Below are 1,126,833 nucleotides of genomic sequence, written 5' to 3'. Positions count from 1 at the left end.
TCCCCGAGCCGGGGCTGGGAGAGGCCCCGCCGGCGGCAGCGGGGCTGGAGGAGCCATTTTGTCAGGCGGAGAGGCCGCCGGCCCCGGCCGGGCTGAGCGGGGCTCAGGCAGCCCCGGGCACCAGCACCGAGCGAGCGGCTGGTGCCGCCCACCTGCAGGAGCCCTCGGGGTGGGCCAGGGCCAACCTAGGACCGAGATGGAGCAGGAGGAAAAAGAAGATCCCCCAAGGAAGAACCTGGGCACGACTCAGTGCAAGCTCCCGCTCCCAGATAATTCAGCCAGGCTTCCCTGTGTTACCCTTGGAGCTGAACAGCAGTGGACAAAGGACACCCAGCACTGGCTGCCCCCTCCCAGGCCCTGACGCCTCCCCATGCAGCCATGAGGCTCCACTGCACTGGCTCACAGAGACCATGGCCCTCTCGTTATCTACAAACCATGCAGATTTTGGTCCAGCCAGATGCAGAGCATAAGATAGGACTTGACCATGGTACAAAAGTTGGTACAACTATGCTAAATCTATGATAATCTGGCCCCTCTTCATTACTATTCCATATTATAGTCACTATACTGATTTAAAAAAAAAAAAAAAAAGAAAAAAAAAGTAGTTCCTGCTTTCTTTTTCCTCCAGTTCAGTATATTGTCACAATTATAGCAGCATAGGTTGACTGTAGGACTGCACTGGAGTTGAGATCACAGGAATAAGCTGGGCTAAAAAAGCAAAGCCAAACAAAACACAACGCAAAAAAACTCAGACCAAAAAAATCTCTGAACTCGGTATCTGCCAACAACCCAGTCAGATCTAGCAAATATGTAAACACATACATACAGCAATGTTTAATCAAATGTATGTATAAAGAGTTGCAGCTTTGCATCTCAGCTAATAATATGGCTCTTACATATCACCTGTACTGTGCAAACTATTTCATGTCATAAATCAGGAATTTAAGAAAGCCATTCAGAGGTAATAGCTTCCAGCAAGGTCTTGGTTCTTGCCTCCTTGAGGTCCAACAGAAAAGGATGACATCTCGGGTGAGTACCTGCCATATTGAGTATGAAAAGCTGTTTGGCTTAAGCAAAAATACATTAAAATTAATGGGTTAAGCAAGAGCTTGGTTTGACCTTGTTTTTTTATTACATGGCCAAGACAGTCCAAGCAAGAAACTTGGAATGAAATATCACTATAGAGACATTCAAAGAAGCAACTGAAAATTTTAAGGGAATCAGAATTATAAACCCTTGGGTTATTTATTTATGACACTTATAAGACTCCAAAGTTTTGGAAAAGCAGAATTCTATTAATTCCATGAGTAAAAATGTGTGTGTGCACACAAAGAGAGAGCTGGGATACACTAGAGCACCATGAAAGAAATTCTGGATGACAATTTTGGATTTATGGCTAAGCTTTCCAGTAACAGGAACCACTGCTTTATACCACGTGTTCTGAAAATGTCTGTCATTGTACAACCAATTTAAAGAGCTTGTTTTTAAAATAGAACAAAACTCATTTGCTTCAATGCCATGCACATATATCCGTTCAGAACATGTACTAAGAGCATGGGATAGGAAGGGCAGTAAGTAAATGTTGCTCCTACTGACTTAGCATTAGCTTAAAGTACATCTGGAATAAGGAACAGGGGGAATGAATTCAGTCTCTTACTTAGAATCAAGAGAAGTTCAGTAATAAATGCAGTTTGAATGTCTGACAGATTCTCACAAAGAAATTAATTTTTCCATACACTTCCAAGGAAACAGCCTGAGACCTTGCTGAGTGTTGTCAGGAATCACCTCTTCACCTCACCTGAAGTGCAGTTGCAAGAGAGGTGCCTCTCACTCCTTTCAGTCACCCACTTCTCCCATCAGCTCGCAGCCAACATGCGTCTTGTCTCCTGGGGTACAAAATAAGAGGGGCTGACGCAGTCAGAGCTCTGGCTGAGGAAAAAGCATAGCATAATTGTATTTTTTTACAATGCTGTGCCACAAGGAGACATTATCAGCTTCTATGCAGCATATCCAGTGCCCTGCATGCCGAAACACTTGCAGTCATATCCAGGTATCACCTGAAGAAAAGACTCATACAGATGAAATCTTGATGGTTTCTTCCCCCTATAAATACATCAGGTTGATGTGATAAAAGGTGTTATGTCTCCCTACAAACCACCTCCTTTAAACATTACACAAAATAATTTGGATGACTTTATTTTTTTTTTTTTAATAACAACAGCTAGAAAGAGAAATCAGCTAGCACAGTCACCTTGGGGTTTTATTGTTGTCATTTTTCTAACCTATTTCATCTTGCCTCATTAACATATAAAATATGGAGTATGTGCCTTTGTCATTAGAACAATACCAAGACCTACACCAGGCAGAGAGAATCACAGAGCTCCACTGAAGCCCTTTAGCTTGTCACTGAAGCTTTTTCATGTAGTATCACCTTGAAATCTGCCAGAGGCTCTGGCAGGGGCATTAACATTGCACCAGCTCACCTCATGGTGAAAGCCAAGCTGATGGATTCAATACCTCTTGTGTTTAAGGAATCAATTTCTACTAACACAAGTAGACTAGTGGTTGAAGGAACTTAGGAACACAATTACCAACAGAAATGTGGCCTTGAAGGTAGAAGTCAGTCTGCCTTTGTAATCTTGACAGTTTCCCACAAATCTGCCATTAATGCCAGTTAAATGAAAGCATTTCTGAACAGCAGACTCACATTTTACTTCCTGTTCAGCTTTGCCACCAAGTGGCCATTCCATTCCACACATTCTAATACCTAATTAAAAGAAAAAAAAAAAAAAAAGGCAACCCCCCCCCCCACACACACTTGATTCTGACTGGAAATTCCAAACCACTAGCTAGCACTGGACTGCTTTCTGAACAACTGCTTTCCTAAGGCAAAAGCAATTCAGCAAGAGAAGCACATGGAACAATCATGCTAATACATCTAATTCTGTACTATGGGGAGTGGAGCCATTTGGGATGCAGATGATCCCCATCTTCCTCCTGCTCCATCTCAAAGCAATACATGCTGAAGCTGCAGGCAAAAGATGGTTAAACAAAAAGGTGTTATGTTAAAACCTAGACCTTTCTGGCACCTGCCCTCAGTACTGCAAGGCATAGTAGCAACTGCATTTTAATAAAGTCACCTCAGACAACAAGTGCTGTCTATCGAAGTTCAGAGAGAAGTTAGACATAGGAACGACCATGTGAAATTCTGTAGCCACCTCATGCAGGAGGTCAGATGATCGGAACAGTCCCTCCTGACTCTAACAGCGACATATCTTTAAAACTGGCACAACGCGATGTCCCAGAATCATCTAATTATCCAACAAGGACTTTTTTAAAACTCTGAGAAGGAAATTGAATCACAGGAGAGAGAGATATATTCCAGATCCCAAGAGAACGATGCATAGAGCAAATCTTGCAGAGATAAACCAGATCTGAGAGGGGAAGACATGCTATAAGCAGAATAAGATGAGGAAGACAAAACTTTTAAGAGGTTGTTCTATTTCATTGACTCTCACTAGTGACTGCTTGAAGCTGCCTTTCTGAATTGCCAGAAATGGTGTTGTGGTTGGTATAAACTGTGAGATTGCCTCAGAACAAGCCACATTTTATTTTAAATACATTTTAGCATATTGTTTTACTGAGTTTCAATATGGATACTTGAAAGCTTGCTTTTAAGAAGACACAAGAATTCCCTGCCATGCCAAGCCAATTTTTTATGGCAAACCGCATTATCCATAACACAAGGCATCATTCAGAGAGGTTGAAAGCATAGTCTTAAGGTTCTCCATGCATTTTCTCCAGCATCATGAAATCATTACCACTGCAATACCTTAGTTGCCGATGTTACCCAGTACTGTGAAGTTGCACTGACTTAAAAACAAAAAAAACCCACCACAAATTATCAGACAGTTGCTGGTATAAATTCCAAGCTGACCACTGCCGTTCTGTCCTGTTACACTCCCTTCCTGTGCACATTCCCCTCATTCCCCAATAAATTCTACAAACAGGCTGTGGAAGTAGAGACTACATTTAAAAAGCTATTCAAGGCCATAGTCATTCCTTGCGCCATATTACAACTGCAATAAAGAGGCTAAGGCAACCCAGCCTGTGCCACTTAGCCCAGCTCTTGATTTTTAGGTGATTTTTTCATACTGAAACCTACCAGCCACATCTCTAATTTACATCTCGCACCTCTGGAGCAATTGTACCTCAAACTCTTCTTCACATTCCTCAAAACACTACTCAATTGCTCTGCTTAAAGCATTCTTCCCCCCACCATTATTATCTAGTTCAAACTTTTCCTTCCTTAGCCTTCAGCAATTGCTCTTTCTCCTGCCATCTGAGACCAGGCAATTCCCTCTCTTAATTTATCTTACTACCTTGATGATATTAATAGACTATGATCCAGTCACCTCTACTCACTCGAAAAATTGGGTTCAGTCTGCTTTTTGCTGCCCTCCTTTGTGTTTTCTCTGCTCTCAAGAGCTCCCAAAAGCAAGAGACTTAACCGACAAAGTATTCAAGGTAAGCAGGTCTATGTATAGGACCTCGTTAACAAACAATGACCTTATTGCTCTCTAACAGGAACTAGGATGTGAAACAGTGTGGGGTTTTTTGTTTGTTTCTTGTTTTTACCTAACTTGGATGAAGCATGTCAATCCATTAACACAATGTCCTACAGATAACAGAAATCACATTAAGCAATTTTAAAGTGAGCTGTGGGGAGAACAAGCCCACAAAGGGCAGAGATATGATGACTCAGTTGCTGAGGAGCACATGCACTCTTCTCACAAACACATCTAGCCATCATTACTGGATGCCTGAAGTGTAACTACACTTCCAACCTACCCCTTTGCATCCTTTAACCAAGCTATTGAGACCAAACACGAAGTATTAATAGCAATTAACTGTTCCATTGGGACTGGATAGCTTAGGGTCCTCATAACTGGGCAAACCTGATGTCATTACTAATAATTAAATGAATGCAGAAAAGGATATCCCAAAGTAATCCCACGTAAGGATTAAAAAGCTTTTCTACTACATATTTTGTCCCAGGACTTCATATGCAACTAGACAATTATAAAACCACTGGAGAGACGTCAGCATTCCCCCTCATGAACTATGAGACGTTATAAATTTGTTTTCTGGTCTGTACATCTCAGCTCTTCACATGAAATACATCCTTGTGTTTGGATCTGTAGTTCATTGTGAAAAATTGGTTCTCTCCCACATACATACCTTCCTCTCTCTCTTCAGATGAGTAAAGTATCATAAACACCTGACTCTTCTCTTGGCTATATTAAATGGCTTCTTCCAAGCCTCTAAAGGCAGTCAACCAAAATGGTTCCTCACCATCAACTAAGTTGTTTGGCTTGTTTTTTCCATGTATCTGAAGAAATTAACTGAACTACCAAAGCAAATGGCAAAATTCATGCATTATTAAACCCAATTAGTAATGATTAATATATAGGGTCATGAACAATCAGCTATTTCTTCTCAAATGTACTTAAAAATACATACCTGATTTCTAAAAACATGTAGCTGACTTAATGGTATAATGTTAACTTGCATTTGATGGACATATATCTTAAAAAAATGTCAATCTGAAGCTTTACAAAAAGCTGAAATATATTATGCTTATTGGAACTACAGGAATTTGAAAGCAAATTATTTTCAAGCAATAAAACATATAGCTCCACAGCAAACAGAACCCAGAGATTTTTCAAATGGCATGTTGTATAGCCTAGCATCATAGCTTATACCTATCTTACAACTAACACCTTGTCAGATGAGAAGTATAAATACACATTCATTAGTTAAATTAGCATTATGCGCAGCATTCCAGCCAAGTAATTCAAGGTAAGTCAAGATTTGTAAGTCAAAGCAAGTTGCTTGTGTTCAACTACTGTTTCCTTTTCACATAGTAGAAATTGCATGTTAACATGCTCATGCTTCAATGTGCTTTAAGCCACTTAAGACAATGCTGAGTGTGGGTTTTTTGTTTTTGAATAAACAACAGTTCAAGAGTTCTATGCCTGCAACTCCCTGAATTGACTGTCACATAAGAATTAACTGGTATAAATGTTGAGTAATAAAAACTTGGAATGATAGATAACATCCCGGACTGCCATCAAAATCACTTTGAGTAGTAAAAAATTTACACTAAAATTTAACAATATGACATGATTCATAGATTTATTAATAAAGTGCAGCTTCATTGTAATCACTTTTCTTGTGTATTTATGTTTAAAATTATTTTGGTTACTTCTATATACACACAAAGCTTCTCAAGGCTATGATTCTCTGGTGAATCATCTGGGACTGGGCCATCCCAAACTCAAGATAAGCCTCCTTCAATAAATCTAATATAAGTTAGTTCACAAATAGACACTTGATGATCTTATTCATGAGTATAGTCAGTGCTTACTCACTCAAGAATGAATACTAAAACAGTTCTGTTGATGCCAATAAGGAAGTTTCGGTTTCTTCAGCTGAACTCATCCATTTGCACCTGCTTCCATAAATATGCTAGCAGATACATTCAGTGTTCTGAAATGACTGTATGGTTGATATTTGTTGGCAATTTTCCATTAATCAAACAGCAATCTTGAAAACATTTTCTAATTTTTTGTTGTTTTAAATGATAAAAAAGTCCTCCAATGAATTAGAAGAATGATGCAATATTATAACAATAATTTCAGCACTAGTGCAAGAAAAACCCAACTCATTAATCTAAAAAGCTTTATCTAAAACATTTTCTGAAGCTTTAAGAGTAACTATCAGTGGTAGTAATGGTGGAAGAACTACCATAAAAGGAGCGTTACAGATACCTAAATAGGCTTGAGAAGGTTCTGGACTGTGTAGTAATAAAATGCTAGAGACAGGGAGCACAGAGGGATGAAAATCTCACATTTGTGCCTTTTCCCACCCATAGTGCCAAATGGGAGACAGCCCAGTGGCAGGAGACTCCAGAACGCATCTAACCTAAGTGAGGTATTTGTAAAACCCAAGCATATTTTTATCTTTGCCCCAGCTGGCATAAATACTCACTTAACCTATGCTCTTTGCCCAATGTCTGTCTATTTATACATATAGCAGTGGTATGGAAGTGTTTCTGCACAGTTTCATTAACCATGGCATGAACATTAGGATTCCTATAAAGAACATTGCCAGCTCCCTATATCAGTCCATCTTCCCCTCTCAACAGCTTCAGTGGCAGACTGGTGCTGATGACCGTCTCTGCACAGGAATTTAACCATTAAAAGAGAAAAAATTCAGAGAGACCAATTACTGTGTGTTCTTTGAGTGAAGAGATGTAATGCATTTATTTTATTTTTTCTTTTTCATATATCTGTCTGTTTCTTCCTATTCCAATCCACCCTCTCACTCTTGTCTTTTGCTTTTCTCCTTCTCCCAGCACCTCAGCCCTAGACACAAATGACACGAGATCCACAACTTGCATGACTGCCAGTTACCTGGAATCCTGCCTGCGCTTTACACATCCTACCCCAAGCACCACTGGGAAGCCAATTTCAGCACTGCTGGCAACCGTGGAAAACATCAGCAAGACAGTTCCTTCCCTCTTCCCTAATTCTCTGTGTTTTTAATGGGGGTGCAGCAGCCTTTGTTTAGGAAGGCTGGGGCACTTACCTTGCACTTTCGTAGCTCACTTCTGTAAAACAGAGCACATCTTGGTTAACTCACTGGTGCTGCACACTCCAGCACATGCTCCATTTGAACAAACCAGCTGCTCAGCAGGTCTGAGTGGGATTTCCATAAACAGCGTGCACAAACTCTTGTCTTCAAGAGAAGGAACTGTGTTAGGTAGTTCCTTTTCCATATGCAGAAGGATTATATTTACACAAATTTGCTACTGCTAGAACACCAAGTTACTCTTATTATTGCTTTTTATTTTTATTTTTTGCTCCCTATGTAGCTGGGTCTGAACGCCTATTACAAACACAGTGACAGATCACACAAATGCAGGGAACTGAAATTACTTCAAAACTTAAATTTGAGCATGTGGGGTTTCATTTTATTTAATTCCACCCATCAACCTACTCTGCAGCTAGTGACAGATATTTTACAGAGCAAGCCCTGGTTATGTTGCATCAAAGCTTACAAGCTTTATAAACTCTAAGAGCAAAGACTCTTCCAAAATAGTTGCTGAATTCCTTGTGGAAGCTCTCTCCTCACCCTTCTTATAGGCAACAGCAAACTTTAATGAGTTTTAAACTAATACAGAATTTATTTTTCTAGGGTTTAAATAGCCAGTATATACCACTGAAGAGACAAATTAGCAGTTAGTCTAATTCATTACAAGGTAAATATTAATTTACTAACCTCACTAAGACTTGCAGGCACAAGCTACAGATGAAGTAAAGGAATTTTTCCAGCTTCACATTTTCTACCACGTTAAATATATTGCTCAATCTACTTCAGTTTGTTTCTGTTCTGATATACCAACATACTGGTTGGTATGAAGATATTTCAGAGGTTATGTCCCATCTTTTCCTTTTCAGGCCTGTGGTTGAGTTAATTAATACACACAGGACATTTACAAATCGTTTTTGAAACTTGGTAGATAGAACCATGATGATGGAATAAAAACAACAGTTCCCTTTATAAAGAAAAACTGGATACCACAAATGATTAAAATGTGTTGCATCAACCTAGGATTATTCTGCAGAGCTTTATGGATTGTACTTCATCCTGGTAGCTAGGATTAAAATAAATAAATAAAAAATAAATCTAAGCATGCACATTTTCTTTGAGAGTGCTTCATACTCCATACTGATTCTTGAAGAGGGGACTCAGTACTTTATTTCGGCAGATTACTTTTTTAGGTAATCAAGTTGAAGACTACTTAAGCCTCACTCTGCAACCTGGATTTTTTAAAGCTGTAGTCACACAAAGTGTCAAAATACTTATCCACATCCTCTTTTGCATCCTGTAACTTTCTCCAACTGCTGAAAGTAAAAAAAGGCTGAAAACATACAGGCTGTTTCTGCCCATGTTCCCTCTACTCCAATACTATCATTCTAACAATGAATGAGAGAGAGAGAAAACTGAAACAGGAATATTTCTATCAAAATATCCACCTCTGCATTGCACACGCTTCCTAAAATTGTAATTTCTATGGCTAGAATCTTCGCAGTTGGCTATGGTGTGTCCACGTGCAGCCAGAGACTAACAATTCCCCATCTGTTCAGAAACGTTAATCAAATAGTTGTTACAGTAAAATAATACTCCATTGGTTTATATTTAGAAAATTAGTAAAAAATTAGTACTGATGAAACTTTGATGTCATTAAACTGGCAAAACGATTATGTGAGAACGCAAAAAGTCAGTAGGGGTTTTTGGGGATGAAGGGGTGGGACAGCGCTTTGTTCTGGTAACCACAGCTAGTGAGGGCAGTTACGTACAAAGTGTGTAACACAATTCCACATGCAAAACACAATTTAGTATGATGCAGTGACATGCGATTGTAACAATAACAGATGTCAGAGCAATTACTTATAAACAAGAAACTCAGAAATGACATTTATTAAAATGAATGAAACTCAGTCTCAGAATAAACAGCAAAACCTGATGAAATTCCATCAAGCACTGCACTGCCAAAGGTGAAGTTCAAAGGAAGCCCCTCAGCAGCGCACAGGCAGGCACGGGTTCCCAGGAGCAGCTCGCACCAAAGGGCAGCCTGGACCTTTGCTGCCCAGCCGCGCTCCTGCTCACCAGATCAGCAGTACCAGAGCCCTCGGCGTCTTTAAACAGCCCCAGCCACCACACCGGAATGCATTTGCAAGCGCAGGACTCCAAGTCTCATTAGATGACACTTCTCTGTACACCGATAATTTCTAAGGACTTTTTGTATAAGCGTCCTGTCTGCATACACTGCCATCTTGCACAGGTTCTGTAGTTTTCAATCCAAAGAAGTCTCAAAATACGTTTCAAAGGACGCTGTTAATTACTGTTTGTTATGAGGGGAAAGGTAAGCAGAGAGTAGTGATAAAACACATCAAATACAGGGACAAAATTAGACATGTCCTCCAATCTAACTAAATACTACGTACACTTTGTTAATGAACTAGAATAAACAGTTTACTCATGTTTGTTCATGTATAAAAAAATAAATGAGCAGTTTCAGGCCAAAGGATGAGTAAAGCCAAACAGCAAAGAAAGCTCATACACAGTCAGGTAAATAGAACTATTTTCATAGATTTATTTGAAAAATACTTACAAAAGCAAGTATGTTTGACACTAAAATAGTTAAACTTATTCTGTGTTTACATTGGTGTAATCAAGCGTGCAGCATTAACAGTCTTTCCTGTTTGAAGCATTGTTAGTTTGCCATAAGGAAGTGGGAAAAATTCAGGTTTACTGATGAACAGTGTCTCCCTGCTACTTCCTCAGCAGCAACTACAGCTGTGATCTCCGCCTGAGATCTCAGCAAACTGAAAACCGGGTTTGCTTTTCTAACTGCCAGCCTGCCAAGTGCAGATTTACTGCAACCTGGGAGGTGGGACAGTTGTTTTTTTTTTCCCCCTAGGAAGGAACAGGAGAGAGGAAGGAGAGGAAAACAAAAGGATTGGGTTTTTTTATGTGAAGAAATTACCAAAGCTACATTTCATGAAAGAGTCCTTAAAAATGTCTTTTTGTTAGTGGCCATCTTCCTTCAAAACATGCGCATACTTCTGAACTTACCCGTAAACCAATGCCCCTGAAGCTCACCATTCCTATAGCACTTTTTTTGCTAGGAGAGGCCAGGACTGGAACAGCTAAGATTCTCCATCCAGACAGCAGTTCAGTAGTGTCAGAAACTAAACACAGTGCAATTAGTTTCCACATGTGGTACAGCTACATTTTAAGACAAAACTGGCACAGATAACTGATTGCAAGAGTTTGCTGTCTCCATGTATGCTCTGGCAACAGCTACGGTCTGTTCACAGAGCAGTTTATTAGGGCACATGGAGCGGATGGGATCTCACCAGCCACTATTTCGCGTGGTTCCAGTAGCTGCTGCTGCTCGAGCCAGCATGTTTCTGCGTGCCTCCGAAGCAGAAGAAAAGGTCCCACTCATCACATGCGTTGGCAGCATTCGCCTTCTGCTGGGCTGAGGGGTGTAACTGTTCTGTCGCCAGTCGTCTTCTGGGGGCATATCGACTCTCCTTGGACCCGGGGCCTTAACACATGAAGGTGGCACCGGACAACCTTGAGAGGCACCGGGATCCCAAGAAGGCTCATGTGGTATTTGTAAAGTGCTGTAGTCTGCACTGGCCAGTAGCCTGCAACTCGTGGCATAAGATTCGTGCATTTGATGTTGCGAAGGCTGCTGGAGGAAGCCTTCCTGTAAACTCTTGCCTTGCTGGCCAGCATGTTTCCCCCAGAGTGTTGTTAGTTTATCTGGTAACGTGGCTGTTTGCCTGGTGGGGTAGCTTGTGTTCAGCCAACAGCCAGAGACACTTGATGCCCCACCTCCCAAATGCAGGTTGACAAGAGGCTTTTGCCCCTGGGAGAGGGTGCCTTTGGGTGCACAAGGGAGACTCCCATAGCTCAGTGCCACACCTGGGTCGTCTTCACCTTGGAAAGCTTCACCCCTGTTAGGCACAACCAAAAGTTTCTGGATGATGTTCTTCTGATCTCCTGGGGGGGGCGGAAAAAAAAAAAAAAAAAAGGTTTGCTTAGCTGTGTTTTTGGTTTCATCCTCTCGGAACTTTCTGCTGTGGGCAACAGGGGTCAGAAGAAAAACAATCACAAGTACATCCAGTTACTGGCTGACATGCAATTCTGAATAAAAGCTAGCTGTATCCTTTCTAGCATTCACTTTCCTCACTGCATTTCCTCCTTATCTACCACAGCTGCTGTCACAAACTTCAGATTTCTTTAATAGCCCCTTTTGTCACCAAGGAGGAGCCAAACAAAAGATTTCAAGGCTGGTGGATCAAACTGGTTTTGATGGCTGTCACAGGGAAAACAATTCTCATGCAGGAATTACTTATTTCTATTGGCACAGTTACGTGCGTGTTTTTCTGGAACGAGTAGCTTATGGAATTACTCTCATACGTGAGAACAAGGTGGTGGTCTTACTGCTACTTTTACACTAAAGAAAATACCTCACAAAAATGTGAATATGGTTTTATATAAAGTTATCATACTGTTTCCATAAAGATTTTTCCCTTTCTTATGTCCACTTAGCAAAGACTCATGGAACAACTCAAAAGGGCAGAGAAGAAGAAAAACAGGGTGATTTGTTCTTCCAGATTTCTGGAGGAACTCAGACAGATGGTGAAACATCATTATCAAAGACAAGATCTGAAGAGTTGTATTTCAGCAATATTTCTGATCATGAAGGAAGACGAAAAGTCCTGTGATTACCTGACGGTTTACGTGCCTTGCCCACCATGCTGGGCATCAGTACATCATGGGGTAGGTGCTGCACCCAGTTTGGGTTGTGCTGGGGATCAAAGGGAAACACAGGAGGATCATGGGGGAAAGGAAGGGAAGTGGAGCTGGAAGAACGGTGGCTGGTGTCCAGTGGCATTTTCCTCGCATTTGGTGCTTCCTTTTATAAAATGAGAAAGGAGAAGAAAAGAACATAAAATGATGAGTAAACACAGAGTTGGGTTGAATCAAGCAAAGATGGTGTTGCTCCATGGAAAGGGATGAGTCACTGGAACAAAAACATGCATCTATATGTGAAAAAGAAATACAAATAAAAACTGCATCAATCCAGTAAGGCACTTACTGCAGTGGGGGGCTACATAGGAGGATCATTTGACTGGAAATATACCAAAGAGAGAAAGTGGAAACAAACAGTAACCGCTCATGGAGGTTTGGCTCACAAACTGAACCCACAGAACCATGGCAGACCAGTCAGCACTGGAACCACCACGCTACACAAGCCATGGATTATAGAATGGTATTGCTGATCCTTCCTTTCTGTTTTCTGGCAGGCTTTACTGAAAGCTCTGATTCCAGACAAAGAACAGATTTACCTGTTGCAGCTGAAGTATTTAGCAGTGTTGTACCACTTCCCTCTGTCAGAAGGTACCTACCCCAAAAGAAGGGTTGGCTGAACGGCACAATAACAAACCATCACAGGCTTGAGCCCAGTGACAACCTTGAAGACTGGTGACAGCCAGCCATCTTACCAACTGCTTCTATTGCGGGGATAAAAACCTTCAGCAGAGAGGGGAGTGTTGGACAGCTAGCAGTTTTTAATTGCTTCTATCAGTACCTCCAGGTATGTGCTAAAGCCCTCAACTAAAGCACACCAGGGAGTAAACATTCCGAAGTTGACATATTCTTAGCTTATGGTACGTAGCAGAAAGTTAGACCAACTGATTTTGCAACTGACACTCTTTGACACTTATTATGCATTTGGTTTCAAATCAAATTTAAGCGCAGTTCACAAAAACTTCAATCTAAGCCAAACCTTCACATTACTATTGGCCATGTTGCAAAACACCAACAATAATCTGTTACTGTTTTCCTCACTGGCCGTTTTAACTTGCACCTAAGATTACTTAACAGAGATAACAAGAGAGAAAATATAAAAATAGATTTTTTTTTAATTTACTACTTGTGTGTAACTGGCTGTATTTTATGTACCAAGTCTTGAATTGTCTTCCCTTTATGCTTATTTTACTCTCTAAAAATGCTACTTGCTGAATATATTGACAAAAGAGCATGGCTAGTGGTATCTTCTTAAAATCACAGGTGTATTAGAAGCTGTCCTGATTTTGTTAAAAACTGGACCAGTTTCTCTTCTAGTGCATTTTCCTTTCAGCTAAGTTCTTCTAAGTAACTGTACTTCTCTGAATTTGGCTGCTTGCTTTTGCAGACAGTAGCTGATAACATAGCAACAGAATGCAAAATACTGATAAAATGTGTGTCTCATAAGTGAGAGATGCGTATTTGCAAGGGGGGGGTGAACAGAACAGGTGGCTAAAACTGACCAACTAAGTATTCCATCCCATCCACGTCATACATCTTATAAAGGTGGGAAATCACGAGGGTCTCGCTCTCTTTGACAATGGCCGGTATCTGGGGAGGACCCTGCCTGCTGTCCCTGCGATCTCCGGCCTAGTGACAGATCCTGCATCCCTGAATTCAGTTCCGCTTTGCTGCAGAGTCCAGCCTGGGACCTCTGGGTGCCTGTCCTGCAGCTGCCAGAGCAGCCAGCGCTGAGCTGTGCTGGGAAATTCAGGATTGATTTTATATATTATGTAGTATTTTCTCTATTTTATTAGTAGCATTAGTAAAGCATTTTAAGCTTTTTTCCCCACTTGCAAGTCTGTCTCTTTTTCTCCTATCGCTTTTCCTTGGGGTTGAGGCAGCGGGCGGCGCTGAGGTGCAGGGGGTTAACAGAGAGCATCTGCCATGGTTTATTGTCACCCTGTATTAAACGGTGACAGAAGCTTTCTTGAAAATACTGAAAAAAACGTTTATACTGGATATTTTCGTATACCGGCAAGTAATATTAGCTCACACGCTTACCAGCTACAGCAGGTACTACTCTGCAATGACTCCTGAAGAAGATGGCTTTGTTACTTCAATAAAAGCTCATTCTTCTTCCAAAAAGAGAACAAAAATTCACAAAGACAGGTTTTCATAATGGCTTATTATTCAGTTGTCCAGTGTCTTGTTTGTTAACTACTAAATGCAGACAGTGAAAACAGCAACCCTGCACACAGACAATAGCTCTTTGGAAAGCTGCACATCACTCTACTTACAAAACTGTGAGAAGAGACCAAGGTCTCTTCTCTGTTTGAGATGACTGTCCCACTGAGACTGCGAGCAATGCGACGGAAATTCTCTGCACTGTACATTTCCTCCTCTTCTGGCTCCCTGCTATGTTCTCTGGTACATGCGACCTGGAGACAATATCACACATTTCAGAAAAGGTTCTCCATAATGCCAATTCTGTATAATAATTATAGGGAAGAGATCAATATCAATCTAACAGACCACTTACATTTCAATGAAACGCCATGACCTTTTCTTTTTTGAAATCATTCATTAAGGTATTACCTTAAAAACTTAAAGCAAACGGTTCTGTTCAGATCTGGTGATGAAAAATGTTATTCCTTATACTCTTTCTTGCTTTAGTAAAAGTACACCAATTTATACGTCTAAGTGAGATTCATTCTTTTATAAATACCTAAAGCCAGGACAAAAGTCTCCACTGTGATGAACCTGCACAAGGACTGACTGGTGCTACAGGCATCACTGTCCCCGTAGAAATAATCATGGCTGCAGCTGACAGGCATCCTATGCTACAGCACTACAACCTTCTCATAAGCAAAAAATACCTAGCGTTATTTGATGAGTGCCAGATACTAGTTAATCTTACATTAGCAAGGGAAATGTTTATTCCTTCTTTTCCTCTGTTCTATATAAGCAAGACCATATAAGCTCCCTTTAATGAGTATAGAAGTATTATAAGAAATGTCATTTCCCCTTGAAAATATCTGAATGTTTTCATGTCCAGGCACTGATATGTAACTGCCAGTTATTTAAACAGTTCCTCCTCCTCAAAAAAAAAAAAAAAAAAAAAAAGGAAAGCAAAAGCATCTTCTCGCACACTGAGGCAGCCAACTACAAACCCTGGCACGAAACAAATTATCCCTCCTTTCAAATTATGTAGTGACACAGTAAAAACAAAAAAAAAAGAAGAAAAAAAGCCTGTGCCCCTGCAAGTGATAACATCAATAAGCAGTTATCATAAGTTGTGATGCAAGGCGGTTCATGTTATGTTCAAAGAGACTACATCTTAAAGTTTTCAGGGATATGTTCCTCAAAGTCAGAATTTAGATAATTTGCATGCCAACTGCATGCAGCATGAATCACTCATTATTTACCTGATTAATCTTGAGATAGACTACACTTAAAATTCTCTGTAACGTTAGTGTCAATGACCCCAGCACCATTTTCATAATATATTCTACTTCTCCCACTGTAAATTATTTCACTTGCACAGGTCAAGCCCTTCCCTCTCTAGCACATCTTAAGTAACAGCATCTCACCTTGGAGGCAGAAGAGACAGTGGATCCACACAGACTGCGCTCGATCTCCGCTGTTGGGGTTTTCGAGAGACCCATGCCAGCTGTAGCATGCAGCTTCCTCGCATTCATGTTCACAGAGACTGGGAAGGAAAATGGTGTGATTAAGTTCAAGGCTTGATTGCATGTTATTGCATATTTCTGACTATCTTAGGTCTGACTCCAGCAAAGACAGACAGACCATACACACAGAACTAGAAGTCAGAGATCCTTTAAGCATTAATACATAAGCTACCTTCCAGCATTTCAAGGGAAGAGTCTCAATACACTCACACCTGCTTTATTTGCCCTTTTGCAGGCTTCTGGGGCACAGTCAATTGAACTATTTAAGAGTTAAATGGTTTAACTGCACACCAGCACTTGTCTGATACAGAGGTGAGATAGCTTAGGGGGCCTAAAGGGACAGGAAATCAGTGACCAGGAGCAATTTACTGAAGTTACTTGGGATAAAAAAGCTTCAGGTTCCCGACACATTCACCTTGTTCCTACCAATGCTACAGTTTGTCAGCCATTTGTTGTGCTAGTTAAATAGCTAAAAGTATAATTTTAAACTAGGATTGCTACAGTTGCCTCACTTCAGTGCAATCCCCACCAGTTATAATTCTAAAATTTCTCATGGAATAGACAGGCAGACCAATGGCCTAATGAAAACAGTCACAGAGAATCTCTCTATAAAGAACAAAAGGTGATGTGCTGGTAACAACATATTTTCTGCATTGAGGTGGCATTTAGAGGATCAGGTCTTTGCTTTAATCTCTGTTGTAAAGCTCCAGTAATGGAACAGAGGCATTTTCACCATGACTCTGAGTGCAAAGATCTGACAAAATCAGCTGATATGGGGCAGAAAGCTTAAAGGGCATTTGAAAATGAATAGGTAATCCAAGTTAAAAGTGAGAATGGGCTGTCCTAGTCCCACCCAGGTGATTTTCGACCACTGGTTCAACCTCTTTTTTTTCTATACAGAATCTGTAGAACTTCGGAAGAAACATCTGAAAGTCACAGCAAACCAGAAGTGAAGATCTCAAACACAAACTTCACTTTAGAAGAATATTCATACCTCATATCCCTCATACATGTAGCAGGAAAACAGGCAAGAGAAGTGTCAGCATAAGAAATAAGGCACTCGGTGACAGAACTCTGAAGCTCTAGCTAACACTACAGCAACGTGGCTTTAGGCTGTTAGATTTCCAGAAAGAACTTCGAAAAATCAGTAAGCTAAGTACAAACACATAAGACCTTCTGATTCAAGCCCATGCAAGAGAGTATCTGCAAGGGTGTGAGGTCAGATCTTGCCTAACTCTGAAAGAAAACCAAGAGACAACAAATGGGGAATAGCCACCTCTGGATGTGTCATCTGGTCTGCCAGTGGAGTGCAAGACAAGACAGTTTCATAGAAAACTCAAGCTGTTGAATAAAAACCTCTTCAAGAGTTTATTGATGTATTCACTCGGGTTACAGCCAGGCTTGATTTGTCAGGAACAATGGAGGTTCTGCCTCCATTGGTGCTGGGCAGGGGAAAACCTGTTTGTGTATGTATTGTACTATATATCACATATATACATAGCACTTTGGTACCCATCAAGTTTCAGGCTGCTTTGTAATAGACCAGAAAATTTTTAGCTCTACTGCTATGACACAGATCATAAAGAAACTTCCTTCACTTGTGCTAAGCAGAGAATCCGTGTTGCCCTATCTCAGGCGAGAGATTAGATCAGTTTAAGTGGAACCAGACTGCTGTCATCAGACTCTAATTGAATGTCTCTGCCAACAGCTGGATGTTCTCACCAAGAGCAACAGAATCTGTTTATTTGCAATCCACAAGGTGCCAAGGATCTTAGTGCAGATCATGTACCCCCCGTGCTGCTTTCATACATAATTTTCCAGAACTTAAAGCAGGCAGTCCTTAGCAAAACACAAGTTCAGCCTTCATAGATCTGGAAACACTTAAAAGTTATTCCCCTCAACCAGGTACACACTAAATTCTCAAATACAATATAATCAGGTAAAATTCACAAATACAGAGAACATAAACTTCAAGCATATAAACAGTTTAATAAATTCCAAAGGTGATGCAGGATTTTCAAACAGCAAAATTCAGCAGCCTGACCTAAGCAGCTAGCTCCCTACTTGAAAACAGGATCAATTATTTCTATGTTACTCTTAACAGATGTTGCTCCCTGTTTGCCAAGACCAACAGTTACTCTGCAGCCTCCCCAGGCAGTGCTGTCCCGCTGCTTCTCTACCTATGTGGTTAGAAAGTTTTCAGAGTCTGCAAGCTGAATCTTTCGCATCTGTGCACAAATTCATGCCCATCTAACTAAATTGACTGGAAAACACACCTTCACCTATATTGGAGTACATAGGTAGGTCAACCAAGAAAAACAGCTGCGTCATTCTTACCTGATTGGTCAAATGGATACCTAGCACTGTCCTGTCTTCCCAAGAAAGACCTAGTGGCCTGAGATGCCTGCAGACTAGTCTGATAGAGGGATTCCAGTTCTGAGAGTTCCTGTTCTGTGTCTTGATTCCACTGCGGATGCAGATGCACTGGGATCCTGCTCAAGTCATCTCCAACTGCTCTCTGATCAGAAAGGGATGGACTCCTCCCAGGTACAGGAAGCCATTCAGTATTCTTATTAGCCTTCTGAGAACTGTAATACCTAGTAACATTATCCACCCAACAGTCCACAGGCATAGAGGCAACCATGCTACTAGTAGCTCCATCATCCACCTGTTTCATTCCACCGTCACGACAGTGCCTTTCCAGGTAGGGTGCAGGGTCTGCTATATTCTGTCCACCTCTTCTACACAGCTCTTCACTGGGAGAACAAATACTCTTAGAAGCAACATTTTGGGCACTAAAACTCTCCAAAGAAACTACCCCATCCCTAATATCCACAGTTGAGTGTGATTTTTCAGAAGACTGGTTTTTGTTCTCTTGGTTTTGATGGATAAGCTGTCTGTAACCAGAGGATGAAGAGTTGATGAAAGATTTTTGTGTTAACTTTGGAGACTTCTCATCCTGACACACTGCAGCAATCCAGCCTTTTTCATGAGTACCTTTTCTCTGGGAGACTGCATGCATTTTCTGAAACTGCTCTGCCAAGGAGCGAACATGTCCCTTTGTACTAAAAGCCTCAGATTTGCAACCTTCTGCTGTGCCATATTCATCCTGTGAGGGTAATAAAATCTCATGGTTGTTTGCTCTGGAGTACTTATTTGTTTTCTGCAAAGGATCCAAGGAGCACTGCCGTGTAGGGGATGAAGTTGCAGGGGTCATTGCATGATTGTCCCCTAAATGATCAATGCTGGGCCGCACTGGAGAGCTTGCAAGTTTGGAACAAGGACTGTGCTGGCTGTCCTTTTCAGGAGATGCTGCTTGTGGCGGATGTGGACAAGGAAACAGTGCAGGCAAAGACCCAGAGTTTACTGTGTTAGCCTTGGATTTGTACTGAGGTGTGAGAATGGGCATTATGTTATGAACCTCTTCTAACTTGCTGCTACTGCAGCATTCCCTATAGTCTTTTGGCCCTGTGGATGTGGTGTCAGCAAATTCCACACTCCGGTGGGCATCGTTCTCAGTTCTTGCAGACCTCTCTGCCAACCCTGGCCTATAGGGAAAAGAGGGAACTTGGTCATGAAAATCAGCAGAAGCAGACTGGAAGTTTGGAGAGATCCTGTTGGATGGATTGCTTTCAGAAGGGGGCAAGGAGGAAGACTCTGGATATAATGATGAGTGCAATTCATGGCAGGAAGCAGGTGGGTGGAAGAAAGAACTGGACCCAAATTCCACTTCTTTGTTGGGTTCCAGTGGTAACTCCTGGCTCAGCAGTACTTGGAGCGGGCCAGTCTGTTCACTAAAACACACAGAAGGATAAATGATTAGCAGTACTCATTGCTTACGTTTATCCCTAGGGTGCAGAACTTGCACTAGGTGACATATACCTCAACACAACTTCTTTGTTAACTGTATTCTGTTGAAGAATTTACATTAATTCAGCAGATACATACATGTTAATCCTTTGCTTCTAACCCTGATTTCCTACTATAACTGATCTACTGAATCAATTTCATACTTTTAAGAGCATTTTGCTACAGTTAGGCTCAAAGTATTATTGTACAGCACCCTGGGCACTTCAGCCAGCAGACTCAGAGTGTGCGTAGGGATAACTATAAGAATACTAAAAATAGCATTTATATAAAACAACTGTTTCCAACATGAACATCTCAGATATTTTTCAAAATGCTTTGGACACGTTCATGATCTGAACATCAACTGACAATATTTCCATAAGGTCACCTCTCTCCAGGCAGCTTCATGAAGAATGACTTGACAAATGGAAGGAACAGGTTGAAATTTCTTTTATATCCCCTTTGGATTCTGATGTTTGAGATATTTATCTAACACATTAAATAAAGTTCAAGCTAAATATATAACTATCATTTTGTAAATAATTTGTTTCCTAAGTATACTTTTAAAAATAATTTGTATTGTCTTATGTACTCATGCAGGACAATTATATCTGTGGGTTGTACATGTCCTTGGTATTCTTCTGCATTTATTTAGCATTTTAATGTGCAGACAGGAAAACCAGCAGCAAGCCCATGTGCCTGTGAGAAAATGACAGGCCACAAACAGCTCCAACAGAGAACTTAAGGAAACTATAACATCATTGCTTTGTTTCCTCCTTGAGATGCATAGAAGGAAAGTTATCGTGAAGACCTAGTGGGTATGTGTAGCAGAATGAACTTGTCTGTGAGCAACTGCAAACTTTTGTACTGCCAACAATGTTATTTGTATCAAAGCAAGGGTATGGAACTCTGGCTATAAATATTTTTTTTTTTTCCATCGGCTGTAATATTAACATTTGGTTGTATATAACTTTTTGCCAAAGTAATGTTCTTTTCAAAGAGCAGCAGTGAGCAAGTCCAGCATTAAACAAAATTAGTTTAGAAAGTTCTTTTCTTTCATTTTCTTAGAATCTGCCAAAATGCATAATTGGGGCTCTACATTTCTTCTGTAAAAGAGGATATAATGGACCCCTGATTGACAAAAAGATCAGCTCTCATTACATATAATTCAGCTACTGCAGCAAAAAAAAGAACATTATGAGCTATAGCCTGGCAGGTATGCAAATTAACTGAGTTTTAGTATACAGCTGGATGTGGCATTTTAAGAAAAGGAAAAAGGATTCTCATCTCATATTTCATCTAAGCTTCTGATAATACAACATGTAAGAAATGTGAGAGGGAAGTAACAGTTCAAGAAACAGCCTAGAAACTGGATAGGGATGGTCCAGTGCTAGGAGGGAATGGCATGGGAAGAAAGGATTAAGCTGCATGCTGAAAAGGGTAGGAAGAAAGGATCGGTTACAGCGGAGTTAATTATACTACAGTCAAAGTCAGTATGGAAGAAAGAATCATGAAGAGATGCTGAAGAGGCTGCTATGCCAGGCTACAGGATGCTGGGAAGCACAGAAAGAAAATGAAGAATGATACAGCATCAGGGAGAGAAGTCAAGGTGACAGGATCTGGATCTGAGAGTTGTACCAGTGCACCACTAGAGAAGTGGACTAGAAAGATCAGATCAGTGAACCTGACACTTTTCTAGCTATAGAGCTCTAAAACACGCTGGTTGCTTTTCCCAAAATAAAAGCAATTATAACAAGATTTTTACTGTAGTATTCTCTTTTACTGAGTCTTGAAACCGCTCTTGATTTTTAATAGTTGCACATTTCATTCAACACCACCACCCCGCCCTTTTTAGCCAGGTTATTGTTTATCATATTCTTCCCCTTGGTGTATAAAATATTGATGCTGTCAAGCACTGACTGCTACAATTCTTTGTCACAGACCACATTTTGAACACATGCACGTTGAACTCAGCTGTAAAGACTGGGAGAAGAAAAAAAAAATGGGGGTAGTTGACCATCTCATAAAAGGATTTAGCCTAAAGAAAAAAGGAATAGGGAGTAACACTGTAGGATTTGGACTGTCCAGGGGAATATATATAGTTTGCTATTTCTTTCCAGACTGCACAGCTCACAGATGCAGCTCAGAGCTGGGTCTAGGCAATATACTTGGACTACCTTGTAGACTGGGCCATGGCGCCGCCCTGTGGTGGGTGGCAGGTTGGCGGCGGCAGCGGCTGCGATGGCTGTTGGTGCTGCATGCGATCCTGGAGGCTCCGGGCTTTTCGGATACTGATTTGCAGCTTCTTATCGACTAGGGCTCTGCTGTGAGTGCTAGCGCTGGCATCATGCATGGCAAGTCTTAGTTTAGCTAAAATGCAAAAGAAAACATAGCAGAAAACAAACAGAAAAAAGGAATAAAATTGAAAAAGAAAAAAGATGCAGCAAAAACATAAAACATGGACCATGCAAATACTGCCACAAAAGAGTTCACGAGGATGCTGTTGTTTCCGTTAATGCACATTCAGCTTAGCCAGGTGTTCAAACACATTAATCGAAACTAAACCAAAATAAAGTAAAAAAATAAAAGTTATCCATGTTTTAGCCCAACTTCTCATCTCCTCCACACAGGCTCTTTCCAACCCTACCAAATTGACGCTTCATTCAGTCATCTACCCTCCTGCATCCTCCATACCTGGGACTCCCTTTATGTGCAGGAATACCCAGCTGGGATTTGAGATTCAACATAATCCTTGCTGGAATGGAAGCTGAGAGAGCTATCACAGCAGCTGTTTGCTGCGCCCCTTCTTCTGCAGTCCATAAGAGCCAATTTCTAAATGCAAATGCACAGGAGCTACCCAGTCTGTCTGCAGCCATTCTATACAGACAGAGAGGAGCATGGGGTGAGACAGCCAGCCAGTCATAATGGAAAAAGACCGAAAATAAAATGAAATCACATAGCACATTCTCAAAGGTCACAATGCATTTAAAGCACTTCAGCGTTCTAATGCTTTTTTCTTCATGAAAGTCAGGTACAGCACAGCTCATTTCTGTTAATCCAGAGGGCTCAAGAGTGGGCTACTGCTTTCTTCCTATGCTACACCCTCCATGAGGAACAGGGGAGCTTAATGCCCTTTGTAATGTGGCCTGAAGACTGGGAAAAACTGTTAACTGAGGACTGAGTGGCAGAGGGAGTTACCTATGGGTGCTTACTGAAATGCACCATTTAGCACCAAAAAGGGCACACCAGCACCCGTGTGCTGTTACTGCCACAGCCCTGGAGAGAACAACGAAAATGGATGCAAACATGAAAAAAAGAGATGAAGAGGGATAGAACTAAAATCTGCAAAAGGGAATGCCTGAAAAAGGAAAGATTCTGTCTCCCTGCACATTCCTAAAGACCAGCTGGATCCCCATATTACTACCTGACAATTTAACATGACTCAATGTTTCAGATTTTTTTCTATGATATTAGTAAAGTGTCAAAAGCGCGATAGCTCAGGCGGTTAAAGTTACTTACATATAGCTTCGTTACAGAGAGCCAAAGCTGCAGCACAATCCCCCTTCTGCTCCTGATTCAGCGACTCTTCAAAGATTGAGTCTGCCTCCTGCATCGACTTCTCAAAGCCATCACTCCTCCCTGCAATGGGCAGCACCCTTCATTTTGGTTTCATTAATTGCAGAACCCTCATTTACCCTTCTCCCATTCATGACTGCCAAATTCTTCCACATGTGGAGTCTCACAGAGGCTGTACGTATCCCAGACCGCACCACCTAACCTTCCCTAAGCAGAAGTACACCTTGATATGCTTGACACCTGTACAGTAAAACCATGTGTTCCTCAATTTACTTGAGAGAACTGTACTGGGTAATATTATTTTCAACAGTCTAAATCAGTACAAAAGATGGTACAGACATAATACAGAATTCAGATTACTTCTGCCAGGTAGGAATTAATCTAAGTTTAGAGTTAAATCTAAACGACAATATATCAGTAAAATAAATACAGCAAGTCAGAGCTTGCTTTGTACTTTATCTTAAGTCCCCTGCCAAAAATCATCTGTCTCTTCTTCAGATGTCAAATTACTTCCATACAAAATCGAAACAAACTGAAACAACTAAGACATCTGGCGAACAAAACTCAGACTTCAGTGCGAGTGTAAATCCCTGCACAAAATACTTCTACAAATGTGTTCAGTGCATACACTCAACTGCTGAAAGAGACATGGAATATGAAAATTCATCAGTCTTCTAGGGGGAAAAGCACAGGTATAGCAGGTAGAGAAGAAAGGGACAATTGTCAAGAATTCTTTTTGCAACAATTTAGACAACAATGTTGGAAAAGAGAAGGATACATCATCCTTGGACACAAAAGAGAAAGATGAAACATTGTGTCCTGGCATCAGAACATCCAGTTCTGAGAGGAGGAAATGCTCAAGCAACCTGGTGTCACCTGTCCGGTATCGCGCAAGTAATGCACTAAAATGTACACATTTGAATGAGGGAGGGGAAAACAGAAAATAAAACTTGACTTTTTGTTTTGTTGACGGGTGGGGCTTTTTTAAATGAAACGTCTCTGTCATTGTGGTAAAGAGCATGATTATCAGCCAACAACAAATAATGTTTTCTCGACTTACAAAACATTTGCTATGGCCTAGCCTGCTCCCCAACACAGTCATGCACAGATGCAAACACAAACTCACTTATATCATAAACCCCAAAGAACTCACATGAAAATAAAGTACTGTGGAGAGAAGTGAAAGTTGTTAGAGCAGCGAGTTAATCAAGCAGCACATTCAGTTTCAAAATCAAGGCTACTGAGGCTTGCAATCAAGGTCAGTATACTAAAGTTAGCTTTCTTTGCATTAATTTAGCAGTTTACTTGAGGGAAATGAGTCACAAGCGTTCTGGAGTTCTATGTGCAAGGAAGCCTTCTGGGCAGCCAAGCAGTCTGTGAATGTTACGCTATTGCATCTCTGACTGGGGTGGGAAAAAGCTTGAATGGAATAAACAAAAATTTTCCCACATCTCTAAACTTCTCAAAAATTCTACTCAAGTCTGTTTTGATTAGGCATTAATCTAGTTTACTTTCTTTTAAACAAGCAAAAGCTAAGCAATTTTTGCTTCTACCAACTAATACAAATACAGATCAAAGAGGAGTTAGATCTTGGAGAATATTCTGTTTTCTTTGGGGCAGGAGAAGTGAAGAAGACAACATCCTTATGCTCGATGACAGAGGCTTACTCTCCAATTTTTACATCATAAGCATTTATGCTACAAAAGCAACACTAATAAAAAGATAGCCATCTGCCCTGGCACATCGGAATTTTTCATCTGGTTACTGGCAGGCCATGGCAGGATCGTAAAGGATAACTAAGCGGCTTGCTGATGGTCAGCAAAAATTATAAAAACATTCCCACAGTCTGATAATTCTCACAGAGATGATATTTTTCAGTGGCACTGGCACAGCGACATTCTGGCGGTGGAGCAGCTGGCAGGGCTGCAGAGCAGTGACTGTGCCCAAAGCTGGCACTGCCCCCAGCCTGGAGCACCAAACCAGCCCCTCAGCTCCTATCCACAGCAGGGCTCAGCGAGCAAGACAGGAGGCCCAGCAACACAGGAGGCCACAGGGGGCTTGCCCCAGGTCCGCATGTGTGGGATCAGACCACAGGTGCTCAACTACACCTTCCTTGGCTCTGCCAACCCACCCAGTTAAATGCTTCACCAGCTTCAGGCTTTGCTCTCAACTAGGTCAGTGCACTTCATTCCACCTTCCCACTGACTGCCCTCACTGGCAATGGAGATTGAAGGCTAAAACAAAGGCACTACATGTGAATCCTGTCACCAAGCTCCCTCTGCTGCAGCCTCATCCTTCCACTTAAACCTTTTCAGTTGTCGAGCCCTGCCAGAAACATGAGTCATGAAAAAGACAATCAAACTTAGTATTTGGCTTTTATATTTTTTTTCCCCAAATCTTTTTCCTTAAAAAAGGCATGTAAGCTGAATCCAGCTCTGATTTTCAATGTTAGATCCAGCTTAAGCCTGCCACACTACTCGTTCCCAGCCCCGTTTTGTGGCTGCACAGCTGGGCAGGGAGAAAGAGTGGCCAGTCCAAAGGCAGGAACAAGCAGAATTGCTTAGGGCAGCGATGCTACCAGAAACAAAACAATGGCCACAATGGACAAGCTATGCTGCAGGTGGACCTGAGATGTCTGAAAGGTACAACCAGCCCTGCTCACTCCCAAGATGTTGGTTGAAGCCTTATAGCTAAACCTACACATCAATACTCTTAATCGTGCATATCACCACAAAAAACAAGAAAGGTGCAAATATATCTCATTTAAGAGGGAATTTGGTCAAAATACCAGTTTTTTTGCATCCTATAGGTTTGAAATTGATGGTCTTTCACTAAGTGAAGGTTTAAAATCATAATGGATGGGGAAGAGAGAAACAGACTTACAATAGGAAATTAAGTTTGAAGGTTCAAAGAACTACAGTTTTGATAAACATACTGCATTCAAAAGGTTACCCTGATTCTGCAGTTCATCTAGATCCATGAACCTGCTGGGACGAGGATTAAAGCCCATTGCTGCCTCCATTTCCTTTTCTCTTTTCCTGCGTAGTTCTTGTTCACGCGCTCTCCTTGCCACCTCCTCTTGCAATTCATCCAGTTCACTCTTTAAAGGGACAAACATCTCTCCACCTTGCAAAAAACAGCCACACAACAACAAAAAAGTCCACTTTTTTTTTTTTTTCCCAATAAGTTCTCTTAAAGCATTCCTTAAAAGACAAAGAAATATTAATGGAGAATACAATTAACATTAGAAAATAACAGACTAACCAAGCAAAGATCATAGAATTTCAGATCACAAATTTTGTTTTGTTAAATTTTTATTTTAGAATCCTGCCCAAGCTATTTGGTTTCAAATTCTTTTCTCTGTGTCAGTGACTGGCAGAAATACTGCAGTATTGCTTCAAGCTCCCCTGCAGCACAGCCCATTCCTGGATTCACTGAACCAAGAAACAGCAAAAGGAACAGAGAGAATAATTGGAAGAGAAAACCCTAAGTTGATGCTGAAATCTTCCATCTTCTTACTGTGCTTATAATTTGTAAATAATGCTGTGTCAAATTAGCCAGATCAATAGCTTCAGTAAGTAAAATGGATTCCAACTGAGATTCTTTTGATCTAACTGCATAAGCACATGAAAATGGAAGGAAAAAAAAGCATATTAATATCCTGGTCAACACAGCAGAAATCAATCAGTTGTCATTCTCACTTTAACTGTGACCTGTGTTCAAAACCTGTCTTCCCTCCTCCCTCTCCCAGACACTCTCTGTAATAGAGTATTTGCTCAGAATGATAATAATCAGAATGCATATCTGCAGAAAAGCTCAACCTAAGCCCAAACATCTTCTAAATATCCATTCTAATTTCTGAGAATCCTGAACTTTGTATAGTATTATGAGTTTCTTTTCAGGACTTGTCAATCCTACTAAGTTATTATGAGTTATGCTCAGGAAAGTATTTCCCACTGATGGCAGAATACTGAGTTATGGGAAAGAATATTAAAAATAGCTTACTGAATCAGTGAAGTCAATATTCAAAAAAGATGCTGGAGCAACATTATCAAAGGAATATTCATCACAGTTTTTTGCAAATCCCTTTGGTAAATCTTGTCAGTCATGGGTATCAAACTCATTTTCACCGGGGGCCTGGTCAGCCTCGCAGTTGCCTTCAAAGGGTCAAATGTAATTTTAGGACTGTATAAGTGTAACTACTCTTACACTAATTGAGCTGCTGTGCTCCCATCTACTCTCACATTTATACAGTCCCAAAATTACATTCTGCCCTTTGAAGGCAACTGCGAGGCTGACGAGGCCCACGGTGAAAATGAATTTGAGATCCCAGCTGTAAGTTATATCTTGTAAAACTGTGTTATGTTCCTGAATGTTTCTTTTTCCTTTCCTCATAATTTCACTGTGAAGATGAACATCCAGAAAGTAAAGAACAACTCCAATACCATTTACCTTGCAAACCCACTGCTACCGAAGGAATGTATCTTACCATTTCCAGCAGCGTGTGGGCTGTTTGCCCAGCTCCCAGCTGATGACATGGACTCCACTTCCAAGATGCTGCTGCTGTGAGACTTTGGGATGTTACGCCAGGCAGGAACCAATCCACCTGTTCGCTTCATATGAACATCCCTCCAAGAAGAGAGTAATTACTGTTTACCATTTTATCAGCCTCTCCAGGATAAACCATACCTACCTTTTTTTTTTTTATCATCATCACATAAATTTTTACTTGCATTTTATTTAAAAAAAAAAGTCTACTGTAAGAAAATACTGTGAGTAACAGGGGAAGAGAATGTTAACAAGGGGAGGACAATAATTCTAATCTCCTCCATGAGAGTATGCAATGCATATTATAACCATGGTCTGATAACTGTTCTCAACAGAATCTTACATGTGAAAATCTACTATTGTGGCCATGAACACTTTGTGATTGCCTGAATCTTCCTAAGCCAATGAGAGAAACGCATTGTGCTGCCTATTTACTTTTGTGCATAAATATTGCAAGTATCATGCAAGACTTCAATGAACTCTCACTGAAAATTACAAAGATTTCTACACAAGACTATTGATTTCTCATTTTGTACCGAACTTCTATCAAGCAATGTTTTAACTGAAACAAAATGGTCTGTGAGCTGTTCAAAGACAAGCACAAAGTTTGATATTTCAGTTCAGCTTTTAAAACGCAGACTAAGGGTACAACTATTCCAAATGCATCATTTTAGTCAACATTTCTCCTTCAACCGAACCCCATTTATTTTCCTTCTCGCTAGCAGTGAGCTACCAGTATACCGACAAGAAAAGGAATCAAAATCAAGGTTCCTCTTTCCCTTCTATTTCTCCCCTGCCCCAGTAAATCTGTACTACAAGCTAGGAGCACCATTTTGCATTTCATAGAAAAACAAACAAACAAAAAAACAAACAAAAAAAAATTCTACACCATTATGTAACTACAAAAAAGAAATCAAGACTTCAATAACTTCAAAAATGAACTTCGTCAAAATCTACCTGTGGGTGCTTGAGCTCTCAGACAAGGGCATGTCCAGGCTGACCGGGCTGTTGCTGTTGCGTTCACTGCTTTCATAGCCAGACTCCATCCTCTGAATCAGATGAGGATGCTGATCCACCATATGATGCTGGGTGCTCCGGCCCAGCACACCACGCTTGTATCTAACATTCGACTGGCTTGATCTTGTTTCCTGAACAGTGTGTTCCTTCACCTCATTCTCAATAAGCTCTTTACCTGTCAAGACAAAAGAATATAGCTTGGTAGAAGATCCAAGCTTCAATACTAGGAAAACATCCATAGATATGTTAGCGTCTCAATCATGCTCAAAACAGAAGTGCTGCCTTTAATTTAGCGTAAAACTGGCAACATTAAGCAGAAAAAAAACCCAATACTTTTAGAGCATTCCTAGTAATATTAAGCAATAGCTTATTCAAAGTTTGTTTTTTTTTTTTTTAATCTCTCCCCTTTTGTATAACTTACCATATTTCTCCCTAGGTAACAATCAACTCTGGAAAGAAAATCCCTTCCTCACCATAACAATTTGTATTTGTATAAGATCATTTTACAGTATACCCAACTGTATTTCCAGTTTATATTTGTTATTGCACATTGTCAACTCTACTTCAGATACAGCACTATTTAAATTGTTTATTTTGCCATTTATGATTTGATGAGTCTTCTGTAACATTAGTTCATAGAGGACAGGAAGAAATTTTCTTCTTTTCTTTTAATTCTTCTCTACTGCTTTCACTGTGTCTTCCCACTCACCTCTTGTTTGCTCTCCTTGCTTCCTTCTCTGGAGCTGTGTTCTCTTCTCCCTTCATTTTCCCTATGTACATTTCTTTATGCTTCCCAGTTAGTTTCAACCTTTAGCTCCTTCTAGTCAGTGTTATCTGACTAGCACCTTTACTAACCACAACTCTACTGCCAGTCACACGAACCTCTTCTCTCTCATCCACACCCTGACGGGGGAGCACAGCAGCTCGATTAGTGTAACAGCATAAAAGCCAGGACCTGGTAAACATCTGCTCTCTGCACAATTTATACAGTTTCAGTATTACGCTCCCCTTGACAGGGAGCAAAATAACTGTTATGTTCATTTGCAGACTGGGAGATGGAAGCAGGGAGCTGTGGTAGAGGCGATAAAAGATTTGTCATTTCACAACAGATTTTATTACCTTCAAAACCAGCAAAGCTGAGGACAAAGTCTCTACATATGCATTGCATAGCTGCTATGGTGTAAAATGGTCCCAGATAAATCGTCACTGGCTGCCAGGCTCTTATCCTCACAAGAATAACTCAGCACTGATACATGAGGTACTCACTGCACCATTGTCTGAACCATCATGCAAAAACACCATGACAAGCCAGAGAAAAAACACAGACCAATACAAAAGGTCATTCCGAGGGATGAAATTCCAGATACTTAGCAGTCTAGCCCTATGCCTGTTTAAGCAATGCAAATGGTAATGTTTCCCTTCTTATTTCCTTACATGTGAAATTTTGCACACAGAAAGTAAACAGAGTACCACACATGCAACATGAATACCCACACAGAAACCAGACTTCATGAACATGACTTAAAACTGACCTAAAAGCCACGTTCAAAATTTCCGTTTCCTACTTAAGCAAAACTGGACAGTGGAGGATTATTCCACACATGCTGAAACTCTTACCTGCCTCTTCAGAGAAGGGGCTAAGCTGCATGTAGCCACAATGTTTCCTCTTGTCTTTACTGAAGATGCTGTCTATATTCAGAGACTCTCTTTTGGGTCTCCAGGTTGGCCGGTACCTGCTGGACGAACTGGATTTAGACTCACTACTGGTACTCTCCACTTCCCAATCTCGAGAGTGTGCAGATCCACTTTTTGAGGGTCGTGTTCCTGCCTGATCCACACTACTTCCTCCGTGAGGGGAATTCTGGATGGCTTGAGAAATCTGCTGCGGTCTGCTGTGGATCATATTGCTCACTGTCTCTTTAAATTCCCTCAGCCTGCTGGTGCTGCTGGATGGTTTGGGGGCAGTTCTGGGGGCTTGTTTCTCCTTCAAGGTTTCTCCTGCAGTTTACAGAGACAGCAAAAACCACAAGAATAACTTCAGATTAAACTAGCAGCCCTGTTTGCAGCATCTTTGAAAAGTAAAAAACAAAACAAAAACCCCTCAACAAAATTTTAAAAACCCCAACCACCACACCTCAAAAAGCAAAGACAGGCAAAATGCAGACAAAGATGTAAGAAACAAGGAGGGAAATGCATGTACAGACTAAGGATCTCAAAGACATGCAGAAAGAGATATTGATATTTGAAATAAAGTAACATATCTTGCCTTCACTATGGTATCCTGATGACTGAGCCTCATCTCCTTTTCGCCGAGACCGGCTAGAACTCCTCTTGCGGTCTGCCAGCGAGCCCTTTTTGGAAACATGCCTCTGATTGCACTCACTGTCAGTCAAGTGCCCTGGAAGGACAGAAGAACACAGCGGAGATGACAAGAGCCTTTGGACCAAGTGTTCTGTGTGCTAAGAGTAGCAGGGCTCTCCTGCTCCTTAGGAGCTGCAGACACTCCAAGGCTAACTGGCAGGTTTGGGTGAATTTTTGTATCCAAAAGTTTTCGTTCTGTTTTCTTGGGGAGGGTGTTCTGTTTTTAAGATCATAAAAGAGCAATACAGCCCCTCCACAGACTCTGGTTAAGGAGAGTTCATCCACAGGGAGAGGAAAAGGTTGACTTTGCCTTGTCTTCTAATAGTCTAAGGATATCACTTCCCTGCTGTCTGAATACTTTTTCAGTTTTAACGGTCATGAACACAGAATTCCCGAGGACAGCTTGCTTGACATTACTCTGTCGAATGAAGACTCAAACACATGAACAAGTTACCATGTAATAATAAATTACTGCACATCATCAGCTGCTCTGCACTATCCATCTGCACTCTCTTTGCCTGTAGCAAATACTTAATAATCTGAGTTAGCTTCGTCTGCAGTGAAAAAGCCTCAGTTGGCTCTCAAGGGCTAAGCCAGCTAATTCACATCTGCTACAAGCTAAAAGCATACACACAAACCATCAACATGGATCAGCTGACACAGGACAATGTTCCCTTACTACAGCTCATGTGTCCAAGCACTAATATTTTCTCTTGCACTCAATTTATTTCCCATTTCCTCACATAGAAAATGAATTAAGAGCACTTGACGCCCTAACTTTTCTGTATTGCTTTTTCTTAATTTTACAGTTCTCACACATTCACAGTCCTAAACCTGCAAACACAAACACACGCATGGCTTTACTCACGTGAGTAGTCCCAAGCAGAGATGCAGGATGAGAAGGGAATTTATGAATAAGCTACAAAGACTTTTCTCTAGCCTTTTTATCACCAACTTTCACCTTGCGTAGGATGATAGAAAAGGAAAATCCCTACTACCCAATAGTGGATTAACAGCCTCCAGAGTACACAGCCAGCTGTTCTAAGCCTTCCCCCTTCTCTAGAAATTAACATAAAAATCAACAACATTTAAAAGAGACTTCACACATAAAACTGTACCTTCAACAGTTGAAAAAATAATTTGCTTCAACTACAACTGCTACAAAGATACTACAATAAATGAGTGGGAAGGAAACCAAACAACAAAAAGCAAGCTACAGGACTCACATTTCTATGTATTTGCAAACTAGAGGGTGATTTTTGTAGCCAAATCCTCTACAAACAAGCAGTTTATATAAAATAAAAGAAATTACGGAAGTAAAAGAAATCTCAGCAGTGAAGATAGAAGAAGTGCAGCATTTAGGCAACTGAGCGTGAGTCAGTGCTTTGGGACATTTTTTCTTTTTTCCCTTCACAGCATGGACTGTCACACACCTTTTAGTGACTGAAAGAACAGTATTATCTTACACATTGTAGTGGCTTCCCTCAAGATAGAAGAGGCTTATGCTTCATTTCAAAGTGCACAACTTCTCTAGTTAAACATTTGCCCCCTAAAGTTCCTTCAACCTGATAGAAGCACTTAGTCAGCATCGTTCAGGTACCGTAACAGAAACTATTTTAAGATATTTAGTGCTGCTGGAGCTACCTTATGGTCTGTATTAGAGTCCAACTTAGCCTTGTAGAAGGAATGCTGCTAACTTTGCATAAATATTTTCATTTAATGAACTGCAAATTTTGTCCTATTTTCACTGGACATCTAATAGCCATAGAGAAGATGCCAAGAATCAACAGTTTGCGGGACACAAGCTTTGTTGTCTTTACCTGGATTCTCTGGAGCAAAGACTAAATCCACTGTAATATATGAATGTAGGAATTACAATCCCAAGAATATTAGCTAACACCTTACACTTTTTTTTTATTCACTAAAATAACAAGCCAGAACTTCTGAGTGTCTGATCATATGCTTAAAAGGTGTGCTTTGCTGAATGTATCCTTTTAAATACCTCATTCTCCAGAGGTGGGATGGCTTCATAAGCAAACAGTTATATTTAAAGGAAAAGACTGGTTTTGCAGGGATTGTGTGCATATCTAAGGATATGTTAGAGAAGAGAATGAAATAAAACAGATTAAGACAGAACAGCCCCTACTCCCTCCCACTAAAATCTCCGTTGCATGAACAGGGCGCCAGAATACGCACATTTTTCTCAGCAGTACAGGTTGGTAGGAACAAGAGAGGGCTTATGCAGCCACTCTTCATGGCCCCATTCTGAAGTACCCGGGTGCCTGAGGTCATACGACCCAATGGTGGTCCTTCCCCGGAGGACGATGTGAGATAGGGTCCATAATTTTCTGGGCTGGAGTAGTGGGTAAATGACCATTAAATGACGAATCCTGCTCTTGCCCAGAAGGATTCAGTTGACAGGTCAATGTGGATGGCTTCTTAATAGCCCCACGCATCAGCATTTGATGATTGAGCAGTTGTGTGGGTTGGCAGACTGACTATTTTGGAAAGGTATCAGGTAGGTAAAAATAAAAGGGGAAATGCCCGGACAGGTGGCTAGCTAAGGGGACAGACTGAGCACAGCTAAGCCTGAGTCAGGAAAAATGAGGACAACTGAATTCAGGTGATGAGGTGGGCTAAGCTGGAGGAAAAAACATAGGATAGAATCAGTAGGAGAAGAAAGAAAAAGAAAAGGAAAAAGTCACTAAAATGGATAGAACAAAAGGTTACATACCGAGCTTCACGCTTACATGTTTGCAACCATCCCCCTACCCTCCCTTTTCTGCTGACTTCTGCACCATAAGTTTTGCAGGGAGAAACATAATCAAATAAACTCTGTGCCACTTTTGCAGACTATATAAACAATATTCCACTAGCATTTTCAATTTCCTCTTCTTCATACTGTGAAGATCAACATAAATTGTTTCCTTATCATTCAGATTTTGCTCCAAATTTCCCTCCTTTCTCACATTCTACCTAGGACTATGACTGGAACCTACAGTATTTGCTAAAACATTAAAAGTACTGTCAGGCTATCTAAAACCATGTATTACAGTTACTTGGATCTCTGATGAAGAATCAAAGAGTGCTAAAGAAAACAAACTTGAAACATTTTTTTCTGGGTTTTGATGTGAAAAATATTTGTAGCAGAGATTGCTTCAAATGAACCAAATACACATATATCGTCACAATACAAGAGAGCAACTATTTTGCAGCTAAAAGGACAAAGTGGTGTGATAGTAGTTGACACTGGTGCAATAAACAGTTGCTAATTCAACTGTTATGTCTTCTTGGAAAGTCTATTTAAGGCACAATAAAGTAACGTTTCAGACTTAGCAGACCATATTTTTGAAGTTGGAGAAGTCTGACCTTAGCTCATGCACTACTTTTTCAGAGGTGATGTCACAAGTTAGTACTGTATGCAGAAACAGGCTGACTAGGGTCACTGGGCATGAATAATAGAGGAGAGCTAAGCCTTCAGTCTTCCAGTTAACCTCTTTTCAACTAAAGAGCGTGCAGGCAGACTGTTCAGCTGCTCAAAGGAACATATATACAGATTGTCCTCTCATTGAAGATTCTCAGCTTACTTCCATGGCACAGGCAGGAAATCATCTTATGCTCCTCCCTGGTGCCGTGACTACTACCAACACTCACTTACATAGAAAGTCCTTAGAGCCTAAGTATGAGAGACTCTGGTGATGAAAGCACCCTTCCCAGACAGCTGCAACTCCTGAAATGAAGTAACTGAGTGATTAGCAGACACAACACTTCCCAAACCGTACAATGGCACTGTACAACAGACTCCAACTTACAGAATTACATAACAAAGAAGTCGGATTCTGGATAACAGAAAACATGTTTGTAAGTGTTTGTCTGGTGAGTTACAAGTCTACAAAAGCCAAAAAGACATTTAAATTAGACTTATTTTTTGTGAACACCAACAGTTCATTACAAACCAAAACCATTTAGGATACTAAACACTTTTCAATATTCTGTTATAGGTTGTATGTGTACAGATTTTTCACTGGAATCTGCTGCAGTCGTCATATTTAATGACAAAGATCACACAGATATAATGGTATCTTCTACCTGTGTCCCTGCTGCTTTGTGAAGCTGCATCATTCTCCACATTGTAGATGACTGTCCCCTGTGAGTCGGAGGAGAAGTGACTGACCACAGACTCATGGTGTGCCTGTTTATAAGCATAGCTGTCTGTAGAGGAATCTGTCCTGGTATCACTCGAGATGGAAGGTTCTCTCCCTAAGGAAGGAAGTAATGTCAATCTTTTGGAGCTATTATAAAAGTCAGGAGAGGCTAAAAAAACCTCAAAACCCAAACAAACAAAACCCCACAAGCACACACTAGGAAAGGAACAGAATAAACTACACAGGAGTTAAAAGAAAAACAGAATACCAAACATACAAACTCAGATTCAAGGACTTAAGAGTTTACGGGGAAGGTCCTCTCCTTTGGAAATGGGGAGAGAGTGCCATTCCTTCTGCACACCTTCATTTCTTTCTCTTTGATAACTCCAAATTTATCAAATCCTTTAATAAACAAAATAAAACTACATCCATTGGACTGAAAGCACACATTAGTACCACAATGAAGCTATTTTTCATTATTTTTTGACACTGTCACAGGTAATTAAAATATGAAGTACATTGCTTCAGGGGAAGTCCAAGTCAAAAAATAAGTCAAGTACAAAATATCAATAGGGTAAAAAGAACATCACAAGTTTTAATTATTAATACATTTCATCTGTTATAAATCAAAAGCTTATATAGTAAAACTTTATACTGAAACTGTATTATCTAAAGTAACCTGCTCCTTCTCAAGAAGCTTGCACTGATCCCCTGCACAAGCGGGATACTGAAAACAATGAAGCATCATGAGTCAACTTCAGTACAGTAATTAAACATATTAAAAGAGGAGAGAACGACAACGACCTCCCACCACTCTCAGTACATAACAGTAAAAATCTGAACAGTTTGAAGACTGCTGTTTTTTCTATATATGTGATGTATACCCTCCTGAATATACAGGATATTCATTTCATACTCATTTCTCAGTGGAGAAATTAAAGAAGAAAAAGAAAATTAAAAAGAAAATAATTCTTATGCTTAATCACAAACACTCAGCCTGAGGGCACTTCGTGTTTTCGCTAAGAGCAAGTCCTGTAGCTGATGGCCTATCTAGGGATGCCTAACAACTTCTGAAGTCAGAAACTTGCCCCCACCTCCTCACTGGTTAAAAATCTTATTGGTCTAAAGAAATACAGAATACAGCTGTTAATGGAGATGACAGTCGCAGAAAGAAAGGTGAATGCAGGCAACAGGAATCAGTGCTATGGAACTGAGTATTACAAAACAATTTCTAAACTGAAGTCTTTATTCAATAGAAAGTGAAACACATTAAGAAGAGTTGTTTGCACTCAGCTTCACAATAGTTCATACCAGCATCTTTAACACTCTTTCCTCCATAATTTGTAGCATCATATCTTTATGTGATCAGACACATTTATCAGATTCCCTTGACTAAAGTTCAGGTACAATACTGTGATTAACAACTTAAGAATAAGGAATTTCTGTTCATTTCTGAATTATGGGCTGTGGATTTCTGATAACACTGAGGAATCCAAAAGAAGCTGTAGTCACACTCTGTGAGAGACAAAAAGGCCATTCTGAAAAGGGTATATTAGGGCAGAAAATTATTCACTTCTATCTGACAGGAAAATGTGTATGGGTATGACTCTTCCTGGCACTTCAACCTACAGCATCTCACAAATTCTCTCAAGAGCTTGGTATCAATGCTGAACACTGCAGAGCACAGGAGCAAGCCCTGAGGATTCATCAAGTGTTTTTGAAATAAAAGAGCAGGTTACTCACTATAGCCTTCTGAATTTTATCTGAAAGGAAACACCTTTTTATATAGATATATTTGTATTCAGCTTCCTGAAGTCATCTTAAAACACAATAATAGTAGATACTGCAGAGACGATGAACAGAAGGGTTTCTACGTATTTCCTGGAGATCAACCAGCAGAACAGCAAGGCAAATTTACAGCATATATTGACCTGAAGCTTGTAGAAGTGCTCACAACTGATACATGGCACTGAAGGCCTTCCTCTCATTCCTCCAGACTTCCCATTTTTTTTTCAGAACAGGAAAATAGGTTTATAAATTGCAAGGCATCTTGTCAAGTGAGAAGTGAAGGTCATCTCACCAGTGTATTTGTTTGCATTTATTTTAAGAGGAGCTGGAGATTTATTTCATTTCTGGTAGACTGTCAACACATAAATAAGGGGACAGCATGTATTCTCTACAGATTCACTGACCAGGAAGAATAAAGTTAGCTATTGGCCAGGAAAACAGTAAAATGTTCTTGGAATTACAGTTGAATAATTAGGCTAAAATACTGGATGAAAGGTTGCATTTCTGGTTTTAGTCTTGCCTTGCTGTTCTTGGCAACTTCTAAACCCATCTCTACTTCAGGATATTCTCTGCAAACATCCAAAAATAGAAACAATCTTTTGCAGAGCCATTACAATATAAACTTAGACACAGGGTTTTTTTTTTTTCACCCTATCTGGATTACAATCATGTATCTTTCGCAGAATTTATCCATTCCTCTTTCAATAAGGCCTCAAGCCCCAATGGTGTGACTAAATGTCTGAAATTCTCCAGACCTTCAGTAAACAGATAGCCTGTTCAGACCACTACTGATACCTTGAGCAGACCAAGTTCTAACCTCTGAAGCACCTTATCTGGACATACCTTTCTGATTCAATGGACTATCATTAATAGAAAGAATTCAGGAAGTAGCACTGTGTTGAAGGCCTCTAAGATCTTAAGTGCCACATATCTATAGCTGTAGGTAATTTTTGATGCAAAATGGACCATGAAAATTTATCATATCCATGGTCATAAGCCTTTGCCAATCCCTTCCCCTCCAATCTCTCACATATCAATTCATATCTCTTGCACTGCTTTATTTGAGTAAAAGACAAGCCAAAGGTTGAAGATAAGCTGCACTGATTCTGTCACTCTTTTTTATTCTTAATAAATTGGTATTTCTTCCCCTTCCCCCACATCCCTTCACCATCCTAACGGAGGACTCATTTATGACATTTCCTTAAATTTTTTTCCCCTAACTTCCCTCCTGAGTCTAATTCTGCAGCTTCCTTTAATTTTTATGTGTTCGTGCATCTCCTGCTCTTGTTCTCTTCCTGTTGAAATGGCTGATGGACTTATGAACTCAGTGACTGAAACCATCAGTTATTGTTCCTCTCTATGTCCATGCCACAACAGATCTCCCACTCTTCCCTCCCCTCACCCCAGTTTCTTTCTTTAAACCTTTTTGGAAACAATCAAAAGAATCTTGGACTGACAGAGAGGTTCAAAGGTGAAATCCTGAAAGTCCTCGTCAGAATTCTAGATCAGTTTTGACAAGCAACAAGGATGCCTGCTAACAAAACAGCACCCAGAACAGAAGAAAAACTTTTCACAAGCAGCATTACAGGAGAAAGTCTGAAGGTACATAGTCCAGCCTGCTTACCAGAGTCTTCACTATCATAGCAAGTCCTGCTATATTGCTGTAAATTCACTTGAGGGGGTAAGTCTTGCGCTGACACTGGAGTTCCTCTTGGATCTGCATACAGCAGCAGCAAAGGCTGATAATGGCCCTTAATGCACTTTGTCACGACATCTTTCCATTTTGGACCAATCTGAATTAATAACAACAACAAAAAGAAAAAGCACAAGAAATGTTTGCTGCCATCATTTTCTGTAAGAAGTTTTCTTTTTTCCTTGTACTTCTTTCAGAGTTTGATTTTCCACTGACATTCTTTAATTCCTATATTCAGCATTGAAAGGGACTCACCAAGGAAGCTCTGAGTGCTGGTCACATGTTGGAAGACACATTAAAAAGGGATACGAACTCTAACATGTAACTGAAAGTAAACTGTGTCTTAAAATGGGCATTTCCATTCCTCTTTCTGAGATTCACCTTATTCGAGAAAAAAGATACCACTTGTGACACCAGCTGGTCAGGCACATGCTCTTGGAACACCCTGGAACCAATCCAACTAAAATCAAGGTATTCACCATCTTATGGCTAGACAAATTAAAATCCTAATAAAATGCAGCTACAAAAATAATCCTTCCCTTTCAGATTTTTTTCCCCCATAAAAAGCTTTCCATCATCTGAAATGTTCTACTTTTGTATCAGTCATAAAATCAAAGAATTTGGTAACTAAAGTTTTTAATCCATTAATCAGCATAGACAAAATGAACAGTAAAAGACATCAACAGCATGACAGCAAATTCAAGTCGAAGCTAACCATTTTTGTGTGAATATTTCTGCTGTTACAGAACCTCTGCAAGCATTTTGATAGGCCAGGCAGTAATTCATTTAGCTCTATTAATCTCACATTTTCCCCATGTACTAATACAGGTTTCACCTAATATGCCGAACGTGTAATCCAACAAATTTGCTCCATACACGAGTATTCTATGAAAACACTGCGGTTCCCATTCTTGGCAAATTTTTGCTGCAGAGAAATATGACTATGAACAAACACAAGGATTAGAGTTTTCCCTTTGAGACTGTGTTTGACATGAGTACAGAAGAAAATTTTTCTCTCATCTTTGTGCTCCCATGACCAAAAGGCATAACAGGAGAGTGGTGTGAAGTAATGCCACACAAACTAATGGGATGTAATAATGGTGTGCCAAGATTCCAGCACTGGTATCTTTAATGTTAAGAACCTCATGCTTGGGGAAAAGGGGTAAAAAAAACAAACCCAAAACCAAAACCAAAAGACAACCACTAACAGAAGAAGCAGAAAAAAGTGGTGGTTGGCAGCAACCACTAATGAAGACTGGTATCTAGATACTTCAACAAAGAACCTAAAAAGCAGGGACTAATTGGCTATACCGCTTGCCAGCAAGTAAAAGAGAGGTATGTTAGAGTTTGCTTGTGCGCACAGCTAAGTGTTCAAACAGTAGCATAGAAGCAAGACTGGCAGCCAACAGAACAGAACTAAGAATAGGGTTCCTGAGATTTCTAGTTTGCTTGTTTGAGAGTGCTATACTTCGTTCAGAAAAAGGAGCAACAGAGTTACGGAACTTGAGTGGAAAAATAGCCAAAATTTACCAAAGTCTGTAGAAAACAGTATGGTTCTACACACAAGTAGCTAACAAATAACAGGGTTGGTTTTTTTTCCTAAATGTTGTTTTCTCACCTCTTTGACATGAGCGTCATCAAAGTACATCCACTTGCGAATTTTAGTTTGGAAGAAAAAGGTAGAATAGTGTTTTCCATAGTAACAGATCATTCCCACCAAATACAGCTCCGAGTGCTTTGCTCTGTCATCAGTTACCCTGAAGAAAAGCTACAGGAAGAGAGGTAAGAAAAATGAAAGGAGAAATAAATAGTAAAATGCTCAGAATTTTACATAGTGCTTCGTGTTTGAAGACCTCAAAGTACTACAAGAGAGGTGTCAGATTTTTACTTTGAGATAGAGAAAACAAGGCAATAAATACTTCAGTAATTAATAAATTAATCAAACCCAGTGACACAGACCAGGAACAGACTCCCAGCAACTCACCAGATGCACAAGTATCAAGTCAGTCTTGGAGACTGTGGCTGTACTTTAAGAAAGTAATTTACAACAACAATATAATACCTTTTCAAAATTTGAAATTGTACTTCTATTATGAAAATTTGTATTCTCTGTGTCATGCTTGCTGATTATCTCAAATACTGTTTAAAACATTCATTCTTCTTTGTTTTGGAGAAACAAAGCAGTTCTGACAGTGAACAGCTGGCATTTATTCTGACTTGAGCAAAGACAAATTTATGACACCACCATATAAAAGATAAACTGAAGACATTAGTAGGTCAAAAGAACTTGGCATGCAAAAAAAACCCCAAAAAACCAAAAAGGGTTTGTGACTATTTGACCATGTCTTATTTAAAAATGCACAGGATTCATATTTTAGTGTATTACTGTTCTACTGTGAAAAAAAACCAGGCTGTTTCATAACCATACTTCCATTAACTCACACGAATTTTGGTACACTATGCACTGGCCAATGCATTTTTTAAAAACTATATATATATTATTTAAATTATTTTAAAGTAATACCTCAGTGCTACAATAAGACACAGTTACAATTTGGTATACCAATAATGCAGCTCTAAAGCATCAGTTAATGTAGAACAAGTAAATCCTCTAGGAGACAAACCTCCAGATTCCAAACACTGCTTAATTTAATCTGTCACTCAATCACACAGTGCCAGCCACCATCTCTCAGAGACCACTCAGCTATAAATAACTCTTAAGTGTTATAAGCAGACACTTCAATGAAAAGATTTCAAGAAATTTTAAAAACCCGCAATCCCAAACTACATTTTGTCTTCAAAAGAAATAGAAATGAACTTCTGTTATTCAAAATGAAAGAGTACATATGCATTTTCATAGAAACAGCAAAGATGCAGAATTTCCTTGCACTTGTAAATATTTGTTGATTCAAACAAGATTTGTTTTCTGGAGTCATTCTTAATTTTCAGTCATTTCAGAAATTCAATAATATGCAAATACACTAGTACTTCTGCAGGTTTTGTGAAGCATTCAGAAACAGCTCAGATCCTTTGGATCTGCCACCTATTCCTCTATTTATGGACACCAAAAAGGTAAAGGTGGCGACTTCTCATTTTTCTCAATCCACTGCTATAGACTACCATGAGAAAGACTGTGTTTGTAGGTAGTGTCAAAAATACAAAAAACTCACATCTCCCAGTTTAAGGCAAGTGCCCAGGCTGTGAATCACATCCTCAGCCAGATCAGAGTGGTCCGAGTCCCAAACCAAGCCAATGGTGATGATTTGTGGAGAGTTCATCAGCACACGACGAATACGGATCTTTTCCCCACAGTTACTCTGAGGATTTAAATCAAAGAAAACATTCAGTATAATCCTTCTCTTATTATAACGTTACGGAAAGGCACTAACAAGTACAAGTTTCAAAAGCACAGCTGCCAAAGAGGCAGCATGGAAACACAGCAGAAATATGCTTGATGTCAAGATACGAGCTTCTTACGTCACAGACAAGGAGCATTAGCAAGACTATTTGGTATCTGCAAGCTTTCAAGTGAACACTGCTGATTCTTCCTCATACTACCGATAATAATTAGAAGGCATAGCGCAAAAGAAGGTTTATTCAAAAAAGGAATACTCAAGCATACATGAAAGATGCCAAAAACGTTCTTAGGAATTGCGAGGAAAGCCCACTTTGTTTTGATCAGAACCTCTGTTTAAAAAAATGTTATTTACAGAGACTGATGATTTATATGATGGTGTCAGAAAAATCTTCAAGGTTCTGCCTTGCTGTTAAAATTGGGTGGGTGTTCTACATGGTACCTCAAGCATTTAATCTTAGACAGAATAGTTAGGTCACTATTCATATATGTATGAGAGCAGCAGATGGAAGATCGGGAGAACAAGAAGTGCTTCACTAACCCACCGCAGTTCTTCATTTCTTATTTCCTGTCTCCCTTATGCCTCCAATTTTTTTGGTTTTTAAATTAACTACCAGTGCACAGTAACTGGCCAGTCTCCCCTCACTCTCCAGCCAGTGTACATCTCAGAGATCAGCTTGCTTGTAAAGCCAAGACATTTCTCATTGGTGGTCTTTCCAATCCATCACCTATTGGAATTGTGAGCATCCTTAAAGTCATCTGAATTAAGAGATTGTCACTGTAATTTTAGCAAACAGTGCATTACTGTTTTTTGAGGGGACAACTATGACAAAGGTCCTTTGCAATACTCACTTCCCCCTGTAGCAGGTCACAAGAATACCCCTGCAAGATTCCAGAAAAAAATTGTTTTCATACTGAGAACAGTTTCTCATCTCTACAAAGGCCAGTTTCACAACTGGATATAATCACTCCTGACACTACAACCAGGGAAGAGATCATAAGGCATTTCTTCCCCAGAGCAATCTAGAAAATTAACTAGAATTTCAGTCCCAATTATCCATGAGAGAGAAAAATGAAAAATTTAAAAAAAGGAAAGAAATGAGCTTAACAAACTGATGAAGACAGATTTTTTTTTTTTACAGGTAGAGGACTTTGATGTTTAAATGTAGATATGAGGTTGTAATATTAAGATTTGCAATAAATAAAGTACAAGCATTTGTGTGGATTATCTCACAACAAATGCATTTTACTCTCAAATTGTCTTCCTTGCTTCTGCTAACTAACATCAGCATTTTCTGCAAGACAGGAAGAATATGGCAACCTGATAAAAAGCTTCCCCTGCATGACTTTTAGGCCACTCGTAGCTAAGCCTCAATAGAAAATTTTCCCAAACATAAAAAGAAAGGGATGGTAAGTACTTGTAAACAATTTTATCCAACCAATTATTTAACAGTTAAATTGCAGTACACTTTGACAAAGAATGTCTTTCTATTACATTTCCCATGCTTTGGTTATGAAATAGCTAGACTCGTATGAATCTTTTAAACAACAATACAATACCTTCATTCCTTTTACTCAAGTGAGCCACTGTTTGCCTATATTTAAAAAAAAAGTTTCGATGGAGACTAACAGTGAATGTTTCAGAGTTATAAGCTGCAGAAAGTGCAGGAGGTAAACTGGGAATACTTACACTTCCCCAGGGAACAAGCACACCAACCATTCCTGTTAGAGCATGAATTGCTTCACTGAGGACGGGTGAGACATCTAACAGTAGCATTAAAGGAAGAGGCAACTATACAGCTGTTTCCTGCCCTATCTATTAATCAATATGTAAAAAAGTCTGATGATAAGTCTTCTTGCATACCTATCTAAAGCCCTGGATCTGGACACACTCAAATTAAAAGGTAGAACAAGACATCAAACTCTTGCTTTAGAAAGCGAGCCCTTATGATTAAAAAAATAAATTATTTCATATCTACATGATATTTTTTTTAACCCAAATGAAACACACACTTAATTCAGTTGAATTTTGTGAGACCTTTACTGTATAGCAGAACAGGACATTTTTAAGTGTAGAAGCATGCAACTACCAACTGGACATATGCAGTAATCGGTTTAAGTGGTTAAACACATTACTCATCACTCATAGCAACTATGGCCTACCCTTTCTGGGCAACATCTCCCACACTCTGAACAGCAAACCTCACTCAGAAAAACAAGCCAATACTCCCTCAAATTTTCTGTGATGAATTCTGCCTTTGGCATAGCTCTTGCAAATACACTGTGTAGCCTCTAAGCCCTTCACTGTCAGGCTGTTCTCTGGCAGTGGGACGCAGTGGTCCTTTCCTCCTTCCCTCTGACCAAGGTTTTGGCTGTATGATGCAGGTACAGCAGTTTTTCAACAGTTTGATTTATTCCAACTGAAAGGTAGTGATGCAGTTGAATGGAAGTTTATCTAGGCAAAACAACCGATCTTGTACGTTGACTGCTATGGAAGTTCTGCTATCTGTGCTACAGCATGGTACTGTTGAAAAGATTTTACAATAAATGAGTAATTTTTTTTTCACGCTATTATTACAGGTGAAGCATACTACCCTCAACAGAAATAATCACCAGAGAACCTGAATGAACTGTGGGAACACTGTTCTAAAAAGCCTAGCTAATCGAAACCACTGTCAACATGCAGCAATCTCCTACAAACATATACAGCCCCCAAATTCTTTGTAATTTCCATTTCTTTAGGTAAGATCCCAGAACCTTTCTTCATAGGATGAAAGCGCATGATTGCGGCTTCATGTAACGCTGGTGTTGGAGGCCTCACCAACTCACAGTGAAGTTGAAGAGGTAGAAGATGCAGAAGAGGTACTTCTAGCAGCAACGCAGACTTGAACAGGAATGGACTGTTTGGCCATTCCCTGGGAGCAATGTAAGCATTTCCAATTATTTGCTCTCACCACCTTTTTCTTTGTGGTTTCTAACTCTGAAACATTCATTTTCAGTCTCCACACAAACACTATGTCTAGTCCCGTTCTCACTACTTGTCTCTAGTCAAAGTAGCACAAGACATTAGTATTTTTTCCTTCCATCATGGAAAATCTGAGAGGTACCAAATTCAAACCCAAAGAAAACTCTCTTACCTATCCTTTTTATCATTATTATGAGCTAAACCTTGAAAATGCTCATGATTTAAAGGTAGACATCAGTGTAGTCTATTAAACCTTTTCTGTCCTGACTGTACCCCCCCAAAAAGGAAAGCTAAGAATACTAACTGGACAGTTTCGCAGGTCTCCCATAGTGCTGGCATTCTGTAGTAGCTCTCCAAACATATCTGGGGTTGGTTTCTCTCGTCTCTCCAGCATACAAATAGCTTGATTGCTTCAGTATAGAGAAAGTGTGGAAAACAAAAGTTTAATAAAAAAATAAAAACAAAAACCCACATTAAGTAAATATATGTTTCACTTAAATTTTATGAAAAGTTAAGAACCTCAAAATACACAACTCTTTTTATATTAATGCTGTAGTACAGAAAAACCACACCATTAAGTGTGAGTTACTACACCTTCCATGATAATACTGCATAAAGAAAACAAATAAAATTTAAAGTAGTAACAGTTTTATTGTTCAGCTTAAAATTTACATCTTAACAGCAAGCTTTAGCATTTTGATAAATACTTGATTTCAAGATGAAATATTTGCTTCAAAATGCCTTCCTTCAGTAACAAACCTAGTAAAGGAGCACATCCTTAATAATTAAACTACAGACAAAGAAATAGTACAGCACCCAATTGATTTCACTGTTTAAGTTGGAAGAAAGACGACATTGAGTACACAAGAATACTAGTGCTCAAAGCATGTTCAAGCTTAAAATGATTTAAGAGGTGTATAAATATATCACTCTACTGGTGTTTTTAAAATAATGCATGACTTAAGATTTACTGAGATATTTCAAATAAGATATTAAATATAATTTACATAATTATTTTCCTGTTTTTCTAATAAATAATATTCTGATGCACAGCTTGATGGAACAGCAGGTAGCAACCAAAAGGGGAATGCTTTACAATACTCCTGATATACCGGTAAAGGGTACCTTTAACAGAGATCTGCATGAGAAGACCGACTCACAGTTTTCAAGACATTTTTTCAGGCTTTGTAACTACCTATTTCACGTGCAGGACAAGAAACAAAGTAGTTTTCATCCCAATCAAAATTTCAAGACAGAAGTGCATTAACAGACTGCTGCCTTGATCGGATTTAAGCAGCTTTTAACTGAGCAGCCACCTACTACAGGGCTAGAGCGATGGCTCTGAGCACTGCCTCTTTTAATGAAACATCAGGGTGACCAGCAGAGTTCCCCAATAACTAGAAAAAGCAAGAGCTACATATCTATCCTAGAAAGAGGAGTTGAACAACTACACAATGACAAACCAAATCCCCTCGGAAATCATCTCCAGACATAGGAAGGGCAAGAAGGTGAGTCAGAGAGCAGCCAGTCTGGATTTACCAGCGGCAAACTATACCTGACCTATTTGATTATCTCCTACCATAAAATTATGGGTTCTGTTAAAGAGGTGAGAGCAGTTAATATTATGTGGTTTCTAACAAGATTTCCAAGTCATCTACAGCGTTCTTGTAGCCAAACTGGGAGGTGTGGACTGCACAAGTAGAATACAATGTAGACAAAAACCTAGCTGGACCTTCAGGCTCAGAGGAGCAAAACATAACAAGCAGTCAGTTGAGAGTTGTGTTCCTCAAGGCTTAATAATGGGGCTGATGCTATTTTACATTTTCATTACCAACTTGGATGATGAATCAAAATACACACTTATCAAGTTTACTAATGACAGCACAGAAAGGGAGTGCTACCACCCAGGAGGATCTTCATATGTTGGAGGAATGAGCTGACAGGAACCTCATGAAATTCAGTAAAGGGAAATACAAAGTCTTTCACCTCAGCCAGAGCACACTTGGTGCAGCAGTACTGGCTGAGCACTGAATGCCTGAGGAGCAACATTGCAGAAAGCTGGCAGACAAGCCAAACATAAGGCACCACCTTTGCAGAGATGAACAGAGAAAGGACAAGAGGCAAAAGATGCAGAATGGGAAATTCTGACTGGATGTAAGGAAAAAAATGTTTCACAATGAGTCGTTAAGCACTGGAACAGACAGCCCAGAGAAGTCATAGAATTTCTGTCCTTGAATGTTTTCAAAACTCAGCTGCACAAAATCCCAAGCAGCCTGATCTAGCTTTGAAGTAAGTCCCGCTTCGCACAGGAGGATGGAATAGATGTCCAAAGGTCCTTTCAAAGCATACATGATTTTTTATTTTTCTCATCTTGCCTCTTAACTAACCTGCTCACCTATTAAGGTCTTTCAAAATATACACGAGGCCTTGCCACTACAGTTGTCAGATACAGAATCATTAACAAAGTAGACGCACTGATCCATGCCTAAACTGGTTATCTTTTGCTCCACTAAATCCTCCTGTTCTTTATCATAGTTATCAAAGCTCCACCAACTTTGAACAAACCATGTTGAATTTTGAATATTGTGAATGTAAAGATCAAACTGCAATACCAGTATATTAAAAAACAAAAAAGAATAAAAAGAGAGAAGTTCTCTTCCCTGTAAAAAATCTCAACTCACCAGAGTGAGGTTGTGGAAATATAATGTACCATCTGGATGAAAGGTAATGGGTCAGAGGTGGCACCACAGCTGGTACAAACACACTGAAGAGAAAGAAAACATAACACACTGACAAGATTAAACAGTATTTCCACAGCAACAGTTCTGCTTGTATCTTCTTTTTACCATGGCAATGCATGCCTTGGGAATGAAAATTTGAAACTTGAGAACAGGTGATTTGTATAAAGCATGTATCATTACGTCACCTGTTCAAACAAGGTCATTGCAAACTTCTGATGGGAAACACAATGTGGTGCAGTGCAAATATCCTCCTTTGTCTCATCTGCAATGTGGAAGTGAATTCGCATTAGCAGGTTTTCCTAGCCAAAAAGAGAAGAAAAAGAAAAAAAAAGCATTAGACCATTTCAAATGTTAACAGAAGTTAAAATATAAATCACAAAAGCATGTCAGATGCAATAATGTTATAAATGTTACTTACAGAGACAGAACGCTTCTGAAAATTTCTGAAAGCGGCTTAGAAAACAAAGAAGTTGGCATTTCTTTCTTTGATATAAAAGAAAATGGCTACCACTTCTGATTTGAAATGCTGTATCAAATAACTATTTCTTTTATCTAATAGCACATCTGAAGATTCTGTCACTGATTCTTCAGTTCTCAAGCATCAGTGGATTTGACTAAATGTAACAGGCAGAGCAGCTCTGCAGTTTTAAAATCACTGGGTTGCCACTAACTTTTTCTTATCAACACAAAGTAATCTAATCAATTTCTGTATTCCACAAAGGCTTTGAAATACGGCAAATAATATATGTTCTATCAAAAAGAAGGAGAACTAATAAATGAAGAGGGAGATTGAATTCTGCATGTAACAAAAGCACTGAACATCTTCTAGATATTATTTCAGACAACCCCATCTGCTTTCAATTTCCCAGGAGCTCCTGTCCTAAGACCTCCTTTCCTCCCACTGTTGCCAACATTAATCTGTGGGTGCCAGAAGTCTGACCCCTCTTCCAGCAGCACACTGCCATTGCCTCGAGGAGCTGCCTGGATTGTTTACAGGCCTGCAACAAGCAGGTCAAGATTAATTATTATGCAAAACAGATCTGACCCTGTATTATTTCCTTTGAACTTTAGAATCTAAGCTCTTCTGCCATTTAAATTAAATCTCTGCCTTTAGGGCTGAAAAGGTTAACTAAGTGAAAAGCTATGGAATTATCTCTGCCTTAAAGCTTAACCTCAAAAGAGAGCTTGTACCACTTTTAACTATCCTTGTGTCAGTACAGTTAACTTAACAAACCTGCTTGTGGGGACTCCCACAGCAGCATTAGATGGGCTATTTAGTTTTCTCAAGGAAGAAACTAAACCAAAAGTTCCTATGTTCTACTACATACAGAATTCTGTTCAAGTGCTGGACCACATACAACAAATGGATGTAACTGTGCTCACAGGGGCTCCTGTGTAGGCTGATGTAATTTATTTCACTTTGAGGCTTTATTGGTATGATCTGCTCCCATTTTAAGTGAGCTCATTAAACTATACTAACCTGCTGTATGAATATTCTACAAATAAAGAATACCTTAGGTTATCATAAGCCCAATATCAGTCCACTTAGTTTAAGAGAAGAACTACAATTGCCATAATGCATTTACCCCATTTTTGTGATCTCTTACAGTGCAAGTGTCCAATTAGGTAAGTATAGGAAATGAAAGATTTAACATACAGAAAGGACTCCACTCTGATAGGTTGTTTACTTGAGAGAAGTTCTACCTTTCAGTAGTAAATCCAGTATGTTTGTACTTTGGTTTAGAATTAACATCTTTGTTAACAACTAAGTAGGATACAAACACAGTTGGGCCACCCAGGGGACACCATCATTTCCAAAAAGGGGAGAGACCAATAGGTCAGCAAGACAAAAATGCCTCCTAATTAAGTTAAAGAAATTTAGGAGACTGAAGAAGGGAAAGGATGAAATGTGGCTAAGAATAAAATGTTAACATAATGCATGCCAAGAAAGAGCTTGAGTATAAAAAAAGGCAGGTGGGTAAACCTAGGGATGTAAAAGCTGTCTCCCAATCATGCTAGTGAGCTAACCAGTCTAAAAAAAATAAATGTCAGATGGTTTGCAAACACAGCAACAGAAATATTTGGAGATTATCCATTTTACTATTGCTTACCTCAGCTTACTAACATAAACAACAGTGTTTGGTTTCATTTGGTTTATTTATTTATTTTTACTTTCCCTTCGCTAGTGTTTATGAAAACACAATTTCAGAATAACTGGCAAACAAAATGTCCTTTTGCCCTTTTCAGGTGATCCTTAAAACTAGAATCCTGGATCATTCATATCCAAGACACACTTGAGACTGCAAGCAGTACATAGGCAAAAGTAACTGTAAAAATGGATAACATTGATGTTTCCATCTCACAATCACTAGTGATGACTCAACCAAATACTGGTTGCCCACTGGATCACTTCAAGCTTGGGGATCTCTCTGTGGACTTTCCCAGGCCACACATGCAAGGTTTGTAGGAATTTAAGGAGGAATGGTAAAAAAACCAAAAAGGATTGTGTCATGGGGGTTTGCATCTATGCCTGTCAAGCCAGCTTTCGGTTATACTCACAAAACATTCAGCAGCATCGTCCATGATGCCCAGCTGGAAGCGTTGCTCATCCTGAAATGTCTTTGCAAGGGCAGTACGCAGGGCATCAGAAGGCAGGACCTTCTCACTGCTACACTGGAACTGGTTAAAGATACTCTAGTAAGAAAACAAAAGGATAGTTAAGTGACTATATTTTCAAAATATGACTCAAGTTATCTGAAGAAAAATAGCAAAACTTTAAGTCACTTTGATCAAGCAACACACAGATACTTGTATTGTACAGGGACTACATGAGAAAATCCTGAAGTTCATCCTTTGAAATCATACGCACCTTTGTGTATTCCTTTCTTTCATTCACATATCCAAGGGAGGGTGGGGAGCTTGGGGCAAATTTCCCTCAGTGTCAATACCCCTTTGGATCTTCCTGCAAATTTGTTTCCTGAAGCAAAGAAAGTGGACACCAAAACTTCCTCACCTTTTATTCCTATTTCTCCCTCTTCAGTTTACTTTTTCACTCATACCTAGGTAGCTTTCTTCTTGCACATATTCTTTCCTCTTTTTCAAGCAACTCCTTCCAAATGTCTTAGCCCTTAAAGAGCCACAACCTGCTGCTTGCACTGTTCAAGGAATTTCCCTTCCAATAAGTTCAAGAAGTGGGTAAGAATTTGATAACTTTTGGGTCAGCATGCAGGAGGGAAAAGGCACGACATGAATAACAGTTCCAGCTATTCACTTCTTGCCATAAAACCTGCATTTTCATAACTGTACCTCAGAGATCATCTGGGTAATCATTTGTAAGGATGAGTAGTTCTAGGAAGACTAAGGTGGGGGTTATATGCATGAAAGTTCAGTACATATTCCCAACTGAATAAAACCCCACTTCTATTTTGTGTGGGTGCATATTCACATACATGTGTGTATGTGAGATGGTTCAAAAGATGTTCTGAAGAGTTATCTGACTTCCACTGTGCCCTCCTACAAAAACAGGAACATCACACTGTATGCAAGATCCTCAGTTTAAGTAAAAACTTCTAGCTCTTATTTTCATACAAGACCATTCTGTCTCCATCACCACCCTGCTCTACTTTCTACCTCATTTCATGTGACAAGCAACCATCTTCACCTGTGTCAATCTCAAAACTCTGCTTGTCCTTTCCTATAAAATTGAAATCTGTTACTGCAATCACAGGGAAAAAAAAATCTGTAACATCCCAGAATTCTATGCAGATTTCTAATATGTAAAATCAAGAGGTAAAAGATCCCAGTTATTATACAGAAGAATGCTTCCTAAAATTTGTAATGACAGCACACAATTGTACAGTCTTATTTAGATTATGAGGGGGGAAAAAAAAAAAGTTAAAACCAGTGAGTAATTGTGCATTTTAATCTAATAAAGATCAGATCTTACCAAATCATTGCACAGAGCAGTTTAGAATATGTTTGAATGTAGTGCTTGTACGAAGTCCCAAAAGCACCTCAAACTTAGTCAGAAACACTTTGAACACAGGAGGGCTTGATTTTTGTTAGGTTTTGGTTGGGGTTTGTGGGGGTGGGGTTGTTCCCTTTCTTATTTTTCAAGATAGGTCCTTTGCTCACCTTCAGAACAGGTCTATCTTGTCTCTCCGCCTTAGAAGGGCAGGTGTGGCATTTCCTGCAATTTCATCACTCCAGGTTATCTAAGTCAGATCTCTCCCCTTAATTCAGGCCTTGCCCTTGAGTGATGCTGCTAATCACTACCAGATTTGTTCCACATGCAGGTGTGAAAGCCAGCTGGGCGCAGACCAGGAAAGCACTGCTGATTCTGTCCCAGGAGTTTTCATGACACCTTTTCTTCAAGTGCTTCTGGAACTTAATGAGAACTTTATATATGAAACTTTCAAACTTTATTCTCTTTCAAAAACTTCACTTGAATTTGAAGATCGTGAAAACCCTGTTAGTATATTCACCACACTGTCGATCTCTCTCAATGGCTACATTCCAATACAAATGAGCATATCCCTAACAGCAGTAACAATACTAAAAGACTCTGCCAAAAGCTCCATGAATAAGCGAAGTCTCTTCTATTTTACCGGTTTTCCGTAACCAATATCAAGGATGCAGGTCAACAACAACAACAACAACAAATTATCTTAACATAAAATCTGGGTAATCAGTAATACTGAATTAGCAGCAGTACTTTGATTACTACACTGATGACCTGTTCTTGGCATGTTGATATGCCTACAAGCCAAGACAGAGAACAGCATGAGTAAGGGATTTTTCAGCAAGGAAGTCTATCTTCTGGTTACACTGCGTTCCTGTGGTCTATGCAAAAAAGAAGACAGACTCCTTCCATATCCCCTTCCCTACAGATCTCCAAAGGTCTGGAAAAGGTAGCAAAGACAGCAGAATTAGGAAGCACAAATATTCTTTAAGTGGGATAAACTGCCAAAATCCATTTAGTTGCATCTAGTCCTTCCCCAGGTACTAAGTCAAGATCAACTACAGTTACACAGTTATCTTTTGCCAGCTTGCTCTCAGAGGTATCCAAACCTGAAAATTCCTCAACCACCCTGGGCAGGACCTCACTTGAATTACCATTCAGAAAGCTTCTTCCTGGTTTTGTAACTGGAAGCTTCGTGTCCTTTCTACCGCAGGTCGGGTCTCCTGATGTGTCAGAAAAAAGGCTTGCAGGGTCAGCTGTCTCCCAAAATCACCTCCTCCAGTGTGGGAAGTGTTGGAATCAACATAAAATTTCTAAAGCTTCAAAGGCAAACAACCAAAGCTTTCAGACAAGGAACCTTTATCATACAACTATAAAAGTTAAAACCTGGTTTTCTATTTCAGAGTGCTAAAATTCACATGCATGATCATAAAAAAAAAAAAAAAAGTTCTTCATTTGGTCAGAGAATAAAGACAGTCATTATTCTTTGAGGTAATTCATGGAATTGACATTCCAGAATTATTTTAAAAATTAAAAGATTTGGAAGCTGAAATCTCTGTGAATCCCTCCCCATAGTTTACAAGATCTGCTCCAAATTATCTCTAACAGTGTTTGGAATCCGCTTTCTCCCTAGGAAAGTATTTTCAATCTATTTGGGGTAAAATGACATCTGCAATGTGTGCCTAACCATACTGATGAAACAAACCCCAGACTTGATACACATACACATATGACTTTTTAATCAAGCATGTAGAAGCAGTGACGGTATTTCTTTCAAAGAACAAAACTTGTTCCCCCCCAATGCTTTAGTATTCCCTACATGAACAGTTTCTGCCTTTTCACAAAAGCTACAACTATTAGCATGGCCAATCCTCATCCTTTGACTGCTCAACATATCAATATCATTCTTGCTGTCACTCAATTGTGACAATATTTTTATTTTTAAACTTCCTCTCCATTCCAATAGCATGCCCTTCTTACTCCATTCCATTCACTGGACGTTCTTCTGCTCTACAGTACCTAATCTCTCATCCAGAACATCGCACTCTGATGCAGTCTCTTATTCAGTACAACAACATGTTTCAATTACAATTTCGGTTGCTAAAATAACTTTTCTCCCATCCAACCACACCAGCTTCTACCCACAGTATTTCCAGTAGCTCACATTTCTTCTCCGTATCTCCCCATGTTGTATTTGCCTTTGAGAGTGCAAGTAATCTAGCTCTATACGGTTGTGTGTCTTTGGATCTCTTTACAAGCCTCCAAGTCTGATAAAAATTAACCTAGATTTCCATTATTTCTTTCTTTTACACTCTCTCTTCCATTTTTACTCACACTGTGCCCTAAACATTAACACCAGATCTCCAACACAGACTATAGCAACAGACACCCCGGCTACTACCAAAAATTAAAATATACTTGCTGCAAGTTTTGCTTAAGAGGGTGTCAGGAAAAGAAACCCAAATCACAGAGCATACATATCAACTAGGTGACTATTTATTAACTGCATGATCAAGATCAAAACAGGCAGTCATTATCTGGAAGCTTCAATTACCAGTTTATTAGCTCAGGAAAATGTACTTGCTGCTAGTTTATTTTTCAGGCAGTTAACTGCAAGTGCCAACTAAAAAAAACCCAAGTTTAAATAATAAAAGTAATTGTTTTATATATTTTTACTGCTGTCTCAGTCTGAAATACTATTCTGATTTGGAAAAAAGCATAAAACAAGAGGATGAAATCTCTGCAACCAACCTATTACTGTCTCATTTAATGAAGTTTTAATAACAAATCCCTCCATTCCAATCAGGTGGCTAATCAGAACCATGAGCTATAGTCATTCCACTTCTTTAAAGCACTCTAATACCCTATTGTTCTCAGTTTTCACCTCAGAAAACAACATACTTTCTATACAGAAAATTCACATTCTTCCTGCTTTTGTTGCACATGACAAAATCACAGAAAAGACCAGCCCTACTGGAATTTATCAATCAATAGAGCATTCTTCTTTGCAAACTACAAAAAACACTCTGTCCCATATCCTGGCACTACAGAGCTCCCAGTACAATCCCTGGAAGGAGAACAAACTCTCTGTGGCATGCTCAGTACAGTGGACGGATTTCCCCCTTCCTGTCCTCTTCCAGCAGTGATAAACAAACACCAAAGCAAAGTCAAGCTCTAGAAAAAGGAAAATAAAACACAGTAGACTTCAACATTAATAATAAAACAAAAAGCTGTTCCAGTGTTATGGCAGGCAAACCACAGAGCAGTAAGGACAGCTTGTGCACTGAAAAAAACCTCTCAAATAATGCTACGATCTTGAGGAACAGTATCTGGGATTCCAGCACAGCGTCTGCAGCTCTCCCTTCTCTTTTTATAGCTGTTGATGTAAGGTTCCTTCAAAATAACCAATGAATTTACGTCTGGAATTATTTCAAGATTCATTTTGTGGCCAGGTAGAACGGTAAGTTTTAAAATCACTTCAGGAAATCGTGCAATGGATGTCTTCAATGCAGTACAAAAATAAAATGTGATTTGATTTCAGGTATGACATCACTGTCCTGTGATCCTTCATTTTATAAATAAAAGTCATTTAAAATTACAAATACTATTTATAGAACTAGTTGAGCATTTACAGTAAATACTGTGCATGCCATCAGAATCCCTAGAAACAGTCACAGCAAGCCAAGAAAGTGTGGAAAAAGTACAACTTCTTTGGTGTTATTCAAAGGCTAAATTTAGCTTACTGAAGACTATCTTCCTCTAAAGTCTATGGCAACAGAACACTGCCTTCAGAGCAACAGTTCAACGTTGGGGAAGAGCGTGAACCCTCTCTGCACAACACAGGAGATCTCCTGTGAAGGGAACCTGGAGCTGAGGGGGTGACATGACATAGACTCTTCCCCCCCCGGCAAGTATCACCCCTTTCCCAGGCCAGGCTGGGACCTGAACATGCCAGCATGCTTTGGAGAGGAGGAACCATGTCCCGCCTCCACCTTGCTTGGTCCAGACAGGGATTTTGGGCAGATCCACCTGACAGCATGCAAGGCTAATTACCTCTCCCCAGACCCTAATGGGAGATTTTCGCATGGTATAGAGCTCCAAATTGTTGTGTTCCCACTGGATCCAGCCACATCTTCTCCCTCATCTTAGCCAAGCCTAAGGCAAGATTCAAGAGAAAGAGGACATCAAAGACCTGGCAGCTAAGCTGGCATTACCCTGGCAGGATGACAGGGAAAGGCTCCCAGAGCAGATGGGAGAGCTGGGGTAGGGAAAGAGAAGAGACAATCCCGCTCCACTGGGACACAAAACGTGCTCTTGGTGATGTTTGCAGTATTAGGTGCATTATTAAGTACATTATTGCATTTGTTTTATACAAGTTTACAGATAGTATGTGCCAGCCAGCCAGACATTTACAAGAGGAAAAGAACGAGCAGTTTGAGAACACTGATCCAGAGGGCAGCAGAGAACAAGTAAAAACCTCAGCCTTTTTGCTCCCTCTATTGCCCACTTAAGGAGCTTATAAAGATGAATATGACCATCTCCATGGGTTGGGGCTATCTCTTCTGCATATCTTTATTATTTAGTATCCCTACCTTTTCAGTTGCATGCAAGAAAGACAACCTATATTTCTGGTGTCTGAGACATTTTGGAGCGGTGAGGGAAGGTCTGCATCCCCAATTTCACTTAGAGTTATGTGACACCCTTTGTTACTCACCTTTATAATATTATTTGACTTGATAACAACATAAAAATGGAGAGAAATTATAAAATATTTGCATACACACAGCAACATTTTACACAAATTAATAAAGATGTTAACTTGTCACGGTATCACCCACAGAAAAACATCAAATTGTGAGTTGCTTCATGAACCTATGGGAACTGGAAGTAAAACAGTTCTGCAACTTCTAACAAACAAATTTCTATGTATTTTTTCTCTTGTATAGCTTTACAATAGATGTCTGTAAACTTTCTGAAGGTTCTGGTTTAGGCTTGAGTAGAACACACTGAAATTTCCCATGAAGAACAGACTGTAGATAGAGAAAACACTAACATTTTGGTTTGGGTTAAAGCCAGTTGGAATACTTTGTCAAGTATTGGTCACTGCCCATATTCAGATATACTTGTCTAGATAATTCTTTACTTGTTTATGCATTTCTTCAGAGTTTTTCATTGTATATTGAGTTTTGTGAGCTATAGGATTTCTGCACACAAACATGCAGAAGTACTAGCTGACTTGGAGCAACATTATAGCTTTGTTGGAAACTAAGGGTTGTAACACCTTCTGGCTAAGCACAGCATTGTAAGAACTTCAGATAGGAAACAAACCACAAAAATCTTTGCAAATATTGGGGAGCAAGAAGAGAGCACAGCTGTTTTTTTCAAAGGCTGCTTTAATTTAAAAAATAAGCATATGGCTGCAGGCATCCAGTTTGTGAATTCTGCCACTCTGCCTGTCACTTCCAAGTTTATAATAGCATACTGCACACTTCAGCAAGATATCAAAAGCAAGGATTTTATCAACAAAACTAAACACTCTGCAACCCAGTGTCTGCTTTTAATACATGCATTCTGTCATCTTCCAGTCTTACAGTAGTGCCTTCCCTTCTCATACTGGTACTGACAATCCAGATGCGTCCTTGTTCAGAGTTGATCTTTCAATACCAGTTCCACAAAGATTCATCCTGTCCTTTTTCCTGTGACATCTTTTTTGTTTGTTTCCCTCCCCCCGCCACCACCCCTCTTTTTCGGTACTCTCATTAGGAAAAAGACTCTTAACTACTGTCTTTACATTAAAACCTCTCAACACTGTCTCAGAGTTCAGTCTACTTTCACCCAAATGGCAGAATCTGTCTGATCTCCTGGTATTTCCTTGCCATATCTTGCTGTTAGGTTAAACCCCAGAACAGCAAAAGCTTACATTTGTGACAATTTAATAAATCTTTTTCTTTCTGTCCTCATCTCAGCTATCGAAGAATACCAACAATCACTTGGCAATACTAATGGGCATGATCCAAGAATTGGCTTAAAATTATTTATCACACTGAACTTAATGAACTCAAACCAGATCAAGCCTGAGTCTTGTCACTTCCCTGTAAGGAAGGAGATATATTTAATGTTCCATCTTTTCTTTGTCAGGATAGATGTATTTCTCACTTATGATGTGCTATCTTGCTCCTAAGTCACGGATATATCCTCTTCCGATGATATTGCTGTCAACATCATCCCGCCTTATCATTTCAACAGATATGTCCTGAGACAAATTTCCCTTCAGAAGGAAATTACTTATCTTCTTTCATGCCTTAATAGTCTCCCCTTTGCTGTTCCTTTGCAAGGGAAAATCCCTCAACAACAGCCCAAAAAACTCACTAGATAACTCATTTCAAGCCTGTCTGTACCAGAGCACCAGTAAAGTCACTTAACAGTAGCAAGACAGCTATTATACTGTAAATACTGCCTTTGAACTTCAGATCTTAATTTAAACTTTGTACTCTCTATTTTGCCATATTTTAAGACATGCTGTCTGTCCTTCTACTGCACACAGAATTCACGATACAATAAATTCTCCTGCAATGAATTTATATGTTTCTTTGGATTTTGCAATCCATTTGTAATCAAAGAAAATGTCTCAGTACAATTTTGGAAGAAAAAAATATATCAATCAGTGCTCAAGCAGATTAAAGCTGGTATTTTCATTGTGTTTGCATCACATCCATTTCTCCCACAAGGTTAGAGGGAGACATGGATTTCAAGTGGCAAAACTTAGAAAAGAGGGCACAAAAAAACCCCAGAAATGCTAAAAATGAATGTGTAGAGATGCAGGATTGCTCAATTTACTCAAGTACATAAGAGCAGTCAGAATGAGAGCTACCATCTAGATCTTACTGTCCAGGCAGCATCTATGAAAGTCAGTTATTGTATCTGCATCTACAAACAGAATTGATGTTGTTGGGTTTTTCTTGGTGTTTTGGTTTGGTTTTTTAAATAGACCACAAAGAGCTGAGCCATTTAATGCAAACATCAAATATTACAGTAGAAAATACCTTTTAGTCTTACATAATCAAGAGTTTTGAACAGAAGGGCTTAAAGCTAAATGGCCTTCTCCATGTTGACATATAAAGCAGCTCTGAAGGAAAGGTATCTTCTGAAGAACATAATAATTGTATACAGTATAATGTGGATAAATGATAAATTAGAAGAAACAAAGCAAACCTATGTTTTACTTGCTGAACTAATCTTTCGAAGAACATGGAGGCTCACAATGATCTGCACTCCACTGGTAAGAGTCCTTGTATCTGAAACTGTAACTACAGTATTTTCACGATTTCTTGGTTTTAACATATTTTAAAAACAGTGCTACAAGTGTCTTGGGCCAGTATCTACCAGATTTAGCTTTGCTCTCACAAGTTTCCAGATGCAAGTTTGATTACATATATTTAACAAATATCAGAAATATTTCTGTTCAATTTAAAGAAAAAAAATTATTTATTTCCAACTTTTACCTTAAGAGCACAGAAGATGCAAGAATCGCCCATGCATTTGTGCGTTGTGATTTGACGAAAACTGCGTCGAAAAATGTCCAGATGCCAGAGAACCTGAAACACAAAAAGGGGTACAGTCAATAATACATAAAATAAAATACTGCATGAAGCTCTAAAATTGCACATGCTAGATAAACCCAAAAGTACACGAATGTCAGTGAACATCCCTTTTGAAACAGGATGCCTTTTGTCTATCCACAAGTTGACACTTTCATCCTCCTTCCTCAGCTTTTGCATTCACATACATTAACTTACATTACATTAGCAAGCTCTTGGAAGTCAAAATGATAAATTACTAAAAGCCGTTATGCCAAATATTATCATTAGTAAGTGTATTTACGTGCCATGATTACAGGCAGATTTCTAACCCCAATGTGTGTGGCCAGCTATACTTTTCTCTCAGGACAGGTATGGTAGCAATTTCAGGTACGTGACCAGGTATGGTCAAAGCATATAAAAGCAAGCAGGCTTTTACATGTTCTAGCAACAGTGAGGTGCAACATTTACTATAACAGCACCAAGTCTTATTCTTAAGTTTTACCACTAAATCTGTGCAATTTTGGGCAATTATCTAAATTCATATCTGTAAAACAGCAACAACACCGATCTCTGAGGTGTTTCACAGTCAGTTCTTTATGTAAAAATGTGGTCAGTGCTGGCTCTTTCAGCTTCAACTAGCAATAACTGGACTTTCTTGCAAGCCTCAGAGCCACCAGCCTTTCAGGAGGCCGAAGCTGGCACTGAAAGGAGCCCTGACCTAAATCACGTCCTGCCAGGTTCCGGACAGAGCAGCAAGGTCCAGGCTGGCATCCGGCTGGCTAAAGGCTTCCTTAGCCTGAACAGAGGGACCCAGCTTCTTATTTATGATTCATCTGTCCAGAGCAACTGGCTAGAAAAAGTTTAGCACTCTGAAAGAGGTTGTGCTGGTTTTAAGAAGCTGTTTCCAGTTGGAACAATTTGTTAACTAAAGCATAGCACACAAGCATTACCTAAACTTATATTTAAAAACACATTTATTGAATGCTTCATCTGTAAAGTTTCCTGAAACTTCAGAATTGTCATGGCTATGTTTATAATCAAACTCTCCCTATACTTAAGGGTCTGGGAGGCAACATAAGCCTTGGAATCATCTGATTACACACAACATTCCTGAAGAACTACTGTAGACTTCACAAAAGGACAAAAAAGTAATAAATTTAGGAATAAGTCCAACTTTTTGATGCAATTGCCTTTGGAGTTTATCTTGAATGTTTATAGAAATACTTAATAGTAAAGACCAACAAACATTCAAGAATCTCTCAGACTAACACCGAACGATAAAAAAAAGTAAGATTTAAAAAGCCCAGAAGTATATATTTCATGAAATGATAACCATCTTGATTTTTTTTTTAACTCAGCTTTTATTGTAAATATATTTTGGTATCCTGTCTCTTTCGAGCTTTAGAAGAAAACGGTTTATGTAGAAGACTAAAGGCTGGGTTGTAGGCTTCCATCTTCAGGTATGGCACGCAGCTGATGTTCAGCTCTACTTAGTTCTGACCTAGGTTCAGTAACTCAGTAACAAGAGGCAGCCAGTGATTACACCTGGCAACTTAACAGAAGCAATTAATACAGCACATCACTGGAAACCTCACTTTTCTAGTAAGTTTCCTTTGTACCCAGTCCTGTATTTCATGGCATATTAAGCCTATTGAGGCTCAGTGGTGTTTCTGTTTGTATTATTTGCATCACAGGAGTATCTTGAAGCCTGAAGTTAGTTAAGAACCTAATCGTGCCCAAGATACAAAAAACCCCCACAGTGACACGGTCTGTGCTACACAGACAAGTCATATGAAGGGAAAGGAAACTGATGTGGAGAAAAGGTTTTAAACCCTGCAGCCAGAAGGACTGAATCTCAAATGTCAGAGATTCAAAACATCTAAATGGAGGCAACACCAGTACAGCAGCCACACCACTTCATTAATTCTGACACAGGAAAAGAGGTTTTTTCTAAATCAAAAGGTAAAGACTCAATCATCTAAATTAAGCTATAAATCAGCTGTTAGAAAGAAAACAGGTCTATGTAAAAAGGATCTTGTAGAGGTATTATCAACACCTGAACTTGACTGGTTCAACAAAAAAGTTATATTTACTTTTAAGGAATAGACATACTGCAACCTATGCAATATTCTATTATTTTAAAAGAAACTTTCTACATTTATTTTCATATTTGTTTGACATATAACAAGTTACACAAACAGGGGATTCGAGTACACCAAGTGATGACAATATGAATGCTGTTGATTTCATCAGGAAAGCCTGACAATTAAAAAAAAAGCTGTTCTATAACACAACTAATCTGCATTTCCAAACTTAGCTTTACTCTCTTCAGCCCACAAACAATTATGTAGTCAAGCCTGGCTATATCTGTTGAACAGTCAAGCCTAAGTAAATACTGTAATAGACAGAGGATAAAGACAGACATTTATTTATTACGTGCTCTTACCTGTAGCGCACTATTCAGGAAGCAACTGTTCTGTCCTGGTTCATTGCTGAGACCTTTACTGGGTGCTATTGAGGTGGTATTTCGTGGAGTAAACATGCCCTGTACGTTCCCTCGACCCACAGAAAAATAATTTCTTTTCCAAGACATCTTCCAGTTTCAGCTGTAGAACATGAAGGTTTAGGCTGGCAGAGTATTTGACTTGATCAGACCTCTCCTTCCTTTCCCCAAAATTCAAAACTGGAACAACATCCAATCATCTATAACTTAGAGTTTAAACAGAATTTCTCCTTTCATCAGAACACAAGCAGTTTGCTTCTTTTAAACCCAGCTCAGGATGCTATTCTTCATATGATGCTTATGTATGCAAAAACTTCCTTTACAAGCAGCCACATATAAAGTTTGCAAAGGGAAGCAATCCATGGTGGTGCAAGTTCATCTGTTAGGCTCCTTCTCCCTTTTCCAAACAGGCAGTGACTTCAGGGAACAAATGGCAAATTAAGGAGGTCCCAGAACTTAGACATGAAAAACAACAGCTACCTCCCACACCCCAAAAATCCCAGATTCTCTAGTGTTTTTATAATCCTCCTGCAGAAGATAGGAAAAATCCAATTAGTAAGGGAGCAGAGAAATCAAAACCAAAATAAAACCTTGGCAGCTCCCTTTCAGTTACGTCTGTCTTGTGTGATGAAAAAGACATCATCCTCACAGCAGAAAAAGCAGCAACTCCAGGACTTGAGAGCGAAGAGTTTTAAAGCAGCAAATAGTCTCCGATAAAGTCCTTCTGATTCTATGTGCGATCTTTAGAAGTTTCTTTTCCTGATCTTCCTTTTGCAATCGGAATGCCCAGCCGTGCCAGAAAGCTTGAGAGAGAAAAATAATCAAAGGCTTGCGTCATTTAATTACTCTCTTGGTTTTGCGGTGTTCTGCCAAGACCAGTGTTGCCTCACCTCCCACAATACACTGAATCTTCTGAGACAAAGCAAAAAATACAAACCTTCCTCCCTCCAAAAAAATAACATGGAAAAGAAGAGAGAATTCCAATAAAAGTATATAAGAGCAAGACCGTTGGAGTATGTTAGAAGGGTTAAGAAGGAAGTTAGATAAAAAAATAAAACACAACATTCATGTGAACTCCATGGCAGTTTTTATACTTATCCTTCAAGACCGTGAAGTGTTAAATTTCTTTAAGGTATCTTAGTCATTCAAAGAGTAGCACCAGGATTTGTGAGTATGAATACACGCTAGCACACTGTCCATATCAGAACTGGGATTTTGCATGGACCTTGGCAGGTGGAGCAGACAAAGGCGCCAGGCTCTCCCCTGACTCAGCAGCCCACAGCTCTCTCCAGAACAAAACAGTCTCCAGGTTTTCTTAATCAGAAGCTATGTGCATCTCTATAAAAGCTTAATCTAGGTACACGTGATATACATCATCTTCCAAAGGACATTGATGCTTCTGAAGAAGCCAGAAGAATCCTTCAAGTGCAACTGTTCTTGCCACCACAATTTCACTTTTGCCCTCATCTCACAGGAAATGTAAAAAAGAATTTGACCCAAGAAATTCCTAGAAACAGGAACCAAAAGATCCACGACAAAACAGTTTTTAAAGTTCTCACAAGGGTAGCCTACTTCACAGACAACTGCATAATATTTTCCAGGGACATTCAGGATTATTTCCCTTTTTGATACACATAATAACAATTATTATGGCTGGTATAAGCTAGATGACTCTATTTCACATGTTCTGAAGTAGTAATTGCAGCATCAAATCACTACAAAATAGACACAGAGTTTGTGCATTTGCAAAAATTAACTAAGAATAATTGCTTACAAAGATAACCTGGCTACCTGTGAATGCACATTTTTCACCTTCCACATGATTATAAATTCTTCATCTCCTGTCAAAACACAGGAAGAACTTCCTCAACATTTCCAAATGTGTTAGAGCAACCTAACCCATTACCTTCTAGTAATATTTTGTTTGTATTTCTATTAAACTCATTTTACAAATATTAATGAAGTCTCAGCATTGCTGTAAGGCAGGCAAATATCTACATACAAATGAATATTCTTGGTTGCTAGTGTGCCATGCAAAATGTTCAGATGTGCTTGCAAGCCTGCAGATACAGACTATTACCATGCCTGTCATGCCACATTCCTGAGAGCTGAATGTATGCAGGATTCATTTCAAAGCAACTTCAGCCTCAGCCCCCTTTCTTTGCTCAATCCCTTAATGAGTCAACCATACTGGGTGAGGTAATTCAGTTTCAAGCAGCAATTTAAGGATCTCTGTGAACCAACATCACTTGCAATAGGTGTAGTAGCTAAGCATGCACCGCAGGGACGAGCAGAACGCGGTGTGGAATGAGCAGAGGCAAGCAGGCTCTGTGCTAACTCACAAAATCCCTGAGCCAAGCACGCTGTCTTCTCCTTTCCACAGCACCTACGACAAGATGGAAAATATAATCTAATACATGCCCAAGATGCACAGCTCTGAGCAGCACCTCTTCAGTGGATTTCAAAACAAGATTCTGCTCTCAAAATGGGCTACAAAACTTGTAGGTCCTTTTAGAGTCAAGCTGTCTCAGTTATGACAAAGTCAATATGTTTTCTATATTGATTTTTATTGTCTTGGAATAAGCATCAGGGGCTTTGTAGTTTGCCTGTCATTACAGCAAGACTGTTCCAAGCTGTCCAGGACTCCCCCAATAAGCATGCAGGTTTACTACCCGCACTGCATTTGCACAAGCTTAGCAGAGCTGACTTCTTACCACATGCTTGCTATGAGCGCTCACAGGAGCGAGTTCAGGCTGCTCAATTGGCTATATGGCCTTAGCAAAGTTAAGAACAAGGAGAAAACACTTAAGCTGGTAACCACCCAGTTATGACAAAACCAGATCTCTGAAGATATATGGCAGCTTCATATTTTGCCAACCTCTAAAAACTTACCAAAGTTATAGAATAGCTACAAAACGGAATCCTAATGAATCTGAAATATATTTAAGACGCTATTTGTAGAGATTATTTATAGACCCACTTAGCTTCCACTCTACCATAAAAAGGGTAACAAAAAGCAAGCAGGAAAAAAAGAATATTGGCAAAAAACAACCACCATTATTAAAATACCCTGCTTTGTATACACCACTGACAAACCATCAGTAGGAAAAAGTTAACCCTCTGTTAATTTAAACACTCAACATACAGTTGCTAAGAAAACAGCAGTGATGCGTAAGGGAAGTGGAAAGCTATTCCTGTGCAAGCCTGTCAGCAGATGCAGGTGTTCTCCAAACATGCTGCTGCTCCCAGAATATCGTGTTGACTTGTAAATGGACCCAGCCACAGAACGAAAAACAAAATTTACTTTCAGAAATGAAATCACAATAACACTTGGGTGATACGCCACAAGCTTCAGATAATATAGTTAAGTGAGAAGAAAATATTTTCATATCTTATTTCTGATTAAAGAAGTTTTTGAGAAAGACTGCTCCCCTAGTAAGAACACATAAAAGCCAACAGCTTTTTAAGAATACAAGGAAAACCCCTACGTTTCCATTGCCAGTGGGGTTTCCCAGCCTGCTGTAGCATAACAACTGCATTTCCACATAACTCTTGTATTAAAAAACAAAACAAAAAACAATGGGGGGGGGGGGGGGAACACACACACAAAAAACAAACCAAAAAACCCTCAGACCTGAGAAAACTACTCTTAGAGAAGAGAGACAGGATTCCAATTTCTTGCAATTTTACTCATAGAGAAATGTGACCAAAACAGGAGGAATGCCAGATGCCAAAGCATAAATGATGCTCTTGGTTCATTACTCAAACCATTATCTTAGAAACACAATGAACTGAGGCAGAAAGTCTAAAACTTTTATGATACTTGAATTTTGTTTACCATATTAAGAACACTATTCACTGGAATAAGGAACAAATTTAATCAAGCTAGTCTGATTAAAAAGGTTAACTATAACCCTGAGAAGTTGCACAGCCTTATAATAGCGTCATACAAACATTATTATATAGTGTAAATAATATATATACATATATATAAAGACTATATAACTAAAAAAAGGAAATCCAATATTCTAGATCTTCCTTTGAATTCACGCTGTTTGGCAACACATTTCTTTTTTTGCTAAATCGATCACATAGGAACATAACATCTCAAGTTGCATCCTTCACGCTCTGGTAAGGTCCCATTATCCCTGTCCATTTTAAGGGGAAAAAAAGTTGGAACACTCCTCTCTCACTGCAGTCTCATGTCTCTCCAAGTGTTTTAGGCTATTGTTTGATAAAACATTCCAGGCACATGGCAGAATTAAAACAACAAAGGAGATGCTCCCATTTAGCACTAGGTATGGCTGAAACCACCAATTTCTCACACTGTTAAATCTAAAAGCAGAGGTCCAGAATTCGTTTTTCATTACTTCTATTCCTGAATAACCTGTCAAAACACAGAAAAAAGGTAAGTGCTTCTATGTGTGAATGTGTGTGTTTTTAGAAAAGAGCCCCCTTCATCCCCAAGATTCTGCCACCTTTTCCAGAGGTAGGGAGTAGATTAATGATGTTGAGGGCAAATTGTCCACCTCTGAAAGCCAAAACAGATGAGAAACGGCTAAGAAAGAATGGTCCAAGACAATAGAGTTCATTGAAGTTTTCACCCAGAAGGCTCCTGGCAGGGTCAACTCTTTCCATGAAGGAACACAGGAACATCCCTTTGACTGATCCCATGGCTGTTCTTAGCTAAAGGGAAAGAGTTTTTACAACTGGAGGCTTGAGAACATAAATTCTCCATGTAGCTGAGAGGATGAAAATATTTGTTAATTTCTCAATGGATTCAATTAGGTTTAATTGCAGAACTATCAATATTTAGATCTTCGTTTACAATTTAAACATCCGAAAAAGTAGCCAGCCAGCTTTGCAAGTCAGTCTAAATTCAGTCTTGTAGACCACGAAATAAAATAGAGGGACAGCAAAAGTTCCCATTACTGAATAACCATGAGGCTGGATGAAGAAAAGAGTGAACAGGGCAGTGATCTTAAAGGCAAACATCCCTGACAGAAATCAGCTGTGGCACAACCAAAGAGGGATAACTTCCTCCTCTTGAGGATGTCTCCTCTTTTTGAGATTCTTAGTTGGCCAGAAATACTGGACAGATTTCTTTGTGCACCTAGACAGTAATTACAAAAAGGTACAGTTATTTCCATTCTTCTCTGTCTCCAAGAATTTTTTGATAGTGCAAATGGGACAACAGATAAAAAAAAACTTTCTGCTTTATGCATGCATTTTTACTGTGTCAATTGCTATGCTGGGAGAAAGACGTGGGGAGAAGAAGCCAGTGATGCTTTTGCTGTCAAGCTTATACCCACTTGTCAGTCTTCCTCTTAAAGGCACAAAATTACATGGCTCTGTGCTACTTGTGCCTACCAGGTGGAACCAGGAACTGACTGACAGCATCTGACAGTGCCGCTGATGCCCACGACAGACTCATACCAGTCTTCCTTATTATTCATTCTGCTATTGCACAATTGCTACTCTGTGAAGCTTTATAAAGTCCAGGACAAAGCTGCGAGTATCACAGACCTTAGGCTAACTCCACAGAACCATGTTAGAAAATATATACTCAAAGTTTGGGCAAGGTTATGGTAAATGGTCTTTCAGACACCAGGAAAATGTTTCCACTTATCTGATGCAAAAGTAATCATCCAAATGCTAGGCTACAAGTTGCTAGTAAAGACCATCAAAATGATCTTGGAGTGAAGATTAAAACCAAAAGTTTCCCCAAATCCACAGAAGTACTTCTTCAGAGAGTAAAGGTAAAGCAAGCCTCTAACAAACAACACGGGTTTCCCAGAAGGCATTGGGAAGGCCTTTTCTGAGACCACCACAAGATAATGGAAGGCAAAACTGAAGGGGCTAGATAGAACAGTGAGAAAACTTGGGTAACACACATTCTTGACTACACCTTCAGTAATTTTAGCCAGTACCGTGGTATTTGCACAGTGTACCAACCACTAGGAGAAACCATAGGCAGGGTACTGATGGGCTAAATTGTCTCTTGGGAATAGAGCTCTGAAGTGGTAACGCTGGCATTTCTGAACTAGCAGGCAGCTTACTGCTACTACAATGATCGGAGAGAGAAAACTGAACAAGTTATTTTGTAAAGAAAGAATATGTTCATGTACCAACTTTTCAAACCAATAAAAACCCACGAAAAACAAAAATAAACCCACTCTATGTTCCTGTTAACTGCTTAGGCCAACAAGGGGCATAGAGAAACCATGTTCTGCAGAAACACCCCAAAGTGAGACTTTGCAAGCTGCTGGTGTCAAGTATAGCTTTCTACTGCATGAAGATATTCTTTATAGCAAGTAGCTCTCCATCTTCTTCATCCAAAATGCTTCTGACTATTACAAAACTAACATGAAGTCTTGCAAACACTTACCTAATCTGAATCATTTGATTTTAAGCCTGACAGTCAGCCAAATCTATTTAAAGAGCATCTGTCTCAGTAAAAAAAGCTGCATTGCCTTTGAACTGCAGAAAGTTCAGTGATAGTGGAGGCCTAGAAACTTCTACCTGCTTGAGCTCGACGGGGACACCTCTGCTCCTTCCCAATTGCCTGCAGGCGCTTCTCCACGTTTAAAAAGTCTTAGCAGTCATTTTTGTGGCCCTTCTCAAAAGACAGACATGAGCTGATAAACACCGGCCTTCTGTGCAAATCAACATCCACACAGACCTTTTTTTGAAACAGTGGAAATGTCATTTATCCCATAGCATTACCAAGAGAGAGAAGAGTAGGGCAGCCGTGTCCAGACTATCATAAAGCAGTTACAAATACCTAAAGTATCCAGTCGGCTCTCAAACAATCAGTAAAGAGCTGTAGTACAACATGACAACCATTCAAAGGCAAATTACAATTGAAAAAAAAAAAAGGCCAATCACACAACTCTGAAAATCTAAAGCCAGCATTAGAGCCTTTTCTGATGGGAAATAACTTGACCTTCAAGACAATCTAGAAGTTTCTGAAGGAAAGGATCTCTTGTCAAAGACTGCAATTTATAAGAGCACAATGTGGGATAATTGAATAATAAAGGGTTTCTGTTTGAAGACTAACAATGAGAGAGATGAGGTCAGAACTAGAAACGCAAAGGCCGTGTTATTTACTTTGTGTGGTGCTTATTGCTAAAACACATTGCACTCCCCAGATAAAACCTTTACTCATATCAAAAACGTGGTATTAATAAACACTGATCTCATGCATCACGGTGCTTTCAGCACGTGCATTTGCTGCAGAGGTTATGGGGAGGCAGACAAGCCTGCAGCTTTGTGTCCCACTTCCAAAATCCTTCGGAAGCAGCTGCCCCCCTTTCTGTTATACAACCCAAAGGATCTGTTATCTCAACAACTTTTCCCTGACAGTTGAAGAAGGAAGGAATATATATAAAATTAAGAAAGTCTGTCCAGGCTGAAGTAAATTCAAACCATTCCAAAACACTCTGCAGTCCCTTCAGATCTCCACAGTTACCCAGCTCTTTAAGACTGCTGTACATGGTAATAATAGCCTTCACCATAACAGACCTGCATTTCTGAAGTGCTTATCCTAAAGTTTAGAATTCATGTAGAAAGTAATACAAGGTTTATTCTTCCAAACTTGTATTTCAAAAGCACCCTACCTACCCCTAAGCTTGGTGTTGGACATTTCACAAGGAAGAAGGGTAGGGTGAAACCAGATTTTCACCCCACTCCAGGCGAAACTTGTGGAGTTCAGATAAGCAAGCAAAACACGGCAGCTTCAAATGTTATGCAAGTGCTCAAAACCAGTTAAATATCACCAATCAGTCCTGTGTAACACAGAAAATCACAACAAATAGGAACAGTGCAGCTGTCAACCATATGGTGAGATGGAAGGTTCTGGTCTGATTCTAGTGAATGCTCAGCCAGCCTCCTGTTGCCAGTTATTCCCCTTCCAAATCTTCACCTTAACTCTCCAAAGGGGAGCTTTAAGATTAATTCAGTATTTGATTCAGTGTCCAGATCGATTGCAAAATTTTGTATTTTACAGAAGTTTTCTACCTGGGCTTGCAAATCCCAGCCCAACAATGCCTAAAGAGTTCCTAGAAGCATTCAGAAGTAGTCAGTAGTATTCAGCAATGTAAGGTTTAATGACTGACAACTTTTTCAATCCTGTAATACTTCTCCTGACCTTGCAGACTTTCGCTGCTGAACTGCATCAAAAAAACTTTCAGAAAAAATTCTGTCTCTTCTGTAGCAGCTACCTTGTTATAACTATGAGTTCTCCTGTCAATCTTCACACCCCTTTCCTTCCTCTAAAAACAGAAGCCACGGGCGATCAACTTCCAAATCATATGCTCTTCACATTACAGTACCCTGAATCCCTGTTACATTAAATTCTATTTCATTATACCTCAATTTCAGTAATGTTTGAAATGACTGAAAATGTGTTAATACACACAGATCCACATAGAATAAAAACCACAGGTAAGCAAACAAAAGGATTTTACAGGAAAGCAAGCAAACAGAACTCTAGCACCATTAGTACTTAAATTTCAAAGGAAAGGCAACACAGACTAAGCAAAGGCAGCAACACATTGAGAGTAACAGACTTTGACCAAAGAGCTAGACAGCCTTTGGGTGGAAAAATAGGCCTTTTTGGTGATGTATTAAGAATCTCAAATACTGCAATGCACTGATCTCTCCAGGTGGTGCTCAAGGGGGAAGATAACACCCAGGGCAGAAATCAGTTTCCTCAACACAGGCACAAAATGGACTTTTTGATACCACTGGCTAGTGAAAACCCCCACACAGGGTGGACAGACAAAATTCCCACCTCCCTCAGCATCAACAGCTGGGGTCAGACAATATACTTGATAGTACCATAAAAGCATTTATTCCTTCCTTGTTTCTCTTAGCTCAGGGTAGTATTTGGTATTAAAGTAATCGGTACATCTTATTCTCAAACTATTAATTCATTGTGTTTTGTTTTATCTATACCACCACTATCATGTAGCAAGATTACTTATAACACTCATGCTCTTGTCAGACAAGTAACATACCAACGTGCAAACCTAAGGCAGTACAGAGGAACTCAAAGCATAGGCAGAGAGAGTAAAGAAAGAGTAAGTAGCAGTTCAAGGTGCCTGTGCTGGGTCCTCAGTATTAAATGCTTACATCATTTTTTCCTGCCTTGTTAAAACTGGCAAGCAGGAGTTCTGCTGCACTGCAGAACATTATATAGATCAATACTTCTACATAAAGAAGCCAGCATCCACAACATGCTGATTACTCCTTTTTTTAAACAGTCATCTGTACTGTACAGCTATAAATAACACTTCAGCAGAATCACGAGTGTGCACACACATGCATAAGCAGTTAATAATCTCAACTTGGGTTTAAGATCACTACTATTTTGTTTTAGACAAATAAGCATAACTAACAAGAACAGGGAAACTCATTTTTGCTTCATTTGGCTTTGTATACAGAAGCATTTTCCCTGCAGAATCCACCAAAGAATTCAGAACCTGAGTAGGATAAACACTTGCACACACCACAAGAAAAAAGCTTACTGAATCAAAACATCCCATCTCCAACAGCATATGGGAAGAGTAAAACAAACAAAAAGGTGAGGGGAGACATACCACGATACCATAGACCACACCAATACCCTGGAGCAGATAAACAGGGTGAGCAAAACTCAAAGTCTGATTTCTTGTTTTCTGTACAATCAGTAGACCAGCACAAGAAAACACCTGATCAAAGCATTCAGGGAAATTACAGAGGAAAAGACTCTCTGTACAAGCTGATGTGTTTCATTTTTTTAGTTTTGGTTTTGTATTTTAGTTTTTTGGTTGGTTGTGATTTTTTTGGTTGGTTGTTTTTTTTTTTAATTGGTTTGTTTGGTTTCATTTTTTAAATAGGAAGCAAATAGACATGACCCAGCTTCAAAACATTACATCTCAAACTCACACACAGTGCTCGTCTCCCACTAGTAAATGAAGCATTTGTAGTACACTCCCATGGGCTCCCTGCGGCTCCGGCACCCCAAGACCAGACTGGCCCCGACAGGGCTGTTCACGGCTGGGAGCCGACAGCCACGGACACCCTGCACCTCCGTCCTGCAGCTGCAGCCCCCGTCCAGCACAATCCCATAAAGTCAGTGGCCATTTTGTACAGCTCTGTATGTTTTAAAGAAGATGATCATGGCAACAGAATGCACAACAGTCCTGAACTCACAGCTGAACATCAAATCCAGGCAAGGTCACATAATGATTCCTGCAATCACAGGAAAGGAGCCCTTGTATAACAGGACATGCGACTACTTCTGTAACCCCAAATTTTACTTTCATTAAGAAACCTCTTACAAATAGACAAGTTATTCCACTTAAATTATTCTGGTGTAAGACATTCTGAAAGATGTACTAGAACAAATATTTTGGAGAACAAAAAATCCCTGATATCTTTTTATGAAGCAATTGTAAGAAAGGCCTTCAAATCCAGTTCAACTTATTTCACTGTGTGAAATTTTGAGTAGATGGCTAGACCAGGAAAAATTACTTACTTTGACTTTTGTATACAGTATATTTGTCAGAAATACATTTCAGAAACTAAAACGTTACAGAATGCACACAGTATACACAGATGGAAGTTTCATGTGTGCAAAGCAGATTGTACCCTATAAACAAGCTTTCTGAAATACAGATCTTCCATTTTATGTTAGAACTAAAAGGTGAAGCCATAAGATATGCATATGAACTTTCACAAAAGTCTGGCCTCTTTGAATTGAAAGTCTGAATTCAAATTTCTAAGTCATGATTCAAAGAGACTGTTTATGTAAGTCTTATCAAATGGTACCATAAGGAACTACTTCCATACTGATTTCAAAAACTTATATAACTCTCTCCTTACGGATTTTAGTATCTTAAAATCTTGGGATCTGACAGAGAAAAAAGCTGCTGTTCATTCTATAAAATGCAAAACCGATACAATCACCTTGTATCAAAACTAGGCTTTTGGAGATATTGCTTTTTTTTTTCATTTAAAAAGGTTATTTCATCTTTGCCAGAAAAGTACTGTGAAACTACCAAATGCAAAAGGGATTATTTTGTGTCCTGCTGTGGCCTGGAGAGATCCACAAAGCATGAAAGAGACTCTTGTTAAGTACAAGCAGGCTCTGTCCTAACGGGTCACAGAAGCAGAAGCTGTGCAAATGCAGAATAATACAAGCTGAACAGACCAGTTGGGTGTTGGGGTAAGAAAAAGAAGAATGATGTCAACAGCTTTGATATATTTTTTCTCTGCCGGGCAATGACATGACACTACTGAGTGGCACCAGAAGCTCTCTACAAAAAAAACCCAAAGTGCTTGAGAGGAGGTATATACCATGAAAGGAGCCTTTCTAAATTATTTGCAGGTTTCTCATTGGCAGAAAAGAGAGCATAAAGAGGCAGTTCGCAAGAGTTCCTCTGTTTGCAACTGGAAGAAGCCTTTCAAATATTAAATTAGAACAGAATTCTCTGAGTGCCCAGGGAAGTTATAATACATTTAACCAACTTGTTTACGTGGAGAGAAAGACACTCTTACAAAACTTTTTTGTTGTTATTTTAAAACAGAATGAAAAAGAGCAAGTTTGAGGGTGTGTACACACGCCCTCATATACAAAAACAAGGCCTGCCCTCACAGCACTGCAAAGTACTGAGCCCACAAAAAACACTAAAGCCACTGAGTTCAACACTGAAAGAGCAGCCACAGCAAACAGCAGCCTTGCTCAACTTCTGACAATAGGATTTCAGCCTGGACTGTAAATAAAAGGAAGCTTACTTCAGAGATTCAATTTAATTTCCTTCAGTAGCAGTTCGACTGCTTCAATGCTGCTGCGGGCCTGAGCTCTACTGAAAAACAAGCAGCTACTTCGTTACTCTCATAAATCTCATCCCGCACTGTTGACCCAAACCACTCGTGAAACTACAGAGAACATGCGTCTGGCAGAAACCACAAACCCTTCCAACAGTGACTCCCAGGAGTGCTGCAAGGTTAAGCACAAAGGATTACATAGCTCCTGGCTTAGTCCAGCCCAGAATACATGAAATTTAGGAAGCACAGCATCCTAAACTGCTATGTTATATTCTGTGTACTCAGTTCATCTTTTTTCCCCCCTCTAGAGAGATGTAACCAGCCTAAGGTCATGTGTCTCATCCCTTCAAGCAGAGTGCCTCAGGGAGCAGGGCTGGGGATGGAGTAGAGAAAAGCTTTGGGGAAAGGTCTCAGGCACAAGATGACAGTGGCTTTAGGGTTCTTTCAGTCCACTTTGCACAGCAGGGTGTGGAGATGTAACTGGGTCTTAGGATGACACTATTTATGTGTTTGCTTTCTTGCTTCTGTGTGTGATCCTTTGAGAGTGTGGCTGTGCCACATAGCACCCTTGGGCAGGGATACAGCCCCATCTTGCCCTGTCCCCCTTGGGGAGGTACCAAGGGCATTCAAAGGAGAGGGCTCCAGGGGCTGCAGGGTACAGCTGCCCTTAGACGTGGCACAAAATTTCTGATAGACATTTGAGGCCACTCAGTGGCTGACAGGCTGGGAAGCAGAGACATAGTGGGCAGTGGGAAAGTTGCACACAAGCTTATTTCCATTTTGTTTTCCCTAGTTCTTTGGAATTTTCTCTTTTGAAAAGCAAAATTTCTAGTACTTATTTAAATAAAATTTGGCATTTTGAATGTTAAAACCCTTTCAGTCTTTCAGGAGCTCACCATGGGAAAAGAGTTAGATATGTCTACCTCAAACCTGTGGAGATTTCTATATCCTGCTGTGGCAACCCCAGATGGTCTCTGCGACTTGCTTCTTGCCACAGCACCGAGTCCAGACCACCCTCCCACCAGCACCACCTGCAGCTGGGCACAGGACAGAGCCCTCACCATCCAGCTGTACAGCACTGTCACAAGCCACATGTTGCCCACTCCTCCTCTTGCCAGATCCCGTTAGGACAAGACCTGTTGATATTTCTCCAGACTTGCATCTCCGGGCATTGTAACACTGTACAATATAACTTGTTTCCCCCAGAATTCCTCAGACAACACACTGGCAACACAAAAAGCTGCCGAAGGAACATAAACTCGAGTTTGACAGAAGAGGGTCTGAGCACCTTGGTACAGAAACAGATCCAGAACATCACCAATTAAAGGACAAAACCAAACATTGTCCTGTTTAAAAGTCCTTTCCCTCAGAATAACCAGCCTTCAAGGAACAATCACCTGACATCTAGGAAAGCAACATCTGTAAAAGCTATCCTTACAAGAAGGGTTACCACAGCATGATGGTATTTTCAGTCACCTCATTACACCACAATAAATGATTGTTGAGAAATTAATTACAAAATTTGCATTCAATACTAGAAGAAAGCTTTCAGATGCACTGTTACTATTATTATCCATTGCTTAGCCAGCATTACAACATATAACACTTCCTTATACACACACCTGTAAGGGAGACAGGAAAAAATAAGAATATTCTATCCAGATTAAAAGTCTGTGCATCCTTCCTCTGCGATTAAGAAAGTAAAATAAATCATACGTGTGTGTGTGTGTGTACGTGCAACCAAGTGGTTGACCTGGAAAAATCTTACATTTTTGGTCAATCGGGACTGAAGTCACTCCATTTAAGCTAAAGCGCTGTGAGCTTGAGCTTAAATTGCGGTGCCAAATGTATATTCTTTGCTAGACTAGACGGAAGATTTTCTGGCTTCTTAGCACTCTCATTTTTTTCACAGTCCCCCCAAGTTCCCCATTCCAATATACTCTGGTGACCCAGATGCTCACCAGCTAGGACAGGAATAGTAACACACATCCTTTTGTGGAACTGAGTATATCAGAAGCATAGAGAAAACTTGTGGAATGTCATACATCAGTTAAAATATTCTTATGATCCAAAACATCAGAACCTGAAAAGATGCAACTGGAAAATGGATGAAATGACATGGCTGTGACACACTGTTTTTTGGGAACAGTAATCTTGTCCTGCATCTTACATCTGTGACAACTCCCAAGAGAAACAGCAGCTGATTAACATCACTCGGCTCTTGGTGGAGTTCAAAACTGTGTCGTACTGCGAAACCTTCCTACAAATGTATTTGTTCCAGCTCTCGTCATTTTGCTTCTTGATTACTAGAAAAACTTTCTCTTGAATAAAAGTATGTAAATATGTTTAAATTTATTCAGAAGGATATCATGAGCATAATTTTCTCTAACACATTGCTTTGACTATATCCCACTATTCCCTCTTCCTGTGGTATGTCAGTCACTCTGCATTCACTTCTAAGGGCCCTCAGGTCTGACATAATATTGACTTTCCCATTTGTAAGTGAATTATTAAATCCTGCCCCAAAAGTTGATGGTGCCAGGCTTCACCAGCCATTTGTTACATTATAAAGCAAGTGCTTCTGTTTTCTCTCCCCTGGAGAAGATGGAAACATACCAAAAACATCTACAAAACTATCTGGTTATTCTCCAAATCATTCCTTTCCTGCCAAGCATGGAGAAGCTCAGCAGCAAGGCAGCAGGTATGCCAAAACCATTGTTCATCGTGACAGCCACCACAGTCTGCTTGCTTCCTTCACTCCTCTGGCTGTTTGTCATGTTTCTTTGGCCTTAGATGAGGAACACTCCAGCCCAGAATCAGCCCGCTTGGGTTTGTAAGACACCTAAAACTCTGAGATTACTGACTGTAACCTATATGCATAACTGCGTTATAAATGAACACAAACCCCCCGTATGTCCACCACAATGCTTCTCTGTATGGAAAAAAAAACCCCACAAAAACAAAAACAAAAAACAAACAAAAAAACACACAAAACCAAAAAACAAACAAACAAAAAAATATCCCCTAAGGCTTCTCTAACTCCCACTGAGTATAACAAAGTACAACATACTAGGCAAAGGACCCATCACCTCAGACAGGGGATGTCTGAGAGTGACCTTTTCATATGGACAAACGAACTCAAAATCTCAGGGCCACCAAAGCAGGGAGGAGGGCACCCCGCTCTCTCCACACTGGTGCTCTGGGGTGAGCAGTTAACACCTCTGCCCTTTGGCTCACAGGAGCAAATTCAACTCACAAAATTAGCAATCTGGGGGGGATGGGAAGAGCAGAGGAGAGGGACTTGCTTTACTTCCTACTGGTTTAGTGAGCTGAATCAACTCATCAAGAAGTTACAGCCAGGGCAAGGAGAACAGACTTTCTCTTCCACCTATAGATCAGCTGAGCCCTGCCTGGGCAGACTATCAACAATGTATCAGCCAGCCTAAAACACACTGCCAGTACAAAGAAGTTATTTCTTAAAAAAAAAAAAAAAAAGCGGAATGCATGTGAGCAGGCAGAATGTGTTTATTATGCTGAATGATGAGCAGTGCAAATGATACATCCAGCCCTACCTCCTCTGGTGACAAACTCTAGAACCAGATTCATCATTTTATGGAATTAAAACCTCTGTTTAGTATCAAATGTATGAAAATAGTTTGTGCTTTTTTTCAAATCTACAAATTTAAACACATATACGTCATGTTAAGCTGAAGCAGTTAGAAGTAAGGAATAGTAGTGGTATACTTCCAAAATTCACTGAATAATTACTATTTATTTTGGAAACAACACACTTTACAGAAGGCAGGGGATCAGGAAGCCAGCCAAAGCAAGTTGACTTCCACAAATCAACACAATAATAAAAAAGCTCTACCTTTTAATACCTCATTGAATTATCAACTTTCTAATAAAGAAATCAGCAAGTAGAGGGAAGAAAAACTGCATCTAAATTGTCAAAAAAAAACAGTCCTGAAAGCTTCTGACTAGATAATAGTTATACTGTGAAGTAACAAGGATGAGAACTGAACTGCCAATATCCCTTCCAGCTGTGACAAACATTAAGGTGAGATGAGATTCTGCCCAGCTTAATATTCAGATTTATCATAGATACTATTAGCCAGAGGAAGCTACAGTACAGTGGACCAGAGGCAGCTTATGGTTTAGAATGCACCTTTCACACAGGTAGTAGAACATAAATACAGCGTGCATATATAAGCCAGCATCAGACAGCAGAACTAGAATATTGAAAAGCAAACTACTAACAAAGTGAAGCAATACTCTTTCTTTGCATCTTAGAAACAAAGACAATCCACACTGAAAAGCAATATTTTCTACCTTTCAGTACCATATACAGGAGGAAATTTCTTTAACAGCTTGGATTCAATCGAAAAAACAGTCACGTCACAGTGATGTGGTGACACCAAATTCAAACAACAGATTTAAAAATCAGAGAGATGTACCTTCAGAAGCCACCTTCTATTGCGTGAACTCTATACTGGTATTGCAACAGAATCTGGAGATCGGAGCGAGCTGGGAAAACTGAGAAGACTTACTGCTAGAGTAACTGCTCTGAGTAGCACTTGCATGGAAAAATTATTTAAGGGAGGAGGAAAGAGCTAGAATAGCGTGGGAGGGGACAACCTGCTGTTTCAAACAATAGGAAGCTGTTAAAACAAAAAAACAAGGGCCTCCCTCAGCACAGGAAGGTCTGGCTCGAACAGCAGCGCTGCCCTGCCGCCACCCACCAGGCGGGCAGCTCTGACTGCCGCGATAAGGCCAGCAGCCTGGCCCCATCCACCGACGGCTTCCTTCAGAAATAGGGCCAGGCAGGACACAGGAAGGGTTTCCAAACCCTGCTATAAAGGAGAGCAGATCAGGGCAGAGGAGGGCGAGACAGGGCTTTAAGGAATGACTTCATTTTCCAGCAGCAACCTTTCTGTGTGAGGCCAGGCTCACCTCAGCGCAACAAGTGAACTGGAGAGGTTCCTGCAAACTGTTCAATTAAACACGAAGGTTGTTTTCTCTTAGGAGGGGTTGATAACCAGGAGTGACATGTAGCCATCTGATATAAATAAAATTCAAGGGACTCAAAAGCTGGCTTCAGTTCTGATCCCTCAGTTTAGAGTCCCGCGGTTGCAACGCAACTTTAAAAGCATTTTTCAAAGAACAATTATTGCAGGACAATTCCTGGAACCATCCCCTGTGGTTCAAAGACAGTGATACTGATCAAGGAAAAAAGAGGCTTGTTCAGAAAAAGTTTCCTACCCCTAAAACCTCCCATAAGCTCAGTGATTGAAGCTCAGAAGCAGCATCACTATATGATTATTCCAAGACTCTCTTACAGTACAGCTCCAGGACACTGGTGCCATCCGCACTCAGCATCAATTTGTTCTTGTAACATTGTCACATTCATAGCCTGGACAGGGAGAGTTACTGTACATCCAAGACCAAAATAACTTTAAAGAAAACTTTCGTTATGTTACAAAAAACAATGCACACCATTGTCTTTCTGTCCTAGCACACTGTAATACTAACAAACAGAATCAGATTGAATTATAACAATGCTTCAGACCATACAAGGTAGGGAAGATACTATCCCCAGTGGGATCATTTACCTAATAGAAACAAACAATGCAAAAAGGAAACAGTTGGAATACAATTAAATTGGTTGGCCTTAAGAACAATCCAGTCTTTCAGGATAGAAGGGCCTGAGCCAACTTTTAAATTTGTGTTTTCATAATGACAGAGTTTTGGTGAGACAAAAACAGAAGTTACACAAGAAAGGAAAAAATATAGCAAAGGCACAATACTCTAAGCAGTGTTCTACCTTGTGATGCTTCTACATACTCTTAAGATTTAATTTATCTGTGCAAATCTCAAACAATTTTCTAAGTGTACTAATAGTATACTAAAGTACTAATAAAGTACTGAAGTGTACTAACAGTGGCATAATTGTGAACAAAAACCAGAACAGTGTCCAGTAACCACAGTAGGCTCAAAACCCGCTCCACAGCTTTCTGTGGTTAAAGCAGCACGTTAACTCTGTAGCATTTTCCACGAACAGCTTGTTTCAAGAAAGCCAAACCACTCAAAAGTACAGTGTGCAATACCAACACAGTCCTTTCCCAAGAAAAAGCAACATGTCAATCCTCATTTTTATCATATAGAAAGCGTGACCGAGTCTTCCAGGTGTCTTGCACCATTACTTGAATCTGCAAGTTTAATTTCAAATGTCCATACTAGTCTTTGCCAAGAGTTAGCAAGTCCCTTTGTTCAAGTGGCATTATGTCCAGGGCTCAATGACCCGAGGCTGACAAGGACCCTTGGCAGAGCACACACTAGTCTCTACACTCCCTCCTCCTCATTCCAAAGGACAAAGCATTTGCCTTTCCTCCTCAGACACAAAGACCACAGAGATGCTCCCATGACTGCACTGATTTCCTCACCCAGGTGGTGTGCAGCAAGGCTCACAAAATGGCAGGAGCACCTAAATCAGTAACACCAAGAGTTTTGTAGTACTGATGTTTACAAATTCCTATTTGTTTCAGCCTCAGTTTCCATCATTTCAGAACTCTTTCTCAGCTTTTTGCTAAAATGCTTCAGGTGATCACACGTAATTGAGTTACTGCTACAAGTATGGATCAAATTGTGGATGTTTTCAAATACCTGCTTTGACACCATTTTACACAGTCCCTAAGCACACAGACGGTGAAGACTAACAATTACCTGTCTAAACAACATCCAGTTTTTCAGTACCTCAGTGCATGAAGAAAGCATGAAAATTATTTCTAGAACCAATCTTCAAAGCAAGAGCAGTTCTGCTTCCATCACACCTAAAATTAAAACTTTTTAAAATCATACATCAAAGGACAGGTAAGGGGTTTACTACTAAACCAAATCCCTCTGCATCAGACAGAAAATAAGATTCCACTCCCCACTGCTGACGGTCACACAGTTCAGGCAGCACGCAGGGCTCTGCGCCCCAAACAGAAGCAAGGGGACACATCCCCAGCTGAGCAGCACAGCACTGCTGCGCTTACAAAAGCTTTGCCAAACACACCAGCTAAGCGTCTGACTCACTGCCACCAAGCTAAGAAAGAATTCAGAGCAATTACCACATTTCTGCACAGAACAGGAAGAAAGATGGAAAAAAAGAATGTTTCCACTCTTCTAACATTTCACCTAAATTAGGACAGCACAGCAACCCTCCAACAGCTCTGGTCAAGCACTGAGCCCCTAGGGCTACTAGGACCTGATAGCAATGCTAGCAATTACACAGCCATCCACATCGCTGCCTCAGACCCAAATGAGGCAGGAAAACCAGGCAAGATAAAGCCACAGAAACAAGCCTGGAATCTCTCTCTCTCTCTCTCTCTCTCTCTCTCCCTCCCTTCCTTGCTTTTCTGCTTTGGTTGAGAGATCAGCAATCTGAGAAGGAAATGTATTTGCAGACAGTCCTATCTATTAGAAGCATGTATGCCTACAGCATACGTTCACGGTTGGCAAGATAAAGAGAGATTGTCTAAGAAAATGACAAAAGCATAAGTTCAAAAAAATTTTGAAGAAACAAAGTATAGATGACAGAGAGCTGCAATAACCATTTTTTCAAGACTGAAAACAGTTCTCTTCCCAATGTCTGCAGAGTCATATGATTTCAGTTTCCTTCTGCCGTTGCATATCATGTAGCTTCCTATCCAGCAAAGGCTACACTAGCCCTTCCCTTCACCTTTCAATAATTTTCCACCACAGCACTCCTACTCACAGAGCTGTAAATGTCAGCACACTTAGTACAGTTTAAATACCATAAGTTTCTCTACACGAAGAAATTTTTCAGGAATAAGTGTGATGTGGTAAAGATGTAGTTTTTTGACTGGCTTCAACAAAGAAGCTGGTTGCAGAAGTTCCTGCCTACCTTTCACAGATCACTTGCTCCTGGTTCTCATCTGATGATCTGTTCTGCAGATGGCAGCCTGTGTAGGACCACATTACAAATTGCATGATGAAAACAATCTGGGTTAAAAATAAGCAGAAAATAGAAGTATGAAGGGGGCTATTTTTATAATTTCAGTTATTCAGAATACAAAGTAGTCCTACAGTAAGCAGTTTTAACAAGCATAACACAGACCAGCAAACTACAAAGACAACAGGAGCAGAGAAATAGCCATGGCAGCTTCTTCTATGAGCTTTGCCATCAAAGTCAAGACACTGTGTATATGCTCTAATTCCTTGCACAGGTAACTTCCAGTGTGTTTTATGAACCAACCTGCCAGCTGCTACCAGGGTGGATCTGTTTGCCATCACGTGCCCTTTCTGCTAACACTGGGTGGTCTGCAAAATGAGCTAGTATAGGGCAGTAAGTTGGCAACAACCAACCAATGGAAATAAAAATGATGGGGTTTTTTTCATCAGCTAGCTCACTCAGGATTCAGCAAAGCAGGCCTGGTGAACAATGCCTCTTGACAGTGGCCTGAAGTTAGATTATCTTACCTAGATAACAAAGCTGCCCCTCCATCTGCAGTCAGATGCCTGTGTGGCAATCTGGAACAGGGACTAAAGGTGTGGCTCATTTAACTGTGGGAAACACCAGACCATGTCAGTCTGTTTACTCTCCCCTGCCTCACGCTCCCAGCGCTTCGGAGTATTGCATTGAGCTGCAAGCCGGTTGCATGAGCCACTTCAACCGAGAGCAGCCACACCATGGCTGGGCAAGGGGGGAGCAGGAGCACGCAGCAAGATCTGCAGCCCTCCCAGCTCCTTCCCAAAGCAGCCGCAGTGAACCTGCACTAGGTTAATGTCACGCTGCACTCCAGGAGAGATCAGCTCAAAACTACCGCTGCAAATTAAAACCCCCACTTAATCTTTTCTAGACTCCTTAAGTAAGTGCATTCTTCTAGGACACTGTTTTTTAATTTACAGTACACATCCCCTGGACTTCTGAGAAGTCTGAAAACAGATGTTTGCCCCATTCATTGAAAACCTTTGAGATAAAAAGTAAATTCTGTGAAGTGGACACAAAGCAGTGACCATCAACAATCTCCTTCTTTGGGGGGGTGGGAAGGGCAAAGAGGGCAGGTTGAGGAAGAGAAACTCATGTTCCCACATCAGCAGTGCAGCGCATTTTTCAAGAGGAGGGAAAAAAGCCAATAAATATCTAACAACAGTCTAACAAACTTTAGGGCAATGTGTTCAAACATATTAGGCAAACACATACACTGTACTCAGATGACCTTCTCCACATGGCAAGACAACTGTTTAAATACCGTCAGGGCAGGGAAAGGATAGCAAAATCTTGATTTTACTTTTTCAACACAGTTTGCTTTGGTAGGTTCGACACAGCCTTAAAGCCAAACAGACCCATATAATGAAAAGTGATAAAAATCAACACTGCTTTCTCCCTTACCACCTGAGCTATTCTTTTATTAAAATCAGGTTACCTAGAGCTATTCAAGTAGCTTGTAAATTATGAGGTGGGCAAAAAGCTTTTTTTGTCATTTCACAATATTTCTAAAAATAGCTGAGCATACTGTTGTTTTGGTAGTTACCAACAGAAAATCAGAAATACTTTCCAAGACTATTAAGAGACTGGCTGATACGTGGCCAGAGTTTTTATGCCTTCCACTTTCTTCCAGTCTTTCAATTGCTTATTCTCTTCCTTGCACAACCCTTTTCAATAGGGCAAAACAAGTATTCATGTGGTCACAGAGACAAGCTGGTCAGGGTAAACAGCAATCAGGCAGAAAGACAGGACAGAGTAGTTTGAAGTCAGATCTGTTCCTCAGTGTTCCCTGCGTAGCCTCACAGGTATCGTGTAGGGTGGCTTGCGGTGGCAGCACCAGTTAAATCATTTGACAAGCTGTGGTCTGTAGTCCAAACCAAAATGTAAACTAGCTTTAAAAATAAGCTTAGGAGCAGTGAAGTGGAAAGGGTTCCTTTGTATATGAAGACCAGTCCTCAGCTATCAAAAACACTATTGCCCTAATTCCATTACCAAACCTTATGGTTTGACAAATTAATCTGGCCCATTTACAACTTTAAGAATAAAAACAGTCTGTATATACAAACCATTTGTATACACACTCAATATTTTCCACTTCACTGAAAAAAGCTGTCCATCTTCTTTCTTATGTGTATGTACTACAAGGCAGAGTGCTCATCATTGAAACCAGTCTTCCTTTTGGCAGACGACTCAAAACAAAAGAAATACTGGGAAAAAAATTAAAGCATTAGTAATATGAGCACATCATTATGAATACATATTGCTAGCATTTTGACTTTTTGCATCTAGGAACTCCAACCCAGTACTTCGAACTAGTTTTACCTGTAGTACTGGGAGGGCTGGGAGTCTACAGAACAGCCAGGGTTTAAAGGTTACCAAACACAAGTAGAAACCAAAATAGCACTCTTTACCAAAGAGGTACTCCCACAAATACCACAAATAACTGCATTTCTTGTTGCTGCTACACTCCTAAAACCAAAACAAAACCAAGAAAAGCAATTCTGTTGCATACTTATTCCCAGTGACTGCAAAACACAGTGCACCACATTTAATCCATCCTGCTTTCTGTGACTTCCATCTCAGCATGTGTATCAGAGCCAAAAGAATGTTTCATAAACATCCTATCAAAAAGAGATGGTAAAAGGACTTCTTGAGTACAAGTAACACACCAGGTTATAGGTGTCTGTTAATCAAACTATAAAATTAAATTTCTTGGTCAAATCATGAGCATTTAAATCCATATCACAACATTAGAAGAGCTGAAAACAAAAGTCAGTGACACAAGTGATCCCAGGAATCACCCCAATCTTGGGGGGCAGGGGAGACATCAATATTTTAAAATAATTATGAACTGCAAATTAAAATAAGTAAATTCTCTATGAAAATCTGCCATTAGAAAGAAGAGGGGAATTAGCTGCATTTCTTAAGTTATCTTTCTTTTCACCTTGAAATGTTTTCTAATCATTTAATTAAACAACCACTACTTCTTAAAACTGCATGCACCTACAAAAGTTGTTGCAGATGCTTAAAATCCAGTGACCTTTCCAATAGTACAGTACAATCACACATGAGGGCTGTTTAAATTGGGTTAAGATGCTAAAACATCAACGAGGAGGATAAGAAACAGCTGATGACTTCTAGAGGAAACAATGAGACACTTGCCAAAAATCTATGGAAAGTCACATCCATTACAGTAATAGGTGCTGTAATGAAAAAATATACTTAGCAGTTAAAGAGATTTTCAGGTAGACAAGTAACTGACCAGATTTCACCCTGTGGCCTAATCCTACTATGTCCTGGATTACTTACTTGTTCACCTTAGCCTGGCATCCTAAAGCTGCATCACCTCTTTGGACTACAAATCTGCTTCTGACAGACCCCTGGTGCTCTCTGTGTAAGAGTGTGAAAAAATAGTACTAATTAAACATTATAGCATTGTGACATTCACTCAGAGGATCCCCTTCCCCAGGTGGGAGGCACACACAAAGCACAAGTATAAATTAATATACCTAAATATAAAGACTCTGTTGGTCTTAAACCATGCTAGATTAACATATTTCACCCCTTAAAAAAAAACAAAACCAAAACACTATTAATATAAGTCAACTGGTACAACACACATTCCAGGACAAAGGCTGTTGCAGCCCATCTATCCATGCAGGATGCCCACTACAAAGTGCAATACAGAATATCAACTAGTGTAGAACATCAGCAGCTAAATTTAGAGAGTAAAAACATCATCTGTTGCATACTGATTAGACTGAAACACTATCAAGGCAATAGGTAAAAGAAACCTGAAGAAAGATGGATTAATAGGTGTGCACTGAAAACTAAAAATAGTACATATCATAACAAACACATATGGCCATATATAAAAGCCTTTTTCTTTATTTTAATGAGGAGTTACTCCAGAATGCTGCTCTGTAGATTTAGAGACTAAATCTGCTTTGGAATCTAATGCAGAAATTAGATCTGGTAGAGATGGGCTTTTTCCAGTTCAAGACTTCAAAGGGAAGTCTTAGCCTACATTTTTAGCATAAGAATACCACAGAGACCTTCCTCTAGTCAAGCCTGATAAAGCCTTGTTTTACTTTGCCACATCCTTCTGCTACCCAGAAAACGACAGAGGCCCCCCTGCTAACTTTATCTTCATGTGATAATTCCCTTGAGCAGGAATTTTTTTTCCATTATTTATTTCTGCCAATGTTATCTTATCTGGTGAAAAGTGAACACATTAGGCAGAAATCAGAACTGCAAATATAAAAGTCTACTCATCATGGAAATTAAATGAATGTTCAAAGAAAGGTTGCAAAGTCTCCTCTACCCTTATTGAAAAAAAAAAAAAAAACAAAAAAACAAACAAACAAAAAAACAACAAAAAAAACCCACCACCAAACAAAAAAACCCACAAACAACAACCAAAAAATGCCACACAAAAATACAACACCACACCAAACAAACAAAAACAAAACCCAACAAAACCAAACACAACTAAAGCCACAATCAATTCTTTGCCTTTCTTCATCAAAACTGGCAAATGCAATTCCTGCATGTATGAAGATTTGAGTGGTGTGAATTCCACAGGGGTTTTGCCCATTCCTACCTAACTGGCAAAGGGCACGGTCATTACTCTTCTCCATACAAGTGGGCTATCATCTTTCCATTGTGAGGGGAGGAAGAGCAACTGTAAAACACCTTACATCCCTCCTGTACACCAAAGTCTGGTGTCTTGAAGTGCCTTGATTTATCATGAGTGAAATTTAACATAGCACCTTCTACCAAGGACAGTAGCAACACAGCACAATTCATCACCATGAGAAATAGTAACAACTAAGGCAATATTTGGCGTTCATTTGCTATCTCAGCAACAGTTTAAACATGTAAATACAAATGAGGCATGTAATATTATGTGTCCCTATACAAAAAAGGCTAAGCATTATGTTTGCAAATAACTGAACACCCTGCACACAGCACATTTTTCCAATGTAGTTTGCTGAAGGAGAAAATCTTTCATTTGCTCATCCAGCACAACACAGAATAAGCCGACACCTGCTGCAGCGGACCCGCACCCAGAAGCCTCCGCCCGCCCCTCCCGGCACCGGCACCCAGCTGCCTTGCCCACGCCGTCCCGCCACCGCCGCTCGCTCACCCGCGCTCCGGGCCCGGAGCCACCGCCCCGCACGCACGTGCGCAGCCTCCGCTGCCCCGTCCCGCGGCGCGGGCAGCGCGGGAGCGGCGGCGGGAGCCAGGCCCCGCCCCCGGCACCATGACGTCACCGCTCCGGCCGCGCACCTGATCCCCGGGCAGGTCGGGCCTTAAAGGGGCAGCGCGGGGGGGGGCCGCGGCCGCGGCCGCGGCGGGGAAGGTCGGCGGGCAGGAGCGGGCAGCAACGACAATGGCCGCGCTCGGGTAGCACCCAGAGCCCGCAGGCTGGAAACACAGGGCCGCCTGGGGGCCGCCCGAGGCCTCCCTCCTCTGCACCTGCTGGAAACGGGCAGGTCCCCGCAGATGCGCTCTGCCCTCGGCACCTCTGGCGGCAGCGCGGCCGGGCGCTCGCTGCCTCCCGCCCCGCAGAGGGAGGGCGCTGCTAGTGGAAATAATTTGGGTGAGCAAACCCTACCGCTGGGGATTTTAGCAGCGTACTCCAGATCTTTTCACAGCTCTCTTCTTTAGAAGGCCCACGGCCGCCACGGGCTTTACCTCTTCAACACTCACCATCCACGAATCCAAACGGCAGCAATTCTTAAGCACCTGAAGGCCACAACTCTTCTCTTCCACACCAAAAAATGCAGTACCAGCTTGACAACTGGCAAAGGGAGGCTTGCCTGTTCTCAGGAGCATGTATAGAACCATATACAGAACAACTATTTTAATGTTAATACTGTACTCCTGCCAGAAGTAACCAACTCAACATGGCACAAAACTTGTAACTGTTTAGTTTGTACGATCAACACCTGGCAAATGAGACCGACCCGAAATGTAGCTGGGATAAATCAAACCATTATCACTATTCTCTTCCTTAATCAAAATCAACTGTCCTCTTACCCTGCCCAGTCATCTTCTCTACTAAGGAAATCTGCTGGAGGACAAGAGACCTTTAAATCAGTATCCGCATCACTTCCACTCAGCTGGGCAAATAACATTACATGTGGAAGAGACAAGAATTAAACAGAAGCTAGGAACACTAAAATTTCCTATTCAAGAAGCAAATGTGAACAGACACACAGTAGTTCCTATACTGTGTCATGCTTCCAATTTTTATCTAAACCATACAGGAAACATTGTATTCCCATATACTCGGTCAAGAAAACACAGCAGCCTCACTTACATCTCCACGAGGTGGCTGGGAATTCTCAAGCTGCAGCCGTGCAGGCACTTTTTTTATTTCTTTCATTACTGTTAGCATAAAGTCAATGGCCTAGGCCAACTACCAGGATTAATGGCCACATCCTCCACCTTTCAGGGCAACTTCCTGCAAATCAATCTCTGTCAGCTTCAATTCCTGATCTGTAAAACATCAACAAATATTACTTACTTTCCCAATTCTCTTCTGTGCTTTCAGTGATAGTTCTTCCTTTTAGACCCCAAAGATGAAGTAATAAAGGAGCGTATCACCCATTGTCCAACTAATATCATAAAGGTTTTACTTAACCTTTTACAGGTATTTCTAAACAATTATTTGATTCTGCAAAAGTCACCCTTTTTATTTGTTTCTATGCATGGATTCCACCAGCACTCAAAACCAGTGTCAGCCTTTTGAAGAGCAGCATTTGGAGCAGAAAAGAAGACATACCATTCTGGTTTGCATATAGGAACAGGCTGAGTTATGCTTTAACACAATATATTATAGCCTCATACACAAAATTTTGCTTCTTGCAAATAAGGAAGATACCAGAAAATACACATTTATTAAAATACTCAAATTACATTCTACTCTCATTTTCCCCTACAGACATCATTCCTTTCTCCTCCTGGCATTTTAGGCATTCAAATACCTAAAAACATTTTCTTCATTTTTAAACCTTTATTTCCACCCCCCTTTTTCTGAGTATTGGTAAGATCTGTATTTCTGCTTTACTGAGATTAGTTAACTAAGATTACTATACCAAATAATCAGGACTATCCTTCAGAAAATGGTGAATGTGACATAGCATATTTTCTAAAATAGAATTTCACATTCATACTAATCTCAAACTGCACATGAACAGAAATTATATGATGTTATTTTATTTACCTACTTAAAAAAAAGGTTTTAGAGTAATCTGAATTAAATTAATATTGATGGTAAGCACCAATGCTAAACACTTTTGGAACGAGGAGATCTCATCCTCTCAGCTCTCTAAGCTATTACTCAAGCATTAAAAGAAAATTTCTTGCTTTTTTATCTTTCATTCTAAGCTGAGAGACTGTGGAACAATCAAAACAGTTATCTCTACACCATAATTATAAAAACACTTTTTGTCAAAAGCTAGGCTGTCAGTTCATTAGTACTAGTTTCAATTCAGCATCTCATTTTCCAAAATATTAGTGGCAAACAAGCAGTGGGATTTTATTTTAAATATTATTTATAACATGTTATCCTAATTATTTATATTATTGAATGTAGAATTTAAATACATATAAGTACACTCTTCCCTCAATAAAATAATGTCGCATAAAAAAAAAATCCCTCAGTTGATTGATTGTTACCCATCCTGTTTGGTGCCCTTTTGATCACTGAGCTCCCACCCTTACAGAGACGCCTTTGCAACTTCAGCCTGGAAGTCGGCTCTCAGCGGCTGACAGATTGACTATTGTCTGTAGCATGTTTGCAGCGTTATTGCTTGTCCAGGCTACTGTGTTGCCTTGCCTTCCCCTAGATACAGCTATTAAATTAAACCTACAAATTTATACATATTACCATCCAACATAGCTATCCACTGCCAATGTTGAATATTCAAGACTTAAAAGTACAACTCAGTTCTGTTTTGCACATTGTAATCACAACAAAATAGCTTCTAAACCTTATTTTATGTAAAGACCACTGGATTTTTTCTGAATCGCAGTAGCCTAAATAACTTCGATATCCTTTTAGTACCCTGAATAAATACAGTGTCATTTAAGAGCACTTAGCTGCCAAGTTTCTAACATAAGACAAACTTCAATTTATTTCTATTGCAAGGAGACAGTTCAAGTAGGCAGTGAAAGTAGGCATATCCATCTCATAATCCATGTTTAGGCCCTAAAAAATTCTTGCACTGAAATACTGCTGAAGAGTAACAGAGAAGTATAGTTTAGCATGGTAGTATGTGCACAAAGGATTGGAGAATTCAAAGTATCTAAAAATTTTACACCGGACTGACTGACTTGTTAGCCTTTATTTTTCACATCAGATACCTATAAAATTTTCCAACAACAATGATCTTAAAATGAAGCTCAGCCACATCCAATTTTGGAAGTGTACCAGCACTGCATTAAGAATGGACCTTCCTCCATTTCCTTCAGACCTGAAACCTACTACTCAAACTTTAGACTTTGTGACATCACTAAACTGCAAGTTTGGATTGTAATTCTGCTAACAGATTCTTCATAGCACCACACTTTTAACTTATGCTTATAAGACACATAATAGGAGCTTTGTTTAACATTGCAATTCTAAAAAGAGACAGCCAAATACCAGGTACTTTAGAAGGACATCCAACAGCCCAGTCCAGCATTCCACAGTGTGAGGCATCCTTCCTTTACTGAATAAAGCAAGGCAAAAGTAATTCTGGTTGGTCATGAGTCAGTTAGTTATTATCTTCATTAAGTCAAGCATAGAAAGTGCATCATGAACAATAAAGACAGGGGGTGTGTACTTCCTCAGTAGATTTTCAAGTGCAGCTAAGCAAGGTAGAAGCCCAGTTCCATGACAGATTGAATTATTTAAGGCATCCACATCCCAGTTCTTTACGAAAAAATAAAGCCATGAGTTTTATCATCTACCTATGGCTTTCAAAAACAATAAGTAAGATACAAGATGAAATTATCCATTGATCAACAGCCCTCTGCTGCTGTAGATGTCATTGCTACCCAGCCATGCAAGACAAAAACAGCTCTATCACCCTAACCCGGAGGGTTGGCAGGAGCTCAGCACTCCCAAACCCCAGGCGTTCTCAACTACATCATTTGAATTGCACTAAATGCTGTTTTTGCCTCATACACCCAGAAGCATCAATATCACTTAGAGCTGGTTGTGAAGAGGTTGCAACATCTTGCAACTTCTGTACTATGCTATGTCTTCATTATACATTCCGCCTACATAGGAGTCTCATCCTTCCAATTTCAGTGGCACATGCTGTTGGCATTCCCTTAGAGACTTAGCATTTTTGGCATATTTTTCAAAGATTATTTTATCACTGAGTATTCATCAGCAATAAACTACGTTACTTTGTATTCCATTGCAGTAAGAACCCTCATATTTATTCCAAATATCTACATCACCTGCCAGATTCATACAACTAGCTCTACATTTTCAATTTCAAAGCAAGAATTTCTGTCTCTGATGGTTAAAAAACCCCAAACCATTTAGATATGACCAGACCCTGAACAAGCACAAACCTGAGAGTTCTCCCTACATGTATTTGTCTGGAAATTTAAAAGCTAGTGATCAACATTTAAATAATCAATGTCAGCAATAACTTCCCTTGTAGATATACAAACATGACCACCCAGAAAGCAAAGCACGTGATGAAGAAAAACCATTAAAATTTAGCCCAAATTCACTTTGGGATAGAGAAGCCCAAGATTAGCATAAGAGTAACCAGTGATCTGGCAGGAGAGCTCACATAAACCCCTCATATCCAAGCCAATATCAAACTTACCTTTCAAATCGCCCCGACCCTTACCGTGATGCACAAAAAACTCCACCTATTAAAAGCTCCGCAATATTTCCCTGCAGGATGTTGGACCCCTAAAGTTTCCACATCAGACATCTCCCCTGCATTTAAGGGCTTCTCACCACCTCTTGTCCAGCTGTCAGAACTTCCAGGTTCCTTCATATAAACATCTCAAAACAGTAAAGAAGTAATAAAGAAATAGGTTTTTTTTTAAAAAAAAGGGGGGGGGGGCAAAGATGTAAATTGGAAGCAGCTCACAATAAGTTATTAGAAAGAAGGAACACTGAAATTCTTATTTTTCTTCACATTTACTTAAACAAAAAGCCCCATTAAAAAGTGCTTGAAGCTGGGACAAATTCCACTCTCAAGAGCAGAATTCAGGTTTGGCTGGCTACACTGTACACAGGCTGTTGGCTTTAACTCATGCAATCACTTATTTCTCTTTGAGAAAATGGAAACTAAAATTGCTAAACAAAGTAATTTCCAGCTGTGATGATTAAAGATGCGTTCTAGGGTATAACAATGCAAATGGAGACTCAAAGTATGCTAACAACACATGTTACAGCCTCAGGTAACTCAGGCTGCACTCATTTCTCAGTGAAGAAACACACAATGGAAATGGGGAAAGATTTCATAAACAAAACAATTACCTACAGTACACTCCTTGTTTTCTTATGGTAATAATATGTTGAGTCCCTAAAGTGCTGGACTGACAACTGAAGTCATTATGAAAATGAGAAAGAAATAAAAGCTGACTACTGATAGCCCTGTCAAGGCTATAAAGTAGGAAAAGCAAGCTGAAAATCTTGTCTGGTATATCTAGTACTTATGTAGTGAGGTATCAACAAAAACAAGATGAAGGCTACTGAGTTAGAGGACATTAGAAGCAGAAGGACTGGCAATGCAGGGGCTGTCTGCATTATCATTTTGTCTCATGGATACTGTCTCAGGGTAACTAGTCTCCATGTACAAACTGTTCATTTTTTTTAATCAGTAACATTCCAAAAAGTCTATACATACTGTTCATCAGTCTTAAAATAATGTTGTTATTCAACACACAGCTAAATAAAGAAAATGCCTTATGAGAAACAACATTCAATTATCTCAGGAACTGGTCTTTTGCTCCCAGTCCAAGACGTAAATTAGTGCAAAAAATACAGATTAAGATCATTTGAGATTTTTTTTTTTGCCCTACCTCTCCTAGATGGGCCTTATACTTGACAGCTTCCCATCTTCTTGAAATAGTCTATTACATACACAAACACAAGAAGTTATGCCTTCCAGTTCTCTTTTTGGGGCTTGCACACTCCCTTCTTCCCTCATCCAAATTATTTCTGCCTTTCCAATTAAGCCACATTTTCTAGACCTCAAATGATTTGATTACTGTTCTCCCAGCCTTTCTTCAGCTGAGCTTTATTTTCTTGGGGCATTTAACTTAAGCATACAGAACACTTCAACTGAGGACTTACCTGTCAATGAAAAAAGATTGTTCTGTATGTTTTATGGCCTACACTCATATTTTTATCCTTCCTGATATAACGTTTGTCCTTTTACAACATCAGGAATTCTGGACAACTATCACCTAATTACTTATTCCCTACCCTGTATTTGTGTGTTTCACAATTTCTGTTAAGTGCAGAACTTTAATCTCCTATTTATTCTAATATTTCCTCAATTTTCTTAAAATATTTTCGTGCTCTTAAACTTGTGCCCTATGCATACAACCTACCTCCACGTTTTAGGGGCATTTTTAGTGAATCAATTTTGTAAGTACACTCTCTATTCTATCATCAAGGTCATTAACGAAAAGATTGAAGTGAAGCAGAACGAGTACAGACCCAACAGACCGTGGAGGATGCACATTCAATACAACCATTTCATTTTGACAAACAATCATTAATAACCACCCACCAGGCACAGTCATCCAACAAGCCTTGTTCCTACTCTACAACAGTTTCTTTCAGGCCATTTTTCATGTGATAATCTTACAAACAAGTGAAGAAACAGTGCCAAAGAACTCACTACCATGAAAATATTAACATTCACACTTTTCTTGTCAATTCACAGGCCTTACTGTCATGTTACTGAAGAAAATTAAACTGGTACGACTATTTACTCTTCTTAAATTCATGGTGGTTGTGACTCGTGTTCTTGTTTCCCAGAGGTTTATACTTTTTGCAAGAATTTGTTTAAAATGTGGAAGATGAGATGAATAGTCTATAACTTCCTGGCTGCTCTCCTCCCACCTCTCCTTTTCATTTGCAAGTCTTCCAGCACCTCAAATAGCAGCTACTGGTACTGAGATAGATTTGGTCACATTTTTTTCTTTAACATGTCAAAGGATGAATTTCATCAAGCCCAGCCTAATAAATAACCTGTCCAAGTACAAAGAAGGATGCAAAAGGCTTGCTTCAGATTTGCCATCCATCTCATACATCCTCTGTGCTTTTTATTTCCTTCTTGTGCTAAATGCTGCTCCCTTATACACCTGCTAATGTTTTGTGGATATTTTCATAGTACTTCCTTTGAGTACATCTTACAAAATTGCGCTGCCTATCAAAACCTTCACGTTACAGAGCCATGGATCTCTGGGCAGATCTAACAGGAGCACACTGTGGTGAGGGCAGCTCGGCTGGCAGTGGGGCTCCAGTCCTGCCTGCAGGCTGCGCAGCCCTCAGAAAGGTAAAGCCCAGGCCCCAGGAGAAGGAAGGGGCACTCTGATGGGGTAGCCACTGCAGTTCACCCACTGTGTGGAGGAGAACTGCAATAAGACAGTAACACGAGCAGCACCGGAGCTCTGCAATCCAAACTTGCAATCACACCAGTTTGAGAAGACCAACTGGCAGATTGTTTGCAGCATATTAGCTTTGCTTCTGTGTCAGTTATTAAATCTGTCTCTGCACACCCAGCAGAGAGAGCTGGGTTGGATGGGTGGGCAGGGGGCACAAACTTTGTTCACATTCTCATGCACAAATACTGAATAATGGATTGCAGATTAAAAAAAAAAAAAAAAATTAGAAGCCTGACACAGGTAATCCTGCAGATACTCTGGCTCTCACAGCATATTTGTTCTGATAGCACAGCATACAAAACGAGTGACCCTTCTGTACGTTCCTACATTGTTGCACTGTTACATTTAGAAATGTTAGTTACTTGCTGTCATTGCCCAAAATTAAACTACATAATAATAGACTCTTATTATAGTACAGGCGTATGTGGCAGCTTAAGATGTAAATGTTTGATTTCATTATTTTAAAATAGCAACAAAGAACAGGAAGAAAAAAAGTTTAAAGACATTAGCAGCTCTAGGGTAGCTCTGCCGATTTTTGCCGGATAACTAATATCTAAGTTTTCTTAAGTGTATTGTAGGATAGTCACCATGCACCCAAAGGGTTCATTTCCTTTTCACAAGAATTATACAATGATTACACAAAACTGAAAACTGTTATCTTCTGCATACTCTAAGCACACTCATAGCGTTCTAGCCCTTCCCCTCATTGAAAAACTTCATCTTGCCATAAATACCACAGACCAAAAGACGTAGGATACTGTAATACAATTATAAGCTAATAAAAATTGATAGTTAGGATGCAAAAGTATCTTTTAAAATTAATTACTTCCCCTACAATAATCCAAAATTCATCTGAGACTGTATAATTTTATGATGACACTTTAGATAGTAGGGCAAAATTAACAAGTTTAACAATAAAAGAAAAGAATGAAAATACTACTCATGCAGGTTGAGATGGTAAATTAACAGTTTTTGAGGAGTATCTGACAGTATCTAGTTAATAGTACAAATGTTTTTGAAGTGAAAAAAAAAAAAGTACCATTCCAGACATCCCGTGTTTTGGGTACCACAGAAGGAGGAGGCTAAAACACTGATTTATCGTGACTTAACAAGATACTGACCATCAGCTGAACTGCATTCACTGACTAATGCACTTCTTGTCCAATTAGCCTGAGAAGCAAAACATATTTGTATAAACCACTAGCAAATTAACTATATATACTCAAGGGAAATCTCAGACAATATACTCACAAAGGAAAATGTGCACTGCAACTGCTCAGTCACTAATTTACAGCTTACCACATTTTTCCTGATGAGGCAAAGTAATTTACAAGGACAAATACTCAGGCTTCAACTGTCAGGATTTAGGGGGTTGGTTTTTATGTTTGTTTGTTTGCTTTTTGCTGAAGGCACACTTTTAAAAAGATTAATGTTTTGGAAACAAGTAAGAATGTTACAAATGTTACTGTTCTTTTTATTCATCATCTTAGCAATATTGAACACTAACACTAATCACTATAACATTTTGCTGGCCAATTTGAAGTGGGTGGTATTCAATGTATTTTGAAAGAGACATTAAGCAACTGTGTTTGATTTTCTTTTACATGAAGTAGATCAATTACTATAGCTCCCATAATGTAATCATTTCAACTCAGAGCTCAAGAACCAAATGTGTTTAGAAAAATTAACATGGTAAGAGACACACCTTGCAGACGTGATTTGCACTGCTGCTCCATGTGTCACAGCTATTACCATCTATACAAAAAATGGCATTGATGCAGGATCCTAATATTACCTTTAAACTTGGATAGTAAGAGCTCTCATACCTAGTTCACTATCTGCTACATGATTAGCTTCTATGCTGTATTCATAACCACACTGTAATTCAATTCAAATACATACTTAGTTCAACAACTCTCTACAAAATTATGCAGGTGAGTTTCTGAATTAAATCTAATTTCTCTCTCTTGTGTATGGATATGCACACAAGTAACATTAGCAAAATCATCTGATAACTCATAAGAGCTCATTGTAATGTAGTTTGATTATGCTACTTTGCCTGTCTTCCAAGAACATTCCCCCCTCCTGCCTCAAGAAGTTAACAGATTTTAGAACTATTTCTGTAAGAAGGCAGACAGCACAAGATCTGGTTCCTCTTCTCCGCTGAACTGGGGATGTGACAGTGCTGGAACAGCCGAAAACATCCATATTCTATTCCCAGTTCTACGCTAACATTCTCTGACAAGCCAAGCCTCTGTGCCCATCCATTCTGGCTACTGATGATACCATGCTAAAGTACATTTGTTGAAATCTCTGGACTGAAAGACTTACAACAGACTTCTGGGGGAAAAAAAAAAAAGTGAAAAAAATGCTGAAAACTGAGTTCTCCTGGATTAATTTTCAAACAGCAAAAGGAATACTGCCTGCTTACATAGCCAAGACAAGAAATACATCCTCAGTTTCTTGTCAGAGGAAGCCTTGTTTCTGGACATTCATCACAAGCAGCAAGGGAGCAGTGCCATTTAGCGTAGCTGACCCTGATTCCAACACATTTAATCCTGGGTAATGGCTACACACCATGTGATGAGGAAGGCTGGTGTAATAAATATCCAGTAGTAACTAATGGTGCAGTGGCCCAGTTCTCATTCCTCCAAAATTTTAAGTACCATGATCTTTCCCATGGTATCAACCCACCAATTGTCACTATTTGGACAGATAAGCTAAATCTAAAGACATGACTGAAACAAAAAAGGTGTGCATACTCCATTCTTAACTATTTACCGACAAGCCAAGCCCACCAGCCTGCTCTCCTTTATATTTACTTCCCTTTTGAGGGTCAACAGTTTCTCTACTTAAAAATTGGCTACTTTGAAACTGCAAAGTTTTAAGTGATTACATTTTAAAAAAACTAGACCATTTCCATAGCTCCCTTTAAAGACATGCTGATACCTTATTAAATACACACAACTTCGGCTGACACTATCACTTGTAGAGACACAGATGTTTGTTATCACCACTTCATTGGGCACAGCAAGAATTAATCTAGAGCCAGGGAAAGACAGAAATAGTTAAGACGACATACTGTCTCACTAAAAACACCTTTCGCAAGCAACCTAGAAAGCTTTGCAGTTGCATAGAACACAATGGAATCATTAAACACAAATATATTCCCAGCAAGGGCTAACCTCCCCCACAAAGAGCAAAGCTGCAGTCAAACACTTTGGATAAAAGTACTAAAAATTTGTGTCTATCGAGGACTGCAGAACACATTGTCTGGTACACAGGCTTCACTGAGATCTTTACGAGGTATATACAATTAACAGGTATTATTTGCATAAACCCATTGTGGTTCTAAAGCTTGACTCTTACATATAGTTCCTGCCACCACATCCCTGAAATATTAAGGTAGAACCACAAAAGAGACAGCAAAAGAAGACAAGAACAGATAGTTAGGAAGGGAGCAAGGGGACTGTAATAGAAGTCTTTATATCACAAGAGATTATGCATTATTTCACAATACTATAATCTAGAAAACAAAGAAATCATGAGGTAACAGGTTTAAAAACAAATCTAGAGTTACAAATGCACTATTTACTGTGTAAATCATGGAATTTCCTACCTGAGAATGTTTTCTATGTCTAAATACAATTTGGTTCAAAAAAACTAGACTTATTGATGGAGGACAGATCAATTAGAGGCAATTATAGATTATTATCTAGATCCAGTTCAGCATAGCCCTAAACTACCAACAGTTGGATAGATTAAAAAAAAAAAAAAAAACACCAAACAGCAGAAGACATATTTTTAAATTTGCTTTGGTTTTTCATAGTCTTTCACTACACATTTTCTTTAAGCCATAGTTGACACTGCTTGACTAATAGAAATGATGTAACCCTAGCCAAAAGCTTTTCCTAAAAAAAAAGCCAAAAGCAAACAAAATAATAATAAAAAATAGAACAAAATAACCCCACCAAACAAAAAGACTGCATAACAAAAAAACAACAGTGAACTAATAAAAAGCCATAAAAATGGAGACAACTAATTACCAGCTGATTGTTGGGAACAAAGAATAAGTTGACTCAAAGGACAAATTCTAAATGAGGAAATGAGAGAGGGACACCAAGCAAAGTTCATTCCTTTATTAACCATTCTCCCTGTTGTCAACCATCAGTCTACCACCACAGAAAGACAATAAAGGAGGTATGATATTAAGTCCAAACACATGAATCCTGGAAGCAACAGATACAAGCCTAAAAGAATACAGATACAAACTAAAAGAATGACCACCTACAACCCTACCATAAAATTACAGGCAAAGAAGAGGAAAGAACCCCATAAAGCTGAAAAAACAAGTGATTCTGGGGAGCAACCAATGAAAATAATGGCATGGCAAAAGTTGAAAATTCAGCAACGTAAAATGCGTGAGCTGGAGAAGAATGCCAGAGCATCCCCCCTTGATTACCACTAGAATAAGAGACCAGGTTAAGCAGATTCTCAGTCTAACTCAGCATGGAAGCTCTCATGGTTTTCACTGATAAGACCAGGAAGATTGAATGTGAATAGCAAACTCAATACTAAATCTCTCAAATGTTTCAAACCAAAACACCAGACTCAAGTTCTTCTATATTTTCATCTCTAGTTTTCTTCTCCTTACTGCAAAAGATCCAAAAGAGCTGAGCAAGCAAGCAACATCATCGTAGTTTATAAAAGAGGTAGATCTTACCTAAACATGTAAGTAACTGGGAAATAAATCGATGAACCTTGCATAATAAATACTGTTGCTTTTTATTAGTACATCTTGCCAATTTACACTGTTTCAAAAATCCATGCTAATACTTTGCCTAGCAATTCTACCTGATTGTCTTTCCTATTAGGCAAAGTTATATTTCTGATCAAAACATAAATAAATATGCATTCAAATGACATATAAAATCTACGTCATTCATAACACAAAACTTCCAGTGCTGGCATCCTGGCTGCATCCAGAAATCCAAAGGTACCAGCAAACATTTATTTCCATTGAATTGAAGTAACAGGAAAATAAGACTCAAGGCTGAAATTTAAACAGTGTAAGAAAACAGGACTGATTCCAGCTGTAAAAATGCCTGTACTTCCAATCCTGGGTTGCTGCCTAAGGCAGCAACAGCCACCAAGGCCACAGATATTCTCTCCTGGGAGAAACTTCTGTCTGCAAAAAAGAGGTTACTCCAGTTGTGGAAGCAGGAGAAAAGGCATCATTAAAAACATGACAAATGCTGCTCTACATTATCCTAGCCTGAAGTCCAAATAATTTCTGCAATACCAGTATACATTGATAAAATCCCAGTGCAACAGAGGATAAATTTCCCTAATGACTAAAGAATCTCCAAAGCAATTTTGCCTTGAAACTACACAAAAATGTCAGTATTCCCTCCAGGAAGATATGTTTCTTTATAAAAGTGTCAAATGGATCTTTGGCAATGATACAGTTTTCTTATTCCAACTTCCAATTTTCAAAGCCATGGTTTCAAAGATCTCAATGTGCCAATAGGGCAAGAAGGTAAGTTCTGACATTAAGTCCAAGTAAGCTTAGAGGAAGGGACTGGATTGCATTTCCCAAGGAACATGCAGATGACAGGCAAACACATACATATGCTTTCCCCTCTGCCCCCAAACTAAGAAATCAAGACATTTAAGTGAATGCTATTGAGGCAGAAGAATATAGTTTTCCCTCTCTAAAGTCATTTGGATAATTATAGCTTATAAATAGTGCTCAACACTTGAAGGAACTATTAAGTAATTAGACTTTGCAAGTGTGTCATTTATTTCATAAAGCCCAGACAGGAGAAAAAAAAATTGACACACACATCTGTTTGACCATTAGCTTTTCCTGACAGTTCCTGCTAATATAGAAAGTTACAAATGTCCGTGTCTCAAAAGCCAAAATTAAAGTGATTAGCTTTTTCTAGACTGCTATGTGTAATGCTCCATTAGTATTATGATGTTTTTACAAGACCAATAATAAAATCCTCTGTGAAAGCTGACTGGAAGACCCCAAAGAATGGTTTTCCAGAAGTGCATGGACAGAAGATAAGTCCTCCATAGAGTGATAGAAAGTCCTATGGATCAGCTACTGTTGCAAACATGCTTTTTGTTCAAGGAGTACATTATGCTACTATTTCTTTTCCTTCTGAGGAGGTAAACTGCTTGTGAGATGAAGGATTAAGGACAGCACTATTCAAGAAAAAACTAGTAACCAAGAGCCTTCATGCTGTCCTGAGCTAGGGTACCTATGGATTATAAGGTAACGAGTATCAGCCTCCTGAAAACCAAGTGTTTTCCCACAAACTCTTCAGAGCACCCTAAAGCTGGCCTTCACCAGCCCTCAACAGGCTCAGCGTCATCATCACTATTCCTCATTAATGTGGTAACGTTACCAGAGGAATTTCTGTTGACTGATAAGCAGCTAAGGCAACTTCTCCCCACCCTGACAAAGAAAAAATGAACTAATTAAAACACTCACACTAACCAAACAGGTTAATACTCATAAAAAAGGGGAGATTGGAAGACCAATTCATTTGATACCACTTTCCTCTCTATTCAGTAGTTTTTAAGAACAAAGAATGTTGGCAGAATTAAAACTGCATGACTACATACCTAAATAATGGGAACGGGTAGAGGAGAGAAAATTCAACCACTAATATATGTGTGCTAAAATTCTATTTATTGCCTACAGTCATCGTGGGGGAGGACAGATATATGATAATTGTGGAGGCAGGAGAGGGGCAATCTATCTCTTGAACTGCTTTTCATTTGTTACCAACTGTGTGCAGTCCAAAACAAGCAGCTGGATCTATCTTTGGCATTCACACTAGAAAGCATCGCCAGCACCTACCTCATATCAAAGTAATTTGGCAAACTGGAGCAGCCACACAGAACATCACTACGCAGCACCAGTAGCTCTGCTGCCGAGTCAGACCCTGAACCTGGAACTCTCTTTAGAAATATGTAAATCAAAATCAAGTATTTGATCTTCCTCCAACACCAAAGGATAAGATGGAAATGTAAAATGGGTATTTAAAATAAAACAGACCTCAGTTAAGTCCCAGACCAATTTCATCATTAACATGTTACTACTAAATAGAGAAAAAAAGATTTCTTCCTCCCCACTATAACTTTTAGCAGGTATTAGTCTCTTCACAAACTATACTGATTATACTATACAGGTATAAATTATGATAGCTTCTAAATTTTTTCCTTTCTCATGACATGACTCCAATGATAAAAGTATATTTTTATACAGTCTCAAAAAAATCCTCCTGAAGAGATTCTTTTTAAATCTAAATCCATCTTTTCTTTCTTCCAAAACACTGAAGAGCAACTGACAATGCTATTCTTTTAAAAAAAACCTTTACACAGTTCAGTCTGCTTGACAGATGATTGCAATTAAACAAAATTTATTTTTGGCCTCTTCATTTGCCTTCATTTATATCAGTAACAAACAAAAATAAAAAATAAAACCAACCAACCAACCAAAACCCAAGAAACACCACACCCCACAACAAGCTCAGTTTATTTGAAGCACCAAGCTCAGCAACAGGCACAACACATAATGCCTTGGTGACCTCCTGCTCAACAGTCACACTAAACTCAGCTGGTAGGTCTGAAGTGTTGTCTTAGTTTCATTAGCAGAAAGAATGTGCTAGCTCCCTTGTTCTAATTCTTCTTGTGTGCATTATATCTAAGTTAACCTTTATCTTACCAATAGCTAAAATTTGTTCTGAATATTTTGTAGTATGTGTCAGAATCCCCTATTTCTTGTGCAAAAATTGATGTTTGCTGAGTCAAGGTCCTCCATCATTTATTAAAATTTAGAACATAGAATTTCATATTTTGATTAAGTCCTCTTAGGAAAATGGCTTGATCTATACTAAATCTTCACAGGAATATTCTTCAAAGCAGGAGTTAATCTGTGCATAGCCTCAGCTTCTTCTCAGGACGGTTGGACAGTTATTTCTCTGCATTCCTTTTCTTCCTGAGCTGGTGCCTCTAACTCTCCAGTCTCATGTGATGCCATTCTCGCAGAAGGAATTCACTGAGCACTTCAAAGGATCAGCTCATGCAGCTAAGAAAAAGAATGCTGAAGAAGAGGAGTGTGATCAAAAAGTAAATCAGAATCACAGGAGAACTGATTCTAGAAAGAACCCCAGAGGAGGTCTCTAGTCTAATCTCATGCTAAAAGCAGATCAGGTTGCTCAGGGCTCTATCCAGTTGGATCTTGAAATCCCCCAAGGACAGAAGCTGTCCAGCCTCTCATTCAAATGAATGACTATTCTAATGGAGAAAAAAAAAAAAAGTCTTCCTTACAACCAATTAAAACCTCTTTTGTTTCAATTTCTGTCCATATATTTGTAACATACTCCACACATTTCCTGATTAAAGTTCCTACTGTTTATTTATGAGTGATTTTCACAAACCAAATGAGAACATTAGTATGACTGGACAAATGAAGACATTTTCATGTCCTATGTAAAACAGAGACCTATTGGCATTCCTGTATCAGCTCAGCAGGCTGGCATCACACAGAACCAGTGAAAATTTAATATGTAGAAAACAAAGAATTGCCACTGAAAATTCCGAGTTCACCTCAAGAACAGCATTTCCAGTGTTTTATTGAAGTATCAAAATTAAAGTGCTATTAATACTCAAGGTCATTTGAAATTACAGACAAGATGAATATCATAACTCATTCACATCTTTGGACGACAATATGGGCCCCAGTATTTAACAGTCATGTCATTACTCAAATGAATTCCAGACAAGCCAGAATAAGAAAAGGAAGGGAAGCCCATGAAGAAAATGGAATATTGTTGCACAACTTTTATTGATACCATCAAAATGAAGTAGGGAGTAGAGACATGAGGAAAGAACCACTAGAGCTACCATAACCATTTACAGATCTGCCAGAGGCAGCTAAGTTTCAAGTAAAACAATACTACAACAAATTAGTGTTTAATTTTTTCTGCAGTGAAAATCAAATTAGAAAAACATCCAAAGATGCTTAAAAAGTTCAGGATTCATTAGAAATGTTATTTTAGGCTTTGAATTCCTGTTCTAACAATTTTAAGTATTTTTATTTACTATGCATACATGAGATAAAACATCTCATAGGTTAAAGTTATTGATAAATGACATATCAATCCTAATTCCTGTACAAACAGTACATACACTCCTTATCAGAAGGGGAGGAAAAAAAAGTTTTGTAATTGATACTTGATGTAATATTTTTCACAGCAAAATTAAGCAATTCCGCTGGGCACGACACTGCAACAGTCAGGCATTTTCCACTTTTCTCTCCCAAAACCTCATATATTCCTTTGCAGAATAATCCTGAAAAATAATATTTTGCTAGCACTGTGGCTTCTGCCCAGAAATGTTCCCAGAACTAGAGAGTCAGAAAAAGCAAATTCAACTTGAAAATGTCACTCTTTATCCTTAATCCTAAGAAGCTTCTCTGTTCTCATAGAGATGACAAGACTGTACCATTTTCTGTCTGTGAACACTGCCAGTTCCTGCCAGAGCAAGAACTGAGCACAGTGGAATTGCCCAGGTACCTTTCCAGGCTGCAGCTGTGACAACAGACCAACAGGGAGAGGAGAACTCATCGACGCAAAAGGTGAACAGAGAAAAACACAATGAAGAAGTGGTAAATAACTTAATTTATGTGAAAATTATACTGCTGAATATGACTGAACAGTAAATGGACTAATTGAAGAAATACATTGCTAAATTAAACTACCTTTCTATCTCTCCCAGAAAGGAAAAGCTGTTTAAGAAAACACATTTGCACAACAGAAGATGTTTCTTCTCAAAAGATGGCTATTTCCATTTCAAATCTACAGTCTTAAACTCAGCTATCTAAAAGGAGAAGATAATATAAATATCTTTTTGCTAACAATAAAGTTTTATTATTTCTGTGCTGATCCTCTCCTGAAACAATGCATTTTAATAGCAATGTCCAAACCATTGTATCAAAAAGCTTCCATGAAAAGTGCATGGATGTTCTCTAGCTTCAAGAATTTAAACAAACAAGGAGCACCTTAAAAACAGAACTGTTGTTCATCCTGCAGCACTGCCAGGCTCACACTGCAGCATTCTTTCACAGTTCTCTTTGAGAAGAATAAATAAATCTATATTTAAAAATCTACCAAGCATCCATAATCAAAGGATCCTAAAGCTTTTGTTGGGAATGTTTTTTTTTAAAAAATACTTGAAAAATATTTACACAAACTCCCTAGATATTATCTGTTACAATGTAAGTACTGCATGGATTTGTTGTGCATAACAATGTCCACAATAGATATCACAGAGAATGCTGCAGTTTACTAATCACAAGTTTTATGAAGCTTTACTGTCTATTTATTAGCATGCCTCAGGTATAGCATAATGGAAAGGTTTTGGGGAACAGGCAGAGTATATAATCAACACTTTTTTTTTTTTTTAATTCCCCCCCCTTTTCCCCAGCATGACCTATTTTCTTGAATAACAGGCAGATCTAGTGAGGACATTAACCTGTTTCCATGCCATAGTACAACTCATGAGATGCATTAGCTGTTTTTTATTGATCCATTTATAAGTTGATTCTACTAGAAATACCAGCTGGAAGATCAGAAAGTCTTTTGCTATCCTCTGTGCCATGACACACTTCACCGATTAACTATTTCCCAAAATACATTTATTTTAACATTTGGTGTTATACTGAATACTGAAGAATCCTCCTCTTCAAACTGTCTCCCACGTGTGAATCACTCTTACATATTTTTAGTCCATTCATTATTTTCAAAAGTCAAAATGTAATAAATCACATACTTTTTTTTAAATAAAAACATAAGAATTACACACACCAAATATTATCTACTACAAATACCGATTTACATTTTACCAGCTATTAGAAATTAACAAGCTAGCTGGTCTTTACTCAAGAGTGTAAAATGCCAAAACAGATTTCATGCAGATAAAAAGATTAAAAAAAAAAAAAGAGTGCAGCTGGTTTCCCCTTGATTCCCTATAGGCTTCTCATACACAAACTGTTCTCCCCCACACAACATACAGTGTGCACTTCTGTATAAATTTTGGTGAGCCTAACTGTACCATTAAAAAGAATTCTACACAAGGTACTAATATGTGATTGTTATTTATTACAGATCATCCTACCTGCTTCTGACTTTAGCATTATTAACCTTTGAGTCAACAATTACTTACTGCTTATTTGCAATGCACATACTCATAAAAACCTACCTTTGTGCCAAAAAGTGTTTATACCAATTTGAAAGCTTGACCACATTTTAAAAATAGATGTCTACAGTAAACCCACATCCACTGTTCAGATTTAAACAGGATGGGAAAGCAACTGAGATTTATCTGTCCAAATTTTTGGACGTGGAAAAGACAACCAGGGAAAGTAATTCCAAAAGCCGCACTTCTAGCCTTCAAATTCAAGGACTGCAGGCTTGACCAAATCCACACGTCAAATCAGTTACAGCAGAACATGATAAGCCAGGGCCTATTGCAAAATAATTAACCAAGAGATCACCAAGGTTCATGTCCTTTCACAATTCTACGGCCAACCACAACTCAGCGAAGTCTTATTTGCAACATAAAATGGCATCATTTCAAGCTTGCAGAGATGTTCAAAAGAAGGAAACATTCACAATTTATATATACGAGTTTTAAAAACCTGATTTCTCCAATTCTCATAAAGACCCCCAAGGATTCAAACATTTTGCTTTTAATGATAGAACACATAGGAAATGAATGCAATACAATCAAAGGAGTGGGGAAAAAATAACAAACCAGACATGGATTACATCCTGTATACCAGGAATGCTATGCAAAAAGAGGAAGATGGTGGTTTAAGTGAGATGCTTTAACTGAAAAAGGGGAAGAAAACAAATGGGACCAAGAATACATCAGAAAGCATGATCATAAGCTTCATTTAATTAGTAACTAGGCAATAAATTACTTTTATTGCCCACAAAAGCATCTGACAAAATCGGTTTTCTTCCAACACCTTTTGCATCAGCTGCCCAATTTCCAACCTTTCAAAATAAAAAAATAGAGATCTCAAAACTAATTACATTCCTATAGACTACATGAAAATGGATGGTCAAGTAGAGGAAAAAGACCCAAAACGCACTGTTAACGAGGGGGGAGTAGGAAAGTTCACTTCCAAATATTTGATTTGGCAGCAAGTCAATCAGTACAGACTATCTGCAGCACTGTCCCTTGTTATGTGGGAGAACGGGATTAAGGATTGGATGAGAAGGGATAAGGAGATAAAATGACAATCCAAATACCTACAAATGTAAATTTTGCTATTTCTGCAGCTCACAGAAATTATGACGTACAGACAGTAACTTGTTTTAGTAGCCTTACACACTGAAAATTCAAACAAGTATTTACATTTCTTGACCTCCTCCTGTTAAGTAGGTTGCCTAGAAACACCTTACCTCAGAATAAATGGGAAAACAGATTATGCACTCCTATCTGTGTATATCAAATATTTTGTTGAATCTATTTTATGAAATCCAGGAAAATAATCTTCCATTATGCTTTTTACAGCATTGAGCACAATGCAGACACTCAATGAAGAACAAATTAAGTAGACATGTAATAAAGGTAATATACTCCGAAAAGGCTTCCATAGATAAATACAAACCTAGCTATAACACGCGGAGTGTTGGTGGGATGACTCAGCTTCTAATGATATTTCATTTAAGTTCATTTTCTTAGCAGCAGTCTGAGGTTATTAATAACTCCCAGTATGATACTTGGAGCTGTGGATTCATTTTCCTGTTAATGGTAGCAATAGGTTCTTCATTAATGGCTTTAAGATAGCGCTGGGGTTTGCCATATGGTTGGATTTGTACGAGGGTTTCTCATGAAAAGCCAGAGAGTGTAAGAAATTGTTGCTATATTTAACTTCAGTGCCCTCACACGCACAGCAGACAATTGGAATGGACACTGTTCTAGTATTTACAAGTGCAAACAATATTCAATATTTATCGCATGTTCTGTTTAAGAGGACTACAGGGACTTCAAACAAGAGAACATATGGATAGATCAGAGGCTTGGTAATGCAATACTGAGCTTTTCACCTCTGGGTCATTGGTTCAAATCTACACTGGTCAGTAATGAAGGAAAGCTACGAACTGACAGCTCCGGCCTTTGCAAATTGATTTGTCATGCTCAGTCCAGATCCCATCAAACTCAAAATTCACCATTACGATTTGCGTTCCTGAATGCAAACTTTACCCAACAGCGTAACAAAAAATTGAACAGAGGTAGAAATAATCTCTTCCTTCTCAGGCACCATCTCAAGAACAGCACCTATACAGGAGAGAGTGCCAGAGGAGCAATGGAAATTGCACCACCAAGTAGCACAGCACATCATTCTGTGGATGAAGACTCCTTCTGCCTTGCAGATACCCAGTTGTAACTACATACACATGAGAAGAAAGCTTTCAGGTGTTTTACTACTAAAGAAATAAAATAAGAAAGAAGAGACACCAATATGGAAGTTTTAAAACTGAAATTTCACAGTGCTACCTAAAGATTTCTTTCCATATCGGGTTCAAAGTTGTATTTCATAAGCCCAAAGGTTCTGGAGAAAATGGTCACAGTGCTCTATAAAAGGAATATCAAATTTAATATTCATTTTGTTATTATGTGTTTGTAGCCAAAATGTTTAAACAACACCTGCAGCAGCAGTAACTAAGAATTGCACAGGGTGTTTCAAAAAGATGGACCCAGTTTCAAAGATAGCATGACTTCAAATTGGGTCCATCTTTTTGAAAAAACTGGTATTTCCAGCAGTTGAGTTTAATTCAGAAATAGGTTTATTTACAAGTTACTATGAATGATACTAGAGAAGTCATGTTTTTACAGTATTTCTTCATAAATATGTTAGACAGAAAATGTACGGATTAGTCCATAACAGCTCATAACTTTCCACATGCTTTCATAATTTGAACACAAATGGTTTTAAGTTTCAAAACCATCAGTCTAGGCTCTTCCTTTGAATCTTAATAGTTTGGCAACAATCACAACAAATGCTCTACAGGTACCACAGTTCTCCATTTTACCAAGTGATAACTGCTACAGAAGTGAATAGAGACACCAAGTTTTGATATAGCACCTTTAAGATAAACTTTACTTCACATATTTAGGGCACAAGACAACAAAATCTACTGGAAATTTTACATTGTATAAACACAAACCATTACTTCTAACATTTAAGACTACAACAGAACACATACAGCTCACAAATCTTGGGAAGTGTAAAATAAATAATTTAAGACTTAAGTAAGAGCCTCCTGCCTTCCTTCCAGGTTCCTTGGTTTTTACTAAGGTGTCAATTTCCATACAGAAGCTCTTCCTTAAACTCCAAAAATAGAACACTTACTGTGACTTCAGGAAAGCCGCAACAGGTAAGTTCACAGCTGAATGACTGTACATAAATTCAGCACATTGATTGAGCTGGCATGTAGTCTATTGCTATAAAATCTGAGTAGCAAAGCCAAGCAATACCTTAGTTTGGCCAAACACTAGTCCCGTGTCTCACAGACAATGGCTCGTGAAACCTACCTAAACCTTTTAACTGTCTCAGGCCACAGAACAGGGAGCCCCATGCATCAAGTGATATAACTGTGAGAAATGAAGGATTAAACCACATACTAAACTTGTGTGTCAAGAAACACAAAAAAATGCCTTCACTTGCTTTAGAAAGCGTTTGGGCTGCAGCTGGGAGATGGTTCCTCCTGGCAGCGTCACACACAGGATGCTAGCCTAGGAAAGGGGCTGCCTACAGATGAAGGCAAATATCTTAAAGACTAAAGACTGCCTATTACTTCACTTGCAGTTAACAGGAACAATAGATAGATCCAAGCAAGATGATTAAAATTCCTTGACAGTCAGTGACAAGAGTTCTTGCTGCTGCTCTCTGTCATCAAACACTGCGTATCTGTGCTAAGGAGTGACCTTCAGTGACAGAAATACACAGCAACTTTGGAATGATGACTGCAGCCACTATTGACAGAAAAGAAAGAAATTAAAAGGCAAAGTTCAGACAAAGGCAAGAAGTGGAGTATTTCAGAGAACAAATTAAAATAAACTGTTTGAATAAATGTGGGTGGAATATATTTTAGGAAACTGAAGGATGTCTAAGGGATTTAAATTTCAGAAGGTTGCATGAGAAAATGAAAAGACTAACAAATTTGACAGGTGTCAATAAGCACCTATACTTTTATTGGTTTTAAACAGTAAGGTAAGCATATTTTAGAAAAATAATAGCTGGCACTTTTTATTATTCTTTCATCCTCCTACCTCAGTTCCTTTTTTGTATCACCTGCTGCATTTTACATAGTTGCACCAAAAGTTATTTGGGACAGCTGCAATCGTTCTTTATACAGTTATGTTTATAGAGCACTCAAACACAATGGAGGTTAATTGTGATTAGTGTGGATAGAACACACCATAACTACAATAATGCGATACCTAAGAGCTCTGTCACTATTCTGTCATCTCTAGGTAACAAGGTTTTTGAAGCTCCACAAACTGGGAAATAAACACACTTTCTCTTCTACAGACTCTCCATGAAAATTCATGTAAAGAAGGCTTAATGCCTAATAACATCACCAGGACTGGATAAAGAAGGATTTAAATTCCCATTATCCTTTTTAATGAACTTATGACTACAGTCTCAAAATAGACTGTTAACCCAGAACAGAGAGAAGAACTGACATAATTTTCACCTGCAAATGAACCTAAATGCTTTTGCAGCTGTCACTAGCATAAACAAAGCAAAATTTCTAAGTCATCTGGGATAAGTGTAAGTTTCTTAGCATGGGATAAATCAAGCACAGCCTTACCCCTCACCTCAGCCCAAGAATACTGTGGCAAAAGGCTTCATGGCTGGCATAACCCAAGTAAGAGAAAATAAATTACTTATTAAGTAAAAAAAAAAGGCCCCTATTTAATTCAGTCTAAATGACATGCAGCATGTTTGATTAGCTATATTCTTGATTAGGTGCTATAACAGAATTTAAAGAGTATCCTGTCTAGTGAAATTATCATTATTTCTATCAGTTCCTAAATGAGAACAGATTTCAACAGACTCATTCAATTTTTTTTTTTACCCCATTACATTTTTGAAGATTATTTTTAAAAACTGTCATGTTCAAGTTATGTATTACCTCGCCAGTTTAGTTCTTGGAACAGCAATACCTTCGCTTTGGAAACAAACACAAGACTATCGTGTTCCTATTGCTGCAATTGCTCTTTGCTGCTGTTTTCCAAAACTGCTATTCAACGTCAAGTATATTACAGCAAAGAACAGATCAAGTCTGAAGAGCAGCACAAGCTTAGCGAGGCTTGTTTTCAGTACATAATGGTTTCTTTCAAACTGCATGAGAAATTACACAACTATTTTTCCTCCCATTTCACATGCATTTCTTTTCATGATTATAACACTCAGAATTTGTTCTGGGACCTGAAAAGCTTTTTGAACTCTTTTCACATGCACAGTCAGCCACTACAATACTGACACAACTTCACTCAGCTGAAAGACCAGAAAGCCATTGTGTCGACAACTTTTTGAAAGCAGGTGTGTATTGTTGTGGTTTCTATTTAGGGCTGTAATCCTCATGAATCCTCACTCATAATCCTCCTACTGAATGAAGGGTTTCAAGCGAAATCAGATCCTGGAACAGCAAACAGCTTCTCTTTTTTTCGTTTAAGTGAAAAAAAAGCACATGCTTTTGCCCACCCTGGACCAACATAGTAAATACAACACTATAAGCTGCTTCTAACCGGCAGTTTCTATGCAAGTGTAGCTTTTAATGGCAGTTGATCACGTCTGAGTTAATAACCAACACGATGCAAAGTCAGTGATGTTAATTTCAACGATCCCTCCTGATAAAAGACCTTTTCAGCCCCCAGTACAGCCTTTATTCCGTACCTGCTGTCCCCTCTCTGCTCCCCAGTGCCCGCCGCAAGTCCGCACAGGGTCCCTCACGCACAATGGCGCCGGAGGTCAGGGCTCGAGGCCACGCTGAGTCCCGGCACCGGAGCCTTGTGCACCGCAGCCTTCTTGGGCTGCCTGCCCCGCCAGAGCAGGGGCTGCGCGGGGACACGGGGCTGCCCCACCACAGCGGGGGCTGCCCCACCACAGCGGGGGCTGCCCCACCACAGCGGGGGCTGCCCCACCACAGCGGGGGCTGCCCCACCACAGCGGGGGCTGCTCTGCTCTGCGCTGTGGAGGCTCCAGGCGCATGGGACGTGCAGCCAGTTAACGGCTAGGTAGGTTTTGCCCTGAGGGGACCGGACAGGAGAAGAGAAACCCCAAGTACTGCCAGCAGCGGCGGAGCCGGCGTGTCCGCCCCGCAAGGACCCGGCCGCTGCCAGCACGGCGGTACAACCCGCCCGGGCCCTTCACCCGGCCGGCCCGCCCGCCCGCGCCGCTGAGGGGAGCGACCCCTCCTGTCCCGCCGCCGGAGCCACGACCCCGCTGCCGCCCGGCGCCGTCAAGGGTGAGGGCGAAACCGGACAGTCACGGCGGGACTCCGCTGAGAGGAGGCGCCAGCCCCTCCCCGGGGCGGCGAGTCCCTACCTGCTGGCGTCGCGTCCCGCCGCGGCGCGTAACATCCCCGCCCTCATCCCCCGCTGCTATAGCTACGGGAGCCGCAGCACCCGTCTCTCGCGAGAGCCGCCATCTTGCCGCGAGAGCCGCGGGCCGCGCCGTGGGCGCCTCCTCTCGCGAGAGGTCGGAAGGAGTTGAGAGCGGTCCCGGGGTTCCCTTGCTCCAGTTCTTTGGCCCGCATTTCTCATCCCTCGGGCCCAGGCAGCGCCCCCCGGCTCGGGGCTGGGGGCAGGCAGCCTAATCTGGTGTCCCGTCCCAGAAGGAGCGAGAGGTCTCCGGTGAGTTTAGGTAACTGCAAAGTGTGGGCTGTTGGAGCTGTGACTGCAACCAAAGCTCCAAAGCGTTCACGTCCAGCCAAAGTTCACTTGCAGTTCATCTGAGGGCTGGGTTTCCTCACAGGTTAGAGCCACAGTGTCGTATGTTCAACGCCATGTGTTCAAGTATTTCAGGCTGAATTAGACCATCTCAGGGTCTGGGAAAATTTGAATAAGATCTTTTACAAATTTGTCTTCTGATTTGCTGAACACTAGATGATGTTTAAAATTAATAAGCTCAAATTCCCTGAAGTGCATCAGCTGTACATTTCAGGATGTGACTTTCCTGTCAATGGTGCAGAGTGCTGGTAATAATATTAACTCTGGCATAGCAGCATTTTGGTGATATCAAAGAAGCACATTTCAAGCCCACTGAAAGGAATGGAGCCTTTCCTGTGAATTCAGAATAACGCACATAGAGTCTGAAGATCACTGGGGGGGTTGCCATTTCCATGAGCTGTTGGTATCTCAGTGCTAGCACACTGGATTAACAATGTAATTAATTACTGAAACATGAAGACTTGAGGGCTAATACACTTTCTTTTCTGCCCTGTATTTCAGTGTTCCTGACACGTAAGAGATATGTCTTTTGTAACAATCCTTAGAGGAATGCTAACAGCTCTGTATGTTGTGGAGGAAGTTCTTTTTATAGTCATTGAGCTGCATTTTTACATATAAGAAGTGAGTTGATGCAAAATGTTATGTATCTAAAAGATGTATTTCTATGTGCTGGAATTACCAGCTTCTGATAATAAGGTATACCATCATTGGCATACCAGATGCATAGAGTATGCCTGGAGGACTGAGACTACCTTTTGTTCTGCCCAGAACAAACATTTAAAGCATACTGTTTGTATACATGGCATTTCTAACACTACTAAAATTATACCAAAAAAAAAAAAAAAAGTGTGCATTTGGAAGAATGCTTGTTTACTTGTTGTGACTTCCCATCCTATTTCAGTCTTTTGCTTTGGGAATCAAGCCAATCATCCTGGGAGAGAGAGCAAATGAGGAAGGCCTCCAGCTTCTCTTAGGGACCAAAGATAATTAAGAGAAACATTTAGAGATGTAGATGTAATGAAGCCCTGAATCCATGCTAGCTTCAGGCCCATTAAACTATGGCTGTTTTTATTATAGAATATGGAAGTAATTACTCATCTGAGCCAGGCACTCCGGAGTTTGACTAAAGCGCTTTTCAGTGTAATTGAATTTGTATAGCTTTTGTGAGCAGGAGCGGTCCTGTGTGATAAGGCTCATAGGTTGTCCTTAGGCTGGCCAGCAGAAAGTTTCTAATTTGTTTATTCCTCCTTCCAGGGACTGCTTTGTTTCCCCTGTAGTGAATGATGTATATTGAGATCGTTTCTTAAGGCAGGAATTTCCCCCAGTAAGAAGGGGAAGTCTGCAGAGTCCTTGTTTACCCTTCTGTGGAGAGGGATGCTTTGGAGCACGAATAAAGCATTGTTTAGTAGGTAACCTTCTTCGCTGCTGTTCATGCCCTCCTTGTATGGGTTTTTCTCCCCAGCTGCAAATGCAGGGACTTGAAATAAAATGGTGGTGCCGCCCTTGGGTCACATCTGAGCCTGGGAAGAGTTGAGACCTTTGTCAGCCTTTCATAGTATGGTTGTGTCTTCCCTGTCCAAATTTCCCCAAAATAAGTGTTCCCAGTAATCCTTGTTAGGAGAACAAAGAAGAATAACTATTTTGGTTTGACACTAGAAGAAGAACTTATAACCATAAATTAATTTCGCCTTCTTTATGCATTTGTTTGTTCACTGTGGAATATTGAAAGGCAAGGTTCATTATAACTCTGGCTAGAGCTATACCTATAACTTCTTCCTATTTTTTAAACGGTGGTGGTCCCTGTCTGCAAATTTATTTGTGCCATTTCTCCCTGACAGTACATCAGATGGAATTACCTTTACATGAAAAAATACTTCTAAAATTAAAACTCTTTGCACAAAACATTGTATTTTTTGTTGTTAATCAAAAGGTTTAAAAGAAAAAAAAAAGAGCTTGCAGGTTTTCTTCAAAAAAGTTGGAAAATATCCATTAACAGTTTTGATATAAATAATGCTTCTAAAAAGATTAATTGAAAATTAAAGGAAGAGTTTATATTGCAAATTTGTTTATTAAGCTGACTGGAGTTTAGATTGTGTTTAATAGCATTACTTCAGAGTGGTTTATGCAGTTCTCTTCCCCTTACTGCTTCTGTTAATTAACACAATATATATCTGAGCAAGTACTTGTGCTTGTTAAAGCACAATGTAAGCTGTACTGCAAGCAAAAGATGATCATCAGAGAGAAGATGACACTGTGTGTTGAATACATAGAGAGCAAGAGGTACAGCATAAAGGCACTGCTAATTAATTACATTAGCGGAAGAGACTTTTACTAATACATATATGATGCCATGAAAATAATTAATAGTGTCTCAAATCCTTCATACTCAGCAGTTCACAGAAGTTGTATGGTTCCACAAAATGTGTGCAATCTTGCTTCTGCAAGTGTCTGCAAATTCTACTTGGTTATCTGTGGTCCTGATCAGGCACATCTCCAAGAAGACAGAATAGGCAACTTGTTTAAACTAGTTTGTAACCTGCAATTTAAGGATTTGGGCATAGATGAGATTGTATATAAATGTATGAATGTGCTGTGAGGCAACAGGCTGGCTTGCAAACTTCTCTAATACTCATTCATGAGAAATTAGCATATGTGCTGCTGATGGGCACCTGTGGGCCACGTAAGTTGCTAGAGAAGTGCTACCAGCAACTTGTCGTGCCAAGGGGCAGTCCTTTGGAAGTGGGGTGTTTGCCAGATGATTGCACCTGTGGCAGTCCTCTGTGAAAGAGAACATATACTTGCAGACAAGCTAAGAATGTAAAAAAGTCAGTGCAGTGAATGTTGAAGACATACGTCAGTGCTTCCCATGGGGGGACGGCCACATGCTGACCTCTTTGCTCCATAACACAACCATCATGTTCAGGCTCTTGGCTGTCTGGTGCATGCCATCTTGTATAAAAGAAGCAAGTACATTTTATATATTCACAGTATGATTAAAAAAGAAAAAAAAAAAAAAAAGTCAAGAGAAACTGTTCCAGATTTTATTTCAGAGAGTTGCTAAGCCTACTGACAAAGCCATCTTCTCTAAATGCTCTGTCAATAACAACATCAAATGTAATTCCCAGATGTTAGTTGTACAAATTATATCATCATCATCACTAATGGCAAGCTGCTCACATGAGAGAGACAATTATGAGATGCAAACGCTTTGATTAGGGAATACATTGCAGTCAAAGGGAAGATTTCTGTGCAACACAGAGAAGCAAACCAACTGTGCTACTACCTGCTGAGTATTTATGCTATCAGCTGTAACTTCAAGCAAGATTTTAAAACATGAGTCCATATTTATGGATAGTATTGTTGAGATTTTGTTAAACACCTTTCTTTCACAGTAACACACGGGCACTATTTTTTATGCACTTTTAGTATGGTTCAGATTCTTTATCATACAAGTCAACTTACATGAGAGAAACATTTCAAAGCTTGGAAACTGTAAAATAATATTCCTAAAAATAACACTGTAATTGACGAAAAAGATAACTTTTTTTTTTTCTGAATGAAAAATCTGAATGTCACAAAATTCTATCCAATCTTTTTCATGGGCCAGTCCCTCTTTGTTAAATAGATTTTTGGCTGCTGTTCCATGGAGTATAAGCTTAATATCCAGTATATCCTCAGTGAGGGAACGGTAGCCTGCCTTTACAAAAGGATGGGCTCAATAATTTGTTAGTTCTTCTTTATCTCTAACTACGATAATCCTGCTTAAAAGCAGATGACTGAGGTTCCATTCTGTAGCTCCTAGTATGTGGGGGAAATCCTCTGTAATTAAATCTTATAAAATCCTCTTATTCCCAATATAAATAATTCTCTGACATAGGCGATTCCCCTGAGTCTACATTATAGCCCAAGGAAAACAAAGAGCAGGAGCAGTTACTTACTTCTTCTTAAATATTTGATAATTTTGGACAAACTTCTGCCCTGATTATAGTAGCTGCAAGCCTCATTGAAATTAATTATTTTTGAGACAGAATTTGGATTACTGATTTTTCTTACTTGTAACATTACTTTGAGTAATGACTAAACTAGCATGTCTCTTAAGCTATGTGAACAGCAAGATAATGGTTGTCTGAATTGTTCTACAACATGTAGTGTTGAATTTCTCATTTTGTGCTGGAAACAAAGGCACATAAATCCTGCTTGACAGGATGTGAGATTGAAAGTGTACTGGCAAAAGTAGAGCTATATGCCTCATTAAGCAAATTTACGAAAACTGAAGTATCCTCTTAGCTTACACATGTATTATATCAATATTATTAATAATTTGTAATGGTACAATACTAATTCCAAGAACATTGCAACTTTTTATCCTGATTTAGGGGTTTGGGTTAGTGGAGCGCACAGACAAAAACTCTTGTCCAATAGTAAACCAGAGAGAGCTTTGGGTGTAAACTCAGTGCTCTGACCTGCTTGCCCGGTGGTGCTGCCTGCCTTGTGTGCAGGAAATTGGAAACTGCACCACCAGAGAGCACTCTGCTATTTTTGCACAGTATTTCTTGGGTTTCCCTGGGTGTTTAAAGACCTATTTTCTTTAGTGGTTTGTTTTGGTTTTTACCATGCTCCAGTAGAACTCAAATGATAGTTGTGATTATACCAGGATTCCCAAACATTTTTGGTGTCATTGCCCTGCATGCACTGTCAGTTGCCCTCACCAGCTTTACCTGGGACCCTCACCCCAGTTATGGCCCAGAAACCCCATTTAAGCTCAGTCCTGAGCCTGGGGTCCTTGTCTGAGCTGTACTGCAGGGATGCTGGCCTGCACTCTTTTCTTCTGGGTGGACCTGAGACCTGTGCTGTAGCTAGCCCATCTCCTAGATGGACTTTGTCCCCACAGTGTAGCTTGTGTCCAGCCCTATCTCCTTTTGCCCCTGACCAGAGACCCTGGATGGCCCCCATGCCTGATTTGTCCCGTTGCCATGTCTGGGATGATTGATGGACCCTGTCAGCAGCATTCAGCTCTACTGCCACACTCAGATGCGGTGGGCTTGTGTGCCTGTTAAGGAGGACACCGCCTCTGCTGGGCTTGCCTGGAGCTCCTCAGAGCAGCCAGCCCCCTCAGCACCTTGGCATGTCCCACTGGCCCATGATCTGGAACACCTGCTACTGAAAACAGACTGTGACATCCAGGTGCCAAACTGTCTTGTTCCTGGTGCTCCTGAAAAGCATAATGCATTTCACTTTAAAAAAAAAAAAAGTATGTGTTGCAAGAGTCTAAAATGCCTTTGAGAAGAGGGGAAGCAATAAATGGCATATTTGGTGGGAAAATATTTTTAGTGTCACCTATTTTTTATGAAATTTCCTCTATATTTCTGAACTTCTAACATTCTCTTTGTAGCCTGGATTCTTGTACTACAGTTAGAATACTTTTCAAACTGGAAAATAAATCCCTCCCCCTTAAATGCAACACAATGGAAAAAACTAGATTGATTAAAAATGTTGGAAAACCTACAGCAACCTTAACTCTAGATAGAGATCCAATACAGAATAAACTAACAGTTTAGTAGAGCGTGAGAGTTTCACATTTAAATGTCTTTCACCAGGGAAATTTGCGTGTATTTATGTAGACATCAAAAAAGGAAATCACCGTGGGAAATGTCTTATCAATTAATTTCTGGATCTATTTTATCCAAATAAGCAAAACAAGTATTTTTTCTGAGGGTTTGTTTAAAACTCAAACTTTAAATACTTTGTAGGAACATGTCAAAAAGACAACCTTTTCATTTTTGTTGAAATGTTCTTGAGAAGATCAAATTACCACCTTCATGTTTTTAAGTTTAGTCACAAACTGAGTTATGGATACTTCTTAATCATTTAATAGGACACAAAATAAATGTTCTTTAACTATTTCAGCAGAAAGGTTAGCAAAATACTCATTCATTACTTCTGCAGCTTGTTAGTATTAGCACAATTTTTGAGATATCTCAGGGTAGCAAATATTAACGAAACAAGGTATTTAATGTAGAAAAATAAAGTTCTTTATTTGTTTTCCACAGTGCCCACCTTTTTTCCTATATGTGTGGCATTGATAAAACTGTTACAAAAAATGGAATAAACTTCAGTGCTGTGTATCTGAATAAATAATGTACTGTGAGGTGCAGCAATTAGGGATGACGCATACCAGGATGCAGACAGAGATCTTATTCAGGAAGGAGTGCAGAGCCTGGCCAAGCAGAGACCTCACCTTGGCTGAGACCCTCTCTTTATTAGCCAGTGACAATTTATAGGTTTTACAGATACGGGCCTGGACTAAGATGTTACATAAGATGTTTTTCCAATAATTGTTATTAAAAACACACCACACTCATGTTATGTTTGTTTCAGTTACGTTCCCACTCATTCACAGACCAGGCCGAAGGACATTCACACATCCCACTTGGGGGCAGTTATCCGGCCCAAAATACCATTCTCACTAGTCTGGGCTATAACTTTTTGCAGTTATGAGAAACTTACTTCAGAATAATCTGTCCAAGGCCCTTTATATATTATTATGTTAGTATTATGTCTTTGACTGTCCAGATGGTCATGTTAGTATTGATCTTCCTTTATCATCCAGGTGGCTGGAACCGCACATCTTGCTTTTCCACATTTTACTTTCCAGCAGTGATGGGTGTGAAATTATTTCTGTTGTAATGAAAGCTTTTTCTTTGTTGCTGTGTAATTAAGGGCAAGACATCTCACTTGGATGTGCCTCTGTTCCTTCCCGAAGTGTTGCCTTCTTAGTCTCTCTGTGTGAAAAAAAAAAAAACACAAAAAAAACCAAAAACAAAACAAAACACCAACAACCCAAAACAAACCAAAAAACCTGCTTAAGCTATCACCTGTTTTATATTCTGGAGAACTGAGGAGTCTTAGGTGACAGTGAAATACCTTAACCTGTCTGTTACACTGACAGGCTGATTTGCTATTTTTTCTCTGATGATGTTATGATTACCTGTATCGTTTCCTCTCAAAGTCACCATTCTTCGCCATCAGTTTTGCAGTATTTATCTAAGCCACCTTGATGCATTATCTGTCTTATGACCATCCCCATCAGCCCCTGATCTTTCTTCCTATGCTAACAGTCTAGTCGTGAGATGATTGAAACATTTGTTATTGCTGATCCCCTAATTGATTCAGCAGCATTTTTAAAAGAGAAAACACAAAGGCTTTTTTTCCTCTTTATGTTTTATTACTTGTTAATATATGACAAAACAGACTTACTATGGAGCAGACAGGCAGCATTTAGCATTGCTAAGCAGAAAAACACTTCCTAGTTTTGCCCTTTCATGCCCTGGTGAATAAAATTCTCCTTTCCTTCAAACTGTTTCTGATATGGATTAACACCACAGTGAAGGTAAGTTTAGAACCTGCAAGGAACTTAACTGGGCTAAGAACAAAAGAAAGGAAGGGCTGACAGAACTAGAGTTGCACTTTTCAGCTCTTTACTGTCAACTTGCAAGTAGAAAGGGCTGAGAAAAAAGAAAGGCCTTGGTGATGGGGAGTTACAGCTCTTCTGTTTCACCACTCCTTGGCACATTGATCTCAGTATGGTACTCAGAGGAGTCTCCTGAAGGCATCCAAGGTATTGGGGTTCTGTTGAAGGAGGGTCTGTTGCTGAAATTTTGATTATATATCATGAGAGATTCCGGAAGCAAGGGGCAAATATCAAACTGAGGCACTTTGAAGGTCATCCGTTTGGCTGCTTTCTCATAACCCCCATAAGGCATGGCAGTCCTGGCACAGGGGAATACATGGAGTTAGCAAACAGGTAAACAACGGGATTTAGAAAACAAACTTATCAAGATTGTCATTTTACCACTGTTGCAGTTGGCTGGCCAACAAATCCTTCCCAAGAATATATACATATCCATTGCCTATGTACTAAAAAAGATTTAAAAACAAGCCTACCCCCCAACGCCTGTGCACTTCCTTCACCACTATTGCATCAATCTCCATCAAAACATACACCTTTCACATCTGTTGGTACCCCAGACATGTAGGATGCAGAGCCTCTGTTATTGCAGAAATGAGTGGGATTTGGGTTTGTCCTGGGTACCGATGTTCTGAGGCTATGGAAGTGGGTGGCAAAATTATATGGAGAGGTTAACATAAAATTGTTACTGCCCTAGAAATAATTGTAAAAATTTCAGTTCGTATTAGAAGCAACAGAAGATTCTGATTCTTCTCTGAAGTATTGTGAATTACATGGCTTCTGATTGTAACTATTTTTCCTGAACTCTTCAACTTTAAGTGGCTGCAGTAATAAACAGTGGCAAACTAAATCTCCCTGGTCAAATGAGGCAAAAAAGAAAGGGAAAAAGGATTAAAGTCCTCTTATCCTGCAGTGTAGGTTTTCTGTCTATAAGCTGAATTAAAATCTCTAGCTTTTAATGTGTCTTCTCTTTGTAGGCCTCCAAACATTTCATCCACAGGAGGATGTGCAAAGCAAAATGACATGCAACTGAAATTTATTTACATTGCGTAAGACAGGAGGGCTATGGCCAGGGTTATTGTCTTTTCTCATGCTGAATAAACTGAATTGCATATTCAAGAAGACTTACCGGTTAAAAGACTTGTAATGGGGGAAATCAGCTTTGGGACTATATGACAGTAAGTCAATGGTGAACTGACTTTTGTCCTCAGGGCTGATACCCATTGCTCGTTCCCAGGGGGAGATGTAAGTTTTAAATATAGTGACTTTTTTGCCTCCTGACTTCCCATCTGTAAACAGAGGAAAGTAAAACACTCTAGTTAGATGACACTTACTCTTGAATACATTGCCTTTCTGTATTCTGCTATTGAAGTTTAGACATCAGCTTTGTTTCCAGATTCTGTAACTGCTAGATCAAATCGAAGATTTTATGGTTAGATTTCTCCTACAAAAGACTGTCATACTCCACTTGCATCCTTATCCACAAAAGCAGGTGTACCACAGTCTAAAAGCTGCTTATTAAGAAATTTACCTTACAGCATATATTTGAGAACTAATTCTTCATTGTTCTCTTTGGCTGCTCAAATAGAAACCTCTTACCCCAAGAACCAAAGTCCTTACCCCATCATCTCTCTCACTATCTCAGGGAAAGCTTTATACGAGGCAAAATACTAATTCTTAATTTACTTCTCTCTTCCCTGTCTGATCATAGCAGACATAACCTTTCCACATAAACCTTGTCATCCTCAGATGGAACAAAGCAAGCCCTGACTGTAACTCCAAAGCTAGGTTCAAACTTCAAAGCTGGCTCTAACTGACTAAAAACCTTTAACCATCATATTTTAGGGTCTTGGCAACTCACAGCCGTCTTTACTAATGTCCTCCTCAGTAGTCTATTCTTGAATGTTGTCAAATTACCATCTCCTTTTTCTCAGTATTTTTATAAGTTAGCATTTTCTTTGTGATTACATAAATGGACATTCCTATTTCCCCCCTCGTGAGCCAGGATGTCAGAGACAAATCTGGCTCAGACACCCCAGGATGGCTAAAAGCAGTTTGAAAATATGATGTGGTATCTCTCTGGAAGTTAAGATCTTGTCAAGAACAGAGCTGCATTTTCCTTTAAGTCAGATACTTGATGGCCAGAAATTTTAGGTTAGCTTCTGGCTGCTGCATTAAGCAAATGAGCAAATGAGGTTAGAGAAGGGTTTTTTCAGTGTGTCTCCTTTTTTTTTTTTTTCTTCCAATTGTGTATGATACCTCTTTGCTAGTAAGAGCATTGGTTGTGTATCAATATGTAGCACATTTTTAAGATTCTCATCCTTCAGAAACCTTAAAACTCCTGAGCAATCACTTTTGCTTAGGTTGATTAGGGCAGATGGGAATAATAGGTTAATGGAGTTAGACATTCTGGTGCTTTCATGGTGCTACAGTTTGTGTAGAAAACGTAAGTCCTTATGAAGTAAGTGGCAAAGAATTAACACTGTTATCTGAAACTTTCTTCATCACACCTTCTTTCTTTGTGTTGCTTATTTTCTTCAAACCATACCAAACCCTAGGCTTTCCTGGTTTCAGAGAATTGCAGACATGTACAAGAATCTCATTTTCATTAAAAAACTAAAAACAACTACCCCCCTCTTTCTGTGTGAAGGACTTAAACTAAGTAGTTTAGAAGTAAATTGATTGCTGGGGTTGAAAAATAAAAGCTGTTGGGATCCATCTCTGCAGTAAAAGCTGTGGGATGTTAATCCTCTTCCTCTGTGCACACAGAAATAGGATAACAATGGAGAAAAAATCTCCTATTGGAAGACAGAGTCTACACATTTCTTTTTCACAGGGATGCTCAGAAATCTAAAAGCTGATTTTGATATAAAATGCACATTCTTCCAGAATGAAAATGAAAAACCTTGGATTTTACAAGTCACTTACTTGGTCATTTATGACAGTGGTTCCTGGTTCCCAGGCAAATTTGCTTTTTGTTGTAAAATCCCATAGGGACTGCTAAAATAGCAATTTCACCTGCTGATTTGCATACAAAGGATTTGGTTCTGGAGGTTTCTGGCCAAACTAAACAGAGGATAAAATTGAGCAAGGACTAAATTCAACAAAAAGTACTTTTACTTGTAAAGATATTACTTCAGTAGACCAGTGGTGATTACCAGATATTGCAGTTCCCTTCTGAAGGTTATCCAAAAAATCCTGTTCATTTAGGTGGAAACTTTAATTTGAAAGCAGGGCTAATATACTCGAGACTGATGTGTCAGGCCAGGCTATTGGGCTAAAGAGCTAAAACTAGGACCTCCAATAGCAGCCAGTGTGCAACCCTTGAAGGAAAGGGGATGCCATACTGGCATGCTGCTGCATCAGCCTTAGGAGCTCAGTAGTTAAGTTTCCCATCATTTCTTTGGTCCAGCCAAGGCAGGTATTTCTGTTTCTTGTCTATGACTGAGCAACACAGAAGCATGCAAAGTAAACTATCATGCTAAAGGCAGTTCAACTTTTCTAGAATTTGCAGTGGAACTTAGTTTGGAAGAATTCCTGTTGTCTTCAGATTAATTTACTTGTCCCTAAGAGTAAGGTGGGCATGATCTCTGATGGCTTTCGCTGTTTCTTGTTCTTGCAGAGATACTTGCCTTTATCAGTACCATCGCCTCCTTCTCCACCACTTCCAGCCGATTCCCCCGCATGCTCCCCTTCGCTGTCCCCAGGGCCTCCTTTGCTCCCAGGCCTGGGAGGACCAGCGGGATGCTGCTGCTTAGTGGAGCCATGCTGCCCAGCTGTCACTCCTCCTACCATCCGCCCGTGGGCATAGCCATGAGCATCCTCCCCATAATGCCCTCCTGGTGGGATGTACTTCTGAAAGTGATCCTAGGGCAGGAGAAAAGAGAGTAGGAATCCCTGTTACAGAACGTGGTCCATTCACATTCGCAGGGTTGGGTCCCAGAACGTGAACTCCCGAGTCTCCGTGTTCTGACCAGTTTCATGTCTCAGTTACAAAACCAGTGGCAGAACTTCAAGTTATTCTCTGTATTCAGTACAGGAGCAGTTGTAGAACAGCAGCAAGGGCAATGGAAGCACCTTTTAATGGAAACCTCATTTCATTTGATCAGGGTGAGGAGAGGGGGATCTGTGTATTGTCCCCAGCAGTGATCAGTATGAAATACAGGTGCAAGGGAAAGGAAATAGGAAATACAGGTTTTGCCAGAGCAGGTAAAGGTCCAGGCAGATGCATTGGCTGACCTGTGGGAAAGCAAGCTGGACACGAAAAAGGAAGTGTTTTCCTGTCAAGGTGAAAATAGGCCAGCAAGGGCAGCTTGATTACACTGTGTGAAACAAGTTTTTCAGGGCACCAGAACAACGGGGTACTTGTGACAACTTAAAAGCCTGTATGTCTGTTTTCCATATATATGAAGGTCTGCATGGGGAGGGGTATTTGCACACTGAGAAAGGCTGAAGAAATAGCAACCCAGGAAAACATGAAAGACTACCTGGAGACCACAACAGGAAAATAACAAAAAAGGAAGGGTTCTGTTTGTAGCAATATAAGCATTAACAAACCAAATCTAACCATCAACAAGGCAAGAAAGCAAGCTGTAACCATCAGTAAAATCAAGTTGGCCTTATTGTCCAGGCCATCCACTCTACAGGCTAGAAGGAACAATCCCTGCAGTACATTGTGAGGGAGCAAATGGTCCATGCAGGTTTTATAGACCTTGTGGTGCCAGCACAAGGTCCTGGCTTTGCAAGCAGCAATTTTAATAAATACTTGTGTGAAACAGAAACTGATATAATATGCTTGGAAAAACGTTTTATGTATTGGTCATGAGATCAAAGCTTGACTCCTATCAGATATAAAAAGTATCTCTTGTGTATTACAGCCTACACAGCTCTGTAATACAAGTAACCTGGGTTATGTATCACCAATGGGCTTTCCTGTTAGATGAGGGGATTGCCTATAGATGCACAAAGGTCTAACAAATACAGCTGAAGCTGAATGAATCTGTGGCTCCTCATTCTGCAATTGTGCTTCTGTCAATTCATCTCAGGCAGTTAAAGAGAGATAAGAGTGCCAACCTCAGAGCTGGCTCTCGAAGGGTTAAGGCTTCCTCAGGGCTCTTACACCTAGAACAGTTTAGCAAAAAGCAGCTTTCCAGGCTGTAAACAGGCTTCCAAGGCCAGCTGTTCGGTCAGCTAAAAATAGACGAGAAGTGAAAACCCCACAAGGCTCAAGGCAGAATTATCTAACCCTCTGCTCCCTGTGTCTCCAGCAACAGTGTCCAGGGTTTCACAGCAGGTCACCAGGCTGCAACCCAGGCAGGCAGCCAGCTGCATGCTGAAGTGACAGAGCTGGTGCCCCCAGGGCCTTGAGGGACTGCCTGTCCTCCTAGCTGTACGGAATTCCCTTTTTAGGAGCAGAGGAGATAATGTTCCTCTGAATGTCAGGAAGCACCGAGAAGCAAGAGGATTGTGAGCATTAAGCTGTACACAGGAGCTAGCAGGGCAATCTGTTTGATTATGCGTGGGAGCTATGTAGCTGGAAAAAGGGGGTTTTGAGGGCTAGGGGTCAGAATGAGCTTATTCTCAAAATGTTAATATACATGACAGGTTAATGCTTCCACTGATTTGCTCAGTAATTTGAAAACATGATGTGTATCTGTTTTCCTTCAAGTTTAATCCATGCTGTGTGTGCTTCCTCAGAATTAAATGCTTATTTCTCTTTTCCTCTGGTTACTTACATGCATTCTCCTTAAAAAAAAAGGTCACCAAACATCAGCATAACATGAGCTACAGTAAAAAGGGCTGGTTTGATTTTGTGCATAGCAGTATTTGATGTGACCAGGAAGGGGTATAATTGTCAGCTGATGTTATTTTAAATTGCAGTGTTACCACTGAGCAGGAGTGAAGTTTCTCTGAAACACAAGGTCTGCCTCAGGAATGTCACAGTTAAATCTTATTTAGCTGCAAATGAAATTCTTTTGATTGCTCTCAGGCTAGTTCATAATTCTTCATGGAGCTGCTGGGAAAACATCCTACATTCAGCAGACATCTCCATTCAGATAGGAAAGACCCCTTTTCCATGCAATAACCCAGTCTACTCATGTGCTAGAATAAAAATATAATTTAGTTCTGGCCACCACAATAGATTGTCTTAGTTCAAATTAACAGCAGAATCTTTTTTTTTTTTTCCTATAACAGGAGGCAAAGACAAATTTATCTTTTTGAAATCTTGAACTTCAGTGGATTCAAACAAGCTCATTCCAAGAGAGCAGAGCTCAGGAACAACAGCTTCAAGCAGGAGTCTGGAGGTAGTCAAAGCTGGGTGAGTGCAGCCTTAACTCTGGTACTTACAGCATGCCTCTGGTCGGGGTGTTCGGAATGAAATATTACTTACACTTGAGGGGAATGTATGTCTTGGGCCATTGCTAACAGGATGTAGAGCTTTTACATATAAGCATACTCACATCACAAAACTAGCCTCTCACTTGGGTGTGATTAACCCTGTTGGTGGAAGTCCCAGGAGAGAAGTCCAGGAATGTCAGTCCAGAAGGATGAGAACCTTCTCCTGGCTCTGGGGCAGATCACGCTGTATCTCTGTAATAGGGTCTGCGGGTCTGTGCTTTACTGGAGTTAGTGGATGTTATCCATCCCTGGGCATCCCTAAATCCACTCTAACAAGAGAACAACTGTGGCAAGTTCATGTGATGTGCAGTCCCCTGAGCTGGCTAAACAAATGGGGCTCATGTTTTTGAAGACCTTAGTGCTAACAAAAGCCTGATCCAGCAGGCTGAGTGCCTAGAATGGATGAATTCTGAATTCTCTAGGGCTACTGCATGTGTCTCATGAAAAATAGATAATGAAAGATGATCCAGCTAATGGAGCTGAGGTCTCAAAGTATCTCAAGGCCCTGACGTCACTGCAGGCCGTCCTCAGGAGGAGACACCGTGTGCTTCCCATCAGCTCCTAGCTGTGCCCTAAAGAGGATGATTGAGGCCACCAAATGTGTTTCTATTTCCACCTCACTGATAAAGAGCTTCCCAAAGGTTTGATGCCTATGTGGTTACTAACACTTCTGAAGTTACTGTGACTGCGTCCTGGCAGCTATTGAAATGCTCCTTAACGGTGGGCTGGGAGATTTAAAATTCAGACACTTGGGAAGTCTCGTAGACTGCCTGCTGTTTTTATTGAAGTGTGTGCCTTGGTCCTTAATTTGGAGTTGTATAGCCTTAAACCTATGATTCACTTATAAAAAAAGGATGAAAATAAAAAGTAACCTCAGCTGTTAAAGTATCTTAAGCTACTTTTTAAAAAATATGCTTCCCCAAGAGGCACAGTTCAGTGGGTTCAGCTCCTGCTTTCTATTTCCAGGTCTACTTCTGACTTGCTGTTTAATCTTAGGCAAACTATTTTTCACCTCTATGCCTGAATTTACTCACCTAAATAGCGGGAGATTTTATTCAATACTACTCAAAGTTATTTATATCTTCTTTTTATATGTTATATAATTTTTGCTACATTTTGTTTGTGGATGAAAGAAACTGAGTTTCAGGATTTCGGTGGAAAATAAAAGGATCTTCCTCTCTGTCATTTTACTATTTCCATACCAGTCGCTTCTTGAGTAAGAAGGCATCAGACTTCATGTTCACTCTTACACAGCTTTGGGCATAGTTGAGACCTCTAGCTCTTCTGCACCAAGTCCAGCACAGCAAGGCTCATTTTGTTTGAAGTTACATCTCAGCTGACTCAGTCCACTTAGGTCATAACCTGAGACTCGTATCTCAGCTTGTGATTATCCTGTTACGTTTGTTCAAGAGGTTTAATACTCCCTGCGGAACAGACTTCTTAGAAAGAATGCTCTCCTTAACACTTTTACTTTAACCCTACCTCTGGAGATCTTGACTGGCATTCTTCTGAATACATTAAGGGGTAAACAGAGCCATCAGTGCACACTTGTGCATTAAACCAAGTAGCTGCATGGGAACATCTTTGTTCCTCTGTCCTTATGCTTTCCTTCACACACTGTATCATGTGTGGATATTTAGCATGGAAGATCTCTGAGGCATGTTAGTTGTGTACTTCTGTCTGTACCACTTTTGGTGTTGTGACATAACCATTTCCACTTTCTTCATGCCACATCTGCTTAATCCTCTGGGTTCTTGTTCAGCAGTAAAAGGAATACAGGTAACTCCAGCATTACACAGAACAGTAATCCAATTCTTCAACCTTTTTTCACTTCCTAGGTTTTGTTTCACATTTGGTGACCTCCTGACCTGAGGTCCATCGAAATCACTTGCCAACACAGGTTCAGCTTGTTTTCACACAAGCATTGCCAAGATGTGGAAACTGCATTTATTTTAACTGGTGGATGAGTCTGGGAAAGTACTAAGGTGTGTTTTTTTGTTTCTGGGTCTGGGGTTTTTTGATGTACTACAGCTGATAATTGTCTACTCAGATATTGGTTATTCCACCTTCCTAATAATTTTAATTTAAGATCCGGTAAGTAAAGCAGAAAGAAGCGGGGGGGAAAAAGAGGCAAATCAAGTCTTTCTCCTGCATGTGAGCCAAATCAGGCCACAGGTTTTGAGTAGCAGAAAAACTATTTGTAAGGATCCTCACTGGAAGAAAAACAGCATAAAAGCAACACTCAGAAAGCATAACTATGGGTTTGTTTTCAGTTTCCACTTAGTAATAGCTGGAAGGTCTTACACAGAGGTTCCCAAAGCAGCAGTGGGCCCTGAGAGGAGTTAAATCAATAACGAGTAGGACTGGAAGGATAAGAAACGTAGGTTCACATTATCTTGATCTGTTTGAGGGCAAACAAATTTAGCATTATGAAGTGATGAAAAGGTCTGTGAACTGCTGATATTGCCAAGCAGTAAAGTGGGATTTAGGAGACCCAGAGACAAGACTGAGACCCTCTCTATGATTTTGGTGACTCATTAATCTACCCCATGGTTCAGTTTCACCTTTAAAAAATAAATGTAGTAATTTCCTTCATGCTATAGTTGGTCAGATTCAACAGTAATAGAGCACATAGCAAGACAGGATTTCATTGTGGTCTTTAGTCAGTAAAAATTGCATCTTGCAGCTCCACAGTGAGGTTGATATTATCTCCTGAGACATGGAGAGAACCACAATGCCTGCAAAGCCTGGAGTGAAAAGAAGAAATCCTTCTGATATACTAGACAGAGCTCAGCAGAGCCCAGTTTCTCCAGCACAGCACCAAATGGAGGACGTCACGTGAACGCTCCCAGTTTGGCAGGATATCAGTGTGCTAAAAGTGTCAAACTCAGCCCTCACTAAAAACATCCCCTTGTACTGTGTATTTGCAAGAGAAGAGGGTCACAATATTGAAAATAGTGATACAGTTGGGAGTGCCTTTCATTGTGCTCATGTTGAGAATGATCAGTCCTTCTGACTGTGGGTTTAGTTACCATTTGCTTCTAACTGGATGGGTAGAGCCACAGCAGTGACAGGCTGGTGAGTTCTCACTTTTGCATGGAGCTGTCTGATGTTCATTCACGCACAATATATGTGTTTTCTCCTCTATAAGTAAGGAGAGTGATCTGATTGTCCGGTGTGTTTTTCTGGGTGGAGGAAAAGAAGGAGGAGAGAAGCAGGAGGGTGGATCAATGACACGTGACTGCTGAGATCTTCTCCCTTGAAGGAAGGTTTATGGCTACAGCACAGGCTATTCTGGGACCCCTTATATGGTTTGGATTTATTTTTAATAACCTTTCTCTATTTGTTTTTATGTTACATTACCTTGCTGTTAAACTTTTTTGGGGAACGAAACAATCTGTACTCCATCTCAGACCTTTCTTGCCCTGTTTTGCTAAGTGTTCCCTGAGAATATTCTAAGACAGGTAAGAAATCTATGATACAAAAGCAGAAAACACATAACCAGCTTTATATCCCTTTGAGGTCCTGCAGCATTAAAGGCACAAGGACTTCTTTGGAATGGGGAACAAAGGGCATGAAAATTAACTGGGAGGGGAAAGTAACTGGAAGTAGCAGTAAGAATTCTTTACGCTGCAATTATCTTCCTCCCACAGTTCCCTTTTGCTTAGGCCTTCTTTTCTGCATTTACCTTTGATCAGAGCCAGGAGCAAGAAAGGAAAGGAATAGAAAACCAATCAAATATTACAGTCAAAAGGGCTTTTTAGTGAAAGTTATTTGTTGCTAATGTCATGCACCATCCTGATGGTCTGGGAGATAACAGCGAGGCCCCAGATCTGTTGCCTTTACCTGCCCAAGAGCAACCAGCTCTCTGAGAGGATGGCTCAGCAGCTGCAATCGCACAGCTTTTCTTCTCAGCACTCTGCCCGCCAGCAAAGGCACCAACTCCTGCTGGCTGTGGTGATGAGAGCAGTTATCCACAGAGGCTGTGGGTGCAGCCTGGCAGAGTCCTTGCACAGAGCACATGGGGCGGCCAGCAAATGGGAACAGTTATGTTTGTGATCCTGCTAAGCTGGCCCTGAGCGAAGGCTGTAGGGCGGACAAGTCTTCCTGCACTGACCAGTGGAGATTTGTTACCTGAACGATGAATGTGGAGAAAAGATAGCCCTGAAGGTGAAACATGGAAGATTTTAAAGCAGAATACCAGCTGTTGTTGGGAGACCACACCATTGTTCTCACATAGCAAAGCCATAAAGAAAATTCTGAGCTAACTCCCAAATACCTTTCTCCACAGCACAGTATCTTACAGTCTTGCTCAAAATGCAGGGGAGCAGAAGTGTTCCTACAGAACAGAGGGAGAGGTTCACTATAGAAAGGGTATAGAGTGACTGTCAGGCATGGATGAATAAACAAAGTGGGGAAAAGTGCTAACAAAAGGGAAGCTTTTGTAATCAGCCTTTGTAATGTCAGTCTTGGAGGAACACTGTGCATGTCCAGTTTTGAGTCCGTTTGTCACAACTCATTCACTTTGTGTTTCTCTGATTGGACCCCTTAAGTGACACTCTCAAGTTTGCGAAAGTTTGGACTTCAGCCTTTTTATTCTCTCACCTTATTATTTTCTCACTCCTCACTGCAGCAGATTCTGACATGTGAACCTGGCCCTCATATGTTTTAGGAGCTCTGAGATTGCTGAGTATTTATAAAAACAGCTTCCATTTCTCTGGGATTTTAATCTGGAGTCCAAAGTTCAACACACCATTCATTCTTGCATCTTTTATAGGAGATAGCTCACTGAAGAGGTGAACTACTAAAGTGCAAAGAGATGAGGAAACTGCCCAAAGTCTAACAGCATTGGAAATGCTTGCTGTATCTCTGGTTTATCATCCCTCATCTGCTATCTGACCTACTGTTGTAATTTCAAGTACTATTTTTTTTCAGGCATATTTCCACATCCTGCTTCCCAAATTGTCATTTTTAAGAAGTGAACTACAAAGATTTACTTATTGCTGCTTTTGAAAACATTAGAGGGCTAAAAAATAACATGATGACTTTTACTATTTTGGTTGAATTTCTTTGGACTGGAAAATGGACGCCATAAAGGGATAAAATGACACATAATAAATTTTAAAGAACATCAGAAAAGGAGATGCTGCATCAAAATGCATATGAACCTGAAATATTTTCTGTTTGTTCTACTGAACTGCTGACAACCATGTGAAAGGAGACTTTCATTTGTAGAAGTTTAAGTATCTTCAAAAGACTTTACACCAGGAACTAGCTGTAGAGGCAAGCGCAAAGTTTAAATAACAGTACTAATTCATGGGAAAGGGAAAAAAGGAACATCTGGATTTATGCACCATATCTAATAGGAAAATACTTTAAAATAAAACACACGTAGCTTCTAGCAAATAAACTAAAAACTTTGCAGTGTTAGATTAGAGGTTTCTGCCTGCATTTTCATTTATGGAACTTCTTGCAGAAATGAGCAGAGGACTCTGCCTAGCAGGAAGCATAAAAGTGTATCCAAGGCTAAAAATAGAACCACACCTACTAGAGCTGAAGTCAGACCTGGATGGATCATTCCCTCTTGCAAAGAAGAAATGGAAGGGGTACAAAAACAGTCCTGCCCTGTGCCGCTCTGAACACCTGCCGAACATGAAGTCTTCCCTCATCACTCAGTGCTGAATTTTCTCATGCTTTTGCATGTGTGATACTAAATATTTACCAAAGGGATCTAATGCTGCTGCCAAAAGGAAATAAAACTTGTGTGTTTATATAATTTTGGCTTTTTCCTGCACTTCTTTGCCAGTTGATTCCACCCTCTCCCTCCCAGCCTATGCACATACAGACAGGGGAAAGCTTGGGCACGCTCCATTCCTGTTTCCCCTGAGTATATGGAGCAAATTTTTAATCTCCAACCTACCACAGAATTGTCGGTGAAGGCATCAGGGTTATTCTCATAAATGAACTTCTCCACCCTCAGCTGGCGCAACTTGAACATCTTGGATCCTTTGTTAGTGAGGAGAGAAAGCTCTTCCAGCATCACATCTCTGGGGATGCTGATCTTCTTCCCCAGGTTCAGCTTGGACTCTTGTGGCATGGCTACAAAACACATGAAATGGGACATTTTAGGAAGTGCTCAGTCCAAGTCTCTTGTCCATTGCTTCCCAGCATCAGTAGTGACTTCAAAGCAGCCAAATTCTCTTCTAAAGTAAGTTTTTTTGAAATAACCTATGCACCAAATGTTTACATTGATGACCCTTCAGATTTAGATGCATGGAATTTACTATGGATTGTAATCAAGGCAAATCTGCTCAGAGAAGAGTTGCATAAGGGTGGAGCTGGATGCACGTGTCCCCCAGCTGAAGCACCTCAATCAGAGCAGCAGATTCCTTAGTACCACTGCAAAATGCACTGCTGCAAAATGCACCGCTGCAAAATGCACCGCGGCCTTGTCTGATTACTGCCCCACTCTCACCGCCCCTCCTCTGGAGTCAGATGAGTGTCCATCAGCCCTTCACACTGGGCTGAAACATAAGAAATAAAGACACCTCTGGTGTGCTTTGGTTTAAACATTATCTCGAAAACCTGTCAAGATTCAATGTTATTATATCTTTTTGTTTGTTTCTTTTCAGGAGAATTTTTAAAGGGAAAAGCAGTTCTCTTCAAGTCTTAATACACTGGTTATTAATAACACCTTTTCCGTTTAATTTGGTACCACCAATTCTCCATCAAAGTGATAGATTCAAACATTTTCAGTGTAAAAATCTTGCAGAAATGCGGTTAAAGCTTTTCATTCAGAAACAAGAAACCTTTCCTAGGCTTTCCTTTTTTCTCTATCAAGCAAGTTTAGGACCACTTATCCACCTCTACATTTACAACAGAGAATGAATCTCCATCCTTAAAATAGTATAAAATGGGTATAAACCAATTTATTTTATTAGATATTGTATGAAGAAATTATTATTTTTTTTAGCAAACCAGTTTTATATAGCACTATTTCATGGCACACGAGGAAATGCCCTTTTACTGAAAAGTGGATTTTTACTTACTTGTTTACTCGAATAAAGGATAGGGAACGAATAGAAAAATATGTACGTGTATCCTAGCAAAGAAGTTTCTACAGCCCTTTTTGGGGACTGAAGAAAGGGACAGGACTGTATTATTACTTCTCAAAACCTCTAAAAATCTTCCCCATGCTGTCGAAAGTAAAGAGAAGATAAGGATATCACAGTTAATTAAAAGTCACCCTACCCAATACACAGGCATTCTGTAGAAAGAAAAACATCCCAGGTTGTATTATTCCTGCAGTATTACTCCCTCTCAGAGACTCTGATTTTTTCAACTAATGAGTCCTGGAATCAAAGGAATTCTCTCACATGGAGGAAAAACAAATCAGAGGCAAGGGTTCTAAGAGAGAGAACAACACAGAAAATGACAAGGCACTGCAATATTGATACCCATAAAAGACCATGTTCTCTTTCTGTTCACACTGATGCACAGCCAAATCAATGCTGCAGGAGCATAGGGGTTTACAAAGGGTAATCTAGGTCTATATTTGACCTGAATGTGTGTACAATGCTTTTGTACAATAAATTAGAAAATGTGAAGTGGTTGAAGCCTGAGCTTTAGTAATATTTGTGACTCTGCCTCCTGTGTGTTCACTGCACGTCTGCTCTGGGAGTTCAGTCACACAGGGTGTGAAATTTTAAAGGCTGAAATTCAGGTCGAAATCCAAACAATTCTCAGGTGTGCAGTTTTGCATATCTTACCTTCGTGTGTCAGCTTCCCAATGAGTTTAGTGGACTTTTTCCTTTTAACAGGAGCAGGAGTCCCTGCAAGGGGCATTCCCACAAAGAGTTCTCTGCTTTGCTCTAAACACACAAGGAAATGGAGAATGAAACACTGCAAAGGTATTTCTTGCCTCCCTTTTAGTTGCCATCTACAGTTAGGAGATACACAGCCTTCATTTCACATACAGGTTCTTTTCCATCCCTTTCACATGAAGGAGCTAGTAAATCATATCATCCCATACAGAATATGATCAACAGGCCATTGTGGTGGTTGTTCTCTGGAGACTTAGCATCATGACTCAAAATATGGCAGCAGATCACAGCAGAAGCATTGCCAAGATGCCATATAGCGCTGTTATCCAAAGTAGGCATTTTAATTGCAACATGGCAGCTTCCCAGCACCCACGTGTGCCGCAGTGGTGCTCTGTTATTACCTTGTGCTGCAGTAACAGAATGTCAGTTTGAAAATCTGCTCTACCATATTATAATACCATGCAGTTATCATTAGATAGTTATATATAGTTATATATATTTCTGTTTAAAGATTTTAGGTCTGTCCATGAGTTATTTGGGAGTATTTTGAATAATGTGCAAGTTTCGTTTGGATAATTAGGTAGTCCTATTAGAATTAGAATAGGTATTCAGAAAACCAGTAGACTGCAAGTTCTGGGGGAAAAAACAAACAAGCCAACCAACCAACCAAAGCAAACAACAAACAAAAAAACCCAAATCCTAAGTAATTCTGTCTTTTATGACTCGTACTGTTTTGATACAGAAGGGCTGGAGGAAGAGCGCCCAGGCAAACTTGGTAAAGGAAAAGTTGTTCACCCAAGTTGTTTGAAGTCACTTGCACCTGTATCTTACGTATTGATTTTATCACAAAGCATTTTGAAGGGGGAGGAGGAGAAGAGGGAGATTTCTTCTGATACAGTGTTCCCCATCTCTGTCCTCAGATGGGATGAGAGATCTGTACTGCAAAGTCAGGGAAAATTAGGAGAAATCTCAGCAATTCCACTTCAGGCAGCTTCTCAGAGTCCTTCTTGGGGGTTATCACACATAATGTAAGTAGGCCAAACATCTTGCTTTTCCTTCAGCACTGCTCATGCCCAAACAAAAGCATATAGAAGGACAGATCCTCACCTGAATACAGTGCAACACAAATACAAATGAGCAAAGACTCAATGGCTTCCGCAATAACAGACAGTAACTAAACATCTCTGTCCTTGTGCTTCTTTGCAGTTTAGTTGTTTAGAATTTCAGAACTGAAGACGTTGAACTGTAAGTTATATTTTAGAACTAGCAAGCAAGCAGCTGGCTCTAGGAGTTTGTACACTGCCCTTGTTGTGATCAAGACATTTTAGTCTCTTATGTATATTGCAGTTTTGTTCCACCATTGCTACTTTTGCGACATGATTTTCCTGTGATGAGGTGATGATAACTGCTAAAAGCCCAGCTAGAGTAAACCAGCTCCAATCTCGTTGTCAGGTACTCTCTTGGATTAGTTTTTCTTTCAGATTTCCAAGCTTTTCTTTTTACTGAGATGCTCTCCATGTAGTTCACATCATAAAAGAGCCCATCCTGGTGTATTCCCAGAGCAAGCGTGAGCAGGTGCAGCCATAAAGCACGCGCTGCACATTCTCCTCGAGCAGCCAGACATCTGCTTGGCTATATAAAAGAAGCAGGCCCTGTTTGACAGGGAAGGGGCAATGCTGCCAGCAGCAGGGGGGGTGGGAGGTTATGGCCCAACTGATGGGTCGTAAGACTGGTAAAACAGGGCGAAATCATCTGTATGCCCCAAACGTGGGCTCCCTGAGTCAAGGCAGAACAGGCTGGCTCTGTTAGAGAACCATGCTCCTCTAGCACACTCATTCCCAAGGAGCAGCGAGGGCAAGTCTGTCTCATTCTGCTGTCCTCCTTTACTAACTGGGGAGTGGAAAACCTGCTGCATGCAATGCGTCCAGCAAAAGGAAAAGGGCAGCAGTCTTTCAGTATGGACAGGGTCCAGAGCTACACTGGGACTGCTGCCCTTTCAGCCACCCTGCTGCAGGGAGGTTGCTGGAGCCCCAATCCCATCCTCCCCATTACCCCAGACATAAATCTAGGGCCATAATTATCCTTTTCTCCCCTGAACTCTATCCATTGCTGGAATTCCTCTCTTCTTCTGCATCAGTCTTTGCAGCAGTCATTTATTTGGTTTTGCTGCAAACCAAACCAGTCTTTACCCCCTACAGCACCTGCTCCAAACTATTTTGCTGCCCAGTCAACTCACCTCAGGCTTGCAGCACCAGGCTCAGACCAGCTCACACGCCTGCCCCAGAGCTCGGCAGTGGGCTCCTTCCTCCCAGCCCGTCTCTGGGCGCTGCTGGGGAGGCTTGTCCAGCAGCCCCACTCACCCAGGGTGCCTGGGCGCAGACAAGCTCTGCCCAGCACAAAGTGCTGATGCGAAGTGCTGTGAATTTGACTCCTGAAGGCTGCTCACACAGGCATCCTGCAGTTATTAATAGCCAACAGCCCAGAGGACAGAGTCTCAGATAGCACCACCACCAGCCTCAAGGAGAGGGAAAAGGAAAAGGTTGCTCCTCAGGCCTCCTGCAGTCACTGCCTCAGTTCCCAGGTAGAGCAGGCACTCCATAGGTGCCTCACTTCATATCAACATGCCATTCCCCTTCCTCTTCCTATCCTGCTTGTCAGTAATGCCTCAAAAGCTCTCTTGGATCTTGCTTTGTTTTATACCCTCTTTCTGCCCCCTCTTCACTCCATCATTCAATCCAGTGTCCTCTAGGCTCTCATACATACTTCCTAAAATGTCAGGCATTTAAATAATCCATCAGAAAGCACAGAAGAAAAATAATTGTATGCATGAAGCAAGAAGTAGTAGGAAAACCAGAAAGTCTAGAAAGCTCTTTACAGAGTTGCAGGAAGTAGCTGTGTAGTACGTATGGGGAAGCCAGGAGAATCAAATAGCAAGGAAACTGATTTCCTATTTCGTGACAGAAATAGGGTTGATTGCCTGCATTTGGTGTAGCTTTGTACATGCAAATGACTCCCCTTCTTTAGCTCCTGTTCAATATGAGGCGAGTCTCCCTGTTTTTCCGTCATACCCAGTTGAGTCCTGGTTCTAGGATGAAGGGAACATATCTAATTTTACAGGATTGCTCAAGATGCACATACCTTTCAGCTTCCATGTAAAGCAGAATTCCTACAGAAAACTGTCTTCCTAGTTCACATTGGATCAAAATCAAGTTGTCCACTGAATAAACCTAGAGTCTACTAGGGGGAAAACATCCCCAAAATACAGCTGTAATTGCCTGCACAGAGAATTTCAAGCAAAGTTGATATTAGGGAACAACAGGAGGCAGTCACTTTGCCTTTTCCTAGATTTTGCATTTGATTTTGCCTGCACCAAATAAGTATAAAACTTCCCAGTGTGATAAGTGGGTTGAAAGTACAAAGCATTAACCCCCAGTACTGTTTGGAAGATCCTGTATAAGAGTGCTGTAACATACCTATGGGCAATAATCAGCTGTTATATGCTGCTCGGAGTCAGGGCATGTATGGCAACCTCCTGGCCTAAAGTTTCCCATTTTCCTCTCACTTGCATCCATATAACCACTATCCATACCTCATGTTGTGATTTAGTACAGTTCATATTCTCCCTCATTTGTATCTACTGCAACAACATGTTGTAAGCTTTGCACTATCAAAAGAGTGCTCCATCCTTCACTAAGTCTGGCAGATACACCAGATACACCCCCCGTGAGGGCCAAACAGCCTAAATGCTGCCCCCACACTCCCATGCTGGTGATCTGGAAGTAAGTCCCCAGAGCTGTGCCAGTGTAAAACAGGTGTAGGGGATAGCATAACCAAACTGTAAACACCCACTGCCTGCTCCAAGCACCATCACTGAGCTTCACGCCTGGTGAAGGAATTTACATCTGCACAAAGCTGGAGGGTGTCAAATACTACTGTGACAACTGACCATCCCTCCACACTTCACACCCACTCCGCACAAATGCAGGTGGCCACCGAGGAGTAGGTCTCTCGGTGCTGGCCAAGCCCTGTTCACTGCAGGTTGTGCAGAGATGAGTATTTTTTCACCACATTTATTTATCTTGGATTGGTTTAGCACCATTTGCCTAGAGTGCCCAGTGCCTGCTGTGAAATCCAGTTGTGCTCTTTGAGATGCTGCTCTCCTGTTCAAGTTCCATGTGTTCTAAACCCTATTTATCAAGGGAGCTATTGCTTGTCACAAGGTGGTGGCAGGTAGGGCAAGACATAGTGAGAGGAGAAAAAATTTGCTGCTATATTGGTTAAGCTGAGCAGCCCTTTGCCTCTCCTTTCCCAAAGGCATGAGATGCAGTTACCGCTTAATTTTAAAAAGTTTCTAGCTCCATTTTGATAATTATCTAAGAAATTAACTTTATTTATATTATGGGGTAAGAAGCTGAGAAATGCAGCTACCACTATATGGCACCTTCTTGCAGTCACTAGGGTGATGCTAAACTCTGCCTCCTCTCTACGTGCTTCCAGCAGCTGTTTTCAGACCAATTTATAGCTGCTGTATTATTTATCCAGTCATCTCCTGTGCCTTCCTGAGCACAAATTACACCTTAGGGGAACTGTTTGTGCCAGATGGATGTCATATGGAAACCTGCTGGATTTGGAGTCATGTTGTAGCTCCAAAAAATGATTTAGCAGGGAAGTATGTGATTGCTCTTCCATGTAAGGAGCATGACCTGCTGCTCCTCCGCTTCCTCGCAGAGCTGCTCCAGTGGGCAGCTGCAGGGAGAGAGGAGCCGAGCAGGCTGGGAGGGAGCAGGGTGCCCATGGCTGGCTGGTAACTGGAGGTGAGTAGGAATGGATGTGAGCCCTCCTGTAGAACTTGAAAGAGACTAGGGAGAAATAACAGCAAGGAGATGAAGAGAACGGATGTCTGAGGATCTCAGGAAGGATACGGGCAGGCATATCCAGGAACAAGGCACTGACTGCAATTCAGGGTGAGCCAGCTCTAGGAGACAAGATTGCTCTGTTGATCCACAGCACAAAGGGAAGGGGCAAACAGGGTTAGAGGCAAAGCTGAGGACCTTGTAGTCCAGCTTCAAGGGCTGGTGGGAACTGTGGTCTAATGGGAAAAAAGCAGTTGTACATGAAGTCAAGGTCTTCTGTGAGAAGAAGGCAGATTGGTGAGGAACTGGAAATGAGACAGGTTGAGCAGCCATATGAAGGAAAGTAAGCAATGAGTATAGAGTACAGGGCAGGATCTTTATCCAAAGCTCAGAAATAGTATCTGGAAACTGAAATGATAGAATGGGGAGATTCCTTTATTCCCTAGATGCTGGTGGGTACAATTTAGGTTCCCAGGCCAATCATCAGCAAAATGCAAGGTTTAGAGCAGCTTCTTGTCCAGGCTTTTCAGTGCTGTTGTGCCTGTGGCTGTTATCAAGCTCAAATTCTGAAGAGACCTTGGCCACCTCCACTTTGAAAGGTGATCCGTAGCTCTCATTCAGTGCTATGTGAAGTCTCATTCTGTCCTTGCAACCCTGATCCTCCAGAGGTTATTTTCATTTGCATGTGCATATATTCATACACTGGGTGAATCACAGAACCTAAGAGTGCAGCTGAAGTATACTGTACGGAGTATCAGCCTTGAACCCAGAAGGAATGTCAGTTCCTTTTAGCATGGCACCAGGATTTATAGGGTGATTTGGATAAAGCTGTCTTGCGTCTGACACTTATGCATCAAGGCACTTCTTTAACTGAGATTCTCACCTCCTACTCTACCTTCAAATAAAAATGTATGTCTCCATTTTCAGTTACCAGGCTGAGACCTAGATCTTCCTCCTTTCTCCTCTCTATGCACAGTTTTTCCTGAGAGAGAGAATTATATAGTTCACTAGTCTAGAAATGTCAATGGTGGGTCTAGCAGAGACTTCACTTGTCCCCTGCCATAGTACAGGGCAGCTCAGTGGCATTTTCCACTGGGAATATTGTCCCAATCTGATATCTGTGTCATAAGTAATACGATGAACTCACCATAGATAGGAAGTTAAGTGGGGCTCTTGCTGTTATCTTACCCACTCATGCTACTCAGTACTCAAGGTTTCAAAAAATTACAAGCCTTGCTTGATGAGCTGTTTTAGTTTTTGTTTGGTTTGGGGATGAGGGATTCACCTGGAGTGTGGTGGTATTTGCTGGCTAAATTCAATATTTTCTTGAGTACATGGAGTTTCCGCTTAGGTTAGTGGGATAGTACATGTGCTGCCTGCATGACATTTCAGTTCTTCAGGGAAGAGTTTTTAATCATACAAGGAACTGTTGGTATCTCACTGTGACCATCTCTCTCTTTCCAAATACACTTTTGCTTAAGTGGCCTTAAGGAACAGCCTGCTCAAAGCTTTGCTTTCTCTGAGTTGTATCTTCAATATCAATTTATTTTTGCACTGAATTATTGTGCACCTAATTTCAAACAGCCTAACTTCAATTTGTTGATGTCTGCAAAATCATTTCCAGATGAGATCTGCCTGCTTTCACAGTGCTAGATGGACATAAGCAGTAGCTAAGACAGGCGTTGTCAGTAGGATTGTCTCCTGAGCACATTTCGATCATGTGGAGGTCCGGTAAATAGCCTTCACCATTTTACTTTTCCAAAGACAGAGAACTAAACCTTGATCCTGCTCCTCTTTTTGGCCTGGAGACCAGGACTGATCTGTGCTGAAAGTATTTATAAACAGTGGATTTCAACATGATTCAATCTGTTCTGAAAAAAGTTGCAAGACTTTTGATTTGGCTTTTTTTGATTGTTTTTTTCTTTTGTAATACATCATATACATTATTTGTTATTTTAAAATATTTCATATAGGCTTAATCTCTTCCACTTTTACACAGACATCAAGAAGACCTGACAGTAGCTTGTAGCATCACAACAGGAGAAACAGTTAATGCCAGGCTCCCTCCTGCCACTAAGCGGGCTTAACGCACAATGAGATGCAGGACTGCAACAGAAATATGTAGTATTTGATCACAGAGCTGGAGTGCATGTTTAAATAGCTGGCGTGCCCATGGTGTGTTACTTGCTGGGCAGCCTGTTTGCCTGCGTGCCGCACACGCTACCACCCAGGAATCGCCTCCAAGCTGTTGCAAGCCTCTGGCTGCCAAAACTGCGTGGTATGAGGCTGGCCTTCTCCTCTGGTATGTGTGGCTGAGCAACACCATATGTGAATGCCAAAAGAGGATAGATTAGGAAGAAAGGATTTCATAAACCCTCCAGTCTTAACACCACATCAGGCAAATGCCAAAACTCCAGTAACTTGGAGAAGAACAGTGGCAACATCTAGTGGCTGTTGAAGCTATAGGTCTGTAATGCCTGGGAATACCCTTATTCTTCATGCATGCCACATACTTACCCTGCTTTGCTCTTTGCTGGATACTTCTCCTTCCATCGGGTATGATTGTTTGGGGGTAGATGTCCCCACTAGGCACCTTACTGTCTTCTGGTTTTAGACTACTCTCCTAGTGCACTGCAGTCCAGGTTCATCCCTAGCCTGCTGCATAACTTTTCAGTAACGGTTCAGCTTTGCTTTGGGCCAATAAGCCCAGGGCTGGCTCCCATTCCACCTCTGAAAGCCTGTTCGTCTGGCTCCTGACATGATCTGCTTTGAGAAGAGAAGACTCTCACTTGAGAAGGTTGTAGAGGTTAACAGGGAATTTAATCAAAGCCCTGGACACAGCAACTGTCCTGCAATGTGTCAAACCATCTGGAATAGCTCATAATCCTACTATGTCAGCTTTATTAAGCAAAACAAGATGCGGTCCTAATCTGCAGCCTATGTCTCTGTAGACTTATTTGGGAGCCGTGCTTCTAGCTGGATAGAAGCTCAGGTTTGGCATCAGCAAACATCGCTGCCCCTTTTTGTGTTTCCTGTCTGCAAATCAATCAGAAATATGCTGGACAGTCTCCAGACCTACCTCCAGACCACTGCATAAGAGACCCCTGCTTGTAATTAATCTGAAAAACATCCACAAAATGGTACCTGGACAAGTGTCGAGAGTCTGCAGTCTAATCCTACAGCTGATCCCAGCATCTCCTGCAGTGCTCAGGAATTGCTGTCTGTGAATGACATGTCTGGGAAAGGCAACCTGCTAATGCTTGTCCTAAACTGAGGATAATAAACCTCTCAGGACCCAGAAATTGAGAATTTAATATGAATTGGGTAAGGGTTAGAGTTAGGATTAGGCTAGGAGCCTGAGGATACAATGGGATATATTTGCTTTTCTGACTAATTTGGTTTCCTGATCTCTTGATTAATATCAATAATAAGTTGAATCATTCAATGTGAGTTTTTATTTGGATTTACCAGAGCTGGCAAACTTCAGTTGATACCAGATTGACAAGCAGAGGGTTGGATTTAGGTTAGAGCAGGCTGAGGTGCAAGGCTGGGGCAGGCCAGCTGGGGCTGGCCCATAAATTTCTTCACCCTGTCAGTAATTGAGTGTTTTATAGCCTGTAGTAGCGAAGTTTTGGATCTCACTTAAGTTTCTGCTTGCATTAGGCCTTTTTAACATATAGGGGGTTTAAGTCCAACCTAGGTGTTTTTATTGCTGAGATATCCCATCCTTTTTTGGATGCATATTGTCTTGGCTTTAGTTTTTTGGTAGTGCTAACTGCATATGCTGTACGCATAGCAGTTCCTTCTGGGTGCCATGCAAAGAAGGTGACAAAATGCCTTATGTAAAGTGCATATCACAAGTTTATTCTTCTGCACAAACAAATAGAAAGTGACTGTAAATTGGGAGGGGAAAAAAAAAAAAGACAAAACAGAAAAGGAAAAAAAGTATTTCCATAAACAAAGATGCTAACTCTGTTCTTCTTGTGGGTTCACATCTTCCACCACACAGAGCACTGCTGCTGGGCTCCCATTTTCAGAGCACTGATGAGTCTCTTCTAGAAAGAGGATCTGGTTGGAGATACTGGATATTGTAGCCAAAAGGGAGCATAGTCTTTCCACGGGACAATCTTGGCTTGCACTGTGCTCATGTCTGGCAATCAGTGATTCCTCACCACACCAGTCTCTTCCAAGATTCTTCCTCTCAGCTGCTGCAGGATCTTGAGGTTATCTCTGGCAAGTGTTCCCATATATTCAGAGGGAACGGACTGATACTTCTGAAGCAAAGATAAACCCCCAGAACTTCCAAAGACACAATGTGCAACCTGCATCATACTGGAGAAGAGGGATGATAGGCAGTTTTAAATCAGAGCCCATGCAGACATTTTCACATGCTTAACAAGGAGACACTGGGGTTTGGCCTACCTCTGCAGCTTAGAACTTAGCAGTTGGGAGCTAAAACTTGTCAAACAATTGTTTATGTCTGTGCTTGTTCAACAGCTGAGGAATTAGAAATTTGACAAGGCTCAAGACAAGCTTATGTGGTTCAAAATTATTCCACATAACCTCACCTGTGACCTTTCTAACAGGTCAGCCACAATAGTTTCATGAGCAGACACTAGCAGAGTTGCTTGAAGCCAGCAGTAGTGCAGGTTTCTTCCTTATAGCTTATCTGAGGCATCTCAGTATTATTTCTCATCTCATGCTACTTGCAGCCACAGGCCTTATTTGGGACAAGCCACAAGCACTGTAGGTCTGCTGCTTCTGCAGAGCAAGTTCTTTGTCAGCACGGGACCCAGAACAGACTGGGAGGGGCTGAGATCCATCAAACTACTTTGGCTTTGTTTCTAAACATAGCTTTGAACCAAGGATGTTAGAAGTGAAATGCAGGGTCCTCAGCCTCCTGGTTCTTTTCCTTACTCTAATGTTTAAAATTTATTCTCCAGTCAGACCTAACTTTTTTCATCTCCTGCCCATTACATAATCAGAAATTGTGGGCCAAATGCAGTTATTCCACTAACTTGAGTCCTGACATCTAACATTCAACAGTGTTTGGTCATCAGTCCTTGGCCTGCATCAGAGTCTCCCAGAAAGCTAGAATGAGACCACTGAAATGCTAACCACATGCAATGTCCCTTACGTGCTAAGGCCAGACTTGTGTTTTTTTCCAGTGACAAAATTAATTTCCCGAGACACTCAGGCCCTGACAGCACTTTCTTTAAGGGCCTGAGGAAAGGGGACAATGGAGTAAGATTCAGACTTTCTGAGGTTATTTCTTTACTGGAGAATTATCTTGAGTACCCTTTCTCTGGTCCACACAACCCCTCTCTACACCTGACTTCAGAGATGCTTTCAACCTGTGCTAGCTTGTCTGTCTAAGGCTAGTGGCTAAAACCACTAGCCAGTGACAAACGGCACTCCACAAGGAGACTGGAGACAAAGTTTTTGTAGCTCTGGTAGTCCTTTAGTTCCTTCTTACTCTTTAGCTTTCCTAGAAAAATAGAAGACGACTCCTCCCATGTTTGGGAAGAACCACAGAGATTCAGCTTGCTACAGCAGCACACGGGTTTTTTTCCAGGAATGCTGGCAATGCATTGCAGCACAATGAGTGAGAAGCAGTCCTCCAAGTTAGGTTTTGGAGCATGCCTGCTTCCCTTCACCAGAACTAAGTGGATTCTGGTGATCTGAATTAACTCTGCAGTGATGGTTTGTCCTAAGACCTCCGCTCTTGGGCAGGAACACATACAATCCCATCATCAGTTTAGGTTGGCTGTTCCTATGTCATACAACCAGGGCAGCACCTCTTCTGGCTCAACCACCCCTTTGCTCATTTAACTCAAGGCATTCCCAAAGGTTTTCTCTCCATCCTCTCCCATGGCCCACAGTCTGCCAAGTGAGTTGGAAGTGCCGTCCTCCTCCCTCCCACACATGCTCATCCTATGTTTCAGGGCCCCCAAGACTGTGCACTGCAAACGCAGGCCTGAAGAACAAGGCCAGCCAGACTTTGAAGGATTCAAAGGCAGGATTGTGTATTACTTTCCTTTTTCCCTCATTCTTTCCCTCCCAAGCTTGTCTGAGACTAGAGCTGCTAGCTAGCCCTCTTTTTCTTCATGGGAGAGCACACATGCAGAATTTCCAGGTACTGACAGAGCAGCACTTTAGAGGCCCCAAGAAAAAGCTGAGTCCCCAGCTTTCATGAAAGGAGCTACACATCGTAAGCTCCAGCTGCATGGATAAGGTTGGCTTGGACTTACGTGAAACCACATGAGCTGCACTGCTTACAGACCTGGCATCAGCCCCATTTGCATTCCTTTTTTTCTTCCCAGAACCTACGGTCTTGTACATCCAAAGTTTGTGTACAGTCCAGTCAGAGGACAGCTTCTGCTTGGAGAGGAGCAAGTCTAATGACATTTCTCAAGCAGGGCTATGACACCCTCACCCTGCCTCCAATACTCATTCCTGAGGATCTAGTAAAAGGCTGGGCAACCCCTTCCCAGGAAGAGATGGCAAGTCCCTTCCCTGCAGCTGGAGCATCACTGTGTTTGGGAGCTGTGCTTCAGAAGCAATCCTTTCTTGGTGACTTGTGGGGTCACACTGTAAAAGTGGCTGCTGCAAAAGGGGGAGCACAGGCAGAAAGTAAATGGTAGAGGTATGTGCAAACCAGAGCACAAATGGCACACACACACACACATGCACAGTCCCTACTAATATCCTAAATTTTTTCTTGGGAAAGGGAATGCTTTCTTCTTGTATGCCTTTAGTGTAGGGATAAAGTCTGAGGCTAGCCTGGGACATTAGAGGAATAACCAGTCCTGTTTCTCCAGCATCACCAGCAAACTGACCTCTGCATGTGTGTGTGAGTGCAGATCCTCTGAGTCTCTCAGAGCACTTCAGTTCTTACCAAACAGACTTCAGGGATACTTAAATCATTTAGTATTAAATTCTAGTGGTGACTTTCTGTTTCCCTCTCCTCCACTTCCCTACTGAGAATGTCTGTAAAGGGACTCTGTTTTCCATCTCACCATAGAGTTTTCAGCAAGTTTTATGTCATGACCCATTGCCAATCTAGTTACACTCTGTCCTAAACTAAATAAAAAGATGGTGTGCAAATGCATATTCTATTCTGTCTTCTCTTAGAGTCAATGGTACCTTCTCCCACTCAATCCTCCTTTGTACTTAAAGCATCTGTATTCTGTTCCACTGGGACTAATGCTGTGGGACCTTCCTTGTACCAAACAGCCACTGCCTGAGTTTAGCTTTGACTTTGTGTATCCTCAAAAATTGACACTTCTTTCTGCAGTTCCTCCAGCTTGTGATAGCCCCATCAAATCCATTCAAAGTCTCTCTTTGGCAAACTGCTCCCAGACCTGATAGCCATGTGTAGCACCATCTAGGATGACTGTCCCTTTTACCTCCAGCCCTGGTGACTGGAGGAACAGGCACACGTGGCCACCCTCCTGCACAGGGCACACTGCCCACATGTGCATGCACAAACACCCCTACTCACTCTTCTCTCTCACCTCTTTTCCCCTGCCCCTCCAAAGAAGAGTCTGGGAGAAGTGTCCAAGGTAAAGCCCCACTTCTACTTTCACTCCGTGCAGGGTGCACATGAGTGCAGGTGTGTGCAGCTGTACAGACTGACAGGGTCAGAGAAAAGCAGTCTAATGGGGAAGCTAGGGCTTCGGTACTGTAATCCCACCTCTGACCCTTTTCTTCCTGGAAAACTCTTGCCCCACAATCTCCCTTCATTCAGGGGTGACTCCAAAGCCCTTGGGAAAGGAGAACCACTACCACCTATATGTCCTTATGTGAGACAACCGCTGCCGTTGACCCCCTCCAGAGGTGGGTTTTGCTGCTGCGTGCAAGTTCCCATTCTCTGTGTATCACACATGTGCCCTCTCTCCACATTCTTGCTCCTGCTGTAGCCACAGCCAGTAGTCCTTGCGCTGAAGCTGCCCATCTGAGACCAAGGGGAGGCTGGGGGAGAGGGTGGTGCAGAAGGGAAGTTAATTTTTTTTTTTCTCTTTTCTTCATTTTGTGTCACTCATTCCAGTGTACTGAGCTGACATGAAAGACAAAACGAGCACTACCTCTGCGGGGCCACAGATGGGATGGGAGGGGTGCCTGCCTCAGTGGTGGCCAAAGCTCGGCCTCCACACATTGGCCTGCATCCCTGTTCTTGCTGCTGAGAATTTGGGCCTGGCCACCTGAAACCGAGAGGCTGAGGCTGGGTTTGGGGAAAGTCCCTGGCCTGCCTGACCAGATTCAGGGGAGCTCTGGTATGTCTTAGGGGACTGGCTGAGCTCCACCTGGAAGGGGGCTGGTGTGCTGGGCGCAGAAGATGCCATTTCTGTTCTCCACACTGGCTCATCCAATGTGGTGGCCGAGCGGGGCGCAAGCACGGTGGGTGCCAGGCTGCTTGAGGCTGGCATGGGAGCTGGAGTGGAGAAGCGACGAATCTCCTGGGTCTTGGCTGTTTTCACAGGGACCTGCTTGGCCGCTGTGAAGGATGAGCTAGCCTGTGGGGCTGGCTGACCGGGAGATCCCTGAGTGCTGGGGCCTGAGGGATCCTCGAAACAGAACATGGCTGACTTTAACTGATAAGGCTGGTGGCGCATTATATCAATGACCTTAATCCCCGATTTCTGGCCAGGCGCCTTTTTCACTTTGCTCTCTGCTTTACTAGCCTGAGATTTGCTGGCTGCCAGAGGATAGAAAGGGGAATGCATTGGGTTGTATGCAATTGGAGGGGGAGCCCGGATGTTGGGTGAATATTTCCAGGATGAGGGCAGGGAAGGGGAAGGAGAGGGGGTCCTGGGCTTGGACTCTGGCTTTGGTGTTGTTTCCACCACATATTTGTCCATGCGGCTCTGGCGTTTGGCAAAGAGCTCTGCCCCTTTGCCTTTAAGCTGAGGCATGTCATGGGCCCCATTTACCAGTCCAGCATCTTGCTGCTGAGGCTTAGGAGCCACTGGAGGTGGGGTCTTGAACTTGCGGCCAGAGGACTGCATGAAGTTGCAGGCCTCAGCACCCAGGCTGAGAAAGTCCTCTTCAGGCCCAGACTCAAAGCCGGCTCCAGGGTGGTCACCTTTCGGCTTCTCATCCAGGTTCTGCACCAGAGACAGGAGCTCAGGGTTGGGTGAATTCTTCTTCTCCTCAATCTTACTGAACATGGGTTTCTTGTTGCCCCGCCGGCGAGCCTCCTGAAGGATGCCTGTGCGGGGAGCTGGCACAGCAATCCTCTGCTCTCTGGAGGTTAAGGGCTCAGAAGGAGGTCGTGGCATTGCCGGTGAGATGGCAGGAGATGGCTGCTTTGGCACAGGGGGACTGCTTATGGTGGGCTGTGATGGTGCTGGACTAATATACAAAGAAGAAGAGGCTGTTCCAGGGACTCGTGTCTGGGAAGCTGTGGAGGCCACCTCACCTGGCTTTGAGGGAGCTGACAGAAAGATAGAGGTGGTGGATGTCCGGGCAGTGTTGGCAGAAGGCTTATTCTCTGGAGCGCATCCCCCCGCTCTTGGTTGTGATTCCAGTGGTGATGTTGGCCTTCCTGGTGCAGGAATATACAGAGATGTGGAGGAGCTAACTGGACTGCGGTGTGTTGGCACTGGTGCATTGGCAGGTGTTCCTGGAGCTGGAGGTGAGAAAGGGGGAACCACCGTGCTTTGCCCACCCAAGCTTTCACTAGGTTTTTTGGGTGTAGATGGCCTGAAGATGACAGAGGATGTTGCTGGGCGTTGGCCAGAAAAGCCAGGAGTAAAGGGCCGTGCAGACCGGTTGAACATGCTCGTTGTGCTTGAAGAGAAGGGGTCAGGGGTGCTTGGGGGAGGCGGGAAGAAAGTGGGACTGGGGGGAGCCAGGAGCTGAGTGGTGAGGTTGGCCGCTGGCTGTTTGCTGGGCACTTGTATGCCTTCCAGGTGGATGCTGAGGGGCATGCTCTCTGTCTTCTGTGGCACAGGCATATCTCCGTTCACCGTGCCCTGCTGCGGCCGGGCAGCTGGGACAAGCTGGGGGCTCTTCTGCGCCGGGACTTTCTCGACTGTGTACTTCCCAGCCCGCTCCCTCTGCTGCTCAAATAATCGTGCTCCTTTACCTGAGGCCTCGCTCAAACCTTGTTGCTTCTCTTCTTTGTGTTCAGAGTCAGACTTGGACTTTTCAATATCCAGGTAAGTGTTGTCCCAGTCTGAGTGATTAGTTAGGCTTCGGGCATCAGAGAAACCTTCCTCATCAAATTCAGACTCACTAGTTGGAAAAACTCCGTCTTCCTCCTCGTAGGAGCGGTCTTCGTCAACACTGCCAAAGCTTACCAATGTATACTTCTTAGCCCTCTGCCTGCGCTTCTTGAACATCAGCACCCCCTTGGAGTGGGGGTTGGGTGCGTCTGTCAGCAGGGATGCAATGGTTCTGCACTTTGTTTTAGCTTCTTTCACGTTCTTCTCTTGGATGCTTTCGTGGCGGTGGAGCTCTGCAAGAGACAAAAAGAGGCAAGCTCAGAGTTCAGCAAAAGGCTGGGTGGGCAAAGATGGACAGTGGCATGGCTGTAGGTATTCTAGTGACCGTATGAGGAAACACACTGTCACCCCCGGTCCTTCTATTTCTTTCCCACCTTTGCTGATAGTGTCTCTAGGAGCTGCTGATAGAAACCCAGGTGCCATTTTCTCTTTCCCTGCAAACACAGTAGAAGTCCACACAGGTGTGGGGAGGGAACTCCCCTCACTGTGACAGCTGGTCTCTGTTACCTGGTTAGAGCTGGAATTTCCTATTTCTGCAGCATGTGGCAGAGTCTTAGGCTGTATGTCACAGCTTTTTTACAGTGCATGTCCTTGCTCCAGGGAATTTGTACCACTTTATCACCCTGAAGGTGGAGCTCTGCTTTTTATATACCTTCCTCCTACCATATGGAGGATTTTCAGGACCAAGTAATCATTCTGCCCCTGAGAGTTTGGGAAGCAGCCACTGCTACTGTTAGCGGCCATGCATGCGTGCAATGGGAGAGGTGCTCTGCAGGCACAGCCAGGCTGCTGCTACCCTGGACTCTGCAGTGCCAGAGGCAGAGTGTCTTGCAGCAGCACTGCGTGCAGGGCTATTCGCTGCTTTCTGCAGCAGCCCTGCAACTGCAGGAGGCTTGTTTTCAGCCTTGCTCTGGCCCCTGCTCTGTGCCTCCTGCCCAGCAAGGAAGAAAAGTGTTTGCTCCTGAGCAAGAATCCCAGACTGCCGCAACTGACAAGTCAGGCCAGAAGGAATCCACTCAGACAGGCTTGCTTGGAAAAGCAAACACCTCTTGGGGCACTGGCATGAAAGTGTGGGATAACCGTTTTCCACCTGCTCTGCCAGCCCAGCAGCATGTAAAGCACCAGAGAGGAACATTATATTCTCTGCCTTATGTGCAGGGAAAGCAGGGGGTGAGCAAGATTCAATAGTAAAACTAAACCTGGCTGCCCTAAGGAAAGTAAGGACATGCCTCGAATTAGTGTTCAAGTGACAGAAATCAGTACTAACCTTGCACAGAAAAAACCTCTCATACCTAAACCATAGACTAATTTCTGATTTCCTTTCATTTCATCCTTTTCCTTACTCCCATTATCTTTTTCCCAGCATGATAGTATAGATGAAAATCCATCCACTGTCTGCATCCAATAATTTGTCAAAAAACTGTGTAGCATCTGACATTTTCAGGGAAGAGGTACAAAATTATGCCCTGCTGAAAGGAGAGGGAGAGGGAGAGGAGGAGGATGGCTGCAGGCAGTGCTGGAGGACAGTGTTACTCAAGAGAGGATGAAAGCTGCTCAACCCTCTCAGAATCTCACCTCTGAGCGTTTTAACACAGAGCATTCCTTCAATGGGGACCTCCTAACGTGGCAAAGTTGCCTGCTGTGAGGGACAGGGAGCTTAGCTAAGAAGGATACTAGTTTTCCTGAGGGCTGCAGGTGTCCCCCAAAACCTGGCTAGGCTGCACAGTTGTGGAAGGTGACATCATTCCATACTGCACCAGTGTAACCACAGTACAAAGAGCTTCCCTCTCTCATCCCATGCTGAAAATAAGGTGTAGAATTGCAGAGCAGTCATCCTTCTAGGAAACTTAAATACAAGGAAAGGGTCTTCTGAAAGTTTGCAGCCATTCCATTCAGCACACGCTGATGCTTTGGGATTTCAGCAAGGGGACTTGTGCAGTTTCATGTCACCTCATGTGGATGCACAGTCTGTTCCTCCCCTTTTCATCCAGAAAACTGGAAACAGCAAAATCAGTGCTGAAAAGATGACTCACTATTTGTACTTGCACTTGCAAAGTGAAGGCTCTCTGCAAAACTTTCCTCACAGAATGACTCCGCCTTGCTGAACCAAGACTGAAATAGTGTCCAAGTTTTTATGGAGACTTAGTGCTCTTCAGGGCAGTCATATACTTGCCCTCAAAGACCTGCTCTCCATTATGGAAACAAGCCACAATCCCTGAAGGTTTGTCCACTCCACTTACAAATCTGCACACATGTGTCTCTGGCAGTTGTTCACAATGGATGAAATAAAAGAGATTTCTTTCTTGCTACAACCATCCTTTCTACAAGCTGCTACACCTCACCTGGCTTGTATTTTGCTTCTAAATGTAAAAGGAGGAAAAGCAGCACTACTTAGTCAAGTGCAGCATATGTAAAGTCTGGACCCTGAGAAAACTCACAGTAGGATTTCTGGCATCGGGAGCTAACAGCAAAGGGAGCTACATCATCCAGTGCCTGTGCAGTCCCTTCTGCCAGCAGAGTACCACGAAAGCACTCAACTCTAAAATCCAGACTAGCAAATACTGTCACAGAAAATATAACAGTAGTCAGTCTTGGCTGTGCCTCCACCAGTTCTTGGTCCTGGCTTTGCATTAGCATCCGTGTGCAGCTTCTCTAGGAAGTTGCTCTGAACTGCCCTGGGCTCTGAAGCAGCTGGCAAGTAAGGCCCTCTGGGACCTGCTACTTCCCTCCCTCTTCTCTTCTTCCAACTTTCCTCCTCATCAAAGGCTAAAGTACATAACTAATTATGCAAGTCCTCCCAACAGAAAAATTATCATGCTATTCAAGCTAAAATCTCCCTTAACAGTTTAAGAAAAAAAGAGAAAGAGAAATCTTCCTGAGGTGTCTTTCTGAATGTACAGAGCAAAAGTGTAATTAGAATAGGGGAAGGAGAGGAGAAGAAAAAGAAGAGGAAAAGAAAGGAAAATAAAAGAAGAGGAAAAGAAAGGAAAATAAAAGGGGAAGGGAAGGGAAGGGAAGGGAAGGGAAGGGAAGGGAAGGGAAGGGAAGGGAAGGGAAGGGAAGGGAAGGGAAGGGAAGGGAAGGGAAGGGAAGGGAAGGGAAGGGAAGGGAAGGGAAGGGAAGGGGGAGTGGAGGGAGAGAGGAGAGGAAGAGGAGAGAGAGGACAGGAGAGAAAAGGAAAAGGAAAGGAAAGGAAAAGAAAAGAGAAAAAGAAAAGAAAAGAAAAAAGGAAAGGAAAAGGAAAAGGAAAAGGAAAGGAAAGGAAAGGAAAGGAAAGGAAAGGAAAGGAAAGGAAAGGAAAGGAAAGGAAAGGAAAGGAAAGGAAAGGAAAGGAAAGGAAAGGAAAGGAAAGGAAAGGAAAGGAAAGGAAAGGAAAGGAAAGGGAAAAGAAAAGAGAAAATAAAAGAAGAGAAAAAGCAAGATATCTGTACCTGCATAAGGCTGATCCAAGCTTGAGAAGGCAGAGTCCAGACCTGGAGAGCTGGGCATGTCACAAAGCCCATTTAATTCACAACTCCCCATAAACAGAGGCAATGAGAGAGCAGCAGAGCAGCTCCCTGCTGGAGCAGAACCAAAACTCTGAGGTGTCCAAGACCTTTCCTATCAGCTCCACAAGCCTTTTAAAGCCTCTCTTTTGTCTCATGGGCATTGCTGCCAAAAGCCATGAGGTCACTTTGTCTATTTTTGTCTTCTTAGCTTCATCGCTGAGCAGTGTGATAGACATTGTCACCTGGCACTTAAACACCCTTCTTCTTTCCACCACCCTCTACTCCCTGTGAGGTGAAACTCCTCTTTTTTATTTTAAAATAAGAAAATATACTCTATATTCTCACTAGACAGGTGCACGCTTCAGGTTAGTATTTCCAGTGCCTCCATGTCCAGCATTTCTGTGCTAAAGAGCCCTTCAAAATAGATAAGACTAACACCGTGCTCATGTCCAACATGGATAGGCAGAGAAACCACCCAGAAGTAAAGCAACTTGCCTTATCTGAAACTCTCAGAGAGTACCTAGCACCGAGTAAACATAAGGAAGAAAAGAGAGAGGAAAGACTTTCTTTTCCTGTACATATAAATTTTCTTCCATGTCTCAAGAGAGCCAGTCCATGAGACAGATTCCTATTGTGTACCAGGACTGAGGAACACTTAACAGAGGAGCATTAGGATCCTGGGTGCCTGCAGTGAAGTGGTTTAGTTGGGGTAAGATGGCAGAGGCTGTTACCTACACCATTGAAGAGTGTGGCTGTGCCCACGTAGGGTGACGGAATGTTTGGAGGCCAAGGACCAGTGTTCTGGCAGCACCATTCAGAGCTCCAGTGCTGGGGACTGAGAGGTGCTGAATGATGAGGTGCTGATAGTGAGGACTGGGGTGGACAGGGAGGAGGAGAACAGAAGGTGCTGGGAGCCTCCAAATCTCTGGAGTTGTGGCCTGCTTAGCATCTTCTCACACTATGGGCAGGTCTCATCTTACTGCCTCTTTCTATACACAAGCAATAGCTCCTGTGAGAGAATCCCAGAGCTGTGGCCAAGGGACTCAGCCCTGTGATTCTCCCTCCCAGCAGTCCCAGCCTTGGCAGCACTGTAGCCCAAGACTCGAGCAGACCATCTCCAGTGTTGGTAAGTCCAGAAAAGTGAAGGTCTGACCATGCCTCCTGAAATCCACCACCCATCACTGCACGCCAAGAAGACAACTTCCACAAGCAATGCTACTAGAAGAGAGACCTGTCATGCCTCATGCAGAGGCTCTTAGAGCAAGAGCAATGCAAGTGGTTCAGTCTCTTCTTTGATGAGTATTGACACTTATCTACAGTCTCTTTGAGAAAACCTTGTAGAATCTGATATATACAATATGCAATTGGAAGTGAAAATATGGCCCTGCAGCACAGAAAAAAAATCTCTATTAAGAACAGTCAAATGGAATAAATAAAAGAAAAAATGGAAGGTTATAAAACTCTTAAATTCTGCTGGTGTAGTGGATAATTTCTATAGAAACCTTTTTATTAACTTTTAAAGCACTTAGTTCTTGTCCCCACTAAATTCTGCTAGAATAATCCACAAAAAGGAAAAACTTCTGTTAAGCAAAGCCTACAAAGATTTTTCCGTGAACTTAATTTAATTTGACTGAAGTGAAATGAATTACACTACTCATTACAGGAAAGAGAAGTGTAAAAAGTATAGATCTTTTCATGATCAGGCCCTATTAAAAGAAAGCATTTTAATGTATGCTCAGGAAAACTACTGAACAAGCATATTCACTAGGAAACAAACAACAGTAAATCTTATTACCAAAGACCAAATTCTAAAAATGCCATTACCATAGAAAATAAGCACAGTGCTAATTTCAGACATAAAGAGCCTTTCCCTTAGTGATGAAATACTACTTGTCTTCTATTTTTTTTTCACATGGGATCAACTAGAATTTTTTTCTTCCAGCTATTTATGTTAGACAAGGTCATTTTTCCATGGCTAACGTTGCAAGTATCTCGGTAAGTCATTAGAGGCTATAGACATCTCATGCTTCTCATAGCTGGAGTCCTTTCAAAATAAGATTTGGATAGGTTGTATTGGCCTTCTAAGTATTTCTCTGTCGAAAGCTTCAACCTTTCAAGCTTTGACCAATGTTTGAATTGCAAACAGTAAAGCAGAGGACCATATATTCTTTTATTTAAAGGAAGCAATAAAACTCTTGGGACAGAAAACCTGTTTGTCGTTCTCTGATATTTGCACACTTCCATCACATAATCCGTGCATAACATTAAACTTAGATATGACTTCAGCTCCAGTTCAAGATGCTATGGGCAAATGCTTCAGTCCTACTTAAGTCTGCAACACTTAAGCATGTATCTGAGGTTAAACATATGGTTAAGCACTTGTCAAACCAGTGTTTCTCTTAAACGACAGGTGACTTTAAGAGCTTCCAGTGAGACGCTGCCCCACTGTAATCTCCTGGTTTTAGAAAAACAGAAATCAAGCTTCTCTGCAGGTGCCTCAACAGCCCATGGGAAAAAAACATGCCCAGTCATTTTGTTGATTTTTGACCATTCTTAGCTATTCTGCGACTCCCACTCTGCTATTGAAGAACTCTGCTAGGCAGAGAGGGTGCCGAGTCATTGCTGTGCGTGGCTGCAGTGTATTAGTCTCATGGTATCCTGCTGGAGACTTGAACAGCTTATTCACTCAAAAAAATCTCCCTCAGTTGGGTGAAAGTTTGCCTTTTTTCCTGAGCTGGATGGAAATGTGTCCTCAGTGCAAAAGGTAGCACACATGGCCAGCCCTCCTGTGCTGACAGCTCACACTTGGGCCATGGATATTCCCTATATAGTCTTCTGTGACAAGACTGCCAAAGAAGAGCTTTCTTTTGCCAGGAGAGCACCTGTTGAAGGCACTAGTGAATCTGCCTTTTGCAGTTTTAGCCTGATTTCCCAAGAAAGGTTTATGCAGTCATGCTGCATGTCTTTTCATCTTAACTGTTTCATACTAATAGCTTTTGAGCCCATTTGCTAATTTTAAGAGTCTGAAGTCACAAAGATACAATGCTCCCACAATTTTCCATGAAAATAGGTGCCTGGACAGTGGAGACAGACCCCAGGATAGGAAGCAGGAAGCCTGAGTGCAGTCTTAATTAGGCACCAAATACTGAAAACACCCCCCCCACACACCCCCCAGAGAGATTGAGTTCTCATTCTGAATGTGACATCAAACAGATTTGCCTTTTACTAGACATGAGAGAATGAGATATCAAATACAAGACATAAATTAAAAGGACACCAGGATCTGTTAATTCTGCTGCTCACAAAATTGCTTCATGTCTGCCAGCAGGATACCACTGATTCATCTTCTCTTTGTCCTTCAACGTTTCCAGCATCCACTCTCTAGTAATACAGACAAGCATATGCTCACCATCTGGGTCTGCAGACTTGATTAGTCCTGTAGCACTTGCCATAAATTCTTGCTATCCAATTGATTTTAGTTATTTTCTACAACCAGTCAAGCCCTTACTACATTTAAAAATCCAGCCTTTCATGAGATAACTGTATACCTTCCATGCCTTATGTCATCTGCTGATTAATATACAGCAATCTCCACTGAATCCTCAGGTCATCCATTAAAAATGGTATTATTGCTATTTCCTGTTACTGCTTGCTTGGTACAACACGCTCAAAAGAACCAGAAAACATTTTACAAGTTTCACTAGCAGGAGTTTGGTAGTTGACAAAGCATAGGAGGAGACAACAGCGATGTATCTGTGAACCCTTTTGTGTTCCTTAGTCCAGGTAACCCATCGTCCCCCTCCATGTCCCCTACACACCTGTGTTCCTGTGGGAAGAAGGACCAGAGGAATGCTGCAGCGTGTCCCAGCCAGGTCCCAGTTCTGAATAGCAGCAGTTTTGGGGCTGTGGGGTGCCCCACAGCACATACTCCCTGTGCTGTCTAGATGCAGCCAGAGGACAAAATACACTGAGAGAAGAGAGGAGGGCTGGGATTTTTAATCATCTGTCTCCTCACCTGTCATATAACATTGAGGTGGAGAGGACATTTGATTGACATATGTTAGTGTTTAAAGCTCCATGGGTGAAAATATAGAGGTAGTCCTGTTAGATTCAGAAGCCCAGTGAAACATTACTACCAACTTAGCCAGTTAGCTAATCTGACATCATGAGCCATTAATAGTTATGTTTTCTGTTCTATTCTGAGCCAATTGTGCAGTCACCTTACAGTAGTCCTATCTCATCTATATTTCTCTCGTTGGAAAAGTCATGTGGAACCATATCAGATATCTTACAGAAGCCAACCTATATTCTGTCCACCTTATTTCTGTAGCCATGAAGTCTTATCTTACTGAACAGGTCAAAGACTATATCTTTTTCTAGTTTTCATTAGTCCATGTTGATTTAACTCATGATTTTGTTTTCCACAAAGTGTGCTCAAAAGAACTTTTTTTTCCCCAGAGCCTGTGTCTGAAAGAAGGATGCTATTCTTGGTGTCTTTGCCTGAGACCCTTCCCATTATTCCAGGGTATTTATCAAGGACTGAGGGCCATTCTGAGACAATTTTCACTAATTCCTTACATTTCACCTCTGCAGAGAATGTGATTCAGCCCTGTCCTTTCAGTATAGCCAGTGTGTCAAGATTTGCTCAATCTACTCACCCTGTTCCTGCCTCTATTTCTTTTATACAAAGGGCTAGATTCTTGGTTAGCATAAGCAGTAGATGACACTGATGACAGTGAAGCTTTACAGATTTCACAACAAACTCATCTCCCTATCATGGATTTAAGTGAAACTGAAAAACAATATCTGTCAGGTTGACAGTTTTCTCCCTCCTAGCTATAATTTTCTCTCACTTTTGTTGAGCGATGACTCTGTTGTTTAATTACCCCTTATGCCTCAATCGTTTATGCCTCTCCCTTCCCCATCACTTTGTCTCATTTCAGTGTTTTCTCTGAGCAGACTTGTCCTAACCTTGTCAGCAAGTCCCATATCACTTTCAGAACTGATGGAAAGAACATTGGTCAGGGAGAAGGATTCCCATTGCCTGCATTATGATTTCTTTCAGCTCAGCTCTCAAAATCATGGAACCTAGAAGTTATCAGCTTGGCTAAGACAGTCTATGGGGTTATATACGTAGCCATTTCAGTGTGATTACTGCTCTAATCACCTTGAGATATGAATTACTGGCAAAATTTTGACTTAATCCCATTGTTCCCCATCAGTCTTACACATCCTAAGTCATTCCAGAAGTGCATGTGCAAGGCCAGGCTATGTTAACTTAATGTGTGTAGCAGCGTATTCTGAAAAATGACCAGCTGGGGCTCTGCAAGAACCGTGGAATTGTAAGCTCAGAAGAGAACTCGTGACACTGTTCCACCAGCAGCAGAATGATAAATGACTTCTGACCATGTCTGAGGAACTGTGACCCAGGGTCAGAGTCCCTGTGCTGATGGAATAACACAGAGAAGTAATGTCTGAGTAACTGATAGTTTAAAAAAGATGCTCAAAATGGTATCTCATACAGTAGAAATACTAGAACAAAAGGAGTAATACCTTTTCTTTTCAAGGATCACATACAGCTTTACTCCAAACATCTTCAGATACTAAATATCTTTCCCCTTCTGGATAATATTATATGCAGCTAGATATATCTTGCACTAACACATGTTCAGCTAAATCCTTGTCTCTGCCAGGCTTTGGGGAAGCTGGGCAGCACAAAGGATAAGCAGAGTAGAGCTCTACTAGCCTTACTTGCAGTGCTCTATCCTACAGCATTTGCAATGAAATGCTAGACAAGAGTGATGCCCAAATGAACGATGCTGGAAGCCTCCAGTAAGAATAGCTGAGGAAAATGGCCAGTTACTTGTGACAGTTTCTGAGATTGCTCAAGAAAGAAACCAAGACAGACAACACTAACTTACAATCTCTGTCTTCTGTCCAAATAGTGGATCAGCCTGAAAATATCACCTCTGTGCTTTTGATAGAAGAACGTAACCTGAAAGCCTAAGCTCAAATGCCATACTTAAGCCTAACACTGGAGAAAGAGGGTTCCACATGCACAGTGTTTATCTCACTGTTGTCTTCTTTAATAAATGCCTTCCAAGCTGCAGACAATTCAAAACTGTATGTTAGTTATTAAGTGGAATATTCTTAAGCAAGGGCATACAACTAAACTGCATACACCAGTGTATGGACATTGATTTCCCAAGTGGAGACAATTTCCAGTTTAAGGCGTGCTGAAGTCAGATTAGACTCTCTCTCTGTGATTCAGCCATGGAGGCTGTTGCCCTTGTTTTCCTAGTGGTTGGCTGCTCACTGAGTAGCAAGGGCCAAGGGTTATTCAGCATTGCTTCATACTGATAGGAGCAGACCTTCTGTAGGATCAATAGTTCAGGCAATTAATTTTAATCTCCTAGTCTGAGCAGAATGCTTTTCGATTCTATTTTAAAGCATCTAGGATGGGGACAGCTGACTACTATCCTAAATCTTTTAGTCTTCTGGACTGCAGAGAATGACAAAACCAGTAAGCTAGCCTCACAACCATGTAACTGTAATCAATAGTCACAACTGTCAAAGCTGAACACCAAGTAGAAAATGAGGTGCAGTAAGTTCAAACTGCCACTGAGGTACTTAATCTTGCTCACAGCTCCTGTGGCCTGTACCGATTGTAACAGGCTGGTAGATGGTTTGCTGCACTCACCCTCTGGAGAGAAACGTGACTGCAGTCACTCTTAGAAGAGGTAATCTATATGACCCTCCAATGAACAGGCCACTTATAAATAAGCATCCTATCTCGTCAAGTGGTGCTGCTGTACATCCGCTTTAAACAAGAAGGATTTCCTTTTCTGATATGGAATGTAGTAACTTCGATGACTCTGCACAAGCAGCCAGGCCCATATAAAGCAGAGGAGGAAATTTCCCCACCCATTTTTCCCTCCCTTCCCCTACCATACATGGAGAGGCTCTTGAGTCCTAGGAACTAAAAATAGTCCAGTGGATAAGTTTAAATTGAGATATTTTGAAGCGCTTCTTGCACTGAAACAAATTCCTACAGTGTGATAGCAAGTTAGGACTAGATGGCTGTCTTGGTAGGTCTGTCTTCTGAGAGCAATTGGTATTTCCAGTTGTGAGAAAGCCTAAGCCCATTGATCCCAAGCCTCTAAGGGTGGGGTGAACAGAGGAGGACACTGCAGGAGCTATGGGGAACCCAAGAACCTCACTAGGAATTACTTGTGACAACAGTAGTCTGATTCTCCCTGCCACAAGCTCCCACTTTCCACTGACCTTTTGAAACTCATTCAGATTGGTTTTATTTGTATTTTTTGTCTTGTTATCTCTTCCTGTCCTTCTGCACTGTCCAAGCAGCACAGGAATCATCTCAGGGAGGGATGTGACTTGGCCCTTTACAGTGATGATGAACTGAGGCCCTAAACGTCCCCAGTTTCCCCAGCAATTAATCACCCCTCTAAAGAGAGCAAGTTATGGTTTAAGTGGTAAGGAAATAAATTTGTACTTTTGTTTATTCAGCAAAGAGTAGCTGTTTGCTGGCTGCTCTCTTGCCCCACTGATCAGAACACGAGGGTGCATAGCCATGGAGTATCAATGAAGACTGAAATCCTACTACTTGTAGGGCAAGTTCTCCACATTTGGGTGGTGTGTTGCTCCCCACGCTGCCCCACTAGTCTGCATTAGCAATGCTCTGAGTGGTTTTTGAGCAAGTATGTCCAAGCCACATGTCCTGTGGAGGGCTGGGATGATGTATATGCTCATCCCACAGGCTGAAAAAAATGAGCCAATACCAGTGTGCAAATTGTGATAGGGCAGGAAATTTTGGAAGGAGACAGGCCCAAACCTCACTGCAGGGGCAATTGCCTCTCTAAGGAGGGCTTAAGCATTGTGTCTGTGGTGGGGAAAGAGAGGCACAGCTCAGCTGCTGGTGACATGCAAGGTGTCGTGAGGTGGCACCATCAGCAGCTGCCCCTCTTCCCTGTGCTTATTTTGCTCCACCCCACCCACTTCCAAATCTTTGTTTTGGGCTGCTCATTCTTGCCATCAATCATACTGTCTTCTGCTCCCAGAGTCAAATCCTTGCCTAGTGTAAATAAGTGAGCTCCATTTGCTCCTGTGTTACTGCAGTGTAAAGCAGGTGTTAGACAGCAGTGTCACCTCTGGCAATTGCTATGTGATGTGTATCCTCTTAGCAAAGGCAGGGAAAGAGCTGTAGTTGTCAGGTGCTGGTGGACTTGATGCAAAAAAACCTACGTGTACTGGAGAAATGTCAATCAGATGAAAATTAAGATAAAATGAAACCATAACAATCAGAGCATAAAGACCGATCACTCATCACGTTGAGACTAGGAAAGATGGTGGAGAAATACGGAAAGCGTTTCCTAGTTTCATTGATGATCTGGAGGAGAGTACACAGTCAGCCCTGATCAGATTTGCTAACAACATCAGAAATGAAGGAAAATCATACAGGAAAGGGGAAGTAGAGGGGCTGAATCAAATTGCCTGTGATCTGGAAAGCTCCAAGCTCTGGAAAGCTTGCAGTGAGGAAAAAGGTTTACAAAAGCTCTAGAGATAGGAAATAAAGAGCAGAGCTACAGATCCTAAGTTTAAGAAAATGCAAGAGCTGACAGGTGATAGCAGTCTTACTGAGATCCTTGTGGGGCAATAGAGCTGTGAAGAATGTCAGTTGTTACTCTCAGTGGTGTGCAAAAGAATTATTATGTTCTTGTATAGGGATTTCAGTTATTCATCTAGAAATTTGATGTTTCTAGATACTTGTCTAGAAATACTATACCTGCAACTCTGCTTGCCTAAGGTGCAGGGACAAGTAAGAAAGGGAGAAAGTCTCTGTAGCTTAAAAATGGCAGTGAAAAGTTAGAAATAATAAAAAGGACAAGAAAAATACCCCCAAGGTTGGAGAAAACATCAGAGCAAGCATGAGAAAGGACTACATTCTAAAAATAAAAGGGTAGAAACATCTGGGTAACAGTCCCAACAAAAACTAGTTTTTCACATTTTATGGTGCAGTGGTAGGAATTATAACAGAGAAGGCCATGGCAAGGCAAGGAGGGTGTGCTAAGCAGGTGCACTGGGAATATATTTAGACAGGTAGTGCTCCAAAAGGCAGACATCTGATTAGGTAGTCAGCATGTCCTTAAATGTCTAGTGTGTATCTAGTGAGCCCCAGACTCCCATGATTGATCGTCCAGGTCACCTATCATAGTTAACTCAGATTTTAAAAACTTGCCTGATTTCTAAACCCTGAGCTTGATTTTGTGTTCCTGTTTAGCAAAACCCAGGAGTCTCTGTGACCCAGAGCAGGCAACTGTGCTGTGGGTATTGCTGAGGAAAGGCAGAGAAACTGAGCTTTAAACTCTGTTGGCTCCATGGGAGCCTGAAGCAGCTGTAGGAGCTGAACCAATGCAAGCCCAAACATCCTTACCAAGGCTACATCTTTGTGGCAAGAGATGCTGTATTGTGTGCCTCCCGTGACAATAGCTTCTCTGCGGGCAGCCTCCCCACAGAGCTGCCGCAGCTCAGCAGTTCCACATCCTCCTGTGTTTATTCCAGGCATGGGTGCTCCTTAGCTCTGTTCACCACATAATGAACACCTTCCATCCCTCTTACTTCCTTGCTTCCTTCCTTCACAAAGTTACTGGCTGCCGATCATGACTTTTGTTTTAATGGCTCTTGTGTTCTGGCATGATCAGGACATAAGTTTTGCCTTCACATTTACTGCCAAGATTCCTAACCCAAGAAAAGGCCAAGCTGGCCATGTGAGTTGCCATCCATGGCAGAGTAATTTTTACATAAGGACTCCCAAACATAATCCAGAAGGAGGGGGAAGAGCGGAGGGGTAATAAGAGAATAAAATATTATCTCAGTCTGCGGTGCTTCTGGGAGCCCTACCTCTAGCTGGCAATAGAGTTGCGTCATCTTCTGCCATGGGATATTATTTTGCCGTCAGAAATGCTCTGCATTAAATACATGGCTTTCCTGGGAGCCTTCTGTACTGACGCTGTTCGTGGAAAAAAGTCTTGATGTAAAGCAATTGCTCACCCACTGCTAAGAATATCAGGTGGCAGGGAGCAGCTGAACGTGCCTTTCTCAACATTCCCCTCATGCTTGTATATTATTCAAAGGGGGAAAAAATAGCTTCATCCTCAGGGAGGCTGAAATAGCTACTTTCTTTATTGTCCTCAAGAAATTTAGTGCTAAAGACTAGGAAGAAATAATACAAGGCACCAGGGTCAGTTGTACTGCTTAGCAGGGCCTGACATAAGGGATGCAACAAAGTCTGCCCTCTCAACAGAGGGCAGAGCAGTAAGACTGTGCCCTGCCTGACAGAACCAGCCTAGATCTGAAAGTGAACTCTATAGGATCCCTTAGGCAGAATAGATAAAGGAATGTTTAGCCCAAGGAAAAGAGACACTTAAAAATTGCCTTGCAGTATTATCTGGCCTGGGGAAAAATGTCTAGCATTTGGAGCACAGAATCACAAGTTAGAATTTGTGCTTTCAGTCTCATCACTTTTCTGTGTCTCTGTTTCCCATTCTGTCCCCCTGCTAAGCCTTATTTCTAGGCTCAGAAAAGTGTAAATTAGTCAGTCACAGTGCACACTGAGGTACTCACAGGAAAACAAGTTTTTGATTACCTTGTTTTTAATATTACTGGATAGATCATGGATGTGAAGTCAGGTAACATATTGTTCTGACTTCATGTTTGGGTTTGAAATATTCCACAGGTAGCAGAAACCAGGACAGGTATTCACAATTAAGGTCACTTCAGGTCCATCACCCATTACTATACTACATTTTTCAATACTTTATTCCACCTGGAAAGGTCTTGGCTAGAGGGGTCCCACTGAAAGGAATTATTCCAACAGACCATTTACTAGCTCTTGCCTGTCCTTGCTGGCAGCCCTCCACTGATGATACCTAAAAAGTGAGAAATTGTACCAGATCTCACCAGCTGCTACCAGACATGGACACCAAAGTGTCAAAGAAACCAATGACCTCTATCCTGTTGTCATCACATAGAGGTACTATAGAGCATAGCTGGTTTTGTGGCTGTAGCTTCTACAAGTTATTCCCAGATCCCAGACCCTTTCTCTCATCTGTTCTTTGGACATCCTGGGCGAGCTGGACCCCACTGCCAAAGCTGCAATAGGAAGCCCCAGTCCCTGCAGGTCTGACCTGACTCTGCTTCTTCCCAAGCCAGAGGAGCTAACCCACTTGACATTTGCAGAAATGGAATTTTGGAAGGAGATCCAGCACAGGAAGAACGCGTGGGTGAGTGGCAGGGTACAGAGGACTTACTGGCCTGCTTGGCTTTCTCCGCATATGTGGTGGTTAGGTCTTCATCAACTGGGTGCTCCACTGGCCCCACCATGGGGATGAGATGGCGTTCTGCTCGGATAGCCTTGGTGGCATGGGGCAGGAGCATCGCCTCTGGAGAAGGCTCCCGTCTCTCTGTTGATGGTGGCCGCAACTGTCCCTCGCTCTCTGAGAATGGAGTGTCCGTGCGGCTGCCAGGCGGGCAGGAAATCTCCCTCTTGGCCACCCCACCAGAGTTGGCCACCTCAGGTTCCCCCTGCGCAGCAGCCTCTGGCAAGCTCTCATAGCCGCTCTGCTCGGACAGGGACACCTCATCCTGAGGCGCATCCGCCTTGCTGGTGGTGCTGTCAGGCGGTGAGCGCGGGCTCTTCCTGCGAGCCCGGCGATGCTTCTCCTGGGCCACGTTGTCAGCATCGCTATCTGTCTCGCCATAGTAGGCCTCACTGTCTGGCGGGGAGGTGAGGCTCTCCAGGTGCCTCTGCGACCTCCGCGGCTGTGATGGCTGTGTGGTGGCTGGGGCTGCTGTGGGTTCAGGGCTCAGAAGCTGTGCTGGGGGACTGAGCGGGGATGGCGGGGAGAGCACTCGCTGCCCTGGAGAAGGGGAGCGCTGGAGCCGTGGGCCAGTCTGGTCCCCACCAACTATCCTGTGGGGAGAAGTAAAAGCAGTGAGCAAGGTCTGGTTGGTGGGGCTGAGCTGGAAAGAAATCCCCTCATGTGAGAGAGGGTTAAGGACTGAGCTGGTGTTTCAGGTGTCTTTTAAGTGGTACAGACACCTGAAGTGCAGACACCAAGGGCAGACTCACCTCTGACACCAGCTACATGCTCTCACCCTGATTTTCTGCTTCATGACTCTCTGAAAACTGGATGTTAAACGCTTAAAAATCAGAATGCCCTGAGAGCATAAAATTCTGACAAGCCAACTTAATCAGGTCTCCAGGCATTTATCCTGGGGAGGTGAATTCCTGCATAGCAGACATTCCCCAGGGCAGTGGGACATACCCCTACAGCCTGCCGCTTCCCAGGGGGGCTGAGTGCTGCCTCAGCCACCACACTGCACCCCAGCTGCTCCTGCACCTGGGGCTGCCGCATGGAGCTGTGTCAGCTCTGTAGATCCTGGTACCCCTAAACTACTAGTTCAGAGTGGGCTTCAAAGAAGTCAGTGCTGTTTGTTTACCCTGCCCTCTATGTGTGAGTAAATAGCAAATACTTAGGAGAAAAAGGCCCAAGTGTTTTTTCTGGGAGTAGGGCTCTGCTATCCTATGGTAGAAGTCCATCCCGACGTGTGCGACCTGCTCGCTGTGCGACTGCTTTGCTACCAGTGCCTGGGGTTTGATGACTTTACTGCAGTCATGCCAGCCAGCCCAATCCATGGGCTTGTAAGTGAGTTGGAAGGATGACTGGAGTAGGGGCAGGGCAGATTGGGGCTGTGAGCCCCGCTTCTGGCTGCTAGAGAGAGGGAGAACAGGCTATGCTGATGCGAAAAGAGTCAGCTCTGTCCTCCCACTCCTCAAGAGTGAGTCTGGATTGCAACAGCAGTTTGACTCCAGACTACACAGATGGGGTGAGGAACTTCCTCTTTCCCTTGCCAGATTCACCAGGGCTTGTTAGAGTTATAAAGGAGGTCTAAGTATTTGCCTTCTGAGCATGCATACCAGGCAGCCAGGCTGACAGCGTTGCCTCTGTGAAGTTGTGGAATTCATGACTTGGATCTCAGTTCTGAACTGTGAAATATTTATCCTCATGTCAAATACAAACCTTTGTGGAAGCTAAGGGTGGGGCAATTTATCTGACAGTTTAATTTTTAATAATATTTGCTATTATGAACTCTCACTGGGGAGCAAACTCAAAGCTCCCCAAACAAAACAGAACAGTCCTTCCTCTTCCTTAAATACTTGACCAGATAACTGAAAAGCATTTCTGCTTGTTAGCCAGTTTCTCTTGTTCCGCACTGTCAGGTCACAATCTCCCTCCCTGTCTCTCTCTCTTCATATACATCCCACACTGACAGACATAGACATATGACCTTGCATACTCCGGAGTCATCCCGTTACCTCTCCTTTCTGAATAGGACTGATTGGTGTTTTCTCTGGGAACATAAATATGAAGTGGGAATAGAGACATGATCAGGAAGCAATATTCGATGAGTTCTTCACTACCCCAAAATGAAGCTGTTTACGTTATTTCCAAACCATCCGATGTTGGTTCCCAGAAGGCTGTGAGAAGCCTGCCTTTGTCACTTTGCTAATTCAAAGTGTACTGATTTTGGCCCATTGGAATTTGCCCAGGCACCTGTTGGCTGGAGATAGGCTCCAATGGGGTGAGATAAGACCTTGGCAAGGGACCAGGAGCTATTCTGGACACCCTATGCAGGGCTAACTCATCCCACTTAATCACAGCTAGAGTATGGGGTGAGGACATCAGAAGGCACCGGCTCTTTCCCTGAAGCCAAGGGGAAGATCCTACATGCTCAGGCTTTCCTTCTCTGAGCACTGCCCACCTCTGCCCCTGGTTTACACATGCCAGACCAGCATGGCTCTCCCTCTCCACTGCTCACAATGCTCTGTCTTTTCAGGGCTGTAAAAATCACATATCCCAGCCCCCTTCACCAAAGCTGTATTTCCTGGGGGTGACTTCTGTTTTGGCAGTGGCATAGACTAGCTGGGACCTCACACAGCTTTGCTGCCTTCATCTTTATATGATTCATTTACATCTTGGGCCTCATGCAGCATGCACTGAGGCACTGGCTTAACCTTAGCACAGGTAGAACCAGGGACTTCACTGGAACCATTTTTGTGCTTAAATTGAGCCTGGTCTCCAGTACTCTGCTGGATTGGAGACTTTGCCAGAGATATTTCTTCTGCAAAAAGGGACTGAGCCACACACCTCTGTGGAAGTCAGTTCACACCCTATTGGACTGCAATGGCCTGCTGCAGTAAATACTCAAGTAATCTTGTCTTGGCTCAGTAAATAACTGTTCTGTAAAAATGGATTTGACTACATACATCCATTTTTACAGAACAGTTATTTACCCAGAATGAACTGGAGTCTCCATTAATTGCTGAGATTAACTGCCCTGTGGCATCTGCTTCCTAAATTGCTTATTCTTCACAGCTTAGCCCTCACAAAAAAACCTCTGGATGGCCTCACATTAGTCATGGGGAAGTACTCTTAGTACACTTTGCAGTATAAAGAAACCAAAGGCTCCCTTCCTGCCTTCTTTCTGCTAGGTGTGGATAGCTGCTGTGCTGGATGAAGCTGCCCTGCTGCCTGCACTGTCACAGCACCGGCGCTTGGGAGCAGGTTACCTTTTCACACGGATGTTGAGCATGCCATTGGAGGAGTCAATGATCTGCATGGCGCTAGCATGGGAGAGGCCAGCACATGACTTCCCGTTGATAGAAACTAGCACATCATTTTCCCACAGGCCTCCACGGCACGCTTTGCTTCTCTTTCGGATCTAGAAGAGCAGAAGAGAGAGGACAGGCATGAAAGGAAGAGCAACAGCTATTTCGTTCAGTTGCTTGTCTCCTGCTGGCCCTTTTATTATTCCATCCCTGACAAAATAAAATAAGACCTAAGACTACTGTGCTGCCAGGGTGGAGGAGCAGACCTCTTCCACAAGCCCTGGCTGTGCCTTTCAGTCTCTGTATTCCTGTTAATTCCAAGAGTCACTCTGCTGAGCACAAGCCTGACCTGATGATCAACCCAGTTTGAGTCCTTCAATGCAGATGAAAGACTCAAGAGCACCGACATGCTCTTCTCCTCTCATTCCCTATCTCTTAAGTACTTTAGGAAGTCTGTGTTTCAGAGAGGGAGCAGGAGCTCTTTCCAGACTATCCCTGTACATGGCTGTGTGTCCTGTATGCCCCTACTGTGCTTCCTTGGTATGATCCCTGATGCTCACACAGAGCCCCTGCAGGTATCACCCTCTGGGAAGGTGACAGAGGGAAGAGATGGTGGTTCCAAGGCACTTCCTGCTGTCAAGCATTCTTGCTCTATTGCCTTTGGCCAATATATTAATATTTCTGAACATCTGCATGAGGCCATATGGTGTCCTGTTATGTAAGTGTAAACTTGGAGTAAATCTTTAGCTTTAACAGGACCTGTGCAGGATATGCATTGCTGTATCTGAGAATGGAGTCTTGGTCTCTAGTTTCAGGCTAGTTCCTCTCATGGCCATCTTACACCAAGTGTTTCCTCTCCCATTTGTTTCATCATCCATCAGTTAAACTTCTTACTGAAACCTCCAACCCAGCCTAGCCTTTCTGTTAGGACAAGCAAGCAAGCCAAATGCCCACTCAGCCCAAAACCAGAGACCTTTCCCATACAGGCAACCAATGGAATAGTCTTACAGGACAGTTTGGCACCCATAATGCCCTCATTTTGCACATAAAAGAATATCATGGCAAAAACACTAGATCAGGACAAAACGGGCTCAAGGTAGTACTACCCTGGATATGTAGATGTTTCTAGAATATTTCTTCAGATCTTGCAGTTAAGTGAGAGACAAATTAGTGCAGAGCTGTTTAACAGAGCGTGCAGTGAACCAACTGGCAGATCCCTGTGGAGAGGTAATACACAGCAGGGCACCTTCTCCCATATCTTGCAGCCTTACTGCTCAAGCAACCGGAGTCAGCTATCAAATCACACAAGCTATTTTGTCGGCACTCCCATGGCAGCCCCAGGAAAAAGAAGTGGATGCAAGAGGATTGCTGCCCTGTCATTACTCTTGCAGGTGCAGGAGTGGAGCAGGAAAGGGGAGAGCTGTAGCCCTAAGGGGGTTCAGTGGTATGGTTGGCTGGTCTCAGGGCCCAGGCCCTCTGCAGCTCTGGGGTGTGCTCACAGCCAGGGCTCAGCCCTGCTGGCTCATGTCCAGTAGGCAAGAGCAGCACTCCTCCCAGGTCAGCCTGTCAGCAGGACTGAGAGGTGTTGGGAAAGAAGATGGAAAGAGGAGGGCTATGCTCTGAGTTGTTTGTGTGTTCACTGGCACTTTATCACTCTGTAACCTCTCCAGCTTGACCCCAAATTTTGCCTGCATGCTTAAAATAGGGACTGGCTCATCCCAGCTGCCACATCTATCAGCCTCTGTCATCTCAGTCCTTTATTTCTCTCCTTGTTAATATAAGCCTGGAATGAGAATGTGCGGGTCTGTAATGAGCAATTGCTGAAGAACCACTTTTCTGCTGTTATAGTGTAAATGCTGCTTCTTGATATCCCCTCAAGGTGTAGCTGTTAACTGAGAAGAGATAGCAGATGCATTTTCTAGTGCTGCTTACTGACACAGCAGCTAATGTAGAGAGTTAAGAAGTTCAAGAAATGTTGGAAGAAGAGTCTCCTCGTATTCCCTCAAAGGCCGACTGCTGTTCCATGGCCAAGTGCTTGGTGCTCAGCACTGGATGGGAACACATTTGCTGAGTATCTGTCCTAATTATGGAGCAAGGGGACTGGGGGTTAAAGGCTGTCAGCAGGTGCTCAGAGCATTCCTTGCATCCCATCGTACTCCTCCATGCTCACTGAAACCAACTGGATGTGGGCTGGTGACCCCCCCAGAGCAGAGCCAGTAAACTTCCTGCAGTCCTCCAGTCCCACAGCACTGCAGGACTTTGCAGGCAAGTGTTTGGGATTCCCGGGCAGGGAGGGTCAGGCTGAGCTCCCAACACTGCCTGCTGCTGCTGCAGGCACCTTTCAACCAGAGTGGGCTGGTGGGATGCAAGCTGCTCCACGCAGACTGAGCAACGTGAGCAGGCAATGTATTTCTTTTGTGGTTAATAAAGATGCTGGCTCTGGCTTGGTCTGTGCTCAGATTTTACCAGGGTGGCAGAAGGCCCACACAGTAAAGCAACTATATTTACTTCAGTGCTGTTGCAGGAGCCTGCAAACTAGCTTTAAAATCCAGGAGGGGACTTCTCCCCATCTCCATTCCTCCTTGGGAAAACAGGACCAGGTCTCTTCCAGCACAGGAAGAGACCTATGGAGTCTGAAAATAGCACATAAATGTTCCTGGCTGTCAGTCTCCCACAGATTTATGTACCCCTCCCTGGAAGTTTATCAGTGTGCTTCCCAGGGGTAGAGGGAAGCAAACTATTCATAGCTTCATTTTAATGACAAACACCTACCCCATTGCATTTGCTAGGGAGGAAAGCAAAGGGGTTAAAGGCAGAAGAGGACTGTGTAGGGAGAGAAGGAAGAAAGTGCTTCATACAGAAAGGACAGGACTTATTCCACAACTATGTCAGCAGGGTGCAATGTGTCGGAGGCTGGAGACCCTCTGGACAGAGACCAGTACAAACCTGCCAGTTTTGAAATTACTGCCAGCACAGTGCTGTGGGGACCTTTAATCACACCCCACAGACTGCATCTTGCTCACAGGGAGGACAGCACTGAGCCTCTGAGGCCCCAGGCCAGGGCGGCTGCCAGCCCCAAGGCCAGGCTTGCTGCCCACCCTGAAGGTCAGGCTGCCCTCCGGCTCAGCCACTTGCTCCCCACGTCCAAAAGATGCCCTCTCCTGGGCACCCAGTGAGCCACAGGGAGCGGCACCAACAGGGAGCTGCTCTGCTTAGGCTGTAGACAGGGTGAAAGGTGTCACCAAGGAGCTGTTCCTCAGAGGTGCAAAAGGATGGGAAAAGCAGTGTTTCAAAGATAAATCCTCTCTGCTTCCTGTAGCAGATCCCTGGAGAGCTTTCTTGCACGAGTGAGAGGCAGCACTGAGGAACCCTGACAAGTGGTCAGGGTAGACCCAGACCTGGCCCCGCGGGATTGCACTGCCTGACCTCCTACCACTAACTGCGAGGACTGACCTCTTTTTGGGGGGAACCCCACAAATTCTCTGAGCCTCTCATAACTACCTGCTTGTTGCAATTGCCACTCTGTGCTTCAGTGGACACACTCCCCCATGGCACACCTTGGCTCACATGGGACAAATGTCCTGTTTCGATTTCACCTGAGTTTTGGGAATCCCAGTCTCAGGGCCTTATTGATTTATGCTACTGGAAATACAAATCAGTGTGGAAAACTGGAACTATAATGTAAAGAAACACATTTACTCAGGAGACTGTCCATCTCACTGCCCTCTCAGCAGGACTGTGACAAAAGAGCTCCTGTCAGAGAGGTATGGGTTTCTGTAGCACTGAGCTACATGCACATACATGTCCATGTTTTCTTTCATTACTGTGCCCTCTCATTGATCATATTGAAACAGACAGGAGGGAAAAGACAGAAGCAGCTGAAGCAAGAAAGGAAAAGGGTGAAGGCAACAAATGAGGAGGAAATTAAGAAAAGGTTTTGGAATGGAAGGCCAGTGCTAGGAGAGGCCAGGAAGGCCAGAGCTAGGATCAGGCTTTGATGGAAGTTTCCTTGTACAGCCCCGGGGAGACAAAAGGACATGCTGATATGGGACGTGTCTCTGGGGAATCCAGCCTAGCTTTTGGGAACAGAATGCAAGAGAGGAGGGAGTCAGATGCAACTTGGCAGCATCTGTCCTTCGGTAGGGACTATATTTAGATAGTGGTATGTTGGGGGTGAACACACACTCAAGTGCTAAGAATAGAGTAATCCTGATAGTGGATAGTTTTTTAACAATCTTTTGCTCTGGCACTTATATTTTCTCTGTCTCAGCTGCCCACCTCAGCACAGAGACCCAGTAAGATACCTTTGCTATGCCTTGTCTATTAAGTATGTGAATAATATCACATCTTCATGGTAATGCCATATTTTTATTTGAAGCTATTTCACAGAAAAATATTTACTCTAATCCATTATAATTACACTACACATTACACTTCTCCATTTAGTTCAAATGACTTCCTGACCAAACACTGTATTTGTGTTTAACATGACTTGCCCCTTGGTAGAGTAGGTCCAGTGTCTCTGCAGGCCTGCTTCATAGGTCATCTGCAGTGAAGCTTAATTAGGGAGTCTTTCTATAGAGAAAGAAGGGGGAGAACATACACTTTCTGGGATGAACACAGCAAGGGAGACTGGGGAAAGAAGGTATCCTGAGTGACAGGACAGACTTGGGTGGTTTCTGGGCAAGGAGTTCAGAGATGAAACTTCGTAGTGGCAGAGAATGTAGGTGCTGGCCAATCCATTAAGTACATGCAAGACTACTGTAATATGTTACCACCTAGAGTGTACTGGTGAGGGGGATATTGCTATCCCGGTGTGGGAAAAACAGAGTAACTTCTTTGGTGCACTAGACTTAATTCTGATTTGTACCAGGGGATACAAGCTGATAAAAAACAAATGCAACTAATCAGGGATTGTTAGTTTTCTCTCTGCATTTAAACCAAGTGCCTTAAAAAGAGCATTTTCTTATGATAATACAAGGGGGGAAAACATTCCCAAACAATCCACCTTCTTTTTCTAAGCAAAGAGTTCAGCAGAGGGCTTCTTGCTAGGAACAACTGTCTAGCTAGAGTTGGCTGCAGGTAGATAAAAAGGGGCTTTATCTCCATGGCCTTTTGTTACTTGATGGGAGATTAGCTGAAAAGTGAGTGAAGTGTAATACCAGTGACAAGGAATAATGCCACATGTACTAGAATAGATACTAAAAGTACTTGATTAGCATTTTATTCTCAACAGAGTAAACAGTGGGATATAAAGTGGGTTTTATATGAAGCAAGGATTCAGAAGGAACAAATACATTTCGCCAAAAAGCAAGAGTCCCAGTGCCCACATCTAGCTGCTGGGACAAAAGGAATTGAGTGTTCAGAAGAAACATGCTTATACTTGTCCCATGTAAGTCCTTTTCTAGAGGCTCAGCCTTGCTCCTTTTGACATAAAGGATTTTAGGATCGAAATATCAGGGAATTAGAACTCATAAGCAACTCTAGCCACCAATATGTCTCTGTACATGGACAGGCACTGAACTGGGACAGAAGCCACAAAAAAGCCTTGAACACAGGGCAGAGTAATCCAGAGACATGGCTTCAGTCCTCCAGAACAAGGTGTTCTCAACCTTAGCACTGCATGCTGGTACTGTGCTCGAAAGGGCAGTGAGGATATGCAAGCTCTGAATAAAACCCTTACTCAGAACAGAGGACTCTTTTCAGCTGCTACCAATTGTTGAACAGCAGCAGTCTTAATTATAATATGCCTCCAGAGTATTTATACTGAGAGAGGGCAAGCTAGAAGAAGACATACCTACTATTATTTTGATAGAAAGAGGATATGATCCAAGATAAAAAAACACATTTGCAATAAGTTATTGTACACAGCATTAATCAGACTTGTAAGTGTGGGTTACTGCACCAAAACACAGCACTCCCTAGAATCATAGAATCATTTTGGTTGGAAGAGACCCTCAGGATCATCGAGTCCAACCATAACCTAACCTAACTCTAGCACTAAACCATGTTCCTAAGAACCTCACCTAAATGCCTTTTAAACACCTCCAGGGACGGTGACTCCACCATTTCCCTGGGCAGCCTGTTCCAATGCCTGACAACGCTTTCCGTGAATAATTTTTTCCTAATATCCAATCTAAACCTCCTCTGACACAACTTGAAGCCATTTCCTCATGTCCTATCACGTGCTACTTGGGAGAAGAGACCAACACCCTCCATGCTACAACCTCCTTTCAGGTAGTTGTAGAGCGATAAGGTCTGACTATCAGAGAGCCTCAGAACTGGTCTGAGGAGGATAAGCACCTTTGTTCTGTAGCAGCAAGGACAGCATGAGCCACAGGTACAGATTAAGCAAGTACCCCACATTCACCTGAAGGATTCTGGGGGAACTTTGGTACAGAGACCTCCTGTGCCTTGCAGCATCTTTGTAGGCATCTTGTAGGTATGAACATATAGGAAAAACAGGCTCAGATGTATTCAGTATTGTACTTGCTAGCAAGCACCAGGTAGAATAATGCCTGCAAATGAACCTGGGCTCTGGACTGCAATTGCCTCCACCACTCCCAGAGCCACTGCCTGTGGGCAGCTTGCATGCAGCCGTCTTGCTTGCGAGAATGGAAGAGGTTAATTGCTGAGCTTCGTTCTACTCCGTAGCAGCTGCCATCAGTGTCAGAGAGTGGTCCCAGGTACATTTAATGCACCAGGTGTGGACATAGCTTGTATGGTTTCACAGTAACTGTTGATAGTCATCTGTCAAGAGATTTTTCCAGGACTCCTGCCTGCTAATGGGCAAATAGGATGTAAAGAGGAAACTGCCCAAAGCCTTCATCTCTGCAAGGAGGAAAGGGAAAGCTTTTCTAGCAGTGTCCTTCAAACAGAAGTCTTAGACAGCTTGTGGAAGCCAAAAGAATGGGGCAGCACAGCTATGGTCACACAGCAGAGGAGAAACCATTCAGGACAGTAATGTGTGAAAGACGAGGAGCTGACATCACACTTTGTGATAGGCATCACTGCCTCGTGCTGTTTCGAGGGAAGGTAGGAAGCAAAAAAAAGAACAAACACAGAGTGAAGCGGCTTGGGCTCTGAGAAAGGAATAGTTTAACTACCAGTTAAAAGATTATGTCAGAGTGAATATAGACTAGAAATCTAACAAAATTATTATTATTATAATATATTCTATATGGTATTATAAAATATAGTAATAGTAATAGTAATAGTAATAGTAATAGTAATAGTAATAGTAATAGTAATAGTAATAGTAATAGTAATAGTAATAGTTAGAGGGAATGGCAAAACCACTGACCCGGTCCAACCATGCAGTCTGCTATCTGTACTTGTTCCAGGAGGGAGTTCCTATGTAAAGGCACTTCCCCTGCAGGTATCTTGAAGCCCCAGTGAGGCAAAAGGAATTCTGAACCAGATCATCAGCTGATACAATCAGCAGTGGTGATTTGCAATCATGATAATATGGTTTTCTGTTTAGGCCATTTTCTTATTAATATAATTGTCCTGGAGGCCCTATCCCACATCCCTGCTGGGAATGAAGGGCAGAGCTCCCTTTTCAAGCTCTGCACCTTGCTCACTGCTGTCCCAGTGCTGTGCAGAGCTTGCAGCTTCTCAGGCAGACAGCAGCCCTGGATTCCCGCACATTCTCCCAGCATGAGCTGACTGCTGGGTCAGCTGCTCCTTGGAAAGTTCCACCAGCACCACAGCCCGCGCTCCCTTGCTGGCAGCCACGGGTGGCACCTGCCTAAGTGCCGACAGGCCATAAAACATGTCCATGAGCACTCCCAAAGCTGCTTGAGGCACTTCTTCCACAGCACTGGCCCCCCGAAACCAGCATTAGTGACAGCTATAGACTAGGCTGCCAGCAGTGCTTTTTTAGGTGCGACAGTAAACATTTGTAAAGACAGATAAAGAACAGCTTGCCCACTGAAAAGGGAGAGGAGGAGGAGGAGGTGCTTGCAAATCTGGAAGCTACCAGACCTGTTTGGGTTAGAGCTGGTACCTCCAGCAGGAATAATGCCACATGAGCAAATGAGAACAGGACAGAGCAGCAAGGCTGTGGGTCACAGGGACCAGCAACATGGCATACAGGCAGCAAGGATATCTGGCAGAGAAGACAAGTAGAAACAGTGAATTTTCAGCAGAGAATTGTACAGGAGACAGTGGGGATGCATGAGAAAGAGATAAAAAGGCGGTTGTGATGAACTGCTCTCAAATGACAAGACAGTTACTGGTTTTAGAAGCTATAAAGTCCTGTGCCACTGCTTTCCCTAACGATTCACTCCATTGCTGCAGGCTATTCGTACAGAACAGGGAACTGAAAGGAGCCTCTTGAGTTAACAGAGCCAGTCCCCCATTGTTTCACATGCCATATTGTTTAATTCAGTCCATAAACTGATCGCAAAAGGTTCTCAGTTCTTTTTCTAGATTGGAAGGTTGTTACTGAACCTCCCTGTTCATTGTTTTGTACACATTTGGTCGGTGACAAGGCTGTCCTACATTTGAACAGTGCTGTTGGTATTTGCCCAACATCTATTTATAGACAGCAGTCATATCTTTCAACCTTTTGGTAGGTAAAAGAAGCTTCTCTCTTTCCCTCCTTTTCTACAGCTGCTCTGAGATTCATTTTTGTTGAAACTGGCTGGCTCCATAGGTGTTGTATATCCAGTGAATTCCCACTTGTGCATTAGACAGTAACATCGATACCTTCACATCTCAGTTACATATGGCCACCCAAGGCTCATTTGTTTATGTCTGCCTTTTTTTCAGAAATGCATCATTTTGCCAGCTCATTATCCTCTTGTGATGCACTAATATGACCAGGTCTTTCTCCTCTACTATGAGTACTAGCTGGAAAGCCTCCAATTTCTACTTATTTCTTCAGTATTACTTGTGCACCAGACTATGCTGAAGCTACAAGTGCCTTCCCTGCTTTGTGTATTCAGTAACTGGGTTTCCCTCTCATGGAATAAATCTTGTTTTGTGGCAGGATCCGTAAAGGCAGCTTTGCATGCATTTGCACCATCTTAAAGCTGGCCAGTTCATCTTCTTAAAAATTATGTCCCTAATACAGTTCCAAGTTTCTTACTTTGGTTGACTGACTTAATGCTTATGTTGTATCTTATGACTTTTCTTAGAGTAGCTATTTCACATTTTTAGTTTCAAGTGCATTTCATGCACTTATTACCAAGAAATCCTCCAGGAACATGATGGTATTGTTCTCCCTTACAAAATCACAGAATAGTTGGGGTTGGAAGGGACCTCTGGAGATCATCTAGTCCAACCCACCTGCTAAAGCAGGTTCACCCAGAGCAGATCGCACAGGAATGTGTCCAGGCAGATTTTGAATGTCTCCAGAGAAGGAGACTCCACAACTCCTCTGGGCAGCCTGTTCCAGTGCTCTGGGACCCTCAAAGTAAAGAAGTTTCTCCTCATGTTTAGATGGAACCTCCTGTGCTTCAGCCTATGCCCGTTGCCCCTCATTCTATTGTTGGGCACCACTGAAAAGAGTCTGGTCCCATCCTCTTGACACCCACCCTTGAGATATTTATAAGCATAAACAAGGGCCCCTCTCAGCCTTCTCTTCTCCGGGCTCAACAGACCCAGCTCTCTCAGTCTCTCCTCATAAGAAGGATTCTCCAGACCCCTAATCATCTTCATAGACCTCTGCTTGACTCCCTCCAGTAATTCCTTGTTCTTCTTAAACTGGGGAGTCCAGAACTGGACACTCTCTTCAGATTGGGAGAACCTTCTCATTATTTATAGCTTTTCCTTGCAAGGAATGCTGTACGTGTCACGGCCATGTACTTTTCCCTCAGTCTTTCTAAAATAAAAATCTTGCCATCTTGCCTTTTTGTTTCTTGCTTTTATGCTTGTTTTCTTTCTTTTCTGATGACTTTGTGGCCAAAGATTTGTTGTGTCATGTTGCCATGTGCACCACAGCTACTAAACTATATCAATGCAGCTTTATTTTGGTAAGGGGTAGTGTAAAATTCCGCTATCCTTTATTTGCTTCGCTAGATATGAGTTAAAAGATTAATTAGGAATCACAATAAGCCAAATATGAATGCACAGTGGTTCGACTGATTTCACTTAAAAGGACATTGCTGTAACTAAGAACAAAATGGAGATTTTCCTTTTTGGGGTTCTTTACTCCTTATTTTCCCCTGTATTTGTTTCTCTAGTTCTCCATATTCCAAGTCCTTCCTAATTTCTGCAGAATTATTCATGTCATCTGTTGATGTTTGATCCTGCTGTGTATCTGCCTGCTGAGCATATTAATGTCTGCTGTTCTTTCAGCTCAATCATTACTGAGTTGATATTTTAATACAACCCTAATTTAAAAATCATCTATTCTTTCTCACTGAGGGCTCCCCAGACATGAATAAATTTTCTTTTGCTGCTTCTTTTGTCTCACTCTTCACTCTTACCGTATCTGTTTTTATGAGACTGAACTGTTATGGTACCCCTTTCATATACATACCAGTATGATATCCTTCATACACATATCAAACATTTTTAGCACCCAGACACTGCAAATGATTGTTTGGGTGGAATAAAATAGTTAGTATGTGCTCTTGCATGCAAGTTTAAAATGAAAGGAATAGACATCTGCAGTTACAGATCTGGAACCATATAGTCAGTTGGCATTAACACTAGCATTTCAGTCTTGCTTATCTTATTTGAGCTTTTTCCTCAATAACCACTGGGCACTGCTGGAGGAAACGATGTGTGTTTCCCTGACCCTGAGGCAGGTAGAGCTGGTTTGGCTCCGTAAGGTTATTTGAACACAAGGTTAGTTATGTATGGCCCAAGAGCCTGTTCACAAGGTATGTAATTCCAGCATCTTGCTCTAGCATGTCCCTGAACCCATAACTCACAGGGAGTCACATGGCACAGAAGGTCAGTGGCAGCTGGATCCAACATGCGAAGATCCAGCTGCTTTTCTACTCCTTTGTTTTGGCTGGACTGAGGTTTAGAATTGATCAAATGGTTTAAGCTACAGTTACGCATCCTTTCAGTCTGTAGAAAAATGGGTTCACCCCAGTTCCAACATGTTCATTTACTTTATTTAGCTGCAGCCAGCTGAATACTTTGCACTAGAAAGGGCAGCTTAAAATGCATATACTTACTGTATATTAGGAATTAGCTGCAACTTGGAAAAAAACCCAACACAATAATTGAACCCATCATTGTGAACAGCTTATGACAGAACAATCAAGTAGAGGCCCACCAATGTATCTGAAGAGGATAGAGAATAATGCTGGAAACATTCTAATGTCATTAACTACCATCTTGTCCAAAAAAAAAAAAAAAGGAAAACATACAGCAGACCTGAAGAATTTTCAGGGGAAAAAAATTACCAAGAGCAGCAACTAGTGATTGATTTTATCATAATCTGCATATAGAGAAACAATTAAAAAATTCTGATGATTTAAACTTTAGAAAGACCTGTGACTATGTAAATTGATCATGTAAGATGATTAATTATGCAGGACTTTGTAATACAAGAGTGACTCAAACAGGAAATCCCACTTTGTGCAACATGTAGTCTTTGGAATGCCTGGCTGCTTGTTGTTATCGAATCTTGACTAGGAAACCATATAAGATTTAATCAGACAAGTAAAGTACTAGCTGCTCACAAATAATTATCTGTTTATGTGCAGAGTTAAACACCAGGACTGTCTATTATTTTATACTTCACATGGCATGCTGATAATCAAGTGGAGTGAAATAATTTCCCTCCACATTGCACTACTAGAAAATGACATGCACTGGTGAAGTTTACAACTTCCTCAGCACCACTTGCAGGAAATACAAAGGAAGTTGGAAGCAGGAGATGGAGTGACCATTACCCTAGTCTGGTCTAGCTATTCCAGCATCTTTACATAATTGCAATGTATATAATTTATATATAACTTGTTATGCTTCATTCATTTCCTCTTACTAGGCCCAAATTCGCTGTTTCACACTCTTTTTCATCCAGAAAGGTGTATATAGAAACAATTTGACTCTGCATCCAAGGGTAAGCATCTTTCCTTAGTGTTCCTAATACTACTTTTCTAGTCTAGAAGTTGAAATTGCCTAAAATGACAGCACTGGAATCCCCTGAAAAACCAACTGTATCCACTCACGTATCTCCTGGCACCTATTGGATATTCATGCCTGTATCTCCTGTCACATTTTCTCCAGATTCATCCATGTTCCTGTTCTGTCCTTCCCCATTCTGTCCAAATAAGTTTTGCTGTAAGAACCAAAGCACTCGTATTTCTTTTCTGCTAAGCCAAAGTTTTCATGGTCTCGTAGGAACACATCTCTTTCTCCCCAAAAGTTCTGTCTTTGACAGCAATCAGCTTACTAATAGACCCTCTCATTTATCTAATCTGTCTTTCCATACACGCACAACACATTCTTCACCATACTAATGAACATGGTGTTGTTATTTGACCTTACCTTTGCTAGGCAGGCTCAATCTCAGTGACACCTCTCTCTCACCACACTGCCCAGTGCTGCCCTATGGCACTGATACCCTGGATGGAGGCCAAACAGAGCAAACTGTTCATCCACATGATTCTCAGCTCTAACAAAACAATAGAGAAATGTACCATACTGCCCTGTTTCTGAATGCCCTATCATAAGCCCACAATCCCTGGTCAGGCTTCTTTAGTGATGGGACCATTCCCATCTTTGGCTCCTAAAATATCCAAACAGAAAGTTCTAATGTTAGAATTTTGGAAGATGCTTTGCAGGCAGCATTTTGGCCCAGACTTCATCCTGCTGGTGTCAATAGCAGAATCCTAACTGCAAAAGAAGGAAGTTGATCTTTCAACTCAAGGAGCTGAAAACTGAGATTCAAACTTCTATTCTCTGCATGGTAAGAGGAGGACAATTAGATTACTCTACGACTCCTGGAGGTTTATTCTCTTCTAAGCATTTTGTATTCAGATATGATCTTACTGGCTTCCCAGTATGGATCCATAAATCCTTTCTTTGCAGACTGTTTCAAGGGTGTTGCCTTTAAAACAGTGAGTACGTATGGTCACCTGGATGCCATTAAATTCTGGACAATAATAGCCAAAAATCATAATTATAAAATAAAAGTCCTGCTTGAAGAATGATTTGTACTTTGAGCCTCAAATGGATTCGTATCAATTATATTTTCCATAATTATTCCTTAATTTTGTCAACTCCTTAATTTCCATAATTATTCCACAATATTCAAGTATTGTAAAATATATATATTTGGATTGCTAGACTTAAGATATGCCACTCAGTTCTGGGTGAGAGCTACTTCTAGTTAATACCTTTCTGGAAGTGCTACTAATCCTTGAGCAATATTTCATTCTCCTTAAGCTGCAACTTAGCCTGGGTAATGGCTAGTTCTTGCCACTGTTCAATCTTGAGCAATCTTTATAGGACACTCAGTATTGCTCCCTTCTTCAGTCCCAGTTTCTTTTCTATTGGGGGACAATTAAGAGTCAAAATAATCCTAGACACTACAGAGTTTACATGGCCACTGAAAAAATCCCATTTTCCTAACAACCACTGATGCCAGACACCTGTTTCAATTATATTGATTCTTTTTCTTCAGCACCTGAAGCTCTATGAGGACACACAGAATTTGTTTTCCTGGAGAAAAATAATCTTTATGTAGGAAACATTCACTTCAGGGCCCAGCTATGGGATTCCAAACCATTTGGCAGAGGTTACAGATAAACACTCCTTGACCTAGGGTAAGGCAAATGACACAGAACATTTCATTTTAAAATTCTCTGTCAAAGGCACAGTCTACTTAAGGAAACAGAAGGAGCTGGGCATAGCATTTTTTCATTCCTGCTGCTGGGTGCCTTCCAGTGAGACATCCTGAGATATTGTATCAAGGCTAATGCAACTGTTACGAGCTTAATAAACAGGGAACATTTTTTCCTAATTTTTGTGCTCTTACTAATCTTTATGAAAAGACAACAGTAACAGCTGTTTTCAAAAGCAGTGCAACTCAAGGTTCATGTTTCTTCTTTGTTTTGTTATTTCATCTCCCATCCAAACAACTGCTTTTCTCTAATTCTTGAAATTGAACCAGTATTTGCTGCTTAGAACATAAAAAATATTCACTTCAGACAGTAGTAAGAAAGTTCCACCAAGAGGAGAGATCCTAAGAAATGTGCATCTACTTTGAAAGATGGAATATAACAATTAAATGTTATTGACAGTTGAACTGAATTAAAAATACAGCTTTTGTTGCTTTCATTTGAATTATTTTTTCTCTAGCTGGATGTCTTCGACAAATACTGAAGCTTCCATACCTGAGCCTGTTTTCCTGCACTGTCACTGTGGTTATATCTCTGCTGACAACTGAGTTGTGCAGATTATTAAGTGTCTGAGCTGTACAGCCCTGCACCGAAGCAGGTCTTCACCTGACACATGTCTCCACCTCAATAGCATCTATTTCAGTACCCACATCCTACCCCACACCCTGCTTGACCATTCCACCCAAGTTTTCCTTTTAAAATCTGCTGCCACAGCAAGGAGTTCCTGCATTCCCTAATGGTAGTGAAAGATGCCCAACTCAGTAGGGATGTCTGAGTTCAGTGGAACAACTCTGCCCCCACAGTTCACATCTCAAGGTCCTACCTTTGACACTTGTAGGGGTCTTTTCTGCTCTGATCCCCCTTGCAGCCGGAAGCCCCAGGGGGCACCTCCAGACAGAGTGATGAGCATTTCTTCTTCAGCTCCCATGATTTCTACGCTTTGAATATTTCGTCTTCCCAACTTCAAAACAGACTCCGGTTCTTAACAGGCTCTATCTTCTACTCCCATCTTCACAATTCACACAATTCTCCGGTCCCCCAAAAGGCCCTCTGCTCACTTTCTCCTTCAGGTTTACACAAACACAAGAGGAGAGTTGAGACCGTCAAGCCCAGCCTTCCCTGCTCTTCTGGACTCTCAGCTGCTATGATTAGGCATTTGATTCTGCTCTTGGTAAGGAGCCAGAGTTGTCCTACACACGTGTCATGTCAATCTCACCCTCTGTGCCCCCCCACATACACCATGGATCTCTCACAGGAGCATGGCTGAAAATAGCACACCTCCTGTCTCTCCAGAGCTTTGTCTGACACTCTGGAAGCATTTCAGTAAAAAATTGATTTCCACTTCCCATTCCAAATGCAAATTTTAGAATGAGCCAGCACCCAGGATTCATTAGTGTGAGTTTCAGGCAAGGACATGACACAGGCACAAACTTGTACAAGATTAGGTGATAGCACCTGACCCTGAGAAACTGAATAAAACCAGCTTCTAAGTGGTATGGTCTCCACCTGTGTTTCTCCATGCAGCTAGTGTTACTACACCATAGCACTCTCTGTCTGCCATGAAAACCAGAGGCAGACTACAGCTGTAACATGCTCCCTCTGCAGCTTGCAGCTCCCTACAGCCACTTGCAATATTAGACAGTGGAACTAGAACAGCCAGGATTAGCTACATAGATGGGATTCAAACAGTTCTCTGTGGGGCACCACATACTTAGACTCCCCAATGGCCAAGAGAATGGCTTTGCACCTGGGTCCTTCATTGTCTTCTCTTTAGGATGATGGCAGACAAGACCTCCTGGCTACCCCAAGCCACCTTGACCTCTTGGAATTATAGGGGAAATAGTGTCTATGTTATCTCTTCTGTTGCAGAGCTTGAAACATAATTTCATGTTAAGATCCTGAGGACAAACTTCTCTCTTGCTTATTCAGTGTGTGCTCAGGTATCAGTGACTAATAAGTAGCTCACCAGCCTCTGTGATACCCTTGTACCACAACAAAGGATGCAGATCTGCTATCACACCATTGCTTGGCTGACTACTTCATTGCAAATATTGTAACACTGCTCATCCAGCGGCATTGCACGGTGCTGATGGGTGTACACCAACACTAGGTAGTGAACAACTCTTGCACCACCATTGCATTTCTGTGCAAAACTGGTCCCTGGGTCCTCCTGTGCTGCGGTGTTTCACAGGCCGCTGCCAAGACATGGCACATGCTGTGAATTGTGGGGTTGTCACGTGCAGGGACAGGAGTTGGAGCCGATGATCCCTGTGGGTCTCTTCCAACTCCTTGGGACATTCTATGATTCTGTGTCACAGACAAGTGCACTATGGCCAGTGCAGGCCCAGGTACCGCAGCACAGCCAGGTCCTCAGCCCACCGATGAGCTGCTCTGGTGGTGAGACGTTGGCTGTGGGACCGTGCAAGCACCGTGAGAGAATGGCCCCCGCGGCTCTGCCCCCCGGCCCGCAGCCACAACGGCCCCGTGAGAGCTCTGCCACCCGACTCGGAGCTCGACTGGACCCAGCACAAGTGCGCGGCGCCTGTCAGGCAAGCGCGGTTCCGGCCTGCGCGCCCAGCCGCCGGGCGCTGCCGGAGCGGCGCTGATCGCAGGCCGGCCCGGGCCCGGGACCAGCTCCGCCTGCGCGTCGGGTCGACTCGGGCCGCCCCCGGCCAACCGCCCAGCCACGCGGCGGAGCACGAGCCCTCCGACACAAGCCCGTGTGTGCCGGCAGGGCAGAGTCCAGCATGCGCCCCCGCTCTGACGTCAGTGCACGCGGCGCGCTCCCTTCCCGCCTCACGGCGCCTGCGCCGCATCCGGGCCCTGCCGGGCGGGGCGCGGCGGCGGCCGGGGGTTGGCGGGGAGTGCGGACGTGGCAGGCGGTGAGCGGGGGAGCGGCTTCCGGGGAGCGGCGGGGCCGGGAACCGGAAGCGGGTCCGGCAGGAACGGCGGGCAGCGGCGGTGAGTGGCGCCGCGGAGCGGATCACGGGGGGGATGTCGAGCCTGCCGGCGACGGCTGCGCAGGTGCCCGGTGCGGCCGGGCGGCTTGTACCGCGCCCAGCGGCTCGGCCGGGATCTGAGGCTGAGGCGCTGCCGCCTTCCCCGCCGCGGAGCTGGGGCCTGGCCGCGCCCGGCCGCGCCCGGCCGAGTGACACGTCGATCCCGCCGTGCCTACGCGCCGCGCCTGGCCTCTGCCGGGGCCCGGGTCTCACCCGGTAACGTGTCCGGGCGGGAGCGCCGCTCGCTGCCGGCGGCCGGGCCAGGCCCCGCGGGTACCGGCCTGCAGGGCCGCGCCGGCTGGCGGCGGGATCTGATTCTGCTGGGCATGGGCTGCCCCGAGGGGAGCCGTCGGTGTCCCGGCGTGTTGCGGCGAGTCCTGGGCGCTATGAGCCGGGCCATCGCTCCCTCCCGGAAAGCCGAGCGGTTTATATCGGCCCGGATACGCTATGAGGCACATAGCCCTCAGCAGCATCCCTCATCTCTTGTAATCCGCGGATCCTTCCCCTGGTGTTTGTGTTGTGCTGTTCTAGCTTCCGTTCATTGGAGGCTTGTAAAGGACGGTCGCCCTGTGCAGAGACCCGGTGACTGAGTTTGATTTGATAGTAAAATGTAGCGATTGTCTGCCTGTGGCTTTGAAGAAGGAAGGGAATGAAGATTGCATGACCAAAATACAAATGTAGTCTTGACAAAGTAGTTATGAGTAGTGGACTTTTGCTTTCCGTGTAGATGGTGCTTTCAACATCTTTGTTTTATATTGTTGGATTTTGCTTTCAATCGTTCTGAGCAATCCTCTTTGGAGTAAAAAGAAATTTAGTTTCACTTATATTTGGTCTTGGGACGTACCTGAGTATTTTTCAGTATGTGCGTGTGGTGTTTTAGCTCTGAAATTGTCATCAGAGAGACTTTGCGAAACCATCCAAACTGGGCCTCTTTGGTCACTGTCACACTGTAGTTGAAGTTCTGTGGAAGTGGTTTCTGAAACACAGGTGAATTGCTTACACCGACATCAGAGGTTATTCACCTGGGTTAACATTTGTACAGTCATGTTAAAATACAGATTTTTCAGTTTAGTGCTCAGTGTTGATAGTTGTTGTGATAGTTCCATAAAAATATTTCTACATAGTTTCCTATTACAGGGTTCCTTAGTCAACTTTACCGAATGCTGGAGGAGGGGACATTAAAAGGAGAAAAATTGCAGTCTGTCATTTAACATGGACTGCCTTTTTGTTGTTGTTGTTTACAAGCAGTATAAGATCATACCACTAGAATGGGAGGTGATTCGTTGCTGATTTTGTCCTAAAGCCTTTACTGTTTATTAATATGAAGTTATCCCAAGTTAGAGAACTTTGACTTTAACCTCTACTTATCCCTCTCTGCTCCTCAATCCCCGTTCTTGCAGAGTAGATGTTCTGGTTATGGGGTGGATAGAAATACATGTGGCCTAATACTCGAGAGCCTCTCCCTTTAGAGGAGCCTTACCTTCAATCATATGTATACACTGTGGAAGCGTAAGCATTTCTATCTGTTTTTATGTGGAAAAGATTCTTGCTTCTGGAACTACCCTTTTCTGCTTGAAGCTGTACTGCTCAGGATTCTTTATTGCTCTAGACAGACTGTGAAGTGGACATCTATATAAGGAATATTTTTTTCTTAATATGTGGCGACATTCACTCTAGGATCTAATTTCATGGCTGAAAGCTGAGTTATAGCAGTGAACAGATGCCTAAAGGTTTATTTATTTAATGAATCGTTTGATGCTTATACCTCTTTGACTGTTTTTTCCTTCTACTGTAGGGACTATATTTTCTTCCTGTAACACTTATTATCAGGAGGGTCAAAAATCCAAGAAAGAATTGATGGTTGGCTAAGGAAGGGCAAGGTACAAAGAGTGGCTAAAAGTGATCAACAACAAGGTATCCACAGAGGACAGAAGGTGGATGTTTCTTGTTCTTTAGTTTTGAAGAGCTTTGTTGACAATGAATTGTGAAGATAGAACTTGTTCTTATGTTCAGCAAAGTTAATTGTTAGCATAGAAGGCACTAATAGGCAGTATAAACTGGGCAGTATGCTTTACGAAAAGCTAATTCTGAGCTTTTTGTTTATTGCGAGTGATGCAAATTACGTAACGCATATTTGTGTAGAGGAAGTCAGAGTACAGAAATTTTGGATGAAAGATGGTCAGTGTTAGAATGTATGCGGAGAAATCTTATTTAGCATTATAACATGCTTTTTAGTCTTATTCTGTATATTCCTATTCATCCATTCTTCCTTCTGGCCTCTTCTCTAAACTTTAAACTACCCTTGTAACTTTTCCTAATCGATTATACTTGTGCAAAGTTCACAGAAATGGGTCAGATGACTTCACACATTGTAACATGTATGTGGAGGTAGCTAAGGAAGAGAGAAATCTGTCACTGTCATTTTGTTGGTGTTATATTTTCAGTGACTTTTGCCTCCACAGGGTTGCTGTCCAGAAGTGATACCCATAACTGAGTGGTTTTGAAATTTTTTCTTAGAGCATTGTTACAAAGGTAGACATGTAAATCAGTCCCACCAGGAGACTTCAGTTACATTTTATACTCTTTCTTGACGTATGTAAAAACCTGGTGGGGGTTACAGGGGTTGGAAGGTTAGGTTTAAGCTTAGGTCAAGACTAAGCTTTTTACACTCAGTTTTTAACTACTTTCACTCTCTTGTACCTTGTGCATTGTGTTGGACCTTGCCCAAGATGATGAATCAGCCTAACAAAACAGGGTTTAATGTGGCACTTGTTTAGAAGAACGTAGAAGTGATCACACCTTAGATGTGAACTGTATTTTTTAGGTCCTGAAACCAGAAAGATGACTTCAGAATAGCCCAGGAAAGAGTGGGCTGCAAAACACTGCCCCAGTACCTGTTGTATCAAGAAGTTACAGCAGTTTATCTATCCTTTCTTCTTCTGATAGTGTCTTCAGTGAAAATATTGAGGCTTCTGCACTTTCACTGGTGTTTAGTTATAAAGATTCGTTTTGAAAACTGTGTATCTTTTACCTCTCATGAACAGTTAAAACAGATCTTTCTGGTGGTGGCTCAAAATGCATAGATGAAGAAAGTATTAACTATGGTTTGACAAGTTGAGAATCTGCCCAGGTGGAAAGAGAGTGCCACAAAAATACAGCTGAATTAGAGAGTCAGTTTCAGTAGCACCATTTGGATTGATTTGGACAAATGTATGGGAGTCATCCTGTTATAATGGCCTGAGCGGTTCCAGATCCGTCTCTGACTTCCAGGATATAAACTGCTTTTCCAGGATTTTCTGTAGAAAAACAAAACAGGAGTTTCTTGTACCTGAAGAAACCCAAGTGTTCCATGAGTGCTTGTGGAAGACCTAGTCAAGCAGTTGGTGAAACAAAAGCAAGGACATCTGCCTTTCAGAAGAGTGTTCTTAGCTCCAGAGTCCAGGTCTTCCTAAGAATGGCATAATTTTACTACTTCTCCAGAAAGCTGCAGAGCAGAAGCATTAAAAGCACTGAATTGGTCTCTAAGCATGCGATTGTCCCCTTCTCTCCCACCTTTTAGAAGTGGTTTTGATTTCTCTGTTCAGAAGTCAAGTAGACATATTTCCATCAGTTTCAGCATAATATAGGAGACAATGTTGTCATTTTTTTAAGGATCAGTCTTCCCAGAAGGTGAAACAAGCCTTTTATTTCTCTAGGACCAGTAAAAAAGATGCTAGCATCTTTCCAAAGGAAAGTAATTTTGCCGCATGCGTTTCTTTTAGAAACCAATCAAGAACTGATGAGATCAAGCTTTTCAGTTTCAAAAGGGAATTCAACAGTGAATGCAGACCATAAAAATGATGAATATGCAGTTTTCAGTGATTTGGGAGATTTGCTGATGGAAACAAGCTCACATGAATCACTAAGGGGTTTTTTTTTTAAAGAAAACAGCCCATTAAAACTGCGCTGTAGTCTACTTTGGATACTAAGGAATATGGAAACTATTGTAAAAGTTAAACGATTTTTCCCCTCCCACATTTCTGTGTGTTTTTCCCACAACCATTTTTTGCTGGTGAGCACTGTTTGTTTGTCTTGTATAACAGTGTTCCAGTATGAATTTTAACTGTCTAATTATTTTGACCAAAACTTCCATGGTCAACTGCCTTTATACAGGGGAATATGAAATGGCATAGAGTGACTGCTTCATACTTCACAAGATTGTTATTTATATTAATGATCACTTACTGTCATACTATTTTCCCAATAGCGTGAGTTCTGCTATTTGATCTTTGTGTATTGTAACTGCTGAGTAGTAATGTGATGTTCAACAGCATATTTTAATATTATATTCGGCTTCATTTTGGTCATGTGTTGCTACATGCAAAGGAATATTCTCAACATTTTTATCTAGTGAAACAGCCTATTTTCTCCATTTCTACCTATCAGGTGTATATATTTCATTATTTCTGTGATTTTTTTTCTTATTTTTTTCTACGTGGCAGAAGACAGAGCGCATAAAATTCTCCCTTCCTTTCCCCCATATCTCTTCGAGTGACCAGGTTCTAATTTACATATGTATTTTTTAAGTGGAGACAAAATGAATGCTGTTTGATACAAATGACTTGTCCTGGGGGAGAAGAACAATGGGCTCACTCCAGGACAACTGTCTTCCGCCTTCTCAGAGGTGGAGGCTCTTGGCCCTGCCCCTTGTGGTATTCCACATCAGTGTGGAGTAAGCGTGCCACTAGCCTTACGTTTGGAGCAAGTCAAGCAACCAAAATAATGAAGCAGCCTTGTCCTTGACTTCAACACCAGTGTATCTACCTTTCTGTCAGTTGGGACACTGAGTTAGAACCATCTCCTTCGTGTAGCTACTTTTTCCATAGGAAGTGTAGGAAATTATCTCAAAAATCTTTTCCTCTGTAAGACTTGCATTAAGTGAGCTTATCTCATGGATTCAGTATTATTGCAGAGAGAACAACAAGCTAACCGATATTGCCTGTTCAAGTGGTAAATACTGGTATTCACGTGAGATAGGGGAGGGAAGACTGAGAAGATCATTGGGTAAGGTCACTTATTGAGTATACACTTGAAAGGGTCATGCTTGGGTTTTTGCCTCATCATGCTTTAAAAAAAAAAAAAAAAGAGGAGGGGAAAACAAAGCATGAAAGATTGATCTTCTTGGGCCCTCTAGTAATTTCTTGTTCAAAGATCTATTCAAGGATTTCTGTAGGTGTAACTTGTGAAGAGTGTCTTAATGGTTATAGCCCAGGAGGTATCATGATATCCTGCAGAATGCTGCTCCTTTGCCTGCAGCTTTTCCTGGAAGAAGGACCTGTTAGTAAGACCAGTGAGTAGAAGCCAAGTTCCTCATGCACAATCCAATAAGCAGTAGTCAGGGCCAGGAGGAAGAGGAAGCAGCTCTCCTTCCTTGGCAGAGGACCTGCCTGGGTGTTCCATGATGTGTGGGTAGAGGAGTCTTCTCACTGTGGTGCCCCTTCCCTTTACTCCCCCTTTGCAGGAGGAAATCTCCAGATTTACTGTTTGCACTGACGGGAGGTGATTGGGGTATGTCTGTAATTGCAATGTGGTGATGCTGGTTCCCTGCCTGGGGAGGAAGAGGTTAACTTGCAGGGGAACTTGGTAAGGGAGCAGGTCCCAAAGTCCAAATTTCCTGGCCCCATGGCTGGTCAGGTTAGACTGTTCTGCAGAACTAAGTCAAAGGTGGTGTTGGAAACCAGAATCTTTGTCAAGGACTCTCTTGCTCTCCTCTTTATCATGTGTAATCATGTTTAAAAACACTGCAGGCTAATAAAAAATTCTGTCAGGTTGTAAGCTGTTACAAGTGACATTAGATGTTACTTTCAAGACCAAATTACCTTTAAATATTTTAAGATAACTTTTTTCCTGAACAAAAGCCCCATCATTACCTTTATACAGCTGGAAGAATAAAAATATAAAACTTCATTTATTTCCTTTCATATAAAGTTTAAGATCTAATTTCACAGTAACCATTAGCATTGTTAGTATTGACATTTGTCATGTTTGCTACCTGTAGTAGGTTAAATGTAGTATGTATGTATTTATTATGCTAGCTTTCTTCTGTAAGTAATAGATTGCTGTGTTGCGGTATATGTGTTTTCCCTTTATGAGATATATACACATTTGGATGTGAAAGAATTTCTTTCTGTGTGGATGGTTCTTACGGAGCTGTGCAACTGTTGTGTGACTTGTTGAAAAAATTCTTAGACATCATATTTTTGGTAACGTGAAGAACCAACCTTTGCATTGCTTGGCACATTCCAATCAATGTATAGGCAAAACATCTGGTGTTTGTTATCCGCTTGAGTTAAGCTGTAGATTCCTTATTGGGATTTGCCTCTACTGGCTGATGGCTGTTGCAGCAGTATGTCTCCTCTGTGCTAAGATTTACTATGTATCTTTAATGCACAAGTTCATCATAGGGTTTGGAGAATGAGGGCAAAATGAGTTATTTGCCTTACCTTAACTTTGCATTTTTATATAAACTGCAGTCTTTTAATAGAAAATCACTCTAAATACATATTTCTTTACAGTGCTGGTGTAGATAGTCTTAGCTGAAGGAGGTAACAGTGACATACAGAGTGTCCAAAGGAAGACAGGGGATGCAAAATATCCTTGAGAAATAGACCATGAGGGAATCTCCTGCCCATGAAGGCTTCTCCTTGCCTGCTCAAGGACTCTGTGGGTTATCTGCCTGCTTGGTACCATGGTGCTGTCATAATCGCCTGCTTGGTTTGGGCTCTCCTAGTGCCATTTCTGTTTTGATAGCGAGTCAACCGCTTTATACAGTTAGTTAGAGAAATTGAGAATCTGTACGTTAAGCAGGATTTCTTGCACAACTTTGCTAAGAAACATCTCTCCTGCCTCTGTGCTCTGTTTCAGGTCTTTCGCTTTTGTATAACTCCCTTAGTGATGTCTTTGCCTGGGATGCTTTTCCGTTTTGGACATCTTTCTTAGATGAACATGCTGATTTTGGAATATCTTAGTTTTCTGAAATTTATATACATAACAAGGACTTTAAATCATGTATTGTTAAATAACAAACAAGCCAAAAAACTCTATATTGATCCTGTTCTGCATTCTATCAAACACTTCAAGAAGCTGCTTTGTGGATGCTGGAGTGTGTGTTGCTTGTAGTGAGAAAGCATGATCATATAGACCAGCACAGAGATGAAAACTGAACTTGTTTAGTGTTATTGAAGTGTTGTTATGTTAAGGAGTCTCTCATCTTGTAATGAAATCTGTTTCTGTTGGTCTGATGTTCTCTGAGGTGGAAGTAGTTTGTAAGGTGTCTCAGGAAGCTTGATAATAATCTGCTATGATGTGGCAAATTATGGTATATTTTTCCTAAGAAGATGATCACAAGACTAACCAAGGTGAAGCAGCGAATAATTTGATTAGAAAACATAGTTTCTGAAAATACTGTTTTCTAACTAGCTCTTGTAAAGCATTTATCTTACTTGAAAAAATTGCTGTGCAAGAGTAAATAACCATTAATGTTTTACTTTCCCTAATATCTCAGGAGCTCTTGTTTCTCTGAAAACAGTAGAGAAGTTGGCCAGTCTGGTTTTATGTCTGCTAAAAGCCATTTCCCCCCCTCTTTTTGCAGGTGAGATTAGTTTGGGGATGTGAATAAAATGAGTGTAAACCAGCAAGCTCACACAGGGCCTCCTTATGGGCAACCTCAGCCTGGATATCAGGGGTACCAGCAGCCTGCCTACGGAGGACAGCCATTGCCAGGGGTTCCTCAGTCGCAATATGGAGCTTATAACGGGCCGATGCCAGGATACCAACAGCCAGTCCCTCCACAAGGTACTTCTTAGTCAAAACCTGATGATTGATAACCTGTGAATTGTTGCGTGCATGGATTTTTTTTCTGTATACTTCCTATTGTTAGTCTTTATTTTTTAGTAGAAATTATCTTTTCTTCTGTATATAGCTTACATGATGTTAGAAATCATGTTCTTCCTGTACTTTCTGAGGTTATTATTCTATCACTTGTCCATTTTAGTAGGGCTTACTCTTCTTGTAATAGCTCATAAAATTAACATTTTGAGAAGCACAGCCTGCTTTTTTTCTGTGTCCCTGCCCCCACGGTACTGAAGCACATGACCAGGACAGTCTTCCTCATGAGGTTATGTTGAGGGGCAGCAGTTAGGGACTGTAGCAGATTTATAACTGAGACTGCCTAACGTTATTATGTAGAAAGTTCTGTTCTCCTTCCTGAAAGATTAGGACCTACAGTTCTATGCAGAAATTTGGAGCTGTGTTCTCTCATGCCTTTAAAATCAATAGAGAGCTTGTGGACATGTGGGCAAGCTAATGTGTTCCAGAATTTCTCTGGTTCTGCAGGATCATATCACTCATTGGTTTTGTTTGTTAAAAAAAAAAGCTGCTTTTTTCTGTTTTCAAAACAAAGGCTAACTTAAAATTATTAAAGAACTGTAGGAGTCTTTGTTTCCAAGTACCTGAATTGCTTTAGGAGATTAATAGTGACTTTGGCATCTGAAATGTAGAGGAGACAACACTGTTGCTGTCAGTAGAAGTATTTCTGCCTTTCAAAATCACGTGGATGAATTCAGTTCTGCTGAGATAAGCACAACACAAACTTTCACTCTGAAATGTTTGTTTAGGTTTCAGATTGATATTCTGAGGAATGAAGAATATGCTAATCATGCTAATAGTCTCTGTATTATTCTCCCTTCCAAATACATCTTGAATTTTTTGCAGCTTCTTGAATTTTAAACTGAACTCACCAAGAAGGATAGAAGAAGCAAAGTATTTGTAGTTGTCTTGAAACTGACAGAAGTGAGAGACTGAAATCTCGGAGCTGAATAATTACCCCCTTGGCTTTTTTGTCTGGAGTTACCAGGGTAGTGGAGTAGAAGAAGAGTTAGTGTGGTGTGGTAAAGAATGGGTTATTCAGTTGCTCCATCTTCCTTTTCTTTCTTTAATCTTCTCTTCCCCTCCTCTCAATAAATCTCTGTCAACAGCACTTTTATTCTGTGAGTTTTGAACTAATTTCACAGAGAGTTTAAATTGCTATAAAAGTAATGAAAAGCAGCAGTGGGCAGAGGAAAGGAACGCTGCTCTCTGGGAAGAGGGGCAGAGCTCTGCCATGGAGCACTCTCTTGGGCTGCTCAGTGTAGCCATTGACCAACAAGAGTTTCCTGTCCCATGCAAGGAATGGGGAGAAATTAGACTTGCTTCAGTGAGGGAGAGGAGATTCGAGAAGGACAAAGATTACTACAGATTTGTTCAACTAGTTTAATCAGTGAAGCTATTTATAGAAAACAGGTTTTGGCCAAGAACAGTGTGAAGAATGTTTAGGATCTTTGTGAAAAGAAACTGATGAGCATCAGATACTTCAAGAATTATTTACAAGTCTGAAAAGCATTTCCTGTTAAGGGAATTGAATTTTTCCTTCTGAATTATTTCTGATTTGCCTTTTTAACTTCAGAACAAAAGAAATGTCATTCATAACAGCTTGGTAAGGACATAACTAGGAAGCTTGATAGCCTGCATCTAAACTTGTGCAGATTAAAAATGCAGATTTTGTTTGTGCTAGTAATGATTATAAAGTGGTTTGACACCGAGGGCCGCAAGGTGGTCTCATTTGGACAATAAAAGTGTATTGCACTATTCTTAAGTAGTATCTCATGTACTGTATTGATATATCAGGGAAAGGCCACCCATTTGTGAAGATTCTCTTCTGTCTTTTCTTATGAGACCATTCTTCCTAGGCTTAGCAGACTGTATTAAGGAGAGAGATCTCAGTTGTCAAGTTGTGCATTTTGGACCTGTTACTGTAAATCCAGAAGGAAGGAATGTAAAATTCAGAGCACTAGCACAACAGCCAGAAGCTGACCTGTCAGTAGCTGCTGAAAATGGCATCCAGGTAAAAATAGACAGGCAAACAAGCAAAGCATTATCAAAGAGAGCAGATAGGTGATAGTGAAGACAGTGACAGTTATCCTTTCTACCCCCATCTCCAATGCATTCTGTATATTGCTTGTCTTTCTAGCAAGATCCGTTGTAGCTGCATAATGTAGAGAGAATTAATTTCAGAGGCCGTAAGTAATAGGAATTTAGTGAACGCTGAGGGGTAAAAGGAAAACTGTCAATGTTATTCTGTGATCTCAAAGTAGTTGTCTTAGGGATTTGTTTCTAGCAATAAAATTGCTTGGAGGATTGAATGGAGAAATGTTGGGAGCAGGTGCCATCCTCAGTCAAGGAGCCTTTTGCATCTGGTTTACGTGGCAAGCCCTAGCTCTAACTAATGGGAACACAGGAATGCCATGCCAGTGATGCTCCTCTTGCTGTGGACCAGGAGTGGAGTACTGTGCTGCCAGCTGAAAATAGCTGCTGCTTGTTATGAACATGTTGAAAGAACCAGGACAATTTTGCACCGGTCTATCAGTTTCCTGCTGATGAGATCACGCAGTTGAAAGTGCAAACACAGTTGTCTGAATACCAGTAAGAATTATACTGCTGCTGGATTGTTTTACTAGACTGAGTTTACAATACTGTTACCACTTGTATTAACATTAATATATTAACTATGTTGGTAATATATGTTGTGCAAGATAGAACAGTGAGAGGGAGTATAGCTTAAGGAATAATGTGCTAAATGTGACATGGATTTTATGTATATGAAATTTTCTGCACTAGGTACTGTTCTCAGCCTTGGAAACACTGTCTCTTGGTGCTTTTTCTCAGGCTTGATTTACTGGTGTATTCTGTCTTTCCAGGTTACTTTCCTTCCTTGGGGTTCCCTTCAAAGGGCTCTCCTGTATCTCTCAACTCTGATACTTCTCTTGCACCCAATTTCATAGGTAAATGGTGTCCTTTCTGTGGGAGTATTTGTACTGTGCTGCTTCTTCTGTGCCAAGTTCCCATTTAATATGGATATTTATCTCAAAGGTGTGGGTACCTGATTATTCAGGTTGAGGTGGGTGGGACACTTCCCAATCTATTCGTAGGTAGCACTCCGGAAACATAAATAGGCTATGAAGAAATAATCCTAGTAGAAATCCCTTATGCCTGCAGATTCATAGATAAAACCTGACTTGTGACTAATGTTTTCTGAAGTCTGATTTCAAAACCTGAATTGGCTGAATCAGGTTCTGTCCGGGAGAAACCTTAGTTTAAAAGAATGCAGTCTCCCACTTGAGAGAGAACTAAAACATGAGGTTTGAAATGATAGCACTGCCATGAAATGAAAAATCTACCCAAGCACCAGGAGGTTGTTATTGGAAGTCATGGAATATTTGTAAGTTGTGTTTTCATTTAAGGGAAAAAATAAGCTTTTAGCTTTCTGGACTAAGCCAAATAAATGTCAGGAATAATTACGATTCCAAAAGCTGTGGCTTGAAGAAAGCAACACTTTTGCAAAGCTAGCAAGCAAGGTGTAAGAATTAGAAACACTGCAAGAAATCATATTGTACTTTTCCTTCTTTCCAACTTTGGGAAGTATTTTGGAAGAGCGATTTCTAGCAGTGTCAATTGGTTTAGAAGAGTGGGGAGTCAAAACTAGGCCAAGACCATATAGTCTCGAGGCTTTAAGTAAAATCACAGGTATTTCCTGTTTTGCTGTAATCTACCTCCATTTTGAGGTCTCTGAGTAAGAAAAATATCTCAAAGGTGCTGAAGGGGAATGTCAGGATTTCTCAAGAGTAATGACCTTAAAATAATAAACCGCTGGGTATTCATACCTGTTCAAGTGAATTTTTTTCAGTGGCTATTTGAGTAGTCTGTGGTAATGGTTGCAGAAGTATATTTGTTACAAGAACAAGAAAAAGAAGACTTCAGAAGCTTTTTCTGAAGTAAGCATGTATTTATCAAATTGCATGCCTTTTGAAATTAAGAGGGGGAGGAAGTTAACATAAACAAAAAGAAGTGTAGGATCTCTCCAGGTATTGGATTAGATATGCTTTCAAAGACAAAGATAACACCAAACAATTTACATATACTGTCAAAGGAAAGAAATTCCAAATAGATGAAAGTATATAAGATTAACCAGAAAGGTATCACAAAAGACATTCAGAAATAGAAATACCACACTACATACAAATAGTTAGAGATCAGGAAATGCTTGGCTGGAGAAACAGTAAGACGAAGGTGCTGTAACAGCACTTTAGAAAACACAAGATTTAATGAGCTGAAGGTATATAAAAATGATAAATGTCTCTGGAAATAATTAAGTCCTAAGTCTCAAAAGGAAGAACAGTAGGAGGTTTAGTAATAAAGAAAAAAGCCCCAAGAAGTCACTGGTTATTCATACAAGGTCTAGTTAATCCCTTCTTTGAATTTACATTGGCAAGCTTACTATGAATTACATGTAGAAGATAAGATAAAAATATCTGAGTTGAAACATCATGCTTTGATATCCAAATTATACTGTAGAATTGAAAAAAAGCTTATCTTATTTCCTATTTCATAAGGGTTCATCACAATAAGGTTTCAGTGTCCCTTTTAAACTTGCCACGCTGGTCGCTATCAGAGACGCAGCAGTGTTCATGTGCTGCCCTGGTCTCATGAGGCAGTTTACTCTGTTTAGTCATGTATATTTAATGATAACCCATACATGAAGTGTGTTCCCTTGTGGTTCGCAATCACAGTCATATGGTTGTTCTAATTATCAGCATTTTAAACTCAGACAACCTACTTACCTTTCAGGTAGGGAAAACTGATCTGTAACAAACATAAGGTTTCATGTAAATACTTTTCTTGGTCTGGATACCTTACTGACAAGATACCATTCTTTTCTTCATCAAAAGATTAAATTGTCTTTGGAAGACCCTCCACAGTACATATTTTCTACGTGGTCTGTGTAGAGATGTTAACCAGTGACATTGGCTAAAAATATTTTTGCTTTTAGTTCTGCTACTTCTAATATGGTCGTATAAATTATTTGTTGCTCATGGAGTATTGATACATAAATTTGGTCACTGCTAGGTTGTTCCTGCGCCTTTTTTTATTTCCTGGAGTTTTCATGGTGATTGGTTCACGCCCTTGTTTCTGTAATTTGTGACTTTATTTTTTTATTTTCCCCTTACGTCTGTAGGTTTAGTAAGAGCCCCTCCAACATCTGGAGCTCCTCCCCCAGCCTCTGAAGCATCTCTTCCTTCTGGCCACTTGGCATACAGTCAGTATGGACACGAAGATGTGCAGAACGGGGTTCCAGCCTCAGCAGCCCCAATGCAGAGGTACATACAAGAAGAGCAAATCATAACAAAGACCTACCTTGGTAACCCTGTGCCAGGTCTAGACCTTTTAGGATCTGAAACAAACTGAATACTTTGTTTTTCCTGTGATGGACGTTGACTTTGTTTATTGCTTCCTTATTGTTTTTAAACAACATTTTGCCATAGGAGTATTTGTTAGACAATAAGAATCTCTGGAGATGAAAAACTTCTGGAAGGATTTGAGCAGATGTCAGTGACTGATCAAAACCACTTATCCTCTGAAGACTTTCTATGGGATAGTCATTTTCCCATAAGGAATTTTCTGATTCCCTTAATTTGTCTTGTTTTTAAACAATTACATCCACACAGCTGCAGTATTTGATTCCTTGGCAGTGTGAATTGATCTGTCTGGAGCATGTTGCTGTCTGTCATTCTGAGTAATTCCTTAGGATTGCTTCTGGGTCCTTTTCTGTCCATTGTGGATCCCTAAATTATCCTCATCTAAAGCTCTTCGGCATCTTCTCCAGAAAGATATTGCCATTACCTCTGTGGTGAAAGTAGCAACAGTTCTCACTGCTTCATTCTGATTACTGGTTATGGGGGAAGGTGTTTGTTTTTTGTTTCCTTCTGGTGAAGCTCAGCACTGTCATCTGGAGAGTCCAAATCCTTTGAGCAACAGAGCGTTCTTACATAGCTGTGCAGCCCTTACTGTTGCTCACTCTGTAGACTCTGTTGTAGTATTTCTGATTGGTGTTAACTAAAATGGAATTAACAAAAAAATGCTATAAATATAAAATTTGTATTTTAAGAACTAATAGTTGGGGTTTTTTTGTTGAAGGGGATTCAGGTTCATGCAGGGTATGTGGTTATTTTTCCAAAATTGAACTACAGTGCTTCATGTAAATAATTGAGACCCAGCTAGTGTTTACATGCTAGAAAAAATTAAAATGCACATTTGTAACTGCTTGTATAAAGGGGAATCCAAGTTTCTCATCTTCCTTCTCAGGCCACCTGCTTCTAAACCATTTCTGCCAGGCTCAGCACCCACGCCTGTCCAGCAATATGGTCCCCGCCCAGCCAGTGTACAGCAACTCAGCAATCACATGGCAGGGATGACGATTGGCACTACTACTGGTACTACAGCCTCTGCTCCTCCCCCAGCTGGACTGGGCTATGGTGAGGATTCCTGGCTACAGAAATATGCTGTTTCTTTTCATTTACACTAGAAATTTCAGAAAATATTTGCTCTTGTCAGTGATTCATTACCATACAGTGTTGAAAATTCTCTGGATGTAGTAAATGATAGTTTCCTTGACTAATAGGGTCATTGTTAGGGAAAACACAACTGAGACTATTGCAGCAAACAGTCCAGGAAGTACTGCAGGACAAGAGTAACAACAGAGAATAACAATATTTCTCCTTAGGCAGGTGAATCTTGGTGTGAAACACGGAAACCACCTTTCCTGAAGTAAGCTGTTGGACAGTCTACATGCCTTGCCACTGTTGTGCAGCAGCCCAGTCAAAAAAAAAAGTTCAATAAATCAGAAAAGACTGAAATTATTCTGTGAAGTTGAGAAGAAACTTACTGAAACAGTATAAACTGATTTTAGCTATTTTTTTCTATTGTATTACATCTACAGACCCACTGCTGTAGATTGCAGGGCTTTTTATAATTGAAGACTAGAGGCTTCTCTTTAATATGTGTAAGCTCATCTGGCTATACTTTTTTTATTGTTTTGGTAAAGTGTTTTTTGACAAGCATCTCTCATACTTTAATGCAGACTTTATAGGAAAATTAGGAGTAGGGAATGCAAATTTCATTAGCCTTTTGGCAATGTGTTTGCCTAAAATTATCCTCTGAAATAGTACACTTGTAAATACAGTAGATTCTAGTTCCATGCTATTAACACCATGAAGCTCGAATCCATTATTGAACTCAAGAAATCAGTAGACAGACTTGTGGTCGTTCTTTTTTTGCCCCTTTTTTCTGGCCCTAAATCCTGAAATGTGTTCTGATTATGTAAAATAAAAAGCTCAGACTTTGAGAGGACAATGAAGAATCTATCAAGTCTCAGGTCCCTTGGAGGAGTTTCAATTCTGATCAGTTTAGGAGGATGTTCACTTAAGGCTTGTCTCTATTAGTATTCATCTGAAGATGTGAAAGTGGTGGACCGGTTTAGATGATCTGGAGCAGTGGTTTCCAACTCATTTTCACTACGGGCCACATCAGCCTCGCTGTTACCTTCAAAGGGCAGAATGTAATTTTAGGACTGTAGAAATATAACTACTCCTATATTCATACAGTCCTAAAATTACATTTGGCCCTTTGAAGGCTTGCATCTTAATTGTCTTGAGGATAGAAGAAAATGATGTTTTGTTTTCTTTTCTTATCAGGTCCCCCAACATCGGTTCCCCCAGTCTCAGGATCTGGTCTCTACACACCTTACACTGCAAGCCCAGGACCACCTCCTACCAGTGTGTCTCAGGGCCTTCCTTTGGCACAGCCTCCATTTTCTGGTCAACGCCTACCTGCTCAAGTCCTTGGTTTTGCCCCACCTCCCCCTTCTACAGGGACTGGACCTTCCTCTTACCCTCCTACCACAGGTGCCCCAAGGCCACCCACCTTGCCCGGTCCACCGCTGCCTGGACAGACAGTTGCTGGACCACCAGCCTTCCAGCCCAATCACGTGTCCTCACCACCACCTCCACCAGCTATGTCAGGGTCGCACCCTGGGCCTCCCATGGGTGGCCTCCATGGACCACCTCCTCCCACTCATCCTCCTCAGCCAGGATACCAAATGCAGCAGAACGGTGAGTATTCCTGCTATAGGAATTGCAAGTTACGTATGTGTGCTGCAAAGTGGGAACTGGATTTCAGGTTTCTGACTTGAAGGCTTCTGGCTGCACTTCAGAGCTTCCCTCTTGTTTTGCCTTTGCTCATATCTGAAGGACAAATCCAAGACAAACAACAGGATGTATCATTCTAAGATATTTGCTATACAGGTTTTAATCAGATTAATGTAACGAAAGGAATCCTAGCTTACTTGACCAAAAAGTTGTGTAAGAATTAATGCCATAATTCTACAAGAGTTTGTGGTCGAAATTTAATTATGAACTTTAATGTCTGCAACCTCATCTGTTCAAAAGTAGGGATTGGAAATACTGAAAAGCTTTATTATCTTTTTAAAATTTGTGGCCAGTGTGCATATACAATGTATATGAAAGTTGTTAAACGTTGAGAAGGAGTTGCTACTTTTTCTTCTTTAGTTCACAAAACTGTGTATTTATCTTCTTGTAGAACCTTTCACATTTTGAGTGTGCTTAGAAGTAATATCAATTAAGCTTTCTGAATTATAAGAGTTGGCTGATTTTTAATCAATAACATTTACAGACAGCTAGGATAAAGTAATCATGTGCAAGTGTCAGGATTGAGAATCCGTTCCCCAAGCAGCTTTGCCCAACTGGCCAGGTAATTTGCTTAAAAATATCTGCCCAAATTGCTATGAATTGTAAAAACACTAATAGGGTAAATCATGCTGTTATTCCATAATGGACTGAAAATGTCTACAGTATTATGAAATAACTTCAGGTAGTTACAAAACAAAAGAGATAATCACACATTAACCTATTAATGTGTAATTTCAGACAAGCCCAAACTGCCCAAGAGAACTCCTTGCATACCTTTGGTTTGAGGAATTATGTGTCACCCATTAGCTATTTTGCTCTTCTGTGTTCACTTTCTATTAGGCAGTTCTGCAACATAACTTAAATGTTCATAGTGCATGATCTTAATGCATATTTTAATCATACTTTTCTAAAAATAGTTATGTTAGTCTAAAAAGTGTGTTTCCTTAAGTCTGGTTTTAAACTGTATCCATCAGTTTATTGGCTCATTGATAAAGGTGCACAGGTCTAAGCTGAAACACTGTGATATCCTAATTAACTGAAAAGCATGTTACTTTCTTGTTGACAGGAAAAACGCCTAATGAGGAAACACCTGCTATTAGCCATTGTTTGATTTTGCTGTCCCTTTCTTCTAAGGTTCCTTTGGGCAAGTGAGGGGTCCTCAACCAAACTATGGAGGAGCCTATCCAGGAACACCAAATTATGGGAGTCAGCCTGGACCACCACCTCCACCAAAACGCTTGGATCCAGATTCCATTCCTAGCCCTGTAAGCTTACTTCACTCTTGGTAGTGTGAACTCTTCCATAGTGTCTTTACATAAAACGGAACTGACAAAGACCAAAGCTGAAAACAGGTTTATCGTTCCAAAGAACATCAGTCTGTTTTCCTGCTTACTTTTCTCTCGTATATTCAGCTTCAGTCTTTTATTATGAGTAAGCCTAAAGCAGTATTTTTCTTGGCGACTGAAGAAAAGCACTGCATATGCAAATCAATGCTATAATTCCTCAGGCGTCTTTCTGTACTACATTACATTTTGAGAATCCTTGAGGGCTTTGATTAAGCTTATTTCTCCATTTCTGGATTCTTGCTTGATGACTGCCCAAGGTGAACTAATTACAGGTTTTGAGGTGACCACCTGTGAACTGTATGATCCAAGTTTAAAGTATGGTTAATAGGACTTGATTGTAGTGCTTTTCCTTTCTCTTTTCCTATAATCTGTCAAAAAGCTTGTTGGCATTTTTTTGATCATTAAATCATTACACTACTTCAGTCAAACAAACAGTCAGACAGACAACTTCTCCAGATGGTATTACCTTTCAGAGTGGAGGTTCTGAGAAAGGATGAGCAATGATGTGTAATGGTTAGCAACGATGCATAATATTAAGCCTGAAAGTATTATTGCTGATAGTAGTTTGAGAACAGGAAACCTTTCTAGGTTACTGCTTGCAATCGGTTTACTTAAAAACTATAAAAAGAGTTTTACATCTTAGATCTGCCTGATGCTGTTCAGAAGTTATTGCTATTCAAAAAATATTATCTAGTTAGACTCCAGGTTTATGTAAAGTTTATGACCATATTTTTTTCATAGAATAAAAGTAGTCTTTAATTGCTTGCCTGCTTCCCTTCTCTTCCCGCTAAATAAGATCTCAAATGGCTTGCGTCAGCTGCCTTCATTTTAGCATGTTCTTAAAGCATAAATCCTGAATTTCTAACTGAAATGAGCACGTGAGCCACTACCTCTCTTAGCAACATCTTCAGAGCCCAGGCCCTACATCCTGGCAAAACTGGGTTTGGGATCAGTATGTGCTACAGAAGCCGATGTTTCCTGTTGCATGAACCAATATCCAAATGTATCTAATTCCAGTGCTACAGATGTGGGTAGAGAGAAGTAACACTGTTACTTTTTGTTTTATTATTCTCTTTTCTTTTTCCTTTTTTTGTTTTGTGGCACTCTGTTATTTTTTTAAAAAAAGCAACTTAATGAGCTGCCACCCCAGCAGAAACCCAGGCACAGAATAGACCCAGATGCAATTCCTAGTCCAGTAAGTGCGGTATATGTGTCGATTGTAGTCTGTGTGTTGGTGACCATCTGTGCATGCCTGCAACCTGAACTTCACCTCACTAACCATCCATCATTAATCCTTTACCCTTTCCTTGCTGTCTTCTTCTTGCCTAGTAAAAATGAGTAACATTACACCACAAGAGGTTGTTAAAAATCTTCTCTTCCGTGATGAATGGCGAGACAATAGAAAGCAGACTTGCAGAAACAGATCATGAAGAATGTCTCCCCATCACTTTGTCTGATCTATAAAATACCTTCTTCATCAGATTCCAACTGGCATTTTTAGTGTAAGCCATCAGTATCATTGTCCATACAATGTGTGTCTCATGTTAACATACACAGAGCATGAGCCTTTGCAGCCATGTTTCCTACCAGTTTTGAGCAGAATTTGATTACTCTTCTTGTTGATATACCAGTACTGAGCTAGTGCTTTGGCAGTCTAAAATTGCAGATGAACTGTTTTGATGTTAATTCCTGATGTAAATCTTCTAGTAGATTAATATGAGGCATGGGGAGCTATGAACATTCTCTCATTATCTGTACTCATACATAACCATTAGATTTTGAATTTGAAAATCTAATGTTTATGTGTAGAGAATCTTACCTAAAGAAAGAAAAAAGCAGCTACCTTTTGGATTGGAAGTAAAAGACACGTTTGACTTTCCATTACCATCATATCACTTCTTCCTCCTTTAGCCAAAGTTGATCATACAAGAGGAGCCAGTGGTGAGATCACAACGTCAGTCAGTCTGTAGAGGTTTGAAGTGGGACTAGGTTTGTTCTAGAGCACTCACTGCTGACGCTATGGGAGGCGTTCTGCTGGCAGCTTGGAATCCTTAGTGAGAGGGCAGAAGTTCTGCCATGCAAACTTGTGCATTTCACATTCACTCTAGGCAAAAGTATATGTGTTTGATGGCAAAATAAGAAAAATTATTGCTGACCTTAATGCTTTTATTTGAGTATTCGTATGGAAATAAACTTAAAACTGTATTACATCAATTTTCTGTTCTTACCCAAAGTTCAGTGGATATTTTGGTCAAGGAAAACTGTTCAATGCATTTCCATTATCTTAAGCATATTTACATTTATGAAGAATTTCAAATACTAAGAGATTTAAGATTGTGAAGTTTAAGTTTGATTTATTGACAATTCTACTGAAACTTCACTTTCCACATCCCCAGAATTCAAATCATAAACTCTTAAGCACCACAGAGTAATGAGGACTTCCACCTGAGCTTGCAAGCATCTGTCTTTAGGTCAGAGTTATAGTGGTTAGAAATAAGCTCATACTATGAAAACAGTGGTAATGTGACAGAAAGGAAAAGTCAAGTTATCTGTAGAACTTCACCCTGAGGCTTACAGAAGCTTGTAATTTCAGTTTGGCTAGGACCAGTGTACAGGGGAATACTACCAAAAGTTCATTTATTGATCTGTGTTTGGCTAGAAGAACTCAGATCAGGCCTCAAAACACAAAATATGCTACCACTCAAAATACCTGGGGAGAAATCCTGTTTGTAACTTGTAATTTATTTTTAGTCATTAAGTACTATTCAAAATCAAACTGAGAGGTGACTGCTTGACAAAACTTGTTTGCTTTAGACTTTTTATTTTTAGAGATAGTAGTGTTTGCCTCAGATCCCCTTTTAACTGCCTTACAGATATAAGTTTTGTATTTTACAGTACTTTGAAATCAAGCCTCCAAATATTAATGTGGTGTTTTCCGTCATAGATTCAAGTGATTGAAGATGACAGAAGTAACCGTGGGTCAGAACCATTTGTCACTGGAGTGAGAGGGCAGGTTCCACCTCTTGTTACTACAAATTTCTTGGTCAAGGATCAAGGTAAAATCTTTTTCTTTTCCTAAATAAACAAAGCACAAACCCCAAAGAATCATTGACAGAACTACCCATATCTCTACAGGAAAAGTTTGAGGAATTATTTCAGCGGCTGGGGATGTGTGTTTCACCAGCATAAACTGAGTTTCAAGTCCTGTGTTGATTTGATCTCAATTTAGAGTCTTCTGATTGTTTGGTAGTTAGTAACCAATTAGCAAGTAAAAATTGTTTTCCAAGCCAAATACTCAGGACCAGCATTAGCAGGGATATCAGAAAGCAGCAAATGAAGCCTGTTCTGTAGAGCTGTATCAATGACAGTTAAGAACTGAAATTTAGTAGCAATATCATTTGAATTGGACTGGGAACTGTATCTTTTTAACTCACGAATGGGTTGTCAATTGATCCATGGGCTTCACAGAGAAAGGATATTTCATCTTTTAATTTCCCATGCTTTACTGGAGATTCTAAGCTATCTTAAAACTTTGGAATCCGATTCTACAATCAAGTGCTTTACTTATCAACCAAAAGTAACAAAATCAAGCAGCAGAAATGTTTGAGTTGAATTTTCTGCTTGTAGTACATTTTAGTCTGCAGAGAGAGTGAAATGGGAATGCCTTTTTAGAGGTTTAAGTCGATGTGGAGTCAAGTTCATTTGTTTTGAGTTAAGGGCTTTTATTATATGTAGTTAATCCTAAAGAGGCATTTTGTTTGGAATTCAAGATTTGCATAGGTTGAATTTAATTGATTGATTAGATAAGCTCTTAGTCTGTCTGAAGCTATCTTTATTTTTGTTCTTGAGTATAAACTTAACTTGTACTGAAATTTGTGGGGATTTTTTCTTTGTTCCCCAGGTAATGCAAGCCCCCGCTACATAAGATGCACATCTTACAATATTCCCTGCACCTCAGATATGGCCAAACAGTCCCAAGTTCCCCTAGCTGCTGTCATAAAACCGCTGGCCACTCTACCCCCAGAGGAGGTGAGAACCGTATGCAGAGTTACCTATGCACTGTGTGCACTCTGAACTGTCAGGAGAATGCTATTAGATGTCAACATTTAACAGATACATTAAGAAGGAATGTGTAGGTAATGAAGACTAGGTAAACATTGATTCTCCCACACCGTGTGGTAGAGACTTGTAAGACAGGAGAACGTTGTGTTCAAAACATTTAATATTTTGGTCACCATGATAATCTCAGTTTTTTTGCAGTAACTGTCAAGCACTGTGACCAAATGACCAAAGTACTAGGAAGGTCACAAATGAGTACACTTCCAGTTTATCTCAGTCTCTTACCTTGCCTTAAGTACTTCAATGGTTACTAATCACTGATGTTAAGTATTTTCTAGGATGTTAAGTTGAGGAATTGAATGAGAATGTATCAAGCTGCACTGGTTAAGCTAATGTGCATGTCTATGCACAGCATTGTGTGAGTTGACTGCACAAGACTGAGAACTGGGCACTGTTGAGCTGCACTTGTATTTCTGCCCTTGTTATGTGCAGCACTTATTTCCTTCTAGGTGTAATGTCTGGCTTGCTAAGCTTTTATCTACTCTGTCTGATTTCTGAGAACATTAAAGCTTAGAGAATATTACAGAGCTAGAAATTTAATAAAATATTATAAATAGTCTGGGTACTGTGTAGCGTTAGCCTGCTTGGAGCAGTGACATAAATAAAAGTATGCTTACTAAATTTGAATATGTGCATTTGCAGTATTCTGTGCCGTGTTAAGCTTAACTTCAGCATCTGTTAGAGGAGTGTCTTCTGGGCTTTTAAGGGTGTTTTTTTTTCCTGTTGCATTTCATTAATGTTCTTAAACTGTGGTTTGGATTTTGAAAATTGGTTTGTGATAAAACTGACTTGTGAAGCTTATTCCTGTACTGCTGTATTGTGGCTGGAGTTTCAAAGAAGCACAACAGGAAATGTGGTCTTACTTGAGAAACCTGGAGGCTTGTGGAGCTGCACATTTTTAGAGAACCTTTACAACGAACTAGTTGTTAGGTCTCCTGGTGTGTTTATGCTTTGAACAAACACTTGTGGTATCCAGAAAAAACATGGTTAGGACTGGAAAACTGCCCTGGAGACCAGTCAGCTTCTAGCATTGGAAAGTTCTTAATGGCAAGGGCAAACTCCCTGTGGAGGGGCCCTTCCAGGAGATGAAGGCTCAGCTGTTCAGAGCAATAGACTGTAAACAGATCTAAAGCTTAACATATGAGCAATGACAGGATAAATGTCTCATGAAAATACAGCATTCAGATAAATCTAGAATATATAGAAGTTCAGCACCTGATTGCTAGATACAGGGCCTTTGCTCTATGTTAATGCACAGTTTGGAGAGCAAAGCTCGAAGCTTCAGAAAGAAAGTCTCTCTGTGCCTTCTGGGAGTGATTAGTGACAAGTTATGCATAGCACCACATGTTTACAGCAGCCTTGTAGTTTGGTTGCATGAATGTTACTGGGGAGAGGCTTAGGAAAAAAGCTTATTGTGTGGATGTACAATACCAGCATTGCCTGGTAATCAGAAAACTTGAAATTTTGTTTCTTCTGAGGAGGTCAGCCTGGGTGGTAGGAGCTGAGAAATGCTGGCCACAAAACCATTGTATTGTCAAGAAATGATTTGTGGGATTGAATGAGAGATGTGACACATCTGTGGCATGAAGAGGAAGAAAGTGACTGGAGCATTTGCTCAGTCCCTGCTCAAAGAATATTTTGTCTCTTAAACATGATCAGAGGTGTAGGGTGACAGAGAGAATTAAGTCTGGATACCTTTAGTGTCAGAAAATTTAAAAGTAGTTAAACTTTCTTTTGAGCTACATTATTAGTTCCGGAAGGTGCTTTGAACGATGAATGCAGTCTGTAGTTTGCATGAGTTCTGTCTTAATCGTTTTAAAGTGCTTCCTGCTCATTCTGAGGTTCACAAGCTGCTGAAGTTGCCAAATATCTTATTGTGGTTTGGCTGCAAATGAATATATTATCAGTCATAGTTTAAAAATGATATAACTATATAGGGGTTTGGGGGACTTGCTATGCAATGGGGTCAAGACAAATAGAACTTATGGATATGTTGTATTTCTTTATGGACTTCAAAAATAAGTCTTATCAGGTGAAATTTTTTGAAATATTGTGGGTGCTCTATGTTCTTGAAAATATGGAATGCAATGACTGGCTTCTATTATGTCAAAAAGTTTGGTTTTTATAAGGCAAAGATACAAAAGGTGAAGAATTGCTTTTAAAGCACCCAACCTGTGGTAAAGCGTGAATTGTGTACTCGCTCATGAGGTTATCACAGCCATTCTTTGCATAGCTTCAGTCTTTTGTGTTCCCTTGGGATATATCTGTGCAGTGTTGTGCTCCTGCTAGAGCTCATGCTTCTCAGGCAGGCTGCTATAGAAGGTGGTGCAGCACCATGCAGAGGGACTCGTTTGTGTCTAGAACTGGTCTTCTTTTAAACAAAACCAGGGTAGTGGAATAGCCCATTAATAACTGCAGCCCACAAAGAAATGCTGTGCTAGAGCTTAAGTTGTGAAGCTTTTACAAAATACTTGTTCAGGCTTCCCCCACCCCCTGCACTCTCTCCCACAGCTACCAAAATGCTAAATCCTGTGCAGTGTACCGGGAGATAGTTTTAAGCTTTGTGCTATGTGTGGTCAGTTCTTTCTCAACATGTGACCTTTTTTTTTTTCCTTTTCTTTCCCCCCTGCTTCCACAGACCCTTCCTTATTTGGTAGACCATGGAGAATCTGGTCCTGTCCGATGTAATAGGTGCAAGGCTTACATGTGCCCTTTTATGCAATTCATTGAGGGTGGAAGGAGGTTCCAGTGTTGTTTCTGCAGCTGTGTCACTGAGGGTAAGGTTTCTTCTCGAAATCGGTTCTATTGGAGTGATGTTTGAACAAGATGCAAGCACAGAAATCTTCATCATGTTATGATCATTTATAATGTATAATGTGGTTTGAAAATGATTTATGCTATTCAAACTTACATTTTCTATGACTGAGATGAACATCTAGTCAGTAGCATGAGTGAGTTGTGGTTTTTTTTCCTCACAAAGCCTGTTTAAACAGTGCTTAGTGATGACATTGCAGCTAGAGCTGCTACAGCTGAATAGGAATGTTCGTAGTTGTTATTTTAAATTAATATAAAACATGCTTCCTTTTAAGCAGAAGTCACTATGTGCATGTCATCCATAGATCTGTTTTGAAGGCACAGTGGAATGTAAGGTACAAGAAAACTTTTGGTGGTGTTTTGAGCGTTCCGTTTGGTAGCACTGATACACAAAACAAAATGAGAGGCTGACTGGGGTTAGAAATGGCCAATTTAAAAAAACTTTTTTGTTTGGTGATTTTCAGCCTGCATACATTCCGTCCCTGCTCACTCAGCACTGGATGAATGGCTGTATCTGTAACAACTGAGCAGGGGCAGAAAAGGGAGGGTTGCTCAGAGACTGCTGATGAAAGCAATGCTGTGAAAATACTATGTAGTTGTACCTAATACTTGAGAATGATTTCTGTGGTCTCTGCAAAAACAATCAGGTAATTAGCTTGTACTGGTTGTGTACTTGGAGAGAAGAGTAATAGGTGCTTTTATGTATATATATATATATCTCTATGTGTGTGTATATGTATATATATATATATCTATGTGTGCGTGTATATATATATATATATACACATACATATATAGTCTTAATGACATCAGTTTGTTTTCTTTTGAGCTCTTGAAACTTTCAATGTTTAGAATAATTTAAAGGTGGTGAGTACTACCATTACAGATAATCTCATTTCACTCTCACCTGGAGTTATATAGGCAGCTATAGCTGGAATACATTTTGTCACCCTAGTAATTCTGCAGGAGGGACTCTCTGTACTGGTAGCTCTTGGGGCACAAAGGAAATGCTTTCTTTGTTTCTGCAGTTGAATTCTGCAGGCAAGAACTTTGCTTAACTCCCATTTTACCTTATGATGCCTGGCACCAGAACGAAAGTATTGGGTAGCAGGCATGTGATTACATTTTCGGTTCCTCCTCCTTAATGCTTTACGGTGCACTGTGAGAAGTGCCCTGTCTGTTCTGACAAAAGGAATATGGCAGTCTCTGCACCAGAGGGTGCCTAGAAGGCTTTGCTCTTGTGCAGCATGGGAAGGGAAGGAAAGATGTAACGCAGACAGCAGAATAAGGAGCTCAACCTTTTTGTAAGCCTGAATGGAGTCAGTAGCATTATAGCCTGTGGTTTGCCTCAAATACTATTGTAAACCATTTGTTACTACTTATACAAGATGGTTATATTTTTTGTTTGGACTAAACTCTTCAGAAGAATCGTAAGAGCATGTTGTGGTGACATTCCTGATATGAAACATAAAATGAGAATATGAAGGAGATTCAAGAAAAGTACAATAGTGACTAAACAGTGTGCCACCTGGTGCATAAAACAAACTGGAAGCAGTTTGTCTGTATTTCTTGGCTTTAATGATGCTCTTAGCTTGCATGAATATTTTTAGTAACGCTTGCATGCTAGCACAGTGCTAGCTAGCTTTCCTGGAGTTTTATTTGAAACAGTTGGTGTCACGTTAGCTCTCTAGTCACAGTGTTTATCGTGGGTGTGTCACTGAACCTGATGTGTTTTTCCTTCCACAGTGCCACCTCACTACTTCCAGCATTTGGATCATACTGGAAAGCGAGTAGACTTCTATGATCGACCTGAGTTATCACTGGGGTCTTATGAGTTTCTAGCAACAGTTGACTATTGCAAGGTACAATAGTGTTTATTACTGTATTTTGGTTTTTAAATAAAAAGCCTATTTTCCTAAAAATAAGAATGGTAATTATTGTTTGGCACTGATTTCTAGCTGGCAGAGATAATTAACAGCATTAATCCAACCCACTTCATTATATAAGATAATGTGCTTGTCTGCTTACTTCCCAAAGTAGAGGAAGTCTTGATCACAAATGATGTAATATAATTTTGTTATAGCTCCCTCTGCCATTCTCTTCTGGAGCTATATGACCATCTATTGCTGCTCTTACCCTAACAGTTGTGCAAGAGAGACTCTTTTGCAGTAGTTCTTGGGGCAGAAGGAGAATGTAGGAGAGATTCAAGAAAAGTGCAATAGGAACTATGCAATGTGCCGCCTGTTGTCCAAGACAAACTTTACATATTGAACTTAAATTTCAAATACAGCCAAAGCAGTTAGAACCACAAGAATAATGTGGAAATATATATTGTCAGAGCTCGTTCACATTTAATTTAAATATTTAAATAATAATTAACTTCTAAGTAATAGGAAAAATATGTGCAAGGTGTTTATTACAGCAACTTATATCTCTGCTGAAATAAATGCTGAGTAAAGAGATGCCTAAACATTGCAGCTTTATACTGGTTACCTTCTGAGGCCTCAGCTTTATGTCAAGCTAAGGTAAAAACCAATTATCTTGCTTCTAACAGTGTAAGAAGTGTTTTTAATTCAAACAAGGTGCAATCTTCCCAGCTTTTTTGCAAGTTGTTCTGTTTTGCTTCTGTTCTGTGTGCTCCTTCCAGTCTGAGCTATAGACTTCAGGAAACTGTTGACTGAAACAAGTTTTTCTTTCACAAAGCAGACCTGATATTTAAGTAGAAGGGAGATGTCACAGTTTTCCGACAGGAAAATCTTTTGCTTTTTATTGGTGAAACCATTTATAACAAGTCTGATCAGATTTCAAAGTCTTGACAACTGTCAGGAAACTTCCCTGCTTTGGGTGACACAGTATAAAAAGGATAGAAAGCTACAGAAGAGTGTCCAGAAGAGGGCCACCAAGTTGCCAAAGGGTTTATACTGGAAGCTGTATGAGGAACAGCTAAAGTCACTTGGTTTGTTCAGCCTGGAGGAGACTGAAAGGAAACCTCATCGTGCTCTGCAGCTTCCTCACAAGGGGAGGAGGAGGGGCAGGCACTGATCTCTTCTCTCTGGTGACCAATGACAACCTGAGGGAATGGCAGGAGGATGTGCCAGGGGAGGTTTAGGAACATTTAGGACATTAGGAAAAGGTTCTTCATGCAGAGGCTGGTGGACACTGGAACAGGCTCCCCAGGAAGGTGTCACAACCCCAAGCCTGACAGTGTTCAAGAAGAGACTGGACAACACCCTCAGACACATGGTGTGAACTGTGGGGTAGTCACATGCAGGGACAGGAGCCGGACTCGATGATCCTTGTGGGTCCCTTCCAACTCAGGTCATTCTGTGATTCTATGTCTGCATTCCCTATCTGGCCTAGTCATGTTAAATGGGTGATTTAGTTGTGACTGGCCTGTTCTTCACTGAGCAACGGCAAAATCAGGCTCGGGCACGTGATACTGGTTCGTTTCAAGCGCAGTACATTTACGTGTCTATTAGTTGGACAGGTGTGAGAAAATGAGCTGAAGAAACAATTACTGCTCATGGGTGGAAAAGTACATGAAAGCTATTAAGAGTTTTGACCAGCATTCACTTGTTTGTGTTACAGAGCTGTTATGTGGGCTGCATTACATGGCCATAATATGACTTCTTTCCTTTCTTTCACAGAATAACAAGTTTCCCAGTCCACCTGCTTTCATTTTCATGATTGATGTATCTTACAATGCTGTGAAGAGTGGCTTAGTGAGGCTAATATGTGAAGAATTAAAGTCACTCCTAGACTACCTGCCCAGGTAGGTAAATTGTGTACTACTGTAGCCAGTCAAAATGGGGGAAACTTTCACTTTTTCCCTTTTAAAAAAGCTAGAAATTATTTGCTAATCCTATCAACCTTCTCTTCAGAAAAAGGCCAAGCAAACATCTTTCTGCGTATCTTTCTAGGTGAAAATCAGTTTTCCTTCCTTTCATTTTTTCTGTATCCCTTATTGTGTTGTGTTCTGTGTAATGATTTCACTATATACTTAGATGTGAAGGCAAGTTATGTCTCTTACAGGGAAGGCAACATGGAAGAATCAGCCATTCGAGTAGGCTTTGTCACCTACAACAAAGTGTTACACTTCTATAACGTGAAGAGCTCACTGGCACAGCCACAAATGATGGTTGTCTCGGATGTGGCAGATATGTTTGTGCCGCTCCTGGATGGTTTCTTGGTAAACGTGAATGAGTCCAGGACAGTTATTACCAGGTAAAAGAAGCTGATTTCTAGTGTGTGTAGTAAACTTCTTGTTTGGTAGATTCAACTGTTGCATGTGTTTCATGTTATTCACCTAGAAGTGAATAAAATGAAGTGATAAAATCTAGAAGGAAAGAGAAATTAGTGAAGTTTTGGCAAATTATTCAACATGATATTTGAACTGTAGCTAAATTATGGTGTGTAGCTAACTACATTTTGGGAATTAGACCTGACCCTGCATGTTTTTAAAGAAAATTTGTTTTGTGGTATGTTAAGAAACATAAATACAAAGCTGGATTAAACCTATTAATTTTTGAATAGTACACAGGATACTTGGCAGAGACCAAGTATCACTAGTCTTGCCTAATACAAAGCTGGATTAAACCTATTAATTTTTGAATAGTACACAGGATACTTGGCAAACAGAGACCAAGTATCACTAGTCTTGCCTAAGTGTTTACTTACAAATATATATTGGAAAATGTTAAAAGAGCAGGAATACAGAAGAGCTGTTAGAGTAGGCATCAGCTGGGGCTGTACAGTAACCACTGAGGATATGAATGGGAGAAGCCAATGAAGAATGACAAAGCATCACTTTTTTCCACAGACAAATTATGAGATTCCAAATACTATAAAAATTATGCAAACTTACAGACACATTAGGCACCTCTGTTTAAGCAACCTCAGCTCATAGGTCATCAGCTGCAACTGTGTGCTTTTTCCAATTAAATGGAATCTTGAATTCTTGTTTTTTCTTGTTCTTTTCTAGTTTGCTGGATCAGATTCCAGAAATGTTTGCAGACACAAGAGAAACAGAAACTGTTTTTGCACCTGTGATTCAAGCAGGGCTGGAGGCACTGAAGGTTAGTAAATGCATTGTTGTGGCAAATTGTTTTCAATCTGAATACCCTGAATTTCATATTCTGCTAACACACACTAATAAGACAATTCTAAAGCTTTTCGTAAGTCTCCTAATGGTAGATGTGCTACGTGTAGGGAGTACTTGGCTCATTCAAGAGCGTGTAACTCCAGTTCTATGTAGCTATTTATCTGCTCTCTGCCCTTTTTTTTTTTTTTTTAATATTTGTGCTCGAAGTACAAGACGTGGAGCTTAATCTCAGTTACCTGGCTGAGTTTTGCTTTGAACAGTTTATAGAACCTACAAAAATAAAAGACCTTCCAACATTAAAACCAACTGTTGAATTCTGTCATGCCTCACTGAGGAGTTCTATAACATGGTGTCTTTCTAATCCTGCACTTGAAACTCTGGTACAATCTTAAATAAAAAGAGCGAATGCAATCTGTTGAAGTTTCGTACACCAATGTGCTAACCAAGTAAACCTTTCCTAAGGTTCTTCCATTCCAGTACTTCATCCAGATAATTACATGCATGATCTAATGCTAACTTGTATATACCAATTGAATTGATTTGCTGTATGATTCCATCCAGAACTGTTCATATAGCTCTGTTTCTCCATCATGTAAGTTCTTAGAAGTCTCTCTTAAGCTCAGTTGTCATGACAATTGTTCCATCAAGAAATAACATAAATTACTAATTGATTGTTTACATAATGCATGTGTCATAGGAAATAACCTACTGAACATTGGCTAGTGTTGACATAGGTTATTAATTTAAAATTAGTGATCTGTTGAAGCTCATATTACAAAATCCTTTACCGTTTCTTTGACTTTTCCTTTCCCCCAAACTCAGTAGCTGCGAATCAGAGAAGAAAGTAATCTAATACATTTGCTCAAAACTGTTTGTATCTGAGTCCTGCTTACCACTCTGTGTCTCCTTGAAGCCAGTCCTTTTCTCCCTGCCTTGGAACTAACACAAGCCCAGCAGAACTGAAATGTGCTTTTCTGTACCTGAGCAGTAAACTGTGCTCCCTATGTTGAGTCCCACTGAAGCAACCAAGAGATCACTTAGCCTGTGTGTCTGACAGAGTGCCTGCCTGGCGTAAAGAAGTGAAATAATGAGGATGTTTGGATGCTTGTTCTTGAATCACGATTTCCATTAGTTTTTATAAATGTTTCCAACCTGTGCTGTTGCACTTGCATTCCTGCAGGCAGCTGAGTGTGCCGGCAAGCTCTTCATTTTCCACACCTCTCTGCCCGTTGCAGAGGCCCCAGGGAAGGTAAAGAACAGGGATGACAGGAAACTGATCAACACAGATAAGGAGAAGGTAATAATGACTTGTGTGATGCTTGCATTACAGGTCTGTATTGTACTCTTTGAGATAAAACAACTCTGAAACAATGTTAAAAAAAAATACAGGGGTAGTATGTAATGTAACCATCCCAGTTAATATCTTTTAACCATTGCACTTTATCTTCTGTTCTCAAAAAGAGCTGTGTAGACTTGATATCATAAGGACAACTCTGATATGAGAACAAGAAGAGATAAATCTAGATTTTTATACAGGATAAAATACCATAACTGGGTTAAATTAAATGTGCTGAACTTAAAATTGAAGCGAGATGTGTAGTAATTTTCGTAATATTCAACAGTTCTTCAAAGGCAGGATTGGGAAGAATTTATGTAAGCCTTATTTCCCCTGAAGAGAGACTTGGAGTATAAAAGTGTATTGACTGAGATTTTAAACTGGATCTCTTTTTCCTTTTGTTACCACAAACTTCTGATGCTCATCTCTGGCTTCTTTTCTTAGACTTTGTTTCAACCACAGACAAGCTTTTACAACAACTTGGCCAAGGACTGTGTGGCCCAGGGCTGCTGTGTGGATCTGTTCCTGTTTCCAAACCAGTATTTGGATGTGGCCACACTAGGTGTAGTAACTTACCAGACAGGAGGCTCCATTTATAAGTATGCATACTTCCAGGTAAGAGTGACTCAGACTGGTATTTGATCTAAATAAGAATTGTTGTTTAGTTAGAAGTTCTTTTTTTCATAGTGGGAGCCATAGCGAACAAGTGCTTCTTTGGAAATAAATTGCTACTTAAATGTCAAGATTTTCACAAAAATTATTTTGTTAGCTTTATTTCTTTACACAAACTATCTCTATTAATAACCAAAACAACAACAAGAAAAGCTATGCTGTTACCTTTTAGCACAGTATTTTATTAGCGTGGCACTGAGCCCTGTATGATGGCTGATTTTTAGAGTAAGATTGCAGGATATAGTAATCTGGTTTTAAATTATTTTATGGTTTATGAAGCAGCTCTGATTCATGGGAGTATGAAACTTGAATTATTGCTTGTGTTCTAGCTGGAGACAGACCAGGATAGGTTTCTGAGTGACTTGAGAAGAGATGTCCAGAAAGAAGTGGGATTTGATGCTGTAATGAGAGTGCGCACAAGCACAGGTGGGTGTTAGCGTGAATGAGTCTTAATAAATTGTCCACTTGAAACATATCATATGGGGAGTAACATACTTTTCCCTAGTTTAAAACATCTTGAGACTAGGCTATGCAAAAAGCTATACTAAAGCTTTCAGGTTCGAAGACTTTTGTCAAGACTGAGCAAAGATCCCTGCTGAATCTGTCAAGATAACTTAGTGTCACTGGTGACAGGATTTTTCAGGGCTCCAAAGGCTCTCTGTCTTGTTATTCTGTTGAAAACTGTGGTTCATGTTGGGGGATTTTTCTTTTTTTAGGTATTCGAGCAACTGACTTTTTTGGAGCTTTTTATATGAGCAACACAACTGATGTAGAGATGGCAGGTTTGGACTGTGATAAAACAATCACAGTGGAATTCAAGCATGATGACAAACTGAGTGAAGACAATGGTGCGCTCCTTCAGGTGAGAGGCAGGCTTTCTAGGAGAAAGATTTGAGCTGGTAATTTAGAGTTGTTAACAAAACTGTGTCAAGGCAGAACCAGATCTCATCGGGGAGACTGCCAGTTGCAGAAGAGAACGAGGTCACTCTGAATTGAATACTGACCCCTCCTTCAGGGAACTGTTAGTTCGTTCTTTCTGCCCCTTACTGTATCCTTAACCTTTCAGCATACTTGTTCTCAGAGTGACCTGGACTGCTTCAAACTACAGTCTGTTTTCCAAGACCATTTCCCTTAATGCAAACTGCTAACATTGCTGCTTGATATCTTTCATTTATCCTGATCCTTAGCGTACGCTTTTAGCTTATTGTACAAGTCTTTTACGTTATTATCTTCTTTGTTCAGGCATCTGAGTCCTAGTTTTTAGTGAAGTATATTCAAACCTTGCCTTTCTTATTGCAGCAGGACCTCATTTTTCTATATCCTGGCATTTTTGTCTCCTACAGTGTGCTCTGTTATATACAAGTTGTGCAGGACAGCGACGACTCCGCATTCACAACCTCTCCCTAAACTGTTGCACACAGCTTGCTGACCTCTACCGAAACTGTGAGACTGACACCCTCATCAATTACTTGGCTAAATATGGTAAGGGTGAATATGGTAACAAGAATTGCAACCTTTAACTGCTTTTAAAACACTTGTTGTCATCCAGTGACAGCCATTTATTCTCTTTGCATCAAATGTCAGGTCGCAATCCTGATACTTCAGCCACTTATAGGAAGGACCATAAAGCTGTGGTGATAGTATTGTTGCTTAGGGCGAGAGGTACAGATAGAGGGTGTAAGCTTATCTTTCATGCAAATTCTTATCTAATTGTTTTAATAGAGGTTTGTATTGACAGCTGTCTGGATTCATCCTTGTATTTTATTGGAGTGGTTTGGTTCATTCTTTAACTGTTTCAGAATTTTGCCCAGGAATAGGAATTGATGGCCTTTGCTCATAGATCTGGGTTAAATATTGTACTTTATGTACTGTACCCTATTTACGCTTTCTAGTTTGCAGTAAAAGCCTACAAGTCCAGCAGAGATTTAGAATTGTGTATGTTTATCGCCATTAAAAGGTAACAGTCCATTTTCAGTCCATTAAACAAAGATGTCCAGGCTGTAAAAGGAGTTTTTGTAGTACCCTATGCTTTCAAGTATGACTGAGTGTATTTTAAAGCACATTGGGAGACAGAGAATTGAACAATATGTAATAAAACGGTGTAAATGAGCTTCTTCAGATCTTCAGTAGGAATGTGTCATCTCTTTCCCATATGTTTGACGGGGAGAGGAAAAAAGGCTTTCATAAGCAATAGTTGCTTAGATTTACTTTGTGGAAATAGTGTTGCATTTTTTATTGTCCATGAGCAGTCACTTGATAGCTGTCTGTCTTTGTCCTTTTTCTGTGCAGCATATCGTGGAGTTCTGAGTAGTCCAGTAAAGACTGTACGAGACGCACTGATCAACCAGTGTGCCCAGATCCTAGCTTGCTATCGAAAGAACTGTGCTAGTCCTTCTTCTGCTGGCCAGGTAAGCTCTGATGTTTTCACTTGAATCACAGGCTCGGGTATTAAAAGGTGATGAGAGCTTCTTCCTATTTAACCTACAGAAAAAGGTCAATTGCTTTGCTCAGCAGAAATTTGCAAAGAGAGGACCCAAGAAAGTAGAGAGACTGCAAGTAAAACTACTGTTGAGAATGGCTTCTTGGACATCTGTCTGGAGCCCAGAAAGCACTGCCTGCTACAGGGAAAAGTTTTATGTTATTTTTACAAGTCCATGATATAATTAGACTGTCAGCTTTCGCTCCTCACAGCTGTACCATACTTCATTGGTTCATGCAAACCTCATTTTGTTGAACATGAGCTTATCTAGCAAGACAGCTGACCAGCTTCTGTCTGCTTGTGACTTGTAGCTGATCCTCCCTGAATGCATGAAGCTGCTTCCTGTGTACTTGAATTGTGTGTTGAAGAGTGATGTCCTTCAGCCTGGTCCAGAGGTCACAACGGATGACCGTGCCTACATTCGTCAGTTAGTGACATCCATGGATGTGGCAGAAACAAATGTCTTCTTTTATCCCAGGCTTTTGCCCCTGGTGAGTAATTCAGGATATTCTTACTACATGAGACTTGCTGTTCTCTTGACTCATCATAAGGACTGGCGTTTATATGTTAGCAAGGGAAAGCAATTTGAGATCTGCCGTCTCTTGGAATACTTCACTTCATTCCACTCAGTGATGCTTTACTGCATCTTGTGAATTTGCTGGGGGATTTTTTTCTGAGCTGTGAACATATGACTAGTGGCAAAGATGACACTTTTGACCCTTGTTTTAGTCTTTTGAAACTCCTAAAGCTTCTTGTAACTTCGTGTCACTTTCATCATTGCAGGGTGCTACCACAAACTATTTTGAGTTTTCAGTAGAGAAATAACTCTAACAACTAATTGCATTCCTACTCTAGGGGCAATATTGGAACTGCAGAGTAATTTCACAGCAGCCTTATATTCTCTCTTGCTAACCAAGAGTCTCTCATCTGCCTCTATGTCACGTTCAGTAAGAAAACTAAGCGAAGGAAGGTGATACTTCAGTCACAGCTATTGCAGTGTTACAAGTCCTAGAAATGAGAAAACCGCTGGGGTCTTAGTAGCAGAAATTTTCAGGACTTCATAAGATGGTTTTGGTTTGTAACTTTTATTTTATTTATTTTATTTTATTTTTATTTTATTTCTCATTCTAAACCAGACCAAAGCAGATGTTGACAGTGACTCCTTGCCAGCAGCAATCCGGAACTCAGAAGAACGTCTCTCCAAGGGTGACATATACCTGCTGGAGAATGGGCTGAACATCTTTGTGTGGGTTGGAGTCAATGTGCAGCAAGGCCTGATCCAGAACCTCTTCGGAGTGTCATCCTTCAGTCAGATTAGCAACACCTTGGTGAGTTGGATAGCATTGTAGGAGCTAGTGTCTCTGATAGTCACCCAAAACTTAGAACAATGAGAAAGCAAGTTGAGAAAATAGTGTTAAATTTTTCATGCCAGGAACAAGGGAAGCACAGGTATGTGAAACTAGTGGAAATGTCCGTCCTTTGGGCATGCCGGGCATGCTTTTGCCTAGCTTTATTTGGCAAGCCAGGTTTCCACTGACAGCGAGAACAGTTGATTTGTAAATGGAATGAACAATTGACCTTTAGTTCTGATACTATGTTACATTCTCTTAACTAGTTGAGGTCGAAGAGATTTAATGTTATTGGGGGTACATATATCTCTACCATTATGTAATACAAGACAACTGATGAGTTTTGTTTAGTGTTGCTCTGCTTCACATGACTGATGGGATCTCTTTCATTCCAGAGTACCCTGCCTGTCTTGGAAAACCCCTTTTCAAAGAAAGTACGATCTATTATTGACATGCTTCAAATCCAGAGATCCCGCTACATGAAGGTAAAAATGTTGTCCCCCATTTATAACTTTAAATCCCCTCCCCTTTTAGCAGAGCAGGTGATTCCTGGTAATGCTGCAATGCTGAATTTATTCTTCCTGATCTCATAAATGTGACTCAAACAAAGTTTTCAAGGATCTGAAAAAAAAATTTTTACTGGTTTTGGAGTTCTGTGCTAAAAAAAAATAAAAAAATAATAATTTTTTTTCAGACCTATTATTATCCATGACTACACAAACCACATACATGCTATTTTAATTCTATTTAGAAAGGACTGAGACTTCTCCCAGCTTAGTTACAGAAGTCAAAGCACATAAGCACATATGCTGTGGTCCTAGTTACCTGTCCTTGGATTTTTGAGCTCTTTAGCTTTTTGCTCTTTTTTCCGAGAATGTCAGTTCTGTTAACTGCTCACTGTTGGTTTTGTTCTTGTTTTGCTTTTTTGTAGTTAATAATTGTGAAGCAAGAAGATAAGCTGGAAATGCTGTTCAAACACTTTCTAGTGGAAGACAAGAGCCTGAGTGGTGGGGCTTCATATGTGGACTTCCTGTGTCACATGCACAAGGAGATTCGGCAGCTACTGAGCTAGAGGAGGGAGTGATGCTGGAACTCAGCAGTGACATTTCAGTCTCCACTAACAACATGATCAGGAGGCCCTGCACTCTCAAAAAGGACAAAGTAGAAATCTGTACAATTCCATAATTTTTAATACACATTGCATAAGCAGAAATCCTTTCAACCTCTCCCAGTCCCGTATGAGAGATGAAAAATTTTCCTGGTGAGGGCTAAAAAAAAAAGGCCTTTGATACCAGGTCTTTTACTTGTATCTAAATTATTTCCTGTGCTTGGCAGGAGTTCACCCCCCACCCCATGCTCGCTAGTCCTGTCGTAATGAATGTAGTTTTCTTCAGTTCACTGTACATGATTCAACATTGAGTGAAAAAGCGATAACTCTTCAAAACTACTGGCAGTTGCTGTGTGTTTGTGTGGGCGTGTGTGCATGCTCCAGGTGTGAAGAGGATGTGCAGGTGGGGAGGACAGGAGGCAGGTCAGGTGATGGGAGCTGGAGCAGCCAAACATTTTGTCTCCTTCTTTTAAGAGGGAAACATGACATTGCAGAGCACAGATATATCATGTGGCTGTCTGAACCAGAAATCAATTAAAAAAGAAATTGTTGTCAAGCCAGGAGGCAGCAGGGCAAATTTCTTGCCACAATCTTCCCTGTACCATAAGTTGCTGTGCAGATGTGTAATGGAGTAAGTACTAGATCAGTGAGCAACAATCAACGGCTTCTGAACAGCGTAGGGGTAGAGATGGTGCTTGCTGTTAGCATGTGTGGTGACTCCTTTCCTTCTCATTGCACAGCTCTGTGATGTCCTACTTGATCCATGTTCCATGGCCTCTCCTGCAGAGCTTACCTGTCTGCCCAGATGGTGGTGGGAACAAAAGCCTCTTAACCTTAAGCAGAAAATACTTTTAACAAGGTGATATGGGAGAGTGTAGGAACTGGATGATAGGGAGGTGGTCCTTTTTTACCATATTATTGTGGATCCTAGCAAATAAGCAGGAATTTGAGTTATACTGGTGCAAATTTGAGACTGCTTTGTACCCTGGAATACAAGGAAGGGGATACAAAACCGAAGATTTAGACTGTACTGTAATAGGTATTGCAAGTATCTGATTTTGGCGATCTGGGCCATAGTGAAGAGCTTCATTACTGGATGTTTTTACCCTCCCCCATTCTACCTATTGATCAGCTTGCACAAAACCTTTTTATAAGCCTGTTTGTTAAACTGTAATACCTCAGACAGATTAATCCATCCACTTTGGCCACTCTGCTACTCCATTCTGCAAAGGTGGATGAAGGACTCCTGTGAAGAGGGAGCGAGTGTAAATCAAATTCAGAATTCTAAGGGCTTCATTTATTCACGTTTGAAAGCGGGCTTATATATTTTAGCTTGAACGCTTAACAAGTGTTCTTAACATACCCAGGAGTTTAGGCTACCAATAGCACTAAAAGCAGGAGGAAGAATGTGGATGGATTAGACAATATATTACCTGGGCTTGATATTTCAGAGGAAAGTCCTTGTTAAGATCAGAAAAATATCTGGCTGTGGTTTTAGTTCCATATCCTGTAGCATGTATATAAAATCCATTTTTCTTCTAATGCTGCTAGTTTGTCTTCCCTCCCATCACTACACAGAAAGGGGAATATGAAAATTGTAATGGAGAAACTCTTTCAAGATGTAGTTGACAGAACCTTCAGTGTTTTTGTATGAATGTGGCCAACTTTTTACTCCATGTACTGCCTCCAGCCAAAAAAATCTAGAGGATTTTTACCCGGGAGAAAAACAACTTCCCAGGAATATAAGGCGCAGCAACCACAGACTTCCACAAATACTAATTTCTAGTATTAATACTGGGGGGTGTGGGGGTGGAAATGAAATCGTAAATGAACCTTTCATTTTCTTCACTTGTTTTTCCAATGCATCTTTTAATTTGTAAAGAAATAAAAATATATTAAGATGTATTTTATGTCATTGTTAGTAAATAAACACTACTTATTTTTCCAAACCCTGTATTTTGCGGGAGGGAGGAAACGGGAAGGGCTGAAGTCTAGCCGATTGATCCTTTACAATCCAGTCTTCTGCTGCCCAAGTTCAGTTGGATTTTGGGTTTGTTTTTTTAAATTGGTTTTGGGTGTGGTTTGGGGTTGTTTTGTTTTGGTTTGGTTTTTTTTTGTCAGTCACTGTGAATAAGGAATTCAACAAGAGTCAACAGACAAAGGCTCTGTTTAATCAGACCCGTGTTACTTTGCTTAAATGATTGTGGTGGGTTTTTTTAAACTTTCTGCCCCTTTTTCATTTTGCAAAGAGATTTCCTTTCTCTCTAACACAGCTTGAGTCTGATTGGGGTTTTTTTGGTCTACTTTGGAAAGTATTACCTTTATCTTGTCACAATATTAACTTAAAGCCTTATGTAGTCTTTTCAGAGAAATAGAGCTCTTCTTTCAGAGTTAAGATAGCAGGGAACCTGGGTGGGGTTTTTTTGGAGGAGAGAGGGTGCTAATTGCAAATATAAAGTTCAGAGTGAGCTAGCAGTGGAATTGTCCTGTAGTGTAGAACACTGATATTGTACAATTTGTTTTAACCTTACAACCATCTGCATGAAAGCACAAGACAATCATTGCTAAATACCACCACTACTTAGTTTGCTGTAGAATATTTTTGCAGTGACTCTTCTACACAATGCACATTATGTCCATCTGCTACTGAACTGGTATGTCATGATAATGATGGGCCTTGTTCTTCTTGTACGTTAATCGCGTTGAGTAAACTGTGCTTGCGGGCGTTTTTGTGGCAGCGCTCCCCTGATCCGCATGGCAGTGGCCTTGCTGAGCCCCAGTCTGTGGCTGTTCCGCCGGGATGGGTAGGGGGGGAGCTGATGGGCTGGCAGGTGGGTGAGCTGGGCTGCTGCCCGGTCATGCTCCAGCAGGGTCAGGACCCCACTTTTCAAATGAAAGCAAGAAGATCCCAATGTTTTAACCCGTTCCTCATAGATAATGTGTCTTTGCTTGTCTCCATGCTAACGACTTGTATTATGAACTGTAAGCATTGCGATTAAGTTCTCTCCTAAGGAATGAATGTGACGCTTTTATCAATTCCACAACCGAGCGGCAGTTCTAGCGCCCCGCTGCTGGATTCCTATAGCTCCGGGTACTCCTGGTGCCGGTGCGCTACAGGCCCCGGGGTTCACATCCAGCCGCCTTAGTGCCGCCCGCCCCGCTCCGCTCCCCCTGCGGCCCCTTGCGGCGGCGGGGCGCGCGGCCCGAGGGCGGGTCCTGGCGGCCGCTTCGCGAGGCGGGGCGGGCGGGGCTGGCCCGGGGCGGCGGGCATGGGGGGCGGCAGGCCGGGCTGCGGCCCGCGGCGGGGCTGCACTTCCCTCTGCGTGATGCTGGCGCTGGGCTGGGCCGCGCTGGCCGCGGACGGGCCGCCGTTGGAGGAGGAGGAGGCCGGGCCGGCGGGCGCCGAGGAGCCGTGCGCGGCGGGGGGGTGGGCGCAGGATGCCGTCCCGCCGGGCGCGGCCTTCGTGGCCGCCGCGTCGTACCGGGGCCCCGGCAACAACGACACGCGGAGCAACAAGGCGCTGCCCATCCTGTTGTGGTGGAGCGGGAGCCTGTTCCCGCACTTCCCCGGCGACACGGAGCGGATCGACTGCCCGCGGGGCTCCTGCCTGGCCACCCGCAGCCGGCGGGCGGCGCGGCACCGCCGCACCAAGGCCCTCATCTTCTACGGCACCGACTTCAGGGCCTACGAGGCGCCGCTGCCCCGCCTGCCCCACCAGACCTGGGCGCTCTTCCACGAGGAGTCCCCCATGAACAACTACGTCCTCTCGCACCCGCCCGGCATCCAGCTCTTCAACTACACGGCCACCTTCCGTCGGGAGTCCGACTACCCGCTGACGCTGCAGTGGCTGCCCGGCGTGGGGTACCTGCGGGGCCCGGCCGTACCGCTGGCCGAGAAGGACGCGTGGCGGCGGAGGGGCTACGGCCCGGTGCTGTACCTGCAGTCTCACTGCGACGTGCCCTCGGACCGGGACCGCTACGTGCGGGAGCTCATGAAGTACATCCAGGTGGGTGAGGGTACGGGGAGGCCGTGGCGCGGAGCTGCCGCGGGAGCTGAGCCCTCTGGCCCCCTCCACACCCGCGTTTTAATGGGCTCTGTCTGTCCCTGGTTTTGGCCAGGGTGTGAATCATAGCGGGATGCATGCTGACTGCAAGCTGGACAGAAGAACTAGTTGTATTCCTCCCCAGAGCACGGTCTAGACTGCACCACTGCCAGGAGATACACCTGGGGGTGGCTGTGAGTTGTGGAGTTGACCACACTCGGCATCAGTCACAAGTTGGGCTAAGCCCAGATAAGCTTGGTCTTGTGGACCAAGAAGTTGATGAAACCTCTGGACCTTTAAGTTAGTGGACAGGAAGGCTGTCTGGTTCAAGCCTTGTTCTCATCTGAAAGTATGGACGGGCAATAAAAAGACAGGTTGCTGCATTTTGAGAATCTGCTCCTTACCTGTGTTGTGGTAGTACTGTGGTATTTCTGTGGTGGCTTGTACTGCTGTGGCACAGCTGATGGAGAGTAGCTTCGTAAGCTGAAATAACATTGTTTCTTTCAAGCAGAAAAAAAGTTTAGTGCTTTTTCTTAAAAATTCTGAAGGATAGTGGATTAGGAAAAAAAAGGTATCTGGTTTTAGTCTTTATCTGAAACATCTTTTTCCTAGCAATTTCCTCTGGTTCTGTTGGTTGCGATTAATTTATTGTGCAAGTTCATCACGTAGTCGGTAGTGAAGCAAAGACAAAATAAATCTTAAAATATGACTGTGTATTGTCGAAGTGTGAAGCAGATTCCAGGTCAAATGTATTGCCTTTCACTTTTAGGCAGTATTTTATCTCCCTGCATCAATTTTTCTCAGTCTGACAAATGGAATATTTTTTTCCTGCCATGCTGAGACTGGCAGGAACTGTGTGTAGTAACTGGAAAACTACTAGGTCTTTCTTAAGTAGAAAGATTACTTTTAAATTAACATAGAGATAGTTGAATGCCCTTTCTTAGCTCTCAGTTTCCGAATTAGCTGCTAATAAATATTTGGGTGATATCTTCCTTTTCCTGCACTCCCTCATCCCCCCTCAATCTGTAGCATAGTTTGCGCTGCTTTTGAAACAGCACTCGGTTTCCTCCGGAGGTGTTAGAAAATGGGATTCTAGGAATAGTCCCAAGGGAGAAAACTTGGAGTGAAAGTGAAACTAAACGAAGGTGGCTGGGAACTGATCAAAGTTAGGAATTTTATAAGAATTATCAGCTCTGAAAACAAGCTCCGGGCAAACAAATCACTTTGTAAAGATGCTGGTTGTTATTTTAGGTTGACTCCTATGGGAAATGCCTGCATAACCGTGAGCTTCCCAGTGAGCGACTGAAAGACACTTCTACAGCCACTACAGAAGATTCTGAATTTATGACTTTTATCGCCAGGTACAAGTTTCATCTGGCCTTGGAGAATGCCATATGTGACGACTACATGACAGAGAAGCTGTGGCGTCCAATGCACTTGGGTGCTGTTCCAGTATACCGAGGCTCCCCAGCTGTGCGGGACTGGATGCCAAACAACCTCTCCATCATTCTTATAGATGACTTTGACAGCCCCCAAGAGCTCGCAAAGTATCTTGATTTCCTGGACAAGAATGGAGAGGAATATATGAAGTATCTGGAGTATAAAAACCTTGGTGGAATCAAAAACCAGTTCTTGCTAGAGAGCTTGGAGAGGCGGGAGTGGGGTGTGAATGACATGACTCTGCCCAATTACCTGAATGGCTTTGAGTGTTTCATCTGTGACAGAGAGAACACACGGATCAAAGAGGAGCAGGAACACAAAAAGTCTCATGGGAAAATTCCAGCTCCCAGACCTCGCATAGCTCAGTCCAAACACATGGGATGTCCTATGCCAACCCCTGGGTTTGGAAGTGTTGAAGACCTCCCTGGAGGAGACAGGTAATGTACCAATACTGTGCTTTTTGAGGGGAAAGAAGCTCCAAATAAATAGAAACTGTAGCTTTTGATAATGCTTTTTATTTAAAGGATTTCTTAGTACATCTCCAGTTACACTTTATGTCTTGTGAGTGTGTGGTGGTTCTGCTAATACTGTGTAACACTGAGGCTGAAAAAGTGGCTTGGATGGTGGCATCAGTTAGTGGTTGAATGAGGAGCCTGAGATGCCCGTAGTCTAAAATGTGCTGAGACCTTGGACAATGTGGTTATCCTTTGTCTGTCTTAGCCTCTTTGTTTGTTTGTGGGATGTTTTTCAGTACAGTGATGGTAAAGCACTTGGTAGCCCTTGGGGGAAAGAAGCTCTATACCTCATCACAAAGAACTGTGTTAAGACTGGGGTTGCCATTGTTCAGTGCAGGCCTGGTTAACTCCTCTTGACTTCAGAGCAGAAGTTGGGCTCACCCAGAATACTTTACAAGACCCTTTGTTGCTTTGTGTGACAGAATTCTGGCTTGTGTTGAAGGATGCCATTCCATTTATTTAGGAGAGGGACCACAGAGGACAGAGAATAGGCTGAGTAGTTTCTTGTCCCCTCTGCATGCAGGGGTTGCTAGTGGTTTTGGAATCTCCCAGGCCCACAGCCCAGAGTTTGCCATGCCTAGTGCCAGCTGCCCTGCAGTCTGTGTGCAGGGAACTAGCATCACCAACCCCCAGGCAACCACTTTTGATGGGCAGAACAGAGTTTTGCTTGCATGGTCTGCTTAGTATTTATACGTGCATTGGTACAAAATAAGTCAGTGCTTGGGTTCCCGAACTTTGAGTTTTTCCTTTGACAGTGTTTGAAGTTGCAGTTTCTAGAAGGAAGGGTTCTTGCGGTCCATAAACCATGTGTGCGCTTTTTGTAGTGTGCATTACTGGTGCAACATGTTTAGATCCCCCAGGGTTGTTATTTTTCTTTGCATTACCTGCAACCATTTCTGTCTTTTTAAGTAATTACTCAAGTGCATGCAATTGACTTTCTATAAGCCACCAGACAGCCATCATAAAGATGAACCCTCAGCTATGGCAGATCTTGCCTGTGTTCATACCTGTGTCACCAAAGATTTCAATGTTCTGATGTCAGTCCCACTGTGGTATTGAATAAAGGAATTTTTGAAAATATTGGGAAGATCTCATGCACTATCCAGAAGGAAGTTGTTAATATACTCTATCCCAGTTTATAATATCCCTTGTTAAGAATTCAGTTCTTTGGTCCAGAAATTATTAGGAGTGTTAAAACATTAGAAGAAACAGTGTGTTGACAATGTAGAATCCATTGTTTCAAGTACACTAACCCAGAACTAAGTTATTTGTGGATATGAAGCTTTAAAAACATTTTTATTATGTTATGGTGCGGAAAACTACTTCGTCTTATGTTTGGACACTTTCAAAAATGGCCAACTGATATTAAAAAAGGAAAATAAGCCTGGGATCATCCAGCTTCTCATGAAAAAGCATTTTTCACAGTACAATAATTCTTATATTGACTACTTGAAAAGTTATGCTTGTAAGTAAAAGGGGCCCATAATCCTTTGTTTTCTGTTGGTTGATTGATTATTGGAGATTTTTTATAGCAATAGCTTTTCTCAGTCTCGGTAGCAAAATGTGCTTTTCCCTTCCAGCATGCTATGCAGCATCCTACTACTCTATCGGAGTGTTCTCTACTTTTCTTTTGCTTGAGCAGCAGGTGGCAGCAGAGATACCTTTCAAGGCACAGCACGGGTGTCTGTGGCACTTAATGACGAGCTCGGGTAGCCCATCATTCTGTGCAGTGGCCATCAGCACGGAGATTTGGACAGCTGGTCCATAATCCAGGCTGCACTTGCATCTCATGGAAGTTTCCAGGTCTCATTGAACCACAGTGTGTTATTCTTCCCCTGGTCATAGACATATGTCTGGAAAAATTGTACCAGGGAAGCTTTTACATTGTCTGCTATCTACTTTAGAAAGATGTATGCCTTCCAAGGCGTGATCAAGGGGATGCCCAGTGAAATACAGTGGTTTCTATCTCGTAAGCATCTGAGCTTTCACCATTTTTATCTCCAAAACAGAAAACGATTTTGTAAATGATGTGACAATAACATAAAATTGCCACCAAAGCATTAGGTAGACATGCTCTTAATTTGTCAGAGTGTGGCAGTCGTATTGTCAACAGTGTGATCACTTTAGATTGCTATCTACTGAGGCAGTCAATTGTGTATTTTGTTACTTTAGAAAACATTATTGTGGAAAAATGATGCAGGCCTAGTGAGGTTATCAGTGATAGAATATATGCAACATACAAGGTCTGACTGTTAGCACACACAGTGATTTGGGGTTCTGGAGCTTCTGGAACTCGGAGAACAACAAAGGCAATTGGAGTTTATGCATTTTTAGAGCAAGTACCCGATTACAGTATGGTTACCTTGTGCATCTGCATGCCCTGTAACCCTTATTCCCAAATGTAATTTTTTAGGGCTGATGAATGTGCTGAATTGACAGAACTTTTGCCACGTATACACTGTAAGGCATCTCTTGCAATCAAAGCCAATAATCAGCCAGGATTAAAGATAGATCTGTATCTCATGGCAATAACATTTCAGGTGTATGTAGTTGGCAGTTTCAGGATATTTGTACTGTCTTGTTCATCATGGGGTACCAATTTTTTCCAAGTTACAGAATCAGAGTGAAATTATTTACTTAAAAACAGCAGTGTAAAAAGACAAATACCAAAGTGTTCTTATTTAATGTTTTTGGTGGAAGTCTTTGCTTGGATACTGGAATTCCTTGCAGTGTTGCTTCTGCAGAGTTCAGCTGGAAAACACTTTCTTTTTTCTATCACCTACTGCCATTTAGAGTCCTGTGTAGTACTTAATGAAAGTATATTCACTTTCCTAACATTTGCCCTTATTCAGTGCTGTAAAAAACAAGTAACTCATGGTTGGGAGTCCTTGATCAAAGGTTAATGAATTTAGCTGGTAAGCAAAGTGATCTCACAGTATGTCCAAGTGCTGCATTTTACAAAGGAACCTTGTGGCAGACTTTTTTTTTTAATGCAGAAGTAAGCCTCTCTGTGTGATCCTTCACATTGTAATCTGTGTTAAAAGGTTTATTTTGAGGTCTCCGTTGCTGTACACTGCAGAAATGTCCCACCACAGATGGTGCTGTTGACCACAGGAAACTAATTCCCAGGGCAGACAAGCTGTACGCTGTTTTGGTCATCCTGGAGCAGTGGGTGCACTTCTGAGCAGTGCAGCCATGCTGGTGTATAGACCAAATACAGAAGGCACTGTACTTATTTCTGTGATCAGAAGGGAGAAGAAGTGAAAAGTTCTGTATATAAGTTAACAAGTATTGGGTAACTCATATGGACAGATTAAAAAGAGCATCATGTTTGGTCCTCCTTTTCAAAATCTGTGATGGGCTTATGTGGCTGGGTAGCAGATATAATGGAGGAGATAAATAAATTATTGCCATACTTTGATATAACACAACTGAGAGAAGCAGGCCACATGATCATGAACAGGAAGTGCTGAAAATTGCAGTGATATAGTCTGTGCTATGAAAAGTTTGAGAATGAGTGCACTGAACAAGAGAAAGAGGAAACTCAAGCATGTAGTCTGGATATAAAGAATAGAGTCAGGGTTGAGGGATATAATGATTTTTTTGTCTCTGCCATGTATAACCTGATTTTGTAATGAGTAGCTGTCATTCCCTAATTGTTAAATAGTTTATCTGAAAAAAGAATTGATTCTTAGGCTGTTGCATGCATACTGGCCATGGAAGGCTACTCTCAAAATCATATAAGGACTTGTGCTAGATTTTGTTTTAATAGAAGTTTTTATTCGTCTCTTTGGTTAACACTACAGTCACATGCTGATACTTCTAGAGTGTTGTAAAGCTAATAGTGAATTTATATTTTCTGTGGAGAATTTTCATAGCAAGTTTCTATAAATGACTTGGAGCACAATGGCATGGTAACAACATACCTTATCATGACCATCTCTGGGCCTGTTCTGCTCTTAGGTGAAAAAAAAAATTGTTTCAGTGCTATTACAGCTGCAGACTCATTTTTTTTTAATGATTTATGGTGGTGTCTCTTTTTTGTTTCAGTTGGAAAGAGATGTGGCTGCAGGATTATTGGCAAAGCCTTGATCAGGGTGAGGCCCTCACTGCTATGATTCATCGCAATGAGTCGCATCAGGGAAGATTTTGGGACTATATGCATGAGATTTTTCTCAAGAGGACGAGGCAACACTGACCCATCTTTGTAAGAGCTTGATGTGAAAATTGCTTTGAAAGTTGAGACTGCAGATTCTTACCTCGCTCCAAATGTCTGCCTTGAAATAGAAGAAAAACTCTCACAGAGACTATTTTTTCCGGTGCATGAAGTAAGTTTCTGCTGTGATTGGATTTCAGCAGTGGAGATCTTAGCAACTGCTTTGATTTGGATTTCAGCTCTGTGGTGTGAAGCCGCTCCTGACTTGCAGGTGTCAAGATGTGGGGGAAAACAGGAATTTACTCTTGTTTTGCATTTGTTATAGTTTCCTGGTGGCTTACATGACTTCGGAGGAACATGTCTTCAGACTCTTGCTCAAATGTCCTATGTTATTTCAGGGATTTTTCTTAATCTCAAAAATATTAATCATTTTTATAAGTATTTTATCAGTCACTTATTCTCCTCATTACGGTGTATTTTTAGCTGCTATTAACAAATAGCTTTTCCAGTGAAGGAATTGCAAAAGACAAATGTCTGTGGAGAGCAATTGTGCCTTATGACATTGCAGCAATAAAGTCTCTTCTCCCCAAGTAAGCATGCCTCAAATACTCCTACTTTTCAGGGTAACTGAATAGCTTATGGGCAGGTCACTCTGCCTAATTTCTTTTTGGTAACTTACTAGGTGATACCTACGATGGGATGAGAGACTAAGTTATTTAATTCACAACTTTAAACAAAGTACTTCACACCAGAAAGTGTATTACCTGATATTGTGCAGAACTACAGTTTACATTCTTTTTTTTCTTTTCATTTACTCAGGAGACATGAATACCAAAGTTAACAGATCCAAATTAATTGTTGAAGTGGCTTATCAAATCAGATTAAGAGTACAGATATGTGTATTCAGGATTGAAGTGGCCACAATGTGCTTGAGAAGTAAATTAAGATAAAACAAATTAAGGCTGCTTTAGTTCTGAATATCAACTTCTACTGAACAGTTTAATGATCTTTCAATACACTGTTCGAAATAATCCCTTCAATTACTTCAGATTCTCTTCATTTCATGTATCTATAGAAAATCATTCAGTTGTCTTTGCATGGTTCTGTTAGTTAGCTATATCTCAAACCCCTTTCTTATTCGAGTGTTTGGTGGGATAGGCAGGAGAAAAAATTCTGATCTTGCTTTTTATACTAAACGTAAAAAATAAGAACCAGATACTGCTTTTGCTATTTTATTCAGAATTTAAGTAGATTTTCTAGAAGTGTGGTATTTATAACCAAGTCCAGGTATTTGTTATAATTTATCTCCTGTTGCCAAAATGAGACATGCTACATTTAATGTATTGTCCTTGCAGGAATAACAGAAGGAAATATCAATATAAGCATGTGTGTCATAGCACCTGCTTAGTTCTTGACTGGTGATTTCCTAAAGCCTCACTTTGCCTTCCTGCACAGCAAAATGAGCACATTTGTCAACTAACAATAGAATTGAAGATATGGTGGTACAAACTTAGGAGTAGCTAGCAAACCAGATAAAAATTTATTCTTTGGGACCTTGATTCATTAATTTGCTAGTTCACAACCAAGTATTCCTTCATCACTACTTATTAACTGTACTCAGAATATTACAGTCACCAGTCAAAAAGGGGTTTTTTGTTAGTCCTACAGGGATTTTCTAAAACAATTTTTTGGTTATTATATGTATGTACTATAGAAGGTTGTTGCTTTCAGTTCACGACTGTTGCCGAGCATGAGTATTTCTTAATTCGATATCCCTTCTTAACACGAGTATGAAGGTAGCACAGATATGTAAGTAGCTTTATCAGAGGTCTTCTGTGTTTTTTGTCTTGAGTTTTTCAAAGTACAGCTTTTAGTTTGTAGTCACAGGCCAGTTTCAATACTTTTCTGAGTTCTTAGTGTCTTCCTAGGTTTAACTGTTTTTTACAGTCTTACAGGTGGTGAACTTCTCAAAAGGTAATGAAGATCAGCTACCATTCTTCACAGCCATGATACTCACCCAAGCCTTGCATTTTTCTTGGGTCTGCAGAATTTTTTTCTGTAGTAATAGATCATACAAGCTTTGTCGTCTCCTGTATGTCACAGTATATCCTTGATTTATAAACAGTTTGTCTGTTGCCTATATTAATATACTAAATGTGTTGTAGTTATTGTATGTGGTGTGCAAGAATTAAGGCTGAAATATTTCTTCCAGTGTGTAGTATGAATAACTCATACAGCTGCCAGGCAAACCCCTCAGGGGCAGGAGAGGTGGGAACCCATCCCAGCTGGCTTAAGAGTTGTGGTTGCGGTTCTGTTCCAGCTCCTGACCAACCTTCACAACATCCTCTTCTCTGCATAGCAAGGACTGCAAAATGTTGAATTAAAGGCGGTTCTCCCACCAGGGCTTTGCTTTTATCTCTCTGCTGTTATTTGGACAAGGCAGGAGGAGAAGCTGGGTCTCATACCCTTGAAGAGTTTGCGATTAATTTACCGAATAATGCATTTGAAAGGATTGCTATGTAATGTCCAATGACTGCTGCCAGTCTTAGCTGAAGCGAGTTCAATTTACAATCCTAGTTGTCTTTCTCCTAATGCAGACAAGGAGGAAGGTCACTGCAGCAACTATTAATATTTTGGAAAAAGGTTTCTGGTTTGTGGTGTTGACTGTTAACTGGATTTCCCACTTCGCTTCTTTAAATCCAAACCAGGTAGATGGTGGCTGAATGTCATCCCTCGTGTTGTGACTACTGGAAAGCTTATACGATACTTCAACTGAACAGTATATGCAACATCTTTCTTAATGAAGTTCTTACAGTGCAGGTGCCATACTCATAAAAACACACAACTGGGAATTTTAGCAAAGATATCAAATATTACAGATGATAAAGAGATGATCTCTGTAAACCCTTTGGTGGGCTTCTACTAACTAGGGTGAGTCACTTCATTGTTTGTCATGCATTTTGCCTGTTTACTGTGTGGCTAGAGGGAGGAGTTTGAAGCCATCAAGATGGCTTTATTCACTAGCATTAATATTCTAAAAATAGACATCTCCTCATTACGGCTCATATGAAACACTAATAGATTCTATTGATGCTGTGTGTCAGAATTGACTTGACAAGCTAGGCTAAGTTTTGTGTCCTCTGAGAGGTGAGAGAGGAAAAGCAAATGTCAAATAGAAGGTTAAAAATCTAGCAATCCAATTAATTGCATTGGACAAGCTAACATTCTCATTTTCCTGCCAAAACTGGTATCAGGTGCAGCCTCTTTTTTCAGTAAGCAGCTGGCTATTTTATGTACTAAACTAGTAGACTATGTTTTCTGTCCTTTAGCAAAGACTGCAATTTCTAGGAAGCAAATAACCTCACTGAAGAACATTGATACCTAACATTGACAATTTCCAGAACTGAAAGAGTTCCATTTTCTTAGTTCTGTCACTGTAGTAATTTCAGACAGAAGGATCTTTGGGTCCCCTCTGATGGTAAGTAGAATGAGAGCCAAGCCACAGTGGATGTATATTTTTGGATGGAAAGGAGAATGGTATTTTTTCCCTGGAAGTGGTCTGTGAAGTGCAGCAGCTGGAGAATCACAAACAAAGTGCCCCTCTTGCACCTTGGTAGAGGGGAGTTTTGACAGGTGTGTAAGAATATCTCCTAAAGGACTGGGAACAGGATAAATTGAATTGAAACACAGCCATCAGGGACATCACTGTTTAAACAGGCTTTGCTACGTTAGACAAGCAGCCATCTGCCTGCCTAACATCCTTGCACACCCAGTCTGCAGCCGTTGTCCCAAGAGAGCCGCTCCCTTAATGATAGCTGCCGTCCATTTGCTTGGATTTAATTAAGATTGTTGATGGATCTCCAGGCACCTTCTGAGAAGTTGTATTAATCAGAAACATACAGGGTGGCAGGTTCCTTCCTTCTGCCCAGAGGCCTCTACTGACAGGTTTAAATTAATCAGAGGCAAAAATGCTTTTAGTGATATGACCAGCTGAGCCAAAGCCTGTGTCAGGCTTTAACAAACTGCACTTCTCTTATGATTCAGTGTCTCAGAGCTGGCACATGGTCCTGCAGAAGGGCTGGGAAAGGTGGAGAAGAATGGAGCTGTAGGATTTGTTCCAGAGCTCTGACACGACTGGCATTTTAATTTCCACGCTATTGTATACTTTTTTCCTGCAGAAGAGACCCATCGAATGCTAAAGTGTCTCAACTAGAGATGGTTCTGGGGATCTTGGTATGGATCAGAGCAGGTCAAGATAGTTTGTGGCAACTCTGAGCAAATAAGGAGGCATCAGGTAATTTGCAGTGGAAATGGGCTGGATTTGAGTAGATCTGGGAGTTAGGGATTGGGGATGTCGGCTCAGAACTAGTCAGGTGGACAGAATAGTTCAGGGAGGCTGATCTGACTGAGATAGTTCAGGGTAAGGTAGGCTAGCATTGGGGTGGGGCGTGACACGTCAGAAAGGCAATTGCATCTGTCATTGTTCTAATGAATGCATTTGTGCTAGTAAGAGCATTAAGTGCTAATACTGTCCAAATACAATAGCTCAACCAAGAGAAGTCTGAATGACTCGAATCTTAGCAAACTGGTTAGTTTCACTACTAAAGTTAAAGTGGGGGTGCTTTAACTTTTAAGGCATCTCCAATGAAATTGGACTTTAAGGAGGTCACGGTGAGACAGCTGAGAATAGACTGTGGCAGGTGATGATATTATGAGGTTTATGAGAACTGGGGCATTCAGGATAAACTGGAGTGAGTATACTGGAATTTACCTTAAAGCTGGATCCAAGCAGTTCAGAAAGACACGGATATCAACTCTATCCATATATTCTCCCAATACAACTGATTTCTTAGCCTCATCCCCTAATTGGTTTGGTTTGGTTTTGGTTTGTTTTTTCTAGGCAGCGTCTGGAGGTTTTACGTAGTTACTCCAGAAAGCGAAGAATCTGTGGTGCAATTTCTCACCTCCTAGAGGTATTTAAGACATCAGACTCATTTTAAGGGTGTATTTTACTACAGCATTGTTAGCATTGTATTTAATTGTGACATAGCATTTACTATGGCATCATAACTGGCCTTTATTCCAGTTGTGTTATAGATTCTTTTCAAATCTAATACTAATAGTGTAATCTCTGTGGTTATTTTGGTTTTGACTAGCTGAAATGCAGGCTAGGATTCAGCTTTAACTACGCTGATTCAAGTAAAGAAGTTGTAAATGCAGTTAGAAGTTTACATGTCCTTTACAATTGTGCGTTCAGGATTCACAGTGAAATATCTGTGGGGTTCACTCATCTGTGTGTTGAAGGAATTGTGTTTCTGACTGTCCCTGAAAAGTCAGCGATTCTGTCCCCCCTAGTAGTGTCTGTGTGCTATCAGCTATACAAAATGCAGGCTATTGAAAAACTTAGCTATTGAGTAACACAGTTCTTCTGTAGTTCCACATTCTCCCTTAAAACTAATGTTTGTGTCTTGCTTCAGACATCTCTGCATGCTGTGCGCAGACAACATCACATACCTTATTCTGTCTGCTCAGGAATTTCTTAGGCTGATGCTCTAATCCCAGGCTGAATGCCAAAAAAAAGATATTCTAATGCAGACGGTAGTAACTGACAGGAAGCTCTTACAATTATTGTTGTATAGCTTGCCTTTTTCTTTCTCAGCCTCCCCCCCATTTTTCTTGGAATTACTTAGGAGAGCAGCTTTTGAAGGTGAATGTACCTGAAGGTGCTGCCACCATTAGCTAATGTAATTTGGAAACAGGAAGGCTGATTTACAGGGAGTGCAGTTCAGCTTCTCTCGTGTCCTAGTATTTGCAACTTTTTACTGTTCCTGTGCAAGTCTAGCTAGTAACTACACCAGCCAAGTGCAGCAGAGAGAAGTGGGTGCCAGTGGGCGTAACTAGAAGAGGAAAAACCAAAAGCAGCCAAACCTCACATGAACTGGAATACCGGAAAGTACTTCTTCTCCCTCTCTTGAATTTGCTTCTAAGTTTCGAGTTGCAGGATGCAAGCCCTCAAGGTGTCAGGTTGGTTTTCTTCTCCACTGGTAGCCAAGCTAGAACTATAGCTCATTTCCTGTCCCATCAGAAAAAACGGAATTAGGGTGACATCCCTCTTACCAAAATGTTTCAGAACTTCCAGACAGACTGTTTGAATTGGAACCTAAAGAAATGGAAATTTGCTTTTAAAGAGGACCAGAAGAAAACTTTTGTTTACTCAAAAATGTCTTCTCATATTCTTTAAATTGGACTTTTAAGAAAATAATATTTTAACAATAACACAAAAAATAATTATAGAATCAGACATGCCAGAATATATATTAAATCTGCAGATGCAGTAAATTCTATAATGATATTGGGCAGAGGCAAGTGGAGTGCCTTTTCTTTATGTGCACAGCTAGGAGGTTGAATATATTCTTTACATCCAAAGCAATGTCCTATACAAAAAAATCATCACAACATTCCTACAGAAGAAAAGTGGTTCTTGCATTGTCCTCCAGTGCACAAGGGAAACTGGTGGTGCCTAAAGGAGCTCTGAGATGGCAATAAGATGGCTTTTTTAGTGGCCACTAAATGACAAGCATCTGGGTATTTTAAGTGCCCACGGCGATGTCTAACTTCTCGTTTCTCTACATCCACCTTGTCCCACATGCTGTGCACAAATCTGTGTGTACCCCAGCCCTTGAAATGTCACTGCGCCTTCTGCACTACCTGTCTTTTCAGCTGGGGACGTAGGAGCTCCAGAATCAGCCCAGATGAGTTGAGGACTCCCGGGAATTTAAATCCTACACTAGGAAAGAAACTTCTGGTCACCGCAGGATTCTGCACTCCCAAGCAGCAGGCTGTGAGAACACCACTGCCATTTCTTAGCAGCAGTTCCATGGTCTTCCAGGAAGATTGGGTAGGAACACCAGTAATCAGTGCTGGGGAGATCCAGCCGTTAGGATGCAGTGGAGAGAGATGAAGGGCTGAGAGCAATGTGGTGCTGTTTCAAGCACCACAAAAAGTTTCCATACAGTTCCAAATAATTCTGTTTGAATTATTTGGAACGATCATGATTTCTTCTACACTGGCCGAAAAGAGTGCACTCCGTCGCTGTTTGGATTTGCAGCAGCAAAGGTTCTGAGAAGTGACTTGCTGGGGTTGTTACTGGGTGGTTGGATCTAACACTGAAACCGTGAGCAGTGATTTAATTTTCGCGGCCTTGGCCTGGAGGACGGGACGGGGGACAGAACCGAGGTTACACCACTAACAGAGCGACTTGCCCTTTAGCGGGGTGACGGCGTTACAGTCCCGGAAGCCGCGGGTGCAGCGCCTCCTGCCGCGCCTGCTTCACCGGCAGCGCACGCGCCGGCCGGCTGGGCGGGGCCCGCTCGCCGTACGGCCTGTCGCAAAGAGCATGGCGGCGCCCGTGTACCCGGCCTGGGTCACCCGCTGGGTCTCCGGGCAGTGGCGGCAGAAGAAGCGACCCCCGGTTCTCCGTCCGACCCGGCCGCTGGTGCTGGCCGACAAGGTAGCGAACCGCCGGGAGCAGGCGGGAGGTGAGTTGCCGGCGCCAGGCCGTTAAACGTCTGGTGCCCCGCAGGGCAGCAGCGGGGAGAATCAGCACACACGCATCTTGTGACCAGATTATTCTCTCGTGCAACAACAATTTGCATCTTGTGATGTTCAGTATGTGAATCGTGCATGTAAAATACTTAATTACCTATCAGCATAGCATTTACCTTAAGAATTCAATCTGATGTTGCAATGGCTGCAGTGGTGCCTATCTTTGTGCTGGCAACATCTTCTCTCCACAAAACAATGAGATCTTTACTTAAATGTTGTTTTTTTCTCACCTGCCTCTACCTCATCTTAAACTTCTCTCTGCAGATTTATGCCCTGTGGTGGCTGTTAGCTTGAAATCCCAAACACCTGAGGTTTTTGGTTATGTCTCCCTTCTAGAGGCGACGTGCATTACGGAGATGTCGGTGATGATGGCCTGCTGGAAGCAGAATGACTTCAACGATGCCGCTTGTGCTGAGGAGATCCGGGTGTTCTATGACTGCGTGGCAAAGGCAGAAGTAATTAAGGCCTCTTTTGTGTTCTTTAAGGCTAGTAGCAGGGAAGGAAGAAGACCCCAATCATTTTTTGTGTGCCAATAGTAATAATGTTCTCTGAACAATTTGATTGGTGCTACAACTCATTTGAGCTGTAGGAGAGATGCAGAATGATGTAAATCACACATACAGTCCTTCCATTTTGAACGCAGAAGTTAAATTAAAATTAAATTAAAATAAAGGCATGTAGGAAGCCACTGGATGTTTGATATCTTATAATTAAGGATGAAACTGTGGTTACATCTAGTCCTTTTTGTGTTGTCAGATTCTTGAAGTAGAGCTTAGTTGCTGTCAATTGGCCCTAACCTAGGCCATTTCTTTTGATTTTTTCCAGTTTTTAATCTCTAAAGTTTCAACACTAATTAAGTAATAACAGTCACTGCTGTTCTCCATGTTCCGTTATAGTTTTGAGTGAGAGAGAATACAGTTCGGAGCTGTTTAGTAGAGCATTGATTTGTACATTGAGTGTTGTGGATTATGTTGTAATTGGGGAGAGTTGGAATGTAGGTAAGTTTCTGCAACTGCTGTGATGCATAAAATTAAGAAATAGCTGGCTCAGCTACCAATCCAATACCTGCATTATCTACACACTGGGGGGGTGCTAAGTTAGGATTCCCAAATTCCAATCTGTCATGAATCTACAAATAGTTCTGTGCCTGCAGGGGTGGGGATGGAGCCAAGGTGGTAGAGAAATAACCAGTGGTTTCAGTAATCCTCATAACAAACAGGATTTTCAGGATACATGAAAATTAGGAGTTCTTTTAGGCTGTTTCTGACTTTAAAGGCTAATCATTTTATTGAAAAATAGATTTCATATTGTTTGGAAATTAGAGGCTTCCAGCTACAAGATAAACTTGAAATCAAGTTAGTTTCAAAAGCAGACTAAAGAGAAGTACATGGACTAAACTTGTCCTTAAACTGATATCAGGCTTTCATTTTTTTTTCAGTAGTACTACTATCATTTAATAAACAGTTATTTACTGTTACTGTTTGACAGCATAAACAAAAAATTGTCCACAATTTGTTTTGTAGATTATAAAGGGAACAAATGAATAACAGAAATCAAAAAGAAAAAAATCTTATTTGTTGTTACTATAAGTTTGTAATGTTGTTAACTAAGAATATGGAAGAATATTGTCTTGGAAAATTGTCAGTCATTCATTAACTTCACCATTTTAAGGTCACCAGCTTTTGAAAGCCTTGTGATTATTGAGCTGAGTGGTATTTTAAGTGTTCCTTAAAAAAACCCAGCATTCTTCTGAAAGAAACATCCCAGTACAATTAGTAGTTGCCTTTGGTGAGAGAGAGTCAAATGGGGAAATAAACAGAGTTAATATTGTGTGGTTTCTTTTTCTGTTTCAGAAGGAGCGCAAGGCTCAAAACGAGGATACCGTGTCACCAAGGGGAAACTTCACTTCAGCCAAAGTGAACAAGCTCCTGAGGCGGTTTCCTCAGATCACACGTTATGTATAATGTTCTTTACCAAAGGGACTGTGGACAAGCAATGAAAGTTGGAGTCTTTGGAAAAAAAAGTGAAAAGCAGACTTCAGTGAGTGTTCGATGTCAAGTGGTATCTGTCAGTACTGCTGTACAGATCTTGAACACACCCTTTTTCTGGAGTGGAAGACACCCATCCTGGCCATCAGCTGCCTTTGTTCAGGGGGTTCTTGGATCTTGCAGTCTTAGGATTTCTGCAGTGTGTTGTTCAGCTAGCCACAGTGTGGAGTCATGTCCTCACTGTGAGATAAAAACTTCTAGGAATTCATGGAAGTGCATTTTCTAGAAGTTAGGGGGTCACTTTTCCTCATGTATAAGCTTCCTGCCTAACTTCTGGGCTGCTGTCAAAAAGTGCTCAGGCCCAGACATTGAGCAAACTTAAACTGATAGCAGTCTCGTTACTTGTATTGCTACGTTGTGTATACACAATTTGGTTCCTCTTGAAATTTTTTCAATTCTTGCTGCTGTGCAAGAAGGCTGTAGAATGACGAAGAAATCTCCAGCAAAATGCCTTATTAATACACAATACATTGGTAAGGATCAAATATAACTTCAATGCAGAAGCTTGTGGTTTAGGCCCTCTGATTTTCAGGTGGGACAGGTACAGTGCCATCAGTTATGTTGTCTGTAGTATAATAAAATAATACAAGACTGTTGTTTGGCTTGGGTGACTCAATCTACAACAAAACATTCCATTGTTTTGGTAAAAAAAAAAAGGGGGAGAGACAGTTCAAACATGGACTGATACGGAAATAACGTAATTAATTAGTTTTGATTTGTTACTTTTTCACTAGAATATCACAAGACTACAGGCAGGTCCCTCTTGTTTTAGGACCAGTACATAATTTGTAAGGAAACAACAGTGCCTCAGAGAACTAAGGAGATAGCCATTTATATCTGTAATTCTTAGGGGCATAAAGAAAAAGCAAAGAGTAAGAGGGGAGTCAGGCACACAGAGACTGTGATAACCCACCTGGGAGTGTAGAGTTTGCATGGAGCTGGAGCCGACTCCTCTGGAGCTCCAGGCCGATACCTACTCATCACATAAATATTTCTCAAGTGTATGCTTTCAAGTTTTTGAAGCAATTTTCATTTAACTGTTCCTTACAATGGCTCATTAGTGGGTTGTCCCCCAGGGTAGCTTATTCTGTTGTTGCTATTATGGCATGAACGGGCCCTTCAGAGGATCTGGGGTCAGTAAGAACATGGTGTCCGTATGTGTAGCAAAACACTTTAGTTCTGTGACATTTTGGATTTTCAGTCTAAAAGATGCTCTCTGAGAAGGAGAGCTACATGCTAATTCTTTGTTTCTGAAGGTGACAAGCTAAACCGAGAGTGAGGAACTAGTGAATTCTAAATTCACTTCCGTTGATGGTTTTTCTTTCTTTTTATTAAAATGTACAGTACAAATACAGTTTTGTGCCTCTTAAGCTAGCAGCTCTGCTAAAAGTACCAAATTTTAGTGTCTGAAGGACTGTCTTATATAAGAGGCTGTAACAGAGAAACTAATACTTTTTTTGTTCTATTTTTGCTTTTGAAATTTTGTGCAGCTCCCACTAATCTGGACATCAATTTTTGGATTTTACCTCTTCACAGTGAGCTTCACAGGTTCAGTCGTTTGAGGTTTTTTCTGACCTTTTACATGTCTACAGTAAGCTTAAAATGACCATGCTAAAGTTTTCCAGTCCTTGAAGGTAGTGATTTATTTGAAGGAAGAAGGAAGGAAACAGAATGCTTTTCAGATGCACTCAGGTCTTACAGTGCTTTTTTCAACAGAACTCTAGTGGTTCTTTTGGTTCAGGATCCCATGTTGTAACCAAAAAACCTCCAGCTACTGATCGTCCTTAGCAATTTGAGCTGTTGCCATTTCCCCATATCTCACTAGCATGTTAAGCTTACATTGGGTGTTTACATGTGTTCTGTGATATACTGGGGGTCATTCCATTAATAGTTCACATGTGTAAGTGCAGTGAGTGACGCCGTCCTCTCTGAGTTCAGGGCCTGCACCACCCCACGATGCTGTTGCTGGGGAATAAAGGAAAACTGGGTTCTGGTGCTGAGCACACTGGTTAAGAACGTCGCTGCAGAGGCCTGTATGTGATTGCGTGGTGGGGAATTAAACAAAAGCTGACTAGTTGTTCTCCCCTCCTAAATCGGATTTACAGGATTTAAGCAAATCTGCTGGAATTCCTTGATCTTACTCCTGTTCCTTACAGCCTGAGTATTATACCAGCTCTGGCTATGATTGCTATTAACTACCTCTCTTTTGAAGCTTTCACTGAAGATCTCTATGGAGGAAGCACTCATATTTCAGCTGGTTTTGATGAATAGCAGTCCTGCCAGTTCAGGAGAAATAGGTTGAATTCCAGAGAGCCAAGAGTATTTTAGAAGATGGTACTTCTTGTTCAGAAGGGTCAATACAGAATAATTTGGAAAAATCAAGACAGAAAGACTGTTGGGAATCATAGAGTTATTATAAAACCGTACTTGTGTTGGGGTGAGAAGGTGATCTGTGTTAAACAGTGGACTGGGGTATTTGCAACTACTTCAAACTTGTCCACACAAGAAAGTTCAAGATCTGTTTTACCTTATCTTTAGCTGTGTTGCCTATCTAAACTACCGTAGTTATATTGGTATAATTTCCTTCTTGATCTTCCTCGCCACCTTGGAGAGGGCTGTGTAGAGGTGAGAAGCTTTTGAGAATTTGAGATGAACCTCTCTCAAGAAAATGTCATTCCATGTGCCAGAAAAATGGGGAGTCTTGGCAAGAAAGAAATAGTTCCAAAAGAGGGACTCACAACAGAGGAGACAACTGCAAAACTTGCTATATCTTGTACGTATAGGCACATACATATATCTTATATGCTGTATCATATATATATATACACAGTTCATCTTTCTTCCAGAAACCAAGTACTGGACTTGGACTTGTGTTGTTTTTGGTGCACTGGTCTGTGTTTCCTTTAAAATCACTTTATCTAGGAAAGCCTTGCTTTGAGAGGGAAGCAACTAAAGCTTCTGTGAGAGGAATCCAGTACAGGCTTTTGCGAGAGGTTTTAAACCCTGTTAGTATCTGTCAGAGGCTGTTTCTTTCCAGGTCTAAAGGGCTGAATAGGTGTCTTACGGGAGTTCTCAAGGGGCACCAACAACCTGTCTACTCCTGACTAAGAAGCAGATATCTCTGAATGTGAATGCTGATAGATTTTCTGTTTTTTTTTTTTCTGATTTTTTCTGCCTCCAATATATCCTTTACTCATGTTTTCACTGGAATAAGTGGTTCTAACTTCCAACAGATTCCCATCCTTTAATTTTGTCTTCCTCCTTTTTGCCAGTGCTGCCTGAGAGTTACTGCGTGCTGTAGCATCTAAGCTATTTCCATCCTCTCTTGCCCTGATCATCTGCCTCCTTTGCTAGGAGGATATAGGAGATTTGCTCCTAATTAACTGAGTAATTCTTGGCCAAATCCACTGTTTCCAGAACGCACTGTGGTACAAATCCACTCAAGAAAGGGCTGCCTCTTACCATTTAGCGACTCCTGTAAAAGGTCCAGTATGTAGTGGAATTTCCCTGCATTTGATGAGTGACTGAGGATGAGGCAACACAAAACTGTCATGTGAAGTGAGTAATGGGCATTAAGTGAGGGAAGATATAAAGACGCTTTTTGTCAAGCCAATGGATTCCTTGTTTTTATGCTAAAGGTGTCTTTGGAACTGCTGCTCAGCAGACTTGGCCAGAAGTGAGCTCATTTCTCAAGGTGACCCTCATGCTTTATGCTGCAGAACACCAGGAGTTAATCCCTCCAAAATCAGAATGTAAGTATAGGAAATGCTGAGAAGCAGCACAGGGAATGTGTAAAAAAAAAATTCCAAGATTGAACAGCTTCAAATTGACCAATTCCCTTCTTAGATTTAATCATGTTTGAAGCTTTTGTTGTAGCCTCTAACCCTGGTTTGTATGAAGGAGCATTAAGCCGAAAACACTGAAAGAACCCCATAGGATTGTTGATAACAATACAATAATGATCAACCCTCTGGAAAGCACCCTAGCGAATCGAGTAAAATAACTTTACAGCTCAAGGTCAAGGAGACACTCGATGGAAAAGATCTCTGGAGACAATACCCATGATGGCAAGTTGCGGGGCTGAAAATTGGGAATGCACTCTGGAGAGGGCTGTGCCACCTGTGGGTTTTCTATGGGGAGTGCTGGAAGCTGCTTAACGTGAAGTTTTCAGGGTCCCGTTTACCTGGGTACAAACCTGAGGAGCGTTTGACCTCAGGAAGCCGCAGGCAGCTAACAGAGGAGGCAGCGGTGGGGAATAAAGTCCAGATTCCTTCCAGCAGCTCTAATCTCTGGCAAACGTGCGCGCACAAGCCGCTTCCTTTTCCAGTTTCGCGGCAGGAGGTTTTGCAGCAGGACCCAGCCCCAGCTCCCACCGTAGCCGGTGTGCCCCGCCGAGCGGAGGACGCGGAGCCGCGGGCAGGAGGCGGGGGCGGCGGGGCCGGCACCGGGAGCGGCCCTACCTAGAGCCGGGGAGAGGGAGGGGTGGGCGGAGGGCGGGCTGGGACCGCGCCCCGCCGCCTGCCCCTGCCTCCTCCTGTCCGTAAGGGTGCGAGAGAAATTCTGGGGCATGTTCTCCTCCCTTATTTCTGTCCTCTCTTTTTCCCCTTTCCGAAGAGAGTCAAGGAGAAGAGATGAGGCGAGCGAGGGGAAAGTAAAATTCTAAGATGCTGCTGGGAACTTTCATCCCATCCCTTTCCCTGCAGAGAAATGGAAGCGGCATCCCGTTGCCTCCGATGCGGAGCGGCTAGTGCCCTGCTCCCGGGGAAAGCCAGCTGCAGAGCCCGGGGAGGGGGCAGCTGCTAAGCCCGGCAGCCGAGCCAGAACGTGATGCTTGAAGAAGCTTCTGCCCACTTTGTACAGGAAGGATGGAGATCCCCGCAGCGCTTGGGCTGCTGATAGAGCTCTCGAGTCTGTTATCCTGTCTCAGATGTGCGGAGGTAAGAAATTGTTGTTCTTCTATCTGCTTGTAAGAAGCCACATGGCTTTTTTAATATCCTTGCTGCAAGTGGGTCTTGATATTACTTGAATATGTTTTCTAATGCATCCAGGCAGCTGTGGTGGCTGGGAAAGGTTGGGAGCTTGGGGAGGGATACATTTCATTCTGCATATGAAATTCAGAAAAGGAAACAAAGCAGGAAAGGAGGATGCACAAGGGCTTGCAGATGCTTTGGCTCTGGTTTCCTAGTTTCTTAAGGGCTGTAGTGACTCTGGCAGGAAAGATCCTTTGTTTCTGTTTTTGCTGATTGTCTGATTATCCCTATTGCTGTTGTGGACAGATGATTTATAGCCACATGGACCTGGAGCACTGACTGCAGTACAGGCTGTTTGCACTAAAATTTGGTGGTGGTGATGGTCAGCATTGAGGGATTTTGGAAACTGCTACAGTAACTGGCAGCAAATAATTTTTCATTAGAAAGGAAGCATATTACTTGGACTGCATTTCTTTCCTTTATGGTTGGTGTCCAAGAAGAGCAGGTTCAGGCTTTCATGTATAGTCTGTTATTAGTCCAACCCATCCCTCTATCGCCTGCAGGCTGATATGTGTGTGCAGGTGCACACTGACAGCTGCAGGAGTCAGAGGACCTGGATTGTGGCTCAGTCACGTGCTTGGTGCAATCACAAAAGTGTAGCTTATCTCACTTTCCTCTCTTTGCAAAGAACTTTGAGGTCCTCAGCTCAGTCCTGTTGATTCACGGACCATTCTGTGGGCTCTGAATAGCCTGATGCATGTAGATAGATGGATTTTGGCTGAAAAGGGTGTTTTTCAGTTAAATGCTGTTTTATCTGTGCATCCTCTTGTGCATATGCACTTGAGATCTGATCTGCTGTTTCTGAACCATGTCAGAAATTAATCTTGAATATGCAATTCACATTCTGACTTCTGGAGAGTGATGCTGGAGCTTGGCCATGGTTATCAACACCTGCTGCACCATATTCGTAAGCTTGATTGAAAAATGACATCTGCTATGAAAAGGTGTCATTCTTGTCAGGTATCTATGGGAACTATCCCTGGTTATTCCAGAGGTGGATTTGGTTTAATTCCAAATTTTACTCTTGCCCTTTTCCTGGGAGAGGTGAAGCTGAGAGAGTCAAAATTACTATATTTTGAAGAAAAATAGAACAAGTTCCAATAGCTAGTTTTCTTTATATGCACAAGTCCACTCTTTGAATTAGAAACCCTTAAATATAAGGGTTCATCTAAAAGTTTTTAAACATGAATTAAACTACATGGAGCTAGCAGAAGCATGTACAGTTTCTTCTTTCCACTCTGGGTCTGTGAAGATCTTGCACCTGCCTGCACGTCACGTAATGATGTTGAAGCAGAGATCCCTATCTCTCATCCAGCAGTCAAGTTATAACCAACAAAAGTGCTGCCTACAAGAGGAAATGCAGTTTTGGGGTTGGTAGGATGCTGGAAATCTGAGGGCTTTGATTAATGTTTTTTGGTTTTAGCTATTTAACCCTATTTGGGTAAGAATACCATGGGCCATAGCACACTCTCATGTATAAAAAACCAAAATCCTTCCAAAGCCTTGTTGGATTTTCTTCTTTAGCTGTTTCTCACTTTGTATATGCATGTTTATTACTATTTTAACAGGAACCCTGGGGGCATCATCCCATCCTGTAGATACATCTCTGTTCGCTGCTGTGGCCATAGATGCCTTACCCTGTACATGGAGAAAGAGTGGTTATTCATTATTTTCCTTTCTGGTAACAATGACTTTTTTCTAGGCATCTCACTCAGGCTTCCAATTTTATGGGAAAAGAACAAGCAGAGCCCTGTAATGTAATGCTTAGACCAAGAGTAAATCTCTGCAGGCCAGAAATTATTCATTTTGTTGTTAGTGGGCAGAGCTGTGATTGGATTTGAAGGGGAGCAATGGGCAGAGCCGGGAAGAGGCTGGTTACCAGGGTGTGTTTGCCTAAAGCAGCAAAAGGCTGAGCTGCTTTTAGGACATGCTCATGTTTATTTAATCGGATAATCATCTCTCTGCTTTTGCTCTGTTTCTTTTCCCAGGCTTTCCTGGGATCCCAGCCTAACCAAAACCATTTGCAGAGTGCAGGTAAGAACAAGAAGTTGTTAATTCAGTCATCGGGCAGATCCTTTCCTGCAGTTGTGACCTGAGACCATAGGTACGATGAACCACTGCTGCCTGGGATTCTTGGCATTCTTCCTTTCTTTCCATTACTTCTTCAGTCTTTTCTTCTGCCTCAATGTCTGTTCATCTCCTTCCCCAAAATGGCCAGACTGCTTTCTTTTCTTCATGTCTGATACTCTTGCAGGTCTCTATTCCTCCCATATGTTCTTTTCCTTTCATCTCTTTCTCTGCCTCAGACTTTTTTGCACGCTTACCTTTCCTCCTCTCTAATAACTATTGAATTCTCATACATCCCCCTCTGAGAGTTCCAGTTGGTGCAAAGTGCATGGTGTGTTTTCCAGACACCTACCTGTAACTGCTGCTCATTTTTGTACCTTGCAGTTAACCTTCAGCTGTCATCGACCCACTCTGGGCTCGCCAGTGGCTTGAAGGCAAATGGCATGAGGCAGTTTCTTTGTATCCCTGCTGTTTGCCCTACATGCCTTTAAGGCAGAAGGGTTGTCTGAAAGTGTTGGCTTCTTTTTTGTTTATTCATTGTCTAGAGCTATAAATATCATCCATCTCTGAGTCCACTTTTCCCATGTTATGGACTCTAGAAAGCCCACCCTTGCACAGTCTGGTTCTGTTTGCCTTTTTCTTATTTCAGGGTCACGAATGGAGAGTTTTCTTCTTATGTTAAAGACCATATTAAATTAATTGTTGGGGTTTCTTTACATGAGATATTTCACGTGAGCACTGGTCTAGAACATTGGCGCCTGCACTTTCCTCAAAATAGGTTCCTTTTCCCTTCCTATACGTCAGCCAGGTTCAGATAAGGCAGGTGATACGCTAATGTGTATAGGGAACATACATACAATGAAATACAATGTCATTTCCTACCTTCCTGCTTTACAGAATGGAATTATAGCTATTTTTAAACTCTTCTCAGTTTCAATCAATTTAGACAGGCTATTAATCTTCTAAAGAGCCTAGGGTCAAATTTAAGAGCATCTTATTCAGGTGCCAAAGCAGGTGGAGAAGGAAGTGGAGGAGTGTGTGCCAGGTTCAAGTGCTGTTCCAGAGTAAGTGAATACATCTGTTGAATGGTAATAAAAAACAGTTTGAATTGTCCATGTTTGGGCCCAGAGTTAACACATTTCAAAGGTCTGGGAAGTTCATAATTTTCGTATCAATTTGTTTTTTAGACAGTGTGTATTATAAGTATTTTTTGAGCAGCTGGCTTGAAGAGTGATAGAATTAAAATCAAGCAAGTGGCAATCAAGACTGCAGACACAGGAGGTGTCCCAGGAGATCAGCTGGTATCTCCCACATTGCCTGAGCCTCTGTATGTGATGCCTTAAGCAATGCTAACAGCTCCCTTCTCTGCCCAGTGCCCAGCGTGTGTGGCGACGGACCTCTTGGGTATTACAGCGGCTCGCTGGCAGTCACAGAGGCCGGGGCAGAGTGCCTCAGCTGGGCAGAGTTCCCCGATTATGTGCAGCAGTACCCAGACCGTGGCTTGGGGGACCACAACCACTGCAGGAACCCAGATGGGGGTACCACACCCTGGTGCTTCTACCGGCTCACGTCAGGGGCCATCGGCTGGGCCAACTGCGACTGTAACCAAGGTGAGGGCTGCTGCACGTCCCTGCCAGCGCCTGGGCTGCGCTGTCTTGGGGGCCCGGCCAGGAACGTGTGCTGCACAGACTTGCAAGCAGCAGGTGGGAAACCCTGTGAAAGAAGCACAGTACAGTAACTGTCCTCAGTTGTCAAAATAATTAAGACCAGAGGCTAGCCTGTGTGGGAGAAGAACATCCAATTATAGTAGGGGGTGGATTTAGGCTGCTGTAGCCATAATGCTTTATATAGACGTTTTTATTCTTATACAAGGAGACTTCTTTTTTTTATTGTTAACTTATGCCACTCTGAAAACAGTTCAAGTTATGTGGAAAACAACCCACTCCTGCTCCTTAAGTGTCCATATCAGAGCACTCCTCACGTAATTATAGCAATTCAAATATAACAGAGAAAAATGTTCTGTGGCTGGGTTTGTAAACCTTCTGTGCCAATGCAGGTCATGGGCTTACTTTAAAGCTCCTCACAGTGCCAACACAAGGACTGCTGCTTATTTTGAGACATGCAAGGGAGCTGTACCCTGACTCCAGTGCAGCAATCTTGAAAATGTTCTCTTTGTCCTCCTGTTTTCTGACCTTCCTCCCTCTTCCTGCATTTTGCAGAGCAGTTAAAGCACTAGTTTAACAAATGGTATTACAAAGTCTTTTCCCTTGTCAGTGGAAGTGCTTTCAAAACCAGCACCATTAAAGGGAATGGTACAGCAAGTGTAGTTGTGCTGTGTGCCTGCATTGAGGTATTATACTACAGACAGAGGTGTACCCTTCTCCCAGTACATAAATGAGCAAGGATATATGCTTTCTAAACAGTGCTAGATATTTGTAGTGCAGTGGGAATTGAAAGGGCATTTACATTGGCTCTCTGTTTTCTTAGAGAAGTTAAAGAGTATTTACCTGCTGTTCCTGAACATCTAGCTGTGACAACAGTGACTCCCATAGGTGAGGTGATTGATGGAAAATAAATCAGTGGAATGTCATAGGAATTAGACTGACATTTCCATCCACCTTTTCAAGGTGGCATGTAAAATCACCTCCATTTCACAAGAGGAAAATCCTGGAGCTGTGTCAGAAGCCGGTATTGCCATGGCTTTGAAATGGACATAGGATCAGCCATCCTCCCAGACAGCCACTGCTGGAACTGGGAAGGTGCCGCATGCCACACTCCTTCATACAAGTCACTTCACTGACAGCACCAGCAAAACGGGGATGAAAAAAGCCAGGTGCAGTTCAAACCCAAGACTTGCTGATCTGAAACCTCCATCAGAAGATAGCAGCTTTTTTTTTCCTTTTGGAAGGTGCTGTGCGGTTGGCTGAAGATAGCAGTGTGGAGCTGTACTTCAGTGGACTCTGGGGCACGATCTGTGCTGACCACTGGACTGACTGGGATGCCAGTGTTGTCTGCAGGCAACTAGGTCTCAGGTGGGAACCACAGTCTGGTTGCAAAAGTTATGTGCTTGTGGGGCCTTGGAAAGAACAGCCTCTGTGGTTACAGTCCCTCTGGACTTACGTGTTGACTGAGGGAGAGGAGTTTGTTTTGTGGGCTCATTTCCCACTTACCAGGGTTCTTCCCTACTCTTTTCTTTCCATGGTTATGCCAAATCCCAACCAGCCTTTGCAAGAACATTTTAAAGTAATAATTTCTGCTTGGTGCTTCAGGCTGTGATGAGTGAGATGTGAGACCGTATCCCCCTTTTTAGTATTACCAGCTGGAGCTTCTCTAGTCATCTATTAGAAATTTTGAGAGTGTGAACCCTTTTTGGATATCTGGGATTTGGACCTTCAGACTTCCAAACAGCAAGGACATAAGGTCCACACAGAAGGAAGAAGGTGGCTCAGATATTTAGATGTTTGAATCTGCTGATGGGTTGTTCATCACTCTCAAATGAAGGTGCAATTTCTGACCAGATCAACTCCTTTTCAGTAAGGAGGAAGACAAAACAGTGGGAAGTGCTTTGCACTTGCTTGTGCTTTCCCATTAGACTCTAGATAGCCATTCCTTTATATACTCCCAATCACTGGGATATGAAATGCCACAGCTGGGCTGGAAGGTCACAAGAACTGAGGTGAACTTGTAAATCAAGCAGTACTACAGCATTTAATTACTCTGCTGCTTTCTCTGTACCAGTGAGATCGGCACAGCTGGGAAGAAGAGTCATCCTGGACTGTGGCCTCTTCCGCTGCACCTGCAATCAGCAAACTGCCATGGGGATGAGAAAGCCCTGCTGCAGTGCAGCTATAGGGAAGCAGTATCAGGAGCTTGTAACCAGGGGAGTGCCATGGTAACCTGTGTCCCTCCAGAAGGTAAGTCTCCAGGGGAGGTTTCCTCCCTGTTTCTTGCATCAGCGTTGCTGAAAAGATGTAAAATGTAAGGTCAGGAAGCTGTGGAGAGCAAATCATTGGAGCACATTCTTCTGTCACCTGCTATACAGGTGGTTATCTTCCTTCCAGTGGGAGATTATCCATCTTTTCCCAGTCCCAAATACTCAGAATGGGCATACTTCTACAATCACTGATTGATGGCTGTTGCTTATGACCACATCCCCTTTTTATCAACCCAGGTTTTTGTCTGCAGCCAGCAAAGTCCTCGTCACTGTAGCAGCCAGTTAAAGAGCCATCCCTGGACCAGCAGCAGCTCGTATTGTCAGCTGCAATCATGGATGCTTCTTGAGGGGCTTGGAAGGGAGGATGTGGTGGAGTGGGACTAGCACATCCCAAGAACTACTGAATGTGCTTTGTCTCCGTTTTGCTCTGTTGTGCTCTCTTTCCCTTTCTTGAAGCACAGGTGTAGGTGCCCCGCTGCGTTTGGTTGGGGGAAAGGAGAGCTTTGAAGGGCGAGTGGAGGTTTACCATGATGGCAAGTGGGGTACCATCTGTGATGACCAGTGGGACGACCGGGATGCTGAAGTAGTTTGTAGGCAGTTGGGACTCAGGTAATTTCCCTGCTGTACATCGTGGAGCGGTAACAGAGGTAGGCAGAATAAAGAGCGTGAGAACATGTCCCTTCGCTATAGTACAAGCCTTTTCTACAGGAGGTATACATAAACCCTGGGAAAGATAATTCTGATCACCTTGTAAAGGGATTTTGTTCTTAATTTCTGTCAGTTTTATGGGTTTATGCTGTGAAAAAAGTTGCTGCATCCCTATCTAAGGTTTGTGTTTATCCCGTTTTTTTTTCTTTTTCTTGCACATATGTCCTAATGCAAATCTTCTTGGCCTCAGGGATAACTGGTCGTGGTGATTTCCATATGTGAACTGCAGTTGTTTACTTGGTTAAGTTTAAACACCTCGAGTTCCACTGACTGCCCTTATTGTCTTCAGTCAGCAATGCAAGAGAGCTTACCTCTTTCTCCTGTGTGCAGTTCAGTGCTTAACATGGGAGCTGTTGTATACTGAGCATTCTTTAAAGTCACATTGTTACAAAACTGCTTAAAATAGATTATTCAAGTCTGGATCCCTCAAACTTTGGGAGTTTTGCCGGTCACTGAGACTGAAACATCATTGTCTTCAGGACTCCCCATGTGTCTGAAATGCTCGTGTTGTGGGCACAGTTTTGTTATGTGTTGGAAGATCATGTTACAAAACTTTCCAATAAGGTATTTTGATTAACAGTGGGCAACACCACTGTGTCAGAATTATCGTATTATCTATGGGAGGATGCTGGCCTAGTGTAGGAGAGTGCCTGTGCAAGGGCACAGGACTGTGACCTTCCTTACTGAGCACGTGTCTGTATCATCTGCAGTGGGAACCCAAAAGCCTTGTCGTGGGCTCACTATGGGCAGGGATCTGGCCCAATCCTGCTGGATGAAGTGGAGTGCTCAGGCAATGAACTCTCACTTGACCAGTGCAAGAAGAGTGACTGGGGACAGCAGAACTGTGACCACATTGAAGATGCTGGGGTCTCCTGTGACCCTTTCACAGGTACAGATCTCCAGCTCTATGCCAGTTAGATGCGGTCAGTCTTATTCCCAATTAAACGGCTTGCTCAGCAGATAGCTCCTGCATATGACTTCCACAGGGGCAGCCAGATGTGGAGGCAGAGAGCAGACAGCAGGTGGGAATGAGCCTGCCAGCCTTGGTGGTGTTCCCAGGGTTTTTCACAGGTGGCATGGAAAGGCTGAGGTGAATCCTCCCTGGCAGATGGGCATGTTTGGGAGCAACACATGTTTGGTTTTTGAGTGCCCATGGATATCCACGTCTTTGGTTTCTTTCACTCATGGGCTGCACAGACACTTCAGCAGTGGGGCACAGGCTGTTTCTTTTCTCCTCTGCTGAATGCTGATCTTCCCTTCTCCCATCCCTTGCAGAGGGCACTGTCAGGCTGGCTGGTGGCCACAGCCCCAGTGAAGGCAGGGTAGAAGTTTATTACAACGGAGTCTGGGGCACAGTGTGTGATGATGGCTGGACAGACCTCAGTGCCCAGGTGGTCTGCAGGCAGCTGGGCTTCAGGTAGGACTGAGAGCGTGTGTAGCATCTGTACTTCCTTATTTCAGGGATTAAATTCCATCCCCCTCTGCAGGGCTAGGCTGGACCTTAATCCTTCAATGCTGTCTTTGTTAGAAGAGTTATTACCATTATACAACTTTATTCAGAAAATATTAATAGAATAATAGGTATCCACATACTTTACCTGGGGGGAAAAAAGTTTATTGTCTCTTGCCTCAGCCTGTTTTGAAAGCAGATAACAGGCTTGATACTGTCTTTATGAACCCTTCACTGAAGTCAGAAAGTTCTCTTAATACTCCTTAAATTTGCAGGTGTATCAGCTCAGCACTGCCACTCCTCCTGCTCTGTCAGCTAAATGCTATCACCTATCTGGTCTGTCAGCTACACACGTCACCTGCTTCAGTAGCTGAACGAAGACCATCGGGGAAAAAAAAAAAGCAGTATTAGGGATTTTTGTAATGTTTTTCTTTCAGTCCCTTGTGTCCCTCCGGATATGGTTTTGGGGAAGACTTAAAATCAGGATACTCTGGTCTTCGAGCTAGTACAGGTGTTTTTGTGTGTGTGCCTGTGTGTGTGTAAGCAGTGGGAATGGTTTGGTTTTGGGTTTTTTGATGAGTTTTTTAGTATGATCAGGGTATCCATGTAAATTTCAGCTTTACAGACTGAGAAAAAGACTAAACTGAATTATTCCATTTGAGTTGAGCTGCATACTGTATTTGTAATCTCATTTAGTGCCTTAAAATTTTCAGCTTTCTTCTTTTTAGTTCCAGGTAGCTGTTTCCTGTAAAAGGAAGTAGAATTAATTAAATGTTGGTACATTTGATGCCTCCTCTGCTAGCCCATCCACAAATTGATGTACCTGGTGTCACATCTGCAAAGCAGCCTCTGTGGTGTAGCTGGCCCTCTGTGATACTGTGACTGTGCCTTTGCCCTGACAGTAGAAAACAGACTGGTCTGGGTGGGCCTTCCTGAAAACTGAAGATGGTGAGACGTGCAAGCTGCTTGGCTGCCATCCTGTGTGTCACTGAGTGGTGTAGGTCAGGAGGCCTCCGATACCACAGCTGAGCTCTGCAGTGGAGTTTCCCTTGGGGTCTGAGCTTAGGTCCCTCTGTTCGACTAATGAGTTTTAATTAATCTGATGTTATGTTCTGTTTCCTTTTTCTAGTGGTCCTGCTACCTTGGCCTCTGAAGAGGACTATGCTGCTGGCCAAGGCTTGATTTTACTGGATGATGTGGCTTGTGCAGGAACAGAGCTGTTCCTCCTGGACTGTCCCCACAGCAACTGGGGTCAGCATGACTGCTCACATGCAGAGGATGTGGGAGTCCGGTGTTCACCCGAGAGCAACACAGTCATGGATGGCAGCCTGGGTAACTCGCCTTGCCTCTCACCCTGGACGGTGGGGAAGTTCATGTGACGATCTGTTCCTTTGGAAGCTCTGGCAGATGTGGGAGTATTCCCTGTGCTGTCTCAGTGAGTGGGCTGCTTTTTGAGCAGGACTCCTAGGAAAAAGCCCCAGCTGTCTTGGGGCACAGCTACAGAGCTGTGGCTCCACCAGACCTATGGTCAGTCCTTCAGAGAAAGTGAAACTGGAGAGAATTGTGTTGGTGGTCTCTAAAACAAACCTGAGGGACTGAGGAATGGTGGCTGACTTAGTGTGCTGTTGCTCACTGATGAGATGTCTCAGCCCTGTGTCTGTGGGAACACGGGACTCTTTAACTAGACCCTTTAGGAAGCTGGTGTAGTCACATTAGTGTCACACCTTGCCAAGACAAGAGGGCTTCAGATGTGAGGGGGTGTTGTGTGGAAATCTGCACTCTCACGTGCGGAAGGCACACTTTTAATTAAAATTGTGAATGTATTTCAAGTTAGTATAATTTCCTCATTTATATGAGGCCTGATACTCTCCTCTTTCCCTACTACAAGAGACTTTCCAGTTTGTCAGACATTTTTTATTGAAATAGATGGCATCCAATGTTTTTGTTTTTCTTGGATGTAGAACTCTTCTCTTGGTTAGAATAATATAATAGTTTTATATTTAATGGACTTCTTTCCCAGACATGTTTGAGCTTGTCCACTCTTGGCTCAGGAGTTAATACCTTTCCTTATGTTCTTGTTCTCCTCTTCACTCAGCAACAATAATGTTTTTTTAGTATGTATTAAAAAAACATGTATACAGTTTTCTGCACAGAACAGGAGTGAAATGTCTTCATGTAGAAACATTCGTTTTTTTTCTATTTTTTCCTTTTCTTACTGGTATCTGGGATTAATCTTTTCCTATAGGACCCAAGTCCTGGGCATCTCACACTCTCATGCAACCCATGTGTATTCTCCTGCAGGGCCTCCTGTGCGGCTGGTGGATGGAGAAAGCACCAAGGAGGGACGGGTTGAGGTGTTCCTGAATGGGCAGTGGGGCAGCGTCTGTGATGATGGCTGGACAGACAGAGATGCTGCAGTGGTTTGCAGGCAACTGGGATTCAGGTGAGAGCTCTGGTACAGGCATCTTACAGATAGAAACAGCTCTCAGGGGGTCTCACTTCTTTCTGGACCTGTTTTTGGGGGCTTCATCTCTCAGTTTTGGCATACCTACATATGCTTGAGGGAGCAGGGACCTATTTTCACTATACTACTGTCTGTGCATGGAGTGTCACATAAATATTATTTCTCTTAAAATGTGCTCGTGTGTCAGGTTGACCTGCCTCCTGCTTACTGCAGGTTAGCCATCTTCTCTCTAATTGCAGTGGTACAGCAAAAGCCAGGGCAATGGCTTATTTTGGTGAAGGCCATGGGCCCATCCATTTGGATAATGTAGAATGCAGCGGCATGGAGCACACGCTGGGGCAATGTGTCAGGCCTGACACTGGGATTCACAGCTGCTGGCACAGTGAGGATGCTGGTGTGATCTGTGACTATGTGGAAGAAAAGGTCCAAGATATCAGGAGAACAGGTGATTTGCCCATTTCTTCTGTGCAGAAATCTGGAGCTCCAGTTGTAGGATCTCTGCATGCTTTTATGCTTTTTCCCTGTAGTTCTGGCAGAAACTTTACCTACAAAGTAAGCATGTCCTGTCCTGCACCTCCTACATTTTCCTTGTTTTCATTGTCTCTTCTTAGGAGCACAGGGTGCTCCAGACTAGTCTGAGGAGCTCTGCCCATGTCAGGCCTTTAAGCCTGCAGATCTTCCCCACAGTCACGCCACCATACCCTTCCTTAGAGCAGTAACCATGAGGAAACTTTGGGTTTTGGAATACTGAGGAAAAAGCTGTAGAGGTCCCATTCATGGCATAAGACTACAGATACTGCAGGTAAACACCTGCACCAAAACTGAGGAAACCTGTGGGATCAAATCTGTGAATTCCATATGCACAACACAATGCAGTTAACTACTATGTGGATTAATGCCCTCAGGGAAGGCGAGTGGTATTTGGCTCTGTGACAGCAGCACTTGCCAATACTGAAGCTGAAGGTATCTACCCAACTGCTCTAACTTTGCTGTGCAGGTCCAGAGTCTGGTGTGTGTGGGATGCGCCTGCTTCATCGTCGCAAAAAAAGGATCATAGGTGGCAACAAGTCTCTCAGGTACTACCCTGTAATTGCCATGAAAGCCAGAACTGCGTCCAGCTTTCCTACAGGCTCTGGAAATAGCCTGGCAAATGCTGAGTACATTAACACGTTTTCACTGGTGATTTTTGAACTCAATTTGAACCAGTGGGTCTGTCCAGGGAATAATGCATGCCAGCTGAGCCCAGGTGGGGCAGAGGGGATGGGAAAAGAGGAAAACAGCTCTCATGTGTGTGACACCTATTATTCCTCTGTTTCTCCTTCAGAGGCGGTTGGCCATGGCAGGCCTCACTACGGTTGAAAGGTTTTAGTCGAGATACTCGTCTGCTGTGTGGAGCAACACTGATCAGCAGCTGCTGGGTAGTGACTGCAGCCCACTGCTTCAAAAGGTGCGTTTGTGAGTGCACATCCCCGAGGGATACCCAGTCATGAACAAGATAACCTCATACAAGGTTTCTAGCCTGGGGGAAACACTTGATCAAAGTTTCTAAACCAAGATCTTCAGGTTAGGATGTGTGTGTTCTTGGAGCACTTACGGCGGTGACTCAATACAGGCTTGCTTTATCCTTCACTACTTACACCTGCCCTCTTAATTTTGAGGCTTTACAACTTAAAAGGAGCAGCACTTTGACATTCTTCAGTGCTTTAAGGAACTGTGAACAGATAAGGTCACAAGCCCATCACTACTGTCATAGCCCTTTTTATAGGAAAAAAAGTCTTGTGCGTGGTAGGTAGTGATTTGGGACACCCATTGACTGCAACGGTTGGCATTATCACATCTGCTAAAGAGGTCCCACAGACCTGTAGCTGGCACTTTCTTACCAGTTTGTGAGGAGGTGGTTCAGTCTCACAGTAACTGAGACTTGTGTGAGTTTGTTTCCCTCTTAATAGGAGTATCAAGATCTTGAGTCTCTTTTTCTCCAGATTTGGTGTTGATGTGCGGCGCTACCTGCTGCGGGTGGGCGATTACCACACAGGTGTGAAGGATGAGTTTGAGAGGGAGCTGCCCGTGGAGCGGATTGTCCTCCACAGGAACTACTGGGCCGGCAGCAACGACAATGACATTGCCCTGGTCCGGATGCGGGGCAGAGAGGGGCACTGTCTCTCCTTCAATCACCACGTTCTGCCTGTCTGCCTGCCCAGCAGGAAAGAGAAGTCTGACATCAACAGGCAAGCCTGCATCATCTCTGGCTGGGGGGACACAGGTGAGTGATGGGGCTCTGAGGGGCAAGAAAGGTGGGGAAATCTGGGTTCAGAAGCCTGCATGGGCCATTAATTTATGTCTGTACAACTGAAGGCGGTGTTCTTGCTGCTCCTATTGTCTGTGCATTGTATGGTGTTAGGGAGCAGTGACTTGAAGTGACTTATGCCATTGTGTTTTCTTCTGAGTTCGAGGCTTCTTCAGCTTGTTTGTGGTGGAAGTTTTGATTGCCACAGCATCTCTCTGAAGCTGTGGGAGACAGCAATGCTGCCATCTGGCCACAGTCCGTCCTTTCTTCCCCTTTCAACACATATTTGCCACAGCAGACACCTATAAAGCCTGTGGGAGGCCCCCACATTTCCATGAGCTCCTGCCTTTTTCATGATAATGTAGTAGTGAAGTGGGGGCTTAAGGGTGGAAGGAATCTCTCTCAGACTGCCTTGCTCAGTCTCCCTGGGTATTGCTGCAGGAACAGCTGGTCTCTGAGGCTGGTTTCTGCTCTGGGTTTGAGACAGCCTGTACTTGCCCTCTTGCAGCACATTGCTATGGACCTTCTTAGGTAAAAGGGAGCATGGAATATTCTAGAAAGTATTCATTATTAACTACCTAACTCTCTTAAGGCAATGTTTTAAAATGCTGGGCTTGGTGGAGTCCTGAAATGGGTGCATTAGCAAGGTCTGGAGACAGCTTTAAACTCTAAACAAAACTTTATAACTGGCTATCGAGTCCTTCCCCATTTGGGGATCGGAGATGCAATGCAGGGCTTGGTGCAAGAGGCCTTTCTGGGGCTGCTGTGACTAGAGCAAAGCCATATGTTCAGAAAGACTTGCTGCCAAAAGGCAAATAGCCCCAGGAGCTTGTCTGTTGATTTTGGACTTATCATTTTTCCCACCTGTTTCCCTAGCTGTTACCCCAAGTGTTTAACTGTGAGTATACATTGCCTTTGGAGTGAGTTGCTCCAGGTGCACATGTCACTTTAGGGTGTCTGGGGAGGATCAAGAAGCAGCTTAGTCGTGTCACTCCCTTAAGCTGTGCTGGGGCTTAATGGCGAGAATCCTTCCCACGTACCCAACCCAGCTTTCCCAAAAAGAGAGGCAGTTACCTGCTACCTTGTGAATTTACCATAAGCCTTGGGCACAGAAAGGTTGTGCTCTAATATAGCACATGAACCTTATGTTCTGAGAAGTCTGGGGTAATAGATTTGAGCAAATAGAGGCAAATCTGGCCAAAGATGAAATGAGCTCTCTTTGAATAATATTTGGATGCCTCTAAAACATCTTCAAAAACTTCTCTGAGGACTGAGCACTTTACAAATATTACTGCATTTATTCTCTTAAGAAAACACTGTCCTTGTCGTACAGAGGAGGAAATGGAGGCTCAGAGAGGTGAAATAAATTGAACAAGGTTCAAGTTACTTGTTGGCAGAACCAGGAGTAAGATTCATCCTTTGATCTAACCTTTTTCTCCAACCTCTTCCCCATTTCTTTGATCTTACAGCTCCTTTTTTGTGGTCTGGCTTGGCAGCACTGTTTTCTGAAGTTCTGCTGGTTCAGAGATGCTGAGCTTGGCCTAATTCTGTGCTGCAATCTTGACACGAAATGCATAAATACCTGGCTTTGTGCGAAGCACTATTGCTCTAGGTCACTGCTGTTGTCTGTAGGTGAGTTGGTGTGGCTGGTCTGTTCTGTTCCAGGGAAGTCCTATTCAAGAACCCTGCTGCAGGGGGTGGTGCCTCTTCTCCCACGGGAAGACTGTGCGGTCCGTTACGGGCAGAAGTTCACTAACCGCATGATTTGTGCTGGGAACCTCTCTGAAGATAAACGGGTGGACAGCTGCCAAGGTGACAGTGGAGGGCCACTCATGTGTCAGAGATCAAATGGACGCTGGATCATTTTGGGGATCACTTCCTGGGGTTACGGCTGTGGTCGGAAGGATTCCCCTGGTGTGTACACAAAGGTCAGCAAATACGTATCCTGGATCAAGAAGGTGACCAAGCTAGAATGAAAATGTCTGAGCTCTAGGAACTTCAACATATGGTCCTTCTGCCCTGCAGCAGCAGAAGGCTGTGGCCTCTGGCCTGTGACTGACTGATGGAGGTTTCTTTTGTTGCTGGACACTTGGAAAATACTTTAACATAGAACTGGGAGAAAATCAGTTGTGGCTGATTCTTTAAAGTCTTTGGTTTCACCTTAGTCTGTAATATCTGAGCAGAGAAAGCAGGTGCACACTGCTAAGAATGATAAGTCTATGTTGCTCTGGCTGAGTCCTGTAGTGCAATCACACTTTTTCCTTCACCCTGGCACACAGAAATGGTAGAAGTGGAGAGATACTGGCCTCTGTAATTCTATTCCCATTTTTGTATGTTTGTATACTTGAAAAATGCTGCAAGGAGACATGAGATGCTTATAAGAAGGTACCAGGCTGGGGCATAGTGGAAATCTTTAGATATTTTTTCATAACAGCTCTCTTCAGTTTCAGGAATCAGAAGATTTGACCTGAGCTGAGGAACAGGCCAACAGTTGGATTTTTTTCCTTCCCTGCTGTGTCTCTAGAGAGAACCTTCTCTCTTCTGAATAGTAGGTCTGCTCCCATATGATCCCTTTAAAGTATCTGTCCCTGCTAAGAGATGCTTGTCCCTCCTGCTATAATCCTGTATCACACATTTCCAGCTGCCAGATGCTACGGGTTTTTTTCTGCTTTCTCAATTTAGTGGTTCTTTCATATTTAGATGGGTTTTTTTTCTTCCTTAAAGTAGCATCTCCTAGAACCAGGTGTTGGTGTGAGAGTAAATCTTCATTTTTAAGAGACAATAGCTTTCTTGTCCTCATGATTACTATGAAGAACTTAAAAATGTGACCTCAAAAGGCTGAATAGACACATGACTTTTCTTTAAATCTGAGTGTAATGTTAATCTCAAGCATTCGAGTGTTGAGTCACCATTTAACAGCAAATTGGGGACTTTCTCTTGGTACCTTATTCACCATAGTTATTAACTGCCCTCCATTTGTGATGTTAGTCTTTAATATCTCTGTGCTTGCAGTTTTCCCATGAAACATGGAAATATTCCTCAGATATAGATACACAATAAATACAGGGATTGAATAATTTGCTTGAGGTGTAAAACAGTAAGTGTACTGCAAAGCAGCTTCCCACTTTCCTGAAATGTGTCCTACTCTTGCAACCTCTGGTCTATGCTTGCTTTCTTCTCTTCTTTGCATTATTTCTCTTTTCTTGCCTCTCAGTGGGAGTAAACTGGCTTAACTTGAGGGTATGCAAGCAGTGCTGTCAAGCTGTAGTTCTCAGCCTGAATAGAAATAATGCTGACAGAAAGCAGGGGCTATTGAATACTTCAATTTCTTACTTCTTTCTCATCCAAACAAATGAACAGAGTTTCCACTTAGGCCTCAACCACTTTTTAGAGTTAATTTATTATTCTCAAGTAGATAGAAAAATATAAAAATAGACAGAAGGGCTAAGTGCATTAACAGTGGTGCAGTGCATAGTCTCTTCTCGCTGTGTATAGACAAGCCAGAAAGAAGACAGGTCTGCTCAGGAGCAAAGACAGTAAAGCTTTGATGTATTATATAACCAAGGACCCAAACATGGAGTAATGATACAGAATGGAACATACGAACTTATGCCAAACGTGCATGTTTGGGGATTGCTCATGCACTGCAAGGCAGGCACAGACTCGGTCAGGTGCTGACCTGCTGCCTGAATGGGCTGCACTCGTGGCACAGAGATGTTCAGTATCCAGGTATTACCAAGGCAAGAACAGAAGGCAGAGTACAGCCTGTGGATTAGCAATGTCATATTACAGGGCACATGGTGACAGAGTCCTAGAGATTGCCTGGGATTCAATAAGTATTTTAAAACACAATTGTAGGAATCTTTAAAATACACAATGCCAGAAATCCTGCAAACTGCCCTTCGAGACAGATCTGATCTCATTGTGCCTCTTCTCGAGGGGCTGAATGTCTGGAGCGCAGTTTGTACTGATAACCCCGTGTGAAGTGCCAGGCTCGATCGCCGTTAGCGCCGAGCTTGGCTCCACGCTGGCTGTGCTGTCCCGCAGCTGCTGGCGCAAAGTCCCGCAGACACATGCTGCAGACTGCTCCTTATCTCCCAAGAGTTAAAATGAGGGCAATTATGTTACAGACTTCTGGTCTTGCAGAAGATTAAATGCCAAGTTCCACACTGGCAGCAACAATACCTGTCTGGGAAACATAGAGGGATTTGGCTTTTACCTTCAGCCTCCCCCAAACCAGCATGCTCAAATGGAGTTCCTATGTCTTGGGTGCCGTCACATCTCTAATGTAACCTTGCCTGATCTTTCAGCTTATACCCATAACCCCAACAAGCGTAGAAACAACCAGAGGACTGAAACTATGAGGTTACTTCCCTTAGCCTACTTAACCGCTTGCCATGCAGGAACTGGAATAAATTACCATGTAACATCAGTGAGGCACAGGCATGGCATTGTCTTCTGAAATTCCCATGCTCCAGGTCAAAATATTTCTTTCTTCTGGATCTTGTCACCATGAAAGCTGTGAGGATCCTTGTAAATAACATCCTGTAGGTCCTGCATGAGCCAGGAGAGAAGGAAGTATCTGATCTCCTCCACCTAATTTCACACCTTACTGGTACTGTAGGCAAGCCTGCCAATATTCTCCTCAGTTGTCCTAACCTGTTTCAGAGCACCAACTGTTGCTTTCCACTGTTTAAACTGGAACTATGGCCCAAACCACACTCGCATGCTTTACCACTGAGGCTTACTGAACTGCCTGCCTGGATGAGCAGCGCTCAGCCGCCCTAGGACTGTACTTTGTACCTAATGTTGGCCAGCAGCAGATGCTTCAAATGATAGTACATGTGAGTTTGTACTGAACAAGTTTTAACAGTCTTTCCTTTTGGGGGTTTTGTTCTTGGCCCATTAAAATTAATTTCTTGCATTACTACTATTATTATTAAAAATATAAGTACAAGTATTCAGTCCTCTAGGTGTTATGCGAACACTATGGACTATCCTTTTGTGATTCTTCTTTTTCTAAAGCATGAGAGTTTATATCCCTATCTTTTTAAAAAACTATTTAGTGTAACCAACCTTCATTTTCATATAGGTGTTTAATTCCTTATTTAATCCAACTAAGCTCTCAGCCTCAATATTTTCTGGAAATGAGAAACAATAGAATTTTATTCCCCATAGCACATAATTTATTTTTATGGTTCCTGAATTAATTGCCTTTTTTCATTGAATCCCATCTGTCCTTGTGTTCTCAGCTACAAGAGGAAACAAGGGGCCTGGCTTTATATTCTGTGTTGTCTGTTACTCTAGAGATAGTCCCTTTTCTAAAACTGTGGCTTCTCTGTCTCTCTTCAACCTAAACTATCTGGATATCTGGTAACATGCTGAGTGTTTCTCCATGTCTTCTCTTTCTGCTGGATCTCTAAGCTTTCATAACTGAATGCAGTTTGCCAGGGGAAGCTGTGCCATCTGCTGATTATTTCTACTATTATTTTCTATAGTAGGCAAAGCTGTAAATGTTTTCAGCACTGTATGTGCATTATGTAGGCATGCTGGAGCTAGCTTCAGACTTCCTAATTGTGGTCGTGATGGCAGTCTAGCTGCAACGGCATGACAACCCACCAAGGTTAATTCCCTGCTTGTCTCAGGCAGGCATAGCAGCTCCTCTGAGCTCAGAGCAATTGCTCTGGGTATGCCTGGGGACCATAACGCAGCTCTGGGCAGGAAGCACCTGAACAGCTGTGTAGAGCTTTGCCTCAGCTGACATACCTGTGGGGCTGACACAGTCCCACAGCATCAGTCCATTGAGTAAGGCTGATGTACCCACACTGTTTTCAGGAGCTGAGAGCTGGTCACTGCTGGTGGTGGCTGCACTGTGCCATGTGGATCACAGAATCAGAGAATGATAGGGATTGGAAGGGACCTCAAGAGATCATCTAGTCCAATCCCCCTGCTGGAGCAGGAACACCCAGATGAGGTTACACAGGAAGGCATCCAGGTGGGTTTTGAATGTCTCCAGAGAAGGAGACTCTACAACCTCCCTGGGCAGCCTGTTCCAGTGTTCTGTTACCCTCAGTGTGCAGAAGTTCCTTCTCATATTTAAGCGGAACCTCCTGTGTTCCAATTTGCTGTCAGACAAGTTCCCATAGCAGTGTGGCACATACTGCTCATGTGAGAAAGGGAAAGTCACTGTGACTGGGTGGAAGCATTGGCAGAAGCAGCCACATGGCTATGGTGAGGGTCTCAGGAGTGGCTGGTAGTGTTCCAAGTATCCCTCTTTGAGGGAGTACCCCAGTGCTCTAAAACGGCTGGCCCAGTGCCACTGTCTTCCTGACCTGCAGTGCCTGCACTGGTACCCTTACCAGTTCCATCGACACTAGTTCAGGCTTTGGCCAGGCTTTGCATTAAAGGTTTATCCCTTTCCTGTAGCTGACCACCATTCTGATGATTTCTATGAATTATGTTCTATGCTGTAATTAATGAAGCAGCTGCTTATTAACCTGGACAGGATGTCAATTACCCTTGTAATCCTTGAAGCTTCTTAGCAGAGAATAATTCCTCAAAGGTATTAGTGGAGGCATTGGTGAGGAACCAGAAACATGGGTATTTGCTGCCTCAGGGGTAAGAGAAGTGGGCCTGCCTTTTGTCTGTCTTCCTTCCTTTCTGAAGCCAACATCCTCAAGACTCCTCATCCAAAAAGAGCTGCAGTGATTCACCAATCGCTTGAAGACAGATTTTTATGTGTATATTCAGAAATCATATTAAAGTTTTGAGAGATGGACTGCACTGGAGTATTTAACATCATCTTGATAGCAGATAGCAGTCGCTAGCAGATCCTTGCAGCTAGAGGGAACAGAATGGCCCCTGGTGGTAACCAACTTGGGACCACTCCTTGTGGAATGAGGCACTGTGACCCAGACCAATGGACATCTCTTGGGCTGCATTTTTACTTGTTCAGAAAAATATTTAATTTCCCATATCAAGGAGAAACACTCACTTGTGTAGTAGCCCACTCAGTCCTATTAAAATCCCTTTCTACTAACCAGGGGCTGTGTACCTCTGAAATCAGCCAAGTGCCAAAACTGTCATGTCCCCTGGATCAACACCAATGGCTCACAAGGTATGCTAATAAATGGATTATACTGTGACTGTGTGGGGCTCTGTCTTATTTTTAATAAAGGAACCTGTTCCAAGGGCAAGTTTAGGTTCCATGGTGGTTTTTTTTTTTTTCCTTTGTTTTGTTTTGTTTTTCCTAGCATTGAATTAAGCTAATTAAATTTTTGTGTTAATGTTAGAGCAGCTTTAACATGCTAAAGCATGTTACAAAGTCAGCATCATGTTTGCCATTGTTACAATGAAATGCAATGGTTCTTCAAATGCCACATTTTGTGGCCATCTGGAACAGGTGAGGGTTATTTGCAGATCAACTCATTGCACTAGAAACTTAACATGATTTGATATATCAGCTTCATAATTTGTTCCTATAATTGATCTTTTTATAGCACCTTTGAACAAACTTGTTCAGCATGATTTAGTCTCCTTTCAGCCCAGGATTCATGTGCCACCACTCTAAGAATCAAAGCCAACCTCTGGAGAAGTGGAAGTGGGAGGAGGAAAATGCAGTTTGCATGAGCCACCGACGCAAGAACATTGTTCTCCTCTGCTGCTGAAAAATGCATTGCTGTATAAAAAGTCTGTTTTGAAAAATAGTTCAGCTCCTTGCAAGGTCACTGCTACTGCACTGACTTTCCCAGGTCATGAGGGTTAGACTGGGGTTTGGTGCAGCTGGTGCCTGCCAACTCCAAGTATTATAGTGTATATGTTTTTGTGTGTAGTGACTCCAGCTTGCTGCTGGAAACTAACATGCGCTCACTGAAAAAAGAGCTACTTGTGGTTAAAAAATAGCTTGCATCATGTCTGCCTTTGGGGTTTTGTACACCTATGTACATTTCCTCCCCCACTTGTGCAAAACAGAGCTCCTGGCTGACGTATTATGAGAATGGATGGCATGTGTATCAATGGGGGGAAGCAGAGCGCAGGTGTTTTAGATGGTCTTCCAAACGTCAGCAGGCAGTGCTTCACCAAGTCAGTTCTGCAACACTCTGCTGTGACCACTGCCTGGGAAAGAAACAAAGTCAAAACTGTGGTTAGGGTTACCAGTCTGTCATGCTTCATGTTTTGTACTGAAGCACTTGACTGCTGCCTTCATATAGTGAAAAGGCTTGGGAGGAGTATATGGCATTAGCTCACTTGTTTTAGATTGCCAGCTATAGTACAGCTGGCTTTGGATTTTGAAACTGAAATATGAATCAGGAGGAAATTGGGCTTTACTTCATGCAGTTGTCTAACTAGGATAGCTACTGTATTTATCAGAATGGAGAAAGGCAGACATTCAGGTATCACCAGTGATATTAAAAAAAAAAAATCTTACTTAGGCACAATTTCCTCTTTCTAATGGAGGAAGACAGACAGTATAATACTGCTCAGACAGCCTTGGGTGGCTGAGCTGGGTGCTGTGCCAGTCTTCAAGAGTTTAGAGGGAGTACCTACCTAGCATTGGTAAGGTGTTTCTGTGGGATTGCATCTATGTGCAAAAGTGAAGAGAGGAAGCAGAGCCAGCGAGACTGATGTTTAGGTACACAGATGATCCAGCTAGAATCATTTATGTCTAGAAAATCCTCAGAATTTAAGAGGTGCTGATGGAGAACAGGAGTAGGACAGACAAATTCAAACGAACTAGTGAAACCCCGTTGCAGCAATTATCTTCACTTCCCTGCTTTTCAAGTCCCACACATTCTGCCAGAAATAAAAGGCACCTTTCTCCTCACAGATTTTCAAAACTAGTCTTGAAAGGAAGAAACAAGTGCTTTGGATCAGCTTTACTAAAAAGAACCTGTGAAGCTGTGTTGGTCTGATGTCACCCAAGCAAAAGGCTTTGTTTCTCCTGTCTGTTTAGATCTGCGCTGGCCTTCATATAGACACTGGGGCAGCTGTGGCTCCAGGGGCTCAGTTGGAAACAGGTGTAACTCAGTGCTGGGCTTGTGCTCAGTTGCTGCCCAATGGAAGAAACACATGGGCAGGAATTAAAATTGCAGCAAATTAATTCTGCTTGGGAAACATTTGCTGAGCACACTGAGATTCCCAGCCCATGGCTGCCCTGAGGCTCATGAGCCAGTAGCAGTCATCTGTCCAAAGTTTCCACGAGGAGAGGTCCTGCTGCTGCTTGCTGTCATGTTTGCCTGATGTGCTGGCCTGGACGGTGGGCCCTCCTCACTGTGAAGACAGGGAGTGTGGGAGAGATTTACTGGACAACTCAGCTGAAACCACTTTAAAAGCTTATACTTCTCTGTTACTTTCTTCTCAACAGCAAAACAAACCTCCTTCAAACAACACCACCCTCTTTGCAGTTTAACTAATCTGCTCTACTTAAAACTGAGCTGAATGCAAAGAAGAAAACATGCTTTTAAGGGTTAGTTCCTTCCTTACTATTTACCCCCTCCTTGCTTGCATGTACAGGCTTGCTGGAGATAAAGTAGGATTACAGTCTCCAATTGCGGGATGGAGACCTGTTTAAGAAGGGACAAGTGAACTACTGAACACTGTGTTATTTCTTAGAACCAGTAATAACCAAACACACCGGAGGAGAGCTCCTTTGCTCCGGGTTTACCATTTCATTATCTCTAGCAAGACTAAGGAGACTCTGTGATTCAACACAACTATACTGAGGTCTCAACAGAAATGCTTTTAACTCTCCAAACACTTAAACCACAGCTAGGTTCATTAAGACCTGAGAAAACTTTATTGTCCTACAAGGCTTGTCTTCACAGTTACACAGGTTTAACAATTTACTTAAACTGATGCAACTTCACTGTTGACACCTGGGGGTGAGGCACTGTTTTTGGATTGGGTGCCTCTGTTCAGCTGAGGCAGGAGTGTTCATGCACAAGATGCCTGAAAGGAAAGCGTGTGCCACTACTCACTAAATTCCTGCTACTATTATTAATATAGTTAACCATCCCAAATAAATATAGGTTGCTGGACTCAGCACCAAATGTGATTACAGAATTACACAAATCTACTTTTCTTCCCTCAAGAAGACATGGGAAATTACCTTGGGAAACACATTAGAGTTTTGGATGGTAAGTTTTATAGGAATTTGTCAGAGAATTTTGCAGGCACGTGGCCAAAAACGATGTGCCTCAAAAAGCTAGTAACCTCTGAGTCAGCTCGCAAGACAGCTGTCAGTACCTGCTAAGGGCTGGTCACCTATCTAGAGAGGACAGCTGAAAATAGAAGCAGCTGATTTAATCTGAGATCCCTAAGTCTCCTAAAGAAGGAGGATCCTGTTAAAGAGCTTGCTTCCTGGATACATCAAGACCATGAGATCTGCAGGTAAGATAGACTGAGACAAACACTCTTTACTTATAAGGACCCAGATACTTTTATGGATCCAGCTGATTTGTTTTACAGAGCACCCTGCAAGAGGTCCTACTTGCTCAAATAAGTAGATCTAGGGGGAAAAAAAAAAAAAGAGAGAGAAAATATTTTCTCCCTTGATGCTTACATAAACAGAAAAGTGACTGAGGGGTGTTATCTCTGTATCTAGCAGCGCAGATCATTTTCAGTCACTGTGACTTGCAGAATATTCTTTTTAGTGTCTCCTTTTTCTCTCATGAAAGAGGCCAGTTACACACCATATAACTCAGAAAGTGCTGACCCTTACCCACGCTTAGGAGCACAAACTTGTCAAGGTAGGTTTTCTTAAATGGAGCACCAGCATGTGCTTGTAGTGACCACACTTCTTGTAAGGAAGAACCTTATGTTGAATTGACAATTGAACCTCCCATTGATTTCCGATGGGAGATAGCATTGATTAAATTTTTAAAATAAAACCCCTCACATCTGTAACTCTAATGTTAAGACTGTTTTTCTGAGGAAAGGCTGTGCAAAATACAGAGACTATTTTACTGTCCATGTAACATTGTACAATGTTGTATGTCAGAATCATCTTTTCTTAGCAATCTTATTCCTACATTTAAGTGCTAAGGTGCCTGATCTTCATATTTTGAAAGACCGATGTGCTGAGAGGCAGATATAGTGCAAAGTTTGCCATGGCCAGTTTCATCTGAAGGAGCGGGTTTCATAGCGTGTTGAAAGCCTCCCCTCCTGAAGATCTGAGAAGCTTGCAAATACAGCAGAGCAAGGAACCTCTGAATTTGCTGGATTATTTCAGTTAGCCAAGACTGCTTACATGTATTGCAGAAGAGTGTATGTTGGTCTTGATGTGAATGAATGGACTTCCTGTGTCTAAGTAATTTGATTTCTAAAACTGTAGATTGACAGAGAAAGAATGTCACATTTAGAGACTTTGCTTGATTATTTCTTGACAGACAGAAAGCAGTATCAGCCAGGGAACCTATGTTTTGCTTAATGGCTGCATCAAAAGAGGCTTCTCAGAGTATTTAGGAAGCTTTCAAGTATGTAACATCGCTAGTTACCTTAATACGCTATCTAGACAAACTAAGTTATCAATTACTGAGTTTTCATAAATGTGGTATCAAAAGAATTATACACCTGCTCTCCACACAAAGGGAGAGAGATAAGTGCTCTCACAGTCTTCTCACCTTAGCTGAGGAAATGTCCAAAAGTGACATCAGCTGGAAAAAAAACAAAAAAAAAAACAAACAAAAAAGAGGACTTGCAGCCTAACAGCTGATTTCTTTCTCCTCTGAGAAATGAAGAACATCTCTTTTCAGTTCCTTTTAGCTCGATGCTACTCCTTTCATTTGTAGAGTCATAGAATGTTCTGAGTTGGAAAGGACCCACAAGGATCATCAAGTCCAACTCCTGTCTCTGCATGTGACAACTCCACAGTCCACATCATGTGTCTGAGGGCATCGACCAGTCTCTTCTTGAACGCAGCCAGGCTTGGGGCCGTGACACCTCCCTGGGGAGCCTGTTCCAGTGTCCACCACCCTCTGCATGAAGAACCTTTTCCTAATGTCCAAACTAAACCTTCCCTGGCACATCTTCCTGCCATTCCCTTGGGTTTTCTCCTTGGTCACCAAAGAGAAGCGATCAGCTCCTACCCTTCCTCCTCCCTTTGTGAGGAAGCTGTGGACCGCAATGAGGTCTCCTCTTAAGTCTCCTCTTTTCCAGGCTGAACAAGTCAAGTAACTTTAGCCGCTCCTCATACAGCTTCTGTTCTAAACTCTTCCCCAACTTCGTAGCCTTCTTCTGGACACTCTCTGGTAGCTTAATATCTTTTTTTATCCTGTGGCACCCAGAACTGCACACAGTGCTCCAGGTGAGGCCGCACCAGTGCAGTACAGAGCGGGACAATCACCTCCCTGCCCGCTGGCAATGCTGTGCTGGATGCACCCAGGACATGGTTGGCCCTCTTGGCTGCCAGGACACACTGTTGGTTCATGTTCAGCTTGCCGTCAACCAGAACCTCCAGATCTCTCTCCACAGAGCTGCTTTCCAGCATCTCATCCCCCAGTCTGTATGTACAGCCAGGGTTGCCATGTCCCAGGTGAAAAATCTGGCACTTGCCCTTGTTGGACTCCATGTGGGTGGTGATTGCCCAGTTCTCCAGTCTGTCCAGATCCCTCTGCAAGGCCCCTCTGCCCTTGAGAGTGTCGACATCATCTCCCAATTTTGTGTCATCGGTGAACTTAGTATTCCCCCAAGTCCCGTGTCCAAGTCATTTATGAAGACACTGAAGAGCGCTGGCCGTGTGGAACCCCACTAGTGACTGGTCACCAGCCCAACATAACCCCATTTACTAGAGCCTGGCCCGTCAGCCAATTGCTCACCCACTGCATTGTGTGTTTATCCAGCTGTGTGCTGGACATCTTGTCCAGGAGGATACTGTGAGAGTATCAAAGGCTTTACTGAAATCCAAAAAGATCACATTGACAGGCTTCCCTTGATCAACTAGGTGGGTAACCTTGTCGTAGAACAAATTTAAGTTTGTTAAGCAAGACTTTCCCCTTGTGAACCTGTACTGGCTGTGAAATTTATCTGTGAAATTATAGTGGATGTTCGAACCTGTCAGACTGGCAGCTTTGGTAATGGCAGAAGAACAAAGTGTGAAAAAGAAAACAAATGCTCCTGCAGGCTACTGTGAAAGGAAGAGGCAAATACACTCGCAACCTGTGAAATACAAGAGGCCAGACAAAGTACACTCAGTAATCCTTGTGGGCATTATTATTTATAAACAGCATCTTATGCTTTCTGAAGAGCAGTAGTTATGTTCATACATGAGGTCTTAGCCATAATTGCTGTCTTCTGCTTTACAGCAATAATGTTAACAGCTGTTGCAAAGTGTTCCCCTACTGACCCCATTTTCCATGTATGTACATGCATACCAGTGACTTATCTCACAGTGAATTCACTTTTGAATAAGGCTTTAATATCAGGCATATGTTCATATTCTGTAAGATTCCAAAGAAAGAACCTCAGACACCATCAGTTCAAAGTCTCCTGTGGAAAGAATTAGCCAAAGATTGGAAACTTGCTCAATCCAAATGGAGAAAACTTGTTTTCCAGAGCTTGTGACTCCTCAGGGCAGCTTTGCTTTCAGCTTCCAGTATTCAGTGTCTGGGAAAGCTCTGTGCATCTTGCACAGCCTCTTGTCTAGTTAGAAGCAGAGCAAGAAGTAATGAGCTGCGTGCTCTCCCTTCTTTTATGCTAAAGCAGTATTTGTTCCATCTGTTCTACAGGTCTGCTGTTTTGAAATAAATAACAGTGGGTGTGACTTCTTTGGAGAGGTATAATATCTATTAACAGTGATCAGTTTATAATCAAACTGTGATCTAGGAGGAACAGGAACTTAAGATACAAGAATTATCTGCAGTTTGCCATGGTGTCATACTGACAGAACACGAGAAACTACTCTTCTGCACATCCAATGTCTTACTTAGACACAAAGCCATATGTGTGCTTTAAAAATTTGCCTTTGCTTGTCATTTCTGAGTGCATTATTGCATGTGAAAAGATAATTAAATCTTCGCAGAGTCAGAATGGAGCTGAACAGCTGGGTCCCGCTGCATCAGCAGTGATAAAATCTCTAGAGTCCTTTACTCTGTTAGTGAGTCTCTGTCAGATCCAAGCCATAGCAGGGATGTTTTTTACTTTCCATGTAATCAGAAATAAAACCACGCTGGATATGACTTGTAGAGTACCACAGCTCACCGGTGAAAAGCAGACACTTCTGGTGTGCAACACAGATTTGCTTTGATTTTTAGTCCCCAGTGAGAGCTTAAGACAGGAAATGAAAGTAAATATTGCAATTCTGCTTCAGGCTGTGTGTGTGCACTCTTCTCTTTCATATGAAATGCTGCATTCTGAAAATTGTGTATAGTGGAGGAAGAGGAATTTTGAACAGCGGTTTCCTTCTTCTGAAACAAGAGAAAGGAAAAAACAAAAAAGGTACATCACAGGAAGGGAGAAACCATCTTAGTGGCAACCTTATAATCTCTGCAGGATTTCTTATTTAATTTGTTTTTTCCTAGCAGAGGACTACTGAATTTGTCAGATACTCTTTCTCATGGTCTCCTCAGCAGTGACTACAGCTTTTGTCTGTTGGGAGATCCACAAGGAAAAATACATGGCTGTCTCATGTAATAAGTTGGCTGGAAAAAAATGGATGAGTGTTTATGAACTCCTGTGCCTTTCCAAGCCAGAGCCCTGAGGACAAGAAGCAGCACGTCATCACACCTGCACTCCCTCATGTTGGCCAGGGGAACAACACATGCAACTCTGGTATGAACAAGCCAGAAGACACATTTGTCAAGTCTCCTGAAATGCATTTTAACATAGAAGTGCAAATGCTCACCGTCCTTTGTTTGCCTCATTACTTTCATTACCTCTTCCATGCTTTCAGCCTGTCGTACTTGAGAAAATGAAAGCAAGATTCCTTTCAAAATTTCCACAGTTTGTGGTATCCCAAAACTGAAAGGAGAAGGAATGGGAATGAGGATTGGTCCAATTTAATGCAGTCAAACATAATGTGCTGAAGCCCCCTGATAATTTGAAGCATGTCACATCAGTAAATCTCTCTATTGTTCCTTGTCTCTACCTTTTCTCAATGTAATACGTATTCTCTACTGGGTTCTGGTAAAAGCTGATAGTGCTGTGTTTATGTAATGTTGACCAAAGATATCAGTGAGCAGCACCAGGCGTACGCCATCACCACGCCTCCCTGCCCATTTATGCCATTTCAAATACCACAACATCTAGGTCAGGGTACTGAATCTCACCTGTAGTTGTCTTTTCACTCCTAGGACAGAATGTGTTTAGTTTCTTATTTTGCTCTTTCTTCACCTTTTTCCCCCTATCAAAGTACACTTCAAAATTTCAGTTGTATTTTTTTATTATTCTAGCCTCCTGGAATCTTCTAAATACTTTTTCCTCACCAGGAAACACTTCTAAACACTTTTCCCCAAAACAAATCAAGATAAACCAGAACCATTCCAAATTGCTGGTCCGGGTAAGAACCTGTACTGTGCATTGGTTCAGGTCGCTGAGGTGTCCACATGAGCACCAGAGCAGAGATTTTGTTGTAAACTTCCTAAAATTCTCATATTGGCCTATGCACAGAAATTTTCTCCTCCTGAAACCAAACAGCTCCATATCTCTGGCTGGTAATACTGTGGTGGCCTGTGTCCAAGGGAAACTATTCTTCATCAGAAGGATGAAGACAATAATCAAGTTTGCATGCTGCACTGTGACTGACTGTCATTTTGACCTTGGCTATGACTTCAGACCAGATTTGGGTTGATCAGGTCAAAACTGTTGTTTGTAATGGTTAAGTGTTACATTGCATTTTGAGTCTGAAGTCATTTGGTAGATGGTTAACAAAACCCCAAGTGTGGCGAATTAATACGTAAGAGGGTACCAGGACTGAATCTACCTTAAAAAAGCCCAGAAACTATATTCTCAGATCTCTGACAACAGAAAAAAAGGAAGAGATCCCATGGGCTAGACCACGAAGTACTGAGTGTGGAGAACAGTGTGGTACCAGCTAGAGTTACACTGATAAAGCTTCTCCTTCAGACATTTGTGGAGAGCTTTGCATCAGTGGAGTCACTTTGCACCAGCTCAGCACTGACATTCTGCTGGGGCAGTTTTGAGGATATGTAGTGTCCTGTCACTGTCGCCTTTGTGGAACCCAAGGTCTGAACATTTTCACTTTGTGGAACTAAGGGCAAAGGATTTTACTCTACCTGATGCTCTAAATCCCCAGGCTCTGCTACACATCACTCTCTGCCTGCCCCTGCACACAGTAGAAAGGGACTGAGCACAGTAATTACCTAATTGCCTGACTGTGTGTCATTAGCTCACAGGGTAATTACAACAAGTATTGTTAATTAATAGTATTTCTCGCTAGCTGAAAAACAGGTCTTTTATTTTCACCAAGGAAGAGACTCCGAATTTCACAGATCCTGAAATTGATTTAATAGGTTTTGATAAATACATTATTGTGTAACAGACTATTAAGGATAATATCACCCTTCAGATGTCAAGCCTTGCCATATGTATATGCAAAAGTATAAATGAGCTCTTCCAGTGAAATGAAAACGTACACATAGAGCCTGATGACAAACATTTTTGTGAAGGAAAAAAAAAAAGCACAGCAAGTCTATTAATGTCCTGAGAGTTTATTCAGCTAAAAATGATTTATGCAAAAAGACATTAAGTGAATACTTTCCTCATATACCTATTACCTCAGATATCTCCTCAAGAGGCTCCCTGAAAGTAATTGTGTAAGTGCTTTTAGAACAGCAGCTTTGGCCAAGCAACACATTATATTAGATGAATTCTGGCACAAACATTTGAGGACTGGTAGGCTGCCGATTCTCCCTTTTTCTTTAGTGGTAGGAAACCCCCCACCTTCCTCTACCTGGGATGCGGACCCTTCCCAGAAGTTTTGTTACACTATGAGGCACTGAAGGATCTGACATTTACTTGAGTAAACATTCCTCTTACAGTTGATGGACATTTCATTAACGCATCTTTCTGTGTTCAAGACCTTAAACCAGTGAGCATCACACAGGTAAGGACAAGCCACGTAAGAAGTTTCCACTGAGGTCCAAGGGTGTCTCTCAAGACCTGCAATGAGGCCCCAAAAATTAATGCAGAAATTTTTGTTGATCAAGGACTGTAGGGGGGATTGAATTGAGGGAGATGGTGAGTGCTTCCAGACAGAGCAGTTCAGTCCCTTTCATCTCTAGGACTACCATTTCTTAATTTCCTAGTACTTCATTCTTTTTCACCCATTGTCCAGCCTATGGTTGTTCAGCTGACACTCAGCTTACAGAGAACTTACCACTTGATATTTTTCTGATCTACTTTCCCAAGAAACAATGAATTAGATCTCTGAAACAGAGTTACAGAAAAGGCTCAAACAGAAAATAAAGCCTGCTTTCAGAGCAGGTAGGATATGGAAACCTTACCTAACCCGTGCAACCCTTCACGTAACTGGTGTGTGAACTACTTTGTTTTAATTCGGGAGCTGCTGAGCCCTCTGACTCCTGCCCTCCAGCCTCTGTTGGAGAGACTGGGGCCTTCTCGGCCTGAGGAAAAGCACCACTGCGGTGTGACTGGTATTGCTGAACATGGCTTACTTGTGTTTTAGTTCCTTTGTGTTCTTCCCTTTGTCTTCTTTCCTAAAATGTGGGTGTTCGATTGTTTATTTTTAAAAACAAATATTTCTGGGCAGTTTAGTACTTCTTTCGTCTCCCATCGGTTGGTCACAGCTGTTATTTCCCCCTCACTCCACACACTCGCGGTTCGTTCTGCTGCCGCTGCCGAAGCTCCGCAGCCCGGCACAACCCGCGCTCTCCCGCTGCCCCTGGTGGTACGAGCCGGCACAACCACCCTTTGTTTCCTTACGGCCCCTCCGAGCGGAAGGGCCCCGAAGCCCCGGCCTGGCCACGGGTGCACCCACCCGTTGAGAAGCGGCAGCTAGGTCCCGCCGAGCACCGCGACCCTTCCTCGGGACTCCGCCTTCACAGCGAACCTCCCCACTACCGGGCACCCCTTTTTCCGCTCGCCCACCCGGGAGGGCCGAGTCCCGTATCGGCCCGATCCCCCCGGGAGTTGCGGCCCTGCCCAGGCCCACACGCCGGGCCGCTCAGCCCGCCGAACCCCGGCTGTCCCAGCAGGCCCTGCGCGGCCACCGGAGCCCGGCGGCGGAAGCCGGAAGCGCCGAGGCGGAAGTAGGGCTCAGCTGGCGGGGGGGTATCGCAGGTGAAGCTGGGAAGCGCGGAGCCATCTTGGTGCCCGGGCCGGGCAGGGACCCGCCGCCGCCGCTCCCGCCGCCGTCGTCGCGCCAGGACAGCGAACCGCCACTGGGCCGGGCACGGGGCGGCGTCCGCGCGCGGGGCCCCGCTGGCCATGGGCACCTAGAGCCGCAGGCTCCAACCGCGACGGGAGCGGCGGCGGCGACCGGCTGCACTACCCCCCCCGCCATCCCTACCCGCCGGCGACCAGCGCCGGGCTCTCCCCGCCGCCCGCGCCCCCATGAGGCCGGAGCCGCTGCCCGCCGCCCGCCGGTGACGAGCTGCCGGGAGGTCACGCTGCCCCCGCCGGGCCGTTTTTGAGCCTCCGCGAGCGGGAGGGAAGTTGTCCCGTCCCCCCACCCCCTCCCCGCCCTCCCTCCGGTTCCTGCACCGAGAGTGAGCAAAGCACAACCTCAGGGAGCGCCGGGCTGCGCAGAGCCCGCGGGAGCCCCGCAGAGCAGACCGGCCGCTGCCCTCACCCCGCCGGGCCGCTGGCGGCGGGAGCCCCAACCCTCGGCAGGCCGCCGGGCACCTGTCCCGCCTGGGGCGGCTCCCCCAGACCAGCCAGCCCCCGCCGCCTCCAGTAGTTTGTGGACATGAGCATTTTTTTAACTTTTTAAAGAACTTTTTTTTTCTTTTTTCCCCCTCCTGGGATTTTTACGGGCTTCCCCTTAGTTGATTTCCTGCTTCTCCCACTTCAGACAGCACTGGCTCTGTTTTTCCTGATACTGTAGTATGGGGATCAAATCACAGTTGAGATTTTAAGTATTGCAGAAGCCCTCGAGTCTGTCCACCTGTTAAAAGCGAGCGGTGCTGCTCCTGTCTTTCTTCTTTTCCCCTCACGTCGCCTGTCGGATGTGATGGAACTCATGTTCGCAGAGTGGGAGGACGGGGAGAGGTTTTCATTTGAAGACTCGGATCGCTTTGAGGAAGACTCTCTTTGTTCCTTCATCTCTGAGGCAGAGAGCCTTTGCCAGAACTGGAGAGGATGGAGGAAGCAATCGGCTGGACCCAATTCTCCCACTGTCAAAATGAAAGGTGAGGTCACCCGGTTTCATGGAGATGCTCATTGGACTCTTGGGAGGTGTGGGGCAGGGAGGGCTTGTGAGTCAGGAGATCTGTAGAAGCAATGTCAAAGCTGCAAAGAGAAGTCAGGTGTAGGATCATTGTCAGGATAGTTTTTGATCAAACACTGAAAGCGAATATTGACTGTGGATCTTGAGACAAAGCTGTCTTTTGAGTGAGTACTGCTTTTCTGAGTAGGTTTGGTGGACTGTCTCTTGGAAATGTGAAAACAGTTTTCTATAAACAAACTACAGACTTGGCTGGGAATAACTAAATAGAGGTTCCCACTTGAATCCATTGAAATACACTAGGTTTTCATAGAGGTTTTTGTAACTGCTATAACACTACTCCTGGTAAGGCATGTAAGCCATCATTGTATAGAACAGTCTATGTTCTTTGTCTATTTCTTTATTTTTTTCCTAGTAAACTTTATTTTGCAATAGTAGAGCAAGAAGGCCTGAAGACTGTCACAAAGAAACGAACAAACCACAGTGTGTCTTCTTCAAGAGTTGTTATATTTCCTTTCTTTTGATAGTAATTTCTTTTTAATGACGAGAAAACAGATAACATTAGCAGTTAAAATTACTTGAAATTATCATATAGCTACTAACTCTTTGCTTGGTGTGATGTTTTTTGTTTGTTTGTTGTTGTTAAGTGAAACATAATTTCTTTTTTATCCTGAGGCATCTTGACCCTAGAATTCAGGATTACACCAAGCAGAGCCAGACATACAGTTACAGAAATTACACAACCCTTTCTGCTCTTCTTTATATCTCCTTTCTTCTCTTTCAGTCCATTGTCAGTACTTTTCCTGTTATTGCTCACCTTCATGACCATCAGCTACCTCATTAATCTCTCTGTATCTGGAACTGCAAAACTTCGTTTTCTTCTGAATGTTTGCCTTACATGAGTGGATAATACATTTTATGTTGAACTGTGCTGAAATCTGGCTGTGTTATGCCATGGACAAATGCTCACTTGTTATTGGATTAGGACCAGAAAGTACATTTTGCATCGACTGTAGGCTTTCCAGAGCAGCCTAAGTTTTAAATTCTTAATAAATTTGAGAACTTTTTCTAGTCCCAGATATGTAACTGCCTGTGTCTCTTGAATAGTCAAGATTAGAGTTGAGGCTAGGATGAAAACTTTAGAACGAAACAAAACAAACCAACCCAAAACAACAAAGAGATGCTGAATGTGTATCCAGGGTGGGTAGCTCTCTTGGATCCTGCTTCTGGGACCCATTGGTTTCAGTATAGAACACTCTGCTGGTGTAAAGAAGGGGAACATTGTTGGTGTGTTTATTAAAACTGTGAATCCTGAGATATAGGAATAAGTGTTGGGCACAGGGAAAAGCTTATAAACTTTGCTGTAAGTGTTGTTGGATATATTAACTTGCTGGAAAGGAGCTGAAGTTTTGAAAACATAGTTCTGTGCGAAGTAAGACATGTTTAGCTTGGCAGAGGTGTATGAAACTGATTTGTACGGATCTACAGGTCAGACTGATGGTTGAAAAGGTGATTGTTTCTCTTCAACTTTGAGATGCTTATTGCTGACTATTCTCCTCTGGTTCAGCATAAGATTGTGTGTTTTTCTGGGTCTTCGCCTAGTTCCTTGAGCACTCTTGACCGCATTAAAAGCAAGCAGCAATTGCTCTGTTTGCTGTCATCCACTAGTTGCATTAAAATGAAAAATCATTTCAGTAGTTTATGCGTATTTGTAATCCTCAGTCTCTTTCCTGACATGAGAAACACAATAGCTAACATTATTGTTGTGGTAATTGTAATTATTTTAACCATATTGAGATGTTGCTTTTCTGGGTTCTGCAGACCTGCACTGGCAAGGGTTGTGTTGCTTGTACTTGCTTCATACTTTTTAGCTTTCATCTGTAGAGAGACTTAGTTCCTTTGTACAGAAGTTTTACTCTAATGAGAGATATTTTTAAAGGATATTGTTGCCTGCTTTAAAGGCATTTGCTGGCAATTCCCAGGCTCTGGTCAGAGTTATTTTGAGAAGTATGTGAACATGGGTTTGCTGCCTAAACAATTATTTATCCACTCTATTAAGTCATGTATGGTATTACCAACATGGAACACTTGCAGGTGCTTTACTGTACACAGTGTGTTGCCAGTAAGTCTGGTCTGGTGAGGGATCTGTCATCATCTGGGATTTCCTTGAATTTCAGAACTCCTATACCAATGTAATTATTTTTAACAGCTCTTTTTGAAAGTGTTTTTGTAGTCAGAAAAAACAGTTTTTATTGAGAACATAGCGGGTCCTGAGGTTGTCAGTTGCCCTGAGTCTTCTGAAATGTGTTCGTTCTGAATTGAGCTGTGTGTTGTATTTCCACATTTTACCATTTTGCAGCAGCCCATGATGTAGTTGCCTCTGCAAACAAAAAATGAGGTTAGACACTGCGTTCTCTGGTGTTAAATGCTAAGGGCAAACAAGAGGAACTATATTCTGTTAACCTTTTCCTCCAGTTTGGATCTCAGCCTGTGTTTTGATTTGGAATCAGCCAGACAAATTGTGTAATAGAAGGGATTTCTAGCTTTTTCAATTGTTTTGAGTTTGTCCTAGTGAGAGTCCAATTCTTCATTAATTAGCTCAAAGAAAATCCTCCTGAGTGCTGGAAGTGCTGTTGGCTGGGGAGTCCTCTTCAACAAGCAAAGAAAGAAATAAACTACCTGCACACACCCCAGTTATGACTTTCTTACTTTTTGCAAATTTTTATTTTGTTCTTGGGTGTTTTTAATATTATGATCATGCTTACTGCAAATTTAACAATAAGGCTTGGAGTAGCTCATTGCAAATATACACAGTATTCACTACAGAGGGTCACCAAAAAGTTGAGGTATTCACTTGTTTGTCAGTCACCCCATCAGCTTGCTAGAAAGATGATGGAAAGTGGAGAAAAATGTCTGAGTGTCTCTAATGTGATCCTTGGAATGGAATTCTCTATAAAATCGGTTATCTTGAATAGTTACATCAGAAAAATAGGATTGTAACTGACTGGTTTTCCCTCATTTAATTTTTGCTGTGGTAAAGTCCACTTATAGTCCTCTTGTAGTACTTTCTAGAAAGGAATTTTCTCTTTTAAGTGTACAATTGCTGATGTGAAGGAGGAATGCATTGCATCCACTTTATGGACGCCCCTAGATTTTGAAACTGCTCTCAATCTCCACTGATTCAGTTGTACTGAAATTCCAAAGGAAACTGGAAAAGACATACAGAGCATGGCTATTTTGTGAATACCAAGAATCCTTTAATAATTTTGAGCATATATTTCAGAAATTACTTGTTCACACATTAGACTGCCTTGGTTGCTTGTTTTTTACCCTTCATTTAATTTTGAACAAGGTAATGCTGCTGACTGATATTTGGCTGTTGCCTATGTACATCGATTAGATGCTTTGAGCTGTACTGAGCAGGCTGGGGATTCAGTGCTGGTGCTCATGTGGATGTTTTGAAGAGCCATGTCCTTGCAGTGTATTCGGAACCATTCGGTTCCCTGAGTTGCTTTGTGGCTGTAACTCACTTTCTTCCATATCAAATTACATTCCACCAGTTTGTTACCTTTCTACCAATGGATGCACCCACTTGCCTTTTCTCCACTTTTCGGACAGTGTTTTCTTTCTTAGAAACTGTTAAAAATGCCATTATAATTCTCCCATTTCCTTCTCACTTTTTAAAACAGTTGTATTTTTCATTGGTAATTGAAATAAGTCTAATGTTTCTGCAAATGTTTTGTTATCAGTTATCTTCACATAAGGATTCTTGTGACAGAGGTGTTAGAGTAAATGTTGGAGTGTGATCATTATCTCTTGAAACCCACTGTGGCTTTGTTTCTTCTTGAAAGCTTCTAAGTTCTTTCCTACCCTTAGTCCTTTCTATTTCACAGCTTCTGAAGCATGAATGTTTACTGAACACTTAAGAAGTTGCCATAAGTACTGTAGGATTGCTAAATAGTATGTTCACAATATTTTTGCTTGGTTTGTATTTATTCATTCTCACCGGCTTCTGCTGGAAGCATGCTGATGAGTTGTGTTGAAACTATTTTCAGTAGGCAGCTAGTGAGAAAGCTTGTTTGTTTGTTTGTTTCTTTACTGTAAGCTTGAACCATTGCATGCTATATTGCAAAACCCCCTCAGATTTAACTAAGAATTGATGCAGGCAGCGATCTCCTAGAAAATGTTATTGTTATCCAGCCCCAGACAGTTTATGTTCTTCCAAAGTGTTAGGAGTGCCCACAATGTTAAGCTCTGGGCACAGTGCCTCAAAAATACAAGCCATAGAGAGGGAATCATTGTCAGAGAATAGACAGCCTGAGGTTTACAGAGACAACCTGATCCAAGTCTGAGCAGCCTCTATGCTGGTAAAATGACAGTGACTGGTTTTCATCAGTTTATTTGGACAAAGCATAAATGGCTTAGAGGGCAACACTTCTTCCTCAGGATTGCCAGGGGCTACTTAATAAATTAAAGTTAACTCTTGCTCAAGGAGTAATTGCAGAAAACACCAGGAGTAACATGTAGTCTCTTTCAAATTCATACTGTGCCCTTCAGACTCCTGTTCTTTTTGGAGAAGAATGTTGGTGTCATCCAAAGCGTGTCTACTCCTTGAGCCTGGTGAAGCTGGAAATGAAGACTGTGATTTGCTGCTGTTTGGTTACTGACCGTTGCTGTGTATTATGAAGTTACAACTGGTGGTGGTGTTTTTTTTTTTTTTTCCTATTTTATTTGTACTTCTGGTATTAAGAGGGAGATTATGTAATCAGCTTATGCTTCTGAGATGTGCAGGTGTAATACATCTTGTTTATTGTGGTTTTTTAGTTTAGTACAACATGTGAAAAATCTGTTTTAGCCCAGATATATCTGTTACAATATATACAAGTTGACTAGTAACATTAAAACCCCCAAACAGTAACTGTTGAGCAAAGTATTGCATGGCTCCTTAATGCCATATAGCAGAAGCAAAAGCTCAAGTTCGGGAAGGGACTTACTGGGCTGTAATACAAGGTGCAAAGGGGACATTGATTCATTAGGGCTGAAGACACCCCAGAGAAGCTCTAGAGACAGCCATTTATCAAGACTGATTGGCACAATTAAATGCGCTGCTTCAGACCTGGGCTGTAGAGTTCAGAAGCTGTCTAGAGGTTTCTGCTAAACAAAATGTGGTTTCACAATGCAGTGATACCTCTGTCTTTTGGAAGGATGATAAGTTGAAAGACTCTCACGCATTTGTCTCTTCATTTGCATTTTCCTGTGCCTTTCCAAGATAACTGACTGTGTGTACCTCCTCTTCGGAAATGGGTACTGGACAAACCACAGAAAGCAGCTCTCAGGGAAATATGCTTTTTTACTACTGAGATTTTAAATGACCAATCCAGTTTTAACTACAGTTATCTACTCTCCTCTTCCTTTAGATAAACTTCTCTTCCCCTCACAAGAAGTCTTGCACATTCTTTCCCTGTTTTAATGTCTCATCTTTCTACTGAAACTGAAAAAAAAATAAAAATTCTGCAGTTTCTGTAGTGTTGCTGCTAAAGGCCAGGAGCCAGAGACCAGATTTTATTTTTTCATGCTAAAACATATAAGACAAGATGTAATTCCTGCCCTGATGAGTATTTAAAATCGGAGCTTAGTTACTCTCAAGATGCATCTTCATCTCTAGGCACATTACTCAGTTTCTGTACCTGCATTTTCTGGGTCTGCTTTTTGCAGGGTGGGTTTTCGTGGCTCTTCACTTGACCATTAGAGGTTTTTTGTGAGTTGCTGAGTTCAGAAAGTGAGGGGAAGTTTCAAAAATGCAGGCAGGCTTGTTCAACAGAGGGAGGTGTCCTCATAGCTTAATGAATTGTGTTGGGCTGTTGTCAGTTCCATGCTCCTCTTGCTCTGGTTTGATGTTGCTTCTGGTCCTAATATAGTGGCACAATCTGTGTGTTTGGGGAGCTGTCAGTTAAATGTGATTTAATATGCAAGTTTGCAACTTTGGAGTTCCAGTTCATTTTGAGGAACAGCAACAGTGCCATAGCATAACCTATATACAGAAAAATAGCACCTTTTGTACAGTCTACAATTCTTGTGGCTTTAGTGAGAAAAGAAGAAGTGACAAAAGAGGTGAACTGATCTGACCTAGGAACAGCTGTTTTCAAATATAATATACCCCAAATAAAAATAGTCTATATATGAGTTGTGGAAGTAAAACTCGGATGTTGACTTGTGACCAGGCCCTTTTATTCCTCTCTGAAGTAGCACATACTCCAATCAACATTTGTTCTGCAGCATTTGTGTAATAACTGTGGTAAAGTTCATTTTTAAGCCAATATAAATTCAATGATGGCAGTTACTATCAAGAGTTGGTAAAGGATTGTACAGCTTCAAAAGATGTTTTACATACTTTAATGAACTTTTGGAGTAACTGTTTGGCTATTTAAAATATCTATAATTAATATCTATAATTAATTTGTGTGGGTTTTTAAATATCTTTAAGTAAACTTTCCAAAGAGTCAAAACAAATTTATTCTTTAGTTCTGAAAGTGCAAAAATGTCTTTAAGATTTCATTGGTCTTTGTAAACCAAAAGCTTTTTTCTGTCACCTAAGACTGTAAAGCAGTTATAAGAGTAATTTAAACTAGTGTCATGGCTAGAAGTTATTTTTTCAACTTTGTTTTGTTGTACTTTATCTGTATTATCTTTATATTTTGTCCCTTCTCATGCTTAGTGACAACCTTGAAGACCTCCAAACATAAAATTCAAAGCAAATATGTATCAAGTAGCTAAAATATTAGGCCTAGAAAAATATTGTTGCTGTTACAAATCATTATTAGTTTTTCTAGATTGCTGCAACAAAAACCTAAGAAAGGAGAAAATGTTAATATTTAACAGTATCTATTAGGAGAAGGCTGAACATGTTTAAGATGTACACAACTGGAAAATCTGTGTGCCAATTTTTCTGTATTTACCTAAATCTCTATTGGTGTGTGGTTAGCGCTGAAAAAATGTTAAGACGATCTCTTTCCATAAAAGAGGGAAACCTGAAAAGGTTGCAGGAGTAATGTCTTCAGGCAAATTCTTAACATCCTCATTTGGCTGCTGCAAGTAGAGGGACCTGAGTGTTATTTCTTGATGTCTCAGTGACTTTTATGCCTTTCTTTTGTCCGCTAGGTTTAGTTGGTGGCTGTGAGACTTATAGTAGAGCTTGCAGGCTACTTTTTCAGATGGGATAAAGATTTGCGTATGGAAGAAGGGGAAAGGACAAATTGGTAAGATGGAAGGAGGAAGGAAAAAAAAAAAATCTGTCCTCAGAAGAAATCCCGTCTCTTTGAGGAAGAAAAACTGGATACTGTGGGTGCTGTGAGGGAGAACAGACTTGAGAAGAAAGAAAAAAAAGGAGGTCAGAGACCCAAAACAATATAGAAAAAGTCTGCATTTTTTACAAAAAATATAAATAGGTAGTGTGATAAAAGAAATGTTACCCAGAATTTGTCTGCAAGCAGTGAGAGCCTTTACAGGAAGGTGTCCAGCTGTACTTTTTCCTCCCAAGTTAAAACACTTATGAGGCAACTCCTTAAAACAGTGGGCAGGTGAATACCTGGGCTACCAATTCTGGCTTCTTCCTCTGTTCAGAGAGACAAAAAATTTAAGCAGACGATGATCATTCTTTGTCATCCAGAAATACTGGTAAACACAAGTAATTCATTGGTAGAGATTTGAAAACACCAATGTTTTAAAATCCAATGAGTATGGTTCCTTTTTTTTTTTTTTTATTTCTTTGCAGATGTACTAGTGGAAAAAGTTAATTGCAGCTTTTCTGTTCATTAGGCCTGAGATCCCCAAAGATGCTGCTTTGAGCATTCCCCACCCAGCCAGCACTAAAGAATGGAAAAAATGAGGCAGCCTTAAAGTCAGTGTAGCCAAGTTACCATCTGGACTCTTGATTAGATATGAATATTAAATGAATATGAAAACAATGCCTACATACAGCCAAGCCATTCTTACTGGCATCTTGTCAATGTATGTGACAGAACAAATATTCTTCCCTGAAGTATAGAAAAGTTTGCTGAACCTGTGAATATTGAGTATTGTGTGACCTTATGGAATCTGTCTGTGTCTTGTTTCTGGTCTTTGCAGGACTTCAGGTTTACTGTTCTCAGTATATGCTCACATCTGCTTGATTTTGTGTATCACAAATCGTGATTCCCAAGACTTGCTCTTTAGTATTTTTCTTTGCTTTTTGATATCCCTCTACTGGAATTCTTAGCTGATAAATTTGCATCTATCTCATCCCATGGAGAATGTACCAACATGAATCCTTGTTAATCCATGCTAGATGCTAACTCAGTAGCTCAATGATGGCTTGAATGCCCCAATTATACACTTTTAGGAAACGCTGATTGCTGATGTAAAAATTATAGGTAAATATTTGACATTTAAGATACTTCTGCTGGTGGGTTAATATGTGATCCATAGGTGTACAAATGAAATGATGACTTTTTCTGAGAATCTAATACCTTTGTGAAGTTTATAGGGCATCATTTAGTAATTCTTTTGAGCTTTTGACAGTTTGTGCTGCATATTGTGTGTAATTCCATTTAGTAGCCCATATTTAGGTCAGTAAATGCTGAGATGGGAGAAAAAGGGAAATGCAGTTGTAAATTTAATTACTGGAATGAGCTGGATGGACCGGGTGAAAATATTTGTAACTTACACCTGCATGTAACTTTCACACATGGCTTGAAGAGAAAGTGGTCTGACACAGAGAAGTTGGTTGCATTTGACCTGAAATGCCTTTGAAAATTTTCATTGACTAATTGATTGTGTTTAAAGCAGGAGTGCATGGGGTCAGCTGAGCTGCTTATCCTTCTCAAGGACAGGGAGTTACTTTTCCCGAGCAGCAAGTGTTTCAAGACTTCTGTGGACATTTTCAGAAGATGGTTGACTTTGCTTCAGTCTGTGGTGTTGGCGAGATCTTCGGAGAAATTACAGCATTTGCCTAAGCAAGTTCATGCAATGGACTATAGTTAATCAGTGCCTCACAGCTTTCCAGTGCTGCTTTTGTTATTACTTTTGTGCATTGAAAATGATAGATGTGCTTATTATTAGTTACACCTCTGTAAATGTTCTGTAGCTCTCTGATCGTTTCATCCTTGATATTCAGTTTTGTTTCTCCCTTTTTGTTCTCTCCATAGGTGATAAGGGGGAAATGGAAGAGAATTCATTTCTTGATAGGGAGGAACTTTTTCCAGCCATAGGATACCAAGAAATGATCACGCAGATGCCTTACTTTGAGTGAGAGGAAACGTAATTGCTGTGGGGTGAGAGCTTGAGGAGGGCTGGGGCTGCCGGCTCTGGAAGCTGCTGTTCAGGCTGGTAGGGGGCTGGTGTGCTGGACCTTTCAACTGTGGTGCGAGAACCTACAATTGAGGGGCATCTCCAGGTGGGCTCTGTAACCTTCCATAAAGCCATAGACCTGGGGTTAGATTTGGGGAGATTTTTACAAAACCAAAGGAGATAAAAATAGGAGGTAAGATTTTACAAAATCATTTAGTTATCTAGCTTATTTTAACAGATTTGTAAACCTCTAATGGTTTTTCCATTGGTGATGTTAAGAGGCAGTATCTTTTTTGGGTTCCTGACAGATGTTTAATTAATTATTTTTTAACACAGAGGTGAGAATGCCTTATCCTTGATCTATTATTTTCAGACAATAACTTTCCCAGCAGCCCCAACAAAATTGGCTTGATCTCATTCTGATATGCTCAGTAATGCAGCTGTTCAGTGTTTGCCGGTGCATTTATTTGGAGGCCAAGTGATACTGCTGTGGGATTTAGACACAGGAAAAAAGCTGGCTAGAGATTAATTTTGCATGTAATACTTAAGGATGGATACTAATGGTAAAGAGCAGCACATTAAATAACAGAGGTTGCATGGTGGTTGTATGACTTCCTTTCTGTGTTTGGAAACGTATCAGTACTTCTTGATAGAGATTGATGCTTAGCTGTGATGTAGTCTGACTTTTTGATTTCTGTTTATGTTCCCTTGCCTGCGTTCAGAAAAATATCTGGTCTCTGTTGGTCTTTGTAGCTTTTTTTTGGTTGTTGTTGTCTTTTTTTTTTTTTTTTTTGGTCATTGGCCACTGGAAATGATTTTGAATTCTGGGTTTTTAAAATACCTTGTTTGGGGCAGAAGTGGGGATGACTGGTAGCACTGAGCCTTCCTTTCAGGAGATGGGAGCTGTTTGCAGTCTGTGCTCTGAATGCACAATCCCTGTTATGCAGCACGCTTTCTGCATGGGCTGAGAGAGCGAGGAGTAACAGTGCAGGGGAAATTACTTGCCTGAAGCTGATCTGCTTCATCAGCTGTAGAGTTATTCTGAATGCAAGCTGCCCAATTTGTCATGAAACCTTGGCCAACACTGGCATGAAATACAGTGTTTGGTAGCACTGTCTGTCTTGCTTTACAAAAATCTGCTGTTCATTTTATGATTTCTAACAGCTGTCGGTTGCTTGCCCAGACTGCTCTTTTTTTGAAATGAATTCTTTTTTTAGGGAGGGAAATGGAAGGGTGTTTGGATTAAGAATTTTCTTGACTGAATTTCCAGAGAAGGTTGTCAAGTTGTGAATGCTGCATTGCCTCCCTGATGCTGGTATTACAGTTTTGGGATCACAATCGTGTTAGAGTGGGTGAGAGCTGAGAAAAGAGCTTACCGACATTTTGCTCTTGAGATGCAGAGCTTATGAGGAGACAAATAGATCTCATCTGGCATAAGGCATCAACATAACATCGAATACTCCAGTTTCATCAGCACAGCTTGTGCAGAAGATTTTCATGGGTATTGCATAGGAGAAGCAATAGAGTTAAATGCAAAATACATATTTCCTTTCTGATCTGGATTTTACTTGTATTTGGAGGGATTCTGACATTTGCTTACGGCAGACGTTTTCTGTAGGTACATGGTAGGTGTTTGCAATAAAATCTTATGTGAACTGTGAGGCAGAACTTAGGTGACTGGTGTCTTAAGAATTAGAGTTTAGTGATGGAGGAATGTGCTGGTGTTTCTGTCCTGGAGTTATGAAACCAAATAATAGATTTTGATTTCATCTTTATTTCCCTCCCCTTCCCTATCAAAGATCTTTTTGGTTACCAAATATAACTTGTAGCTTTCCACCTTTGCCTTGTCTTGAAGTTCTGAAGACTTGATTCGAGTGGTTTTTCTAGAGATCTGATCTCTAATGTATTAAGTGTTGTAGCTATGATGCTTTAAGGACATAAGGAAGACAAATTTGTAAAGAAAGAAGGGAAATCTGTTCTTCAGCCAGCTGACCTTTGGAGTGCAGAAAAAACAATTCAGATGTGCAGCTCTTCTTCTTTCTGCTAATTGCAAGAGGACCTTTGAGGAATGATCACACAGGGGCATATCTGCTTGGCAATTAAAATTTACTTGGGCATATTGAAATTCTTTAGTCATGTTTACCAGGCACGAAAGGAGGAATAACATGACAGGGTGGTTATTTTTCTTATTAACATCTCATGCCGCTTTGAAGAGAGAATTCCTTCAGACATTTTGTTTCCGGAAGTGTTCTTGCCGCCCCAGCAAACCGCAGATGAAGTGAGGAGGGCTAGAAGCAATCAGCTCCATCCAAGTTTGCCTCCATCTTCATGTACACCCCAGGTTTCCCCTGCTAATGCCAGGACCACATTACTTGGTTAAATTGTAATTTCTCACTTTTGATTAAGTTGTGATAAAGAGTAACAGGATCCCTGCTGGCTCTTGTTGCGGTAGGATTAAAGAAAACACTGATGTTTTGTGGGATGAGAGAATGTTTCTGGATGGTTCTGTGGAAGATTCCAAACACAGGTGTATTTGGATTGTCTGACAAGGTGATCTGAGTATCTGCTCTGGCAGCCAAAGGAGGTGGAACTCGCTCCCCCTGTGTCTCAGGTTCTCATCCGTTGTGGCACAGGGCTGGGGGGTCTGCTTCTCAGGGGAGACATCTCATCTGGAGAGAGTGTGGCAAGAAAAAGAAACCATTCCCCCACCAGTCTCTAGAAATTCTGGGCAAGTAAATACTGCATGGGTTAGCGTGTGCTGTGCAGGCTGACATAAGAACCCCTACTATTCGCTGTGTCTGCTTGCTGGTTTCAACATTGCCTTAGCTTTGAAGGAAAGGGGCGTTGGGAACTAGAGCATCTCAAAGAAAGCCTTTCTGTGTTTAAATCATGACCACTTTATACAGCAGTACAAGGTTTTGCTGCTGGTAGAAGTTTTTTGCCAACAGGAAGAAATGATCAATTACCATAAGGAAGGCTGGGACATAGCTGTGGGATTTCTGGCATGCTCTGACTGATTTAAACGCTTAGCGGGTTAGGGCTCTTGAACCTGACACACACATCTTGCATCTTCTGTGTTTAGTTGTCTGATCGGTTCTTGCTTAGCGTTATAAAGCCTCACCAGATTTCTTTTTGTGGGGCTTTCTTATGCCTAGCAAAATCTTGTGGAGGTGTCACCAGGAGTTGTGATAATAGTCGAATACTTTATGATTTAAAGGTTTTAACTTTAAAAATAATAACATAAAGATAAAATACTTTTAAATTCAGTCTAATATTGAAACAGCAGGAGTTGAGCTGAGTCTGTGGGGTCCCTCTGGTGTTAGGTGCTCAGATTCTTTAACAACAGTTGGTTTTTTTTTGTTTTGTTTTTGAAATTTTTTAAGCTCTGTACACGTGCAGAGAGTGCATGTAGAAAAGCATGATCAGATGTGTTTGTCAGAAATGTTTTTTTTAGTACTTCAGCTGACCAGAAGGGGAACTGTAAGCCTTAACAGGTTTAAAATTACTGATACTTAACCCCCCCGAAAAAAAAAAAAACAACAACAAAACCCCAAACCCAACAAACGACAACGAAGAACCACCGAAACCAACCAAACAAAAACCCCCACAAACCACAGAAAACCACATCCACTCTGAATCCACAAGGTGACTTAGTATTGTATTCTGGAAATCTACAGGGCTTGTGTGCAAAATGAAAAATGAGTATTAGTTTTTGATCTTTTGATGTATTTTAAGGTCTGCCTTATAGAAGAAACTCGTTCTTGCTTTCCTGAAATGTCTTAATCATGGGAACAGAAGTCACGGTGTCAGGATGTGTTTGTGCAGTTGACCAAATAATATACTTCTTTCATTTTGAAGGGAAATGTATATACAGCAGCAAAAAGATAGTTTGATCCATTAAATATTTGGACTTACATATATGAGCTGTTTGTGATATAGTGTTGAACAATTTTCAGAAGTCAAATTGAGCTGAGACTTGACTCTGTGCTATGGCTCTTGCTGTAGATGGCAGAGATGCTGGGGGTGATTTGGACACCCTCCTGTGATAAAACTAACCTTTTTGTATTGGATTAAATTGATTTTTAAAAGCACCATTCTTGAAATGTTACTATGATGGTTCTAACGGAATTTGTGTAGTAATCGTTGCTGCAGTTTGTCAGTTAAGCGTGAGGTTTCCAATTCTGGACTGTAATCTGCCCATCTGGGATTTGTATTTTTAACGGTTTTTGGCTATGGATCTCGTCAGTTTTATCCAGTAAATGCTAATGAGAAAGTTCTGTTGCTTATTTGTCTTCTTGACTGTTTTGCACATAAAAATGTCATTCTGTGGCTTAGGGCTGATGGAGTCATCCCCCTCATTCCCCCACCCCCCTGTCCTTCTTTTCACTTTCAACGTGATCTTGTATATCTCCGCATTTACTACCCTGTGACATTATTCTCAGTGTAATTTCACTGCTGCAAAATGGTTATGGGATCCAGATAGAGTTGTATAACTCTAGGTGGGGAAATAAGAGGTATAAGAAAGTGTTGTAAACACAGATCCCATTAGGGCTTTAATACTGTTAATAACCTTGCGGGGGTAGTAGCAGTGAAGGAGGAAGAAGAAAATAGCGAACAAGAAAAGCAGACCTGTTCCTAAATTTAACCCCCCCATGTTTAGTTGATAAGTTTCCTTCCTGAGAGTTCTGCATTATTACAGGCAGTGAGAAGGGTCGTGCAAATTTAACAGGTGAATTGCATGGACAGAAAAATATGAATGTACTAGTGATTCTACCTGAATCTTAATTTGTTCTGTGGTGCATGTTGCCAGTTTTTTGATCACTTAGTTCTCTCCAGGGTTATGCTTTCAGCTGTAAAAAGTGTATTTATATTTGTGTGTGTGTGTGTATATATTTTTTCACTCCTATGTAGCAAGAATATCATCCTGCTGTACAACCCTAGAGGAGAAACCCATATTTGTAAAGTTATTTCTGTGGCCAACTGCCTGGAATACCTGATGATTGTATTGGAGTGCCCTGTCTTTGCTGTTTTTTTGTCAGTTTAGCTGCACTTGTTAGCCTGTTATGGGTATGTGGACATTTTAAAAATACAAAAACATTGAGAGAAAACAAAACCAATGGAGCCCTGGAGTCACAATGCTCTCTCCAGTCATCTTTTCTGAGCAAGCTTGATTAACAGGCAATCAGCAGCAGCATTTGTAGCATCCTTTCTCCATCACTTGATACTTATTCTTGTTTTATCTAACCTTCTTGGTCTGTCACAGTGTGTGAAAAACCTGCACAGATGAATTCCACCAAAAGCTACTGTTCTCCGTGTGTTGCTGCAGCTGACTTTGTGAACGCTGAGGTGTTTTGCAGGGAACTGGTTTGGAGTGGGTAGTATCTCAGAACAATAGCTGAAACCTTGTTCTGACTTGGTACAGCAGGTGTTCCAGTGTAAAAGGGTTGCTTATTTTCTTAAAACTTGTACTGCTTGAGTAGTTGAGGAACCAGGAAACATGTATCTTCGCATCCATTTCCACGATCTGTAAAAGCAAAACAAACTCCTACTTTTTAGCAGTACTGTGGTTTGCTTGTTTTTTTACAAGGAACATTGTGGGTTTTTTCCACTCGGTGTAAGATGGCATGGAGTTGTTAATCTGAAGCAGAGGAATACTAGTTGAGGACAGCTAGCAGTCAGTACTTGGCTATTATGTTGTGTCTTCAGCTTTTCAGATGCTTCATTCTGGTTGAACCAGGACTGGTTGCAGGGGGCAGCTCCTTGTGTCTGCTCAGCTGTCAGGGTCTGACCCTGCAGTCTTGCTTCTATCTTGGGTCCTAACCCCTCAGCTTGCCACTTTGGTTCCTCCTCTTGTATTTGGGGCAAGAAAGTTCACTCCTGCTGCCTGTTCAGTACTTGGCATGGCTGCTGGGCTGTTTTGAGGGCACTCATTAGCTCCGGTTGTGCTGGAGCAATCTGTGATATGTGTGTGTGTGGATGTGTCCACTCCGAACACCACTGAGGCTAGCTGCATCATTCAAAAACATCATCTACAATCTGGAGAGTGGTGATTTTTTGAAGGGAAATGAGTTCCTAATTGTAAGAATCAGAATACAGGCCTGAAGGAGAGCATCTTGGATGAGATTTTTTCTTTATTATCTAATGTACTTTATTAGATAGTCTACTCTTGGCTAGCGTATCTTTCTTTTACTAGTACAGGTTCATAACTCCTCCAGCAGTTCATCTGTGAGATTTTACAGCAGAAGTTTCTTATGTTGTTCAATTTAGTTTGATTTTTTTTTATCCCAAATCCCCCCTCCCCTAACTTTGTAACATTTTGACAAGGGTGTTTAAAAGTGAACACTTCTGTTCTTTTGAGTGCTTGTATGTTCTCTGTCTCTTTGTTTAAAATTATGTTAGCTATTTCAGTTGCTTTTTTAAGTTAAGTATTTAGTTTCCTTCTGGAGCTTGGTGGTTGTGGTTCAGTACTTCATATGTTTGGGGTAAAGTTTTTGTGTGTTCCAAGTCTTAAAGGCAGAGACTAGAGCGACTACAATATCTCTTCTACTCGGAGAACGTTTCCTTTACCTCTTTGGAAACATAGCTATCCTGTTTGTGGCTGCGTTATGAAGCTTATGTTTAATTGTGCTTATTCTGATTTATTCCCAAGATTGTAATCCCAAAGCTGTTCAAGGATGCTCTCAATATTCCACCATCTCTATGTATTCTGTACTAGTGCATTATACGTGTGCTGTATTTTTTAATAATGTTGCCTAAAATTTGGGAAATTGTATGGGACAGGTATTAGTTACCCATCTCACAAGTCTGTGCTTAGAATCATAGAAAAGTTTGGGGTGGAAGGGACCTTCAAAGCTCATCTAGGCCAACCCCCCTGCAATGACCAGGAACATCTTCACCCAGATCAGGTTGCTCAGAGCCCCAGCCAGCCTAGCCTTGGTTGTCTGTAGGGATGGGGCATCTACCACCTCTCTGGGCAATCTGTGCCAGTTATCTACCACCTTCATTGTAAAAAAAACTACTTCTTCGTGTCTAGACTTGTGCTTGAAAGCCACAAAACAGCAAGTGAACAGAAATGTACCCTTACTGCTTACATAGGCTTCAAGTATATTAGTTCAACACTTCTGAAGATATTCCCTTTCTGATGGCTTCATAGGGCTGGGATCTACCTGGGAAAAATGTTAATGGGACAGAAAACTGACTGTTTGTGTGTGACCCATTGAATCAGATCTGCTCTTAACTGAATGGTTCTTTGAAAAGAAAACTAGAATTAGTGAGCCTTCTGGATGGAGCTTTGTATGAGAAATGCTTTTGAAGGAAGAGAAAATATATTATTTTCAGATTTTTGCAAGATGCTTCTGTTACATACCATGTGTCTTATCCTCAGTTCAGAGGCTAATTTTATTTTTAAATACACATATGTTCCTTTTTATAGGATGTTGATTATGCAGTGAAATAGACAAGGAACAAGTAAAGAAGTATAAATAATGGCCTAAATACCTTGGATCTCATTTATTCAAAACGAAGAGTAAATTTTTAATTAAAAAGCTTATGTTTCATTTTGAAATATTTACCTGGGGAATTTTTTAAAGTACATTCAGAGCACTCATCTTCAAGTATTACAAACTTCAAGCAAAGGTGAAGTTTTCTGTTGTTTGTCGTAGAGATTGAGATGTGGAGGAATATGTTGCTCTGGTCTGAACTTCTTAAAAACATCAATTCTGAGAATAAATGTCTAGAAATGAAAAAAGAACAAGAGAATAAAGTAAAACCAACAGCATAATTTTAGAAGGGAATGTACAAAAAATAGAAAATGGTAAGAAACCAAATATTTTTGAAAAGTTTTGATTTAGGTATGTTATGGTTAAATGCAATACTTGCTCTGCTTGTCTGCATTTGAGACTTCTCAGTACTTTTTGGTTTTAATGGATATCAGAGAGACAAGATGTCACTGACTGAAGTCAAGGGGCATTTTACTGGTAGGCACTTAACTAAAATAAGCAGAAATAAAGTGCATCCTACAGTAATGGATTTGTTTTTCTACATGGCAAATCCTGTAAAAAGAAGTGTAATATTTACCACTTTAAAATGAGATGTGTAAACCAGGTTTTATGATACCCACACACATACCTCCTTCATTGGTAAAACTGCACTCTGCTTCTTTCATGCTAGTTTTACTATTCTTCTCACTTCAGCTTTTAATATCAGAAATGCTTCACTTAATTTTCTTCATCTCCTTGTTCTGTGTATAGTTGTATTCCTTTGTTCCACTCTGTTACATTTTGGACTGAGGAGAAATGTGAGATGGGGACCAGGGATAGCTATAAAATCAAAGCTGCAGACTAATCTCTAGAAAGATAATGCAGTCTAAAGTGCCATTTTTCTTATGGTTTGTATGGCTAAAGCAGCGCATTCTGTCTTTGGACTGTGTTGCCTTGCATTTGTATTTATTCACTTGGACGTGTAGTTTATTTTTAGGCAAGTGTATCAAATGAAAGTAAACCAACGGAAATAATGTAATTAGATAACACATATATCAGTGCTTGGCCCAGTTGGGTTTGTTTTAGTTCCATTTAATAACTCTGGTGTTCTCATAGCCCCTATTTTGCTGATTGTTCAAGCAGTTTCTTCTCTATTTGTCTGTCACAAAAACTCAGAATAATAGCTTGATTTGAACATGATCTGTTTTTTATGAATAATTGTTGGCTGCAACTTGTTACAGCCTACCCTGTATCAGGAAAGGTTAAGCAATGTAGCTATGTGTGCATTCCTATGTCAGTAAGACCTGCTGTCACTGAAATTGTTTCCGCTGGTGAAGGTACATGTTTGTGTCCGTAGCTTGTGTTGGCTCCTCTAAGGTTGGGGGTTTTTGCTGTGGTTTTTGTTTGTTTGTTTGTTTGTTTGTTTTTTCCCAGCAGGAATAATTATGTATATGCTAAAGTTTTAGCTATTATAAAACAACTGTAAAAATCAAACCGGTAATTCACATAAAGCAGTAGCAAGAAGGGTAGGATAGTCCTCATTAAAGCTGTATATTCCATGTGGCAGTAAATACATGAGATGTGATTTATTCAGAATGGTTTAGATATGCTTGATCCTGCCTTTTAGGTACATATAGATTAGACAACCTCTTGAAATCCCTTCCTGACCTGGGTTTTGCTAGTCATTTAACTTGTAAATGAGAATTGCTTGAGGTTGCTTGTGCTTTGCCTGTGGCTTTATTCTTCCAAGACTTGAAATGTTTTGTTTGTTCTGCTTGGGTCGTCATGTTCCGAAGAGGAATCAATGATTCTTGCTAGTTTTGCTTCACAGTTTGAAGTTGTTTTTCTCCCTTAGATAGGTTTCTCTTGCAGATCTGTCAATTTTTCTATTACATCTTTGATTTCACTACACTATCATTTTTATATTAAATTTACAATCTTCCTTGCGGTCCTTATCTTTGCTTTCTGAGTAGAAGCTGCGATGCTTTCTCCTTTTCTTAGTAGACTTTTCCTTTTCTTCTTGCTCAAAATATATTTATTATAGTACTTGAGAGTACCTTTTGTCTGTTTATTGATAATACCTTTTGATACAAGTCAGTATGAATCCACCAACCATGTATATGTGTATCTAGACAGAAGCTTTTGGAGTGGATCTCTCTTCGTTCAGAACACAAAGGAGGCTATTCAGAATCTAATTTAAGCACCTAACTCAGACTGTCCAACTGACTTCCCAGGAGGCCTAATGAGAAAAGACCCTCTGATGCTGTGAGTCATGTCCTCTCTCACCTTGGCTACATAGGGGACTACTCCCTTGAAACTCAGGAAATTTTAACTTCTTAATTTTAGTATTTACACTGATGTACCAAGATAGCTACTGTGAATTCATCTGCCTTTAAAATATCATTGAAAAATATTTTTTATTTTTCCATTGTCTCCTACCATTTCTTTCCTGTGACTCTTTATCCTTATAGAAAATGCAGCATTTTAGAGAGATGCGTCGTCTTATAAATAAGGTTATTGCTTTTAAAATGATTTTTTCCCCACCAGGTTTTTCTGCTTTCACCTTATTCTGAAAATGTCTCTGCTATGTGCTGTGAATGTCTGACTGTGGGTTATGGCAGAAACGCCAGATAATTGACCACCTGTCTCCTGCTGATTACTGCTAACACAGTACAGCTGATGAAGAGTTGAGGAGTTCAATGCAAAGTCAGTGTGTTACCTTAGTTTCCTGTGTAAAACAGTTAGAATCAAGCTGACTTGGACTGGACTTGCACTGGAGCAGATGAGTTGGGCTCGTGTGTACTTCCCACTTGGAAGAAATGTTTTCTCAGGAGATGTAATTTCAGTAGCACTTGTCAAAGTATTTTTGTTGAGCTAGTTTAGTTTAGCTTGAAAGGGAACAGCCATGCTGTGTAATGGAGAGGTTGTGGGGTAATTTCAAGTGTGGTACTACTGCTTCTGGCACCACTGTTACTCTCCCAGTACCGTTGAGACCTAGTACCCGATTGTATGTGCGTCCTAGTCCATTGCAACAGTAAAATAAAATATATTTAAGAGTAAGGTGTACTAGTAGGATAACAAGCAGAATACACTTGCCTTTGTTGCGTTTTTGTAAACTCAGTCTGTCTTTAGGATTTCTAATCTAAACTTCAAATGCAGCACCAAATTCCTGTAAAAAGGAATACCATCCAGGCTGCAGGCTTGCAGCTCTTTGAAGAATGTGGAGGTGTTTCACCTGGTACTGAAGTGTTTTTTTGAGTCTTGTAGAGGTTGTTTAGGTGTTGTTTTGTTTCTAGTATTGTGTAACGAAAGACTCAGATAAAGTGCATCTTTACAAAAAGTTCAGTTAAAACCACAAGAAATTTCTTTCCTTTCATTGCTCAGAGTAATTTTAAGTATTAAAGTGCCTCAGTTTGGACCTTCCGTGGTATCTATTACTACTGTAGCAGGAGCAATGATATTTCAGTTGACTGTGTTTCGCTAATTAAAAATAGTGATTTTTTTTTTTTTGTGACTAATTAAAAATAGTAAATTTTATTAGAGGCTTGATGAAAGCTTTATACCTGTTCTGATTGTCAGAAATGGAAATTAGATGATTTTTCTGTCAAAATCTTGTTAATCTGCTAGCTGTAGAGAAAGACACCCCACTTTTCCATTGCTGTTCATTTTATAATCTACTGCTCTCACATTTGTGGATGGGACTATAATACTGTAAAACAGAGGCTCTGTCTGTAACAAAGAGTAAAAGTCACTAGTGATGGAGAAATAATCCTGCCAGTAAAAAACTGACTCTGGGAGAAATGAATGCTGCCTAATGAATCTAATTTCACTGCAATCAAAAAATCATGAATGTGGATGTTTGAAAACTGTATTTTCTTTCCATATTTGTGCAATCCTTCCATTTTGACAGGTCTGCTCAGTACTGGGGGAGATGCTGGCTGCTTTGCTGTGTGCATGCACTTTCAAATCCCTCTCCCCGCCTTTTCTGGTTCCCAGCTCTAGGCAGAGGGTGAGAAAGGCTTACTGACACCAGGGCTTAAGTTTGCCTTTGATGTGTTGCCTGGAGGCCAGTGGGGAGGGAAGACTGAGGGCCAGATTGGTTTACATTTTGGCTTCCAGTGGTGTTTTAGAAGCTGGTTAGGGAGGTGAAGAGACATAACATTGAATATCTGAAACTGAATTAATTAGGCTCTTGGCAACAGGGTTGGGAAGATGGAGGAACTGAGGCAGCTGTAGAGCTGGGTCAGGAGGTGATCTCAGTAAAGCACTGAGGTGCTTGCAGATAAGCCAGGTCTGGTGTTTTGTATGGAGTGTAATCTAGCTCAGAGCAAAGCACAAACATAAGGCTTCCATAGCCTAATGATAAATCTTCATCTACATTTAAAAACATAGAAAGTGGGGTTAGTTTGGCAGAAAGGCAGCGGTTAAATGTATTGGTATAAAGTTCTTGGTGACTTCAGTTCTTCATGTACAAACATGGGAATTCCCAGTTGCTTCTGTAAAGAACTTGAAATATAAAGACAGCTATCATATGAAAGGTAGTGGTGAGGTGAATAAAACAACAAATGCTAATCAAATTTAAAATCCTGTAAACTGCCAAATACTGAATGTTGCCAAACAAGTCAATGCTAAGCTTCGTGGATAACCTTTCCATTGCTGTCTTACACATATGCACTGTAATAGTTCTCTGTGTAATCACCTGGCATTCACAGGATGTTGCTGCCATATTCTAACAGAAATATGGGAAGAATATTTGATTACCTTAAGTCTTGCTAAATGGCTTCAGTTTTGTCAGGAGACAAAATTTGAGTCACTGATGTCTGGTAAGCTGATGTAGCTCTCCTGATGAAGGATTGGTTTTTTTAGGAGTGTGTGTACCCATATCCTAGGGGGCTGAAAACCAACATTAAGCTCACAAGCAATTCTTCAGAAAATTTATGTGCTGCCTTTTACTGTTTATCAAAATTGGTCCTTGAACTTGGTGAGAAAAGAGGGGAAGTGGAAGGGCTCCCTGCTCCGATCTCTTTAGCCTGTCCCTACTTTTGTTCTCTGAATAGCTAATTGCATTTTGTTTCTTGTCTTGCTAGATGGGCTAGTAATCCCATTGGTGGAACTGTCTGCAAAACAGGTTGCATTTCACATTCCATTCGAGGTGGTGGAGAAAGTTTATCCTCCAGTGCCTGAGCAACTGCAGCTTCGAATCGCCTTCTGGAGTTTCCCAGAAAATGAGGAAGATATCAGGTAATGAATACTATTTCTGTTTCATTGATGCTCAAGGAAGAGTTCTGTTCAGTAGAGTATCGTTGTCCATATGCTGTGATACAAGGTTTTATTCTGAGGTGAGCTGCCCTGCCTATGTCCCAGGAAAAGCATGTATGCCTGCAGGTTCTGTGGTTTAAATGGTAACAGAATAAATGTACCCTGTAATTTGCCTGACAGTAATTTGTTTGTAGAGTCCTTATGTTAGTCTTAGACAGTATTCTTTCTAGTTTGAATCTGTTGCTTGGGTCAGAGCTTTAACTGGGCTCTGAAACTGCCGTGGCAGACTAGCTCACGGTGCTGTGAGCCTTTTGTTGGTTAAAAGTAGGAGAATTTGCAGAGTACATCACTAATCAGAATGGGTACAGTCAGAGAGATTACTGTATGTCTTATGTTTCTACATAAATTGTGTGAGTACAGTAAAAAACTGTACTTTTAGGTCCTTTACCAAATATTTTTTGCTGAAGCTTTTATACTATAGGAGACTTACCCATGTAGCTTGTTGCAAAATACTGATATTCCACTCTTTTAGAAAGAATCATCCTGAAAGTTTTTAGTTGCATTCATCTAACATTTTAGTATCAGGTGGGGAGGTAATGCCAGAAATGCTGATGTAATTAGTAAGATCACCTGTGGGGGGAATAGAGCAAACCAGCTGCTTATACTTGTCCATTATTCTGATGAGCACAGATGTAGAAGAACCTCAAGTTAGTGTACAGGTAACTCATCTAGAAGTAGGATACAAGGAGTTTTTACTGTGGCATGCGAACATTGGACCTTGAATTTATAGTATACTGTATATAAAAGCTTAATTTTAGGCTATGAATGAATTTGTATCTCAGAGCCTTAGGTTGAAATTCCTAGAAATGTTAGTGACCATACACAAATGCAGTTAAGAAGAGGCTAATGATTTTTATGGTTGAATTATAATGGAGAAATGGCAGGAAAGAGCTGGACTTGAAGATGGTAAAGATTTTTCAAAAGTCATGTCAACAGAGAATACAAGAGGATAATAATGTGAAGTTTCACAAAATCAGACTGATCTTGATATGTTATATGTTTATCTCCTGCAGATTGTACTCATGTTTGGCGAATGGCAGTGCAGATGAGTTCCAGCGAGGGGAGCAGCTGTTCCGGGTGAGGGCCATCAAAGACCCTCTCCAGATAGGTAAGAACATTGCAGCTCACATTTCTAGATATTTCAGATTCTCAAAACTCTATCTGCAATGGGACAGCCATGGTATGACCGCGTCTCAAAATGAACTTTTCTCCATCTAAACTCCCTGCCACATGCATTCTTTGTAATGTCTTGAGCTGAATACTACATTTATTTTGGCTGCAGTCAGCTCAGCTGTGAAACTGAGTGTAAAACCATAAATGTTCGGAAAATTAGTTCCTTAATCTGTCATAGTGTTTTGGAAAAAGCTGTGTGGAATACCTTTGTCTCTGTAATGCTTAAATTCCTCATTGATAAAGAGAACTTGATTTTCTAGTGGTCTGATCAAACTAATGCCTTGCCTAAAGTGCAGGTAAGGCAGAGAGGAAGTTTGCAAGGTTTATTCTTGTAGCAGAAGAATTGTATTAATACTACACTTACTCATGTAGTATTTTGGCAGAAGGAAATTCCTGTTGCTGGACAGTGAGTTTTATGTCTTCTCACTTATCTTGATCTTTTTATGTCTTAAGGTTATAGAAAACAATCTTATCTTAAATAAATGGACTCTGGACTTTTCATTTAATCTTTTGAAGTAAAGAAGGATATTCAGTTGCCTGTCCCAGTGACAGCTGTTAGACAGAAAGGCATTGTGTGAGATAAAGACACTAAAATGTGGGCTGTGTCACTCCAGTGCAGATGTGTTTGGATTGAGTGTGGATTTTTTTTGTTTGTTTGTTTTTTCCTGCAAGTGTAAGCTTCAGAATTAGGAATATTAATTGGCATGTGGGAACTGAGCCTAGTTGTGGTAAGAAAAATGATAATGTGAAAAGCTGTGTAATGTTAAGGAGGAAAGTTCCTGTATCTTCCTGTGATGAGGGATAGAGACTTCTATGGGTCTTTTTAGTTGCTAGTACCGGTAATACTGAACTCTCAGTGATCAATGGGTTGAATAGGAATAAAAGGAACTCATACTGTGAAAGTTTGGGGAGAATGGAAAGAGAAGGAGATAATAATCGGGATATGCAAATTGGAAGAGACTGAAGAACTTGTTATCTGAATATAGGGTAAAGCATCTGAAAGGATTTTTACCTAGTCCCTCTTCTTCTGTGATAACAATAGCAGGAATTCTTTGGAATGGAAGTACTTCCTCATACATAAAGTATGTCGACTTGTTGATAAGACCAGATAGTAATTTTGGAACATCAAAAAAATTGTGCTAAATAGGATTAAACTGGGTTTTGAGTGCATTCATAAGATCCTTATGTCAGGGCTGAAATGCTGCGAGAGGGCTCTAAGGCATCTGCTGAACTTCAGGAAGGCAAGTGTTTGAGAGACAAAATGAATTAAAACACAACTGACTGGAGTTCAGTGGTTGCTGAGACTTTCACAATGGAAAAGAGCAGAATATTTAATGTACAGTACTAAGAGTGTGGTCAAAACTTGTTTCAGTAATAAATTAAAAAGGTGAGGAGGTGTAAAGCAATGTAAATGAACAAACGCTAGGAATATTAATGCAAAACCTGTGCTTGGGGAAGGAGGAGGGGAGTAGGGAAAAAGAGGAGTGGTAAATGACGCAAGGGAGAAACTTCTCAAGTGCATATACAGCAACTGGGCTTCTTGACAAAGGATTATGTGTGTGGAAGGGAGGGAAATGACATTGTTTAAACAGTAACGTTGTTTCCTCCTTAGTAGAGGAACTTTATCTAATAGAGGGATTTTTTTTTTTCATTATTTTTTTCCATGAGTAGCAGCCCAGAAGCTGGGGAGGACAGGTGGTGTGGATATAATCTGAGTTGTCTACTCCAAATGAGTTTAAGGTGTGTGGTTGCAATTTTGAGTTTCATGTACTGACAAATGGGAAAGGAAACCCAGGAAATGAAGCAGCTCCTGAGAGGGGTTTGATTTGGAGGGGGATTGGACAGTGCATTGTGGTATTGTGATCAATAGGACAAAGCTTGGAATGTGCTTTGTGCTCTTTTTGTGCCATTTCCCTTTGCAGTATAAGGCTAATTTTTTTAAAACATAGATGAGTAATCTTAGCTGTGCTGTCCACATGAAAATCCCATAGTTTCTGCATGACAGCACCTCTTTACCTCATTTCAAAAATCAATTTTTTTACAGTGTTGTACTGTATATGCATGGAGAATTGGCTTTTGTAGACCTTCTGCACATTCTCTTTGTAGTAGTCATATACTCACGTCCTTGCACTGAAGACTTTATTGAAATTCTCAAATAGGCAGGTAGTAGTTGCTGATTTCAGGGGCTTTTTTTGATCTTCGGCAGAAGACCATAGTTGCACTTTGGCTGTGAAGAGTACAATTTGATGACTGTTTCCTTAAACAGTAGTGTTGGGCTAAGCACCCCAGAATAGTTCCCCTCATAGTCACCTTTTCAGTCCCTGCAGGCTCAGACTTTTGTAAGCTGTGCATTGAACCAAATTGAGATGTTTTTCCTGGTAAAAGTAACCATGAATTTAATGTTGTTTTTTTCCCTGGTGTGGTTTCCTGTGCTATCTCATAAACAGTGGGTCACTACAACAAGACTGTTGGTGTAAAAAAATTGGGCAGAGTTACTTGAATTAGCAGTGGCAGACATCTTCGTCAAGCTACAGTTTGGGTTGATGCTTGTGATGTCATGCTGAAGCCCTTAAATTTTCTTTGTCTCTTTTTTTAACTCTTCTTCCCTCTTTGCATTTGATCAGCTAACTGTTTCATATATAAAGAAAAACTTTACTGTAGGAGCTTGGTAAGAGTGTAGCTGTGACCCATTCTTTTCTAACACCTTTGGAATACTTCTTTCTCTCAGTCAAACAGAATTGCTGCAATTCCAATTTGTGAAACATTTAATTTGTTTTTGTGAAAATTAGGGCATTTTGGCATTAGTCCAAGATCCTTCTAGTGTAACAGAAGGACTAGCTGAACTGTTTGGATTGTATTATCCAAGTGTGGAACATAAATTAGAACTGTAGCTAGTAATAAGCATTGCAATAATTTTGTGGTGAATGCCTTCTTTTGTTTTGATTCTGTTCCAATTGCTAAAATGGTTGAAGAATTTGGGTGGCATTATGTGTACTAATCAAAATAATCACCCACATCAGGAAGGGGATTTGAATTTGGGTGAATAGGAGAAATAGAAAGGTTAAGCAAGGTAAGAGCAAGTTTATGTTGGCACAGGGATTACGTTTTGAATAAGAATTAGTGCACATTGTTTTAAATGGGATTTAGTAAGTCACGTGCACTCCTGAACACCATCATTACTATAATGTCACAATGTCATAATAAAAACTTAGTAGTGTGGATTTATAATGTACTTCCCTGTGCTGATGATGGAGAAACTATTTCAATCATCTGTTACAAACCATATTTTTTGGCTTACTGTAGATTGTTGGACCAAAATTTGGTTATGGCTTTGATACCCATGGTGCTTTCTATGCTTCATTGAAACTGAATTTGAGACTAACAGAAAGGCTCTGAGGCTGATAGCTGTTGCTGTAGAGGGTTGTTAACTGGTGATAGGGACCTTCAAGACAAGTAGAAGATTCATGCTCCTGATGGCCTGCTTCTAATCTGTGTGCCTCTGGATAACCCTTATCTACAGTATGAGTACAACTGGTATGCATTGTACATGAGTTTACATGAAGTTAAACCTCATTAAAGTTCGTTGTAATCCTGCCTGAGATGAGATTCATCATTTATTTGTTTGATCACAGATTAATGGAACTGGATTCATTCAAGTGTTATTGCTGACATTTCCCTTTTCTGTTGATCCACTTAAATTTGAGAGAAAACAGCTTCTCAGTGAGGGTGACAGAGCACTGGAACAGGCTGCCCAGGGAGGTTGTGGAGTCTCCTTCCCTGGAGACATTCAAAACCCGCCTGGACATGTTCCTGTGCGACCTCACCTAGGCGTTCCTGCTCCAGCAGGGGGATTGGACTAGATGATCTTTTGAGGTCCCTTCCAATCCCAAACATACTGTGATACTGTGATTTTAGTCTAAACAAGAGGACTTTTTTTTGGTTGTTTTCCGAGTACGTGGTTTGTAAAAATGAGATATTCACAAAATTGCAAGGAGGTACATAATTTATGAGAAATGGGTAGCTTCTGAAGCCACAAAGTGAAAGTAAGAGTTCAGGTTTAAGTGTTGCCTTCTTTAGTTCACTGTAAAATTGTGGAAGCTGACAGACTTGGAAATAATTTGGAAGAAGTCACCTAGCCAGTTCTGCACTGTTGCCAGAGGTAATTAACATAGAAATCATGTCTAAAATATGTATACCCTAGCTTTGACCCTGTGATCAAAAACCCCACGCTGTTCAGTGATGGCTTAATTTAGTTCTGCTTTTCTTTGTAAAATATTAATAGAGATAAATATATAAATAAATTAATGTATTAAAAGCTCTGTATTTTTTAATCTCTTATAACATGTTATGCTAATATTCTACCATAGCTGATTGGGAAGAAACAAGTGCTGGAGACTGTAGCTCCGTGTCCATCCCAAGATGGATGTTGTTGCTAAACATGTTGTTTTGCTGTTTAAATGGCACGTACCTAAATTTCTGTGCTAGCTGAATCTGTCTCCCAAGCACTAGAAGGGTAATTCTGGACTTTTGAATTTTTACAGGTTTCCATCTGAGCGCCACTGTGGTACCTCCACAGATGGTGCCACCCAAAGGTGCGTACAACGTGGCAGTGATGTTTGATCGCTGCAGGATCACGTCGTGCAGCTGCACCTGTGGAGCTGGGGCCAAGTGGTGTGCTCACGTCGTGGCGCTCTGCCTCTTCCGGATACACAATGTAGGCCTTTAAATACACTTCTGCTCTCCCCTGGGCATCTTCTCTGAGCCTCTCCTCGTGGCAGTTTCATGCAATGTGCACTCTCCTTAGGGAAATGCTGTTGGCACTCCTTTTGGTCACAGATTGTGCAAATACGAGCTTGCAGTTGCAGTCTGCAGAGTGAATTGTCTGAGGCTTTGAACTGCAGAACGTCCTTCGATAATGTGCAGATTGCTCAGGGTAGACACAGGGTCCTTTTTGGCCCCTTCCTGTTTCTCATTTAAATACTGGAATTATTCTTTCTTCAGTTCTGCAAGGAGTGGAAGCTCACCAATAGTTAGTCTTTTAATAAAAGCCTTTCTAAATACGGGATTTGAAAGCTTTTCCTTTTGGTTGTTTGATCACTCAGAGTGCCAAAGGAAAGTAATTTTCATCACTGTTGGCCTTTATGTTCATCGGTTCATTTTAACATGTACTGTGGCAGATAAGTGTCGTTCTGACTTGTATATTTCAAACAGTCAGCCAATTTCATGCTTTTATTTGGCTGCTTGTATTCTGCATGGCTTTGTATAGAGTGAAAACTGGGTGTTTCCTGTCCTAGTGAACTCCAGGTGAAAATGCATAGAGACAACATGAAATACACAAGTTGAGGGTTCAGTCCTGCGTACAGATTAATTTCCTCAGTTTCTGGGAAGCTGAGAAATACATCTTAAGGAAGGATTAAACTTGGATAGTTGAAAGGAACAGATTTTCTGCTGTCACTGAACATTTTATAGCTAACGTGCTTATAATCAACTCCAGATTCTTAAATAAGTGCTAATAACCTGATGAAGCTTGTTACTATTTCACAATAGACAATTGTAACAGGCTTAAATTGATACTTTTGTGAAGTCACTGGTATATGGGTATACTTTCTGTGCTTAGGACGGAGACTTGGCAAAAATATTGATCAGCTTTGCATTAGTTCCAGTTTTAAAAGGTTGTTGCAGAGAGTGAGGGTGGGAAACAAATTTTCTTTTGTACTATTTAAACTTGGAAAGTTTGGACCCTGTGTAAGATAAAAATAATTATTTTCCCTCCAATTGTTTCCTCTACCTGAAAAATTATAATGAAAGGATTTTCATGTTTGTATATACTGGCTGCTGACACTAGCGACTTACAAGCCAAGGTATATTGCTCTATGTAGACGAATAAATATCAGAAGCATGTTTATTATCAAAGTGCTCTTGCCTGTTTCCAAGTTAAATTTTAGATAGGTGCCATATAGGCATTTTTTATTCTGTAGGCTGAAAAATGTTGAGAAAATAGTGTTTGGTTTTGGTTTTTTTAATCATCTCAGTTGTTCTAAAATGTGGAAAGAGAATGATTTTTAGATTGAAAAAACAACAAACCCAAAACAAACCCCAAAAAATCTCTAATGAGATAAATGAGGTGATTGTGATTTTGTGAAACAACCCCCCACAGAGCTTGTTGGTTTGCCAGAAGCTTAAAGAATAATGTCCTATTTTAGAGGTTTATTTGTGAAATCCCTGCCAGTATTTGTGCAATTGCTAGCAACAACAGATCTTAAGCACAGCTGTTAAGGCTGTTTCCTTGAAAAGAAACTCTTAAAAACAGTTTTTATAAAGCCAAGGCATCTTATTTGCATCTTATCTGCAACCCACATAATTATAATTGTTAAAAATTGCCTATCAAGACCACACATGATATGCATCAGCATTGCTACTGTTCATGACACTTCATCCATTCAGTGGCCATAGCTTCATTAATTCTGACCTGTTAACGTCAGTTTGTATCTCTTTTATTTTGTTTTGTTTTCCTTCAGGCGTCTGCAGTATGCTTACGAGCACCTGTTTCTGAGTCCTTGTCTCGGCTACAAAGAGACCAACTGCAAAAATTTGCTCAGTACCTAATCAGTGAACTTCCACAACAGGTAAATAGGGCAATCGATAGGACTTTTTGTTAAATTCAGTTATCTTTATTCTGGATCAATTTAAATGAGGTCTTTTGTTGTAAGATTATGCTATTTGGCGGTGAGATGCTGGGAAGACTTCAGTTCTTGCCCTTTTCAGGTTTGCCAGTCTATTTTTTGACAATTGTCTATTGCCAAGTAAAATAAATGTCTTAAAATATTAGCATGAATATGCACGTAGCTTGTGGAAGATCAAACACAATAAAATAAATGCATGGTGGTGAAAAACTTGGGTCAGAACAAATTGGGTTGCTTTTCTGTGTGTTTGGCTAGCTAAGTGGAGAAGATTACCCAGGTAATGTGTGGTGCATGCCTTATGTGGGCACTTTCTAATGCACCCAATTAGTGACCCTTTGACTTCCCCCAATGTAGTGTCTTGATGACTCATAAGGATCATTTGGGTTATGGAAAGTAATAGACTTGAAATTTTGTTAGTCAAAGGCAAAATCTACTCACTTATTCCTTAAATATCTATGTTGTTCAAGGTCAGGTCATTTATATCACCTGACAAAAATGTGTGCAGAAAACACACGAGAGTATCTAAGTGATTGTGAAATATTTACTTTAAAAATATAGGGCTTGGCAACTTTTTTGTGCTGGTTCAGCCAAAGCAGGTTGAGAAAAACTGACCTGCATGGGTATCTGTTACATTTCAGTAGTATGTGCATAATATCTAAAGTAGGAGGTAGATTACTGTCAGCGTGTGCCTAAAATTCATATTATGGTGCTGTGCTTGGGACGCAAAGATATTCTGTTGCTAAAACATCCTCTAAATTTCCTACAGAAATACTAATCTTCTTATGAGAAGAAATACAGGAATCGTATAATATGAAAGTGATATAAACTGCTTGTTTGTTGCTGAGAGTTCAGCATCAATGGTGTGCACTTCTTGTTGCATTAAATAACAGACAAAGCTTTTTTTCCTCTCTCCTTAAGGACTCGAAGCTTTATGTCTTATAGTCTGGTGCTTAATAAAGGAGGGTTTTGGAAGGCTAGTAGTAGTGGAAATTGTTTCCTGAATGGCATGTGATTTGTTTGCTTTCATTATTCTGTGTCTTCTCCTTTTTGCAGCGTTTATTTTTCCTACAGTCATGTGTACCAGCTGTGCACTCAGGATCATCTGGATTATTTAATTTCATTATTACTATTTTACCACATAATCTGATGGATGCTGCCTAACAGAAAAGTTGGGGTTTTATTGGCAGATGCATCTTAACCTATGTAGTTTAATTCCCTTGGAAAAGGCAAGGCGTGCTCCAAACTCTTCGAACAGGATCATTCCCAGTCTTCAAGATTTCTGAGAACAGATAAATACTCTTATACCTTGGGACAACGTTTTTTGACTACATGATGTAGAATTAGAGTGGGCTGTACAGATGATACTATTTCATCCTTATTTCCAGCTTGTGAAGTGCATGATGGGACAGTAATATAAAGCTGAATTAACTTTCCAGTGTAAAGGGATGGCAGTCTGTAGGAATGCAGCTAGATAAGACATTTTTCAAAATCTTCATGGAAAGTTTTCTGTATCTATGAAAATGTCAGTGATTCTGAGCAGCTAGAATATATTACCCAGTTCTTCTCCCAAGAGCTATTTCCCTTCATGGAACCAGTACTCTTAGTCCAATTAAATATGAATATCTTGGCAAAAATGCCTGAAGGAGAATTGCTGCAGGTCCCTGGTACTTCATCCTTAAGGTGTGACATTGCCTAGACCTGTGACTTCTCTGGTTTGTGGTGATTTAAAATATGTATTAGTGGAAAAAGGTACAAGAATAGCTTAATGCTGAATTTGTTTCTTCAGGTGACTTAAATTCAAAATATCCTTTTGTGTGTTTGAGATGGGTCCATATTATTTGCAGATATAGGTGTACGGAATGTGCCTTGCTTTACAGTAAGTGTGACCTCAGCTGTTGTGTGGAGGGAGGTGGGGGAATATCAGATCTTCTGTTGAAAGTAATTTAAATCCTAACCATCTGCCTAACCCATTGTAAGCGTGTGTGCTAAAGGATAAATGGATCTACAGTTTGACCCCAGACTTAGTTTGGGAAAAAACACTTTCTGCTATGCATTTTTCTTTCAAAAAGGACATTAAGGGTATATCTACTTGGGATTTTGCAGTCAGGTGTGAGCCTTTTCTGCTTATGCTCCGAACTGTTCAGAAGCTGTGACTTCATTAGTGTAGTGCTGAAATTGCATCAGTTTACTATTGAGTCTGAGTTAATATATATATATATACATATATATAGATATATATATATGGTGTCTTTTCTATCAGGATAGTAAATAAACTGAAGTCTGCCCAAAAAGTTATGTATAGATATAATTTATAGTTTACTTATTTGTTCCCATTAGCTTGAGGTTTAGAGAAATAATTTAGGAAGAATATTCAAAGTGCAGGAAAATGGTGACCTTGACTGCAGTCACTTCGGTATCTCTCAAAGTTAGCTGCAGTATAACTCTCTGTGGGCTCCTAATCCTCAAGAAATGAGAAGGGAACTAATAACCTAGGAGGCTTTTCTTTACTTCTTAAGGTGTGAATGTAGTAAGCAAGCCTTGGATACAGGTTTGCTTTGAAGAAGGAGAGGGGAAATCCTAACAGCTGATTTGCTGTAGTTTAAACTTTAGCACCCTCTGTCGTCCTTTCTGAAAACAAGGCTGTGCATCTCTGATACTTTTTGAAATTGAGAGTGCTTCAATCATGAAAATCTGGGCAGCTTTTTGGCTGGGTATATTAGGGTAAGAACTACTGTGTATATTGAAAGTTTGTTTCATGTTTTCAGATTCTTCCAACTGCTCAACGCTTGCTGGATGAGCTGTTATCTTCTCAGTCTACTGCCATCAACACAGTGTGTGGAGCCCCAGGTAACCTTGATATATCTTATTTCAGTAATGTCTGTCACAGGTAGGAAGTGGATATATTTCCATTGCTTTGAGTTTCTGAACCGGTCTGTTACCGCATAGCTGGGATTTCAGGTCAAGGAAAGGGTAAAGAGGTCAAGGAAAAGGGATAAGAACAGGCACTTATGTGCAGGTATGGCATGACAATTGGCACTTGGATGACTCTATAGGCAGAGAAAGGGAGCAGCAGGCAATGCATCTTTCTAATAAAAAAATTTTCTTTTAAAGTTGTTATCAATTATAGACGCCTGGAAATGCTGATTGGAGGAGACCTGTCCAACCTCCTACTTGAAACAGGATAGTTTGCAACACCAGAGTGGGTTAGCTGTGGCTCGGGTTAGTTTAGCCAAGTTTCGGTTACCAGAAACATTACAGAGTATTCCTGGTATAGTGCTGTGTTACCCTTTTGGTCAAGAATTTTTCCCCAAGATCCAATATAAACACCCTTTTTTATCATGTTTTGCTACCAAGAAGAGTTTGTCTGTGTTGTGTTTGTGATTCCAAGTAGTTGTAGGCTGTTACTGAGCACCCCTTACCCTCTCCTTTTTAGATGAAATTAGCCCATGTTCCTCAATCTCAGCTCACAGGTCATGTGCTCTGTGCCCCCAGCTATCTTGATACCCACCCTGCTATATCCTCTTGATTTCACAGTATCATTCCTGATCTGGGGGACCCAAAACTGGATACAATATTCCAGGTGTAACTTTATCTCCCTCTACCTGGCGCTAGTAAAGTAATTTTCTTAAATCTGCCTGCTGTGCTTTTCTTAATGTAGCCCTGTTTGCAGGCTAATTAGGGGTTTGGTTTTGTTTTGTGTTTTCAGTAGCAGTTTGCCATCAGTTTGTGTTCAGCTTGACATCCACCATAATCATCAAACCCTATCAGTTACGTAGCCATTTGGTTTTCAATCTGTACTGATGCATGGGATTTTCTGTCCCAGCTACAGAAGTTTACATTTTTTTTTGTCAATGAATTTCTTGGGGTTTCTGTTAGCACACTCCTTGGATTACTCCTGGTCCCACTGGTAGTAGTGCTGCCATTCAGTGTGCCAGCTGTGTCTCCCAGTTTAGTGTTGTCAGTGGTTAAGGTAATGTTATGATAGCATTTTGAGGTAGTTCTGAAGAGTGAGTTCTGTAATAGGTGAAATAAAGTGGGTAACACACTGCCTGTGTGCTCCCTATAATCTCTATGGTTGGGAACACACAGGAAAATCTTTCTTCAAAGCCTGAAGACTGTATATGTGTGTTTTTTTGGTCAAGATCCCACTGCTGGACCCTCTGCATCAGATCAAAGCACGTGGTACTTAGATGAATCTACTCTGAGTGACAACATAAAGAAAACCCTTCATAAATTCTGTGGCCCCTCTCCTGTTGTTTTCAGGTAAGCTGTTTCCCATTGAAAATGGGGTATTCGTATAACCTGTAAGCTTGCTCACTGTATAGCCTGCAACCTTATGTGATACCATGGACTGAAGGATACTTAGTTTTGTGGTTACTACTCTGGAGTGTATTTTTGCATGTCATGTCCATGTTATTGCAGTAAAGTACATTGTATTTACACAATATTGTCCTTGCATGGTGCACTCAGTCTCATTATGCATCCTCTCTTTTACTTTATGTATGTCTGTCCTATTTAAGGTGCAAATATACTTCTGGATGTAGAATATGCTCAGGATTTTGTATGATTGTACTTGATTCCATTTTTTTCTCATCCCTGCTCTTCTGTTTTCACATCCCCAGTGATGTGAATTCAATGTATCTCTCTTCCACCGAGCCACCAGCTGCTGCTGAGTGGGCCTGTCTCCTGCGTCCCCTGCGAGGAAGAGAGCCCGAGGGCATCTGGAACCTGCTTTCCATTGTGCGGGAGATGTTTAAGAGACGGGATAGCAATGCAGCCCCTTTGCTGGAGATTCTGACTGACCAGTGTCTCAACTATGAGCAGGTACACAAATCTCTTTGCTCTGAGGGGGGACGTTCTGGGGAACCAGGCTGAGCGAGTGAAAGATGCCACATACCTGTGCAAACAAAGACTGAATAATTTTTTGTAACAGTCTGTATACGTTATGGGCATGTGCTTTTCCACACTAGTATTATGTTTGCTCTTGTACTGATTCAGTGATGTCCCAGCAACACTATATTCCCAAAATACCTCAACTCTTTCAACATGAATATATGGAGTCTGCCCACTTAAGCATTTTGACCGAGACTAAAGATATAATTGGGTGGTAGGGTCTCACACTCTTTGGTTATTTTTGTAGAAGATATCTTTTGATGGCTTTGAGTAATATTTTTTTTTGGTTTTGATTTTAATAAACATTAAGAAAAAGGTTTCCTTTCATAGTTCAGAACACTGGCCTCGCTCTGTAACATGAAATGCAATGCAAGTTTCCTTATTGCTCTCTCATATATCTTTTTTTTCAGGGGAAAATAAGTTCTTAGTTTATCACATTTGTTCACTATTTTCCTCTAAGTGTGAAGGCTTCTGGTAAAAGAACCTTCTGTTGGTGTTTTGTTCTATGTGCATGTGCCTTTTAACCAGACAAAGTTTGAGAGACCCTTAGTTCTCACACACCAATACTGCTTTCATGCTCATAGTTATTTTGGGAGTCAAAGGAAAACATGGTACTAGCTACAAATCCTATTTCCTTGTGGTTATGAGGTTAAATGGGGGCAGGGGATGAGTTGTTGGCCACAACGCAGCTCCACTGAACATTTTCTTCTGCAGATAACTGGCTGGTGGTACAGTGTGCGAACATCTGCATCACACAGCAGCGCTAGCGGGCACACAGGCCGCAGCAATGGCCAGTCAGAAGTAGCTGCTCATGCTTGTGCAAGTATGTGTGATGAGATGGTGGTTCTTTGGAGGCTGGCAGTCCTGGACCCGACAATTAGTCCACAGAGGTGAGCAGCAGAATCAGATCCAGTCTCTCATTTATTTCTGTGACATTGGAGCGCACTCAAGAGTTTCTTCTGTAGATGTCTTGTGTTTGTATTGTTACCTCGTTGCCTGTTCAACCATTTGTCCTTCCAGACGTGTGCTGTGTAGGGTTCAAGAGCACTATAATTATTTTAAACTTTAATTGCTCTTGCTGCTCACTTTTAGTAACATCATGGAGTGTGAATAATTTGTTTTCTTGGAGTTCTCTTTTACATATGAGTGTAATTCTCCATTTCAGTGTCCCGGAGGAGGACATTTATTTGAATTATAACACTGACTACCAATAAATTTTAATGCTTTCTAAATTTAACTGTTCAGCAGTTTAATGGTTTTCTGGTTAGCCCGGTCACTCACAGTTGTCTGTTTCAAGATGAACGATTTCTTACTTTCTGTGCTCTTAGGGAGTTTATTCTCTACAGTGTATTGGTAAACAGTATCATTGGTGTGTGAATTTCAGTCAGGGTTTTCAATTGTCTGAGGAAAAATCATGAGACTTCTGCAGATTTGCAAACCATATTGTGCCTTGGTAAATCACTGCCATCTTTATTTAGCACTAGTTAAATAGCAGTGGAAGTACTGACAGCTCATGTTGAGATGCTGTGGTTGAAATTGTAATAATTTGTCTTGTACATCTAGTCTACAAACTGTGGTATGTAAAATACACTCAATTAGTTTGTGCTGTAAGTGCTCAGGAAAGTTTTTTCAGAACAAATGAAAACAGGATGGTGTTTAACACAATTATACATTAACAGGATTTGTTTCTGTGAATTGTTGTGTAACATTAATAAAATGCCTTATCTATGTAAGGTACATCAGGAACACTAAAATGGATGCAACATCTGTCTTGTACAGTTTACAGCATGAAGTAGCTAAGTATAGGAGACAAGACAACTAAAAAACTGTAGGAAACTGGGAATGAAGCTTAAAATAAACACATCAATTGCGTCACATGGAAAACCCATAAAAGATTTTGGCTTTTGATAAAGTATGAAGTTGGGCTATGTGTGTTCACATTTGAGTCATTTGGCACAGTTCAAATTTGCTCAGATCTCCTACTTGAGCTCATGCATAATTGAAATGCTCCTGCTTGATTGCCTATTCTCTTGGTGTTTGAATAGTCACCAAGAAGAGCCCTTTTCTGCTGGTCCTTGCTATTTTTTGCAGTGCATCATGAGACAACTTGCTACCTCATTCCTAATTCATGGCAGGCTTTCATCCTTATGTTACCTTTCCTGAGTAGTTTCCCATTCTTTTTCCTCACCTTGATTAAGCTCCACCAGTTTGCTCTCTTGTTAATTAATTTCTTTAGTGGACAAATAGAAGTGGTCCGTTTTGTTTAGCCCCTTTTGTCCTGATACCCTTTGCACCTAAACTGGGTCATTCTGGTTTGATTTTGTTTTCTTGTTCTTTTGCTTTTGATAGGAAATCTGAGAGGATTGAAGTGTTGGGCTTGTACCTCAGGTCTCTGGAATCTGTGGCAGAAACGAGATGACAGTAGATTGAGACACTTGGTGCAATTTCTAGAAATGTCTCTTTCTCTTCTTGAATTAGATCACCCAAATGTTTAATCCATTTAGATTATCTTCCTCATATGCTTAGGTCCTATGTGAGATTTGGAACTGCAAAATGCAGAAAGGCTTTGTTCTTCCCATGGTAACAGGGGGCGTAGGACTAACTGCTGTGTAATTTAAATGTCTATAAACCGACCAGTTTATTTCTTTCTCAGAGTTATATGAACATCAATTATTTTTGTCTTGCTTGTTCTGTGTCTATGGCTTCCAACAGTTTAGTCTCCCACGGACAGCCTGCTGACGCCTCAATTGAATTGTTGGGCTCTAAATAGGCATATCAGGGTAAAAAGGTTCATGCCTGAGAGGTAGATTAGGTGGTCCTGTCTGGTATTGTGCTTCCCTGGGTAGGCTGTTTAGATTGTACTTGTGAACATCTTGACCAGAGTTGTTCAGAAGGCTGTTTATGAAAGGTTCCAAGAGCAGTTTCCCATGGCACTCGCTGGTCTTAGATTTCTGAGTCTCACATCACTAATACCTTATTGGGGGCAGTTAAGTAAACAGGACAGACAGTATTTCATTTTTAAACCTCCCTGTTTGTATCGTGCTTTCATGTTGGTACTGTTCACGTTTTCTTTCTGTGTCGTAGGCTTGTCTAGGACTTGGTTGTTATTATACATACCTGTTTCCTTTTTTCAGCCTGTCTTCTTACTACTGCTGTGTACACTTAATTTAACAGATTTTTCTGACAAAAAGGAGGTGGCGTTCTGTGGGTTAAGGGGTAGTTTGTCACAGGTGCATTTTGTGTCTGCTTTCTAACCTGTCCTCTTACTTCTTTTCTTAGGCGCAGGGACCTTTGCTCACAGCTCAGACAGTGGCAGCTGAAAGTCATAGATAATGTTAAGAGGGGTCAGCACAAGAAATCACTGGAGAAGCTCTTCCAGGGTTTCAAGCCAGCTGTGGAAGCCTGTTACTTCAACTGGGAGGAAGCTTATCCCATTCCTGGGATCACATATAGCAGCACTGACAAGAAGAACTCTTTCTGTTGGGTCAAGGCCATTCAGCAAAGGAGCTGCCGGTTGCAGTGTGCAGAAACTGCCTCTGAGGCTGGTAGAACCCCTGGACAGGAGCCTGGGGGACCATGTCTGCAGCCTGGGGACAGGCTGCGTCCCTCCCCCCAGGAGCCTGCAGTTCGTCCGAAGGAACTTACTGGAAAGCGGAAAGTTGTCTCTGAAACGCCACAAAGGGTTCTGAGACGACTTTCAGCAGAAGGTGATAAAGCTGTGTATAAGACTGCAGTGGGCAAAGCGAAGTTACCAGTGAGCAAAGGCTTGACCAGTAAGCACAGTGGGAAACGCCGCATGAGCAGTGAAGACAGCTCCCTGGAGCCGGACTTGGCAGAGATGAGTCTGGATGACAGCAGCTTGGCTCTGGGGGCAGAAGCCAGCAATACTTTTAGTTTTACGGAAAGCCCACTGAGCAGGAGCTACAGGGACACCTTTGAGGAGGATGGTGGGGTGTACTTCTCTGAGGGACCTGAGCCCAGTGTCAGGAGCAGTTCCATGGCCAAGAAATCGCCCAAGGATCCTGTGGGGGAAATGGGTAGTGGTGATGATGACCTGCCTTCTGCAGATGAGAACAGCAGTGGTGTGGGCCTGAAGGCAGAAGAAGTGGGAGAGAATGGTGCAGCGGGGGGAGGAGATGATGGAGAAGAGGAAGACGATTACCAGGTGTACTATCTAAATCCACAAGAGGTAGCCAAGGAAGATGATGACAAAGCTGAAGGAGGAAATGAAGAGGAACAAGATATATTTGCTGGTATAAAGCCTCTGGAGCAGGAGAACCGGATGGAGGTGAGCTGAATCTAGTTCAGAACACTGTTTTACACTTTTATGTATTGCATACATCACAGCGTCATGGTTTAACCCCAGCCGACAACTAAACACCATGTAGCTGCTTGCTCACCCCCAACTGTCAGTGGAATGGGGAGGAGAGTGAAGAAAAACAAAACAAAACAAACAGCAAACAACACCAAACTCATGGGTACTTCCACCATTCTAAGCACATGGCTCTTGTCTTGGTGGGTTTGTGGGAGCATGATAGAAGCAATTTGCTGAGCTTCCCCGTATTTATATTTCAGCTGTTGTCCTCCATACCAGAGATGCTTTAACCACTTGGCTTGTTTGATAGCAGCACATGTTTCACATTCATGGGCAACATGTGCAATAGTGTCCATTGGCCAAGTCCACCCCTCAGTCACCAGCCCATCTGTGTGTTGTGTCTCTTCCTCGATGGCCTGAGGTCTCATGGGCCCACCGGGCCATAACTAACTCACCCTTATCTTGCCAGTCCAGTTCCACCTGAGCCCCTCCAGTCTCAGCAGCCTGATCCACATGCTGATTGGCTTGGGTTCTTCAGTGGCCCGACTCTTGGGTGCGTGGACATCTACGTGATGTACTTTTACAACCAACTTCCCGAGCTGGGCAGCACTACCTTGCTGCAATGGGGCAGCCTGGATGGGTTTGCCTCTGCGCTGCCAGTTGCTTCGGTTCCATTGCTGTAACAGCCCCCAATAGGGACTTTGCCACTACCCATGAGTCAGTGCAGAGATAGAACACTGGCTACTTTTCTTGGTCCACAATGTCTAAAGCCAGCGGGATGGTTTTCACTTCTGCAACTCACTATGAATCTGGAAAGCCAGAGGCAACATAAATAGACTGTGTCACATTCCTCTAATAAAATGAGTTTAGAGCTTGCATCTATATGAGCAAGCAGCTGGAGATGCATGGAAGTAGTTCTAGTCAGTTGGTTTGGGTTTTAGGGACTCTCTGAGTTAATTCACCAATCTCTTGTAGCACTTGGAGGGAGGATTGGACTAAATCATGAAGAAAAGGCTTTTTAGGGGAAAACCGGAAGGGATGGTGGAAGAGGTCCAGGAAAGGAGGGCCCGGAGAACACTTGCTGCTGAAGTTAATTGTAAATTGTGTTTGCAGAGTCTTTGAGACAAGTGGTTTGAGTAGGCTAACTCCAGCCTGGAGGAGTGTGGTTTGAGTATGACCATCTGTTCTTTGTTGCAGATCCTCTTTGCCTGTGCAGAGGCCTTGTACGCACATGGATATGGTAATGAAGCATGCCGCTTAACTGTAGAGCTTGCCAGGGACCTACTGGCCAACCCACCAGATCTAAAAGTGGAGCAGCCACCAACTAAGGTAGAGAGAGAGCTGGTGTAGTTTTGGGGGTAGAGGGTAAGTTAGAAGGAATGTAAGGGATGGATACAACAGCATTCCCAGGCACTTCTCACTAGCTGTGATTTAGGGCCACACAATGATGCTTCCTCTGAGTTGAATTTCTCTGGATGTCATTACTGTGCCTGATTGCTGAGCATGAATAAAAGGGAGAAAGAAAATAAGAGGCCATTAAGCAGGACTTGGAGTCTTCAGAAACTTGAGTTTAGTTAAAAGTCTCTTCACTTTTCCGTGTGCTTCAGAGAGAAGCTTGCTTTGTTTTGTTTTTGTTTTTGTTTTTTTCCTGTTAAAAGCTGCAACTAATTTAGGAATCTCTTTTAAATCTGGTGTAACAAAACGCTCCATTTTATTTAACATCAGCTTCAAAGGATGTTTTGTTTAAGATATGCCTTCTACTGCGTGCTATGGGATTATACAGCAGCCGCAAGAAGTCTTGATTTTTGTGCAGCTCTGTGCAGGTGACCTGCCTGTTTCTTGTGATCCTCTCCAAAACCTTAGTCTCGTATTTCGTAATGTACACCACTGGAAATGTTAGAAGTTCTGCTGTTTCAGGATAGAGGGTTGGAAAGAAATAAGCGTGAACTTCTGGAAAAACACTTGTAGTAGCACTAGGCAGTGTTTGTTGTATGAAAGGGTTCCCTTGGAAGGGACAGGCATGCAACATCTGATGCACAGCATCAATACAATAGTAGACGTATGTCTTAGCAACAGGCCGCCTCTTCCACTGTGTTGTGCCAGGGTGAGATAGGGGAAGGAATGATGTTCATCAGTAACCACTGGGATTTGTGATTCCTTAGCAAAGGGAATAAAATTTAAAGTGTTTTATTCTTTCTCCTGTCTACTGATTATTGTAAAGGGTAAGAGGACAACCATAGAGTCATTCAGGATGTTTAGGAAAGTGTCTTGTGACAAATTCCTCTTCAAACAGGGCAAAAAGAACAAGGTATCAACCAGCAAACAGACATGGATGGCAACCAACACCTTGTCTAAAGCTGCTTTCCTGCTGACTGTGCTGAGTGAGCGGCTGGAGTACCACAACCTGGCCTTCCGAATAGGAATGTTTGCTCTGGAGCTGCAGAGACCACCAGCCTCTACAAAGGCTCTGGAGGTAAGAAACATCTTCAACAACATTGTGATACTTCAATGCTTTTGCACGTGTGGTTCCCATTTCAACTCCTGAAGTTTGATTAGGCTTTTATGTGTTTCCTTAAAAATGATAGCAGTGGGATTAAATGGTCTGTGTGCACATCACATTAGCACACGCTGACCTGCCAGCAAAATTATTAGAAATATCATTTCATGTGGCACTACTTTCATTGATAGGAAGCTCAGACCTCTTGTGCCAACAGATGTTTGATTTCATATGAAGGCTTGAAAATATTTCAATGATTACAAAATCTTTTATAAATATATTATTTCTCTTAGAACAGCTTACTTCTTGTATTAAATATATTTCCAGTTTGCTTGGCTAATCTGGGGAAAATAAAGCCATTTGTAAATGGAATTGTCTGTATTTCCATTGGTGAAGTAAGATGAAACTTATTCCTTAGGGTGAATTGATGCAATTGTTAGATGTTTGGAAATTGTTGCTCTTGCTGATACCTCATTCTTTGGCAAATGAACATGTGCACTGTGCAGGCATATTATTTTGGATACTACTTGATTACTATTTGGCTTCCTGTTTAGAAGAGTGTCCAGTTAAGACCTCGTCTGTGTGATTTGCAGCCACGTTGCTTTTCACTGCAGGGTTGTGCAGTCGCTGGAGGTGTGTGGTGTTGTTAGGTATCCACCAGCTACACTTGTTGCAATGATTATCTGTACTTCTTACGATCTGATTAGAAGATTGTGAGATCGGCAGTCACCAGCTGCCTAGGAGAAAACAACCCACTTTCACATGTTTAGAATGGAGAGGATGCAGGAATGGCAAGAGTAGTGAAATGTAATGGTCTTCATCTTGGTGACACGCATGCTGCCACCCTGTGCCCATTCTTCTGCTAGTCAGTCCCTGTTATCTCAAATATTACTTAACATAGCATCTTTTATTTTCCTACAATTAAGAGCAATCACCTTTTCCGCTGATTTATGCAGTCAAATGCTTATCTTGATGTTCTTATTAAAACTGATGCATTTTTTTTCCTGTGTGCAGCTCAGGAGTGATAATTAGAGTAAAAAAGAATTGTGTATAAGTGTGAGGCAAGACTCGTATTAGATTTGAAAATCTGTGTTCAGTGTGGAGAGAATGGTAAAGGTGTCTAGCATGCTAAGGGTTACTATAATTTAATGATCCAATAAAAACTATTGCTGTACGTTAACATATGTGTAGAGAAAAATGGTCCATTGCCCTTAGGCCTGTGCTGAGAGCTGCTTCTGTTTCCTTGTGGATGCTACCAGGTGAAGCTGGCATATCAGGAGTCTGAGATTGTAGCCCTCTTGAAGAAGATTCCCTTGGGCACTAATGAGATGAACACTATTCGAGGAAGAGCTGAAGAACTGCGAGAAGGGACGTTATGTGATTACCGTCCAGTCCTGCCTCTGATGTTGGCTAGCTTTATATTTGATGTCCTGTGCACTCCAGGTACTGTCTGTATTGGCTCGAGTGTGTGAAGGGAATGTTCTGAGATGCCAGGTCTTGAGGGGTTTTTCAAAGATAAACTGTCTTCTGTATAAGAACAACCTAATCTTGATTGTTCACACACTCTTGTTTGCTCTTCCCTCTGTGTTGCTTTAGAGGTACTTTGTGCCCCAATGGAACTGTGTCTCCTGTTTACATTTGAAAACAACTGGGAACTTACCACTTTTCAGCACTCTGTGTGTGTTTGTAAAATAGTTATGAAATACTGACTTTTCTACTCTTATGCTGGATATATCCAGACGAAGCTAATAATAAATATAGTATTTTAAAAAGAACATAACCTGGGATTAGAAGACTGACTTGGCAATATAGCTTCCTCGTTTGAAGTCTTCTGAGTTTGGAGAGAGAAAGGAGAAAAAAAACCTAAGACAGTGCTGTGGTCTTGAAACTGGTACAAGGCTAGGAATAGGACCACAGGAAGCTCTGCAAATTCAGAAAGCTTTCACAAATTGTTTTTACCTTTAGGTCCTGGTTTTGAAAGCTGAGCACCAATTCTCTTGTCTTCTTTCAGTGGTTTCCCCTACAGGCTCTAGACCCCCAAGCCGTAATTGGAATAATGAAATGCCTGGAGATGAAGAGCTTGGTTTTGAGGCAGCTGTTGCTGCTCTTGGTAAGAATCTTTGACAAGAAAAGTATTTCTTCATCCATATTCTGCATCCTGCCTGATTTTGGATGGTGAGAGTTAGTAGTTCATTCCAGTTTGGTGCAGAAATGAAAGTGTTTGCACAGTTTGTCAGAACCAGATGCAGAAGGATTCTGCATGCCACGGCTGAGGTGCCTTTGCAAAGCCGTGAAAAATGGAAGGGGAATATGGGACAGGAACCGAATGTTAAATTACTAACATGATTTTTAGCTTTCTTTGTGCTCTTTTACCATGGAAGATGTATTGCTTGTGTTTTAATGGAGATGGACAGTTTCAGAGAACAAAACACAATCATTTCAGAAGACATTAGACACCGATAATGAAAGACTTAACAGAAGTACTCTCAAGCATTATCATGTAATTCAACATCTTAGCATATTATTGGATTCTTGCCTCATTAATCATCTTCAGCAACAAAGCAGTGGTTATATATGTTGACAATACTGTATGCCTGTTTTAAAGCATCATGCAAAAAGGAATAGAATAGATTAAACAAGGCCTGTCCTCTGTTTCCTCCTCTTTGAAAGGAGAAAGATGAGTTCTTTATGGTGTGGGAATTCTGGCTTGTAGCATCTGCAGTTTATTTCAAGATGGAGTTGTGGGCTTGCCTGGACTTTTTTTCCTCTGGTTATTCTGACTGTTGTAGCAAGCTTAGTAGTCTGGGAACAGACAGCAGCTCCTCTTTATTCATGACATATTTCTGAAGTTAACAGAAAAATAGGGGGAAAACAATCTTTTGTCTGTGACAGGGAAGTGAATAAAATAGTCTGAGGTATAGATAGTGCTCAAGATGTGGTGTGGTCCCGTGGGCTCACTTCTATCTTCCTCCCCTCTTGTCTGGCCTGCAGGCATGAAAACAACTGTCAGTGAAGCAGAACATCCTCTGTTGTGTGAAGGCACCCGAAGGGAGAAGGGGGATCTGGCTCTAGCCCTGATGATTACTTACAAGGATGATCAGTCTAAGCTGAAGAAGGTGAGTTTCCTTTTAAAAAGGGAGAGCGAGGTGCAAAGCAAATAATGTTTGGGTTTTGATGGATTTGGTAGTTTTGCCAGTGAGCATAAGTTGCTTTGTCACATACTGACGATTTACAGGTTATGTTGCAGTGTTTATATTCTTCACTGTTGCAACATCTGATTGCACAGTGTGCCTGGCCCTGGCAGAGGCACTCTTTCTGTGGGTTTCTTAAAGTCCAGTTGGGAAACACGTTCTCACTGATTTTAATGCTTTTGCTTACCTGCTAAAACAGGTCCTTTGTCCCAGGGGTTTTCAGTGTGCTTTGCGTATGTGGTCTGGGCATTGTTCTGGTTTGCTGCATGGATGTTGGCTTGCAGAACAGTATATCTAGCAAAGCGTTTGTTTCTTAATCTTTGACCTCTTTGTTATACTAGTTTAGTCCACCTATGCCTTAATTTTCTATGCAAGACAGATAGTAAAGCTCTGCTTCCCACCCTAAAGGGGGAAAAAAAAAAAGAAAACCGAAGCTTTAGGAAGGGTTTTATTAATATTTTATTTTCAGAAGCACTTCTACCCAGCAAGAATATTATTAGTGTCTTTCTGTCTCCTAAAGTAGAAGCACTTTTGCTATACTCTTCTATAGGGAATAACAGGGACACTCTTGATATCAGTCATCTGCAAATAAGTGCTCTGTCACACTTGTCTTCATTTTATGTGGAAAATGAACAGTAGAAATGGACAAACCCATGAAATGTGGTCATGCATTGTTCCCTAATTGGGTAATAAATAAGGATAAGAAAGTGTTATTGTAGGCTGGTAGAAAGCAGTTTCTCTAGTGTTTGAAAGTCTCAAAAGGTAATGGTATGCTAGGATTTTTTGGATGGTGTGTAAAGATTTGTTGGTGATTTAAACAAGAACACTAAGGATTGGCAGAACTAAATATGGAGTCCTCTATTCTGTCCTTTATGTACCAGAATTACTTCTGTATTATGAGGTTTGAGTATTTTCCAAGTAAAGCCAGTGGCTTTTGGAAGAGAAAATGGGGATATTACTGAGTACAAATGAATCCTTGCTTCTTTTGTACTGCAGGCCACACATCTCTCAGCTGTGCATTGCTGGTCTTCAGCGCAGGAAGATGATGCCTACTTTCTAGAGAATAAACATTTTCTTTTTTCTCCAACCAAATGGAATTCATTGTCTGCCAGGAGCTGGTTTGGTACTTTCCCCTCTATGTCCCAGTGTAATGCATCTTTTTTTTTTTTTCTTCCTTTTTTTTTTCTTTTCCTGTTGCTGTTAAAGATTTTAGACAAACTCCTAGACAGAGAGAGTCAAACTCACAAACCACAGACCCTGAGTTCTTTCTACTCATCTAGCAAGCCTACAGTAGCAAATCAAAAATCTCCTTCCAAACATGCTGCCCAGTCCGCTGCAGCGATCCAGCAACTCCCAGGGACTTCTGTCGCTCAGCAAGCTGCTGTAAGCACTGCAGTCCAGAGCAGTCCTGAGAACTTTGTGGAGAAGAGTGCACAGGGTAAGAGGTGCTTTGTAAGGACTATGCTGAAACCCTTCTTTAGTCAGTGCAAAACTGTAACTGTACATTTTTTGTCTTTTTTGGGAAGTAGGCAGAGTGATTTATATTGCCATCTGGCTGCTTGGTGGTTACTAGAATATCATTTGCCTGTTACCTGTTTGGCCGTATCCGTTTTAGTACATGTTGTTGCATAGAAATTCAAGCTAATTTTCAGGTTTTCCTATCTTAGCCAGTTGTATTACCATTTAACATAAAACTACCGTGATGCCATCTTCTAAGTTGGTATCACGTGGGGCAGGATTTCAAAAAGTTATACAGTGAGTCAGGTACCTTCATGCAAGACAAATAACTACGACTGCTGAAGGGCATTGGAGATAAATGCGGTTTTCTTGAAGCTGTGCCTTCACTTCGGTGGCAATCACAGCAGCATTTGTTGGAAAGCAGATGTCCTCTTAACTCTTCCTAAAGAGATCAATACTAGCTAAGGATGACTGCAATAAGGGTAGGGTACCTGGAGCATTTCTATTCTAAAATTTTTCTGTAGTTGCAGCAAATTTTCCAAATCTTGAGTTAAGATGAAATGTTCTTGGCCTGGTGTTGGGTAATATGCTTGATCCTGAAAGAAAACTGAGATAATCCTGCTTGTAAATACCACTAATTTTATAAAAATTCTCCATCTTTTGATGTTTAAATCTTTTAAATGGGTACATCTGCTTTTAGAGCTACAGAAACAAGTCATTATGTTTACCATGTCACTGTCCTGTTTATGCAGAGAGCTCTCAGAGGTCCCCCTGTGAGCCAGCTGCAGAGTCCACTGTCTTGAAGCAAGAGGGAAAAGTTCCCAGTCGCCTGGCCCTTGGAAGCCGAGGTGGATACAACGGGAGATGCTGGGGTTCACCTGTCAGGCAGAAGAAGAAACACACAGGTAGGAACTGACTCGTTCATACAGTGTCCAGTGCTGTGCTAGGCAGCCCACTGGAGTTTGGGTAATTCCCTTGCTCTTTCATTCCCATTGTCAGCCCTTCCTGTACTACAGAAGCAGTTGATTGTCTCTGAGGTGTCTGGCATGGAGAAATAGGTTTTGCCCCATAGATTTCCTGCCCCCTTCTGTATGGCAAGTTACCACACATTTCTCACAGCAGATATGTTCTGTGTGTTGGATTATTTATCTGGAGCTGAATGATTGCTGGACTCTTGGAGTAGAGCACTGTGCTCCTGGGTCCAGAAACAAATAAAGAGGAGCTGCTGCCTTTCTGCATCTCTCTTGGGAAGGGCATAAGTTAGAGGCTGAGGATGTGAAGAAACTTTGTGTAAATTGTGCAGTGTATACCAGAAGGGTTTTCTTTATTCTCATACAATCTGTGGAACTTGACTTTGTGTGTATATTTGCTTCTTATTGTAATACTCTGCCACAAAGCTTGGCAGATGGAGCGAGGGGGTGGGATGGTGTGAAGGGAGAAGTACATTGTTCTTGGACTCTTCTGGTTTTTAATATGAGAACTGCAAAATGACACTGATATCTGTGGCCAAATGGACTAATTTGATCTCTCTTAATTTGCAAAGTTGAATGCCTGGCAGCTGTGAGGCTGACTATCACTGACATGACTGATCTTAGTAGGGATTGTAGGTGATGTGGGTGAGAGTTTACCCACCCACATGACATTTACTAGCCCTGGTGACATTACTGTGTTGTTTCTGGTGTTGTAGGCATGGCTAGTATTGACAGCAGCGCTCCTGAAACCACCTCTGACAGTTCTCCAACGCTCAGTCGGCGTCCGCTACGTGGAGGATGGGCGACAACATCGTGGGGCAGAGGACAGGACAGTGACAGCATCAGCAGTTCTTCAAGTGATTCACTGGGATCTTCCTCTTCCAGTGGCAGCAGGAGAGCCAGTGGGGGAGCCCGTGCAAAGACTGTTGAAGTTGGCAGGTAATGAATGATACCAATGCAGAGGCAGCCTCTAGGCCTGGTGTCAGGGAACTAGCATGCATGCATCAGGAAGTACTTCCTTGGGACTGTTTGTTTTGTTTCCTCTGGACCCTGAAGACAGGAACTCTGCACCCCAGCTAGTGAACCTCAGATACTTGTTGCTGTCTGACAGGTTCCTCTATCTTTTTCCTCTAGGTATAAAGGGAGGCGGCTGGAGAGCCATGCTCCTCATGTCCCAAACCAGCCCTCGGAGGCAGCTGCTCACTTCTACTTTGAATTGGCCAAGACAGTCCTTATCAAAGCAGGTGGAAATAGCAGTACCTCCATCTTCACCCACCCTTCCTCCAGTGGTGGGCACCAGGGACCACACCGCAACCTTCACCTCTGCGCCTTCGAGATTGGACTGTATGCACTAGGGCTGCACAACTTTGTGTCTCCCAACTGGCTCTCTCGAACTTACTCCTCCCATGTCTCTTGGATCACAGGTTACAGCAAAACTTTATTGGGAAGCTTACTTTTGGGCAGGAAAGAGGGGGAGGGAGGTCAGCTTATGCCCAAAAATGGTGATGTTGATGTGCTGTGGTATCCATGTAACGTTGCTGGCACAGCTGGCAGTACAATCTGAGCACCAGTGATTTACATGATGGTGCTTTGTTTTGGCCTGGAAAGTTCTTGTGACCTGTTTATTCTTGTTTGTACTGCAACATCCTTCAGTCCTCAGAACTGTAGACCACTACTCACACAGAAACTAGTCTTAGCTTCTCCTTTAGGGGTCTGCTGAACACTTTTCTCCTGCTTCTATTTGCACCCAGGCCTACTACCTGCTTTCTATCCACATGGCTTCTAGAGCCTGAAAAGCACACCCTTGAAAACTGGCATTTTTCTGATGTGATGGAAATAGAGCAACAGTCCAGACTGTGATTTGTGGGAACTAAAGTCAGCTATAGCAAGTTCCTATCACTATCTCAAATATATCTTTAGCTTAACTTTAACATCACTCGCTGCTTGCTTAATGACAGCTCTTGCCTGTCCTTTGTTTTGGGAGAAAGAGACTAAATATGACTTAAAAACCAAGGGGAACAGCTGGGCTCTGTAGCCACTTCTGAAGGAAGTGGGGAGCGCATCTCCTGTTAGGCGAAAGCGGACTGGAACTGTGCTGGGCATACAGTGGTGTGAGAGTCTTCTCTTTTACTCTTAGGGCAGGCCATGGAGATTGGTAGTGCAGCCTTGAACATCTTGGTGGAGTGTTGGGATGGACATCTCACTCCCCCAGAGGTGGCGTCATTGGCAGACAGAGCTTCACGGGCCAGAGACTCCAACATGGTGCGGGCAGCTGCTGAACTGGCACTCAGCTGCCTGCCCCATGCTCATGCCCTGAACCCAAATGAGATCCAGAGGGCTCTGGTGCAGTGTAAAGAACAGGTGAGCATCACACGGGGGCTGGCTAAGCACAAGCTGATTTCCAGCATCAAGGACGTGGTGTTACTTGTGGGATTGGCTTCATTGCTACTGGACAGTCTTAATCCCAGTCTTGCGGATTTCTCATCTCATGAATAACTGGTTATTCTGCTGCATAGTTATGATCTGTCTGCTCCCCATAGTGCCAGTCATTTTCAAGTGCCTTATACTTTTCTCCTATTGTTGTTTTGCCTTCTTATATTTCTGATTTTGTGTTTTTTCACTTCTGCTTTTCTTTCCACCCTCTAGGACAATCTGATGCTGGAAAAGGCCTGTATGGCAGTAGAAGAAGCAGCCAAAGGAGGTGGTGTGTACCCAGAAGTCCTCTTTGAAGTAGCTCACCAGTGGTACTGGCTTTATGAACAAACTGTTGGTGGGACCCCAGCCCAGAGAGAAGGTGCCACTGGTTGCAGTGCCAGTGGCGCACGGGCTGCCTCGGAAGCAGTGCGTGGGTTGACAGACAACAGGGTGACCTCTGAGCCGACCACTGTAACAGTGGCAGCTGCGGTGACCGCAGCAGCAACAGTCATGCCGGTGATCTCCGTGGGGTCAACCATGTACCAGCAGCATACGATGGCAGGGCCAGCGATGGCACACACACACACGCAGGGCCTCCACCCCTACACCACCCTTCAGACTCACATCCCCTGTAACCCCCAGTATATTGGACACACCATCCAGCACATGCCACGTCCAGCTGTCTTCCCGGTGCCTGGCTCAGCGTACCCCCAGGTGAGTTTTGCCTGTGCCTTATTCATTTACGGTGACCTTGTGTGGCTGCTTGCAGAGGGAGTACCTCTGACTGGAGGGAGCGTGGGGCTCAGACCTGCTATGGCTCGAGATCCTGTTTCTCCTCTTACTTACTTGCTGATTTGTGCTGGTTACTTTGACTCCCCAGCTCAGCTTTTGCATTATAAGAAGGCTTCTGTGGGTGCATTTAAAGTCTCAAGATAATATAAAATGTAATACATCATTACATTATGTGTAATACATCAATACATTAATTTTTATTGCTCTATATTTTCTCAGAAGGTACTGGACAGAGAGCTTGCCTTCTTGAGAACTTGCAGGCTGAATAGAGACTACAGAGGGAAATCAAAGTTTATTTCAACCTCTGCATATTTTTGAAAGTTGTTGGAGTGGGTTTCTGCAGACTGATTAGATTTAAAAGGAGGAGGAGCAAGAACATGTAATGGTCATGTGGTGCAACGTAATTTGTGTGCTGATTCTTCCTGTGCTTCCTTCTCCCTGTCAGCTTGGACTTCCAATGCTCTGGGGTTTCTGTGGAGACATTATGTTTTGGACTACTTCTAAAAGGTCAGACCAAGTAGACATGACCGTTATTTGTTTTCTGTTTTAGGGTGTCCATCCAGCATTCATAGGAGCGCAGTACCCATATTCAGTAACAACACCGTCACTGGCAGCTACAGCAGTGTCATTCCCTGGTGTGCCGGTCCCATCCATGACGCAGATTGCGGTGCATCCCTATCACAGTGAGACAGGACTGTCACTGTCTTCCAATGTAGCGAGTAAGTGTTACAGCCCTGGGCTGTGCACAGCACAGGTTTATTTGCCCTGCTCCTAGCTGCACCCCAGTCAAGTCCTGCCCCTCATTGACCACAGGTGGTCAGTTCTTGCACTGAGAAATTCTGACCAAATCTACCCCAGCTTAAAGATGTGCATGCTCAGGGTTAGTGGGATTAATAATAGGACCTGATTCAGCTAGTGGAGCTTTAATTTCTATTTAGCTAAATTTCCAGTATGAGATTATTTTGGGCTCAGACCAAAGTGTGTTTGGAGCCCTCCTGTCCTTTTTGACTAACTTATTAGAGCTTTATTTCCCCTCCCCTTAGGGCAAGATGAGCATAGATGATCTTGAGCAGGCTCTTGTGGTTCTTTTGGATCAGATGAATAGGGAGTGCAAGAAGCAGGCAGACTTCTGCTCTAGTAGCACTAACAGGTGTGTTTCATGCTCATACCAAAAATGTGGAGCTTCTGTAGAGACGACAGGTGTTTTGACAGGATCATGTCAATGGCAATCTAAATTGATTGCTCATGTGTTGTGTTGGGACTGGAGTGCTCTTGTGCAGACCCATCAAATAGTGTACAGCACTGGAACAGCAGACGTTGACTGAGTTGTGGATGTGCCCTCATTGCCACGGGGTTTTGCACCAGTGGGTCATGGCTGACCCAGTCTGTTACCTCTCACTGGAGAAACTGTAATGTTTGCCTGTTTGTCCATTTGCTTATCAGTTCTTTGCAAGTCATCAGGTGCTGGAAGACTGGTACATGAGAAAAAACTTAGAGCTGTGTTGGCCTCCTTTGTATCCAGATTATCAGAAGAATCTTTTCAGTTACTTTTATCTTGCATTTTGATGCCTAAAAGCCAGAGCAAAAGCAATTAGAATAGTCCCGAAGGCCTCAGGATCTGAAGAGCATCACTTGTTGACAGCCTTAGTCCTGGGCTGATGCTGTGATTCTTAATCGTGAGAAACCATTTCTGTGTTCCTCCAAAGAGTTATGAATCTTCCAGAACTGCTAACTCATCCTACAACACTTAAAATAATGAAAGGAAAAAACAACTCCGCCCTTTCCAGTTGCCATTGTTTATGGCTTGCATAAACTTCTGGTTTCAGTTCCTAAAATACTGTTTCACTGTTCCTGGAGTACATAGTTATGTGATGACACTTGACGTGTGGTAACAATTCAGCTCATTCTTACGGATTATTCTTCTTGGCCAGACTGCAAATGCAGCATGGATTTTGCCCCACTTTGTGGATTGTTTGGTTGAGGAAGTCAGACAGATCTGTCCTGAGAGGTGTGTTGTTCTCAGGTGTACCACCATTCACTAGTAAACATGAAAAAAAATGCTGGAGGTGGTGGGGGAAGAGGAAAAATTAAAACTTGGAGCATGGTGCAAGCTGGTGTAGGAGCACCACAGAGAAACTGTGACATAAGGGTAACAATGTGTGCACACCTAACGGCATCTCTGCTCTGCAGGTCTCAAGCAAACCTTGCTTTTTCCTCTCCATGCCTTTCTTGAGAGGTGAAGTTAGATGAACTTGAGTGTCTTGTCAGGGTAGAGGTGGTACAATGTAATGGATTTTCCTGTGATTTCCCTTGATTTTGTTCATACTAGTTAAGTGTCTAAAAGTGACAGAGCTGCTCAAGTTTCCTTGCTGCTTTCACTGCTGGTAGGCACCGCCACTGTGTGCAATGGCTGTTTTTTCTGAGGGTGGATTGGAGGCAAGCCTCCAGTAACGCTCTTCCCGCATGGTAGCTGGATGTAGTCATAGCTGTCTTACAGCAGAAGTGGAGGAACCTCACAGTGTTGGAATTGATCTTTGAGTGATTTAATACTGTTCTTGCTCAATGATTTCCCTCAGCAGTTTCTCTATTAGGTGTAGAAATGCACATGCTTATTTCCTTGCGCAGGAAGTCAGAACCAGACTTGTCTTTTAATAATAGCAAAGACATTTGAGTCAACACATGTATTTACATGTAAAACATGAATGATGTGCGTGTTCATAGTGTACTGCAAAAGAGATGAACAATCATATAACTGACCTCCTTCAGGACCTGCTTGCAAACGAGATATTCCTAGCCCACTGTATTTCAGTTGTAAGTCTGTGTTTTTTGGTTGATATATTGTTCTGTTTAGGGGAACAGAACATTAGATTGGCAGGGGCAGTCAGGTGAGGGAGAAGATGGCCCAGTAAACCTTCTTTTTAGGCTGGTGGTGGGTCCTAATGCTGCTGTTTTGCTCTCTTCAGTAGGAAGTGTCCATGCAGGATCAACATTCCCAGCGATTCAGGGAGCTTCCTTGACAAGTCTGTCCTCACAGCCCAACTCCCTTGTTACAGGGGGTTTTCCTGCCGAGGATGAGCAGCACAGTCAGCCTGTGAGCCCCCAGGGTCTGCACTACCTCCACTCCGCATACCGAGTTGGTAAGGACGGCCAAATGGGTTTCTATGGCCCCCTCTCGAGGGATTCAGGGCAGGGCTGCAGGTTTTCACTGTCATTTGGCAATTTGCACTTGTTGGGGGTGATGGCATCTTAGCTACATGGGGAACACCAGTTCATTATTATATGTGGAGGCAAAGCAATAGAAGATTGAACAGTTGCTATAGAGAGCCATCAGAATAGAACAGAAACGGAGGGTGTTAGATGTGGGAAGAACCTTGCCTTTCAGCTGGTGTGTGCAAAGGGGTCTGGATGGGACTCTGAGGATGTGGTTGTGCAAGTTATGACTGTGAAAAAATCAAGTTCAGCTCCTGCTGCTCACAGATGGTGAACGCACACCTCTAGTTTAATGATACCAGCTGAGTCTTCAGAGGCACAGAGGGATGTGCCCTATGCCTCTTCAGGTAGGTTGTTGAAGACTCACATGGAGGGATCTTACATTTTGTGGAGAGTGGGTGTGTAATTAGCATTCCTATCCCAGCCACACTGGTTAGGAGGAAATGAAGTCTCTGAACTGCCGTTGGTACAAGGATATCAGTCTTGGGGCTGGTGATTGAGCTTGGATTGCAGTGAGCTACTCATGCATAGTCGTGGTCCAACCCAGTGGATACGTGGGGCAGGAACAGGGAACCTCTAAGATAAGCAAAGCCAGCACAGGGCAACAAAGGAAGAGAAACAGCAAGAAAATGGAAGGAAGGCTGTCTCCAAGTTGCTTGAGTTTTTTTTGTTGAAAGCTATAGAAAAAAGTGGTTGTTAGGCAGAAAGGGGTGTGGATGTGATTGGAGACATCACAGTAGTAAGTGGTAAGCTGTGAAAGACATTTAACAGCCTGAGTAGGAGAGAATGGTGGTGGGGAAGATCAAGACATGAAGTGTCTGTTGGTATTTTAATACTTTTTAGATGGGTGGATTTCCATGTAGAACTGTAGTGGAATTAGTGAAATGTTTGCACATTGGCAGTACTGCAGCTCAGTTTTGGCCTGTTGTCTTGCAGCTGAGTAGACTGTTATGGGCAGCTTCTCTGCTGCAAAATTTGGAGCGATTGCATTGCTTTCAGGACATCTCTTGTAGTGCAGCCTTTGGGACTATCTGTTTGACCCTGCTGTAGGTGCTAGTGGAGTGTTGATTTGCAGCTCTAGTGAGGTGTGATGGCTGTACACGTTCCCCAGCCTATGGCAGCAGATCCAGATGTTCTTGCAGATACTTCCTGTGGTGACAGGCTCCAAGATGAGCCTTTTGTTTCCCTCTGGACTCTTTGCAGGCGGGGAATTTTCTGCTGATGAATGCCAGGCCCGTCAGGTTGTGTTGCAGTGGGTGAAGTGCTAGACTCTTACTGGGCAGAAGTGCTGCTTGACTCTGGCTGCCCCTTTCTCACAGGGATGCTGGCTCTGGAGATGCTTGGCCGAAGAGCTCACAACGACCATCCCAACAACTTCTCCCGCAGCCCACCTTACACGGAGGATGTAAAATGGCTTCTTGGGTTAGCTGCGAAGTTAGGTAAGGCTCAGACCAGTACTTCAGCAGAAATCCACTTTCTGGGATTTGGGCCATGGTGAGGAAATAGCTCTCAGAAGAGTGCAACTTCAGAGATTGGGTGAGCCCAGTATCTGATCCCATTTCTGAGAATGTTTCAGAAGATCCCTGCTGCTCTTTCATCAAGGCAGTTGTCCCATTTCTGGGTTCTGTAAGCATGCTGTTGAGTTTTCAGGCACTGGATGAAGTGCGTGGGGTTGGACAGAGTTCAGAGCTTATATCTCTTCCACTCTATAACAGCGTTTTCTTCTCCCTTTCCACTATCTTGTAGGTATTCCTCTTTCTTATGTATATTTATACCTTCTGTGAAGACCTTTCACAGCAATAGGTGCTCAAACCACCAGTTGTTTGGGATTTTTTTTGTTTTTACTTCCAGTTCGCTCTTGTATCTTTTTTTGTCGGTTCTTTTTCTTTTTAAATTCTGTCATCACCAGTAAGAACATAAACCCCGACTTCTACAAACAGCCTGTTGAGTGACGTGGCTTCTCCTGCTGCTGCTGGGGGAGCTTCACTGCAGGCAGCAGTGGGGAAGTTTGGCAGGCTCCATGAAGACCAAGTGCTGGAGCATCTAGATGCTCCCTAGATGGGGAGGCAAGAAGCAGTGGGAGGAGATGCAGTATGTCCTTGCCTCTGTAGTTACCTTGCACATCAGTTTTCTTTCAGTCTTCCTGATGGGTGTATCAGAATGATCTCTTGTCCCCATGAGTTTGCTAGACTGTCTCCTCCAAGCCTTGGAAGGATACATTACAGTGAGAAGAAGGCGCTCCAAATCCAGGTTCTTGCTGGGAAGTACCTGATTTCTTGTGTTTCTCTGACCTTAACACTGCTGTTCTGGCTTCTTCCTGTGCAGGTGTAAACTATGTGCATCAGTTTTGTGTTGGTGCAGCCAAGGGGGTGCTGAGCCCTTTTGTGCTTCAGGAGATCATCATGGAAGCTCTACAGAGGCTCAACCCTGCCCATGTGCACAACCACCTGCGCACCCCAGCCTTCCACCAACTGGTGCAGAGGTGCCAACAGGCCTATATGCAGGTAATGTGTGGCCTGTCTTCCTGCCTGCCAAAGCTGCCAGGCCATTGCCTGCCTTGCAGGCACTGCCTGTGTACATGTACAGAGGGATGGGGCCATGTGTGACAGTGGCTGAACTGGTCCATTGCTGGATGTGTCCTCCCGCAGCAGGGACTAGCATAGGCATCGCTTGCCTGTATGGCGGCTGCATACAAAGGACCTCATTGTGCAGCTTATTCCAAGGCCTCTCACCTCCTGTGCCCACCATGAATGATGAGTGGTTCTGTGTTCCCTGTCCACTTTCTTCCTCTCTCCAAACGCTGCCTGTACCTTTTAACTTCTGTACTTTTTCTTTGCTGTATTTTCAGACCCTCTGTCCACCTCTCTTCCTATTCTTTTTTTTGTTTCCTTGTTTGTAGCTTGTCTTCTCCTTGTCATGAAGCCCTGGCATGGCTGTCTGGTATGCCAGTGCTGACACTAATAGTGGAAGTGGCTTGGTCAGCTACCAGTACAGATGAGATATCTCAGTATTTTTTGAAAACAGGACAAGTGTGTTTCAGTGAGCCAGCTGGAATACCAGAGCTGCCTGTTCCTTAAAACAGTGTAAACAGGACACCCCACGTGTACCTACTTCTCTTGATTAAATGACCGGAAGGGCGATTCTGTAGACATACTGTCCAGGTTGGATTAGCTGTCCTATCACATAGATGATGTTTTGGAGAAATGACAGGTTCTTTACTTGAGCTCTTTTCCCAAACTGCATTGGGAAATAGATTTCTTAAAATCATCCGGTTTTGGGGCCTTAGTTAAGAAGCTGATATAAGTGAATTTGTCAAACCTAGAGATATTTTGTCCCAGCTTAGGGTAAGCCTTACTCCTTCCATACTCCTTAGCAAAGGAGATGTCCAGTGAGTGTGCTGGGTCCCCATGTATAACCTGCAGAATGAATGGTCTGAGGGTTAGATGCTGGGGGGGTAGAGCATTAGCTGCCCCTTCTGTGCTGCACTGTGGCCCAAATTGGTCATCATGAAGGAGAGAACACCTGCTGATGCTGTGTGGTGCATTTTGGTGCTCTGAGGGGACACTCGCCTTGGCTGTGTTAGCATGTAAAATACAGCACTGCTGACTTTTGGGCTAGCTGTCCTCAGAGCCTCTGAATCTTGGGACCTGTTGTGGGTAGCAGGATCATGTGACGTGTCACCTCAGGAGCTCTGAGTGTCACCAGCATGAGGGTGGTGAGCAAATACCTTAAGGCTCTTTCCCTGTTCCCATCCAGTACATCCATCATCGTCTGATCCATCTCACTCCAGCTGACTACGATGACTTTGTGAATGCCATCCGCAGCGCCAGAAGCGCCTTCTGCCTGACTCCCATGGGCATGATGCAGTTTAACGATATTCTCCAGAACCTAAAGCGCAGCAAGCAGACAAAGGAGCTGTGGCAAAGGGTCTCTCTGGAAATGACCACCTTCTCACCGTGACAGCTGGCGGAGCTCCATGGACACAAACCCCTTTGCCCTGCATAGTTGTAGTTTCATTTACACCATCCTTCCTTCTGGTGTCTTTTTTACTTTAGTTTTAACTTGTTGGAAACCACTGATCTGATGTATTTATACCATGACATTCCTCTCCAGCACTGTTGCGTGTTGGCGCTCTGCTTTGCTCGCTCTTCTTCCTCCTTCCCAGTGGGCTGGAGGCTTCGAAGCATCAGGAAACAAGAAGGAAGTTGAGCTGGCTGCCCTGTGGTGTAGTCACTTTTTCCCTGAGCCCCTGGAGGCTGTTTTGCGAGCAGTTTGCAGTGTGATTACGCACGTGTTAGAGGGGTGGGGGATTCTGTCTTAAATATTTATTTTGGCATTTATAAATATGTAAACTTTTTTTGTTTGTTTGTTGTTTTTTTTTTCTTTTTTTTGTATGGACTTCTCTTACTCCACACACCTCCTGTCGGGAGAGGCTGGGACTGCCGTGCACAGCCAGTGCTCTCTCCATTCCTTTCAGCACCTACTGCTGAGAGAAGCTGAGACTGGAGCAGCAGGGCCAGGGCCATCTCTGTGGCTTTCTGCAGCAGCTGCCGGAGCTGGGGCAGTCAGAGGCCCTGATGTGCTTGGGCTCTTTCTCAGGAGTGTCCCTCACTGGGCACTGCTGGCTCATAGGATGTTTTGATCCCGGTCGTTCCGAGTCGTACAATCGTGTTTCTTTTGGCTGGGGTATTACTCTCCTGTAATCAGTTTCTTATCCCTTGTCTCGTCTCGTTTCCTGATTAAATGCTTGTTTTCTTAGACTGACTCTCTTCTCTCTGCTATGATGTTGACAGTCTCATGGAGCTGGCCAGCTGTGTGTCAGTGGGATCTTCTGTGAGCCTGGTAGATAGCTGTCCTGCTTCGGGGAACAGCAGTGCAGGACAAGGCAGGTGGCTGGAGCTTTTACACAGGCCAGAAGTTCCTTGCCTGGCACTGCTCTGAGAATGGTGTGTCTGCAGAGGCTGAGGTACGTGCGGACGGGGTTGTTGGTGGGTGTCAGGGGAGTTGGTGGTAAGCCTGTGATGTTCTACCTGCACTTCTGCCAGCCACCCGCTTCCTCTTCTGGACTTGATGCCACTGAAATCATGTGGTATTGCAGAGCTTTGTATTTCTCAAATATCATGCAAAACAGTACCGGCTCACCCTTGATGCGATTGGTAAAGAAGCCAGTGGTCTGCTCCCATGCCTTTAGAGAGATGTTCGGTGGACTATGCAAGATACCCAACAGGGACAGCATTGCAGAAAATTAATTTTAGGAAGCTTCTATTCTTATGCCAAGGAAATTTAACAGGCTACTGCTACTTGTAAGCATTACAAGCACATAAATTTCAGGGCTTTTAAAACTGGAAGACAGGTGATTAGTGGATGTTAAGAATCCAGTTTCTCAGTAGTATTTTGCTTCTTACTTAGATTTAGCCAATAACAGTGGTAAGCTTTTAATTTTTTGCAAGCTAGAAATATGTGCCTGTTTGTGTTTGAGATTTTCAATGATACTCTGAAAAACAAACAGACAAACTCACAGGCATAAGGCAAAATTGATGAACAGGCTCCATTGGTTTGACTGTGTGTACTGCACAGACCAGAGAGCATGACTGAGGTTCCTCTAGTTCCAATTGTGCAACAGTAACTATTTAAAAATCTCCTTACAGCCCCTTGTATTCCTCTGTAAGGTTTCTGTTTGCATACTAATTATATATGCTGGTGTTCGTAAGAATGTGTTAAGCTTTGTGGTTTTTACACTGAACTCTGTGGTGATTTTGAGCTGCCTGTTATTGGGCAAAACTCCTGGATCTGACTGGAGAGCGCAGTCTGATGGCTGGAAGGTTTGGGTTCCTGGAGCACTTTCTGTGGTCTGGTTCTTGCACAGTCAGAACTGGGAAAGGAGTTTGGAGAAAAATGAGTTTTCTAATAAAGTCTAATCTTTTCTTTGCTGCTGCTTATACGAGAAAATTAGGGGGAGAGAAGGGAGCATCTTCTAGAAGAAGTAGAAGGGAAATGGGCAAAAGAGCTGAATGTATTAAATATCAGGAACAGAAGTGACTGTTACTGTATTGAGGATTTGGACTGAATGGGGAAATGAAGTGGCAGAGCCTTGTCTGTGATACATATTAGAAGACTACACTTAGACTCTGAGAAGGCAAGTTTCCAGACTACTGTAATTAATGAACACCAACCAGGAGCATGAGGGCACTGTCACCGTATCTTTGTTTTGGGAAAATACCATGGGGCTGCTTGAAGTGAGGTTAGAATGGACTTTATCTGGAAGCGTGCTTCCTTTCATTCTGTGTAGTCCCCCGTAAAGATCGTAAGAGAAAAAAATCACAATGCCCATTATCTTCCACTATGCTTAGAACTTTTTCTCTTTGCTTATTTTACCCATTCTAGTGCTCATACAGATTGCATTGCTTCCTTATGACAGACCCTGTCAGAGTTGTCTTCCAGCAGCTGCAGAGCCCAAATGTAGGAAGAGCTGAGGAATCTCACCTCAGGCTGACATGGACTGAAGAAAAAGCTCAGTAGCAGCTCGGTGGTATGAGGCACAGGTCAGTAGTTTCAGAAGTTTCCTGTCTTTTAGGAAAAAAATCCTGAGAGTGAGCAGACAGAGATGGGAGCTGTATGGAGGTGCTGCACACTCATTTATTCAGGTCTTCCAAAAGATGCTTTCAGTTCTGGATCTCTGCATCTGTTAATCTGTTGTTGTTCCTGAGCTGTATCCCATGGAAATATGCATGAGCAAAGACAGGAGAAAGTGACAAAGGAGATAATGCTGTTTTTTCTTGCCATGTCATTTGGAGATTCTCGAGGTATTTTTCCTTTATGAGATGAGCCCTAGTGGCCCCAGAGTCAGTAGCATTAATCTAATATTAAAGCAGAAAAATTATTACCCAGTGCAGCCTTGTTAGTTTGGTCACTATTCCAGGAGTTGGGAAAATACTTATCTTTTCAGAATTTCTGAGCATATTCCAGCAGAAGGCCTGTAAAAGAGCAGAGGTCACAGCCAACTCAGATTGACTTTCAGTTAACCCATGTGTTTTTTCACATGCAGTGAAGGCCAGCTGCCACAACCACTGGATGCTTTAGAGCTCTTCCAGCATATGAATGTGTTTACATAGCTGAGAAGCTATTTTCTGTGCTGGCTAACACCTTTTCCCAGGTTGGGCAGCAAATACTGAATTTAGTCAGTGCCAATAGCTACAGGTATTTGTCTGGATAGGAGCTGGCCCCCACTTGCATGGAGAGAGCTGATGTTCTGTGATGGGAGACCTTGCAATGGGTTGTTTTCATGTTTGGTGAAGTCTGTTCTGTCTGTTCCTTGAAGGTAAGATGAGTGAGGTCTTTAGACTGTACTTCTTCCTATGTGTTCTGTTCACAATGACTCACTTCATTGCCAGATTTGTTTCCTCTTGTGACCATAGGAAATACTTTCCCTTTTAGCCATTAGGGTCTCTGGAAATAACAGTTCACTTCAGTGGGAAGCTGAAAAAGTTTAATTTGTGCAGGTGCAGATGAAACCAAGTGAGAAGTGGCTGATGTCTTTACAGCAAGATACCTGTGGCCTGGTTTCCACTGTGTCCTGCTAGTGTTGAAGATCAAACTTTTTAAGAGTCCTACCGAGGGCGGGGTGCCTGGGTGGCCCTTCACTCCGAGTTAACCCACTGCCTGCACTTGATGGTTCCTCAGTACTTCAGCTGAACAACCTGATGTGGTGCGTAGATGTGCATTTTGATGCTCTGTGCAAGGATCAGTACATGCAGATAAAAGCAGATGGTGTTCCAGTGTCAGGATACTTAGAAGCAACTCCTTAAAGATGGAGGTTCCCTCTGTCTCTCATTGTATATGTCTATACAGTGGGGGCCATACATCAAAAAATATAAGGGAGAGGTTATGAGAAGATAAAGGTGAGGTACTGTAAGTGAAAGGTCTTCTTTCCCCCTTCCTGGAGAATGTTAGTGGGTGGCCATGTAGTATCTTTACCCCTTGTCTGTAGGTGCTCTTATCCTGTTATCTGGGACAGCAGCTTTTCTAGAACTTAAACTGTGGATCCTGTATAGTTCTGAGACTTCAGGGGTAAAACTTTGGTGTAAGTGTAGCTGGTAGAAGACATCCCAAGATTGCATCTGGACTTCTGGATATTTGACTCATCAGAAGGAATAATGTGATTTTTGCTCTTACGGAATGGATAAGATAAAGGTTTTGGTAGTCGCGAGCCTCGTTCCTTGGAACACATCTCATGCTGCAGGTACCCGTTTTGTGTGCAGGTGGGGTGTGCCAGCCTCCGAGAGGGCAGGCCCCTCCTCCCTCTCTGGACACCTTCACCTACTGCCATCTCTCTTGCTTGTGAAGGTTTTCCTTTGGAAGTGCTTCCCAGGAACACGGGTTCACAGAACAGTATTTGCCTATGGACTTCAGTATCTTTACAGCCCGTGAACAGGCTGAGTTGGAGTTGTCACCTGACAAAGCAACATGCTTAGCAACAGGTATGGCTGGAGTTAGTTAGCTGAAAAGCGTTTCTGTCTAGTTTTGTGTAGTGTCATTAATTTTTATTTGAGATATAGATTTTTTTTCCTTCTCTGAGAGCCCATTCAGAAATCGCCTCCTGGTGAACTGTTGAACCTAAACTGTTTTGTAACTCTTTTGTGTCTATGTGGTTTTTATCAAGCTTAGCACTGTTGGATTTTGGAGAAGAACAATGCTTTTACTTTTCCAGCTTATTTAGCAGTAGCTTAGCTATTGCTACACAATGCTAGAGTGTGCTTAACAGCCTGGCAAAACCCAGCGTCAATGGAAACGGAGTAAGCATTGAAGCATCCACGAAGTTTATCACCATTTCCCAGTGTAAGTAAGTCAGCCGTAACATGATGTAAATTTGGACTCCTCTTCTTCTGTGGGAGTTGGGAAAAATGTATTTTTCTTACCTGGATGTTAATAGAAGGGCACAGAGTATTAAAATGGATTTTCCAGGATTTACTTGAGAGAGCATGACAAAACAGGAAAGTGTGTTCAGTCTGCTACTGAGGCTGTTCGTTTTTTGTTTTGTTTTAAACTAAGCTGAAAATAGTGAAAAGGGCAAGTTGGGCCATGAGGTCGTCTTAGCATTTGTTGATGGCCATGACTGTTGTATGACTTTGCTTTTAAGACCTGCCGATAGAGTGAATGGCTCTCAAATATTGAGAATATTTTATGTTTTTCTGTGCCTGAATTTAACTGGCATGTGACATGATTATATGGTAGAGGGTCTTTCTTAAATAGTACCTTTTTTCAAACTACCTCTCCTCTCACTAACCTCACTGCCCCAGCATCATTCACACATGACTTTTGAACTTCCTTCTGCTTCGTGTTTCTATTTTAAGGGCACTTGCATTTGGGCAGGGTGCCAGAGGCACCTGTCCCAGAGTGGTGTTAACCTGTGACATCTGCTTGGGGCTGCTCTGTGCTTGGGTTTCCATTTGAGCCCAGGACTAGTTAATGCTTCTTCTCAGTGTTAACATCCAAATGCAAGCTTTGTGTGCTGTCAGAAGGCAGCGTCACTGCTGTACAGGGTTTCTTGTTGGTATAAAGATGGTGACTGTGCTCTGTAAGAAAAGGACTTTTGTTGCTTTTTTTTTTTTTCTTTTTGGTGTTACAGTTCCAGCATTTGTAGCTACTTAATGCTGCACAGGGTGCACTGCACAACTACTTCACTGACATGAAGGGATTGTGAGCTATAAGAAGGGGAAAATACTGGAAATGCATTAAAAACCTATTGTATATGGTATATGTACCTAGTGCACACTATGAATGGGGACTGGGTCCCCGCACTTTCCATGTCCTACTTTGCCTCACTTAAGCCAGGCAGGAGAGCTGCTCTATCAGGAAGTCTGGGGCTTAAAGGGCAGCCACTGTGCGAGGCCTTAGCAGCAACACATTTTACAGCCCGAAGTGCACTTTGTCCAGTAACTTGACGTGGAGGAGCCTCAGACCAACCCGATTTATGATCTGCTGTTACTGTAAGTGAAATAAGCATGACCTGGGTTTCAGACAGCTCGGGCAGTGGTGCGGTGATGGACAGGCTGGTTTACAAACATTGTGGAGAGACTGGGGAAGTCAATAAGATTATATAGGTGAGAATGGGGAGAAATTGAGTCTTGGAGGTGGAGCTTTAAATAATTCTCAGTGTTTACTCTTTTCACCTCCCTCCAGCCCCCAAGCCTTTAGGAAAAAGGGGAAAGAAATAAACTGTAGGTAAAGCCCTGATAACTGGTGTGGAGGTACCAGTGCTCAAGCCGTGTCCTGCTGCGCGATGGGAGTTTTTATTCCCGGCTTGAGGCAGCCCGCTGGTAACGCTGTCCTGTGTTGGGTGCTGCTCTTGGTGTCTCACTCGTGGCTGCAGTGTCAGCCAGGGGACACTCACAATTCAGCAAGGAGGAGGAACGGGTTTGTTCCACATTCATTTGACATGTTCAGTCCAGTTTGTCATTGCTTTTCTTACCGTGTTACTATTGATACAGCAAAACGATTGGCCAGCAATCAGAGGATTCTCTTATGAGGTGAGTGTGAGGGCTGAAAAACAGGGTGAGTTTGATCAAGTTGTTTGTTAGATTGACATGTCAGAATGGCACACAGCAGTCAGCTGCACCTTTCAGCCATCAGATTTTTTTATGTATGTTGAGTTGATAGATGCTGCCACCTACAGAAAAATTCTCCCAGTTCCCTGTAACTGAGACTTGTACCAGTAGGGGCTGTACCTAGCGGAAATTTGTAGCAGCCCACTTGGAAGTATCTTCCTGATTGAATTCCACAGGTTGTGTGTGAGTGGAAATTCCAGCTTCATGTGCTGAGGTTGCTTTTTTTTTTTCACACAGACACTGATGGCTTCCTTAAAACGAAAGCTAAAAAAAACCCACTTTGTTTCCTGTTGTTTTGCCAATTCTCACCTTTCCTGCACCCTTCCAGTTCTTAAGTGACATGACCTCACTACTGTTTTTATTGCCTTTCTGCTACCTGGGTCAAATTACTCCTTTTTTGAATGGGTCATCATACTACAAAAAATATTTTTATCCGAAAAAAAATTTGTAATATATTAATGTTTCGTGCTTACCATTTTCCTTGTCTTGGCAGTGAACTGCTGCTTACCATCAAGTTCTGTTGCTAAACAGTGAGGTAAGAAGATGAGGTTTTCCTTTTTTTCCACTATCAAAAAGAAGTGTGAGGGTCCATAATGTGTGAGTGCCTGATGGGTTTGTATCTAGTAACCAGTGCATCTCACTGGAAAATACAGTTTTGATGGCTTTTTGATATCATAGAGCTTCTGATTAGGAGGGAGTGTGTGTTTCCACAGCTTTGAGGGAATGGCTGGGGCAGAGGGCTGCTTCTGCAGCTGTGTGCTTTCTGAGGGACTTATCAGATCTGAAAATGACTCATCAGCTAAATCAGATAGGGACATCCCACATTTGGATCTGACCACAGCAGGTGATTTGTTTGCTGTTAGCAAAAGCAGTAAGAACTAGCATAGAAATGAAGCAACCAGGGGGAGGGGGGAACAATAAATAATGAGAACATGCTGCTACCCTTTGCTGCCTTGATTGAAGGACTATTGCCAGTAAAATAACCTTGACATTTATTGAACATTATTCCTAGTACCCTGATTATTTTTTTTTAATGTATGAATCTATCTCCTTGAAGATGTACCGAAGTCTGAAGTAAAGTGTGAAGTAATCGTGTAAGTGACAACCTATAATGGATTAGGAGCAGGAAACCGTGGCTAATGGAGCATCAGTAGCATTGGTCCTGAGAGCCTCCTCCTCTTCCTCCTGTGGCAGCATGTAAAATAGCTGCACTGCTGCTGCTGTGTTTATTTGTGAAGTGAGAGCTGTAAGGCTGTTTTATAATGCTGTCACAACCGTGCCTATTTAAACAATGTTTTACTTCCAGTTGACTGGCAGGTTGCTGATGACTGCTCGTGGGCTGCTGGCCAGTGCCAGGTGTGGGAGCACACCTGAGCAGAAGGTGCACAGCACTGCTCCAGTGGCTGGAACTCCTGCAACAGCCAGGGATGGCCCAAAAGTCATCACTGGAAGAAAGCAGTAACAATGAGTCTCTAACCACAGGCCATGTGCTGTGTCAGCCTACAGCTGTACTTGCAGAGAAAGAAGCCTTAGGATGCTGGTTCTATGTTGTTACAAATATAGCTAACTTAGCTTTGTTGCCCTCCCAAGTATCGGCTGTAAGGTCTTCCAGTTTTTCTTATGCTTCTACCATGACATCACTCCAGATCATCACAAAGAAGAAAAATAAGTAGTACATTTATTGAATCCACTTACTACTACTTCTAGCCTTTACTCGGACACTTGTGCTCAGCTTTGGGAGCCAAGAATTTCTTCATTATCATTCAATGTGAATGATGCTATACATGAATCCAGTGCAGGAAGTCAGGCTCTTCTCTCTAACAGGAGCGAGAGAGGGGTTTCTAGTCTTTCTGTCCTTTTTTTTTTTTGGCTGCACAAAATAACCCTTTCCAAGGGCACATGAAATAAAATACTATATTGCATATTATATACATTTACATACAACGGTAAATGCACCAGTCATTCAGAAATACACAATACCTAAGGCTCAATGGAAAAGCTTGGTTGAAGCAACTTCTCTCCTACAACAGGAGAAAAGGAGCTCATGACAGTTGTGGAAGTTTCCATAATCTGTGTTCATATGGATCCGGCCCCTCTGTTCTCTGGCACTGCATCGATCTCCAAGGCCCAGCTGTGCCTGGGAAGGAGGGACAATGGCCCACATGACTCCAGAAGCCTCCGGCTCAGCAACAGAAAACATGTACAACCACGATGGAGGATTTCCTCTGAGAGTAATTGTCCAGCAACTGCAGGAGGAGGCAAAGCACTTAAGTGTACTTACTGGACTAAACAACTTCTTTTGGATACAGGAGACCACTTCTAACTCCCAAGCCTTCCCTTTAAATCTGAACAATACTTACTTTTAACTGGTTTTTGCTTTTCTCCTTGGATGGTTGGACTGCAGGGGATTAAAACAGGTGCTAGTATCAGCATATGTGGTAGGGGCCCTGGAGATGTTGGAAAGAGAAAAATGTTGCGCTTTTTTTTTTTTCCTCTTTTTAAGCTGATCAGAGATGGGGTACTGAATTGTCTGCTTTCAGCTGTATCAGCCTTATTTTACAATACCTGAGCTTTGCTTCCCCCAGCTGCTGTTGTGCTGCACTAACACATACCTCCAAAGAGCTCTAAGGGGACGTACTGCACCTTGGTTGTCTTCTGAAATGTCTAAAGTCCCTGCAGAGAAATACTCGCCCCATTGCCACATATGGCAACCTTTTCCCTAAGATAACAAAACAGTTGTGTGTGTGTCAATATCTGCAGCTTTCCCCTATCTCCCACTGACCCTTGGACCCAGCGTCACAGCAGCAGGTAAGGAGAGGAAACCTTACATCTGTAACATCTGTCTCCAAGAAGGTGCAGTCCCCACAAGCCACACACAGTGGCACTGTAAGTAATGATGGTCGCCCTGGTACCGTGCATGGGGTGGAACAAGGTGTTCTTGTACCTCGCTGCTGCGAAATCGACTCCTGGATAAAAGCTGGGGTTCACTGGACCAGATTCCCCTTGGGGCATAACCTCTGAAGTCTTTACTTCTGGATTCAGAGGAGTAACACATTAACCCTCCAGCTAGTGCCTCTTTCACATGAGTACTTGAAACATAAAGTGTTAACCGTGCTCTCTCCCCTGTAGGGCAGGCATTCCAAATTGTTCCTGTAAGTAAAAGTCAGAGTGTAACACACCATTAATACTCGAGAATGTGATGCACTCCATGCCCCAGGGCAGTGGCAGAGGCAGCAGCCCTTCCCAGTGGTCAGGAAAGGCTCCACATGCACATTCTCTGCTCCTGCTTATTTGTCCACTTGTTTTGGCTTGACGAGATGGCATCACAGCACGTGTGTGAGCACCACACATCTCAATGGCACTGGCGGCAAGGGAGTTCCCCTCAGCTCCAGCTGGAGTTCTGCAGTTCCTCCCGAAGCCAGGTTGGAAGGGGCTGTCCAAGTCTGTTCATCAGCTTGGATAACTCGATGTTGTGCTCCCGGTAGAAGTCTCTTAGGAACAGCCGTGACTGTGTGGAAAATACGGACCACATTAGCATGAAAAGAAAATGTTACCATCAACACATGTTCCTTAGGTCATCTAGGACACAGGTGGTAGGAAAATCCAGGCTGGTTTGCTGAGATGTTTCTACATCTCTTGCTGCCAGCAGATTTAAGACAGTTACTCACCGAGGAATCCATATCAGGGTATTTTCTTCCTTTACTCTTTCCTAGGCATTTAGTCTTTCCTCCATCTAGCAGCTGGCACCAAAATCCTTTTGCTTCATCAAATCTGAAAAGGATACTTGTCTTTAAAAGATATGGCCACATGCCCAGTTAGTAGCAGGAGAAATTAAGTAGTGCTATAGGTATTTCCCATTTCAATGCTTTAAAAAGTGGGTTTGTTTATGATATTGGTTCAATATTTTTTTAAGCACTTGACTACTTTGATAAGAAATCCATTACAACCATGATTGTTTCGGCTTCATGCAAATTTCAGAAGTAATAAAGTGTTACAATGTTTGTCTGTTAAGCTTGAGGAGGGAAATAATCCATGTTTTAGTGTATGCAAATTCCTTTATATCTCTTCTTCATAGCTGAAACGTGTTAGAGAATTCCCTATTTAAAATTCCAGTGTTTCTTCTCTTGCTAAAACATAGGTATAATGCGATGCTGGGAACTGTAAGTGGTCGTGTCTGTCCTGTCCCCTCAATTTGCCAAAGCCAAGCTTGACGTTTGAGCAGGTATCTCCACCAAACTCTGAGGCAAGCTCACCAGTGCCATTTCTTTTCTGACCCTGGCCGAAGGGTACCAGCCACTACCACTACTATAAATAGCCATTTACCATCACGACATGTGCTCCAGCAAGTAAGGCTTTAAAGTAATCTGACATGTCCCTAAATCTGCCCTCCCCTGGGGAACCATGTACTAACCCCTTGGAAAATAACAGAGAACTGAATTGGTTCTTCTCTCTTTCCTGTTGAAGGGCAATTGCCATATGCCTACACACACACACACCACTCACTGCCCTCTCACGTAGTGATAACAGAGAAGATGTGAAAATACCAGTTTCAGCTGCAAAGAGCAATATTCAGGATGTCCAGTGGGCCTGAAGAACTTCCACTGAAGACTGATACAGCCACAGATCACCTTCAGCTAGCACTTAATCTATTCAGATTAACTGTACTTGTGGTGTCTGTAAGATCACAGTAATGGCTGAGTAACATCCTTCAACTCAGCAGCAGTGAGGCAGTGCCTCTGCTAGCACTCGCTAACATAGCTCCGGGCACCTGTCAAGTTCATGTCTTCTGGAATAACAGGCTCTTTATCTCAAAACAGTGCGATGTGTCCCTAATCATCTAGCTGAAGATACGAGCAGCCTGTCACACATTTTTATGATACTTCATCTACTTTCTGTCAGATGTAGGTATAACACAAAACATAAGGAGTGCTAATAATTCCAGCACCTTTTCTGAAACCACAAAGATGAACTGGAAAACATCGTAATTACTGCTGTGAGCAACTTCCTGCTTCTCCACAACAGTGCCAAAAAGCACCCCTTCCCCTATCATTTCTGCAAGACTAAGTTATTATTCCAGTCTTAGCACAGCACCTCATGCTGTCTGAACCTAATTTTAGGGTTAGGCTTCCCTCTGAAACCTTAGCAAGATAGATAAGAAGCATTCTTCTCATCAAATGTACTAGTATCGCACTTGCCTAAGAAAGCATCCTCCCAAATACAGTGTCCTTACCTGAGAGCCTGGGTGTAGTTGAAGAGCGGGGTGACTCCCAAGAACTTCTGGATGTTGTCCATTACGGAGGCAGGGTTGTGTCTCAGCTCCTGACCATCCACAATGAGAAGCTGTAAAGACAGCAGCCACCTTGGTCTCTAACAGCTTGTGCTGAACGCCATCCGTGAGCTTCCTGCATCTCAGAACTGCCCTGGCCTTTGTGCCTGTGAGCAAAGGCTGCCAAAGCCTGTTTATCCTAGAGCAACACCATGGGGGTGAGACCCATTTGTCACAACAGACAGAAGTTATGATACGTGCCACAAATACTATAAGACAGTAGATCATGACAGGCTTTGCTTAATAAATTTGCCTTTGGCCATACCCTATGTAACTGAGCATTAAGCATGATGTACATAGTGTCTCTGGAAACTCATGTATTCTTTTTAGATGTCAGCACCCATTGTGCTAAGTATTCTTCTGTAGCCTATGATTATTCTCCTGTTACATGTATGATAGACAATAATGAACAACATTTGTGCTAATAAATTGCCTATTCCAAAGCACACAATAGTCACTTCAAGTTTGGGAAGGCAAGAGACCCTAACCATAGTAAGTACAAGGATGATGTGTCTGTCTCCATCATTTCTCATGGCAGTAGCCTCCAGGACTGGCAAGACAATGAGACATGAACCCAAGAATGTTTTCCCATGTCTCTTTTAGTCTTGGCAGATCTATCATGTGCAGTTCAGGCTGCTGCTTTGGCAGAGAATAAGAGACTAAATGGACATTATAAGAGATTTCTGGATTATAGACTGAGGATAACCCCAGCAGCAGAAAGGAACTTGGAAAAACATAGCCCGATTCACAATTTTTTAGACAGTTTTAAAAATTCTTGGAAATTCAGACACAGAATTATCTATAAGGTCTATTAGTTGATTTTTTGCAAATTTATACATAAAACACAGAATCCTGACATCTCTGCAGTGGAATTTCCCTTCAGCAGGCAGCTAAAGGCTTCACAACATGGGAACTAACAAGTGGCAGGGACCAAAAACCTCTCTTTAGAGCAATGAAACCACAGCAAGTAGCTGAACACCTACTGGGCCTGAAGAGGGTCCCTGGGCTGTAGGCTGCCCAGATGAAAGGAAGGGAATGCTAACACTGCTATTCCTGCTGAACGTCTCAGTGGTGTGGAGCTCTCTGGGACATCACAGTATCCTCTTGCACTCATTTACTTTTACAAATACAATAAAGTGCAAAATTGGAGTATCCAAGCCTGATTTCTTATCAGAAGCAAGTGGTGTCTCTTCAATAAGACAAGACAGAAAGTGAAATGAAAACAACAGGGGAAGGGGGCTCTGGAGAGCATGTGCACACTTTACAGTTTGTTCTCCTCTCCACTAAATGTACAAGGGGCTCCAAGAAAGCCTCTACTGCCAAAGCTCCTACCTGCCCCGAGGGGTAGTATGTGAGCCAGCGCTCCAGGTGAGTTGAGTACCAGCCAGGGAGCAAGCATCGGCTTTGCAGGTTCCGCAGTTCCTGAGGGGCCTGGGACTTCGCAGAGATCACTTGGTAGAAAGTGTAATTGAGCGCCACAGGGTCATTGTGAGCACGCTGGTGCTGAAAAAAATAAGCCAAATTTAGGAGCAGGAACATAAAGTTCCATCTTACACATCTCTGAGCAGACCCCACTGACTTGGCACAACTCTCCACCGATACCTTTGTCTGTAACTCTGTCCACACTCTGCAGTAAGCCTGCATCATTGTTTTCCTGGCCCCTCTATGGAAATGGGCTTTCTGCCTCAGGCTTTCCACCTCACCCCACTGGCATAACCAAACTTCACCCAGGGAGCAGCGCAGGGAAGTTACCTGGTACCACGAATAGGCTCGGTCAGCAGGGTTGATCAGAACAGTAATGATTTTGGCTCGAGGCAGCAGGGCTGCACCACGTTTCGGTACCACCTCTGTGTCAAAGTAATTGGCACTCTTCTCAAACATGAAGTCTGTGCTGGCATTGGAGGGGATGGGAAAGAATTCCATGTACCTGCCGAACAGACAGGATGCTGGTGAGCAGCACAGACCGACAAAGAACTGGCATATGACACAATGATGTGCTTGCACCTCTTCAACAGACACAGTTCACAGAACAACTGCACCTGCCAGCAACACAATGAATGGGCAAAATGGCACAGAGCTGGCAGAGGCAGGACTTGGAAAGGGGTGGTGGAACACAGCACAGAAAGATGGAAATGATAGAAGGGTGAGAAAGTATTTTGCTGAGAGTGCGTTCCCCAAGTCCTGGGGTAGTGGAATGAAAAGGTTGAGGGTAGAGCACGAGCTGCAGTCTCCCCAAGAAAAGAGGTTTTGTCCCAAGAATAAGGTCAGAATCAGCTGCCTGGCCTGCCACTGACTGCTTGGGTTAGACCCATCTAAATAATTTCTCTCTTTGCACCTTAGTTCACGGTTCAGACACAGGGTAAAGAGCTCAGCTCTGCTCTGCCTCACATGAGCTTGTAAAATTAGTAATACAGAAACTGTAAGACATTTGACTAATAGTAGAGTAGAGGATAATGGAGGAAAAGGACACTGTGAAGCACAGGAAGACTGGTCTCTGCTGAAATTTAAGCTGTACAACAAATTCAAATTACACCCCAAACAAGAAGATTCTTCTCTTGCACATGATGCTACACTCAAGCTGGATGACTTTTCCACGGGATAAACATAACAGTCTGTGCTTTCTGAGCCTGTCTTATCAGGTAGTACAACTGCTCTGTAGTCCTTCACTCACATGAGCTTCATTGAAGCACCAACCGCCTTACAATATATCTTCAAGAGTTCTCTAAATGATTAGAGAAGTCAGACAAAATTTCTCACAGGTCACAGGCAAAGCAACCCCACAGTAGAATGCCTGACTGCCACACAGCCATCCCTCAGAGCCACACGTGAGGGAGCGCAGTGCCACGGTGGACTCCAAGTGCACACTTCCAGCAAGAAACAACTTTAAAATTCTCTGCCAGGAAACACAGTGGAATGATAGTGCCATAGTGACACTGTTATTTCCCTGACAGGTGGAAACACTCTATCAAAATTGCATATTCTACAGGTAAGGAACAGGGTATGGAGGTGGCCAAAGAGACAGCACAAGGAATGCAGTGTGATCTCTTTAGTCTAAAGGGCCCAGAATAACTGTACGGAGGTTGTCCCTTCTGTCCTATGGGTCTTAAGTTGGAAATAATGAAAAATTTTTAACGAGAACACTGTTGTCTGTTTTGCATGTCAACGGAGAAGAAACCTCATGACAGCAGTGCCTTCAACAAAGACTGAATTTTAAAAGCCAAATAATGCTCAGAGATCTCCTAGCGACAGTCACTAATATAAAAAAACTACCTGTCCTGCTCCTGGGACTAAGCAGTTGGGTTAGCAGGAAAACAGAATGTGCACTGAGCCATAGCAATGAAAACAGCTCTTTAGAAACAGAGAAGCTACTAATGTGGCTGCAGTGGACACACAGACTGAGAAGAAGACAACTTGGGTGCACCTTATCACAAGAACACAGGATTCTTGACAGGATTCTTACCAATCAATTCCTTTATGATAGTTGGGTCCATTAAAAAACTGTATCTCCTCGAAGGTGGATGGACTTGGGAAGTTACTGGTGACAGCTGGATGCATGGTCAAGAAGAAGTGCACAGCTGTTGTACCTGCAACAGGAACCAGTTAACGGGACCTGGGTCACACATAATGCTTGGCTGAACAAAAGGCTACACTGCAAAAAACAGTCTCCAAGTGGGCACGCTCCTGCTATCACTGGCTAGCCCAGCCCTTAACTCATGCAGGTTACAAGAGCAGAGACACCAAACACTTTGCGATTGGACTTGGCAGCTCAATCCCATGTCTCAGCTCATGCAGCTGATGTAAGTCACCTCCTTAACATGACAGCTGTCACTCATGCTGGCTATCTTGTGTTCTTACCATGGCTAGGCTACGCCCATGATTTTTTTTCCCTGGTGGCACAGCCACACTCTCATGTGGCAGAACCCACACCTGCCGAACAGGAGGTGGCCTGAGCACTGCAGGACAGTATCACGTGCATGGGAAGGAGATATGCTGGGACAACAACAGTGTCCTCGGGTAAGAATTCAGCTAGATGTGCCTTGGCCTGGCTATTCCCTTTACCCAGCCAAACCTAATAATCCTGCTCAGCACGCAGCTGTAGGCTCCAGCAGGCCAATAAATCAGCTGAGAGAAGGGTTTTCTTATTGCGCCACTGCAAGCAGCTTGGGTTGTGGTACAGGGGGGCCCATGCTGCACACACACCAACAGAGCTCCACAAGGACACAGGCAGGAGACAGCAGCTTGGCCGGGAAAAGCTTCCTCCCAAGGCCAGCATCACTGTTCACTGTGCATGGTTGGCAGCTGCTGTTTCACTGCACTATAGAGAGAGCCAAAGTTTGAAGACCTGGCTTTGGCTGAAGAGATCTTGCTCTCTTTGGCCTAGAAAGGACTCCTCAGGACAGTACATGCAGCCATGTTGCTGCCAACCACAGTGCCACAGCAGTTAAGAAGAGGTGGTGACAGAGGTCAGACAAAAGAGGATCTCTGTTTCCCACTGACAGCGACATGCAGCATGCAGTGGGTACACAGATCCATCAGAACAACAGCACTAGGGGGCATTCGTCATAACCTCTGCTAAGCCTGTGCGTTTAGTCCTGCTGACAGCTTCTGTTTGTGACACACTAAGAAAGGTCACAGTTTCTCTGAGCTTATGTGGAAAAGCCAAAACACAACTCTGCAGGTAGGGCTTTTCCCTGCAAATTGGAACTGAGCCAAGCAAAGTCCCAGGCCACAAAGTACTGATGGACTTGCCAGATTTAGGTTAGAACAAATGTGAGATTCTTTGAAATGTCCTCTGTGGCCATTTGGCAGCTTGCACAAAGGGCAGCCATACAGACAGACCTGCACCACAGACCTTGCCAGCTCTCCTCTCTGGAGGAATGAGATGGAATCTACAATCTATCTTTACATAAAGTATTTACATTACCAGTTTTCTGAGGTCCCACAATGAGGAACTTGGGGAGCCGATCGCATGTTTTCTCTTTGGACCAGATATCCTTGTGCCTCTTATCATCACAGGGATTCTGCAGCAGAAGTGATGGGATTAAGCATTACCAGAGGAGCTAATGGAAAAGGGAGGAAAAGCTGGAAGGCCAGTCCTCTCAGGAAAACGCTATTAGCGTATGAAGAACACTTCACAGCCACACTGCTGTGCTGCCAGGCATCAAGAAGAGTTAAGTGAAAACACGAGGGAACATTTTCAAAAGCTCTAAAGTGACACAGAAGCCAAAGTCCCTCTGAGAGTGTTAACCACAGGCCCTGCCCCATGTAGCCATGCTGGGCTGGCCCACCATGATAGCACAGCTCAGGATCTGTGAACTTCTGGCAGACTGACAACTCTATCACCTTCAGTTAATTTCATCTGCTCATTACCATGCAGAGAGCTGCTGCACCAGGATAAAATGGAATAAGCATGTTTTTATTTAATAAACATGAATTCTGCAGTGTGAAATTACTTTAAGATTAATCACATTAACATGCCTGCGAGCTCCTCCAGCACCAAACAGGGTCTTCCCTGCACATTTAATATCTCACAGCAGCTTGCTCTAATATAAGCCCTTTAACAACCCTAATGCCTGCAAGCCTGCCCCCGAGTCACTTGTGACAGTCATCCCTGTCCCTATGCTCACACCGTGACTGTGTCCTACTCCTCCTACTCCCCATCCCTTCTACCTTGCAATTTGCCACCTGCAGCCTCAAGCCACAAAGGTTAAACCTAAAAGCTTTATGCATTTCCCCTCTGTGCTCTGGATCAGCAGTCTTGCCACACTTTAAATGTGGGACATACCTCTTGGAAAACCATCAGGAGTGGTTAAAGCTTCCTGCTCACCTGCCACAAGGGATTCTTTTCCTGGGGAAAGATTTCAAAGTACTTTTTTGCAAGTTGGACAGGGGGCAGTGTTTGCAGGCGAAGGTTGGTCCAGCACTGCACAAACTTGACCAGGCTCTCAAAAGTGTACAGTCCCAGACGGTCATTCCCATAGTTGGACAGGTGGGTCATGAAGATGCTGATCTAAAAATAGGAAAGACATGGGATACTGGTAAACAGGTAACAGTACTGTTTCCTCCTAGATTGATTCCACTGTCAGCAAGAGGCTGTTCACAGCTCAGACTGCCCAGGCTGTCTGGGTTGATGAATGTCCATCTGCCAGTATACAGCACTGCTGTGACGAAAAATGAAAAATGTAGTGCTTGCAAGACAGGAGGAACTCCAGAGAGGAAGGACACATACCTCTCATCACCCACACACTACTCCCCTGGGTTACTAACTGAGCCCCAGATGTGAGTCCAGAACAGGTTAAAAATTCTATTCAAGTGGCTCTGGGACATTCAGGGGAACAAGGGTTAATCAGTGACTCTCTCCTAGGCAAAACCTTGCAAAGCCTCTTTCATGGGAGAATGGGAGCTTCCTTTCCTCTCCCCAAGGCACAAGCAGGGTGACCTCTCCAGCTGCAGTCCCTGCTACAGCAGAGGTGCAGGCCAGGCCAAGGGGCAGCACGCTGCAGGCCAGGGCACAGCAGCACAAGGGACAGTTCACCGGAGTTATTCCTAGGCCCACAGCCTGCAGCTTTCATTCACTTTGGACTTGACATATCAAGTGTAAAGGAACAAGTGGCAATTCACACTTCAAAATACAAACAAGTGTACGTAGGGACCTGAACGTGGACTTCAAAGAGACATCGCACTAGGACGTTGTGGTAGGAACAGACACCAGCTGATAAGGTTTTAGCTCGTGAGAGCCTTCAGCATAGGCAGCCCCTGAAAAATGTCCTGCCAAGCCCGAGGATGTGAACCCTTGGGCACAGTGGCACTGAGCACTCAGGGGTGCTCAGGAGCCCGTGTGCTGTCTCTGCCATGCCCAGCCAATTCTTCTCTCAAACAGATACATTTCCCTCCTGTCTATTTTTCAGTATTTTAAATTTTGGAAAAGAGTGCAAATAGACGGTTGTCAGCTTTACTCTGGTGTGCAGTTTCGACAGGTGCCATGGAATTGGGCATCCCAGTGCCTGTAACACAAGATCACTCTGTCAGACACAAACCACGCCATGGCTAGACGTTGGTGAAACAAAAGCAGAACACCAAGGCAAATGGGAGAATGAGTACATGGATGACTTAGCCCAGTGTCTGCTAGAGCAGGGAGGGGAAGAGACCTCAGTCACAGCAGGGACACCCACTGCTGCACAGTTCAGGGCTGAATCCTGCTGATGCCAGGCAAGGTCACTGGGCAACAACAGGTTTCCCTGGCAGGAGGCAGGAATGGCTTTCCCACTCACAGTAGGGGAAGAGCAAAAGGGGGAAGCAGGAGACAGATGGTCTTGGGATGAAGACATTGCTGGCACTCAGGAGGTCTGAATTTCAGTTTTCTGCCCAGTGTCACCATGGACTGGTCTCAGGTACTGATAGATAGTAGCGCTTTGTGCCTGAGCCATCCCCAAGGCATTGTGAAATTAATTTAATCCTGTCCATAAGGTGCTCACACCCCAGGATCTTTGGGTAGGCAACAGAAAACAGCGATAGGACTCTAGGGCACATGGAAAGCAAGCAGAGTTTAAGACTCGTCTGCTTGTGATTTTTTCTCTTCTGGTTTTCTAGTGAGCTGACAAAAAGGCCCTGACAGACAGGCTCTGGCATCTACACTTCAAAGAGCAGCAGGTGTTTGGTGCTATTCTGTAAAAAGGATGTGCTAAACACAACACAGAGCAAAGGACAGAAAGATGTGTGTAGTTGCACGGCCATGACACAGAGCACACAAGGTGGCAAAAGATAGTGTCTCATCATGTATTTTGCTCATTTCTGGGAGACACCAGGAAGGTGGTGTGACAGTAAAGGCTGGCTCATCCCTTTGACTTGCTAGTGAAACACTGAGAGGAAAGGTTTGCTGCATGAAGTGTCTGGCTGACTGGCACAAACCCAGTGCTGCAGCAAGGAGGACACAGGTCACCACCTGCGGCCCCTTCAATACTTCCAGAATAAAAAAAGCCTGCATGTGATCCAGGTTAGCAACTGCGTCTCAGGACTGACTACATTCAGTAAAATGGCTCACACTGGTAATGCTGTCACCTGCAAACTGTTCCAAGCAACTGGATTTGGGAGACAACAAGACAAACCCAACCAAAGAGCCGCTTCCCTGTACTACTGAGCATGCAGTCATGTCCTGTACCATACATGTGCTGTTTAACAAGGCCTGGCAGCTTGCTCTGCCTTGTCACAGCTACTGCTGCCAAACCAGCTCTGAGTACTACTTCTCACATCAGCTACACTCAAGTCCCATCTCTCCCTCCCTCCCTCCCATCCACATCCAGTGACCCTGGGGACTGGCTTGGTATAACACCTCCCTCCTCTCCCCCTCCCTTCCACTCTCAGCATGCCACGGTTTCCCTTTCTTCACACTGAGGAAAGATGAAAGGTCACAGAGCACCTAGAATACAGAAGACAGGAGGGTATGAGTATCTTTGCAATACTTAACAGGCAGCTGCGGGCACAGCAGAAACCTGCCTGGGCAGTGTGAGCAGAAGCATTTGTGAGAAGTGATCACAAAGACGCCCTTTGCTCCCGGGAAACAGTGACTGGGCACACGACAGCCTATCTGCTGAACATCAACAGCTATTCTTCCTGACATCAGACCTTGTTCACAAGGCAGATCAAACATCTTCTGTTTGCACTGTGGAGTTAATCATATGCATACAGGCTTGGAGACTCTTGCATGTGTGTATCCACTCAAAGGGAGCTGGAAGCGCCAAAAAGGACAGAAAGAGCCTGGTCCAAGTCTGCTACGGATCACTGCTGGGGCTGTGGGGCTGGCCAGCTTTCTATCAGGTCCGTGAGATGGCTCTATCAGCAAGAGGAGGAATCCAAGAGTCTGAGTCACTCTGCAAACATGAGCAATGAAGAGGAGCTTAGAGCACAGTGCTCCTTTGCTTACAGAGACATAAGTTCTACACTGCCAAAAAGCAGCAAAAGTGTAAAACAATTGAAGCATCTGAAGGTGCCCAAAAGAGTTTCAGAAGTCATCATGAAGGGCCAACAGTAAATGTGGCAAATAAGCTCATCCTGTACCAGAGCACAATCTTCCCAAAGTTTTGGGATCACAGATCACTGCCAGCTGCTTCAACTGTCACATGCTTATCAGAAAATTATAATGGATGGCTCTAAAAACTGTTTCTACAAATTCCTTGGCACAGCCTCCTAGACCAGCAATGATCTCTGGATTACAGTCTAACAACTGGTCTTCCAAGAGCCCCTAAGTCTCACAGTGCCTATTTCTGCAGGCATATTTCTGACAATTAGAAAGTGGGACAAGGTGGATTTCACCCAACATATGGGAACAAAAGCCCAGAAAAGCAATGCTCACAGAAAGAAAGCGGTTTCTTTCCATCTGACCAATCACTCCACACGTAATGCAAAAAATAGCCTTCTCACTACAGCCTTTTATTAAGCAGGTAGATTTGCTTGTTGTGTGTAGAGATAACAATTCTGTCGCAGGTGACAGGGACAGAAGAAGGCTTTCAGAACATGGGGACAGAAGGCTGGTTTCCAGACTTGGAAGTACGAACCCCTACTGCTTTTTAGTTAGGGCTGTTACAGACCCCCACCTTCTGCAGATCATGCACTAAGCCAAGGCTGGTCACAGGCTAACCTTCAGAAACACAGGGCCTGTTTGTAAACTGCAGCCTGTTTGTGTGATGGACCCAGAGCACATTGTGAGGGTCTTTTCACTATCACAGTTCTACTTCAAGAAGTAGAGAGACACTAAACACTATGAAAAGCAAGAGACAAGAAAAAATTAAGCTCATTGAAGGAAAAAGCTTTATTTTCTGATTCGCTGAGCCTCTAAAACCCCATCTAGAAGTGGCTAAAGCTGCATATACAACTCTGCAACCAAGATCCAAAGGGAGGGAATGAAAGAAACCATCATGGTGAACAGCCACTGATGCTACATGACTAATCCCACAGACAAGTATTCAATGACTGGGACAAGTACTGCAGAGCTCCCACCTAGGAAGCTAGCCAGAAACAACCTACTTTCTCAGACCTGCTGGCATAGTTTCTTGCCCATACTCAGGTACTGGTGGAAAAGACATATCAAGAAGTAAGAAGGTAAAAATTTTTAAGTCATGAGACAAGAAGAGATTAAACATCATTATATTCAGGATTCGCTACAAAAGTAGATATTCTAAAATCACTATCTAAACCTGGCAGGGTAATGCCCATTCAGAGAAAGGGAGTACAACAGGTGCCAAATTGGCTTTAGTAAGAAATAAATTCAGATGGGGAATTGAGAAAGTTACTGTACAATCAAAAGGAACAGCACATCTTCTGCTACAGCCAACAAGCAGGAATGTGAGGGAGCATGATCTGCGGTTGAACCGGGCCACGAAGCTTCATCTCCTAATTCTATCCATTCCGGATTGTCTAAAAGTGATCCTTTTCGTGTGTGTGTCTCTTGCCACCTAGTACCTCTTCTCAGCTTCAACAGGAAGCAAGAAACTCATGTGATTTGACATCTATGGCTAAAAACCGGGAAGAGACTGCAGGGTGTTGAAGGTACTACATCAGCTTGGTGGCTTGATGAAACTGAGAAGTATTGAAAGGGGAAGAGGAACATTTGTTACCAGATCCGAATCTCCCAAAAATGCCTTAAAGTGACAGATACATCACCAAAAAAAACACGCAGAAATTGTTTCAAGTGAACACATATTGAAAGAAAGGGGAAAAATGCTCGTAACAAAAGCCCAGAGAAAGCAACGACTCTGAACAAAACTCATCAGTGAGCAAAGGGAGAAACCAACAGACAGCAGATGTGCACGGAACAGAAGGAGCTAAGGCACATCTCACTTAAGATTCTTGAAGATGCAGCAGCCCAGGTAACACCCACTCTCTGCTGAGCCATGCTCAGCACATCACCCTGGCTTGTTTCTTTCTGTGGAGTGTTGTGCTTGTCAGCACTCAATATTGATGTTTCCTTAGCAGTGTGTAAAGCAAGGCAGCTTTAATTAGTGAGTTTTTCCTTGGCCTTTTGTTTTACCTTTCCTTAGCAGCCCACTGGAGATGCCCACATTATGATGGGTGACTATACTGGATCTATAGGATCTAGTCCTTTCCCATATCAGGCACACAAGCTGAGACACACATGCATTGATCCCCTTTTCACATGAGCTTACTGGGTTCAGGAGCACCGTTAGGAAGAGTTCACCACCACGAATGCTCTTGTCCAACTCCTTTGAGCCACCAGGATATTCATTATAGAAGATGGTGTGAGTAAAAAGACCACAGGTCTGTCGAGGCAAAACCTGGCAATACCAGAGAAAAGCAAAGTTAGATAAGAGGTAGATGCAGCAGAATCTACACATGAATGTGTCAAATAGCACTCTGTGGATCGATATAAAGAGTAAGGGACACAAGCAACCTAAGTTCAGAGGACTCTTGATATTCCTCCCAACCGTTTACTCGTCACAGTGCAAACAAGTCAGTGGGATTTCAGTTTGGTCTTGTGCTTGGTTTTGCTTTCCTCCCTTCAGTACTGACCTCTGAATTGCACTGAGAAACACAGAAACTGCCTTCAGCCAAGTTTTTTCTCTTTGTTTGACTTTATGATTTTGGAAATACTGATTATATTAAGATCAATGTCTCAGATGCAGGTCACTAGGAGACTCTCCCTTGGGTAGGAAAGCGGGGTCCACGCATCCAGCTGTGCTCACCATGATTCCATTATGGATGAATCCACGCCGGTATCGGGCGGGCCGCAGGTGTGGGTATTCCTCTGTGCTCGTTACTTGGATGCTCCAAACAGATTTCCATGCCTCATAGAGCTGCGTGTGGACAGGATAAACTCCAGAATGATGGGGGGCTACAGCATAGCCCAAGTCTGTGGGAATCCCGTGCTCCTGGAAGCAGAACACACACCTTGATCATAACAATATTTAACCAATGTGCCTGATAAGGATCATATTTAGCAAGTTGCTCCAAGTTGGAGCAAGGAGACAGAGTAACATGAACATTCTCTGGATTGGGAAACCTGAAATACTGCTTGTAACTTCTTGTTTTATGCATCTATAGAAATATAAGGGTGATTCTATATCAACAAGGACATTCAGCACTGGTAGCAGCTGCTGTAGGAATGGTCTTGTATCTTGCAGGGGTGACAAATCAGACTAATTCACAAGGCTCACGGCAGGTTCCTTAGTTACTACAAACTAATCAATGCTGTTAAGTAACATATCTCACTCCCACACTGCATAGATCTGAGTCACGGGAGAAGGAAAACAAAATTTCCTTAATTGATACGGAAGGACAGGAAAATGACGACTGGGCTATGTCTTGTCTCTAGCAATTCAAAGAAAAGCAGACATGAAGCAAGAGACTGTTGAGGGTGAAGATATGGGGCCTGGAGCTATACTAAAACGACAGGAAATATCTGAATTTCATGGTTTTTAATTCCACTATGTGGTTCTGGTAACAATATGAATGATGACAGCTCTACCCTGGTGGCGTACAATAAAACCAGAGCCCCAAAATGAAGAAACAACCTTCTCCTTCCCACTGCTAGCCTGTTTTATGTTAAATATGCGTAATTGTGTTCTGTGCTTTGTCTCTCTCTGCAAAAGACTGCACTGTTATTTAACCAGAAAAAGAAGGAGCCTAAATTGTTTCCATAATGCTGCAACTGTGCCCTGAATTCAAGATCATTCCTAATCTGTGCGTGTCATGGGAACACAAGACAGAAGCCTGCTATTCCCAAGGGGATTACCATCAAAAGAACCAAATGAGAGGTGAAGAGGACATTTCTTTTCAGAGAAACATGTATGCTATATTCAACTCTGGGCTGTAAGCATCAAACAGACATTGTTCCAGCAAGGCAGGATGTTCAAGGCTTCCCCCCACTCTGCCAAAACCCAGGGAATTTCCCCCGGACTTCCTAGATAAGTAACTTCCTTCAGCATTGTCCGGGGAGGCCAGAAGTACGGCTGTTAGCACACAGAGCATTTTATACTACCAACCAGGTGACTTCCTTACAAAACCGCAGAGAATAAGGATGGAAAAGGAAATGCTTTCTCACTGCCAGAGTTTGTAAATTCATTGGATTTGGATGGTAATGCTACAAGTTCACACCTCAGCAAACAAGAGCCTTGGGATTTACACCGTGGAATGTAGCAGAGTTGCCTGGGGCCATGCAGGTGCCAGGAAATGCTTCCCACTGCACAGGCAGGCACGCGAATGCTGTTTCTTGCCTGAAGACAGCAGGTGCCATGCACCAATTTAAACTTTCAGAACTGCCTTTCTTAAACGCAGCCGAGTTATTAGACTAGTATTTGAGTTCAGCGGGGTCTGAACTGCTATTACAGGAGAAGAATGCTTAAGGATTAGTACTGTAAAGTAAATAAACTGCAATGCCCCTTACCACAGCAAACTGTTTGTTTAGCTTCATCTGCTCAGCCAGCACAGTGACATTGTGGAAAAGATGAGGCTGCATGTGACTCCACATGTGAGGGAACCACCAGAACTCCTTCCTGTGTTTGAGTAGCATGTCATCCCCTTCATCTTCCTCATCGGTACCTACGGAGAGCAGAAAAGGCAGTGCAGAAACAAAGAGTGCAAGAGGGGCTCTATGCTTCAAAGCAGTGGCTAATTCCCTGCAATGCTGAGTTGTTTCAACACAGGATCATAGCCACTCTAACATGTTACACACACAGAGGAACGTGGGGGCCATACACAGCTGCTGAAATGAAGGCATGCCAGGAGCTTACCTGTGTGGTAGAATTTCCCTGAGAAGCCCAGGTTGAAGGTGAAACTTGGGACTAAAGTTCTCAGCTTATTCTGCGTGCTCAGTAAAGCCTGTTTGAATGAAAGGAACAATAAATTATTCACATTCAGTTGCTGTGTAATGTTTCTCTGTGCTCTAGTGGTGCCCAGTTCAGTTTGAAGAGGTATCGCAGGGATGGGGCTAAGTCATTGTTGCTTGTGGAGTGAAGCAGAGTGGCCAAGTGCTTCACATACAGAGTCTTTACTTGAAGTAGTCTCACTGTACTAAATGATGCCACTTTAAAAGCACAGTCAGATGATGCTCTCCACTTCAATATGAAGGACCCAGAGTGTCTGTGCTACAGCAAAGGGACAATAAATCTCACTTCCAAGCAACAGATCCTCTACTCTTTCCAGGTTCAACCTCAATGCTCCCTCTCCCATGTTGGTTAGGACTTTGCTTTTGAGCCTCTGCCTTTTCTCTGAGCCTACACGTTAATGAAAAGGAAGTCAGGGAAGCACATGGTGCACAGCTGAAGGAAAATAAATCAATAATACCGTGAACAGTAACTAAGTGATCCAAAGGGAGGAGGCTTTTATTCAGAGAGGAAAGGTGGATTCACAGAACTACCCATGCAAGCAGCCCTGCCATGGTCAGGGGGGTAACCCAGGCTGTGTCCCTTGAAAGCATCAAAATCCTTTTGTAGCAGGAAAGTTTCCTGGTTTCTGGAAAGAAACCTTGGTGGAGCTGACATTTACTGTCATGACATCTCCTACATGTTCTTGCTCACTTGTGTCTGCTTTAAATGTCCGAAGTAATTGCTGTAGCCAAAGGGAAGAGGCCTTGTGCCACAAACCCCAAGGTCCAGCAGCGTACACAGTAAGACACCAGACAGCCTAGACGGTGGGAAAAAAAAAAAAAAAAAGCCCAGGGGCTCAGCATGTCACAAACAAGTAACATACAAACTAATTCCAGTCAAATTTATTCTGCTGGAAAACAATAAAAAGAGAAGCCCTGAGATGCATGCTCTGTTGCTACCTGTGTGCTTTGGGGAGTGTCACTGGTGCAGCTCCCTACGGGAGAAGTTCTCTGCCAAACAGGGACCTGGCAGAAGGGCTGTTGGCAGGTGACAGAGATAGTCCTTGCCCAGGCAGTTATTTAGATTTTAACAGCCTTTCTCAGAAAGCAATGGATCAGTGGTTGCACCAAGGTGAAGGTGATGATCTCTCAACAGCAGACTTGGGCTAGCTGCAAATACACAAGCCACTCGGCACGTAATGCTGGGGAAAGCACACCGGCTTTTCAAACTGTGCAGGGAAGACCGGTACATCTTCCTGTATCAGCTGCCCTTCCCCAGCCTCAAGAAGCACAAAAGACACTACAGCACTGCCTTCAGATGGTTCTCACTCTATAGGCATTGTTTGTGAACACTACTCCGTAGGTGGTGAAAGTCCATTCACAAATGCAGACTCTCATTCAGTGGTGGGGCCAGCCTTGACACCTATCACTAAAGGATATCCTGACAAATCACTGCTGTCACTAATATTTCAAAACAGTGTTGACCAAACACTGATCATTACATTAATTTAGAAATCATGACTTCCATAATTTACTTCAATCACCCATCTACTGCAAATATATCTTAGAGCAAAGAAGGTGACTGGTTTTATTATATTCCCCAGGCAGGCAGCCCATGGCCCTTCACACAAGGTGAGAACACGAGACAGATCATTTCTGCAGTGCTCAATACTCTTTCCAAAGTAACTGAGCTTTCAGACTTTTCCCCAGAGACACGCCTAACAGTTCCCCCTCCCCACTTCCACCCAACCGTGACATCAAATACTGCCTGGGACAAATTTCAAAGATCCCAGCTCCTCCATGGCCACATACCTACCACGACCGTACCGCAGTCACCACCCGAGAGCAATATTTTGAGAAATGTATGGCACATGACATCTCCAGAACTCATTGCAAACACAGGCAGTGGTTTTAGAAGGTGCCACGTCAGCAGCACTGATAGCTGAAGCCTCCTTTGCTACACAAGATCCAAAACAGGCAATAGGAGGTCATAATCCTGTAAGACACAGGGACTCACCCCACGCATCAGGGAGCACAGACTGAGAGCTGTGCATCCCTCTAAAGAGAGGCACCTGTCTGCCCAGTGGGATGACGATACTGTATAAAATTTGGCATCAGCACCATGAACACATCGGTCAGTATCTTAGACAGAAAAGTACCACCTTTTTTTTTTTTTTTCCGTCTCCAGAGCTGTCCCAAGCCTCACCAGTTCTCTCTGCTGCCCTGACAGGCACATCCAGTTCCTCGTTCCTCAAGCTCGGGTAGGAAGGTAGAGGGAGGAAAGGCAGTGGTTAAGAGGCTTAGAATTCCTCTGCACAGAGGGAGATTTAAAGCCTGGGTGGGGTTACCATGACGACACATCTGTCTGATGATAAATCCCAAAAAGCCCTGCTCCAGCAGGCAGCAATCCTTTGTGTCCGGGGAGGAACCGTGGGGACCCCAGGAATTCTGAGACTATGGAGCCCTATGGAGTCCTGCTTTCCTGGCAGATTTATTGCTAATCATGTGCCATCCCTCTGCTGATTCTGTGTCCTCTTCACAGCCACATCCATAAGGTGGCCCAGCACAGGTTTGAAGGAATGTCTTTCCCCCGCACAGGATAAAAGAGACTAAGGTGCAACTAAAATATTCGGAAATTTGTTTCAACAAATTATGCATACACTGTTCCCTGGCACACAGATTCAGAGGTCTGTGAACTGTAACAACACGGATGTGGAAACAGGCTGGGAAGATGGCACTTCTCTCTGCTCTGACACCTCTGCACTCTGTTTCTCTTCTATATAGTGTGATGAATATGATAGTGCTAATAATATCTTACAGCTGACTTAAGTGGCATTTCATTTATATCCATAATGTGCTCTGAGATTCTTAAATGAAAGGCAATCAAGAAATAAGTGTGGAGTAGGCTATCCATTAAGATACAAAGTAGTTAGTCAGATTCAAACAGATTTTCGTATCCATATTTAAGACATTTAGTTGCTCACAGAGTATGGGACAGAAAGCTAGCATTTTAGCTGTCCTCCATCTCTAAAAAGCCAGTTTTTCTCGCCTAGAAAACTGCCCTTCCAAGTATTTCTGGTTTATATTTTCTAACTATCTTCCATTTCAAAAGTCCTTCCAAGACGCAGCCCAGCCCAGCAGCTGCCAGAAAGGCCCCTTCCCCAGCCAAACGCCCTGCCAGAAGCTCAGCAAGGCTCACCCCAGGAACCAACAGATGGGGTCTCCAAGAGACTCCCTGCACTGGCCACCAGAACTCATAAACCACATCAAGGCCAGATCTGCTTCACACTTGTCAGAGTCTACTGGAGAACATCCTCTGCAACCCATTACTTGAATTTTTGAAGGCCTTTAGTATTTAATTGGGGCAGTCATGCTGCAGGTCCAATTGACAGACATCTACATTTCAATGCACATTTCTGGCCACAATGCAAAAAAGGTCTAAGCTTCAGTCTGTTGCTCCACGTCCATCACTTTAAAAAGACTTTTTCATAATGTCAAATGATAATAAATATTTACTTCTAAGCAAAGATTAGGAGAAAACAGTTTAAAATTGTGTCTTTTGTTGCAACACATTAAAAAAATCTATAGAATCTCTACTAATGGATATGTAGAGATTTACTCAGCCATCACTACAAGTCCTTGATGCCAGCCAGTGAAAGACAAAAAACTCTCTCAAGGGGAGTAAAATTCTAGGAGCGAGGAAGAATTCAGGGGAAGCCACTACACCTTGACTATACCCTCTTTATGTTGCTCCTTGACGACCTAAATCCTCTTCTAAGGTGGCATGGTGTCCTTGGCATCACTATAATACAGGGCTAAATCCTCACGCAACTCTGCTTTTTTAGCTAAGAAATTTTTAACTTCCAGAAGTGTTCGCAGAAATTTTAGCTGTTTCATAAAAACCCTAAATATTACCTCCTCTATCTCAGATCCCTCTAAAAAAAGGCAAAAGGGAAAAATAAGGTTGAGAGTCAGATGCTAGGAGGAGAGGATACCATGAGTCTAGGAAAACAGAACATAGGCAAATGAAGAGAAACAGGTGATAAAAAAAGAAGGAATAAGGCAGATTGTTTTGTCAGCCTCTTCTTGAGTGCTCATGCAAAGACTACTAGAAATGTGTTGCAGAAACACCTTCTTCACAGGAACTGCCCCTGTGGACACTGGGCAGCGCATTCTCAAGAGGATTTTCCGCAGTCTTCTCACTGCCCAGCAGCACCACTGGCATAGCTCAAAACAGTGCTGTCAAAAGAGATAGCATTGCTGGTACTGTTATTTCCACCTCCCCTACAATGTTAGAATCATGGAGTTAGAAACTGACGAATATTTTCATTTCAGGTTAAGATCATCCTCTACAGTTTAGAAAGGCAAGAGCTGGCTGACAGCCACCCTCACTAGATTTTCTCTCTTCCACTCTCACCGTTCATAACCCAAAATGAAATTATTGTCCTTGATTTCCCCTTAGCTTGCTTTCAGACTTACTAGCAATGATTGCTCACTGTTTATGCCCTTGTAGAGATTACCAGCAAAGGAGGCAAAAACTCACCTACTTAATCTTCTGTCCTCATACCTAAAGACAACCAGGAAGGATCATAAAAGCCAGATCCTTTCACATTAGAAATGGCTTATCTTTGCCGGCTAGTTCCATGGAGCTTTAGTAAATTCTGAGGACTATGATTTTAGAAGAGACTGAATGTAGAAAAACTGAGAAGGGATTCTCCAGGATTTTGTTTTGTCAATTATGTGCAGCTCAAATCTCTGGTAAACTTTGCAAGGGAAAATTTTTCCTTGTGGAGCTGCCAACGGTTCCATTTGAAATGAGGACTGTCAGCTCCTGCTGCAGCCCTGCAGCTGAGACACAAACTCAAAGGTTATAGTCTTTAAAGTAAAAGCAAGCAGGATTCCTTTTTTCTTTTTAAAGCATAAAGCTATTCAGCCCTCCTTTAAGCATCACAAATAAAAACATTTCTCCTCTCACACAGGACATTTACCATGGGCATGCATTTGATCAAATTATATTCAGCACTTTCTTTTAATAGTTGCTTTGTCTGGGAAGCTCTCTGAATGCGGACCTGCATTTGGCAAACCGGCTCACCGGGACAGCAGAGTCAATTTTATACCTTCACACAACATCCAATCTTCAAACCACCACCCTGACCACTGTAATCTAAGCTTTAAGATAAGGAGCTGTGTGTTGAGATAACATGAAACAGACCTTTCATATAAAAGGCCAAAGAAAATGCCAGCTGTTCCGTCAATATTATATCCCCTTCTCTCCCCACGGCGAGAGGCTATCAACAGATCCATGTAGTTATTTCTCGCTTTTAAAAAATAAAAATTCATTAACCTCTCATGGCTCTGCAATCACAGAGCTTCTTTTAAATAGATAAATCTGGGTTTTATCTGCTTTGCCTGAGATTCTCTGCTTACTGATCACAGATTATTCCTCCATTTCACCCTGTTAAAACCCAAACAAAGCATCTTTCGGAATTATCTTGTCTGGGTTTGTTTTTATTAATAACCACCAGAGCAGACTTAATTTCCAAAAGCTTTGGCCAACCATCTCCTGTTTTCCCACATGGGTCTGTAACCTGCACAAACACTACGGAGGTGAGTATCTGCCAGTTTGGACTAGTGGGTGCAGGGCCTGCTCAGGACCAAGATCAGATTGTGATCCTTAGAAAAAAAACCAAAAAGCTTTTAGAGCATTTCAGCACCTCAAAACACACGGATGCTAGAGTGAGATTAAGAAAATTTCAGCCTTTTCCTTAATAAGTATTATATATAACTGTTCATTTTTTCTATACCTGTCCGCTTGGAGACAATTTTTCTATACCTGTTTGCTGAGACAGTTACGGTCAAAGACGGCTCTAAAGAATTATTAAAGAATGAAGCAAGTAAAATAAGAGCAAACAATTAGACCTGCTTCAGGCACACAGCTTCAAATGAACTGAAAAGATAAATCTAGCTCCAAACAGAAAGCAAGAGTTTCCTTTTGCCCAAGCTAAACTTGGGATCAGAAGGAGAACTTAAAATCTCAAAGACCCGAAAAAATGGAGCTGAACTGAGATATGTCTTGCGTCGATGCATAAAACACATAGAAAAGATGGGCATGCACTGGCCCACAGTTTTGCAATATAATATACACAGTTTATATATATCATAATAAGTAATAATAATAAATACAGTTTTTCCTATTTTGTTCTAACACCACTTGCTTTTTTCTTTTGAAAGGTAGAGTTTACTGCTACAAATAGGTTGACAGAGGAAATCTGCATATGCTTGCTCCCTATGTTAAAGAGGAAACAGGACAGACCACCACAGGCATCCTCCTCTTAAAATTCAGAGATGTCTGCTACAGGTCCCAAAATGAAAAACCATCCATTTAAACTCGGAAAAACTCTTGAGAGCATCACACACGGTGCCTCAGCATCTTTGAGGGCTACTTCTCTGTTCAAGATAAGAACAATTGCAGCAATGAGCTCTTTCACTCCAATTAAATGCAACCTTGACTCTCCTGGCATACCACACACACTAGAAATTTGTCTGGGGCCCACAGTTATTTTCAGGGATTTTACCTCTACGTCAGACACTTTCATGCGAGTGCCCTCTTTCCCCACAAATATATCATCAATGTCGACGAGGATATAGCGATCAAGTGTGAGACAGAGGCGCTTGCCAGTCAAGTATGCAATAGCATCCACGAAAATGAGTTTGTGCAGCCAAAAATTGAGGTTATTGCCGAAGAGAACTCGCTGGATCCCATCATGCAGACCCAGGTCCTGTACCACCGTGGCATGCAAGGCTTTGTGGGTGGCCAGGTGAGGAATGGACTCTGAGGACTTTGTGCTGGCCAACAGCACTGGCTCGTAGGTGCTGTGGTTTGACTGGAACACAGTCCAGTCATCACCAGGCAGGGGACCCTGCTCCACCTCATTAGCCCGGGTGACGTAGAGCAGGGGAGCACTAGGGTTGATGTGATAGTCCCGCAGCCCCAAGTTGGAATGTAGGAAAAGTGGGAAACCCTTGAGCTGTGCACTAAGTAGGCTGTTCTCATTGGCTTTGAAAAAGCCTATAATTCCCACTCCATACTCTACACAGTATTTGTCCAGCAGCTCTCGGTTCCAAGCGTCTAGGTTCACATATTTAAGGATGTTCTCGTAGATAATAAGCGCATAGCGTCCCCTGTCTTTGTCTGTCAGGGTAGGCATATCCCCTTTGCCAGGGGCGATCTCTGTCCTGTATTTAAACCGGCTAGATTCCAGGATGGCCACTATTTCCTGCCCCAGCTGGGAGTAAATGCTTTCCACAAAGACTAGCACCACAGGATCTGTGCGCGAGGTGTCCACAGATTTTGTGAGCCTCCAGCTGGCCTGGGGCGGAATCAAGATGCGGTGCTGGTTGCTGCAGTCACTGAAGGGCAGGGGTGGTGGTTCCTTGATTTTGGGGCTGTTAGTGACGTAGTAAGCCAGGATGCACATGGAGATCAGGCTGAAGGCAATGAGCAGCAGGATCAGTCTGTGGAGCTCCAGCTGTCGCACGTGCCGCACTACTTTCCACAACTGAATCATGGTGAGGCGGGCTGCCCACCCCCTCCTCACTCTCTGCACCCACGTTGCTCTTGAAATCTCCAGTGCTGCTGTGGCAGTACACAGCAGCAGCTTGCAAAAAAGAAACAGTAGCTGCGGAGAGAGACAAAGCTAAAGCAAACAGCTACCAGGCTAGACTCCCAAGGATCTGCCATTTATCTCAAGTAACCATGGCCCTCAATTCCCATCGCTCTTTTGTGCGCTTCCTCCTGTTCCTCTCCTCTCACTCAGGAAAGTCTCTTGGAGGTATGGGGTTTCCTGAATCTTGTCTCCAACAGCAAATCAGTCTGTCATCCTGTGCACAAGCAGTTTCAGCTCAGCCTGCCCAGGTGTTCTGTTTCTCAGCTGTTTCACATTCACATGATGGCACCTTCTTCTTCGCATCCTGCAATTTAAAAAGAAAAAGTCAGTTTTCAATATGGATTCATGGTATTTAATGTGTTTGAGATGACATGGCAGGATCAGCAGGTGCTAGGTGGGCAGCATCACTTGCCTGTCAGCAGGCAGACCTGTTCCCTGGGAAGTGACACACATGGTTTGTACAGGAGCTTGGCAGAACCATCGTAATGGTCTTTGGAAGAAAGGTCCTGGCAGTGCACAGGGACTCAGCATTTGCCTTGGATGAGATTCTCACACACTACAGCAAACAGAGATGGCATACTTGGTCTTCCCCCACTCCTTTTTACGCCATTGAACACAATATATGAAGCCCTTCTATTCTAGCCCGAATTCCAAAATTAACAAGAGGAAGAGAGAGCTCTCACGTTCTTTGTCCTGTCCTGTTCTCAGCCTAATGATGATGTGTCCAAGTCCTTGCCAGTGACTTCTTAGACCCTCCAGGTCCTGCTGTCCCAAACCCAGCAAGATTCCCCAAATTCCCACCAGCTCTCTTGCCCCACAGCTCCCGAATTCCACAGTTCCCATTCCTCTCTATGCCACCGTCCCGGTTGTCCTGGGAATGTACATTCTTCCAAAGCTCTCAAAACACGGCTCCGGGGAGACATTGCCCATCAGGCATCACGGAGCCAGGGGGCACAGGCTGCCCATGCACTGCACACCTAATTGCTGCCAATTGATTCAGTGGCAGATGGAAACAAAACATCTCCCAAAACCCTCCTTCACATGCCACTGAAGAGCATGAAGCCAGTTTTAAATCATCAACAGCAAGATGTCAATTTGAGTTGGTCTCAAATACGTGAGAGCTTCTTGTTACAAAGCTCTCTCACCTCCTGCTTTGTGTTTACGACAACAGACTATTTCACCATATGTTGTTATTTTTCCAGGATAAAATGCTCAACAAAGCCAACAAACACCAAGCCATCTCAAGCATAAACACTAGGGAAAGTAACTAAATTGCAACTTGGTTTATAAATAAAATAAAATCACTGTGTAGTTTACTCTCCCCTACCAGAAGTGTGATTTACTTACAGCAACAACAGCCAGGTGTGTGTTACTTGGAACATAGGCACATTTTTCAGAGCACATGCTGTTGCTCCCAGCTTAGTGCAAGGACACCCTGAATGCCAGATGCTGCTCACCATGTCAGGAGTGCCCAAAATGAGGTCTCTGCGAAAGTTAAAAAAACCCCTTTTTTCTCTCAGAACCTTGCTTACTCACAGCTCTGCACTCCTGCAGACATGTGCTCCACCACGTACAATCCCTCTGACCACCTGCTCAGCCGGCATAGTTTACCACACCGGGAGGCACAAGACCAACAATAACAAAATGTGTTAAACTACCAAAACAGCTCTTCATCCTTTCTCCATTCCTCCCATTTTTAAGCCTTTTTGTTACTATCATCCCAATGAAAGAAAGAATATTAGAAGACTAATTTTCCCATGAGTTTAAGACAGACATAAGGTTTTTATATAGTAAAGTCAGGGTTTTTACAACTAGCTCCATCAGAAAAGAAAGTAGTTGTGAGACAGATGCTTATTTTGCTCCACCAGAAAAGAAATCACTTGAGGGTTGGATGCTTATTTTGTAATGTGTATGACTAAATAGCAAAAAATTCCTTCTGAGTCAGGGAAAATATCAGTTCAAAGACGGGGCCAGAAGTCCCACTCTAAAGACTCTCACCAGGCTCTTTTCCAAACCATTGGTACAGCTTAAAGCAGAGACAAAAAAAAAAAAAGGCAGCAGATTTTATATGAAGAGATATAATACTGCTAATTTTGTGACAGTGGGTGGAAAAGAATCAGAGTGCTGTTTACACAAGCCTTATAATGATCATTAAGTATTATCTCAAATAACATTTATGCTATAAACTCAGCAGAGCATGGATTGGCTTGTGCAGTGCACAGTGAAACCCTAGCCCCTATGAGGTCTTCAGAGTAGCTGTAGACTGTAAATGTAAAGTATATTACAGAAACAACTGACTCTGAATGGATCAAGTCTTCATTCCCAAATGTCCCTCTCTCATTAGAGAGGTGGCTTTGGACATCCAGCTCAGCCCGCAACAATAAGCTATGTTTTCTTCAACACAGACAATCATCTTGCAGTTTTGCTTTGTTTCTACATACTGTTAACCTTTTAATAGAAAAAGGACAAGGGAGATTAAAAAAAAAAAATACTAGGGGAAGATGTAAAAAACAGAATTGTTATTTTTTTCTTTTTTTCTGAAGTGACAACTGATTTTGAATACATAGACTGAGTACAGAATACACCTTGTAATTCCTGTTCAAGCCACCTACAGTCCCAGTGACACACAGGAACTGCCAGTGTATCAGCATTGTATCCAAAAGGACATGTCACCCTTCAAAAGCAGACAGGAAAATAACCTTTCCACCTGCACTATGAGCCTTTCCCGTCCCACTGACTCTGCAAGGCAGGCCCTGATGTCACCACCCTCATGTCTGGCACTAGAGCTCCAGTCACACTGAACTGCAGAGGCAGGAGCCAGCAGAGGCAGAACTCAGCAGGGCAGAGAAAGGCTAGATAAAAACATATAATAAATGCTCTATCTTTTTATCACGTTCATTCCCTGTAAGACACAATAAATACACAGCTCCATGCATATCAGCCACTATGAGAAGTGGTCTTCATTCTACTCCTGTGCAACAAATTAATACAAAACACACCACTCAGATTCCTACATACTTTATTTTGACCCAGAATTGCAAGTCAATGTCTTCTCAAATGACTCACACAAATGCTTTTGCTTTTAATCCCATTGGATAAAAAAGAATAATTTGACTATTTTGGATTCAAAGATTCACTATCTTAACATCTATTAGATAAGAAGTTGTTTTTGCAGGAGAAAATAACGTAAAGAGGGACTTATAAGTTCAGGAGCCCATGTGTTGCCTGTAGAAATTTCCAAGCGTTTCTGGGGTAGAATTTGTAATCTAAACACCACAGTAACAGTAAGAAAAGCAAGAATATGCTGATCTATGCAAAAGCCTGGCAAAGTCCTGTAGTACTTTTACTACTCTTTATCCTCAGAACATCAGCCTGGAAAATGCATCTCTTCCCGGGTTACACTTACCTCTCCAACTTCATTTTTAGTGTTGCACTGAGTCTCTATTTTGCAAAGAGAGGTGGTTTCAGCTCCCTGGTTATTAGTTTAAATATGAAAATCACAAGACAACTAGATTATATTCTCTAGAATAAGCATGAAACTGGAGTTTAAGCTAGGCTGCCACACCTGCAGTGCCCAGTTGAGGGGCAAGAGGGAGAGGAATCCCCTTTACAGGGCACTTCTGAATCACAGCAGTGTTTCAATAACAATGACTCCATTCAAGCTTCTAGTGAAGCTCCCAAACAAGCCCCCATTTGTTACATGGGTGAGCTCAAACAAATAAATTAAAAAAAAAAAGAGGTCTGTATCAGATTGCTGCTCAAGAATCTGTCAGCTCCGATCTCTTTAACAAGGCTTCACAGCTAGTGGGCATGCCAGCTGGCACAGTGTGCATTTAGCTCTTTGGGGACCACATCAGCTGGTTTAGGTTGAAATGAAAAGAAAAAAACCCTACAAAAGCAAACATACCAACCAAAATTCATATTAAAAGGTGAGAGAGCTGTCAGAAACCACCCAGACCCAAAGCACAAAGACCAGAAAGATTTATAGCAGAGAAAAAAAGAACAAAAGAAAAATTAAAAATTCACACTGGAAATTGCTCCCATTTAAAGGAAAATACCTGTGTTCTCTTTTGAGATCGAACTCCTTGGACTCTAACACCACAAGCCCCCCAAATTTATAGATAAATTAAGGTCCATTTCAAACTCCTGTCAGAACTGCATGAGTGGAGGTTGCAGGAGGTGGCAGTCAGAAGGCACAGCAAGGATGAAGTGTTCTACTGATGCAAGGATGCAGGACTAGAAGGCTCCTGTCCTGCCAGAAAAGCATCTCTAGATCAGAGAGCATCAGCTGTAAGGTCAGCTATCTCACAAATCACCGGCATTAAGACAAATGCTTTATAAAACTTAGATGTTCTGTTTCCTAGTGATATGGAGTGTTCACATGAAACAGAAATAGTTTTGTGAATTATCAGCTGCTAAGCCACATGGGAACTGATGCGATATGAAAGCAAGATAGCAATCAGAATTGTGTGGTTTTAATATCTGATCTCCAGATATTTCCAACACTTGGAAATTATTGTGAGGGATCAGTATAAATGCTCAAGACCAGCACTTGTCCAAAACCAGTGACCAGAATATATGTATTTGGGGCTGCTGGCACATTGATGCCAAAGCATATGGAAGATAATTGGTGTCATTTGACTCCTTTATCAAGAACTTCTGTCATGAAGCTCTTTCATAGCTGAGCCACAGAAGGTCTTACCACCCTAAAAAACATTGTCATGAGTACACTTCCTCGGCCCTTTTTATTATTCATAACATAACCCCTCTTTCTGGAACACACACCAGCAGGATCCTGCCTTTGTATGAAACAGCTCTAACTCAGGAGTCTTTCTTCAGCACTTCCCATGAGACAGATTTTGCCTTGCGCCCCAGAGGGACTGCAGTAATTGAGTTATACAGTAATCAGGAAAGGAATCTGATTGATTTTCCAACCCATTCCACTTTTATGGTGTCATCATGACACACAATTCCTCTTTCATCTGCTTGATTTCAAGACACCACAGCCCCTCCCCGTCTGTGGCGCTATCTGTGCCAGGCCTCCAGGTACAGCCTCTGTCTCTCCTGAAGGTGGGGAACCTGGCAAGCAACCTCAGCAGAGCACAATAAGCCACACAGTAAATGACTTAGTAGAACCTTAGGAGAATGAACACTGGTTGTATTCCACATTTTGGATAAATAACCCCCATACTGTTGTAATTACAGACACATTGTAATGTAATTGCCAACCACGCTCATTTTTGGGCTCTGGGTGTGTGTTTCAGCTAGCACCCACTGCCAGTCAAATCCTGCAATGAAAGACCGCCCGAGGAACACAGAACTCATATCAAAGAGGCAAGAACAGTAATGGTGCCCGAGCTGCTCTGACAGACGGGTGTGCAGCCTCTGGCCAGAGCTGAGCCCTGCTTTGGCAGGTCCCAGTGCAGGGATAGGCCTATTTTGGTACAGACCTGTGGTGAGCTGCCAGCTGGACATCAGGCTTGAAACGTGTCAGTCTGACATCAGAGGAGAAGACCTGTGCAATTATGTAATAATTGTTTGGTGGTTTTTTTAATCATGATCCCCAGACAGGTATGTAACTTCACACCTTCTGCAAGAGCAAGAAGCTGCAGTACATGCTAAACAGATCTGCACGAACCCCTCTCAGCCCAGCCTGGTGGAAGCCCAACCGCAGGCTTGAATTTACCCTTGTACCAGTGCAGTGAAGTTTGAAGGCACCATGAAGGTCCAGACCTGGGAGAGGCCAGGTCACGTTTCCAAGCCAGCTCCACAGGGGGCTGCACAGGGCTCCCATGACTCCTGCAAGGTTCTTGCTGTTGGGAGACATGATTTATCCCTTCCTCTGACAACCTAGTTTGCAGCAGATCTTTGTTCTCTTACTCCTTTACAATAAAAAAAAAAAAAACAAAAAAAAAAAACCAACAACAACAAAAAAACCACCAAACAAAAAACAGGCTTAGTCCTTACCATGCCAATAACAGAGGCACGGTCCAGCACCACCTGCTAGCAACGTAAACCAACCCTTTGGTCTGAAAATGAAAAGGTCCTCCTTAAAAGAGCTTCCAGGAAGTCTGGTTTCCAGGTCTCTCTCTGCCTTCTCCTCATCACACTACACTCACTGCTTAGGGTCATTACAACTGACTTGACTAATTTTCAAAAGCAAAGGAATTTAAAACTTTTACACTGAGGTATTCCCCAAAGCTGAATGTCAGCACCACAAGCCTCTATGGGTTTAACTGCCTCAGCACAGGGCAAAATTGGGAAGAGAAAACAGTTGTCTTGTTTTTCAGCCTGCCTAAAGATCAGATGTGTAAAAAACAATAAATCAAAAATAATTTCAGCTTTCAACAGTTGCTGATGCTACCTACTTAATAAAAATAATCTCTAGCTTGGCAGCTGCACACTTTTGCTGGAATGAAAAGGAAAGACAAGCACTGTGGTAGTGGAAGTGCTCACAGAATTCAGAGCTTTCCATCAGTTATGGGGATGTAACTGCTCTGAGGCTGCACAGGTCTCTGCAATGCAACTGCTCGTATTAGAGAAAGGAGGCACTTTCCTCAGAGACAACCAAAGGGGCATCCCTGCTTCTTTATTTTATGTGCTACTGAAGCTCTAACACCCAGGTATCAGGCCACCACAAGAACTGCAGTCTCTTTTTGGAGTTTCCCTTCCTTCCGTTTTGTGCCTTTCTAACACACAGATCTATGCACGCTCTGACCCAAGCTCTTTTCCCAAACCAGGTGATGATGCAAGATTCCAGCTCCTCTCTGCAGCCAGCCACTTGGAGCTGTGGGACGACCAGAGTTAGTATAGTTCAGAGTCTGCCACACTACGGGTACTCCAAGTTGCTCTCCAGTCCCACCCAGGTGAGAAGTGAATACCTCAGTAACCCCAAATGGTAGGAACACAGCATCTTCAGCCTCCTCCTTACATGGGTAATCAACAAATATACTCTATCATGGCAGAACATCTCCAACTCAGCTGTGAGAACAGGAAATAAATGTAGCTCCTTCCGCATCAGATATGGCCAAGGATCTAATTTCCATTCCCTCATGCACCCTGCTTATCACAATTCAGATAAACCATCCTGCGGCAGAAAGCGAAACATATTCTCTGCTGTCTTAAGTAACTTAATCAAGTGGGGAAATACAGTCAAACTGTGGCAAAACCAAGACAACTCAGTATCAATCAGATTTGAAGTGTCTTAATATAGAAATGTACGTTACGACACTTTATCGATAGTTGCCATGAAAGCAGCCTAACCATTCTTCGAGATACACTTTAAAAATTTCACCTCAATTAGCAAGAGGCTAATCTGCTATATTCAGTTGCTTCCTCCTGTTACGTAACACATAGGAGCTAATCTTCCTTTCCAATCTATTTTATCTAGGAACATATGACAGTAGAGAACAAGTTAATACTGTTACACTGAAAGTACATCCAAATGGACATCAGAAGAAAGCTGTAAGTATGTTCTACCAAAGGATAAAACCTCAGGAAAGGCTCTTGTGCTTACCTGTTCTTGTGTATTTGCACCAATATTCACCATTGCTGGGCCCGTAAAAGAGCGTGTTTCCCCAGCTGTGCACAGCAGCTCCCTCCTGCTTGCCTTCAGCTGGGGTCATCTATTCAAAAGACTTCCATCCAGTGTAAAGCTCATGGCATATGTCCCAGTCTTTGTAGTATCTAATTTTCAGTTCTCTATTACCTTGGTATGATTGAAATAAATAAGCCTCCTGGACTCAAACCCAAAAATACTCATTTTTGCTGGCTTAGCTGTTGCATGGCACCTTTTAACACAGCACAAACTCACTTCAGAAAAAGAAGGGGAAAGTGATATAAGCAAGCTATAAATGTGGCCTAGCAATATGAGTAAAAAAAAGCAAAGGGAAGAGAGTGGAATGAATGGAAGTGGAATGACTTGAGGTCTATGGAGATGACGCATGCTGGCTGAGACAGTGGTTTGGATTCCTGGGTTTGCAAGGCAGGAATAAATGCAAAGTGCTCCACTGCCTTCACTAAGCCTTCATGGCCACCTGTGCAATGAAAATCATCACCTTTTTTTTCACAAGGGTTATAGCAGAAATAGATCATGAGGCGGGGGACTCTGAGGAAGACTGTCAGGGTCCTATGTACACCAACAGCCTCTGAATGCCCTGACCAGCCCCCACCTACTGACCTGCAAACTGTACTGGAGCCCAGGCCATGTCCTGAACCACATTCCAAGTATGCTCTGCCTTGCTGACCTGGCCTTGGACTGTGAACTCACCAGAATCACTGAATTCTAGGTTGAACTCGTTGGTGGCTGTCACTGGCCGCCTTTACTTGTCTTGTCAGGGTACTTTGCTGAGGAAGCCACCCGTGTCAGAGGAGGAGGAGGGTGGATGGAGAACCCATACACAGTGGGTGAGGGCAACTCCAGCCTTCTGAGGTCCTTATGGCCTTGATGGACTCTGCACCAGCTTCACACACTAGTTAGTTTTCAAAGCACGAAGGATGTGTAAGTGACAGCAGGAGAGAGTCTGCTAGAGAAACAAGCTGATAAAGAGTCGTGGCTATTGTTAGACTTCCCTGTCTTAATGTGGGTGGAATTATTTAGTTTTCGCTCAAACCATCTGTGTTTGTAATTGTTACAAAATCAGAGCAACACAGGCAAGGCACACCTATTTCCACACCTCAGTTTACACTACGGCATGCTCACTACATTTTTAAACAAGAATTTCAACACAGTACCTTTTGTTCCTCTTTGTAAAAACCTTGTTTTTAGACAATCAACAGGGAAAAATAAAACGCTCAAATACATGACTTCATTTTAAACTGTACTGTAGCTACACATCGCCAATTCTTCACATTCCTCCCATTTTATGGACTTAGTTGCTAAAGTGGGTGCTAAATTATTACATTTTTAATTAGTCAACTGATTACAAGTAGATTTTTTTTTCTACTATGAAGCTGCGTCTTTAAAATACTCTTTCATGCAGAATAAGTCCAGGACCTCATTAACAGCCTAATTAACTGCACAGACAAATTCAGGAACAAAAGCTGCCATATTTGCAATCAAATTTACCCTCTTATAAAACTGCAGTTTTGTCAGGAAAGCTCAAGAATTTTGATCAAAATGTACATCTCCATTAGGGACTGCAGCTGAAGACAAGAGGATCTGAGTACTGAAAACTGCAAGGCGCCCAGTTATGGGGTTTGGAGATTAAGTCAGCTATCTGGGAGACTGTTTTCCAAAACTGACAGGTAGTAAAATTCCCAATAAAATGCACTCAACTACTGAAAATCTGATTAATTTTCACTATTAACATGGAAACCATTTATGTTTTGAAGAATTAGGTTTTTTCCTTTCCACGAAGAAATTTAGTTTTGAAGTCCACTTTTAGTTTCTGATAATGGAAAAACGCATGCCTAACCTTCATGTCAAAATTAACAGGATTATTCCTGTGTGCTATTTTGCAAGCTTGTGTAAGTATCCATAGGATTAAAAAATTATGAAACTAATTCTGTTTCACGCATAGCAGTAAGATACAAGCTCAGATGTGACACTTCAGAAAATAGAAGTATTCAGAACACCACTTATTATGAAACTTGGTCTAAAGCAACAATCTGTGTTTTCAGAGTTACTTTTTCTTTCTTAAATACTCAATTTGGTTCAAATAATTTAACCGAAAACAGAAAATCCCAGTAGCCTTTTTTAAAAAAATCAATTATCAGATTTCCTTTTCTCAGTTGGCAGGGAAAAAACAGAATTGCCAGAAAAGTGGCATTTGCTCCAGGTGCATCAGCCTGTACAGCAAGGCATTCAGTAGGACAGAGGACACACTTCTCTTGGTCTGGTCTGGTAGCAGGTATTCAGCCTATAAAATGCATTCCAAAAAACCTGATGACTTGATCCACCGCTTGTGTACAACAACATAACCACTTACTAACAGGTAGTTTTACTAACGTGGTGGGTCTTCTGCTCTTCAGCAATGTTTTTGTGGTAAGATTTGTTCCACAAACAAGTACACAAAAATGCCTTATGAAGAGTAAGGAGCCACATCTCCACGCGTGCCTCTGCGAGCCTGGACGTGCCAGGAAAACAGCGGCCCCGGCACCACACTGACCACCGCAGTGAAGCTGTGCAGTGACAGCAACACCGTGAACACCACCAGATTTGCCCAGAGCCCCGTGTTTTCCACTACCATTTCATGCAAGTTGATAAACAGCTGAACTTTGCCTCTACAGACAGGCTAGCTGATGGCACTTGCTGTAATGCAGACAACAATTTTCCACAGCCTAGCCTACCTTAAGATAAAACATTGCTACTCTTTTATAGTGAACTAAGGGAAAAATTCTGCACTCAAAACGGGAAGAGGAATTTATTACTAATCATTGTTTAAAGAGCTAATGCAACCAACGCTCAACAAAATAGTGGCAAATACACTCCTTTATCCTGCCATACGTACTATCTCACATTAAGAAACACAATCCAGAACAACAGATAGAAGAAGGAAAGCATACAGAGAGAAAATTAGTCAAGTAAACAATTTGGGAATGATTGCTGGAACAAACAGATTTGCAAGAGCAGAGAGAGGGAGGGAGGACTTGGCAGCAGAGGCCGGGAGACTGTTCCAGGAATAAGATGCAGCATGAAACAAAATGCAAAGCTGAGAGTAGGAGGAAGAGATAAAGGGAGGAGTGCACAGGGAGTCAGAGGGGAGTAGGAGAAAATGACAGCTCACATTGCTTAAGGAGGCAGAAACATAGCACCTAAGACAGAATTTGTCTGAGACGCTAGGTCTAGCTTGCCTACTTTTAAAAAACATAGGTTCTTTAATAATCAAAAGAAGCAGGGTCTGAAAGGCTTAACAGCTCATCTTCAAAGATGAGTTCCAGCGGAAACCACTTGCATGCTTACAGCTTATGTATTTAATGCTGACAGAGAAAGGCTCATACAGTCTGTAAGTCTAAAATTCGCCATGTCTTGCAATATTCCGGATACACCACAGCATTATTTTATCCCTATCCTGACTAAAGCCACTGCTGGTTTGGTTGTGGAAATCTTAATACGCTTGCAGTGCTGTGTAACTACATTCATCCCTTTCCTTTGTCCAGAGAGCAGAAGGTGGCAAGGGCTGCATTAGGCAGGAAAGTTGCCTCAACTGCACTCCTCCAGAGCTTTCTGCCCCTGCAATTGTAACCTGTTTCCCATACAGAGACAAAAGTGGTATTAGCTAGCTGACAGGGTAGATTACCTAAAGAATACCCACAATAAAACATTATAAATGTTGAAATTTCAGCATTAATGTTGAAATCTCAAGTACAAATGTGCTAATTGATCTCAGTGAGGTAATAGATACTTTATAGTTTTCAGATCAATTAACACTTAAAATCTTGTGCACAGATGTGATGGGAGAGAAACAACCGCATTTAGAGCATTCAAGTAAGTGAAACTCGACTTTGCAGCAACACAATAACTAAATAATTAATGCTTTTTAGTAGCCTCAGATTAGATTAACACTATACTTCCAGACAAAGCTTTTTCTACTCAGCAATGCTGCAAAGGTGAGAGCAAATGCAGTCTGGATATCCAAATTCTTTATTTTCTTATCTTCTTTGTTGTAGCCAAAACACAATAATTAAATAATTTTCAGCTAGACAGCAACTTTGAAGAGCTATAATTATGTTACTAAAAATACACCGTGATAAAATCTTTTAAAATTTTAGACATTAATTTTAAAGTTAAATACACAAATTAATTTTAACTCTAATTATTTGGTCTACTTAACTCTCACATAATTAATTGGGTAGCTGGAATATAAAGATTACAGCTTTTTGGAAGATGGGCTCTGTTTTTTTACACAACAAAGAAATGAGGCGTCTACTTGAATTGTAAAATTTAGTCTTCATTATGAATCTGGGTTAGTGTTTCTGCGATAATTTGAAATGCTTTGACTTTGTCCTCACTCTCCCGTGAAGTGCTAAGTGGCTTGCAGAACACTCGTGATTGCAAGTGTTAACGGCAAGCGTGTTCAAAGGACCTGCTGACATTTCGGTACCTGTAACAATAATCTTGCCCCAGTGCTTTTATGCTTATTTTTGCCCATATTCGCCCCGTGCCTGACCCTTAGTTTCCCAACCAATTTATCTGACATGGCCAGGCAGTGTCATGAGGCAGCTGCTGTGCTGGATGCACCCCAGCCTCCTCTGCCTCACCAGGCACTGGCGTCGCTGCCCGACTCCCCTCTCAGCTCAGGGGGGCGCAGGCAAATGTGCAAATTCACCAGTATCCCCCCACTCTGGTCAGGAGAGAAGACCTGCACATCCTTCATCTCCTCAGCCAGACAGGGCTGCCAGCTGGACTAATGCGGTGGTCATTCTAGCTCCAGGAAACCCATCGATGCCGCTCTTGCTTCCAGCCCCTTGTGTCCCTCTGCTCAGAGGTGCAGGCCCTTGGGAGCAGGGCCAACAGGTCACTCTACCCAAGCAATGCCAAGGGGCACGTGGAGGAGCCGTGTACTATCCTCATTCAGCTACTCCAAAGTTAAGGCAGGGTGACTGTTTTCTATCTCATTCCTGTACACATAAAATGAAGACTCAATTTTGTCATCTCATCCAGACACTGATTTTCCAGAGCATTCAGAGAGGAAAACTCCACAGCTGAGCCACAACCAAGGGCTCCATGTTCAGACCAACATTAGGAACTGTCACGGAAATTTCGGTGTCTTTTCTGGCTTTCTTCTTTCCTCGCAAAACTACAGAAGGGGCAGAAGGAAGAGCAGCATTATCATGGGAGACAAGACATGGTGGGATATTAACACCTTTAACTTTCCCTTTGTGCGCTGGTCCACAAGCATCAGAAACACATTCAAAGACCATCTTAGAGTTAGTGAGAGTTCTCCACGCACCCTCTGAAAGTGAGCTAGACATCCTAAAAGCTAGTCAATAGGAGAGTAAGACTGAGTTCATTTCTTTATGCCACTTTTAACTTGATGCGGTTACACATTTGCCAAACCCCACCTGTAAAAGGAGAATCACATTACACAAAGATGCTGAGCACCGATGCTTCACAACAGCACTTTCTGAATGTATCAAAATGAACTGTTATCCTGATGTTACCTGGGTAAAACACAAACTTCAAAACAGCGATAAGGATGGGATTGACACTGCTCGCTGCTCCGCTGCAAACACTCCACAGAATGAGATTTGGGACAGACAAAAGGTGAAAAATTGTCTAGCTCTTCCCAGTCAGTAGAAGGATCGTAACTCGGCTTGGTTTGCTGACAGCACAGAGGCTGCTCCATGGAAGGGGTGAAAATTTTCTCCCCTGCACTGCATCTGTCAGGCTCTCATACATTCCTTTTTCTTCACTGCTGCTATTTGCGTCAAACAGAAGAACCACACTCATTCAGCAAGGGCCACCTCAAAGGTTAAACAACTTGCAATGGCATTTAATTTATTGGGAAGGAGGAAGAGAGTGAATTTATTTTAGGTCAAATTGTTTATATGAAGAATCACCTTGGACTCTGCAAATGCTAGGAATACAAATAAGAGGAAATATTTGAGACCTTGCAGACCTGAACATATTAATGTAAATCAACCAATGTAATGTAGGTAGGGCGAACCAATGCCACAAATCCTACCCATAACTACCCTACTACCCAGAAGAGACACTTTAACTTCCATCCCCTGCTCCTTATAGAAAACCAAACCTGAACAACTCTACATATATCAGTGGGAGACACTGGAGGTCTGTGTTATGTGTTCTCCCACATTCTACAAACACTGCCCCCCTGCCCTGGGAAAGACATTTGGCCTTTACACAAATATATTCTGTACTTGAATTTTCAGTATAAAAATGATCACTTACCCTGAAATGAAGCATACAATATGGAGTGGCCACTATGCACCACAGAAAGGCTGAAAAGCTACAACACACTAAAGCAGAGAGAGGTGAATTTCTCCATTTGGTCATTTTCGGTTCCAAAAATAAGTGTCTCTACATAACCTCAGTTCATATATGAGGGTATGAAAAAAAAAAAGGATTACGCTTCCTTTGTTGTACAATACCCAACTTTACAACCTTTTGTTTGGAAGAAGGCATCACACTGGATTGAAAGCAGTGGAATGGAAAAGCAACAAAACCAAATCCCTTTGAGGAATATTTTGCATTAAAGATGCCTTCAAATTTGCAGTGAAAGATTCCAGCACCAGCCATATTCTGCGAACAATGCATGCTCTCTCTCCGCCAGCCCCTGTGCCTGGCTTGCTGGATCTATAGTGAGTTTGTTATTGCCTAAGGGAATATTCGATAATGAAGAGCTCCAAGTTTTCCTTTCGCTTCATGCCTGGGCTCATCCTAATGTGTGTAAGCAGGCTTATTTTGCAGACTTCCCTTCTCGACCTCTTCCCCCTCCTATTTTCCAGCAACATTTTGTATAAATGAGCATTAACAATCGCCTCTCTTGAAACAAGCTTATTGAATCCATCATCTTCTTCGGAGTGTCTCAGAGACTAAAATGAGGTTCCTAGCTTTCAAACACACCCAAGTGCTTTTACTGCACTAGCTGACTCCATCACAAAACATCAGAAAACTGAGTGGTAACTACTCAAGTACCTGCTCCAGTCCAGCTCTGCACTACAGGTAGCACTCCATCCTGCTAGAAGAAAATGTCAGCAGGGTCCGGGTGTGTGGAATAAGGTGTGACAATGGAGACACACCTATACACACTGAAGCAGTAACATTAGTCTAAACAGAGTCTCATCCAACTGGACCTTAATTGTGGTGCAGTCACACATGAGATGTGGGAGAACAACATGCCAAGCAAGATGACAGCTTCCTACCTCACACAAGCCAATAACAGTTTGGTGAAGAGAGGAAAAACAGTTTGAGTTGCTTCATAACTCTGCAAGAAATTACTTGAATTAAAATTGCTTCTTTACCTATCGCTTCCTACTCTTGCCTATAGTTAGTGGCTTTGGGAAACACTCATTCTTCTTTCTCCTTTTCATGCCTTAACCTTCAATTAAGAATCAAAGGCAATTTAAATCTCAGCCTTGTTTAAATTTTGACTGGTTTCAGGCAAATGGCTGCATCCACTCACAAAATGCCTCTGACATGCTATAACATTTTACTGAGCACATAAAATAGTTGCTTCATGATGAACGACAGCAGTGGGGTTATCGGCTTTTCGTTACATTTCATCTAAGATGAACACACTTGATACATCATTTCTGGATGGTTTAAAACAATGGAGAACATTTTTATTGAAGATAATTTGTTATTTTTTTAGTAATTTCTTCCAAATCATTGAAGCAGAAAATCCACATAGGAGGTTGTCTGTCTTCCAGCAGTAAGGTAAGACCCAAGATTCCTGGAATTAGCAGCAGGTCAAACTCTGACAGGTTACTTCAGCTCTGTGTTGGTTAAACACTCCTGTCAACATACACCTTTTCATCACCTCTTCAGGTTTCTTGAATTGAATGGCTTATAGAAAGGTCAGATCCTAATACAATATGGAAAAAATTTCATTGCAGTTTTAGCTAACACGAAACATATCACATATGACCTGAAACGCTTAAGTAGAGACCATCACCCTTCCTCATCCTTTTGAGCTGAAGCTGGGGAGTGAACATGGAGGGCACAGAACAGAACTGAAAACTGTGCCTCCTCTTCCACATTGACACATTGTAGAGGGAAGGTTTTAGACAGCAGGAGCTACATCTACACAATTACTTACAAAGCAGCCTAACCATCTGACTACATTCATTACTGTAAGAGGAAAAAACAAAGACCCTTAAGAGAAGAAGCCCTGCAAAAAGTTTCTGGCCTGTGCTCCGGGCCAAGCTCTTGGCTCCTACATCTGCAGTGTTTGGCCACATTGCAGAAGCATCCATACTGTCAGCATGAACGTGATTGGTTAAATAAAGCACAGTTTTAAAGGCCCAAATTCTGTTTAATGTGCCTTGACCAGGGGAATGGCAGCCACATCTCAGCTCAAGGATGAAGAAATCTCTTAATAAGCAGAAAATCCTCAGTGTTCCAAGTGCATCTTATTTCCTAAGGAACAAAAAAATTTAAATCAAACACATTGTTAGGTAAAGGGTATTCTTTTACTAGTTTGTACTGAAAGGTAAAAAAAAAAAAAATCTATAAAAATTTCAATTTCTAAGCTTTCAAATTGCTAAATATTAACTTAGCGCAACTAGCTTTGCTCTTGAGATACAAATGAGAATGATTGCTGTGTGACAAACCACTGGATAATGTGGTTTCATTAGTCCTCAGGGACCATATAAGACATCATCTGATTTTTAAAATGTTCTACCTGTAACGACTCTAATCGTGACAATGATGTAATCAGTTACCAATATTGCTGATATCTATTCATCTTCCAGCCAGGTGCCCAAGACACAAAGTGACTATAAAGGGTCAAGGGAATATCTATTTATAGTGCAGCGTGAGCAGTAGCCTCGGTGAAGCCTCCTTGTGCTATGCATTTGTGAGCCACCAGCTCCTCACAAGCCAGATTTCATCCTCCTCCAGCATGTTTCAGAACCTGAATTTAACCCAGCAGCAAGGTTAGATGCAGAGACATCCTATCAGGGAGGGAAAGGGAGAGCAGAGGGAGGAGGAGGAGGAGGAGGAGGAGAAGGAACTAACAAAGAGCTTAATGAGCAAGGACTGTAGCAGGCATATCAGTGCGAGACACAAGCCCTGCCAACTCCACTTAGTGACTTTATTAGTGACTAATAAAGTCACTGAAGAGCAGCTCGTCCATCCTCCTCTCACAGAATTGTCCTTGCAGATGACTGCGTAATAAGCAGTCAAATAACAAGGCACGAAAGAAAAACAATGTTTTCTTGTAACAACCTAGGTAAAAATTAGATAAGGAAAAGCAAAGCATGCACAAAGATTCAAATTCCTACCTTTAAAAGCGAAATCCTCAAGTGAAGTTACTTTCTCAAAAGGGGTCTAACAGTCAGCAACCCAAGGAAAGACATGGAGCCAAAGGGAAAGTAAGAAAGTCTGAGAGCTGCTTTTCACAAAAATCATATGTAAAGTGAGCTGGCCTTTCTGGCTGAACCATTATTACTAGCAGTGGCTGTCTTCACTCAGTGTTGCCAAAATCTCTCAGATCATTTTGCAAACCTAAGGACGCTGGAATTTTAAGAGCAGACAAATTGGAAAATGTAAATACATTGATGCTAAAAAAGAACACATCACTGCTGCAGTATGAGCACCATCTAGCTAGTATATCACAGTGCATCTACAGGTGGGTGGTGGACAAAGCACAGTCCCACATAAACAACCCACAAGCACAGCCCTCTTCTCCCAGAAACTATCTTGCCTTGCAGCTCCTCTCTGAAAAGGTTCCATATCACTCCCTGAAATCGCAGGAACAACGAGAGGAAAGTGAGGAAGACGGTGTGCAGAGGAAGGCAGAGAAGCATGTTCCAGTACTCAGATTGTCATAGCACACGGCAGATTTGAGATGCTCCTTCAGGATGTGGATACAGCTCCATTCCTTCCTCCTCTTACACACTGCATCTCCTCACGGTAGGGTGTTGAACTCCATTTGGATGCAGACAATGGGATCAGGATCCAGCAGCAGTTCAAAGGCATTTCTAAGCAAAGTGACTGAACAAGCTTAGTGCCGGCGCAGGCAGAGCGGGATGCGGAGCGCCCCGCTTTTCTCCCCTTCGCTCCCCAGGCTGCACGGGCAGGTGCCGCACCATGGGCAGCCAGTTCTCCCTTTGTTCCAGTGGCAAGAGGATCAAGGAGGAAAACAAAAAGGTACCACCACGAAGAACAGCAGCACCTAAACCCACATCAGTAAGGTAGAGGGAGGAGGGGAGCGGCGTGGGGGAAAGAGAAGGGAGAGGGAGAGATAGAGGGAGGGCAAGCGGGCAGGCAAGGGGGGAGCGGGGAGGAAGGGAGCCCACAGACGGCAGTGCCTGGCACACTGACAGCTTGGTGCCGGAGTTCGTCTTCTGAGGCTGTCACAGGTTTATGGATGCCTCCAGACTGACAAGCTGACAAGATGAGGGAAACTACACTCAGCAAATGTATTCAGTAGCAGTAAATTGCTTCTCATGCCCTAATGTGGCTTGCAGTTTCACTTAGTGAACCGATCTCATTATCGGGAGGGGGTGGGGGAAGAGGGGAAAAAAAAAAAAAAATAAAGGCAAACCAACCCGACACCAGCTAAGTATACTCAGACACTACTCTTGGAATCTGGGGACTGGAATAAATCTGCAGAGGAACACAGAAAAATCACCTTCTTCCACACCACTAATGAAGAATTAACATGTTAAAAGAATGAATACATAAATCTGAGATTATGTTCTGTCCTTGCGTAAGCATGTTCGGCTGCAATGGTCGAGGCGGGGGGGAGCTAAACTCTATACCCCTAAAAGACTGGTACAAGAGGGGCTGACTACTTTAAAACATAATAGAAAACAGTATCTTAGAGGAACGGAGAGGCAGGTAGGAAAGGAGGTGCTTCTGACCACAGCAGCATCTTCTCTTTGAAGATGCAAAGCCCTAGATGTCCTCAAAGTTGTACCCTTTCGCAGTCCGGGTTTGGGAGAAGGTTTTCAGACAGGGTGACACACTAGCACACATCTCTAGAGGAATTATTTTAACAGGAGCTGACAGTGCAGAGCACAGACTTCTGTAATAAGACAGCAAAAACTTAATGCAATAGAATGGTACAGGGTATTAGAGAATGCTCTGAAAGAGGCCTGAATCCCAGGGATTCAGGTGCTATCTCTGTTATAAAGCTAACAAAATAACTCCTTACAATTTTATCCTGACAATAACAAGCTAAAAACTAAGATCAGAAACAAGGCTCAATTATGAGGCTCTTGTGGTTACCTACTAGGACTTAAACCTGCTTTTGCAGAATGTCTAGCTTCTCAGAGTTACACTGAGCAGGTAGCTGCACTAAGGTCTGTCTCAAAGATATTTTCTACTGTCTCATTGCTCTGACAGGACAGCAACAAGCCTCAGTAGCTAAGGTAGAAAATGTTTTAAATTGTTTATTATGAGTAGATGACTTTCCTTCTGAATGAACAACAGAACTAATTCAGAATGGGCATACTATCATATAGTCTTTCTGTCATATAACAGTACAATGATTTGCTCAGTGCTGTTTAATCCTAGAAGATACATTGCCAAAACATAGCAAATTATTTATTCATTTATTTAATGTGAAAACTGTAAAGAGCACTGAGGTATTTGAGAAAGAAAAGCACACGGACATTAAGATATTTGTTGCTAAACAGTGAATAAAAGACAAGGTGCTGAGGGATAAGGATTACACACGTGAAACTAGTGCTGCTGTCCTAATCAATCAACTGAAGTTAAATGGATATTGAGTACCTTTGAAAAATGTAGTTTCCACATCTAACAGAGGAGACAACTCTCTATTCTGCCTTTGTTTAAAAAAACCAAAATCTCACATACATGTCATGCTACAATGTAGCACTGCAAGCATGAAAGCTTCTTTGTGAACTGCAGATGAACAACGGTGACAAAAATTTTCATTTATATATAACTAAAACAATTTAAATTTTTAGCTTCCAGCTCCTATCTATGCCAGTATACAAACCCTTCCCATTCAAGCTGCAGTATGCAAAAAGCAGGTGTTGCAAAGTCCTCAATACTCCACTAATCACAAAGACAACAGAAAATCCTGACTCCGCACAACAAAGGACTGATTTTTAGAATAACCAAGATTTTCATGATGAGTTTTCACTATACACTTAATACATTTTTCTCCAGTGTCTTACGGAGATTCTGGTTCACTAGACATTTGCTAGTAGCCTTTTCAAATGTGTTCACTTAGAGAGAAGAATTACTGCTGGTCCACATATATGAAGACAATTAACTTTTGCTCACTGCCTGAAGTCAAAACTTCAATAGCTCTCTGAAAGGCTGGATTTCCTCTCTTCCTCTCCTCCATCCCCCCTACCCAAACCTTCTGCACTTTCCCACTCTCCTCCAACTTCCCAGATCAATGGCAAGTAGAGAAAAATTTAGCTCTGTTGCTGCTAAGCATCACTTAAAGGCAAGTACATCAACAATGTCCTCATGCCAGCAGGTAGTTATAGTGAGATTTCAGGGATATTTTCCTAAATAGTCAGTCCTAACTACTCTGGCATGATGCAAGCTGTAGTTCTGCTCAACATCACTTTGTGCTCACTGTCTCCAAAGAGCCCTGGAAATAAAGGGGGAAATGCTGGGTGTTGCTACCAGTTAAGAGTCAGCTTCTACTCCTGCGTGTTGTGAGTGCAGCTTCGCCTTTCCAGATAGCTTTCCCATCATGAAGACTGGGATGACCATGTAGGTCTCTCTGTAACATTCCCTACGCTGGCTATGATATACAATAAGGCCTTTCTGACAACCATTACGTGATCTTTGTGTTTGCTACTCAATGTATTTTAATTATTGTAGTGTGAGCAGAGGCACAGCAGTAGAGGTTTTCCACCAGGATCAGTGGGCTGTTTCCGAAAGGTCCAAGGAAAGGTTACCAAGAGAATTATAAGCCAATCATCAGTAGCTTTTAACCCACTGTAGAGGTGTCAGTATCTTTATTAGACAACTTCTGTAGATCTGTGAAATAAAACAGATTTTTAAAAGTAACTTTTGTTAGGGTAATTCCCAGGAAAATTAAGGCAAACTCAAAATGTCTAGTCATGATTCAGATAAAAGTCTCTCTTTTGTCACTGGCTGAAATCATGTATCCACTGCAGCATTTCTGGACCAGCCTGTGTCTTTCCTCTACTTCTAACACTCATAATCTGGAAAACATATCTGAAAACCAGAATCAACTATTCGGAGAAAGAAAGGGGCCTTTTAGAGCCTCTACAGCTGAAGTAAGAATGGTGGTTGTAGCAAAAACAGAAGTATTTGTAGTATTTCCTCCTTACCAGGGTCATTCTCTGTGACAGCATGATTTCTAAGACGCTAGTTAGACCCAAACCTCTTGCTGTGCTTTGTATCAGTAGCTTAAAAGGGTATATGGTATCAAAGTAAACATGTTTGAAATAAGTAGTCTTAGTACTTTGTAAATAACACAATCTTGAAAAGTTAAATAAAAAGGGAGTGAAATCCCACTGTCCAAGCAAATACACTAACAGACCTATACTGATGTCCTGGCTTTATACCCCAAAAGATACTCAGTTATCCTCTCTCATTTATTGGGCTATACTACAGGGTGTTTACTTGGACCTTTACAGTGACTTTAACTGGCTAGGCAAAACACATTTTTCATACCCTAAGATGCCTGTTACAAGTTTTTCAAAATATCTCAAATTTAGGATGCTATTTACACTGATTGCACTTGAGAAACAGACGGAGTCTAAACAGTTTTAGAACTACCAAGACACAGCAAGATATGTTTGTTTAGTTTACATTCTTTGAAAGATTTTCTTCATCAAGCCTTATTTGTAAGCTACCACGACACAATAGCATGGATAGTGCTATCCCTGAAGTGCTAACCTCCAGACAGAAACACTTAACAAATCTACTGTGGTTTACAGTAATGTGCCAAACAAGAATTTTTCACCAGTTCTTCACCCTCACACATACACACCCCCCAGTCTCCTCTGCCCAGATCCTGTCCCCCAGGGCTCTGCCCACCATTTCACTGATTCACTTTGCTTTACCACATTTTTCGGGTAAAGACAACACACAGGATTTGCTGCAGCCAGTCCCCTATATCTAAACTCTCACTGAAGCCAGTAAAGACCAAACATGCTTGTGTGTAAATCTTACTGGAAAAAACAATAGCAAAGATAGATCACTACTGAGGTACCTTAATACTGCACTAAGTACCTGAAAAAAATTAGATTTCTTTTGAGTTCCTCCATCCGTCCTCACCCAAATATTGATAAAGGATCTAAATTACCTTAGCTCTTCTCAAAAAGATACTGGGACACAAAGCAGATTTTCTGGGAATCACTGATGGAGGAGAGAGAACTTCTCATTCTCTTTAGCAGCCAGAGAAGGGATGTGACAAGATTTAAAGATGCATTTAACCCAGCCAGTATCTGACTGTTAACAGAGGAACAGCTTCCTGTCTGGAATTTCCCCTTCAACTGAGGTTACACAGATCCACTCTGTAGCACAAGGAAGACTACAATTAAACCCAGTCTAACAAGCCACGTGAATGTAGCCAGAATTGATGCAGGGATGGAGGCTGAGAAAGGAGACAGACCCTGCAGACTTGTGTAGGTACGATCTGTTTGACTCCAATTAAATGCATAGATCTTGACAGATTTCTAGCTGGCTTGAATGTTTATGTTGTCACTGGTGAAGTCTACCCTACCCAAAATTCAATCCAAGACAGCTATGTCATATCATTCCTTTTTTTTTTTTTTTTTTTTTTGGCCTGCCACTGAAATAGAAACAAGAGTCTTCAGAAGGTCTGCATGTAGTTGACTTTGGGATTAAGGAGGAAAAAACAAACAAACAAAACAAACAAAAACCAGGAAAAGTTTTGTATTTCTCCAAACATGCCTGTCTCTTACATCAGGAGACAAATGAGCCATCATTCACCCTGTTTGGAATTAAGTGCCTGTCTGATGGATGAGAAGAATTTCTGAGGCCAGAATAAGCACATAAGGCAAAACTCTCTTCTTCCTCTTAAGTGAAACAAAGGGGTTCTGTTATAGGTACCAGTTACATCATTAAAACTTGTGACAGATGACAGCATACAGAGCAAGAAAACTTTCATCTGTCCCACCAAAGATCTGGAAGTGTCAGGACCCTGAGGGCACCATCAGCCCTTAACCACACAGACCAGCTCAGCAGGACCTTCACGCACCCCCTCTGCCTCTGGCCCAGCACCCCCCTGAAGCTCGGGCCCAGCCCTTTGCTCTTTGCCTGAACTCTGCTGTGGGTGTACCTGCCTGCAGCCTGCCTCTGGCCCTGGCTCCCGGATGGACTTAGGCCATCAGTAGCTTGTCTCCTGGAAAGACTCCTCATACATATGCTGTACCCTGTACCCAGTTCTGTCTTTGGCACTGTCTTCTAGCTGGCCTATGGACCCATGCTGCAGCCTTCAGCCCTGTGTTTTTGAACTCCCAGATGAAGCCTCCATCTTGCCTCGGACTGTCCATAGACCCTGTCACCAGCACCTGGCTCTGCTGAGACCCTGTGGGACGGTGGCCCATCACTGGGAGCAGTGCCTGGGCTGGGGTCACCCCTGCCCCCGCCTCGCCTCAGCTCCCAGCCTTGCTGTGCGCTCACAAGAGGCTGGTGCGTAGTGCTTGCAGGAGAAGATTTAAAAATCGATGGAAATAATATTCTTCTCCTATAACTGGTGCCTGGACAGGTCCTTCCTGGGAAGCCCTCCAAGTTGTCCATAATCACAGCCTAAGTTGATTTCCAAGCCTTTAAGCACAGCCTTAGGACAGATCTTGGGAGTTTGGTGAGGGCATTAGCCCAGTAATAGATCAAGAGCTGTAATGCCAGATACAGAAAATATATTCTGAGAGACTGTTAGAGTTTTGTAATATGTAAGCACGTGAATCATTTTGTGGAAGAAGGTGAAAGGAGGAAAGAATACGTTTGCATTTACAGGAGAAAACTTTATGTGTTACTTCTCCTCTTCCATGTTAAAGTAGGAAAAAAGCTCTTGATGTATTGAATGCAGCATTCCCCACCCATAAGATTAACCGATCATTTAAAACACATGGAGAGAAGGGTGAAAAGGGCCAAAGTCAAGCCATTCAATTGACAAATAGATGATATATTCGAAAGAGAGGAACACAAACCTGCCAGAGCACCCTAAGTCGTGTCCTTCTGCTTTGTAATTATTTTTTTGTCTCTGCTCAGCTATGCTCACATTTCCTATCTCAGACCTCCAAAGCCCATTTGGGGATAAAGTAGCTTGTATGGAGGAAAGGATAATGAGGTCAGTAGGTGTTGCTATGCAGGTTGCTAGCCTGACAAAGCCCTCATACTTAGTAGTGCCTACAATTTGAGACAGTTATTTCATTTTTGTATTAATCTTTAATACTCAACAGGCTCATCTTCAGCAACAGCCAATCCTTAAAAATGATGTAAACTGTAACTGGCAAAAATCCACCACTAACTTGCCAGTTCTCTTGAACTTCAGTCCAATAAACTAATTAAAATGTCTAAGACCAAATCCTGTCCAAGCCCTAGAATTCATTCCCTGTTGCATAAATGTGGCATGATGTCATGAAGACACACCATCTAAGTAAACCAGCACAATTCTGGAGATGTTTCAATGAGAGGATCTCACTGACATGATTAGATCACTTCCACAAGTTTCAGAGGAACTGGTTACTGTAACCTGCCCTAGACAATAAGATGAAGAACTGGTGAATGCAAAGAAATACCCAGTAGACAAGTCCTTACTAGAATCAACTGACAGAAAAAAACCAGACACAGTTAACATCCAGAAAAAGATAAAATACAATGGAAGAGAAAAGGAATTATTTGTCCCTCTACTCCTGCTATGACTGAATAGAGATACATCACAGGAAAATAAAGGCTTTTAGGAAAACGAAGGTTTCTTGAGAAGTAAGCTGCAGGCATTTAGTGGCTCACTCTTGTACTTTTTCTGTAATTTAACTGTGGAATATTACTGGGAGAGGCATCTCATTGCAGAAAACACTAAAACATTATTAACCAATAAATAAGTATTGCTAAGGATGAACTAACAATCGGTTAGCACAAGAAAAGCCCAAAGTCCTCTTTTAAATTACTAACAATAACTTGAAGTTTCCAATAACTCTGCTCTTATGCACAGTGAAATGGGTTCTGCATGCCCAACCTGGCTATATATCCTACTGCATGGTCTCCTCTCCATCTGCTATTATTTCTACATTTTTGCTGTCTTTCTCCATTTCCTACCTTTTGTGTCAACGAAATCAAAGGTGCAATGACAATTTACTGTGGCTGTATCTGAAATCAAATATTCTTCTCCATTTGCTGTTCTAGTCATGATGTCACATATACATTGACATGAGTGGCATATACAAAGCATTCCATTAATATTTTTACTCACTTATTATCATTTCTCATGTGAATATTACACCAAGTGTCTCTGGAATTATGCAACTACTCAAGCTGGACAGAATGCCAATGTGGTCACTGCACTCATTCTACTTCATCACAAACTTTTGTTTAATTTATCCAGTTTCTCCTCTTGAGTTTGCAGAAGTAGCCCTGGCTTCTATTACCACTCTAGTCCTCACAACAATGTATTGCAAGCATAAAAACCTTTATCACGTGTTTTGAATTATTTCTGCTCCTTTACTAGTCTCTGCAAATCACACCTGTAAAATTGACAAGAAAAAGTTTACAATAGAAAATATTTGCTATTTGAATCACATTGGAAACACGAGCTATGAAAACAGGGGCACACCAACTGCATAGCTCCTACACACCTCTTGCAACCTCCAAAATCTTCTTATATGACCAACGCCTGAAGACTTTTGCCAACATGTCTCCAGAAATTTCAGGGTTAGAGCTGAGAGAAAGAGAAAGCAGAGAGCTGCACCGTGAGTGGGGCTGGGAAGGGGCTGCCAAAAGAAAGTGGGCACTGCATGGGGATGGCCCTGGAAGTAATCGTTCATTTGGACAACAGTATCAAACTTGTCTATGGCTTCCCAGGAAAATTAGGGTTAAAGTCCAGCTCCCAGTTGACAGACAGAGGAAGTTCAGAGCTGCAACATGTGCAGGGCTCCAAGAGTCTGAAGTCCTCATTTAGCATGTCTACCTTTCCTGACCACCTGAGTGTCTGTGCACTGGAACTCACCATTAAGTACTAGCTCCTGCAATTTCCTTTCTATAAAACCAGTCTACTTGCACAAGGAATGCACCATTCCACCCTCTCTTTTTTGCCCTCTGATTTTCTGCGCAGCTGAAGCCGTAAGTTTGCTCACATAAAGCAATCTGAGAGATCTGTACAACTGAGAACACTTTTCAGGCATGAAAAAGTACTTCAACCAGACTTGTCCAGCACACACACAAAACCAAATCAGCTCTGTTCTTTCCAAGCAAAGAATCTAGGAACCTTTCAACGACGTAAGACTTGACTACATCATTCCTCTTCTACTGCACTGACTGGAGGAACTTCCACTCTTAGGATAGCATTGGGCTTTTTGCAAGTATTGCAGCACCTGAAATCCATAAATGTCATAGGAGCCTGAATCTCTGCAAATTTTGCATCAGGCACCTTGACAGGACTGGTGCTTTTTTTGTTATATTAGAGTTCAGTATTCAAACATATGTCTTATATGAACTCCACAAGAATTACTTTCACTATTCATCCAGACAGTACTGACAAAAAAAGTAGGACTCCTTTCCTTCAGTACAGAATTTAAACCAACCCAATATTTCTATTTTGAATTACATTTATGATACTTCCTGTGAGTATAAGTCATGAATGCAGTTCCAGTATGCTGGGAGCAATGTAAATATAGTCATTCCCAAAGGGATCTTAGAGCTGTTATGCACAGGTCAGAAATTCTGTGAATCGCAAACCTGAAACCTTAAAAGCTTTTTAGTTTGCATCCTTCCCATTCCTTTTCAAAGGCTGAGTTAATGGATACTGAACAACATTGCCTCAAATTCTGCCCACAAGGTATGGAAGTAGTAACGCCATTTAAATAAAGTAATGTTTAGCAATAAGCAAACACTCAGTCCTATCTCACTCAAGAACTGCATCGGAAATTCATTTCTGATCCAAATTAACTCATCTGCCACTTTATGCTGGCAACTGTGCAACTGAAGACAAGACACATGGAACTGTTTCCTCTGCAAATCACTCTAAGAGGGGAAGGAGGAGTGCAACTTCACATTGCAGCATATCAGTCTAGCTGCCTCCTCCTTCTACTTGATTCCTAGCCTCTTATTTTGACACAAGACCACTCAAAAGGACTTCAGGAAGCTCCCCTTACCAAATCTAGATATGTCAGCCCACAAAAATGCAAAAGATTCTGCACTTACCTCTGATCACAGTCTGGTGAAGAAAAAATACTCATCAGCTGCTTCCCTCAGGAACAATGTTCTGGTTTAAAATAAATAAAGAAGAAACAAGACTTTAAACAGTGCTTCTCTCTCTCTTCTTTAATGTTAGTCTCCACCAGTGTTCATAAACATTTACTTAGCAGAACACAGTAGCTCTCCAGAACCAAGGTAATGATTACATTACACTAACTATGGCATGAGGACAGAACGAGGCCATGACAACAGCCTTGTTGGCACCGACTAGACAGTGACATGGGGCTGCACTGCAGCAGGCTCGATTGTGCAAGAGTGAGAAAGACTGGGGTGAGATAAGAAATGACAAGTGCAGGGAAAAAAACAACAACAAAACCCCAACCAAACCAGGAACCTGGATTTAGAGGTAAACCACAAAGAAAAAAGAAAGTTCACAGAACAAGGAAATGCGGCATGAACTGAGAGAAGTGGACACGCCAGCATACTCCTAATGGGATTTCTCACATCTGTTCATTAACATCATTGCCTTTGAAACAGGCAACAAAGCAAACTATAAGACACTACCTTCTTTAGTCTTGGCCACAGCTAAATCAGTTCAGTAAAACTTCAGTAGTGTCACAGCATCTGTATAGTCTATTGGCAAAGCTTTTAAAAGAGTCAGGACGATTAGGTATCCTGTGAAACAAAAACAAACCACCGAAGAATGGAGTTACACCCTTCCTCCACCCCTCCACCTGGCTGGTGATCACACAGATTAAAGTACTTTGTGAAGCTAATTGAAGCTCAGGAAACTTCCCTGTGTGTACACGCACCGAGAGCCACACAAAGAGCAACTTGCCAGAGAGAGCACCTCAGTGGAGACACTGAACCCCCAAGGGAGGACACAGATGAGACCAGGGTTGGGGCTAAAAGACTAATTTTACTTTACCAGTGAGACGGCCTCTAAAGGCAGCTCTTCCACATCAGCTGTGTCCCAGATACACATGGACTTTGCTGTAGCTTTCCAGCTCACCCAAACCTTGATTCAGCAAAAACTCTGACCTTTGAGTTTCCAATAATCTTTTATACCTCCACAGCCCATTAGTAAACAGAGAAGAACCATGCTTGTGCTGGCTGTAAACATAACCAAGTGTGCCCAGCTCCCTGCCTCCCTTGTAAATTTACAGTAAAAGCAAAATTTTCTCTTTTCTTTTTTCCTGGTTAAATAAAGTTAGTTTAGAAAAAAAGCACTTATCTTTCCTCAGTACATAAATTTCCTCTTTCATTTTGATCCATAATTCTTATGTTTCTTCACTAAACCATTTGAGAAGGCAGAATGAGAAGCCCTGCATGGCTGGCCTCACGGATCCCAACACACCAGGGTAAACATCAAAACTGCCAGATGCGACAGCAAAACAACTGAACTACAAAAGGGGTGAATGTTTGATGTCACTGCAAAAAGAATCCACAACTAAAGAAATGTTTTTCACAGAAATGTGACAATCCAGTGAAACGCACTGAGAAAAACAATTAATTTAGGAGGTTAATTATTAGTAGAATTTATATGATGGCAGTGGATAAGACTTTCAGACATTCACTCTCCCAGATACACCAACATCCAACTAATGGCATTTAATGTAAGTTTCTCATAGGGGCTCACTGTCCCCTGATGTTTCACTGCAAAATACCTTGCACTATTACCAAAGTGGCAACTTGGACCGCAGTGGAGCTTCACTCTGGTCTACTTGGTTTTACTTTCCAGAATACAGTTTACTTGAAACAAACACACATCACACACACACAAAACCAAACCAACCAACCAAAAAACAAGGACTAACAGATCCCAAATGAAGAGGGCACACTTAAAGAGGAACGGGAGTTATAAATAATTTTCTTTTCAGCATTTAAAAATGCAACTTGCTCACACTTACAGAAGCTCAGAAAGAGTTATATCAATGAGGTAAAGAGATTCATGCTCTTTGCAGTTCCAGTTTTCCACTAAGACATGTCACAACCAATAGAAGTAGAAACACAACAGGGCAGGATAAGATGGGAGGCAGAATTTAATAGCAGTTGAATGGGTAACAAGGAATTTAAACTGAATGCAAAAATTGATAAGTAGCCAGTGATGAAACAGAAAGAACAGAGTGATTTTATCAGCAGATAGATTTTTCCATCAGTACAATATGACTGGAATCAGCCAAACCTGATTTCACTGCAAGATTTATAAAAAAAACAACCCACCATAAACTAAAGGAGCAGTTAAAAGCAACACTAAAGGGATAACAGTGCTGTCACTTCCACAGAAAGTGAAGTCAGGTGGCAAAAACCTTGCCTAACGATGTCTCATTTCCCTTCTCCATACATATTCCTCTGTCTACGTCACTGGTGAGAAGCAGCGTATTTGTATGTTTGGAAAGCCCTCGGCACAAAGTGCGCCTTACCACCATTATCAACAGCTGCTAAAAAACACCTCCCAAATGCTTAACAGAGAAGGTAACACCACATTTCATCTCTAGGCATCAAAGCATTTACTAATGGAAGTGAAACTCTGCCTAGCTCACAATCAAGCTATTTTGGAAAGAGGTCATTAACACTAGGAGCATCATATCTTTTCCCATGTTTGTATTTAGTTTCAAATTTACCAGCCAGAACAGCAGAGTGGGAAGCTCAGGAGCTCGTGCTCTGGCCACACAGGCTCCCACAGCAGCTCCCATTACTCAGGGTGTGTGCCATATGGAGCCTCAATAAGCAATGGCATTTGTATTCCTGACAGTTTTATTTCTTTCAACACCAACCACACTGGAAGTCTCACTTTTTACTCCAGAAAAAAAAGGCCAAACCTGAGTGTAACAGATGCTGTCTGGAATGCCCAGGACACATGGGAGAGCACGTGTGTGGTCTCCTTCACCATTACAAGTTATAACAGCTTTTGGGAAAATGAGAAGGGTGCTTAGTTTTTCTAAGCATAAAAAACCTTAATATTTACACTAATCAAATACAACAGGGTCCACTTAGTCAGAAGAACGGTATTCACACAGAAGCCCAACCAACTGGAAGTACTTTCCCATGAAGATCTTATTCTCAGTCCGGGCAAACAATCAAATTCGCACTAGAGACAATAGTAATTACACCAAGGAAAGGTGGCAGTCCTTAGATTAAAAATAATAATAATAATAATAATAATAATAATAATAATTTTAAAAGACCAGATCAGAAGCGCAGTGGAAACACTTAATGATAAAACATACATTGGGAAAACACAGAAAGTAGCTTGATACAGTCAAAATATGAAAAGATTTACAAGGAACATGACCAGAGTAGAAAGCTCTGCTCAGTAAACGGTGGATATTTGTAGTTAATTTCTGTAAAATAACAGAGAATGAAAACCACAGGTACCTGAAATTTGCATTTCTTCCCAAGTAACAAATACTTTACAACATCACTGGAAGAGCTGGGTAGCTTTACAGTTCAAAGACAACACAGAGCAAAAACATAGGTGACCTTCAGATGGGTACAGGGAGGAAGGATGGATGGGCTGCAGCAATTGAACAGGAAAGAAAAGAGAAAATGTATCTAGAGAAGGGGGAGAGAAAAGGCATAGAACAATGTGGGAAAGAGTGAAATGAAGAAACACTCATCAGAAGTCACTGTCAGAAACTGCACATGCTCAAGAAAGAAGCACAATGGAGAAAACTGCATTCCCTGTCAGGATGATCTCCAAGGAAGTAAAGCAAATGAAAACTAGGCACCAAGGATATAGTTGAAATAGTTAATCAAAGACATTTGCCATCAAAACAGATTATCTTAACACATATAGCTCTTTTATGGCTCATTCATGTGCATCCAGCAGAACTGGTTTGAGAAGGGAAATGATTTCTAAGATCCCATGAAGCTCTTAAGTGAATACATATTTCTGCTAAGAGAAAGCAGTCTCATTTTCAAAGTTGTAGAAGTGACCTCTTAAATTCCTCCTCTCTCTCTTGTATGATGGGTTGCCTTCAATGTAATTCACTAGAGAAGCTTTGAGAACAGAAGAAAAAGGCAGAGCCATCTGAGGAAGGAGAAGCATTCGTTTCATCATGTAAAGCAAATGGCTTAGCATGGTTCATCATTCAGCTAATGCCCTACTTCAGCCTTTGCCTGTCCTGATGTGGCATCACCTTGTCTGCACACAGAGGAACGGATTCCTCCCCATAAGCCCATTCATGGCACAGAGGGCGTGTGGCTCAGACCCCGTCTGCCATCAGCATGCTTGCTTGCAACCGTGCTGCTCTGAAATGCCCATCACCCTGACTGCTCCAGCAGTCCAGTTTTCAGAAAGGTCAAGGCAAGCAGGGAAGTGTTAAAACCATAATGTTATCTGTCTTTGCCTCTGTCCTTTTCTCTCCGGCTATCAGCTAGCTGTGTGTGTCCCAACATGCAAAAATGCAAACCAATTGCAGCCAAGGCCAAGGGGGGAAAAAGCTATCAGTAACAACCTTCTTCCCAATGCTGCAGCCTAGCAGCGAAAATCATATCACCTTTTTGAGAAGAGATTTGTAAGAAAAGGGGTAACGACTACAACTAAAATATTAGGAAAAGATCTCTCCTTGTTCTCTTTTGCTTTCTGCTCTCATCATACAGGAAGCAACGAAACAACTTTCTCAGCAAAGAAGCTTCCATTGCTACAATTCTATCTTTTCCCTGCCCTTTGTTTCTGATTGGTCCTCAATGGGCAAAGAATGTCTTGAAGAAGAAAAAATTATGATTTATGTATTAGACAGATATACCTTAAAAGACTGTCAGTTTCCAGCCTGCCACAGAGCCACTGCCTCCTGACAGCAATGCTGTAATTAACTTGATAGCACTGAGCATTCTCTGAATTACTGGGTTAAAGCAGCAGAGCACTGGTTTTAAACCTTTCACCCCGCTCAGATCATTTAAACAACTCTGCTCATGGCTTGTTTAGGCTACTCCTCCACAAAGCATTCAAAATCAAGAGCACCCAAAAGAACTAAAGACACCTAGTTTGGTACCGATCTTTCCCTGGTCCTAATTAACCATGGCTCACGCAGACAAAGCAACGCCTTATCTCCCCTATACCAGTCATAAAGCCACTGTTATCTTAAGAAAAATAGCATTTAAAAAATAGCAAACAAATAACCAGATTAATGAAAGGCAATCCTGTTTTAGCTTTCCAGACGGACAGCTTGAAAACCACCTAGGAGCCCAAATCCCACAGGAATGAACTTAATGTCAAGAAAAAGCTATGTAAAGGCTTTGTGCCTACATGGTGACCCCCAATTTACAGTGATGTTGACAGCTGCCATGGAGAATTTCAAGAGGAATGGGGTCATTTATGTTTCTCTCATTTTATTCCTCCACCAAATATAGCAAATTAAGTCAGAAGCCTACTGACTTTAAGACAACGTAATTCCTTCTCTACATTTTCCATTTATCATTGTCAATATTTGATCTGGACAGTGTTGCCTCTTTAGGCTCCTTATGCATAACTTTTATCTCTGCGTCTTATGATAAAGTGATGCACACTCTACATTGCAGAGGAGATTCCTTCAATATCTAAAATGATGTGATGGGGGGACAAAAGTATAAACAGCTCCTCACTTAACCCCACAAATGTGCCTACAACATAACTTGGAATTGCCAATTCGTAATGATTCACCCCCACTGTTCAAGGAATTAATTAAAACTAAAATAAATATTGTTCAGTTTTTATAAAGTAAAAAACTAATAAAGCAAATAATCTATACCCAAATAAAAGGTATAAAACGTGTTTGGTGTGACTGTAAAGACACACTGCAATAAAGAAAACAGCTTTCCTTGTATGCATTTTGAGGTTCATAGTAGTAACTTCCAAGATGCTCAATAAGTGGCTACAGCACAGCTGGATGTGCAGAAAAGATACATAATCAGAAGAGATACTCCATCCAATAAACCAAATAAAAATAACAGATATAGGGCGACTTCCTGGATGCAAATGCACAAAGCTCAATGAAATCCAGATCTGAAAGAATAAATACAATATCTTGAAGCCAAATTGTGAAAGGATAAGACTCGTTAGCAAATTGGTTGTATCCACAACTGTTTATTTAGATGCATTTTGCCTTTTCAGTAGGTGAGAGGAAGGAAATTTGCATACATGGAAGTAGAGAAAACAGGTAAAAATGAGATGCATGCTTTCAGGGGGATGAGGGGAAAAAGAAATCAAAACTTCTTACTCAATTACCTTTTACGTGCTTAGCCAACGTTCAGCCTCAAATTCAGCTTAAGCAATTCTCAGAAACAGACATGTATCTTCAGGATCTTAACCTCACTTCGAGGCAGGATAGCCTGCTTTTTTTTTCCACGCAGTTTTCTCAAGCTCTGCTCCTCACTGCTGCTGCTTTCCAAAATGCCTCTATACCCAGCTGCTGATGGCAAAGGCTGCAGGTGCAGTCAGCTGGTAAGGAACGCACAAATGTTGAACAGACTGTTCCCTCCTCCCTGGGGGCTCCACATCGCCACTGAGGTTGGCTGCACAAATGCTCAAATCATCAGCAAACCACACCACAAATGGAAAGAGATATCTGATCCATCCATAGAAGCCTCCACTTCCATATTACCTTGTTTGGAAGAATATTTAAATGCACTATTTTAAGTTTGCCTCCCATCCCTCCTCCTGTATATTTTCTGGGATGCAGAGGTAAAGCAACCTGGAACATGAATCAATTTTAAAAGAATATGAGTGATGCAGCTGCTTGGTCCTATTATTGATCATGCCTGGAAGAAAATCTTTGCATGAACCAGTAATTCTCTTTCTCCTTACTTTCTACGAGACAACACTACCGGTTGTGGCTACTGAGAAAGTAGTGCCCAGAACAATGTGAGGAGTATCAACTCTTTCAATGCTACAGGTGCAAGGATTTGGCCACATCCTTTCACTTGGCCTTTTAAAGTCAACAATCTGACTCTGGTTGAATTGTCAGGAAGAATGCCATTTGAAAAAGGTACACATGATCAACCAACCTGAGTTCAAGGAACACCATAACTGCTTTGAGATCAGTAGTCAATAAAGCCTGCAGATTCTCTACGACACTGGGTTACACTCAGGAGGAAGTGTCAGTACTTATAGACTGACTCATGGAAGCGCGACTAAAGCAGCTCTGTGTGGCATTGTTTGAGAGTCACTGACCCGGAAAGGCACTAAAGCAAAGCAGTATGTAGTGCTCCCAATGCAGGCACTCAGCTCCCTGTGCCGCTGCTGGAAAGAAAACCGCACAGAGCTCCACAATTTCATAGTTCACATGAACAGCTTAGGGAGCTCCTGTGCTTGCAATGAAATGAAAATTTCAACTTCCCTTCTTAATTTCCTTCCATACCTCAAGTTATATGCTCTCTGCTGCCTTCCCTCTTTCTCCTCCTTTGTCTTATTCTACCTTTTCTAAATGATTCTGAGTCAATCAGTGATTAAATTCCCTGTGTCTTCATGCAAACATCTGACTTCTCTGGCTTCACTGGAACATCAGTGAAAGTCTCCCTTCCCACTCCTCCTCATCCCAAGAGATGGAAGCATACACAACTTCTTCACCTGAGCGTCATTTTGGAATAAGGCCACACTGGTGTTTTTAAGAGAAGTTTCTTTATGGCTTATATCAGGAACTGCAAAGCCTTTTAGACTCATAGACTGAGACAAAACCCTGATCCTACCATGCCCTTCTGGGACCAACAATATTCTTCCACTGCTTGAGAGAGAAATACATGAGCTGTCAGTTTAAAAAGCATGCAACACAGCAATTGAATATTATCACTGTAGGATACTACCAAACAGCGTTTCAGTAGATGAAACACAGCAGGGTTCGGTGTGCAGGACAATTTTTTTTCAACACTTTCAATCAACTCTGTTCCATTTTAAGGCAGGTAGAAAAAATTTATGCAAAAGCAGAAACTTCAGTTTGAGTTTCAGACCACACTGATATGTCAGCGTGAGAATCTGATCTAATCCTTGTCACAATTACCAGAAGCATTTCCAGTGAATTCAACAAGCACAAGGTCAGGATTTAAATTTATGTTTTGCCAATATTTGTACATACATTTATATATATAAACACCACGCCATACAGTATTATAATTATTTTTCTGACATGGAACGGTCTAAGCATTACACACGGATCACAGCAAAGGGTTGGGTTTTTTTAATAATATTAAAAAACTTCTTTCTCCTTTGGGACCCAACCATAAACCATTCTTATCTCTGGAATAACATAGATTTTCATCTCACTAATCTTCTCTCCTCCTCAATACAAAAAGAGAATTTGCAAAGTGGATGACTAACCAAACCCCTTTCAGTTAAGGCTCACACTGCTTAGGTGTTTTGACTCTTCTAAGCTATATTTTTCTACTCATTTTTTTGAAAACGTATGTTCCTTTTGTTTCAACAGATTTACAATAGACAAGTCAGAGACAATACTCTGAGTTACCTCATAAATCAGCAAAAACGTCAGGGGAAAGTGCCTTTTCTTTCCCAGCAGTGCAAACAGAAATTGCCCTTGTCCAGGCTTATTTACCAGACCATTTTGCTGGTGAACTATACAACCCTCACATCATGTCTTGAACATATCCACGCTCCCATGGACCTCGGTAGTTGCAGATTATAGTTTTTTTTCATGGAAAACACTTTTCTCTTATTCCTTCCCTTCAGTTTAACTACCAGTCCAACCTAAACAGTATAAAACCAGAAAAAAGGGAAATAATTTCCAAATACCAACACTCAAACCACTTGGTGTTTCTAACCACCATTTTCTCCAGGCAAAGGCCCTGCCATCTCACCCTCACCCAGACTTGAGTCTGACTCAAACATCAAAAGAAAAAACAGAGCTGCTTAAATAAAATAGCATTTACATCTTGTGTCAACAAAATAACAGCAAAGCTCTCCCTCAAATAGCCTAAGTATAATTTTTCTGATTTACAGGACAGCAAAACTCAGGAAGAGAGCACAAGCTCAGACACTTACCGTGTCAGCAGCAGAATCAGGAATGTGAGGTCACAGGAACGCAGTCTGCAGGCTCCTAACCACCGCCTTTTTGTCTTTTTTGCCTCCGGAGCACTATTTTCTGTCCACCCAGAGCACTCCCCCTGATTTTTTGCCTCACATGGAGCACAGGTCAGACTGTGTGCTCTCTGAGGCTGCTGGCATAGCCAAGGCTGGGACTGTGATGCTCTCAAAGTTGTGTCTTCCAGGAGGCATCTTTTGTGACCACAAATGTTAAATATCCAACATTCAATACAGGGCACCGTCAGGTGTTTACCAAAGGGAAAAGTCGGTCATTTGATGCAAAAAAACATTTCCCACTAAAAAAAAAAAAAAAAAAAAAATATCACTATTCTTCCTTTTTTCCTAGCACCTTCTCGTCAAATACAGGGTACTCTCAGTTGTATATTTTCCCCACCAAAGGGTCACCCACACTGCATCACAAAATTAAGGAAAACATTTTTTCAGGAAAAAGACAACTGATACCTTTATCAATCAGAACAAGAATAGTTCTTTAAACAAAACCAGATTTTACAGGTTATCAGAGCCATCTCTTCCCCATTTCAATGATGGCTGGGTGACATTTTTCTGTCCCTGTTGCTGTCTTTCTTGTCTATCTCAGCTGGACTCAAGCTAATAAGCTTCTCATTAATGAAATGACTATGCCAAGGTACTGGCAGATGGTCCTATGTTCCAAGCACATCTTCCCATTCCCTCCCTCCCAGAAGTCCTAATCTATACACAGTGTAATCGTCACAAAAACATATGCTCCCTGACGGAAAGCTTCCTTTCTATTATCTCTGTGCTCTAGGGGATTGCCCCCGAAGCCTCAGTGACACAAAGCAACTCCATTCCTACTCAGGTCTCAGTTTCCTATGTGCCTGAAAACACTCACCAGGTTCCTGGTGAAAGTGTCTGTAAAAATCTTAAAATCCATGCTAACCTCTCCATAGTACTGCCCATATTCTAGTCCATTACTAAGCAAAATATATATATGTGTATATATATATATGTATATATGCAGATTTTAAAAACTATACAGTTACACATACCTCCTATTTCTTACAAGTAATACTTTGCCACTGTTTTATTTACAGGTCCCTGTAACAGAACATGAGCCTTTCTCTCAGGTGAAAAACCATACAGTATAACTTATTACATTGGTTACTAGTAAATCTCTTGTGCAACACTTCCATTTAGATGCTGAGTCGGTCAGTCACTAATTGGGTATCTCGTATATCTTAAAATCATGTTTGTTTCATCTTCTGGCTCCCTCTCCCCCATCAATTTAATCAGATTATTGTGACTGAGGAATTCATTAATACAGTCCTCACATCATGAGAGCACAGCAACTTTTAGAGAGCAAGGTTCAGGAAGGACGAGCAAGTATCTCCCTTTTGCACACACAGACAGCGATGCGCAGAGGAATAAGTGAACACTATCAGTGCTCCCAGCTCTGGGAAGCGCTGTACAAAGGTGATTTCCAGACACTTCGTATAACTTTGGTTGGCTTTGCTGGAGCTCCTCAGAGAAGGTTGGGGTATGACAGGCACAGACAGGCCAACATGATGTGAAGGGTTGTTTTAGCTATCCAAACTGACTCTGAAGATTCTGAAAAAACTTTTTTTTTTTTTTTTCCCAGAGGAAGAGAAGATTGTATTGTCAGTTCTTCTCTGCATTTAATCCCAGCAGTACTAAACAGCTTTTCCCCACTGCAGATAGGGAAAAACACCAACAGAAAGTAAAAAAACTTCCCCTTGATCTTTGCCACCTCATTTTCAACTCCAAGTTGAAAATCTTCAAAGTAAGACCTTTTCTCATACTGCATAACACCTTAAATAACTCCTGGTTGTCACAGGGAATAACTTAAGCTTAGTAACTCCAAAACTATCTACCCTACAAAAGGTGAAAGAGTTTAAATGCACACTCATTTCTAGACTGAAACAAAAACTAATAGGTCAAATACAGGCAATAGTGAACAAGAAAAGTGAGAGATATTTAGTCAGCAGTAAAAACAACTTAATTATGCTTCTGTAGCTTTTGTAATTGAAAAATATAGAAGCCAAAGCACCTTGATAGCACACCTTCCCAATCCTCCCAAACAGTAAAGGAAAGGAAAATAGAAGGAACTTGGCACTTACCAGGAAAAACAGTAACTACGGACAAGCATGCAACAGCACTGCTTGAATACCCCAGAGCTGTGACGGCCTGAGGAAGATAATATAAATGACCTCCCCGCCTGCACTTACTAGTTGGATGAAACTAGTGAGATAACTCTGCCTTGAGCTACAAATTTATATCTAAGACATCAAAAACAAGAAAAACATATCACTCTAAAATATGGTATGACATCAAGTTCCTCATGAGAAAACCTAGTCTCTACCTTTTGCTGCCTGCAAGAGCAACACCCGAGATGACACTGAGCATTTGAGGATCAAAAAGGCTCTTGGTGAGCATCTGTCAAGCAGAGAACTTGGATGAGGATTACTTTGGGAGGATGGCCAGCCTCATAAAGAGAAGCAAGCAAACAGGAAAGGCTACTTGTTGGAGACACAAAGGCATATTAGGCTTCCAGAAACTAAACACACCATATGTAATTAAAGCAATTTATTACAGTTATGTGCCTTCGCACATTTACAAATGCATTTCCCCTTTTTAGTCTTGGAGTGATATGCTTATTCATGCAAACTGAAAGGAAACATGTAAACAGTTTTGAAAATACAAGAAGAGAGTGTGAGAATGGAACTTTTGATATGGCATTATCTTGCAAATGCCTCCAGATTCCTCTCTGGTCACTGTGTGGGCAGTGCATTCCCAGGACAGAGAGCGGGGCTGGTGGGAGAAAGGGGACTGTAAAGCTATTCATGAACTGCATTTTGTCTTTTTCTGCTGTGGTTCATTAGTTCCCCTTGGGAGGAGGGAGGGCTCGCTCCTGCAGGAGTCGACACCCGCAGCTCGGCTCTCTCGCTGCCTCCCTGCTCACACGGGGCCTGGTAACTGCTCTGCTCGGGCTGCCGGGCCACTTTGAAATCCCTCATTTGGATGTGCCATACACAATCATTCAAAAGCAAAGTTAATCCATCACAATGAAGTTCTTATAAACCACGCAGCCCTTTCCCCAGCCCTTGCATAAATAAAATACAAGTTACATCATCTTGATTGCCTAGACTTGCTCTGGTCCCACTGAAGGTCAGAGATGTAGGCAGCAGCTCCCAAGACAGAGGGCAGTGGAGAACCCGTGCTCACAGCTATGCTGAGAAAAAACGCCTATGGCACCCAGTACTGGCAAAATAGTCTCCACACATCGCACCACACCCCTAGCTGCTGTAAACACAGGAACTCATCCTACCTCTCCTTGCTGCAGAAATTCTCCATCACACAGCACATTATTTTTGATGACTGAAGACATGGTAGAAATAGAAATGCAGACCTGTGGCTCACAAGGAAAGGACTCTGCCCAGGACTTTTCTCTCAACCATCCTCTGGCAGCAGATCCTCCTTCTCCCATTCACCAGCACCCTCTGTAGCACAGGGCAGCTCTACAACCAAGACAACGCAAGAAAGCAAGGCCTGGCTGGAGCTCTGAAGTGAGGGATAGATTTAGAAGCTGTCACATGAAGTAATGTGCAATTGCTGACAAGTGGACGATAAGCCACAAGTACATAACAGATAGCTCCTGGTGTGGGTTGGCTATGACAGAGCAGCACAGAGTAAGTGCCCACAAGGCAGGGGGTAAAGGAAAAAGGTGGGGCAAACACAGCTGGAGAATCTGGATAACTGGTTTATCTGTGCAGCCCATGGTTACTCCAGGTACCCCTCATGGCAGAGAGATGTAGAAAGGACAACATAAAGAGCTGGCCCCTTTCAAAATGTTCTCCCTGTGAGAGGCACTGAGATGCGTTCTAACACAGCAGCAGGTAAAAGTGGTAAAAGAGAGTGTTTGGGGTCTTCTGAGTTCAGGGTTAATTTCTGTCCCATTTTTAGACCAGTAACATCTGGGGCTCAAGAGGCTGATGTAGGATGAAGAATGGTATAAAAGAGAGAGAAAATTACTCTGCCTTCTAAGAAGAGAACTACATAACAAGCAAAACAAATGTAGTAGAATGACAGAAGTCACTATGCTGTGATCACAGTGAGCTATAAACCAGAGTACATCACATTAATGAGGCAGGAAAAGATTTGTCATATGCAGAGGATTACATAGGGTCTAATAAAAACATTCTCTATTAAGAGAAAAACAATCCAATTCATATGGAAACAACTTTCCTATTATACAAACCACAGTATAAAATGCAGAACACAAATTCAGGAAAAATAGCATGTAACACTAACATAAATCAAGCTGTCAAAATCTGATAAAATCATTACACTAGCAAACAGCAAAAATATCTACTGAACTAATCAAATTTAACAGCAGGAAAAAAATTTAAAGATATGAAGTAGCAAATATTGTACTCTAAAGAAGCAGAAATGGTGGTGCAGTGCATTTTTGATTAATAAACCCGATTTGTGTAGCTTGCAAATGAGTTAAAATGAAAGATTTTTTTTTTTTTTTGTGCTGCATCCTCAAAGCATCCAAAACAGCTGGCATCTGACCTATCATGAGGACTACGCACTTCGGCAATATAAACAAATTGTATCCAAAAAATCATTTCATATATACATATACACACACACACATACATATATTTTCCCCTTAGGAGAATTGAATTAAGAAGATGAAACATCAGGCTACATTATATTTAAGGTTAATAAAAGCAAAGTACCAAATGGTGAAAATCATAATCACTCATACTTTTTTTGAAACAGCATAATAAAAAATTGCTAACTCAAAAAAGGGGAAAAACTAGACATCTTCATGAAGGCACACTGTGTGCTCAGTAAGTAATGACAGTAAAAAAAATGCAGTAAAAATGCAAATTAGGTTATATTAAGATGTACAAAGAATTTAGAGGTGAGTAGTACAAGAACTAACATGTGCTTTTCACTGTGAAACATTTCAGCTCTCACCACTTAATCCTAAAAGAACAGAAAAACACTGAAATAATGGATTGAAATTGCTAATTGAAAATATAACATAAACATTTAAAGTCTGTTGGTGTGTGGGTTTTGTTTGTTTGTTTTTTAAATCCCACAGGAGGTTTAGGAGTAACATGAAAAAAATCCAAAACAGTCAAGGAGACTGCACAGACTAAGAATTGTTAATTTGGTTTCCTAATAAGAGAACAAGTAAATACTCAAAGGCAAAATTTGGGTAATTTGAGATTATATGGTTTCACATTATACACTGTTATCCAGTAGTGCTTACTATGGCATTAACGCTGATGTTAAGAAAATGATGAAACATTAATATTTATAATAAGCATATTTGAATTAATAACAACAAACAATAACCACAAAGCACAGAAAGACTCCTGTTTCAAGGCACAATGTAATAAACATTTAGGAAAAGTGTAATATAATAGTCTTCTACAGAATTTTTTTCTTAAACAATGAGAGCCACTGTTGATGAAGGAAGGACTTTGAATCTTGGTGGGCAGATGCTCTGATCCACTATGGGCAATGGTGAAGACATAGCAGCAGCAGTTTCTTCTGCAGGGAAAACATGCTGTAAATTGTATTACTGTAGCTACAGTGATAAAAAGTCTTAAGAAGTGTGCTACACAAAGAACTTGTAGTTTAAGAAAAAAGACAACAGAAAGATGTATAGGCAAAGTTGCAACAGAAGGTAAGACAACAGTAATCGACAATACTGGTCTAACCTTTTAAAAGTCAAGGGGTTTTGTAGTTTTTTTGAACATTTCTAGAGACCTTCCTGAATACAAGGGGGTGAATAGGAGAATGATACTTGGACAATTTACGAAGCGCAGGATGGAATTTGTGAACACTGAGCTGACATCAGAGCAGCTATACACTTCCACAAAAATGAAGACTTATTTTTTTGACAAGACCCTGTACTTGCTGCTATATGAGCAGATCCCTTCACTTTAGAATTCCTTTCATTCCAAGAACCCATATCAGTGACAGAGACAGTGACCACCATCAACGGCACCACTGTTGCCTCCCATTGTTGGTCCTGTGGCAAGTATGGAAAGACAGAAAAGAGAATTTTTGCTATGTGTCATGCGTTGTTTACCAGTATTGTGGGTGGCTGGTGCCAGGCAGGAACAGCTTTAAAAACAGAACAAACATAAAATAACACCAGCAAGAAAAGAAATACTTTAACCCCCTGCCTCTCATGCTTTCACCTCTACAACTGTTTCAGCTTCAAAATGAGACAGTGATCTTGCAGGTACCTTGTTCCACCTCTTCTGGCTACTTTCTCACACCAGAAATTACTCAGTTGTTACAATCTCTTCTGGTCTCAGGGTGTATCAAGGGCTGGCTGCTCCTCTGAGTGCAAAGAAGGTCTGAGCACATCCGAAGGAAAAGACAGATGATGTGTCAAAGATATGGTATCAAGGGTGGTTTACATTCACACATTCTACCGTCCCCATGGGAATATACACTAAATTACAGATCTCTGAAAGCGTTTTTCCCCATGGGAACACACACAAAATTACAGATATTTGAGAGCAGCTTTCCTATTAATTATGTAAACATATTCTTGCCAAATAGTGGAGGAACAAAAAAACCTTTTTCCCACTTCAGCTGCACTGGAGTGCTCTCCTGTAATTGCTCTTTACACCCATACCAGCCTCTTTATACCAGTGAGATCTCCACTCAACTATATCTTCAAAGGTCTCAAACAGCATAGTGCCTCCAGCAATCACCATCCCGAGTGTTCCAAAACACTCTTGACACCATAGGCAATACAACTGCACGCTCTTCTTACAGGCTGTGCTATTGTCTCTCATACCTTCTTTAAACAGACATCAGGGAGGGGGAACCTCACCTCCAAGAGAAGGTGGTCCTGGAAGTTTGAAGGAAGAATAGTGAGGAGATGTGATGTGAGCAAGGAGCAGCAAACCTAAACAGAAGATAAAAATCTTCTGGACCTATTCCTTTGACATAAGTAGCACTGGGCTTGTCTACACCGATACTCTTCTTTAAAATTTGCTCTGTTTCGCTGCTGCCAGTGCCCGCAGGGGTTGCAGTGTGAAGTGCTGCTCTCTACCAGTTTCCCAGGCACAGCCATTACCCCTGTATGTCGACTGGAATGAAAGATGCTTAATTCCCTCTTGCCTGGGATCTCCTTGCTTTGAAACACTTGATAAGTATGGTTCAAAATTTAAAACCATCAATACACACTTCTCTGCATGCTGAAGGAAGAATCTGGGCCCAAGATTTTCATTTCACTTGTGTAATTAGGCCATGAAGTATCATGGATACAGAAAAATAACAGCCTTTTGTGATTCCTGGGGGTTTGCCACATAGAACTGCCATAGTTATTACATTTTCAATTTAAAATCATTCTCCAAAATTTTCTTTATTTTTTTTTTCTTGGTCCAATAGCTTAACAATGGAAAAGTACACAAAGTTGTTATCAATGTTCAGACAACAGTTACAACATGCTGACCTCTACCTTAACTCAACATGGCTTTAACTTCAAAGCCTGCTTAAAATTATTTAAATACCAACATTATTAAGCATAGCAGGCATGCTGGATACTCCGATGGAGTCAGCATGCTTTATGTGAAACCCAGTCTCTGCATTTCCTCCCCCTTATTTCCCAGGCTCAGCTTACCTGTCCTCCAGAGCAGGACTTTCCTGTTCATGTTTCTTCTGACAGAGAGGAGTGGTGTTTCCCTGCTCTCCATCCTTGGAACACAGCTTTTTCTTTCCCAGTCTCTTCCCCTTTTTACTAACTGCAACGGAGGCTACGCACATAGCTGCTTTGTTTCAAGTCATGGGTTTGCACCTTACCCAGAGGTCTGCAGGCACCTTCGTGATGGCTGATGGGGGGAACAGAAGGCTGGACTGAAGCCCAAGCGTGGCTCTCCTGCTGCAAACCCAGAGGTGAAAAGAGAACCCCGCGGCCACTGACCCAGCTGGGGAGGGTTGGGGGGGTTCACGCCTGACTGCACCTGCTTGTGCCATTTTACAGGCTGTAACACTACAGAGCTTGCTTTAAATAAGCAGCATACAAGGAATCTAAAAGTATTACCTACAGGGCAAAACAATACAGGAATTTTTGAAATGGTCGACAAAATTAAACAAGAACAGAGTATTGGAAAAGGCTCTGTCTTATAACACTACAGGCAAGTGGCAGGAAAGCCTAGACTGCTAAAGTCCTTCAACGGGGGCTTTCTGGAACTTCCAGTGTCTTTTTTATTGCATTTGTTACTGATTGTACACTGAAGCAAAAACACCACATCAAGAAAATTATCTGCTAGCAGTAGTGTTTATAGGGAAATGCCATAATTGAACCAATGTCAAAAAGAGTTTAACCTGCTTAACTACTGAATACTCAGCATACTTTAAAAATAAGGCAAAACTTTCAACACAGTTTCTCAATCATCAAAGGCTCCCATTAGTAACATTGCAATCTCAAGGGCATTCAGTAGTAAGTATTGCTGATATCTGCCAGCAGAAGAAATGTTTAGTAGCCTGAAGAATGTCCAAGGGGTAAAATTGCAACAGCTCAGTTCAGATGCAGCTGTGAGGCTGCACAATCAAGAGTGCTATCCCAGAGGAACAATCTTCACAAGTCTTCACAGGAATGTTTTATTTTTTTTTCTTAACTCTTCTCCTTTCTGTCTCTTACAGGTCCTGGGCACAGTAATGATACCCAGACTAATACATAATCACTGTGTTTTATGTATCATTTTCCTCCTGGTCCTTATTGTGCTGGCCTAAACGCTTTTAGTCTCTCCTGAAAACCAGAACATAGAGAGATATGCTGTTCATTGGGACCCTTTATTCCAGACTGCTGGACTCCAAGGCACAGTCTTTTAATTAAGTTATTCTTAAGGCTTATGTCAAGTGGCAGATACATCCAATTTGTGGCTCCAACAAAACCAAAACAACACTGCAACTAGAAGACATATACTTTTGAGGGTAAAATTTTCAGAATTGTCTTTCTCCTAAAAGCCATAGACCTTGTACTTTTAAGTAAAAATTGGTTTTTAAAAAAATCAGCCTCAAACATGATTTTCTGTTAAGTGGGAAAGAAAAAGGAGGAATCTGGATATAAAGAGTTTGTGAGCACACATGGAAATCTGTGTTCTGCGCTTCATAAGTTAACCAGAATTTGGCACAGGTATTGTATTTTTCCACCACAAGTTATCTTCCCTGCCTCCAAAGTAATATATTTTAGCCCTATCTACAAAAGGTACATACAGTAAATGAAAGTTTAGACATCTTTAAGCTTATACACCAGCAAAGGACTTCTACTTACAGACATTTTCTCCACTCCCTCCCCATAGCAACTCTTAGCCTCTGAGTGAGGTCATTCTCCATTAGTTTGCAATGACTTGTTTTACATTCTGGATACTCGCTGTGAAACCTCAGAGGAGCTGGGGGATATACAGGGAGTAAAAGCTGGATATAAGAGACCACTCCAGCACAAATATCCCAGATCAATTACCAATACAGATCCACTGCATTAAAAACCTCCTATTTCTGAACCTTTCTTTAAAAGCCCTCTCGAGCACACAGTCCTATTGTGCGTAAATGATGGGATGAATTAAAAATGGTAGGAGGGAGAGGAAGAAAAGAATCCTAAATATAAGGAATTTACCTGAGGAAAGGTAAACCTGTTAAAAAAAAACAATCATGAGCACAGTAGTATCTACAGACTCAAGCTGGAATTCAGATAGCTATGTCTGGTACCTGATTTACAAATCACTGAGAAGTCTTGGCCACTACAGTCAGTCTTAACACACTGAAGTATCCTACAGCAAACTTTCCACAATATCATCATTGGCAAGATTTGAGTGCTACTTCATCTTGCAGTTGTAAGATTTATCTTCTTTTGAAACCTGGAAGACATGCTTTGATGAGGAAGGACAGGACAGGAAAGGACCCCAGGACTTGCATCTACGTTCAAGCGGTCTTTCATTCTCTTTGCTGTGCAGTACTCTCGTGCAATTTCTCAGATCAGTTCAGAGTTGAAATCTGTTTTTCCCTCTCTCAGACATGCTTCTATCCCCTCAACACACCGTCAAGATTATTACTTTGGCAAGGAACTTCCAATATATCACTACAGCGTTAATTTCCCTTTACCTTCTACTATCACACTTGAGTGCAGAGTGCTCAGCCTGGCTAAAAGCTCAAAGGGCATGAATAATGTAAGAGGACTCCACTTCCAGGACCATTAATGCCTCGGAAAGCCTTCACTGGATATCTTACCAGTTCTCACTTGCCGTATGTTTCATTTCCTTTAAGTGTTACAGTACCGGTGCTAAATCAAACTCAAAGCTCTCACATCTAGCACCTCCCCACCTGAAATGCAGCCAACAGGCTCAGGAGTCAAGGGGACCCTGGGGGCAGTGGTCCCTGCAGCGCCTGGCTACACCTTCTCCCTCTGTTGTCAAGTGTCCCCCAGCTTCTCTTACTTTTGCCTTCAGCACTGAAATATCACATCCCTGGTTTAAGTAAAATCACTTAAACGGCCTTTGAGTTATATAAAAACCTAACAAATGCAAGGAATAGTTTTCATATTTAGAAAAAAGTACTTTTGGCTTTCAATGATGGCTGAAATCAATCTGAACACAGCATGAACATCAGCCTTACTAGATGGCCCATGTCATATTAAGTTTGGGAAAATTTGGCAATATAATGAATTGTGGTTACAAGAAAACCCAACCAGGTGCACGTACAGAGGGAAATGGTGAGTCTGAACATTATCTGATGAGTGACAAACTTGATACATCACACATCTATGAAATTACATATAGTTCTTAATTGAATCATTCCAAATCAAATCAGGAAAACACAACCAGAATTACAGGAAATACTGGGATCTTGGGCAAATTGCCTTCAGTGTCTGCTCTCAGTTATGCTATAATATCTGTAAAATACAATCAATAAGCATAACCATTAAGTGAATGCAAAACATGATTAGTACAATTCTCTAACAGCAAAAATGATGCAGGGACTTGTTTGGTGTCATGTGTCAGATATCTGCTTTGCACTACAATGCACCTATAATGCAATTTCTAAATGCTGGAGAGGCTGGAAAAGCTCATTACAGGCAAACAATTTTAACTTAGAAAATCCTTAGATTTGCATATGCACAATTATGATTTGTATCAGCTTTTCCTGGATACATAAACAGAAGCAAAAAATTACATAAAAACAAATCGTGAAGATTTAAGAAAGAATGTCATAGCTATGAACCTAACATTGCATACTGAAAAAAAACCCCATCTTCCGCACTTCAGTTTTCAGTTAGTTTGGCAAAGCCCACGTGACAGCAGTTTTAAGTGATGCTGCAAGTAAGCACCAAAGAATAACTGAAGGGGAAGATGGAAAAATCACAAGTATTTTCTGTGGTAAAGAAAATGAAAGAGGAAAGGTTTGAAGAGCACTAAAGATTCTAAGACTGACTGGAAAGGATTACATAAAAATAGTCTGAGGCTGTGGTTTGAAATATTTAATATCTATAGAGGCCTCTGTTCCAACCTTTGGAGGGTTAACTCAAATCTTCATCTGCAAGCTATATAAACCGAGTTTTATGTTAGAAACCACTAGACAACTATTTTGTACAAACAATAAAAATTGTAATACAAGACATATGTTGCAGTTATAAAATGTCCCATAGCTCTTTAGACTACATACTTTTGCTTTGGTCTTTATCTTACCAAATAAGTTTTCCCAATATAACGAATTATTGTGAGAAGCGCTTTGGCTTGAACGATGCTATGTAAGTGCAAACGTTGCTGCAATACATTCAATTTAATTTGGCCATGCTATAGTAGGATGGCTCCTTTATTGAGACATCTGCTAGGAAACCAATTTGGCCAAATCACAGTGAGTGATAATGAGTGCTGTTTAATCAAGACGGTATTAACATAAATTTTAACTTGTGTCAAGTAGCTTAATGGTAAATTACTGAATGTTAAACATACATGGGATTTTACACTCTGATCTTTCAATAAACAAGTTCTTGAATAAACTAAGATGTACAGTTTCCTCAACATGCAGTCAAAAAGAGCTAGATACAACCAGAAGGAGTTGAAGTCAAGCAATGCAAGACTTGCAACCACTAACTTAGTTTTCAATTTTAAAAAGGTTTAGCACTGGAATGCTCTTCATCTTTGAACTAAATACAAGATCTTTATCACAAAATGTACATTCAGATGTGCTTATAATTAGAAAGTAATAAAAGGTATTTTGATTAATTTCTGGTTTTTGTACATACATGACACTTTTGACTTGGATGCTTAAACCTGGAACAGCTTTTTACGCTTTATACAGATAAGCATCAGTGAATTTTTTGTCTTAGCACAGTAAAGATGGCTATAAACAATGTGCCTTTCCACGATAACCCCAGATTATGTGGTTTCATCCATTAGCCATTGATTTTCTCAGTCAACACACCCACTTACTATTTGTCAGAGGGAAAAATAAAACTTTTGGCATTCTCACTCAAAACTGCTAGGAACTAAAACACTGATGGGTGAAGAGCTACCACATTCCAACATCAAGCAGAAGCCTTTACTGCAAAAGCATAACATAGTGACAGATACTGCTTTAGATATTCACACTTAAAGAAAGGGAGATTCCCAAATACAATACTAATAACATTAATTTACTTGTCTGAATTTTAAATTAAATGGAATTTTAAATTATTCCATGACATACTCTCTCTCTTAGGACCAGGATACTGGGGAAGGGCTAAAATAAAACAGTTGAAAAAATAAAGCAATTGTATTAAGGATTGCATTAGGCACCCACGTAAGAAGAGATTGTTATCTTATGTGAGTGAAAAAAGCCAGCCCCAGCAAGATATCAGTATCAACCCATATGCTTCTGTTTCCTTCCACCTTTAAATGATAACAAGAAGAGACTGACCTATGGAAGTATTGCAAAAACTGAAAGCTTCTTAGTCCTCCAGGCAGCAGATGTTAAGACTGGTATGTGTACTTCAGTTGGAAAGGATGTGTCTTGCTACCTACAGGAGGCACCATGCCCAAGAGGTGGCTTAACATTTAATTCCTATTTCAGTAGATCAAATAAACACAACATTTTCCTTCCCCACATAGCTAGGCCAAACACTGTGACAGAAGAATAGGTTTCTTAATGTGACATGAACACACAAAGTCACTATGAGCAGGTGGACAGAAGAAAGTACACCTGGCTTCATACCGTGCAGGAACACATGGGTCTACATGATTACAAGAGCACATGCAAAGGGCTAAAATGATCATTGCCAATGTCCCAGTCCCAGGCCTTATATTTGCAGAGCTCAGAAAGAGCCAAGACTTTCAACACACTCATTTTATTAACATTAAATCCCACAACTAAGTAAGACTCGTTCCTTCCACCGTAACTTCATAATCACACAGGCTCTGCTGGGAGTCACACTCTCCCCATCTGACTCCTTCCACTCTTGACCTACGCAAGCTGAAATCTCAATAAGGGACAAGAATGCCAAACATTTCCACAGGTCTACTTCTCAAAGCAACAGTCACCTTAAGAGGGGAAGGAAAGAAAAAAAAAAAAAGAAAAAAGAAAACAAAATAAAAGCAAGTGTGCTGTTGCTGTGGTAACAGAGCACAAAAATACTCCTATTAGACCAAGTAGTTCTCTTAGAGGATCACGCACACAGCAGAACAGTTACTGGAACCCCCCTCAGCATGCCGGGAGGGTTAGGACAGGGAACACAGTCCATCAGTCAGTCCAGATGTCTCTACCATCTCCCAGATTTCAGGGGATCCAGGATAGCTTTTCAAAAGTGAGTTCCTCACTACACTTGGTGAGGAAAGGTATCTCGATTGTGAAAACAACTACCATCACACAATGGCCTTAAACTGGGAAGAGGATAAATTACACAGCTCACTTAAATTCTTGATAGATGTATTAATACAGAATCCAGGACATGGTATTTAACAGAGGACTATGGAAATGCTTTGGCCTGCCCCAAAAGTTCACAGGTTGAACTCAAAAGTGACGTCGGTGAACAGTAAAGAAAATTAATCTACATCACAGTAGAGTTCTTCTATTCCTTATTCCCTAAGAAATGAAAAAGAACAAATAGAATGTGGCAATGTAATTACAGACTACACAATAACACACAACAATGTCTGAATTAAGACCATGTAGGCAAACTCATTATCAGACTACTCTAACTTGTGCCTTGACTTTAAAATCTTTCTTGTGCATAAATCTATAGTTTTGTTCCTCTCTCCATTACCTTTGAGATCCCTTAACTGTGCAAGCTGTTCATACTCCAAACGATACAAACTGTATGAAACTGCAAGAGTCTAATACAAATCAGACAGACAGAAAACTGTAGTTAAAACCAGTATTAATGAGAACACCACATACACAAAAGCCATCTCCACGTTTTCAGAAAGAAAGGAATTGCCAAGCATCAACTTTACAACTCCTCATACTATCAAACATCAGGTGAAACCAGCAACCAGTAGCTACTCGATACCCTAAACAACTGATTTTGCTAGGGCATTTTAAATATCAGACGGAGACGACAGGGGATTCCAACAGGTCAGAAATTTGTCTAGTTTACCAATGCTACAATGCTAGTAGACATTCATTCCCCCAATTCTGAATCTTCTACCCTTCCTTCTCATCCCCACAAAACATCTCATATTAAAAGAAACTAGACATTGTCAAGTTAGAAGAATGATTTGTTTTACAAGGGTGTTGTGAAGCTTAATTCATGTTTGTAAAGCTCTTTGTATTGTGCCTTTCATCTACTGTGGGAACCTCGCCGCATTATCAATAAGGTCTTTTCTACAGTGGGAAGGCTTTGCTAAAATAGCTATACTAGCAAATCTGCCTAGTCAAGATGTGGTTTACACAGGCAAAAAAGTTATTTTACCAGAACAGCTAATACCAGTTGCCTGAAAAAAACAAGTTGTACTGGCAGAAGCACGTTTTTGGTGTTCTCTAACTGAATCCAGCATAGCGTATTGCATGTTGACTAAGGGTGATTTCTGCAGAATCTTAACAAAACACAGTTATACTGGTAAAACACTGAAGGTTAGCTCTGACCAACGTATTTTGGAGATTGCAAATGAAGGATGCATATTTACTACTTTCACAATGCAAAGCTTCTGTGTTCATTTATTCACATGAATAAGCCAGAAGCAGTAGAGCCTTCTGTAGAGAGATCCCTTTAGCAGCAAATGCATTTGACTTTACTACTTTATACAAAATAACTGTGGTGGTTTTATTGTTTTGTTTTTGTTTTTCTGCAAGAAGCTAAAGGAATAAATACAATTTGGATAAAGCCTTGGTCAGATATATTCTGCCAAACAGAAAAGAACACAATATTAATAGCACTAGAATGAACACCTAGAAACTACTAATACAACTGCAAAGAACACAGACTGTGGAACAAAAAATTTGTTCATGTGACAGTCATTTCTAACTGTGCTATAATTATTATTATTTTCTATTCAAGACCCCAGTTTTCTCACTCAACTTTAAAACAACATAAATATCCAATGGCTATTTGTCTGCTAACAAAGGTGGAGAGGCACCATCATGCCAAGTTCCCAAACAAATACTTGCCATTTTTTTCTAGTCACGTTTAACCTTATTCTGAGCTGCTTTGGGTGGTAGCCTGTGGCTACCAGCAGCACTGCACTTACATTTTGCCTTTGGACGTTTCTGCGTCTTGCTAGAAGTCTGTAGCAAATCTTGTCACCTAAGGGGTTGCTTACACAGGGAAAGGAAACTCATCTGTCTCACATCTCTGGAAGGCTTTTCTCCAACAGATATCTGTATTTATTTTAGAAAGGCGTCTTTCCATATCCATCTGCAGTAGCACACAGTTTTGTAACACAGCACCAAAGCTGCGTACCACAGCATAACACTTCAGCAGAGCATGTTTCAAATCTGTGGTGGGTTATAAATTGGCTAAACGGTTTTCCACAAAGTGAACCAGATCAGACATGCTTGAATCTGGAATAGACCTCAAAATCCAAAGGCAGAAACTGCCATAATTAAGAGAAATAAGCTATTTAACAGTATGATTTTTTTTTTTTAATTAAAAGATGGTTTCATCACAAAAATTTAAGCAGGTGTATTCAGTTGATTCCCACTGAAAAGCTAAATCTACTTTAGAGCAAAACGAAACATGAAACTCAATCTTCTTTGCTATTGAGACAAATTAGAAAAAGACTAGCTGCTGTAAATTAATCAGTAACCTACTATCTACTGACATAGCACTGTAGAATGCACAGCCCACATACCAGGACTACCTGATGCGCTGTTTTGTTACACCTAAGAATTACTTATGTGGCCTCTGAAATGACAAGCATAATAATAAATAATAATTTATAATTGCTGCATGTTCTCTCAGTCACTGAGGTACCTGTCCATATAGCATGAAGAACAGCACTGACCTAAAAACTAGACTTAAGATTTCTGGACTAGGCTTAAAAAGAACAAGGTTCAAATGAGAACTAAAATACATTAAATCTTCTTACAGATTAGCTAATCTATACACCAAAGCTATAGCACCAAAAGGCTGGGCCTTCTTGCTTCCAGTTAAGAGGCACTTTCCTGCATGAGCTGGACCATGCTTCCTTTTTCCACTAGCATATATTTTGCATTTAAGCAGCTGTTCCTCATCAATGAGAGTTAGATATTAACACTTCATATGACATGAAAACTTATGTCAGAGCCTTCTTTCAAAAAACAGAAAGACATTCTCCACACTAGCTCTGTGCCATAGGCCGGACAGCACTTAATTTGCTGTACTGACAGCGTAGCAACCACATACCTATGCATCCTCCATCAGTATCACTGATTTGTATGGAGATCAAGGACAAAGTATGGCCATTAGACAGCAACTACATTTCTAGCTGGAGAATTTCATTCTTGTCTTTGGAATACTCAGCAGGAAAATTTGAGGTTAACCACCTTTAAAGCCAAGGCTATCTTGCTTCTCTGTTTCTTTCCATTTCACTCCTCTGTTTTAGCTCCTTCCTGTCCCTTCTTAACCGTCATCTCTCTTTAGCCTCTGATCACATTGGCTGATCCCTTGGTTTCTTCCCAGGAAGAGAGCTCACAGGGAATTTACAGGGTTCAGTGCATAATTTTTCTGTATGCCCCAGGTCCTGCCCGCCCAAAAATGCTTCCTTGCTGAGCATGTCCTGACAATGAAGTTTAACTAAAGCATTCGGAGGAAAAACTAGAAACAAATATGTGGAGACTGAGGCCAGGCTTTCCAGTGGAAGGTCACCTACTCTGAACCACCCCTCCATCACTGACAAAGATACCCCATATTCATCATTCTCAAGTGTTCAAAGCACTCTTCAAGGCCAACTTTGTTTCTCTTATGCAAAAATGGGAGAAAAAGGCATACACTCAGGCTAAGGCTTTTTACCTCTACTTTTCTGAAATTTGTAACCGTTCCAAAGTTTCTGCAGGGGTAGAAATCAAATTTATAGGGTAGATACAACAGGTACTCGGCACAATCAGCTGTTCTGTTCTATGCTGAAGCACGAAGTCCAAGCACAAAATAAATGTACTAAGTATTGTTTAAAAAGTCAACCATAAAGACATTATTTTTTTCACAGTAAACTAGCAAACAGGAAAAGCAGAACTCTGGGAAATTAATCAGCCTGTCTAGGAATCCATTGTGCACACTATTTCTTTGAATGTAAAACACAGGCTTCAAATGCAGCTGCATCTATTACATAATTCACATCTTCAAGTAACTGTAAAGGCACCATAACAATCTCTGCTTGTGCACAAGGCACCTGTAACAAACCATCAGTCCTACCTGAGGAAAATACAGTAGAGACACAATACTTAGAGAATGAATTGCCTTTTGGCCTCCAAGAAACAGCACTGAAATTCCAATTTGTCCTAATTATAACATATGTCTGTATTTTTGATATAGCAAAGATACATAGGTGCAGTTTTATCACTTTCACAAAAGAGCAGTCTCTTTTCAGCTGAAAACGGGTCTGAAAAATGTTTCCTTAAGACTGAACATGCAAGACACTTGAAATTCAGGTGCTTCCTCCACCAAAACGTTAACACTTTTAACACTGCTTTTCCACAAACATTCTATTTATAAACAATTTCTTGAAACAGCTGTAAAACAAACAGTTGAAGACCAAAATTGTGCTAGTGTGTTTCACTTCTCCTCCCTTTCCAGAGCATGTGCCACAGCCAGTGTCTCACATGAAGTACAAAAGAGTACCTCTAAACCAGCAGACAGACGATATGAAAATCTATTAAAGACATCTTATAATAGTTGATTCCAAATTAATTTTACAGTCCTAAGGTTTGAAAAGGTGAAGAAAAAAAGTCAGTGCTGGATAAATTTCATATAATCATCTGAATGGCTCTATTGTCTCTTTCGTCATGCTGAAGTTTGCTTTGTTGTTGTTTTCATCTTTCCTTTTAAAATAACCTCCTGCAGCTCCAAGCTAAAGATCTTCCTGGAGCTTCTATGTGACAGCTGCAGTATCTTAGCCATCTGTTTAATTTATATTTGCTAATGCAGCTCCTGCTGTTTTCAACTGACAGCTTTTTTCTCTCTTATTACCCCCACACGGGAAATCAATGCACTTGCCAAAGTTTCTCTATAGTCTCAGATGTCAAATCAAGTCTAGTAACAAAAGGTGATGAATGAGGCTCCTAAGCACCTCCCTTTTGTTTTATTAAAATTATGAAAATCTGTAAGGGGTTTTTATGCTGTTACTTTAAAGAACAAGTACAAACAAAAAGAAAGGAAGGAGTACAGAAACAAGGAGGGAGATAGTAAAGGGAAATCGTAGCCCCTTCTCAACATGGTAATTCTGTGGGAAGGCTGAGGCTGGAGGATCTCCAAGGTACTCTCAGAAGCAGAATATCCATTCTATCCATTCACTAAAGCCATAATTTAACCTCTTCAGTCATCTGTGCCCACCTACGAAACTTCAGGTTTGGCTAACTACTGACTGGCCCTCACTTGTAACCAACATGCCTCCTAATATTTCCAAAGCACTCTGGATCTCAGGAGTATTCACAAATCAATGGGAAATGACGGAGCCCCAAAGCCCACATGTTGCAGTACCAGTAGTCTACGGGTGTCAAACTGATTTTCACCGGGACCATATCAGTCTCACGGCTGCCTTCAAAGGGTCGAACGTAATTTTAGGACTGTATAAATGTAACTACTCCTCCATTTCTACAGTGCTTAAATCATATTCAGTTCTTTGAAGGCAACCGCGAGGCTGATGAAAATGAGCCCCTGGTGAAAATGAGTTTGACATCCCTGCAGTAGTTAGTGCCATCCTATAAAGCCTCCAGCAGAAAGGTGCAGAGCCTGCCCTCTCTGTGCTATCAAAAGACACTGGGTAAAAGCACAAATCGGCTCCTAAAACAGCAGTCAGCCTTATACAGCAAGCACAGATGTTACTGTCCTTGCAACTCCCCTAGAGTATGATAACAAGAAGATTAAAAATCTATCCCTGCTGAAAAGTGACATCAGGTTTAACATAAAACTTTGAAATTGAACATAGATAGCCCCATTCTAGTTAAAGCCGTATCAGCTGGATCACAGTGAGTACTGCAATACCCATTCCAGGTGATGCAACACTCCTATATTACAAGGACCACATTTCAGTGACTAGACCCAGCCCAGAAACAGGCAGACACATTAAATGCAATGAGCTGCACATAAAACAAATCCAGAAGCGTGATCCTCTCTAAATTCCCCCTTAAAACCAACTTTATTAACTGGACTGGCACACAGAAATACAAAATGGGCACTTCCCAAAGGGCTGGAAGATGCAAGCTTTCTGGTGCCAGAGAGAGCCCAGCACAGCAGCTGATAAGGAGCCAGCAGGGATGCATATTTGAGGGAATACTTGAGAGACAACAAGTCATAATCTCTTATTACCACTGTTCCCAAAAGATGATGATGAGAAATTAAATCTATTGTTCTGACACTGGCTCCAGTTCCTAAACATCAAAGCAATTCATGGGATGGAACTCATGACAGCTCCCTATCTTGTGCACAATCAGCCCATCAAGTTCTGGAGGATAAATTCACTTGAAGTAAAATGAACACACTTGCTTTTGAAAGTATGGCAAACTAGTGTCAAAAATAACTACTGCTGCACTCTAGAGAAGGTTACTGCTTCATCTCCATATTCTCACTCCTTCAATAATTGTGGTACAAAAAGGTGATCTTTGAAGAGCATATTGGACGAAACAGAAAAGCTAAAAAGAATAACCTAGAATAACCTTAGGCCTAATATACTAATAGCTACACCACACCTGAGGCCATCACATCCTTTCCTATTCAGGAGATTTTGTCCAAGAGGCAGATAAGTGAACTCTTAATTTCCATTCTGTATCTCAGTCTTTCGATCTGTAAATATACATAAATGTTGATGTACTTCACTATAGTGTTATTATACAGTGTTACACACTAGAATCCAGTACAGATTCTAACACGTTTACAGTGCAGTAACAATACCAAGAGGAGGAAGGTCACCTCAAGGCATATACAGGCCTGAAAACCAGAGGAGTCACAACTCAACTTTACTTGATTACTTGTACTTTAAGGTATTTCATAAGTAACACAATCAAGAATAATAATGTAGATACAGATTAATGTCCCAAGTCACCAAAGATTTGTTTCTTAGGATTTTCATCAATACACCAAACCAAGGACCCTCAAAATATGAATTCTTCCCTAGTGTCTCTTCCTACCACACTACCCAGACCAAAGTTATCCTTCATATCAATTCTTCCTTACCTCAAGAAGTGTATGTGCAGTCTGAGAAAGAGCTGTGTTGTACCAGATGCAGACTGAGTGAAAACACCATGAACCTGGGGAGAGAGAAGAAATTTTGTTTAAATATGTGTACCTGATGGTGTAAGGCAGCAGTATCTTCCGAACTGCAAGCATTTTCCAGACAGGGTGTCTGATTCATTTCAGTACCTGAACTACTGCAGGTTTCAGCTCAGGAGATAACATTAGCGTAGTGCTGATTTTAGTGATCCCTTCAGCCAGGAATGGGAATAACTGAACTGACTAGAAATTACCCAAAGATGCAAATAAAATTAAAAAATTAAAGAAGAACTAACTATAAATTAGGCATACTGGTCTTGTCTTTTTCAGCCGGATTCTTTTGTTTTCCTCCTTCTTCCTGGGTTAATAAGAATTATCGAGTGTTACTTTCACTAGCTGCTGGTCACAAGCTCCCAAAAGAAGGAGGAGGCTCAGCCACGATCCACTGCTCAGTCTGTTGGACGTTACTGTACCTGTTGAGCAGAAAGGCTAAGCCAAGAACTAGGAAGGCCACAGGATTCCAGCTGAGGGAAGAATAGCAGTACAGAGCAAGGTGCTCTCCTAGGTGAGCAAAGAGGTCTTGCACAACAGCATAACAAATGTTGCTAAATCAGGTGCAGGAAACAAAAACTTCAATGTAAAATGGCAACAGACTTTGCAACTAACAAACTGGGTTAATTTCTTCTGTTTAGAGTACACAGCCCAAGGGCCGAACAACACTTTTCTATTCCTTAGGGGCAAACTCAAGTAAATATTACTATTGCTTTCTGTGAGAGATTACATTATGGTAAGTGGTGTATGTATGCATGCCTCCTTTTGGACATCTTTTCACAATTTGACAACACTATATGTAAGGGCAAAAAACCTAATACTTTCTACCAGAAGAAAATCTGCTGCCTTTTTTTTTCCTTCCATAAAAAATACCTCTGCTATGCAACTTATTAGCACATGCAAACCACACAGCCCTGCAGGCCTTTCCCGGAACCGGAAAATAAAAAAGCACCTTTGCCATTCATATTGCAGAGATAAAAAAATACTTCAAACTGAGTACGTTTGTTTTAGGAAGAAAGCCATTATTCAAGGGTAGATGGATTTAGCAGCAGAGTCAGGTACAGGATTATCTGTCCTCTCAATCTTTTCCATAAATGTTCTGAACACTGAGTATCCCAGGAGAAAACATCTGAACTAAACGCTTTATTCTTAGCTTGGTCAGACATCACTTGATACAGCCTTCAATTAAGCACTAACAAACTAAGGCAGCTTTCCATTGTCCAGGACAGTGGAGGATGGGATTTGCCATGTAACGGGAAAACCCCGAGCACACAATCCCTGCTGCACAGGGGCAAAAGCTTAGTGTCTTTGTGCTCTGCAGTGACCCAGGTCCTGGGAAGAGTCTTGGCAGGGGTACAGAGGCAGCCCCATAAGAAATCCCATCTGACAAATGCCTCAAAGCAGAAGAGATCACTGTATATATAACATGGTAGTTTTTCTCCAGTTGTCCCTCCTGGAGCTGCTGCTCTCATCAGCTCCATTGCTCCAAGTCTTGCATAGGCAGAGCTTTAGCCCAAATGTGCAAGTTGTAGACTCCAGCTGGCTCCTGAATGCTCCCCCAAAGCCAGCTTCCCAATGTCCCACGTGCTGGGAGCACAACAGCAGAGACACCACGAGTGGTTCTGAGCAAAGCTGGCAAAGTTTCAGCAGGAGAATTAGCTCAGGGTCCAAACCATGCAAAAACATACATAAAGCTTCCAGGTCTGAGCCTGGGATTTCTGTATGGATAACCTGTCACCTGAATAACACACTCATGGAAACGAAAACATTACCTGTGAAATTTAAATACAAGAAAGGCCAATTTCAGTACCTACACAGTAATTCAGAGGTAAAAAAAATAACCTATGATGCTTACTTCGGCTATTTGCAACATCCCCCATCCAGTATTTGAAATCTCATCCTCTGAAGTTTTGCCTGTGCGTACTCACTTCCCAGCAACCTCAGGCATTTGCCAAGAGCCACTTCTGCAAAGAACATAAAGATGATACTCTCAAGGAAATCAGACTTGACCTTCTAGGCTGTCCCATATATGCAAGTAATATACTTAAACATGACTGTCCATATACACATAGCATTTTAAAAGCAAACCATTATAGACTTTAATACTCACCACCCTGAACCTTAACTCTGAGCTCCAACAAATAGGTCACAGCTTCCACAAGAAGTCTTTTGCTAGTTTACTTTAAGCACAGAAGACAACAGTTTCAACAAATTCCAAAGAAAAGTTTTACCTTCCAGAAAACCAAGTTCTTTTGTTCATCTGCACCTTAGGAGCTTAGATTTAAAATGAAAAGGCAAGTACAGCTGCTCACAGCTGATAAGGCCTCATGCTACTGGCATCTATTTATAACTATTAATATGATCCAGAGTAGCAAACCCACACATTATGAACAACTGAAGCAACTGTTCGATAAAATATCAAAATGGGAAGATGGGACTAATGAAGAAAAAGCATATTTGGGTGAAGGTAATAAAAGATCCATATTGTCTCTGAGGATCAACTGGCAAAGCAGAGAATCTCAAAAACCATTTCCAGGTTAGTAAACGATGGCAACTCCTGACAGCATCTTGTTCGTTCTCATCTGAACAGTGGGGCCAGCTCCTCTGACAAGCCAGCTAATGTCTTGTGACTGAGGTCACTGACACACTGGTTTGCGTACAGGCAGGTTCTGCTGCTCTGCACTGCTCAGGAGCGGAGGCATCGCAGGGTGATGTATGGGAGCACCAGGCTGATGTACGGGAGCATGGGTTTGGTGTTTGTGATTAACCTCACACAGTGCCTGATTTGTGGGGTTGTCAAGCACAGATGGAAACATAATTTTAAGGTCCCAGGAAATAAGGAAGAGGAAATTGGTCCTATGGGGTTAGGCCCAAGAGAGAGCAAATAGGAGAGCAAATGGAACAGGACTGAACAGCAGTGTGTTTCCACCTATGGCCATGCTAGCTTGACTCAGAGCCGACATTACTCCTGCAGATGATACTCAGCCCGCGTCTGAAAACTCCTGCATAAAAGGACATGGCAACTCACACAGTTATTACACTGCAATGAGATACTGTTCAGAGGAGCATAAACTGCAGCTTGTCCTGTACTCATCTGCAACACAGTATTGCTCAGCGGCTTACCCAAAAGCATTTACAGAGGAGAGTTCATAGTTCAGGGTACAGCTCCACAAGGAGCATAAACCAAATGTAGTGGCTACCAGCAAAAAAGATGGACCCGCATCCCTGGCTATTCATAGCACACTGATCCAAATAACTAATCCATCAAAAAATTACTATCAGTCTCTCAGATTTATGAGCTGACTGAATGCACCCTACAGATGCCTGATTGCAGGAACTGAAGCAAGACAGAAATGCCACAACTGCAGCAGACGAGATCAACACTGACCTTTCCAGGAGAAGCACGGTCTGACATCCCCTTTCACAAAACAGTATCTTTTTTATAACTCAGACTAGAGGGGAAGGCAGGGGACATAGATGCTGGCTAGAGAACGTCCTAGTCCATTAGACCGTGTTTTGTGTGTTTAGTCCTTAATCTTGAGAATTACTATGCAACTGAGATACTGGTTATTAATTTTTCTATCTAGACTTTTAAACTATAAAATGGTAACAAACTTTGAATATGTTCTAGGAGTCCAAACCCTGTAAGAGTGAAACACAAGCAGCATTTTCAGAAGCCCTCCCTAGTGCACCCTCCTGTTCTACAGTATCTGAGCTGCAAAAAAAAAATGTTAACTTTTATTTAAAACAAAAGCAAATACTACTTTCAGATATCCCTTCCCCTACTTCTCTCCATTCTGCTCTACTGAGAAAATAAAAATCCAGTATCACAGCTGGTAAAGAGGAATGCAGAGCCAACGACAGACAACCAGGCTGGGTGGGGAGGGATGTATTGGTATCCAGTGCTACAGCTCTAGAACAAGACTGAAGGAGAGGATTTCACAGGGACAAATCTGAAATAGCCAGTAGCTGGCCTTGAGGCATTCACTACACAAATCCATTTGTGAGGGGCACCCCTCGTGTTGCACCCAAATTAGTCTGCTATTCCTAGTCTTTATGGTAAACTGACATCAAACACCTATTCAAAAATCCAAGGTTAGAGTATTTCCATTAAAGAGATTTAATCCTACTTCTTGTCAAGCCTCCTGTGCCGTATTTTGTTTTACCATTTTTCATTTTGATTTTGTGTTCCAAATTTAGGTTATGGTAAGACAACAAGAACTTCAGTTGCTATGCATAATGTAAAATAAACTAATAAATAGAAAATCTCAGCTCTGAGAATTCAATGCTATACATCTATAGATAATGCAAGCATCAATATGTGCACAATGTTTAAGCAGAAGAAAAATCAGTCAGAAAATCAGACACTGACCAAGGTAGTTTTAAGTATAAAGTATGCCAGATGCAGTAGAGTGACTGCGACAGCAATTACAGGCAAGAGCAAATGTAGAGTACCTGAAATTGTCACATTTTCTTCCAGTCAAACCTTCACGAGTATTTAGCAATCATTCAAATCTCCCCATCCCCAGTGAGCAGTAATACTGTACATCTGAGTCTTTTAACCAGCAGCCACATGGTTTATGGAGCAGCAGCTCTGCCAGGTGAGGGGAAATGATCGCCTGTTGTGCTGACCTAGCACAGAAACACATTTTGTCTCCGCTGGAAATTGTTCTTACACAACCAGTGCTCTCAATGCACTGGAAAATAGCTTAGATAGCTGATATCACAGATTTTAATATTCTGACTGTGGATATGGACATCAAACTCCCCACTGCCTCTCATTTCTCACACACTTAATGTGTTGATTTAATTATAAGCCTGTAATTCAGTTTACATTTCACAGGAAGGAAAACGTAGAGAGATTCCAGGAAATGACACTTGAGTTAAGAGAATAAGCAAATGAAGAGCACAATGCTCATTTTTTGCCTGTAGACCAGTCTACAACAAAAGGGCTTAAAAATTCACTTGACCAGAGCTGGCAGGAAACCTCTGCAAAAGCTAAACTAAAATTAATTTTCCAGACTTTAAGGTTACAAATGTAAGTTGCAAAGTACAAATCAGTGGAGAGCCATCTTCATAAATCCATGGACAGACAGCTTCAGTCTGCTGCTCTGCTCAGGGCTTCTTCCTCAGCTGCAGCAACCAAAGCTTTGGCTTTGCCCATCTTCACTGTGGCCAGAGCTTTGCCCATCCTCACTACGGCCAAAGCTTTGCTCACTAACCGGGGCACCGGGACAAGGGCAGGGACAGGAGCAGAGCTGAAGCAAACGAGGTCAGTTCCATGCAGCACCACCTGGGAAAGCTTCGAACAGAAACCGAGGCACTGATTGCTGAGGAAAAGGTGAAGTAAAACATCCAGCAAACAGAAGGAGGTTTAGAACTGGATCTTCCTCCAGCTGCCTGTATGTAAATAGCAGCCAGTGGGCTTCAGGGGGAGATAAGAAAATGACAAGCTCTGGCTACTGTTCAGATGAGAAAGGAGGAGGGAACAATGACAGCAGCAGAAGGAAAGTATGGCAGGAAAAGACTTCAGGGAGGAACCAATGCATTTCTGGAAGAGGTAAGCGCTACAAGGAAAGGGGCAGACAGGTAAAAGATCCAGATAATGCTGGGAAAATACAGAAATTCATTTAGATATCCTAATTTAATCCAACACAAATAAAAGACAAAAAGCAGCGATTACAAATAATAATAAAATGAAAAATGGTCAAATTATCCAGCAAATTTTCCAAGTCTAAGTGCAACAACTAATTAGATCAACATTTTAATGCAGAATTAGTAACATCTACATGATTGAGCACTCTTTCTCAAAGATGACATAATGACAGATAGCAAGTTAAAATAACACATTCGACAAATTTATTTTACTCCCTTTCAAACTAGCTGTAGCATTAACTGAGATGTAATTTAAATGTACCAAACAAGAAGTTAGCTAGCCATCTATTGCATGGGCTTAATCAGCAATACAGAATTATTCCATTCCTGTATGCCACAGCAATCATGCCAGTAAGGAGCTCTTCAGCCCCCTTAATTGCTATATACAGTATCACTATCTGCTGATGCTCCTCATGCTGCCATTTTTTTTGTCCAAAAATACCATTTATGCATAACATTAATTCCTGGGTTAAAAGATTCCAGGCACACAAGCACAACGGACTGCTGGCATCCACGGGCTCCTGCGCTATGCGACACACACCTCATGATCAGCGATGCTTTATTGCAACAGAGGTTGTGGAAGACTGAACGAATTCACTGACGGGACATTACTAAGCCCAACAGCAGAGGACATCCTGACCACTCTGGGATTCCTTCATTTTGCTGCATTTCCAAATCCGACTTATTTTTTGAGGCTCAGGGAAGATGTTTCGGAAAGACCACAGATTCAGAAAGCTTGGATTTGAAAAAATAGTTGAAGCTGACATTAAATCACATATCATTTGGGTGTTTGCATTTTGCTTTTAGCATTTATACTTTGTACAATGTAAATGATAGGTCTCGGGTGCACCAGGTTATTGCGGAATTCAGTAATGGTGAATTCAAGATTAAATACGAGAACTAGACTCCATAATCAAAACCTAATGCAAAGGGTAAAATCTTCAGGATCTCCATAGCTGGAGGATTCATGTCATTGTGCCTCTGTAGAAGAATCTAGACACTAGTAGATTAACAAACAATGCCAGCAGCAGCCAACCTTCAGAATAGCAGAAAAAACACTGTAAGAGAACAGTGTGTACCAGAAAGGATCACTGGATTATAGTTGCCACCACCTAAGCACCAATTTCTGAAGCCAGGAGGTATTTCTAGGTATAATAAAGAAAAAAAAGTCATCTTTGGTGGTTAATGGTACTGACTACAGTATACTCATGAAAATCTTGGAATGTGTAAAACGCCTGAGTGACAGTTTACAGAAGAGCAGTTACAAACCCAGTATTTTGCAACTGTGAATCTGAGTGGGACATTAAATTTTTTTCCAAGAATAATTTCACCAAAGACCAGATGGAATGAAGCAGAGAAGCTATCAGACATGTCCTAGTAATAAACTTTATTGTGGTTATTGTTATTAAGTTAGTCCAATTCTCATTAGGGAAAACATAAAAATCAAAATAACCAATCAAGTAAAGGTTGATCTTGGTAGGGGGAAGAGAAGGAGGCATTTCAGAGGGCAAAGTGAATCTAAATATAACCATGTGGAAAACTAGAGGAACATTTTTCAGAAGCTGAAACCTGTCCGAAATACACAGAAAAACTTCTGACAACCTCTAAAATTATTAGCATAACAATCCTCACAAACAGAGAAGGAGAGAAAGATCAGGAATTTCATCTCACGCAAACTCATCAGCAGGTAAGAGTACATTTTTTTTCATAGAGAAGGTTGTATCCAAGTAAAAAAACTCCAACAGGTTAGTAGAATAAATGAAAATATGTGTGTGAGCCTTAATGCTGATGCTGCTTCAGCTCCCTCAAAATCACCATGTTAAAACACAGTTTTACTCATCCCCTATCCCTTACCAACAGTAACATGAAGCTGAGTGCCTATTAAGAAGCTAATCCCAAACTACAGTATCATTCCATGTCCCAATGGACTTCCCCCTCTTTTTCCTCCCTGTATCACTTTCTCGCAACCCCATCTGACATGGGTGATGTATTTATGGTAAAAAGAAGCTGCTTCAGTGATGTATTTTTGAAAAAATGTATGTTTTTTGCAGTACACCAGCAAACCAGGTTCAAACAAGGAAATCAAAGTCCTCTATATTATCTCATGTGACTAAAAGTAATCTGGTAATCAGGTCCACTACGCATGCATCCTTCTAGGAAATCCCTATCTTTGGGGACAATGATACTACTACAATCTTTACAATAGACTAATTAAAGAATGAGATTGTATATTCATATATATTTCATATATATTTATTTTGTATGTATTGACATAGACACATGCCTTTCTGATGCAGCAATTAAAAATTTCCATTTTAGCACATCAGTGGCCAGACAGCTCACATATCAGCATTTTGGAAGTGGGTTGCACAACAGGAAAAGCGACTGCACAGTAGGAAAACTCCAGCAGGGAAACAACAATACAACAATAAACAGGACATAAAGCATCAAATGGAAAGTGAACTCTTGAGGAACTAAGACAGATGCAAAAGCTGTTGGTGGTAGTGTGGAAAGATGTATTTGTTTAGCAAGTTTAGGAACATATAGAAAGTGTGGAAATATTTATGAGTGCAATGCTTTAAAAAAATGTACTGAAAGAGTTCACAATCGCGTACCAAACACAGCTTTTCAAAAGCACCCATAACAAATTTCTGCATATGACCTTAATCACATTGAAATGCCACCAGCGACAGTGTACCACCAGTATGCATACCTATGCTGGTATGTTCCTGATGCAGCAGGTCTTAGCAGAAAGCTCAAAAAATATTTTCCCACTCCAAACAAGTACACGTTCACAGAACACTTCTGTGTAGAAAAAATGTCTGATTCTAAATTGTAAGGTCATAAAATTTACAAACCATTACTTCCAGAAGCTAAAACCACACACTTATCAAACAATACCAGGTATTCACTTCTCCCAAACTCTATTAAGTGGTCATCAGTCAAAACAACTCCTCCAGTAAAAAAGACAACATTATGCCTTTGAGCACAAGCTGAAAATTCTCCTGATCCCCTCTAAAACCATAGTTATCTTGCATGAAAAGTAACAAATCACAACAAAGAAGTATTTTCTGTGTAATTTACCGTGCTATCATTTTGATTTTTCTGATTTGTAGCTCCATTTCATGCACTTCAGCAGTATCCCCAACATCCCGTTTCAACCCTGGGCCTATCAAGATCCACAATTCCACAAATTTGGTATTAGAAGGTACCTTATTCAGAAGTCTGTTTTGACACTGTGCTAGTAATACTGCATGTAGGCAACCAGTGCACAAGAGGACTGTTAGAATCCCACTGAACACAGACTTCCCTGCTAACTTCAGCATAGCAGCCAGGAAACCAGGCAAGTCGGACTGCAGCAAAGAAATTCCACTTCTCGTGTGACGTGGCACTAAAATGAAGGTTAAAATAAATATGTATGAGAGCAATAGTTTATGCCAGAGCATGCATCATGTTCATTCATTCCTTACCTTTCCCTTTACATTGCAGTGGTTACATCACCCCTCAAAACCCAGTCCAAAGCAGGAACAAGGCTTGTACACGAATCTTTCTTTCCCCGGGTGCCTTGGGGAAGCAGGAGCATGCACTCAAGTGAGCATTCATGCCTCCGCCAGCTTGAGGACAAGGCTCTGCACCGAAGTCCTTAAGACCTTCTCACGGCTGCTGATTTCATCCTCGGAACTAAAAGAGCATCTCAGCAGGACACTGCCAGCCTCCTTTTCAGCTCCCTCTCGCTGACTGCCAGTCTCTGGCAAGTGAAATGTCAAGAACCAGGCAGGGGCGGTGTTTAGAGAAGGAGGGATAAGAGATTCTCACCATACATCAACCTCAAAACCTATTCAGCCGACAACTTGAATGGAACTGGCATTTCATTCTCCATGGTAACCAGAGATGGAAGGAGGTTGGAAAAGAGAGAGAGGACAGACCCGGGAAAATCTGATGTTCAAGAAGCAGGGAAAACTGTAAAGTTTGCAACTCCTCTTTGCTGTGCAAGTTGCACACAGAAGAGGGAAAAGCCCTTTCCCCGTCTGCACAGTCCTCAAGACAAGCTGTCCCACAGCTATGACGAGGTGCCCTTTCTGTGAGCAGGGTACTGATGTGGGGGGAGAAAACCCCTTGTTCTGCACCAGTCCTCCCCAGAGGAAAGACAAATGCATCTTGAACACTGGGAAATAGAGAAAGCTGCAGATTTGTTGCCCAAGAGAAAACAAAAATGCCTGAAAAGGAAAATGTGCTGCTGTTCCTTGTGCAGGACTTCACATTTACAGATTGAAGCCAACTGATACCAACTCAGTGCCAGTACTGACCACAAACTGGAGTAGAGAATTAGTATCACACCCTTTGCCTGCTTTGCATCTCATGTGCAAGTAAATGTTACTTCTACTATGCTGAATCTCTTAGACATGCAGAGAAACAGGGCATTTCTCCTTTTCCAAGTCACACCACAATGAAGCATGGAAGCAGCTAGACTTAAAATTCGGGCAGCACCTTTGCTGAACTCACGGGAGCTCTGGCTAAGTCCGTTCTTATTAACATTTCAGGCCTGGTCATCTTCTGAACTTCTTTTCCTGCTATTTTACATTCATAACTGGAGCTGTCACAGCCAGAATGTGCACAACAGGGAAATTACATTTGGATTCATGCACGTTTGTGTTCCAAGCTGGCCCCATGCAGCTACTGAAAGAGTCTCTGGCTAAAGCACTTATGCAAGATAACTAAACAAAGGACTGAAAAGCTCTGCAAATCCTGGCTGCTGCTGCTGCCATCTTATTTCTTTCTCAATTCTTTACACAGATTCTTTCCTGAAGGATATATTTAAATCTCCCTCCCCCATCCAAGCCCACCACCTCTCAATTCCGAGTTTGTTCTCACTTTTGTATTGCACATGGGACACACTGTTGTGCGGTACATTTTTCGTAGCCTTATCTATACAGAGAGCTTTTTGTTAAAGGTGACCTGCAGAGTTGAGGTCTCCCAGTAGTCCTCATGTACCAGCAAATATGTTTAAAAAACGTAGTTATTTTTAAAGCTTAACAATTTTTCCTCATTGTTTGCATTTGAGTTTTGGACACTCAGCTTTTGATTTCTTACATCTTTATTTACCATTCCTGACACTGCAACCCATAAGGCATGTTAATACACGCCTCTGTCCACTGAACTTCAGCCTTTATCCACCACAAACCATTTCAGATCCATGCAAATACATTTTTGCTTTTGAAAAATACTTTACTTATCTGAAAAAAATGCGTTTACCTTTCTCCTTTGTCTTCCAAAACTCTGAATCTTGGAAAAACCAAAAGGGAACCTCTGAGGGAACAATCCTACAGTCACTTCATTCCTGTGGACACTTTCTATTGCTCTCCAACTCATCACCGCAAGACAGCCTTTTCCTTAGATTAAGGGGGGCATATTTGCCTTTTAAGATGTACTTCAGATACATGGTTTAGAAGTACTTTCCTTCTTCCCTGAAGAACTGAACAAGCAAAATGAGACAAATCCATTCTCTCTCCCCCAGCCAAAGCCAACTAAACTGGGAGCAACACACATCAGCTGGAAGATGTCAACCTCCTACAAGTCTAAAGAAGCAAATAAATGATGTTAAATGCATCTGCACAGTCAGATTAATTTAGTTATTTTCACTTCCCCAGATATTTCAGAATTTCAAGGAGGTATTTCCATCTCTTTTAAAATATATACTACCCACATCTATTAAGATGAAGTTATTTAACATAAAAAGCTTTTTATGTTCCTTTCATAGAACAATCTCTGAGTACTTTGTTATTTTGCTTTGTTACAGAGCACAAAAAGGAAAGAAGGTATTTTTGCCACTTGTCAGAAAGCAGGATCATCTTCTCTGCACTTGCTGTTCACTGAGTTTCACCTTGATCCACTTGAAGGTTTGAAAGCATTGTTGTTTATCCCTAGCTCATGGAAGGGATTTTCTCTCTCTCTGAAGTTGATTCTAACGTACTTCAAAGACTTGCCATCTACTAACATCATCCACTTGTCTTCCTGTGATTCAGAAACTACACCCATAGAAATTGAGAGCTTTCCCAACTCCATTCTAGCAGTCTGCTTTAGGCAAGGGGGGAGATACTCACAAGGTTACCAATATTCAGAAATGTATCAAAAAGCATTCCAAGAGCAGTACTGTCTGTGTGTTTTTCTACAGCCACCAGAACAGGAATGTGAATGTGTCTTATCAACGAGATACACGTTTTGGAAATGAATCTACTATGAATTGGCTAAATCTAGCATCTCAAAGGCACCCTACTGAGAGGTACTGAAGTGAGGAGCATGGCCACACAAAATCAAGGTCTTATCCAGCTTCCCAAAACAGAAGAATAAACAGAACAGTACAGCACAGCCATCATCCAAATAACTGTCCACTACATGTGCCTGTCACACAATAATAAAAGCTGGAATACAGCAATAGCTTCAGGCTGGCTGAGAACAAAACTGACTTCAGTTCTGATCGAGTTTGGTGGTCTCCATGCAGCTTTCAAGTCACAAAAGTTACCATCTCAACTGGTGGGAATTTTATAGAAAAGTGAAATGATGAACCTGAACCAGTGTGGAATCTCACTAGCAGGACAGCATTGGCAATGGCACCTCACAGCCCCCCGTATTGCACCTGCTCTGGGAACAAACACAGATGCTGCTGCCGCAGCTGTGAACCCACAACTAAAGTCACTTTTTTTAAGGAGATGCCTGCTCTGAAAACCTTGCCGTGGCTACCAAGAAAATTAACATGTGAGATGACTATGCTGTGCCACTGCTATGACTCAGCAGTAGAACGCTTTACTACAGCTATTCCCTGAAGTATCACATTAAAATAGGAAAATGAGCAATCCTGTTCTACATTAAGAAAATAAATACATTAAAACTTAGCAAATATGCCAAGATTTGAGTTAAGTATCCGTCCACCAACCAACACAGCTGAGACAGAGCCAGACTTGAGAGTGTCTAACAGAAGATATCTTTAAAGTTGTTTAAATACAACAGAGATACCCTAGCCCCAGATTGACTCCCCTGACATGTGGAAATGGTAGAGAGCAAACACTTTCCTGTAACTTTGAGAAAGGTTGGGTCAACTAGACACTCCACAGGTATCCAAAGAAACTGATACAATGTCATAAATCAAGGGGGCAGCAAACCCCCATTGCTACAAGCCCAAAGAGTGGAGGGACTGGCAGGGCAGCCATGCCTGATACCCACGAGTTTACTAAGACGCTTTACTGGTCCTCAATGCCCTAGTTTCACACAAACCAGAACCCTTCAGCCTCAGAATAATGATTCCAGAGAAGGGAAAAGGGCATTTATCAAGTACAGAGGGCAAAAGACTCAAGTCGACAGGGCAAAAGACTCAAGTCCAACAATGTCCACCCAGGCCAACAGCTACCCCACTGAGTACCACGGGCAAAAGAAGGCAACATCTCAGGCTTCTACGCTTCTGAAGTTACAATTCAGATGGGTTTTTTTTAAGGAATTTTTACTTTCGTTTTTAAACAACACATTAACTTATCATCACCATCTGAAGAATACACACGCATTTTGATTTCAGGTCAGAAGTCACTCACCGCCACAGAAATAATTTATGCAGTTGTTAGGTTAACAGCTTTGCAGATCCTGTCAGTGTCAGAGGTTCATCTGCTGTGCGAAAGGAACATTTATTTTTCTAGTTTGATATTCCCAATTTCATCCCAGTTACACAAAATACAATTTCTAATAAACATGGCAAAAGAACTACAAATTTACCCTTATGCGCATCATGGACTAAAACTCATCTTTTACCAGGCTGAAATGCGGAAGTGAGAAAGAACAAGCAAAAGAGACAGATGATCTATTATAAAGATTCAGAAGACAAAACAGTAAAAATAGTAAACATAAATATTCCAAAGCATACATTAGAAGGATTTCTGGGGATAAAAATTACTAAAAAAACCCAAAAATCTTCCAAGAAGTTCAGACCTCAAAAATTTCTGAGGATACCATTCTGGAAACCCAAAGCATCTTGATTTAAATTGACAACCATGGCTGAAATATCTCTGAGCTCTTTTCAATACAAGTAATTTCAAGATAGGAGTGAATATGGCCAGAGAGTACACAGACTGAGTTGACCTAGTGACACATCTCGTGTGTCATAAGAACATACTGTGCCACTGAATTACCAGTCATTTCCCACTGCAGGCAAATCACCCCAAAAGGGGTGAGATGGACTTCATGCCTACAATTTTATCCAAACATATTTCTCTAATAAGCAAAATAATAGTAATTCCGTAGCTTCTTAACTTCAAGTGTCCCACAAAATTAATCAAAGGGTTTAAACAAAATGTCTTCAAGAGAATCAGCATTATTTATTTAGATCACCCCCACAAGGTAAAGATCTTCCAAATCCCAGGAGCTGAAATCTTAACATACTTGAAGTTAAATTCTCTTTTTTTTTTCTTAATTAGAGTGTTTTAAAAACTTACCATAAAATGGGAACTTGTCTTCAACATCATCCATTAAACAATATTTCCAGTACTTCAGAAACAGAATAAATACAAAACCCTTTACATCATAAGAGTTCCATGTTTCATAAGAGACAGAGAGCAAACGACCACAAGAGTCCAAACAATTTGTTTGGCTAATTCTATCTATAACACCACACACAAAGTCACCTCAATCTGTTATTCAAGCACTTGCAATAGCACTAAACAATAATGACACACAGAGAGGTGACAGCTATCAAGCAGGGAAGGAAGAGTTTTCAGAAGAGCATTAGAGGCATATGTGTTTTGAACTCTGAAATGTTGTATCTGCAGTGAAGGTTTTCAGTATTTCGCATGCAAACGTCTTCATGCAAATAAATACATGTTCCTCTAAACTGAAAAAGTTTACAAAGGCACAATTAGCTGTTCTCTTTGAGTATAAATCAGACAGCTGCCTGTAATTGGAACTGGGAGCAAAAGACATAAGAAATGCTTTCTTCTTTGCAGATGTTTTTCTGTGATTTAGGGGAAAGTTCTACTTCAAGAAATGAATATAACATTTTCCAGATCTACATGGTCTATGGCTTTAATGGGTAAATTTACATGTGAATAGTTGGTTGGGGGTTTTGTTCGTTCCCAATTTCCTTTTGGATTTTACCTACTTCATATAAGATTAAAACAGCTACAAAGATTCTGCAAGCCAAATTAAGCACACTGTGATACCTCTGCAAATAAACCTACCTTTTAACAAGCAGCAGGGGGGTCAATGCAAACGAATCAGCACCAACTGCTATCACCAACAGGGTAAAAAAAAAAAAACCACCACCCTGCCATTCTAAGGGGGATCAGAAAAGGGTGCAAATTTTAAGAGGTGAGTTTTACACATGAAGAAATTAGATACAAGTTTCATATGACAAAGGCATGTTTAAATGTCTATTTCCATCTGCATTTCATAATGCTACTGAAATACAAGTGATGTCCACCACATGCTTGAGACACAGGACACTACATAAGCCACAGCACTACACTATACCTTAAAGGTTCATCAGTGTACATAATGCAAAACCAATGTGTGTGTGGATTTTTTTGGAGGGTGGGGGGAAGTGAACACACCCTAACCAAACTTATTTTCATCATCTCAACAGATTAACTACCTATAAATGAAAAAAAAAACTGATTTCACTTAATTTTCTATCATTCTGCAAAGAGGACAGTATTTAGAGCAGATGGCACAATTTACTTCAGCCTTTCTGCTCCAACTGACTGCTCCCACAAATTTTAAACCGCTTTCCAGTTTTACACACAATTATTCTAACTGGTACAAAACAGAGAAACTTGCCCTTCAGTGGGGTGAAGTGAAAAACAGAACACTTTTCAACATGCCAGCTGACCAAAATGTTGCAGATAAGTATTTAAAAGAAACATAAATTACATATTTTTATGCACCCCCACTCCCAAGATACCCAGATAATGGAAGACACAGGTGAGACACCAATATGGATGTGACCAAAGAGGCCTCAGGCACTGACAAATAAGGAACTTCTGCAACTCTCAAGGCAACCTAAGTTTCCAGCTGATGGCTTCTCTTCCCCAGTGTAATAAGATGTAACACAAATTCAGTTTACAGTATGATGCCACATTTTGGCTGGAAGGCATAAGAGGTCTGAATTCAACAATGTGTTAAATTGGAGTGTAGCACCTGTATCTACTAGCAACCTGCTTGATTTCCCCAGGGCCAGAGATGTGCCTACCACCTGGAGATAGGCAGTGCAGGCTGACTTACTCGTCCTAGACAGAACTACCTGAGCACAAGGTCCCAAACCTGACCGTAGATCCTAGCCACTGTCATAGCGGTGGGGAGAAAAAGTACACTTTGAATGCTATCAAATGCTTCAGAGAAAAGAGTCCCTCCAAGTAAATATTTAACACCATTTACAAGCATATCTCGCATTATCTCCTCCTACTTGTCTGTGCTCATATAAGAGAGGTGGGCATACATTATGATTCAGGAAACCGCAAATGCTTCAAGTGACCACACTGCAGACAGAAGCATCAACACCTGCTGCACAAGGACACAATCACAGAATTGTTGGGTTCGAAGAGACCTCTGGAGATCATCTAGTCCAACCCACCTGCTAAAGCAGGTTCACCCAGAGCGGATCACACAGGAGTGTGTCCAGGCAGGTTTTGAATGTCTCCAGAGAAGGAGACTCCACAACCCCTCTGGGCAGCCTGTTCCAGTGCTCTGGCATCCTCAGAGTAAAGAAGTTTCTCCTCATATTCAGATGGAACCTCCTGTGCTTCAGTCTGTGCCCGTTGCCCCTCACCCTATACAGTGATGAGATCCCCTCTCAGTCTTTTCCGAGTTGAACAGACTCAGCTCTCTGAGTCTTTCCTCATAAGAAAGATGCTCCAGCCCACCACTGGACTCTCTCCAGTAATTCTTTGTCCTTCTTAAACTGGGGAGCCCAGAACTGGATGCAGTACTGCAGATGCGCCTCTCTGCAATGCTGCTTTCCAGCAGGTCTGCCCCTAACATGTAAGAATAACATCTGCGAGCTTTCTCAGCACTTGTGGGTGCATCCCATCAGGTTCATCTTAGGGAGGCTTGTCTGTCCTACAAAATGCATTAAAATAACCCTCTCTGCTGCAGCATGGACTCTAATCAAACACTTGCATCCTCACAATGTATCTTACTGACAAACATGGGTAACATGATGTGCAATGAAAGGATAAAGCCTTGCTTCCTGGAAAATAAAATTTCACAGCTGATTTTACCAGAGGAAAAAAAGGTGGCTGAAGCCCTTACTAATGGCTTTGTGTCCGATTTCTAATGCTAAAAGCTTCCTGCACTTGGGTTACAAATTTGGAAGAAATTGTGAAACAAAGGTATGTTACACATATTGTCGCACAGGCACATTAACTTCTGCTCCTTCTCTGAAAATAATTTGTACATTGCTATTTTCTGCATTCCAAAAAATCATCATCTTTTGGAGCAGTAAGAAAGGAGACATTGCTGAAAACATTTCTTATTTTCTAGGCTGACCTTGTGTTCACTGCTTCCCCACACAAACGAATGCCAAAAAACTGAACGAATCCTTCTGTCTTGCTGCCTCTTCTTTCTGACCCCCAAGTACTCCTAAATATTCTGTTGCTGCTTGGAAAAATCAACTGTATTCCCACCCCCTCACACCATTCCTCTGTAAAACGGTTAATCTCGAAAACACAATGCTGTCACCTTCCTTTTGCAGGCTTCTGCCACTGCTGTCACTATGGAAACAATCAGAACATCAAATATGTCAGTAAGCATGATTTATAAAATACAAAAGTGCCAAAGGTAAAGACTCTACATAAAAAAACAATCAAGACGAAATTAGCTCTTTAGCGTGGAAACATTGGCTTTAAAGAATTTTCAAGTTCACGTGAATTCCTAGGGCAATGCTGCAGTGAGCTATGGCCAAGTGCAGCATCATGCACAAAGTCACACAGCCAAAGGCTGCAACTATCTGCCAGGAGAAAGTGTCATAATCATCCCTTTTCCATCTATTTAAAACACAAAAATCAGATGGTAAAGTCAGTATATCCTCAAAACATAACACCAACATCAGAAATATTATAAGAGATACAGACATTTCTGAGATTTAGAAATAAATTAAGGAAGTCCCTTGCAGCTTGCATTGCCTGTATCTCACCAGGACATTGTCATCTTCCCCTCTGTTCACCGTCTTCATTCAAATCCACATCAAAAGCAAAGTCGGAGCCAATTATTCTTAGCTTCGCAACCAAAGATTTAAAGCAATTCTTAGAGAAACATCAGCTACAGAGTTTGGCTGTACAGCTGTTCTGTTGTGGCTTCGGTAATGCAAAAGCAGGGTGCTTATTATCGCTGTAAGATGGGGCTCATCCAAGGCCTGTATGTGCAGAAGAGGCAGTTCTCCCCCACTCCCAAAGCTCACCACATACTTCACTTTGACATGTTGACTCAATTATAGTACACAGGAGCCTCTAGAGAACAAACGCAGCTTTTTGAGACAACTCCCACTCCACCACACACACATTCTCTCTGTGCTTTCTTAGAAGCTCATTTCAGGGAATGTTACGCCTTTCATCAGCCTATTATTTTCTCTTTCTCTCTCCTCGCTACATCACTGTGATGTACCCATCCCCTTTGTGGTGCTGCTTTTCCTCACCTGAACTGGCTTTGAAAGTAAGCCACTATTCCACCTCAAATTCAGCTACTGAAGTTACAATACAGTCAGCAAAACCAAGAAGGACCTCCTTCTTATGCCAAGATAGAACACTTCAGCTCAACAAAAAAAAAAAAAAAGAGAACAGCGCAAACACAAATGAGAGTCACAGAGCACTAGGAGAAGAACAGACATGCAGCTATGAAGCACTTCAAAAGCGTTGTGGAGCCAAAAGAATAAATGTAGACTTTTCTTAATAATTACATTGGAAATGGTAAGCTCCAGAGGCCATTTCAGGCAGAGGACACAGTTTGCCAACGAGTCAGTGCTGGACAGGTGACCCTGATGGCTGCTTGCTGCCTTCAGGACTTGGCTGAAGGAGTACGGCGCATCCACAGCCTTCAATGCTATGTGCACACAGAGCAAGTTCTCTTACATTCAGATTCTCCCAAGTGGCCCAGTAAAAGAAACAGTCCACAGTATTCTTGACTTAAAAACTTTTTTTTTTTTTTTTTTTTTGTTTAACTGGATAACTTAATGAGAGCTGGAAATTTACCAGATTATTCTCTTCTTGCCACAGGACCAGTCACTTCCACAGCAGTTCAGGTGTTCTGAAATGGAGATACTCCTTCACTTGAAACATACACTTTTGCTCACTGATTTCCAAAATACGAGATTACATGCTTTGTCTGAGATTCCCTCTATTAGACTGCAGGAGTCAGCTGGTATGAATCCTGACAGGACTGACGGATTTGGAATCCTGCACTATCAACAGTGTAAGGAAGAACAAAAGAAGTTATAAATTACAGAACTGAGAGGAAAGGTAGAAGAGAGGACTAGGTAAGCTGAATTAATAAATCTTATGGGGGAGCTCCCTTCCACAAAGAGCATCTTCCAGAAACAGCGTGAATTTTGATGCAGTGTCTCCCTGGTAGTTAATGATGACATTAGTTCACAGCATCAGGAAACTGTATGATAGTACAGAAGACAATTCAGAGCTGGAGTTTATCTTGCTCAAATATTGGACAATTTGAAATAAGCCATCCCACCACTTTGGAAAAGTTTCAAGAAATTCTAAATTAAAATATTCATGGAAATAACCAGTCTTCAGAAACTGACTCGCACATTGTATCATGTGAATTTATATCCTCTTCCACCCGGCTTTTTTTTCCTCATTTCCATCAGTCATACATGCCCAGTCTTACTGATTCCCATTTACACCTCAGAATTAATAACAGGTGTGGCCTGAGTTCCATGGTCAAATTTAGGCATAATAAAAAGTAACTCCTGTTAGCAGTTTAGGTTTGCCTCTGCTCAACTCTTCTGAGTAACTCTGTTTTCACACAGATAAAGAAATGTGAAAATTGAGGTTTTAAACTACCAGTGCTGAAGTATTTACTACTTCCAAAATATATCACTTCAGACTTGTCACATCTTCAAAACAGTTCCAAATTTTTAAACTTAGAATCATATTTATATGGTACTGTGCTACTTCTCATTTGTGTATGTACCTCCCTACCCCTCTCTTTCTCCTGTATCCTTCCCTGCCCTTTAAAAGGACTACAGAGCATGGCACTTTGAAGTCCAGGTAACAATAAGGTATTCACACAGCATTTTCAGTATTATCATCTACTGTTCATTTCAAGAGATCATAGTACAATTCTGAAACCATAATTATAATAGGCTACTCTAACTAGGCTGATGCTAATTACAATGTGACCTCTAGTAAAGACTGCTTTTGGGATTCTGAACAACTACCAAGGCCAGTGTCACAACACCGAGCTGAGAAAATCTAAGTGATAAATATTACAAACTTCTGCGTTTACTGTATGGCTTCTGCTGCATCAATTATGTCACCGAGATCGCTGGGGAAGATCATTAGCAAAACACCTTGACACACACAGAGGCAGCTTTTATTCCTTGGGAATTTGGAAAGGACGCTAAAGGAAAAACAAAATCAGGCTAACTTATTTCTGAATAAGAAGTTCACACCATGATATTGAGTACTTGAGTTTACTACATACTGATTTCCTATCTTTAAAAAATTAATTTCACCTCTTCTCAGTGCACGAATGGCAACAAGTCTTCAGCAGTCAACATGGTGAAACTCTCCCACCCTCTGCCTTCAGAAAACCAAGTGCAAGGAAGAAGAACTGTTCCAAGTGAAAACATTTTCTTGTGAAGGTGAATGTACCAAGAATGAAAACTGATTTTCCCAGACACTGAAATTAGTACTTTGTATCAATGGAGAAAAGGACCCTGAAAGGTTCATTATATCACTGTAACTATCACCCCTTATAGCCCCGAGATTACTTTCGTCCCTTGGATATAACTTTCAATGATCCTCTTATCAGGAAGGATCTTAGGAAAAACAGAATACTAAACTCCTCCAATTTATGGAAGGAAGACCTAGACAACTGGGTACAAAGCTAATTTTATCAGCTATCTCAGCAGAAACGCTGCAGGAAAGAAGTCATCCCTGAAGCCTGCTGCATCATGTACATAAGTAAACAAATATACTGCTTTCTTAGGGTGACTAGTATAGCCACAGTTAATCATTTAACACAATATTTGTGCATTTAACCACAGACAGCAAGGAGGGAACAAGGTACTGCATGCAGTATAACCAAGCCACAAACGTGGGCTAGTCTGTACCAACTGTACTTGCAGCAGGCTGAGCTTGCTCCAGACATTGAGGTACTCTAAACCAGAGCACCCGCAAGGCAAATAAGCTACAGGAGATTTATTTTGGAAAATGACAGTGACTCTCAGTCATGTAACAGTCGTAACAGGCATCTTCAAAGAAAATAAACAAATCCAAAGCATCCTGCTGATTCTGCTCTGTTTGGGACCCAGCACTGCTGATGTCCAAACACAGCTCTATCAGAGCCCAGCAAGCTCTCCAAAGGACTCACACAGCACCAGAACAACTGCCAGAATGAACACGTAAACCCATTCTACACAGTATAGCTCGGCTATTTCAAACATGCCTTTACATTAACGTAAGGGGAAAAGACAACCTGTTTGGTGAAAATGAACAAGTAGCAAAAAAGACATTAAAATGCAATCTATTGCTCGGTAAATACATTAATTCTACACACAAATTGCATGGATGACATTAGTGCCCCTTTTCTTTAGCATAACCAAAGAGAAGAACAGAACCTCTACAGTTTGCCATCCATGCAGAGAAAGAGTAAGATGACATCACATGACACACATTTATCACATTTTCAATGCAGTTCTGGAAACTGGAGATGTTGAGCAATAAGTAAAGCATAAGAATTCAGACAGAACAAAATTAAACACCTGAAAGCATGATCCTCGGCAAGGAGCCATCCCCAGGAAGCATGATACTTCTCAGCAATTTTTCAGACCCAATGCACATTCAAAGCTTCTACTTTGTGGAATCTCTCCTGGTCTTCCTAGTTCATGTGAAATTTCATCTCTGCCAGACAATTCAAGGGAAACTGAACTGCAAATTCCATTAACTTGAACTCTGAGACAGCAACTCGGCTACTGTGAGTCACTGACAGCTGGGAACAATCCTGCCAGCTTGGGAAAGACACCAAATTCAATGCAACATCCACCCCCATACACACTAGTCCACAAAAGCCAGCACATCTGAAAGGAATCACAAGGATGCTACAGCTTACTGAGGAGGGCGATGTCAGTAATGCTTGGAAAAATCCCTCAGCAGGAAGGGTCTGCTCCAGGCAGCTGCTGATAACACAGTCCCACATGCCCAGAGCTCCTCAGCAGAAAAGCACATCACGTTCAAATCTGTTGTTTCTAACACAGAGTCCAAAACATTGCCCCATGCCTGAATTTCTGGTTTGAGTGAGGATCTGAAAAGGGGGTTTAGGAGGTTTTCCTGGAGTAAACTTCTCTATTTACGATCACCTCCAAATTGTCAGTTCTCTAGGTATAGTAACTATGTTAATGCAAGGACTCCAAAGATCCCTTTACAGATTCCACATGTATCAAAGGTGTTCAAGCCTTCCCCCATCACGAATTGGAGCACAAATAAATGGATAACACAGAACATCAAGGATAAGCAATCAGCTTCTGCCGATACCTAAAATTGCATTGCTAAATCCAACAATATTCCAAATGAAGAATTATTTTGTATCTCTGGTCTCATCAGGCTGTCTGATTAACAAACCTGACTCGTACATTATATACTGCTTTTGGTAGCTGCATGAAGTTGCTGCATGCCAGCAGCTCAGCCAATTACATAGATATGACAGAAAGAACACACTAACTCATCTGAAAGGGTGAGAGAAATGACAAGAGGAAAGCAGCAACTTGATTCAGAACCCTGAAACTCCATCTTCTATAAAAGTATCGTATTTGGAAATAAGAGAGTTTGTTTGTGTGAGGAATTTCTTTTTTGTTTGGTTTGTTTGGCTTTTTTTTGTTAGTTTGTTTTGTTTTTCTGGAATATTGTGTCCAGTTCTGGGTCCCTCAGTTCCAGAAGGACAGGGAACTGCTGGAGAGAGTCCAGTGCAGAGCAACAAAGATGAAGGGAGTGGAGCATCTCCCTTTTAGGAAAGGCTAAAGGAGCTGGGTCTCTTTAGTTTGGAGGAGACTGAGGGGTGACCTTATCAATGTTTACAAATATATAAATGGTGTCATGAGGATGGAGCCAGGCTCTTCTTGGTGACAACCAACAGCAGGACAAGAGGTAATGGGTTCACACTGGAACACAAAAGGTTCCACTTAAATTTGAGAAGAAACTTTTTCTCAGTAAGGGTAACAGAGCACTGGAACAGGCTGCCCAGGGAGGTTGTGGAGTCTCCTCTGGCAACATTCAAGACCCACCTGGACACCTTCCTGTGTAACCTCATCTGGGTGCTCCTGCTCTGGCAGGGGGATTGGACTGGATGATCTTTTGAGGTCCCTTCCAATCTCTAACATTCTGTGAATCCATGTTTTCTACAGGGCAATCAAAAAACACAAGTATCCTCAGTAATTGCCCTAACACTTTTCAAAATATAAACTTCACTTGCTTTAAGGGCCTTGTCTACAACAGCAAGTTTTAGAGAGAGTAAAAAAAAAAAAAAAAAAGCCAAAAGTTATTTCCAACTCGGTTGTACCACTGGGTCTCACATGATTTAGCTGCTAACAGTAAAAAGACTAAAGATGCTTAGCCTCAAGAGTATCACAGTAATGGCTGAACTAAACCTTATTGGAAATGATTATTCTCTACAACCCTCCAGGTGCAGAGAATTATTCTTTATGATTATTTAATAAAATTACAACCTCATAACTGTAATTTATTCCAGGCCAGATCCTCACATCTACCTGGCAGCTCTTGCTGTTACACTTGCTCCTTGCTTGCTTGCAAATGCTCCCGCATATCATATTCCTCACGGTTGCTCCTCACCGCTTCCTGAGACAAGAAACATGCCAAACACAGGTGGAAACTCTAATTCAAGTCGTATTGTTGTGCCAAGTGTCAGTCAGGGACATGATTCTGACACACAGAACTAGTTTGTGAGCTGTATGAAGCAGACAACTGATTTGGGTGTCCTTGGGTTGAGAGATTATAAGTGTCCTTAGGCAGAAAGGTTTTCACATAGATGTTGTAGAACAAGAGACTCATAGAACAAGATTTTGCTCTCCCAGGGATATGTATCTACACAAAAACTAGGAAAATAATCTTGTTTTGCTTTTCCTGATTTCAAAGATACAGTCTGAAATTTACTGGACATCTTTCAAAATGACGAAAGTCCAAAAATAACCCAAAACCGAAACAACAAAACAAAGCAAATAAGAGAGTGTAACACATTTTGGGCACTAAACTCCATGAAATATTCCTATAACATCAGAAAAATGATTGAGAGACAGCAGTGGCACATTAATTTGAACTTCTGACATAACAGAGATATCTTCTGAGACAATATGAAAAGGTTCCAGATCAGACCAATAGCAAAGTATATGAAAACACTTTGATTTTTAAAACAAGTGGATTCAAAAAACCAGTTCAAATGGCAACTACAGAATGGGAGCACTTCCAACCTTTCCTTTTAACAAATATCCATATCTCTCCTAAGAAGTGTTTAACAGCTTCTTACAAGACAAAGTAATATTTAAATCATTATTTTTAGGTAATCTATACATATTTTATTAAATATATGTAACTGGGTTTCTCTAAATGATATAGTGATATCTCCATTAAAAACTTTACTGCAAGAAAAATTAAGCAAACAATAACAGTAACTGACAAAATTTAAATCTATGTATGTCAGTACGCTCAAGTGCTCAAGCTTTCAAATGGAATATACAGGATTCGCTTTTAATCTTGAACATTCCAAGATATTTTTCATCACAAAGTCAAGATATTTACTTTAAATACTTTCTCGTATATAAAAAGCCTTTTTAGGCTACTAGTTGAAAGTTTCTAGAATGTTTTACCCCAACATTCTTTGGTCCCTAAAATATTAAGCTAATGACTAATGCAGAGTGGTTTTACAGGTAGAGGTAGATAACACCAGTATTTTTAAACACAGAACATGTATAAGGAAAATGGCCTGCAGAAGACCAATACAAATACAACATACGGCAGCATAAAGTTTTATGGATGCTCCTGAAGAATCACCATGAAACCTTTTGCATAACATCCCCATTTCTGGTGGTTAATCCATCATGCAAGACCGACCAACGCAGACTTTACAGTATCACATATTTACTTTCATCTACCCTTCCTTAAAGTATTAATACTCTGCTATAAACAAAGTTTTGTTTGCATGCAGATAAAACACAAACATCATTTCTCAACCATAAAGCACTGTAGATGTTTTAAAAAGTTCCCTTCTGTGCTAATCCTCTGTCGTTTTACTCTATTCACTGCCAACTGGAAACACTTGTAAAATCAAAAACACACACACTCCCCCGCACTGCACCTCTGCATGCCTGGTACACTCGGCACCTCACTGACTGAAGGGAAAGGTTTCCCAAAATACCTGCTAAGTATTGCAGAGCAATACCATTAAACATATCCCCCATCTCATAAGCAGCCTTCTTGAGCTGATACAAGCCTGGTTTGTTCTGCTGTTGTTGTTGTGTTGTGGGGTTTTTTTGTGGGTTTTTTTTTTTTTTTTTTTTTGTTGTTGTTGTTGTTGTTGTTGGTTGGTTGGTTGGTTTTTTTTTCCTTTCAGTTAATACTCAGGTACCTCAGCTACTTTCAGAACAGAGCTGATTTGACAGAGATTTGATGAAGAATTTGCACAATTATGTAGGAAATGCGTAGTCAAGCACTCCTCTCAGCTACCCCTTCCCATGCTGGTCATGGGGTAGGAATTATATTTTTATTACTGTTTATTTTCAAGGTCTCAGAGATTTCTCTAGCTCTAAATTCAGATCTGTTCAAGAGATGAAACATGCCTACCTTTCAGCTCCTCTGGTCTGCAGTTCTGCAGAATGCTACACAACTTACACTAAACCAGAATTTAAGAGTGCTTTGACAGCTCATGATTTTATGAGCTGATAGATTACATTTTCTCCATTGCAAATCTAGATATGGTTTAAGGTGACAGGTTTGGCAAGTCTAAATTTCTCAGTTCCTCTGAAGGTAAATCTCCATCAAAGAGGATGGAAAGTACTCACCTTTTCAGCAGCACCTTTGTTCAGAAGCCAGCACGCAGGGAGAAAGCCAGCAACGCCTGGCTCACAAGCACACCCTCCAGCTGGGGCAGGGGGTGGTAGAGAAGAGGGAGTAAAACGGGTCTGGATTAGAGATACACAGGAAAGAAAGATCAAAGAATATTTTATTTTATCCAGGCATGAAGAACACTGCACACAGGTGGAGCAAACAACCACTTTTCTTCTAAACACGAATTATTCAGCAAGACATGCACACACTATTGTGCCGCCTCAAAAACACGGCAAGAGAAGATAATATCTCTTAATCACTGAAACAGATCCCAAATTATATAAAAGCAAAAGCAGGAAGGGGAAGAATATGCTAAGAATCTCCTGGCGTGTTTTAAGAGCTGACAGTCCACAAGTCAGAGAGCTGCAACTTCCATGACCATAAAGCATCATGCCACTGAGAACCTGGCTTTAAATTTCACATGAAGACCTTTCTTCATAATGAAGAAGTTAAAACACACCCTCAGATGAAGTTCCCAATACCTAAACTCAGACACAGCAGCTTACATCCTTGTAGAGACGGCATATAGGTGGAGACCATGTACAGAAATGTAATGTAGCATCATAGATTTGCTCTCCGTGCTGTTTGAAAACTAAGGTTTAGAGTTTTTTGCTTTATAAAGGAAAACTCCAAAACTGGCACACTTTAGAAATTCTTTTAATAATCTCCTCAAGTTAATCCCAGGGCTGACTTCCAGCCAACAGGAATCAGCCAGCAAACGCCAAGCACAGCTACATCCTTCCTCTCACCAGCCAGCGGCTGGGGCAGTGGCTCCACACGACTCCTCGTTGTCTTCCTTCACCACACCAGAGCCCCGCAGGCACCTGACATCTATCCAGACAAGAAGCCACCAAGAGCAGCAGTGAACCTGAACACCTTTTACTATTCACTGTATCACACAAGCCACACAGAGCAGCTTAGCGCTGCTCTCCATCCTCTCAGATGCAGTCAAACTCACTTTCTGGCTGCAATTTAAGATGCACTTTGTTTCATTAAGGAAAATTTCTCTGCTGCCTTCCTCTATGCTGAAAAGGTTTTGCTCCTGTTCTTACCATCCCATCAGCTGCAGGTTGGTTGCACAAAATAAAAATAGTAACTCACAGTCTGGGAGCTTCCTTACCATCATTCACCTAGCTGCAAACAGGAACAAACCAGCGCAACTAGACCTTTGTATCTGGTTTGCTCCCATTTACTTGCAGCTACAGCTTTTAAGCAGAACGTATCAAATGACAACGTTCTGGAAAGTTATTCCCAAAGCTTACTCACCTTTCCTCTCCCTTTGCATCTTTTTATATTGTTTGCCCAACTATTCCTTTTTTAAAAGTCTTTTCTAAACAAAAACAGCATCCAAAATCAGTATGCAATCACGTAGATTTGAATCAGCAGGAAGCATTAGGGAGGCAAAATTAAAGAGTTAAGAGAGGCTGCCAACTTGCTTTAATACCTCAAAAGCAAACATAAATTAAATCAGCAAAAGAGACTTACTAAATTGTTCAATCTATTTTCATCAGAAAGCTGACTCTTTGATGTTAGATTATTTCCTGAATCTTTCTACAAGTCTTATATATTTGTTCTTATATATTTGTTTTTTTCAACCTTTCCTTTGGGCAGACTATTCCATACTTTAATTCATTTCATAATCTCATTCCCTTGTTTCTAGTTATGCTACTTCTCACCTTACTAAATTAATTAGTTTCTATCTTTCAAGTATGTGTTTCTCAAATATTTGTAGACTCTTATCACATCTCTCAGCTACACTTCTAGTTATCACATAGCCAAAGCAGGCATGTTTGTCCACCAGTCCCTTGCTCTCCATTTGTCATTCGTCCCTCAACTCTCTTCAGCTGGTTTACATCTGCGTAGAAACAAGATGTTTGGGTTTGCACGCTTGGCAAAATAACTCTCACAGTTGTTCAAGAAGGAACTTCTCTTTAATTTGTACAACCCCAAACTATATTAATTTGGTTTTTGCATCTAAAAACTGATTTATCTGCCATGCAGCTACTCACCCCAAAGCCTTCTAGTGCTTGGAAAAAACACTAGTGCTTTCCCAGTTTCACTCTTTCCCTGGCAAACACACAAACACATTTCAGGTTAAACTTTTCTTGACTGCATTCTCACCAGTGCCTCCCTGCAAATGGGAAATACTGGAAATAATGAGGAGTATGAAAATTAAGTATCTCTGATTCTTCTCTGTTAGTGTCTTCATCTACATCTGATTCACCTCCAACACTCATCATTTTAGAAGTTAAAAAAAACCCAGTCTGTAATAAAGATGTTAAAAACATACATTGTTTAGTGAGATAAAATGAGACAAGGTCTCCACATGGCTAAACATGATGTAGTTCAGCACTACCGTGTTTACATTTCTGTGACTTTATGTTGAAAATTTCCTACTCTCAGCCTAAATTACCTAATGCAAAAGGAAAAGACCAAAACAGACAATCTGCTATATGTTAAGCCAGGTATGATACACAGTTAAGTCAACAGCACTGTTGGAAAAAGTAGTTATCTTCGCTTCCTTCCCCTCCCCTTCCCACGCATCAATCAGCTGCCCATCACCTCTGCCATGCCACCACTGCCCCGTGCTGGCACACGTTGTGGCAAGCCAGGTATTTTTTGATTTTAGATTTATTGCACTGTGCATCTGCACAAACACTTACAATGCCACTGTGCACCAGATCATGCAACAACAGGAGAAGAGCAGTACTGCATGAGAACTTAGGCCACTAACAAACTTCCATGGGATACTGGTCCTGTGTTCCCATTTGTAAGCACCACCTCAGCACAAGAGAGTAAACCTGAAATCCTGTCAACTGGGAAGTCTGAAAAACTCCAAAGACTTCTCAAGAACAGAGGGAAGGAGAATCCTTCTTAGTATGTGAACTCTGGAGATTTCTGCATAGTTGAGGGGTCAAGATGAATTAAACACAAGGTAGATCTGTTAAGGAGCTGAATTCTTTCAAGGATTAGAAAAAAAAAAACCTGATGGAGTAAAGGAACACAAGAACACATTGTTTATTGGAACTTGCTCAAAAGATTTGGTCAAATTCTTCACAAAGGGCTACTCAAGTCACTACGCAGGCAAAAAGAACAAAGTACTGTCACAAGCGTGAAACTGGCAAAAAGAAACAAAACAAGAATCACTGATCAGTTCTGAGCGTGGAAGAAGGATATTTGTGGAGCTCTCAAAGATTAGTATCTATTTTCTTTCAGGTTGCTATTAAATAGTTGCAAAAGAAAGCAAAAACTGAAATAAAATCTCAGCTGAGCCCAGCTTTTGGTGAGATTGGTTGAAAACACAGAATAATGTGGATTAGTTTAGGAAACTCTAACAGAGAAAGCTGTTGGGCAGTTTGAGAAAGAAATTAAAATCAAAAGGAGAGAGGGAGGACTTTAATTATGATCTATAAACTACCTGTAGTTACTCTGTAAGAATTCACGTTATGTGTCAGTGAAAACAGTAATTTGATCAGTATGGTAAAAAAGTAAACAATACATTTAGGAAAAATTATATTGACATTATATACATTAACATTCTTTAACATACACTTTCTTAACATTTATCTTTACCTTTAATATGCTTAAGTCCACCTTGACCGAAACTGTATTCAGCTGAAAGAAAAATCCTCAAGAAAATGCAATTAAAATAATCATGGCAAGTAATATACTTAAAATGGGAGGGAAACTATACAGAAACAGTTTCAGTAACCTTGAAATCACAGACAACAGGCTTGGAAGGAAATTCTTTCAGGTGGGATCAGCAACACATAAAGCATACCCAACACGTTTGCCTGTTGTCTCTGGTAACATTTTCCAGAAGGTCCCTGGGCAATCCAGTCTACTGTTTAACTGCTTGTGCTGTTGGAAATTTTTTCCTCAAGTGTACTCTAATTCTGCTATTTAAGCCCTTTATTTCTGGTTTTACCGTGTGTGAACACTTAGTGCAGCACACTTAGAAATCTTTACATGATTTTAACTTCTCCAGCCTGAACAATCCTGATTGTTTCATTCTTTCCTTGTAGGTCACATTTCCATGGCTATTGCTTTGTCCTGAGCTACTTCCAGCCAGTCCTCATCTTTCCTCAAGCATGGTGTGCAAAACCAGCTGCAGCAGTTCACCGTGTCAGTAGAGAGGAGACAAAGACTACATGGTCAGATGCTGGGCTTCTTCACATACATTATGTGCACTGTTACTCATGTACAAGCTATGATCCACTACAACACCTGCTTCGTTTCCACAAGCCTACTACTTAGCTAGCCTTTGCTGTTTAATATTTGTGCAGTTGCTAAATCTTGCCTAAACAAGATGTTTACCTTAAGCAACAACAAAACACATAGTAAAATTAAACATCAAGTTATGTAAAGTGGAAGAGAGGAATTAAGAGAGAAGAAGTTGTGCATAACTATGCAATCCACTATGAGAGCAATGTTTTAGTAAAAGCTGGCAGCAATTATGAAAACAGAACCATCTTTAGTTTCTATAAACACAAAGGAAATAGGCATTTATACAGTTTGGGGTTTTTTGAACCTCCTTGCCTTTCAGTGAGATGTATGTGCTTAAATCCCTCTAAGTGTTTCTGAAACTCTCATGCGTAATTACATAATTGTCCATTATGACTAAAACAACTGGTCATCAGGTACTACTGGAAACAGAACAATATATTACATGTATCATTTCTCTGACTGGATACAGCATTCTCATCTTCTCCTTTTTTTATTTCTTGTAAATGCATTTCATGACACAAAGTAAGCCAAAAAGGAGACTGGACTTTATAATAAAAAGAATCTTGATATCAAAGAATTTTTCTTTTGTGTATTTGTGCATGGATATGAGTTCTGAAAGTTATCACACAGTATTTACAGCAAGACCTAAAAACATCACCTACAGCTAAAACCAGAAAGTTGTATTTTGTGACCAAATTATTGAGAAAACATCATATCATTTGTTTCAACTATGTTCTCCTTGCTATTTACATCACAGCACACACCAAAACACTTCAGCCAAGGTTAGGATTACTATATATTATGTATCTATCCAAATACATACACAAACACACAACTGCGTCTGTATATATAAACAGATTTCTGTATGCCTAACAAAAGGCAGACGCTGTCCCACACACTTTTCAAAAGAAACAGAGATAGACAGCACAAGTAGGAGAACAGAAGTGTTATCCTAATTTGACAAAAACAGAACTGAGGCAGCAATGAAGTGAACTGCCAAAATTCACATGAAAAGCAGAGCAAGGGACCTAGGTCAAATTTTCTAATCACAGTTACAGCATATTAACCACAAAACAATCCTCCTGCATTCCTTTCCCTAATCACCAAATAACACAGATGGAAGATGCCCGCATCTAACACGCATTCACAGTAATACTTGTTGTTCAACAACATGTAACAATCTCCAAGAGAAAACAAGAATTACTTTCATTCTTCACCTTCCTGGATTTAGGAAGCCAGTATCACTATTTTCATTCCTCCTTTTTCTCTGCTAGTTCATACCAAAGGCCAACACAGCCAGGCTTTAAGGTAACTATTTATTTTGCAACTGAAGCAAACTAAGAACTCAGCCCTTGCAGTCCAACTCTAGTAGCTGGTTGTTAAGTCATGAGAATGAATATATTCCTTCAGTTACTTCATCCTTAAAACCAACGTATTATGAAGTGCTACTAGAATAGCTGGGAAGAGAAAAAAATCACACCTTAAGCTGAAGTACAGCGCTTCTATGTGCGAACAGACTTTAAGAAAGGCAGGATTACCTGAAGAAACACTACAAAGCCTGTCACAGGCATTTTCTCTATGCCAAAAAAAAAAAAAGAAGGCATGCAAGAAGAGGTAAGAGCAGGATCAGAAACAGGCATATATTTTCATGAAGGAAATCAGAAACACTGCAGGAAATGATGGAAAGATAACAGCTGAACCAGAAACTAGGTTAGAAAGGGACATCTCCCCAGAGCCCTAACAAATCCGTTACAAGACCCTAGGGTGATGTTAAAAAACAAGGGGCTTTTGTAGCAATGTTTAACACTTCTTTGTGTGACACAGTGCATATATTTACCAAGAAGAGTAATGCAGCACACTGAAACTAAGAATACAATTTTGTACTGAAAGAAGTTAAGATGAAAAGACAGCATTTGATCAAAGACACACAAAAAGTAACAGATTATGAAAGGGTACAAATGATGTGAGAAAAACTGATATGGGTTTATTTCGAAGAACAGAGAAGAAACCACAGAGAGAAAGCTGGCAGAAAATATCACCGAGGTTATTCTTGCAGTTTAGTGAGCAGCGTAACACAGCATTACAGCAAAACACAACCCACAAGAAGCAAGCAGAAGAGCCAACTACCAACATACACAGTGCGCACACACAACAAACATCTAACTGGGTATTTTTATGACCCATTTTGTTCATTTTATATTAATTATAGCTTTCTAATCACTTTATGTTTGTATCCAGGCAACAGGACCAACCGTGCATATAAGAGATCAGGATGCTATTAATACATCTTTAAGCTGGGGCAGATGACAGTTTTTTCCAGAGGCAGTGAAGAACCCCAGGTCTTGTTCTTCCCCCACCAACCAGAGGAAAAAAAAAAATAAAAAGAAAAAAAAAATCCTACTTGCAGTCCAGATTACCCACTGTGCTGCCATACACCAGCAAACCACTTCCATCACACAAATTACCACATCTTAAGCGCCAATTCCACTTCTATCATGTGATACAATCACTTCCAGTCAGAGGACAGAAAAATATCGATAAATGTTGGTAAGAAATGAGTAATCAGGACAATTCATAAGCTCCTCAACTTGTGTTCCAGCACGCCTGCAGGGTCCTGAGAAAAGAGGGTGGACCATATTAACTTTTTTGCCGCCATGGATCCAATCTGGCATCCAACCTTCTCACCTTTGAGTGAGATACTACAGCTCTTGCTCTCATCTTGTATCTCTCACACACAGCATTCAATCTAGCAACATCAGAATGATTTACAGAGGAAAACAAGAGTCCTCCCAGTAAAGATAAGGTAATCTATGCAAACAGCTAAATGGCAATGGGACTTTCTAGCTCATGACAGAAAGAGGAGCACACTGACCTCAGCTAAATACAGAATCTATTCCCTCTGTCCAAAAGAAATGCCTGTACACTATTAATACCACAAGATGAAGCTCAGCTGTATAAATAAAACCTCTCATTTCAGCTGAGTCTTCATCATCTCTCTGGTATCCACCACCTTCTCCTCTTCGCAACAATACTCTCAGGATATCCTTCAGTGTAGGTTTTCCATAGCAAGCCTGCTGCTCAAGTACACTGGACAGGAATGCACGTCTGGTTTTATTATCTCCTCTTCACAAGTTAACATTTATGAACAATTAGGTTGGAATTAAGAAAAAATAATAAAAATCAAACAATGAAGTTCTAAAGGAAATGCTCAAGTAAGTACTGCAGATCAGCATGGTTTAAAACGGAAACACACTGTCTGGAATTCAAGAGGACCTGCATGCTCTTTCAAGAGGCGCGCTGACGTGCTGGATGACCTCAAGCACATCACTTGATCTTTCCCACATTAAAAAAAAACCTCCTTATCTGACCTTCCTAGGTACCTCACTTTGAGAATTATAAACAAATGCACTGTAAATCCTCCTATTATTATTACTGCTGTTACTATGGGGGCTGGAACTGTCGTCAGCAAACAGGCAGGATATAATTTAATTTTCTTCAAATATTTATTATGCGACAACACAGCCATCTGTTTAACAGTCACTGTATTTAGTTTCTGTCTTAAAAAACACAGGGAAAGAAAATACCAGCTTCTGCCTCTCACTTCCACAAATCCTTTCTAGCCACATATGCAGTAATACATGGCCAATATCCTTTCAACCGTAGTACACAAGAAATTGCAGGAAAGCAGACAAAATTTCAGCTTGCATGAAAGGAATTCCAACCACAAATTTATTCTCCAATATGTCAAAACCAGAATCCCTAGCTTTAGCAGTAATAAATTTTAATTTCAGCATTGAGGACAAAAGACAGGATATAAAGGAAAATGGTGGGATGAAAGGAGATAGATGGCAATAAAGCACTGTGCACAAAGACTACATGCTAAACGAGGGCAGATATAAGAATACTACATATCTATACAGAAAAAGTAAATTTTCAATTGCATTGATTTCTTGCTAGTACATTACAAAATAAACCATCATTCTTAAGCAACATCTGTTACACAAAGGTGCGTTTGGCATCTTAATGTATGCTATTCAGATGCTTTTTACAAAAAGGCTTCTCTTCTCTCCACTTGCACTGTATTCTTCGATCAGCCTGTATCAAAAATCTTTATCTAACATGTCTCACGTCATATCCTAGGGACTTTGAGATAACACAAGTCAAGAGGTTAGCAAAAAGTCTAAACTAATTAACACACAATAAGCCAATTTGCTGATGAGGAAAAACAAACAGAAGGCACCAGCTGAAATGCACTCATCTCCTTTTAGTCTTCCCTATTCCCTCTTCTACTATCCCAATCATGAGATCATGAACCACTCCCAACGTACCTCAGCTCCTGGCTCCAGTCCTGGTCCACCAATGCAGTTCCAACATACAGAGCTCAGCCCTAACTGGGAGTATATCAGGTATACTCCCAGTTACAGTGGCAATACACTGATATCATTGGTTAATTTATTGGCATTTGATGGTTGAATGGATAGCAAACAATAACTCCTTACTGTGTCAGTATTTTGTCCATCAACTACATGCCACTGTCGATATGTCTTTTTGCTCATGAACTGCAGATTCCAAATACGTGAAACAAACAAATTTTTAAAAAACTGAGACTAACTGAACCAATAAGGATCTGACTATTACCTTTTTGCACAAAAACCAAAGAGACATGTAAACATTTAGGAGACGCAGTGACTGCTTTGAAAATACTTCTGTGTTTGTGACCATAACCCCCAGCTCAATTTCTCTCACCCTAGCTGGTGGCATTGCATGCTTCCTCAGAAGCAGTCTGGCCAGCAAAGGTGCAGGTAGCCCTGCTGAGGCCCAGCTGTGCCCTCATACCTCAAGTGAGCTCCAACACTACAAAAAACAGACCAAATGAGGACTGCTCTGTACCAGCATGGACCAGCACTTCAGGTGCAGTAGAGTAAGACAGAATAATGCACGGCCTTTTTATGTGTAAATGACCAAGCAACACCAACAGGCTGCCACAGCACCTCTCAATCTACCCATATCGGACTCGCCCTTTCCAGCACACAGTCAGCAGCGTGGAAACACAGCGGTCCACACAGAGTCACACTCCTGTAGAGCGAGCGCTGAGCACCAGCACCCGCAGAGGCCCCAGACCTCTCTTCGGCTTCTCAAATAGGACAAAGGTTTAGACAAACACAGCAGCAGATAGACTTCAGTCCAAAATGAGATAATGCTGGACTTTGTTTAAATCGAACAGGTTAAAGATGTGCTGCTCTCTGCCTGATCCATCCAGATAACAACTAAGTCCACTCTTTGATATAGTTCTTAACATGTCCTGGTTTTGTTAAAAAACAAGACCAGTTCTCTTTTAGTGAATTTTCCTTTCAGCTAAGTTCTTCTAAGTACCTTCTAAGTAACTGCGCTTTTCTGAATTTAGCTACATGTTTTTTGAAACACCGTGCTCTGGACTGATAAGAGTGACCAATGGAATGCTGAAGAAGCTCATGTTTAGATTTATTGCTATAACAACCAAGAGTTCTGATAAAATTCCACACGTTCCGTCACAAGAGGAGTGGACAGAACAGGTGACTAAAACTGACCAAGTATTCCATCCCATCCACATCATACAGCCTATAAAAGAGGGAGATCACAAGGGTCTTGCTCTCTTCAACCACGACCAGCATCTGAAGAGGACCCTGCCATCCCTGCGATCCAAGGCCTGGTTCCAGACCCTGCATCCCTGAATCCAGTTCCGGTTTGCTGTGAAGTCCTGCCCAGGACTGTTGGGTGCCCACCGTGCAGCCGCTGGAGTGATGCCAACTCCGTCCTCCACCCAGGGTGGACAAAGCTGCTACCCTCAATATTCAGGATTGGTTTTGTATATTTCATAATATTTTCTCTATTCATTAGTAGCATTAGTAAAGCCTTTAAAACCTTTCCAACTTGAAGTCTCTCTTCGTTACCCTTATCACTTTTTCCTATGTGGAGGGGGGATTAACAGAGAGCATCTGCCATGGTTTATTGTTGCCTTGCAATTAAAACTTGACAGATTTTATTGGTGGCCCATACGGGGACAGAGAAGTCATACAGGGAAGGATAAGAGAAACTGTGATATGACGATACCTCAAAGAAAGAAAAATTTCAAGTCTTTCAAAAGCCTGTATTTATTTTAAGTGGCCTGCCTGCATTGCAGAATAAGCTTCTCCCTAATATCTTATCACCAGTGTAATAATCTGATTATAGCACCTTGTTTTTAGTGGGTTATTCATAATTGTTTTGTGGTCTGGTAAGAATCATAGTTATTTAAAACACTTCAAAATTATACAGGACAGAAAAACATCTTTCTGAATTTGACCTAAGACTCTCTTACATCAGTATCCTACCCATCAGTACTGTCCAGTTCCAGGTATTTCAAAGACTAGCAGAAGAAAGCCTTGAAGACAAATTTGCAAAATAGTCACCTAGAAAAGCAGTCCTTCTTATTATCCCTCACACTTAGGGATACTTAAACTCAAGGAAGCTGTCTGTCCCTTCCAAAGCTCCTTAAAAGTTTGTTTTCATTTGCAAGATTTGTCTATACAACAATTACTATTCTTGTAACACACAAATATCTGATTATGTTTGATCCCATGAAATTTTAGCTTCAATGATGTACAGCAGCAATGACTCCCATAGACTAATCTGTGCACTAAATGAAGTATTTTCCCTTCAGCCAGACCTGAATTTGTTACTTTCCAGTACAATTGAAAGTCTCCCTTTCTGATGACAGCAAGCTATCTATTCCCAAACTGCTACTCTAAACAAGAAATAGTCAGTATCTCTTTTACAGAGAAATTATTTAATAAATAGAAAGTACTCTGCAATGACCATAACTCATAGAGATGCTGTAATTGGTATGAAAGCTACCGACAATGCATTCACTGCACCTTCTGCATCTGAGATGATGTTTCTCTCCAGCAGTATCACCCTTTCTGTGCCCCTGCACCGCGGTTTAAGGAAAAGAGCTCAGAGCACCTTCCTCACAGCTCAACACCCAGGTCCAGGTAGAATGGAACCAAATCCCCATCATGAAAAGTACCAGCAATACCATACTCGTGAAGAATGATGGTATATACATGGTTTTTAAAGTGCTGCTGGGCTTTCTGACCACACATCAGCACAACTGTAGCATACTAGGAAGAGACACTCCTCCCTTGATGGTAGGAATAAGCATAACAGCTGAACAAATTAGCTACTCACTGGAGTACTGTTCTTCTGAATTTTCCATCAGACATAATTCTTACCTTCAGGATGTGAAGTTTGCAGCAGACAGTGCCTTCATGATACTGTTTCACAGAATTAAGAAAGCGGCATATACAAAAACCAGCCAAAGGATACAAAAAAATCACTGGAAGCGGGTACTTAGCTAAAGGACAGAAAGGAAGAAATACACTGAACAACCCACTCCAAGATTCTGATACAGCAATTTATCATCTTCATTCACCCCACAGAGTTAGACAGGGTTGAGGCACTGCCTCATACTCCTCACTGCCAGGAAACGGATCTTCTGTCCTGATCTGGCCAGAACCACCAACAGAAGCTGAAGCCAAACCCCTGTCAGTGTGCCGGCTAGCTTTCCCTACATGATCCAAAATCCTCAATAGGAAGTGTGTGACCCTCTCCCCAATTAAGAAACCTTCCATAGCCAGTAGTAATTCATCTCTTGCAATTACAAGTGGCCCCGAAACAGATTAAATACCTTGCTATCCATCTTCAAAGCTATTCTTATTTTATTTCAGTTTTTCTTGTAGTGACAACTAGACAGATATCTAAATGCTATTAAAAAAATCTGGTATTACCTCCCTGATGTTAGCCATCAGGGCTTCACCTGGTCAAATCATCTCTCCATTTATTAGAATAACAATTCCAGATGATTCAACAGTTTTTAAAATATTAAATTAAGAGATGTCTCTAATGGGTCTAACGATGAGGTCACCACTACTTCTGAAATGACAGAAGCTTATGCAATGGTTTTGAATCATTTGACGCTGGCAATGACCAAGCATCAACGACATTGTGTTTTTAGGGCATATGAAAAAAGGTCTTTTGGCACTTTAGAGATGGGTTAGGACGAAGAGTGCTCAATCTGGATGAGCAACAGACATTCAAACTGGTCATACACCAAACACTGCAGCTACTGCTACCCCTTCCACTGCACACAAGCCTTTGGTGAATCTGCAACACAAACTAGTGACACCTGCTTGGAAATTCATTATTTTAGCAGGTCCTTTGAAAAAGACACAGTACATGGTCTACCCACAAACAATATAACAGAGTAAAGACCTGCCCTTCATATAAGCTACTGTTTTCCTGTGTCTCTGCTGTTATCACTGAGAATCCAGTTGAACTATTTCCAAAGAGCAATCTATGTTCTACTCAATCTACCCATTTTTACCTTTCCCTGATATGCTATTGACAAATAACTAAAAATAGTTACTTGCTAATTAAGGAGTCAAGTGGGTGGGAACGGGAGACACAGCAGGCATCTTGCACAGATGCATGTTATGCAGACAAGACAAAAGGTAAGAGTATTTGCCTTGAGCAAATGCCATTTTCCATTTCATCCCAAAAAATAACTTCTGGCACAGACAAACTATCTAGAGCTTCAAAACAGCTGAATTCAATGGTGGGCACAAAATGAAAAGGTTGATTACAAACCAACATCTCCTTTAAGTTCCTTTTAAAACCATTCTGAAAAGGACTTCTTTGCCTATCAATTTTCCCTCTTCTGCCTACCCTTCTCTTCCAAGCCTCAACACCTGATACAGTAAGTTTGTTTTCTAATATGGAAAACACGTATCCAACTTCCTTTGGGTGTTGCTGACAGAGGCAGAGGAATGTGACTCACTTCCTGTTAAGGTTTTTTTGCGGTTTTGTTTTTTGGGTTGTGGGTTGTTGGGGTTTTTTTGTATGGTTGGTTGTTTTTGGTTTGGTGTTGTTTTTGTTTTAATTTTATTGTTTGTTTGTTTAATAAATCCATCAGCAAAGTCTGTGGCTGTGTTCCAGCCTGACTTTCTGTTCCAGAAGATCCGACGCCTGCTCCCACAGCCAACCAAACAGCCACCCTTCCCCCTGTAAAGGGCAGAAGGCTCAAAAACACCCCTGTGCACCCTCAGAAGTGAAAAGAGCCTGCAGGTCAGCAGGCAGCTAACACCAACGTTTGCTGCGTCTAGTACCTCCCATTCAATCTGTATGCTACCTGTTCCAAGTAGTAAGCTTCTGGATGCAAGGACCACCTCTTCCCCTCTGTATTAAAATATCATTTAAATAACAATCACAACTCTACAAATTAACAACTTTCCACAAAGTTATGAAAAATGCAGACACCTCAAAATTTGCATGCAGGTTGCCAGCAGCAGTCTTACAATAAGGTGGCCTCGTAATAGAGCAGAGGTGAAGCATTTTTTAACACAGTGATCAACTGATTGTTAACCTCTGTGGTCTCTTCGATGTAAAGGCATACATTTGAACTAGGTAATATGGGGAAACTGGGTTTGCTTTAGTTATAGTGCCTAATGAACCACGGATCATGCAGAGATTTTTGTTCAGGACTGCTTACGAATGAAGTACCAGACCCCAGGACTGCTGGTCTACATCATCAGGTTCAACAGAAAACACAGTGACCCCACTAAGAGCATCCAAATTTAAATCTCTACAGATATAAATTACAAAAGAAGCAATCCTCATGGAAAAAAGTGCAACTACTGAAATGACTCTGTGCTAACACGCCACTGAGATGAAAAGGGAGCTGTACCTCTCTGAACTACTGCTTCAGTCTTTAATCTGAAGTGATTTACTTGCAATCCCTCACAATAACCCGTTTTGTTTAAAGACTTTGCAGTTAGCTATTACGTTAGAATATACTCTGAGGCTGCACAGTTCTTCACAGGCAAGATGAATGCAAGGTGGTCAGCAACCTGCATTGACAGGACATGCAGCAGATGAGAAGAGAGATCTGATCATCATTTATCCTACTACCTGAGGGATCTGCTGCTCCAATGGTGGATTCCTGTCTGTTTCCTTACTCTGTCACTAAGTTTCATGGCCTGAAAAACATCTGTGCCACTGTATGTTATTCTTGTAGTTTTCTTCCTGAAGAAACCAGGTAGAAAAAGAGACTGGCTTGATAAAGAAAAAGAAAAAAGGCCATCTGGACAAGATGACTGCAAAAGGAAAGGAAATCACTGACTCCTAAGTTGTACATTAAGCTGTTTCACAGGACTTCCCACCCTCAACCTCTCCACTTCCTTTTCGCTAAAAGTGCTTAGATTTATGGGGTTTTCTCTCTGCATGCCAGCAAAGCTTCACTATAGTTTAGGCCAAAACACTGATGCTTATATCACAGAAGATCAAAGCACAAAATACAGGAAGTAATTCAAGGTATGACTTTTTTTTGCAACTCATTATTCCCCAAAGACAGGGAAAAGCCCTAGTGAACACAGCAAGCTCAGCTCCCGAGATCTAGTATTTCAAAGCAGCAAATTGCCTGTACCACTCTATAACACCAGTAAGAAGAATACCTAAACAGGGCCTGTTTAACTCATGCTGTTTGGTTTCAAAATTTAAATTAATACCAGTAGATAATAAAACCCCTTCAATCTGTACCATGTTTTCTTCCTTATAGTAATTACAAAAAACCCGATGTCTAGATGGTAGAATTAAAAGAACAAGTTTGGAAAAATTAATTACCTGCCCACCCCCCAGTATTTTCATGTTCCCTGTAAATCAGAAATTGTTTTATTTAAGGGGAGAGGCACATTCGGGTTTTATAGGCAACATCAAGACTGATATTTTCTATCTTACGAGTGTTTGTCCTCCCAACCTTCAGAATATCTGAATATGATGGTGTACATGCAATACCCATATATGTGTGCATCTCTCCCCCTGTCCCCAATTTCCATGTTAAAACAAAATCCTAAATGACTAATTCCACTACATAGTCATCCAACTGATATATCACATGGGCAGAGCTATAACCTGATCTGCCACTGGGGCATCTTGAGCTAACAGTAAGTTATAGCAGCTAGAGCTGGTTGTTCCCAGTGTGGAAGAAGAAAAGGAAGCAGCATTGCTTTTAAGTATTTTCTGATAGCAAGGTCTTCAGGTTCAGACACCTGGATTCCATCCAAGCACAAGAAGGTGTCACAAACCTTTGTATCTACTTTTTGATATCTGTATCTTAGCTACTTCATCTTCTTTTTTCCTCCAAAGCCTGTCTCTCCCACCTAACCTGTGAGAATCCAACCTTCTTATGTTCCTCGTGCCATGCTTGCCAGTCCTTTGCTGGTCACCTGTCAGTTCCCTAACATTTCCACTTTGGCAAGACAAGGTGACAGATGCAGTACCCTCCTGATGGAATATTTTCCATTTCATTAGCAACCAAAAGCCTACTAGCACCTCAGCACGTCCACCATTTCTGGGAACCCCATTCATTTCGCAGAATCAGGCGTCTTTTTTACCATCAGCCGTAGTCTCCATTTCTCACAACTTCCAGCGCCAACTTCCACCTCCTTTAAAGTCCAGTCTGTATGCTGGCTTGCCCCAGCTCACAGCCTCTGGGTGCTCCCATAAAGGAGCTCCCTCCTGTCCCCTCTGTACTGCAGAGCCCAGACTACAGGACAGTTTCTCAGCTTTGACCATACCCAGTAGGCAGGGACCTACAGCTCAGGAGAAACCAGGGTCAGCCTCAGGCTCACACATGCTCACTGGCACTGGGATCTCCAGAATTTCTAACCAGCTCTACAAAGTCTTAAGTATGCTTAAGCTACATTTATCCCCTTGACATTGTATCTGTCAGCTAATTCTTATGGGAACATAGAAGAGTATTCCAACTCTAACACAATATCAATAACCACAAATTATATATATTTTGTATTTACACTTCTATTTTTCTTAATACTCAAAACAACAGTAACAGTTGCTCATGATTGTTCATACTCATTTCCCTATCCCACCTATCCACATGAGCGAAAAAGACACCAGCCTCAATATACAGATCCTCCAGAGTGCAGACGAAACCCCACTATGTTGCTTAGGCAAGTTACCAATTTAGGAATTAAAGAGAACTCGTAACTCTGGAAGGCAAATTGAGGTGTGGTGGTAAAGACTAAAACTACAGTAGAAAATTATGCAATAATTTTAAGTAATAGCCCAAAAAAAGACTTCATGCTTCCACCATCTTCTGACGAAAAATTATATAGCAAAGTGCTGAAGCTGACTCAGCTCTATTTACAAATACTTAAAATACTTGTATCTCTTGCTGAAAAGTAAGCTCAAAGTTTTCCAAGGCAAAGGTAACGTGTATTATATACTGTGAAAACACACAGCGTGCTTTAGTAAATGTTTATCATTACTTACCTGCTGGAAGGAAGAAAAAAAAAAAAAAAATGAAGCAAAGTACAAAAACCTTCCAAAGAGAATCGACTTTTCTCCCTTTCCAATTTGTGTACCTGTGTTGGGAAGGTCTTTTGATTAAGCCAGCAGCCAAACAGCACATGCTGTTTAATGGTGATGAGCAGCAGGATTTGGTGTGATAAGAACAGCTCAGAAGGCTTGGAAATAGTGTTTCTTGAAAATCAATAGAATCTGTTAGAGGCGGACATCTTCACAGAACCTCAGATGTATGGGCATCATAGATCTCCCTATGCAATGAACTTTCCTGACATAAAGCTACTCTTTAGAAGAAAGTAAGTCCCATGGTGCAAAGCACAGCCTGTGCAAAGTCATACAACAACAGCTCTTATAACCAGGAATAAACTGTTTAAGAAAATGTAGCTTTTTATTGGAACTGACTTTTAGGTCTCCTTCTGACAGCTGACATATTTCTCCAAAGCAGCACAGCAGAATGTCTGATATCTGTAAACTACTTCAGATCTCATAGTAACAGAATAAAAACATTACATCCACTGTTTAAACAAGTGCAATCAGGAAACGCTCTTACAGAAATTGCCACGTCAGATTTCAGAACTGGGTGGCAACTGGTCTGTAATCCCCACTATGGGGCCTTCCAGCCCTAGCACCATCTTACAGAAAAACAGCAGCTGGCACACAAAGATCTGAAACATCAATACTGATTAAAGCTACATTCCAATTTGAAAACTTTAAAGCCATAGGAAATCTTCAGACTGCTGAGCTTTGGGGGGGTGGGGGGGAAATGCAATGCTGGCTTTCAAAACAGGTTTCTGATCTCCTGGAAAATACAGATTGGTAACGCAGTAAAGACCAATACCTCAGCAAAAATGAAGGTCCCCCTCTTGTAGGTGGTCTCAGCCTCACCACACATATCCTCATTTTCTCCCAAACCACCTGTGTGTGCAAATGGTCATGAGGAACCGGGTTTATCTCAAATTGTTAAGAGATTGACACACTTCACTGGAGGTAGATGCAGAAGAATACAGTAGAGTTAATCTTACAACTGCCTGGCTCTTGGAAGGGCCAGGGGGCTCTGATGAATGTATTTATTGCTGTAATCTTGAGCCAAATGCCTAAGGGTAACTGCTATTTCAAATCCTCTAAAGCCTGTGAAAACAGATAATCCATTGTTTAAAGATTTTAACTAAAAAAGACCAAGGTTGCAAAGCCTCAGGCAGAAAGAACAATGAAACACTAAACAGGAGAGCACTTTGCATTAGTTTGCTGCCCGCATATTGCTATGCTCTGCACACTATACAAGAACCAGCAGCAACTGGACCTTTGTGTTGAGAAAGAGCTTTTACTGAAGAGGGAAGAGAAAGGGGATTCCTCTGCCCAGTCTCATAGCTACCTGCTCCCAGATGCACTATACACCAAAGGTTTTAAGCCTTAGCAGTGATTAGTTATGCCCAATATGAGCTACATCAAATAGGTACAGAATTTTTAAAGCACTTGGCACTTGCTCTGGTAATGAGGCCCCTTGAAAAAAATGCCTCAAGTTGAATACTTAAATACTGCAGTATTCAAAAAAAATCAGTAGTCATTTATAACCTCTGCAGCTAGTACGCTGAAAGCACGACGATGCCGCACTACCCACGTAACGGCAATGCTGACCTTGTGTAGGAAGTCTGCCAAGCCAAAAAAACCACACTGTATGACTTGCGCTCCAGGAGAGAGACCCATAATCTGAGTAACCACGACAGGGGAAGAACTACTCCTCTCGCTGCTCTCATCTACTGCTTCCTAGAATTTGCCATTTCCAAAACCAATAAAAATTAACAAACATTTCAAACACTTCCTCATCCCTGTTTAAGATGCCCTCGGGTGATAGCGACTGGACAAAGAGTCTTCTGCACCAGCATTACCAACTCAAAACTGGATTCAGACCAGTACTAGTCAAAAGTCCTTTCTATTTTTTTCTCGTATTCCCCACCGATCTCTTTTCCTGCAGTCTCAGTGAGGCCAGCCTTACAGGCAGAAGAAAGGGATGGGAAGTCTCTTCACATTCACAGGATGGATTTCACTGCAGTACCCAGTCTGCTCTTGTAGCTTTAGATGAAACAAAACATTCTTTCTGTTTCTCCTTCCTTTTCTTTCCAGACAGCTGGAATCAAGCTAGATGGCAAGATTTTCCTAAAAAATATTACCTAAGGATAATTCATGGCAGGAAATCTAAATTTAAGATTTGAGTGTTAGATTATATCCTTATATCTGTGCATACAAGGTCACTTGATTTCATTTGACTGAGAGCTCCCTCATCTCATTCTGGCCACCGCAGAAGTTCTGGCATGTGTGCTCACAAGCTTTGCAACCACTTCTTCAGCTTTGTCAGCAGTTCCACAGCTACACTGGAAGACAGCTCTGGTAAAAGGTCATGACTGCAAAGGAACACGGAACTCCATGCAGCCCAGCAAAAGTCACAGATATCTCAACAGCGCAGTTGGCAGAGGTTGTATAACACAAGTGCCAAAGGGCTGCAAAGACAGGACAGAAACAGCAGAGCTCTCAAAACTCGTTTTCAAGACTGATGTCACCAGTCCCATCCTGGTAGAACAAGCATGAGATTTCTAAATCACTACCTCATGAAGATCAAGCACACTCTGCATCCCTGCCTTATGTTTTCTCCACATGAAGCCTAATGACAGGGGAAAAACAGAACCTCACAATTCCTGGTTTACAGCTGGTTCTATATGAAGAGGTGCTTGTCTTTATTATTATTTTTAAGCTTGCTCATTTTATAACACAAACTACTGAATAGGCTATAAGACCAGTTTACAGATATATCCTTCAAAAACAGTCTTGCTTCCAGTGCAGACACTCTATCAATTGCCACTGCCTTTTCTTTCAGCATTGCCTCTTGCTGATCTTCACCCTTGCACAGGATGCATTTCAGGAAGATATAATAGCAGGAAGGGGAAGGGGCCTGAGCACTCACAGATATTTCAGTCCCCAAAGACCTGTCCAGAATAGCATCATGGGTCAGACTGTCAGTGGCAGGGTGCTAGGAAAAGATGTTGAGAAAAACAGAGAAACTTTTTTTTTTTTTTTAATAAAGTATGGAAAATCCAAGAACTATCCTGTAGAAACACTACTAGTGTTCTGACATAATGCATCCTGTCTTTCTGGCAAACTGCACGGGAACACAAAGATAATGCAGCACTACTCATCAGAGAAGCTGGCAGGTCCTGGAGTAGGATGCAAAAAAGTATAGTGTAGAACCTGTGACCTCAGGTCTGGTCCACACCTTGATCAAAGCAACCGCTTTCCTCCTCCCCAAGACACATCTCTTTTAGAAATGACTACACCTATGATGTCTTCAATCTTCTCCCTCAGGTGAAATCACTGATATAACAAGTAATGCAGTGTCCAAGTAGAGGTGGAAAAGATGAGGCAGCAATGAAGGGCTCCAGCTACTGGCTCTCAGACTGGGCACAGACCTCAGCTCTTACCATGCTGCCTGTTTCCAATATCCTTTTGGAGTTTGTCACGACCACTGTTAGTAAAGTCTAACCGAGATAAATTTGACATTTAAAAATGTTGCAAGACTGATGCAGACAGAAGTACCGTAAGACTCCTCTTCAGCTTACATCATGTGACATTGTACTTTTAAGGGGATCATTTGGCATGTGTTCAGGTGGCAACACCTCTCCTTTCCCCCAAAGAGAGCTGTCCTGGCACTCACTCAACTCACCCTGTCCCCTCAAGGCACTGTGGTGTGCCAACACAAAAGCATTTGAGCCTGAATGGGTTTCTTACTGATCAACTGAAAAGTAACTTTTTTGTCTCCTGGAGAATGACAACATAGAAAAAAGAGGGTTTGTTTTGTTCTGTTTATTTTAATTTCCACATCAGTCACCCAATCCTGCTTGCTGAGTGTTGTGCCAGTCTTGGGAAGGGTCAGGATAGGACTGAATTGTTTTCCTCAGGAGTAGCACCAGCTTAAATGCAAACCAAGAGGACAATGTTCAAAGGGTATCTTCACCCTGTTTTCATTTAGCAATGCAAAAGAGCTAGGACTGACATACAAATAAGATAATTACACAGTAGTTCTACAAGGAGCAAAGGAATTAACTGTAACAACCTCAGAGCAACATTATACTCAACACCAGCTGCAATTACAACCATCCCTGAACACTAGCTTGTTCTTAACCTGCCCACATACGCAACACAAGACCAAAAGGGACTTCTGAGCTGTTCCTGCTACCACAGGTGCTGTACAATCACGTGTGGTTAGTGAGGAACTTGTATCTAATAGCAATGCTGGGAAAGGCATATTTTGTCGAGGCAAAGCAAGTCTTCCTGCAGAAAGCTCTGTGTTTATATGTTTATGTGGACTTGGGCCATGGAAACATACTCTGTTCCATGTACAGTTACAGGATACTACACTACAGACGCTAACACATAACAGCATGTTTTCATGGTAGCCTTGACTCAGGGAAGTAGACTTATTCACCTCATGCTTTGATACAAGTGGTCAGATCTGAAAAAAGAACATGACGGAAGGATATGGACGAAAGCCTGCAGACAAAACTAAATCAGGAGACAGTGACAGATCTCTGCTTGGGAGGAAGATGATTATGACTCAGCCACGAGTAAAGTACATGCAGTTTGAGCTGAAGTTATCACTGACTGAATCCAGAACATTTAATTAAAAATTAATAAAAATAATGAAATTACAAGTAACAAATTAAAATACAATATTTGTAATTGAAATGGGGGGGCAGGGGAAAGCTTGATGTTTCAGAGGTATTCTGCACAATAAATCAGACACGGAGACCAGCAATTTTTGCCAGGCTTCGATGCTCAAATGAATCTGCCTCTTCACGACTGCTGGACTGCACCAGGATCCCACTTTACCCCACTGAAAAGACAGATTTGACACTGCGATAGCTCATATCATTCTCCTGAAAGCGGATTCACACAGCTGATGAAAGATGGAGCTGCGGCGTCCTCACGCATTGCTACTCTGCTCTGATCGATGCAATGTCTACACTGCCCGCACTTTCTAATACCTCTGCAGCCCTCAATAACTGGAAGGACAAGCAGTTCACCAACAGTAAGGTGCCAATGATTTCAGTTCTGTAGCTCCACAACTGATGCCACTTCAAAGATATTTTTGCACTCCAAACAGACCCACACACAGGTAATGCCCAGAAAAGAAACACAAACAGGACACAGGTGACAACAGACAGAAGAGGATGACATTTTAAGGAGTCAGTCAAGACACCAGCCTTTTCTCCACTGAAAGTTTCTGCCTTTAACTAGATTGCACAAAGGTCCAGTCTTACTGTGTTCCTTGTTCACCTTGGGCTGTCAAATACTAAGAAGTATTCAATTTGCTGTGAAATTACATTATTCATCTGCAGCAGGGATCTAGATGCAATATGCCACTGTGCTGGGCCACTCCAAGCCTGACCTCACCATTCGTTCAAAGCTAAAACTTCCAGCAGTGCAAACACCAGACTCTGCAGGAGAGAAGCCTGACTCTTTACAGAAAAAAATAATAGGCCATTACCTGACATTCTGACATTCAGCTTGCTTCCACAGCCAACTATAATCTCAGCAGTCAAGGTTTTGACTTGAACAAAAACCTACTCGTGACCTGGTCTGACTTCTCTGGGACTGGCATGGACCACAGTAAGGATCTGGTTACCAGTCACAGGGGAACCCTGTCTGTTGAACTGCTTACCAGAGGCAAGGGCAAAGCCCATCAACAGCTGCAGAGCATGCTGTAACATTCATCATTTGCAAAAGCTTTCAACATCGTGAGTGGCACAGAATCATTGCATCAGCATTAGCTAAAAAAAACAAACCAAATCAAACAAACCAACCCCCACAGCCACCAACTGAAGTGCTCTAAAGATGGGAAAGGTAGTTCAACTCAGAAGAGACAAATTCATGTAAATCAGTTACCAGAGAAGGTATTAAAAATGCTGCACTGAAAGCAGTTCAGGATTAGGAGCAAGTTAGTGTCACTCTGGGAGGTGTTGAGCTTACCTTCTGCTCAGGTATCTGTTCTGCTGTCATTTTCTACACCTCGATTAACATCCTCAGTTTTCATTATACTCAGCAGAAAAACAAAAAAGAACTTCCAGAATATGACTGACCTCACCAAATGCAGACATCTGGTTTAGGGGGAAACTGATTGCACCCTACCATATCCTTATTACAAATTACAGTGCCTAGCTCAGATATGGACACTTTGGTTGTAGATCTTCACGTGTAGTCAGATGAGTCCAACCCTCATCATCCAAGAGATGAAGAACTGACTGTCTTAAAAGACCTTTCTGACATGAAATTTCCCACGCACTTTAAAGTACCGGTAGGGCTAGCAAGCTCACACAAAGCCATTCAGTAAGAGGCTCTTAAGACAAAAGTAGATATCTATAAAATGTTTTGGGGTTCTTCTAACCTTTCTAAAGTAAATCTCAAGTTTCCCCTTTTTTCTACATTGATCTCTACTAATTGGAGTCTACCACAGCTCAGGTCTGTCATCCCACTGCTTCTTTTGAGGCATTTATAGCAGAGTAATTGAAAAGTTAAGAGTTAAGACCTGTTGAAGAGCTCTAGAAATCCACATGCAAGCTCTGATTTTACTTCAGAAGTACTGCCAAGCAAATTAGCATTAATTAGAGATAAGCTCAAAGACCAATAAAATATTAGGCTAATAGAATCACCCGGAATCGTAAGACTAAACACGACCAAAGAAAAACAAGTAGCTCCGTCACATAATCTAATGGTCCTGACATAGGAGCCTCCCAACATGAACCACCCAGAGGAATGTCATATTCTTGGAGAGTTTCTGATACAGAAATGAAGGATTCAGGAGACTGGAGAAAAAACAGAGGAGAAAGGGCAGGTTGCTGGGGTTGTACGCTTTCAAAGAGACTGACCAGATGGTAGACCAGAACTGCAAAAAGAGATTAAGAAGGGATAAAACTGTCATTTTGCTGTCCCTCTTTCCTCCTTCCTTGTTGCATCAGCTATTCCAACCCAGCTCTCAAGTGAGCTGCTAAATACAGTGGAAAAACACACATCAATAAATAAAAGAAGCAGTTATCCCCAGTCCCAGTGAGGGCTGTGACTTGGCATGTCATTTAACACATGCAGTTTGATGTCCTACTCTCTCCCCCGCTGTGAAAATCCTTCCTCCCTGAGGAGGCCCCTGCAAGCCCTTGTCTCCTCGTGTGAGCTGCAGTGCTGGAACAGGCAGGTAGGAGAGGAGGGGACAGCCACTGCTGCTTTTTGCTTCACAGGGAATGTCCAAGACAATCTTTTCCACTAACGCAGACACTTCCAAATGGGGAAAAAAAAAAAAGCAGAATAATGCACGGCAGCACAGCGAGAAAACAGATCAGACTAGTGCAGTACAGCTGTACCTGGATCCCAACAAAACCCTGGATCACATTCCATCATTCCCATCCCACACTCAGAATTTGCACCAAAGCCCTGAAGACAGCAATTGCGGTGTGACACACACACAGAGCATGGAGACCAGCATTAGGACCTGGACAAGTCCTGCACACTGAGCAAATGACAAAGCATGTCTCTCCTTTTCACCCTCCTCTGATTCTGGAAAAAAAAAAATAAAAAAGTTGGTATCTAATCACTGTTAGTTTTACTGCTTTTTAAGTTTTATTTCATGAGAAACATTAAATTTACTTACTGGAAAGAAAGTGTGCAGTATTCTAGACTAAGTTAAGGTTTTAACATTTCAGCCTGAGAGCAGCTGCAGACACTGCTGATATTCAATGTCTGCAACCCCAGCAGGAAGAACAGCTTTGGTTACATACAGCTACAAACACACTTGGAAGAGACAGGTATTTCTGAACATCTTCTTGGTGTTGTTAGTACATAAGCAAGTTCTGTGTGAAGTTGTCCTCACTTACTTTGCACTACCCATTTTACTCAACAAATGTAAAAGCAGGCTGAGTCTATATATAGAGACAGACTGAGACCATCCCTCTCCTTGTTTGGAGAGTTTGGGCAGCTTTTAAAAACAAGCAAACACCAATTCCCACTTCTGTGAAAAGAGATTTTGTGACGTTACCCAGTGTAAGCCACAAATATTTTGAGAAGGTCTAAACTGCGTTTTATAATCTTATCAACTCCCTCGATTTCACTGCTAGATCAGTTAGCTTACTGAAAATATTAGAGCATGCAGGAACGTGAGGGAGGATATCTTCCTGGTGCAGAAGATTAATTCATCATTCATGTCTAGAGATTTCTACTGCATTTTTAATAGGGCACATATGGATTGAGTCAAGTGATCTATATAATTTCCTTTCTGGATACAGGTCTACATCGAAAAAGTCCCCAAACAGCAATTGCCAAAGGCCTGAGACCTTCAAATATCGCTATGCACAAAGAACAGTCAGGGCTCTGATGTATGTACTCCAGTAAATCTTTCAGTGGTGATTTAAGACATAACTGTGCTCCACAGCTCTGCTGGAGATTCCTGCCTCCAGACCAGGATAAGCAAAGCAGAAATTCTGCCTGTACCTTTGCTGCTGCATCACACAGCCTGGGATTTCCAGCAGCTGAAGCACAGGCACGTATTCCCTTCTGATTTTGCTGTGGTGGGAAAACTGCCAGTGTAAGGGCAGGGGGCACAGCTCAAGAAAAAGAAAAAAAAAACCCAGCCTTTGAGACTTCCAGAGCTGCTGTCTTAGCACCCAGAGAACAAGCGTGAGCTGCACCAGCAGTTGCGCCTGCAGACTGTGCTGTTACAGGCCAGAGGTGAAGTGCCTCAGTGCAGGCATAATGAAACGCAGAGCTTCACCTCTTCGCATTACATCCAATTAACCAAAGCAACTACATTCAGGCAAGTCACAGAGAATTTTACAAAGACAGCTAATGTTGCACTGGGCCTTCTAAAAATACACTCCCACCATCAGCCTTCTACCAATCCTGTGCTGTTCAAAGCCTGCCATCAGATAACAACAGCAACTTAGATGTATTTGCATTCAATCACACAGACTGGAAAGACAGCTAAAAAGGGAGAAACTGAACTCAAAGGCCCTGGCATCAGCAATGGCTACAAAAAGGCTAGAGAAGCAGGGAGAGCAAACAGGAGTGTTCACCCCAATTATTTCCAGAATCCAGGACAGATCCGGCACTCATGCAGCCTCCTCATGTGCTGCGGCTGCAGCATCTCTGCCTTACACCCGAACTCCACTGCAGCTGCCTGTTGAGCTGGAAATTTGATACACTGCAAAGGTTGCTGACAGCCAGGGGCTGTTCACTTGTCTATAAAATATCCTGTAATAAATTACATTACAGACTAGGGAAAAGGATTCGGAAGAGAGAGAATTAAAACACAACCTTATGAGAGCTAAATGAGACCAATTAAAAGAGATTTGCTACAAGTGGTGAGGGATTTTGACCTGAGCTGTAATCAGGGATGGATAGCATTCCTTTAAAAGAGGAAAATGAGCAAGAGATCATGTGTAAACAACTCTGCCAATTAAAATGAAACGGATTATCTTATCTATGCAGCTCTGCCAGAGTATCACCGCATGTTCCAGATATACCACAGAGAGATCTGAGATAGGCATTTAAACCTCTGAAACAAGGCTCAGTGATGAGGAGATATGCTGTGGTTCAGGACACACTAAAGCTTCATCTGAATTTGGGTATGTACCCCTCCCCCCCCTTTTTTAAAGAAATCATGGAATTACAAATGTTAATATAAAATTAGTCTCAGGCTTTTTTACCAGGTCATCTACGCGAATTCTGATGTAGATCAGACTGAAGGTTAGGCATCACAACAGTACACCCTGTCTTACATAAAAGCCACGCAGCAGATAGCACCATCACTGCAACTATGAGATACTGCTGAAAAACACACAGCTCACCAGCGCAAGCTCTCATGTCCTTATAAATACTTGCACGTATTATTCCATACCTTAAAACAGTGATTCTCAATTTTTCTGTATCACAATCCCATTTTGCTGTCAGATGCCCCAAAATGCCTCTCTCCTCAGGGTCAGCAAGGGCAGGACTGGCTCCACTCTCGATACCTGGTTTGAGAACCCATACCCAAGAGCAAAATAATTTGTGTGACAGTAGTGAAAAATCTGCCATCGATAGATGTACCATTACTGCTGCTCTGCGTCCTTGCTCTGCAGCTCATTTCACTGCTTTTGGAAATGACCAGTACTTCCTAGGTCAAAATCGCTTATATATATGCACGCAAAAAGAAGCAGTTCTTAAGAGGGTGGAAAAACACTGAAACAGAGAAAGAAAAGACACATTAAGACACCGTGTTTGAGAAGCAGCACCAAGGAAAACTGTATTATGGACTTAGAGAAAAGCAAAAACTAGAAGTGTAGAACGAAAAAAAGAGGAATTAAGCATGAGGAAGAGACTTTTAAAAAGAAAGCAGTAAGCACACAAGACAATAACCCTAAGAGATATGTACTTGTTCGCAGTTGCTGACAGTGGAAAAATTCTAGAACATTTCACACTGTTTGCCAGATTTGAGCACAGAGATTTTCCACCGGCTCAGATCTGGTCTAGTAGACTCAGGCTGATTTTGGAACCAGCCTAGCTCTTAATACAGAGCAATCGCTTTTGTGTGGCGCGAAGTACAAACTAAAAAGCCCTTCTAGGCTCAATCTGCCAAGAGTTGGGTCGGTAACCTCAGCGCCATGAAAACAACTGCACTGCTGTGCAGTGCAGAAACACCATCCAAACCCACGGTAAGAGGAGTGCCACGGGTGTCCCTGCACAGCAGTCCTGTGCAGCTCTGCTCAGGGACGGCTTACTGGTGCAGGTGCTGAGCCAGCTCACATGGCCAATGTGAGCACGTGTGGGCACTCAACTCAATAAACTCTTGAAGCTGATGCTGAGCGTGTAATTATTTCTCGCTCTCAGGGTGTTTTTGTACACAAGGCGTTCTACCTTACCAGTGCTAGCCTTAATTCTTCTATCATCCAAAATTTTCCAGCCCAATTATTATAGGTGATTGACTGCACATAACCTGAAAAATTCATCAGAAGTTTCTAGTTTATCTCTTTGCCACAAAGGGCAAGGTTACATTTCCTAATGAGAAATGCATGTTCAATTAACAACTCTGAATACTTCTTTGGCAAACTTGGCCACAAAGAATCCCAGTGTGCAGAAGTATAACTTGTGGTTAAATTCAGATACATGACATTTGCCCACTTCTAATTCAGGCAACACAGAGTTTATTCGGGCAACACAGAGTTTATTCAGTCTTGCAAAAGCAAACAGGGGTGTCTCGTGCTTCATTTATCGCTTTATCACTGCAAATACGTTTTAATGGCTAAAGAATGAGAAATACTATGGAAACCATTCCCCACGTTCCACCAGCTTTTCCTATGTAATGTTTTCCTTGTGTCTTCATGCTAGCACAACTGTACTCGCTGTTGGCGTCCACCAAACACAGCCCCTAAAGAGCAGCGCATGCAGCACAGTCCAGTTGCTGTATGAGGGGATCGAGCATCCTTTGCCCCGCTGCGTGCGGACTTGTTCAGCGGCCTTCAACACCGCACCAAACGATCCGGTCGCTCGCAACATGATGCGGTGCACCGAACAAAGCCAGAACGAGGCCGGGAGCACAGCTCCCGTACCGGACTGTGCGCCCCGCCGGCAGCCCGGTCGAAGGAGCTCCGAGGGGCGGGAGCCACGGCAGCTGCGATGGGGACTGAACTGCTGCTCCGGGCCGCGGCTCGGGGCTCGGCGCCCGCCAAGAGCATCTGGGCAGGGCTGTGAGACCTCCGGCCGCCGTTGGCGGGAGCCGGGGTCCCTTGGCGGCGCGGCCGCGCCCGGCCGCACAGGTGGCGGCGGGGCGGGCGCGGGGCTCGGGCTGCGCCTCAGGGGCGGGGGCAGCGCCCTCCCCGCCGCCCGCCCCAGCTCGGCCCCCGCCGCTCTCGTCCCGCGGCCGCTCCTCACGAAACCCCCCCGCGCCCGAGGCCGCCCTCCCCCAGCCGGCACACAACTTCCCCGGCCCCGCCAGCGCCGCTCGCCTTCCCCCGCCGACGCGCGGGCCGGGCCGCCACCGCCACCCCGCTGCCCTCCTCTTCCACCTCACCTGCCACAGCGAGGCCCCGCCGGGCGGGCTGGCGTGGGCAGCGCACGGCTCCCGGAGGGCGGGCGTCCCCCGGCGCCGCGGCGAGCTCTCAGGCCGGCCGCGGCCCGCCGGCTCCCGGCCGCTGGGCGTCCCTCCGGCCGCTGGGGGAGCCGCCGCCGCGCCGGCCGGCCGCCATCTTCCCCGCGAGGGAGGGGCGCGAGGCCCCGCCCTCCGGCCGCCTCGCGCCGCGCCCCGCTGCGCCGGGCGCGGGAACAGCGCGGGGGAGAGGCCGGGAGGGGCCGGAGCGGAGCGGCAGCGCCGGTACCGAAACACGCTGCGGCGGGTTTACCTCTCGCCCCCCCGCCTGCAAGCGCGGCCGCTCGCTGCGGTTTTGCGGGGGACGGTGACACCGCCGCAGCACTGGATGACAGGGCACGGGTGCAGCTGCGGTCCCGGCGTCGCGGAAGGCGTGGGATGCCCATGAAAGCAGTAGGTAGGGACTGACACTGCCGTGACATCCCCGGGGGCAGCAGCCTCCCGAGAAAAACAAACACACACACGGTGCAATTTCCGACGTAGAAAGACAGAAAATTGTAGCAGGAAGCCAGAACGGGATGTGGAGCCACATCACAGAAACATTTTTTTCTCAGCAGAGGATGGAGCACAGCAGGTTAGGAGTGCTGTGACCATGGTCTGGTTTTTGAATGGGCTCTGCAGAAAGCACACACCGTGCTACAACAGAGCGAAACAGAGACAGCAGCAGGAGCAGGACCTGTAAGTCAAAAGCGGCAGAACTGGCTGGTGGCAGAAGAGGAGCAAGCAAAGGGAAAAAAGCAGGTGCCTCATCCTGGCAAAGTGCTGCTGCTTGTCCCTCAGTCTGAGAATCGCCAGAGGCCCAGTGGATCGTTCCCAGGAAATCTCAAACAACAAAAGATATAAATTTGCTGTATAGGGGCCTGTTCCTCTATTGAAAAGTTGAAAAAGCTTGAAGGTAACTGTTTTCAGACACATTTATACAGGGCTTTTCATCTTCAGCTAATCAGCTTGCACCTGAAGCACTGACCATGCTTCTGCAAGCCTGTTAAGCCTGAGTTAGCAGGTGAATCAAATAACCAAAGTAAAGCAGACAAAGCTGTGAGCAACCACATCTTAATGTGGTTCAAAAGTCTGTTCTGCCTCTGGCCAACAGCACCCCCACCTCAGCAGAGAGTGATGAGGCAGCTGCTCCCACCACCTGCACTGAGGCTGTGGTCCCATAACACAGCTCTGTGTGCTGCCAAAATACCCAGCAGCACATACTTCAACACGTGACTGCATTTCTGTGGAATTAACCCAAACAAGTGCCACAGTGCTTACATCAGATTAAACACCATCCCACTGCCTGCAGCCACCCTGAAGCTAGCATGGCAGCAGCAGGTGAGACCAGATCTACCACAGGCCTTGCACTTTCCAAAACAGCTGAGCAAATCTGAGCCAATGGAGGGAATTTGTGGCAGTTCAGCACTGTGTCATGTGCTAGGAGGATTTATGAGCCAGTACTACACCCTGTGAAACTGGATTTACTGTTTCAAACCACAGTTTGATATTCTGATATAAAAAGTTTTTTGGTAGTTCCTCGCTCTTCCCCAGTCCAACCAATCTCAGTTGCAATGAGGGAGGGCAATCATTGACAGGAGCATATGTTGTACACCATAATACACTATACAGGTGCAACAATATTGGCTTAAAATCCCACTTAAATCTGCAGTGGAAGAAACCACCCTAAAATATGCCCCATCTCTCCAAACCCTTCCTGCTTTCTCAAACCACCAGAGTAGGATTCACCTGCCTTCCTTCTCATTTTACCACATCACTACTCTCAGTCCCTCTGTCATCTTTGTCTTTCTAGCTGCCTCCTATGTAGTTTCCTTTATTCACTTGCAAGACACCTTTAAATCCATCTTGCACCTTCACTCTGTTCCCCACACCAGCCCCCTCACACTCCAAACCACTCCAAGTGCCTGGCTTTATTACTCCCTTTCCATCTTCCAGGCTCTGTGCCCATCTCACTTAGCACATGCCATCCCTGCTAACACTGCATTTCTCTGAAGGAACTTCTTCTCCTTCTTAAGGTTACATAAGTCAACAAACAATCCTTCCCTGGATATTCAGTAAAAAACTAAGTTACAATTAATATTTCTATTTGCTCTCTTCTACTGAAGTTTTCGTGGATCAGGAAACCTGTTACTTTCAAAAGGGAAGGTTGACGTATAGCACTGTATAAAAGATTAAATGTGTTACTGTTTATGTAGAAGCTCCATTAAGTATTTCTAATAGGTATGGAACATATTTACTGTTATTGTAACAGATCAGAAAGTGTTCAAACTTGCTGACTTATAATATTTAAAATAATTTCAGCATTAATATTATTTTGGAATAAACAAGGCTGAAATCTTTTTACAATTCTTAAAAACATTTAAGACAACCTATCTCAAAGTTTGGACCTCTTTCATACAAGAAAAATATGATAAATCCAAAGCAATGACATGCAACAGTCTTATTAGGAAGCCATGACTGCCATTGCTCCTGATTATTGTTTGAGATATCCTAACTGCTTTCAGGAACTGACATAAAACTCTGTATTTCTTCCTCCATCTCATACAGCCAAGAAGGCATGGGATGCAGAATCTATGGTTGTTGCCAGTGGAGTCACTGATCTCAAACAGGCCTTGTTTTTTAGCAGGGCCTGTTACAATAAAACATGGCGTAATGTTTTTAAACCAAAGGAAGTGGAGATTCAGGCTAGACCTAAGGAAGAAATTTTTTACAATGAGGGTGGTGAAACACTGGCACAGGTTTCCCAGAGAAGTCATGGATGCCCCATCCCTGGAAACATTCAAGGCCAGGCTGGACCAGGCTCTGAGCAACCTGATGTGGTCGAAGATGTCCCTGGTTATTCCAGGGGGAGTGGACTAGATGAGCTTCAAAGGTCCCTTCCAACCCAAACTATTCTACAATTCTATTAGTAGAACATATGCTTCTTGTGTAAGTGCTTTTTTCCAATTTATTTTTAACTTTTAAACATGTAGTGAGAAACAATTGCTTTCTGGAACAGGAACCACCATGCAGGAGTAGCACTGCTGTAATTACTGATATAACCTCTGTGATGTTCCAATGTGACCAAGGCCTCTGAAGCACAGCCTTGATGCCACTCATGCCTGCTGTCCTCTGTTGGTATCAACACTACACTTTTCCACAGAAACATGGAGAAATAAATTATCATGAGACAGTATTTCATTCCAACAAGAACTGGCCAAATTCCAACTCTGCCAATATGCAGTCATATGATGCATTAACAAAAAGGCTTTTGTCAATAATTTTCATCCGGCCCATCCATTCAAGGATAATTACGAGTAGAACTATGTAAATTGTCACAGATTAGGCACAACCACCTTTCCCTTTACCCCCATCCACCTGAGCTTTAGAGGACCTCACTGCTGCATAAGGAACTTCCAGACTCAGATTTTACAGAGTTAATTATTTACATCCTTATACTGTGGCCAGGTTGTCTTAAAAAACATTAGCATATGCATTTTTGTTTTGTAATACTTGTTAAGCATAGAAGAAATTGCTTGCTTGAAATTCTTCATAATACTACACACCAACTGGTAACTTGCTATTTCTTACTGGCAGGCAGAACATTGCTGCAGGTGAGGAGTTTTCGGGCACTAAGGCTCTCGAGGGAAAACTTCATAACTCTCCACTCAGTCCACATTAAGTGCCCCCAAGGACCACCTTACCCAACTCTAAAATATATGTATACCAAACCCAAATAAACAAGCGTTCCAGGCGCATTAGTCTGTAGTCCCAAACTTTTCAAATTCTCAGGAAAACAAAAAAAGCCATCTCTGATATGTAGCAGCAATACCACTGAGCTGCTCTGCATCGCTGTTCATCAGTTTTTTCTAGCAGTTTCTACAGAGGTCAGTTTCATTATCTGCATGGAAGAATGCGAAACTGAAGCACAGAGCACCCGAGTGGCTTGTTCGCAGTCACCCTGCAAAACCACAACAAAACCAGAAACAGATCACAGAACTCCTGACTGCCAGTCAAATACTCTATCCATTTGTGTACATTATCAGTTACACATAAAAGGTTAGAGTTTTTGTAATAAAATAGAAAGGATATTGAGACTCAAGGTCTAGTTCTGCTTAGGCTTCTTCCCACACCTCATACATATTATAGCATAAAAACATCCTGCCAGACTTCGTGCCGCTAGCCCAGCAAGCGAGAGCAGACCAATCCTGGTTTAAAGGGCAATCTGATTTGGACGCCAATAAAAGCTACCATCAATCATAGGTCTCCCACAGAGTAATCAACCTAAGTGTACAAGCCTGCATGTGCATATATTAGGAGAGAGGGAGGGACCTTAGAAAACCACAGTCAGACACTTCTCTTGGTTAGGAAGATGGCAAAATGCCATCCATTTAACCAGATACGGCATACTGGAAAATAAGTTTCTAGGAATATCACTTCTTGATAGCTCAATACTGGAGCTATCACATTGCAGATAAGTACCACTCCCAATCCCTGCTGTCAGCTAAAATACAGCAAAACATAAGACAGGAACCCTTCCTGGAGCAGATTCTATCCTGTTTTTCAGTGCCCCTGCCCAAGACTGACTAATAGAGCACTTGCAAGTAGCAAAGACATACAGTACAGCTTACATGGAACACCATAACCTTTTAAAAATTGTATTTAAATCACACACACAAGAACCATTTGAAAGGCCCTATATATATGCTACATAAATATTCTTGACATAAACATTAGTCTGACTATTGTGCTTTCAGTAAGTGTTTAAATTACTCTTGTCCTCGTTAAAAGAGCTACTAAGAACACAGGAAATCATAACTAACTTTATAGGTATCTTCCTAGTGCATATCAGATCATACTGCAACGTTTCTTCAAAGATCATTATGATAAGGGTAACTGCTTCAGGAGAGACCTTACCTGATGAGTGGTGCTGCTTTGGATGTCAGAAATGATAGCAGAACCTCTCTTTGCTACTGTAATAGCAGGAGCTATCTCTCCTGGCCATGAACAGCTTGTCTTCAGCCCCAGTGAAGTGGGCTGTAGAAGTCTTACCTTCTCCCTTTAAACACTAAGGACAATTTTCCTCCTGTTTCATCAGGCAGCAAAAGCAATCATCTCTTTAAACAGCAGCAACTGACACCTATTTACTAGGTAATTGCTGCAGTTAAAGGGGATTAAGCACACTGAACTCTTTCGGCGATAAGGCAAAGCCACCCATCTGCAGTGCTTTCCAGATGCACCTGAGAGGAGCTGGGAGAGAGGGAGGGGACGGCAGCCGAGCCTGCCAAACTGGGGGCACGAATGCTGGCTAGGCTCAGCTGCAGCCAGCCCCAGAACAAGAGGCGTATCCTCAGTGCAATTACAGTAGTGACTCGGCTGCCCTGAGGCCAGCGGCAGCCCCGGGCACACGGAGCAGAGCCGCAACCCCTGCCCCAGCACAACCCCTGTCCCGGCATAGCAGCCGGGCTGGGGGAGGCAGGAACAGCCCAGGCCGGCCCAGCACGGAGCACACCTGCCCCAAGAGAGCAGCCTGACCAGTACAAGGTGGGAAATAAAAGAAAAACACCCAAGCAGCGAAGACCTGAGTGGAACAAAGCCTACCCAAGGGAACGTAAATTAAATGCTTATAAATAACGAGGCATTATAGAAACAAAACAAGTTAATTTCTAACTTCTGTTAGGAAATCACTCTTACGCAGCTAGAGCAGGCAAATTTGTACAGGTGAGTGGTTTGATCTGCGCCTCCACAGGAGCATCCCACCTAGGACATGAAATACGCCAGCTCACAAACCTAAGAGCTGCCACCCAACTTGAGTTCAGCACATTTACATCAGGCAAACCTAATGGCAAGGCAGCTTCTCTCACAAAGAGTCTGAAAGATCAGTGAGGAAAACAAAGACCAAGCAAGGAATCAACAGCACAGGCTTGCCAAGGGTGAGGATATCAGGAACAGAAACATTTCCCTATTATCCCATAGTCTGTCTGGGAAATGCCATAAAGTTCATTTGAACAGGTTCTGTTGTCCCTTTGTTTTTATTTATGCTGATCTTTTTTTCATTTGTCCTTTTTAAAATGACATTTTAAAAATCACATGATTTACTGATATTAAAAAAAAGCTGTGCAGATTGATTCTTCTTATCCCAGAAGTGCAAATTCCACATTGTCCCATGGTTTAAGAGAAAAACGTGACACTAAAAACTTTGCACTGTTTAAATGTTATTTATTAAATATCTTCAGTTCAAGGTTTCATTGTAACAAAGCTATGAAGGTTCTACCAACATTCAGACCAAACAAACAAACACTAGCTAACTTTAATTATTTCTATATCATGCAAAAATTCTGCATCAACTGCCTTCCATTTCCTGTTTAAAATGTGATATTTATAATATATATTATATAGATGCTTATATTAGCCCCATAAGAGAACATTAAGAATGCTAAAGGTGTACAGCTGTGTTTGATAATGGCCATACCAAGCTAAGGTTCTCATTAACTTAAAAGGAAACAAAACAAACAAAAAACCTAAGAGTTTGTCTCCAAGACTGTGCAAAACCAAAAAATCCAACAGTTCTGTTCTTTTTAGATTTTTCTCTGAAAGATGCAGATACTTAATACAGAGGGTTTTCTTTTTAATTATTAATAATCATCAGGTAAAGAGACAAGGAAGATCAGACCTAAAGAAGGCATGCATAATGTTTTGTATTTATCTTTTTTTAAATGACATAATTGTAATCTCCTGTTTGCTCTCCATTTGTGGCTTTAAAAAAATCTGAATAAAATATCAAGGCTTTTCACTTTTCTGCTTCACTCACTGGCTTAGTGCTGTCTTATAAATGTTTCAAAATAATAAAACCTAGTTTGCCTCCCGCGGGTTCAATCCTCATAGTCCTCCCTAGGGTGGCGGAGGGAGGAAGAAAAGAATATTTGCTCAGACAAACCTGGGAAGCGTGGATGGTCTTTTCCTTCATCAGGGGTTGGCTGATGTAACCCTGGCGTGGGGTAGCACCTCTCTAACAAAGGGAGCAGAAAGCTATCTGTTGCAAAGTGACAACTCCACTTTGTGCAACAGCTTTTATTTTCTGCGTTCTGTTAAATAAGGATTAAAATTCCAAATTGGCTTTCTTCTCTTCCATCGTCTGTAAAAAGGTTGCCTCATACTTAGGAGGCTGTCAGTGCAATCACTTTAACTCCCTCAAAAGATCCAAAATAAAACGATCAGGGGTAGGCAGAAATTCAGGTAAAAGCCCTTCCCCTCTACTGCAAGTGATGCCTTCCCTTGGTCAAGACAAATCCTATCTGTCCACCAGAAAGGCCGTTTTCTTCTTGGAGCTAGGGTCCCTCCTTGGTAAGGTCAACAGAACACATTCCCCAGCCCATGAATAAAGGAAATGGACTCCTTTTGCAGCAAACAAAAGATGAATTGGACCAAAGGACAAACATCCGATCCCATGTACTAATTCCCTTTCCCCTCTGCTTCATGAGGTATCCTCTAACACTCAGAGACAACACAGGGAGGTGGCCTGGAGTCCTTCGGTTACAGTTGCTGATGTTCTGATCTGATAGTTTTCGGTGTTACAACATCACTGTAAAAAATAGAAAAATTACCCAAATAAACACTAGGAAACATGACACTTACAAACATCAGATGGGTTAGTGGTGGGGAGAAGCACCTGGCTAGGGCTGATGGCTCCCACGGCTATTTAACTCGGAGACCAAACAAATCAAGCAGGAGGCCAGGTAACCCCTTTAATTCTATGGGTGCATATATTTCAGTATAAAAAACACACGCTATTTATGCCTCATATAGGAGTGTATGTGCAAGTCTTCATGAAGAACATAACACTAAGTTTTTTGCCTGCTTCCTAAGGAACACGTGTTCTGCAGCACTGTGGATCCCAACTATGCTACTAGAAAGGAAAAAAAATAGAAAATCTCATACATGTACCCTCATTCTTTAAAATCTCTGCTCTTAATGCAATGCTTTTCTTGTTTTGTTAAATTAAATAAACTGCCTTCAAACCTCCATGTTTGGCCAAGTAGTGGCTGTTTCTAAAATCAGTATCTCTGAAGAGCAAGCTTCTATTTAAGTTATATTCACTTAAACCCATTTTTTTAATCCCTACTTCCACCTTTAGTTTTAAATCAACATCCCGGTTTGGTTTTTTTTCTTTAAAAGAAAAAAAAAAAGTCTGTTTTGGGATCCAGCAGCCAAGCAACCAGCTTTCCATAGCGTTCTTGCTGTGCAGAGATCGAAGAAGAAACTCAGGCTGAAGTCAGTCTGTTGGGCAACAGGAAGAGAAGCGCCTCCTCTCTCTTGAACCCCAGTCTTCACCCTGGCTCCTCTGGGGTCTCCTCGCCACCTCTCACTGACTCAAGTTGCAGCACAGCCTGAATGCGATGTTAACTTCCACCATGGCTCTGCGGAGCACAGTTCAGTCATCCGCTGCTTAAGCCGCCTCCTTTTTTTGCTCTCTCTCTCTTTCGCTCTCCTTCACTTTTGCTTTCCCCCTCACTTCATTTCTGAAAGATGTTCCAGCTGCTGCCATTTTCTTAGCCCTGGGGGAGGGGGCACGTTGGATAATCTGTCATTTATCTGGTTTTTATTGTTTTATACAAACAACATGTCCTTTTTTTTTTTTTTTAGATTTAAAAACACCTTCGTACAGCAGAAACAGACACGATGGATCCATGGAAAACAACAGAAAGGCAGCGCCCGGAGCATCAGATGCATGCAGGGTTTCGTGCATTTGGCTGCTGCCTGTTTGTAATTTGTATTTATTTTTTTTTAATGTCAAAACAGACATGACCGTTGCTGTCACTCAGGCACTCCAGAGCCGCTTGCTAAGAAGATATTGCCCTCCAGCTGAGTATCTCCACAAGTTGCTGCAGTCAGGAAGAGGTAGTGTCCACCCAGAAAGGAGAGGGGAGAATGGGATGCAAGATGGAAAGAAATAAAGCCAAACATTAGTTGGACATAATTAATAAAACATGTTTTCTACAGGCTAATTATTTGGTGCAGGCAGAAATCCTTCCTAACACAACACAGACTGGGGCTCGTGAGGAGAGCCACAAAGACAAGAGTCACTCGCTTTCCCTTCCAAGCGGCTGCATGTGCCAATGAAAATGAACTACTTGCTAAAATGAATTACTTGCTTGATTGGGGCAGACCTGGGCCCACTACCTAATAGTGACATGTCCCAGAAGTTGAAGAAGTTTCCCAAGGAGTGATCAAAGGCTCTGGTCCTAAGGAGCAGTTTCGGCCTCACTTCCATTGGCTACTTCTTTTTTTTATTTTTAAAGTCTTCAGTAATTTTGTCTCTAAATGTTCTTAATATTTAAACAAATGCATGAGCTCTTTTGCAGTTTTGCAAAGTTGTAGCCCTAGTGACTGCTTTGAGCAAAGGCTCTTCGTGGCTACTCTAGTTGTGTCAAATTACCAGTTTTATTTTGATTAGTTTTAAGTTTGGGTTTTTTTCATTTTTGTTTAACATTGTCCTGCCATGAAAGTGTAGCCAAAATCTTCTTTCTACCATTTCTTAGTTTGCAAACCTTTGTCACAAACTCACTCACTAGTCATCTTCTTTCTCGTTTCAGGAGTCCTCTTATTAACCTCATTATGGCTGTAGTTTCCTTTTAAGATGACTTACCCAGAACTGAACTCTGCCTTCCAGGTAAGAAAAACACACTCATTTCTATTTAAACATTCTTATTCATCTCATTCCTTCTTCATCCTTACCCTTCTCTGCATATGGGCCAGTGCTGTTCCAAAATGGTTCAGTGTGTTCAGATGCGGGCTGCCCACACTGACCCACTCATAATTGCACGTGGTTACACCTCCTTCAGAACCCAGAAACACGCACAAATATTTCAACTTCAATTTAGTTTATGGGGTTTTTAAATGTTGTTTTAACCAACATTCTGTGGTTTGGAAATGGCTTCTGCTCTATAGTTTTCAGAAACCCTCTAGCACATACTTTTGGAGGAGCTGCAACATTTCAGCAGCCAAGTGAAGGGAACATACCTCTTCTGTAGCAGCTAAGACTCTCCATTCCTAAGCTTCCTCAGAACTGCACTGAGCCAAAAACAATCTTTAATAATTTCTTCTGCATATTTTTTGGACTAAATCCAGGACAGAAGTCTGCCTCAACATCTCTGTGATGAAAACTGATGCAAGTAAGTTATTTTTTGTTTCCTTGCAAAGGCTTTAGCCTTCTCACTGCCTTACTCCTTGGAAATCCAGCTGATTGTCCAGCTCTCTGGAAAGCTTCCCTGCTTCTGGTGCCCCCAACTGGCTTTTGCTTTTCAAATTCCATCTGTGACCTCTGCAGTTTGCTTGCGATAGTTCACATTCCTTTCCATTGCCTTCAGTAGGGTTGAATTCCTCACAAATCCTAAGAATATAAAGTGCGCTTGGCTTAGTCCCAAGTAGTACACAAGACAAGCACTCAAGTAGTAACTATGCTTGGGTGGTTCATCCTCAAATGACCACATGAAAAAAAGCTTGTCTCACAGGTGTAGATGGGTTTTGTGTTTGCTCTTAAATACAACGTCTTTAGTAAAAAGGTTCTAAGATTAAGAAACTTAGATCTTGAAAATTAATGTAACATATACTTTAGCACAAAACAAAAGGAGGCAGAATGACTTTGTAGACCCAGCTAAAAGAAATCAGTAAGGCAATAAACCAGAGCCCCTAAATGCTGGAGAAGTAAACGGATCTGCTGTCCTTCAGGAGCAATCAACAATTGTTTCTTCGTGTCAAATTTTATAACCTCAGTTTCCTCCAATGCTGAATTGTGGCAAGCTGAATTGGGGGATGTTTTAAGTCCTTCGATACTATTTGTTTAGATATTTTTTTTAACCTCTTTTCTCAACATTGTACGCTAAATAGCTTCTGCTAATCAGAAAATTTATATGAATAAATCTTTATCCTTATGGCATAGAAATTGTTCTTTATAGACTTTACAATATCCTCTTGAGATTATGATGTTCTCATCAAAAAAGCTCTAAGAAATCACCAGCATGTAAAAGTAGATCCCTGACAGCTGGGAAACAGCAAACCTGTGCCCAGCATGAGATCCTCTTCCTCTCTGCTCTGGATTAGTGCTCTGCCTGAGCACAGAGCCCTGCACCTGGGAGGAAGCGCTGCTGCCACAGGGCAATTGTGCTCAGGAACAACCGTCTGCTATGTGACGCCAGTTTGTCAGGAGTGGCAGATAATCCTACTGAGTCCAGAGCACAGAGCTTAGAGAAAGGAACACCAATGCAGCAGCAGAAGTTTTTAGCCTACACACAAATGAAATGGTTCTCTCACAGCCAGCTGAACAGTCTCGAAAGCTGAATTCCTGCATACAGCAGCCTTAGCTGTATGATATACTCCATACCCGTATTTGATCCTCACTGGAGAGGTGCTGCAGGAGCTCCAGAGCAGTGGTAGTGGACATTCAGCCACTTGCCGTCTCGGCGGTGCCAGACGCGGGTCTCTTCAGACTGCGTGGTGCGGGGACGGCCTTGGCCGTCAATGTACTGTGTCAAGCGGATGTATGCGATGCAGGCAGCATCTTCACCAATGACATGGACGTGCGGGTTCAGGATGGTGGTGTGTATTGGCTTGCTGTTCTTCGACAGTACTGGCAGAACATACAAAACCATCAGCTCCATTTTACTACTAAGAAAGAACAGACCCCCACATCCTCCAACCTCTTTTGCATTCTACTCACCTTCCACTGGATTCTGGGATACAATAAAAATTGCTCCTGCAATTTTCCAGGCAAAATCCAAGTAATTCTTTCCCCTATCACCTGTTCTTCTCCTAAGGAACTGCACACTTATTATTGCCTAGAATCCCCTGGACCCTTTGCTCCCACTTCTTCTGTAAAGCATACTCAGCACTTTTTCAACATCAGTGCTGCTGTTTCTTCAGTTATAGGAAAATATCTTGTAATTACAGAATATTGTTGCAAAGGAGTCAATAATCAGGAGATCTTTAAGCTAGGCCTGCATTAAATGTGAACAAGCCTCAGAGAAGTGTAAAAATCACTCCAGAACAGGCTTTTGAGAGAAACAAAGTCTCTGCATACTTAGACTATTAGGAATAGCCTATACCAAGGACCTTGACCTAACACCCAAAATAAACAAATTGAACAGATCAGGACTTGAATTTTAATTATCTTATCCTATGGAGACATCCAGGAAGGAAGGTAAATCCACTAGTATAAACGATAACATTTCTGCCAACTCTTTTTCCTGCCCCAGGCTGACAAGGTGACCCTTGCATCCATGTAATGGGTTCATTAGTTTTTAAGAGATTCGAAACCATCCAGGGAAAACTCAAAGTGAAGGCACAACTGATTTGTGCATGACTATCCTTATGTCTGACCATTCAGTATGTCTGCCCCAAACATACATGTCATTTCCATCAAAATATGCTCATTTTTTCCATTTCTATATCAGTAGGAAATCCAGTGCCTCAAACTTTTAAAGCTCCTGCAGTCCACCCTTACAAAATATTTGCACCAGGCGAACTGTATGCATACAGTAAAGGGATCTGGGGTTAAAATTGAAATTGTTGCTGAAAACAGCTTTTGAGAGAAAGGATGCTGGCTTTTATGAATGCATCATAACCCCCACACAATCAAGTTCTTGCTGATTCTGATAGCCAGTAAAAACAAGGACAATTTTCCCCTCAGATTGTGATATAAAGGAATATTAGAGAGAAAGCTGTTGGTGTTACCAAATCTACCCACTCACAGTTCTCAAAATAAAACTTATGGAAATCCATTCCTTCAACAAGGTTCCCCAGTGCTTCAGGTTCAAATGAAGTCAAGCCGGGATCACAGATTTTTCTGCAAAGAAAAGCACCACAGGTTTACAGTCTACATTTGAGCCCACAGGCTATTTATACAATGAAGCACTGATATAGCATTTGACTCACACCCTGTGTCCACCTATTTCCCTATTCCAAGGAGTAAGTTCCTGGAGGACTCAGTCCTACTGCAACAACATAGAGTTGATGCTAGTTGGCATTTCACATAAAAGAAGACTCTAGATTTTGGCTTTTCTTTTATTCTCTTTCTGCCCATCCCTGCCCTCTCCTCTACTTTTCTTACAAAGCTGGAACATTTTCCTTTTGTCGCTCCTGTTGCTGTTTGATACATGACTTCTACTTGATGTTCATTTAGAGAGCTCTAACATATCCTTACTCCTAATTGATGCGGGCTAAAAAACATAACACTCTTACCATCCCTGACTGCATGACACCTCCTCATACCCAGGAGCCAGAACATCACACAAACTGACAAGCAACCCATCAGAAGACATCCGTACTTACGTATAAGCCTCAAAGTCTCCATTGTTGATGGCTTCTATCAGCTGCTCTGTTATCTTAATGATCTCTTGCTTACGCACTGCGAACAAGAAGAAAGAGCAATTTAACTGTGCATAAGACTTTAATGGGAATATGGGGCTAAATTGGTGCTTCCTACAAGCAATTTGTGGAGCACCGTTAGTCTAGATCTCATAGGATGCTGCTCCCTGCATTCTGGAGATATGCAGTAATGACAACCATCCACATGAGAGTAAGGGGGCAATGGTATGAAAGGGGAATGGTGATCCCATAATGCAGGGAGAAAAGAATAAAGATGTCATATACAATTTTTTTCTTTGAGTAAGGTCTAAGGCACCAGAGATGCCTCCTGAGTGACAGTCTGAGGTGCTTCTGGGGAGTTTGACCAATGAATGTCAGTGAACCTGCTGAAGTGAAGCACTTGTCTGGCAGCTTAAGATGTGGAAATCCTTCACCACAGTAGTTATATACAAATGGCCACCACACAAATCGAGCTAATTTGAAAAAGTCTCCCAACAACTTGCCTATCACCATCACCAAAACCTCAGCTATTATTAATGCTGCAAACAAGCAACTGGGACATGTAGGGATGACTTCTGCAAGCTAGAAAGACAACCGCAGCAGGATGGATGGGTTGGACAAACAAATCCTAGCTATATACTAGAGTGCATTCTGCTCCTCAAGCGGTTAACTTCTGTCATTCTCCATGGCACAATTCTTTTCAGCACTCTGACAGCACTGCTGTTAACGCAACCCAGCATGATGGACTTCAAGATGAATGAAGATGGGGGCTAGCTGTTTGCTGTTATTTGGTCCCCTCTGACCAGCACCTCTGCACTCTCTTCTCTTGGCTTCCCACAGCCAATTGCCCAGGCCCCATCCCTTCTGAGGAGTTCTGTCACCCATACTGATCTCAAGAGTCCTTAACACTTGCAAAGTTTGTGTTGGCTCTGTTAAATAACACAATTCTAGTTCTACGACTGGATATGCACCATATATATGTCTGAATCTGTGTGCACACCCTCACATCTCTTCAGCCCTCCCCACACTTTCCCTGTAGGTAGGATATTCTGCACATTATACAAGCATTTAGGAGGTGCTTTAGCATTATCTTCAATGTTACCAAATAATTTACAATTCTTACCATTATATGCCCCTAGGTATCTAAAATGTAGATGTCTGAAACGGAACCAGTCACCTGACTGTTCCTTCTTTAGGCTGTGAAAGAAATAGGCAGTTCTAGAAGTCTCAACTCAGATATCTCAGATGCCTATCATCAGGAAAACTGTGTTTAAATCCAACCTACCATCTTTAGATGTCTAAGTCAGGGAAGATGAATTCCACTCTAAATGCCAGAAGGTGCTAGTCTGAACTGCCCTCCCCTGTAAACTTTCATCCACGTATGCATCTCATCCCACCATTGGTAAGTGCACCTAAAGAGCAACAAGATGATAATCTGGCTACAAAAGATGTCTGCACACACTCTGGAAATCATTTAAGAGAATTATACTACCCCACCAGCCAGAGAAACATCTCAGGGGACAACTGGCTCATAATAGTAAGGGATCTGGTTTTGCTGCTCAGGCTGTACACATTTTTACCCATCCAAAAGACGTATACAGGGAATGGATCAAAACAACACAGTGGGTTATGTTACAAGCAAGTCATCTGGAATTGCTTCTACATGAAGGAGGACTACTTGTTGGACCTCGCTGCCATGCAGAGCACACAGTGCAGTGTCCAGAAGATGGAGTCCATGGGAAAGGCTCCATTTGGGATGAGTGAAGAAACCTACAGACCACAGACACCACGGGCTGACTCATGCCAAGGAGATCTGCACCCCCTTCCCAAGTGTCACTATGTAGTGGCATTGACCCTGTCCTTCAACACAAGTCCATTCCATCAGACTGTGCTCGTCTTCTTGCTTTTACTACATGTCCCGAGCTACAACCAGCACACAGGAGGAGATACGTTTTTTCTGAAGGACAGGGAGCCTCGGGATGTCACAGGGAAAGGCATTTGCGCCTGCCACTCCTGATGAATCCCTGCGGTCTCCTAACTTACACTGCAGAGGGGCACAAAAAGGAGGCAAGCATGCACCAGCACAGACACACAAGTGTGACTCGCGGCTATGCTACTGTCTGGTTCTGGGTATCCTACGAGGCCGCCCCACTACAGCACACAGCCAGCGCTGCAGCAGTACCGCCAACCGGGGCTGAGGGTGGGTGCACCGCAGGCGCCGGCAGCACTTCCAGCGGGGTCCCGTTTGGGCACCGGGAGGGAGCCAGGGTGCCCTTAAGCCGGCCCGGCGGCCCCGCGGCGCCTCCCGGCGGTCGCCGCCGTTTCCTGCAGCCGGCACCGCCCCGGTCGGGAGCGGCCCCGGGAGCCGCCGGTCCCGCAGTGCCACTGCCGGGGGGCAGCGACCCCGCCGCCAGCACCGCCTGCCGCAGCGCTAGCGCAGAGGGGCGCTCCGTGCCTTGGCGGACGGACGGGAGGAGAGAGGCGCGGAGGTGGAGAGAAGAAGGGGGGAGCGCTACATCTACAGTAACCAGCGTTAATTGCACTACTCCACTACTGCTACCCAGCTGCTAACTTACACGGTGCACGGTTAAGTACAAAGGGAACTACTGGAGTTAGCAAAGGCTCCGACCGAGCACGCTCTAACTCCAATGTCTGCCCTGGGCTGTCCCAGGCAAGAAGCTTCTCTTCGCAAGACTGTGTAGCTGCAAAACAAATGTAAGCATTAAAATAATATAAACGAACAAAAAACAGAAAGCAAAATAAAAACCAACAAAGAAATACAAACACACACAGCCCCATCCCCGGTGGGCACACAAAGACATCCACATCCCAGCAACCTCGACCCACTCTCTTGCCTCTGTCACACATCAGCTGGGCTGGGCACTGCTCAGAGGGGACCATCCTTGCTCTGGTGCAGAAGACCCCTCAGAGCACAGTAGGAATCACACTAGTGCTGCTGAGGTAGTTCGAGGGTGACCTAAACACTGGTCGGAGTAGTGACAGAGCAGCACGAGGGCAAGTACGAGATATGAGTGAAAGGGAAAGAAAGTAGGGCATCCAAATCACTGCAAATCTCAACTTGGGGGGGGAGCAGGGTGGGAGAATGCTGCCTCACTTGGCAAGAGGAGTGATTTGGCACTCCCCAGAGTACCAAGCAGGGCCTTGCTATGCGCCAGAGAAAGGAGTTAAGAAAAAACCAACGATGGACTGTACACAGCAAAAAGGACTTGAGAAGAGATCATTTCCCTTCCATTCTGGCTGGGCAAAACACCTTTCCAATTGCACTTCACAAACCAGCAGTTTGACATCCTTACAGCCACTTCAAAAATAAGTAACAAGAGAGGTTCTGACTGCTGCATCATAAGAGACACTGCTGCTGTGTGCAGGAAACCAGGGAAGGAAGAGAGGAGGAGACAGAAAAGGGCATGCCTGTTCCTTCTTTCGCAGACTGACCTGAACAGAATAAAATACTACAGACATTCTCAACTCATATTAAGGGTCCTTCCATTATAGCTTTAAATAGTCAGGCAGCTAGTACAGTATATCTGTGTAGGGGAAAGGCTGGGAATCCCAACTAGACTTTCTCCAACCTACTAGCTTTGTTCATATCCATTTTCAAAGTTTTTCAGCCACAGGCCTCTACAGAGGCAGCCAATTCAGGAGAGATCAGACAGACAGTACCATAACTGGCTGACTAACCATGGTGCAAGCTAACTGAGCTAGCAGGACAGATACACAAGGTAAAGCTCACAACAGAGAAATGTCCCTCAGAGCCAACACTTATCTAAGGATTTTAACTTGGAGCACCTGACAATGGATTCAGAAATGCTCCTGGGTCTTCCAGTGGCCACAGCCTCCCTTCCAAAGCATCCTTGAAGCAGTCTGTAAAAACAGTTTCTCATTCCTTTCGTACTTCCTGAGCACCATCCATGTCTGGGTGCTCCGAAGTTCTTAACCAGCAAGACCGAATTCAGCCTCACACACCCCCTTCATAAGCAGACCGCATTTACCACAAGGAAAACTAAGAGATGCAGTGACTTGCCTGAGGAAAGCCTGAAAGGCAGCGTCACTGCAGAGAACTCCACGTCTCGTCCAGATTAAAACAAGGAAATGAAATTAGCTAGGATGAGGTTCTGGTTTTCGTTTGTTTTGTTGTGTTATTTTATTATTATTATTATTATTATTATTTTGGGGGGTTTTTGTGTTTTTTTTTTTGTTTGTTTGTTTGCTTGTTTTCAAATAGGGAAGGAAAGGTTTGGAAGTTTTCAGTGTGCAAAGGAGGGTATTTTGCAGGAAGGGAGATGATTTTTTTTTTCTGGAGTACTGGAGATGAAAAATCAACATTCTGGAGGGAAGTTGAGGAAAGGAAAAATCTTGGGGAAGGAGAAATGGGAAAGGTGGAGGGAGGAGTGGGAAAAAGATGCTGTGAAGCACTGCACCCCTGGACTTACTGGCTGAGAAACAGAGAGAAAGCTGGGACTGCATGGACTCAGTCTGTGTTTTGCTCTCACTGTGCCTCCGTCCTTCAAGCACTGAGCTGCCGTCCCCGGTGGAGAGAGGGGGAGCTAGCATGGCGGGGAATTAAAACACAAACACAAACAAAACACGCAAGTTCAGTAAATAAAAAAAGAGAAAGGAAATAGGAGAACATTAAAGAAACCACAATGCTGGGCACAAAACATGCAGGAGTATTCTCCAGGGCAAAGCCAAGTAGACAGCTCTACAACAAGGACCTGCTGTTCGATTTAGAATGACACAGGGGTGGGGGGGCACTGCCTTTAGCCCCACCACAGTAGAAACAACATATCCCTCAGGCAGCTGTCGCTGATGGATCAAAACATGTCTCCTACAGCACAGCAGAACAGATCTGTGTAACCTGTTGTCTGTTGAAAACAAGAAGTTGGCAGAGGAATTGAACTATCACTTCCCCTTCCACAGTCATAGCTATAAAGAACACCAAGAACTCCAACACACCCAAGCCTTTTGGTCTTGCTTAGCTTAACATATGGAGGGGCAGGAGCTGAAAAGGAACACTGGCGAATACTGCTACACTTAAAACTGAAGCACTAAAATTACCAGAGCTGGCCATAGCACAAGCTATTACTGTGCAAGCTCCTTCCCTCCCAACCACCATTCAAATGCTCCCTTCTATTATAATCAACAACATTTTCTGAACTCTGCCAAAAAAAAAAACCACACAACAGTTTTGATCTGCAGCAATGTAGCCCTATACAATTCTTCCTAGAATTAGCCCTGGCCAGCTGCTCCCCCCCCACCCCCCAGCCTTCTGTTCCAGTCCTAGTCTTTCCCTCCTCACAGCGTTTGGATTCCTGACTTGCATGACCACTGGCTCAAGTCTGGAACCTCTCCTGAACAAAAGCTGCCAAAGGAGACAAAGTTCTGGACAAATATCTGTTCTACATGGACATCCAGGAGAGATTAGATAAATCAATTTCACTACCACACTACCAAAATTATCCAGTTCCCTTCCGTCAAAGTTAGGTTCTTAAATCAGATTACTCTTTGGTACAAAGGTAGGGGCCAGAATACCATCCTGTGAGGAAGTCAGGTTTTCTCTGAAACAACTTGTATTGCAGAGCTCACTTACTCACTGAAATCCATTTCTGCTCCCAGTGACTCCTCAGAAGAGGAGCCAGCAGCTTGTGATAAGCCATGGGAAAAGTGACAAGAACTAGCCCTGCTGACAGAGGTGACATTGTGGCTACACCATGGGGTCAGCACTGATTTTTCCCTGGATATGTAACTCAGATTGACTACAGGGACAATGAGAATATCACTGTCTCAAAATGCAAACTACTAACACATTTGCCTCAGAATGCAAACTGCATTCACCCATCCTGAACCTGCTCATTCAGGAAAATGTCTGTTTGTCCTTCTTTAGAGAGGTCAGAGAAAGCACAGCTGCTCAAACAACATGAACAGATATGGAACTTGGAGTCCTTTCATCTAAAGAGTTTTACAAGCACAGAATATTTATGATATGGACACTGAAAGGTGTGAAATCTCTTCTCAGCCTCTCCCTCAACTGAGGTATCAGTCAAGGACATGAAAAATCATTCCCATTCAGAGATGACAGGCTGAGAATGATCTTCATCTCAGAAACAAAAATAGACCCAAAAAAAAAAAAAGAGCAAAGTGTGTGCATGTCACTAAAGAGATTCCCAGAAAGGGGTGAGAAGGAAGACTGAGCAGTAACAGAGGTTTCAACTCCCTGTAACCTACAGGGAAGCACAAAAACACAACCAGACTTCAAACATCAAGGGACTGGTAGGGATTTTCCAAGCCTAGAAATGGACTGGAGATGAACAGATTATGATATTTGCAAAAAAAAGAATTCCCACTCTGAGACAAAAACAAATTAGCTCTGGGCAAATGGTGTTTATATACCACAGAGGCCAAGTCGGCTGGTTCCCCTGTGCGTGGTCCCACTGTGACAGGAATGACAGCATCATGGCAATCTTATGAACTGAGTCAGACACAGAAATCTGGGAAGCTAGTTCAGGACAATGATTGAATCTCCTGCACTTAGCTGTATTAGAAGTCACAGGCAGAACACCTACCTTTCAGATCCTCATCTTCAGTCGTGGTGTTACAGCTCTCTGTGGAACCCTGCACAGCAGAACAGAGCATTACCTGGCATCAGCAGTCGTGAGCATGAGTAAATAGTTTGATTTGTTTGTGAAGGAAGATGGGGAAAAGCGCATAAACATTGGCAGGTATGGCAGGGAGAGGATGATAAAAGGAAGATTTGGATGGAAGCCGGCCAAAAATTAAGCAAAACTTAACAGCATCTTTGCTCAGCTTTTGCGTGTTCAAGCCATCTGCCCAGAACTTTTACAGGGACAGAAGTTACCAAACTCTGTGAAATGAGATAAAATGGGGGTTACTTCTGTTTGGAAGAAGGATAGCCTAGGAACCCTCCTCTAGCTTCCTGTGGCTTTCTTGGAGGAACAGGTTTCCATTCCCAGAAGAAAAAAAAAAAAAAACAGTGCATAAGTGCCTGTATTTTCCACCCCACAAATGAAAGAGAGTGGCGATTACACACGGCAGTATTTCAACAGTTGTCCCTACTCAGCCTCTTCCAGAGATCCACAGCCATACAAGACAACCCTCCTAATCCACTGCCAGCAGTATACGGGAGCACGTTACAAACCAGACGTCGGAAAGGTAGAAACTGCATTAAGACACACAAAGAGAAGAACAAACAGTGAGAAGCAGAGACTTCTCTGACAACACTCCCATCCCTTACCTTTATGCCATCTGTAGCATTATGGACAACAGTTGTTTGAGGCTCCTAGGAAAGGATGGAAGAATCATTAAACTCCAGTTCCAAAGCATTCTCTTATTTATTTTCACTCCCCAACAAGTGGAGAAAAGGTGACCGACATTAATTTAAAAAAAAAAAACAAAAAAGCAAACCACAAACTCCAAACAGCACACATGTGCTTGTGTGTGTGCACACATACTTCCTGCACAGAAGGTTTCCTGAAGAGAGAGGCTGCACTAAAAGCTACAGTTGCAAGGAGACAAAGCCCTCAGCTTCCCTGAAATTGCCCCAAATTCTCATTTTCCCTCCAGTGAGCCAGGCTGGCACAAATGCCAGAAGGCAACCGAGCAGCCAGTCTGCCCCCTCTGCAGCCGCTTGTGAAGTACTGACCCTCAGCAACATCCTCCCTGGGGAACGCTTCAGAAGAGGGAGAGGGGGAGGAAAGAATAATACTGGGCTGGGGTCTTTGTCTCCCAGTTTTTTGGAAAGTTTGCTGGGTACTTTACCCTAAAAAAGGGACATTCATAATTTCCATAATAAAAAGGGGATAAGCCAGACCACCTCAATGCCTCTCAGAGAAGAGTTGCTAAGGTAACTGAAAAAAGGCACATTTGTCTAAATGTCTCTCAAATGAGATCCAATTTCAATAATAACAACAATAATTAATAATTTAGAAAGGCTCCCTCAGTATCAAAACCAGATAAACAAAGCCAGTGATGGGAAAACAGAAAATTATGAAGTGTCCCAAGAACCCTCTGCCCTACAGCAAAGAACAAAAACATCAAATCCCACCCTCCCACCCCCCAAAAAATGCCAAATCCAACTCTCCAGAGACACACAACAAAGAGCAGCTACCAGGCCTATGGGTGCTAACTGGCTCCTGCACTCATCCCTTCGTTACTGGGACAAGACTTCAGCATCCTGCACCATCTCCTCCCACTGCTGTCACCCTGGCCGGGTGGCTCAGCGAGGGCGCCAGGGACTGGGGCAGTGCAGTGACGTACACTCACCATCTACCTCTGTCCCCACTGCACTGCTGCCTGATCTTCCAAGTGTACAGAGGCAGATCACACTGAGCTGTGCTGTTCGTACCAGGCACAGGGCACCCTACAAAGCCCACTGCACACAGCCCAGACAGAAAATGCTGGCCCAGCAAGCCAGTGAGCTGCGTAGGATCAACCACACAACTGAGCAGGCCAAACGGGCCATCAAAGGATTCCTCTAAAAGCCCTTTGCCTGCCCTTTCTTCTGTGGTGTCCTGAAGTCCATCCTCCATTTCCTGGGTGCTGGAGAGTGGATGGAGCTTGCCACTCTCTTCTTCCAAACCAGCCTCCCCAAAGCCAGCAGGAACAGTTGAACGGGACACACAGAACTATACAGGGATGGCACAAGGGGAAGTCCAGGCAAGCTGCGATCCCCACATCCAACCACAGCTCTGCTCAGCACCCCCAACCCAAAGCCTGTGAGGCTGTGATCAGGCCCCACAGCAGCACAGGGACACAGACAGAACGAAGCCAAAACACAAGCTGAAACAGAGCAGCACAAGCAGCACTCGGGATGGGGGGAAGGAGAGAAAGGGAGAGGACAGAATCAAAATTAAACCAAACAGGAAAAAAAATAGTGGTTGGGGAAGATACCATGGACGTCTGCACTGGGGGTGTTTCTTTTGCAGTGCTTACTATACTGGTTTTGTTGTTGCTCTGTGGCTGAGACAGAAAAACACGGTTTTAGTTCCCCTGCTGGGCAGCAGAGGCAGCAAGAAAATGACAGCATTGCTTCAATCCCAACCATCTCAGACCCTCCCTCCCCACAGGCTCATCATCAAGAAGAGGGAGGAAGGAGGAGTGCTGCCTGGGTCACTGGACATCATCCTTTCCTCAGAGGCAACAGATGTTGTAAGGGATGTACCAAAACCCAAATGTGCATGGACTGCTAGAGCTATAAGGAAGGAAAACAGAAAGGAAAAAGGCAGCAGCCCAAAGGGTTGGGGAGAATCCTGCAATGAGTACCAACAAAAGTATTTGGTGAAGAAGAATGAGTGATGGCACCAGTCCTGAGAGAAAGTGACTACAGAAGTGAGAGACACAGAATAGCCATGGTGCAAACGGGGCAAATGGGAGTTGTATCTGAGGAGTCCGAAAGTGTGCAGGAACAGTCCTAGATATGTGATGACGCTGAGGGTCCCAGGGAATCTACTGATGCAGGAAAAAGTGTGGTCAGCTCTAGAAATGGTAGAGGAAAGTGAGTTATGATGTGTTGTGTTCCTGCTGTGACCTGAACAAAGAGACTTCAGGACCAAAATATGGAAAGGGATGGGGGTGGGAGGCAAGGAAAAGGCCATGCAGTTCCCCAAGTAGCGAGTCTGCTGGATGGTACCCAGTGGCTTTTAATCTTTCCCTTCTTCAGCCTCTCTTGTAGCTGTGGTAGAAGAATAAAATCTACATTTCCTGCATTCACACAGCACAACAGTAAGACAGTCACCAGTTTGCTGCAAAGAAACGTCCCATCGAGTCATGTACCCCAGTTATATCAGAATGAGAAAGGTCTATGCAGGAAGACACACCTGTGTCCACTAGTATATAGTTCCTAGTCCACAAATCCAGACAGTTGCTGGAGAATTAGGCCCACAGTTACACTGCCATGTAACTCCCACACCAGCTGTATAGATCTCTTCCTGCCAGTCACCACCAAAACCATCAAAATCAGCACTGCAGGAGCATTCTCAGACTCCTTGGTTTACACATCAGGCTACTGGATGGGAGATCACAGCAGTGTGACCCCATTGCAGCTGCTCTCCATCCCACCGTTCTTGGGGAGTGCAAACTCGTACTGCAAAACATCAGACCCTCATCACCCAGTAATCACCACAAAGAATACAGAAGTCAAATGCTGAGCTGGAAAAAACATCTGCCAAAGGTTTAACTGTGTCAACCAGAGACAGATCCTATGAGGCTGAGACTTCACAAACACCTACTAATACTTCAGTTTTTCTTCACAAGCAGCATGCCTTGGCTTAGCTATACATTTTGGAGAGGGAGAGGGGAGAAACAGAAGAGGAAGATGGGGCAGGTGGAGAGGGGAGGAAGTGAAAAAGAAAGGTAGGAATGAATTCTTAAAAAGTCCATGGAAAAATAAAAGAGCACATGACACACTCATTCCCAAAGCTAAGAAAGGAGAAACACTTCAAGAAGCTATACAAAAATACTTTGATTTTTTCAGAAGACTTTATAACTGAGGCCAAATGGGGAAAAAAAATGATCCAGGAAGCCACTGTTCTGTAAAGAAGTTGACATCAGCTTGCTAGGCATGAGATGTCACCTTTCAAAGTGCAAACCCACGCACACCTAAAGCACACAGCCTACCCTTCAGGCTGCACTGAACACACAGGACTTCCATCTACTCTTTCCCAGCCAGTGGGCTGAAGAAGACTGAGTATCACGTTTGCTAGTGCAGAATCACATAGCATTTTACTCCATGTCAGAGTCCCAAGGAAATAAGAGGCAGAAGACTTAGCCCAAGCATTTTTCATGTCTCTTTCTCAGATGGAGGTATCTGACATACTGAGCTTCCCACATACATTTGTGTCTACGGTCACTTAGCCTTTCCTGGAAGACTGGCCTGCCCTTCTCAGAGCCCCAGGTATTACAGCCAACTCTTGCCCTCCTTCCCCTCCTGCTGCCAGCCAACATCACAGGCACTGGGCAGGCTACGAGCCTTGGTAATTCACAGTGGTACAGCTCAAGTTAAAAGAGGCCAATTCACCTCAAAAGGTGCCAGACCCTTCTTAAGATCTATGTAACGCAATTAGTTTTGGCACAGCAGTTGGCAGTGCTTCCTGAGCTAGACAAGAGACAGACAGACAGACAGGCACAAACAACACAGAGGGTGCAAGAGAAAGAAAACAGACCAGTGATCATATCGCTAGGCTCACATTTCTAGCCAGCTAAAAGAAAATAAGTACCAACACATGGGCCGTCTCTGGTTATTCAGCCACCTTCACTGCTTCCATGTTTTCTTGAGGCTAACACACAGTTTACATATCCTAGCTGCTTTAAAAGAGCATGCAGAGGGAATTTAAGTATTGCTGGCAGTGGGCAGAAAAGAAGGGCAAGAAAGGCACAGCAAACTCCTGCCCTGGAGTTTCATAAAGGGGCTGGTGAAAAGTCAGTCCCTCACATCAGATTTTCCAAGCAGTACTTTGAGATTACTTTTTTGTGTTTACATAGTTTTAAGGAGGAAGAGGAGAAATATCTTCCAGATAGTAATGTAGAAGCAAATTATTCTGCTTTCTCAGTAGTATAACATTCCTATTCCTACCTGCAATAGGGGAGAAATATTTTCTGTTCTTTTTCTATGTAAATACTGCAATAACTCATTTTTGTAGTTTAGTTACTGTTCACATCTCATTGTCAGAGACAAAGGCATCATTTAATGGGCTGTGTATGACTCCTTACAATATGGCACTGGCCAATTTTCTCTTTGCTCCCTTGAGACTGGATTTGACTACTTTTCTGACAAATTCTACGGATGTCAAACATCTGGATGGATAAATAAAAGAAAATGAATGGGACAGGGGAGGCAGTTACTGGGTATTTGATCATGCTGGGAAACAAACGAGATCAGGACAAAAGGAAGTTTCAGATTATAAATGCTCTGACAAACCTTTTCAGTAAGTATGCTTAAAAAAAGAAGCGACCAGCAGCTCTGAGCTGCCCAGCGGTGCTGTGCCCACACATTTCATCTGAACAGTGGGGCCCCATCAGTCTCTGCAACATTTGGAGCGACTCCCAGTTTGCTCTACACTGCAGGGCTCCCACCAAGGATGACGGCACCAACACCAGGCAAAGCACCTGCTCCTCTTTTTGGCACCTCTGCAATAGAATGACAAAGCCCCCTGTCCAGGCACACACCTGCTCTGCTGAGCCCAGGAGAACCAGTACCTTTTTTGGTTCACACTTAGAGCAGGCAAGGTCAAACTGCATTGCCAGCAGTTAATTTTCTGAACAAAATGGGAACTGTATGACTGGCCAGGGGCCAAACACTTACAGGGCCCTTTTAGTGAGGACATGGACCTTTCAGTGCACAATGACTCCCCCCCCGCCCCCCTGCACAGACATGCTATGTAGGGTGATGAGCACAAGCCGAGCGTGCATGGCATGAGAATGGCGGACGCACGAATCGCAGGCAGCTTACGGGAGGTGCTCACCATCAAATGCACACTGGAGCTCGACTTCCTTTTCTGGACACACCATTGAGAGAGGGAAAGAGAAGGGAAGAGAGGAGATGAGAAGAAAAGCACAGAAACTATTCACACATTAGTGTGCCAGCAAGGGCCCCCCTGCGAATAATGCTCCCCTAAGGGCAGGTATAAGCAGCAGCAGAAATGCACAGACATGTCAGCAGGTGCAGAGAGAAGTCACCATTAAAGAACATGACTACACACCAGGGGAAGGGGCAGGGCTGAAGACCCCTCTCCACTCAAACATCAAGGTCAGAACATAGTTGCCCCATACACTGATACAGGGAGAGGAGAAGAGAAAGGAATACATATACACAAGATGTAGGATGCAAGGGGGTGCCCCTATGTGCTCTCCCACCTCAGAAAACTGTACAACTTCCCCAGCCACACGAAAGAGGTAAACAGAAAACACCCGTGTGTTCACATTGGGAGGAAGCAGAGGTGTGTTTTCAACTAGAATCAGAGGGCAGGGAGGAGAGCACAACGAGAGGGGCATCCCTAAGGGCTGAAAAAAAGAAGAGGGAACTTCTGTGCATAGCATGGGGAAGAGAAAGGCTCCATCACGCTGAAATTGGGGCTGATGGGAAAGGCAAGGTGTACCCATGCTCAGACACAGAGGAAAGGCAAGAAAGACAAAGAGACACTCGAGAGCCAGCACACCTTGCGCTCTCAGATACTGGAAGGAGAACAAACAGGGAGCAATGCTCAAACATTACCCAACCTTCTTGGACTCTACTCTTGTTCAAAGGCATCTTCACACTAAACTGCACTCCTGGTAACCCAGTCTCAGCATGCATTTCTCTGCTCTTTCACTGTACTGTCAGTGTCATCCTGTCCAAGCTGAGCCTGGCAGGTCTCTCAGCACTACAATGCTACCCCTTTCCCCTGCAGTCTCCACATACATTTTCCATCTGCCCTCCTCCCTTGGTACTATCTAGATTATTTCTGTGCTGCTTACTACAGAGTCTAGCTCACAGAGTAGTGTACGACAGCACATCCCAGCCAAGAAACATGATGGTGTGGGCTCAGCTACTCCTGCACATTACCACAGCCCACTTCTGGAGCAGCCCTTGAACCCAGTACAGGCCGTGGAGTTGTACCTCCCTATTTCACATACCTGCTGACCCTTCACAGCTTTCACCTTGAACATTGCCTTCCTCCCTGCTATTGTCACATTAGAGCTCAAACACACATACAGACTGGCATGTCTCTGAGAGCAGAAATGTCCATGTTCAACTTATCCCCAGAGCCACACTCCTAATCACACCATACAGCCCAGAATCATGCAGCCATTGTATGACCAGACTCAAACAAGCAAAGCTTCTGCCTCCTCTGATCTTTAATTCCAGTACAGCCAGACTCAGAACAACGATCTGTTCACCATTTGGCTCACCAATCTTCCACTTCATGGAGGTGCAACATAGGGCTTGTCATAACCTGGTTTACAAACTTGTGATTCCTCTCTTCTTCTTTTAGGACAATTTAGCTTCTCCATAGGCACTTCCTCAAGCTAGAGCTAAAATAGGATGTACTGCCAGAGCATGAATACAATGCTTAGACCACAAACAACCCAGAGGAATCCTTGTACCCAGTCACAACGGGGAATTTTTAACTGGGAGAAGTAGAAATTCACACCAGCTGAGAAACTGTTCCAAAACTTCAGTTTTTATTTTTAATGTATCCTTTAGTTTGCAGCACACAAACAGAGGCTATACAGATACTGCAAGGAAACTTCTCTCTAAGGAAGACAATCTCATTTGAAGTTCATATAGATTTCCAATGAGTTACAGAAAAGAGAAAAGGGGTAGAAGATGTTGAGACAAGCAAAAGGTTCAACATGAAAGGAGAGTCAACCAACTCATACAGAAAACAATCACGCTCCTATATTAGAGGCACAAGTAACACTGACACAGGAGACAGAACCCTCAGCAGATCAGAATTTAATTAAGAGCACAATCTAAATTTAGAACAGTGTTGGTCTATTAACATGGCATGCTGTATTGTAGAAATCCCAGAAAGCACATTTTTACTGGCTACTCTAATAACGGGAAGGAAGTTAGCTAGGCAGCAAGAACAGAGTGGGCAGTGAGCTCTGTGTTAAGACCAGAGCATGAAAATACCATTACAATTGAAGACAAGTTGGATAATGCCAACATGAGGTACCAGCAGTAAGTGCTAAAGCACCAAAACTTATTAAGTCAAAACATACACAAGGAAGTAACTAAAACCAGATGAGTCTCCCACCATCTCCTCTGTAACAGCTGCATCAGAGCCATCTCCCTCACCTTCCGAAGATGACTAGCTCAGTGAGCAAAACTTTTTGTTCTTCTTGTGATGTGACTGCAATTTAGCAAAGAAGTTGAGTTACAGAATTCTCTTTCCCTTCCATAGCACAGCTACATCTCTAAGTGTTTCTAGGCAGACAGGCCATGGTAAAGTACCTCACTGATCACTTTAAGGATTTCCCTACATCTGAACAACAAAACATTCTCCCAAAGCAGTATGGACATATTCTTCTCAAATTCAGGGATCAATGTTTGTTAAAGTTCTGTTTCTGTATTTGTGTGCAATTAAGGTGTTCATCTCAAAAGAGGAGCAGATTCTCTACCCTGAAACTTAAGGAAGACTCTTCCTTTATGTAACAATAAACAGAAGTCAGCAGGTAACAGAGGAGAACCTGAAGAACCACTGTTCCTTCAGCATAGCAGCAATACTAGAAATGGCGAGTGTTAAATCATTCTAAGCACCAACAGAAAATACAAGACATACTAGAAGAGGCTATAGGAAGTACAGTGATTCCAGGCAAGGTCCCATTCACAGTTCTGGGCACTTACCATGGTTATCTTTTTACACCACCCTTTTGAACTTCTGCCTTCTACATGCAGTTCTGACACAGTCTGATACTGACAGTGAATTTATGTTAAAATATCATGCTTGCTGCAACTCATACTCCTATAGACAGTATAGTCATTTCAGGACTCAAGGTAGGAAAAAAAAATGTTGAACTCAAAACCGATCAGTGAGTGGCAGCCTGAACTAGCAGATTTGAGCTCCTATTTCTACTTCTGCTTCAGTCTTTTTATGAGATGATGAGCAAATAATTTAATCTTTGTCAGTCCGCCTTCTCTCTTGCCCTTTGCCAGTTTGTCTATTTAAATTGTAAGCTAAGAGGCAGGGATTTTCTGCTTAGGCATTGCTACTGTACTAAGCACACTGGGCCCTTGATCTCAGTTGGAGTTTCTAGGCGTTACAACAATGCAGTGAAAAAAGTGAATGCATCAAAGATGGGTAGAACGTGTTACTAGATGTCAGCACTTAAACAGATCTGAAGCTCTCCCCACGTGTCTTGTATAAAACAGTTCAGCATAAAACTGTGCTGATCAGGTGAACTTGGGTTCTCCTTATTTAGCTTCACTATAACCATCTTTAAACAGTGTGGCTTTAAGATCATAACCAGTCCAGACACAGAAACAGGAGTATTTACTCCTGTTGGTCACTGTATGGATGTTACTTGACCCTTGCGGATTTTCTAAGGATTCCCTGTTGGTTCACTTTGCTGCTGTGCCTTCTCTGTCTGAGGCACACTGCACAAACCGCTTTCTCGGCAGCCGTGCCACCTTACACAGCATCCTGCCTTCCCCACATTCTCTTTACTGGGCGAAAGGCAAGGAAAGCTGGTGCCCACCATGCATAAAATGTATGCTATCCGTGATATTCCTTACAAACAGCAGAACAAATGGTATTTGGTGCCTCTTAGCAGTTATCTAAGAAGAAGGGCAGGTTTTACAACATTAACCTTGTCACATCAAAAATCTGGATTTTTCACTCTTTCAGCTATGCTGTTCAGCTTTTACTGAGAAAGATAACAGTGTGTATGCAGCAGAGAGACAAGGTAGAATATAAAAAAATTGCAGAGCATTGCAAATGAATGCTGTTAAAAATCTCCTGCATCCCATAGCATTTTCCATAAATTACTATTTACACAGAGTGTTACACCGTGCCTGAAAAACATTATTGATACCATTTTGTATCCCATAATCACCAACCAACGTGCTGAGAAAAAAAAAAAAAGAAACTGACAGCTTAGAGAAGAACTAATTTTAAAATACTTGCAATTACATACTTAACTAAAAATAGCGCTTTGCGCATTAACAAATTCTGAGTATAAAATGGATGTGACAGGCCATGCTAGAACTGGAAACTGACGCATCCTCTCATACCAGTAGGAAGGGAAATTCCCCTTTGGGAAAAAGGGAACACGACTGTTTGAAGAGCTGCCCAAAGACAAAAAAACCCAACCGTAGGACTGTAACACTAACTACAGGGAGCCCAGGCCCTGACAAGGTCATAGAAAGGACAGTCAGCATAAAGTGTCCTTAATCTTCACCCAGGTGTTTGCCCCAGCCCATTCCTTAACCCCTCCCTCACCTTGCAGTGGATGGCAAATCCAGATTCCAGGCAGAAAGGGGAATAAGAAAGCAAGAAGATTTGATATGAAACTATGTAAGGTAAATTTTAAGATGGCAGCTGCACGATGTTGCTCATAAATTTAGAATCTTAAAATAAATACCTGGGACCTACAGTGGTGGCCACAAGATACGCGGTATGTTACATGACTCTGCAGTTTGTCACCCAGTATCTTCTAGCCTCACTTTCTGGATTTGAAAGTAGAAAAGCATGTTCCTTGGGGATAAAACCTGGGCGTTCCTTGTGGTTACTCCATCAGCCTGGATCCAAATTTTGCCTGAAGAAAGTGAGTGCAGCACTACCAAAGGTTTGGTAAGCAGGAACAATTTAAGATTCAAGGCAGTTTAAATCATTCATTATTTAAGATAATGGAAAAGTTCTCAAGTGCCAAGGTGATGAAATATCTACCAATTAGCAGAATTAGTATTTGAAATAGAAGCAGTAATGCTAAATGAAAACCAGGAATGCTTCAAATAGATTTTGGAGAAGACTTTGCTAGAGGAGAGGGTCATACACCTGGAAATTTATCAAAATAACACCACTGTGGACACATCTATATTTGGAATAATTAAGAAAAAGTTTCATTCCTGTCTTCCCGTCCTGATTTAAGCTTCCCCTGCTTCCAAAATGGTCCAATGCAAAGAAAAAGCATGCATCTCATTGCTCTAGTGTGTCAGGGCTTGTTTCAGTAAAGGATTAAAGCCAGTTCTCATAGAAATAATAATTGTGTGTTTTTTCTTACATATCAGCTCAATATGACTCACAGAAGATGCTCATATCACCACATATGACTAACATATCATTCCTTTCCCATTTATGCTAAATCAGCAACAACATGCTGCACTTCATATCAGATATTCACCAACACACATTTTCATGCAGATCTTGGGAATAAAGCATGAGGAGGACATCTAGGTTCCACTCAAACTTGCCTAATATTATGTTATAGAAATTCCTACTGTATTTGTGACATAAAGCAGGATTCTAGCATACATAGCTCCGAATACTAGCCAAAAGGATGGGAGAGTTACCTTGAACAGAAAGTAAATTAAGGCAAACTAGCGATGTTTTTTCTCAATGGGCTTAAAGCCATCAGTTTTTACAGTAGTGTAATCATCAGTTAGCGGAAGGAATACTCTTTTCATTCTCATCTACTGTGTGGATATCTGTGGCAACACTCCCATGGAGCAGAGTCACCCTGGACCAGCTAAAGCCAGTGAAGAAACTGAAACATACTTTCTCTCAAAATTCCAGAAGGAATTAATTTCCAAGATTCTAACCAAAAAACCCCAACACACACACACACACTCTCACTCACACACACACTCTCACTCACACAAAACACCACCACAAAACCACACAAAACAACAACACTCACCAACAAACAAAACCAACACCAAACACAATACCACCAAATGACAAAACAAACAAACAAACAAAATATTCCACCAATCAAACCAGGAGCCTCCATATCTGGAGGGAACAAAAGAAACAGCCTCACCACGTGGCTTGTGGTCAGCAGCAGACTGCAGTTAAAAATACAGCATGCAATGCTTGTTCTAAACCTACATCTGATGTAAAATTATACAGGAAGTGAGAGTGAAAACAATACGACAAAGCTGAAAATCTGTTTAGTGTTCAAGTCAGGGTATCTATGCTATGCACTAATGAGCAATAGGCAAAAAACCTCACAGTTTGCTACAAGTAACACAAGATCAGATGCTCTTAACTGAACCAGTCACTGGCACAGGTTGTTTGTCAGAACTATCTAGGATTAGAAAATCAGCAGGGCTAAAATTACAAATCTCCTGCATAGGGAGCAATACATGAAAAGCAAGCTGGCCACAATGGTGAAGCCACCAACCAGACAGTGATCGGCACAGATTCTCCTGCGCAGCAGTCAAGCATGCCAGTGCTGCTCCAATAGTGAATGGAAGCAGTAAAAGGCTACACTTCCATGGCGTGACTAATGGGAGGCAGCACCATACATGTAGATGGCAGGGGCAAGGACAGAGATAAGCATGTAGCCACAGAAATCTTACAACAGAGGTGTTAAGGATGTACTATAAAAACACACAGACCACTACCTGCTCTCTGTCTTGTCCAAACTTAGCACTGGGGGGAAGCGGCCTGTACTTCAAAAGTATGCATTACTGAGCAAGAGGGTTACTCAAAACAGCGGCTTTAAGAAGAAATATATAATTTATTTCTGAGTTTCAAAGTTTACAGAAATGAGGAGACTCAAAAGCCACACCTGAAGACAGAGGCCACTTGGGGAACATGGGAAGCTTAAACAATCCTTATGAGGGCCCTCAGCCCAGGTTGAAAGCATGAGATGCCCCTCGTGGGCACCACTTGGGTTTATTCTGCAGAGCATGACTGCTCTAACACTTAGGAACAAGGATGCTGGATGCAGACTCTTGACTGCAGGTTTCCAGTGTCATGCAGAAATACAGAAGAGGTTCTGAGAGGGCAAACCCATTCACCATGTACAGAGAATGCTATGTTCTCTAATCTACCTTCCACTTTATTATAAGTATTCAACTATATATATCAGAACAACATATACTGTGAAGAGTTGATGAATACTTCCAATCAGTTAGAAAAGCAAATCCAGCTTGATTCTTTTCACAGAGGAAGACACAGTGTTCTCAATGAATCAAACACCAGAAGCTTTCTATGGAGCTGGAACTCTAACATGCAGGTCTCCTTGTAACTACACGACCAGGAAGCTGTGCCTCAAAACCTGTGTGCACATCGTCTGTCCATTTCAGGAAGATTTTGACCCAAGTTGTAGCCCGTCCTGAGAGCATGCTGGAAATCAAGAATCCTGTAAGAAAGCCTGTTTTTTCTAGGTAGGTGACAAAAACTATGTAGACGTGTTGTTATTTGCTGCTTTTCCAGTTGCTTCTCCCTGCCACGTTGTGATTTTGAAGCATGTATCTGCTGGTTCTCAGTACACAACATTTGGGATCATCCATTTTAATTCTACTGGGATTTTACTGTAATGTTTTCCATATCAACGGATGCGACAACTCAAACACACTTGCTGTATTAGCATGCAGGTGTTCAATGCATGTCTGTACCAGAGGCAGGCATGTGCAAAGGCACAAAAGCTCACTCTTAGAGACACATTTCAAAGAGAAGTATCCTAGGGCAAGAACAGCAGTTCCACATAGCATTTTGGTCAAAAAACCCCAAAGATTTGGGTGTCATTAGGGCAGAACACAGCAGAACTGCAAGAATGCAGGCTTTACTACAGCAGTCCCCAAAGCAAATGCAGCTCCTCTGAAAACACCTGTTTCCAGCAGCCTGTTTGTATTGTGAGCCCTCTGGAAACAGAGACTCATTAAAATGGAAAAGAGCTAAAAGAGCAGGAGAGAACAAGCGTGCTGGTCCTGGAGAGTGCATGTCAACCCCCCAGCATGGGGAGAATGAAGACTGTCCACAGTGCAAAACCAGGAGATGAACTATTCTGCCTAACAACTGTGGAGAAAGGTTTGGACTTCAAATGAAAATGCAGGCAAATAGACCAAACCCTACTTTTTCACGGGGAAGACAGTTATCCTTTGCAACAGTTAGAAGAGGAAATTGCTCTAGCCCGTAACTGTCTCTACTCCAGTACCAGCTGCTAAAGGGCTACTGCTTGCAACAACATACAGCCTTGGGAATGGCCTGTTTGACCCCCCGAACTAACGGATGATCACGCACACACAGAGTGAAACTGAAGCGGGGATAATTCCCCTCAGAAGGGAACAGAAGAGCGCCTGGCTCTCAGGGTCATGGACCAAACTCTAACACAAGACTCAGTTTCCATTCTGTCCAAACATTAACATCTATCTGGAGGCTCCTCCTTCCCCACTCTCTTCCCAGCTCAATTTTCAGCATTCTGTGCAAGGGGCAGGGGAGGTGGAAGGGGGGTAGAAAGGTTTCCATGGGGTCTGCTGGGTATCATCAGTCACTGACAATTGCTCTGTGCAATTTCGATAACCAGAAACATTCCCCACTGAACAGAAAACACTAGTCAGAGGCATGTGTTACTTTTGAGCAAGTCCTTGGTCTTCCTAACCCACAGCACCGACCAGTTTTCCATACTTCAGAAAAGGGGGAAAAAGAAATCTTGCTGGTACAACAGTGCACTTAGCTAATTGTGTGATGTATAAGGTGCATGTAAGGAACATTAGGATCCCACCCAGAGCCCATAACAATACACTGAACATAACGATTCCAGCCACAAGACAGGGCTGTGATTTTACCCTGGAAAAGGATGGGCACCAGGGAAAGTGGCTGCCTTCTGTTCAGATGGTGGGAGATAGAGTGAAATGTGAAATCAAGAACTTACCTTCACTCCATCTGACTTCTTGTTCAGCAGGCTTTTGGCAGCTGTGGAGAGAAGCAGAAGTAGGTCAGATTTTGGTTTCAAGACTATCCTCTCTGTCTCACACTTCACAGAATCACTTGCCTCAAAACTGCACAAGACTTCAGAAGGACAATGATCCTGCCAATCCCTCAAAAACAGGCTGAGTCACTCATCAAATCCAGCCTAACAGCAGAGGGTCACCTATCCTATCTGTTGTTCACTAATTGAGCAAAAATGCTCCCACTTTCACCATCTCAGGAAGACAAAGTCTGAAATGACACTTCAGAGCTCCCCTGTTGCAACCCTCTGCTCACACACTGTGACCCCATCCAGAAGTGTCAGTAGCTACAGAGGGCAAAGCTAAAGAAATCTGCCAGATCTCTGCAACAGGATCAAGGTTTTACCCTGAAGTGCAGACATTCACATAACAGACTTGGCTTAGCAAAGGGGGCACTGATAATGCACAGGCCTCCTAATTACTGGTATTCACAGTTACTCTAGGGAAGCATCTGGATAGCTGAAAGAGACTGGAGAAGTGCAAAAGGCAGCATCTGATAACTGTTAAGAAAATAAAAGGGAATGAGAAAAGAAACAGGAACTAGGCTGTTTCTTCACTGAAAAATAAAGATGTTCTGCTGTGCTCAACTTGAACAACTGGCACTAGCAATGAAAGCAAGAGCACGATAAGCGCAGACAGGGAGCCCACAATGAATGCCCAGCAGAAGGCACACTTGGGACTGACGAACAAGCTGCTCCATCTATTACAGGAAAGCGGCATGTTGACAAGGACTATCAACAGTAAGACCCCATCTACAACCTCAACAGATATAAAACATAGCTTGCCTACTTATGAAGAATGTATTCAGTTGTTTCAACTTCTGTAAACAGCAAACCAGAGACCTACTGGTCCAGAACACTGATATGCCTCTCTTAAGCAGCTGCTGGGAAGCAAATGGGTCTGGGTAGTTGACCTGGATGCTCTTTCCAGTAAAGATGAGGCCTAGAGAAAAGCCAAGTCCTAAGACAATGATCACATGACTGTTAAAATGCTTCACTCCCAAAGACATGCTGACCAGCTCATATACAGAGTGCTCAGTCTCTCTATAGAAGCAGCAACATTAGGCAAAAATGTTTTTGCAATATCCAGGCAACTGCTCAAGTTTTATGTCAAAAACATTTTCCACCCTGCCTTCCCTACCACATCACCCTACAGATATAGATTAACAATATCAGCTGAGCTGGTGCAAATGACTACAGCATCTCTTCACAATACAGAGGTAGTACCCCATATAAATTTATTACAATCTCTGGATCGGTCTTCCTAATTCTACTCCCTAATGCAAATATAAAGCTAGATCAGGAATTTGTCTTTATTCCTGCTGTCAGGAACCATCCAAGAACACTGGAAGAACCTCATGCATAGGTTTTCTGAATGCAACGTGTCTAAACACAATGCTCCAACGTGCACACATGAAGGTGGGCAAAGTGACCCAAGCAACTCACCTACCCTGCAACAGTTTCCTTGCTGAATGTACACACACTAAAGCCTTGCAAGACTGAATCTAAGAGATAGGTTCTTGCCACCTTCAAAGCATGACGAGGATCAGCTTGATTCCACATGCACGCGAGAACAAGGTGACCATGGGATCAAAAGGGGTCCAGCGTTTGTACCACACCAGACATCTCACACAACAACTGTTAAAAACAAGCAGCTGTTAAGGCCTTACAACAGCTCAGATAAAGAAAAGGATTCTGCAACTTAACAAATATCACAAATAGGACATCCTTGAAGTGAAAAAAGAAACATCAGAGAAGGGAAACAGCACCACCATATGTCCTAGCAATGACCCAGACACAAGCTGGGAAGCAACGTTTTTCACACTTTCTGCAGTTTCCCCAGAACTGCACATTTGTCTTTGCGGACAGAAGACAGGTAAAATCACGTTCTCTGGCAATAAGGCAAATTCAGCTGAGAGTCCCCCTGTGCGGCCCAGCCCCGTGCACTGCGGAGCCCACGCTCCCAGTGCAGCCTCTGCCCTGCTCACACCCCTGCATGGCACACACTGCTCCCCAAGGCTGGCAGCACCCTTGCACTGCAGAAGGCAACTCAGCCTGTGGTGTATTTAGTTCTGTGGTTTGTAAGGGCAACTGAAGAGCTCACGAAATGCACTCAAATGCAAAGATGACTGTGGACACCTCAAACACAAGGGAAGCATACAGATTTACTCACAGGTCAACCTGTACATGTTACTAGACAGAAATTAAAGGGGATAAAAGTGGAATTTCTGCAGCAAGCAAGCAACAAGACTTTCTGTAACAAGAATCATTTTAGAAGACAGGCAGGACTACCCAACAAGCAGGTTAGCAAAGAGACAACAGGAGGGAGAAAATCCAAGGACATGTGAAGGTAGATTCTTTACTGGTCAGGAAATGGTCTCGTACCCATGCTCTGCAGCTTTCCAGGCATGAGATCCTAGTATTTATTTTCACAATCCTTCCCACTTCCTCTACACAAGAAAAAGTATTAAATTCCCTCTTCTCAGTGGAATAAAGAGTTCCTCTATAATGAAGCAATACAAAGGCACACACTGCTAACCCAGTAACTTAAAAGCACAGTCCTGTTCCTGGTTTAACAGAATACCCACTAGTCAGTCTCTGAAGAGAAACACAAAAGGCCTTCCCTGCACACACCCCATGTACCGCTCCCTCTTCCCACATTTCTCAGTTTTGGCTTCTATAGGAAACAGCCTGGGCTCTGGATCATGCTTCTGGTAGAAACACAAGTCCCTAATGCTGAACTTGTTAGCAAGAAACCCTACACACTCTGGATGTAAGGAGAGGCAGTGGAGGAGGAATTTCCCAGAGGGACAGAAATACCTGCTCCCAATACAGCCATGGACAAAGTCTCCCTCCTGCCAGCCCCACTCCTCTTGCAGCAGGAACAGCCCCTTGCCCAGCCTGCCCTGCGTTTGCCCTGTCACCAGCGGTCAAATCTCAGTCGTGTTTCTCATCTCGATCAAGCTTCCAGAAAGTATTTTTTGAGATGCAGGGATAACACTGAGGCTGCTTTTATTAAGTCTAACTCATGATGCTAGTCTAACAGATAACTCGAGTTCTGGCTTCTAAACACAAGTACTTACACCACAAAGAATTTTGGACTTTGCTGAGATTTGATTATTAAAATAAAAATAGTATCACACCAACACAGAATTCCCAATGACACAGAGTTGCAGCTTGTCATCCTCATATTGAGTATCTATTTATTAAGGACAAGACAAAGCCAAGACTGATGCTTAACTCTCTGCCACAATGGTTATTTAGGCACAAGCTACTCCAGCAGTGGCCATTTAAAACAGAGTGACCTCACAGAACAGAGGGGAGTTGTCGCCTTGTGTTTTCTACCCTCACTTTGGTTTCTGTTTCAGCAGTCTTCTTTCTCTTAGGTTCTCCAGAGACTTGCTATGGGAACTTCTTGCAATAGGAACAATTGCAATTGCACAGGAATGCTATTCACTAAGTGAGAGACCAATACAACAACAGCATATTTGCACGGGATAACTGCATGGTAGGATTTACAATGTGGATTCCCTTCTCTTGCTAAAAAGTTGATTTTTTTTTTTTTTTAAATCCTGCTTTGTTATGAACTCCCTCTGCCCCCACTCGAACAACACCACTGTTCTGGAAATGTACCTGAGCAATAGCCAAGCAACAACATTTAATGTTCCCCTCTCAATAAAAAGCATTCCATGAAAGGATCTATTCCTCAACAAGACTAAACTGATTCTGTTCAAAGAACTGCTAATGGATAAACAAATGGTCGTGAAAAGCAGTCAGTCACTTCAAAACACTCTTTTTAAAGGAGTAGAGAGAAAAGGGTAGGAGCAAGTGGAAAGGCAGGTAAAACCCCCAAACTATTAGGCAATGTAAGTCTTTATGTGATCTGGACCCATAGGATCCCTAGAGATAGCAGACACCTCCTTTCCCATCCCATCAGGCCCAGCCAATGCCTGCACTGTGCACACACTTCCAGTGCTCTGGGGAAATCTGAAGGGTAGATAGTGTTTGCAGATGCACACCCATCTCCCAGACTTGCCCCAATGGTTTTCAGAGAAAAATTAAAAGAGGGAGGATTCATTAAATCTAAAGCCTGAAACATACAACCCAATGGTGTCTTCTTGGGCATGAGCCACAGAGCTCCCTGTTCTCCCACTAGTGAATAACGGGGAAATTGTGTGGGAACCAGGTGTTCTGCTTTTTTCACTTCTGCCAGCCTCAGAAAACCAAAACATTCTCCACCAAGATAATGTGCAAAAAGCCAAAATCCAGGAGCCAATCTGAGTCTGTGACATTTCAATAAAGGTTTTCAAACACCTTCCCACCAACACAGACATTTCACATCCTGAAACATGCTCTCTTTGCAGGTATGTGTATGTACACACGAACAGGAGCAGAACCTTGAACAGTCTGGACACCCATCCTAGACCTTCGAGCCTGAACACCCCAGTTTGTCCCAACTTCAAGAATTGATAAAAATATGAGAGCACCTCTCTTGCAGTATTACAAAAACTCAATTTCCTCACAAACCAAGAAATAAAGGGGTGAAGGGCAAATACCACAAGAAAACACATTCACAGAGTTCTCCTGAATTTTAAGGTAAGGAAGACAAATATATAGGGAATTATTACAATAATTTAAATTCACTTTTGATGATAAACTAGACTTTCAGGCCATAGTTATAAACATCTAAATGCAGCAATAAAATTCATGTGATTCTGGGAAGCTGCAAAATGGAAGTCTACTTACTACTACTAGTACACTACTTCAGCAGGTCCACACTGCAATAGTTGAGCACGATTCTCTGAAAGCCCTGACTGTTTCTCAAGCAACCTAGTAGATACTGAGAAATCACTTAAAAACCCCGTATTTTTTCATTTAATGTGACCTCATCTTCTGCTTGGAAAATGTGGTTCTCAGTGATTTCAAACTCATTTATTGAGACATTTTTCACTCCATATTTTCATCCTTTGAATTCACACCACAAGGTTAGTGTTTACATGAGTCTGCTGATATAAATTTCTGGTCCTGAATGGATACCTACATAACTAACGCAACACAGCAGAAACTTCACTATATTACTCACACAATTTTAATTTTACTCTGGTTAAAAGAAAAAACTCAAATTCCAGACTGAGTGTAAAGATATATAAATTTATATATGTGCACACATACAAAACAGCAAAAATTCAGTTTCACAAGCGCTTCTGGAAGGCAGGTATAACAGGACAGTGAAATAGTTCAGGATAACTTCATTATTTGTATTATTTAATTCTTCTTGCCTTTAGTCAGCTCAAAAAACATTTCTGTACAGGTTATATAAAACACGCACAAGCATATTCAGCCCTTCTTTATTTAGAAAGCACTCTGCTTCCTGGACCTACCTCCAGCCTCTCTCAACTTCACCTACCTAGTTAAAAACCCCAAACTTTGCACTGGAGAGTGAATAAGGATCTGTAGAGACATATAATTGACTCCAGCTATTGTCACAAGCTGCTGTAATAGTTCCCTCACAAAACTGTCTTCAGCTAGCAGTGACAATTCCCTAGAAAAAAAGCTCAGCAACAGTCAGAGATTTCAGGCATAATGCTTAATTACCTGCAATGTCTGTCTTGGGATCTATTTTGAATAAAGTGTAGCACACAGGACTTGTGCTGAACCACTTGAGAGAAGTGAATTTCACAGAGTGTGAAAGCTTGTTGAACAACAACTCCCCAAATTAACAGTTACAGTCCAGTTAGGAAAACAGCGCTAAGAATTTCATGTAATGCACTTGTAAGTCTTGCATAAAAATTAACTTATAGAGAAAAGCCACTGCTCAGCACCTTGTGAAGATGGCTGTTCCTAAGATGAAACCGATTTTTTTCCATCCTTTCACTAGTTTTTTGCAGGCTTATTTACAGAGTTTTACCTATATATAATAAATGAGTCCAGGCACCCTTAAATAGTGCAACTATTAGGAAACTCTGAAAACCCTGCCAACTTTTTCCTAGCAATAAATCTACATTTACTTCTCAGAAGGTGATTTAGGAGTTTCTTGCATATGATCTAATCCATTGATTTACCTTGACTGTACCTCTGTATTCTTTAAGTGAATGCAGGTCAGATCAGTGTTTGCTTAAAGCATCTGAACATGAAAAGCCAGAAGTGAGCACCCAAATAATTCTGTGTGTACCTTGGTGTGACTCCAAAGATCCCACAGCAAAGTTTAGATTGCAATGTTCTTTCTCATAGCCAAGGGAATACTGACCACAGAGTGGACAGAAGCTACAAACCCCTTATTATAACTGGGTCTTAATTTCCTGACTTATACTGAAGGGAGTGCAACTGTATCTGCTTTTAACAAATAGGCTACAGCTGACCTGAGATATCATCTTTAAAAAAGAACCAAAACCAGACAATATTAAATTGTTGAGTATACCGTAACTGGGGAAAGGAGCCAGATCACATTCCTTTATCTTTAGGAACTCACCTGAGGCAAAAGGCCTCTAGCAAGCAACAGATTACTCACGAAAGAAAAGAAACTTTATTTTTATTTAATTATTTGTAAGATTTTTTTTTTAATGTGGAGAAAAAGAGCACAAGTACTGCTACAGACTCTTTCAAGCATGATTTCTGACAAGCTAAAACCACACTGCCAAATGAAGGAACTCCACATTGCAAAATGTTTGACAGAGGAGATAGTAATGACAACAGGATTAAAGAAGCCTTCTCATATTTCCTGCAGACAGTCCTATTGTGCCTAATTAACTGACACCAGGGTCACATGAGCCTTCGTTTTCCTCTTGGTTCAAAACATCTGTGAAGAAGCTTTTAGAAGATCTCATCCCCAGGCAGGAAAAAGCTTCTCTCTTCATAAATTTAGTCCCGTCTGCTGGGAATGGAGCTCTTAGAGGCCCACAAAATAGCATCACCCAATTAGAGAAAATAAAAACCCCTCAAGGTCTTTAGGGAAAGAAACAAGTACTATTTCAGAATTTTTCAAGTGCAGTCAGATGACCTGTTGTGATAGGAAAAGTCTGCACTATATCCAAAGTTCCCACATGGACTTTCTAACTTCTTACTTTCAGTTAGCATGTACTTATTCTTAACTTCCAGCAGATTCATGTATTTCAATTGCAGAAATTAAAAACACCTAAGTAAATAATAATAACAATAACAACAATTATTATTATTATTATTATTATTTTTAAGTTGAGCTCACATCACACACAATCCTGCAAAGAAAACAAGAGTAGTTGATCTCACCTCTTCCAAAACACATAAAAATATTAGGAATAGCGACTATCTGCAGAGGCTATAATGCTTTGCATCTATATTCACAACATGTCTTTCTGGACAGTTTTTCAGAGCTTCTCATTACCTGGGATCACAGCTTACATTCAAAGTATAACTCAGTGATACTGAGAACTCTGCATTCACTATGGGCCACCTAGGATTTCCTTTTCTTCAGCTGTTAACTGAAGTGGATCCAGCAGCTTCAGCCCCTGAGACAGGAAAGAATGAGCAGAGCAAGCCTGTTCCTCCTCAATACCAGCTCAGGGAATAAGTGGATGTATAGGTCATACACCATTAAGGAGAACCCTTCTCTCAGGCATTTCATGTACTCAAAATCTGGGCCACAGGAGATTTTCTTACCCAAGCACTTCTGCAGCTTCATTAGAAATGACAACATTTGTAGACTAAAAATGCATCAAACTGCTGTTAAAAAAAAAAAAAAAAATACTGACTATTTCAGAATCATCAATTAAGTGAAATAAAAACTAGCTGTGTGAATCGATCAAAGACTGCTCACACCAGCAGAAAGCCCAAGAAAACATTATGTTTCAAACAGTCCTGCAGAAGCCTTGCTGTTGTGCCATAGCTCCTCACTTATTTCAGAATCACACTCAGAAAAAAAATATGTATAATTTTAAAGTCCTGTCATAGCACAATCCTGGGACAGGTGAATAGAGAAAATTATTCTGCCCCTTTAAGGCCAAACTATCAGAAATGAAGAGGAATTGCTGTAGCCACAGGTAGTCCTAACATATTGGCACAGGTTCCCTGAAAGCAAAAACCAAGGAAAACCATTCTGAAGTTGCTGAGGACTTTCCCTTAATTGTAGCTGGATTTCACAACTTAATTTTTTTCTTTAAACCACCATAAGGAAGGTTAAAAATGCTGCCTTGATTTCACAAAAGAATGTATGTGTGCATGCGCACGTTGAATGCTGGGATGATCATTTCACAGAGGTTTTCATTATGAGAAGTTCATTGTAACATCGCCCAGAATACAAGTATTGCTGTCCACCATTAGCAAATGGCCAGATGAAATTAATACACTTCCATTTCATTCATCATCACTTATAATCCATACAGTAGACTTTCATTTGAAAGTAACTGTAGTCAGGTGCAATAAAAATCTGACTCATGCATTCAGTGATTGTTCTTTTTAAAAGAGAGAAAGAAAAAAAAAATGGCAAAGAGGGCAAAGAAAGCAAACAATCCCATAAACCAAAAGCACTTACAAATAGAGGTTTTCCACCCAAATTGAAATGAACACGAATAAGACTACAATACCTAGATGTGCTGAGCCAAGACAATAATCTTCCAAAAAGCACTGATTTGCATGTTGATATTTGCATTTTCAGTAAGTGCACTACGTAATGCAGTTGGGTGGGAGCCAGGCTACCAGTTATTAGGCTTAAAAGGATGAAAACCACTTCTGAGACTCCAAGAAGGAAAACTCTGATAGCTAGATGCTTCAGACCCATTTTTGATGAGTCAAAGTAATGCAATACCCAAATAGCTCCCCTCCCTATTCTCACCAATATTATTCCTTGCTCTTAGCCCCTGCCTCAGGTCTAAAGGAATCACTGCTACCTAATCAGAGTTCTTGACTCCTGGATTCAGACAGGAAAGCCAACATATACCAGACAGTTTTTTCTCAAAATAATCTGATGACAAAACATCATGAGAGGATCGTGGCATCTGACTTTATTTCTGCTTTGTACCAGACTACAGCACCATGTCCTCCTCCCCAAACAAATCACTTCCTATTTCATGCTGGTCACCAGTGAAGACAAAGTGACCACAATTACACCATGGTGAATTGTGTGCTTGTTTCCTCCCCTCCTACTCAACCTCGAAATGGTTACAATATCCCCCCTCACACAAATACTCACACAAAACCAAGGGAGGGATGGGAAGAGTAAGAACTTACCTGAAAAATTCCGAGACACAAGCATTGTTGTGAGGATTGCACCCTGTGGGGAAGAGAAAGAAAGGGTAACAAACAGCATCACCCACTTCAGAAAGCAGCTGTGCTGACCTGGGGAGAACACAGTGTGTCAGGAACCAAAGCAGAGGCATCCCAACACTAAGCGTATCCAGGATTCCCACATGTAGCTGTTGGACTCGAGATGGGACTGCTTGGAGTCCAGCCTTTCTAGAGCAGCAGATAGAGGCCAGGTAGGATAGCCTTGGAAATCTAAAATGGCACTAAAAGTTATGTTTGGACACAAGAGTTGCTTCCTGGCTTTCAAACAGCAGATGGCTGCTTCATACACAGACCAGATGCTTTGCCCTAGCTTCAGGCAACTCTACACTATTACTGGGAGGCAGAGAGTGATCAGAACCAAAAGCCCCAGGAGTCAAGAACCAGTTGCTTTACTTCAACCCTGGTGCATAAAGGAGAAGGGGTGATTTTGTAGCGGAAGAAGCATGAGAAGCTTACAGCTTTGGAGAAAGAAACTACTCAGCTCCTCAATACACTTCTTTAGTACCTTGTACTAGAGGACCATGTATGGTACTTCATTAAGTGATCCATTAAGAAAAAATATTGCCACTAGGAAGGCATTAACCTCAAATTCAGAGGATTAAAATCAAACTAAAGGCAAACTAGCATACACTTACCTTTAGCTTCCTTCTAGCATTGAACTTCCTCAAGCACTCCACAGTCTCCTGCCTGTGCATCATCGAAGCAACAGTGGATCGTTGCTGAAAAATACGAACAGCAAAATATCAAGAACATAACCTAACCAAATCAGCCAGGGGAGTTTTCTCCACCTTCACACAACAATGACATGCAATCTGACATGGCCAAGCCTCTTATCACTGCACAGCTGCAAAACACTGCCATCAGTTCATAACTTAATTTCCCAATGGAGCAAGACACATTAAGTTAAAGTTGGTTCTTCCAGAACCGTGCCCAAGAAACTCTATGACTGAGGTACAGGTGAGTATCCGTGTTCCTTGTCTCTCCCTGTACACAAATAGATCAAGACAGTAAGAAGATAAAGTCAAACAAGTAAGCACATCCATGGGGACTGAGTTGGAGGCACTACAGAAATGATCTGGGTTGCATTAGTTATAGCTCTAAGGGAAAATTCCAGCAGTACATGAATACTAGTGAGTGGTAGCCTTCCTGGACATGGCAACTCCCTGAATACAAGCGGTGACTAGCAGAGGCCTCAGTATTTTTGCATCAGTTTTGCAGAAACAGATTTTCAGTGTGTAAGACGAAAGATCATATAGCTCTAGTGTACCAATTAAAAAATCTGAGCATAACCTCTAGCCAGTGATGCACATCTGTCACCCACAGTAGACTGGGATCCCATCAGCCACAAAAAGAGAACTTCCCAGAAGTGTTGCCAGTCACTGAGAGCACATGAGGAAAACAGAGACAGATGCCACCAGGCATTCAGAGCACATGAGGAAACCAGAGACTAATGCCAAAGTAGCTGTTGCCCTTGCACAGAGCCACAAGCCAGAATTCCCTTTACAAGGACAGTGGGTGAATTACTAACTAGGTAGATCAGTGTGTACAAACCCTCCATTATCCTTCTCCTGCTTGGAAAAAATTCTGCAATACCCAAAAGAACTGTAAACTGTGCTTATGTTCAGCTAAATTTCATGAGAAGTCTCTGCTTCGATCCTGTAGTCAAAGCTGCTGCAGTCCACATGGCAGTGTGGAGGAAGAATGTAATTAAACTGTCCTCTTTAACAACTTTTGATGGTCGCTGTTCATTTAGACTCTTTAGGAGCGACAGTGATGTTCAGTTGTTCAATGTGGACTTAAAAGAGCCAGGACACGTATTTCAAAAGTTCAGTGATGCTAAGAAACTCAGTGTCTCAGATAAACTGTTAAGATTTCCTACCACATTTACTTCAGAGGAGCAACACACCTCCAAAAAGAAAACGTCTGTTGGACACACCAAAAAGAAAATGTCTGTTGCACACACAGAAACTACAGAGCAAATGGAAACAGCAGACTCAGCAGGAGACAGTTTGGGTGAGAGGCTGAAATGGCTGTGAAGTGAAATCAAACTCCCCATAACTCAGGGAAGGAAAGCCTCTCTTGAACTGTTCTATATTATGCTGCCACAAGCAGCAAGCTATCGTAATCCTTACAGCTTTGGTTACAGGCATTGGGACAAAATCTAAATATACAGGAACTGCTATTGATTATCGATTACTAGTGTGAAGTTTTGACTTCCAATGAACTTGCATCACTTTACAGCAGACAATACGCTGCCATTGCACAGATGTTCATGTAAGTTTAAATTGCTAATTTGCTGTTTTGTGGTGGAATGAAAATCTCAAGAACAAGTGAGCAAAGGAACATACTGAACACATCCTAGAAAGCAGAAGTATGGTATGGTATTACAAGAGTATCTGGTTAGACTTAGGTGGAACTACTTCATTTGATAGAGGGAAAAGTGCACTACTGCTGCCCTCCCTTACGCCCACTCCCAGCTGAGTTCTGGGATTTCCTTGCCAACTTTGCAAAGATGAAAAATACTCATGTGTGGGGTCTGGTAAGGCAGAAACTACATACACAGACCAGCAAAAGATTTTTCACTGATTTCAAGCTTACAGCCAGTTAAGCTGCAGCACAGCAGAAATGTTCCAACATTGCAAAGCTGCAGTGCAATAAACTAAAGTAGAGATTAAGAATAAAATAATCCTAAAATATTTTGTCTGATGCCAAATTCCATCTGACATTTTAGGATGATGTGGATTAAAAGAGGAGATATGGGGGAAACCAGAAACTATGGACATTTACAAAATAATTTTTTTCTAAAATTTCTTTCTAAAGAATAAGGGAAAAAAAAATCACAATTTTAAATATTTAAAATACTCTGGGTTCCTCTGTGCAGCAAAGTCTTCTCGACATGTCAGTTTGTCAGTTCATGGTAAACCACAAATCAATCTGTAACAGAAGAAAACACTTACGCAGACCCATGGATGTTTGAGAGCCTGGTCAGCTGTGATGCGCTTTGCTGGGTTTATCGTTAGCATCTGGTTGATCAAATTCTTTGCTTCAGGAGTCACCGTGTCCCACTCAGGTGATGGGAACTGAAAGAGGAAGAAGGAATGGATCATGAACTAAAAATATCTTCTACTAGCAGAAGATATTCTCCCTCCAACACAGCTGAATTCCAGCTTTTGCCTTTTTGATACCAGGGCTAACATATTTGCAAAAAACACCAATTTTTGTGAAAACTCATGCTGAATGAAAATCATACAGAATATAGCAAATGAACAGTATCAGACAGCAGGACACACCCGTACTAATCACCAGACACAGGCAGGAAGATTTACAGTGCAAAAGCCTTGTAGGAATCATTCAGACCTTTGAATTTCTTTCACGCTTAACAGTCAGAAAAAGTAAAGTCACTTTTAAAATGAGTTCTGTCATGAAAAACACAAGCACTAACTTTTTTACCTCACCTTGCTCTTTCTCCAGCATGCTATCAAGCTGCAACAGCATACGCAAAATCATGGACGCTTAACTACAGCAAAACCTCATGAAAGCAAAAACCGCTAACAGAGAACATCCCATCAGGTATCCTTTCTCCACCATAAAGCGCAATAGCCTGGAACAATACCAGTCACTTAGGTGCAGCAACCCACCAGCAAGTTGTTAGCAAACACTGTACTAGAAATTATTACTTGGGGAGCAAGAGCAATGTAATAGTGGATAAGAACACAGAAGCATGGAAACAAAGAAAAGAATCTCAAGTGTTTCAGCTACTGATCATCCACAAGGGGTAACTGGTCTCTCCCATAATTCCAGTAATGATAAAGATATTTGCGCCATCCTCCAGATGCTTGCCAGTGGTACAGATGACAGCACGCTGAGATTAAATGCAGTGCATCTCACTCCTATGAATCTACTGTACAAATACAGGTGAACGTGAGAACACAAAGATAAATCTACTGTCTGGATAAAACTCCCCTGTCTTTAAGGGTGGGGCAAGATTGATTTATCCTGAGAACTACATTATTTAGAAAAAGTTTATCCCATCTCTTTTCTCCTGCATTTTGTGCTTTGCTCAGCTGGGTCATAAAAATAAACCCACCGTATCTGATTTGTGTATAACCTTATTTCTGCATTCCTGGGAATCAGCAAGGCATTATACAATTTGTTCTGTGAACATTGCAAGAAACTACTCAAAAATTCTGATACTGACCTTTCAAGCCAGGACACTTTCTCCCCACCTGAACTCTCAAGTATTCGCGGTAATGCCTTGCAAACCCCCTACCCAACATCAGAAAGTCCAGTTCACAGTTGCCACTTCCTCTATGGTCAAGAGACACCAGCAGACCAGTACAGTGCATACAGGTCCCTTGGTGCTGCAGTAAGGACACCAAGAGCAGGTACGCCAGTAAAACTTGAGCTGTATTCTACCAGGCAAAACAGTAGGAATCTACAGGAACTTGTTCATTATAGGTAAGAATTCAAAAACAACAGGTACATAGGAGGCATCAGGCACTTCACTCCTCACAGCTTACAGAGAGTTAGACATTTAAACCCTGAAATGCTTTGAAAATCTCCATCAATATAATCAGTGGAAAAACACTTCAAATGAGAACAAGCAAAACAGAAACAAGAGGGCAGGAAGGCAAGAGAATAACACAAGTCCATTTATGGCTCTCAAGTACGAAGACATCACTTTCCTTTCACTCAGGAAGCCACCAAGGCAGGACACAGGTTTATGCAGGCCTTTGCTCTCACCAGTACAGTCGCTCTCATGGTCTCAGGCACAGAAGCTGGAAGGTACCTGGGGTCCAGAAGAACCCTCATGCATTTTTTTTTTTCATGAAGACCACAAGACATCAACAAAATGAACTCCCCAACTTCCTCTTGATATTCATGCCCCACAGACTTTGAGCTAGGATTTCCAGGAGTTCATTATTCCCTGTCAAGCCTCTTTTTACGTGGAAGAATTTATGCCAAACATTCAAGGTGGTACCCAAAGCACATTTTATTTCACCTTTGCTTCCCAGTAGTAAACTCCTTGCTATTCCTCTCTTCCAGGCACTTTTTACACCTCAGTTTTGCGATGCTCTGAGAAGTGTTGCAAGAACTGCTTGGCATATTATCAAAGCTTCCAACTCACCACACTGATCCCCACCACAAAGCCACCCCTCCAAAGGCCTCTGCCATTCAGCCTTCTCACTTGGCTCCCTGCTTTCCATGGCTGGAAGACATTCTACTGTGGCACTGAGGAGATGAGAGGCCATAATTTGAGCTATTATTCTACAGAATACTTCCCCACACTTTTAATTAGGCCTTGATAAGGACAGGTTCCTTCATTCCACCCTCTTCCCCTAAGTTAGCACTGGCTATGTCTGCAGCACTTTGTGGTAAATGAGGCACCATTTCCCAACATCTACATTTCCCTAATGACCAGCAACGTCTTGGTGACTGCTGCGATGCTTTCCGCACTTCTTTTCAGTAGCCCCAAACAGGACTGCATCCCAGGCAGTGAACACAACAAGGTGTACAAAGACGCCAAACATCACTTTGCACGGTAGCTTGGGGCCTGCTGCTGGACACCAAGTAAGATAGTGCCATGTTTTGATGGCTTCTACACCCATGCAGGTACTCAGCAAGAAAGTGCCCTTACGTCATAGGCTCCGGCTTTGATCTGCTGATAGAGTTTGTGCTGATCTTCATCCCAAAAGGGAGGGTACCCCACTAGTAATATGTACAGAATCACTCCTGGGAGGGAGAGACACAGATACACTATGGTTAGGCTAATCCACCAGTTATTCCTTCAGCCCCTCTTCCTTCCCTCTTAACAGTCCCCAAATGCAATGCTTGCTCTGTATCTTCATTTGTCATCATATTTATCCTTCCGAGGTAGAAATAGTCAGTACAAACCTCTTGCCTGCTGAACCTCACCTGGCACTTCATGTTCAGCTCTTAACGCCAGCTGCCAGGAGCTACAACAAGGTGCATGATGTCCTTCTACCCTCCTCTGGCTATCATGGCTGGTGAGCCACAACTCCCAGCTGCTCTCAGAATAAAATGAAGCCACAACTCCTGTGGCTGCTGGGCAGCAAGGGACTTTTTAGGAAAGACTAGGCTTTTAGATACTTACTGTGCATGGTCTTGGGACAAAAATGCCATTGGCAAAGCTATCACTCCTGGCCAGGCAACGCTGATATCACATATCTTTAAACTTATCAGTCCCAGATACACTTACACTTCATTTTTTCCTTATTAAAAAAATCAGCTCTCTTCGGTATTTCATCTTCTATATAGGGTAACAGGAAATTGCTACAGTTATCTAAACCACTGACTCTGCAAAGCACAGACAGGTCATGTGTCTTGATTCTCAAACATCTGATAGATGGCCTGAGGAAAGGGTTAGGAGCCAGAATCAAGAGTTCAGGCTTCAATATTAACTCCATCTACAAAAGGTGCTTATCCTCAGGTGTGCCTTCATTTCTCCACCTAATAAGCAGGAGCACTGCACACCCTCCCAGCAACAGGTTATCATGAATTGCTCTTCCACATGGAACAATGTTGTTTAAATGTAAAACATTTTGAGAGAGTCTTACCACATGCCCATATATCCACTGGTTTTCCATAAGGATCTTTTCTTAAGACTTCGGGGGAGAGGTAGCCTGGAGTGCCAGCAAACCCTGCCAGGAAATGGATGACATGAAGTACTTACAGTGCCCAAGCAAAAGAGATCTTGCTGTACCACAGAACTCACTAATGGTAACTAAAAAATTTCAAATCTCATTTCCCACCCTCCACCCCATATTTGCTAGAGCTACCCCTTGTTAGACCAACAGAAAGAGGAAAAAGAAAAATAGATAGGATAGAGTGTCTACATATTGCAAGAAGAACAGAAAAGAGAGAGGGACCATGCCAACCAGCTGGGCAAAAACTCATACATCAGGCATCATATCATTGTTACATATAATGCCTTAAGAGTTTTAAAACACAAGACACAGGTGGGACACATCTCACTGCCAAAGGCTGTGGGCAGACCAGGAGAAGCAGCCATCTCTCCAGAATCTCTGTAGCACTGCAGAGTCTCAGAGCTGATGTTTAGCCTGAAGAGGTCTTATTTCTAATTATGTTTTAGTTAAACAAAGATAAGGCCAATCCAAATGTGCCTGAAGAAGGCCAGGTCAAATGCATTTCTGTAAAATGACCAAACAAAATTCCAGATGTCTACACTCCTGAGCAGTAGGAAAGTTTGGATCAGGGTCTAAACTTAGCAGCTGCGTTCATCTCTGACACTAGCATCTACTGCAAACTGAGAAGAAAAACAGATAAATACTTAGCCATTGTTTCTGTCTTTCTTTATCATATTCTTTCCTATATTGCACTTAGGCTCATGCCCAAGGACCCAGAGGCCAAGAAGTTCGGAAAGGAAGCAGCAACGCCGACTACACACAAGTGTGCTGGAAGAGCCGAGAGAAAGTACTCGGGTAGGGTGCAACACAACCAGCCACCAGGATGGGGGGAGCAATAGTGGGGAAGCTCAAACACTCTTACCAAACCAGGCCTGCTGCTCTCCCTGCACTTCTATAGCCAGTCCGAAGTCAGCCAGCTTGACAGCAGCACCCTTACATTTACTTGCCAGTAGTAAATTTTCAGGCTGGGGAGAAGAAAGAAAAAAGGAGATAAGAATGAAAGACTAATGTCACCATTAAAGCCTCCTACCTCAGTATTCACATAATTAAATTGAATTTGCTGACTGAATTTAGCAGGCATGTACTAAAGTTGTTCAGGTGAAGATGGAGCAACAGCAACAAATGGCCTTGACCTAGAGTGGCAGAAAATCCTCTAGTCTAACACAAAACTTCTGTGAGAGCCAGAGCCTCTCCCAGCCCAGCCCGTATGTTACACGCTGACACCAGAGGGCACTGGCAGCACAGTTCCTGCAGCACAGAACACAATATTTGTTTCTGTCAGCCCCACAGAGAGTAACTGGGTGAGAGGAAGAAGGGGGGGAAGGATGCAGTAGATACAATCTGCAGTGAGGTTTCTCCCCATGAACATTACATGGTCCCCAAGGCACTGAAAAAGTACACATGATGCTAATAGGGGCACCGTAATGTGGGAAGGCATCATCTGGATAGGCAGTAGATTTCATCCCTTACAGAAAAAGCCTCAGCCTCAAATTGGCGTAAGCAGCACAGCAGTGAGTATTCTTGTAAGCTGTTTTTTCATGCTACATATTTGCAGCAGCATACAATATGCTGTCTTGCTACTGCTGCTGTCACCTATACAACAAGCAGCTTTGTCACTTCCCCCATGTGCCACGAAAGGGAGACAGACTTTTGCCCCTCACATGAATCTCACTCGAATCATAATTCTGTTGTGTTCCAGCAAAGGAACTTCAGCAGAAGGCTGAACAACAACTCCAAAAACTCTACTGAGAGTCAGCAGCTTCCTCTGAAGCACTAGAGCAGGTAGTTACAAGGCACCCTTCAAAACCCCAAAGCATTTAAGGTGGTGGCTATTTCAGCTCTGCAGTAAACACAACTTGTAGACAGGCAGGACAAATGCCATTTCTCATTCTACTCCCTTCTTGATCATTTGTGCAATTCATATAAACTTGAGCTTTTAACAGAGCAAGACGGAAGCCTGGAAATCCAGAAACAGGTATCTGTCTCAGTTCACAAATCTGATGAAGGTCCATTTTGCAGCCTGCTCACCATTTTCATCCCATGGTAACTCACCATCTCCTGTTCTACCTGACAGGAACAAGATGCTTTGCTCATTCACCTGCCTTAAAGCACGGAGCATGTGCCTCGCTTCTGCTTTGAACGAAGGGAAACAGCCTTGCCCATCACAGTCCTTGCCATAAGAAGCAGGGAAGGAAGAGGAACTGGGTCTCAATACTAGGATACTGGGATGCTATTAGATTTTTACAACATGAGAAGTGGAAGAGATAGCGTTAATCAAGCTACACTGATGAAAGTTCACCAGAGGGAACAAAAAAAACCAAAACAAAACAAGGAAGGCTTCTAAAAATCCCTCTCAACTTCAGATTACACCTCAGCTTTGCTTGACTAAGAAACAGGGAAATTCAGGCCAGGCTTGTGCTCATTAAGCACTCTTTGCTTCCAAAATACAGCTACAAACACCTTAAGGCTAATGGTGCTTATCCATGTACATGTTTGCCAACATACAAGTTGTTTCAGGTTTCACATACCTTTCGGTAAGGATGTGAATGCATTCCCTAATTTCTTATGGACCCTACAGACAGCTCAACATTTGAAGTTCTTTAAGAGCATGTCAGCCAAAAGACTAGGTTAGGACAGGGAGCTGCAAAAGACAAAACTTCACATGAAGCAAGCTCTGCAGTGATCCTGAAGGCCAAGCTTTTGTCAAAGAGATAAATATTAAATAAAGAGCACAGGATCTTTTATTGCTAAAAGGAATAGCTACTCCTCAGGCCTGGATAGTTTCAGTGAATCAGAGCAAGCAACAGAAGAAACACATTAACTACAGTGAGGAGTGTCTAGCATCTGATAAGTTTTAAACAAGTTCGCAACTTCCAGACAAACAAAACAGGGGAAGCAACACAGACTATATCTGAAGATAGCATGCAAAGGAAAACTTAAACCATCCTGGACTGAAAAACACTACCAATTTTCATAGAGGTCCTAGCTTTGGGCAGCAGTGCTGGTTGGAGGCTGCCTTTCTCAAGAGCAGGTGTCAACTCTAATCTAGAGCAGCCTTTCCTCAGAAAATCACTTGCGTCTTTTCACAGTGCTCTGGATCAGAAGGCCAAAAATGTTGCATGGGAATTTGCCAGAAGCACTAAGGGTTAATAGCTGTCTACTAGATCAAAACACGGGGGGAATACTGTCACTGAGTTTACAACAGGGTTTTACCTTGCTCTCTGCAAAGTATTTTTATATCTTTCCTTTACGCACTGTATAACAAACCAAAACCAACACTAGCAGCAGGTGTCACCCTGCATTAATTTAACTGGACGACTGGTGGCCATCACTGTTCCCACTTTAGACAGAGGGCTGCAGGGCAGGTAGACCTTCCTGCATAAACCTCTTCATTCTGGAGCCTGCCCAACTCCCAGTACAGCTGGTGCTATGTGGGGAGGGAGTTTAAGTAACTACACTATGGGGGCTCTGGGTCTACAAATGTGTTATAATACGGCAAATGGTTGATTCACCCAGTGTTTAACTCACCACTAGTTTTGGTTTTAGATTAAAAGTACTTCTACTGATGAGAGAAGAAAGAAGTGACATGAAAAATTCTTGTGCATCTCTGTCCTAGCTCAATGGCATGTGTTTGGCAACAGTGCAGAATAAAAATATACATGCTCTGTGCAGACAAACTCATCCTGGCAGATTGAACAGAGATTGCCCCAGGTCCCTAGAGATCTCTCCAATGGCAAACTAGAAAGTGTCCTTCATCCTAAATGAGTCCTACTCAAGTTTCTCTGAAAGCCTGCTGCACTCCAGGGATCACAACCACCCCACCCTGGAGCTCCCTCAGAGAGGCTGAGAACTGACAAGGTTCATGAAGACTGAAAACTTCCTCAGGAGTTCAACATACCCTCTAGAAAACTCCTAAGGAGCAAATTTCTGCTTCAGGAACCCCTGAGCCCAGTTCAAGTAAAAAAACCCTGCCAGCTGGCAACACAGTATTGCTGTCTTGTCTCTTCCAGTGATCCCCTGGCTGCTCTCCTCAGCCTCTGTGGCATGGAGGAAATATTACCTTCAAGTCCCTGTGCACGATATCATGCTGGTGAATGTGATTCACACTCTCCAGTATCTGATGAATACAGTGGCTGCAAGATAAAGGGAGAGACACACAGAGTTATGCACACACACATGTACACTTGACATCTCATCCCAGAGCTATTTCCCTAACTCTTGTATTTTCACCAGAGAGAGTTCAAGACCCCAGGCTGAATCCCTTCGTCATGCCCGCAGGATGACATAGCTCATACTGGCACAGCTGGACACCATCAGCCCCCTCAGCAACTGGATGCCAAACATCCCAGCCATAGCAGGATCACAAAGCCTCTCTCCTATCTCCCATCATCTCCTTCCTTTCCTCCCCATCACACAAAGCATCTCACTTGCTCCTTCAGCCAACATCGTCCATCCCACACAGGAGAACCGAGGCACCCAAGTATCTGTAAACAGCAGCCAAGACTGGGCAAGCAAGCCGCAGTCGCTCCAGAAAACATCCATCTGGGCTAGTCCCGAGAAAAGAATAAACTTTCAGAGAGCAGCAGCCTCCCCCAGCAAACTCAGGATGACGACTCCTGGGTGACTGCCAGTTTGCAAAGCTTTCAGAGCAGCATCTCAAGCACTTTACATACACAATGTGTGCACACACCCGCTTGCTGGGTGCCTTTTAAGTACAGATCCCACTTAAGGGGTTAGTGATCTGAAAAGCAGACACACTCCCTGTTAAGTGCAGCGTGCTGCACTCCCCCAGCTCACAGAAATCCCTGTCTCTGCCGCTCCTGCTGCTGTAATCGCAGGGGCAAAAGATGTTATTTACACCTGTTGCATAAGGGCAGTGCAACACATCTGTGGGTGAGATTTCTGGTAGAAAACATCTCTTCCACTAAGCATTTACTCATCTCCCAAGGGTGAATGTGGAATGGAGAAGGGATTTTTACAGCTATGGCTGGGCAGTAAGCACCCAGATGTGGACAACTCAGATGGGTCTGTGTCTTCACTGCAGGATCAGTCAGTCCCCTCGTTGAATTCTACAAATCTCAAGGGAACAAATTTGAAATGAGTGAAATATTTGAGGGAAGGCAAATCAGCTACTGGGAAAGATGGGAAGAGGGTAAGGGGAAGAAGAGGAGAGGATGTACAGCACTGTGTATTTGTTACCCCCACCCCTCCAGAGCTGGCAGTACAAACATCAGGGTCGGAGTCCATTAATATCTCCCCGCTCCCAAAACAAAAATGTATAATTAGAACAGAGCCGAGTCTGAGAGAGAGAGATTTTCTGGCCAAAAATGGCAAAAGTGTGAGGTGTCCCAGGCGAGCCAAGTGCGGCAGATTGGCACGGACCTTGCTCCCTCGCTCTCCCAGCCTGCTCTGGAATTCAGCTCGGCATGGGGAGAGGAAGGGAGGAGTTTCACTCTGTCATTTTGTGGGCACTCCGAGACCTGGCCAGCTGACAGTCAGAGCGCTGAACACCCCGAGGAAGGCTCACAGAGCAAGAGACAGTTCTCCTTTTCCCCTGACCCTGCCATAATTTTCCTGAGCAGTGACAGTCACTGCCAGCTCTTGATCATTTTTGGGAGCAGGCATTGGCAAGCGGGATAGGGGGAAGGATGATGACTGACAACCTCAAAACTTCCCAACTTCAAGGTGGAATGGCTTGAGTGACTGTGTATCCGTCTGCGACGCTGTGCCTACAACATCTGTACACCCCATTGAAAACATCTACAGGGCTCTCAGACCTCTCTGCCAGGAGCTCCATCAGAAATGACAAGACAGCTCACCAGGGTAGCACGTGGTACAATGTTTCATTTGAAAGCATCATGCAGTGCCCAGAAGACAGAGGTTTATTATAAGTGTACCATAGGGAAAGCAAATAAGCGCCCACAGGCTTCACAACAGTATCTACACAACACACTGGGTTATACTCTTCCCTTCCTTGCACTCCGTATGATCCTCCTCACAGTACTACCTACCAAGCTTCCCCTGCAGCAGCACCCACTGCTCCCTTTTTACCCCTCTCCACTCACAGCACCCCTAATTTCTGCTCCAGCAAGGGTCAGGATGCAGTAAGAACAAGGGTGCAGAATAAGCAGGGGTGAAATGACACCATCAGGCTACTCTCGAGCCCTACTAAAGCAGAACAGGAGCTGTCTAATCCCAGCTTTGATTCCAAATGCTGCATGACAGACAGGCCAGAGAACACCCTCAGCTACTGCTGCACAAAACACCCACCCTGCTTAAACAGTGAAGGGACAAGCACAGGCCATTTCAGGAGCACACATGTGGGAGAGAGTGGACACACTCAGAAAAAGAAGGGCAAAACTCTAAATGTTTTTACTATGAAAATATAAAGGTTGCTCTCACATATTACGTCTTTCTCACTCTGCCAGCCAGCTCACAGTCAGAGAGGGCTTCCACAGCAACATAGCCCTCAAAGTCCCCTCTCACCCCTGCCCCATAAACCATTACCTAGACACAAGCAAATTGAACAGGTCTGCCGAAAAGCAATGGCACGTCACTGGAACCCCTACTAAGAGAGGGCAGAGGTCAAGCAGGCAGTGCTCTCACAGACACAGGACAGCTCTCTAAGGACACTGTCACCACCCACCAGAAAGGTCAGGCAGACAAAGCTGCCAGCAATGGGTCTCACAGCAAAAAGCACACAGACAGCAGCGTCTGCAAGCGGCAAGGGCCAGAGCTGCAGTGAGTCAGGCTGACCTGTGACAACAGTTTATGCTAACAGCCCAAAGAGGAGTTGTTTTGTCCAGATGGGGAGCAAGTGTCAGAACAAAGCCGTGCACAGAACAGCAGTCAGGAAAACTCATTCCACTTGCCAACACACGTGGCACGCACATAGAAGGATCTGGAAACAGTCTTACCTGGCATCTGCTTCACTGTAGTATTCTCTGGCAACGATATCCTCAAAGAGCTCCCCACCAGTAACCCTGGAGTGCAAAATAACAGGGGAGGTTACAGAGCCCATGCACGTCTAGCTCAAGGTTGCACAGAATATATGTGGCCCTTTCTCACAGCCCGTGTGGGGATCTGCAGCACACGGGAGCCAGGGCAGAGCTCCACCACCACAGTACCAGCACTGGTACATCCATGTTACTGAGCCCTTGGGCTGCTGTTTCAACAGCAGTGCACAGGACACTGCTGACACACTGGGCACCAATTGCCCGTGCACCTCTACAGAGCTTAGTATATGCCAATCTTGGGCAGAACACCCCTCCTCTGATCCCCTCCAGGCTGCCTCAGAGACCAAAGCCAAACAGGCTCCCTGTACAGGATAGCCGTCCTTTGCCATCCCACGCTTACACCTCCTGCTAGGAGCCTCCTGGTCCATCCCCTACCACACAGCCAATGCATTCTGTCAAATAGGCCAGAGGTATCTACAGGTCTCAAAAGAGAAAGGGATAATTATATTAATGCAGGTGCTTTTTATTTCACTCTTAGGCAACCATCCACGTGCCTGTATCACTGCTGAAGCATCAAAGCCAAAGAAAAACACTTACAGATCAAAGACGAGGTAATGGAAACCTTCTTCTGAAATACTGTCATGGAGCCGCACTGCAAAAATATAATCAAGAAATGGAGATTTACAGAGCATGTAGCAATATGACACACTTCGCAAATCAAACCCATGCGCACAGTCAAGTTCTCCCTCAACCCAATCAGTATATTAATTCCTCATGCCCTTCGCTTTGTGCGCTCACTTAGTGACCTATTTCCTTCCGCTATCTCAAAGGAACAGATGGGTGTCCTTCACACACACCCACTCCTCCCCAGCATCAAAACAAACTCTAAATACCTTTGACCTCCTATTCATTCTCCTTCTCTAGCGCTTCAGTACCCTCCTTTCACATCTGTTTACTCTTTCTTCCATGCTCACGTTTTGCAATCTCTCCTTTCCCATTCTTATTTCCCAAAACATACCCTTTTCAGAATCTTCAGATAAGGCTCTAACCCAAACCCTGAATTCCAACCCCACCTGCATGGCAGTGCCACTGATCTCCCTTCAGCCTTTCATCTGTAAAGCTTCAAGAAGTTCCTTCTCTTTACTACTTCTCTCCCACTCCATTCTTGCACCCCAAACCATTACCCAAAATTCAGAGCTGTCTTGGTTTTTTTCTGACCTGTTTGTTACCACAGACATATCTGATCACGCTCCTCTTCTCAAAATTTCATCCTCCTTCAGCTTCCTTACCTATCCCTCACCAGTTCTGCTCCTGCTGCGTAAATTAACCTTCATCATTTCCTTGTCCCCTTTAACCTGCAGGACTGGGCTTTCCCCATGATGGGCCACTATCCCCCAGTATTCTGGGGTCTCTGGGGCTCTGCCCTCCTTCCCCCATGTTACACATGGGTGATAACTATTGCATCTGTGCAGCCAGCACAGTGACACTTCCTCCTGTCTGAATCAAAATCTCAGTTTCTTTGATGTTTCTAGGATACCTAGGTACTAATTCTAATCCAAGAGAAGCAGCTATGCCCTTAATTGCATATTGCTACCTAGCCCCTGCTTTTTGCTTTCCTCCCTTTCTGAAAAACTTAAGCGTTTTCCCTGCCAATTGCAGTCACAAGCTTGCAACCCTCTGTGACTCAACACTTGAACCTTCACACCTCAAGTAGGGCAAATTGTCTTCTTCACATGACTGTCTACAGACTTCCTCTATTGATCCGCCCAAATAAAGCAACTTGCTGTGACTCGACTGGGTCTCAGTCACTCTAACACCTTGTAATTGAGTATTGACCAAAGTAACACCACCATTCTCATTCCTACAAGAAAAAGCTCATTATCCTGCTTGATCACTTTGATGGTACCTTTGCCTCTCTTCCCTGTCTTCTGTTCTCTTCCACATAAAATACAGTTGACCTGCCTTGACTTTTCCCAACATCACAATTTTCTCTCTGCCAGTATTGAGAGGTCAGTTTGCAGCTCTTATTGGCGCATGACGTCAGCTCCCATCACTGTCTTGGGAATGTTTCAAACAAGCACTTGGCACATGCTCCCACCTCATATGGAACAGCTTTTGCAAATGTTCTCAGTGCTCTCCTCTAATCCTCCTTGCAGCTCTCCTTTGCTACGGCACCCTTCCACACGCACACAAACACACACAAACTCAAAACTGATTAGCACAGATGTACAGAGACCACCGCAGGTACCCTTCCTAAAAAGATTTCATTCTTTCCTTATTCTTTCTGCCTGTACTTTCCCACATTTTTCCTGTCTTTATTTACAAGCTCTCGGGACTCATCCCTTGACAAATGTCCTTTCCTTAGCATTTCTACTGCATCTAACCACAGGGGTTTGGGAGGAGCATTCAACACACCATAATGCTGTAATCAAGCAAATACAGTCAGAGTACCAGGGCAGCAGGTGTTTCAAGCACAACATGCTGTCCCTTACAGCATGAAAACAGAGAGACATCACCTTTAATAACTATGTGCCTCGTACCATTCTCTGAAAAAAAAAAATATTCTTCCAAGGAAGCAGTTTTAGTTGGCTTTGTAATAACTTAATTACAACACAACTTTGTGTTTACAAGAAAACTGGCCTCCTGAGCACTTGTCAGAAAGCAGCAGAGGTAGCATTACAAAAACACAAGTGAGAAGAAGGGTATTTCCTTGGGGAAAAGATCTCCATTCAAGACTGGAAACAAGACAGGAGCTAGTTGAAACCAACACTTGGATTTCCAGTGCATGGCAGTTTTCTCTCCGTTGCACAAGACTGTTTGGGGTGAACAGAGAAGACAGGCTCATGAACAACAGCTGAGGCCCAGGGCATGGGCAGAAATCTGTAAAGGGACCTTATGAAGAGGAAACAGATGAAGAAACTTCAAGAAAAGCTGGATATGCTAATAAGCTCATGTCTGGTGATGCTCTGTGTGCACGAAAAAGTATTCCCCTTCCTCTGGCACCTGAAAGGTCACTGAAGTGCTGCAAGAAACACCAAGCAGAAAGGAGAGCAGCATGAATGAAAGGAGCACAGCCACCAGCAGGCTGGGAGCAGCGGACACGAAACTGGAGCAGCAAACATGTCTGTAGGTAGATAGTGAGAAATAATGAACAATACATTTTGATGCAAAGAAGTGGGCAGCAAGTTACATCAGAAAATAAAACATAAATGAGCTGACTGGTGCTATTTCTTCGTCCTGAGGAAAGCAATTTTGCCAGATACATTATGAAAAGGGAAGGAAGTAGCAATTCAGGTGGCAGAGACTGGCAGGGACAGCAGAAAGAGCCTTCAAGGACAGTAAATCATTATTTGCATCCTTAGGTGAGGAACCATGACAGGAGGACAGAGACAGTTCATAAATACTGACGCTGTACATCACCCTAGGGCTGCACAGCAAAAGAAGGCCTTGAAGGCAGGACACAGGTCATTAACTTAACAAGGGAGATGCTTCCTCGTGACAACCCAGGGCAATACTGGAACAAAATCTGCCCAGGATTTAATCTACTTAGGTAACAAAGCTCAGGGAGTAACAGTAGAACAGCAAAACCCAGAAAAGCTTCAGGAAAGATGACAGTGGGCACCACCACCCTGCCTGGGAATAATCAGCAACGGCTCAAAACGTTAGGCTTAATGTGTTGCTGGGCGTAGCAATGATGGGAGTCAAAAAGCATTAAGAAAAGTCTGAATAGATGGAAACTCCCATGATTTTCAGTTCCAGCCCACACCTGCTTCATATCGATGCTGATGGGAAGAGACAAAAGCGATACCCAGTCGCAGAGCAGCAAGAGCACCCAGCGCCCTTTCACCCCGACGTTCTGTTCACTTACCCTCCACGGAGCCGCAAGAGTGGCCTTCTGACCAGCACGGATGCTGCAATGGGTAGCTCCCAATGCCACGGTTCACTCTGCTGACAACCCCGGCTAAAATGCTCTGCTCTTTCATATGGTGCTAACCACCAGGGACTGGTGGCTTAAAAACACGATCTGCCTTTTCCAAAACCATTCAGCCAGCCCACAGAATGGCATATATACAAATGTAACTGCACCAGTTTTAGCTCAGTGTCAAGAATAAAAGCATTTTAAAAGTTTCTTGGCCTCCTCTCCACTTCTGTTCATAAATATGACCCACATTGTGTTAACATTCTTCATAAAGATACACAAACATCAAATACCATCTGATACCTCCACCTTTTGGCATTATAGAGCCCTCTTTGCTTTAAAGATGTCCTATGTGAGTGCCCTCCACCTGAAGACAAGACACAAGTTCTCAAACGGCCAGTTCCAAGAGTGGGTAACAGGAACCTGAGTGCTGGGCAGTCCTCTGTTTCAGCCATTTTCCAATGAAAAAGATATCCCATTTGTTCCCCAGTGCTGGTCCTGGCACACCATCTAACATCTCCTTTACTACCATAAGTTCAGCACCAACTAAGCAGCTGAACACAGCCCACGCAGGCTGCTCATACCTGTGTAACCTGTTGAAATGAGAGGGTGAAAAATATAATCATATGTAGATGCTGGAGGGTAAAGGATTCACAAAAACTGACTATCCATTATAAGAAAATTGAGAATTAAAAATAAAAATATTAATCCAGTGAACCTGTTCTTCAAAAATATTACAGAACCCTTTTTTTTCCTCTTGTGAGGGGAGCAGACAAATGCACACATCACAACAAGAGCTTGAAGTCACAGCAAGAGGGAAGTTGCACAACAGCAACACAGGGTCTTCCAAAAAGAGGACCAAACTACAAGAGAGTCAGTAATTGCCAAGGAACCTGATCTCACTCTATTTACCAGAAGATGAAGTAGATTATCTGTATTAACTGATTCCGCCACCCAGAAGCAGCAATTCAAACCATATTTCCTTCTAAGCCAAACACTCTGAACAGAGGATTCTAACAGACCTAGGAAATCAGTCCCTGCCAACACCACGCACGCTCAGGGTCACCTGATGACTGTTCCCACGTCAAAGGTCTCTGATGGATGAGAGAGCACTTACTATAATGGTTAGCAAGAACAGATGAAAAGAGGGGAGTAAGAAAGAAAACAGAAGCAAGTCAGACAACGAGGCACTAAATCAGTTACAGGATATGGCGAAAGACTTTACCCATGGTTTTAGTCAGAGCACAGAAAAAAGTCCCGTCCACACAAAGAACAGAGGACTGGCAGAGTTTACAAGTACACCTCATTTTGTAAGACTGTCAAGTCTTACAGATAATTTCAGAAATAATAAATAAAAAACCACAGCACTAGTAAGCAACACCAGAACAAATGCTATTCAAAGGGGCAGAATCAGTTACAGACTGTTCAGCAGAAACATCTTCTGCAAGAATTCCATCTGGTCAGTCAGCAGAAAGTGTGCATCACCACTTGAATATCTCCAAGAAGCACATAGATTTTTGGAGAAATAAGCAGCGGTTTCAGCACAGTATCTTGATGAAACAATGTCTTCAGCAAGACTCAGTCCTGAATCTGATATTGCAGTAGTACTCCACAGAGGGTAATGAGAGACTGATGCTTAAACTGTCACCCTGATTTTAAATGAACACCCGTAACTCTGCATAGTTAAAGAACTATGATGCATCACTACACACAAGGCCCAACCTAGCTACCTGGCTTAAGCATCCTTTTCTTCCCTCAGTCACCTCTCCAACCTCAGTGTATGTAAACTGGTCTTATCTGCACAGGAAGTATCTCCCACAAAGTATCTCACCTTTTTGAAAAATAACAGAAAAAACAGCAAGACCAAACCACTCCCTTTCCCCAAAACCCCAGATCTTCAACACCACCTGATGCAAGTTACACAAATTATTTTTTCTCTTGGGTGGGTGCATACATCAGGTCTGAGGCCATAATGCAATCCAGAGCATTTGCAAAGAGCCTGATACCAAAGTGAGTGGCTCAAGGGAAGATGTGGCAGTTACTGAACCTAACAGCAGCTGGGTACCATGACTTCAAACACTTCCTAAGAACATCTGCTGTTAATATTACTTTGACTGTTGTCTTCAGGGTCTCACTGGAAATTTTGTCTCAAGAAGAAAACTTAAAACTGATACTTCAAATTATTTCAAAATCCTAGCCTAGATTTGACCCACATCTTCCCTTCTCTCTGTCCGGTGTGCTGAGTATTATCAGGTTTTTACTCTTATTTCAAGAGTAACAGACCAGGAGCATTTAGGCCTGCTACATAACCTCCCAGGATGAGCATTTCCCTGTGTCCCACGTCCACAGCAAACAGTGGTGCAGGGCTGCCCAAGGGCTCAGCCCATGGCTGGGGCAGTCAGGCTTTTTGTAACACAGGGTGATTTCTGGCAACCTGCTGCAAGCAAATCTCTACAAGCAAAGTAGTTACTGAAAGTCACAGCAAAAGGCAAGTACACAAGCAGCAGAAGAACTTCACAGGACAGTTCCCACTATCTTTACTTCGCAATTACTCACCTCTATGTAGGAAAAGGTAACACGAGATGAAGTATGATTGCTCCTACATACCAATGGTCTTCACCTGTGCTTAGGGGCAGCGTTCAAGCTACAGGATAGGGTAATCTTGTCTGCTAAACCAGGTTGACTGGTGTTCCTAAGTGTAAACCATTTGGATATCATGGGAAAGTAAAGGACATTATTAACCAGCTACCTTTGCACCAATACACATTGCGTGATTGTTTAATACTTGAGTCTCTCAAATTAATCTGCCTGTGTTGCTGTACCTGCAGCAGAGCCAATACAAGGCAACACAGATTTTTGGTTGCCTCCTGGGTCACAGCAATTTCAACACCATAATTCCCTCACACAGCCTTAATAGTACAGACTCAAAAGTGCTCCAGGATCTTCTGAACTGAACAATGCTATTTAAAGGTTAGCCACTCATTAGAAACAGCCGCAGCTTCACTTCCCAGCAGTTTCCAACCAGACATCAGACATTTGCTTTTATCATGGAGAAAGAGAGGAGGCAAGAGATACCACAAGGGGCAAGTTATGAGAAAGCGTGCATGTCAGAAAAAGCAGAACAAAACTACTGGCTAAAACCTGTCTGATGCCCTCTTCCAAAGATAATCTCCAGTGTGCCAGGAGATGTTGAAACTACAGATACAAATACACATGGCTCGACAGACTGCAAACTGAGCACCATCGTCTGTGGCAGCACAAGTGACAAGCGAACTGACGCAGATGGCTACCACCCACTCTCTGCTTCCCCAGCTGCTCACCAGCCTGGGGAGCCAAGATGGGAATCGTCCCACCACCTCCGAGCCTGGCTGTGGGCCAGGACGCTTCCCACGTGGTTCGCATCACTCAGGATGCCTGTCCCATGAGGAACCACCACCAACCTGTGACTGCCTGTGCACTGGGTGCTCAGCTCCCACCCCAGCTGTTTCTCTAATTACATTAAATACACAGAATTCAGCTGCAGCTGCTCCGGCTGATTCCAAAAGGACTCTCCTTTTAATTAAAAATTTGCTATTAAAAATCATTAAATTGTGTAATGCAAATAATCCTCTAGTAATCATCTGTTCCAGCAGCTAATGACCAGCTTTGTTAGTGCAGTAACTACCAGCAGCAGGACAGTTAGCTAACAGGACATGGCACGCTATCGTTAACCTGTCCCTTAGGAACATGGACTCTTTCCCTCCTCCTCTGTCCAAATTGGACACAGAGAGGTTACAGCATGCTGGATATACACCAACTTGCTGGGAACTCCCCAAGCTCACAGCATTTTACATCAATTGCAGTTTTAAAGCTTTGGAAAATGGAAGAGAAGAAGGACTTGTTAACACTCTGCTCCGGTTCAGGCAGAACCCAGCTGCTGGAGGCTCTGCAACAAGAACAAGAACAGGCCTAAAGGAGCATGAAGAGGCACACACTCACACAGAGCTGTTTGTGGGGGCTTGGGGTTTTTTCCCTCCTTTTTTTTTTTTCTCCTCAGCATTCTTTTCACTGTAGCCTTTTTAACACTCCAGCCCTGAAAACTGAGGTTAAACAAGTGCCCTTTCTGCTATACATGGTGCCAGGTCAGGGGAAATTCCCTTACGTACAGCAATTCACTGCCTGGAAAGAGGTTGTAGAGAGAACAGTATCCTTCCTGTTAAGAAATTTGTCCTTCTGCTGAGGTAAAAAGTAAAAGTAAAAAAAAAAACAAAAACAGAAAGTATTTTTTAAAACCTTTCAGTGCCAACTAAATGTTATTTTTCCTTTGATTTTGCCATGTTTGTATTGAAAGCCTGAAGTTCAGCATGATACATAACATTTAGTATGCCCTACTTAAACATTACATGAGCCAAAGGAGTGCATTAGCAGGAATATTTCCTACTCTCCTGATAAAAGTGCAAGCATGACCATGCAGAATTGTTTTTAATAATTTCCGATTATCCACATACCAGATAAGCAAAGTACTTTTGATAATGAATAATATTATACAAGAGTTTTTCCTAAAAAAATAATAACAAGCCAACTTTATTGGCAACTCAAATACATAGAGAATACCCATCTCATCAGAATTTATGAAGGCAGAGGCCACGACAAATTTTAGGTCTGTCACACAGGCTCTGCAACTTTGCTACACACATTTCTACCATCAGGGACAAATCAGCCTTTGGTGTTCAGGTCCTGCCCATGCAGCCTGCCTGGCTGTATTAACCCCATTATCAGAACCCCTTTCTCTCATTGCCCAGGACAGACATGAAAGCTCACCACAGAGGCAAGCGCCGCTCAAAAGGCAGGCTGTCACCTGCACAATGTCACCAGAGTGCAGCCTTCCTTCCCTTCTGCTGAGTGCTCAGGCAGGGGGAACCCCAAAGGAGGCTCTTCCAATTCCTCTATGCTATTCCAACGGGGGTGGGGGAAGTAGGAATCCTCCTCCTCTGGCTTTTGCAGTACCTCCGAGTTTGAGTGTACTGAGTCTGGCCATCATCCCACTACTTGTTTTTTTTATAAGGGATTGCTTGCATACAGATAAATCTTGCAGCTAAATAGATGAATAATGGAATCCAAATACCTCTCTAGTACAGACTTCAAAGACACATAGAATAAATATATCCCCTGGCAAGGAAGAAAATGCAATTGTTACTCCATTCCCAAATTGAGTGGGATAATAGAGAAACATTTTTCTTAAAACTACAGGAAAAGCTATTGGAAGAGGAGGCAGAAAAAGAAAACAAAAAGAGGTAAGTAAACAAACAATAGTTATTGAAAGAAGTAACTGGGAAAATCAGAATGAGAAATAAAACGCTTGACTGCTTGGGGTTTTGTGGAGCCTCCTCTCGGCCAGACATGCATGGGCACTCACCTAAATCCCCAACAGTGCAGGCACCTGAAAGAATAAGTGGTAGCTTGCCACTCAAAGGTTCAAACTTTCCAGCTGGAGTGCACTCTAGCTGATATTCTGCTTGGTGTTTTTTTGAGCATTTGGTGGTTTTGTTCTTGTTTTGTTTTGTTTGTTTTGCAAGGAGAAGAACAGGAGAGCAGGTTAAAGGCGTAAGGCCAAGAACATAATTGTTTGACCTCTTAGGAAGCACAGCACTTTGCTGTTTTCTCAGATAGCCCCATGACACTTCCAAGGAAAAGCTGCTCAGTAACTGAGAAAGCTGTAAAGAATCTCTCTTGCTACAAAGTGTCTATCCTCATCCTCTCCCTTCCTCACACCATCCTCTCTCCGCACCAGTTACACTCAAGAAAAGGAGCAGTCCTCCAGCAGCAGAAATCCCAGGGCAGCAGCTGGCACGGGAGCACCCCGCTTGGCAATCACTGAGCTTCCACAGGGCAGCAAGCGTGGCCAAACCACTGGAGAATCCCCAGCATTTTCACTATTCTTCACACATAACATCCTTTCTGTCCCAATTGCAAAGGCAGTCTGGATGTCTGCAGCTAAATAAAAACCAGGAAATCTGCTGTTTACAGCAAAACACAGCCTACAGTTTTTTCTTGTTCACTAAGGAAGCAATTCAAATCTCTTGTTAAAGAAAAGGTGGTAGGAAAACATTCCAAGCGGCAGGAAGGGGGCGAAAAGTGAGGGCCTGCTTATCGAGAGTCGTATCTCAAATGAAGAATGAGCAAACCTCAAGCTGTGGTGATACCACCAAGACAACAAATCCAGTGTTAGGTCTGCAGACATGATCAATGCATCCCATATCCCTCAGCGGTTAGTTATGAGCGTTGCAGGATTCTCCAGCCTGGCTGCACACAGAAGCAAAGCATCTTTCTTGGTCCTTGCAGCCATTTGCATCGTAGCCATCATTTAAGGGCACATATATTGGAGGCCTTTTTTATACACATCCATCAAAATCACTCCTACAAGACAGAGGTACTAGGAGGATAGACCACTTGTCAAAAGAAATAAAACTGATCTGGGTCAAAATAAATCCTTCTAATTCACAAGAGATTTCTATACCTTTTTCTCCCAATTCTAAATAAGGACACGTCCAAAATTGTGGTTCATCCTGAGAGAAGCCAACAGACAGAAGTTAAAATAAAAAGAATTCAAGCACAAGTATATTTTGGAGAAAAAGTCCGAAGTAGGAAAAACCTGAAAAAGCAATAACTCTGATAGATGCTGAGGGCAGCATTTCACTACTGCTATAAATTCCCTCAAATAAATTAACTCTGAAGCAGTTCAGCAATTGATATGAAGGCAAAATTCAAAACCAGAATTTGGCTCTGGTTCTTGGGCTACTACCAGCATCTCTTAAGATATATATTTTCATTATTCTAGACCTAAGTGCATGCAGTTCTTTACAGCAAAGGCTGCCAAGAGCTGGGACACAGTAACTGACCAGAAGTGCTCAGTTTGAACTATGAACAAAAGTTATTAAAGAACCGCTTTTTTACAGTTGGGTTAAAAATATCCAAGAAAGAGGACAGATCATCTGATGACAGATCCAAAGAGGAGGCACATATTTAGACTGGCATAACAAAGAAAACTTAGGAGAAGGGCAACACACGGGCAAAATCCAAAAGCATGGTGGACAAAATCCATGTAAAGGGCAGACTTCATGGTGCACTACACAAGCCACAGTCCTACTCTGGTAGGAGAACGCAGGAATGCCAGAGAAGAGTTTTCAAAACTATGAATGAGAATTTTTATAAAATTTTGCATCAATATTGCTTTAGGAGTCCTAGAATAGGAAAGGTATTGTACAGCACTGTGCTGAACCTCCCACCTGCACTAAACAATCCTGCAGGAGATACTGGAGTTCCCAACTCTGACACTGCTCTAATATTTGACAGGCAGCAGGAAGCATGGGAAAAAACTGAATCCTCCACAAGAGAATCTCTACATAGTGAATGACTTACATGACTTAAAACTCAAATTCACAGACTGACTGAAATTAAGTTTGCAACTAAGCAGAAGACCAAAAGAGCTGTTCCAGTAAGCAAGAGTCGATATTCAACACCCTATAAGTTTAGCTCTACAACAGAGGCAATGGTGAAGCCTATTTTATCTTAGCCATTGCACAAGCTTCAGTGGCACAATCAGGAAAGCATCTGCAAAAGCAGGGTCAGGACTCTGGAGCATGCTTATAGAAACTTGCTTTTTTCCTGCAAAGCCAGGTCCAAGGGAGAAGAGAGCCATATTTCTCTTCTCCGTGTTCCCAAATACATCCATGTCATATGCCCACAAGATTTCTAGATAAGTGAATTACTGGAATGGTACATTGTTCAAAAAATAGAATTGGCCACAGAGTCATGACTCTTGCCAACTTCCACAGACATTTTATCTGCTTATGGACAGTGGGGTTTTAATGATGTTGCCTTCTGCCTCTCTCTAAAACGCCCCTACTCTCAGTGATGGTTGCACCTTTTTTGCCTTTAAAACACGATGGAGTGAACACATCACTGATTGATCTCCATCCAGTTCTTCTGTATTTGGTGAGCATGGCTGGTAAGAGGTTTCTCTGGGTCAGAATGAAAAATACTGTAAAAAGTTGTCAGGAGGGAAAAAAAGTACTTGAAAGTTATGGAAAAATCCCTCCTCTGCTGAACTAAAATCTAAGGTGACCAGTTATAATGGCACATTCAAACAGATGGTTCACAATGAGAACATAGTACATACCATGAGTCAGAAATCAGAAATTTGCATAAAGTCAACTTTCTTCTGTCCAGACAAAAACCTCACTGCAACACTAAGCTCTTAGAAAGATTACTCCACTGTGATTCTGTGCTTCTGTGCTTACCTTGGCCACAATGTGCATCTAAAGACATGCAAAACACCCAATTACAGAGCAATAGCCTATAATTAGGGCTGAGATTTGACGAAGGCATGTTAAGATAACTCAGAAAGTGGTCCTTTCAAAAAGAGCAACAGCAAATGGAAATATCCCCATTGTTTTGTACCTAGAGTAACTGCTATTTTATCAGAATAGAAGCACTATGGTCAGTGTGTTGCAGTCCAGAATCTCCATAGCAGAATCAACTGTCTCGCATCAAATGCATGAGAACCACAAATTCAACAACAGGTTTGCTTTATACCCTGTGTGCAGCCAGGAGAGATAAGCAGCTTACCTTGCAGAGTCCTAACTTTCAATCCTCTGCCCCAGACTCACTGGAGGCTCAGGATACTGCAGAAAAGCAGGACATGCTGCACCATAGTTTGCAATAAATACAGTAACAACAAAACTTAATGGGGAAATAGCAGCAAGCACAAAACCTGCAGAATTTGTCAGGACTGGTGCAGCATTACTAGCATAGCTTACACGGAGGCAACACACCAAGTATTCATCCAGAAGAGTTTATGACACAGAATGGCAGTAACTAGGTGATTACTAACTGCTAATACACATTTCAAGGAAAAAAACCTACTGCTATGTCAAAACAACATGTTTCTCTTCTATGACAACATAACAAGTCCAATGAATATGGAAGCAGCAATGCATGTAGCATCTGGATTTTAGCAAGGCTTCTGACAGCATCTTACGTGCTATTTCCAAAAGCAATTTAGAAAAAAAATGTATATTCAGAACTAGCTTACAATGGTGTATACAACTCATTGAAAAAGCATATTTGAAATCGATCACTGTCACACTGGAACAACGTACCAAGTGATATCTTCAAGAGTTTGTCCAGACTCCAACCGTATTCAACAGTGTTAGTAATCATCTACATTATGCAATATATGGCACTGTTGTTAATGATCACATTACTGTGCGGGGAGTTGCAACCCTATTATACTATCAGAAGATAAATCAAAATGCTCTTGACAAATTTGGGGGGGAACCCACAGAGCGGATTTCTTCCTATTTGTTTTAATAAAGACAAATGTAACGTGCCCTTCGATAGGAATCCTCATCTGTACAAGATGGAAAAATTATTTTCTTGCCAAAAGTTCTGCAGAAAGTATTTTGGAGCAACAGTGTGTCAGAAAACAAACGTGCATCAACAGTGTATTTAAATGGCAAGTTTCACAGGTCGATGTACAAAACAAGAGTATTTTTGGTAGAACAGGTGAAACAGTTCTTCCCTCTCTAGTCAGCACTGACATGGCTTTAGTTAGAATCTTATATCTGGTTTAGGGCATCACATTTCTAGAAAGATATAAAGCAAATGGAGAGAGTCTAGGGGTTAAAAAAAAATAGAGAGACTGGAAGTCTAGAAAACATGACGTATTAGAAAAGATTGAAAGAACAGGGTTTGTTTAGTCTGAAGAAAAAGAAAACTAAAAAAAGACATGATAACAGTCTTTAAATATGTAAAAGATTGTTACAAGAAAGAAAAACTATTTTCCACATATACTCCACACAGAACTAGAAACAACAAGCTAAGATAGCAGCAAAGTATGTTTTTTCTAACGTCTAACTGACAGAACATTTAAACATTTGAAAGATTGCCACTAGGGGCTGTGGAAGCATTAAAGGTTTTTAAGAACACACATGCCTGGAACTCGCCAGGAATGAAAGGTTTTCACAGGACTGCTGAAGGGACCACATGACTTCCCAAGGTCTTATTCAACACATTTTGATTGTGTGTTGGAGGCATAAACCTTGATTCCTTTATTGCTATTTGTGACCACTTGTTGAGTTTAGAATGATCTTTATCTTAAAAGAAAAACTGTTCTTTCTAAGAAGACAAGAAATACAAGAACCATTGATATTCCCCCAAACTGTCTTTTCCAAACCACAATACAACAGGAGACAAGCACTGCCACCCATTATAGATGAGGAACAAGCTGTAGAATTGAAGCAGGAATGTGATATGTTTCTGTTTTCAGGACGGTTTACTTATAAAAGTGGTTTTCCTCTTCTGTATATGATTTACTCTGAGAGGCCTGGCAAGAAACTACGTAAGAAATGATACAAAGGAAGGATTATGAAAGTGAAGTTAAGGCCAAAATAAAAAGTGACATCACCTACTAAACTAAGTGCAAAAGTCTTATGGGGCAAATGAAGTTTGCTAACTAGCTAATATGAGCTTTAGTCATTCTGAATATTGCCAAGGAATAAATTTACCAGCCAATATATTCATCAGTGCAAATTACTGTAGAAGGTGGCCACTGCTCCTCTCCTCATGCCATATTCCACAATTACAGTCAGGTGCAAAGCTCTTTCTGCTGAAAAGCTTCTACTAAGGTGCTTTGCATGTTGTGAGGTCTTGAGCTTGTGGAAATTGCTTCTTCATCACATATGGAATAGGCTACATATGCTGTTCCAGAAGACACCTTTTCTCTCCCAGGTTTCCAGAGGATAGGAGCAAATGATTACAAAGCTGAATGTCAGGAGACCAGACAGGTGCCCTTAAAATGTTATCATCTACACCGACAGGGTATGCAAAAGGAAGACAAAGTAATGCATCAGAGGTTTCCCAGATAGGGATGTTTAACAGTGGTTTGGTTGAAGGTGGCAGTTTGGTATTTCTTAATGTTTTCTGAAATAAATTAACTCCAATTAGACCTTAGCTAGGATCCTATAGGTTCTATTTATTTAAATATCCCAAAAAGGGGATTATTAGTTGTCCAAATTTTTTGCTCAAAGCAACTTCTAGCAATTTGAAATTTCTCTAAAAGAAAACTTACGACAAACTTCCATGGTCCTTTGGATCTTGATAAAAATCCATGCCCTTTCTCCACAGTTCAGTAAATAAAGTACTTCAAGTTTGAAGACATGCCTTATTTTGCCTCTTCCTGTATTTCTAGACAAAACTATTCCCTTTAGTCACTTTTTTCCCCTTTTTTTTTTTTTTTCCTGACAAAATGAGCAATTTGGTTTCGGTCTCTTGTTTTTAAAGCAGCCACTGCAATGAGAAGACCTGACTTATCATCCCAGCCTCCTTTAACTTTGGTCATGTAACTGAAAACAGCATTTAAACAGATACATCAAAAAGTGACAGAAGACAGGTATGGGGAAAACAAACACAACAGCTTACTCCATTGCAGAACATCAGATGAGCAGACACGAGTCATGCATCACCCAAGGAGTAAGGACACCTCTGTGTGGGCGAGCAGACTGGATCACAGCACATCTCAGTGAACATCCAGGCCAGGATGCTAAGGAATGGGACAGGGTCATGCACAGAATTTGTCAAAGAGAGAAACTGCAGTGATTTCAATAGGCAAATTTGATGAGTTGTTGTGAACATTCAGAATATATCTGCTCTCCTACAGCACACTGGATGAGACACATGACTCCTCTCTCACCCCCATCCCTCTGAAGCCCAAGGAGGTTTACCAATATTTGGATGCTTTAGAAGCCGGCAGATTCGAGCTTCACGTTCCAGTTTCTGGTGATCTGAAAGAAAATAAGAAACAACGTGTTAAGCACCACAACTCTGAACTAGGCTCTTGTTCATATTCAACAGAGAAAGGAACACAGTGACCCAGCAGAAATCCAAAGGGCTGGGAATTGCTGGAACACAACAAACCTTGCAACCGTTTCAGGCAAGGGCTGTGCAGCCGAAGCTGCTGGAGGACCTCTGCTCCTGCTACAGAGCTAGCACTAAACTGATATTCACTCCTCAGATTCAAAGTGGGTAGCAGCAGAGTCCAAGACACCGACTGCTCTTCCATCAGCCTCACAAATATGCAAAGCCACTTCCAGTGACACCCCTTCTGAGAGTTACCCCCTTCTCCAAGGCTGGAGAGGACGAGGAAGAGTCTCTGAACAAATAGCCCACATGAAATGGGAAAGAGACTTGCTTCTACTCCAAAGAAACACCGGGGAAGAAGGGCAGAGTAGGAGGCAGAAATACACAGCTTCTGCTAGTGCACAGCTATCACATGAAGTAGGGAACTCTGCCAGCTCCAGTGAACCATAAAGGTAACTGTACTTCAGTACCCATGGACGGACTCGCTGGTGAAATGCTGATCAAGCACTTTGAGGTCTCCAGGCGAGAAGTCCTGCCCAAATGCTAAGTATGCTTATTCCAGCCCAAAGGCAATATCAGTCTGGGCACAACTGTCATCTGGATTAAATATATATATATATATATATATATATATCAAGGAGACTAAAAAAAAATATTTTCTCCTCCCTAGAAACGTAACGTATGAGTACAAGGAAAGGAGAGGGAACTAGAGCAACTCTGCCCATCTCAGCCAAGAAGCGGAGGGCCAGCCACTGACAGGAGGTTTTTCACTACAGCAATGACTGAGTCCTGAATTTTCACTACAAAGCCCTCATCCTCCCAGGTGAAATGCTCACACTGGACAAGCACAGATTCATGGAAGAAGGCAAATCTTTTAGGCAGTCCTGGCAGTTGTTAAACTCTAGAATTTAGAGGATGCAAATGTCTAGAAAGAGGCCAAAAGTGAGGACTGCCCTTCCTCCCCAGTCCAGCCATCAAGAGAACACAGCAAAGGGAAGCAGCAGTCCCTGCCTGCTCCTGACATTTATTCTGTAGCAGATCTTCAGCACACAGACTTGAAAACACACCTTTGTCTACATCCCCTGGGACACATAAGTCTTCTCCAAAGGAGTGAGAAGGACCCTTGGCTGGTTGAGCTACCAGATCGGTGGTGGGAATGCAGTATTGTCTGATTATATGAACCCCACTAAAGATCTACTTGAACAAAGCCACATGGCTCTGCCTGAGAGCAGCCAGTGCAGCTCCATGGCCACTGTGTGCGGTCTTCTCCTTGTGAAGGAAGGCTTTGGGCAACTGTTCTCTTTCCCTCAGACAAAGTCCAAGCCAGATCTCAGCTTAGAACACTTTACTGGACTGGGAATAGCAGCTCAGGGCACTGCAGGATTTTTGTCTTCGTTCCCACTGCTGAACTGTAGAAAATGTCGCAATTAATATTTTATAGGGCTGAGATGTGCTTACATCCTCATCTGCTACTCTTCAGGGATGGGGGAAGGTAAATTACTCCTTTCATCTCTCCTTCCTTCTCGGTCCTGGAAATTATTGTTGTTGTTGCATATATTTTACAGTTCTATGCCAGAATGACTCCAATAAAGTATCAGGCAGCAAGAAAGCCTGGAGAGCTTCCACACTCCCGAGGCCTTGGTGCAGTGCAAGCACTTTCTTGCCTGTATTGCTGGGGAGGGGTGGGGGTGCCTTCCCTTTTAGCAGCATCTCTCACAAATGAAGTTTTGCAAAACACAGTTGCAAGGTAACGGACTGCACTGCATACTCTGCACTCGGGCCAGATTCTCACAGCAGGACAACAGTTTAAGATAAACTATCCATAGCTGCTTACACACATGGGTTTTGCAAATTCCCCACTTACCCTCTGAGCTCTACTTGCAACTCCTACAGAAGGGGATCCTTCACCCAGCCGGATCACGTTGCCCTCGTGAGCAGTTACACTTGCTGAGAATCTGTTCCCGAGTACAAGGACACAGGGAAGCAGACAGCAAAACAGCTGAGCAAAGGGGGAAGGAGAGGTAAGAGCTCACCACGTGCTACTCAGCCACCGAGTCCTGACAGCCAGGACAGACAGCTGACAGAAGTAAGGCTCAAACAAAATGACATAACCATCAAAATGCCATGGGAGATGTAAATCAAGAGCAATTGCTCCCCTGCAATCCAACACCATCGTGCAGAGGGAGGGGAACAGACAGGGCAGCTAGCGATCATGGGCAGCAGCCACACCAGAACTTGTGACAAGAGGTCATCACCCCACATCCCATCCCTCCAGCACCACCCAGCCTGGCTGGGGACCAGAGGAGGAGTACAGCGCTCTGGTCACAAGGTACAGGAAACTATTTCTGGTCAGGGGGAAAGCATACCACACTCTTCTGTCTCCAGGGCAACAAAACAGGCAAACTCAAGCACAACTCACAGAGAGAAAGTACACTCCTGCCTGCAGCCAGCCACCACACTGGGAGCAGCGAAAGGTCAGGCTGGGCGGGTTCCCTGCTCCGGGTCCCACTCCTGCAGGATCACCCGTCCCATTGCAGGTGGCACCAGAACACGGCCCAACATGTGACCTGAAAAGAGCCCCCCCATCACCAAAGAGAGCCTCTTTTAATGTCTCTTCATTGCCCAGCAGCCTTTGGCACAGTACAAGTACCTAAATGCATAAGGAATAAACACAGAACTGCAATTTTTCTACTTTTCTCTGGTCTAACAAAGGTTATTCCCAGTAGGAGATATAAAACTTTCTGCAGTCAAAGGCAGTGCTTTAAGACATCTCTTATACAGGGACTCATCAGACCTTAAAAATGCAGAGTATTCTTAACTGTATTTGAATAATGATGAAAAGAAGACATGAGTTCAGATCCATGCCTTACAGGAGCTTGAAAAGCAAATAATTCCTCTTCCCTTTGGCCAAAAGATCAAATTATTCCTGCAAGCCATCTGTAGAGTGAAAGTGTTTATTCTGAAAGCACAGTGGAAGTGCACCTGGTAGCTAACAGAAACACACCGACACCTCCTGACCTGCCTTACTGGATCGCACGCCTGGGACATTACATCTATTTCCCACCTTTCACAAATTACAAAATTCAACTGTAACTTGCCTAAAACACCATATATCCTTTAGAAAAATGTAAGAGTTCATGTTTAAGACTTCAGGTGATAAATAAAGCCATATGCCCACAGAAGTTACTCCAAATACTAGTTATCCTTCCTGTTAAAATTTTGCACCGCTGTTTCAAGTCTGAATTCATCTACCTCCTGCTTCCAAATACTGTATTTCATTAAGCTCTTTTCCTGCTATGTTACAGAGCTGTCTAGCCCTGAACAATAGCTGATGCTTAAAACTTAAGTACAGGATATTACGAATACTCATCTAATATTCATTTGCTGCTTTCCAGCCAAAAAAGAGAATCTTGCTATTTGGACAATTCCTCTATCGACAATCTGAAGCAATGAGTATCCACACAGACAGAAAGTGTAGTCTATGTAGCTTATTTGTAGCAATTTTTAAAATGTAAATGCTTAAGCAGATGGTACTTAAAAACAGGAGGAGAAAACTTTGTGTTTGATGCACAAACTAAAGTGTGAATATCTATTTCTCTTTATTAGTCCTTTATATGACGAGATTTCTGCAACTTGGTTCAGCATGTGAGATTGCATTTAACCCAATTACCTTTAGCTTTATTGCTCTGCAAATACTGTGTTACGTGTCGTTCTAGTAATGCTCATACCAGGTTCTTCAGCTAACATCTGATAAGAAATGGCCTGTTCAGAGAACCGGGATTTCTTTGGGTGGATTTTGATTTATCTATGGATTTACTTCAATCAAAACCAAGAATGATTGTGTTAGCATCATTTGTGAGAGTTAAGAACCTGCAAAGATGCAACTGCTCCATTTTATACAAACGTGCAGTCCATTCACTGGGCCAGGACTGCTCACGCCCAACAGATGGACAGAAGCAGCCATGCACAATTAATAACATCAAAGCTGTAACAATCTCTACCTGTGCAGGTTAAAATAAAAATAAGCCCACCTGAGTACAGAAGACCGCATGATAGTTTGGTCTGAATGTTCTAAATGCATCAAACCTCGGCAGATGAGCAGGATAACGTGATGTAAAAGGAAGTTGTACCCAACAGAAATAAAAAACATAATGCAGACAGCTTTATTTCAGGAAAACCTGGAAAGCTCCAGCAGGGTGGGGAATATGTCTAGTTTTATATTGCTCCGCATTTCTTACTCTTCTGTAAGAAAATCCTTTCATTGTCTGACCACTTCAGCCTGTTACCCCAAAGATGTGGTGGCAGAAATGAATAAATAATGTAAGATCTAACTTCTGGGCTCCATTCTTCTCCAGGGAATCAGTTCCAGTTTTCTACTCTAGCCACTATACACACTGGTGCTTTGCAGGAGATTTTTCCTCACCATGTCTTTCTCCTCCAAGAGTACCCAAAGCCTGGAGGAGAACATTTTCAGACACACAGACACAGCACAGGACATCTACAAACTGCAGTAGTCTAGAGCTGTCAAGTGAGAACACTTACATAACAACAGCAACAACAAAAATTCAGAAAAAGGTCACTGTGCCTAGTCAGCCTATTGGGAAGCTGTGCTGAAAAGGGCTGCCAGGGAAGCAGAGGGAGACCTGTCTGTGCAGAGCTGAGGTACACTTGCAAAAGGCAGAGTCTGGAGCAGGACACCTGCAATAAACCTGAAAAGGAGATGATCCCAAGCAAGTGGGGCAAGGGCCGAATTTGAGCCAGGGAGCAGGAGACGATGGTGAGGTGTCAGGTGCCAACACTGCACCCTGCACAGGCAGCACAGTGCAAAACCCTCCCGGCTTCGGCCATAGCTGCGATGCCCTGACGGACTCCTGCTCCCAAGAGAGGCGGAGAGGGGTTTTGTTTCTGCCACGCAAACATGCTTTCCAGCCCAAGTCTTTCCACAAGCTCCTCTAAGGACTGGTGACCAGGAGGGCTGAAAGAGATGTGCCTCTCTGCCCTAGCAATTATTGCTCTAGGAACAAACATCAGCAAAACCACACATATTTCAGGTAATTCCTTCTGTCAAGCAGAAGACAGCATTAAAAACTAGTGGAAAAACCAGCAACTGAAATAAATCAAACCAAGATTAATCAGTGAAAGCAATTAATTTCACACCTACCAGAAAACAAGGTCGGAAAAGTTAATTCTTCCATACTTTATTCAACAGCATTCAAAACAAAGCACTGTTTCAATACGGTTTCATGTGCAAAGGAGCACACTCACTGCAGCGTTTACTGGCTTACTTTACCAAACTGCAGCTATACTGATGTCCTGTGGCTAAAGCTCCATCTTTATTTACTACACCTGCCTGAAGAAGGAAAGAGTATGAGGTGGGAACTTTTAGCAGCCTCAAAGTTCAGCCACCACAATGGGAAGGCAGATTCTTTCTGAAATGCAGTAAAAAGAAGCAGCAACAAAACTAGCACTTAGCTGTGAATCACCTCTGTTTGATGAGAAACTGTGTCATAAAGGAAAAAAAAAAAATATCTTGCTCCTCCCTTTACCAATCCATAATCTTCCTGCTCTCAACAAGAATAGATGATCTGGCTGCTCAATACTCCAGTCCACCTGTCTGCATCCTGCACTAGGACTGTGCTCTATCACGGCTGGTAAAGGAGGCCTGAAGCTATCATTCCTGTGGGAACACATTCTAGATTACATTTCTGAGAATGGGAAGAGTCCGGAAGAAGAATCAAACCCAAAGCAATAAATTCAGTTTGATTGCTGTCATCATGCCAATTCCGGGAGATAGTCAATTGGTGCCAGCTGCTAAAATATCATTTGAGTTGCTTCAAGACAGAAATCGAATTTGCATCAAATACATTCTGTAGTGTGAGACCAGCCTGAGGTTTCAGGTTCCTTCATGCTCTTCTTTGCTTGTTTAAATTTAAACTTCCTTTCTGAGACATTCCCAGCAAAAGAGAGCTAGCTCCTCATCCCGCACTTCAAACCACAGACTTTCCACCATATTTTCTTATTTTTCCCCCATAAGACTGTGCTACAGAACAGCTGAGATCTCTTCAGCATTTGCAATCAGGTGGCACATGACAGCATGCCATGCCACACCACCACTTTAAACATGAATACCAGCAAGTCTCAGATCACCACCATTTGCCTTTCTGCAGAAGTCAGCAGGAAAAAAACAAAAATCATCCTAGGTTTTATGAATGACCAGAGGACCCTGCAGATTCAGGATATACTTCCTGACAAGAGCTAACAGCAAGTGCCTAAAGCAAAATATAAAGAAAATAAGTATATAACAGCACTTCCCAAACACTCTTCCTGCCTCCAGCTATTTGCAGCTCAGGTCTTAGACGTTTTCATTTCAGTGTTTCTACATTGCCATTTCAAAGACCAGCCAAAATTAATAAATCTGTAAGAGCATACTACCCCCACTGCAGGCGACATTTATGAAGGCCCAAGTCCATTTTGCAGCCTCCTTCCAGTGCAGAATGACCCCAGCGGCACGACGTCCCGAGGCGAGGGCAGAGGGACACCCAGCCCCTACCAGCACCAGCACCTCTGCTGCAGCAGCTGCGCAAGAGCCACAAACACTGCAAGGGGAAGACAGGGCTGGAGAGAGCAAGTGAAGATGAAACTGAAGCTCCACTTCTCTCGCCCAGCGAAAGCTGGAGAAACAAGACACTGGTGAAGTCATCATCACTTGCCTTCAGCTACTGACAAAGGAGGAGATTCAAGTGCCAATAGGACACAATAAACGAATAAAAGACTTCTTTCAACAAATGTCAGCAGAGGTACTTTTTGACAAAGCCTTTCCTCTAGCAAAACCGCAAATATTATTACCTTGTAACACACCTTTTCCCACGCTCTCCCAACCTCCCAGAAACAAACAACTCCACACATAAAAGTGTAATACTACCCCTAAAAGTACATGCACACATGGATCTTACAGACGGAAAGCTCACACAGTTGGTAACAAGCTGTGTTTCCACACACTAGTATCTGTGAACCTCTTGGTATTACTGTGCTGGAAAAAAAAAAAAACAAAAAACAAAAAACAAAAAAAAGGAATGAACTACACAAACTCAGAGCAGAGTTTCTACTTTTTTGTTCAAGTAATGCAGAAATCAGATTGTAAACACCAGAGGGTAGAAGCCAAGATAGTTTAAGTAATTATATTTGTACCTTCAACGAGCATCCCGAAGAGTGGGCCAGGGAAATTTATTCTCTTTTCCAGTATATCATTACTTTTTACTTACTTTGCAGAGATAATCTAACTGAAGGCAGATATGAGTGTGTGTACAACAGCGGCAAAAGGAAATAAAGTATTAAAAACACCTAAAAGAGAGGGATCTTTTTTAAAAGTCATAGTATGCACCTCCACCATTGCAGTTTCTACACTTGGTACTATTCAAAGCTGCCTTTTCACATGCATATTTTTCAGTTTATCAGCAAACAACTTGTCCAATATTTTTCTTTGGGTAGCAGGTAGACCTGGAAAGGGAAGGAGAATTCCTGTTGTCTTGCTTTCGGCAGGAATGATTACCCCGAGTATTACCTATCGTGCACGCTATAAAGCAAAAGAAAAGCAACCTGACGTGCACATTAACAGGAAGTGGGGAGCTTCGGCTCTCACAGACACCAGCAACTTTCCAGGAACTTCAAGGGACAAAAGAGGTCAAATTAATGGATCAGTGCAGGTTCACAGCTATAGGCGAGAGTCATCTCAGTCACAATTAATGATGTGAACACAAGGGGCTTAAGTGTGTTCAAGCCTGACACACCATTCCTTGCCTAGAAAGGCACAGCTAAAGCCAGACTGGGTCTTTTCTCTCTAACTCCCACCGTTCAGCCTGGGTTCTTGCCTAGAGCAGATCCTATGACTTGGCCAAAGTGACTGACAAAGTGACACTGCAAAGTATCATGAAACCTGAATGCATGTACATGCACAACTATATAGAAAGGGAAGGGACAAGCACCCCAGCCATCTACTGTAGGTACAGTCCTTGGTTTCACATTTGAGATCACCTCAGGACAAAGTAACCTGAGCAAGTGACCTTCTGAGCTTGCTACAGCACTCAGAGTAGTATTTTGCAAACCCCTTGAGAAGACATCCCTCCACAGCATCTGCTGCCCACTCTGCTCCTGAGCCATCCTTCCCCACAAGCCACAGGCCTCCAGAGCTCCTGCTCTTCGGGCTGTTTTGAAAGCTGTTCCCAGTATTATTCAGTCAAAAGCAGCTGGCCAGGTAGAGCCCAGTGGGTTCAGCCTGAAGCCTCTGTCAGTGCAGTCACTGAAAAATGAGCCAGAACCATGACTGAATTAGGAGGGCGGAGGATATCTACCTACAGAACAACTAACACAGGCCAAAGCACCATTCAGGCCCCAGTCAACAAAGTCTTCCATAAGCTCTGGCATTATATACATGCCATCCCTCACATATGAGCCATGCTTCTGGTCTGCATCTCCCCTCTGGACATACCAGTTTTTCTTGCTGGCAAGATAAATGTCTCTTCACTTCCTCAGTCGTTCTTCCCACGTTGCCAGCGGGATACTAAGCCTGTGCCAACTCTGCTTTATTCTGCATTTGCTTTTCCCGTTAACTAGTTACTTTAGTTACTAAAGCAATGATGCCTTTCCAAGAACCTCAGATCTGAATTTCATTCCCCTTCTTTTTTTTTTTTTTCTTTTTTTTTCTGCTAGCCATCAGCTTACTTTCGGCACTATGATGGAGGCAAGTCATAGAGGGAACGTCTCTTCCAGCTTTGGTGGTGAACTGGTGGGAAAGAAACATTTCACCACTGAGGTTACCTTCCCAACTGTGTTCTATGGTGTCAGAAGCTGGTACCTATAATCTGCTGATATAATCAAGAATTCTACCAACTGACCAGTAAAACTACCCACTGATTCACCAACTCTATCTGCTCCCAATGACCACTGCAAAGAAAGATGTTTCTTGATTTTACAAAACTTCTTCCTTGCTCAGGGTGGGATGAAACACAAGGAAACCAAGTGCTGCAATGGGAGGTACTGGGAAATACATCCTCCAGTTGACAACAAAAACACAGCCACCTTTCTCCTGACCTGAAGCAGTGGAGATCACCAACCACAAACACTGACAGGCAGATGTAAGCACAGCAAAAGGCAGGAATTCTTTTATTTCATTCTATCTGCTGCGGCCAGGAAGTGTTAACTGCACCCGCCGCAGTCCTGACACAAGAAGAAATGTGATGAAATTTCACTACCCCTAAGAATGGTGCAACTGCCAGGCTGTGCTGTCCAGCCTAGCGGGATATCTGCTTGAAGGCCCCCACCAGGCTTGTGATGAGCATAGCTGCATATTTTAGCTCTCCTTGGGCATACAGGGTTAGTGTAATTTCAAAAGCTGAAGAAAGTCTCCATTGCAGAGAAAGGAAGAACTGTAGGATATGAACACAACCAGCAAAAGAAATGAAGTTTTCAAACCAGAAGATGCTGACCTCCACAGTTTTGAACGGTCAAACAACTTCCCCTTTCTTGCACCAAAACATAGCAAGAGGTAGCACAACTCTCTGTCATGGTCACTTCAGACCTCACATACTGTAGGAAGACCTTCAGTTCAAATTACTTGTCCAGCCTAACTCTCAAACCAGCTCCCCATACCACCTACACCCCACCTCTGCACCAGAGCCCTCCCCTTCCTTCCCCCAGCCCCACACGCAGCACGCTCACCCCCTTCCCCTGCAGGGCTGCGGTTGAGCACAGTTCCCCTTCATTTGGCCTCCTGCACCTCACACTTTCCTCTGCAGCCCGACATCCTGCAGCACATGTTCCCCAAGCCCACGGCCCACAGTGCCACAGTCCAGCAGGGAGATGCACCCCTTCCTCTCCCTGGCTGCATGCAGGGCAGGCCCAGTCCAGCTCTCCCATCCCTAGTTTCCCATCTGCAATGGCACCATTTTTTTTAAACTGCATTTTACAAGTAAATCACATGCTCAGCTGCTAGTTTGGGTGCAGAGCCAAGAAACACTCCAGTACATGTGGGAGGGGAGCTGATGTATTTTTTGTTTCATGTGACCAGCTTACCAGCAGCTTTCCTGAGAGCATGAGCAGAATCTTCCCTCACATCCCTCCTTCACCACCAACCCTTTCCTCAGGAGCTCTGACAGCAGAGGTGGGGAGCAAATGCACAATAGGAGGGTCTGGCATCTCATGTGGCAACAGCCAGCCTTGAAAACAGGTGAGACAGCAGCCCTATCCTTTGATGGCTTATGTATGAGGAGCTGATCTTTCCTATAAAACAGCAATGGGTTGTGGAAATCTGGTGGCAGGAAAAATTAAAAAATACAGTATTAAAGGTAGGGCATGCTCTGCTATTCCACAGGTGTTGCGGTGGTTCCTCCTACCCCGCCAAAAGCATGAGAGCCCCAAGAAATGCTGCCGTGATGACGTCTGGTGTCCTGACATAGCAACTCCAGAGTCCATCTGCATCTCTGAGCAGGCGGTCTGGGGCAGCATTACAGACAGCACGCTGTGATCTCCCACACACAGGAAAGTAGAAGTTGTGGGTTAGGGGATTAAGAGGCAAGAGGCTGCAGTTACAATACTAACTTCCACACACATGTAACTACGCAGGGAGGGTGTTCCAGATCTAAGAGGCTGGTCCTAGAATGTATGCTCAAATAAACACATCCCAACAGGCAGAAGAGACAAGTCGTTTTTGAAATAAACATCCAGTGTAAATTTTAGAGGGGTTCCACACACTTTCTGCAATGAGATGGGGAGAACAATATGCATGCTGTGTCTCTCAGCTCACACAGAGCTGTGCAATAATGATGTTCTTAGGTGTCCTTTACAGAGCTCTCGTTAGTTGTCCCTAGACCCGATGACCACAAGCAGAGATTTTGGGACAACAGAAATTCTGGTAAATTTCTAGAAGACAGATACTTAAATGGGGGGGAGAGAAGTTAGCAAACAAAGAAAAAAATCCCCATAGAAGAATAACTACTTCCATAGTATCTTTTGTTGTAGAATCTCTAGGTATGTAATAAACATTTACTGTGCAGTCTGAAAATGCCTGAAGTACAAGGTTTTTTCCCCCCATCTTTAAAGAGATGGAGGAGAAAAGCAGAGGTACTGAAATGAGACTCTATCAGTGACAAATTTGTAATAAAACTCAGATCTTTAGAATTTCAGCCTCTACCACGTTTTTCATCCTTCTGCAGAAAGAGAAATGAAAACAAAAACAATGCTGTTCAAATTTGATGATTTTGAGTAGCCTCTCAAAGCAAAAACTCATAGGGGCAACATTAGCACTGCTGTGATAACTCACCGTACCTCACCCTACAAATCCTACCTCAATGCCATACTAGGACTTCATGGATTTTTAGCATAAGATCCAGCATTCAGAGGTGAAAAAGAAAATGTCAAAATATTTTAAAAAGCAACACTTAGCCTGTTTGGGTGGAACTGCTTGCGTTGCGCTTGGTGAGAACAGAGCCCGCAAACAGCTTCCTACACGTGGAAGCTCCAGATCTGCCCTGTATGGTGAGCAAAACAGCCTGAAAGCAGTCACACTGCCCCATCACCGTGCCTGCTTTCAGATTTCCTAGCAAAGTGGCACTAGACACGCATCTTTTCCAAAAAAACAGCTGTTATGCTACAGTTTTGGTTTATTCTCTAAGTTTATTTCTTGTTTTGATGAATGTTTAATGCTCCTGGCTAGATCAGTTTAGATCTTGTTTGCCTGGGGGCATTTAATACTGCTACATTACTGTAATACTCATTTTCAGGCCACCTACAGCTTTTTTTCCCCCACAAGTCTTTTGCTATTGTTTGGATCTAAATTATGTGGTGCATTTTGGCATTAAATTTCACAGCACCACATCAAGACATCAGACACTTACCGAATCTCAAGAGATGGCCAGATTCGCTGATTACCAGCCAACATACCCAGAACAGCAATTCTCACTGATTAAGTCCACCCATATACTGATCAACAAAGACTGAGGATGAGGGATTGAAACCGTAGCTCTCATCTCAAACCATGCAGATCTGTAAATTGTTGTCTATCTCAAGCAAAAAATGAGAGAGGAAAACGAAGGTGGTGTCAGGAGCAAAAAGAAAATGCACTGAAATAGTTATTAAAGTACTAACACTGATAGCTACAAAGCAACTTTCTCTGTTGGGACTAGGTTTTAATGGGGTGGTGCTGAAGAAGTCAAGCTAATGTGTCTTAAGACTAAACCCTCCTTTTTCTATGGAACACACAAAAGAGGAATAGCTGCAGAGAAAGCTTCTCCCACACTACCCACTAGACAGTCTCAGGCCTGATCTAAAAAACCCACTTCCACCCTACAAATGTTACTTTGACCCACAGGTTGAATTTCAAACCAAAAACAAAAAAAAAAAAGAAAGCAGATCATGGCGTCCTATGGTCAGTGCCTGAGAAGCCTCTGCAGTCCCATACATAGTCTGTGCAGCACAAAGCTGGGATCCAGACTGTAGCACTTCCCGTTAAAACAGGCTCCCCAACATCCACCATTCCCAGCAGATAGCATGGTAAAAAAGTCCCCTTACACTTCCTTCTTGGCATCTCTGCCTGGACAGCTGGTCCGGCCAGATGAGACTTGGGATCCTGCTCATCCTATCACCAAAACTGCTATCTCCATTTTGAGGTGAATACTAGCAAGTGATACTTGCCCCTTCCTCAGCCTCTCTCCTCTTCTTCAGTTCTTGTGTCTAGCAGTGTATCCAAATACTGCAGTCCTTCAGCACAACAGGCAGAGGACAACTACAGATGTCTGAATATGATCTATTGTGAAGATATTGCTGCAGTCCCAGCATAGAAACACATAGCTCACACAGCTCACCAGAAAGCTGAGGAAGACGGGAAAACAGAAGCACAGCCTTTTACCTACAAATAAATAAACAAATAAATATCTGTGCTGTAGGACTGGTCTATGCAGCAAAAAGAGGTTCCCAGGTCCCATGACATGACAGGGGAGGGCGGCAGTGGCAGGGCAGGCAGCACCGTTCAAGGGCTTAGGGTCAGCAAGTCTCCCAAGCTGCTTATATCCAACACAGCCAGGATATGAAGCGACAGCAGCCAGTGGGCAGGAAAGCCTAGAAAGCATGTCCTCCAGATCCTAGTAAATGCAAGCAGAAAATGTGCTTCTAGAAGAAAAAAACCATTAACGGTACTTGTAGCCAGGAACAAAGATAGGAGACAAAGATGACTAAAGAAGTGTCCAGAGAAGCCAAAGCCACAAGCAGGGAGCATTGGAAGGACAGAGCACTCACCAAAAAGAGCAGCACAAGGAAAATGGGGTCACAAAAAGAAGAGAAAGCCCAGCTAAGAGATGAGATGCACTACTGAAAGGCAGCAAAGGACAGCACAGTGGCTGCCAGCACAGGCTGTTCTCCTTCATGTGCCATAACCTTCAGCAGCAGCCTGGACCATTACTGACCATATCAACCACAGTTCAATAGAAAGTAAGCCTGCTAACCTCCTACAAGTTCATCAGCTGTTGTTATCCCAAAGTAATGAGTTTTCCACTTTACAATTATTTTAAAAAATCCTGAACTTCACACTGTCCCCACATTCATTCTTCCACCACACCATGAAATATATTTTTCTGTTCAGCTGGGGCAAAGCCACCAGACTCTCTAGTCACCACAGCCAAGGTGGCACACAGAGAGGGCATTCAGCTTAACAGCATCAGCCACCAGCCAAAACAGTGACCATGCTGTTGGCTGATCAGCTTAGGAAGTTTCTGCCTCCAGCCCATCTGCTTGTTCTCACCTCCTCAGCTGAGTCCAGTGCCAGATCAGCTGTTTGGGTGGCAGCCCTATGAGCAGGAAAGGGGAAGATAGGCAGAGAAGGCAATTTTAAGTCTTCTCTGAAGTCAGTTGAGCTTCCAAGGCAGTTGATAACATTAACAACCTTAACAGAAACTGCCCACTGCAAACAACAACCAAATAAAGCTGCTAGTTCCCAAATGGCTGATGACCAAGCCACAGCTGTGACGGGGGGAGGAGAGGGGGAAAGCGCGCATGAATCCTTGAGTGAGTCACTCGCCCCTGCGTCCCTGCTGGCCTAGATAAATGCTGCTGCTAGTCGATGATGGGTGCTGCAAACCAGCTCTTAAGCCCACAGCATCCCTGCTGCTCATCTCCTGGCAGGCACAGAGCCCGTAATGAACACCACAGTCTCGATGCAAGCATGCAATCACCAGAGGTAGTCACAATGGCCACTAGCTCTCTGAGCTTCCCATACAGCTCCAATGGACTTCTATGTCTCTTCTTGTTCTTGATCCTGCTTTCAGAAGTCCCCCCTCAACAGCTTGAATCTCATGCAGATGAGGATGCAATATAGAGCTCCCCCTTTTAAATGAGGAAAAGATTGTGAAAAAAAAAAAGTGAAAGCAAATAGATAATAAAAACAGTGATGAGGACACTGCGTAGAAAGTTGTTCTTTGTCCCTGTACTGGCATTAGTTTATTTACAGTGCTGGCTGCTCACTTCTACCATCTGAGCAACAAGTTCTGATGGATCACATCAGGACTGCCTTGTCTCAATGCTGAAGATTAGGAAGAAGGCAGCAATAAGCCTGCCAACCAACCGAAGCACAAAATGCACTGGAATTAAGAGCAAATCATATCAAGTTTAAATCACATGTGTAATGTCTCCCCTACAGATGCACCAAGAAAAAGGAACTGGTTTAAAACAGATACTCCAACTAGTTAGATCTCTACAACACAAAAGAAAGCCTCAAGTGCTGTAATACTGAAGCACCACAGCTGCAAATCCTGCAGTTAAGTCATTCCGTGTTTTAAGAATGTGGGGTTTCAGTAAGTCCTGTAGTGTCTAATGCAATCCCTATGGGAGAGCTCTGAAGTTTTAACTACCCTCACCCATTCCGTATGTGACACATTTCTCTTCCCCAGTTTCATCGATGTACAAGCACACCAGAAGAAACATGGAGAGAAAAGGAAAAAAAACCTTGAAGGAACAGAGGGCAGCTCCATTTTCTGCACCTACAACACTGGCGTACATACTGGATGCTGAGGATTTCAGCACCAGCAGCTGGCTGGCTGATACTCACACCAAGAAGAGTCAGGTCACAAACTAAGTTTCAGGCTTACGAGGGTAAATTCTGTAATTTGTAAATTCCATGTTCTGTATCACAGAGCTGTCAACACTCCCCCACAACTCTTTGTTGTGAAATGACAAAACACACAGGACCCTGGATAAATACATGGTTGCTCTCACAGTTACAATCGCCCAAGACAGTGCTGGCTTCTGCTCCAAACCATATCATAAGTAATTCAGGGAACGCAAAGAAATAAAAGAACAGTTTCTCCTTTACCTAATCAATCTATTTCTCTGGCCTGAAGACATATCTCATAGTGTTTTTCCCACTCCCTGCCACGAAAAAAACCCGTCATTTAAGACGCACCTGCAAAGCTTCCTCATCTGTAGCTTTCAAGACACAAGATGGAATGATTACAGTGTTGTCGCACATGGTTAAACGCAGGGAATATGCACAGGAGAGAGAGCAGCATAAAGCAGAAAGTAGCATCTTGCATAGGGCACCTGTCTCAACCAAGAGTACGGTAACAGCAACTCCTGTCAAGTATACTGTGCACACACAGTAACTTCATAAAGGGTCACTGATAAAACTAAATATTGAGGAAAGGTCAACCATTTAAACTACTTGTGCAGTCTTCCTACAGACCCCTAGACAGGCAGGATGGCTCGAATGCTCTCGATGCCAGTCTTCCCCAAGGAAACTGCAGCCAAAACAAGTGTATCTGAACTCATTTACTGCAATACTGACAAGTGAAGAGGAAGAAGACGATCATTTCTGCAGCCTCCAGACCAACACTGCTCACACTGAGAAACAGAGCAAAAGAATGAATGAATGGATGAATGAATGAATGAATGAATGAGAATGGTGGAGACATGAAATGCTGCCTACTCTAAGACAGGCAAAGTAAATTGACTGTGCTAGTCGTGAGAGTGCTCTGCCCATACTCCAGCCGGGTACTCCAGCCCACTGATTCTCCTGAAGCTCCTGATGCTGTTACTCCTTCCTGGGGAGGGGGGTGGGTTGGCCAGCAATGCCCATGGGCCAAAATACAGGTCAGTCCAAGACATGATATATTCGTGAAGCCTCTAAAGTCTCCTGAAAATGCAAAGACGTTCCTCCTTAAAAAAGCCTGTCTCCCACCCAGCTCTGGCAAAGGTTTCCCAAAACATCACAAATCTCTGCTGTAAAAGAAAGTGGTCCAGGGACCAAACTACGGAGAGCCAGAGGAAAGCAGCTTCCCATTCTACTGCACTCCAAAACAACATGTAGAAACACAGCAAGGGACAAATCAACCAATGGACTTGAAGACATGGGAAGATGACTTTATTTTCTACTATTGGTCAACATGGCACATCCAATTCCACTCTAGTATAATCTCTGCTTAACTTCCCTGAGCATCTGGCTCCTGAGCACAAGATATATGTAATGCGCACCAGTGTTTATACATGTGTGTTTGAGGCAGATTTATAGAAGTTGGCTCAGGTCCTGCTTGTGCAATCGATCATTCTTTGTCATATTTGAAAGTGGCATTTCTTTACCCAAAGTCTGGAACCAGGGGCAAGAGATTCCTCACTGAGTTGTCAGGGAGCCCAACAACTCGGAGATAAAAGGGTTCTGGGACAAGGAAGTCACTGGGATTGTTGAGCCAGTGTGGAACAGAGCAGGGATCTATGTTCTTTGGAGAAAGAAACAATTTTACGAGCAATAACTTGATCCTGTTCTGCTATCAGCAATTCTGCTAGGTTTTAAACAGCAAATGTGTTTCCTTTTAGTGATCAGAGTTTGATTTAATGTCCAATTCCACCAGAGATTTCTTGCTTCCCTCTTACAGTCCTCCCATCTCACCATACTTGTGGACTACTTCCTTACTTCACATTTTGACTAATAGCTTTGTGCTTTTAAATAAAACAATTTTTCATTCTGAAACATAAATAACAAACTGAAAAGGACTATAGAAGAAAATGCACACTTCGGCTGTTTACTATAAAGTCAGCAAGTAACTTCATATAAATCTTAATTCAGAAGGTACCCAAAAGACAGCTGAGGGCACTGCTGATGACCTGTGGAAGTCAGGCAGACACATGGCACTTGACTGTCTTCACTTCTGCAAGCACCCAGGAGACCTGCAAGTACAAGCGTAGGCAAAAACCAAGCAGCCACCCTGACAGAGGAGCAGCAACTAAGGCCAGCTATAAGCTGGATATAAAGAGGGGGCGGGGAAAGGCTGCAGCAAAGACCTCGTGTCACTCCAGGACAAGCAGGGAGAGCGACTGAAGAGAACAGGTCACGATCTGACTGAGGGGAAGAGCAGGATGGGAGCTGCAGAGCAAAGGAGAGAGAAAATGATGCACCCTCCTGCCAGACAAAGGACTACCAAAAAATTTAAAAGTAAAAAAGACAATTTCTTGAAAATTCTCTTTTCTAACAGTGCAGTAACATGTAAACTACTGCTCTAGCAGTCACAGAAATGCCAGAAGAATGCAACAGAGGCTGGTTTGCACAGAAAGGGAAGGAGGAAGATGCACTTGATGGCATCCAAGAAAGAGAACACAGGGTCTCACCAAGTACTGCTCGCCTTTGCTGCATCCAGAAGGTTCAAAAGGCAGAGCTGGAAGGACAATATTAGGCGGCAGTTAGACACCCTTTCCTGTCTTTGCTGCCCTGAAAATAACAATATATTGAACTGCAAAACAAACTAACCAAACTTACAAGCAGTTTTCTAGATTTCTTCTCAGAAAAGGGCAATGTGACAAGCTCATACAGGCTTTTATGGAATCTGCTTGCCAAATGCAAGAGACAGCACTCAAGAGCATTCTTGTTCAAGTCCCTTACAGATTTGTCTCTGATGACGAATAACCTTTGGGACCATGGATATAAATCACAGAACAGGGTTCAGAGAACTTCTGTCCTATAATTTTTCTATTTGATATACGATTTCCATCTAAACCCAAGCATTCTATTTCATTACAAGTCCTACTTTTTACTAACACACCAAACATATGAGTGGTATCTCCATACCCATCTCGGTGAATACTGTTTCTGTTCCTTTTGGATAGATTGTTAGCATACCGGCTGTATCTGGGAGGGCCAGACAGCATGGGACTGGAACAATAAGCCTTCTCCAAGTGTTGTTAGCGAGCCCACAAGCTTCCTAACCTGCAGGCTGGAAGCTGTCAGTAGAGTGCCAAGAGAAAAACTGGGATGCCCCTTTGCAAGGACCAGACACGCAGTCAGGAGGAAGCATCTCACGGCATGCTGCCAAAAGTTTTATCAAAAAATTTAAAACAGACTTTGATTCTCCTGCATTGTGGACATGACACAGGTCCCAGAATGAGAAGCAAAGATGGCACAGAAGATCACTTTAGGAGCATGCTGTGACCCTAACAAAAATGAATACACAAATTACCGTTTGGAACGAAGTTTCACACAAGGAAAAGGGGCAATAAGCTGCCTTTTGTAAAAAGCTCTGCATCCCCTGCTATACCAGTGATAAGCGTGAAATAGAACAAGAGGAAAGAGATCAGCAGCCTTGCTCTGAACAACCACTTTTATTTTAGTGAGACAGGAGGGGAAGGGGAAAAAAAAAGCGCCTTCATTAGTCACTGATAGGATAAGTTGTATTTACAAAGAGTGCATTAGTCATCCACTGGTTTTGTTCCAGAGGGAGCAGAGGAGGGCTCTATCTTCCTGTCTTCCATGAGAGACAAGGCCTTTGTGCCCAAAGCAAAGCCGCTGCACGCTTCATTCCAGAAACCACCACAACAGTGCCAGGTCCCCGTATCCGTCCACCCAGGTGCCGCCTTCTGCTCCCTGACAGACACCAACTGGGAAGACATAGGTGGAAAACAGATCCTTCTGATTAGTATTGGCCCACACTGCCTCTCAGGGCTCAGTCTATTAAACACACATCAAACCAGCACTGCCAGCTCTGGTGGGAGGAAGACACAGGAAAATACTGAGGCTGCAGCTTCTCTAGTAGCTGTCACTGCTCACATGAAAGTTCATCCACAAAGGAAGATAAGAGTGCAAGGCAAGCACTTCAGAGGTACTGCAAAGACTGTCGCTCCTCTTTTCCTCCCTGAAGTCACAGCATGCTGCAGAAAGCCTAAAATACACAGAGACCCTACCCTAGTCAGGGCAGTTTGAAGCGGCTGGACTACAACATACTTCTGTACAGCTTCTGTGCATGTCCCAGCTCTCTGAGCACACCTCAGCCCCAGCAGTAGGACAGGAATTGTCTCTCCCTGCACACCTCCTCCTCCTTGTGTGCTGGCTGTGGCCATCTGGAAAGGCTGCAGCAAGCAGGACCTGCCCCCCGGGATGGATGGAGCACTGAGGTGATGCAGTGGCTGCGTTTCTGCCGGCACCTGCAAAGAAGTTAAAATGCAAGGGAGCTGGAGGGGCAGATGGGCTGGGGAATGCACAATTTGTCACAGAATAAATATGCTGCCCCTTCAAACGCTGAGCTGTTATCAACTCTTCAAGAGCTTCTAAGCTGTTGGGAATCTCTGCCTCCAGTTCATCTGAGAAATTCTGGGAAGTTCTCAAACCCCTGAGAAGAAGGCTGTCAGCTTAGTGCATGGTTTACTGAGACTGTCCTACAAATCTATTCACTCCTGTTACAAAAATAAAACAAAAATCAAACCTGTAACCACACTCACGTCTGCTCCGCTAGCAGTGATTTTGCTGCCTCCTGCCCCTCCCAGCCCCAGCCACTCATTCATCTTCAGACAAAATAGCACAGGGATTACGCAGATGTTGCTCTGCTATCCTGACCTTCTTAACCTATGCCCACGTGCCATCAGTGATGTTGTGCGTCCACCATCCTGTCACCCGTACGTCAGAGGCTAACTCCCTTCTGGCTGCAGCCTCATTCAGAAGCTGGGTGGTAATTCCCATCTCCTGCTACACAGGTTCACAGGAGCAGACAGGAACTCCCCCTCCTTGCACAAGTGGGAAGCAAGGTCCAAAACACAACATGCTAGCTGTAAACCACAACTGAAGAGGAGGAGGACAACACAGGCAGCATACTCAGAGTTGTATCTGTCTGATGGGTAGCAGGAACACTGGAAAACTGAATGCTCACGAATGAGGTCCAAAGCAGGGACAGTATAGACTGGGGTGTCAAACTCATTTTCACCAGGGGCCACATCAGCTTCGCAATTGCGTTCAAAGGGTCAAATATAATTTTAGGACTGCTGAAATTAAGGAGTAGTTACATCTATATAGTCCTAAAATTACATTGGGCCGTCCCAGAATCAGACCAAAGGCGGTCTCAGGCTCAGCCCTGTTGTCCCCACAGTTCCCTCCCACATTCTGCAGTACTCCAGGCATCTGCCCTGGGGAGCTGCACGGCTGACACATCCACAGGGCAGGGCAGAGTGGCCTTCCCAAGGAGCATTTTCTCTGGAGCTTTGGGAAAAAAAAAAAAACATCAAGGCCTCTTTAAACCAAAATCCCCCATACTAACCACAACTCAGCTGCTGGGGCTCAAAAACCAACAGAGTTAACAGCTCCCAGAATTTTCCAGGATTTGTAACTGTGGTTAGGAATACACCTGCCACAGCTGTATCTCCATTCCTTTAGCAGGAAAAGTGTTTGGAGGAGCAAAGCAAAGCATGCTGCAGCACACATGGGTTTCTGGCCTTTTTGGTCACTTTCTTAGTTTTTGGATGCCTTTTTCTTATTTCAGAAGCCATGAAAGTCATGGTAATTCCCCATGCACACCACAGACACAATACTAACTTTCTTGACCTCTGGGGCATTAAAAACACCAGCATTCCTAACACACGGCAGTTAGCACAGACGTAGACTATCAAAACCCCAGGCTTTCCACTGCCCTCTCTTTGCTGCTCTGCCCTGAACAGATACATGAGTGGCTTTCACCAGCATCTTCCATCCACCTGCTTCCTCACCTCAACTAAGAGAGGAGAAAGAAATCACCCTTCCCTGGGATCTGATGATGATGAATCCAGCACTGTAGAGAACCTATTGCCTACAAGGACTCAACTGGTCACACAGATTTTTTGTCCATAGGGTTAGGGGCTGGAAAAGCTCCAGGAGGCTGGGCTTTAGTGAACAAGACCCTGTGCAAGAGGATACCATAAGCAGCTGTTCTCTGGGAAGCCAAGACCTTTGCTTTACAAGTGCAGCAGAAGAGTGAGAGCTGGAGTAGAACTGAAGTGATAAGCAAACTGCATAACAATTTCCTCTGGAGCTGGCACTCACAAGCAGAAGACAGATACCCAGCTTCTGATATCATTTCTGCTGGGCACCTTTTGTCCTTGCAAAAGAGCCTCAAAGCTTTATGGAGATGTGTACACTGCAATCAAAGGTTTAATTGCAGCATGAATAGACATATCCACATTACCACTATACTCACTATTAGGAGTAGTAATAGCAGGATTCATGGACTTTAATGCAAATTGTACAGGCCTGCTGGGGTCTTACATATGTGCCCAAGTTGCCAGCCCACACTGAAAACCACATCACTGTGACTTCAATGCTATTATCTCTGCACTACTGAGAATAAAGTTAGTGAAGTATGTCCTTCATGCTGTAATCACATCTTCTGCTACACTGCCAGCAGAGAGACCAAGCTCTCTCAGCTTCAGAATACTCAGTACTTGTATATAGACTAGGAGAAGTGGAATTAAAGGAACAGAAAGAGGGGAAAAAAATATTGACACATGGTGAGAGGTTTCTAATTATGCTTTGTTTGTCCAGTCCTGTGCATTTTCCCACTCAAACACTGAACACATCCAGAGACAAGTTCTACAGTAGTAGTAGTAGTAGTAATAATAATAATCGAGAGACATATCAAAAGGGAGAGACACATGAAGAGCAGCTCTAGGAACTCACAGCACATGTGGGTGAAGTGATTACACTTCATATCTCACAACTCCACTGCCCACAGCCAATTCTGTTTTCAGTGCAATGAGCACGCAGTGACAAGTACCAATCTCCAGCTCAAGGGGTGCAGAGATTTACAAGCAAACACGCACACAGTAGTTCCCATTACAGTGGTCTCTGAGCACAAGCTACCACATCCACAGGTGCCCTGCTCTCCCACACTAGCTCTGCATTTCAAAACCAGCACTACAGGGGAAGAAACAAACAGGAGCCAGCTTTGGGTAAGTTTTAGAGCCTCCAGAGGAGTTCCATGTAAATTCAGTCACATACAGGACTAACTTGTTCCCACAGGGCTGCTCCCCCACTCCAGCATGCTGTGAGTGCTATCTCCACATTCAAAACTGTGGTCACCCTCTCCAGCTACCTTTTTACATCACATCACCCAGCAGATGGGACAATACTGGTAGTTAATTTGTTCAGCTTGTGCCTCAACTCTCCACTTGAGCATGCCATCCCACGGCTGAGTTAATGTTCTCCCAGATCTGACAGTCAGAAGTGTTTTCAAACTGTACCAGAGAAGAGATTGCCAAGAAAAACAGGAGGTCTCAAACACACAGGACTTCATCGTTTCCCCTCCAAATGGCAGGTATCAGAAAGAAAACAGGTTTTCAAAAATCTGTTTCTGAATTTTGTAAAAGTAGGGCCATCCTCGAAGATACGTGTGGGAACAAAAGCCAGGGCCCAGAACTGAAAGAGACTTTGGACCAGGAAGGTCAGAAGAATGACATCAACTGAGCCATAATCAACAGGGCTGAACTCCCCCTGAGTTAACCATGTTCTCGTTGAATCACCAGCACACTGCCAGGAGCTCAGGAGTCTTACCCAAATGAAGAGCCATAGCTGGCTACCTGTGGCCACTGAGCCAAGGAAACTAAGTAGATCAGCCATAACCATACAGCGCTACCAGCACTGGATGCATGTTTTGGGACTTCTGGAAAAACAAGGTCGACAAGGGCTCAGGAGTACTTTTGTTGGAAGAAGAGCAAGTCCCCACCACTTGACTGGCTTGCCTTAATTTCTCTTCCACAAGCAAAACCCTCAAAATACATAATTTAAAAGAAATCTACCCTGTCAACAACAGTACAGAACAGATGGACACACTCCTTTCTTCCCTTAAAATTCACATGGTGTAAATCTGTGCAAAAGACTACCGGAAGTTGGAGATGCATACACTAACCAAAAAAGCATAGAAAACAAAGAGCTGGAACCCTGCGCTCTACAAACTGGATCATTTAGCAGGATCAGAAGCAGCTGGGAAAGAAGGCATGAAGAGGAAGGCACAGAAGAAAACACCCTATTCAGTCTGCACCACCAGCAGCTCACTACTGGGCAAAGAAGCACTCACCAGTACTCCCAGATCCCCGGCCATGTCAAGAAAGCAAGTTAAAAAGGAAGCCTAAGAATGAATTAATAAACTGTTACTAGAGTCTTACAATGTAACTGAGAGACCAGTGACTTCGCCCTAGAATTCAACAGGATTCTTCATAAAGCTTACCAAAGGGGACAGAGTGTGTTAATTGCTACAGAAAACTTATATAAAATAATCCCATTAGTTTGTTTCAGGCTCTTCCTGAGGGAATGGAGGGAAAGGTGGTGTGGTGATAGGACCCAAGAAAAGAGCAGATATTCCCTGAAAAGGGCTGATGGCAGAGGTGTCAGGTGGAAGGTAACAGCCTGCCCAGCTTGCCCTCACGTCAGACAAAGCACGCTGTTCCTCCTGTGCACACAAACCCACGTGTAGGGAGGGCACTGCTCCCAGCTCTAGTGCTTAGTAGCGAAAAGGTGTGAATGACATCCTACCAGGGTACAGTGAGGACATCGTTCTGCCTGATGGTCCAGGAAAGGCTACATCTTGAGATGCATAAAGGCACAGTGGCAGCAGCTGAGGGGGAAGGCCTACGGAGATTAACGTGTTTATCTCCTCACTTAAGTCTCTTACTGGCCAATGGTTTCAGCCTGATGGCAGCAACAGGACTAAAAATAAGAACTCAGGCATTACCAGTGACTCACTGTGTGGGCAATGACACTGCGAGGGATCACAGAGAAACCCACTCCCACTCCTGAAGCATAGCTCTCAAATCATAGGAAATTACTTCCTCAAGAGATGAGTGAGACACAACATAGAGATCTCTTCATTCAAGCAATCTTAAGACTGCATGACATTCCCTTCAACCATGCAGTGGCTTTGAATAGATAATCAGACCAGTCTCAGGCCCAAATTTTGGGTTCAGCTCCTGTGCCTCAGCGAGTAAAACTGAGGCTTGTATGAGACGGGGCAAACAATGCCATCAGATCATGTCCATGCTTTCAGAAGACTGAAATGCCCTGCTAGAAGAAATGATAGCCACTGCTGGTCTTCATTCCTGTCTGGATCCTGTCTACCAGTAAACACATTTCACAGGCTTAGCAATTCCTGCATGTTGCATTAGAAGAGTTCCTACAGCAAGGACAAGCGCACACCAGCAAAACCAGCATCACAGCAAGACACTGTTTAGAAGAACCTCCTGCTCCCTCCAAAAAGCACACCTACCTTTCAGATGGTATTTTAGTAATTCAGTTGTACAGAGATGCACTGGGATCTCTGATTCCTTAGCTCAGCTACTGGAATTGAGAATTCCAGTAGTACAGCTGTATGAGCTAAAGGCCCCACCATTGCACTGATTTCCCTCACCTTCTTCCCCAAAATGCCACAGGTAAGATACTCCAAAAAATCTGGCTTTATCTCTAGGAAGAAAGAGATCACTCTTCTGGCACTGCTTGTGGTGCAGATTTGTCCAACAGCTGGTACAGGAGATCCCTTTGTTGTAATGCTGGCAGTCGCTGCAGTCCTGTCCTTCCCCTGCCCGTTTCCTAATGGCCCTGCATCCTCTTTGCTTCTGATGCTGGTGCAAGCACTTGTGCAGCAGCGCACTGAACTGGAGAGCTGAACTGATCCATCATTAACCTGGTTCACCATGTAACTATATAAAGAATTTGTGCTGGTTCAAGGAGGGAACAAATGGTCAGAAGAAAGGCTGCCTCTTTCAGCCACAGCACACAGCTCACACTGGCTGCAACTGCTCATGAAGCTATGGGATACAATTCCACTATGCTTTGCTATGATGCTCCAAGAATTCATGCCCACAAGTGTTTTATGTCAGACCATATGATGTTCTAATCTTCTGATTCAATTAGTCTACCCCTAATTTCCGATCCATCATGAGAGACAACCATTCATCAGAGCTCCCTCAACATTTTCCCTTTGTAACTCCTGGCACACACATAAGAGGTCATCATTTTCATAAGTACAAAATGCAGATCAATCTTTACCATCCACTCATCGCATATTGAAGTATCCAGTTTCACAGATTAAAAAAGTAGAGTGAGAATAAAGCAATTTATTTGAAAATCACAAGGAGTCAGCAGTACAGCCAGGACTTGCAGAGCCCTACATCCTGCACCTAAAAGAATGAAGAAACACCCCATTCATGTAATCACATAAGATCTGGATTATAGCAAGGCAAATATGACATTGCTGTTGAAAAAGCACCACTTTAGAGATGAGCTGTTCAGTAGCTAGTGAAACACACTGATTTCCCAAGAAGCAATTATGCAGTTGGCTGCTTACAGTCAGAACCAAAGACCTCACCAATAAGAACACCAAACAGTGCCTCATACCTGTCAGGTTGTCTACTGTTCTTTAACAGGGACAGCCAAAACCAGAGTGTACCAACTCCCACATGTACATTTAGCTCCCATCCATTCAACATACTGGAGAACTTGCAATGAGCAGCATCTCCTCCTGTGTCTATGAGCACACCAAACAATGCTTTCCCTAGCTCTAGTTGCTCAGGAAACCAACAGGCCAGAGCACTGAAGAATTTACGTGATCTGAAGTTAGAACTGGAGACTGTTAAAGCTCCCAGCTTGCCCTACAAGGACAGAATGGAGACCACACATCAAGACTTATTCAAGTATTAGAACGATAGGACACTTGACTTGGTGAATAAAATAAATGAAAGCTTCAAGGGATAATAACTTAAACAGCAAATTATCTAGAAAAGCATGCCACTGATTGCTTACAGAAGAAACTTTTATTTATTACAGCCTATACATAACCCTGCACTCTAAGAGAAAAATCACAAAGACAGCACTGGAGGAACAAAGAAAGTGAAGACAGGTCTGGGGAAAGCAGTTATCAAGTCACCATGGCAGGTATAGGAGGAGGGAGTTTCAGAAGGACAAGTCAGGCAGCATCACCAATGGCTGGGGCTGGCAGGGAGCCCTGCACCAGCCCCACACTGACAGCTGCCTGCACTGGGTGTGTGGGCTCAGATAAACCCGGCCTGGCCTCACTGATCAGCAGCACGGGGAAGACAAGATAAGCACTCAGTCCACAGAAGGAAAACACCCAGCTTACCAGGAAAAGAGGGGATTTTGAGGAGTTTGTTTTGTTTTTCAAACAAGCGGGTTCCCCACACAGAAGGACCTGGCACAAATGATTCTCAGAAGTCAGAGGAGGAAGAGGGCAGCATATCTCAGAAAACCAAACATCTGCAGCTCTAAGGTGCTTTTCCAGTCTTATCTGCCTCCTGCCAAGTTTAAACATATTTTGCCTTGTCCAAGGCAGCTATTCTGACAAGAGGCTGTTCTAAGGGACACCTAGTTGCCTTCATGATACCAAGATGCATCCTTGAGTCTTAACCATGGGGCAAAATTAGTTCATGGCTCTGTGGCAATCAGATGCTCCAAGAAATATAATTCAGACAAAAGAAACAATTACTCATATTTGGGCAGAAACACAGTATAGACCACAGATATTTATTTTGCATTTCTGTGTTTATGAGTACAAGCTAAATCTGGCTGCTTCCCTTTGTTCTTCACCCTTTTAAAAGAGTAATAACCACACCTGCCCAAAAGACAACTTTATTATTTCTTTTGATTTTATGCTGAAGCATCATGTTCCCAACACATTACCTGTCTTCATCATGTCTGAGTTACTCAACAGGATTATTTAAGTTCAGCTCCAATTTGAGATACACCCTTGTTCTGTTATCGCCCAGCCCATGACTGCAATTCAGTGGTCCCACTGGCACAGTCAGCTTGGGATGTATTTTGAGATCCTCCAGCATATGAAATATTTTTAAAAGATAAAATACTTACATCTGGTTAGTTCATAAGATTCAGCTTAGTAAAACTGAGGGCATCATTAAATAATTTCTAATCATCTACCTCAGTAGACACTGGAGTGACCCACAACATGCCAGCTTGTTTGCAAATATTTCACATGTATGTTATAGAAAGATCCTTCTGCTCAGCACATAAATTGTTAAAGTTTCCATTTATCATATAGAAAATACATGTTAACATATTGACAGGTCATGACTAAGCATCAAGAACAACAACTAGAAATGGTCTTGAAATAAAATACAGATCCAGCTTATACTGGCTGCAAAAAGAACATCCAGCATTACCTGGCACACCTTATAGTGCTGGATTTTTGGTGCTTGAAACAGCAATTAATTTAGCCTAATAACATCAGCAATAAAAGGAGAATACACTATTTTGCAGAAACACAATCTAAGACTCAAAATAGAAGGTTGAGGCCCAATATGGCTCTCTGCTTTTCCATAGAAGCTGCCAGCCCAACAACTGGATTTGCTTTGATTAGACTTCAGCTACTTCTGAAAGAATGGGGACAGACAAAAGTGTGGGGGGTTGGAAATAAAATAAGAGGGAGTATTGGGTTTTCTGTCTGAATTTAATGCCAAAACTGAACAAACATCTGAATACAGTGACTTGCTTGTCATCACACAAGCTATGAGTAAGGCACGATCACACAACAGATAGCTCACAGTTTTTTACCCTCTTTTTAAGGAAAAGGGCAATATTGCCCCAGAGATACCCATTTGCTATAGGCATTTCTAATAAAGGGCACCTCTTTGCCCCATAAATGGCAACTCCTCTTCAACACCAGCTACTTACAAACTAAGCTCTGATATCCAAACTTGAAATGCATCTTGAAGTGGGACCCAGCTATTTATACTGACTTGCTCTAGTCAAAAGGCGTTCCAGACATCTTGAAAGAGATGGCAGGTTATGACAAACTGTGTCTTGTCTCCCCTATGCTCTTCTATACACCATAGGAGGGGACGAGATGAAGTGGCAGCTACTGCAAAAGTCTGTCTCTTAGTGAAGGACTCAGAGATGTAGAAGCTTTCCTTTTCTACCAACAACAGTTAACCCAGTAGCATGAGCAATAAAACTCCAGGTTGCAGCTCCGAATGACCCAGCCAATGACGAGGAGGAAAAACACCTAGTAGACATAACACATTTGGGAAAGAAAAAAAATTTGTAATACTTATGTTCTGTTCCAAAAAAATTGTTTTACAAAATACCTGGACATTTAAAAATCCAGCAGAATTATTATTGTCTATGCAAATGGGTAGTGACACCGTACTATAAATGAGATTACGGAGCACACAATTAGATGCCCGATTTCAAGAAATACCCCAAAATTTTATTTTCAGCAATACTGGGTATGCCAGGATAAATTATGCCGAGCAGAAGCATGGGCGTTCAGTGCTTTCATCTCTAAAACAGACAAGTTAAGGAGAGCAAGTGGCAATTATAAGGTCCAAGTTTTAGTACAAGCTCACAACATCGTATTCTGCTTTGCAATTGATTTTTCCCTTCCTTTTGTTAACACCACATTAGAACATTTTAAAGCCTAGAAGAATCTTCTCAGTTTTGATTTTTCAGTAAAGAAATCCCAGTCTTTTGAAACACAACAGTCTAAGAAAATAGAGCACAGGCATATCCTTGCAATTCTGGGTCAAACTCACAAATCTTGGCCTTGTAGCAGGGTACAGCAGGAGAGCAAGACCTGGAAAAGAAAATCTGGCCAAACCGCATGCACGCAAACCTGGCACTGTCGAGTGTTTTTGGCCATCAGGCCACAAAACATTTTGCACCAAAAGCTAATTCTGCTCTCACCTACAGAGCAGAAGCGCTCCAGAAAGCCCCATTAGTGGTCTGCTCCCTGTGCCCTGCCAGCCACCCCCCACTCCTCACTCCAGGCCGTTCCTGTGCAACCAGCTCATGGTTCCTCTGGGGATGTGGCTGCTCACCACACAGCATCCTTCTCAGCTCCATTGTAGCTGAAACTGCTCCTGCATGCCCTAGGCATCCACCACTTTCTGATTTCCATACTTAAACCACTTCAGCCAACAGTTTGTTTTCTTTCCAAGCAGTTGAGTCTCCCCCACAGATGGCTCAACATTCCCTACAGTAGGGTTTGAGTGCTCAGTGGCAAAAACTCCAACCCCCCTCTTCTGCATAGAGCAGATGTGTGAGCACATAACACATCCTGAAAAATTACACAAACCCCCACAAAGCCCCTCTACCTCCACATGGAAGATGCAACTGCTAGAGACAAGGCCAAGGTGGTTTGAAATGCTTTCATTATAGCACAGAAATGGCTTCTCTGAGAGCAGACATTAACATCCTTCTGCTGAGCATCAGAAGAAGAGACAGAGGAATCACCACTGACATAGGCACTGGTTATCCATCTAGGACCCACTAAACTTCAAGCACATGATCTTGCCACAGACAGCAGTTAATAGGAGGGTTCCTTAATAGAAGATGAAGTCAAAACCCTAAAGGGTCTGGTACCATTAGCTTGACTTGGCAGCCAGGGTATAGAACCAAGAAATCAAGTTTGTCTCCAGCAATTAATGCTGCCTCCAGAATGGGAAAAGAAACATCTCCTTTATGTGAAAATCTCCCATTTGTCCTAAAACCTGCCCACTTTGTCTTACAGCAGGGAAGTTTTCCCAACAGACAGAACACCTATAGCCACAGAAAGTTGTAATTCTTAAGAAGACCTTATCGCTAACAGAGGAATAAGAGAACAACCAGAGAAATCCTTTTCAATGAGGATGAACAAGCTGGTCCCATATTAGGGGAAGCTATTCCAAGCCTTTACAGTGGCTTGACAGGCTGTCCTATCTCAAAAGGAAATTATTAGAATGGACGTGTGGGTACAGTACCGAGTGGGAGGACACTAAGGCAAAGATAGAGGGAGCTTCCACTCTAGACTTTCCCTGTAATGCCTTAGTATTTATTCATATGCTGGTGCAAGACTACATCATTGTAGTCTTCTTGTGCCAGCTCCTAAGCAGGAACGTGGGGCGCTTTTTTTTTTTTTTGTATTTCAGATCCAATATAGTTGTTGCCCACCCTCCCTTTCCTTAAGCAGAATTATTCACATATTGAAAAGCAATGCATATCCTTCCCAACTAAAACAGCACATGATGCGGAGGTGGCAAGACACTAAAACACAAACATAGCCAGATGAATAATTATTTTAAAACATCACTTTCCTGCTCCATGCAACTGCTCTGTGTTGCTGACTCAGATGTGTTCATTCCAGCAGACAAAAAGCTGGGTTTTACTACAGCTACTCCCTCTGAGGCCTGGGAAAACAAAGTCAAGCCTACACCAGTCTCAGCTAGGCTCAGTCTGGGAAGCTCTTTAGCACTAGAAGCCCCAGCCCTGCAAATCCCCAGTGGGAACTGCAGATCATGGGCACATTTGTAGTAGAATAATTAGTTTCAGAGCCAAGACTGTGCTCCTCCCCCATCCTGTAAATTAAATAAACCAAGAAAGAATATGCATCCATCCAGCCATTTCTGGAGAATAATTTTTCTGACTAGGTCTGCACTTTAAGGATGCCATTTTTCATTATTGTTAATAGGTCTCATTAACTAGAAGCTCTTAAGCACAAGACCATTACTAAATGCAGTTTACATCGCACAAAAGCAATGCCCTTAATTGGGGCAAGGGCAGGAGGGAAAGAAACGGTTTGCCTTTCCATAAACACTGATAATTCAAACCCAAGCGCTATTTGCCCTTCATTTGGCTTCATAGTTATTCCAAATGAACTGACAGTTAAAAGAAGGATGGCTTTAAAGATCTCTAGTTTGCAATTAAGGTATACCTCATGACTTAAAAATGAACAACACTTCATTTTAAAGCACAGCAATTGGGGACAAGCAAACAAATACACACAACACCTCCTCTTTTTTACTTCAGAAAAACTTTCAGAGATCTTTGGGGTTAGCAATCACATCACGGATTTATGAAGTGACCACATCCTTAAATTTCAGGCACATAAGCAACTTTAAAGAACAAATATATATTATGGGTTTTGCCCTCAAAATGCCAGACTCTGGATAGTGAACTCTCACTTCAGTTTAAAGTCTGAAACGATGTGTGTTCTTGAAAGCTTAAAAGACAAGACTGCACCAGAATTTCAGTTTCCTGAAGCTACAGAGCCACTGAGCACAGGGTCCGCTGGCACGCTTCTTGCCAAAAGAGTCAGCCCAGGCAGTAGTTAAACCCTGCTCTCAAGAGCCAGAGAAGCAGCTACCCAATTTGTTGCAGTGTTTCAGGGCTCCAGAAAACCTGCAGAATCATTAGGGTTAGTAATATAGTTGATTTGTCTATGAGTTGTGCATTGAATCAACTAATAAGTTATAATATAATTTTCTACAGAGAAGGTTTGACATCACACTCTTCATGCTTTCGATAGAAATATTTCTTAAATTAACCTGAATTTCTAGTCACGAACAAACAGTTTGGAGGTGACCAGCTTATCACCCAGAGAGAGAAGTGGAACAATGTTTATAGCTCCAGTGTAAAAAGTTATTTCCAACCACGCACCACATCCAGGCCGTTCACAGGATTGAGCCTGGGAGGACTGTGCTTCACATCCTTTCTTCACAGTACTAACATTTATTTTCATAGGAGGAAAAAAGCTGGGGAAAATAAAATAATAAATAAAATAAAATAAAATAAAATAAAATAAAATAAAATAAAATAAAATAAAATAAAATAATATAAAATAAAATAAAATAAAATAAAATGCTTCTCAAGTGTCTTTTATGTAGACCTGAACCACACAGAACTTCTATTGTTGTCACAATACTGGTTCCTGAGGCTTTCCCTTTGCTATCTTCTCTGCCGCCCTTCACCAAAAAAGCCCTCAACAAACTACCACAAAAATTCTTTGGAACCTGAAGGTCAAAATACTATATGCAATAGCACTAGCATAGGTCTGTGCACCAGCATGAGTCCTCAGAAGCATTACACACTATTCTAACGTGCTAAAAACAAAGAAAACAAAGCTCAAGTGCAAACAAAGACAAACACAAGTTCCAAAAGCGGGGAAAGTCAAGCCACAATGGGCAGTACTGTCAGCTCCTAAATTAAATATACACTCATTGCCAGACCACTAATTCATTTTGTCTTGAATTCTGTAACCAATGGTGGCTGAAACCTGCTAATTCAGGTAGAATAGCAACAATTCAATGTACAACATGCTGCAACATTAGGACAGCCAGATGGCAGAAAAGACAGACTGAAAAAGGCTAGTGGCTGGATGTCCTTCGAGGTTGTTTTTTGTTGAGTTTTTGTTTTGTTTTTCCTTGTATTCTGCTTGTTTGGTTTTGGTGGATGTCGGGGTTTGTTTTTTGTGTGTGTGTTTTTTTGGTTGGTTGGGTTTTTTTGTGGTTTCGTTCTGGGTTTTGGTTAGGTTTGTTTTGTTTGTTTGTTTTTTAAAATCAGGCTATAGGATGGATCACTCTCAATGTTGGAATCAAATTTCCACCCCTTCCCTCATCTTCTACTCTCCTGCTGTGGTGCTAAGAAAGAGCGTATTTCCAAAGGGAAGCTTGTATGCTCTGAAATTATGGAGAGAAAAACTGCCAATTAAAAAAAAAAAATTAAAAAGACACAGAACTATGCTTCAGGACTGTCCCAGTCACCCTGTACAAAGGGGAGAAGGGATTAATCTCCCCTTGCCAAATAGAAATAACCTGAAGAAATAAGTCAGTAAACCCTCTCCAGTCAGTAAATCCTCTCCAACTATGCTGACTTCAATTGCACACAAGTTTCTCATGCTTTTTTCTAATCTATGATATTTGTCTCAAGGCAGCAAGTTTGAAATGAATTATTGAAAAGATAAATTTTTCAAATTGTTGCATAACCACATTTGTCTCTTATTACAGAAAGGGCACACAAGAACATCTAACTAGTTTTCACAGCACACTATAATTAATCTGAATCACATTCCACCTTGCCCTAGTATTTTCCTTTTCCCTTCGCTCCCCTCGTCACATGGATGCTCCTTCCAACACTTCCACAGCAAGGTTCATAACTGCCTTCTAAACAAAACCTGAGTCACACTATTTGAAATGAGAGCAGTATCCCCGGCATACACGCTATTAAGCGTAGAACAGCGTTCTGGTCATTCCCTCCGCTGAACCAGCTTTCAGTTAACGGCAGGTCTTCAGCTCTGTCTCATAACTTCTCATTATTCCTTCTGACGAGCTAACAGTAATCTCCTTAAACACATCCAAGATTTTATTCCTCCCTGGGTGGCAAAGGATGTTCTACTCTTGAAGACTTCATATTAGTTTGACATTATTGTATGATCAAGAGGGCTTGCAGCAGTATACCTTGTGAATCTACAGCTCTTTCCTTTGGAAATGCTTCAAATGTGTTAACCATACGTTAATGTGAATGCTTATGAATTCTCCAGGAGGTAGGAAATCTTTGCAGAAACAGACTGATGAGTTAGCCAGAGACACAGTGAGTGGGGAGTGGGAACGGTTTCCTGACAGCATCCCATAATCTAAATTTTCACAACTGACTCAATTACTTGCTCAGATCCTGAAATGCAGCCAACTTTAGAATTTACTTAAATTCTTGTCATAAGATTTACTCTTGGGTACAGCTACTGCTCCTACAGATTGAAATTTTATTTTTTGCTACCTTACTTTTACTCACTTCAGAAAGCAATCCATTGCAGATGCTACTGTCCCTGCTCCTGTAGTTATAACTGATATAAGGAAACAATTTTATATCTAAGTGATCTCCTTTACTTTTACCAATCAGTCTTCACAAACACAAAAAAATTCATGTGCTGTTTATTGTCACATGCATTATATAAGCACCTTCCGTATCAACAGCATTTACCTCTAGTTTTCAAACCATCTCTTATCGCACAGAAAAATAACAGAAAGGAAGAGAGTCCAAAGGCAGATGTCAACCTGGCATGCCTGACTTAATGTATTTCAGAGCTGTGTTCCATAAACAATAAGCAAATCAGAGGGAAAAGTAGAAGGAACTCACCAAAATCTTATTTCTATAACCAGCAAACCAGGCTACATCTCCTCTTAATATTACATGCTTTAGCCCATGTTATTTTCCTGCCAAATGCCCACAGTCTCTTTTCTACCTACACTCTTCTTATCACTGTTGTAGCAAAGAATATGACTTGGACTCTTTTCCTAATTCATCATGGCTTATTGCCAAGCATTCTGGAAAGCACTTTAAAATTTGCACCTCTCAGTATTTCCAAGTGTAAAACAGGGCTAATTCTTCCCTCCCCAGTAGTGGCACTGGAAGGACAAAGGAAGCTATTGATGCATTATGAATTTGATGAGGGGAACAATGAAGAAAGACTGAGAGAGCACATGGCTAAAAAAAACCTGCTGGAACACTTTCCTGGTGGTGCAGAGGAGCACAGCGCAGGGGAAGGATCTTTGTTCAGGTAAACAAATTTTGGGAGGACAAGAGCTGGGGAGGGTGTGGAAACAAAACAGCTGGAAAACAAGACTAAACATCCATCCCTTTCCATAGGAGAGAGCAAATCACAAATGATACCTTGGGAAAAACTCCACATGGAAGAGGAAGTTCCTGGCATCGACTTCACCTTTACCAATGTATGATCAGAAACCATAGGGTTATCCTAAGCAGGAAGGGCTACACAGTCTCCTTCTCATACAGCCCTGACACTCTTCAATTCAGCCGTCACTGTCAGGGCTGCCCAAGCCTGCAGACCTACTGCATCCAGCCCCCAGTTTTCCAACATGATGTGGCCCTTGAATAAAGTGCTATATGATAATGCCACCACTGGTCATCAAACAGTTGAATTTCTTTTGAATGAACCAAGGAAATCTACATTTGAGCACAAGTGATGGAACCTTGGGAGAGAAACAAGAAACCACAAAATTTCTGCATGTTCCTATTAGTGGTGTTCAGCAGAATGCCATTCTGTACTGCAGGAGACATGCTGGGGGGGCTGTGTCCATGCAACAGCAAACCTATATTCATCACTTACTTTTTAGCTATTTCAATCAGTTGAGAGAGGGAAGAATGCTGGAAATGCTGCTTTGATTTGCTATTTGAGGGATATGAACCAGAGGAGTAAACTAAGTGGAAAATCTTCTTGAGGTCATAGATGAATGGTTCTGCACTCCTCTCCGAAAGAGATAATACTTCTGTCAAAATATGCTCTTCTGACAAAAAGAAACACCAAGACTCAGAGGATTAGAATAATTAAAAAAAAAAAAAAAAAAGCCAAACCATCTATTTTAAGACTAAGTTCCCCTACTGATACCAGGATAACTTTAAATTAAGCAGAGCAAGCTGTAAATACAGAGCAGGCTACCCAGGAATTTCAGAGACGAAAGACTTAAAATGCACGTATGTGCCACACCAGATATCATCTATAGCAGAGCCACCAAAACACTTCTATACAAAAAAGGCAAAATGCATCATGTACCAGTAAAATCCATGCAGCAGTTGGGAACACGAGGTGAAGGAAGAAGAGACAGCGTGGCTGCCTCCAGCTCCTGAAGAGTCCATAAAACTCTCAGGTACTTCTAGGTATTGTATAGAAATGTGACAGCGAGAAGACATTTTAAGAGGAAAAGTTACCACTAAGTCAAGCAACTTTAAATGCAAGGATTACTTAAAAACATACACAAGACTGTTTCTAAGCACCGGTAACTTTGGAGATGCTATCTAGTCAGCAGGCAGGAGTGTCTCCCAGTCTCCCAACCTTTCTGGAACCAGGCCCCCTTCGGGCAGCTGGCAAGGCTCCGCATTGCACGGGCACAGCGCCCAGCCCTTCCAACCTGCCACCGCCACCCTGCGCTGCAGCCACCCACCTTCCTAGTCCCGGACCCGAAATACAAGTTAATATTCTCTGCTATAATACCTTGATCCAAAGCCACTCAAGGGCTCTCTGCTCTCCATGCCCTCTTCCAGGAGTACAATAGGGGCGCACAAGAGCTCTCTCCACACCACTGGTCTGTGCACTAACACACAACCCCTCGTGCACATTTCCCAACTGCAGGAGATCCTGGTTCCCAGAGCTACGGCCAAGCAGCCACTTCCATGGCTGCTCTAAGAAACCTATCTGGAAACTAAATGCCTTCCCATCCCAAACACTTCAATAATTCCTTATTAAAGGGATCTTCTGAGCATGGTTTGCTCATTCAAAGGATGAAACAGAAAAGGAAGGAGACCTGCCACGATACAGGGGAGGGAAGAGACACCTCCGGAGAAAGAGGCAGGTGCTCCTTAAGCCATCACTGGCACTAGAGACTGAGTATTATCAATTCAAGGCCTCATTCAGCTGGGCTCTGTAATTGGCCCATATTACATTCATGCTTTGCTAGCTACAGCTGCCATAAAGATTAATTTTTTCAGGTGTTGCAAGCTGCAGATCTGGCCTAGGAGAAGTGTTTAAAAAGAATAAGCACACACCTTCTCCTCTAGTCTAGACCAGGCATTTGGCAGCAACCCAGTGCAATCTAATACATCCAGTACAAGGAGCAAATTGCCTGTTAGGGACAGCCCTGTACACCAACACACAGCTCTGCAGCACTGATAGCCCTACGTATAAAAAAGAAAAAGGGCAGAAACAAACTCCAGTGCAACCAAAGAAAGGCTTGCTTGCTTTTTTTCACTCTTTTTCTCTAGGCCAATTCAGTTGCAAACCAGTCTATCATCCTGGAAGCTCAGTGTGCTTTTCACACAAGGAGTCATGCTGCACAGTCATTGTAGCTGTCTCCCTAATCACAGGTGATGTAGTGGTAAGGGATTCATGTCCCCCACAAACACCCTTACAACAGAAAGATCAGGCATGCTAGCAATGAGTTGGGAGTCCTTTCTGCATCTCAGTGACATTTTCATCACCATAACTGGCCACGGGTAGAATATCCCAGGAAGCAAACCCTAAAAATAGCTTCTTACAACAAGTCAGCCAGTCGCCCGGCAAAAGGGGAGGGGAAGGGAACATTGCTTATACATGGTTACTACAATTCGGTTATTACAAGAGAGACAATGAATGTCCAGGCAAACAGGAGACGCAGGTGGTGAATCTTATATCAGTTTCTCCTGCATCACCAATGACTGTCAATAAGAGATGCTTTCCCAAATTCAAATATTAAAGAAAGCAAAGTAGAAACCCAGAACCAGGTTTGCACAGAATACTTTTAAATGCAATGAAGGAGGGAGCTTTGCCCACTAAGCACCAGAGTGAAAAGGAGCATGCACTCTCCCCATGTACTTCGTGCCTTTAAGGAAGGTCCTGTGGGGCCCTCTCCAGCTCTGGCCCATGGAGCTCCAGATACCCCTGCAGATACCTGTGGGAAGGCATCATGCTTCCCAGTTACTTAATTATAGAAACCACAGAGGACTCTCTTCTCTAGATTATTCTCAGGAACTTGTGGCTAGGGAACCAGCAAGCAATCCCACAAGCGCTCCCATGCATGGCTGATACCCCGGCAGTCTTTCAAAGGCCTTCTGCACACTGAAGATGCAGAGGGGCAGAGGAGGGGCAGAACAGTAAGCTGCCTGCTCCTCAGCCATGTGCTCTAAGCCACATGCTCCCCAGCCAGATGTGCACTTGAGGGGCTGCAGCCCTTGCAGAGCTACCCCTCAGCCAGCACATCTGCCCCACTTGCAGCAGGGTTCCCGCAGCACACGGCCCCTCTCCGCCTCCCCGTACCACATCACTCAGCAGCAGTCCTCAGCCTGTCGGGTACCACACATGCACAGCCATGGTCTTCCAGCTGACTCCACCTGTGGGGCTTCTCTCCGGCATCACAGCATCCCCACAGGGCACCAGCAAGTGGTTGTGCTGACAGAGGAGGGCACAGTAATAAACTTGCAACTCATGAGGCCTCTGTGCGTTTCTGAGTCACATGCAGAAGCTCACAAGCTCTGAATTGTAACAGGACATCCTGTGTGAGAAGGGAGTGTGCAATGCAGACATCCTGACAGATCAGCCCTAAGCAAACACCTGATTAGACTCTGTGGCAGAGGAGTGAGGAGGGGAAAAGCACGACTGGACTTTCTAGTTCCAAGGCAGCTGACCATTGTGCTTTTCCACATGTTTTCCAGCTCCTGAGCTGCTGCTGCAGACACATGCACAGAAAGGAGGGGCTTCTAGCATCAGGACTAGGCTGCCGTCCCTTTCTCCTCCTCCCACAAAAAGTCTCTCTGAACAAGTTTCCCTGTGCTGTGGGGAGGACCCAGCCACAACTGCAGACACCAGGCTCACTTGCGCTTGCTCCCTCTTGATTTACAGAACTTCCCCGCTAACAGCTGCATTGCAGATGAACCCTCTTAAAGTGGACATGCAGTAAGCAAGACAGCAGGGCACAGAGCTGTTCCAGAGGCGACACAGCCATACCGGTGACCTCTCCTCTGCACACACAGTGACCGCAACTCGTGCGAGAGTTCCAGACACTCTGTCTTGATCCCACTATACACAGAGGGTCCTGAAGTGCAACAGCTTAACAACAAGAAATCCCACCAAGTGAGCTCATTTCTAGACACCAGCTCCTTCCTTCTCCCCATCAGCTGATCCCATCAGGTGCCAATGGGTTTGGATGAACTAGCTAAATAAGTATCATTATGTAGTACAGCTGGTTATCAGACAAGGTAACAGTGTGGCAGTCTCAGCAGTACCAAGTCACTGCAATGCAGGATCCAGGAATTCAGCGATGCAGAAGGAAGAACATAAATTCCTCTGGCTCAGTTGAGCTGCGTGTTTCCTTGTTCCCAAGCCAGCCCCCACCACCCCTTCAGATAAGCAAACCGCATGGGTGAGACCTGAGTTTTGCTTCCAAGATGGGGAAGGAGTTTTAGCTGTGTTTTTCAAATGAAAAACAAACAACAAACTTCAGCAGTTAACATTTCATATTTCATCAGAGGGAGAAGAGCAGGCTGAACAGTCTAGGAAAGCCAAGAAACTTCTTGACCATTTATGAGGTGGTGAGAGGGAAAGGTTTTTAAGCTCAGCCTCAGGACTACTGAAAAAACTAAGTGAACACTGGCACAAAGAGTTAAAAAGGCATAATGTGCTTCCTGAAAGCTGGGTAGGCAGCTCTGCAGCAACATGAACTGCTAGCAGCAGCCAGAATCACCTGGACTTCTCAGCAATATTTGATAATGGTTATCAAAAAAGCAAACTACCTTGTTCCTCTTTTTTCACATCTCTGATGCTGAACTTGGCTCGCTGGAGAAGACAAACAAACGTGTCATGAGAGCTAGACTCCCAGTGTGCTGCTGTAGAAATGCTTCCACACAAAGGACGAGCTGACCAACACTTCACTCCGCTACATCATCCTTCTTAAGTGCAAGAGCAATTCAGCCAGACAGAGAAGGCTGTGGATCATTGCTCTGCGCTAAGCAAGCAACACTGAAAATTTTAATCTGGGCAACTTCATAACAAGCAGTAGACGCAACACAATATCCTAATCTGCAGAGCTGGCAGATTCTAGGCCAGATGCCATATAAGTCAAACAAAAATGGGCAGAGCTAGAAGTCACTTTTCAATTCTGCAGTCCAAAAATCAGGAATATTTAAAGTAACACAAGAGCTATGAATCACTACTTTAACTTGCACTGAAGAAGTACATCCATCAGGGTCAAGCTTTGTCTCTACACTGGCACCAATTATAAAATAAAGCTGTGCAACTTCAACTCTTCCAATCTCTCCAACACAATCTCAACAGGGGACATTTGATACGCAAAGCTCACATGGAGAGGCCCAAGGCAGGCAAAATTAAACTTAACAGCATACCAACTCTGGGCAAAAAAAACAGAAAGGACTCCTGCTTGGCATCACCAAGCTGTGCTCTTATCAGCCTCTAAGAACAACCTTCCAGCAAGTCCCTGGGGGCTACAGGGGCCACTAAAGACAACTTTCTCCTTCCACATCTGTTTTTTCCTCTAGCCACCCTGGGTGATTTCATGACCCATCGACCATTAAATGTTATATGCTTTGACACAAGGCAGAGTGGGGGGGGGGGGGGAAGGAAACAAAAACAAAAACTAGGATATTCATGGACATTTTCAGAATGGCAGCTGCTCCACCACAGTAGAACTGCTAAGTATACTCTGCAAGTACTGGAGACCAATACAAGAAGAGGTTTAACAAGCTGTTTTCCCTGCAAAAGTTTACAGGTCACCTGTGCTATTTGAAATGTGCATCTAGTAAGCACATCCCAGAAAAAGCACTGGACCATCCCCCTCTGTAGCCACATTTCTAGTCAGGTGTATGACATTAGATCTCTAGCACCAAACACGGCAGCAGGATGAACACACACATCTCCAGAGCTGCAGGGAACTTCACACACTGACTGTATTCTGCAGCACAGACAAGGAGACCCCTCCCTCAGAAGCAAGACCACCAACTGTGGACCCTTCAGGAACCTACACAGATTTGGAACCAAGTAACGGGTTCAGGAAATAACCTCCTTCAAGAGAGAAGTTGGGGTAAAACTCACCTTCTTGAGCTACCTTATGCTCAGTCATCCTGGTAGAAGAAGACTTGGGGCGGGGGGGAAGGTACACTTAAGTTTAAAGATGTCTAGCTCTTATTTTTTCACTTCAGACTTCAAGCTATGTCAGACTGCTTCTCATTTACTCACAGCTCCTCTGGGACTAAGAAAACCTCCTCCTTCAAAGGAGAGTTGTCTTCAACACCAAGAAATGACATCTCTCTCTTCACAGCTATCACTTACCACCGTCTACACCGACTTACTGGAGATGACACAGTAACAGCAGAAGATAAAGCACATCCAAATACTGAGTTACTCCACTAGACAAGCTGCAGCCCACATCAGCTAACTCAGATGTCTAGAACAGGAGTGGAAGTAAGGGAAGGGAAAGGAAAGAATCCTTTCTACAGGCTTTCAGGAACTGGCTGAGGAGACTAAATATCCTTGTGCCCACTCATGGCCTGTATTCACAGCAGCTTAAAAAGCCCACTGGGATTTGGGCTAGAGGGAAAAGATCTATACTTTCCATAGATCATAATGAGACATTAATTTATGAAATGAAAGAAGCTGAAGAAGCCCTTCTAGAAAGAAACCAGTTTTAATTACCACAATCCTATTTTACTAAGTCTGCAAACATTTTACACCAGTATGTCTATCGCTGCTCTGAGGTTTGCTGGGTACAACCAGATAGGTCTTTCCTGAAGCTGTGTGCAAAAAGGTACCGTGATAACTTGTAGTACTGCAAACAACCACGTGGTACCACCTTCCAAGCTGTGTGGCATCAAGATTTTAGGCACTGAGGGCAGAGGTCCCCTCACCAGTTCCTTGCTCCCCAGCCAACTGCAAATCACTAACTCTTCTAGGATCAGTCCTTAGCATGGCCAGCCTCCATAACAGAGGACTTCCCTCAAACTCCAGCGGAGGGAAAACTACCCAAGCCCAACCTCTCTCACACGCCACCTGCCCACCATTTGGGTCCACCCCACCAATGCTATCAGCTCTGATATGCAGGGACACCACTCCAGCTCTGGGAAGGGAAACCAGCACAGACAAAAGCAGCATGCAGGGTCAAGACCAGTATTAGCCCTAATAGTGCTGACATGGTTTTGCATCACACATTTTCAATGACAACAGCCTGTGCTACCATCAACACTAGTGTGGGCTGGTTAGCGTCACGTTTGATAGTCTGAAACCCACAGGTAATACTGAAACTTCATTATTTGAACCAAGTCTGATGCAGAAAAGCTCTAAGCATGAGGCAGAGAACCAGAGTTATTTGTGGGTATAAGGAATGTCAGTCTGCATTCCCCCCTGCCATCCCAGTGGCTATAGGAGAATGAGCCTGGTATTTCTCACCAGGATGCTGTTCTTTGTTAATACACCATCACACACTCTCCTCCTCCTTTCCACCTATGAGAAAGTTTAATCCTTTGGCTCACATGCATCTGGTGAATTGTTCAGTCCCTGTCTGCCACCGCCATCACGGCAGCTCTGCTACAGCAGGCAGGCTGCATGCAGCTCCTTGCCTTCTCTGCCATTTAGCCTTTGGCTCAGGAGGCTTCCAAAGAGCTATGCCTACTCCAAGGCTCATCTTCAAGGGCACCTTCCTTCCTCAGAGACAGTTTGCATGGGTTTTATTTCCTTTTTAAATTAACTGTGTCTTCATTTCCACAATGCCTATTTCTCCGAGACAGCTCTCGGCTCAATTTTTGGGACTCTTGACAGAATCACACTAACAACAGCACTGCAAAGAAAGATGCTACCTCTACCACCGCAGGGAAAAAGGGTCTTGTACTCAACAGCCAAATCACCTATGCCTTCTAGCAAAGAGAAAAGGTTTGCTAGCAGCCTTCCCAGAAGCAGGACACTAACATGGACTTGTCCCAGTGTCACTGCTAAGCAGACTCCAGCCACAGGAAAGACAAGCCAGCCCAGGGCTGTGGGTGCTTAGACAGCAGCTAACTCAGGAGGGGAACTTTGGATTGAAGCAGCAGAACAGCAGGTCACCGCTTTAGAGAGACATGTAACTCATGCTCTCAGGAACATAACATGAAAGTGCTGAGAGTACAGTATCACATCTATACACACAGGCACACACACATTCTCTGAAAGGTCATCACATTTACTCCACTCACATCGCAGGGATGGGGAATTCTCCTTCTGACTCTGCCAGGAGCAGGGTGAGACAGATCTCAGCACCAGGAGTAAAGCCACAGTTATCTCCTTTCCTGATCCCATCATAAAAAGGTACAATACAAGATTACCAGCTCTCCTTACATCTCTGAACTAGTCTCAGAGTCATCAGTAACTAGCCGCTTGCACCAACCACTATCTTCCCCAGATTGTTCACCTAACAGGTGGGAGGAACAGGAATTCTGCAATATTCTCTGGGAGGAAAGAAGGAGGGTAAAAGCAGCATTACTAAAGGGATGCTTTCAATTAAAGCATTATAGATTAATATACTACTGGTTAAAGTAACCCATCCATGAGAGACGAACGAACATTCAAACCAAATGCAAAATTAAAACAGAAAGGAGCCAGAGTGTATCAGGTGGAAAAAGTTACAAGGAATCAAAATCTACCAACTACAGACTCCGTTTCTCCAGAAAGCTAAATCCATGCCCTACTGATCTTTGGCTACCCTCGGTGTTCAAAAAGCTGATTTCTAAGATACTGCTGGCTCATTTCTTCAGAAGCATTCTGCTACTCTTCTCCAAAAATCATGTAGGCAGCAATGCCAGAATGCTTGGGGAGCCATAACAGAAGTACGCAGTGATATTTAAACGGACAGTAAATTGAAGAACGTACAGAAAGGAACCTGAGGTCAGCCTAGCTCACAGGACCCCACATTTTGAAGCATTAAGCTTACTGTCATATGGGTCAGCAGGAGCTACAGTCATTTAAGTTACAGCTTGACACTTCCTCCACACACTTAAAAAATCTAGAGAGTGGCTCAAAATTTTAAGTATGCATTTGGCCATCAGAAACCAATGCACCTCCGCTTTCCCCAAGATGACCATTCTGAGCACTGACATCACTTCTGTTGCAGACAAACACATGATGAGCTGAGATACTCCACATTTCTTTTTACAACATTGAAGGCTTCTTTACTGTGCTGGTAATCCTGATATTGCCCTCTTCCCACAGCTAAGCCAAGAGCAATAGCTCACTCTATAGTCAAACACTGGCAAACTAACTTTTTTTTTTTGTAAAGTCTATTATCTTGGTGAAAATCGGGAGGTTTCAAGAACAGAAGAAAGAAAAAGAAACACCTGAAACACCAAAACAGGTGATAGGCCAGAATTAATGAAAAGGGAACCGATGCCCTAGTTGTCAGGGTTGTGAAGCAGATCGATGGTGCTCATAGGGGACACAGTGGAGAGAGATTTTTATATTAGTATGTTTCCCTTTTAAAAATCGTCTTCATCCAATTCGCCTGGCGAGAAGAACTAAAATACTTCTAGGGCATGGAAGGGAACAAAATTATTGTCATGGTACTCTCTTCAAACAGTGATGTTAAGCCACTAGTTTTTTTGCAGGGGGGAACACTCTTCAGAAATTTCTTTATGATCCACAGATGAGTCCTCCTCTGGCAGTGATGGTTTTGGTACTGTCCAGAGAAGGATTAAATTTGGCAGCAGTGGAACTTCCACACTACACCCCAAAATCAACAAGAGATGTATAGCTTTTGCACTGGATCCAACTTACAAGAAATTCAAGTATTTCTCCCTGCCCCAAATATGTACGGTGTGCTCAACATCCCACTCTTCACTGGAGGAACACCTCAAAATATTTAACTGTGGCTCACTGATCAATATTCTACAGCCAAGGGCTTCAGGACACGTGCAGGAGTTAGTCTCATCCCTGCCATACACAAATCCGGTTTCTACTGGGAAAACAAGAAGCCCAACTCTCTCGCAAAGCCCCTTTCTCCAGCCTCACACAGAGGCAGCAGGAACTCCTGCCCAATCTGTGTGACCACTGCCCCCCCAACATTGTTAATGCTGGAAATTTAATACTCAATGTGACCACTGAGAAGACAGACACAAACTGAAATCCTGTCTGCTCTGTTCCAGCTCCTTTATAAAATATACAGTGTAAACTGAGAGGCAACCTGGGGTAACCCCAACCATCACTGACATCCACAGCAGGAGGAAGCCAGCTTCTGGCCATGGGGAGCCACAGCAAAAGCAAGGCCACCACCCCCCTGCCACCCCGTCAGCCTCTGCCCTCACACCAAAACGCTCTCGTGCCCACACTGCTGTGTAGGGCAGGCAAAAGCCAGGCTGACCCCAGCCAAGCTCACAGCTCCAACCTCTCCTCCAAGGACAGGGTCTCTCCTTTTACACACACCCCTCGTCTTCTTCAAACACCTCCTTCAATGAAACTTCCTCTAGTGACATAGGTGGCTTGAACCCCTCTTCCCCTGAGTGGGGCTGCAAGCAGAGGCAGGGAGGAGGAGGAGGAGGATGCAGGCTGCTGGCAGAGGTAGAGGGCTGCAGTTTCTGACATCAGCAGAGCAGCCCCCCCACCACCCCTCCTGCAGTGCACAGCAGCAAATTCAGCCACTGGCCATCCATGCATCTGCCCCACGGACCAATGCCTCCCCTGCAGTCCCCAGCCCCTGATGGCCACCCCTGCAGGCAGACCCCGGCCGTGCACCCTGCACTCTGCTCCCTGCATCCCTCCATGTGCACAAGAACCTCCAAAAAAATCCCCAGCCTTCACTGTAGCTGGTGGTAGAATCACAGAATCGTTTACGTTGGAAAAGACCTCTAAGATTATCAAGTGCAACCATCAATCACAGCACCTCTTAAAGTCGGGGCGCAGGGAAGCACTTCACACTCAGCTGAAGACCCACCCTGCAGGAAGGGCAGCTCCTCTCCTTCACCAAATGACCAGACCTGATTTAGCTGCTCAGCAAGTACAGCTGAGCACACGTGGTTTGGTGTGCCAGCCACTGCAAGAAAGGACATTTGTCCCCAGCCTACAAACACAGGCACACACAGAGAGCACCTATTACAAGGCATTTCTACATGAGTCTGGATTTGTGCTTCAGGCACCTGTAACCCACATGCTGGGCTTTCCATGCTTTCACCCAGAGCAGATGTGCTGGGCTGCACCACCGCTGCCTGCTTCCAACTCAAGCAGGTGTGCTCTGGCCCACAGGGGACTTCAAACCTGGCAGCCAAAGAGCACTCTAAGACAGTCCTAACTCAAACACAGGCTAAGAACGTTTATGGAGCAGATCAAGATAGAGGTTAGCAACTGATGTTGTGAAATTTGTCCTGCAGCAATGTTTCAGTGTCTGGTGAAACTACTATTGACAGCTCCAACAAAACATACTGTGAAGCCCAAATCAGCAGCCACTATGGAACTGAAAGCCAAGACAAGAGAGGTGTATGCAAAAAGTTGAGTTGGAAGTGTAAAGAGAGAGCTTTATTCCTGTTGGTGTTTGATAAACAGAAGTAATTCCTTGCTCCTCCCACAGACCACATAATCTCCTACAGGAACAACAACAAAATGTCTAAGTAGACTGAAAATTTTTATCTGTTTTACAAATTTGGAAAGGTGGAGAGCAGGAAGAGAATACACATCTTTATTCCACAGGCAAAACCAAAGCCACAGTAAAGAGAAATCTGTGAAATAATCTAACTTCCAAGACAGCTGCTTTTAAGTTCTTTCAGCAAGAGATGTCACTTGCAACAGTTAAAAGATCAAGATTTTCAGAAGCAAATTAAATTTAACAACAGATATAATGCACAGAGATTTCTCTGCCCCCCACCCCTAAAAAACAAGGGCTAAAAATCCTACACATGGTGGCAGGATCACTATATACTATTTGGTATAAAAAACATCCTACAAATTATCACAGGTAGAGCTCTGCCTACTACTTTCTAATGCAGGACTGTCTCTTAAAGTATACACTGGAGAGTCAAATTCTGGGTATTTCCCTACTGCTATTAAAGCTCCTACTGCTTCTCTCTTGATCCTTTTGATCACTGCAAGCAATTTTACTGTATTTGAACTTCACTGCTGCTCAGGAACTGAAGCACTGCTAGCTATGAATTTTCATGTTCAAAAAGTATTCTGGTGACACCCACAAGACAACTTCCAAAAAATTACAGTTATTACTTCCTTCTGCCCGTGTATCTGGTAAAAGTCTGTGTGTTCAATCCCATAGGAATTTCAGATGACTGAAGCATTATATTTCCCCCATGTGTAATAACCACTGCTTTTACATGTCAGCTGAATGCTGACTAAGGTGAAGTCTGTTTCCTCTCCCTTCCCACAAGCATTTGGCCCCAATTAATGCTGAAGTACTTGGCATACTCTTCACTGGGCAATCTTAAGCATCAACACAATATGAATAATAGCAAATACTTCATTAAAGCCGAAATATGAATTTTAGTCTAGACCAGCTCTTATTGACATGATTTATTTTAAAAGAGAGCCAACAGGCATCCAAAAATCATAGACAACAGAGAAAAAAGACTCTCCTCTTGAAATCTGACTTTGCATTTTACAAAGGATGAAGCATACTAGACTGAAAGTGTTAGGACCAGTGTTCACAAAGACCAGCGCCACATTTTCATCCTCCTCACTTTCAGAGAGTAGCCTTCTAACAGCACCATGTCTCTTCAAATCTTCACTGCTTTAAGAAAACCATTTGATAAACATGTCAAGTAATACAGAAACCTTTAAGCCAGGAGTGTCAAACTCACTTTCAGCAGAGACCACGTCAGCCTCATGGTTGCCTTCAAAGGGCCGAAGGTAATTTTTGGACTGTATAAATGTAACTACTCCTACATTCTACAGTCCTAAAACTACGTTCAGCCCTTTGAAGGCAACCACGAGGCTGATGTGGCACCCGGTAAAAATGAGTTTGACACCCCTGCTTTAAAAAATTCACCCTGAAGTGTTTCTCCTCGTCAGCTACATACAGCAAGCTATTCAGCACTTCCCAGTCAGCTATCTAGTATTTCTTCATCAAGAGTCTTGAAAAAGCAATGTGACAAGAAATACTGTGGAAGGAGAGTAAGGCTTTGTTACCATTTCCCAGGACATATTCAAGGGAAGCACTACAGCAGGTAAAACTTTTGTGAAGCAGCAATGGGCTGTACGTACTTCCCAGCAGCAACAAGACGCTGCCTCTGGAACTAGCAGTTACTATATCAGGTATCTATACAGGTTCAAATTCTGCTAGGGAAAGTACAAAATGTTAAGTGTAGCTATGCATAAGTTGGAGAGGGGCACGGTGTCCCTACACAAGGGACCATTCTGGCACCATGACCAAGCCTAGAAGAAAACCAACAACACGAGAGGCAGGTCAGGAGGGTGGGTTAACCCACGCAACAGCCGGGCAGGCAGTTGGGTGCACAGGGAGCTCCGGGTGTACATGCAGCCGGGCAGACATGGCCTCTGCAGGGAGAAGTGCCAGCTCAGGGAAAGGAAGCATCAGACAACATATATCCAGGATACTGCAGAATTAACACCGTAATTCTCCTCCTGTGGGAGGCAGCTTTCTAAAATGCCTTTCCCCAGACTTTCATTTTCAGGTTGCTGAATCGAATCACCCTAATCACTGATTTACAGCTGTAGTATCTAAATAGCACGTATTTTTCCTTCAGTGCTCTAAAGACCTACTCCAAGGTGAATTCGCTAAGTTCCTATCAAAATATTCGGTCTCTTTTTGTACCAACCACTTGAGTTATCAGCAAACACAGCTGGAATAACTGAGTTGAAGTCACCAGCCACTTTTCACTGTAAATGCAGATTCTTCAGTCCTCAGATAAGACTGCAAAGAAACCTGATCAGTCTCTTGTTTCTGATTTTCTCTGTCCTAGCAGAAGCATCTATTTTCTTCCTTGGCTCTCCTCACACTCGTCCTCTAACTAACCAATATCTTTGTAAGTAAATCATTGTCAGGTGTCTCAAGTTAGATACCTGAGGATCAGGCTAGTGTCCTCAATGTACTTTATTTATAGGAAGGTGTGAAATCTAGAAAGTAAGCAGTAGATCAAAAGATGGCCTATATTCACCCATACTTACTTTTTTTACTTGCTGGGTCATAAAACTGTCATCCCCTAATATGACAATTACAATCTATATATTGCTCCCTCTGTAACTCATTAGATACCCAAGCACTTAAGAACTGACTCAATCAGTTCTTCCACTGCTTTTGGACTTCTGCTAGTATACTTCGAATTTTGTTTCCACTCTTATTAATCCTGCAGTTTTACCCATTTTTCTTATCTCCAGAGTTAACTTCAATACCACCATCTTTGTAAGAAAATGATTTCTCATTTGCAATCAGTTTACCCAGCTACTCTCCCCCTCCTCTATGCAGGCTTGTGTCCACTACTAGCATCTGAGCAAATGGCTCTCCTGAGCTTTAGTCCTCACTATGGGATGGACGGGGAACTCTGTGGAGCCAACACGGCATTAATGGCTGTCAGCAAAGCAACGCCACCCTTCAAACCTCTCCCATATTAAGTTGAACTAATTTTGAACTCAAGAGATTGGATACCCCACCTACATCAGCAGGCACTGTCACCTGACCATGGAGGGGACACCAATTCTCATAGGATCTGCAGCCACCTCCTAAACAGTCTAGGGCTCCACTGGTTGGCCCCAACACGACCTCTCTCAGGCTAAATGCCAAAACAACACATTATCACATATGCTTACTTCCACAAGTCAACAAACAAACAAACACACACATACACACACACACACAAACCCCACAACAACAAAAACCTTTACAGTATGGCACTCTCTACTGTTGACACTACTTCTTCATCCAAACTACAGTAAATGGAAATTTTTCAACATTCTGCAAGCCATCTTATACTCTTATCACATTTCATATTCTAGCAAAAACGAATATATATGCTATTTTTCTCTTATACAGGGATTAGGCAAAACATTCTTCATTTCTAAATATTTTACCATCTCCTCCTGCTTTCTCAACCAACTCCCCTACTAAGCCATTTATTCAACTAGCAAGACAGTCAAGGGCCTAATACATTAATTTTGTGAGATCTGAAAGGCCACTAAGGACTTAGATCTTGTCTTGTTCATCTCTTCTAGAAACAGTTGCCTTTGGACCTCAACTTGTTGCACTCCCTGCTTTCAGCATGTTTTACTGCAGTTAAGTTTCTCTCATTCTCCCCCTCATCCACGCCACCCATCAAGCAACTTTAATCCCTGTAAGGGATTCCCTACACAGTAGGAGACACACATTCCCTGCATACTATTAATACGAGGTATACTACCCTTTATGCATGCAGATGTCCCTGGAAAACAGAAGACCAAAACTTTGGGGGAATAATTAACTTTTTTTTTCTCTTTTCATAAGACTACAGTCTAGTTTCAGGTTTTGGAAATCTCCAGGACTAACAAAAGCAAAAAATATTTGTTCTCATCTGTTGAGAAGCGAAATTCACAAGATCTCTCCATCCAACCTACTTCTGCCTCTGAAGGCAAACTTGTAAGTTTCCAAACACACCACATTTAACTGCAGCATGAAAGGAGAGAGGCATAGAGGTTCCATCCTTCAAAAAAAAATAATCACATCTGTTCTGGTGAGACAAATCTCCTAGGTAGAAAAGACATTCAGCAAAATCAGTCCGCAACACTTCTCTTTATTATGAGTGATCGGTACACATACACACACAGATAAATCGCCTATAAACATAGCTCTAGCTCTGCTTGCAGAAGAAAGATCTCAGAAAGCAAAAAAAAAGACAACATCACAGAGTATTCATTTCCAGATATAGGAATTATTTTATCATCCTACGCTACCTCCTTTCAAGCTCCTCTTTGCCACACAACTCAATGATTTTGTAATGATGAAATGACTGAGACAAGCAACTTCAGATCCCTTAAACTTATTACAGCTTCAACTCCAGTGAAGTATTTTCTATTAATAAAAGGAAGAAGAGCAGATCGAGACACTAACCTCTGGCTGACAGTTTTTTGGTGTTGATGATTTTTGCAGCATACTCCTGTGATGAACTTTTCTTTACACATCTGCGGACCACAGAGAAGGCTCCCCTAGAAGAAAAATAAAGGGGGCAGAAGCTATGAAACTGACAACGATAAATAGCAGCAATTTCTGTTCCCATAGCGGACCAAATTAAAGACAGGGCAGAGGACATACAGAGAGGGAAAGAACACATGACAATCTGAAGAACAACGCATGCAGTCTGATCAGCAAATAAAACCTAGTCTGTATGGTACTCAAGCTTCCTGAAGACCCCTTGAGCCCCTCATGGACAGTGCAGTAAGAACAGCACACTGTGAGAGGAGACAGACACCACACAGGCACAGAAACAGGACAGGAAGGAACTGATGAACAGCAGACAGGCAGCCTAGAACCACGCTGCAAACACCAGCCTGTAAGTCCATCTCCCAAAGACGGTATCCCCAGCAGTTACATCGGACAACCAGGACTCATTTCTCCCACATTCAAGTGCTCGTTCTGTCATGGAATCACTGCAACACTTTGCAGAAGTTACTACTTCGCTCACATCTCCCTACCCATCTCCAAACGGGGATAAGCATGTACCTATTAATGAAGTGAATAAGAAGCTACGAGGCTTTGTACATTTTCTCAAGCTGGACCTATTGATATCATTACAACTATTCCCAAAGAGCCACTCGGAGAAGAGGTCTGAGAGAGAAGAAGGATTTCTGTGAGGAAAAAAGATAATACAAAAATCTACAGGACTACACAGATGAGTTCTTGAAAGCAGTCCCTTTTTAAAAAATAAAAATCTGGGGTAAAGAATAACAGTCGGTTTTACAGGAAAGATCTGACAATGGGAAAAGGACAAATAAGCGAAAAGCAGGAGAAAATTCAAAGTCCTTCAGAACAAGAATGTGAACCCGTGTCTATGGACAAATGTACACATATACGTAAGAAAGGGGAACAGAAGCTGCACAAGGGCCCCACAAGACATTTAGCCCTACAGAGAGCCTAAAATAGCTTAAATCCTCTCAATACTGCAGAGTCCTGCCTTTTTCTCCCCTTCCTGAACCTCTACATACAAACCAATAAGCAGCAAGGTGAGCACCAGCACTGGGGCCCAGGTTTGGTGACACACAGCTGCAGCAGTGTGGGGAGTGACGGGGACACTAGGCTGGAGAGAAGAGATGCAGCAGAGCCCAGCAGTTGGTGCAGGAAGGGAGGGAGGGGGAGAGCAGCAGCACCCAGGAAAGCACTGTCCCCATAATCCTACCCTAGCCGTTGCTACACTGCTTTCCTGTCCCACAGGGTCCCCCTGCAAAGCCCTGTCCTACGGTGCAGCAGCAGGTCTGCCAATGCAGAGACAAGTGCGGAAAGAGGGTGGGAAGGAGAGAGAAGCGCGGTGCAGCAGCACCGGGTCGTTTCACAGGGACAAGGAAGTGGGGACTGAAGCATCGCAGAGTGACAGTAACAATGCCGTGTCCCAGCGCAGGAACAGTTGAAGGGAACGACAACATCTAGCAGGGAGACGGTGCGGGGAAAAGAACGCGGCAGCCTGGTCCTGAGGAGGGCAAGGGGAGAAGCGAGGAAGTCCCGGGGTGCAACAGGAGCGCGCAGCCCGGGGCTGGTTGCGGGGACACCCCATCCAGCGGTGGGGAAGACCCAGGGGCGCAGAAACACCTTTCCCTCCAGCGGCTATGCCGCTGGGGTAGACGCGGGGTTGGAGAGCCGGATTACAGCGCGGCGGCTAATCCTCCTTCGGCTCCCGGGAGAGCCGGGGCACCGGCACAGGGCTCCCGGCAGCGCCGGAGGGTCCTGAGGCCGTGGCGGGTGGCGGGGCGCGGCGCGGGGCACGCAGCGGGCTCCGTACTTGCCAAGCTCCTCGTAGAGCTGGTACTCGTCGGTGAAGCGGGTGCACGTTGCCGTGGTGGCCATGTTCGGGCTGCGGGAGGCTCAGCGCCGCTAGGGCATGGGGCAGGGCGACCGGAACGGGCCGGGCGGGCGCGCTCCTCGGCGGCCTCCCTCCTGGCTCGGTGGGGCGGCGCGGGCTCCCCCCGCTCCCGGCTCGGCGCTCCCCGCTCCGCCGTGCACAGTCACCGCTCGCCGGGGAGGGGAAGGAGGCTGAGCCTGGCCAGCACCGCGAGAACTGGCTCAGAGACACCCCGCGCCGGCCCCCTCCCTCCGCCCCTCCGCCGGCCCCGGCCCGCCGCGGGGTGTGGCCGCCGGGGGCGCTCCCGGGGCGCCCGCAGCGCCCGCAGCGCCGCCGCCCGCGCGGGGGGCTGCAGCCGGGGCGCGGCCGCCTCCCCCCGCCCGCGGGCGCCGGAGCGGGCACTGCAGTCAGCGCCCCCGCCCCCGCGCAGGGAGGGCGGGCAGACTGCGGCGGGCTGGCTCCCCCCCCCACCCGTTACGCTCCGTTCCGCAGGCGGCTAAGAGGCTGCAGGGCCGGGAGGAGACCCCCGGCCAGGGGCACCAAGGGGGATTTCTCCCAATTCCCTCCGCAGGGCGCCGAGCCGGGGAGCGCCGCAGCCGGATAAACTTCCTGCGTGCAGCGGGAGGGAGAGGGAAGGTGGGGCCGCCGCCTTCCCCCGGGCGCACGTCAGCGGGGCGAGCGCCGGGCTGGCAGCGCCAGGCGACCCGGCCCCTGAGTGCCCCGGCTCCAGAGCTGCCGCCCCGCGGGCAGCCGCCGCTCCGCAGACAGCAGCTGCCCGGCTCTCACTGCCGCTCTGTGCGTGCTCCGGCCGGCCGAGGAGGAGGAAGCGCGGGGAGGAAAAACCAGCAGCTCCCGGCCGCTGCTGCCCGCCCTGGTCGCAGCCTGAGGCCACCGCCCAGCGGAGGGGACACGGCGCCGTGCATTGCCCACCTCGAGGCGCCCGACACCTGATCCACCCCAAAGTTGGGCACGGCGCGATGCCGAGCGGGGAAGCGCTGTCAGGCGGTGCCCGACCTTGGGGGTGCGTGTGGAAATGAACCAGCTGATGCAGAGGTAGAGTGGTAACACGCGAAATGCCTTGAAACAGCTAAAGAATGAGGCCCGGCATTCGCACACACGTATGGTGTATGGTGATGGGACTTGGATACAGAAGGCAAGCAGAAATAATCAGTCTCCAACTGCAAAAGAAAACAAACCTGCCTCTGATAGCATATCATCCGAGAGCGCTGTCTGCAGTGCCTTTATAAGCAAGTTTATTTTCACCTCTTACTTAAGTGAGCCTGCCTCTGACTGAACAATTGCCAAATCTGCTTAATGTGCAGATTTATATAGGGCAGTCACTGATCCAGCCAGAGAGGAAAGGACTGCTCTGGCCTCTCCTGTGCAACTGTGAGCGCTGTTTTAAGAACATACAGAGAGACAGATGAGGATACCGTAACCCAGGAGCAGTATTAAACTGATCTGAAAATGGGAAGTACTGTATAAGTACCATGCATTGTTACTCTGTGATTGGACTAGGAAATTGTCATGTTATTGAATCCCATGAAAAGCAGTGACAGCAGTCACCAGCATAGCCCCCTCAACGCTCCATCTCCAGGTTAAATGTGGCCAGCCCAGTGGTGCAAGGTCCACAGTCAAATAATGCAGTGGGCAAAAATTCACCCAGCCTATGCAGAAAGTAGACAGCAAAAGTAGGACAATGTAACAGTAGCATTACAACAAAGCAATAGTTCTAGAAGGTGATTATGAAACAACAGCATTCTGCGTCTTAGACCATGCCAGCATTTAAACCTGGAAACCTGCTGACCCAGCAGAATAACTCAGAGAACCAACAGGTGTCAATCAGCGATCTACCTCCTGCTGAGCTAAAACTGCTCCAACAGCTTCATTCAGTGGTCCACCAGTTTCTCTAACATCTAGAAAAGTTGCAGGTGAGGAGGAAAGCAGTCTGACAGCCCCTGGTCCTTACCAGGGCAAGCGGCTGGTAACACAAAACTTACATGGGAGATTTTAGATGCAGTGACAGGCAATGTTGCTGATATACAACCTGCAAAATTAAATTACATGCTCTTTGTGCAGGAAAGGTGTGCTGTTAAGTTTGTGCTGTGTTTGCGCTAGGTGATGTAGTCACGATATATATGCAACCCAGTCCCCTATGTTAAAATATACGGAACAACTGGAACAGGACTCCCTTCTGCAGTTTGTTCCTCAACACAAAAACTGAGGTGGATGTTTAAGACCAGATTTTAGCACATTGAGCTGAATGAGCAGCCAGAAGGGTAGAATCTGAACTTTTGTGCATTTGTCCTACAAACTGAGGAGAGATGATGATGGAAAGGGGTGTGAGCCATGACAAAGAAATACAGCAACAGGAGAGGTTTACCTAAAGCTATGTATGAAACTGAGTGAGATTCTGCAGTTGAAAACTGTTTTAGCTGGACTCAAGGACAGTTCTGTCCCATATACAAAGCATCCCATGATATGTAAGAAGCTCTGATTGCAGTGGTCTCATAAAAATACATAAGAAACATAAAAGAGGGAGACAGAAGAGGAAGTTTCTCATCTTCAAGTGTTACAAGGAAAAGTAAGGTCTGGAAATCAGAAAGGGAACAGACAAGCAAGTGTGGAAAGAAAAGCTAACCATGTGTTATGCATAGCAAGTGCTACAGAAACAGATTGCTAACCAAGAAACTTGTGTTAAGTGAGAAGTGGGATATAACTTGAATGACAGACTTGATTAAACCAAGTAGTGAGTGGGAGACTAAATTATGGGAGTTGAGTTTTCAAAAGGAATGCAGACAAAATGAACCAGGAGAGGGAGTGGCAATATGGATAAGAGAGTATTGTGTCAACAGAAAGAAATATTGATGTTCTGGCTGACATAGCAGTCTACTTGTACCAAGAGTAAAACTGCAGACAGAGGTGAATCTTGAATGGTGCCTGGGCAGAATAACGTGGTAGGGACCAGAAAATATCTGCACAATAAGAAGTGGTTTTGAGAGAGCCTGTGCTCTAGTAATGGGAGATTCAACTAATGAACAATAAGTGAGATTCTGACCTCAGTTACGCAGGAATGAAATCTGGAAGTAATGCCTTGCTTTTAGTTTTAGCCAGCTGCAGATTTCACATGAGCAGAGCAGCAGTTTTGGTCTCTGTCTTTTGAAGTAGCACAGGTTGGCTTATACAGTACACTCAACTGTCAGGGATCTGTCGGGGATTAATCTGATTTTAATAACTGGAGCTGAGTAAGAGGCACTAAAGAAAGTCAGTGAAATGCAAAGGATTTAATGCAAAGCCCATGGATGTAAATGGACATTTCCTCTGATGTTAATGGACTTTGGATCAGGCCCCATCTGTCCATGGAGCCTAAGGTCAGATTTGGCATGTTAAAGAATATCTGTGGGAAGGAAACAACACAAAAGCATTGGTCTTTAGGGAAGCAGAGGGAAGGGCTACAAAATGAGTTCACAGAAACTAACTGGAATTCAACCCACTATGGAAAATGGGAAGGATGCTGGAGAAGCTGCACAATGGCATCTTTCCAGCAAGGTTGAATAAGCCAAAGAGCAACACACATCAGTGTGCCGAGTGGAGCAGAGCTGCTTAGTGCCAGATATGAAGAGAGGTCATTAACAAAAATAAAGGACCTGGAAATGGTAAAAATGCGTGGAGTTAGAAATCAGTCTGAGAGGGTGACGGCAAGAACCAAAGAAGAAATAAGCCACAAATGGAAGGAATAGGCATATTTTTAGACAGGCATTCTCTTGTTTGTTTTCCATCAGCTTGGGGTCCCACAAAGAATCAAGCAATTTTTACACCTCTGCTGTCCAGTCTGCCTATTTAGAGTAACTCCAGGTAGGTCTTATCACTCACAAGGCATTTACAGGACAAAAAATTCAACCTGCCCTGTTCTTATGTGGGGCTTCCTGGCACTACTTCAAAATAGTAACAAATGAAAACACAAAAAACCCCAAAGCTCTAGAATTGTGTGAAATATTGCATCTTCAAATGAGGAATTTTTTGGCAGGTGAGAGTGTGGCAAGTGTTAAAATTCTTAGCAACTACTTTGCTTTAGACTCTACAAAGAAAAATGCAAAGAGTTACCTAAATCGATCATCACTTTATCGTGACAGTCCACAGACTGACTGTCATGTACACAGAACCACTCCACCCATTTTCACACGTGACTATTCATGTTGGCTATACAACACAAGATCTCTCAAAAAGTTTGTTTGTTGAGTATCTACCAGAAAAATCAGGTTCCTTTAATTTGCCTGGTTGTTCTCTTCCTTCTCACAAACTAAGAGTCATTTGTTACTTCTGAAAAATCATTATTCAAATGAGTCTAAGTGGATTTGTAGGTATTGCTGATAAAAATAAAAAGTAGCATGCATAGAAAAAAGGTTGGAAAGACAGGAACTTTTTAGCAAGTCAATATAAAATTTTTATTTGAAATAAATGTTAGAGTTCTGCAGAGAAGCAAACATTAAATTACCCTATTAGTACAGGCTATTCAGCCATCCGTCTAGTTTAGTGTCTTGTCTTCAGTAGTGACCTATTCCAGATGATAAATGTGAGGGAGGAGGAGCAGGAGGGGCTGAAAGGAAGACAGAGAAGGAGAAGGGAAAGGAATCAAAACAGGCCAGTGAAGAGATCTGTATAACTATAACCCACATGCATACTGCATGCAACTCAGTCAGAGAGTGGCTTTCCTCCTGACCCCAGGCTGATGATCAAAATATGCCCTGAAGCACAAGGATTGGTAGCCCTTGTAATTTTGATCCTAGCTTGTGTCAGTGCATACACTATTCTGTTTCATGTCAATGTCTAATCCTTTTTGATACTTACTAAGCTATTTAAGTCAACAATATCCCACGGCACTGAGTGTCGCATGTTAATTATATGGCTCATAAAACATACAACCTGATATCATTGCAAATTTGTTCTATTTTAACGTCACTGAGTGCTCTCTCCTGTTATGACACAGGGTCAGTAGGGATGTCCAAGTGGCCAGCCCTGCTCCGTGCATCTCTACTCTTCAGGGCTGCGGGTCACTGCCCCCAGGGAAGTTGATACAAAGGAGGGGGCGGTTGCTGCCTGGCAGGGTCTCAGTGCCTGAGTGCCCCTGGGCAGGCTCTGTGTACCTGCTGGTGGCCTGCCTGGTTGCCCAGTTTGCTCAGTGACTCATGGGGACCCGTGCCTTTCACTGGGACTTTTGCAAGCCATGCAGACTTAAGGTATTTTCCTCTCAGCTTGAAGTGCTCAAGACTTTGCATTTCAGAAGCACAGTCTAGGTCCCCAACTATGAAAGGGAAACATCTAGTACTCATTCAGCTCATTTAGCTGCCATAAACTCACTCCACACAGTCTTTTATCTGGAGCCTTATCCTACCTTTACTGAGGGATCAATACCAAGTTTATCAACCAATTTCAGAGTCTGTTCAGTATTCCTGCACAAGGACACATGATACAGCCAAAGCCTGGTGGAAGAGAACACATGGACAGTCCTGAAGAGCTGAGTACTTCTTCCACAGACCCACATAGAAGGTGCTGCAGAAGCCTGATTTTGTGTCTCTCATCTTATGAAAATCCAAGTCAAATACCAGCCTGACCTCTGGGTTAGAAACTGAGTGAGCTCCAGAAGAATAGTCTTCCCAGCCTCTTCACTATAGAGACACAGCTAAACAATCTCTGAATGCTGAGCTGCAATGTCTACTAGCTGCTCTCTTAACTGATCAGTTCCACAAAATATGCTTTTATCATATCTAAACTATCCTTTGAAATGTATCAATAGGACTCTATAGAAACATCAGTGAGGATTACGGAAATTAGACAAATGTTCTGAGCAGTAAAAACTATTTCCTCTGCTTCTGTATCTATAGTGATATTAATAGTATTGCATTCAAAGAATTTCAAGTTTTCATTCCTATCTTCTTGAAACTGGCCAATGTCAATTGTTAATCAGGTGAAGAGCAAGGTTTCCTACCATTTAAATGGCAACAAAGTCATGTTCCTTAACTCCTTTAATAATTATCCAGTAACAATAGCTGGTATGTTAAAATCACCCTCAGATGAGCTTAGCCTCAAAATATTTCATGTCTTTTGCCTCATTTGGTGAGTGGATGAGAGAGAAGCAGATTTTCCTGCTTCACCAGAGCAAGTGAACAGATCTGTGTGTCCACTGCCGAGTGCAGCTTAGTACTGTCTCTAGATGGCTATGCTGTCACTGAAGGGTTACTGTGTGGGTATACGATAGTGGGGAAACATCTTGAACATTCATTTGAATATGGCCATCGCAGTGGAATGTCCAGGGGCTATTTTAAGATTCACACTGTTTGTTTAAATAAGATTGCATGAGTCAATGACTGTTACATAAAGGATGAACACAGATTTCTGCCTATATCCCAGGTATCTGCACCAACTTAAAACATTGTATGGTACTATATATTAATGATTATTGAATGTATACATAAAACTAATGTCACATCCTGGGGTGGGGTACCCCTTGTTTTTTATATAAGGTGTCTGTGCAAGGGAAGGCTAATACTGCAGAAAAGATGACGGATGAACTCATGAGCTGAATGTCGTCTTTCACAGTGTTGAGAAGAATATGAACAAGCAACTCCCTCATTGCTGTGGGTCACCCATAACCAAAAGGGGTAAGAAATTAGCAGTTTGATTTCTATGGAACAGTCATTGCCATCTATTGCTACTGCTGCAAACAAGACTTCCATTTAGTGCCAGCTACAACAAATTTTGTTTCTTTGCTTTTTAAAATGGAGCACAGATCACTGGGAAAACCTCCAATTTAACTCTCATCACTAAAGTCATCATAATATTTGGCCATTAGTAGCTCTGTTTGAATTCAAGTCCAATTAAAGATAAACCTCATGTATCTCACACTATCCATCTTGCAATTCCTTCCTCTTGTCATCTGAGTTGAATTTGCATCAATCCTTGGGGAGATACTAAGCTTTTTCCATTAAGTTCTCCGCTAGGCCTTGTTTTAAATGGCTGGGGATTATTGTCCTAGAATAAGAGTGCTAGACACCAAACCTACACTGAAGTGTATGCAGGCACTTGAGACTACTTCCCTTGGGGGATCTGCCATCATACAGTATCTTGAAGGATCAGTCTTAAACCTCAGTCTCTTCAGAACAAGGCATCTGTCTGGTCTTGTTTGGTAAAATATTGTGCACATCCGGTAGCATGACAGACTGATCAGTTTCAAATGCATCAGCTCTAGAATCATAACACCCTACCGATTAAATATCAAACCAAGACCGGAGTTCTTTAATGCTATCAAAAAAAGAGGAAGTTTTTTTTAAAAATACAGGGTTTTGCTTTCTTTCAAGTTAAATATAACTTAACAGCATTCCATAAAGCTTGATTATTTTTGTCAAACTTGCAGTTTGGGCTTTGAAAACAAGCAGCCTGTGCTCCTTAGCCAAGTGGGAGTGTAGCATTATAATATGCAAAATGCCAATCATCCAGCACTGGGATTCTCAATCCTTTCCCTCCCAAGAGATTACTCCAATTCCTGGAGATCTCACAAGCACCATTTAATCATTACAACCTCCCAGACCATTATAACCCATGAAGTAGTGCACCTCTGCATCACCCACGAACTGGCCCCTCCTGGCAGTCTCAGGAAGTCGACGTTTACAGAGCCTGCGCTTTCCTGCCATCACCAGGCAGAAATCCTTTCAACTTAGGACTAAGGCAGGAAGGGTGTATTTTCACTAACAATGTCCATCGTATAAGTACAAAGGAGTAGATGCAGAAGCAATTGGTCTCCAAAGTGTTTAACCATCACTTTCACCAACACTAAACTCTCAAATAACATCTGTTAGCAGAAAATAGCGGTTTTCATTTTTTTCACCTCTGAATCTTCTTGGTCCAGTGCTTCATCTCCTCCGTTTGAACAGTAACTGTTTAAACATGACCTTGACATTTTTAAAGGAGCCTGTAAAACCTCTCCACTGTAAAACCACCAGATTAACATTTATGCATAGTTAAAAAAAAATAAACACTTTAACCAAAATTGCCTGAATGTTTATGTGAGGGGAGAGATGGCTCACAGGACTATTCAAAGAACATTGGCAACAATTTCCTACCCTGAGTAAAATAAATTAATTAACACACACACACACACACACACACATCCTGTTTAACATCAAAAGAAAATCTGGCTCCAAAGAACAATTCAAAGGAGAGGGCCTGTGAGTGTTTACAAACATAGCCCGGGCCAGCAAGCACAGCAAGAGGGTATTTGGGAACCACAGCAAAGCCTCCACCCAGTAGCTGGACTCTCCAGTTTCTCCAGGGTTCAGTTCTGCCTACATGTGACAAACAGAACACAGCAAGGAAGATGAGCCTGATTTCCCAACCAGAGGAATAGTAAAAGTGATTTACACTCCCCATTAACAGCCACAAAACCTGTGGGAATAAGTGAAGCAAATCATGTTTTACAATGAGAGAAATGAGGCGAAGAGCAGAACAGTGACTCACTCATGACCTCATGGGAGTGCAGCCACCACGGAAAGGCAGAATTCAGGTCGCTTCTCCAACATGAACAGATACAGATGCTTTCCTGCTGATCTTGATTTTGGGTGAAGGTAATGCAGTGGTGCCACTGTGAATTAAATGTGCAGGTCTCACCAGATTTCTCCCCAAAACTGTGCCTTCAGCACAGAGTGCTATTCACACTTAAAAACTCACTAAACCTTTGTCGTGCTTCTGTGACACTTTCCTGTGGAATGGCTGTGAAAGTCATTGTGTCCTAGCTCTCCTCCTGAGTGTACTTTGTCCCTTGTATCTTGTTAATAAAAATAAAATGCAAAAGAAAAAAAGATGGTTCTTGACAGGCTAAAAAAATTACACCCAAGATCTGTCAGTTTGGGTTGGGATCCCCATTAAGAATCCACCACACTGAGTCTGCAGTGACACAGACTTCCTGCCTTTGAAGGGCAGGAGGCAAATACACCTGACTGTGCGGAAACACAAATATTTGCACATTCAGAAGCCCTCAAAGTAGCTAAATGAATTTCTATACTGCAGAGCAAAGTATTATTTCCATGTTTAATATCCCTATATTCAAAAACTACTAGCAAAAAGTACATCACAGCAGCAGAATAAGATGTTAGCCTGTGGCTGTTTGTTTCTTGAATACTTACAAATCACAGAAGTGCGTGCGAATACATGAAGCAGAAATGTGCTTCTAGTCACAGATATGTGGATAAGGTGACTCATGCTGAGGTGCGCATGTGTACATGCAACTGGATGGCACATAGCCTATGTGTATATATGTACTACATTAAATGGGTTATAAAAGGAGAGAGATACCATAAACTGTGCAAGAAGAGATGAAAGGCATTTTTACGTATGTATTCTAAGACCAAAAAAAGTCAGAATATGTAAAGGCCAAGGATCCAGAGACAGCTAACCTGAAGTGAGCTCCATACAGTAATAAAGGATAGGCTAGTGGGTGGGTCGGAGAAACAATGACAAAGCATTTTATGTTTATATGAGAAAATAAATGCTGGCATTACAATTATGGGTCAACTTCATTTAGCTTTTGGGTCTGAGTGTGTTTGGAAGAGGACATGCACTCTGTGATGCCACGCAGCTGTAGTACTGGGCTGCATTCTCAAGGGAAGGGCACACTCCCCATGGAAATCACACCTGTTGGCTCTAAATAAAATCCACAGAAATAACAAATGTCTCTGCTCTTAGGCAGGCATGGAGGTAGGTGAAAGTACAGTGTGGACTGTCCCTGACTCCACTGGTTGGCCACCAATAGGACATTGTCAGCTCAGGAGCTGGGGTAATTAATTTCACGAATGATGTCAGATGAGGACTTGCAAATCATATTCCTAGCTCACACTTCCCTTCAGCAGGGGAGCTAAAAACTTGTTTATTTTGCATGTCAATAGTAATACCATTACAGTGTGAAACTCAGAAGTTTTACAGGCACACAGAAAACTTTTGGAGCTTCCATATGATTCCATTTCTTTTGCTACAAGGGGTTGTTTTGAGGTTAGCTTCATATTATGCCCATATTTTTTGTCATTGACTTACACACTCTCTAAACCTACATATTACCTATTTATTTCAATCTATATCTTCATCTTCTGTCTGGAGGGTATAATCCTCTTGTTCCTTTGGGATGGTATGCACTTCCTGGTAACTAAAAGTTTATCTGGCATTTTCTAAATCCTGTTTACCAAGACTGAAACCACAAAGGTGTCTGCGTAGATCACCAGTTTTTGGGACACATGGGACTGTCCAATACAGCTGACAACAGACCTGCTTTATTACAAGTAGCATTTGTACTCTTGTGTATATGAAACACTGTTTTGGGCTTCCCACACAGCTGATGTAGAGATGCAGCCTTCTTACAGACACCATACACACTGCATGCATTATGTTTCTATTTACTTGCTTGTCTCTGGCCACCGCTAACAGGCCAAATTGCAGAAGTTTATCTGATTGCCAGAGACTAGGATCTGGCCTCTTGTGTTTTCAACACCTTTCTCCCAAATAAAACTTCGTTAGGTACAAAGTTTATAGCCAGTGCAATAGCAAATGTTGTACTAAGTGAAAAGGATATTTATATCTCATGGCTTCTGGTTGCCCAAAGTCTACCATCCCACCATTTTAGCATAATGTTTTCCCAAACAAACAGCACATGGTTGCTCTAACCTTAGGGTAGTGCAAATGCAAGGCCCAGCCACAGTGACATTAAGAATCCAAGTTTCCAGCATAATTTCTTCAAATGCCGGCATAGGCCGACAATCAACAATGTCCTGCACACCCTGGACTCGTGTGCAATCCTGTCCATGCGAGTTGCTTCTGAAACTGTTTCAGGGACAGGAGTAGAGGACAAGCAACCTTCAGAACTTGCCTGAGGTTTTCAGCATCACCTCGGAAGTGCACATGCCCTTCGGGAATGATGCTTCTGGGGAACCATCCCCCTGAGAGCCCACCCAGTGTAAGAGAGAGAGAGGAACAACGCTGCTGGGTATGTAGTCCATGAAGGCCAGCCCATGGCATATATGGGACATTTTGTAACAATAAAGCTTTAAGAAGCAGCAAGAAAAATACGCAAGCTACATACAGGTGAGGAAGAACAAAAGTTTCAGTGACTACAGGAACAGTCCTGTTACTACTGACTCAAACAAAAAAAGAGGTCACTGTGGGAGAAATTGCAATCCATTGCGAATTCAATTTAGCATTTATAAAACAGGCATCTGTATAGAAAGATCTCAAGTCCTACAGACAGCAATGAAAAGGGAACATTGTCAGGAGATCACAGTACACAAAACCATGAAAGGTGTCCCAAACCAAATGGCTTTCATTTCTTCCTTAGCAGCCAAAAAATGCAAGTAGAAAGGAGGAAAGCCTCAGCTGAACTGCAGGCTGCACTGGAGGAGTTTTAATCACCAGTCAGATATTTGAGATGCTCAGATATCCTCAAGATAGCATCACTGAGAGACACCTAGACCTGTTGCCAAGTCTGACTGCAAACACAGCGATGAATGCTCACTGCAAAGGTAACTTACCTGCAGCCCCGGCTTAAGGCTGGGTAACTGAACATGTAAATCTCTCCCAGGTGTACAGACCCCAGCTGCCAAGATCTCTAGATTGCCCAAGGATTAAAACCACATCCACAACATTCATTTTAGACTTCTTAATCCTGTGGTTTAATTAGCTAAGAAAACACTTCCAGTTTAATGGGTTAGGAATTACCCACATTGCAGAACTATATTCTGTTTAATCAGCTTCACCTGTGTGTGCTACTCTTGACATTACTTCTGCTTTTGTTGTCCTCTGTGCCTGTGAAACCTGCTTTGTGCTCATTTGCCAGTGTCCCCTTGTTAAAGTCTAAGCTTACAAAAGGATCTTGAAGCAGGTGACCCTGCCTTCTCATCATAAATCATTTCCTCTACTGAACAGGTCTTGTGCCTTTTTGGAGGTAAACAGAGCTCTTTGGAGATGGGCTACTTATTTGCACAGGTCAGCAAGTATTTGCATAGTGATATACAATAAGATAATAAGATATTTGCAATAATAAGTCATGCCTGTACATCATTACGTAGCCAGAACTCCTAATCAAGGCAAAAAACTATCTAGAGAAAGGATTCGGAAGAATTTTCTCTCTCCCTCTTTTGTGTCATTTACCTCAATCCATAAATAAGAAACTATCATTTAGATTCAGTTAACTAGATTTAAAGAGATATTTGGCACTTATGAAACTATCTCTGTCACTCAGTATTTTTTAACTGTTTAAAGGAGAATTGACAGATATCCATTAATATATTTGAGGAAAATACCTGATTTATACAAGATAGCCAAGTACATATTTTCAGATTTAATTTCTAAGAATCTATTTAAAACAGTCTTTCAATACTACATATAGAAAGGAGGGGGAATAACACAAGAGAAAATGTGGAAGCATACCCCATGATCCTATGATAATTCACTTAAGTGATTTTTCCTGAAAATTACTGCAGATTTAACATCAGGCTGAGGTAGCTATGAGGTTCTCTTTCCTTTCATGTCCATTGCAGAAAGCCTCTGCTGAAAAACATTTCTAAGCATGAGGATGTGCAACAACAAACAAACCAACGAATCTTAATTATTAATTTCTTGTGTTTTTCAGAAAGTAATGATGCTGTACTGTGTTTGTATATACAGTGTAACAGAGAAGAAGCCAAAGACCCCAAAGCCTATCTTTTAGCACTCAGAAGTCCACTGTGAATTAAGGTTTTCCAGGCTGAAGGTGCCACTTGCTTCTGTTATGTGTCACACTACAGGCAGGAGAACCTCTCTCTAACTGTTTGCCTAGACAACCTTTACTGAAAGCCCAGCCTCCAGGAAGGCTGTCTCTATAGGGTCCCTCCAAATAGCTCTCTACTGGGAGAGGGTAATATGGGAAAAATCAACATGCCTATGTATTGAGAAAAAAAGAAAAAAACACTCCAAAAGATATCCTAAGTAAAAAGAGACAAAACTCTGGGAACTGGCAGAGGGTGGGGTGACAGGGTGACAGGGTGACTGGGAAGCCTTTACTTAATCACTCGAGCAATGGCCCCACTGTTAATGAGTACAGGAGGTGTAAAGATCCGATGGGGAGGTAGTTCCAGCATAAGAGGAATTATGGAAACAAGAAGCACACAGTTTGCACTTGAGAAATAAAGCTGATCACAGTTACTGTAATTACACAGGCGCACACTGCCCCCAGAAGGCAGCATCCCACAATTTTCCACTCGTGTTGCTTTTTTCTGCTGCCTCTCATTTGCCTGCATTAACATTTTTTGCAGATAAATGTCAAGTGATGCTCGTGGAGAAAAAAATCTCAGCTTTGTGTATGAAGTGATGGACTATGAGCTGATAATTTCTGTTCACAAGTAAGAAGGGCAACAAGCATAGCCAAATGTAAGGAACGCCACTTTAACAGAGATTAAGTAAACTGAGACTCTTCAGATGAGAAAGGAAACAAATGAAAGTGATGTGAAATGTGCATCTAAACTAACAAGGGGATTCAGAGGAAGAAAGAAGAGAAAGTAACTGTGGTAAATACCATAAAAATACACTTTCCATTAGGAAGCTAGTTCTGGTATTTTCCCCTGGAATTCATCAAGGCACATAGCTTTAGACTTGCTAGGTGAGTATCAGGCTAATAGGTCTTACAACAACAGGGTGACATGGCTCTCCAGAGTTCTTTGCATCTCTGCTGCTACCCTGGGCTCCCCAAAAGTACCTTGGGGCCAGTCTTAACTACAGAAACACAGCCCTCCCCGAAAGGTCTGCCCTTACCTCCACAAACTCATAAGCAGCACTCGTCACCATTCCTAGCCCTTAGCCTGAGCCTTGGGGTATGAATACAGCATGGACTGAGCAGAACTGAGCTGGTACCTCCTGAAGGAGTTGGGTAAGATCTCATGATCCCGAGCAGGGCTCTAAATGCTCACTCCAGCCCTCAGCTGGGCCTGCACAAATTGGTGACAACCCTCAGCACAGGTATGAGGCCCTTGAGAGAACCCAGGGAACCCATCCTAAGATATCAAAGTGTCTGCCAGCTTCAGAGCAATTTTTTTGCATGATCTTTTCACTTAGTTTATGCTTATGAATGTATTCTTTCCTCTGAGGCCTGAAAGAGCTTTAAAGCCTTTTCCAGCTTTCCCCTCTGCAGAACACGCACATATCTGCATTAAAGCATTTCCCCTTGCCATTTCCCAACAGGCTTAAAATGTTAAATTCTAGTTCTACAAGACACTTTGCGGTGAACAGCAGAAGCACAACCCGCGCTGTTCGAACAGTAAAGGGGGCGGAGTTTGCGGCCGTGCCGCGGGCGCCAGGGGGCGCCCCCCGCCGTGTCCCGCTGGCCCTGCGGGGCTGCGCGCTGCGCCCAGAGCCCCGAAGTTGTTTCTAAGGGTACGGAGAACCTGACAAGGCAGAGGCTTTTTTCCTTTTTTTTTTTTTAGCTGTACTTTGTGTCCTTACCAGTCCATGAAATTTTACTCAAAAATTTTAAGGACAGAACCTGTTCAAATTAGTTCAAAAATTTACACTGACAGAAATGTTTAAAATAAGATCACTGGGTTTGCACAGGCTGTACAAATTACATTGATTTGGATTTTCTGCTATCCTAACAGCAGCTCAAGACTTCTGTAAATCTAAAATCCAATCTCTGCCCAGTTCAGCCCCAAGCACAAACCATGGCGCAGATGATGAGAATTCAGCACCTGCCAACACCATAAGACAGGGTCCGGCCATAAGGTGCATGAGGGAACGTCTGGGTGCAGTGCTTGCCTTCCTCCAACAAATCACTGCTCTTCACAGTCTAGTTCCAGCAGTGTCCTGGCAAATAATTAACAAATGCAATCAAGATTGCTAATCTCCTGCAAGACACTTAATTGCAAACTCAACAAAAAAGAGGAATTAATCAAAGAGCAAAGGGACAATACTACATGAGACATGGCATATTTCTGTGGCAACATCCAGTTGAAACGTAACACAGGCTGTGAGAGCTCATAATTCTTGAAAAGCTATTTTCAAATAAAGGATCTGTTTGCGAACTAAGGCACATTGCAAGAGTTGTGACCAGTAAGACAAGAGCAAAGCCATCAGACAATTTATATTTGTAAATACGGGCCTGGAGCTGTCAGATTTTCAGTTGCTGGCTCCACAGTGGCCTCAGACAAGCCCTACACTTCTTGCTTCTATATCTTTATTTGCAAGATGATGATAGCACTTATCTCTCCTATAAATTACATACGGGGCTATGGCTGACAACTGGTATATAAAGAATGAAGACTTGTTAACAGTCACTGAAGTTATGCCAACTAACAACGCCGCAAATTCATTCTGTTCTTGCTGTGGGTGTATTCATTTAGTTAATGAATATCAGCGTGTGGGACTAACCAGACAAACCTGTAGTCAGTGAGAAATGAATACTATGCAGGGTGTGCATCTGTCTCAGCAATCCATGATTAATACTTGTTTCTACTTGAGTTTGTGCTTTTCATAAACTCCACAACAATAAGCCCCAGTTTGCTCAGGGGACTTATTTTGTTTAAATTCAATACTCTTGGGGTTGTGGCTGCCCAGGTGGCTTACAAAGGGCAAGCAAAAAATTGGGAGAAAAATCGCTTTTGCCATGTTGAACATAAATGTGCATCCTCATTGCAAACAGGAGGAGGGGCTGTTGCATGCAGTTTAGAGTGTTGTATGCAGTTTAGAGTTCCCAGGATTGTTTGCCATGGCCAAGGGAAATGTTTACTACAGCTGTAATAAGTTACGTGCTGTTGATTTTAATTGCTTTTCAAAATGTGAAGACAACTGTGATATTTGGAAGAAACGGGTGAGCTGCACTAATAAGCTCTGTTCTGCAGCAGAGCTAGTTCACACTGTGCTATGCAGGCTTCTCTGCAAAATTTTGCCACTCCTCTGAGGAGTGGGAAAGGAAAAGAAGGATCTTAGTTATGCCCTACTCAGACAAAGAAGTGAGCCTGATTAACTCTGTGTCTTGGACCTGCATCAACAGAAGCCTATGTCCATTCCTGTAAGATCCTACAGTAAAAGCAGCTCGCTATAGGTACAGAGCTATGGAGCTACTGCATTAATCCTTAATGTGAGTAAAAGTAACACTGAACATCAGATTTCACAAAAGTTATTCAGTCCAATTGAGAACTGTTCTGGGAACTAGTGGCTAAGTACTTGTGTCAGAAATGGGTGCCATAAATGCACCTTGGTTGAGGGCACAGAGGGCCTTCTTAAATCTTTGGGAACACCCCAGTTCCAGGCTAATGTCCATCTGGAGGCTTTCCCAAAAGATTTCAGACCCTGGTCCCAGCTGGTGATGTATGAAGGAAACTCATTGCTTCCTTCCGCTAGGCAATGGGTATTCTGGGATTCTGACTCACCTAGAAGTGGGTTGGAGGTGCAGCGGGGGTGCTGATCACAGCTGGGTGCTCTTGAGTGAATGGAAATGGTGCAACTTGCTTCATCCAGACCCTCGGAATCTAAGTGCGTAGGCTTCTTCCTGGGACTTGTGTAGAGCCTCAATCCCAAACGTAGAGCGTGTTTCTCACTAGCAAGAGATGAGCCAAGTGAGAATGACATGTAAGAGGGTTAGGAAGCTTTTGACTCCACAGCCAGCTTTTTTTTTTTTTCAGCTGTGAGCAAAACTAGCACTAAAATCAGAAAAAACACCAGCAATGCAACTAGTGGAAACTGGCAGATTCAAACAGAGCAGTGGAGTAAAGCTACTGTTTCATCTCGTCACTCCCAGATAACTGGATGCTTTACAATAAAACTGGATGTAAACACGATTTTCAGTCATGGATCCCAGTTTCTATTCCTCCATAAGAGCTAGGTGTGACTTCTCTGTGTGCAAGTTGCTTAGCTCAAACTGCTGTACCAGACATGACACATCTATTTAGAAGTACAAGTGGGTCACAAATACAGACTGATTTTCAGAAATGCTTGAGTTGCCACTAATTTCAAAGCAAGCTGTGGATGTTCAATATCTCTGGGGACAAAGAAGAATAAAAAAATCAGTCTGCTTTCGTGTATCAAAAATTAATTCTTGGAAGACTGACCTCACACATGCTGGCTGGCCTCTTGTTTGACCTTTCTGAGACCTGTTTTCCTGCTGTGGATTATGTAAATAATAATGATATCTCTCCTTGTAATTTGTCTGAATAATACTATGTAAATACTAGATATGATTAATTGCTCTCCTTCTCACACATCAGGAATAGGTAGATCATTAATTTCACCATTTCTAAACATTTTGGCTTTTGAACTGTTTTAATTTCACAAATAGGTTGTACCAAAAAAACCCAAACACTTGCAGTTACATACCTTGGTGAAACTATAGCCAAAGCCATAGCTTTACTGACATGAACATTGTCTGCAAGTAAACAGGCACTTTGGATTTATTTGCATAAACAACTCGACACAGGTCTGAACAAACAGAGACAAGTCCATGCCAGCCACCTTCACCACCCAGTCCCAGATGCCAGCCCAACACGGGACTGTGCAAGTTCTACCTGCCAGGCCCTGCGTGCCCCTCCCCTGCCCAGGGCTTAGCTGCCTGTGTGCCAGACTGGGGCTGGTAGTGCTGGGCTGTGATCTGGGTTCAGACTGGGAAGCTGGGTCTGCCTTGCTTTTGCTCAGGAGCGAGGCTGGAGCTGAAACCCTTGGCTCAAGCTGTGCTGAGGGTAGGCACAGCCCTTGTCTCATGCCTCTCTGCCCCGCTGGCCTCCTGACCTGATCTCAGATGTGCCACCGCGGCTCCTCACCTGGCAGCTGGGTGCTGGGCTGGGGCTGGTTACCCCACTATGCCCGGTCCCACTGGTGCAGGCAGAGCCCTGCCTGCCTGGGGGCCTGTCCCCGCAGCCAGTGCATCTCCCCCTGCTGCTCCCTGGCACCCTGGGCTCCAGAGCAGCCCTGTTCCCTTCTCAAAAAGGCATCAGAAATGCAAGAAAAATGTTTCCTGATTATTTTTTATCTTGGACAAACACATGTATTTGACTGCTTTGAGTGAGCAGAAACCCCTACATACTTCTATGTCTATGATGGTTTAGGCTAAACTTTATTGTGAACCGATTCAAAAATTCATGTTTAGATGGAAAGTTTTCCCAGAAACTTTGCTCTTAACAGGTAGCTGCCTTACTGATCCTCCCAAATGAACTATGTCTGGGAAATACACAGCAAAACTTCCTGTAATCTAAATGGTGACTGCTGAGTGATCCTAGCACACGTACACACCACCGGCTCCTCATGGCACACAGCTAGCTGCTGCGCTGTGGGGTCTGTGGAGGTGGAGTGTGTACAGCCCCAACTCACCGAGACAGTGCCAGTCAGTCTGAAACAAACCTGCCTTGCCCCTCACACTGGTAGGGTTCAGTGTAACAAACACACTGCCCAGGGAACTAGGCCAGGCTGGTCTACCTGTGGTAAGGCAGATGGAGCACTGGTAATGCACACCAACCATCATCCAACTGGTGTCATCCAATCCCAGTCAAACATGGTCAGGAGAGAAAGCAAAGTCATAACTTACTATTGTAAGTAATGGATTTTATACCATCTAAAGAAGAAAAGACAAGTGGAAAATCCACCTCACTAGCTCAATAAGGAGATACTCATTGTCCCTATCCTGCACAGAGATTCAAAACAAACCTACTACCAGCTAACCATTTAGATATAGACACTTAGAAACGTCACTTCACTTTACTCGTACTTTTTGAGGGGAAAGCATTGGGTTCCCTGTTTGTTTCGTGTTTGTACCGCAATTAACACCATGGGGTTTTGATCTGTAACCAGTGTTCCTGCAGCTATTCAATAGTTGAGGCATTTAAGAGGTATCAGAAAATTGCCCAGTGCGACTGGCAGATAACCTCACTGGTTGCCACAGGGCAGCCTTAGGACTGGAGAGGGCAGAGATGATAACTTGAAAGAAAGGTAGAGGCACAGTGGTAGGATAGTTTTGTGCTGTTCCTACACCCTATGTAATCTGAATTAAAAAAAAAAAAAAAAAAGCTTTTGAATAGTTGCTCTGTTTTAAAAACAGACATTACCATATTAACCTAAAGGGAGAATGATGGAATCTAGAATGTGCTTTGTTTTTCCAAGTAGCTTAACTTTTAAAAAAGCCAGTCCTCATTTTGAGTAAATACAGTAGTCAGGAATCAAAAATTTACGATATTAATAGCGTAGCCTAAAGCAAAAAATACATTATTTCAGACCCATGTGTACTTGTAATACACTGAAATAATCTCAGTCATTGCATGATGATTGATTGCTGAGACTTTCCATATTATTAGTTTTACTCTGATTGACTAATTTTCTGTATTTGTACTTTTAAACACATTTTGGTGTTTCTGAGGCTACACATTGTGTTTCCAGTGTCTTCTCTAACTAGTCATAGCTAAATGATGTGACTGATTAAAAATGGATTATGCTGCATGGGGTATTTCCATTATGTCTTTAGCCTGTGCCTAAGAGCACTGTTTTTCTTACTACAAAATATTTTTGTTTCCTTGAAGAAGTCCAGTGACAGAGATGAAAACAAAGATTAAATTATCCAAACACAGATGCTCAAAAGCAAACATGAAAGAGCTTCAATATAAGGATCCTTAGACAAGTAATGACTTAATTTGCTGGAGAACAAATATATTAAGAGTATCAGGTTAAGTGGACATGCTGAGCCTCAGATTTTGTCCCTAGTTGTTGAAGGAAGCCACTTCATGAAATCCTGTTCCTTAAAATGACTGATTTTCTCTGTGAAGCATTTCCCCTCATTTCATCATTTGGGAAGGCGCTCCAGACCAATAGCTGTGATTGTCAGAGAACTCCTTGCAATTTCTAGCCCAAACACACTCACAACCAGTGGACACTGTCCCTGTACAGTCTGTTCCAGGGGTTCCCCCTGAAGTGACATTTCTTGCGCAAATAGCTTCTGCCACATAAATGCCAATGGAGCATGGACATCTTTTCCATCCGGTTCTCTTTGTGGCCTAAATAATTCTTCAAATCTCTTCAAACAGTAGTGTACTCTCCACTTATTCAGTGCTCAGCTCCCTACAAACTCACCTATATATACCTTTTTACTACTTTTTGTTTCCTTGGATCCTCTGGTCATGTCTCTGTATTTTTTAGCTTTTTGCCTGAGTAAACACTGCATGCAGTGTTAGCAGATCCACCAGTTGTGTGCAAAGGAAGGAAGGATGCCTCCTCCCAGCCTTCAGCGGGACTCTAGGCCTTCATCCTCCTCTCACAGAGGAGAAGCTGTGGTTGACACAGCACCTGAACAGGGTTCAGCTGGGGAAGAGATCTTCAACTCAACAGACTGACACTTGTGGAGCCTGACAGCCAGAGAAGTCATTGCTAACATTTCTGACTATTAAAAGAATTTGCAGTTATGCTCATTAAAAGATCATGTTTTAAGATTATGATTCAGGAAATTAAATTGAATAGATTTGGTTGGCACGGAAAAGAAATAATGTCTCTACAAAACATTGCAAGAATCATAATGACAGACAAATCTTAAATTAGCATGCTGAACATTTTAAATAACCTGATAGTAAGGAAGGTGCTTACAGCCTATGTGTGAGTCAGTGGCAGAGCTGGTGGTAAAACTTAGTTTTGCAACTTGTGAATCAAGGGTCCCTCCAAGGCATAAAACTGGCTTCTACAGTAAAGCAGCTTATGTGCATTTTCGGTGTGAAAGAAGAGATGGGGAACTGTGCTGATCACCTAACTCTCAGTTACTGGCCAGGTCAAAAGGCAGGATGCCAAACCAGATAGATCAAATACTTTCATCTATGATTACACTCCTGTAAGCATGTGAAATATATAGCTGTCTTAACAGATTCTGCAACAGACTAGACCTCCGTTATCCAGGCAACTTAAGTAGGTGTGTCTTTTATAACTAGGTATCTGTGAATTCCCCAGTTGATCAAAAGCAGTTTTTATTAGCTCCTCAGCATTCCCTCATTCTTGTCTTAGCCTGAAGAAAAGGAAAACCCCACACTGACACATGGGAAAGCAGGAAAACAGGCACAACAGAAAGCACAGCATTGCTTAATGAATTGGAAAATGAATGAGAATACCTGTCCTGCAGCTTTTTGTTTACAAGGTTCTTCCTCCAACCCTGCTTAGAGAACGCACATTCGCTCAGCTTTTCCAATTACCAGGCATCAAGTAACCAAGGAGCAGATTCAAACAGGAATCTCAGGAGGGTAATTTTTAATGTCTACTGTGTGTATATGAATAGGATCCGTGTCCCTGTCTTGTCTAAAGTTACGTTGTCACTTTTAGGTATAAGCTAACATTTCAAAAACCAGAATTAAACATGTTCGGCATTCAGGTAAACTAACCATACCCCTCTCCTTACTGACCTTCTCCAATACGGATATCCCTCAATAAAGCAAAGCACCATAAATGTAAAATGATTTAACACACTGAATATGCTCTTTGCATACCCATGTCCTAAGGCAATTTCTGACTTAGGAAAAGAAAAAAAGAACTGAAAAATACCCTCACAATTCATTATGCATTGAAGAATTTCAGTGACTCACTTGTTTTAAGAGTATGACCCACAGATGGCTGGTCAAATAGGTAGGCATTCCTTCTCAAAGGTTGATATGGTATGAAAAATTACTTAATCACACTACAGTAGCTTCTGAATGCAACTCTTGTTTCAGCAGCCCACAACCTTTCTTTAGTTCTACAGGAACATTCTAACCCTCACCACAAACAAATACAAGGCCTGAGAACAGTTGTAAGGATAAATTAGTTCAATAAATAAAATTGTATGTAGCTGATCAGTTGAGCACATAGATTGTGGTTTCTCTAAAGTCACTCAAGCCGCTGCCAGTAATTAAACTGGAATGCAATATCACACAGCATGTGAATCAGCACTGTCAAACATGTTCACCTTTACACTGACAGTTGTGTACAAAGGTGCTAGCCTGCAGCCAGGCTTTCTCAGTTTCCACAGAAGAAAAGGAATAATTCATTGCTTTTCTCATTTTCTCATGTCTTTCCCCTATAACTTTCAAGCTCAAATTTCAATTTCAGACACACTAAAGCACAAAGAGTATTGGATGTGGTTGAGTTACATTTCCTTACAATTCCATCAACAGTTTTCAGGAATAGATTTGGGTCAAATTATCTGCACCACCAACTTTCTCCCAAGAAGGGTAGAAGGTGGGAGTAGACCTGGTTTGGGTGCTCCAAATATAGCTGGCACATCACCAGGTATTTAGCATTTTATGGTATACTGCTACTCCATATTAATGAAGTCCCAAACAGAAGAATGTACTTGCAATACATCTGTGTCTTCCCATCTGCAACAAACTAACTCCTTGGAGGTTAAACACTACTTCAGGGAGGAAGGAGATAAGCCATCCTATAAAGGAAGCCTTTAATCAGTAATAAATACAATGAAGGAAACACACTGAGCTATTCATTCCCAGGGCAATGATTTAGCTGCAGCTGCTCAGAGTCACATTACCAGTCACATTATAAGGTGAGATCAACTCCTGCTGTTTTCTATAGAACACGTGCAAAAACTTGATAGTGACCAAACTGAAGACAAAGATATTTGATAAGTCAGGAGAGAGTTTCCAAAGATGCACCTGCATCATGGTGTTTTTTCCTCAGTTGTACTCATGCCATATGCAACAGAAACCTATGCAAGAAAGGTACGGCCACTTTATCTACTATTTCTGTGAGTGATGCCAGAGAACTGAGTGAGAAACGCACTGGGAACTGGCAGGAGGAAAGGCCATCTTCCTGTTTAATAAGAATGCTGTCTCACCCAATTCAAGAGCCTCACGACTGCAGAGGTTAAAATGCAAATCCCCAGAGACGGAAGGACACTGAATAACTTAGGGCTTGGCAAATTCACCTCCTGAGCATTGTTTGTTGCCAAGAAAATTCATTCTGACTCACAAGCAGTTATACGTATTGTTCCATGAAAGGATATGAATATGTGTAGTAGTTGCATTGATGGCCCTGAAAAGCAGTTAAAAATTTCCAGCACTTTTAGTAGATTTCTATGTGACCTGAAGACCAGTTCCAGTTTGCAGAGGAGACTCCTTCAGGTCTCTGAATGCCACTTGTCCAAAAAGACCTGGCAAGTGGCTTGCCTGGGAAAAAGAGAGCAAAAGCACGGAAGTGGAGGTGACCCAGTAATGTGTCAGCAAGGAGTGGCAGGTCTGGAAAAGACAGCACGGAGCCAAAATGGGCCAGAAGCATATAGTCAAGGGCTATTTTGCCAATACAGTTCTGCCCTGCAGGGTCTTTTTTTTTTTTTTTCACCCTGTGCAGCAGGAACACTGAGGAAACACCAGCTGACCTTCCAGGGCTGATGCTTGGTGATTGACAGTACCGCTGACGTAATTGTCAGGTTGTTTCATCACAAAGTTTGGCCCCTTAATTGCTAAATTTAGTTCTTAATTATTTCAGAGAATGGCTCACTCTAAAGATCTGCATGTGTTTGTCAAAAAGATTTACAAAGGGAACAAAAACAAGCCTTAGCAGTGTGACTGTCTAGACTCTCCTGTTAAAAACACCTTTGGCTTTGTCCATCTGAAATATCTTCCATCTTGGACAGGAACATGCTCTTCACATAGTCATTAGTCAAACTGCACAGCATGTCTGAGTGGTAAGTAAGCTTTATGGTCCACTAAACAGGTGTGTACAGTGAGAAACTGAAAAATTCTGTCTAAAGCAACAAAACGAGACAGGAGCAAACAGTTCAGATAGAGGTAACAACATTTTCTTGTTATACTTTGCTGGATGTTACTCTTTAAGGTTAACTAGCAGAACTCTTCAAATCTGTCTCCAAAAACAAATCCCTTTATTCCACATGCGTGGGACCTTCCCAGTCTACACTCTCCAGGCTGGAAGTCATAGGCTTCTTGCTATTACAAAACAAAATTCAAATTGTTATGTTTCAGAAAAGTTGTCTGCATGTCACAAGTTTCTATTTCCACTAGTTTCATACTTTGAACAAAATTTTAAAATCACATCCAATGAGGATATGTCCCTTGCATCTGGTAACTCATCACTTCCCTGGAACCCACACTCCAGTTGTTGATGTCTGTCTACATAAGGACTCAAGCAAGCTAACAGTATTTGAAAAGGAGATGAAATAAATGGCCAAGACACACCAATTTAAAGCAGGGATCAGAGGTATCTGCATCCCCTCAAAAGCTGGAACAGAAAAACATTTAAGAGCCCTTGTCTCTTACTGGCACAGGCACCAGGGCAGGACTGTCCAGATTTGGAGTCGGAAAACATTGCCTCTCCTCATAAGTAAAGGAGCTCAGCCTAATATTTTGCTGAGAATTCACTGCTTGTTTTAATATCCCCACAAACTATTTGGCAGCAGCACAAAGGTTTCTTCAGACAGCTGTGGGATATTACTGAGCACTTCATGCAGTAATTCCCTAACCACTGTTTAATTAAGGACTTCGCTGAGGTCCAGTGACATATTTGTGCATTTGAAGTGCTGCACCTTGTTCCATAGGTCAGACTGACATGCACTGAGAAAAAAAAAAAAGCCTACTTTCTAGCCCAACTTTTATCTACAAAGGTGGATTCTCTAATAGTGCTTTATAGTTGGTGGAGGAGCAGTTCATCGCCAACCTGCTCCACTTGTCCTCCTCTTGGAACATAACAATTCTGGGCATTTGTTTTTAGTCACCATTAAAGCCCTGGTGTTCATTTAGAGAACTGACTTGGCTCCCTCGAGGTCAGAGCAGCAGAACATTGAGCCTTTTGTTCTCATCACCCAGTGAAAAGAGAACGAAATTCCTGAGTGGATGATTCTATCTTATTTGATCATCGTTTATAATTTCTTCCTTTGTTTCCTGTCATGGATTTCCCTGGGAAAGAAACAAAGAAGCTTTCCCTGCCTGGTGTGTGATTTCCCTGCCCTTCTGCTGACAAGCCAAATGGTTGGTGCTGACTGGTGATAATATTACACTGTGTGCAAGAGGCAAAGGGGAAATGACCTGTCAGCACTCAAATAATAAAACTTGCAACTGCCACATTTCACTGCTGATTACCTATTTGTATTTCTGCTTTTTTTGAAGCCCTTTTTCACCCTGGAAAATCCTAAAGAAAATGAAAAATACATTTAGGAATTAAAGGCTGATTCTACCAACTTCTTGTCATGCAGGTGCTTCATGAAAATCTGCACTAAAATCATGGGGAAGACTCATACAAATGCCTGTAGAGGCAAGTACCATTCTTCTGTTCTATGTGGTAAGTGCATTTACTGAGTCTACCATATGCATTGTCTGAAAGATGGGAGGTTACGTCTGTAAAACAGGCACCAAAAGAGCTTATAAAAATTTTAAACAACTTGAGTGACAAGCACATGTCACCTTCAGATGCCTTTTTGGTATATGTACCATTTAGTGTTTCATGTCCCAGCAACCTAAAGATATGAGAGCTATTTGAGATGTTACCAATCTTCTGCATTTTTCCAGTTCATCATTGTCTGCTCCTTTCACGTATAGGTATTTCAGAAGATTTAAGGAATTCTGGCTCAAGCTTTGATATAGGTAGACAAATATAAAACATTGTCTAAAAGGATTTTAGATAAGTTTTCAAAAATATTAACATATAGGAAAAAAAGAAAAAATAAACAAAAATTTTGTAATAAGAAACTAAAACATTAAATGAAATTCACAAGGCAGTATAATAGAGAAGCGATATTCTGGGCAAGTATGGGCGTTCCAGCCTGCTGGTATAGTAGAAACTGTGGACCGACTTGTCTACAGTGACTAAAACCCCTCGAGGCTTAATGTAATTTAACCTGCTTTTCTTAAGGAAGTATGTTCAACATAGGGTTTGGCAACACTTTATTTTTCACACATGATGAATTAACCAGCAAAACATCCTGCCCTTTCTTTCACAGATGAAATAAACTGTATGATTTTCCATGAGAGTTTTTCTCAACAGAAGATTAATTAAAAAAATAATAATAGCAAAAAGAAAACAGAGAGCAAACCTCAATCTAATATCCATTGAAAACATTATGTTCAGTAGAATATTCATTCTTACTGAAACTGAAATATCAACTCCTAACAGGTTTTTTGGGTCAGATTTTGTAGATTCATCGTATCTGCAATTCTGTGTGCTTTGCAGAAGCACAAGTGCCCCCACTGCCTGGGATGAATTAAAAACTTGTCTCTCTCTCTACTCCCTGTCTTCCTGGCCTGTAAAGGAGGCTGGGTGAGAAAGGCACAGGGCTGAAACTCATGGTGTTCCCAGGAAACATTTCTGATTCTCTCACAGATGCTCCACAAGAAATCAGGCAGCGACAACCTGCTGCAAAATCTAATTCTGGATCAGGTTTATGCATCACCTTTCTGACTATAAAACGAAAACAGCACCTTTTTAGAATAGAAAGTCTTCAGGGCAGGGAGGGTGACTTAGCAAGTAGTTGTAAATTTCCTGGCAGGTTTGAAGCCTGATTTCGGCCCTGCCTTCCAGACAAAACCTTAAAGGTAACACAAGAGATAATAATAAACTTCGCTGCAGCTTCCCTGTGAAGCATCTGGGTAGTATCAGAGATCATTATCTGACTCTCTCGTATGTCTGATGGGTACTGCATTGCTTGCAAAGTGCTAAGAGTTAAATCTAATGATATTTTCATATACCCACACAAAGAAAAGTAAAAGATTTCAGATAACTGATAGTGAAACAGGTGGCAAAGGCCTCTGGCCAAGCCCCACACATCTTCAGTGGAACAGTGCTACAGGATATGCAGTTGTAAATGGAATTTTTGAAGATCCGTCTGGAAGAGGAGAAGCAAGAGCTGAAATTTTGTTTTCCCTTGAGAAATGACACTTCGATAAGCGGGGCCTGCTTTAGTGCAAAGGAAGATGCTAAGGACTTAATAGAATAATTTTCATGCTGGACTTTTATTGTTCTGTCATTCTTCTGTGACTCCTGTCCTCTAGATGCATAAGTAATGAGCAAGTTTTTACGGGTCCTTCTACCATCAAAAATCATAGCTCACTTCTAAACAAGTTGACTGGAAGTGGTCAGGTAGCGTGAAGCTGAAAGAACAATGAAGGTTGGAACTATAGGCTGAAAACACCTTTGAAACATGGTTGTACCCAGAAAGAAGACCTTGGGACTGTCATTCAAATAACTAGATCTGGAGAGGCTTGAAAGAAAAGCCTATAGATACTCTTGAATAACAGCCATTCTAAAAATATATATTTCTGTCATACAGAAGAATTTAGTTTTAATTTATATCTGTAATATTTCTTCAGACTCCAAAAGGGGTGGATAGAGTGATTCGGGTGTAAGACAGTGTATGTAAAATCTATTGGTGTTCCAGTTTAAAATAAATGCGCTATATTATTTTAAATCACCTGTATATAAAGTTGGTCATCAAATTTTCTGCCATCCACCTTCAAAACTGACACGGCATATCCTCTTAAGTGCAAGAAATCAAGCACTGTTGAGTAGATAATCATCTCAACATGAATGTGCTTGTAGTAGCAAAACCAGTTTCTACATGGAGATGGACATTCTGTGGGTGCTGCCATTGAACATTGTAATTTTCATGCAATTGCTAACATGGGAGCCTCCCAACCCTCTGGTAGCTTGCTCAAAACAGATGTCACGTGATACTCAGTTGATTTTTTACTTCTACTTTAAAGTATCTCCTCTCCTTCAAGCCTGGGCCAAAAGATAATAAAAACTAAGTCTTTTCAGATTTAGGAAATTAGTATGCTTTATCTTCCACTATGGAAGCTGATTTCTGTGTGACTTGTTCATGCAGTTCGGTGATCAGGCACTAGAAATATCAGGCATGAATTCATTCTTATTCTCTTTTGGTGACAGTCCCACCTGCAAGTTGTGATGGTCGTGCCTTTTTTGGGGTCATTGGAAGAGCAAGCCTTGCTCTGTGAGCCTTCACTGATGACTGGGTATCATCCACACACAGGCTGCACATTTCCTGTTTCTTCCCTCAAGCTTTGGAAGTGCTAACGAGAAGCTGAAGTGCTGTGCCCTAGCCAACAGTATGTAAACTCCAAAGAGTGCAGGTTCTAAATGAGAAAGAAAAAGCAGAGAAAGTAGTAAGTGAAAGGAAGCATCAGTAGCCCAATTGGATGGAGAACCAAGCTGAAGACACATTAAAGGTCACTTTCAAGAGGTACATAGGTCCAGCAAGACTTTTGGAGGTAGCTAGACTTAATTAAATTCTTGAAATATTCAATGAAACAGTTACCTGTGGGTCAGGTCAAGTTCCAAATCACAGTTCTTCTACATCCATAACTGGAGGCCAGATCTGAGGCAGGTTAAAATCAGAACACATGACTTGCATCTGTGTCAAACAGAAGCTTAATACAGTAACTGGCTTTGGAGGTGGCTACATAGCGCTGAGACTGGCTTTTTCTGTATAGCAAATATTCTGACTGGCTAATTCTCTCCAGCTGCATTAAGCCACTTCTCTTGCAGGACATAACCATTCTCTTCCTGAAGAAGACCCAGCATCTTTCCTCCTTAAGCTTTAGCAATCTATATATGGCTCATATGTATTACAGCATTGTAGGTAGGGGCTAGATAGTCAAATTGATATACGGTCCAAAACCAGACCAGCAGAAGTCTATTTTCTGGCTACTTTGATGTGTGTTGAGTTCAAATAAGAATCATCCCAGGTTAAAGATGGAAAATCCTAAGTATTCTGGAAGCCCTTGAAACTCTCAGCTTTGAACTATCTGTATTGCTTGTCTCAGTAATTCTTGTATCTTCTTATCATTCCTCCTCACCTCACCAATGTCCTACATATACTGAATATTAGCTCCAACCACAGCTCTACAAATGTGGGTGAGCCTGACTGTCTTGATACCTTAGAAAAAGTCAGTGGGAGACTCTGCCTACCTCTTCTCAGCAGGCTCAGCTATCTCTGTACCACATCACCCATTAGTTCTGTTTCCCAGGGTGGCATGGACTGACTTGTCTTATATTTAGCTACAGCAAGTCTCATGATGTTTCAGAATGTCCTCAGGTAAACTTACTAACTCTTCTGTCAAACCCATGAGTCAAGCCAGACAGCTTCTTCTGTCTTACACACTAAAAAGGTTAGTCCTTAACAGTCTTTTCTAATCAGAAAAGCCTGTGTATTAGATGAGACAACCATGCTGACCTTAACACATCTGCTTGTTTGAGCTTTTCTCAACCAAACAGCCAATAAGCCTCCAATAATCAAAGGAAAGAAATAGATGTTTCTACACAGAACTGCAATATTCCATACTGCAAAGAGGAAGTGGGTTATAAGGCCTCTTCTTTAGCTAGATCTCAGAACACCGGACAGACAACCTAGAAGTCAGAATTAGCTTCTCATTGCTAGGGTACCTTCCACCTTCCAGAGCTGGAGGAAGAGCTACAATCCCAGCAGGTAGCCAACATGTACCAGGAGAGAGGGCAGGATTTCTGTCTAGTTTCCATTATGTTCCCCACAAGCCTGTCATCTTAGTTATCTTCACAGAGACACAGGTAAAGATATCTTGAAAGTACTCGCTTCCATGACACTGGAGTTTGGATGTTTCCAGGATCAAGAACAGCTTAGCCAAATAGACTGAGCAATGTGGGTGTCTATGAGAGATGTGCTAAAAGGCAGCTGCATCTGGGGAAGAGCTAACATTGAGCAGGAAACAAAACTATAAAGAGCAGGTGTTAAACAGTAAGGTATCACACAGAAGTACAGGAAGGTGGACTTCTCTTCTGGATGAAGATTCCAACTCATTTATCTTTTTCCCTTCACCCATGTCTTGCCTGTTTGTGTGATCCTTTCCCACAACCAAGAAAGAGGTGTGGGTTCACGAAACGCAAGGTGCCTCGGATGCAGTTTACTGGAGAAATGCAGTGAAGTGTCTGTGGCACAAGACTGAGGATAAGACCATTTCCTTCCTTGGTGGATCACTCATGCTTGCTATCCCTCTCTCTCCATGTACTCTTAGGGAGTTGGCTGCTGTGTCTTTATCCAAACTGAGCTCTGCAAAAGCCAGCACAAGCAGCTTTCTACAAACCACTGTCTTGTTCTGTGCATGCGTCACCGAGCTCTGCTTTCAACACAGCCCACTTTCTTTCCACAGAGCTCTTAGTCCCCTCCAGTTTCAAGCGGAGACAATGATCTGCACTCTTCTCTGCTTATGCTCTGAGGATGTCTCCAGACTTGCAAGCCTCTTCAACCCCCACAAAGAGCCTTTGAGCAGTCCTTCCTCAGAGTTCACACCACCTATTTAATTGTTAACTCCTCTCACCTGTGTGTGGGGCATGTCTTCATTAGTACGTGCTCAATAGTTTATTATTTGCTTTCCTCTTCTGCTCATAACTTCCAAAATGGTTTCTGAAAGATTTGGCATCTCTGTTCCCTGTTTACCTTTTTAGTGATGCTCAAACACGCAAAAATCCCCTTGTAAGAGTCAGGAATGTTTTCACAATCATTCTGCCTGCCTGATGAGGCTGTTGGGAAACAACTCAATTACAGTGTGCAAAAGTGCTCTGCAAGAGCAAGCAACTCCCCAGCTTTCTCTAACGTGTCAACAGGTCTGCTAGAACTGTAAAAGGGAAAAAGCTTGACAGGAAAGGCAGACATGACCAGTTCCTTCCTTAGACAGCCTCATTGACTGCAGCTCTGTCACTCTGAGCCAGCAAAGGCAATGGGGAAGGGAATTCAGGGGAAGTAGACTGGGGCACTGCGCTGCACAGTTCCTGCTCAGCTTACATGTTGCAGAATGAGACATAAGCCCAGGCAAGTCAGAGCATCACTCATGCCTGTGAACAGCAACCGCGTGTTGCCAAAGTCCAAAAGCAGCCATCGGCAGGTCTGTAGTGGTCACAGAACCACCTGCATGGTGTGGAGTGAGGAGGTCCCAGATTAATTCCTAGCTCATGAGACTTACCAAAGCAGCCTATGCAGGCTGATTAAGGCATGCTTCTGTTTTCTCTCCTTGTTCTTGCTCACTTTTGCTGCCTCATTATGTCAATAATACAGTGTAACAACAATTAATCTTTCCAAGCACACTTTTCTACTATTTTTTTTACAAAGTAGGAAAAAAAAAGCATGTCCCAACTGTAATTTATTATGCCTCACTCCAGCAAAAATCTGAATGAGTCTAGAAAGCCACAGACTAGCTACAAAATTCAGCCCATCAAATATCTATTGTTTCTCCTACCAGCAGACAACAGATGGGTTTCTGTTATTTTGTGGTGGTTTTAACCAGCTGCCAGAAAACAGCCCTGTGTGAAAAAATCAGTCATGTAGGACCCTTTCAGAAAAAAGGTATACGGTTGCTACATCACAGAAAAAGTCTCTGTAATAGAGTAGTAATCATTAAAAATATAACACAGCAGCTAGGTTTTAAGAAGAAAATGGATTTTAGCCAAGAAAGAAAAACCTGTACTAACCATTTGGCAAATATTTGTGGCTTGCACTTTAAGATCTACTTAAATGAAGGGTCCACTGAACACCTTTGGACAAAACTGATTTCTAAGATAGAGCTAACAACATATTAAGATATTTCAGAAAAGGAGAGGTAGCTCTCCTGATGTTGGCACTCCCTTGCAAACTCCTAAAAAGCATACAGAGACAATTAGATTATTTTCCCCAATAAAAGTGTTTTATCTGTGACTGTACAGGAGCTAGCTCACTACTGGACACTCACACACACGGAGCTCTCTCTGTGTCCGAACTGAATAACTGTCTTATTGAAGGATTTCTAAATCATAATTTATAGTTTATACTATTACAGGGTTCTTCAAAGCCATATCTTTCAATAAGCCATAATCTTACAGTTATGGGACAAACTTGTGTGTATTCACGAGTAACTTGGTACAGCCAAATGCCCTCTACCTTGCTAACATCCTCTATCAGGAGTATGGAATTAAAATACCCTGTGTCCCTCATTTCAGTTTTGTTTCCTTGTATAAACAGCACAAAAATATGAACAGGACTTCAGTGGTATCAGAAGTATTTCTTAAACAGCTGGTGATGAGCACCAGTGGTCCCGCTGATAACTCAGAACCAGAGTTCCCCTCTGTTTCAAATGACCTGAGCTTCACTCAGTGCCAAAGACTGAGACTTCGATCTTGTCTTGACATACTCGCATATACAGTGCACCTATAAAGGAAATAGATTTCATTTGGATTTGGAAACCCAGAAGGGAACATTCTGCATAGTTATTTGGTTAGCTAATCCAGGCAAATGAAAAATTTGCCTGAAGGAACGTGTCAGCAATTTGCTGAACAAAGGCTGCTTGTGTTCCAGATGAATTTCCAGCCTTTTTCTGGTTAACCCCCTAACAAAGCACTCCATAGGTTGACTGTAGACGGTAAAACAGGTTCTGACTATGATGGTTCATCGTTATTCCAGTTGTTAGATTCCCAGATCTATGACAGAGCTGAGAACATTTAGTATGTAATTGGATTTTCCTTTTACCAAAGCTTGGTGTTTATTTGACCAGAAAACAGTCACTAAAGGTCACTTTCATGAGCATGAGCAAAAAACCCCCTTGAATCTTGTATAACTCATGGTTATATAACAATTTTGTGGCTGAAATCATAATGGTGATTTGCTATTTTTATTGCCACATGACAGATGCCAATCCAGCTGCCCTGTTCTCCCTCCAGGCGCAGCCTCCCTTCCCCCAGTGCCACCAAGAGGAGATGAGACATACAAAGGAGCTGAATATCGTAGGAAAACAATCTGTTGTGCACCAGATACTTTTGTCCCCCAAGTCTGCATAGCACTATGTGAGTGAGAGGTACCTAGATACTATCTTTTTATAAGCAGCGCAAAGTTGCAGAAGCAGTTCTGACCTCTCCTGCACTTGAATCATTCCTTTCTGCATATAAAAAGAAACACAGAATGAGTCAGAAACTGGGAGAGAGAACATGGGAAAAGAAGAGTCATGTTTCAGACCAGGAATAGGATGAGGACTGAACACAGCTCTGTAGACCTGAGCGGTTAGTCTAGCAGTCCCTGTCACACTGCTACACAAACAGCACATGCTGAAATGTTTCCTGCAGCATTCAGCTAAAAGCCAGAAAGGTGCCCTGAAAGCATCTGAGCGAACAGTGGAATCACACCCCCAAAGCTGTTGTGAAAAGGAGCAAATACTTAATCACTGCTTGTCAGTTATTCCAGCCTGCCTCGCCCCTCCTTGCTTAATGCAGCCTCAGGATTCTAGCAAGGAGATTATTTTTAAAAAATAAATAAAATAAAATCACATCTTCCTGTAGTAACTATGATTATTGCAGCACACCAAAAGCCCAGGTCTAACCTTTTGCACTTTATTCTGTATAGAAGAAACCTTATTTGTAAATGACAAAATTTGGTTTTACTCACTCCTTGTGAACTTGGAAATGAAAACTTTGTCTCAGTGGTTTTCTTCTCCCATACATTCACACTGCCTTATTGCAAAAGAGCAGGCAAGTGCTGAGCTGAGAACGTTGGTTTGCCATTGTCTGAATGGGTACAAAGTGCTGAGTTTTGCACAATATAACTTTTTACTTCAAAGTTTCTCAGAAGATCCAAGTTGTTTGCACAGGTTTGCTATTCTAGGGTTGCTTACAAGTGCTGAACTGTAGAAGATCTACTTGCTATTACATGAAAGATGCTAAGTGCTAGAGGGTTGTTACGTTTGGTTTGGTGGTGTGGGGTTTTTTTTGTTTGCTTGTTTGGTTTGGTTTGTTTTTTTTAATGGTACCAAGTATCAATTGTACAGAAATAAAATAATTAACCAACCCCCCCAAGCCTCCGTTAAAGCTAACAGCTTAATTAATTCCATTTCGTTTCCCCACTTTCTTGTGGCAAATGTAAGAATTCTAAAACAAAGTTATCACATTTCCATTTAAACTGCTAAACAGGGTATAAGTGGAATTACAATAATTACATGTTAAATCTTTAATTAACAATTTCTTAACTTATCTACAATAAACTACATAAAAATCTTCGAAGTGATAGTGTTCTTCTTCTAATGAAGAAAATTCCTCTCAATTGTCTCTCAACTGTGGGTAAATTCTGCTCTCATTTCCACTGTGTAAACAAAGTAGCTCCACTTAATTAAATTCCTGTGATATCTTAATAAACCATAATTTGCTACTTGAAAGAGCTGAACATATAGATCAGATGCAAATTACTCTTTATTATTTCAAAGAAAGGCTCTTATCTGAAAAAAATGGAAGATCCAGAGCCCTACATGCACTGTTATAAACATCAACAAGCACAAACTTTGTCTTCCTCATTTTTGACATCCTCCAACTAAAATGAGAAATAGAATAAGAATATACAGAGGAGAAGCTACATCCAAATAAAATGAGAAATAGAGTAGGAACATACAGATAAGAAGTTACATGTTGGATCTTATGAACACAGGAGATACTAATAGAGGCAACAGCTTTTACAAGAACTGTGTGCTCTGCCCTAAGGCATTTCAATGCAATTTGGGCATTTAAATCCCCAAGATGCATATCAAAATATCACTTTTAAACAAGAAAAAAACAGCCTAAGAATCATTTACCTCGAGGATAATTACATTAACCAGTAAAGTTAGAACTGACATAAAAGAAGCAGAGCATTCCTATGCCAAAGTTCCTGGAATTCCTTTATAAAATTTTAAAATATTTTATTAAAGAGGATTTGAAGTTAATGATGGACAAGCATATGCCTGTGAAGAAGCCTTATGCACATGCTTTCAAAGAGATATTTTAGAATTATGGATGCTGAGCTAGTCCTTTTTGAGGGGATATGCAAAGACTATGGTCTTGTCTCACCGAAAAACCTGTCTCAGTATCTATAGTTTTATTCTTTCCTTTAGAAGTAGTTAATAATTTTGTATTACCCAGAACTATGAAACCTGAGGCTTTTCCATCGAAGGATTTGTGTATTCATGTTGTCAGCAAGAAATTGCTGCCTCTATGCTGTTTTCAATTACTTTACTGTTGGAATTAATTACTATGACATCTGCTTGCTCCAATCTGTGTGATTCACTGAGTTCACTGTCTAGCAATTTGGTGGCCAAGCTGAGCAGCAAGTGTGTGAATGGGCATCAGGCTTAAACATTCACCCTTTGAGTGGTTTTGCAGCTAAGTTGCTTCTTTTCTACTCTCTCTTCTATGAGCCTCTTCTACTGGGAAGGAAGCCTCATCCCTTTTCATGGTCTCTCTCAAACCAAAGTGCTGTGCAGCTTCTGGTACCTTTCCTGCTCAGTGCATACATTTTCAGTATAGATTTCCCCATTGCTTTTTTTTCACTGAACATTTTCATGGAGTGATGTTTGAAATACTGTAGTCAGTATTTCAACAGTATTTGTAAAACACAGTTCATCCAGCTGCTAGTGGGATGTGAGCTTGGATATGAGTCCTTCATATCAACCTCCTAGTTTACATCAAACTTCTACTGACTCCAAATGTGCATCTACAAATGACAAAATGTTTGTCCTTCATTTTAAAAATATTTACAAGTGGAAGTGATAGTTAAGGAGGAAAGTGACCTACGTATAATGCTCTTCTTGGAAAAGTCTGCCATTTAGATAGCTGGTCTAGGACCCTCCCTCACTGTATTGTGACATTAATAAAAGCTCTGAAGATGAACAGCTGGTTGAACTGCAACTGTACAACCTTCCTGACAGCCCATACCTTGGAAAACATAGGGATAACACTGGCTGCTACCAGCGGTGATACAGCACTGGTCAGTATGCTCAGAACTGTAAAGATTCTGCCACTGCTGGTGGCAGGTTATGTTTTTAAAGTCATATGGCGTTTAACTCATTTAACTTCAGCCTGTGGAGCAACTTCTGAGGACAGGCTGTGCATTCCTACTAGTACCCACCATCCAGGGCCACGTCCATCACTTTGGTGCAGTGAAGCTGGCAGCCATAGCGTGCCTCTCCCTGGGGCAGAGGAAAATCTGGCCCTGTTTTTACAATCCCGTGCACCACAACTAGGTCAGTGAGTCATACTGGTGACTCACTGTGGTGTCGGTTGATTATAAGCACTTCAGTGGATGCCTGTTCTTGAAAAACATTGCTGTAGAGGTCAGGACTTCAGGAAACATGTTTATAGGAATGTTGATGGCTTTGAGTTTGAAATGGGATTTACAAAAAATTAACCAAAATCCACAGAAAAGCAGATTCATCCCTGTCAACTCACTCTCTGGCTCTACTGATCAATGCCCAAGAGAGAAAGACAGGTCACCAGTTCAGGTTTGCCATCCTCAGTTGTCAGAAGTTTGCACCATTACTTTATCATGACATGGCATTACCCTGCTGTAATATAGTGCTGCATCAATCAGGAGCTGCATAATGATCACGGGGACCAGAATTCTCACCTCAAATGTTTTAAAAAAGATTTTGCTTAGATTACATTTTCAAAATACAGTATTTTGTGGGTCCTATGATTTCCTATCTGAATCTATGTTTCAAGCCTTTTTCCAATAATCAGGAATGTAAAAATAAAACTGAGATTCTCCACTGGTCCGATACAGCAAGGTACCTTGAAATAATATAGCAACTGCAGAAAGTCTTGCCATGAAATTGTGAAATTCAGCAATAGTGACCAGCTGGAGGGTGGCTTGTGGCTCCCTCATCGTTAGCTCATAGGAGCATCCAGCCAGGCAAGGAGACTGAGTTACTACACAGACTCCTTTGGGTCCACTTTGTGACATGGTGTCTATGTAACCACTCAAATGTTTCCATAGTTCTACTAAACACAATCAGACTTTGAGCCTAAGCCAGCATTAGCTCAAAATTCTTGTGTTTTTTGCTTTCTTTACTGTAACTTTCATGGTTTCTGAAATTCCAGTATGGTTTTCCCACTTTTATTGCTCCCTGGTTCTGTGCTGCTGGGGTGGAAGTGGGAGTGCGACATTGTTGGGCAGCTGATTTGGGGAATTCTTCAAATTCAGCTTCAGGAGGAAGACGCGACTTGCATGACTTGATTGTGTCTGATTTAACTGATAAATTTACTCCTTTCCCGGAAGTATAGTGCCTTGTAACTGGGTTTGGGAGCAGAACCTCTAACTTTCCTGAGCAAGTGAGAACGGTGACATGTTCAGGAGATAACCAAAAAAGGCAATCTGAGCAATGCGGTAAATTAGAAATTGAAATTAGCAGAGTAGTTCTGCTCTGACAGCTTCAGTCCAGACTGCTGTTCACAAACTCTTCAAACTTGTGACAGACACGTCACTTCCCCTGCAGACCACTTCCACTTATTAACAACAGGAAATTGTCTCTGAAAGAGACACGTGCTTTGCTTGGAGCACCAGCTTAGGCAGCCTGTAGGAAGCAACACTTCCTTTTAGTGCTCACGGATCTTCAATCCGTACATCCAGTGTATCTCCTCAAATAACCAGCACTAAGATAGATCCATTGCTGTGGAAAAGAGAAAGAAAAAGCCCTCCAACCCATTAAAATGCAACATACAAATCAACGCTCTTTTGGAGCTACACTGAGCTGCCCTGAATTAGCCAGTAACAGTTTCTTTATCAGTGTGTCCTCTACTATACTGTTACTAAGGGTCTACTGCATCATTAACACATCTGTGTGCCAGGTCTGCTGTAATGTCTGCAGAGCATGGGTTCTTCTCAGTAACACATTGATGTCAAACCTACCAATGACTTGGATGATGGTTTGGATGATAAAACTCAGGTCAAGCAAATTTGGCAGTCTTGGTAAATGTAACAGACTTGTACATGGGAGGAGACACGGTCCCTTAAAGGGCATGTTCCCTAAACCTGAGCCCAAAGCTCTTTACTAACAGTGAAATAATAAAGAAATTAATTATAAGCACCACCTACAATGCTGCTCATGGCCTAATGTTACACCTGACAGCTGCATTTCTCTTACAATAGCTTGTTTTAGCTGGGTGATTTATCTTGGCCAAGGTCTGATTCAGGCCACATGGAAAAGAAGAATTCTAAAAACTCTGTAATGCTGCCAGCTCTTTCATAAAACAAAAGTGTTCTCAGGGGATGGTGAGGTTTTCAAATGTCTAGTGATTTGACCTCTTCCTCCCCATTTCTGTGAAAAGAAGTGACAGCCTGTGACTAAGAAGATCAATCATACAATGGTAATAACAAGAAACAGACAATCTCCACTCTGAAAAGATGTTGGGGCAATATTTGGAAATAAGTTATTGATGATCCAATATCTGTTCTCAAAAGAAATGATGGCTCTAAAGTGACAAGTAGGTTTTGGAACTGGAGAAAACTTAAATATGGACATGAACATAAGAGAAAAAAAATCTTATCCATCCTCCATTGAACTGTTTTATTGCCTCACCTCCTGGTTTTGCTTAGCTGTCAATGCTGTGAGAGCAAATATGGAAGAAGGCAACAAAACTTTCCCTAAATACAACCACTCTGCACTACCTACATTGCTCACTACATTGTAGCCACTCTACAGTAAATTATTTTTACCCTGAATGTCTGGCTGCTCTAATGCCAGTGACAGTGCTGGCACTTCTCCATCTGTTGCAGCATTAGCAGCCCAACTCCATGGTATTTATATTCAGGAGTTTCTACAACTTTATCCTCTAGATTTGCATGGCTGTGTAAGCAAGCTGCTAAAAATAAACTGTTTCTACTCTACCACAGTCAAGAGGTGATAAATAAGAATTTGAGGAGAAATTCCTGAGACTGCCAGGGTTACACGGTATCATGATGAAGTATAAACATCAGGGTTTGGTGCGGGTTTTCTTTGGTGGGTTTTTCATGTTGTTTTGTTTGTTTGGTTTGTGGTTTGTTTTTGTTTTTTCCCTAACTAAAATACTTTAAATGCATAAACCCTAGTTCAGAAATTCATTGAAGCAGATTTTTCATTTCAACACGTGATTTCTAGGCAGGTCTGAAAAGGTGTGATCTCTTGAACGAAGACAGTATACATTTTAATAACACAGTACATTCGTACCATACTGACTTGATTGTAGGATAATCTCACATTTAAGATGATGTTTAATTTTGGAAGATTGGAAATTAAAAATGAAGAATAAATTATTAACATTCACTTTGTTTTGCTGTTCCAGAGTCCTCCTGCTTCTGCAGGCCCTGTACTATGTACACAGGCGATCTTCCTGTCCATAGCCCCACGCAACTGCTTCCCCTCCCGATCAGGCTCCCCCAGGTTCCACACAGTGGGTTAATCCAACTCTCTGTGCCACCCTGCAGCTCTAGACTGAGCTGATGCAAACAGAGAAAGGGGAATGCAAAAGGGCTCCCCGACTATATAATAATGACTGAAGGAGGTCAGGCTATTTATATCCCACACTATCCTCTTCAACAGGGATTATAAAATCTGTGTCTTCAGAGGAATGGGAACACGCTAAGCAAACAGGACAGTTTCTCCTTAATGCCCTCTCAACCTCTGTTTATTATCAGTTTCATCCTGTGCGACTGCTGGGTATTTAGCAGTACCCCACCAGTCGTGTAATTATGAACTGCACAAGGAGCTTCAGCTGACTCGCTGTGCTACTGGAGTAGCATCTGCTCTTAAGTAGATCTCATTTGGGTCCGTTGCAGAAATCCATTCTGCTCCCAGGTAAGCCTTAAGCCTGCTAACAAGAGCACACACAGCTTTGTCAAGAACAAATGTCAAACCATGCTTCCTTCTTGATGCAGGAGACCTACTGACCTTGCAAAGGAGAGATAATAGATCTATTTCCAGCACAATCCCATATGATATTCTCATAAGGAAACCAGTGAAATACAGTCTAGAGGGACACTGCTATGGAGTGGTCCTACTATACGAAAAAGCATACATAAAGTAGTCACCTGTGTTCTGCTGGCAAATGGAGAAATCATGGAAGTCAGTGTCCACAGGCCTGGTACCAGCCAATGTTTTCATTAACAATTTGGATGACATATTGTAGATTACCGTTATAACGTCTGTAAAAGTGCAAAACTGGAGGGAATTGCAAGCACTCTGTAGAGCAGGACAAAATTTCAAAATTCTTTTGATTAGGATAAGAAAAAGTTTGAATGCAGCAAGATGAAATTCAAGAAAGAGAAGCTTGAAATACCACCCTCAAAAAAGAAGAATGAAAGAACACAAATTCAAAATGAAGAATAATTGCATCCTAGCAAAAGAGCACTGAAGCATTTGGACAAAATGTCACACACTGAATAGGGATCAATAATGTGATGGCTACAAAAAAGAGAAATCTCAGCTTGTTCTAAATTATCAGTTTTGTTGTTGATTAGAAAATGGAGGAGAAAATCCAATGCTTCTGAGTGCTGGTGAAGAGAAGTATGGTATTTCTTTAAAGATAAACAAAATAAAAAGGTAGACAAAATGGCTAAGTCCAGAGAAGAGCAACATGAATGATAAATCAACTGGAAAACATACCCTAAAAGGAAAAGTTGAAGAAATTGGGATGTTAGAGTCTGAAGAAGAGACAACTATGAAGGACCATGGGGAAACACAAAGGTAAAAGGCTTATAACAGATGAATAGATATTATATAAAAAAAGAGTGATTAACTTTTCTCCATCTTCAGCAGTTGATAAACAAGAAGTAAATATGCAGAAGCTCAAAGCTAGTAGTAGCACTGCAATACCAAGGAAGAAACCTCTTTAAGATCTTAGCTGTGGAGGTTTTAAGTCTCATTCAACAGAAATTTGAGCACAAATGTGTCACAGGAATATATAACTTTGTTTAAAACTAACACTACCTCAGTGAGGAGGTTACATGGCTTCTCAAAGTTCCCTTTCATTTTCACATTTCTGGGATCATTTTAGTCATTTAGGAAAATACAAGCACAGAAGTATGTTGACTTCCCTAATGACTTCCCTAACATGAGACAGACTAGAAAGAGTCAAGCATGAACACAAATCATGAGACTTTAAATTCTCTGCTGTAAGCAATACCTCTTCTCTGTACTACGTACATAGCTCTAAGAAAGGAGCAAATTGATAGGCATTCCCAAAACTTGCAGAGAAAATCCTAGCTTCCTCCTCCTTTTTATACATTGTACATTAAGTGTTAAGACCTGTAACTTAATGTTACTGAACATCAGATGAACTGTGGGACAGTTATAGCAGTAATTCTAAATAGTCTCACATTTAGTAGGGATTATGGATAATGTGAGGCTGCCTTTGTCTGCCTAGGACATGTATTCCTTTGTGGCTCTTGTAGAGCTGTGAAAGAATATGCATGTCCTCTGTGTCAACGTGCATAATTCAATCTGTCCTTTGTGAAGAGAAGAGCGATCACAGTAGTGACAACTGCTTTTAGCGGCTAAAGTCACTTGGTTTGTTCAGCCTGGAGAAGAGGAGACTGAGAGGAAACCTCATCACGGTCCACAACTTCCTCACAAGGTGGGGAGGAGGGGCAGGCACTGATCTCTTCTCTCTGGTGACCAATAACAGAACCCAAGGGAATGGCAGGAAGATGTGCCAGGGGAGGCTTAGGTTGGACATTAGGAAAAGTTTCTTCAGCCAGAGGGTGGTGGACACTGGAACAAAGGCTCCCCAGGGAGGCAGTCACAGCCACAAGACTGGCAGCATTCAAGAAGCAATTGGACAATGCCCTTAGAGACATGGTGTGAATTTTGGGGTTGTCAGATGCAGGGACAGCAGTTGGACTGTATGATCCTTGTGGGTCCCTTCCAACTTTGGACATTCTCTGATTCTATAATCCAGAGCCATACCTGAATGGAGGCAGCTCTTTGAATTCCTTTCCTCAGTCATTGGTAGCACAGCCTCTGCAGAGTGTCCTGCATGATGGACAAGTAGCAGATTTCTTATCCTGGCACACTAAATGTTCTCCAGAGCAAACCAGAGAAACCTGTTATTTTAACTGTCAAAGAGTTGATATGGGTTGGGGTTTCATTGGATGGGGTTTTAAAAAACAGTTTGCCCATGACCCAGGACTGTTAAGTATTTTCAAAACAGCAAGAATGGTGGAACAGAGATTATAATTATTTGGCATGCAGAGCTCAAATTCTGATGAAGATCAGGGTAAAACTTAAGGTAATTTTGGAAAACTAGAAAAACAATTGTGGAAAAAAGAAAAACAATATACAAATCTCTTTTGGCAAATACAAGCAAATGAGCTTCCATAAGAAGATGGCACTGGCTGGGATACTACTGTCCTGGCAGCAGTTCTGCAGGAATAGATCTCAAGGTTCTAGTCATTCAAAGAACATGAGTCAACAACATCATGCTGCTGTGAAAAATGCAGGCATTGTACTGAAGTGTCCACATTGGAGTATGGTCTGTACAACACATGAAATAATCCTGCTTTGCTATCCACTTAAGCACTTGTAAAGCCTCAGCTGAAACATGGGGTGCAGTTCTAGGTGTAAGAAAGGACATGGGCCAGTAAGAGACAGAAGGAGCCCAACTAATGCATTCAGGGGTTCAGGAAGCACCGCCTGTGAGCAGAGATCAGATACTGCATCCATCACAGAAAAAGGCAGGAGGGGGGATGCAATACCATTCTTAAAGTACATGTGGAATGTAGAAATGTTTAAATGCCCATAGTAAACAGGACAAGAACTAATGAATTTCAGTTGCAGTAAACAAATCTTCATTAGAAAAAAATGATGAGGAGCATACACTCCCTCCATTATCAAAGGTTTTTTTAAAAAGGTGAAACAATGTCATAGATACAGTGAACCTATCTTTGGACAGAGGGATGAACTTAAGGTTCCTTTGAATATTATTTATTTTATAATTTATTGAAAGAAAGTGTAACAGAAGACATTGTATTAATGATGGTTCATTCCTGAGCTTAAACCTAAAAAAGAAAACAAACTAGAAGAGTGATGTACAACCCTTTGCCCCTCAGACAACTTCCTTCTCACAAGACCATGCGGATGTGAATGTTATTGATACCAGTTATGATATGCAGAAACATAAAAACACTTACATGGGAAAAAAGAACCTCAACCAAATCACCCTCTTCCTCTTTAATCTTTGTCACAAGTTCCTTCTGTCCAACCAAAAAAAAAAATACTATAATTTCTCTGGTTTATGCCTATTATGGAAATGGAGAAGCGTTTGACACAGTAACTGCAAATCTTTCTAACAAAAATTACTTCTTCCAGAAATTAATTCCTTGCCTAACATTATAATCCAATATGCCACCCAAAGCCTCTTTGAGACACACTGTCTTCAGACACCCAGCAAACAGTTCAGGGTTTTAATTTCCTATGACTGCAGGTTTATCCAGTTTCCCTGTGCCTCAGTCCCTATTTTCTGGGAATACTGCAGGGTTAAAACCATGACTGCCAAAGAAATGTCACTAAAGAGAGACATTACAATATACTTAAAATAGTTTTTTCCTTGCCAGTACATCAAAAAATAGGGAAAGGGCTAGACAGTACATTGGCTGGAATGCATATCAGATGCTCCTATTACACACAGCTTTTAACATTAAAAATACGTTAGCAGCATTTCATTTTAGTTTTATCTCGAAGATGCCTCCAGTAGTCATAAACTCTCAAAAGGACCTGAAAACCAGGAAAAGCACCACTCTTCTTTCTTTCATTTGGCAAAAAATGGCTGCTATAATTGCTAAAAGAACTTCAACAACTTGCAAAAGTTAAGAGATATTTAGATTCAATAAACACATTTTTCACATGAGAACATCTGAAATTAAAGATCATTTTCAGAACTTGAAGTATTACTATAATGAAGATCCTTATGGAAGCATTTGTATGTTAACTGAGGATTCAAAATAAGAAAAAAAACAAAGTATATATAAATCTCACCCAGACTCAGGGTTCAGGATCCTGGGACAAAGGGGCTGAATCTCATTTACCAATAATAATCCTGCAAAGAGCGGCCTGCAGACAGAAGGAAACTGCTAAGCAACCAGCTTTACACAGTGCAAGCACTAGAAATGTAGAAGAATGTGGATTCTGACAGGGAACATGGACTGAAATCCTGCAGCCAGGGAGCTCTGGGGTGCTTGGCCAGCCACGAGAGACCACCAGTGCAGATAGACCTTCTATTGCTTAGAAAAATCTGTCTGAAAAGACGGTTCTTCATTCAATTTGATGAAGACAGCTATGAGACACAAAGTACTGGTGTGTAATATGACAACTTTTGCACACCTTTCTGTATCTGAAATAACTACTCTGAATGAACTTTCTTATTTGCCTCTTCAGATCAAAGTTGAATATACAAGAAAGAACATAACATATGTTTGAAATTAAATTTAAGAACACTAATAGAGAAATTGCTGATCAGGAGTGGTTTTTCTAAACAAGGCCTCCAAAGTAATAAAACAAAGAAAACCAGAGATGGTTACAGAGGACAGATCCAGCAACCTCAGTTCTGAGAACAGTGCCAAGAACAATACTGGGGACATTGACTCATGGGGAGCTGTTTAAATTCCCAAGTAAACTACTGCACATCTGCATTGTATCCTGGAGGAAAGCCAGACTTTGCGATTTTATCTTCTTCTTTCATGAAACTCTTTAAAGCGACTCTTGTGCAATCTCAGACAAAAACTGAAAGGAGTTTAGGAAATACAGGGCTCCATTGGCTAAATTGGTTGAAATAAGCTGAAGGCAGGAAACTTGTTAAGCATGCCACCTGCATCCCACTAGGCCATTTGTGCCTCTTGAGATTCACTTTAATCCAAGTTCATTTGACAAAAGCAGGGAAAATTTGTTTCACCTGTACAGAAGTTCAAATCGTAAAATTCAGATTTGTCTCAGACTTTTAAGAGCATACTTTAATTTGGACAGTGTACTCCCAAATGCCCCTTTCAATGCAGAAGTCTTTCTGAACAGAGTCTTAGCCTGAAACATCTTTTTTTTTCAGTATATTACCAGTATCTGAGAACAAAGGACCATTACAACGTGGTTTCTAATACTCACTGTAACAATGGCTACCATGAACATCCCATGCTTTTGCATACAGCAAGAAGTCTGTTATGGCCCAGTAAAAGAGGAACTGCGCTGTGAATAGGTTTTGTTGTAACATTTACACTGAAGACTTTTTTGGTTTGCAAATATTTCATGAGTCACTTCTGATTTCTTCAGATGTAGTCATTGGGTCATATGAACATATAACATTTTCACAAATACCTGAAACTTATTTGAATGAAATCTCACAAACGATTGTGCTTCTGTGTGTTACTGTACTTGCAATGTTGATTCAACAAACTCCATTTGAACTCTTCAAGACATTTTCTCTAGCATTCATATTGTTATAATCACATATTTACTTTAAGCACTGCCAGAATTGCACTCAAGATACTTCAAACTATCACACTATGTTTAATACAGAAACCAGAAAGACTTGTATAATCAATACCGAGCTTTTAAAACTAGTAAAGAAAACAACTTGACAGCCTTATCCATATAGTCATGATTTATGGGAGAATTATTTTCTTTTCTAGGTTAGGCTAAGTGTCTGAACATGTCCTTAAAATATGCAGCTTTGCCATGAATTGCATAAACAATTAACAGAAAAACAGACAACTGAAGCCAAATCTGGGAGGAAGACTATTGCCATGACAGAACAAACCAATATAATAACGGTTTAGTTCCACATCAATATCTGTAACCATGCCAGTACAGGGGAAGAAAGACAGAAGGTCCACAAAGCCATTCATTTTCTCCATTCCAAATATATTTTGGTTCTTATCGCATGATTTTTTTTAGGATATTAGAATCAAAATTTTAATACATTAAACTACATCATCTGGTTCCTAGTCATTCCTCATTCTACTGACACATTCAAAGAATTCCCAAATAAGAGAAGCAAGATTTACCTTTGCAAAGCCTGCATTATTTCATCCTCTGAGAACATTTATCTTCCAGTGTTCCCTCTGTTTTAGCTACAGTTTCGAATAATTGTTAGGAATAAAGGTAAGGTTTTTTGGTATACAACACCTGGGGTTAACCTTGGAATATTTTTCAAGAGAAGAGCAATATCCACTAGTTCTGATCCTCTTCAGCAGCATCAATTTTGAGAAGCAGCATTGTTTTTAACATTCCCATACTTCATGCTAAAGTTAATTCAGAAGTTTCAGATGCTGCTTACCTCCTAACAGTGCTACTTCTTTACAAACTACTAGTTTGATCAGGCACCCCTCTTTTTGAGATCTCATTTTTTGTATATATATTACAAGCAGAACACAGGTCCAAGACAGGTCTCTCTCTCCAAAGTTAATACAGAACATACAGAAGGCTGGTTTGAAATCACAGCAATTGTCTACATTTCCTAACTGTATTTCGTAACAGCTTGTGATCCACTAGGCCAACCAAATCAGTCATGGGCTTGCCTTTACCAATAAACTTAAGGTGGCATATGATTCTTTTGTTTGATTTTACTAGATTAATCATTTTCTGAATTATTTGTAAGGGTATCTTCCCTCTTAATGCTTGTCATAATTTGTATTTCAGTTTACTGATTTCATTTGTGGAAGACTTCTGTGTGACTTCAGTGAATTTTCAAATCTCACCATGTAGCCAAAATAATTCTTTGGAATGGAAAGGGGGAAATGTTTTTTGAAACTTCTGTATTTTGCTCCAATTTCATTTAAAAGAATTTAAAGTAATTGAAACCAAGCAAGCACGGACACAGGATCAAATAGCACCCTGACATACCAGTGCAATGCCTTTTTGAAACAGCACAGGCATCAAATAAATCAGGCATCAATGCCGTAGAAGTGGGCTACTAGAAAAGACAGGCCAGATGGGAAAAACCTGAAACAAAATCACGAAGTTCATTAAGGATTGTGGATATATCAGTCAAAACCTGAGGTGTAAATTTAAAGAAAAGATAAAATGCAATTAGGTTTGTGGATAACAGTCATTAGCAAACTGTAAATAACAGAAGAAGAGAGACTGCAATGTATGGTACGCAGCATCTATGCAGAGGAAATGAATAAAGATGACCCTACAAGGCTGACAGTCATATTCAGTTTTAAAAGGTACTTAAGTCACGTCCTATTTTGTTTGGAAATGCAGTCCACAATTATGTAAAGCAAGACAGACTTAGCGTCAAGTCATGATTGCATAACCTGATTTACAATAGCGTAAATAAAGGAAGCAGCATGAAAAATATGTTGCAAATGCGACTGATGTTAGGCATTGCTCTTGCTCATGCTATTGCAAGCATTTTGCTGCTGTGTTGATCAATAAACTTGCATAGGGACAGATGTGTCTAAGAATTGTTTCTTGCTATTAAAAATACTGAATGTGCAAACCAAGCTTAATTCTTCTGAGGAAAGTGTCATATAGGTAATGAGACAACTAACAGAGTTGTAAGCAGCTGGACTATACTCTTCTGTGGATCCAAGTTCAGATAAGGTGACAACTGAGAAGAAGCATTATGGTATGTTCTTCTGAGGATATATACTAACATGCTTCAGGAGAGCTGTGCTATTTCCTATGTGTTTGAAATGTCAAGAAGCACTATGAAGGGGAACCTTATTCTTCAGATCTTGAGTTTGCTACAATTAAATCAATTAATATTTCACTCATGTAAAACTTGGATTTTGAATTCTTTGATAATTGGATGGAAAATAGTCAATCCTTGCTTTGGCACCTGTCCTATCAAGAGGCACAACTCTATACACCTTGATGATTTTTATCACCACTTTCCCAACGAACAAGGGGAAGGTTGCTTACTAAGTTGTACTTGCAAGGTATTACATTCAATTTTCTCATCCAGAACTGGCATGTCATGAAGTGTATTGGCAAAATAGTTGCAGTGTAAGATCTGATTTACATATCTCTTGACATCAATAGAAACACTGGTACTAAAAGATACTTCACAGAAGACCCTCACTACACATTTAAACATCTATGAAACAGCAAAATAAACTCATGAAAGGATATAATCTAAATACTTTTCTTCTTCTTCCCCCTATTCATGTTACTGAGTTTAGGAACTTAATTCTGCATCTTTGGTATATAATAAATGCAAATGTAGATTTTAGCATGTGCATTCAACAACAAAATCTGCCCCTTGAAAGTTTTTGGGTAGGTAAACCTCACACATCTGCATGACTGCAAGTGTCAAAATCTATTTGTGCATGTCAGCAACAATAAAATAATCCTATAGATCAGCTCCTAATAAGGACAGTAAAGCATACAGGCTTTCAGTATGGTTGAAGAGAAGAGACAGGTCTGTTGCATGGACAGAACACAGAGCTCCAAGCAATACAGGAATTCATTATGCTTAATTCTGTCAGTAAGACCCTTCCTGGGTGTCAAATAAGTGTTGTAACTTTAGTTAGCATGCATGATTCTCAGGAAGTAAGGAGCTTTAACATATATAAACCCCGTGGTGTTGCTAGTGAAGAAAAGCTAATGAAATACACTAGTTTAGGAGCACCTGATCATTACGCCTCCCTGAGAGCTGCCAGAGGATCAGTACTATGTGCAACCTAGAGTACAACTGCAAGATATGTGGATTTTAACTTTGCAAAATTTCAGATGAAAAGAAATTTCCAGGTTGTGTTAGAAAGTGTTACCAATGACAAGTGACTAGGAATTTGTTATATTTCTAGACTAGTAGAAGCCTTTGTGCGGGTATTACTATGCCAGAATGGAAGAGGGTTAAGGATAGTAATATATTTTCTTTTGCTCACAAAATTACTATGTGTTCAATCTGCAAAGTATTCAAAACAAAAATTTCTGTAATAAACTAGGCCAGAAGCAGGGATTTTCTAAAGAACGTAAGAAAGTGGTATGATAAATCTCATTGAACTCCAGCTCATTCCATAGCTCACTTGAACTAAGCATAATGGATTAACACAAGAAGTGTGACAATTTTATCTTCTGAACCTCTAGCTTTAACTGCATAATTTGCACACAGGCTGAACAGCCTTTCGCATGAAATATGTGGGATTTGTGAAATAACAGTCAGGGAGAAATATAAAGTAAATGCTATTGACTGATCCTGGTTTAAAGAACATTAGTCCAGCTTTTTATTTGATAGAGATATTAATCATAGGAAGGAAATCCTTATCAGCAGGAGGAGGAGGAGTATCTTTATCAGCCAAACTGCAAACACAATATCCTATTCTTGTATCTTCCTCAGTAAAACTAAAACCTCCAGAGAAGTGGAAGTCTGATTCAGAATTTCTACAGATTTCTAATGACTAAAGAAGTCAGGAAATGGGAATGGTGATACAAAAAGTAACTACTCTTCATCCTCCTAGGGACCGTGAGCCAGCAATGTGCCCTTGAGGCCAGGAAGGCCAGCGGTATCCTGGGGTGCATTAGGAAAAGTGTGACCAGCAGGTTGAGGCAGGTTCTCCTCCCCCTCTGCTCTGCCCTGTTGAGGCCACATCTGCAGTACTGTGTCCAGTTCTGGGCTCCCCAGTTTAGGAAGGACAAGGAATTACTGGAGGGAGTCCATCGATCGGCTACAGAGATGATATGGGGTCTGGTGCATCTTTCTTATGAAGAGAGACGGAGAGAGCTATGACCGTTTAGGCTGCAGACGAGGCTGAGAGGGGACCTTATTTATGCTTATAAATGTCTCAAGGCTGGGTGTCAAGAGGATGGGACCAGACTTCTTCCAGTGGTGCCCAATGATAGAATGAGGGGCAACGGGCACAGGCTGAAGCACAGGAGGTTCCATCTGAATATGAGGAGAAACTTCTTTACTTTAAGGGTGCCAGAGCACTGAACAGGCTGCCCAGGGAGGTTGTATAGTCTCCTTCTCTGGAAACATTCAAAACCTGCCTGGACACGTTCTTGTGCGATCTGCTCTGCGTGAACCTGCTTTAGCAGGTGGGTTGGACTAGATGATCTCCAGAGGTCCCTTCCAACCCAGCCCTTCTGTGATTCTGTGAATGCAGTTCTCCACTTGAGTGAACGCAGTACTTCACTGCAGGACAATGCATGGGATGTGTGTCACTGCTCTGTATATATTCATGTTACTGCTCCCCACCCACTAAGTGGCAATTACTGCAGAAAATACAAAGCCAGATGGGAATTTATACCCGCTCTTATTTTTATTTTTATTTTTTTTAGCTACACTACTCTTTAATATTAAAAATGTAGATAGAATAATAGATAGCAGAACACTGAAAGAAAAGGGAAATGGGCCTCAGTGAGTGGTACCAGAAGAGAAGTAAGCAATATTTTGACCAGGGAAGAAAGCAAATAAATAGGTTTCAAATTATGTTCAGCTTCATTGTGACAAAAATCATAAAGATTCTGAAAGTTAGTACTCAACTTCCATGGTTCAAAAGCTCTGCGTGTTTATCCAGACTTCAGACTGATGCTGGTTTTGTCAAAAGCAAATTTGCCAAAATTCTTCCTTCCAACAGGCACCAAGCATACCTCTTTACTCTTTCTAGCAGGCACTAGCATCTCCATTGTACCTGTTCCAGTCCCAGTAGGATACATTTGCTTTCTTCCAAGATGCCCATCTCACTCCCTACTGACTTTGAGAAGTCTTTGTGCATGTAGAGCAGAGGAAAACTGCTTAGTTTAGATCTCCTAATTATCCTTGTATTACCCTTGTGAGGTGCCTGGAGAAATATCTTCTCAGAGCAAAGCATCTTGGAGTTCATTTAATATTCCCTATTAGTACTCAAACTAGCTATGCCCTTAATGCCTAAAAAAATGTAGCCTTCAGTCATCTACGTTTCAAGGGCAAGAGAAAGACTAGCAGGTCATTAGCCTTTTCTCCTTCCCTTGCAAGACATATTAAAATGAAAATGAGTGACTGATGGCAGAAGAATTGTTGAAATCATTCTGTTCCTTTGGATACTTGGTATGTGAGACATGTTTGTTAAATGAACTTTGTAAAGGTTTAAGGGTATAATGATAGGGATTTATGCGCAGGAGGAAGTTCTTTACCCATCTTTCCAGCTTGGTGGCAGGAATTGTACAGAAGTTGGTGGTTTTGGTGGTGGTAGCTTGGGGAGAGAAGGGGGAGGTGTTTTGGTTTGGTTTTTTTCTGACTCGCACATCTATCATCATAAACAAGAAAATGAAGATGCTTGTAATATTCTTAAAACATAGGCCTTGGTTACTTTAACATCTGAATTCTGTGGTAGTCCTTATTCCAAATAGTCAAAATTATGGATTTGTTCATCATTTCACAGTGATCAGATAGATACACTGTCACCACTACCAGCTGCTGAACTTTGCGTTCCACACAGGAAGCTGTTTGCCCTAACAGGGCTCTTTTTTAGGACACTTCAACTTAAACTGAACAACATTTTGCTTGAAAGACATCGGACCTGTAAAACATCTGACAGGGAAAAAGTAAAACTATCAGTACTGACAGATCCTGGTTCAAAGAACAATAGTCCAGCCTTTGGTCTGGTGGAGATATTAATTCTAGAAATTGACAGATAATGGCAGACAATATCGCTGAAGTTGAGAAGCAGCAAATGGAACAGCTGCTGTTAAGTATACTTACATTTTTTTAAAAAGCCTGAAGTTTAATTTCTCAAATGTTATGTTCTCCAAACAACTAGCATATAAATATATTTTTGGCAGCCAGTAAACATTCCAGCTAGAATACCAATACCAGTTATTAGTGGAAAGCAAGTACCTCCTGATTTACTCTAGCGTCTCAAATGGAAGAACTGAGTTAATATACTGAACAAACACAAACCCCTAACCTCCACAGAAATGAACACCATATCTAATACTCACCTCCTTAAATCTTTTAGGCAGGTAGATATGTATGAGCAATGTTCATTTTGAGAGAACAGTTATATAGAAATTGACTTTGCAGCTGATGGAAATTATTTGGTAAACATTTCTAGTACTGCCATTGATTTCTCTTTCCAAATTTCATTTTTATGACCTCGATCTAGTGAGCTGAACTTTCCATCCCTCAGTTTCTCATTTGCTGTCCTATCAAATAATGGTATATTAGTTCAATTGTGCATTACTTCATATGCATTTATAAAATGCTTAAACAAAAAAATGATATTCTATTGTAGGCACTTGAAGGACCAAACTTGGAAAATACGTATAGATTGCAACAGCTTTCAAAAATTACCTAAAAACCCCAAGATATGTTTTTGGGTGGTCAGCTTAAGACACTGAAGTCAACTTTTCAGCAAATCTGTCAACTCAAGAAACTTTACAAGGAGTGAACTGAAGCACCCACATTAAAAAAACAAATGCCAAAACAACCAGCACTTGTAACGTACTCAAGGTAACTCCATACACTGTATGGACCTGAATCTCCTGTTAGAACAGCACATGAGTTTCGCTGGCTTTTTTATTCTAAGTATAGACCACACATATTGAGATACCTTATGTAATCTTTTGACTCTATTAGAGACAGCAGGCATGCAAGGCAATGCAATGTCCCAAATGCTGTGGGAGAACTGTATACTTTGGACTGACAGGACACTATTTCAAACTTCATGAAAAAACAAATCTGTTCCAATCAGTAAGTATCAAGCATTCCTGTAACATCTTGTTTGTACAAACTGGAACACATTAAATACCCTGAAAGAATGTGGAGTATGCAACAACATGAAAATACAAATATTTATCATTTACTTTAAATTATAAACCACAAAGTTTCCAACAAAAGGCTGATATGGAAGTCAGAGAAATATGGACATCTAAAAAGGTCTTAATTTCAAGGGGAGTTATTGTTCTTCACCAGTTTCTCCAAAACAGAAGGCTATTTACCTTAATATTCTCTGAAAGAGCCAGATAATGGACAAGGGGATTGATCACTATGGAGCCGTTAAAAATTGAAATAATGAAACCAAACACATCGTGCACAGCCACACACAAAGCCCTCAGGACACTTCGACGCTGATATGATTTCACTAAAGATAGCTATAAGTAGAGCCCTGGGACGGAACTCACAAGACTTGGAATTTGCACCCTGTTTTCCACTGACCTATAACCAATGTAAGTTAAATTTTTGGTGCTTCCTGCTGCAGCTAAACCATTTGTTTATACTATCCAGACTAGCAGGCAGCATTGCTTACAAAGGTAGTGAGAACTGCAAAGGAGTGACCTGGTGACAGGCTGGAGCTCCCTGAGCTGATCACAGTCTCATACATCTATCTTCACTCTTTGAATGACTGTGGTGTCATGATAGGTTTTCGAATCAGTACACATATCAGACAGCTATATCATATAGCAGTGTTAAAGGCATGAGCAATGTACAGCTGGTATCCCACACAAATGTAGTATGTTTATCAGCGTTCTTAGTCTGGACCATGTGTTACAGAAACTTAATTTAAGGTTGTTCAGGAGAACTTTAAGACTTTGCATGAAGACTTTCTTAGATTGCTGAGCAGGGTCAGTTTTGGCACAGGTGAAGAGATGGTAGTTGCCTGGAGCAGCTAATTGCTGGGGCAGAACTGGAAATAAGAAACACCCACAGCTGCAAGTGATCAGATGTGCCCCTGTGGTTGCCTCTAGAGGAAGGATCAGGGTGTGGGAGATAACAGCTCCAGCTGCCCGTGAGGGGAATACATCCCCTTAGCTACAGCAGCCTCTGCCATGGCTTTCCTTCCATCCGTCACACACGCTTGGGAACAGCAAAAGCAGCAAGGTGGTCTCTCCCTCAGTTTAAACCATGTGTGCCAGTTTTATGGACATGGGTTTCACTTTGTCACTTGTTCTTAAAAAGAGCAAAACAAGAGTTGACCTGTTAGCCTGGAAGCATTTAATTGGTTTAGTTTTTGCTTAATGAGAAAGGCAAATATTACTTTTAGTTGTGTTTTTAGTGGTAGAAATTTTAAAATTTTGACTGGAAAACAGGCTGAAACTTGGATGACCTTCTTTCCAGTTACTCTCAAGTGCCTGAAAATAGTTGGCCATCTTCACTACAGAAAAAAATAACGAATACCACCACAGAAAAGTATTTGGCAGCTGTGACTATTAGTGCTACTTCCTTCTACTAATTATATTCTTAAAATCAGAGCTCTTACTATTACAGCTAATGATGCTGTAAAAGTAGCAGACAATACCATCATCTTTACATTTCCTAATTGCATCATTAATAGCTATGAATACAACTGTTTGAAGGTCACAAACTGTGACGTAAGTGGAACTGTGAGGGTGTAGCTAGGGACAAATTTTGAGTCACTATTTGTAAATGATCAGTCTAATGACCAGCCCAAAACTGAGCTACTTCATCACAGTAGAAGATGTTTACCGTTTTTCTAGAAATTTTTCAAATAATTTAAGTGATGTTCATACGTGGGCAACAAAAATGTGATGCTGCTCTCTTCCTACAATGCACTGAATAGTTTACTTTTAGAACACAGTGTGACAAGCACAATATCTGGTAGTGCCACCGCATCTTTTTAAAATTACTGTCAGCTGTCAAGATTGCACAGCCCTGGGCTATATCTTTGCTCATGGGAAACAATTGGCAGGTACTTGCAGATATAACTGGTTGAGTTGTTTTTGAAACCCCTGAAAGTTAAAAAAGTAAGCTGTTTATATTCTTTTAATCACAAGTTTTGTTTGAATCAGTTTAAGATTGTGGACAATGCAACAGTTTCGTCAAGTCCATCTGTAAATGCTGGTTTCTCAACAAAATGCTTTCTGGGGACTAGGTACTAAGGCAAGAACTGTGGTCTTCCTGAGTTTTCAGCCCAGCTGGTAATGTGAGCCAGTTCTGTCATTTGTGAGCTCTGCCTCTACTTCAGCAGTTATCAAACAGTACCAAGAGTTCTCACTATGCCTGTTTTATAGAACTGCACTGATTATTATCTGAAGAATTATCATCAGATAGAAATGCTCAGGCATAGATGGAAAACAAGACACACACGAAACCTTAACTGTTCCAGACTTCCATGTTTGTTTAAATAAAAAAGTCCTGCAATCCTTTTGTAATTTGATAGAAGATAATAACTTGACCTTATGAAAACAGGCTGGAAAGTGCCTGCTAGGCTTGCAAGTTGTGATCCCCTCACTCCTGTAGTCAGTCTCTACTGTGAATAAATTGGTGACTCCCATACCCAAATCAGCAGGATTTAACATACAGCTCTGGAAGCAGTAAAGGATACTCTTTTCTTTTTGTCCCATCCTTGTGGAGTGACACCATGTGACATTCACAGCTCCACACAACAGTCTAAGAACAATCTATATAAACGTCGACATGATTGCTACAAGTAGCAAACAATCTGAGGGGAGGAGGGAAGCAAAAACCATGAGAGATTGGGGGAGCTGATGAAAGAGGAGTTGGGTTAACAGTCCTTGCTGGGCATGCCTCTGATAGTACAAGTGTGTCTTTGTGAGAGAATATTCTGGGCTGTCCAGTAAGATTGCCCACAACGTTGGGGAAAACAGTTGAACATGGTAAAACAACTGTCCATAGGAAAGGAGGTAAGAGGAGAATGGACAAGTCATCAACACCTTTCACATCAATTTCACAGAGAACAGCACCCACAGATACCTATCGTAGGAACACATCCTACTGTAAATATGACATCCTACTGTAAATATGACTAATTCATAGTCCTCCATCACTCAGCTACTTTGCTCATACTACCTTGCTTTTTCTTTTCTAGGTTACTGATTGAATGAAGAGCTTCCTGCACTATAAAGTCAACAAGCAATTTTATGACATATGTCCTCAGCACAGTACGTTACATGTACCTCCACAAACAGAATGGCAGAAGCACATGCAGCTTGACTAATTTAAGGTCTGAGATACAAAAACTATGGAGGACTAAGAAACACACTTGCTTAACTAACTTAACACTAACTTAACTCACCCCACACTACCTTTATGCCTGGAAGCTGAATCAGTTCATCCCTGGGTTGATGCTTGAGCAGACAGCAGAACAGTGCTGCTCAGAGGAGGTGTTTGCGAGCCTTGGCATAAGAGACTTGCTGGAGAATGGGACACCCAGGCCTGCTCTATGGATTTGAGACAGTGCTGCAGCTCACAGAAAAGCAACTTGAAAATGGTTGTAGCTTGGATGCCAGTGCCACAGAGATTGGATTGGGGTTCCCACTTTTGAGTCTGTCTACATGGCAATCTAGTGGCACTGCGACTTGTGTGGACATATCCCAAGAAACTTTGAGCATGAATCTTCAGTGCTGACAGCATAGCTGTGGCAGCTTCAGCTCCACCTGCCCAAAAGGGACTCCAGGTGTAACAATGAAAATTACATGCCCCTACAGCTCCACTAGGCGTAGCTAAGTTAGCAAGCATAAAGCCACCTTCGGAATACCTACACTGACTGTGCTTCCCATTTCAGGTGTAGTTTGCAGGGAGTTCACATTAAGGCACACAAACCAGTAATGTTCTGTGAAATGAACATTTACTGTTAGTTTACTCTTTTCAGGTTCTACCCTAAAATAGACATGTTTCTTAACATATGTCACATCTAGCAAGAACTGGGCATGGTGCATGACAGCTACATCTCTTTGCCCCAGAGCCTGCTCATTTTAATATTTTTCACAATAATTAAGAGGTTACCTGCCTCAGCCTTCTTCTATTTGAACAGTCACTTTGGTTATTCAATTAGTCATTAAAGAACTTTAAGAACTGTTTTGTTTTCTACTATTTTATTTTTAAAAAATATAAAAAGCCAGCCCACACCTTAGTCTTTCCTTTTTAACCAAGAGGATATCTTAATAAATTTCAGCTGTGTTTACAGTCATACTTCTTGTCGGTACCAGTTCTAGATTACAAGATAAGCCACCAATGACATTGAACTCCACAAGGAGTTTATTCCAACTCACTGGAGTATTCTTATCATACTTTAAAAATCTTTAAACAAAACTAAACAGCCTCCTCTTGTTTACACAGAAGGGATTCAAATCTGATGTAACTGAATGCCATGCAATGTCAGGCAGCAGGATGCACTGATAAGTTCTGAGATGTTGCAGACTAGCAGTGAGAAGACACAGGGAATTTTACTGAGAAACTCGTACCGCCAGCATTCCCTGAAACATATCCCTTTGCAAATTTTGGCTCATTTGGAAGGGTGAAAACAAACGATTTCCACAATAGGATAGAATATGTTGTGCACCTTGCTTTTTAATGCAACACCAGGTAATTAATCCCCTTGGTTTAGAGTTTTGTTTTTAATTGTATTAACACAGATTACTTTCAAACATATTACAGAAACCCCCCTCCCTGCATGTCAGGATTTCCTCTCTTGTAGGACATGATGTCGTTTCAACCCATGAGACGTGTCATATCTTCTAGAATGAATATGAGAAAGATAAACTTCTCTCATTTATTGTTGCTTGTGTGGCATCACCTAGCTACACCTTACTTTCAGGTGAGAGCTGGTTTATTGCTCTTGTCTGCAACTCCAAGAAAAGACACGTTTCCTGAACAGATCCCACTAGCAATAGGTTTAGTTCCTATCCTACCAGCCCAGTGCAATGAAGAGCTCTCACCTTCCTCCATGGAACTCTTTCCCTTTATATCTTCCCAGGTCTGGCAGATGCTTTTGATCTTTGTGGAATAATACTTTGGGGAACATTCTGCTACTTTTTGAGATGAGCAGCTGCATAAAAATCATTATTATTTCATTGAAGGCTTTTCTGAAATTATTTTTGTGAAAGGAGTAATTTTTTTTTCTCAAAAGCAATCAGACATATTTATTGTGCAGGCAAAATAATCCACTTTACTAGTAGAAAGAACTAAAGTGGACTAAAATTTCAGTGTGAAACTCATTCCTGCCTGCTCACCTGCAAAACTGAACAGATTACAGGTTGTCTGGAAACTTCTAGTTTTTATAAAGTCAAAACTACCAACTGTTTGTTCCCATGTTTTGAAACTGGATGTTTGTAAGCATTTAGAAATGGAACCTGGAAACAGAGCTCAATTCTGCCAAGTTACAGAAAACAGAGAAAATTAGTTGGAGTTAGACTTTCACTGCTAACATTTTATTTTGAAACAAGGACAATGAAAATGAACCAAATTTGTACAAAGTTCCATTAGAGACAATGAACTTGTCTTCTAATATCATCCATTCTAAATTATTTGACTTTTTATCCATGAAACACAGACAATGAACTCTCATGAACTCTTCAGGAATATCCTGATTGAGCTGATCACACCTCAATAGGGAGCTTGCCCTACACTTTCTTCCATAGGCGCCATCATATGCCTACCTCTCATTCACATTCATGACCTCAATAGCAACCCATACGGAAGTGAAGTATGTGATATGAATAAATGTAATGCTAAAGATATGGTTGTTTCCAGTAGCTTCAAGAAAATTAATGTTCCTTGTCTTTGGTCTCTGTGGTATTACTGATAATTGGTGATGAGTACATGTACCCAGTGGGCCTGAAAATTACTTCTCCCCTGAAGCCTGAGGAAGAGGTGGAGGTTGAACTTTGCCTCCATTTCTTTGGCTGCTCTGTGCGTTCTCACATAACTAGGTGTCAAAAGTTTTGAGGTTTTTTTGAGGCAGCTGAAAATAACAGCATGAGGACCAGCCTTCTTCAGACAGCACTTTGGGAAATGTCTGGCTTGAAAGTCAATCACCAGAATAAAAGGTAAGTCTCTGTTCTGCTCTTCACCCTGACTGCTTATGGCCTTGAAAAATTTACTTTCCCCCTGCATTTATGTATAAATTAAGGCAAATAAATGTGTGAGGTAGAGTCAGGTAAGATGCTTCTGTGTGAGCTTCTTCAGCTAGACGACAAGTAACATGGATGACAGAGGTCTACATCTGGTGACTACGCCTACTGCCACACATTTCAGAAAGAAATCTCATGGCTAGAATGGGCACTGTGAAAATATAATGATGTCGTTCTGCACCTGTAAATGCACCTCAATTAGGTGCTTTCAGAGAATGAGCTGACGGTCATTTCTCACCAGAGCAAACTGCTGGGGAAGAATCTCCTAGCAGAGCTTTGCTTGCTACAGAAAAGAAAGAATGAAGAAAAGTACTTTCCCAGGAAATGAAAGAAACAGAAACTTCCTGCTACCATTAAGCATGGTGTTCTTGTTTATGTATCTGAAGGAAATGGGGAAGTTGCCCCGATATACTTAAGATGACCTTTGGGTAAAAGACATGCTTCTCCTCAACATTTGACTGCAGTATCTCTTAATCTCCATCCCACAGAACTATGTGTACCCTGGCTAAAACTCTGACAGTTAGCTGAGACAGCATCTAATTTTGCTTGCTGATCTGGCTGCATAAAGCAAAGAGGTCCGCTGTAAACAAATGAGTTGTATAAGAGCAAGGTAAGCAGACATCAAGGAGTGGTGCCAGCTACTCATCTTGCAAAACTTAGTGAACGCTCACAAGCCATAAGCACTGACACATGCTTGAATTCTCAAGCAGTAAAAAAGCCCAATCATAGCCATGTTATCTTCAAACAGCACTTCCAAGGTCAGAGTGAAATAATCCTGCCCTTTCAATTCTAAATCAGATACATAACTGTTTTGCCTGTCCATGACCCCATGAGGCTCCAAAATAGCGGTGTGCAGGAAGTGGCAACAAATCCTATTTATGAACCAGGTTTGGTACAGGAAGGGACAATGCCTTCTGTTTGCTCAATGATTTATCACTGATAAAGTTAGAAGGGATTTGAGCTGCCTAGTTACTTGGCAATGTAAGATCTTTCCAGTAAGTCTTCAACTACTAACCCTTTCCCATGACTTGAAATGAGTAACTGCTTCGGCAGGATATCTGTATCTTCACAGTTCTCCAAAGGCTAGGAAAGGCATAGTCAAGTCATAAAATGTCAAAATAACACTGTTACTATTATTTTCAGTTCTCTTTTGCCATCTCTAAGAGCAGAATTTGCTGGGAAGCCAAAAGGCTTGCAGAGGGACTCCGCTGGCTGTGGTCCCACAACTTCTGCCAACTAGCTCAACTCACCATCTGCACTCTGTGAGCTTCCATGCTATGGCAATATAGGCATAAAATACCAGCATTTCTGACTGAAGAGCTTTTCAAAGTTTTCGATTTTCTACACTGCGTAAGATATTTCAGCATTGCAAAGTGAGAGCAATATACCTACAAGACCCCAGCATGCTCACAAACTACAGGTTTCTGTAGTTGTTCACAAAACTACTGGTAGAAAATGTGCTGGTTGAACAAATACTCTAAAAGCGACACTTAAACAAAGTTTGAAAAATTCAGTGAAAAACTGCTGAACTTGAGATGGCCTAACATGAACTACATTAACTTATGTTTACACAGTACAAAGATGAACAATTATCTGATTTTTCAAACAAACATGGTACTATACACATGCGATGTACACCAACAGGGTAACTGGATTTGACACAATTTCTTTTGTATGTTTTCTAAACTGTCAGAATGTAGACAGTTTAAATCATTACATCTGAGAGGGAGAGAGAAGCCACAAAGAAAGGTGCTGCAACAGGCAGAATCTGACAGATGAAGGCATCAATAAGGATTCCAATCAAAATGGAGTTATGGTCAACTGGTGAGTTTCAGCATAGGTAGGGTGCTATGTGGGTGGACTGCAGGGATACCAGGAATTTCATAACTATTGGCATTTCTGGGTGAATACCTAGTGAGAACTGACACTCTATATTATGTTGCTGGCAGTTGGTTTCACACAAGGTCACAGACTTTGAAAGCTCCTGTTACTAGTTGCATATGATTACATTGCTTTGCCTATATTATCCCCTTTCCTCATTTCTTCAGGAGTGTTTCAACATATTTTTAGTCCAAAGACCTGTATTTAGAACCTTATTATCACTGACCATTTCCTTCTCCTCCCTTTTGCTTGACTAAGTGACCCAGCCCTTCCTCTAGCTCTCCCTGCAGGGGTAGCATCCAGGCTCCCTCACTTCCTTCATGATCAAGTGGAAAACTTTGTTTCAGAGGGTGGAGGAAAGATAAAGGAAGGGGAAGGGGAGAGACCAGGATTCATTGGAGTGCTGTGCATGATCAGAGCATTCTTCATATGACACCAAGAGAATTTCTTGATCATGCCTCACAGTGAAATCTTGCCACTGTTTCTCACATTGACCAATATCCTATTCTTCACTCTGATGGAATGACTGGCTCCTTTAAGAACAAAAGGGTTTGGACATGCAAGCCTAGTTCTAGCAGGTACTCAGAGCTGGTACTATTGTGCCGAGGGAACTGAATTTTGCATGCTTATGCCCCTTTCTCTGCTGTGGAAGCTACTCTATCACCCATGATGAACCACATCTTCTTGCTAAGATGATACATGTAATGTTTAAACATATTCACAGCCTTAATGGAGGTACATGTTGACAAACTCCACATACATCCACCTGCTAAATTAGCTACCTAATGTTTAATGTGATCCGTAACTCCAGAAATCTGTTAACCAGTACATACAGATTACAATGGTTAACTAAACGGTCCAAAATACATCTTCGTGCTACAAAATTCAAACCATTTACATGTAGCTAGTAATGATTGCAACAATAATTCTAGCAGGTCTAAAAGATTACCAAGACTCCTGGTAAAATTTTTAGAAAATTAAGTCAAATACTGGTAGATATTATTTCATAATTAGAAAAAAAAAAAAAAGAAAATCAGAAAAATATGTATGTGAACAATTAAATATGAAAAAGTCTTACAAAATCTAAGCACTATGTCATCAACATGCAGGATCACAGCACCTATGCTGCCTATTGTGGACAACATCAGATTTGAAGCTGTGATCTTTCACAGCAACTTCTGGCATTACTTTTTAAGCCCAGGTACCAAAATTTGCTGTTACAAACCTTCACAGAAATTATTGTGTGGATGAAAGACAATAGATATCTGTTTTGAGGACTTATTTTTCTTAAATTGTAAAGTTGGGATTTTTTTAAATGTATCAATGAGATTTAAAAAAATAAAACAACAGGAAACCTATTGATTACAGAACAATTCTGTACAGGACATGTGAAAGTCAGCAGGAAAGATCACATGTGAAGCATCATCAGTTTAAACGTTGCTGAGGTTTTTCAATTCCTATCGATAAATTAAGACTCTGTTAGAAAAGGCTGTTCTGAGTCACTGTGCACATTTACTGGGTCATGAGTCCTAAGAGGAAACGTACTGCAAATGCCTCAGTGCATCCCTTTGGTTGCAAAACTGAACCAGCTGAAAAAGCTCAGACAAGTTACAGGGGTGGCATCTCTTCGAAAGACAGATTCCTCATGGGATAAGGCATGGGATTGCAAAACTGCAGGTGTCAAGCCTGGGACTTCAGCAGTGCCCACAGCAAGGCAGACTGCACATCTGAGTTGTGGCACTCATCCTTCCAACATCCTAGAGGATGGTGACCAACTGAGTGCAGGAAAAGGTACCAGCTTAGAGGAAAGGAGAATAATTCTCCCAATGAAGTAAGTGGGGGAAAGTTGTAACTATCCCTGTCTGGAATCTGGGATGTTGCGGTTAATATCCCTGTTCTCGTCAATGCATCAATGAATTACACAGTGGCCACAAGCACACAGGACTTCAGTTTTATATTCCATGCTCTAGAAACACATTTGGACACTGGCTCAACACTGACTCAGTGGGCAAGGTGCCGTTTACTGAATCACAAATCCCACTTCCTGCGGGACTGTTTCTGCCTGCAGTATTTTGAAGGGGTGCTTGGCTGGTTAGCTGACAATCAATCTCACAGCTTAAGACAACAAAGTTGCAGAACATAAAGCAGTTTGTGTAGTGTTTGAACAAAATACACTACTCCATTTAGTAAACTTTGTATGAGGTTATTCAAATGCAGTAGCATTCCATATGTGGTGTAAAATATTCATTTTTCTTAGGAAGATAAACTAAGTTTCTCAAATGGAAAAAGAAAGGAAAGCATGTCTATCTTTATGCTTCTCTTGCTTTGTGTCCTCCTTCAATGGTGCTACAAAGCACTTAATGAGAACAGATACCTTGTTCAACAGAATGATTTTTTCCATGTCAGGAAGTCAAGATAGCTAAAACTTTCTGAGAGTTGGATTTACATATCTTAGGGTGTGCAACACTTTTAGAAATAGACAAAAACAAAACAAGCAACTCCTAGATCACTGTAATATTGCACATTTTAAAAACAAACAAAGGACTAGTGGGGGAATTTTACATGATACTATTATCAGAAATTACACTTATGTCATGTGCACATATTGCACATGACTGTCCCAGCCTATAAATTCATTGCTAAGTCTGGTCAGTAATGCTGGTAAATATCCTTATGATTTTGGAAAAGAAAGTCAGTAATCTCTTCCTCTTGGAGACAGACTGTTGGCTGCAAGTAGAAATGGTTCATTCCTAGTAAGGATCAGCGAGTTTATCATGAGGTCATGCTTGCGTGCCAGGGCTAACAGCTTCAGCTGCCAAGCCTAGGCACTCTCCTATAGTTTTGTGACTCTCATGCTATGATTTCCGTTGGCAAAAGTTTTGGTAAGTTGTGCTTATAAAAATATTTGTCAAGCACCAGGAACATGCACGAAACAAAGCTGTGGTCAGACGTAATGGATGCTTCTGTTCCGATTTCTTATTGTTAGCCCAGCTGTAACTATTCTCATTAGCAAGCTTATTTAAAATATATTTGACTACTTACACACCTGCCAAAAGGACTCAATATTTCACATCAAGTATATGCTTTAATTGGTAGTAAGCAGTAAGTCTCTTCATTTTGAGAATGAACAAAGATTTAATTAGTCTGGAGACTCAATTAATGAGGTTTCTGAAGAAGATTGTCCAAAAGGAGAGTAGTAATATGAGAAACCAACACTATAAGCCTAGCCTTGAACTGCTAACATATTCACATTTCCTTCTTAAGGTTTGTGCACAAGGAACTGGGACATTATTTTGCTGATAGAGTAACATCACGGACCTCTCATCCTATGCCTGAATGATGAAGAAGAGAACCACTACAAAACTTGAAAATCCAAATCAGAAATTCTGAGATGACATAATAGGGACTGTGTATGAGGCAGGCACTAAGATGTGAACCAAATCTTTTGCAGTGGGTATCGTTTTTAGCTTATACAGGCAGCGCAGCTGCACTTGGAGTATTCTTCGAAACCCAAAACCTCAGCTTCTTCATACATTATTGTGGAATTTCCCATAACCAAGATGTTGCTATGTAGGAACCTTAAGGAACCAACACAATGCCCCAGAAGCTTTCCCTGCTGTGGAATACAGGTTTCAGCAGAAGTGAGATGGCGATAGTACTAAACAAAAACTCAGGAGTTCACCATTTCCTTTGGTCATTGCATAAGATCTACCATTCTAAGGCTTTGAGACAGAGTATCAGATAGACACATTCCTATTGTTAATCACCTGCTTATAAGCAAAGCAGTGCTTATATGCAATAAAAACTTCTATTTTATCAATAAGTAAAAAGAAAATACAACATTGACTTCCAGCTGCTGAGCTTTCTGGCTTCTCTTCCTAGGAAGACTTCTTTAAAACAAGTGTTACTACTGCTTGGAAAGGCAAATCTCATGTCAGATTTCAGAAAACTACCTGTCATATCAAAGGTGCCTCAGAGCTCCTGATGACTCAGAGATCCTGGGGCTCTGCTGGCTCTAATAGCTTTAGTCCATCTAACAGCAGAAGAAATCCTCTCATAACATGAGTTGCACCAAGGATTCAGGTATCTAGTCTAATTTTCACTTTTCTTAAGTTGCTGGAAATTTCCATGCAATTTATTAACAACCAAAACATAGTTTATAATATTTATCTTGCCTTTCAAAGTGTCTGTAGATATGTATTGTCAGATCTTAGGTTTATATTTTTGGTAGTTTTTTTGAAGATACTTAAGTCTGAAGTGACTTACGCAAACTGTTTCAAGTTACAGTACTTGATATATATGCTCACACAGACTTGAATGTCACATGCCCAAACTGTGGTTTCCTTATGTTCCTTAAATGATTTTATCTTTCCTCTTTTTCTGCATTTTCTCACTGATTTTTGAGGAATCACTGTTCTCAGTATATATCACAGCTAGGGAAAAAGTGTCAAACATGCCTACAGAAGGCAATGTGGAGAGAGACAGCGGTCCAAGTGTGCCAAATTATCCAGCTCCAGAACTGAGAGCTGTGGAACCAGAACTGTGCAGCACTGTAATTTTAATGAACCTCACTTTTGAGAATTCTCTCATGTTAATGTAGTGACATGCTTTGAGGATCAAAGCAAACACGTCTGCCTGACACTAAATGCTGTTGTGGAATCACCTACTAATATATCACCAGACTGTCAAAGACAAGATAATTTTTTTTTTCAATATGAATCACACAGTGGGAAGAACAAAAGGCAGAGGAGTAGCATTAATCACACAAAACTATCCGAAACAAGTAAGTGACCCAGTAGCCTACATTGCCTTTATTGGAACTTACCTTGAAAATTATCGCTCTTACAGGCTTAATTTCCACAGATATCAAATTTAGGCATGGGGAAAAAAAAAAGTGCTTGGCCTGGTTCAGAATGCCTAAGGTAGGTATTTGATGTCCTTATGTCCCATGAGAGCACCCCTAAAAACATTTGACACATCATAAGGTGTATGAGCTCATGCTTTTGTAGAACCATTGTGCAAATGACATTCAGCACCTGCACTAAAAACACACTTTTCCCCCTTAAGAATCACATTCAGTTATCTTCTAAGAGCAGGAGCTTGACAGAAGAGGCAGCAGTAGCAACACCCACTTTTTGCAGTGACCCTGAAAGGCAAGATTGGGATGCCAGGCTCTTGTCAGCCTAAGGCATGAATTTCTAGCTTTTGTGGTGAAGAGTGTGGCCTAGGGCAGGGGTCATTCTCCACCTTTTCCTGAGGAGAATGAAGCCCTGTAAAGAGAGAAATAGGGGATCACTGAGGCCCAAGAGACACTAACTAAGTAGCTTTCCAGGAAAAGCTGTTCCAATAGAATATACGTTCTACAGGGAGCTTTTTATATCGTTTTGTGGATACAAGAATACACTGAGTAATTATTACAGGTCAAATGCTGATCCCTGTTACACCAGTATAAACATGTTACAGAGTAACTGAGCTTATAGATGTGTGTTTCAGAGGAGGGTCCGAGTCTCTGATTTAGTAGGTATTCTGGTACCCAGTTCTACTCAATTGGAATGAACAGAAGACAAGGATCTCCCTAAGCTGATTTCTTTTAAATAGAATTCAGTGCAGCATAAGGTAGTTTTAAGTAATATTCAGTATAGCATAAAACAGCCCAAGATTTGTCCTGGCGTTCCTTACTCCCACTGAGTAATGCTTATTCATAGAAGTAGTTCCATATAATGAATTGTGTTAGACTATAATAGAAATTTCCATTTATCTCAGGGGAATTCACATAGGCTGGCAAAAGCTTTCCCATTGGACTATAACATGAATGTTCATCACCAGGTGCTGGGAGGGAAAACCCAATTCTTTCCTACAGTCTGTCTTGCCTTAACAATATCCCATTCTTTACACTACTTGCAACTACCTCATACACTGATCACTTCAGAGCTCACCAAATACAATCTTAACAGTAAAGTTTCTCCTCTGCTTCCAGTTCAGGCTTTCTCCAATCTTCCTCTGTCCTTTGCACGCAGTGGAAGATACCCTCACCACAACTGTTCAGAAGCAGCTCTGTCCTCCTTCTCCTGGGCTTGGGAGCTCCCTTAACACATCAATGGCCACGTTCCACAGCTCTCTCTTTCACTGCCTCCCTTCATATTCTCCTAACTCAACATTTCTTCCCTTGAAATAGCTGCCTTTTGGTTCCCTTTTTTATTCCATTTCACATCTCACTTGGAAAAACAAACTAATTTGCCATCTCTATGCAGGTGATATTACATCTCTACTGTAAACCTCTCTCACTCTGTCAAAGCATAAATCCACACATCTCTCTGGTATCACCTTTTGTAAGACTGTGTTCATAAGATCAAACTCAAATTGATTATGACAGCGCTTCATGTTTCCTGGTGCTTTTGGGTACAAACCACTGTTCTCCAGCTTCTTTCTCTATCATTGAAAGCAACACAACTTTTCTGCCTGCCAGAAGCCTTGACAAATGCAATTCTGCTTCTCTTGCCTGCACTCAGAAAACCTCCTGCAAAGGATTCTCTTATGGAATTCTCTTTGATAAAGTCACCCTGTATCATCCGCCTGTTCTTCACTGAGTCAACCACACATAATTTGTTTTCACTCTCAGGATATCTCATGACCTATACCTTCCAGGCCTACCCTTTCGCATTCATCCTTTGGATGCTGACTGCTGCTGATTAACCTGTGTGGCCAGCCTCCACTGTCCACTTACTAACTTTTCTGATATTAAATCCAGGGAGAAGTGGTTTTCAACCTTTTCCAGCACAACCTTCATTTGCTACTGTGCTCTTCTTCCATTTCTGACAACTACTTACTCAATAACACTTCTTTCTTACCCTTCTCCTGGCTAAACCACAGCAGTTTCTGAAAGGCAAACAACACTTAACACTGCCTCTCCCTTCACCCCACGTTCCACTCTGCCTTTCTGATCATGACTACAACCGTACCAGCATGCAACCCCATATGCTGAGCCTCACAGTTTTATTAGCACAGACTCTGCTCTACACCTCGCCTTCTCCATCTGCCCTGTAAACACCTGCCTCTCTCACTTCTTGGGTCCATAGAAACAAGAGACTGTACTCCTGACACCTCCAGAGGAACAACAGGCAGACACACTCCACAGCCATTTTAAAAAGTCCCAATGAGTGGGGTATTGTTGTATCTCAATTTGAGATATTTTTATCAAAACCCACATATATTTCAGAAGAAATAAAATATTGTAATTTCCAACAGTTCTAACCAAAATCACAGAATGGCACAAGTGGTCTGTATGGCCAAGAAAAAAGCCATAGAGACAGAAAGTATTTCTGCCCTCTGGCAGGAATACCCTTGGTGGTACTGATGACAGGCTACTATGTGCCAAAACCTTCCTTGGGAAGACATTGTGTAGGACAGAAAAAGGGCTTATGTTGCAAACAAAAAATGTTTCAAAAAGTTTTTTTTTTCTGTTGTGCTTATTATATATGAGATGGCTCTGTAATCTCACTCTTTTGTTGTTGTTGTTCTTTTTCCTCTTCGGCTATCAATAAAAGCTACAACTGCCACAGAGAGGATAGGTGTTAAAGTTCCTGCAGAAGAGCAAGCACAACTTGCTTTAGAGATGTATTTACTTAAACTATCAACTTTAAATAACAATCAGCAAGTAAAGATTAGGGAAAGTAGCACAGTGTCTATACTAGAAATAGGTTACAGGAAGCTAAATAGAAAGAAAAAGGAAGACTGCAGTCAAAACATCCGAAGGAGTGGGAGGGGGAGAAAAGATAAGTACTATTATTAGAGCACCCAAGATATGTGCTATTATTAGAGTACCCAAGCTAATTGTGTTTCCCCTTTCTTCTCAGCACAGTTTCTTTATGAGCTTATCCAGGAAGAATGCTGTTGTTCAACAGCACCCAGGAAGCAACTTATTTTTTTTCTCCTTAAAACTCTTTTTCCTCTGAATTGTTCAACAGCTGTTCACTTGCAAGTCCAGAAAGACTCTGCCTGTCACACTGGGCAGTGCTGCCCTGTGGGATCTCTGCACTCCTGTCTTGCTGCATTTGGTGTGCTTTTCCTTCAGCTGTAAATTACCAGGGGTGTATTTTTAATTCAGAGATTTTTCAGTACTTCATAGAACAGTCTGTGACTAATGTCATTAATGTTACGATGATAGAGTTATTTTTCTGTAGCTTGTATTTATTTAGATAATCAATGCTTTAGAAATTAATGCTGCTGTCCACTATTATGGTACCTGGATAGTTACAGTCATAACAATCCTGCATTTAAGGATGGTAGCAGAAATCTGTGACATAGCTGCAAGAAATCTGCATCTCTGGTGAGCAACAAGTGATACACTCAGCCCACCGGCTACTCACCCGGCAGACAGGGCTCCCTGTCACTGATCCTGCAGCCCTGACTTTTACCTGAGAGGTATAAGACCTGTACAACATGCTGTTTTCTCCCTGGAGGCCAAACTGCTAAGAGCAGGCACAATTAGCTGTCTCTCCACTAAGACACCTGTTACAATATTAGTGCTGCTTGGCAGGGCAGCCTGTAAAATCACCACTTCCTTCCCTGTAGGTAGGAACTGTCGATGTTAGTTTAGGCATTTATTATCTTCCTTCATGAGTAGGAAAGCCAAAGATGGAGGAGGAAGGAGTGGAATCCTAAATGACCTTCCCAAGCAGCCTCTCACAGATGAGCAGTGCCAATTTTCTCGCCTGGGCTGTATTGCATAGGAGGTTAAGGTATGCTGCTTCTCTGGACACATCATCACTGGGCTACAGCACACAGAATTCATCCTCCCAAATTTGCTTTCTTCCTAGTTTTTAGCAAATTTTTTTTCCAGAATCCTGCCAACTGGCATGCCTCAGTTTGTTCGTTTCCTGTGGAATGTGAATCTGATTGACTGACGCACTGCAAAATAATAGTCCAAGCCAGCTATTTCTGTAAATTTCCAATGTCAGATTTCAATGTGCTATTCCAGATCAGTCAATGGCAGGCAGACAGGATTCCTTTGAAAAATATCCTACTTCAGAACTTAAGATCACTGAAAGACGCACAGCTTTATCCCTAAAAAACTCTGTATTTGCTTTCTGCCTTCTAGCTTCAGACATTGCAGTCTTCTTTTCTGGGTTTCCCCCAATGCTACCAGCAACTAGAAACTGAAGACAGGCCTAGACCTAAACACAAACATAATTTTAAGCTATTAGGGTCTGGACACAACATCTGTAGCTCAGACTAATCTTTTATTTTTTTAGATTTTAGGGGTCTTGATTGAGTAATTTCAACAAACAGAGAGATTGGTGATTTTCATAATCAATGGATTTTCATAAATGCTAAATGAGATACAAAACATAGTTTAAAAGCAGGTGCACATGAAGCTGATGAAGAAATCCTCAGATGTGATCATTGCTGTTCAAAATAATATCCGTATCCGGACAGCTCATTGAAACAACAAAACATTGTATACCAGAAAAAAAGAACATTCGTCAAGTAGCTGCTTTCTACGGATGAATGAAATGAGCCCAGTGACAGGGGATTTCACAGGTGCTCAAGACGCTCAGCCTGTACCCAGAGTCAACTTCTCACCCAGTCGCTTTGAAGAATGCAGCTGGAGTATCCAACAAAACTGTGCTTGAGCGGCATTATATTGCTTTAAAGCTTCAACCACATCCTTTCCTAGTGTAATAAAACAGCTGAGCCAACAACACTTGGTTTCTTGTTGTGACTGAAGCAAGTTTGCAAGTTTTTTATTATACTGGCTTAGTTCAGAGATAAAGGCTGGCTGCTCTTGCTGTTTGCAAAGCAACAAGTAGTGTCAACACACTTCCAGAGAGAGCACAGTGGCCCTCAACTGATACACTCTGCTACATCTACCCATACAGATAAGACAGATAAGAGAAAATCTGTAGGCAGCAAGGAAAAGGAACGAAATTTTAAATAAACAAAGAAACCTGAGTAGCTGAATTATACCTAAAGGAAATGAGCTCACCATTTGCTCCAGATTCCAACCACAAACAACTGACAAGTAATCAAGAGTCATTAAAGTACAAGAATTATGAATCACATTCAACTTAAAATCAGCTACTCTGGAAATTCCTGGGACTCATGCAAGCTGTAAATTGAGAGAATAAGATTAAAGAGTGAGCTGTATATTTTAAACTTTATGAATGGTGATAATGTAACATTTGAAATCTATTGGTTTACATATAAAAATATATTGGTTTACATATAAAAATCTATTGGTTTATTCAGACATACCTGTTATTATCTCAAGAGCTAGAAGCAAACTGATTTAAAAAATTAAGTTGGCTAGTATCAAAGTGAGAATACAAATGTTTTATTGTAAAAGTGCTCATGTTTTTAAAGGTGAATCTAGACTATTCTAAAGCAAATTAGTACTGGAAAAAATTCCCTTAAAGTCCTAAAACATTTTATGACTGACTTGAAATGCTTTTTGCCATAATCCAAAATTTACAGTAACCCAATACTATTTGATTTTGAAGCCACATTCCAATACGCAAAGCTGTTGTAAATATAGCTATATCCTTTACCTTCTACACCAATAGCTGGGGCTACTTAATTCAGTGACAAGCTATTATCTTTAAAAAAACCAACCAAACAAACAAAAAAACAACCAAACAAAAAACAACCAAACACACACACACACACACACACACAAAAACAAAAAACAAACCCCACACAACAAACAAACAAGAAAACAACAAAAACCACACCCCACCCAACTGTTATCCTTACAGAGATGACAAGTCATGTCAAAAGGATCTAGGTGTTTTCTTAGCTTTTGTATTCTTAATCACTGACTAAATACTGAGTGTAAGACTTAACGCCACTCTTTTATATGAGGTGACAGAGATTCAGGTACAGGTAACTGCTCATAGGCAAATTTAGACCTACTCTTTCTTAATGTGCCATGAGTAGCAAGTACTTGCAAATGATTTTTCTATTTAATTGGAAGCCATGTTGCCTAAATAAATATAATTGTGGTATTAGTGATATGTGATACAAACCAGAACGTGTTCCACACAACCACCAGACTTAAGGAATCATAAAGCCTCAGGCATATCTGAGCCCTGAGTCTCGAAGCGCCTTGAGCAGAAGGGGCTGCTGCTCCTGCACTGAGCCCCACTCCCTTCAGCAGGGGCTTGCAGAAGTGCCTGCTCACAGAGACAGGATTTCAGGAGCACGGCTCTTAGCATGGCTGTAATTTTAAGTGTGTGCAGATTCCTATTAGGCTAGTGAGTGTCCCTGACAAAGAAAACGAGTGTGGAATGACAGGATGCCACAGTAAGGGAAATTTTTCCCGATCAAAGAGTACTTCTGTGGCAGTTCTTTTTACTAATATTTACAAGGTTACTTAACTCTCCATGAATTCTGTCCTTTTGGGGTTTACTGATGGACCATCAGAACCAATGTATGGTGGACAGTATTCTCTTTAGTTTTAATATTTTATCATCAGCTATGAAAACGAACACTGGAATTAATAATACCTCCACCTCAGCAATTTCCGCAAAACAATGCAAACCTCACTATCTCTTTCAGCACACCACCACAAGATAAAAACCCTATATTTCTTTAAGAGGGTCAGTGTCTTCATCTAGTTGGAATGGAATGTTATCTCTTCTAAATTTGCTAAGTCAGGCTAGGCGATGAGCCTGAAACATTCAAGTTACTTCAACTATAAATTAAAAGAATCAGCAACATATTTATCTGTAACTAAAAACTAAATTGCAGAATCACAGTAAACCAAGACCTGCCTGACCACGGGTCTGATCCTACTTGCTCTCCAGGGTTGGATCCACTCTGTTTGAGAGAAGTACTATATGACTGCAAGGGGTTCACACACTTGGATCACAGGAGCATCTCATAATAGGCATATATATTTTCTTTAGCCTGTGTTATAATCCAGGTACAGACAAGAGAAATATATAAAGCCCTATTATTAACAGCCCTGACTATGTAAATGAATTACTGTACATTTTGTGAATTGATTTTTCTTGTTTAGAGACTGTACTCCTACTAAGCGTGTAAACTGTCTTCGGCAAGGTAACCCATACCACTTCCTGTAGCACCTTCTCTTCTTCAGAAGTCTTCCCCCATACCAACCTGCCCACACCTCTGCCAAATTCAGGTAAGAGACCAAAGTGATGAAACCACAGACACATGTAAGGAAAAAGAACTAAGCAGTGAAAAGCAGAAAGTGGCTTTCAAAATACAAAACTTGTTCATGGGTCTGCACAAGAGTTTCTCTCTTAAGGCCAGTGGCTTGTCATTAATCAGTATCTACTGGGAAAACAGATTTTACCAAGAATCTTTCAGTAGGGATTTCATTTTGTTCACTGTTCTTGCCATACTACTTTGATTTTGAGTTATAAAGACCTTCTTTTCTTCTGTCCTATCACAATCCTATTCTGGAGAGATAATATAGCTTGTAACAGGGCCCTTCTGAACTCTCAAGACATGTAGTAATGAACAAATCCCTACCCTGAAGATACCAAAAGCCTCTTGGTAGCAGAACTGGTCCTATTTCACCCCTCCCACCTCCTGGGCCTGTGCATTTCCCACCTGTACAGGCAGATCCAGCTTTGAGGGCAGGTGGAGGTCTTGCCAGAACTGCCAGGCTACAGATTTTCCAAGGTCTCTGCCTTAAGACAGGACACATTACAAGGGTCCAAGGGTTCATTTCAGCTGCAGCCTCAGTTCAGATCTTCTTGTGCCAACCATCAGCCAGCTCAGTGAACTCAGGCACTGGAAATTATCTCATCCATTTCTGCTCCCATAAGAGTCACTTAATACTCAAAGAGATCATGCAGCCCTGTTTGCTGTGAGATTACTTGCAGTAGCAAAGCAAACTCATTTGCAGCTAGCTTGGATATCTCTCTGCTAAACCACAGTTTCAGTTCAATCATTCTAATATAATTAACCCACCTATCCAGGTGCAAATATTTAGACCAAAGGAATTTGATGGCACTAAAGCTGTACTGCAAACATGGCAGAGTTTCTGATCACTGTTACCAGACTCATATCAACAAAGCAACACCACAGCTCGGGTCAATTCTCCTCGTGGCCTTTTAGGTATATTTCATCATTGAGAATAAAAGAATACAGTGTTTCAGTAAAACCTAAGTATATGACAAATAGTAGAAAAAGTGAGGTTTGAATCTTGCTGTATCTTGTGCCAGAGTGAAGGCAACAAAAATTGTTGGCTCTTGCACCTGGGAAACAAGTATGAATCTTCAGGTTTTAGGGAGAAAATGAGGAACAGGTGCCACTTACACAGCTTCAGGGAGAAGGTAATTGCTCACATTTCTACAGCACTTCTCAGGGAACAATAAATGTGAAAGAGGACACCTAGATGCTTTAAGGTTGACACTTTTTCCAGAAGGAGAGTTTGAGAAAGCCACCAAGGCCTAGCACCTCTTCCTTGGGAGTGTGGAGGAGAAAGAAGAGGACCTGCCCAGCCCCGAGGACCTCTCCTCTTCCTGGCACCTTGACCCTTCCCTGCTCTCCCTGCTGAATCAAACCATGACCCATTTCTTCATTTATTATCTGTAAGGTTGGTGTATTAAAATTTTTTATGTGAGTAAATTATTCAAACTGCTTTTAAAAATAGAAATTATTTCCATTCCACCCCACAGAATTTATCCCTTAGGATAAATTTACTCCACAGCCACTCATCTGAAGTGAAGAACCTTCTATAGGGATTCTACCATGATATTTTCTGTCCTGTTTCTTAGAGGATCTAACTGCTTGTGATGTTGATATATTCAGTCACCAGAGCGAGTGAGAAAAATGAGTCTCCTGAAATTTAGACAGATTTGTTCCTTACCTATATTCATTTTTGGTCTTCCAGCTGAACCGTTTCTCTTGACTCAGTTCCTGACATTCAGTGAAGTGAATTTAGCATGCTTTTGGCAGATGCGAGGTCTGTTCTGACATGAGCTTGAAGACCTGAACAGAAAGGAATAGAGAATGTAAGTGGCCAAAGTACCCAAATAAAGGTATGGTTATATCACAGACTTGGCACAAATAGAAGGTGGGAAGGAAAGAAGAAAGCTAAACCATATTCATACCAGTGAATTTAGATGTCAAATGCAGAAAGGTGGTCTCCTTAAGCTCTGAATTTCCATTTATGAAAACATTCCTCTTGAGGGAAACTCGGATTACTTCTTGCTCTGACCTGGCCTCTGAAGAAACTGCTCCTCATCAGCTACACATCCTATGGAGACCTGCCTCAGCTTAGTCACCTTCACTACCTGAAGCTAAACCCCATGAATGTACCCACAAATACTGTGTGCTGGTTTGCTGTTATTCACTGCATTGCTACAATATCACAGCATAATGTGAAAAATCACATTTGACTGGACTAGCAAAGCCTATCTCTTTTGCTGGGCCTGCATTCTTAGATAGACATCTGCCAGTTCACATCTCCATCCATATCTTACAAAACAACCCCACTTTTAATATCTCTTCAGAAAATAGAAATTATGGGGAAACCATGAACAATTTCTCAGGAACAGCAGAGTGAGGGAGCTGTAAGTAGCTTTGCAGAAAGTTATTTTCACCCCTGCTGTGAGCCCTGTGTCCTAACAGATTCCAGCTGGCATGAGGAATGCACCCTGCTTGCCGCAAATGCCCTGCGTTTCAGCTGGAGGCAGCTCTCTGCCAACACGTTCAGTGCCTCAAACGTACATTCTAGCCCAATACCCCCTCCCAGTGGGCTGTGTTTAACCCACACCTGAATCAATTTAATCCTCTATTAATTACCAAGTCATTTGTGCTTCTCACATTATAGTTATCACCATATGAATAAAATACACCATGCTCGTTCGTATCTCTAGGCATGTTTCAACACAAGCCATCCTCATTGCTGTCACTCACATTTCTCTTTTGTTTCTCTAAATGCCCCGAAGTTGCTAACAGCCGCGGGGAAGCCCAGGAGCCTATTACAGAAATTTAACCCTGAATCCAGTTGTTCGTTCGCCCTGACCGTAACCCCCCCACATCCCCCGAAACTAAAAAGCAGGATTTAAAATTCCCCATCTTGAGTCACTTCATCAACTTTCGTTTGCAGCAAGGTAAACGCCGAGGCATCCGCAGGTCCCGTGGGGGGCGGCGGGCGGGCAGCCCCGCCCCGGGGCGGCAGCAACCACAGCCCCGCCCCGGCTCGGCCTTTATAGCGCCCGCGCCGCACTGGGGCTGCTGCCGCTCTGCGCCCGCCTGGCACCGGCAGGGATCGCGGGGCTTCGGCGCTGCTGGTAAGTGCGATGCCTTTAAAACCGACTCGCGATTCAAGGACACAAATGCTGGGTACAAATCGAATAGAATTAAGGGATTGCTCTTTAAATTAAAAAGAAAAATGTATAAAAATCTCCTATAACATAGTGTTTCAGTAGAGAGGAAGATCTGTTCTACAAGGTACAGTATATCATAATGTTAACACAAAATCAGCAGTACTGCTATTTGTGGTGCTAAGTTTGGAAACTAATTATGGTAACAAATGACAAATTACTTGCAGAGATGCCAAGTATCCTAAATATAATTATCCTAATACAAAAAATGCTTGAGGGAAGATATATCTGCAGAAATCTCAGCTGAATCTGAAAACTGTGTGTTAAGTACTTGAGGCAGGATTTGCTTTCTTGCATTACCAAACATGCTTGTAAGCAAAGGGTGTATCTGCATCAGCATTTTGGTTTAGTTCATGTCAGGTTTTATTTTAAATGAATCTACTGATGGTCTTTATTTCTCATGTCCTTGTTCACACCAGTGAGCGGCTCTAGAGTACTTGCACTGTGTTTCTGAATAAAAGTGAACTAGAAGATGTACTCCAAATACCAGCAGGCATTCAGTCTGCAGGAGAAACTAGAACTAATCCCATGTAAAAACCTCTGAAGCAGAGACAGTGTGGAGCAGGTGTTCAGCACCAAATCAGTTCTGCACAGCCTCTCCTAACTGCATTGCACTGCTTGCCAATGTAGATATAACTAGGATTCCCACAGAATCCTTTACAAATCAATTCCTGTTTTCTAGCACTGAGGACACTTTAAAAAAAAAAATCCCATGACTTGCATTGCAATTTAAAAAAAAAAAAAAAAGGCATACGGGTACATAATAGCAATCTTCCCACATTGTTTTTACAAGCTAGTTGTTTTTTAACAGCCACTCTTGGGAAGATTGCTGTACATGCTTGGCTCCAAGAGGTAGCTGCGGATAAGAAATCATGACAGAATATGTTTTAAGCCTCTCCAATACTGTAAATACATGAGGTAACATCAAGACCAGACTTTGCAGAGTTCACAGTGGCCAGAGGCACTCAGTGAGGTAGCCAGGCTCATGTAGGTAGCTAACATCAACAAGATGCAGTTAGCAACTACAGATATAATGAAAAAGGAGCTTTCCCCTTCATACTTTAAATGTGGGTGTTCAGTGCTTTTGTTGCAAGGTAGTAATAATCAGTTAAATAGGTACAAACAGCTGGACAGCAACTAAATCCATCTGCCAATTTCAGTGTTAGCCCATGCTGTAGAAACTCAACATGAATTTTTCCAATTTCTCTTTCTCTGCTTCATTTAAACTAAAAAAAGTTATGGTTGTACTGCTGAATGTACTAAAAAGCATCAAACAATAACCTGTAATTTAATATGTGGAAATAATTAGAAGACATTCCACAGCAAGTTAATGCATAGTTCTTCTGTCAACTATGTTGTGGCTTATTCTGAAACCAATAGAAGGCAACAGAATGAAGAAAGCTGACACTGAAAACTACAACATGACACTAAGTTCCTCTCTTATTTTCAGAATCAAAACAATTCAGATAGAAGAGGAACAAAGTGACAAGTTAACTAACAATATGAAGTTACTCATCTTCCTCGCAGTAACCCTGGGCATGCTTGTCACGGGACTGGATTCCGTAAGTTTTGAAATAAATGGTGGTGGGGGGTTCACTTAGATCCACTTCTGGTTTTGATTATACTTCTGCTTTGAACAGTGTGGTAGGCTTTTGACTTGAATTTTCCTTTTTGTTGCCTTTGCATGTACATATATGTATGCTGCACATATACCTCCAAAAACCACAGTTTTGAACCCTTTGGTTTTTCTTCTGATTGTGCTCCATTCTAAGATGTCTGCTGGCATTCTCATAGTGAAGGCAACATGCAATAACCAAGAAATCTAGCTTTTAGACATGGACACTGAGTAACAAGAGCTCATTGGTCTTTAATGGAGGTTGATATTGGGCCTTAGCTAAATTTTAACTTCCTGTACTTGAAAGTGTGATGCTAAAAAAGGAGGAACAGATATGAATTTGAATCTTTTTGAGTATCAACTTGTATGATGGTTGATATCTATCAGCAGAGCCATTCACCAACATTAGGGAATTATATTGTTATCATTACTTGTTTCAACTCAGGTAAGACCACTTGACCTCTGGGAAAAGTGTACTAAAAACCTAATCTTACTTAATTCAATAGAAAAAGAAATATCCAGCTGTGGTGGTGGTTTTTGTTTTGTTTTTTTGTTTGTTTGGTGTTTTTTTTTGTCCTTCCCCATTCTGCCTTACTTAAGTAGAGTTCCACTCTTCCTTCACAACAGAGCAGGTTCAGCTAGTAACTGCATGCAAAAAACTAAACTGCTGAATGGATGCATCAGGGAACAGAGATTTGGCCCATAAAAGACAATCAAGCCACATAATAGAAACTGTTGCCTTAAAATCCTTTTCTCTTTTCCTTTAGGTTTATAGCAAGAAGCACTACAGGCTGCCATATAAACACAGATCAGATCACAAGGGTAAATATCTGCTTGTTCTATTTGAAAGTAAAGAGAGCTTATTATCCTGCAATTACATCTTCAATTAAGAAGGAAGATTCTTAATGATACTTAAACACCTAAAACTTAGTTTGCAACTATGTTTCACTTCATCATTCAAATGTTTTGCCTCTAATTAGTGATGTCTCTTACTTCCAGAATGCCATTGTTTGAATGGAGGAACCTGCATTACCTACTACCTCTTTAGCAGAATTAATCGTTGCATATGCCCAGACGGATATTTAGGGATTCACTGTGAACTAGGTAGAGTATCTATCTTCCTTAATACTAACTAAATTGATCAAAAATATCTAAAAAGACTGGCAAATCATGAATATTAAATGGCAAGTGAGGTATTACCCATAAACACATGACTGATTATCCTTTAGCACTTTGTGCTACCAGACCAAGTAAGGAGAAATAACTAAATATTGGTGCAAAACTCAGGATCTCTAACTTTTTTGTCTACCTCACAAATGTTTTATTTTGGGGTGAAAAAAGTGAATTTGTCTGGGAATGTCCAGAAGCAGAAGAACTGATTATATTGTGAAGTACACTTAAATGGTTAAAGAAGCAACAGCAACATATGTGCTTTAAAACAGAAGATACTTGGTGCTCAAATTTCATATTGAATAAATTTTATATTAAAGAATATATTAAGAATATATAATCAGTCCACATTTTGCATAATCTGTTCAAGTGTAACGCATGAACTTTTTTCTCATTAGAAGGATCCATACAGATTATTTCTGTCTCAGAACAATCATAAATGAGAACATGCTGCTAACAAAATGTTCATTTTCTCAGACACTGACAGCACATGCTATGCTGACAATGGGGAGAACTACAGAGGAATGGCTACAGAAGATGAGTGTCTGCCATGGGACCTTCCCTCAGTAATCAGGAGGGGTCGTTACCATGCTGACTTGAAGAATGCTTTGCAGCTTGGACTGGGCAAACACAGCTACTGCAGGTAAGAAAAGCATCACTCTTCCCAGGATGACTTCTATTGCCACAGCCCCAGAAGTGCCTCAAGTGCTGGTACATGTTTGAAAAACAACAAAATGCTAGAACTGAATTTTGACTAAGAATATTTTGAATGTGACTCTTTGAAGTGTTAGAGTTCTCACCTCTGAAGCTGATTGTACTGCAAAATTCCCAGTATGCAACAGTAATAGTCAGTTATCAATTATTTTCTCTGGCGTATCTTGGAACAGGACACTTTTGGCCTTTTCAGGAGAGTTAGAATTCTAAGATACTATCATGTTTTTAAACTGTGTTTATGAAAAGAACACTTCCTTTATCTTCTAGAAACCCAAATGGAAGGAGCAGGCCCTGGTGTTACACCAAGAAGGGATTCACCATTCAAGAAACACCCTGCAACATAGAGAAGTGTGGTAAGTAACAGCAGTTTCAGAACAACAGTAGGGTTTTTTTGTTTTGGGTTTTTTTTTTTTTTTTTTTTTTTTTTTTTTTAGTAGCACAAGGTGCTTAGTTGTAAGAAAATCTGAACAAAATGTCTCCTTTCATAGGGGGTGAATGTGGTCAAAGGAGCATCAGCAAGTACTTCAAGATTGTTGGTGGAAGCCAGGCAGAGGTTGAGTCTCAGCCTTGGGTAGCTGGCATCTTCCAAAACGTAAGGGGCATCGACCATTTTCTGTGTGGTGGCAGCCTCATCGACCCTTGCTGGGTGCTCACCGCAGCACACTGTTTTCCAGATGCGTAAGTTTACAGTTCCACATCCTTCTTACTTACAACTTTCTTCAACTCATTTCTTTGCATGGTGCTTGCTGAGCAACCCTTCAAAATGTACCATAGTAAGAATGCTCTTTTGAGCAAAACAAGAAAAGCAGCCACAAACATGGCCTGGAGTCCTCTGGAAGTCCCAGTCTGGCAGAATGAGCTAGCAAAATGTAAACTATTTGGTGGATTATGCAATTTAAACAATTTTAGCCTGAATTGGAGCCAGGCTTTCATTTTACCTTAGGTGTTTCCAAAACTGAAAAGTTGTACTGAAAGGTGATGAACTGTTGAGCAATACATTTGTGGGTGTTTTTTGTTGTTTTTCCTGTGGAAAGTTGATTCCTGCTGGCATCCTGCAGAGGATTCTTATAGTCAATGCCTGGCCTGAACCTCTATCTTAAGCCCTTCAAATGGAAAATCAGGATGCTTTCCTTTAGATCAGTTTTCAAAGCTAAATTTTGCTTTTTCTTGTCAGCATTAATGTAAACATGAAAAAAGACCTGGGACTGGATCTGAACTGTTGACTTCACTCACACACCAGTAGTCTTCATTAAACTCTTTACTCTCATTCAGGTCAAAAAAACCACTCAATAAATCTGCCTACAAAGTTTTCCTTGGCAAGTCCAGACTGAATGAGACTGATGATAAAGAACAAGAATTCATGGTTGATGACATCATCCCTCACCCTCACTTCACAGATGACACAGGTGGCAATGAGAATGATATTGGTAAGTGTCATCTTAATGTGAACCGTTAAAACACTGAGGATAGCTGAAGGCTATGTAATTGTGGCATACATCTAAAACAAGTAGAATCGGAGATAAGCTGAAGTGCAACAGCAACTAGGTGCTTCTGAGAACTAGGCCTGTGCTGAGCTTGTATAAATTTCGTTCATGGCATGTCAGACACATGACCTTGTATACAGTCAATTGTAAGCCCGTCTTATCTCTAGACCTGTATAAGGCATGGCTTCTCCATAAGCACTGGTGACAGCATCCCATTTCTACCATATTATTCTCTGCCTACAGAGATCACATTGTATGTTTAGTAAATGATGAAAAAATGCGTGTGCACTGCCTTTCATCATATAATATGAGAATGCCATATCAAGTACTGCATTAGCCAAAGGTTATCCTGAATTAATCCACTTTTGTAAGTCTCTCTGGTTTTCACAACCCTATCCCTAAACCAGTCAAGTCAGAGATGGGTATTTGCAACTTGCACAGAAGAAACTTGCCACTCTTGCACTTGGCAATTAGAACTCAACTATGCCTTCCAGATGACTGCCACTAAGGAAAAAGACTCAAAGAAGAGCTTCATAAGCTCTTTTGGTGAGAAGTACAGCATAAACTGCCCTCTCTTCAGCAGGGCAGCTGGAGCCACCCTCTACAGCCAGTCAGGAAGCTGAGGTTTTAAAACATCTGAAGATACAATTGCAGAAGAATCTTCCCTGAGCTATCAGCCCCTATCCTTCCAGGACAAAAGTTCAAGTTGGAACATTTGCCAGTCTTAGTGCTGAGAAATTAATTTTGTTGTTACTAAATAATGACCTAATGTCATTCCAAAAGCAATGAGAGGAACCATGTGTAACCAGAACTAAATGTAATTGCAACTGTTATCATTAACTGTAACTGCTCCTATTGTTAGAGAACTTGAGGGGAAAAAAAACCTGCTTTACAAATCTAATTGTATCTTCTCTGACTTGTTTCTCAGCTTTGATACGGATAAGAACAAATTCTGGACAGTGTGCAGTAGAATCCAAATATGTCAAAACAGTCTGCTTGCCAGAGAAGAACCTTTACTTACGAGACAATACCCAGTGTGAAATATCTGGCTATGGAAAACAAGATTATTGTAAGTGAATGACATCTCATTCCAAAACTGTACTTTCACTATGTGGGAACGGGATGTATTTTTATACCATAATCTGCAAAAGATTAAAAAAAAATAATTTCTATTATTCCATGTACTCCATGTGCCTGTCAAAGATGATCTTTGTTGTCATCTCTAGTTGTCCGTGGCAGTTTTAATCTGATGCTTCTCACATTTGGGAACCATACAAAGTAAGCAAAGGTGTAAAACATGGCAACTTTTTCATTCCTGATGTGGTGAGAAGTAGAAAAAATTAAAACTGTGTTGGAGGATTAAAAAAGGATTGTATTTGTGCAGAATTTCTTTCAAGAAATACCAAATTCTTTCTCTTTAAAAACCAAACTATAAAGTTTGCATTTGAAACACTCATTTTTCACTTTAAAACTATTAATTAACAGTAAAAGTAAGGCAATACTGCTTAAGTGGGTAATAAGAGCCTCAAATCAGAACTGGAATAGTTATGCGAATTTCTTTCAAGTCCTGAAAGTGTGTGTTATGTGGTTGGGTTTGGTTTGAGTGGTGTTGTTGTGTTATTTGTTTTGGTGTTGTGTGTGGGGGTTTTTGTGTTGGGTTTTTGTCTTGGATGGTGGAAATAGTTAAATGCTGTTTTGTTTGCAGATGACATCTACTATGCTCAAAGACTAATGTCAGCCACTGTAAACTTAATATCACAGACAAAATGCAAATATGAATATTATGATAATATCAGAGTTACTGACAACATGGTCTGTGCTGGAGATCCCACATGGATGACTGATGCATGCAAGGTAAAACTGATTTGTTTTATCTTCTAAATAATTTTAAATATGTGTACACTATATGAATCAGCTGGTGGCATCTTGTAATTCTACTGTTCAGAGGAGTTTCTCTTCACGTAGCAGGAATTCAGCACATTTAATGGAGCTGGCCCATAGTGTGGCCAAACATATGGAAAAGGGTTGGGACACAGAATTAGGTGTTATTCCCTCTAGACCCTTTTTTGGAGGTGCAAGGAGTGCAGTATCATAGCCATTATTATTCTTTGAGGCCTTATTTACAATCTATTCAAGCAATGGCTGGTAGATATGCATCAGAGGAATATGGCAGCTACTCCAATCTCCGCTTGCACTTTCTTACCATTAAATGTAGCTCCGCAAAGGGATAAAAGGTGAGTTATAGGGTGATGGTGATTCCACAGATTCCTCAAAATTATATTTACTTCCCTGCACAACTGACTGGGTGGAGTGGCCACATGAGCCACCAAAAAGAACAAGTGTCATCCTTAAGTGTAAAAGTACTTTATGGAGAATGAGACAATTGATTCTGTGATGAAGAACTGGGCATGCTGGCTTTGACTTTTTATCACTATCCCAATATCTGTGATTATAAACTTAGGATGGAAGTGTGCAAGGTAACTATTCTCTCTGTGCCCTGCTGGAGGGAGCTGGAGAATTCCACACCTTACAGACTGTGTTCAAGTCACAGCAGATATTGAGCCTTCTGTTCCACCTATGTGGTGTTTTCAAAAATCAAAACTTTAGCTCGTAGGTGTTTACACTTGTTTCAGTATAGAACAGCAATAATCACAGGCTCCCTGTTACAGAGGCTCCATCTGCAGAAAATGGCCTAATATGCTCTTCTTCTGTTGTCAGGGAGATTCCGGTGGCCCGATGGTCTGTGAACACAATGGCAGGATGACGCTTTATGGGATTGTCAGCTGGGGAGAAGGCTGTGCAAAGGAAAACAAGCCTGGCGTTTACACCAGAGTTACTCAATATCTTAACTGGATTGACTCCAGTATGAATGCAATCAGCACCAAAAGTCATTTTTTTCCTGAACCGAAGTGACCTTTTTTCTACATCTGGAATCAAATGAACAAGATTAAGCCTAAACTGGTAACAGGACACTAAAGTCCTGAATATCATGAGAGGCTTTCCCTTTAAATGCGTGTGTAGTCTGCTACTCACATCAGTGTTCCTGAGGCAGAGAGATGGTTGATATATTATCTTACTATGAATTAACATGAAAACTACTCAGTGGGAAGCTAAAATATTTAATATTTAAATGAGTATTCCCATGCACAATACTATGCATATCAAGTTATCTGTCCACTTCATTGAAGAACCAGCATTTGGCCTGGAAGCATTGGTAAAGTTTTAACTTATTTAACTCAAGTATTCATTTTATACATGGCATGAGTCTAAAATCTTATTCTGTGTGATGAGTGAAGACCCAAGTTCTAGAAATCTAACCCACTAAAACCAGTACTGAGAAGGGTGATCAGGCTTTGAATCAGAAAGTAAAAGAAACTGTATCAGCATTATTGTTGCTGAAGAGTGAAGAAGGACCAAAGTCTACTTAGACTAAGGCAACTCTTGGTGTAGACCAAACATAGAGTAAAATCTGGAAGATGGCACCTGTAGCTGTGTCAGCGCTACAAACTCTTAATGTATGCTACTTAAGAACTGTGCTGCAAGAAGGGAAATTGGAAACTTGACTGGACTTCCAGATCACATGTGAAGGTGCCTGCAGGGTTCCCCTGAAAATTCTGATTATGCAGCCTCTTTACATATACCTATGCACGCAGGAGAGGATTTAAGGACTTGGCACTCATCGAACGCTGCAGATGTCAGAAGTCAGGCCTTTATTTCAATTCATTTAACTGGTATTATATGGAAACTACTTAGTTTTTCCCAAGACTGATGCTGGTTTTATTTTTAAACTTGCCTTTTTTCTTTTTTAGTTTTTACAGATTTGAAGTATTTGTATGAGGGCTGGAACCTCAATCTTTATTTATTTTTACTGTGTTTAACTTATTTTTTTATTATTAATGTTAAAAAAATCAATAAACTCTTATTCTTATGTGTCTGTCTCTGTTGAAAGGTGAAGGGTACAATTCAAAGAGAACTGCTATTATTAAGTTTTAATCTGAACTGTGAAGTTTCTTGGTAAAACATACATGTTTGAAATAAATGTTTGAACTTCCTGTTTAATAGCAAAGCATAGAGCATAGGATGAAGGATGTGCTGAGAATCCACTATCCATGCTGCAGGTGCTTCAGGACTCCCATCTAGACCCATAGACTTGCTGTTCCCAAGTGGCTGTGGAATAACAGGTGAACCTGCAAAGTCAAACCTTCTTCCTTGGGCTTTACCATAAGGGAATACAGTTCTCATACTCCAGAACTACTCTGAAATAAGATCCAAATTGCTTGGTAGGACGAATCAAGAGATAGGTATCAAAAGTTCACTCATTAACTAAAATGCTAATGAATGTGGAAGAATGCAAAGCAACAATATAGAAAGGTGCTAAAAGGAAAGTGATAGTTTCAGCTTCCCTCAGTACTTCTTTGTGGACACTAATTTTTGAAAAGAAGCTTTTTGCAGTTGACATCAGGTACTGCTAAGCAAAAGTTCAGTTAGTAGAAATTACATCTGAAAGCAACATTTATTTATATTTCAGTTTATTTTCTTTTTCAACAAAGAAGTTTAGCTAGAGCAGAACTTGTAGTAAAGAGTGCTAAGAACAAACAACTACTTAAGGTCAACTGCATTGCTAATATACACATACCAAAGAATGTAAAAAACCTCTGAAAGTGAAATTCTTTTTTCCTTTCCTTTTTTCTTTTTCCTTTTCTTCTCTTTTTCTTCTTTATAAAAAATGAGCTACATAAACACAAGTAGATTTTAGACTGATGTCTTCACTTCATAGCGTGGCAACTGTGAATTCAGAGTTGCTCAGGTACAAATTCAACTATAGCAATCCTTTAAAAATCTAGGCAAAATGCATAAACTAAATTATCTCTTTCCAAAAAGCACACATGCTACATCTTGTAGTTTACTGAAGGCTGGGTACATCAGCCTTGCACATTAGTGGTGGAATGACAGGAATAAGAATCTTAATGAAGGCTTGTTCTATAGACTCAAGACTGAAGCATGTAACATCTGGACTATTTCCAGCTCTGTTATTGTTAAGCCACATGTCTTTATAGTTCAATTTCCCTTTGATAAACTGTGTGGGACAGTAGTTCCTTTCTCACACAGGTCTGCTTGGGTATGACTTGTCAGGAAGAGGGAGAGTTGACAACAGTGTGAATGTGCTGTGAGTAACAAACTGACAGCCCTGTCTCGCACAGGGTCAGCAAGCACTACTCAAACATGAAATGGTTACTGACAATACTGGACTGTAAACTGTTTGGCAATACAATTTGTGATCGGGATCTGCAAACTGAGATTTATTACTAGAGGTTACCCCTGTGGGTGGTAGATTTACGCAGCAAAAGGGTGCTGTTTGTGGACTGCTGTTTCAAGTTTGTGCAGGGAGTTAAAATTGCACTGTTTCTAGAGCACAAGTTGGAGATCTCCTGTGACAGATTGTGAGACTGGAGACTGTGCAAGACAAGGAAGTAGGCACCTCTTCACTGCTTTTCTAGACATTAATTAACAGGACAGCCTGATCAGTGTTGGCCAAGAATACTTTGGGCACAAAGTAAGCAATGGTAATATAGTTTTAGACAAAAAAATGCTATGTTTTAATCATGTCTTTTGGGATGCTACAGCTTGCTCACTTCAGTATTTTTTTCATTTAAACATTTATCGAAGTACTAAAGTCAACAGATTTCCAACAGGTAGACAATATATGTATCTTCAGGACAATTGCATATTATTATTATTGTAATGAACAGTACATTTGTCATTGACTTCTATGGGCTTTTTCTATTAATAAAGTAAGTACAAATTAACTTTCAACTTATTCCCGTCATCATGAATGTAAGTAACAATGAAAAAGGAGTTAAAATTTGTATTTCGGTCTCTTTCATTTTGAAATTTAGGTAGCTCTAAAGAAAATATAAATAAAGAGTCTTGAGAGCAGAGGAAATTGAGATGCTGTTTTGGGTGTGCAATCTCATTTGTTCTTTAGTTTATGTTGGATAAACTTCCCCAACAAAAATGAAATCTTTAAACATACAATGTACATACACCTCTGCTTCAGCTGCTATAATACTTCATATACTATCTTTCAATGTTCCCTGCATGCCTTTGGCTCCACAACTACATTATCATCTGGCTGGCTAGTGATCAAAGCCTGGGAAGAAGGCGGCCAGAAGATGAGAGCACTGATTTACAAAACTTTTGTTTCCTGCAATAGAACCCAGGGGAAATATTTTCTTTCCTTCCTCACAGAGACTGAGGTCGATGCAGGTTGTGGTGCTGGTGAGGATGAAGAGAAACAGCCTAGAGAACTCTGCATGGAGACTGGCAAACACCACTGCAGAATGACAAGAGAAATACTAAAGAGAGGGCATTTTTGGAAGGTATTGGATATCTGATACTAACATACATGCAAGACAAATGCTGGTATCATAAATCTGCTCTTAAGCATATCATTGCTTGATTTCAGCTATGTGCAGGCAGCAGAAAGGACTAGAATGGGAGTCCAACAAGCATTTAGAAACAGCGGAGAGGTGGGCATCAGCCACGGAGAAGAGATCGTAGTCTCGAAAGCCTCAGTGGCATAACTAATATGAACTCAAGTTCCTACTTATCTTCAACACTTCCACAGAAGAAACATTAAGCAATGAGGATAAAGCAGTATCTGATGTGTCCAGAGCATGGCAAGCTAGTTTAACCTGACAGCTCTTAAAGGAAGTGATGCATCCTGAATGGACAGACCACTTTACCTTATATAGTAGAAGCTTTCTTCATGGAAGTGAAACTAAAATGTGACTCAAAGTACATAAAAATAAAATCTGTGTTAAAAAAACTAAGTTATGGTGAAACACCTATTTGTTGCATGTGTTACATCACTTCCATATGGAATTGTATGCGTAGGAGGATTTTGTTTGTGTGTATTGAAACCTGAACTAATAAAGAGCAATACGACTATTTGGTCACCAGGCCTTTGGCTCACCTCTGACACTTAAACAGGGTGCTTGATTTGGGGAAAATGAGAACAGAGCTTAACCATGAAAAGAGAATCAAACCTTTCTGCATTCATCAAACTTGAAATGTGAAGTTTCAGGTATCTCCATCTCAATACAAAGTTAAAAAGGTAACTTGACATACTTGAAACAATGCATATTCATTAAAGACCAAATCTGGGTTCAAACTTGGTCTGACATAGCCTTTCCACATCCTTCCTGTCTCTTGCAGTTATACAAATGGGCAATCTGTTTAACCTTTTGCCAAGTGAAGGAAGTGAACATTAGGAAGTGAAAATGCAAGAATTTATGGAGCAAGTGCCATGTACTTCATAAACAGTAAAATGACAGGTAGACCCACAAGTCAAGCATGAAAACGTGCAGCACATGCTCAGTTCCTGTGTGCTGTTGCACAGCTACAGCCAACTAGTTGGTTCATTCAGATTTAAGTTGCACCTGACTGGTAGGATACACTGACAATACTTGAAGCTGGGAAGGACTGTACATACGCCAGCATCCAACCAGCATTCAGAGGGAGCTTAGCAAACCAGATCTATTGGAAATGCACAAGGTAATAAAGACAAACAGGAATAACCAAATGCACACACGTAGATGAGTATTAAAGTGCATCCAGAAGACATAGCGATCACAAACTGGATTTAAGTCAACAGTATTGAGTAAAAAAATGTAAACATGCTGACACAAAGACTGGAGCACAGTTTGTAAACCTAAGGACTAGGCAGACACTCAGCTGTGTCTTGTTTGGAACATCATTCTTCTCGATGAGAACACAACAGTAATGATCACAAGGAAAAAAGACTGAAAATATCTGGTTTATTTTATCCAAAGGAGCAAAATCTACAAGGGACATTTTCTTCAAAGGGAAAAGACTGTGGTAGAGAATGGAATAAGCTGTCCTCTGTGTCTGTGAGAGATGGGGTGAGAAGCAATAAACCTGGCTTCAGGAAGAGAAACTGAATCAAAGTATTACTGGTGAGAGTAGTAAAGCACAACAATAAATGTTATTGAGTGGCACTGAACCTCCTCCACTGGAATTTTTTCAGAACAACTTAGACAGAGATAAACCAGTTGTTTCAGGCTCTTGTAATGCAACTGGGAGAGATTTTGAGATATCGTCTGATGTTATCTGTTTTCTGATTAAATAAATGAAGATGCTCAGTGACTGAGATGACTACACGAAAATACAGACACCACAGGGAAGTCTAGAAATAGTATTACACAATTTAATCAACTTTTTAAAAAGTGGCTTTAAAAAATGGCTGCTATGAGACAAGAAGGTCTGGATTTCTGAATTACCAATTAAAGACAAACCTCTTAATTGTAGACTAATAACTTTTTAAAGTTTTGAGCAAACTTTTCAGTGACTCTCAACAAAATAATATTCTAGACTGAACTAGAATCAAATTAATTGCTTTCAAGTCCTACTGGGCAAAATACTTTCAACTAATAACATGTGCAACTGGCAAGTGAGTAAAATTATTATCCCTCATTGGATAATGGAAACATTATTTCTCTACTGAATAACTGGAAAGTAACTGGAAAGTGTTTTGTACGTAATGCTATGACTTGGCATCATACGCATGAATTACCTCAGTATGTTTCAAGCTGGAAGCCTCTGGGTGTGATAAAACCTTTCAAAGCATGGTATTATCATAAGGAGGCAATCACAAAAGAAGCTGAAAATCACAGGCAACTACCAGGCTTTGCCAGTCATGGCGTTATGCATTTTAGGTAATGCCTGTTTGGCAACAGTAGAATTCCAGAAAACCAGATGGACACATTTACAAGTAAAAAACAACCACAGGCATTTTCATAATTCATTGGAAATGAGCAAGGTATTTCTGCTAGTCACAGCTCAGATGTTCTAAATTCAGTATATTAATAACTTTAGCAGCAGTAATTAAGAGTCACCACATACTAATTCTCCCTTAAATTTTCTTGTACTGTGGCACCAAACGTTAGCCTCGGTTAAAACAAAACATCCCCAAGTGACATAAATCAGAACATCGCTACATCTGTTGAAATTGCAGCTGTTCCATGAAGATCACAGCATGTACTTGGCATTACTACAGCACATTAGCACCCACGGTAAAAAAAAATTTTCACTAATATTCCAACTCCTTCATCTTCAAATGCACCTGCAAAGACTGATACATGGAAAATTGGTGTGGCTGGGTAACTTTTTATCAGTCTGCTTACGTTCTATATTAATAGCAGACACAGCCACATAAAGAACTAACATGAACAGGTATCCTTGACCATCTCAGTCATATTTTGCTCTAGAACTTGCCAGCCAGAATCTGAGCCAACACTGCGGAACAAGTAGCTTTAACCAGCTGCCCTTCAAAAATGAATTGATTTGTCTCAGAAATGAGTCAGACTGAAAATCTTCCAGAAAAATGAAAGAAAGTATCAGACTTAAATCAGTGACAGAATTCAAGAGCCATCACTCAGTGGGATGACATTTTCCCCCCTTGTTATGTGTTTTACAGCTCCTGCTTTGTTTCTGGAAGTATCCTAGCTGTCATTTTCCAATTGTGGTTCTTCACAGAATATGTCCTAGGCTGCTTTGATTGGGTGTGTGATGAGGCTTTGAATGCTAAATGAGGAGTGGGGGCAGAAACTGAGGTGGAAGAATCCCTCAAAAATGTGGGGCAGAAATTATCATTGAGTCTCCCATGTGACAACTGGGCACAACAGAAATGTTTAAAGTATTCAGTTTTATTGAGAATCACTGGAAAGACTGAATCTGAGCTTGGCTGCTTCATTTCCCTCACACACCTTGCATTTGGGATCAAGTGTATTTGATTACAGACATCACATTTTATGTACCACCTTTAAGAACAAACAATTGCTAATTTCATTTCAAACTAGACAGAGAAAGATAAATTGGAAATATTTTTCCAGAACAACCCAGTTTCATGTAAAATAACTGCAACTAGGCTTGGCATCTAAGGACACTTCTGTCTTATATTAACTGTATCATTTATTTACAATAGGCTTGTTTTGAGACACACAATATCAAGAGCTCTTTTGTTTATTACCTGGGGAGGTAACTCAGAGAAATTTATCCTATTTTGTTACTGAATCCAGGCTATGGAAATATTTTTAGATGTTCAATTTGACTCGGCCTTAATACTACATTAAAAAGACTTTTAGAACATTTAGAGGTGAAATTGTATAAGATACTAGCTTTGCTCTAAAATTTTGGAACAATTTTTGGTTTTGCAGTCACATTCTAGTCTTAAAATACACATATGTCCTCCTGAAGCATGAAAACAGTCAATGGACAGGAAAAACACTGACTGTTCAAAGACAATCAAACATATAAGCTGACAAATAGTGGGAAGGAGATAAAGAGACGGTGGATTCCAGCCTCCCAAGGATGCTAGCTTACGAGTGCTTTGAATTGCAAAGTTTAAAAATAAAGTTTGGCACCTGTGATCTATATCAGCAGTCTTTTAAATCAATAAATTTGCAATAACAACAAAAATATCATTATTAATTGCAGTATTCAAAATGTCAGGAGGTGGCAATGTTTAAAGACATCTCAGGAACTAGACACAGTATGTCAGTGAATATATACCAGACTGAAGTGCCAGGCTATACATGCCTATGCTGGCATCTATGCTGATAGACTTTGTGTCAGTATGAGAAAACAGACAAGTATAATGATATTTGATAATTTTCACTACATTTGTTTTATAGTTTGACTGAATTTGTTTAAATAAGTTAATCAATCATCTTTCTCTGACAATTTTACAGCTACAAAGACTGTGTGGTAACAAGGTCTGAATTTCACAAATATGTAAGTTTTTCTGCTACATTTTTTCATGCCAACCACTCATGACAACAGCTGAAGTTTCTACTTTCATATATATATATATACACATATATATATATATATGATGTATTTCACTGATTTAACATCAAAGGATCCTGCAATCTCCTGCATTTAACAGTCTGAGAAGGTAGATATACCTGCTGCTATATCTTAGTTTCTATGGGAACAATCATGACCAGGTGCTATCTAATTACAGTTTTTTCATTGTCTGGGTACCTGTTACACTTGTCCAGCCACTACAAATAAAATTACAGTCTGTGGGCTCTTTGAATAGCAAAGAGCATTTCTGTATGAGCTTGCTTACTTAGGTTACCAGTATCCCAGCCATGTTGCTGGTATCACTGTACAGGAGCCAATGGCTTGGTTTTCATATTAAACAAAACCACTGCCAAACAGAATTATTAGTCTTGTATTTTTAATTAAAGAATCTTGCTATGAAAACAAAGATGCATCAAGACAGGCTCTATACAGACTCAGCAACAGAAATTAAATTTAGAAGCCCTCAGATCAAAGCTATGAATAACCAGATCAATTTGGAGATTTGTGAGCTATCAGAGATGTGTTTTAAAGGGAGAATGTAAATATAGAACCAAGAAAAGCCCCCACTCGCCAAAAGACACCTTTATTATCGAATGACCTACAAGAGCAATTTAATTCTCATTTCCAGGTTCAGTCCTACTTGTCGGGACCAACTGCTTGTTTTACAGGAAACAACCTCACAACTTCAAAGCTCCCAGCAGATGGAGCATCTTCCCTGTCTTTTAGTGGCACTGTTCTCTATTAAAACTGTTATGAACATCTGGAGAAATAGTACTTATGTCTTTAATTGATTGGCCTAGATACACGCAAGCTTTGATGGGTTGTATTTGCTTTTATTCGAATCTATTTTTAAGTTCTGTGCCTGCAATCGATAACCCAGGCTGGGAGGAGTGAGCGTCTGGTTTCCCCTGAGGGCACCCAACGCCCACGCTGCCACTAGATGGGGCAGCAGCCTCACAAAAAGAGGCCTGTCCGTCGCAGCCCACCCGCGGGCAATCTCTTGGGCCTGTGCACCTAAATCATACTGAAGTGGTTTTATTTATAACGTAATCTGTGTTCCCCTTCCACCTCGAGATTTATTAAAAGATGAGCAAGGCATAAACAGTAGGTAATCAGCCATTTACGAATATAACCCTGCACTTCTTTCTGTGACCCTGCCAAACAAGACTGTGATTCCTCATTGACATTTATAATCTTGCATCTTCCTGATTTACCTAGATTTCAAGCAATGCTAGCACACATCAGGGCAGCAGCAAAGCCAGAATGCTGCCCTTGTGGGAAGCCCTTGTCACAACAAAGCCCTCGTGAAAAAAACAAAGGCCAGTTCTTTCATGTAAAGCTCACAGGAAGGTGTGGAAACAGCAGGAAAAGTGTTTAAGAAGAAATTGCAAAAGCAGAGGACAGCGTATTACCATTTTCCTCCAACAATGCATGAGTTTGACTAAAATAGCATGGGCAAAGACAATCTGGCACTTAAAATACAAGCAAACACGACAATACTAAATCCTACTCAGGATGAGTAACAGTTATAATTGTTTTAAGTGGGGATGGTGACAGTGATCTTTCCCTGAGCCGCTCTCAAGCTTTAGGTCATTAAAACGGGCCCGCTAACTGCTGCCGCTTCAGAGCCTTTGCTGGGAGCAACCCCCCTCGCTCCGCGGCGGCGGCTCCGCTGGGGGCGCCCGCGCATGGCGGTGGCGGCAGGGCCGGGGCGGCCCCCGCTCGGCTGGGCAGCGAGGACAGAGGCGGGCGGCCCGGCTCGGACAGGCTAGCCGGGCGTGCGTGTTATGAGACCGAAGCCGCGGGGAGGGGAAGGTGCCTTTCATCGGGACACCCCAGACACCCGCAGTGATGCGAGGCTGTAACTCTTGCTTACGAAAATATTAGTTCTCATATTATGAAAATATTAACCTCAGGTCGTGCAGTGAAGTCTAAGTACGAGCCAGCTCAGAGCTTTGGTCTGAGAGCTGTGAAACATTACTTCTCCTCGGATGGAGATACTGATGAGGATGGAAGTCGCATCCCAAGTGTGGCACTGGGGTCTTCCTGGCACTTGTCCAGTTTTCTTCAGACCAATTCTGTTACATGCTCCACACAATCAGAGACAAGTACAAGTTGTAGCCGAGTTACACCACCACACTGCAATTTGCTTTGAATTGTTTTCAGCTCTTGGATTTTGGATGCTGAAAGTTTGAACTTCAAGACAACACCAAGAAAGTTTCTACAAGTGCTTGGGGAAGTCAGCCTTAGACTGCTTTCTGTTGGTAATGCAGACATACTCAGGTAAAAGCCAAAAGTTCTTTTATAATTAATTTTTCATGGGTCATTGCATCTGACACGTTCAGGCAGGAAAGCGAAGTACTGTCAAATGACTTTTGACGATGCACTTCCATCAGAAGCAGCATGAACCTTTTCAAAACACAACTGATTTTACACTAACTATTGTAATCTATCTAGACGTCAGTGCACAGATAAAAAGACATCTTATCAGTTTGTTCAAGAAGTTGTCCCATCCTGAAAGTAAAAATAACATTGCGATATCAAAATAGGTAAGATTAACAGAATGTCCCCCAAAGCACCTGCATATGTTTAATAAATAAGCCTGCACATCCCCCTGTGCTACATGTGTCTGATCTGTGTTGTCAGTTGTTGCCAAATTTTATGTAGCCTGTGACCTGAGCACTAGGAGTCCTTATTATTCTGGATCTGTGGAATATGAAGCTGTTAAAACACCTGTGACTGGAAAACATACATTGTAAGGTCAAGAAATATTTTCAGGCTCTAATTTATCAATTTTTTTTTTTTTCCAAATATAACAGAAATTTGAAATATATGGCAAAGATAAAAATCCTAGTTCATCATTTCAGCAAAGGGCCCTTTAAAGATTGTTTTTTCCCTGACATATGAACAGAACTCAGTATTGCTTAGAAGCAAATGCTACTTTTTAAGATCAAAACTGGACACTTATTTAATCTCATTCTGCAGATGTCAAACGAAGATGACATCTGTCAGAATGCCTGAGATATTCTGCATTTCTCACAAATTTCCTATCCCCATCAGAAACTGGTCTTGTAATGTTTAAATAGATTTGTTACATACTCTGTTAGACTATTAAAAGTGTACAGCACACAAAAACTACCCAGTTTCTAGTTTACTATTGATCTTCATTAGGGATCAGTTTAATTCTAAAATGCTGACAAATCACTCATTCCTTTTATAGTCATTTCTGCCACAAGTATATGATATACCATGTTTCAAAAGCAAATGAGATTAAGCTGTGGCAACCAGCACTGAATCAAAAGTTAAGGAAGAAGACAGATAATTTGAATAATCTCCAGTCATTTTCAAAATTATTTTTAGAATAGATATCTTTTGCAAAAATTGGTTGTTCACATGCCAAGGATGAGTAAGTAGTTTTTTTTTTTTTTTTGCTTAAAGGATAAACTCTGACTGAAGATGTGAAGACAATTTAGTAGAGAAATTTTTTCTAAAGCATCCAGTTACAAATTAAATGAAAGGTAACAGTTAAGTAATTAAGTTCTTCAACAAGATGCATTTGCCCTATTAACATATGCTACATAAACTCAGGATGGCATCACACAGGCAAAATCTCCTTTGTGCAAAAGATGAGGATTAAATAGCTGTCATTTCCAGGCTCTGCAGGAAAATAAAGTTTAATGAAGGAGCTTCTACTGTTCCTGCCCAGGCTGCACTCCACGTGGCTGCCTTTCAGTATTTGTCAGAAGGTTATTAAAGTTGCAGCAATGGGGGATATTCAACATCTATTACTGAGGCACTGAACAGGGACCAGAGAACAGGCATTTTCTAGTATATGTATGGAAACAATTCCGCACCTTAGTGGAAGCACACAAGCACTTATTGGCTCTCACAAATTAATTCACCTGTCAGCAAGTGTTTTTCATCATGGATAACCCCTGATTTTCCAACTCTCTGTGATCAAAGCTTATTGCACCTTTCAATCGCACTTTCATAGCTGATACCCTTCTTCAGATCTTTTGCAAGACAGTGCGGACACATCACTGTTCAGCTATCAAACACTCGGTTCTCAAGCCTCAGCATCAGATGGTCAGTCTAAGAGTAGTTACAGACACTGCAAGAGCCAGGGATGTGTCTCCTATATCCTTTGGATGTACTCCTGGTCTCTTCAGCACAGAACTTGCACGGCTCCTTTCTGCTTCTGTGTTTGTCCATCTCTTAACACAGGTCTAATGGTTGCAACATTTCACTATTCACTGGATAAGTATTTCTACCTTTGGTGTATAAAAGGCACATCATGCAAATATATATAGAACAGGTTTCCTTATTACAAGAAAGTGCAGAATTCCATTAGAAGAAAAGGTACTACATGCCATGAATCAAATATTTTTTTTAAAAAAATGGTTCTTTGTGTTCTTTTATCGAAACCACTCAGCTGTCTTCTTATCGTAATCCTATCTCAAGTAATCAGGGAATTGTAACAACTAATTTCTTCTTCCTGTTGTGAATGTACATTGATAAAAACATCATATTGCTGAAAAGAAACAACTCACTTCAGGGCTTTTTGTTTGTTTAAATAAAGATTCAATAAATCAACAGCCCAAACATTAATAAAAGTAAAGCCAGCCTTAAAAGCATTAGTCAATTTGTCTCGGGTCTTAAATTTAAACTTCCAGTTCTTTGTTGTTTTCTTAGAATTGTCTCTTTGGTCAATAAGAAATTTTGTGAGCTCCTGTAATGACACAAAAAGCTGTTTTTGCCAGCAGTTAAAAGACAGGGAAGTGAAGCTATACTGTAGGTAAACAGCCTTCAAGGAGAAAGGTACCTGTTGCTTATTTGGCATACAGTTCAAATGTGTCTATACGCCAGTGTTTGGTCTGGCATACAATCCAAGAAGTAAAAAATGAGAACACTATCAGCCCATCTCAGACCTGAGATACTGAAGGCTGGACAGACAATTTAGGAAAAAGGAGGGAGGACTCAGAAGCAGCAAATAAGGCTAGACCTACACTTTGGCACAAGCCTTTCAGGAACGCATGCAAATTTTTCTCTGCCAAAGGGTTGTGAAACAGCAATGTATTCCAAATAGCCTCTTTCCTAGGCAAGATATGATATGCAAACCTGGATTTCTGACCAAGATTTACTGAGAAGCTCTTTAATTCATGGCTATTGTAGACAATTTTTAAGTGTAGGAAGGAATCTGTAATCTAGGAATGTTTCTTTTCTTTTCCTGAAGCTCTGCAGCAGTAGGGTCCAAGGCAAGGATGACTTTCCAAAACTTTGTTAGGACCTCTGAATGGTTAGGTAGCTGGAGAACGTCAGGACCCTACTTCTAAATCAGGTATAGGCTAGCACAAACTTGGAGAAACCAACTGCTAGTTCTAATACTGAATTGCAGTACTCGCAACCCAGACCGTCTTGCTTAGCTAAGGAAGAACATGCTTTTAGGGACAGAAACTAATACCTCAAGCTATTAAGCTAACCAACAAAAGATGGTGGCTGAATATTCACAACTCACTGGCCCAGTTCACTAGAGATCAAAATGTATTCATTGAAGCAGGATTTTTTACATATGCAATGAAAAAATACAATCAGTGTGTTCAGAGCTCAGTAAAAGTGGTGAATTTTTTGTCATGTTTTACTTTTTTATGCTAATTATTCCCACTTCTCTAACAAGGTGTAGACCTATGTCCAAACCAACTATTTACTACCCTACAAGACGTTTTTAGATTAGGTCCGTAAACAATATAACTACTCCAGTTAAGAAAGGACAGAGAAAACACTTTCATTTTGTCAATAAACATGCCAGCTTTATTTTAGCTGTTATAAAGGGGTTAAACTCTGCTAAAGAGGAAAGCAGTGCTTCAGCAAATGAACCCAATTTTCTTTCCTAACTATACAAACTGTTGCATATATTTTCCCCTCTAGCAATCTCATTTTCATTGTTTCACATTACCACCCTGAATAGTAATTTGGCTTTGAATAATTCTCCTCATCATAATGCAGATGTCAACACCAAACGATACAGGCACATGCTACAGTGTATGCAGCAGCTCTGGTTTAAAATGCAGACTGTTGTGTGCAGAGCCAGTGGAGCATGTGGTTTTTATTTTTCAGCAGTTTCTAACAGATTGAAAATTCCACAGGCTACAGAATCTTGAATAAATCGGAATGCTGCTTGGAATACTCCTTAGCTAGGAAAATATATAAAGAAGGGGGAAAATTACTTCATTTTACTTCACTGGATAGATTTGATCCCTAAATAGTAGTATCTTCCTAGGGAGCAGAGACTGAGAACATAAAACATGCCAGTTCAAGAGAACATATTGATTCATTATATTAATGAGACTCAAGGGCAATTTCATCATTGAACAAGACTAGCAGCAGGGCTATTTCTCTGCCTCTGTGACAGGAGAGAAATACAACTAAGCTGTAGGACTTGCTTGACTACTCGGAATTGACAAAACCCAGGTAGGTGTGGAATAGAGATTAACCTGCAATTGCTTTAATAGCCCAGTACTGGGGAACCAAACATCATGGCAGTCGTTAGTCAGAAAAGAATGGCTAAACATATTTACACAAATGCATTGGTGATTTAAGTTAAATGTTTAAAAAATCTATTCTTTATGGCCCTCTCCTGAGTAAAAGAGCATGCACCCAGCAAGGGAGTAAGTTAAGGTCAGATTTCTCATTATGCATCTTTCTCCATCTCCTCTGCATGTCTTCCCTCAGCTGGAGCCAAATTCAGTAATGGTATTCATGTTGCACATCATTTTTCAAACAGCTCTTTTACCAACAATGACATACATGCTAGAAAGTCCAACACTAAAAAAAAAAAATTAAAAAAAAATTAAAAAATCCTGTTTGTCTAGGTCATGTTATAATGAATAGAACAGCAGGACTTCAAAAATTTTTTCAGCATCAAGCCCAAATATTCAGCTCTGTCCTCCTCAATGCCAGCAGCTCCCACTGAAGCTCACAGGCATCAAGTGCTCGTTCCAGAGGTAGAATCCAGCAACTTCCTCTTACGCTGGAGTCCAGATTGCCATGAAATAGAAATATAGCTCAGTGAGATCAAATGTTTACAAAGACAACTCTCAATCAAGACATTGAAGACACTGCAAAATGGGCAAGTATGAACTTCCCATGCAGTTTATATTTTGCAAACATTTGCAAGTTATAGTTTCAAGGCTAGGCTGCAGCTCTAGAAAGAGGCTGAGAAGGAACGGAACTGCTGCAGCAAGAGGGTTCTTTCTCTGAAGAGCCCCTCTGGGTCTTTCCTCACTTAGACCTGTCAAGTCTCATTGCTCTGAGCATATGACTCACTCAATTAGACCTCAGCTTCTGCACTTCCCCGCTTCTGCCACAGAGCCTGCGTTTCATGTATTTGCAGTGCCAGGATTTTCCTCCAACTCTTTGCTGTGCCTTGTTCATGGCCCTTCAGAAGGAGCAGACGTGGCAGCAATGCACATTTTCTGGGCAGCTGCCTAGCAGCTCTGCGCTTTCCCACAAACACGTGAATCCATGACATGACCTTGAGCCTGCCAGATGCACAACCTTCTCCCTCATCAGCTAGAGTCCCATGAGTCAGCGTCAATATCTGTTAAAAGATTCATGCTCTGAGCGTCGACCAAGTGAGCAAAGGGAACATAATTCAACAAATCTCTCCATGTCTAATTAGATAGCGCTTACGCTCAAGTGAAGCCTACCAGAAGCAAACAGGCAACATTACAAGCTTCAGGTGGATTGATAACTGGTCACCGACTTGGCTGCAACTTTCCCCTGCTCCAAGCTGTAAATGGAGCTGAATCACTGAGTGGGGAGGAACTGAGCCTGCAGTCCTGGCTCTGCTGCTGAAATCGATGTGTATTGAGAGCGGAAGCCCTGCGCATTGTGCAAAACCCAGACAACTTGTCTCCTATGTTTCTCAAAGCCACAATGGATGCAAAGAGCTACATTTTGTAGGTTCTTGGTTGTAGCAGTGACTCCCATTTCAAGGCATAGTGGAAGATTATTCAGTAAGAACTAATCATACTCACAAAATCACGTCCTCTATTCACTGTAATTAGACAACTTAGGCATTAACTTTTTGTATTAGACTTCCATGCTTTTAGTAGTTTTACTTCATTTTGTGAGACATTCCTGGGACTAATAAAATACAAAATAAAAAAGCTGAAAACCATAAACTTAGAGAAGCCACATTAACTTATGCATCAGTCTGGTAAGCGCTGTTATTCTTTCTTGCATTGTACTTAGCAGAAAATAGCTATTTTCTATGGCTCAAAACACTTAATTGTTTTGTTAGCACTTACACTGATTAATTAAAATGACATGTGAAAAACCATCAAAGCATAACTTCTATTAAATGGCGAATTTATTATCATCAGCATAGCCTAAAATTGATGCCTTAATTCAATTTGCTGCAAAAGCTACATTACCAAGTCAGGTGAACAACATTGCAGTGTCATGTATTCTGTACCTAGATGGTTACTTGTATGTTCAGAAGGTAAATAAGCACAGAGGTGCATAAAGACACAAAACTCTTAAGGCATTCAGACTAATTAAAACAGGTAATTCCAACATGAAGGAAAACGGCATGGAGATGAGTCTCCATTTGGAATCTGTAAGGGCAGTTAATGCATTAAAAAATGGCTTATTGGTTGTGAAAAGAGAGATGCTCATATAAAAACATTGGCCATTATCAATGTGTTTTGTTTTGTTTTGTTTTGTTTTAATTAAGAAACAAGATAAAAGCTATATAAACAAAAAGGAATGAGGAATTAGATTTCATGAGTGATCATTCCCATGCAGGCCTACAAGTCTTTAGTACACTGCTCGATGACTGGCTGCCAATGCCAACAATCAAAGCAACTTCCCACTGTGAAAGCCATCTTCAACTCCGCCTTCATCTGACATTGATCGAGGTGGAACTAGGAGAATAATGACAGTTTTGAGAAATGGCTATGATGCAAGCCTGCGTGCTTACAGAACAGTTAGGTGTTAATGTCAGAAGACGACTTGCAGCAAATATGTGGGCTTTTTTTCTATTATGTGTGTACAAAGAGGCCAAAGTGTGCTCCTGCATCCCTGATACTGACAAATAAAACCACAGAGTGCTTCCTAAGATAACTTTTTTCCAGTATCACCAAGCCACTGAATGTTTATTATCATACTGGGAAAGATCATGACACAGCAAATATATCAACTGCAATTATGTTCTCTTACCATTTTCTGGATGCAAAGATATGAAGCTTGAACCTGCAATGTTCTTTCTTCACCTCAGCATCTCTCTCGCCACAGATAAGACTTGGTTTAAAACAAGCAGCCCTAGCCAACAAGAATCCTGTACTGCAGAACAAGCTAAATAGTTTTCTGTGAGTTTCGAGCACTAAAGGAAGCACCAATGGTATTTAAAAGTGTGTTTAGTTAGGAATAATACAACTCATCCTAAAGTGGGATAACAAAAGTTACGAGAACTTGTAACGATAGTTGGTGTTTTGCTTAAAGCCCAGAGTCAAGGGATTGAAGCTTTCATTTACAAGAAAAATTGTATCCCTCGTAGTTGCAAAGAAAATAGTAAAATCATAACTCAGGTATTTCCTTAAACAAAACAAAGAAAGAAATTTAAAAATCCCATGAATCACAAAGAAAAGCCCATGATTTTACAGGATGATGGGAGAGGAGAGAGAAGGGATACAGAAGTCTGCACAATACTAACATACTTGAACTCTGTATAATTATATTTGTGATGTAATGTATTTTAAAACTCTTCCACAGGGAAGTCTAAGCAAACAGAAGACAAATCCAAGTGGTTATAATATTTCTAACATTTGCATTTCACTTTCACATGCTGCACCACAATAAAAGGAACACAGAATTAGACCAGTATATCTTAATTCTGTCCCGCAAATTCTTGCAGGCTCCCACCATTAGTGTTATTTTCCCTTTGCAATGAAAGCAGCCAAAACCTTTCAATACTTTTTTAATAACATGAGGGTTCAGGATAATCTGATACAAGTCTGTGCTCTAATATTTGAATGAGTGATGGGTATTTACCACAGATTTTCATCCCACATCACTCTATATCAGGCAGAGTATGGTTTTAAATGGGCTTTTCCCCACGCCATGTCGGTAGTCCTACTTTTCAAGTTGTAGTCAGCCAACAGTCTGTAACTTAGTCTTTAAATATTCCCTTCTGCCTATTTCTCAGAATTTTTATGTTAACCAATAATTTTACTGAAGATCTAATTTCTGCAAACTAGATCTACATATTACCCAGCAATATCACTGCTGTCTCTTAAGAACACTTTTCTCTTCATGTGCAAGTAAGTTTTAAGTCTTGGAAGAAAAGCTTGTTTTCTAGGCCCGCATGTAGCAAGGACACAACAGAGTTCTACATCCCTGGTTTCTTCTTGAAAACCCAGCTTATAAGGACCCAATACCTACCACCAGAATCCACTAGAATAATACATCAAAATATGAAAGAGCAATGTATTTTCACCTCTTGTTGGCTAGGCAGCATTTCACCCTACTGACACTATTCAGCATGACCAGGCCAAACATGAAGCTGAGAATTTTAGCCGAGGTGAGGCCACACACAGGATCATATTACTATACTGCTTCCAGTAGCCAAGCTAAACTCCCCAAACTTAGCAGGGCATCTCCATGGTGCATTGCAGAGTACTGGGTACGGATTGACTACCTGCCAGTGTAGAGGGAAGAAAGACACATCGACAAATCGTCTTCTTACAACAACCTCACTTGCTCAGGAGAGAATGACTGAAATAGCCTTTGAAGTTAGATGAGGCAGGATGAATGTCTTTGGTGGTTTGGGGCAGATATTCAAAGTGTTCTGAAAACATAGTGAGCATGAAAGGTTACCTTGAAAGCAAACAGAAGGAGCCAATCCACTACAAAACCTCAGAAAGCACAGCCATTAAGGATCTTGTAATGTCTTATTTGGGAAAGCTGGTAAGTGCCAAATCAATGAAGATACTATTTTGGATCACTGATTTCTAAGTAAGAATTCAGCAAAGATATTCTGCTCATTTTTTTAAAAACCAGACCAAGTCATATAACTAGGAAAAAAGTACTGTCTGTTATTTTATATCAAGATGCCACTTTTTGGATAATCTATATGCAGCATAAGGTCACAAGGGATTTCACAATTCTACAGTGAAGGTGAAGAAGCTAAACGCATGGGAATTAGATACAACTGCATGTCACAGCATGAAAGTTATATATATATATATATATGTATATAGACATATATATATATATACACATGAGGGTTTTTTCTGGTCCTGCTGAAGAAAGCAAGAACACTAGGCATCACTAGCATTCAAAGCTTCACCCCCAGAGCAGGGAAGTGAGAAACCTAATAGATTTCACAGAAGCATCATCTGCCCTTGCTCTTTTCCTCAAGCTAGAAGACTGTTCTTAGCTAAGGCAAAACAGATCAGGTCATCTGAAATAACACAAATGACCAAGGGATCGACCTTTGTTATTTCCTGACCTCAATCCTGATTTTCTCCCCATCAGATGGCACAGCTTTGTGGTTACTCTGGCTGGCATTATTTGAGAAAGCCCCAGATGGTTTTTACAGCTTCCAGATAAGCTCTTTGCCTTATCCTGGCACAGCCATTATGCCTGTATCTGAGAAAGCTGTGATGTAGAGCTGACTGTTGTTTTTGCAGTAACAACATTTTCCAATATTTACTCAAGGAAGAGGAGTGGCAGATGGTTACAGATGAGTCATCAGAAAACAATGCATGAATATTCTTGGCTAACCCTGAAGCAATTCCTTGGGATTGCTGAAGACCCCTATGAGACACACGACATCAATTCCATGGACGTAGTTTTAAGGAGAGTCTAGTTACAAACACGGAGTTGGAACATTCTTTTGAAGTAAATTTTATAGTGCTCTCTTGTCCCCCTCTTGCTCCATCTATGCTTCCAAATAATTTCTTATTAATTGCGTTTGCAAATGTTTGTAGTCCTTGAAGTCAGAGGCCACTCCTGGAAGATCAAATCAGGCTCCACAGTACCATTAGCTCATACATAATTTCCTATACATAAGTGAGTGTTATGCTTTTTTTCCCAAAATTAAACATCGCAACACATGTATACTCAAAACCAGACATAATAGCAGCTGAACCACTGAGCTGACTTGTGTCAATGTGTTGTGACTCATTCCTTAAACAAGAAAATTCTCATAATTTTGAGTAGTAAGAGACTAGCATTCTTATCTGTTGAGGTATATACACTTTCTCTCCTCCAGAGCCATTGTGTAGTTATTGCTTACAGATTCAGGCTTAAGACAGCATAAGCAAAAAATCAGAAAGTCTGAAAAAAATATATGTGCGTCAACAGTTAGGGAGTGGATTTTACCAGGAGCCCCCATTCATAGTAACAGAAAGACTTCAAAATGAAGGCAAGTGAAGGCAAATGAACTGTCAATTATGATTCCTTTTTTAGAAATACAGTATATCTCATGAACATCCCTCTGTTCTGTTTCCTTCAGTGGACTGACACATATTGTCCTCCTTGACTGGTAAACCTCAGCCACAATGGGCTCAGCAGTATGCAATATTTCCGTAAATTCAAATCCACCCAGTACCATCTTTAACCACAGCAATCAACCAGCCACAACATGGCTTAGTTGTTTCCTTACCAGTTTATGTCTCATCAGTATTATAGATCCATGTAACAGAAGCACACATGGAACCTTTCAGAACCTACATAAGCACAATTTTAGCTATTTGGTAATTTAAGGAGGCAGTGACATTTTCTCAGAATGGAAACACTCCCCTTTCAGACTTCCACTCCTCACTTTTTCTCCTGTCAGTGCAGGTTTAGATCTGAAATTTGGTGCTGCTGCTATGGCTCAGCAGCACCTACACAAGGCAACAACAAAAAGTTCTACCAATGCTTAGAAAGCCCCAGCTCAGCATAAAGTAATTGTAAACTTAGCTAAATGAGCTAGCATTGCTTGTCAATCATCCAGAATTAGTATTACATTGCTGAGTGACTAAAGAACAATTACTGGCCCATTAGCAGAAAAAAAATCAAATCAGAGCTGCATATCAGAACTCTGCCTTTGTTCCTACAACCAGAAGTGAAGCATTACATTCTACAGGTGATGAGATGCACCAGTACTCTGAGAACATCCAGCAATTAAAGAGGTATTGAAACTCTATTCTCTTTTGCCAAGACTACCACCCAACACAGCAAAAAGTTGTTAGCCATTGGTGAACAATAAATATCAGGAGGAAAGCCCATGAACTACAGCTCTGTTTCATTGTTGATTGTTTTTTGTTAGTCATCTTTCCTGTCCTTATCCGCCTACTTTAACCTGACATCTGTGTACAGGCACATCTCCCATGTGCATGTGCCATACACACTTAGAAGCTGGCTGATGCTTGCTTTCTGTATGAAACGGAAGCAGAGATGATTCTACAAGCACCAAACATCTACTCAGAATATGAGCACATCATAACGTGAATCTGAGGATCTGGAAGACAATGTCACTTGTTAGAGTTGTTGTGCCATTTCACAAAAGTAAAAAACAATATCACTTAATTGAGGTAAAAATGTATTTCTGAAGCTGAACTACAAACATTGTTGTAAAATTTTTCAGCTTACAACATCCAAGCAAATTGAATTTTCTCCACCTAGAATAACTCTCCCTATTGGTAATCGCATCTTTCTCCAGATGACTAGGAAATTATAGCTTAGTGGGTGCAGAAGCAAATTACTATACAGATAGTGCTCTGGTTGAAGAGACAGAAATAGTGATGTATTTGCTTTATAATTGGTTGGCACTTACTATCGACCATGTAAATCCTCCACCATGACATGCTGATTAGTGTGCACTGTAATTTATCAGCCAGTTGTTCCAGGCTGGAATTCTGTGCTTTGTAAATCATGCTCTAAAAATGCTGCATTTAAGTGCTGTTGCTACCTGCTAGAATATAGATTGAGAGTTTGAAGTGCAGAAAGCTCCTAAAGAACAAGAGCAAGAAAAGAAGATATCATTAATTTAAAAATGCATCTATTTTAAAATACATTCCTAAAGAGCAAGATGTAGTCAGGTGGGTTGCTAAAATTGCCAGATACTAGTGGTCATAAAGTCACATGTGCTACAACCTATTTTTGGAGACTCCTGCAACAGATGCTCTTTACGGAGTGTCCCTGACAGCCCAGCAGCATTATCAGTACAATTACAAAGGCCTTACATTAGAGAAAGCTACAATTTATCGCAAGCAATTGCAACAGAATGAAGCTAGCTCCATATTGCTGCAGTGAACCCACCCGGTTTCAGCAGTGCTTGTCACAATAAGGATCCTGAATTCAACTTTGAACAGGAATCTGAGAAATTTAGGCTAGTGTGTATCCTGTCCATTCTCTTTTTCCTTCTATTGTGAGATGGAAACAAGCAGCAACACTGTGGCCTGTGACAATAACTAATGCAAGGGTTGAACTTCTGATGCAAGTAATTTTACAGTAAAATGAGAATAGCCATGTACACGACAGTAGTCTCATGTAGACAGTATTTAGTGATTTTGATCTTTTTGGTTCACTTTCCAGCAGTGCTCCAGTTTGCATGTTTCCGTATATACCTCTAACCCTCTAATTCTTTGGCATCAATAACCTTCAGATTCTGCATTCTCACTGACTTCAGGTCAGATGTTGTGAGATACTATGCAAAGAGAAAGAGTGCTAGTGAAAAAGGTTACGAAAAGGATATGGTCAGAGTTTTATAAAGAACAGAATAGTTCAAGAAACACAAAAAAGGAAGGCAGGAAGGCAGGCAGGAGGGAAGGCAGGCAGGCAGGCAGGCAGGCAGGCAGGCAGGAAGGAAGGAAGGAAGGAAGGAAGGAAGGAAGGAAGGAAGGAAGGAACCACGACACATATGAGATGCAGATGTGAAAAAGGCCAATGCACTAAAAATTTGCTGTGGCTACTTCAGGCTTTCTACGATTGATTTCTAAGACTTGTCTTTTGCTCTGACATAATAGATAGGCTATTTAATTGCAAGTTTATAAGCTTAAATATGTAGGTCAAAGCCATCCATCACTATGGCATTTGGATGGCTTTTGAGAAATGCACAGGTAAAGTAAAATCATCACTCTGGCTGCTGCCTTCGTGGTATGTTCAAAACTGTCACAACCATAACCAAAGATATCCAGGGCCTAACGCAGCAGACAGTCCAGTCTTACAAAGGAAAACGATACACCTGAACAGGCTGTACACAATGCCACACAGCCAAGACCTGGAAATCTGCTGAATACTGTCTTCAGGGCAGAGGAAAGTTAATTGAAGATAACACATTTAAAGTAACAATTAAAAGCCCCAGAACAAGTCATAATTAGATGGTTGGCACTTTGATAGATCTGTAGTAATTAAAATATGGAAAAGTTCTAGCTCTAAGCTGTTAACAGTGGGAAATGGAAGACTCATGTTCCTGGGAAGGCCAGACAACTGCTGAAATTTAGCATCTCTGGTAGTTTAACTGAAACATTATTACAGGTTTGAGAAAAAAAAAAAATAATTCAATCCTGGAAAAGCCTTTTCTTCACTAGAAAAGACAGAAATGACATTTCAGTGTAATGTTTACCAAAGGAAGCACTATTTCCCTGCCATGCTTCCCCACCTACATTCTGTTTTCTAAGAATCATAAAAATTAAAAGATAGAAAGAGGAACCTGAACAACTAAAAGCAAGTTTGTGGTCGGTTGCTATTGGAAATATTACTGTGTCTAGATCTAATCATTCAGAACGACCTCAAACCTAATGCACTGGTTCTTTTTCCTGTACTTATGTTAAGAAACACAAAGATTTCCTAGTTGTATCACAACAACTTCTAGGTAGGATTGCACCAAAGAGTCATTTGAGTCTTGACTCTGCAACTGCATCATAATAAAGCACCTCATCTATCCTCCACAAAACCATATTCTTAAAGTTCTGTGCTAACTGGAGTTTGGAATAAAGTAAACAAGATAAATAATTCTGTGCGTTTAAGTGATTGTGTCAGGACAGCAAACAACTGAGCTTGTACATCTTTTACAAACTGAGTCTGAGACATCTGCTTCGGATAGCGGGAATGAGGATGCACAGTGACGTGCTCTCTATCGCTGACGCGGAGAGATTGTTTGCTGCCCCAGTGTGTGCATTCAGAGTCTCTTAGTGGTTTCCTCACAGTTCAGTTTTATGTTTGAGACACAGAAAAGTTTACCATACCCTTTTCTTTCAGTGACTCAACTATACAGTGTACCTCAATACTTCTCCACTTCTCTTTGTGCCTTGTACTAGGCAATATCTGCCTTTCTACACAGGATAGTATTGTGCCTGCCCGGACACAATGCCAGTCTGAAGGCAACAGAAAGCACTGGCATTGGCAGCATGACCCTAATCAGCTCAGACCTTCTGCTGCTTGTTTCCAAGTCACCAACCCTTCTATTTCTGTACAAGCTGTATGATCTTTGATGGCATAACGTTGCTGTGTTGCTTTGCTTTCTTGGGTCTCCAGATGCTCCACATCTGTGGTCTGTCTGTTACGCTAACAACCCATTTCTTCATGTAGCTGAGGGTCACCTGATGAAAATGCACATTTTTGGGGATAGCCACAGTTGCACTCCCTGTCCACATTGGAATTTGCCTTCTTCTAACTATATAGATCCTGAACCTTAAAAGAGCATTATATTTTACTTGCATAGTACATTTCATGTTTGTCGTCATAAACAGTGATGTTTGATAGGTGCTTCTTGTTTTCAAAATGAAATAGGAAGTACTGCATTTAGAATTAAATGCACAGTAATAGTAGATAAAAACAGTGCAAAACTCAAACTCTGCCATGGGTATTATTGGCACTCAGAAACCTTACGTAAGTTTAAATGAGCAATATTATTTATATAACATAATTGCGGAGGCACTAAACACTACGCAAATACAAGAAGAGATGTATACTATTTTATCTCACAGTCAATCACAAGAAGTGGAGAGAAACACTTAAAATTCTTCTTGTGTAGAATTTAAAGCATTCTTCACGTATCACCACATTAGCCAATACATGCTGTAGAAGGTTATTCTACAGCACCAAAGAGTAGATTTATATTCCTATGCCATTAGAGTAGACATTCAATAATCCCACACAGGAGCACCCTGCATACAATGTTCTCTCTTTTACAGAAAATCTGGTTTTTGTCTGCTTTAGTAGTGACACACAGAAAAGGACAAATACCTTTCTGCTTGGGATTTCCTGATCAAAGCTGCCTGCATTCATATGACAGTGTACTGGCACAGTGATGTCACCTGCTTTTAGGACATGCCAGAATTACTGGGTATGCATAGCTGTTTTACCCAGTACTTTCTGGAATGCCTCTGACAGTGAGCACGTCCAGGGCTTCTGGAAGTGCAAGCCTGGATCAGAGCTGTTGGGCACTTACAGCAGTGTCCAGTTCAGGAATTTCAGGTATATTTGCATTTACTTTATTCAGAAAAAAAAAGTTAAATTGAAGGACAGGGTCATCATTATGTTTTTACTGTTTGTTAGTTTCAGTCACATCCAAAGTTACTTTTTTTATTTTGTATATTTCATCCACATATAAACAAGCTCAGGGTTTAACACATAGTCAGACCCATTACATACAGATGATATTATTCTCAGTGCTGCAATATTTATTTACATGCGGGCCTGCTTGCTTACATTAGTTTCAAAGCAGCTGAACGAAAAGCAAATTAACAGAAAATAGAGAAAAGTGTAAGTAAAAGAAAAGCAAGCAAAATGTTGAAGAAACTTCTTCCAGGGCACATAGCAAGACAGTGTCAATGATGAAGGTGTAAGACTCAGCAGCTCTTGGATTTGGAGCTACAAGCTCAAGCAGAATACCCTTTTATCTCTCAGCTCAAAAAATTGTAGATTCAATTAAAAATAATTTCTATTATCCCTTACCTACTGTCAGGCTTCCCACTGTATGAGTTGTTCAAAGATTTGGGTTAACCTAGCTTTCTTAGCAGTGATTCATATAAACAACAAGAAAAATCATAAACAGTAACAATTATGGTTGATATCACTTGGCGCCAGTGCCAGGAAGGGGCTGCCTGCCAAGGGGAACATTCCTCACAAGTTAGTCCTACAACGTGCTGGCAGCCAGCAGTGCCTGGAACAAATCTGACGCTCCGCTCAGTCAGGCTGCTCCCGGGGCGCCGGTGAGGCTGGGCAACACAGGGTGTTTCAGGGAGCCCCCCGGGTTGCACAGAAATAGGGGCATTTCCTCTTCATCTTCACAATGAAGGCTTTGTGAGAAGTCGAAGCCTCTTGCTACAGATTCTGGTGTAAGGCACAGGAAGAAAAATACACCCTGAGGGGTCAGGCTCTGCTTCTCAGACATTTGTTTTCATCTGTTAGCATGCCCTAAAACAAACTGTTCTCCTTTATTTAAAATGTTGTGTTTCACAGTGAGAAATATGTCAAGATTTTTAGCATCAATCCCCATGATGGTTGACAGCTAGCTCAGATGATTTTTTCAGGATGCAAAGCATATTGTAGCTTTTGGACTTACAAGCATCAGATTTTGCATTCTCTAGTAAGAAAGGCACTCATAAGAGAAGGGATAGAAAACTAAAGCAGTTTCGTGTTCAGTGGAGCTCTTTCTGGAGTCTCCAAAATGTTAAGAGTAATTTCTTTAAATCTTTGACTTCCACTGGAGAAAAATAACGAGCCTACCTTGTTGAAGGCTGAACTGCCTTTCCATTTCTGAGTACAGCATTTCCTCATATCTTTTAAATACATAGTAAGAAGTAGGAATATGCTTGCCTGGTAACTTCATATCAGATTGGGGCAGTAGATGTTACCACCATGTCACTCTACCAGATGAGTGCAGCACTTGTATGAGTGTCTGTTAAAACACTTTTTGAAGTTCAGAAAAAATTAAGTATCTTCCATCTCTTACTTGCTCATAGTAGCTGTGACCATTTTTATTTCACACTAAGCAAGCACAGAGTTCCCTATGCTGACAAGTTCAGACAATTTCAGATTCTTTGAGTCTGCCCGGCTGCATTTTCCAGGATGATTGATTATATTTGACTCTCCATGACCTTAACAGAGTATTCTAAGAACAATTTCCGTGAGTAGCTAGAAGTTGTAATTTGTTCAGTAAAATATGTCAACTTCTGCTGTTGAGGATTTAATGGAAACATATATCATGTTCTGTGATGTGTTTGATTTTAACTAAAACCAAGAAAGGCAAAAAAAAAAAAAAAGAAAATAATCCCTTTTATGTCACCATCTATCTTTCTCAAAATTTACCTGAGTTAACGATCACCATCCCAATTCAAGTCATAAGTTTAAAGATAAAGATGGGAAATCTTTTGTCAGAAGACACTAAGTATCACTGAAACTCTGTAGAGCTTAACCAGATTTAATAACCGCTTACACTTTTATTACTTTTACTTTTTGTGGTTGTTAAAATCATCAAAGGTCTTGGTTCCAACCTGACACTAAATAAGAACTGAAAGTAGAAAAAAATATTCATGAACAGGGAAGTAACTCTTCAGAAGTTCAGACACTTTAGAGCTCAAAGTAGCTCGGTTAGGGGAATGCATGACAGCGCAGCAATGGGGACCTCTCCCCATGCCCAGGTTTGGACAGAAGACCATGATGTCAAAGTGTGCTCAAAATGTGAGAGCCCATGACACAAAACTTTCTTCTACCCCGTCTCAAAACCTATTTATATGAAGCACTCTGAGCTCAGAACATGTTATTCCACGTCATTGCTCTTATTTAAGTTATGTTACCTTGGAAATCATTATATGATTTGCTGATTCCTTTCTTGGAAGGTTTTGTGATTTTTTTTTTGGTGTATTTTTTTAAGCAAGACATCAGATAACTTGTCTACATGCTTCACATGTCTTTTCCTAGAAAGGCAATTTTTAAATGTGCAAGCAATGTATTTTATATAATTAAGCACATCTATACCTCAATAAGAAAGAACAACGTATGCTGGCTGCTGTTGCAAACGTCTTTGCTAAAATGATTTCTTTGCAGTTATCAGCATCATCTTAAACACAGGAAGAGCCTTGAAGTGTGTTTTTAAGTCCTGAAAGCAGAACATTGAAAGTGTCTAGATAGAGATGTAGCCTTTTTAAGCCTAAAAAGAAGAGGATTTAAAAGGATTGAATAGCTCAATGGATTAGCAATGAAAGACAGACACTTTCACATACAAACTTGTCTGAGTTCATCCAAATTCAACAGTAACTTAGGTCGTCAAATTAAAAGAAGCTTTGGTGGTTCACTGGAAGCAAGTCTGTGGCGCTCAGCCCAGTTTCTAGAGAAAAGATACTCATCAAAAACATGCCTCTATTTGGCATTCATATTGGGTATTTCAGAAAAAAAAAAACCACAAAAAATCAAAAAAACAAAACCAACAAAAAACCTAAAATAAACAGAGCACTTCTCTTAAAATATGTGATATTAGTGGCCTAGCTAGAATACTATGTGGGAAGCACAACCTCCCTTTTTTTAGTTGTGGATATACAATGCAATCCATGAATAAAAGCAGATTTTCACAGCATTACTAATGCAGAATTTTCTAAAAACATGTAAAATATTCCACAACTGGGAAGGAGAGTCCAGGTGATTCACTACGAATTTCTCATTCCCAAACTTAAACTCTGATTATAGCATAATGCGACATCATTTTACACTGTTATTGTGGGCTTTCTTTTGTACAGTCCTTCCCCATAAAACTGGACCCAGATAAATCTGGACTCCTTTCTGTCAGGAACACTGTAGGAATGTATCATGTTTTATATGACACCGCTATCCTGCTCACAGGAGAGGCACTGATGGGCCTCAAGTGCCTGAACAGACGGTGGTGTCAAAGGCACCAAAGTTGCTCTGATGAGCCAAGACCAGAGCTGCTGGGCTGGGGGGGATCATGCAGGTCACTGCCCACCCACTGGGGCTGAGGCAGCGGGAATTCCACAAGTGATCAGGTCTCATTCATGCTCAGCAGAGCAGCCGGCAGACAAGACTCTTGCATCCAGTTACTAGCTCGACTTTCTGCATAAAAATTCTTCAGTTTCATGGGTATGAATATTTCTCCAAGTGTAAAAGACAAAGCTAGACACTGGGAAAAAAGGCACTGACTTTCTGAGAAGCTACAAATCAATATTTCCACAAACAAAAATGTGGTGCCCTTAGACAACTTCTTATATATAAGCATATGAAAATTCTAGATACGTTCATTTGGGGGTAGGCATATTGAGATCAGTAGCCCCACAAAGACAAGCAGTATTTTCAAGGAAAATAATTCTGTACACTTCTCTTCATCAAAGCACCCACACACTTGGTATTTGGTGCCCTCTATTCATGATCCACTTCTTTCAGTCTGTGTGATCAAATTAATTCTGTGCCTAGAAATCAAATAATCTCCTATGCATGTGTTATGAATACACAAATGCACACACGTTATCAGACTGTTTGCCTCTTCTGCTTTAAAAATGGGGGAGGGACAGGTCCACAGCACTCTGGCTATAAATGCTTTCTGTATATCATTGCTTGGTAAACTTGCACTCACCAAACTCAGGCTGGTGGTAAAAATAACCCTCTCTTGAAGAGCAGACTTTAATTTATCTACTAGGGTTTCCACCTGTTAACATTTTTCAGAGAGGGGCCCTGTCTGGAAATAACTCTGTATTTCATGACGAACTCAATGTGCTTTACTGGACAGAACCAAGATGTGACTCATTGCTCTGAGACGTGTAAATACTAAAGCTGTTTCAGCCGTGGAGGCATAGACTTGTCTGACAATAGACAGACATCAGTGGCAGAGCTGAAAAGAGGCCGCAAAAACATGGACTCTGAGATTTTTATTTTACCTGAAATAAATGTTGGCACTCTCAGAGTAATCTCAAGAAATAGGTCACTATGAGGAAGACATCACTGAATAGCAGCAGCTGGCTCTGGTTTCTAGAAGATAGGAGAATGTTTCCTTCAGTCTGTAGGATATCTTAGTGATCTTTAAGTCATGATTCTCTCTCCTGCTGGTCACAAGGTGTGGCAGCTCAAGAAAATTTCCTAGCAGTGTACAACAGCAAGAATCAAGAAAATCACTAGAGAGTATAGTTTAGCTGTATACAATTCAGTGAGGAAGACAGGAACCTAGAAGGAGGGGAGTTTTGACTGTTTAACAATTCAGAAGCTACACCACGACAAAGTGGAGACTGCACCAAGACATGAGCTTAACCCACATCCCTCATGCACATACTGTTTCCTACAGTTACTAGCAGTGTGACTTCATTGACACTTGCTCGGCTGGATGCACAGCAGGGGTGCAGATATCCAGCACTCATATAGAGCCAGTACAAGGTCTTAGCACCATATAAGACCAGTGTCCTACTGCGGGGTTGTGTGGTGCCAAGTCTTGTGAATTACAGTCAGTTCCTGAGTTATCCTTGAGGGGACTGATCGCTGCAGCAACCAAGGCATACTTATATAGGAATTATTAACAGATGCCTCATTTCCCCACCTTCCATCTTCTCCCCCAAAATAAGAAATAAACCGCAACCACTGTGACACACAGCAGCTGTGACAACTTTCCCAAATAAGAGATGCTACAGCTCCAGCCTGTAACATTCTGGCAAAGATACTGCTATCAAGACAGCACAGCTTTCCAAATGAGACTGTAGGCTATTCTGTCTCTGCTACTTGATGATCATTCCTGACCCTGAACTAGTCTTTAACATTGTAGGGAAACAAATTAGCAACTAAAACTTCAGAAAGAATTCAGTACTCTTTCACCGGGGCAGAGCATGTCAGCATAACAATGAACCCTGGCAAAGCTTCTTTAATAGATTAGCCTAAGAGAGAGATGCAAGCATCATATTTTTGTCAACAGAGAAAGAAAAACAGGAACAAACTGAAACATTAATGTCTCCAACGGTTATTCCCCCAAGGCTTTTCTCAGGGGCAGGAGAGTTCATTTGTGCCTGTGCCAGTGATACAGCACAGTGACAGTCAAGTGAAACAGAGGGGGAGAAGGGGATTCTTCTCCACGCAGCTTTCATACTTAGATGCATTTTTTTTCTTGTCTGAGTTATTGACAAAACAACAGAAATGCAGGTCTTTCCAAACAAACAATGCAAGAAGCTTGACTCAAGAAACTCTTGAATCCGCCTTTAGTTTCCCACAGAAAAACAGCAGCTTTATGCTTCCGGTCTGTGTGTCTTATTTTAGATTACAGAAAGTATTTCCACAGACCACTTAGTGGGATGAGAAGTTAGGATTCGATGCTACAAGATCCCAAATCTCTTTTTTCCACTAAAGTAAAAAACCATCTGGGTTGAAACCTCATAGCTTTAGTTGCTGTTAAACTGGATTTGATTTTGGTTTATAGTGATTTTTATCAGCCTGAGGCCTTCCCCTATTTTGTACATGATGGCTAGCAAGTATGCATTTACAGATTTCAGAAATATAGAACAGTACTGGCAACTACACTATATTATGTTGTTATAACAGTTGGCGGCCTTTAAGAAGAAACAGCTTGCAATAAGTATGCGCTACACTTGCAAGAAATCTGGAACAAAACATTCGGTGAGTTGTTTACACATGCTGCTAGAATCAATGGTCATTCAAAATACCCTAGTAATCTACGGATTCTGTATAACTCAGTGTCCTATGAAATTTAAATTCCAACATCCTCCTCTCTGCTGATGCGGTCCAGATAGCTTTAAGCCAGATACCGGGCTAAGTCTGTGTTTGAATAAATTACAACCAATTTCCTGAGCAAAAGACACCTGGTTCCTTCTATACTAATAGTTTTATTACGTCTGAAAGTGCCAGTTAAAACCCAAGTACAGCTGTTTAGTGGTTGTTTTGTGGGTTTGTTTGTCTTTATTTTTTAAGGAATATTCCAAGGCAGATTTATGAACATTGGTGAGAAACATTAGCATCTCCTGCTGTTACTCCTACAGTACCTGCACATTGTATACCATTCTGGGAAAGTGTTCTTCTTTTTCTGGCTCCTGAATAACTAGCAAGGCTTTAAAGAGACAGCCCTTACAAAGGTTCTCATGCTGCAAATTTCCTAACGTACTTGAACTCTTCACTGCAAGAAATTAATGAACAGTAAGAAAACACTCCTGGCTTTCACTTTCTAATCAGAATTTGCAGCAGTAGCTGTCAGAAATAGCATTTTATTTATAAACAGATAAGGTTTGAGATAGTTGCCAAGGTGCACAGAGCATTCCAAAGCCACTTCATAATCCCTTCTCAGAATCAAACTGCACTTTAAAGCAGTACTCTTAAATGTATGAATCATCTTAAACCATCAAATGACCTGACGCTTCAAAGAAATATTTGCAAAAACCACTGTAAAGATGGTTGGTTGATTCTATAGAAGTTTAGCCATTAGCTTTCCATGATCACACAGCTTTAAACTGAAATAGTAAGGGTGATGGAGCTTCCCTAACAGTTCTCAGTAAGGGAAGCACCATAGAACCTTCAAGGCCCCAACCAAAAGCAGAAATTCCTGCAGAAGTAGAGTGCATATCTATGAACTATAGCATCCTGGTCTGAAAAGCTCATTTCCCAAACTATATTAGATATTTTCTAGGAGTCACCATCTTTGAGATTATTAAGTCTCAGAAGCACTCAGAGTACCAGTAACAGCTTTTGCAACAGATCTGTAGACATTATCCACAGTATATATTGATATAGAGGAAAATTCTGAATCCCTTCAGTGGCCCATACTGGCCATTGATGAAGATTAGCCCAATGCAAACAAAATACATTAGTAAACAAGTACATTTAATGCGGACAACAGAAAGCAAGCCAGATCCTGAAAAGTAATGTAGTATTGTAATTAAGTGTAGTGTTGTAACTAAGTGTAGCATTGTAATTAAGTCTTATGATTCAAACTACTTTCTGAGATTTTAGAATTAGAGTGCTGCATTTCTGAGGTTTTGTCCCCAAAATAGATATGGGAATTAGACATATTCATTTAGTAGTTTGTATGGCATTAAATAATTAGAGAACTCAAGATCTAGTGCTCTATTAGTAGTAATAGTAAGGCTAAGAAGAAAACTTCTAAAGTTTCAGGGTCAGTGACATTGAACACTGAGATAGTGGGGATTAGAAAATTACCTAAACTGACATCATGAAAGCAGTGTTTTTCATCAGATAATAAGCACACAAAACTATGCCCCTCGAAACACCACTAAAACCTTCAAACAAGAAACACTACTGAGTGTCTGAACAAACTGTAGTCACAGGGGAAATCCTTTAAAGCTTAGTTGGCAGACACTGGGTCTTGTGGGCATGATGACATGAGCTGTCTGCATTAGTATTTTGTTTTAAAGTCTCTTCCACACCACAATGTCATGTTTAAGAGAAAGCTATAGCCTAAGAAGTACAGATGTGGGTGACAAATTTGTTTCAGACTGTGAGTTAATAGCAACTAGATTAGTTAATGGGCTAAATGGAAGTGATGATACACACAGTGCAAAGGGAGCCTGTCTCATGACCTGTCACTGAATTCCCAGTGTGGGGACTCTACGGACTCTTCGAGTATTTCTGAACAGATTAAAGGTGACTGGTTTTTTAAGGTGATTTTAAATCAGTTTTCATACATATGATTAATTTTTACTTCTTTTAAAAAATCTTTACCCCGTGTTAAACACTTTGAACTGAGAACTCATCTCATTCATGGTGAGCTGCACACCTTGGCATATTGCTCTTCCAAAATGTTACTTCAGGGCTCAGCCCATGTTATTGGAACACTGCAGATCATTTGAAATCTATGGCATTATCTGGTCTGTTCTAGCTACATGGAAAGAGTAAGCCACAGCTGGAGCTTCTGGTGTTCCTGCACAAGGTAAACTCACAAGAAAAAGGGACAAAATATATGAATGAAGATTACTCCAAGACTGAGAAAAGCAAAAATTACCGTCTCTCTTATAAGACTGGAGGTTGTACTGTTTCCTCTACATCAGTGTCTGCAGGCCTAGTTTCAGATAAAGACAAGGTCTTTGTGTCTCTGCAGATGACAACATGTAAAGAAAATAATAATTTACACTGCATTATTGACTTTTTCAGGGTAACTATATACCATTTCCACTGCAAGAAGAAATACTCGTCTTTCTGCTGGCATTCTCAGTGCCACTTGGTATGCCCAGTTAGTCAGCAAATAGAAAATTAATATTGTCCCACATGAAGTGTGCAGACATTTCCTAGAATTACTCAGGGAGGGGGCATAAATGATTTGCTAGGAAAAGTTGACAGTTCTACTCTCTACGTTGCAAGAACTCTGTAGATTGTTAGCAAATGGGTGCTGCTGCCCTGAAATGCAGTTGATACAATTCCTGTCGGAGTTTAAACGTATTGAAGGGGATATGCTCACTTTTCAGGAGAATGCTAATAGCAGTTTTGCAATGGTAATAAACTATTGTTACCAAAAGACACGTTGGAATGTCACAGACAATATAAATTCTGTCTCAGAGGCTCATATGAGCTGCTTGTCATCTCCTGGAGTGTCTGAAAGCTCTGGAGACTTTGGAAGATGTTCTGGAAGATGTTAAAACTTGCCAAACATGCTCATGACTGAATGGATATTCCACAACTTCCATCATAGTTATAAAACCTTCCATAAATTACTTATTCCTCTGTGGCTCTTCACAAAGGTACCTCGTGCACATCAACCTCTATGCAGTTTGCTAATCATTTCACTGCAAAAAGGGTGAACTAGCAGAGATTGCACTACATTTTACCATATCCCTGCTTATTGTGGTCAAACACTGTTGATCACATCTATAGCTGAGCTAGTATCTGCAACTGGTATAGCAGAAGCAATTTATTCCCTGCAACAGGTTGGATTTAAACAGACTAAGCAATGTTCAGAGTGTTTATGCACACAGTCCAAGGGCAGCTCCTGCTCTGTTTCACAGCTTCTTTGCAATATCTAGGAGCTCCTCTGGACTGTCAAGAGTTTATGTCTAGACTGAATATGTTTGGGAATAATGTGCATGTACCTAACATATAATTTGGTTGCATTAATTCTGCAAGTTTCTTCAAAATGAAAAATCTCTGGTAAGGCTGAAATGGGAAAAAAGTTTGTGGATTATTTGCCAGGTCACATAAGTTCTTTGAAGTTCAGGGGTAAATTCCTTGCTCTATTAAAATATGTGTGAATTCTGCTACTTAATTCAGTGAGACGAGGATTTCAGTAAAGATATTTCCTTGCACGCTTAGGACTTGGATAAAATTTTGCAAAGTTGGGATAAGTACTTAGGAAATCTGAGCCAAACCATAGCTTACATAAATTATGGAAGACTGAGGTATGAGCTCCGCTTTTATGTGTGCATATACAATTAGTAGCTAATATTAAGTATTCTCCTGCATGTTAAAACTTTCCTATAACCATTTGAAAGACATGCAGTCTTACAATAGTATAATTTACATAGAGTAAATAAATCTTCCCCATGTAAGGAAGTTATGACTATGCCAAACATTTCAAGAATGGAAGTGTGAAGGAAAAGAGATTGTCAAGATATCAGTAGTATCACATCATCTCTTTCTGGAGTCTAATATCTAAAGTTAAGAATTCAAGAGAATAGATCTCGGCTGTGTATATTACTGGAGCTAGAAAAGAAAAAGGAATCAGCTTAGAATATCCAGAATCAGCAGAAGAGAACCAATGGCATACGCAGGTGCTAATTCAGTGCTGTATCCAAGACCACTGGCTAAAACCCATAATGGCATCAAACTGGGAAGCTAACTCTGAAACCATCTCTCAGCACATCTGAGTGCATTAACAGTAAGGCAACCAACATTCAATTGAGTAACTACTGTGTCCATGTCAAATCACATAAAATAATAGCACATAGAAACAGTCCTCTCAGATGGCTCAAAAAGACCCATTCACAGACTAAGCCTAAAAATATTACTCAGTAATTTCCAGGTTCTATTAAAGAATGAAAAATGTTTATATTTAAATAGTCTCAGTTCCCTCCTTTCTAAAATAAGGACTCATTTCATGCCAATCTCAGAATAGAGCACTACACATTAGCTAATATCTAACGCATCCTTTAAAAAAAATGTAGTGGTGAATGAACTTTCAAAGGGCATCAATAGATATAAATAATACCAATACTTGCAGAGAAAGCAGAACATCCACAAATAGGGAGATCGATCTACCAGGAGATAAACTGATATTAGAATTACTGCTATACAATACTTTCAGTTACTTAATAATACTAATTTTTGGTAGCAAAAAGATAGGAGAATTCACTGTTGATAATTTCAAATTGTTATATATTTCTTATAGACTACAAGGGGAGTTTTGCTAGCTCAGCAGTTTTGTAAGTCCAAATACTTCTGAATGTCATTTTGCCAGTATGTGAATCACACAGACTGTAAAAAAGGGCTACCCTGCTGGGATTTTCATATGTAGTGGAATGTGTGCATCTAAATTCTGACCCAGCATGTAATAATTCATGGCAGAAAGGAGCTTGCTCAACCTATCAGGTTACAAGAAAAGTAACAGAAGTTCACTGCCACATTACACAGGTGTAACACCAGCAAACAAACAAAGCCAAAAAAAAACCCCAAACAGACTCCACCTTGGGTGGGAACTCTTCAGTAGGGTTTCTTACACCTTCCTCTACAAGTGTCAGGATTGGCCACAATCTGATTGGACTTGACAGGTCAGTGGTCTGATATATATGACAACTGCTACCTTCCTATAAAAAGTCTGTGTGAATATTTGTGCTCCTAACAAAACATAAATAGGAAGTACTTTCTACTACTTATATCAAATAAAAGTATCTTTGTCTGCCTCTGGAATACTAAGAAGTCTGAACTCACGGTGACTGTAGGGTGCTACCTGGGAATGAAAACAGAGAAAAGAGAAACAGCCTGGAGATTTTAATGAAGCTCTGGAGCACCCCATGCATATGGAAACATTTGCAGTACAATTAGCAGTAGTGCCAGATTACCTCTTCTTACTGTAAAAGCTGACCATGGTAACTGCAAGAAAATACATTCCTGAGGTGTCAGCTGCCCTCTCTTTAATTTTGCAGGCCAGAAGTGCAGTCCTACCTTGTTTCCCATATACTGCTCTCCTTGAAATTCAGCCTACTGAGAGCAGAGGGGTGAACAGTACAGTAGAAAGAAACAAAACTCCTTCGATTCTAGATGGGGTGGGATAGTCATATACTGGATATGGAGGGAAGAAGCACAGTTCTCCATCCTGCAGCACTATCAGTTGCATGGTTAATTCCCTGGAATGTTTCTGCAATGTCCATACATTAAAACGTAAGGTGAAAGTAAGCTGTAACTTAAGAGTATTTAACATATTTTATTACAGGCTCAAAGCTGATTCTAGGCCATTATCACCATTTTAAATGTAACTCAATTTACTTTTGCATGTACTTTTAAGTTATTTTGTTCTCAATTAAAAAATAATAATATCATAATGGCTACTTCTTTCCTTAGGACTACTTTTTCTTTTTTTTTTTTTTTTTCTCTCAGCTTGTCCCAGAGTTGAATCTTTCCAAATGAATGTCGTTGTTATCATTGTTGTCGTCTTCTTCTTCAAGCCTGGGACACTATGAACAGGTGCTGAGCAGAATTCTCTACATAGCTCTTCTGTGACAAGGCACCTCAACCCTTGGCCTCTGGCACCTGTTGTTCTTTTTGTCCTGCATTTACCAGGGAGTTCTCTTCCTGCTCCCAGCATGTCCACATTCCTCCTTGTTCTACTCCTGGGCCTTCCAAGTTCTTGCCTTTATGCAGCTCCTAGGATTCCAATCCTGGAGAGACCCTAAGCAGAATCTAAGCTACATATATTCTGCATATTGGGGTTTTTGTGGGTCAGGTGTTTTTTGGGAGCTTTTTGGTTGATTGGTTTTTATTGCAGTCTTATTTGCTCTTTTCCTAATGTTCTGTCAGAGAGACAAGCCAAGGTTAGGCCTGGGTTGCACCACTACTGCTTCCCACTTTATGGGCAATGGAGAGGGCAGAACGGCAGCAACCAGGCTGGAGTGTTGACACTTCCTCCTTCCCTCTGCAGTGGTGCAGACCACTGCATGATTCAGTGTGATCTGTGGGATTTCACTGCAAAGGCCACAGTCTCGCACTCACAGGGTTTGTTTCAAGCAAACCCACGAACCACGATTCTCTTTGTACTTCAGATATTAAACCGATGTTGATCTTGTATTTTGTGACTAGACAACTAAAAGGAGAACCAGACTCCAGTGTCCAATAGTGAAGGTTACTCTGTTGTCCCCAGGATTCTCTCAGTTGCAAGATTCAGAAAGCAACTGTGCTGAGGTGACAGAGTTTGTAGCCATCAAGTACAACTACCCCTCAGAAACACATTGCCTGTACTGAGCTTTACTGACCACAGCTAGTGCAGCAGAGAGCCTTCCCTGCTTTTAGTCACATTTGGAAATACACTTAGTGATATTATTTTTAACTCTTTCTGAAAACTATAGAAGCACTGTTTTTTTACAGGAGCTAAAGGAAGCTGATGTCCCAAGGGTTTGGTGCTATGGGTGCAGTAACTGTATCAAGTCAGATGTGGCAGGATTTCTTAAAATATTTTTCTTCAGTTTAAACCCATATTCTTTCTCTCCTTTACTATTACTTCGAAATTAAAACACAGAGGACATGTTTCCTTTGCCAAAAGGAAATCTATGCTCACCTTCATTTCAGAGACACAATAAGATCTCCTCCCTTCATGAAAGCTCTCAGATACTCTCAGTCCTGTCTGTAGAATGCTTATATAATTTTCCCACAACAATTTTTCTCTCTGTCTCAGTCCTTTATTCAGAGTCTGCTTTCTTTGCCTCATTTTCAGATCTAATTTTCCCTGTGTTTCTATTGCATTAAAGTCTCTCTGCGCTCTCTCCCAGTTTCTAGGAGAAAATCAAACCTAATTAAAGACACGTGGAATTTTTAGGCTAGACACACTTAGAAACTGGAAAGAAAACAGGTTTGCATGAAGCCATGGAGGTTGTTTCCAGGCTTCTTTTATTTGGAACAGAGATACCACAAGTTTACTGCCACTTTACATTAAGGAGATGCAAGGATTATATATCACAAGGAGTGTCATAAGCATGAAAATAAGGTGCATGAGAGTATGCAAATGGGTATCTTCAGTATATGTACATTTTTTTCTTACAGGTCATGTTTTGAGTACTAAAAGCACGTGTGGCAGTTAGAGGTTTGTCCAGCAGGCAGTCTCTGCCACGTGACCAAGACGCAAGCTGCCCATGCCATGACCTGGCCCACAGTTGTGTCCCTTGGATCACTGTGTGCATGGTCATCCACAGGGTCAGGACATGATGATGCAGGCTGTGTTCTGTTTTCTCTCACATTATCACTAACTTTTAAATAGTAACAGTGCTCTGTTTATACAATATATATCTTTGTTGTAACAGATACAAGTCAATTCTAGCAGAAGAAAAGCTCACACACAAGAGAGGAAGTAACAGCAACAGCAGATAATGAGTTACTTTTGTCTTGCTCATCCTTACCCGGAAGTTTCTCATTACACTGACACCAATTTTGGTCCTTCTTTCTTGATCTGAAGTGTTAGAGCAGAATAATTTTACAGGAACAACATAAAGATGTACAGAGTCAGACCATGTGTGTCATCTGGGATACTATCCCAGCTCTGACAGTGGTCAACAGCAGGTGTCCATGAATAAAATAACAATTTCCAAAGTATGCATGGTCAGCCAAAAAATCTAAAGCTGAGGATCTTCTCAAGCCAGAAATAGTGTCTCCATGTTTAACAGACCCTGATGGAATCACCTACTCTGAATTTGTTCAAATAGCTTTTGAACATGTTGGACTCTTGAACTTTGTTCCATTTAAACATTTGGAATTAATAACATCTCTTTATGATGATAGTTAAAATTTATCTCCACTGAAGTTATAAGCACTTAACATTCAGAACCTCTTATTTTGTCATTTACAGCTATGGATAGCACATTTGGTTGGTTTGTTTGTTTTGTGGGTTTTTGTTTGTTTATGTTTTGTTTGTTTGTGTTTTTTAAAATTTCCAACTAAAGACTGAGCAGTTTAAGCATGTACTGTGAGGGAGAGTATTTTACATTTTTGCAAAATGTTTTTTGAACTTCATTATCATGGAAGGTGAAAAGTGGAACCAAATCAGGCATTAGGGTTTAAGCCTTCTGAGGGGTAAAGTACATTTTTCAAGCAGCAGCCAAAGCAATGACAACCTGTAGAATAAAGTACAAAAATCTTCAGTTAGACAGGAACAACGTTACCAAAGTTGCAACATTTCCTATTTCAGACAGCTCTGAAAGCTAATGGTGTAATTTAGTGGCACTCCTGTCAACTCTTTCCCTGATGGCACATTAGCTGTATCACTATGACTCAACTTCAACATTACAATCCTAATTTGAGAGACTTGTCACTTGATTTTTGGGAGTCCTTCACATTACAACTTGTACATGGTATCTTTATTTTGGTGGTAGTAGTAGAGGAAACACAGGAAGGCACACTAGAAGTTGTTTAGAATCTGCAGGGATAAATGTTGATGCTTTTGCCTAATGACATATAAATAATATACTTTCACATATACCACCATAATATACCACCCCAAAGGAAAGTAAAATTCAATTTTTATTGAGACAACAAAGTCAGTTTCAGAAGTTTGAAACTCTGCAATCAAATCTCTTTTGCTAAATGAAAACATGATACTTCCTCCTTTAGGCAGCTTGAAAAGAAAAACAGAATCTTCCGTCTCCACCTTAATCTCAAGAGTGTCCCAGGACAAGCAGCATCCTATCTCTACCACAGCCATTCTAGCCTGAGCTATTTTTCTAGAAGATGCCCATCTCTTTCACAATGAGTAAGGGAAAGCAGCCTACAAATTATTTTCTGAGGGAAACCCCATGGGCAAGACTGCTTGAAGGAAAAGGGGCCCAAGAGAGCTGGATTGCATTCAGAGATTGCTTCTTCCATGCTCAGGATCAGAGCATCCCCACACGTAGGAAGTCGAGGAAGGGAGCCAGAAGGCCTGCGTGGTTGAATAGGGATCTGTTGGGTATGCTCAAGCAGAAGAGGCGAGTTTACAGGTCATGGAAGCAGGGACTGGCCACTTGGGAGGAATATAAGGCTGCTGTTAGAGGATGCAGGAAGGCAGCTAGGGTAGCCAAGGCCTCCTTAGAATTACAGCTGGCGAGAGGGGTCAAGGACAGCAAGAAGAACTTTTTCAAATACATAGCAGATAAAACTAATACCAGAGGCAATGTAGGCCCACTGATGAATGAGGTGGGTGCCCTGGTGGCAGAAGACACAGAGAAGGCAGAATTGCTGAATGCCGCCTTTGTCTCTGTCTACTCCGCTGGAGGATGTCCTGGGGAACCCTGTACCCCTGAGACCCCGGATGAAGCCAGGTTAATGGAGGAGTTTGCTTTAGTCGATGAGGACTGGGTTAGGGAACAATTAAGTAGTCTGGACGTCCATAAATCCATGGGTCCAGATGGGATGCATCCGCGGGTGCTGAGGGAGCTGGCTGAAGTCATTGCTAGACCGCTATCCATCATTTTTGCCAAGTCTTGGGAAACGGGAGAGGTGCCCGAGGATTGGAGGAAAGCAAATGTCACTCCAGTCTTTAAAAAGGGCAAGAAGGAGGACCCGGGTAATTATAGACCGGTCAGCCTCACCTCTGTCCCTGGGAAAGTAATGGAACAGCTTATCCTTGGTGCCATCTCAAGGCACATCAGGGATAAGAGGGTCATTAGGGGCAGTCAGCATGGCTTTACCAAGGGGAAGTCATGCTTGACCAACCTCATAGCCTTTTATGAGAATGTAACAAGGTGGATGGATGATGGCAGAGCGGTGGATGTGGTCTACCTTGACTTCAGTAAAGCCTTTGACACAGTCCCTCACAGCTAAATTGAGGAGGTGTGGTCTCGACAATAGAGTAGTGAGGTGGGTTGCAAACTGGCTTAAAGAGAGAAGCCAGAGAGTGGTGGTCAATGGTGCGGAGTCCAGTTGGAGGCCAGTATCTAGTGGAGTGCCTCAGGGGTCAGTACTGGGGCCAATATTATTCAATATATTCATTAATGATTTAGACGAGGGAATTGAGTGTTCTATCAGCAAGTTTGCTGATGACACTAAGCTGGGAGGAGTGGCTGACACGCCAGAAGGCTGTGCCGCCATCCAGCGGGACCTGGACAGGCTGGAGAGTTGGGCGGGGGATAATCTGATGGAATTTAACAAGGGAAAGTGTAGAGTCCTGCATCTGGGCAGGAACAATCCCAAGTTCCAGTATAGGTTGGGGCATGACCTATTAGAGAGCAGTGTAGGGGAAAGGGACCTGGGGGTCCTGGTGGACAACAGGATGACCATGAGCCAGCACTGTGCCCTTGTGGCCAGGAAGGCCAATGGCATCCTTGGGTGTATTACAAGGGGGGTGGTCAGTAGATCGAGAGAGGTCCTCCTTCCCCTCTACTCCGCCCTGGTGAGACCCCATCTGGAATATTGTGTTCAGTTCTGGGCCCCTCAGTTCAAGAAGGACAGGGAACTGCTGGAGAGGGTCCAGCGTAGGGCAACAAAGATGATTAAGGGAGTGGAGCATCTCCCTTATGAAGAAAGGCTGAGGGAGCTGGGGCTCTTTAGTTTGGAGAAGAGGAGACTGAGGGGTGACCTTATTAATGTTTATAAATATATAAAGGGTGAGTGCCATGAGGATGGAGTCAGGCTCTTCTCAGTGGCAAACAATGATAGGACAAGGGGCAATGGGATCAAGCTGGAACACAAGAGGTTCCACTTAAATTTGAGAAAGAACTTCTTCTCAGTGAGGGTAACAGAGCACTGGAACAGGCTGCCCAGGGAGGTTGTGGAGTCTCCTTCCCTGGAGACATTCAAAGCCCGCCTGGACACATTCCTGTGCGACCTCACCTAGGCGTTCCTGCTCCAGCAGGGGGATTGGACTAGATGATCTTTTGAGGTCCCTTCCAATCCCAAACATACTGTGATACTGTGATACTGTGATACTGTGATAAAATGCCCACCTCCATAAGAAGGCTTTTCTAATGGCATTTCAATTCATAGGACATTGGCTTCACTTTCCTTGTTTCTAAAAGCCAGATTTATCCTCTTCCTATCAAAAGATCATAAATCTTGTCTATAAAGCAGCAAATAAGGGCACCAATACTTACAAAGTGTTCTGTAAACTGTTCTTAGCAGTAGAACAGGTTGCCCAGAGAGGTTGTGGAGTCTCCTTCTCTGGAGACATTCAAAATCTGCCTGGACACACTCCTGTGTGATCTGCTCTGGGTGAACCTGCTTTAGCAGGTGGGTTGGACTAGATGATCTCCAGAGGTCTCTTCCAATCCCAACCATTCTGTGATTCTGTAAACAGTGACTCATGAGAAAAGTGAACCACTACTCTGTCAGACTTGCCCTTGCTGGCTTGACTATGTGATCCTTTGGTCTGTAGGCCACTGCTTCCCTGCATGCCTGGCTGACATGCAGCTACCGCTGCTTATGGAACTCAGAAGCCTCAAAAATCTGCAAAAGCTAAATACAAGTGAATCTACCAGCTAGTAGTTAAAATCTGTTGATTCTCTACTTTTTTAGGGCTTTCTTAAAAGGTCTTCCTTCTGTTAAATGTATAGTAAAGGCTCCTGTTAAGCCTTCAAATAAAGTTTTGTAGAATGTGGGTCTAAATATTGATTAATTTAGTTCTGTTTGGAGAGTCTGATCTGGCAGAACTTCAACCAGACCTAGTAGTCAGCTCCACCAATCTTCTCACAAGTGTTCTTGTGAGTTTTCCTCAGAAATCTGCAAACCTAACAGTTTGGTATTGGCAGACTTCAGATACACATTTGGATTTGGGGTAAAAGTGCACTACTACATACTGAAAAATGGAATGGAAAAAAAATAACTGCACTTCTCTTGTTCAGGCCCTAGGCAGTTAAAATTCAACAATGCTTCTTTCTGCTGTCACAGCATTTGTACTTCATTCCTTTTTTCTGACTAAAGCACTACAGCAGTTACCTTTCTGAACAAATTCCAAGAAGCTCATGTACTCCCAGCTATTTTGCCCCTTGCTTCACTGAGGATGGCTTCCCAGGCTACTACGCCTGCTTCTCTTCTCCCATATTTGGAAGTTGGCCTGCAGCACAGAGATCCCTTGTGGGTTTCTGTTTAAATTCCAGAGTCACTGTTGCACATTACCATTTCCTTCAGCTGATGTAAATCAAATACAGTATGAGTGAAAAATGTGAGCATAGGCTTGGCTAACTGCTTTGCAAAGGAAACTGTAACGAATGCAGAAAGTTTGTCTCAGGAGAAAATGTTTCAAAAGGGCAGCATGCTTTGCAGTGTGACATTCCTGGGGCTATCGACCCTCATTTGGCAGCAGTCTGCAGACACTTTTCCACTGTGTACCACAATTGTTTGGCAATGCTGATAGAGTATGCAACAGTAAGGAATGACACACACATGCCTGGCATCAGGGGCATTTTCCTATACACATAACCCAAAACCTAAATAGGAATTTAATTTCACCCTTGAAATTTTGGGGCATCTGCAGAAAACTTAGTAGCTCTTAATTTTTGCTTCTCATCTTCCAGCAGCTCCAAGACAGCAGAACCCAAATATGTCCTAGTTTCAGAAAAATGTTAAAATTTTTATTAAACAAGTGTTATTTTTTGTCAGTGGACTGAATACACTGAATCGTATGGAACATAATACTTTAAATAGGAATGACGTTAAAATATTTCAATAGAACTAATAGTTTATGGCAAGGGTCCTTTAGGACAGGGTTTACGAACCTCTCATCCCTATCTCTGAACACTCACATGAGTAATCTAACCTGTGTAAGGAGGCAAAGATCCATCCTGCTGACACTTGATCCCTTCAGGAAAGAGAAAAAAAAAAAAAAAGGGGGGGGGGGGGAAGATCTTCTCTATGTGTAAGAGATTCACAATTTAATTCTTAATAGCTATGAATCTAGCTATAGAGAAGACTAAGAGAAAGATTTTAAGGTTTTCAGTACACTTTAAAAGACTGTAAAACAAACCTTACAGACATAATGTGTCATGAGGACAGCTTTTTCAAGCTCAGAAGTGGATCAATGTAATTCTTCCCTTCGCAGCAGAATAAAACTCTCACTACAGTTCTCATGATCTTTAAACCTATGAGTGGCACAGTGTTGAATACACACTGTCCTTTCTGTGACAGCACTGCATTTTTATGAGGAGCAGAGAACAAAATGTATACATTCACAGAGAAATCTTACAATGAGTCCTACTGAATTTTCTGCAAGTACAAAGTCCAATTATGTGAAAATAACTGTCGGTTCAGGATCTCAGGACAGGAAGAAGGAAGTATTTTTCTACGAGGTTAATTTTCTTTCTCTATTGTAATTACTTGAAGCTCATCTGAGGTCTGGGACACTAGAAGAGTTTTAGTCAAGATGAGTTAATGAATATGGCACAGATAAGAAACTCAAAAATATGTCACTGTGATTTAATCTGTGGATTTGTATTTCCACTGCATGTGGAAGGAGTTTATACATACAGATGTATAAATGTGGTGCTATCTAGCAATTTTATTAAAGTACTGCCTAATTTGGTCATTTAGTGCTTGCTGATGGCACTAAACTCAGATACCTACTAATATAAAGCTACAAACCTTTAGAATGCACACTAAATAAGATAATTATCTAAGCCATAAAGAATCTATGAAAGAGTTAAGATCTTAATGATTAGCCAGTAAAAAAGCAATTACACACATGCACATATTCAAAGAATTCATTATTACTAAATATAGTATTATTTAATTATAGCTAGTAGCTTTTTCAAAAGCCTTGGCCAGTCCAAAGGCTTTGGTTTTGTGGTGAACTGGAATGTACACAAAATTGCATAAATCCCTCAGCCTGTTAATTCTGCAGTGGGGATATAAATAATTTATGAGACTCCAAACCAGCAAAACACTTAAATTTTCAGACTAATCTTACACTTACCAACACGCACGCACTTTATTACTTTAGTAAGGCAAATTCAGCATGAGGAACTATGAGGAAAGGAGTTGATACATACAAGCACCCAGTAGTATGGGGTGGGGGGGGGCGAAAAAGCCTGCAGAGATGAAACAGGCACTGATAAATATATACACAAACAATGCAAGTATTGCATAGGGGATCTTAGAGGCTGATTTGGATACAGGGGTCCTTGAAATTGAATTGAACATGCAAAAAAACCTTAAGCACTGACTGAATATAAAGATGTGCTTTTTCAAGGCAGATAAAAAAATTCAGAACTTACTGTAGGCATCTCAACAGAGGTATCTGTACATTTCAGTGCCAACTAAACCAGCAAAGCTTAAACTGGTCAACAAGAGTGATTTAAACCAACCTTTCCCTTTTTAAGGAAATGCACAAAGAACATATAGGAAGTCAGTTACCATATCTCAGCTGGTAGATGCAGTAGCTCTGTAAACTGCTTGATCACAACAGTCTTAACGCTCCCCAAAAGCATGTTCTTAGAAAAGAATCATGGTGCAGCAAAGGCTGTTTAAAGCTGATTTCCAGCATCCACACCAAGTTTCACATTCTTAACTTAAACTCCTTTAACATCCTCAGTTCATTCGCCTCCATTTCTGTGTGTCCATGTGTAGACATTACCATAAATATTAACCAAAATCACCAGTGGTAAAATGAATGTATAGACTGTTAAAATGGCCAACTACTGTGAATAAAGCACTTAGATTGTTTACCAGTCATTTATATTGACAAACTCTCAGCCAGCATACATATACTCAGAATACAAGCATACATCTCTCATTGCCTAAAAATGTTATTTAAAAGAACACTGCTGTAACAAATGGGATACTTGGTGGGATATATAAGAATAGTTTTATCAATTATTTTTTGTTTTAGTGGTACTCATCTATACAATCACAGAGTCAAGCTCCTGAAAACTACTTCTTGTTTTTTGAAAAACCAAACTCTATTGTAGGTTCATAGTAATGTTGTCAGAAGACTAGAAAGACTTCTTGTTTGCATTTACTGTGAGTAAACTGTCTAATTTTAACTACACCTACACTATCATACATATTTTACATAGATGTGAAAATGTATTCTCATGTGGAATCTTTCAGAAGAAAAGTAGGAAAATCTGTTTTTTAAACCTCATTCCTAGTTAGCAATTTCTAGAATAAGCATTAATACACACACACACATTTAATAAGCTCATTTTTAGTTTCTACATGTTTTATGTTCTTAAAAACATTCCTTGAATTGTCTTAATTGTTGTGATATTCTACAATAAACACTTAAGAATGCAGCACAGCTAATACATTGGGTTCAGAGCAGTTGGCACAGTAAGATGACGAAAATATAAACTATTAACCCATTTGTACGTTTGGTTTCCCAGTAGGTGCTACAAAGCTGTGTAGAACTTCTAGCAAGAAACTCCTTGAGGCAGACAGTGAATTGGTAGCAGCATTCTCTGAAGATCTAAGCCCCACTATGTTTTATCGCTGCAGCTACAGAAGGACAGCTAGGAACCCAGTAGTGTTGTATGATGAAGTTCGTATTCAGGAGGTGGACGACAATTGTGATTCAATTTTTCTAGTCCTAATAGGGTGGTTCCATCTAGCTCAGATAGCGACTGATGATGAGTCAGTGTAGAAAAATCCTGAAGTGTTGGTCGCATTATAGTTTCTAGAACACAGCCAGCCAAGACCCAAAACTAAACAGAACCTAACCTAGTCTCATGGCAGAAGTCATCTTTACAACGGCAAGGCACACGGGCAGACTACAATAGTGAAGTTACACTGTCATACCTCCTTAGTAACCTGCTCTATCTTTCCTCTAAGTTGTCATCTCTTAAGTGTGAAATGTATTATTTCTGTGTCAGTCATCTACACACTAGACCTATCAATATAGTAATATCATTCTACAAGAAACTTCTAACAAACTTAAAATTAGCGTTTAAGGCAAACATAACATAAAAAGGAAAGAGTGTCCTTTTTTTGTTTTATAACAGATTCATCTAATTATCCAGTGCTTACTCCTTAGATTACCCAACGTTAATGGCTCAATAATAGAGAAGTGCAGAATACATTGACCTTGTTCACTGACCTTGTTTTACTGGCCTGTGTTCACTGATCAACAGTAGCCTCCAGTGTTCCAGAAGCTCATAAAAAGAGACTCAAATCATTACATTTTGACATATGCTTAAACCTACATAGGGTCAAGACAATAATGCAATCCACTTTATGCAATATATTGATATGGCATTTCTGCAAACTTTCTCAGGCAGCTAATCAGGTGTTAGTCAGAAAAGCGAAAAGTGGGTACAATCAAGGAATAACATGAGGTAATTCTAGGGAAAAGTGATTAATCACAGCCAAGTGCCTACAAAACCTAATCCTTCTCTGCTGTGGTACCCAATACTGAAAAGAAGTACTCTCAAATGAAGGTCCGTGCTTAGAGCTATTAGTAACCAGACACATGCACTTCAATGAAGTATTAGTACTAGCAAAACACCTTGTAATTGCAGACAACTGCAAGCTGGCAAAGCTCTCACCACTTGCAGCTGCAGTGCCATGTACCCTGACCACCAGACACAGACGTCTCCGAAAGATACTGTAGAAGAAGCTGCACTGCAGCTACATTGCTTGTAAGCACACAGTGTTATCTCTTTTTCTCCTAAAGCCTATTACTTCTGTATTCATGCATCTCACTTACTTCAGTGGAAAAGAGGATTTATTTGCTTCATTAAAAGACTTCATTATGTGTCAGAAAAGGATAATTTGTTATTTGATCATCTGGGACTGAAAGACACTAAAGCCCTAAAGTCAGTGGAGAGTTTTGTAAGCAGAAGAGTCTGCTGACATTAAGTTCTTTGCAGAACTGGGTTTAACTGGACTCAACTGAGTTCTCATGAAATAGTAAAAGACACGGAAAGAATGTCTTAAAAAGGTAATGCTTTCATTCTAACCCCTTCAGCTTACTTGAGATGCTAGTCATCACTGTAGTGCTAATAATAGATACTGCTTCTTAACAATACTAGGATTTCGAGCATGTGGAAAGGAAAGGAGGTTCACTATCTCTTTAATTCTCAGTGGGGGGATCCATTGTTGTGTGTATAATACCATACTGGAAGAGGACAAAAGAATTCATACATTTCTACCTTGGGCTCAATAAATGGAAAATATTGTCATCAAATCTATCATTACTTTCTAACCATCTGTTAGGACCTGTATAAACTAGAGAAGCAACCTCACAGTAGCAGCACAATTAATGTACAATTACAGACTGAATAGGGCAAAAAAAGCTGATTTTTTTAAAAAAGTACTTACTGCAAAGCTGTTAGTCATATGACATCAGTGCGACAGATCTGAATACTGCAAAGGAAAGATAAAACGCTGTAAGGGTGGTACTTAAAAACAAACAAACAAACAACAGTACTACATGTATTGCTGTTACTTGCATGGATTTTTGCCAGATGAGGCCTCAAAAATTAGGTAGCCACAGCAATAGCAGGCAGAGAATTTCAGTGATGGGCCTGCAGTAGTCATGTAGTACAGAAAACAAAAATTCATTTTTGCGTGGGCAAAAAATACAGCAATATAACCCCAAAAGTGGAACAAACTCTTAACATCAACACACCCCCAAATACAAACACACATATTTTGGCCCTGTAGATGAGTAAAATTTCGGAAGGCTACCAAAAATGTCCATCTGTTCTTATTTTATTTTGCCTGTAGTAACTATATCTGTTAGAGCCATGACAACCTTTATAATGATCAGATAACTTTTTTTTCTTTAAAACCTATGCATGTACATGAATATTTTAGCCAGAACTTGGTATCAAGATCCCACACTTAAAGCAATTACTTTTAATCAGAGAACTTAGCTTATGTGCAAGTCCCACAAATGAATAAATACACAGTTTATTAAGTTTGCACACTTACACAAAACAGATTTTTGTAGATCATTAGTTGATAACATGGACTAATTACTTTTTGTAATTCCCAGCTCCTGCACATTACTATTGTGAAGGATTTTTATGTGTGGTCATTATTACTGATCCATAGTATGCTAAAGAGGCACTGCTGGGAATGCATATACTAGAAACTGTAAGTACAATGCTATATAGCCAATATCTACCAACATAAAATACTCTTACGGTACACAGTTCAAGTGACTTAATACAAACATTGCTGCTGAGAAGCTGATATTTTAAGTATGTTTTGAATGCAAATAACACGATTTGGTTATTTGTTATCCAGCCTACAGGTATGCCTCTTTCCAGACAAAACTGGGCTATGCAACACGTAAATAAGTTGTCTGACTTCTGCCATTGCAGATTCAACCACTGCAATAACACACATGTAAATGCAAATTGAAGCATACTAAAAAGAAAAGAGAACAATTTAAAGAAATTAATCAGAGCTAAAGGTGTTGCTGAGATTTCTAACCCTGCAAAAAACCTGTTTTTCTTAGCTCTTTAGGCTTACAACTTGTAATGATCCCTGTAGCTCCACCAATGACAACTCTAGTACTAGAAGTTATGAAAACAGATCCTTGTGCACACCAGAAGCCTTATTGATTTAATTGCTCTTTCTATATGCCCCTGTGTTTGCTGGTAGGACCATCTGTGTTCAAACACTGCACAGAAATCATAATGTTTGCTCTGAAACATTTAGGAGTGAAAGTTAGTCTGACAGGAACATTGATTTATAGCTTAAAATAGCATCAGGAGAAAAACACCTAAAAGCCAGTAATGATTTTCCAAATATAATTCTGTGCTCACATTATTAAGGAAGACGTATAGAGCGCAACCCTGCAATGCCTTACATACTTTATCACCATGAGTACTCCCAGTGTCATAAGAGACACTGCACAGGCCACACGGAGTGGGCAACGTATCCTCTGTATGAGCTCGCACCCCTAGTTTGTGATTCTAAGAATGTATTTCTTCCCTCAAAACCACATCGCTCACCTAAATGTATTTAAATGAGCTCCCGCGACTGTGCCGCTGCTATCACCAGGGGTTATAACAGTAAAAATCGTAAGCCGCGATTCACTCCCCACTTGGCACTCCCGCCCCGCAGGGCCGCCGCCTGGTACTGACCCCCGGCCAGCTGCCGCCTAACGGCTCTCCCGACCGAGCGCTGCAGGGGCGGCGGCCACTGTCCCCGCCGTGTCCCCTCAGCCTCAAAAGGGCGGCCGGCGAGGCGCAGGGCAGCGGGGACACCTTTCCCACCTCGGGCGGGGCGCGGGCGGTCTCCGCCGCTTCTCCTCACGGGGCGGAAGCGGTTAGGACCGCGCCCGGGGCGGGCCGGCTGCAGGCGCGCGGCCGGGAGCTGTGGGGAGAGCACGCGGACGGGCGCGTGAGAGCGGCTGCGGCCGGAGGGGTCACATTCGCGGCGCGCCCCGCGGGAAACTTCCCAGAACGGCGACCGGGGACAGCGGGCGAGAGGAACCACCTCTCCCGGCCACCCCCTTCCCAGTCACACCCAACCGAGCAACCTCAGCCCAGCGGGCCAAACTTCTGGCGTGGGCGGAGCGCAGGGATCCCGTCACCCCCCTCATCGTCCCATCACCCCGGCTTTAGTCGTCTCCTTATATGGACACCAGAATGTCTGACGTCATCCCAACGCTGGGAAACCGGCGCCCGCGCATCTAAGCTTGGTTGGAAAGGAGGCTGATGCGGAGAGGTCGGAGGGGGAGGGAGGGAGGCGCTGGAATGTTGACGGACGGGGCATTGCACCACTGGGAGCGGCGGTTACTGCTCGGCCATTGGGCGAGGGCGGCCGAGGGGGCGGGAAGTCGTGGGAAGAGTAGGTTGTGGCGGTTGAAAACCCGACGCCTGGCTGGGGAGCGGTGCCAGTGTGGGGTGGGTGCTGCCAGAGGGAGCCAGGAGGCTAGCAAGTTCGAGTCCCGCCTCCGCCAGCTTCAATTGGGTGCTGCTTCTTTGGGCTGCTGCAGTCCGCTGAAGGGCGAGGGGAGGTCTGAGTAGTTGGTTGTTTTTCTCTCCGTCCTCATTTTCCTTCGTGTGGGGAGGCCGCGGCTTTCTCTGTGGGGCGCCAGCCCGCAGGGACAGAGTTTGCTAAGAGTTTGTACGGACTTCGGGCCCCGGCCTCCCGCCCTGCCGCCGCCATGCCCGTCTTCCACACACGCACCATCGAGAGCATCTTGGAGCCGGTGGCCCAGCAGATCTCCCACCTGGTCATCATGCATGAGGAGGGGGAGGTCGACGGCAAGGCTATTCCGGACCTCACCGCCCCCGTGTCGGCCGTGCAGGCCGCTGTCAGCAACCTGGTGCGGGTGAGTAGCGGCGGCTGGGCCGCCTCCCTGGCTCCGCTGCGCGGGCAGAACTTCGGCCGCCCCGGCCAACTTCGTGGCCCCCCAGGCCCGCTGTGCGCCCCGTAACGACCCTGACCCCCGGGGTGCCCCCCGCAGGGCCGGGAACGGGTAAAGCCCAGAGGCTTTCTGGATCTCTGCGGCACCTCTCTGGGACCTGCCTTCGGCACTTCCCGCCCCGGCCGGCGAAGGAGCTCGGCGAGCCCTGCTGCAGAGGGATGAGTTGGCTGAACAGCGGGTTGTTCACCACCGTAATGGCTGAAGTCTCCCTCTACCCACCTGAGGAACAGCATCACGCTAAAGTGCAGAGAAGTGCCGTAATTATTACTGGAGTGCACCCTGAAACGTCTCACAGATGTCTCTGATATGCTGTGTGGTTTTTTTGCTGTCTTGGAAACTCCTATTTTAAGGGTGTGCACTATAAAAAGCAGAACACTTACTTAGTGTGATGCTATCCTAAAAAAAAAAAAAAACCCTAAACCTCCCAGGCATTTGATAGTGGTTTTTGTACTGGCGAAGGCTGTCAGTTGGTTATCAGCACAGGAGGCAAGGAAGGACAGACCTGTGGGTTTTGGCAAAGTTTGGCGTTGTAGTTGGTTCTGTCTGTTAACATAGCCTCGAGTGTGGTTTACTGTTTGCTTGTGGGAAGGTAAAGGTGACTGAAAATCGGCTTGAGTCCCTCGACTTCTTGAAAGCAGCTGTATGTAACATGTCTCTTTAAAATTTTGGTATTTGCAATATGGACATTTCAGTGTGAGAAGTGCGAATGACTGATGCATTTGAAATGATGTAGTTCTGTTACACTTTTATAACTGACTGTATTGAAAGAATAGCAAGCTGTTGCAAGACAGAAATGTTTGATGTAGAAAGTGCTGCAATGTTGTATACTCCTCTATTTCATTAAGAATTACCTGGTGCTACTTAACCGTCTACTTCTGTTCATTTACAGATGCTCTGCGTTCATTTTTGAACATCAAATGTTACTTGCTCACTTGGAATCGTATGAAATTCTTAATTCCTTTGTAGCACGTGATATCCCTTGCCTGCAAACTTTACCTTAAAACGAAATAGTTACATACACAGAAAATATTGTGTTACTGTTAACTGATGTATCAATGCTCTGAAATCATGAGGCTTGTGGGTATAAGAACATGTCAGGACGACTCATGTATGTGATGTGTTCATCAGATTTCAGCCTGTAGTACTTGCAACTGTTAGAATAACTTGCGACTTTGAGGTTTTGCAGTTTGCTACAGTGTAACTACAACTCTTTGTCCCCATGACTCCATGAATTTTGCAGTATGTACTGTCTGGAATACTTGTGCTTCTTGCTGACTTTAGCTGAAACTCTTGTTTTTATGAAGAACAATTGGTCTGCAGCAATGAACTGATGTAATAGGTATATTGGCTGTAAGGGTGTGAAGCCTGAGTGTATGAAATACTTTTCCTTGAAAGGAAGACTTTAGAATAACACTTTGCCTCTGTGAGCTTAGCCTGTATCACTCAACTGGGTGACTATTTCTCAACCACCCCTCCCTCTCAAAAGAAACCTAATCTGATAAAGTAGCATTTACTAGAGAAATGCAGAAACAGAATTAGTTTCTTTCTGCAGCTTGCCAATGCCAGCTCTTCTTTCATTTTGGACTGTTTTGCAAGGTGCTTGTTTTCTTTTCTTGCCTGCTAGCTAGATGAAAGGAAAGACTGTTGAATTATTTTTGAGTTAATTCACAAAGAGCAAATACAAGTGGTGTAATCTGAGGTGGTACTTACAAGGAAGATGTTCTGATCTGGTAGAATACAGTTTTGACTACATTAGGAAAAATACAGAGCTAAAGTTCTGTTTCCTATCTGGAGCTATGTTTCTGGTGCATCATTCTGAAGTGTAAAAGTGATTTGTGAAGCTGCAGTTTCACAGGAGCAGGAATATTTGTGCAGACAGGTTATCTAATTATGAGCCTTCTGGTGGCTTCACAGGTAGCAAAGATGAAATTGTCAGTATAACCAAGACAGCAATGTAGCGACTAGCTCTTTGTATAGCTTGCTGTCTGGTTAGGGTTCTTTGTTAGCATTAGTGTCACAAACTGTACGAGATGTTAAGTACTGACCAGCAGAGATGTTTTTTCGGTGGTAACTTATCATATACAGCAGCACTGTTCTCCAGTTCCCCAGGTTATAGAAAGAACTCCACAGTTTGGAGGGTGCAATATTTAATTTATGTCACTATTTCATCTGTAAATAACTACTGGTAGTGGCATTTGAAGTGCTGAGACCCATTCTTGTGCAAGGCCTAGGAGATGTGCTGTGTGAGGAAATGGGCTAGGAAATGAGAGAATGGCTGTGAGGAAGGAACTATATGCAATAACTTAGAAGTTTATTTTGTTGACATTCCTGGTATGGAGCTAGCACATTATACTATATCCAAGATGGAGCAGAGGCTGATAGGTGTGACAGTCTTAGATTAAGACTATTAGATGAGTTAAACTTGAGTCTTGCTCCTAGGTAACTGGATTACAGTTTTCCCTCAGTTTGCTATTTAGCACACATTTCTGTATTTTCTGTGAGAAATGGATGTGCTGTATTTTAAGGTTTGGCTGAAGGCCCCTGAAGTTTTGTGTGTTTTTTAATGCAAGGTTTGCACACTAAACACCACCTACTATAGAGATTAGAGATGTTTCCTTGTACAGAACCTAATTGTAAAGTAATCCTAGGTAAGAGGCAGTCCAAGTCATTGTTGAAGTTAATGAAGTAACTAAATATTTAGAAGTTAGTCTCCTTCCCATGGTAAACACCAGAGACTTGGTATTCTGTACTTCTGTATTAGTTCCCAATATGTGACAGTTAGATTCTCCTGTGTCTTGAGGATTTTGGGGGGATAGCTTTTGCAGAACAATACTCAAATTATTTTAATTAGTTTGATGACATTTCTGAACTGTGATGTAAGGTACATGTTGCACATGAAAAAAATTTTTGTGTTAGAGGTGTCAGAAGCTTTTTGCACAAAAATAACCTTTGACTGGAGCCAAGAATTTGAGGGAGAGGCTTCAGATTAATATCACAAGATTAATCATGTACTAAATCAGTAATTTTTTAAGTTCTTTGTTTTTATTGGCTGATATTTGGAGTGACTGTGTGCTGCTTCTGCGACAGTTGGGGTCTGGTTTGGTATTTCTTGTGACACTGTAAGACAACAGAATTGGTTGATGGGGGAAAAAATAGGCATGCACAACAGGCAGGGAATAATTTGGAGGTTGCAGTGTAGAAATGTCTAGCTTTAGAACACAAGCAGGGTAATTTACAGGTGTCTTCCCCTTCCCAATATAGTTGAAATTTGGGTTGATGAAGCAAGTTCTTGAGAGGACTGGGAGGGGGAGAACCAAGCAGAGGTTTTAAAGATGTGTCAGCAAACATGTGGTGTTAATCCTTGTTACTGGAAAGGATGCTTGAAATTGACTGGTTGTTGCAAATGCTAGGGTATGTTTCTTGTTCGAAAATAAAAGCCAAATGACACTTTTTGCCGATTTTGTTTCTAAAGAAGAACAGGCAAGTCCTGGTCAATCCTTGCCTTGAGTACTGCTTAATTTTGGTAGTGGCTTCACATATAGCTGAGACTAGTGTTTTGTCACTGCTTCTCTGTTGTACAGCCTGTATGTGGTGTTCCTAAGCTCTTGTTTCTGACTGCATTGTTTTACTAGTCTTACTGGCTTTGTATTTTTCACCTCAAATATGAAGATGAAGCATCTACTCTGAGTAATATCAATCTTCTGCTGTTTCTCACTCGGAAAAGCAAATCAGACTGGCAAACTAGGAAACATTGCAGTGTAATGTGTGGTGAGTCTGTTTGGTGTGGTGTTGTGTGTTGTGGTGTTTTTTTTTCCTTCTTCAATGACACAAATTCTATTCTACCACTTGCTCAGTCAAATGCTGAGGAGTAATTCTTGGTACACAAATTGCCTCTGTGCCCATGGTTCTTAATTCCTGCAAAATAACCTATGTGACATTTATCTTTAAACATAGTAATAGGAGCTCTTACTAGGGAGTATTGTTATTATCTAAGTCAAACAGTACAGTATTGTCTTTATAATTACATAACTGATGTAAGTGCATCCACTAATTGTAACGTTTAATTGTATAATTTCTTCCTTAATTTTTGACATCAGGCAAGAGAGAATTAACCCTAAATAATGTCTTGTAATTGCGGTCTAAAGTAACAACTTGTGTTTACGCATGGAAATGCACCACAGATGAGTGGTTATTGTAGCCAGCTGCATTTCAGGAGATACCTTGTGGATAGATGATGACTTGTTGCATGGAGAAATGATAAAATAAAGGCTAGATCTTCTTTTCAGTTACAAATATTTCACCATTAAATATCTCCGTAAAACATGAGCCTAACAGTTCCAAACTGCATTGGAAGCAGGGGAATTCTGTGCGCATAACATTTGGAAGTAGGTCTAGTTTGTCCCTGTAGTAATTTCAGGCCCTAGTGCTTTTGTAAGAATATAAAAAACTGGATAGAGAATCAGTAGAGAGAGCAAACCTACCTTTTGTGTACTTTGCCTATTCAAGTCTACTGAGGTATGACTTGTACTTGCCCCTGTTCTGACACTAGAACCAAAGTTTTCTGTGAAAATGTACTGAACCAGTCTCTTATTCTGAAGTAAATAATGTTCTGATGCTTCAGAAGAATTATTTAATTATGAATAATGATCAATGGATAACAATATTGGCTAATGAAAGCAGTAAGAAGGAACAAAACCTGAAACAACAAAAAACCAAAATAACAAACTTTTAACTCCCCAAGGTGTTCCATGATTACTGAAACTGTCAGATCATATTGTCTTTTAAATGATAATGATGGTCTTGAACTCCTCCTCTCACTGAAAGAACATGTGTCAGACCAGTGTCCCAGTACCCTTATTTCATGGGTGGAACAGAAACTGGTGATCCATGTCAGGGTTCTGCAGTGGAGCAGAGTACAGAAACAAGCTGTTCCTGCAGGAAACTTTTGTGTCTTGTTGCTGTTAGCTTAGAATTCTTGTGAAGACACCTTTTGTAATAAAACTACATTGCATTTTCCATCAGTGGTTATACCCACAGAATTGTGAATGTAACCTGATCTTCTTTGAGGATAAATTTTCCTTGTGCCAAAATTTCAGTGCATCTCAGGGACCAGGGATTGCCAAAGGCAGATCTTCTCAGTAAAGATTGCGGTAAGGAAGGTATTGAGGACCTCAGCCTCTTCTGTGTTGTCACCTCCCATTCAGCAGTGGGCCCAAGTTTTACTTAGTCTCCATTTTGCTACTTTTGTTCTGGCACAAGCACTTTTTGTTGTCCTTCATGTCCTTCACCAGATTCTGCGCTAGATAGGCTTAGGGATGGACCTCAGCCCTGCATGCTCAGGTAGCATCTCTATATTGCCTCTGAGTCACCTGTCCATGCATCTACCTATTGTGTGCCTACTTTTCATGTCAGCTTTGTCAGGAGCATTCTGTTCATCTGTGCAGGTGTCCTGCCACCTTTACTTGACTTCCTACTCATGAGGGTGAACCATCCTCAGTGAGGTGATCCTTGAAAATCAACAAGCTCTCTACGACCTCTCTTCTTTCTGAGACTGTATACCATGGGATTTCCCCGAGCAGGTGCTTGAAGAGGGCAAAGTTTGTTGTCCTGAAGTCCACGGTCTGATCTGTCTTGTTTCTTCCTTTCAGGGAAAGCAACTAAGGTTGCACCTGACCTTTGGATTCCAAACTAGTTCTTCCTTGTTTCTAACAGCAGAGTGCCTCTTCTCTTTGAGTCCTTGATCTGTATCTGTTTAGTAATGAAAGATGGTGTTTAAAGTTTACAGTATGTGATAGGAAAAGTACAGTATTTCTCATTGCAGTGAAGGTAAGCAACTTTCATATTAAACTGATCTGCTGTGATGGCCTAAGAAGGTTTGACTTGAACAACTATCATGCTTGACCTTTGTCCTCAGGTAAATGTGGTGCATAAATGAAATGACAAATAACAGAACTGAGTAAAAATACTGCTTTGGCTAGTTTTACAAGGTTTATGCTTGGATATCTTTGTATGCAGTTTAAAATGCCTGGGTATGGTGCAACTGTTGTGGTCTCTATAAAGCTAGAGCTGTGAGCATTTCCAGTCACTTGGTTAGGATACAGTAAACTTTGTCTGGCAATTTCAGACTTGTCTAAATTCTTTAACTGTTCTGAAAAGGTACAGTTTATTTCAAGGTGGTCTCAGCTAGCAGTAGACAAAGACCAAAAGCCTGGTTCTGTAATGAATGTAAAAGTAAATGCATTAGCAGTTCGTAAGAGTATTCAGGAGTACTTAATACTCCTTTGGTGTTTATCCAGTAACACATCTTTTTAAAGTAGGTGATGGACAAGATTGCATTTTGTCTTTTCTGTTTAATGGACACACTGATGGCAGTACCAGAGTATGTGTTCTTTTTGATGTTCAACTTAGATTTGTGGGAACAGTAAAGTATGATGGTGTTAAACTTGAACTGCTTTTTAGTAGCTGAGTCTTTGTATGAACTACAGAGACAAGACCGTCCCTCCTTAAATGCTGAAGAGCGCAGAAGAAAATAGCTGTAGGAATTAATGTCTTTAACAGGTATAGTCACAGAAGTGCCCAAATAGCAGTATGAGAGATGGTGGTTATTTCTGTAACCCCTGAATTGATGTAGAAGCACTCTGGCCTGTACTGGATAAGACACAAGTGTCGCCTTAGCTAAGTCATTGTGCGATGGTAAACAGTAATGACTGTTCTCTTCTGTCTTTTTTGTGTGTGAGGTTTTTTTCTGTGTGTGTGTGGTGTTTTATTTTTGTTTGTTTGTTTTTTTAAATTCTCATCAGATAGCTGCTATATAATGTAAGGAGCAGGTGTATCAAAATGGGAAGCTTATTAAAGGCTGAACCAGGAAAATCCATATCAACTTCCTTGCCCATTCTAGTCTTTCAGTCATTTTCTAGGTATCAGTTCTTCAGCTGAATCAGTCTGAAGATTCCTCCTGTCAAGCAGGGATGCTATTAAAAGCATCATCTGGAACTTCAGTTATTCTAGCTGAGTTGTTTCCTCTGCTGTCTTCAAACCTTTACCTGAGCTTGGAAGAGGTTGCATATTACAACTGTTTTTGAGGACAGAAGCATTAATAAAACTTACTTATGCAGGGCCTGTTTTGTTTACCTGCACAAGTGCTTCATTGGAGGAGCCGAAACAGACTTCAACTAGACTGATAGTCAGTACATGTGACAGCCAGATAACTTGTAAGCTGTGAGAGTTTTTTGGGTGGATTTGATTCCTGGTGACCACAAATTTAGATTTTGAAAAAAATAACTTATAAGTGAGTGCATAGACAACAAGTGGCTAAACTTTTAATCTCTAAATCAGATATAGTAATACGTAATTGAATGCAACAATGATAAGGTTTAGTTGTATGCAAGATGGTATGTTCAGTTTTCCTATTTAAACTCTATGGAAACCTTGTCAGTTGCTACAGTATATTGATCTAAACTTGCTTAGGAGAGGTTTCTAATACGGAAGTGTGTGATGTACTGAATCTTCATCTTAAGGACTATCACTACAAAAAGTGCTACTTCAAGCATCTAGTCAGAAGTTACTGGGAAGGTTACTTTCTTTGGTGTATCTGTTTGCTTTTAAAAAAAATCTTACTTTTTGTAACTTTGCTCAAGATTGATCTCAAAAGTTGTTTCCTATTTCAGCCTCTAAATGTGTATAGATGTGTCTGAATATCCTTCAGCTAAGTCTTCAAAAGCTGATTTGGTTACAAAAAGGTCACAAAACCACGCAATACTTGGCAGAAGACTCATTCACAAGCGTGAAACCACTTTTGTTAAATTACCGTGTACCTTCTATGAGGTTTTGGGTAAGATAAGTGAGTAAACTGACTAGCATTTGTTGGACTACACTAAAAATAGCTTTCACAAGCCTTGCTGTCTTTGCAGCTTTTACAGCATAATAGTTGTGCTGTATAACAGAGATAAACAAATGGAGTTTCTCTCGAACTCCGGAGTGGTAGCAGAAAGTTCACTTTTCATTTAGCTTGCCCTGATAGAATGACAAAAAAACCCTGATTGTGAAGAGCTTATTAACTGCCAGATTGACTTACCAGTATCAACTGAAGAAGTGCTGCTTGATTCTGTCACACTTAAAACGTTCCCTTATTCTAAAGAAAATCAAGGGGTGGGGATTAAAGAAGAGTGGGAACCTCAGTAAGTTTTAGATGGGTTTTAGCTTGACTTCAGCCTTTCTCTGGAAACAAAAAGGTAATAGCATAGCATTTATTTTAATTAAGTTAATGCTGGAGAAAACCTGCCTGCCTTAGCTCTCTGACTGGACTCTGCTGGCACTTGAGCTCAGACCAGCCGAGCCCACCCTACTTTCCATGGAGCAGGAAGGAAAGCAAGGGTCTGTTATATGTGGACTGGATAATATTATGTATTTGTACAGTGCCTGGCACAATGGAGCTCTTAAATGCTAACAAATCCCAGTGAAAGAAAACTTCCATTGTTTTAAAGAGGTTGAACTTTCTGATGTCTCTTTACGATTCGGTGTAAAATTTAAACTGTTTTTTTTTAAGACAAGTTTATGGAGGCTTTACTTCTCTACAGCTTTGAACTAACAGTGACTTGCATTATTCCTTTTGTACACAGGAGGTGAAGCCAGACTTTGGCCAGCTTTACCAGTCACAGGAACTTGACAAAATAAGATTGTAACCTTCAGGCTGCTTGCTTACACTGCCTAATTTTCCCCCTTTGTTTTAAGTGAGAATAGCAGTAGCTTCGTTTTACAGAGCTAAACTGAGAAAGCCTGTCCATCCCATCAGGCATGTTCAGATGCTACTGTCTACAGAAAAGGGCCAAAAAAATCTGTCAGTACAAGGGAAGTTCCCACAGGTTTAATTATTATGTGAACTAAGCTTTCCAGTAGCCACTGCAAGAATAAGAATAGTGCTTTCTTAATGCATTTACTGGGTGAACAAAGAAAAGTAGAATGTAATGTACATTAATGTTAGTCTAAAGCACTATTCTAGAAGTAGGCTGGCTCTGGCACTGTTTTGGGTGGAAATAGGTTTTAGTGGCTGAATGAAGACTGTAAAAGCTAAGATTAAAGATAGTGTGGAAGACATGAATTGTTCTGAGTAAGAATTTTTACACTGAATTTCCTCTACACACATAATTTCTCAAAGGAACCACTGACAACTAGTAGTTGGGTTATACCACTCTTATTGGTTATGTCATCCTGTAGTAGAAGATTTTGACTACATGAGTAACATCTGCTGCTATATCATAATTTATTCATCTTTACCATTTAATGTCTTCAAAGAATAATTTTCCTTTTCAGTGCAAGTCAAGAAATAAATAGCAAATGCTGTTGAAAGTAGTTGTCTTTAAAGATTTTTTGGATGTGAAAAGTAGTTACTTGACCACATATAAGTTTAAGTTTTATTGACAACTAATTTTAAAAGCAGAGTAAGTCTTCATGTAATGCAGAACAAATGCCATATCAGACATTTTTCTTTGACTTTTTTTTAATATCCTCTATCAGTTATTTCTGAGTGGCTGCTTTGTAATAGTTTGCAAATTCTTTGTGACATGGGAGTCTTCTACACATTGAATTCCTTGCAGAGCTGGTATAAATGATCACAAGCACTGAGGCAAAATCAAGCCAGAAAATAATCACATAATATCACATTTCTGACACACTTAAGTTTTTAATGATGCTGTAAATGATCACTGTCCCTTGGAAAACAACCCACTATTTCTATTCCTAGTTTTATTTAATATAACTAGATATTGTAGCTAATTAAGTCATCATATTTAATGTGTGAGCAACGATTTAGACCATGAAGTTATTGTGCACTTAACTGTTATTCAAGTAAAATGAGACTTTTATGACAGATTCATTGTCTTGATATGCTACAAAAGGTGGATAATCACTACGAAATGCCATTGTTAATACACATCTTGCTGGTGAAGTTTATTGTGGGTGGGCTTATGCCAAAAGGTGACTACTACAAGGTTCTGTTGCTTCCACCATATATTATTGAACACGTGAAGATATTTTTAATATAATATTCAAAACTCAGCAAAAAATGTAACTTTATTAAATAAAACTAATTTTAGATGAGAGTGGATTAAAAAAGGCAATGAGGGACAGAACTCTGTCTAGTTCCTGCATTTGCAGGTTGACTTAAGTACATAGATTAAAGTAGTATCTCTTATGTATTCCTTCTCTGACTCAGTACATTGTTTAGCACTAAGCCATCTAGTTTTTGTAATCCATCAAAGTAATTTAAATAGATAGCCCCCAATGGGCTGCAGATAAATATGACAGCACTTACGACAGATGAGAAAAGGATCAGTAACTTGGAACAGTGTCATGGGAAGAGGTGGGTGAAGTTGTAAGAGTTTCAGAATTGGTTAGATTGAAGGGTGGTCTCAAGACAGTGGTTTTTGCAAAATAGTTACATTTAGAACATGTTAAAAAGCAGTGTCATGTAAATGACAAAGTGAGTGTTCTTCCATTTATCTACTGATAAATGCATTGTCCTTATCAGGTGCTAAAAGCAAGTTTTTATTCTGGTTTGTTATGTCTTAAAATAAATGATGATTTGTATTCTTCTTCCCCCTGTTATCAGAGGTCTTCAAAACTGCTTTTTCTTTCTCACGCTTATAAATTTTGCCTTCTTGTAGGCAACTGTTACTGACTTGAACTTAAAAATTTGTTACTCTGGAACCACTGATAACTCAAGGAGGGAGCTCATAATGGAAGCAGTGCTGACCTTTCTTTCTGTGGAAGAGGGAAAATCAGTGTTGAACAGTCTGGTGTTCAGAAGTCAGTACAAGTTTGCATATATCAAATAGAAGACCCTAAAATTCAGTGTCTGGTAGCCAGTCTACATTTTCAGTTGCGCGATATTCAAATGCTTCATGTACTTAACAATACCTGTCAAATTAACAGTATTTTAAAAAAGTAAAATGACTTCTAAGTAACAACAGATTTTTTAATTAATTAAATATGAAAGTGGAATTAAGGCATTTGTAGTGGACAACTGCCTTGCACCTGATCTAGTCAGATGTCTGAGAAACTTGAGAGGAAGAAACTTCTACTGTTCTGCATGTGAAACTTACTCAGGAATTAACAGAGAATACATATTAAGTTGGCTTTTTTTTTTTCAGCTCATTGACTCTTTTCTGTGCCAACACATAGATAAGTGAAATACCTCCAAATTAGTTTGTTCTGATGAAGGAATAAGCTAGCCTGGGAAGAAAAATCTGTTACATATGTGAAGCTATAACTTGAGTTGGTTTAGAGACTCTGCAATACAATATTTATTTATATTAGAAAAACGATTTTTCACAAGCCACTCTGCTGTATCTGGGTAGAACTCTTTCTTTCACTTTATATTATCTACAAGCTTCCTATGGTGAGGCTTTTTATTACTCTTACTAATAAAACCCCTTAATCTTAAGTAAACTTTATAGATACTTTACCTGACTGAACACTTGGAAAGCTGGGGGGACAGCATGCAACCCAGTTATTGGGCGGGGTGGTGTGGTGGGGGATCCTCATCCACCTCTTCAACCTGCAGGTATTAGCAGGTTGTCAAAGGTGATGTAAATCTGCCAGCACTGTCATGGTGTTTGGTGGTTGCTTGCCTTTCAGACAAGAAACTGAATAAAGAGAGAATTTAACTCTGTGATATAACATCTTTTAGTACAGTACTAATCTGTGTATACATCTGCAGCAGGATTTATGTTAAGAGGTGCTCTGAAACTGGGTAGTGATTCACAGGTCTGGGGACATGGAAATGAAATGGGAGAGCTGCTTGCTATGAGGCACTTACCTTAGTCTTCCTAGTAAGGTAAAAGTAGCTAGTTGAAGCTGTAAATCTCATTTGTAGAGGACAATTGCTAGATCTTATTTTTCCACTTGAATTTTTTATACGCTCAAGGTTGGAGCTGATTTATGTTATTTGACTGAAGTGGAGTTATAATGTCTCCAAGTAGTTTCAGCGTGGAAGTACTGGTTTAGAAGAAGAAATTCTTATCATAAAAGAACTAATTTCCAAATTATAATAGTTCTGTAAAAGGTCTCATGTAATCAGTATGTGCTTTTCTTTAAGTTGTGCATCCTGTAGTTAGCTAAACCATCCAAGCCTCAACTCTGTACTAGTAATAGACTTAGTAGACAATAGCAGCCTGAATAAAAGCCTTTTGGTACCCCAGTGATGTCACTTCCTGGTTTCCATATGGTTTGTGTTTCAGAGTTATGTATTTTACTTGGACAGCAGGATTTCCTTCACCTCAAGCCAATTGAATTTGTCTTAATCTCCACTGTAGACAGGTAGGTCAGTTTGCTATCAGGGACCAGATGGTTGGAGTGTTTTAATTTACTTATTGCCAGATGACTTTGAAATTGTACCTTGCTATGCCTGGAATGCAGTCTCCAGTGTAATCATGAGAAAACCAGGATCCAGCATACAGCTTCCATATTAACTGAAAGGCAAAGCAGATAGGCTCTGATTCAGAAGTTTCTTTAGGCTCATGCCTGGCTTAAAGCAACGGTGATCCTGTTGACTGATGTCACTGGTAGTATATGAATGTTGTTTGTTGTAAACTAGAAGCAGGAAGAGAATTCAGCTGCAAATTTATTTGAGCTTATTTTTCAGTCTCTAATTGCATTGGCCTATTCCCCTACAGATAAATAGAAAAACTTCAAGCTTCTTAAAACCGTGTTAAACTTGCTGGTGGCAAGATGGGAGTAGAATGATGAAGAAATTGGAAATTTGCTTTGTTAGATGCTTCCAAGGGAACATTTGAAGGACAAAGATAGTTTTGTGGTTTTATTTAAAAAGTTGTATTATTGTACCTTGTTATAACTAACTCTTTTCAGATTTATTGGATAAAAAGGATTAGATTGTGAGGACTAACCCATAAGCCTGTTCTCTCAAAGCACTTCAACACTGCTTATCTCTTCTGTTCACAGTTTGCTTAAAATTCTGTCTTTACTGGAAGATGTTTGTTGTCTGATAACTTTTGAGTAACCTGTGAAATTCAGGTGTGACCAATAAATTTCATTATGTACCCCAAAGCTGTTTGACTTGCATGTGGAAAAGTTTTATGATTTGCTGCTGTGTCAGGATATATGCAGTTCTGTTTTGCTAATGTTTACCACATCGACTGTAGCAGCTGAGTCAGGGCACGATAAAACCATATTCACTCTAGCAGCTATTTTTCAAGAAACAGCTGAGTGAAATAGCTTGATACACCAACAACTGAATCTGCTTGATGCTGTAATAAAAACAGAACAAAGGTTGCAATCAAAGAACTGTGACTGACAACAATGAAAGTAAACCACTAAGCCTTGTTTGCTTCTGTTTTGTTGCCAGAACTCCTTACCAAAACCTTTCTGTGTAATTTGGCTTCAATGACTGGTTTCACAAAGGGAAAACTGAACAACTGTGAAGTAGTTATTGAGCTCTTGCCACTTGTGAACACACTCAGACAAACTGTCTCTGAACTCAATCTGAGATAAAGGACCTGTCCTTCAATGAGTAAGCCTTGTGGGGAGGGTGAACTCTTGTGAAAGGTACAGTGTACAAAACTGGATACCATTAACTTGTCATTTTCCTTATATTATCATGTGTGAGTAAGGCCCTCTGAGTCTGTCACCTGGATTCAAAACGCTTTCACAAAGATCTAATTCTCTATGCCTATGTTGTATTTTTCAGTCTGGACTGAACTGTACATCTATGCCAGTAAGGAGTAGGTGTAAACTTTGTGTAGCTTTGGCTTGCTTATAGTTCTGCTTGATGGATTGTTCATAGTCTTGAAATCCAGGCCAGATTTACTTCCTTGAAATGTGGGGTCAGGGGAAAGCATTGGCCAGCTCTGTTTTGAGGTGGATTCTAGATATGGATAAGCAATGTAGAAACTGCTGTCATTGTAGAGTTATAGAAAATACTGAAGTTTATTTTTTTAGGACAGACATCTAAAGAAATTGAGAAAGAAGTTGCAGAGAACTTCATGGAACTCCAGTGATGTACAACAAATTTCTGATGTGAAATTTAACACTCTCATTGTCATGCCACTCTTCTTCCTGGAAGCTTGAAAACATTGAAGAATGCATAAACCAGCAACTGAATTTTCATGTGAGATGGCTTATGGTCAAGTTGCTCTTACAGCATACAGACTAGTTCATTTTGAGTGGTACTTTGTCGAGCAAAACTTATACTGTACGTTATTCCTTGGTAGAAACCTGGGGCTCTGCATGATACAGTCAGGGCTGTATATGTTCACTGGATGATGATGTAGGAATGTTCTTAATTTCCTTGCTAAAATGACAGATGTTTTAAATTAACTTTTGGAACATTGCAAGAACTAATTTTTCTAAGGTCTCCCTTTTTAACTGGGGAGGTAATATAAGCTGCAAGGAAAATTTCACTTCCAGCATTTGGCAAATCGTCAAATTGGTATTGTCAATATAGGCATTCGGAAGAATCTTTGTTTAAAAAGGAAAAGTAAAAACCAAACACAACCCAACAAAAAAAACCCAAACCCAATCCCCAAACAAACTTTGGACTCTCAAATATTTGTGTGTTTTATTCTGTGTGATAAATGCAGTCTGTACTTTCAAACTTCTTGAAGTTAAGTGAACTAGATGTTACTGGGTGCTTGTGGTGTCTTTGTTTAAACAAGCTCTTAAAGAATTACAGAAGCTGAAACTATATTTTCCCTTCTCACTGAACAGCTATATGCAGCAGGCTAAGAGGATGGCAAAGGGACATTGTGGGGTGCTTATGTCTTGTCTTTCCTGCAGTAGAAGCAGATGTGGCAAAAAAATGTAAAACTGTTTTTATAAAGAAAAACCTCAGCCTGATCAGAAAGTTTTCCTCTTGCTTTTCCATGGAGAAAATACTCACCAGCAGGAAGCTCAACACATACTGATCTACTGATCAGTGGTAGATAAGAGTAGGTGAGACCTACAAGCGAGGTTGAAAGCTGAAAGCAGCAGGAAATCTCAATCTCCTCCTGGTTCTTCTAGCTGCATTCCTAGAAGGCTTTTTAGTGGCCACATGTGCCCTCTGATTTGTGCATGCCCCATTTCCTTTAAATTTCTAGACTCCTCAGCCTCTTGTTCACTGTTGTTAAGTAGCAGGGAGCAAGCAAGAAGTAGCTCATTTTGTATCTTGATTCAACTGATTTGCCTCTAATGTCCCAAAGAATATGGAAATGAATATGGATGGGTAGAAGTTTTAACTATGAAACAGTCTTGGCAAACTTTGCTTGAGAGCTTCCCTGGCTCTGGGCAGGTGTGGTGTTCAAAAAGTTGTGGGGTCTCTACTGTGTTAACCAGTGTGGTTTCTTTGGAACAGTGAGTAGCAGCCACTTCAGTATTACTTAAAGCAGAAGCTTCTATTCCATGGAGACTGTTTCCCAGTTAGTTATGGAAAAATTACCTTAGGGAGTAAGAATATCTGAAACCCAAGTAAGAATCCTGTGTTTGGTTGTGTGGTGTAGTCTGGCTTTTTTCCCCCACGTGTATACTGTTGGATAGAAATGAAATACAGGTTTCCCAGATAATTGTTTTGTAGTGGCATGAAGCTTGACAAACCTTCTGTCTGAAATGGGGAATATGTAGATATTACATCTTATGGAAAACAAAACTTCATTCCCTTGATATTGAATTACAGAGAAGGGAGAGTTGAGTGAATCTCTACCTTGTGTTACAGTGCAGTGTGTTTGAAAATTGCTTAGCCAATGTAAAATTGTCTGAAGGAACCAGATCTTATTAAACAAAAATAAATAAATAATAATAAAAAAACCCCCTGATTACAAAGCTAAAAAGGAAAAGCCACAAAACTCTTTGGGAGATGTGTATTTTGTGGCTTCACATTTTGAGACTTTGCCTATTGAATGGTGTGCAGAGTGCATTTGTTCTCTACATTCCATCTCTATACTTTGGCTACAGATGCAAAGAGCACCTTCTGAAAAGGTTAATAGCTATCTAAATATGAAATGCTTTCATTTGAGCCACAAGGTTTTATGTTTAAACAGATTCAGTGAGTATATGCTGTATTAGTGCTTAAAATATGGTAAAAATTCATTTCTTCTGGAAAGGTAGAGGACCCTTATAGTTGAGACCTCATGGGAACTGCCTGAAATCTTGTATTCTGCCCATGTGCTGTGTAGTGCTGAGGATATTGGAGGAATGTGTGTTTCTGCTTTGTGGTAGACGTGGAAAAGAAATGATCTAGTTTTGGAGTTTAGGACAAAGTCCGTTTCAGGAAAGTTTTGAGGTTAAAACTCCCCACAAAAAATGAAAATGGGAATTGACTCATATCCTATAGGTTACTTTAATTGGAAGACCAAAGATCACAGCTAGGCATAGCAGAAAACAGCTTTATATATGTGTGTATGTGTCAATATATAAAGTGTATATATAGCGTGCATACATATATACATATATATATCTGTCTGTAACTAGTTGATAATGCTGCTTTGAGTAGTGAACTTAGATATATCCTCTTACAGAAGAGACTTTTGCTTTCCAGACTGAAAGTGCTGTTGTATGGTCTAATAAAACTAGAGGTAACTTACATCAAGCATTGAGTGTGTTGTAACTTGAGCAGAAGTTGCTTCTTGGTTGCTCCTGACTGACTATTCAATATAAAACAGCAATAATGATTGTTTAGAATGAAGTTCAGATTGAACTCCCTCCCCAGCCCCCATAGTAAGCTTTATTTTTCATGTGTTCTTTAGAAACTCTTTATCCTCAGAAGTACTTTTTTAAAAAATAAACTGAACTATATGCAGATTGCCGGCAAGATTTATTTCTCTTGTAGCTGTGCCAATGGGATTTCCTCCTAGTGGTTCTCTGGAAATACAGTATTACTCTTAATTTTTCACCTGGTGACAGCCTTCTGTCTGAATGATGTATACTTCAAAGTTCATGCAAATTACCCCTTTTCTGTGTCTTTATAATTCATGTGCACATACAAACATGTGAGAAATATTAAAAAACAAGAACAAACTGTATTTCGTGAGTGCAATGAAAATAATTAGAGCAAAGCAGGCGTAGTCTTTTGTGGATCATGAAACCCTGTCCCAAGAAACAGGGCATGAGATACATGTGTAACTGTGGTCCTGTGAAGCTTAGGAGTCCAAGCAACACTGCAGTGCCGAGTGCTGGGGGGGAGCATGGCTGTTAGTGAGCCTACAATAACTCGAAGAGACAGAAACCTACCGTAAAATTGAAGACCTTTAACCTCCTCTCTGCTCTTCCCTTCATTACTTAAAAATATCTGTGTGAGTACTTTTAAGTGTAGTACTAATAAATAAAAAAAAAAAAAAAAAAAAAAAAAATCAAATGTAGGGTAGGTAGACCTAGTGTTTGAACCAAATAAAACACTAGGGCCAATGTACTTCTGTAACCTTCTGTAACCTCTGAAAATGACCAGACAAGGGAGACAGAGTTTTTGGCAAGTGCCATAAATTTGCAAGATGGTGCTTCTGGAAGGCTGTAGAGCATTAGAATTGGCAAGTGCTATGCATACTGGCACTGTGCAAATTCTGTCAAAACCCAGCAAATCTTTAAACACCAGCTGATCAGGGATTTTCAGGGGTATCTTTCCTAGTTTGAACAGGCCTGGCAGCTCTTAACATAAACTAGTGCCTGATTTAAAGACCTTCTGCTTTGTGATGCCTTCCTGAATAGCTTATTCAGCTGGAAAATACAGTGAACAAAGGAGCTGGAAATATTTTGTCAAGTTGGTGATCTCACAGTCCAGAGAGCCAGCCACCAATTATAAAGACTTCTATTGTATAACACAAGAGCTAGTGTATAGAAAATTCCAGATCTTACTCTATCTCTTTTTTTTATTAGCTTCTGCATAATTGTTTTTGCCTAAAAGATGGTGTGAATGTAGGATGTATTCTCAGTAATTAACTACATTTTTCTAATAGACTAGGTTGAATGGCAAAATGGGGTAATTTTTTTTTTTAAACTTGATTTCTGCCTTATGGGGATTGGGAGGGAGGGAGGAAAGCCTACAGAGTTCACAGTGATTAAGTTTTTACAACTCAGTCTAGCAAACAAATAATATTGTTTCTATGGAAAGTGGGAGGATAGAAAAGTACCTCTTCCAGTTAATTTAGTAGAGATGTTGGCAGGAAACAACATATGGTTTCCAAAGCATTAGACTAACCACAGTATATATAGTGGTTTCAAAAATAGTCACAGCAACAGCAAACCTACTGAAATGAGTTATCATTAGTACAAATTTTTTCATTGCTACTTTGATATTTGTTTTCATCTAGGCTTTACAGTGAAATTCTGAATCTTAAGTATGTCTTCTTTTTCCTGCAGGTTGGAAAAGAGACTGTGCAGACAACAGAAGACCAGATCTTGAAAAGGGATATGCCACCAGCATTTATCAAGTAAACTCATTTTATTGTAAATCTTCTATTGTAGGTACAGGAAACTTATTCCACTGATATATCATTGCTACTCATTTCTGCTGTACAGATGAGAAAATACTCTCATGTTTCAATAGTTCTTTGGGGTCTTGAGGCTGACCCTCATCAGGATCAACCTTTCTGCAAACAGTGGCTTTTCCTGATACATTCCTGATGCATATATAGGTATGCATCTAGGGTATTTCTTCCTTTAAAAATAGTAAAAATCAGAGTTACAATGGCACTTAACTATGTGTTGTTGTAGTTTTACCTAACAGTGTCAGAGATAACGTGTTCTTAATCTCTTCTATTAATTTGGTTGGTGGAAAAGTGTGAATTTGTTAGTATAGGCAGCTGATGCATGATATAACTGCCTGGAAATCTAAAACATTTGAAGTGCAGTGACTGACACTCAATTCCATGGCTCAATGTCAAGGGCAACTGGCATTTTCCTGTTGCCTTAAGTGTTAAAAATCATATGTCACTTCTTGTGGAATTGCCAAGCCTCTTACTGCCAGCTGACAAACCTTCACTGAAGTGACTTTGCCCTACAACTTACTCAGTGTAGTGACTGCTCTGTTACTGTTGTCCAATGTGCACAAAGTGCCTGAACATTTTACTGTATTCCCAAACACAAAACAGGCTAATAGTCAAAATATAAAACACTGAGGCAACAAAGAAAATACTAAAATGGAGAACAGATACTATGTCTGAAGAGAACTTTTTTTAGGCAGTGAAAAAGGATTTAGTATATTGCATTGTAGGTTGACAAAACAAATGATGAAAAAGATGCCTAGGACCAGGTGGCATTAGTGTAGAAGTCCAAGAATGAAATAGCTGAATTGTTAGCGAAGTACTTGAGACCAGCTGGTGTGGCAATCAAAGTGATGTAACTCCCTCTGAAACTTTCTAGGGGAACCTGGGGAAGAGGAAGTCTGTATGTCTGACGTACCTTTGGAGCAAATGATTAGAAATTCTATATAAGAGAATTAACAGATTCCAAATACGTATTAATTGCTTTAGGTGAATTGACAGTGTTTCTGTGGAGGGAAATCTTGCCTGACAAGTCTGTTGATGTTCTTAGAAGTATCAAACACGGATAAGGGCAATCCAGGTGATATATTATACACCAATTTCTAAACTTTTTGGTGAACTCTGAAGGCTTTTAAGAAAATGAAGTAGCCACAGGGATGTGTTTAGTTCTTGTGATAGAACAAGCAGTTCATTGCACTGAATATTTTGTGTTTTTTTAAATTTTATTTTATTTTTTATTTTTATATTTTAATTATTATTAGAGTAATTGAATTACTCGTTTCCCCAAATTCTTGTATTTTGTTTCTAAGCATCTATGCTTTGCAGGGGGTGGCGGGTGTCTCTTTTTTAAGCACCACTTTGCTTTTTTACCTAGCGCACAGTTCTGGAGTCTTTCAAATGTGTTGGGAAGTTTATATAAAATTAACATTGTACAAGTACCATACAAGTTTACCTTTCAGCAGTTGAACTCTAAAAACTGTAAATAACTTTTAATCTTTAGAAACTTTATTTTTGTTAATTATGGTGACTTCTGGGGTAATACACATTCACATTAATTTATTTCTTTATAAATGAAAAAGCCAGCCTTGAGATAATAATTTGTATTAAACAGATGACCATGAAATTGAACTGTAGGGAATTAAGTGGTTTTGAGCCTATAGCTCTGAGATGGCTGAATAGGTGATTTGTTTAATTCCTTTCTTGGCAGAGTTGAAAAGAATAAATTTGAGAAGCAAGTGCGGAAATCTAATTTAGTGAAGTCAATTGACTTCAATAACACAACTAAGTACATTGCATAGTAATGAGCAGACCATTCCCACTTTCTGCCTTGAAGCCCTCCTGTATTTTCTTACTCAGTTATGAGTTACCACTGTCTGATGTGCTGAGCAGATGTCTCACAAAAAAGCAGGTTATGATAGGGTCAGCTGGCCCAATTTGATCTGCTCTAGGGAGCCATTAGCTGAATATTTTACTTTCTGAAAAAAAGTGTGTTTTCCTGTAATGAGTCTCTCATTTCTAGTATAGTTAAATTTGGATGTAACAATTAGATTCTACCAGTTGTGTTAGTGAAGAATGTAGGGGAGAAAGTGGGATAACCGTAACTTTCCAATGGTACTTAACTGAAAGTATAATAAAAGTCTGTCCAAGTGGTCAGTAGAGAATGGGCTATATGACTAGTGTGAAAAAAGTTGTGATAAGAGGTAGTATTGCTGTAATAAAAAGATTTAATATTTGGAGCCTTGTATAACTTGAATGAGCATGTGGCACTCGCGTGTGTGTTACACTGCATGCACGTTTCTGTCAAAGAAAAGGGAGAGGATGGAGCAAAGTCACAGTGTAGTTGATGATTAGTTGTCAATAACATAGCTAACATGGAAGTGAAGTCTGAATGCTGTATTCCTCTAAGCTGTCATGAACTAATTACAGCAAGAGAACAAAACCAAAAGCTTTTCAATGTTTCAGTTCTTGATATTTTAAAATAGTTGTGTTAAATGGCTTGATGGAACCTAATTTCAGAGCTCATTTGCTTCTTGTGCTATCTTCTGTGTTACTGTAATTACATACTGTAATATCTTGCAAAACTTCTTTCCTATTTAAGTGTGGAATTGCAAGCTGCATTTGAAATTCATACCTTATCGCTAAATCTTGTGGCTATATGAAATGCTATTTCTGTCATTAGTGTCAACAGACTCTGAAGAGCTGCACTACAGCTTCAATGAGCAGGGCACAGTGGCTTGATTTCCTTAATACTATGTTCTTCTGTCTTAATGAGTAGCTATCAGTTCATATTTATTAATAGCAATGGTTTCTTGAATGACAATGCAAATACAAGGCTGATAAAGGTTAGCAATTACTTTGATTGTGAAGTCCTAAAAGAATAAATGTTTTGTCCTCTGCTGTTGTCATTAAGAGTGAAAGGTGTTTTGCTGTGTTGGCACCTCTCCTTAATGACACTGTATTGACTACTGTACGTGGGATTTGTCAAACATCCCCTACACTAGAAGATTGCGTGACTTCTGAGAAACCGTGGTGTAGGGTTGCTGGTTACTTTCTTGTTCAAATAAACACAGTAAATACTCTTGATTTTTAAACTCTAAAGGCGAAGAGTGATCAGTTTGCTTGCAGTGATTAAAGTAGTAAAGTTAAGAATAAATCTAGCCTTTTCTTAAGTATGTTGCCATACAGACAGAAACTAATTGGCAAGTTTTGTCTGACTTTCTACAGAGTGGAGAATGCCTGTACCAAACTTGTTCAGGCAGCCCAGATGCTGCAAGCAGATCCTTATTCAGTACCAGCTCGTGACTATCTAATTGATGGATCAAGAGGCATCCTGTCTGGAACATCAGACTTACTTCTGACATTTGATGAAGCAGAGGTAGGAATCCCAACATGGCTGACATAGGTATCTGCACAATAGTATTATTAATTCAAATATCCACCTAACTGAATTAGCTGTTGAGTAGATGAATATGTTTTTGATCATTTTAGCTTGATTGGAAGTGTATTTTGCATTATTTTCTGTCAGAAGGAGCTCAGGCTTGTTGCTCTGTTTTGCTAAGAGTATCTTTGTAAGACAGAGGTAGTTTAGATGTTGCCTGTGATTATTCCTTAAAAAGGCCAGATCCCATCAACCCTGTCTTACGTTTTGCAGGCACTTTTCTGTGTTCCCTTCACCATTCCCCTTACTGATTCTTATATTCTCTGTATCCCTTCCTTGAAAGGCCTTAGGCCACTTCCTAATGTGTCTGACTGACTCTTTAGCTGTGGCAATTTAACTGGCCTTGGAGCATGGGAGGTAATGTTGTCTAACCTCAGATGGACAAAAAAGCTGGAGTTGCAAGGAAACTTAAAGGAGGTTTTGAGTGTCTTATATTAGGAAATGGTTTTGTTACAGATCTTACTCTTGTGATCTTCTTTCTGGGAATGTGAAATCCTACTCATTTCTAAGTAGCAAGTATTATTCTACCATGAGGAAAGGAAGCACAAACTTATAAATGCTGATGTTAATTCTAAATTTTACCTGTTCAACAATCTGTTAATCTATGAAATTGTGTTATTCTTCTTGCTGGTCTGAGTAGTTTAACATGGCATCCTTGTTTCTCATTTAGCCAGCTCATGGTACTGTTAGTGCGTTCCTCTGAAATTAGGAGAATGTTATGGGATTTTTCTGTGGCACTGTGATTACTCATTATTATAAGTGGTTTTGAATAGATACTATGAAGTGTTATAGGGCAGAATTGCAAGGAAGTTAATAGCTTTTAATCTACCTGGTTCCAGTGTTTAGGAAATGAGTTGACTTATGTCGAGTTACTGCTTCATTGAACTAGTCTCTGATAACTGCGTGTTAACCAAAAGAAAGTTATTAGTTGGCAATGACTGACTTTTCACAAAAAAACCAACCAAACAAACTTGACTTGTCTCTATCCTACTATGTTTTGAGATAAGCTAACATTGGGACAAAACTGAAATGAGTTTGAGAGGAAACTGAGCTGTTCTAGGGGCTTAACACTGCATGTGACTAATATGAATTAAATGTTAGTTAACTCATTCCGCAAAGAGGATTGTATGCAGTGTTGTCAGAAACAATGTGGTTCAGGAGTTTAGAAGACTAACTGATGGAGAAATCTGGTTAGCAGTCAAGTATGAACTGAAAAAGTTAAGCTGAGGCAGGTGTCCAGGGATAAAGTAGAGTTTCCACAGCTTTTTTTTTTTGAAAGCTTAATATGTTGGGTCTGCCTTTCCCACTGGAATACTGGATAATCGTTTATCCATACGTAAACGTGTATTTCCTCTGAAAACTGGGTCTGCTTTCTATGTAATTTTGCTTTGTGATTTAAGTCAAATATTTTTAGTAACGAAATTGGAATGCAAAACTTCAAGTATGCTAGCATACTTAAATTCACTTCCATATAATGTGTTTTCTCAATGCTATCCTTCATTTATCATGCAAATTGATAACACTGCAGTAGGATTTTGCATTTCTGAGTAGTAGAATGATGATTACATATTGTTTTTGTTGATGTAGCACTCTTGAATAATGACACTGTGGGTAATTTAATCAGTATCCCAGACCTTTGCCCGTATGTCAAGTTAGCAAATGCTATATATATATTCTGTTCTAATAACAGGCTTAACTTCTAATTCAAGTGTAACTTCGCTTCATCTAATTAATGATGGAATGTTCCTTTTTCAGGTCCGTAAAATCATCCGTGTCTGCAAAGGAATATTGGAATATCTGACGGTGGCAGAAGTAGTAGAGACTATGGAGGATTTGGTTACATACACAAAGAATCTAGGGCCAGGTTTGGTTTGCTACAGCCTATCATAAACATATGAAGTACAGTCTCTTCCACTACCTTTTTCCCTCTCCAGCACCTTCCTCACCGAAGTTTGAGGTCTTTTGACAATGTTAAAGCAGTTGCTTTGAAAGTGTCTGTTGGAAAGGGTTTTACGCAAGAGGTTGAATGATGATTATTTTCTGATTCACATTGTCTCTTAAGAATGCAGAGGAGTCAAGATGTTGGCAAATGATATGTATGGTACTTTTCCTACACTATATCACAGAATCACAGAATGTTAGGGATTGGAAGAGACCTTGAAAGATCATCTAGTCCAATCCCTTTGCCAGAGCAGGAACACGCAGATGAATTTATACAGGAAGGCATCCAAGCGGGTTTTGAAAGCATGCATTAGTAAGAGTAAAACAAAAAAAATTGAAAAAGCTGTGTTATTAGGCACTCACAGCTATAAAGTCAATTAAGCAGATAAAATGTCTGTGCTAACTGAGATGGTTAGGCCTATTAGGAGTTTTTTGGAGTGGTATAAGCTATATATCATATATTAACATATTAAGGAGGTTGTGGAAATAGCTGTATTGCAGTATAATACAAAAGTACAGCTGTTACAAAAATTACTTTGTTCATTATTTGATGTTCTTTCACTAATTGTTACTTCACCACGTTAAGACATACTTTCACTGGTGGAAGTAAGCAATTGGTAAGTGAAGCCTTGGGTGGCTATAGAGCAAATCTGCCATTAATCTCTGTCATCTACTACTCCAAATGCTTTAGTTTCAGCAAGCATGAAGTAGTTTAGGTATTTAACAAAAGCATTCTATAAAATCTAGATGTTCTGGTGGTGATCTAGGAAGATGTTGGAATTAAAGTTACATTGAACTAAAGAATGCTTATATAAACAGAATGGGAATCTAGTTAGTACTCTCTATATAAATGAGACTACATATGTAGTGTAAGAACAACTAGCTCTTAGATTAACTTAGATTAAATGGCTAGCAGCTCTCAGGTAACAGAGTATGTTTGTAGATTATCCTGTTTTTATTTAACATGTGTATACCCTGTTTCTAGATGTGAAAATCTTTAAGTTCCATATGAAAGTATAGTGTTCTCTAAACTTTTTTTGTCCTGTGAGAAGTTACCTTCAACTAAATAGATTTTGCCTTATTTTGAACAGGAAAAGAAGCAAAATTACTCTCTTTGGCTCAATCACAAGCATTTGGGACTTTTCATTGAACTTCATAGACATAAATTGCTATTATGTGTGTATGACAGAGGTTAGAGGTGTTAGGCAAGTGTCTTAATTACTTAGTGAGATACAGGCTTGTACCTTTATTGCAAATAACTTTCTCTAAACTCATGCTGTTCTGAGTAAATAGTTAACCTTGTACTTCTGACATGTTCTAGAAGCGCTGTCTTTGCCCGAACTAAATGCTGCTCGATGCAGCCCACACCCACAAAAATTTTTATGCCTCTTGTCCTTGTTCCCTTCAGCTAAAACAATGGGCATCTGAACTTTATGTGAGCACTAACAGGAATATGAGCATGGAGAGAACAAGATTGCCTGTTTAGGCTTCTGTCTTTTGAAAGGAAAGGTGGTTCTGTATGTTACCCCCTCTATGCTGTCACTTTAGGGATTCTGCTACTTTTTACTGTTGTAATTAGAGCTCATGTAACACTTCTATTGCCCAAGATGCTAACCAGAAGAAAAGTAATTCTGCCAGAGAGCATATAGCTTTCTTCCAGTTTTGTCCCCTGTAGGAGAAAGAGTGGGACCACAACAGCACCAATTTAAATCAGCTTAAATTCTTAGGAAGCTGCGTCTAAAACCTCCACGTGTGCTGTGTGGTAAACGTCACAAGTCTTAGCCATTGAAAATATATTTGCTCTAGAATAAATTTAATTCTTTATACATCTTTAGAGCACAGAAATGTTTTTAGCAGAACTGAAGTATAAATAAATATAATTCTTGAACTCTGGAGGAACCTCAAGGCAACCAACCAAAAAAACCCCAATATTTACTTTTTTCTGTCACTCACAATTAAAGCTTTGATTAAGTCTTAACAGGAAAAATCTCCAAAAACCAAAAAACCTGTAAATTAGCTTCCAGAGTTCATGAAGTGGCTTCATGTCTGGAAGTAGTGATTTCAGGTATTTTCCTATTTTATTGATGGGATTTTAAATCATTATTTTTGAGGATTCCATTCTACTTTGCATAGTGGCTTCTCTGAAGCATCTGGAAGGTGTTTTAAGTAACAGCTCTTAATACTAAGTTTTAAACTTCAATATAGTTGTCATAATGCATTACACTTTGTTCTTATTTAGAAAACTCAACTGTTGCAAATTAGGCTTAATATTACTGTTCTTTATTATGACTATGTTCAATTACTTTAATCTTTAGGAATGACAAAGATGGCCAAAATGATTGATGAGAGGCAACAGGAGTTAACTCATCAGGAACATAGGGTGATGCTGGTAAACTCCATGAATACTGTGAAGGAGCTACTGCCAGTACTTATTTCAGGTATTTTCAGCTTTAATTTTTAATATCACTCTGAATTGCTGTCTATTTTGAGCTGGAGTTCCAATGTCTCATGTTTATTAAAAATAACAACCTTGACTGATTGCAAATAACTGTACTTCTTGTATTAAAACTACAATCTCTTTGAGATAAAATGGTCCATGTAAAATAAAATGTACAACTTCTGCATTAATGCAGTAAGTCACCTTAAGCACTGATTGTATCTTGCCTGTACCTTTTTCTAATCTATGGTATTGTCACAGCTATGAAGATTTTCGTAACCACAAAAAATTCTAAAAGCCAGGGAATAGAAGAGGCATTGAAAAATCGCAATTTCACAGTAGAGAAAATGAGTGCTGAGATAAATGAAATAATCCGTGTATTACAACTCACTTCCTGGGATGAAGATGCATGGGCGAGCAAGGTATGTTTCACACCTATATTTATATATGGAAGTCTAGTTTTTATCTACTGTGGTGTATGCTTTACAATCCTGGGTTTTTGAGACTGTTGAAAGATGTATTTATACATCAGTTTTGTAACAGTGTAATCACATCGTGTAATCTCTTCAAGGTCAAAGAACATATTCAGAGATGATACTATTAATGTATAATTCAAAATTAGCTTTCTCTTAATTAGCTAGGTTAAAGGAGTGGAACATTTGAAGACGGCTTAGTGGCTACATAATAATATTTGACAGAGGGAAATTAGGTAAAAGTTGGTTTTAGACATTGAACTGGTCTTGTAGTTAGGCATTCATAAGTGAGATTACCTGAGATTTTTTTCCTAGATACTATGAGAAAAGATAGGTTGTTGTCACATTCCTTGTGCAAAAGGCCTGAAGTTGAAAAATTTTAGTCAATTTTGGGGATCCCTCCTTGAATGCTTCCTATTCCCCCTGCCCCATTTTTAGTCTGGATGTGAGAGTATATTTCAGGTGTTTGTATTGTCTCAAAGAAATACATGTTGGACTGAACAACTTTTCTGTGTAAGTGTGGTGTTGGTGAAGCTGGCACATGGACAGTTTTGGTTCCTTACAACTTGGCATTAGGCTGAGCAAGTGACTGCAGCCACTTACCTGGAGTTAAGTGGCGCTCTTTGGTGATACCCCCTGAAGATACTGATGTGTCTAGCAGAACATAAAGCAGGTCTGACAGCCGGAATCGTAGAAGTGTTATTATTGTGGGCTTACAAATACAAGTAACTGCATAACTGAAATGCCTACCAGGTTTTTTTCTACCTTAAAATAAATTGCTGAAGGGATTTTTATTTTTTTAAGAGTTAGTGCTCTGAGCAATGAGTAACTGTAAATGTATTTAAAGAAAATATTGAGACCTGAAGCCAGACGTATTAACAAATGAAATCCTGCAGAAAATCTAACATTGATGTAATCTAGGCATTAAAATCACTTTGGCCTATATTGTTTGGCACTTGACCCTTAGTTTGCATTTTGAGTTATTTTGTCACTATCACTTCCTTATTATGACTACTTTATGCATCTTTGTTTTTGTTCTCCTGTTTCTTACCCTTTTCTCACCTTTAGAAGGTAAGCTTTCTTCCACACCCTACACCTCTACCTTGTACTAAAACCAAAAAAGCATGTCTGTGGGATTTTGTGCTGTGTGCAGACTGTGTGCTGTGCAACTTTTTGTGTGCCAGCTGTGACACCACACTTATGTATATACACAAAGCAGTTTTAAAAGGATCTTAATAGCTCTGTCTAGCTACATGTAGAGTTGGCTGTCACTAAAAGAATGGGAATTGCAAGCTGAACTGCATTAAGACTGTCTTTGAGTCTGATTAGAGTTTGCCCAAGATTTCAGAGCACATTCTTGCTGAATGCTTTTGTGTTAATTTATGTTACTAGTCTCTGTAGCTACAAATAAAGGGTCCAGTCATGCAGGAACAAGCTTTCTGCATGCCCAGAAAGCTTTATTAAATCAGGAGTTTTGTCTGTTCTGGAGTATTTTACCAGCAGCCTTCAGATGGTTCATGTTCTTCAGGTCTAGGCCTAAAACTTCAGTTATATGTGTGTGTTTTTTCATTTCAGTTTTATTTTTGGATTTAAGCATTCCCATATTTTATGAAATCAAATAGTTTTATTTTACAGAAAAAAATATGGAAATTTGTGGTAAAAAATGCACTGTCGCAAAAAGTTGGTAGTTTAGCCTTAGGAAATTCTTACTTTCTCTTGCTGGTGAGGCAGAGTAGTAAAGGTTTTTATTAAGAAAGTAGTTGGTATATTAGCAGTATTTCCAAATAGAAAATATTGCTCATTGTGTGTAATAATACATAAATACGTTTTGTGGACTAGTATAATCAAAGTATCATTCTCTTCTGAGTTGAGAACTCCTTAACTGTATTTTGTTTTTTGAACTAAGATACCTGACAATTTGGAACTGTAGCACTGGGCATTAACCAAATAGTTACCACAAAGAGTGAGTTTGAGCTGAAAAATGCAGTGGGATGAAGCAGCAGGAACTAGTTTGCTAATGGCCACTTACTACAAGCCTTTTCCTGTATTTGGATATATGGTTGATTCATTTTTTTGGAGAGGGGGTAGCTCTAGTTCTACATGAGATTACTGTTGCAGGCATTTTGTACCTGGTGGTCAGGGGGAAGGTATTTTCCTCATGCTTTTCTGGAGTTAAGGTGTGTTTGGGGATGCACAGCCTTGAATTTTTTCCTGTGTAGAACATGCCACTGTTGATGTTAGAGTTTATTTTATGTTTATTATCCTATGTTGAATTGTTTATATGTTGAAATATAACAAAATCTACCTAGAGATAGTAGGGAATGCATGAGTGTTTGGACCCAGAGTTGTAGGCCTTTTTTGTAAACTATTTTGTTGGTCTTTCTAGACTCTGAGATGCATGTTACTGTTATTGGATTGCAATAATCTTTACTTGCACCAGCAGTGGATATTTAAAAACAGTGTGCTGATTTAAAATTGAAATACTGAGCAAATACTGATCTCTAACAAATTCTTGGGGGGGCTGGGGGGGGGCTAAGTATTTATTCTTTCAATTCATCGCTTTTTACCTTCTTTTTCCCTTGAACTTTTCATTTTACAGAGGAGTTTAGCTGTCTCTTATGTTTTTAGTGTTTATTTTTAAATAAATGTGAAGCAATACTCAATTCAAACATCTTCCATTTCCACAGAAATGGATGGAGTTAAAAGTTGTAGGAAGCTGAGGAGTATCCAGTATCTTGCAGGATTGAGCCCCGGCTGGTGACTAAGCCAGCTATTCTGCCAGAAGGCTGGGTTTGCCTGTTTCCTTCCAGATGGCCTTCTTTGGTAATGAAATGCAGATATTGCTGGACTGGACCACTTTATTGAGTCAGAGGTTGTGTTTTATATTCAACTAGAGATTGTTTAGTATTTATTTTGCTCCTTTTCAAAGCAGTGCCAATACCACCCGCTCCATGAATAATCTCAAAATTCTTGGTAGTGGCAGAAGTGATGCATAAAGGTGTCTTGAATAAGGGCTCATTTTCTTTAGGAACTGATTTGCAAAAAGCCAAGTTGCTCTTTTCCATTCAGACAATGTTGCCCTAGTTGTTTAACTTGATTAATTTGTTTATCTCTTTTGAAAAGATAAAGCACTGCTTTTGTTAATGACATTCCTTTTGCCAACAGGGAAACTGTGGGGAGTTTTTTTTTTTTTCTGATAAAACTACTCTATATGAAACTTTTCTTGCAGGATAGTTGTAGGACTTTTTATTTTCTTGCTTTCAACTGATATTCTGCTGGCAAACCCCAAAGAGTAAAATTTGAAACATATTATGGTTAACTGTTTAGGAGGGAACAAGGCAGTTAAACAGCTCCAGAAATCAGGAGTGTCAAGACACTTCCAAGCAGTAAGACCTAGAGCAAGTTGTGTTGTTTTGTTTAAATTGAATAGTTCTGCTTTTGTTTTCCTGCTTAATAACCTGAACTGGTGACAAAGTCCAGACACCTTTGTCTCTTGTCAGGTATCTGACACCCGTCACAACTGTAGCAGAAAAAAGCACAGTACCTATAAATGGAGTTAGGGATGTGTTCTAGTTTCCTATCTAAAAATTCCTCATCTCATTACAATGAAAACTCCTTATTGGGCTAAAACTGCAAGGGATTCCTTGTTGTGACAGTTTGAGCTGTGAAATGGGAAATCTGTGCTTTAAGAGCAGTTGTTCTGGAACACTACGCTAGGATTCCACCAGGTTTTTTAAATAGAAAAAGAGAACAGTGTTTTGTGAACATGAGTACAGAGCTACACAGAATAGGATCATTACACTGTAGAGCAATGCAGTCATAGAGCCTTCATATGATAGGACAGATGTATCCTGTTATTGCTTAGGTAGTGCTAGCAATTACAAAATCATGATTGTAAAAGCTAAAATACCTGTAACTTTGTGTCATCCCATGTAAGACTTTAGGCTCAGAGGCTTTTATAGAGTTTGGCTGAAACAGCAACTCTGCAGGCAGCTGAGTCAATGCAAAAGCCTGTGTTAGTAAAAAGGGAGGGATGTTAGTAGAAAGGGAGGGGCAAAAATGGTTTTCCCAACACTCTGCTTTCCTCAGCCATCCCACACTTATCATCTCATCAACACACTAAACAGCATCTGTTGCCTTTTAAAAAATTCAGTTAACTTTTTGTTTCAAGTTATTTCTGAGTAGCCAGGCCTGCAGTAGACCATGCATTCCAAATGAAAGTAGCTTCAGCCCATATATAAAACAGAAAACTGTAACATGTACCTTCATTCACAGTTGGTAATGTTTTTATCTACATTTGAATATTTAAGTAATTATTTTCTTGTAATATATTAAATGCACAGTTCTCAAGCTATAGAGAAGATGAATTTCAAAGCTGGATATCCTACCCTTTTGAAGTTTTTTCAACAGATCCTGACCTAAGCTCCTAGACACAGTTTCTAGATTTGAGAACCAACATTCCAAGTGAATATGATTCTGCTTTTGGTGTTCTCTCTCAGGCTGTCATTCTAGAGCCCTTAAAAATGCCCAGGAGAGTGTTGCATGACCTTTTGGAAAGCTGCTTGCTGAATTGTATGATAGCACCTTATGAACAACGGACAGACCAACGTGCCTGAATAAAACTTGCTTAAGTGCCAAAGTGTTTACAGTGATGTATCTTTGAGACTAAGCACGCAGAATGAACAACTCCAGAAAAATGTGGCAGTTCTTTAGTGTTGTCAGGATATCACATGCTATTCTAGATACTGATTGCTGATGCTAGTAGGCTCCTCTTCACAAGAGTTGGTCATGGACAGTCCAGTTCCGTTAAGTGTGTAAGCCAGGTGGCTTTTTGTCATCTGTATCATGAGATGTTAGGTGCATTTCAAATTATTTCCATGACATGTGTGGTAAAAAGCTATTTTGGCTTTTTCCCAACTTTCTACTTAGGTACTTATTAACTCTTTTCACTGTCTCTCCATTTGCATAGGATAGAAAACTTGTGGCCTCTAGTGGAGAGATGACACATGAACAATTAAGAGTCTGCAGAGAAATGAGAACTAGGTGGTTTTATCTCCTCTAGTCAAAGAGGTGTTGATAATAGCAGCATAATGGTCAAATAAGCAACTTCTCTGATGTTCCTGGCAGAGAATTTCTGAGCTTAAAACAACCACATGAGAATACATGTGTTTGTTTCCAAAGACATTCAACTCTATATCTGAGAATCCCAGGAATTAGCTGGCAGTCTGTTTTTCTGCAAATAGCAGTTTGACTTTAAGCAGCAGAGCAGGTGAAAAATGCAGAAGTGAAACCTCTTACACAGAAGTACGTAGTAGAATTCATTGAGCCATTTTTATTTTTGAAAAGTTTAATCTCATTGTTTCAACTTCTCTACATGCCCTGATGTACGTTAAGGAAAAAATGGAACTAACTCCAAGATGTGTGCTTCTTAGAGCTCTGACTTGAGAAATTAAAACACTAGTAAATAAAGAAATAGAAAAATCACTAAAATTGCATGCATATTTTCTGCATTTTGAGTGAAATGAAAATGTCTGTCTTAATCGGAAAGAAAGTATTATGACCCGCTAGTTTGAAAATGGGTTTGGAGCTGCTTATATGGGCCTGTTTCTGTAAGTAGACTGTGCTTCATAGAACTTGTCTGCTTTGGCTGTGTTGACTACTTGTGCTTTGGCTTATTTTTTTTCTGAGAATCATTTTGGTGGTTTCTCTTTTGTAAAGGACACTGAAGCCATGAAAAGAGCTCTAGCCTTAATAGATTCAAAGATGAACCAGGCAAAAGGTTGGCTGAGAGATCCAAATGCACCTCCAGGTAATATTATAAAAAATAACACTAGTAGAAACAAAAACCCATAAATTGCATTGATCAGTATTTGACTGCAGTAGTTGCTAATACTTAAAATCCCCCCTTCTGTATTTTTATTTCTGTATAACTTTAGACTTGTATAACAGTAATTCTTGACGTGCAATTTTTAATATGAAAATCTGCCATAAATACTGTAGCTACAGTCACCTTTACCTATATAAAGTTTTTGCCTTTGTATGCATCTTTAAAGCAAATAAAACCAAATAGAGACCTGTTCCATTTGGACTTTGAAAGATCTTATCTGAAAGATTTCTTCTGAAATCGAAGCCAAAATAAAAGTTGTAAAAGTTGGAAGTGAATTGTTATCTGTGAAGCTGCTGGTTTTTCTATATCTGATCTTATTCCTTTTGCCACAGTCAATTCCGGAAACCTCAAAGCTATTTTCGAAGCCTTCTGTCATTGACACTGGCAATTAATGAAAAAAAAAAAATTTAAAATTCAGTAGCTAAGGTCAAATGCAAATATAATTTTAGAACTTACTGCAAATCAGATTTTACTGGATGTGTTTCTTTGAACTAACCTCATAAAATGTTTGTCATCTGAATATTCCTTATGGTAGGACTTCTGAGCCAATTTCATTATTATAATTTCATGGAGGAACCAGTACTTTGTGGGTACTGGCACTTCCATTATCCATAATGCTGGAGGGTGGGATCAGGGTGGGTTGCAAGTAAAAGCAGTGTTGTTCTTGCATCTTCTTTAGCCTAAATCAAGGCACATTTGCATCTGGCAGAAGGCTACATGAACCTTGCCACGTTGCTCTCTCCTTTCTTAGCCTGAATTACAGATTCTATAAAAGTAGTATTTATAGAAATTACACTATGATAACAGAATGATTAGGTGACTTTAAATACGTAGTGCACTTTAAGGCTATGCTGTATCGTGTCAGAAATATTGTCCCATTATAATTATCGCATTTGGTGTACATCTTATAGTTTTTGATAAATGTATTTTTGTGACTGAACCTAATGCAATGAATGTGGTGGGGCATGGTGAGACTAGCGGTTTACTTGTACATGTTTTATTAACAAACTCTGCATTTTAGGAGATGCTGGTGAGCAAGCAATAAGACAGATCCTTGATGAAGCTGGAAAAGCAGGAGAACTGTGTGCAGGCAAAGAACGCAGAGAGATTCTGGGAACATGCAAAACGCTGGGCCAGATAACTGATCAGCTGTCTGACCTCCGAGCTAGGTAAAAATCTATTGCTTTCGATGGACAGTTTTCCAGTAGTATTAAAACAGTTTTTTTGAACTTGCAGTGGTCACTACCTTACCTGCAGGAGAGCAGGCCAATAGCTGTATTTTGCCTTTTTTACCTCAGTCTGTTCTGGTAAGAAAAATGTTTTATTACACAAAATCTTAAATATATAACATGATGAGCAAAATTGCTCCAGTAGATAATTTGGAATGTCTTTAATGTCAAACACATAACCTTCCTCCAAATTAGGCAGAAATGAAGTTTTCAACTCCAGTGTTGTCTGTTCTCCAAATAGGATATATACCTCTGACTGTAAGGTACATGGTTACTCTAGTTTTCAGGTGTTCATTTGGATGTTAGACCACAAGCAGTAGCTGTTGAAGTCGTTTCAGTCGCTGATAAATTCTACTGAACTTTATGTACATTTCTTGCATAGAGTTTTATTTAACCAGAGCCCTTTATCAGTTTACTGAATAATTACTGTATGTCTTGCAATAATTGCAAGAGAATGCTCATAATTGGATTTTGTTGGCTCTTAATTAGGAAAGAGCTTTGTTCAATCTTGAGCTGACTCTGTGATACTCTTCTCTTTTTGGGCAGAGGACAGGGTGCTACCCCCATGGCCATGCAGAAGGCGCAGCAGGTGTCACAGGGTTTGGATTTGCTCACTGCGAAAGTGGAGAATGCAGCCCGCAAATTGGAGGCCATGACAAACTCTAAGCAGGCAATTGCTAAGAAGATTGATGCTGCTCAGGTACCACTGATGTTTTCATAAATATTTCAGAACATGATTTCATTACTGCTGTTAGAGCTGGTATACTAAACTGTCACAGTTGTTTCCAAACACAACACAGTTACTGGTTAGGAAGAACATGTAGCAGCTACTTGCTTTTATACAGAAAAATCTGAAATTCAGTAATTTACAGGGTGCTGTGAATTTTGCTACAGCATAGGACCTTTTTTTTAGTTTTGCTAGCATTGCTAAAAATGTCAAGACTGTGAAATTAAAATGAGGAAGCACCTTAAATGTGGACGTAAACTGGTCTTACTGAAGAAAGGAGTAGAGGAGCTTCAGACTGCACAGATTTACCTGTGGGTAAAACCAGGGCCCTTTCCTTGGGTTCTGCTTTAGGAGTGGAGTTCAGGATTTAAAACTTTCATGTTCATGGCAAAACCAAAACAATGTTATTGAACTGCTTTTTCCTTTTGGTCAATCTTATATTTTTGTAACCATTAAAATCTGCCTCAGTGGTCAACCTATTACCTGGTGATGATGGTAGTCATCAAATAATGAACCTTCTATATATACCTTACTTAAATGTGTGTATATGTATATAATTTTATATATATAGACATGAGTATTATCTACATAGCCAATGAAATTTTAAAGAAACTTGTTAGTAAGAGCTCTGTAAAGAATGCCACATGGTGCACAAGAGCGTATCTGTTTCCAGTTTTCTTCAGAAAGCCAGATCATGAATCTTTAAAGCTGCTACTTAAATTTTACTTCTGAAAATACTGCTGGCAAATATTGGGGGCGGAGAGAATGTAAGATATTGGGGCAGACTTCGTCTAGTTTGACATCTTTTTCAAAACAGAAAATGTGCTAGACAGTAGTAGTTTTCCTGATATCTAATAAATGTTTTCTGTTAAATAAAGTTTTGAAAGCTGTGTTGATTTCTATTTTTGTTTAAAAGCCTCTGTAGAAATAATACTGTTGATCTTCACTCATCCGTAACTTCTTTCTGTTAAGAATTGGCTTGCAGATCCTAATGGGGGCAGTGAAGGAGAAGAACATATTCGGGGAATTATGGCTGAAGCAAGGAAAGTTGCTGAATTATGTGAGGAGCCTAAAGAAAGAGATGATATCCTTCGTTCTTTGGGGGAAATCTCTGCTTTGACAGCTAAGCTATCAGATCTGCGGCGACAGTATGTATTATTTCTATCACTATTGATTTGAATGACTTCTCTTTGCAGTTCAAAATGCTGAGCGAAATCAGAATATTGCAGATTATTTGGGGAATATACTTTCCTCCAAGAACTGGCAATGGACATCTTATACTTCTGAGTTTCCATCCTGCATTTGGTAAAAACTAAATGCGAAGAATTGTTCCATTCCTCGGGGGAGATGAGAAGCTAACTTTTTAACACCATTAAAAAAAAAAATAATCTAATTTATAAAATATGGTATCTCTTTTAATGCTTCAGCCTAATGATTTCTGTCCCACAGCCCAACTTGCATTACCTTTCTCCAAAGAAAAAGAGTAACTAGAGTTGTATTATCTAGAAAATATTTTCTTTCTACTGCCTATGGAATATTTGACAGGCAAACCGAAGCTGAAAGTGAGCTCCTTTGTACTGTCAAAGCGCTTCAAAGGAATGACATAATGTGAAATTTAAGTTTGTTCATACAGGTAAATGTCATTGTTTTTTACGAAGCAGTTAACTAAATGGCAGGGTGGTATATCTGGCATTTTGATCAGTGTCAGTGTTCTAATCTGTAACTGCAAACTATATAAAAGATAAGCCTTTCAGAAAACCATGTTAATTTGGGTTCAGTGTTCAGCTGCAAATGATATGTCTATATCAGTTTTGCGAAAAGGATACTTGAGAATGGAAGAGGAGATAAAGTTATTGTATAGTGATCTTCATCTGTGGCCAGTTGCAAAATGGAGACAAATATTTTTCTTCATTAGTTAGACACTTTAATCATTTTTTTTCTTGAGAAGCAACTGCTGCAGGTCTTAATGTGCTACCTCTTTTCAAGTTTATATATAGCCTTGGATCTGCTGCTTACTCTTCTGCTTGTAATCTATGTGGCATTATTGCAGTTGCTCGTAAGACAGCCATGAGTCTGGGAAATCAAAGTCGTACACCAATATTATCAATGACAGTGCCGTACCTTCCCCCGCCTCAGTGCTGTGTTGAACAAATGTGATATCCAGGTGCCACGGTAGAGAAGTATGAGGTGCGGATTTATGGGTGACAAATCTGCATTATTTGCTCTGAGGCTCAAGTGTCCAATTTAACCGTATTTAAAATGAAGTGCCTTTCTGATGAATTTGGGACTAGCTGTAAATGATCTTCATATGACTATACTTTTTTCAATCCTTAGTGGGAAAGGTGACTCTCCTGAGGCCCGTACATTGGCTAAGCAAATAGCTACAGCGCTTCAGAATTTACAGTCTAAAACAAACAGGGCTGTAGCAAATACGAGGCCAGTTAAAGCAGCCGTCCATTTGGAGGGCAAGATCGAGCAAGCACAGAGGTGGATAGACAATCCTACAGTTGCTGATCGGGGAGTAGGTAAGTGTTTCTGTGTGCTCTTCCCCCCACAGTTTTATGGTTTAACATGTATAATTGTTATGACTGAAACTACTGCTCCTGGGATGCTGAGAATGCACAGAATTGCTTCACTGATGTGGAGTTTGTGACTGGAGGTTTACAGCCAAGTCCTGGCTGCGATATTACAGAGTTGAGCTGGCCCATGATTCTTTGTCTTCTGGAAAGAGCAACTTTGGTGAAGAATAGGAGAATGTGTGCTGTAGAACACACTTTAGACTGCTCCTTGCTCTTATTATCATGCAAATATAGTATCTCAAATTTGAATTTCTACCTACTTCAGCAAATTTAGTAATTAAGTCTGTCAGAGAAGAGAAAAACGTTAATAAACTTGACCTAAAAATAAAACATCTTGTATGGTTTCTGGGTTATCAGAGGGGAAGGCTACTTAATCGAAGAGAAAGCTGATCAGAGAATCCAAGCATGCTGTCAGTGGGCATACCATTATGGTTCAGGAGCTGCTCTACTCAGAGCTTATTGTAAACCGTTTCTGAAATTTCTTGTTTAGGTTTTTCTGATGCTGTTGCAAGTAGGGTGGATGAGGCTTGAAAACTGGATTCAGTAGAATTTTCCATAACAGTTAAGTCTGAGCAGTGCAACTGATAATGACAAGTGGAAATGTGCCTTATAAGTAGTATAACAGCAGACCTCTAATACCTCTTTTTCACACTTTCCATGTCTGTCAAGATAACTCCTATTGTGTGAATAATCAATGACAGATCCTTGAATTAAAGATTTAGTGATGTTAATAGCTTTGACACTTGTGAAGTGCAAATGTATATGCAATATTTTAAGCAGAGTAGTGGAGTTGTGTGTTTTTGACATTTTTTGATGAGCAAACTGCATGTTGAATGAGATGTTTTTGCAGTGGCTGAAAACTGTCCTAATTTTGATGTTTCTCTTGAACATAGTAACCTGAGAGGTGGTTGACTCAAAGAAGCACAAAACCTAAACCTAATTTTAAAAATTTGTAATCCAAAAGAAACAAAGGGAACTAAAATCCTACTTGAAGTCTGTCAGTGCCTAGTTAATCCTGAGACTCGCATACATACTGAAAGCTTGCTGAAGGAACTGAAGTTTCTCAGCACTGCATATATAGTACAGGATTTAATCAATTGCTGTAGTAATACAGACAATAGAAAATTATGTGGAGATGGAAGATGTTCCATGTCCCATAACACTGATGTTTCCAGTTTAATGAAGAAAAAATCTAGTTGTAACATGATGTTGTTGTTCAATTTTTTCATTTAAATGTCTTTCACTTGCACTAGCCCTTGACAGATTGCCTATGGGAAAGGTATATTAAGAACATAAATCAGATACGGCCTCTTTTCAGTCTGGACAGTGCTTCTGGTAAAACTTGGCATGGTATTTTCAGTGCTATGATAATGTGTTACTACTCTGCAATAGTAACAACCGTGTCACAAATAACTCATCGTGTTTGCAGTTGTCCTAGGATAGTGCTCCAGCACAAACTGGATTTTGAAGTAACAAGGAAGAACATGTATTTTATTTTATAAACATGTGAGCCACTTCAGTGGTGTTAGCTTCTACAAATATTTACATGCAATCATATTTTGAATTATTTTAGCCATGGCTAAAGTAGTTGTAATTTGCAGATACAAACTAGGCAAGATGTATTGAAATACTAAACTGGAGTGCAAAGTGTTCTTGCTCGGCTGCAGTTAACTTATGCAAAACAAGTAAAAAATACCTTGGCACAGTCCAGCAGGATCAAGCTTAATTACACTAATAAGCTTTCAAAAATGATGATGGCAGTGCTGAGTGATTCTTGGATAGTCAGGTCCTACAACAACTTCTTTAAGTAGTTTTGAGCTTGATCATGAACTTGGATCACTTGTGTGTTAGCACTGGCTTAAAACTTCTTCAGTAGGTCTTCAAGGGACTTAAAATAAAATTACTTATTTTAAAAGAAGAATACTGTTGTATTGAGGAGCATATTCTTGTGAAAGAACAAGAAGTTTCTGTAAATAAATAAATCGTCCACACTAAAAATACATTTTTTTTTTACAGAAAAAATTTCACCACACTGTGGAGGCTGTGTAAGGATTTCTTCCCTTTCCCCATCCTGGACACTTGATACTTCTTACCCATGATTTCTGGAATGCTGGGGAGAGGGTGTTCTGCTTTTTTGGTTTTGTTTTCTACTTGACTTTTCTCCCCTGCTTCCTTCTCATCTTCTAATGACTTCTAATAATGTGAAGATGAATTGCAGTACTTGGAATTTGCAGGTGCTTTCTACTGGAATCAACACATGATTTCTGTAGGAATATCTGACAGCTTGTAATGGTTAACTTCTGTCAGGCCACCTAGTTAAAAAGGATGCATCTCTAGCTAGAGTTGCTGTAATAAGCAACTGAGTTGAATTACTCTATGGGTTTGAACTGCAATTGCTTAATGATAAACTGCAGAAGATCCTTTCCACTGCCCAGAATGGTGTTCTTGAAAACCCAAGAATTCTGAAATGTCACTTCATAGGTCATCTGTTTTTATGCTTTCAATTTTTTTCTTTCACTGTATGGTAATGCAATGTGACTTCTTCCCCTATAGGCCAGGCAGCAATTCGGGGTCTGGTTGCAGAAGGCCGTCGTTTAGCCAATGTCATGATGGGACCTTATCGTCAAGACCTGCTTGCCAAATGTGACCGTGTGGACCAGCTGGCTGCTCAGCTGGCTGACCTTGCAGCGAGAGGGGAGGGAGAGTCTCCTCAGGCCAGGGCAATTGCTGCTCAGCTCCAGGACTCACTGAAGGTAAAAATCTGCTATTGTGCAGTGAGATGCAAGGTATGCTGAAGTATTTGCACTTCTCTGATGAAGTGCTTGTGTGTGGGAGTTATCAATAATACCAAAAAGTGCAGCAGAATAAACCCTGTTTGTTTAGCTGAGAAGCTTAGAGCAAACTTTCTACAAAGTTCTTGATACCATGCCATAGGGATTAATTCCAAATGAACAGTTTAGAAGTAAAAACAAAGTCTCATTTTAAAATAGTATGCTAGCATTGCAAATTTGAGGGGCAAGGTCTCAAATTGTACTATTCCTAACTTCTGATGTTCCTTCAAGGAATGGTAGGTAAGCTTCTGACATTACAAATTATGTAAAAAGTGATTAATTTATCATGCTTTGAAGATAATTATATCTTAATATCTGCCATTGTAATGGGCTTTTTTTTTTAAGAGGAGGTTTTATGGATTTGCATCCCTACAAACTTAATATTCTTGTATTGTGTGCTAATAATTTTTCTTTTTTTAAGGATCTTAAAACACGGATGCAAGAGGCAATGACCCAAGAGGTTTCTGATATTTTCAGTGACACCACAACTCCTATTAAATTGCTAGCAGTAGCAGCCACTGCTCCTTCCGATGCTCCCAATAGAGAAGAGGCAAGTATACCCAGGTGGTCTTTTACCTATGTGGTGCTTCAGTTATTTTTAATTTTACCTGAATTGGCGTTTTGAAAAATGAATCAGTACTTTTTTTCTCAAGTTTGTGATACATACTTATTAATTCTGACAGCATGATGACTGTTGTGCAAATTTCTCTGGACTCTTGGAGATTGCAAATTGTGCTGTAAATGCCTGGTAACTGTATTGTCCTGACTTTGGTAAATGACAAAAATTTCTCCCTGTGATGTTTGTACCATGTTGCCTTCAGCATGCTGAAAATTATTGTGCGAAGATCACTGATACATCAGTTAGTGGATTGTGTATCTCAGCATTATATAACCTGATTAAAATAGTCTAAATTCCTGCCAAGATTGATCAACAGATTTAACCTGTTCTCTTGCTGTGTGTTTACTGTACTTCAAAGCTACTGGCTGCATATGAAGTATCTAAAGCTCCGTGGCTGGCAGCTCTGTTTGTCTGGTTGATCTGAACATGATTAAAATGATTCCCAAGGCCTTGGGGAATTCAGCTTTATGACAGGATAGATTTTTCATTGTCAAAGTATTCTGTACCTTGGATAACTAAGTGTAAAACTCCGTATTTATCTTCCAAATATAGTTACTTGTGGATTATGGGTTTGAAAATTAATGTCTAGGAGCTAAAATAGTCTTAGAACAGTATTTGTTACAGCAATAGTCATCAGGAATTACTGTACTTAATACCTCAGTGATCAACTGTGGTAGTATCCTTTGTTGCCCACATGAGTTAGTAAAGAAGAAAGTCCAGTAATGTAAAGATTAAAAAAAATGAAATAGTTTCAAAGCTTTTGTGTCCTGTTGCATCCTCTCAAGAGATGCATTAAGTGTGAATGTTATGAAGGCGTATCTGTTTTTTGATGCTTTGAAGAAATTATGTATTATTTAGGGAAGTTAGGCTTTTATAATGTTTTTTTCTCTTCTGACAACTAGGTGTTTGAGGAAAGAGCAGCAAACTTTGAAAACCATGCTGCTAGACTGGGAGCTACAGCAGAAAAAGCAGCTGCAGTTGGAACTGCGAATAAAACTACCGTGGAGGGCATCCAAGCAACAGTGAAGTCAGCAAGGGAACTTACCCCACAGGTTTGCTCCCTGAGTCTCTGGGGGCTGTGAAAGGGCTGGGGATTACTGCTGTGGAATTTTCTTTATGCCTCTGCTATCAGAGAAAGATGTTAATACCAGCAAGGAATGTAGTGCTGACACTTAAAAGGGGAATGGCAAATATTTGTGTATATGATACCAAGTAGAATGAACTGATTAAATGACCTGTCTTACTCTTCAGCTTCTGGACAAAAGCGTTAGTGACTTATCCTTGAAACAAAATTACTTTGAGGCTTAGTGAAATATGTAAGTGGAAAAAATGCTCTTTAATGAATGTACTATAGTGCTTTCAAGAAGTGTTTGTAAATGATAAACACTTTTTGATATATAAGCATGTAACTGAAGTTGCAGAAAAAAGTATGTGTTAACAAATTCCAGAAGCATTGTAAAGCTTCAAGTAGCTCGATGTTGAACTAGAATTCATGAGGTAGAATTCCAGATGAGCAGCTACACATCCTGCCCTGAAAAACAAATGTGTTTCCAGGAATATGTATGATGTTTCTATATACTGATACTTCCATAATTTAAAATATTTTCCATTGGCAGGTAGTATCAGCTGCTCGTATCCTCCTGAGAAATCCTGGAAATCAAGCTGCTTATGAACATTTTGAGACAATGAAAAACCAATGGATTGATAATGTAGAAAAAATGACAGGTAAAGTAGGAATTCTTGTTAAAGACTATACTTGTGGCTAACCAGCTGGTATAGAAATTTTCCCCTTTTTGTTTGGATTGATGAAATATGTAAGAGTAGTGACTCATTAAAAATAAATTGCGAAGTGGGAATGTGCTTTCTGATGCTTGAAATAGGTATATGTTATAGCATAAGCAAAATACTTTGCTTCATAGGTTTTAATTTTGAGCTGCAGGGGAGCAAATTTGGCTTTAGTTCTTCTGTAGGAAAACCAGAACACCAGTAGTTTTTATTGTGATTGCTATTCTAGCAATGTATTGCTGTAGCAACTTCAGGTGTTTTTTCACATGATCTTGGCATATTAAATGAGGGCACATAAATAAGTGGGGGCAAGAAAACATGTTTAAAATGATATAATAGCTTGATGAAAGCAGTGATTAAAACAGAAGCTACTGATCTGATGAATCTTGCTGAGACACTTAAGTGTTTCAGTCCTTCCAAGCTGCAGATACTTTGCACTGGTCTGCCGATCTCCTGACTGTATACTACCTCCTTCTCCATCCCCATAGTTAAACTGTGGGTACTTGAAATCTAACTGCCTCGTCACTATATATTATCTTTAAGTAAAAGCACAGCCAGAGGGGTATTTCCTTTTGAATGAATGGGGGAGGTACAAAGAGTACTGAATATGCTTGAAGAAATCTGGTGAGAGGAAGGAAGCTCTACTGTTTATACTGTGTTAGCCAGTTCTTGATTCAGGCAACATTCCATGGTAGCTGAATAAGAGCTTGGGATGCCATTAATGGGAGGAAGCCTGACCATGGTTACTGTGATAGAGGTACCACATAATCAGAAGTAAAACTGCAGTAATACATTTGGTCTGATTTCTGTGCTCCCCAGTTTGGAAATACTTTTCTGAACAATCTCTAGAATACCAAACATCCCTTTTCACAGATGAAACTAGAATACTAATGTGTTTAACTTTTATTGTAGGGCTGGTGGATGAAGCCATTGATACAAAATCTCTGTTGGATGCATCAGAAGAGGCTATTAAGAAAGATCTTGATAAATGTAAAGTTGCGATGGCTAATATGCAACCTCAGATGCTGGTAGCTGGTGCCACCAGCATTGCTAGACGAGCAAACCGCATCCTACTAGTAGCAAAACGGGAGGTTGAAAATTCAGAAGACCCTAAATTCCGTGAGGCTGTTAAAGCAGCCTCTGATGAGCTGAGCAAAACCATATCACCAATGGTAATGGATGCTAAAGCTGTGGCAGGAAACATTTCCGATCCTGGTAAGGATTCAGTCAGCTGATTTCAAATATAATTTTGACTGGCTGAAGATGATGTGAAGTAGTGCTTATTTGGTCTTGTACAGCTGTGTAGCCTCCTTTTATGCAAGTTTTGTGTACATTTAAATGCCAGAATGGTAAATCAAGGTCACACCACTAAATCCTGAACCCTGCTCTTTTAAAATACAATCAAAGACCTTTGGGATATTCAAGGGAAAAGGATTCAGCATTCTAGTTTATTTCATGATTTCATAATCTGTAGAAGATGTATTTGTCACTAGTTATCAGTAGTACCACTTTATATGAGAAAATATAACCTAATTTCTTTTATTCTGAAAGTTGTTCTGGGCTCTACTTTGACTATTTGTAGTGACTGTTATTCAGCCCAGGCTTTATTTTATGCATGTTGCATATGACAGTAAATCCAATGTAAACATTTTAATTGTTTTTGAACTTTTTTTTAGCACATACATATGTGTACTTGGCACAGTATGTTACCGAAGTGGTTTTTGGCGTAGTGTTGCAGTTCTAAATATTACAGAATGCTGTTAAACTGGTAATGGAATTTTTGTTCAGGTTTGCAGAAGAGTTTCTTGGATTCTGGATACAGAATTCTGGGAGCTGTGGCCAAAGTTAGAGAGGCCTTCCAGCCTCAGGAACCAGACTTTCCCCCTCCTCCTCCTGACCTTGAGCAGCTTCATGTAAGTGCAGCATAGTTTGTAATATAATACACAGTTGTCACAGACAATGTGTGGATTGCACACTAAAATTACTTGAGTATATTTTTATTCCTTAGAAAGAAAATGCACTGTCTAGCCAGCCATGCATACAAGCACTTTTAAGTCTAAAATATACCAGTGCAGCTTTCAAAATAAGAGATTAAAATGTGCTATTTCTTCTAACATGGAGCACTTGAAAAACTGGAAAAAGGCACAAGCTTATGCAGTTATGTCTTGCCATGACACCATCCTTCACCCAATCTGTGTACTACTTCATTGCACTGAAGAAGGTTTTTTCCTTTTTTTAGCTGACTGATGAACTTGCTCCTCCAAAACCACCACTTCCAGAAGGTGAGGTTCCCCCACCCAGACCTCCACCACCTGAAGAAAAGGATGAAGAGTTCCCAGAGCAGAAAGCGGGAGAAGCTATTAATCAGCCAATGATGATGGCTGCTAGGCAGTTGCATGATGAAGCCCGGAAATGGTCTAGCAAGGTAAGAAGTTGTTTTTAATGTCTTGTGCTAAAAGGAAAAAAAATATTTTTAGGATCAGTGTATTTGGTCCAAAGTCAGTTGCCTCAAGGACAGAGAATAATTTTTTATAGACCAAATAGTAAAAACACTGCCATAGGAGGAATTAGGAACCCTTTCAAGTTTGGACTGAACTAGAATCAACCATTTGAATACTCTGAATTGCTAGAATGCTTTATTAACATACATCTGTGAACACAAGTGTGACTTGTATGCTAAGCTGTTTGTGAGCCTTGATGCTACTATTGCCTAGAGAACCACTAATACTTATACCTTTTCCAGGCTGACAAACTGATTGCTTTATTTGACTTTGGAAAGTCTGTATGGATGTTGCAGACACCAGCTGCAGGAATTATGAGCTGGTTTGTCTTAATTATGGAAGGAGCTGCAAGTTACTTTGCAGTTAATCCAGTGCATTTATGATTGGAAGAGTGACCATATATAGATCGCCTGATTTCATTCATTTTGTACTGAGTTACACTTGCTATTATGGCCAAAAGCCTTCATTTCTGTACCATTTCAGTGCTATGATGAAGTGTGAACTTGTCAGTCTTATAACAGATAACATCCTAAAGTCGTCTTGCAAATCTGTTTGAGTGTCTCTTCCCTAAAATGAAAAAGCTCTATTTTCCCCCCCATACTTATACAGTTTTACATTGAGAAAGAGATAGTACTGGCATGTAGCAGTCATCTCAGAAGGTAGTTTTGAACCAAAAACCTTAATTTCAGCTTCCTACAAGTGTTTTGATGTTTGAATCCCTAATGAGCAACTTAACAATACACAGTAGGTAATAAAATGCTTTTACTATATAGGTACTAAATTACATTCTAAATTAAATAGTGCAACTGTTAAAATATTTATCAAGTCAAGCTGCAGAACTTAAACCTCCTTGCTGATCATGAAAGAGCTTTAAGCTTACTGCATTTAGATTATCAAACGCTATTTTCTTTGCTGTTTCTTGAGTTTGAGACCAGCAAACCAGTAAGTTAGCCTAGCATTTGTCCTTCTAATTATTTTTAGCAGTCTGTTTTAGCAATAGAGTACAGTTATTCTGCCAGTATGTTTTGGAGGAAGAAGTTTTTTAAAACCACATTTGTAGTCTCTGAAGTCACCTATTGGGTGGAAGAGGGATTGATGGACAGTGCTACTGAGGAATATGGGTTAGAGATGGAAAGACAAATGCAATGTCTTGCTCATAATAAATCATGGTAGACTGTGTGTCAGCTCTCTTCTGCTTTTTTGCTCAGTTGTGTTGATCTACTGGTACTTTACCATGTGTTATGCTTATAGGAGGGATGGCACATACTAAATCTCTAAAAAATTTTGGTAACGTTCTTCATTCTCCCAAGACTTAAAATAATTTCGTTTTTTCTCCTTTACAAAATCTCTTCTTCAGTGAGTGGATTCTGGCCTTTTATGTACTCCATTTTTCTTATGGAGCACAAACCAAACATGCTATTGCTTTAGCTTTCCTGGATTTCCCCCCTCATTTGGATAAATCAGGGAATGAGGGATATTTGGGAACTTTTCATTACATTAAGACTTAAATAGATGTTGTTTATGAAGATGAGTTGATTTGGCATTATATAAAAGTTACAACTTCCTTCTAAAACTTATGTGTTTTTGTTGGTGTAGGTGTTTTTCTATAAAAGCCCCCATCTAAGCAAAAGAGTTGAAAATGCATAGTTTTTGGTAAGGGTAGTTTGGCTTTTATGCTTGGCTTTAGTCAAAGAAATAGTTAGTAAACTTACAGAATATTTTTGTATTGAAATACTGCTGTATCATAAGTGCCTGTATTATTGTACCAGTTACCTCTTCCTTGTGCTCTGCCCTAACACAATACATTTGCTTGAATCCTCCTCTTTTTTTTTTTTAAGGTAGTGGATACAACATGTTGTGGCAAAACAGTATCATATTTCATAATCCTCTTATTCTACTAATTCTTTTTCAGTGTTTTTTTAAGAACTGTAATGTTCTCAGCATTCATAACATTCAGTATCACCTCTTTTCATAACCTGGTTTTGTTCTTTTTCATGTTATCTGTGGTACATCAATACTCACTTCTACAGTGTCCTTTACCGCACCTTTTTTTCCCCTCTACAGCAAGCAGTGTCAATGGTATTTCTGTGAACCTGCTGCTCTTTCCACCACATACATATGAACGGGCTTCCATACAAAGCTTTCTTCCTGCACAAATACCATGGTCATCAGCTGCTGTACCTGTTTCTATGCAGTCAAAATGGCTTTCATTTGAACAGAAAATCCATTCATTTCACCGTTGTCTTGCCAGAAAAATGTTGCTCTGCAAGTCAGTCTCTGTAGAAGCTGTGTATGCTCTGATGAAAAATGTTTCTGCATCTTTGAGTTGTAACTTCTTAATATTTTTGATAACTTTGGTTCACAGGTGAAATGTTTGTTTCCTTCTGCTAATAGTGTATTCCTTCCCCTGCTCCCTCTGACATGATCCTAGAGTTGTCTTGTCCAGATCCTGAGAGACCAAGAGGATGTTTTGGTCACTAAAACAGCTCAGTTCATGCTCTTTTACCAAGTTCTGCTTCTCGTACTAACTGTCCCGTTTCTCCACCCTTGCTGCCACCTGCAAAGCCTGATGTGACTGTGATTAATGAAGCGGCTGAGTCTGTAGATATAGATGATGAGGATGATGCAGATGTTGAATTCACTCTCCCCTCTGACACTGAAGATGATTACGAGCCTGAGCTGCTGTTAATGCCAACCAATCAGCCTGTTAACCAGCCCATTCTGGCTGCTGCTCAGTCTCTACATCGGGAAGCAACCAAGTGGTCTAGTAAGGTACTCCTGAGTCTCCCCGGGGACTGATCCGCGTGCATCCAGCCATTTGGAACGCTGACACATTTGCATCACTCTTGATCCCTGCTGGGCCCCACCATTCTGAATGAATAAGTGTGTCTGCACTTCATTTTAAGGACTGAGAGTGGCTTCACAAGTTTGCTAGATATGTTTGTCAGTGCTGGATTGAAGCTTGATTTGGGTCACTTATTAATATGTAAAGGTTTCCTCTGCCTTTGCATCTGCCTGTTCTTTGTTATGGCAGTTTTCAAACTGTAGTAGGGGTTGTCTTCCTTCCCCCCCGTTCTTTTTTCTGTTCATTTGGGCTACCTGGGAAGCCATCATTAATGGTTTCTTAATGACTTCCAGATACAGCAGAGCATACAGCATTCAAGAAGTCATTTAATGTGTGTATTGTGCTTTGCCTCCATTGCTGCCATCAGAACACCTTCCAGTGAGGAATGGCTTTGTGTGGCAGAGTTTATCCAAGAGGACTGACTGCTGGCTTGCACTTGGCCGTATTGCAAATGCTGGGCTTGAGAGAATTCTTTGAGGAAGCTGCACTGAATGCTGTTAGCTGCTGAGTTGAGATTGTGCTTACATGAAACAGTGGAAATCTAACATGAGGTTCAGACATTCACAAGTAGCCTGTCTCTTCTGTCTAAACACAAATGTTTGCAAGACTGGTCACTTCTTATAGCATGCTGCGAAAATCAAGGTTGGTGTCCCATAACAAGCAAAGGCTAGGGGGGTGTGTGTATGTATATGTGTATGTATATATATTTACATAGATAGATACACTAAATTATTTTAATTAAAAAGGGCTTTAAAAATGTTCTTGTCCTTTTCAGATTCTGATGCTTGGATAACTTGTTAGAGAGCTTCGTAAATGACACTGGTCCTAATTTCTTGATCCTCCTACGTGAAAACATGGAAAAGCTTTGTGTTATGTCATTTGCATCCTAACTGGTTATACTAGCAAACTGTTTAGCTATTAGGTCACGGTAACAAGTAGTTCAGCTTTTTGTGTCACCTGTATCTGTAAAGTATCTTGGGTTATCTTCTTGAATTTGCTAGTAGTGAGTCATGGAAGTTTGCGCACAGGGATTGAGATCACGTGCTGAGTTTGGTTCTGCTGTGTACTCTTTGCTCCAAACTTCATTGGTCATTAATTGTGGAATTATACTGAGGAAAGACTGTGCTAATACTTAAACTCACTCTGCTAATATGTCATCCACACAAGAGGAATGCTTCATGGCATCAAATAGTTCACTTCTAACAACTTCCTACAAAAGTGAATCTAAATATACTAACAGACTACTAACAACCGATCATCTAGGTCTGCTTTTTCTTGCACTAGGTTTCTCTCGGGAACAGTATCTAAGAAATGGTTTTGCCTGGTCATACTTAATTCGCATGTTTCATATATTTCTCAGAAGTATTTCTGTGACTGTAATTTTGATGGACTTAATAAAAGAAATATGGATTTTAATGTAAGAAATATCACTAGATTATCTTTTGAACTATCAAGTTCTTATCTGTTGGAAGCTTCATCTTTAAGGGAAAGATTTTGTCAAAAAGGAAGATTTATTTTCAAGGAATAACTTTTTTGTTTAAAAAAAGGTAATAGTTGCATCTCATTTCCACGTTACCAGTGACAGAAGTTTTATGTCACAAATTCTTTTGTTTATCCTTTAGCAGCATAGCTGATGCTTTAACAACTTCAGATGCCACTGAAAATTTTATGCTCATCTGTTATGACTACACCATTGAACTTAATCGGTGCTATTTGGTTTAACAAGCTATTTAGCACACTTTTTTAAATTTAAAAAAGGCCTTTTTTTGGGGAAATCTGGAATTTCAAATGCTAATAACATGTTTTATCTTAACCTAGCCAGCAGAGCAGTAACTCTCATTCCATGGACAAACTAACATTTTTCTTTACCACTTCTTTTCCAGTTTTGAAGTAAACTTATTTCCTGAGTGTTAGGAAGAAAAATGTCAGAAACATACAATTAGTACAGATCTTCCCTGTTCCTTGAAGAAACCTCTTCTGTGTTCACAAATGGTTCTTCCATCCTTCTTAAAAGGGTTGCTACCAAAATGTAGACTGCTGTTCAGTCATGGCTTCTGTGAAGCTTCTGTCCTGGCACGAACACTAATGCATGTTGTTCTCTTCAGGGTAATGACATCATTGCTGCTGCTAAACGAATGGCGCTGCTAATGGCGGAGATGTCGCGCCTGGTGAGAGGAGGCAGTGGAAACAAGCGTGCCCTTATTCAGTGTGCAAAGGATATTGCTAAGGCATCAGATGAAGTCACTCGGTTAGCCAAAGAGGTGGCAAAGCAGTGCACTGACAAGCGCATCAGAACAAACCTCTTGCAGGTAATAACTTCATTTGTAAATGACTCAAATACTTCTATTTTTCTCTGTTCCTCTCTTAGTGTAGAGTACAAGAGTTGTGGCAGTAAATAGTGTGCATCTTCCCTTGGCTTGTAAAGCTTTGTCAAGTTCTAGATCTGCTTTTAGATCCTATGGTCATATACATTCTGTAAAGTCTGGCTTTGTTTATAGGTGAGTGGAAGGTGGAAGTGTCCTAAGTGGTTTTAAAAAATATTGTGCTGTGAACACAGCCCTGCCCTAAGCCTGCTTTGTTTTGTGCTGTATCTACTCATTCCTTTGTATTGAAGAAGAGTAGTGGAAATATAACACTCCTAGTTTTTCAGTCTCAGCCAAATATACATTATTGTATTCCTAACTGAGCAGACCCTTGAGGAATATCCAGAGGAAAGGAAAAATTTTGGCTCCATCCCAAAAATTCCCAAAGCAAGTAAAATAAGATTCAAGTATCCTACCAATATTTGTTACAAAGTCGTGATGGTTATAAGATTCTTTCTGTGCTTATTTCTTATGTAATAGTAAAACAAAATCCAATAACTTATCTGAAAATATAACAGATAATGGATTTGTTCCGTTTACGATGCGAAGTGTTTTATTTAATCCCTGTTCCTCAGGTCTGTGAGCGAATCCCAACCATCAGCACACAACTCAAAATTCTTTCCACTGTCAAAGCCACCATGCTGGGCAGAACTAATATCAGTGATGAAGAGTCGGAACAGGTAAGAGGTGTGAAAATGATTGGTAGCGTGGCATTGTTGAGCGGTTTTATGGAGAAAAGTATACAACGTGCAATATCGGCTGTGTTCAGGGCACTCGGCGTTTGGAGCTCACCTCAGCGGTTCTGTGAAATAGCTGTAGTCTGGCAGCTTGGTTCCCGGCTCAAGAGCTGCAGTGTGAGGAGCGTCGGCCGCTCCGGTTCCCACGTTCCGGCCCCGGCTGGGAGCCCCGCACCGAGCGGCGCTGGCCGCCGGCAGCGCCCTCTGCTGGCCCGCGGGGAGCATTGTCCCGCAGCCCCCGGGGCTGGGCCGGTAGCGCGGGGCGGCGGGGTCCCCAGGGCTCCGTTCCTGTGGGATCCCCGCGGCTCGGGCTGCCGAGAGGTTACTCTGCTTGGAGACACGCAGCTGTCATTCAGATTTTGCACAAATATACAGTGGGAGATGGGAGAGGCTTGCTGTGAGTCAGCGTAACGCTCGTTCCCACAGACAAGCTGGTTCCCTTTTCCATAGTCTAAGTCAGCAATCTCCTGCCTTGATGCTTGCACTGGGACTCCTCACGTACAGTGCGCTTCCAGGCTACTGTCCTGAATGTGGTATTTACTAATACATTGGAAATGTTTCATTTTCTTGACAGGCAACTGAGATGTTGGTTCATAATGCCCAGAATCTCATGCAGTCTGTGAAGGAAACTGTGAGAGAAGCTGAAGCAGCATCCATTAAAATAAGAACAGATGCTGGATTCACTCTTCGCTGGGTCAGAAAGACCCCATGGTATCAGTAAACACTTTCCATGTTAAGTATTGTGTAACATAAAATGCCTTTTTTTGGAAACAGAAGAGGTATATCAACAGCAAAATGTGCTGTATACCTGAGTTGAAGATTAGCGTATGCTAATGCCCCATTCTAAGGGCATGAATTATAAAATAATGCATTTCAAATGTCTTCAGAACACATTTGGTATCAAACACCTCAAAATTGCTTCCAACAGTTGATAGTTCTTATATATTTTTTTCTTTTGAAGATTCTCTTCATGAATTCTGTACTCCCAGAAGCACATTTCATTTCATGCACTGTATGTTTCAGTAGTTTCCATGTCATGATATAAAACATGGACCTCACTTTAAGCTAGTGTTGAAAGTCTAGGACACTATGGATTACTTGGCAGTTTTTTAGGGACAATCATTGATGTAGAGACATTCAACTTCTCAACAGGAGTTTAGCTGGCAGTTCTTAAACCATGCAGAAATGATGGAAGATGTGGGGTTTTTAATTAAAATCAGGGGGCAACAGACCTGTTGTAAATTGAAGATTAAAATTCCATGTCCAAAATTCTTTTTCTTTTTGCCTGGCAATAGTACTGCAACAAAAACTGGAGCTGTCTTTGAGTCTGTAGGTAGGCATTCCAGAACTTGTGTACTGTACTGAAATGCTTTGCAGTGGATGTGAGTGGCACACTGCCGACAGCTTGAGCCTCAGCCGCTGGAGACCTTCAATCATGGAACTCTTTCCTTGCTCAACTCAGTAACGTATTGAGCTGAAAAATCCTGGTTCTCTTCAGCTGGCTGCATGTCCAGGACCAGAAAATGCCACGTGCTGGCTCTTTCCTTTTGAAAACCAGATGAGCACATGCAATTATTCTTTTTTTTTTTTTTTCTTGCCCTCTAGTGTCATTCCAGCCACTCAAGGTGGAAATTAAAAGATAAGGTGTTTTAAAATTTGATATTTGTCTCACTGCCCTTCTTTCCAACAATGCATAAGCTTTTTGAAACCCGTTTTCAGTAGTTCTGGCTACCAGCAAATGGTGCTTCCTAATGCTGAATTAATTAGGATATTTTTACTGGTTTTGACATTTTGAGTTTGGAGGCTCAAAATCTTTTTTTTCAAGTTCTAGTAATACTGAATTGAACCAAATGTTACTGTATCTTTTAAAAACCAAACCAAACAAACAACAAAGTCACAACAATAACCCACAAAATCCCCCCACTCTATTACTGAAATAGACTTAGGATACTTTTATCCTTCCATAGTTGAACATGCCTTACATATATATGTACACATTCATTTATTACTCCATAGTATCTTTTGGTGTAAAGGAGAATGATTGTTTCAGAATGAGTCTCTGCTCATGGGCAAGGAACACTTGCACACTTCTGCCCAGATCAGCACTGACCTCAAGATGCCCTCCTAATTTGCTGAGAATTGTTGCACGATTAAGCCACCTTTAGTATAAGTGCCCTTGTGGAAAAACTGCTCAGTCTTAACAGCTCAAAGAGACACACAGCGCGGTCAGCTGTCCTGGACCTGTCTGCAACAGTTACTCCACAGCTGGACTTTCTCCCCTCCACCCTCCTGCCCTTCATTGCACTGTTATCTAAAAAGGGAAGTTAAACTGATTGTAATACATCTGCCTCAAACTGACCTTGGCAAGAGCAAGCACGCGTTTGTCTTTAATTCACTCCTGGTGTCTGGGTATTACAAAATACGTGGTACTTAAGATCTTTCCGTAGTGCTCTCTTCCTGCAATTTACCTGCAACAGGAAGAGGAAGGAAGGGGTGCCAGAGCCTTAACCTGAATGTCTTGCATTTGATTGGTTTATACCAGATTTTTAACATAATTGTATTGTAGTAATTTCTATTTAATAGTAAATAACACTGAATAGGTAGGGGTTATTTTTAAGGGATTTTTCCAAATAGTCTTCCTGTATTACTTTTCAGTGCTCCTCACATTTCCTGTCCCCCACCCCCCTTCAGGCTTCTCTCTGAGGTGTTGTTTTGTTGTTTTTTAGCATCACTGTTTAGTTGCTTGACTGATATTAATGCAATATTACTAATGCCTTTAATACATAATTGTTTATGCCAAAGATCACTTTTTGTTCATTGAGGAATGTTTGCAGGGAAGTTATGAATCATGGTTGCCTTTGATATTCTTCCAGAATGTTTGCTATAAGTTCTCAAACTGTTTTGCAGAAGCTGAGATATTTGTCCACCTTATGCAGTTACTGCTTTTTTGAACACTATTGGTCTTCAGACCGAAAATGCAGCAAAAATTTGAAAAAGACCATGAATGTCACTTAAAAATGTTCTACCACTATAAAACTTTGTTTATAAGCCAAAATGTATTGTATAGTCTAATGTTTTCAGCCTTTCTTTGGTTCTGTGAAAACAATAAAAATGCATTTGTACAAATGTCAGCTTGTGAGTATTAATGATAACGGAGCAGTGGATAACACTGTGACAAGAAGAGCAAAAAGCTAAAGCAGCAGAAATACTTAAGCAAAGTAACAGTTGTTTTTACATATTCTGAACATGAAAAAAGAGCAAAGTTCCTCTAACAGGAGAAGATTAAAGCAAGTTATTTCTATCTTTTGTGCTCATAAATCTAGTAATTAAAGAACTTACTGGAAGCTGTGATCCAGTGGGGGAAAACCAGGAGCTTTTCCAGAGACCTGATGGTCATCTGTTCTGATAGCACCATGCAAGGTGCTGGAAACTTGAAATGGGATTTGCCTGGATTACATTCTGTGTCAGTAATGGTGTTGGTTCTGAAATCTACTAGAGTTTCCAGGCTGCTACAGCAGAGAGTAGCACTAACTACTCAGACTTCAGCTTGGGACGTTATCAGTTACAGCTGAAAACAAGACCTTGTAAAATTAGCGTAACTGAAAGATGCTGTTTGCTGACATGGAGTGGAACTGGAGGGTGAGTCATGAATTTATGGGTGCTTCTCCAGTTGAAAAAGGTAGACTAAAGCTTAGTAGCTTTTAGTAGGCACTGTTGTGTCTACACAAACATAGGGCTTTCCTGCAGGTGCTGGTTCATAAAAGTGCTGTTTTATCTACACTGATTTCAGGAATTCAGAATGGTCATCTCTGACCATGTTTACCTTAGTGATGTTACCAAAGTTACCAACAGAAAATATATGCCCATTTCTTTTCTTAATGGCTTGCTGCCAGTTTTCAGATGGGTCCCCCCTCCTTTTCTCAGACTGGATCATTTTTTTGTCCCCGTATTTGAAATTTTGACTCCTGAATGGCTTTAGTTCCTATTCTTCATCTGAAGCAAAGTTAAAAGTTAGCACCTGTTCATCAATCTTTAATCCAAACAGCTCAGGGAAACAAAGACTCTCCAGTGTCCCGCCCTTCCTTAATTCTGAGTGTGAGTTTCTCAGCCTGTGTACTAACTGAATGTATGGTTTGAAACCTGACAGGACCAGGGACCAGTTATTAGTTTACAGAGAGAACAAGTTTAAGCTGGTGTATAAGGAAAAGTTTAATCAGCTTTGCATTGTCACTGGTGTCTTAGAAATGTCATAATCTAAACCTAAATTGATTTCCACTGAAAAACAAAAAACATGAAAGGGAGCTTACCTGGCATGCTCCTAAATGCCCTATCTAAACTTTAAATACTTGCAGAGTGATGAAGTTCAGTCAATAGTCATAATTTCATTGCATATTAGATGTCTCCTGCCTAAGAGCATCACTAATAGTTTACAACAGCACCAACACTTCACAAGAGAAGATGTATTTTCAGTAGAGTTCCCTTTATTTCATAACATTAAAGCACATGACCATTAAATACACTTGACAGTTCTATTGTGCTATCTAAAAAGCTATACTCCAAGGTACACATGGCACAGATCTGGTGGCATCCACTTCCAACAAGTGGAACATCCAAATCAAAGCAAAGGCTTCACATAAAAAATAGATCTTACTCTCTGCAACTGTATTCTTAAAAAAAAAAATGGTGGCGATGATGAGATTGAATGGGAAGAAAGTGGATTACTGAAGCAACAACCACCTCCCAGATTTAATGCAGAATATTCTATCAGCTCATCTGCAGATGGCACAAATGAAAGCTGCTTAAGGCAAATGCTTCTTAAGAAAGGCGATTTCTTGTAAACAACAAGGAAATTATTTTTTCCTCATCAGAAACTCTTTCTCAGGAGTGACACTTCCTCTGTCCCAGGCTGTGGTGGGACCCCTGTCCCTCACTGCTGCTCTCCGTTTCCGGAGGGATTACAAGACGCTCTCTGGAATGCCAGCTTGCAGGTGGCTGCGAGAATAGCTGAGCTTTTTCTGCAAGCAGCTGCAGCAGCAAAACCAGCCACCACCACAAGACTTTTCTAGTGGCCTGTCTGGCCTTCATAATGTGCTTGGCCCCTGGGCTTTGGTATCTGACTGGCAGTGTAGTGTTAGCGACGTTGTGTGGATCATCTGTATCAAGCTATTCACCAACACAACAATTCAGTAAAAAAAGAGTGAAGGTGTATTAGAAAAAAGGTACCTTATTTTAAAGCCATATTAAAAAAAAAACCTAAGCTATGCTTTCATTTTATGAGCTGCTGTGCACAAATGCTTTGATCCCAAACTAATCAGTGTCTATTAAGTGGCACCTAATCAATAGCAACATAAGTCACTAAGCAGTCAATTTTTGTTGTTGTTTTTTTTTTTATGGGGAATATCTTCGTGAAAGTAGAGCATGTTCTCATGTCCTGACTTGGAATTTTCCTGCTTTTGTAATGTATTTGACACCTTTAAAAGGCTTGTATTTTTCTCCATACATGTCCAAGCGATTTACTTTCAGCCCTGAAAAAGACAAAAACAAGTACAAAGTTAAAAGCAGAATGCTAGAAATCATGTCAGTCTGTTTAGAAGTCCTGCTTGCTTGAAGCACCTTAAGATCAGTTACAAAGCTCATTTTCCTTCTTTCCACAAGTTCATCTTGTTTGAAGCAGGAACAGAGACCATTCTCTATCTTCCACAGCTCCTGTTTGCTGAACTTGTGTCCAATAATGCAGATGAAGCAAAGGACAAATTTTAGAATTCTTTCCACTTTAAATCATAATTGCAAGGACCAGAAATCCTCCTGCTATTGACACCAGTAACTACTAATTACCTAACAGTTTCAGGTTGTCCCCTGCTTTCTTACAGGTTCCAGCCACTGGATCCACTATGTTTTGCTAGATTTAAACTAGTGGGTTGCAAGTTTAAGAGGAATCTGCAGGATTCTGTTCTTACACAAGGACTAAGTGTTATTTTTCTCAGCAAAGCAGTCTAGGAAGCAAAAGAACCACAGCCTGGTACCTCCCTAGAAAGGCAGGCAGATACTACCACCCATTCTCATCTACTGCCTTCAGTCATCTTCCTCCTTTACAAATGTGAGTCTTTGCTCTGTCAGGGTCTTAAACCTGCAAAGTTTGCTTGCAGAAGCATTTTACACATGGGCAACTCACAAGTGTTTACAGACTGAGGCCTTGTTTGCTTTACATTTACTTCTGCACTTACCCTACAGACTTCGTTCTGATTTTACTTGCAGATTGTTTTGAAGAAGAAAAACTAACCAGCTCCAGAGGAAAGAACAAGAGGGAATTCTTTAAAATTAATGGAGTTTTTGACCACTAGAAAGGGCTTTAGTGGTGCAAGTCAAGAGCAGCACGCTTATATCATCATCCATTACTCTTCACCAAAAGGATAAATTTGCATGTCTAATGCACAAGTCAACAAAGAATACCCCATTCCTCTGTACACTTCCCACAGTCTTTCTTGAGCAAAACAACTGGGAATTCACAATTCCCAGCAAGGGAGTCTTCTAGCAAGAGTAACTGTCAGGTTTGGGTAAATCAGACTTCACCTTTTTTGGACCAAGCTGACTTTGGATCAGCATCTCCAATTACAAGATTCACAGGTTTCCCACTTCACTTCCTACTGCTACGCCTTCTGTCAGTACCAGCTTCACTCCACACCCACTCACTCACCTGAAATGGCAAGCTGTTGTATCTTAAACTGGATGTTTAAACTTGGATTCTCCTCTGGCTTGGGGGCTCCAGACTGCAGGTTCACTATACCCTTCAGGTTTGGAAGCTTTTGAGGGGTGATTTTGCCAACGTCCCATGTTAACACCTTGTCAGGAAAGAGAGAATAGCAGAAGTAGCTTTCTAGGAAAACAACCTATAAGGCCAAGTTCATGTCATACTTTTAGTTTGCCAGCTGGGTACAGGAAGTAGCCTGGTAGCCCTGGGAATGATCCCACTGGCTGCGAGAAGGTGCGGTTGGGGCTCCCGCAGGTGTGAGGTCTGTTCTCCCACAGCGTTGATTTTGCCCTGTCGGCATTCCTGAGCTGGGCTGTGCACTTGACACATCTGCTCTGTCTGTGATGATGGTTGCTGTGAGACCGGGTCAGGTAGAGCCACGAAGCAAGGCGAGTAACCAGCGCAAAGGTCACAGGAACTTAAACACGAGCAGGAGGAGGCCAGGAGCAAGGCACTTGGCAAAAGGAGGTGTTTAAGTTAGAGTAACCTTCCAAGGGTCACTTGTTTCCCATTCATTCTTACACTTCAAAGAAGATACAGGGAACCAAGCTGGCCTTTCACTCACAAGAGGTTATTTTTTATTTCCTACTTCTACAAACTTTTGCAATGACAATCCACCTAGTTATCCCAACTCTTGACAAAAACAGGATCATTTATTTCTGCAGAGAGGAAAGGAGACTTCAAGTGTTTTTCTTGGTGTTTTTGTTTTCAAAATATCAAGGTCTGTTCTTTTTGAAACTAAATGTTACTTGGAAGCTTTCACTTACAATTCAAATCCAGTTGCTGACTGAGATATTCCAAGGGCAGCAGAAAGCTCAGAGCAAGGTGTTAGAGCCAGCAGAATGGTTTGGCTTAGACTGCATTTCAGCAAGAAAGCTTCAAGAGCTTTAGTAAATCTAGGTCTCAAACCCTAGCTCAGAGGCAAGAAAGCAGGACTCTCAAGATACAGTTTTTCAGACCCTATGTCTTCCTTCCTATGTATCTTCAGGCAGATCTGGAAAAGGTTATTTTTCCTCATTTTCTGCTCCCTGCTTTTGTGGCTACCTATTTTCAAATTACTGCTTTTTCTCTAGATAAGTATGTTTTAAAGAACATAGCTTGGAAAATATACCATAGCTGAAACTATCAGCAAAATATTGCTGCATCCACTGAAGAAAAAAAATCAGAGGGGTGAAGGAACAAGGAAAGAGAGAAAGAAAAGGGAGAGGGGAAGGGAAAGGAGACTGATAAAACAAGAAATCACAACTGGTGTGTATTTAAGGTTGAAAAAGTAAATTTTAAAGAGAAGATAAACATATGCTGAAGGGAAAGTGTTCTGCCATGTGTGAAACACTGCTCCAGTGCTCTGCAATACACATGACTAGTTCTAATGTTTTAGCTATTTAAATAAATAAAAACGTAACACTTACTTTAGTAACTGGGTCAAATGTGTAGCTGCCTTGTGTGGCAGTGAGGTTCATATTAAGCACCGCCTTTGGCATGTGAACTGTCATGACAACTCCTTCTATTGTTTTCCCCATGTTCTGTTTTGGTCCAATGGTAACATCAAATCTTCCTGAAGAACTATTTTCCTTAAAACTGATCACGTGTTTCACATATACAGGAATTGCGACCAAGCTGAAAAGACAAGACAGTAGCTGAATGCATCCTGGCTACTTTGCTTGAGAAAATAAAGCTGTTTCTCACAAATAGTTGATGTGTTTTTGGCAGGTATTCAAGTTAGAAATAGTTTGTTTAAAAAGTGATACTCGGCTCTTCAACATCATTGCTGAAGTGATTTTATTAGCAATCACACGAAAAAATATTTTCTTCCAAATCACTTATCCTAATCTCTTTCCATCCATCTGCTTAATTTTTTTTTAAAGTAATTCACCAAGCCAGATCTCAGAACAGCCACCAGTCAAATCAGACTTATCAGCAGTTCAGACTTTTTTGCTTTATTCTTTTTATGAAGAGCAGTTCTCTGTGTACACAGAGACTCAGCCATAAAGCATCTTGCAGCAACCATGACTACCAGGAATGGATAGCTCTATGTTACTGTCATGTACAGTTTGCCCCCTGAAAAATGGTTGCTGAGTATCAGGAGCTCACTGAAAAACTGTTTTCTTGTTTTAGTGGGGACAGAGCAACAGACGAGACAAAACCTGGGAACATGCATTTTAGCAAGAATGCAAGTTCTCCCCATAACAAGGAGAAATCTGCGGTTACTCAGATGGAAAGCAGTAGGTGGTGTATCTGAAGGACCAGTGTGTCTAAATGGAAACGTACTTCTGTGAACTGACACGGTAGGAGATCAATCTGAAATTCCCATCGGGAGGAATAAATGAAAGGACTCGCTCAGACTCCCAGCGTTTGAAGCGAATACATGGATGGAAGCTGACGTCATCCAGCAGCCGTGGGTTCTGTAAGTAGTGGCAAAGCAGGCAGTGAAATCCTATCAAGTATCAGCAGTTTGAACTAGCTACTGAACTCTACACAATTCCTTTTTCTTAGACTCTAAGTATTATTCCTACTCATTATCTAAGACACATTACTGAGCTAGATGGACTTCTAGTCTGACCTGGTGCAGCAGTTTCTGTGAGTGTATTTTTATGTACAGATAAAAGCCATTCCAACTACTGAGCAATGCAATTTCTACAATATAATGCAAAACTTCAGTTATTTTTTGTATGTGTAACACATGAAGTCGTGATTGCGCTCTTAAAATTGTTTAACTCCGATCATTAAGAAAAATAAATCCTAAGCAATTAAAATTCCTAAATATATATTAAATTTACCATGAAAGAAAGAGAAAGATCTGGCATTCCTGAGAGCTTAATACATGAATCAATAACACCTTGGATTTCTGCAAACACTGTGGAACCTGCAGGAAAAAATACAGACACTTGACTTAACATTATTATCAAGGGCCTTGCAAACGTTGTGAAGTGCAGCCAGAGGGCAGAGATGATATTTGCACAGCACTCAAGAACATGCCAAGCACAGATAGAAAAGGTCATTCCAGTTACCTGTGGCCTGGGCAGCTGCTAAAATACATGAGCCAGACCAAACAGCTTGCCCCAAATCAGTTAATGATACTTGTGCCAACTGTTGCACAGGACTTGTCCTGGCTGTGCCTGAACCAGTTGCCAGTAATCAGCAAGTAAGAATTTCAGAATATGCAAGCTCTGAATCTTTTCTTTCATCCCTGTGCCCCATCTCTAGAAAACTAGCAAGTTGTGTAGTGGTGCAGGGATGCTGAAGCACATCAAAACAGTCCATGTGAAAACACAGTAAGTTTGTGCTATAAAGCGCCAGATAACTTTGGCTTTCACAAGCATGGCTTGTTGAACAGCAGGATTACATATTCAGCTTGATGTTAAATAAACCCATAGCGAAAATTTACAATAACATCCCCCCCAAAAACCAAAGCAAGAATACCAAGCATGTTACCCAAGAAAAGCTCATTGCCTCAAATCCCCTATAAAGAGAGAAAAGTGAGAGGAGGACTCTGCACTAATTAACCCTACAAGCAAAAGTTATTTTAGAAGGTGCGTAGAAAATATTGCTGATCTAGTGAAAAGGAAGGAGAAATTAGGGGTTAATATTTTGCCTGAAAAGAAGGGATTCTATTTCAGATTAAAGGAGTTAACCATAACCCTATGAAACAAGATAACATCCCTACTCTAGAGAAGCAACTGTATCTTCTACTTAGTTATACTGAAGATAAGGAAGAAAGATTCTTGTATTGCTAGTCCTCAAGGCATCAGAGCAGAAAAAAAATGGCTATGACTACTGCAGTGGATCCTCAGTAGGAAATTTAAACACTCAGTGGACACTGATTGGGCTTGAAATACGTAACGAAATACAAACATGGTCTTGATTCTGACTGCTCAGATGAAGCACTCCTATTGCTCCTGGGAACCCTGTTGAGCTAGGAGAGTAACACAGCCGTCAGGGTGCTCTGACTGCCATTTTCACCTTCGTTAAGTCTCAAGACGGCAAGTGTAAGAGCTGCACAACCGCTGTTTATGACTATTCAGTTCAACGGTGGCCAAAGCATTTGTCAAGTTGGTGTGTGGAACCAAAGCAACACTGAGTACTGCTACAACAGCAGCACTGCATGAAGAAATCAGAGATTTGCTCCCTGTCTCATACCACCACAAAATGGTGTCATGCATCTTCAGCGTTAGTAACTGATTGCTCCAATAAAGAAGAAACCAGCAGGCTGCTGTCCACAGCACAGCAGTTTTCTTCTTGGGATCAGTTTTTTCTACTTTTTGGCACTGGCAAATTTGAAAAAAAAAACTTATCAGATTCCTCCTCAGAGCTAAATCTAAGAGTAAAGATTTTTTGTATTTGAAGATATCAAGTTTCATTTACAGAAAAGCAAGGACCACTATTATGCTTCATAATATTTGGCTCCAGTTTATATATAAACAAAAACAATACTGTCCAGCTATTTCACACCAAGTTTTGTCTTGCTGTCAGAAGAAAGCTAATGAAAGCTTTGGTCTTGCCCATTTGAGGATGTGGCAGGAACAATGGAAGATAAGTTTCTCATCACATTTAAAACTTCAACTATTTTTCCCTTTTATACCTAAAAGATAATCAATATACAAACAGAAAACATCTAAGTACAGAATATTTCTTGTGGATGTTCCTGAAGGAGCCTGGAGCATGTTGCTATTTTAAGATGAACTGAAGCAATATATTTGGGCACATAATTCATATGTTTCTATTTAAGATATAGATTAATGTATATAAAACACATGCAAAAAAGTGGCTGGACTGTATTCCCTTTAAATATCAGCATCTAAATGTAAATATTCAACAAACAAAAATGAGTTTGCAACGCATCTTACCTGATTTGTCTATAATCGCATCAATTTCTTCAATGACATCAAAATAGGCTTCATTGTTTGTGTATTTTACCCCTGCTCTGCGCCAGGGAATGTTGGACAACTGTCCGGTGGGAAGTGTGTCACCCACATTACTACTGCCTTAAAAATGAAAAGGAACTCAATTACAACAGGAACATTTCAACAGCCAAAATTAAGAATCAAAGAATCAAACGAAGAACTGCAGACTAGAACCTGGACCACTACAATTTCATTAATTAGGTGACATGAATGCACTTTAAAGATGTGTCCAGACTTAGGGTTTTCAGACTATACTTTGCACAGCAAAATCCAATGCTCAAGTCAGCAGGAGGTCTGAGTGGCAGTAGGTGTGGGGCTAGATCCTGCAAAGGATTTCATCACTGCAATTCAAGAACCTTGCCTTAAGCATGCTTCCCCTTCTCCTAAGAGCTGTAGCTGCCTGACCCCAGGGCTGATTTACTGATGAGTTGTTATGAAGACAGACCTGGAAGAAGCCTTAGGGATGGCTCCCACCCCTTTGTTTGGGAGTTGATGTTAGGCTGAGGCTCTCACCTTGGTACCCATCTGAGCTACCTTGTAGCAACAAGACAGCCACGTCTACACCTGACCACATACCAAATCGATCCAGATCGCGGCTCAAAGACTTGACTCTCTGGCTTGACCTGTCTCATCATAAAGGACTTTCCTGGCAATCACTGAGCTGTAAATTACCCTGTTATCATCTGATCCTGACCCTGACCTGCTGGCTGAACTTCTGGGCTCCTTAACAATGATGCCACTGCCCTGGCCTGCCTTGCTGAGACCCTCGGATCCTGTTTTTTAACAACACCCAGTGTGAGAAAAGGGCTTCCTGAGCTACCTATTTATAAACTGATGATTCTTAAAAAAAAAAAATAAAAATAAGTTAAAAAAATCACTTCAGGGGCTTAGCTGACTGTTCTTGGAATCCCAGTACAGTGGAAACAAGACCCTCTGCTAGAAGTAAGTCTCAGGATAGGGCCACAGCTCATGCTTCCTTGTGCCCTTTACCACAATGAATGTGGTAGTATGTCCTGCTATGTGAGACAGCTTCACTGAGAGGCTGACAGACAGCAGCTGTCATTTCTACACAACCTATTGGGTAGGCCCTCTCCTAGCAGGCAGAAAACAGAAGTTTTCATCTTTTCAGCAAGTAAAATAACTCACACAAAAACCCCTTCCTGAGTACACTCTGGTGCTATAGCACATTGGGCAGGAATTGCAACAATCATTTCCTCACTCCTGCTGCATCTCTGAAGGGGAACAGTTGCTGTGTCCGTGCCTCTTGTCCCTCAGCAGCCTTGCAGGGTGCACCAGCACTGCGCAGGCGGGGCTGCCAGGCCAGGCAGGCAGGAGAGCTCAGGCTGCTGCTTCCCACCCGCGCAGCACTACGCTATTGACAGTGACAAGATGCAGGCTGCCCTGGGCAGGTGCTTTAAGCTCCTAGGGAAATCTAATAAGGCTTTAGATAAAACAAGAGGATTTGATGCTGCAGCCCTTGGCTTCAGGAGTCTAAATTCCCCTTACAGTGGTGCATCTAGTCCATTAACAAAATAGAAATTTTTCATAAGTATAACATATATGTATCATATATATATAACTTACATATAACATAGTATACTACCATTGAAAACCACATTAAAACAAACAAACAAACAAAAACCCACAAACAAAAAAAACCCCAAAACCCAAAAAAACCCCCAACAAATCCACAACCAGAAAACAGAAGTTAAAGCTGATGAGATCTATACTCAAAGATCAACTCCTATGTGTTACCTCGAAGACCAGCTCCTCTGAGTACTATCTCTGCATGGCCCTGCAGCCACCTACTACCCTTCTTTAACACCATGCATAGGTGAACATGTTGCCTATCTCTGTCCCCATGTTGACACCTCACGGTGTGTGTACCTCCCCTGCACCCACTTGCCAGACCAGTAGATTCCACCAGCTCAGCGGACAGACATTTGGCTCTGTCAGTGCAAGACACACCCATCTACAACGGCCTGAAACTTGATGGAGGCTGATGGTGGCAGGGAGGAGGCTGAGGACAGGCTCTTTGCTTCCCTTCATGCTGTTTGTTCCCAGCCAGCAAAGATTTATTAGGTAACTGTTAAGTACCTTCCTGTAACAATTTCTTATAAAACACATAACCTTCTCCAATGCCTCTCAGTTATTCGAGGCTTGGGGCTAGTTCTGTACCAGTCCCAGAGCACCTGTCTCCAGTATGTGCTGGGAACTGCTATTCCTGAGGGACTTCAGCAGCTGTGGCTGGACTAGGCAGTGCTGCTAGGGATATTAAAGCAGCCAGGCAGTAACTGCAAATAAAGAGGAAGTTGCTTTTATTCAACTCTTAGTTGTGAGAAATGGCAGGACAGTGGCCACAACTTACCGATTCACACTGCTGTGATATTATTTTTTAGCTATGAAGCATGATGGGGTTTTGTTTTTAAGCAGTCAGTCACCACTGAAAATTATTTATTTTCATACCTGTGATCGAGTTGACAACGGAGCGCAAAATTGTGGGAGGCTTTATCAGCTCCTTCAGTATGTTAGATTCTGTTGCCAGTGGAAAGCCGTTGTCTAACATTTCTTCTAGAAGTTCATACACAATAACTACATTGTCCTTAATTGCAGTTTCAGAACATTCGCCGAAGTAATCCTAAACAAATCAGAGATTACAAAGGAGAGGATTTTTGTTGGAGGTTTTTTTTTTCTTTAACAGACACTCTCAAACAGATCAGAAATTCCAGCTATTAATACTTCTGTAGTCTGATTGCATCTTATGTTAAGGTTACATTTATTTATCACCTAATTAGAAACAAAGACAGCATGAACAGTGAAATTAATGTAATGTAGTTTAGTAGCATATATGTCCCAAAGGACATATCTTTGGTTAGAAGGCTCTCGTAAAATAAGGAGACTAACTTTTGACAATGCCTAATCTTCACAGAGGAGCTTTCATTTACAGTATCTCTGAAACAGGTTAAAAACTGACTCGCACTTTTCATCTTTTTCCTCCCTCCAGAGTCCTTCATGACTGCATGCTCCTTCTTGTTCATCCATTTAACATGAGCAGTACCAAAGCTTACAGAAAAAAAGACAGCATTTACAGTGTGGGATTTGGTTTGCAGTGCATATGCACTGGTATCTGTAAATCAAATGAGTACACAAAATATACCTCCTTTTCCTTTGTACACGATAAACCAGTGTTTAAAATCTTTAAAAAAACTTAAAAAACAGTGTTTAACTTAAAAGGGGAAAGTCACTGACCGGAGGGTTTTTACCTTTTTTCAAAAGAAGTTTATACAAAAATTCCCTTGGAATTATTTCAAATTTAAAATTATTTTATGGTGACAGACCTGGAAAGTATCTGCTACTCGGTGTAGAAATTCAATTACAAAGAGTGGTGGCACTTCCGTCTGTATGACAGACACAAAGAAGATTTTATCCCGATAGATGCTGATGAGGTAGTGATGTGGCGTTGAGATGACGGGAGGCACGTTCTCAACATCGATTGCTTTCTCCTGAGCTTCAAAGAAATAATCACACACAGACTGGCTCACAACGCTCTTCCAGTGCTTCTCCAAGAATATGTCACCGGAACAATTTATAAGAAACAGGCTGTGGATCATTTTCTGTTGGAAACACATTCAAAGAAGTTAAAATAAACAAAAAGATATAAGGGCTGACATTATTTCTTCTCCCAGACTCCCTTTCTTGCAACGGTTATTCTTTATTAACACGCACTGTGAAATTAAGAAAAATATCTGCTTTGCTGATTTTCTTTAAATTGCATTTTCTTCATCTAGAGGAATGTTCAACCACAAAATACTTCACAGTGAACTGAGTCACTAACATATATCACAATGCAAGCAAGCAGCTAGCACCCTTGATTTCTACTTTCATCCCTATTTATTTTTTGTTATTTATTTCTTAAAGAAAAGCTAACTCTCCTGAGTTGGCACTCACTTAAACATATTTGGCAACATGTAAGGGTAACTTACACATAAAGTTTCCTATGGTAGAGGAGTTTGCATAACTTTCACACATAACTAAGAATTGTACCTTAAGGATATAGCTCTTTAGCTTGCCAGCTATTGAACTAGAAAAGTGTTTTTTGTTTTCTGGATGATTAGTCTTTTACTTAGGATCTATGCCAAGCTGCACTTGGATAAAGGGTTGGAATTCATTAAAAGTACACAAAACCAGGAGTTTAAATCAGGTTAAAGAATAAAATTTTCTCAAATGTGCTTAACACACATGAAATGTTTTTACATAAAATGTTCTACACTGAAACGCTAACTCAGGAAAAAGGGGAGTGTAAACTGCAGATAACACACATGATTTTTTGTCATATCTTTAAAGATTCACAAATAGCATGCCTCAGTCACTCATCATTTTAGTGATGGGACAAGAAACTTATATATATATATATTTTTTTTTTAAAACCCTATTTTGCAGTCTATTTCTCAACTTTGAATGAGATATTAAGTGAACTAAGCTGTTGATTCAAATGAAGTGACTAAGCCATTTTCTTCACATATACAGAAGAGACATGCTATCAGACTTCAGTTTATCACGTTAGCCTTTACATCAGACATATATAATGCTTTGGCTGACCTGCAGCATAACCATCCTTTAACAAAAATAAGGTCCAAGTTTAAAGTCAGGCTTAGAAAACAAAACAAATTGGAACCCAAGCACCGGCTCCTCATGGTGAAGTAAACCTGGTACTTGTATCCTGCATGAATTCATTCTGTAACTGAAAAAGCTGCTCTTGCCACTGGCTATTCATCCCTTTTGCCTTCCAGGTATTGATTTGAGCTGATCTGTGGCCCTGCAATTACCTACATCAGGAAACTGGCCCAGCCATAAACTGACACAGACAAAAAAAGAGTTTCTGGTCAGATCAGCTTTCTGATACAAGTTATTACATTGCCAGAAAGTACTAGAGCTGGAGGAGAGGAGGTAGTGGAAAAGGGGAGATGATAGCAGTAGAGATATCCTGAACGGAAGTTTATTTAGCCTTTGGAGGAGTTCAAACATGACTGGAAAGAGATCAAACAGTTACTGGGCATCCACACCTCAAAACAGGAAGATCACTGTCAACTCTGCATGTCCAAGAGAAGCCAAACCTACCTACCAAAAACCTATCACAGTTTTCATTAACCTAAGGACGTTTGGCCAGGATCATGCCATAAAACACAGATAAAATTTGCTCCTTTGCTAATGTTAACTCTGGCACACAAATGTGAGGAAGGCATAGAAGCATCTAGATGTAAATGGCCCAGTCTCAGAGAGATACTAAGGAGTCTAAACACTGTATGATTGAGCTTCATTCCAAAATACTGGAATAAGCGCTTAGCTCCATCCAGAATGTGCTCTTGCTGTTGTGTCTGAACCTAAACTGCCCCGAGTTCTACAATGCCTCCTAATACACTTGTAACACTGAAAAACTGTCTGGCCCTGCAGGTCTTGACGAAACAAGAGTATGTCTTTCAAAGCTCACAAGATAAGGTGATAAAAGACAACTAAAGAAGGGAGTTAGCATGCCGTGTCCCTCCACCTAAGTCAGCAGATATGGGATGGGAGCCAAGATCCAGCTTTCCAAATTCTAAACTCCAGCTGCTTCTTCACATGCATGACAGCAATGTGCTCATCTTCACTGGGGCCTTGTCAGGTTTTAGATATCTCCTGCTGAGAGCACACTGTCTTTGGCAGTAGACACAAAAAGACCAATAGCCAAAACATGGACAGAAAAATCCAACTAAGCCAATACACTGTATGAGGAAGTTCTTTTGGAAACTGTGATTGCCAGTTTGCTTAAGAGTGGGAAAGGACACAAAGCTGTATCTCTCCCAGACCAAATTAATCTCTAATTTAGTTTGTTAAAAACCAGACAATTTTAATACTGTAAGCACAGAATTCTTATAAAGGAGCCTTAGCACAATTGCTTTAATCCAGTTCAACTAAACATATTCTGAATTTAGCCAGTGCTAAAATCTTCTGGATAGTCACACAATGGTGGCAAGTATAATCAACCAGTGAATGTCAGTATTGTTCCACACCAAGACAGCCCTAACATAAGAAGCTGATCAGCTATAAAGCTTAGAATAGTTCTCTGTACATTTTAATATGGATACAATAGCATATCTGTTAACAAATAGAAAACTCAATTCCTAGTAAATGCACACAAAGCTGCATAGGAGAGTTTCCACACAAGCAGCACCAGCTAAGATGTCATTTCCAGAGGACTTGATCTACAGCCCACAGTGGACCAGCTATGCCGGGCTGCAGGCAGCTTTCGACAATACTCTGACGAAGTACATCAGATATGTGTGACAGAATGGTTTTAAGCTTTTAAGCTTAAGTTTTTAAGTTTTTAAAGCTTTTAAGTTGTCCTGTTGTTAACATTCATATAGATTGTATTCATCAGAAACAACTGCATTTGTCACGATATACTCTTAACAAGCGCAGCAGTGGAGCAGTCCAACATAATTGCTACCTTTAGGCAGCAGCAAGCTCCTGGCACGTGAAACAGCTGTCTTAGCAGGGCCTCTGCTTGTGCCGTAAGTTCCACTTAGGATGTTAGACCATGACTAGATATGCAACTGAGGGAGCACACGGGGAGCCACAAAGGACAGCAGTGTTGGTCCATGGCCCCTCGTTACTCATCTGCCCCAAAGTGCCCAGGTACTGGCTGTATTCATACAACATACATGTTTGTGTGGCCTCATGGTGAACTGGAGAAGCAAACTGACCCAGGGGACCGTGCTCAGCAGATGACAGCTTTGCAGTATCTGTGGGAATAGAGTGGTCAAATCCTACCTAGGATTCCCCTTGATACATAATTATTTTGCTTCTAGCTTAAGAGTTCCCTTCAAAGCCTCTCACATACCCATTTCCCCCTTCACAAGTTTTAGCAGTACTCTGAAAACCAAAGCTCCCTCCTTGCAGCTGAAGTGCAGAGCAGGCAGACCCACAGGCACAAGCCCTGCCCTATCTGTCAATGGGCAGCTCAGTTTGGACACTTCCCTCTGCCAGTGCTGACTTATAGTAAAGAAGCTCCTACAGCAGTATAGCCATCAGTCTGCTATACACGAGACTAAGTAATTTGATTTATACTACACACTGTCAAACAATTGGCACCAGCCAATTAAAGACGGATTTAATGTTGGTTATCTTACAACTTGTACTACTATAAAAATACCTTATGTAAGCTATTATTTCACAAAAATTAGAGTGCTCCCAATATTGAATACTTCCCTGCTACTCTATTTCTTGAGTGCCAGATTTCATTTCAGATACGTATACATTCCTGAATTCACTTCTCAGTACCCTACCTTCTTCTATCTTGTCAGAACATTAGATTTGCAAAGAAAAAAATATTAAAAAATGTTGAACATAAGAAATCAATCTAGTAACTAAGATTCCTCACACTAATAGGTCAAGTCAATACTTGTGGCCAAGCAGCAAAGCATGTTAAGAGCTGTGACACTTTGAGGGTAAAGGTCTTGAATCAAAGCTTGTAAGTTTAAAAAAATAGTAGCAAAAGCACACCATCAAAATTTAAGAATCATGAGAGAATCTGTGCAGCAGCGAACACATACACCACTTCGAGATGGCAGCATAAAACCACTCTATGTAAAATACTGAAGGTGTGCTTCTAGGACTTTTTTCAAAAGGACACATCTCCCACCTCTCTGCTTTTAGGCCTACCTAGGAAGCAAACTGACGACATACAAGGATTATTATTTGCATCTTTAGTTCAGAGCAAGCCATTCAAGCTCCTTTTAGGAGGCCGACAGCCTTCAACACTACTGCCTGACTGAAAGGCATCTTGCAGACACTGCAGCAACAAGCAGCCCCCCAGAGGTTTTGCAACTTCTCAAAGACTTCCCATCCTTGCTCTGACACACCAAACTCCATGTGATACCTTGTAGTCTTTTCCATCCTACCAGAATTTGAAGTCCTCACAGAAGAACTAAATATCTTAACTAAGGTGCTTTGCATACTCTGTTTCCAAGTCTGTATCTTTTCTTCTGACTAAATCTGGATTTTTCAATGTTACTGTTTTTTCAGTCTCTTGGCAGAGAAACATCTGGACTGAAGTCACAGCAGGCTCACAACAGAAAAGTGGAGCTCATTGGTAAGAGGAAGAAGCTGCAAGCAAGGGAAAAGACTGCATGTGCCTGTCCTTAACTACAATTAAGTACTCAAAAATGTAATTAATGCAGAAATACTGTTAGCAGCTGTTCTTCTGTAATACTGAGCTGAGTTACAGTCAAAGCTCTGACAACCAGGAAGTGCGGAATTTATCACTGACCTCTGCAATGCCCTTTAGAGCTAGTAATGATTACTAAAAATGGCTCAAAATGGGACCTTCACTGGGAAAGTATTCCACAGCTTCCATGTTCCCTGCACATGGTGTAGCTGCTCTGAAGGGTGGAGGGATTAGTGGGGGTGGACTGTCTGAACCTCTGTTATGTATTTGTGGAAATGAACTTGTAGTGACAAGTGAATGGAAAGTAATAAAATGCTTAAAGTAACCTGGAGAAACAAGCTACGACAGGCAGTTCTAGTTCTATTTTAAAGGTAGTATTTTTGTCATAACCAGCTGGTCAGTAGTTTAGCTTTTTCCTATAAATTCAACATGTGTCACAGATGTGGCAGAACTATACAGACAACCTTTGCTCCCCACCTCCCCAACCCCATTCACTGCCCCTTAAAACAGCAGACTTAAAGAAGTACTATTAAATACTTGAATGACATTTTCAAGACAGCAAACATGGCAGCTCTGGCATATCACTGGCTGGACCAACCCTGACACAACATTAGAAGTTGTGATTCAAACTGATACACCTGGAAGTCTCATATCTTACTAAAATGTGAATGTTCTGTAATTTCACAGATTTTGTAAGGCTCCTATCATTGTTAGCATATCTTACTGCTGCTGTTCAAGTGTCATTAATCTGTTTACTTCTAAGATGCCCACATTTTAGGTGTCTGCACATTAAAAACATTTTTGCAACCCTTCTTAAGAACTGCCTAGTATCCTCCTGTTAGTCAAGCAAAACTCCCATAATCAAATCAAATCTAACTTAACATCATGAAGTGCTTGTATCTGTACAACTACTCAGATATTTTCCCAGCAAGATCATCCCTATTAAAGGCTAAACACTCTGCCTCCCCGATGCTCAGCATACATTTATTTATCTATCTTTATTTTCATTTAAAACACTGTTAGCAACTTTCTGGAATTGTTTTTATAAGGAAGTAGTCCTTTGAGAATACCCTGAAGTTGTCTCAAATCAGTGTTTTGTATCCATAATAAATTTCTAACTTCCTCCACACTTTAACCAATTAACAGTCACAGCCTGCATAAGAAATTGTGCAGCATTTCATCTACTGACTGTTGAGCTTTCCAATAATTCATTTGCATGGCGCCACTGTCCAATTTAGTTCCAGTACAAATCTTCTAATTGCTGGCAGGATAGTTCCATCTCTTGCCAGCAGAACAATATTAGATCCTGAATAATCCAATAGTATTAGATCCTGAATAACTGCAGTTCCCTTTGGGACCTGCAAGAACAGAAAGCTTCACTGTAAAAGCAGAAAAAGCAAGAGTTTCTTAGGAAAAAAAAAAAAAAAAAAAAAAAGAAAACCTCACCAAAACAATTAAAAATTCATTGGTAAAACTAAATTTTTACATGAAGATGGAACATTTTTACCATAATTTACAGCCGAATCAGCTGCTTTAGGACTACCAAGAGACCACTTTAAGAAATTCTCCTTCTGAAAACAGTGTTGATGAGACAGAGAGGGACAAATGGACACAGGCATTTACTGTCAATGGGATTTTCAGGAACAGACTGATAATTAGGATCATACCCCAGCCAAACCATGGAGAACTCTGAACAGCCAAGGCAGCAGGATTTGATCAAAGCATATAAAAGCCTCATCTCAGTAGTTCTTTGAGAAGATGTTTTTCATTGTGCTCTCCCAATTCACTGCTCCAGTAAGTCTGATGAGCTGGGGCGACAGTGCTACCAGCTTTATACTGCTCCTTTTCACAGGCTCTATTTTAAGAGGCACTCGAGGTTCCAGAAAGGACAAGCACAGTGCCAAAGAGCCATGCACTACTGAAATACTAGATCAGAGCCAGCAAGTATCACTGGAACTCTGCTGTAAATGACAGCTCTTACTAATGTGTGTGTACTCCACCACAACCAGGCCAAATGCAGACGGTAGAAAAAAGGCACAGAAGCACTTTTGCCTCTCTTCCCTAAGAAGAGCGCAGAGCAGCACTCTTTAGTTCTTCCATTGTATATGAATAAAATCAGGCTCTCAAATACTAAGTCTTAAAGAATTTTCTATGAAGTTCCTGTTAAAAAGAAGCCTCTCATGCATTATGTTGAGTAAGCATAAAAAGATTACACTTATTTTCTGTGTATTAATGAAGTTTTGAAAGCTATATGAGAAGCTGTAAATTGGGAGGAAATAAAAGGGAAATAAGAGGAAGGAATTTAACATTCCAAAAAGGTTTAATTTGGTTTCCTCCCACTATTACAGCCATGAAGTATTGCTGCCACTTGTGACCCGCTGTTCAGACCATTCTACCTCAAGGACTTCAAGTTTCCTTTCCTGAATCCTCATGACAATATTTCTATTTAAGATTCTTAATGCACAACTGCTTGTAAGGAGAGCTTTGTTCGAAAAAATAATTAGGACTTAGCTGATGCATAGCTATTTTGCACAACAGGAAATTTCATTTCTGGACAAGGAACAGAAAAATTAAGTACTAGAGGGCACGGAGTGGTCTTAATGTTTAATTTTCCATCTGCAAGGAATTTTCAGGTATGCACACACAGGAAAGAATCTGCTTGTCCCTCTTTTTTTTTTCTTCAAAACCAGGTTTGCTTGTGTTTTTTTTAGCACCCAAAACACCACAGATTAAATCCTAGACACTTACAGTGAAATACCATTCAGATCTTTTAAAAAATAAATGAGAAGCTATGTACTATTCAAACCTGGTGGGAACTGCCAGCTGAATCATTCTCATGGTTGCAATAGTCAGTTCTTTTGTAAAACACTGCTTCCATCATTCTATCTCTTGCACAAGTAATTTTGCTGTGCTTTTCTTGCAAAACAGCTTTTCCTCTCCCATACTGCAGTCTGCCTTCTTTTAACATGAATCTTCATAATTCAAGTATGATTTTTTGCCTGGTTGTTTACATAATAGCTACATTTAACGGTGAAGCTACTCATCCGGTCTGGTCAACATCTAATGGGTACAAATCATCATACTGAAAAGATGCTGAGTGCATTGCAACTTCAAGGCAGATTAGCACTGAAACAAAAGAAAAGCAGTGACAACCTCCTCTCAATTACCCTGCTAGGTACTGGCCAGAGCAAAAGCGATGTACGATGCACAGTGATGGACGATAACAGATTCATTTCCAGCGCATATTATGCAAATCTACACTCACGGGGCCACTTGCTAATTAAGCAAGTACATCATGGCCAGAACCACCATGTTCGCAGCAGTGCTGCCAAAGAAAGATTCAGGCGACCTGAGTGCTGCCCCCCTGCCCCTCCCGGCTGCAGGTTTTGCCTTGGATGGCAGTTCCTGCATCATCCCTCCCGCAGTCCCTGTGCCACCTCCCCTAAAAACTAAACTCAATTACCTCCCTGTGCGTGATCCCTCCCCATCCCCGCTCATCGTTCCGGACTGACCTGTGCAGATCATCCCCCTGAGCCTCCGCGCACCCACCGCTCTGAAGGCGCCGGGCCGGGCCTCCGCTCCAGCGCAGGCCGAGCGGTGCCTCACACGCACCAGAGCCCACACAAACAGGTGCTTTATTCACACACGGAAATAATTCAGTATATGGATGGACACCGAACAATGGAAAGGGACACCGCTAAAAGGGGAAGTCTCGGGTTTCCGGGGCAATCTGCCGCCACCGCCGCTGACAGGAATGTCACCCCGGCCCGACTCCCGCCACCCAGACCTGCCGGCGGCTGTGTGTGGGGCCGGGCACGGGCGATTCCCGCCGAGCGAGGGTTTCGCGGCTGCCGCCGAGGCCCGCCCCGCCGGCCGTCGCGTCCCCCGAACACGGAAGCCAACACCCCCGCCCCGGCCCCACGTACCTCCCCCAGCCCGGTGAGGCCCGCTCGCCCCCACCAGGCTCGGCCCGTCCCGCTCCCGGGGCACCGGCCAAGATGGCGGCGAGGCCCGGCAGCGCGCGGGGCCGCCCCCCGGCGGACGCGCGGGCGGCCGGGGCGCTGCCTGCGCTGAGCAGCGGATAACGGGCGCCCCCTCCAGCCCTACCGGCCCCGCTGCCAGCCGCCCACCGCCCGCCGGTGCCCTTCGGCCTCGGCGGTGGGCAAGGGGCGGGCGCTGTTTCTAGGCGCTAAAACCACCCGGGCAGGCGGCGCGGCGGCGCACCGCTAGGCAGGAGCGGCGGGCGGCGCGGTCTCCCCTACCCGTCAGGCGCCCGGCACAGCCGCCCGCCCTGCCGCCCCCGCCCCCCGGTGGCGGTGCCGGCGCGGTCGGCGGGGCGGGCCGGGGCCGACGGGCGGGCCGAGGCGAGCGAAACGCGCCGCACGCCAGCCAGCGCGAAGATGGCAGCAGAGGAGCCGCAAGCCAAGAAGCTCAAGCTGGAGCAAAAGCAACTGAGGTAACGGGCGGCGGGACCGCGGGAGGGGCTCTTCCTCACGAAGAAGCTCCAGCGCATACCGGCGGGGGACTGGGTGCCGCCGGTGCTGCCCCCGGTGGAGGACGAGACACGTGCAAAGTCACAGTCACGCCAGGAGGGCCGCGCCAGGCTGGGCTGGGCCGGGCTGGACGCGGGGCGGTGCGGTGCGGGCGGCGGGACCGCGCTCCCCTCTCGGCGGCGCCGGGCGCACGTGGAGCCGGGCGGCGGGGCCGTCCCGCTGCTGTCCCGCTGCTGCGGCGCCCCTGCCGCCCCGCTTGTGCCGCTTCTGCCTGTGCCTCTCCCGCGCTTGCCGCTCTCGCCGTAGTGGCAGCCGCCCCGCGAATACCGGTGCCCGGCCTCGGCATTTACCCCGGAGCGCCGCCGGGCTGGACGCTCCGCGGGCGAGAGGGCGGGAGCGCGGTTGCCGCGGCGCGGGAGACACGGGGAGGATGCCGCCCGGTGTGTGGGGCCCTCGCTGTGCCCTGCGGCCGGTTCGTGCAAACGTGCTTCTGAGCCCCTGGGTGGGAGTGCGATGGAACTGAACGCTGCCTGCAGCAGCCGGTACCTGAAATACAGCTTGGCTTTGGCACCCCGTGTTCCTCGGCTTTGAAAAATACCCTCTGAAAGCCCCGATTAATGCGTTTGAAAAGATCTCTGTCCCTGTTAGACAGGAATTTAGTTATCCAAAAATCCTAATTAACATTTTCAAGACACGTGGAACATTTTTTAGTGTTTTCATATTTAAATAATCTGTGCTCTCTACTATGCTTCCTTATTTGTGTGATCACTGTGTAGTATCGTGAACTGAACCCAATCTTACTGATGGCCTGCACACAAACAAGTCATTTATTTTTTAAATATAGCAGAAAAATGCAAGGTTTCTCAATGCAGGAAGCATGATCAAAATGAGTACAGAGAGTGCTAGAGCAGAGCTTCTGTTGGTGTAGTTTCTGACTAGCTTTCTTGGGATTTTTCACATGAATATAATTGTAAGATTGATCTCCTTCTAAGTATTCGGTATATGGAATGGATTAATGACATAAGTCTTCAAAGGTCTAAAATGACTTTGGTGATAACTAATAACTTGCTCAAATATAGCATAAAAGAGATGTACTTAATACAGATATGCGAACAGCGCCTTTCGGTACTGGTGTCCTTACTGAAAGAACTAATCCTATTAAATTTGTCAAAGTCAGGCTACTTGCTCTCTTGGCAGCTGAGTGACTTTTCAAGTCTAATAATAGTTGACAAGCTCAGTTGCAGATAGTGGAAAAGGAAAAACGTAACTGAGATCTGAAAGCAAATAAATGGCAGGCCACAATGTAAAGCTGTAATTAAAAAGCAACAGTTATTTCCATGGGCCTTGAAACAAGGGTAGACAAGAAACTGGGAATTGCAATGTTTCTGTTTATAAATCTTATTAGACGAAAGTGCACTTTACCTGCTTCAAGCCTGAACATGAAAATTCAAAAATTTGAGAACGTTATCAAAGTACTGAGTTAAAAATGTAAAGGATGTGGAATGAAAGGCCACAGTCACATGCTCTGATAACAACTGATCAAACTGAAAATAATACTTTTGTGAGGTACGATGGATAAAACATGGGGAACATTGTTAGAACTTGTGTATTCTGATTCTGTTTCAAGTTATTTCAGTATGAAGTGTAACCTAGACTCCAGCTCTGTTTCAAAAGAAGAGAAGTGCCATAATCAGCTGTTGATCAAATAAAGTTACTGTGTGCCATGGGCCTTGGGTTGGACCTGCAAAGCAAGCGAGGTAGTTGGATTAGATCTGGCAGACCTCTGCACTCCTTTGAACATAGCGGCAAAAATGTATTTGGCTGAGTGCTGCTATGGGACTTTGTCCCGTGTTAAGAGCCAGTACAGAAGGTACCAGAAAGGTCAAGGTTCTTTGACTTTGTTGTATTTGTAACAAGGGTTCTGTTGTCAGTTCAAAGCACTGCTACATATGCTTGGGAAAATGGGAAACAACCTGCAGATTAGAAAAGAAGTGAAAAATCACTTCAAAATTTTGGGAGATAGTAACTTCATATTTGTTATACCAGGAATCAGAGGAGAATTCCTTGTTTTCAACATCTAGAGCTAAGGCTCTCCAGCCTCTTCAGAAGACTGTGTGTAGGGGACTCGACAAGGATGGTCTTGTACCTTATTCTCCCATACAAGACAAACCTGAATCTTTCCTGTGGCTGCCACAAAAACTGTTTTAATATAAAAAATGACATAAAAAGTTAAATTCCACCCTGTAATATAAGCCATACCTTGTCAACAATAAGAAATGTTTCCTTCCCTTGTATTTTTTTTTTCATCATTTTCTCTGTCAAAGTGGTATCAGGAAGTTTTCATGAATACATGTTTTTTGTTTAGTCCCTTTTGATCCTTTCAGGCAAAGGAAAGCAAATATTGAGCTCTCATGAGGTAGGCAAAACTGACAGTGTTCAGCTAAAGTTATTTGAAAGCAATATAGGATGGCCCGCTTTTGCCACCCAGTGAGCGGAACACAAAGCCGGAGACCCAAAGTAGCGTTCCCAGCTCAACAATGCATTGTGCTGACATTCATCTGCTGGGCGGCAGGTTTTGCATTGTCTTTATTGATGGGTGCAAATCCCCCCTAAAACCAACGGGCTTTAGGCAAGGCCATTAATGTGTGCTGTGTTGTTTCAGGCTTCTGACTGTGTCTCTGCTGTGTGAAATAAAATATCATTGTGTGTGTAAACTGTTCTATTTGAACAGAAAATAGGCTTGCAAAACCGCATGTCACTGAGTGGTAGCATCAACTGACTAGAAACATCATGAGCCGTATCTTTAAAGGAGAATTACTAAGGATTTGTGTCCTTTTATATTTGGTTTGGTTTTATCTAGGAAGCCTGTGAAAACCACAGCCAGACTTCTGTGAACAGACTGGTACAGTTATGAAAGAATTTGGACATGCTCTGTAGAAATGTTTGAGCTTATATGTACATGTCTGGATAGAAATATACATGTGTGCAGAAGAAAAAAATGAACAAACTTGTGAAATCTTCCAGTCTGAAGTTCCTACGGCTGCATTATGGCCTTCTGGCTGCTCTGCAGCTGCTGTATTGATCAAACAGTTGTGATGTGGCTGCCTGTTTGGGCAAATCAATTTACCTACATGAAGACAATGCAAGCAGTGAATTTGACAAATACTTTATACTAAAAGTACCAAGTATAGTCTTATTTTTCTTCTCTTAATATTAGACAGCTCTACCTTTTCAGAATAAATTCACAAACACTGTGTGGGTAACTGTTAGCAAAAGTAGTCCTTTGTCATTATTCTTCCACTAGATTGTGACTGTAAAAAAAATTGCTAATTTCATGCATTTTAAATTTTCTTGATAAGATGGCTTTTAATTTAGCTTATTCCTTCATCAGCTCTCTATAAATGAGATTCTGAATATTTTAAATTAGCTGTGACATAGCTTTTGGTTAGAATTTAGTAAGTTATTTTTTTCCTCTTTTGCTATCTCCAGGGTGTGTGGGTTGTTTTTCTTTTTTTTTTCTTTTTTTTTTTTTAATAATTTCATCTTTTTCCCCATTTGTATTCATTTCACTTTCTGTCTTCATGGCTTATGCTTTTCTCACTTTCCGGTTTCTCATATCTGCAAATGTAGGTAACTTTTTTCATCTCAGTACTCTTTATGACCTCTTGGTACAAGGAAAGATCTGAGATTCTAGCACCTTTCTGTGTTTGCTCTCAGGAGAATAAAAGCAATGGACTTTTTCTTCAAATGGATGTTTAGACCCCACAAACACAAATACTTTTGAAGACACTAGCAACAGACTTTGCAAATTTTGCTTCATTTAGGACAGAACAGTAGCAACTTTCCCTTCCAAGTCATGTCGACAGAAGTACATCCAAAACTGGAATGACTTGCAGCATGGTAAATACCTCACTCTTACAGTTCAGACACTTGTTTCCAGTGTTCAGATATGTAACCCTCAAGTTACTGTTCAGATTGACATTAGTCTTCTCTTGGCCTTTGATGTAATCCTGTGCGATTTCTTGCAAGCTGTGTCATATTTCCACAGTTTTGTTTTCTTATATTGGAGAAGCTTGTTATGGTGTTTTCATCCTTTTAGTTAAAGTAATTCCTTGCTTTACGGGAAGGAGTGTGTAACCTGAGGAAAGAGGAGGTTATGGGAAGGACCACAAGCATGGCTGGGTCTCTTGCTTTCCTTACCTGCAGCCCACCCAGCAGAAGAGACATACTGACGAACGACGATAGTTTAGACATAATAGGCTTTACTAATATCCTGCAGCAAAGTATGCCTCTGACTTTGTGTGCGGCCTTCCTGAAGTCAACAGGCCTGGTCTTGTCCCTAGAGCTGCTTGCGTACTTGATCACCCGTGGGAGGGAAGTCAGTGCAAATGTGCCTATTTTATCATGAATCTTGAAGTTCCTGTGAATTTTTCATACATTTGCAAGTTCCTTCTTTTTCAGCTAATGAAACAGCTTGTGTCAAATTACTTATCTGATTGGATCTACTAATAATACTTATAAATGGAAAAAGAAGAGGCCTGAAAGGGGGATGTGAGTGAATGTAGAGGTAGTTGAATACAGTGTCAATGCACTTTCTGTAGAACAAGCCCTTGGCTTACTCTACTATTACTGAGGTATATATGATGTGGAAATGCTTGAAGAAAAACTTTGGCTTGTGGTTCAAGGCTGTGATAATGAATTTGAGTAGTTATTTACACAGGCATGGTACATGAGTGTTTCACAAAATCAGTTTCAGAAGCAGGGCATGAGTTGCTATCTAAAGGTCATTAATTAGTATTTGCTGGCAAAGTGTTGGAAAACATTGAAAAATTAAGTTGAACTTGCATATGCAACGTGAACACTATGTTTTCTCAACACAATGTTTTCTATTTACATACATTGCTTCTTAAATAATTTAAATTTACATACTAGTCTTATTTATATAATAAATATGTCTATTTTTGTGTGTGTCTGAAGGAGAGAAGTCTTTGGGTATTACTCAGAATTCAGAGAAGGGAGAGGCTTTTTTTCCATTTTGAACTGTAATAGTTTCTGTGATGATTGTTTGACCACAGTCAAAGCTGTTCCACGCTTGAAGGATGTGGTAACATAAAGCTACTTGCTGGGTTTATGCTACCTGGGGATTTAATTTATGGTGAAAGATATCTGTGGGTGTTTTTCCTTGTACATTCACTGGTACAAAGCAGCTCTAACTGTCTCAAGGGCTAGGCTATATGACTAGAGTTAGGCAGGAAAAAAAAAACATAGCTGTCTGCCATACGATGACGACTTAGCAGATTTATAGACTTCCCTTTGCTTTTAGAGCTGTATGGTCTATGAAGCTGCTTTAAAAGAAATGCGATAATGCTATGGAATTCTAAAATTGAAAAAAATTATTTTTAATACTTTGCTAGTATAGCCATACAGGAAAAATACATCTTATTTTATGTTGAGAAAGATAGCATTCTCTCTGTAGAAAAGCTTTCCAAACAACCCCTGTTCTAGTAGAAAATACATGCAAGCTCTGCAAAATGCTGTTATTGAAAGACAATTTGTGGACTTTCTGCTTGCTGGTCCCATTTTATAATGTCTGCTGAGGCTATTATGTAGAAGATCATCCTTCCATCTTGCGAAGGTGAAAGAGTGGTTGGTTTATCTAAGATTAACTTCAGTTTCATGCTTTGAAGAAATTGAGTGAAATATGGAGGTTAATCTAAAACTTTATGTATTGTAAACTGGACAATTTATATCAAATATTTGTGGTGTAAAACATAACACATTGGTCCAAGGCTGAGGCCTAGATTGCCTATATCATGGATGCACAAGTTACAAATGTATAAAATGTATAGTTTCATGGATTACTTCAATAAAGTGCAATTTTAAAAGTTTTCACATGCTTACCTGTTGTTGTATTAGGTAGGGATGCAGTTCATTTTAAATTCATACCTTGCTTGGAAGTAAGCATTTTAGTAAGATCACCTGCGGAACAATTGTTCATCATATGTAGGGGAACTGATACAGTGAGGAAGATCTCTTCCTTGCTGTGCAGTAACAGAAGCAGTTGAGAGAAACTGTGGATACACCCTGTCTGGTGTTATCTATTTTTACATGCAAAAGCTGTGAATTCCATATTTCTCACAGGGATTTCTGAAGCCAAAACACACGTGAAGGCACAGGTCACTGCTCCACAAAAGCAGAGCAAATTTGGAAGGTGTCAGAGAGGCAGAGCAAACTTGAGCTGGCTGCCTAGCACATATATGCTGTGACTATGAGTCGAACTTGTGGCATAAGCATCATAAAGTTAATGACTGTAAGTGATAGATGACTGTTTTTTCCAGGGATACCCTGGTTGCTGTTGCTCCACCTACATGTCAGGCCTTCTATAAGTTCGCTGGCAAATGACAGAAAAACCCGTAGTGGTAGGGCATGCCTCAAAGACATCAGTAACAGTAGAACCTATGGGTATGTGGTAATATAAGCAAGTCATCTGGGCACTTGGGAACAGTTGGAGGTTTATAAAGTGCTGTTGACAAATGCTGTTGAGGTGCCATATATGCTATTTCATGAAAGGCTATTTAATTTTTTTAGAAAAACACTCTTTTGATCCTGTCTTGCTGAACTGGTATAACGTTAGAAACATCTGATGGTACCTCATTTGGACTCTGTAGTTTAATGTTCGTAATATGCAATTTTTTGTTACAAATTATTATAAATCTAGATCATGTTCATGTATTATATCTGCTTTCCTTTAGATATTCTTATGGGCTTGTTAAAGCCAGGCAATTGTTTATGAGGGACTCTACAACTTGATTGAAAAAAAAATAACTTATTTAAAATACAGTGGTGGGACCAACAAGACCAAGCTGTGTTACTACTGTCGTTTACCTCTGATGGGATTCCCCGCATCATTTTCAGTTACAAACAGAGGTTTGGCTATTAGGCACTGAAATTGTTAAACTAGGAATAATATATTGTTCAACATAGATCAGAGGATACAGCCATAATATATCGAAATATAGTATTCGCATTTTACTAGAGTTCAAAGTCTGCCATCAGGACATGGGGACCTGTTGTACTGTGTGTTGCAACAGTAAGGCGATGAATGTGTTTACCACTCCAATTTGTTAGACTTTTCAAGACCCCTGACACACTTTAATAACAATTTTGTAAGTGGCGATTCATTTTTGAGTGTCTGGTTTAGAGAACCTAGGAAATTTGTCCTACATCACATATTGAGTGTAAATATAACTCTTACCTTCATTTGACACTATTGGTCCTTGAGCATCATGAACATCTGAAATTTCAGAATCTTCTGATGCGCTCAAAAATTAGCAAATAGTTGAAAAGTTTTGCTTTAATTTTTCTGAGTGCAATATTCCCATTTTGTAGAGGGAGAGGAAGGGAGACTAAGGCTGATAACCACATGATTAGGAAGTTGTAAAGTTTAAATATTTAATTAAAGATGACACAGCAGTACTTAACAACGTGGGATTCATTTTTGGCAAAAACAACCTGTTCTGACATCAGTTTCATGAATCAGTGTTTCTGGTGCTGGTAAGCTAACAAAATAAGTGCCAAATCCATACAGGGTAGCCGGAACTGGCAGCCAAATGAAGAGCAAGTGGGTACTAAGACCAAAGACTAGGACGCTGGCTTTACTGATGCTTTTCCTTTCTGCTCCGACAGTTGTGCTGGGATGTCAGGTGGACAAGAAGCAGGTTAGGCCGCGAAGGACTGCCCTTTTTCCCCCCGGTCCACATCTCATCGATGTCCCCATTCTTGCCCTCTAGCAGGTTGGAGAGACGGAGTAACGCCCGGTACCTGCCCATCGCCGGTTTTCTGCCAGGCGCTTCAGCAGCCCGGTAGTAACAGCCTCCTCACGGGGTACGGCGGGAGCCCGCACCACCCGGCCGGCCAGCCCCGCCGCGCACTGCTTGCGGGGGACGGGCTCTGCGCCGGGTGCCGATGCCCGGCGGTAGCACGGGCGGTGCCGGAGGAGAAGGCGAAAAGCTTCACGGATCGTCACCTGAGGCGGCGTTAAGGTCTGAGCCAGCACACAAATAAGAAGGGTGAAAATACGTTTTTGTCCAGTAAAACCCACGTGTTGAGGGAGGCGTCGGTCAGCGGCCGGGAAGGATGAGCGGTCCTGGCGGGGCTGCGGGGGGAGGCTGGGGCGGGAGCGGGAGCAGCTCCGACCGGGGGGGGCGGTTGGGTCCCTTTGGGAGTGCAGCAGTTCCCATGGCCCCGTGACAGCTGAGGGACGGCGCTGCTGGGGGCTCCGCTGGCCATCTTTAGTGTGGGCAGTACGGTTACAACTCCGCACCTCTTCCATACCTCCTTTAAACGTATTTTTTAATTGGCACTGCCGACCATAATTGTCTCCTCGGGCTGGGGGAGGGAGGGGGCAGGAGGAGGTGCGTGGGAGGTGCGTGCTCTCTGCCCGTACCAAAGATGGCGGCCAGGGAGCCCGGGGCGCTGGGCGGGAGGCGCCGCCCGGTACCATGAGTTTCCGAACTGAGGCGCGGGGCCGGTCGCCAACGCCCCGGGGCCGCCGCCGCCACCACCTTCTCCCGGGGCTCCTCGCGCCCCACCGCCGCTGAGAGCCCGGGCCCGCCCCCGCCGACCGCCCGACCAATGGCGGCGCGCGCGGGCGGGCGGGGCGGGGCGGTGGCGTGCGGGTGGGTCAGCCGCGCCGTGGCCACCGGCTCAGTCGCGGCCGGGGCGGGAGGTGCAGGGGCCGAAACTGCGGGCTGGCGCCGGGCGGAGAGGCGACGCTGCTGCTGTCACCGGGGCTCCGCCGCGGGCGGCCGGGCGGGGAGCCATGCCCACCCTCAGGTAATGCCGAGCCCCGACGCGGGTCCCGCAGCTCAGCCCGGCGCCCCGGGGGAAGGGGCGGTGAGCGCTGATGCGCTCCTGCTGGCGGGGTGGGGGCGTCCGGCGCGATATTCCGCCGGAGCTCCGCTCTTCCCTCCTCTCCGCCCCTGTAATTGTAGGGTGCGGGGCCGCGCGGCTTCGTCCCCTCCCTGTCGTCTCTCCCTCCCCACCAGGAGTTGGTTTCGCGGCTGCACGCCCGCCACCCCGGGCGCGCGGAGGGGCAGCCGCACCGCTCCCTGCGGGCCCCTCAGCCCGGCAGGGCCGCCCGGGGTCACCTGCTCCCTGGCCGCGCGGACTTCATCGCCGGCGGGCAGGTGGGCGCGCGCCGGCCTCACCAACGGCCGCCCCGGCAGGGGCTCGCGGCGGCGCCGCGCGACGCCCTGCTCCTCAGCGGCTCGCGGGTCCGGCCGGCTCTGGCGCGGCCGCCGCTGGTGGGCTCAGCCCGGTTCCCCAGGTGAACCGCGGGGCGGCGGCCGGGACACGGCCGAAGCGTCTGTGCGGCGTCGCGCTGCGGCGGTGCCCCTGTCAGAGGTAGTGCCTGAAGTGCGGGCGGCCGCCTTCCGTGGCGGGGGGACGTCCAGCCCGTGGGGTGGGCGGACGGATGTCGTGGGGCTCCGGCAGCCGGGTGTGAACCTTGGAGCATCGCTGTAGCGTGCCTTGACGGGAACTTAATTTTAAACGAATCTCCAATAATGAGAAACAAAGTAATAATATTAGGCTAGGCTCTTTGTGGTGGTGTCAGTTTATCAACCATAACTGAAGAATGGCAAACCTGTAACTTAATATTCAGTGAAGATAATAATTATGATCACTTTTGCTTCCTAATACGCTTCATCTTAAGACAGTGGGTATTGTGAACTGGTAACCTTGATCACGTAGCTATTCCGATCAGTTCTTCAGTTGCTGAAGAAATGCCTAAAATTGCGAGTTCAATGATCATTCCAGGCAACTCTCCTGTCTCCTTTCTCCACCCTCAAAACTCAGTGTATCAGATTTCACACTGTTTCTGACCCAGGAGTACAGACGGTAGCTCTTTGAAATTGTAGTAGTATCTCACTATTGGAGCTTGTGGAGTTAGCACAGCTGCCCAAGGAGCTGGGTAGTGGTGGAACAGCTTTTTTTCTGTGGCAGCCTTGCTTACATAAGGCCAAGGCTTTTAGGCTTGACTTCCGAGTTGGAATCTGTGAATGTGTCACTCTAGAAGACTATGAAAATTGTTCCATAATGAACGAAATCTTCATTGAAGATACTCCTCTAAGTCAGTATGTAAACATTTATCTCCTTAGCCAAATATTGCCTTTACTTAAGACCTACACAAGGAAAGCAATGCGAGCAGTCCTACAGGCTACATACATGTTTAAGGTCTATATGCTGAAGTGATTTGCTGATCAGTGATGCAAGGGAAATTGTCTGAACTCTGGAATCATGGAATAGTGGTTCTGAGGTACTTTGAAGGCCAGACAAGTTATGGTTAATAGTAAATGTCACCTTATTCACTTTCATGTTGTGTAGGTAAGTGGGATGAGAGAAGGATGTTCTTGGTTGAGAGCTTATAGCTATTCAAATGCTATGAATCTAGTACTGTTGTTTTAATGATGTATACATGATTTTTATTAAATTCAAATATTGTATTATATGGGGTTGAACTATGTTCATTTGTGACTGAAATGGATATGCTGAGAATAGGCTTAGAACATGCTTTGTTTGGCCTTACTTTTAAGGGCATAATCAAACCCTATAGAAATAGGAACATTTTAGATATTATGAAACCATATCTTGTATTTGTAAGTGGAAGGCTAGGCATACAGCAGGCTGTCATGCAGTTGGGACACCCAAATGTCGCAGTCACATTTTATTAAGGCTTTCTCATTGTAAAATGTCTTCACAGAAGAACGTAATAGTAAGTGTATGCTACAGCTGTGTGAGGCTGTTACAGAGCCATAACAGAAGATGAAATCTTGGCTTCCTTTATTGTTGGTTACTATTGCATAGATGAGAGAAAGTTTGCAGCAGTGAACAGGAAAAAACATGAAATGTTTTTTTAATAAATATTTGGATTTTTTTTTTTTTTTTAGGAAGACATTCCAGTATACAAAGGCTCAAAATATTCCTGTCTTTGTGCCAGTAACTAATCATATACTTTCTCTGATATTTTGATGTTGCTCTTCCACTGAAGTGCACAGCAGCATGGGATGATAACCATATTCTGTGATAGATACAATACTGCTAATGTTCCAACTTGAAACAGGATTGTACTTCTAAAAATGAATACAACAGTAGAGCATTAGTAATCGTGATGTTGGACACAGCTTTCCAGATTTTTCAGTTATGGTTAATTTTGTTGACTTTTTAAAAATTGATTGAAGGGGAAACTCAGCACTGATGTGTGGGTTTTGTGGTGTTTTGTGTTTGTGGTGTGGTGTTTTGTTTGTTTGTATGTGTTTTGTTTTACTTCTATCCAGTTTGTTTTCACTTCATTACTTTTGCAACTTCTGATGAGAGTAATACATGAAACACTGGCTATTTGTGAAAAGTCAATCATCCTGGCAATCTCCAAAAAAATGCTATCATTAGCAGCTGAGGACTGATTTGTATTTCATTAATTACATTGCTTGAACTTACATTTACAACTCACTTTTCATAATTTCAACTCTTAATTTAGTCCAAAGTTAAATGACAAACTCCTAAAATATATTGCTTGTTGTCAAGAGTTTAGGATGCAAATGTGGTATACATCGAAGCCTTCTGTAAAGTAAGTTGTTGTAAAGTGGATGCTGTATTTCCTGTAGTTTTGCCTGCTAGATGGACAGCGTTCTTCAGCATCCAAACGAGTTTTAGATTTGTATGAACATCTTAGTTTAAAGTTCGAAAAGTATATATTCTGCTAATATTTATGTTCTCTGTATGTGTATGCATATATATATGCATATATATACACTTATACACTGACTGTGTATGGTCAATTGTTTGCCTTTTATTTGTGCAGGTGTTGTCACTTGTTTCGGGCAGAGCTGAGCTGAATGATCTTTTGCAATAGGTTAGTTAGGTTAAGCAAGAATATCCTCCTCAAATGGGAGTTGAAGAGGCTGTGGAGCACATCAGTGTTTGTTCTGTGTCTGTTGCAGAGATATATTTCCCAGGTAAATTATGAAATCTCACATGTCAGGAAACTATTGCTGCTGCTTCCTCACTGTGTTTTATGTCTAGTCAGTTGGAAATAATTAATTAAATTTTAATTGATGCAGGTGTCCAGTGTGACCGAACAGTGAATGTAAGGCCAATAAGGTTCACATGTACTGCTAAGAGTGTTAAACTTCATGAGACTGTAACAGTTTAATATCTTGGTTTCTTGCTCCCAAGACTTGTAAATTTAGCATTCTCCAGGATCCTAAACGTTATGTTTAATTTTATCCTTTTACAATATGTGGTTTTATGCAGTGTGTGTATGTATATATATATATATATATATACATTTTTTACAGAGGAGCTAACTGTGGCCAACTAAGTGCTATACCTAATGTTGTGCAACAAAAAGGCACAGTAGTGTAACAGTGTGTATACTTTGCAGCCTCTGAAGAAGGGAAGGGTGATTTGCACTGGCTGAAATGTAGCGAATGTCAGGTTAATCAGGTTGAATGTGCTAAGGATTTACACAGCCAAGCTGTGGTAGAAATACGGGACTTTCCAGGTTGTGGTTCACAAATCTCACATTAGGAAACACTGATCAGGGCAGTGATCTTAAATGTCTGCTTAGACTTGTTGAATTTTCAAATTAATGACTTGGGAAGAGATTGTTCAGACTCTTGAAGTTTTGCCCAGAAAGGTATCTTTAACAAACAGTGTCAGTTAAGAAACGACAGAACTACAGCTGCATTTCAGAGACTTTTTGAAGTACAGCTGCTGTTTTCTAACATACCAGACTCTTCAAGTGCAGATTCTTGTCTTCTGTAGAAGTTATCCATGATAGGCATTTGTTTTCTTAAGTGCAGGTATAAAATTATTGATATGTAGAATTTCACAGAATATGAGAAACAGCTAAACATCAAGCACAGGAGCATACAGTTTGGGACAAATCTGCATTCAGCACTTTTAGAATTCTGACTTGTTTGTTCATTGTCCTGCAATACTACTGATGGAATACTTAGTTTTTAAAATGGAGAGAATGTTGTGTCTTGGGGACATAACTACAATCCCCTTTCTTCTTAACTGTCATCTGTCTCCCTTCTCTTCTAGCTATTTAGAAGAAGCAATACTTCTTTTGACACTGACAAAAGTATTTAGTGAGTCTTACAGGATTTTACTAAGCAGATGTTTCCCATCTCAGCTAAGAGTGAGCTGGATTTCTGTCTCTGTCTTCACAGAGCAGCATTTTCCACACTTCACTTACAGCGAAATGGGCTGTCAAGGCCTGTCTTTAAATCTACAACAAAAAGTAAGATACTTAAAGCATCGTTTGCAGTGTCTCAGTATCGAGATAAACTTTGGATCCAACTGGAGTGTTCCAGTAGTGCTTTTTGGGGAATGGAGAGAGAGGGAATATGCTTTCTCTGCAAATGTTTGATAGAGACATAGTGAAGAGGGAGATGGATTTGGTGGTGGCACTGAAGCTGCCTTGGGTGTCTAGAGCGAGGGCTTGCCTTGCCAGCTGGAGGCAGCAGGTGTTAGCTTAGCAAGCAATGTGGTGGGTTTCGATGTAGTTTTAGGCAGCCTTTGAGAACAGCTGCATTCAGTCCTACTTGACACTAGGCTAGATATCTAATCCTTTGGTATTACTGCATTATCACCCAAGTACTGGTATTCAGAAAAATGTAACACATGGTCTCTGAATGAATCTAAAAAAGTTAAAGCCAGCACATTCAGCTGTTTGCAGTATCTCTGTCTTGTTTTTATGTGGCAGGAGTCATGGTAATGAATTTCAAATTGATTAAAAAGTACATGCATTCTCATCAGTAGACAGCTATGCTGTTTAAGATGGCTGACAATGCAGAATCCATAGTCTCTTAAATTCAGTTTATTAAAACAGTCTTAGATTGTTAATTACTGATTAGTAGCAGAGTAGACCTAGCATAGCGACTAAGTCTGTTCAGTGAAATTCTTACAATCTGGTCTGATGCTCTCCATGTCTAAAATCTGGTATTACAACCTGAATGCAATCCTTTTAAAACTCCAGAATGTGGCATGCAGCTCTAAATCTTTATCTGAATGAATGATAGGTTAATATACCTTCATATATTCTTCAGTTTTTATAGTCTGTGTATTGATCAAAGAGTAGTGTAGGATGATATATTGTTGATTGCTTACAGTCTGGATATTGATCAAAGATTGTTGTAGGTTGATACTTCACTCAGATTTCACACTGTCTATATGCCTGGTCTCTATGTGACTACTGAGCTGGACAAAATGTTTATCTTTTTGTTCCTTAGCTGTATGGAAGAAAAAAATTTCTTGCTAATAAAAAAATGTCTTCAGCATATTATACTAGGAAATTTAAACTAATGCTAAGCTAACTTGAAATAACTGATTCTCTTACAGTGAAAATGTCCTGTTTGGAATGGGAAATCCTCTGCTTGATATCTGTGCAGTTGTGGACAAGGACTTCCTTGACAAGTAAGTTGTTTTTGGTTTGTGTTTTGGTGTTTTTTTTTTTTTTTCTTGTTTTTTTTTAAATGTCAATCTTGTTTCCAGAATGATGTCTGTAAATAAATGCAGGACTACCTGCTTGTGTAATGCTAAGTTTGCACTAATCTCTGTGGGATTCTGGCCTTATACTGAAAGATGCCAACATTGTTATCAGTCATTTGGTTGTTCTAGCTATATGAAGCTGTGGTGGTGGTGTCAGTGAAAAACTTCATTTTTTTAATGGTTTTGGTATTTATTGTTTTCTACAATCATTCTAGTTTCTTCATGCTGTCTTTGCTAGCCTTTAATTGGAAGCAATCATCAATGTCAGTAACGTGTAGGTAGGTAGGTCCTATATGAATATTTGTGTGCTACTTTTGATGTGCTATTACAACCGGTGTTCTTTTCTTTCTTCAGTGATGACTTTGGGGCAAATAAGCCATTTCTGCAACACACCAAGAAAAGCTGTGCAAGCGTACCTTTTTTTTTTTTTAAATATTCCAATTTATCAGTCAAGAACAGGACCACTTCTTATCATGTGGTCTGTTATCTTACCTTATGCATAGTTGTTATGCTACTGTCCGTATAAGCATATCACTGAATTGTGGTTTGTTTATTGCTGGTGATGTTAAGCTTGCTCGTTCTCTATCAGCTTAGAGGTATGACTTTTTGAGAGGTGTAAAATATAGTTATCGTTTTGTTTCTCTTGTTTTCAATTTTTCAGTAAGTTGATTTCATCTTTTAGAGTGCTCACAATAATTTGTTTAAGTTTTAAAGTGTTAGTAATTTTTTCCCTCTAGTAGTTCTTTTAGTTATTAATTGGAATACCAGATAAAGAATAAATTTCATATCAATAAAGAACAGGTGCAGAGTTTTTATTTGTGAATGTGTACCGTCAGCCACAAATCTTTTGTTCTGAAGTTTTTAATAATAACAATAATTTGTTTTGCAATGGCTATTTTATTACTCAAGTTTTATCTAAGGGTGTGTTAAATGAGAGCCTGAGTATGTAAGCTGGAGGCAAAAGACAAGAGTGTAATGGAGTGTATCAGTCTCAAAAACATCTGGAACTTTGAACACTAAAGGCATTGACTTGATTTTTGAAAAAGTGAATTATTCTGATGTAATTCTCTGTCTTCTGTTTCTACTGAAATAACTTGAAAACCGATTTCTGAACAACAGTAATGCCCCTGACACCAACCTAAGAATGCTCCTCCTACTAATCCTTATAAATTGGTGTCATAAAAGAGGTGGTTGCATCTCTATTGCAGTAGTGAAATCCTGTAAGAGTGCATTGTACTTTTCACTGGACCTGATATGCTCTGCAGAATTTAAGTTAAAAAATAGAAGTCTTATGTACTTATAGTGCTGTCAGACAAGTTAAATTGTCTCCTGGAACAGCATATGCTCTGTGAGCGTTTCTTTACTGCTAAAATGCCTTTGTGGCGTATAGCATTATTTAAAGCAATAAGCAGTCTTGTGACAACAGTTTCATGTGGAAGCTGCTGATAATCACAGAATGTTAGGGATTGGAAGGGACCTCAAAAGATCATCCAGTCCAATCCTCCTACCGGAGCAGGAACACCTAGATAAGGTTACACAGGAATGTGTCCAGGCGGGTTTTGAATGTCTACAGAGGAGACTCCACAACCTCCCTGGGCAGCCTGTTCCAGTGTTCTGATACTCCTACTGAGAAGAGGTTTCTTCTTGAATTTAGGTGGAACCTCTTGTGTTCCAGTTTGAACCCATTACCCCTTGTCCTATCATTGGTTGTCACCGAGAAGAGCCTGGCTCCATCCTCATGACACTCACCCTTTACATATGTGTAAACATTAATAAGGTCACCCCTCAGTCTCCTCTTCTCCAAACTAAAGAGACCCAGCTCCCTCAGCCTTTCCTCACAAGGGAGATGCTCCACTCCCGTCATCATCTTTGTTGCCCTGCACTGGACTCTCACCAGCAATTCCCTGTCCTTCTGGAACTGAGGGGCCCAGAACTGGACACAATATTCCAGATGTGGTCTCACCAGGGCAGAGTGGAGGGGAAGGAGAACCTCTCTTGACCTACTGACCACACCCCTTGTAATACACCCCAGGATGCCATTGGCTTTGCTGGCCACAAGGGCCCAGTGCTGGCTCACGGTCATCCTGCTGTCCACCAGATCTTCCAGGTCCCTTTCCCCTACGCTGCTCTCTAATAGGTCCTTCCCCAACTTATACTGGAACCTGGGGTTGTTCCTACCCAGGTGCAAGACTCTACACTTGCCCTTGTTATATTTCATTAAATTTTTCCCTGCCCAACTCTCCAGCCTGTCCAGGTCTCACTGGATGGCAGCACAGCCTTCTGGCGTGTCAGCCACTCCTCCCAGCTTGGTATCATCAGCAAAGTTGCTGACAGTGCACTCTATTCCCTCATCCAAGTCATTGATGAATATATTGAATAGTACTGTGATAACTCTGTTAATAACGAGAAAACTGAAAAGCTTGTCTATCTTTTTCACATGTCCCTGATTTTATTTCTAGTTCCCTATTTTTAAGTTTATGTAGTGCATTTAACAAATGGACAAGCATGTTTATACTTCAGGTCCAAATATATTTTGCAGTATTTTCTGGAATGGGAATAAAATCCTGCACTTCCTCAGCTTGTGAAGTAACTCTGGAGCCTGTCTCACCTCTTCAACTGTATGGCCATGTTTAATGGGCTCATCAGGCCAGCTGCGCTCTGACTTGAGAAAGCAGATTAGTAAAATGAGGAAAGAGTTTAGGAAAAACCCTTAAGAATTTGATACATTTAGCTTTTTCACTGTTTCTGTTAGTTCATCCTACTCTCTTGTATAACTGATTTTTAAGAGTAAATACCTTTGTTCAGAATCAATGACTTGATATTGCAAGTTTAATCAACATATATTGTCAATGAAATTAGAATATTAAAATGAGTCCTGTAACTAAATTAGTTTTGTAACTTCTATTAAGAAAATGCAAATGGAAACACCATAAGATTGTGTAGGAAGTCTCAAGTGGTCCTTTTAACAATATTTAAGTAGCCTACTATCCATATTGTAAATAAAGGTGAAAATAAATGCAGTCCTAGCCCTTGGTGGATTTGAACCAGCTTGCTGCCATGTAATACTGGTTTGAGGAAATGAGCAGTATTGGGGGGGTTGGGTGGGTATTTTTGGCTTGTGGTGTTAGCACAGCCCTGTCACCTTTCTTTCAATGTGGATTTTGGCTTAATCTGGACTCTGAAGTATTTTGCTCTCTTGACAAGTTTTGGAAAGCTTTAAGCCTTTCTTGCACTATATCTAGGAGAGATGGTCTTAATTTATATCACAACAGAACTTCACTGTGTCTGTCTGAGCTTTTCAGGCCGTATCAGTAGTCTGGCATTAGCTGAGCTGAAGCTTTGGCCTCTGTCAGGTAGTTATGTTTTCTTGGTCTCACACCTTATCTATCTTCATAGAGGCAATCTGTCAAAGTGTTAGCAGTGTTGATTGGCACTGTTAAAAGCTAGTGATACCCAAATTCACCTCAATTTCTGCTCATAAATCTGGAGAGCATTCTTGAAGTAAATATAATCCATTCTGTGCTCTTGGCTTTTCTGAGTATCTGCATGAAAGAAATACCAGTTTTTTGTGTGGTGGTTTTTTTTTTTTTGTGGGGTGGGGCTGGGGTCTCCTTTTAATTTGCATTAACTCCATAACCTACCAGTATTTATTTTTTTTAAATTTTTCTGGGATATAGATACTTGCTCAAAGAGCAGCTGGTTATGGGTGGGAGTGGAAAGAATAGAAAAAGGATTGATGTTCTGTGAGTGCACTGCTAATTATAGCCATGCTAATCAGAAAGTAACTTTGCTAACAAGTATTCATTAAAGCTTTTTGTGTACTTTTTTCTACCTGAGACATTTAACAGGAATGATTCCTTTACCTATTGAATCTGTAACAGGCATTTAAAAATAACTTAATCTACACTACATGTATTAAACCCTAATAAAGCAGGTAAAGAAATTCTGATCAACATGACAATGATGTGTCAAGACGCCATAGAAACTCAGTACTGCTGACTCCTGTAAATACTCCAGTGTCCTGCTGTTAAAAGTTAGGAGATGACATCTGTTTCATTGGTCCCCCTAGAGCACTCTGTTTTGCAAGCATTTAGTTTTTGACATTTATCTAACTATAGTTAACTTTTAGGCTGTAGAGATTCAGTCGTTACTGGTCACCTCAACTGCACATCCAGCAGTTGAGAAGCATGTGTTCACAGAATGGACAAATCTTCTCTTGCTTTTGTCAAACATTTGGTCTATGACTGCATGAATTGAGGAGGTAGAATCATTATTGCCAAATTTATGTTGACACAATTATTATGCTAGTCTTGGAACTTCTAAATATGTGAAAACCTTGTATCTTCCTTAATTAGCCAGTGGGAGGGTGAGGAAAATACAGCCAGCATCTGTATAAGCGTGTAAATGTCTTCCAGCCCGTGCTCTTTAAAAGGAGTGGAGATATAGTGGAAATTATATGTCCTATTTCTCTTATCAGGGTTTAAGTTTCTTATTGCTTTATTTCACTCTATTTTCTGGGCTCTTGACCATAACCATGATCTCATAAAGTGAATTTTGTTTAGTAGTCTGGATGCCAAATTGCATTATATTTGGCATCTCCAGACTGATGATTCAATCAGCATCATTGTCCAGGATTACAAGTTGCTATTTTATTTTCTTGTCTGTTGTCAAATCAGCCAAGTCTTTTTCTCCTGTTGTACACACAAACTCTATGTAAACCAAGAAATGGATTTGTACTTTTACTCTTCACTGGAAAAACAGGTTTGAAAAAAATATGAGAAGAAGAATGAATGAAGTCTACAAAGTGTGTTTGTGTCTTGAAGCGGTGGTAATGGTTAATATATGAAAAAAGGATATTCTCACACTGTAGGAAGAAATGCTGTTATTTTGATCTGTAATTTCACAAGTAGGGGTATGGATCTCCTGCAGTGTGCTGCCAACTTGTCTGCAGCATTGGGTCATAACTGAAGATCCCAAGAAGCGTGGTCATTCTCTGCCTTTCCTCACTGCAGAGTGCTGTTGGAAGGTGATGGATTAGTTAAGTGCAAACCTTACTAATAGAGTAATGTTGACTTCTGGTAAATTAAACTTTCTTGTCTGAAATTGTTTTAATGTTTGCTGTGATGGAAGTGAAGATGTACGTATTTAATAATTTTTCCACTCTTGTGAGACTTTGGATTATAAATTAGGAAAAGGCTTGAGAAGCAGCTGAAATGAAAAACATCATCTCACAGTAAATTCAGGTTGGTCTGTATAGCTGTGGCTTTAGCCATTCTGCCATGTATTATTCTCAACATTTTCAGTTTGTTACCTTTGCTCATATCTAACAGAAGCCTTTGTAACTTCCATAGCAGAAAAATCAAAACACTGCTCATGCAGTTAGCTCTAATGAAGTGGCTGAGAGTCTAAATAGCTTTTACACAATCAGAAGAGGTTCTTTGTCTCTTCACAAAACTCAGGTTTCAACACAGTCTTAAGGCTTCAATGCAAAACAAGCCCTTTCCCAGAAAACACATGGAGTGAGCCCCAAGACTGAGAAGGATGAGTGGTGATTCTGTACTAGGAGATCTGCAGCACAAGCCGCAGATATGGACTTTGCTGCCAGATTTAAGGGGAGAAAAAAAAAAAAACAAACCCGGACTTTTACTTTTTCATTTTCACTAATGTCTTTACTTGTGTGCTTCATCTCAAGTCTCTGGAAGAGGTTAATGGGGTTTTGTATTTCTTTGAGTTGAGGATTGTGTTACGTGTCTATACAGTGCTGAATATATAGAAAGTACATAGTAACTTTAAGACTTGTTGTCCCTGAAAATTTACCCCTTTTTTGAGAGAGTTTGCTATATGATTTTCTGTTGTTTCAATAATTCTTGTGAAACATCACTGGTAAAAGTATCATGTTGGCTCATTTGGCTGAGAAGCTGAACAGCTGAAGGTTCTTTATATTACCTTGTGTTTTAAGTTGTAGCTGTAGAAGTCAATTTAGCTTATCTCAGAGTCTGAACATAGAACATTGTTAAAACTGTTAAGCCAAATTGCATCATCTGACTGCTGGTAAATTATAAAAAACTTAAGTATTTGTTTGCAAAGACTTAGGGTAATGATAGCGGTCTTAAAAATATCCTCTTGGTACTAATGTGTCTATAAATTTGTTAGCATTCCTGACAACATAATTAGAGCTTTCTACAAGCCTGATAGTTTCTCCTAGTGCCTTTAGTTAAATGTTTGGTTTAAATGAGTGAAAGATTTTAGTTAAGATCCATTTGGAAAAGGCTATTCAAAAAATCTGCCCTGTGCAAGGAGTAAGTTCTGGATGAGGAGCTGTGATGTTTTTGGGGTGTACTGAGCTTGAGCAATGATTACAGAAAAGCTTGTTAACTCCTTATTTACCTCTAAAATAGTATGTAACATGTTCATGAATAGGAAATATTCCACTTCTTGTTCTCTCTTCTATTGTATTTTCTCACTTTCTGAAATACTTGCTTAGTAATAAACTGCAAGTCATAACTTCCATTTCTTCAGAGAACCTGCTAATTTAACATGTCAGTGGAACATGTCTAGTTCTTGGATTGTTTTGTTTAGAATAGCCTTGAGACACATCACACACAGCTTATATGTATTTTCAATTCACTCCCAAGTAAAAACTTGTTTAACTAGACTTCTGGACTTGCATTACAAGGCAAATTATGAAATACTGGGTTCCATTTGCCTACTCAATGCAAACACGGACTTTAAGTGAATGAGCTCTATGAGTTAAGTGTCTCCATTTTTAACTAGGCAACAATATTAAGTGAAAAGACCCTCCCTGAAGATGCCTTTGGAAAAAGCTGGGTTGCTCAGTAGGGAACTGGAATTGATCCAAAACCAGATAGTAAAACTTTTATCTTTGGAAGTGGTACTTGCTGTTTGTTCTGGAATACTTTTGATCTTAGAGTGTCCTGACTGCACAATTATAAGATGGATTTGTGTGGTTTTGTGTGGGTTTTTTTGTTTGTTTGTTTGTTTGTGGGTGTGTGTGTGGTGTGGTGGTGTGTGTTTTTTTTTTTTTTTTCCGTTTAGGATACAGTAGATAAAAATTGCAATTAATGTTCTGGGTATGGTTGCAGACATTCTTTTTAATTACAGGGTCATAAGATAAAATTTTAATGTTGTTTTCCATTCCCAGTATGCTTCTCCAATCCCAAATTTCCAACAGCATAGCAAAGGCTAGAGTTTTTATTTTAATTACTGTGGTATTATAGGGAAATAGTTTGATCACCCATGAACTGAAGAACAGGAAAGTCCAGTTAAAAATGAAGAATTATTTGTCAAATTCTCAGGTTTTTTACTGTAGATGAAATTGATTTGTCATATCTTAGAAAAGACAACTTTTTAGTTATAGCATTTTTAAGTGGTTGGAATACCTTCAGCTTTTTAGCAACTTAAGATTTTGAAAAAATTGATGTTTAAGTAAATTCTAATGCTCATTGCTCTTGTTTGGTTTTACTTCATTCAGGTCAGGGAATTTGCAATCTCAATAGCTTTTCTTCCCAAGTTAGATGCATCAAGATGAGAGGAATTCTGTCCTTTCCTTGAAATTAAATACTAATTTAAAGCTTTTTTTTTTTTTTTTTAGTTACTTGCTATTTCATCAGGCTATTCCTGAACTATGTGCAGGTAGCACATCAGTGTTATTGTTAACAGTACTCTAAGTTATGAGGTGCTTATGCTGCTGTTGATCCCTGGTACTGTGCTTATGCTCTGCATCACGTAACCGTGTCCAGGCCTGCTCTGTGCTTTGCCTCTTGTCCTGTTCCTTTCTGGAGTGTTGGAGCTGTGGTCTCTGCTGTAGCCACAGGAAGAGGGTGGAGGCAGCCTGGCTTAATTACTAGTGTTCTTGTTTTTCCTTAGTCGAGGGCTGGAGAAGGGTAAACCAGCTGTTTAATTGCTATTTGACTTTATTTTTGTCAGGGCAGAACCATCGATACTTCAAGTAACTGGAGGCAAAGTCTGTGTCTTAGACTTCAGGATGCCATGAAGCCTGTAGTTACCTAGTAAGCTCAGACTAAATCGAGAGCTGTGGACAAAGATGTTTCACAAACCTTTGATTCCCCACTTTAATAGAATAATTCAGTGTAAGTGTTGTCCTTTTTAAAAAAAAAAAAATTGTAATGAAATCCAACGCTGAGTTCATCAGTCAGTGGTGTAGATGTTTGTGCTGTGTGTCGTGCTATGCCATTAGATTCTTATTTTGAACCTGGGCCAAATCCTTTAAAACAATGCTGTATGTTTTAGGACAACTCAAAAATTGCACTCAGAAAAGGTCTGTGTTTTTGCAAGCTGCAGTTTTAACATGCAAATTATCTTCCTTTTTTAGTTCTACTTTAAACTTGTGATTTTATGTCTGTCTTATTAACAGAGATTGGGGAGCTAAGGATAAACAATTTGGGGTGATTTTTTTTTTTTCAGTTTGCTCCAGTGATTTTTTTTTTCTCTCCCTTTTTTTCTTCTATTTTTCCCTTGTTACGAAGTGACAGCAAAAGTGATTCAGTTTCAGTGCAAGAATCTGAGATGCATATGACAAAGTGTAAAGGGGAGCATAAGAATGCCTAATACAACAAGTTGTAACAAGTGGACAGTAGCAAGAAGTTGTAGAAATACAAATATTACCATGGACTTTTTTTCAATGCTTGTGTTGTTGAGGCTACTTTTTTAGTGTTGAGGCTGGTTCTTATTCTTAGGCAACAGGAGCTTCCTACTGGTACGAAGAAAACCAATAAAGGTCACTGTAGAATGATGCCGTCGCTCTAATCAGTAAGCATACAGTCATCTTCCTTCATGAGAAGTGAAACTATGACGAAATTCAGTGCTTGACCCCTCCAAGGTGGCATTCGGTCTCAACTATGAATATTAAGTTAATAAAACCCCCAAAGTGGTACATGGTGATGCAGAGGTTTCAATCCTAGTGTCTATTACGTGGCTTCAAACTAGTATAACTTATCTATTCTTTTTCAAGACAAGAATTGTAGTTGCAATGAAAATATTTGAACTTATAATATTTATATTTCTCTGGCCTTCCAGTAGAAGAGGCAGTGTGTTCCAGGATCTCATGTGTCTCCTACAAACCTTATTTGTAGAATTGCTGTGTGGAAAAGAGATTGAAGACCTTCCCCCAAATTTGATTGCTATAACTTCATTTTTGCGAAAGTGTGTTCCAGTGAATTTAATGGCAGCTCTTTTGGTGATTGTAACAATATGTACAGCAGCACTAAACAACAACTAAATTACTAAACCGAATGCAACTGTTTGTTGGTCTGTATTATGTCAAGAGCTTGGATGTGTATCTTCCTTGGATATAGTTTCAGTTTCGATGTTTGCAGTATTCTTAATTTAGATTGCAATTTCACAGGTTAAGAGATGCTGGAAATAACATTTTGGAGGATTTTAGGCTGGGAATTGGTTTTTTTACTTATGGGGGGGAAAAAAGCTAATCTTGCCCGCCTTGCCAAGTTAGCCTGTGCAAATTCCAAAATTCCATGACTTCTTTTTTTTTAGCAGCTTTTGTCCTAGGTCATATGTGCTAAACACGTCCCTAAGGCAGACTGTAGCGTTGTATCAACCACCATTCAAATAAAAAGTTAATTAAAATGAGTAAGTTGCTTTAGTAATTGCTGGTTTTTTACTGTTTTGAAAGCACCAACTACAAATTCCTGCTTTAGCTGAGAAAATGTGAGGTATAGCTGACTTTTTCAAAAGTAGGGTATTCCAAGTTTTATGTGTAAATTGGGGTAAAAAGTTAATAAAAGAAGCCTGGCAACCTTACAAAATAGGAAGATATTTTTAATATCAAGTTTTTGCACACTCACAAAATGAGAAATGCTTGAAAGACCTTTTCCTACACCCACCCCTGGGAGAAAACTGTTATTAAGCCAAAGTGTGAAGCTCTTTTGCGCCATAAATGGCAGGAACTGTCCAAATACCTCAGTGCCTCTTTGCTCTGCCAGATCCTTGGATGTCTGGGCTTGATGTTGAGCTGCCGTTGTGGGTGGAGGGTTAAGATACAAAACAGTGGCTATGGCTAGAGGCGAAAGGGAGGAACAGTTCTTCCCAGAAGCAGTAATTGCTGTTCTCCCTGTGTCTCTTTCTCTAGTGGTAACAGAGCAAGGAGTTTCTCTCTCAAGAGCTCTTCCCTGAATCTCCATCTTGGTATTGCTCCTTCATTTTTTAGGATTAAATTAACATTTTCAGTGCAGTAAAGAAACTTTCTCGGCCTTTTTCCATATGCTAATTTTTCCCAGTAAAGCTAATACCCTTACAGTGGCTTGGATAAGTACTTTCAGCATGGCTGGAATTTCACCATAGCTGTAACACTTGTCTGTAGCTCCAGTCAGTGTTAAAAATCATTTTTAGAGAAGGCAAATTAAAGCACATGAACTCTCTGACAATTCTTTATTTAAATTTCTGTAAGCTGAACTGTCCTGCAACGAGTGCTCAGGTGCAGAGATGGATGATGGAAGAGATCTAGCTTTTAAGCAGCAGGAAAACTCAGATTGCAATAATAGTATGGAATTGATACTTTTGCCTAGCCTGTCACAAACAGAAAGACATCCATAAAGTTGTGTAGCAGGAAAATGCAATACATCTTAAACTATGTTTTTTTAGATAAAAAGGTTTTAACTGGCATGTAGGACTATTAGTTTCCTTATGATTTCTAAATAGAGCAATGCATTTTCCATTAAATATGATATTCCAGTCTTTTTCTCTGTGTCCTTATGAATGATGAAAAGGTCAATTCCGAGCATTTTGAAGACAATGAAGTATTTAACATCCATCAAAATTCGATACAGCCTCAGCACTTCCAGTGTCCTACTTTTGGAGCATTTTACTGCTTGAAAGTAATATTCTGGGCTCACTCTGTGGTTCTTGAGTTCTTCACTGGAGAATAATTGTCTTTTACTGTGTCTTAATTGATTTTTATGGATGTGTCCTGTCTTTTTGCTAGAGATAATAAAATAATTGTGTTTTAGAAATTCTGATTTAATTTTTTATTTTACAGATAGAGACAGATCAGATCTAATATGGGGACGAAGTTGTAATTCAGTCATGAAATGTACCGCCTATTGATGGAGCCTCACACTGTTGTTTTAAGTTTGTAATGGTACTGCCCTTTTTAGTTTGTCCAAAGTATTAACCTGTATTTAAAGTAGAACCTGTTGAACTTCATTATGACACCCAAAGCACATGGCTTCCCAATTGTGCCTTCTCCTTAGAAGAAAAGATGAAGGACTCATTTTCAAGTGTAAAGAAACTCAACTGAGTAGCTGGCCATGCTTTTCATATATGGCATACAGAGAGTCTTTATTTAGAAGAAATCATTGAAATAATTTATAACTCTAGGCAGCACAATGTCAGGATAGTGTCCACAACCACACTACTCCTCCTTTCCTGAATGGTATTTTGTTACAGGTTCCTTCTCAGGACAGAGCTCCTTATGCAGCAGTGAGGTATTTGGGGGATTTTCAGCGCTAGTGCTGACAGAATCTGTTGTAGAACTGGTACAAGATCATTCAAACAATACATTTTGAAGTTATAATAGCAAGTAGTCATGTATAACTAGGAAGAGAACAGGAATCCTGTTTAATTTACATACATGTTACTTTTGGGTTTTTTGTATTTTTTTAATACAAATGAAGCTTGAACGCAAAATTGTGGAAGCTGTTTTGTGTTTATTATCAAATTAATTCAACTGCAAAGTGATGTTTATTTCTGGTTGAAGAAAATTGATATGTAAAGGTTAGGTTATGATTTCAGAACAGAAACAATGCAAAGTGACTAGTATGACTAAATAAACTCTTTAAATACTGAAGGCTCAAAGGAATAACATTAAAATGATAAGGAGTTCAGTCTATAAACAGAACTGCCTGTAGTTCTGCACAAATTGAATTAATGTTTTATTCCTTGATGAAGTTACTAAAGGTCAATCAAGTATATTTCAACCAGTCTAATGAGTATAGAATTCTGAGCATTGGTTTCAAAAAAGTGTACAGAGTGTGTACATGTTTTAAAAATTATTACTGAGAAAACATTTTACTTCTGCTATATATGGGAACTATTTAGATGTCTTAAATTTTTAGCTCACTAATTGATAGCTAAGAAAACTGTTTTGACAAGGCCACTACTGCATGCTTAAGTCCAGGGTGATAGGGCCGACCCTATTAAATGATCATGGTTTTCTACACTCTGGTGATTAACAGGCTTTGAACTTTCCTGGCTTTCTTAATTCCCTTTAATCATTTAAACCTATTATTGTTTTGACTTCAATTTCAAAAGCTCTTTAAATCTGTCTTACAATATTAATAGCTGATTAAAGTCCTGATTTCCAACCACGTTATCACTGTGGAGTCTATTTTATTACAGTGAAAAATTTAGAAACAACTATTTGGGAAAATGGGGAGAGAGAAAAAAATACCAGAAAAATTATACTTAGTAATGTTTTTATTTAGATTAGTGATCATATGCATGCAAGAAATTAGAGAAACAAAATGGTTCTAATTTATGTCATCAATAATTGTGTTTCTTTTTCCTGTTAGGTTTCAGGAGTGTAATTTTAAGTTAATTCTGTATTGAAACTTAAGTTTGTCTTTCATTTCCATCCTAAGTATTGTGGTAAAAAAAAAAAAAAAAAAGTTTCTGCTAACATTTTTGGGATCGCTTTTACCCAGAAATTCCAAGGTTGTGGGTTTTTTTTTGTGTGGGTGGGTTTTGCTGTTGTTGTGGTGTTGTTTTTTTTTTTTTTTTAGTGAAAAACAGAGGTTTATATAGAACATGATGCAACCAAATAAGACTCCAGTCCTACTAGTGTGTAGGAACTGTGTACTAATAACGGGGTAAAAATGAAAACACCAGAAATTCCTCCATGGGTTTTACAAGGTACTCCTTCATTCTCTCAGCCCTGACATTTCTATTCTAGCAGCTGTGTTTAAAGTCTGGTTTTTTTAAATATATGAAATGGCCAAGATCTGTGGTTTGAGTTGTTGTTAAACCTTTCCTTAAGTAGATGCTGTTGTTCAGCAGTGCAGTTCTCTGCCAGCACAGTGCTACATGCTCTCTCCCTAGCTGGACTTTTTTTTTTTTTTTTCCTGTTTATGATTATAAAGTAATTTATTTTTAACAGTCTTTAGACAGAAGTATCTTAGCCTTCTATTGCTATTTTTTTCATGTCTCTCTCCCATTGCCACTGGTGTGTTCTTTGCTCCTACCTACATTTCTTCTTCCAAGCCTAAACGTTTTAGCTACATGTTTTTCTGTTTAAAAATGGAAGAGGACAAAATAAATTAATAAGGCCGATTGCTCACTCTGTGGTATCGTGGTTTGTGGTGTGTTTTTTTTTGGTTTTTTGTTTAATTTTTTTCTTCTTATTTTTGTTTTGTTTGCTTTTCCCTATTTCTATATTAAAGTAGTTCACTGATGTCTTCAATGCTTGACATAAGTTGAAAGCTCAGGTTGAATTAGTTGTTCCAAGTTACTACTGTCTTGGATGTCTTACCCCTGCCCATATTTTTATTTTTATTTACTTACTTGGCTCTGCGTCTGTCTGTATTTTGAAGTTCCTGTGTTTGAACAGGTTCATCTTACTGCCTGGTAGAATGTTCTTGTTACCCTTGCCAGTCTGCTGCCATCTATGGATTTCATCAGTAGCTACTGTACTTAACTCTAGATCACTCCTAAATTTGTGGCATAGTGTTGAGTCTAGCACTGATCCATGCTGAAGTCAATGTGTGATGTGAATTCTCTCCCAACCCTAATACTTTAGTAAAGAAATGTCTGTAAAGTCTTTTAGGCAGTTTCTTCTTTTGTTGGTATAAGTGGACTACTGCAAAATTTAGGATTTTCTGGAAACAGCTTTCTTTGGGATTGTATTGCTAAAATACAATCCCTCTTTAATATTTCAATTTTTCAAGGAAGAGATTCTGGACCTGCATTTTTGGATTAGACAACAAAGCAGTATCTACTCAGTAAGGAATTTTTTCTAAACTTGTCTAACCTGTAAAAGGTCATCCTAGAGTAACAGTGAATGATGATCAGCTGTCATTAAAACCATAGATTAATGTAGAAGGGGTCCCTGTTTTGCTGTCAATTTGTGGCCAAGAATGTGAAAAGGTAGGTGAGTCAAGCTGCTTTGTTATGGAATAGGAGAGAGGCTAAAGGGGAGAGAAACTTGGAGGGACTGGTGCCTCTCAGATGGTGAAGCTGAAAGACTATAGCAAAGCAACAGAGGAATTGACGGAAAAAATGAAAAAGCAAATGTGTTAAACTGGTGGAAAAAACCAGTGCCAGTCAGGGAAGAGACTGAAACTTTCAGGATATGAATCAAAGCCCTTTACTGTGTGGGTTGTGGGTTTGTGTTTGTTTATTTTTTTTCTTTTAATGGAGAAAAAAGATTTTTTAAAATGAATATTTGGACTAGGGTTACACAGAACTTCTATTTAGGTTTAGCTGGCTGCATCTGGTCCGTGATGATTCTGCCTGTTGAACTTATACATAAGGTGTGGTCTGGGTTGTGTTTTTTTGTTTTCTTCTGGATTTAGGAAATGTACAACCCTTAGAATCTGCCTTAGCAAGTTTTAAGTAGTGATCCAAACAAATACAAGTTATGGTACATACACTCCATATTTGTGTACCTGAAAAAGATTACTAGGCTAATTAAAAGAGTGAGGCTACCTTAGGCTTAACTGAAATTACTAAGCAACTGTAGCCTTGTCAAAAATGCAGAAATATTGCCTTGTTTTAAGAAGCATTTTACTACTGTAGGAAAAGCAGTTCACTTATTGCCTTTTGATCTCTGTATAGATCAAGTCAGAATAAATTGAGTTAGCAGTTACAGCGGCATTACTCATTCTGTCTGATAAATTGCAGAAGGATGTTGAAAAACAGACTGACCTTCTATACCCATCTCTCATAAATTTGATGTGTTAGAAATATTTTGGGAGATTCTGTTTGGCTTACTGTGTGCATTGGTCTGTAAACACTCGTGAGGATGTACTGTTGTAGCAGGTTCACACATGGCTTTGTTTCTGACCTGACAGATCTTGTGGGATGTGTTAGGTGCATTTAGTAGAAAGCAGTCAATACAGTTTGAAAAAGGACATGAGCACCCATGCCCCGCAGGCTGATTGTCCTAGTTTCACAAGATTAATAATTAAGAAAAAAACAACAGAAAAAAGACTGCATTTCTTTTTCTTTAGCCTTAACGGCACTTGAAAGTTGAAGCAACATAATTGCTGAATCATTTTTGTGGAAATTTCTTTAGATTAATCTGAAGTACAAGAACACTATACTGAAATCCTTAGGGTTTCTTAATGGCTTTGTTGAAAATTTATGAATAAATGCTTCTGCAGAGCTCTGTCTTAAAAGGTTTTTTATTGGTGAAGCATAACCTAGTGTAACATAAATCCTGTTTATCTTGTCCATTTAATACCACCAATATGCTTTAAGTTTCTGGCAGAGAAATCACACGCTCTTCCTTTTTTAGATGACTTTTCTGCAAAATTCAGGTAACATGTTGGAAATCTATCCTCTCATACATTCAGTTTTTAACCAATCTGGGAAATACTTAAAACAGTAGCTTCAGTGAAGTATGTCAAGTACACTAAGCTTATGGAATAGTGAAGCCCAAGTGCTTTTAAAGGGGAGCAAGTTTAGTCAAAGCCATATACTGTGGCAAAAAGTTCATATTAACTTGTTCATCAGACAAGGCAGAAGAATGTCCGCACAGGTATGTGTTCGGAGCTTCCTAGGGTGCTTTACTGTCCCAACTTTATGTTACTGAAATAGTTTTAATCTTTGTTTAATGCTGACTACTCACAGTGATGGTTAATGCAAAAAAATAATCTTTTATCTCTGGTGTCCTTCACAAGTATTCTTGAAAATAATGATGAAAATATTACTCTGATATGTATACAGTTTTGTGTACCTCTTTGTTTCTGGGTATTCTGCATGGTGGAGATTTTGTCTTGGCTCTTCTGGCCCAAACAGCAGTGTGTATGTCTGTGTTGATTTGTAGTTTGATATCTGAAATTTTCAGCTATGGTTTCTATGTAAATTTTTGCTTAGGTTGATGGATCCAAGTCAGAAATTTTGAAAGGTTAATTAAGTTTGAAGCTGTGAAGATCTGTTGCCATTTTTTAAACCTCTTTGCTCATGAACACTTTTTATTTTGAGCCTTTGGACAGGTTAGTTTTACCAACTTTTCAGGAAAATCTTGTTTGTAGAGCAGATCTGAACTTGAAATTCATTGCAGTTTTTCACCAGTGCATATTTAGTGTAGGATGTGTTTTCTTTTTAATTTGGTTAAGGCTTTGTAAAATTGGATGCTGCCTGAAGGGGACCATGCCTTATGGCTGTTTGTTACATTAAGAGCATTATTGTAAAAATGCTGACTACAGTCTAAGGACATTAATTTTCATACTCTCTCATATTAGGAGTTAGGAAATAAAAAAAGCTTTGAGTTGTAGGATTACCATTTCACAGGGATCTTTAAAATGCATTGCAGAAGTCACAACTGGACTTAGAGGTTCTAGTATGATTAAAAAATGAACAGCAGACATTTAATAAGAATGTTATGTTTCTGAAAAAACTGAAATTTAGATCATAAACTTGTAGGTGAATGCCAGTGAAGTCATATACATGCAAGAGGGGAAAAGTATGCTATTTTTTTTACTTTTTTTTTTGGTAGCACCATAACCAAATCACATGGAAAGTGTTGGTGAGAGTTGTACGTCTAGCTGTTAGACACAGTAAAACTCTTCCAAATGGCCACGGCATTTTACAGAGGATTTGGTCTAGATGACCTTTTAAAGTCCCTTCCAACCCATAGTATTCTAGAATTCCCTGATTTAGCTGTATGTACAGCCAAATTTCCTTAACACCATTTTGGCTCTGTAAAATATCTGTCCTCAGAATGCCTGAAATAATCTTTTAGTCTGGGTCTATGATTTTTTTTTTTCCAGGGTTGTAGAAAGTGAAAATATTTAAGATTAATGTACTTGTGAATTTATAATAATTGTTTTAGGGGGCTAAGTTTGATATCATAGAATCATTTTGCTTGAAAGAGACCCTCAAGATCATTGAGTCCAACTGTTAACCTCACAGTGACATTCAGTAATGTCCCCAAGAACCTCATCTACACGTATTTTAAATACCTCCAGGGATGGTGACTCCACCACTTGCCTGGGCAGCCTGTTCTAATGCCTGATGACCCTTTCTGTCGAGAAATTCTTCCTAATATCCAATCTAAACCTACCCTGGTGCAACTTGAGGCCATTTCCTCTTGTCCTACCACTTGCTACTTGGGAGAAGAGACCAACACCCTCCATGCTTCAGGCTTCTTTCAGGCAGTTGTAGACAGTGATAAGGTCTCCTCTCAGCCTCCTTTTCTCCAGGCTGAACAGCCCCAGCTCCCTCAGCTGCTCCTCATCACCCTTGTGCTCCAGACCCCTCACCAGCTTCATTGCCCTCCTTTGAACTCTCTCCAGCACCTCAATGTCTTTCTTGTAGTGAGGGGCCCAAAACTGAACACAGGATTCGAGGTACAGTCTCACACCTCACACACGTTATGTATTGCACCATACCTATATTATGTATGTATCTGCATGTACATAAAATTTGGTTCTGGAAAGATAACAATTGGGAAGGAAGAAAATAACATGAAATTCAGATCTGAGTTCTGGAAGAGTTATTGATTACAGTAAGCAAATGATGAAAAGGTTTTATCATTGAAATATATCTCCAGTTTGTTCATGTTCTGAAGTTATGGGCTTGGGGACTAATGGGAGGCATTCAAATCATCTTGCTCAGCAGAATAGTTTAGATATTCTGTATCACTATGCCCCATTATAGTCAAAGGACTGAGAAATGCTTTTACAGAGTCGGGTCTCTGTTTCTTGATGAAATGTAGGGGGATTAGCTTGCTCTTTTGTCCTGGTAAATTAAATGCCAAAACATGCCTTTTTGTAACCAGGTTGGAAAGAAAACTGATTAAAGGTTATCTCAACACTGGAAAGAGTAGTGTAAAGCAGTGTGAAACTTCTCATTTAGGCTGCAATTAGAAGAAGGATGATAGAATAATAATTTCTGTTAGCTCCTGTATGCAGCTAGGTCACCTGAGCTTTCATCGGAGTAGGGTATATTGGAGTGACTATAACATGATGACATCTAGAGGTTAGACCAAGAATGTTGTGGCTTAAGAAATTCTATAAGGAACTGAGTTTGGGGAGAATGCTGCCGTCTTCTAAAAGTGGAAGTTTTAGCCAAGGTACAGTCAGCCTATTGGACTGTCAGAAGCCATCAGTTGTGGTGTTCCGAGGCTGGGCTGTGCCCATCTGGGCAGGCAGCTGCACCAGTTTGGTGAAAATATGCAGCTGTGCAGTGTGATGATTGCTGCAGTTGGGGCCCTTTAGCTGTCCATCTTGATGATAGTGTGCAGCTGCTGTTTTGAAGGGAGTGGCTAGCACATTGGCTACTCTTCCAGTAGATTAAATGGACATATCAAAGTTGTTAAATGTATCTTTTTTGAAGTGTGCTACAGTTTGTTTTGACCACTATGATCTTGGTCTAGATCCTTATATATTTTTATTCTTAGGCCTCTGTTTTGAAATAGGACCTTGAGCAGTGATGAAGAGGCTATTAAAATTTTGAATCTGTATCACAGTTTGGTACTTATTTAATGTGCTGGAGTGTGTAGAACTTAGAATTTCATAGGGCAGAGAATAGAAGAAAGTAAAGTTGTGGTCCCTTCAGTTCCTTTACCCACTTCTATAGTGTATTTGCTTGTCTCCTACTTACATTTATACGCCTGACATGAAACTAGTACAATGCATGTTACAGTATGTTGTTCTGGTTGCCTAGGTGGTTTTAAATGCCCTTATTTTAAACTTTTTGACTGCATATCTTTAGCTTGAATTATATCCTTGGCTCCTGAAATGTTTTTTAGAGAAATTCTCCCAGTCCTAACCTTCATCAGTCAGGAGGAGCCAACTGGTGCTTATCAATCTTGCCTACAAAACACATGCTGGGAAATATTATGTAAGCTGTTCACTGTGCTAGCTGCACATTTAAATTAATTAAATACTTCAGCAGCTGTGTATGAAATATAATATGCATCCTTTCTTAATGCATGAAGTACTAAAAAAAGTTTGAACTCTACAAGCATGTCCCTTTGCAGGAAAGTTTCTTTGGCAAGTTGCTATAAAAGCAATATCTTTAGGGGTCAAGAATATTTGAAAACTGCTATTTTCATGGTGAAAGAAGGGACAGCAGTGAAAAATATTAGGTAAGCTAAGGTTCACCAAAGGAACTGCATGCAAACCTCAAGGATAGCAACTGCGTCCCTCCTGCACACCACTGTGGTATGTCAGTAACATACCCGAGCTGAAAAATCACACATCTATTAAACAGTGTTCCTGTTATCTTACATGGTTTCTGCTGTAGCTGACTTAATAGCCTGAATAAGTAGTGAAGGGTATTATTATTTTCCCTCTGAATAACGAGGGGGGAGGGGTTGTGAAATTATGGTTAAAACAAACAAACAAGTGAAGGAACAAGAAATCTGGAAGCTTTAAAAAGCTCAGGTGTAGATATTATATCTGTATTGTCAGCAGCTAAATTCTATTCAGTTCTAGCTGGGATAGTCTGCTTTCTGGTCAGAGGAAAAGCATGCAGTGGTGGTTTTTTTTTTTTTTTTAGCGAAGAATGGTTGGGGCTTTATGGAGGTATATTATTTTTTTAATGGTCAAAATGATCTCCATTTACAAAATGGATTGCATATTACACAAAGGTATATCTATCTGTGACTGGTAGATCTGTCTAACAAATGACCTGATTTTGTCTTCAGTAATATTGGAAGTTGCATAAGAAGAGCTAGTGTCCTTTGACTTCTCAAAGATGTTAGTTTTAGAATTTCCTGCTAGATTTTTGCTTTTTCTCTGATACATATTTGCTATCAATAAAATGCTTATTAAGACATGACAAATGGGGATATCAGGGAGGTGTAGCAGCATTATGAAGACACTGGTATTGGGCTAGACCCTTTTTCATTAAAGGAAAAGCCTGATACTGTTCACTACAGAAAATATTGATTTGCAAATAAATGTAAGATCACAACAGTTAAAAATTGCAGCTTAAAGACTGATAGGGTGGTAAACTATGAAGACTTGGCAATCAAAGCACATCACGTGAATCTGTAATTGAATAGTGTGTTACAGTATAGTCTGCTTGGTGTAAGAGTCAAATAGAAACCCTGCATTTAGAAGGAGAATGTGGAAGGACCCCACTGTATCCTGATTAGGAGTGACTCCATGAAGGATTTAGCACCAAAGTGAATAAATGGATGCAAGTCAGCGTGATACTATGGCAAATAACCTAAGGCAGTCTCTGCATATGTAAACAAGAAAAAATGGGTCAGTCAGTGTCTTGCATATTTGAATGCAGCACTAGTGAACTTGAGAATGTGTCTGGGGTTGATGCTTGCATTTTAAATGGATGCTGGAAAAACTAGTTTCAGAGAGTATAATCACAAAATGCTATAAAGAATAGAGAATACATGTCTTATCTGTTTATTTGACACAAAAATCAATTTGTAAGATAGCTTGATTGTAGTTGACTGGTCACCAGAATCTTTCCTCAGTAGGAGTAATTTATGATTCTGCAGTTGACTGGAGTAAGGAACAAAAACAGGGCAAAGGGACAGTGGGAACCTTCTGCAGTGTGAGCAGTTAGCTGTTTGCAGAATTATTAGATGGACACTGACTTTTTGCTTCTTTCATTATGTATGACTGTGTTACAAACCAGCCGACTAAAAATCAAACCCCATGGGAAAACCATAGCAGTTAGATTTGTGGAGTATTTTGAGATGGCAAGAGATTTTGAGGCACAACAAAAGTGAGGTCACTTCTCAAAGGTTTTCCAAAGCGAGTGACAGTGCAGCTTGCGATATGACCAGTAGCAGACTGTGCTGGGAGAGGCTGGTTTCCTTTATCTATCTGATTCAGACAGTTTAGGTAACCTAAGTTGTCTGTTAGGTTAAGCTAGCAAATTTCTTTGTCTCAGGCTCTTGTTTTCATCAGAGGATGCTTATATGGACTGCAGAAACTTTCCGGAAAAGCCTATTAAACTATATTTTTATTCTATAGAACATTATTGGTATTGATTATAATAGTTCTGATAAGTTGGTGCAAAAGGTATTGTAATTTTTGCATTGTTGAAATTTGCTGTTTCATATTGGAATACATTCGTAAATGTGGTTATGTTATACATGTGCTTTTCTTGCTTTTTTTTTTTTGCTACTGACTTATTACTTGCTGCTTATTATATATTTATTTTAGAGTACGGAAATAATGTTAGACAAAAAGCAAATTGGAGCAATTTTCTTACTTGAGTTCAAAATGGGTCATAAAGCAGCGGAGACACCTTGCAACATCAGCAGCCTATTTGGCCCAGGACCTGCTAACAAATGTACAAAGCAGTGGTGGTTCAAGAAGTTTCGCAAAGAGGACGAGAGCCTTGAAGTTGAGGAGCGCAGTGGTGGCCATTGGAAGTTGACGACAACCAGTTGAGAGCAATCATCAAAGCTCATCCTCTTGCAACTAAATGAGAAATTGCTGCAGAACTCAGTGTTGGCAGTTCTATGGTCATTCAGCATTTGAAGCAAATTGGAAAGGTGAAAAAGCTCGATCAGTGGAGGCCTCATGAGCCAACTGAAAATAAAAAAATCATCGTTTTGAAGTGTCACCTTCTCTTATTCTACGCAACAACAATGAACTGTCTCTCGATTGGATTGTGATGTGTGACTAAAAGTGGATTTTATACAACTGGCGACCACCAGCTTAGCAGTTGGACTGAGAAGGACCACCAAAGCACTTCCCAAAGCCAAACTTGCTCAAAAAAAGTCACAGTCAGTGTTTGGTGGTCTGTCGCCAGTCTGATCCACTCCAGCTTTCTGAGTCTGAAACCATTCCATCTGAGATGTCTACGCAGCAAATCAATGAGATGTACTGAAAACTGCAATGTCTGTAGCCATGATAGATCAACAGAAAGGGCCCAGTTCTTCTCCATGACAAAGCCCGATGCATGTTGCACAACCAACACTTCAAAAGTTGAACAAATTGGGCTATGAATTTTTGCCTCATCCACCATATTCCCATAACCTGTCACCAACTGACTACCACTTCAAGCATCTAGACGGTTTGCAGGGAAAGAGCTTCCACAACCAGCAGGATGCAGAAAATGCGTTGCAAGAGTTTGTAAAATTCCAAAGCATGGATTTTGACGCTGCAGGAATAAACTTATTTCTTGTTGGCAAAACTGTGTTGATTGTTATGGTTCCTATTTTGATTAATAAAGATGTGTTTAAGCCGAGTTATAATTATTTAAACCGCAGTTACTTTTGTATCAATGTAACATTTGGTATGGGGGAAACACTGCAGCCAGTTTTAATGTTCACACTGTAATCTTTTGTCAGATCTAGTCTATAAGACCAATGTGTAGTTTATGGTATGAAAATTTTGGATATATAGCAAACCAAAGTATCTGATATAAGTTGAAGCTATGATATAAAGCAAAAGTGTGATATTATATTTATTTTAATAAACATGTAGTAATTTTTTTAGAAAATTTTGCTACTATCTCTGCAACACCTGAGGTACCTGAATCAACAAATATTACAGAGTTTAATAATTTGCTAGTTTGAAACAATGAAACTACATTTTTTGCCTGTGTTCTCAAAGGAGTAACTGCCTTGTGTTTTGTGTTTTTTTTCCCAAGGTATGGGCTGAAGCCAAATGACCAAATTTTGGCAGAAGAGAAGCACAAAGAACTGTAAGCTCTTTTGTGGTGATATACATGCATGTTATATGTATTTATTTTTCTATATATGTGTATATCTTCTTAGTAAAAACCTGAAGCAAAAAAATTGCGTTATAAATAGCTTCTGCTCTTCAGTATTGCCTACTGTGAATTACACAACTTGTCTGAAAAGTTGGGTTTTTTTTTAAATTAATTTGTTTTAAAAATTTTGTTCGAAACTGCAGTTGGCACACATGCAATTGAAATGTCTTAGTATTCGTCCTAGTTGATGTTTTATGTATGACACTGATTATACTAAGAGCTACTGCCTGCCTGCAGTATGTCTATGGATAAGTGAAATATTTGTTTATATCTGTCAGAAATGAAAAGGAAGATGATTTTTTTTTTTCAGGTTCAGTGTTGACTCATTATTTAAATTTGCCTACTTGTGTCATATGGCCATTCCCACCTTGGCAAATTCTTATCACAGTTGGACTGTCATGTGGAATGTAGCCAAGAGTCACTAGTGCCCTGTCAGTTATATTGAAATTTTGCCTGTTTTGGCTAATCTGATTTTGTAGCCTAAAAACTCTTGTTCCTGGGGGAAAAAATATGATCCATTGTTGAATGAATTATTCATTTGTATTGCAAGAGAAGTAGCCATAGGAAGCTTACTCAAACACTGCAACAACATAATCTTTAGTTATTTTACTCCTTCATTAAAGACATGCCCAAACAAAGAATCTTGAAGTTCAGATTTATTCTGGTTTTAGATAGTCTTCCATGATCAGGCAACATAACCTTTATTTTTTATCATAGCACACTATATACTAAAATACAAAAGCTCTGCGTTTGAGTTGAAAGCAAATACTGGGTACTGTGCATAAGCTTGTTTATATACATTTAGAAAATGCAAAGTAAAAAGGTAGGCATTGTCTGTATATTATCTAGATATGGGAGAAGCGAATTCTGTGTTTGTGTGTCTGCTTTTGAAACCTTCAATTTTTTTTTTAAATTTATTTTTTATTTTTTCCAATTCTGATAGCTTTTAAAACAGATACTGAGGTCATCCAAGTTACTGACTTTTGAACTGTGTGCATGTTTTGAAAGTGAAGGGGACTAATCAGAGCTTGGTATGTGTTCTGTGATGACTGATAAGTTTAATCAAGAGTTATTATATTAGATTGGAGAACAGTACTCACTAAATAAAAGATGGCACAATTGGAACATTCCTGCTGACTTGCATGCGTAAGCATACAGGTTGAGTACAAGCAGTACTATAATACTTATTTCAGAATTTAGTCTCTGTTCTTAAAGCTCTTCATTATGTGGAGTAATTGTCTCTTTTATTACTGCTGATTTTAATTCCTGCACATTAATACCACTAGCTGAAGAGCTGTACTCATTGCATGAACTTCAGTTTTTTCTTGCCTTGTTCACTCACTTTTATCTATGAGCTGCCTGAAAAACATTCAATGTGAATGTCCTCTTTACCATCTCTCAAATCTGTGTTATGTAACTGCTTTTTTTGAAGCTAGTTGGTATGAAAGACTGTAGAAAATGCTTCACTTGTCAGACCTTACATAATTTTGTTCAGTGTCTTCTCCATGATGACTGGTGGATTATTTATATGAAAGTTGAATTTCCAAATAAGATACAGACTTTTTTGGATTACTTTTACATTTCATCCTTTCAAGATAGAGATAGTGGGGAATTTGGTCCCTGTTGTGTGCATCTTCATTCTTAGAAGAAGATGTTTTTTAATCTTTTAAATTTTTGGCTCTTGAACATTATTGTTTCCATAATTACTCTAACAATATTTTGTGTTATTTCATAGTATCCCAAAAGGCTTAAGCAGTTTATGTATAAGATAAAGTAACCGTTTCAGATGAATTAGTATCTCTAACTGTCACGTTTCTGCATGTTAAATGTTTGGGTGTTTCTTAGTAAGCTCATAGATTTCAAACAGTAAAAATGTTTTCGGATAACAAGGATTTAATTACTTTGGAGAAAGAATTATTTGCTGCAACCCTTAATGACTGAATTCTGAACCAAATGAAATTTCCGTGTTCTTTTAGAGGGTGGAAAAAGACATTACTTCTACGTCATGGTAATGTACCTGTGGCGTTGAAACTGCCTGAGCTCCAGGCAGAAGACAGGCAACAGCAGTTGCCTTTGATAGGTAGATAAGATGGGTTTTATGTAAAGCACTCTCTCTAATGACAGAGCACTCTGCACAGGATTATTATGATTAACCCATTAAATGTGTTAGAGCATTTTAAAAGATACAGATCAGAAGTATTCCAAGTGCTAGCATGTTGAGGGGTTAAACAGAAGTTAAACGACATTCAGGTCTGTATTTTGGGCAGTACAAGTTGTACTGTGTACACAGGCTGTATTTGCACAATAGATATTGATTAAACTGAACCCTTCAATGTGAGCTATTTCATTTGAAGTAAACATATTAAAATCCTGTTTAAGCTTTTTATTTTAGGTATGTTGCATGTTGCCTAATTGCATATTAGTTCCTGGTATATTTAGAACATAGTCACTTCTTAAATGGAAGGTTGAACTCCTTTAATTAAATAAAGAAAATTTAGTAAAACTAAAGCTTTACATGAATCAACTGCAACAGAAACCTGTGTTTTTTCATTGTTATCACTACAGTACCTCCTGAGATGATTTATATGCTGTTGGTTATAATGAAGGAGTTTGAATATGCTTTTGCCATTGACCTTGGCATCTTGAATGTTGCTGGATGCTTGACCGGGGAAGAACTCTCGTAGGTCAGTGTCATGTTGTTTCAGGACAGACCTTTGGAACTTTTCTGGTATGCTCTGTGCTTCTTCTCAGACCATGTTAACTGTATGGTACAGAACAGATTATAAACAGTGTTGAACCTCAGAGCACTTTATTCCTTCAAGCTAAATTCTCTGATTTAACTTACAGATGAGTTGTTGGATATTTAACTATAATTTTCTGATATTTAGGTAGACTTTCATATTTAAAAGAAATGCCAGTTCTAGGGAATGGTACAAGACAACTTACCACTAGGGTAACTGTTGCTTATTCTTCGAGTAAAAGTTGCTTACTCTTAGGTTCAGTGCCCTTGTAACTAAGGTGTTCTTTTGAACCTGTCCTAGTGTTCTTAAGTCAAATACAAAGAAAGTTAAACTTTGTATTCCTGTTCAGTGCCAAAATTCTCCTGCTTAAAATACTTTATCTTCCAGTCTTTGAAATGTCAGCAGCTTTTATATTGACTTATGTAGTAAAGAAGACTTAGTTTGGCATTCTTCATCTAATAGTACCATGATGATTTCTATGTCAGATGTCCTTCAGTTTCTTAGAGAACACTTCTGTGTAGCTGTTCTTCATAAAAATGTACATTTTATTCAGTAGTGAATGCTTTCTCTCCAAAGGTAGTTGGGCCGGCTACAGCCTGACTTTGCTTAATCCTGTTGTCCTTGAATCTTAGTTGTCTCGAGAGATACGTACAGTCACTAGGAAAGACTGGAGTTGCTTTACAGGCATGGCATCGTACTTAGCTTCTATTTTAAGAGCTAAGGTATGAAAGATCACTTTTGTTTTTTTTTTCCTGCTACCAATTTACTTGGACTGTAGCAGCCTTCTAAAATTGTGTCTTTCCATTAGTGTATACTTTTTTATTTTAAATGACTTTGTTAGCACAGAAGTTGTAAGTTGAAGCAAATATACATTGTTTTCAGAATTCAACTGGGAATATTTGCCACCCCCATCCCAGTCAACTCCTGAATGCACACAAGGTGGAGGTCACTGTCCTGCATCTCAGCCAGGGAGTAGAATGTGTGCAGGCTCCCTAGCCTGATTCCATGTCAAATTAGCAGATTAGTTCAAACCATCTTAACTGATGATCAAGCCAAGCATGCCAAAATTGCAGTGAATCAGATAAACAATCATATTTGCTTTCACTGGTGAGCTTATTATTCTGCCATGAGGATAACAAAGATGGGGGAACTGTAGTATCTTCAGTTTGCACAGGTGTTTTACAAGGTAAGCATGGTTTTGTGGCTGAAGACATGTCCTGGAAATGTTTCCTACCTCCCTCAACTCAATTAATCCCCTGTAACTTTGAGGAGAGGAAAAACAGAACTCCGTACTGCAAGACTACTGGGGAAACTTGGATATAATAAGGTTGATGAGACCTTAATGTTGCATATGTTTTTCTCCTTCTGAGAACAAGAAATAAATATAAACTCAGAGAAAAATGGAAATATTTCTCCTGATCATTCATATAGTCCTTTTACAAGAGTTGCTTCTGTTTTAAATTCTCAAAATTGGACCGAATTACTTTAACTGAAGGTCATATTAACTATGTATAGACTTGTGTGTTTGTAGACTTCAGTGCATGTGTTGTTACCTTGGCTGATTTTTCTTTTTTTATTATTATATATTTTTTTTTTAAACCATGCTTCCACATCAAAAGCTTTTGAGGAGAATAAATTTAAGCTAGCTGCAACAAGTGATGGGGTGTGGTCTATATTGTCTTGATATTAAACACTTAATTTTTTTACTCAATGCCCAATACAGAGTCCATCTTCACTGTATGGTGTTAGCAAAGGTGTTGGGGCTACAACAAAATCTTGGTAGCTTGACTAGCTTATATGAAAAGGCAACTAAAATATATTCATTGTGAGTCTTAAAAGCATTTTTTTGGAGATTAGTGGTGTCACTGAGTCTGTAAGCAATGCTTCAGGACACTTGTTTTAATACAGCTTTGGCTGCTAGTCATAGAATTTTATAAACTGTTTTGTTTGAGCAGTTTTGACCCTGATGGAACAATTTTTGTAAGTTAGATGAAAGAAAAAGTAGAATATGTGACAACTATTTTGTGCCCCACAGCCACCTCTGCTTTCATAATGTATCTTTTTACAGAGATAAAGACAATAAATACAAACTTCCTTTCTCTTCAATCAGCTGTTTGATGTGTTGCAGTCAGAAGGGAGAGCAGCCATGGTGCTGAGATTTGATGAGAGGAATTTATTTAGCTATTTCATTCTTAGCTGTGTACTTACCACATGAATATTTTTTTCATAGTGAAACTGAACAAGGGGGAGAGACTCCTGAGCTTGAGAACAGCTTTTTGAGCGACTGATGCAGTTTTGAATCATCTGGAATGTGGGGGTTTTTTGCATGCGTTCTGGTTTTACTTAGCTAGGATGCATGTAAGTGAGTTTATATGTGAGCATTGAAAGGGTGAATCTTGGAGATATAGGAGGGCTCTTTGGGGATTACAGATGGCCTGTATTATGCTTGGGAAAGAGTAGAGAAATTTACAGTAGTGTTTTAGAAGTAGTCTGGATATGTTAGAAAGCTAGAGGATGAGAAAAGGATTTCAACTTTTCATGAGAATATTGTAGTGGAGTTTACTTGTATTTGGAGGTTTTACCATGTGTAAATCACTAACACAGCAGTTAAATATAAAAGCTAAGGGACTCAACCCCACACCATTTACTATGCAACCACGCCTCAGTGATTGCTCAACGTGCAGTGAGAGAGGCATGAATGCTGGGGATGTAAAGGGATGCAGCTGTCTGCCTGATAATGCTGTTTGGAGCAACCAAGCTGCAGTATTTTGTGCCACTAGAGGGTGTAGCCTATCTTCCATAACACTTCAGAAAATCCTTCTGTATATGTTGCTTTTAGAATTCAGTGTCCTTTGGTGTTTTTTATCCACTCTGTTGCACCCTAAACCTAAAAAAAGAGAGTAGAAATTGTTTTGGGGGAAGACATACCAAAATATCAGAAATCCTAAGCTTTACATCTTTTGTCAGCCTACTCAACATATGCTGGCAATATAGATGGTTTGTATGGTTAAGGTGATGCATGAACGTGTCACAAATGTCTATCAAGCTGTTGAGTTACTGTATATAGTATACATCACTTGTAAATAATTTCAAGTGGATTAGTATATAATATGAAATATGATTTGACAATGAAGTAATGTGGAAAACTGTCATGGCAATAACAAGGTGCCCAGCTTTATGAAAAAGCTTGCAAACTCTCATCTTTACACAACTTGATTTTAGATTTCCTCCTCATTCTTTTAGATCAAGCTATCATACTGGCCTGTTTCCTAGTGTAGAGGTTTGTATGAAAACTTCAATAAAAATGTCTACTGTGGAATTAATATTCATTTGTAAAATCTATTTTTTTTTTCCAATTGCTGCAAATAGAGACTTCTAAACTACTGTTTTTAATGGACAAATAATTTAGAATGATAGGTTTCTTAAGGTGTCACCTTCTCCCAAAGCAAATATAATTTTTGCTGTATATTGACACTGATTGTTCTATTATGTGTAATCAAGCACTTAAAGTAAAATTTCTTGAAATGCCTGGGAGTGCTGTGGAGTAAGAATCTGAATGATGTGCTGTGGATATTTGAAAAACACATAAATGTAATGAAAGAGATTGGTTGGGAAGAACTCCGCTGATCTAGAATGCATTTTATTAATCCTGGTTTTTGGGTTGTTGGCTCCCTCTGTAGATATTATTTTAAATTGCAGTTTGATTCCTCTAAAATGGTTTCCTCATTTCTGTGGTATATATATAAAGACTTGACTCGCATGTACAACAACAATGATTTATGGTTAGCTACAAAATTTCTATTACAGATTCTTCCCTCTATTTTTCCTTTCAGTTCTCTGCCTGCCCACCCCCCCACCCAATTCTTTTGAATGCAGCACTAATGCAAATTAGTGTTACACAAAAAATTGCATGAATTCTTGGTAACAGACAATCCTGCATAAAATTTCAAAAAATGAAAAATCTAAATTACAACAGAAATGCCTTCTTTGATGAAGGCTGTTGTTACGTCTACTTAAATTTAAAATGAAAAATTGAAAGTGTTAATTATATTGTATAATTTCATTTTGCTTCCTGCTATTGATGATATGAAATAAGTAATAATCACAAGGTTACTTATACAGGGGGGTAAACATATTGGATCAATATTTAAAAATCATGCTCGCATATCAATACAGTATTGTAATTAAGCCTTCTGCCTCTGTTTAGTTTGTGTATATAGTATATTAAAGCAAAACTTTGCTATGTAGCTTTATAGGCTCTGCTAGAATCACAGAATGTCAGGGATTGGAAGGGACCTCAAAAGCTCGTCCAGTCCAATCCCCCTGCCGGAGCAGGAACACCCAGATGAGGTTACACGGGAATGTGTCCATGTGGGTTTTGAATGTCTCCAGAGAAGGAGAATCCACAGCCTCCCTATTCTTTATTGTCAAGCAGCTCTTGGAAATCGGTGTTGATTCATTCTCATATGACATGGTGGTTATTCGATATCAAATGGAAGAAAACTTTTGATAATAGCTATGGCTCGCAGATAAGAATAAGGCTTATTCCTTTGGGGAACTTGATTTCGTTGCCTGAGCTGCTCGTCTGAGACTGTGTCATACAGTACTTCCAAGACAGTGGGAAGGAGAGAGCTGGAGAGGAAAGAGAAGGATGGATGTGAAAGCCAATGGAGAAAGCGAATTATTTTGTGTGTGACGTATGAGAACTCAAAAACAGAAGGTCTAGAAACAGCTGCCGGAAGATCAAAACTTAATTTGCTTAGATGAAGTTCTGGAAGTTCTTAGTGTCACATTTGTTTTTCTTCTGTAGTCATGCTCTTACGTAATTTAATCTCATATATTGATTTTTCTTCTCTTATCTTCAAGAGATGTTTTTCAAGTACCTGTGTCATCTACTTTGTTTATCATTTTCCTGTTATAGGTGGTACAGCACAGATATCAAAAGATCCTCTATGGAAAAGACTTTTTTGTTCAGTATTCCAATTTGTAATTCTAGCTCAAATTTGAGAGCTTTCAGGAGCTTTCACAGTACTAGTTATTGAGATAAATTGATTTTCCATAACTGTTTCTTATGCTCTGCAAACTTATTCAGAAATAGATGAATTGACATCGACCTGCCTGGCTCTTCTATGTAGTGAGCTAATGAGATGAGTTCCTCTATTGCTCTTTCTGATAGTAATCACTGTTACTTGGTCTGTACCGTACGTATTTTGTTTAAAGCAAGGAAACACATTTTTGTTTTTGCTACCTATTCCTGAAATTGCCCTTGAGTGCAGACTGAACAGTTGGCCCACAGCACTGAACTGCATGCTCAGGCTTGGAAAGCTCAATTATTCCAAACTCCTGTAAAGGATTTTAGCTTGTTGCTCACCAAGTGTTCATAGCAAAGGCTTCCAAACAGCACATAATAGTTACACCCTCTTGTCTATCTGGGATTCATGTTTGAGTAAATGCAGTTTGAGCCATCAGTGAGACATGATTGTCCAAAAGGAGGCATTTCCATCACTGCTTCTTTTGACGCTTCTCTTATTTTACAACAAATTCAAAAATCATGTGAAAAATGGTATTAGCTGTATTTTGCATTGACTCCAGGTATGCACAAAATGTGGTGCTAATACAGTAGTGACATGACTGTGTGCAACCACTGACATATTTGAAGACTGAATTTTGAATGTGCAGGCTATTTTTCCATAATGTGGTATGTATCTGTGACTGTATCGGTTTCTTTCACATAGAGAATGGGGTGCATGTTTACAAGAAGACAGAATCTTAATATGAAGAGCATGCAGAATGTTCCAGAGTATCTGTTTCTTAGTTAAGGTAGCTGGAGAAGTTTCTGCATCTTTGTTGCATGGAAGAAGACAATTTAGAATTGGACAAACTTTGTCTTTAGAGTATTAGTTTTTGTGTTACTCAATGTAACACTAAACTTGACATTTATTTCTAAAATTTAGAAATGAGTAATTGGTCATTTTACTAGCTTGGAAGATATGCCGTCTGTCTTAGGGTCTTTTAGAAACAGAATCTAAATAAAGATATTGCTGTGAAATGATTTTGAGCCATCAGAGTAATCAATTTGTGCAGATCTTGCGGTCGTTCTTGCAGGTAACATGGAATTTTTATGCCATCTTTTTACTGTACTTCTTACATGTTGTATTTTGCTCATGGTCTTCCAGAGACAGCACTAGATGTGGGAAAAGTGTTAATACCTGCCAGGGAATTTTGTGAATTTACATTTATGACATTAATAAAATTAATATAGTGTGTGTGGAGGAGAATCTTCAGAAAACCTTCTCTTGGCAGGTCCTTTTAAAATTCTGTTTTTGTTCAGGTTTTAATGAAATACACAGCAAAGCTGCTGAAATTGTGACGATGTTTGAAAGTGCCAAAGGAGGGACATGGCAGTCAGTACTGGTTGTGCCACAAGGTGGTGCTTTATGCGGTAGCTAGCTTCATGGCATTTAATTGAAGACTACAGTAAAAGATGTAAAATGTCTAAAGCTTTTAACCATTTCCAAGTACTTGTCAATGCACTGTTGTCTTTTTGTTTAAATACTTCTAGGCTTGAGATGAGGAGGCTTAATACTTGCATAGACACTATTTAAAGACAATGAAAATAAGAAATGTACATGCGCATGCACAGTTTGAGCTTGAGATCAGATGCACATGAGTGCAGCAAGCAAATTGTGTGAGTGCTGTGTGAGTGTGTTTGTGGTTTGTGTGGTGTGTGATGTGGGCTTTTTCTTGCTACGGGCATGATGTTGTTGAGGTAATGAGCTTTTTAAAATCACACACGTTGCTGGTATGATTACTAAAAGCTGGCCAATGCAAAAGAAAGTTAAGAAACATATTAATAATTTAGTTAAAGCTTTTTTTTTTGTAGTCCTAAGAGTAGGTGGAGAATTTAATGTTTCGCTGTTTTTGTATTTTAATGAAAAAAAAAAATCTACTGTAACAGATATATTACAACTGAATTTTAAAAGTAAGACATCTTTCATTTTATTTTTTAATAGCTTCAAACTTTTGTGAAAGCTTAGAATTTTAAAAATAGACCTTACTGCTTGATGACACCTATGTGCAAATGTTCTGTTTAAATGCATAGTGTAATTTATCGTTTCTTCATAATTCCATAAGAGACATATTCAGGGTATAATGCCACCTTTTTTCTTAAATAGTCAGGTAATGAGCTGTATTGTAGTGTAGTTCTGTTTTTCTTGGACATTTGTGGGCTTTTCAGTGAATAACATAGTATCACAGAGTGCTGGGACTTCAATTTTCTCATTTAAAATCTTTTTCAGTGAGACTGTTTAGAACTGAATTGCCAGCGAAATTCAACTGATGTCCTGCTTGTTACAGCATTGTAAAAAAAGGCATGATCGCATCAGATATGTCATTTCCAAAGCTGCTAGTGCAACATCACTATCTTCATGAATTTAGCTTTAAAAGGATCATCATTTACAGATGAAAGCACCCCAAGTAAAAAATATAATAAGCTGTATAATTTATCAGCAATTGAAAGAATAGACAACTCTCTGTTGTCCATTCAGTCTTTTCTGGGTTAATCTTAACCCCAAGAGTACCAATTAGTGTTCAGTATAGTGGATTCTGCCATTTTAAAGGAGTTGATTATCCATCAGAGCAGATTAAATGGCTTGTGTGAAAATAATTTAGTATCTGTCCATTAATTGCCTTCCCTTTCATAGAACTTCAGAAAGAGACCTCAAGAGATCATTTAGTTTCATTCCCCTAATCCGGCTAGAGATGTATCTTTGTCATTCCTGGCAGATATTTGTCTAGCCTTCTCTAAAGGTCTTTAGAAATAGTAAGATGTCACCTGGAGACAGTACAATCTCACTGTGTAATCTGTGTCAGTGTGCCGCTTCGTTCCGACTGAAAAGTCACCCGTCACCACGCTAAGTCTATGTTTTAATCTGTTCTGAATACAGTGCAGTTCTATCAGCTGTCCTGTTCTCCACTGGTGCAGAGAACAGGTTATTCCCTTCTTAATGGTTTTATTTTTCTGTTCTCTAGTCTGTCCTTTTCTGATCTGCAGACTGGAGAATGCAGCTCACATCATCTCAACTTCTTTCCAATTTCGCTGCTTTCCTCTGGCCTCCCTTCAACTGTTTTAGGTATTTCATGAAGTGTGTTGCCAAAAATAGGATGCAATATTCCAGCTGTGGCCTTGTCATATGTAGTGTGGAATTCCTAAGGCATCAAATTAAAACACATTAAACTCAAAGCTGAAAAAATGTGGTATTCTGAGAAGCAGTATTGGAATTGTAAATATTTATCTTTACACTTTAATTTTCTTGTCACCTTGGAGATGCTGATTTGTATGCCTTAGAACTAAAAATTTCCTATGAACATTCAGATTAGTTAAGAAACAAGACTAATAAAAAAAGCTTAACGTTTACAGCATCTATTACTTCACATGTTCACGATTTAGTGTAAGTTCAAGAGTAACAGTACTACTAATTAACTCTTATTCAAACAACTAAACAGTAAACAGTGAAGAGCTACTTATGTAGATTACAGAATGCATAGGAATGGGATGGTGAAAAAATGGCAGTGGTTCTAAACTGGGGAGCCGGAACAATGCAGGTTTGGCAGAACAAGGCTGTGTGCAGAGAGATGTGCTTCTGTATTTGCTACAGTAAGGTTCTGTGCACCTATGTGCACCATAAGCAGAAACATAGAGCAGGCAGAGTAGACTGTTGTGTGAGGAAAATAATGAGGCTTAGGCCATTTTATTAGTGTAATTGAAGAGATCACTTAAAGTTGACTGATTTAATTAGGACCTCTAGAAGCCCCTGGCTAGTAGTACCGGTGTATATCTCTGGTGTGGATAGGTGGTTTTACATTTGCAGGGAGATAAGTTTGTGTTTTAGTGTAAAGCTGATTTGCTTTCTTGCTGATCATGCTGATAATGAATAGCCTTGAAGACTTGCTAGCAAATATCTCATCTTCTGATGCACATACTTCATAACTCTGTATATGGGTGTCTCAGACATGTAAATTGATTTGTTCTTGCAGCTTTCTGTTAGATAAGATAGTAATTTTATGAATTTGTGGCCAAAGCAAACAGGGAATGTAGCTGGCTTCAAATTGCTTGGGAAACATGCAAATTCGGAAGCTGTGTCTTAACCACTGAGCCATCTGCTTGTTCTGAAGGGCGTCTCCTGTCCTAATACCGACTGACTGTATGATCAGATGACCTTGCTTTACAAGAAGTGGAAACAGCAACTGACACACACTGCAGCTTCTGTCCCCAAACCAGTGATCACAGATGGAGCGCAGCTGCTGTAAGGGATTCAGTGGTACCTTCTGGTCACATGAGTCAGCTGGTGCAGTTGCAGCTGCAGATGCCAGTGTCTCTGCTGAGCAGCTGAAACCAATATACATTATTCAGGCTGGTGCAGGAGTGTGTGGGAGGTGATGGAGATAAACTCCCTGTGCCAGTCAAGCATCTTGAACACCCTGTGCTCAGTACGTGCAGCCAGGCCTTGTCTCTAACTGATGTAGCTGGCTCTGGGAGGGGAGTAACAATAGAGCTGCACACAGTAAGAATATAAGGGTATTAATTCATTTCAGGTGTTAATTTTGAATATCTGCATAAACAAAGCTGAATACATGCATTTCTCCTATCCTGCTTTTACTAGATCAGCAGGATGTGTGCAGATCTTGTATTGGACTATCAAAGGCAAGAAGACAGAATCACAATCTTCCACTGTACTGGAGAAAGCATTTTGGGAAATTCAATGTCAGTGCGAAAACGTGTTGAGTGCTTTAAGTTGAAAGAGATTACTTAGAATATGTGACTACAGTCGTTAACACCATGCTTTTAAACTGTAGTGACAAGTTATCTTACAGATTTGGTGAAAGCTGAGATGGGCTACAATGATTTGTCCCTGAACTCACTTCAATAACTTTTCTAAAGTAGCCAATCTCTTCAGCTAACGTTTCTAGCATTCAGCAACCGTGATTAAGCTGACCAATCCTCTCTGTTGGCACAGTCCTGCACAGATTTCTGAATTCCTAAAAAAAAAATTGTGTTATAATCCCAGCAGCAGCTATGGGAATGTTTTGAAACAGGACCTTTCTTAAAACCTCCCAGTGTGTGAACATCCCAGCTCACAATGAAGAGAAAATCATGCCATCATAATTGTCCAAATACATGTGTTAGTGGTTAATATAATTTATGGGAACCTTTTCTAAGTGGGAGGGATGCACCTGTGTCAAGGGATTGACACGGAGCTGTTAAACTGTGTGACTCTCTGTCTATTCATTGTCTCTACTCTGAGAAAAACACCCTGCAAATATATTTAAAACCAGTTTTCAGTCCATCCTTCCATCTTTCCTTCCATCTGTCTGTCCTTCCTTCCTTGTTATTGCAGTTGGCAACTACTGTACAACAGCCTTTTTTCCCTTCATTTTCTGGTCACTATTTTAATACATTAAAATATAAAATATTCTGTTTTCTGAGAAAATAAGACATCAACCTAGTGAATAGAAGGAGGAAAAGTAACTGAATATGAATTCAAACAAACCAACCAATCAAAAAACAACAGAGGGAAGAAAGAGCAGGTCTAAAATACAAGAGAACAATTGTTTGTTTGTTTTTTGGGGGGGATGGTGGTGCAATGTGGTGGATTTTTTTGAAAAGTATATACTGAGAAGACACTGAATCATTTTCTGCCTAAATAACAATAAGAAGGTGCCCAGCTCAGGAAAAAAAAAGCATTTTCAGCCTTCAGTGAATAGATTAGTAAGATTTCAGCATTGGAATAAACTTGTATTACAGATCTTGTAAATATTACAAGTTGCAGAGTTTTATATTTGATACTTGAAGTTCAACGTTGTTTTTCCAAAATTATTTGTATGTGCAGTTGCTGTTTTCACTCTTTGTTAGTACTGCATTTCCTACCAAGATCCCTAAATTCTTGGGATCCTGGCTGCTCAAAAAACTATGGTCAGAAATAGAAATACCCTACTTAGCTATTTTATGGCTGCTCCAGCAGGAGGACGGCAGGAGTGATGAACTTCTTAGAGGGAAGTTATGGCCACTGGATGGTGCTGCTGTTATTTTATTTCACTTGTATTCTGTGATAATGTGGATGATATGAAATCCTCACCCCTGTCCTCCCCAAACATTTTGAGATCTACTGCAAGAAAATCCTTTGTGTACAGGTCACAGTACCAATGGGAAAATAGTCACCCTTAACCTGTACCTTCGCAAAGGTTGGGCAATTGTAATTCTATCTGGTGCGATCTTTATTGGAGCTTTGCAGATGAATGTTTAATACAAGTTTAGATGAGAGCCTGCTGCTTGGTAATACAGTTGTTTTTGTGGAAGGTGATATTTTCAAGGAATGGGTTATATTTGAGCCAATCAGCTCTGTGAAATCTGCATATTCATAATACATCTAATTATCCAGAAAGAGATGCTGAGTTACTGAAATTGTCACTTTGAACCGTTTCCTAACAAGGGGACTGTCTTTTAGAACGGCAGGGGTTACATAGTTAGCTACCTATTACATTACCAAAAAAAAAAAAAGTTTTGACTGTTTTATGCAAATATACTGCATTACCTCCTATAAACGAGAAGGTAAATCAGCTTTTGAAAGCCCTTCATGTTTTTTGAGGGGGGAGAAAATGAATTCTTCTTATAAATTTGCATTTCAAGAAGTAAATAACTACTTGAAAAGGTGCACTTTCTTTTAAAGATTGCAGTTTGATAAGCTAGAGATTTGAGAGTTAAAATGACTTAAGAAATTTTTGAAATCCATCTTTGAATATGCTGTGAACAATTGGAAATGTATTCCAATTTTCTTAGAAGATGGTTTAAAAATGGTATTTTTTTCTGTGCTTGCTCTCTCTCTCTTCCATTTTTTTTCCCCATGTTTCAATCTGTCCAGAACAATTGGAGTAAAATTTTTTAAGAGGCCTGGGAGGGGAGGCTGAGGAAAAATAAAAAAATCTCTGGAACGTAAGAAAACTATTGCTACTGTCAGTCCAGACCTCAGAAGAAATGATGAGATTTGGCAAGGCACCATCTTATGTATTTGTATCCTATCTCTTTTACCAAATGAGTTGCCCTGTATCTGTTTTCTAATCGTTCTTAAGCGCAGCAGGCAATATCATAACCATATTTGACAGGGCAGCAAAAATGCGCACAACAGTAAGTTAGTTCAGGTTTCAAGCAAGTTAGTGGCTTGATAAAGAAGAGTCCCATGGAGAGAAATGTGGGTAGAACTCAGACATTTTGCTCTCAGCAACGTTATGCTCTGTGGACTGGAACAGCCTATGGGTGCTGCCTAGTCAACCAGGATGCATGGACAGTAAGGTGGATTGAGAGCTGGCTGGATGGCGGAGCTCAGATGATTGTGCTCAACAGCACAAGTCTCTGTTCTCAGAGGCATAGATTTCAGTCTGCTGCTTTTGGTGCAATTATTTCAGATGCTTAATTTTTTTTTTTCCTTTCTCTTTTAACCCGTTAACTCTTTTGCTGTGTTTATTTTACTTGCTGTTGTAGCTGTTAGCTCTATCTAGCACAGACATTGTTGAGGATGACTTAAACTTTTGAGAACAGATACAAAGCAATGCTCTATATCTTGAGTTCTCTGAGAGAAGGCAATTCTCTTCCTAGAGCTGTGCTCAAGAACAGGGCTTGGGAAGAGGCAAAATGAAGGTAGACTGTGAAGAGCTGGCCTGAAGGCAGAGAAACTATTTCTGAGAGAAGTCTTGGAAACTATTCAGAGGCTTAGGGGGATGGTGTGCTGCTTACCATTGGGTCTGACTGGAGATCCTTGGGGCCAGGTGGGGTGCAAGAGAAGGTGCAGGAAATCCCTGGCTGGCAAGTGAAGTGCAGCAGTTAAACGGGAAGTCGCCAGCATTCTTGGGAGCTTTGGGTGAGGGTTTTTACAACAGTGGTGAGTGGTATTGATCGTGTACTTGAAGTGTCTGTTGGGCTAAAGGCTATGGGATGTACTTACTTGAATCAGACTATCTATGTATAGATATGTTGTGGGTGGTAGAACTTGAAAACAGATCCAAAGTAATAGGCTGAGTATGTCAAAAGTGTAATCTAAAAAGTTTGTGAAGTAATGGATTTATTTCTCTTGCAGTGAGGGTTGAAATGATTAAGAGATTCAATCCTGTTGAAAATCCCGCTTTGTTATTACTCAGTTTGCTGCATGGCAGCTGGTAGAAATGTTTAAACATTTTTAATATAATATGTAACTCTTCCAACTCGATACAAATGAATGGATAGCTAAAGATACTGTTATTTTTTTTCAAATTTCCACTCTCCCGCTTAGGTTTCTAAAAATCCTTTGGCATTTAAAAAACCCTAAAATGCTTAAAAGTAAAATAAATATCTTAAATAATGTTAGTCTTATTGCATTTAAAGACACAGCAGTATAAGCTAGGATGACTGCTTGAAGTATGATGTATTTTTATTTCTTAATATTTTGAATACCTGAGGGTGATGTGTTTCAGAAATTAAAAGCAAAAAAAAAAAAAAATCCCTTTGCATTCTTCTTTGTGTCCATCTCCCTGGGAGAAACTGAGATAAGCTACAAGATCAAATACCTGCAAGAACCTGTGTTCTTGTAACTGAAGGATGGAAGCCTTCTGTGGAGCGTTTATTGGACAGTGTCATGTCTCTGTGAGTTACTAATTAGATTTTATTACTATAATTTGATTTTTTTTAAAGCATATTTTGGTTTGCCATATTTTTGTAGTGTCACTGTAAAGCAATTTGTCATTTAACATGAGACAAAAAAGCTGACATTGTGTATCGCTTTGGATTTTTTGTTTTCAAATTCCATACAAAAAAGTTTCAGTAATCAGAATGAAATTTATGGATCACTGTATCTAGGTACATGATTCCAGATACACCTCAGCTGTGGGTTTATTTTGTTTTTTTTTTTTCCCTTCTTGATTATCAGGTCTGCATGTGAAAGAATGATTGCTTTCTATTATATGACTGCTACTGTGCCCTCTGCCTTCTGTATGAAATACCTAACCAGATTTATCACTTGTTTCAAGGAGTACAAAATCCTAGATACATTCCCACGTGGAAGACTCGTGTTCAGTGTGTCATCTCACTTAAATTCTTATTTACTAGATATTCATTTTCTGGCTGTAATGAGGTAACACATCACAAACATGTTTTAGTCAGTGTGATTGTGAATATAGATAGGATGTTCAACAACCAAGTTGTAGTAGTAGCATATGTCTTTTTTTAAAATTTATAATGTACAGGAGTTGTGATAGATTTCATAAAATGGATATTGTTTCAGAGCATCCAGCTTCTCTTGGTAAATAAAGAGGATCTTTAAAGACACCATCTGTTCAGGCCTCATGTTCTTGGGTCCAGTATCATCTTAGTGTATATTCATGAACCTTCCCTGATTATTAGAAGTGCCTTCTCTGAAGTTTTGGCGGTTTTCGGTTTATTTTAACCTTTCTTTCCCAACTATCACTTTTTTTTTTCTTGATCCATTCCCTTATGTAAAAGCAGTTAGAAATCGGAATTAGGCATTAGTGCCCCATGTTACCTCTTTTCTCTCCCTCGTGCCTCAGGATACTATTCAAACTCTCTGTCTATGAGTGAAAATCTTTAATAGGTGCATTTTAAGGAGAGGGAAAACTGTGGCCTTTCATAGTGCTCCTCTGATGTATGATGGATTCTTATTCATCTGTTCTCCATATCACAGTTAAATCTGTAAGCTGGCTTTCATCTGTTCCCCTGTTATTCCACTCTCTCTGAAAGATGGGGCACTGGAGTTGTCGCATTCCAGTCATGGTATGACTGGCTCTGGTCTGTTGGAGCTCTGCCTTTCACTGTGGGGAGAGACACGCACAAGTAGGAGAGAAGTGTGAAAACCTCGGAGTTCTCCAGAAGCAGCTTGCCCTGTACGCTGTCCTCTTCTTCTGGTGTAAAAACTTCAATGTTAGAAATGTTGTCCCAGACTTTACAACAGCCTACAAGTATCTTGGTAGGGAGAAAATGCAGAGTGTTGAAGCGTGCTTTTTAGTGTAAAGGAGAAGTAAACCAAGATAAAACCAATCTGGGAGCTTAAGACATGCAAACTGGTCTAAAATGAAGCATGCTGAAGTTGGCAAGTTGGTTGGTTGGAGTGAAAATCCTGCAAGCGGTATCTTGATGGTTGTGAAACAAATTATTTTTCCTTGTTAAGTCCTTAATAAACTAGAACAGGGGAAAACACATACAGATGTTAGATTTTTTACATTAAACCGTGAAGCCGCAATGAGAGGGAACACAGTATGTAAATTTCTCATATTACATTATGACTTGTCTCTGAATACTTGGTGTTATTTAAAACAACTTTGTTGAACTGGATGAACTTTGATCCTAATGAAGAACATTTGATCATATTAAGTGCGGACTTCAAACTGGTGTTTATCTTAAAATGTTTGCAAGTATTATATGTATATCTAAACAACCTAAAATTATGATTTCTAGTTTATTAGATGTTGATATGCACATTTCTGTTAGTCCAAGGAGTGTATTTACTGCTTTCCAAATTGTGCTCAATGTTTCAGTTTATCTTAGCAGAAAGAAGCATTCATTTTTTGGACTTTTTCTTACTGTTCTTCCATCATACAAATGTAGGTTTGGAATGAGGCTGTGTAGGCCTGCCCTTAAAGGATGCAAAGTGCTGTTAGCCCAGCCCTTTCGGGTGCTGGTGGAGTGGCAAGTCATTTACTCCAAGTAACATAGCTTGGGAGCAGTCCCTGCTATATAGCCTTATCTCCTCAGTGTACTTTGCAGTGGAAAGGCAAGATTTTGTTTATGTTTTTGGGAGAAGAAAGTGTTGTGGTTGTCTGAGGTATAATGTTACTAGTGCTCTGGAAATGAGCCCTGTTATAGTAAATGCCACTTTTGTGGTTCACGTAGTCTCTACGTTATCTAAGCCAGTCCATGTTAATACATATATGAAGAGTGCCTAATTAAACAGACTAATTGAATTTACATACAGGAATAGTAGTTGGGAAGATGGATGTTGTATGTAACCCTGCTGTGTTCTTAGGAAATTAGCCTCTGAGGAAAAGACCCTTACCTAATCTGGATGCTGTCTGGGCAGATTGAACTAATGTGTTCCATAGATGCAATTATGTTAGTGTCTAGTTTGGATTTCCTCTACCTTTGGATTGAATCTTCCAACTGTCCCTACTTACTGCACTTGGCTTCGCATTGTAGAGTGATCTCTGAGCACATGAACCAAATTATTTTTGGGCAAAACAAAAAAAGCATGTTCTCGAACCATACCTCATGTGCCCAAACTGCTATGAACTCAGTCTATGGGAGCAGGCAAGAACTGGTCTGACATATGCCCTGAAATATTTCTGCAGTGAATACCTACTTCTAAAACCAGCTAATTGACTGGTTCTACTATTGTCTCAGTATATATGAGCTTGAAATTATTTTTAGACCTAAAACTTTATGGGGCAATGCACTAGCCATCGAGCTATCTGCACAGTTGTGATGGTGTTGTTAAACCTTTCAAATATGGGGCTGCTGCTACTAAGCCCATAGTGGTTAATGTATATGGGAAGCCTTTGTCTTATTTGAAGAATAAACAAGTGAAGATGTGGTCAAGAGTTAACCACTACTTTTTTTTTTTTTTTTTAAAAAAAAAAAGAATAACCACCAATGCAGAATTTAAAGATAAGAGAAAAATCAGTACTGGCCTGGAATGCATGTACTGGCTGCTAGTAATGTTTGCTTGTTTGTTTAGGGATGTTTCCATACAGTTATGATTTTATCAAAAGTTTGCTCTTTATGAATGTGGTAATAGCTGGTTGCTCCCCTTTTTCCAGTTCAGGATAAGCTTTACTTTTAGCCTTAAAGGTACCTTCCCCAAACTGGAAGTGAACAATATCAGTTTACCAGTCTACCAGAAGTTCTGGGATGTTCTGATTGGTGTTAGCTTCTATTAAATGTAATGTTTGAATTAGATTTTTTTTGTTGCATTCCTCCAGTCTTTTAGGATTTTGCCTGCCTGTGTGCAGTAACTAGGAGAGAGTTTCCCTTCATGTGCCTAACTTGGTTTTCTCTTAAACTTGTTGGAAGTAATGGTAGTGGTAATACTAGTGCAGAAGGACTTGAGGCAAAGAGTACTGTGGTTCTACCAGTATTCAAATATATTCTATGCCTGTCAGGCACATCATATTCATGAACCAAAGTTGTATAAATAGTTCACTGGATGTGGAATGATATACACAAGAATTTTTTGAGTGTAGGCCTGCTTTGGTTTTCACTTTCTTCTATGTTCTAGGACATAGTGGAGTCCCCTAGGTCATCTAATACATTTCTTAATATTGCAAGTACTTAAGACATTTTTAATACCTTTGTCTACCATTTCTTGTTGATCATTTTCCATCCCACTTCCCCCATCTTTGGCAAATGTGGTATTTTGTTGCTTTTGATAGGATACAATTCATGGTAACAGTAGGAAAAGGGTTTCCTAGTGTGGACTTTGGTCTGTGTATGTTCTGTGGCCAGTCTGGATTGTCTGGGGCTGCCTGCAGCTATGGAAAGGATTATACTTTAATTCAATGGTCCATATATTTTTGTATTGATTTGTATTTGCATTTTTGCCGTTTAGTAATGTTTTGCTGCCTTTAATAATTGCCGAGAAAGAGCACTTATTACTAAGGCTACTAAAAAAGAATTACCTTTGCAGAACATAGTTTGAAAAACAGTATATGTAATGGAGATTTCAGGTTTATGTGCCCTGGCAGCAATAGCATGAACTAGTTTTGTAGAGACTTCAGTATCACTTCAGGTAGGTTTTTTTGGTTGGTTGGTTTGTTTGTTTGTTTAATCCTTATTTTAAAATTAATTTTAAATTCATTTCCACTACTTAGTTGTCAGAGTAATTGCTACTTGCAAAATTAAGTAAAACAACGTCCACAGTTACTAAATACTATGCATTACTGAGACTAGAGGTTTTGTAGGATTGAGCCTTCTGGAGGTGCACAGAGTAGCATCCTCCATTAATGGTCAAGGAAGTGTGTGAGGGGAGCTTGAGAACCGATTAATTCTGCTAAATAGTTTTTTGATATTGAAGAGTACTGGTGATGCATATGCTTTGAATTAACTTTTCAATCTCATCATTTTGGTGTTTCATTTTGCCAAAATCCTGTTTGTTACATGGGCTGATGAAATTGGATAGTTATTAATTTTTATCTTAAATAGAAAACTGATTTTGTGTTTACTTAGTCTGACTGGATTTGCTAAAAGTGCTTGTAATAAACATGCAAAAAGTAAAATAAGAATGTTATAATCCATTATGATTTCACTGTAGTCTTAATACCTTGTGTACGCAGAGGGCAATGCTGGTGCTAACCTGTATGGGTAAAAGTAGTGTCTAAATTAGATAAACTGTTAGCCTATAAAAATATTTAGAAGGGACCAGTACTGAGCTTGAGGAGAGCAGGGAGGGGTGAGGGGGAAATGATGATGAGGAAGGTGTTGTACCTTATTGGTTTGAAGTTATTGAAACTGAGTGCATTGATTCAGAGAACTGAGTAGTATATGTGGGTTGGTAGACGAGTTATGGCAGTTCTAAACCTGAGACAATTTTTGAAATGGATTACGATGCAGTCATTTTAACTTTACATCTGCTGAATTTAGCTTAGAAATGTAAGAAAATTATAAGTGAGTGAAAATGGGAGGCAAAATCTTAGGTATAGAGGTATTGAATTCAGTTCTGATAATAGAAAAATACTGTAATTATTGGTTATAACAGGGAAGTAGATCCATTTTGTTAATGTGTGCTTAAATATGATGTTTGTTTAGATTCTGAGAGAAAGGTGGCAAGTATTTATATGAAACCAGTGGAAAGATGTTTTAATCTTGGTAGTGAATAAAGGAAGCATTGGTGGGGGTGGGGGAGACCGTTGATTGTTATAAAAGCTTTTTGACTCTTTTGTCGTTAATTTACAATTAAAATAGAAGTTTTAGCCTTTTAAAATAGTGATTTGTAATTATCTGTGAAGTTGCCCAGTGGCTGATTCACTTCCCCTTCTTGATATTCATTTAAATATAGAAGAAAATGACATTCTAAAAAGTTTCTTTTGGTTGCTGAATTCATTAATGGTTAAGAAGGTAGAAACTACTTGACTCAAAGATTTTGTTGATGTGTAGGAAATGCATCTTAAAATTGCATTCTAACTTGCACTGTAAGTAGCACTATTAGAAATTAATATCATAGAGAGACCTGACAATGTCTGAATTATGCACTGATAGATTATTTTATCTTTGTTGTTAGCATGCAAGATAATGAACATAATTACCGTGGCAGTGTACTCAGGGGAATGAGCAGTTCTTCCCTCCATTTAGACTGAAGTTACCATCTAAAGGAGTCCTGTGTAGCCTCACCTAGGTGTTCCTGCTCCAGCAGGGGGATTGGACTAGATGATCTTTTGAGTTCCCTTCCAATCCCTAACATTCTGTGATTCTGTGGTAGCTGAGTTGCCACTGCTTATTTCCTTCTGCTGCTTTAGTAAATACATATGCTTTATACGTTTTCATCTTAAAGGTATGGTTGGGGTTTTTTTGGTGTCTTGTTTGTTTGTTTAAATTTTTTTACATTTTTGAGAGTAGTCATAAACTTTCTATTCTCAGTCTGGCAATATTTCATACTGACTAAAAGGATTTGGCGTTTAATTGTAGCAGCACTGCAGATTTACCCTCTTCTACTAGGATGGTCTATAATAGTAAATTAGTATAAACTGTCTAATTACTTAGGAAATCCAGGGTAAAAGGTTAATCAGCAATTTGCCTTTCTTTAAGGGAGTTACCTTGTTATGATTTACTTCTCTTAAAGAACTTTGCAAGGCATTAGCATGTATGCCTCTAATTTATGAGGCTGTCCACCTGATCTTAAGTTAAGCTTTTTGATGAACCAAGTACTTCTATTTTCTGTTTGATGTTATGATAACGTAAATTATCTGTAATGAGCTATCCTAATTAAAGTTGGTAAATCTATGTCTCTGCTCCAATTACACACTAATCAAGTATACACTAATTTAATTCTACTTAGCTTGATACAGTGCATCATTAATCAGGTTCAGGTTTAACAAAACAGATTTACTGTATTAACCAATGAATTGGTGCATTCACATGGTGGAAATGAAGGAACTCACAATGCTGAACATTGTGCATAAGTACTTTCTTATCAATAATGTGTTACAAAAGATTTTGTTTTTCCTTGGGGAAGTATAACTGAAGCTAGTTTGTGCTTTGTGAGGAGATTGTTATGAGCTGAAACCACAGACAATATAATACATTTAAGCAGATCATGGTGGTTGCTCTGGGTGCTATACCTAATTATCCAATATAGGCAATTGTCTCACTTCTAAAATTATTTCAATTATTAGTTGTAAATTAAATTTGCCAAAATGCCATTGGTATCAGTAAAAGCTAGTGACCAAGTAGATGTTATTCAGTTCAGACTTCTTAAAGCTTTAGCCATATATAACTCTTTGTAGAGGTTTAACTTATCTGCTGCTCTTACCAGTGGGACTGCTGTTTTCATGAACTCTTAGGTAGCCACATGTGCAAGAAGCAGTATGCATGCTCTGTTCTCCCTCCTGCTTCGCAAGGCCTAAGAATGACTGGAATCTGTCACCCAGAGACTCTTCTAAAGTTTGTGAGTTGTAGGGTGCAGTTCACTTCAAAAATACAGAGGCCACACAAAGCTAATGTGGTTTCCAAAAGTGCCCACAAATAAATACATTAACCAGACAAACAGAAAATTTTAAAAAACAGAAAAGAGCCCAGCAAACAAAAGGAGATGAGGTCTGCAGGTAAGGTTACTTACACCACCCCTCCACCACCCCGCCCCCCCCCCCGCCTCAGAAATAGGTTAATATAACTAAAAAAGGTTGAAGTGGAATAATGGACCTCAATAGGTATTTTATAAAATAAGATACTAGGTAGTAACTGAATAATAAATGAAATGAAATTTTCTAGCTCAGAGAAGAGTATGATAATTTTTCAGATATCTTTCCCAGAGAAAATGCAGGAGGACAATTAGGTTGTGAAAAAAATTTTGGAAACTGTTACTGGAAACCAGGAATAAGAGAACACCTGGAAAATGGTTGCTATCCCGCAGCCTGCTTCTCTGGATACAGTGCATCTTTTGAAAGTAAGGGAACTGAAAAAGGGAACTGCACTCTGCCTGTTCAGGTACGAAAATTCATGACCAAGATTTATTTTCTTTTGCTATACATGCTCTTGGTCTACCCATGTTCAAGATTTCTTCTGATAAAATGCGTATTTAAAAATTCTTAAGTCCAAGTGGTTTACAATAAAGGCTTTGGAAAATATACTACTTTGTCTTCTAAAATCTTAATTTGAGGCTTGTATATGATGCATTGATGATTGCTTGTCACATGCTTGTCCTAAACCTACAAAGCATATTTAAAAAAAAAACAAAAAAACAAAAAAAAACCCCATGCATTCAGAGGATGAACAGCAGCTTCAGTTTACTTTTCCAGGAGATTTGCAAGGCAGCCTTTTAGAGCTCTTTAATTTGTAAGGGCTTGATTTTAGTTTAGTAATCTTTGCCAGCCAACTTTGACATCTCTGTGGTAGGATCTGAAACTGAACCGAGGAGGAAAAAACTGTATTCGAAACTTCTCTGGATATTGTATACTTCATTTATGTCTTCAGGCTGTGTCTTTATCTTGTATTTACGTTTTGGGGAAATATTTGTGCTTTCTACAAGTTAAGCTAAGAAATCTGCAGTCCAGTGTCAGTTCCAAAAACAATGTGATGATTGTTCATGAATTTTTTTTAAACACAAGAGTTTACTTTTTGGGATTATTTTTAGTGCGAATGTGCCTATTCATTATTGCTGAAAGTGATTTGAAATACTCTGCCTTGTTTTACATTAAAACTGACCAACAACATTTATACAGGCGGTTATTGCCATCTCCACTAAGGTGACAGTAACCATCAGCTGTGTACTTGTCTCACATTCTTCATTCTTAATAACAAGCATGCTGGTGGTCTTTGGCGATATGATTATACGCTATTTTTTATGTAGGACTGTTCAGAGCACAATATGAAAAGAATGGTGATTGTGTAATGAGAAGATGCTCTTGTCTATAGGGCATCATACCGTGGTAGATGGATATGTGAAGGTGAATGAGAAGAGACGTAGTGGAAATTGTAGACAGTGTTCCTTTCCAGCAAAATTGAATAATCTCCTGGAAGATTGTATTCTAGTCTTCTGTGTAAATTTTCTAATTTTCACAGGTAACTTTTTTCCCAAGTATTTGACTTGTGATCTTTATGTGCTGAGTACATACAACTCTTAAGTAGATGAATGGGAGTTATACTTTGAACATATTAGGTACTAGTTAAACGTGAATACAGAGAAAAACGTGTCCTAAGCATAACAGGTGCTCAAAATTAGTGTTGTTGGGGTTTGTTTGGTCGTTGTTTGTTTGGTTTTTTTTGTTGTTGTTGTGTTTAACTTTTGCTCCCACAGAAAAGGGTAATTATACCTTTAATCTCAGCGGGTTCCTGTGAAAATACATTTGTTTGTACTTGAATACAAGTGCTTCACTATAGAAGTTTATGTTGTAAAATACTGCTGAGAAAGCCAGTAATTGTCTTCATAAATGTATATAGAAGGTGTAGGGCCAGAAGCTGAATAGGATGATGGAATAGAAAGCTGCACACACCAGAATGAACCCAAGTCTGATTTCCAGCTTTTCATAACTTTAAAGTGTTTGACTTGGAACTTGAGTCATTTCAACGCAAGGATTTTGTGCATCATTAATACAGTTTAATAAGTTTTCTGTATATCTCTTTTGGGTACAAACCCGTTTTGCATTGTTGTAATTTGAAACCATAGCAATTTTGCTGTAAGTTCAACTGTTTCTACATTAGAATAGATCAGTCAACTGAGAAATCCAGTGTCTTAAATCCAGGAGATAGAAATTACTTGAAATGTGTTGAACGTTCTTTTTTTGTGCATTTTTTTTTTGTTGTTGTTTGTTTGTTTTGTTTATTTTTGTTGTTGTTGTAGTTATACACATGTACACATGTAACGTTTGAATCATGAGATCTGTAATAATTATATAGTATTACCTGTTGTCTCACAATACATTACATATTGTATTTTAATGTGTGATTTTAACTCTGCTACTAATTACTAAAGGAGACCAGAGTTACAAGTGGAGAAAAAGAACCTCATGAATGAAAGTCAAATTACTATATTAATGAGGTGATAATTTGTAATGGTATAATTATGTTTGCAGATATACCTAGTTGTTTCAGGTGTTCATTTTTTATAAAAAGCCTGCAGACTTGAGGAACTGACACTGACACTCTTAGGTACGTGCCGCTGTGCATGGGAATATTCTGTACAGCATTCCAGTAGCTCTCATTGTAAGCCATTGAAAAGTGGCCAGTGACATGTCATTTCCACAGTAGGAGTTAGATTTGTGTGATATAAAGGTAATATTTAGGTCAGGATCTATACTAACTTCCTACCATCTATGTTTATGCAGTAAAAAAGTGTGTGTAGTTGTGTCCCTAGTTCTGCAGGGAAGTAAAAAACTGTCTTACAGTTTTCAATTGTCTTTGATGCTTGAAAGTCTCATATTTTTAAAACAAGTATTTCTAAATGTGTGAAGAATGTTAGCTACTTTTAAGTTATGATGACTGCTGCAAAAGCTTCCTTATGTTTTAGAGTATTTTATATTCATTTACATTGTTAATAATGAACTTCTATTTAAAGCTTAACATATAATTTCCCCTCTGTAATGAATGAGAACCTATTAATAAAATTTTTTGTTAAAAAAATGTTTTGTAAAATGGACACAGTCCTCAATGATTATGGAAAGTTAATTCAAGAGTTATGAAAAGTTACTTTTTAGAAATAAATTTATATTAGCAATATAAATGTTTTAAAAGGAGTATAAATGTTCCAGATGTTCCCAGTATTCGCAGTTGACCACAATTACATATCACTGCTAAATTGTCTTCCCCAAAAGCAAGTTCTGCCAATATAGTTGTGCCTTTGATTATGGCACAAAGCCACAACATTGTCACTTTCAAACCAGAGGAAGAAGAGCTCAGGGACATAAGAATGCAAGCTGACAATACTCTGATTCTAGACCAGTTAAACTGCCATCTGTTGTTATACATAGATAGACATACACACTGCAGCAAAAAAACTGTATTTATTTTGCTATCTATGATTAATGTTTTATATATATGCACACATGTATTTTCTTCCTGATACTTTTCTAAATTGTTATTACTTATATTTTTATTATTATTCTTATATGAGTTAAAAATAAGAGTAAAGTGGTTTTGGAGACTCTTACTTCTGTATCAGCTCCTTGGATATTGTTGAAGGATAACATTTCTCAGTATTGTTTGGTTACTAGAATGTAGCCTTTAAACACAACTTGTATTTGGCTCTGTTTTGACAACAGAACTTAATCTTGCATGGTTTTTGTTAAAACACTGTTGAAAAAAAATCTTATTGAACTATTCATGGTGTTTTTAAAGATGTTTAAGATTTCACATACAGTTTAACTGATCACAGATGAAACTGTAAATTAATACCTCATGACTTCTACTGACTGCAGGGCATTGTTTGTAATTCAAAGCGACTTTGTTCCTACCCACTAGGAAAAGACCGTGTTCAAGTAAACAAAGTAAAATGTTCACCATGATATCAAACTATTTATTAAAACTGAAAACTTTAATTTTGAATCTGTTATTTCACTGTGACTTTTATAATAACCTATTTAAAACATACTTTTAAAAGCCTAAATCTTTAGGGATTGAAAGAAAAGAAATAAAATTGGTTTAATTGTTGGTCTTAATCTACCTTGGTTGAAATCTTGTACTTAATTACATGGCATACAAAAAGAGAAAACTTTAAGTTGCTTCAGTTCAACTTGTTATTTGATCAGATGCATTTCCATTCCTACCAACTTGTATATGGTCCCAATACAATTAAGAGTTCCATAACAGAAAGCTTTCAGTCTTGTTTCTTGTATAAAGTTCTTTTTTCTCACTACCACTGATCATTCCTAGCTAGAGAGAGTCAGGATGAATATGTGTGTTTTCAACCTGCTTTTTTTGTCTTCTAATCTCAGAAACTATTTGGAGGGAGGTCTCTTTTTTATATTTTTACTATTCTTACAGGATTAGTGAGTAAAAATTGGGGAATGAAATACTTTTACATAATTTGAGACATTCTTCATATGATGAGACTAAGTCATGAATTTCTGCTCGAAAAAGATAGTCTTTGTCTGTGAACAAATTCAAGCTCTTGCAAAGCTGTTACCCTATTGAGTGGCATATCCAAACTTAGTGAGGAGTGCTTTCCATGCAGTAATACTCTCTGTGGATCATCCCACAAGACTACATGCACTACAGAAAATACACTTGGTAAGTGTTTGGGAAGCATTGCTGTAAGGTAGCAAACATCACTGGCCGGCCTTTGGCATGAGAGCCGAATGTTTCTTTGCAAGTGGTTCAGCCCCACTAACATAAATGTAATACTCTGACCAAGTCTTCTCAATGACAAGGCAGTGTGTCATGGTGACAGATGCTACTTAAAACAGCTGAAATGGCTCATGTACCTCTGCTTGGTAAGAATATAGTTATGGTCGCATCCAGTCAGTTCAAAGGCTTAATCGATAGTATTTGAAACTGGAGGGAAGGACTGTGAAATAAAGCAAACGCTACTGAATTTCTGTACTCGTGTTGAATATTCTCCCAGCTCCCAACAAATAATGTGTAGGCAGTTTGTGAAATGGAAATGGTGGGGATTTCAGGTGGGTGTGCAGGGTTTTTCTTAGCAAATAATTTTGCTAAATGTTTTGTCAGTTAATTTATCCAGTAATTTCTTGAGTCCTGTGTGCTTCCACATTCATGGTTTGCTAGGGAAAGAGTACTATAGCTTCACTGTACACCTTATGGAAGTATATCCTTTTCCATCTTTGCAATCTGTCACTAGCCTGGTTAATTTATGCCCTCTTATCTCTTGTATTGTGAGAGGATGTGAATAATTGCAACCTATTCTGCTGATGAATTTATAGATCTTGATTGTTTCTCTCTATAGTTGACACTTCTAGACTGTGTCCTGGTTGTCTTCCATTATATGAGAGCATTTCCATGACTTCAGTTATGCCGGGTGCTTTTCTCTGTGCCTTCTTCAGTCTTTCACTGTTTCACTTTTAAGGTGATGAGGGCTAAAGCTATTTATGGTGTTCATACTGTTGATTTTCACTCTGATGTGATGATTTTCGGCACCTTTATTAGGAGGATCAGAGAACAATCGTAACATTGAGTCATATATGCATGAAGTAAAAATATTCTTAAAACAATGAAGGACCCTGACCTAAATACTGTTGTTTATGTATAGGATCAACGAGGTTGAAAAATCTCGATGTCAGATCTTGACATCCTCTTAAAAATACATTTTCTAAAATTGGTCTCTCATATCAACCTAAGGACACTTAGATTTGCCCTTTGGAACACTCTCATTCTGGTCTTGTTGAGCTTTTCAAAATTGCTCTTTGAGCTATTTTTCTAGTCCTTGTATGCTCTTGCATCGTTCTTATCCTACTTACTACTGGAATGTCTACAGGTACCATGAAAAGATGTGTAGTGTACTGGGGTTTCTTTTTATTCCTACATGTGCCTGAGAACTGGAGGAAAGCAAATGTCACTCCAGTCTTCAAAGAGGGCAGGAAGGAGGACCCGGGTAACTATAGACTGGTCAGCCTCACCTCCATCCCTGGGAGACTGATGGAACGACTTATCCTTGGTGCCATCTCAAGGCATATCAGGGATAAGAGGGTCATTAGGGGCAGTCAGCATGGCTTCACCAAGGGGAAGTTGTGCTTGACCAACCTGATTGACTTTTATGAGGAGATAACAAGATGGATGGATGATGGCAGAGAGGTGGATGTGATCTACCTTGATTTCAGTAAAGTATTTGACACAGTCTCCCACAGCATCCTTACTGAGGGAGTGCGGTCTGGATGACCGAGTAGTGTGGTAAACTGTGAACTGGATGAAGGAAAGAAGCCAGAGAGTCGTGGTCAATGGGGCAGAGTCTAGTTGGAGGCCTGTATCTAGTGGAGTGCCTCAGGTCAGTACTGGAGCCTATATTATTAAATATATTCATCAATGACTTGGATGAGAGAATAGAGTGTACTGTCAACAACTTTGCTGATGACACCAAGCTGAGAGGAGTGGCTGACACGCCAGAAGGCTGTGCTGCCATCCAGCGGGACCTGGACAGACTGGAGAGTTGGGCCTGGAAAAATTTAATGAAATATAACAAGGGCAAGTGTAGAGTCTTGCATCTGGGTAGGAACAACCCCAGGTTCCAGTATAAGTTGGGGATTGACCTATTAGAGAGCAGCGTAGGGGAAAGGGACCTGGGGGTCCTGGTGGACAGCAGGATGACCATGAGCCAGCACTGGGCCCTTGTGACCAGGAAGGCCAATGGCATCCTGGGATGTATTAGAAGGGGGTGGTCAGTAGGTCGAGAGAGAGGTTCTCCTTCTCCTCTACTCTGCCCTGGTGAGACCCCATCTGGAATATTGTGTCCAGTTCTGGGCCCCTCAGTTCCAGGAGGACGGGGAACTGCTGGAGAGAGTCCAGCGCAGGGCAACAAAGAGTGGAGCATCTCCCTTATGAGGAAAGGCTGAGGGAGCTGAGTCTCTTTAGCTTGGAGAAGAGGAGACTGAGGGGTGACCTTATTAATGTTTACGCATATATAAAGGGTGAGTGTCACGAGGATGGAGCCAGGCTCTTCTCGGTGACAACCAACGGTAGGACAAGGGGTAATGGGTTCAAACTGAAATACAAGAGGTTCTACTTAAATTTGAGAAGAAACTTCTTCTCAGTGAGGGTGGCAGAGCACTGGAACAGGCTACCCAGGGGGGTTGTGGAATCTCCTACTCTGGAGACATTCAAAACCCGCCTGGACGCCTTCCTGTGTAACCTCATCTAGGTGTTCCTGCTCCGTCAGGGGGATTGGACTAGATGATCTTTCAAGGTCCCTTCCAATCCATAACATTCTGTGGTTCTGTGGTTCTGTATTTTCCTTTTTCCTTCTCCCCAACAGGAGATTTAGGTGCAGGTGTGGGGTTTTTTGTTTGGTTTTCAGTTTGGTGCTGGTTTTTGTTTGGTTGGTTTTGGTTTGTGGGGTTTTGTGTGTTTTGTTGTTTTCTGTTTGTTAGTTTTTTCCTTATTTGTAAAAGGGGAAGTTAAAGAAATATTTCTACCACTTGAAGAAGTGGTTGGGATTGCTTTGGGTTTCTATGGAACTTCATTACAGTTGCCTGGTTTCTTGAACAGCAGGGTATTCTTTATCTTTGGTGACCTTAATGTGAAAGATTATATTTGGAATGAAATGAGTTGTTGACTTTAGTTTTCTCATTACTTGAGTGTGTGGTGAGCTCCTTTGCAATCTCCGTGTATGTTGGTTTCTCTCCTGTGGGAGCTTTTCTCTTGTTATGTGTAGAAGATTAAAGGAATGTTCAACCTAGAGATAAGACAACTAAGGAAACGTCATTTGGTTTTCTTCTGTACTTTATATTATAGACAGAGGGTTGGTATGAACCTGAAGTCTGTTGTATAGCACCAAGCTAAATATATGTAGCTGACATATCTACAAGTTTAACTGTTCTCAAAATATGAGTGAAGGAGATTCTCCCTCCTCTATGCAGGGTGTCTACTTACCTGTAGTTAGCTTTCTGTAATGTGTAGTCTAAGTCTTAGTTAAGCTCATTTCTGCCTGCCTGTAAGGGATATGAGGAAATGCTGTTTGATTTCTCTGTAAGAGTCATCATTCAGCTGCTCATCTTGTTTCTAGACATTTCTTCTCTTGACTAAATGCAATTTCTTCAATCTCTTCTTATACATCATGTCTTAATATCTCTTATTCTACTTGTTTTCCAATTAATTCTTCAAACTCCTTTTCATCTCAAAGTAGGCTGCTGAAATTGGAGTTGGCAGCTTGGATCTTTGTTACTATTGAGTTAGAACAGAGTACATTTTCCGTGCATCTGACATTTGTCATCCTTACTACTATATTCTAGAAAAATATATGCCCTCCTGCTCCCACAACTCCCTCAGCAACTGTGTTGGAGTTATACTGCTGACTGGTTTTTACATTTTTGATCCTCTGTTGCCATTAGACACCTTCCTCCCATCCCCAGTGATACTGCTGCCTAGTTCTAGTTACTTCCTTTTTGTTTCTTGTTCCTTGAATTTCTGTTTCATCTGTGCTAGTCCTCACTAGCTTTCATTTTAAAATACGGAACATTGAGCAAAGTGGGCTGGGTTTTTTTTGTGTATGCGTATGTTTGGGGTTTTTTTGTTTATTTTGTTTTTGTTGGTTTTGTTGGGGTTTTTTTGTGCATCTGTTTTGCTAAGTTTAGGTGCCTGATTGTCTAATAAAGATTGACTGCAAAACAACAGGATAATCATGTCTGGTTCAAGCCCGTGATGTAATTTGATTATATAGCAAATTATAGTTTTAGTGGATGCTTTTTAGTTACTGGTGTAACACCTTAAGGATACGTACTTTTATTTCATACTTCCCAAGTTTGTTTATGAGAGTGGCACACGAGAAAATGCCAGAAACTTTCTTTAAGTTGAAATTTATTATGTTTGTTTTTCCTCTTTTCCTTACTAGGCCAGTTATCTTGCTGAAGAAGGAAACGCATATTGATTTGTAAGGAAAATATTGATATCCAGTTAATGGTCACTGTGTGATGGTTAACCACCAGGTGCTTATGTGTTGGTGTTTAGTTCCAGCAGCCTTCCAGATACAGAAATTAACCTTCAGTGGTCTGTAGCTGCTGAGGACAGATGAATATTTTTCCTAGTTTTTGCAGGGCTGAGGGTAAGAAGGTAAGTTTCTTCCTCCTTCATTCCAGCCTTCTTGGGAGGGGAGATAAATTATTTCATGCACAAGTCCTGTGACAGAATGCTGCTTTTTAGAAATACCGCTCAGCAGAAGAGCTGGTGTGATTCTGTGAAACTGAACAGCTGACCATAAGCTGCTTAATAATAGCATGAAGGCTAACACAGGTTATCATGTCTTGTTAGCAATGTAGTGGCAGGGTGTATACAGACAGGGGAAGTCAAAATTACCAGTTTATCAGAGGGAGACTCTCGGTGTTGTCATATTTGAGTCAAACGTTTGGATTTTTTCTTTCAATCCATGAATTGTTCTGCTGTGGAATTCACCTTTTAATGCTGCTGGGAACATTGCTTTTTGAAAGGATTTATGCAATATGATTCTCTTGCAGCTGTTCTGGAACTTGTGATTTTTGGCGTGTTGTGATTCACCTTGTACCACCCCCCACCCCCACCCTGCCTCTGTTTTGTTCGCTGCATGTACTATTTTTTTTTTTTCCCCTGGAAGGTGACCCTCTGAGATTGTGCCTATGGAGTAAGATATGGACTGAATTGTCATAGGCTGTGGGTTGAGTTATTTTTAGCTGTTGGCATTTCAGGCTGGAACACTTCATTCTGTCGTGCTTGTTAATGAGTCATCTGGAGAAAATGGGCTTCTTGCTTTCAGAGAGGGTCTGTAGCAAATAATAATAGGCTAATCTCTGCAGGAGATATTCTGTCAAGTTACTAAAGCTTCAACTGGAAAATATGTTGAAATGGAGACTTATCATCTCCCTGTAAGAATAAGCATGCACTCACCATTGTTGTATTAGGATGTATATGAAAATCTCAAAAACTGGAAGACTGAAGAGCCTAGTAATGATATAATACTGAAACATTTTCGAGAAAGAAGGTTAATTGAAGACCGTCACCTTTTACAGATAGAGAAGAATACATAGTTACTTCCTAATTCAGAACATAGTTCAGTTCCTGAAATCTGAATATGTTATCTAGTTCTAGGAATCTTCTGGAAAAATTCCTAACTAGATAAGCCCTATGTAAGGCTTTCATCCATGAGAGAACCCCAAATTTGTCAGCTTTCAGTGTATAATTTTTAAGGATTATCCAGCATTTTTGGTTTGGTTCCCACTCAAGAACATTTTTAAAATTTCTTTCTGTCTGCAATTCATAGTCTTTACTTTGACCTCTTCCCTCAATGTTTGAAGGTTTTGTGCTGATACAACATGGTAGGCTTTGTTTTGCAGCTGAAAATATCAACACTCAAGTGAAAAACTTACCATAAGAATAATAATTGTTGTCAATCCAGTGTTTTATTTTTCCATTATTGAAATTCCAGATTTTGGTAGTGCAAATGATTAATTTATAAAAAAAACTATGCAAAGACTTAGGGAGAGCAGTGTGAAAGACGGGGAGGGAAAGACCCCCAAACCCTATTTTAATAAAGGAAATGACTTAAAAAATAGCATCAGTGTTATGCCTCTTTTTCACCTTTGGAGCTTCTGATGCCACTTACAATCTATATGTTTACCTTGTTTTGTTCATGCATCTTGCTCTTGTAAAGCATGTTACAAGTCTGAAGAGGCCTTTCTGTTTTGGAGTCAAGAGGATGTTTCATTTAGACATAATAATTTTTGCTCTCTGTTGGTGGTGTTTTTTTTTTTCCCTTTTCAATTATCAATGGAATCTTGAGATAAAAGAGAACATTTTATCTTACCTCATTCAGTTAAATATGTTTGCATTATTAGTACCTGTTGACCTTTCAATCTATATTGGTTTAACCCATCTTCTCATGTTGCTGTAAGCCTTGTACCAAATGCTTTAAATGAATCAAGTTCAGTGATTCTGATACTACCAGTGTGTGCTGCTCCTAAATTACCCACAGGGATTAGACTCGGTTAGTCAAGATTAATATTTCACATTTTAGAAATCTGGCATATGTGTATGTTGCAGACAATAGTGTTGTAGTCAAAACACTTGAGAAACCTATAAATAAGCTGGTCTAAGTATCAGAATCAATTTAACTGCAGTAGCATGGAAGCTTGTGTGGGGAAACTTACCTTGTGTTTTAGCAGAAAGAACTTTTCCGAAGCCTCAAGCTACTGTGGCTAGTCTGCTTCCAAATCCTGATCTCAGCTGTTTAGGGCTAGTTGAGTACACTGCACTGACTCTATAGATTGTCCCATAATTGCCTCTCTAGTTGGCAATTTACGCATCTTCTCAGGTAGCAGGCTATTTGGTGTATCCAGTCCTCACATGTCATCCCACCAGCATAATTTCTCCTGCTTGTAGGAAAGCAAGGCTTTTGTCTTCTCCAGAAGCGGAAGGAAAGTATTTCCGTGTTATCCCTTCTGAACAGTTCTGGTTCCTTCTTTCTTAAATCTTGTTTTCCCTCCTTTGAGTGTCCTAAGATGTTGGTAATAAACAGTTGACTCCTTTTGTAGTTTCCAGTGCCACCTAGTGAAAATAAAGATGTAGACATGTGATTGTGTACTTACCAAAAACTGAAGAAAGGAAATATATTTGGGAGTATGTGTGTGTTCTTGTGGTAATAACTATTGCCTGTGTTTTTGAGCTACAGACAGAGCTGCATTGAGAAACAGGGAGGTTAAAGAGAACTAAAATAAAATTATTACTTGGTTTGCTCAAAGCGGGGTTTTCTGCACTCATTATTTCTTCATGAGGAAAATTATTACGGTTCACTGCACATTAATAAGAGCTGAGAGTGGACATATACTGCTTCTTGGTCTACTTAAATATCCTGATATATTTTTAATGTTTTCTTGGTTTAAATATACAGACTGGTTACTGATATAAAACAATATAAAATTGCAAAAGGGATGAAGAAAAAATAGGTTTTTTTAACAGTATAGTTGAATTGACATGAACCATTTATATTATTGTGAAGAACAAAATATTGATTTAGATTGTGGTTAACAACTGTCACCATTGTTTTGGACTTTGTGTTAATTGAAAATATTACTCAGATAAAATGCTTGATCTGAGTGATGTGTGGAAACAATTAGTTTATAATTTGGTTTTGGAACAGCTCTGTCTGCAGAACTTGCTGATATTTTATCCACTCTGAATTGAAACCTGAACTTTGCCATTTGGTTAACTTTTTTTTTACTGTTTTGATGTATTTATAGATAAAAGTACAAATTGTAAATTTACTGTAGTAAAATATTTCTCTCTGCCAGGTGTGAGTGTGCATTTGTCCTTTTTTGTCAGCTCTTTACAGATAGCTTAATATGATTTGCACAAGGAATTTAGATAATCTAATTTGTAGCAATGGTAAAGTCTAAGATCTCTTGATGACTGAATACTTGTAATATTAAAATATTCTTGGCAAATATTCTGTTTAACAAATTTTCACTTTGATATGAGCTGGAGTAAGTCGATGCTTGTGAAACAGCAGTTTCAATTAGCATTCACTAAAGATTTCCTGACAGTTAACACCTGGTCTGTACTGCGCCAAGTGGGAAGCATCTATTGCAGTCTCGTATGATTACTGCATAATTAGGATTATGATCTCTAATTTGCTTTTTGTAAATCTAGTTTTATTTTCAAAACCAGTCTGTGTTACTTGTTTTCCTGCATTTTTATTGTAGGGCAAAGTTATTGATGGTAAAAGGATTAAGAAGTATACTGCTTTCTAATATGAAAACCAACTTGCCCTTTCATTGGCTAGTTAGCAAGGATATTTGGAGATGAAGAATTTACTGGTAGGTCTCAGCATGTATTCTTCCTATACTACTTAAAAGAAACAAACAGAAAATGACACAGTTTTTTTTGAAACTAGTACTCTTGTATACAAGCTGCCAAATGTATACTAGAAACATCAGGAGTAAGTGTAGTTTTTGTAATACTGCTGAGAAATAGCGAAGGAAATTCCCTTGTTCCTTAGTGCTCCAGAACACACTGTGGCATATCCAAGGGTGAATAAGGTAAATGCAACATGTTTTTCCCTGCCTGCAATGTCTTTTGATCCTTATTTGCTATGCGTTAGGGCAGGGAGCTATTTCTGGCTACAGTGTTTTGCAACAAATATTATGATGCAAATCCCTAGATTTTTGAGTCTTGGCTGATCATTTGGAAGATTTTCCAAAAAGACAGTGAGGAGAAACCATAAACTTGTAGTGAATTACTGAACTGATGTAGTGAATTATTGAACTGATGGAAATTTTTTAATAATATTTCTGATTAAGTATCCTCAGACAGAACTTTTAAAACTGTTTTCATTAGAAGTTTACTAGAGGGAGAGAAATTTTAGTCTTGTTGACTTATACTGTAGTAATTATATATAATATACATTAATGTTTTTGAAGATACTCTGAATATATGATGTGTGTATATATTTGTAGTGTTTAGTGACAGTTTGAATCGGAAATGTATCTAACAGTGTAGTTTTTCTCCTAGTTTTCCTGCAGTATTTCATAATAGCAACAGTAAAACTTGCCTTGTGGTGGCTAATGCTTCTGTCTATAATCGTGTACGGTTTTGAGATAATATAGAGTACGAAGATATCCAGATAATCTGGAATAAGCAGGGCTTTTCAAGAACACTAGCATAAATTTGCTTAACTTTTTGCTGAGAAAAGAAAAAAAATACTTTGCGAAATGTCTTTAAATCATGATTCTTAAGAGCTGATGTTTTAACCTTACATTTGAATGACTGTTACTTTTCCCATCTTGTTTCAATATGCCTAAATGCAAACACATGTGGAAAATGTTCTTTTGGCTTTTATCAAACTGACATTTAAGTGCATTTTTTTCAACCTCGCTAACATTTGTGGTAAAATATTTCAAAGCTATGAATCTTGCAATTTGCCTATGCATTTTTTTTTTTCTTCTTTCATATATTAACATTTGGTACTCATAATTCTAACCTGGTTGGAATTACTGGCTTTTTTCATTTGCTGGTTGTTTGGATGAGGTGATTAGGAAAATACTTTGTGTAATTCTGGTTTGCAACAGTAAATACTTTCATGAAGAGTCACTGTTTTGTGAACTTTAGTAAATAAAGGAAAAAAATATGATAACCTTCTATATTCATTTGAAACAATCGTATTTCTAACACGTTGAACTTTCTGTCGTGTTTTATGTCCATGGTGCTAACCTGACTCCAATACTTCCTTTTTAGTATGTTTCATTCTTCCCCTTTACTCCCCTACCCATTCCCAAGCTCTTTAATTCTGTGCCAAGCTAATAAGGGGAAGAACTAGCTCTGGGTAAAGTCAGTCATTGCCAAACAGCTGTTATACAGTTTTCTCATGTACCTCTGTGATTGCACCTCATTTCTAGAGAGGCAATATTTTTGCTCTTTCAGGTCCAATTTTAAGTAAGAACAACCGATTATATCTGCATCTCCATCTTAGCTGGTTATACGTCAAAGATCATGGATGAAATAGTTCATTTATATCACTGCCCTTTATAGGCCTTAAACTTTGAACACCGAGTTGTACAATTTAGAGAAATTAGGTACACTCTTTAAAGTTAAAAATAAGAATTACTTTACTTTTTAGCCACAGTATTTCTTCTTAAGTATTTCCCTTTTATTTCTGTTTATTATTAAACCACAAGGCATTATTTTTAATGTTTGAATCTCGAAACTAGACCTTTTCCTTAAATATGAATTAGATTTCACTTAGGGTCAAATTCTGAGGGCTTCGGCTTGCTTGCTAACACTGGCCAGGCCAGGCTGGCTGGCTGCAACATGTGCCCCATCTGCCTGCTGGTGTGGCTGCCTGTGTTGGCTGGCGCTGGCCCAGCCGCTGATGAAACTGAGAATGTGACAGACGACAGGCTTGTCCAGATGTATGCATAAGTACTTCTGCCATGCCCTGCAAAACAATCAGGATGCACGTTTGGCATTATTGTGTTGATTTATTCCTTGAGGGTTTTCTTAAAAAATGGAAAGAATATTTTGTACCTTTTTTTGTAGTTTTACTGAGCTTTTAATATTATTAAAACAGCTTTATAATATGATGCTCGCTCTCTCACTTATTTTTTTCTTTAATTTATGGAGTGATTTCATACACATTCTGACAGAGGTTACTTAATTTGAAGATTTAAGTAGATTTAAAAAAATGCAGTTGAAAGTATCAAACATCCAAGTGTCAGTGTATTAGTCTGGTTCTCCTCACAGATGAACATTTAAGCTATTGGCATGTCTTAATATGACTACTTCTTGTGACTAAAAATAAATCTCTGGGAAAGGTGTCAGAACCACCATTAATTATGATTTTTAATTAAAATCTAATTAAAATTCATCCAATAGCTTGAAAACATACCAAATCCTGGTCTGCCTTCTGCTCTAGAGGGATCGACAAAGGCTGCCTCCTGAGCCCTAACTTACTCCAAATATAAAGAAGTTACTTATCTGCAACTTGCAACCTTTTGTTGATTTAAGTGTTTTTGAACATTTTTACAACACCAAACAAAAATGTAAAATCCACTGGAAATATTGTGTTATTGTTACACAAAATAACCAGATTTTTGTCTGATGTTCAGGCTGTCATTAGCTGGCATACAAAAGCAAAAAGGGCAAAAATAATTTTTCTCTGTTCCTTAGCTGTTTTTTGGCAGCTGATTTTTTTTAAAGTGTAGCTCCCTGCTGATGGATGCTATTGAGTACATCTTAGGTAATAAGCAGATATATTAAAGGATATCCAGGGCAACACACCCTGCTGAAAAACAAGAGATTACTTTTCTCTGCTTGTTGCAGATAAGTAGCTTCTGACATATGCGTCAGAAGTGTTTTTTCCTGGTTGTCCCTATATATAAGACAGTTAAATGTTGATATTCTGTGGCCTTTTTACTCTTCGAAATAGTTTCCTTGCACTCTAAGTTGTGTCCAAAAACTTAACAGCATTACTCGATTTGCTTTATTTTTTTTACTGCAGCTCTGTTGCCTTATGTTGTCTACCTTCAGTTCTAGGGGATGTTTTATGTACTTATTTTTGTTGTCATTTTGGTTTGGAAACCATGGTGAGCCAAACAGGGCTGTATTTGTTACTGTGTAACACGTAGCAAGAAGATAGTCCCGGCTCAAAAAAACCTCAGATTTTGTGTAAAAAGCAAATCACAGGAGATGGGTATTGATCCAGCAGAGGACTGCCAGCCATTAGGTCGGAGAATAGCCTTGGGAAATCACATAGCTTTGCTGATGATGTGTTTTAGACATTATGGTGAAAGATAGTCTGAAGGAAGATTTAGAGTAGATTTGCTAATATTCATAGAAAATTCTAGTAACTGGACATTGAATGATATCATGAGTTAATGAGAGAAGAGGCATTTTTGTTGACCGCTTTGTGCCTGGGGGCTGTATGTACAGAATGAAGGGTGGGAACACTTTGCAGGGCCTTGAAAACATCAAGAAGTGGCTTCTGCTTGAAATGGCTGAGAAGGGCCCAGCAGAGGGGTGTGGAGAGAGGCAAGGCTCAGAGGGATAAGCCCACACAGGTGATCTTCGCAGCTATTGGAAGAGATCAGATATTAGGGTGAGTCCATTTATCTATACAGTACAGGAAATCATGCTTTCTAAGAGGTGCTATGAGAAGAAATAGTGTGAGCTTTAAACTTAGTTTGGTAAGAGGACACAGAGAAGATGAGTAGTGATGCTCAGGTTGTGAATGGTTTTTGCGACAAACAGGTTGTGAAATTGTCAGCAGTGATATTGGGATGAAATTCTAACAGCCGTCTCCAGTTTGAGATGTGACATACATAAAAGGAGTCTGTGCCTTTTAAAAATAAGCCTTCACCTCCTATAATGTAAGGAGGTGGTGTATATTAAAAAGAAAATTTATATTTATTCTCATTTTTGTTTCTGTTGTTTTATAAAATAACTTCTTCAGTTACCACCTTTATGCTTTTTCATTATTTTAAAAGCTGTTAATTCTGTCAAAAAGGAAGGTAGTGAAAAGGCTGACCTTTCCAGTATCAAGTTCAATTAAGAGTTGATACTTTTTTATAAAGGGAAGGGGAAAAAAAAGGCAACTGACAAGTGCTTATTGCCTTTAGTGTAATTGAGCAAAACATGAACATATCCTCTTTGGTCAGGGCTAGAGCTGATCAGCAGTATCACAGCTGAAAACATATGCTGCTGCAAAGGCAAATTTGTTTCTGTTGAAATACACTGTAATGTGGTGAACAAATTCATGATACCAAAAATAGGGACCCATCTATATGGTGCTGACTGTGAGATTTATTGTTCTGTTATTTAAGGTAACGGTGTGTTGCTGGGTCAGGAGAAGGGTCACAGTTCTCAGATATAGCACAGCCTTAAGAAATACTCAGAAAGATCAACAATTGCAGAAAGTCAAACAAAAATATTATTCAGTCTTGCTCATAAGGTTCTAATTTTCTTGAATTATCCTAAGTGTGATAACAGCTGAGTCCTGAAGCACACACAGAAGCTCTGTTTAGCATTCCCAGGCCTCAGAGCAGTTTCTACAGTTGAACTTCCTTCCTTAAAATGGAGAGTTTTATAAAAGCAAATACCATGTTTCTGAGGCGTGCTGGAATGACAGTCTTCTCTTTGCAGGTCAGACGTAGAGCAGACAGTGACAAAGTCAGTGTTCCCATACTGCTTGTGCCATCTGCTGACGTTTTGAAAAACGTGCATCTAACTGTTCATTTTCTTAAGATAAAAAGCTATTTGCATTCATAATTTTGAGGTCATGCTTGATACAACTTGGTTATCAGGCTCTGGTGGATTAAAACAACACAATTTTTATTGTCCTTTTGATGTGTCATGGAAAATGACCAGCAAAAATTACTTTTCTTGCATTTGTACAATTTGTTGTATTTTATAGAACAGACCTTTAGTGATGTTGAGTTTACTATCTTAATCCGAAGAAAAGGAGTTAAGTCTTTTAATATTCAATCTGAAATAGTGAAAGACAATGGACATTGCCTTATACTATTAAGTAATTGTAAAATATTTTGTTCAGATTATTTTTTAGATGACATAGCTGCCACCTTGAAATCTTCATAATAAGGACAGTATTTTAAGGCTGTTTCCTTCCCCCGCCCCAAAATTCAGATACTGCCTCTTTTATTCATTCAAACTACAAGATGAGTATTTAAATACATACTCATCTAGATTTAGAGCTGCTAATGTAGATGATCAACTACAGTATACTAAACTTATTAGGTATAACATGCCATTAAATAATATGGACATAAAAACATTAGATGTGTTTAGATAGAAGAATTAAAATATCAATTGGCATGTAGAAGAATACAAAAATAACCATGTGATTTGGGCAGTACATACTGAAATTGATTGAAAAGTTAAAATGTCAATTAAATTAAAGAAAAACTATTTCAAAAATACTTAATTGGTTCATGAAGGTTTGTATGTCTTTGAGAAGCAGTTATTAGGAGACCTGTTGTGTTTTGTTTTTTCCCACTCTCAGCTACTTGCTGTCATTTGAGGTTTCAATTGCTTGACATAGAATTGGTGGATAATTAGTAGTGTGGATAACCGTGAAAAGCATATGTAGCAATTTAGTTCTTGGTTCTTTCTAGTAGTCTGCCCATTGGTAGTTTGCTAGGGTGAGTAGCTCGTTATTCAAATGTATTAAATGGAAAGTACTGTAGAAATAAAAATGCACTTATTAGGAACATGGTATTGAAAAGCAAATCCTTTTAAACAAACAAGTCATTATTTGACAAGCCTATGCTCAAAGCCACTGTTCACATGCTATGGGGAGATTGGGGTTTTGAGGGGGAGAGGAAGGGTAGGGTTGACAGGTAATATTAGTTTTTCACTGTGTCTGAAATAGAGATGTGTCACTGTTTTGAAAGATGCTAAAGGTGAATACAATAAAATATGTTTAAATACATCTAACTGGGCAAGCTTCATTTGTTAAAGGTAAACATCTAAAATTAATACACTGTAAGAGCAAACCTATGCTATTAATTAGGGTTGACCTCAAGGTCATTTTGAACCTCAAATGTGCAAACAAAAGTTATGGTAAACATTTTAACTTGCCTGCAGGAGTACTTCCTTCTGAGTCTCTCTTCTCAGGTTGTTAATCCTGCTGTTTAATCCACTCATTTTGAAGTATATGTAGAACTTAAAGGCATGAGACAGTATTTGTGCACAGCCTCCCTGCAGTCTCCACAACTCGCTCATATAAGTTTCCTTTTCTGTGATACTTCCCTTAACTACATGCAGCCTGTCACAAGAGAGGAGAAGGCTGTTTCTTAAGCTGTAGTGTACTGTGATCAGAGATGCAGAGACTACCCTAGACAAGAGTGTCTTTACAGAACTCTATTTGAGTCTTAATACTAAAGTTCAATCAGAAATATGAGGGTAGCTATTTCCATTAAAAGATTAAATTTTTGTTTTCACATTCAAGCCTGATTTTAAACTCCTGAATGTTACCAGAGAATACCATATTTTCATAGTAGTACGACTTGAAGGGTTTGAAAGCTGTTCTGGAGACACTTGGCTCTTCTGTTACCAAATTCTCTAGTATACTAGTAGATTTGTTCGTAAAACTGACTCATCTGTCAAAATGTACTACTTCATATAAAAACTTAAAACATAGCACCATTGTTTGGATCAGCTTAATTTTGAAATAGACACTAGATCTCCTCAGTCTTCTCATTCAATTTTACATTCTGTTTCTGTCTTTAATGAGGTAGAATAAGTATCTAAATGTCTTCATTTATATAATTTTTCTTCAAGCATATGTTTTTATCAATCTAACAGTTTATTGCAATCAAGCTTTTGCTTCAGATAATGCTTTTTCAGATATTTGCTCCACTTGTAACTTAAAGCTAAAGGACTCAAGGTGATGTCACACCGCTTTGTAAATTGGAGAAAATCTAAATAGATGTTTCCAGCTTGCACCATATGTAATGGTTATAAAAATGTATCTGAATTTCTTGTATTCAAAAAACATGATGTTATCTACTTCTAATCGTCATGCCTTCTTTTGAAAACAAACAAAAATTGTAGCATTTAACTTTTTTTTCTCCACCTTTTTTTAACAGATTTGAAGAACTTGTGAAAAAGTTCAAAGTAGAATATCATGCTGGTGGTTCTACTCAAAATTCCGTTAAAGTCGCCCAGGTTTGTTGTTCTTTAAAGAATTATTAATAGCTTGAAGTGTTGAGTTTGAATCAGCTTGATGCTCCGTATTGTCTGTGTTTATCATGAGCACTACTGAGTGGATGCTTGTGATTCTCTTGCTCAGACTATGCTTGTATTTTTTGACATGATTTATTTTGCGGTTGTGCTCTGTACCCTTTTCACACACTTTCCGTTATGGTTATAGTTAGATGACTATGTACCTGAGAGTGGAAAAGAGCATTTTAAGGCTCTTGTCAAAGGTGTACAGTGGAAGGATAAGAGTCAAGGACAAAGTCTTTAGCTGCAATTAGTCATCTTCCAAAAAGGAGAACAAAAATCAGAATGGATAAACAGAGTTGTTGTTGTTGAATCTCTTTGCTTGGAGATTTTTAGAACTTACTAGGATGAGTTGAACAACCAGGTCTAAATTTGAGGTTGGCTCTGCTTTGAGTGGTGGGTTGGACTAGAGGCTTGCAGTGGTCCCTTCTAGCTTGAGTTGTCCTGTGATTCTAACTACATTTCTTCTGTAAGAACTTGAAAGTTTGTCCATAAAACACTGAAATATAAAGCTTGTTTTATACAAGTATAATTTTTTCTGGCTGTCAGCATGATGAAGAACAGTAACGATGAATTTGGTTTCAGGTATACTAGCATTTCTATAACTAAAGTATGCCTTTTGTCACAATACTCTTAAGCATGTACCTGTACGTATATTTTTAGATTGTGATAGATGTACAAATCCTATAAATAAAAATATGCAGACTGTATTTATAACCTTTTCATTAATGATCCTGACTTACTAACTTCCAGACTTCATATATATGATCATTAAAACTTACTGCCAGATAGCTTTAAATGCACATTTGGAAGAAATTAACTTCTAGTTTAACAAAGGTTGCCCCTGCCAGTAAAAAGGAAAAATTCATTAGAGTAATAGTTGCTGCTCCTTTGTACAAAATAGTTGCTGCTGCTTTACTAAGGCTTTCATTTTCTTAACCCCAAAATGTCTTGAAAATATTCATGATGAAAATATTTCACAACAGAGAGAAACCTAAGTTGCATGTGTTTTATTATATGGAGCATTGTAATTCTGAAAAGGTTTTGGTTTTCACATACAGAGAGCTCTCAGAGCCTTTTTTATATATATATACTATGTGGTTAAGCCAATTTTTTGCTTCTGATACTTTGAAAAAACTTTTCATTAGGAGAGCTCAAGTTATTGGCTTAGTTCTATGTCAGTGTGACTGTTGCTTGACCTGTGGGGATGGTGTAGAGGTGGCATGCTGTTGATCTCTTCCATGACAGCTGATTCGAGGTCAACTTTTTGGAGGGAGTTCTGCAACTGTTTATTACTTCAGAGGCATGAAATTCTGCTTCTATTCCTACATTTACATTGAGGAAGTTTAAAAACAAGTTCATATGGTAGACTCAGAGTTTCCAAACTTTGAAGTGTTCTAGAAGCCCAGGATTTTATTTCCATTTCTCCTTGCAGTGACCTATTTGACGTCAGCTAGTTTATTAGTCTCATACTTAACTGCCTCTTAATCTATCAGTCCAGGTGCTGTTCAATAATTATACTATGAAGAACACAGAACGTATATAGAGTCAATGCAAAAGAGGAAATTTAAATCAATTAAAAGTAGGGATTTCTATGTCAATGCTTCCTTCTTACGGTGATCAGGTTCTGTCTGTAAACTTTTCCCTTTACTGTGTCTCTGAGTTGAGATCCTCGTTCATTTCCAGTTGCCATCTGGAATTGTATTTGTCTCCAGAAGGGTTGTCAACTCCTAGGTTTTGTTTCAAATAAGATTACAACTTCAAACAGTTGTGCATGAATAATAAAACATCACTAAGAGGCTTTACAAAGAGGGATGGGAGGCTGAGAGGGGGAGAGAGAAAAGAGAATTCTGGAAATCTTGAAAAAAGCTGTTATTCTGTAAGATTTAGCAGAAGAAAAAAAATGTGATGATAGAAAAAACAGTTTAAATGTAAATCAAAAATTAAACTAGAAATTCTGGAATAATTTTTTCAGCAACTTTCATTGGCATATTGGAGAGAATAAGTGTGTAAGTAATCTTAGATCTGGATAGCTTAAATATATATTTATTTGTTGTAACTAATGGGTGAAAGCAAAGGCTGATTCAGGCTGCCTGACAGGTTGTTGAGAAATTAGAGACCAATAAGTTAATTCAGGGCTCAGAGGTGGTTACACTCTAAATGGATATGATGATGTGTGGGGAAGAAATCCTAAGAATACAGCTCTTATTAATTTCTCAACTTGTGTTACTTTATGGGAAAAGCTTGAAAAAGTATGCTAAAACCTGGAAGATAAATACTGCAAAAGTCTGTTTCAACTGTTCAGAAGTTGGTGAGAAATAGTGGCATGTTAGAGAAAAGCATCCTTGAAGCATGACTGCTGTGGAAGGGAAATGTCTGAGGAGAAGGGCTGGGAATGGGACAAATGGCCTCAAGTCTGGCAATTGTCTTTTTAGAAGTTCATTTCTGAGCGGGAAGAGTGTGTTAGTAAGAAGCGTAGCAGGAAAATTGGAGAGCTATTAATAAGTTTATTGGAATAAAAACCAGAAGAATTTAAGAAGTAACACATAAGTAGGGTCATTGAATTGTTTCAAATAATCTGCTTCTTTTAATGATTAGAAAAGCAACACTATGTTGGGAAAAAAAAAATACCCAAAGGCAAAATGTGTTTAAAAAGGAAAAATGAAACTGTCATATGCTTGCTTACATGGTGTATGGCAATGATCACTTCTGTTATATGTGCTCATCTCTTTTGGTATTTCTTTCGTATCTGTAGAGATAGTGAGATTGACTCGAGAAAGACTGTATCTCTGTTCCCAAAAAGGATAAGCCAACTTCTAAAAAAAATAAAAAAGAAAGGGGAGAGAGGAAAAAAAATATAGTCTTAAAAATACTTTATCATGTATGAGAAATTTGAGATGGTAATCACAGAAAGAGGCAGTAGGAAGAAACTCTGAATTATGAAGAAAACTGGGAAGAAAATGAACCTTAAATCATGGGGTTTTAAACTAAAATGTAAAGCATCATCAGCTGTAATGGAAATGAAGATTTTAGAAGTTTACAAGGAATTAACCAGAATTGCAGTCAAGCTGTGAGGTGTAGAATTAGATTTATTTTTTTCCCTAGTATGTTAACAGAAATGAAAGATTTGAAGTGCAGCTTTGAAGGAAGAATTTTGCTGGTAAGTTACTAAAGGGTATCTTGGTATCTTTTCACTATTGTCTTGCAACAGAGCAGAAGTGGAGTGCGTGGCAGGCTGCAGGACTGAGCGGTGGGTGGAGGGGATTGTGAGAATCAAATGCGAAATTTTGACTGCCCAGAGTGGACATTATGTGGACAGGGGATTTCAGCAGGGTCAGAAAAAGAAAAAGATCTGCATGTAACAGGGATATCAGAAAAGATTATTTATTTTTTTTTTTTTTTAATAAATGCTTCTAATGTACAATGGAGAAGACAGATTTTTGCAAAATGAAATGAGGAAGCAGAGTCAATATATATTAAAGAGAAATCTCCGTAAAAGGAAAGAACAAATGAAAACATATTCTGTTGCATAAGAAATACAGCAAACTGGAATAAAAATTGAGAGGATGGAAGATAAATGATTAAGGGCCGGAAGCCCAGACATACCACATTCTTACTTTCCAAAAATATATTGTATAAGTGTTTTCGTAAGTACAATAATATTTTTTTTTAAATACCTTGAAGTGGTGAGAGGGAGTACCAAGAGCAATATAAAAATAATGAGGAGCAGTACTGAAGCCACTGAGATGGGATGTTTATGTTGAAGTTCTCTAGGATATGCAAGGTGTTAGAACATATACTGCTCTTGAAAAGAGTGAGGAAGTCTAAATTATTTTGACTTGACCTAACTCATGTTAAGGATGAGGAGGGAGGGAGGCAAAGTGATTGAAATATTCCACAAATGACAGTAAGAGGCATAAAAATAATTCCTTAATGATTTTAAATTAACAGCAAATTATGTCTTGGAAATATTAATTCATACTAGGAAAGGAATAGTGACAGAAAATTGGAGAAAGTGCAGACAGAAAAACAGGTGAGGGAAAACACAAAGCTGAGAGGGTAGAAAATAAGTAACCTGGAAAGAGAAAAACAGTATAAAAATCCCAGTGTTGCTCTGATTCTGCATCCTTCACTGTCCCATCCTTGTTTTTTCCTCACCAGTCTGCTTTTCCTTGTCTACTCTCACCTTTCTTGGGTGTAGACTTTTTCACCTGAAAGACAAAAGGTGGCTAACTAGACCATAGTTACTTCTAAGGCCTTAAGGAAAAGTCTTACTGAAAAAAGTGTTTTCATTTAAGACTTAGTACTGAGCAGAAAGATAGGCAGACCGTAAAGAATGGGGAGAGGGGAAGTGCAGTGCAATAGAGAAATCAGCTGGGATCCTGATTCCCAGTAGAAGTGCAAGTAATGCACTTCTAGAGGTGCTGCGTTACTATTAGACACAGTTGTTGGGATTTTTTTATTAACCCACCAGTAGGGAGTGTTAATAACTTCAAACTTTGCTGTATCAAGCAGTAATTAATGAGGCGTCAGTCACCAAAATTTGGAAAAGAAGGACTAGAGATGATGAACTGAATTGTAATGATTTAGTTTGTGGAACAGAAACTGAAGTTTGACTTCCCTGTTTACTTTAGTGAATTTGGCGTTGGTATTATCCTTTTAGGCTAACTTTTCATTTTGCTTTGTGTTTAAAGTTGAAGTTATGCTGCATGCTTACGAACAGGAGGGAGAGTGGGGGTATTGAATTGAATCTGCAGTGTGCTGCTCTGACCTTTACTTGTCTCATTAGATTTTGGCTTTATATCTAATATGATATGTGACATCTTGCTTTAATCTGAGCTCTTGCAATCCCTCCAAATGATTGGATCCATTATATTGCATCTATAAAAGATGCATACATGTAACTGCATGCAGTCCATAAATAATGTATTGTTTTAGAGTTCTGCCAACAAACTAAATTCAGATTTCTGGAGACAGTATTTTACTACTTCTCAGCTTCCTTCTGTAATTTTAATTAAGACTTTGTTTGTCTAGCGACAGACCTTGTTCTGAAAGAAAAAAGTGAATCTTTTAATAGGTCTGTGACTTTAAAGTATCTAAAACAGCTTGCAAGACAGGGCAATTGTTGCTGACCAGGCCATATTTTTATGATTCTTATCAGTGTTTATTTTGACTTTAGAGTGCTGAGGTTAGAACTACAAGAAGTAGTCTTTGAAGTTTTATCTTTCTAACTCAAGTGCTGGATTTCAAGTCTAACTTGATAGAATTTTATAACTTGGATTTTAAACCTTGGCAACAAACAGCATATTCTTAATTTTGTGGAAGTGTGTATAAAGAATACCATGTTCTTCATCCTCAGAACTGGTGCTTTTAGTCTATGCTAATTTTCTTATTAGAACATTTTCATTCTAACAATTCTGCTATTGCCGTGGGTCTAACTTAGCAGTTAGAGTGTGCTGTGTTCTTCTGTTTTTTCATACTCAAAATAAGTGTGAAATTTTCATTTGTTACTAGTGATGCCATGTGAACTTGGAAGAACATGGCTTGACACATTTCACGTTGAATTTGTAGGACTGGAAGATAAAAGAAAAACATAAGTTACACTTCTCACAAAGCTTTCATATAGATACTCTTGGGACTTAACAATAATGTTTTTATAATAGACACCTCAGAAAATGGTAATGACTCTCTGTTTTTTTTCTGTACCACCTCTTGCTATATAATAAGAAGTTTGGGGGTTTTTTGTGATTGTGCAACTTTTATGCAAAAAGCCTACATACTGATGTTAGATACTTAAAAGTAGTTAGGTTTTAAACTAGAGTATGTGTTTATTTACTCTTAATAATGTGTTGATTGGAATGCCTTTTAAGTGAGGGATGACACTAAGAGAATAATATGATGCTAAATTATGTGGAGCATTTGTGTCCCATGTTCTGTACACCAGGAAAGTAGGACAGTTTCCCAGTTTCAAGGTCTTGTAACTTCATCCCGATTTTTATTCTTCAATGACTAACAACTTGTTCTGTTAATCTGAAGTGATAGTGCTTTTTAGCATTCTAATAAACCCATGAGTTTGAGATTTTCATTTTGAAAAATGAACAGATCCATGCTTTTTTATAAAAAGCAATGTGCTGGAGGCTTAGATGTCTTTTATAATGAATTTTTACTATTTGTTATGTAATTAGCCAAACCTTGGCTTTATTTGAAACATATTCCTCTACTGCATCTTATCATGCTTAATCCAAAAATAGTCTGTAAGATTACATGTCTATATATGAAAGATACTTGCAGGCAGAACTTCATTTTTTTTTAAAGAATATAAGCTGTAATCTTGTAAACATATAACGAGCTCATTTCAACTGGTTCCATACTTTTAAAATTAAATTTGTATGTATCTACAAAGCAGTACCCTTGGCTAAACTTTACTCATTGTATGTAATCTATGAAGTCCATCACACGTTAGCTCTTCAGTGTTCAGCCATTTAGTGATTTCCTCCTTACTTTCTTATTCTATACAAATAGGCATATAACTGTAATGAATTTAATATTTTCCTCACTTGTGGAAATGTCTGGATTACTTCTGTACAATTGGTTAGACTGAGGCATAGCAGGAGGAAAGGTTTGGCTGAGAGCTGGCCTCCAAATGCATTGAATACGCATAACTAGGAGAGAGGTAATGGAAAAGTTATCAGGGAGGTCACCCCAAACAAGCATGCTCTCAAATTTTTGGTGTTGATGCAACTTTTCAAGATTTGTCATTGTTTTATGGAATCCATCTTGACATCAACTAGAAATGTTCCTGTTCTGCTTGTTGTATACTTAAATTCACTTATGCCACAAATACCTTTCTCCAAAAACTGTTTCTGAGACAGTGCTCCCATGTGCAAGGAAGTCCCCTAAACAATCCTTTCCTCCCACAGAGGAAATGGAGAATGTTTAGCTCTCTATCTTTCTGTTGACCAGAAAGATTTTTCAAGATTTTCAAGACAAGTAGGTCTGTGCTTTCTGAACCATTTTGTCAGAATCTTAAATTCCTTGGAGCTTGTTTTGGGCTCTTATGCTCAATATTTCTCAAACAGCTTCATTACATCCACCTATTCAGATGGGCTTGATGGCACTAGCAAGCATGCATTTCCAATATTTTCAGTAGTTCAATCTAGCTTTCAAAAAAAAAGTATGAAAAAGCTCTCTAAACAATCATCTGTTTGGTATGTTTTAATAAACTTAGGGGTACAGCCTCACCTGCTCTGCCAGAAAACAATCCCAAGGCATCTGTTTTCTCCTGTGCCAGCTCCCCATGTTTCTGCCATGTTATGCCTGTGTAACATTGCACCAGCACGGTCTCCTGTCAGCGACAGTGCCGGCACCCTGTGCTGTCCTGTAAGTGCACGTACCTGCTGCTCAAACCTGTTCGATGTAGAATATGATAAAACTAAGAAAGAGTTAGGATGTATAGCTAAATTTTTCTTGTTCACACCTTGCTGAAGTTTATATGCCGCTAGTCAGTAAACTCAGTCTCTTGAGCATCTATCCCCAGTGCCATGGCCGATACTTATGAGTGAGACTCGTTCTTGGTGAATGAATAACAAAACACACATCTGTGCTGGCAAATATGGTTGTTTAATAGTCTCTGGAAATACAATGGTTCTTCCCACTATTGCAGTCACAGTGGACAGTTTCACATATCAGTGACATCAATTTCCCAAGTTATATATTCTCTCAAGGGCACTCTTATCATTCATGTGCTTTTCCAAATTAGCCGATGTCAAATAGCAGTGATGTGTCTGTGCTTCTGACAGAACAGATAGCATTTTCTTTTCAGAATTATAGCTTGCAGCTTGGGAAACTGGTGTAATGCCTAACCTGATGGGTACAGATATCAGAGAAATTCTGTAATATTTGAGAGCTACCTAGAATTTTTTTGAAGCCTTAGAGAATATTTCTAGACCTTTTACTCTGCTGTACCTAAAAGCAATTTCAAAACTTTATTCAGAGCTACCTGGAACAGTTAAAAAAAGCAAAACCAAACTACTTTATCATTATGGTAAACTCTGCAAAATTTTGAGTAAATTTCGCCCAGGTTACAAAGCTCTGTGTACTTGTTATGCTTTTATGTGCTTGTGATGGAAGCCCATACTTTTTTTTTTTGTATGGTTACGGGTCAGATGTTGGAAGTCAGATATGCAGCAGTGTGCCAGAGATCTTAACTTTTCATGGATACTGATTGCGAGGCTTTATTCTTCACACTGGTACTGGCTACGTATTAGGAATAATTGCATAGAACTCCCTGGGAAAATAGTATCAACAAATACCAAGATGGTCAGAAAATGAAAATCCAAAGAATCTTTGGCTTTTTTTTTTCTTTTTAGATTCTACAATGCCAGTGCCCTAAATTTGTCCTCTTGAAAATGAAGCAGTGTCAGTTACATTACTATCAGTCTACAACAGACTTTGTTATGAGACAGATGGTAACTGTTAAACATTGCAAGACAAATGTCCTTATGTGCATCGCTTGGGCATGGATATGAGTGGCTGGCTGCTGGTCACATGGACTTGCCCGTTTGATGCAACAGAACCACAACCACATGTTTCTTCAGGTCTTGTCCCTGGCCAGCAACTTCAATAGGATTGTGGGAAGAATGTGTATGAAATATGTCACGTCTGAAATCACTTTAGAAAAACAGTAAAAAGAACTGTACGATCTCATTTCCCCCTAAATCCATTCAGATAAAACCTTGTTTGAGTGAGCTTCAGAATTCATATGCAGCCCCTGTTCATCCATCCAAAATTGTAATTTATTTAAATGATTAGAAACTGTTTCCATATTCCAGAGTCATCAAACATCACTCACCCACATGGAATCAGAAGGCACTATATAAACGGTAGCAGTTGGCTCTTCCTGGGAATGCAGTTCAGCTGCCTGCTGCTTGACTCAGCTTCCATGCCTGTTAAACTATGCTTGCACTATGTTCTGGAATTGTACAGATTTGTCAGTCTTTTGAAAAGCAACAAATGAATTTGGGCTCTGTCCCTAAGCTAATGTCTAGCTGAGTGAGTGGACTCAAAATTCGTTGATTTTTGTTTTTTTGTGTTTTTTTTTGTTTTTTTTTTTTTTCTTGCCGTGAGCCAATGCCACCTCTAACTTGTAAGCCATGCTATATATGACAGCAAATTTAATTAGGACATTCCCTACTTTATGCTTATCCTGAAAATAAAGATGTTTCTAGGTAACGCAATAATTGGCGCAGGCTGAGATTTATCCTGAAGAAATAAACAGCTGGAAGTATCAGTGAACCACATTTAGGGTACCTGGTTCCAAGTGTGCCATGCTGTGAGCTCTCCAATATTTTTGTACATGGAGTGACAGTGGGACTTTGTCAGAACCTTGCACTCCATGAGGCTGTCCATGCAGCAGTGGCTGACGGCACTCTAGTAGTTGACTGGCGGTTACTTGACTTGTTCCCATTAGTTGACACGGAAAGGAGAATGACTGCTTGATTTGGCAATCTCAGAAGAGAGGGTAAATCCCTGTGCTTCACTGATTAATTTGGCATGCCACTCAAGTCTTGGGAGCTCAGGAGCTGTTTTATCCTTAGCAGCTCAGTAAGTTACATAACTACATCTTTAACAATTAATTAATGTTAAATGATGTGATACAGTGGGGAGTTAATTGCCCTGGAAATCTGAAATACCAAGTTACAGGAGTTTCTTGCACATCTCTAGAACACTTGCTGTTGAAGTGTACCTTTTTTTTTATTCCCCGCCCTCAAAACAAGGATACTGAAAATCTTGCTGTTAGCCAAGAACTCTATGCAGGTTTTATAATATTCCCGGAGACCTAGCACTTTCCACAGAAAGTTTAAATATATCAGTGTAACTTCCTTGCACATTTAGTAGATATATTCATAGTTTTGTTGCCTAAACCTATTCTTTTCTCTCTTTCAATAACTTGTGCTCAATCCAAGTGCGTATATGTCTCATTTAATACTTCTGAGTTCTGAATTTGACTTTGCTGCTAACTTGCATTGTAGCTGTATAGTAAATGAGTGTAACTTTCTCTTATGCATATGATGGAGATGATAGTGGCTATCAGAATAGAAATTTAATATAGGAATTTACCTGGTCCTTTTAAGAATGCAAAGAGATAAGGACTGGTAATTTGACTGGTTTATCAGGAGGTACAGTAGTGCTTTTTTTTTCAGGCCTCTGAGCATGGTTTCAAAGAGACACACAGGATTGCTTTACCAATCACGTCAGCGGACTGTGTTTCATTGGCCTTGCAGTGCCTGGCATTGTGTGCTGTCCTTTCAAAGAAAGGATATGGGATGACACAGTGAACTCCCAATAAGGAAGTCTTATCCTAAGACTACTCCATCAGTAGTTGACTTACACCCTGATCCGTTAGAGTTGACCTGTAGGTATTACTGGCATATATGTCCGGTCTTTTTTAGAAGAACGTTCTAGAATTTGACCTCATTGATATGTGTTGAGTTTCACGGTTGAATTATTCTTGCTGCAAGACAGTATTTAGGCGGATTATCATCTTAAACACCTGTAGGAGAATACCAAAATATTGACCCCATATTGCTGAGGTTGTGTTCAGAACAGTTGCAAGACCTTAAAGGAAAACTATGCCTCTTGTATACTCTGAATTAGTTAAAGTACAAACACAGGTGCAAGAGCTCTACTTAGTTTCTTGTTATGTTGTAGCGAGTAAAGTGAAACACTGGAAGTTGACAGGTTTGTATTCACTTCAAATGCTGTGCTTGTGTTCCCCTTTTAACTCTGCGATGTTTTCCACTGGTGAGTGAAGGAGGGGTGCTCTATGTGTAATAGCTAGATTATGCATGCATTCCCTAGCTTTTCACAGCATCTACCTTAGACTCTTCCCCTACCCTTACACATGACATGGTGTTGGGACTAACTGAACAATGTTTCAAGTATTTTTGCATTTTTTTTCCCCCAAATTAGTATAGATTTATCCTAGGAAAAAAAAAATAGTTAAGTGAACTTGTTTGCTTCTACATACACATTTTTAAATGTTCAGTTTTTCTAATGAGATCACTCTGATTTACTAAGCCATCTTTAGGAATTAGATGCAGACATTTTAGAACTGAATACTAGTAAAAGATATACTTTAAATGGCATACTAACCTGTGCAAGGAGAGTTAAGTTTAGATATCCTAGTAAAGTGAGATGACTACACCCAGTGATACTAAGTTTCTTCATGATGTTACAGTCTGACAAATAAATAAATTATTTCAAGAAAATTATTTCATCTTTTTCTATCAACAGTAGCATCAATGCATTGAGATATACTTGTAAACCATAAGTAGCAAGTCTTTCTTTCACTGTCATTATAGTGGTAGAATTGTGCTGTAGGATAAATCAAGCTGGTTAGTCTTTCTTTTAAAAATACAACCTGAAATCACAGTGGCCTCATACTCTTTGTTCATACATAATTTATTTTTTTAAGACAACTTTCCAGAGCTTTCTTGGACTCTGAGATGAGTTGGGATTTTCTGCCTTTTTCATGCTTCTTATATGGAAGAAATGCTGCTTGGCTGTAGATTAACTCCATAGTCTACAGCAGGTTATTAGTAAACCAAGAAGCAAAATAGTTGGCATAATTTTTTAATATTGTTATTATTCATTGTTCAAGTTTCTAAAATACTTTGTGTACAAGTCGAAACTACAGTGGATGTGATCGGTTAAAACAGTTAATCCATGTGTGGCCTCAGTAGTTCTCATCTGTGGTCTCAAGACGGGTCAACTTTTTCTGGAACAGCTGCTGAATTGCTGTAACCTGCAGGCCAAAATACTAAGAGAAAATAGGTGCTGGTTTATTTTAATTTACCAGGCTGTCAGCTGTGGTAGCTCAGCACATACGTCATGAGCAACTGACACGTTCCTGCAGTGAAGGCAAGGGTTCCTGGGAGAGGGATCGGTAGTCTGCTGGTTGAACACCACTGAACTCTCCTATGGAAATCTGTTCCTGCTCATAAGTCAGAGCTCTGTGCCTAGATGAGATCCAGAAAAATCAGCTCTTCCTCTCTAGAGGGTACATGTTATAGAAATCTGTCTGGGTCATTAGCAGTGGTGTCCAGCTATGCTTGTAAGGGCCTCTACCCTGTTGTGAGAGGGAGTTTGATCTCAGATGATTGCACCTTTAGTTTGTGAATATAGCTAATGATAATTGCAAGGTAGTCCAAAATTCAGTGTTAGTCTAATTACAGTAACTGAAGAATTTGTATCCCCAAAATAATTTTACTAATGGTTGGCATATGTGAAATGCAGATATCTTGATAACGTGGTGATATGTATTGCCTTTTAAAATTGGTGTGAATTTTCTAAATACTGCTGCTTATAACAATGTCTCTCCCCCATCCTCTTTTTATAAATGAGATAAAATGGTAATGCATCTTTTTAACCAAATCTAGAAGTTTAGATGTTGCCTGTCTAAGTCACTGTGAAGTTTTTTTCAAAAATTGTTTTCAAAACTTGATTACATTTTGAATATTTCAATTCAAAGAAGCTAGCACAGCAGGCATACACTTATGTTACAATTATACTTTAACACTAAACTGAATTGCATTAATTAATTGCATTTTTTAACCAGTTATGTGCTTTGCAGTACATTCAAATTCTGTTTTTCAAAATTGTTCTGAAATTTAATTGCACTTTCTCTTGTCCAGTGTTAGTTGCTCACCGAGACAGATCTTTGTAGTGTTTTGTAGTCATGGAACTGGAAGCTCACATCTTAGAAATGACAACTTTATGTTCTGTTCCCTTCTCAGAAGTTCTGGAGAGCAAAAGGAAGTGGGACTCATTCTTTTGAGGGGTACAATATATAGAGATAAGAAAAAGCACATCTACCAGATGCAAAGTAATTACTCTCAGGCACTTGTCCAAGTATTTGCATACTTAGTTATGCTGTTTCTTCAGAACCATTTTTAATGGAAAAAAAATCTTTATTTTGATTTTTATTTTGTTACAAGCTCATCCATGACCCTTTAAACTGGGCAATTTGTCAAGTTTTGCCATCACTATGGATGAAGATATATCTGCTTTTCAGAAGCTTTGCAGTAGCTCTGTAAGAAACGGTATGTCTTTTTTTTTTTTCCACCAAGTATGCTCTAGGATCCAGAGCATGATCTAGCATGGACCAGGACTGCTGGGTCACAAAATAAGAGCAAGTTGGCAGGCATGAAGAGGAAATTTTCTCTTTCTGCTACCGTGTCTCTGGTATGGGTGGATAATGGCCTTAGGTATGACAAATATAACTTTTTCAGAAGAACTAACATGATTTAAAAAACTGTAGCAATGACAGTTTTTAAATTTACATACGTAATGTAAATTTGAGCTTTATGCTGGGAATACTGCTGTGAAGTAGACCAAGTGTGATTTTTCTGTGACAATCTAACTGTGCTAGAATTTTAGACTAGATGACTCAAAGCTGCACTGCTAAAAATAAAGCAGGTTTCTGTTTTAAAATCTGAACTGTATGCATACAGAATATATCAGCAAATTTTTAAAAAAATGAGCTGCTGTGTATAACAGATTTTTGATGGTATTTTAACTCTGATGTACAGTTCAAAGATTTAAAGATTCTGAGAAATACGATACTTAAAGGTAACTGTGACCTGGCCATATGAAACTACCTGTCCAGTAGACCCCTGTGTTAGTAGCTGTAATATTTTTTACAAATCAGTAAGGCAACACAGGCTTGATTGACATCCAGGTTTCCTTTTGTTAAATATTGTGGGCAAGTTAAATTTTAGAATAAATTTAAAGGTTCATAATTAAATTCCAAAGCAGCTTCACTTAGGAAATGGAGAATGGCATAGCATGCTTTGTTAAAAAATACTGATGTATAGTGATTGAGTATGTTCCAAGTCAAGTAAGCAAGAACATGCATCAGATAATTTTTTTTTTTTTAATTACAACATGATTGAGTGAGATGGCATTTGGAGATCTGTTTTTCTTTTACATCTTCTAATTTTTCCCATCCATTTGAAACATATTGATAAACTATTTTGTTAGTCCTATCAAGGTGAGTTTTAATTATTCTTCCATCTTTTCCAGAGGGTATAGAAGGAGGAGAATTTGACCATCATCTGGCATGTGTGCTTGTCAGATTTTTCTCATTTTACTAGCATCCTGAGAAGAGTGTGTAGTCTTCAGGATGCTTTTAGACAGCTGAAAGCTCAGTTTTGACTAAAAAAAAAAAACACCACAAAAAAACCCCAACAAAATAAAACCAAACCCCAACACTTTTGTTCTATCAAGAAGTCAAAGATACAAAAACTTTGTTTCTAACTTACGCTCTGAACTGTTGTCTGACCACTGAAGTTGAACTGCTCTTTTATGGTGTGTCTGCCTTAACAAGAAATGACCTCTTCCACTTTCCACAGTCTCCTTCCTTGCCTTTTTTTGTTAGCATGTGAAAGGCAGCAAATGTTTCTAGTTCTAAAGCTATGATTGAAAATGATATGGGTGAGGCAGATTAAATAAAAAAGTTTAAAACCAAATCCCAACCCGTTCCATTCTTTATAGGGCTTTTTCAATGGTTTTTCTTTCTAGTTTTGGAACTTCAAATGGCTTCTGACACTGGACAAACTCTGTGCAATTTCCTCTTTACTCCCAGATCTTTCAAGTGTATGCTTTGGATTTGCTATCGAGTACAAACTCTCCATAACTCTTAGGAGTCTGTAGTCTTCCCTTGTTCTGCAGCTTTCTTGGTGCTTTTCCTTTCTGTTTTCCCCATTTTGAACTTAAGAAGGGAGCATCCTTTTTTTCCAAAGGAGCTGTTCCAGCTTATTGTCAGGAAAGCAGAAATACTCAGAGTGCAATGGCAGGAATGGCCGGATGTCATATACTAGAAGCTTTCCTTTTTGTTTTGACAGTCTGCTTAGGGAAGAACTGGTGGCCCTTTGAGTAGTATTTGGTATTTCATTAACACAGAATTTATCAGATGCTGCTTCCTCTCCCAAGTGTCATGACCCACTGTTGTTATGGAGGGAGTACCTTATAATTCATTCAAAAACTGTTGCTTTATTTCTTTGTTTTTGGAGTATATTTGGGAGTGTTGTGGTAGGACATAGGGTCCAGCCTGCCCTGTAGGATCATGCTTGAGTTTTAAACATCTGCATCTCTTCTAAGGAGACAAGCAGTGCCATTTTTGTGCTAACGTACAATTACAAAGTATCAGTTAAATATAAAGGAAAATTGGAATGAAAAGCACCTGATGCCTCTATCTTTCTCTTTGTATGGTAGCTGTTCACTTATGAGGAATTTGAGAAACACATTGATGTACGATTCAAAAAAATGCCCATCTTCTGCCATTGTTGTGGATCTATTTCACTTGGCCCTTCCATTAGCTTCACTTTGGACGCTGGTAAGCATTCATTTTAACAGAGATAATATTAGGGCTGTTATCAGAGGAATAATGAAAGAAGAGTTGGAGACAGCCTTTCCATGGTCATATTCATTATTTATTTGGCTCACAGCTCGGGGATTCAAATGTTGTTGCTACTCTCAGTAGCAATAACACCAAACTAAGTTTTGTAACTATACGTTATGGGAATTGACATCTGTGTTGCATGAGCTGTCTTGTATGGTGTCTTTCAGACCTCAGTTTTCTTCTCCATGGTAGTTACAATTCACATAAATCCTGGGGGGGCGATCAAATGTTACCCGTATGCAGACACAAAATAATTGTATATTGCCTTTAAGTCAGTGCAGGAAGCATCGTCTAAAAGCTTCTGAGAAATCTAAACATAAATGAAAAGCAATGTATTGGGACTGAACTTAGTGTAGAAGTGATATCAATGGAAAGATGAAACTCTTGCTAGACGCTAGCATTTAAAATATTGCACTTTGTTAGAAATAATGTGCAGCTTATGATCCTCTTCATTCCAGGAGAGAGCTTTTAAAAGTTGCTTTTTATTGACTACGAGGCTGAGCTGTTATTCTGACAGATACTTGCCTTTGAGACTTGCATGCTTGTTTACTCTAACAATGCTGTACCTGGAAAATACCTAAGGCTTAAAATAACACTATCTGGTCCAGAATACAGCAGCTTAAGATTGATCTGAAAGCCTCAGTTCTAAACTACAGTTGCTCTCCATTACCTGTGGACACTGGCCCCAGAGCGTAGTACTAAATGTCAAAGCTGACCGGACTGCAAAGGGGACTGTGTCTCCTTTAGCAGTAAAGATCTCTCTCACAATGGCTGTCCTCTTGAGAAAAAGAGGAGCTCTTAAAAATAACAGCTGCAAAATATGGAAAGAAATAGTCAAATTTGGAGATAGAAGAAAGTGATGTATAGCTATGAGCTCTTAACTTACACATTCTAACAGAGGATAAATGAGTCAAGTTAGTGTAAAGCAATATATTTTATGAATATTTTATATCATTTCTGAGTGTGGCTTAGGTGTTTTCCTGATGATCAGCCCACTGAAATTTTCTTCTAAGGGAAATCAATGACCTCAGATCTTACTGCCATCTGAATCACCTGCAAACTTTCAATGATGACAATAAATCCAGAATGGATGAAAGAATGTGTGATTTGTGTTGGTCACTTTAGTTTGTATGGATTTACCACAGTTACATGTGGCCATAAATACTTGATTTGGAAAGAGAATATTTCCATGTACAGCACGCTACCAGAAGGGAACTCTGAGTTACCGAGTTGGCACAAGTCTTCAGGGTCTAAAGTTCTTCCTTACCTTGCTTTGGCTTATGGCCTTTGTTCAAAATTCTATCAGAAATAAGACAAATACATTCCAATTCCCTCTCCTATGCTTTTGCAGTGTATCGGTATCTGACAGTAATTGCTGCTTCTAAGGGCATTGAGTGGCAGTGCATAGATGGTCTTCATTGATAAAGGCACATTTACTTTTTCAAGAGCCTTCACCAACTGAGCCAAATTTGACAGGGTAAGAGAGAAACTGATAGGAGGATAAGCAATAGTCAATCCTAGCACTACTGAAGTGGTCCATGCAGTCACTGGGATACAGAAAACCTGTATTCAGAAGGTGCTTTGCCATTTCTCGACATCCTAATTAGGTGACCTGCAACAAAACTCTTGGGTGTGCTCAGGTGTCTCTGATGAGGAAATGCATTTTCGTCATGAACAGTCTTCCCTAACAAAAGTCTTGTCAAATAAAGATACCTTTCTGCACTATGCCTTAGGTTTTGGGGAGGAAGTATGCTCTAAATGAAAAATCCCAAATGGAATTAAATGAAATTCCCAATCTACTGCATTCGTCATCCACTTTCTCCTCTGATTTAAACCAAGAGAGAAAAGAGAGTTTCTTAGCAATGAGGATCATTATGCAATGGATATTGGCATTCTGAGGAGCTAGAGTGAACTGCTAATGGTAACTGAGCGCCAAAATATTGCCTAGACTCCGAGACTGAAGTACATAGTGAAGTATAGTATAGTATTCTAAGTGGAAAAATACCTAATTGGTACTGTAATGTAACATAAATCCAGCAGAGAGACTCTGTAAGCAAGAGGAGATAAAAATTTCACTTTCATTAGCTTAGTATTATTGTCTGAGAGTTAAAAAAGAAAACATTTGGCAGTACTTTCTTCTTTTCAATATTTTAAAAACATCTTCACTGAAATGAATAAAGGCTAAAGCATTGTTTTGTGATTCTCTTTAAATGTTAGTTAAAGTTATGTTGGTACTTAAGCCAGATTAGTTATACCTAAGTCAGATTAGTTCAAACTCATTTTTCAGGTCTGTAAACTGAGTTGCAGTAGATTTGCTAGAATTAGTAAAAGTTGTGTTACAGTTCTGTTTTGTATTCTTTATATCAAAAGAAATTACAGAAGCATGTCAATGTATGCTGGTAGCTGGTTTTGAAATGATATGTACCATTTAGAATAACGAAATAACTAATGAATCCATTTATAAGAATTCTTTCATATTTTGTGAGAGTATGCAAACTGAAGCCTGATAAAAGGGATGGGCTTTTATACTGTAATCTCACATTTCATCATGCTTTTTGGAACTTGCATGCTATAAAAAGGATGTTTTAAATTAAAAGTAATGTTTGTGGATGCTTGAGACTCCTCAGAAAAAAACTACTTGGATGTTAACAGAAATTGGATCCTGTTGGTATTTTCCATTTCATGCATACTAAGTCAAACATGTAATATCTAAATATGCTACAGGCGATTATTAAAATTATACAGTTATTTTCTAACCAAAACTTGAAATTATCTGCTAGCATTCTTACTACAATGTAGTGCTTAAAAATGTGTAAAATTAACAGAAGTTAAAATTGTAGATGGTTTCCAACCTTTAAAATAATTATCATTTGGTTGCAAATTCCATTTCAATTAGAAAAGGCCATAACAAGTTTGTTTTATTTAAGACATAGAAGATCTGATTTCCAAAAATGCTGTGTGTCAGCAACTCTATTTTAAATTCTAGCCAGAAGCATAGCATAATTGATATTTATATTATCAGGTACAGCAACATTTTCAGTGCTGTCATTTTGCTTGTAATTTTCTTCTTGCTTATAAAATTGTCTTATTTATTAGTTGCACTTTATTCTTAATCAGTTTTGCTAATGTAGTAAAAACATTGAAATGTTATTATATGATTAGCAATTTTCCACTGTATTAATCCAGCATTACATTAGACTATTTGGTGACAATAATGGTTTCTAATATGGTAATGAGAAAGAGTTATTAACGTGTCCCAATATTTAATAGTGTCTTAATTGCAAGATGGAAAATTATTTTAAGTAACCATAAGGGGCTGTACTAAGAACTGCAGAATGGTGGGATCTGGTCGATTAAAATGTAAATATATACTTTGAGTGGAACACTGTCTCCCATCACTTTGAAACTGTTTGTGTTTTACATTTGCTTACAGGAGTCGTGTAGTTATTCATAGGTGTCCTGGTTTGGTTTCGGAATTGGCTTTAACCACTTGGCTTGCTTGATTGCAGCACATGTTTCACATTCATTGGCAATGTGTGCAATAGTGTCCATTGGCCAAGTCCACCCCTCAGCCACCAGCCCATCTGTGTGTTGTGTCTCTTCCTCGATGGCCTGAGGTCTCATGGGCCCACCGGGCCATAACTAACTCACCCTATCTTGCCAGTCCAGTTCCACCTGAGCCCCTCCAGTCTCAGCAGCCTGATCCACATGCTGATTGGTTTGGTTTCTTCAGTGGCCCGACTCTTGGATGCGTGGACATCTACGTGATGTACTTTTACAACCAGCTTCCTGAGCTGGGCAGCACTATCTTGCCGCAATGGGGCAGCCCGGATGGGTTTGCCTCTGCGCTGCCAGTTGCTCCGGTTCCATTGCTGTAAGCACCTACACAGGGCATTTGGCCATACCACCCATGAGTCAGTATGAAGATCAAGTGCTGACCTTTTTTCTCAGTCAGCAGTATCTAAAGCCAGCTAGATGACTTTAACTTCTGCAAAGTTGCTTGATTCACCCTCGCCTTCAGCAGTTTCTACAACTTCTATAGGCCTCCACACAACTGCTTTCTACCTACGATGCTTTCCTACAGTATGACAGGACCCATCATTCAACAGGGCATACTGCTTCTCATTTTCTGGTAGTTTATTTTACAGTGGGGCCTCTTAAGCGTGGGTCACCTCTTCTTTTGGCAATGTTCCAAAAATCTTTGCCTCCTGACCTGTTCATGATCACTTCCAAAATCCCTGCACAACTGGCGTTTCCTATGCAAGCTCATTATGGTCAGTGTGATCCACTTACTCCACGTAGCATCAGTTGCATGATGTGTAGAGGGAACCCTCCCTTTGAAAATCCAGCCCAGCACTGTCAGTCAAGGTACCAGGAGAAGCTGTGTTTCAGTACTGACCAATTCTGAACCACTTCATATGCTGCCGGTATCTCTCAGTTGGAGTATAGTGGGCCTCGGATCCTCTGTATCCCTGACACCAAAAGATGAGGATTATTTTTCTATATATCAAACTCAGTGTTAATATTGACAAATAGGGGAAAACTTCCAGATCTAATGCATGTTTACCAGTGTGCATTAAATGAGTATATAATAGACTTTTTGGTGAGGAAGATGAAAAGTCTGCGATATCCAGCTGGGAAAATGTTTTAAAATCATTAAGCTATCATGGCTATGACATAGTATAATAAAGTAGCCACCGTACAAACTCAGAGCTGCATGTTAGCAGGAATACAGACTCTGCTTTAATGATTTACAACCAGCATTAAACAAGTAAATACATACAATAAATTATATCTCAATGTATTGAGTGGACATAAAATGAATATGCTACGCTTTTCATATTCAAAATGTTGGAGAGTGAGATCCTTGTGTTAAGTAAAATCCCAGTTTTAAACCATAGGAGTTTGGATTGCTTTCAGTGCTATACTTAGGGGAGGCATGCTTCCGAGTCCATCATGATTCCAGTGAATTTATAAAAACTTCAACAGGCAAGAACTCTCCAGCTGCCACTTAGTCTTGCAAGACTTCTTCTGGGCATGATGCAATTGGAAAAAATGGTGAAGCTGATATAAACTTTGCAGGATGCTGTTTAGATTCCAGGTTTTCTCCACTATCTTGGACTCATATTAAACTCTACTTATTTATTTTTGCATGATTTCACAGTGTAATATCAATGAACTGATACAAGGTTTCTTCTGTTGTGTCTTCTCATGTTTAGAAACAATCATCGTTTTTCAGCATCAACGTCTTTAAGTTTTCATGATAAAATGACTTTTGCTTCTGTTAGTTTTGCTTTTCAATTTGGAATATTATTTTCTGAAATACCTTAAGTTAAAAAAGATAGATGAATTTACTACTGACAGCTTTATTTCTGCGTTCTTCGGTGTAAATTGTCCAGCAGGAAATTAGTGGAGTTTTCCTCATACCCTTTTCAAATCAACAATTTAGTTTATGAGGTAGTGTTAATGACATATGAAAGAAATTTCTTCTGAAGGTTCCACTAGAGTGACTTGCATTTTATTACCCAATAAAAACAGTGAGGTTTCTATCAGCATTCTTACAACTGAGAATTTTGCATAATATAACTGCCACTTGAAGCCAGTATTTATGAACATGAGGGCAGCCCTGTAATAAGTAAAGGATGAGCTTTCACTAATTTTGCATCTGCTACAATTAAGAGATAGATTTAGATTCAGTTTATGTAATGTGTTGTTAAACAGATTCTATGAATGAAGCTGAAATGTTTAGCCACTTTTATGACATGTTTAAATAGCATAAGGAAATTACTTTTTCAATGCATGTCCCTATAAATATTATATATATATATTGTTCTTGGTGATTATTTTCAGTGTATTTTGTCTCAGTAATTTGTTTCTAGCAAAGTATTATATTCTGTTCAAATGTTCTGTGTAAAACTCAGTGAAAACTCACTCCTGTTTCAAGTTTTCTTTTCACAAGGAAAAAGAAATAGACTTTAAAAACTTTGTAAATGCCAGCATTGCTTTCCTCACTGTTGTGTATTAGCTATGTTTTAATCCTCAAGTGGTTAAATTTCTACCAGCCTGCCACTGCATTTTATCAAAAGTACAAATTGTTCATACTTGCTTTTATCTTTTTCTATTTTTTAAGGGGTGCACTGTGGCTATACATCAAGGAATTATTTCAGGTTATGCTTGAAATTCTATGGTGAGATTAGACAATCTGGAATCATGGATCCAGAAATGTGTTTTTCTCTCTAAAGTTAATGAATAATAGGGCATGTTTAAGCCCCTTCTTGTAACATCAACTTTCTATTATGTATAATCTGGGTTACTGAAAATCCTGTTAAAATAGCAATCCAACTTTTCCTCAAGTTTTAAATGATGTCAGGATCTGCTTTGAATGAAAAGGCTTAAAGCAACAACACTAATGACATTTGATGTTTAGATGCTGTATTGAGTGTCAAGATTTTGCAAAAGTTGAGAGCATTACTCTTATGGTCTCATGTTTCAATAACACAGATTTGTTCCTGTTTTACAGCTTTATTTTGCTCTTCTATGTAGTTAAATATGTATCTCATGGTGTTGAATTCCAGAAGCTTTTACAGAAACAGAGGAACTCTCACTAACAGAATAAATGCTTACAAAGATGCAGAGTAAAAACATTAGCTGCCTAATCTTATGGGTTTGTGTTTGTCCCTTGCTACCCATTTTAAATGTTCTTTTGTTGTGACAGATGGAATATGGAGTACTATTTGTATTTTAATTTCTCTCTAAGATAGCTGTTGATGAAGTTTTGTTGTTTCTCTTCGTACATATATATTTTCCTTTTTTTGACCAAAAAAATGGCAATACTTTTCTTTTGCATATTAGGGGCAAAAGTTAATTTGTCCTGTGAAGTTCTATAACCAATTAGCAGGTGCTATCTTAACTAAGTATCATAGCGGAATACCTAATTTCCCCTTAATTTTTACCGTCTGTGTCATAAGTGACAATACTGCGGTTTTTTGGATGATCCCACAGCAGTCTTATTTTTCCTTTTCAGTGGTTGAATTGTTCTTTTATGCTGTGATATTATTACATGTGGGTGGACACCTTTTCTCAGATCTGACATGCAAGAAATGAGGACATTTAAAAATAGGTGGTTTTCCCCTTATGTCAAAGAATACATTTGAAACTCAGCATCTTAATGCGTGGTTAAGAATACTTTATATATATTTATTATCTGAAAAATTTTCAGATACTGGTACATCTCTTTTGTCTCTGTGAACGAGTACCTAAACATTAGCTTGTAAATGAAGTCAATTTGAACAGAAAAGTAGTCTTTCCTGTTGTTTTTTCAGTATTTCTTTTCTTGCTTAATTATTTCATGTGGTTTTCCTATTCGTTAAAACAACCCAAACAAACCCCAAACCAGCTTTTATTTAAGTATTTCTCAAACAATTTGGCTACTTTGTTGTTCAGATCTCCTTTTCTGGTTTGATGGTTCTACATTTACTGATGCTTTACATTTCTTTTCTCATATCTTACAGGTATTTTGGGTGTTTTTCTTTAGGTGTGATCATGCACATTAATAAGCAGGCCATGTACCTCCCTCTAAGTTTTATTCCCAGTGTAGTATCTAAATTTTCAAGAAATCTTTGAATTTATCCCATCTTACGTATTTTATTAGAAAGTCTGGTCTTCTTCGCTACTCTTTGTGCCTAGATGCATTCTGAATAGATGCTGGAACAGGGAGTAGCCTTAAGTTACTAAAGCTATAAAAAGTATCTAGTGTAATTTTTCTCAACTGCAGCATCTGCATCAAAAATATTCCCAACTTGTCTTTTAGAGTGCCTGTCACACACCTGGCTCTTGATTTTGTTAATTTTGTGATGCTGCCAGTGTCCTCAGCTGTGCTGCTATGGATTATGTTTAAACTACCATGTAGAGCTGCATTCTGTGAATTAATCTGTGAACTGTCTCAGGACCTCTGAGATAATTACACTAAAATTGTTTTTTGACAAAAACTTTTTCAGCTTCCTACTTCGTGTCATTTGTTTCTCTTCTCTTGTGCATTGCATTTGTGTTGTACTCTACACAGCTGGTGGTCATCTCTCATCTCATCCGCATTGATCTCCTTGGCTATGGCAAACAAGTTTCAGTCTGTTCCACCATGACCGGAAGCTCAACAAAATGCATGCAATAACTATGGTCATTTGTCCTGAGATGAAAAATAACATCATACTCTAAGCAGTGAACCACATCAATTATAGAATTCTTATAATTTCTTTAAGTGTTCTGTATTAATAAAGGGAATATAAAATCTGATAGTTCAAATAGTCAATTGTCACCTTTTAAATTACAGGTATGTAATCTTTCCTTTGAACAAATCCATACAGCTATCAGAACAATAGCAGTGTGTGAATTAGAGCTTTTGCAGGAAATCAAGTAGGGAGCATGCAAGTCTCTGTTTCTTTATGTAATATATTCGTCTTCGCAATAACAATGCTTCTGCTCATTTTCACAAACCTTAATTGTCATTCAGAGTATCCCATTTGAGTTAAATTATACACTCATAAGGGGAAGGAACCCTGTTAATGTTTATCTGTAAAACACTGTGTTCATTTATAGCACTCTGTAAGTAGTGATCAATTTTCTTTTATACTATGTGTTCTGGTTTGTACTAAACCTGTTTTAGGAGGCAGTAATTTTTCAACACCAGTCTTTCTCAGTGTGTGTATTATTGGAAATTCAGTAAAAAACATGACAGTGGCATGTGGTTTTTACTTGCTTTTGGTCAATTTTGTTTCTTAACTAACATTTTGAAAGGCAATAAAATTGCATATTATTTGAGAGCGTTGCATGTGGGCCAGGGTAAATTTTGTTTCTTCTGTTTTTCCAAAACCAATGTTTTTCATGTCACAATTAAAAGAAGTTGATATATCTGTTTATGCACACAAGAAAGTTGTCTAATTTTCTGTCTTCTAGGAGGGCCATATTACAGAACAAAGCAATTAAGTGCATTGTATTTAATGTCTTCATTTTAGTTTTAGGTACTTTTGTCTTAAACATTAGAAATGCAGAGAATGGGTTATAAAAAGTAGCTTATTCATATACTTGCAGTGCAGAAGGAACTGAAGTGAGCCTGGGATCGTTGCACTGAATATTAAAATGTGAAGAGTAGAGAGCCCACAGGGCTACCAAAAGAGACACTGTGGTTTTAATGCTGTACATTTGCCAGAATAGGAACTGACTCTGAAGATTCTTAAAGAATAAATGTGGGGTGTTTACGTCTGCTTATACTTGCCTGATGTCACTGAAAATTATTAAAATACAGTTTTATTTGGCTTGCTGATTTCAGTTCTTTGACTAAATATAAAGAATTTAGAGTCACACTGGATTGTCAGGTATCTGACAAGTAGGCAGCCTCCTGGCTGGCACTCCCTGGCTTCCCTTGGCTTTTCTCTTGGTCTTTCCAGATTCCGGCTGAAGTAGCATTTGTGCATATCTGGGGCTTTTTATTTGTTTGGTAGGCTTTTTAAAGCGTCCGCACTAGTGTACAAGGGCGTTTCTGCCGTTTACCCTTCTTCCTGTTCTTCATTCTTCCTGCTATCTTCTGAACAGTTTTCATTTCTGTAGATCTGAGAAAACATCTGAAGTTTAAATTGGAAATTTCAATATATTTTAGGTATAAAATGAGTTTTGCATGCCCTTATAACTCAACTCTTCAACGGTGAAGCTGAAAGAACCTGAATCTATTTAAATGAGAATCAAGTTTTGTGATCCCAGTTCTTTAAATCTTCTGTCCTGCTGGGAAATGGGAGGTTGATATAGCCAATTTCAGCTGTGTCAGAAAATAGCACTGGTTATAGTATACATGAGAACAGGAGCTTCTTGTGAAAGATTTCATGTTCTCTTCTGATTAACTGTTTACACAGAAACACATGGAGCCACTGAGCACCTTGTTTTCACAGTAGATGTTCAATATTTATCTTTAATCAATATCAATAGAAGTCAGAGTTACCTATTACTGTTGAACATGGAAGCTAGTATATGTAATACCTAACTTCAGTGATCTAGGTGCGTAGACTTGAAAATTTCATGAGTCTTTGTTCACACTGAAAAAACAGTGACAGAAACTATTTCTAGTGATGAAAAACATTATAACATATAAATGTTTCCTTCTTTTAAGGATTGAAAATGTGGCTACAAAGAATTGTTACAGAGATGAAAGATTGCTAGACACACAAACTGGCAGTTTGTAAATGTTAGTTGTCAAAAAAAAGATGTTTCTCATGTTATCAGTTCAAGTGAAATATAGTTATCCCCTGGCTTTTTAGCAGTTAAATATAGCTCTTTTTCCCTCAGGTTTTTGTTTGTTTGTTTGGGTTTTTTTCTTCCCCTGGCTTTCAGTGGATTTTGGCTTATATCTGTTATGTATTTACTTTTTTGACATATTTCCATGCAGGACGTTATGGAAGTATTTGGCAGAAGTACTGCTCTGATTTAGCAAAAATCATATGTAACTGGAGAATCCATTATTCTCCTTGGAAACATGCACTATGGTAGACACTTCAGCATTTTTTTAAGTGTTTTATCAAAGTTTTAAATTCAGGTGCAATAAGCACGGAGATGGCACAGCAGGCGTTTTGAAAACTGATTGGTTGCTTGTAGTTTATGGATCAGATGGAACAGAATTCATAAGTCTTGTGAGTATTGGGAATGGGGATTTTTTTTTTTTCCATAGTGTTCTCATTTTGTAAGATGGGAGTATAGTAAAAGCTTGGTAGGAAGGCACCATGATAAAGTAGTAGCTTCAAGTTCTCACTTAACTTTGTAGCGGTCTGTTCCCACTGCTTGAAAAGTAGGGTGATTTCTAAAAGCCAACAAAGAGCATACATTGAATTCTAACACAGGTCAAAATTTTAAGTTGTGTAAGAAAACCCTGCTATTTCAAAATAATTACAGTGCAATTTTCTGTATTGTGTGGACAGCTCCTGTTTACAACAGAGGAAATCTAGTGACAGCAGTTTAAAATGGCTAAATTAGAAGGCAGGATAACTCCGTAGACTACTGTATTTGAATGTATTTCAGCAGAAAACATAGAGTTTTAAATTGCAGTATGTAGAAATTTGTTTTCTTCTGCATGCAACATTTTATAATGAGTAGTAGTTATTATTCCATGCGATAAAGTGTTTGGTAAGTCCTTAATTACAGTCACACACTAGATTGATAATTTAGTAATCTAGAAATAAAAAAATAAAGGCCCTATTGATGTAGTTTTTTAATGTTTGTTTAGTAGTATGTTGTATTGCTCAATACCATGAAATCAGTTGCTCAGAAGTTGTGTGAAATGCCGTACTTGTTAGGGCACTGAAGTAGCTTTGGTATAAAATAGATAAAACAAAAGATAGACATCTTGCATACAGTGATCTTGACACCCAGAGGTCAAGAAGGAAAGAGACATAGTCTGCTCTGAATTTTCCAACTTTTGCAGGTATAGGTTTGAAAAATGAACATCTTTTAGTTCTTGCTTGTTAGTTCAAGGTTTTATCTTTAATTGCAGAAATCATACTATCATCCATGGTGTGAACTGTGGGGTTGTCATATGCAAGGACAGCAGCTGGACTCGATGATGCTTGTGTGTCCTTTTGAACTCGGAGCACTCTATGATTCTATGATACTAAATGCAGACATCTTAAAAATCCTAGTAGAACTTTTGGACTGTAGTGTTTTGGGGGTTTTGTTCTTTTTTTCCTTTATTTAATTTTTTGTGGTGGTATTGGGAGGTAGGGGTTGGTCATTTTTGGTTACTTTCAAACTGGTAGTAGTCATTAATATTTTAACTTCTCATGGTATGTTATTTAAAAATATTTCTAAGGTAAATAAACTAAGGGCTAAGGTATTTTAGTGGCCATGGTCACAGTTACTTAATATTAAGTATTAAGTTAATATGAGCACTTACAAGTAATTTGGCTTCTGGAGGCTTTGTAAGTTGTCAGACTGAGATCCTGTCATTCTCTGTAAACATCAAAAATGTCATGTGAGAAACAGGCTATGTACAATTTGCTCTTTGTTTTGGAAATATTCATTAGTTATAATTTTCTGGTTAATTTTGCTTAAATAAGCAAAACGTAGCATGCTATTTAAATGTAAAACTCATAATTGCTTGAAGAGGATATTTCATTTAATATAGAACAGGTTTCACTGAAGTTGGGGCTTCTGAAAGTTTGCACATCTGTGGAAAGTGTAATAATATGTGCTCAATTGTGTACATATACAGTGATGTGTTATTTCATGGTAGCTGCAGATGTGAAGTATGACGTTATCTTCCTCTTTGAAGAGAAAGACCTGAAGTTGTCTAGATATCACAGGCAATTATGTCTTGTACACCCCTTCACAATTTTGTCAACTTCATCTAAAAACCATCTGACTGGTCTTCTACCCTTCTCTGTTTTTTCTGAAAAGCTATTCCAAAGTAAACAGTATTGTAATTTCTGTCCTATGTTTTTCCTAATTTGCTTCTCTGTGTCAAGATTTTCCTTCGAGGAGCCATTTTGGTGTTTACACAAAATTGCAGCATTGCTGAGGTTGGAAAGGCTCTCCAGTCTAACTCCTCTTCTCAAAGCAGGGGCAGCTAAAGCAGGTTGCTGTGGACTGCCAGGTTTTGAGTATCTCCAAGGGTGGAGTCTCCGTAGCCTTTCTAGGAAACCTGTGCCAGCTTTTGACCACCCCATTTTCTTTAATTAGAGAATCAGTGTATTTTATGGCATCTCAGGTTTTCTAAGTCAGGTTGTGATCAATTATTATGTCCAGAGCTTTCTCCAACAGACCCTACCTTTATATTAAAAGATATATACTTATTGGGCATTGAGAATGTGACCTTGCATTTCATGCTAAGGCATTTGAGACCATTTGTTTTCACAGTTGCATAGTTGTCTAACTCATTTGGTTCCTCTAAGGTTTTCAGCTTTTCCTCTTTATTGAGCCTCTTCGTAAGCAAATCTCATTAGTACTGTTCTGTGGTGTCTGTCATTAGTGTTTTGTTAACGTCTGTCCTAGGGCTGGTCCTGGAGGAGCTCCAGCATCAACTTGCTTTAAGCCTGATGATCCCTGTTTCAGCATAACCCATTTCCAGGCACCACTGCCTGTTACTTTCCTGGGATTTGCATACTACCAAGCTCCATTTCAGCAGCTTCATTAATAGTTTCCTCTACAGCGTTAAATAAAATACTTCAGTCAAGCTCAGACATATTAAATACAAAAAAAAAAAAAAGTCAGGTTTGTCTGGTGTAATCTACTCTTAGGAAGTCCATCTGGCATTTTTTCCACCTTTACCTCCATATGTTTCATTCAACAATTCAAGAAGAGTGCCTGTAATCTTGCATAGTGTTGAGGTCACGTTGCACATCTTCAGTTATCTATATAATGTTTTGTCTTTTCTTAAATGTAAGAACTATTTCTTGGTCTGCATGTTTGCAATGCATGGTGTTTCAGTGGTCAATCTATTGTATCCTATCATTTTTTATAGATGCCAATTAATACCTGTGGGCAAAAAGCCATACATCTCTGAAGCAGACATTTTCTGTAAGAAATGGTACTTGAGGTACTTGATCATGTTTCCAATACCTGTGTTGAAAATTCTTTGTATGTATTTTCCATGCCTTTACTTCATCAACCATGTAATTTTGTAGTAGTTTTAATTAAATGAGAGATCGATTGTTTTCCCTAGTAGAATTCTACAATTTTCAAGTTTTTTATTTGGAACATAATTTTTATCCTGTAGTGGGTTGTTCTTTATCTTTCCTGAGTGCCCAGATAAAACCTTGGCAGTGTGTGGTGTAAAATCTTTACTGGTTTACTTAAGACAAATTTTAAGAGAAAGAAAAAACAAAACCAAAGTCATATCTTTCAGGGTTTGGGGTGATGGTGTAGAAAGTAGTGGGGCAGGTGAACATGGCTCTTATTTAAGAATGTTCATTATAAAGCAGCTGCTTGTAGTTATGTGCTTTCTTAGCCAAAATACTTTTAATGGTGTGCTGCAGTGTTGGAATAAAGGCAGAAAAGAAGGCATGTCAAGTGTAGGTGAAAACTAGTAGGAAGAAAAACTTTAGGCAGCTGTTTTGCACAGTGTTATGAACCAATATTATGGACATAGATATCCATAATGTGGTTGATGCTTCTCTGAGAGAAGCCCAGGAAGCCCTTGCTGCTGGCGATCCTCAGTGCATCGCATAGACCTGCACATCACATTCCTCTTAGCCAACTTTTTCCATTGAGATGAGAGATTACTGGAGTTGCCGTACCCTGCAAAGTCTTCCAGAAGAGGCACCAAATTAAGCCCTGTGCTGTAAAGTCACTATGCTTTTTCCTTATCCAAGAGGCAGCCTGGCCATTTTTCTTAATGAAAAGGGTGATTAACTTGTTTCCTTAGATCTGTTCAACAAGGAGTAAAGCTGTCTCTTATTTCCTCTGGTGCTTTGTGCTTGAATGTGAACAATCATTTTATCAATTTTTACATTAGTAAACATGCATGGTACAAACAGTTAAGTAGAATAAATATACGTAGCTCATTATTACTCTCCTGTCTGGTCCCCATTAAGAGCTAATTAAGTACATTGGGATGATAGTGCTTTTGTAGGTAACAGATCCCTAGACTCTTGCTTCCTAACAGGAAGGTACTAAGTACATGAAACACATAATATTTGCCTTGGGAATTCTGTTTTGTTTATTCATTTACTTAAATATTTATGATATTGTGATTCTATTTACATTGTAAGGCACACAAAAACACTGAAAACAGTATTTCCGAATGCTCATTTGCATTATAAATTCCACAAAGAAAGATGTAAGGAAGTATTATTTTGTCAACTTTCAGGACATGTTAAAATAGTGTTTTGAGATTTTTAAAGTAATATATTTTAAAAGTAAAACTTTAATTTTTAAAATATTATTTTTATGTGAAGAATTTTTTATTATACCTGTGTTTAGTATACATGTTCACCTGCCAAAACCAAACTCCTTGTATTGTTTGATAGTGGTCATTTTATATCATTTGTACTTATCCTAGTCTTTTAAATCACAGAATCACAGGATGGTTAGGGTTGGAAGGGACCTCTGGAGATCATCTAGTCTAACCCGCAGATCATCTAGTCCAGCCCACATCAGTTATATCTGACTAATTTAACCTCTTTGGTAACCCAAATGGATTTAAGCTCAATTTTTTGCATTTTTTTTTTCTGTTTTATGATGACACTTGCTATCATCGTAGTAATTCTGTAATCAACTGTTTTGCAACAACATTCTACATATTCTGAAACCCTTTTTTTTTTTTTTTTTTTAAATCACTTTATTGTAACAGTTTGGAATCATTACTTGGAATCCATTTAATATTGAAGGTGTAAGCAAAGATATAAAATATTAGCGTACCGGTAAAATTAAAATTAGTTATAAATATTAATCATCATAAACATGCAGAGTTCCATTTTACAACGAGTATAGTAAAATAATTACTAGACCAATAGTAAAAGCAAGTTAAAAACTCCAAGTTTTATTGGCTTTTTATGCAACATAGAATCTTTTGGGGGATTTTCAATGCTGTTAGTAGCTCTTAAAAGTTAATTTCCATGCTTCTTTACTGGATAGTAAACTGAAATTTTTCATATTTCTGTCATTATTAATATAAAATGCATAATTTATAATTGGACTCTTACACTGTCATAGTATCCAAAAATCTACTTTTCAGTAAAATGTTCAGCACCAAATGAATTAGGCATATATATATATATATATATATAAAATTTTTTTTAATGAAATGCTTTCAACCACATCACAATCCAATGATAGTAAAGAGCATATCAGTCTGAAAATAATACTGATTACGTATCTTAGAAAACTGCTGATCTGGATGCATTATTTTCATAATTCTCTTAAGTATTGCAGTTACAGTAGTATTATATTTTATTTTGATCTTTCTAATGAATCATGTAATACCTTTTGGAAAATTGAGTGCTGGAATACTTCCATCTAGAAGTCTTTGCCAAATGTAGTATTATTATTATAAAGTAGGTGTAACTTCCTTTGCCAATCATATTAGCTCTGATAGCAGAATGGAATGCCAAGTACTGGCAGCTGTTTGTTCTTTTATTCACTGTCTTTGATATCTCTTGCTTAGTCATTAGTACTTCCACAAACATTCAGCAGGTTAATGTGTCAGCTACATATCAGCTATAAAAGTGCTTTTGGCAGTCTTTCAAAGGAACTTTTCTTTTGTAACTGAAAGAATCCACTGTTCTACTCAGTGTTTTAAAAATAACTTCAGTTTAGATTATACTGTAGCTGTAAAATTGAACATGGGTATCACAGTATTTATGAAGTATTTAAAAATGTAATGGTTTTAACTTATTCTGACAACTTAAATTCAGGAAACCTAAAGCCACAGTTTTTTACCCTCTGTATAACTGTTTTACTCTGCCCAGTATTCTAGATTGAAGAAATAATAAATTCAGAAAAAGACAGAATACATTGAAGATTATTAAAAAAAAAAAGGGGGGGGGGGACAGTTGCAGATAGGCTTGTATTAGTGAAGTTAAATTCAGGTTTAAACTTGTAAATTTAATTATTTTAGTGTGTAGAACGTTATAACATCTTAATCTATTCAATGTTCTTTTCATATTGAAGACCACTGTGGCTTCTTCCCCTCAGCACCATTTATACCTCTTCCCCAGGAGCTTAGTCTGTTTGTACATTGCACTGTTGATTTGTTCTTCAAAACTGCAGACCCAGCCACCTGGAACTTTTGTCCCATCGTATGATTTTTTTTTTTCCTATTCTTTGAAGTTACAAGTTGCATTTTCTTAACACATTCGAAGTTAAGACACAATTTCTCCTCTTCACTGTTTTTTGATGAGATGCTCAAAGAGTTGTTTAAAACAAGCAAACAGAAGTAGTTCCATGAAGTTACGCTGACTGTCCCCATTTGGAGTTCTCTCTGGTGTGACCGAATAGTTGAGCTTCTGAAGCACGCAGCTTTGCTGTGGTGGAGTCGGGAAGTGCAGTAGATTAGCGAAGGATCTCCGCACTTGCCTGCAGACTCTGTACTGTGTATCTGAAAGTTTATTGTCACTGTAATAAACATGCATAACTCTCATTAGCATTAATGGGAGTTATGCCTGAATGTCAAGAGAAGAATAACTTCTTAATAGAGTAAAGGAATTAATTGAGCTGGTTTTGGTTTGTTGGTTACTGAAATGTGATCATTAGACTCAAAGGAAGAAAGCATTTGAGTGATGTACTAGTTTTCTTTGTACTGTACAGAAACCTATTGATTGGCCAAGGCAGAGCTATTAGAAGATCAGTTAATTTTTGGATACTTGCTGTACGATCGTGGTGAATGTGTAGCATGACAAAAAAGCAAAATTGCCCTACTGATTCTGTGAGATGTAAAAGCAGCACATTTTATTTGTGCAATTAAATAAGGTGAAATGAGAGCTTCATTGACGTTTGCTTATAGAGAAAAATCTGACTAATTTCTGCCAGCCGTTTTGACCTCTAACATGATTATAGTAACCTCATGAAGAATTACTCACTGCAATAGATTCAGAACTTTAATTACAGAGAACCACTGAGCTATGTATTCAAACCCCTTCTGCTGCTCCATTTGGTGTTAATAGTATTGTGTAATTTTTTTTGGTTCTCTGTGTGCTGAGTCAGATAGTTATGGGTAGTTGAACTTCTTAAGTTGCCTTGTTTGGCTCTGTTCGAAACCTAACTATGGAACAGGAACTAATCCACTTATTTTGGTTGGTTTGAAAATTTTGTGACCTGCTCTTCTCTCCACCATGCATCTGTTACTTCAAGTAGTGTCTGAAAAAAATGTGAATGCCTTCGTGAGTGCAGCTGTGATAATCTGGAAAAATCGGACTTGTAGATAGTGGCTTTTTAAAATAATTTGTTTGTTTTGGTTTTTAAGGAGTCTAAAGCATTTGAGGAATAAACTTAGGCATCTCTTATCAGTGTTTCCAGTATTTTGTGGTTGTTGAGCGTGTTCTGAGTTTTTGCAGGGGGAGGTAAGCTTAATCTTGAAACACCTGGAGTTTGCCTTGTGTCTGACCTCTGGTAATGTCAGGGTTAAAAGGATTTTTACAGCTTCCTACATTAATGTCTTCTGAATGTGCAGCCCACGGAACTGTGGAGTTGTTGTCTCTTTAAAACGTCATTCCAAAACAGTCTAAGATACCTGTTCTGATGTATTTCTAACTCCCATTTTTTTAACACTGCCATCTTTTGTCCAGACTTTAGCAATTGTTAAAACAGATAATTGATTAACAAAGAAATTAAATACAGCTCCTTGACTTAAGAATGCTACTTTTGACCTTTAATGGAGGAAATTGCAGGAATGGCTATAACAGTATTGTTTTCCTAGATTTGTCAGCATAAACTTTCCAAAATGTTAAAATATTGGGTTAGAGTGGGATTTAACAAATACACTTTGGAAAATAAAGTGTTATTTTGGCTTAATATGTAAAAAGCACTAGAAGATGGTATACTGGTGCTGGGGCTCAGCTATAGAGCGGCAACTCATCAAAATAATTGCTGCTATAGGGTGAACTTTTAATATCGCTAAATCTAGAAGGAATCCTCACTGTGACAATTATTTCTCCTCTCTCTGTTAACAGAGGTTAGCTGTAAACTGGTAATATTAGTTTCCTTTGTAACTTTCTGTTGCTTTTGGGGTGCTGCTACTGAAGATGTTGACTTGAACTGCATTTGGGTTCAGTTCTAACTCATCCTTTGAAAGAGGCTACTGTGTAGTATTTGCCTTGTGTTTGTCTATGGGTGTTCAAGTGATCTAAAAGTAATCATGGACTTGCTAAGTGTCTCATTGAAATAGAATGAGGAAGGAAAGTTCTTGACTGCTATATGGAATCTGTATAGCAAAAATCTAAGTAGATGTGCACTTCCAGGAGAAAACTGAAGAGGCCTGAGAATTACGAATCTTCATTACCATGTTGCATTTCATCAGTAGAAATATTAGCCCTATTAGGCTAAATTTAAACATTGTAAATACTTGTCAGGCCCTCTGGAAAGTTGCTGATTGTGGTCTCACTCCTCTGAAATTTCTTTAAATGTGAAACCTAGAGCATAACAGATCTCAGCCTCACAAAAATCAGTCTGTCCTTGTGTGGCAGCTACATTTGTTTTCTGGAAAATAATAGTAAAATGGCAAAAGAAAGGGTAAATAAAAATTATACAAATGGAAACATTGACAGTGATGGTAACTAGCCCCTAATCAGATGACGTGATGAAATGGCAGTTCACAATCCATACCTTCTCTCTAGAGAATGAGACTCTAGAGAGGGAACGCATGCTGGCCATCTCTTATCATGTATCCGCAGGGCAGCCCCTGTACATCGATACGTGGTACAATGAAGTGTGAATACGGGAATATATACATTATAAATCAGGGTTAGGGCTACTGAAGACTAAAAGCAGTCTATTACCAGCCAGTAACAATTTGTCCAGTCCTGTTTTAGATTGTCTTAGAGTAAGGGTATTAACAAATATACAAAACCCCTCTAGCATCAATTAAAAAAAAAAAAAAAAAAAGAAAGAAAAAAGATAAAATATTTGGGTAACATTTCAAATTTCTACAGCATTTTCCAGAGTGTGGGTTTTGTCATGTTAATAAAGGGATGAATGCTTTCAACAGCGTTATAACACTTGATCTGCAGAAATAGTTTTTGTTAACACCTAAACATTCTAACTTGATTTCAGCTTGCTCCTTTCAATACTAAATTGCTTTGGTTTTATAGAAGTAGTTTTTGTACCTAAATTGGTAAAAAGAAGTGTATTTGTATTTTCTTAGGAATAGGAAGTGATTATGTTGGCTTTAAAATCATGTGCATAGGCAGTACTTTCATAACGGTGTCTAGCATTGATCTGGTCTGTTAAGTTTCAAATTTCTTTACAGTTACTAATGAATGTCCTCACAGTTCTCTAATAAAACAGTATATTTGCATCCTGAGAGCTTAGTCTTGAGTAGTTATATACTAGGTATAACAACTACCAATTTATCAGAATTAAGACATTAGGACCAAATTCTCTTTTAATCCATACTGGTATAATCCCACTGATATCAGTCAGGTTCCACCAATATAAGTATGAGCAGAAAATTGGCTTTTAGAGTAAAAGTATCTGAAATGTTTAGGAATTTGTTCTGGAAAATGAAAAATTAGCACTAATGAGTTAGCCTTTTATATCATTACTTGTTAGCGTCTAAAGAAATGGTGTTATATCAGTTATAACTAGTGAATGTTTTAATATTTATGCTTTCAGCTGATTTATTGACAGATTCTCCTCTTAATGAAGTTTAGATAGAATCTTTTTTTGTTGTTGCTTCAGATGTTCTGATGTATTAGCATTTTTTCATACATTCACTGCCTGAAGCATACATTCAGTGCCTGAAGCTAGTTTGCTGCTTCTGTTTTAAGTAGCATTTCCAAATCTTGCATGCTGTATTACAAATACAAATTAGCATTCTATGTCATTCTATCATCTTGACAGCCTCCTAATCTACTGTGTTCCTCTACCTCTGTGGAGGATAAGTGGACGGAATTACAAGTTGTTATCCATGGGAAATCATGTAACGATGTAATTAACATTAGTAGAACAGCTAACAATAATGCCAATATCAAAAACCTCCAGAAAGAATCCTTAAAATTCTGTTGCAGTTTTTTCTTTCTGAGAAGGAAAATATCCCAAGATATTCATAGTTTGAAAACACTTTTAGTTTTTCTTAGATGCTCAGTTAAATACATTTATACTTGTGCAATTTCAATAGGATGAATTTTGTGCTGCACAGAAAATGACTCTACAAAATACCAAAGTAATAATATGATAATTTTAGATCCAAATTAATTAGCACATATGCAGTTTGGGTTTCAGATTAAGTACATGCTGTCTAATACGCTGCATCTTCGGGGTTCACAATTAGCATATCCTGCAGCCAGCGCAAGCAAGATACAGGGTTGTTGGCTTGCCTGATGCTGCTGAAAGCAGGAAATGCCCCTAAGCAGAAAACAACAGAAATTGTTGAATTACATTATTGCTTAGACTGTTTCACGTCTTCTATAAAGCATACATAAAAATATTTCTTTAAAAAGTAAGTGGACTATTATATGTGCTGAGATTTTATGACGGATTTATTATGAAGAAAAACAGATAATTCTGGGTATTTGGACTTGTTCGTGAGGGGGAAAAAAAAATCCGACTTTATAGCAATTAATAAAGTTACTGTATTCCCAATGCATCAGTTGAAGATTTCCATCTCATTTAATAGCATTGACTATCCTCTGTGACATGTGCAACCCAAGAGTGTATTGCACGAAGTTTTGGACACAAGATTTTTCATTTAGTTTTATACTTTTTTCCTTTTTTTTTTTTTTTTTCCTTATTGGTTATGTTGCTAGTAGGAACAAAACGGTCCTAGACCAGGGGTGTCAAACTCATTTTCACCCGAGGCCACATCAGCCTCATGGTTGCCTTCAAAGGGCCAAATGCAATTTTAGGACTGTCCTGTGTTCTGGGAAGCTGTTGCTTCTGGATATTTCTCTGATTTTTTTTTTTTTTTTTTTTTTTTTCCTGTCAGTGGTAGCTGTTCCAACCCTTGCCAAGTGCTGCTTTCAACTGCACATAATTATATGTGACTCCTGTCATACATGTTGTTAAATTGAAAAAAAAAAAGTTAAAATTTGTTACAATCAAATATAAAAGTTACCATGGAGGAAGGAATACATGAGTTTAAAAGTGAGCAAAACAAAAAATAATCGTATTTTGTTATTTCATTTGATATCTTGGGAATCAGAATGGAGTATCTTTACAGTTTATGGCAAATAGAAGCCGCCTTAAATTATGTTGACAAAGGTATTGGTTATGTCCCACCACAGCAAATATAAAGACATTATGGATGAAACTGGCAAGAGGAAATGATTTTTGTGAACTGGAGCAAATAAAATACGATATGTATATACTTAAGAAATGAAGAAACAGGAAAAGTAAGATTGTTGCCATTCAATTATTGGTGAATAGAATAAAAACTATCTATTTACATGAGTGGATGATGTTAACTACTGTGCAGGACTGGCATAAGGTAAGGTACCAATGTTTGTACACATAAACATGATAATGGATTTGTTTCAGTGACATCAAACAATTTTAAGGAAGTCAGTACTTCTATTGGGAATACGATGGCAACTACTTTTATTATTTTGTGAGGGCATGTATGAGTTCTCCTCCCATCATTGTTCACATGTAAACTGTGGATCCAGTATTCTCCTACATCTCAGCCTGGTTTGTGTGCCAATCACAATCTATGGTGGATGTAGAGCATTTTCAACTAACTGTATTGGAATCCAGGGGTATTTCTGAGGCGTGCCTGTCCTAAAGCTGTCGCTTTTCAGTTGGTTCACATTTTTTTTTTTCCTTAGAAGAGGGATCATTCCTTAAGAATATTGAACCTTGGAGGGGAGGCATTTCCATGTGAAACTGTGGATGGAGTATATGGGATAACACTTAGGAGAGGCCAGTCTTGAAATATTAATTCCTAATGGGCTTGACTCAAAACCCTTTACAAAGTTTTATGTTGATCATTGAGAGGGCTTCCAGTCTAGTGAGAGAAAGCCTTGAAGTTAGAGGAGAGACACCAGATTATTATTTATTTTTTTAACTTCTGTTCTACCAAATTCTTTTGAAGAAAATTCATTACTAACTCTGGAAGAAATAAACTTTGTATCAGCTTGGGTGGAATGCTCCACCACAATAATATAAGCCTTACCGTACATATACAGTAAAGTTTAGGCTATATTTACACCCTTTGTGATTGGTTAGGGTTGTTGTGGGTGTCTTCGGAAAAAAACCCTTGCAATTTAATAGTATTAATCCCATCACTTCTGAACTTGTTTCCTACTTTGCACTCCTATCAAAAACAGTTAGAATCTGGCTAACTGCTTAATTTCTACACCAGTGCTCTTTGTGCTAAGTGACAGCTAATTAGTTGCTTTCCTGATGTGATTTGTCTGCCTTTGTGGCATGGTGTGACAGGCTCTTATTTAGGCTCATGTTTACAACCTGTAAATATGTTCTGTTACCTGTGAGCCATATCTTGACATTTATATGAAACACATCAGTTTCTAGTATACAATTATACAATTCTGATGTTGTTTTTTTTTTTTTTTTTTAATCTAGGTTCCATAAGTCATTCCTTCAGAACAATGAGGTATTACTGAATAAATGTCACAGTGCTAAAAGTCAACATACTCTCCAGAATATCCCAGGCGTCTACAGTGACATCTCTGAGGGATGTCTCTGTTCAAGCATTTTGTAGATTCTTCCTTCCCTGCCCACCCCTCTGTCATCTCTTTGGTGCAGCATCTGGGCACAATAGATAATTATATTGAAGAGTTTTTGAGTCAGTGTCTTCCTGCAATTGCTAGGTAAACTTTTAAGGTTCAGATACTACTTAGAGTCAGCCAATGTGGTAATGAGATGTGCAAACCAACTGTTAACTGAATAAAAATGGAGGTTATTTAATAATAACTGAAAACTCTTTGAAATGTACTTTCTGTAGGCGTGTTTGCAACTAGCCCTCCTTTCTCTTTTAGCCAAAAAGATTGGGATTTAGAAAAGGAAGGGTGAAATACATTTCACATTATCCACTACTTGTTGCTGTGGCAACACAGATGTGTAATTTTAAAGGCAAGCATTTCTCAGCATTTGGGTTAGATAACAGTGTGTGTCTTCTTGCAATTTCAGATTGAGAAATAGGATTCTGATTCATCAAATTCTTGCCATTATCACCTGTTTACTTGAAATATAATGTATGTTGTGTATTAAATTTGTAAAAGGTATAATAATTTGTAAATTAGTAAAAAGGGTATTCTCTAATTGCTCAAGAATGCCTCATAAATGGTGAGTTTACTATTAGAACAAAAATTACAATTTGTATTACTGGAGCTTTGATAAATAGTTTAAGAATTCTTGACAACAGGTAGGTGAAGACCTGCCACTGTAAAACTGCCTTACCTTAACTGCCAACTCCAGTAGTCAAAGGCTGTTCAGCTTTAAGTGCTATGTCATATTTGTGGGCTTTTGTAGCAAAGAGTATAGCAGACAGCAGTGAAGATGGAAAACAATGGTAGGTAGACTTAAAATACTATAAAGCATAGAGACAATTGTATGTAATGCCTGGAATTGAAACCTTTTTGAATGAAATGATTGACCATATGTGCCACCCTTATGGACCCTGTAAGAAGAAGAGAAGAAGTGTACCCTATTGCTAACTGTGCATGAAATTGCAGTGTTAGCAGATATTGACCAGATGTTTCAATCTCAACAAATAGCTTGTTATGTGACTGAGTGAAAATCTCTCTGCTGCTTTGATCGCATACACCTTAAAGGAAGAAGTAATTTAATAGAGGCTGTCAAAGTTCATCACTGTCAATAAACTTTGACTTGACCTTTGCCATCTGTTTTTGATACTATTGCTGATAGAAGCTGATAGGCAGCTGTTTACAGTTTGTGCTCTCTGAATTCTGTGCTGCCAGACAATGAAAGAAGTCTCCTCACTTGTGGATTTTTTGCTGTCATTCTGAGTGTGGGTGTATTCATTGAGACTACACATCATCTAGCAGGGGAGTGAGAATGACATGTACATGCATTTTGAAAAGGAAGATTTGTTTTAAGGTTATAGATATGCAACGTCATATGTGAAATATCATAAAATGTGAATCTGCAACAATATCAGCTTCGCTTAAATACATGTACAGTGTTCTACACTGGAGAATTTCAAGGCACTTTTAAAATGCTTATCAGTATTTCTTATATGTCTTTAAAGTGAGTGCTAGTTCTTTACAGGTAGAGCAAGCTGAGGCAGGGTTAACAGGGGTGTACAGTTGCCCAGTGAGTCTGTCTTACTGTACCCAAATATGATGCTTTGTTTTCAGTTTGTTAATATGCCTCCATTAACAGCTCAACACCACAGCTTCTAGCCACAGAATAACAAGATTTTTTGTGTTGTACTTTATTCGCCACCTTTCCATGTTTCACACACAGTGTTCATTAAGGAAATTAGTATCTTCGAGTTCTTTTACTGATAAAGATACTCTTAAACCTTAATTTGTCCATTGCTTTGTAATATTAGCAAGTTTCTTAATGAGCAGTTGTAGACACTGAAACGGCTGCAGAAGAGTCCCAAGTAAACCTGGAATTCTTACTGTTGTGATACCTTTCACATAGCTGTCATCTGAGTGATGAAGAACTAGCACGACCAGTCCTGTTTTGTACATGTCTCATCTTTTACCTGGTTTTGAGAAGGGACCACATTAATGTTGTGGAAAGAGAAAGGGAGCGATACATCAGATCAAACAATGAGGAGGTGGTTGAGGCCTCAGGTTCTGTGCTTCAAACCCAAAAGGGACACAAGGCCAGCTGTGGTCTCGATTATGTGCCTTGTAAGGTCTTGCAGGAGGTATTCTGCCTTTGGCCTCAGATAGCATATATAGAACTTTAGAAGAGAGGCTGCTGCACTTGGGGTATTTGGGGCCCAAGTGTAGCATTATAAAGGCAGGGTAAGAGGGTGATGGAGTAAGGAATATTGGAATTAGGTGCCTCGAATGGCCAATATTTAAGGGGTGCAATAAAAGAGAGAGCTAACTTTTGGCCACATTGAAAGTTTGGAATATGGCTGCTACATATTTAAGTACAGAAAATATGCTTGTATTTCCTTGTACAGCGAGAAACTTACAAACTAGGCTAAAAATAAAACAGTAGACATGCAGATGAAGAGGGAAATAATACAAAATAGAATACAAAAGAATAGCAGCACTGAAAATAGTAATTTGGATTATAGACTTTGTTAAGAGGCACTTTGTTAGCTTTGTGGTTTTTAAATGTAGAAGTGAAGTACTTCTGGACGATTCATGTTTTGATAGACATCTCAAGCTGAAAAGCTATAGCAAAGTACAACTTGTGGCACCACACTAAAACTAATAGATATTCCTGAGCAGAGATTTGGATAGTGCATGTTGAATCAGACCCTGATAAGGTTTAAATATTGGTCTCAGTGCAAAGCTTTAGCTAGTCTTTTCCTTTAAAAAAATATTATTGCTTTTATCTCATTTGACTGGAAGTTGCTTGAGGGTGTTGTCATGCATTTTTTAACAATATCACTTCCTCATACAAGATTTGGCAGCTTCAGCTAATGGTAGAAGAATTACTGTACAGGACATGGGCCTCCTTTTTGCAAACCTGCTTTTATAAAGATAAGCTTATTTTTTCCTTTTCCATTTTTCTTATATGGCCATTATGTGTTAATAGCTGTTTCAATCTCTAAATGTTGATCAATTAAAAAAAAAAAAAAAAAGAAAAAGAAAAAGGATTGCAAAGGTGTTGGAACAAAACTGTAGTATTCCATCTGTTTTCCAGGGTCCTGATGCTGTATTCTCATAACACTGACTCTTGAATAGGTATATTTGGTCTGCTGGGAATGGAATTTTCTTCATAGCAGCCCAATGGTGCTGTATTTTAGGTTTGTCACCAAAACAGTGTTGTTTAACACAGCAACATTTTAGCTATTGCTGAACAGTGCTCACACAGCACCAGGACCTTCTCTCTTTTTTAACTCTGCTACTGCACCAAGTAGACTGTGGGGTGGGAAAGAGGTTGGGAAGGGACACAGCCATGACAGCTGGCCCTAACTGACCAAGGAGGTAGTGTGGGCTATATGGAATATGGTGAGCGATAAACTGTTGGGGGCAGTGAGGGAGGTGGAGTTTCTCCAAGGTAGCCGTGATGTGGAGACTGCTTGGGCTTCAGTCTACTGGTGGGAGGTGGTGAATGATTGCCTTTGCATCATTTCATCGTGACCCATGCTTTTTTCTTTTTTCTTTTTTTTCCGTTTTTCACTGTTGCACTCTTAGTTCTCTCCCCCATCCCTCCATGAGGGAGGACTGAGACAGTGACTGCGTGTGGGCTTAGCTGCTGGCTGGGGTTAACCCACCGTGGTAGGGATTTCAAATGATATAGTGTGTGTTATGGTAACAGAATATTGCATTCGAAGTTGTGTTTGAGGTGTATCACATCATTCACAAGAAATAAGTGAGCTCACTGAACAGTGACACAAATGTCATTTTTTAGAATTGTTTTGCATATTGTCAGTTTTTTGTGGTTTTAAGATATAGATAATGATTTAGGTTTTGATCCCACTTTTTCTCATTTTATCTAGTTTTCTAAGATGATGTGTGACTTATTTTCTTTTGCGATCTAAAATATTCCTTAAAACATTTTAAACAGCTTTTTAATGGACTGTTTATATATCTGATGATAGGACATGTCCTAGGGTATAGCAAACTGGGGAAACCTGAAGTGTGTGTGGACTCATTCCAAAAATCAGAATATAAAAATAAGAGATACTCTATATAGACCCATATAAAGAGAAACTATTTCTGTTGTGATGTACTAAAAAGAATGCTTCATGAGTAGTTGCTAACATTGTTTTGTTTTGATTTAGCAAGCATCTTAAGTCTTAGCTAATTTTGGTCTTTCGAGTCTTCTCCTCTGTGAGCTGCAATTTAAAATAAGACCAGATTTGACAGATCATGCAGAGAAGAGTCCATCTCCAGATAACACACTTCAGATGCACTTCAGATGTCTGTATTCGGTGTTAATGAGTTTTGAAGATCCTTCACTGTGAAGGGGCATAATGCTTCCTGTTGTGTTGTCAGTTCCAAGGCATTTAGGATTCAAGTCAACAGCTGAAAACTCCTGCGTGCAGAAGGTATGTCAGTCTAAGCAAAACTTCATATGCTTTGGCATTGCTAGGTTAAGATGACTGACAGATGCAGAAATGCACTACTGGCTACAGCTCCAAAAACAATTTGAGAGCTAAAGAGTTCAGATGGAGAACAGTGTGGGCCTGATAGCAAGTGTCTTCGTCAGCCTCCTCATTCTGATTATCAGTGTTGTCCAGTTAACTGCAGCATTATAGCAAAGCATACAGTCAGGGTAAAATGAAATAATTTCTGGAGGATCTTTGTTTTAGTCAGAGGGCTATAAAACTGTCTAAATCTTCATCAGTATGATGTTTGTTTTTAAGTCTTCTGGGACTGTGTACTGAGATCCAGTAGCAGCAAACTCTCCTTTTGCAGGGGAAGTATCTTTGCAAGTGGAGATAATGAGATAAATTAGATCAACTATTTAGTTTTGTTGCTTTTTACCTTTCAAGTAGAGGTTCTGCTCTACAACAAACTGTGCAGGAACAGCAAAGCAAAGCTTTGAATGCAGATTGAGTGTTGTGGTATGGGATACTGCACTCTGCCACTGCAGCAGAAGCATAGTGTTCTCAAGCTAAGTAGAATAAGCTTGGGAAATAAAAAAGAACTCAGGTTTCTCTCTTTCTTTTCTTCTTTAAGGCCACTGATTTTCTTTTACATAGTATGAAGGGGCATTTTTTATTTTTGGGGTGTAAGGGACCGTTCAGGGAACTCTGTCATCTCATCTTGAATATTGTTCTCAAAAGACAGCCTTGAGTAGCCAATCAAAGTCAAGTCTAGGGTTGGAAGAAGTGCTTCTACAAGTGCTTCTTTAACTCGGTGGAAAGGTGGTTTCCAGAGCTGTTTTCTAGTCAGACAAAAGTAGAAATAGGTGTACCACATCTTTGAGTCTGAGGATTTGAAAGAGCAGGACATAGTTAACTCCAGGCAGTCTCACGAAGTCACAATGGAGTCTTCACAAGTTTTACTTGTTACAGAGTTTTCTTGGCATCTCAACATCTTGCAAGAAAAGACTATGCTGTTCTCTGCAATTGCTACCCACTTGCTGGAACACAATGTTTCTTTACATTTCTCTGATAACTAAAGCATGCCAGAGAGGTCACTCTGTTAACTGTGATCATGAAAAAGCACTTGAACAGATACTCCTGCTACTCTGAGCCCAAGTTAGTCTCATGAAAATAAGGAGAGAAGCTTTCTGTCACTCTCTAGTGTGTCCTTGAGTGGCCAGGGTGCTGGCCTCTTTAGTAAGTGCTGACCAGTACTTGGTCATAAGGAATAATGTGCTTGTAGGGATAGGGTAATCTGATATTAGATGATGCTTATTTTGAAATCAGCCTGATTTTTTAAGACAGAGTTATGCTAAAGACAATAAATAAGTTCTTATATATTCTTTTAGTTTACCAGGGTGCATACAACAAAAATGTAAGGAAAATGCAATCTGTTAACTCAACAGAACATCTGAAAGGTATTCTATTTTCCATGCTCCTTCCCCTATCACAGGTGCTTATCTTAACTGAAAAGGTCAGGACCTGTCTTTGGGTGTACCTGATGCATTGACAGAAGAAAACTTAGATGAAGAAACACATTAGATTTCATAAACCACTCTAGATTTTGAATTTCCCTTGTAGCATCCCAGTCCTGAGGCTGTCTTGTTCCTTCATGGTAATTTCTTACTTTTGACACTTCTGTCTCCGGGGCATTAAGGGCCCCAGATTCCCTTGGGTTATGGTGAGGATTCATGGTGTGGCCGGGTGCCAGCTTCTCCTGACCAGACTGTCAGTACAGTTAGGTAATAGTTGTCTCACTGCCTAGCCAAATCCTAGGTAGTTAACTCATTATGCTGGAGCCTACTGAGCGGGGTCATTTTCCATTTCTGTCTAGAGTATTTTACATTCAATTAAATCCTATATTCCATATAAATCTATAGAACAAATTTGCAGTTTATATAACCATATGCCTGGCAGTTTGTTGTCGGCCCTCATTTGTTATTGGATATAATGCTGCATTGACTGATTCGTGGTCTTGTGATGATTGACCCCCATTCACATTTAGAGTGTTTTAGACAAAATGTTGATAATAACAGTGGTGTGTGAAGTAACCCATACAAGCCTGTATTTTCCATATCATGTTATTCAAAAGTAAACTCAAAGCCAGGGTCAATTTTTTTAAAAAGTGCTCCAGAATCTACCTTGAAGATGTTATTTTTTCTTGTTTCTTCTCACATATGGAAAAAATGCCTGCTGTGACTCATTCCACTAGGTACAACTTAAATGGTATACCACAGAGATATTTCTACAGTTCAGTTTCATCAAGTTTGTAATGTGATGTCTTGGTTTTGCCTTTTCTAATATGTAGCCCTTTAACTGAGGACAGGAGGAACAGTTTGGAGGAGTTTTGCAACTAGCAAGACCTCACCACCAGTATTATGGGAATATGCGGAGATAATTCCAAAAAGCTGGTGGTATTTGTAACTGGAGATCTGTGATGAGAGGATCTTTCCAGAAACACTGCTGAACTACTTTTCCATCTTCCTCAGTGTTGCTTAACGTAGCTCAGATGTGAAAATGAAAATAATATCCATATAGTGGGAATATTCCACCACCGTATCATACCTGTGTTTCCAATCATGAGCATGAGCAGAACCACTGTTCTGGAAGAAGTGGTCTGTACAACATACAGAGGTCTATCCCAAGAAATCCTAGGTCATGACTTTTGATTCTCAATACTAACACTTAGATTACTTAGATTTGAAGTAAGGATTGTGACAGTTATATATGGCATGTATCGCATCTGAATTCAAATTGAGCTGCTGCCAAAACTGTGATACTTGAGCAGAAATTATTTTTTCAGAGATGTATGTGAAATATTACTGCTTCAAATGTTGTCAGACTTTATATATAAAGGAAGTTATGTCATTTGATAAAACGTTGTGAGCTTAAGGTACAGTTTGAAGTCTTATGTTTTTTTAAGAATTGTTGGGGGTTTAATGCTTTGATAAATGCTGTTCATACTGATCTGTATTAATTCTCGTTATTTGTGAGAGTAAGGCCTGTTTTTCAACATGGGACACAAGGCTTCAGGTACTTCTGTTCTTATCGGTGTGGAAATTGGTTCCACGTTTGCTTACACTAGGTCATAAGATCTTCAGTCTTGTCAAGTAATCTGTTCTACTTAAACATACCTCCAAATATAAAAGAACGTTGTACAAAAGTGTATTGGGTATGTGTGAATGTATGTAAAATACAAGGACATTGTAGATAATTCCCGTGTTAGTTGTTAATTTATAATAGAGATATGGATGAGATTAGCAGCGTAGTGTGCATTTCATGAATGAGAGATTAAATGCTGCCACCATCTGATGACACAATCTTTTTTGTCCTTAAACTTTAGATGTATGTTAAGTTGCTGCAGGAAAGAGGCCTTGGAACTTTTGTCTACCTTTGCCTCTTTAATGAACACTTTTACATGACTGAAGACTTCTGGTTTTGTTTTGTTTTGTTTTCCTCTCCCCTGGAGATGGAAGTAATAAAGATGTGACTAAGCATGTATTTGCAACTCAGTTACTTGACCTTTCTACAACCTGCAGCTACCACTAATGCTGCTTTGTAATGGAGACATTATCATTTATTTAAATCTTGATTAGGAAACAATTATAAGTAGGGATTTAGTATAGCAGTAAATTGACGTAGCCTTTAATTCATACTATAGATTGAGTGGATAAGCTTTTTGACTGTAATTAGAGTGAATTATAATGACTTCACTTGGTTGACTCACCACCAGCAGAGTGGGGCCTGTGATTGTTTCTTTGCATTTATATTTTTAGTTCACTCTTGATTTTACTTTGCTGCGAAATGCTATTTTTTAACTTAGTACAAAATGGAGTTACATTTACAGATGAATGATACATATTGTGGTTTAATGAAAGAGGAGCTTTATGAAATAACCTGGCACCTTAGCAACACTGTGCAGCTACACTCTTTCTTTACAATTCAAGTGACAGAACTGCTCTTAATAAAACTGGAGATAGATATTTTCATGCATGGTTTAACAATGTAAAAGGGGAGCATTTCCTTTTTTGTGTATAATTAAATGGTAGACATAAATGCTTATTTTCAGTACCATTTAGTTTTTGTATATATTGTGAATGTTGCACAATGTTTCTTCTTAGGTTTTTCAAATGTATTGTTTTCCTTATGTGCTGCCTCACTGGTTTTGTGGGCGTTTGGGGTCTTTTTTTTGTTTCTTTTGCCTTTTCTATGAATTTTCTTCAAAGATATCATACGCTGCTTGATTAAATGTAAGTGTAGGGACACCTCCCTTGGGCAAGGGAACTTCTTTTGAAATACCTTGTAAAAACATACTAATCTGCTTTATTTGATAGTGAGCTATGTGTATTTAAGTTTTACTTTAGGTATTAAACACTCAGTGGGATCATTAAGTGTAGATTTTTTATTCTTTGCTGACCTTCCCTCTCTTGATGTACCAGATGTTTTTACTTCAGGAGTAGAAGTGCTCTGTAGGCACAGAATTAATTATGGCAAGTGGAGAGAAAATTGACCCCCAGAAAAATATCTGGCATGCTAACTTTGTGTGTTTTGTTGTTGTTTATGGTTTTTATTGGTTTATTCTCTTGTCAATCTGCAGTGGATGATTCAGAGCCCTTACAAAGCTGCAACTTTCTTCGGGTGCATTGGCAAAGATAAATTTGGAGAGATCCTGAAGAAGAAGGCGGAGGAAGCTCATGTGGATGCCCATTATTATGAGCAGAGTGAAGAACCAACGGGAACTTGTGCTGCCTGCATCACTAGTGATAACAGGTCAGGGGCCTTTGATATGTTCCTAAGATATGAATGTAGTGTGCATAGCATGTGGAGCCTAATTTGTTTGGAAATTTGGCCTTAAAAATTGTGATTTGAATGAAAAAGAAAGTATTTCCACCAGTTTGACCCAGGCAGTCCCGTGTTGTCTCATGGTTTGGGTCTGTGCAGTATCAGTATGCTTTTAGAGAACAGCAGTTCTATTATGGCAGAAAAATGTGAGATAATAAACTACTACTTATTTCTGGACTCATAGCTTCCAGTTCCTCTGGAGAGAGAAAATATGTGGGACATAAAAGTTGGTTAACAAGTATATTTATGCAGCCTATGTGGAACCTGATTGGCATGTAAGGCATGTATTATACTTGATTGGTAAGTGAGGAATATACTTCAGGTGTTCATATGTTTAAAGAGAATGGGTGTCAACATATATCCTGATTGAATGGGTTAATTTGATTTTATAAGAAAGGAAGAAAAAAACAATTTTTTTTTCTTACAGTTATTAACTTAATCTAATAACTGTAATTTTGTATGCCCACATCTCAACAATTTCTTCTGAATTTTGTCTTTCATTTTTTCATTTGCTACATTTTTTAGATGGTCTTTGCTTTATAAAAAAAATCACTTGTCCAGAAATCTATGATGTATTCAACCTTTCTTATATTTGTAAAGTGTGAACAATGGTCTTGTACTATTTTATATGGTTTCATAGCATTCCATAAGTAAGAACCTGTTTATAGAGCAATTTATTTTGGGTAGTGTAATAAAACTAATAAAACCAAGAATTTTAGAAAAAGATAATGCAGACAATAGGTATTTATCTTGAGCATGTCCCTTTGCTTTCTTCTTTCTCCCTCCACTCACAACACCTGAACTTATGTGCTACTTCTTAGCTGATTACCTCCTGACAATTATTTGAAGATTTCAAAACCAGCCAGTCAGGTTGGCCTTTATCTTGAAGTACTACAAGCACACACCAACCCTCCTCGATTTCTGCCAATATCTAAATTTTCCGATACTAGATATTGAAAAAATAATGGAAATGGTATCGGTTACCCTGAAGAATATTTTCTTTTTTGCTCTGAATAAGAACAAAACATCTGTAATTATCCTTTTTGGTTTCCCTCTCTGGCTTTCGGTGCCATCGATCCAGAGGAATTGCTCTTTCCCTTTCAAAGCAGTAGAATTCATTAAGGTAAGGTAGCAATCCAATAATAAAATCCACACCAAACTTCTTGAGAAGTTGATGAATGTTTTTCGTGGAATTATAAAAGGCAATAGGCAGCAACATGAACTGAACTGAGAGTCAGGAGAGGGAGAATTTTCCATATAATAAAGAATCATAGAATGTCCCAAGTTGGAAGGGACCCACAAGGATCATCGAGTCCAACTTCTGTGCCTGCATCTGACAACCCCCAAAACACCATGTGTCTGGGGGAATTTTCTTGTCTCTTCTTGAACACAGCCAGGCTTGAGGCCATGACATCTACCTGGGGAGCCTGTTCCAGTGTCCACCACCCTCTGGCTGAAGAACCTTTTCCTAATGTCCAACCTAAACCTCCCCTGGCACATCTTCCAGCCATTCCCTCGGGTTGTCATTGGTCACCAGAGAGAAGAGATCAGCACCCCTGCTCCTCCTTCTCCCCTTCTGAGGAAGCTGTAGAGCACGATGAGGTCTCCCTTTAGTCTCCTCCAGGCTAAAAAAAAAACCAAGTGACTTTAGCTGCTCCTCATACAGCTTTCCCTCTAAACCGTGGAGAAATTTTAGTTAGAGCAGACATCTTGTTCCAAACCCCTGCAGAACGCAGGACCAGCTTCAAAGTTAGTTCAGGTTTTTAGGACCATGTAATGTTTTCAAGGCTGGGTTTTCAGTATCTCTAAGGATGGACATGGCACAGCCTCTCTGGGCAGCCTGTTCCAGTGTTTGATGACTCTTCATGGGAGAAATTCTTTTGACGATACCCAGTTGGAATTTTCCTTCTTCCAGCTTGTATCTGTTCCTTCTTGTGTCCAAGAATAGTCTGACTCCATCTTTTCTATAAACTTTCATTAGATATTGAAGGTGGCAGCAAGTTCTCCCCTTATTTACCTCTTCTTAAAGCTCAGCCAAGCCTTTCTTGATTTGTTAAGTATTCCAGCCCCCTAATAATCTTGATGGCCCACTGCTGGACGCACTCCATTATGTCAGTGCTTTCCTTGTAACATAAAGCTCAAAGCTGGACAGGGAACTCCAGATGAGGTCCAGCTGGTTGCATGCTTGCTTGTAGAGACCAGAATATCTCTGTGTGGGTGCAGTGCTGACTTTGTGTTCTGAGCCTGGTCCACCAGCACCTCCAGGTCCTTTTCTGCAGAGCTGTGTTGTATCCTGTCAACAACCAGCCTATATTGCTACATGAGGGTTATTCCATCCTGGTTGCATGGCTTTGCATTTGGCTTCAAGTTTTCTCTCATTCCAATTCTCCAAGCTTTTGGAGATCCACTGAATGACAGACAGCCCTGTCCTCCAACTTATCACCCTGTCCTTCCTAATTTAATGTCATACATAATGTCTTACTCTCAAGATTGAATGTACATACTCAGTGGAGGAAAGAAGTTCATTAATCTTCATCTACAGTTTTGACATTAATTATGTCTACAGACTTCCCTCTTCATCTCCAGCATCCATATCCAGTTTTTCAAAGAGAAGAAAAGCAATAAAGGTGTTTCTGCTGTATGGTTACCTCTCTCTTCAGTCACATAGTGTCTGTGTACTCATCCTGTAGCAATCACCATTTCCTAGATGACATGATGGGAAACTGAAGTCACGATTGTCAGTAGACATACATCATGAATTCAGGAAAATATATGCATCTTTTGTCATACATCTCAATGGAATTTAAAACTTTAGTTGAACATAGGCGTTAAAATGTCTGTAAGTACTACTTTAACTTACTAAGCAGTATTTTTGGCTTGCAAACATAAAACACTTTTCTCTCTCAATATCAAATGTTTGCTCAAAGACTAGAAACAGTAGCTTTGTTTCAGTTGCTGTTTTAGAGTGTGCTTGAGAATGTGCAGGGAGTACAGGAGACTTTTTTCACTCCTCGGGAGACAGAAAAACGTGGCTGATGGTAGCTGCTAAAGGCTTCATTGTGCAACCCCCTCCTCCTTCTCATGCAAGCAAGTTTATTCTCAGTCTTTAACCTCTGATTGTTTCTTCGTTTTCAGTATTTTCTATACTTGTAAGAATCACTTCAGCCTGGCCTCAGTTGATAATTCTATTGATTAATCTCTTGTCCCAACTGAGGTATGTGCTAACTTGCTTCTTCAGGTAATTCAGCATTCTTTTGGAGGAGCTGCCTAATGGCACTCCTGGTTTTCCCAGTAAGTGGCTGTGTATATTTATGTTCCAGGTGCCCTGATGTGAATGTTTCTTGTTTCTGCTAAGACTATCTAGTTTTTTGCAGGAAAAGGTTCTGAGCCAATTCCTGATTACTGCTCTGAATTCTCTGGCTTAGCAATACTAATATGCTTTGTTTTCTCAGAGCTTTTCAAGAAAATCCTAACACAGGATAAAAGTATAAAGTAGTACCTACACTGTGTCATAATCTGTTACTTTGATCTGTGCATTTTGCTCGGAAATATCCACATACAGAGTGTCTTAGTTACACTGTTTGATTTGAAGTACTCTGACGGTCTCCAATTACCATATTTCAATGAAAAAAAAAAATTCACCTTCTCTGTGTCCCACATGTTGAACTTAGTGCCATTGAACTTGCAGTATAATCTGGAAAAGCTTGGTCCTTTGTCTTCAGTGTAAAATCTTTTTTTACACGTCATGTGCAGAGCATCTCTACGATTGGATGTAGCCACAGAGAGCTAGGTTTACAGTTTCAGGGGCATGTGGTAAGTGAAAGGAAACAGAGAGAGTCTCTGCTTAGTTTTCTGGAACATAGTTGCTTTTCATTTAGGAACATATGTAGACATACAAGATTTTTCCAGCTAGGTCCTTGATGGATATTTAGTGTTTGCCAAAACCGAAACATTTAATTTGCTTTTTAAATTTGGTTTACAGAAATTTACCACAGTTCTGCATATCTTTCTTGGATTTGCTTCGTTCTCCTGTGGATTTTTTTTTTTTGTCTCCAAAATGACTATGTTCATCAGCAATGAAACTTCTTGTCATGTTACTTGTGCTGCTACTGAGACTTGGTTTATTTGTTCATAAAACATTGTTTCTTAAATTTTCCAAATTCACATTAGTTCTCAGTGTCTTTAGACTTTAGAATTAAATTGATAGGCCCTGAGAATATTCCTCGGATGAAATGGCGCAGAATTGTGCTCTAATTTAATGTATTCAGAAAAAGACATTTTGCTTTATTTTTTTATATACTTGAGCTGTGTAACTTGCAGGGGTTGTCACTGATGAGTGCTTCAAGAAGTTTACAGGGAGACTTAGTTGTCTTCATAAGAGATTCTTTTGGGCTTTTGTTTGTTTTTTATTGAATAGGACAAAGAGAAATGGTGATACTGGAAAGTTTTTGAGGTGAACTAAGTTTTCAAGAATTCCTAGTTTACTTACCTCCTAACACATTTACATGATACTGAGTCTGGAGGCAGAAGCCTAACTCAGTAGAAGCAGACTAGCAATTCACTCTGACCCATTGTTTCTGGATTCTAGTAGTATTTCTGTGACACATACAACATCAATTATATGCATGTTGGAGAAGGTAAAAGTTTTCAATAGCCATATGTTGTATGTATAGTTACACATTATTTATCTGGCTAATGTACTGAAATATCACAAAACAGTGATGTGTTGATGTTAACAGTGCATCCTATGACTATGAACTATGACTCTGGAAATATCTACTTCCCCTCCTCCCCTTCTCTAAATATTGGATGTTGTTAGACATTCTCACAATAAAATTGTACAGAAGGACTTGGTCATGGTAGCCAGAGTAGAGAATTAGTGTATAATCATCTTTTTATAACTCATTTGTAAGAGTACATCTGTAAGTTTTATCTGTTTCATAAGGCTGAATTGAATGGCTGAAGAGGGTGATTTAAAATCGAATGTATCTTATACGTAGCAAAGTAAATATGATACAAGTATTTTTATTCTTGCTAATGGAAGTTGTGTCCTGTGGCTTGTGTTATAGCTTGTTAGGAAAGAATGAACTACAAATGAGTTTTTGGTAATTTTCCAGTAATACACAGCTAAGCCAAAGTGGTTTTTTAACAGTTCATCATCTGAAAGTAGCAGTGTGACCCTTTTTCATTTGCGAAAGGAAAATATGAACCTAATGAGGAAAAAAAACCCAAGCAATTCCCCTTTTTAAATAACTATTTGTTGGAAAATGAGAAAGGGAAGACTTTCATATCCATCAACTTTTTGGTTCTAGTGAGGGAAAATACTTTTCAGAAGTTCAACTGCAGCAGCTATTTTCCTTTAGGTGTTAGGTACTAGGAAAGTTTTAATGAAAATCTGCAGATACTATACTGTACAGAGGGAGTTGATCACAAAATGCAGCAAAGGGTGATTCTAAGTGAATGAAGGCACTTGAACAACATAGTAGTGATAGGTTATATAAACTATGTAACTAAATTGTATTTAATGTATGTTTTAAAATACATTATTTAAATATTATGGTCAAAATATATGTGTTTTGTCTTGCTCTTTGTTAATTGCTTTTATGTTTCTTATGATCTTTGATTTTCTTTGAGAAATTTTGTTCTTTGTGACAAATTTGCAGTAGTGTTAGTTAAAGAGGGTCTAATGCCTGGTTTTTAATCACTTTCAGGTCTCTCGTAGCTAACCTTGCTGCTGCTAATTGCTATAAGAAAGAAAAGCATCTTGATTTGGAGAAGAACTGGAAGCTGGTGGAAAAGGCCAAAGTTTATTATATAGCAGTAAGTTCAGCTTCTTTCAAATTACTAAAATTTGCATTACAGCATTGTGAGGTTTAAGCAATGAGCATGTCTGTGTATGGTTTAGGATGATTTCATAGGAATACAATGAAAGAAAATGCTTCCATTTCAGCATAGTTTGGTTTCTGTGAATTTAAATGTACAAATGTAGAAGTATGTTTTAGTTATGTGCTTTCTTAAAACATATTTTCAGAGCTTTTGTAGTAGTGCATCAAATTTACATTTCACATTTTCTAGTAAATTGTTGTGAAGGATGCACAAATTATGTAGAAAAACACTATTAGCATAATTATTCACTGCAAACAGTTTGAGCTTATTTGTGTGAACAATCTTAATTGCTATTTATTCCATAGTAATTACTATGGCACCTTATAACTCAGTATTTCAGAAACAATGATTGTGACAGATCTCTTGAATGTGGGTGGTGGGGCAAACTAATTTTAATGATGAAATCTTACTTCTGGAATAAAGGGGTTTTCAGGATGGGGCATTAGTAGATTCACAATTAGTATTCTTCTTTTACCATCCAGAATGAATCAAGCCAGATTAGTGTATTTGTGTAGATTACATATTGCCTAAATAGAAGTGGTGAATTTGTTTTCATCTTGCTTTCAAATTGAACTGACTGATCAAAATTAGCAAACATAAAACAACTACGACAGATTAAAACCTCATAACATGCATGTAATATATGGATTCTGTATGACAGCTGCTTCCATTCCACTACCTGAGCTATGTGGGAACAGCTGGTAAGAAGTGTAAAAAATTGATTATCCAGGAGGAACAAGTTCATTGAAAATACAGTTATTTCTTTTAGCTAGTGTTAATGTCTCTTACAGCCTGTTAGTGTGCACTGCTGTAGGCTTTACATGGTTGTTATTGATTCTTGTGTATGGCCAAGACTGCCCCTTTATAACTGTCAAAAAATACTTAGAACCTTCTCAGTATACAAAGAAAATACATCCCACTGCTATGACCATATGTTTGTGCTGCGGTTAAAAAAAATACATGGGTGTATTATCTAATCATTTTTTGTTTCTGTTTTTCAAGTGTTCTGCATTTTTTATTTCCCCATAATTATACCTCAGTCTGTTCCAAATGCCATGCTTAGGAATTAATGCTATTGGCTAAAAAAATATTGAAAGGCTAAGAGTATAGTTTAAATAAAGATGAAGAATGACAAATGTTACCAAAAGCTCTACTGCACTAAGTGTTTTTTTTTTTTAATTATTTTACCATGCTTATACATACATACCAATGAAGCTTCCAATATACGATTTAGAAAAAATTAACCTACTGCCAATGCTTCAGGAAAAGTGGGAAACATTATATGCGGTGAAAGGCAGGTTTGTTGTTGTTGGTTTTTTTTAAGATATAGTTCTCACCTTATTTTAGTTCCAAAGCTACTCTTCTGTGGTCAATGAGACTGATCACTTAAATTTTGACTAGGTGATTGACTACACTGATTTTCGTATATAATAAAAGCTGTTCTTCAGATACCGGTTCTGTGGCATCCAAGCTTTGACTAACAGACAGAATTATTGTACTAAACTGAAAATAAAACCCAAGGTGCTCATATGTTAATGGATAAATAAATGACACTGAAGTGCTAATATATTAGATATTTGCAAAATGAAATTCAGATTAGGTAAACATCTGATTGCAGGAGGAGATCTGTTGAGTAAAGAACCGAGTTCACACCTGTAGTAAAAGCACTCAAGGCTGGGTGCAGCTAAGAGATTTCTAGGACAGTGTTACTACTTTAGATTACAGATTGCATGTGTTAAGGAAAGGAGATAATGTGTAGAACTGTACACCTTCCCTCATGCCCTTTTCTTTCATTTAGCTTCTTTACCTGCAGGTTTGTAGCAGTTTACCAGACTAAACAAAACCATGTACTGAACAATTACCACTCCTGAGGTACAGGGTAGCTCCCTGAGTCTTTAATTTGTCTACTGTTGTCTGTCTTCATTTTAGTCTTGTTACCTTCCTTGGCTTTGTACTGTGCGTATGTTGCTTTTCATTTCCCTCTTTCTGTCCAACTGTCACCTATTTCTTGGATTGCATTAGAATGTATGTTAGTGACAGATACTTATTCTGGAAATCCATGTCCTGAGATTATCAATCAATCTATTTTCTTGACAGAGTATGGCAGTTGTTGCTTTAGCACAGGTCTGTGATATCCTGTGGTCATCTGTATGTGCTTCCTAGAATAGATGATAGGCTTTTCAGTGCAGCATTCAACAGAACAGCTCTCAGATGAAACTTAGCTCTGAAATCTAATCAATTCACAGAGGGAGGAGTAGGTACAAAGGAAAAGATAGTGAAGCCGTGAAAGAACCCTTAAAGACAGCTTCTGTTACCATGAATGAACACAATACATTTATTTTAGCCATCTGGTAATCAGATCCGGCAGACAAATTGGAGAAAGACTAGCAAAGAATAGGACCCTGTAAATCACAGACACAAGCAAAATACAGAGGCTGCCCCAGATCTCTCAAAGATGGTAGACATTAAAAGTATATTTTAATCCTTTTAAATTACTCTACTTTGTTTCATTTAGGATAGATTATATGTGCTGTCAAACTCTATGCAATTTTGTTACCTTCTCCAGATATAATTCATATACTTCCAGTAATTTCTACCATTGACATAATATCTTCCAGTCTATTCATATTCATTTTGCTGTGGATCAGCTACCTGTGCTGCTGGTGTCTGATTAGAATTCACTGTGAGTGACTTTACTTGGTTCCTACTGGAGCTAGAAAATGTCTCTTCCTCAGACATTTCCCTTATTGCAGAATAACTTGAGAGTTATGGTCACACTAAACATTGTCATTCTGTCTCTAAAATTGTCAATGGGATACAACCTGTCATGAAAATAATCTTAAGTTGTGTTTTGTGAGGTTTTTATTCTTTTATCTTTCTGTGAATATGCTTTCTGTCAGGACTTGCACTGTGGAATTTTTATTTGTTAGAGTTGCATCTCACAAACTTGGGTGATAAAACTTCATATTTGGGCACCTTTGTCTTATTTTCAGAGGCATTTAACAAGCTGATGGTAGTGCCGTATTTACGTAGGCATCTCTAAGAATTCTATAACGTGTATTGGGTTGTGGGGGGTTTTGTGCTGTGTGGTTTTGTTGTTGTATTTTCTTCTTTTTAAGATCATCAGTCTCTTTAGCACCAACTGAAATCTGTGGGAGTTGCTGGTGCTCAGTTTCTTTGGCATTACAGACAAACGTTTAAACATTTTTAATGCAACTTGCAGTGTATAGTTATTAATTTTCATATGTTATGAAGGCCTGGAATGCGAAGATATTTTTATTGTCAATGTTTTTGATTAAAAAAATAATCTGCCAATAAGAGTTATTTAGGAGAGCAGAAAAATTGAGGAGAATTTTAGTTGTCATTTGACTCCAATTAGCACCTCTGTCTTACTGTATGTGGGTAAAGAATTTTGCACTTGTCCTTTCATAATGGGAAGAAAATGGAAAATCAGGAAATGGTTTCCTTCATTAAATGCTGCACTTAACCTTGTGAAATCTTACCTCTGTGACAATTGATACTGCTTGCTCATACAAACAGCTGAATTTTAACTTTCTGCCAGTATTTGAACATCATTACCCCAAGTGTGGTGCTTCCCAGATATGTGTTTTCTCTTTTTCCAGTTATCCATCCTTATTTCTGCCAGTTATTTAGTTTTACTCAATTTGTCCTTCAGTCCAACAGCTGCATTCATTTAATGTTTGCAGTCAGAGGCATTAGGTGGCTGAAACACTATCATTTGATGCTAATATCTTGGTGCTGAAGTAATAAATGTGTTCTTGAAAGTTCCTTCAGTGTTTCAGTTTTTCTTTTTATCTTAAACACAGGGTGTTTCAAAAAGATCAACCCAATTTCAAAGATGTAGTGATTTCAAATTGGGTTAATATTTTTGAAACACCCTGTACATTGCTTCACTAAGCATATGAAATGACAGTATTGACTGCACTTAAGTTCCCAGTCTGTAGTCACTTGAGTCTTAGCTTAGAATGGATCAGTTAAGCAGCTTCCAAAAACAAACAGATCTTCCTTTAATAAAATGCTTATCTCTTTTCTGTACAAAATAAAATAGTAGATTGTTGTGTAGGGACTGTATTTGAATTTGTATTCTGTGGCTATAGTTTGTATGCTTAGAAAGCTTTTCTCAGTAGTATCTACATAGACTTATTGCCTAGCCATTTCGTATAGGTATGGCCTTACTGATACTGGTGCTTATCTGTGTTCAGTATAGAGATGTAGGACCATTTTTACACCATATTTTTTGCATTATGATCCCTTGTCTTTTCTTTTTGAATTTACAGTTCTTGAAAACTTCAGCTCCTGTGCTACCTGTTGTGGATAGAGGAGCAATGAAGCTTTTTTGTAGCTCTAAGACTTATTTCTATGCAGCTCAATTTTTGGGTTGGGCCATTTCAGTATTGCCATAAAACTTTTTCTTCAGGCAAGGTAGCACTTTCACTCAGCTTTGCATGGGCTGCTGTTATTTTACAATCCATAAAAGTTTAAACCATTCCCTTCTACTTCCATGTATCAAATAACAGAAATTTCTCCATGGGGATCCTCCTCTGTTGCACCACATTAAGTACAAAATATTCTAAGACTGCTTAGCTTTGTTAGCCCACAGTTAAACTCCATTCACCACCTTCAGCATCTCTTTTGTGTTTACAAAGTTAATGGTAAGTGTAGTTTATTCTGGTGTTAATGACAGTTCTGATCCTAGGCAGAGTTTTAAATAGGAAATGTCATGTGTTGTGGCGTGTGATAATGAACCCAATGTAACATGCCTGTCTGCTGGAGAAGTCTTTAAAGCTCCAACCACTCTGGTATGTTTCAACAAATACTGTGGTATTTTTATATTTATTTTCTTCTAACGCCTAAGTGCTCCTCTAAGGAAAGAGGTACTGTGGTGGTGTAGTGGGCTTGATGGCGGCATTATCTGGTTTCAGCATGAGTCTGTCAAAACATAAGCTTGATGTCAGCACTGTGTAGCAAAGCTTAAATAACATTCTACAGTACTTTACATGGGGTTTGGTTATTCTACTTGAGAAAAAATGTTGATTATTATAACAAGATAAGTATAAATGAAATTCCTTTTGTGCTATCTCCTCCTTTCAGAGGCATATTCAGTGAAAGCATTTTTATTATAATCTACCGCTATGATGAGCATGATAATTTACAGTGGATTGTGATAGGTTTTTTTCTTTGAGGTGTGCTGGGCCTGTGTGTGCATCATGGGAAATGACATAGACACTGCCAGGAATTAAAATATCCCTTAAAAAAGATATTTGTTTGAATAACTCTGTAATAGCTTTTTTTTCCATTGATAACTTTTGCCATAGTGCTCTGACATCAGTATGTATGTCGTTTTACATGCAAAAACTGTTTCTCACAGTTATGAAGAGGTTTTGTGGCCAGGAAAGCACCCTTCTGAATGTCTTAACCATAAAGAAGCAGCTGCAGCCAGCAACAGCTAGTTGTGGCCTTTTTTTGCTGGCCTGGAGTAACATCACCTTCCTCAACTCCCCCCTTGAGGGACTGTGTAAATTACAGCTGAAGCGTGATACATTTGTTGTGGTGAGATGATAGATTCTCTATCTAACCAGGAAGCAACTCTGCTATTTACTGGCTTCCAAAACAAATATGGGAAAAATACTTTCTCATAAATACAGAAATTTCCAGCCTTTTTTTTCTCGTTGATCACAATGAGAAAAAGAGCTTTGTCTAAATTGGCACCACCATGTGTTATGTCATTCTGTGATGTATCTAATGCATCGTGTGCCATTTCAGGTATAACTTCTCATGCATAGATAATTTTGCCAGTGTTTTCTCAAGTAACTTACGTGGAAAAGTGAATTAGAAACTTTGTCTTCTTCCCTCCCCTCCTCCCCCACCCCCCCAAATTTTGATCCTTGAGATGTCATTCTTTAAAGATGAGTGCGTTGTACCTTATGCAGAGAAACACATAATCAACTTTTAAGAAAGATTGTACCTCCTTTTTCTGTAATAGAAAATTAATGAGAATCTAACATCATAAAAATATTTATTTCTACATGCTCACCTCTGTTAATAATGATATTTATTTATATGAGGAATATACATGTGTCCTTCCCTGTCATTCTCCTCCTACCCCAGTAGCCTTTAAATTGCAGATACACTTCTTCAGCACAGTAATTAGTGAAGCTCAGTCATTGCTCCTTTTATCATGTGATTTTGGGGTGGTTTTTAGAAGAATGCATTATTAGAGCACTTACACAGCCAGTCTAGCTGCAGCAGCCAGGCGGCAATAGCAGTGCCATTTTTCACAAAGAAAATGTTGAACAGGAGCCAAATGTTTGGTGGCAGAGTCTGTTGCTAGGAAATCAAGTTCCTGAGGCGATTAATGACAAAGCAAGCAATAACAAGAAGGCAGAATTACAGATTTAAAAGAGAGGGAGAAAAAAAAAAAAGTGGTTGGTGTTATAATTACCCAAAGAAATCCGTACTCATTAAATTGGCTGTTTTTATGATTGACTTTAATTGGAGGTTAGCTCAGATATTTAGCTCCTTTCCCACCCCTTTAAACACACACATGCACATAATCTGTAGAGCTGCAGACTTGTTTTTCTAAGCATTGAGAGGAGCTTGCCCTGTAATTTGATCCCCACTGACAGATGCATTTTCTATGCTGCCATTTTGAATTAACCTATTGTGCAACAATTTTCCTCAGCTCTGTTGAATAAAACATCAAGTCTTATTACCTCAGATGGATTTGATAGAGTAAAAGAATGTACTTCTAGCTGAAGTAGACTATTTGCAATGAGTTCAGTGATTTGAACTCTGCCAACAAGCACCAATAATTTGTGATGTATACTCAAAGAACGAAAAAGAGAAGGGCCACGTGGGGGGTCTTTATGGCTGTATGAAGTTCAAACACAAACCTCAAAGTAATATTGCTGTTTGTGCTAAGGTTATTCCCCAAGATCAATTCTTTTAAGATAAAGCATGTTAACAAAGATTTTTACCATTAAGTAGATTGGTTTTGAACTGGAGATTCTCTTACCCCCAGTGGTTATCCACACTGTCATCCTACTGTGGGACTACAAAAATAAAAATCAATCCCCCTCTCTCAGAAACCCAAACAACTGGATTTTTCTTCTGTTACTTATTTTTTTTGAAGAGAAATTTTCCCTTGTAAAGTTAAACTGAAATGAATGATGTTTTAAAATTATTTTAAATTCCAAATAGTTTGTATCCTGCAGTAAGGGAAGAACAGGCTTTCATCTTATTCACTTTTCTCCCCAATTAGAAAAACTTACGCAGTCAATTCAACAAAATTTTGGCACAGAAATGGGGAAGCAACTGACCCTGACATTTAAATCCTGTCATGTTTCATCGATCATGTTGAAGACAATATTCCCTACTTGCAGCCAGTGATAAGTGAGAAAATATCCTTTACAATACCTGTAAGTGAACATACAGAAGCTAACTATAAAAGCTAAATGATGCCGTTCCTCTCCAAATTCCTAATCAAACAGTGAAACAATAGAACCACGCGCATTCTGGCCAACAATACCCACATTACTAATCAGATGCCAATGCCAAGCTGTCTGCTTTGTTAAATACCCGGGTTCCCTGAGGCAAGAAGACAGCTGCTATAACTACTATGAAATTTGGTAGCTCAATCTATTTTTGCTACCCTTGGGCTATCAAGCTACTGTTAGTTCAGACCACCCCAATTGGTACACTTTAGGGATTTTTTTCAAAGTGTTTGTAATTAAAATGATAAAACATCATTATTACTCCAAAGATGTTGCGCGTGCTTTGCATTTGACAGATACCTACAGAGATAAACCCAGCATGTAATTTTCATTGTCATAATGGTTGTGATTACATTGCCCTTTTAAAATTATATTTCTTTTGGCGGGGGGTGGAGGGGTGGGAGAGGGGAGAGGGCATGCTTTTATTTCATTTGTAGAATTTGTAAGTCTGTTGAAATACTAAATCAGTCTCTTGGTTGCAATCTACTTGTCTGCAAAGGCTGAATTGGGCTTTGTAGCAGACGGGGGAGCGGCGAGAAGAGCCGTTCACCAGGGACAGGGACCTGCCGTGCCGCCCACAGGCCGCTGCACAGACCTCTGCTCCCAGGTGCCTCTGCCTTTAGGGACGCTGAGTCTCAAATCATATGTGAAGTCTGGCCAGACTTAACACACTATTTAAATGTAAATTAAAAAGGGAAGCTCTTCTACTCCAAGGGGTGAGGTTACTCAATTTGAAGGGAAATTTTTACTGCGGGTCCTCTTGCGTGGCAGTCTTTATTAGATGCTTTCTTTATGAGAGCACGAGAATTTTGTCTGTTACCATGTCAACTTTGTTAGAGCAAAATCTCAAAACTAAAGCACCAGCATATCGAGGAGTTAGAAGCTCTGACTGAAACAGTATTGGTTCTGTCTTGAATTATTCCTAGTTTGAGTACTTCTCTGATAAGCTTTAAAAAAGAATCATTAATTTAAGACTGTTCTAAAGACTAAAACTTGGGATTTGTGAATTTTTCTGATTTGAGGTAACTTGCTTATTTTGGATGCTGACTGCCAGAATTTATAATACAATGGTAGTCACCACTGGGTACAACTGATTGAAATTTGGGATTTCACCTTTCTTCCAAAGGAGTTGATCTCATTGACATGTGGAGATGTCATAGCCTGCATAACCCTGGAATATACCTTTGTGTCTGTGTCATCAGCTGCCATGTTAAAACCAGCATATAAATACTGCAGCAATTGTGCTCTGTTTTACATGAGGAAGATTAATTTTTAACAGCAAAACCTATGTGCGTGTGTGTAACTTGAGAGCTGAGTTAATCTATTTATAGTAGCCCGCTACTTGGTCTGAAGTTGAAATTATATTTTCATCTGTTCATATGTAAAGTAGGGATGGTGCAGTTATTTAAATAGAAAAAACTTTTTTTTACCTTGCAGAAAGTTATGATTAATGATGTGCTTTGAAATGAGCACTCTGAAATGATCACATTTGTACTTATTATTTCAAAGGCAGTAATGTTTTGCACTAAAATTGTAGAATGTTAAAATATGTATACATACTGCAAGGGGATTCATATATGCTTGCTCTTAGCCCAAAAACTGAACTGTACTGAATGGCATTGATCTGCACTGCTTTGAAATTACAGGGGTTGCAAGCAGGATAGGAACCTGAAGGCTAATTTTTGATTCTGCAAGTAACGATTATTTTTAAAAGTAAAAATGTTTTTACAGCATCAATATCCTAAAAATCTCTGTTGAGTAAATTTTAGTGGGCTATATTGTGCTTAGCATTGTGTACTTAGAGTAAAAAAGCATTTTGCAAAAATGTTTCTGCACAGGTTTTCCGTTATAACATATTAAATACATTAATAGTATGCTTTGCAGATAGGTCTTTTTACAGCATTGTGGTAGATTCTTTAGCCCTTTAAGAGGTGGAAGGGCTGAGTCCAGCCAGCCTTGTTTGTTGTTGGGTTTATTTGAAAAAGGAATTGACCGGGTCTAAAAGCAGACTTTGGAAGCCTGCTTGGTAAATGTCCTTCCAACTGTCTGGTTTGCTCAAAAGAAAGAAGATCCTCCTTTTTACTTTTCTTCTTATTTTGGTTAAGGATAGAATACTTAAGGAAATACTAAGTTTTCTGAATAAATAATGAGTGCTGTCTTAGAAGAAATTTCCGAGTTGGAGAAATAGAGTTAGGCACTATTTCTTTCTAAGGCATACCCAGACCATCATGGTGACAAGTTGGGCTTGACTGATAAAACATCATTTTAGCAATATGTACAGGATAAAACCACCAGTACTAATCCTTGCAAAGGTTTGACTTGAACAAAAGCCAAAGGCACTTAGATTTTTGTTGACAAAAGAAGGATTTTACTCATGCAGCTGCTGTGGAAAATCCTCCTGGGGGTTTACACTTTTCTCTGGCATAAGCACCCTAAGGTAAAGGCAGTTATAACAGCTGCTATACCAGCAGAAATGCTCTCACCTTCGCAGACTAATCATACTTGCACCAAAGTTTTATTGGCAGGACTGTGTTGGTTAAGGACAGTGTTTTGGGATTTGGTGTTTTTGTTTGTTTGTTTTTCATGTTTCTGAGTGATGTAACTGCTCAGGCAAAATATTGGCATGCTCAGACCATAATCTGAGTCCATAAATTCTGCAAAGCCCTCTATAAATCGCAAGGTTTCCCGTTTGTAGTATGTGGCTAATAATGTCTAGCCCTTGAAGATCTGTAGATGAAATCTGTCTTGCTACCACTTATGCTAAAGTTACTGAAGTTGTTTTGCAGAATGCCACTGCTCCTAAAAGTTTTTTGCCAACTATGCTGTTGCCAGATGCAATATAACAATAATTTCCTGGAAACTTGGAAGTGGTGTGGAACAGCATTTAACAGTATTTAGCATGAAATATGCCTCAGCATATGCCTCTGAACATTTCTTTTTAAGAACATATGGAGCATAATTGGTGCTGAACAACACTGAGGTGTTTTGTGAAAGGTGAAGGCTAAGCATTATAAAGAGTCACAAAATCTTAAAGAATGAGACAAATGGAAGAAATGGAGAAAGAAGGGAGGTACCGAATTCTATTTCTCCCTCTCTCTACATAACCTGAAGTGAGAGACCACAGTATTTTTAATAGATTTCTCTTCAAAGTAGGGTTAAAATGAAGAAATTCAGTGAAATGATGACAGGTAGTGGGTATGGAAGATGGTGTGAGTAATTAGAATGAAGCAGAAGCAACCTTATCATCCACTGAGAGAACCCAGGAGAATATCGGTGTTCATAGCTGGGCTTGCTATCATTGGCACTCTTTGCTGTGATCAAGTTCTTTAAGAACTCCATATACAAAGTAAGGTAAGAATGAATTTCATCCTTAAATATGAATTTCCCCTGTTTGAGGACTAGAGTAAAAACCTTAGAGTTTTTATCAATTTACTTATTAAGACATCTTATTTCCAAGAATGATTTAGAATTAGTAGAGCAATGTGCTAAAATTAAAATTCCGTACCATTTATTGATATTAATCATGAACTGTAGCTGAACGTAGAAAAAAAAATTGCAAACTAAGGTGATTGAAAACTTTCAACAATATGAAGGATCCAATTTTCTCTGAAGAAAAAGAGAAATTTTCAGTGAGTGTGTATATAAAGGATAGCAGGTATTCATTCTCCAGAACTAGCGCTGTCCCTAAGTGCTTCTTTATACTGCTGAGAATGGGCTGAAGAGAGTTTCTGCTGAGGGCTGTAGATTCTTATCTGCCTAATTGAGCCATCATTTGTTGACAGGAGGGAAATAATGTGATCTGCCTTTAATGCATTTCTCAGTAACAGCAGGAGTGTAAAATGTAGTTCATGGAAGAGGAACAGAAAACATTAAAATTTTTAGAATGGCCTTCTATACAGAATACTGGAAGATTTTTATTGCAGCAGAATCAACTATTTGAATGTTCATATGGTAAATACGTCAAATAAAATCAGATTATAATTATTTGGAAAGCATTGAACTTCTTTTTATTACAAAGCCCTAAAGTCTTCAGAATATGAATTTATTAAGTTCTTATTTTTATCAGTTGATGATAAAATTGTGTCAGGAGAATTGGAAGCAGGTGTCATCTCTTCTTTTGTGCAAAAATGTCCACATAGTAATCTGCCCAATTTGCAGAGTTGTTGCCAAGTGTTGTACAGTGGAAAAGGAACAGAAGAAAACATTCAATATTATCATTTAGTAGAAAAGTATCAAAAAAGGGTATTAAAAAAACCTGTAATTCAGTCCATCTAGCACATAAATTTTATATTAAACTTCAGTCATGCTCATTAAACAAGTATCTTTATTTTATAGAGTATAGAATTACAGGCATATTGCTAGAATAGCCGTTTTCCTCCCTGTTTTCCTCCCTGTTTTCCTCCCTGTTTTCCTCCCTGTTTTCCTCCCTGTTTTCCTCCCTGTTTTCCTCCCTGTTTTCCTCCCTGTTTTCCTCCCTGTTTTCCTCCCTGTTTTCCTCCCTGTTTTCCTCCCTGTTTTCCTCCCTTTTTCCAGCACTCGGTTGAATTTATCTCATCTGTAAGAAAAGTTCATTTCAATTTTGTTTTTAAAACAAGTGCTTACTGGCTGCTCTGTTGATTAAGTGATATAATAGATTGGAAGATAAAGGGTACAGCAGCAAAAGCAAAACCACTTCAGAATTCGATGTAGAAATCATGTAACTGATGAACCTAAGACTGGTGTAACTGGAGGTTAACTTACTAATGTATTAGATAATCTGATTGCATCTGCTAATTTTCATATAACTAGCAGTCATGTCACCATTGACCTGACAGGGAAATACTTGAGTCTTTCTGCAACTGCAAATCTCTGTAGAAAATACTCTAAGCTGAAAATATAATAGTTGGCAGCCAAGAAGAGTATTGTATGTGCTTCTCTAGTTTTACTCTTGTCTAGACATCCACTTGTAGCTGCTCTTGAGATGCGATACTGCACTAGGAGAACCTTTGAGCTGATAATTTACTATTGCAGCTTGTAAGTTCAAAAAAATCATGGCTTTCACCTCTTACTCTTGATTTTTGACCTAGTCAGAGGAGAAAAATGTGAACAATAATGAAAACTAAGCAAAAGTGTTCGAGGTGAAAAAGAAAAGTATAAATCTTTACATGTTAGGAAAAAAGCTACTAGGCGTGTTATAACATTGTGCCTCTTACTCTTTTGCATAATAAGAACACACATACTTTAATGTTTTATTCTCAGAAAAATTGTGATAATATTAATACAGTAGAGTACAGCTCACACACCTGTGAACCGTGGCAGAGCATTTACTGTGTTTTCCACAGTGGTAAAGCTATTTGGTTCAGATTTGAAAACAGGTTTTGTTAAGCCATAATTACCTTAAGCCTGTATTACCAAGTAGAAAAAGATTAAACAGTTAATACCTGTCCTGAAGGCAAAATTTTAGGTTCTGACTGTAGAATGTAACAGTTTCTAAGTAGAAAATTCAAGGGTGGATTTAGCCTTTAACATGTAGAAGGCAACACCTAGCATGCCACCCAGCACATGAATTTCATCTTCGAAGCTGAAGGCTATAAATGGCTATAATAGCTTAAAAGCTATAATTGAATCTCAGCCAATATGTATTTAACTTGGAGTTGGAGTCATCCTTGCCTCCTCTTGTTTTCCCATTTGGGAGATTAATTCATACCATTTGACAGAGTGCAGGATATTTTGGTGCTGAGTGACAGATTGTCAAGAAGGAAGAGCACTCACTGCCATGTGTCCCTCTGTTCACCTCAGTTCAGCCCAGTTACGTTAGAGACTAGCAAAGCTTAGAGTTTGCTCCTGCTTCTTCTTTCTGCTCGTAACAGTGTATTTGTGCCTATGCAACTGGTGCATCAGTTGAGACGTGGAAAGTCATTTTCTCTGCCTCCTAACAACAATTGAGCAGTATTATTTTAACCAGTAAGAAGGTTTTTTCAAAAAAACTAAGTTAAATCCTCATCGTGTCTTTTCATTCTTATCAGTAGCATATATATTATAATGCTAAAAGTAGTCACCTTCATTTTATTGTAAATAATTATTTAACATTGCATCAGTTTTACAATACTGTATTGTCCTCTTGTTACAATTCAGCTAAGTTTTCAATTTCCATAGTTTTAACAGTAGGTAGATTTTAGTTTTAAATTAATAGAAAGTACATAGCTGTATTTGGAACTCATGGAAGCTGTTTCTCAAAACAAAACAAGTCTTAATATTATTTAATGTATTTGCCCATTTAGGTAGCATATGCATGTTCTTGTTTTTGCCAATTCAATATGTCCAATGGAAATAAATTTTTGGTTTTAATACAACAAGAAAAGGGGGATTGAGATAGTAAGAACCTTGGCTTGTTGATATGGCCACTGGCAAAAAAATCAGCGTTGCAGAGTGACTCATCTATAGCAGAAGGGCAGTAGTAGCCCACAGCTAAATAAGAAGAAAAATCAGTGTGTACTCTTATGTTTTGCACATGTGCCTTGATTGTTTTAAGGAAGATTAAATACTGATTATGACATCAATAAACTGAAACTTTGTGCTATGAATTAGGCAAAGTCTTAGAGACGATCCTGTACAGATTTTTGGGCTAAATCTAAAGTGTGTTTACAGTCCCTTCAATCTGAAGAGCTCTGGCTAAATATGGAAGTTTTGATGAAATGCATAAAGCATCTTAGCTGTAAATGCTGCATGAGTAATATTTGCTTTGGAGTTCTGTTTGCTTTCACAGATAAGTTTGCCTAGCAATTCTCAGAAATTATGATTGCTTTGAAATGGATCATGGTTCAAAAATAAGCCCTGTGCAAATTAGAAGGAGTTAATATTTGCATGATACGACAAATTATTAGGAAGTTTTAGAGCACGCGTAAAAGCAGTTCTCAAATTAAACTCTCTTGTTTAAAAAGAAAGAAAAGCTATTAGAAATCCTGTGAAACATCATGGGTTCATCTTCCATGTCAGTAGTGTTTACTGCTGCCAGAGCCATAAATGTTTGAGAATATATTATAATAAAGTACCTAGTTCCACCCAGATGTCAAGGAATATTATTAATTACTAATTTTGCTTTGTAATTGCCATAAATTTTTTTCATTACGAAAACTTCTGATGAGAAGACAGCTTTCCCAAAATTCCTCAGTACACTGTTTTTTATAATGAACTTCATAGTTTGTTTATTTTCTAAAAGTTCTTAACTTCTCATGTCTCATATCAGGGGATTTTTTTGCCTGAAATACATTATAAAAGGACACATATATGGTTGATCTGTCTTTGTTTTGTTTTGTATAGCCTTGTTTGGCACAGTGTTTCAAATAATGGAACACCACAGATCCTTCAGCCCAAAATTCTCTCTGCTGGTTTGCTAATAACGGGCCAGAAAAATTGCATTTCATTCTTCTTTCATCTTTTTTTTCCTCTAATTTGCCACATTAAAAAAATTGCTGTCATGTTGGCAATAAAATCCTGAATTTCAAGTGTGTTGAAGCAGAGGACTTATCACAGTATCACAGTATGTTTGGGATTGGAAGGGACCTCAAAAGATCATCTAGTCCAATCCCCCTGCTGGAGCAGGAACGCCTAGGTGAGGTCGCACAGGAACATGTCCAGGAGGGCTTTGAATGTCTCCAGGGAAGGAGACTCCACAACCTCCCTGGGCAGCCTGTTCCAGTGCTCTGTTACCCTCACTGAGAAGAAGTTTTTTCTCAAATTTAAGTGGAACCTCTTGTGTTCCAGCTTGATCCCATTGCCCCTTGTCCTATCATTGTTTGCCACTGAGAAGAGCCTGGCTCCATCCTTGTGGCACTCACCCTTTATATATTTATAAACATTAATAAGGTCACCCCTCAGTCTCCTCTTCTCCAAACTAAAGAGCCCCAGCTCCCTCAGCCTTTCTTCATAAGGGAGGTGCTCCACTCCCTTAATCATCTTTGTTGCCCTACGCTGGACCCTCTCCAGCAGTTCCCTGTCTTTCTGGAACTGAGGGGCCCAGAACTGGACACAATATTCCAGATGGGGTCTCACCAGGGCAGAGTAGAGGGGAAGGAGGACCTCTCTCGATCTACTGACCACCCCCCTTGTAATACACCCAAGGATGCCATTGGCCTTCCTGGCCACAAGGGCACAGTGCTGGCTCATGGTCATCCTGTTGTCCACCAGGACCCCCAGGTCCCTTTCCCCTACACTGCTCTCTAATAGGTCATTCCCCAACCTATACTGGAACCCGGGGTTGTTCCTGCCCAGATGCAGGACTCTACACTTTCCCTTGTTAAATTCCATCAGGTTATCCCCCGCCCAACTCTCCAGCCTGTCCAGGTCCCGCTGGATGGCAGCACAGCCTTCTGGCGTGTCAGCCACTCCTCCCAGCTTAGTGTCACCAGCAAACTTGCTGATAGTACACTCAATTCCCTCGTCTAAATCGTTAATGAATATATTGAATAATATTGGCCCCAGTACTGACCCCTGAGGCACTCCGCTAGATACTGGCCTCCAACTGGACTCCGCACCATTGACCACCACTCTCTGGCTTCTCTCTCTAAGCCAGTTTGCAACCCACCTCACTACTCTATTGTCTAGACCACACCTCCTCAATTTAGCTGTGAGGATGCTGTGAGGGACTGTGTCAAAGGCTTTACTGAAGTCAAGGTAGACCACATCCACCGCTCTGCCATCATCCATCCACCTTGTTACATTCTCATAAAAGGCTATGAGGTTGGTCAAGCATGACTTACCCTTGGTAAAGCCATGCTGACTGCCCCTAATGACCCTCTTATCCCTGATATGCCTTGAGATGACACCAAGGATAAGCTGTTCCATTACTTTCCCAGGGACAGAGGTGAGGCTGACCGGTCTATAATTACCCGGGTCCTCCTTCTTGCCCTTTTTGAAGACTGGAGTGACATTTGCTTTCCTCCAATCCTCGGGCACCTCTCCCGTTTCCCAAGACTTGGCAAAACTGATGTTGCAAAGGTGATTGGTTTCATCTCCAGAGAGATCCTTTTTTGAAATCTCCTTAGAGCTTCTTCACAATAATGTTTGCTATACTTTGTCCTTTATTCTATAGTTTAATTTGTTCGTGCCACCTGGAAGACTTCCGTTGCTTACTGTGATTTCATATGAAATACAAAAATTCATCTTGTCATTCTCAGAACCTCTCCTGCTGACGAGCTGCAGGATTTGGTAGCCCACAGTCATGTGAACCTCATAAGTCATCTAAAAAGCAGTAATGGTACAATCTGCAGCTGTTGTCATACATAGGAGGTGTTACTTTTTTTCACAGTATGGAAGGAAATTAAATGAGGGGGCAAAGAGCATGTTATAAAGGAGTTCAGTGCACTGTAGGTAATGCTGCTCATGTTTTTATTCAACATATTTAAGATACTTTGTTAGGATGTGGGATACCTCATTTGGTTTACAGTGTGGTTTTCCTGAAAGGGTAGCATTGGTTAAGCACAATAAAGCAAACAAATCATTTTCTCCAGACGTATGTGGTTGAAGTTCAGTGACTGTTGGCTGTTAAGAGCCCCGGACCAGCAGTGGTTGATTTGCCTCGCACTAATGTGGGTGAGTATGGTTGGTGATTCAATGTAGCAATAAATCTAAGTGTAATTTTTCTCCAATTTAGCTCATATTTTTATTATATACCTCACATATTTTTATAAGAGATTGTTACATGCTGGGAAGACCACCCGATAAGTTTAGAACTAAGTATTTGCTGCATTATGGTGACTATACTGTATACTTACTAATTAAAATTTTGCTAAACACTGTATCATGTTCATAAAGGATATTAGAATTTTTAATATAAATGTTACTGTAGGTTCTTCTTTTAATAAAAAGCTAGCTTGTCATCCAACTTCAGCAAGAAAATCCTAAAAAAAAAAAAAAAAAAAAAATCAGAAAAGGTAATTTCTTTTCAGAAAATAAATTTTCAGATACTAGCAAGTCAAATGCAGAATAAAGCACACTTTCAAATTGCTGCTTTGTCAAAATGGATTTAGATTTAGGGAAATTCCAGTGGATTTAAGTGAATTCTCCCAAGAAAGTGGTGTACATGAGAGAAATTAAGAAAACTACTTAACTTGCTGTGAAATGCACATTTGTTATCACTTTCAAAGCTGATACTGCATGCATTTGTAGCTGTTTATGACGGGCTTGAAAGCAGTTGGGTAAGTCTGTGCTCAGAGATGGCCGTGCTATTCCAGCTGAGACATAGCGGGAGTATTGACAGTTGGGTTTAGCTGAATGGGAGCAATGCTTTGTTTAGCAGTACTTTGTGCTCTGATTGATCTTCATAGTTTAAGGTGCTCTCCAAAGTTATAGGGAGGCTGTTTAATACAGCTGTTCAGGCATGGGTTGGACAAAGTTATTGTCATTGATTTTCCTTTAAGTCTAAAACCAAGAATTAACCTCATCCCCTCTATTTGCTTTAAATCAATTATGGTGTTTAAATAAACTCCTTTTTTTTCTTTTCCTCTTATGTCGCTCTCCTTAGATATTTGAACATATACAACTGGGATTTAGATACTGTTTATTTTATTTAAAATTATTTTCTTCAGTAGAATAAAAAGGAGAAATATAAATGAGAAATAAAACTGTGGGACAAAATGAGAGCAACACTCAAAAGAGTGAGCTACTAGAGTAAGGCAAGTGTTGAGGGAAGAGTAGGAGATTATGGCCATGGTATAGGGAAATAGGTACATCTTTCAGTAAACAGCATCTCAAAGTCTTCCTCAGGTAAAGCTGGTAGCATGTTACTTAAGAGTTCTTGAGGTTTGTGAGTTTTTCCAAGTCAATGTAAATAACTGTTTTTTGAAAAAAAGGAAAAGGGACCTGGGGGTCCTGGTGGACAGCAGGAGGACCATGAGCCTGGACTGTGCCCTTGTGGCCAGGAAGGCCAATGGCATCCTGGGAAGTATTAGAAGGGGGTGGTTGGTAGGTCAAGAGAGGTCCTCCTTCCCCTCTACTCTGCCCTGGTGAGACCGCACCTGGAATATTGTGTCCAGTTCTGGGCCCCTCAGTTCAAGAAGGACAGGGAACTGCTGGAGAGAGTCCAGCACAGGGCAACAAAGAGTGGAGCACCTCCCTTATGAGGAAAGGCTGAGGGAGCTGGGTCTCTTTAGTTTGGAGAAGAGGAGACTGAGGGGTGACCTTATTAATGTTTACAAATATATAAAGGGTGAGTGCCACGAGGATGGAGCCAGGCTCTTCTTGGTGACAACCAACGGTAGGACAAGGTGTAATGGGTTCAAACTGGAACACAAGAGGTTCCACTTAAATTTGAGCAGAAGCTTCTTCACAGTGAGGGGACCAGAGCACTGGAACAGGCTGCCCAGGGGGGTTGTCGAGTCTCCTCTGGAGACATTCAAAACACTCCTGGACACATTCCTGTGTAACCTCATCTGGGTGCTCCTGCTCCGGAAGGGGGATTGGACTGGATGATCTTTTGAGGTCCCTACCAGTCCCCGACATTCTGTGATTCTGTGAACTTCTGCATTTGTGGAATCCTGGAATCACAAGTCATACACTACAGTAGCGTATATATGCAGTACATTTTTCTGTTTTGAACTTGCCACCTGGTAGTTTTGTTTTATGTCCTTTAGTCCCCGTAGTATGAGAGAGCCTGACCAGTTGTTCTCTATCCCCTTCCTGACGTTAGAAGCTATTTAGTCTGGTAAGGTTGCGTTCATTTGAGATGGTCGACATGGAGTGAGCAGTGATGTGAATGTAGAATTCCAGGCTGACCCCCATATGGGTCTCATTAGTGTGGGTAGGTTGTGAGGAAGCACATCTAACTTTCGAAGTGGAATAGGTTAATGTGTGCAAAGGCTTTAGAGTCCTGATGCTTGCCTGCAGAAACCAGGAAATATTGAGTAAGAGTGTGAGTTTATAGCATGGTAGTTGCTCTACTATTCCATGAATACTCTGAATGCACACCACACTGAAAGTGCCACAGATGTACTTTCATGCTAAAAGCATGGAGAAGCTCCAAGTACAGCCTTTCCAGAAGTTATCATCGAGTACCTACTGTATTACTATCTAGCTTACTGTATATTTATTTCCCAGTGTGGACTAGCCCAAATACCGCATGTGTGCATAGATTTCTGTGTTCTCTAGTAATTTTATCCTTCTTGTTCACTCTTACGGTATCTTTTCATTATGTGAGTAATATGTGTTTTTCACATGTTTGTGGCATCCTTGCTCTAAATGTCACAATCCCAGTTTTCTTGTTCTGTTTTTGTACACTGGGTCTGCCTGCAGTCTGGCTCCCCAGAGCCCAACACTGTATTTCAGATGAGGATGTATGATTGTAATTTATTCAGAATTATTTTTTTTTTTTTGTAGTTGCTGAGCAATGAGTTTTTCTCAAATAAGTAAACCTTGAGGGTCATTTTTTTCCTAGTTCAAGCCACTGATATTAAAACAAAAATTTTTCCTTATGCATTTGAATGATTGTGGAAGACTCAGGATAGAATTGTATAAATATTCTAGTGATGGAGAGTTGGAGATTAAAAGATACAAGAAAAAAAAAAGTCTAGATGGTGGGAGGGTGAAGACAAAAGGAATTACACAATTGACAGCGTGTGAGAACACTACCTGTCCTGAAGCCTGAGTCTGTATGTCTGGTTTGGTGCTGCCAGTGAAGAAGGTGGTAAGCTGGCAAAAGGCTGTATGCTTCCCATAAATCAGTTTGCTATTTTCTATATGGTATTGAGATAGATTAGGTTTTGTGAAGTTGAAAATCCCACATGAAAAAGGAAAATTGATGTTGCTTATGGCATGCAAACCTTTTTCTTCTGGGGGAAAAAAAAGTTGGGTTTTGATTTGTTTTTTGTTGTTTGTTTGGGGTTTTTTTGGCTGGTTGGTTGTTCTTTTTTGTTTGTGGGGTATTTTTGTATTTTTGTTTAACATTGTTTCGGCAACTCACAAAGAGCTACATACATGGATATGTATACTTTCTCCCAAGAGTGTAAACTTGTCCTGCTTTAAAAACCTGGGATTCTTGTATATCCAGTAACAGTAAGTTTAAAAAAACAAACAAACAAACAAAAATCCCAGTGATGGCCTCCTACACCTAACCCTGGGAACTGCCTGGAACTTTGTTCAAAATGAAGATAAAAATCAACCTTAAGAATCTTTCCAGCAGCAAATATTCTTACTAATACAGATTTGTGCAGACCACTTATGATTTATAAGGTTAATTTTATAGATAAGCATAACGAAGTAACCAACAAAAATACTTTCAAAAGACAATAGTGTAAAGTGGAGGAGGACGTGGTGGGCCCACAGTGGTGCCTTGTGGCATTCTGGTTTTGCAGTATTGCTGGTTTCTTAAACAGTCTAAGCGTGGCTTTTGTGAAGTGTTAAATGAGCTGTATTTCTACCCAGGCCTCTGAAGAGCATGTATACCTTCAGATACCATCTCATTTAGTTTCTTTTTCCTTGGATATGGTCTTAGTGGCACTGCTTTATAAAAAGTCCAGGTGTTTTACCCTGATCAGCTATGCTGAGATCCTTTTCTTGTTTTGTGGTTAGTTTGGTTTTGTTTGTTTGTTTGTTTTTGTTGTTGTTTTTGTTTTTGTTTTGTTTTCTAAACAGATCTGCTAATCTGTTTTGGCCCCCAAAAGCTTTTCCACCTCCTTTATATCTGTTGTTGAATTACAGGAATACATTTGTCAGTATAACTTAACACACACAGCCTGGTAGTAATAAATTTTAATATAGAATTTTTGCAGTCAGATTGAGAGTGTTCCCTAAAAGGGCCCTGTGTTACTATGCAAGGGCGTCATGTGCGTTTACACTATGGAGCTAGGTCAGGTTTTCTAAGCTCAGGTTGTCACAGTGAATTTTGCTTATTTTGAATGAGGATGGACACACCATGTGCAAAACAGCATTTCAGTTACTATGCATGCCCTGGCACGACTGTATCTTGTGTGTGTCACAGAGGTTCCTGGGGCTCATCTCAGGGTTAGCTAAGTCAGTAAGCCAAATCACTGTGCCGTATGTTTCTTAAAGAGTTGCGTTAAAGCTAATCAGTCCTTTTGGGACACATAATTACATGTGGCACAGAATTAGAAATCTTGCTGTGGAGCTGGTCAGCATCCACATACAGGGTAGTTACATTAGCAGGAATTGAGTTGTTTTAGCTTGAATTTTATTTTATGTTGCGTTATAACAGTTTCTGCTGTGGCAGTCTTCTCTTTCCCTTGTAGGTTACCACCCACAGGACAACACTCCGAAAGATTGTCTGTGCTTTGCATTGAACTCTGAAATGTAAAAAAAAAATCCTTCCATAAAAAGGGCTAATGGTTTGCAGTAACACTGTTGCCACCGCAATAATTGTTTTTTCCTTTGAATCCTTGTTCATAATACAACAAGCCTGCTTATAAATACCAAGTATATGTTCTCAGGGGAAAATCTGAAGAATATTTTCTTAAATATACCGAACAAATTGAGTGTTCCAGTTCTCTTCTTTTAAAACAAATATTTTCTGGAAGACTAGTCTCTCACAAAAGTGGATATTGATGTGGTATCCATGTGGGACAGAAAAGGATTGTTTGAGCTCACTCAAGTGAAGTCTTCCACCCTTTTTGTAACAAATACAGACACTAGTAGATGAATGAGCGTTACAGCTGGTGCCTGTCGTGATCACATGTTCTGCTTATGGATCTTGTCTTACTCTAGACTTGATGTATTACAATAATTGAAGTAATAAACCTCACAGTGAAAGATTCAAGAAGTAAAAGACACAGCTTCTACTCAGACTTGAAATGCCTCCCTTTATTAAATGGATGGTTTGAAGTTTAGGAGAGCAGTATTTCTGTGGCGTTTGTTTTTTTTTTTTAATGAAAAGACTGAAATGTTTGCTCTATTTCTAGTGAGTGTAGGTGGAAGAAGGCAACATTTTGTTAAACACATGCAAATATAACAACATTCTGACAGGAGCGATGTGAATTTATAAAAATTTCCTTCACATGTGAATAGTTGATAAGGATAGTCTCCCACTGAAGTTTCTACATGACAGATCCATTTCACAAAGGAGTTTAATTCTTTCATAATGATGCTTTTAACTCTGATAAAACGAATGAGTGGATTCTTGAAATGTGCCTTGTAGCATTGCAGTGTCTTTCATTCATATTCTTCCCTACAGAAGATCCAAATGGTTCTTCATTCAAGTGACCTGTGCACTGTATATTCTCAGTATTTTCATGAGTGCTCTTCAACCCATAGCAGCAAGATCAATGTCTGTGCTGCAGAAAGACAGACAAAACTTACAGATGTCTGTGAATGCAAGCAAGTGCTGTGGAAGCAGAAATGGTGTGCAATGCTATCGGTGGCTTTCTAGAGAGTTCTGTGGAAACCTGACACTTCTGGAGTGCTGGTGTCCCATAGCAGCGTCTCAGAGCATGGTGGCTGCCTGTTGTAGGAATCCTGCTTGTCAGCAATGCCAGCATCGAAGCTAATGTATTTATTTGTAGAAAATGCAAGGTCTCAGATTCAGTGTTTCTTCCATCAAACAAAACAAATCCATCCCTCAAAAGAAACCAAACCCAACATTCATTTAAAAAAAAGTAGTTTAAGTAGTTTACTAATTAGTTTACATTTCTTACTATTGCTTGCTTTTTTTTTTTTGGTTACTTTTTTAATGTTGACGAGATTATTCCAGTGCCAGTGATGTGTGGTTTAACAAGATTGCTTTATTCTAGAAGCAGGTAGTCCTATTGTTGCATTAACTGGTCCCATGTGCCCACAATTCCTTACAGGGCACTTGGTACACAGAACAGTTTTAGTACATGAATTTAGATGTTGTTTTAAAAGGTACTATCTTACTTGAGTAAGGCTAGTCTGAAATACGGTATTTCTCTGGTGCTAGGCTTGTGGCCGTATATTTCTGCCATAGTATAAGGTGTTCAGGGAAAAGCGCTTGATCCTGAAGACTTTAAAGCAATGGTAGCCATCCTTCCAAAAAAATCTCTGAGAACTGCCTATTATGAATGGATCTCATATATTGGAGAAATAATGGGCATTTAGGGTACAATTTATAGTAATGAGACTTCAGTAAACTTGACTTCAGTAAAGCCTTTGACACAGTCCCTCACAGCATCCTCACAGCTAAATTGAGGAGGTGTGGTCTAGACAATAGAGTAGTGAGGTGGGTTGCAAACTGGCTTAAAGAGAGAAGCCAGAGAGTGGTGGTCAATGGTGCGGAGTCCAGTTGGAGGCCAGTATCTAGCGGAGTGCCTCAGGGGTCAGTACTGGGGCCAATATTATTCAATATATTCATTAACGATTTAGACGAGGGAATTGAGTGTACTATCAGCAAGTTTGCTGGTGACACTAAACTGGGAGGAGTGGCTGACACGCCAGAAGGCTGTGCTGCCATCCAGCGGGACCTGGACAGGCTGGAGAGTTGGGCGGGGGATAACCTGATGGAATTTAACAAGGGAAAGTGTAGAGTCCTGCATCTGGGCAGGAACAACCCCGGGTTCCAGTATAGGTTGGGGAATGACCTATTAGAGAGCAGTGTAGGGGAAAGGGACCTGGGGGTCCTGGTGGACAGCAGGATGACCATGAGCCAGCACTGTGCCCTTGTGGCAAGGAAGGCCAATGGCATCCTTGGGTGTATTACAAGGGGGGTGGTCAGTAGATCGAGAGAGGTCCTCCTTCCCCTCTACTCTGCCCTGGTGAGACCCCATCTGGAATATTGTGTCCAGTTCTGGGCCCCTCAGTTCAAGAAGGACAGGGAACTGCTGGAGAGGGTCCAGCGTAGGGCAACAAAGATGATTAAGGGAGTGGAGCACCTCCCTTATGAAGAAAGGCTGAGGGAGCTGGGGCTCTTTAGTTTGGAGGAGACTGAGGGGTGACCTTATTAATGTTTATAAATATATAAAGGGTGAGTGCCATGAGGATGGAGTCAGGCTCTTCTCAGTGGCAAACAATGATAGGACAAGGGGCAGTGGGATCAAGCTGGAACACAAGAGGTTCCACTTCAATTTGAGAAAGAACTTCTTCTCAGTGAGGGTAACAGAGCACTGGAACAGGCTGCCCAGGGAGGTTGTGGAGTCTCCTTCCCTGGAGACATTCAAAGCCCGCCTGGACACATTCCTGTGCGACCTCACCTAGGTGTTCCTGCTCCAGCAGGGGGATTGGACTAGATGATCTTTTGAGGTCCCTTCCAATCCCAAACATACTGTGATACTGTGAGATCATAGAATAGGTTTTTTGAGGGTTTTTTTCTTTCTGTTTCCTGGACTTTTGAATGTAGTTTAAGGTCAAAGGTGGAATTGTTGTCTAGATGGCAGATCCTGCTGTAGTGCTGGTTTATTTCGACATGCAGTCCTCTATTACAGAAAGAACTAGCAGAATAATGTGTCCAATTAAAATTTGTGAGAAGCATCTGCTTTACCGTAGTCTTCCCGAACATTCAAACAACTTTGTGTGTGTTTCAGCTTCAAGCTGATCTCTCAAAAATGCACAAAATGCATGTTTTACACAATTCTGTCATGAAGTTCAGTTGCTTGCATTACCTAAATGCCCTTTTCACAGCATTCTCTCACTTCCCACTCATCTTTAGCAAACGTCCGTAGTTATTCCTACTGATTAAATTGGTGCTTAGAGAATGTGTGGAAAGCTGCAGGCTATGCATCTCGTGGATCTGATGTGATCTTTGAAGACTGATGGTGATTTTTGGATGGGCTTTTTATTTACCTGTTTACACCTGGGAGTAAAGTTGACGTTCAGAAAGAGAGTGCAGCTCTCGACATGTAGCATGGAAACCTGAACAGGAATACTTGCAAGAAGGTCGCTGCCCATCCCATTTGTGCTGGTCAATAAATTTTCTTTCCAGTTTCAAAGTAACAATTTTGCTTCATGATCAAATGGAGAGTGCCTTGGCACAGGAATAAACGCTTAACCCGTGAGTCTTTGGGTTAGTAATATTACAGAGGTGGGGTTTGAACAGCGGGGCAAGACACTAAGTGTTTGGTTTGGTTTGTTTTCTCCAACTGCAGGAGTGTACTGAGTGCAACAAACATAAAAGGCAAAAGGGATTACCTGATCCCTAAAGATGCTGGCCCAAGTAGGCACAACAGTCAATCCAGTCAAGAGACAAGTCAGTGGAAATCACATGTATTATCTTCCTCAGGTTCTCTGACTCAAAGTTCTGAGTATGTAAATGTTATTGTTATTCAGTACTGAATCATAAAGTTTACCAAGATACTTGATCCTGTGTTTTTAGTGATGTGATGTTCCATGCATTTAAATGTAGGCCACATTAAAAAAAAAAAGAAAAAAAAGTGACTCCTTAGTATATACTGCTTGATGGAAAAGGGAACTAAAGAAAATCTTCCCTGTCTTGACAAACTTAACACAGAATTCCCTGAAGCCTGCCTTTATAGTAACATTTTGTATCAGACTTCTGGTTCTGATGCCATATATGTGAAATTACTCTTAAGAATGCCATACGTCTTTTATTGTAAGGCTATTTATGTATGAAGGTGTTACTGAATTTGCTGCTTGTTGTCTATTTTGAGCATTGAAATTCAATTTTAAAGCTTGGGGTCAGCATTTTTCAAAATTGCAAAACTGTTATCCCTGAAAAATATCATACATGAAATAACAAGCTGGTTTGTATTTGCTAAAAGCTGAGAAAGTTATTACATTGTCTTATGCCAAGTAAGATGACTAAAAAAAGAAAAGTTTATCAGAAAGGATTACAGAAGGTACAGATTTATGGCAAGTGTCTGATATATTCCCAGAATCCTCATGTTCAACTAAACCAGACTTGCCCCGGGCCTTCTGGAGCACAATGCCCTTAGCAAGTAGCTTTCGACAGCTTTTTCAGGAAGCAATATTTTTCTTTAGAAAGAGGGTCACTCCACTGTTTTTCTTTTTCCTTCTCTTCTGTCTTATCTTTTGAGTTCAGGAAGTATTTTAAATTTACAGCCAGCTTTGAAGGCATGAAGCAAGTTTAGCCCCAGAAGTATTTCCTGTTATGGCATTAATCTAATTCCATGAAAGTAGAACTGATTTTTCATCTGTAAAGTAGATAAAGTGCCTGGAGCAGCAGACCATTACCCTGGGTTATCATGATAAAGAGGCTTAGTTTTGACACCAAAGTGTTTATCAGCCTAACCAGGGGAAGATTTCATCCTTTTTGTTGAAAGAGATATTAATGGATTATAATATTTCTTTGCTTTATGGAGACAATGAGTTCATACTGAAAATGTTGACCTGAAATAACAATGTTCCCATAATGTAAGTTAATTTATTTGGAAAGCTATCAGTACCTGGGGGAACAGGGAAAACTAGTTGTAAAATGACAATATAGTGGGCAAGTATGTCATAAGTACATGATAGTGCTAATTTCAGAATTATAAAATAGTTTTAGAGCTCTGGCTGGGGTTGCTTTTTTCTTTATGGCTTCAGTGATGCCTGTGAACATGGTTAATCTGATCTACCTCATTTTAAGGATGTTCCAAATATATTACATAAAAGCACTCTGATAGTGTAGATGATAACAAGTTCCACACCTCTCTTAGTGGCTAAAATGATGTTCTAACAGTGCTTAAAGCGTTCTGCATTTACCTTCTTCCTTATTTGTAAGGCTGCCTTCTACAGTGTTCAAGATTTTGTTAGTATTTATGTTATAAAGAGGTAGTTTGAAGATAATACTTAAACTTGTCCATAAAAACTAGTGCCAGCTTAAAGCTGTGTCTGTATCCCAGGTGTGTACCTGTACAAACTACATATGCAAATCTGTTTCAGACTATGGGAGCTATAAGAAATCTCACAGTGCACTTCTTCTCCACTCCACTTCCAGTGTCTGTATTTAGGTGCCATTTCCCCAAGTAACATTAATCTCAATATTTGTTTGCTGACACTTCAGAGCCAGGCATAAACTCTATGCACTGGTCTTGTGAATGGTAATGTAATAGTAATTTTTACTTCACATGTAATGAGTGGGTTTTTGGTATGTGGGTTCCTGAGCTCTAGGAAGGGATGCAGTTTTTTCCTCACTGACCTCTTGAGAATCATTGCTTTTGGTTTGCCTGGGAGGTGGGAACCTGAGCTGGTCCAGCCAGAAGGCAGGGGTGTGCCAGAGGCAGCCGGATGGGATGGCAGCTGAAGCAGATTTCTGCTGGCGTAGAAAAAAATAGGGATGCACTGGCCATAAATACTCAAGGTTACAGGAACACTGTTAAGAAGCAGGCACAGAAGAAAACACAGTTCTGAATCTGAATGATTTTCAGGGTTGGCAAAGCCTGAGCCCATGGCTGGTGTGAAGGACTGAAGTCCAGCTAGGGCAGCTGGGTTGTCCTGAGAATCTACTGGGCTTGAACATCTGCTGTGTGAAAGAGATGCACAAACGTCGTGAGGCCAAGCCGGGGTGAGGGCATAGCAGTGCAGAGTGCACTTAATTCTCTTCTGTGCTGGTCACCAAGTGCAATAGGGGGTTTGTTCCAGAAAAATGTCTGGGCCCACTTGGGCTATTTCTCTTACACCCTCAGGCCTTAAGCTATGAATTCTGCCCTGATCCATTTTATCATTTGAAAAAAAAAATGGCTAAATGGTTGAATGTGCTTGTGTAACTATGTGCAAATTCATTATTTTAAAAAAGCGCTTACTGCATTTCCGTGACAGACAATACAGTCTTAAAGATAACTAAGACAGCAGTGTTTTCAAATCTCTGTATCTGAAGAAAATTCAGGCAAGGATGTCTGTGCATTTCTTGTGGAGGGCAGTTGTACTCAAGCATCTTCTCCCTGTCCTCACTTTGTGTCTTCACTTGTCTAGTATTATAATGTATTACTATATATTATGTTATTATTATATCATCTATTGGGCTACACTTGGAATGGAAGCAAGGAATTGAGCTGAATTAAAGAAAGGGGGAAAAATGTTTCTGTTGGTTTTGTTTGTTTGTTTTTTGGGTTTTTTTAGCCGATCTAGAAACCTCACAAACAGTTCTCCCATAAGAAAAGATGTGGCATAGGGATATTAATGAGTGCTTGGGGAAGGTTGGGGTTTAGGAATAAGCTGCCCTAGTACTTCTGATAGTAAATGTGTGCAAGTAATTGTGACCTAACTCTCCCTACATCATATTTACATTTTTAATAAAGAAGGGATATATGTGGTGGATATTTATTGACCCCCACTTCTAAAACCATTATCTTTGTACATTGTCATTTGGACTTCCAAGACATAAATGTACTACTTCACTTAAAAAGCATCTCATTTTTTAAATGTGAGTAGGTGAGGTTGTAGTATCAGAGTAAAAATTGGTGTATACACAAAAATTTCTATTTGAAATATTTCAAAAAAATGTGCCTATTATAATTTTTTCCTTTTGCTATTTGGCATAATGAGATAAAAATTACACATTATTTGTTGGGTTTTTTGGTTGTTGGTTGGGATTTTTTTAATTACTTATAAAATTGGAATTGCCTTTATTTATGCAGTGTCTGTTAGGGCAGGTCTGTAGTGGTGCATTCATTCTGCAGTAGATCTTCAGCTTCAAAGGCAATGTAATAAGCCCCTCGAGCCACTTTTCCCCATGGCTTTCCCAAACTGCAGCCTGTAAGTCTGCTGGGGGAGGGGATGGGAGCATCTGGGCCTGAAAGGATGGAGCACTTTCAACTCTGTTTTCTGTGCTGTAGAACAGCTGTTGAAAGAAGGTAACCACCATGCGTTAGAGCAGCAATTAGCACTGCTCTGGCATATGTTGAAATGCTCTCACCCATCCCCCAGGAAAGTGAAAAATTCAGTGAGGTGCAAAGGTAAATAGATGTCCCTTTTACATTGTATCTCCTGTATGATGCTTTCTTGAGATGGTATTATGTCTTTAGTCTATTCATCAAATTTCTCTCTTGATATTCTGGGAAACAGGGGGCTGAAGGGAAGGAAAATAATGATTCTTTTACTTGTCAGTAGATATTTTTGCAGATGATGGATATTTAAAAGCTTTCTACTGAAGAGCATTGGGTGTGAATTTCCTATGGTTTCCTTGGAGGAAGGAAGGGAGAGTTATGTATTATTACAGAAAAAGTATGTCTTGCTCTAAAACTGCACTTATGGTTTCAATTAGTCAATTCTCAATTAAAATAATGTAATGAGGAGTAATGAGGAGGTGGGGATAATAACCTGGGTAATTGTAAATGTGACTAACACAAAACACATGTAAAATCAGATTGCAAGAGCCTCCATTGAGAGCTTAATGGAAATGAAAGTCGTGTGATAACACTTGATGCACACAGAAGATCTCGTCCAGTTTGACACATGGAAGCAGGTAGATGCTTACATTGCAGCTGAGGACTAGCACAGCAGGGTCACTCCTGTGTGCAGCCAGCTCTCCAACCAAACCAGGCTTGATCAGACACTCCGATGGATGATTGGGAGTAACATGGAACTGCTGGGCACAAGATTTTAGGAGCAGCAAATACCTTGTCTTTGTTCGTAAGGGAGTATTTATTGGAAAAGGCCTTCTATGAACTACTGAACTGATTTTTCACAACAGTTGTTAAATAAACCTTTAGGTCTTCTTTTGCTTAAGTATTGGTAATTGATAAATATTATCCTGGTCAGATATATTTGGTTCTGACTTTCTCAGTTGCTTTGTCTGTGTTTAATAAATACCATATGCCTTCAAGCTGCAGCTTTGTGGTAATCAGAGATGATGCAATTGTATTTCATCCTCTACCAGAAAATACAAGCTTAGTATGTAGTGTGGTAGCTGAAGAACAAACGTGAATTTTTCCCTTCCTGAATGTTGATGTTGAAGAAGCATACACGACTCTGTTCACATGTGTAGTGAATGTCTGTATTCATTTAGTCATATACCTACCTTAAAAGTAAAAAAAGCAATTTGGGGGGGCAGAAAGTTGAAAGGGAAAATATGCTTAAGGAACAAAAATAATTTCTGTTGGTTTGACTGGCAACTGTATCTATTACCACTTTATCTAAGGCCAAGATAGAAACATCTCTATTATTTCCTTTTCTTGAAAAAAATGAGTATGCTTGTCTTAGGAAACATTATCTGAGGATTCTAATCATACACAAAGGAACCTCTGAATTAATATTTTCCCTAGCAAGTATTTAAACATTTTGGTTTAGATTATTAGAGATAATCCTGTTGCTTAAGCAATCCCTGAAGTTTCTAGGGAATTACAGGCATGTAAGCCGGAGGATTTTACCAGACAAATTTAGTAGAGACTATAATAAAATAGAGTTAATGAATGCCTGGCTAAATGTAGTCCACTTGGGAGAAATCAGTGTGGTTTCTGCAAAGGGAAATCGGACTTGTGGTGTTTGTAGGAGGCTGAGGGGAGACTTTATCACTGTCTACAACTACCTGAAAGGAGGTTGTAGCATGGAGGGTGTTGGTGTCTTCTAAGTAGCAAGTGATAGGATGAAAGGAGATGTCTTCAAGTTGCGCCAGGGAAGGTTCTCATTGGACATTAGGAAACATTTATTCATGGAAAGGGGTGTCAGGCATTGGAACAGGCTGCCCAGGGAAGTGGTGGAGTCACCATACCTGGAGGTGTTTAAAAGATGTGTAGATGAGGCTCTTAGGGACATGGTTTCGTGCTAGAGTTAGGTTATGGTTGGATTCGCTGATCTTGAGGGTCTCTTCCAACCAAAATGATTCTATGATTCCGTGATCCAGCTACATCAGGAAGGAATGCCATACAACAGGACCAATCTTCAAAGCAAAACCGTGCAGAGGACCACCGAGGTGATCAGATGGATAGAACATGTCTCCTATAAGGACAGGCTGAGAGAGTTGGGGTTGTTCAGCCTGGAGAAGAGAAGGCTCCGGGAGACATTATTGTGGCTATTCAGTACTTAAAAGGGCCCTATAAGAATAATGGGGACAGACTTTTTAGCAAGGCCTGTTATGACGGGACAAGGGGTGATGGTTTGAAGCTGAAGGAGAGGAGATGCAGGCTAGACATGAGGAAGAAATTTTTTACAATGGGGGTGGTAGAATACTGGAACAGGTTGCGCAGTGAGGTGGTAGATGCCCCATCCCTGCAGATGTTCAAAGCCAGGCTGACTGGGGCTCTGAGCAACCTGATCTGAGTGAAGATGTCCCTGGTCATGGCGGGGGGGTTGGACTAGATGAGCTTTGAAGGACCTTTGCAACCCAAACTATTCTGTGATCCTGTGACCAGACACCTATGTTACATATAGTGTGGGGGAAGCAGTAGGCACTTGAAATAGTTCTCATCTGGCCAGATGGACCACAAAACAAAGACCAATTCAAATGTTAGGAATTACACAGAAAGGACTAGAAACAAGGCACGAAAGACAACACATTAGGTCATCAAAGACATCCACACCTTGGATAATGCTTATAGTTCTGATTCTGTCAATTCCAAAAGGTGTAAGCAGAACTCAAAAAAAAAAAAAAGTTCAGAGAAATGCAAAGATAAAGAATGACTTCTGTTTGAGGAACATAGGACTCTTGCTTAGAAGAGAGGCAGTTGAAAGGAGGAAACTACAAAAGCTGAAAAAAAGGTCAGTTGTGGTGTGAAAGGATACATTAGGATCAACTGTTCACTGTGTCTTCCAAGGTGAGAGTTAAGCTAGTAAAACTACAGCATGCTCAGGAAATTTTTGAGCTGAAAACAACTGGAGGCTGAAAGATTACATAGGGAAAGTGTGCTAAATGCATACTGCCTTTTCCTATATTTTCCCTATGTGTGTCCGCTCATGACCTTTATTAGAGACAGAACACTGGACAGGATGGATCTTCAATTTGAAGAAGTAGAGCTGTTCTTAGTATTGGAAGTTGTGCCTTGGTTTCCAGAATGTACTGAAATATTAAAAGATATGTAAAGAATTTCTGTTGTACAGAGGGGTTTTTCCTGAGTGTAGAGCTGATAGGAGCAACTGTGCTGCTCCTAGTTTGCCTTTGGTTTTGGTAGAAGTAATCAACTTGCTAAGACAGAGCTGTGGGAAGGACAAGTTTTCACAGAATAATAGGAATGTGAACACCTGATGCTCAGATGATGTGGGAAAACGCAAACCAACAGCTTACATAAGGACAAATGGAGAGTTGCACACTGCCCTTTATGTGAGCCCCTTTATTTCATCCAGCAGAGCTTCAGTTGGAGTACAATATCTATTTTTGCAGAGTAAGTACAATTAGTAACACTAATTCAAGCAGTATATATTACCCATCAGCTCTTGCCAAAAAAGATGATTGAAAAAATCTTCAGCACAAGAAGGCTAAAATCCGAAATGAACTTCAGATGTTTCATTCTAATGGCAACGTATCACTCAGCTTTGAGTGGCTTATGCAAAAAATAATTTCTTTTCCTGTGTTATTACTAGCATTCTTCTTGCATTGCACCACAATTGTTATTGAATAAAAAGTTGTTTGTAGTACCCTGGACCCATTTTGAGAAGTTTGCAAGAATGCAAGTCAAGTCCCTGGGTGAGCACCTGCCCGTGGCTTGCCTTTACACATGTTGTTTTGAAAGATACCTGTAACAACTCAAAGTGAGACAGCATCCCTGAAACAGTGAGTAAGGTGTGTTTTAAAGTGTGTTTCTCTGGCAGATTTGTCTGTATATGTGAAGCTATCATTACTTGCTGGGCTTACCATTTTTATCAGTGCTAGTGTCTTTGACCATCAACCATGTAATTCTAACTCTATTTCATTTATTGCCATGTCTCAGCTCAGGGATTCCAAATCATGTGGGCATGGCAAAGCGCCTTGCTGAGTGCCTGTTACTCATCTGATGCTATCTTATGTTGGGGTTGGGCAGGGATATTGCAGATAAGAGAGATCTTTGTGCTAATCCCACAAGTATGCATTTCTTCCTTAAAAAAAAAATTAATTATCCTTTGTGCTTCACACATTTCACTGGTTTCTGTTGGAAAGTTTTAATGTGTTTTTGTCTAAAGTGTCTTTAGTAAGTATGTGTGCTTGTGTTGCACTGCTCACAAGCCATTTATGTCCTGTTTTCTAACACAGAGATAAACATTTCTGCAAGGTCTCAGGTCAAGGCAAACTACTCTCGACAATCTGAACACAGTCATTGTAGCATTGTAGCCATCTGTTAGCCTTTGCTCACCATGAAGCATTTTTTATTTGTATGTTTGGGGTTTTTGTTGGGGTTTTTTTGTGTGTGTGTTTTTTGTGGGTTTCTTGGTGGCTTTTTTGCTTGGTTTTTGTGTTTTGGTTTTGGTTTTTTTTTAGAGAAAAAAAAAACCAAAACACAACAACAAACCCCAACACCATAGAAATTAACACTTGATAGACATTCATGATGCTTGTTTGCTCTCACAGTATGAAAGAAGATTAATTATGTTCAAATAAAATTTTACTTCGTTGGATTGAAAGTTGAATCATTTCTTCAGAAGTAGAAAAGGGGCATACTGTTTCTCTTAAGATAATGATGTGCATGTGTTCATGACTGATACAGTGTTTTGATCTCAGATGCTCTGGACATCTATCATGTTGCTACTGTCATATAAATTACATGTTAATATCGCCAAGATTTGTTCCAGCATTTGCAATAGTGGAAGTTCCCTTCATGACCAAGTATTAAAAATATTATAGAATATATACTCTATTATTGGAAATTTAATTTTAGAAGAAGCTACCTACGTAAACATACTAAGCAGCTACATTTCATTCAGCTTTCTAATAAAAACATACCACTGATTTAATTGAAACATTTGGAAACCTTACACAAGCATTTATTTCATTTCATAAGATGAAAAAATCTTAAAAGGTTTGGAATCCAGTCTTCTGCAGTTGGTAAGAGATATGTGATCCATCGACTATAAATTTCTGTCTGCTGTTTTAAGATACTGGTAACTAGTGACATTAGCTCAGGAGGACACTTGCTACTTTCACATGGCGATAACAGAAAAACTTGTTTAAACAAAGCCCTGTCATAGGAGCAAGTTTCAGAGCCAATGGAAACATCTATGTATGTATCCAGTTATATTGGGGTATTTTTGTGTGTCCAATCTGTGAACTTTGTTTTCTGTTTCCAGACAATTGTACTATTTTATAAATGCTGGCAAATGATTTAATAACAAAGGCAGAAAGAAGAGACTTGCAGACAGGAATCTGGAGCAAGGAGAGGGGGAAAGATGAGGAAACAAGGAATACAGAGGGTACGTTTTTAACTTTAAATGTGAAATCACACTGAAAATATTCACGGTGATGTAGCTACCACTTTTAAACCATAAAAAAAAACAAAAACAAAAAACAAAAAACAAAAAAACCCCACATTATACAAGGAAGAAGTATAACACCTAAACGGCTTTTAGGGAGGATGATGTGTCCCACAGGGGCAAGGCAGAGGAACATTCCTTGGGTGGGACTGTATTCAGAAGGCACCAGGAGCAACAGGGGGCTTAATTCCATAGTTGTGAATGACCGATCACAGCATACGTGGCAGGCGCCATCACTCCTTGTTGAACAGGAGGAGGTAGCTGGAGCCACTAAAAATCCATGGGAGACTTGTACAGCCAGCCATGGAGGAATGCTTTACCAAGTAAGCTGAGCAGTTCTCATTGAGGGCAGTATGGGTTGTTTTCTTTTTTGTTATTTTTTTCTTGTAGCTAAAACGTGAAATCAGAAAAGAGGTATAGTTGTTAAGTTATTTACAGTGGCTCAGGAGGAAATGGAAAGGCAATAGGGAATTTATGGAGGATATAAAAATAGCAGGTAACTAATAGGAGGTTTTTCTGTGATCTTAATTACTTTGCTTGTACCTTGTATCTCATTCACTTGCCTTTTTTCTAAAGTTAGTATTTTAAGGTAGGAACTGAGTCAGCCTTTGTGTATAGATCACCTGTACTATAATAAAGTTGCGATCTAGATCAGAGACTTTGAACATTATCGCAACATGAATAACAACCCTGAATTCTATATATGTCAAGTGAAGTTTAGTTGCAAACTTTGGATTTCTTGTGGTGTGTAGAGGAAATTTCCTTAATCACTAAAAGGCTTTATCATTAAGAAAGAACTACTTTTGTATGCACATGCCTATGACAAGAAAAAACATGTATGTTCTAACACGAAGTACAAGTTATCTGCGTCTAGCAGAACTTCCTGCTTTTGAGGTTTTAAATTATTAGATTGTAAGCATTTCAAGACAGGAGACGTTGGTTCTTTTTCTAATTGTAAAGTAATTGTAAATTGTGAACTCTGAAGTGATACTTGTGATACAAAATAATTTACTCGAAGGTCTTACCTTCCTTTACATTCCTTGCTGTCTCGAAATGTGAAAATATCAGGCACATGACAAAGGGAAATATCAGCTGTCCACGGATATAGACACCCTAATAAGCACTTAGCAAGATACTTAATGATTAACTGTGTGCATTAATTAGTTACAAGTGTTATGTGTCATTAATAAATCTATACTTAATTACAATATTAAATACCTTATGTGTTCTATGATTAATTCCATAACTAAAGCAAACATTTACATGTTTGTAAATAAGTGATGATTGCAGAGCAATTATTGTTAAATTGACTAAAATGAATTGTTAACTGTGTCATTGTAACTTACTCCATTCACTCAGCCTAAGAATGCATGAAACTTGTGGTTGTGGATGGGGCGGTGCAGATTTCCCACCTTATTTGTGTATTTGCAAGAGAAAATTCTGTGCCATAATTCCTCCTGTGTATTTTCAGGTTAAGAAAGATAATGTAAAACAGATTCAGAAACAGCAGCCTGTTTTTAGCAAAAGTAGATAATACTGTTTGGTCGTAAGTACACTGGGATATTCTTTTAGCATTTAGTAAGTTTCTAAATGAAAAAGAAAAAAGTAAGCCTGATGTGTATATGGCAGAGTATTTTCTATTTATGTGCAGTTCCTTAAGAGAACAGATAAAAGCTCTGTGCTTTTGATCTTCCTGTTAAAGGTGATTATACAAAATGTGCCTTATGGTCTGTTTCTGTCCCACTGAAAGTTGGACAAAGTCTTATTTAACTTCAGCAAAGCCGGACCATTATTGTTCAGCACATAAGGAACTGGTTTAGTGGCTTAAGCCACTAAAATGCAATGGAAAAAACTGCAGTTTCTTAGAACTATAAATTAAATTCTTCATTCTCTAGAGGCAGATGACTTGAGTGCCCACTAGTTTTTTTTAGGAAAACAAATCTGGTCCTTTCTATGGTTATTTTTTTTTTCCTATTTAGTTTTCTAAGAATGGCAAGCAGTTTCATTCTTATTCGAGGTGTCTTTCTCTCAATACGTATTCTTCAGTCATTTTCAGTTAATATCTGTGGGCTCACTTTCTTTAGTAGGTATCAGAAAATGCCATGTAATTGAAAAAGTAATAGGAAAATGTTTCGCTCAGACTTGTTTCTGCTGCACCTCTTACCTCATCCCTAAAAAGCTTAGCTTGTAAGTATTCTCTTAGGTTTATCTTATGATTGGTTCTGGCTTAGGTAGAAGATTTTCTGTTTATAGAATCATAGAACATTTCAGTCGGAAGAGACCCTCAGGATCATCGAGTTCACTCTAGCACTGACTCTTGCACTAAACCATGTCCCTTAAAACCTCATCTAAACGCCTTTTAAACATCTCCAGGGATGGTGACTCCACCGCTTCCTTGGGCAGCCTGTTTCCGGATGTTAAAAACATCCCAATATTCATGACAGGTTTGCTGTTATTGCCACTGTCACAACAGATGGGCTTTCATGCTGATACCTTGTCCGTCTGACTAGTTTCAGTTCTTCCCCTGTATCATCGTAACAGTCGAGAAGGGCTGTCTAGGCATGGCCCTGTCTGGACCATTCAGGGAAATTAAGGCACACAGTCATCTTGGAATGCAAAAGAACATTGCAGTTTGTTTCTTTTCCTCCATAAATTATATCATTAACTTACTTTGTGGATGTGAATTCCAATAGAATTACTAAACTTCATTGTCTGCTTGTTAGAATGCTTTTCTGGAATAGAAGTGCTGTGTTAATGTCTCTTAATAAGCAAATGCAGAAAGAAAAAGGTGGTTTTTGTTGCAAGGAACAAAACCTCCCAAAGTGAACAAGAATCATTTCTGTTTCACGCATGTTATTTAAATGTTCAAGCACATTCTCTAGGTTATTCATCTAGGTCATTCCTAAGATCAGGAATGACACTAGCTGCAGTAATTACATTCTTTGCTGACTTAGCAGATCACTGCGGCATTATTTATCTGTTCTTATTTTTAAAGAACCCTGAGGGCTAGAAATATAGGCCATTTTTATAATTCTAAACCCTAATTTTAAAAATTAAATAAAGTCATGTATTTTGCACAAACACATTATGATATTTGAGAAAAATTAAAATAAAATGTGTTTCTTCTTCAGGATGGCTATCACTTCACAGTAGTAAGGTTTATGATCCACTTTTAACAAAAAGAAAGTTATCTCGCTGCATTTCTTAATGCATATCCAGAGTTCTCACAGAACAGTAGTGGTGTGATATTGATACTTCTAATATGACTGAATACTCATTGACAGATTGCGAGACTACTAGGAGGAAGAGAGAATGAGGAAAAGTTTGTCTTTGAGAGTCCGGAGCTATGAAAAAGGCCTTGATTCCTAGTTGTGCCATTTGAATTTTTAGCAGAACCTTGCTTTGGAAGCTTGTAGTTTGGTTTAATTCAATAACACTTGTGAAACTTTCTCAGCTTCTGTTATAAGCATTAGTTTTATTTGCCTTGTTGTTGACAATTTGCTCCAGAGATAACTACTTCAGCCAAGTATTTCCATTGTTATTCAGTAGTAGTTATGATATACCCATGGGTCCCATTGGTTCCTGTTACGTTTGTGATGTGCTCAGAAAAGAAACTATGAATTATATTACTGAAGGAATTAGGGGTATCTTCCAAAAAAAATGTTCTGTATGAATCCAATTGCATATAGCATCATTAAAAATCAAAATTCTGCTTTGCTGTCCCAAGACTAAGACTTGATCATTGAAGAATGCTTAAAAAAGATGATTCTATGTTAGATGTTGTATTCAGGAGCTATCAGCCACATAAGCAGGAGTAGAGAAGTATTACATGCACGTGCAGAGGTATCCGCAGATGTATCTCTGTATCTGTTCTGACTGGAATCCCTCACAGTCTCAAACTTTATTTTTTCTAAGGATACCAGGCTTGTGTTTACATAATGCACTTCACAATTTCCTTTGCCTGTCATTTCCATTTTTTCTTTATAATAATAGAAGTGTGATTGAAAGTTTTAAAATAATTTTGCAGATGTGAGAAATAACTTTCACTTTATTTCAGGATACATTTACTCTAGAGAAGGTTAGGCTGGGTGTTCCCAGACTTTAAAGTACCCATAGAAAAAGTCAGTGCAAACTTCGTTTCCTGGTCACACAACTAGCCTTAACACGCACTTTAGATAGTAAACGTGATAAAAATCACAGTAATATATAATATATTATTAACAAAACATTGCATCTTTTATCAATGCTGGGATTTTTTCAGCAGCCAGCAGACCTTGCAAAAAGCCAACACAGATGCAGAATTGTTGTAGGACATTACTGATTTTACTCTCTCATAAATTGCAAAGTAATTTTGCTGCAGTTTATAAAACACTTGTATTACTCTAGCTCTTGTTCCTAATACCAGATGAGAATCTCTAGTTCAACAGAATTAAACTATTACGGCATTGTGAGATAGAGCCAGAAATAAAATCTGGCTTGCATGCTCAAGTATTGGAAGTCATGCTTCTTGGAAAGCAACCCCTAATAACTTAAAGCTTATATAATTTTAACTCCTTGATATTCTTTAGACGCTCCAAGTTCTCCGCTGGATGTCGTGGCCCAGATTCATTAACTGAGTTCTGCCAAAGACTTTCTGCCTAGTATTCCCAGCTGACTGCCTCTTTCACAAGTGCCTTATCCAACAGAACGCAGTAAACACAGGGTTTTGCAGAGTTTAAACAGGATCAATCCAGCCTCACTGTGCCACCTCTGAGAAAACAGTCAAAATAACTGAATTTGTAATGTCAATTTTAAGTAATAATGGTTTTCAGGATGCATGTTTCAGAGATTAATTAGCTATGCTATCTCACCTCCTTACCTTATCTCCTGGCCAACGGCCTCTTAATGCACTGAGATTGTTCTGTTTCCCACTATGCTGCTTCTCCTAAATATCTTTTTGAAGATATTAAAAGATTAAAAAGGGACCAAGCTTCTGCTTCATCCTTAAACAAAGCTATGCTGGCAACAAAGTCTTAGTCCCTCCACTCGAACATCTAAAAGTGTTTGTGGTGGTGTTGGTTGGTTGGTATTTTGTGGTTTGTTTGGTTTTGTTGCTGGTTTCGTGTGTGGTTTGTTTTGTTTTTTCAGGAGAGAACTGGGGAAAAAGAGCTAAGTTTTTGTAAAAACTTTTTTTTTTTTTCTTTTTAAACGAGTGATGCATCTTCATCCTTTGGGAAAATACTATAAAACCCTCTTCCATTTTGGTAGCATGCATTAGATACCTAAGAAAGGTAGTGCAGCAATGTGAGTTTAGAACAGAATTTTAAACATAATGAAGTTAAAACATTTTCTAGTATTCCAGTCACAGACAGGATGCAAGACTAATTTGAAGGCTTTCTTATTATTTGCTTGTTGCAATTGTTTTCCTGGCAGGACATGTAACTGTGAACAAGTAGAGCTACCCTCATTTTCTATTGCCACTGCATTCTCAGTGCATTCCATTTTTACCAAATTCAAAAAAAAAAGCATGAAAGATCATTCTCTACTTTAAAAATCACTATGTAATAAGAATCTGGGTAAATATGTTGAAGTACCAAAGGAAATCAGGTGACAAGTCCCTGACAGAGACCATGATTTTTTGTCCTAGTCCACATGGTCATGGAGTGAGCAAGAAATGTTTTGCAGAGACTTTGATGCTGATCTGGTCCTGTGTACACAGTAAGAAATATTAGGAATTTTTTTGTGTGTCAGTAGTTTTAACTGTGTACCATTCTTATAATATAACAAATAAATATTTACTGTCTAGCAATAACATAGAATCTGATACACAGATACCTTCTCCAATCCTCTTTTTTCCATTGCTTGTGACACACTGTTGTATTTTCATGACCTTTCTTTGTGGTGTTCTGTGAATTGCTGAGTGTTTTTATTGGTAAGATAAAGGCAGAAAAAAATGTACTGTGACAACATGGTCATTATTGAAATACAAGAATCATGAGGAAGATGCAGCAGTTTCATGTTCTGTGTCTGAGAAACACTTGAAGTTTGGAAACTGGTGCAAGTTTTAGTATTTCCAGGGCCAACAGACCATCTTCTCTAATTCTCAATATGCACCTAGGATTTTCACAGTAAAAGTTATTTCGTTGCAACTTTGAGGAAAATACAGAATGGCATTCATCCATTCATCATGTGCAGGGTTAATGAGAGACTTTAGACAAAATTCCTGCAGTCCTAGAGATTAATTTGTTGAATAACTCATATAAAAGCCCTCATTTTCAGAACTGAAAGCCTACTGTGCATGACACATCATTTAAGTAATAATAATAAAGATAGCCTTTCTGTTAGAACATTTCAGTACACTTTTGAAATATTGTGGACATGTAGAAGACTGAACTTACATGACAGTCATGACTGGCCAGCTAATCCATAGCAGCCCTTAAAATGAAACCAAATTTATTTCACACTGTTACTAGCCTAGAAGTGGTAGGGTTTCTCTCAAGTGAGCTTTAAACTTGTATTAAAACTTCCAGTTTTCACAGTAACCTAGGAAATTCACCCACAACTACTGGCCTGTAGACAATATTAAAGTCAGCTTAGATCAAGTCTTTGAGAGGTCGTGCTGCCGGTTTCTTCAATAGCTGCAATCTTGAAACTGTGTGCAGTGCAAGAAGTATTAATAGCTATGGAAGAATACTGAAGCATTGCATATTCTGTTGAAGTCAGATAGCAATTATCACTGGCCTTCTAAAAGCACAAGAGGGAGAACAAAAGTGAAGTTACTTAAATGAAAATTTCAGTAAGTTGAAAGAAAAGTTTAAGGGTTCGATGTTCAAAGCTACTTCTTTGTCTGGTAATACTGATGGTGACCAAGAGTGTTTTTAAAAGTAGTTAGTATCTTACATGCCAGTCCTGCATAGGTTCTTTTTAAAAATTTCTTAAGACCTTTTCCGGTGTTGCAAGGATGAACTGAAGAGTTTGTTCTTCAGTTTTAATTTATCTCTTCCTGTCTTCCCAACCTACTCCTTTCTTATCCTGTTCTGGAGTTTGATCAGTCAAAACCCATGGCATATTTAGATAACATAACACGCAAAATGCCTTCCCTGTTGAAGTATTTGTTACGTTGAAATGAGCCTAATAGTTTTCATGCTGTTGTGGTAGACAAGTTACTGTTACCTTTAGCTTTGGGGAAAATGCACTGGGATTCTTCCAGAAAAGCAAAGTAAGGTATGCTCCTCTTTGTGATAAACTAGCAGTTGAGTACTGTATGGATGTGGATTTCTACAACCACTAAAGGGCAGTGCATGCCATCTTATGCTTTCTCTTCTGCAGCTGTTGAACTGTCCTTGCCATTAAGCAGATTGAGATAGAACCCATTGCTGGACTTTGTTTTTTGAGAGATTTGTAAGCTTCATGCAGTTCTTAACACACGAGATTAAAAGTCATCTGTTGCAAGAAGGACACAAAGAGGAAAACTCTGCCCTTTTCTTGTTCCTATTCAGAGGCCAAATGCCATGTGCCTTTAGTAAGTAAAATATCTCCTTGTTATTGAAGTAACATTTTTGTTGGCCAAAAATTGGCTTATATTTTAAGAGGAATCATAATTTCAGCACTGGTACCAAAACAGAAATACTTTACAGATCTAAAGGTTTCATTATGCCAAACACAATGTGAGGTATTTACTATGCAATTGAAACTTTTAACTTCACTATTAAGTAAATATGATCAGGTTTTGAATTAAGCAAGTAAACAAACATAATAAATTAAGAACTTTGAAATCATGTCTCTTTATCATGCATTCTGACAAGTATACTTTAATTATTGGTCAAGATGGCAATATAGTAAATATGCAGTTGCTTACTTGAAAAATTCAGTGTCTTTCAGTGTTTAACTAACAGTATCCATACAACATTCTTTGTGACATGGCTCTCTTACCACTATGTGGCTCCTGTTGGACAATGTTCATGCCTTTTTTTAAGGAAAACTACTACCTTATAGTATACTGCGTAAAAATATTGTGTTAGCAGGACAAGACTGCCCTAAGTCATTGCAGTGTTACATATGACAAGTACATTATATAATAAAGTAGAATATGAGAGCTGCATTCAGTGGTTATTGGGTTGGTAGTTTGTTTAGTCTTTTGGTTTGTTTTTTTTTTTGTCAAATTTCATGATATATCAAATTTGAGGGTCCATTAAGAGGAACTGGAGAAGTTGTTACTCTAATGACACATGAGAAATATGTATTTTCTTTCTATATGCAGTAAGTGAATAAAATTATATACTGATCTGGACATGTTCTTCTGGGCATTTTTTTATAATCTGAGGGACAGCTTTTACTTTGATACCATTCTGTTTTCAACCAAATTCTAATGGCAAAAAGAAAAATACTATTTTTCCAGTCTTGATATGACAGGAATGCAAATGTGAAGTAGGTACTTAAGTATTTCAGCAAGAATATGCAACCCTATGGTTGCTCGTCCCTTGGTCTCAGATCTAATTGCTTTAGTAGGTCTTTATAAAACACTGCCGTATTATGAAGCCCTGTGGCATCTAGACTGATGAAATATTGGACTTGGCTCAGGTTTTTTCTTTAGTTTGTCTCTCATAAGAAGGATAGTGTTCAAGTTAAGTGGTTATAAGAAGTTCCTTTTCCAGCAAATAGGAATTCCAGGAATTGACTGCTGTTTAGGGAAGAGTAAATGACTAAAGGAAACAGAAGGTTTGTTCTTTCTATACAGCTATACTTAAAAGGAACAGAAACTTGTGAAAAAGTATCAACTACAGTACCCAGCCTGCTTCATTTAAAGCTGGTTCTTTTTGTTGAGTTACCTGGAATAAAATAAATACATGTCAGAACAGTAAAGACAGGCTATTTCATCAGATATTTTAATATACTGAGATTTTTATTGGTGGATTGAGCAGCTGTGTTTTATTTTTTCTTTGTTAAAATTTTTCTGAATTTTTAAAAGCAGTATGAATATGTTCTGCTATAAGAAAAAAATCTATTGTTAGTGCTTACTGTTGAAGCTTTTACATGGTGATAAGTATTTGTTAAAAAACTGAGATCACCAAGGTAAGGAAACAAGGCTTTGCTCAGTGTCCTGCTGAAAGGTGACTGTTTGGTTTACTGTCTCTTCAGACAGCTTCTGGACCAGATTTTTGTGAGAGAAATGTCTGCAAGATAGCATGGTAGAGGTGACTTTTTCTTTGGAAAAAAAAAATTATGGAGTTGACCAAAATTCATTTCTCTTAGGCTTTACTATTTAAAAAAATATTTTAGCAGCACATTAGGATAAAGCATAGTACTCCCATGTTTGTGTTATCCTATGGAGAACTGGATTCAAGTCAGAGCTACTAGATGCCTTCCTTCCATTTCCTCTGCTTAAACTTTTTTTGAAATATTATTATCTGAGCTCAAAGAAGATGTCCAGTGCTGACAAATTTTAGCCCAAATGGGAAGTTTTACAAAACTATACACAACTGAGAGCAGTCTTATACATGGAAGTACAAACCTACTTAAATAGTTGTAAGACACTGAAGAGGAATTCCTGAGACAGGAAATGAAGGTAGCGGTACAGGTTCTTAGGTAGTACATGGCTTGTTTCTCATGGGGGCATTTACAATTGTGGGTTGAGATTTTTTATATCTCACCTTTATATTATCATTTGGGGAACTGAGTTGAGTTTTTTGGGGGTATGTGTTTCATTTTGGGGGGTTTTTTTTGTCTGTTTGTTTGGGGTTTGTTTGTTATTGGAGTTGGGGGGAATGGATAGTGTCTCATGGGCTTTTTTGGGGTTTTTGCCACTGGTCTAGCAGGTAAAATTATTTTTGTAAATGTCTATCGGAAACACCACTTCTATGTGTGAAAAGATTAGACTTGACACTTCCAGTCGTCGTGTTCCTAGTGGTCACAAAGGTTACATGTCCTATCGGTAATGGTTTTGCTTGTTGATACAGATGTAGATTTTATGACAGAAATATTTCCAGTTTGCAGGGATGAAAGTGTTAGCAGTTTGGTCTGTGTCTTTCTGGGGAATCTGGTGACGTTGCATAGTCACATATTTCTAGAAGATCCATGTTCTGTTCTGACGTTCATTTGCTCAGTGTCCCAGGCAGATCACTGACAAAACACGAGCTGCAGCAGAAGACGCCGCTGTCAGCCTGAGATCTTGTTGGCTGCAGTTGCTGGAGGAGAGAGGAGCCGCACTGAGACCTCGGCGTCACAGCCTGGGCTGCTGGGGAAGGGGCAGCAGTTAAAATAGCTGCTGTGTGAAATGTCTGAGTGGCACCAGCTCCAGCAGATGGGTCTGTGTGGTGTCCGTAGTGGTGTGTGAGCGTCCAGTCCCCAGTGAACTGACATTAATCTGCAAGGACTTACTACCTAGAGCGAGGCTGAAGAGTTTTAACAAAACAGCAGGCACTTCAGTTCCACGCCATGCGTCTTTCTCGCCATTTACAATCTGGTGTTTTATACTGACATAAGCCTTAAAGCATAGGAAGATGCCTGTTTTACTACTCCGTTTTACAAAATCCCCATAAAAAGTCTATGTAGAAAAACTTTCAATATTTAGAATAAGCTTTTAAATTGTATTTGTATATGTTTACTTTTTAAAAAATTGCATTACAGGAATATGTTACTGCTGAATGGTGTATAGCCTTTTAAATTTAAAAAAACCCACAACCCAAACCAAACACTGCCAACTGCTGAACAGCTAATTCACTCAATATAAAACAAAGATGCATTTCTGTAGGGCTAACGACATGCATCCCATCTCCTTGACAACCGCTCTAATTACCTCAGCTTGGACGATCAATATTTGATCTTTTTCCCACCATACAAACATGTCACTTTAACTCCATAGCTCTCTCTTAGCTTTTTGATAATTTGCAGCCAAGTGAAAATGGTCCTTTCTATTTGTTCTCCCTGGCTTGAGGCCAAGGGTTCTCTCAATAGTATAATGCAGTTCATTGATATGAATTTGTTGATCTCCTGGGTAGTTTTTCACAAATTTAGGGCAATTAAAAACCTTTAGAAAGCATTTCAGTTGAAGTCAATAATTTTCCTTTTAGAAATTACTTCATCATTTTATGATCATTTTTGCTTCATCTGTTCATAAAACAACTTCAGAAGAAAGACAAAGCACCATTTTATTGAGTAGTTTATATATACATAAAAACCACAGCTTTGGAACTTAGAATTAAGCCACAATTTAGAAATACTTCAATTGGAATGTTTAGTTTGTAAGAATTAAGATTTTTTAAAGTTCTATTTTGAGTTATGAAAAGTAATTCCCTTTCTTTTAATACAAAGATAACTAAGCTTGATGAACTGTAACAATAGTTACAGAAACTTTCTAAATACATTTATGTCACATAAGGTATGAGAGGAATCCAGTGTTGGGGTGAGGGTTTATTTGTGCATTTTGATTTGAATAATTTTTTTCAGAGCGTTTTTTTCTCACTAGACTGTTCCAGAGATATTTTGGGATTTTTATATATATTGCAGCAATACTATTTAATCCAGAAAGTGGGATAAAACAGAGGCTCAGAAGTTTTTTCATTTAGATAACAAGCCATATATAAAGGACGGACATCTTTAAATATTACAAAAGTCAGAAAGGCTATGCAGTTCCATGGTGTCTTTCACTGCTTATACAGATCTTCAAGTAGCATCACCTGAGTTTGAAATACAAGATAGCTCATTGTAGAATCCCATGCCAAGAGGGAGCTATTGAACTTCTTTTGGCACCTAGGTAAGGACTCTGGTTTCCTCAGAAAGAAAACGGGATTTGGGGGGGGAAACCAAGAAAGTAATGGTCACATAGAGCTGAAACTCCAACATTCCTTTGTGGAAAACAGGGTGGGACATGTTCTGTCATTTTGGAGTGAATAGTCTGAGGATATTTACTTTGAACTTCTTGTAGCTGTTACACGGGTAAATATGTTGTCAATAAGATGCAGAACAAAGACCAAGTTCTGTGGTGAAAATAAGTTAAACAATTCTTTAAAGATTTTAACAATGCCTGAGTGACAGAAAATGGTGGGGTTTTTTCTGAAACATAAGCATAAGCTGAGATTTCAGACAGCTTCACCTTGCAAGGATTTAATGGTATACTCAAAGATCTTAAATTTGATAAGGGGAGCAATGGCATTCACAAATCAACTATAGCTGATGATATTTGAAATTATGCAAAAAGTTACTTGAATTTTATATACACAAATCACAACAGGAGCTATATACAAAATTCCCCACCCTGCTTAATTTTCTACATTAAATTAGGAAGTGATCCTGTGAAGTGATTGTTTCACACAAAGACCTGAGAAAACTTTGACATGTGACAGTGGTGATAATATTGAATATGCAAAAAGAACAGAATTAAGGTTAAATGGGATGGTTTTGATTGTGATTTTCGTCATTTTGGAAGCTTTGCATTCTGCAGCTTCAGGAAGACTCTTTGATTGTGGAGGGTGTTAAGGGCTGGGGAAGATGAGTGCATAATAGTGAAAAATTGAAAATATGCACTATAGAAGTACCAATTATCGTCCACTATTCATAATCTCCAGTGCATGAAAGTTCTGCCTAAGTAAGCAGACATATATTCACTCTTTGTATTCCAAGCAGATGCAGTTTTATTATGCCAGGTTTTGATGTGTCCAATGGCCATACTCTATACAGCACTGAGCCTCTCCTCATGTTTGCTTTTGCTGAGATGCACTTATCAGCTAAGGCTCAGCACTGCATTAGTGTGACTTTCCCAACTGTTGATTTTTGACTGTTCTTGCAGGCGTTTGGCCCAAATCATAAGCATGCATCTGCCCATAAAAGACTGTTAAAAATACTATAAATCTAAATTAATCCATTTAACTATATCAAACAGAAGTATGTCCGTATCAATTTTTGACGGCATATCATGCTTTCTTCTTGATAGTTGTGTTCACCATTTCAGAACGGATTAACACAAACCTGAAAGCAGAAAACTCATTGGAAAGTCATAGCTGAAGTGCAACATCATGTGCCAAGTCATTTGTTTGAGATACGTTAGGTGTGAGCACCAGACTTGTCAAGATGGACTGATCATGCTTCCACTCAGTGAACACTAGTAAGTGGTTGACATTTATGAAAGCGTAGGTACAGAGGAGACTGTACTCTGCAGTCCAGAAAAGCTTTGTGAATTGTTGAAGGTGGCAGGTCAGAAGTAGAAATAATGAGCACTCAAAATTCATGCCATGGAATGAAGTGATTTAATCAGGTACATTCTTTTATGTCATGTGATTTAATTACTCACTTTGTTTCCTTGCTTTTTTCTCATGCTCTGATGAGTGAGAATCTATGTTGCTGAAAAGTACTAGGGTTACCTTGGGTGGACAATGCGACACTTGGCTCTCTGGAGTTGTATTGTCATCTTATTGTTTTCTCTTTAGGAATTGCTGCTAAACTCTTGGTTTCTTACGGTAGAGTTTAAATACTTTGTTTAGTGCATGATGTGTTTCTTAATTAGATACACTGTGGTGAATTGTAATCCATTCATAGACTAAAAGACTACTATGCCCAAGGATACATTAAAATCTTTCCAACTACTCATATCTGCACAACAAAATCAATCATAGTAGATCAGGACAAAAATCCATCTAACCCAATACACTGTATCTAACAGTGGTCAGATAGTCCTTAAGTACTTGAGGAAATGGGGGAAGAAGGAGTCAGTCCTCTGTGGTGTTCAGGTAGCTTGTGGCTGTCAGCATTTATTGAATTCATTGAGCTGAAGTACAATCTCCTCACTCAAAAACATCATGTTCCCATCATGATATTAAGCAATTCATTAATTTGAAGAAAATTTTCATTTGACGTAAAATGATGGTTTATTGAACTTTTTAAATATGTTAACACTGTCAAGTTTTTGTTTCTACAATGTCAAGCATTTTAATACAAATCCTGAGACTCTTGGTAAAGACTGCTAGTGTTCAGGAGCTACTGAATCTGTAATTTGTAACAGAGTACAAGAGTAAATCATTCAGGACCTATACCAGACAAGCTGAGTGTTAATAAGATGACACAATTTCACTGAGTGTAGAATCATCTCCTTGAAGGCAAAGAAAATAATTTCCCATGAAATACCTTCTTTACTTAGGCTAATTAGATTCACATTTGAAAAATCTTCACATTTAGCAATGGCCTAATTATTTAGCCAGCTAAATATATTGCTTAATCAAAGAGACAGTCAAAAGAGGAATTACATCCTGTTATTTGTATGAAGTAATTTTTTTAACTACTACAAGAATTTGGGTCCAGCTTTATTACCAGAGCTATTCTTATGAGAAAGTCCAAATCCAAAAGATGTGTAATCCTCAGGGAAGATGAGGACATTGAGAGAGAATGAAGAAGTGGATAGAAAAATGTAAAGTCTAAACCATCACATCAAGTGTATCCTTACATTTTGCTCCTATATTGTCAAAGCACCATTTTCCATTACAATATACATGGCATTGAACTGTGGAGGTTGCTTTTCTTCTTGCTTTTTAACTTATGTGCACGCTACTTCTGAACCAGATGGATCATTTTGTCCTGTATTTGTTTCCGTTGTAGTTACAGAAAAGGTAAAGGCAGAAAGTATCATTGTGGTATATGGTTGTCAGATATATTTAAATAAGTGATATCTGATTTTATGATGATGCATCTAATTAATAACCCAATCTCCGTAGACAGTAAAGTACCTTCAAGACCCTTTCCAGTATAAGCATTGTATGCAAAATGGTGGAATAGTTTTCAGGCACCTTATAATAATTTGTTAATTAAAAGTAAATAGGGCTCTTAAGTGGAAAATGAAATTATCCCATTGCTTCAAATACCTTGATGCAGTTTTTATTACAGGTTGCATATGGTATCTGTTAGGAATTTGAGCATGGGTTGGTTGTTGAATTATTGTGCGGATTAGCTGTCCTATTTGAAGGTTCTCGACTTTAAAAGCATGTGTCTGTTTTAAATCCTACATAAATTCCTCACCATTTTTTAGAACAGTCTGTAACTCTAACTAGGACATTTTTAACACCACAGCTTCAAACAACAGCAGAAGCAAATCTAAAACATTGCTCTGAGTGGTTTCATAACATAATTAAAAGATTTCATCTTAATTAGATAAATTCCCCCTTTCTTTAACTTTTCAACCTTTCTCTCCTAAGTTATACAAGGCAAAGGGTGAAAAGACTAACTGAATTGAATTAAATATTAAACCACTAAAACTGGCATTTTAGAGCTTTTGAGGAAGAGACAGGGGAAGAAAACCTCATGAAAAACATATATTTCATGCATATTTTAGATTTTATTTTAAGACTTTTCCGAAAGTATTATGAATATGCTTAGTAAGAAATATCATAGGCCCTGTTGTCTCCCAGGGCAGCTAAAGTTTCCAAAAGGAAGTTCAATCTGTAATACATCTTTGACATGTTATTTTAATAAAAAAGCAAATATCATTTGTGTGTTTCCACCGCAAAATGGAGACTCATTGTTTGGTCGTGTTTCCCTACATCAGCAAAGACATTTAGAAAGAATAAAACCTTGATTTCAAGTTACACTGATGTAAAGCATTATGTATATGTTACAGGAAAAGTGATTTGAGGTTGAATGTGAAAACAGCTTAACTGGTGTCTCCCTGTTTGTGTCTCTGTGTGCCCAGGTTTTTTTACAGTCATGGATTCATTTGCATGTGTTTATATGTTTGCATTTTTGATGTTATTAAGCTGTCTTATTTCTCCTCACTCAAGAGCAGAGGAACTTTATTGGTAATCACGTACTGTGATATTCGGAAGAGTAAATGAAAGAGAAATTGCATTTGCTTAGTTTACTGTTACCATATCTCCAGAGTAACTTGTTACTTGTACAAAGAAAGTCAAGGGAAGCTGCATATAAGCATTGACCTGCACTGTACAACAAACAGCTCTTTCACTGTTGTGGGTCATTAGTCTGGAACATGCTGAAGGAATTATAACAAGTCTTTGCAGACTTGAAATGCTCTATAGCATGAACGCAAGTTGTCTTACTTACGTGTTGTCCCTGATATTGATAGAAGATGGGTCAGTGCCTTGTGACACTTGGTATCATAGGCAGCATATGTTTATCTTGTGTGTTTATCTTATTTTTGAGACACGGTCGGCACCAATTTGTTTCACAACATGAATTTGGTTCAAATCTACTTGAATGATGAAGTCTAGGTTTGTTAACAGTATCAAAGAAAAGCAATGTTATAACTAGGTTTCTTGAGCAAATCACAATGCTGTGTAGATGGACCTTGTGTAAGTTTTGTAGGCTGAAACTAGAATAAGTAGTTCACTGCTTCTGTCGGTTAACAAGGGAAAAAAGTAGCTACCAACTAGCCTTCATTTATATAGAACTTTAATTCAAAATCCTTATGGTGATGTCCAGGGACCTGTCTTAACTAGAGCTAAATTCATAATTGGTTGTATATATACTAAGAAGAGTTTGTGTTGTAACAAAAATCAATGTCAGGAGGAAACATTCTGCCAAAATTGCATCCATGCCATTTTTACATCCCCACAAGAGCCATGTGGACTAGAGATGATGCACACCGAGGACTTCACTGTGAAAGCTCTGACAGCCTTTAGATAGGGGGACATGGAGGCAGCTGGTTGATGCAGTTGTAGCAGAGTTTACTCATCAGTGTGGTACAGTCAAGAGAGGAATTTTTTTTTTTTTTTTTTTTTTTAAGTTTTGGGGGTTTTTTTGCTTCAGTTGCATCATTGGTAATTGAGCTCTTGTGTGTCCATTTAATCACGGTTGTCACACAGAGGCTCAGGTGATGCAGCTTCAATACAAGAGTGGACGTTACTTCCCTGTCTGCCTGGCCTGAACGTCCCGGCTGGCCAAACAAACATGCTTCAGGAGTTTGGGCCTAATGCCTAGACATAACATCAGAAATGGGGGTTTGAAGTGATGGGAATTTGGGCCATCTGCAGGTACATTTTCATGTTCATTTTCCAGGCTGTAGATGACAAAAGAATTTCGGGACAGCTCCCACGTGGAGGAATGTTTTAGTTATCATTTGTTTAGATATATTGTTGCTTTGCTTACCCACACTGGCAATATATTCTTGTTCTCCAAAAACGGTTTTCTTGTTTCATTCATAGACTCAGTGCCTGTGACCAGGCAAGTACTGCATCTTGGAGGCACCTGGGGAGAACACTTAGAAATGCCACCAGTTCTGGTTGTGGTCTTGAGTGTTACCTGTTCATGGCCGGAGCATTGTTTCTTTTTCTTTCCCCCACATGTAACAATACAAGTTTTTCAAGGATGGCTTGTACCGTTCTGCTTGTCAAAGAATCCTGGTTTCTGAGTTCAGATCACAGAGCCTGTACTTATCATGGCTGAGGGAATAGAAGAATAATATAAGCGATTGATGCTGGATTGTTTGACTGATTTCCCCCATCCCCCCTCAAAAAAAAAAAAAAAAAAAAAAAAGGCACAAACCCAAACCTAGATAGCAACGACCTAGGTTTACCAAGTCTGTGGGAGCTGGCAAGAAGTTCTTTGACAGTCAAGGACCTCTATTTCTACCTTTGACTGCAGAATAAAAGTGAATTGGTTCCCTTTGGGGATTATATATGTCTCAGTTTTATATATTGATCAGTGTTTTAAATGCTTTTAAGGCTTTTAGACCAGGTGTTATTTGAGGAGTCAGTTTCTCTGATCCTTTGTGAGCTGTTAGAGTGCTGGGGTATTACTGAGTGATTGACAGGCCATACTTCTGCTTTTGTCACCTACTTTTTATTTAATGCGAAGAAGTGAAAGGGAGGAAATACAGAAAAACACATTTATCAGCTTTTTCATTTTGTATAATTGTTTTATTGTTTCTAAATCTTTTTGCCATTTTTGTTTGGGATTTTTTTGTGGATTTTGTTTGGGATTTTTTTGTGGATTTTGTTTGGTTGTTGTTTTCTCCTAATGCCGCCATAGAAACTTCAGCCTATTTATGAGAAAACTGAAATAACTTTTCTGAAAACTGTGTTCTGGAATTAATTTATATTTGGCTTTTATTTTTATAGTGGACTCTAAATAATTTGCCAGAAACTGCCAGTTCTTAGTTGACTTATTACCTTTTAAAAGTTGGGATTTTTAAAGTTTGCACTACATGTTATTTGTTAGGGATATGGCCTGATATCTATGGTAGCTTCTCAGGCAGTCTTAAAACACTTCCTAGATGACATAATTGATACATCATATAAAGAATCAAAAAGAATGAAGCAGCTCAATGACTCACAACAGCACTATGTGATAGTTTAGGACAGGAAGTGTGGAATAACTATGTGCAGCTGGATCTACAGGATGAAATTAAATAGACAGGAAATACTTAACCAAGCTTGAATTTAACCACATCCAAAGTGGAATTTGATGTGGAGACTAGCACCTTTAATTATACCATTTTTTTTTCAAAGAAACACTTATCATTGTATGTGGCCATAATCTTAATTTTCTTGTGTTGACACTGAAATTCAGTCATTGATTGAACCAAATTTTATTTCTCTTTTGAGAATGTCAGAGTCCTAATTGTCCTTGCTATACATCCCTCTTCTGTGCAGTATTTAATTCCTGAACAGAAATGCATTTATGATTTTCCAGAATAAAATTATCAATCAATAATGATTGATTTTATTTTTGCTGTTTAACAAAAGAAATAGAATGGTCCCCCCTCCATTTCTTTTGTTTTACTACAATTGCGGAGTGCAGACAGGACTGGTTTTGGTCAGTGTTATGTGAGCATGCATGAAGTAAAAACACAATCAAAACCCTTCCCTCTCTGTCCCTGGAACTTTCTCTGTGATGTGTCACACAAACTTAATGTTTTCTTTTTTCATCCTATTATTGGAGTGCCTTGGAGCCTTAATGACAGATCCAAGCCCCATTGGTGTGTTACTCAAAGAAATATTTCCCATTGTAGAGCATGCAGGAGGGAAAACACGTACAAATAAGAACACCGCAGTGATGTTGGTTGGAGTATCCCAGAATCTCCAGCACTAGACGTGGACCTGGAAAAGGACAGGCTTATGGGAAGCACTTCGCCTGCTTGTGGGACAGAATGGGATAAAAGCAGATAGCTAATTGTTTCAAAAATGAAGTAGCAACTGATAAATGCTCATAGATAATCTGGTTTAAGATCAGTATGAAAGCCTGGGAGAGGAGCCAAATGCCGAATACTTGATACAGTCAAGGAGATGAATGGAAAGTGGTCTGATTAGATATGGACTGGAAATGATTCGTTTTTCAAGGTCAATTGGTATAAGGTGATGTCTGCTCAGTTTGAGCTGTGTGACTAAAAAGTAAAGTTATCCAGAAACTATTAGAAGAATCTAAGTCCTAAAAAAGATTTGAATTGAGAATGTGCTTTGAAAATATAAGTTTCAGCTTGGACAGAATAAACCAGGACTTGAACAGAGAGAGAGGGAGAAAGATTCTTCCACTATCAGTTTATATATGTATTTTGCAATTATTACCTGGAAATGGGCTAGAGCTAGAGGAAAAGATGTCTTAAAACCAACCTCAACAACCATATTCAGTAACATTGAGGAGGATCTTTCAAGAGATGGGCTGAAGGAGTTGTTAGGGAGATAAGAACATCAAAAAAGGAAAAAGTTATGCAAGTCAAGAGGAAAAGAACACTTCATAAACAAGAACATGGTCAATCCTACTATAAGGTGATTAATCAAGAGAAAACAGCTACTCAGATTTTCAGAGTTGGGAAGAATTTTTCAGAGACTTTGATTATGCCTTGGTGATGCAAACTTGCATTAAAAAATTATTATAGCATCAAAGGACTGAAAAGTGAATTTGCATTGGAAGTCGATGGCCATATTGTGGAAAAACAGTGCAATAGCCAAAGAGATAGGAGAGAGGAACTTGGAAAGAATCAAAAGCCATTATCAGTGGATGAAAGGGCAGGATGATGTAATAACCTGTTCTTTTTATTGTATTTTTATCACCTAACTCTAATCCTCATGAAGTATAACATAAATTATAGAATGTGCTACTTGAAAATTAGGTATCTTTGTCATAAATTCTTTTCTATTGTCATACTTTCTATACATATGCTTTCCTTTTCATTATTAAAACAGTTGGCAAATCTTCAGCTTGCTAAGTTGCACATTATGTCATTGGTACATTGAGGCACATGTGTCAGCACAGTTCATAAATGGAAGCATCTGGTTTCCTCTGCACTTAAGAGAATGTACAAACACACAACCAAGATCTTCAAATCCTCTGTATGCTTTGGATACAATTCCTATCCTGAAAAGCCATGCTGTGATTTCAATTAGTGCAGATGTGCACCAAGCCACCTTATTGGCTCGGAAAAGAATTCTTTTGTTTCAACACTTGAACTGCTAGATCTGGTTAATGTTACCAAATGAAAAAAAATAACATCACACCTATGGTATTAGTCTTATACTCCAGTATCTGAAAAAGCCTTGGCAAGGAAAAAAAAATGTTATCATCTCATAGGGAAAAGCTGAATTCATACACAGGAACTGCAGGATTACTTCGACATTTTACTAGTCCCCTGTAACACCAGCAAGTCCCATAAATGCCTAATGGAAAAACAGCAGAAAATGAGATCTGCAGCAGGCCTTTAGAGATCAAATTTGTGTTGCCGAACACTTTTTTTCAGGTCAGGTTTAAAGGTCAAAAGAAAGTGGATAGATTAAATTTGCTAGTTTTCCCAACTTTGAAGACCCCTTTCAGAGGTTTTCTGTTTCTACAGGAAGCCCCAATATGCTTTTGGATACTGTTGTGCAAGAACTGAAACGTACAGAATCTTTACTGTATTTTTTTCATGTGAGAAAGACACTCATATAACGGTACTTAGTTATCCCCAGTGTGCCCTTGAGCAGCATCTGATTCAGATCCAAGGTATGTTATCATCTTGAAGTAATTACTACTTTCTATTAATAAAGTTTTTAGTGTATATTCCTTTTATATGCAGACTAAGACTCATCTATCACAGGGCCAGCTGTGACACCACAGTGACAAAAACAGTTACCCTAATTTGTTTTCCCACTTGTGTTAAAATTTATCTCCCTGTTTCTCACACTGTATTTTTCCCTTCTGTATCTCCAAGCAGAAGACTATCGCCCAGTGAGCATCACTAACTTTTACGCTCTGTGTTCCCTGAAATGTAAATAGTATTGAGCTATAATACTCTCACTTGAGAAGAGAAAAAGTAGAATACGAAAACTTACAACAAAGGACATTCTAGGTGATCAGTCTCTGCAAACGCTAGTAATAAAATAATGACTGGGAATGGGAGGAATGGTTGTTGGGCAGTGTCTTCAGAAACCCAGGTAATTTGGGCATAATGCCAAAAATGTCATTTCTAGAAACAAAACACCCTCTTTTCTACAGAGTAATAATGCTACACAAAGACAAGTTGAATTACTACAAGCTTAGTTTCAGTACATGAAACAGCTCAAACAGCGTGTTTGTATACCTGTATTTTGTTTTGTGGATTTATTTAGAGTTATTTCATCAGTCTTTAAATATATGAGTAATTCAGTGCAAGATTGTTCAATATTAGCTCAATGTCAAGTCTTAATACTTCCCAGTTCAAAAAATATTGACTGAACCTCCTCAGTATGTCCCCTTAGGAAAAATCTTGAATGTGTAGCAACTGCTGTTGTTCTCAGTGTATTATATATAACTACTTGTAAATTATTGTGCTTAAATTCATAGTAAATATTCACTCAAAAAGCCTTTTAAAAATTACTCTGGATCTGGATTGCTACCTTTTTTAAAAACTTTCTAGCGGATACTTTTCTACTGTATGATGATTTTTAGGACATGAGGTTTTCAAAATAGTGGAGAGTTTTATTAGTATCAAATTCAGAAAAGGTCATAGACAACTGTGTTTTCTTTCAACTGTATGAGTTTTCTATATACTTTGTAACATTAGGTATGTCTTTGGAATGGAGGAATTAAGTGATGTCTTTAATACAGATTTACCAGTATCTCTGTAATTTCAAGTACATCATCAGCCACTCATTTAGGAAAAGCTTTCAATATAAATAATGTTACTCTTACAGTTCAGTTCTTTAGCAAAGATCCTGCTAGCATTTGGAGAGCTAGCTGTGATGAGATCTTTGTGTCTTGCATGTAGTCCTGTGGGAGGTTTTGGTGTTTGAACTGCTCTGCTCGTTACGATGACTTTCAAACTCAGCCAAAGTGGACATAATTCCAGTTCCAGTGCTAACTGAAAAATCTACTGAAATGGGAGCCCAAATATCCAAGCACTTTTAGTTAAATATAGCTGTCTTTCACAATCACAAACACAGAAGATTGTCCAACCAGATATGGGCCTTGCTGAACTAAATGACATAAAACTTAATGCTCGGGGTTTAGCTTAGGAATAACTTATCACAACATGTGCACAAACTCAGGGTGAATTTGAAAATTCAACTTTCAGAATGGAGCTGATGGGACAAATTTTAATCAAATTGGATACATCTGCAGTGGTATCATATGTCAACCCAGAGGCAGACAAAAGAAGTAGGAATTTATTGGAGGAATCCATCTGACTTTTCATGTGGGCAGAATTACATCTGGCATTTGTGAGGGTGTGCCATTTCCCAGATCTTCACAGTGTGTTGGCAGACTATTTTAACAGACTTGGATGTTCATTTGGGAGAGTGTCATCTCTGAATAGATACATAATTCACTGTAGGAAAACCAAGGTACAAATCTCCTCAGGACAGACCCTTTGCCATAAGAAGAATATCCCAAGGCCAATACAAATTTGTATTAGTGTATCAAAATGCCAGATACTCAAAGTTTAATTTTTCAAACAGCTCCTTGTCATCTGTATCCTCTTCTCAGAACATAAAATGATTATGATGGTAATCGTGGAAAATTGCTAGTCATCAGTGCTATTAAATATCTAAATTAAAAATGTATCATACAGTCTTGAAATTGTTGAATATTTTCCCAGGACTATTATTCACAGTGAATATTCTGAAGTTCCTTTGCTCTGAGATTACAGTGGACAGGGATATGGCGGGGTACAAGAGATATAAGCAGTCGTCGTTATGGGGAATAGATGCCAGGAAAACAACTGCACAGGAAGATTACTGCACATCCAAATGCACTTTGTCAGGAGTAAATAGGGTCAGACGACAACTCAGACTCTGTTTCTTACATGTATACCAAAGTACTGCTGTGCTGCAACCCATTCTCCAAAATCTGCTTTTTCAGCAGCCTAAACGATACCATGGTATTATTACTCAGAGGTTACAGATGTGTATTAGGCTGCGCTTCAGTACTGTTTGTTTTACAAAGTTAAATGCATAGCCTCACAGATCTGAGGCTCTTATTCAGGGAGGAGTCATGTAATTTCACTGCTTCTGGACAAGTGCAGGGCTGCAGTTTCCAATAAGCAACAGTAATTAACCTCTGGCTAAACCTAACAGTTAGGTGACATAAACATATTCTCCTGTGATGATGTACATCAATTTTAAGCTAGGAAGGTGTGCATGAAGCAGTCTCTTAACTGTTTCTAGGTCACACTGGAGGAAATCAGTTGGACACTGGCAACAGAAAAACCTTGACTGTCTTTGTTGGATATTAAGTGTCCAAAATACTTGTTTCATCAAGCTAGAGCCTAAAACCTAAGCTAAATCATCGTGGTCAGAATACCTTCCTTCTGTTGGAGCAGTTCTGTCTGTATTGGTGCCCAGAAGGGAAACTTCCCGTCAGACTGTGTGTCAGGAAAGTCAATTCAAAACTCAAGTTCAGCAAACATTATAAAATCAGGGCCATTTTCACTGTTGGCACAGTGGTATTCATTTGTAAAAGCTCTTTACATTTCAGTTTTGTGCCCCAGTGAGCGATTTAGAAAATTGTCCTTTTTTTAAGTCTCCCTGCTTTGTGGCATCCATGGAGAATATATATATTACCCATATATATATGTATGGGTAAGCACGTTGGGGATCAAGTTTACTTTCACAAGAGCCACTAGCCTACAATAAACAATTTTTCAACAAGGGTCTTTTGCAACTTCTATGAAAATCTATCAGTGTCTGTTTCCAGTCCGGAACAACTGTGCTGATTGTGCTCAGAGCTGGAGGAATTTTGCTGCAGAACTGCAGGAAGAGCTGAACGTGCCCTCATGGTACTCTCACCTGGGTGATGGGGCAGAACAAATACCTCTCCAGCCTGCCTTGTGACTCTTTGGGTATGGTAACGATAAACAAGCAATCCATTTGTTTGTGGATCCTGTTTAAATTATGGATGAGGAGAGGTTATTTCCAATTATAATTTTTTGCATGGTGTTTCATGGAGTAAGATTTCCTTGCTACAGAAATATACAGCATAAAAGGAGTAAAAGGCAGTTTGTGCTTTAAATTAGTACCTCTAAAGTGAACAAAGCCATCCATTGTGTTGCTTTCATGTCACTGTTGTTAGATATTAATTTGATAAGGGCAGAGTATGTTAAAATGGGGACTGAAAAAAGATGTTGAACCTTTTTTTTCCTGACTGCTCTATCATACATTATAATGTTTATTGTTGAGATTAAGTACTCTCTATTCAAGCAGTAACAAGTTTCATAGTGGAACAAAAGTAAGCAGCATTCATAAAATTCATTTTAACAAAACGTATGAACAGAAAGATATTAAAACTATTGATTATGTTGTCTGTAGTGACATACAAGCAAAGTGATAACTGTTCACATCTATAAAAGTTGAAGAATGGCAATGTCAGATTGTGCAAAGATTAACATAAGAATCTGACATCTTTGGTGAAAATTTATAATTACATTTGACGCTTGGTAGAGATTAGAATGAGGATGGAATCTTTAAGTTTTTTGTCATTCATGTCATTATCAACTACTTAACCCTTTGATTAACAACAATTATTACTACAGATAAACACGACTATTGGAAAGGGAAATATGATTGTTGTCCTATGATTTATAGCTGTATTCAAACATCTGTTTCAGAAGGGACCTTCTTAAGCTTAATTTTGTTCTGCAAAGATGTTCTAAGTAGCATCGTATAGCTATTGCTCTCCAGGGAAAGTTTTTTGAAAACAGCTGATGTGTGTATCCACTGCCCTTCCAGAAGAAAATTAGAGCTTTAAGTATCAGAAGGTTGAAGAAATGTAAAATATTTAGCAATAGCTTCTGAGCTCTGGTTTGGAGGTACCTTCGTCACTTTCTTTTCCTGTTATTTGTAGAAGTGTTTGATGGAACTCTGCTAGTGTTTTGTTTCGTAGGAGGCTCCTGACTGGGCTGGACCATAGATGTTGATGAGGAGGCGTTGCAGGGACAGGAGCAAAGAGAAAATTTTTGGTTTCTGTAATTGGCTGTTTTGAAGAGAAAGCAAGCTCCAATAAATACCACATCATCAGGCTTTCCTGTAAATGATGGCATGTCATTGGCACAGATACATATAAATATGTCCAAAACTTGAGACAGAGATTTTACGTGTTTGTTTTGAGGAACGCATGCTGGATTTTGCTTCGACATATATATGCCTATACAGTTCCGAAATGTTCTAGTTCGCCTGTTTGAAAAAGTGCAAATGATGTTTATTTTGCATAAAGAATGGACTTAAACTCTCAGAATTTAGGAGGTGATTTTGTGAGATCTGAACTTCCTTTTCTTATAAAAGCACTAAAACATGAGCTTAAATGATGATTTTAAAATAAATGCCTTTTCATTTGTCTTTCTTTATGTGTCCAATATGTCAAAGTAATACATTGATATTGTAATGTAGGAAATAATGGTTATACTGTATAAATTAGCCCACAAGCTAACACTGTTAAATACATTATGATAGATTTAGTATGTATTTTTCTTAGTCTCTCTGTTTTCAAGGATGCAAACTGGATGGGCAGAGATCAAAGTAATGGGCAAAAAAGAGCAGGGAACAGTTCTTCATAATTAATACTCTTGTAGTGGATGTAGCTCATTCCTGTCCAAAGTACAATCTATGTACAGGGCTGTAGGCAGTATTAATATCTCATTGACTTCATAACTGGGAATTCAGGGAACCTCCATTTGAAGTTGAAGGGCCTCTGGAGGATCTTAACCTCTAAGGTGTTGTTCTACTCCTAATGCATTTACATGGTTCATTTGCAAAATGTATACATTTTGTGGTGTTCATTTTAGGGTAAAATAATTAATTTCTTATATGATTGTTAGAGGTATATGCAGTATCTGGGGTGCTCTGCTACGAAGTTCTGCTCTTAGAAGCTGTTAGAACATTGTAGGCTCTATATTTTGTCCCCATATTCTTTTGTCCATACTTTTCAAATACTCACATATCTAGTGTATCATCGACTTCTAGGATAATTCAGGTTGGAATGAACCACCAGAGGTTTGTTAGACCAAATTCAAAGTTTACACGGTTGCTTTCTGTTCAGTTGTTTTGAATATTTCTAAGGATTTTCTAATATTTGACCATTATTGTGAAAATCCTTTTTATGCATGAGATTTCTTCAGATGTTATAAAAGTCATGTGAGGTTCAAAAACAGTTTGTTCGAATTATATGTTTTAAAATACAATTTCTAAGAACATTAACTCTTATCTCAATCTCTCCTCTTTTTCCCTGTGCACTTCAGCATTTCAAGAATATGCAAGTTTAGTTGAACCAGGCAAAGTAATTTGGGCACTTACAAATAGGAGAGATGTTGGTTCAGGGGCTTAGGCCAATCTTCCAAAACTAGAATTACCATATTGGAAATATCTCCTTGAATATAAGTTTGTTAAAGTAACAGTTTGAGAGGCTTAAGTGAGTCCAAAGGAGTCACTATTTACCTCTTACCAGTGATTTTCTTAATTGTTATTTGTATTCTGCTTTCTTGTTCTTAATCTGTAAATTGATTTGGAACTATAAGTTCTCATTTACATGACAGTTTATGAAATCCATTTGTCGCTCATACATTAAGTAGAAAATACTGCTCATATGTTTCTATTGTTGCAGAAAAAAGGTACAATGTTACACGCTATTTTTAAAATCAGTAGCATGTAATCCTACTGTCAGAAATGGCATCACCATGTGTGTATGTGAACAGCCTCATTCAGTACTTTCTGAGTTTCGTGTTGCCAGACATTAGCATTTTTAATGGTCTATCTGTGATTTGCAAGTGTTCCTATCAGCAGCAGTGCATCACGTGAACATTTAGTACGAAACACAGCGTAACATCCGCAGAAGGGCCCTGCACCCCATTGGCCCTGGAGACCTGCTCATGAAGACCGAGAAGCTGCATGGATGTGTCATCCTGCCAAGCTGGCTAAAGGGGCATTGTCACAGACCACACGTTCTCAGGGAACAAATAGTTATTTGCTCATTAAGTTTCAGGGTTTCCTATTCTCAAAATCATTTAGCTTGAAAACTCAGAGGTATTCTGCATCAGAAAGGTTCGTTCTCTGCCATAGGCTGACCACCTAACTTGATCTTTTATTGATCTAAAGCTGTTTTTCAAATATTACACATTTTAATTAAATGGGGGGGACAGGGGGGGAGTTTGTTCAGTTGTATTTCCCATATCTGTAGTTTGATTTTCTGTGAAGATGGGAAAATAATGTGACAGGAGTGGAGTCATTTTCAAGTAGAAAAGTATGAAAAATATTCAGTAGAAAAATAAAAATTATTTGGAGTGTTCAAGCATCTTGCATAACAGTGCAAATTGAAGCCTCTACTGAAAACTGCTATTCCCAGGATAATATGACATTCCAGAAAGTTGTCTTTGCAGCGAAGTTTCCCCTCGGGTGGTAAGAACTGGGAGTAAAAGATTAACACTGCTCTCCCTGGTTACAGTAGTGGTCCTGCTATTAAAAGTGGGGTTCTGAGGTGTGAGCTCATGAGTTCATTAGAAGGAGGAACTTAATGTAAGTATTATTTGGTTCTAAAAGGCTAATAGTTAGAGGTATTCCGCTCCCGCTTTGAATTTGAGGAAAGTACTCATTAAGACTGTGATAATTAATGCTAAGCACTTATATAATACATAGCTCATGGTATTCAAAGAGTTCTGCAGGCAATTGTTATAGCCCAAATTAATTTAAGTGAAAATATCTTTCTTTAGAGTTTAGCAACTGTCCACATTTCAACTATGTATCTTAATATATATTAGAATTAGCATAGGTCCTGAGCCTCATTTATTTGTGTGTTCCAAAACAAAGTCATGAAACAGTCTTTATATAATGAAAATTAAAAAGGCCAAGCAATAACATTAATGTTGTTTAAAATAATTAATTTTAGTGTGTGGAACTGTGAACAATAAATGTTTTATTGTAAGCCCTGATGTGGTCATTAATCCAAGTGATTAGGACCTAATTGCACATTCATAGTAAATGTTATATTTGCTGTGAAAAAAGTTTTTTTGGAATTGTGGTTCTGGGGCTGTAGTTGTGAGAAGGGTGATTTAAAAGGAAATGTTAATGCACTTTTAAACTTGGTAAGCCAGAAATTGGAAGAAATACATCCTTTATTATTTTGCCAATTACTTTTTTAGTTCTTCTGAGCATTTCATTTTACTATGCACTTAGCTCTATGCAATAGTGGTGCTTATACATTAAATTAAATATGTCATAAGGATACATAAGCTGTTTAAAATTATCTAGCAAATACCTTGGTGAGTGGGAGAAGGTATTTGTTTTATTAATCATTTACACCTTAATTTGCAAATAGCAAAAGTCCTATTATTACATAAAACTTGTCATTACTGTAGTGCAAGGAATAAGTCATCCTGCGAACAATGCTGGTTTCAGGTGCACCGGTTGCTCTGCTGGTTGCCCTGTTGTGCACCAAATGAATTCAGAGCTCCATTTACAGCTGCTCTGGATTTTCACTGATACAATTTATGGAGTTCGGATCCTTTGATTTTTGTTGTGTTGTTTTTCTCCCTAGCAAAATTACATTTTAAAAAGACACTGTGTGTTTCTGTGGTTCTATATAGAGTTCTGTTTTGCCCATGGTGAGTCTGTTTTACTTAAATAGACTCAGTTAAAGGATGAGTTAGCATTTGAATGGTGCAATAAGCCTCAGAAATCTTTTGTGTCACCTCCTGATCATTTATTTTTTTTCTTTCTTTGTACCAGCCATGCTACGATATCAGTGTAGTCTTTCTGATGATATGATCTATATTTGTGAATAATATGCTCTTTCTTTGGACCCTTGAAATATGTTCTAATGATGATGGTAATGACTAATGTGATTAATGATTAATATTTAATCCCCATGCCACTATGTTGTTAGAATTTACAAGATCTCAAAGGTAGTTGGGGGGAGGGAGGAAAGGTTTCTGCTTAAGCGTTTCAGTATGAGAGTGCCTAGGGAAAAGCATACCTATGTTTTATTATACCTTATATCTGTTTTCTAACCTGAATTTAAGTGAAACCTTTCATAGCATGACCATGCTGTTGACAGAGAAATCCATAAGGTATAGAAGTCATGCTGGAGTTGACTTATTTTTCATGGCAATGGACTTATTCCTGTATTTGTTAATATTACAAAAGAATTGCATTCCTCTGCATCACCTGGGAATCTTGACACTCTGAGGGCACAGGTGTATAGTATGTACCAGTACAGAGCAAGAGGTTAGTTAAGATTATTTTTTTTCTGGTTTTTGTGACCATGAGAACTAATATTTATAAATACAGCAAAGACAAGCACAAATTAGTTTCCCTCTCCGTTCCAAAAGTCACATAACCAAAAAGTCTCTTCATGCAAACAGCAGAAGTAGTTTTATTACATTCAGGCTATGGAATATTAAAATACTTAAATAAGCGGTACTGATATGCAAGCTTTGAACAGTTTTCCACAAGGCTTTGTACAACAATATTAAATAATCTGCATTTTTACAAGATCCTTGTGACACCCATTCGGTCACTATAGATTATTTACTAATACACCAGTGGTCAGTCATTATTTCTGTCCTTGAGTGTTCTACTTGTATTTATAAAATAGACCATTCTGCTGATATGAGCACATGTAATTTAAAAGATTCTTATATATGTTCTTCTTCAAGGCTATTTGAATAAGTAAGCCATAGGCTTGTGTAAGATGTTTACTTATAGAGCTTTCAAACTGAGGATTGACTGTCTAGAGAATTAGAAATTCTCTATGCATTTGTAGTTACATAGATCCTCTCCATTTACTAATATACTGTAAATATTATGTACACGCCAAACTTGAATGAATTCAACATATGGTTGATGTTTACATAATTAATGAGATGCCAAATTATATTAATGTAACTAGCCATACACAAAAAAGCAAATGTTGCGCAATCATCAAGGGCCTAAATTAACAATATCTTATTCTATACTTCCTGAAATCTTCATTTGCTAGGACAGGGACCCTGAGATTGTGCTCAAAATTGTGGAAATTAGGATTGAAAATCAGTTATCTCATTGTTCCAAACATTGTAAATAATAGAATTACCAATTTTTAGACTTTAGGTTATTGTTTCAGTAAACAATCATTGGTATGCCCAAGACTACTTTTTTGTGTATGCATGTTATCCTCGTATTAATAGATAGGTTGGGTAAGCCTAATCATGATTAAGTTACTTTAGAAGGATGAAAGGTGAAAGAAACAGCTTCTTTCTCTAATCACAGTTTAAGACATATTTTAAGATGTGTTGCTTTCTGAGTAAGGATTAAATTGGTTTTCAGTGAAGAGAAGGTGTGGCAAAGTGGTTTTGGGATACTAAGAGAAAAGAAGAAAAGTGGTTTGTTCTTTATCCTAGCTTATATGATTTGCAGCATGTATTTTATTGATGGTAATACCCTGTACTTTATAATACCTTTCAACACAGAATTCCAGTAACGTTAAGTAATTAAACCTCCCACTGGTTCTGCCAATGGAAGTGTATTTATCATTATAACTATTTTGCAAGTGGGTAAACAGAGGCAAAAAAGGTTGAATTATTAATCAAAGTAATAAAACCTCTAGGCTCCTGTCTCCCAGATGATGTTTAATACTTCCTCCAAAATTTTGTCGTAAATTCAGTGTAAATAAAAACAGACATCTCACTCCCTGGGCTTAATAAACTCGCATAAAACTGCATGCTTATACTTCACAAAGAATATAGAGATTTTTTGCTTCCTCACAGAGGGGTAAACTTTAGGGAGCTATGTCAAACCATCAACTTAAAAGCTTAATTCATCTTGCCAAAATGAGCTTAACTAATTTTGTAGTTTCCAGGGAAACAGGAGAAATTTTTATTTGGGATGACATTTCCCTAAACCCAAGCTAGGTAAATTACTGCTCTCTCATACATGTGTTTACACCTCCACCTCATTACTGGAGTTCTCATCTATACTCTGCAAGTATATGTCTCATAAGGAATGTCACACAATTATTTTGTCTGAAATATGACTTGGAAGAACTTCCTGGAGAGTGCTTAATTTAATCAATAGTAATCAGAATTGAAAAATATTTCCAAATTGTGTAAATTTAGAAAGAAATTACTAATATATGCATGAAATAATTTTATTTTTTTAACATATAATGTCAAAAATTGGAGGTTTTCTGCTACTGTTGTAATCTGATAGATACTAATATGGCAGCAATCAGAGTTCACTTCAGCAACAAAGAAGCTGTTCAAATCTGAAAGCAATCCTCTCCTTCTGACATGTTGGCACCACCGTAGAGGAAAGTGTCATGGTCAATATAAGCACATTTACTGACAGTTAGGTTTTTTCCTATGTTACTGAAAACTGTTTGAAACTTGGCTTTTATCAGAAACAGAAACACTGGCCACTCAGAATGATAAAACAATAGTTTACAGCTTAGTCATTTTCCAGTTATAAAGCAATACTTTCATAAAAATAAACAATGCATATAGGAACAAGCCAAAACAATTACTCAGTGAAACTGTTGCGTTCTTGCTGTCCTTGCTTCCTGATTTAAAACAACTGTTTCCAGTAGGAACTGGATGAAAAGCAGTGGGTTTTGCTTCAGTAAGGAACCACTACAAGATAAAATATAGTTCCAAAATGTACTCTGTACGTACTTTCTAAGTTCTTAAATGACCTATTACATGAATAATGAGTACACAGATTAAAATAATGTCCATGTATTTCACTAATTTACAGACTGAGCATTTCCCAAGTGGATAGTTATATAGAGCTTTTGTCCTTCTTTTAGAAGGTAAAAAGTTACTTAAAGCACAAGCACCTTCATTAATACAGGTCATGTTGTCGATTTAATTTGTGGGGTTTTGTTAATTATTTCTGGAGGTTTTTTCCACGTTGTATTCTAGTATCTCTATCATTTGCTACTATTTTGTCATAGTTCAGTAAGGGAAATAATTTAACAAATCACTTCAAGCAGGAACAGGTTGCAAGTATGAATGCTCAAAACTCAGAGGAAGAGGTAGGGGGTCAGTAAGTCTGCTAACTTGACAGTATTGCACACTGCAAGTATTGTATTCACATACTTCAGCATTAAAGATAGTTTTAAAATTGTTCCCTGCTCTTTTAAACTCACATAAGTACTAAGACAGATTAAAGCTTTTGCTTCAATGTTCCAAGGAGATTCCTTCTGGTTCCTGTTCTGAAGGAAGGTGATTTCATTGCCTTGGCTCACAGGGCATGGACTGCACCCAGTTTGTGCTCTGTGCAGTTCAGAGGCTACAAGACAAAAGTCTTTCAGTCTTTTCTAGTTGTAAGGGCACCTGGAAGCCTTGTGCAGATTCTTCTGTTTGGCACAGTTACCTAGTCGTTCATTCTCCATCCCAAGAATTTCCATGTGTTGTAGCTCCACTCTTTCCAAGCCCTGATATTTCTGTTAGACTGCAGCCGATGAGGCTGATGGCAGCGCACAGCTGACGGAAGCCTCTTCTGCCCAAGTGTGTGGCTTGGAGTTCTCTTTGGGTACAGAATGCAGGAAACCTCACCAGATCCAAAAGCTCTAACTTGGTTATATCTGTCGTTTAACAGAGCAAGTTCTTTGGGCACGTTAGCAATCTCACTCTTTTACTGGAACTGCCAGTATCCTTGAAGTTAGATGATTTCTGCAGGGCTTTCCTGAACCACAGTATTTATCAGGACTGTCACTATGTAACTGTCAAACTTTCTATGTGCCTGAAAAATTCCACCCTGTAGATGGATGATAGTGTGATGTCATAATTGCATTTTTATGTAAATGCTTGCCATAAAATGATTTTGGATTAAATGATGTGTTCCTTTAATGTTGGCAGAAAATGATTTGTCTTAAATGGCGGCAGACTGTTGTATATGTGTTTCTGAAAGTTAAATATTTTTATTCACACTTGCAATTTATGGAATTTACATTGTTACCAAATGGCATTTCAAAATGCGCTCAGAATACCATGGTACTAAATCCTGCCACTCATATGATAAAGTTATTTTCATATAACCCACTCTGCAAATAGGAGTGTCAAGGAGAGAAGAGGAGCTAGAAAGCAGAGGGAAATGCATTTTAGTGGGTAGTAGGTGTGAAAATCCTAATTTTTGTTTTCTCTGTATGTCCTTATACAAACATTGCTTCTGTGCTATTAAACAATAAGAAGTCTGAAATTGCAAAGCTGGTTTTTATAATCTCAGCCTGGATTTGTCTAAATGTACACTAAGTCACAGATTTCAGTTTTGGCTTTAAGGAAATACTCACTGGCTTAAAAAATCCAACACCTTGATCTTCATTGTGCAAACATTACATGTATGTAATCCAGACAAATTCAGTGTGAACACATTATTTCATGTGAACAAATTATGACAAGACCTCTCAGTTTGGGTAAGACACCTTATACAGAATTACCTTCACTAAAGGCAGAGTTGCTATGGCTTCTTGAGGTCCTTCAGCATTCTGATTCTGTGCTGCTGACACTTCTGACATCCTCATTTTCTGCCCTCATATCTGTTACTGTTAGGGCTCTATAAGCTTACTGTAGGTCAGAAGAAGCCTTTTGGGTTCTGTGTGTGATGAAAATTAGAGAGATGACTTGCAGAGACAAAGTGCTTGTGTGTGAGCCCACCAAATCCTTCCAGTAGTGCTAGTGTCTATTAAAAAAAAAGTGAATGTAAAACCGACAATCCTGTATTCACAGCGCCCTGGCGTATTTTAAAAGGTGCATCAAAGAATTCCTGAATATTGTAAAAGTGAGATTAATATGATATTCTCTCTTGACTTTGTGTAGTCCTGTCATGTGCATCATAATATTGCATCTTAAAAGCTTTTGTTACAAACATACTCTGTATCTCCCATAGCTGTGTGTCTGCAATACACAAATGGCTTTCTCGTATTTCTTCCTTTTTGTTTCTCTTTCTCCCACGATTAAAATGTTTTCTCCACCAAAGAACTGTATTTAAACAGAAGGACTGCTTGCAGTGAATAAGAAAAGTATTGTCATGTTTTGTGTGCATATATGTACAAACATGCATATAAATAATTCAGTCTATCATCCTGTTTTCTTGGTGTGTGTGTCAGTTCAGCCTTGCTCTCTGGCTTGTGGTACAACACTACCTTCCTCCTGGCATTGAAAAGAGGCTCATTATATTTTGAACAGCAGAAAACAGCGGCACATCATGAAGCAGCAGCATCTGGTATACTTAGTCTCAGTGGGTACACACCAAAGGAATACTGCATGCTACTAGTATGTCTGATAGCGTGTGATGTTTACTCGGTTTTCTTAGTTTAATATTGCTGCTTTTCACTTTCTTTGACTGCACTGTCCAGTTATGTGTATGTACAACATTCTTTCACAAGGAGATACATATACAGTAATTTCATTTCATATGCAACATAAGTTTCCTAGGCTATTGGAATTTTTGTATGTTAACTGTCTCATGCTTTGATTACAGATATTTTCCTCATAGTTGTTTTAAGGTACCTTGGGTTTTGAGGGTAAAAATGTTCCCAAAACTCTCAGACTGAGGTGTGTAGGTGGATATAGAATATCTTCTGAAGGACCTCTTTTAGCCTTCTAATTAGTCGGAACAGAATTTCTTACTGGTGAAATATGAAGTCTTTTATACCAGTGATACCAAGATACACTTATTCTCACACTCAAAGCTGATGTTGGCTAACTGTTGCTAGAGTGGGAATGAGTAGTTGACTCAGGCATTCCTTCGTGTACATCAGTCTGGACCAAAAGCCGAGGCAGCTGCAAGAGCATGTGGGCTGTGGTTCTAAGGAAGCTGCGGAGTGACTTTGTTGTGAATCCCAGTGAAACATAAGAAAACATGTTTGTTTTAGTGGAGTTCATTCCTGTACAAAATTGTGGCATGCTGCAATAGCGTGGTCTGTGGCTTATCTAGTTGTAATTTAAACGTAGGAAGCCGGGTTCCTGTAAATATATTGGCCATAGCTGTAATTTGAATTCCACTAAAACTACAGACAAACTCAATTAAATATTTAAGGAGGTGGGACTGCTTAGGTTTCTTTAAACCCAGATCCATTCAGTTCAGATTTTATACATTTTCTTCCTACTTTGTTAATTCCATTGTGTGAATTGTACTTATACAACTTTTTTTTTTACTCCTGCAACTTTTTTTTACAAAGAAATGTTATAGTTGGCAAAGTTTTAACAAGACTTACCATGCACACAACTCAATTTCTAGGTGTTTTAATGTCAAATAGTTATTGAAATAAAAATACAGAAAACTCTGGGAAGAATGGAATTAAATACAGCAGTGATTTTTAGGAAACCCAGCAGAGAGAGCTGTGGCCTCTGAGAGTTCCTGGCCTTGACTTCGCAGGATCAGAAAAGCAAGCTCTCCTATCTGTATCTCAGTACTTTTACGTTGCCTTTCCAAGGAAAAGGGAGTTGGATGCAGGCCTGAGTTAGATCTCATGGGGATAGTGTTCTGTATTTTAAATTACAATCAGATGTCTTTCAGTTCAGATGAAGTTTTCAGCCTAAAATTGGTAAGAAGCCTAATTATTTGACCAGGTTACCATTTACGTACACCACTGTACAGTGATCTGTGATTTATCCACAGCTGGCAACATGTTAGCCTTGAAAGGTTCTTATTTTTTGTTTAGAACAGATATTAAAAAATCCAACTCTGTTCATTAAATTAAAAACTAAAAGATGGTAGAGATTGCTATGGAGACAAGATGTTATACGAACTGTTCATTTTAATTCTTCAGATTCTAAAAATAGCAAAGAAACCTGGATGTTTACAGGCTTCCAGTTGTTCAAGGTACTGAAACATTCTTGTGCCCTTTGGACTTTTATTGTCATGTGGTGAGTTGTGCCCAGATTAAATCAATCATGTATTTGTTAGACTGGAGAGCATGGAGTAAGGAGAAATAAATAGAAAGACTTTCTAAGTAGTCTTTCATCTGTAGACTCTTCATTATAGTCTTTTTTCCAGTAAGTGGAATGTCTATGATCTGATAGCTGAAGTAAGCAGGATAAAAATACAGATATTCTGTGATCTGAAGACATAATAATATGGATAAAAACTGGAAAATAAGACTTTTTCACTGTTATACCTTCTAGAGTATAATGGTGATGTTACAGACAGGACTGAGATGGTGTTTGATTTATCAGATCCCTCTCAAAGTTGTTTGTTTCTGTGCCTTAGACATTATCTCTGGCCTTAAATTTAACACTTGCTGCTCTTACGTGAAAATCACTGTTAGTCATTGAGTTTTGAGAACAGTTAGTAAAATTACTTTTAGGATTATAAAAATGAAACATACAAAATTTGATTAATTAGTGTAAAGACTAAGCCTTTCTCTAATTAGTAGATTAATGAAGCTGTTGGGGATCTTTACATAATTCCTGGAAGTTGTGCAGTTAAGGTAACCATTTGGAATGCTAAATTCAAAATGGCAGCCTTGAACTGTTCTTCACACAGGTTGAAACTGGCATTGACAATTTAGTAGACAAATAGTAATTTCTGGTCGAGTTCTGTTTGTTCTGTTTCACAATTGATACTTACTGGAATCTTCATATTTAGAATAAAGAACAATACTTTTGGGAGGTGGGTAAGTAAAATGCATGTGCAGAAATGTGAAAACCCCTAGATTTTTCCTGCTAAACAAAACCAGCTACTATAATGACAGCATACTCACCATATTTGTTATAAACAAGGTAATAATTTTTCAGGCAAGGGATTTCATTAATCTCCTAGCTGTGTATAGAGCCATCGTACCAGACTTCAGAATTAGGCAGCACAGTCTGACTGACACTATTGCTGGAAAGTGATGTTTAGAATTATATCACCTTTTAAAATATGAACATTAGTCTTAGCTGCCATGGGAAAGCATACTAAATGGAATACAGCGGTAGGGAATTATATTTAATTTTGGAGGGCTGTGATTCTAGGCATGTGCACATTCTTTGTCACCTCCATGATACAATCATGGAAAGGTGGTATTTTCTGGAAGTTGTTATCTGTGTACATGTATGATGAAGATGGGTTGGGGGAGACCTAGAAGCAGCATACTTCATGTGGTTCCTAACATGAAATTAGTAACATGCATTGATTTGTTTGGATGCTTGCAGGGATTCTTCCTGACGGTGTCACCAGAAGCAGTATTAAAAGTGGCTGCTCAAGCTTCTGCAAACAACAAGATCTTCAGCTTGAATCTTTCTGCACCGTTTATTAGCCAGTTCTACAAAGAGCCTATGATGAAAGTCATGCCTTATGTCGATGTCCTTTTTGGAAATGAGACGGTGAGTCTTGTGAAAGTAATTGAAGTATTCATGCCACTTGCATCTAGCTGTTTGTGTCCAGCACATTGGTTGCTTTGTAGTAACTGTCCATGTACATGATGTACTCACCCAGAAATTAACTCTCTGCTGGAAGAAAACATATGAAGGGCTCCTGCAGAGTTGCTGAGGTTCTGTAACTTGTTTCTGTACCTATACTGGTGCTATTAATAGTGTTTTCTGTAATGAAGACGACTTCTTGGGTAGAAGTGGGAGGAGAAAACTAAGAAATGGTTAACTGGTTTAGAAGGCTCTCATTAATTTTATGGTAGCTGGACTGGCAGTCCGTCTAAGGAAAGCTTATCTTTGCTATGCAACAGTTGGCAAACAGATCGCATGAAATTCTGCCTGCAATTCCGTGGTAGTAGAACATATGAATTCAGATCTCCCTCATTGTAGCACTATGACTTTTGATTTTTTTTATTTCAGAAAGTGCTCTTAGATATTTATTAGTTTTCTCAGCCAAAAAAGGTTTAAAAAAGCCTTGGAGAATGTGACACACCTAAATGAAGTGTGGGTTTGTCTCTCAAAATAACTACATTAATACAGGAAAATTATGGAAAAACAGCTTATTCCTGTCAGTGTTTATTCCTGACTGTGATACAGGGACTTGCATCAACACAAGTCAGTTTTTACACTGTTGTCCACATGTCCATATTAGGGGCTAGTGTTGTTACAGATCTAGGACTTTAAAATAAATAAAGAAAATTGCTGTGTTTTTCGATGCAGTAAGATAAGGAAAACCTTTTTAACTATAGTTAACAATTCAGAAGTATTTTCCTGACATTTTGCTGCTGCTGCCAAATGTTACCTTTATTCTGTCTTCCACAATACATTCCTCACAAAGATGCTACTGAATATTTTGTTTTAATAGCAGTATAATCTCAGCAAAAAAAGTCGTGTCAGATTTCACAAATGAAGTAATGCCAAGTCTAGTCAGTGTTTGAATGGAAGAGCTTCATAGATACTTCTGGAATTAAACCTTGCTGGTCTTTTATATAAAATACTGCCCCATTGACCTATTAGGAGACTTCACATCACAGTGGTTCGTTAGGTGCTGTTGTTTGGACAACAAAACATAGGTTGTTACTTTTTGTGTATTTGCACTCTTTATAAGCAGTAGTCCGCTATACTGATGACATTCCAATTTTAGAAATTATGTTCAGACTACCATAATTTCCCATTCCATTTCAGTTTGCTATGGTATTATTCACCTGCTGTCATAAAATATTGTATAAGACTGTTGAAAGACTCCATGCATTTTCTGTGTGTAATTTCTGAAGTATTTTGATGTCTTACAGGGTAAACGATGCTATTTAAATTTAAGTGATCACCCTCCAGCGTGGCAGTACTATATATTTACCTCAGAGTACCAACCTCTTATGCTTTGTTACTTCTGCTAATTCATTGAAACCCTGGTCATTTTTTGCTTTCCACTGTCTGCTATATAAGCTGGTCATTGCTGCTTTTGAGTTGTTAAAATGCTATTTGCATGGTTTATTCTCTTGTCTTTCTGTGTGACTTGAAACCATGCTCTTGGCGTGGTGTACTTCTAGTTTCTGGTAGCTGCTGTATCCTGTGATTGTCGGTATTTCTGCACTCTGCGTATGGTTTGTGGTAAAGAGTAGTTACAAACCTCCAGAGCCACTCATTCTGACATATTCAGCATTCTAGTAACTTCCTTAGTTGTTGGTTTGTTTTGGCTTTTTCTCCTCCTATATTCATTTCATCTACAAGTACATTCCTGATGTTTTTGTGTTTATGCCTTGATGGGCAATGAACCACTTCAACTTACCAACACCAAATTTTTGCCCGTTTACTGTGATTTGCTTTTGCTTTTTGCTGTTTTCCATCAGTTTTGCTAGTTAGATATTGACAGTTTTTAAGTTAACGTGTAAGAAAGGCATACTAAGTGGTGTGGTTGTTATTTATTAGTTCAAACAATACTCTCAGATATTATTTTTGTTCTTCCCTATATTTATCTTCATATTACAGACCAATACAATTTTATTTTTACGCACCGAGCTGTTTCTTTTTGAATAATACAAAAACATCCAAGAGCAGCAAAATTCCAAATTACTGCCATTCCTAAACTAAAAACAATTGGCAAAGTGATTTTAGATTACATATTCTACTTAAAAATTTACATCTGAAAGGAGATTAGTTATTTCAAGTTTCAGCCAGATGGTAATTAAAATGGGCAAGTTATAAACCCCTCAGAATAAATGTTCTAGTTTAGAATGTAAAAGCCAGCATGCTCTTAACTGCAGTGGAGACACTGAATGCTGTGATAACGACTTAGTACACGTATCAGTTTCAGGATAAGCCCACTGACCACTCATGTTTTGATCAATTGTTTAAATCCCTTTTATAGCTAGCCAAACATCTTGTCTTGGATTTTTGATGCTTATTAACTGTACTTTATATAATAAATTTAGTACAGAACGTTCAGAATAGGAATAATTATATGTTCATTGCTGCTAACCAATTAGGGCCATTCTGCAGTCATTATCTAGCAATACATGACTGGAGAACTTGATTATTGTCATTGCTTTTAATTTTTATTAAATTAAGGGGTTTTTTAATAGTGTCATTTTGCAAATGGTTCTTAGCAATAATACCTTCCAAGATACCGTAATCACTGGATAATTAACCTGCCAGGATTAAGCACACTCTACTTTGCCTCAGGATGCTTAACTCTCAAATAAGGTCAATTATCTCCTGATGATAACTGCTTTGTCACAAGTTGCTGCTTAATTTGTCTGTAAAAGCTCACCTTAGAATACATATTTTACAACTCAAAGTAACTTTTAGTAACAGAGCGATCAAAGGAGTGAAAGCTTTTAAAATTACATCTCTGCACAGATCTGTGGAATATTTCCTACACAGCAATTGTACTAGGCAAGGAAAGGAGCCTAAATTTGCATATATTTCTTGTCCAGGCCTCTTTCTGCTTTCCCAGTCAGGGCTAAACCTTGATGTCTCTGATATACTTGATCCATCTAAGTCAATAATGGGTACAGGAATCTGAATTCAATTTCTGCTTTCCCCAAAAGATGGGAGTTACAATGGCATCTCCTCAGGGAAGGAACTACTGCTAGAGGGAACAGTCTGTGTATTTTGGCCATGCAGCTGGATAGTAGTTTTTTTCTGGGGAACTACAAAGCTTTCACATGATTCATCCCTGCATATGGCAGTCTTTCGTGACTCAGAGGAATATTTATTAAGATATGGATGTGGTAAAGATCATCTAGGTTCTCTTCCTATGTGTAGGCAGGACATCACCGAGAAATTTGAAAATTTGGAGACTTTAGAATTACGGGCATGCTGAGCTCCTCATCTATTGCTTTACAACAAAATCCATAACCAAACAATATAGCCTGCGGTATACAGTGTACAGCAATCAGTAAAAGTTGAGGAGGTTATGTAAAAGAGAACTTGTGGCTTTGTCAAAAGCACAAATATAATAAAGAAAACTAAGAAAACGATTATTCTTGGAAATCAGATCCTCTTCCTGTCTAGTGTAAAGAGCTGTTAGTTCTAAACATGCAGTCTCTGAATAAATTAATTACAGAATTGTAAACTGAAGTTCTGCAAAGACAGATGCTTCTGCAAGCTCACTGGGAAATGGATGCTGGTGTGACAGAAAACGTGCTGAGAAGAAAGAAGGTTGCATGCAAGACTCATGTGTTTTAAAAAGCAATTACAACTTTAGTGGTGGTGCTGGAGTTATGAACCCTTTAAAAAGATAGGTGCCTTTGTATGCAGTAAGATATTGAATGGGTTTTATTATCATTTCATCTTACAATTATACCACCTTAATTTAAAAATATTTTCAAGTGAGGTATCAAATAGTAACAGAAACATCTCTACGAATATATGTGGTTTGGACACAGCCTTTAAGAACCTTTGTAAGGCTTTATAAAGGCAGGTCTCTTTAATGATGTGGAAAATTCTCTTTAATGACAAGGAAAAACAATGCATCTAAAACTGATAACAGTGGTTAACACGCTCCTCATTTTGAACTTGCAGCCAGTCTGTAGTTTCGTGCTTATTTTAACCAGGGGGGTGAATGGAAATGCTGCTAAGTTTTCTGGCATAAAACTGTGTTCAGCACACCAGGATTTACACCTAAATGATAGTTTCCAAACAAATTGGTCTATTCCCTTTCTGTAACCTATAAGCATTTTGCAAACAACTTTCACTCCACATAGCTTGATATGCTACATTAAGATATGACAGTATGGACAACCTTTGGTCCCACCTGCAAATTTTCTCTACTGGATTATCACCTGGGAGCAGATTGATACCTGCAGGCTTAGGAACCTGCCCACAGCTCACTAGAATCTTGAATGAGACATAATCACTTTTGTAAGATAAATGAGCTTCATGGTGATTCTTTTTAAACTAGTGTGCATTCATAACAGCATAACTGAATTATCTGAATTTACACCAGTGTAATTGCTGTTGTTTATATCCCTGGCAGATAGTTTTCCACACTACCTAAATGTCCTTTCACACTGGTGAATTGTCTGTTTCTGAAGAAACTGTTAAAAGGCAAGAGACAGGAGAAAATCAGGTGGCAGATGTAATGCAGTGTGTGAAGGAAGGGAAATACAGTTTGATTTTCCGTAAATAATGGGAGTGAGAGAAGCATTTCAGTCTGTTCTTTTGTATCAGAGGTAAGAAGTATCAAGAAGTAAGGAACATAGCAAAGGATGGCTTGTCATACCATAAATATCACCAAATTGTTGTTTCTGTTTGAAGTATTTTCAAGTAAGCATTTAAAATTATTTTTCGAATATTTGAAATTAATAGTAGAACACAAATACTAGACCATATTTGAAAACTAGTATCTCGAAGAGGCTCATTTTACTGTACTCCTAACTTGCATGTATGCTATGGAAAGAGCCCTTAAGAGATCTTGATTCTTTTCAGCTTACTGGAACTGGTTCATATTGAGGAGTTGTTTTCTGTCAGTGGTTGGTTGCTATCTTCCTTATGAATTCAACCTTTACCTTCAGCTTCTACATCTTTATTCATTCTTAATTACATTTTCAGAAACATTAATCAATTTAAATGGAATTAAGCTGGGTGTTAGTGTTTTGCATTTCAATTTATATGCCAGTATTTTCCTTTTCATGCTTTCAGAAGTTCTCAGGAACTTGCCCCACAGGTGAGGGTAATCATCTTCATTTCACAGACTGAGTGAGAGGCTGAGCTTTGCACAGTCCCCTACAGGGAGTCTGTGGTTAAGTTAAAAAATTGTAGTCAGATATTCTGACCCAGTTTATTAAATCCACATGGGAAAAAAATTTGTAAGGAGACATCTCATCTTCTGTTTTAACAGGTAGAGGTTTTTAAGGTCAGCTGCTGGTGCTGTTTGCTTTTCAAAACTGCAGTAAACAGATAGCAATGTCTTTTTATGAATCCTACATTTAAGATTGCTGCATAGTCTTTGGAGGGAGCGTGGGAATTAAAAATTGTAATTTTGAATGCAGGAAAAATAAATATTATTTTTCTTCGATGTCTTTGTAAAATTTTGACACTTACTGCCTGCTGCAGGTATTGTGTTTTCAGTTATAGGAAAGCTATGGCATTATATATTGTTGCTTAGTTCATAGAATTAGCTTTCTCTGTGTTGGAATGTTTAATAAATTGTGGCCAACTGAAGAATGAGAGGATCTTTAGCACAAGCAGGTCTATAATGTCAATGGCATGTTGTAAAGATGTGCTGTGGGAAGATGCTGAAACGGCCTAAGGCTATTTCAGCTGCAGACACTGAATCCGCTTCTCCCTTTCTTATTTTTTTTTGCCTCCCTTGTGAACTGCAGTGGCTTTCTAAGATGAAATGCTTTAAAATAATTTCGCAGCCTTGCAGCCGTCTTTGATAAAAGCCCTGTTATCTGAAATGATATGAATCACTGTGGAGTTAATCATACCTTATGCAACAACATATTTTGTTGTGATTCATTCTGTTTCAATTAATCATGTTATTTATCTACATTGTCTCAGCTGTTGCACTGAAATTCGTGAGTAATAAGCAAGTAATTATTTTAGTGTAGTTTACCTAGTACATTATGAATGAAAGCAAAATTGAAAGCCAAGTTTAAATTGATATTTAGTGCTGCTTTCAGCTAAATGTCTAGCTATTTAAGCAATTTAGGAATCCTATCTCAAATATGGCTTTCTTCTTTCCTGTTATGGAAAACCAGCAGGTATTTAGAAGAGCAGCATATACTTTACAAGAGGCTTCACTTCTTAAAAGTAAAAGTATTTTCTGGTAGTCTCTCAGAATGCTTAGGGATATTTATCCTTCCTTATGCTATACAATGTTGAGATACTTTTAAGATTGCAAATACTAATTAGAACGCAGCACAAAACAGAACATGTCCTGTAAGGAGGGAAGGCAGATTTCACTGTATTTCAGCAGCTTGTGTTTTACTGACAATGATTGATAACCCTTTTCACTTTGTAGCGCTTCCCAGAGCGTCTCCTAACACTTCATAAACATTAAAGCTCAGAATAAACGAATAAGGTGGGTGTGTAGTCTTGTCTCTGTTTTACAGGTGGACAACAGAGAGGTTATTTGCCCAAGGTCACATAGCGAGACAGCCAGGAGCAAGGAAAATGGAGTTCTAGATTTTTTCGTCAGTTAGCGTCCTGAAATGTTGTCAGCTGCTGGATACATTTAGGACAAAACTCACCTGACCGGAGGGAAAGACGTGCAGAATTTGGCTTTCAGTTTTCAGTGTAATATAATATATGTGTCTGAAAGCCTTTTGAAGGTGAACTGCATGCGCATTTTCAATAATCAGTACTGGGGCAAAAGCATAATAATATGTAATATAAGAGCTGCAAAAATAAGTATGAATAAAATTTATTTACACACATACATACGTTACTCCATGTGGGGCATATGTAGCCAGTTTCTGATTCCAAGCATTGTTAGATCATGCGAAAGCCTTTCATGCCAATATATACTGAGGGTTCTCCCCCTATTACAGCCCTTACAGTGAACTGTAAGGTTGCAGTTCCGTGTTATCCCCATGGATAACACCTAAATGATAATCACCTGCCCTTATCGCATAGTCTCATCTGTCCCTTTTAGTCAGATTTAGCGATTTTATATCCATAGCAAGAGTAACTTCTGTGGGGTAGGTTACTGTTGAATCACAGAGCCAGTCTAGCTTTCCCAGGCAACAAGATCACTGGATCTGACTAGATGAGAAGGTCGTACTTGGTGATACAGAGGACTTAGAAAGCCTGAACACCTCTCTGTTTCATCTGATCTAATCAGTCTATATCAGTGGGGCCTCCTAGGCAATATAGCAAAGGAACACAATTAGAGACATTGTCTGACTTAAAGATTTTCTTTCTCTAGTACAGTATTTACAGCAATATGCTTTTAAATCCTGACTAGAGCTATATAATGTATTTTTGTCTGCAGGACTTTCCTCAGCACCCTTACAGAGGAAGCAGCCACCAGTATCTGCTTCTTGTCCAGGTCTTAGGACTTGGAGCCAGCTGGTTCTCCCTGCTCCATAGGGCCACAGGCTGTCCTTGTCAAGAAGCAAATAACTTTAGCCATTTGAGAAACTCAATTGACAGCAGTGGGAAAGTGGTACACATTCCAATGGAAGACTCTTAGGATCCCCAGCTGGCCTTAGTGATACTTTTCAAGCTGTCCTGGTGTTATCAAGGTACAGCACTGTTAGTTGAATAGGCTATTTGAGTATGTCCCAAAAATTTCTGGATTTAGGAGTTTTACAATCAATTTTTCTGATGATGAAGATTGATGGATCATGATTCAAGGGAAACTCATTGTTTTTATTGAGAAATTATGCTGCTTCATTTTGATATTATTGCTCTTTGAATCTAAGCCAGCCTGCAGGTGCCATTCAACAGCATGCTTATTTCTCCTTTGCTGTGGCTGTCATTCTGAGGGATACTATTTTTTAAATTCTGAGACGCCAAGCTATTAGCAATATCTCTGATTTCTGGCAGGTGAGAGACCTCACAGAATTAGGTCATCTTCAGGATGTCTTTTAACAAAGTGTCTTTCTACTGTGGAATTCCTCTGAGAGACCGGGGCATTTTTATCCTCCCTAGTCAGGCCGTTGACCTCTCCAGATTGTGTGACATTCTTTCTTTTTTTAAAGAATTTTAATGAGCATTTTTATGAGAAATGAAGTTGTAGCCATAAATTGTGTTGTTGAGTCAGTTCTGATTGCTCTGAAAGGAAGGCCTTCCTCCAACTGGAAAATACCTGAAATTTCATGGAATTGTAGTTATCTTTCACCATAGGTTCACCTGAAGTTTTTTCTTAACTTTTTTTGAAACACATATGACCTATGTGGATGGCCAGTCAGATAGTCTTAACACACACAATATTTAATATGATGTCATTTTGGAGCAGCTATGATTAATGTGTCTTTTTCCTCTTGTCAGAATTTCTACTAGACCAGTAGATACATCTGTGAGTGGTCTTGGACGTGTACCAGTTTCAGATAAATGGAGCAGTCAATTTAAATTCTGCACATATAGTTGCCAAACACTATGCATTTGATTTGAACATCAAAGTAAATGCCAAATTTGGATGAAGCTGCATCTTGGTATACGCGAATTACGATAATGAGTCAAGCTACTGAATCTAACTGCTCAAAAAAGAACACTCATCATCTGGAATCGAATTAATTTCTTCTAGAATCTAAACTGCTGAAAAGAACTGAAGTACACGGTCTTATGCTGCCCAATCGTTGCCCATCTCTGAACTTGCATTGTCCGGGAGGTGTGTGGACACACGTATGAGTATTCTAAAGCGTAGCACTGGTGGGAGGTGGACCCATTATTTAGATTATACCATGGAAACCGTAAGTTTCGAAATTCCATGTTAACTCTACTTCCAGATGAGTTACTTTCATATTTCAAACACAAACTTTGTGTCCCAGGATAAGTGGTGCATGTATATATTTCAGGTAGAGCAAGCTAAAATCAACATCAAAGTGTTTAGTGTGTTAACATCATCTTTAGCTATGTTCTTGAGATAATTTTTAAGCTGGCATGAAAGTGACGGTGTAAGTCCTCCTGAAGTTATCTTTTCATTTATGGTAAAGTTATTAAGTGTTTTAGGGAGGAGTCTTCCTTGTAGCAGACTTTATTCAAAGCATACCTATTTATTTTACACCTCTTCCATTAGAGTTGCTTTTGTAGCAAGGTAAATGTCAATTATATCTTTTTAACCAACCTTCACCTCTACTAATCTTAAATAAGAGTTTCTCTTTCATTTTATTTGGAATTTGAAAGTGTGCTGTATAGAACACTGCAACATAAATGAACAGAAGTTGGTCACTTTGGAGGGTGTTTGGACAGATCTAGAGTGAGAGAACAATGTGTAATAGATACAAGAGAAATGTTAACACACTGTGAAGATGCTTAATTGAGAAGTAAATTATGGAGACCTGCTTTCTTGTGGCTGTTATTGAAGGTAACAATTTTTAGAATAGTATCTCATGTAAAGAAACACAAAGCAAACCCTTTAATTTTTCTGCTTCAAAATCTGTATGTTCAGTGGTACAGTAGCAACTTTGAGTGTTAGGTGGATGAGGAGAATGAGATAATGAGTCAATATGGCTATCCACAGTTACTATCCTTTAACAATTACTTTTCAGGGTAAAAATCATCTCTTTAATGAGCATTTAAAGAAAGCCAGACTGTTCTGTAAACTTCTGTTTTCCTTCAGTTTTCTTTGTAACAATTTTCCAGAGGTGGGTTCTTGGACTAGATAGATTGCTGATCTGATCCACTGTGGCCAGTCCTGTGGTCCTGTGTCTCTCACAGATAGTTCTTTCAAGAATGATTAGCCAGATAAATAGAACTCTCTCATTTTACATTTTATACATGTGGAAAGTTTTCTAATTATCTTTTTTTTTAATTAGAATTTAACAACTGTTTTCAGTGCTACTATTTTGTTCATCTGCTAATAAGACCTCTTGCAACACGTCCTTGTTCAGGATAGTGAATAAGTAAAATTATACTTCATGTAGATAAAATTCCCAAGAGTAGATTTGAAATATATCCAACTCATCCTGGAAACTGTTTGAAATATAACTTTTGTCTATACTAATCTGCCCAAACCATGTTATTAGTTTAAATCAAGATCATAACAAGTTATGATTCTTACCTTTCCATAACATCTCCTTAACTGCTTTTTTTTTATATTCTTTATTTCTTGCGTTCTGTTTTTATGGAATCAAAACACATCAAACCCAGCAACAGCCTGGGGTGCAAATTTGGTATAACTGTGCAATGTTTTCCTAATTTAATTCCTCATTTTACAAACACTTTTATGGATCTTATGTTGCCTGTCTCAGCTATGTGGAGAGTATAACAAGGTCTTCAGTAGTACTTATTACTGAGCATAGTTACTGTTCTCTCTCAACAGAGCCAGCTTCTGTGCTCTGAAGTGCCAACTAGCCCTTGAAAATCCTTTTCATGTTCCTACTCACTGCAAATAGGAAATGCCTCCCTAATATCATACTGGCTAGAGACGTAAGGTATGTAATGTTCAGGCCTGCATCAATATCTTTGGTCCTGGGGTGGCTGTAAATGGAAGATTGACACTATCGTAGAGAGGAGATCCCCAGCTTGCCAGCAAGACACACACAACTTACGGTCTGCCCTTGAAGGCCTCTGGGGTGTTAAGCCTTACATACAATTTTACCATTTATCAATAAGCTATTATGGGATAACCTTAGAAGGTTTCTAAAACATTTTCCCCTGAGTCTCGTACAACTTCCTCACTTTACAGACAAAGGCGTATGAAAAATTGTATCAATAAAAATTTTAAATTTTCTAAAACAGTTTTCCTCTGAAACGTGTCATGTACAGAATATATGATGGGTTGGCATGTTAAAATGGTTCTGTGGATCCTTTTCTAAGGCAATTTGCATTACTAGCTTGCGAACTGACCGCTTGAGTAATGTGTCCATCCCAAGGCAGCTTTTCCAGAAAACCATCATGTGTTCTTTTATCTTGCCTATCTCCTACCCTTATTATTACAGCAGTTAACTTTATAGAAGGTGTTTGGAGTAGTATACACTGTGTGAAACAGAGTAAGAAACATGTCCTGTCCTGAGAAATTTACATTTTAAACAGAGATAACAAACAAAAGACTTGAGAGTAATGACCAGAGAGAGGTGAAATGTCATAACAGTGATCACTTATTTGCTTGGTCCCATTACCAAAAATGTAGCTAAGGTTTTTGCCCTGTAATCTCATGTATCAATTTTTGAAAGAAATGCAATCCATGGAAAAGAAAAAAATAATGATGGGCTATGCTAAATCTAGATATCTAAGTGCCTTCACTGTAACGTTTTTAGTAATTCTTTTGCTTTTTTGTTGTTGTTCTCAGTCTTAAATATCATGCAGTATTAAAGCAGTTCATGATCAGTTAAGATTTTAAATATTTAAGAAAGCAGTGTTTAAGATTAACTGTTCTCCATTTACTGACCGTTACTTGGAACCAAAAAAATCTTGTATTTTTGTAAGCATAGTAAGCTACACTGTTTTTCTTTAAACTTTGGGGTATGAATTATATTCCTATAATGACAGCTGCAGGGTGGAATGTTTTAACACACTGGAGTGAGATATATCTTGGACACATTCTTGGTATCTTAAGTTCAACATGCTCCATATGGTGCCACTGAGCCAGTGATTTTGAAGAAAACAGTCAAAGACTGCTGAAACAGCGTAAAATACAAATTAGTCTTTGCTATATAAGTAAAAAAATTCACTGTCAATCTTTTCAGCTTTCTGCACGAGTACTTCCAGCAACTTTTATTAGCAGTTCCTGTATTTTAAAGCAACTGTTGAATTCTGGCAGAATAGAGTAAAAGATTTGAGGTTAAAAATGCGTACTCATTAATAACTGTATTATGCCTAAGTCTTATGCAGGAGAGCAAGGGGAAAGGAGGTTGGGCTTGCCTGTATTGTCACCTTAGCCTTTAACATGGCAGCAGGGATTGTGCATTGCAAGATTTGTGAAAAGAAGGTTGTTCTTTGTTAGCTTGGTCCTCTGTCAGCACAAAAGAGCCATGAAAGAGCTGCGTCTCAGGAAGGTGTCTGTCTTCTCACTTCTGCTATTGAGAACAGCAGTGGTAGCGTACCCTGTAGTACTACTATCTAATAAACACTGTCATGACTTCAATATTTTAGTGTTTGTGGTACTGGATTAGCTCAGAGTTATGTTTTCAGGATTTTGGAAGTTTTCATGGATGTTTTCATTTACAGTATCATGACGGGTAGAAGTTAATGTATGAGTAACTTGCTTATCTATCTTTTATTTTCATGTGATTGGATTTTTTTCAATATAAACTTAACCCTGAGTGTCCTGAGTTATATTTGTGCTCACGGATTTCAGAATTCTTAGAGCATACTTGCAGTTCTTCATAATGAAGTTATTGGTTCATACCCTGATTTTAACTCTATATTGACTTGATGTAAATTTTAGTCCTGGATTGTTAGTGTTGTTACTTTTTAAAGTGTCATACATGGTCTCCAAGCAAGAAACCCAACTGGGGATTACACAGCCATGCAAAAGTTCTGTCTCTTTTGAGTAGTATCAGGCTTAAATCATTTTGCATTGATGTTGACTCTTAAGAACAGATTTACGAATATAACAGAGCATAATAAAAACAGCCACAGTGCACCAAGCTGTTAACCTCTACTTGTGTACATTTTCCATCAGCAGAGCAGCATAATGAAATGAGAGCATTACTGATGAATCAGACTCTTAAGGTGGTGATTTGCAGAGTTGTATTAATGTGAAGTTGCACATTACAGCCTGAGTTCATCTAGGAATTTTCTGCCAGAGGAAGAGGGAGACATTTCTCTCTGTTCTCCCCTTTTCAGACTTGCAGCTTGTCTCAGTTCCCTCAGCACGGTGGGGCTAAGGCAGCAGATACATGGGCGATATTTTAAAGAAAAGGGATGAGGAGGTGTGGCCACATGATTTTTAAACAGGGAAGTAATTTGAGACAGCCAATCTAAAAGTAAGAAATGAAAACACAGTCCTTGAATTTCTTCCCTACTGCTAAATTGTGACAATCTATAAAATCATTAGACAAAGACTGACAGGTAACTAGCATTTTAATAATCCCGTATTAGAGGTACCTGTACTGCTGTAGTCCCTCTAGATATAATTGGATAAAACAATTATCAACAGTTTTTTTCAATGTCCATCTTTAAATGTAGCCTGAATGTCAAATTTCAAATTGTAATTACTTACGACATGTTTGCTAAATCCTTTGGGATACAGACAATGTTTGTATCTGTGGTAAAGGGCATAGTTGCCAATGGATTAATAAATAAAGTTCTTGTATGCTCTCAGTACTTTCAAAGCATGCATGGTCTTGATACAATATTTCCCATAGTAAATGAACGTTAAAACTCCAGTTTTAAGCAAGAAGCAGAACTTAATGTCATCAGAGACATGACCAGAACGTCAGTGAAACATTAAGGTGGATGCTTTTTTTTCCATACATAAAATAAAATTACCATCTTTTTTGTTGTTGTTTCTTTCAGAAACTGCATTCTCTAGTCTAATAAGATATATGTTTGTGTTCGTCCAGTCTCTGAACACCTACTGGTACATATTCTATGAAGGACTGATTCAGCTGTACATCTCTCATCAGTGGTAACTGTGTAGACCTTCCAATCTCCATGGCCATGCTAATCTATTTGATAAAATGATATAATGCAGCTGTCACAAAACACTATCCCCTTCCTTTCAGAAACATAAGACTTCGAAGCCATACATGTAATCTAAGCCAAGGAAATGTTCCCAAGGGATCCACTTGACCTATCAGTTCCTTCCTTCATTTTGTGCCATGGCTAGACAGTTCCCTTTGGTTTTCTGCTCAGCAGGATTACAGTCACTGTCTAAATGAGAAGACAACTGTGATTTCCTTCTCTGAGTGTCAGTTCATCATCACTATGTGTGAGAAGCTTGTGTTAAGCTGGGTGTTAAGCTTACACTTAACTGTTCCAAAACATGTTTGTGTATGAAAGACCTAACAATTGTGTTATATTGCTCAGCTGGGACAAAAGGAGGACCTCCTTAAGCCAAGTATTCTTTATGATGAAGAGCAGAGCATGAATGGAAACCAAAATCTCTTTCTGTAGATTACTACTGTTTGCTGAAGGAGGGCAAGTCCAGCCTGTTCTCTTCTAATTTCACATCTCAGCCATTGCTGAATTATTTGAGGAGAGGAAGAGGCTAAGAATAAGGGGACAACTTGAGAAAATCAGACTGAGCGCTATACCTGACAATGGTTCTCTGTTTCCCAGAGAGGGAGTAATTCCCTTAACGATTCAGGCTTTCCACAGTGGCTCAACCTTGCCTCAGAGCGTGGGAGTGGTTTTGGTTTTTTTTTTCAGAAAATAATAGTTTGGGTTGGAAGGGACCACAAAATATCATCTAGTCCAAGACTGCTGCAGTGAGCAGGGACATCTTCGACTAGATCAGGTTGCTCAGAGCCCTGTCCAGCCTGGCCAGGGATGGGGCATCTACCACCTGTCTGAGCAACCTGTGCTGGTGTTTCAGCACCCTCATTGTAAAAAATTTCTTCCTTATGTGTAGCCTAAATCTACTCTCTTTTAGTTTCAAACCATTACCCCTCGTCCTGTCGAACAGGCCCTGCTAAAAAGTCTGGCCCCATCTTTCTTATAAGCCCCCTTTAAGTACTGAAAGTCTGCAAAAAGGTCTCCACACAACCTTCTCTTCTCCAGGCTCAATAACCCAAACTCTCTCAGCGTTTCTTCATAGAAGTGTTCCATCTCTCTGTTCATTTTTGTGGCTCTACTCTGGACCCTCTCCAACAGGTCCGTGTCTTTCCTGTACCGAGGATTCCAGAGCTGGTCACAGGACTCCAGGTGGGGTCTCACCAGAGCAGAGGGGCTGAATCACCGCCCTTGACCTGCTGGTCACTCTGCTTTTGATGCAGCCCAGGACATGGTTGGCTTTCTGGGGTGCCAAGGCACATTGCCAGCTCATGTCCAGCTTTTCATCTACCAGAACCCCCAAGTCCTTCTTCACAGGCCTACTCTCAATCCCTGGAGTAAGAAGGCTTCATCAGTTGGGTGGCCTGTAGTAGACACCAACCACAAGGTTTCCTTTGTTGGCTCGGTCTCCGATTCTTACCCATAAGATTTCAGCCTGCTCATGGCTATTTTTCAGGGACAGCTCTTCACACTCTATCCATTTCTTGACGTAGAGGGCAACTCCTCCACCTTTCCTTCCTCACCTGTCCCTTCTGAACATCCTGCACCCACTAATAGCCATGCTCTAGTCATGGGGTTCGTCCCACCAAGTTTCAATGATGGCAGCCTTCTTCACGTTGGCCAAAAGCCTGCTCATGTTTTGGTACTTAGAGGCCAATAAATTCCTTTTCCAAAAAGTTCCTTTCTTGAGAAATCAATCTGCTCATGCCTTTGTACTCTATTATGTAAGAGGAGCCTTGTCATCTTATTGAAATAATAGGACATTGCGAGATACCAAGTATTTATGGCTAGATTTAATGATTTTTAAAGGAACCAAATTATTGCAGCTCCAGGGCAGCAGTAATTTATGTAGTGACAACTTACACATGTTTTATGTACCTATTTACTTCAATGTTCACTGCAAAAATATAGTTACCATAGCAATGACCATGTCACGAGATTTCTTCGCTAGTTCTGAAATACAAAATATCCATATGCCACCTGAACTGTGATTATTTCCTGCACAGTAGTGAAAGTACAAGTTGAGAGTGTCACACACCTCTCTAAACAAAGAACAACACATTGATTTACAGAACATTTTATGGTGAAAAGCAATCAGTGCAAGTGAATCTTGTGTCTGTAGCATCGCTAGTATTGTAAATCCTTTGCCACCAAGCTGAAAGAAAAGCTTCACTGGCACCTATCAGCAGAGACTCCACTAGTACATACTTAACCTTTAGTCTTCTGTGAAATGTTGGTACTTACATGCAATATTCCAGAAAAATAATGTGTGGCATTCAGGAGGACATTTTCTCTGATTTTAAGTGTGAACTCATAAACAAAGCCATGTTTTAGCTATTTACATCTTGTTAATGTTCCATAAAATAGTATCAAAAAATGTGTTGGTTTTTTTTTCTTCTTTTTTTTTTTTTTTTCCTTTTTTCCCTTCTTTCTTCTACTTTAGAAATGGCAAATTTGTAAGGAATCTAGGTTATAAGCTTTTATACCCTGGGGTGCTGCTCACTAACATTAATAGAATTGAGAAGCCAAGTACTAGATTTCCCAAGTCAGCATTAACCACTGGAGAGTGTTGGGCTACCCCAATGTGACTGGAGACAGTGGCTAAATAAAAGGTGAAAACTCTTGCCACAGATCTAGACTTCTCCTTTTGTAGCTGAATTATGTTTTCTTACGTATAGACAGTATGAGATAATCAGAATACATCAGATATTTGAAGAAAAGCAGGTCATGGGGCTGTATACTTAATCTACCATTGCACTCATTCTCCTTTAATAAAAACTTGTTTACACAGGAAAATTATTTTAAACTGAGATATCACATTATTTTAAGCATGTATTTAACTCAGATTTGTACTGTATCCATTTGTGGACAATCTTATGCTGGAACGGAAGTGGTTTGTTCCTGTTTAACTTACTTTGAAAGTGTGTTTAAAGAGAAGCAGCTCACATGAATTACTGAACAACCATATCAACACATAGAGCCAACTATTAGCAATTCCATGTGAACATGTGAAAGTAAAAGTGATCCACATTCATGTAATGGTTGGTTTCCTCTTCCTCACATCGTGCAGTGTCAGAATTCTTCCCACAAAGAAGGAATCTCACTTTGCTGGATAGGGAAATGGACATGGTGCTGTTAGGTATTAATTTTGTCTGCATGATTATAGGGAAGAGTTAGGAAATTACTTTAGCTGGGAAGTTTGATCCAACCTCCTTAAGTCCTTGAACTGGAGGTGGAGACTGAGTGGTTCAGACTGCAGCTTTATGTAGCAAGGCCACCATGCAGAGTCTCTGAATCTGATGAGAGGCCCTCAAAGGAAAGTGAAGCCTTAAACTAGAATGAAGGAAACTTTTCTTCACAGCTTGCATGTTGACTGCAGATTGCGTGAAAGGATCAGAAAAACCTCTTTCATTGTGTTGTTATAAGTAATCATTAATAAGTAATTCTAACTAATCATTTTTTTTAATTTGGATTCTCTCTTTTCTCCTATATTTCTTTATTAGAAATAAAACCTCAGTATTTTTATGTATATCTAGGCAGCAAGTGGAATTTTTGAATAATCCTTTAGGAGCATAGGTGTATTCTTTAACCAAAGGCATTTGAACAGACCCTGGACATGTAACCTGCAAAACTAGACAATTCAGTTTGCTGCTGTGAGTGCTGTGCCAGGAGTACCTTAAGCTGTGTGACTCTGGGTGAGTTACTAGCTCAGGTGTCTGAGATCTCTGTGATGCCCCACTGCCTGATAAAAGACACCCAAAGACTTATATTGTCTCTGACCTTTGCACAGACAAACAGGTATTAGTCCCTATATAGTTTACCATATAACCTTGTACAGTGAGTAAGCTCCAACATGTCAGTGGAGTGTGACCACCCAGCTTCACACTGGTGGGCAGGTATGGTGGGAAACCTTGTCCAGAAAGCCCTCCCTCTCTGCAGCTGATCAGCTCTGCAGTAGGTTAGGTCACTCTGTCTACATCTCTCCACTTTTACCACATACTACTTTCATAGTCAAGACTGTTTGTTCCAGCTGTGATGTTAAGAAGTATTATGTAACTCCATTTACACTCACAGGAAGAGTCTGGCCAGAATGTTTTTTGTCCTTACGGGCAAATACATTCAATAGGGAAGCACATGCATCTTGTATATGGTTGAAGGTATAATGTACACTCACATTTGTTGGCACTGCAACAGACTTGGGAATAAATCTGCCTCATTTTCTGGATGAAGGCTGTCTTTCTCCTGCTAAAATCTGACATCCTGTTCTTGTTCTGTAGCTATTGGACTATTGTATTCCTTTCCTGTCCCCTTGCTGGTGCAGCCACCTGGTCTGGGGTGGATTCCAGGTGTGTGATGCTCATACACATGCTGCTCTGCTGCCAGGAGAGGAGGGCCTAATTTTTTTGTCACATGAAAAGAAGCTTGCTAGTATACTATATTACTAAATTCTGGAGACTTATTTAATGAAATGGGAACACTGCAGGGGAATCTGGCAAGGAAGATGTGTTTATGTAACCGAATTGAGTGTTGCAACTGCCATCACTTAGTTCCCTTGGCTGCAGTGAGCGAGTTGTGAGAGAAAAACAATCCAAACAGAGATATTCAGTCACTGAGGGCAGCTCTGATTACATACAAATAACTAATAAAAATGAAAAGCAATATAATTAGAACATACAAATACAATTCATTTTCTTATATGATCCATGTGTACCAAGCTCATTGATAGGGACAGAAACACCCAAGCTTTTGCACTTTTGATTGAAGTACATATTCTTTGTGTGTCTTCAGCACATTCTGATATCCCAGGGAGATTCATGACACAAGAGTAATTGCACATAATGTAAACAAGATCTGCATTAGTTGGTTCTTTCACTCAGAATCCCTTTCCAAGTCCAGATGTGTGATGTGTAAATGTTAGGAGAACAGAGTCCTTATGAAGTAGCTTTATCAAATGCAGCTAGTCTTCCAGCAAAATGGAGAAAATATAAATTAGAGCTCAAGACCTTGGTCAAATCTGGTACATAAAATTTTATGGTTATATTTAATGTTCCATATGTGCTTTGGAGAAGTGCCATGTTTATAAAGAACTGCTTCAATATTATTTTTAAAAAGTGACACTTTTAGCACAGTATCCTCTGCAAACTGTTCACTGCTTGCCACGTAGGCCAGCCAGACTCCAAATAAAGTGTTTGTTTCCAGGGTCTAAACCTAAGATCAAAATGCCTTTTAGGGCATGGTGATTTCCAAAATGTGGCATGGTTGATGTCATGTGTGACTTTTCAAAGCGCAATTCAGAAGAGTTGATTAACTTGCCTGAAAGAGGGGAGTGTATGATATAAAAATCACGACAAGAGACAAAGAATTAGGAAGATGTATACATGTCTGCTAATGCTGAATATCTGTTCTATATTGTTTATAAGATAATTAGATTCTATTGTGTAATATGAGCACTACATTCCTCCTAGCTCTTTTAGGAAAAACACTTTTCAGAGGTCCTAGCCTATTTTTATTTCATTTCCCTAAATCCCTAAGTAGCCGCCTTTTAAAAAAGCTTCCAATGCAGCATCTGGTGTGCTGTTATTGCCACTACTTTTGCTGTGAAATCATAGCACTACTGTTTTAGGATTTTCCCATTCATTTGTTGCCTGGTATTTGGCTGAAAAATTTATTACTAATATAAGAGAAAGAAGTAAATTTTCAAGAACCCAAATCGGAATGCAATCTGAACAAAAGAACGACAACTGCTTTGACCCTACAGCTCTTTGCAAATTTTGCATAAAATGGAACAGACACGGCATCTTGGAAGAAATCACAAGAATTCTTTGTGTTGGAAAGTGTGAGGCAAACTAAATAGATCGAAATAACTTTTGTTCTATTTAAACACAAATATAATGCTACAGGCAGAGAGAAAAGAAAAAAATATTATTTACACTTCTAAGCAGTCAGGAGGTGTGAGAAATCTGGAGTGAAGGGTTCAAACAAGTACTTAGCTAAAAATAACCTGTCCAAAACTGAATTACTACTACTATTACTATGACTACTAATTTCAGCTTCAGAAAAATTTGCAGTCTTACATTTGTCATGTAATAAAGTAATAAATGTATCGGGTGCCATTTCAGATTCATTTGCAATATACTAACATATACTAAGCATATAGTAATGGTTAACAAATATCTAAACATATAACGTTAATCTGTTATCTCAGTAATTTAAAAAACGTTGTGAGACAAATTCTAAAATAAATGTCGCATTTTAAAGACACAGAGGTGCAAGTTAAAGTGGTAACTGTTCTGAAGTATAGCTGAGGATTAAAAAATGTCCTTTGAGTTTGAGGATGTGGAGAACATGCATATGCTAGAGTCAGAGATGGTAAGGTTTGTGTGCTACCGTACAAAATTTATAAAACGTTATTGCTTGAAAACTATGAAACGTTTTTGTGATCCTTTAGGATATACAACTGGTGCCACTAGGAGAGTGTCCTTGCTTAGCAGGGATTTGGAGAACTGGTCTTGTAAAAAGAGCACGGTTGAAGTTTCCTTTTCTTGAAATGTAGATTAAATCTTCCTTTTCTCATCTGTGTGGACTGAGTCCAAATTTTACTTTTCAACTTAGCTCTAAAATTTATCTGTGTGAATTTATGAACTGAAGAACAATAGTACATGGCAAATTGTTAAACAACCTCTGCCATTACACTCTAAGAAAAATATATTTGCACTTAAATATTTTATACCTAGTGAATGTATGAAATGATATTTTTAAGAGATAATAGACAATAATTCATTGCAACTATATTAACAAGGTAGAATTACTTCATAGTAACAAAAAGATCCTTTAGCACTGTGTAACATGAATGGTGATGTAACCAGTGTATCTGAGACTATAACTGCAGGTCTTCATAACCTTCAAGGGCTCAGAAAACTTGAAGGTGCTGATAAGTTGTGGAACTTCAGCAGCAGTGATTCCATTGGCAGTCAGGTTTTGATTGTTTTCTGTTTTTTTCCCTAATTAGAGGTCTAGTAAATAAAAATGCTTGTGAAAACCATCGCTTTAGCCAGCAATTGTTTGGAGAATTGATGCGTGCAGGAGAAGATTGAAATACATAAGGTTTTGGAGAGGGAGATCGCTGTTGTTTTCTCCTGAGCTATATATGCATTTGTCAAAGTAGTGTGTGTATATATGTGTACCTAAAGGTTATTTAAGAGGAAAGGCAATGCCTGACAGACAAAACTGCTATGGATACGGTTTCTTATCAATATTATTGCTACATATCCAGTGCATCTTAAAGCAAATTATCACATTGAAAGAAAGGGGCTTGCATACAGTTAACCATGTAATAATGCATTGCTAAACTATGCACTTTTAACAAATAAGTTGTTTTCATTATTACACTGTTATGTATTAGGTGAAAGATTACTGATCTCTGATGCAGTAATGTAGTTTTCCATAATTCATCTAATTTTGACTTTTTTTTTTCTATAGGTATTCATACATCATTTAATATTATTACTCTTTATAATTTTTCCTTTTTTTATTTATAAGAGTTTGATGTTTTAAAAGTAGAAAGGAGTGCTGCAAGAGCTTATATTTTGCTTTTTGACATAAGAATTCTGAACCCTACTTATTAAAAAAAAATCACTCTCATGTTTGAAAGCATAGTAATAAAACCAACCAGTAAGATAGTCATGATCTTTTTACCTAAGCCAATTTTTAAAGGAAAAAGCAATTATAATGAAATGAGAGTAATTTGAATGCATGAAGCAATTGTTAATAAATAATTTGAATGTCTGCTGCCGAGCATATTATAACCCATGTGGAATAGTTAGGTGAAGTTCAGTGGTCAAGACGTTAACGAACATCCATGTTTTCTTCCTCTTTGGTGTGCTGTACTGATGTTAGTGGTCCTTTGACCATCAGAAGCTGGATGGAGGGGTTTTCCTAGTTTGAGAGATACTGCTTATTTGTCAGAGCATCTTGTCCTGCTTAAATTGTAGCTACCAGCTATACTCACCCGCTGCATGGCTATGGTTAGTTGTTTGCTTTCTTTAGTTGTTTCTTTTCCATCCTAACAGTCACTTGATTTTTCTGCATCTATCTATAAGTCTTTGACAAAGTCTTTCTCTACCTTCCTAGCCCCAGCATCAATTTTATCTTAATCCAAAGTATAGTATCATATTCTGAAGACCTTGACAGCCTAAATGGGCCAACAGTAATGTCGTGAAGTTCAACAAATGGAAATGGCAGGTCCTGTACCTGAGGAGAAATGTTGATCGCAATAAATGTTGGGTACCAGCTGGGTGGAAATCAGCTTTGCAAAAAGGACCTCAGGATCCTGGTGTGCCAAAGATAGAATTGAGCCACCATGAGAACTAGGGCTTTCCTTCCCTAAAGTAGCTGCAGTAGCTAAAACTGAAGAATACAAGAAAAAAAGTGTATGTTGATTATCCGTATCTTGAACACAGATAAATGCATCATAGAATTAGCATTAAATAAGACAACAAACTTCAACAAGAATCTTTAAGTCAGTTGGGTTCAAACTGAATTGGAAGGGCTCAGTTAATAAGTTATTGCTGGAGTTGTAGTGAGCAACTTTATTTTCTTGCCAGAGTTAACAAGCAGAGCACGCCCAGCACATGAAGCATTACACAACGGTTGTTCATTACAGGGTTCCCAAAACCATTGCCTTAGTTATAATTCTAAATGGCTGTGCATGACATCATACCAAAAAAAGTACATAAACCAACTCAATTTCACTGCTAAAAATGTGTTAACCTTTTAGCTGGACTAGAGACAAGTCCTGCTGGATTCCAGCACTTCCAGCACAGTATCTGATTATTCTCTTCATGTGAAATTGCTAGATGAGAATATCTTGTCAGTGATTTCAGGCTAGTCTGAGTGGTTGCAATCATAGAAGGCCCTGTTGAAAATGATGCAATCTTTCATTTCTGTTTGTCGTCCTTCAGCCGGAAAGTTAACACTAAGAGCAGCATTAAAGACTTCAAAAGACCCTGCACATCTTTTATTTCTTATATGTGTATTAAACTCTTTTAGCTATTAAATTAATTTTAAGATGTTTGTTTTCATTTCTATTATGTTCTACTGACTTAGTGATGATTAAATAAAGGGTCTTTTTTTTCTTCTCCCTCTAATCATGATGCATCTATTCTTAAGACAGAGACAGACACATTTGTGCAGAGAAGTGGTTTAAGGAAGTGTAGTTCACTAATATGATGCTTATAATATGTGAAGAGACATACAGAGTCATAGGTAGTTCAGTTCTTTAGGTAAGGATGTAAGTTACAGATACAAGTAATAGTGCTTAATCCATCATAAAATTTCAAAATGGCTCAGAGGCATATCAGTGCTGCAGCTGTTGCAGACCTTGTAATGGCATTAAGCTCTGACTCAGGGTGATTTTTTTCTTCAGAACATTCTAGCAGGAACTATAGTTCTGGTAATAACCTGAATAGGACAATAAATACCTTGAATATTAATGATATGTATGTAACGGACGCTCCAGGGTGAACCAAGCAGGACAGGAAATATGTTTCTTTCTCAGTTCTTTTCACACTAGGCTTTTTCAGACAAAACCTTCTGGTACTCTGCCAGAACTCCCTCTGAACATTACAACTTTAACCTCATATGGTATTTATACTTGTTCTGATTATTCACTTGAACTGGTTATTTTTATTTTATATTTTCACCTACTGGGTAAAGGTAGTGTAGATATATTTACCTTTAGTACTAGTGGGGCAACCTGAAAAAATATTTTAGGATATTATATGAACTCTTGCTGTTCTTTATGAAGACAAGCAGTTTTGGGGTCTGGCACTGCTTATGGGAAAAAAAAACCAAACCTCAATGTTCTTTTTTGATAATCTGCCCATTCAACTGATGCCAGCTGTGCCTTCTTCAGTAATAACCAGCAAGGGGTAGATACTCGCTCAGATACTACTGATTCTCAGTGTTGATTCTCAAGCTGTGTGTGGGGTCTGTCCATTCTGTGACCAGCTTTTATTGATCTTCTCTGAAATGTGAACAGGTATACACCACTGACCAAATCAAAGATTACTCTTCTGTGCTTGTCAAATCAAAATAATTTAGAAGCATTACATCCATGTAACACATCCCCAGATATAGCTCAGGCTTTATCAGCTGTAGCATAATTTCATCAGACAGTTGTTTCAAAAAATATGCTGAGTGGTGGTTTTTACTCATGTTTCTCAAACTCTTGATATGACCCGTATTAAAGCAACTGTCTCTGGGGAAAATTTAAAAAAAAAAAAAAAAAAATCATTCACCTCCTGAATGCCTTAATGCCTTTACAAGTGACCATTTTTTAATAAAAGCGTGTGAGTTTGTGTTACTTTTACAGAGTGAAATAGTCATGCCTGTCTAAGTCAGACTACAGTGACAAAAAGGCTGGATAGGACAATCTACAGTGTTTTGAGTAACTCATGATAACTATTTAGCACTGAATTGAAGAGGAACATACAATCTTATCACTAACCACCATAAATGTATTGTTGGCACTAAAGGTTAGTGGTCTAGCTGGAACTATATCCTATAGACTTTCCATCCTTTCATTTTAAATAACAGAATGATAATGGCCACTTGTTGAAATCATGTTTTCAGACTTGAGCAGTATCTACCTCTGCTTCCTTAGGTATGTCCTGGTTATTGTTACCACAGCTTTGACATCGCGCCTATGTGCATAGCATGAAATCAATCATAATTCTTGCATGCTGTTAAGTCAGCTTGTTAGGAAGTGTAGGTCTGGTATTAAATATGTGTACATGTATATATATGGATCTGTTATTTTCTCACTTAAAATTGGAATGGGCAATAAAATCTAGTATAACTTAGTTTGACTTTGCGTAGCATACACAGGAAAGAGCGGTATAAAGATAGATCATATTACCGCATAATTTGGGCTGCATAAAAGGCCTGGATTTGATATAAAAGCAGCCCATGGACTGTGTTGTGAAGTTAGTAAATGTATGTATGGCATCTTTATTATAATTCAAAGGCAGCAACTGAAAATCCATTGTCCTATCTGTGCCTTCAGCAACATTTCCAGGGTCATATTTAGTGTAAACTGGCCTGGAGCTAGAAGAGTGGAAAACACGGCACAGCACAGCTCACGAGCCCCACTGCTTAAAAACTGGCTTAGCTCTTGCTCTGTCACAAGTGTTTTGTGAAGGAAGTAACAAAAGGAGGGCACGTGGTGATCTGGACAGTAGTATTCTTCCTGACTTCTCTCCTGCAGGGGAAAAAAAAAAAAAAGGAGATTTTAACAAAATAAGATGTCTTTTATTGCCCTGTATTCTGTATTGCTGGGCACAACAGATACTGCTGAAATCAGAGGTTTTCAGTGCTTATGGAGTATATAAAACTAAGGCTATACTTCTGAAAGCACAGAATTTAGGAAGAAAGCTCTGTTAGGGACAGAGAAAGATGACAGAAGTGACAGGCAGATAGGAAGAACAAATGTAACTACCTAGGGAAAGCTAAACTACAACTGTTAGTAATTATCCTATAATAAAGCAGAAGACTTTTGTATCTATAGTGGAGTAAGACAAATAATACATGTATTTTTGTTTGTTCAGTTGGTTGAGGGTTGTTTTTGTTTTGTTTTAGAAAGTTTTAGAAGTATACTGTCCTTCAGGAAATCATAAATAAAAACGTCTATTTCAGAAATACAAATCTTTAGCACCTATCTCAAAGAAAGAAGATTAACGTATAATAAAACTTTAATTATTTGAGTCAGTCTTCTACAGAATGACGCTATGGATATTGGTGTGCATCACTTGCATGTATGTCTTCCCTGTATCCACATTTGCTTATTTTACTTTGTTGTCACCCTTTTCATTTAGATAACAGTTTTAATTTTAGAGAAAATTTCTGTAACTAACACTTGGTTGCAGCAAAGAAGGCAAGCTATAGAAAAGCAGGAGAGAATACATACAAAGTTATACCAGAATTAGAGATGAACTCGTGAGTGGGATGGATAGTACTAAATGATTATAGTGAAGAAAAAGGGAATCATCTGGTTGAGGTAATCATAGCCCTTAATGTGTTCAAGGAAACAATGTGAATGGAAGAAAACGAACAATTCATACTTCTTAGAAGGCAGTCGTACAATGGCAGTAGCTTAAATCTGAGGAAGGAAATGTTTCAGATTGATTTTTAGAAGATTTTAGCAGTTAAAAATTGCTCATAAGATATTATAGTAGAAGCACTGTTCAAGTTATAATCAGACATGGTTGGTACCAGTAGGAATGGTTCTATCAAATGTAGACACTAAGTGGATAGTCCTCATAATAATTTATTGTTTCTTATTAAGTCCACTCAAGTTTGCTATTTTATTTCTTCTTTGTCGTTATGCACTCTGCCCTGCACTGTCCTGCAGGATCTTCCTCTGCAGTTACACACGCTGGATGTGTGCGTGCGGGCTCAAGATTGCATTCATTCGTGGGCTGGGCTGAATCCACTGAGTCACAGATCTTTTACACAGAGGAAGAGGATGATACTCCTGAATATGTGAATAGGGCTCGTTTGGGGCTTATTTTGAGCAAATTAGGAAGTTTGCATTTATTGCAATAGGAACCTCCCTCAAAACCTGCTGGTAATCTCCCAATTTAAAAAAGTTAATCAAATCCAATTTCCCACCCCCACCACCCCCCTCAGCACAAGGGATAATAGAGAATTAGAGAGAGCTGCACAGGGTAGTACTGTAATATGTGAGTTTAGGTTATTCTGTGAGATGTTTCCTCTACCGAGAAGGATGGCAGGGGAGGGATTAGCTTCAGTGTCCCCCGCATTTGCTTTCCTGTGTAATTATGGGAAATGCATTCAGTGTGCAAGGGTATCATTGCTGTCCTGCTGTTTTATCATTTCTTTATGAGATAATGTTGATTTCAGCAATGAAGTGCAAATTTAGTTTACAGTGCTCCTTTTCTCTGTATAAAGGTTAAAATGCATATTGTAGATAATACTGTTGGTGGTGCTTTTGAAACGATCTTTGTCAGCTAATTTCAGCAATACATAGTTTTAAATGCTGTTCAATGCAACTGCGTGAGTTTTATGTTGGCCTACATGAATTAATTATAACCCAACATGCATGTTGTTACCATTTTGCTATAATTTGATCAAGTCATCATAAAATCTTGGTACCAACAACAAAAAAAATATTGATGTGTCAAGAATATTTAATATATAGTGTGCTTTCTATGTTTTATGGCAAACCGAATGTACGATTATTGAAGTTGAGCCATCTCAACTGTATGATCATAAAATTCTTCTAACACAGGGGGCTAACAAATACTCCTAGGAATGCAGATGCTAATTAATTCTGTGTTTGGAGGGTATGTTTCTATTTACTTATAAACAAATAGTTTGTATTGCTGGTGATAAAAGGGCTCAGAATTTTAACAAGTCTTGTTACAATTAGCCCCAGTGTAGCTTGTAGACAGCTCTATTTTCTAAATGCTGGAATTCCAACAGCAATTAAATACATGCAAGAATGGAAATAATTTTCAGCTAGCGAGTTCTAACATAACAGCAAGGCCAGTACTAACGGAAGTTGTCTTTTTTTTCTTGTTATCTCTCTAATTTATCTCACTTTCCTGTGTAAACTGCTCGCTATTGTCCAAAGAGAGGGTGTGTGTTAACTTTGGTGACATTGTGTTACTCCCATTAAGTAATGCTGTACGCAGTTTTTTTTTCAGCAAGACTGTACTTAGAATTTTTTTTTTCCCAAAGCACATGAGCCAAATAATATTTCATGACTAATAACAATCCTATTTCTACTTTAGGTGGTACAGCAGTAAATTTGTTGTCATGGTTAGTAAAAGCATTATCTAGAAAAAGGAGTCTAAGTTTTTCGTATGTTTTAGTATGAAAGAGTAAAAAGGTGGCGGGGGTATGAAATGAGGTGTTCTGTTGGAACAATAATGGAAAATAGCTCTGAAAATGCTGAGTTGGAGTAATGAATGAATAATGCCTAAAGTTTATCAAAACTGAAAGAACTGATGTGAAATGAAGCCTCCTAAGAAAATTCTATTCTGTCGCTGTTTTGCTTTGCTGTTGTCGCATGTCACGCATGAATGAAAACGCTGCATTCTCCAGGGAGCGGTAAAGCTTCTGTGTAGGTTCTTTATTTCCTTAATCCCTCCTTCTTCGTGATATCCAATGTCAGATATAAAATGGAAAGCCTGTAAATATAGTGATTATCATACTGATTATCACCTGCATCAGGGAATGCCCTGGCTGGCCGCTGTAACCCTAGCAGTCTCCACGTGTTACAGCCACTTAGATTTTAACCTGACTACTTTATTAGAGACATGAAGCTCAGTATGAGGTGCCCTAGGGCTGCACAGATGGGGTCTGCTTGTTTCCTGTTCTGACTGTTATTGTGAATAGATACTAAAAGCTTCTCATCGCTTTTATCTGGTTAATTTACTTTGAACTGTCCCTGGCTTTCAGGGCCTGCCACACGTTTCTCACCATTTGCAAACATCAAACTGTAGTCTCCAAATGTGTGTTTTGAGCTTTATCTTTTTTTACTGGAATGGCCTTAATTCTTACTGGAGTGTAATTCTGAGAGAGGCTGATTCTTAGGGGGCTATAGGCACAGTCCTTACTGAAAGAAGCTACACAGGAGTTATTCTGAGCTTCTGTTGATAGGAGAGAAGAAAACTAAGGTTGCTGTTCTTTGGCACCCTCAGACACCCTCAGATTAGAGGTCAACTGCAGGAAAATCTATGGTTGTATGCTAGCCACGATTATTCATGTAGGCAGGCAGCAGACCAGGCTAAAACTTGATGCTTTAACAGGAAAATCTGAAGATGAGATACTTTTAAACAAATGTGCAATCATTTATCCTTTCTTGTGGAAGGACCATGCCTTTCAAACCACATGTGCTATGCATGGGTGCCCCAGTACAGAAAATTAAGATGAGTTCTCTCGAAGGCTCCCACATAAGGAAATACTGCTTAACTGGAATAGTTTTTATTTCACAGATGGAAGAAAGTACTGGTGTCCAGTTTCCTGGCCAAACAATAGTTTAACACAGATGTTAATGTCCCGCTGCATTGGGACATTAAAGATATCCCCTTAGGACAGAGCAGTGTAACTTCCGATTTCAATTGCATGACCAAAAACCTGAGGTTAAAGAAGTAATTTGACAACAATATGCATTTTTTAGGTATTTTTTTTTATTCTCTACTGCCTTGTTTCTCTTATTTTGGGGTTTTTCTGTGTCTCAATCCAGTTTGAGGCTTTCTTGATTGTGTTGCAGTTCATTGTAAGTACATCACTTCAGAGTGGAAGCTTGCAGGCTCCTTTTTTCATATGGGCATAAGCTTTGTTAATCACATGCTGGTTTAGGAAAACACTGCATGATATCTTTGAACCCTACACTCCTTCTTGACAGCCAGGCTAACAAATGTCATTGACTGTGTGATGTACAAGAAGGAATTCAATTGTAAGTAAATTGTCAAAGTGGCTAACCTTGCCCGCACCCAATTGTCAGGACCATGATTCAGTTTTTCTGTCAACATCAGCTAAGGCTAACCCGGTCAGCCTTATGTTTCTGCAGTGAAGCAGCCTGAGGAGTTGTGCTTTTCGGCTTATCACATTTTATTAACCTCACCTTACTGTTGTTATAATCAATTGTACCCACTTCAAATTCTTATATTGCCCCCAAAGTGGCAGATCATAAAGGTCCACAAGTATTTATTTTCTGCAGCACTGAAAGCTGTTGTAGGGACACTGGCCTTAAATGGTTCAGTACAGCAGTTATTTTTGTTTAGTTGGATAAACTTACCATTTTGGCTCAAACCTTATTCCTCTATTAATATCACTTGAAAGTGATGCAAGGTAAAATGTAAAGACTTTGAGGGTTTTCTGCAACATTTGCAATGTTAAGGTAGAAAATGAGTCAGGGAAAAACATCGCTATTGTCTTCTGTCTCCTTGCTTTTATTTCAAAACAGATTTTAATTGCTTCATTTAATATAAATAAGAAATTAGGACACTCTGATACCCTGAAGTTTCCTCTGTTCTTTCAAGAAAAGAACATAGCTAAGTTGCCTAAAGCAGTGATTAAGACATCAGAGTATTTTAAAATGCTCGTCTGATTCCACCACAAGGGTTTGAACACATTTTGTGATCCTGTTTTTTTAATGCACCATGGAGGACAAATGATTTTTAAAATGGCTCGATAAACTGTATCCCATGAGTTGCAATATATAAATAGAGATATGATACGATTTCATTTAAAAAGGATGTTTGTCTGGTTTTGAAGTAGTGGCTTCCTAGTCAAAGTCTTATCTCCAGAAGTAACTTTCCTCGCCTGGAAAAAACATATTGTACCTTCTTTATTTGAACTTGTGAAATGTGTTGACATTGTGCTGTTGCTGGGCTCGAGGGAAGGAGGGGGAAGCTTTTGGTGAGACTATCAGAATTGAACAACTGTACATGGGTATATTGCGATAATCGTGTAAAAGGAAAACTGGCTGAATGAGTTTCAAAATGTGTTATTTCTTCATTATCTGGCACTTTGTAATTAACTGTTCTTTTTTTATTATTTCAGGAAGCTGCCACTTTTGCTAGAGAGCAAGGCTTTGAGGTGAGTTAACTCACAATTGCACACTAAACAGATCCTAAAGGTTTTTTTTCTTGCTGATAATGAAGTTCTTTTGGACAATGATTGATGTGCTATTATACTCTCCAAGCCTCGCAGCGGTTGCCATGGAAACTTGGCAGTCGTCATGGTTTCTTTGTTCTGCCAGCTCAGTGTTATGACGCACTCTGCTAGGTCTGCACCCAACATCGCCTACAGATGTTATTTATTGAATTTTGAAAAGCCTCTTGGGAAGCCGAGAGGTTGGGCACGGTTTCAAGCTGCCTCTGCAGATATGGGACCTGTCAGTTTGTTCAGTTAAAAAGCTACCTCATTAGCTGCATTACACTCCATAAGGATTCACTGCTAAAGCAGTGGTGAAGCAAGACTAAATAGTGAAATATAACACCGCTTAAATAACTTAAACCCTGCCATATGCGGATTATCATTATGCAAATGAATTTTAGAAAGGTTGTGTATAAAATTGTTAGGTACTGGCTAATGTAAACCATGCTTCTGCAAACAGCTTCTTTTAGGAGGGGTAGCGTGGCATTTGTGTTTCAAAACATATTTGAGTTGGTGTTTTCCATCTGTGCTCTAAAAATGTATGATCCTCTACTTTCTTGAAGTAAACGCTGCTATTTTACAGTGATTTTCAGATCTTTGGATTTCATCTTCTGGAAGGATTTATTTGAATAGTATCTCCCATTGGCTAAATTCAGATAACTTAATCTGGAGAGCTATCAGCTATTGGTCTCCAATGCTGAATTCAAATAGGCAGGTTTTAAATACTATAATTAATGTGACAACGGTTGTGCTAATTTTGCAGATAGTAAGTGATCTTACTGAAATCTAAATTGCAGAACTGAACGCACATAAATCCTTTTATATATATTTTTTTTTCCACTGGAATAAAACCCACCTTAATTGATTTGTTTGCAGTGTGAAATAATAGATAGGAGTTTGATTGCTCAACACCCATTTTGCATAAATAATAGAAACCGCGCAATTCAAACCACATTGCTTTAAGAACATGCCGGTTTTGTGTGTAGATGGTTGCATATAAAACAAGAGGGAAAGACTGACAGCTTTTGTTCTACAATTTAGATTTCCTTAGAACCATACACCAGCAGGTACATCAATGCCATCATTGTTTTAGATATTAAAACTGTGGGCTGTCCCATTTCATTTAACGTTTCCCAAATTCATGTGACTGCTTTGTAGAAATCAAGACTTTTTATCACTGTCAATTTTCATTTGTATAATCTGTATTGTTAGCATAAAAATACACTTTGAATTTATTCTATCAAATGAATTTCACACATGCCTCCAAATATGAAGCATAACAAATTATTGGTACCCTCTGGTAGCTACACAAAAAAAAAGAAAGGAAGTAGTATATTAAGTCTACCCATTCTATATTTTTATTGCCCCCTTGAGCTAAAGACTGAATGTGCCTGGTTTAAATTCAGTTCTAGTGACAAACTGCTTTTGCTGGTGTCTGCTAACTACCATCATATTAACCTTTCCATTAGTGCTTGCTTAGAGATTCTAGCACAGTTCTTCGAACATCCTAAATCTGCCACATTTGATTACCGCATATCAGTAAAGTGCACAATGATTATGATCTTATCTCTTACTACCCCCTTGCTTGGCAACAACTCACATGTCAAGTTTACCGACACAGATGTGTAAAACTTGATAAGTCCACAGATATTTTTTCCCATTGTGCTGTGGAGACCAAAAATAAAAAGAATTGCACTACTAATAAAGCATCTCGGGAAAACGTTAAAGAGCTTCAATTAGCTTTTCAATTAAAAACAAGAAAAATTTCTGGCAGCACTCAAAAGCTTGTAAAACTGGTTCTGCATTTTATATTGAGAATAGAGAACTGATGAAACACAGAAAAGTAAAAACCTGGAGTGACCATAGAAAATATCAAGAGGATATTTATCGCAGAAGTAATGAAAAGTTGCTGGTAGCTGCACTGAATTACAGCCTGGAATTTTGGTTTTTAACCAAAATCATCAGAAATCTGTAGGCATCGAGAATCAGTTGTGACTAGCTTTTATTTTAAATCATCTCCTTTTCTATCTTCCAGTAATTTCAGCAGCTTATGTGGACTAAATGCAGCTTTTAAATATGAATTAAGTATACCTGAAACAATTTAAAAAAAAAAAAAAAGGTACGATCAAGTCAACTTCAGGAAAAAATATACTTTTTCTGAAGAAATATTGTTATAGGCAAGAGAAAATGCTTCCATTACACAAATCTATTTATTCTTTGTAAGAGAAACCATGTGCAAAGGAATTTTTATTGTTATGCTTCACCCTACCAGAAGTTAGTTTTCCATTGTACTTTGCAGAAGTCCAAGGTATTTTTGTAAAATCAATCATGATAGTTGAAGACTATGATTTCCCTCATTTCATGTCCTGACCAACACTTGTCTGTTATAATCAAAAGTAGAACGTTGCTTCTGATGCAGACTCTTCCTGGAGTGCGTCAGTGGTTTTTTGTGAAATTCATGTTCTATGACATTTTAAAACTATTAAATAAACAACAAATTCACAGTCAGTGGAGACAGTGCTTCATCCCAATTGTATGTTGCAGTTATCTCATTAATACATAGATACATACATAATAGTCACAATTTTTATCCCAGGGAAGCTCCTAGGCTTGATTCCCCTACAAGCAGTAGAATGGTTGTCAGTGTATTTTAACTGGGTGTTCATAATATGTTTAAAATAACAAAATGGCCAGGGCAGAAGTTTGAAGTTTTGTTTTTACAAAATGGTAACTTGCTGTTTATTCTGTGTAGGAATTAGGAAAATATAATCCTACTTTAACAAAAAACTGAGGGTTCAGTTCTGTTTGTCAGCCCAAGAAGTAAAACGAAGTGAATGGAACAGTATGCATCTAAAGAGTTAGTAGCAGCTGCCATGCAAAATAATTTTTCCTGTTAGAGACAGAGGTCTCCTCCTAAGCATGTATTGGTTGGGGAACTAAATTAAAGAGTTTTGGTATCCTGGACCCAATTTAGGTCTTCAAGTATATGAGGTGCACTGCATAGGTCCACTGTTTTCAATGGATTTATGCTGGCTTAGGTCAGGGCTATTGTAGTCCCAGCAATTGCTTATCTGTTCAGAGGCAAAGGTCAGAAGACATAGTTCAACTAGCAGTTTTAACTCTATGTGGATTTTCACATACCTCTGTCTGATCCTGGGGTATCTGATATACTTTCTTTATATGCATATATTCCACTTACTTGCTGGATTGAATGCTATATGCAAGGTTTTTCAGGTGCAGCATCAAGAGGCAAATCATGTATTTGTGACACTAATATCTCAGCTTTTTAAAATCAGATTCAAGTGTGTAATTCAATATATGTGAGTATCCTGTGAATTTGGGACACATTATAGAGGCTTTAGGACCACAAGGCAGTACAGTCTCACCATTCTGTCATGTCTGCAGATATAGGATGAATAAGAAAGTCTTGAGAAGTGTGCAAGTATGAGTCAGTGCAAAACAAATATTCATTTCAGCTGTTTGAAAATGTTATGTATATTCTGAACAGAAATAGGAGATGACAACATTTCATGATGTTTGCCTGACAATGAAATGAGGGGAATGGTACCTCTGCAGTCTTAAGCTGTAAACAGTCACATATTATAAAATGTCACACTTGTACCTTCAAAATACAACATAATGGTAAAGTGGAGTTATATTGTAGAAAAGTTAAAGCCTCCTCAACACTGAGGGTGCAACTCTTCTGCTATATAACCTCTATTTTATTCTCTTACTTCAAAAAAAATTTAGTATAGAAAGTGATTTTGGCTAAAAATGGCCAATTTAATTCTCACAGTTACTTTTAAAGTCTGCACAACCACTCTGTTTTGAAATTTCTGGTGTTTAAAAAATTGCCTTTTTTTCTCCTACATATCTTCCTTTTACTGGTACATGCTTGTTATATATTCAGTTCTTCCTGAAAACATATGTGCTTTTTACTTTCTTTCACTGTCTACTTTATTTCATCCTTTACTATCATTCTTCACTAAACTTTTTCCTCAGGGTCCTCTTTCCCTCATGTAAGTTCATCATCATTCTTCCTTACACTGAAGAAATCACCTCTTGATTGTGCCATTTTCTCCTATTATGACTTCCTCATTTTCCTTTTAGAAGTTAAAATGCATGTAAATATATCACACAGATATCTTCAAGCTCTTTGATTTCTGTGCCTGCTTTACTGTAAATGTGCTTAATAAAGTCACTAGTAGCCACTTCCTACTTAGGAAAACCTAAACACCTTTCTCCTGTTTCCTTTGATCTCCATGATGCTTTATTGCATTTTCTAGTTCATGGATTTCTTAATTATCAAGGTCTGAAATAGTTCAGAATTTAGGTGAACCTTCAGAAACCTTCACGTTACCAAGCTGGAAGGCTGTAATTCTGCATCCATCCCCTGTTCAACAACTTGTGCCATCAGCTGATAGCTGCTATTCACGAATGTCTTAAAAAGACATTTCGAAGTAGAGGAGCAGGAATTTCAGTTTTTTTCTCTAGCATCTTTGAGGGACTCCTTGTCTTTTGAGAACTAGGGGTAAGATGGCCCCTGTGCGCTGTCCTCAGTCCACACAGAGGAGCTCAAGGTTCTTCTCTGGAAGATGTTCCCTTTTGAAAGCTATATTAGCTGTCTAAAGAGGAACAAGGAAGAAATAACACACATGACAGTGTAGTATATGGAAATGAAAAGTATGAGAGAATTTTTAAAATATTCAAAGTAGTAAGGGGAAGAAAGTAAAGAAGTAAGTAAGGGGGAATTTTTTGTGTGTTTGGCAAATGTGTATTAATCAGTGAGCTCACTAACTACCAGAGATGGGGGAGAAATTAAAGGGAAGCTAAGAGTATTGCAAAAGAGCTAGATAATTTTCACATAAATAAATCCTGGTAAATACATAGCCCAGACATATTCTCTGTCCATAAGAAAGGTGAAGTGCTTGAAGATCAACAAAATTATCGAAAATCAGCAAGTGCCCAAGACTGAATGGTATGTAGATTATTGTTCTTGAAGTGCTTAACTGACCCGTTGAAGAAAAATAATCAGTCTCTCGTTAAAATTGGCAGCTGCAGTCAAAGTGGCACGTACTGTACCTGAGTTTAAAAATAACACTATATGCTGATTTTGGAAGATAAACATCGATTTATTAATAATATGAAGTAATTGTAACAACTCTGGTAAATGCCTTGAAACCGCTCTGGACAGCTTTATAAATGAACTCTATTCATTATGTAATTATGTTAAAAATGAGTTGGGATTCATTGCGAAAAGACATAAAGCAAGGCAGAAAGTATTTTTATGCTTTCATATATTCAATGGTAGGCCCTCACCAAATCAGCTATGTTTCACTACAGTTGCTTGTATGCAAGAGCAAACTGGGAAAAAAGTATACTGTTTTTTAACACAGACGTTAATGAAGTGGAACATTGTAATTAGCACAGAGAATAATTACAGTCTTTCTTTTCCTAACATTAAAAAAAAAAAAATATATATATATATATATAAATGATGGTAAGAAATAAGTTTACATATACTAAAGTTAATTTGTAGAACTTACTGACGAGATAAATCTGAGAACAAAAGCTTCCCACATAGCATTATAAAAGGATTTGATGCTTATACAAATAACAGGATAATCTATATTTAGATATAATTTACTTATTTTTCAATCTTAAGTTGAAATCCTTGTGTTTCAGATCATAGGGCAACTAAGAGAATACGTAGGATAATATTCTAATGACAAGTTGTGCTGTTAAGAGATTCTTGCATCAAATTAAACATTTCAGATGTCACTGTAAAAGACATTGGATGGATGAGAGGTTTGGTTCAGTATGCCAGTTTCTGTGTTCCTAGGTACATGCACTATGGCGTACAGAAAAAGTCCCTTGAAAGCAAAGATTTCCGAAAATTTGCAGCTTAGACTTATTTCAGAAAATTCGTTATGTTCTGAGCCCCACTGAATATAGCTTTTTCACCCTTTGCTTGCCTGTGTCTGTATTATACACCCAGCTAGTGAGCACAGCGCACATTCACCTGGGCTCCACACCCTCTCAGGTGCTGCGATGCACAGTCCGTTCACTGCTGAGATCAGTTGCTGTAGGGAAGTTAGAGAAACAGTATTTTTAGTCCTCCTGAAACCAGGGGGATTATAGGACTATAAAACCTGGCTAAATTGGATGAAAATCAGGCTCAGGGTTTATCCAAAGTATTCTCTTACCGATTTTATTTTTAATTTTGTGATAGGTAAGATTACAATCCAGTCAGCAGCAAAGAAATCCACTAATTGCTCATTAGGAAATTCTCTGTAATTCCTTTGTTAGCTTTGCAGTTTTGCAGCAATTGGACTAGCTGAACTATCATTATCAAGATTAAAAACAATGATCTTATAGTACTACATAAACCCTTAGGAGAACGAAGTTTTCCTCTTTTTAAAAATATTCCTCTACTAACAATAAAGTCTGTTTTATACTTAGCTGTAAGAAGATAAGTCTTTGACCTGCTAATAACGTTCTAATCTCTGTCCACTCTAGTATGTTGGTAACAAAAATTTTCTTCTATTAATAGACTGAAGACATTAAAGAGATAGCCCGGAAGGCACAAGCCCTGCCAAAGGTGAACGCTAAAAGGCAAAGAATCGTTGTCTTTACCCAGGGGAAAGATGACACTGTAATGGCTACAGGTATATTTTTCACATGTTTGCTGTCACAGTAAATATTCTAGTTAATCAATTATAAGTTGCGGTTTTACAAATTATGACTGTTAAATGGTAGTTACAACTTTTGTCTTTTGATGTTAGTCCATGTTTCTCATCTGTTATGCTTTTAATTGCTTTAAGATTCTGACTTTAAGAACTTAATATTTCACAAGAATGCCTGAGAATTTAGTTCTAAACATCTTAAGTTCGTTTTTATAACATAAATCTTAAATATTGATCCAGTTGGTTTTACTCAGATTTTTATGAATTGAGATTTTATCTGTGTAGCCATCTTTGCTGCAAACAAGAACACACTATGCCTGCTGAGAACAGCTGTGCAACAGTATAGTATATTTAAACATTTGTGAAGAGGAGGAAGTGAAATCCAGTACTAAGTGAATTTCCAAGCTTTTTTGCTTTGAGCAGAAAGTCTCGCTGTAGCTTTTCTCAGCCGTCTGTCCTTCTATTCTCAAAGGAGTACGTGGGGAAAAAGGTGTTCTAGCAGTGTACAAGCAGTTTGTGCTGTCTAAATTGATGATTTACGACACACAGATTTAAGCATTATTAACATGACTGCCTACCTTTTGACAGTCTCTTTAATTCTGTCCACCTATGCTTCTAGACTAAATAAAGCTATTAAAAACATGTGCTGTGGCAAACCATTTTAGTCGTTCATTCCTTCACAAGGTAAGTTATTAGTCAGGGCTGAATTCCTCCTTTGGAAATAAAGTGAAGTTGAGGAAACTTTGTACCTGAGGGACTGGTGCTTACTCATATGATATTTGCCTCGACATCAGAATTGGCTTCAGACTGTGGCTGCAGGCCCAGGCACTAAGTAGGTATGACACTGCTGTATAGATCATGCTAGCAGCAATTTGAAAGATTTCTCCAATAGTTTGCTTCTTCCCGTATTTTGTTAGCTACAAACAGGTTTAACGGAAATAGAAAGCAGTCATTGAGAGTTGGGTATGTGTATCTCAGTGAATAATGACTGAAATGTTCCTTCCAGAAAGTTACTGCATTACATGAATGGCCCATATAGAGGCACTGCACTTAAGTATGGTACAGTTGACTGAGAAGTAGCGGTGTAAAAATGTTTTTATACATGAGCTAGTAATAACGGCAGTAAACCTAAATCTTAAACGTAACCCTCCTGTGCTCTTATTTAATTTTCACTGTGTACTTATTTTATTCTTCAAACTGGAGTTGTTAACAAATCCATTAATCCCTTCTTTGATATTTTTACAACTGGGAGCTTATTTGAGGACTGACACTTGCTAATCTTAGCTGTTTGTTTGCTATGAAATGAACTTAAATTAGAGAATGCGCTTTATATGTGTGATAAATGCAAGATGGATAGAGAGTATATGCAATGGTGTCAGCTACAAAAGCAAACATGATAAATGTTAAGGCAGTTTTGAGCTGTGGGATAAGCTATTCAACACATAAGCATAGCTGAATCTCTTTGCTATGTTGTTATTCATGGCAGCCAAATAAATGTCAATAATAAAAGAGAATTAAAGATTTCATTTCCCAGAGGCAGTCCTCTAATACAGCTTGATCTTTCATTTCATTTGTAATTCGTTCTCATGTCAGGATGCAATCATTCGTAAGGCTCTGTGTGTCATGTTAAGTCATTTAATAATGATTAAGAACATAAAAGTGTTTGGCCTGTGGGGCAATTCTCGAAAGAGTTACCAATTTGTTATTGTTTTCCCCCTTTTTCCTTTCTTTGGTATGGATCATCTTTTTCCCACCTCCTAGCATGAAAATAATAATGAAAAAAGGAAAATGTATCCCTTTATTTAGCACATGATGATACCACACAATGGCACAGGGTACTGCTTACGCACTTATTTCAACACTGATCAGGTATAGTTGTGCATTGAATTCTGCTGTGGAAAGTGTAAAAAGTTTCTAAATGATTTTTGGCAGAGTTACTGCATTTAGGAGTAGGTACCAGTATAAAATTAATTTCCTTTTTCTAATGCACAGAAGAGGAGTAGATTTTTTGAAAAAGCAGGCTGTGTGTAGTTGTTTGTCTTGCCTTTCTGAGGAAACAATAGTCTGCAAGAGTTTGTGCCTACATTTAAAATAGTATTTGCAATGTCAGCTATGGATTTGGATATGCTTATTGATACCTTCTGCTTTGTATTTTGTCCAGATTAGTAATAAGAACAACATGGTTATTAGTTGGAAGACATTTCTGTCACTAGTTACTCAACCAGAAGGGATCAGTAACTAGGCAAAGGACTCTACTCTTTCTCCCCTTCCACTGCTGCTTTTAACCATCCTTCGTCAGCTGTTGAGCAGATCACGTATTCCAGTGATCTTAGTTTACGTCCAAAAGAGTGCAGGATGGAGCTGGAGCTTACAGGTGTGAGAATAAAAGACTCCAAGGTGAAATGGACCTTTGGGTGTTTTCTACATTTTGTTCTTCCTCCCATTCCCCATTTTCCCCATGGAAAGGTCTTTGCCCTCTGGCAGCAATGTGGAGTGTCATTACTGTGAGCCATGGGAACAGAAGTGACTGGCTTGGATCGGGCCATACTCTGTGCAGAGACACAGCTGGGAGGCTACCCTCTCTTCTTTCCTTTCCCCCTGCCTGCACATGGCGAGGTGAGAAAGGCAACACTGAGGCTGTGAGAGCATCCTTAACAGAGCTCAGTTTCCTCTGTCAAAGCCTCTGCGTGCTGCCCAGGACAAGGCAGCCGAGGGGCTGGGTTCCAGGAGGAGGAGTGTACCTCTCCCAGTGAGTTATGTGTGGGCTGAGTGGGAGATCAGGTAATGGAAGTAATGAGGGGATAGGCTTTGACACAGTTCTGGCTGGAAGGAAAGGAAATAAGATGGGTAAGAGAAGTGGCTGCAGGTTGCAACCTGTTGTGAAAGGACACAGAATTATACATTCTGAAAACTAGATGTGGAGCTTTTTTTTCTTTTTTTTGGTGAGATGAAGAAGGCTGGATACAGCTAATCATTACATGTGGAGAGATGGCTGTGGCGATAGTTGCTGATTCCTGGACATTCTAGAGAATGGAAGTATCAACAGATACTTGAGGAGTAGAGCATAGGGCAGAAATGCACAGTTTGTTACCATAAGGAAAGAAAATTTAACCAAAAAGTTCTGAGAATGTAGCTTTGACAAACAGAGGAGAGAACTTAGACTTCCTCCTACAATCTGGCCCAGCTGTACTGCAAAGATGTTTAGAAAGCTTATGAATTGCTATAGTTAATGTTGTTTTAATGCCCACCAAAACCGCTGGTGGCTCGCCTCAAAGAGACCAAGAGCTGTAGGCACTGAGGCACAGATTGACAAGCAATTTAGAGGTTTATGCAACTGGAGCAGACCATGAAAACAGTTAGAAGCAATAACTGCATCAGCAGTCCCAATCTAAGGCATTCCCATTTGTCAGCTCACTTTCTTTGGCTGTCTGAATTATTTGTGTTTTCAGAGGAAAAATTTCTATCTCTTTATCATGGAATGCATTGGACCTTTCTACTGTCTGTTCATATCTCCTCTGTCACAGTACTCCAGCCCCAAGGCCCCTTTCCTCTCCCCTTCCTTCCTGTTCTCTGTCAGTTGGAATAATTGCAAGGAAGAGGCAAGCTCAAATTCAAGCTGAGTGTGATCAGTGTGTTTATAGGGAAGGGAAGGAAAGGAGTGTTTAAGATTTGCACACAGGAGCTGTGGCACATTAAATGTTGACTAAATTCACGGTCAGCTTCTAATAAGGCTCCACACAGCATGACCAAATGATTGTTGGTTGAGGTTTTCCTCTTTGTGTCGTAGAATGATAGAATAGTTCAGTTGAAAGGAACCTTCAAAGGTCATCTAGTCCAACACCCCTGCAATGAGCAGGCACATTTTCAACTAGATCAGGTTGCTCAAAACCTCATCCAACCCAGCCTTGAATGTTTCAAGGGATGGGGCATCTACCACCTCTGTGGGCAACCCAAGTTGCATTTTTCTGTGATATCAAATTTTATCTTTTTACCAAAGAACTTGGAGGCATTGGATCTTTTCAGTGACCGTAAGAAGTGGTGTTGACAAAAGCGTTGTAATTTTGTCTAGCATCAGTTCCCAACATGACTGAGTTTTGATAAAACTCTTGAAAAAAGTAGCCTGTGAGAGACTCCCGTGATGCAGCCTTTCAGTACAGAGAATTATGGTTTGTAAAAGGTACTGGTAAAGAAAATAGGCTCTGTGGCCTTGCTTACCAGAAATGTTTATTTGAAGAACAGTATTGGGTTAATTCCTTTTGTGTATGCTTCTCATCCATACTGGGAATTACTGGGCTATGAAGGCTCTGATCCCACTACCACAGCCTTGTTCCATCACATCTGTCTTCCCAGGCCTGAGATGTTGGATTTGACTTAGGGTTCCTGAGCTTATGGGGTACATTCGTTTCATGTTTCAACGCTTTTTTTCTGTAACCACAAAAAATACATATGCTGGGAAAAGGGGGAGAGTTAATGAACACACTGATTTCAGCAGCTGGAGCTTTTCAGAAATGCACCAAAAATCACAAGCTCTGGCAAGAACGTATATGTCATATCTATATGTGTGCTATAACATTTGTCAGAATCAAATGCTGTGAAAGCTATCCCTTTTACAGAGTTGCTCATAACATTTTTAAACAAATTACTTTTAGTCAGATACATTTTATGACTGGTCTTGGCCCAAAGGGAAATCTTTGGAAAGTCTGAGCAAAATCAGTTCAGCAATGGAAAAACATACTTTTATATTGAAATATTTGCATAATTCAGAAACAGCTGAAGCTACAAACTTTAAACTTGGCTTGTTTTACAGCTTTAATAGAGGAAAGAAAAACAATCCAAATATAAAGAAAATCACTTTAGCATTTTTCAAGTTATGAATAGTGAAATCTGGCATGTTCAGGCGTGAACATAGAATTTTCCATTCTTTCCCCCCCCCAGTGTTTGCAAGACCACCTCTACTAAGGGCACATTTGTAATACCCTCATTTGTTAGAATATGGCAGCAAAAATGTAAAAATGTATTATTTTAAAGGATTCAAGCATTAAAGCCACCTTAGTTAGGGCTTTCTAACCACTTACATCTTCAGTTTGTGGGATACATTACTTGAGAATATTTCAGGAAATGCATTAGCAGTGCTGGCAAATGTGGTAGAATGAGAAACGTTCCCCTTAAAAATTTCCTAGCACACCTACCATGTAGTACATACTGAAATAGTTTTCTGAATTTCTACTTGTTATTATTGTTATTTAATCTGTTCCATAAATGAAACAGCATGTGCAATATAGCCAAATTAATATGTTGCAATAAAACTTGCAACATTACCAAATTTTAGAGCCTGCCTATCAAGCTTTGGATGTTGGGAGCAGTAGTAGGCATTTGCCTCTACCTGTTATCTGAAACAGAATTCTGAGCTAAATGCTATCAAGCTTTGAATGTTGGGAGCAGTAGTAGGCATTTGCCTCTACCTGTTATCTGAAACAGAATTCTGAGCTAAATGGATGTTGGTGTCACCCAGTGTAACGATTCTTTGTGTAATGTATGCACATGATCATAAATTAAAAGTTTATATGTTTGGATAGAACCAAAACGTGATCTCTGTGAAAATAACAAACCTATGGGTAGTAGGTTTTTAGGAATGATGAAGCTGCACTTACATTTAAGGATAAATTAGATCTTAAGTGTTTTAGAAGGAGAGTTTTTAAACCGTTTGTTTTAGAAGGCTTGTCAAAATTGTCGAAACTAGAGAGATTTTAACAGCCGTTCTTAAATCATAATGGCATGATGCTGTGTGCTTTTTGGGGGAATAAAAAGAACTGATGTTCAAGTGTACAAATTACTCTAAACAGAGGTCAGTAGGTTTTCTTTGTCAGGTTGTGCTGCAATCGTAGACCAACATGTTACCTTGTAAGCATATCTATAAAACATAGAAGTATTACTATTGACACTGCTGACATTTTATGGTGGGCCTGTTTGCACCTCATCTTTCTTTAAGTTACTGAGTATTGTGTGTTCTGCTCCAAGAAGCAAGAAGAGGTGTTATTCTTTTTCCTTACTTCTCACAGCTTTCATGCTTAGCCTTCAGGACTGGAAAACCTTGATTAGCTCTTTTTAGAAGACAGACTCCCTGTGTGTTTACACAAACAAAAGTAGTGTCTTGGACCTGGGGAAACAGAAGTTGGCTTATATTACAGTGTGCTCTCTTTTTCACAGTATTACACACTTTCACTCTTCCCTCTCCATTTATAGTCACAAATGGAAAGCAAAGTTTAAAAAACAAAAATGGATTTAGGAAAAAAGGAAATTTTAGTCTGCTAATGGCGTAACAAATGAGCCAGAAAGCCCAATAGAATTATTTTTAGTTTAGTTGTGACTTAAGAAACCACAAAACCTGAATTAATAATGAACATTTGTTGATAGGATTAATGAATAGCAAAGCTGATAATACCTTTTTGTAACTAAGACCATTCATACTTTCATGCTACATGGGAAAGAAGGTCTGAGAGCTGAAATACATGATTAAAACCTAAGTTCCTGAATACTGGTATCTTCACTGGACTTAAAAGTGTATCAACTATTTCAACTCAAAGAATGCATATACATATATGTAAATAGATATAGATGTATGTAATGTTTTTGTGTTTCAGTAATTTCATATTGATTTAAGAAAAGGATATATTTTCTATTTTACTGTGTTAGCATGCCATATTAGCCCAGAAATTGAGAGTGAAGCTGGGAAATCCCCTCTTCATGTGTAATCACTAGTAATGAGGAATTTTCAAGGCAAAACACTGCCTCTTGTTAAACCTAGCCTGAATTCCAGGTGCTACATTGAATTTACATTCAGGTGTTCTGAGAAAAAATTACCCCTTTAAGCTCTAAAAAATGCGTGGTTTTTGAAGGACAATAAATATGGGCCCCTATTTTGTTCCTGAGGACTAGACAGTATTTCCTCCTACACAAAAGAATTTCTCTATTTGTTTCTCAAATATGAATATGTAGATTTAGGAAGTCAGGTTTTGTGACATAGTTCTGAAATGAACTCTTGGAGCCATAACTGTTAATATGCCTCCATTCACTTATTAGGTGGTAGAAATTGACGCTGCAGGGGCAATATAGAATGACAGAGTGGGAGCAGGACTGAGTCAGACGAAAGGTCTGTCTAACCAGTTGTCCACAGCAGCGTACAGTAGTGGGTGCTTGTAAAAGAGCATGAAATCAGATTAAATCTATAGTGATACTTCCATGTTATGCTCCTCTAACTTCCAGCAATCTGCAGCACAGGAATTTCTGAACTAGAGATGTTGTCTTTGAGCCTAATAGCCCAAATAGGATTTTACCATACATAATCTTCTGTGATAATGAGCATCACAGACTCTGTGTTAGGTAAAGAAATACCTCCCCTTATTTGTTTGGGTTCCGCCACTTAGCAATGTTACTGGCTATCTCCTGCTGCTTGTGTTGCATGGCCAGTCCGTAACTATTCCATGTGCAATGTCTTGTTACTTTTTGTTTTGCAGAACTCTTGCTTATTTCCCCTCACTAGTCTTTTTTTTTTTTTTTCCAGACTCTTTTTCCAATTCTGTTTATTTGTTCTGACACCTTGGCCCACCCTTCATTACACCTTTTTTCAGGTCTGCTAAACACTTTGCGAATGAGAGACCAGAATGCTAAGTGTGTGAGAAGTTTACAAAGTGGTTTAATTCTGTTGTCTCCTTTGTTTTTTATTCCTCTCTTAATAATTCCTAACATTTTATTTGCTTTTCTGGCTGCCTCTGATGACATTTTCATAGAATTAACTGTTGTAACTTCAAATTTTCTTTATGGTGTGGTAATAGGTGGTTTAGAGCCCATCACTGTGTATTTAAAGCTATAATTGTTTTTGTATGTGTGCCTTTTTTACATTGATTTACAAAGAATTTTATAGTCTGTCAGTGTGAGACACTTTTGCAATTCTTCAACTCATCTTTTGGTTTTACTGTCCAAAGTGAGTCTACATGTATCACAAGAGGAAGGCACACAGTACACTGCAGAGTACACTGGTATGTATGGCCCGGAGGTGCTACCCATAACTGGTAGGCACAGTTAACATCAAGACTGGACTTAGAGGGATTTCAATAAGGCCACCTCTTAAACGACTTGAGGCCTGTCTTGCTTGACTCTGCAGAGCAAAGTTGAATGAATTTACAGTAAGACACCTATTCAGATGACATTAAATCCCAAATGGACACTCTTGTTCAGGAAACAAAGTACCTTAGTACACTATAGCTTTTTTGTTTTTGAGAAATGAGCCCTTCCCTGTGATATTATTCGTCAGTTAAAACATCCACATAGAATTAATTTATCATAAATTTCTGGTGCCTCCTGTATGCATGGTTGTAAACTTTAAAACTGGTACTATTTTACTGGTGACCTGAGTGAGTTGTGAGATGGTTCATACAGAAAAAAAATTAAATTGGCACAATGTTGTTTGTTCAAACCACAAAGCAACAGAACTACCTACTAGAAATCCTGAGAAGAAAGAATGGTAATCATTAAGTCTTATGGTTACCAAGGCAGGCCCCTGCTGTTCTGCACCACCATGGAAGGAATGAGGGTTCACCTTGTTCATTCTGTGGCTGTGTAATCCTCAGAGCAAGAGACACTGAGACTTGGATCCCTGGCAGTTTTACACTGAAATCAGAAATCACTGTCTCATCCTAGGATACAGATTTCCATCCCCTACTTTTCCCTCACCCTGTCAGCACTTCTCTATCAGCATGGGGAACCAGTTCAGCAATCTGCACAGACTGGCAGAAACTTGCTCTGGAAAGGTACTGGACTTTCTGAGCCGAGGTCCAGTTGAGTACCAGTGCCGGCATGGGAGGAGAAACTGCAGCATTTGCAGTAGGAGACCAGGATGAGGCTACATTATCTGCAAACTATCACGGCTGAAGTTGCTGTGGAACCTCACTCTGGTGTTTTATTTTGCTCTTCCGTCTAGCAACAAAGACTGTTGTTGCAAAGCTGGAAGGAAAGTTGTTCCAGGGTCAGCTGATAATATTATAGAATTATGTCTGCCAAACAAAGATCAAACAATAAGGGGACAGAGCCATGAAAATGCTGTCAGAAGGGGAACGATCTCTTTGATATCTCCTATGCTGAAAACCACCAATTTTATCATAGAACTATATTAAAAGAATGGCGAGGCAGTGGAATCAACCATTCAGTAATTGGGAAGCACTGGAACTAATGACAGCCTTCCAAATTTAATTTGTGCTTTTCATGTGTACATGTAATTGATGCAACTTTGTCAAGATTATCCTGTTTTCTGAAAATGACACCTACCCCTTGTCATGTACACCAAACATGAAATTCTGGTGACTTTTAGTTTTTCAGCAACTGTTTTTGCAGCTACAATGTTATGTCAGTCTAAGTATATCTTTTTGACTTTTGGAACAAACTGAAGAAAATCCGAAATGACAGTGTTCTGTTTCATATAAAATAATTATCCTATAAACTTTTCATTACATTTATGCTTTCAATTTAAAGTTCAGTATTGTCCTTTTCTATACTTGCATTCTCTGTTGCTGCAATATCCAGTATTGTACATTACCCATTTCTCCTTAAAAGAATACGCTCTAATGAGTTGAAATCTAAAACCCATGCTTTAAACGTTTACAGTGCATAGACTCTTCCCTTCCTGATACTTAGGTTCAAAACATACTAACAGGGTGGCTATTTTATGAAATTAATCACATAGTAATTTTTTAGCCAATAATTCTAAAATCTATTTTCTCTTTAACCTGATTTGGTGTAATTATTTTTTTCCTTGTAAGAACTTAAATACATGGCTTTTTCAGCAGGTTTCATAATAGATCAATAATTTGTTGGCTTAACTTTTTTTTTCCTTTGGAGATGTGGGAAGATCAATATCTGTAGTGCCCTAGGTCATGATCAATACTTTTAATAAAACTTACTCTTTTTTTCTTTTACTTTTTTTTTTCTTTGTACCTTTGTGGGATTTTGCTTTTATTAATGAGCTTTTCCTTTAGATTCAGACCATTAATGGTTTTCAGATAATGTCATACTGCCCAAGGTCAAGGCCAGTTTGAACTTATAACACTACTTATCAGTGATTAAATCTATTGGATGGGCTTAGATGTGTTAGAAGACGTAAGAGTTTGAAGGACTGCTTTCTAGAGGCTCAAAGTTAAAACAAAACAAAATCTCAACCTTTTGGGAGGGTAACACATTAAGGCTTTTTTTCGTTTCCTTCTTAAACAAGTAACGATTGTCTTATTCGTGGATCTCATATTGGTGTTAACATTGCAAGTAACTACTGTGGTCTTGACTGCTCTTCAATTAAAGGTATTCAATGGCCCATATTCAGTTTTATAATGGTGTATTGCTCATTTTGCAAAACCAGTTTTAAATAAGGTAACATCTTTTGTTCCTTGCTGAAATTCTGGATGGGAGGGTAGCAGCTTATCAAAGTATGTGTTATCAGCTGGCATGCTTGCAGAGGATGTGATATTATTGTCTCTGGGGCTCAACCCAGTGTCTTTTGAAATCAATGGAAAGATCTCATTAACTTCATTGGATATCGATTATGGCCATGGAGAACTTAAAACATTCATGAATATTAATGTTTTATACTGATCCATGTGTCTTTTGTGTGTTGTACCTTGTCTGCAATATCCAATTCAATTTTTGTAGTCTACCTAGAGGTTATACAAAAAGTGATCTTTATGTATGCGGAAAGATTTGATAACACATTTTACCTTAAGGTATCTTCTGTGTCTGTTACAAATGAGGTGCATAAAGAATTGGACTCTTTGACCACTGGCACCTAGGCAGAATATCTTCTGTAGAAAATGTTTTTTTATATTATTTTGGCAGTGCTAGCCTTTTTTTTTTTATTAGGCAGGAGTTCACTTCATAACAAATCATCACAGAAGAGTGTGAGCAGCAGAATCTCTACTCAGAAGGTGCCCTACAGACTCTGATAGCCCATCATCTTTAATTTAGAGATTTTATTTCCCATCTTGTGATTACAGTTGTACGAACATTGTAGAAAAGTTTAAATTGTAGCTATCCGTATCATGCTTTTGCCATAAATGATGGAACTTACATTTTCAAGCCTCTAATCTTCACCTGCTCAAATAGCCACTATAAAATAATTGCGCAGAATGGAAGGAGAGTAAAATGTGGGTATGTACCCTGGACAGAAGTTAACTGCAGGAACGGATCCTTTGATTAGAAGTTTCTCTGATGTAGCATCCAGTTGCAGGCAATAGAAGTTGTGGGAAAGAGGTGGGTGAATGGAAAACAAATCCTTAGCTCCAGGAGGGTCAGAGCAGAGATCCTGGCTAGTGGAAAAAGTAGACAAAGGGGAGGGTTGAATGGCTCCTGCTTCACTTGACTTTGGGAATTTAAGTTTCATTTTGTGTAAGATGACAAAATATTTAGAGTTAACATTGGGGACTGAGAAGGAGGGGAGGCGGAAGGTAATTGGAGTTCTCAAAAGTGGTTGATTGTCTAAAAGTGGAATTGTGAGATTTTATGATCAGTTTGCCTCTGTGACTTCCGCAGTAGGCTTTACAGATAAAGTAAAGTGGGAATGGTTGAAATGCCACATCTGAAAAATAGGCTGTGCATGTTACTTATATACCAATGGCCTGGCCCTGACGCACCTGAGCATGACATAGAATATAAAGTGGCAGTTTAGATATAAATCTCTGGATACCACGAAAATAATGTTTATGTAGTTGATCTTGTTTGAGTGAAAGTAGGCTCTGGCTTACTTTCATCATAGCTGTTTTCTTTGTTATGAATAACGAAGTCAGTAAAGTAAGCAGACCTGACTTCAAGTATATACAGACAGCAGATTTAGTGAATACAGTAAACATGAACTGTTCTTATGTTGTTAGGTTTTGGCTACACCCACTGAATGATATAATACTGATGTTTGTTTAAAAAGAATACATGGAGTAGTCTGAAAACAGATTTAAATTCCGGAGGTCTGCTTACGCTGATTTTGTTTGCTGTACTCTGCTACCCTGTGCCCCCCACCGCCCTCCTAATCCATCCTGATTCCTCTGCCTGCCCCAGCGATTAGCAGTCAAAACTAAATCAGAGAGGAGACTATGAAACCAAATATTTATGTGCCTTGTATTATAATCTGACACTGTGATATTGTACTGTGAACCCGAAAAAATGCCGGGCCATGAGTTGTGGCTAATAGCAGTTGATCATAAATGAAACTGCAGAACTCTACTCCAAATCGTTGCCTTTATAAATTTGATAATAAGTACATTTTGCGATAGCATATAAAAGTACAATAAGCTATGCATGCCCTCTCTTTCGTCTCCACCTGTCCAATTGCAGAATGCTGTTTGTACAGTATATTGTTGTTGCTGACAAGTGAGTAAGAATTTTTAGGAGCAGTTGGCTGTCAAATGATGGCAAATTTAAAGGTTATGCAAATTGTGCCAGTACAGCCCAGCTTGTTTCAGACCTCTTTTCTCTATTATCATATCAATTGAGTCAGCTCATAGTAGACAAAGCAAGGTTATGGGAACCACCTAGAGCATCATGCACCATTAAACATCAATGCAGCATACATGAACATCTGCAACAGCGATCTTATTAACAGAGGGTATAACGGAAGGCAATAAACAGCTTTCTCAGTCACTTAATTGTAAAAAATTTAATAACCTAATACTTGCATTATTTATCAACATCAAGTTGGTCAAAAATTATGCAATTGTAGTGGATTAGATTACCTATTGCACACTGTAAATTACTACAAAAATATGGAAATCCATTTGTGAGCAGTTAAACACTGTAGTTAGTAGAGTGCTAAAAGTGCAGTTTTCTTTTAATCTCTGGTACACCGTGGAATGTAGGTACTGACATTTTTACATTTGACTAAAATCAAATATAGAAGACCTAAAGAGTGGGTTTTTTTATTTCCTGCTAAACTAAGCAACTTAAACATTTCAAAAATCAAGGGACAGTTACTGTGAAAGGTAGAATATAGAAACTATAAAGTGGTCTTCCTGTGTGCAACCAAAACATTTGTTTGGAGGAACAAAGCACAAAGCATGTTAGATTTCATACTGGGATATGTATTTTGTGTTGGCTTCTGGGGTAGTCACTGCACTGGTCTGGAAGATGAGAGCATGTGAAGCTGTAATCTCAAATGGCTTAGAGAAACAGATACAGAAATTAAAATATGTTAGAAATTGATGAGAAACAAGGTTTGGTTCCTCAAGACCAAGGCAAACTGGTAGCGTTGGAGCACACACTGTGCTGGAATCGGAGAAATTTGTGGGGAGTGACAGCCCTCCTCTCCTAGGAGACAAGGGGAACGGTAGATTCCCTGGTTTTGGTTAGCAGAGCTGGAGGCCAACTCAGGAAAGGTTAGAGCTACAGGAGGAAAGCACCATTCTTCCAGTTTCAGCTTGGACGTGCAAAATGTACAGGCATTTAAGAAAAAAAAATCTGAGGAAGGAAATAAGAGACTGGATGAGTAAAACAGTACAGGCTCAAAGGTCAGATTTGACAAGTGCATTCAACAGAAAAACCTGCTCCAAACGTTGGTCTGCTCCCAAGCGGCTTTGTCTCTTCTGCCGCCCTCTGCTCCCACCTCTGCTGCCACGGAGGAGCAGCTATTTGATCAGATTTGTATTTATATGGAAAAAGAATGAAGCCTTCTGAGTTTTTGGTGGCATAAAATCCAAATTGTACTAGGATCCTTGGCTACAGTCAGCCTCTGGGTCACCAGTAGACACCTTAGTCATTTCTGCAATCAGAAGGAATCAACAGGCAACAGAGAAGAAAGGGGGGAAAGAAGGTGAATGAGAAGACAGTAAACAGCAAAGATTAGTAGAACTTGATATAGTTTAAATTTGGCAAGTTGAGTGTTACGGAAGTTAATTTTATTTCCATAAGAAAAGGAAAATTTTTATTAAAGAATGTTAAATTGAATGTCTTGATTTTATTTTTTTTTTTTCAATCTGGGTTGATTTGCTCTGGGAGAAAATGGCAAAAAAAAACAGGTAGTATGTCTAAAAAACCATTAAGTATATGTTTTATACCGAAATGATTTCAAAAAGAACAAGTAACAAGCATTTTCCTTTTTTTTTTAATTCACATTTTTAAGTTACAGTTCCAATGATCTCACCTGACCAGAGTTTTTTCCTGTATGTCTATCTGTTTTTTTAAAGCAGTATCTGCTTCTTGCCTTTCCTCATAACTTTTCATAACTTAATTATTAATATATCAAGAGAGTGTCCACATTTTATTTAAACATATCTATTTACTTGCTTACCCACTTTGCTTTTCAGATTGGAAACTCTTCAGAGCAGGAACCTTTTCTTCTTATTTTTTTTTGTCTAATACAAATCTTGTTAGTCACCTTGACCACAGGAGAATACAAATGAGGTTTAAAAGATCACAAGTTGGACTTGACTATACGTGCCAACTAAAGTTTGATTAATTTTGAAAAGTTTTATTGCTTCTAAAAAGATCAATGTGTTGGTTTAGTTTTTAGGTTGAAATAACTTAAAACTGAATGATTTAGCAATTTAATAGTACAGAAATAAAACTTTAAAGAAAAGTAACTGAGAGTGACAGGCAATGGTAGGAGTTTGACAAGGTTCTGCAGAGATAGAGGCTGGAAATTTTTAATTTGTCTGCATTGGGCTTTACCTTAAATGACAGTGCATGCACTGTAAAACCTGTTGTGTTACCTTTATGAACGCGTGTGTGCTACTGCCGTGCTTTAAAGAGCTTGTTACAAAAACATACAATTCAAGAGCTCTTGCCAGAAACTGTTTGTCAAAACTGCTGTTATAATAACTGAATCCAAATTAATTTAATTCACTATGTAGTCAATAATTTTGTAAATTCAGGGTTGCATAATTTACATTAAAATGTATGTGACATTATTTTAAAAGGTCGTAGATTGACTGTGCCACTTACAGCAATGGCTAGGTAATACTTTTAAACTTCTTAAGTCATACTACAGAGATCATAGTTTGGGATATTTAATGATCTAAGAAATTACCTGCAACTAATATAGGAGAAAAAAAAGTCTTCATTTTGGGCCAAATTCTCTTTCTGGACTGGCATAACACCTGAAGAATTCCATTGAAAACAGTGGAGTTGCTTTGGTTTTTAACTGGCATTCTAGAAGCAGAATATTTTTCCATTGAGATAAGAACAAATTTCAACCTCCAATGCAGTGGCGTCTTCTAATAGGTTTAAAATCTGCAAAAGCCTGAGAAAATTCGTTTAGCAAGCATGTGTCATTCTTCATAAATAAATAAGAGATGTGGAGGGACCTTAATTAAAGGCAACACAGAATTTACGAATACAGCATGAGAAGAAAAAAAAAAAAGAATTGTAAAAGTTCTGGAGCTGAGCTCAGAGTTCAAAGGATGACAAATCAAAATATCTAGAGGTAATTTGAATCTTTAAAGGTAATGCTGTAGAATTTCAAGAATATCCAACTAGTATCCAATTAATTGATTTTTAAAGAAGAAATATAGATATACATTAACTTATTTTTAGTAATGTTTCTAGGGAAGTCTGTCTCTTTCATTCTGATGGACTGATTGTATTTATGAAAACAAATATAAATTCTCCCAGAAGAAAAAGATCCTTCAAAACTGCTCCGTAGTGACCTAATGCTCACGCCTTCTCTTTTCAGGCTTACTGATGCTCAAGTAAAATAGAAGTGCCTTGGGCCCATTTCTGCCTCCACTGACAACCCATGCTTCTCAGATTATCATGTAGCATAAACAAAGCTGTCATGTAGCATGGCATTTATTTAAATGATGTGATTTCTGTGTTCACCACTCCGAAACTGAGGTATAGCTAAGAAAGCTTGCAAGTTTTGACAGGTGTGTTTGCCCCACTAAGGCAATATGCTTAATGTATAAAAAATGTGAGGCATAATACAGTTTTTGTCTTGCTCAAAATCAAATTATAAAGTGTTTTTCTCTCTTTTTTTTTTTTTTAACCAATGCCCTGCTAAGCTTTTGGGTAGGAATTGTTTTGACCTAATTATAGGTCAATATTTGTGAGAAAATTCTCCCATATGACAGTGTTTTGATGGTCCAGCTATGCAGTGGTTTAAAATATGTCTGTAGAATGCCATGAAGTGGAGTACATGCATTCTTTCTAGCGTGTGCATTGGTGCAAACAGTAAGTGAAGTGCACGATCTACTTTCTGAGCTGAAAAATGCTTCATTTTTGCAGTTTCCATCAGCCAAGGTTCAGAAGGTTGAAGAGTATGTTTGAGCTAGAACATGTGTGTTGGTGTAACTTGGACACACATATATGATATATTCTTTACATTAGGCATTGAAATCCCAAGTGAGATAAATTGTGTTTTTTCAATTCTTGAGCCTACCTATTTACAGATAGAAATAGATTAGTTTGTATTTCCCATTCCCACATACAACTCAAAAAGTAATAGATTGGAGGGCCGCTTGGCTTGGTTCTTTACATGTGAGGGTCAAATATGAGACACAGTGGCCAAACCAATACATGTAGGATTTACAGTGCAGGAAGAGATATTTATATTTGTTAATATCCAAGGCAAGATCTGGTTTTGTGCCTGTGTCCCTGTGCTTTCAGTGGTAACCACAGTAGAGCACACCACAGTAGAGCATGCTCTCAACAGAATCTAGGATCATACCATTCACGTTTCCTTTATTGTAACCCATCTCTTCTGTTTTCAGGACTGATTTTGGTCTGAGCTCTTAATATTGATTCCAAGACCGTCATTGTGTTGAACCAGTGAAACAGCTGCAAAAGTTTTGAACTTTTTGTAATTTTGGTGCCTATGACTTCACACCCCTTGCCTTGCCTGAGCCCTCAACCCCTTTCCTGGCACGAACAGAGATCACAGGAAAAGGATTTAGCTCTGAACACTACCTTATGTCTTCAGCAACCCCGCCGAGTTAGAGGAGTGCATTTTGTGGCAGTTCAGTGGACGCAGTTTCAGCTCCCTCTGAAATCTGTGCCTAGCGGGCAAATGGCAATACTCTTGTGTGCTCGGAAAGGCTTTTTCAACAGAGTTCATTGCCATTCTAAACCTTAAACATTGTGACACATGCCAGAAAAATTCAGCGGCATGTTCTTAAGGGCAGTTTTTCTATATATTTATACATATATATACATAATGTTATATTTGCACTAAACTGAAGTGAAGCTAGTATTTTCTGTTGACCTTTTGCTTCCCTATCTTTTACACACAGTCCTAGTGTTTTGTTTACTTGTGCAAACAAATAATTATTTCATATGAGAAGTAAAGTTGAGCTTCAACTTGTGGCTCTGGCAATGGTGATATAGAAAATACTGATGTTTAAGTGGCTTCCACACCTATAAAGTAAACAAAACACATCTGGGCCTGTAAAAGCTATTCATGAGTCATTAGTTGATGCTGTTAGGTTTTTTTTACAATTGTTGTTAACTAGATACAGAGTTCTGAGTCTGATCTCATGCTGGTATAAATCAAGAGCTATTTCAAAGAAGTGGTGTTGAGTTGACAGGAGTGCAGACAGAATCATATGTAGATTCGGAGGATGTACACTGGGTAGAAAATTAGCGCTTAATTTTACATCATTGCTAATAGCTGATGTGTATGAGTGTACAAGTTCCTCTGGAGCAACCTTCTTTCCTCTATTAACTCTAATCCTATGACTCACACTGTAGTTAAATGCTATGAATATTACTTCTGAATAAAAATGCTCTTGACCAGATAATGGGGTGCTGTGTATGTCTGAGGAAAGCTATAAAGGGAAGACAAGTCCAACTGAACATCTTTGGATTAACTTTACCTGCTAGGAGAGAAGGAAAATGGGGTCTGCACATTGTCATTTTCCCTACAGATATCTATAGGATCATTAATAAAGCCACAGAAGATTCAAAGTCTTTGGAATCATATTTCTTCTCTTTATCTACTGAAAATTAACTAGTTCAATGTGAGGGACAGTTCTTTACATCCTGGCCAACACAGCTATAAGGACTTTTGCTTAGCAAGCTGCAAGGAGAATTTTAGCCTAATTGTACTATTTGGGTCTTTTATTATGTAAATAAGTTAGTATTTGTAATTAATCGTATCATACCATAGACATAAACGCATTATAAATGACAACTACTCTATACCTTGTTTGGTGTAACGTTGGTTTTTTATAGCAATAAAGACTTAACTTCTATATTACTAGTTATAAGTTTTCTTGGCTACATATTGAGTTCATTAGAATACAGTATCTTTTTTTGTGTATTATTAAAATATTTGATTAGAAAGATCCTAAAGCATGTGGCTGACTTGCATCTCACTTGTTATACTATTTAACGCCAGTGACTTGCACGGGTGAATTCCTTATTTTTCTGAAAAGCCCTACATGGCTACAGCACTGGGACAAGCAGCACACAGAACTAGACGGCGGAGAAAGGAGATGTTGGCATGCAAAGCCAGGCAAACTGAACATGCACACAGAAAGTGCCAGGGGGCCTGGAGTGTTCATCCAGTACAGCTATCTCAAAGTCCCAGCCTGAAAATGCAGGATCTCATGCTGTTTGCTTAGCAATGACAGGTTGAATCTACACTGCTGGGTTTGAAATATGGCATCGCTGTAAGTCTGAAGGATTTCTAACCGGAGGTTCAGCACACAGTGCCCTGCCCCACCTTGCCGTGTAACTTTGGACAGTGCTGCGCTGATATGGTGGGAGAGTTGCGGTATCAATTTGATTTACATTATCAAGTGTGGTATCTTTGTGTGAAACACAGCAACAACAGTATTTTTACTGGAGAAAATGCAGGAGAAAATGTTGTTATGATTTTTAAAGATGCTTTAATATGCTGAAAAAGGTACAGAGACCTAGACCCTGTAGGCTTCTGGGTTCTACCTTCTGGAGAGGAAAGAGCTCAGAACCATCCTGACTGACATGGACTCGTGCAAATATTTTTCTCGTTAATTGCTACCTTATAGCCGCCCAGAGACATTTATAGGATTTGAGTTCAGGTTTCTATATTCTGTTAAGTTCTTCCTGTCTCTTTTTTTTTTTTTTTCCTCGCTTTCTTTTTATCTGTTTTTGGCCCCTGATCTAAAGTTTTCTTTACAGAGGGTGGAGGTGGGGAGGAGGTCGGACAGAATTCTGTTTCACAGTTGTTCGTTTTTTACAAGTTAAAGCTCACTAAAGAAACATGAATGTGTCTCCATCTTGTAAGCATCTGTACTACCACTACCAGCCCACGGATCAAAGCTTATTTGAGGAAATAGCTAGACGGTTTTGTGTATATTTTAGGGCTCCCTTCTTCCTTTTATTTTATTTTAATATAAAATTAAGGACACTCCAACATGTTGCCCATAAGAGTTCTGTTACAGGTAATTAAATGTAAGTTTACACATTTAATCTACTTTTAAGAGCAAGAGAGACTGGTAAATGACCCAGTTAAGGAAAGTACTCAGCCTAATTGGATGTAATGATTGCTTGCTGGTGTTTATTACTGTACTAAGAGTAGACGTGTAGTCTGTGATTCTAATTTGGTTTAAAGACAGACCTGTAGTATTCGCAGCTATCATCAGAGTTCGATTGTTTCCACTTGTGTTCATTTGGGAGCTTAAATGTATTAGAATGAAAAGAGTACTGTTTTTTCAGTTAATATTCCTCTCCAATTATTATCTCTCCAGATTGTCTTACATACAAAAATATCTTGAGCTAGATATGCTAGTGCATGTTTTTGCCTAAGGAAAATAAAGATAATTTCACATCTTTATGTACCTACTGCGACAAATTAACAATAACTAAATTTACCAATGAGCTGATTCCTTCTGACTTATCTGTGAATGTGTCTTCAGCCTATGAAATCACCACATTAATGTTTGGTCTTGATTATTTCTATATCACTCTAAAACAGGTGAGATCCTCACCAATGTAAAATCCTTGAGACAGCTGAAGCACAGTCCCAAAATTTTACATTTCATTAATGCTTGTTACTAAAACTTCCCTAATTATAGACACTTTGTTGCAATTTACACTCACAATTCTAGGCTTCCAGGAAATCATATCCAAGTGGAATGTGTTGTTTCCCAGGGTGTTTACTGTCAAAAATATTTGTTGCTTAAAAATAGAACACTGGATTTCATGCCCAGAGGAGCAACACTTAGATTTCAAAACACTTATGTAATTATTCTTTATTTCATAAGCTCTCAGAATAATAAATGAAATCAGAACTGACTTTGAAAAGCAAGGCCACTGATGACCAGTGCACTTAGCTAAGGTGTCTCTGTGTTCGATATGATGGATTTGGAAGTTCTATAACATAATAGATCACACACAAAATCAAGTTAAAGCAACATCGAAGTCACAAAAGCAAGGATATTCAGAATGGAGACTTCTGCTTCATCTTAATTCACCCTGTTGTGCCTAGTTGGTACAAAACAGAGATATTAGCTATTTTTATTACACAGACATAGCAAGGTAATTTAATGGCAGCTTTAATTCTGACTTCATTTATTGTGAAGGAAAGAAGAAAACCACCTCGATATTATTGTTAACTACAGTTTAGTTGACTTTACTATGCTTGTAGAAGGTCTCCTAAGATTAAAGAAGGATAATTTCCCTATTGGATGGGTGCAGATGGTAATATCCTTATAATGTAGTATGTGCTCCAAAGGCATGCCGGCTCCTTCTGAATCCTCAGTTCTTCAAAATATGAGATTATCGCTCCTCTTGAAAATACATAAAATTATAGAAACAGAAAGTATGACCCAGGTAGAGATGGACAAACTGTGATCAGAGAAGCAAGGATTGTTCTCCTACCAGCCAAATTCCTTTACGTGTTTGTGCTTTTAGACTAATTCAGTTACTTGCATTTACATCTAATGCAGAAAGAACAGAATAAGAGCTCATAGTGCAATACTTACCTGCAAGTACTAGAGGGAGCTGAGGGAAGGAGTCAAGGCAGAGGAAAAGAAAGGAGAAAGGTGTTGGTGAGAACTTTGATTTGTGTGTGTTTGCTTGAACAGAGTCTTACTTTATGCCAAGCCCCATTTACAGCATTCAAAATATGTCTGTGCCCGAACACATACATTTGTATGCATGCGCAAGTGTCTAGTCTGTATTTAACGCAGAACATCTGTGTGTGCCCATGCACACTTGGGAAGAAAGCAGGTTAGTTTATTACAATGTGTCTTCAACAGAGTTATCACTTTGTTCATTGTTTTAGTATTATCCAGAGCAAATTGTATATATCTTCTTATGAAATGGATGAATACACTCTGCTCGTCTGGCAGAGTTTAATGTAAGACCTCTCTTTCGTGATTTCCAATTCAAATGAATCCTGTTAGAATTACTAAAAAGCATTTCTCTTGAAGACTATCTTAAGAGCACAACACAGCATTGAAGCATGTATCCAAATAGCTTTCTTAACAGGATAGAGAACAGGATGCACTGAGAACTGACTGAAACCTGGTTTTTAATTGGAATATTCATCTTATGTTTTTCATTACCCTTTTCGCTTTGCCTCTCATGGATGGTTGTTGCTAATGCTCCCCTCCCCTCTCCTCCCCTCCTGGTGGGCCAGCCAACAGTTCCCTCTGGAGGCAGCATCATTATATCTGCCTGGTTCACTTAGGAGCAGATGGTGAAGAGCAGTAGAGCTGATACACTGCATTTCACAGAAACCAGGATCCTTCTGGTACCTCTGCAGCATACACAGACTTGCCTGATTTGAGACTGTGAATTCTTTATATGCCTCCCAAACGAGGTTTCCTTGTTTGCTACTGTGTGCACCAGTGTAAGAGTGATTTTTATGATCTGATCTGTTGCTGGACAGTAAAGAAACGACCCATCTCCAGCTTTCAGCTACTAGAGGGTCTTTTTCCCATTTTATTTCTATTTTTACCAAAAATGAAAAGAAAACAACTCTGATGGTTTTCATTTTCACTGATTGACAGGCTTTTCTTCCCCCTCCCCTTTTTTTAATTCCTGCTGTCTGCCAAAGGACAATCTGTTTGCTCTGAGACAGTTTAATGCATACTGACTACCAGAGGCAGAACTTCCATTGGCTCTGTTACAGAGGTAATTTACACTTTAACAAGGTATTGTGACAAGGTGGTAATTATATTTTTATCACATCATTATGACATTACCACCTGGAAAGCCATAGCTGATTAATTAGTGGCATATATTAAATTTATAACCCTAGAACTCTAAAGCTATCATACCTAAGTGGCGTAATTATGTTGAACTGTGGTGTGGCAGTGAATTGGAGGTGAAGATGCTGAGTATCCACCTATCGCAATAGGTTTAACGAGTGCCAGTAGAGGGCAGGGAGCTGCAGAGAAGGAAATATTAAAAAAAATAATACTAAGGATGAGGGTGAAGTCATTGAAGTCTTGAAACCAAATCTAGTCAGATGGTAAGTTGCAAGGCTTATTATATATATGTGCTTTTTTAAAAGATGGAATTTGAGAGCACTTTAACACTAGTTCTTGCTTTTTATTTCACAGCTTTATTTTTGTTAGTTCACATGCGTTTTGTTTTTTACAATGCAATAGTTTCTGTTGAACCTCTGGAGGCTTATCCTGGCCATTCTGGAGACTGCGTCACCTTTCTGCAACTAATAAGAAGCACTGGTTTTGGAAGGATGGATTTTCTTAGTCTCGTCCATATGTCCAAGTGTTTTTGTGTTCCTCATGATTTACTTTTTTTTCTCTTGCCCTCAATATTAGGAGAAAAAGAAAACAAATGAGGCTGGAAGTAATTAATGAAAATGTCCACAACAAATAGCTTGATCAAATGTGTTCCAATATCCCTATGCAGTAAATGCAGACATAATTACGAAACAGATCTGTTTTTATGCAGATTACCATGTTAAAGGTCAGAGCTCTGGTTTTTAGTTGTTTTGATTTTCAGTGTTTGTTGTGCTTTTCAAAGTCATATTTCAAGGTAACCCATATTTTGTTCTCCCCTTCCACTATAGAAAATGAAGTGACTACTTTCCCTGTGTTGGTGAGTGACCAGAGTGAAATTGTGGATACCAATGGAGCTGGAGATGCATTTGTTGGAGGTATTTCTTACTACTTTCTCTTGTTTGGAGATTATCCTATTATTCTCTCTGTATAAAATCTACCATTTTTCCTTTCAGCTGTCCTTCAGAATGAGCTTCATTCTTTTAGAGCCTTTCTCTGCATCCTGAAGTTATATGATTTAATTAAGTTCTGCTTTTCAAATGGAAAGTGTGTTCTATTACTTTAAAAATAATGTGCCATTATGCTGTACTCTGGTTGTTTTCATGAGATTAATTGTATCTGTCAGACTGTTGCATAAACAAGCTGCATCAAGTACTATATAGTGTACAGAAATCCCTCCTGGCTTAAATGTTAACACGTTGTTGTTCTTTAAAACAGGTTGTAGTGAATATTAAACAGTATGTTAATAAGTGAGCATAATGTCTTCTGATCATGTCAATTTTGGTAGAACATCTGCTTCCAATACAATTATTTGGACATCAGAAAAGAACACAAAGGGTTAATTTGTTAAACCCGGAAAATATCTGGCATTGCTTGATATCCATTTGCAAACTTACTATTTTTTTTGGCACAAGCTCTAAGGAAAAAAGAGGATGTTATGTCTATGCCTGTTTTAAAAAATTACTCTATATAAGCCAAAAACCAATCTAATCCAAAAGTTCTGTCATTCATTGTAACCTTCGTACATGTAGTTCTGTGATGCGCTATTGCATCCTGAAGGCTCTAATATCCAGTACATAGTAGCTGTAAGGAGCTCCATTAGTCACTAATTTACTGGAAACATTACCACAGAGACTTTATAAATAGAATTGCAGGGCTCAGTCTTGTAGCTATGAAGGGCATAACAAGCAGTGTGTTACCAAATTAAAGCTTCAGAATTGTGTCTTGCTTCAAGAAAGTATTCAACATAAGGTTAATCTTAAGCATGTGAGCAATTCCATCCTTGCTTAATACTTCACTTAAAACAATGATACATTTGCAGTATATGCTTAAATCTGGCTGAAAATAGGAATGTTGTTGCTCATTGCTTTGGTGCTTTTTTGAATCAAAAAGGACAGAAATAGAGGGAAACACATTAGGTCATATTATCATACACCTTTTAGTGAATGCTTGTCACTTTCTATTGTTTCTAAGTCACAAACAAGACTAAATTTGAACCAGTAAGTAACAGTGACTGTCTTCAAGTGTTTATCCTTGTCTGCATGTGCTCTGTGTACCAGCTGTGCCAGTAAGCTGCTGTTTTTGTGGTGGAAAAAAACAAACAAAAAAAAAAAAGAGAAAATATCTTGCTTATTTTGTTTACAGATCCTGAATACTGGGTATGGCCCAGGTGAGCAATATGGTAGACATCAACCAAGCTTTGCCTCAGCCGGAAGCAGCTTTTTATGTGTCTGCCTTTGTCATGGTTTAACCCCAGGTGGCAACTAAGCCCCACACAGCCGCTTGTTCATTCCTCCCTGGTGGGATGGGGAAGAGAATGGGAAGGGTAAAAGTGAGAAAACTCATGGGTTGAGATGGAGCATTTTAATATGTAAAGCAAAAGCCGCAAACACGAGCAAAGGAAAACAAGGAATTCATTCACTGCTTCCTATTGGGAAACAGGTGTTCAGCCATCTTCAGGAAAGTCACGGTTGCTTGGGAAGTCAAACACCATCACTCCAAGTGTCCTCCCCTTCCTCCTTCTTCTGCCAGCTTATATACCGAGCATGACATCAAATGGCATGGCATATTGCTTTGATCAGTTGGGATCAGCTATCATGGCTGTCTCCTCTCAGCCTCTCGTTGGCAAACCAGTATGAGAAGCTGAAAAGTCCACCACTGCTTAGCAACAACTAAAACATTGATGTGTTATCAGCATTCTTCTCATACTAAATCCAAAACACAGCACTATACCAGTTACTAGGAAGAAAATTAACTCTATCCTAGACAAAACCGGGATAGCCATGTTTATCTCAGGTTGTGCTTATTCTGCATTCTTCAGATTTTAGGCATTTTGAAATCAGGACTTTCTTCTTCCTTTTTTTTTTTTTTTTTTTTTTTTAGTAATAATGCCTTTGTTCTTTCCTAGTTTAGCTGCTGGAAGAGTATTGCAACTGAATAATCAGGCTTTAAGAACTGCCTGGTCACTCATAACCCTTCCTCTTTAAATTATATCCTTTTCTGTGGTACTGCCACAGCTGCTGTTTTTCTGTAGAAGGGCTAAAACATTGACTTTAGTAATTATTCAGAACATCCTGAATGGACAGGCTGATATAAACCACATTAGACTCTGTTCCAAACTGCTGCCTTCCACTAGCAGTATAAGGAATTCAAGCACATCCTGTCAGGCTGGTCTTGGATCAGTTGTGAGGTTCCTTTCTCCAAGGGGGAAAATGATGTGGAAAATTCTAAACTCCATTGGAAAGGAAGAAAAGAAAATAGGTCTTCCAAAAGACAAGTTCCACTTTGTCATTCTAAGTCTGTTGAGATAACGTGTCTGGATATGGCAAACTTAAGTGTATTTGGGGTAATCTTAAGAAAAGTCCTTTGTTATTATTTATGGACATATATTATTTTCCTTAGTTCCCCCACTAATAGCACTGAGGCATCAGATGCTTTTTGTACGGAGCACAAGTGCAATGCAGTCTGGTGGCAGCATGGCATTGGAGAGTTCTCCAGTGCCAGGGAAGGGAAGGACCACAGCTGGTTTTCCCTCTCTAATGGAAGTTGGCTCAGCAGTTGTAAATCTCTGTGAAATCTCATTGTGGTTGGACACTTACCTGAGTGTCGGTCTGTGAGCTCAGGTTCTTGTTGCACCATGTTTCTCTCTGCTGACTCACAAAGCAACATGAGCTTTAGAATATCCGTAATTCTTCCATTAGGTTCTGATATATCTTAGTTTTTCTCTGTCACTCCATAAATAACAAATTGGTCGTTTATTCTCCCCAGAGAACAGATTTTCCTGCATTTGGTCCAGATGGGAGATTTGGGAGTCATAACAGTCTAGATACACAGCTGATTCTACTCATATATACTGTGGTCTCCTTCTTCATGGAGTCATTTCATTTTCCTTCCCATATGTAGGAAATAAGATACTGGACTGAGTAGGCTTTGATTTGGTCTGTGTTTCATTTGGGGGAAATGTCTGTATTTTATCTATATCACACTTTTCATGTGTTTTCAAAGTACGTATTTGCAACAGGAAAAGTTCTTTATTGTCTCCTTAGCTGAAAGCCCTACCCAGTAATGTTGGTAATACTGTTCAACATACGTTATCTTCTGTTGACTCTAGTATTGAGCCAGATGCAGTGTTATTGTCCTGACAGACTTTTTCATAATGGGAAGGTTATCTTCTCTTCAGTGTTCTTCTAGCTTCTTTCATCTATTGAGTTTCATTGAGTTGTTACTACCTAGGCAACGGTACATATAATATTTTGATTTTAGTGTCCTGGTAGGAAAATGTTTCAAAATACATCCCTTAACTCAAAAATTCACTCAGCATTATAATATAGTCTCCTGTAAATGTAGTTCCTTTATTCAAACAGCAGAGAACCAGAGTCCCACGGCAAAGCTTCCCGTGCTTCGCTGGGACTGGTATATTAACATGACCAAACAGTGGTTTTGTTGGAGCAAAAGTCTTGGCTGAGAAGGGAATGTGGGATATGATGAGAACTAACCGCATCAAACAGGATTTATTTTATATTAGGAGGTCAGGTTTGTTAAACTTGATCATATTTTGAAAGGTCTTTCACAGAGGCACTCTCTTCCAGAGGTATAACTCACAGATTGTAAGCAAATTCCTTCTCGATAGTTTTGCCAACTTGGCAGATCACTCCTCATGTGTTTCTCTGTGTGCAAGTGGGAAATAAGAACTCGGGGCGGGGGGGGGGGGGGGTGGGTGTTTTTTTTGGTTGGTTGGTTTTTTGGGTTTTTTTTACTAGAACCTATCTAACTACTGAAGGTTTTGAAACCTTGAAGTCATGAAAAAGTTTTAAGACACAAAGTTTCTGGGCACTTGTAACTCTGTGAGTTGATTCATGAGTTCAGTGTTTCTGAACACGAAGCCGGTGGCCTCCAAGGAAAACTAGCTCACTCCAACAGCTAGCAACAAGAAATGAACTGCATTCTTCAGTTGAAATGTGTTTTTATTAAGTTGGCACCAGGAATATCTCTTACTGCAGGCATCAAGTCATCTGCCACTCAGGCTGGTGCAATGCATGAGTGAGAAACTGGGTTTTAAAACTGCTGCAGGTATCTTTATGCTAAAAACACTTCTCTAAACTATACAAACAGAGTTCTGCCTTTATTGCTTTCCAGCAACAGTGCTACCTTTTAGAAGTTTAAGCAATAAGGATTTACATTGTAGCATCTCAACACCTTTTGTGGATTTCTGGGTACCACAGATTTTGGGTTATAAATCCCTGAAACACCCATAAATTAAAGTTGCAATTCCACCTCTGGGTTCTGATGACATTGACAAATCACTTGAGCTTTGCTGACATGACTTATGTCACAAGAGCCCTCTTAGCGGAATTATAGCCTTCATTTGTAGAGTTCGGGCAACATTCTATTACTCGTTAAATTAACATTTATTTATTACTAGTCAGCCCCAGTTTGAACCTTTGCAATAATGATAATCAAAGCATATTTAATGGCAATAAACAGTTTGAAATACAGACAATTTCACCTTCTTGTGCTTTTCTTCCTCCTGCTCTTTTTTTTTTCATCCTGCTCTTTTTAGCTAGAGTAGGTCTGCTGTCTGTTTGGATTCTGCTTTGTCATTGCCATTGTAACTAATGAAAACAATAAGCATCTTTTCTGATAATTACTGCCATTGTTCCCTGCAAATCTCTCCCCTAGAATCTGTCTACACAGTGGAACTAGGTAGAGAGTTCATAGTAAATGAACAAGAGAAGGTGTGAAATCAATGTTTGTTCAGGATCTGTCAATATAAATATATTGACTTGGTAATCTGCTATGATTTAGTCATATACTGCATGAAAAGTACTAGAGTATGAAATGAAACCACAAATCATTTTAAAGTAGCGTGATGAAGCAGTGACAGAATGATCACAGCAAGTGTATATTACTTAACACCATGCCATAAAGATGTTATACCTTTCTCAAGGAAAATAAATCCCAGGATAGAAGGAGCTCTTCATTAAGCATTGTATGGTGCCAGATACGAGCTCATAGCAATTTGCCTCTGTCAGTGTCAAAGTTGAGGTCAGTGGCTCAAACCACCTGTCAATTTTAAAATCCCATTGGCAGCTTTCATGTACCAAAGAATCTCATAAAGCTGCTGGCTGTAGTTTGAAAGCTACATTCGGAATTTTTTTGGTGCACATGCTTACAGAATAAGCAGTTCTCTTTCTCTCTCTCTCTCTCTCATGAAACCCAGCGTGAATCTTATGAGATGGCCAGCTACTGTCTCAGCTATCAGAGAACTATTCTGATTGAAGATAGGGAAAGCAACAAAAGAGCAGTTGTCATCTTTTATATGTGTCCTTGTGTGAGCGTGCCTCATGGCATCCTTATCCAAACTGGCTCAATAAGGCCATTCACTCATCTTTAATATAGAGGTTAATTCTAAACATCATTTTACATCTTAATCTAAATGACTCTACAAATTAGATGAACACCTTTGACTCCGAAGAGTTTGCCTGAAGGTCATCACATTGTTCAAATTTTAGCCTCTTCTCAGGAGGTAAATACAAATGATTTTCTGTAGAGTGACATCCAGCTTTGATTTCAGAATTAAGTAGTATTTGGTATACTTCTACATTATCAAAATGTTAAAATATTATCCTTTAATGTGAAACTTTATTTGAATATATTATACATGTACATATGTGTATGTTTATAAAAACACAGCACAAGAAATGTGCTCCTTCACTATTACAAGTTTGACTCAGAAACTGTTTTTTAAAAAAGGTCTGATTCTGTTTTCCAGACACACTGCTATGAATTTGGAATACCTTGATTGAAGCCGGTGGATTTAAACAAATATACTGTTGATAAAAATGGAAACAGAATTTAATCCAGTACCGTAATTTTTATGCTGTTTATCTGCAGAACCCACATTTATAGAAGGAATCCAAGAATCTTTAAATAATCAAGGTGTGATTTAACATGACCTGAGTTGGCCCTACTTTAAGCCAGGGGCTGGAGCAAGGGACGTCTAGAGGTCCCTTCCAACTTTAATTGTGCTGTGGTCCTGTGAGTTCTAATCCTATAGGAATTAGGTTCCCATGTGCCATTTCCTGCTTTTCTGAACATCTAGCCTCACTCATCTTCAGAGGGCAGTCTTGGTAGCTAAAGAGTAGAAACTGACTGAACTGAAAAAATGAAGCTTATACAATGGGAATTCCATCTTCTCACAATAAATCTGATATAGGGCGAGGACAGACCATATTCATGACTTTGTTCAATAAGTGCCTTATCTATTTCACGTGAAGGAATTGCATGGGTGGAGGTATGTGCACATGTGAGAAATAAGTGCTTATGGATAGTTCCTATATGGCTATACCAGGAGTGCTAAACATGCCCAAAAGGTCTGATAATGCCTTCAGCAGAGACAGGTGATTTGTCAGAATACTAAATTATGAGTAAGCTTGTGACTATAATTAAAAAAAAAGTTCCTTAGTGGATTTGTAAGCCTTTTCAAGATTGTCGAATAATCTATTTTCACTAAAAACATTGCAGAGGAATTAAATATTCCTCTTATTTGTTGTATTTTCATCTCTGTATGAATCTGTGCTGTAAGAGCTGCCCTCCCTCCGTGCTCACCACGTCCAAAACATTCCAGATTTATTGAAATAAAAATTCAAGGAACTAGGAACAGTTCTTTACTGAACAGCAGGATTGTGGTACCAGAAGCTACTTAATCCACTTACAGTTGTCTTTAATTTGTATCAGGTTTTTATACTTGTTTAAGATACCTTGGGAAGTTGCCATCATTTTTTAGTCACATTTGACTGAGAAAAAGACACTGGATAAAGTATCACTGCTGTGAAGTACTGCCTTCTGATCATGCCGGAGCTCTGAGATACAATTTTGTTCACCAGCTGGGAGTGAGGGGTATTTTTTTGGCGATATTGACTAACAATGTATGTGCATGTAACTTATTACGGCTGATTTTTGCGAAAAAATTCATCTTCACGAGTGAAGAAACAAGGAGATACTACTTGGAATTGTTCTGTCTTTGCTTTGAAGTAAAGATAAATGTTGTAACAGAAATCAGCACTCTCTTAGTCTTCATTTATAGAACATGGGTGGCTAATTGCCTCTGAGCAATCCTGTTGTTACTGAGATCATGGCTGATGAGATATGAAGCTTTGAAATGAAAATACCTTCTTAATGTCATCAGCGTTTTGACTGACAGCCCGTTTTGCCTATCTTTAATACTCCTGTTTTATAAACAGCATACAGGAGTATAATAGCTGAGCCGCAGACAGGGCATCAATCTCTGCTTGCTAGGGGATAACTTGTCAACATGTCCATGACTTACCGCCAATGTGCTCCGATGGCATTCTTAACTCTCAGATAAACATCACATCTAAACCTAGGCTATTAGATGGCCACGTTATCTGTGTAACTGACCTTCTAGAAACTAGAAAATTACCAGATTATATGTTCCTAGTTGATTTTTCTCAGTCTCAGCTAGAGGCACTTCATTATTCTGATCAATAGTGTAGCCAGTCATTAGTGATTCCAGCATTAATACTGGCACAATTTAGAAATCTGTCACTGTTTGAATTGCAGCTACTTAAACAAAAACATAAAAATAGATGTCACTCAGGAAAAACATGGAATATTAGTGTTTACTTTTTAATTCCCTGCTTCACTTTTTACCAATTTCCATTCAAAATTATTTCTTTGGAACTAATACACTCTTCTGTGCTGGCATGATACTTAAAACTGGTAGCAAGTGTTGTCCAAGTATCATTTAAATGTGATCCAATCTGGTTTAATTGTTTTGTTTTAATTGTTTCCCTTCTCTTGATTTCTAACTGTTTATCTTAATTTTATTACATATGTAATTACATATGTATTTTTTTAATCAAAATATAGTAACTTAAATATGGTAATTCACATTTTCACCTATACGATTTAAAGGCAATCTAGAAAAATACATAGTAGAATTAATGCACAGCAAAAAATTACTATACTTGCTATCATTTTTTAAATAACATGTAGAAGAGAGAGATCCATTTAAAAGGATCAGTGTATGAAATTCAAAACCCTCAGAATTTTCCAATTAGACTGAAGCAGGACCTGATCCTTCTGACTGCTGTGTCTCTTACTGTCAGCGACACCATCAGTGTTAAGGAAGCCTCAGTACACAGCAAGAGGATTAATATTTTGCAAAATTGAGTTTTAAAAGGCCTAATTTACTTCACCATAAATTCACTGACATTCTGGACAGGTTTTGTGAGAAATAAACATTGAATAGGTTGTGTACATTTTAAAAAACAAACCTACTGTGTTAAAAATAGATTTTCAAAACCAATTTTAAAGTTCCAATTTTTCCTGTAATAGCTATAGGACAATTACAAATTGACTTAACGCCTCAAAGCAAATCATCACCATTTAAAATACTTTGTCATGCCTACTATCCCTATCCTCATAACATTTCATTTCATGTTAATGTGTCATGTGTTAGAAAATCATGTAATGATGAAGAAAATGTTCATGTGGAAGGTTAGAAATTACTTTAATGAGTTATTATTACCTTGCTTGCAGACTATGGGTAATATTTTTGTGTTATTTTAATGTATTCTGAGTAGAGACAGAAGCACTAGTCATATTGGATCATCAAGAACATTCCCCTGAGAATCAGGGCAGGATATAGTCCCCTAAGGAACGATGTGTCAGATTAAGCTGATGCTATATTCACAGGAGATACAACAACACAGAATGAAATAGAAAAACACATTGAAATATGTTATCTATTTCACGTCTAATATGACTTGGTGTGGTGCTACGGGGATTGACACACTGACCATAAAGGTATTTCTAGGCTGTGGGATTTGCTCGCAAGATCCTCACTCACAACTGGCTCTATTTGATAATAGGATGGTAACATCTCCCATCATTTGTTTGCTTCCCGCACACTGAAATGGGCTCATATGTGAAGTGGTAAGATGGCTAGGTTGCAATAAAAAAAAAAATAAAAGAGAAAACATGACCGCAGTTTTAAGCAGTGATAGTAGTAGTGTTTGTAGGTTTGTTTCACACTGATCTCCGACTCTGCTTAGTGGGACATTACTGTTACTGGTGATCAGTAAATGGTTAGTGTCAATCCAGGACCATACCAGAAATTTAAAGAGGCAAAAGGTATTAAATGCCACTGTAATCAAGTAGAAGCATTATGAATATAATGCTAGGGTAGGCTATTTCAGCGCACAGAAGCCAAGAGGTTCATAGGCTGTCTAGCTACTGTATTCCCACTGCTCTGGGTGTTGCTTTTTGTTTGTCTTTATGTACTGGTGGCTCGATTGTGGTGAAGCATACCTGCAAAGAAAACCTTACTGAGAGATGGTCGCTCTGCAAGCACAACTTCAAATCTCCTAGTTTTTGTGCATGTGAATCTCAACTATGAAGTTACATTTACATAGCCCTTTTTGTACTTGAATATATGTTAAAAACTGGATAGAAGATAGTATATAGTATTCTATTTGTTATGCTTAGAACTTCATTATTTCTACATTAAATTAGCGAAATTCTGTTCTTCTTATCCCCTGCAGTAGGTGTAGTAATCTGTATCATTTAATGTCAATATAACAGGTATGTTTTGAGGCTCAGAAAATTTCCTCAGGTACTAATAGAAGAAAGCTTATTTCTTTCTGCTGTCTCAAAAATAGCTAAGGAGAATCTTAGCTTTTGAAGAACACTTCTAGGAAACTTCCTAGGAAATTATTTTAGGAAAAACAAAGAGATATATCATCCTGGAAAGTAGTTTTATCAGATAGAGAAGATGCTTCCAATGAAAATATCTGTATTTGGTTTGGCATATAGCGCCTTGAATATCTGTTGTAAGCTTGGAGGGTTGGTTTGTTGTGGTTTCTGTGTTTTGGGTTTTTTTCAATCAAATGTTTTCCTGATCCTGGCTGTTGGAAATGAGCCCAAAGCCACCAGATTTTGATCCAAAAGGCAATTTCCCAAGGTTCATCTCGTGGACTTAAAAACTAAAAATAGGATGAAACCATCAGGAGTTATAGCTTTTTTTATCAGTTTCCTCCATCACATCTTTCTTGGAGCATATTGTAAACTGAAATTATTATTTTCTTGGACAACAAGGTGCACTGGTGAGTTTCATAGAGGTGATATAGAGTCCACTGAGGATGATTAATGTGCAGGGTGTCACAGTATAAAACACTTGAGCCTCTCTCTTCCAGATTTGAGCTGTTCCTCCTCAACTGGTGGCCAGTAGTCAGTCAAGGCATAGGCCAGTGATGGGAAAACTCCTTCAATCTCAGTAGACTTCAAATCAGGATCTAAATTTTCTCCACCCATTACACAGCCTTTAGGACCAAACCACTACAGAGTTACAACCACCGTTCCTACTTGCATAGAGGTGTCAAAGAAACAATTTTCCTTAGAGAGAGTCTCTGATGGGCCCAAGCATCTATACAGACCTTGGGAAGGATGACACCTTATTCAATAGTTCTAAACACTGGTAATCATATATACACTGCAATAATATTATGCAGCCTTGAGTAACTGATTGCCAATGGAATAACAGGGAATATAGTGGAGTTTTATTTCAGCTTTTTTTGCAGGAATCTTACATTAACATTTTCTACATGTAATTGTTTAAAACATTAGGGTCTGAACTGTTTTTTGCTTTGTGTATTCAACACCTCCTCTCCATTCCTGAAAACATTCCTTCATTTATTCATAGTTGTCTGGTAAATGCAAAGTTGTGTTATTTGCGTGTGTCCATAAATGACTGTATAACCTCAGACTAAGGAAAATGTATACCCATCTGGGTGATCCTTACAGAAATTCAACGCATTCAAAGTGTGTCTATACTTATAAAGAAAGAAGGTTGGGGACAGCAATACCAATACTAACTGCTTTTCTTGAAAACGTGCTTGGTTGATTATTCATTTTGGTGATTAGAAAGTAAGAATTTTGTGTAAGGGAGTTGTACATGGACAGTAAAAAGCATTTAGCATGTGACCATTTTATAAATCAAGTAAATATAGACTTCTGAAACATTTTATTCGTGATCTCATGGTTTTGTCATTCTCTGGAAGTAAAAATATTGACATTTACCAGTCTGTTTGTTCCATCTTTCTGATCTCCTGCAGTTTATTTTTATAACAGCCTTATCGATGAGCCTCTTACTCAGCTCTCTAGGTTTAACTGAGTTGAGTCGATTTGTTACCACAGCTTCAAGTAGCTGTTACAGAACAAGCGAGACATCCTAATAAAGCTGTAAACGTGTTTACTCAAACATAGTATTGATTTTACTTGGAAAGGGAGAAGCTAGTGCTTAGCATGGTGTCAGGGAGGATGAATTTAACTGCAGTTTTTCATTGTCATCTGTCATGGTTGTGAAACACTAAGTGAAGCCACAAGGGGATAATTAGAATTGCCAGAAATTTAGCCCCTAAAATCAGTTAACCACTTGGGATTTTTGTAGTTTAATTAGTTTTTAATAAAACTTTCTCCAGTGGTATAGTCAGGAAGGATTTTATAAGTTTCTTTTCACTAAAAGTGAGATTTCAAGGTTACCACTTGTTAGATATACATCTTAAATGACCATTTTTCTGAAAGGGTTGGTAACCTTTTTTCTCTCACTTGTAATTAGCCTGGCACTACTGCTCAGTAGAAGCACAGAGCCATTTCATTTTAAGAGGGGGAAAGACACTTGTTTGTACACATATACGTTTGTAGTTAATAACAGATACGTGCATGTGTGGAATAATTCTTGCACTATATTTTGGGAAAGTGCTGAGGTGCGTGAAGGTTGAAATTATAGTGTATTTGAAGATGCTTGCATGTTATTTGTCTTATATATTGTAAGTCTAATGTGTCAGTCCACAGTGCCAAAATACATGAAAACAGAAGCCAAATCCCACCCTTAATCAAAAACGTTTCCATTTAGAATAGCCAGCATTCAGTTTGATAGCAATGGGCAGGGCCTCTGGCTTACCACAGTTCTTGGCTGAAATATCCACCATCTGCCACAAAATTAAAAAACGAGAAACCTCAGCATGTTGACGTACGGCCGTTCAGTGACTATATTGCAGAATCATCTATGCCAATATCTTTTACAAAACCTCGGTTGGCTGGTTGGCTCTTGGCACCAGCATTGCTAACCACCTGATTACAGCTGACCAGACTCATGCTACTGCATTAGCCCACTCCAACAGCACTAAAAGACATCCAAAAAAGCCTCAGTCATATCAGCTACAAGGCTTTAAATTGCTAGGGTGATGTTTCTTGAAAACTGCATCTTCCCACATTGCTGGCCTGGAAAGCTTGTGGAGCACATAAAAATAGCTGAGCGTTTGAGCAATTGTGAAAGAAACTGTATGCGAATGAGAGTGTGAGAAGATGCTTGCAATGGTGGAATAACACCATTTTTTAAAAGGCAGTTCACAATTTAAGCTGTAGAAACTTTAAATACAAAAGAGAGGAGGCAGCTCAGCTATTCATGGTCTTTTCTGTGGCTCAGGTGATTTTGCTGGTGAATGGCCTGGCTAGCATGGACTATATTGGGTGTTCCAGGGTTCAGCTGAAAGAGGAGGATTGTCTGAGAACATCACATAGCAAAAAGGGTTTGAGGGGCTCTGACTCAGGGTCAGCTTGTAATTGTTTATAATTACTGCATTTGATAATTGCTTGTTTTCTGCTTTTCTCTCATGTGTTTAAAAAAATATGTTAATTTTGCCTTGGACGTTTTATAAAGTTTGGAAGCGTGAGAGAAACTGCAGAAAGACAAGTAGTGGGAGAGCTGGGTGTCGGAGGCTATAAATGGATTTCCAGCCAGCATTAGTAATTAACAGTCATTAAAATTAATTGTCAAGTGTACAATTTGTAAAGAAACATTTGGCTTCAATATGAGCTGTTTTTAAGTGTTGTTAAACCACTACTGAAGCAGACCAGAACTGTTTTAAAATCTCCACTATTGTGCTCCCACATTCCTGTCCAAATGCACTAGCACTAGGTGTTCATTTAGAATTACCACTGATTATCTGGAAACAAAACTTTCAAATAAATCATTCATTTCTGTGAAGTTGCCTCTGAAATGTCTGTTTTGCTGGCCACAAGAAAATGAACCTGGTTCTCCTTTAATGATTTTTAAGTGCTACTCAACTCTTACAAGTACCAAAGTAAAGACAACACCTTTTGTGTCAGTCAGCGGACTGTCTTGCTGTGTCTTTTCAGACTTAAGTATTGACATCCCCAAAGAGATTTGAGCAGGTTTCAGTGAGGGCCTTGGTTTGGGTGTGGATTTTGAGGCTCAAGCACCACTTACAGCACTTGGCTTACAGAACTTTTCATTTGGTGGTGAGCACAAAAAGGAAGAAAGCAACTTGACTTTTCTGTCCCTCATTCTGTTTGCAGACCTAACAATTATAAGCATTGTCTTCAAGCTTATGTAGTAAGGAAGCTGGAGAGAATAAAGAGTAACTCTCAATTATTTCAGGCACAATTTTATTCAGCAAAGTGATTTCAGAGATGCTTCTCTCAGTTGAGCAGAAAAGAAATAATTATGGGCCAAAAATAGCTATTGGTGTGTTATAATCACTTATAATCTATCATCTGGGAATGCAAATACATTTTGTACCACTTTAAGGTTTAAAGCAGCTTTTGAAGCAAAGTTATCTTTGCTTTCAGCTGGACACAGTTCCAGATAAGTTCCTATCACTAGGTATGAGGCAGTTACTTGATTGTCCATGCCTGTGAGGGACAAAAGACGTCCCAGTCTACTCTGCAAGCTCACCGAGATGGCTAATTACAGCAAGGTGGCTATTAGTCATCCTGCAACTTCTATTTCTCTTACTCCATAAATGATAAACACTTTGGATGTCAGGGCAGGAGGCAGACAAGTGGGGAAAGCCTTGAGTTTGGTCCTTGCCTCAGTGTTGTAGTATGAAGGGAGTTGTACATAATGCCTGTAACACCATCCACAGCTTCAGCACAGTAGAAATGCTGGTGCAGAATAGGTGATTTAGTAGATGGTAGACAATATTGCCTGAAGTTGTTTTTTTAAAATATTTGAAGTGAAGTTGTCTTTCGTAGCCAAAATATGCTACCGCTTTCTGTGCTCTATTCTAGTGATAGCCAGGAACTAGTTCAGGCCATTGCAGAAGTTAAAATAGTTGCTGAGCTACTTTAGTATGTGCTGGGATGATCTAGTTCTGTGATCCCAGGACCATGATACAGGATCAGAGTTCAATCCTGCTCTTTCAGTCTGTGAAACTGTAGGAGGAGTGTGAAGTCTGAAGCCATGTTCACTTATCTTCTTGCATTTTCAGTCATGGCACCTTAAAGAGATTACAGTCTTCAACTGCTCATCATCTTCCCTCCACTGCCCTGCTCGCTGGCAGAGCTGTTTGAGTACTCCCTAACCCATTTCAGTTTAAATCAGCTGGGTTAGCAAAGATCTACTATTCTACAGCTTACTGTTTAAACTAATCTGGCTCATGTCGACAGAGTATCAGGTTATACAAGCAGCAAAGAAGGATGGTGAAAAACAGATGGAACAGTAAGTTCTTCAGCTGGTGGGGTTTGCATCACAGTACCTTATACACTGGAGGAGGTCATCTCTGAATTATATTCTGACCATGCTGATTTTTACTGCGTTAACTAAAAAGAACATTCTGCAGCTAAGGCAGCCAACCTGATAGAGCTCTTTGTTTCTCTGCTCAAACAACAGTGCTTTCTGGTGTTCCCTTGGGGTCTGCTTTGCCAACTGTCTAATATTAGTATGTGATGTAGTTCTGTGTTTGTGATATGTGTGTTTGTATTGTCATTTGAAGGGATATTGTGTCAGGTACTGCTACTTTTATTTCATCTGTGAAACGCATACATTTCTATTTCATCTATGAAACACATAGCACATCTATGAAACACATACTCATGTTTAAGAGAAACTCAACAGACAAGAGAACGGTTTGAGGGCAAACTCCCCACTGCAGTTTCTACATATCTCATATATGACAGCTGTACTTCATGTCATTTCTCCGCCACACTGAAATCACAGAGATCTCTCACTTCTATCCCCAATTAGAACACAATGTTTTTATTTCTGATTCTGCTTTCACTTAGGTCAGAATAAATAAGAAGTAGCTTCACTGAAGACAAAAAAATACACACTAGCTTGAAACTACAGTGAGCCTGGGAGGTGATGACAGTCTCAGTCTAGTTGGTATTGAAAAATAATTCATGTTTTACGGTCCTTCGCTCCCTGGATTTTCTTGTCTTCATATGTGTTTGATGCCCGGATCATAAACATAGAGGACAGTTGTTCTTTCTTGTATAAACTCCTCACTGAATTCATGCTCTGCACAAAACTTAGCCTTGTGTTTGCCTTTGGAGGCCTGCCCAGTGCATCTTTGATACTTACTGAGTCAGAAATGGACTGTCTTAACAGCCTCATTTTACATACGGTTACAACTCGCTCTCAAGTTTTAACCACCCAGAAGCACACTGGCAAGCTCCAGCCTCCCAGGCAGTTTAAATTTCATGATTGACATTCTCCACATATCCAAGAAAGTTTCTCCTAAGAATGCATGTTAATTTAATGGAGAGCAGACCATTTTCATCTCGTTATTCAGAAATGGTCTGATTTCTGCCAGGCATGCTGTTTGAATTTCTCAACTGTTTCCCAACTATTACAGCTGGACCATCCTGCCACAGTTGTGTTGTCTGTCATTCCCTGACTGCCATCAGTGATAGCACTCACAGCACAATTTCTTCCTGCTTCAGATTCTCGTCTTTTTGTATACTGGAAACTCCTGTTTTCACCACTTGTGCATATGGACTTAACTTTGTTGGTGAAGCATTCATTTTTTTCCCAGCTAGTGTGAGTCAATATCTGTGAAATTCTAGCTAATATGTGGTTCTCTAGAAAAGAATTGATGGCAGAAACATAGGAGTTTTCTCCTAGTTGTCAACTAAAATGCCTACTTTCTATGGCCTCCTTGTTCCAATGAAAAGTATTTGATTCATAGATTTAGTAGTTTCAAACTCTTCTCTTATTCAGGACAGTTTAGAGAAAACTATATGTCAACCAAGCTCCTTTTCACTATCAGTCATGACTGAGAAACCAAGAATCTTTGTAATCCATGAAAACAGGGTCTTCTGCTCACCAGTATTATCTTTTGTTAACCTAACATTATTCATGTTTTACGTATTTTTTAATCTTCAAGGAGCAGGTATTACTGCTTACGATAAAATATTTTTATCATCTTCTAAAAATACACTCCAATGTACCACAAAAGGAAATATTTGGGAAAGGAGCACAGGTTAAATGAGATAAATATAATGTAGAATCTTTGTTCCAATAGTAACCAAGCTGAACAGAGGAAGTGTATTTGAAAGCAAACTAGCAAAACATCAACTTTGAATCAAAATTTGTAGTATGTCAGAAATTGGTACCTATGAGCTACATAGTACTTATGAGAGATGTGGATTCAAGGCTAGATTTATACTGTCAAGGCCTGAGGCCTGTCAGAGTATGACACAAGAACTTCAAATGGTGGATGAAAGCTTTTAAAAGAACGTGTTTCAGCTTGCTAGAATTCTGATTTTCCTGGGCAAGTCTCACTTTCCTCCTGTGATTGGATGAGGAAGAGAGATACATCTGATATGTATTAAAAACAGGATAAAAGTGAATAAAATATTGCCTCTAGAATGACGGAGTGGAGTTTTAAATTGTAAGACAGTAAGTTTACTTTTCGCATCTTGAAAACCTTTTCCAAATATAAAATACGTATTTCACCTCTGCCATAAGTTCTGTCATGCTTTCAATCACAATAGATTCAGCCAAGACAAAATGTTTTAGAAATGAAGGACTCAATCCATAAAATTTCTGGTGCCACTTGTACCTAACTTTTCCAAGTATTATGAGTGATCTCCTTATTAGGAGTCTCTGCTTATATTCATTTAAAGAGGTGCTCTTTTTTAAAAACACTCAGCTCCCCCTGATTTCTGGTTTTCTAAGCTGTGCATCCTGGGGCTTTGTTAGCTAAAGCAGTTCACCAAGTGCCCCAACCGTGAGAGGTGTGTGGCTCTCCCTGCGGTTTGCTGGTATCTGAATGTGCTGAGAGGTGCCCGCTGTTCCTGAAGTCCTAGGTTAAATTTCCCATAAACAAGGGCAACAGATATCATCTAACTTTCCTCATCAGGTAAAAATTTCTAGCCTCCTTTTCACTCTGAATGCCTGTAACTGTGAATACAGATAACATTTATTTGTTATTTGCCTTTCCCATTTTTTGAGAAAAGCTTGCGGAGTGACAGTTGTGTGGGGCTGCAGCCAGTATGAACAGAAGGAGCTCTCTTCAGCAGGGAAAACTGCTGCTTTGTTTTTCAAATGGTGTTTGAGGAATCAGGTGTTCTCTCTGGAAAAGAGGAAGAACTCTGGTAAAATCATTTTGACGGCGCTAATAAAGATCAGTCTTGTTAATCTTTAATTTACTTGAAGCTACCAGCTGGAGACTTCAGGTAGAAATAACAGCAGCAGCACTCCAGCTCAGCAGGTCACTCAAGCACAATACTAAATTTAACCTGGCGAGGCTACCCGTGTGCACACAGGCCAGTATTTCAGTGCTTTGCCCTGTGACAAACTGATACACTCAAAAAACTAATCTAACCATTTTCTTCCTTCTCTTTTTCTCCCACTTTCTTCCATAGGCTTTCTCTCACAACTCGTCTATGACCGGCCAGTGACCGAGTGCATCCGAGCTGGACATTACGCAGCCAGCGTAATCATCAAGCGTTCGGGTTGCACCTTCCCAGAGAAGCCCGACTTCCACTGATACTGGTGAATTGGAGGGATCAAGAGTAACTCCCATGTTGCCATGGGATTCCTGTCTACATTTTTCCTCCTTCCTTTTCCTTGCCTTTCCAATTACCTGCATCAACGCTTCTGTACTTCTGTTCATTGTATTCTAAGCAAAATATAAATTTCTATGGTGTTTTCCTTTTCATACCACTATAATGTCTCAGCAGTCTTAACTTTTGGAAACAGTGCTAAGTGAAGCTTATTCTCTCATCCATCAGGAAAAATTGTTCTATTTACACAGTTTATAAGGAAGTCCCATCTAAATTACACTGCTGATTAACACCATTAAAGCGTTTCTGTTGAATTATCTGGTTTGTATCCAGCGGTGGCCAAATCCTACTCATGTGAAATCAACAGGCCTGACTTTGTTTGTTATTTAACGTGATAAACCAGGAATTGTTCTTTCTATATAGTGGAGTCACACTAGTATAATGAGTGGTATAAATGCCCCAAGAATTTCTTTACCTATTTGAGTGTACAAGGTCTGGCCATCAGATCCAGCCCGGTTTCCATCAAAGTGAATAGCTATCTTGTCAGTAACTTCAGGACCTGATCCAAAGCTGATGTCATGCATTCAGTCGTCTTGCACTGATGCCAGTACCTTTGGGTCTGGCCACTCTGTGTGCACTCACAGGCCCAGGTGAGGTAGCAGACAGGTACTTTCAGTGATTTCAGGGCAGATGTGTGAGTTGATGATGAAAATAAACATACAGATAGATCCTATCTCCTTCATGTGAGCTTTCTAGAGGCTGTATTTAATTAAGGTACACATAGTGAAAATGAGGTACAGAAATATTCATGCAGGCTATATTGACAGGATATGCCAAACGGAATCTCTGAAACGCACATTTTTAAACTTTTAATTTACTTTGGATACTTAAGCAATATGGTGGATTTTGTTTGTATTTACAGTATTCAAAGAGGTGATTTGACACTGCACTCATTACTTTGCTATGTAATTTGATACTGATAAATAAAAAAATGTCATACAGTTACTCCTGGTTTGTATTGGTGTGTGTGTCCGGCTTTCCTCCACGTATCATACTGAATGGGAACAGGAAATGGGTGCTTACCCCACAGCACCTGCATGATCTCAGCATTTTATATGTGACTTTCAGTGTCCAGGTGGGTGTTCAAGGGTGATCTCAGCAGTAAGGAAGGGAAAGAACGTCAGCGTAGTTCTTGTACCTCAGGAGAGATGAAAAATTAATGGCTACGTTTCATAGAAGAATGTTAAGTAAGTCAGTGCAGACTTCACATTTTACTGCATAGCATGGAACAAGGGACATATAGAGACTGAATGTTGTTATTATAGTTTGTGTATTGCAAGGAGCATGAAGAGAAATGAAGGCTATGATCCTGATTCCCTTTTTTGGCCCAGTATCCAGTCTGACACATTGGACAACAGGTTCTGTTGTCTTAGAGATCACCTGATGGGATCTCTGCAAGTACCTCAAGGAACTTCAAACCGGCTACTTCTGAAATTCCTCATGGGGCCATGGAACTGCATTGTTGGAAACACAGGTCACTGTGTACAGTCTGTTCTTCAAGGACTTAGGCTCACGGTTTCTGTCTGAAAAAGGCTGCATGGACAGTCCTTATCTGTCTGTGGACCTAGTCTTGAACAGCTTTGTGCAAATAAGACTTGCCTGGTTTCTCCATAGTGCTACTCTTAAAAGAGCTTTGGACTTTACATTTCTCATGTTCTAGCACAGGAGAGAGGAAGAGGAATGAATGTAGTGGAGTGAAAATGAAACTGCAAACAAAACTGAAAGAAGCTGCAGTGCACATGGTCTTCAGGCTTTATAGGCTGATCAGAAGAATGTTATTATTTACATTGCATGGTTAATTTTTAATTCTTTAACTTGATTTATCTATGTGTTATATTTTAATCAAGAAAAGCTGACAAGCCCAGAAAGGATGTCTTGCATTCCCTGCTCTTAATGTATGGTAACATATGCCATGCCACACTTACTGCATGAATTTGGCTGTCATTAAGGAAAAACCCAATGGTCTAGTGGCTAAATTTGCTGTTCCCTTTGCTCTGCATCCATGACACCTTCCATTCCTTTTAAAGCAACTTTGTCACAATGTCCTGGCCAGATAATAATGGTCCATTTAAAACAAAATATAAATATGTAAACATTCTTTATCATACTGATGAAACTACAAGAGAGCGTAACTACTGTAAATGAGGGAAGGATATGTAAAGGAAGGTAGTCGTGACATAGCAAGGGGTCTGGCTTTATCCTTGTAGGCTATTGCTTGTTTTCAATTCAGGATGCAAGAGAGTCAAGTCAGAGGTTCTGTCCTGAGCCTTTCCACTGACGCGCTTGGTGAGCTCGGGCTCCTGACATTTGGCTCCGAGTGTCAGCTACAAAGCATAATTTGAAGCCAGTGAGAGCAGCTGAGGAATAAACTACTCCCCATGCCATGGAAGGGCACCAGAGTCTGACCTGCTCTATTTAGCCATTCATTACTTCTTTGATATCTGTTAATGGATATTCTTGGGTGATATATAGATGCTTAGAAAATTATTTCCAAATCATGCTAAATAATTCCAATTTGTGTTGTCAAATTGCCTGACGATTTCATTCTGGATTCTTTTCAGGAGCTCTGTTTCTTTCCTGCTTCTCACAAATGAAGGAGGGGTTTAGCTATATAATGAATAATGGTGCCATCTTTAATATTTTTTCTCACAAATATTTTTCCTCTCTCTTTGGTCCTCCAACAGCTTATTCCACACAGAGGCACGTTAGAAAACTGGGCTTCCTGGAAAACATCATCAAAAGAGTGGTCTGCCAGTGGCATGTGCCACTGTCTCAAATCCCAGATGGGATAAGTGAAGTGAGTCTGTCACTGAGCTTAAGCCATCATTCAAGCACAGAGTTCTTACCTGGGATATTTTCAGGAAAAAAGATATTTGAAATGCATTTCCCACTAACCTTCAGCCAAAGCCCAGCATTGTGCATTTTAGGCTTGGTTTAGTACCACATAAGTAGGTAGAAATGCTGCTGAGATGAACAGACAAGGAAATGGGCCCAATATGCAGAAAGCCACATGCTGAAGAGTTGAGAAGAATTAAGAGTGGGAAAACGGGAAATAAAAGTGGTGTTCCTGTTTCTGCAGGTGATCCACTTCATCATTTTGGGCAGACCCCTTTCCTCTCTCAATCTCTTTCTCTCTGTAAAGAATGTGGTAAGATCAATTAGATGGTAAAGTCAAGAGATGAAGGTGGTAAGAATTCAAGTAGTGCAGTATCAGCCACATCTTTGCCTGTACTCATTGCTGGTCTTTTGATTATTTGAGTTTTCTCTTTTGTACATGAACTAATTTTAAACTATTTGTTTACCCTTAAAAAAAACATCACTATTTGTTTGAGGGTTAAGGCAGGTAAGGCAAAGGAGGGGGAAGGGAAGGGAAGGGAAGGGAAGGGAAGGGAAGGGAAGGGAAGGGAAGGGAAGGGAAGGGAAGGGAAGGGAAGGGAAGGGAAGGGAAGGGAAGGGAAGGGAAGGGAAGGGAAGGGAAGGGAAGGGAAGGGAAGGGAAGGGAAAGGAAGGGAAGGGGCTTTACTTATACAGTGAAGTGAAATATGCTACATAAAAATGACAATAGAAATGCACAGTGTTTTAAGATGACAAGTCTGGGAACAATCTTTAATTTAAAGGGTCTTATCCCTAGTTTTCATAAAGAAATGTTAATTAAAAGTGTGATGACATGTTTGGGATTTAAAGGAAATCATTCTGCAAAGGATTTATAGCAATCACAGCTTCAGAGCATTAGGATTACAGATCCTTGTGCTGTTCCTTTTCAGCGATCATGTGATTGGCCTGCTGTTAAATATAGCTCTCGTTTAGTGAATTGAGACAGGCATGGAAAAGGTAGGGATAGTTTCCCTTTAAACAGCAGGATTTCAGAGGTGTTGGAGATTATACAATTAATTAGTTTTCACATAAGATCAAAGGGAGAGAGGAAGTCTTAATTTGGGCACCAACTGCTACTGTCTGAAAGTCTTGCAGATTAAATGAGAAGAGAACATGTGTGGTGCTAACTGCTTGTATTAGAGCATGAGCCTATTGTTTTATATCTCACTAACTCATTGTTCTCTTCCTGGAGATAATTCTCACACTTAAGACCTTCGGAGATAGTTATGTCTATTGTGAATAGTTCAGCAACCAACTGGCTCAGAGGTTATTGCCTAAGCATCTTTCCCTTCGTCTAATCCCCTGCAAGGTTTTTTTCCAAGCAGTGTTGTTAATCTAAAATGACTGCTAACTGACTCCTGTGTCAAACATTATTCATTATGTGCTTTAAATGCTTCCTGCAGAGGCCAAAATAAATTTTGCTTTTTAAAAGCAGACCACAAGGAATGCCTATATAGGATATTTCCTAAAAGATTAGACTCAAAGTGGCAGTTAAGATGATGAGGGCAAAAAAACTGTGCTCAAAACAAAGCTTCAAAATTTAACCAGGGACATAAAGATAGACAAACCTCAGTTGCCAAAACCCACTTTTCATATAGAATTATCTATAACTTGTTCCTTTGAGAGAAAACACGCACGCTTACAGGGCAGGAAAAATACTTTTATAAAGATGTGGACTAAGTGACCTTGTTAGAAAGTGAAGGCCAAATAAACAAAATTTTTAAAGCAGTAATTCTTTTGTGTCTTGTTTTTTTTTTTTCAGGTGTCACTGGTGTTGGCATAAAATGAGAGGGGTTTTTTGTGTCAATGGCACTGACAGGCCTTGCATGTGTAATGACAGTATGGGAAGAGAGACAGACAGATAGATTTGAATAGCAATAAGGTAGGTTTTCTTCCAGTGTGAAAAGAGCATGGGATTCATGTGTACTGAGATGAAGTATAGCCTTGCTGCACAGTGCAAATATTTAATGATGTTCTAACTATCCCTTGGTTATTGGAGTGTGACAGTTAATAGCCATCAGCTGCCAAACCCAGTGAACAGTTTGGTTCTCTAAAAAGAAAATAAAAAGTTAAAAAATGAAGCCAAGTCAGATTAGAAACCTGCAAATCATAAATGTGTGGTGGCTTAGCAGGCAGATCGTCTCCAAAGTTCAGAGCCATGTGGACCTGAGCTGCTTCTCAAATGAGAGAAGAATTGAGTCTGTCTGTCTTCTAGTCCCAGCTTTGCCAGGTACTCGGAGACAAGCTTTGGCCGAGCTTCCTGCTTCCCGAGGCCCAGTTACTCCCCAGCAATGTTTGTAAAGGAGATTGAGTAAAGGCTGGGATGAAGCAAAGCAGAGCATTATCGTTACTCTAGATCAAATATTAATATCTCAAGTCAGTGGTGTAGCATAAATGCATAGAGAAATGGAAGAGCTCCTAAACTGTATGAGAAATTGTGTGCTTGGAAGGCCTCCCTGGCTGTAGTGCCATGGAGACGTTAACATTGCTGTAAAATACTGCCCTGAAAGAAGCATTACTGTAGAATAATAACAGAATATGAGAGAATATTTCAATAAAAAGATTCAGCTTGAAAATCACCTCTCATTCTACTTATTATTTTTCTTATTCATGCTGGAAGTAACACTTTACTGTACTTTAAAATTGCTCTTATTTTGAACATACATACTTTTTGGGCCCTTGGGAATAGGCAGATTCCCTCTTCCCTTATATATATGCTGGCTGTTCCCATCACCATTATGAGGAAGAAATCGTTTACAATGAGGGTGGTAAAATATAGGAACAGGTTGCCCAGAGTAGATGTCCCATCGCTGCAGATGTTCAAGGCCAGGCTCAATGGGGCTCTGAGCAACCTGATCTGCTTGAAGATGTCCCTGGTTGTTGCAGGGGGTTGGACTAGATGGCCTCTTAAGGTCCCTTCCAACCCAAACTATGCTATAATTCTATGATCAAGTGACAATAAGTGCCAAACTAAAGTAATGAGGAGGCCAAGCCCTCCAGGCTCCCTGGCTAGCCGCGGCAGAGTGTGCCTCCTGAGGACAAGTTAGGGACAGACACAGAGCAACAGATCCTGAAATGTTCTGCAGGCACCTCTGCTGGCTCTAGAGAGGAGGTAGGGCAGGACCTACCTGCTCTAAGGCTGGAGCAGAGGGGGACTGCTCTTCCCTGGCCTTTCCCCTTTGCTGATATTCCATTTTCCACAGAAAGGCAAGAGGAAAGAAATAATAAACAGGCAAATAAAGCAGCAAAAACTATAGCCATCAGCAAAACGACTCATATTTAAATTACCTTGACCTCAGTTTCTTAAAATTATTTGGATTGCAAGTTAATTATGATTCTTCTAATCTCTCCAAATTAATACTTGTGGTAGATACTGCCCAAAACCCCATTGCTTATATACTGTTTGGGCAGTGCTTCCTATACCATCTTTTGTTTCCATAGAATTTCTCTCTCTACTGAAATATTTCCCCACAAATACACCTCCTGTCCCAATTAGCTTTATAAAAAGAGTAGATTTGGGGGATTTTGAGGGGTTGAGCAGTTACCGATCACAGTAAGTTTTCCCAAAAATTAGATTGTTGTAGTATCTGTGGATCAGTGAATTATAAATTAAATAATTGAGCCACCTTGGGATACATTTTCAGGGATTTCATCTATTGGTGGGACTATTAACAGCACTTAGATAACTTGCAGAATTTCCAGGGTTCTTCTATCAAGCTATCACATGGACAGGCCTATTTTAGTCTGGCCTGTCCTAAAGCATAGCCAGCTGCTGTGGCTGTCTTGCAGGGTAAGGACGAAGCAATTTTCTATTCAGCTCCCAAGGTCAGTGCAATAACAAACACATTTTATGTCTGATAGTGAAAAGCATTTATCAGTGCAACTTCTGCATTCCGTAAATGGCCACAGATTTCACAAGATGAACACCCCAGATTTAAGGAAGGTTGTGCTCCAGATACATGGTAATTTGCATGTATCATGAATACATACATGATACATTTCATTGCCTAAAATTAGCAGTAAAACAGCCTCCTGAAGCTTGATTTTTATTATGCACCACAGTGTTTCAGTACAAAGCAAGAGAGAATATTTTAGCCCATAACCTGGCAAATTCACCTTGAGAAAGGAAAAAATTAATTTGGAGTGACTTGTCATAGTATGTTTACTGTAGAAATTTATGCCAGCTCAGAAGTTAGCCCTTCTACCCCGCAGCAGCAGCAGCTTAAATTGGGCCATGGAAGTCTCACAGAGTAGGAAGATATTTGAGTTTCCCTGAGGCTCAGAGTTCTGCCCTGAAAGAAGCCTCACATATTGTTGTCTCAAAGAAAAAAAGATAAATTGTAGTGTGCTTGGGTATTAACTTGCACAATATCAGCTACATCTTGGTAGTTTGGGTTGACATGCAGAAGTACTGTGTCAGCCTTGGCATGACATATCTGCACACTTCTGTCTTACACAGTGTTTGCTTGTCCGTCTTGATCCTGCCTATAGAGTCATAAGTAGCATGTTTTATTTATCCTAGCCTTGTAACTTTTTCCTAATGACCTCATTTTTCTAAGAGATGAAGATGGGGCAGTGATGCGGAGCACCTCTCTTCTGTATTGTAGTTATACCTTCTGAAACAATCAGCTTCCCTGTAGATTCACACACTCTTTGCCAAACGGATGGTGGAATAACCACTCTGTTCTAAAAAGGCCAGTGAAATTTCTAATGATCCATTGTTGCTTATGCCTCTTCCCGTTTCATGCTGTAGTGAGGAATCAACTCTCTTAAACCAGCAGGCAGTCCTACCAAAGTACTAGCCCTTTAATTGGCTTTAACTCTTGTTCTTTGGTTTTCCTTAGAAATATCCTGCCCATGTACTGGCCCATCCTGATGTTGTGACACCGAATGGGATCAGAATGCCCAGTACTTGACATTGCAGCCCCATATTGGGGCTGGCCCAAGTTTAGTACATGGAGTAGCACGGATCACTAGGGCCTTGGGTTACTTCACCTCCAAACACTACTGGCAAAACCAAAACAGACACAAATGCCTGTTGCACAGATCTCTTGCCTCTCAATTCTGCTCATTTAGCTCATCTTAATGATTCTTTTTGGCTGCCTCTTCCCTTCAAAACTGTAGCTGTGAATATTCATCTTTAAAAGTGAAGCACCATAGAAGTTGGCCTTCATACAGGACTCTTGCCGGCTGCCACTCCTGCTGACAAAAAAGATTGCAAGAAGCAAGAATTTGAATAAAGGACAAACGTCACATATGCTGTGTGCTATGGAGGACAAATGCTGAATACAAAATATGTTTAATTGCTGAGTTAATTATCTCACTAAAGTCTAAATGTTGTTTTCCAGCACTCCCTCTCCCCCCCTCAGTTGTTTACTTTTATCAGTTAGAAAATAAAAAAATCAATGTCATGAAAAACATAATTATATTCCTACTAATCTGAAGTGTTTTCTCATTTGAGTACTGCAGTCTGATGCGTTTTATCACTTTCTATCAGCTTATAGCAGTGGAAATTGCCAGCTAAAAGCTATGGCTTTAGAGCAAAAAAGGGGAAGAAGAAAACCCACCCCAAAGCCGTGTGCCTTGCCAATCAAATCTTACTCCTAATGACAAAGCTTCTGTGATTTACTTTCTGACAATACATGAATAGCTAGTGAATAATTGGTTCAACAGGAGCTTCATTAAAGTCCAAGAGAGAAAGCAGGATCTTTCATGTGAATAATTTGGAATGATTGGTAAAGATGAGGCATTATTATAGGATTGCTTTCTGCTCCACAGTCAGAAATATGCAGCCTCTTCCTTGCTGAAGTGTGAAAACATTTTGCAAATAGTTCTAGCTACTCCCAAGTGGTGGATGATCTTGCTACTTAGTGAAATGACTTTTTGGTTGCTACTCTTTCTGAATTAAATACACCCATTCTCTGCACAAATGGAAAGTAATTGAGCTTTGTCTGGGGAGCCCAGCTGCGGACACTCCCAGCTTGAAGAGGTTTTGGTGTAAGCCTTGGGTGCACCACCACTGGAGCACAAAGGGTAGTGACACTGACCGACAGAAACCCAGACCCTGTAACTCTGTGTCTCAACTCACTCCATGCCATCCAGTCTGGGCTGGAGAACACACGTAAGTGCATCAGCCTGTCCTCAACAGCTCTGCCACTACAGCCTTCCTGGTGGGCACAAACAAGCTAGAAAGCTCAGCCAAGCACCCGATCAGCAGAGTGGACATCACCCGTGAATGTGACCTGTGGCCATTTACTGGAGCAGATGAGTCCACATCAAACAGCCACCTCAACATGAGCCGCTCTCTCCTCCCGGCACTCTTGCCACAACTCCGCATTGCAGGGCAGTATGACACAGCAGGGTCTAGCCAGTAAAACCACCCAGATGCTCCTGTCACCCCCTGGCAAGAGAGGAAAAGGCAAAAGGCACAGAGATGAGCTTGGGATTCCAGGGAGTGACCCAGCCCCAGGACTGGTGGCTGACACCCTATAAAGACAGGCCAATTCTTCTAATTTCAGATCTGGTCTCCCACCTCCATAATGAGAGCCCAGGCCTGCCAGCCCAGTATTTCTGACCAGAGCAAATTAACCTTCTGGCCTTGCTTGGGATTTCACAAGCCCCTAGCTTTGCTGTATAGCATCTTCATCTCTACATATACCTCAGGTTTTAACAAATAACCATTTTTTCAAAGGAAGGATCAGTTAGTTTCTTTACCCTGCAACAACAGATGCTTCACCTCACACAAAAAAATCATTCAGTGATTCTGGCAGCCCCTGAGCTGAGTCGCCTGACTCCAGCCATCGTAGATGGATGTGACCTCAACGTGAGGAAACTCTGCATCCGGGCAGCTGTCTCCTTGTCTGTACCCCCAAGGATAACTGAGCATTCTCCAGTATGTCATCTCAAGAAATCACCTGTGAAGCTTTGAAACAGTCAGTGAGTGCATTAAAGTATCACTTTAAAGATAACCTCATAGAGTCATCTACAGTGTTGAGGCAGTGCTTTGTCAGTGATACACAGTGTTGGGGATTAGGGGTTCAGAGTTTCTTACTGTCGTCTCTAGATCAAGTTGGAGAAGGCCTTGTGCAGCACCAGTATGGCTCTAAATGGCCCCAGGGAAACAAGCCCACATCCCAGCTGGACCCTTTCCCTAGAGGTTCAGCAGGTTGTGGTAGGACCACTCTGCAAAGGCAGGTCTTGAGGAGAACATATTGAATGAACATCTGGTCAAACTGACCATATACATGCCAGTTGCTCTGGCCTCTGCCTGTTTTGACAGGAGCCAAAAATCAGGGAATTGATTTTTCACCCAGTGTACCCACTATAGCTCAGCACAGTTATGCTAATATACAGACACATATGCTACCTGCCAGAATTTGGTTAATTCCTGCCAAATTAATGACTGTAATAAATAACAACAGCAATGTTGAACATGATCCTACTCCTCTAGGCGGTGACTAAAACAGCCTTCCCAACTCAGAGGCTGTGGCCCGATGTCAAGTGGCTGCAGCCCAGCCAACTCAGAGCAGCTGAGGACGCTATGCATACCAGAGGAGATTCACTGTGGGGTAACTTACGGAGGGAGAGGCAAGTTTCATTTGCTATGAGTGCTCACGTGCATGGACAACGGTCAATCTGAGCTGTCCCTTTATCATGCTGAGACTCCTCTCCCCATGTGTCCTTGAAATGTGGAGCACCACGCTGTCCTTGCAGGAATGAGAAACTCCAGAGGGTCTAGAGCCTTGGCAGACCTTTCTCCACTGTTTTTGATTTTACAATGTCCATTTTCATATCCTTACAGCCTACCTTTCAAACCATTTACCCCATCTCTTTCTCTTCACAGGTCTTCAGGTGTCTGGTCAGCGGAGTGTGCATTGCTGGCATTAAATAGCCCTGTCTGAGAGATGAGAACTAATAATATCAGGATTGATATATGAAAAACATCAACAAATTCAGGGCATGCAGCAACAGTGAGCAGGATGTCTGTGAACAGCTTTGCCATTCATTACCAAAAAGAAAATATTTGTCATCGCTCTTCCCCAGAATGTTTTTACAATGGCAGCTGCTACCTGAGCTGGTATTTGGGTTGCTGAGCAAGTGAGCAGCATCCTAAGGAAATAAACACACAGGCAGGTGTGCAACCATGCTCATTTGCTGCTTTTTTGAGGGCAGGAGAAGGGTGATGTAATTAGCAGGCACATGTTTAAATTTTTAATTAAGAATTTTAATAGATTATTCACTGCCTACTAGAACACACATGCTCCGACTTTCTTGTTCTTTTAGGCTGGGTTCCTAAGGAAACCAGCCTTAGTCAGTCATGCTACCTGCCAGCCAGCCAGCCTTCCTTCCTAATCACTGTTGAACTCTTTTGGGTTCATGGCAGGCAGGCGAACACCACTTCTGTGGTAAAATCAAGAGTGCGTCACAACACAGTAACAGGAAAAGGTTTGAGCAGCTGCTGCAGGAGTTTAGCAATAGACACAAAAAGACTTCTTCCAGGAGCAGGGCCCAAGCCACCAGCCATATCAGGTGGGGCAGGGGGAGGAAGGCATGAGAGGAAAGCAGGGGAAGAAGAAAAGAGCATCCTGACATGTTGGCCTCAGTTTCCCTGGACTACCTTTGACTTACAATTGAAAGAGGATTTTTAAATATTTTTTTTAGTCTCATGACACTTGCTGGTGCAGTGATATTCTTTGAGGTGCCAGTGAGAAACAGGTTGCAGCTGAGGTCGGAAGGGCACGGAACTGAAAGATCCATTGGATTCCAGGAGTTTTAAGTGCCACTGTTGTTTTCTTCCAGCTGTGAATTAATGGCATTTATTTCCAGGATGTCTCTGTACTTTGGGCTGGAGGACTAAGATAAAGAGTTCCCAAAGTTTCTAGCTCTGTATTCCTATTGCTGAGAGAGGGCAAATTATGTAAGACTATTAATCCATGGTTCAGTAGTGTAAGTGGTAGGTTTGATTCCTGGCTGATCCCACTATTTCTTTTCTTTTGCGAAGGAAAATGGGTTGACACTTTTGCTGAGATCATCAATCTTTACAAGCTGTGGAGATTTTGAGAGGAACAGCATGTCAGGGAACAGCAAGAGCTGGCACTCTGCAAGGGAAGGTGGGCTGGGAGCTGAGCACAGGAACACGGCTGGCAGGGCAGGAGCCTCACCAGTCCCACAGCCCCCAGGTGAGGTAAGCAAGGCAGGTCCAGTGGGGGTTACAAGGCTCAGGCACACCCCAGTCAGCACCAGGCAGGGTCATGGTGGTAAGAAAACATATCAGCTGCAAGTCGGGGTCTAGCCCAAAGCAGCACCCCCTGCACTGGCTCCAGGTTGGCTCTGAGCCCAGGTAGCCAAACAGCCAGGAGGGGGGATGCTCTCAGGACCTTTAGACAGCCCCCATCTCTCTCTGTGTTTGCTCATGCTGAAGCATGGAGGAATAAGTCAGAGAGTTGCTATGTGATGTGGAATGGTCCCTGATGGCTTTAAAACACATAATCTTCCCTTTGCATTTAGGCTTGCCAGATATAACTGCTGCTCGTTGCGTGGTGTTCCAGCAAATGGTTTTTCCAACCCTATGAAGCCTGAGGAAATGATGCGGCTACTCAGCACCTTCTGGTGCTGGTGAACATTCTGATGGATATGGGATGGAAGGGACTCTGGCCTTAAGCACAATGTGAGATGGATGATCTCTTGGGAAGTCAAAGGTGCAAAGTCGTGAATATTAAACTACAGAAGCTGAACATCCAGAAATTAAGCACATAGATATGGTTGAACAAGATTGTAAAAACAACAACAAAACCTCTTTCTGTATGTGCTCAGTTTAAGCAGGAAAGTGAATTCACTGCATCCATGTAGCAAGGGTACACAGCTGGTCCTTACTCTCGGCACCACATAAACTCACCTAGTGGCTGGACTGGGGGGGTCTTGCTTTGGGTCTGTGTTCTCAGCCAGTCCCAGAACAGCGCAAAACCTGGGTGTTGTCAAAGCAAACTGCCAGGGCACTCCTATGATCAAACTACAAGAAGATTCTTGTCCCATAATTGGGTTCTGCATATTTGTTTTGATTGCTTTGCTGCAAAATACTTCAGTGAAGCTACAAAGGATATATTTGTCATCGATTTCTGGCAGGTTTTTCTACACCATTCACCAAAGCAACGTTTTGTGTGCCTTCTCTCTGTTCTGTTTACTACATGAATTATCCACGTATTAACACAGTTTACAATCGCTTTCATTTGTGTTACTGTTGAGTTCTCACTTTATGGGTAACTGTGTTTATTAATTCCTTCCCACCTACTTGCCTGCAGGTAATGCTTTGTTCTGCACCAGCACTGCCCTGCTAAGCTGCATTGTGCTTCTTTGAAGGTCCATACTGTGAGCTCCATTTGCAGGATGGCCTGGAGAGAGCAGAGCAGTTGTGCTGGGCTACCAGCATCTATTGGAGGTTCTGCTTAAATTCCAGTGTATGACATATCCCTATAGGACTTTCCCACGTTGGCGTCTCTGTCAGAGCTGCTGTTTGAATGGATGCAGCAAGTCTCTTGTTCAGACTCGGCATTTGCTGCAAAAAGTGCATTTCCACTTCAGTCAAACAAGACCCAGCCTGAATCCGGTTGGAGAAACAATCCTGGAGCCTTGGGATCTCTCCCCACTCCCCCAAATCTCTTTTGTAGTTAAATTACTGAACACAGATGTTGAAGGAGCAGAATGAAGTTGTTCATGTTATGACTTCTCAGCTTGCTTGGGGATTATAATTTTGGTCTTAATCTTGTTATTGCACTTTTTGCTGGTAATCTGCTTTGTTTTCTCAATTTACATTATTTTAATAGGCTGCATATAAACCCATTAGAACAGGGGTGTCAAACTCATTTTCACCAGGGGCCACATCAGCAGGATGTAGTTACATTTATACAGTCCTAAAATTACATTCAGCCCTTTGAAGGCAACCACGAGGCTGATGTGGCCCTCAGTGGAAATGTGTGACACCCAACATTAGAACATATCACTACACTAAAAGTATGTGTGTATATGCATGTGTGAGTATGTGTCTATAGTTGTACAGAGATATTAAGTCACTTGTTTTTAATATAAATATTGTCTTCTTAGAATTTTAAATGTGGTGCCAGCTTTTCAAGGCCCTGGCCTAAAATAATTATATTCATTTAGGAATAATATTGTGTTGAACTTATGGAAGAATTTTAAGACACAACTGCAGAATGCAACATAGAATGGAAAATACAAGATACATTTTGGGTTCTTCTGTTGGTTTTGAAAAACATAGTAAATAGAAAAACAATCTGAAACAAAAACAAACAAACAAACAAAAACACAGAAATCAGCAGCTGATAGAAAAAAAAAAAGTGTTGTCTAGAATGGAAATGTGGACAACTCTTCCAGACTGCCTTTCAACGGGAAAGCATATATCAAGGGCTGAAATGAAAGAGAACAGGAATATTTGCCTGGACTTGAAGTTGGTTCTAATAATGATTCTTCCAAAAGACTATTTGAATTCTTATAGCCAAAAATATTTGCCACTCTTTTTCCATGTGCAATTTTATAAATCAAAAGGCAATGGATATTGCAAAACATTCTGAAAGCATATGGATGATTTTTCTAGTGAGCATCCAAGAACTCGAAGTGTTGCAAACCCTTTTATTTAGTCTTGCTAGCACCAACACAGCACTTCCACAGAGTATTGACTTTGCTGGAACTGCTCACATACATAGATGTTTGCAGCAGCACTTTTGTGCGTGGCAAACTCTTACAATATGGAAGGTTTTCTTTTCCCTGGCAGTGCAATATGCAAATGCCCTCCACTGATGCAAAACTGAGCCCACTTAGTGCAGCTTATCATACTGAAATAGCCTCATCAGTGCAAACACCCAGCATCCTCTTTACCCAGGCTGTAATAAGATCTCAGTGACATATACAAGGGTTTGTAGGATCAAGTTATTATTTGTGTAACATTAAGGCCCTGCTCTATGTGACAGGCAAATGTATGGCACTTTTCATGCCATTTATTTATAAAGAAAACTTGAGAACACATTGCATCTGTATATCAGAGTATATCAGCATTAATGGCCCTGACCAGCCTCAGCTGGGGCCTCCCCACCACCCAGCCCTGCCCAGTTCAGTTCAGACCCCTGCCATGCGCTGGGAGCGCTGGTTTCCAGCCCAGCTGCAGCCATGTTTGTGCCTGGCCATGGGCCCTGCTCATCCAGCCCACAGGCTGCCTTTCCCACTTGACCTTGATTTCAGCCCTGCCTGCTCCTCACTGTACCTGATGCAGATTCTGACTTGTGGATTGACTGCCTGGCTTGACGTTGGACCTGCTTCATCACCACAAACTTCCCAGGTGAGCTTGACTTTTAGTTAAACCTGGCCATGGTCTCAGGGTCTGCCCTGCCCTGCTACCTCACCGCCAGTCCTGGGACACCCATAGGCTCCAGGGCTGCAGGGGCAGCCGTCCCTTGCTGCTCCATCACATGGTACTAACAACTCATTATTTGTGTCCAGGAACAAGAGAACAAAATTGAGAGGTGAGTTACAAACTCAAGAAAACTTGTTAATAATGGAGCCAGTGACTCAGCACCCTTGCCACCACTGAGATGTGTGCCACATGAAGGATTTTTTTTCTTTTAGTGTCTCAGACCCTGCTTCAGCAGTATGAAATATAGATCATGAATTAATTAGAAACAATTCAACTGCATGAACATAGAATTGTTTTTCTTTCCATGAATGGATGTATCTCATCTGTCGCTGTCACAAGTGCTTGAATTTGTCTCTGAATTGGACGTAGGGCCTCCTGGGTTTCAGATTCTCTCTCATTAGAGATTTTTAAATTATACGTGTGGTTCTGAGAACCTCAGTCTTTTGGGGGCTTTAAAACTGTCTCGCGATGGGAGACAATAATTCTGTCTTCTTCTTTGTACCTGGAGCTGTTTGCAGGCTACTTCTGCCCAGCATTGCAGCAGGGGACTAGGTAGCGCAGAGGCAGAACCATAGGCTGGAGGCGCAAGCCCTGGGGAACCTGCCAGTTCCACCTCTTTCTTGGTTCCTCTGATGCCCCTCGGTTGAGCATGGTATCATACACAGCCTCTCTTTTCACTGAACTTGCAATGACTGCTGTGCTCCATTGTAATTCATCACAAAAGAAGACAGACTTTTGTCCCTGGCAGATGGACGTCTGTCTTGAGGTATATGTGCAGTTTGGAGTGTCAGTTTTCTGGACTCATGCTAAAGGCGCCTTTGTCAGGGGAATCTGGTAGGTAACGGTGCTTCTTGGTGTGTATGGGGGATGGTTTCAGTTCTTCACTGCACATTTTGTGGCCTGTCACATCTTTTGATCTAAGAAAAAAATTCTGTACTAAGCCTCAACAGTTCACAAAGCTGTGCTGAAAAATGTTAAGATGCTGCTGAAATAAAACGTTGTTTAAATCTGCCTGAATCATGTAATGTCTAAAAGCTTCTTTCCCAACAACATGGGGATGAATTTTAAAAACGACCAAATGCACACACCCCTGCAGCTCCCCCCGGGTCAACATGTACTTGTTCAACTCAAGCAGTCAGTCCTGCCTGCAAACAACACACTCAGTATTGCTAGACTCATGAAGGAACCTGCAGTGGTGTCACTTCTCAAATTAAAGAGAAATAAAGGTTCATGTTCCTGTCCCAAGAGAAGGCAATTGGTTTTGAAGAGTTGTCAATCTAGAAATTTCAAATACAAATGTGAACGTATGCCAGCAAAGTCAGACTTCTGGATGGATTAATAACCTTTCTCCAGACAAACCCCACTGAATGGCAGCCTTTGGCAAAACCGAAGGTGGTAGTGTTTGTTTGAATCTTCCAGCTAAAAAGTGTTTCAAAACAGAAAGATAAGTGGCTACAGGTTGCTTCATTAATTACTGGTGAAGAATATGGCAACTGCTTACCCAAGATAATCCTTTGCAGTAAGCACTAATAATGGAGAAGAACTGATTTGGACTATAATTAGGGCTGCAATGGCTTAAAACACAGGAGAAAGATTTAGACTGAACATCAAGAAAAAACATCTAAAAGCAGCAAGGTGTTTAGTCTATGAAATGATGAAGAGGTGCTGGGGCAACCTCCACCCCAATCACTTCATGGTAGCTCATGAGGAAAGCGCACAACTGAGTCATGTGTTTATTCTGGACTTTCATTGGCAGGACATCTTTAAATCTAAGATCTAGAGAACACATTTTAGGGAGTGATCCTGCTGAAAAAACCTTGAATTTGCCAGCTTTTCCTCATTTGCATCTATGTTCTCTGCTTCCTTTCTACGACCCTATACTTGCAGCATTTAAAGAACTAAATCATCAACCCAAATCAAGTAGCTCCTTTCCTCCCACCTTCTCTCAAAAAGAAGAAAAAAAAAGAACAAAACAGCAAAAACACCACAGGGGAATTACAAAGAGAATTTTAACTAGATAAAATCAAGGATATTCCAAATTGAAGTAGGCCCTTCTGTTTAAACGGTGGCTAATGCTGTTACTGATTAGAATCACAGTAGTGCTAGATGTCTTAACTGAGATTAGTTGGGGCGGGGGGGGGGGGGGGGGGTAATGTCACTTTATTTATACTCTAGATTTGAAAGACAGTCAAAGGAGGTATTACTGTCCCTATGTGATGAAGAGAAGATGAAACTCTGGGAGGTTAAGTGACTTACTGATAGGAAGTCTGTATGAAAGACAGAAAATGGAGCCAGAGCTCCTGAGTTTCAGTTCAGTGCTTTATTCCAAACCCTTTACCTCTGCCAGGGAAGGGCTCCAAGAAGCTTTGCTGTTATTATACTTGACCAGCACATTGCTACCTGTGCGAAGTGGGAACCACAGTGCTCAAATCAGATGGGCTTTGTGGCAGGAATTGGAGCCAGTAAATGTGGCTGGCTGTGGGTTAATTCTTTATGAAATGAGATTGTTGTTCATGTGTGTCATGCAACTGCACTCAAGAGACCCAATTTTGATTGCTTGCATTACCAGCTGGGAAGTCAGAAGTTTGTAATTTTAGAAGCAAAAGGAGAAATGTAATTTCCTGGACTATAGAAGATATTTTTTTTTTAAGCAATTATCCAATGTCTATAGAGTCAACATCTAAACTCAGTGCTAATTCTTTTCTAAGAGGCTAATTGTTATAAGAGGAAAAACCCCCATATGCAGCAATTGAAATTGAGTGGGTTCATAACTATATTCAGAACCCCCCTCCCAAGCTGAACATGCTCTCTAGTAATGCCCAGCCTTTATACAGACAGAAGCATTTCTGAGCTTCAAGCCTACTCCACCACGAGACAGGTTATTATTTTTTCCTATTTAACAAACAAGAAAACTGCAGCAAGCAGCTTTCAGCAAGACTAGAGACAGTACCATGTGTTTAAAACTCAAAAGATCCTGCCACCTGCTATTGTATTTAATCTCTTCAGGAATATTGTCTTCCATTAGACTATTTTCCTGAGATAGTTCTGAGTAGGCAAAGGGATATGAACAAGAACGCTCTACTGGAAGTTTCCAGGGTTTAGGAGCATGCTGCTATTGTATATAATTTCTCTGTGAGGATGTCACTGCTATTTTACAAATATTAATGATTTATTTTTACAGATTCCCTCTGCAGAAGGTAAATAAAATAACTTATTTATGATCTTTCCTGAAATGGCTACATGTAGGCACTGAAACTCAGGACCTGATTTTCAGAGAAGATGACAAACAAACAAAAAAGGTCAGGCTTACTTCTCCTGGATCTAATGAATATGAAATTATTATTCCTGAATGTTCTCCATTTACAGATAACTATTCAATTATGCTTTAATTTTAACCAAATTATGGTGTTGGATTAAAAAATCAACATTTGCTGATAAAAACATGGAGTTTATTGTGAATGCTCGTTCTTTGAGATGCTGCCTGTATTCATGAAAAGTGCTTCTGCCTTCATGAATGTACAATTTAAATAGTATTTAAAATTCCACCACATCCAGTTCTTAGTAGTATAATAGATAACTTGATAATCTCTTAAAAAAATGAAATACCACCAAGTCTCAAAATTAGAAAATGCATATTTCCAATCTAAATAATTTCTCATTTGTTTACTCAGTTTTACTACCAAGTGAATAGTGTCCTACATGTCTTGGCATTTGCAATGACAGCATTTGTGAGAACGTTATTTTTATGACATAGTATGGGAATTTATTACGTATATTTGTAGATTCCTTTCCTATTAGATAATTCGGTATTTGCTTTCTGTTTGATTATTTTCTGTACCCCTGGCTTCCAAGAAAGAGCACTGAGGCCACAGATGAGCTCTTTATTTAACTTTATTTTAATTTAGTCCAGGGTTTCCAAAGATTAATTATTTCGTGCACTCTACTTCAGATCGCTTCATTTGCAGGAAATTAATGTTCAGCATTACTTGGAAGTGAAGGAAAACTAACAGATCATTTTTAGAAGTCTGTCATTAATACCATATACTGTATTTTTCTATTCCTAGTGGCTGGGATTTTAAATCAGCCATACAAAATTTAGCCTAAACATACAAACACTTAAGGTATGATAGCAAGCTTATCAGTTAGTGGAAAGCTTTCACTGGTTTTAAAGGCTTTGGTATTATTCCCTGAAACAGGTATATAACTTCATAAATACACACATGAGTATCCTCACTAAGAACTTCCAGACTATTCGATTGCAGTCACACGTCTTGTTCAGACCAGAGCAAAGCTGGGTGGGGACTGATTAAGGTTCTTGGTACAACCCAGGTTCTCTCCTCAGACTGTCTGTCCAGGCATAATTACACCTGTAATCACTGCCTAACCCAATGCAGTTTAGCTTGTACACTTTTAATGGCAGGTCATTTCTAAGATGCCCAGACATGCTCTGCACCTTCTATGGGGCTGCTTGCATGTAAGTGAGCCACAATCTAGGGGATGACTCACTGGATGCAAGTTAAGCACCCAGCTCCTGTCAAAAGACAATGAGAGTTGATTAACTCCCAGCTGAGCTTTTGAAAAATATCCAACTTTGCTCTTAGGCCACCTCTCAGCTGAAAATAATGCACAGAAAATGCTACTGGTTGCAGTGGAAAAGAATATTCACCTTAATTCTTAGCTCAGGCAGCACGATATCGCACTTAGCAGCAATAAGCTGTGTTTAAAATAAATAAATAAATAAATAGATCTGGCAGCCTAGAATGAAGAGTGGGTGAAATACTATGAGCAGCAAGAGAGACAGCAGTGCATGTTATGGAAAGACACAGGGTCTGATTATCCAGACGGTTGAGAGGAATGGGGGGAAAAAAAAAAACAGAGGAGATGTTCTGCAGCTTAATTAATGGAAAGAGGCTTGTGCATCTGACAGCAGCCCCTCTGCAAGGTGAATTCTTTCATAAAGAGCCTCATTCATGAGTTGCCAAGACATCCACAACCTATTCTTGAATTCACACAAAAATTAAAAGAAAAACAACTGACTGGCTAATTTAGCGACTTGCAGGATGCAGCTGGTGCTACTGTTTTCACAAAAAAAAGGCCTTTTCCCTTCCACCTCGTAACCATTCCAGTCTTCCTCCCCACCCCCAGCTATTTTGTATCCTGCTGCACCAGTGAGGAGTGTGACAACTCCTGACTTAGCTGGCACTGTGGGATATCGAATAACAAAGGGGAATAATATCAGGATAACAGGGGGGTTCTGGCCAGCGCTAAGGAAACAATTCTGACAATCTCACTGCTTGCCCAGGTCCTGCTGTCAGCTGAGAGGTAGAACTTCCCTCTTTATTTATTTATTTTTTTAAAAAATACTTTAAATTTACATTTAAATTTTATCTATATTATTTATTTATTTATTTATTTACATCAACCATAGTATTTATTTATTTATTTAAAAGATAAATAAACAAAGGGCTTCATTATGCTGGATAATGTAAATCCTTTCCTGGCATCTTGATAAATCACCAGCTACCTATCCTATGTAGCATTGAGTAGACAGTCTGGGTAGTTCAATGCGTATGAAGAAGATACTTGGTGTTCCCAGCACTGATATATTATTACCTTAGCTCTTCCTAGCTGCTACAGTAGTTCACGTTCTCATATTACCTGACACAGAAAAACAAGTCTCTCCTGCCCCCCAAATCCCTTTTCACTCAGATTTTCTTTCCCAAAGGATATTTAGTACAAAATCCTACCATGCGCGACAATAATTTAACAACCAGAGTTAGTCAGGTTGGGAGCCCTAATACAAGCAAGCCACTGGCTATTTTTAAAGCAGCACTGAGCAAATCTAAAGGTTTCTGAAAGGTATTTGAAATGATGTGGTATATTGCCACCTGACTCTGACAGGCCTCCTAGTCTAGCTAACAGAGGTAGAGTTGCTCTAGCACCGGCAGCTATGGGAAGTGACTGAAATAAATTGTTTGTGCAGTCAGAGCTTTTTTTAGCAAGGGAACCTCACAACAAATGCTGCCAACAAAGTAAAGAAAACATCACACAGGCCTAGCTAAAACTCCAGCTGCAGATAGCAGTTTGGTCCTTGAGACTGGCCAAACTCCACTTGGTTTCAAGCTGAAAAAGTCAAAGACTGGAGTGGAGGTTGCTCAGTTTTCAAAAAATACAGAGCACCCCTAAGGTTCTTCTAAGCCTGGGCTTGGCAAATTCAGAGCTGGTTTGTCACATGGGTTGTTTCCCAAACTCCCATCCTTTATGAGAAGGTGGGTGTGCCAGGAGGTGCTGAGCAGCAGTTGCAAGGGGAAGTGCTCCAACCAGCTCTGCAGTAGGCGAGGGTTTCACTGTCTGTTGAGTCTGAAATGTGGTGGGTGTGCCTTTCAGTCATATTTCTTATAGCTCTGGCTGCTTGTCTAGTGCTGTTGTACACCAAGGGCTGGGCAGCATCTGAATAGTCTCCAAATTATGTGGCTGGTAACAGCCTCTCTGGTCAATTCAATTTCTTCAGCTTATTAATAGCATTTTAAAAAAATGTACTGGAAACTGGATGAGAATGGAAGTAACAAAAATATGGTCAAGCTCTCTCCACCCCTTTTTTCTCCATGTTTCTTGGCAATGTTTGACCAACAAAAGACTGCCAACAACTTTTAAGTCTGGAAATTTTCCCCTGGCTAAAACTAAACTAGAATGTAGTACACCCACATCACAGTTGGAAGTTGTGAGGATTCATTCAGTTACATTAAGGACTGTCAGGATCCTTTAGAGGCTCAAAGTAACCTTATTTAGCAAAACTGCCTTTGCAGTCTCTTTTATTGGCTTCTAAGTACTGAGGATGGTCGCCTTTTCATCTGAAGGGCTCAGCAAGTGTGATACCAGGCTTTTCGAAGAGGCTTTTTTTCCCTCTCTCTCTTCTTGTCCAGTTGGATCCAGAGAAAGTTATAATGTTCATTAAAACAGTGCATGGGAGAGTATTCCAGCAGCTTGGAGAGCACAAAAAGCTGCTGGGAAGCTGTGAAAGGATTTTGTCCGAACTTTAAAAAGAATCCCCCCCTCTCATGAAGTGACAACCCAATATCCCCAAAGAGAACAGCAGGAGGGAAATCTAAACCTGTGGACAAAGTCAACCGATAACGATTGGAGAGTTAATTACTTTAAAGCTCACAAAGACAAGCTGAGGTGTTAAAATGGCTCCTGCAAACACCAGCATCCTCCCCTTTCACCTAGACTAACTAATCGCAGCAGGACAGTAGCGAGAAGGACCTGAGTAGCCTCTGGTTATGGCAGCTTTCACTACCTCTGAGCAAACTGATCTTTATTCGTTTTCAACTCCATCCTCCATCAGCTGTCCTCACAAAGTATTACCGTAAATGTGTATAAAAACACAAAGCCGCATCAAGTTCAGTGATGTCGTTTGATACAGAGTCCTGCAATATCGCAGGCCTTCCTCTTGGGATTAGCCTAGAAAACGCTACTCTTGCACACAGCAGCAAAATGCTTCCTGTCATATCAGTGCGTTTT

The 1,126,833-nt window shown here is 40.5% G+C and overlaps 14 protein-coding genes and 2 long non-coding RNA genes across 68 annotated transcripts; 9 read left to right on the top strand and 7 right to left on the bottom strand.

Moving 5' to 3' along the window:
• Positions 1-10,201: 10,201 nt before the first annotated feature.
• On the bottom strand, positions 10,202-112,408 carry USP54 (ubiquitin specific peptidase 54). Of its 13 annotated transcripts, none has more exons than XM_071811837.1 (24): positions 78,484-78,619; positions 62,803-63,015; positions 62,156-62,315; positions 59,632-59,724; positions 50,728-50,862; positions 48,354-48,467; positions 48,109-48,191; positions 45,732-45,837; positions 42,278-42,424; positions 40,726-40,875; positions 39,039-39,207; positions 35,571-35,741; positions 31,387-31,518; positions 30,738-31,118; positions 29,061-29,295; positions 28,045-28,184; positions 26,508-26,681; positions 23,499-23,618; positions 22,157-22,349; positions 18,468-19,924; positions 16,032-16,150; positions 14,739-14,879; positions 12,379-12,565; positions 10,202-11,646 (listed from the first exon to the last, which is right to left on the bottom strand). In XM_071811837.1, exons 3-24 carry the CDS (start codon positions 62,300-62,302, stop codon positions 10,988-10,990), a joined length of 5,253 nt encoding a protein of 1,750 aa, XP_071667938.1. In that variant the 5' UTR covers positions 62,303-62,315; positions 62,803-63,015; positions 78,484-78,619; the 3' UTR covers positions 10,202-10,987. The 13 variants fall into 13 exon arrangements, with proteins under 13 accessions (XP_071667938.1, XP_071667939.1, XP_071667936.1 ...); XM_071811838.1 differs by having other exon boundaries at positions 62,862-63,015; XM_071811835.1 differs by adding an exon at positions 64,555-64,598 and having other exon boundaries at positions 62,156-63,015; positions 78,484-78,596.
• Positions 112,409-112,459: 51 nt separating this feature from the next.
• LOC139828551 (uncharacterized) lies at positions 112,460-132,361 on the top strand. 3 transcript variants are annotated; one of them, XR_011740286.1, is made up of 4 exons: positions 112,460-112,622; positions 126,382-126,505; positions 128,424-128,570; positions 129,781-132,361. It is a non-coding gene; the product is annotated as an uncharacterized lncRNA (long non-coding RNA). The 3 variants fall into 3 exon arrangements; XR_011740287.1 differs by having other exon boundaries at positions 128,424-129,896; positions 132,062-132,361; XR_011740285.1 differs by having other exon boundaries at positions 128,424-132,361.
• Positions 119,922-136,830, bottom strand: MYOZ1 (myozenin 1). 2 transcript variants are annotated; one of them, XM_065843812.2, is made up of 6 exons: positions 136,645-136,830; positions 134,355-134,456; positions 132,506-132,684; positions 123,819-124,053; positions 121,316-121,475; positions 119,922-120,488 (listed from the first exon to the last, which is right to left on the bottom strand). In XM_065843812.2, the coding sequence occupies exons 2-6, from the start codon at positions 134,428-134,430 to the stop codon at positions 120,257-120,259; spliced, it is 882 nt and encodes a 293-aa protein (XP_065699884.1). In that variant the 5' UTR covers positions 134,431-134,456; positions 136,645-136,830; the 3' UTR covers positions 119,922-120,256. The 2 variants fall into 2 exon arrangements, with proteins under 2 accessions (XP_065699884.1, XP_065699886.1); XM_065843814.2 differs by lacking the exon at positions 134,355-134,456.
• Positions 136,831-143,099: 6,269 nt separating this feature from the next.
• SYNPO2L (synaptopodin 2 like) lies at positions 143,100-182,620 on the bottom strand. Its single transcript, XM_065842913.2, has 4 exons — positions 182,305-182,620; positions 167,629-167,780; positions 164,306-164,967; positions 143,100-149,723 (listed from the first exon to the last, which is right to left on the bottom strand). Exons 1-4 carry the CDS (start codon positions 182,407-182,409, stop codon positions 147,388-147,390), a joined length of 3,255 nt encoding a protein of 1,084 aa, XP_065698985.1. The 5' UTR covers positions 182,410-182,620; the 3' UTR covers positions 143,100-147,387.
• A 1,720-nt stretch (positions 182,621-184,340) lies between these two features.
• On the top strand, positions 184,341-222,824 carry SEC24C (SEC24 homolog C, COPII coat complex component). 5 transcript variants are annotated; one of them, XM_065843140.2, is made up of 25 exons: positions 184,341-184,442; positions 192,111-192,313; positions 195,253-195,336; positions 197,568-197,709; positions 198,695-198,864; positions 200,083-200,499; positions 201,730-201,860; positions 203,068-203,136; positions 204,886-204,997; positions 205,843-205,970; positions 208,699-208,837; positions 210,621-210,736; positions 212,522-212,646; positions 212,907-213,098; positions 213,856-213,949; positions 215,156-215,272; positions 215,756-215,926; positions 216,313-216,409; positions 216,700-216,845; positions 217,327-217,465; positions 218,273-218,391; positions 218,774-218,953; positions 219,599-219,790; positions 220,207-220,296; positions 220,743-222,824. In XM_065843140.2, the coding sequence occupies exons 2-25, from the start codon at positions 192,139-192,141 to the stop codon at positions 220,881-220,883; spliced, it is 3,486 nt and encodes a 1,161-aa protein (XP_065699212.1). In that variant the 5' UTR covers positions 184,341-184,442; positions 192,111-192,138; the 3' UTR covers positions 220,884-222,824. The 5 variants fall into 5 exon arrangements, with proteins under 5 accessions (XP_065699212.1, XP_065699214.1, XP_065699213.1 ...); XM_071811833.1 differs by lacking the exon at positions 184,341-184,442 and adding an exon at positions 184,486-184,505; XM_065843142.2 differs by lacking the exon at positions 195,253-195,336.
• Positions 222,825-224,177: 1,353 nt separating this feature from the next.
• FUT11 (fucosyltransferase 11) lies at positions 224,178-231,667 on the top strand. Its single transcript, XM_065843975.2, has 3 exons — positions 224,178-224,926; positions 226,214-226,839; positions 230,968-231,667. Exons 1-3 carry the CDS (start codon positions 224,189-224,191, stop codon positions 231,113-231,115), a joined length of 1,512 nt encoding a protein of 503 aa, XP_065700047.1. The 5' UTR covers positions 224,178-224,188; the 3' UTR covers positions 231,116-231,667.
• A 6,763-nt stretch (positions 231,668-238,430) lies between these two features.
• On the top strand, positions 238,431-241,322 carry CHCHD1 (coiled-coil-helix-coiled-coil-helix domain containing 1). The gene is made up of 3 exons (XM_065843520.2): positions 238,431-238,611; positions 239,015-239,133; positions 240,532-241,322. Exons 1-3 carry the CDS (start codon positions 238,470-238,472, stop codon positions 240,640-240,642), a joined length of 372 nt encoding a protein of 123 aa, XP_065699592.1. The 5' UTR covers positions 238,431-238,469; the 3' UTR covers positions 240,643-241,322.
• Positions 241,323-245,015: 3,693 nt separating this feature from the next.
• LOC136104720 (neurotrypsin-like) lies at positions 245,016-261,532 on the top strand. 3 transcript variants are annotated; one of them, XM_071811825.1, is made up of 16 exons: positions 245,016-245,107; positions 245,430-245,663; positions 247,745-247,790; positions 249,197-249,433; positions 250,732-250,855; positions 251,562-251,737; positions 252,219-252,366; positions 253,176-253,354; positions 253,741-253,882; positions 255,045-255,247; positions 256,217-256,358; positions 256,619-256,824; positions 257,377-257,455; positions 257,704-257,826; positions 258,362-258,642; positions 260,332-261,532. In XM_071811825.1, the coding sequence occupies exons 2-16, from the start codon at positions 245,592-245,594 to the stop codon at positions 260,640-260,642; spliced, it is 2,469 nt and encodes an 822-aa protein (XP_071667926.1). In that variant the 5' UTR covers positions 245,016-245,107; positions 245,430-245,591; the 3' UTR covers positions 260,643-261,532. The 3 variants fall into 3 exon arrangements, with proteins under 3 accessions (XP_071667926.1, XP_071667925.1, XP_065699969.1); XM_071811824.1 differs by having other exon boundaries at positions 245,023-245,107; positions 245,341-245,663; XM_065843897.2 differs by lacking the exon at positions 245,016-245,107 and adding an exon at positions 245,254-245,272.
• A 15,380-nt stretch (positions 261,533-276,912) lies between these two features.
• On the top strand, positions 276,913-336,509 carry ZSWIM8 (zinc finger SWIM-type containing 8). Of its 2 annotated transcripts, XM_065843582.2 has the most exons (26): positions 276,914-277,991; positions 299,916-300,069; positions 301,161-301,255; positions 305,862-306,034; positions 307,839-307,946; positions 310,769-310,850; positions 312,146-312,266; positions 312,626-312,827; positions 313,611-313,786; positions 316,176-317,184; positions 318,409-318,540; positions 319,505-319,684; positions 320,968-321,151; positions 321,720-321,818; positions 322,700-322,824; positions 324,106-324,337; positions 325,110-325,262; positions 326,045-326,267; positions 326,463-326,752; positions 327,466-327,689; positions 327,975-328,457; positions 329,086-329,254; positions 331,499-331,672; positions 333,065-333,184; positions 334,071-334,249; positions 335,502-336,509. In XM_065843582.2, exons 1-26 carry the CDS (start codon positions 277,814-277,816, stop codon positions 335,703-335,705), a joined length of 5,469 nt encoding a protein of 1,822 aa, XP_065699654.1. In that variant the 5' UTR covers positions 276,914-277,813; the 3' UTR covers positions 335,706-336,509. The 2 variants fall into 2 exon arrangements, with proteins under 2 accessions (XP_071667924.1, XP_065699654.1); XM_071811823.1 differs by lacking the exon at positions 331,499-331,672 and having other exon boundaries at positions 276,913-277,991.
• A 7,501-nt stretch (positions 336,510-344,010) lies between these two features.
• NDST2 (N-deacetylase and N-sulfotransferase 2) lies at positions 344,011-480,868 on the bottom strand. 10 transcript variants are annotated; one of them, XM_071811818.1, is made up of 17 exons: positions 480,720-480,868; positions 425,961-426,034; positions 412,806-413,013; positions 396,136-396,196; positions 368,067-369,462; positions 361,418-361,505; positions 361,072-361,226; positions 359,372-359,557; positions 358,835-358,963; positions 353,503-353,685; positions 352,600-352,696; positions 351,136-351,259; positions 349,428-349,602; positions 349,008-349,178; positions 347,580-347,689; positions 346,018-346,120; positions 344,011-345,857 (listed from the first exon to the last, which is right to left on the bottom strand). In XM_071811818.1, the coding sequence occupies exons 5-17, from the start codon at positions 369,057-369,059 to the stop codon at positions 345,732-345,734; spliced, it is 2,640 nt and encodes an 879-aa protein (XP_071667919.1). In that variant the 5' UTR covers positions 369,060-369,462; positions 396,136-396,196; positions 412,806-413,013; positions 425,961-426,034; positions 480,720-480,868; the 3' UTR covers positions 344,011-345,731. The 10 variants fall into 10 exon arrangements, with proteins under 10 accessions (XP_071667919.1, XP_071667920.1, XP_071667921.1 ...); XM_071811819.1 differs by lacking the exon at positions 412,806-413,013 and adding an exon at positions 405,101-405,438; XM_071811820.1 differs by lacking the exon at positions 480,720-480,868 and adding an exon at positions 427,903-428,011.
• Positions 480,869-486,971: 6,103 nt separating this feature from the next.
• On the bottom strand, positions 486,972-607,028 carry CAMK2G (calcium/calmodulin dependent protein kinase II gamma). 13 transcript variants are annotated; one of them, XM_065843480.2, is made up of 23 exons: positions 606,705-607,027; positions 604,826-604,920; positions 554,110-554,169; positions 539,026-539,080; positions 538,390-538,455; positions 535,533-535,605; positions 532,335-532,437; positions 531,383-531,466; positions 530,443-530,537; positions 527,762-527,884; positions 525,440-525,523; positions 524,748-524,790; positions 515,472-515,512; positions 506,630-506,662; positions 503,061-503,129; positions 501,406-501,450; positions 500,717-500,765; positions 498,587-498,700; positions 496,712-496,837; positions 494,100-494,175; positions 493,520-493,614; positions 492,154-492,399; positions 486,972-489,655 (listed from the first exon to the last, which is right to left on the bottom strand). In XM_065843480.2, the coding sequence occupies exons 1-22, from the start codon at positions 606,767-606,769 to the stop codon at positions 492,167-492,169; spliced, it is 1,827 nt and encodes a 608-aa protein (XP_065699552.1). In that variant the 5' UTR covers positions 606,770-607,027; the 3' UTR covers positions 486,972-489,655; positions 492,154-492,166. The 13 variants fall into 13 exon arrangements, with proteins under 13 accessions (XP_065699552.1, XP_071667929.1, XP_071667928.1 ...); XM_071811826.1 differs by lacking the exon at positions 486,972-489,655 and adding an exon at positions 489,676-491,163 and having other exon boundaries at positions 606,705-607,028; XM_071811828.1 differs by lacking the exon at positions 503,061-503,129.
• A 14,526-nt stretch (positions 607,029-621,554) lies between these two features.
• On the bottom strand, positions 621,555-742,071 carry LOC136104474 (uncharacterized). 2 transcript variants are annotated; one of them, XR_011740284.1, is made up of 6 exons: positions 741,420-742,071; positions 739,774-739,818; positions 738,551-738,605; positions 681,024-681,145; positions 623,195-623,361; positions 621,555-621,629 (listed from the first exon to the last, which is right to left on the bottom strand). It is a non-coding gene; the product is annotated as an uncharacterized lncRNA (long non-coding RNA). The 2 variants fall into 2 exon arrangements; XR_010651765.2 differs by lacking the exons at positions 621,555-621,629; positions 623,195-623,361; positions 681,024-681,145 and adding an exon at positions 729,416-730,664 and having other exon boundaries at positions 741,420-742,058.
• PLAU (plasminogen activator, urokinase) lies at positions 682,389-691,619 on the top strand. Its single transcript, XM_065843396.2, has 11 exons — positions 682,389-682,452; positions 683,996-684,107; positions 684,928-684,982; positions 685,160-685,264; positions 685,808-685,973; positions 686,312-686,397; positions 686,533-686,722; positions 687,317-687,471; positions 688,457-688,597; positions 689,234-689,382; positions 690,247-691,619. The coding sequence occupies exons 2-11, from the start codon at positions 684,048-684,050 to the stop codon at positions 690,439-690,441; spliced, it is 1,302 nt and encodes a 433-aa protein (XP_065699468.1). The 5' UTR covers positions 682,389-682,452; positions 683,996-684,047; the 3' UTR covers positions 690,442-691,619.
• A 215-nt stretch (positions 742,072-742,286) lies between the features above and the next one.
• VCL (vinculin) lies at positions 742,287-796,823 on the top strand. Of its 5 annotated transcripts, none has more exons than XM_065843931.2 (22): positions 742,287-742,747; positions 761,183-761,253; positions 764,530-764,680; positions 766,499-766,607; positions 769,000-769,122; positions 769,383-769,543; positions 775,313-775,403; positions 776,503-776,650; positions 777,257-777,410; positions 778,410-778,585; positions 779,772-779,962; positions 782,570-782,769; positions 783,269-783,397; positions 784,369-784,518; positions 785,083-785,191; positions 786,164-786,466; positions 787,040-787,164; positions 787,491-787,676; positions 790,318-790,524; positions 792,703-792,906; positions 793,536-793,640; positions 794,272-796,823. In XM_065843931.2, the coding sequence occupies exons 1-22, from the start codon at positions 742,580-742,582 to the stop codon at positions 794,416-794,418; spliced, it is 3,408 nt and encodes a 1,135-aa protein (XP_065700003.1). In that variant the 5' UTR covers positions 742,287-742,579; the 3' UTR covers positions 794,419-796,823. The 5 variants fall into 5 exon arrangements, with proteins under 5 accessions (XP_065700003.1, XP_071667916.1, XP_065700000.1 ...); XM_071811815.1 differs by having other exon boundaries at positions 775,310-775,403; XM_065843928.2 differs by lacking the exon at positions 790,318-790,524.
• Positions 796,824-798,156: 1,333 nt separating this feature from the next.
• Positions 798,157-817,606, bottom strand: AP3M1 (adaptor related protein complex 3 subunit mu 1). 3 transcript variants are annotated; one of them, XM_065842919.2, is made up of 10 exons: positions 817,476-817,543; positions 812,045-812,125; positions 808,685-808,960; positions 807,813-807,984; positions 805,290-805,427; positions 803,223-803,308; positions 802,714-802,847; positions 801,855-802,062; positions 800,392-800,536; positions 798,157-799,222 (listed from the first exon to the last, which is right to left on the bottom strand). In XM_065842919.2, exons 2-10 carry the CDS (start codon positions 812,060-812,062, stop codon positions 799,122-799,124), a joined length of 1,278 nt encoding a protein of 425 aa, XP_065698991.1. In that variant the 5' UTR covers positions 812,063-812,125; positions 817,476-817,543; the 3' UTR covers positions 798,157-799,121. The 3 variants fall into 3 exon arrangements, with proteins under 3 accessions (XP_065698991.1, XP_065698989.1, XP_065698990.1); XM_065842917.2 differs by lacking the exon at positions 812,045-812,125 and having other exon boundaries at positions 817,476-817,606; XM_065842918.2 differs by lacking the exons at positions 812,045-812,125; positions 817,476-817,543 and adding an exon at positions 817,062-817,348.
• Positions 817,607-817,744: 138 nt separating this feature from the next.
• Positions 817,745-1,104,962, top strand: ADK (adenosine kinase). 3 transcript variants are annotated; one of them, XM_065842920.2, is made up of 11 exons: positions 817,745-818,005; positions 832,449-832,523; positions 855,393-855,446; positions 899,225-899,303; positions 947,256-947,428; positions 953,212-953,320; positions 1,025,564-1,025,734; positions 1,056,146-1,056,181; positions 1,062,795-1,062,909; positions 1,085,912-1,085,998; positions 1,103,817-1,104,962. In XM_065842920.2, the coding sequence occupies exons 1-11, from the start codon at positions 817,950-817,952 to the stop codon at positions 1,103,939-1,103,941; spliced, it is 1,080 nt and encodes a 359-aa protein (XP_065698992.1). In that variant the 5' UTR covers positions 817,745-817,949; the 3' UTR covers positions 1,103,942-1,104,962. The 3 variants fall into 3 exon arrangements, with proteins under 3 accessions (XP_065698992.1, XP_071667917.1, XP_065698993.1); XM_065842921.2 differs by lacking the exon at positions 817,745-818,005 and adding an exon at positions 826,750-826,877; XM_071811816.1 differs by lacking the exon at positions 1,025,564-1,025,734 and having other exon boundaries at positions 817,848-818,005.
• Positions 1,104,963-1,126,833: the final 21,871 nt, after the last annotated feature.

The sequence above is a fragment of the Patagioenas fasciata genome, chromosome 8 (genome assembly GCF_037038585.1).
Source record: "Patagioenas fasciata isolate bPatFas1 chromosome 8, bPatFas1.hap1, whole genome shotgun sequence".
NCBI classification, from domain to species: domain Eukaryota; kingdom Metazoa; phylum Chordata; class Aves; order Columbiformes; family Columbidae; genus Patagioenas; species Patagioenas fasciata.
This window is presented reverse-complemented; position numbering and strand designations above follow the sequence as displayed.

Excerpts from the sequence above, each read along its gene's own strand:
- AP3M1 (XM_065842919.2), bottom strand. Across the intron at positions 807,985-808,684 it reads GAGTAGCAGATACTTTCCAG|GATTACTTCGGCGAATGTTC; the intron begins GTCTGTCACCAT and ends TGATTTGTTTAG. Across the intron at positions 805,428-807,812 it reads CGTTGTCAACTCGATCACAG|GCAGTAGTAATGTGGGTGAC; the intron begins GTATGAAAATAA and ends TTCATTTTTAAG.
- CHCHD1 (XM_065843520.2), top strand. The coding sequence starts at position 238,470 with ATGGCGGCGCCCGTGTACCCGGCCTGGGTCACCCGCTGGGTCTCCGGG. Across the intron at positions 238,612-239,014 it reads CCGCCGGGAGCAGGCGGGAG|AGGCGACGTGCATTACGGAG; the intron begins GTGAGTTGCCGG and ends TCTCCCTTCTAG. Across the intron at positions 239,134-240,531 it reads ACTGCGTGGCAAAGGCAGAA|AAGGAGCGCAAGGCTCAAAA; the intron begins GTAATTAAGGCC and ends TTTCTGTTTCAG.
- CAMK2G (XM_071811826.1), bottom strand. The coding sequence starts at position 606,769 with ATGGCCACCACGGCAACGTGCACCCGCTTCACCGACGAGTACCAGCTC. Across the intron at positions 493,615-494,099 it reads GGAGACTTTGAGGCTTATAC|AAAAATCTGTGATCCCGGCT; the intron begins GTAAGTACGGAT and ends TTTTCTTTGCAG. Across the intron at positions 492,400-493,519 it reads TAAGTTTTATTTTGAGAACT|TACTGTCGAAGAACAGCAAG; the intron begins GTGAGTGGGTAG and ends ATGTTCTGCCAG.
- LOC136104720 (XM_071811825.1), top strand. The coding sequence starts at position 245,592 with ATGGAGATCCCCGCAGCGCTTGGGCTGCTGATAGAGCTCTCGAGTCTG. Across the intron at positions 245,664-247,744 it reads CCTGTCTCAGATGTGCGGAG|GCTTTCCTGGGATCCCAGCC; the intron begins GTAAGAAATTGT and ends TTCTTTTCCCAG. Across the intron at positions 258,643-260,331 it reads CTCTGGCTGGGGGGACACAG|GGAAGTCCTATTCAAGAACC; the intron begins GTGAGTGATGGG and ends GTTCTGTTCCAG.
- PLAU (XM_065843396.2), top strand. The coding sequence starts at position 684,048 with ATGAAGTTACTCATCTTCCTCGCAGTAACCCTGGGCATGCTTGTCACG. Across the intron at positions 685,265-685,807 it reads AGGGATTCACTGTGAACTAG|ACACTGACAGCACATGCTAT; the intron begins GTAGAGTATCTA and ends TCATTTTCTCAG. Across the intron at positions 687,472-688,456 it reads TGGCAATGAGAATGATATTG|CTTTGATACGGATAAGAACA; the intron begins GTAAGTGTCATC and ends CTTGTTTCTCAG.
- USP54 (XM_065842928.2), bottom strand. The coding sequence starts at position 62,302 with ATGTCTTGGAAAAGAAATTATTTTTCTGTGGGTCGAGGGAACGTACAG. Across the intron at positions 48,468-50,727 it reads ACGATGCTGCTGAATGTTTT|GAAAACCTGCTAATGCGAAT; the intron begins GTGAGTATAACC and ends CTTTTTGGCTAG. Across the intron at positions 35,742-39,038 it reads CTATGATAGTGAAGACTCTG|GGAGAGAACCTTCCATCTCG; the intron begins GTAAGCAGGCTG and ends TTCCTTCCTTAG.
- VCL (XM_071811815.1), top strand. The coding sequence starts at position 742,580 with ATGCCCGTCTTCCACACACGCACCATCGAGAGCATCTTGGAGCCGGTG. Across the intron at positions 766,608-768,999 it reads CACAAAGAATCTAGGGCCAG|GAATGACAAAGATGGCCAAA; the intron begins GTTTGGTTTGCT and ends TTTAATCTTTAG. Across the intron at positions 786,467-787,039 it reads AGGAAACATTTCCGATCCTG|GTTTGCAGAAGAGTTTCTTG; the intron begins GTAAGGATTCAG and ends ATTTTTGTTCAG.
- SEC24C (XM_065843140.2), top strand. The coding sequence starts at position 192,139 with ATGAGTGTAAACCAGCAAGCTCACACAGGGCCTCCTTATGGGCAACCT. Across the intron at positions 195,337-197,567 it reads TCTTGCACCCAATTTCATAG|GTTTAGTAAGAGCCCCTCCA; the intron begins GTAAATGGTGTC and ends TTACGTCTGTAG. Across the intron at positions 213,099-213,855 it reads TCCAGGACAGTTATTACCAG|TTTGCTGGATCAGATTCCAG; the intron begins GTAAAAGAAGCT and ends GTTCTTTTCTAG.
- ZSWIM8 (XM_065843582.2), top strand. The coding sequence starts at position 277,814 with ATGGAACTCATGTTCGCAGAGTGGGAGGACGGGGAGAGGTTTTCATTT. Across the intron at positions 312,267-312,625 it reads CCCTCTCCTGTTGTTTTCAG|TGATGTGAATTCAATGTATC; the intron begins GTAAGCTGTTTC and ends TCACATCCCCAG. Across the intron at positions 324,338-325,109 it reads TGTGGAGAAGAGTGCACAGG|AGAGCTCTCAGAGGTCCCCC; the intron begins GTAAGAGGTGCT and ends CTGTTTATGCAG.
- SYNPO2L (XM_065842913.2), bottom strand. The coding sequence starts at position 182,409 with ATGGGAGCTGAAGAAGAAATGCTCATCACTCTGTCTGGAGGTGCCCCC. Across the intron at positions 164,968-167,628 it reads CTCAACATCCGTGTGAAAAG|GATAGTTGGTGGGGACCAGA; the intron begins GTAACCTGCTCC and ends TTCTCCCCACAG. Across the intron at positions 149,724-164,305 it reads GGAGAAAGCCAAGCAGGCCA|AGCTCCACCGCCACGAAAGC; the intron begins GTAAGTCCTCTG and ends TGTCTCTTGCAG.
- NDST2 (XM_071811818.1), bottom strand. The coding sequence starts at position 369,059 with ATGATTCAGTTGTGGAAAGTAGTGCGGCACGTGCGACAGCTGGAGCTC. Across the intron at positions 361,506-368,066 it reads TGAAAGTGTCTGACGTAGAG|GCTTTACTGAGCACGCAGAA; the intron begins GTAAAATCCCTG and ends TCATTCAAACAG. Across the intron at positions 346,121-347,579 it reads AACTACACCCAGGCTCTCAG|ATTTGATGAAGCAAAAGGAT; the intron begins GTAAGGACACTG and ends TATCCTTTTCAG.
- FUT11 (XM_065843975.2), top strand. The coding sequence starts at position 224,189 with ATGGGGGGCGGCAGGCCGGGCTGCGGCCCGCGGCGGGGCTGCACTTCC. Across the intron at positions 224,927-226,213 it reads AGCTCATGAAGTACATCCAG|GTTGACTCCTATGGGAAATG; the intron begins GTGGGTGAGGGT and ends TTGTTATTTTAG. Across the intron at positions 226,840-230,967 it reads GACCTCCCTGGAGGAGACAG|TTGGAAAGAGATGTGGCTGC; the intron begins GTAATGTACCAA and ends TTTTTGTTTCAG.
- MYOZ1 (XM_065843812.2), bottom strand. The coding sequence starts at position 134,430 with ATGCCCCTTGCAGGGACTCCTGCTCCTGTTAAAAGGAAAAAGTCCACT. Across the intron at positions 132,685-134,354 it reads TGGGAAGCTGACACACGAAG|CCATGCCACAAGAGTCCAAG; the intron begins GTAAGATATGCA and ends TGTGTTTTGTAG. Across the intron at positions 121,476-123,818 it reads AGGCGATGGTACTGATAAAG|ATGGGAAGTCAGGAGGCAAA; the intron begins GCAAGTATCTCT and ends CTCTGTTTACAG.
- ADK (XM_065842920.2), top strand. The coding sequence starts at position 817,950 with ATGGCAGCAGAGGAGCCGCAAGCCAAGAAGCTCAAGCTGGAGCAAAAG. Across the intron at positions 1,025,735-1,056,145 it reads TCCTTTTTGGAAATGAGACG|GAAGCTGCCACTTTTGCTAG; the intron begins GTGAGTCTTGTG and ends TTATTATTTCAG. Across the intron at positions 1,056,182-1,062,794 it reads CTAGAGAGCAAGGCTTTGAG|ACTGAAGACATTAAAGAGAT; the intron begins GTGAGTTAACTC and ends TTCTATTAATAG.